General features: G+C 43.3%; 6 protein-coding genes, 2 long non-coding RNA genes and 1 other non-coding gene across 20 annotated transcripts in view; 5 read left to right on the top strand and 4 right to left on the bottom strand.

The window, feature by feature from the left end:
• Positions 1-44,295, top strand: part of WWC3 (WWC family member 3) — a 112,362-nt gene extending 68,067 nt beyond the window's left edge. Inside the window, exons 6-23 of the mRNA XM_078065073.1 lie at positions 161-290; positions 3,416-3,562; positions 7,291-7,364; positions 16,956-17,198; positions 19,917-20,006; positions 21,176-21,741; positions 26,995-27,115; positions 27,894-27,968; positions 28,421-28,507; positions 29,535-29,727; positions 30,870-31,037; positions 31,387-31,538; positions 32,387-32,552; positions 36,566-36,730; positions 39,199-39,291; positions 40,896-41,123; positions 41,573-41,700; positions 43,095-44,295. Of these exons, the coding sequence (XP_077921199.1) occupies positions 161-290; positions 3,416-3,562; positions 7,291-7,364; positions 16,956-17,198; positions 19,917-20,006; positions 21,176-21,741; positions 26,995-27,115; positions 27,894-27,968; positions 28,421-28,507; positions 29,535-29,727; positions 30,870-31,037; positions 31,387-31,538; positions 32,387-32,552; positions 36,566-36,730; positions 39,199-39,291; positions 40,896-41,123; positions 41,573-41,700; positions 43,095-43,161 (2,893 nt within the window). The 3' untranslated portion in view covers positions 43,162-44,295. The remainder of the gene's footprint in view (positions 1-160; positions 291-3,415; positions 3,563-7,290; positions 7,365-16,955; positions 17,199-19,916; positions 20,007-21,175; positions 21,742-26,994; positions 27,116-27,893; positions 27,969-28,420; positions 28,508-29,534; positions 29,728-30,869; positions 31,038-31,386; positions 31,539-32,386; positions 32,553-36,565; positions 36,731-39,198; positions 39,292-40,895; positions 41,124-41,572; positions 41,701-43,094) is intronic.
• Positions 44,296-55,442: 11,147 nt separating this feature from the next.
• Positions 55,443-62,517, bottom strand: LOC118520710 (uncharacterized). Its single transcript, XR_013444639.1, has 4 exons — positions 62,239-62,517; positions 61,659-61,764; positions 58,414-58,577; positions 55,443-56,711 (listed from the first exon to the last, which is right to left on the bottom strand). It is a non-coding gene; the product is annotated as an uncharacterized LOC118520710 (long non-coding RNA).
• A 77-nt stretch (positions 62,518-62,594) lies between these two features.
• On the top strand, positions 62,595-126,129 carry CLCN4 (chloride voltage-gated channel 4). Of its 3 annotated transcripts, none has more exons than XM_036068845.2 (13): positions 62,595-62,727; positions 63,901-64,173; positions 88,398-88,552; positions 90,930-91,029; positions 95,677-95,864; positions 98,567-98,689; positions 105,700-105,906; positions 106,026-106,106; positions 107,289-107,834; positions 109,420-109,606; positions 111,300-111,698; positions 118,796-119,012; positions 125,958-126,129. In XM_036068845.2, the coding sequence occupies exons 3-13, from the start codon at positions 88,409-88,411 to the stop codon at positions 126,046-126,048; spliced, it is 2,283 nt and encodes a 760-aa protein (XP_035924738.1). In that variant the 5' UTR covers positions 62,595-62,727; positions 63,901-64,173; positions 88,398-88,408; the 3' UTR covers positions 126,049-126,129. The 3 variants fall into 3 exon arrangements, with proteins under 3 accessions (XP_035924738.1, XP_035924737.1, XP_035924736.2); XM_036068844.2 differs by having other exon boundaries at positions 88,384-88,552; XM_036068843.2 differs by lacking the exons at positions 62,595-62,727; positions 63,901-64,173 and adding an exon at positions 88,057-88,306.
• Positions 126,130-202,087: 75,958 nt separating this feature from the next.
• LOC118550632 (U6 spliceosomal RNA) lies at positions 202,088-202,191 on the bottom strand. Its single transcript, XR_004924672.1, has one exon. It is a non-coding gene; the product is annotated as a U6 spliceosomal RNA (small nuclear RNA).
• A 94,648-nt stretch (positions 202,192-296,839) lies between these two features.
• Positions 296,840-884,618, bottom strand: MID1 (midline 1). 5 transcript variants are annotated; one of them, XM_078064878.1, is made up of 14 exons: positions 884,234-884,618; positions 868,642-868,865; positions 863,084-863,202; positions 852,952-853,066; positions 695,087-695,148; positions 400,339-401,054; positions 363,500-363,595; positions 339,700-339,807; positions 330,896-331,044; positions 322,978-323,105; positions 317,834-317,977; positions 309,404-309,565; positions 305,946-306,153; positions 296,840-300,894 (listed from the first exon to the last, which is right to left on the bottom strand). In XM_078064878.1, the coding sequence occupies exons 6-14, from the start codon at positions 400,996-400,998 to the stop codon at positions 300,546-300,548; spliced, it is 2,004 nt and encodes a 667-aa protein (XP_077921004.1). In that variant the 5' UTR covers positions 400,999-401,054; positions 695,087-695,148; positions 852,952-853,066; positions 863,084-863,202; positions 868,642-868,865; positions 884,234-884,618; the 3' UTR covers positions 296,840-300,545. The 5 variants fall into 5 exon arrangements, with proteins under 5 accessions (XP_077921004.1, XP_077921005.1, XP_077921008.1 ...); XM_078064879.1 differs by lacking the exon at positions 868,642-868,865; XM_078064882.1 differs by lacking the exons at positions 695,087-695,148; positions 852,952-853,066; positions 863,084-863,202; positions 868,642-868,865; positions 884,234-884,618 and adding an exon at positions 636,943-637,043.
• Positions 560,927-572,331, top strand: LOC144380618 (uncharacterized). Its single transcript, XR_013444838.1, has 3 exons — positions 560,927-561,821; positions 563,855-563,931; positions 570,163-572,331. It is a non-coding gene; the product is annotated as an uncharacterized LOC144380618 (long non-coding RNA).
• A 21-nt stretch (positions 884,619-884,639) lies between the features above and the next one.
• Positions 884,640-894,787, top strand: HCCS (holocytochrome c synthase). 3 transcript variants are annotated; one of them, XM_078064885.1, is made up of 7 exons: positions 884,640-884,784; positions 885,343-885,486; positions 887,779-887,930; positions 890,426-890,574; positions 891,384-891,503; positions 893,888-893,974; positions 894,270-894,606. In XM_078064885.1, the coding sequence occupies exons 2-7, from the start codon at positions 885,375-885,377 to the stop codon at positions 894,346-894,348; spliced, it is 699 nt and encodes a 232-aa protein (XP_077921011.1). In that variant the 5' UTR covers positions 884,640-884,784; positions 885,343-885,374; the 3' UTR covers positions 894,349-894,606. The 3 variants fall into 3 exon arrangements, with proteins under 3 accessions (XP_077921011.1, XP_077921009.1, XP_077921010.1); XM_078064883.1 differs by having other exon boundaries at positions 884,641-884,784; positions 894,515-894,787; XM_078064884.1 differs by having other exon boundaries at positions 884,675-884,812; positions 894,515-894,787.
• Positions 894,788-903,856: 9,069 nt separating this feature from the next.
• ARHGAP6 (Rho GTPase activating protein 6) lies at positions 903,857-1,146,666 on the bottom strand. 4 transcript variants are annotated; one of them, XM_078065257.1, is made up of 13 exons: positions 1,146,067-1,146,666; positions 978,485-978,644; positions 960,764-960,835; positions 953,358-953,614; positions 951,043-951,238; positions 946,123-946,178; positions 943,404-943,554; positions 942,207-942,355; positions 935,409-935,588; positions 922,285-922,382; positions 910,917-911,185; positions 907,653-907,733; positions 903,857-905,870 (listed from the first exon to the last, which is right to left on the bottom strand). In XM_078065257.1, the coding sequence occupies exons 1-13, from the start codon at positions 1,146,109-1,146,111 to the stop codon at positions 905,173-905,175; spliced, it is 2,412 nt and encodes an 803-aa protein (XP_077921383.1). In that variant the 5' UTR covers positions 1,146,112-1,146,666; the 3' UTR covers positions 903,857-905,172. The 4 variants fall into 4 exon arrangements, with proteins under 4 accessions (XP_077921383.1, XP_077921382.1, XP_035949998.1 ...); XM_078065256.1 differs by lacking the exon at positions 1,146,067-1,146,666 and adding an exon at positions 1,039,298-1,039,466; XM_036094105.2 differs by lacking the exon at positions 1,146,067-1,146,666 and adding an exon at positions 988,086-988,319.
• AMELX (amelogenin X-linked) lies at positions 1,021,282-1,025,383 on the top strand. The gene is made up of 4 exons (XM_036113084.2): positions 1,021,282-1,021,335; positions 1,023,200-1,023,247; positions 1,024,628-1,024,672; positions 1,024,943-1,025,383. The coding sequence occupies exons 1-4, from the start codon at positions 1,021,282-1,021,284 to the stop codon at positions 1,025,381-1,025,383; spliced, it is 588 nt and encodes a 195-aa protein (XP_035968977.1).
• Positions 1,146,667-1,153,433: the final 6,767 nt, after the last annotated feature.

The following is a 1,153,433-nucleotide window of genomic DNA, read 5'->3' as shown; positions in this document are numbered from 1 at the left end:
CACAAGCCAGGAAGGTTTTGTGGGATCTTTATTTTTCTTTGCCGAAGCAATGTGTTTAACTGTTTCCCACCTTTCTGTAAAGCTTCTGAGTTTTTCATTGTTGTTCAGTGTATTGTTAGGCTCTCGCATGGAATGACTCTGATTTTTCTTTTTTAACCAGGATTGATCGTAAGATGTCAAGTGCTCACACCAACTACAAACTGGATGAGGCCCAGGCGATAATGAGTGAGCTCCGGACCATCAAGAAAGCCATTTGCACAGGCGAGAAGGAGAGGCGGGACCTGATGCAGGTAGGAGCCTGGTACTCTTCACATCCCGTGTCCGTTCGTCTGCCTGCCTGCGTGTCCATCTGTCAGTTAACATTTTAGGAAAATATGTGTTTACAGTATATATTATATATTTGTTATGTATACAGTTCATATATATTTTAAAACATATGTCCATGCCATATGTGTATATATGTTCTTTATGTGTGTGTATATTTCTGCATATGTGTATTAAAATATTTGAAAGTATGGGTGTTAGTTTCCTAGGGCTGCCATGACAAAGTACCACAAGTGGGTAGAGAACAACTGAAATCGATTCTCTCAGAGTCTGGAGGCCAGGAGTTCAGAGTCAAGGTGCTGGCAGGGCCACGCTGTCTCTGATGGTGCAGAGACGCTAGGGGTGCACCCTTCCTCGCCTCTTCCAGCTTCTGGGAGCTGCTGCCGATCCTTGGCATTCTTTGGCTCGTAGATGCCCCGCTCTAATCTCTGCCATGTCATCGTATGGTGTTCTCCCTGGGTCTCTGTGTCTACATTTTCTCTTATAAGGATGCCAACCACTGGATTCGAACCCACTCTAATTCAGTATGACCTCACCTTAACTTGATTCCATCTGCAAGGACTCTCTTTCCAAAGAAGCTCACATTCACCGATTCTTAGGACTTGAACATATCATCGGGGAGGACACAGTGTAAGCCGTAACGATGGGTGATACAGATTGTTCAGTAATCACAACAACTTACAAAGTCTGTGATGAGAAGTCTTGCTACCACCCCATTCTGTCCTGCCCTGTAACTACTTTTATTAGCTCCTTGTAGACCCTGCCAGCATTTTCGCAGACACAGGAGAGGGTGGTGAGCACATATTCAGCTGTCCCCACAGAAAGCTAGGGCTGTGCCTGCCCCTCTTCTGCCCCGGCTTCCTCATGGGACAGTAACACCCCGTCCCCTTTTCTGGATCTGTGCACAACGAGCTGCTTCATTCCTTGATAAGGCTGCAAAGTATTCTGCATGGATAGATTTTAGTTACATGGCTGGGATCGTTGGAGCTTTATACTGCTTTATTTTTTTGTCCCTTGAACTTCTGTAGATTTTCTTGTACTTAGAAAAAGCTTGAGTTTTTGCAGATGGATGCGCACTGGTCTTTCTGCTTGGTCCTGGGGTGCATTCAGATGTTTCTGTTACGGCTTTCATTTTTTGCTCAACACACTGAGTGCGTGGCAGGCATGTGTCTAGATTCTGCAGAATGTAAGGATAGAAGCACGTCTGAAGCAGAGCTCGGACTTGTGGGCCAGATGAGACAGGTGCACACATAACTGCCTTGCACGGCAGCGCTCCCGAAGGTCAAGGATTCAGGAGACTTGTGGAGTGTCCCCACAGTGGTCATTCAATTGCCCCTTACTGGGCCCTACCCCAGGCCTGCTAGATTAGGCTCTGGAGGCGTGACCCACCAACCTGTATTTTCAGATGCCCTCCCAGGTCATGAGAGGTACATGGTGGCAGGAACAGCTCCCGCCATTTCCTGGGGCCTCTGAGTGCAGCGTTGGACGAGGTGCGGTGTGGACGTGCCGCATCTAATCGAAGCCCCAACCCCAGGGGTGAACCAGGTGGTATTCCATCATGGGGGCTTGGAGGCCTTGCCCCAGGACGTTGAGCTGATTTCTCTGCCCCGGCCTTTCCCAATGTGCCAAGCTGGGGCAAGCCACCCACTTGCCTCAAGTGGGTTCCCCACCACAGAGGTGGAGATAGAATTTCTGTAAGAAACTTCAGACCCCAGCATCCTCTCTGAGAAGCTCCAGGGAGAGGCCTGGGCAACGTCCTCTCTAGCAAAATCAAAGAAGTTGTTCTGTCTTTTATGACCTTAACAATATTGGCCCGTTCCAGCATGCCTTCGTCTGGATCCAGAGCCGCTACCCGGGTCACATGGCACCTGCGTGTTCGGGTGTCTGCAGAAATGTCTGCTGGAGAGAAATACATTCAAAAGTCTTCTAAAAAACTGGAGAAAAATCTCATTTCTTTTTGACTTCCACCTAAAGGAGTTACGTACACCAGAAGACATAGTTGCTCTAGTTTTTGGCAAACTAACATCCGTATGAGATGACTCTTGACCATGTAGAATTAGGACTGAAAAATCAGGTTATAAAAATATGTAAACCTCATCTGGGAGTGGTTTTCCTTCTGTGTGGTTTATAAAAATCTCAAGGCAACATTCATCTCTGTCAGACTCATTTATTGATACAACGTTTTGGATGGCAGTGCTCCTCCCCCCATTTTATTGAGGTACAATTGACAGATAAAATTTTATAAATTTAAGGTGTACAACCTGGTGACTTGATATACACATGTAAGGTGGAATGATTACCACGATAAAGTTAGTTAACACGTCCATCACCTCACATGGGTACCTTGTTTTTTGTGTGTGTGATGAAAACTTTTAAGATCTACTTTCTTAGCAGCTTTCAGAAACGCAACACAATATTGCTAAGCATGGTGCTGTGCGTTCCGGCCCTGCAGCGTACTCATCTTCTAACCCGAGGTCTGTGCCCTTTGACCCCTCAGCCCCTGGCGACCACCATACCACTCTGTTTCTCTGAGTTTGGCTTTTTTGGAGGGAATGCTTGTTTTTTTCTTTTTTCTTTTTTTTTAAGATTTTATTTATTCATTTGAGATAGAGAGAGAGAGAGAGAGAAAGCATGAGCAGGGAGAGAGGCAGAGGGAGAGGGAGAAGCAGGCTCCTCGCTGATCCAGGAGCCCGATGCGGGGCTCGATCCCAGGACCCTGGGATCATGACCTGAGCCGAAGGCAGACGGTTAACTATCTGAGCCACCCAGGAGCCCCTGCTTGTTTTTTTCTTTAGAAAACAGAAAGATTCAAAAAAAACAGTAAAAATGGTACCACAGTTGTTCTCTACTGTTATCTATTATTCTCATGCTGCCAGGAGGACTCCGTCACTGTCTGATTTAGATGCCTACGCATTGGATTAAAGGTGCGGGTGGTGAGGGTCATGTCTTTTACATCTCACGGGAATGGGGGGCAGGGCGGGCCAGCTCTCTGGTGCTGACGCGGCCGCCCTGGAGCCGATGACATGACTGCTTCTAAAGGGAAGAGAACATTACCACCTCTGCCCAAGTAACTCGTTTCCTTCTATTGCAGAGCCTGGCCAAGCTGACCGATGGCTTCAAGAACAGCTTTTCTCTTAGCGACCCTCCGCAAGAGTTCCCTCACAATCCAGGTGTGCTTGGCGATTCTTTACCTCAACAGTTCTGCGATGCTGGGTCTCAGACTGACATCATTGGAGAGGTATGCCAAGAAGGGGGGGCGGGGGGGGGGAAGAGCCGAGTGTGCCCAGAGAGAAAAGAGCTGCTTTCGTGTTGCCATCACTCATTTGTTTGACTTTGCCACTTTCTCTTCAGAAATGTTTTGGCTTTTGTGCCATTAAGTTTGAAGGAAAAATCCAGCTGTGAAGGTTCCATGGCATGGAAGGCAATTGAATTGCTTAGTACCTCCATCCTTGTAATTTGGATTCTTTAAAACAGCAGAATCCTTCTGAGAGTTGAGTTTAGATGTGTTCTTTTTTTTTTTTTTTTTTAAGATTTATTTATTTTAGAGAGAGAGGAAAGAGAGTGTGGGGAGGGGAGGAGCAGAGGGACATGGAGAACCTTAAGCAGACTCCACACTGAGCGTGGAGCCTGACCTGGGGCTCGATCCCACGGCCCTGAGATCATGACCTGAGCCAAAATCAAGAGTTGGACGCTTAAAGGACTGAGCTACCCAGGCGCCCGACATATGACATTTTAGAGCAGGGATCAGCTAACTTTTTCTGTAAAGGTCCAGATAGTAAATACTTCAGGCCTTTGCAGGCCATGCAGTCTCTGCTATAACTACCTAACTGTGTTGTTATAGTGCAAAAGCCGCCATAGGCAATATGTGAACAAATGGACAGGACTGTGTTCCAATAAAACTTTATTTATAAAAACAGTATCGGATTTGGCCTGTGGGGGTCATAGTTTACTGATCTTTGGCTTAGACCAGTGATTTTCAGAGGCTTTGTGTCTGTGTCACCCTTAGGTTATACTTTGATGCTATTTCTTATTCTAAAAGAATGTCAGGAAATTGAATTGAATCAAAATTAATTTTGCTCGGAACTTGGAAGAATTTCATAATGCCCCTTTTGATAATTACTGAAGCCTTGAGTTAGCTACAAAAACAAAGTTGGCAATCATCATCTGAAGTAGGGTAGTGAATGCTTAAAGACACTCCTGTTATGTTATTGAGTGAAGTTTATTACAAAAGGAAAACAAATGAAAAAAAGATGGCTTCTTTTTCTTAGGGCTTATTAAGTAAAGAGGAGACATCAATGGAATGTGCAATGTCCTCCCCAAAATTAAGTAAAGAAAAAGGAAAAAACAGGAGAAAAAAACCATTGACAAAAAACTCTGGGTTTTAAATAATTAGCTAATATTTTGAAATTTGGATAAATAGTATCTCTTTGAGTATAATATGGTAAATAATGACTCTTTTGGTCTTGGACGTTCTGAAACAGTCCTATTTTCAGTTGTCAGTCTCAAAAGTACATTTAGACATTTTTGTTTTGTTTTTTACACTTAGACATTTTTGACCAGGCGATTTTGGTTTAAAGAATATGGTCCCCATCTATATAACACACAGAGAAGAATCTGTAAGTCAGAAATGTCTGCCATTTTTGCCGAAAGATTTTTGGCGTGCAGGAAGGAAAGAAGTGTAAGACTCATTGAATTCCATGAATATTTTATTGCTGTTACCATAGGTTAGAATTAGAATTAAGAGATTCAGCTAGTTTGAGAGAAACAGGTAAGATCAAAGGTTCTCTAATGATCTAGGTAAGACTTTCTAAAGATGTCAGGTGCGGAGTGGTTGGTTATGCTGTTGCAGTAACTTGAGCCATAAATTGTCATGTTTGTGAGGTTACTGGGGCCTGCCTTGGGTTGACAGCTTCATGGCTGTTATCTTGTTAGTTGTTTCCATATCCGTTTGATAGGTGAGGGGTTCGAGGTGCCAAGTCACCTGACGTCATGTAGCCAGGGAGAGGCAGGTCTGCCTCAACATCTCTGATGCCTAAACCCCTGTGCTTTCTACTACATCACGCAGTTGTTAAAAAAAAAAAAGCATATTGAAGGGCTGAACTGGATTAGTTGGCTATTGCTGCGTAACAAATTACTCCCAAACCTAGCATCTTAAAACAGCACACTTTTATTATCTCAGACTTCTCCTGTAGCTCAGGAGTCTGGCAGGGCCCTCTGCTTCAGGGGCTCTCCTGAAACTGCAAGCAAGGTGTCACCCAGGGCTGCAGTCTCGTCTGAGGACTCGACTGGGGAAGGGGCCACTCTCAAGCTCACGTGACTGTTGGCAGGATTCACTTCCTCATAGGTTTTTGGACTGAGGGCTCTGTCTCATTACCATACAGACCTCTCCGGCACAGTAGCTTGCTTCATCAAAGTGTGCAGACTGAGAGAGTCTGCTAGCAAGATGGAAGTCACCGTCTTTTGTAACGTAATCACAGAAATGGCTTCCCATCATCTTTGTTGTATTCTGCTGGTTACGGTCAAATCATAGCTCTAGAGCACTCTCAAGGGGATTTCACCTGGGCTGAATCCCAAGAGGTGGAGACCATTGGGGACCATCTTTGACATCTGCACACCTGACTTAGTTATCACTTACGTGCTATAGGACTACATAAGAACTGTGCAACAGGAAGCTGTTGAATCCATTGGGCCATAGATTTCTCCTTTTTTGATTAAGATGTCCATATTGTTCTCAAAGAAGAGTGCAAAAACAGAGCTTAGAGATCTGTAGACAGCATCGAGAAGAGGTGTTAGGAAATGACCTTTATTTGTCTTGATGAGGGGTCAGCTGCAGGAGTCTCTAACAAACAAGACGATGAGGTGACAAATAGCTCATTCCCAGTGTAGTCAGTTTCTGGAGATGTGATGCTGTAGCCTTAATATATTTATATTGAGGAAACCATGGAGAGGGGCTTTGGATGAGGCTATTAAAATGCACACAGTGGTGACACGCCTCATCAGAGAATGCTCGCCCTGTCCCTCATTCAAAGCAATAAAGATATAAAGAAATTCCTATTGACATATATCAAAACTGGTATCAATAAATTCAGCTCTAATCATTCAAATAGAATATTTTCAAATGTTTGTTGACATGAGGTTATTTAAAAAAAAAAGAAGACTTAGTGGCTATAACGTAGGGTCTAGTTACGGTCAGATCTACAGAGACAATTGATTTAATGAACTAGTGTCGTATATTTCCAGGAATGAAGGAAGAAGTAACCAGGGTGAGCTACAGTTACCTCCCATACAGGTCTTTTTTGGTTTTGTTTTAGGAATTTGTTTAGTTCAGCATAATTGGTATGAAAACATTTAAGTACAGCTAGTGATCACGTCAGAGCGCCCCACATTTCAATTCTAACTCCTAGGGTGATGGGCCACCTTCAGGCTTTTCCACACCTTGCTTTCCTTCCTTTCGACCTTTAGTTCTTTAACGTGCTATGTAACATTCGAAGGAGGCCTGTAGCCCATCCCTCACAGAGCTAGTCCATCTTCTTCAGATCTTGCGACTTCTTAAGAGAACATCATTCTTCTGCATTCATTGAAGAACGAGAGAACGTACTGTACAAAATGGGATGAATATTTTTACCTTTGTGTCAGCGTTTACTAAATAATTCCCTATGTTTTTAAAATTTAATTTGTTGTTGTTGTTGTTATTAGAAATTACACAACAGATGAATACACTTCCACTGTTAAACAAATCCACCAGTGCTTGGGAGGCAGTCTTCCCAGCCCCACCTGCAGCTTCCCACCAGTCAGAGGTGGCAGCCGAGCACTGTTTGGTGTATTTCCTTCCAGACCCTTGAGAAATGGAAATTTAAAGACAAATCAAAATATTCTTCATTGTCGCTGAAAGTTGAAATGAATTTTCTATTTTGAAAATATGTCTTTAATATGTTTCCCCCTTTTTTTTCCTTCTGTTCCGGAAAGTTTGTCTTTGATGATAAAACAAGACTTGTAGACCGAGTCAGGCTTAATTGGCAGTATGAGGAAGCCAGAAAGAGGTAAGAAGCTCCTTTCTCAAGTCTTGCCTTCCGCTTCCTTCCTTTCTCCCATGGAAAGAGGTTTTGTGGCGCTCCATTGTGGGACTGTCCACTTTTCATCAGAAAGTGGTATCCGCTAGAATACAAAATCCACGATCTTCCTTTCTGGGTAAGCCTCTTAATGCCCATGATAGAATTTCATGTGCATTTAACACATGAACGTCTCACTGTTGTGACCAGTTCTAAAGCCATGAGCTAATAAAGACAGAGACTTTCCCGGCTTCCTTCTCCTCTCAGATAGCTCAGGACTCCCGCCTTCCCTACCTCCCGACCAGCAGCAGCCCCTCAGACCTGCTTCAACACAATTTCCTTATCGTTTACATATGTCGTTTCTAACTCCAGAGCTTAATGGAAACAGTCACATATCTTGGTTTAAAAGATAGTTTAACAAGGACTAGGTCAACAGGTCTTAGCAGGACCTCATCCGCCGGATTTCGGTGGACAGACTCGCAGCACAGCCTTTTCTGTGGACCTTTGCCGTAAATCATCTGCCCTCGGAAAATCAAGACTTGACCCTGTCTGTACCTGTTCAGGATTTGTCTTTCTGTCGCCCTCTCCCAGCCCTAAGCATCGGACAAGGGCAGAATTGAGAGGCAGTGCAGTATTTTTAGCAGGTCACGTCCCTCCCCATGTTCGCAGGACCCTGGTTTCAGTATTCTGACCCTGCCCTAGCTTTCGTGTCCCCTTCCTAGAGACTCTCTCTCTTTTGTGTCTTCTGAAGAGAGCCTTAAAACCAAATTATTTCCAGATAATGTGCTTCAGAAAGCTATGAACCATATCTTTTTAAAAAAGTTTCTTTAGTCACATATGAACTATTTTCTTGGAGGGTGGGGGAGAAGGAGTGGAATGCCAGGTGGGGTAAGGGGGTCCTTCCTGGAAGCAAAATAGCTGGGTCTGCTCCATATACTGTATCATTCCTGATGTCTGGAAATCCATTTTGTCGCCTTTTTAGAAAATGTAAAAATAGCAACAAAAGCGGATCATATGACTCCCTGCTAGAGGGCCGACATGAGCTGACATGGGCTTTCTGTTTGCTCAGAGCTCGTATGCCCGCTTCTTCCTGGCTTCTCACCACGTATCTGTGGTGGGCTTTACGCTTCCACACCGACCGCTGCCAAGTGCATTCAGCCGTGCTGCTTGTCTCCGCGGTCATATTCTCCATCTGTCGTGCATTCCTTCTCCTGAGTTCGCTGCTGTTTGTCAGGGGCCGTTGTCCCCTTTGAATATTCCTCTGCTCATTCTTGCATGTTTCTACTGGACCACGCAGTGTGGGTGCTGGAATTTGCTGAGCTGTAGTAAAATGCAGAAAATAGATGGTTGCTGCACTTAGGGACATAATTGTTACATGTTTTGCTGCAACATTTACTAAACATAGCAAGTGATTTCTTTGTTTTCTAGAGATAGTATTGGTACACAGTGAGTAACCTTTTAAATGTTGAGATGAGACATTTGGGCGAAAAGGCAAGTATTTAAGAAAATTTTTCAGGGGAGGACACTGCATTTCATCGGCATCTTTTCAATGACAGTACTATTTCAGGATTGCCAGGACCTTGTCAGGAGACACACTGCAGCTACGTGGGGCGGGGTGGGGGGAGCCCTGCCCCCAGTGCTTCAGCCTTTGTGGGCCAGAAACGCCGTTCTGGGCTGCATCAGCCACATTTAAGTATCAGGGACACGTTGTGGAGATGTCCTGGATCGGCTTGCACAAGCACGGCCTGTCCTTTTCCCACTAGCACAGTGGTTCCCAACAGGCGGAGTTGGGGAGTGGGGACTTTACCCCCAGGGAACTTCTGGCCATGTCCAGAGGCAGGTTTGGTTGTCACAACTCTGGGGGACCTGCTACGGCCGCTGCTCAACATCCTATGGCGCATAGGCCGGCCCAACACAGAGAGTGACTCCCCGACATGTCACCAGTGCCGAGGCCAAGAGCCCTTGCTCTGGCTGGAGGACTGTGGTGTCTTAGCGGGGCCATCCCCGCGGGATTTCCTGCCGGCCGGTCTGCACGGGTGACCCCAATAGTGTCATCTGCACCCCACCTCAGCTTCTGCAGGGGGCAGAAGCTGCTGGGAGAATGGGACATTGTACTTCTTTCTACGCAATACCTGCCCTGTTCTGGACATTTCAAAAAAACCGTGTGGGTTATGCGATGCGATCACATACGGTCTTTAACCTATTTGGGCTATAAACTCCTCCCCAACTAACAGAAATATGTCGGTTTATCAGTGGCTCTGCCTGAGAGTGAGGACCTCTCCCTATCCCCACCCGGGCGGTACCTACTGGGGTTGTGTGTGTGGGGGGTGTGCGCGTGCGTGTGTGCGTGAAGTCACGCGCACACACATATAGCACGTGCGTGTTTACAGACGTGCGTGCACACTTGTATTTTCCTCTGTGTTTTTATTACAAAAATAATACACGAATGCATTGTTTTTGTCACAGGCACAATCAGCAGAGACCACCCGCTTGCCCCTTCTCTAATCCCACTTCCTACCATTCATGGTTTGGCGTGACACCTGCCAGGCTTTTATCTAAACATTTAAATAAAGTAAGCCCAGTTTAGTTAAGCGTAGTATGTGATGCATAGCTTAGGATGCGTAAGCATCCCTCTGTGGAGAAACATCTGAGATGGTTGCAGTTTTTCCTTTTCACAAACAGTGCACATCTTTTCCTAGGCCTCAGCCTTGCAGAAATGACTATTTCCTTGGACTGGTACTTAGCAATGAACTGTACAGATCTTAACGCACGTACACTGAAAGGTTTTATAGGGGCGTCTGGGTGGCTCAGTCGGTTGAGCATCTGACTCTTGATCTTAGCTCAGGTCTTTATCTCAGGGTCCTGAGTTTGAGCCCCGCGTGAAGCCTACTTTAAAAAAAAAAAAGAAAGAGTTTTGATAGATGCCCCCACATGGCCTTCCAGAATGACTTAGCCACCTTGTGCTGCCACCAGCGCCGATGGAGAGCCCTGATTTTCACATCTGCGGAGCATCATTAAACATCTTCATTTTTTTGTCACTTTTACTAGAGTAACGGGCGAAGACCTTCTCTCAGTGGTCATGTGCTTCTCCCTGGTGTGAAGGGTGCATTTCCTGGTGCCGTTCAACATAATTTTGTGTGACTTTTGGTTCTTGGAGTTGCTGTGTCTGAATTTTTTTTTTTCCAGACAAGTGATCCTTTCAGAAAATGTGAGCTGCTGTCGTTCCCCGTTCACATGGCTCTCAACCCTTGCAGGAGGCCACTTTTGCTCCCTAGGGAACAGTTCTGGTCCTCATGACTAGGGCAGAGCCCAGGGCTGCTGCTGACCAGCCCACAATGCACAGCGTGGCCCCACAGCAAGGACTTCGGTGGCCCAGTGTCAGTAGTGCCTCAGCTGAGAAACCTTACTCTTGGCCTTCTTATTTTGCTCCTAAATCCCTACTGTGTTTGGACAAGGACCCACAGGAGCCGGTTTTCCACTAACTCAGGGCATCAGCCCACTCCCCGTGTCTTCCCTTGCCCTGTTCCAGACAGGTTGACCCCTCAGTGTTCCTCAGACACGCCGGGTCTCAAACCTGCCAGGCACACTCCTGACTTAGTCCCTGGAGTCAGCAGAATAATGGCCCCCTCAAGATGTTCACGTCCTACTCCCCAGAACCTGGTGGCTGTGTCGCCTTCCGAGGCAGAAGAAACTTTGCTCATGGGATTAAGTTAAGGACCTTGAGATGGGGCAATGATTCTGGATGATCCAAGGGGGCTCAGTGTCATCACTAGGGTCCTTAGAAAGGGACAGTCTGGGAAGGGGATGTGAGGAGGGAAGCAGAGATCAGAGTGGTGTGGGCCACGAGCCGAGGCCTGTGGGCAGCCCCTAGAAATGACAGTGCAATGGATTCTTCCCTAGAGCCTCCAGAAGGATCACAGCCCTGCCCACCCAGTTTTGACTTTTTACTTCTGGAACTATAAGATAATAATGTGTGCTGTTTTAAGCCACTGAGTCTGTTGTTACAGCAACAAGAGGAAACTCATACAGTGCCCATGGCCTTTGCCGTTTCCTCTGCCAGCAATGGGATGCTTTGCCTCAAATTGTCAGATGGCTTCTGCTCTCCTCTCGGTCACCTTGTCAGAGACGCTTCCCTGATCATCCAGAATAAAGTAGCATGCCCCATTCCCACCCCCATCGCCCCGATCCTCCCAGCAAATGTAACCACCTAACCCATTCTCTATATAATGTGTTTGCTTTTTCATCATTTGTTTTTCCCTCCGAGAACGTAAACCCCACAAGGGCAGGGATTTAGGTCTGTTTAGGTCATTGCTGTAATTCCAGTAGCTAAATACCCACTGAATATTGAATGAGTAAACGAGGGCCCCATTTGGTCACACTTGCTGTTTGGCCCTTGCTTCTGCCAGTGGGCAAGCAGAAGGAGTCCTTGGGGCCCAGGTCCTGGCTCTCCTCCTGGCTCCCTTCCCCAAGGCCCGCTGTGGGCCTTGGGATATTGCCCCTTGACCTGAGGACAGAAAAGCATCAAGCTATGCATGTCTTTAGGGTTCTAACAGAGGCAGGGCATGGTCTCTTCATTTCAAGAACTGTGTTCGCAGGATACATAATCATACCAAGCTCAGCTTACAGTTCTTGGGCCTTCACGGACATTTGAAAAGGCTCATGATCTTGAATCTTTCTATAATGAATTCTCTTGGGTGCTGGAGAAAATGGCTGCTGTTTTGGAGCTGCGCCCTGAAGGATGCTGGGATTCCGGCTGCCCGTGCAGCCCGTTGAGAAGGGCTTTCTCAACCAAGAGGGGAGCAGGGATCAGGGTGGAAAGTTGTGCGATCGCAAGTTTCTGAGGAGGTGGGGGGTCCATCTGCGGCAGCTGGACCAGCCTATAGTTGCAGAATGAAGGGGAGTGGGGGGGCGGGTGGGATGGAGGATGCCGTGAGCAGGGAGGCAGGTCTGCGTCATGGGGGACCACCAGTACCTTGAAAAAGAGTTGAAAATGCTGGGCATTCTAGGACTTTTGAGTCGGGAATGGTCAGTGTGAGCCACCCAAATGGTGAGAGATTCAGGAGGGCAGTTGGAGGTGGTACCGACGTCATGGAGTGGCTGAGCTCACCTTGGGAGAGAACATGCACTGAGAAAGGGAAAGAATTCAGGACTGAGTCGTAAAAAAGTCCCATGGCTATTGGCCTGGTGAGAGTGAGGCTGGCCGGAGGAGGGAAGTAAAAAGTCCAAGAGAGTCTGGCTAGGAGTGAGCAGAAAAGAGAAAAGGAAGTAAAACCTCAGAAGACACTCCCCTCCAGGGACCCACAGCAGAGGAGGAGATACTGGAGAAGTCACACCAGTGGGCCCACAGACCTCTGCTTCCCAGCACTGCCCCCCCCCCCCCCCCCCCCCCCCGTGTCCCCGTGTCCCCGGGCCAGGTTGTTATCATGCTGATTTGCTTTTTTTCCATTTAAAGAACTCTTACTCTGATCTCTCTCTTTTTTTTCTTTTTTTCTGCTAAAATATCTTTCTCTTACAAAATAATGATGATAGTTGATGTTAGTAGGTTTTTTCAAACTCTCTACTTGGAAAAATAAAAAGTTGGCAGCCCTACAGCAGCCCCTCCCCCTTCCTTAAGTGGCACGGGCCATGGGGAGTGTGACATAGATGGCACTCACTGGGGCTAAAGGAGGAGCATGGCCCCGAAGAGGGAGTTCTCAGAGGCGCCCTTCGTGGCAGAGGATCATTTAGAAGGTGGACCTTGAGTCTTGATAATGAGTTTCTGTTCTCATTGGACTTTAAGCTGCTTTAAAATGTCTGTGAAGTGGGGCCCCTGGGTGGCTCAGCTGGTTAAGCGTCTGCCTTCGGCTCAGGTCATGACCCCAGGCTCCTGGGATCGAGCCCCGCAATGGGCTCCCTGCTCTGCGGGAAACCTGCTTCTCCCTCTCCCACTCCCCCTGCTTGTGTTCCCTCTCTCGCTGGGTCTCTCTCTGTCAAATAAATAAATAAAATCTTTTAAAAAAATTAAAAAATAAAGTAAAAAAATAAAAATGACCTTGGGGAAGTTTCTTTTTTGCCAACTTTAATCATGACCTTACTTTGCTTTCATGTATTTAATTTCACTGAAACTATATTTCAGGGGGAAAAAAAGCGCCTTTCTGGAGATTGTTTTTCTCATATTGCTCAGAATTGGAATGATGGTACTCGCAGCAGTGGGGTCCCAGCCTCCGGGTCAGCCGCATGGCGTGGCTGTGGGGGAGGGGGCACTGTAACTCTACATCTGAGTTTAGCCTTAGGCACAAAGTCTGTCTTCTCCGCTGAACCTAACACACGAAGCATCCTCCTTGCAGACGGCTTGTTTCTAGGCCAGCAGCGCAGTAAACAAGGCGTACTGCGTCACAGGCAAAGCCGTCTTGTCTGTCCCTTGGTGAATGCACAAGAAATCACTGGAGGAATCCTTCTAGAGATTTTGGCCTCCAGTGCAGACAGACAAGACGTATGTGCCTCACTCTCAACCTGGCTGAGAGCAGGCCCCAAACGTCGGCATCTGGAATGTGGATATAGGGAAAGAAATGGCCCTTGGCACTATATATCCATATTCTTCTGGACTCATAGACAGCTCTAAGACGACCACGCAGTCATTTACATCCTTGTGAAATTCAATTATGTGAAAAAGCACGATTCTTCAGCGTAGAAACGCTGGCCTCGTGTTCAGCTTTTCCAGAGGGGCCGCACGACGTCAGCTTTATCCCGATCTTGTCTGTGCTGCAGGGGCTGTCCCTTGCCGTGTCGCGTGTCTGTGCATATTTGTCCTGTAAGCAGAGTCACAGTACTGTGTGTCACTTGGGCCGCTGTACTCTTACGCCTTCGGTGGACACACCTTTTGAAGTTGGCCCTTTGCCTCTCTTCCCGCCTATAATTCTTTTCTTCCCTCGTTCTGCTTTCTGGTAGTGGATATTACTTGAGATTTGCCTGGGAAGCATAGGATTATCTAGTGTTGGATCTTCTGCCCCCCTCAGCAACTTGAATGCTCGTAGAGTTTCAGCTGACCAGCGCCTGGCCAACTCAGATGGAATCTTGATCACCTCCCATGTACACCTCAGAAAACTCAGAGGGAGTGCTTTTAAAAATGTAGGTGCTGGTAGTATATGAAAGAGAATTAGTGTATGTTACAAAGTAATACCGCTACGGTGAACTTCAGCTGGGTTCAGAGAGGCTTTCCTGCGGGTTGATCAGATAAATGTAATGAAAAATTATGAGGACACGATGCATTTGCTCAATGTTGTTCACCTCTTTCATATTTATTTCTTACTTTTGACTTGTCTTGATCTCCGGTAGAGCGTTCCAGAAATTTCATTGGGTATAATGTCTGATTTGGCACTAACTTATTTATGGGCCGACTTGGAGTGTATTTTCCTTGGGCTTCGGTTATATGACTGCCATAAATTTTCATTACACTAATTAGGCATAGATGGATGCTCAAGCCCCGTTGGAGTCGTAGTCCTGGTCGTACTCTGCCAGGCGTATTTTTCAGTGACATGATTTGGCACCATTTTCCAACACATTTTCAGGAAATTAGTTTTAAGTTGGAAAAGAACTTGCCTAATAAAGCTACTGACATTCAACTATTTTCTTTACCTTCTTGGGGAATTGGACTTGAGCAAAATGTGCACATTTAAACTATAACTTATATACTTTTTTTTTTAAGATTTTATTTATTTATTTGAGAGAGGGAGAGAGAGAGCACAAACAGGGACGAGGGGCAGAGGGAGAGGGAGAAGCAGACTCCCTGCTGAATGGGGAGCCCAACGCGGGGCTCAGTCCCACGATCCCGAGATCATGACCTGAGCCAAAGGCAGACGCTTAACCGACTGAGCCACCCAGGCGTCGCTACACTTTTTTTTTTTTTTTTTTAACTGTTGGTTTTTTTTATTGGTTTGGTACTTGAAGAAGGCGTCTTACCCAGCCCTCCAGCCAGGCTGACTAGTCCCCATGCTCATGTCTAGCTCAAGAGGAGCCTGACCCGGTGCGGGGCTAGCCAACAGTCTCTAACATGTGGGCCAACACCAGCTGATTGGCAGTATCTGCAGGGAACACAGCGTTGAGGATTCTGAGGTCTGGACCTAGTGGGCAGGGTGCCAGCTTTGATTAGTTTGTGTGTCCTGGGCAGGGGACAGGGTGGTGTCAGGAGCGCTCCTGCCGTTCCTGTTTTAGTGAGGATCATCACACTGGAGCCTAATGCAGGCCCCTAAGAGCTCCACGGCCAATTAGGATCCCCCAGACCAGGCCAGGCTGCCTGAAAGCAGAGGGTTTTCAAACTGAAGTGAGCATCAGAAGTACCTGGAGGACTTGTTAAAACCCAGGTCGCCCAACCCCGTCCCCAGCGTGTCGCATTCAACAGCTCTGGGGTGGCACCCGAGGTTCCATTTGTAACAAAGCTCCTGGTAATGCGGAGGCTGCGTGCCGGTCACGGACCCCACTTTGAGAATCGCTGCCTTGGAGGATGCAGGGCAATGTGCCCCTCCGCTTCCCTGTCTTCACAGCTCTCTGTGACCTCAGAGGAGTCTCTGCATTTTGTTTTGGGGGCACGTGTGCCAACATCTGTCCTCCACAGCGCTGGGTTCAGGGCGAGTCTGGCGTCCCTCGTTTTCTGTCTGAAAACAGCCCTCCTAGTTAGCCACACTTGAACTTGAAGGGCTGAAATCGTTCTGCTCCGCCTGTGAAAGGCTGCTCTGCAAATACAAGCCACATCCGTCTCATTTAATCTGCATTAAAGGGCACAAAGCGATGCAGTCTGTGCCAAACACGTGGAAGTGTAGGCACGTGGAAGGTGACAGCAGCGTCCATACTTCTCCCCCCGGAGGGTGGTCGTGCCGATACGTTTGGTGAGGCTGACTGGTTTGCACCCCCCCGCCCCCCCTGTGGCCGCGCTTAGCTCCCGTGTATTTGCTGGCGTGCTTGTTCACAGTTTCACGCGTCCAGCTTTTGCTGAGTGTCTGCTCTCTGCAAGGCATTTTGAATGTCACTTATGCTCCAGGTCCCTGGTGCTGGAGAGAGCAAACAGAGCTGGAAGACGTGGATCGCCAGGCTTTGGGGGGGTTTCTGTTCAGAAGCCCCGTGATGGGTGCAATTCTCTCCTGTCATTTTGTCCGCGTGGTGTTGGCAGTTAGGTACGGCAGAGCAGGCAGGAAGCCAGAAGCTTCTCTCGTGTATCCAGCACTGTGTTTAGCCGCTGCTGATGGGGGATGGGGAGAGAGGAGCTGGTTCCGTCCTGCTCTGGGACAGTGCCGTGGAGGAAAGCACGAATCTGTAACAGCACAGTGCAGGGGGCGTGGAGGATGCCAGCCTTCCTGTCCGTCCTTTGAAGCAAGCATGCCATGCTTACTGCCATCCCAAATCTAGGCCAGGGGAGGTTATGTAGAGGACCTCCACATTCTTTTTATGACCTCTCTTTCCAGGTGCTTTGTTTTTGTCATTTAAGGTTCACTTGGTGCAATAATTTCAGTATTCACTTAGAAGAGTGAGTTTCTAGAATCCGTGCGATGGTGTGGAGAATGGGTGGTGATATTTTGACTTCACGGATTTTTCTGGGCCCGTCTCTTGCAGAGTGTCGACGATTCAGCAGCAGCTGGCCCAGCTTGATAACGAGTCGTGGCCGGGCCTGGCCGAGGCCGACAGGGACCGGCTGCAGCTCCTCAAGGAGAAGGAAGCCCTGCTTCAAGAGCTGCAGCTCATCATTCAGCAGAGAAGGCCGGTGGAAGACGTGGCCCGGCTGGAGGAGGAAAGGAGGCGCCTGGAGGAGGAGATCCAGCGAGCCCGGGCCACGTCGGTGCAGGGCGCCACGGAAAGGTGGGCTGGCTTCCGCGGGTTCAGGAGCAGGCAGGGCTCAGCTCCGGGGGGAGAACCACCTGGAAAAGCTAACTCGGAGAACTTGCACGTGACTCGAGGTTGGTCCTGGTCATGGTTACGCAGGGCATCGGCCGCCTGGTGTGTTTCCTGGCCGAGTGGAGGGAAGGCAGAAGGTGGAGGCAGCGTGTGCCTTCCCTTCTGTGGGAGGTGCCGCTCTGCCCAGGGCTCCCGGGGTTCCTGTGCCCTGTTCAGAAGCAGGACGGGATGGAGAAGGGGAGGGAGTGAGGGAAGCTGGGAGCCCCTTGCTTAGCACCACCCCCCCAGCATCGGGGTGCTTGCCCCTTGTCTGCAGGACGGCAGCCCGCACAGGCGTGGGGCGGCCGGCAGGAGGGTGGGAGGCGGGTGCCGGCACGGAGGGGGAGCCCCGGTGCTGGCACGGTGGGCGATGCGGCAAGCCCTACCCCTTCCTCTCATCGGTGACTTTGACCCCCCCCCGCCCCGGGAGAGGCTCTGTGGGAGCACGAAGCCGGCGGCCTGGCGTGCGTCCGCCCCCAGAGGCGCCCCTCCGCGCTCTGTCCCGCGTCTCCGCTGGCCTCGGGGGCTTGAGGCCAGCCCGGCAGCCCGAATCCCTGTTGCTCGGCCTCCGTTGGCCACGTGCGGTCACGGGCCGCGTCGGAGGCTGGGTCTGCGTTCTCCGTGTCACGGCTGTCAGGAGAGTGTGGCTGTCAGCTGAGCTTTGGAGAGCCCCCCCCGCCGTGTGATAATCTGCTGGACCTTCAAGTCCAGTGTGTTAAGAGGACCGTACAGTGTATCTGTATGAGCCTTCTGTACGGAGAGTTTCATAGGTGAAGGGCATCCGTACCGACGCCCTTAGGCCTGTCATTTAACCACATGGGAGCTTACCCAGCGACGTACCGCTGGGGGGGTCAGTGCTTGGATAGTCATGCTTAATAGCTAGAGGTCTGTGTGGTGACTTCAGTGGCTCGTGTCAGCGCTGGCCGGAAGCAGTGGCATTGGGAGAGCCCAGCTCGGAGGAGTAGCTGGAGTGAACTTTAGTTTGCTCGGGATGATCGCGTGCCCTGTCACGTGACTCAGAATAAACGTGGAGTTGATCCTGAGTCTGGAAAGGGACCACGAACTGAAGTTTTCGTCTGTGCTCTTGTGCTTCTGCTCTTCCCTTGGTATTCTGTTGTATATGTTCTGGGTAGGAGGGCCTGGGAGTTCATTGGGTTGGTTGTCTCTTAGGGGGATGGACTCTGTCCCATGAATGCCCCCTGCTTCTCAGGACCCCACACCCATGCACCCTTGATTGTTTTTGCCCTTGCCTCGTGGAAATCCCAGCACATGTGAGTGCTGGGGTCCCAGGGTACAAATCCATGGAACCCCATGGAGCTGGTATGACCCTCGATGCCCGGGTTCAGGGACTGGGTCAGCCAAGCTCGTCCAGCTGATGGAGTCTCTTGTGGGACCAGCCCAGGAGCTGAGTCCTGGGATGCAGAGCCCTCCACTGGGACTGAATTGGCCCACGTGTGTCTCCTGAATCTGTCGCTAAACGGCCTTGGGCAGGGAGGGCTGTCCCCTGGTGCTGACAAGCACTTTCATGCTGGCCACTTCTGCAAACGGTCTCTGTCTACAACCCGTGCCTCCCGGTGAGGCAGGGGCGCCAAGTGCCCCCCAGGGCTCCTGCAGCCGGGGTGTTCTGGGCCTGGCGGAGGCAGGCCTGTTTCTCTGTGCACCTCCCTTCATCGGATGCATGCTTGAATTAGAAGCATGGGCCCCCGACGTGGGCAGCTTTCCCTGGGAGCAGGCTGAGGGACGTTAGAGAGACCCGGTGTCGAGATGGAACAAAGCGACCGAGGGTGGCGTCTTGGGGCTGAGATGGGCCCGCTGCTTGGCCAGTCTTTGCCTGCCTCGGCCCCAGTGCCCTCATCGCCAGGTAGGAGCTTTGTGCGGGGGTAGTGAGTGTCACTGGGGATTGGCACGGTGTCACGCCTTTCCCCCGTCAGAGGACAGAGTGACTGTTTTAAGGGTGCCTACTTGGTCACATGTTAAATGCCATCGTTTGATTTATAAACAAGGACTGTTTTGTTCTGAGGCAAACACATTCATTCATTCATTCATTCAGGAAGTGTTGAGTGCCTGTACGTGTAGGGCTCCATTCGAGGCAGGGGACTTAGTGCAGTGGACAAAGTTCATTTCAGAAATCCTAAAGTCGAAGAAAGTGGGAAGAAGAGAAAAAATGCCCTCCAACTCTGTGACAGTTGCTGTTTTGTTTTATTTGTGTCTAATCTTAATTCTATGGATTTTAGGATCCATGCATTTTTGCCCGGAGCAGGGCTTAAGCGAGGGATTCTGATTTGTTCTAAGGAATTCCAGCAGACTACCGCGTGCTCTGCATTTGAGGCCATCTTCTAGTCTAGCCTGTCATCCTTCCTGTCTGTTCATGTACCTGCCCACCCACCCTCCCATCCGTTCGCCCACCCACCCATCTGTGGAGCGTCTACGGTGTATCAGGCACTGTTCAGGGGGCTGGGGGGAAAGTGTCAAGCAAGAGAAAAACAGTCTCTGTTATCTTGGTGTTTGTGACCTACATGTGTTTTCTAGAATTGAGTCATTCAAACCTAAATCACTTGGGGAAATTTACAGTTGAATTTCTTGTTGGGAATATAAACTCATTCTCTTTGAAATCCACCAATGGACAATTTTTCTTACCTACAGGATTCTACTTCAAGAAAAAAGAAATTGTCTACTTATGCAGCTGGAAGAAGCTACCCGCCTAACGTCCTATCTCCAGTCCCAGTTAAAAAGGTAGGTAACTGGGTGCCTGGGTGGCTCAGTCGTTAAGCGTCTGCCTTCGGCTCAGGTCATGATCCCAGGGTCCTGGGATCGAGCCCCGCATTGGGCTCCCTGCTCAGCGGGAAGCCTGCTTCTCCCTCTCCCACTCCCCCTGCTTGTGTTCCCCCTCTTTCTGTGTCTCTCTCTGTCAAATAAATAAATAAAATCTTTAAAAAAAAAGGGTAGGTAACTTTATTTTTATTTTTGGGGGGTTGGGGGCAGAGGGAGAGAGAGAATGTGAAGCAGGCTCCACGAGATCATGACCTGAGCCGAAATTAGGAGTCAGGTGCTTAATTGGCTGAACCACCCAGGCACCCCTAAAAAGGCAGGTAACTTTAAAAGAGAAAGCTATACCTAATTATCATGTTACAGTGGCATGTCCATGAGCTTCATCATTCCCTTTAGCTTGTTTTTCTCCTACCAGAATTTAGAACAGGAAGTGGTTGTAAACACAGAGTGGGAAAGCAGCTACATTGTATTTTTAAGAGGAGCATGTGATTCAGGGAATGTGAGGAGAACCAAGCTTGGCTGCAGAATAGCGAGTCTGAAGTCAAATACGTCTAATGATTTTATAATTTACAGCTTCTGAAGTGTATATATCCATCTCCCTGTGCACATGGATAGTTTTATTTTGTTTTTTTAAAAAATGATATGAATATTTTTAAAGTAAGAATTGGATGCTCAGTAATAGCTTCATTTTCAAATACTTAGTATATTGTGAGGCGTAATATTAACGGCTTTCTATGTATTTTCTCAGTTATTCCTCCTAAAAATGCCACGAGGTAGGAATGATTATCTCCCAGCCCCCAGTGAGAAAGTGGGGGGTCCCGAAAGGGCAAATTGCTTGACCCGGTGGGCTCAGCTAGTCTGCGTTTGAGCTGGAACTTGAAGTCAGGCGTGAGTCTCTGATGTTACCTGTCGTTCTCTACTGACATTCAAAAGAAACAAAGGAAGTACTAGCGAAGGTGCCTTATAAATGCTTGTGAGTGGTTAAAGACATGCTCTGGTTAATGGGAGGATGGGGCAGGATTTCGTTCCCTCTGGAACAGACCAGATGCTCAGCTTTGCAGTGGAGAACGGTGGGGCTCAAGCACAGGTCTTCGGGCCGCTTTTCTGAGAGCGTGGGGTCTCTCTCGTTTCAGCCTGTCCGCCAGCACCCTGACTGTGTCTTCGGGGAGCAGCCGCGGGTCCCTGGCCTCCAGCCGGGGCTCGCTCGCCTCCAGCCGCGGGTCCTTGAGCTCCGTCAGCTTCACCGACATCTACGGCCTCCCGCAGTACGAGAAACCCGACACCGAGTGTGGCCAGCTTCTGCGCTTCGATCTCATTCCCTTCGACTCCCTGGGACGAGATGCCGCCTTCTTAGATTCCCCGGTCCCCTCGGGCTTCCACAAGCAGAGGCGCTCCCTGGACACGCCGCAGTCCTTGGCATCCCTGTCCTCCCGCTCCTCCCTGTCCTCTCTGTCTCCCCCGAGCTCGCCCTTGGACACGCCCTTCCTCCCGGCCTCGCGCGACTCCCCCTTGGCCCAACTGGGGGACAGTTTCGAGGTGCCCGGCCTGGGCGCCCTCGACAGACTGCGGGCTCAGGCCTGTGCTTTGGGGGACGAAGACTTGCAGGGCACGGCATCCCTTCAGCCGCACGGGTTCCCCGGGGATGGGGAAGGACCTCGCGAGCGAGGACCCCAAGTGACCGCCGCTCCCACGACTGCAAGTAAGTACTGAGGAGTGCTGTGGGTTTTCTCCGTCCCGGGAAAAGAAGGGCTTCGGGTTCGGGGAAGAAATCGCGTGCAGTTGCACTGAAGCCCGCCGCCTCTTCAATTCCATGGCCAGCTGTAGGTTTCAGACTTGGTAGGGTGAGGAGGAGGGCACGCCTGCTGTCTGTGTGCTTTCCTCGTGGGGCCGTGGGGTCTGGGGCCTGGAGAGGTCACGGAGATGGCCAGGTCGTCTTTCCCAGGCGTTCGGCTTGTTTTCAGGACGTGCTTCATCGTTGAAAAGGACGGTAAGCACCACAGTTTCCCGTAGTCAGAGGCTGCCAAGGGGGTCCTGGGGCCTCCGTGAATTCCCGCAGCCCCAGGGTGCGTGTGGCCGAAGAGCAGCAATGGGCTGGGTCTCCCTGTAGCCCCGGTGCACATCTCTAATTCCTTTGTCCCTGTGACTTCGTCTCTTAGCTTTTGTCCTTACAGTTTTCAAAGGTGTAATTTATCAAACATGGGAATGAAAGTGATCGGTGTAATTTCAAAAGACATGCCAGTAAGCATCCGTCATTTCTACCCAACCGATTTCTCTGGTGGTCCTCAAATCGAGCAAGGCGAACTTCACGCATCTGGTCCGTGTTAATTCAGCTTCTCCTTGGTGCCCGGGCCTTTCCGGTGGTAGCCCATGTAGAAAACGGAACTGGTGTTCTAAAGAATATTCCAGCTGATGGCTTACGCACAAAGCAGGGCCTGGGCTCTGACCCTCCTCATCTTGACCCTATGTGCTTTTCTAAGCCAAGCTCCAGCAACTTTAACTCCCTTAGGTTTCCAAGAGGACCAAGAGCAAGGTCTCATTCCTGAAGTTCCTGAACTTTTATTTACACAGCAGAAAGGTTTTAGACATTCCATTTAGGCAAACACTAGATATTTGTGTAGCTTAGTGGATCTTAAGCAGGGGAGATTTTGAACCCTGGAAGGTCCTTGTCAATGGCTGGAGACGGTGTTGGGTTGTCACAAGTGAAGGCCGTGGGAGGGGGTACTGCTGGCATCTGGTGGGTGGAGGCCGGGGATGCGGCTCGCCATCGTGCGGTGCCCGGCACAGCCCCCGCCTCCGGGAACCATCCGGCCAACATGTCAGCGGTGCCGAGGCTGAGAAACCTGGCCACGCACCGGTGAGCGGTTCAGAGCAGGGGGCAGAAATTAAACGTGAGGACAAAGCCAGGGCGGTGTAGTGGAAACGGCTTCAGACTCGCAGCTTAGAGGCCCAGATCCTGTTTCCTGGCCTGTTGACTGGCTGGCCGTGTGATCTTGAGTGCATCCCCGGACTTGGCCGAGTCTTGGCTTCCCTGCCCGTGAACAAGGCGGTCTTCACTCACCACTGTTCTCTTAGCCTGAGTTTTATGTATATAACCACACTGGTTATTGTAGCTATAATAGAAGAATGGTCTCTGTTAGCACCTACACGCCGGACCAGAGATCTGTGAGGTCGGGAGGCCAGCCCTGTGGCTTTTTGGCATCAGTGATTTTGCTGTCTTCTCTGTGTTTACAAGCACGCCTCTCATATCCCCAGGTATACGGTTTCTGGAGTTCACATATGCAGGTGCCCCTCATTCCCTTTCTTCTTTATAATCACAGGGTCAGTGCTCCATGTTTACTCCTTTAATTCAAAAAAGAAAACACAAAATCGGGACCAAATTGCACATCTGTTGCTTAAGCTGATTGCCCTCAATGCCTCACCTCCCTGCCCGCCTGTCTTTAAAGGCTGAGACACAAGAATATCAGTCTCATTAGGCAGAAAATCCCAAGGCCCAAGAGCCCTTTTGGGCCAGGGGAAAGACAGGATGAGAGGGAGAAGAGCTGACTTAATTTCTGGTCCTGATTTCTTTACTTTTTTCTTCCCACTCTGGCTGACGTTATAATGGTTCAGACTCCTTAGGCTGGGAGGTATTTGGTTATGCTACGTTCAGGTACTGCCGCCTCGTGGTCAATTCTTGTATGACAGTGTCAGTAGACTTGGGTCTTTATAAACTCGAAATAATTAACTCAGTGAATGCGCTGGTCCCGGTGGGTGCTCCCAGAAGGCTGGATTGGGTAACCAGCTTCAGGCGTGGACACACAGTGACTTTTTGCCTCTCTTGATGTTTGTGGGAACACTTGAGCCTAGAGTCATCAGGGATCTTTGTACTCCTTATGTTACTCCACCCCTCGTTTACGATGCCTGCCGTCATGTAGTTCCCCCTGACTTTCTAGTTTCCTTAGGAACAGCACAGTCTAAGTTTGACCTCTGGCAAGTTTTAGAAAGATAAAATTGTAGTAAGCTGAAATTCAAAATTGCCCAAACCTACGAAGGAAGCTCTAGGAATAATTTCTTCCATTGTGTTTTAAATCGATCTGTGGAGGCGGAAGGTGGGACAGGGGAGTGGGAAAATAGACTATAATCTTTAATGTTTTTAATATTTTTACTACATTTTTATCTTTCTGGGATTTTAAAAGCCAAATGTGTCAGCACACCCAGCTGGCTCAGTCCGTGGAGCGTGCGACTCTTGATCTCGGGGTTGTGAGTTTGAGCCCCACGTTGGGTGTAGAGAGTACTTAAAAATAAAATCTTTAAAAAAAGCCAAATGTGTCGTGATTTTTGAAATCTTTTCCTATTTTCATTTCCCATTAGTATTTGCTAATCTAAATCTGGGAAAACCTTGATTTAGTTCATCCGTTTATTGACGTTTTTATGATATTCATACTCTGTTTAAAATTGTTGGCTTAAATTCTGCAGTTTTTTCACTTTGTGCTTTTTTTCTTTATCTCCTTTCTCATGCGGCTCGACAGAAACGTTCACTGTAAGTGACTTGGAATCCTTCACCTTGTTGGTCAGGCAGCAGGCACATCTTTGTATAGTGAATCAGTGTGTTCAGGATGGGAGGGGTGTGGCCAAGAAGGGCATATCGCATAGTTGTACTTTAATGTAGCTCGCTACTTACCATTATTATTATTGTTGTTGTTATTATTTCAGCATTAATACTTATGGCCACTAAAGTTGTACAAGAACTTTTCTAAAAGCTGGAAGTACTTATTCCTCTGTATTTTTTCCCAGACTTCAGTGGCTTTTATTATTTTACTATATGCCAACTGGCAGCTTTGCCCAAAATGTGATTTTCATTATATTTTCTTTTCGTCAAGCAGTGCTGATGTCCTTAGGTCTCAGTGTCTGTCTGTCTGTCTTTAATGATGGAAAGATCAGAGATTTTTAAAATGAATGTTTGGAGGACTGTTTATTCCTTCCCTCCCTGGCATTGCCCACCCCCCCCACCGTGCTCCATCTCGCCGTCTTGAAGCCCCGGGGCAGATGGCAGGGGGTGCAGCGTGGGATCTGCTGTGCGCTTTTTCTTACCCAGGGCAACTGCTGATCATACTCCCTTCCGACACCTGCTGCCAGGTGCGACTTACTCCGTGAATGCAGTAACTAAGCCTGGGATCACTGAGGATTAATTCCTTCATTTCCTTTTTCTCCTCCGAGACTGCCATTGCAGTGAGAGAGAAACGTTGTGAGCGTTGCACTGTCGGGTTCACCGGAAGTGCTTGGGATCATTGCTTGGTGGTATTTCCTTGAAGGAATGCAAGGCTGGGCCTAGGAGCCAGGCTGAGGGTCAGGGCTAGGGATGGAGATAGGGAGCGGCTTCGTTGGTCGGAGATCCATGCAACAAACGGCTTCCTTCTGCGATTCTGAGCTGGGTTGGGTCCTCCCATGTGGCAGGAGTGACAAGAAGTGCTGGACTTCGAGAGCCAGCTTCGGTCCCTGGCCAGGGAGGAGCGTGTAGGTGCCCACGCTTGGCACTGCAGACCTTTGGAAGGACAGCTTTTGTCCGCAGTTGAGATCGTGAGACCAGAGACCACAGCCCCGTCTGTTTGTATGTTGTCTAGCGTGTTTGCATTTAATCGGTGTGTGAATAATGATTTGGTTGAAAAGCGAGCTGGTCATCAGTGGACTGGACATTTCCCTCAACGTAGGGATGCACAGGTGCCTAGAGTTTTGTGGTCGGAGTGTAGATGGCCGAAGAGAAGCACAAAGAGGACGGAGGGACCCGCGCTGTTAACAAAAGGGATCACAATGTCAGAGGAAGGCTCAGTTTGGGGCTCCATGTTTAATTTCTGTCTTCCCCCCGAGTCTGCCTCTCCGGAAGGCGTGGAGACTCCCGCGTGCGCATTCACACCTAGCACGGGAGGACGGTGTGCCTGCTTTTATTGGCTCTGTGAAAAGGAACTTGTGAGGGAAGGAGCAAAGACAGTGGATGAAATGCTAAAAGGAAAAATGTCGACGGCTATTTTCGGCTCTCGATTAAAAGAGCTACAAGGCAAAAATAAGCTGCCTAGTAACGGTAGTTTGCTAACTGCAGGAAAGCAATTTTAGAAACACATCTGGCCCCAGGGCTGCTGGGAGGACACTGCAGGGGGGCTGTTTCCAAAGGCTGAGTCGGGGATCAGCTGTGTCCTCTGACTTGAACGTCACCACGTCTTGTTAGGGTTTATTTGGATAATTAAAAAAAATGTTTTTTTTCTGAAAAATATAGAGTATATGTTTATTGTATAAAATATGGGAAATACCAAGCAGCATAAAGAAGGAAATGAAAAATACCCCTACCTACCACTCACATACGTTTAGGTAACAGATGCTGTCTGCATTTGGGGTAACCTTTCTTTCCCGGTCTTTCAGGGATGATGGTCTTTCCCAAAGTGTGACATGAAGGGGCGTCCCCCCATCATCTTCTGTTCTTTGTGCTCATTAAGGAGGTGAAGAGAGATTTGTGACTGTCCAAAGAGCTTTTATGGGCGCCTGGGTGGCTCAGTCAGTTAAGCATCTGTCTTTGGCTCAGGTCATGATCCCAGGGCCCTGGGATCGAGCCCCATGTGGGGCTCCCTGCTCAGCGGGAAGCCTGCTTCTCCCTCTCCCTCCACCTGCCGCTCCCCCTGCTTGTGCTCACTCTCTGTCCAATAAATAAATAAAATCTTTTAAAAAAATTTTTTTAAAGTAAGGAGCTTTTAAAGAAGTAGCCAGAAGTCTATTTCTTCAATTTTTCAATATTAAAAATAAATTGTGAGTGCAGCATATTGAAACGTACGCATCTATATATGATGTATGTCTATATAATGGCGTGTCTCTGGAGCACTTAGTAACTCTGTATGTGCTGTAACCTAGAGTGTTCATTTCTTGGCATCACGGTCCCCGGCCTCCCATGCTGTCACCTCCTGACCCCAGGTGTGTCTCTTGTTTATAGCAGTGACTCTTCGAGAAGACGGTGCCAAGAGGTTGGAGAGGAGAGCGCGCCGAGTGTCTGCATGCCTGTCGGATTACTCGCTAGCCAGCGATAGCGGGGTATTTGAGCCTCCGACCAAAAGGTTAGAAGCTGATCTTCTCCCTCAGCAGACTTCCCACGGTGTTGCTGTTAAGCACAAAATATATGCGTACTGGGACTTGTGCATATCAAAACTGTGTGTGTCTCCACGGCTAGAATCTCTTCCTGGCTTCTCTCAACTTTGGTAGGCTGGGCCTTAGCAACCCGCCAAGAAAACTCCTCTGGCTTGTGTGTGGCGTCTGGAGGTTGGCCCTCCTTCCGTGGTTCGAGGATGACTTCCTCCTGTCTGGCCCTGGTCACTTGAAGGCCTAAGCCCATGAGAGCTGGAAAAGGAGAGCCAGTGGTTAAGAGAGACCTGCCTTTCTGGAAAGGGCATTCATTAGAACTGAATGTTCTCCCTCCTTCCCCTCTTTCCTAAGCTAGAGGAATCACTTTGTAACGACAAAACACCTTTTGGGATTCTGGACTTTATTTCGGTTTGATAAGTTTGATGTCATTGTTTCCTTTCAAGTGTCTGTCGGACATCTCACTTACTGCAGATGGTTTAAGAGTTAGTTTGGAAGTTTGTCCTGAGCAGCACATGTGGTTTTGAAAGGTATCCCGAGTCATTTTCTCAAAACCAACAGCACTTTGTAGGCAGGTACCCACGGAGGTGTGTCATGGGCCTGCTGTGTCCTGTCAGTCACATGAAGAATTTATTTAAGTCGCAACGTAAGAAAGCTCTTCTCGGTAAGAAGCGCCCCAGCATGAGAGAGCTTCTGCCAACCCGGCAGTCATCGGCTCCCGGGGGACTAACCCCGGTGACTTTCCGGTTTGTTCAGGAGTGAGGATACTGACGAGTCTGCACACGGAGACGCTTGTGGGAATGAAGGGCCCCAGATCCACGTTGGATTTTTGTGAGTACGGGCCACTCCTACCCTGTCGCTCCTAGAGATGATCTGTAGCTCGGCGCCCACCCAGTGACCCACCCTTGCAGGCCGGGAGGGATGCGGGGACCCCCACGGTCTGGGTGGCGCTCCCGGCCTGGACACCCTCTCCCTGCCCGCTTCGGTGGCTCACGTGAGGGGACAGAGGTGGCGGGAAGGAGGGCTGGGGAAGAGCGGCTCCACTGCCGTCCCCCAGCACTGAGGGTCACGGCTGGCAGCTGTCCCCTCATGGAGCTGGGCTCCCGGGGCCGTAAGCAGGGGCACGGGACGCCCCGGGCAGTGGCCGCACAGCCGGCCCGGAGTTGCCTCTGTCCGCGGCCGCACGGAGCACACGCAGCTGCGGGCCGCTGCTGGACATCAGTCACCAGGAGGTTCCCGCTGCGGGGGGTGCGCAGCCTACGAGCTTCTCTTTTATTTCCTAGGCTCGACAGCGCCAGCGAGTGTCTTCTTGTGAACGTGCTCCAGCTAAAGAATTTTGCGGGGCTGGTCATGAAGGAAGACTGCAAGATGTAAGCTGGCTTGGCGGCAGCGGTTTGCCTCGGGGACCCGGGGACCACCCCCGGCCAGCGGTGGCAGCTCCTGGGCCGCCTCCACACGGCGCGGCTCGCTCACCTGTTCTGCTCGGCACTTGCGGGAGGGCAAAGCCCGTTTGGGAACCTGAGGTCCAGAGTTTATTCCTAATAAGATACCAGGCGGTGTCTGAATAGACAGGATCGGAAGTTTTAAGAAGAGTGGGTGATGTGGTGGCGCTCCGCTCTGTGATCCTGCGAAGTGAATGGAGAGGCTTCTGGCTGGGACCAGGGGCCCTTGTCTGAGCGAAGGAGAAGGAAAGTCGCGTTGTTGCCATTGGAGGGCGCGACCTCTGTGAGCTCCGTGCCCAAGAGGGCTGCCCAGCGGGTCCCACTCGCCAGGCGACAGAGCATACCAGTCAGGGGCCATTCAAGCCCAAGGGTGCAGTCCCCTTCCATGAGTCTTTACAAACTTGTCCTCTAAAGAGGACCCTGGCCAAAGGCCTTGGGAACAACCCGGTTGTAAGTGGCTGAGGGCTCACCCTGGGATTTTGCTCACCCTGATGGCGTACTTCGCGGCATTCACCAGTGTTTGAGCTTCTCGTTTGTTCCCTGCTGAGAGTGGACAGGGCAGGAAGCCCAGGCTGGTGTGAATGGTCTTGGAGGCAAGGCAGGCAGAGCTTGAAGAGGGAGCCAAGAGGCCATGGAGAGATCAGTGCAGGTGGCTGCCCAAAAAGCTGGTGAAAGCAGGACCTGTTTGACTCCTTCCAAAGTCATAACTACTGACTTGTAAGCCTTTCTCTTCGTGAGTGTTTTTCCCTCCTGATCTCCAGGGGCACGTAAATGCTTTGGGCTTACTCTTAGTTGAGAAAAGGACCTTTTCCAAAAGACTTTAAGATTCTGCCTGTGGGCATCCGAACAGGGAAACATACACATGTATACGTGTGTGTGGTTCATGCGTTTCTTCGCACAGATCTGTCAGTAAGTGTCACCTCTCTGTTTTTTTCTTCCCTCTTTCTGGTTCCAGACACATCCGCGTCTATTTGCCACCGATCGACTCTGGCACCCCAAACACTTACTGCTCTAAGGCTCTGGAATTCCAGGCCCCCCTGGTATTTAATGAAATTTTCAGAATCCCTGTGCATTCAAGCATGTTGACGTTGAAGTCACTTCAATTATATATATGTTCAGTGAATCAGCAGCTGCAGGAAGAACTGCTGGTATGTCCCTCCTCCTCCCTCCCCCTCTCCCTCCTCCCCCCATTTCCTTTCTGCTCTCCTCCCCCCCTTCCTTTCTTTGTGTTCCCATCAGTCTTTGTCTCTCTCCTGTCCCTTCTCTTCTTGTCTTCCTGCCTTTTTTGTGTGTGTTTCATTCTTTCTTGTCACTCCATCTTTTGTCCTCTCTTTCTTTCTTTTTGTCTTCTTTATCTTTCTGCCTGCCTCTCTCTCTTCTTTGTCTTGATCTCTCCCTCCCCTCATTCCTTCCTGTCTCCCTCCTACCCTCCCTCCCCTCCTGCCTTTTTCCTGTGGTGGGTTGCTTAGAAATTGTCATCATGTGAAGCGATCTTTGTAGCTGGGAGTACAGAAAGGGATTTGTCTTGCCAAGTACACTGTACTTTAAATATATTATCTCAACTAATACTTGCAAGACTTCTGTATTGCCCTATATTGCTTCCAGTTGAGGGAACTAAGTGGGGTTGAGAAATTGGGCAAATAAAAATAGAGGATGGTCAGTTAAATGTGAATTTCAAATAAACTATGGATTCTTTTTTAATGTATGTCCCATGCAATATTTGGGACATACTTAATGCTTTAAAGAAATCCATTCTTTATTTGCAGTTCACATTTACTGGCTGCTCTGTATTTTATCTGGTACTCCTTGAACTAAGACCATGAGCAGCTTGTGTTCAGTGCCCCAACCATGCACTGGCCGGGGCCATGACTTGGAAACCAGGATGGTTTCTTTGTGAGGTTGGAATTTCTCCCCTTGGTCTCACCCCGGCAGTAGAATTAGATGGTGGCGTTCAGCCAGCCCTGTCTTGTTTCAGAAATCCCTGAGCGACTCCACAGCTCATCAGTGGGCAGACCCTGAGCCTGACCTCCCACCCCCACCCCCAGGTTGTCCACTCTCTGCCCCTGTCCCCCTCCTGGCACCTCCCCATGGGGCCAAAGCAGCGGGCCAGGAGCCTCAAGAAGATCCTCTGCTACCACTTTCATTTTACTGCAGTCCTTTGAAGAGCAGTGACACATTCTGCCTTTCAGGTTATGACTGAAGGGCGACCTTGATGTTTTACAAGATTCCCCTTGGCTGTTAAGGTGAAATCATTCAGTTCTGCCTTTTTCCCCCCTAAACACTCGTGCAGGGCATTGCTCAGATCAACCTGGCCGACTACGACGGGTCCAGCGAGGTGCAGCTGCGCTGGTACGCGGTGCACGTGTTCAGCAGCTGCGGGCCGCCCAGGGCGAGGGAGAGCGAGCGGCCGGGGGGTGCCGCCGGGGACCCCGCACAAGCTGCCGCCGCGGGAAAGACGGTACGGGTGCCCGCCTGTCCCGCCGCCGCCGCCCGCTGTCACGGGGCTGCGTCTCTCACGAGCGTCTCCGCACACTTAGTGTGGGAGCGTAGCGGTGCCCGAGGGGCAGGTTCAAGGGGAGGCACGGGAGCGGGAGGCTTCGATGCACATGGCCCTTCGTGACGGTGGCTTTAATGCAGACGAGCTAGTGATGGGGAGCGACACACGGGTGGTTTTAACGTTTGCGCCCTCGGAGCTGCACGAGGTGGCCCGGCCACGTCCTGCTGGCACGCGGCGTGCGCTTCTTGGCCCTGGAGAGCCCGCGGGGGCGGCCAGCCACGGCTCAGGAGCGCCCGTGTCCCCCCCGCAGGACGCGGTGACGGCGCTGCTGGCCCGAACCACAGCCCAGCTGCAGGCCGTGGAGCGCGAGCTGGCCGAGGAGCGGGTGAAGCTGGAGTACACGGAGGACGAGGTCCTGGAGATGGAGCGGAAGGAGGAGCTCGCCGAGGCCGTGTCCGAGAGGTACCCGAGGCGGCCCGTCGGCCAAGCCTGCGCTCGGTAGAGGCCGCCCTGCAGCGGCGGCACAGAGTAGACGGGCGAGCGCCTCGAGGGAACGGGCTGCTGTCTGATCCCTTCTGCAGGCACCATGGCACTGCTCGACTTCCACGTTTTTCCACGAAGAGCGTCCCGTTTCCAAAGCTTCCTGCTGCTTCTGAATAGCTTTGCCTGAATTTACTGCAGGGAGGGAAAGGGCATGGCCGAGGGGTGGAGTATGTATGGCATTCGGGGACTGGCGGGAAGCCGGCCGGGGCTGGGAGCCAGGGCTCGGGATGCTGACCTCTTCAGCAGCTGCAGCTGGCTGGTGGGGACACACAGACCGTCTAACTGAAGGCCCTGTCACGTGGTGTCCCCTAGAAAACAGGCCCTTTGACTTGATGGGAAGAGCGCCTGCGTGCGGTCGTGGGCAGCACGTGGGGCCCGTCGGGTGCGTCCGCGGCCGTGCGTGGCGTGCGGCAGGGCACCCGCTCCCGTGACGCGCACTTTGTTTTTTTCAGTTTTTTAAGGAACAGTGTATTTTATTTTTGTGACACTGTAGTTCTGGCGAGGGGTTTTTACCAAATTCAGTGGAGGGTAGGCAGAACGTTTCATGCACGGGAGGAGGAGGAAAGGGAAGGATCCACAAAATGCAAAACACGACATCCTGGAGAGCTGTTAGCATCGGCTCCACTACACACTAGTGCAGGGCACTGGAGAATTCCTGATAAAGAACAGAAGGCAGGGGGCACTGGGGAAGTTGGGGAAGAGAAGAGGCAGGGAAAGAAGGCCACCTGGACACACGTGTTGTGGGTTTTTGCAATGCCTGCCTGTAGGAGTTGGCAAGCCGACTCCGTGGACAGCGGCTGCAGCAGCTGCGCCCAGACCAGCCCCCCACACCCGGAGCCCTGCTGCGTTGGCGTCGACCCCCTCCATGGACACGCATTTGCTGGCCAGGCCGATCCTTACAGCCCCGAGAAACTTCAGCCTCCACCTCTGAAGGTAAGTGGAAACGGTCAGGGGGCTTCTGGGGCCCCCTGATGTTCTGCCGCCCAACCCCGGGCACGGCCCTGGACGGAGGGCGTGTGCACCCCCCACGTGAAACGGGAGGGGGTGGGTGGACGAGATGGACGAGATGAAGCTGACAGGCTCCAGTGTGAGAGTGGAACGGTGTGGCTTACCTGCACACGCTCCCCGTGGCCGTGACCGTGGCGACTGTGTGGTGGGAAACGGACCGTGCTGTCGGATCGGGGGGCTATAGACAAGGGGGCATTTCACGGAGAGCCGAGGGAAGGAAGGGAAGGGCTGAGTCTGTCAGTGGCTCAGAATGGGCACAGCGGGTAGCACAGACCTGTCTCTGCACTCTCCACTGAGAAGAAAGGGGCGCCTGGGGGGCTCAGATGGTTAAGCGTCTGCCTTCGGCTCAGGTCATGATCCCAGGGTCCTGGGATCGAGCCCCGCATCGGGCTCCTGGCTCAGCAGGGAGCCTGCTTCTCCCTCTCTGTCTGCCTCTCCCCCTGCTCTCATGCTCTCTCTTTCTTTCTGTATCTCTGTGTCTCAAATGAATAAATAAAATTTAAAAAAAAAGAAAAAAGACAGCTACAGCTAGAAAGGGCAGATTGGTACTCCATGTTTCCCGGTGATGGCCCGTTCCCATCTTCAGGGCCCCGTACGGCTCAGGAGGTCTCATGTGTGATCGCTTGGAAGTGTCTCATCTCTTTGCTCCCTTTGCGACATTAGGCGCTACAAAGCGCCCCTTCGCCCCTTCTGTTCACCCAGTCTTAGCTGTGCTCACGGCCACATCTTCAGCGAGGAAGTCTTTCATGTTTGCCGTGACAGTCTGATGAAGCCTGTGAGGTTGGGAGACACTGAATCCATGCTCTATGGAAAGTTTTTTCCCAAACTGTTCAACTCCTCGAAACGTTTTATCACCATGGGCCCCACTGTCACCCCAAAGCACAAGTCCCGAGAGACGTGGCGTCAGCTTCCCAAGCTGCACACGTGCGTGCGACCCCTCTAGAGGAGCTGTTTCTGTGGCCCAGCCTCCCAGTGGTTGCTGGTGGTCAGCGTTTTAAGACCTTTAAAAGCATGGGCTCAAATGGGGGAGGGGGCTGTGGAAGGTGAGTTTGGTGTGTTGTCATCATCCCCACCCCCACCCCCACCCCCACCCTCGATTTTAATTTTGAAATACTTCAAATCTACAGACAGGTTGCTAGAGTAATAGAACAAATACCCACATGCCCTTCACCGGAGCTCCCCAGCTGGTCGTTCTTCACCACGTTTGTGTTCTCTCTTTGCGTGCGCACGTGGGTAGGCGCTAGGCCGTGCAGATGCAACAGTGAAGAAAATAAACGGGAAATCCTGCCCTCCAGGAGGAGGCAGGCAACAGCATCACTCAGGAAAACACAGCAGGCTTGAGAAGAGGGGCTGCTGGAGGACTAGATGGTAGGGAAGGTGGGGTTTGCGTTTTTAGAAAGATTTCCTATTTTAGAAGGGGTTTATATTTAGAAATATAGATTTGCACTTATATTTTAGATCGGGGTCGTAAAGCGGTGCAGCTTCTATGGATAACAGCATGGAGGTTCCTCAAAAATTTAAAAATAAGGGGCGCCTGGGTGGCTCAGTCGTTAAGCGTCTGCCTTCGGCTCAGGTCATGACCCCAGGGTCCTGGGATCGAGCCCCACATCAGGCTCCCGGCTCGGCGGGAAGCCTACTTCTCCCTTTCCCACTCCCCCTGCTTGTGTTCCCTCTCTCTCTGTGTCTCTCTTTGTCAAATAAATAAATAAAATCTTAAAAAAAAAATTTAAAAATAGAACTCCTGTATGATCCAGCAATCCCACTTTTGGATATATCCAAAAGAATGGACATCAGGGTCTCCAAGTATTTGCACACCCATGTTCCTAGCAGCATTACTCAGGATAGCCTAGAGATAGAAGCACCCCGAGAGTCCATCTTCGGATGAATGGATAAGGAAAAGGTGGTCTGTCCATACAGTGGAATATCATTCAGCCTTAAAAAGGAAGGAAATCCTCTTACATTCTACAACATAGGCAAACCTTAAAGACATTGTGCTAAGTGAAATAAGCCAGCCACGGAAGGGCGAATACTGTGTGATTCCACATACAGGAGGTCGCTAGAGTATTCAGATTCACATGGACAGCAAGTACAAAGGTGGTCGGTAGGGGACAGGAGGATGGGGAGTTGTTTAATGGGCTGAGTCAGTTTGGGAAGATGAAAAAGTTCTAGAGCTCTGTTTCCCAACCATGTGAATATATTGAACACTACTGAACTATACACTGAAAAATGGTTAAGGTAAATTTTACGTGTTTTTTACAATGAAAAAGAATGAAAGGTCGTGGAAGCTTCACTGAGAAGGCAGTTTTTGAGCAGAAGCCTTAAGGCAGGAGTCTCAGGAGCCTTGTGCGGGGCTGGGGAAGAGCATTCACATACAGGGAGCTGCGAGTGCAGGCCCGCAGGTGGGGGTGTGGGGGACTGATGAGAGAACAGCAGCGAGACCAGTGTGGGGCAGGGGGCTGTCAGAGCCAATGATAGAGGGAAGGGAAAAGACCGAATCATGTAGGGCCCACTCCAGACTCTCCCTTTTCTCTGAGATGATCGGGAAAGTGGTGGGTGGTTTTGAGCCCAGGGTTGACGTGATCTCACTTAAGTTTTTCCGTGGATTTTTCTTTCCTTCTTTCTTTCTTTTTCTCTCTTTTTTTTTTTTTTTTTTTGAGAGAGTGTGCATGCGAGTGGGTGGGGCGGTGGGGGGAGAGGGTGAGAATAGCCCAAGCAGACTCCACACTGAGTGCAGAGCCCAACGCAGGGCTGGATCTCATGACCCTGAGATCATGACCTGAGCTGAAATCAAGAGTTGGACGCTTAACCAACTGAGCCACCCAGGCGCCCCATGATTTTTCCTTTTCTAAAATAATTTTTTGGCATGAAATTTATAGAAAATGAAGTGAACTTATTTCACAGTGAACAGTTCAGGGGCATTTAGTATGTTTACAATGTGGGCAACCACCACTCTGTCTAGTTCCAAAACATTTCCATCATCCCTAAGTAAAGCCTCGCACCTATGAGACTGTCACTCCCCAAGCCCCTAGCAACCATCGATCTGCTTTCTGCCTAGGAATTTGCCTGTTCTGGGAGCTTCTCTCTGTTTCATGGCTGAGTAGTATTTCCTTGATTGGTATCCCTCCCTTTGTTCATCCATCCATCTACGCATGGACATTCGGACTGTCTTTACCTTTTGGCTACATGAATAATGCTGCTGTGAATGTTTGCGTGCAAGTATTTGTTTGAACACCCGTTTTCAGTTATCTTGAGTGAATGTCTAGGAGTGGAATTGCTGGGTCTAACTTCAGCTTTACCAGGACCTCCCGTGTTGCTGGATTGAGAAGAGACTGAAGGGGGGAAGGAGGTGTGGAATTGGGGAGACCGGCCAGAAGCCTCCTGTGCCAGTTGGGCATGAGATGATGGTGACCCAAAGGGAAGTCTGATGAAAAGTGGTCAAACCATGCGTCCTCATGGGGCACCTGGGTGGCTCAGTTAGTTAAGCATCTGCCTTCGGCTCAGGTCTGGGATCGAGCCCCGCATCAGGCTCCCTGCTCAGCGGGAAGCCTGCTTCTCCCTCTGCTGCTCCCCCTGCTTGTGCTTTCTCTCTCTCTTTCTGTCAAATAAATAAATCTTTAAAAAAAAAAAAAAAACAAGCTTCATCATAAACCTGGAGCCAGTAGGATTTGGTCTCGGACTAGATACAGTGTGTACGAAAGAGAGCAGAGTCCAGGATGGCACGAAGATTTTTTTTTTTTTTTTGGCACGAACAATTGGAGAGTAGAGATGATTCTTGTAGGAGGAGATGCGTGTGTAGTGGGGAGGAATATCAAAAATCGTTTTGGACATCAGCATGAAATGCCAGTTAGAACTCTGAGTGGAAAAGACCAGGGAGGTTCATGTGAAGCTTATTGCTCATGTTCTAGAAAAAGTCATGGTAATAATGAACTACTCTCTAGGTCGATAAAGAAACCAACACAGAAGATGTCTTCCCAGAAGAAGTAGCGAGTCTTCCGAAGGAGAGGCCCAGCCGCAGGGCTCGCGGGTCGCCTTTCGTTCGGAGTAGCACAATTGTGCGTTCGCAGACCTTCTCCCCTGGGGCACGAAGCCAGTACGTTTGCAGAGTAAGTTGAAATTCCTTTGCCTCTTGACTGGAACGTTTTCTTTTTTCTTTTCTTTTTTTTTTTTCCCTTTGTCATGTTTTATTTTTATTGTTCATGCTGAAAGACCTGTATGTTCCCCCAAGTGCCGATAATGCGCAGCCGCACGGGGGGCTGTGCGATCAGTATGGTGGCCCATCTACCCCTCGCCCATGCATAGCTCACTCTGGATTTCTTCAAGATTCTGATACATTTCTCCCCGGATTTTCAGTTTGTATGTGTACCAACTCATGCTCGGGAAGCAGGGCGAATAGGAGTAACAGGTTGGAACAGGGAATATCCTGAATTGGGTGGAGATTGTTAAGTCAGGCCACTGAGTGGTCGGAAGTCCTGAAGTGCAGCTTAGCTGGGTCCCAGGGTGGACGGCAGCCTTGAAGACTCGGGGCACTGAGACAGGGTTCTGACCCCCCAGCCCGTAAATTCTCACCCCGAGGTGATGGCGGGAGACATCGCGTGGTTCTCAGCCTGGGCTGCACTGTGCAGTGAAGTCGTGGAGGCGGGCGCTTCACAGAATGCTGGTGCCCGGGTTCCAGCCCCAAGGTCCACTGCGGCTCAGGGTGGGGCCTGGACAGCAGAGCTTGGGGAAGAGCCCTGATGGTGCTGATGCTGAGAAGCCCGCTGCGGTCCTTGAAGATAGGACGGAGGTTGGAGGTTGGCCAGCAGTGGTGATGTGACCGTGACAGGACGGATTAGGAAAGAGAAGGCAATTGGAGGGGTAAATGGTCACGACACAGTGGCCTGATGGGGCTGTTTGGATCGAGGAGAGCTTTGAGCCTTCCCGCCTCCGAACTGGGCTCGTTGAAGTAAAGCCCCTTCCCTTGACGGGGACTGCCGGGGAGCTGGCTCTGGTTGGGCAAAACCAAAGTTCAGTCATACGAGAGAAACGGGCTCAGACGTGTGCTAGAGACACCGGGAGTATGGCTCAGGGGTCCCCTGGCCCGTGCTCAGGGTCAGGAACTTGCTGGGACCCACAGAACTCGGCAGAGCCGTTAGATTCACTGTTGTGGTTTATTACGGTGAAAGGATGTAGACCAAGGTCAGCAGAGAGAGGAGGCACGTCGGGCAGCACTCAGGAGAGACCTGCCGCAGGCCTCCGGGTCTCTTCCAGCGGGATTGTGCGGATGGTCTGGTCACCTGTCACTGCTGGGAGAGGCCGCACGCATGGAGTATTGCCAACCGGGGGTTTTGTGGGAGGTTGGTCACACAGGCAGAGCTGACTGCCTGCATGCCTGACCTTCGTCTCTAGAGGTCAAGCTGATGGCCTAAGGCCCCCACTATAAGTCACATTGTTAGCAGAGACTGTGTGGCCTGGCTCGAGGTCCCCAGGTAAACAGAGACACTGAGGCAGGACATCCCAGGGGGTTACGGATCACTTCCCAGGAGCTGGGCAAGGACCAAACCTTTCTTGGAGCAAGGTTAATCCTTTATCCCACGGCGGGAGTGGGGGGTCCCAAGCTGCCCCGGGGCCATTTGCAAGACCCGCTGCACGTCTCCCCACAGAGGCCAGGTGTCCCGTCGTGGCTGCCCTGGGTCCCACGGCATCCGGCCCGGGCACCCCGCCCCATGAGGCTGCAGCCCCGTGGGGGCTCGTGCTTAACCAGACACCTACCCGGAGGCGCTAGACCCAGGGCTGCCCTCAGGTCCCTTCCCCGCTGTGGGCTGTTGCCGACCCACCACCGAGTGGGCTCGGGTCCGCTGGGTGAGAAGGGCGGTGCGCGGCAGGAGGAAGTCCTCTGCGTCCCCAGGGGAAGGTGTCCGGCTCCGGTGCGGGTTCTGGGCCCTGCGTGAGAGCATGCATGTCCGGGGGACGCCGGGAGAGGCTTCTTCCTTCTTGTCTGTCGGTCACGCTGGAGTGAGGGCGCGTATACGCCGCCGGGCCACGGCCTTTCCGGAGTATTTGGGGTTAGTTGGCGTGGAAAAGAAGGCCACGAAGGCAAGGACTTTGCCTTTCCCACAGATACGCATTGATCCGGAAGCAAGAACCCGCCGCCGAAGGTCTTGGCTCCCGTAAAGAAGGTGTCACTTATTTGTCTTTTTAGCCGCAGACCTTTTCCCGCGACTGGCAGCGTGGCTGTGAGTGCCGCCGGCTCGTCCCCCTACCAGGAGCGGGGTCTCTTTTTGGAAAGTCATTGCTCCCCAGCTCTTGGCAAAGCCAGGAACAGAGCGAACGAGGAGGACGTGTAACGTGAAGGGCGGTGGGGCGTCGGTTCGCTTATTTGGTCCGTTCTGGGTTGTCTTTCGTTTTACTTGGTGCTTGGCGTAGGGGACATTGCGTCCTCACTGAGACCAGAAGGCTTGGGAGACGTGCCAGCTGTCGTCCGTGCGTTCGGGTCCCCGTGAGGAGAAGTGAAGTCACGCAGTTCAGCCACACAGAGAGAATGAAGATTGCACTTCTGAGAAAGTGTTTCTGAACATCATTCTTTTTGGCACAGCTTTATCGTAGTGACAGCGACAGTTCGACGCTGCCCCGGAAGTCCCCGTTTGTCCGAAACACCCTGGAAAGACGGACCCTTCGCTATAAGCAGGTGCGTGCCACGTAAACTAATACGGAGCCTGGACTTAACCCTGGGAGCTATTTTTACAGAACTTAGAAGGTAGTATTTTAGGTAACATTAATTTAAAGGTAATATGTTTGCTTTTTAAAAAGGTATTTATTTCCTTATTGAGGTATAATTCTTAGAAGCCTATATATAATGTCAAAATGTTACCACTCTTAATTTCCTAGGATAACATCATGATCTGAGATAATTCATGATCTTTACCTTTTTAAATATAATAAATTAACAAAGAGCCAACCAACCTATACAGAAGACTCTCTTTTGACGAGGGAGTATGTATAGTTGAGAAATTGGTGCTTTTCAGCATAGAGCAGTCTTCTGCAAAGGCCTGTCCTGCTGCTTGCATTTACTTTACCCACCGAGCGTTTCCTCCACGCGGCGTCAGTTCAGAGAGTTTTGCTGCTTTCTGTTTGTAAGCGAGTAGTTCCTCGTCTTTTTCAGGCTAAGATTCTTTTAAAGAGATAGTAGTAGATCCAACTGTCTGTGTGGTGCCTGTGTTTAGAGCGCTGTGGACACCACGGACTGGGTCACTGTTGTGGGGACTGCCCTGCGCGCCCCCCCCCCCACCTTGTGACGGCAAACGTGTCTCCAGACACTGCCCAGCGCCCCCTGGAGGGCCAGGTCATCCCTAGTTGAGAGCCGCCGAGCTCTGCTATGAATTGAGCAGTGCTTTTAAGTGAACTTGTACTTCTTAAATCATACCATATCTTTGCATTCCAGTTCCGTACGTGGGCAGAATAGTGTCATGTGCGTGTAAAAAGCCTACAGTTATCCAGCCCACTGAGCAACGCTGGTGTGTGTTACAGTAACTGCCTTTCCTGAGGTCGTTTCCCTTTGGATGGGAAATAACTGTTCTCAGCGCCACACACAAAAGTCTTCTCTCATCTTAGTTTTCTTACACATGGCAGGTTTGCTTACTTGAGGCTTATATGGGGAGGAAAGGTTTTGACAGCTTGTGTGTGTGAATGTATAATCTTAAACAAAAAGCACTCAGATGGTTTACGACATGCTTTTCCCCCTTTATACCATGGATCATTTAAGATTTTCCAATATATTTTTTCTACTTTTTACAGTGGCTGTATTTTATGCTGACCTTATAATTCACTTAATCCGTTTTCTCTTGTTATATATTTAGGTTTTCTCTGTCCTGAACTTGAATTGCATCACTTTTGCATGTCATGAGTTGTGCCTTTCAAAGGCAAGTCAAAATGAAATTTCAGAACCAAAGAAAATGCGTGGCTTGATGTGTATTGTCAAGTAGAACTTCAGAAAGATTGTACCCATTCTTTATTTATTTACTTGTAAGATTATACCCGTTTTTGACCCCACCAGCTCCATATGGGACGGTCTCTTTCTCCACACTTTTGCAAACGCATGGGTCACCATTAAAGCAGACCATTAGCGTCACTAACTTGATATTGAACTGGAGACTTAATCTCGCCCAAATCTGTCTGACACCGGCCCCACGTAGAGAGACACCCGTCCCCACTCGTTGTGGGAGGACCTCGCAGACGGCCGCGGCGCCCCGGTGCCGGCCCCGCGTGTGTGCTCACAGCTGCCGTCTCCCGCAGCCCTGCAGGTCCTCCCTGGCCGAGCTCATGGCCCGCACCTCCCTGGACCTGGAGCTGGATCTCCAGGCCTCCCGAACGCGGCAGAGGCAGCTGAACGAGGAGATCTGCACCCTGCGTGAACTGAGGCAGCGCTTAGAAGACGCGCAGCTCCGGGGCCAGACGGACCTCCCCCACTGGGTGCTGCGGGACGAGCGATTCCGGAGCCTGCTGAAGGAGGCAGAGAGGCAGGTGAGAGGCCGGGGCCCTGCCTGGAGAGACCTGCCACGGGGTCCCTCTGGCGTCCTGGGCCCGCCTGGGCATGATGATGGAGCTGTACTGTAAACACTCCGAGTGCTCGTCTGGAGGAGCTGGGTTTCTCCCTCCGTGGGCCGGGCAGCTGGTATTCCCAGTGGCACCAACAGCTGCCTCAGGTGGGGGGCTGCTGGAAGGAAGGCTCCCCAGACCCTCCTTCTGGCATGGCCACCCTCCGCTTTGTAGTGGAATGTTCTGGGTCCGGTGTCTGCCAGGCATGACCCCAGGGACCCCAGTGGCTCCTGTGAAGATTCCCTGTAGCAGGCGTGTGTGTGGATGGGGCAGGCCTTTCTCCCCTCGGGAGCCCAGGGCTGGGAGTCGCTTTGTTCCTTCTTCCTTAAAACTAGAAGTAAAAATGTCTCGTTCATCCAATGGTGCCGTTCCAGACAAGACAGACCAAACTTGACTTCCATCAAGAACAGGCAGCTGAGAAGATGCTGAAGAAGGCCTCCAAAGGGGTCTGCCAGCTGCGTGGGCAGAAGCGCAGAGAGCCCATCCAGGTGCAGACCTTCAGGTAGGGAAGGCCGCAGGCCCCACTTGCTTGCTTTCCTTTTACTGTCACACCTTTGCCGTCATAAAAAGTAAGTATTTTTAAAAAACCCACGGGCAGTTCAGAATAAAACCAGAATCCCCACTGCTATTAGCATTTTGACTTTTTCTTCTTTTGATCCTTTTTGTCTAGACACCGGTTTTGTTCATGCTGCTTGTCATAATGCGGGTTCGAGTTTGCATTTTGCTTTTTTTTTTAAATAAAAATATCCTGTGTTTCCACATAATCTGTTGTCTTTTTTGGCTGTAATGTTTCATCTAAGATATAATTTGCCTAACTACTCTATTTTATAACCTTCTTTCCAAATACTTGCTATTGTGAACAACCCAGTGGTTGACATACATATATATTCACACGGATCGCCTTTGCCTTTTTACCTAACTTTTGATTGAAGCATAACAGACGTACAGGAAAGCGTGCATTTTGTATGTATGAAGCAGTTCGGTGAGACGTCCCAACTCCGCACGGCAAGAATCGAACACTCTCGGCGCCCCCCCCTTGATTTCCCACACCAGAATAACCACAGTTTTGAATTTGAATGGCGTACGTTAGTTTTCCCTGTTTTTGTTTTTCGTATGAGAATTAACAGCGACATCTATATTCTTTTGTGTCTGACTTTTTAAAAAATCAAGGCAAAATTCACATAGCATACAAGTCACCGTTTTAAAGTGAGTGACTCCGTGGCATTTAGTGTAGTCACAGTGAGGTGGAACCGCCCCCCTATCCAGTTCCAGAACATTCCTTCACCCCAGAAGGAAACCCCGTCCCCATGAAGCAGCCACTCCCCGTTTCCCCCTCCCCACAGCCCCTGCCCCCCCACCCCCACCCCTCTAGGCCGCTTTCGCTCTCTCTGGCTTTGCCAATTCTGGGTGCTCCATGTAAGTGGAGTCCTGCACTATGTGATCTTTTGTGCTTGGCTGCTTTGACTTAGGATAATGTGTTAGAACCTCAGTCCTTTTTATGGCTGAATAATATGTGTCTTTTAGCCTTAATTTTTTTATACCCTGAATTTTCACATCCCCGTCATAAAGGGACCTACAACACTGTAACTGTCTTCCTTCAGTCATGATTTAGAACTCCTTCATTTGTATAGCTTTTCATATTCATTCGTTTGTTAATAAAGCAAATATTTGTAGAGCACCTTCTACACAGCAGGCCCTCTTCTAGGTGCTGCAGACAGCCCTTACCCTTGCGGGCCTTCCTGACGTCTGGCAACATTTAGAGAATCCGCATACAGATAGATGTGTTGTTAGGAATTGAAGTTCACATTTTTGTATGAGTAAGAGAAGCTGTCATTGATATGAGAGCTTTCGTTGCATTTATATCCACTTCTAACCTGTAATCCTTTCCAATCCCAGGGAGAAGATAGCATTTTTTACAAGACCAAGGATTAACGTACCTCCTCTGCCTGCCGACGATGTTTGACACTGCTTTGTACACATGAAGTATTTATCTGCCTGGTTTATTTTCATGAAGTTCTTAGACTAGCTAAATTTGTCCTTAAAATATTTGTGCAAAGCTATTAATATACACACTTTGTAAAAAACACACACATATATCTATACATATATATTTTATAATAGTGACGGCAACAGGGCTTGGTTTTTCCTTGTTGTGAAATTGACATCTCTGAAGACAGGTTATTTTATAAAAGATCAACTATCGTGTTAAGAGTGTACAGTTTTTACGCTGTTTTATTTGACTTAAAGGCTGGAAGACAGAAACAAAGTGAGTTCAGGCAAATTCACTGTATTGTAATTTATTTATAGTACTTTTTTTTCCTTGAAGGAAAATACTGACTTTAAGATGTATTTTAAGACTAAACTTTTGTGCTTCAGTATTTGTCATGCTGTAGAATGGAACTTTGGGGCCAGTTTTGTTTCTGACACCCAAACGCAAACACTCTGCTGAATTCGTCACTTGTATCAGTTTCCAGTACGCGTACCTACCGTGCGCCTTGTACACTCCGCACCCCGCGTTCGCTTCCCACCCCGGCCGCGCGTGCGTTGCCGAGCTGTGTCCCGCGCGGACCGCGCCCCGCCAGCCTGTCCTGTTGTCATGTGCGTCTCTGTGTGCTCCCTGGGAGTGTGAGGCGGGCCCCCGGCCTGCAGCCGCCTGTCCGGCGGGGCGGCCACACTGCCTGCCCTCCCAGACCACAGGCAGCCCCCGCTTTGAGTCCGCCCCATCCGATCATGACCAACGAGGCAGCGTGGAGCTCCTGCACTGTGACTCTGTCATGAAGGGAAGCGACGAGAACTAGGAGCGCGTGTTTCCAGACGATCCTTGAGTCCACGGAGGGGCGTAGCGCTCATAACGTAGACGTGATGGCCTTTGAAGGCGCTCGTTTGTGGAAGGAAGGAAGCAAGCACGTGTGGGTAACGGCAATTACCAGCGAGTCACTGACACGAGAGTATTTGATTTAAATCAAACTCCGACCCCCCCATACTGGAGTCTACCCAGTATTTCCTAAGAAATCTTAGAAGTAGTTCTTGAGGGGAAAAAAAATTTTATGTAATAAAATGTAATAAAAATATACCAATATTCTTTTAAAATGTCAAATGATCTAAATATTTTGCCGAACGCCTATTTATTATATATGAAATGCGCTCTCCCTTCCGAGGCCTCAGGCCAGTAAACGAGGTGGGTCACACGAACCGTACAAGAAGACAGAACTCTCTTCTAGATCTTTCTGCCCCTCCCTGGGAAATGCCCACCTTGAATCAGAGTCTCTCTCTCTGTCCTCATTAGTCTGTAACCGCCCCCTTGTATAACCTGCCTGCCTTTTTACATTGTTAAAACGGAATTTTGTAGAAGCATTTCATTGACACGAGGCCTATCACAGACAGGGGGTTTGTCCCTGGCGCCGGGACTGAAGACGCCGTGCTCTCACAGCACACAGCCCCAGCTTTCTCTTTCTGCCTCTAGTCGCGCTGCTTTTTGTTGGCTAATTTCTCTGGGTACGTAACCCCCAACGGAGGTAGAGATGCGCCAGGCCCCAGAGCTTGCCAGAACCGGCCCCCCAGCCGAGCGCATTGCCGAGCAGGTGAGGACAATGGCAGGCCTTCTCTGTGCCCCCAGCTGATGATACTTTTAACTCCAAAAAAGAACTGCCACCAGACTCGGGCGTGTGGAGGGCAAATCATGCCCCTCTCAGGCGCCCTGCTCCCTGGCTACGGAAAGGTCCCCGGGAACCGTTGGGCCGGAAGTGCTCCTTAGCACCTGCCACGTGGAGCACTCTCTGCGTGGGATGGGGACTCGAGGCAACTTTTCTGCCAACCCCTATTAGCAACGGGGGGGGCACCCACCGCGCCAATACAGAAGGCCCTCCACCCAGGGGTTTCAATTAACTTCACTGCCCAGTAGATCTAGGCTTCTGTTTGGGGTGCTTACCCCCCACACCCCAGAGTTTGGTTGTGTGTGTGTGTGAGTTGTTTTGTTTTTTTTTTTTTTTTAAACTCTTTGCCCCGCCAGAAACAAACAGTCCCTACTCCAGTGGCAGTCCGAGGAGTGCTTGGATTTGCCACCAGATTGACTTCTAATTGACTTCTCCTGCCTCCCTGCAAGGGTCTGCCTTTGCACCCAAATGGGACCAGAGTGAGCAGGAGAGAAAAGCCAGACAGATGGGGGAGGTAGAGGGTGATGGGCTCTGTGCTGCTCCCCGGCCGGGCTGATGGGCCCGTGGACAGCGACACAGCCGAGCCGGCGGCGGGCAGAAGTCCCATGCTTGGCTTCTCTCTCCTGACCTGGTTTTGCAGCTTCTTTCTAGTGAAGACTGCCGCCCCCCAGCGAATAGCCCACACGTCAGAAAGGTGAAGTCCTGTTGTCGGAAGGGCTGCTTCCATCTTCTGTTTGAATTTGCCCATAACCGTGCTTTGGGATAAGAAAGCTGCCCTGTTTGACCAGCACTTCCGGCCCAGAGACAATCCCAAGTCCACCACCAGGATTCTTTAGAAGCAGTGCAATGAGTCAAAGGGAATTTGGTCTTCACGTCATCCGATCACTAAATTGTCACTGCTGAAATAAGTAACCTTCTGTCGTGGGAATAAGTTATAATCAGTATTCATCTCTGTTTTTGTCACCCTTCCCTAATTGTGTCATTTGTATTGTTTGAAAGTATTCCTTCTATAAAATTAAACTAACCTGCCTTAAGAACAGAATGGAAATGCGTGATTTTTTTTTTTTTTTAAGAAAAATGTAATTACATGGACTTAAATATATAAGAATATACCAATTTTTTCGGGGCTCCTGGGTGGCTCAGTCGGTTAACCGTCTGACTCTTGGTTTTAGCTCGGGTCATGGTCTCGGGGTCACGAGATCGAGCCCCGTGTTGGGCTTTGTGCTCAGTGTGGAGTCTGGGATTCTCTCTCTCCCTCTCTCTCCACCCGTCCATCCCCTGTGCACGTGATCTCTCTCTAAATAAATCTTTTTTAGAAGTATTTTTTTTTCAACATAAAAACAAAGATATAAAAGTAGAATAGTAAAATGAACACACATGTAGCCCTCCCCCTCTCAACATGGATCAGTCATGGCCGACTGTTTCGTCTACACCTCGACCTGTCTCCCTTCCTGTGTTTCAAAGCAAATCCCACACACCTTCTCAGTTCAGCTGTAAATACTTGCAGTATGTATTGCTAAAAGAGAAAAGCATACACGGCATCCTCACATTTTAACATTTAATAACTTCTAATGTCATTAAATATCCAGGGTTCACTTTTCCAACTGTCTCGTGTCATTTTTTCACTGAACAGAATCCAAATATATATTTATTGGGGTTTTTTATGCCTATGGGGTTTTTTTTGGTAACAGTTCTCTTGAGATAGAATTCACATACCATATAGTTCACCTGTTTAAAGCGTGTAATGTGTCAGTTTCGGGGATATTCGTAATTATGCAGGTGTCACTACAATCAATTGTAGAACTTCCTCATCACCCCAGAAAGAAACCGCGGACCCATTAACAGTCACCCCCAATTCTCCCTCCCAGCCCCTGGCGACCACTAACCTGTTTCCTGGCTCTGTGGATTTGTCTATCCTGGATACTGCATATAGACGGAATCCTGCAACATGTAGCCTTTTGTGCCTGGCTTCCTTCTTCCAGCGTTGGGTTTTCCAGGTTCATCCCCATTGTCGCAGGTGTCAAGACTTCATTCCTTGTTATTGCTGAAGAATATTCCATTATGTGGACAGAGCACATTTTGTGTATGCATTCATCAGTCGATGGACATTTGGGTGGTTTCCACTCTGGGTAATACGAATGATGCTGCCACCATCATTCATGTTCCAGTTTTTGTGTGGGTGTATGTTTTCATTTCTCTTCGGCCTAAAGCTAAAGGTGGAATTGTTGGGTCAGACGGTAACTCTGTGGTGAGCCTTTTGAAGAGCTGCCAGGCTGTTCGCCCAAGCAGCTGCACCATTTTCCATCCCCACCGGCAATGCACGAGGGTTCTGATTTCTCCACATCCTGGCCGACACATGTCGTTTCGATCGTGGCCATCCTTGTAGGCGTGAAGTGGTACCTCACTATAGTTGTGTCTGTCTTTAATCTACAGGATCTAGAGTAACAGCAGGGTAATTTGTTGAAGAAACAAGACTGCATGTCCTCAGAGCCTCCCATGTTCTGGGTTTTGCTGATTGGCTCCCTGTGGTGGAGCTTAACATGTTCCTGTGAATTCTATTTTCAACGAATAAATACTGGGGGGAAAGCTGTTGTTGAATCTAGAAGCTTGATCAGATTCCAGTTCATTTCCTTCCCTTTTTGGGGGGAGGGGGAGGGAACGGGTCGCGAGAATTCCTATGTTCATCCATCAGTGACTTACAAAATCTTTTTTTTTAATGTTTGAAACTTGGCAATCGATGCCTAGATCCATTAACTCACTAAGGTTGCACAGTGATGATACTCTAATTCTATTAATTTTTTAAAACTTACTTTGAAATACCTTTATAAAGAGAAACCCATCTATTTGGTGACCTAGTGGTACAGTTTGGGTAAACCAAGATAGATGCTTAATTTGTTTCTTTATTGACCAGTTTTGAAAATAATTATTGGGGCATCTGGGTGGCGCAGATGGTTAAGCATCTGCCTTCGGCTCAGGTCATGATTGCAGGGTCCTGGGATCGAGCCCCGCATCAGGCTCCTTTCTCGGCGGCAGCCTGCTTATCCCTCTGCCGCTCCCCCTGCTTGTGCTCTCTGGCTCTTCTCTCTCTCTCTCTCAAATAAATAAATAAAATCTTTAAAAAAAATACTTAAAGAAAAATAAAATATTTTCCTAGCACTGTACAGTGGTGACCAATTTGGTTTTGGTTTTTGAAAAAAAAATTTTTTTAGGATCATTATCATGAACACACAATTTAAATATGTTTGGTGTGCTTTAATCCATTGGCGTTGTCCTTATTGATGCTTAAATTCTCCCGTCTTTGGCTGGGGGGAGCCTTTCCTGGTTGGCTCCTGGGTCCTTTTTTGTGTGCCCCCGGGAGTCTGAGCTGGCTCGCTTGCTAGCCCGCATGACCACACGTTTCTGACCTGGAAATGGGCATTTCTCCGGGGAGTCTTCATACTCGTTGCTACCGGGCTGGTCATTGTTTTTAGGCCTTTTAAATAGATAATATTTTCTTTGTTTCTTTTCTTTTTTTTCCGGATAAAGGGATGACAATGTCACATAATTACTCATTCGCTTTATCCCATATCTCACACACACACACACCGGTTTCAGAATAACAGAACCAACGCGGCGGCCAATAATCTAATTACTGGAAACTGTCATTTTTCTCTCAGTTCTTTTAGTTTTTAAGATGTATCTCACTAGGAATATGTACTCAAATGTACGGTGTTTTAAAGTAAGTTGGAATCTTTCCATTCTGTGTGGCTATCACTTGGGTACACATGTGTTTCACTTTATCTTGGATTTTCAATTTTATTTTATAATTATGTAAAATACTGACATGGTTCCAAAGACAAATATACAAAACAAAGTATATTGTTTTTATTCTTGCCCTTCCCTCCCATTTTTCCTTCTCCTTACAGGTGACTATTTGGGGAATACACCTGTGAGTGTATGTACGCAAACACGCCCACATCTGTGTTTGTATTCGCTGCCCCCTCGGAGAGACAGTAGCACACCCGACACGCATCCGGCCTGGCTTTTTGCACTTAAAGACCTATCTCAGAGGACCACCAACATCTGTATTGGCTGTTGTAACAATTTACCACAAACTTGGTGGCTTAAAACAACAGAAATTCCCTCTCTCACAGTTCTAGAGTCCAGAAGTCTGCGATCAAGGAGTCAGCAGGGCTGTGCTTCCTTTGAAGGCTCTGGGGGTGGGGGTGGGGGTCCTCCCTGCCTCCTCCCGCGTCTGGGGGCTGCCTGCCATCCGTAGGGCCATGCCACCAGTGTGCCCCCATCTTCATCACCTTCTCTGTGCCTCTCTGCCTGCTCCTCCCTCCTCTCTCTTCTAAGAACACGCGTCATCGGATTTCGGGCCCACCGGCTGATCCTAGATGATCTCAACTCGCGATCTTTAATTACCTTTGCAAAGACTCAGATTTTCCAAATAAGGTCACGTTCACAGGTTAAAGAGGGACCTCTCTTTTAGAGGGTCACCATTCAACCCACTACCATCTGCCTCCTGGCTCCCCCAAATTCCCATCCATTCCACATGCCAGATACATTCACCAGATCCCCACACCCCCCAGAGCGGCTCCTACAGGCCTCTCCATTCCCGTTTACCTTTGCACGCTGCGCAAATTATCCAATCAACCACCTGTGTTTCTGGTCTTCTGGTATTAAAAATATAATTCAGGGGCGCCTGGGTGGCTCAGTTGGTTAAGCAACTGCCTTCGGCTCAGGTCATGATTCTGGAGTCCCAGGATCGAGTCCCACATCGGGCTCCCTGCTCAGCGGGGAGTCTGCTTCTCCCTCTGACCCTCCCCCTCTCATGCTCTCTGTCTCCCATTCTCTCTCTCAGATAAATAAATAAAAAATCTTAAAAAAAAAAATAATTCAGCAATGAAAAGCCTTCTGCAGACATTTTTTCTTGTTTTTGCCAGGGTTTCTGTGGGATAGATCCCTAGAAGTGGGAGCTCTGGGTCAAAGCATAAAGGCATATGGGGTTTTGCTGGGTATCCCCACATTTCTCTCGTAGGGGCTGTGCCATATTGTGTTCTCACCAGCGCTGTATGCACGGTTCCCACAAGGTCACCAGCGAAACGTCACATTGTGAGTGTTTGCCACTCCGGAGATGAGAAATGATACCTCCGCAGGGTCTAAACGTGCGCGAGGCTGCTTTCATCATAGAAGCTTTTTGATATGTTCTATTATCTGTGAGGGCTGTCCCTCTTCCCTTTTTTTCAGCATTTTCTCGGCTATTCTTGCTTATTTGTTCTTCCAAATGAACTTTATAATCAACTCGTCTAGCCCCAGGAGTGGAGGGAAATGATGGAATCATTACCAGAATACTTTACAAAGTAGGGAGAGCTATGACATCTTTATGATGTTGAATCCTCTCATCTGAGAATGTATTATATATATTTCCATTTGTTCAAGACAAATTTTGTGTCTTTCAGGAATGTTTTACGGTTCTACTCATTTCTATTTTAGGCATTTTTTGAGAGGTTTTGGCCTATTTTATTAAAGACCGAAAATAAAGATAAGATAAACACTATGCATACAAGACTATATACCTTTTTTACAGACTTCAGTGAAAAAGCTAGTGTTTCCCATTAAATAAAATGTTGGCTTCAGGAAGGGAGTTTCACACACACATTTATGATGCTAAGGACGAACCTGTCAATTTCTATTTTCTTGAGTGTTTTCAACATGAACGGGTATTGGGCTTTTCAAATCCCTCTTCTCCATCTACTAAAATGATCATATAATTTTCCTTAGCTCTAAAAATATGATTGATTGTATTAATGGATTTCCTAATAGAGACCTTTTGTAAAATAAACTCCATTTGGTCATGATATATACACATTCCTGTGCTTTGGAGTTGGTCTGCTAGTATTGTATTTATAATTTTTGCTTTGCTACACTAATTTTTTTTTTTTTTTAGTGCAGTCTTTGCCGGGTTGAGGGTCAGTGTGGTCCTCTATGTGGGGGGCGCCTGGGTGGCTCAGTCGTTAAGCGTCTGCCTTCGGCTCAGGTCATGATCCCAGGTCCTGGGATCGAGCCCCACATCGGGCTCCCTGCTCGGTGGGAAGCCTGCTTCTCCCTCTCCCTCTCCCCCTGCTTGTGTTCCCTCTCTCACTGTGTCTCTCTCTGTCAAATAAATAAATAAAGTCTTTAAAAAAAAATAAAGTAAATGTGGAAGTTTTTCTTCTTTTTCTTGGCTCTGAGAGGGGAGTTCGGAAGCACTCTGCTGAGGGGCCTTTTGGGTGTGCTCCGTGCTTTTTATCATAGGCACGGTCTTGAAATCACTTACTCTTATTTCTTCGATGGAAATTGAGCTTTTTAGACCTGTCCCTTGAGGTCAATTTCGGTAGAGTTGTATTTTTCTTAAAAATGACCCATTTCATCTGTTTTCCCGTTTGTCAAGAGTGCACAGGAATGTTTTGAGGGGCGCTGTCTTCCTTTCGAGAGGGTTCTTTTCCCCTGGCATTTCCTACTTTCTGTATGTGTTTTCACCCTTCTTTTTCCTTGATTAGGTTATTGGATTATTTTTGGACCTTTTTTTTTTTTTTTTTTTTGTAGAGAACCAGCTTGGGTTCTGGCTAGCTCAGTCAGTGGAATGTGCAACTCTTGATCTCCAGGGTTATGTGTTTGAGCCCCACGTTGGATGTAGAGCTGACTTATAAATAAATAAATAAATAAAACCAGGTTTTTAGTTCACTTGTTCTATTGTTTTTCTGTCTTATGAAATACTGCTTTTGTTTTTATGAATCCCTCGTTTTCTTGTGTCTTACTTAGTTGCCTTATTTGGGTAGTTTGAGTTGGGTGTGTTTATTTGAAGTTTTATAATGCTAAACCAATTTAGTGCTATACATTTTCTCTGTCAACTGATCTGTTGAGTTTTTTTCATTATTATTATTACTAAGAAGTTCTATAATTTCACTTTGTATTTCCGCTTTGACCCAAAAGGTGTTATTAACACGTCTTCTAAATTTTTTCCAGATACAAGGGTCTTGATGGATTTTTATTTATGTCTACTTTCATTGTGAAATAGTCAGAAAATCCTGTTTGTGTTATTTTTATTCTTTGGAATTTATTGAGGTTTTCTTTATGGCCTATAATAGGTTTTTTTAAAGATTTATTTAGAGAGAGAGAGTGTGTGTGAGCATGAGCAGGGGCGGTGGTGGTGGGGGAGGCAGAAGGAGAGGAAGAGAGAGGAACTCCAGCAGACTCCCTGCTGAGCACGGAGCCCAATATGGGACTGGATCTCCTGACCCTGAGATCACAACCTGAGCTGAAAGCAAGAGTCAGATGCTTAACCGACCGAGCCACCCAGGCGCCCCTCCATAGTCAGGCTTTGTGAATGTTTCCATGAAAAGCAGCACATTCTGCATAATTAGGGTTTGGAAATGGATTGATTTATACGTACATACATAGGATATTAATTTTGTAAGGCTGCCATAATACATCGCCACAAAGAAGAAGTCCAAGATCAAGGTGCCTGCAGGGTTGTGTTCTTCTGAGGTCTCTCTCCTCGGCTTACAGACGGCCGTCCTCTTGCCGCCTCTTCCCACGGCCGCCCCTGGTGCCTGCAGCCCTGCTATCTCTTCCTCTTCTCATAAGGGCGCCAGTCATTGGGTTAGGGCTCAACCTAATGAGCTCATTTTACTGTACATCACCTCTTTAAAGACCCCATCTCCAAATACGCTCACATTCTAAGGTACGAGGGGTGGGCTTCAGCATATGAATTTGGGGGGACACAGTTTGGCCCCTAACACTGTGTTTCCCCATCACCCGGGACTTGTCCCGTTAGAGCGCTGCCTACTGTCGACGGGAAAGGCTCATTTCCCGGCTATCTCCCCAGAGACTGTGAACTCTGAGGGCAGAGGCACTGGGTCAGTCCAAGCATTGCTTCCGGGGCGGCGGGCAGCCTGGGTGTTCAGTCGGTATGGACCGGGCGCATCAGTGAGTCAAGCCTCTGTTAGGTAGCTGTCGCTGCTGTAACAAATGTCCATAAACTTAGTGGCTAAAGCAACACAGATTTATTCTGTCACAGTTCTGGATGGAGGTCAGAAGTCTGAAGGCTGCGTTCCTTCTAGAGGCTCTAGGGGAGAATCTGTTTCCTTGCTTTTCCCAGCTTCTCGAGGCCACATGTGTTTGTTGGCTCCTGGCCCCTCCCTCCACCTTCCAGGCCAGCGGCTCCGCGTCTCTGACTTCTGCTTCTGTTGGCTTATCTCTTTCTCTGACTCCGTCCCTCCGGCCTCCCTCTTATAAGGACCCTTGTGATGACATTGGGCCCCTCCCCCCATCAGCCAGGATCATCTCCCACCTCAGCAGCCTTAACCTAATCACAGCTGCCAAGTCCCTTTTGCCATGTGAGGTGACATATGGAATCAGGGTGTGAACATCTTTGGGAGGGTCATTACTCACCTGACCACGGAAACGCTTTGTTCTAATGTGCGTGCTCTTGTCATGCATCGCAATTTTTGCTTTGAAGCAAGGGACCAGGCACTCTCCTCTCACTTTGGAACAAGATTTGCAGGCCCCTAGTGAAGTCCGAAGGCAGAGGCTGCACATCTTGTGGCATTTGGGAGCCTCTTGCCCGGGACCTGTGGCTGGAGGCACAGGGCCTTCTGGAATCCGTGATTTTCCATCCTTCCCACAAACAGACGCTCTGGCCAGATTGCTTTTCCTACCCTGCAATTACAGGCCGAACCCCCTGGGTAATAAACATAAATTGTCTTATTGCAATGGAATTAGTTTAAAAGAAATGCTTTACAGCACTAATAGAACTATCTGTGATGATGAAATTGTTCTATATCTGCACTAAAATGGTGTCGCCGTTAGCGCGTGGGGCTATCGGGCACTTGACATGCGGCTAAGGTGACTGAGGAACTGACTTCTAAATTTTTTTAAGGATTTATTTATTTATTTTTAAGATTTTATGCATTTATTTGACAGAGAGAGAGAGGGAGAGAGAGAGCGAGTGAGCACAAGCAGGGGGAGCAGCAGAGGCAGAGGGAGAAGCAGGCTTCCCGCTGAGCAGGGAGCCCGATGCGGGGCTCGATCCCAGGACCCCGGGATCATGACCTGAGCCGAAGGCAGACGCTTAACGACTGAGCCAGCCAGGCGCCCCTAAATTTTATGACTTTAATTTAAATGGAAACAACACCTTGTGGCTTAGTGGCTTCCATATTGAAGCACTACAATTTTATAAAATTCATATATCCAATCTAAAGCACTGGGACAAGTGACAGCTTTTCTCGAAGACCAGGTCCTGGTGGGAAAGCTGTCCCTTGCCCAGGCGCAGTGAAACAGCTTCCTTGTGTCGCCTGCGTAGGAAGGGTGCAGATTCTCTCACTCCGCAGGTGCACCCTCCGTAGCTGGAAGCCAGCCGTGGTGGGAGAACTTTGGCCACTGTAATCTGCAGACGCTGCAGATCGGGGCTCCCCCCCATCCGCACCCTTCCAGAGCTGCCTTCTTGAACCTTGGCCAGCACGCCGCTGTACGGGTGCCAACTTGAGGGGCCGGTCCTATTGAATTGTCTGAGCACGATCTGAGGTTCCTGGCACCCAAGGAGAAAAAAAGCGCACAGTGCTAGCTACACAGTCTTTACTGTCCGAGAGGAAAGCAGCCTCGTGAGTTCTCAGGGGAAGCAAGGATTCTCTGAGCCCTCAGTGCTACACGGGGTCTCCTCTCAGGCTTCCCACAGTGACAACTTCCCTGACAACAGCTCTGTTGCAAAAGCGCAGAGGGCTTTTAAAGCTGTGGTTTGTCACATCATTCAAGGTTACCCCTTTCGATGGATGTCGGGTAACATGGCCCACATTTGCAGCTTTCGGGTGCCCGCCGGGGTCTACGACCACAGCTCAGAATGCCCGGGAGGGGCTGGATTGCGTGTACTTGAGTCTACACCAGTCACTTTTCTCTCTCCTCTTTTTTTTTTTTTTTTAAGATTTTATTTATTTATTTGTGTGTGAGAGAGAGAGGCAGGCAGAGGGAGAAGCAGGCTCCCCACTGGGCGGGGAGCCCCATGCGGGGCTCGGTCCCAGGACCCCAGGATCACGACCTGAGCCGAAGGCAGAAGCTTCACCGACTGAGCCCCCCAGGCGCCCCTACAATGGTGAACTCTAAAAAGTGGCTGGGAAACGGAACCTTTTTGGCATCAAATCATGCTTGATAAGGAATTTCGAGCCAGGTTTCCCCAGCTCTGCACCTTCTCCGCGGGGCCGCCCTGCGCGCCCTGGGCGGTCGAGCCGCACCTCCAGCCTCTCGCCACTAGGTGGCAGTAGCGCTGCTGTCCCAGAGCGGGGGCGGCCAAAACGGGCCAGCGGCAGATCCGGAGGGAAAATGTCAAGGATTCAAAGGGATACCAAGTAGCAATCTGTGAAGAAGATAGAAGCTCAGGAGCAGAATAAGAAAGGAATTTCTATGGAAGAGAAATTGAGACTGACCAGCGGACGATTAAACATTACCACCAGTTTTGGGCTGGCATCTTCTTTCCTGAAGATTTTTATAAGCAGAATAATCTAGGATGACTAAGAATTGTTCCCTCGGGGTTTTGCAGTTAAGATGTGAGAATCTTCGAGTAATGAAATCTGCATTAAAAAGCAGCCAAAATTGTTTATTCCATGAGCATCGTGTCTACTATAGCGCTTTCGAGAAAACAAGCAATAACTGTTTCTTGTTACAAAAGTAATACACAGTAATCGTAGAAAAATTAGGACATGTAAGTAAGCTAAAAGGAAGAAAAATGTGAAACACCCCTAATCCCGCTAGCCAGTGAAATTCCAGTGTTGGTTGAGACTTTAGTGGATTTGCTACCTAATTGTTTCCTACGTTCATGTATAAAGGTATTCATGTAGATAAAAATATAGTACATTGTAGAGGCAGAAAACTTTTCCCTCTGGGTTCTTTGGCTGGTCTAATAATGAAATCGGCAGAAGACAGATTAACAGGAGAAAAACAAATCTAATTGTGTACGTATGGGAGCCCATAGAGATAGGAGACTCCAAGAAGTGAGCCAAGCTAGCAGCTTTTACACCTTTTAGACAGAGAAACCATGAATCTGTGAAGAGTTGACAGAAGTTGGGGCTCGGGGTAGCGAAGTAGCGAAGTAGCCGGTTTGCTTACACAGCCTTCTCGGCCTTGACGTCCCCATCGCTGGCAAGAAGGCCGTCTCCCTTCCTCCCGGGACAGGACGGGGACCTTCACGGGGGACACTTATGTCCTGCTTCCAGGGCACAAAGGAGGTCAGAGAGTCCTTGCGCCCGCTGCTTCTCATGTAACTAAGTTCCAAACCGTCAATAGGCCCAAGTGGCCCGTTTGGGGGCAGCCTGCCGTGCAGCCCAGCGTGAGCAAGGATGCAGGTCCCTGAGTCTGCTTGACACGAACCGCAAACCCGCGCGGAGCCGGTGTCCGTCCCGTGCCGGCACGGGGAGCACGCTGGCTCTCGTCTCTCCCCCAAGAAGCCCGGGGGCACCGTCCTGCTCATCTCCCGTGTGCACCGACCCGTCCTTAACCCTGCGGGAGGGACGAACTGGCCCCCCCCTTGCATCTGCATCACCCCTTCTGGCCTCGGAGTGCCCCTGCCCCACGCCGAGATGCGCCCCGGCTCCTTCCAGCGTCTCACGCACGCTGGGCTAACTGGGCCCCCTTTCTAGGCAGTGAGCTTGACAGATACGGTGTGCGCAGTGTCACAGGGACCTTAAAATACAGGAGAGGTGGGAGAGAGAATATTCCGGCAGATGAAACGTCCTTAGCTGTTAGAATCGTAGAGGGCTGGCCATGGAAGGTATCCCAGAGATTCCCGGGGCTGAAAGTCTCATCTCACAAACTAGGAGACTGGATGCAGGGAGAGGCCGAGAAGCTTCTAAAAGACAAAATGACCTCAAAAAACAGTTCTGAAAGGATCCTTACATGTAGCATGCAAATACAAATCTTTCGTAAAAACTTTGGTCATCTGACCATGTAACCTCAACTTAGTGCATGTGCCAGAAACACAGTTTGGATCTATTTTTTTTGAGTTTTGTATCTGAGACACGGCTAAACTTTTTAAAACAAAAGCTGGAAGAGCTCTGTGTGTCAGATTATCTGTACGTCTGTGTATGTACATTATAGACGTGTGATATTTTTCTACCTCTGGATGGTATTGCCAAAACTAATTTGTAAAGAACTCTATTTTCATTGGCTTAAAGAAATTTGTTTATATAAATCAAGTATACTCTCAGAAATGTAGAAAGTAACCCAAATATTTTTTCAAGTTCACACGATCTGCGATAATCTTTGATAAATAAAAATTAATTCAAATTCGTTGGTTTAATAGAAGCAAGCACGTCTCCAAAATTTGTCAACAAAAAAATAACTAAGAAAACAGTTAACTATTTGATGTCTAATCCAAGCATCATTGTTAAAAAGAAGTAATTTAGGGGGGGCCTGGCTGGCTCAGGGGGTAGAGGGTGCAACTCTACCTCGGGGTTATGAGTTTGAGCCCCATATTGGGTGTAGAGATCACTTAAAAATAAAATCTTGGGGCACCTGGGCGGCTCAGTTGGTTAAGCGTCTGTCTTTGGCTCAGGTCATGATCCCAGGGTCCTGGGATCGAGTCCTACATCGGGCTCTCTGCTCTGCGGGGAGTCTGCTTCTCCCTCTCCTTCAGCTCCTGCTCTCTGTCTCCATCTCTGTCTGTCTCTCTCTCAGATAAACAAATAAAATTAAAAAATAAATAAATAAAAATAAAATCTTAAAAAAAGAAACAATTTAAACAAGTGTAAATAAGGGCAAAGTTTATGCTACGTTAAATGAAATGATGGCTATTCAGTGAACATCTAACTCATTTCCAAATAAGATGAACATTAAATGTGAAACATAAGTTTATCTACTTTTGTTTTTTTAATTTTTACAGAGAGAAACTAATATGTGGGTCTATTGATAACCATGTTTTATGCCACATGGAAAAAAATTATTATAAGAAAGAATATACTTCCAATAATTTTGAAATGTATTTATCAGTTTGCTAATCTACCACAGGATGCTGATATATGATAGACAGGTCACGGTGGCCTGCTTCCCAGTTTTCCCTGGAAAGCAAAAATTACAAATAGTTTAAAAAGTTGGGAGAAGGGCTGCCGCAGCAAAAATGAACCGACAAGAGAGTAAGTCAGAGCACTTGGAACAAGAAGCGTAAGCTAACTGCGCACAAGCCCTGCTCGGTTCCGGGGAGCGGGGAGCGCAGGCGCCCCAGGGCAGGGTGAGAGGCAATGGGGCTCCCAGGCGAGCTTCTTCCTGCTGCGGGAGGATTTACTGGAACTTCCTGTTTCTCAGACTGGGCTCCCAGACCCTTGGGGAGTGAGCATTAGCATTTATTTAAATCGAAAATACACGTATGATCTACATCTATCTAGATAAGTGGATACTACGTCTCTTCAATTTCATCTATCATTTATAGATGGATTTATTATCTGCATATAGATAAAAGGATAATTTCATCAAGTGCAAAAGAGAGTGCATGCGTGGCATATACTCAAAATAGGAAATACGTGTCAGTTGGTGAAACTTTTATTTCAGTTACTTACATGGTTTTATCGGTGTAAGTAGGTGCTGGGCCGTAATATACACTCTCTTTCTTGCTGTGGAATGATCCAACGTGTTTGAAAGCCACCGCTCTTCTACCACAGGAAATAGAGCAATGGAAGGGCCTGTGTGGCCAGCTGAAAAGGCCAGTGCAAGAAACACCACCCTTGGGAAAAAAAGAAAAAAAGAAAAAGAAAAGGAGAAAAAGAACAAAAGGGGGGGGAAAGAAGAAAAAAATTATTTAAAAGCACTTCCCCCGTTTCCTGTAACTGCTTGCAAGGCTGGGAATTCTGATGGCGGCTTCCCAGCAATTTACAGCTGTGCCATCAGTTTGGACCTTGCTGTTCCATCTTTCGAATTTTTATTCTGTCTGCTCAGCTTAGAGCAAGCGCCTTCAGCAATAATGTGGGGATCCTGTTGCCCTGCCTGTCGTATCATCGGCAGTCTCACAGAGCAATGTCAGCATGAGCCTGGAGACACGAGTGAATCTCATGCTGTAATTTACAAAAAGCATACAGTTTAAGTGTATTACACAGAAGGGATGTATATTCACTGACCGTGGTGCAGAGGCGACTGTGCCGTCCTCCCTGAGTACATCTGTGATTACTCCTTAGCGCCAGCCTTGGGCCATTTCCTTCCTAGATAAGCTTTGGAAGTTTTTGAAATCGAGAAAATAACATTTGAACTAATAAAGTGGAAGTTGTCAGAAAAAAAGAGGGTTTTGTTTGCTTGCTTTTAGTTTTTTCTGTTTGTTTGTTTTGGTTTTGGTTTTACAAAACTACTAGAGATAATAAGGATGAAAGAAAGGGACTGCATATGAAAAGGAGGAGGCGTGTTTTGGGTAAAAGATGGTATGAGGGGTGGAGATGCATTTTTGGTAAGGGGGGAAAAAAGAAAGTAATTTCATCCTAAAGGAAAATCATTGTTCCAGAATAAGAAAGAAAAAAGGACAAAACCCAAATGGATACAGAAAGTTGTAGAAGGCTTGCGGAAAAGGGATCTTGAGAAAAGAATCTTATGTGTGGCTAAGCAGACTGAGATTAAAATGGATTTATTTAAATTAAAAAGAAAAAAGGAAGAATTTTAATATCAAAAGCGCAGTGGTGCACAATTAGAATTTGGTTTTCTCTCTGTTAAAAGGAAAAAGTGTTCTTAAATTATTGGTCTGCTCTTAATAAGAAATTGCAAACAAAGGTTTTTCTTTACCTTTCATGTAATCTGCCTAGAAAACAAAGATTCTGTGTTTTGTCTTCATCAGGTTACTTAAGCAAATTGTCTTCTTTATGTAAAAAGCTAAGTTTTTTTTCCAACTAACTTTTTAATGGTATGTTAAATTTCATGGGAAGCATTTTCAAATAAGAAGCCATGCTAAACTTTCTTTAGGAAATATTTATATGGAAGTTATTAATATAAACGTTCCAGAAAGTATATGAAGTTCATGGGGATCTGATGTACTGACACAGTGTTATCAGTCATAATTCCAGCTATTGTCTTAAAATATGGTATATCAGAGAAATAACCAAATTTTCTTGTCAGTTGCATTATAATGACTTCTCATCTGCTCTTTAACCATTGCCAATTTTTAAGCCTTTTACCATTTACAGATAGTTACTGTTTTATTCTGATGCTTTTGCAAAAATGTTCCTGCAAAAATGCTTTATCTTTGAGGAGATTCACGAAAAAGACCCCCCCCACACAAAGTACTCTGTAGAATACAGGTTTCTGATGACTTTAAGATCATAACACGGAACTGGGTAAGTATTTCTAAAACTTTCATGGAAAAGTGATGAATTCATCCAACTAACAAAAGATCGAGATCAACAAGAATTAATTACAGGAGACCAAATGGATTAATGAAGATGATTAGAATTTTTATGACTTCATTTAAAATATTGCTGGTTCTTTAATGTTTTGTTTGCAGATTTAAAAGGATCTGAAAGAACATGATCAATCACTATTCCTGCTGCACTTATATAACTAATCAGGCCAAGCTTATTAAAAGTCAACTTAATTTGCAAAACAAATTAGTCTTGCCATGGTTGTCTTTGATGGAAATGGAAATGATTATGGAGAGAAATTTATGTTTCAGTGATACACCCCTGTGGATATTAGATTCTAGTGCTGTTGATCATCTCTGAGGTTTATTTTCTACTTGTAAACTGGACTGGATCCCAAGTTCTAGCTTCCTCCAATATTTGGCTAAAACTCTCCCGACTAGCATTTCCAATTTTCTCCCACTGTTTTCACTTGTAATCACTATGAAATTAAACCTGCCTTCCCCCACCCCCCACCCCGAAGCCATGCAAGCTGAAACTGGACAACTTGATATAAACTTCAAAGAAATCCCAGCAGCCCATGTGCAGACAATCTTTGTACCTGCTGCTGTGCGGCCACTCGGAAAGATCACCGGGGACATTCACACTGCAAACAGGAAAATCTGATTGCTTGACTGCCCTGCTTGCACTCTATCTAAAGATACTTAGAATCCGACTTTTAGAAATCTTCTCAACTGACTGCTCTCCAAACTCAGAAAACGGAATTTCTAATTTGCTTGAACCATTAATCTTTGTTTTTCTTTTGTTTCCATAGAAATGCCTCTCATTAAATTACCTGATTGCTCACATCACATAGATGCCGAAGCCCATGCGTAACACCACTTCCTGAAATACAACATTCTCAAGTTCATCCTGCCTCGGGTCATCGTGAGGATACGTGTTTGCTAATACATCATGTTATGCCTATGTAAATAACTTAAAATTTTTTTTTGGTAGATTGACTTAGTAAAGTAAAATCTGAATCTGATTACAACCCATTGGATTTATTTGGTTGGTTAAACCTTGGCTCCTGGGTATCTCTGCTCTGGGGAAGTTTTCAATGCTTGGCTATTGTTTTCCCTACAATCATCATATTGACCTTTCTAGCGCATTGTATACTCTCGAAGCTTTTAAATGCCTGTTGGCAGCCAATCACATGCAAAATACATAAATACAAATAATGTCCATCAAGAGCAGGCAACTGGATGAAATCAACAATAACCACATGAATGATGAAGATGGTGACTACACGGCCCTCTGGCCTGATGACTCAACTAATGGAAACGGTAAATGTGTGATCTTCCAGCCTGACTAGTCACCAACCGTGGTAGTGGAGAGTAACGCCCATAATGGCTGGTCATACTCTGAGGCTGCTGAGCTCTGACCCAAAGGGGGGGGAAATTGTTAAAATTTAGAAACAAAGGGAGACCAACCTTGAAGTGTCCCCGAGCAGACAGAAGCAGTTTGGTCACGCTGGCCAAGCTTAATGTGGCTTATCCTGCAAGGCTACCTGGACCTGGTCGTTTCTTGCTTGTGTCTCTGGAAATGATAAGCAAAACTTGAACTGCTTCCCGAAGTTGATATGACTGGTAACCACTGAAAATTCTAATATTGTAACTAATCACTGTGAAGAATAAACAGTCACAGCTTTGTCACTGGATAAGCTGCTGTAAACCACGCACCCCTGAGCCTCATTCCATGTTTTGGTTTGAATGCTCCCCGGTCTGCAAACTTTCTGGGGCCCGCACAGTAATTTTTTACTGACTGCTACTTCGGTGATTCCTTTGGTTTTCTTTTGGCTATTTTGAACCTTTGACAGAAGTTATGTCATTCTGTTCAAAATGACATGGCCGTTTTAGGCCTTTCCTGAACCGCCTGTTTGCTGTAATGTTCTTTACACTTGAGCAATGCCCTCCGAAAGAGAAGGCGAAACCAACCTCTTGGCAAAACAAAAAAAAAAAACCAAAAAAAAACCAAAAAAAAACCGCCCCCCAACGAGGAAGGTGCCTTTACTCGAATCATTTCTGCCCAGCCGGAACACCACCGAGAAGTCCCTCCAGCCCGCAGGAGGCCATCTTACAGACCCCCGCCCTCCCCACCGCCCGGGGGGTCCGGCCTCTCTGTCGCAGCAGCCGGTGCAGCCGGGCCTCTCGGGGCAGGGCTTGGGTGTCGCGGCCGCTGGGTTCCCCTCTGGCCGGGAAGGCACCGAGCGTAGGAGGCGAACGAGATCGGCGTGGCGGGCCTCCGGAGCCCGGAGCGACCCAGCTGGCTGGGCCGGACTGAGTGGCTGGGCCCAGCACGTGACCGCCCAGCCCGGCTCCGCGGGGGGTGGGGGTGGGGCCGCCCTGGGCGCCGGAGCATGAAATCGACATCTGCCTGGGGCAGGAAAGTGAGCCTGTCAGACTCCGTCTCCGTGAGACCCTCCACCCACGGGAGCGGGGGATTGCGCTAGCGTTTTATTTATTTATTTATTTTTGTATCTCCGGAACCAGAAAGCAAAAGGTAAGTTACTTATCACCTAGAAAAACAAGCTTCAGAGGAGTGACTAGAAAACCACAGGACCGGCCCCATTGTTGGGTTTTAAAATCCGGTGCAGAAAATAATAGGTCGTTGTGAGGGGCGAGGGCCCATATATATGTCCCAAATTAAGAGGCTGACCTTCTGAACGGAGATTTGGTTAGTCTGGAGGGAATGGTGGCAAAAGGGCCCGGGTTAAATATAGAAGGACACCAAAGCGGCTGGAGTAAATAGCAAGTAGGTAACTCTTGCCTGCTTGTAAAACCATCTATTTCACATCTCTTTCGGGGGTAGGAGGTGAGGCAATGTTAAAATTGTGACTTAAACTTTATGGAAAGTAAACTAGTATCTGAAACGGGAATACAAGTAAGACCAGTTTCTGCCTTTGTCCTTCCGCATTTCAAAACCGTTTATATGGTTTGGCAGAAGAAAACTTAATGGGTTCACTGCTTAAGTTTGAAATACGCCATTTCAGGTTTACATGATCACTGTTGGAATTTTCTAAGGCTTTCTAGGCAAGGCTGTTTCAGTTGTGAATGAGAAATGTTGACATCGTGCATATTTTCTGTAATAGTAACAGGACTCACTTCTGCAGAATGTGATAAAAATTAAAAAGCGTGAAATAATGAGTTATTGTGAATTAACTCTTTCATGTCTGAGAGATCAGATTCCTTGCCAGAAGGTTTAAGAAAACACACAAGTACAACCATGCTCATGCAATAGTGCTTTAAGTCAGCAAATATTCCAGTAAGTAGTATGAATATGTGGTATCCCTTTTTTTTCCCTGTGGCAAATGCAAGTTAATATTAGAATGTAGCTATTGAGAGTAAATAAAAGCATTAGTCATTAGTGCAGTTAGCATAATATTCCATAATGAATATGCTTCAAATTAAAGTATTTGATATATTTGATAAATGATTTGAAACACTGACCCTCTGTGCTAAGTATTTCCATGCACTTTATATTTTAACTGTCATTTTGATGTACACAAAATATATTTCTCCGTTGCCTTTGATAAAGACTTTTAAAAAATAAAACACTAAATTGTTCCCTTTCATTACTAATCCCTTTATTGCTAACTCTTTTGAAATCCTATTACATGCTTGGAGCCTGTAATCATTTGGATTTCTCCTTCTGTGTGCTGCTCGTTTCCCACAGTCGGTGAAAGGCCGGGAAAGCTGCGCACGTTCAGGCAGGCGGCCCAGAAGCGAGGCCGGAGCGGGGCTTCCCGGCCACTTGCTCCTCACCGCCGGGGACTTCCAGGGTCTTCCTCGCCCCCCGCCCCCTCCCCGCCTCGCCCCGAGGGCGTCACGTGGCGGCGTGGGGCCCGCCTCCGGTGACGTCACCGCGCTCGCAGCCGTCGCGCCGAAGAAAGGATGCTCTAGGATGCTGTGCAGGTGGGCGGCGGGGATGCGCCATGCGGCACTGCAGGTAAGGGACGCGCGGCGCCCACTCTGCCGGCGCAGCCCGGGTCTGCAGGCCCGCGGCCCGTCGACGCCCCAGAAAGCGAAAGTGGGGGTCTTTGGCCGCTGCGGCTGCTGCGTGCACCAGGCGGGGCTGCCGGGGTGCGGGGGTGTTGCAGGCCCACGCGTGACTTGGAGCTTGGCATGCCCCCCGGGAGAGCGCGCAGGGGCCAGACGGGAAGACCGGGGCCTCTTGCTCGGGAGAGAAAAAAATCTGGAATGGAGAGAGAAAGGGGCTTGTCAAAGATAGCCGTCACCTGCTTTCTGGCTGTCATTGTGCTTCTTAAATAATGACACGTTTACTGATTCTCCTTCCAGGGGTTTGTCCTCAGTATTTAGCCTGATTTCTCGTAAAGCAAAAGCTGCTTTGCTCTGAATGGGATGGAAACTTACTGGTTAGCAATTTAAAGAGCTAAATGTGCAATATAAATCGTTTTGCATTATTTTGCAAGGTTCCAGCGTTTAAAGGGGATATGTCAGAAAGGCATTTTTCCCCCCTCCAGGTGTTTTAAGTAGATTGGAAAATAACAGTATTCAATAAAATAAAATGCAACCTCCGAAGATTAACTGCGAGTGTAAGAGCGAATCAGCTACATCTCTGAAGAACAAAATGGTTTTTAGAAGGGGGTGGGGTGGGGATGAACACCCAAACCGAAGAATTCCCAGTGTTTTTTTAATTTCCGTTTTGAATAATTAGCCTGCTGGAAGAAGGGGCTTGATGACTCAGCGGCAGATGGAGGGGGGTCAGGTGACTTTTCAGTTCTGGCCGGTGGGGGGGCGTTTAATGGACTCTGTTAAGCGTTCTGACCTGTTTACATTCCTTTCTCTGGTTCAAATAGGGCCTGAGGCGGGGACATGGGTGGGCACCCTTAGGAGGAGAATCTGTAAAACATGACCCCTCTGGAAGTTGGGTGGCAGTAAATTGTACTGGAACTCACACCATGAATAATTTGATTCCCCAGCAGCTGTTGGAGGACAGTGTTAAAAAGCAGTGCTATTTTAGTTGGTACTATAAAGGTTTTTTATTCTTTTCCCCTTGGCGGTGGGCTTACTGTCAGGCAGCCCAGATAGCTTTGGCTCTAAGAAGGGGATTATAGACTTCCTCTCTCTGTTTTATTTTCTAACCAAATTTCAGTTGATTTGCTCTGATTATTTATTTCAGAGTAAGGAGAAGCTATAAAAACAATGGGGAATTCTCTTCCAACTTAGAACTTTATAAGATTGCCATTCAGAAGACATCAAGGATCAAAGAGGATGTGAGCCCTGTTTAAAGAAAAACGGGGATGGAGATGGGGTGAAGTCAGCAAAGAAAAATGGGGATGGGGTGAAGTCAGTGAGACTTACCTTTGATTTTGCTAAAATCAAAATAATGTTTCTGTGAAATTCATGCTATGTCAGAAAATGAGCTGGCAAGATATTGGGACGTGGTCTTGCATATACTTCAGCCTAGAGATCCAAATGTCAAAATCCTATCTTTGTCCATATCCACGCCTATATATTTATATATCCATCCATTCATGTTTCTATCTCTACAGCTGTGTCTTTGCTTCTGTAGTCTTTTTAAAAAATTGTGCTTATAGGGGCACCTGGGTGGCTCAGTCGTTAAGCGTCTGCCTTCGGCTCAGGTCATGGTCCCAGGGTCCTGGGATGGAGCCCCAAGTCGGCCTCCCTGCTCAGCGGGAAGCCTGCTTCTCCCTCTCCCACTCCCTCTGCTGTGTTCCCTCTCTCGCTGTGTCTCTCTCTGTCAAATAAATAAATAAAATCTTAAAAAAAAAATTGTGCTTATATAAGAAAATGCCAAGCTATTTTCCAAGGTGGGCGTACCATTTTGCATTTCTGCCAGCAATGTATGAGAATTTCAGTTGCTCAAGGATCCTTGCCAGCACCTTGGTTTTGTTTTGTTTTTAATTTTAGCCATGCTCGTAGGTATGTAGGGGTTATCTCTTCGTGTTTATTTTTTTTTTAAGTGAATGAGTCTTATCGTATGTAAATTATTCCCTGCCAGCCCCTTGGTTATTGTCAGTTTTTAAAAAAATTTTAACCATTCTGGTAGGTAGTTATGGTATCTCATTGTGGTTTTTTTCTTCTTTTTAAATTTTTTAGTAATTTACTTATTTATTGTGTTTCGAGTCTGTTTCTCCCTGCTAGAATATGAGGTCCAGGAAGCCTGGGATTTGTGTATGTATTGTTCATTCCTCCATCTCCAGCACTGGGCGTGGTACTGGGAGTATTTAGTTACCGTTTAAGAAATCGGTCAATGTTTTGCAGTTGCACACGTCCTGAAGGCCTGGGAGAGCCACCTTGCTCACCCCAGAGGGGGTTAAACCATCGGCGGGGCCTCTGCGGTTCCCGCTGGTGGAGGAGTCAGGGATGAACTGGATTTGGCAGCACGTTTCGGGCTGAAATCATTCTCAAGGAGCTAGCTAGCAATTTTCATTACCTAGCTGGTAACTGAGCTTCATTTTTCATTAACCATTTTCAAGTTCCTGGATCCAACCATGCTTGAAGCTTCAATTAAAAAATTTTTTATTTCTCCCACCCCCTACCCCCCTGCCTTTGGCAACCACCAGTCTGTTCTCTGTGAGCTTTTTTCCCCCTTCGATTCCACATATAAGAGGGATCCTACAGTATTTGACTTTCTCTGTCTGCCTGCCTTACTTCCCCTTAGCATAATGCCCTCGAGGTCCATCCATGTTGCAAATAGCAAGCTTTCATTCATTCTTTTTTTTTTTTTTTTAAAGATTTTATTTATTTATTTGACAGAGACACAGCGAGAGAGGGAACACAAGCACAAGGGGGAGTGGGGAAGGGAGAAGCAGACTTCCCGCAAAGCGGGGGAGCCCGATGCGGGGTCGATCCCAGGACCCTGGGATCATGACCTGAGCCAAAGGCAGACGCTTAATGACTGAGCCGCTCAGGCACCCCCATTTTTTCTTATGGCCGAATAATATTCCACTGTAAATATATACCACAGTTTCTTTATCCATTCATCCATCGACAGACACTTAGGTGGTTCCCGTGCCTTGGCTATTGTAAATAATGCTACAATGAACATAGCGGTGTGAATGTCTTTTTGAGTTAGTGTTTTTGTTTCCTTCTGTAAATACCCAGAAGTGGAATTCCTGGGTCGTATGGTAGTTCTATTTTTAGTTTTTTTGAGGAGCCTCCGTACTGTCTTCCACAGTGGGGGCACTAATTTTCATTCCTACCGACAGTGCACGAGGGGTCCCTTTTCTCTACATCCTTGCCAACGCTTGTTATTTCTGGTCCTTTTGTTAATAGCCATTCTAATAGGTGTGCGGTGTTACTTAGTTGTGGCTTTGATTTGCATTTCCCTGATGATTAGTGATGTTGATCATCTTTTCATGTGCCCGTTGGCCATCTGCCTGTCTTCTTGGAACAATGTCTATTTAGATCTTCTGCCCATTTTTTGATCAGATTTTTTTTTTTCTGTTGAATTGTATCCTTTATATTTTGGATATTAGCTTCTTATCAGATAGATGCTTTGCAAATGTTTTCTCCCATTCAGTAGGTTGCCTTTTCATTCTGTAGATGAATTCTTTTGCTGTGTGGAGCTTTTTAATATGATGTAGTCCCACTTACTTATCTTTGCTTTTGTTTCTTTGACTTTTGGTGTCAGATTCCAAAAATCATCGCCAAGACCTATGTCAAGGAGCTTATCGCCTAGGTTTTCTTCTAGGAGTTTTATGGTGTCAGGTCTAATGTTCAAGTCTTTAATCTATTTCGAATTAATTTTTGTATCTGGTGTAATTTTGTATATGGCATTTCTTACAAAGTTTGGACACCCTGATGTGTTGTTGTAGTAATTCAGCAATTTGTTTATTGCAATTTCCTTCATTTGGTTCAGGTTGGCCACAGGGATTAAGATCCTTGGGTCCCTTCCTTCCTTCTCCCTCATCCAGCCCTAGACAGAGCAGAACGGGTGATAGAGTTGGATGTAGAGACCTGGATTCTACTCTGGCTTCCGGACTGTGTAACCTTGGGCACGTTACTTTGTGCCTTTGGGCCTTAATTATCTCTTCCTCAAAGTAACCAAGAAATTTAGATCAGGGTTTCTCCGCCTCAGCACTGTTGACCTTTGGGGCTGAATAAATCTGTTGGGGGGGGCGTCCTGCGCACTGTGGGAGGCTGGGCAGCATCCCTGGGCTCCACTCACTAGGTGCCAGTAGCGCCCCTCCCCCAGCCGGGACAACCAGAATGTCTCTAGATGCTGCCACCTCTCCCCCTGGGGTAGGGAGCATTGCCCCTGGTCGAGAACCACTGATCTGGATGATCTCTAAAAGTTCTTCTAGCTTCAGTATTCTAGAAGTCATTTTCCTATGATTTGTTTGATGCTAAGCCCTTGATCAGAGATCCGATTCCCTTTCATCGCGTCTGTATATCGGAAAATACAACGCGAAAGCTTTTTTACGCTGTGGGGTTCCAGAAGTAGCTTCGGTCCGAAAGGGGAGGCCTGTTTGTGCGCCGGTTGTGACTGGGAAGCTAGCTGGGCAGACAGGAGAGTGCCAGGGAGAGGGGCCGCCCGGCCCGGTGCCCTCTGTAGCCGCACGAGGGGGCGGGCAGCGTGGCTGCTGGTCCTGCTTGCTGGTCCTGCTGCTTCCTTGGCTTTCGAGGGGGGATCGGAGGGATGTCAGAGGGTCTGCAAGCTGGAAGACCCCCAAGAGACAGGAAGCAGTGATGGCAGTGGCATTGCAAGGTGTGGGCCGTGTGCGGCGCGGGTGGCCGTGGGAGGCTTAGAATGGCCGGGAGACCCCCGTCCCCCGGGCTGGGACCACTCTGTGCCCGTCCCCCCTCCCCCCCTTCCCTTGCCGTCAGCCTTCGCTCTCACTCTTCCAGGCCCCATAAAAATCGGTCTCGGCGGGCGGTTTGGCCCGCTGTGCGGGAGGCCGGGCGGCGGGTCCCCGCTCAGCCTGTCCCGGAGCCAGCCCCCCGCTCCCGTGTGGCTCAGGGGGCTTGGAACCCTTGCTGGGCCTTCTGGCCCCGTCTCTGCAGCAAGTCCAATTCGTGAAAGAAGATTGAAAAAGGAGGGTATTCACCATGAAAGAGACTTAAGAGACTGAGAAAGTGTCCCAGTCCCCTCTGTTGCTGCGACAGAGACCAGAGACTAGGGGGCTCATCCCCAGCAGCCCATGACTTCTCACAGCATTGGAGGCTGGCACCGTTGGCTTCCGGTGAGGTCCCTCTTCTGGGTCGCAGACGGCCACCTTCTCCTCACCTCCTCACGTGGCAGGAAGAGACTGAATAGCTAGTTCTCTGGGGTCTCTTTTATAGGGCACTCGTCCCATCCCGAGGGCTCCACCTTCAGGACCTGATCACCTCCCAGAGGCCCCGTCTCCAAATACCATCCCATTAGGGGGTCGGTTTCAACAGACGAATTTTGGGAGGACACATTCAGTCCATGACAATAACGAGATGTAACTTGGAGCCCCTGATTGGGCCCTGGCCTGAACAAACATCTGTAATAGGCACTTGGGGACGCCTGGGGTTATTTTTATGTGACCAGCTGTTAGATGATATAAGGAAACTACTGGAAGTTTCATTAGATGTGATAATCTTGTGGGGTGGTAGGCATCCAGCTAAGCCATTCCGGGATTCCTGACACAGAGTCAGTGAGATAATGCATGTGTTGCCTGCTGCCATGTTTTGGGGGAATTTCTTATACAGCAATAGATAACTAACACGTGAGTATGTACAAGAGTCTTATTTATTTATTTATTTATTTTTGGTGATGCACACTGAAGTATTTGGGGATGAAGTGTCATGACGGCGACAAGTTACTGAAACTTTTTAAAAACATTTTTGGAGATCTCTTTAATGTATGGCTGGATACAAGACAGATGAATTCTCATCCCTGCTTCTACATTCAATCTGTAGCCTCAGGAAAATTCTACTGTACACTCAGAAGAGAATGAGAATGAGAAAAGGGCAAATAACAATTTAAGATTATTATAAAAATATTAAAAAAATTTTTTTTAAAGATTTTATTTATTTATTTGAGAGAGAGAGGGGGGTGAGGGACAGAGGGAGAAGCAGGCTCCCGCTGAGCAGGGAGCCCGTACGGGACTCGATCCCAGGACTCCAGGATCATGACCTGAGCCGAAGACACTATGCTTAACCAACTGAACCACCCAGGTGCCCCTATAAAAATATTTTTGACAGCATGGATCCCCTAAAGGGTCTTGGGGACCCCAAGGTATCCCTAGATCACACTATGAAAACCACTGCTCTAGATAAGTAATTTATTTGTAAATGGTTCAGTTAAACGGGGAGAGCAAAAGGTGAGGCAAATATGGCCAAATGGGAACACTTACTGAATTTGAATTTGATTGGTGTTATTCATTGGACTCTTCTGGATAATGTTTTCTGTATTTGAAAATGTTCGTAATAGAAAGTTTTTTTTAACAAGATAGAAAAGGGGGCGGCGCCTGGGTGGCTCAGTCGGTTAAGCATCCAACTCTTAGTTTCGACTCAGGTTATGATCTCAGAGTCGTGAGATCGAGCTCTGCATTGGGCTCCGCGCTCAGTGTGGAGTCTGCTTGAGATTCTCTCTCTCCCTCTGCCCCTCCCACCACTTGCACACTCTCTCTCAAAAATAAATAAATAAAATTAATAAAATCTTTTAAAAAAAGAAAAGAAATGTGGACTCTGGGACATGTGGGGATTCTGACTGAGTAGGTCTGGGGGTGAGGCCCAGCGGGAGCATTTTTAACCTGAGCTCCGGGTTAAAAGCATTTTTAATGCTTTTAACCGAGACCCGAGACCCGAGACCCCACCTGAGGCCTGCTGGTGCGGAGGTTCCCCGCACACCACCTCTCCTCCACCCCTCCACCCTCCCGAGCCAGATCGAGTGGTGTTAGTTCGCGGCGAGGCTTATCCGTTTTCCCCCCACCCGTGGGGGCAGGTGTTGGGGGAGAGTCTGCCCCCCCCACTCTCCCTCAGCAGGTGCTGCCGTGCAGGGTGCGGGGAGACCTTGTTATCAAACGGCTGCTTAACCGCTCTTTCAGTGGATGGCGGAGATAAACTTTCCTTTCTAAGGGCAGGAGTGGGTTTCCTTCACAGATCGTGAGAAGTATTTTTGAATGACTTGTTTTCCGTGTTACATACAGCTAGTGAGAGTTTCCGGCAGGATCAAAGTTATGGAAAGAAATCGAAGCTTTCTTCGCATTCCCAGTCCCCGGGGCCTCCTCCCAAAGGTAGCTGCTGCTAACTTGCGTGGGATATGGTTTCTGAAAATGTGCAAATACACCCATCTCTAGAATGTATATAGTGCTTTGTTGGTTTGCTTTATTGGGAGGTAATTTGCGTGGAGCAAAATGCATGGATTTTTAATTCAGGTGGTTTTGACAGAATATTTCCAGCACCCCCAGAGGGCCCCATCTCACCCTCCTTTAGCCAAACCCTCTGGCAGAGGCAGCCACTAGTCTGATTTGTGTCAGCACGGTTTACTTTTGCCTGTTCTTGAATTTCATACACGTAGGAATCCTATGATATGTCTGCTTTCATATCTGGCTGCAAAGATGTTTCCATAAGACATGAGCCTCAGTATTCATTCATGCATTCACTCCCTCATTTACTTCCTTGTTCAGCGAATATTTGTTGGATCCCTGCCATGTGTCTAGGCCCGGATTTTTCTAGGCCCTGAGTGTTCAGGGGAACAGCCAGTGCAAAGGGCCCGAGGCAAGGCGTTTGAAGAACAGCAAGGAGGTCGGCATGTCCAGAGAAGAGCAGCCCAGAGATCACATGGTGGGAAAGGTGCCCTGAGGGGTGGCCGGGGCCGACCATGCAGGGACATGGCAGGAGGGGCACCCATCCTGGATTATTCTCAGTGTGCCGGAGAGCTGCTGGATGCTTTCGGCTGTGCGAGTGGCACGCGGGGACTTGCATTTGAAAGGGTGACTCTGGCTGTCGTAAGAAGAGTCAGAGGTGCGCAAGAGAGAAAGCGGGGTGGCCGGTGAGGAGGCTGGGATGGTGGCCGGGTGAACAGTGACCTGGGTGACCACATGAGCTGGCCCAGGCCTCTGACTTCGCAGCACTCTGTTGCCTGTCCTTCCCTCCGGACAGACTCACACTGCAGCTCGCTCGCCGAGGCTCTTGCTTGCTGTCGGGCAGGTCTTGGTGCCGTTCTTGAGAGCAGAGAGCCTGGTCGTCAGTTGCATTGGAAGTTTGAGACCCGAGCCTTCACTGTCAGAGGGGACTGTGAGCCCTCCCGAAGTCCCACGGAGGCCCTCGACCTTCTGAGGATGGTGTCGGGCCCGCTCGGAGGCCGCGGGCCGCGTGGGGTTTGGCCGGAGGGAGAAGCGCACGCACCTGCCGCGTTCTGTTCAGCCGCTTGGGAAGTGCGCCCCTCGCCCGGCGGCCCGGCACCTGCCGGCTCCCCTCTCGGGCCGGGGCTGCCCCCCTGTGCTCGCCCGGCAGGTCGAAGCTGGCTCCCTGTGGGCCGGCTCTGTTGCCCTGCCTCTTGGTTCTTCGTTTCCCTTCCGGCTCACTGTGAAACAGTTTTCCTCCCTCCCTTGTACCCCTGGTTGGGAGGGCTTGTGGTGAGTAGACAGGAGCGCCGACCGCAAAGATGACAGACGAGCTATTTTTCCTCTTTGCTTAGTCATGCCTTCCACCAGCACCCCTTTTGCCCAGAACCTTCGAATGGACCACGTGTCAGCCCTCACCTTGGTAACCCAGTTAAGCCACCCGGTGGCCTTGTTCTGAGAGCTCCAGGAGGAACACCCCAAAGCCGCGTTCGAGGACCGCCTGCATTTAGCCTTTACAGAGATCTCGAGTGTCTGTTTAAATTTTATTTATACCCCACCTAAGCAGAAAATGGGTTGTTGTGGAGGAAAGGGTCAATGGAAGTTCCGTCTGAAGAGGTCCCCGGAGCGGGAGGGACCCAGAGTGCTCTTTCCCACCAGCACTGTCTTCAGCAGCTGAATCGTGGCCCTCCGAATTCATACGCTGGGGTCCCACTGGGACCTCCGAGGGCAACCTTCTTTGGAAGTAGGGTCTGTATAGAGGTAATCAAGTTGAAATGAGGTCATTAAGGTCGCTGTCCTCCAGCATGGCCGCGGTCCTGGTAAGAAGAGGAAGGCACGGAGACAAGGCCGCGGGAAGGGACGTGGGGAGAAGACCGCCCTCTGCAAGCCCAGGACAGGCTGGGACAGGTTCTCCCTCGGCGCCCTCGGAAGGAAGCGACCCTGCCGTCCCTTTGGTCTCTGACTTCTGGCCCCAGAGCTGTGGCACAGGACATGTCTGGGGCCCTTTGTTCGGGCAGCCCGAGGGGACTGGCATGGCAGCATTTTCAGAGGTCAGAGGGCAGCCCTGCGCGTTTGCCTTCACGTTAGGTCCGCGTGAGCTCCGCACAGTCGAGGCGAGGAGCGGCCAGCAGCGCCCTGTCAATGGAGGCAGGTAGCTCTCAGGCCAGGAGAGGACCAAGGCCTGCTAGGCTGTTGGGGAGGAAGGGCCCTTGGGGCCTGGGCTCGAATCTGGCTCCCCACTCACCTTCCGTGCGACCTGAACCTGTGACCGAACCTCTCCTCTGCCTCAGTTTGCTTATCTGTGGCGTGGACCTGAGGGTGACAGTATTTAATGCAGAGAATGTCAAGAGCCCGAGCGACTGAGTATATGTGAAGTGCTAAAAATGGTGCCTGGCACACGGAGTCCTATAAAAAGTTGTTCTTGGGGCGCCTGGGTGGCTCAGTCGTTAAGTGTCTGCCTTCGGCTCAGGTCATGGTCCAAGGTCCTGGGATCGAGCCCCGCATCGAGATCCCTGCTCAGTGGGAAGCCTGCTTCTCCCTCTCCCACTCCCCCTGCTTGTGTTCCCTCCCTCGCTGTGTCTCTCTCTGTCAAATAAATAAAATCTTAAAAAAAAAAAAAGTTGTTCTTATTGTGAGGAGGAGTCTCTGGGGAGACTCTCATTCCTTGGCCCTTGACACCAGGAACACAGAGACTCAGGCCTCCCTCCCTGCCTCTGCGGTGGGGATGTGAGAACACTGAGTCTATTGTGTCACTTGAGGCCACATGCAGTTGGCCTCATCCCCTTTCCAACACGCAGGCTGTGTTCCCAATCGTGACAAATAGCTGTGTGGCCCTGGGGCCGTCGGAGGCATGCCATGGAGGGAGGGTCACGTCCCACACCAGCTCCCCAGTCCTGTGGAAGCCAAGCTGTAACCGAAGGAGTGCGATGTGCTGGGAGCTTGGAGGCGGGCCAAGGAGGAAGGAGGAAGATTGGAGGGAAGGAGGAGGCGGGGAGGAGGAGGAGGAGGCCCTCCCCTGTCTCTTTTGGCTCCAGGCAAAGGTTAATTTTCAGTCTTTCTGCCTATCCTTCGACTCTGAGCTTCCCTGTCTTTGGGACTCTCATTGGACCTGTGGCCCTGGGCCCCTCGCCACATGGCCACCAGGGGGCTCCTCTCTCAGTGCCTCTGGGGAGCCCAGTCTGGAGCATCGGCTGGAAGGAGTGAATGAATCATGGCCCCTCATCTAAAGGTGTCTGCATTTTAAAAAGCGAGAGTCCGTGATCTCAAATGAATTTGAAATTGGTGTGGTTTCCAGCAAGGTGGAGAGGTGAGATGAGAAGGTTTGACTGGTGTGGGAGCCAGCCTCCAAAGTGGGCCCCAGTGACCCCGTCTCCTGGTGCTCAGGCCCGCATGCGGTCTCCTCCCACACTGGTCACTCGGGGCTGACCTGTGCGGCCAGCAGGGGACCGTGCAAGTGACGCCGGAGGCCTTCCACGGCTGGGTCACAGGACACTCTACTGCCTCCTCCGTGTTCCCTCGGATCAGCTGCTTTGGAGGAAGCCAGCTGCCGGTCCTAAGACACGCTAGCAGTCTTGCCGAGATGCAGGAGGGAGCGGACCTGAGGCTTCCCAGCAGCAGCGAGCACCGACTTGCTAGCCCTGTCTGGGAGCCATCTTGTAAGTGGGTCCTCTTGACCCCATCAGGCCTTTTCAGATAGCTGCAGCCGTGGCTCACAGCTTGACCACACCCCCTGAGAGAGATCTCAAGCCGGAAGGATCCAACCAGGGGCGCTGGGGGGGCTCGGCCGGTGAAGCGTCTGCCTTCGGCTCAGGTCAATGATCCCGGGGTCCTGGGATCGAGCCCTGCATCGGGCTCCCTGCTCAGCGGGGAGTCTGCTTCTCCCTCTCCCTCTGCCTCTCTCCCCTGCTCGTGTTCTCTCTCTCTCTCTCAAGTAAATGAATAAAATCTTAAAAAAAAAAAAAAGAAGAAGGACCCAGTCAAGCTGCTTCTGAATTTCTGACCCACAGAAACTGGAAAAATCATACGTGTTTATTGTTTGAAGCTGCTAAGCTCTGGGGTAATTTGTTTCACAGCATTGGATAGCGAATACAATGGTAAGAACCCAAACTTTTGTGGGAGGGGGGCCTAGCGCTGGCCGCTCCTTGGGCCAGCTCCCCAGGCTGTGGCTGCCTCCCTCTTGCCCCTTCTGAAGCTCCACTCTTCTCTCATTGCTCCATATTTGTTCATTTGTTCATGCTGTGGTCTCTCTCCCTCTCTCCCTCCCTTCTTCCCCTCATCCCACCCTCTATCCGGTGAGCTTCATGCAAGGTTTGGGTATATTCATTGTAAGTTGGGGGGTATTGATGATGAGTTTGAGGGTGTTGATTTTTTTCATTTTCCACAATGTATATGCCCGTATTCATCTGCATCGCCTGGAGACTTGGTGCAATAACCCCCAAATGCCAGTGGGGATTGGATGTCTGGCTGTCACCGCGAGCACCCAGCATTTGCCAGTGTAGGATGTGGCCATCTCTCCTTTACCTCTCGCGCGGGGGAAACGTGTCCTGACCTGTCATGCAGCGTGGAGCCCATATCCTCTGCCCACTGCACGGCGGGTCGCCCAACCCCAGGGCCTTTGCTTTGTCAGAGAGTTCAGACTTTTCACGTGAATTATTTCGGTGGGAGGTCATTTTTGTAAGAGCTGATGTGATAGATATTTCAAGAGAGAAGAAGGTATGTCACAGACACATCAAGGAAGTGTCGCAGCGGGCCAACTACGAGTCTGCCTTCGGTAACGTGAGGCAGTGCGACTTAATTCTCGTTGCCCTTCACTAAAGTTTGTCCTGAAATACATGTGCAGAAAAGTGTGTAAAGCCGAAACGCACAGCTTGCTGAGTTGTCACCCAGTGAACACACCTGGGTACCCAGGGCCCAGATGAACTGGAACATGACCGGTCCCCAGAAGCCACCTGCAGGTCCCCTTCTTCGTCACTTCCCAGCCCAAGGGCATCTGCTACTACAGATTCGTTGTGCTCGCTGGAACTTTGTATGAGTGGACTCGTGTACCCCTTCATGTCTGGCTTCCGTGCGACGTTAGGGTTGCAGGCCTCGTCCTTGTTCAGTGCGGGTAGCGGTGCACTGTTCGGCCTCACGGTTGGATGGAGCTGCCGAGTTTTCTCTGTACAGGGTGTCTTGTTTCTTTTGCTGCTTTTAGGATACCCTCCTTTTCACTGGTCTTAACAATTTGATTATGATATGCCTTGGTGTGGTCTGGTTTGCTTATTTATTTACTTCTGCTGGTTGGGGTTTGTTGAGCTTCTTGTGTCTGGGATTGTAGTCTGATAGTTGAAATCTTTGTGTAGAACTGGAATGGCTACAGGGCGCCTGGGTGGCTCAGTCGTTAAGCGTCTGCCTTCAGCTCAGGTCATGATCCCAGGGTCCTGGGACCGAGCCCCGCGTCGGGCTCCCTGCTCTGCGGGAAGCCTGCTTCTCCCTCTCCCTCTCCCCCTGCTTGTGTTCCCTGTCTCGCTGTGTCTCTGTCAAATAAATAAAAATCTTTATTAAAAAAAAAAAAAAGAACTGGAATGGCTCTAGCAAATGTTCTGGCCAGCTAATCAAAATTTATTCCAGAGAAACGTCTTGAGAGAGTTTAAAGGGAGTTTTCAACCCACGTCCCTCTCACCTCCTCCACTTGGATAAGAATGGCGAGGAAGGGTTTGCCTAAAGGAACTGTCGGCTCGCGGTGCTTTTAGCCACCACGCTGGGTTCAAAGTCCGCTCCCGGGGCCCCAGGGATTCGGTGTCAAATGCCTGGGGTTGGGCATCAGCCAGGCCACAGGGCAGCTGCACTGGGGGAGGAGATCTGTCTGCGTATTTGTCAGCTCAACTTTTTCCACGGCTGAAAAATAATAAAGGAAAATCAAGACGAATTGAGCAGTTAGGATAAAAACCTACAAACCTAGTAGGGAAAGCTCGTCATGCTCTTCAGACTTGCATTGTTATAAATCATAAAACTGTGGGATGGCGCGTGTGAAAGGTGACATATAGTCAAAGAAACGTTTTAAAGCCACTCGCATTTTACACGTGTAGTGACTTCAGCTTGGTTTATATATTCTTTTCGTCCTAAGTATATGCACAGATAAAATCTCTCTTGTATGTATTATTGAGCATGTCTATGCAGTGATGTTAAAAGCATTTAACAGGGGGCGCCTGGGTGGCTCAGTCGGTTAAGTGTCTTGTCTTCAGCTCGGGTCATGATCCTGGGGTCCTGGGATGGAGCCCCACGTCGGGCTCCTTGCTTGGTGGGGAGTCTGCTTCCCCCTCTCCCTCTGCCTGCCGCTCCCCCCTGCTTGTGCTCTCTCTCTCTCTCTGTCAAATAAATAAATAAAATCTTTTTTAAAAAAAAAGCATTTAGCTGACTGTTCTATAGAATCTATATTTATAGATGGATTATAGTATTAGTAATGCTTTTTGTAGAATAGAGATAGTATGTGGTGGTTGGCTAAGCTTTTTTAGGTTTAGTGGATTACTATAGAGTGGGCCTCAGCAAACGCTTGTCAGATGTCCAGATAATAAATAAGGGTGAGTAACAGGCCTCTGACCTCAAGGAACTCACAGTCCGATATGGGAGGAAGCAAGCTTGTAAGTAATTCTTCCAACAAAATGCTATTGATAAATAAGATTGACACTAAAAATATTAGTGATTAAGACACAGTGGGAAGGATGCAGGGCACGCAGGAGAGTGGGGAATAGGAGGGGACAAAGGGTGAAGGGGCTGGTGGTTCTCCAAGTGCAACCTGTGGGCCGGCAGCATCAGTCAGCCTCCCTGGGAGCTTGGTAGAAATGCAGATCCCTGGGCCCCACCACAGACCTGCTGAAGCTGGGGGGGGGGGGGGGCCCTGGCCAGCCGCGCTGGTCATGCGGACGCACGCTGGAATTTGTGCATCTCCAGTCGAGGCAGTGATCAGGCACCAGTGTTCTGTGGAGGAGCGTAGGACAGGCCGTTCTGATGCTCAGCTCGCCCCAGAATTGCTAGAGGCCGCAGCACAGCCCGGACCCCCCGTGTTGATGGACTCTTCATCCGCTGCAATCCACTGAGTGTATCCGGGAGTTTTCCTGAATTCTTACATGGATGGGAAGTTTGACTTTGCCCATCGGTATAATTTATCCATTTTTTCTTTTATGGATCATACTTTTGGTGTCATTTCTGAGAACTCCTCGCTTAGCCCCAGGTCGTGAAGGTTTTGCCCGTTTGTACAGAGCCATAAAAACCTCACTCATGGGTTTCAGAGGCAAAGGCGTTGCTGGTTGACACAGAAAATGCCACGCTGCCTTCATGTGGATTCTCTCAGAATTGGCCCCGGAGACAAGGATCCCAGTGCAGGGAGCTTTGTGGGAGGTGCAGGGTCTCCTGGGAGGGGCATGGGGAAGCGTGACCTGGGAAAGAAGGCAGCCAGTAGAGGCTGGGCTGGTAATACAGCTCACCCAATAGGCGACTGGAAGCTAACGCTACGCTTTGGAAACTCTAGGAAACAGAGCTTGCTGTGTCCCGGGTCCCCAGGATCATCTCTGGGTTCAACTAGGAGTACTCACAGGACAGCATAGAGTTGTCTTCCTGGCTATGATTTATTATAGCAAGGCATATAGGGCAGAATCAGCAAAGGGAATAGGCAAGCTCGTTAGAGTCTCAGTACCCATGAGTTTATTGGAGGTTGGTCCTATAGGCACCCGCTGTGTGGCTCATTATCAAAATTCCAGTCTCTTAGAAAGAAAGCAGGAGTTCAGCATCAATAACATTATTTGGACAACCAGTGCAGGCACAGTGAGCCATTCTCATCAGTTCTGGGACTGGTGGGGACCCTCTTGAAATGCAAGTTCCCACATGCTAGCCGAGGGCCAACCTTGCCAGCAGGCCTTTCTAAGGAGAGCAGCCTCAGGCCCGCAGTGGTAAATCTTTTCTGCCTTATCAAACACATGCCTTGAAATGACTCCATTCAGGGAGTAAGGGAGTGGGGGTATTTATACACCAGTTCCTGAGAGCCATCAGTTAATACCTGCTCCTAATAACGCTTTCAGGCATAGAGATCCAGTTAGGAATAAGCTGGAGCTTACTGGAAGGTTTTGAGGAATGTGGGTGGGGCACTGGCCGCTTCAAATACAGTAGTTATTCTAGAAATTGGGTGAGGACAGCAAAGCCACATGTACAGGGCAGTTCCTGTGCATGTGGTCATGTGCTGGTTTTATAACTGTGGGCGAAGAGACCAAAGTCGGGTGTGGCAGGAACTCCGTGCAGGCCATTGCTGGGCCTGGAGGCACAGGGAGAACCACAGATGGATACGGCCTCTCTGTGTCTTCCCGCTGGCTGGATGGGAAAGAGTGTGTGTGTGTGTGTGTGTGTGTGTGTGTGTGTGTGTGTGTGTATTGTGGGGACAGAAAATCCCGGTACATTTGTTATGTTTTTTATTTATTTATTTATTTATTATTATTTTTTTAAAGATTTTATTTATTTGACAGAGAGAGACACAGCGAGAGAGGGAACACAAGCAGGGGGAGTGGGAGAGGGAGAAGCAGGCTTCCCGCCGAGCAGGGAGCCCGATGCGGGGCTCGATCCCAGGACCCTCGGGTCACGACCTGAGCCTAAGGCAGACGCTTAACGACTAAGCCACCCAGGCGCCCCGTTTTATTTTTATTTTTAAATTATTTTAAGAAAATACTTATTTTAGAGAGAGGGAGAGAGTGTGCACGTGCAGGCGTGGAAGTGGTGGAAGAGGCACTGGGCGAGAATTGCAAGCAGACTCCGTGCTGAGGCAGAGCCCAGCACCAATGCTGGGGCCGGATGGGGGGCTCGATCCCATGACCCAGGAGATCAGGACCCTGAGATCATGACCTAAGCCGGCATCACGAGTCGGACGCTGTACGGACTGAGCCCCCCGGGCGCCCCCATTTGTTGTATTTTAAACTTCCTCTTTTAATCTTTGAATTCAGAGCAGCAGAAATGGCAGAGAAACAAATGTGTGCTACAGCCTCAAATTTCATGGCAAAAACCGTTTTCTTGCTCTGTCCACGTGAGCGGAGTAGGAGAACCAGGCTGTGTTGTGTGATCTGAAGCTAGCGTGCACCTGTATCGGATTACATGCCGGAAGTGTGCCGTGGTGCTGTGCGCACAGCGATCCTGGCTCAGAAAGAAGGCAGCCGGCTGGACGGGGTCTTCATTCGGCTTGAGGTCCTGGTTCCCTCCGCCTGTCAGCGAAGCGAGTGCGGGTAAGGAGCCGGCCTGGCCGCCCTCGGAGGGGAGACGAGACCAGGAAGGGGTGACGTTAGCTGGTCGTGCCGGTGATCACGGGATCGCAGGCCTGGCACCGAGGTGACTCATCCAGTGCAGGCACATTTTGGGAAGCACTCGAGCCAGAGCGTGGGGAGAAGAGAAGCCACTGAAGGTGACAGAGGAGTGGCCGTGGGTCAGAGAGGAGTGGCCCTCCAGTCGCTCAGGGCAGGGAGCCAGAGCCGTGGGCTCTGGACGTACGAGGTTTCCAGAACCTGAGGCAAGATTTCTGGCTACAGGAGGCCAAGGGAAGGACAGCAGGTGAGGCAGGGCAGGGTGGGGGACGGGTCCTGCCCTCTCTTGGAGTGGAGGTGGGACTTCCACGTTGAAGAGAGATGGCGGAAGGAGGAGGCCGTCCCCGCACGTGTGTCCTGGACCCACAGGACCTTCCCGGGGACTCCAGGGCACCTGGGCAGAAGGACGGCTAGCAAAGCAGCCTCCCTGACGGGGGGCCCCCAGCCTGGTGGCCGTTACCGTAGCGGCCAGTGCAAAGGGCTGCAAGACAAGGGACTTCGTAGAGGCTGCATGTGATGACTTCTGGAACTTCTGGCAAAGCTGTAGGAAGTGAAGCTTTTCTGAGGTTTTTTTGTTTGTTTGTTTTTCTTTTAGGTGCCGTCTGACCAGGATCTGGCTCTGAACTCCATATTCTTAGATCCTTTCTTCCTTGGGTCCTAAGCTTTTTGTGTGGTATCTTGTGACACTTTGTTAGAGCTGTGGTATGATCATATCTTTATTCACGAGCCAAGGGCATCTGGAGTCTTGAAGCATTAGGATAGCTAATTAGTTGGAGAAACTTCTGATTGTAGGATATAGAAACCTCAAAGTGTGTGTGTGTGTGTGTGTGTGTGCGCGCGCGCGCACGCGTGCATGTGTGTGTGCTTATGTTAGTGTCAGAAACTACCTTTTCAATTTTCCCAAAGCTTCCAGGTTGAAATGTTGCTAGTGAGGTCCTTTAGTTGCATTTTTGGGGTCTAGTCTGTTCATCAGTTGATGGCATTTGGGTTGTTTTCACATTTTGGCTAGTGGGAATAATGCTGCTCTGATCATTTGTGTGTAAGTCTTTGTGCGGACATGTTTTCAGTTCCCTTGGGTCTAAGCCTGCGCGTGGAATTGCTGGGTCACGTGGAAACTCTGTGTTTAACCTTCTGAGGTGCTGCCAGACTGAAATCCCTTTTCTTAGCTGAGCTTTTTATGGAAGTAAATATCTATCTATAAAAATGCAAAAATCACGAGTGTACACCTCCATGAATTTTTGCCAAGGGAACTTCCCTCTGTAACCAGCACCCAGGTCAAGGAACAGAATGCGACCGGCCCCCAGAAGCCCTTTGTGGCCCCTTCCAGGCCGTACCCCACCCCTAAAGGTAACCACTATCCAGACCCTCACACCACAGATTAATGTTGCCTGTTTATGAACTTTATATAAATGGAATCTTTTATTTCCAGCTTTTGTCTTACATTTTTAGCTCGTGCACCATACAAAAAAAAACTGACAGTTTTTCTGCCAGTATTCCTCTCCCAAATCAGACCATGTTGTCTTACTTGCCAGCTTCTCTATTAGCTAATTCTCAGATGACTTGGGCAGATGGAACAGAAAATCCGAACTCAGATGAAAAGACGCAGAGCCTCTCCAGTCCGGTGAGGGCCGGTGGCCACGGGGGTGAGGGCCAGGAGATGGGCCGCCAGGGCGGGCACGGTAGAGACTGCTTCTGTCCTGGCCCCCTTTCCCCTGCCCGTCCCCTTGTGGTAACTTAGCTGCCATTCAGGCCTTAGCTCGTGTTTCCAGGGAGGGGCCGGGTGGGCAGTATTTTCCGCCCTGTGAGCCTCCCAGCCCGTGTCGCAGTCACTCCCCTGGGCCGTGGGAGCGCCAAGCAGCCCTAGGCCCGGCGTGACCGAAGGCGTGTGGCTGTGTGCCCCTGACTCTTGATTTACCAAAACAGGCAGTGGGTCACATTATTGGGCATCGGCTCCTTCCCAGACCCCTGTCCGAGGTGCCAGAGCTACCAGCAGGCCTGTGCCCCTTACCTAGCCGCAGAAGCATCGTGCTCCACTGGGAGAAGGACAAAGACAAGTAGGCCACCTGAGTGCCCATCAGCTGACGAGTGGACGGAGAAAATGGGACGTGTACACACACTGGCCTCTGAAGCGGAAGTCCTGCCGTAGGCAGCAACATGGATGGATCTGGAGGACGTTACGCTGAGTGAAAGAAGCCGGTCACAGAAAGACATACTGCATCATTTCATTTATATGAGGCATCTCAAGGGGCTGAACTCATAGAAGCAGAAGGTAGCAGTGGTTCCCGGGGGTGGGCGGGGGGGAGCAGAAACGGGGAGTCGTGGTTTGGTGTGTATAAAGTCTCAGTGATGGAAGACGAAAAATGTCTAGAGATCTGCCGTACGACCTTCTGCACGGGGTACCTCGGCCGTACCCTGGAAATTTGTTACGAGGGTGGATCTTGTGTTGTTATTTTGTTTACCAACCATTTAAAAACACGAGAGAAAAAGAGAATGCTTTTGATCGCCAAGGAGGAAGCCCCCAGCTCTCTCTGGGGAAATTAATGCACGTGGCACAGAGAGTGTGGAACAGAAGAGAATTCTGGAGGGTGAATAGGAGCTTTCCCGTCAGGGGACAGGAGAGCTGTTCTAGGTAGAGGACACAGCACACTCAGACGAATGGGTTTCTGCCTGACATGCTGATGATCCTTACTAGTCTAGCATGGGGTGCTCTGTATTCAGTGCGGCCTTGATCAGACTTAGAACCTGTCCTTCTTTACCTTGATCTGGGTGATTTCCTGCTTCCGTTCATCTTCTAGAAACCGTTTTTTTATTGCCAATATCCGACTATGCGAAGTCCAGATTTCCTTTAAATGGCACAGATCCCTGTTTTGAGGGTGAGCCAACCCATCCAGAGTTGTTTTCAGTATCAAAGTCATAAATCACATCACTGATACTCTCACAGCTAACGCATGCTGTGTTCATTGGGTGCTGGGTGAAGTGAGTTTTACTGGACAGGGTCTGTTGTTATCATCTGCTGGTGAACACTTGGACCCCAGCCCCTTGGAGCCATTATACTGCAAGACCAAACCGATAGATACTTTCTTGCCTGAAAGGATTGGATAAAAGATCTAGGTGCGCCGTGTGTCTTCCAGAGTCCCTTTGTGGGTAAGTATGGTTGGGTAGGAGAGATGCTATTTTGTCAGGCCAGATGCCTCCAGCATGAAATTTGATTCCATCCCATTTCTGTTGGCAGTTTTATCCTCCATCGTTGTTCCTGTCCTCCTCCCAGAAGTCTGTCCACGATGCCACAGCTCACTTATCTGTCTTCGTTACTCCTCTCCCTCCGGAGCCCAAGTAACAGTGTTTAACACTGTTACATGACAACCTTCAAAAAACCCAATGGCTTGAAACAATAACCAGTTATTTTTCTCACAGTCTGTGGGTGGGCTGGGTGATTTGATTGGGCCAAATTCGGCTGATCTTGGCTGGGCTCACTCAGGAATCTGTGCTTGGCTGGGCCTAGGGGACCTGGGATGGCCTTAGCTGAGCTGACCCAGCTTGATTCCATGTGGTCTCTCATCTTCCAGCGTTCTAGCCTAGGCTTCTCATGGCAGAGGCAGAGGTCCAAAAACAAAAACCACCACCACCACCAAACAAACCAGCAGAGGCTGCATCACCTCTTGGGATCTGGACTCGCACATGCACGCTAGTCACTTCTGCTGTGTGTCACAGGCCAGTCCAGATTCAGTGGGTGGAGAAATAGACCCCGCCTCTTAATGAGGAGGACCCGGGAAGTCCCACTGAAAATGTGGTAGATCCAGGGAGGGGTAGAGAATATGGCCGTTTTTGCAATCAGTCCACTGCATGGATCAGGGATCAGCAAATGTTTTCTGTAAATGGTCAAAATAGTAAACATTTCAGTCTTTGTGGGCCATATAGTCTTTGTTATAACTCCTCAACTCTGCTCTTGTAATGTGAAAAGCAGCCATAGACAATATATAAATGCCTGGGCGTGGCTGTGTTCCACTAAAACTTTATTTACAAAACTAGGCCACAGGCCAGATTTGGCCCACAAGCTGCAGTTTGCTGAGCCCTGACCTGGACAATCCAGACCAAGTAGGGATCTCAGATCCAGGTTCTAGGATGTTGTCCTTCCTGAAACCAAGGCCTTGAGGCCAGAAGCATGGGTGTCCTCTGTCAGCAGAAGTGCTCTTACTGGAGTGAAGAAATAAAAACAGACTGAGAGGAGCAAGGGCTCCTTGCGAAGGTACAAATGACTGTTTGTATCCATTTGGGGTTGTTCCTTGTACCATAACGAACTTATATAGGTTAAGTCTATTTCTCAGCAAGTCCTTGGAGTTCACTCTTTGTCACTCCCATGTTTGACTGGATTCTCATTCCTTATCCATCCAGATCTCCCAAATGGATTCTGGATAGAATTCTTTCCATTTTTCTTTTTCTTTTTTTAAAGATTTTATTTATTTATTTGACAGAGAGAGACACAGCGAGAGAGGGAACACAAGCAGGGGGAGTGGGAGAGGAAGAAGCAGGCTTCCCGCCGAGCAGGGAGCCCGATGCGGGGCTCGATCCCAGGACCCTGGGACCGTGACCTGAGCCAAAGGCAGATGCTTAACGACTGAGCCACCCAGGCGCCCCTCTTTCCATTTTTCTAACCCGGATGCCCTCTTCTTACACTTCTCCCGGACCCTCCTGTCTTTCTTAATCCCAGCGTCAGAAGTGACCTCAGCACCTCCTTTTGGGCTCCCAGGGAAGCCCCTGATTAGATCTACAAATTAGATCTTGTTTATTTTCCTTTACCAATTATGTGTCTAATTGTCACGACCATGACATGCTCCATCAAAATTTAAAGATGTTAACTGTTCTCGAGAGTGACTTTTTGATTCAACCATTATTTCCTGCAGTTGTTGCTTGACTAGAGATTTGGTTAAATTTCAGGTAACATATTTCAGGTAACATGAACTCCCTTTTCATAGAATGTCCAAGTCTATGCTGTTCTTCTATCTGCCGGCCTGGTTTTTCTCACGAGGGCTGCCCATTGTGGGTCAACAGTCAGCTCCCTTATTTTTCCCATCAGAGATTTTCTGTACCACATATAGTACAAAGCTATTACCTTGTTTTTGTAGAAATGAGAACGAAATCTTTGCTTTCTAATTTTACTCCTTCCCCTTTATTATTGGTTGCTACTGACTTATGCAACATGATTCTTCCCTGGGTACTCATCAACAGGTATAGTTTTCAGCTTGGCATGGCTCAAACCTCAAACTTTTAAAGTTTTAAAGCAGCCGAGTTGCACAGACGGTCAATAAATCACTCGCTATCGCCACTTTATTGCTTGTAAGGTGATTACCCCGCTTTGCCCATAGCGACTTTTCAATTTGATTAAAATGCAGTTTCATCAGGTCGTGGTTGAGTCCTCCAGATATAAAAATACATAAAGCAATGAGAGAAGCCTATGCTCAAATATTTTTATAACTGCCCTTCACCTCTTTAACCATCTACTCCAGCACTTTTGTGGTCCTCGTCCTATAATTCAAATTTCCATGCTCTTTGCCAAAGTAATTTTTATTTAGTGCTTATTCCAACCTCTTGTCTTTGTGAGAGTGTATTATTTTTTTTTCTGCTAACTGGTGGGGAGCATTGGTCCTGCTGCAAAGCATTTTCTTCGTCTCAAGTTAGCTCCTGTGTGATCTGTAAATCAGGCTCTGATGGTGGTATAACATGGAAGGTGTCTTGGTTTATTTGCGGTTGTTTTCCAGACCCAGGGAGCCAGGAGAGTGGGAGTGGAATTGTTATCTTAGGCAGGAAAAGGAGAAACTCTCAGCTTGGCTACTGTCCTGGCAGCAGGAGCCCTTTTGACTGTACAGAGGCTGGAAGTGTGACACCGGGGTGGGGGGGGGCCCTCTTCTCTGTCAGAGACTTCTCGTTGTGTCCTCACACGTTGGAAGGGGTGAGGGAGCTCTCTGGGGTCTCTTTTATAAGGGCACTAATCCCATTCCTGAGGGCTTTTTGACTTAGTCACCTCCCAAAGGCCCCACCTCCTAACATCATCACACAGGGGGATGGGATTTCTGGGGCACACGCACGTTCAGACCATAGCATGGGTCATGTGGCAGGCTGTCCTCTTGCCTTGTCCATCTCCAGGGGCCCCCCCTCCCCGCCTCCACCCTGCACCCCCTACACAGGGCCTCTGCCCTCTGCGGATTGCCTTGGCTTCCACCAGCGGGTTAATGCCTGGCCAGCATTGCACTCTGCTCTAGCTGTAGGGTTTGAATATCCTCAGTGGTGACACGTAGGCCGCCTGCCTGAGTGGTGCACTTTATGTCACAAGAGAACCAGTTATTGGTTCGGTTGCAGTGATTGGATTTGGAGTGGCAGGCCTCGACCCTGTTTGCCCCTCTGGCCCTCTCGTTTTGACGCCTTGCTTTTGCAGAACTTGAGGTTTTTCAGAAATGCGTGTGGTCGATCTTCTTACTTTGCGGTTCTGTATTTGTGCATTTGTCTCCTCACTAAAATGTACTCGTAACCCCACGTTGATACGTGCGGTACTCTCCCGGTTATTCACAGACATGTGCGTGTGCGGAGTGGCAAAAGGTCCGAGTCACCCGAAAGGCACCCTCCTGGCTCCGCCATCTTACTTCGGCTCTCCGACTATAAGCAAGTGTCCTTTGTACAGATTGTTTAGTGCCATGTTTTTCACATTTTTGTGCTTTTTTTTTTTTTAATTGGTAATTTGCTGTTTGTCGTGGGCCCGAAATGCAGGGCTGGAGTGCCCCTGGTGTTCGCACGCGCAAGAAGGCTGCAGTGCGCCTTGTAGAGAGAAGCCGTTGGGCAGATAAGCTTCACTGGGGTAGGAGTTGCAGCGCTGCAGCCGTGACTTCAGTGCGAGTGAATCAGCGGTATATATTCAAGAAGAGGTCTTCAAACAGAACCACAAAAAAGCAGGGTCGTACATTGCCTGGCTTACAAAAACGCGACCAGAGGCTTGTAGGAACCCAGCCCTGCGTATCACTTAGGGACATTGCTTCGGTAGTCACTAATTCGGTGTTCACGGGGACTTTATAGAATGGGATGGCTGCACATAACAAAACTTGACTGTGCTCCAGACCGAAGGTTGGTGTCTCCCCAAAATTCACGTGTTGGAACCTAACCCTCGACGGGATGGTGTTAGGAGGTGCGGCCCTTGGGCCGTGATCAGGCCGTGAGAGCTGAGCCCTCATCAGCGGGGTCATGTCCTTACAAAAGAGACCCCGGAGAGCTCCACCGTTGTTTCCGGCATGTGACGGCACCGTGAAGAGATGGCTGCCCATGAACCGGGATGGGGCTCTTCACCGGACACCGACCCTGCGGCGCCTTGATCTTGGACCTCCAGTCTCCAGGACTGTGAGAAATGCACTTGCGTTGTTTCTAAGCCGCCCGGTCTGCGGTGCTCTGTCAGAGCAGCCTGAGAGGACTAAGGCGGACTGGACCTACATTCCGTTACAGCAGAGCTGCCTGTGCGGGAGCAATTCCTTCTGCCTGGAAGGTAGCATGAGAAAATACTACGTGGGGCTTGTTCTGCCGTGTCTCTGCAGATGTCCTGAGTGACGGTTTTCATCCCAGGCTTTCTCTCCCAGGTGTAACTAGCATGGTCAATGCAGGAGCGATGAGCGGCTCTGGAAACCTGATGGATTTCCTCGATGAGCCATTCCCTGATGTGGGGACGTATGAGGACTTCCACACCATCGACTGGCTGCGGGAAAAGTCCCGGGACACCGACAGACACAGAAAGGTAGGTGGCAATCATAAAGACATGTCGAAGGGGCTCCCTTCAGGTGGCTGGGCCGTGCTTTCGTGGGGCAGTTGCTGAGGTAGGGTTAGGTCACATGTCACATACTGGGCAAGATTCTGAAGGGGAGAAGGGCTAGCGAGAGAGGCAGAGATGTGGACAGGTAATTACGAGATTACCCGCGTTGGGTGGGAGGCTGCATCATGGAGAGGTATGGTGTGGAGGGCGATGAGGGGACTCCAGAACCGGACAAATCAGGTACATCCTGCCCTTGATGCTTTTAGGCTGGGTGACTTTTGGGGCGCCATTTCTAGACCCTGGTTTCCCCTCTATAAGGGTGGAGGCCATTATATCTAAAGATTGAGTGAGTTGAGTTGCCTGTATATGGAAGCACATACCACAGTGCCTGGCAGCTAGTTGGCGATCAATCTCTATTTTAGTGGCCACCATAAAGTTCGGTATAAGTGCTGCGGGATCATTCAGAGGGATGGTTAGGGAAGGGTTTTTTAGAGACGGTGACGTTTCAGTTGGGCCTTGAAGGTTGACTAGGAGTTTGCTAGGCAGAGAAAGGGGAAAAGATTCTAAAATCAGGAGGGGCCCTTTTTTAAGTCACAGAGGCATGAGAGAACACCGCACAGGAGGTGGTTCGGGAGCTCTGCGGCCTGGGGGAGGGCTCACAGGATGGGAGGACATGGGCAGGGCGCCACACCGGGAATGACCAAGTAGGCCACGAAGATGAGTTTGGGTTTCATCTTCATGGTCACAGAATACAAGAAAAATGCATTGCAGAGGGAGAAACAGGAAGCTTGAAAATCAGTTCAGGAGAAAAGAGGAAGAAGGTCTGACGAAAGGCAGCGAAGTGCAGATGGAGAGAGGCTCAGGGTCAGGAGTTATTCAGAGGAGCCCCTGACAGGATTTGGGGTGGGGTATTGGGGATAGGCAGGGAGTGGAGTCCAGGATGAGGCCCTGGCCGCGGTTAGAAGGGGGGATGCCCTTGTTGGCAAGAAGGAAGGAAAGGGGAGCAACAGATTTGAGGGGGAGGCCGGTGAGTTCTGTCTCAGCCACTTTGGCTTCGAGCTGTTTACCCAGCCTGCAGCTGGGGGTGGTTGGCAGGCGGCGAGAACTCTGTAGTTCAAGGGTGCGGTCAGGGCTGCGGTGCAGAAGGAGGAGGCCCCAGCATGTGAGTGGGCGCCGAAGCTTTAGAAGTGGCCGAGGTGGCCTGGGTGTGCACGGAGAGGGAGAAGTAAGGAGGGGGTCGGAACTCCGGGCCCTGCCGAGATTTAGCAGGTGCAGTGGGAGGTCGGCGGGGCGCCTGTGACAGACAGCTAGGAGAGGCAGGGAGAGGTGAAGGAGGGCAACCGGCAAAGTGGTCTCGAGCGAGAGGAGGAGAGAGTGGTGAGGCCAGGGTGGCCAGCCAGGTCACTCTCCGTGGAGAGGTAAAGTAGGAGGCAGCCCCACAGCCTGGGGACTGTCGGCGGCCTCAGGGAGAGCACCTTTCGAGCAGGACGGGGAGTGACGTCCGGGGTGCCGCTGGGTCCCATCATTTCCCGCAAGTTGGCGGGAGTGGGGTAGGGAGTCCGGAAGATGAGCCAGCCTCCTGGCTCCGGTGTGGAGGACAGTGGCAGAGGGGGCCTCCTCCGGCCCGGAGCGGAGGTTGCTGGACTCTGACCCACGGGCACAGTCCAGCCTGGCACCTGCTCTGGTAAGGAAAGTTTCCGTGGAACACAGCCACGCCCATTCACATGCACATTCCCCATGGCTCATTCTGTGCGCCCGTAGCAGAGCTGAGTAGTCGTGACAGAGGCCGGCTGACCCGCAGAGTCGAAAATCTTTCCAGAAAATGCTCTAAGGAGCTCAGGGAGGAATGGCGTCGGAACAGTGTGTTCAGACACGTTCATCCGCCTGCTGAAGGTGATCCGGGCTAGCCCATTCAGAGTTCTTGCTGCTAGCCTTTGACCTTAAAACAAAAGAAGGAAATGAACTCTGTGTTGAAGAGCTTCTTTCGTGAGCAGACCGTAAGGTGAGGGTTAAAGTGGTAATTCTCATTTAAGATGGTGACGACGAATGGCTGTCTCCCTTCAGAATGGCTTCTGAATCCTCAAAGTTCAAATCACACTTAGGAAGTTTTTTTTAATTAAGTGAATTTTGGGAGGATTCTAAGTCTCTGGTGGCTACAATGGCATCTCTGCAACTGCGTGAACCCGAAAGCCCGTTTTGTCACTGCGCCAGGTAACGGGTAAGGTGATGGAAGTGGCAATTTAGTCACTTAATTACATTCGTTTTCTCACTCACCCCATTTCCCGGAAGAAACCGTTTCAGGGAAGGAAGCGTGAATTGGAAAATGTATCCTGAATCAACTACTGTGTCTTTCTGTTTCTAGATAACCAGCAAAAGCAAGGAGTCCATATGGGAGTTCATCAAGAGTTTGCTGGATGCCTGGTCAGGCTGGGTGGTGATGCTGCTCATCGGCCTGCTGGCGGGTACGTGGAGGGCGCACGCGGTACCCCCCCCCCCCCCCCGGGGACGGGGCTGGAGGTGCCGCCGAGCCTCAGAGCACCAACTCTTCCTGTTCAGGCTGGTGTTCTGAAAATGGACTGGTTCTCTTTTACCCCCGTGCAAGGGATTTATTACTTGAAATGCCTCAGAGCAAACTACACGACCATACACTTAACATAAAACGTATCATCAATAAGGCAAGACCCCAAGGCATGGGCCCAAATGCGGTCATTGGAAAAAAGCTGTAATTAGAGGACCATGTCTGCACAGCACACAGGTTTATGGCCATACTGGATTTTATCGAAAGCACATAGTTTGCATTCTGTAGTACCGGGTTATGTAGAAGGCAAGCAAGTATGGGAACACTTTGATCTCTAATAATAAAGCGCCATATGAGAGTGGTCTTTACCAATACTGGCGGGCCCTGGAGTGAATCGTACACATCCTAGGATACTCAGAATAATCCGAGACACCTGCAGGGCCTGAGGTAGGCCCAGGGCAAATATGTCCAGCCTGTGCGTTGTTCTGACCCTCAGGGACTCTGCATCCTCCAATTTTTATAATCCCAGCACCATGCTTGCAAGCAGTCGATGTTTTCCAGAGTGAATGGAGGCGTATCTGGAGGGGAAACCTGCCCTTCTAATATCAAATGTACCAGCTCTCCATGGAAATTCTGTCCTGAGACGTTAATTTCCTTTTAGGAGGCTCTGAAGGTTAATGTCCAAGATTAAAAAAGTCGGAGCACACTAACAGCGATTCCCTTAATAAAAATCACCTACCTGTAATAACATAATAGTTACGGTTATAGGATTGATCAGCGAATGACTGTCATAAAGGCAGAATATAGTAAAAGCTGTGAGAAAGACAGAATACTAACGGGGCATAGATACAAATTGTGTGATTACAGAGGGTTTGGATTTCTGGGCATTCCTTCCTTTATCCCGTACACAGTTGTGGGAGGGGCTTGGTTGCCAGGGAGGGCAGCCGGCGCTGAAGAGCCAAGAGGAGTGCTGAAGCGGGGATCCTTTTCCTCTTCTCACGGTGGCTGTTCTCGCATGTCCCCAATTTTAGCCTTCTGTCCCCAGGGGCAGCCCGGGTATAGACCAGCAGCAGTGTTGGCAGGGAATTCGATTTCATGCCTATACGGTGTTTCACCACGAATTTGACGGCTTCCATGAACACCTTTGTAAGTGGGCAGGGGAGGAATTTGCTGTGAATTTTGATGTCTTTATTTAGAATAGATTTAAGAAACTGTATACCGTATCATTATTCTTGGCTTCTAGGCAGGAGAAATAAAGAGAGGGAATGCGGAAATCCGGAATAGATGTTCTAGCGTCTCGCCAGAGCACACAGCACAGCATGGATTTATTGACTAACGTAAGAGCCCGACTGGGCTCTCTTGAACAAATCTGATATTGACCAGTTGGTTTCCTTGTCAACCCAATTTCTGCCAGTTCTTTCAGGAAGAATCACCCGGGGAATGAAAGCAAAAAATCTGGCTGCCTGGGCTTCAAGTCAGTAGTGTCCCTGGAGATGGTGCCCTAGCATTGGGTAAAGCCCCCTTCCTTTCTCCCAGCCCCCTCCACCTGTGATCCTAATGCGCAGCCAGGGTTGAGCACCCCCGCTGAAGGGTGCTCTGTGGCCCCTGCCCCCCAGACGAATACAGGAGGAAGGTGAGAAGGGATGACGCTGGCAGTGAAGGTGGCTAAAGTGTGCTGGCTAAAGTCAGCAAATTGTGTCCCCTTCACTTTTCTCTTCCCCAGTTGTTCTCACAGTGCGGGAGGACTCAGGGGGTCCCCCTGCCTGGCCAGTCCTCTCTCCTCAGCGACACCCTGGACATTATATTTTGACTCCCATGATGGAGAGGCCCAAGCGCGGCTCCTCTGAGGGGCGCTTATCGAGAGTCCCCACTGGGTGTCGCTGTTGTTCCACCGACTGAAGCCGAACCGCGCAGCGCTGTCAGGCAAGTCAGCCCAGAAGACCGGGGGAGGGATGAGCTGATTGCAAACGAAATCTGGGATGATCATTGGGTCTCGGCCTTGGATATCTACAGGACCCCTCCCTTGCCTTCTTTAGGTCTTTGTTTTTTTTTTTTAAAGATTTTATTTATTTATTTGAGAGAGAGAGAATGAGAGAGAGCATGAGGTGGGGGAGGGTCAGAGGGAGAAGCAGACTCCCCGCCGAGCAGTGAGCCTGATGCGGGACTCGATCCCAGGACTCCAGGATCATGACCTGAGCCGAAGGCAGTTGCCCAACCAACTGAGCCACCCAGGCGCCCCTTCTTTAAGTCTTTGTTCAAATGTCTTACAACGCTTGAGGTATTCCCTGACCACCTTTTCTAAAAGTCACCTCTCCCTCTCACAGCCTCATCCCCCTCGCCCCAGTGTGTGTGTGTGTGTGTGTGTGTGTGTGTGTGTAAAAGCTTTATTAAGATATATTAAACATTCCATACAGTTCACCTTGTCAAAGCGTACAGTGCAGCGGTTTCTAGCATATTCAGAGTTGAAAACCATCACCGCACTCCATTTTAGAACATTCTTGTCAGCCCCCAGAGGACCTCCATACCCCTTTAGCTATCAAGCCCTGCTGTCCCCAGCCGCCTCCCAGCCCCAGGAAGCTGCTCATCTAACTCTGTGTCTCTGCATATTTGCCTATTCTGGACATTTCGCATAAGTGGAATCCTACAGTATATAGTCTTGTGGTTAGCTTTCTTCACTCGGTGTCCTGTTTCTGGGGTTCGTCGTGGAGCGGGCATCAGCACTCCGTTCTTTTTTGTTGCCAAATACTATTCCATTGTGTGGCTGGACCACATTCGATTTCTTTGTTCAGCAATATGGGCCTATGGGCTGTTTCCACTTTTTGGCTACTGTGAATAGTGCTGCCGTGAGCATTCGTGTGCAAGTCTTCGCATAGGCGTATGTTTTCACGTCTCTTGGGTGCACACCTCGGAGTGGAATTGCTGGGTCAGATGGCAGCTCTGTGGTTACCTGTTTGAGGGACTGCCAAGCTGTTTTCCAAAGGGGCTGCACCCTTGTCACGTGCTGTAATTTGCTCCCTAGCGCTTAACTGTCTTCTCACAGAGCTCTGATTTACTTACGTTGTTCAGTGTCCTGTGCCCCCCCGGCCTCCCCCCCCGCCGATGTGCAGGTCCACGAAGGCTGGGAGCTGAGTCTGCTTTGTTCCCTGCCATATCCCTGGGGCGTGGAACAGGGACTAGCACATAGGAACTTGGTGCTTAGTAACTACCCCTTGAATAAATGGATGGACCTGGGTTTTCTGATTTTCATTCATTTATGGATTTATGGATATAAAGTTCCTGCCACGTACCCAACACAGATACAACAGTGGACAAGGCAGGTGGCCCTTGCCCACTTAGAGTGGACACAGAGTCTGGACATCTGGCCTGACCCCTACTTCGCGTACAAACCACACAACAGAATCTCCAACCCCCCCGCACTTATGGACTAGACACTGTACACACACACACACACTCATGTGATTAGGATATGAGAGGTATGATGATGGGGGAATACCTGGGAGGTACACCTAGGCCAGACTTAGGAAATCAGGAAAGGCTTCTCGGAGGAGGTGATGTAAATATTGAATCTGGAAGATAAATAGGAGGTTGGCAGGTCTGGGAAGGACAGTGCTGATTGAGGTGGTGTAGAAAGGAGAGCCTGGTGCACTCCAGGAACGTGGTGTGGGTAGGATGGGGGCAGTTAGTGATGGAAAGAGGTGAGGTGGGAAAGGTATGAGGGGCCAGCTCTTCGAGTCTGCCACCTGCTAAGGATTGAGGCGTTCTCCCAAGAACAGTGGGCAGCTTTTGATGTAACAGGAGAGCAGGGAAGGGTAAGCCCTGGTGCAGGTGAGCAGATGCAGATGGAGAATTGATGTTGTTAGAAGGATCCAGTACAAGTTTGAAACATTTAGTAGCCTGAAAGTATTCCCTGCCTCCCTAAAAGACTCTGGAATGGGTTATTCTAGAAAGAGATCCAAGGTAGCCTTCTGTGGGCCACTGCACACACTTATTTATCTCACTTCTATCCGCCTTTAGTTACCTACTTATATAGATCCACAATCCCTTATCCATGATTTAAAAAATCCAGAAAGTTCTGATAAGTGGGATTTTCCAAATTTGGTGGCAAAACCTTACTTGAATGATGAGGCTGTTACAGTCCTTATGCTTCCTTTTTGTCTGAATTGTCAGGTTTGCCTGAGAAATATTAATGTATGTGATCCCAGCATCAGGCCCCAGGAGCCACTGAGGGGGTTACCTCATTTATAGGGCCTATGTACCCTGTTTCTAGAATTTGGAAGGGGTCAACTTTAAAAGCTGCTTGGCCCCAGTGGCTTATGATGACTTAAGCCCTGCATGTCTGTCGCTCCTGCTGGATTTAAGCCACCCAGGCACCACCTGTCCTTGGTCTCTGTTTCTCATGGGGCTGGGCACGGCCTTGCCCACAGCAGAAGTGGCCCTTCCGCTGCATGGTCGTAACACCCCCCCCCCCCCCCCCCGCCGCCTCCGGCTCGGCCTGCCTGGCTGCTGGGCTCCCGCGTCGGCCCCCTGGCCCTGTGTTCTCCTGCCTCATCACAGGATGGTTCCTCTGAGTGGTTCTTGCTGCTTCTTCCAGGCACCTTGGCTGGGGTCATCGATCTTGCCGTCGACTGGATGACCGACTTGAAGGAGGGGGTCTGCCTGTCTGCCTTCTGGTACAGCCACGAGCAGTGCTGCTGGACTTCCAACGAGACCACTTTTGAGGACAGGGACAAGTGTCCCCTATGGCAGAAATGGTCGGAGCTGCTGGTGAATCAGTCGGAGGTGGGTTTCTGGGGTCCTGGCTGGGGACGCCCGCCATTCCACGGGTGCTTTGCAACACCACTGGGCCTTCTGTGCCTGTCTGGGCTTCCTTCCAGGGTCTGTTCTGTCCTTCCAGTGTCTGTTCTGATAACTGTCCTTGGCTCAGTCCCAGCACGACTTGGCTTCTTCCAGCTCTGATGTGCCAGCTAGAGCAGGAAAAGCTTTCCCTGCTGATTCACGTGCATGATATATGTATATATTCGTAAAAGTCTTGTTGTTTCTCTTACCAAGAGTGGTTTGCGGACTGTGCTGAAGAAGCAGCGTTGCTTTTTATACCTTCTGATAAGTTATCTTTTCTTTTGTAAAAAACAATACGAGCTTTATGACATATGATTCACATTCTGTATGGTTCTCCCATTTAGTGTACAGAGCACTAGCTCGTAGAAGATTCACAGAGTTGTGCTACCATCACCACAGTACAATTTTAGAACACCGTCATCATCCCAAAAGAAACCTTGTACCCATTAGCGGCCACTCCCCACTCCTCCCAACCCACCAGCCCTAAGCAACCTCTGATCTCTCTGTCTCCAAGTGGAATCCTACACGATGTGGACTTTGGTGTCCCACTTCTTTCACTCAGCATCCTGTTTTTTAGGTTCATTCATGTTGTAGCATAAATTGGCGTTCCCTTCCTTTTCGTGGCTGAATCCTGTTTCATTGTATGGCTAGACCGTATTTATCCACTCCATAGTTGAGGAACACGGCCTGCTTTCGCTCTTGCGCTGTTAGGAATGATTTTGTTTTGAACGTTTGTACACAGGTTTTTGTGTGGGCATATTTTTCATCTCTCTTGGGTCTAGACTTAGTCGGGGAATTGGTGGGTCCTATGGCAACTCTGTGTTAAGCCTTTTGAGGAATATTTTCCAGAGTGATCTCGCCATTTTCCAACCCCACCAACTGCATGTGAGGGTTTCTGTTGGTCCACCTCCTCGTCAGCACTTGTGATAGTCTGGATTCGATTCTAGCCATCCTAGCAGGTGTGACGTGCCATCTCAGTGTGGTTTAAGTACTCGTCTTCCAGTGCATTTTAGGAGTGCATTGTGGAAGATGTTTCTGGGCCTTCTGTGATAGGAGTGTTCCGGTGAACTACAGCCTGGCGCTTGCCTTCACGGCGCTTAGAGCTTCACATCTGTCCAAAAGTCTTCATTCGGGAAGAAGGTTAACTTGTAACTGAATTCAGTGGCGATTACGGTGACTCTGGGTCATGGACAGATCAGAAACCCAGGTGGGGCGGGGGAGCTAGGTTGGCGAGATTCACATGAGGGGTAATGCGAGGATGTATTTCTGGAAGATGGATGTGCTTTATCCCTTTTCTCCCCCACCCTGCAACCACACACTCTTTTTTTTTTTTGCCCGATACCACAGCTGAAGGATATGTGGAGTGCACTTGGCCATTTTGCTAAACCTCTTCCTCAGTGGAATTGAAAATTAATGCCTTCCAATCTCAGAAGTAGACAGGGATCTTGAAATCTCACACATTCTCAGTGCTCTCCATTACTTCCCCAAAAAGTCTCTATTTGGGTTGATGGGAGTGGGCAGGCAGAATTGGCTGGACACCATATTTTATTTCTTGTCTCTTACCTGCACTATGTTTTTTTGGGGGGGAAATATGGCCGTCCATCTTTTCAACCGTTTCTAAGATTTATACTTTGATTCAAAGAATCACTGTTAGCAAGAATGAGAAGTTATTTTTAATCTCAAAAAAGTATGGTTTTAAGTGGGTGAAAAGTATTCCTCAGTCCGATTTCTCTTGCATAGGGTTGAATATACGTGATTGTAAAGGCCTCCAGGTCTCCTGGAACGTGGTTTTGCATTTAATAGACGCACATGTGGCCCTATCCATAGCCTGACTTGTAGGTGACCTCGCTTTCCTTCGCCCCTCACTTGACTAATCCAGATGGTGGCAAGAAGCTGAGGCCGAGAGAAATGTCTCCACCCAGCAGACCAGGTCCTCAGCATCAAAGACCCCAGACTGCCTGTTTGGTTTAGAGAGCATTTTTCATTCATCAGATAATTTGGAATTATTATTCAGAGCATTATTCTGAAGGAGATGATCGTGTTTTTCCCTCTAAAAGTGCCCGGCGAGCTCGCTGAAACACATTTTGCTCCCCCCCCCCCGGGGGTGTCTGACTCAGCAGCCCCGGGGCAGAGAGTCTGCATCTCGCCCGCGTGCCCCGGGATGCTGATGCTGCGGGTCCGGGACCCCAGCGGGTTACAGTGCTGCCGCTTGCGCCGGCGTGGAGGTGGCCTTCCTGAAGGCCGAGGGAGGCCGGTGCACCGCAGCCGAGACACGACGAACCTTCCAGGGGCTCCGCGGCAGAATTTTCGGCGTCACGCCTTTCATGACCTCTAGCGCGAGTGACGACGCCAGCCGGGTGCCGTCCGCCGCATCCATGCAGGCGGAGATCTCCCCCGGTGCAGGGCACGTGGAAACAGCTCCCGGAGGGACGCCCGGGGCTGGGCTGGTGTGTACCTGCCGTCGCAATAGCAACGGCTCAGAAAACCAGCACTGGCCTCTCTGCGGCCACAGGGCCGGTCGCGAAGCTGCGCAAGCCCCCCGAAGCTCCCGCTGCCCGGGGGGAGGGGCGGGGGGCCGGGGGGGGGGCGGAGCTCGGCTCTGCCAAGGCTCACGTGTTCTTTCTTGTTTTGTGTGTGTTGTCCAGGGTGCCAGTGCTTACATTCTGAATTACCTCATGTACATCCTGTGGGCATTGCTGTTTGCCTTTCTGGCCGTCTCCCTGGTGCGCGTGTTTGCACCATATGCCTGTGGCTCGGGTATACCAGAGGTGAGTGGGGGCCGAATTTCTCTTGTGCCAATAATAAGAAAAGCAAATACTTACGTAGCACTTAGGTGCCAAGCACAGTCCCGAGCATTTGGTATCTGTTAACTCACTGAGTCCTTCCAGTGAGCCTGTGAGGCAGGTTCTGCTATATTTCATGTGATAGTTGAGGAAACTGAAGCACAGAGAGGTTAAGCAACTTGCCTGAGGTCACACAGCTGGTTAGCTACAAGTTGAACCCGGCTGTCTGGCTTCAGGATTTATGCTCTGTATTCAGGATTTACGCTCTTTTGCTTCTCAGATGATTAAATTCTTGTCTTTGCAAACCAGGCATAACTCTTAAAGCCTGTGGAATCTGAGTTCATTAACCACATACATAAATGTGGCACTTGAGAAACTTGTCAGTGCATCTATGACGTCATGTGAAAAAAGGCAGTAACGGAGGTTTGTTGCTCGGAACGTTGACTGATGAGTCAACTCTCTTATGAGTCAACTCCCTTGCCACATTTTGCTCCTCTGGTGACAGGGTAATAGCAATCTCTAAAATACGTAATTCCACATTCAGGGCATGCACCGAGAATGCACCCCTGTGAGTTAGAGTTCTTATATCGTCTAGCACTCTCATGTAACCCGAGTGTGAGGGAGGTGACCTCACTGATCGAGAAGAATGCCTGAGATTAAACTTCAAATCTAGGAGGCTACAATAATGATAATTGAGCAAGTTCCTCCAAAAGGCCAGACAGTGAACATTTTAGCCAGAAAGAAGTTTAAAAGTTCTCATATTGGGGTGTCTGGGTGGCTCAGTCGATTAAGTGACTGATTCTTGTTTTCAGCTCAGGTCATGATCTCAGGGTCATGAGATGGAGCCCTGCATGGGGCTCCTCACTTAGCTCGGCATCTGCTTGGGAATCTCTCTCCCTCTCCCTCTGCCCCTTACCCCTGCGCTCTCTCTCTCTCTCTAAAACAAATAAATAAATATGTTTTTTAAAAAGTTCTTGTATTGTCACGATAATCAAGCTGGTTCTTGTATTGTCACGATAATCAAGCTTCAGCAGTGCCCCTAGAGGTCGAGATGGTGAGTTTAAAGATGCGACCCGTGGTGGCAACAGACCCACTTTGGTCCCTGCTCCCCGGCACCCACACTCTTTGGTGGTACTTGCCGACACAGCCGCTGTTCCGGGCAGTTCTTGGACAGGGCTGGAGTAATTGAAAGATTGTCAAAAGCAAAGCCCAACGTTGTCCTGTTCAGGAAAGAGAGAAAAATAGAGTATGTCATGCTGACTTTTTGTTGGTTTGCATTGACATACTGCGGCAGGAACCGGAAGAGCAAGCCGCAGCACCATGCTGTTGCCTTCCTAGAGTCCGTTCTGCTCCCGTGCGGCACGGGCGTTCCTGCAGGTCCCGGGCTGTGCAGCATCGCACGGGCAAGCCCTCCGCCCTGGCGAGGCAAACGGCAGCAGGAGCCCAACACTCAGAAACTTCATCAGCGATGCATGTGAAAAGATAGAAACCTAGAAAAACAGTAGCCCAGGGGCGCCTGGGTGGCTCAGTTGGTTGGGCATTTGCCTTCGGCTCGGGTCATGGTCCCAGGGTCCTGGGATCGAGCCCCGCATCGGGCTCCCTGCTCAGCGGGGAAGCCTGCTTCTCCCTCTCCCTCTGCCTGCCGCTTCCCCTGCTTGTGCTCCATCACTCTGATAAGTAAATAAAATCTTAAAAAAAACCAACCCAGTAGCCCAGTTTACACGTGTGAAACAGTTAAGAAACACAGACTCGCCAGTGCACGTGTGACCTGGTAGACGTTGGAGGCCCACGCTGTGTGCGTTTTGTGCCTTCCTGCGCAGCTCCGTTCTGGTGGTGGCATTTTCTGCGTAGTTCCGTGTTTCTCCCAGATGAAATTGGGCATAAACAGACGCGAAATTTGCATTATGCTCTAGTTCTTCCCCAATGCCTGAATCACACTGGAACGAATTTGTGTTTTCAAAATCAGCGTTACGGCAGAATGGACTGTGTCGTATTTGGTATCTAAGACCCAAGGCCCCCTGGACGCTAAAGAGCACAGACTGGTGTTGGCCTCTCCGTTTGGTGACCCCACTGCCTGACAGTAGGCTTTTTTGGACCCAAGCTGCCTTTCCAAAATGAGCAGGTGGCCGATGGGGAATTGGAAAATTTAAAGCAGCAATAAAAGGGGTGATGGCAATCCCATCGTCCCCTTCCAAGAACCAGAGACACATGGCTCAGCTTGTGATCTTGTAGACAGACAGGGGGCTTGGACGTGAGCTCTGTCTGGGAGGGGCTGCCTGGACTTGGTCTTCGTCCAAAGCGGGCATCTATTTGTGACAGCTGAACTCGAAAAGAGTTACATCCGAAGTCGAGCATGATGTTCCCTATGTGGTGGACGTGCAAGCCACACACTGGTGTGCATGAAACTCAGGAGAGCTGTAGCAAGTGAAAAAAGTGGCAAAAGAATATATAAAGTATGATTCTATTTATACAAAGTCCACAAACAGCCACAGTGAAACCACACACTGTTTAGTGACACACATGTATGCTCAGTGTATAAAGGTAGGCAAGGAAATGATTGGGCTCGGGGAGCAGGAAGGTTCCACCGAGGAAGCAAACACAGGGCTTTCATAGGTACCCACTCTTCTCTGAAATGTGCTGGTGGGTACGTGGGTGCTTGTTTTATTAATACACTTTTAACCATATATCACATGTAACAGATTCATTTCTCAATTTGTGAAAGAGTTCACAATCTTTTTTTTTAAAGTTTTATTTATTAGAGAGAGAGTGTGCACGAGCGGGTGGGGGTAGGGGAGAGAGAGCACAGAGGCAGAGGGAGAGGCAGACTCCCCACTGAGCAGGGAGCCCCACACGGGACTCGATCCCAGGACCCCGGGATCACTACCTGAGCCCAAGGCAGACGCTTGACTGAGCCACGCAGGCGCCCCCACAGTAATCTTTTTAAGTGCCAGGAACCCAATGGAGGTTTTATAATTAAGTTTTGGTTAGTATGATTCAGTAGCAGAATTCTCACTATTACTATGGGACAGCTTCAAATTCCTAACCTTAGGGTCCAGCTCTTGGAGGAAAGGGACAGAGTAAAAAGGAAATGTAGATAAATGTTTCATGCATAAAAAGAACCTCCTAGTCAAAACCTGGCTAGCTGTGTAAACCGACTTCACTCGAATTGAGATGCAGGCCCATTCTCCCTCATTTTAGCAAAGGTACTCACTGAGCTATTCAGAAGATAAACCCTTCGTCCGTGGCTTGAAGTGTCAGAGCGCACTTGGGCGGTGGTGCCCTTCGGCACATTTACAAACTGCGCATTCTCCCTAGCGTTTGCTTCTGAAACATTTTGATTGCCTGGAATGGACGTTCCTTTGGAAACATTTTTATTTTATTTATTTATTTATTTTATTTATTTTTAAAAGATTTTATTTATTTGACAGCGAGAGACACAGTGAGAGAGGGAACACAAGCAGGGGGAGTGGGAGAGGGAGAAGCAGGCTTCCCGCTGAGCAAGGAGCCCGATGCGGGGGTCGATCCCAGGACCCTGGGATCATGACCTGAGCCGAAGGCAGACACCTAACGACTGAGCCACCCAGGAGCCCCTGGAAACATTTTTAAAAATGCAGATTTAGAGGACATTTATTTTTGTGTAATAAATGCTCTTGTTTAAGCTCTATAAAGCACATTGGAAAGTGTTCTTGGCTATGGGGAGTTAGAGAGAAGAAGGCAAAGGTGTCCCTCTTTCTGTCGCTGTTTGCTTTGTTGGTAGAACCCCTGTTGACTCTATAAGAAATCACGTCCTCTAAGAACTTGCTTTGAATTGATGTTTCAGTTCATTACAAAAAGTGAGCACTCTCACAAATATTTATTTACCAGAAAGGTTTTACCTTTAACACCAGCAAGTTGCAAAACCACCCCAATACATCCCGTGAAAGCACTGCTTGATTCAGTCTCTATTAATTCATACTAAGTAAGTGATTAGGTTTTGGCATTTCCCGGGAATGAATTTGCTTTCTTTAGTCCCTAATTTGATCATGACAATTTTATAAAATCATTATAGAGAATTACAAAATACCTATTACATTGTTCATTTCACCACATGTCGTGGCTGGCAGAGGCTCAGGTAATTTAGATGCTTGTAATCTTCTAAATGCTATTACACTCTTAAACTGTACCCTAGGGTCCAAATCCACATTAACTAACTGACAAAAAATTATAGATAATTTTATTCGAGGCAACACAAAAGGGCAGGATTGTGGCAGGCATAATAAAACATCCCTTAAATAAAGAGATCTGCGATCCCCCGAGCACGGGCTCAAATAAGCCAACTACCACTAGTTAAAGACCACTTTCACCACTGGTAGTCTGTCTGCCATTAGTGAGAGGCTAGTTCAGGAAACACTGTCCGACTGTCTAGCTGGAAGACCTCACTCGTGCTTTAAAGGAAGGAGCTCATTGAGTTCTTGGGAAATGCGTGCCTGCACGCTCACTCACGTGGTCTTTCTCCGTGAATTAAGAAACAGATCTCTATCAATAATGCCTGAGGTGACGTTGCTCCATTCATACGCCTTTAAAATTTTGAGGATTAGCTCACTTCACGACCCGCCCCAAATCGCCAAAGGTGACATGATGCCGGAGAGTGTTTTGGGACCGTCCCCTGAGTAAGGAGAAATTAGGAATACCCGTACTACTCTTTTCAGGAATGGAGCAGTGATTCTCCACCTGGGCTGCATTTTCGAATTACCCGGGGAGGCTGTATCCCCAGGTATATCCCATGGCTGTATGCCGTGCCTGGGATACGTCTCAGACCAACTCCATCACATCTCCAGGGGGACAGCCAGTCCTCACTGGTATCTAATTCCCCAGGTGATTCCAGTGAGCGTCAAGGCCTTGAGAAGGGCTTGAGGACTGTAATAGCTCTTTTTTTTTTTCTAAATTTTTTATTGTTATGTTAATCACCATACATTACATCATTAGTTTTTGATGTAGTGTTCCATGATTCATTGTTTGTGCATAACACCCAGTGCTCCATGCAGAACGTGCCCTCCTTAATACCCATCACCAGGCTAACCCATCCTCCCACCCCCCCTCCCCTCTAGAACCCTCAGTTTGTTTTTCAGAGTCCATCATCTCATGATTTGTCTCCCCGTCCGATTTCTCCCCCTTCATTCTTCCCCTCCTGCTATCTTCTTCTTTTTTTTTTTTTCTTAACATATATTGCGTTATTGGTTTCAGAGGTACAGATCTGTGATTCAACAGTCTTGCACAATTCACAGTGCTCATCATAGCACATACCCTCCCCAGTGTCTTATCACCCAGCCACCCCATCCCTCCCACCCCACCCCGCACTCCAGCAACCCTCAGTTTGTTTCCTGAGATTAGGAATTCCTCATATTAGTGAGGTCATATGTATCATATGACCTGTAATAGCTTTTTGAGACATTGATTTCTCGGCAGAGCAGTGTCCACTAGGAGGCACTTTGAAGATATGCAAATATCCTGACACTGACAAGAGATAACCTTGTCCCATTGTGTGTTATGCAGCGGGAAAACCGAAATTGACCACAGATTTCATTGGCTGACTCACTCATCATAGGCTTGTAAATTGCCAGCTCGCACAGTGAACATTCACTCCATTTCAGCCAGTTGTTGGGAGAGGTTGAAGGTAAAAAATTACCCATTGGTGATACTTCTGTATCCAAAGATAGGGGTTTTAGGTAAAGAGGACTCCAGTATATGAAATTCATCACTGAGATTGGCACCCAGTTGAATTCTAAAAGCGTAAGGCGGACTGCACCATTAGGAAGAAAGCCATTATTTGCCTTTTTTTGGCCTTTACAAAATGTGGCAGATCTGAAAATGGAGCAAGACGACTTTACCTGTAGTCAAAGTCCTTCTCAATACCAGAGGGCAGGATTCGACGGGAGGGAAGGAGTTGTCCTGGCGTCAATCATCTTTACATCCCCTGGAGATGTGTTATTAGAATGTTGAACCTCCTCTTTCTCCAACATCGTGTTAAGAATATTTTCACGCCTACAGAAAAGTTGAAATAATTGCGCAGTAAACTCCCATACCCCTGGCCTGCAGCAGGGGTTAGCAGACTTTTCCAGTAAAGGGCAGGGAGTCACTATTTTAGGCTTTGTGAGCCGAGAGGCAAAATCTAGCAACTATTCTCAGTAAAAGACTAGCAGTCTTGTTTATAAACTACACTTAAAAAATGTTCAAAGCACCCTTAGTTCGTGGGTCATACAAAAGCAGGCAGTGGGCTGGATTTGGCCCGCGGGCCATAGTTTGCCGACCCCGACCTACAGCTGAGCTGACCTTTTGTTCTGTTTGCTTTGTCACAGAGCTAGCCAGCTTTCTGTCTCTTTATCTTGAACTTCCCTCGATAATCAAAAATTAACAGTTAAAATCAACAGATACATGTTTCTCTTCAACACAACAGAGGGTAACATGAGCAGGATCAAATGCCATAAAGAAAATGAGACCCTGATAATTACTTCTTCAGTCCTCATTATGATCTCTTATTACTTCAGAAATTCTTTTTTTTTTGAAGTTCTTTTTTTTTTCTTTTAAAGATTTCTTTCTTTATTTGTGTGTGTGTGTGAGAGAGAGAGTGCGGGGGGGTGGTGGTGGGAAGGGCAGAGGGAGAGAGAGTCTTAAGCAGACTCTGCACTGAGCGTGGAGCCTGATGCAAGGCTCGATCCCGTGAACCTGAGATCAGGACCTGAGCTGAAACCAAGAGTCGGATGCTTAACCGACTGCACCACCCAGGCACCCCTACTTTAGAAATTCTTAAGTTGTGCTACGCATCGAATGGTTTCAAGTTAACATTAATATAAAATTATACGTTATAAATTCTGTTAATATGAAATTAGAGTCAAATCCAAAACTAAAGTAGCTTCTCCTTGGTATGATAAGTGAGTCTAGTGCTGGGGAATTAGTTACTTCCCTCGCTGCGGCTTCACAGCGGCTCACTCACCCTCGTTCTCCATCCTGTGTTTCAGATAAAGACCATTTTGAGCGGCTTTATCATCAGGGGCTACTTGGGGAAGTGGACCCTGCTGATCAAGACCGTCACCCTGGTGCTGGTGGTGTCCTCCGGCCTGAGCCTGGGGAAAGAAGGGCCGCTGGTGCACGTGGCTTGCTGCTGCGGCAACTTCTTCAGCAGCCTGTTCTCCAAGTACAGCAAGAACGAGGGCAAGAGGCGCGAGGTGAGCAGACTCCGCTCTGGTCTGCAGCGATGGCCTCTTCTGGAAGCCGTCCCCGCTCACCTGCATCGCAGGTTTGCATGGCAGGGCTGGGGGCTTACACATAGCTCTTTGCCTCGCAGGTGCTCTCCGCCGCCGCCGCTGCCGGAGTCTCCGTGGCCTTTGGGGCTCCGATCGGGGGTGTGCTCTTCAGTCTTGAGGAGGTGAGGAGGGGTGGCGGGTGGGGGGACGGATTCGTGGTTCCGGGGGCTGAGGAACATGTCGATGGCTAGCACAGCGGGAGACCTCCATCTCCAGCCCTTTGAGGACTGCATTCGAAGGAGTATTGACAAGATTCCTACAGCTCATTAAGAAGCCACAGTTTTTGCTGTTAAATATGTTTTCAAGTATTATTTTAAAAATTGCCAATTTTTTTTTTTTTAATTTTGCAGTCTCTCTTTCTCCTAACTTAATGAGGCATTTCTGTTTTTGGCAACCCGAATGGATCTATTCCAGGGGTCAGCAAATGTTCTCTGCAAAGGGCCAGAGAGTAAATATTCTAGGCTCTGTGGGTCTTCCGGTCTTGGTTGGAACTACTCAGCTTTGTCATTATAGTGGGAAAGCCGCCACACACAACACTCACATGAGTGGGCATGGCCCCATTCCAATAAAACTTTCCTTGTGGATGCTGGAGTGTGCATCTTATATAATTTTCACATGTCACAAAATATTGCTTTTCTTTTTTTTTTAAAGATTTTATGTATTCGACAGAGAGAGACAGAGCGAGAGAGGGAACACAAGCAGGGGGAGTGGGAGAGGGAGAAGCAGGCTTCCCGCTGAGCAGGGAGCCCGATGCGGGACTCGATCCCAGGACCCTGGGATCATGACCTGAGCCAAAGGCAGATGCCCAATCGACTGAGCCATCCAGGCATCCCAAAATATTGCTTTTCTTTTGAATATGTTGAATATTACAAAATATTTCTTTTTGACCCCCAGCATTTAAAAACGTAAAAATCCATTCTTAACTCATGGGCCATACAAATACATTTGCTGGGCCAGGGTTTTCCAACCCTTGACCTATTCCGTTGTCTGTAGAATCAGATCCAGAGGTTTATTTGATTTTAAGAGGGTCTTTGTGACATAAACAGAATTAGGATGAAGTATTTTCATTTCTCTTAAAAAATAGCTCAGACACATCTTGACTAGTATCTGTTCCACTTTTAGACACTGAGTCCTTTAAATACTTCGTTGGTGCCTCTTAGTGATAATGAACCCTAGCCTGAGGAAGTCAGTACTGCCCATCTTTGGTCCGTGTGACTGTCCCACTGGGTGGCTGCCGATCAGGGGCTGGGGGCTCAGGGCAGCCCTTTCTTCGGCCAGTCTCATTTTCTCCTTGTTCGTCCCAGGTCAGTTACTACTTTCCCTTGAAGACCTTGTGGAGGTCCTTTTTCGCGGCCCTGGTGGCAGCCTTCACGCTGCGATCCATCAATCCCTTTGGGAACAGCCGTCTCGTTCTCTTTTACGTGGAATACCACACGCCCTGGTACATGGCCGAGCTCTTCCCGTTCATCCTGCTTGGGGTCTTCGGAGGCTTGTGGGGAACCCTCTTCATCCGCTGCAACATCGCGTGGTGCAGGAGGCGCAAAACCACCAAGCTGGGCAAGTACCCGGTGCTGGAGGTCATCGTGGTGACCGCCATCACCGCCATCAGCGCCTACCCCAACCCCTACACGCGCCAGAGCACGAGCGAGCTCATTTCCGAGTTGTTCAATGACTGCGGCGCCCTCGAGTCCTCCCAGCTCTGTGACTACATCAATGACCCCAACATGACCCGGCCTGTGGATGACATCCCGGACCGGCCGGCCGGCGTCGGGGTTTACACGGCCATGTGGCAGCTGGCCCTGGCGCTGATCTTCAAAATCGTCATTACCATCTTTACGTTTGGCATGAAGGTCAGTGAAGGGGAAGGAGGGGGTGGGGCAGGGGGACAGTTCATCTCCTCCTGGCCAGGATAAAATGGTGACGGGGGTGGGGGGCAGTTCATCTCCTCCTCCGCGCCAGGGTAAAATGGTGACCGGGGTTGGGGGGGGAACAACTGACCCTTACTGACCGTTTTCAAGTGCCAGGCACTTGACATTCTTTTTAATCACCAAGAAGCAATGCTTTTGATAAGCAACACGCCTGAGAACTAGATTGTAATCACTTTACAAGTGAAGAAGCGAAGGCTCAGAATATGTCATCCACACAGAGCTGTGTGTAGCTTGAGGAATTTTCATAAAACGCACGCTTGTGTAATGAGCACCCAGGAGCCGAAGCAGAACAATTCAAACCCTGCAGAACCCCTGTAGTGTTCCCCTACTGTTGCTTTTTGTGCGGGACTTTTATGATTTGTTTCATTTTAAAAAGGCTAAGAAGCTGTGTACTTGAGTGTGTAATGGTCAAACACAAACCTGAATTTTTGCCTTAGGAGCAGGGGTGGGTGGACTTTATTAAACAGCCAACTGTCTCCGATCTGCCGTCTCCGAGCAAAGGGATTATTTGTGTGTCTGAGGAAGATGCTAGCAGCCTCTTCTGGTGCCTGCTGGGAGAAGTTTACTTTGCAGTTACAGGGAGTTAAATGACTAGGAATCGGGGGTGGGGGGGGCACTCAGGAAGTTTCTTCTTCAGGAACATCCCAAAGTCTAGAAATCATCCTCGAGGATCCAAACTTACCTGGAATTTGGTTCTAAATCCACTTCCATCCTCAGCTCGATGACCATCTTGGGCAACTCCCAGGCAGGATTGGGGATCACTTGCAGTGTCCATGAACATGGAGAGTCAGGCACGTTCTCTAGCCCACGTCCGATCACTAGATAAACGAAAGTTCATTTCCACACCACAAAATGTGATACACACTGCCACCAAGATCTTCTAGTTTACATAGTCTAGTTCTTTGCTGCCTTTCACCGGGCGTGAAAATATTCAGAATACTTCTTGGAAAGTAGTTCGTTAGGAAGAGGGAACGGCCCCTGTCTCTCTGGCAGGTGTCGGGCCACTGTATCCTCACTGGGACAGTGAGCCCGTGAGAAGCTTCCGAAGGTGCTGGGCAGCGGCACCGAGCTGCTTGGTTTGACTTGTGAACAGTCGCACGCCTTTCTTTTCCATTCTCATGCTGCGGCTTGACATTTAATTTTAAAAGCTAATGTGAATGATGCGCAAGGGGAGAAAGTGGTGAGTACACTTCAAATGTTATTTGCAGTGGGGCTTCTCATTCTTTAATCCCCAGCAGGAGAACCAGGCCCGCTCTTGAAGGAGAGGAAACGAAAGTGTAAAACTGCATTCTGTCCAAGTCACAGTAGCTAGGACTGACTAAACGGGTGAAGCCACTTGTCCCGCTTTATCCCCGCGGACCTCTGTTTGGAAGCGTTGCGCCTCCTCTGAAGACAAGCACAGGGCAAGCGTGTTGCCGGGGGGACGACTGCTCACCAGGAGCGGGGAAGCGGGCAAGCGGGCATACAGACCTTCCCTAATACTTCTCTTCCCTGTGTGCCCCCGCAGATCCCCTCAGGCCTCTTCATCCCCAGCATGGCCGTGGGAGCCATGGCGGGCAGGATGGTGGGGATCGGCGTGGAGCAGCTCGCTTACCATCACCATGACTGGATCGTCTTCAGGAACTGGTGCAGGCCCGGAGCAGACTGTGTCACCCCCGGACTTTATGCCATGGTGGGAGCTGCGGCCTGCCTAGGTACAGGCACGGGTGGGCCGGGCTGGGGCGGGCCGGGCCGCAAGGAAAGCTGAGCTAGGCCAAGCGTCGTCACCAGGCCGCGCTGGCTTCGGGCACCGGTGAGAAGGAGGACATGGGCTCGAGTGCTGGCATTCTCAGGATAGGCCAGGTTGTGTTGCTGTCGCAGGTAAGGCGCTAAATCTCAGTGGCTTAACACACCAGGGCTTAGAGCTTGCTCATCATATGCGGTCGGCTCTCATTATTCACGGAGCCCATATTTGGGGATTTGCCTACGTGCTAAAATGTGTTGGTGACCCCTAAGTCAATACTCGTGGGGCGTTGGCTGTCATCCTCGGACATGCACAAGAGCAGTGGAAAATGTGAGGTGTCTAGTGCGTATGTTCCCAGCTCCGGGTGAATGAGGTGTGAAGGCCCACTCTTGTTTCGGCACGGGTACTCTACACAAGTATCCTTTTCGTGGTCTAGTTAGTGTCATGTTTTTTTGGCATTTTGTGAATGATTTTGTTGTTTTAAATGGCCCCCAACCATAGTGCTAAAGTCTGTCTGGGGATCCTAAGCACAAGAAGGCTGGGATGTGTCTTACGGAGAAAATAAGTGTGTTGGAGAAGTCTTCTCAGGCAGGAGTTACAGTGCTGTTGGCTGTGAGTTCCACGTTAATGAATCATCTACATGTATTAAATAAGGTGTCTTTAAACAGAAATACACATGAAATAAGGTTCTGTATTGATTGGGTGACCAACATGTTGTGAGCAGAAGCTCGCAGGAACCTAACCTTGTGTTTCCCCCAGGGCAGTGATTCAGTATTTGCTCATTCAGTGTTTGTGGCAACTTTGTAGATCACAAGTACCATGAATAATGAGAATTGGCTCTGTGCGTGTGTGCGTGTGTGCGTGTGTGTGTGTGTGTGTGTGTGTGTGTAATGTAAGTTAGTAGAGAGCTTTTCTCCAGTCAGTCATTCAGGGCCCCGGGTGATGATGGAGTCTCCACCATCTTGCCGCTGGGCCATCCAGAACAGCGGTTTCAACGGGGGGCAGTTGTGCCTCTCAGGAACACTGGACAATGGAGGAGACATTTGTGGTTGTCACACCTGTGGGGGTGGTGCTACGGCATCTAGTGGGTGGTGGCCAGGGGTGCTGCTAAACATCCTGTAGTGCACAGAACAGCCTCCACGTCGAAGAATGATCCAGCCCCGATTGTTCCTAGTGCCGAGATCGAGAAACTCCAGTTAAGCTCATTGGAAGACTAGTACGAGTTGGTATGGATTCTTCTTCTAAATAACAAGGGACACAAAGTTGGGTCCCTCTCCTGTCCATAACCACTAAGCACCTCTGTAGTTTCCCAGCTTACGGGGTTCTGGAACAGAGCCACAATGCTGTGTGGGAAACCTGCATAGCCCACGTAGGATCCACTCACCAAAAGGCCAGGCCTGTGGTCTTGGGTGAAGAGACAACCCAGTTGTCTTCTCACTGAAGAAGAGCCCCCCAGTCAGATGTGACTTACGGCCCCTGGGGTAAGGCTGCATTCAGCAGAGCCCGGCCAGCGTTCCAGAGGTCTGCCATGGGCAACATGTAGGACCGTCTGTTCCGAACAGGTGTCTGGAGAATTTAGAGCCAGCTTGTCCATTTCCACAGTTCAGGCCCATTTGAGGGTCTGGAGTTGAGTTTCAGAATTGTATTCCTGTCTTCGGTTGCAGGTGGAGTTACCCGGATGACGGTGTCATTGGTGGTCATCATGTTTGAATTAACGGGTGGTCTGGAGTACATCGTGCCCCTGATGGCGGCAGCCGTGACCAGCAAGTGGGTGGCCGATGCCTTTGGGAAAGAAGGCATCTACGAGGCTCATATCCACTTAAACGGGTACCCGTTTCTGGACGTGAAGGATGAGTTCACCCACCGCACGCTGGCCACCGACGTCATGCGGCCACGGCGGGGCGAGCCGCCTCTGTCCGTGCTCACCCAGGACAGCATGACCGTGGAGGACGTCGAGACGCTCATCAAGGAGACCGACTACAACGGCTTTCCTGTGGTGGTCTCCAGGGACTCCGAGCGCCTCATTGGGTTTGCCCAGAGGAGGGAACTGATTCTCGCAATAAGTGAGTAGAGAGGGGGACGTTCATGCTGTCCTAAGAGGCCAGTGGCCGCCTTTGTCCCCACTGAATTCCCAAAGAAGTTAGAGAGACTGCCAAGGTCCGAGGGCTTTAAGCTGGTGCTCTCACGCTTTCTCGCGCATATTCCTAGCCCCTGGGGATCTGGTTAAAATGCGGATTCTGGCTCAGTAGGTTTGGGGGGGTGCGGGGGAGACCGCATTTCTCCCAAGCTCCCGGTTAATGCTGCTGCTGCTGCCGGTCCCCAGGCGCCGCTGTGAGGAACGATGTCTAGGGAGAGACCCGCTTGGCTGGAAAGTGACTGCGGCGTTTGCATGCGGCCTCTGGGGCCCGCCCCCGCTAGGTGGCCCGCCGCCGCTGCTGCCTTTTTAGGGAATTGTCAGGTGAAGCTGGGAAGGATGGAGGCGGGAGAGCCCGGACTGGCCCCGGCGAGCTGCTCTCAGGGATAGACTTTCAGGCAGGCTTCCCGACGTCGAGGGTGAGTTCTTCATCCCAGCCGCCTCCCTGGGCACCGCACAAGCCCTTCACTTGCTTGGCGGCGTTATGTCCCACTCAGTACTCAGAGGCCCACGGGTCCATTCTGTGTGACACTTTTCCCCCCGGTGTGCCAGCTGGAAGCGGCGGGACCGAGGGGCAGGCTGTTGAGTCAGGAGAGGAGCGGGCGGGTGATGCCCGGGTGCGGTGTGCCCAGGACAGTGGCTCAGAGAAGCAAGGCTGCCAGCTCCGCAGCCTAGGGATGCCTGCACTGCAAGGGAGGTGGGAGGTAGGAGTCCCAAGATAAAGGCCTGGGTGTGAGCCACGTGGAGACCTAGGAAGAAGGACAGCGAGCCTCGGAGACCCCCTCGGGGTGGAGTCCCCCCGGTGCTCATGAGGCGGCAGGGACCAGCAGAGCCCCCCGCCCTGGGGTGCCGTCCCGCTCAGCCCGCCTGCTGCCGCGATCGCCCCATCCCGGCATCTCACGGCCGGCTGGGGCCCACGACATGGCTCGTGTGGACGCTTGATGACTTTACCACGTATGTCGCCTTCCAGGGTGTTTAAGAAGTTTGCTGGGGTGGGACTAGCCCGGGTAGGATTGCCGCACGCCCTACTGGGAACACACCTTCACCAGACGACCCTTTGCTTATCCCTGCCCTTGGTTCACTATTTCTGAGGCGCCCTCTCAATTTCCAAAATCTCTTTGGGATGTTAAATAGCTTTTCAAATATCTTTAAAGTATCTTCATCAAAGGCTTTATAAAAATAAGTTCGGATAATAAAAAAAAAAGTTGGGGTAAGCCGTATCCTCTAATTTTAGTTTGTTGCTCAAACGTATTTACCTCCCCCAAAGCAACAACTGGGTTTGTATTTTTTTTTTTTTTTTAAAGATTTTATTTATTTATTTGAGAGAGAGAATGAGATAGAGAGAGAGAGCATGAGAGGGGGGAGGGTCAGAGGGCAAAGCAGGCTCCCCGCTGAGCAGGGAGCCCGATGCGGGACTCGATCCCGGGACTCCAGGATCACGACCTGAGCCGAAGGCAGTGGCTTAACCAACTGAGCCACCCAGGCGCCCACTGGGTTTGTATTTTAGACCCGATAGCACGTTTGTGCGTATGTGTTCAGTGATGCTTGTCTTTATTATAGGTCCTGTCGCTTACCAGATAAGTGCCTTTGGGCATAAATATTGCCTTATAAATAATGAGGTTTGTTTTAAGTTGTGTGAGCAGGGTTGGATTTGTTTTAAAATAATGTAATCAGCAGCCTTGAAAAATGTATGCAGTCCCTAAAGTCTTCTAAGCAAAAGCTGAAATTTAAAAACTAAAGTAACATCACTGGATCCGTTACCTATTGTGCAGCTCCGGGCACACCTGCTAAGAGACAGCTTAACTAATTTTGCTGAAACCCATTACTGTAATCAAGTGGGAAGCAGTAATTGTCATCAGCCGGTTTGTGAAGAAATTTAAGCTTGCCGACGGAGCGCGCTCTTAGAAGCTGTGTCTGGGATGTCTGAAGAGGCCACGTGCCGTGTAAATAACACCTATATGCTTTCCATCAGGCTGATGGAAGTATAGAAGCTGCTGTTTACGCGGTTTGTGGAAAGACAAGGAGTGTTTCACTCTAAGCAGTCAGAAAAGCGGTTTCCCTGATCTATGGAAATAGCAGAGTCCCGGTACCCTGGTGGAGAAATTTGTGACCTGTATTTGCAGAATTATGGGGCCTTTCATGAATATAGAAATATGACTTTAGCATTTATCTGGTGACTGTCTCATGCCAGTTTCATTTTCAGGGGAATTAGGAGCAAAGATTATAGATAGGTAGAACCAAGATAATTTGAATAAGAATGGTAAATGAGGCAAATAGGGGGTTTTCTTACACATCATGTTAAAATTGTAGCAACTGGGGCACCTGGGTGGCTCAGTCGGTTAAGTGTCTGCCTTCCGGCTCAGGTCATGATCTTGGGGTCCTGGGATTGAGTCCTGCGTCGGGCTCCCTGCTCAGCGGGGAATCTGCTTCTCCCTCTGCCCCTTCCTCCTCCTTGTGCTCTCTCTCTCTCAAATAAATAAATAAAATCTAAAATAAAAAAAAATTGTAGCAACTGCTCACGTGAAGCTGAAAATGTTTTGTTATTTTCCAACCACCTCTGGAATACCAGACCGTAGCCGATGTCCTTGTTAGGGAGCGGTTACCCCACCTAGGACGTGCGGCACGCTTCCCCATCACATTCTGACACATGGGGCCACGTGTGACCCATGTGCAAATTCCCGGTAAATGGGACTTTGCCTCTCGGTGCTGTTTGCAAATATGAGGCTCTTTCTGTGCTCAGCAGGGCTCAGACTCTTCTAGTCTTGAATTCTGCAATTAGGTGAGGAGCGGTTCAGAGAGGACTCAGCGGGAAGCCGCAAAGATGATTAAAGGGATGGAAAGTTAGAGTCACAGGCAGGAGTTAAGGGAACCCTCATTTTTTTCGTCTGGTGGATGATTTAATGATGGTTCTCCAGCATGTGGAAGATGCTTACTTGCAGAAAGGGATCTGCGTCCAGAACTGAACAAAGTGTCAGATCTGTTGGAAGGGCTATTTAGGGATAAAGCGGTTTCTTCCTGGGAGGGCTGTTCATGATTGGAATAGGCCACGGAGAATAGTGGTGTCGTCTGCTGCTTTCTGCTGGGGCTTGAAACACACGCACAGAGGGACTTTTCTGTGCTGCAGTAAACTGTAACTTACCATAAAATCATCTAGTTGTTCTTCTAAATAGTTTTTATTTTATTTTTATCACGTCTTCTTTGTACTGACCACCACTACAGTTACTTTCAGTTTTCCACTTTAACATTTTTAGTTAATGACATCTGTTACATGGAAGCATTTTTGATGAACAGGATGATAGAGTATTCTCTCTCTAAAAATGTGATGACTCCAAAGTAGAGCTTCTCATCCTTAACACTCTTGACATTTGGGGCCAGATCATTCTTTCCCGTGGGGGCTGTCCTGTGCACCGTAGGATGTGGTCTCTGACCACTAGGTGCTACTAAGCAGCACCATGTCCCAGGTATGACAACCAGATATGGCTCCAGAAGTTTCCAAATGTCCCCTGAGGGTCAGGGCAACATTGCTCCCGGTTGAGAACCGTTGCTCTAAAAGCCATGGGAATAGCTTCCTGAATATGTGATTATTTCCGGCCTTAAAATTTCTTGGTCTGTCATAGTTTGTGAAATTTACTTTACCAGCACTCTTAATTCCCCTCTCTGTGCTTGGCGTTGCCATCGTATTTCCACCAGAAAGCGGAAGGTACCTTAGCGGGTACTCACAAAATGTACCTCATTTTTCAGGAGCTGGGGCCACTGATGCTAGTTCTGGTACAATAGATAACAAACCTCCTGTATTTAAGAACAGCTTAACTGACCTTTAAAACAATTAAAAATGAAGTTTATTACATTCTTATTTGTTTGCTTGTTTTATTTTTTTAATTTTTTTATTATTATGTTAGTCACCATACAGTACGTCATTAGTTTCTGATGTAGTGTTCCATGATTCATTGTTTGCGTATAACACCCAGTGCTCCATGCAGAACGTGCCCTCTTTAATGTCCATCACCGGGCTAACCCATCCTCCTGTCTCCTTGTTTTGAAGATTTTATTTATTCATTTGAGAGAGACACAGAGAGAGAGCACAAGCAGAGGGAGGGGCAGAGGGCGAGGGAGAAGCAGAGTCCCTGCTGAGCGCTGAGCTCTGAGCTCCACGTGCGGCTCGACCCCAGGACCCTGAGATCATGACCTGAGCTGAAGGCAGACGCTTAGCTGACTGAGCCACCCAGGCGCCCCCGTTTTTTTTTTGTTTTTTTGTTTTTTTTTAAAGATTTTATTTATTTATTTATTTGAGAGAGAGAGAATGAGAGAGCAAGCACATGAGAGGGGGGAGGGTCAGAGGGAGAAGCAGACTCCCTGCCGAGCAGGGAGCCCGATGCGGGACTCGATCCAGGGACTCCAGGATCATGACCTGAGCCGAAGGCAGTCGCCCAACCAACTGAGCCACCCAGGCGCCCCCGTTTTTTAAAAGCAATACATATTCATAGAATATTGGGGAAATCAGAAGCAAAAGGGAAAATTAAAAAAGGCACCCACTTTCCCAACAGCATAGAAGGCCATGGTTAATATTTGGTGCATTTCCTTCTTATCTTTTGGGTCTTCTACTTATGTAAACACTGGGCGTTTTGGGGGGGTTTCTTTTCCAACACAGGCTTCCCTGAGTCCCTCGGGTCTGGGAGTCTACACTCTTGTAGCGCTGGATCATCCCCAGGGTGGGGAGTCGGCTTAAGCTTTCCTACAGGAACTATTTCTTGTGCACCCGCCGTGTGCTGGCACTGTTCTAGTCGCTGGGAGGACGGGGTGGGGGGGTCGGGGCAGGAGCCAGGCTCTGCTCTCTGTGAGCATACATGCTGTAGTTTGTCGCAGGCATTGTGGTGACCGATGGAGATTCCCTGTCCAAACCGGGAGTAGATGTTTGACCCTAGCAGAGAGAGGCAAAAAGCTTTCTTGCTGGTTCTTCCATTAGTCAGCTTTTGGCCTGTATGTAGCACCCCCGCTCCCACCGTTGGGAGCGTTCAGATAAGTCTTGATAGTAGAGTTCCAAAGAGGCCTGGCAGAGCCCTTCCAGAGAGAGCTGCAGTTGCCACTCTTGGAGTAGCAAGGAACATGGCCCACATCTCTGGCTCTGAGCCGAGCTGGGGCCTTCGATTCTTTGCGGCAGTGAACAGCTCGTGGGCTTCCCTTCGCGGTGTCTCCTATGTGAAATAGGTTCTGTTCCACACGGCAGGCAGAACCAAGTCCGCTGACGTTTAGTAGAACTACTCATTCCTTCCCCTGTTGCTTGATGCATGCAGATGGCCAATAGCTGTTGGGTGCGTACTCCATACTAGGCGTTGTCCAGGCCCTGGAAGCGTACTGGGGAGCAGGGAATCGCTGAACTAGCTGCTGGTAGATTCAGGGCTTCTCACCCAATCAGGAGACTCAGAGGAACTAGACGGTGGTTATTTATTTCGGCAAGTGGATCGACAGTTTACTCAGTTGTATTTGGTTTTAGGAGGGGTTCAGCAAATCATGTGTTCAGTTCTTGATTGAGGTTTGTGGCTTGATCCAGTCCTGATGAAGACTGATCCTTGATCCAGTCGACCTCATTGTTGAAATAGATGGGTTCCTGTCACATGGGGCTGTTAGAGAATTCTCGGTCTGCGAGAAGGAGCAGCGCCTAAGTACGTGTTGATGGTTGCCTCCTCGCCTCGGTGCTCTGGGCCGGAACTATCTTGATTTAGGAGAGAAGTGTGCGGTGTGCATCACATAGCATCCACACTTGAAAACATGTTGTGCCTCAGCGTCATCTGGTATTTGTGGTTGAATCCTATCCCATTTGATGTAACTACATTTAACCTGACCCACATAATGTGCCGGCATTTGCCCAGCGGGCCCACTGTTCCTCTTTTAAACAGAGACCCTTTTTCAAACTCAGCCTGACCCCGAATGCTGCCAGTTTTCCATTAGAGTACTCTATTGCAATAAACGGCCTTAGAGCAGGCAGTTAGATTTTTATTTTTCAAAGAACAATATCGGTGAATAGTAGTCTTTGAGAAGGCAAGAAATGTATTATAGAAACCAGGATCCATTTTAAGGCAAGCCTCACTGTACATTTTTCCTAACCTTTTCCCATGAACCAAAAGAAAGATTAAAATTCCAACAGAAGGAAAATCGCCTTGGAGAAATATCTTGAGACCGATGGATTTATTTCATGTGTGACTTAAAATAGCCTGGGTTTCTAGTACTGCATAAAGCTGTATTTCTAATGAGTTCCTGTTACCCTACTTTTCTTCGGCTTCTTTTGCATGTCCTTGCCTACAGATAGAAAGAGGCTAATTGTTACCATAACAGTTTTACTATCTTTCTTTGAGGAATCCACAAAATGGTCCATTTTTAAGAGAGGAGATCCAAGAGGTGGGGGGAATGTGGCTTTTCTGGAGTTATTTCTTTGGTCCCAAGGGTCATATTTGGGATTAAGCTGCATTTCTGGGCTGTGAGCCTGCGATGGTCCTATTGGTTTTTGTTCCTTTCAGGATTCATAATGCCATTTGGGCCAGTTAAAGGTTAGTTTGTTAAAAAAAAAAAAAAGAAAAGAAAAGAAAAGGAAAAACAACTTACTGAGGTCGTTGGGCAGCTAAGTGAGGTTTCTTGTCCTGTCCTACTTGAGCCCATGATGAGGTGAGCGAGTGTTAGGAAAGCAAGAGTAGAGGGCCCTGGGCCTTCTGGGTGCCCCAGAGCCCAGGAGGAGGCAGTAAATTCTCTCAAAGAAGTCACCCTGCTCAGACCCACTTGTCAAGACTTTGGCAATGAACGATTGGGTCACAGCAGGGGGACCCTCGCACGGCATTAGCTTAAGAGAGATGCCAATTTCACAGATGTTTGGCTGAAGCCCTTCATTAAGAACGTGGCATTTGCCCTCTGAACCCCTTCTCTGTGGGATTCTAGGATGCGGATAGAGGGAAAACGTATATTCCTGTGGGTGTGGGCTGGAGGGAGTTGCTAAGCAAGGGCCTCTGTGTGGCTTACCGTTCTGCTCACCCATTCTAGAGAACGCCAGACAGAGGCAGGAGGGCATCGTGAGCAATTCCATCATGTACTTCACGGAGGAGCCCCCTGAGCTGCCGGCCAACAGCCCGCACCCCCTGAAGCTGCGGCGCGTCCTCAACCTCAGCCCGTTCACGGTCACGGACCACACCCCCATGGAGACGGTGGTGGACATCTTCCGGAAGCTGGGGCTCCGGCAGTGCTTGGTGACACGGAGTGGGTGAGTGCTCTGGCCGGACTCCGCGGAGAACAAGATGAATGGGTCACGGTCTCTGTCCCCGGGGGCCTCGCGGGAAGGCGGGAGAAACCTCCCGGTGGGGCTGCTGGCGGCCCGAGGCTGAGGGTTGAGTCAAAAAGGGGAGGAGCCAAAGGAGAAGGATTTGGGCTGCTTTTCTGCGGCCCCCGCCCCCGCCCCGGGTGGCACTTGGCTCGGGGAGAAGGGACAGCCTGTCGTGCTCTCACGGGATCTGGGCAAGCCCCCCCGTCCCGGCGCCACGCAGACGCGGGCAGCGAAGGGCACAGGCTGGTGAGAAGACGAGGGCGCGCTCCCCGGGCGCACCTGACAGAACACGGAGGACAGCCTGGGCACGGTGAATGGTTAAGAGCTGTGTAAATGCTGCGATAAATAATCACTGTACCTTGAAGAAGTGCCGACGTTTTTTGTAGAAGTGGGTGCCGTGAGGGCTGCAGCTTGCGAGCTGCGTCCGGTGGAACCCGGGGCGCCCTGGGCTGGGGGCGCCAGTGTCCCGAGCCGTCAGAAATCACACGGAACTTTTGACTCCCCCAAAACCTCACTACTGGTAGCCTGCTGTGGACCAAAGCCCTACCGATACCACGAACGGTGGATGAACACACATTTTGTCTGAAAGTGTATTGTATACTGTGTTCGTACAGTAAGGAAGCCAGAGGAAATGTGATTAAGAAAATCGTAAGGACGAGACAATACATTTATGGTACTGTCCTGTATGTTTTGAAAACTCTGCATGTAAGTGGACCCATGCAGTTCAAACCCGTGTTGTTCAAGGGTCAACTGTATTCCTGTGCCCCTGGGTTCAGCTGGGGGCAGTTTTCTGCATTCACCTGGAATTTCTCATGGATGACATGACCCATAAGCAAATGGGAAGTTCACATTCTGCTCAGATTGTTCCCTAATACAGCGATCTGTTCAGAACAACCGCACGTTTTCAGAACAACCGTTCCCGAAGAGCTGGGAGATCTGGTGGCCCCCATGGCTTAGTCGCTGCCGAGGCAATATTACTTTTGCTTTGTGTTACCACAAGCCAGGAAACTAGCATTGCGAAGATGGAGGGTTCGTGATGGCCTGAGAGGTGCCGTGCCCCAGGGGCCCTTCTTTGGGCTCAGAGGTGCACCCCGAATCCCACGGCTTCGGAGGCTTGGGTAGAGGAGGAGACTGGCTCAGTCAGGGTAGCCTGGAAGCTAGGGTCGTCCGCCCAGCGTATTCCTCTGCAGGCTGAGGGGAGGAGGTGGGCTGGGCTGTGGAGACCCTAACTGTGTCGAGGCCTTAACTCTCCAACGTCGTTTACACTGCGGAGCCCATGCTCCAGTTTAACCAAGCAGTTCTCAACCCCGGGTGATTTTGCCCCCCCAAGATTTTGGATGTCCCAGCTGGAGAGAGGGGATGCTCCTGGCACTTAGTGGGTAGAGACCGGGGATGCTATTCGAGAGCCTGCAGTGCATGGGACGGCCCGCATTGCAACGAAGACTCACTGGCCCAGAAGGTCACTCGCTCTGGATCTCAGTGACCGTGGACTAGGTGCCCGTGAACAGCCAAGTGAGCCCTCCTTACTCACTCGCTTCCTTCCTACTGTCCTGGCTGTGCAAGGGGCCGAATGTGCGCACTGACCCAGAGAACCCCTGGCCCACACGACAGGTGTCCTCAGCTCTGACTGCAGCTGGGGGAGTGTGTTGCACATGGGAGGGACAATCGGTAAGCAACAAATACATGTTTGGGGCTAGAGATCACTTCTGCTGGTGATTTTTAAAGGCACTCAGTGGGCTGCCGAATTCCCCCAGGGGATTAAAGCTGTAGGTTAAACCCAGAGTGCTGGGGCCACTGCAGTTACCGATCCCTCGGGTCTGGGAGGGGCCTGCGCATCCGTATTTCTAGCAAGCTCCCGGGTGCTGCTGCCGGTCGGGGACTCCACTTTGCCAAACGCTCTAGCCCATTTACATACCTGAATTTCCAGCGCCCGGCATAAATACCACTGTGATCACCCGCGGCGTCTCAAGTGCATAGCAGTTTCTCTTTTCCTTTAAAATAATAATCCAATGTCAGTTATCATTGGAATTTCCAGTTCTGGCAGGAAATTCTGCCCTTAACGCCCGCTCACACCTCACGCAGCCCCATGAGGTTTTCCTGTGAAGATCAGGGTGCCGAAATTGGCTCCGAATGTTCTGCGAGAAAACAAAATCGCACTCTCTCTCTCGCTCTACATATTTTAAACAAACACAGATGCTGATACGTAACTGCTGGCAAGGGGATCCTTGTTTGCGGGCCTTTCATCTCCTCGGGCTTTCAGCCAGGGCAGGCATGTCTTGAGCCAGCTTGCGTTTTTGATGTATTCCGTCACCATGTGCCTTCCCTGCTCGTGGTGAGAGCCCCAGCTCGTCCTGTGGACCTGCATTGTCTGCAGGATTTCTCGGGGCCTGGGCTCCAGAGGTCATCGTGAAACCACGCCGGGAGCCACAGAAGGCTCTGTCCGCTGAAGGCCCCGAGTCTGCGGAGCCTCCGGGGGCTAAGCCTGCATTTGGGGGCGATCTTCCCCACAGAGATTCTCGGCCGGCAAAGCGGGGGGGGGTTGAGTTAGCTTTCCCCAGGCCTGCTAGGTGGGCCCCCAGGACTTAGACAGGGTGGCCTTCTCAGAAGAGCCCGGCTATTCTAATTGGATATGTTTGTGGTCATAGATTGGCCGTTTATCATTCCCTCGATTCACTTGAACTGCCACCCAAAGGGGCCGGAAGTTCAGACACTTGATTTAATAGGACACATCTCGCCACTAAGGATCTCTGCTGGATTTGATGTTGCCTCCTTCCGGCTGGATGTTCAGCTTTTCTCTTTTGCAATAATTGTTCTAAGCCAAGAGCACTCTGAATTCGTATTTCCCCAGAAGCGTTGCGAGCAGCTTGACTTTCCCGTGTTATAGTTACAGAGCTTTAAGATAGGAGGTCGTCCAATAAATAAATAAAATCTAAAAAAAAAAAAAAAAGATAGGAGGTCGTCCAGACTGCTCCAGGGTAAAGAAAGGCAACAGACTTTACAGATATGGGAGGGGTGTGTGTATGTGTGTGTGTGTGTGTGTGTGTGTGCGCGTGTGTATGTGTGTGCGCGTGTGAGATAGAGTCCTCATGGCTTTGCAAACACTAATAAGCCCTACTTTTTCAAAGTAACATTCGCTTCATCACCCTCTTTCTGGGTGTCTCTGGCTGAGACCTGGCGAAGGCTCAAAAGGTGTCTAAAAAATAATAAAGCCAAGGAGCTCGTCATCTACTAGGGAACACGGACATAATCCGATTTGGATGGTGTTACCCAGGTGTTCTAGAGGGCAAGGTCCCGAGCCAGGCTTTCAAGGAGAAAATGGCAAAGGACAAAAGAGTGGTGTCAGTTGAGAGTCTGTCTGCTAGTTGGTGATCGCCAGCAGCAGAGCCCCCCCCCCCCCGCCCACCGCAGAGGACCGTCCCTTAGCTGCCCCTGCTCCATGGACCCCGCTGCTCACGTTGCCTCCCATTTCTCCTCCGACCCCAGCTCTCTTAGCGGCGTATTACAGGCACACGTTGCTCGCCTTTTTACTGTCCTTTTTTTTGTTTTAAATGCAGCAGAACAACTGTGTGGACTGAATTGCGTCCCCCCAAATTCATATGTTGAAGCCCCACACTCCACCGTGACTGGGTTTGGAGATGGGGTCTTTAAGGAGGTAATTAGAGTTAAATGAGGTCCTCAGGCTGGGGCCCTGATCTGATCAGACTGGTGTCCTAAGGACAGGAAGAGGCAACGGGCAACAGGGATGTGTGGGCCCAGGGAGAAGGCCACGTGAGGATTGCGAGCCAAGGAGAGCGGCCTCTGGAGAAACCAAACCTGCCAGCACCTTGGTCTGGGCCTTCTAGTCCCTGGGACAGTGAGAACGGTTATTTCTGTGGTCAAGCCACCCAGTCCGTGGTGCTTCGTTATGGCTGCTGCGCTAAGTCAGGACCCCGACTCCACTTGGCCGGTGTAGTGGAGCAGCGTCTTGTTTTACAGGACCTCTTCAACCTTACTGCATTTTGATAAATTTTAGAAATGTATTTAAAGTAATATATGAACACGGTTGAAGCCAAGTAGCTCTAAACGGATGGAACAGAAAGCAGTTCCTGGTTTTACCCTTTTGCACCAGCACCCCTCTCCTTTCAGGGGGCCACTTTTCTCCCACAAGGGTTTGTTTTCTTTAATTAATAGACTATTTTTTAGAGCAGTTTGGGGTTTATAGAAGAATTGAGCATAAAGTACAAGGTTCCCGTATACCCTCTCTTGTCCCCTCCATTTCCCTTATTAACATCTTGCATTTGTTTTATCTGTTGCCTTTGATGAATTGATATTGATACACTAACTCAGGTCCCTAGTTAACATTAGGGTTCGCCCTTGGTGTGGTACGTTCCGTGGGTTTTGATAAATGGAGAATGACCTGCATCCACCATTCTGGTATCGCACAGGTAGTTTCTCTGCCCTAAAAATCCTCCGTGCTCTACCTCTTCATCCCTCCTCCCCTCCCTCCGACCCAGACAACCACTGATCTCTTTACTGTCTCCATACTTTTGCCTTTTCCAGAATGTCCTAGAGTTGGATGTGGCCTTTTCAGACTGGCTTCTTTCACTTAGTGATACACATTTAAAGTTCCTCCATGGCTTTTCATGGCTTGACAGCACGTTTCTTTTTAGCGCTGAATAATATTCCATTGTCTGGAGGGACCACAGTTTAGGTATCTGTTCACCTACTGAAGGACATTCAAACCTTGGCAGCTATGAATCAAGCGTACGTCTTCTATGAGTTAGCGAAATTATTTTATATCACCACTAAACTGTAACTATACAAGATTAACAATGACCCAATATATCATTCAATATCCAATTCATATCAAATTTCAATCCAGAATTCTTTGAGGGTTCACACATTGCATTTGGTTGTTTTGCCCCTTTAGTTTTTCATCTAGAACAGTTTCCTGCCTTTTTTTTTTGTTTGTTATTTATGCACAGATTTTTTTTTTTTTTTAAGAATCCAGATCAGTAGTCTCACATTCTGAATCTGATTGCTTCCCCGTGGTTTGGTTTGGTTGAAGTGGTTTCTGGCGACATGCTTACATAGATGATGTCACAATGTCAGCTCTCCCAGCTTTGTTGGTGATAAGCTCTGCCACTTAGATAAGGGGGTGGTGGCCAGAGCCCTCCATTGTAAAGGGACATTTTTCTCTCTGTACGTAATCTGTGGAGGGATCCTTTGAGGCCAGGTGAATTTTTTGTTTTCCAGCAACCGTTTACCCAGTGGTTTTGGAATCCATGGATAATTATTGACTACACTAATTATTATATTGGGGGTTACAGAATGTCGATTTGCTAATTCTGTCTCGCTTTTGTACATTTCCCCCTGATTTTTGGATCATCACGATAGAGTCGTGAGGCTTTCAGCGCTTTGACATCCATGCTTTTCAAGTCCCCTTTTGCGATTTTCCTCTCTCCTGCAGATGTTCCCATGAGATAGAGGGGAACAGGTAGTGCCCGCTGTCTCCCCCAGGGTCATAGATGGGCAAACTAAAACCAGAAAGCAATCACTTTTTCAGGGTTGCTTAAGGTCCAGTGTGGTCAGGGACAAAGAAGTCAGAATTCTAGCCTGACAGTTTCACTACCCAGCATCCATTTCACCAGAAGTAACTGAGTCGAACACTGCTCCGAATACTTGCATTCCCTCTTCATATTCCCTTTTGTTTCACAGGAGATGACTTTGACTACTTTGGCTTTAATTAAATAAATCACAGTGTTTTACGATTGTGTTTTCTGATGTGGGGGCATATCATTATTTTACACAGATACAGAGTAGAAATCTCTCGTGTTAATAGCTACACAGTATACCAGTGTTAGCCTGACACTGGTTAGTTCTCATTCTTTTTTTTCTTGGGTGTGCTGGCGACAGGACGAGCAGCATCTTGCAGACTCGTTTGGCCAGTGGAACTTTCTTTCTCCAAAGAAGCTGTGCACATCCCCTTCTTTCAAACCTTTTACTTTACTGAGAGGACATGATTTGTACCAGCAGGTGGTCATTTAAGTAGTTAATAAAATCGAGATTGAGGCAAGGGCTGCTGGGAACAGTTGTGCCAGTGTGTTCGACACACTCCAGGGCCCTCTTTACATTGTCGTGTCCATGCACGGCGCTCCTTGGGGTTGTGCAGTGTGTAGTCTAAGGGGCCTTACATAAGGAACCTTGGGAAGAGGCCTTGTTTTTGCAAGTTGAAAGCAGTGGACTTTTGGAAGAGGAGGTCATTCATGTGTATGGCCAGAGATACGAATGTCAAACTTTACCCGTCCAGTATGATAGATTTAAAATAGGACCAGTTGTTATCTTCTACTTAAAATACCTTATACTTGCAATTTCTGTGATGTGGTCCAGTTTCGACAATGGCTTTCACAAGCCCTTTCTCAATTGATTATAGTCTTGAAATTTAGGAGAGCGTATTAGTCATCGTAGGTTTATTGCTGTAATTAACAAGCTTGCCATCTTAGTGGCCCTAACACAAGAGCGATTCATTTCCCCCCCACATCACATCCAGTGTGGGTTTCAGCAGGCGTGGGCTCTGCACCACATGGTCATCCAAGGACCCAGGTCTTTGAATCTGGTGGCTGCTAAGTCCGTCCTCTGTGACCTCAAAGTCCTTCACTGGCTCCTCTGCCTCTGCTTGCCACCTGAGAGACAGCGTCAGGAAATGTGCAGGTGACCCGGGAGGGGCATCTCCCCTCTCCACCTACATGCCGTTGGCCAGAGCTCACTCATTTGTCCCCACCCGACTGCAAGGAAAGCTGGGAGATGTCTCACTGTGCATCCAGGTGGAAAAAGCCCTGGGGTTAGGGCAGGCATGAGTCAATATTGCAGAGCTGACCCCTGTTCTCTATTTTGTTTCTTCTCCAGGAGACTTCTTGGCATCATCACGAAAAAGGATGTTTTGAGACATATGGCCCAGATGGCAAACCAGGACCCTGAATCCATCATGTTTAATTAGAAACAAGGTGGCATTTATTTTGAGAAAAACACAACTGTGTCATTTTGAAAGAAATAAACAAATGATATGTTGTTATTCTAATGAACGATTGTACGCTGGGGGCAGTGGAAACAAAAGCTTTGTTTGGAAAGGAAGAAGGATGAAACCTTTTTTAAAAAAAGACATCAATGAGTAGGCCTTTTATAGCTTTAACCCCTTGTGAGTTTCCAGCTGTGTTTCTTAATGAGTTTATTAACTGCCATGGGGGCATGGGGGTGGGTGTAAACGATGTGGTTTGTCCAAGGACACGGAACTGAGTCCAGAAACGTTTGCCCCTTGTGTTTAAGGCTGATGTTTGTGAAGCTTTGAGTCCAAAAAGGCAAAGGAGTATTGGCCCGTTAGCATCTTTTATTTATCGGTTCCTGAAGTTTTGCTGCTATTTTACTGAATCGGACTAAAGATATTCGCACTTACTTTGTTGGAAAAGACAAGAGAAATTAAATTGGAACATAGTGAAAGCTGAAAGTTTTTTGCCAGCTGGTTCACTCATGACCATCCAATTTCTTGCTCCTGTTCTCAGCCTAGCGTTTTGCTTCTCCATCAGTTTCCGAACCAACATCCAGGGTCTCCTGCAGTGATGAGTATGAAGAAATCATTTCTCTGTGCAAGACCAGCATCTTGGGACTGCATAATGAACTCTTGGCATGTTTAGTGCTGCCCGTATTTCCTCCCACACAAAGGGATTCCTCCTGATTTTGAGGGTATACACACCTGCTCGTTGTGTTGCAGAGACGTGTTGCATGTGCTTCACCTGTTTATTGCTGTTGCCCGTGCATTCCTAAATATTGAGCAGTCCAGCACTTTCCATGGGCCGTATCCTATATGCTGCCAGCTTGTCGTAAGTGTGCTTTAATTTCCAAATAGCGTACGTGAGGGTCAAAACAGGCCACCCGGTGTTACTACTTACTTTCCCTTTCAGATCTTATTAAATATGGCTGCAGAGAGGGTGAGGCATACGAAGTCTCAGTGGGAACTCCTCCAAATGGATTGCAAGAGAAATACTAAATTGATTCTAAATCTGTTCCATTATCTTCTCCGTAGGATGTGAAACGTCCGGCTTTAATGTCTAAGCATGCACTTTCATGCTCGTACGCAGAGCACAGAAGGGCAGAGTTAAATCATAGCCAGTTTGAGCACTGGGCATCTTTGTATTGAACTTACGGTGCATTTATCTCTTTAGTCAGGACTTCGGCCTTTTCTGGGAGAAGGCACGTCGCTGTGGTTTAGGTCCACGGTGTGATCTGTGTGAGTATGATTGCTCCCACTTTGCCCCTCACGTCGGTCTTGGCTCTTCCCAGCCCACTGAGAGGCCCTCACCCTTTGCAGCCTTGTTACCGGATGTTGACGTAGCAGGTGTGCGTTTGGTGGCAAATAATGGAAAAATCCAACAGACGGTGGAGAGTTGAATGAGAAACCCGGGGGTCAGGCACTCTCGGCTCTCTCTGTATTCTCATCAAGGATTCATGCCCTTTGGTACTGTTTTCTGCCATCCTTTGTCCTCTGGCTCATTGCCTCTGAGCCACAGGGTGGTTACTGAGCTGCCAGGTAGGACGTCTGCTTCTCAGACAGGAAGAGGGAGGAAGAGGCCTGTAACAAGGCTCGTATCAGGAAAGCGAAACTTGCCCGGAGATGCTCAGCTTGCATCTGTTGGCTAGAATTCTGTCACATGACTCCCCCTAGCTGCATGTGAATGTGGGAAGGAAGGTTTTTAGCTAGACACATTATTCTCTGAATGAGATTTAGATTCTCTTAATAAGGAAGGGGGGTTGGTCCTGGGGAGGGAATGCTGTCCACTGGATTGGGTGCCATCATCGTGTCCCTGTCGTCGTCCTTCCTGTCCTCCTTACCCTCTTTCTTGCTAAACCCTCTAGACACTCTCTTCTCAGCTTATAGTTTCCCACCCCTTCAGTCAGATTTGACCTAGAACTGCCAGTCAGAAGCCATCATTTCTTAGCCCTAATAAAAACCTAGAAACTTCTAGTTGGTATAAGAAAATGTACTGACATGTTCTCTGGGTTAAAAAAGTTAAGTCAGACCATGCTGGCAAACTCTGGAAGATTTGTTTCTGTGATTGGTTGGCCTCCTCCAAACTAATATCAAAGAGCCACTTCATTGTGGAAATACCAGTCAGTAGTAGAGAATTCAGTCTTCGTGTCTCGTTCCCGGCATGTAAGTATCGAGTAACAGATCCTAATATTAGTGTTGTTACTGGGGTTTCCATGGAACACATGCAAGTGAAGCTGGATTCTTCTGGACTTTAAATCCTAAAAGGTCTTAAAGACTGCTTCATGTAGTTCCCTCTTAACTTCCACGTGGCCTCCCAAAAGACTATTAGTCATAGCCTGGATTTATATAATCCGGGACGCCCTTTAACTGAAATAAGGAGCTTCAGAAGGGAACACAAAACAAGTGCACAGATAGCCAAAGGTCAGTGAAACCACAGAATTTCCTCCTCCTCCAGCCGAGGCCATGGAGGGATGAAGGGACAGTTTACTCCGGGCCAAGGTCGCCGAGGGGTGTTGTGTTGTGTCCTTCTCCCCAGTGCTTAGTGTAGAGAAGTCCACAGATTCATGGGAAACCATTGAGTGCTACTTGACTCAGATAACCTTGTTTTCCTTCATAAGTCAAACCTCTCATTTGTTGTGGGGTTCGGGCTCTTGGCGACAGAAGGCCGGGGTCAGACAGGTAGGTGAAGGTCAAGGATGGGGGAGTTGATTGCCTTTCTCCTCTAGAGCCCTAACTCCCCTTTGTGGTCCACTTGCCCACTGGCCTGGGGTCGCAGACCAACTCGATGGGGGACAGGCTCCTGAGCTCCTTGTCACTCTCTCTTGTGAAAGTTCGCGGGTAGGGATTCTGAAGGTATTTGCTGTGTCCACATGTAGAACTTCATCCACTTTACCTGGTGATCTGATGAGCAAGAGGAGTAGAAGTGAGATGTGGAAGTAAAATAAACATTTCTCAGAATAATGTGTTTTTATCTTTTTCCAGAACCAAAGCCTTTAGACTTTTGTAGAACTTTCTGGATTCTTTCTGAATCAGTGTTTTATGTAAATAAACATAAATGAAGAATGGAAAAGGAGTTCTCTGACGAGGCACATCAACCTATTTCTTGTTCTCCCTCTCTGCTACGAAGGAAATGTGTTGTAGAAGGACAGACACCAAATAAAGAGTATCCCGAAAGGGACATTCAAATTTCTTGCGTTTTTCAGCGCATCCCCTGGGACTGCAGATGTGCGCATGGCATTAATGGAAAGGTAAATGTGTTAGAGGCAAATCACTATTCAGTGTTTGCTGTTACTCACCACCAGGCAATCTCAAAGACCTCTATTTAGTACTTCCCAAAAACCTTACGAAGGAGAAGACATCTCAGTAGATCTATTTTTGGCCCTAAGAAGTCACAGAAACTGAAAAATTTGTTTTGCTTAGGTGAGAACTGGTTACTTTACATTATCAACATGTGCAAATCTGCTCAGTACTCATTATCAGATGCCGAGCTGGAAACGATGAGAAACGCAAGGAGGAGCACTATCGAGTTACATAATTGTAATAGTATGCCTTCATTTTAATTTCACGTGGGCAGGGTTTTATCACCCTCCGCTCCGAGCCTTTGAAATGATTTACATGGGGGAGGGGGGAGCATGTGTATGTAACTTGGGAACATTAACCAGACTCCATTTTCACCGGTGCAGTAATAACTATTTATTTGCCGTCCTAGGTGTGCTGGGAATGAGCCTACATGAGACTTTTATGAGATCTATTCGCATTTGGTGTTGGAACAACCACATAGCAATGTGGTTTTTTTTTTTAATTGTAACCTTCTGTGTAAACATTGGCACCTTATTAAAAATTAAATGTTTGAACTTTACTTTTAAAAATAAAACAAGCACAGTCCTCAAGAAGCATGTTGTAAATGGAAGAGATACTGATTTCGCAGCATGTTTCTGCCCAGCAGAACCTCTGGAAACCTGATTCCGGTGACGGCTCAAGTATCCGGGGAAGTTAAAGACTGATTCTTAAGATTTTCACGCAAGATGGTAATGTCAGTTTGGTCAGCTTTAAAATCCCTTGATCTTAGCCTGGTGGGTGATGGCCAAATAACAGTTCAGACTGGGGCTATAAAAAGTCTAAGGATGGGGCAGGACCACTGTCCCCGGGCCATCTGTGTTTCTGCCCCGTGCACAGAGGCTGGGCAGGACAGCTTGGACCATGGTCTAACATTCATTCTGTCCCCGCTTCAAACTTTTTAATCTATGACTTCGGGAATCACAAGAGCTTAAATCATGTCCTTCCCTACCAGTTGCTTTTTTTAATTGTCAACTTCACAAAAATATGAAGGAAAAAACACAGAGAATGCCCACATCTCTTTGATGATCTAGAAGAAGCAGTGAGAGGAATCCCTTCTAATTGGGGGAGGGAGCCAGCCTGGGGACAGCTTAGGGAAGATGGTCCTCAGCACAGGGGCCGGCAAATACAAATGCCCTGAGGTGGAAACAGGCCTAACTTCCTGGGGTCCCACCAGGGGTGAGTGGCTGCGGGATGGATGGTGCTTGCGGAGAGAGTGGGGGGTATTTGAAGTTGGTTTTGTTTTTCCTTCGGTGGGAGGCTAATACAAGCAGATGCTTCCAAGTTTCACAGGGCCAGGTACAGACAAGGAATTTAGAGGAAGGACGTGCTTTGACTTGCATTGTACATGAACCATTCTGGCTGTTGTATAGCGGGACTGGAAGTCAGGACTCTGGCTAGGAGGCTATTTCAAATACACAAGTTATGATGGAGGCTTGTCCCAGAGAAGCTCTTGAATTCTGGACATATTTCCGGGTAGAGCCAACAGATTTGCCGGTGGAGTGGATATAAAATGGTACGACTAAGTTGCCGTTCACTGACGTGGGCGAGACTAGGCGAAATGCTGCATTGGAGAGCTCTGTTGGACACTGAAGTCCAGAGTTCCGGGGGAATCGTTGAGGTTGGAGATCTCGGTCAAGCCATTGGCGCATATCAGTGGTATTAAAGCCCTGCCTGGAAACTTCCATGGCCTAATGATACCCTAAGAGCAAACAACCAACATTCTGACAGAATTTCAATAGTGAGTTTTCAGGGAGTCATGCTGACTTAGTGATAGGACTGCACTTGAATTCCAGCTCCACTGCCTTTTGGCTGTGTGACATTGTCAAAGGGACTGAACCTCTCTGAGCCTAGATTATCCCATCTTTGTCAAGTGAGCTGTCGCTCCTGACCAGCAGCGTGGCTGTGAGAATCAACAAGAGACACTGTACATAAGGCACTTGGCATGGACCATTTCACATTATGAAGCCCTCCAGGTGGCTTTAGTTGGAAATTAATTTTATGTTCTTTTCAGTTGAATTGTAAGACCCCTAAAATGAGTAACAGATCGGGCTAACCAATTGGCCTTCTTTCCAGCTCTATCTGCAGTCATTTCCAAAAACTCGAAACAAAACAAACAAAAACTCAGATCTCTTAAGGAATGTCAAAAAAAAAAAAAAAAAAAAGCCTCATTGACTCCAAAGTAATGGTACATTATTAGAAAAGAAATCACTTGGTAAGAAATTCCATTTCTCTGTAGCTTTGTATCGGCTCGGAGAGCAGGAAAGCATAAATATGCATGGATACTGAACTATTGATTAGCTTAAAATTTGGAGCAAGAGTTCACGAAACACGAGACTGTGTGTAACTTGCTTCTTTTCAGACAACATAAAACCCAATACCACTGCACCTCCAGACAGAAAAATCTCTCCAGCGTAGTGTTAATGTAGAAATAAGTCTCATTAGTAAAAGTCGTGAAAGACCAGCCTTCTGTGGGCCTTGGCTATTTCCCCTCAACACGATGTAGTTAAAAACCAGAGGGGGAGAATGAACAAACAGAATTTGTCCGAAAGGTGACAACCCATCAGTTTTAATTCTGGGAGCTTAGCTAGAGCTAACCAGAATGGCTTCGCAAATAAACGTCTGGGTCAGGCAGGCTTCTTCCTGGGCTTTCATGAATTGAGACGGGACCAGAAACTTCCATGGCCTCCTGGGGCAACGTGCTCTGGCCGAGCGCGGAGGAGCCCGGCACGCCTGTTACAGCTCGTCCCCAGTTCATTGGTAGTTAATTGGCTAGAAAGAAGCTACCATATGTGAAAGCAGATAGGGAGCATCTATTCTTGGCAGTTCCTCAACATTGCATTTCATTAAAGAAATGGTCTTTTCTTTCCGAATGAGCAATAAGCAAAGAGCACCTTGTGGGGATTTCCAAACCCCTTTAGTCAGGGTTTGGCTCACAGAGCGAAGGGAGCAATTTCGATGTGATTCCAGCATTTGTTATGGAACACATATTCCAAAGATTAAACAGCCGCCCTCAATCCAAACAGATTCTGTCAGAGAAATTGGAAGCACATACATAAACTCCCGTCCCACAGGCTGCCTGTGACAGGTCGAGTCCAGAGGATGCTTGCTGGTAGAACATTCCTTCCTTCTGCGGGGCTCCGTGTTCATTTCACACTCACTCGGGGCTCCCCACCTGTTTCCAGCCAATACTAACCCAAGCGGAAATTGGAGCTAGCTGCCTTTCGATGGACTAGTTTCCTTTTCTGACATTTCTCAAACTTCAGTCCGTCCCCAGAAAGATGAGCATTTCCGGCAATGGCTGTGGGTGATGGACCTTCTCCGGGGAGTTGCCAGGCGTCCAGCTGCTCCGTGGGGCAGGAGTCTCAATTGTGCGGAGAGCACTGGGGAGAACGAGTAGGTCCGCCTGCAGTGGGGACGCGCTTGCTAAAGTGCTCCCGGAATCCCGTGCTTGCGCACGATGCTGCTAGGTGCCCGAGGACGAGAGTGGATTCTGTGGCCAACTAACTGGGAACTTCTTTCTCCTGGGACCGGGGTTCCAAAGACCGGTCCTTGGGGAGCACTGCTATGGGGGTGGGAGCGTGAGGGTCCAGGAAGTGTCCTTCTTAGTTTCTTTGCAGAACTGAACGACCTGGGAGACGTGAGTCACCTTTAATGGGCGTCCCGCACATCATCTGTGCAGCTGGGACCTTCCACTTGGTAACCAGAACGGTATTTAGGGACGGGCCTCTTCGGCGTCACCAGAGCTGGTTAGAAATGCAGCATGCCATGATTCACTGTTTGCGTATAACACCCAGGGCTCCATGCAGTACGTGCCCTCAGGATCTCAGGGTCATGGGATCGAGCCCCGAGTGGGTCTCCACGCTGAGTGTGGAGCCTGCTTGAGATTCTCTCTCTCCATCTCCCTCTGCCCCTCCCCCTGCTCGCACACCCTCCCTCCCCCACCTCAAATAAATAAAATCTTTTTAAAAAATGTTTAACAACTTAAATAGTTTCATGTTGTTTCCTATCTTAGTCAAATACTTTGTGATTAATAGGTGAAGATAAACCTTAGCCCTGTTTCTTAACCAAATGATCATAAATTCTGTATTTATTACATCAGAAAAAAAAAATGCAGCATTCCAAGCCCCGCTCAGGTCTGCTGAGCCAGAATCTGCATTTTCCCCGGGGGGGCGGGGTTTGTGTGCAGAGTGAGGTTTGAGCACTTACCTTAGGTGCCAGGGCCGCGAGACCGCCTGAGTTGACTTCCAGCTCTAAGATCCAGAGTTCTCTGTTCTCTAAGGGGAACTTCCAGGGGACGAGGGAGCAGTGGCTGCGGTGATTGCGTCCCCGAAGGAGCGTGTCCAGAGAAACGAGGTGGAGAGCAGCTTGGCATGAGGTCTCTTAAGTGCGACTACTCAGCCCCCAAAGCGTCCCGCTCACCACCGCACTGCCGCGTGATGCTCTGTGTCTCCGGTGGCTGCCGAGGGGGTGCGTGTGCAGGGCTGGGGCGGGGCGGCAGTCCCCTCCCACTCGAATGGTGCAGGAGGGAGCCCTGGGATTTGCAAAGCGCGGACAAAGGGACCCTGCTTCGGGGTAGTTTTGGTGAGCTTTTCATAAAGCTGGGTGCAGATGTCTACAGTTAGGCAAAGACAGGGTGGACACGCTTGGGTGTCTCTGGGTGCCCGGGAAGGAGTGTCCCCCGCCCCAAAGCAGAAAGCAGCAACGCAAGGGAGGGGGGAGCGTTGGCTTCTTTCTTTCGGAGAACCTCACCGCGCGCCCGGGAACACTGCGGTCATCCTCCTCGGGCATACACCTGGCGCCAACTGGGTAATTTTGAAGTGAGAGCCTGCGCTTCCCCCTGCGGTGCGTCGTGCCCGGCCGGGCCCTCAGCCCACCGTCGGCCCCACACGCACGAGCCCGAGGAGAAAAGGCCTCTTTGCCACGTTCCGTTCAAAAGACTCCCCGTTGCTTTCATGAATCAACTTTGAGCACTTTTGTGTCTTCCTTGACACTTTAGAGCAACGGTTCTCAAGCTACAGCACAGCGGGCCGAGTCCAGCCCGCCACGTGGTTCTGTAAATAAAGTTTTATTGGCACACAGCCACGCCTCTTCCTTTCCCAACCGTCTGTGGCTGCTTTGAAGCGGTGTGCCGGCCCCCGGCTTAGAGTCAGTCAGTCAGCAGCCCACTGGACAGCGACCACGAGCAATTCAGCTTTCTTACGCTGGGTGGAAAATACGAAGAGATGCTTTCAAAACAAAAGCAAGGAGAGAGGTGTGTGTTGGTGGAATAAGATGAGCATGTTCAAATGCTTCTCCATCCTCCAAGTTTCTCCAACAGCTTAACTTGTGCCAGGAACAATCTGTCCTGATGAGACTCTAACAGCGGTATCGGTGACCTCTGTTAAAATTTAAATCTGTTTTCTGCCGGGGAAAGTACTTTGACTCACACTTTTTTGTTTATGAAGGCATTTTAATATTTATGCTTTTTCTTCTCGATGGTCCCGCGAGGTAAAAACTATCCTACCCATTGTTCAGAGGGCAAAGCTGAGGCCCAGAGAGGGTAAAGCACAGGAGAGATGCCCGTGGAGCTTTTACAGCACACCGATGCCCCGGGGTCATGCCCCGAGATTCTGATTCAGTGCATCCTGGGTGGGGTCTGGCATCACCTTTAGAAAAGGTTGCCCGCTGATCCCCAAGTGTGGTCAAGATAGAGAACCCCTGGGCTCCAGGGACTTGCTCAAGTTCATACAGCTAGTTGGTGGTCCGACTAGAGCTCATACTCTCCTTGGCTCTTCTTGCGACTTTAAGCCCAGGAACCTTTTCCGACAACGTGACAGGTCACCTTAGCTCAGATTAGTCTCTGAGTCAGACTGGTCTAACCAACCAGTCCCTTGCTCAGCAACGTCAGAGTCAGCCAGCAGCTTGTTAGAGATGCGAATAAATCCTCTGTCCCACCCTGAGCTAGCGACTCAGAAAGCTGGGGGACAGAGCCCCGCCGCCTGTGTTTTAACAAGCCCTCCAGCTGATCCAGGTGCAGCTCAAGTTTGAGGACCACTGGTCTAAGGTAATGGGAAAGTGTTGATGGAGAGAAGATGCTAAAACCAGAACACACACACGCACTCACACACAGGCATGCACATGCACACGTACCCGCGCACGCCTGGCCCAGGCACCACCTCCGGGAAATGAGGCCTGGGTGTAGAGAGCCAGAGCGCGCACGAGAAGGAATGGAAAAAGTCAGGCTGCATGCGCGTGAGTGGCAGAACGAGACACCAGGGCAGCCCGAAGGGAAACCTCTGCGCACCCTCCGCTGACCTACTTTTCCCGGGGGCGCCCCTGGGAGCGCTAGCAAGATCTCATGCGGCCCTTGGCTGTGCCAGCAAGTCCGAGGGGCTTTTTTGGTTTCGTTTTTATTTTTTGAGGTTTGGGTTTTTCTGAATCAAGCACTGTGTAGAGATGAACATTCTTGTGAGATTAAACGAACCCCCTTCTGCTTGGAGCTAAAGGCACGTTCTCTGCTTCGATTTCAGCCAGGTGCTCCTCTTTCACTGCACTTGTATTCAAGTGTGCGGCCCTCCCCTTCGTGGGGAGGGTGGGCCCCGAATCTGCAAGGCTTGGCGCCCGCAGCTGGGACTTCAAAGGCCCCAGAAGTCATACTGTAACGTGAGCTCCCAATTGTCCCCAGAGAGGCATCTCAGTCAAGGGGAAGGGACACCTCCGTGTGGCACGAGGTGGGGGGCAGGAGGGCGGCGGAGGGAAGAATCCAGCCTGGTCTTCAGTCCCCCTTGGAGCTCCCCATCTGAAGGCTTGCCGTGCCCGATGCGAAAACCGCCCCGAGACATACGTAATTCCAGGCCGTGCACTGGCCGCCCAGAGCGAGGGGACAGACGGGGCTGCCCCGGGAGAGAATGTTTGTTTCAACCGATCGTTCACAGCACCAGCTGCCAACGGGAGAGGAAAAGCAGAGAGGGGACTCCCGCAGACTGACATGGGAAAGTATAAACAATGCTTACAGGCTCCGAGCAGGGCTGTTGGGTGAAATCACAGCATCTGATTTGGGTTTTGGTTTTGCAATTACTCGACCTAGAGGATGTAACTGCCAGGCATGTGTTGTTTCCAAGATGGATGGGACTGTGTGAGCTCATGATGGCTTCACGTCTGCACTTTGACATTCAGGTTGGACTCTGAGCATTGAAAAGAGCAGCCCTCGCTTTCCATAGTAGCTTACTTGTCAATTCCAGAGCACAGTCCCTGGAAGCAGATGGGGTCACTTGCGATTCTGTTTCGTTTCTTTGGCCCAGAGCTAACATAGAGTATTGCTTTGTAAAGTGGGACCTCTGAAGGTGAAAAACCAGGATTTGCTTTCTTGGTCAAATCTGTGAGCTTCTCAAACTCCCGAAGCCATGTTTCCGTTATCGTTCTTCAGCGTCAGTCCTAGTAGCTTGTGTATTGATGATAATCAGCACATATTTTTGAAGAATGGATAAGGGCCGAAAACCTGCTCTTTCGTTGTGACCTTTTGGCGTAAATCAAGAAAATAATCCTGGCAGTTTCCTGGAGACACAGAGCGTTTCCCCAAAAGAGACCCATCTACCATTGTGTAAAATGTCACATAAAACACTCCGTGTCAAAACAAAATGATAATCGGCTTGGTGTTTCATGGCCTGGGAAGGGCTGCACAGTTGAGAGATCCTGAACTTCCAAAGGCTGAATATGAAAGCCGAGTCTGCAGACTCTACGTGTCCTGGTGTATCTTTGATCAAACTGAACCAGAAAGAAGTGTGGCAGGCTCTAAATGCCGCAGAGACTAATGGCTTGGCAAATCCATGCCCATGACTTTACTGAACATGTCACATCAAAGGGAGAAATGCCCCACTGACTGGAAAGTTCTTGTGCTGTTCAATGTTGAGAGAGAATAGAAATGAGATTAAATTTCAGTATTTCTGGATTTGGTTAATAGATTCTCTCTCTTTTAGATAGAAGAAGTTTAAGCGATTCTGTTTACTTTGTAGAAAAATATCCAAAAGGTGCATCTAATAACCGCATCTGAAGGGGAACAAGAATATAACTACGTAGAAAGAGCATCGTAATCTTCAGAGAAGTGGTTCTCAGCTGTGACATCCCAGACGGATGAAGCTGACCGGCGCAAACACCCCCACAGGGGGACTCGGGTTTGTGGGCAAATCCCAGGGCACTGTTTGCAACTTGACTCCTTTCTTGGGGATTCGAGGACGCTGAGGCAAAATGCTGGGGAAGGACACTGGAGGAATAAACATACTACTTCATATTTTTTTTTTTTTTACTACTTCATATTTTATAGAAAGAAGAAATGGTCTGCATAGTCGAGTACTTTGTGTTGACAAACTGTTCAGACCCCGCCTGGCAGCTGCTGATGCAGAACTTTATTGGTGGCTGTCTGCTCTTGCACCCTGGAATGGCCAGAAAGGCTCATGGGGCCCCACTTTGTACCCAGAAGAATCCATTCTTACTTAAGCTCACCAGGAAGACAAAAGACAGTGTCTGAAGGGGCCAGACTGAGAACTATGTCTTTTCAAAGGATCCCATTACCGCCAGCCACCATTTTTATAGAGGGGAAGCCAGGTAGAGATGAGCAAACAAAGAGCTTTAACCTCGGCATAGGATGGACATGATTTTGAGTCCAGGCTCTTCTACTTCCTGGGCAACCTTAGGCTAATCACTTAAGCTCTCTAAGTTTCGGTTCTCATTGATAAAAGACGTTAAGTCATCTACCCGTCCAAACTCGGTGAGCACAGTACCTGACACAACATGCGTACTCAGAACTGTGATTGTGCAGAGACACGCGATGCTCAACAACTCTGTGCTCTCCTTCCCCACCCCCACCCCCCGCCCCGGGGCATACAGCTAGACTACATTTCCCAGCATCCCTTGCAGTTGGCTGTGGCCATGTACTGGTCCTGGCCAACAGAATGTGAGCAGAAGCGAGGCCCATCGAAAACTTCCCATGTGCAATCTGCCGCAGTCTTCTGCTCTCCTGGGGTGGGAGGGAGATGACCCGGGTGACCTTGGAAGCCTCTGAATGACTTCGGAGGAGGACCTCCTGGCTCCCTGTTATCTGCCCACTACTGTCACGGGAGTAAGAAACAAAGCTCTGTGGTATTGAGTCATTTTCCATGTTGGGGTCAATCTGATAAGGTAGATCGTCTACCTAGACTAGGCATTTATTGTCATTATGAATTCCTAAGCGGTGGTGTGATGAACTTGTACCAGCTCACGAGACCGATGGTGAAATCTGCAGGAGTTTTGTGAGCCGGTCGCTGTGACATTCCTAGCTTGAAATCGGTCATGGTGGGAATTTTTATGCCACAGAAATTGGCAGAGACTATAAACCAGGCTCCCCCCCCACCCGCCACCGCCCCCATTGGAGAACATTTACCAGCACACCGCTGACTGGGAATGTATCTTTTTCCTCTTGGTCTTATCCCAAAGCCTTATAACCTAGTGCATTGTATATTTGTATGCAATATAACCATTTCTGTGGCTCAGAAAGTGTTTGTGGCTATGAATCAAGGCCAGGCTTGAATAAATGAAAAGAGGACACGTTACGAAAGGATGAAAGCTAACACCTAGGGTTAGATAGAGCATACAGTGAAGGCTGAAGAACACTCATCTCTGCCTTTCTCAAGTAGGGACATTGGGCCTAGGGGTACATCATTGTGTCTTGGGCCGCCTTAGAAGTTTCAGGTCTTCAGCTTGTTTACCCTTTGCCTTGTCCGGCTGTCATCGGTCCACCTGGCAAGTGGCTGTCTTCCGAAGCACAGTGATTCTGCCCTCACTTCCAAGCACCCCGCCATGACAGGCAGCGGGAGAAAGTGTCTTACTCTCTTCGAGCTCCTGTGGCTGGTATGTACGGGGCTGTCTCAGTCTGGATTCCCCCCGACAGCAGACCCCAAGACCAAGATTCAAGTGCAAGCCGTTTATTTGCAAGGTGATGTCAGGGAACAGTGTAAGGGAACGGCGGGGAAGGGGGACAGAGAGGGGAAGGCAGCCGACAAAGGGGGTTATCCAGCAAGTTGCTGCTGTGGACAGCTGGAGACGTGGGGGACACTAGAGAGTATGCACCCCAGAGCTGTCACCCCACAGGGGACAAGGGGGCTGGGGTGTATAGTAACTCCCTTCAGTCATTGGTAGGTGTGACCCCCTATGTCTAGGAGGTCCCTAACCAGCCCAGACAGCCAGACTGTCTGTTCTTTCACTACCTGGCCCCCGCACTCTCTTTACTCCCTTGGTACTTTTGGTGAAGACTTCCATGATTTATTGGAGATGAGCTGACTCCTCTATTCTGACCTCTCTCAGTCTGGACTTCACATGTATTATCTTGGCTGCCCTTGACTGCGATCCCAGTCGTATGTGCACCTTGACCTTTGTAGGCATTAGATCCCTTGAGCGCATTCATGTGTATGAAGAATGACTTCAATTGCAATCTTAAAAATGACAGAACCAGAGAGTTCTTCTCTCATAATCCAACATGATTATGATCTTGGAGCCGATCTATGCCTCGTGAGAAGCCCCACACTGTGGAGGACACAAACGTTGCCTCCCAAAGACATGAACTATGTATTTCTGGATGCCTTTTTGGGGATCCAACATAATTGTGATGTCTGGCAGTCTATTTTCAGTTAGTTTGGGGAATCAACTTCGTGGATTAACTGTAACCAAATCAAGGTCGGGGCTGGCGGCTCTCCGAGGTCTGCTCTCACTCTGCGGCTGGCGGCTTCTCAGAGCAGAGACCTTGACCTCACACGCAGGTGGGTGAGCGGCTGCCAGGAGCCAAGTCCACCCACTCTTGATGGCAGCAGCTGATTGTGGTCTAGTTATTTCTGGATTAACTGCCGCTTTTGCTTACCCACCCTGTCTGTGGTTAATCCTTCATCCAGATAATTGAAAATTCTCTGCCTGAGCACTCTCTGTTTTGGTCCAGAACCCGAAGCTTTTGCAGCTCTGCACTTCCGGTGTGCCTTCAACGCACCGGGGACTTTTATGTTCCCAGCAAATTGCTTGGCTTATTCGAGAACCTGCTTCATTCTGGTTAATAATAGCAAATACTTCCTGAACACTTTACTCTGCCAGGCAAACTCCAGGCTGAGCACTTTTCAAGTTCATTATGCTTCGGAACACTCGCTCTGAGCTGAGCACACCACATACAGATGATTGTGCAGGGGAGGCCGGGAGGGCTGGGGAGGCCTGGGGGCTCGAGGGGCTCACTCCGCCAGTGCACCGCAGAGGTCTCCTCCGAAACCAGGCCCCCCGATTCTTGAGCCCACGCTTCTCTCCAGTAACGACAGGCACTCGCTGTTTGGAAGCGGCCCAAATTTGTTCCCAGAAATAGAGATGAAGTCAGCATTTCCCTTTAACGGGTAATGGAAGAGGCGGGGGTTGGGAGCCCTTCTTCACCAAAACAGCCCCTCTATGAACTTTCGTACTTTCTCCTGGATGGAAACACTCATCTGTGTAGGGAGGGTCTCTGGGTGCGTGATGGGCGCTGGATTCACCTCCCACTTCACAAAGAACTGCAGATGATAGTTCTCTCAGTTTTTAGTAATCAGAATGCATTAGAAAGGGTTCCTGCTACATGAAAAAATGCTCTATATCACTAACCATCAGGGAAATACAAATCAAAAACCACAATGAGATACCACCTTACACCAGTCAGAATGGCAAAAATTAACAAAACAGGCAACAACAAATGTTGGTGAGGATGTGGAGAAAGGGGAACCCTCTTACAGTGTTGATGGGAATGCAAGCTGGTGCAGCCACTCTGGAAAACAGTATGGCGGTTCCTCAAGACGTTAAGACTAGAGCTACCCTACAACCCAGCAATTGCACTAGCAGGTATTTACCCCAAAGATACAGATGTAGTGAAAAGAAGGGGCACATGCACCTCAATGTTCATAGCAGCAATGTCCACAATAGCCAAACTGTGGAAGGAGCTGAGATGCCCTTCAACAGATGAATGGATAAAGAAGATGAGGTTCATATATACAATGGAATATTACTCAGCCACCAGAAACGATGAATACCCACAATTTGCATTGACATGGATGGAATTGGAGGGGATTATGTTAAGTGAAGTAAGTCAAGCAGAGAAAGAAAATTATCATATGGTTTCACTCATATGTGGAATATAAGCAATAGCACAGAGGACCATAGGGGAAGGGAGGGAAACCTGAAGGAGGGGAAATCAGAAGGGGAGACGAACCATGAGAGACTATGGACCCCGAGAAACAATCTGAGGGTCTCAGAGGGGAGGAGGAAGTGGGAAGGAGGTAACAAGGTGATGGGTATTGAGGAGGGCACGTGTTGTGATGAGCACTGGGTGTTATACTTAACTAATGAATCACTGAACACTACATCAAAAACTATGTACTATATAGTGGTTAACTGAACACAATAAAAAAAAAGAAAGAAAGAGAAAGAAAGAAAGAAAGAAAGAAAGAAAAGAAAGAAAGAAAGGGTTCCTGCTTGTGTCCAATGGCGGTTCGGGGAGAATGTCTAAGCAACAAAAAAGAGAGGCACGGGTTATTTCTGCATTTCAACTTCCGCGATTCAGTTGCCATCCCCACGTTCCCACTAACCGAGGTTCAGTGTGTATGGTGGCGGGGAGCATTTACTGGCTCAGGCATTCCTTCCTTTTAGATCAGGAGGTTCCTTCCCTTTCGAGTTTAAAAAGTGTGATGCTAACACAGTGGGTCCCAAGCAGGGATGACTCTGCTCCTCAGGGGACATTTGGCAATATTTGGAGACATTTCAAGTCCCACCCGGGGGAGGGTGCTACTGGCTTCCGGTGGATCGTGTTCGATTCCCGACGTTGCAAACTGGGAGGCTTAACACAACACACATTTGTTCTCTCAGTTCTGGAGGCCAGAAGTCTGAAAGGTGTCGGCAGGGAGGCTCTGGGGGACAGTCCGTTCCATGCCTCTTTGTGGCCACCAGCAATCTTTGGCACTCGCTGGCTTGTGGGACATCACTCCAATCTCCGCTTCACATGGCCTCCCCCCGATGTCCCTGTGCTTCACGTCTCCCTCTCCTTCTCTTATAAGGACACCTGTCATTGGATTTAAGGCCTACCCTAAGTCCGGGGTGATCTCCTCTCGAGATCCTTAACTTAATTCCATCTGCAAAGATGCTATTTCCAAATAAGGTCCCATTTACAGGTACTGGGAGTCAGGACTTGGACATAGTTTTTGAGGGGGACATAGTTCAAACCACTGCATGAGTAGATGCCAGGGATGCCAAGAGACATCCTACGATGCACAGGACAGCCCCCACCCCTAAGAGGCTGAGAGACTCTGTTCCGCCAGGAGTGTGAAAATCGACTGTGGCGGGGTATTTCAAGTCCTCCGGCCAACTGTCCCGCACACAGCCTGCTGTGGGAGTGAGAACCCCCCTTTCCACTGAGTGGGGGCCGTTCGTGCCCAGTAGGTGGCATGCAAATACCCACTCTGACCAAGGCTGGTGTGTGAGTGACGCAAAAGATCAGAAGTCAGTGTGACGCTCAGAAGTGTGTGTACTTGGTACGTGAAGATGCAGTTTGTGTCTCTCTTTTAAAGACGTGGTAAGAACTTCCGATTTCCCAACATAGGCTCTTGAGGCGTCCCCCCTGTGCAGCCCCCTCTTCACCTTCATGGTTCGGCTCCTGGACAAAGTGTCTATGAGAATGGACACAGGGGTCTCAAGCTTAATTTGTTTTTGTTTTGTTTTGTTTTCTGATTGTTTTATTTTATTTATTTATTTAAATTCAATTAACATACAATGTTTAAGTGTATAATACATATTACATTATATATTATATATAATAATATAACTACAACCAACATCAAAGAAATATAAACAATGATTCAGGGTCTTTTCTGGTTCCGTACAAATTTTAGGATTATTTGTTCCAGCTCTGTGAAAAAAGTTGATGGTCATTTGATAGGGATTGCATTGAATGCATAGATTGCTCTAGGTAGCATAGATATTTTAACAATATTTGTTCTTCCAATCCATGAGCATGGAACGTTTTTCCATTTCTTTGTGTCTTCCTCAATTTCTTTCATGAGTGTTCTATAGTTGTCTGAGTACAGATCCTTTGCCTCTTTGGTTAGGTTTATTCCTAGGTTTCTTAGGGTTTTTGGTGCAATTATAAATGGGATCGACTCCTTAATTTCTCTTTCTTCTGTCACACTGTTAGTGTATAGAAATGCAACTGCTTTCTGTGCATTGATTTTATATTCTGCCACATTACTGAATTCCTGTATGAGTTCTGGCAATTTTGGGGTGGAGTCTTTTGGATTTTCCACATAGAGTATTATGTCATTTGCAAAGAGTGAGAGTTTGACTTCTTCTTTGCCAATTCAGATGCCTTTTTTTTTTAAATTAAAGATTTTATTTATTTATTTGACAGAGAGATGAGAGAGAGCACAAGTAGGCAGAGAGGCAGGCAGAGGGAGAGGAAGAAGCAGGCTCCCCACTGAGCAGGGAGCCCGACGTGGGGCTCGATCCCAGGACCCTGGCATCATGACCTGAGCTGAAGGCAGCCACTTAACCAACTGAGCCACCCAGGCGCCCTGATTCAGATGCCTTTTATTTCTTTCTGTTGCCTGATTGCTGAGGCTAGGACTTCTACTACTATGTTGAACAACAGTGGTGAGAGTGGACATCCCTGCTGGTTCCTGACCTTAGAGGAAAAGCTCTGTTTTTCCCTATTGAGAATGATATTTGCTGCGGGCTTTTTGTATATGGCTTTCATGGTATTGTGGTATGTTCCCTCTACCCCTACACTGTGAAGAGTTTTAATCAAGAAACGATAGTGTACTTTGTCAAATGCTTTTTCTGCATCTATTGAGAGGATCATATGGTTCTTGTTCTTTCTTTTCTTTATGTAGTGTATCAAGTTCACTGATTTGCAGACGTCGAGCCACCCTTGCAGCCCAGGAATAAATCCCACGTGATCGTGGTGAATAATCCTTTTAATGTACTGTTGGATCCTATTGGCTAGTATCTTGGTGAGAATTTTTGCATCCATGTTCACCAGGGATATTGGTCTGTAGTTCTCCTTTTTGGTGGGGTCTTTGGTTCTGGGATCAAGGTAATTCTGGCCTCATAGAAAGAGTTTGGAAGTTTTCCTTCCATTTCCGTTTTTTGAAACAGCTTCAGAAGAATAGGTATTAATTCTTCTTTAAATGTTTGGTAGAATTTCCTGGGAAGCCATCTGGACCTGGACTCTTTTTTGTTGGGAGATTTTTGATTACTGCTTCAATCTCCTTGCTGGTTATAGGTCTGTTCAAATTTTCTATTTCTTCCTGTTTCAGTTTTGGTAGTTTATACGTCTCTAGGAATGCATCCATTTCTTCCAGATTGCCTAATTTGTTGGCATATGATTGCTTATAATATGTTCTTATAATTGTATTTCTTCGGTGTTGGTTGTGATCTTTCCTCTTTCATTCATGATTTTATTTATTTAGGTCCTTTCTCTTTTTTTTTTTTGATAAATCTGGCCAGGGGTTTATCAATCTTATTAATTCAAAGAACCAGTTTCTAGTTTCATTGATGTGTTCTACTGTTCTTTTGGTTTCTATTTCTTTGATTTCTGCTCTAATCTTTATTAATTCTCTTCTCCTGTTGGGTTTAGGCTTTATTTGCTGTTCTTTTTCCAGCTCCTTTAGGTGTAAGGTTAGGTTGTGTATTTGAATGCTTTCTTGTTTCTTTTTTTTTTTAAGATTTTATTTATTTATTTGACAGAGAGACATGGCGAGAGAGGGAACACAAGCAGGGGGAGTGGGAGAGGGAGAAGCAGGCTTCCCGCTGAGCAGGGAGCCCGATGCGGGGCTCGATCCCAGGACTCTGGGATCATGACCTGAGCAGAAGGCAGACGCTTAACGACTGAACCACCCAGGTGCCCCACTTTCTTGTTTCTTGAGAAGGACTTGTATTGCTATACTTCCCTCTTAGGACCGCCTTTGCTGAATCCCAAAGGTTTTGAACAGTTGTGTTTTCATTTTCATTTGTTTTCATTAATTTTTAAAATTCTTCTTTAATTTCCTGGTTGACCCATTCATTCTTTAGTAGGATGCTCTTTAGCCTCCATGTATTTGAGTTCTTTCCAAATTTCCTCTTGTGATTGAGTTCTAGTTTCAAAGCATTGCGGTCCGAAAATATGCAGGGAATGATCCCAATCTTTTGGTACCAGTTGAGACCTGATTTGTGACACAGTATGTGATCTACTCTGGAGGATATTCCATGTGCACTCGAGAAGAAAGTGTATGTATACTGTATGTATATAAACATACAGCATTGTTTATCTCTCTTTTTCTCTGTTCCTTTCTGGTCTATGTTACTTTTGGGCTCTCTCTTTATTTAAAGTCTCCCTTTTAGTATTTCTTGTGGGGCTGGATTAGTGATCACAAATTCTTTTAGTTTCTGTTTGTCCTGGAAGCTTTTTCTCTCTCCTTCTATTTTGAATGGCATGCTAGCTTGATAAAGTATTCTTGGCTGCATATTTTTCTCATTTAGCATCCTGAATATATCATGCTAGTCCTTTCTGGCCTGCCAGGTCTCTATGGATAGGTCTGCTGCCAGTCTAATGTTTCTACCTTTGTAGGTTACAGACCTCTTGTCCCAAGATGCTTTCAGGATTTTCTCTTTGTCTCTGAGATTTGCAACTTTCACTATTATATGTTGGGGTGTTGACCTATTTTTATTGATTTTGAGGGGGGTTCTGTGTGCCTCCTGGACTTGAATGTCTGCTTCCTTCCCCAGGTTAGGGAAGTTTTCCGCTATAACTTGCTTCAATATACCTTCTGCCCAACCCGTCTCTTTGTCCTCTTCTTCTGTGATCCCAATTATTCTAATATTGTTTTGCTTAATGGTATCACTTATCTCTTGAATTCTCCCTTCGGGATCCAGTAGTTGTTTATCTCTCTTTTTCTCAGCTTCTTTATTCTCCATCATTTGGTCTTCTATATCACTAGTTCCTCTTCTGCCTCATTTATCCTAGCAGTTAAAGCTTCCATTTTTTTTATTGCATCTCATTAATAGCCTTTTTGATTTTGACTTGATTAGATTTTAGTTCTTTTATTTCTCCAGAAAGGGATTCTCTAGTGTCTTCTATGCTTTTTTGAAGCCCAGCTAGTATCTTTATAATCGTTTTTCTGAACTCTAGTTCCAACATCTTACTTATATTCATACTGATTAAGTCCCTGGCAGTCGGTACTGCCTCTTGTTCTCTTTTTTTGAGTTTTTCCATCTTGTCATTCTGTCCAGAGAAGAATAGATGAATGAGAGAACAAAATACTAAAATGGCAATAACGGCCCCAGAGAAATATACACCAAACAAATCAGAAGAGACCTGAAACTGAAAAAAAAAAAAAGAATATAATCAGACAGGTGAACAGAACAGAGCGATACACTGGATCCTGTGTTTATTTTGGTCTGTTTGTTAGAAAACTAGATCCCAAAACTGTAAAGAAAGAAAAACTTTATATGTACAAAAATAAAATTAAATACAATGAAGAGATAGAGTGTAACTGTAAAAATGAAAATTAAAAGACAAATAAAAGAAAAAAAAAAGAAGGAATATAAACAGACAGGTGACAGAACAGAGCAATATACTAAATCTTGAGTGTATTTTGGTCAGTTTATTAGAAGAAACCACATCTCAAAATTGTAAAGAAAGAAAAACATGTATATACAAAAATAAAATTAAGTACATTGAAAGGATAGAATGTAACTGCAAAGATGAAAATTAAAAAAGACTTTAACAACAACAACAAAAGAATATGATCACACAAATGAAGAGAACAGAGCCATACACTGGATTCTGGGTGTATTTTGATCTGTTTGTTAGAAGAAACTGCATCCCAAAATTGTAAAGAAAGAAAAACCTATATATATACAAAAATAAAATTAAATACAATGAAAGGATTGAATGTAACTGTAAAAATGACAATTAAAAAAGATTTAAAAAAAGAGTTGATAAAATAAGAAATTGGTTGAAAAAGGAAAGAGAAAAAAATTACAGTTGAAAGACTGAAGAATCGTGGGGAAAAAACTCCCATGAATTCTGTATACTATTTCCCCTAGCGCTGGAGTTCTGCCGTTCTTGTTGATCAGTAAACTTGGTCTTGGCTGGATGTTCTTGCTGATCTCCTGGGGGAGGGGCCTGTTGCACTGATTATCCGGTGTCTTTGCCCGGGCAGAATTGCACTGCCTTTGCCAGGGGGCCAGGCTAAGTAAGTAGCTCCAGATTGTTCTATGTGGCTTTTGTTCCCTGAAGACGCAGCTTTAGAGGATGAGAATGAACATGGCGGCCTCCCAGTCTCCAGCCCTGGAGCCAAGAGCTCGGGGCCCCATTCCTCAGTGCGTCCTCAGAAAAAAGCAATCAACCACTCCTGTTTCCCTGGTCTCCGTCCACGTTCTGTGCTCATCTGGCCTGTGACTCAGCATTTGTATATCAGGCAGGGGACCCCATTTCGAGTCTCCAAACCCTGCAGACTCCTATGGTGCACACTCATGCCACTCCTCCGGGGGAGGAAGTGGGGTCTCACTGGTTCTCCCGCTCTTTGGGCCCCTGCTCTGACAGTGATCACACGACCGTGCCGTGGTTTGGGGTTTATGGCCACCCCGAGAAGCCACTCCTGGGCTCGCTGATTACAGCCGGCTTCCCCACTCCAATACCTGGGAGCTCTGCCACACTCAGACACCTCCAGTCTTTCTGTGACCCCAAGGATCCTGGGACCACACTGTCTCATCTAAGATTCCACCCCCACTTTGCCACCTGAGCGCCTTTCAGGCAGGGACGTCCCTCACTGGAACCGACTTCTAAAAGTTCCGATTTTGTGCTCTGCTGCTCTATCACTTTCCGGTGCCAGCTGATGGAGGCTCCCTCCCCCCCACAGTTTATCTTCCCATATATCACTTTGGATTCACTTCTCTGTATCTCCTACCTTCCAGAAATTGGTCGCTTTTCTATTTGTAGGGTTACAGCTCTTCTTTTCTTAGATCTCCTGTTGTGTTCACAGGGGTTCATGATTTGATATGATTTGATATGAATGATTTGATAGCCATCTAGCTGAATTCCTGGGACCAGACAAAACTAAGGTCTCCTACTCCTCCACCATCTTGGACTATTCCCCCTCAAACTTAATTTGTAAAGGGCTAGATAGTAAATATTTTAGGCTTTGTAAGCCAGGAGGCAGAATTAAGGCTATTACATGGGTTTTGGGATAATGAGAGACACGTCCCACTGTGCCATGCCCCATTTGCCCTGGGGGGCTGGGCTTTCATGGTGGGCATCTCTGTGCCCAGTTGTCATCTGCTGGAGATGCCTTCTCCCCTTACAGCTGGGTCCTGGCACTGGGTGGAACAAGGGTGGGGCAGAGTTGGTGGGGGACAGACATGCTGCCTTGGTCAGTTTCACTCCCTGCCTCAGTGACCCCCAGGTCCCAGCACACTCCCCTGTCCTCCTTTTACTTTTTTTAAAGAATATTTTATTTATGTATTTGAGAGAGAGAGAGAGTGAGTGAGCATGAGTGGGGGGCGCAGAGGAAGAGGGAGAAGCAGACCCCCCGCTGAGCAAAGAGCCTGATGCGGGGCTCAATCTCAGGACCCTGGGATCATGACCTGAGCCAAAGGCAGACGCTTAACAGACTGAGCCACCCAGGCGCCCTTCCCCTCTCCTCTTGAAGAGTGAAGCCATCTCAACCTGGGCAGCTGGAGGGTTCTGGGCTGCTCGCTGCCCTTGGGAGGCCAGTAGCAGAGGCCCCAGTGGGTAGGTGGTGACTGGCTCCAGAGGCAGGTCTGGGCACAGAGGGGGCTATGGGGGTGGAGGCTGAGCCTCCGGCTGGTCTCCTGGCTCACAGCGCCAGTTTGTTGCAGCGATGTCTGCATAAGCACAGGTGGGATTTGGCCCTTGGGCCACGATTTGCCGATCCCTGGTCTGACCTTATGGCAGATACTCAATTAGTACTTTTCCGCTGGACAAAGTGCATACCTCATTTGCAAAATCATGATGTTGAAAGCAGTAAGAACCATCTGACACTGCTGTGCTAAGCTAGTCCACAGGTTTTTATAGATAATACATGGAGGCTCAGGAAAGTGGGTGCTGTAAAGCCTCTCTTTGCAAATGAGTGTGTGGGCCAAGGAGGAACGCAGAATCAGGGAGGTAAAAGGAACATTTTTGCCTTTTGCGTTTTGAAGTTCAGCTTCTTCACCCCTCTACATCTGCAACCATCTCACTGGAGTCCACAATCCTGCAAAAACGTGAGCACTAGGTGTTGGATTCTATTTATTCCTGCGATAGATAGTTCAGTTTTGGCAAACTAACGTTTTAGGAATGGTGACCAATGGATTTATCTTGTCTTTTACTATATAATCCTCAAAGGCAAAGATTAGAAGCAGTAGGCTTGGAAAGAATAAAAGAGCAGAAAATTCCAACATTCGAAGTTTCAAATGTCATTATGAACTGTGTGCTGCCCACGCCAACCGTCTGGCATTTGCAATATGGACGCGTTGGTTAAGACAAAATGCCTTCCTAGTCAAAGCCCCAGAAAATTGTCTGTTATCGCAGTAGCAACCGCTGTCTGTCAGCAAGTATTCTTTCCTTGCTTAGAAACTTTATTAAAATGCCTTCTCAAAAATCAGCTGTCACCTCCCATTTTATTCAGCTAACCTCATACTGTGTCCTCTTTCCGAGCACACTTACCAGTCTTGTCTAAGCCGAGTTTGATCAGGGTTGTGGGATGTCAACTCTTCCCCGTCCCCTTTCCAATCCTTCCAGATGCACTTTGAGCATAATCGCAAAGCCTGGGGCCCTTCCCCGAGTCCCTCTGTGCACAAATTGGGAACTAAGTACATTTCGGACCCACTGCTCTACCATGGAAGTGATCAACAGCCACCAGAAGTGGAGAGGTTTTTAATGGGAAAACAGGAAATCGAAGATAACCAATTAGAGAGTAGAGGCTAGAGCAGAGGGCAGAACCCAAGCCGTTCTCAGCCCCTGCCCAAGCCGTGTTCCTGCCCCAGCCAGTAGTCTTTAGTAATCTGACTGGTGCTGACAAAGGAACTATCTTGGAGGGCGGCTTGACGCTCAGAGGTGTGGCTGACGATGCTAGAATGGCTTCCTTTCATCCCCTCATCCAGATTCTTGCTGATGCCCAGCTGGAGTCTGGACTGGGGGAAAGAGGCTCCCAGCAAGGGTTCTGCTACCTCCTAGGGCCCCCTTTACCTTCCGTAGCACCTGACATTCTGCTGCTGCGATTTCCTCTGGGCTTGTGGGACGTGTTTACAATGTTGGGGAGAGCAGCAACGAACAACGTTTCCTCCAACGTTTCCTCCAAAGGGGCTCCAGCCTTGGCCTTCTCATGTACAGCCTGCTTCTGAGACCTCATTCAGGCTTTTGGTTTTGACCAGTTCCACTCCATCTCTGGCCTTGACCTATCTCTGGAACTGCAGACCGGTTCTCTAACCTTCTGTTTGGATGCAGCTGGAGATCCCTCAGGTATTTCAAACTCAACATGTTGTTTATAAGAGCCGCACTATAAATTCAAAACACCGAAAGGTTGCAGGATTTGGCATTTGGCTGTCTGTGGGAGGAGATGGATGGGGAGGAGTCACTGGTGATGCTTCGTCGTCTTGGGGCTGACCGGGAGGGTGGAGGGGTGTGGGGAGCATGGAGGCGCGGTGATGTGATGGGGGTGATGAATGACTGAGAAGAGGAAAATAGGGTTGTAAGGGTTGCAAATCACAGAGACTCAACTCAAACTAGCTTAAACACACACACACCAAAGAAAGAAAGAAAAAGAAACTTTGTAACTTTATTGGTTGAAGGAATTGGGAAGTCCAAGGGAATAGTTTCAGGGATAGCTGGATCCAGGTGTTCAAAGAGTGTTATCTGTCATGGTCTGGGTTCCTCCATAAAAGAACCTGAGACAAAGGCTTATGTGCCAGTAGTTCTTTTAGGACCAGCATTGGAAAGGGAGTGCAGGAGAACTAAGTGAAAGATGCATGAATGGGTTGCCTGGCGATGTGGGAGTCTTCAAAAGACAAAAAAGAGAAGCTTTGATTCATTGGCTCTGCGCCCCATTCATCAAACGTGGCCCATGCGTGTCGACTCCTCCCACATTTATGGGTTGCCCGTGTGACTGCTGAACAGGTTCCATAGATGTGCCACGAGGCAGAAGCCCCCAGGTAGAAATGAACTTGTTGCAGCCTCAGAGAAGTCCCGGGGTGGTAAGTTTGCCCCTGTGTGAGGCTGGTCAAAGCCCGCATGGAATCAATGTTGATAACAGTGGATGGAGTAAGGGCAGAGGCCAAGAGGATTTGAAGTGGCCCATAAATGTGTCCCACCCACCATCAGCATGTCTCTATCTTTCTGTCCCTTGTCCCATCTCTTGACTATGCTTGCATCTTCCTGATCCTCAGACAGGCTCACCCACATGGTGACAAGATGCCCTCAAGAAGCAACATGCTCATGTGGTCTGTAGAGTTCATGACCACAGAGAAAGAGAGAGACCCTCACCACCTTATTACCAATGTTCAAAACTGATTCCGATTGTCCCTCCTTGGGGCATGTGCTCATCCCTGTGACCCAGAAAGCAAAGGGTCTCAACTCCTTGCCCGGCTAGAGTTACATGGAGTTGGGAGTGGGGTTACTTCCTCGTGGAAAAGTGGCTGGCTATGGCAGACACGGAGATGTGGTGCCCAGATCCTCCTTCAAGTTCCGAGAAAAAGCTTGCCGCTGACCTGTGAGGAGTGTGTTTGGCCGACTGCCTCAGCTTGAGAGCCAAGGTCATGCTCTTCATAGGGCAGTCCCTGGCTAAGGACTGCACAAGGCCATGTTCCCAGGATTCTAGCCATTTCTTCCCAATGCAGGACTCCTGTAGGGGTAATTCTTGCTCTTGCAATTCTGCCTGTTGGGCTCAGGGAGAAATCATCAGGTCCGCATCCAACTCTGGCAGCTTCTTCTGCCTGATCCTTCTTCCTCCCTTTTTTCCCTCAGGTGTTTCTCCCCAACACACCTTTTGCATTCCTAACTCCATCTTGGGGTCTGCTTCCTGGAGAACTCACCTGACCCACGGGCACCTGGAAAAGTGACCGCTGTTCACTCAGGACATAAGAGACCTTGAAGAGGAAGGGAGGGAGGAGGAAGGAGAGGAGCCCAAGCTTTGAGTGGGTACAACAAAGGGCTTCCAATCGCCACCTCACCCGTGCTTCTCCTCAGAACCACCCCAGAGTTGGCCCATGTACCACACTGAAACCAGCCCTAGAAATAAAAGGCAGGCCTGGATTTGGAATTTATGCTTTTATCTTTTGATGTCTTATTAACGGCACTCTCATGCATCAGGGGCTCGACACTGGTGTAGTCAGGGGCTACAGCAGGCCATCGACCCCGGGCAGCACCCCATGTATGACCACATGAATTCCGAAGACCACCTTCCATAGGAGTGGCCTTCTGCCAACAGGCCCATTAAGGAAGGGTCTGGAGCCGCTCTGTCTGGGGGTTGGCTTGAGCAAGCCTAGCCTGGAAATCCAAGGTCCGAGGAAACCTGTCATTAACCTGGACTCAGTGTCATCATTGCTCTGAGCTACTCTGTCTAATGTGTCTCCAAACACCTGGTTTGTGCATCACTGGCCTTGGCTTTACAAACTGAGAGTGAATTTTATGGGAAGGTGGTACATAAAATTATGGGTCTATAAATGGCCATCGGAAGCCAGCCAAGTAAAAGGCATAAATTCCAAGTCATATGGTATTAAGAAACTGAGCTGAAATTGCTGTTATTTTCGCTGGCAGGCAAACAAAAATGAACAAAATCCTTATTTTTCTGAGTGAACAAGAATCAGAATGCATTCCCATAGACTTCTCATGCCCTGCATTCAAGGGAATGAAATAGAAGGTCTGGTTCACCAACCTCACTTCTAACTGCAGAGATTTGATATGAATACAAATAATAATGGCATTCTGTGGTATTTCGTTCTGGAAATCCAGCATACAGCATCCTAAAACTTCTCCCATTGTCCCAAGGAGCAGATGGAAGGCAAACGATGTTACAGTCATCTTTGTAGCTGGATAAATTTCACCAGCAAAGGATGACCTGATTGCTACTTTGTACTTTAAAGAACTGGGCTCTTTTTGTGTCCTTTCCTGTTAAATTATAAATTACAACAAAGGAGAATGACTTTATTTAAAAGTTGTACCGAGTCCCTGTGGCCATGAGAGAATGTGGGTGCATCCAGGGCAGGAGGCTTTACTAATGCAGTTAGAGGTGAGGGAGGTGAGATGAGGTGGTCAGCTGACAGTTAAGGCAATGCAGGGGGTCACCATGTTCCAGGTTTTCGAGAATAGAAAGCCTATTTTATCAATGTCACCAGAGATGCTGGGCTCTTGGGAATTGACTCAAGGTAACAAATCTGCTAAGAGACTGAGGGATAACATAGAACACAAATGTAAGCACTAACTTTGTATAGGGCTGGAGTATTTGTGCCTGCCACTCTGAAGCCTTCTGTCCTGGTGTCCAGACATCTGGGGAGTTGGCTTAGAAACGAGAAGACTGAGTAGATAACAAGGAATTAAAATTGAGGCTGGTCGGGGCGCCTGGGTGGCTCAGTCAGTTAAGCGTCTGACTTCAGCTCGGGTCCTGATCCCAGGGTCCTGGGATAGAGCCCTGTGTGGGGCTCCCTGCTCAGTGGGGAGTCTGCTTGTCCCGCTACCTCTGCCCCTCCCCCTACTCATTTTCTCTCTCTCTCCCTCTCTCAAATAAATAGATAAAATCTTTAAAAAACATTGAGGCTGGTGGATGATCCCAAGGGCTACTCCGTCCAGGTCCCGGTGACTCTGAAGAACCACCCAGCTCTCTCAATAGTATTTATCTCTAAGGAATGAGAGTATTTGTATTTGTCAGAATCAGTGCCCGCTCTCTCCCGGGTAAACACCACCATATTTGGCTTTTATTATACACATTTTTCTAGTCTATAGGTAGACTGGTATCATGCCCCCTTAAAAAAGTAGGCTTTCTTTAGAAAGAATACAACACGATGGAATCACTTACAATCATTTACTGATCTGCCTCTCTAAGTTGATGCTGGAACTTACCAAGACCAGGGACAAGGCATTCTTTTTGATAGTCCTAATTATCTTATCGGTTCTTGAAAGTTTTTAGATGGACATTTCAAAACACCAAGAGGCAGGCAAACACAAGAAGTTTCTTTTCCTATAGTTTCTTTTTTCCATGACCGTATCAAGTAATAATTACAGCAAATCTTGAATAACGCAGGTTTGAACTGTGTGGGTACCCTTACACGTGGATTTTTTGCAATACAGTACATAAATGCATTTTGCTTCCTTATGATTTTTTTTAAAAGATTTTATTTATTTGGGGCGCCTGGGTGGCTCAGTTGGTTGGGCGACTGCCTTCAGCTCAGGTCATGATCCTGGAGTCCCTGGATCGAGTCCCGCATCGGGCTCCCTGCTCGGCAGGGAGTCTGCTTCTCCCTCTGACCCTCCCCCCTCTCATGTGCTCTCTCTCTCATTCTCTCTCTCTCAAATAAATAAATAAAATCTTAAAAAAAAAAAGATTTTATTTATTTATTTGAGAGAGAGAGCACAAGCGGAGTTGGGGCAGAGGGAGAGGAAGAAGGAGAAGCAGGCTTCCCACTGAGCAGGGAGCCCGATGTGGGGCTTGATCCCAGGACCCCGAGATGTAGGCAGACGCTTAACCAACTGAGCCACCCAGGTGCCCCTCCTTATGATTTTCTTAATAAAATTTTCTTCTCTTTCTTTCGTTGTTTCTTCTTTCTTTCTTTCTTATTGTAAGAATACGGCATATAACACATATAATACACAGAACATGTGCTAGCTGACTGTTTATGTTAATGGGTAAGGCTTGTGGTCAGTAGTAGGCTATCAGTAGTTAAGTTTTTAGGGAGTCAAAAATTATATGTGATTCTTCAACTGTGCGGGGTGCAGTGCCCCAACCCTTGAGTTGCTCAGGGGTCAACTGTAATGTTAGCCACTTCGGGATTTTTAGCAATCTGTTGGTGAGATTTTCTCTGTCTTTCAAATGTTGGAACTGGGGATGCCCATTTCAAGATGGAGGGCTGGGCAAATGGGGGCAAGCCAGCAGTCAAGCTTGGCCAGCATGACCCAGTGATTTGCTTTCATCGGGGGCAGAAATGATGAGAATTGGTGTTTTCTGCTTATGATTTACTCTTCTCATTGGAAACACCAAAGGGCAGTCTTTCTCTCCTTTTTCTCTCATAACATCATTAAGAGAGCAAGTCACCGTTTTGGGAGAAGAAGCTTTATCTCAGGAATTTTAGACTTGTATCTGCAATTCTCTTCCCTTTCGGCAGCACGTCTATATTATATTTGGGGTTGAAACAAGAGTCTCGCAGCACCTTTCCTCATTGAGAAAAGTGTCAGTTTGGGAATCCTTTCTTTCCCAGGCAAAGGAAAAATGGACCCAGTGCCAGGGACCAAAAGTGCCCGTGCCTGTTAATCTCTAGATTAACCAATGATTTTCCAGAGCAGCAAGCTGTTCCCGGAGTTCTGGATGCCTCCCAGACTCTTCAGTCGCCCATTTACCCACATGCTCCTGACTTCCTGAGTGCATCCTTGATATGTGAATGTTGCCTTGTGTAACTTGCTGATAGCGATCTTATTTCCCTTAAATGGCAAAGATGGTTGGTCATCAAATTTACATTGCGCTCCCCTATATTTCCCAGCTTCCTTTGGAGTGAAATGGCAGCCATCTGACAAATTCTAGTGAATGAACTGTGTGTGGAAACAGCATGTATCACTTATGGGCCAGGGAAATGAAAAGCTGGTGTGCCTTTCCACCCTCTCTTTCCCAAGCATGGCAAGCCGGGGATTCACATATTATAATGGCAGCATCGCCAGATGGAGGAAGCTGGGACCCCTGAGTCACCAGATGGAGGTGAGCTCTGGCCAGCTTGCATCGGTCTCCGTGTAAGTGAGAAGTGAGCCTGTGTTGTGCCAAGCTTTTGAGAGTTTTATTACTGCAGCTTAGCCCACTCTGGGCTGACTAAACCTTATTTCCACGTTCTTGCAAAAAGACACACCATCTTCTCTGTGAGCTGATTACAATTATATTAATAGTATGGAGATCTCAGCCTCCAATATCTGAAATATCAGAATAAGCTAGATGGAGAAACCTTCTGGTTAGACTCCTTTAGGACTCAAGCTAAACAAATAAACAAAAACAAACGAGCACATGCAAACCCAAGTTTTCTGTTCAAATGGTCTTCTCTTCCAAACTACCCAGGACCCAGGAAGTCATGAAGTTTAACAATATAGAGCAGCAGAATTCTGCCATCTACACGATGGGTCAGAGTTGGGCTGAAAGTAATGTTGAGGTGTGTCATGGTGGGGGATGGGAGCGGGGATAGAGGGCACTAGGGAAGACTGTGCATTTGCCAAAGTTTTTTTTTATTCCTGTCCCTTATCTTCTGACATTTGTTCTTTGGGTACTGGGCTAGATTTGATGATCTGATAGGCAGACAGTGCAGGGGCTTGGGACGCTAGTAATGCACACCCCCCAACACACACACTCACACCCCATTCTTGGGGCGAGATTAGATATCTTGAGAAAAATAACAAACTAATAATCAAAGGAAAAATCAGAAACTTGTTGGACTTCCTTACGTTCATTTTTTTCAGTTCTGTATTGTTTTTATTTAGGTTGACATCTGGAAAGGGGGTTGGATGTGGATGGAGTTTCTGTTACATCTTTCTAAGCTTTGGGCCTCTACAGCTATTCATAGGACCCTGCCCAGATATTTCTTCACAATTATATCTCATAGCTAATTCTTCTCAAATGGCTGCTAACAGGCATTTAATACAAATTAAACTTTTTTTTTTTTTTCAAGAACAGAGGTCATTTATGTTTTGGATAGTTAGGGATGGGTTACTTAGAGTTTGTGGCAAAGTCTGATTAGATGGTCACCAAATGGCTTTCCATTTCTTTCTAGGGCATGTAGCTTCCTCACATTTCTCAGAATTCTTCATAGTTAGATGGGGTATGTGTTGTACTCTATCTTTGCGCCTGGCCCATCAACAGTTCCCATACTTTCTCTTTCCCTAAGGGATGACCTAATGCAGAGCATCCAGCGGAGGACTTCAAGCCCCCATGGATGTTGAGTCATTATATAGAAGGGACCTGTGTCCTTGAATGTTTGTGTGGAGCAGAGCCTACCTGATGGGCTGCATTGAACTGTGGTACGTCCGAGAAAAAAACCTTTCAAGTGTGAGGCCACTGAGATCTGAGAGTTGTTTACTGCAGTAATTAACTACCCTGTCTAATACAAACCACTTAGCTCCTCACCATTTATTTTTCCCTAAGAAATGTGCATTTATGAAGCTATTTAGATGCCCTAAATACCTCCACTAAAGTTCAAGGGTTTGAGGATCACCACAAAGTGCTTGCACTTTTGTGTGGAATTTCCAGATGCATTCTTCCAAAATTAGTGTTATTTCCCCTTTTCTGACAACATGGTGGCAAATTTTTACTTTTTTTATGTAACCTGTCGCACAGTATTGAAATTTATTGTTATAGGTGTAACTCGACAATCTTAGGTAAAAGGGGGGGGTTATTCCATATTAGGAAATGGGGGAGGTCATCTTCCAAGATGGCCACCATCAATTCCTCTCCTCCCTGTACATGCATGCTGCTCCACTAGTCAAAGGGTGGAATCTATTTTCCCCTTCCTTGGTATCTGGACTGTGGCCTGTGATTTGCTTTGCCCAACAGATTGTCAAGGATATGACGTTCTGGGACTTCTGAGCCCAGGCCTTGAGAAGAATGGCTGCTTTAATGTCTTCCCTCTTGGAAGCCAACTGCCATTTGAGAGGTCTGACTATCCTGAGACTACCGTGCTATGAGAAAGCCCCAGGTGACCATGTGGAGAGCCCACTTGGGCACCAGAGGTGAGTGAAGGCTTCTTGGCCCTTCCAGCCAGCTCAGATGCCAACTGAATACAACCAAATGGCTCAGAAGAACTACCAGCTAAGCCCAGTGAACTCACAGAATCATGAGGAAAAAAAACCACATCGTTTCTGGTTTAAGCCACTAAGTTTTGGAGTGGCTGGTTACACAGCAACAGATAACTGAAACAGGAGAGAGTTTCGGTGTGGTTTTGACAGTTAAGGAGAGAATTGTAGTCTCCCATGGGACTGCTCATTGTGTTTTGAGTCACGAAGGTGGAAACTTGGCTTTCAAAGAGGTCTGAGAAAGGTTCTTTATGCTCAGGGGCATGTTGTGGCCACTTTCCCATGCTTATACTTGAGCCTTGGCAAATATTTCCCTAACAGAAGTTTTTTCAAGTGAAAGTAATTATTCACTCACTTCTCTGTTCCCTGTCTTGGGCCACGAGCTCCTTCCGGGGTGTGGTCATATGTCTTGGGCATAGAGCAGGGCCTCCGTAAAGTTGCAGGCTTTAAAGGTTTATTGACTGAGTCAATGCTGGGTGAGAGGATAAGGAAGCAATGAGGAGGAGCCCTAGCTTTACCCCAATGTCTCACCCAGAGGTCAAAAGAAGTGGCTAAATGAAGAAAGATTCGGTGGTGCATGTGGACAGATGCAGTAAATCGATAAATATACCACTGCGTGTTGCGAAAGGGAATTCACTTGCCACTCAATAGAAAGAGAAAGAAGTTCCTTATCGTGAGGCCAGAAACCACTATCCGAGGATAAAGATCAATCAAGTTGCGTTTCAAGCACTTACTGCTCTTAGTGCCCTTTTCTTGAGTAATGATTTAGCATTCATTACACACAGTGTGATGACCTCCGGGCACAAACCACAGTGGGGTTGGCCCTGAACTTGGAAAAGCAAATGTGAAATGGGGCACAACCTAGACAGAAATAAACCTGGTGGAGAGAAAATACACGAGGGCTACTGCTTACCTGTTTTGCCCTACACTCTGGGCACACTTAGCTTTATTCTGATAGCCAAGTGAAGCTTGTTCAGTTCATCTATTAGTTTATAACAGAGCCAGAGGGGTTCCTTAATCTGGGACTTTGTGAAGATAATAAAAAGATTGGCTGAGAAGAGATGAACCATGCTATGGAAAGAGAACTATATCCATTTTAATATTGTTAAATAAATACTTAACCACAAACTCCAAAGAATACACTGTAGGGTTGTGTTATAATGTCCAGGTACTGCTTTTTAGGGAGCTGATCAGAACTTCTGGTTAATTTGACCAAAGGAGCCAGGTTGGTATATTCGAAATTTACTGATCATTCTTCCTCCCTCCCTCCCATCCTTCCCTTATTCCTTTCTTCCACCCATCCATCTATTCACCCACCCATCTATCCACCCACCTTCCCATCCATCCTCCCATCCGTTCACCCACCCTCCCATCTGTGAAGCTTCTACGGTGTATCAGGCACTGTTCAGGGTGCTGGGGAGACATTTTTAAGCAAGACAAAAACAGTCTCTGTTATCTTGATGTTTGTGACCTACATGTGTTTTTTAGAATTGAGTCATTCAAACCAATTTACAGTTGAATTTCTTGCTGGGAAAATAAACTAACTCTCTTTGAAATCCACCAATGGACTGTTTTCTTACCTACAGGATTCTGCTTCAGGAAAAAAGAAATTGTCTACTTACGCAGCTTGAAGAAGCTACCTGCCTAACATCCTACCTCAGTCCCAGTTTTAAAGGTAGGTAACTTTAAAAGAGAAAACTATACCTAATTATCATGTTATAATGGCGTGTCCATGAACTTCATCATTCCCTTAGCTTGTTTTTCCTCCTACTAAAACTTAGAGCCAGACGTGGTTGTAAACACAGTGTAAAGCGACTACATTGTATTTTTAAGAGGAGCTGCTAATGTATGATTCATGGAATGTGAGAAGAATCAAGCTTGGCTGCAGAATAACGAGTCTGAAGTCAAATTCATCCAATGATTTTGTGATTTAATTCACAGCTTCCGAAGTGTATATATCCATCTCCATATGCACATGGATATTTTTATTTTTTTTTAAATGATAGGAATATTTTTAAAGATTTGGATACTCACCCCTGCAAAGCCGTCCACGACCCCCCAGGCCTTTTAGCCCTTGGAGACTAGCCAGCATGTCATGCAAGTGCATTTTCATTGCTATTGACTAGTTTCTAGAAATGTATGGTGGTGTCTATTTTGTCGTTGAATCCCCGTCCTCTGGTGCAGCGAGGGGAGGCATGATCATCAGATGCAAGGAAATAATTGAATAATGCCCTTCGTGATTTTTCCTATCTTGTGATGACTTCTTTTAATCACAATTTTATCTCCTGATCTTGACATTTCAGCTCTGGTTTCTCTGGATCTGAGGGATCTTTGAAGTTCATTTTAACCCGATTTCCCCTGAGGAAATATATCTCAGTACAAGGCGACTCAGTTATCCCATGTGACTTGCCCCAAGCCCCATAGCCCTCCGGAGACAGTCCTAGTCCACCGATAACACGCACAGGGAATTTTAATGCACAGTTAATTGGAAGGTTTTTACCAACCTTTGCCCTTTTACTTGCCCAGATAGCACGGTGTGTACCATAGAAAATAAAATTTTAAAAGCTTGCAAAACTAAAAAATAGGTTGTGACTTGTCATATGTTCTTGTGTTGGAGTCTTCATTATTGTACAAGATCAAAAATTAATGAATGAATGCACTTATTTAGTTGTTCATTCTTCTGCCTTAGAAAAGAGTTGAGGCAGCCTGAAAGAAATGGGAGCTCTCGGGACGCCTGGGTGGCTCATTCGGTTAAGCGTCTGCCTTCGGGTCAGGTCATGATCCCAGAGTCCTGGGATCGAGCCCCGCATCGGGCTCCCTGCTCAGCGGGGAGCTTGCTTCTCCCTCTGCCTGCCGCTCCCCCTGCTTGTGCTCTCTCTGAGCATACATAAATAAATAAAAATGGGAGTTTTCTCTGAAACCTGACAATGACCAGTGTGAAGAACAAGGACTTAGCGATAAAGTAGACAATCATTCACCACGAGTTTCATTCAAGTTGCTTGTTCTTGAGGTTGAAAGTAGACCTCCATATTCAGAAATGTGGTGTGTTCATATTTTTCTGGATCTACCTGTTGCATGCAGTGAGGCGCACCTGTACGTGGTAATAAGGGAAATGATCCTCGTCAGTCGACCTTGCTCAAAAACATGGTCAACGGAAACTACAAGAAAGGAAAAACTTGCTTCCTTTCTGGGTGGGAGAATAATGAGTCATCATATTCCTGTGATAAATAGGATTATCAATTCATAAACTCTGAGTAATAAGTTTTCACTTGCTAGGAACTAATGACCCATTATTTTGCTAATGGGAAATAGTACCTTCTAGTTCCTGGGACATACAGCTGCCAGATTACACGTGTTGGCATCTGCTGGTCTCTGACCACATCTCTTGAATGTGTTCTGCTTATTCCAACGCCACCTCTAAAATGGAAGAAATACTGGCACTTTCTCTACCAACAGCCGAGGAGGCTGGTGTCTTCTTCAAGGCAGGTACGAGCTTGGAATGCATGATCTGTTTGGCACAATTCATTCACGATAAGTCACAGTTGGCCTGGTACAGATGGCTTGACCTTCTCAAAATGCAAAAGGTCATCACAGCCTGGCTCTCCTGAAGCTGAGCTGGGCACAGCCATTCACTGCTGGAAAGGTCCTTCTCTCTGTTCTCTCTGGAGGAAGTGGACTGTGTCCCAGGTCACTATTTGTTTGAGGCCTCAGGTTCAGAGATGAAATATTTCATGAGGTTGAGCCCCTGGTCTCTCATCCAAGGAGTTTATTTTGGCCCTTAGAGTACGTGAAAGTCTGTCTTATGAACTGATTGCCTCTTTTTTTTGGCCTATATTTGCCATAAGAAATGAATCATCAAACATAGACAAACCTGACATCATAAAATTCATACTTTTATTTTTTTTATTTTTTAAAGATTTTTATTTATTTATTTGAGAGACAGAGAGCACGAGCAGGGAGAGGGGCAGAGGGAGAGTGACAAGAAGACTCCCCACTGAGTGGGGAACCCGACACAGAGCTCAATCCCAGGACCCGAGATCATGACCTGAGCCGAAGGCAGACGCTTCACCGACTGAGCCACCCAGGCGCCCCATATTCATACACTTTTAAAAAAGAAAGAAAGAAAGAAAAAGAAATCTTTGTCCATAGATTCTTAGCTAATATTTGTTAAAAGTAGTTTTCTTTCTGTGTAACCTACAGGCTCATTCTTTCACAGCTAGTCACTGTTTGGGGGTTGATGAATGTTTTCAGCTCATGAACCATGTGCAATTTTTTCTCCACGTCCTGCTTTCTGTATTTTACAACCCCATCCGGATATTGGACATGCTGGCTCCGGGTCTCATCTCCAGGCTGGAAATTCCATTAGCACCCTGGTGTGGGAGTTGGTGTGCTAGCTCTGTCTCTTAGACAAATGTACGCCCGTGGAGTCTTTGTCTAGAAGGCTGGGCAGGAGCTTAACGGGTAGAATCTGGAGAGGGGATGGACCGGGGTGAACCGGCAGGAGACCAGAGTTCCAACTCCAGTAATTGCTAACTTTATGACTTTGGATGAGTCACTTAAAACAATCTGGCCCCTACCTTTTCCCCCATAAAGGGAAAAGGTTGGCTGTGTCTTCCAACGGCCCATCAGTTCTACGATTCTGGTTTTTAGACTTGCACCTATCTGGGGTCACCCAGAGTGGAGGGTCTACTTGTCTGGAAATTTGCAGCAGAAATTCACGGTTCCTGCCCCGGGACAGCACTACTCTTCAATTTGGAAGATGTGCGATATTATCATGTTTCCCAAATACCAGTCTTTTCCCTACAAACTTCCGATTTGTGCCACAGCCCTGTCCTACCTATATTTTTATTTACGAGGTGTTTTTTCTTTGAGTTGACCCGCTGTCTAAGACTTAAATTTATTTATGGAAACATTGTGTCATTTCACTAAAGGGATACACAGGTTGGTAGTGGTCATAGTGGAAACAACTACAATGACCAGGAAGCATTATCCAGGGCTAGCGCCTTTCTAGCTATGGAGGGAGGACTCTGGTGCCTTCCGCTTCTCTGCCTCCCACAGACTGGGAGCAAAGTTGGCGTCCAGCTCACTGCTGAGCATGCACCCCAATTTGGGAGAACTAAACACAGGGTGACCTTGGGGTCCCACTTGGCTCACCACGAGGTCGGCTCAGTGCAGATTCTATTTAACTTCTGCTCACCATTGAGCACAACCCTGACTAATGGGCAATAGAAACATTCTGGTTCTCTAGAAAGACTGTTGGCTCAGGGTCCTAGAGGGGTTCAGATCCTGCCACCAAAGGGGGAAAAGTCCCGTGCGTCTGCTATTTCCGTGGTGATGCGTTCTTATGTCTCTGATGAGCATTTCCCTTGTCCCAGAGTCAGGTCTCCCCCCCACAACTGAGAGCACCCCAGAGAGGAGCCCCCACCTCGCCTTCTCTAATGCACGGTGTGACCCCGGGTTGGGTTTGTGCAGGGGCCCCATCCACACCCACGACTGGCACCTCCCTCGGACATTCAAATCCAGTGCCTTCACCTTCAAGGAGTCAGGCGGTACGAGTCCTACGTGATGTTGCTGTGGCAGGAGCCTAAACCGCCAACTACCGCTGGGATGAGCTCTATCAACTCAGAGTTTTGAACATGAATTCTTGCTGCCAAAGAACCCACATCCCACGTGAAACTTCTTTTTTTTTTTCCCCAGATGAAACATTAAAAGAAGACAGTGGCTGCCCCGTCGTCTTTCAAGGGCATTTATGAAGCCGCCCTCTATGGTTGCTCATCACAAAATGTTATGTGAAGCAAGCAGAGACACAGGCCATGTTCTCCAGGGGTTCTGATGGAAAACAGACTTGCTTGGCGCTTACACCATAGATTGTTCTAGATGCTGTCTCCAAAATGTTTCCTTCTGGTCCACGACTTTTGGTGGTAATGACATTCACACATAGAAAGGACCCAGCCCCTCTTCTTCAACCAAGCCCCAAACTTCTGTGGTCTTAGCCCCAGAAAGAAGATCTCTAGAGGAGGTGGCTGGTGGACCAGGCACCCCTGAATCTTCACCCTGGGTTGCTTCTTTCCCCTGGGGTTCTCTCACCCGATTTCCACGCTCACCACCATTCCGCTGTCCTTGGAAAATATGCTGGTGCCCTGGGGACATCTGCCCTCCATCTTGGTTCCGTCTGACAGAAGTGAGAAAGGCTTTATGTACTCTGAACATATTTAAGAGAAAAAAGGAAACAAAATAAAGGAAAAAACCAGAATGGTAACTCGGAAAAGACTTGACTAAATCCCAAGAGAGCTAAAATGACGTGGATGCAAAAACACATGTGTGATGACTCCTGTCTGAGAAAGCTTCTTTCCAAGGCCCAGAGTCTGCAATCATTCTCTGTTGGCCTTGCCTGAAACCCCTGCTCCCTAGTGGATTCCTCCACGGCAGCGCTGCTGACATTCGGGGCTGGATAATTCTTGGCCGCCCCGTGCACTCTAGGATGTTGAGCAGCCTCCCCCGCCTCTGGGGTAATTAGTGTCCGAACTGAATTAAATTGCAGGATACCCAGTTGATGTGGAGAATGGAGAATTGGGTGTTGCTAGAGAAACGACATATGATGTCGTCGGGCCATTGATGGGATTCCTAGGACATCCAAAACGAGAGATCTCCTGCTTCTGGTGAGAGTCTATTTATGGTTATGTATCAAAAGGTATAGCGAACCTCGAACAAAGTGTGTCAAGCCTGATGGAACGCTTAGACAATAATAGGATATTGATGGAGCATCATTATGATGTCATCGAATGTAATTGTGCTCACACAGATGGCAACATTAATTCTCCTGATCTTTCGGATGAATTTGCTATTGCAACAACTGATTAAAATTGCTGGCTTCCCTGGTGGTGTGGATTATGTATCTCTATCACAGAGAATTTCCTGGCAAAATAATACAGTGTTTTTCTTAAAATATTTTAAATGGTTAGACAAACTGGGAGGACGAACCTCCTTTGACAGTGGCAGTTGTTAGTTAAAGAAATAAGGGACATGGTTGGGATGGAGGGCGGGGAGAAAGTGTCCTTCCCTTGGGTGAGGGTGCTGTCTCCGGAAGAGCCTCTCCAGGCCCAGTGGGCTGAGGTCTTTGGGTCACCTGCACCACACCCCAACGAGTGACACGTTCCTAACACGAGACTCTGTCAAGGTGGCCGGGAACCTGGTTTTGCCCCCTGTTGGCTGGGGATCTTGACTGTGACAGTACGGCCGCTCTTATTCCCGGTTTCTGGGGGCTGAGTTTCCTATGGCCTGCTATAACAAATCACCACAAACTTAGTGGCATGAAGCAACACAAATTCATTAACTTACAGTTCTGGAGGCCACAGGCCTGAAAATGGGTCTAAAATCAAGCTGTTGGCAGGGCTGGAAGCTTCTGGAAGCTCTGGAGGAGAAGCCCTTCCTTGCCTTTTCTGCTTTCTTGGCTCATTGGCTCCTTTCCAGCCGGCAAAGACATCACTCCAAAATCTGCTCCCATCGTCACTCCCTTTCTCTGACTCTCCTCCTTTCCTGTTGTAAGGACCCTTGTGATGACCTTGGGCCCATTTGGATAATCCTGGATAATCCCCCATCTCAAGACCCTTAACTATATCACATCTGCAAAGTCCCCTTTGCCATCTAAGGTAACACCTTCTCAGCTTTCAGGGATTAGGAGGTGGACATCTTTGGGGGCCATTACTCTGCCTGCCACGCTGCGGACTGCATGGAACAATCCATGATGGAGTTCATTAGCCCAGGACCTCAGGAATGTGAAAGAAGGAAGTGTGGCGCATCGCCAAATGCAGCTATGAAAACTACTCCACGAGGACCTGTTGTCCATCTCCGGGTCTTATTCATCAATGATCTTAACCAGGCAGCTGCCAGAATGGCCTCCATTTTGATCTGGTTTGGATTTGTCTCTCTCTGTCCTCCCACTTCTGCTGAACTTCTCTTCCGAGAGCTCAAGAAGGGGCGTGTGTTTAGAAATAGGCCGGGATGTGTGATTATTCTGCTTCCTTGCGTTCTATAGCGCTCAGAACCCAGAGGTGCTTAACAAGTAGGCATCGTTACAGGTGGTGGTTCTGTTTATAGTGCTTTGGCAGAAGTATTGGTTGGTTGTCTGTAAACCAAAATTGTAGATGTCCAAGGTGAATGCCAAATCCCCGGGGCTCGGTGGCTGATGACGGCTGCCACGGTCATTGCCCTGCGACCAATGCTAGAGAGTGGCCAGAAGAGAAGGGACCAAGTTCTGTTGTTACTCCCGGGGGTTAGAAAAAGCATGTGTGGTAGAGTAACAAGCACACAAGAGAATGGGCTACAGGGAAGAAATATTTAGACCTATGTGCTCAACCAGGGTTGCATATTGGAATCACCTGGGAAGATTTGTTTATTTATTTAATTTTTGGCTTACGTGGGAAGATTTAAACAGTGGCCTTGCTAAGCCTGCGCTGCTGGAGTTTCGAAGCTAACTGGTCTGGGCATCCGAGTTTTCAAAGCTCTCCAGGTGATGCCAATGTTCAGCGAGAGCCGAGAACCACTGAGAGGAATTTGAGCTAGGCGGTGCAGAGAGCCCCAGGTGAGGTACCTTCATACTCACAGAAGCCATCTACACGAGGGCCTGTGCCTTCGAATCTCGGCGGTCTTGTTAAAATCCAGGCACTGATTCAGCAGTTCTGGGCTGGGGCCTGAGATTTTTGCATGTCTAGCAAGCTTCTAGATGATGCTAATGTTGCTGGTCCAAGGACCAGACTTTAAGGAGTGAGGATCTCCCAACCCATTTTACAGAGGAGACAGTGGGGGCCCGGGAGCATGGGTGAGTTACCAAAGGTTTGTGGTGGAGTTGGAACCAGGATGGAATCGCCTTCGTCCCCGTCCAGTGACCATCCCATGCCACATGTCTGTCTCAATTGAGAAAAAGATTCACCAGTGCTAGCCATCAGTGAAAATAGGGCATCGACTGATTATGTAAACATTATCAAGATTTAGCAACATGAAAAGAGGAAAATCATGATAGTGTGGATCAACCATAGTAATTGTTTATGAGCAAAATGGGTATAAGTTATTTATTTGCTTAAGGGACCAAACTCTATGTGTATTCAAGTTTTTTATATATATGATTTTATACATATATACATAGATACTTTTTTCCTTTATGAAACACTATTTTATCTATTTTTAAAAAATTTTTAATTTATTCATTTTAGAGAGAGAGAGCACATGGGGGAGGGGCAGAGGGAGAGGGAGAGAATCTCAAGCAGACTCTGAGCTGAGCACAGAGCCTGACGTGGGGCTCGATCTCACGACCCTGAGATCACGACCTGAACCGAAACCAAGAGTCAGACGCTCAACCGACTGTGCCACCCAGACGCCCCTAGAACTGTTAATTCTCGAAGCTGGGCCAGTGAAAAGTGAGGCAAAAATCAATGTTGCCTCCTTGACCCTTTTGCAAATGGCCTCGTGGAAGGAGGCAGGCTGCGCTAAGAGCTTTACATCCTGGGCGAGAACTGGCCCCTCCACCCATTGCCCTTCGCCCTTGGACAAGCCACTCAGACCTTTACTAACCCCACGGGTTAGAAGGGGGCGATAAGATTATTTTCTAAGGTTGTTGTAAACGATAATTCAGAGAAGAATGGAAAATTCTTCCCCAAAGGGGCTGCTGCTGTTGTTTGACTAAGGTGGGCTCTGATCAGGACCGCCCCTTAAACAGCGAAAAGACCCAGTCAAGAGCCAAAAGGACTCCATCAGGGAATAAGTGAAGTAAAAGGAGGACCGTGGCTTGATTTTGTCATCATACGTGCCCCTGAGAGGACCGAGTGGCCTGGCGTGAGATGTACTTGCTCGGCCAGGCCAGTGTCCAAGCTGGCGGGGCCGGTGTCGCGGGGGCTGGCGCGGGTCCCCGGCGGACGGACGCTCTGCCTCTGCAGCGGGCCCGGTCCAAGCTCCGCTGGGAATAGCATTTCTGCCGTCAGCCCGTGTGCTTGGGACAATACGACTCTATGAAAAGCAAAATGAGGGGCGCCTGGGTGGCTCAGTCGTTAAGCGTCTGCCTTCGGCTCAGGTCATGATCCCAGGGTTCTGGGATCGAGTCCCGCATCGGGCTCCCTGCTCCGCGGGAAGCCTGCTTCTCCCTCTCCCACTCCCCCTGCTTGTGTTCCTGCTCTCGCTATCTCTCTGTCAAATAAATAAATAAATAAAAATCTTTAAAAAAAAAAAAGAAAAGAAAAGCAAAATGAAAACTCACGTTGCGTGAGAAATCACCGCTCAGAGATGGTGTTTATTCTGCAGAAATGACTCGAGAAAGAGTGATGAAGAGAACGGATCGAATGTGAATAGAACCCTGAAGCCTGTCGTGCCAGGGGCCGCTCTCCTCCATTTCAGTGGCATTTGGGAGGCTGTGCTGCTCCATCTTTTATCTTCCGGTTTGTATTGACCTGAAGTCCGCCCCACAGCTGAAAATAGCGATGGCAATAAAATGTGGGTTAGCCTGAAGATCATAACACTGAAAGCGGCTCACGACCAAAACGTTTTCTGGGGCACTTTTTGTATTTTTCTTGCATGTCTTGGGTTCGTCTTCTGAAAAGGTGCAGTTTGGATATTGTCCAGAGGTGTGAGAAGCGCCCAAGGATCGTGAGTGAGGAAATGGATCATGACATTGATTGTGAACCCTGTCGTAGGCATGGCAACAAGGCGAGCTGTGTGGATGATCCTGAGCCACTTGCTTAAGAGCCACCTGGTGAGCTTGTTACAAATGTACATTCCAGGGCCCTGTCTTTCACCCTTACAACTCAGTGGGACTGGGGTTGGGTCTGGGAAATTGTATTTTGAGAGTTCCCCTGTTGGTTATTTTCTTTCTTTCTTTTTTTTTTTTAAGATTTTTATTTATTTATTTGAGAGAGAGTGAGAGCAAGAAAGATCACAGAGAGGGAGAAGCAGACTCGCCCCCGAGCAGGGATCCCGATGTGGGACTCGATCCCAGGACCCCAAGATCATGACCTGAGCCGAAGGCAGATGCTTAACTGAGCCACCCAGGCGCCCCTCCCCTGTTGGTTCTATAGCTTAACTAGATTAACCACGTACAAGACCACATAAGGACGCAGGATCCCCTAAGACTAAGTCCAGGATCTTTGGTGAAATATTATTGATTGGTAATCAAACTAGATCAAGAGGGGCAGTGAAATTTTGGAAAAAAGCTAGTGGTTCTACAGAAAGGAAAACAGCTAGTGATTCCTGACTACTTATTAAGGGTCAGCCACTGTGCTGAGAGCTTTATAGAGTTTAATCCTGGGCATTTATTTACTTGTTTATTTATTTTTATTTATTTTTAATTTTTTTTAAAGATTTTATTTATTTGAGAGAGAGAATGAGAAAGAGAGAGCACGAGAGGGGGGAGGGTCAGAGGGAGAAGCAGACTCCCTGCTGAGCAGGGAGCCCCATGTGGGACTCAATCCCGGGACTCCAGGATCATGACCTGAGCCGAAGGCAGTCGCTTAACCAACTGAGCCACCCAGGCGCCCTTGTTTATTTATTTTTAGCAAATGAGGAAACCAACACTCAAAAAGCTAAGGCAACTTGGCCCAAGTCCTATAGTTACAAGTGTTGGAAGTAATGGTTCGATCACATATCTGTGTCACTCCACAGTTCAAAAGGGAGGGGGGAGAGAGAAAGCGGTGCCCCAACCCCCCAAAGACATGCAGTTTTTCTTTGGAAGGAGGTAGATGAATTTATATACAACTACTGCAAGGAACTGACAAAAGGACATAAGATGATTTTTAGTGGCTGTTAAAATTCTCATTATGTTTGGGAGGAGGAATCTTGTTAACTGATCCAGAGAAACTTACTCTCAGGGAAAAACTATAATCAGATCCTAAATATTTGTGTGACTCATTTTGTTTGGTTGACACCGAAGGCCAGTGTATTTTCTTGGAATAGCCTTAAATGTAATAAATTGATGTTTTGAATATAATATTAGCTGCATAATTTTATTCTGCTTTGTTAGCTTATGCTAACCCAATAAAATCTGACAATGGAACAAAAGACCCTCCTTAGGGTGATATTTTAATTGTCATAAAAATGTCATATAGATTAAGGGGCCAGCTGAGCCTTTATAGTTTCTCAGGGACTAGAGAAATCATTAAAAAAAATGCATATGCTATTTCCAAGATAAAATACTGGCCATGATTCCAGCCATAATGTTCTTTTTATGTGAATTTTGCCAAATACAAAGCCATGAATTATATTAATTCCCAGAAATCATCTTCCAAAAAGCTTACATGAAATATTAGAGATTTTTTTTCCCTCCTCCTCTTTCCTCTTTCCTCTTTCCTCTCTGCCTGCCTGCCCCCCCCACCACCGCTTTTTATTATGGGGAATTTTGAATTAATACAAAAGCACACATAATTGTAGAAAAAATCCCGATACCAAAATATTTATTTCCATAGCAATTTCTGCCCCTCCGCTGCTGCTACATTTTGAGTCAGACTTTGATTTCTGGCAAGCTTTTCCCTCAGCAGTTGAGACATACATGATGAATGTGTCAGCTATGGTTGCCTCCTTCCTTGGAGTGTCTAGGAGCCCCTCCTTGGCCAGGAGGAAATACACAGAGAATAGAAGACTGGGGTACATGAGAGTCTAGAGTCATTGGCAAACTATAGCTTGCAGGTCCAACCCGGCTGCTACCTGCTTTGGTAAAGAGAGATTTCCCGGAACCCAGCCACCCCCGTTCGCTGACTGTCACCTAGGCTGCCGCCCCGAGACACAGGCAGAGGTGGATGGTCGTGACAGACACCGTATGGCCCGCAAAGTGGAAAATACTTAGGGAAAAATGGTCTATCCCCTTCTTCAGAGGAACTGTTGTTCAGACAAGGGTATTAAATTATATCAGCATCTTTATTGGTCGGGGTCTAGTCAGAAAAATTGAGCGCCCGCCAGAATGAGAATTGAATACTAGAAACGGGGACCCAGGCTGAAAGAACATTTACCATCTGGAATTCGCTGGTCATCGCGGCCAAGGGAAAGAGCTATCCATGGCTCTTCAAGCTTCTGCCTGCAAGGGACACACATCACATCTGCTCGCATTTTATTGGCCAAGGCGAATCACATGGCTGAGCCTTCAGAGGAGGCATGAAGTGCAATTCTACTATTGCTCGGAATATTTAAGCCCAGCACTCCCGAAATCCACCGTCTGCATGGGATGAGTGCTCAAAACCCAGATGAATCAGTGCCGTAAGCAGACATACACACACACACACACATAAAATATTGACTCTTTTCTCCCTAAAGGGATGACAACATTTCTTTTTTTTTTAAAGATTTTATTTATTTATTTGACAGAGAGATCGAGAGAGAGCACAAGTAGGCAGAGAGGCAGGCAGAGGGAGAGGGAGAAGCAGGCTCTCCGCTGAGCAGGGAGCCCGATGCGGGGCTCGATCCCAGGACCCCGGGATCATGACCTGAGCAGAAGGCAGACACTTAACCGACTGAGCCACCCAAGCGCCCGGGATGACAACATTTCTAATATTTTAATTGAGTTGCAATCTTGCATTGTATTCAATACACTGAAGACTTTGCTGAGGAGTTCCTCTCTTAAGACTTCAAATGCCTTTCCTCTTTGTCAATGTTGCATATATAAATCACTGCGTTTGCGAAAAGAACGAAAACACACGTCTGTACCTGATTAGAATTCTTTTTGTTTTACCCAGACTATTAAAAGAGACTTAAAAAAACATGAGTTGTGGAAAGAAACAAAACAATGGCACTTGCATATAGTTGGAGCTTGGAGTAAAAATTCTACGTGTTTTAATTTGCAGGTCCTGCACCAATTACGCTAAGAGGCAGAAGAACTTTCTCTCTGCCAGCAGCTAACTCCTTTCAATTCCCATGAACATTTACTAGAGTCTGTGGCAGCTGAAGTGGCGACAACACATTTTCGGCATCAGTCTATCCTTCCTGTGAAAAGCTGTGCTCTTCTGAACATGGTTTGTTCACTTCCCTCCTTTTGGCAACCAATGGTGAAGAGAGGGAAGGTCTGGAAAGATGTAACTATAGATGAGGGGTCATCAAATTAGGGTCCTCAGGCCAAATCTAGCTTACTGCCTTGTTTTGTAAATAAAGTTTTATTAGAACATACCCTATGGCCCAGCAATTGCACTACTGGGTATTTACCCAAAGACACAGATGTAGTGAAAAGAAGGGCCATATGCACCCCAATGTTCATAGCAGCAATGTCCGCAATAGCCAAACTGTGGAAAGAGCCGAGATGCCCTTCAACAGATGGATAAAGAAGATGTGGTCCATATGTACAATGGAATATTACTCAGCCATCAGAAAGGATGAATACCCAACTTTTACATCAACATGGATGGGACTGGAGGAGATTATGCTAAGTGAAATAAGTCAAGCAGAGAAAGTCAATTATCATATGGTTTCACTTATTTGTGGAACATAAGGAATAACATGGAGGACATTAGGAGAAGGAAGGGAGAAATGGGGAGGGAGAATTGGAGGGAGAGATGAACCATGAGAGACTATGGACTCTGAGACACAAACAGTGTTTTAGAGGGGAGGGGGGAGGGGGGATTGGTTAGCCCGGTGATGGGTATTAAGGAGGGCACGTACTGCATGGAACACTGGGTGTTATACGAAAACAATGGATCGTGGATCACCACATCAAAAACTAATGATGTATTGTATGGCGACTAACATAACATAATAAAATTAAAAAAAAATAAAAAAAATAAAATAGATTATACCTTGAAAAAAAAAAAAAGAACATAGCCGTGTTCCGTGTTCACCATGTACATGGTGTTTATGGTTGTTCTTTGGCGGCACAGTTGAGTAGTTGTGACAGACGACTGGCCCCCAAAGCTGAGAATATTTACTGTCTGGTCCTATGCAGACCAAGTTTACTGACCCTGCTTTTACAGTCTTTCTCATCTTCAGAAAAAGGTCTCTACATAAATTATGTGCCCACGTATGAAGTCACGTAAAACCTCTCAACCAGTTACAGAGCATGATGCTATCACACATTAACCCTATATGGATCTTAGTCATCATTACTTTTGGTAAACTGAATATTTTTCTTCTTGATCTTCCTGTTTTCCACATGACACCTTTTCTTCAGCCCACAGAAAACTCAAAAATGTTCTTGGTTGAGCATTATTCTCTCCATCTTGAAAGGTGTTTCCCTATTGCTTGCATTTTGCTCCCATTTCCTTGATAAATCCTTCTCTGTCCCCTTGTCCCCTCTCTCTTCCACATCATCCTGTAAACATTGGCGTTCCCCACTGCCCTGCTTTGACTTTCTCCTCACTTCACCTACCTCACTAAGTGTCAGCCAGTCATTCCTGTGCTGTCGACTGCAAACATCTCAAAAACTCTGCTTCACACCCGGACCTTTCTTCCGAGGTCTAGACCCTCAATTCCAGAATTGTTTCTCCTGGACATCTCCACTTATGGGGGCCTCAAACCATGCATGTTCATAATTGGACTCATTGCTTTCTCCTCTAAGCCTGGGCTCCCTTCTGTCTGTCCTGTTCATGTATGCCCTTCTCCTGTAGCTAGAAACTCAGGAGTCCACACTGATGTCTCCTCTACCAATTGGCCACCAAGACCCACTGATTCTATCTTCTAAATACCCCCAAATATGTGGCCTCCTGTTCATGTCTGGTGTCACTTCAAACTCTCATCATGTCTTGTCTGAACTGCCTCTAAGTGGCTTCCTGGTGACGTCCATCCTGACTCCACATCACTTGGTACCCTGCACTGACACCGAGCCACCTTCCTCAAGCCAAATTTGATATACCAATATACTTGAAATTCTTCAGTGTGTCCTCATCACCTTTAGGGTTCTGTCCAGACATCTTGGCAAGGAGTTTAGGTGCCGTCATGACATGGCTTTTGCTTAGCTCTCCAGCCCGATCTCTCAACCTCTGGGCTCCTGGCTCAAGCCAGCGCATACCTTTGCCCGTGGTGTCACCTCCGACCTCAGTGCTTTGTCTATCTTGATGCCATTTCCTTCTTTTATTCATCCTTTAACTTTGAGCTCAGGAATCTCCTCCTCCTCTTATCTATACAAGATGATAGATGTTAAGTAAACCTATTGTGATAATCATTTCACAAAATATATAAATCAAACCATCATGCCGAACTCCTTGTACAGTGATGTACGTCAATTATTTCTCAATAAAACTGGAGAAAATATAAATTTCTGTTAGACTTAGACATAGTACTGGTGGTGGGGCGCCTGGGTGCCTCAGTCAGTTAAGCGTCTGCCTTTGACTTAGGTCATGATCTCAGGGTCCTGGGATCGAGCCCCACATTGGGCTCCTTGCTCAACGGGAAGTCTGCTCCTCCCTCTCCCTCTGCCTCTCACCCCTGCTCGTTCTCTCTCTCTCTCTCACAAATAAATAAATAAATAAATAAAATCTTAAAAAAAAAAGAAATAATACTGGTCGCTAGTTTTCATATCTGTATACCAACCCGGGCTATCAATATGTACATCTATATAATATACACACATACGGCATTATATATAATGTTTTATATATATGTGTGTGTGTGAAATATGTGTGTGTGTGTGTGATATATATGTATATATCACACGGCCCAAGGAGGTGGCCAGGGAATGTACACCTTTGAGAATTTTTTAAGTTAAAATTTGACTCTAACACTTAAGGTTTCTTTAACATTGAGGACACAAAAATAGTTCAAAAATATTAAACATTTCCCACCGATGATCTGCTTAATTGCTCGTGTGGAAAGATTTCAATTCCGTAGACTCCCCGCCGATTCCGCTTTCCTCCCACTAACCTGCTTTGGTCTCCAACATCTGCTCCCGGTGACTGACCTCCCATCGTGTGGCTCGTGGCCTTTGCCTCCCCACCTGGCCCCGACTCTGCGTTCATCATATGGCTTTTAGTCAAACAGTTGCTTATGCCCTGGCGCTCCCAGACACGCACGTGCGCACCTACATCTCAGCCCCACGGCCTTCTGTGTGGAAACTGTGCATGTGGCAGGCAGATCTTCTTTTCATCGGCATCAGGTTCAATGCATTTGTTGCATAAAGGTCACTGGAAGATGCCCCGATCAAAGACTGGTTTCCTGGTCGCTGATATCAGCCCCTCTGTTTCCCAGGTTCAATTTGAATCACGTTCAGCCAAGTTGAAATTCTCTTTAACAGTTGGGGCCAGGAGGAATCAGGATGAAGAAACAGACAATTCTTCAGTTCCCTTTTCTTAAGCAGTAGAATAAATGCCTTCACTAAAATCTGTTGGCTGGTGAGGTGGCTGAAGTAACAATTTGTATTGTATTTGCAATGATAATCATACTCGTAAGAACTGATAATGTTTATTCTGGACATACTGGGACAGGACTTTGACATGGATTATCTCATTAGTTCATCTTTGTATGCCAGTAAAATGGCCAAAACAGCCATTTGAGGGAGAAGAAAGGGAAAACTGGCTGTATCTCTCTCTCTCTCTGACCTTTAAAAATATTTTTCAATTTTATAACTTTTTATTTTGAAATAGTTTAAAACTTACAAGAAGTTGGAAAAGTAGCAGAGAGTTCTTGTATATCCTTCACTCAGCTTCCCCAAAGAGAGTATCTTCCATAAAGATACTGATTCATTGTCACGACATTGTGTGTGTGTGTTTCTATGAAATCTAATCGCATGCGTAGATTCGAGAAGCCATCGAAGTCAGGGAAGGGAACTGTTCCATCACCACAAAGAAACTCCTTCTTGTTACGCCCTAACTACTGCTGACCTGTTCTTCCTCACCATGATTTTGTCACTTCGAGGTGGTTTTATATGCAAGGAATCACACAGCATGGAATCCTTTGAGATCGGCTTTTTCACTCAGCATACGCTTGAGATCCATCCGAGTCGGGTGTACCAGTATTACTTTCTGCATCCTTTATTTAAAAGAGACTTTTTTTGCAGAGTCCTAGCTGGAGCGTTCAGATTTCTGTCAACAGCTGCTCAGTTCGTCGGCAGGTAACCGGCAGGGTCCCCTTTAGGCAAGGTCAGCCGTCGGGCAAACGGGGGGTCTGGGCGGTTTGTCTTTGCCTCTCACCCAAAGTATGTGATCTTCCTTCAGCACCCCATCTTTTCTTTCCCTCCTTTCCAGCTGCCTCTTGCTTGGTCTTAGCCCCTGAGATGAGCGTCTGTGATAAGGACTTAGATGCAGGTTATTTATTTGAGAGGGGATTGCAAGAAGCAGGAGGGAGGAAGGGAGGGTGGGGAAACCAATACAGAGCACGTGAATGAGGGGGTTGTAGCTGTGGCCACCTAGGGCTCAGTCCTACCGGGGACTCCTACAGAATGGTAGAGAACGTGCCCCAGAATTGCCATTCTGAGACGGGGGAGGTGCGGGCATTTATCCCCCCATCTCTCCTTAGCTGAGGGTTGTTCCAAGCACACGAACCCCCTACATTTCTGGATGGTACCTGCTCAGGCGGATTAGTGAGCTTGGGCTCTGCAGAGACAGCCCCCTCCCAAGCCCAATGGAGAGACACAGCTCAGTGTTGGGGCAAGAGAGCAGCGGTGAGCTGGGGAGCCGGTCGCCACCCAGGCACAAAGTCAGATGGGGGCGAGACTGAGATGTCTCCAGAGCATCCTTGATGGCAAGAACTCTCACGCTGATTTCCACATTCTCTGAGGACCAGCTCAGGACTCTGCAAGAGGCTATCTTCTTGCAGGTATGGTTAACAGACTATTCTGCTATCTCGAGTTGTTCGAGCAGCTAACTTCGATTTTTTAAATTTTTATTTGACAGAGAGAGAGAGAGCACAAGCAGGGGGAGTGGCAGGCAGAGGGAGAGGGAGAAGCAGGCTCTCCACCGAGCAGGGAGCCGGACGTGGGGCTCGATCCCAGGACCCCGGGATCACGACCTGAGCCGAAGGCAACTGCTTAACCACCTGAGCCACCCAGGCATCCCTCGAGCAGTTAACTTTGAAAGCCTCTAATTATTTGGAGGGATTTTATCTATGTAATTAAATTAATTAAAACCTAAATCTCTATTTCACCCTGAGTAGCTTCAAATTAATTTAAATAATAATTTTTTTCACCCCAGTGCCTTATCCAAGTTCCCAAACTGCTGTTTTTCTAAACAGTCCTTTGCCAGGGTGCTGGGGGGCACAGCTGGTTAAATATCCGACTCTTCATTTCTGCTCAGGTCATGATCTCAAGGTCGTGAGATCGAGCCCCACATTGGGCTCCGCACTCAGTTGGGAGTCTGCTTGAGGATTCCCTCTCTCCTTTTCCCTCTGCCCTTCCCCCAACCCAAAATAAATAAATAAACTTAAAGAGTCCTCTGGTTTTTTGCACCCACTGCCGTGCACTAGTACTGTGGTTTATGTGTTTATCTGCCTCCTCCGTTAACTTCCTTGCTGTCAAACCTTGGAGTGTTAATCTCTTTGAATCCTGGGCTACTAGCACAGGGTCCCACACAGGGCTGGGGTCAATAAATGTTTGCAGCTGAGGTTGGGGATGGAGGCGGGAGGTACACTACAGAAGGAGGTTTCCTGCTTGGGCCTTCAGGGGGCATAAGAGGGGGATCTTGATTTTGGTCCCGGCAAGGCAGTTCCAGGTGAGGTAGAGGGAGAAGAGCAGGGCTGTGGAGGTCAGGGTTAAATCTCAGGTAAGTGACTTTATGGAAGTTGCATCGACAATTTACACCAACATTCTTCTCCCCAAAAGACTAACTGGCTCATAGGGGTTGGGTGAGGCCGGAATGCCGTAGGAGGGAAAGACAGGTCTGTTGTAGCCGGCGGTTATTGCTTCCTCCTGGCTTCATTTATGGCCTCGTTGGTAGGCACCTCCCAGACCTCCATCCACCTCTCCGGTTGTTACCCTTTTCCTGTTTCACCTTACGAACAATGTTATTAAAAACAAACTAGCCCAAAACTTAGAACCTTCAAACAACGATTTGTTATTTGTGACAACATGGTGGGTCCAGAACTGGGGCAGGGCTCAGTTGGACCGTTCTCCTCTTGCGTGTGTATCAGCGAGGGTCATTCATTTGGCTGCATCACAGGGCAGCTGGGCGGGGCCAGAATGTCCCAGAAAGCTTTGCCTCTACGTGTGGGGACCTCGGTGCTTCTCCACTAGGTCAGTTGGTCTCCCTCTCTTCCAGTCTCTCTGGAATAGTTTGGTCTTCTTTGCAACATGGTGTAAGAGTTGGGGCTTTTTCCAGCCAGGGTGGTCAGACTTCTAACACGGTGGCTGATTGCCAGGAGGAAGGAAACTGACGCTGTCGGTATTATTAAGACCTGGGCTCAGAAGTCCCAGAACGTGTCTTCCACTACAGTCTTATTGGCCAAAGTGAACCACATCCAGCCGGGACTCAAGCGGAGGGAAACGGAGTCATCTCTTGCAGCATGCACATCTCGGGGTGACAGAGCTGCTGGGGCCCTCTCTGGGGACTTGTTATCACACTCATCCACGTAGGCGAGTGGCAGGAGTGGGCTTGACTCAAGGGAAGGCAACGCGAGGCTGTCCGGGAAACTACCATGTGGCCTGGCTTGATAGAGCCACCAGCCATTTTCTGGAGGATTGGGAGTCAAAAGCAGGGAGGGATGGGGAGAGAGAGAGAGAAAGAGAGATAACGAGCACACCGCAGAGCTCAGCTAAAGGGGAGAGGATCTGTGAGAAAGAGTAGGGACCACGAGAGACCACAAGTGAGCTGGAGGCAAGGAGACGCAGAGAGAAGGGGAGATACTGAGGCACAGATCGAGACTGAGAGAGGCAGACAGCGTTCCAGTCCTCAGTGCTGACCGGAAGCTTTCAGTTCCAGGGTTACTCGCAATTAGTCCATGTGCGTTAGAAGATACCCCTTTTTACCTGAGATAAGCAGGTGCATCTCTTGTCTTCATTTCCAACAAAATGATTCAAGAAATGAGTTTGAATCCCAGATCTGCCACCTATTGGTTCTGCGTCCTTGGGCAAGTTACTTCTGTGGTTCATTTTTCTCATCTGCAAATGAGAATAATAATTATGCCTATGTCACATGGCTGTTTTGAGTATGACAGCATTTATATTGTGAGTGTTAATACATTTGCAAGCTCTTGGAGCAATGCCTAGCATGTAACAAGCACGGTGTACATATATATATATATTTTTGAATAAGATAATGTCTGGGAGTCATGGGTTGAGAGTCTCTTTGGAAAACAAGTAAGGTATTTCATTGGGAAAAACACATTATTTTCTTCCGTAATCAAGGTAGATCCGTCCTACCAGGCTGTTATTATTTGCCACTGAACTGAACACATATATTCTGAAAAATCTGGAGCCAAGTTGTCTACGAGGTTAAACAAAACTGTGGGTATAGTAAATCACATAAGCTGAGGCATCTTGATCCTTATCAGGAATTTAGAGCTTCTTTGAGCTTGCTCTGCACTCTTTTCTCCATCCTTTATCTCCCTGCTCACTTCTCCCCTTCTCAAGATAACCCAATTTATAGAATTGCCTCAATATGTGCCGGTTGACATGACATTCAGAGTGGAGAAGAATGCCAGAGAGACCCAGTTGTAACCTGTTGATTTATGGTCGGTCCGCTTCACTGTCGCTCTCTGAGTTAACATCAAAAGAACGGATGAAGAATGCAATCACGCTGGGCAAACAAATATACTGTTGCAAATGACTTTGCAAAAAAAAAAATTTTTTTTTTCTTCTGGCCATGTATAAAATGAGCTAAAAGTGGCCCTTGGTGCAATCTTTCAAATACCTTCGGGCCTTGCACCATATGTTTCCTACGTTTCCTTTTATCACATGTGATTGTATGTTATAACACACAGCCATTCCAAAGGGGAACCAGATGGCTGCGTGTTTCCCGGTTCGGGAGTCCCCGACGAAAAGGCAGAAGGAATCTGGGGCTATATTTGGTTCTGATGAAACTGACAGGCCGTTGGAGGTGATAATCAGTGGTGTTTAAGGAAGGCTCGCATTTACGATAAGAAGCGTAGCGCTCAATCACGTCTGAATGTGTGTTTAATGGGCATATCTTTGAAAAACGGGTTTAATGTATTCCTTTACATCTGCTCAGTTTGAATATGTCAAGACAGGCAATATTTTAAACTAGTTTTTCTTTTTGAAATACACACGTTTCAGAAAAAGCAAATAATTTCTTAGAAAGACAGTTCAAAAGGTGACCAATTTTCAACTCTTGTTGAGGCGGCTAGAGAATCATTTGCTCAATAAAAAAGAGTGGGCTAAACCGGAGAGAAGGAAGTTGGGAGGGAGGCGATGTGATGGTTTTCTCCATGCAGTTGAGGGGTTCTTGCGCACACCCGGCTTCACGGAAAACATTTTGCCCTTAGGAGTGCGATGGGGCAATCACAATGCTGTGCAGTTGGTCATGCAAATTGCATAATATTTCACTGTCTTATTTGCACTGCAACAGTCTAAAAATGATGAACATTTCAAGATGAAGCACAAAAAGAAACAAACTCTGAATACGTTGGTGGACGGGGCTGGTGATTATGCCGTCGCCAGGTTATTTCTGCATGTTGGCTCTAGGCCCACCTGCCCATCACAGCACTGGTTCATGCGGCACTTTGTGCCGTGGCCTTTTAAAAAGTGGTGATGTTGGTAAGTACTCTGGGGGTGAAATACAGATGTGCAAAAAAAGTGCACAACTTTAAAAAAAAATGGCGCGGAAGGAGAAGAGGTAGGATACGAACACCAGATTCTGACAACGGTGGCTTATCACGATCTCTGGACTGAAAGCCCTATTCTCTTCTTGGCACCCCCAAACTCCAGCACTTGCTGGAATGTCCTCCACACCCCTTTTGTGTCTTGTTCTCTCCCTCTCCCTTTGGGGATCTCCAGCCTCTGATGCTCCAAACTCAGCCACCCAACCCCATCCAGAAAGCTCCGGCTCCAGTCCTCATAGGCACTTTCAACTCAAAATGGCCCAAACTGGACTGGGCATCTCCCACCTTCTCTCCCCACCTGCCCCTCCCCCTTGAATTCCTTTCTTTGCTGATGGCCTTGTGACTTGTTCCAGGCTGCAAGAATCGTTCGTCTAAAATAGAAATCCGATCATGGTGTACCCTCAGTCGAATCCTTCAGGAGAGTTCCATGATATTTCAGATGAAGCTCAAACATCATAGCAGGGCCTAGACGCCCCCCTGCCCTGTCCTTTCTTCCATGCTTGTCTTTCCTTTCTTGTCCCACGGGGATCTGTATCTGACTTTGCAGTTCCTCAAACAGCTTGCACACTCATTAATGTTCACATCTCCCCTTTCCTCATTTGTTAAGAACTACCCATGTCCTGGCATTTCTTTTCTTTTTTTTTTTTTTTTTAAGATTTTATTTATTTGACAGAGAGAGACACAGCGAGAGAGGGAACACAAGCAGGGGGAGTAGGAGAGGGAGAAGCAGGCCTCCTGCTGAGCAGGGACCGTGATGCGGGGCTTGATCCCAGGACCCTGGGATCATGACCCGAGTCGAAGGCAGACGCTTAACGACTGAGCCACCCAGGCGCCCCTGTCCTGGCATTTCTTAGCTACTGCCTTCCTGTGAGTTCTCGTTCCAGGCTGCGAGTTCTTAGGTCCAGTTGGCAGCACGGTAGGAGCCCACAATGAAGGAAAGCCATCCCCAAAAAGGACTGACACATGGGGGATGCTCCCGCTTCACTCTCGCCGGGCCAGAGGGGAAGCGGTAGGGAAAGTGGGCAGGGCGGGCAGGTGGCGCTAGCATTGGGGTGGAGGCTCCGAGGTCCCATGGGCAGATGGGTGGACAGACAAAGGGCCGTCCTGGAGGAAGGACCAAAGAGCAGAGAGTAGGCAATCACTAATCTACTTTCTGTCTCTATGATTCTAAACATTTCTTTTTTTTAAAAAAAAACATTTTATTCATTTATTTGTCAGAGAGAGAGAGAGGGAACACAAGCAGGGAGAGAGGCAGAAGGAGAAGCAGGCTCCCCGCTGAGCAGGGAGCCTGATGTGGGACTCGATCCCGGTAACCTGGGATCATGACCTGAGCTGAAGGCAGATGCTTAACCGACTGAGCCACCCAGGCGCCCCTCTGAACATTTCTAAAAATGAAGTCACACCCTCTGTGGCCTTCTGTGTCTGGCCTCTTTCACTTAGCATCATGTTTGCAAGGTTCATCCATGTCATAGCATATGTCAGCACTTTATTCCTTTTTGGCTGAATGATATTCCATTGTATGGATAGATCACATTTAGTATATGCATTCATCACTTGATAGACGTTGGGGTCATCCCCCCCTTTTGGGTTTTATGAGTAAAGCTGCCATGAGCCCCATTTTACAGGCAAAGAAACTGAGGCTCAGAGGGGTTAATTAAAACACGATAACTTAAATCTATTGCTTTTTGAACCAGAGAGACATAGATTTAAAACTTCGCTTCATCCCTTACTAGTTATGTGACTTTGGCCAAATGATTCCTTCCCTTTAGCTTCCATAGGCAATACAAAGCTAGAGATACATCATCTGACTGTCAGTGTCGGTATGAGGACTCTTGATGATTCATGTGAAAGACAGCTTTGTACGAATTAAGGACTTCCATGAAGAGTACTGATGGGCCCCTTCACACCTGGCCCATCCTAGGGGCCCAGTCGCTAATGCTGAATGAAGAATTACATAGCACAGGATTTGAATGCTGATTTGGCCACTTATCCACGATGTGAATTGGAGCCGGTCATTCGTCCGCACAGTTGGGGACAGTAGCTGTCACCGTGGTAATAAATGAGGTCAAGGGCAAGATTCGGCAGAGGTCCTAACACATAGGAGGGTCTCGGCCAGTGTTCGTTCTCTTTCCCTTGGTGTCCACTCGGCATTCCTTCCTTTAGTGCAACGCGGCACACAACTTAGCCCTTGGAGTAAGTTTTCAGCTCTGCACTTATGCTTACCCAGAATTTTTCCCTTTTGACTTCCATGATATTAATATTCTATATTATTAGGAAAAGAAGAGCATTAAAAATGTAATTTCGGAGCCGCTTAGTTGGATAAACACACAATGTGTTCATGAAACATCTTGCTTGTCACCCGAACCTTTACTTTCTAATTTTTGCTAAAGCAAACTTCTCTAGAATCAATGCTCTAAAAATTAAAGGCACCAAGCCGGCCAGCTTTTGCAGGAAGGTCGAAGTGTAAACCGATGCTCTGGTGGTCTCGAGGTTTCTACTTAGCTCACAACAGAGGCCACGTCTGAAGGCAAAGTCTCCACTGTGGGTTCCATTCGTTTTGCAAGGAATGAAGTGTAGGTCAGGGGTCGGGGCAGGGTGAAGGAAAATGTCTTTGAAAGAACTCATCGGATGTCACTCAGGGATTATTCATTTACTGAAAAGTCTACCTTTGGCCTGGGGATTTACGGAAGGTAGAATTCGCTAGATATTTCCTTTGAACTCCGCATCCAGGCATCCAGAGGAATGCGGGCTCACCCCTGTGCGGCGACCCCTGTGCGGCGGTTTTCCCACACCTGATACCAGTGACACGGGTCTGCTCTGGCTCTTCCGGAAAGCCCAGGGGTTCAAGGTGAGGAGAGAAAAAGATGCGCTTCACAGCACGTTGGTTTTCAGTTGCTCTTACCCGATCATCAGAGTCCTTTACCGGTAAGGAGCCGAAAGCCACGAAGACCATTTGGGATCCCGTGAGAAATGAGATGCGTGGTGAGGGAGGGAGGTGAGAGGGTGTCGGGGCAGATTCCTCCGCAGCAACGTCACATATTAGGAAATTTACAGCCGCGTGTGTTCCCAGCTTCCCCAAATCTCATACTCATCTACGCATCTTTGCTGCTTGCCTGTGAGCGGTTTCCAGGTGTATATCTTTTTTTTTTAATGATTTTATTTATTTATTTGACAGAGAGAGAGACAGCAAGAGAGGAAACACAGGCAGGGGGAGCGCGAGAGGGAGAAGTAGGTTCCCGGCGGAGCAGGGAGCCCAACGCGGGACTCGATCCCACGACTCTGGGATCATGACCTGAGCTGAAGGCAGACGCTTAACGACTGAGCCACCCAGGCGCCCCTCGAGGTGTATATCTTGATGCTAGTTGAAAGTCTGGATTGGTTTGCACTTATCCACTTATGCACTTCCAGAAATGTTTGCAAATTTAGAGAGACACAGAGTAGACCGGTGGTTTCCTAGGGACGCGGAGGGGGAGAGGCTGTTTAACAGGGACAGAGTTTCAGTTTTGCAAGACGAAAAGAGCTCTCGGGGCGGAGGGTGGTAAGCGCTTGGCGACAGTGTGAACGTACTTAATGCCACTGACCTGTGCACGTAAAAATGATGAAGATGGTGAATCTTGTGTTATGTGTACTTTATAGCAATTAAAAATAAAAATTACACTGCCAATCTTAAAGCTGTTGAAGTTCAAAAGCACCAAGTTTGAAATGAAGTATGTCTATTTGATAGTGTTTATTACTGCTTCTGCCACCTACCTTGTGTCCTATATATCTTTATGAGATATTTAATTTTTTTAAAGATTTTGTTTTTTAGAGCAGTTTTAGGCTCCCAGCAAAATTGAGAGGCAGATACAGAGATTTCTCATACACCCGCTGCCTGCACTCCTGCACAGCTTCCCCCACTATCAACACCCCCCACCAGAGGGGACGAATGTTACAGCTGATGGACCTATTGCAACATCATCGTCACCCAGAGTCCGCAGTTTACCTTAGGGTTCACTCTCGGGGTGGTACATTCCAGGGGTTTTGACACATGTATAATGACATGTATCCATGATTATAGTATCATAGAGAGTATTTTTACTGCCCTAAAAATCCTCTGTGCTCCACCTCTTCATCCCTCCCTTCTCTTAACCCCTGGTAACTACTAATCTTTTCACTGTCTCCATAGTTTTGCCTTTTCCAGAATGTCCTAGAATTGGAATTATATAGTATGTTGCCTTTCAGATCGGCTTCTTTCACTTAATAATAGGCATTTAAGTTTCCCCCATGTCTTTTCCTGGCTCGACGGCTCATTTTTTTTTTTTTTTAAGTGCTAAATAATAATTCCATTGTCTGGATGGGCCGCAGTTTATTTATCCGTTCACCTACTGAAGGGCATCTTGGTTGCTTCCAAGTTTGGGCTGTGATGAATAAAGTTGCTATAAACAACCATGCACAGGTTTTTGTGAGGACATAAGTTTTCGACTCCTTTGGATAAATGCCAAGGAGCACAATTGCTGGGCCGTATGTTTAGTTTTAGACCAAACTGTCTTCCAAAGTGGCTGCACCATTTTGCATCCCTGCTGGCCCTGAATGAGAGTTCCTGTTGCCCCGTATTCTCGCCAGCATTTGGTGTCGCCTGTGCTCTGGATTCTGACCATTCCAATAGTAAGTCCTGGTTTCTCACTGTCGTTTTACTTTGCATTTCCCCCATGACATACAATGTACAGCATCTTTTCATATGCTTATTTGCCATCTGTACATCTTCTTTGATGAGGTGTCTGTGAAGGTCTTTGGCCCATTTGTAAAGCAGGTTATTTATTTTCTTATTGTTGAGTTTTAAGTGTTTTGTTTTGTTTTTGTATATTTTAGATAGCAGTCCTTTATCAGAGGTGCCTTTTGCAGATATTTTCTCCCAATCTGTGTTTTGTCATCTCATTCTCTAGACATTGTCTTGTGCAGAGCAGAAATTTTTAGTTTTAATGAAGTCCAGCCTATGAATTATTCCTTTTACGGATCGCGTTTTTGGTGTTGTACCTAAGAAGTCATTGCCGTACTCCGAGTCATCTAGACTTTTTTCCTATGTTATCTTCTAGGAGTTTTATAGTTTTTATATTTGACGTTTGGGTCTATGATCCATTTTGAGTTCATGTTTGTGAGTGATATAAAGTTTGTGTCTAGATGTATTTATGTATTTTGCACGTGGATGTCCAGTCGTTCCAAAACCTTTTGTTGCAAAGACTGTCTTTGCTCCATTGTGTTGCCTCTGTTCCTTTATCAAAGGCCCATTGACTATATATTGTGTGGGTCTACTTCTGGGCCCTCTATTTTGTTCCATTGATCTGGTTATTTATTCTTTTGTAAATACCATGCTATCTTGAGGGCTGTCACTGTATAGTAAGTCTTGAAGTCAGGTTGGGTCAGTTCTCCAACCCTGTTCTTCTCCTTCAATATTGTGTTGGTGATTCTGGGTCTTTTGCTTCTCCATTTAAACTTCAGAATTAGTTTCTCAGTATCCACAAAGTAACTTGCTGGACGTTGCATCATTTTCTTTTCTTTTTTTATTGTTTTTTTTTCTTAAAGATTTTATTTATTTATTTATTTTGATAGAGAGAGACACAGCGAGAGAGGGAACACAAGCAGGGGGAGTGAGAGAGGGAGAAGCAGGCTTCCCGCGGAGCAGGGAGCCCGATGCGGGGCTCGATCCCAGGACCCTGGGACCATGACCTGAGCCGAAGGCAGCTGCTTAACCATCTGAGCCACCCAGGCGCCCCTGTTCCATCATTTTAAAACACAAAAAGATACATAATACTGTATGTACTTTCTTTCCCAAAGATATTATTATACTTGCATGGAAAACGAATGTAAGATTTTTGTACCAATACAAGGCTGGTAAATTTTTCTTGAATATTCATACAAGACATCTGTAGTTAATGAAACTAGCCATACATTTTTAATGGGTTCCGTGGACAGTTAATTCATCTAATCAGCTGCAAATACGTTTAGCAGACTATGCTATGCCATTGTTACTCCTAAAGGTACAGCTAGCCACCTTCAAGCCCTTTGTGATTCAACAAACCATTTAAAAAAGATCTAAGGCAAGTGGTTCTCAAAGTGTGGTCCCTGGCTACATACAGCATCAGCACCATCTGGAAACTTGTTAGAAATATAAATTCTTGAGGTTATCCCAGACTTTCTGAATCAGAAACTCTGGGGATAGAGCCCAGAAGTCTGTGTTTTAACAAGCCCTCCAAGTGTCTTTGATGCATACTAAAGTTTGAGAACCAGTTACGTAAGGAAAACATACGAAGGCCTATAGTGATCTGAGTTTGTTTTTTTTTTTTCTTTTTGTGCCTTACAGTAAAATTAAAGAACACCTGGACCAACCTTGCAGAATGGGAACATGGTAGAAGGGAAATACCCCAAATAACTAAAGAACGTCAATCTTTGAAATGGTGCATCAAAACAGAACGTTAAAATGACAACATAATGTAGGAAAAACCTTACAACTCTGATCCTTGAGTAATTCAGAAGAATCCTTCATTCAAAATGCACAGAAGGTGTAGACTACAACTTAGATGTTTCTACTGAAGAAGAACGTGGGGTTTAAGTCTATAAAGAGTTAAATATTATGGTGGGTTAACGAAAAAGACATTTTAAGAATGCTAAGGCAGCTTCGAGGGGTGATGCATGCTACCCTTCGGGAGGAGAGTTGTGAATAGTTGAGCTCTTCAGTGGGGGCCCAACCCAAGATCCTAGTTCAAAATTCTAAGTGGTCAATGTCTTAATAATAATTGTGAAGGATTAAGGAGCACCGACCACACTGTCAGCTTTGCCCCAACAGAAGCTGAGAGGGATGATAGATGCTAGAGGGCATTTCCAAGTAAGGTTAGAACATGGTATGCCATTAGAATGAAACCCAGGAGTCCAGAAATTCCAGCACTGCTGATGGACACCATGTCATTAGGCTTTTATATTCTTTCTAGTACTTTTTTTTTTAAGATTTTATTTTATTTTGACAGAGAGAGACACAACAAGAGGGGGAACACAAGTGGGCGGAGTGGGAGAGGGAGAAACAGGGCTCCTGCGGAGCAGGGAGCCTGATGCGGGGCTCGATCCCAGGACCCTGGGATCATGACCTGAGCCGAAGGCAGATGCTTAATGACTGAGCCACCCAGGCACCCCTCTTTCTAGTACTTTTGAAATAAAGGTAGAACAACACAAAATCCCCTTTCCAGCTCTTCCTGGTCCCAGGGTTGAGTGAACCTCATTGCCTCTTGGTTCCCCAATATTTCTCACATTTATGTCTGTCCTTGCACCTTAATAAATGGCTTGTTGAATTTTGTTCACAATCTGAATCCCTCGTGAGGGGCTTAAGTCCTTCAGGACTATGGCATCCTAGTCTCCTCAGCATTTAACACACAGAAGGGGCTCAATAAACGTTATTGAAAGAAAGGAGTGAATGCATAAAAGTTAAAGATTAAGATTAGGAATGAGGATTTCAGGAAAACCCTTGGAGGTAGTGAGGTTTCATGATTTATAGCAAATCTTAAAAATTTAAAGATTGTGTGGTAGAAATCTTTTGGGGAGTTTGATAATTGTCTTCAAGAATGCAAATGTCGGGGGGGCGCCTGGGTGGCTCAGTCATTAAGCATCTGCCTTCAGCTCAGGTCCTGGTCCCAGGGTCCTGGGATCGAGCCCCGCGTTGGGCTCCCTGCCCTGAGGGAAGCCTGCTTCTCCCTCTCCCACTCCCCGTGCTTGTGTTCCCTCTCTCGCTGTGTCTCTCTCTGTTAAATAAATAATCTTTAAAAAAAAAAAGAATGCAAATGTCGGGGCGCCTGGGTGGCTCAGTCGGTTAAGCATCTGAATCGTGATTTCAGCTCAGGTCATGATCTCAGGATCCTAGGATCGAGTCCCTCGTCGGGCTCTGTGCTCAGCGTAGAGTCTGCTTGAGATTCTCCCTCTCCCTCTGCCTCTCCTGCTCGTTCTCGATCTCTCTCTGTAAAATAAATAAATAAATCTTTAAAAAAAAGAATGCAAATGTCCTCTGGTGCTTGAGCACCAGGTGATGTATGGAATTGTTGAATCACTATATTGTACACCTGAATCTAATATAATACTGTATGTTAACTAACTGGAGTTAAAATAAAAGCTTAAAAAAAAAAAGAATGCAAACATCCTTGTGATCACTGCTGTTTTTCCAGCATCTGGTTTAACAGGCACTTAATATATATTTGTTAGAAGATTGGATACATGGATGACCCTCTGGGAAGCCTTGATTATGACATGTGACCATGTTCACTCTGGCTGAAATTGATTGCATCAGGATTGCATGCATGACCCAGTGGGCTGATGAGATTCTCTCCTGGGAACTTAAATTGGTACTGAAAGACACTTGAACTCTGAGTGTTTTTGGAATGGTAGCATTTAAGTTGGGGGTCTGTAAGGTTAGCCATATCCTGCCACTTGGATGAAGAAGCAGAAAAAGTAATCAATGGATATGCATGTATGTACGTGGGCACTCGTGCGTACTTGTGCGTGTATGCACCCAGCTACCCCCCGCCACTTCAGCCTTTTTTGGGGGGGAGGGCCTCCTTTCTGGTTCTTATTTACATTCCCTTCTTGAGACCCAATTTCATTCCTCCCCTTGGTTCTAGGAGGTACCCCTGATTATTATTATAAATCCCCCTTCTGCCTAAACCAGCTCAAGCTGATTTTTACCACATGCAACTAAAAATTATTAACAAATACACTCTGTCACAATTCATTTTTGTTCTCTTATATTTCAACATTTGCAAGATTTAAAAATCACCCTTGTAAATATTTGTGTTAATTTGGATTAATTTCCATTTCCCTGGACTTCAGCTATTTAGAAATGCCCGCTTGGCCCCCTTCCATCATTCACAAAGCAATGCAAAGCAAAAGGAACCACGGGGCACCAACTGAGGTGCACTCTCAGGCTCTGTGTATCAAGTCTGCCTTTGAAACACTTGGGAGTCTTCCTGGGAAGCCCTTTCCCAGCAAGGGAAGAAAAACTAACAAATTTCAGAAGTAAACTTGAAATGTTACTCATTGCTATGGAAAAGGGCAACTTTGAAGTAACCAGAGAGATGAAACCAAACGAGTTCTCTTTAGTGGCAGGGTAAGTAGTAGTCAGAGTGGAGATCTGGGGCCAGATGGCTTGTCTGTATGTCACAGGCCCCCAGCTGGAAAGCACACATTGTAAAACCGCGTCCGGGGTCTTGGCTTTGCACCCTCCGCCCCTAGCAGAGGCTCTCATCTGAGAAGATGCTCCATATGTGTGTGTCGAACGAAAAAGGACTGAGAGATGAAATAAAGGATAGTGATTAAGTGATTAAGTCTGGAGATCAGAATCAGAGGGAAACCGTCTGTCTCCAACACCTCCTGCCTGTGTGACCTCGGATGTGTTACTTGACTTGTTCTTGCCTTGGCTTCCGGAACTATAAACCAGGGATGAGAACGGAGCCTTTTTAGAGTGTTGAGTATTATGTGAGTCGATACATGCCCAACCTTAACTCAGTGTCTGCGAAGAAGGAGGCATGCAATAAACGTTTGCTTTCGAATCATTATGTTAGAGGGTAGCTTTTCATAATCACATTTTCCCTCCTTTAAAATTTTATGAAAATACTAGAAGGAGGAGTATTAGGGACATTTAATTGAACCTTTATAATAGAGATATTAAAGAAATATATCCCTGCGTAAGTTACATTAAAAGGTCTTGTTCCCAAGTGAGTGAAAATTTAGGGGGAAATATCAATGACTTGCCCCACAAAATTTCAGATCCTTAAAAAAAAAATCTAAATTTAAAAAGCTTACAGGATGGCCACGTCAGAGGAAAGTTTGGGTGCAGAACCTATGTCCTCTAGCTCACAGCCAGAAGGCTCCATAGGGCTCTTGGGCTCAAGGGGATCGGCCCAGGTCCAGCTGATCACAGCAGGACATACTGTGCTGGGGTCACACAGACCGGGACCCTTGCCCTGGGCCTCACTCCTGCCGTGCATGGTGCTAATCCAAGGATTACTTCCTACTCCGTGAGTCCCCTAATAATCTGCAAGGAAATAGCTCTTTTCATGATCCTTTCTCCTCCATATTGATCGACTCCGTTTGGATTACTTTCAGCCCTTTTTGCTGGAGATATTTACATATTTGTGGCTCTTGGGAAGCTGTTCCTGGCTTGGCACAAATGTTACGGATGGCCCTTTACTCCACACGTCACTTTTCCAAGGACTGGACCAGGAACTTTCATTCTGTTGGAATGAGCACAGAGTTATGGTCGGAGCTGAGGCTGACTGATCAAATAATTTTTTTTAAAGATTTTATTCATTTATTTGAGAGAGAGAGAGACAGTGAGAGGGAGAGAGAGAGAGAACACAAGCAGGGTGAGGGGCAGAGGGAGAAGCAGACTGCCCGCTGAGCAGGGAGCCCAACACAGGGCTCGATCCCGGGGCTCCACGATCATGACCTGAGCCGAAGGCAGACGCTTAACCGACTGAGCCACCCAGGCGCCCCCGATCAAATGATTTTAATGATGGTTACTGTCTAATGTGGACAGGCTAGCTCATGGGGACACTGATAAACATAAGATTGCTGGATTCCATTCCCCAAACTTGGGCCTTCCCGATGCCACTGAGGAATTTTTGGGTAACAGTGAGGTTGGGGTGAGAGCGTAGACGAATCAAGGACAATCCTTCCCATCTCCTGCACCAAGAAATCAGATGCGCAGACCTGCTAACGCCATGTTCCCGAGCAAGGGAGTGGCATTGCGACTACCTCATATTGGTTGACTGCGGATGGTAGAGGTAGTAAATCGGCATGTACCATCCATCCTGTTCTCCTTCTAGGTTGGAAAAGCAGGAACTACAAATCCCAGTCTACCCTGCAGCCAGGGTCCAGGCGTGCTGTAGCTCAAGCGAATCTGACGCACCCCCGAGAGATTTAGAGGGCAGGACCAAAGTGGGGCTGACTTCTGCTCTTTATGTTGGCAAAGCCAGTCGCAGACACGCAAAGTGTTTTCTGTTTCTGCATTACCGAAGATCCCAGCGTGTAGGCTGACAGGCAGGGCCCAGGGCATCCTTCTTTCTTTTCTCTTCTTTCTGATGCAGACCTAGCATGCGTGGTGTAGCCGCTGAAGCCGAAAGTTCCAGCACCGGCTCCCTGATCTCTACCTCCCTGATTCACAAAGCAGCTGCGGTGCTCATGCTGAGCTAGTTCTGCAGTGGCTTCCAGAGCCGATGATTCCCAGCCCGAAGCCCGCTCTCACAGCAGAAGGACCCTGCTCGTGCCCCTGCAGACAATATAGACAGAAGTTCCCAGCACAGGATAGTTTCCCAAGCAGCTGCTCGATGAATGAACATCAGTAAGTGAACATTAATTAATTCAGCGTATGTTTCTGGGACTCCTAACGCTGCGAGGTTGCTTAGCAGGTTCTGCGATCTATTTTATCATGTATTTGCTGTGTTGACTCTGGCCTCAGTTTCTTCATTTATAAAATGGTAACACTCATTTCACCCAGCTCGTAACGATTTGCCTGAGGAATAAATGAAATGATGCATGTAAAACACCAGTCCGGTGCCTGGCTCGGAGGAAGACGTCAATAAAGTTACTCACGGGAAAGGTATTTATTTTGTGCTAGGTGCTAGATCACAAAGATAAACACAACAGACTTGGCCTCGGGCCCAATGGAGCTTGCAGTGGAAAAGGGAAGGCAGATATTTAAGCGAGATGAAGAACACACAGTAATTACCACAATGGAGGATCAGGAGATCATGCAGCAGGGACACCAATGCTAGTCTAGAGGAGGGAGGGTCTGGGGGACAGAGAGGTGGGCTTGGAGACAGTTTGCCGAAAACCAGTTGGCCAAGAGCCAACTTGCTGACTGCTAATTTCCCTATGGCCCAATCACCGAGTGCCTAACAGCTGATTCATCAAAGTTTATAAGTTTACTAAACACTTATCTTCAGAATATTCTTCTTGGGTCTAGTCAATTAAAGTATTTCCCCTAGACACATTGACTGGTCAAAAGTTCTGGGTTTTAGGGTGGTTTTGACTCCATGAATATATTTCCCTTAATGTTCATATTGGTGGAAACCTATGTTAATAAAGTTATTTATTGAATATATTAATAATTATGAAGATTTTATATTACACATAGAGTGAATCTATTCTAAAACACAGTAATTCAGTATTTTTATTTTTTATAGTTAAGAAGCCTATGATCCTAAGAATAAAATATTTATTTCCTTGAATATGTTCAAGAAGACTATCCCTTAAAGGAAGGTTTTGGCCAATGAGGAATTTTGGCAAATTCAACCAATTGGTCATTTGGCAAATCAATCATTTTGCAAATTGATCCTTCCATTAATTGGCTTTGAACAAATTGCTCATCTGGTATATTGGGCATTTGGCTAGTTGGCAATCACTTCTTTCAAACTCTATTGATGAGTGCTTCTGTGCCTCTGTCCATTAGTTCATGCACAGAATGTAGGTGTGTTGCCTTCTTGCCCCCAGCCTTGAATCTGCACGATATTATACAAAACGGATGATTGAAAGCGGAACTTGGCCAACAATAGTGAAAGTGCAGCAAAGAAATGAAAAGTGATAACATCAGAAGTGAAATTCAAGTCACAGAAATGGAATTTCACAAGGAAAAGGTGACCGTGGCAATATTGATTCTGTCCCTGTTTGAGGGACTGTAGATGGACAGCCAGGGACACTTGCTGAAGGGGCACAGATCAATGGAAACGAGGAGCGCCGTGGTGACAGAAAGGAGGATGTCCCAGAGGAAGTGATGCTGGCAAAGGACTTAACACTGAAGGAACCCTCAGACATAGTTCCTGACATTGAAAGTACAAAGGATAAAGTGGGAGAAGCAGATCCAAATTTAGAAAGGAGTGTGACGATTTTCCAAGGCATGGAAAAGATGTTCCGTTGTAGGTTATATAATAAAGTGTTTACAAACAAATACAACACTTTGATTCTTAAGGTCTCTGATGTTTTAAATTACAGCGTACTAAATAAATATGAGTTTGGCTATGTTTTATTTCCCTATACATTCATAACTGACAGAAAGAGAGTCTTTAATCTTTTAACATAAGTGTAATTCACAGCCCAATCGTATTTTCCCCATGCATGACTAAGATCGCTTTGCAAAGCTTCGGCTGGAGTGGCCATTCCCACCATCCATGCAAAGGAGACTGCCTGCACTTAAACTTGGGCAGAGGGAAGTAAAACCTAGGGCTGTGGCTTGTCTTGCATTCCCTTTGAAGTTCCCACTTCAAGAAATATACAAAATTCAAATATTTTGCATTATAAAGTCTGACTTCTGGGAAATTGCAGAGCAGTGAAATGTACACCATTCCTCTCCTCTTTCTGGCAGCTAATTCAAATGGAACAGGTGGTGGGGAACAGAGTATTGTACTTGTGGAAGATGAGAGAGAATTTTGATGGCATCTGGAAGAATGTTATCTGATGCTAATGCTGATTTTCTCCTGAGCTTCATGATTGCCCGTTGGTGGAGCGGAGCAGTGCTCTTAACACTGTCAAGAACAATTTTCTCCTTGAGTGATCTTTTCCAAAAGTGTTCTTGCTGATGAGTTATTTTTCATTATTATTAGAATTTAAGTACCACACTTAACTCAGACTTCTACATTCTGAGATGTAACCTTTAGCTGTCTTTGTAAAAAGATAAACAAAAGTGAAACTCTGATATACCTGGTTAAATGAAAGGAAACCGAGAATGAGAAATATTTATGCAAAGAGAGTCATTTGAATATTTTTGTCCATGCTGCATAAACCACTGAGCTGGTTCTATGATAAAATGCACTAAAACTTTCTGTATTAATTTGATGACTCTATCTCTACTAACTACATGGAATTATTTTTTTACCCTGTGAAAGTATGTTGATTAGCTATAAAATTGAATTAGTAGTTTTCAGGGATTTTTCTTTCCGAACATTCCCTGGCCTAGGGTACTCTCCTATCAGTAGTGAGGTTCCCAGACTCAATGTGGCTTTCACTCAAGGGGGATAGCAAAATCTCTAAAGGGGGCCACGGTTTGAACCCCCATCCAGGTGAATCTGACATGGCGACCCTCCCAAAGAACCGCACCCCCACACACACACACACACGTTACAGTTGAAAATCACTGGTTTGGAAAATGTGTGGGCTGACAAAAGTCCAGCATCCTTAAAATGTGAAGACGTGGATCCATGTTGCAGCTTACCTCTACTTAACCTCCAACACACGTTTAACCTTGAACTCTTGACTTTCTTATATGAAGTGCCTCTGCCCTGGGTTTTCTACGGAATCGAAGAAAACGAAGTATGTGGATATGCTTGTTGCTGGTAACGGGAGATGTGTTTTGTGTGAGACCTATCCTTCCACCCAAATATCTACCCGTCTGTAACCTTCCACTAGGATTTCTAAGTTTCGGGTTAAGTCAGGTGAAATACAAATTCTTTAGTAGGTTCCATGAATACTCAAAGTAGATTTATTTTTAATATTATTTATAATGCCTTGAACAAATGGAACAGATAAAAGGTCAATTTTCGTGTCGGAGAAGGAAGTAACAAGTCCAAAAGATAAGGTTTATGTCGCAGGGAAAATCTCCTTAGTGGGCCAACTTCATTAACGAAGAGTCTATTTGGCTTTCCCTACGCACCCAGATGGTTCAGCTGAATTAAGCACTTGAAGACTTGGCTCTTACAAACACAATAAATAATACTATTCATTGGTTGTGGGGACGAATTCAAGAATGACCGAGCCTCAGCCTCTCCTATGCCTGGTCCTGAGGTTGACGTCTGACATGATATCTGTATGACTGGATGATGCTGATCAGGAGGCAATTCTCCATGACCGTATCTGCGTTTCTGCGTGGTCCAGGTCTTCTGAGCAAAGGCTTAGAAAGCTGGATATAGCGTCTCTCTGAAGTCAGAGAAGTTTAGGGACTGATCTCAGAGCCACCTGCTTACATTCAGGGTGTGGTGAAGCTAGAGCTCTCTCCCCACGCCCGGATGGATGAGATTTGCTTAACGAGTCGTCTCTCTTTTTTTGGAGGGAAGGCTGGGCAGAGGTGCCAGCAGGCTATCTAAGTTTCAGGGGTCCTAGTTTGGGGGTTCCATTTAGAGGGTGCAACCTGCTGCTTGTGCAGGTAACATCTGACCTTCATTCCATCGCCGGGGGGGGGGGGAGATTGGGGCTGCGGGGCTGGTGCTAAGATGCTGCTCTGGCTGTTTTTGCCTTGAGTAATAGTCTGTTCTCTAATCCAGAAAGCCTCGGGCTTCCTGTCAGATCAAGTGGGCTCAGGCCTCACACTCTTCAGAGTTTCTGATTAACCTTACGTACTGGGTGGAGCTGTTACGGGTATTAAATGAGATCATATAAGCATGGAGGGGCTAAAAAAGTCATTTCTTTTACCTTCCCTGCTACATACAGTCTGAATGTTTGTGTCCCCCCCACCCCATTCATATGTTGAAATCCTCCCCCCTCCCCGTGAGGATATTAGGAGGGGGAGGTGCTTAGGTGATGCGGCTGAGGCTCTCATGATGGGACTCCTGTTCTTCTACAAGAGACCCCAGAGAGCTCCCCTGCCCCTGCCAGAGTGCGAGGACACCGAGAAGGGGCGTCTGCAGCCCAGCAGAGGTGCCACTGACCTTGACCGGCGGGACCGGCACCCTGATGTTGGGCTTGCAGCCCCCCCGGCCCGTGAGGGATGCTCTCTGCTGTGGATGAGCCCGGCAGCGGGTGGTACTTGGCCGGAGTGCCCGGGGACCACGCGATCCCCAGGGAGAAACTAACAGTAGCTGCCGCCGATTGGGCCTAAGTCCGGGGCAGGAACACGGTGAGGCCCCCAAACCACGACCCAGCTTTTTTCCTAGATGAGGACACTAAGGTTCAGAGAGTTGAACCAGCGCATTCAGTCACCGGAACTGTCAGTCGAAAACCAGGAATTCATTTCAGGCCCTGGGAAGGCAGACCCCGGCCAGTCGCCACCCAGGGCTCCGAGGATCCCCAGTTTGCCTGCATTTTGATAGCATAGGGCCCGACAAATGCCAAGATTGCAAAAGAACGGGACTAACTGTTACATGCCACCTTATTTAGTCATTTATTTTCTTTTGTTCGCATGGGCATTTCCTTACCTCCAATCTAATCTATGAAGTTAATGGGGGTGTAAATCCCTTCGAATCACCATCTGCAGCCTTCCCTACTGCATGATGCCATTAACATGGTAATGGCTAATTCCAACTGGAGTCTGTTAAAAATTCCCCAGGGCCCTCGCAAAGCGACCAAAGCTCCTGACCGACTATGTGCCCTTGGAAAATCAACTTGCTCTGACAAAGTGGTATAATAAGGCCCCTGTATTTGAGGGTTAGGAAAACATGGTTTAAATGGCCCAGGTCAAAGCTGGGAGGGAGAGAGAGAGATAGAGTAGAAAAGAAAAAGAAAGAGAAAGAGAGAACACGAAACAGAAAGGAAGAGAGAGAGGGAGAGTGCCCAGGAAGGGAAAGGAAAGAAAGAAAAAGAAAGATAGAAAGGCAGACAGGGGCCCCTGGGTGGCTCAGTCGTTAAGCGTCTGCCTTCGGCTCTGGTCGTGATCCCAGGGTGCTGGGATCGAGCCCCACATCGGGCTCCCTGCCCCGAGGGAAGCCTGCTTCTCCCTCTCCCACTCCCCCTGCTTGTGCTCCCTCTCTCGCTGTGTCTCTCTCTGTCAAATAAATAAATAAAATCTTTAACAAAGAAAGAAAGAAAGAAGGAAAGGCAGACAGGCAGGAAGGCAGGAAGGATGCAGGGAGGGAGTGACAAGAGAGTAAATGAGCAGAGCCAGGGAAATTTTATATTGATTGAGGATTTGAGGAAGTGGACCGGGGGACAGCAAATTAGGAAATGCATAATGCATAGAGAATGTGCTTTCTGGAGCAGTCCTAGATCAAAGATCCCACACAAGGGCCTGGAATCCATAAGTTTACTTTTAGTGCCAGAAAATGTTTCAGAGAAGCTGCAGAAAAGCCTTCAAAGTTTTCTTTTAGGATCACATTTACCCCCAAAGAAATCGGCAAGGTGTTATCCATAACACCGGACAGGATTTCTTCTAGACTCCTAATTTGCCGGAAGATTCTTCTTTGGTCAAATAACACCCAGTATGAAGAGAAAATGGGTGCTAGGGAAAGAAAAGTGGGCAGAAGTTCTTGAAAAATAGCCCGAGCAGAGGAAAACACTGAGTGACTGGGAGTTACAGGGACCTGATGGCTTTTAATATTTGAGGTTCAAAAAGAAAACTGTCGTGAGAAAGAAAGTAGTTGGTTTTTGCTTGTTTGTTTCGCATTCCCACATTGCCTTGGGGACCCAGAGCACTAGGAGGTGCTGATCCCTATTGTCCCTGTGTTTCTCATACATTGTGAGGAGATCTGCTCTGTTAAACAGCTCATCTGAATTGCAAACAAGAGGTTTTGCAGATGCCAATCGACCAGGTCATATTTACATGGAGTCTTGGGTTCAAAATAACTTTATTTGCATATAGTATGGTAAAAATAATGACGGAGGGTAGTGCTGTGGTCGTGTTGGCTAGGTATCTCCCCAGGACATTACCCCAGCTTTCAAACTGTCAAGGTATGAATGGGCAAGAGACTTCCTCCGGTTGTCCAGAAGGCGAGGCGTGGCACTTCCTGTTTCTTAGTGAGAGGTCCTGAGTCTTAGCACCTTTTGGCAGTGTATGAGTTTCTTAATGCTGCTGTAACAAATACCATTGTCTTAGTGGCTCAATACAACACAGATTTATTATCTTCCAGTTCTGGAGGTCAGAAGTCTAGAAATAGGTCCACAGGGCTGCATTCCTTCTGGAGGCCGTATGGGAGATTTTATTTCTTCACCTTTCCCGGCTTCTAGAGGTGGCTCACATTCCTTGGCTCATGGCCCCTTCCTCCATCTTCCTTCCTCTCTGAACTCTGATTCTATCCTCATACCTCCCCCCCCCCCACTCCTCCCACTGAGCAAGGACCCTCGTGATTATAATCCAGGATAAATCTCCCCATGTTAAGTGTCAAGACCCTTAACTTCTTCATCACATTTACAAAATCCCTTTTGCCATGTAGGGTAAGATAGAGGTTCAAAAGATTAGGGTGTGGATTATCTTTAGGGTCATTATTCAGCCTACCATATGCAATCCTGACACAGGAGCAGCATATTAAAATGTAAGGTATTTGAACATATTTGCCAATTAAAACTATATCTATATATGTATTAATGGTCCATATACTTGATGCAAAAACATGTATCTTCTTTAGCACTTAGCACTTACTATAGCTGTTTTAACATCATGTGGGCCTTGGTTCTCCAGCTGAAAGAAATATGTAGTCCAGAAAGCAGAGTTGTTATATACTATATTTTCCTAATTTCTTGACCTGCAATTTATTAACTAAGAAATCCCTGTTCAGGTACCTGGGAGGAAAAATGGTGGCAACATCCTTGGTTCTCCCTACTGACCTGCAGATATCTAAGTATCGACATGCAGATATTCAAATATTGACATGCAGAACTTGATTCTAGATATTACAGTCATCTAGATAGTGACATATAGAACTTTCCATAATAGCAATAAAAATTAAGTGGTCACCCATTTTGCTTGGAATTGGATTGGGTATTTTCCACACATATCTCATTTATTACTTTCCAGAACTTTCTGAAGGCTGTATAACTACATTCATTTTGCATATGGGGCAAGTAAGGATCAGAAAGAGTAAGTAACTTGTTCAAGATGAAAAAACTAGTTAGTTGCACTGTTGAGAGAGGTGGTAAACGTGAGGAACTCCTCATTCCCAACACACACACACACACACACACACACATGCGCGTGCGCATGTGCACGCTCACGCAAACACAACACAGATTATGGAGTTCTTTCATTTGGCTGACACATTTGTAGATATTTGGGTGATTCAAATTTCCCTCATATTTTTTAGAGGCATGTGCAAGATCAGATTGGAATGAGAGCTAACCAGTGGAATTTTGAAAATATGATGCATCTGAACATGAGATACTTGAAACCTAGTTCGCTTTCGTCACTCTCCCCTTTATTTCATTTTTATTTCATTTCATTTTCAAGTTGGCTCAGTTCTTATAGCTGAAATGGCTTAATGGTCATTCCTGGTGTGTACATTTGTTACTAAATTTATTTTCTCAGTTATTCTTCACAGATGGTGGTGACCTCTCCTCATTGCCTTTCCCTTTTTAACCTACTGAGAAAAGCGTTCTCTCAGAACATCACACCACTGGCCCATATTAAGCATATTGATTTGAAAGAAATAGCTGGAAGGTCACAGCAGTTGGGTGACAGTGAACAGTGGTGAGTGGGGGCTTTGCTGGTTAGCATCAGGGCTGGGTTTGTAGTCTTAGGTCGTATTCAACTCAAATCCCAGGGGTCGTCAATAACAATGATGAGGATAAAATGGCCTCAAAGCATCGGGAGGACAAAGGGGTAGGGCCTGTTGGATGAGTGGGTTCAAAGCCCCAGGAAAATGAACTGATAATCCCTAGGGGACTGCTCCCATGGAGGGCAATTCTGAGAGAATTTGCCAGGCTTCTGTTCAGATAGGCTGCCATTCAGATAGGCTGCTGGGGGAGGAGGGAAAGAGGCTTGAGATGGAGGGAGGAGAGGTGGAGTAGGGGTGCTGGCTTAAAGGAAAATGCTCTTAGGTATTGGATCAGCATTCCACGTTCATCATAAATGGACCTGTGTGTCTGTTCATGAATGTCCTCCTGCTTGCCTGGTCCTTAGAGAGCACTGTTGTTTGACCTTCGGCATATTTGGACATTAGCTCTAATTTCATTTAAAATACAACCAAATGTAGGCTAAGAGGGTCTACACATCATCTCCTGTTAACTTCCAGAGACCAGCTCTTAGTCCAAGTCACCATGAGAACTGAGGCCATGTGATCTCCAAGTCCTACTTACCGTCTCTGAAGATTAGGCCAAAGTCTTGTAATGAATCTTCAAATACTAATTTATATTCTTGTTCATCTTGTACAAAAACACACACACAAAATATCCTCCTAGGTCCTTCCCTGACATTGTAGAGAAAGGAGCACTGTACTTGGAGTCGAATTATGTGGGTCCAACACACGACATTCTACTTCCTGGTCACGGAACATCCCTGAACCTCAGTATCTTCATCATTAAAATGGTGTAAATAATATCTATCAGGAAGCACTGTTATAAAAATCAAATGCAATTGGTGTGAAGGCTCTTAATAAAGTAGTGAAATACAGATATAAATTTTTATTATTACTTCAGGAAGGAACTAGGCAGTTTTGGGGACCTACAACATTAAAAGTAATTAGTGTGGGGAGAGTCCCTAAGATGGTAAAGGGACAGGTACATGGGGAACAATAAGAAACCATAGAATTGTTTTAGATCCATAAAAAGCCTCAGAGGTATCCCACAAGTTGCGGATAAGAAGACTGAGGCATTAAATTTTATCAGGTCCAACACACCATGGGTGACAACACTGATTCTAGAAGCCATGTCCTCTGATTCCCAGTAGAATGCTTGCTCTGTGATAAGACAGAGTTTCAAAGGATTAACAAAAAGTGCCTTAAACTATCCTTTTAATATACCTACAGATGGTCATCTGTACCACATTGCTTTTTTAATTGATACGGTGCACGTCTCATACCTCCTCATCATTCACAACCTCACAACCCCTTAGACTGTGAGTTCCTTAAGAAGCGTGTCTACTGTAATATGGTGTATACCTTGGCTTCAATGCAGTTCCATGATTATAGCTGGAATTCAAATAAAATTTGCTCAATGAACTAATCTATTGGTTCCCATTTCTTAGGAATGCCTTCTGAGCATATAACCCTTTAGCTCTTGTCTTTTTTCAAAGCTTTACCTTAAAGTGAATGGTTATTTATTAAAGGGTTCGCTTATATGACCATCTGTAGATATATTAAGAAGATACCCGTTCTTTTGTCATCTCCAGGGACTCTCTCCACACTACTTTTTTTTTTTAATATGGACCGCTTCACAAATTTGCATGTTATCCTTGCGCAGGGGCCATGCTAATCTCTGTATCATTCCAATTTTAGTATATGTGCTGCCAAAGTGAGCACCACACTAATTGCTTTTAAGATTTTTTTTTTTAATTTATTTGAGAGAGAGAGAATGAGATAGAGAGAGCGTGAGATGGGGGAGGGTCAGAGGGAGAAGCAGACTCCCCGCTGAGCGGGGAGCCCAATGCGGGACTCGATCCTGGGACTCCAGGATCATGACCTGAGCTGCAGGCAGTCGCTTAACCAACTGAGCCACCCAGGCACCCCACACTAACTACTTTTAATGTTATAGGTCCCCCCATTTAATGAGGCCTTGGAGGACCAGCAGGGCTTTCACCGTGAGAGCTGGCAGGTGAGAGGGGCCCATCACATGCAGATGGAAGAGTTGCCTGGCTGGGGAGAGCAAGCAGAGCAGCTGGGTTTTTACTGGGGCATTCTGGGAAGTAAGGAAAATAAACACAGTAATTCAAAGCGTATTCCATCAAGTAGTCTGGATGGGTGAACCACATTTAAGATACTTTCTATCATCACTATTTGTATTTGCTATTACACATTTAAAGTCTTTTAGAAAATGTATATTATGACTGTGATAGACTGCCACAAATAGATCGGTAGCCACAAATTTTGAGTGCCTGACATTTTTGTCCATCTTCCTTTTTCTGGTTCCTTTGAGAATCTTCTCTTCTCTTCTATCTGGTCCCTCACAGGGGAGGAAGCATAAGCCAAGTTTGACCAATCATGGTACATTACACTAGACATGGTGATTGGTTTCAAGGTGAGCATGGGGACCATACCAGACCAATCAGAGTCATTTTCAAACAGAGATCTTCAGAAAGAGCAACGCTTGCCCTTGAGCTTGCTAGAACAGAAGGACGTAAATCTTGACCAGCACTTAGAGGGTGACAGAAATTCTCTCTTGAGCGAACTGTAGTTAGGCTCCCCTGAGCCCTCTTCTCGACTAGGCCTCAACCTTGGCCTTCCATGTCCATCCTGTCCTTGCTGGGCCTGCACAGCCCAGGTTTAGCAAGAATCCTGCTAAGTCGGTTTATGGAGAATCCCTGCCCCCACCTGGTATCTGATCAAGTTCCTTATCCCCCATGTTGATGTTTAAGTCCTTGGCCTGCCTTTAGCAAGAATCCCTCTACCCTTGATGTCTTCTCTGAGTAGTTTTCCATCCACTGCCCCCCTCACCCTGCTCTTTGGCTATAAATCCCCACTGTCCTTGTATTTGGAATTGAGCCCAATCTCTCTCCCCGATTATGATAGTGTTGACCCCATTGCATTCTGACACTTTTACAAGTGTCAGAATAATTCTTTAACAGGGGCTAACAGAACTCATCAGAGCTGAGAGATGGGGAGGCAAAGCACTGACCACTTTTGAGACCAAGTGCCTAAAGCCAGAAGCATCCATGGACCTTCCAGTTATGTGAGCCAGTTATCTCCTTTTTACTTAACTATGATGTGTGTTGAGGTTCTCTCACTTGCCACGGAAAAGGCTCCAATAAATGCTGCAAGTCCTTATTGCTTTGAGGAAACTTGACATAGACTAACTGGGTACAGTGGTATTAAAGTTAAAAATCCAAGACAGCCCAGATTTTCCCCTGCCTCCTCTCCCAATGGCAATGGGAATGAGAGTAGGTGTTTCTTGTGGATATTTTATTCTTTCCAAAATTAACATTTGTAAAACATCTGTTGTAAGGCAAACACCATACTAGTTTTTTTTTTTTTTAAAGATTTTATTTATTTATTTGACAGAGAGAGACATAGTGAGAGCAGGAACACAAGCAGGGGGAGTGGGAGAGGGAGAAGCAGGCTTCCCGCTGAGCAGGGAGCCCGATGTGGGGCCATACTAGTTTTATATAAGCTATTTTATTTAATTCTGTCTCTCAAAGAAGTCCTTGTTATACCTAATACTCAGATAAGGCAACTGAGGTCCAATGTGTTTTAACAAACCTTGGAATGTCTACCACCAAATCACATGTTCTTTCTCCCACACCTCTCGAGATGCACTTTGATAAGGACATTTTTCCTTGACAAAGAACGTTGTTTCTTTTTGGTTCTACTTTATAAAAATTGTGGTGAAAATGTACCAACCATTTTACATTGTTTTTTGGTTAGTTTCTTTACGCTCAAGCAAATGTGCCAGAAAAGAATGAAACAATCTTAAATTTACCATACTTAGTTTCTGTCCTTTCTTTATCTACAATATAGTATTTACCTAATAGTGTGAAGGGAAGCCTCAATGGACATAGACACCAAACACTCCCTGGAAAACTCTATGAGGTCACTAGGGTTTTACTGCTTCAGTGTAGTGGTGTAGAAAAAGCCCTGGGTATAGACATTTGGGCAGCCCAAGGACAGCACTTTACAGCTGTCCCATGAAAGCACTTTGAACTTTCTTTTTTTTTTTTAAGATTTTATTTATTTGAGAGAGAGAGTGAGCAAGAGAGAGAGAGAAGGAGCAGCGGGAGGGGCAGAGGGAGATGGAGAATCAGACTCCACACTGGGCAGGGAGCCCAACATGGGGCTCGATCTTGGGACTCTGGGATCATGACCTGAACGAAAGCAGATGCGTAACGGACTGAGCCACCCAGGTGTCCCACTTTGACTAACTTTCAAACTGGACAAACAAGGTTTCTGTTTCAGAGTTTTGGGTTTTTTGTTTGTTATTGTTTTGTTTTTAACCAAAAGTCTTTTTGATTCAGCTGGAAAGAAGACAACAACCATTGTGACACCTTCATGAAACTCCTGGAATCCTCAAGCAGTAAATTGCACAACAGGATAACAAAATTATGTTCCCAATCTTAAACCAGAAAGAAGTTACTTTTAATCTAGCTGGGTTTCTAAAAAAAAAAAAAAAAAATGAATAATTCATTCTCCTTTGAGCCAACATGTCTTTAAAAATAGGTCTTTCATATTTTTCCTCTAGGAGAAAAAAAATTCGTATGTATTACCTCACAAGAAAGCTATATTCTTCTTGTTTTCATAAGTAATAGCTACATAAAAAGCATAATCTACCATTGTTGTTAGCATTGCCAGATAGTCTGACTTGAGACTGTGAGTGAAACATTCTTCAGATGACAGCATAGCTTGTTAAACCTCGGAGGAGGTCTTCTAGTTTATTCTGGAAGGGCTGAACGCAGCATTTAGCATGGTGCTTTACATGTATGACCCACTCAATAAATGAACAAGGGAGACTCCAGTAAATTGTGGATTCAGATAGAGAAAAAGCAACAGAGAGATATATCAGAAAGGCTCACATGATGATTGCAATCCCAAGGTATAATTTCAAGCACACAGTATCACAAGATCTGGCAACATTAACTCATCTGTGGCATTGAGTGGGTTGTTATTTACAACTGTTTCTGGTTTCTTGAAAAACAAAGCAAAACAAATCAAATCAAAACAATCCTCACCCATAGCAAGCTTTTGCAATCATAAATATTTTCCAATAATGTGGTGTTAAAAGTTGCGAATTAGAAATGTAATATTCAAAATGGTTTACATTTCTCTCTTTCCTTCCCTTTCCCCTCTATCCCATTCCATCCTTTGCAAAATCAAAAAGTATAAAAGTACATTTCAAGCATGTTTCAGTGTGCATCGATTCTGGGGATAAACCAAGGGTCCATTAATCACTCCAATATGCAGTTCTAACATGAAACAAGAACCAAATCCCCCTCCCTTTTGTTTTTTTTTTTTAAAAGAACTACTTAAATTTTTAGAGCAGTTTTAGGTTCACAGCCAAATTGGGTGGAAAGTACAGAGAGTTCCCATATCTCCCTGCTTCCACACCCCCCCACACAGAGTGGGACATTTGTTATAACTCATGAATCTACACTGACACATCATTATCACCCAGAGTCCATAGTTTACATTAGGGTTCAAGCTTGGTGTTGTACATGCTATGATTTTGACAAATATATAATGACATGTATCCAACTTTATAATAACATACAGACTAGTTTCACTGCCCTAAAGATCTCCTGTGCTCCAACTATTATCCCTCCCTCCCTCACTAGCCCCCAGAAACCGCTGATCTTTTTACTGTCTTCCTAGTTTTGTGGAATGTCTTATAGTTAGAGCAAATTCCCTTTAAAACTAAATCAGAGTTGTCAATAATAAATACAATTGTTTTACGAGTACATTTAAAACCAAAATTCATTTCTACTTCTCTGCTTGCTAAAAGTTACAATCATATTGGAGGGGTTAGCCACGTTTTTGGGGAGAGGTATTAAGTCTTAAACCCTCATTTTTGCTTCCAAAATTGAGACCAAATTGGTTTAGAAATGAATGCCTAGATTAGGCATGTAAGATTTTTTAATAAGGGAAAAATCAATTAATGTTATTAAATAAGAGGTTGAAGGAGAAGTATTACATGATCATGTCAACAGATGCATAAAAAGCCTTTTTAATAAAATTCAGTATTCATAGTAAAAAATCTTGGTAAACAAGGATTAGAACAAAATTTCCTTAATGTTTTGTAAAGAATATTTATAGAGATTATAGCAAATTTCACACATGATGATATGTTAAATGTATTCCTTTTAAAATCACATGTAAGAAAGTTTCTTGCTGGGGCGCCTGGGTGTCTCAGCCGGTTAAGCGTCTGCCTTTGGCTCAGGTCATGATCCCAGCGTCCTGGGATCGAGCTCCACATCAGGCTCTGTGCTCGGTGGGGAGCCTGCTTCTCCCTCTCCCACTGCCTGCCTGTCTGCCTACTTGTGCTCTCTCTCTCCCTCTGTCAAATAAATGAATAAAATCTTTAAAAAAAAAAAAAAGAAAGTTTCTTGCTGTCAGTAGTTCTATTCATCATGTATTAGAGATACTAGCCAGCAAAATTATCATAGGAATTGAAAGGGAAGAAAAAAGAACTCTTATTATTCACATATAATATTGTTATCTATGTAGAAAACTCCAGATCGTTATGGATAAATGTTTGGAATTGCTGAATACAAAATAAACACACAGAGGCATCTGGCTGGCTCACTTGATGGAGCATGCGACTCTCGATCTTGGGGTTGTGAGTTTGAGACCCCCGTTGAGTTGTACAGATCACTTAAAAAAAATTAAAAGAAATAAACACACAAAATCAACTGTCTCATTTCACTAGTCACAAACAGAAAAGGGAAGAAAAGAAAATATTACAACAGCATCAAAAATTTAAAGTATTCAGGAATAATTTCCACCGAGTTTTCTGGAAATAATTACAAAGATTTGTTGAATGTCATTGAAGATTACTAAAATGGAGAGTCATACCATAATCATAGAAATGAACACATGTATCAGTTATCTCTTGCTGCACAACCAATTACCCCACACTTCGTGGTGCCAAATGACAAAGGTTTGTATCTCATGGTTCCTGTAGGTCAGGTCTGCAGGCGCAGCTTAGCTGGGTGGTTCTGGCTTGAAGGCTTCGTGAGGTTGCAGTCAAGAAGTCAGCTGGGGATGCAGTGATCTGAGAGCTTGACTGGGGCTGGAAGACCCTCTTCCAAGCTCTTTCACATGGCTATTGGCTGAAGGCCTCATTTCCTCACCACATGGGTCTTTCCACATGGCAACCCGGCAGCTGGCCTCCCCCAGAGTGAGAGATCGAAAAGAGGGAGTCTCTGAAGTCATGCACTGTCACTTCTGCTTTTTTCTATTTATTGGAAACAAGTCACTAAGTCAAGCCCACACTCAAGAGGAGAATTCATTTCTATCTTTTGAAGGGAATGCCAAAGAGTTTTTGGCCACATATTTTAAACCACAATGTTCCATATTATAGAGATATCAGTTGTCTACCATTTGACCAATAGATTTAATGGATCCTTTTGCCTTGTTTTTGTATATATTTTTTCTTAACAATTAGGTTTATAAGAATTTTTTAATTAAAGTATAGTTGACACACAATGTTACACTATATAAGAATCATAAAAATTTTAATATTTAGCAAAACTAAATAACATTTATACAAATATAGGTGATTAAAAACTATAAGCAAGAAATGATACAAAATTCAGCATAAGATTTACCTCTAGAGCAGTGGTTCTCAACCAGGGGCAATTTCGGCTCCTAGGGGGCATTTGGCAATATCTGGAGACATTTTTGGTTTTCACGTCTGGGGAGGTGTTATTGGCATTCTAGTGGGTAGAAGCCAAGGACGTTAATGAACATTCTACAATGCACAGGACAGGCTATTAGAGGAAAGAATTATCTGGTTCTAAATATCAGTGTAGTGCTAAGATTGAGAAACCTTAGGAAAGGGAGTGGGTTTGGGATGGGACACGTAGGGGACAAAGTCATGGTAATGTTCATTTCCTGGAATTCTTTCCGTAATGCAAACACAGGAATATATCTTATAATGATTTAAGAGACATACACAGCATTAATGTTCTTTGAGTTTTCTCAGTAATTAATACACACAAGAAAAAAGAAAAATCGTTGAATCAACAGACCTTTGGACTTGTTGGACCCGGATGGCTGGGACTGAACTTCCTGTTTTGAACCATCTGATAAATGGCGACACCATATAATGCTACATGTTTTCTTTTTCCTAAGATAAAAGCCTGCCCAGAGCATCTCCCTAGACTCTTGGCATTTCATCGAGAAGGACAACAGCTCCTCAACATTAATTATATTGTGAAGATGACCTTAAATGCAGACTGCATTGACGAACCCTGACAAATCCCTTAACTTGGTGATTTGTAAGTCACTGTCCTTTCAGATCCCCGTGGCCATAAGTCATTGCTCCACCTCCTCATAGGGAGGGTCAAAAAAGTCAATCCGGCCGTGAGGCAGAGACCTTTTAGCACTGGAAACATCCAGTGGGCAGAGGCCTCCGAGATGTCACAGTGAAGGCACCCCATTAGCTGACTTGGGTGCCCTCCCAGAGCTCACTGGCAGAATGAGTCAGCGTCAACCAGGGGCCACTGGGCAGGTGAAAGCTATTCACCAGGAGCCCAAAGCCCAGACCAATCAGATTCTCAAGGGGGCGGGCCTAGGACATCTCTAGCCTCGTTCTGAACTCCCACATAAGTTCGTGGTTACCCTCGGCTTTAAATGAATGAAAATCAAGTCTTCCGTGATTAAAAACAAATGCTAAATTTGGGGCCACGGTTGCAGAGAGCTGAAGCCTGCTATGTGTATCTTAGACCAGAATGAACTGGAGGAGACAGAATAAGAGATGGAATTTAAGGAAACATGTGATGTTTTTTACTTTTAGATTATGCTCTGATTTTCCCTTTAACATGTAGTTGAATTTCACACATGATAACAATATTTTTCCTTGCAGCAGATGGGCCTTTTATGAAAGGGGGTTTGCACCTTATTTTGTCTTTCCTATGTCTAAAAATTATACATAAAAACCCCAAATATGAGCAATTCACCTAAACTCTGCCAACCCTTTGTGTTTTTAAATAGCCAACCAGGAGTCAGTGGGACTACCCGAATCTTAAAAGTGTGTAATGACCCCCATTATGGAAATTTGAAATGCTGTCCAATCTGAGAGGGCCCTCTTTTTTTTTTTTTTTAATGGCCCAACGCTAGCTTTGGGCACAGAAGCATGACATGTTGTGAGTCCAAAGGTTGAGCCAAAACCACCTCAACAAAAGATGGACTTCGCTCAGCATGTCTCCCACTTTAAACCTCTGCCATTCCCAGCAGCTGTGGCCTGCATCGTAACATGATCCTTCTCCAGGATTTCAGCAGAGTTTTGGAAAGCCAAATATATAGAAGGTTTATAAATATTTTATAAATATATAAAAGATTAAAAAGAGGGAAGGATTTCTTTCGGAGGCAGCCATAAAGCTTGGGAAAATTCTCGGGTTGTAGAATGATGGAGATTCAAGAGGTCTCCACCCTGGATCTGAAGGACAGGAATGTGACGAAAGGGAACACTGGTGTGGGGAGGACTCTGTCTCACCGGTTATCTCCCTGTGTGCTCCCGGACCTTTCTCGGCCTCTCCCTCCATCCGGTCTCCTAGTTTGTGAGATGAGACTTTCAGCCCCGGGAATCTCTGGGATACCTTCCATGGCCAGCCCTCTACGATTCTAACAGCTAAGGACGTTTCATCTGCCGGAATATTCTCTCTCCCACCTCCCCTGTATTTTAAGGTCCCTGTGACACTGCGCACACCGTATCTGTCAAGCTCACTGCCTAGAAAGGGGGCCCAGTTAGCCCAGCGTGCGTGAGATGCTGGAAGGAGCCGGGGCGCATCTCGGCGTGGGGCAGGGGCACTCCGAGGCCAGAAGGGGTGATGCAGATGCAAGGGGGGGCCAGTTCGTCCCTCCCGCAGGGTTAAGGACGGGTCGGTGCACACGGGAGATGAGCAGGACGGTGCCCCCGGGCTTCTTGGGGGAGAGACGAGAGCCAGCGTGCTCCCCGTGCCGGCACGGGACGGACACCGGCTCCGCGCGGGTTTGCGGTTCGTGTCAAGCAGACTCAGGGACCTGCATCCTTGCTCACGCTGGGCTGCACGGCAGGCTGCCCCCAAACGGGCCACTTGGGCCTATTGACTGTTTGGAACTTAGTTACATGAGAAGCAGCGGGCGCAAGGACTCTCTGACCTCCTTTGTGCCCTGGAAGCAGGACATAAGTGTCCCCCGTGAAGGTCCCCGTCCTGTCCCGGGAGGAAGGGAGACGGCCTTCTTGCCAGCGATGGGGACGTCAAGGCCGAGAAGGCTGTGTAAGCAAACCGGCTACTTCTTCGCTACTTCGCTACCCCGAGCCCCAACTTCTGTCAACTCTTCACAGATTCATGGTTTCTCTGTCTAAAAGGTGTAAAAGCTGCTAGCTTGGCTCACTTCTTGGAGTCTCCTATCTCTATGGGCTCCCATACGTACACAATTAGATTTGTTTTTCTCCTGTTAATCTGTCTTCTGCCGATTTCATTATTAGACCAGCCAAAGAACCCAGAAGGGAAGAAAGGAAAACTTTCCTGCCTCTACACTCAGTTGTATTAGTTATCTGCTGCCACACAACAATATCGCCACGGGCTCAGTAGCCTGAAACCGCGCACACTTACTACCTCGTGGCTCAGCTTAGCTGGGGCCCCTGCGAGCTGCTGTAGGGTTGGCCAGGGTGGCCGTCTTAGCTGAGGCTCAGGGTCCCCTTCCCAGCTCCTGCATTGGGTTCCTGGCAGGTGTCAGACCGAGGCTGCATTTTCTCCCGGGCAGTTGGACACCAAGCCAGGTGACCCTTTCCTCCAGCAGCTCTCCACAGGGCAGCTGGCCTCCTCAAAGCCAGGAAGAAGAAAGAAGACTCCAGCAAGCTGGGCGCTCCAGTTACATAGTCACGTACGTGTACTCAGGTTCCTCCTGTCGCCCCGGTCACAGGTCCCGCCCACACTGAAGCACAGGGGATTACATAGAGTGTGAACACCAGGAGGCGGGGATCGTGGGGGTCACCCTAGAGGGGTGACCAGCCACCCCTAGGTTGCTCTAATGAATTAATTAGTTCACTTGACTGGGCATTAACCATAGCTTGACCCTGTGCCGGGCATCGGCGCACGCACAAAACAAAACGACAACAACAAAGCCATGGTCTCTACCCACATGAGTGGGGGTGCTGGCTTCCTCCCCCAGCTCAGTCCCGCTCTCCTGTGCATGGCTCTTCATCCTGGCCCAGGGAGCTAGGCCTAAGCCTGGGTTCGGGGCTCCCTTCCGCCTGGGGCTTCTGGGCTGTCTGGGGGTGCCCTGGCCTCAGAGTGTGGTCGCCCGGTGACCTCCCAAGCTTGCAGTCCCTCCTGTTTGCCACTGTGGCTGGGCAGCTTCTGCTCAGTGCTGACTTCCATCCCGGCAGCCAGAGAGCCCTCCCCAACATCTGTCCAGCTGCTTTCTCATCACTCCCCTAGAACCTCTGCTGGGGTGGTGGTCAGGGTGGGGGCCTGGGGCACCGCATTGGCTTTTGAGACTTCTCTAGACTCAGTCCACCCTCGTGAGTCACCCCTGTCTTGGGTTAGGATCCCCACAGGTGGAGCCAGAGATGAGGATTCATTTGGGGGTGATTTTGCGGAAAAGCTCACCATAGGGCAGAGGGGCCGTGGGCCTGGGCTAGGGGGGCCAGTGAGGGAGTCGTATTCCGACAGGCTTCCTGGAGGGAAGCTCTGAGCCAGCTCCGGAGCCTTTATACCTCAGAGGAGTTACAATCAGGGGAAGGGACCCAGGGCGTTCTCTTCCTCTACCTGTGAGTCACTGGGGAAGTGCTGCCCCAAGGTGATGTGGATTCTCCTGCACTCCCCTCTTTCCTTTCTCCAGGCTGAGCAGCTTCCAGTGGTCTTAGAGCTGCTTTTCGACAAAGAGAGGTGCGCTGCTTGTGAGTAAAAAGACTTGGAGAGCTGGTGCATACAGAGCTTGCGGCAGAAGTCCCAGGAGATGCGGGCAGAGAGCTGATAGCATCACCCTGATAAAATCTCGAATTTCAGGATTTCAGTGGGCCTTCTGTTTTCTGCCTGAACTCTGACCGATGCCTGCCTAAAAATCAATTGCCCAATTTTGCTTGTCACTCCAAAAATGTCTTTAAATTTCCCCTATGTATGAGTTCTAGCTTATTCTTTAGACCAACCTCAGCCCCGTTGACATTTGGGGCCAGATAATTCTTCACGGTTGGGAGCTGTTCTGTGCATTTGTCATATTGCGATTTATAAGAAATGAATATATTTGGTCATTCAGGTGACCAAAATGTATTTCTTGTGTATTTGGTCTTCATCCATGGTTCCTGCTCCCAAAACCCTTGGCATTTCCTGAGCCGTAAGAGCGAAGGGACCATCTTTTGTTAGATTTGCTCTCTTGTCCTCAGTTCCCCAAATCCCTCCAGAGCCACAGAGGTGTAATGAGTGTCTTGCTATCCATAACAGGCCCCTTTCCACCACGACTGTGTTTATGTTAGTGAGCTGACTTCTGGAAAGCACCTAAGGATAAGGGTTTCTTGTCAGGGGAGCCGACCAACGTGATTAGAGGACCTTTCAGTCCCACCGCCTGACTTCCGGGGCGGGGAGAGGGGCTGCAGGTTCACCACTGGCCAATGATTTCAACAGTCCACCTGTGTGATGAAACCTCCATAAAAACCCAAAAGGAGGGGGTTCAGAGAGCTTCCAGATTGGGGAACCAGAACACTTTTATGTGCCACTGTGCCTGGCCCCAAGCTCCACAAGGAAAGAAGCTCCTCTGCTCAAGACCTCACCCTATGTAACTCTTAATATGGCTATTGATTCGTGTCCTTTAAAATCCTTTGTAATAAATCGGTAATCTAGCGAGTAAATGGGTTTCCTGAGTTCTGTGAGCCATTCTAGCAAATAAATGGAACCCAAGGAAGGGGGCATGGAAACCTCTGATTTATAGCCAGTTGGTCAGAAGTATGGGTAACCACCTGGGTTTGTGAGTGGCATCTGAAATGGAGGGCCATCTTGTGGGACTGGACCCCTTGTTTGTGGATCTGATGCTGTCTCCAGGTAGGGAGTGTCAGAACTGGGTTGAATTCTCAGACACTGAGAATTGCTTGTTGGTGTGGGGAAGCCTACACACACACAGGAATTGGAATCGGGCCCAGGAACCCCAAAGAACATTTAAAATGTTTAGCAGCCTCCCTGGCCTCTTTGCCCACTAGATTCCAGGAGCACCCCCTGTCTGGTGTGACAGCCCACAATGTCTCCAGACATTGCCAAATGTCCCCTGGGGACAAGCTGCCCCTGGTCGGGGACCACTGCTTTGCCCTGGAAGCCTAGCCGAACCTGGGCTCCGTGTTTCTTGCATGGCTCAATAAGCGATCGGGGCCGGGGGGGGGGAGGCAGGACTGCAGGTTTCCCCACCTCCACTATTGAACTGGAAACTTCCTGGGGGTACACCTTGTCTGTCTCAACCAGTGCCCATAACTGCTTTCAAAAAAGGTAAAAAAAAAAAAATAATAATGATAAAGGAAAGTGCTCCCATTAAGAACAATTTTAATCAGAATCATCTGTTCAGTCATGTTATACAACTAGATACCTTTGATGTCTGCTGGTGAGCAGCCACTTCTTTTTTTTTAAAGATTGTATTTATTTATTTGAGAGAGAGAGGGAGGGAGCACGAGTGGGAGGAGTGGGAGAGGGAGAAGCAGACTCCCTACTGAGCAGGGAGCCCGATGCGGGGCTCGATCCCAGGACCCTGAGATCACAACCCGAGCCGAAGGCAGATGCTTAACCGACTGAGCCACCCAGGCACCCCAAGAAACAGCTTCTGAAACAGAAACACAAGGCTCAACACCCCTCAAGTCTCCACCAGTTACTAAAAGCAAGGACAGTCCACCACCCGTCTCAAGGGACGGCAAATGGTGGACACCTGGAAGCGGGACACCCAGCTACCTCTATGCTGACAACTGGAAACAGCAGCTATTGAAAGATAACGCAGAGTGGGGCCTTCTTAACTCCAGTCTATAATCATGAGGATTTTTACTGTGGTCGCTGCCTCCTCCCACCACGTACACGTCCTGCAGAGAGAGGAAGGAGACGCGGCAACTTGGGAGACATTTCACCCTCCCTGGCGACACATCAGATTGGCCACTCCGACAAGACCAAAGGTGAGACCCACGCTTTTATTTGGCCAAGTAGTGTAGAATGTGAATTTTTATGTGTATTATAATCTTCCAAATCTTATATATTCTTTTGACAGTAGAGATGTGTTGTAAATCAGCATCTAAACTCTGCGGCTTTATAAATCACAGAATTACTTAATGAATTTCCGTAATAATTTCCACTTCCAAAAACAGTGCTTCCTGGGGCGCCTGGGTGGCTCAGTCGGTTAAGCGTCTGCCTTCGGCTCAGGTCATGATCCCAGGGTCCTGGGATCGAGCCCCACATCGGGCTCCCTGCTCCGCGGGAAGCCTGCTTCTCCCTCTCCCACTCCGGCTGCTTGTGTTCCTGCTCTCGCTGTGTCTCTGTCAAATAAATAAATAAAATCTTTAAAAAAAACAAAAACAAAAATAAAAAAACAGTGCTTCCTGCGACTAGAAGTGGATGAAATGATTATTTCTTTCTTTTTTTCTTCCTCTCTCCTTCCCTCCCTTCCTTCTCCTCTTCCCTGTTTGACATTCTTATCTTCTTATTTGACAAGACTGATTTTGTTTCTCTGAACTGGATGTTTACATTTTTGCCCACAGAATGCCAAGATCACAGATAGATTTCAGCAAACTAAGACAAAATGCCAACTTACCTGTTTGATGAAGGTAGGGTGGTGGGAGGGGAAGCCGCGATCAGTCAAACACCTGCGTGTAGTTTCAGCCCAAACTAATCCACCTCCCAAATGCATCCGGGAAGCGATTGGTTCTCATAGCTATAAGCGTTAGCAAGAATGGTCCTGGAGATTCCTTTAGGTAACTCTTCTAGTGTCTTCTTGTAATGCATCCAAGGATTTCAAAATGACTATAAAAAACACGAAGGCATAAAAGACATGAAACAATTTTGGAGCCCAGTGTAACCCACTCAAAAACAGGACTAGCCAAAGCCCATGCAGAGAGGGCTGTGTTTGCCTTGGGTGGGGAGAGGGCATAGACCCGGGAGCTGGGGTGGGGGGGCCGGGCAGGGCTCTGCCTCCGGGTGCTCACAGCCCTTGCTCTTCTGTGTCCAGCTCCCCGAGGGCGCACAGATCTGGGTTTTCTCTCCCTGTGTTTCACGTGTTTTGCTTCCTGATTTTACACCCTTTCGGTAGTCACTTGTGAAGAAGGTGGTTGGTCAGGGGACTCCATTTACATATTTTCAAATCATACCCAGTAAGGGCCTCCTCTGTCTCTATCCAGGGTAAAGCGGTTGCTGAATTTTTCACTTTTCAAACATGCTGCCGTGGATTACAAACAGCTTATATCACCTCAGTTTCTTTTGCTAGCAAATAATCTTTTTAAAAAAATAAATGATGTTAAAAAATGTTTTTAGAATTTCTGACTAAGAGCAGTTTCCAAAGTGTTTCACTTGGCATTGAATTATATGGTGGTGCATCTTTTTTTCGTTCCTGCAGAAACTCTGAAAATTTTTACTTGTAAAATTATTGGAAAGACTTTGTTGAGGGTCTGATATAAGGCAGGCATTGCATCAGCAGTGGGGTTCCAAGAGAGGAGTACAACACTGTCCCTGTCTTCTAGTGCTTTCTTATCCATTAGGGGAGTCAGAAATATAAATGCCCTTTAGCACTATAGGGAGCTCGAGCTCGAGTGCAGGGACTAGGGCTTTAGAGCTCAAGCAACGTCTCTTAAATATCATGAGAATGTCCTTACAAATCAGGCTTGAGTGGACAAAAAATTGTCAAACATAAAGATACCACCAAAATAACAGTCTAAAGTTTGGAGAATGGGCCCCAAGGAAGCACAAAGGACACACAAAAAACAGTAGGAAGAAGGGAAGATGTTGAAAACTCAGACATTTACTTCCTTGAGGCAGAGAGTCGGACCTAATGGCTGTTCTCTCGGAAAGTTCCATTGGCATATCCACCATCACATCCCTAGTCTGAATTATGATCCTGACCATGTTTGCTCCTCCAAAGAAAGGCCAATTTTTCATTCAGAATAAATTAGCCTCGAGTGTGAATTGATTAGCCCACTACGGTCTATAATGCAGTCACCGGATTCACAGAGCCTCAGTCAAGTAATGTGCTGGTGCAAATAAATAAGGATTTGTTTCCACACCCCCTATCAGCCCGACTCGGCGGGGATCCCAACACTGAATTAATTATCCCACTCCTAAAACGAAGTGTCCATGTGTCCTCCGTGCTGCCTTGGTCGTATCTCCACTGCCTTTCATTGCTCGATGAAATTACTACCGTATTCGCGGCCAGTGGGTGGAAAGTCGCAATGTTTGCAATTCTTATTTCCAGAACATTGTCATCCCCCCAACTTTGATAAAGCCCAACATGCGTATTCTTTTTTAGCACATTCTCTCGGATTCGCTTGAAAACCAGGCAGAGCAGTGTAGTTAAAGACTCAAATCCCCAACGTTGCAAGCAAATAGAAACCATTTCCTTAATAGAAGAAGTTCAAGAAAAGTGAATCCCTTTTCTTCATTTTTTTTTTTTTCTTGGAGGCTGCACCTTTATAAATGGCTTGGCCAGATGCCCTTTAAATTAATAGCATACCGAGAGAAGTCTCCTCTGTGGAAGAAGATTTCATCACCATCAAATGTGACTTAGAGTTCCCATTTTTTTCTGAAGTATGCATAATTGAATTTCCAAAGAGTTGGTTTTGGAGGTGCAGGGTGGGGTGAGATGGGGGGTGCCCTTAGCGTGGACTGGGGCCCGGGGCTGCTGAGAAGGGGCCCTCCTCACGCTCAGCCTGCGGGGGGGGGGGGGGGGTTGGAGCTGCTGCCCCGTCACACTTGCTGAGGCCTCCAGTCAATTCTGGATGGACGGTTCTTACTTCATGTTTAAGCTGCTTTAGTCTCATTTCTAGGCGTCCAATTGTACTTGTCTCTTCCAGGCAATCTTTGAGGTAAACACCTGGTGTTTTATTTGAAGGGCTAGAACCTGAGCCCTCTTAGTCTCTGCGTTTGGGCTTTGCAGCTGGGAAGCATGTTTGCTCACGTTGCGTTTTTACCATCCAGGAAATCCTCCGGGGAATTCAGGGGACATGTGGTACCTTTGAAGTACCACAAGCAATTTTCTCTTTCCTACTTTCCTCCGTGTTTTGTTACATTATTTTAATTGATGTATTTTGTCTGATGTATTATATTAGGAGCGCTTGAAGGATGATGTGTTTAGCATACAATGTCTCTTATGATTCCATTTCTTTGCAGAAGCACAACGTCTCAGTTTTGACTCTGCTTGCCACCCTTGGCGCTGGGTTACAAGACACAAAACAACGCGCTGCGTGTCGTGCAGGAAAAATCACTCAGACATCCCATCTTTCACGTTCCTGCCCCAGAGCTGGAAATTCATCACTCAAATTTGTTTCAAGTTTAAAAACTCTAATATTTATGGCCCATATTTCCTCCCTTTATGAGTCCTGCATGTCTAGTTAAGCCTTTGATGATAGAAATTTCTATATACATTAGTATACAAATGTAGCATGTGGGTAGAAACAGAACTCTTACTGTTTAATGAGGGAAAGGCACCCCAGCTCTGATCAAATGGACCTGATTAGCATGTAATTTAAGTCCAAGAAAGGTAAAGACAAATACCAATCTGGCTAACCTGCGTTTTTACATTGGTTTAAATTCCATTTAATTGTAATTCCTTGAAGAAATGTCCAGAAATAACTGTAGGATTCTCTCTGCCTTGTGACTTGCTCCAGAGAAGAAAGGTGAGAAAGGCCCCGTTTGCCACTAACATTTAAGTCCCGCCAATTCACAAAGTCCCTGGAAGGAATCTTGAGAATACAAACACACATTTGTTTAAAGTCATCAGATTTTGATCTGAAAGAACAGCAAATACTATTGTAGAAATAATGCGTACAAGTGTAAATAAAACTGTCTGTTCTGGCCATTTGGCATTTCTTTTGGAATTTCTGAGAGCTGCTTTTTTTTTTTTTTTTTGCACAAGTGATACATTGCCTACCCACCCTTTTCCCACTTCCCTTTTCCTTTAATATTTAAATTATGTTTAAATGAACCTAGAAACATGCATCCTCCATAAAAGCTTCAAATAATGGATTTATGATGGTCTTCTCTCTGCTTAAGTGATCAGGGAATCTCTGACCTTTGAAAAGGTGGAATAGTTTTTGCTGTGTTAAGTGAAGTGCAAGCAAGAGGCCCAATCAGCCAATTTATGTTTGATTTTATCTCAAGCATGTCAGAGTTATTCATCCAACACAGATTAGGGTGAAAGAGAGGCAGAGAATTGTTGAAACTGGAACAAATAAGAGTTGTTTTCAGGCTGAAAGGTACACAAAGTCCATAAAGAATTCTTATGTATATTTTCTCATAATGAATGGGATTCACAATTTGTGCAATAGGTTGACATGAAGTGTAGTTTGGACCACACAGCATAGAAGGTTCTGGAATTCATGAGATGTGACTGCAAGTGGGTAGTTTTATGTTTACCTGGCTGAAAAATGGCCAATTCCCAGCTTGTGTTCTAACAATAGGTGTATCTGACTCCATCTTTTAGGGTTTTAAATCTACACATTTCAGGGAAATACTAGTCCTATGAGAAAATATAAAAGTTTTGATTTACCAACGTTTGATTTACCATAGAAATCCTCTGCTGTATCATTTGCTGTAAAACCTAAGTCCTCTTAGGACCCAATGAGTCATCTGGCACCTTCTTTAGAATTTGCTAGAATGAAGTATTGGATTGGGGACCCTTCTCTGCAGCTCAGAATTAATCATCTCTTGAGCCCCACTGATCTTCTCAGCTCCCCAGCCCACTGTAGCCCCAGCCTGCCCTTCTGTTGTCAAGAAGCAGAACCATTTTGGGGTGCCTGGGTGGCTCGGTCGGTTAAGCGTCCGACCCTTGATTTCGGCTCAGGTCATGATCTCAGGGTTGTGAGGTGGAGTCCCATGTCCCGGGCTCAACATCTGTAAGCATCAATTGCCAAAGCTATTGGTTGCAGGTTGAGTGTGTCTGGGAGGTCCCACGAGAGCAAAATAAGGAACCTACCAGTCAGAGTCACTGGTGGGGAGAAAGGAAGCTAGTGTGGTAGTATGATTCATGCTGACCCGAACTGTGTTTTGGTGGGAAGCTCATTTTCTTCTTTTGCCCTCTGCTAGTGCATTAGCCCTGACACCCTGCCCAGTATGTTACGGCAGAGGGTCAAAATTCCTGTATTTGCAAGCATGCTGATGACTTTTTATCAATAAGTTTGTCTTTGGCCAAAACTGTTCTAAGGGTAAAGTGTTTTTGTTCTGTTAAAGAGATACAAGTCTATTCCTGATTTTGCCAAAGGCAGTTCAATTTTTCAATGACTTTAAAACACAGTTCTTAAATAACTGAAAAAAGGTTAAGTTTTTAACAAAGAACTTTCAGCCTGTTCCTACAACCAGCTTATCAGTCAAAATAGGGCTGAATTCGCCTATGTCCTCTTTCCAGGGGAATTTGGAGTCTAGAAAAGCCCATTTCTGCAGGGGTGCGATGGAGAAAATACAGGGAATAATTGGTTCCATTCATTTTTAAATTCCTTATAAAACCATGAGGAATTAATTCATATTCAAAGAGAACTGAACAAAGCCTCAGAGAAAGCCATTGTGTTTTCACAGAGTTTAGAGGGGGGAAGGGGGAGAGGTAACTCTTTAGCAGTGATGAGTAGAGTTTTTCATAGCAAGTTCATTCATGAGAATTTCATGTATCACCCAGCAATCCCCAAGCCTGGAGAAAGATCACCATCTCAGGATTCACGTATTTTAGCTTATGAACACAACCCACACAAAATTGTATATACATGTGATGTTCAAGTACATTTACCTCTGTGAGTCTCAATCCTGGTTGTGTATCAGAATCACTTCCAGGAATGACTGAGTTGGATAGGATCCGCTGGGCTGCAGTAACAAACGGTCCCCAAATCTTATGGCTTATTACAGCAAAGGCTTCGTTCTTGCTCACAATATGTATTCATGGGGGCTCACCCATGGCCCTGCCCCCTCTTGTGTTCACTGTGACACCAAGGTGACAGAGCAACCTCTAGTTGGATCACTATTGGTTGTCATGACAGAGAGAAAAGAGAGAGCCTGCTCAAGTTCATGGGCCAGGGCGAGTCATGGGGGGGCGAGTCACAATAGCCAGTCTGTGAAGTACACTTCTCCCCAGGGAGCCACAGCAAATCTTTGTGAATCTCTCAAAGAGACATTTCAGGGATACAAATGCCTTTTGACTTCAGATCTGTTTTAGGACGGGACCTGGGGAACTGCATTTTTAAAAGTTCTCTAGCAAGTATGATGAGTAAGCGAGGTTAGGAGACACTGACTTGCACGAGGAAAATCTGTTAGGCCCGTGCAGGGAAGAGCGCACGTTCGTGCATGTGTTAGCTAAGCAATCAGATTGACGCATGTTTTATTCCTCTACAGTCATATCTTTAAATAATTAGGAGAATTAAGGGGGGTTAGAAGTTTCTTGCGGGGGGCAGAGGGAGAGGGAGAGAACCTTAAGCAGGCTCCACACCAAATGTAGAACCCGACGTGGGGCTCAATCTCCCAACCCTGAGATCATGACCTGAGTCGAAATCAAGAGTCAGATGCTTAACCGACTGAGTCATCCAGGCGCTTCTAGAAGTTTTTTGTTTTTTTTTAAGTTTCAAAAATCCTTTTCTGATAAGACAGACAATTTAAATATGGAAGTATAAAATAGTCTCAAAGTTGATGTTTGCTTAACAGAACATTGTGATTTATTTGAAGATAAGAGCGCCCTCTGGTTATAAAGCACAGAACACCCACAAGTAATGGATGAGAAAGGCATAAAATAATTGATCAGTAAAAAATTTAATCCAATGAGGTTCTGCCTGAGAGGCATGGCCTCACCCTCTGAGTGTTTGGGCTTGGTCCTAACATTACAGTGGTGTTCGCACCATCCGTGTAGGTGAAATAAAATCACGTGTTTGTAGATCCTGGAGTGTTGAGTATTGTGGGCTAACAGTACATAGAGTAATTCCATTTGGATACTCACTGCAAGCATATGACCACGTGAGCCACACCAGTACAATGGAAAGAACACTGGATTCAAATTAAAAATGTACTTTCTCAGCTCTTAAATACATGTAACACTTCATTGTGCTGTCTCTTCCGGCAGTCTTCTCTTTTACTCTGTATGTTAGATATTTAGGTACACTGTACAGGGCATCCTGGTGGACTCCCCAGTATCCAGTTACTCTGCTGGGTAGGAGCTATGCAGTTTGCAACACTGATTCTACTCCAAGCTTCAATACGAGGCTCTGATTAGACCAAACCAATCCCAACCCCCTGGCCTCAGCCAGTAGTTTAGGTAACTCGTGCCTAAGCCAATCCGATCATGGCAATTCCTGACCACAGAGATTGATTCTGGAATTGCCCCAGACTGAAGCTGAAGAGTTTTGCTGATGTTCCAGAAAGATGCTGTTTCGAGTTCCGGTGTAAATGAGCTGTCAGCGTGTCCGGGAGTGTGTTTGCCCACCTACTCTGGGCTTGGCTATCAGAGACGATCGGAACCTTCTCTCAAAACTTCGTCAGCCTTGGAAACACTGGCCTCCTACTTGTAGTTCCAAAGCAAGCAGAAAGGTGCTCTGTTAGCTTTCTCCTGCTAATTGCGCATACATGGAGACTTGCCAGGGTATGCTGAGGTTTGAGGAGGAGTGAGGAGCAGGACTATAGTCCTTGAATCACATGCACCAGCCTATTTTTGGACCCATGATTTTCTTGGGAGAGGAGGAGGGTGGGAAAGAAGATTGGAAAGGCCCTCAGACAATATTAACTCTGGCCCCTTAGTCTAATAAAGTCCCAGTCAATGCCTAGAGAGATGAAATGTCTCACCCCAAGTGACTATAGAGCTAAGTAATTTTAGAGCTTCTGCTCATATTGATTCCTTAGCGACTCCCATTAGGGGATGCCATATACTGAGAGCACTCCAGCCCAGGGCCCCATTGTCCCTTCTCTGAACTATCACAGTGGCCTCCTGACTGCTGTCTCTATGTCTACCATAGCACTCCAATACATTTTCGTACAGGAGTTGGAGGGAGCCTGGTACATCAACAGGAATCACATTCCCTTGAATGTTTTTACCTGATGTCAGCATCCTGACCACTATGGTCAACCTAGGTAGCCTGTCCTGGCCCAATTCATTGATCAACATTTCCTTTTTCCTCTGGGACCAGTTAGGTCCCACGAGCTCAAACACCCAGACAGGCAATGTTATCCTCTTCTGTGTACTATTTCTAATTTTTTTCTGTTATCCCATTTTTGATGAGGTCATTCATTCTCAATCACTTAGTTCTCCAAGTCCCAAGTTATTGATATGGTTAAAAACAGCCTTATATTTTTCTAAGATTACCATACGGAGATATCTTAGCCTGATGAATCTTATTTTTATGGTTAAGATAATTGGTGCCCAGATAGCTCTTGGAGAGTAAACAAAATGTGGTTTTATCCAAGCTCCTGTTGCTCTGGGAACATTCATGCTCCATGTAGTGTAGACCAACAGTTTTCTACCTAGGATGATTTCATGCCCCAGGAATATTTGGAGTCTGGAGGCATTTTGTGTCATCACGACTGTTGGGGAGGTGTTAGTGGCATCTAGTAGACAGAGGCCAAGGATGCTGCCCCACATCTTCCAGTGTACGGCACAGCCCCCCACAACAAAGTCTTGTCCAGCTCAGGACATCGGTAGTGCTGAAGTGGGTAAACGCTGCCATCAATCATGTGATTGTTATGCGTGTGGGCTCTAGTAAACACAGAAGCCATTACCCCCCCGCCATGTTATCCGTGCCAATAAATGGACTCTTCTATATCAATCAACTTACTTGATAGGAAATACAAGTCTGTGCTAGTAGGAAGGGAGAAGGCATTTTATAATTTGTAGAAGACAAAAAAAAAAAATCACTAAATTATGGACCTGACAGGTCCCCTTCCTCTATGGAAATTAAGGTAGTCCATTTCTCCAAGAAGCTGCTTCTGGAGGGATAGGGAGAGAACAAGACTAACAGCCTTGGGCTCATGATTTCTACCTTCTCTGGAGACGAAAATGGCCACATGCACGTGTGGCCTCCAAATCAATGACAAAAATCTTCACCTTAAACATACCACAGCTGAAAAATCAGGGCCTTATGTAAGAGAACGTGTCTGTGATCTTTTTAAAGCCCATATAAGATTTCCATATGCAACAACTACAGTCTCCATTTGAGGTCTTCCTGAAACTCAGTGACTCATAGCTTCTCTCTGGATTTTTCTGTAGGTGTTTTATGGGTTAGAAGAAAAGAAAACTGTGGCTCAACACAGGCAAGCAGAAATAACATGAAAGATTGGTGGGCTGGAAGGACAAAGCAGCGGGAAGAAGGAAGCAGGGATGTCTAGCTGGATCGAGCCTCGGACGGAAGTGTAAGATTTGTTAAAAGTCTTCCTGACCCGGCCCTGGGGGGCAGTGAGCAGCAGGAGAGGAGGACATAGCGGCCCAGGGAGGCATCCGGCATCTTACAAGATGCCTAGTGTTGCAAGAAACAGAAGGGCGTCTGCTGCCCAGGCAACCGCAGGCCTGCCCTCTCGGGGAAGCAGCCCTTTCAGGAGTTTCTGGAAGGCCTGGAGGAGTGGGAGGAGCCTGGAGGGGCAGGATTGGAGCTCTTGCTTCCGCTTCCGGCTTGACTTGCGTGGAAGGACGTCCGTTAGGAGAGCTGACCGTTTGGTGCAGCAGATCAGCGAGCCAAAACTTTCAGAAATACTCAGCGTTTTGGACTTTTTTTGTTGGTGTTTTGCCATTCATATGTCTTCCTTTGTGAGATGACAGTTTTTGAGTTAAACATTGGAAGTCTTCATTTCCAAGCAATTTAAAAGTTACCTTCATTGGGAAGGCCTTTGGACTTTGCATCTTTATCCCTAGCAGAGTTCTTTGGCACATAATAGGGTGCCTATTAAGTGTTGAACAAAAGAAAGCCCACTGTTATCTGTGAATGTCTCATCGGGAATTAATTCAACCCCTTCGATCACATCTCATAACCAGACTGGGGAGCAGTGCAACAGAGGGGTTTGGCAGAGGAATTCTTTTAGTGAAGCAAGGACATAAAACACACCAGATGGGGGCAGGTCCTTAAGATGAAGAGACAGAACAGAGTTGCCTGCCGCACCTTCTAGAATCTAGCGGTTGTCACAGATTTTAAACAATAATTGCAAAGACAAGCTTGGTATTCATGACTTAGCATTCTCATTTTGTCCATTAGCCTCCAGAGAACCAAGACATGTTGGAATTTCTAAGTGTGTTGAAGTGCAAATTTAAACCAAACTTAAAATAAGGCTGGGGCGCGTGAACAGACCTGGAAGCTTTTGTTTCTCTCATAGCAAATACGGTAACTCTTGTCATGTGATAAAATATTTTGTGTCTTCAGACACCCCCTCACACCATGTATCAGTGTGCAAATTGGAGCAACCTTTCAAGAGGACAATCTGGCACAGGTATTAGGAGCTTTAAAAGTGCTCTTATCATTTGAACAAGTGATTGCTCATCTAGGAATTCAGGCAAAAGAAGCGAAGATGTACGCATGTAAAGGTGTATCATCAAAGAGTGTCATGGAAGCATTGGAAATTGGGAAGAGACCAATCCAGAGGCCTGGGAAATTGGCTAAATTAGCTAAATAAGTGATGGACCTCCATTAATGCAATGCTAGCTAGTCATACAAATGAGTGCCCTTTCAAGACCATGTAATGATGTGGGCTACTTTTCATGATCCTTTTAGTGATGACGTAGCTTATAAAATGGGGTACTTAATCCATTTCAAGTTTTGTGTAAAAATTGGGGGGAACAACGTATGCATAGATAAAGAGATCATTGGTGCCTCCCTCTCGGTGACAGGAGAGGGTTTCATTTTTATTTTTTGTACTCTTGTATATCCCACAGTTTTGTTTTGTTTGTTTGTTTGTTTGTTTGTTTTGTGCATTAACCTGAGTTGATTAGGCCGTTAGAAAAAAATTCTTTCAAAACTCAACTTTACCTCTTTGCTTTGGGTTATAAGAATCACAAATTAGAGCAGTCGCCTGCCCATTCTCGAGGCCATGGGATAAGGTATAGAATTCCATGGGAGCATCATTTACTGCCCCAACAACTCAATGACATTATAAAATTACTGCCTAATGTTCGTACAGAGAGCTATTGTTGTTTGTGCGATTTGGGGAAAAAAATAAAATAGAACAACAAAGAGGAAAATGCCACAGAAAGCTATGCCAAAACCTAGGCTTTAAAAAGCCCTTTTCTTCAAACTCAGGCAAACAAGGTGATTTTTTTTTATTATGTTATGTTAATCACCATACATTACATCATTGGTTTTTGATGTAGTGTTCCATAATTCATTGTTTGCGTATAACACCCAGTGCTCCATGCAGAACATGCCCTCTTTAATACCCATCACCAGGCTAACCCATCCCCCCACCCCCTCCCCTCTAGAACCCTCAGTTTGTTTTTCAGAGTCCATCGTCTCTCATGGTTCATCTCCCCCACAAGGTGATTTTTATATGCAAACCACTGCCCTTTTGCTCTTGAAGATAGTTCTTTCTTTTTCTTCTTTTTCCAATTTTTATTTCATACTTTCAACTATAAAAACTCAGAATTCTGACCCCAATCATCTCGAAAGTATGCAAAGCAAATCAAAAGATTTACAAGCATTTCTCTTTAGTGCATTTGAAGAAATTTGGAACAGAAACTAAAGGTGTGGCTTCCAAAGGAAAGCCTCGTGGTGTTGCAGCTATTAACACTATATTTATGTGATTGTTGTCTCATCTTCTCCAAGAACCAAACAGCAAAGTGTTTATTGTGTCTTCTCTCTGAATAATATGCAAACTCTTTTCTCTTCCTTTTTTTGGTGGTGTGATTATGGGCAAACTCTACAACTGGTGACAATTTCCCCCCACCTCTGACCATTACCGGCATCTGAATGCATCCTCATGAGAGCTATTGGAGTCCAGTCAGGTTCCTTCAGAAGCCAACTCTGAGCCACGGGTTTGAGCACAAGTAATTTATTTGGGAAGTGGTCTCAGGACACTGGTGGGGGAGAGGAGAAGTGAGACAGAGGATCACTAATATAGGGTTTTGATATCACACAGATGATCACTGTGGGCAACTGTGGCTTAATTCTGCTGGGCACTCCAAAAATCTGGATAAAACACGTACCTCAGAGTTATCCTGCCTGAAGGACGAGGGAGCTGAGGTATTGATACACCAACTCCCATTGGTCATTGGTTGAAACAGCTCTCAGGGGATGGAAATTCCCCAGCTCCCCCCAGTTGCTCCTGCTGCCCCAACAGCAAAGCTCTCTCTGGCAGCCAGAGAATGTTCCCAGGCAAAAGGCAGTGCAGGTGCCGGCAATGGGGAGTTGACTGGTATACACTGAAGTGGTCTGAGTGAGGGGATGTGGGTGGGGTGCCAACAATGTCCACGACAGATTTGTTCACCAAATTAGTATTTGGATACAAAATGTATTTTTTCCTGCTGCTCTGTAAAGCTAGGAAGCATACCTAGAAAACTTGGGGGCTATTTAAAGGAGGTAAGATGGTATGATCATGCTTGAGAGTAACTTGTTCTCGGAAACTTTGAGGAGAGGCATATCCTAGGACCAATCAATTGTCTCCTAGTTTAGAGAAAGTGCCTCACGTGTGTGCCCAGAGAAAGTACAAAATTTCTCTTGCAGCATTTCTGGTAAAGGGGAAAAATGGAAAAAACCAATTGTCCTTCAACAGAAAAAGCTGAATGCAAAAAGGAAGCTATTGAATGGTGGACCCAGAATATCACATTTATAATGTTTAAAACATGACAAACAGGATTATATATAGTTTATGAATTCCTATACATGCTATAAAGACGTCAAGCATGCATGGGAATGATATACACCAAATTCTGAAAGCCAGTTAGCTCTTGGGAGGGAGGGAAACAGGTGGGATGAGGAAGAGGGACACGGGAGGCTTGAACCACATCCAAAATTATGCTTTTTAAAGAACAATTATCTGAAGCAAATATGGCAAAAGATTAAGATTTGACAAAGACTTCTGTAGGTGCGTGGATGTTGTTTAGAATATCCCCTCTACTTTTCCGTATGCCGGAAACATTTCATACTAAGAAAAAAGTGAAAACAAAAGATTACGTTTGGGGCATCTGGGTGGCTCAGTCATTAAACGTCTGCCTTCGGCTCAGGTCATGATCCCAGGGTCCTGGAATCAAACCCCGCAGTGGGATCCCTGCTCCGCGGGGAGCCTGCTTCTCCCTCTCCCACTCCCCCTGCTTGTGTTCCCTCTCTCGCTGTCTCTCTCTGTCAAATAAATAAATAAAATCTTAAAAAAAAAAAAGATTACTTTTTTTGTGCCATGCGTAGTTTTGCCATTCTTTGGAAACAGGATTGTGCGATCGAGTGATGGAATTGGGATTTTTTTCCCCCACAGTGGATTTCAGTTTGAATGCTGCACTTTGCAGCTTTTATTTCGAATTTTCTAGTTCTACTTCCCAATTCCAAGGTCGTGTGAGCTGTGTGATTGTACTCACTTAAGAAATCTATTATTTCCTTTCCCTTCCCAAGGTTTTGGCCCCAGAAAGGGAACTCCTCCAGTGAGTTGCCTGGAAGTACTATGTGGTACTATGTGGCTAAGTCCAAGCTGTGGGTCTGAGGCACCAAACAAAACAGCCATATCTTAGGACGGATCCCTTGCCCGGCTCTGAGCAAGAGAAAGAAAGAGAATTGCTGCTTTGAAAGACCTGGATTCTGGACTTCTGTACGTCTGAGTGTGCATTACATTCCTGTCAAAACCCAGCCATCTGTAACATTCCAAATTTCTGCGTGAAAAGCAATAAAATGAAGAGCCGGTGGGTTCATTATTAGTTACCTGGCGAGGCCGGGAGGCAGATCATACGGAGGGACGATGAATCAGTCTAAGCTTGCCCAGTCTTCGTCGGACAACCTGGCTTCCAGATTTCTCCACACTCCGTCTCTGCTGGCGGTGAGAACAGCCTTAGGCAAAAGGGAGAAGAAAACAAAGTTTGTGTTCAGCACTCCCTCTTCAGTACTTCCGTGTGAGGCCAAACATAAGCTGGCAAACCCTTTTAAAAATAGAGAATACATTCACACGGTTTAGAATGCAAAAAGTCCAAAAGGGTTTACGATGTTAAGTCACCTTCTTACCTTCCTTCTCCAGGCACCCGGTCCCCCAGCCTGGAGGCAGCCAACACTGGCAGAATGTTTTATGCACCATTCCAACCATATTTTAGGGCTATCCAAACAAACATGTGAATACATATTTAAAAAAAAACAGCCCAAAATGCATAGTTCTGTACCTCACGCTTTCCACGGAACACGTAGCTTGGCTATTGCATCATACCAGTATATTAAAATGTTCTCATTTGTAAAAATAATGCAACAATAGTCTATCGTATGGGGGTACCATAATTTATAGAAACAGTTCCCTCTTCATAGTCATACAAGTTCTTTAAAATATTTGGCTATTACAAGTCATACTGCAATGAGTAATCTCCACATACACTAGTAGTTGTAGAATAAGTTCCTGAAAGTAGAATTCTTGGGCCAAAAGCTATATGTATCCATAATTTATTTTTTATTTTATGTTTTTTTGAGATTTTATTTATTCATTTGACATAGAGAGACCGAGCAAAAGTAGGGGGGAGGGGCAGAGGGAAAGGGAGAAGCAGACTCCCCACTGAACAGGGAGCCCGATGCGGGATCCAATCCCAGGACCACGGGATCCAATCCCAGGCACCCCGGGATCATGACCTGAGCCAGAGGCAGACGCTTAACCGACTGAGCCACCCAGGCGCCCCATATGTATTCATAATTATGACTGAAATGGCAACATTGCTCTCCCTAAAAGTGGTACCAGCTCACACCCCCACCAGCAAAGTGAGGGAGTGCTTATTTCTTCAAATGCATTTAATTGACCTTTCTCTTCCTGCCTTTACACCTGTTAAAAGTCATTTTTGACATGGGACATTTGCTTTTTAGGTACTAGAAACTTGAAAAAGTACTATTGGTATAACGCATCCAGAGTTGGGGGAAATTACAACATGCTTTGTACTGCAATACTGAGGAGCCAGGAAAGGGAAGGAAAATTATAAAGACAGGAGGGTGACAAGAATAATGAAACAACAGGAGTGAAGACCAGGGAAGCAGGCTGGGTGCAGACAGAAGCTTCGGCGGCGCCTGGGGCTCGAACCCGCATTACTGCGGGCTGTGCTGACTCCGTGATCGCTTTCCACTCATAAATTTCTACGAAGCCTGTTGAAGGTGTGGCAAGTTCATCATGTGTTTTAATATGTCATAGGGCAGGTCTCCCTGTATTAGTCTGTTTGTTTACCCAAGACATTTTCTGGCTGTTTTCTCTTATTTCATTTTTTATATCAACTTTTGTTCTTCTATTAGAAAATATTGGCATTTTTATCGAGGTAGTTTTATATTTCGGGCTGATTACGGGGCGACTTGACATCTTTAGTTCGACAATGATTCGACATTTATTGTGCACCTACTGGGTGTCTGCAGTCTTTTGGGCATAGGGATAGAACAGTGAACAAAATGGAACAAAAAATAGTGCCCCAGAAGACATTACTTTTTAGGGGGGGAAGAGGGAGAGGGAGAAGTAGGGGCTATATACCGCATCTTCTTTATCCATTCATCTGTTGATGGGTATCTCGGCTCTTTCCACAGTTTGGGTATTGTGGTCGTCGTGAAACAGCCACTTTAAATCCAATTTAGTAATTGTCAGATACAAATAGCCCACATAAGAAACGCGAGGGGACCAGGAAAATCATTTGCACTTCATGCAAATAACCATGTGTGACCAGGAGCAAACTATGACATACGAGTTGGGGGAAGGGTGAGGACAATGCGAAGGGAGATGAGTCAGTTCATCAGATAGGAGTCAGGGGCTCTAGCGACCCTTCTGACTACAGATGCAAGTGCCTCAAATCGATCTTTTCATCAACACGTATTGATTATTGGAGGGGCTCTGCGTCATCGTTGTGGCTACCCAGCAGCTCTTGCAAAGCCTTTCTCTGCTCGGGGGAAACACACAGGTTATGAGTTCTCAGTTTCTGACCAATTGTCCCGGTTTGCCTGGGGCCCAGGAGTTTCCAGGGATGTGGGAAAACCAGGAAAATCCAGGACAAGCAGGGTTTAGTCGGTCGCCCTGGGTTTTAGCTCTCAGATGTTGAATCGGAGCTAAAACCCGCAGGCTCTTTGGGGGCTAGGATGGAGCATGCAACCGAGACTCTGCCATTTAGCATCTAAAAAGCCACCCAAGACCCAGAGTCAGAGCTGAGCTAGGAAGGAAACAGGCTTGCAGTGAGCTTCTATTGTGCTGGCAGGGAGACGGGCTGCCTTTCGGGGAGGGGGCAGCGGCTCTAAGTTGGAGTTCCTGACGCAGAAGAGCCGGGGGCTAGAAGCGCTATCATTTACAATCGAGCTGACGTCCTTGGCAATGGGGGCGGGGGGGGGGAGGGGGGCAACAGTACAGCGGCAGGGGCGTCTCCCCCCGAATCCGGCTAATGTGCAGCATGGTTTTGGCATTTTTCCTGGAAGCTACGCCTTGGGTTTGTTTCTCCAGCCTTTCCACGATTCCGGAGCTACTGAGTATCTTTCAATAAACCTTTTCCTGCTTAAACTCACCAGAGAATGGATTCCAGCGTTTGCCAGACAGAATCCTGACCAATAAAATAAAACTTGAGTACTTCATATATGGGATGATGGATACAGCTCCTTTTAAGTGTATACTTTGTTCACGAAAAAGTTTTTTTTTTTAGCTATTTGGAGGGAGAGGCGAGACAAACTGCCTAAGGGAGATTCTGCTATAATTTCAGATTCCGAATATATATATTTATCACATTTCTGGCACCGTAGTACTGATTACTCATGCTCCCTTTGTTCTCTTTTTGTTTTTTTTTTCATACCCTCATGCTCCAGTGGGTTTGCTAAGCAAATAGGTGTATGCTGTTACGACACGGGGTGAAAAAATGTGGTGAATATGTGTCAGGTATGTTTATTTCCATTGCTCTATTTTTTTCCCTACTTTTTATGTATTCAGCTCTTTTGCACAATATCATTCGAAAAGTTTTTTTGGAGGGGGCTGCATTTTCCTAAATTGCAAACCAAATCTTGCATTTTTAAAAAACAAGCTTTTTATTTTGGAATAGTTTTCAATTTATGGAAAAGTTGCAAAGATAGTAGAGAGAGTTCCCGCCTACCCTTCACCCAGCTTCCCTTAATGTTAACATCTTAGGTAATCATGGCATTGCTCTTCATTTTCCGTGACACCTAAATCACAAAGAAATGTCGGACCTTAAATATCACATACTATCAGCACCTTGTGAGCAACCCCTCATAGATAAGCAGAGGACATTTGAATTTTCACAATGTCTTTTTATTTTTATTTTTTTAAAGATTTACTTATTTATGTGACAGAGAGAGACACAGGGAGAGAGGGAACACAAGCAGGGGGAGTGGGAGAGGGAGAAGCAGGCTTCCCGTGGAGCAGGGAGCCCGATTCGGGGCTCGATCCCAGGACCCTGGGACCATGACCTGAGCCGAAGGTATACACCCAACGACTGAGCCACCCAGGCGCCCCTCACAATGTCTTTTTAAGTTCTTTCCACTCTATCTTGCTATATATTTTGACGTGGAAGCCTCTGCTGCCAGACAACTTTGCTCCGTGTAGATCTCATTCTGGACTTGCCGTTTCTTGTTAGCACCAATGTCCTTGAATGGTGTGTGCAGATCACAGCTAGAACTTGAGGAGCCACCCAGGGATACAGTTTGTTGGAGGTGGCCCATTAGGAAGTAAGCTCAGCATTTCAACATCTAGTTTACGCAGATTGGGGAAAAGAGAAGAACTGGCGACAAAGGGGAGATGTTCAATCCACCTGCACATCACTGTTGTGCACATGAGAGGCTCTTGTTCGGATGCGGATTCAGATTCAGCAGACCTTGGGTGGGGGGGGCGGATTCTGCATTTCTAACGAGCTCCCAGTGATGCTCAGGCTGTTGTCCACAGACCACACTTGGAGTGGCAAGGCCGTGAAGACTGTTGCATTGGTCGTGATGCAACTTTGTAGATGGCCTTAAAGGAGCCATCCTTGTCATGGATGGTGCTAACCTCAAGACCAGAATCAAATGGATTCAGAGTGACGTTGTTTTTCCTGTAACATGGATTTGCATCACGGGCTTATATAATTCTCTTCACATATGGATGGCCTCTGAAAACAGTGAAATATTATTTTAAAAAGTAATAGATTTGGATGACCAATTATGAGCATTTAAGCTCAAACGCTAAGTTCCTGAAGAAGAAGTAAAGGAAGATTTATGGAGACTCAAGACCATGGGACTTGAGAGATGTTGGAAATTTTTATGGGTTTGTTGAAAATCAGAGTTGAAAATATCCTCCACAGTCACACGCCACATTAAGGATAAAACATGGGACAGAATGCATTATTTTGTATTAGGACCCAATCTGACATTTCATAGAAGACTTTTGTGCAGTTTGATAATACTCGGCGACCATTTATTTAAGGAATCCAAGACTCTGTGACAGTAGAGCAGATAGGGAAAAAGGGTATTTGTGGAGATATTTATAAATCAAATCAGTTCTCAAGTGTGATCAAAAGAATTGATCTTCCTGTTATTTTCGGATTTCCAAGCTAGATTGAAAGTTCAAGTAAGAACAGCTCGTGAGATTTGAAATAGAAACTGCTACTAACGATAAAAAATGTGATTTAAGCTTAGGAATAAAAGAACAATTATATGCCAGAGCTACTATAAATACTTTTGTCTTTATGTGCAATTTATTCTAAAGAACCAAATTTTAAAAACCGTACACAGCATTTCTATTTTCTGTAAGCTATTACCTACCAAATCATGGAACGTGGAATCTATGTTGAAAAACAAGTCAAATGCCACAAAACACGCTGAAGGTTACAATTCATCAAAATTCATACCTGCAGAGTCTCCCTCCTACCTGGGAGAAGGAGAGCGTTTTCTATCAACTCCTTGACTGGAAAGTTCAGAGAGTTGAGAGGTGAATGTGTGTCTGCGGGTAACTTGAGTGCCATAATAATCGCACTGGACGATCCTATGGGAGTCTGTGTGGATTTATGTTACCCAGAGGATCGGAGGCTTCTGGCCATGGGATGCGAGTGAGGGAGACACCCTGAGGGATTCCCCGTTCTGCTGAGGTGGCCCCCGAGCAGTGTGCATGGGACGTATAAGACAAGAGCTGTGAATGTTCCACTCAACATTAAAAGCCCACAGTGGGTTTCTCTCTCCAATTAGGACATACCCCAGATTCTAATCTATTAGATTATTAAACTGACGACTAATAATACTAACAACAGAATTCAGCACAGTATCATATGTACCATATCTAGTGTTGTATATGTTAGTTTCCTATTGCTGTGTAACAAACTTAGAGGCTTCACGAGGCCACGGTCGAGGCACCAGCTGGGTTGTATTCTCATCAGAGGCTGGACTGGCCAAGATTCTGCTTCCCAGCTCCGCCAGGTTGTTAGAAGAATTTGTGGTTGTAGGACTGAGGTCCTGGCATCTTCCTGGCTGTTGGCCAGAAGATGCTCTAAGGTCCTAGAGGCCACCAGCATTTCCCTGCCATGTGGTCTTCCCTTGGGTAGTTCAACAGGTCTGTGTGCCAACAGGAAAGTCTGCTAAGAGGGAGTCTGCTATAATGTAACCACAGGAGTGACATCCTGTCACCTTTGTTATATAACAGCCTAAACATAGAAGTGACATCCCATCCCCTCTGTCATATTGGAAACAAATCCCAGCTTCCATTTATGCTCAAAAGGAGGGAATTATACAAGAATTACACAAGGAATTATACAAGGAGTCCGTGAGAAATGAGACAAGATGTGGGACACTGCATTACTGTTTTTGTTTGAGTGCTCTGCTTCATTCGACATGGTGCCTTTGTTTACCTTTGAGGGCCTGGCTCATAGCAGGTGTGTAATGAACTGAGGGACAGCAATCCTTCTGGAATGGACTTCCTTTTTCTCCCCTCTCAGAGGTGAAGCTAGAGGCAAACAGGAAAGGTGTTAAAGGGAAGATACTTCCCATGCTGCCTCCCAAATGAAACCCTGAAACATGACAATATCTATAAAGTTATAAGAAAACTTCAAAATCATACGAAAAATGCTAACTCTGCTGCATCTATCATCTCAGTGATCAGGGGAATCATTTTGTTGGTGTCCGAAGAGTTTCTAAAAAGTTATTATTAAAGGTGACACATAGGGGCGCCTCAGTGGTTCAATCAGTTAAGCGACTGCCTTCGGCTCAGGTCATGACCCTGGAGTCTCGGGATCGAGCCCTGAATCGGGATCCCTGCTCAGCGGGGAACCTACTTCTCCCTCTGCCCCTCTCCCCTCTCATGCTCTCTGTCTCTCATTCTCTCTCTCTCAAATAAATAAATAAAATCTTAAAAAACAAATAAAGGTGACACATAGTATTTCTTTTCTTTTACCAGTCTCAATCAAGAACTCACTTGGTGAATAGGGCGGTATTCACTTGGTATGTTTGTGCCATCTTTCAAAATCTGTTCGTCACTGTGGCTTTTAGATGCCACCATGGGAAGTGGCATGGGAAGTGGCGCAACCCAGCGTACAGTTGTCGAGGTTGTGCACTGTAGGACCCCAGGGGTGCCATTTACATAGGCCACGATGTCTGTTTCAACCAGTCCCTCTGAGGGAGGACGGTCCATCACTCACTTCTCCCCAGTGTCAGTATTATTCTTAGTAAGAATATTCTGCAGAACAATGGACCATTTCCCATACAAATCCAATTGAGCTTCAAGGCCCCTCAGGTATATTATCGTGATTTTACAGACGAGGAAGCCAAGGCTGAGAGGGTTTACGTAAGTTGCCTGGTACCTAACAGTGTTCAGACACAGCCAGGGCTGGAACTCAAGACTGGGAATTTTAACAAAACATCCCACTTTTCCCAAAAAGTCTCACTTTCCTCCTTATAGATCTGTTTTTGTTTGTTTGTTTGTTCTCATCTGTCCTGCTCATAGCTCTTCTCCAGATCAATTCGGAATATGCACACAGCCCGCACAGGTGTTAGAATCTCTCACCCTGTTAGACATTCTTCAACTCACCCTAATCTACAAAAAAGCGTTTGGAAAACTGCACCGCCTTCTTGGATGGAGGGCTTCTGCTTCGTTCTACCTGTCCATTACATGGCAACACATTCACTTTTGAGTGTCTGGCCCATGGAAGGGAGGTGGACAATGGTCTTTCTGGAATGGGCTTCCTTTTGCTCTCCTTTCAAAAGGACATTGAGCTTAGAATTTGCCAGTTGCTTGGCATCTTGAGTAGAATCCATACATTTTCAGTCCAACAAACGTTCATTGGGCCCAGTGTCCCAGTCACTGAACTAAAGAAATGAAGGCTCTCTCAGTCCTGTCATCAGTGGGGTTGAGTCGCCTCCTCAACCTCCTGGTCACAACAGTGTTGTGTTTCCCCAATCCTGTAATGATTCCGTGACTGCCCCATGATTGATTCTATTCATAGTGGCAGACTTCACTGTATCTTCAGGGAAGATATTTTCTTTTTGGTTCTTGCCAGTTGAGTGTGGTTAGACAGTCAATGATGGAAATTTAAGAGAGTTTTCTTTTTAAAAAACACAGTAGGAGAGAAAAATATTTGGTCAGCTTTTCAAAGTGGAAATAACCATGGGGGAAAATGCTGTAGCAGGTATTTCCCTTGATTTTTTTTTTTTCAAGTTCATGCTGCATATGTTCTTTAGAAGTAGAAGCAGAAGGGAAATGTGGATGGAAATTCTTTGTCTAGGGTTTCTCACATGAATATGAAAGAGTGACAAAAACTATCCATAGGCTGCCTGCTACCCTTTTAAACTATCTGCTGTTCTCATTTGATTACCACCGTCAGCCTAGTAGAATGTCGTTGCATTTAATAGCTGGCAAGGTCTACACTGGGTTTATTTACTCACTGTCCCAATGTGGTCTGCTGGATTTTTGTTCAGCAAATATTCACTCCCCTTGCCAGCCTGCCCCCCACCCCCATCACCTGCATGGGAGCTTGGCTAGGTGACCAGCCTGGGCCAGTGGAATGAGGGCAGAGGAGATGATATCTCGGTTCTGAGGCTAGGCCTTAGGAAGATTAGCCCCATGGGAGCTTCTGACTTCTGCCATGGGAATGATAAGCCCAGGTAGCTGCCACTCCTCCGGCCCGAGCCCCCGAGTACGATGTATGGCTCACACCTGGACTCAGCCTGCCATCTGAAGCAGAGCCCCTCAGCCAGGCTCCAGAAGCAGTGAGCGAGCCGCGAGGGAGAGGGAATGGTTCTTGTCGCAGGCCCCTGACATTTGGGGCCGGCATATTTCATAGCTAATGCAATACAGCCGCTGGTAGCAGGGCCACAAAAATCACAGGATGACTGCATTCATCTACTCCAGCCCTTCGCACACTTGAGCCCATGTCAGAGCCACCCGGACGGCTTGTGGATCAGATTCCCGGGCCCACCCTCCCCGAGCGCCCAAGTGGGTCGATCTGGGTTGGAGCACAAGAGTCTGCGTGTGCGTCAAGCTTCTTGGTGATGCTGGTGCTGCCAGTCCAAGGATCCACTTTGGGAACCGCTGATGTAAGCCACTGATTACTAATAGGATGAACCATGTTTGGCAGGTTGTGCCGCACAGATAGAAAAAGTTGAGTTCTTCGGATGGAGCCATTTGATGATGTGCCCTAAGCTGGGAACAGGATCCTTTACCTAGAGAATAGCTGCAGTGAAGAGAACACAGGCAGTCTTGGCGGTGGGCTGGGGCAGGGGGGCGGGGGGCTTGTCTTAATAATGGATTTTGATCCCCGAAGGAATGGAATACAAGGCTCTGAAGATAATAACCTGTGAGGAGTAGCCCAGATAGACCGAGGCCCTGAGAGGCCAGATTTGGCGGGGGAGAGGTTCATCAACGAGCATTTTAGTCTTGTTAATAAACATTTATGTGTCTTCTATCCTGGTCTGGAGACATGGAAGATAGGATTGGAACACTTGAGTTTACTGGAACACTTGAAAAAATGTACAATAAAGACCATGAATGTAGGCATCTTTACATCAGGATGAAAAACGAACAACTTAAGGAATCATCTGGAAGTTTTCAAACATCTGCAGACTTGGCCTCATGTTGATTTTGCCTGAATACAATAAGTGTGTAATTTGGAAATGGGAAGAGACAAGTCTAAAACATTAACTGTTGGATCGTCTTGCACATTCTGCTCTCAGTGTAGATGAGGTCCCAGTGGCCTGATGCTGACGTATTTATTGATACAATGAGAGGCAGGAAGCTGATCACAGCTTGGCCAGGCACAATTCCCAGGAAAAAGAGTAATGAAATCAGATCACTTATTTGTAAAATGCATCCAGCTTTGAATTACATGGATTCCCCTGAGAGCCCATATTTGTTATATAACGGAGGATAGTTTATAGAAGTCCCTTGATGGGTGATGGGTAGACAGTCAATTTGATTCTGAATTGATATTATCCTTACTCATATTTACCAATAATCTTTTTTGAAGACTGACATTGCTGACCCAATGCCAATCCTCACCCCCCGAACTCTAGTACCCTGCCTCTCAAACTTTGCCGCATGTTGGAATCAGACTGGGGAATTTTGTACATCCGGAAGTCCAGGCCATATCCCAGACCAAGTTCATCAGAATCTGGGGACAGAACTCAGGCATTAGCATTCTTTATAACCCTCCAGGGGATTGCAAAGCACAGCCTTGTTGGGGGACCCGTGCTCACCTTGCTATTCAAAGCGGTGCTTGGCGGAACAGTAATGCCAACTCCTGGGAGTTCATTAAATATGCGGAGTCTCAAGCTCCACCCCAGACATACTGAATCAGAATCTACTTTTTAGCAAGACCCCCTCCCACCCACTCAGATGAGTTGCTTGCACAGTGAAAGGTGGATAAAAGTCGCACAGCCCAGCAGCAGGTTTCCATCCACTGCTGGCCCCAGCTGTGCGGACCCTTTCCTGACTTCCAAGCAAAGTAGATCTTGCTCCTGCCTCCACACCTGGCAGGGAGCGGGGCGCTGACCCTCACCTGTCTTGACAAGTGCAGAATGTTTCTCTCCCTTTGTTCCTGAGCAAAGATTGGCATTTTTCAAAGGGAGGGGAAAGCAAGAGGGAAGGAAGAAGGAGAAGCAGAGAATAAGAGGCATGGTCACCAACACGTATTTCTTATTTTATCTGGAAACCTCCCACATCAAGCCTTGGTTGTCTCAAATGAAAGGAAAACTCCAGTTCCGTTCACCAACGACCAGGAGAAAAGTAGCTTAGGGTATGCCCCATATCGAGGTCTGAAGGATGGGAGTTGCATTTCCTTTACCCCTGGGGTCAGGAAGATTTTTCTATGAAAAGCCAGATAGTGAATATTTTTGGCTTTAGGGCTATGTTTTCTATCGCAGCTATTCAATTCGGCCACTATAGTGTGAAAGAAGCCATAGGCAGTATGTAAATGGATGGGCATGAATGTGTTCCAATAAAATTTATTTTCAAAAATAGGCAGCTCTTCCAAAAGAATTAGGAACAGGTACTCAGCCGAATCCTGTATGCAAATGCTCAAGGCAACACAATTCACAACAGCCAAAAAGTGGAAACAACCCAAATGCCCATCAATGGATGAACGAATAAACAGTTTGTGGTCTATCCATAAAATGAAATATTATTCAGCCATAAAAATGAATGAAGTGCTGATGCGTGCTACACTGTGGATGGACCTCAAAATCGTGATGCTAGATTTCCAGTAGAAATCCCTTTCATCCTTCCTTTTCAGTGGATGTTGTTCTTTGAAGGAAACCGTGGTCTATAGAATCACGCACAAATAAAATACTTGCTTTTGCTTTAAGACACTAAGTTTTGGAGTAACTTGTTATGTAACATAGATGAACTGATAGAGCTTCCATGAAATTCTATATTCCTAGCAAGGACTAGAAGACTGAAGGGTTTTGTGAGATGTTTCCAAGGACTAGGGGAAAAAATGGCTTACATCACTTTCTTTCACATTCTACTGGCCAGAACTTCGTCCTGTGGCCCCATTTAACTACAAGGGAGTCTGGGAAATGTAGTAGTCCTGTAGTCCCAGGAAGAGGATACAGCACATTATCCGCCATAGCTATTCATAGCTTTTTCTCTCATTTTCCTTCTGGTGGAGGCAACACGATCTCGGCTCTCTTCCTGTAAGTGGCATAGGGCTGTAGCACCGAGGACTTGCAACCTCATTTCTTGACTGATGCATCTTGTTATGTTATGCATCAGGTTAGTATCAAAAACGCTCCCCGCCCCGCAAAATCAGACCTGACATTTTGGCAATCCTGGCAATTCAGACCTGGCGTTTCCCAATGTTGGTATCAGGAAATACAAAGAAACAGAGTTGTGTAGAATTCCTCTGCCCTCAAAACCAAAGCTGCTGTCTTAATAGGTATTATACTTACCTTAATAGGTATTATACCTTAATAGGTATACCTTACCTTAATAGGTATTATACTTATAGGTATTATACTTATTAAGTATATTAAGTATATTATTAAGTATATTAATAGGTATTATACTATTAAGTTTCCCCATTAACTTTGTGCCCACCTTCCTGACAACCTTAAGATAGTATATATTAGTTCTTGTGGTGAGAGAAAATTTTATTTTATTTGCAAAAATAACATACATACAGATATATTTACAGGAACTATTTTTTTTTTTTTAATTTTTAATCCAGACAAAACAATGAATAGGAAACACTACTGAAAAGCCCAAGTTGACATACAGAAGAGAAACAGTTTAGAGGAGGCCAGTTTAAGATTCAAAACGCAGGCTGGCTTGCTGTGGTTTGAAGTTCCAAAGTGGAAAACTGAGGGCTCTCATGCTTTCACATGTCACTATTTCTCTATGATTATTAAAATTTATTTTTGCATTGAAATAATAACAGAAAAAGTAAATCCTTCTCCTGATGCACGATCCCTGCCCATCTTGTTCCCAGGGCACAGTCGCTGGTGTAAGGTTGAGGAGAGAAGGGGAGGAACACAAAGTCTACGGACACACAGAAAATGGCTAATATTAGCGTCTTTTCCACACGGTCTCCTTCAAAGAACAACATCCATTGAAAAGGAAGGATGAAAGGGATTTCTACTGGAAGCCAACTTTATTTTATTTTGTTTGTTTATAACAGAGAGGTGTTGTTTAAAAGAGGAGATGTAAAAGGGAAAATGTGGTAAAATTATAGAAAGACTAAGCGGAAAAGGAATGTTCTGAGCCAATTTCCTCAATTCAATTCACTCAATTCAATTGGCTCGATTCCATTCAAGAAAATCAACAAACATTCACCCAGCATCTATAGTGTATCAACCTTGGGGATGCAATGACAAGTAAACCCAGTCTGCCAGCAAGTATCTCAGTCCTCGTGTGAAGAAACTTAACCTGGAGATCCAAGATGACTTCTGTAAGTCCTATGACTCATCGGTGGGGAGAACAGGACTGACAGCCCTGCCTCAGGCCTCCTGATTCAGCAATGGGCCGCACAGGCTATCGCTTCCCTACACCAAATCAGAGGTGACACCAGACAACTCACCCAACTAGTCGCATGCTTCATCTATGCAACGCTCAAAAGAAACCAGCCAAATGAGGTGCTAAATATGAGTGGTGAGATTTTATAAGTAGGGAGAAGGGAAGAAGGACAAAGGGAATAACAATGCCTTAGAAAATTTTGGTGATTTAGACATTGGAGTCAGTCATATCTGATAATGACTGTATTTCCAGGTTTGGAGGAATCGTGGGTCTCTGCAATAGGTATAGTAATAATGACTGTAGCCATAATATGAGTAGATAATGCTTTTTCAGTGCTTACTATGTACCATTGACTGTTTTAAGGGGCATATTTAAAATAACTTGTTTAAGTCTAAAAACAAAACTATGAGATAAATATTATAATTATCTCTATGTAAGGGCTCTTGCCACACTTTCTTAATGCTGTGTGACAAACCTCCCCAAAACTCAGTGGCTTATAACAACCACCACCTGTTACTGCACTTGAGCGTATGAATCAGCTGGCGCTTCTGCTGGTCTTGGCTGGGCTTGCTCATTCATCTACAGTCACCTGCAGGTCACCCGGGGAAGCAGATCTAGGATGGCCTCAGCTGCGTTGACTCCACTACATGCTACCCCTCCTCCATATGTCTCTCAGATCCCTTCAGCAGGCTAGCCCAGGCATTTTCCCACGGTAGAGGCAGGGGTGCATGAACAATCAATAGGACAAGAAGAAATGCCCAAGCAATTTTGAAGCCTGCTTGCATCCTACTTGCTGGAAGTCAGGGGAAGCATTGGGATCATCATCACCAACATCTACCACAGAGGTTAAGTAACTTGTTCTTTTGATTAGGATGTGTGCTCACCTGTGGGTAATAGAGGTCCAAAACAACAGTGGGTGGTTACCATTCCATGTAGTCGTCCAAAGATAGGCAGTCCAGGCTTGTACGTTTGGTGTGCTCAAGAAGGCCTCCAGGTTTCTTTTACCTAGTTTCTCTGCCTTCCTCTCAAGAGTGTCCTCTCTGCAGGGTCTGACACTGGTCATCACTTCAACCTTGTTCCAAAGTAAAGATGGCTATCAGGGAGGGAAGAAAAGTATGCCTTCCCTCCCCCTTACAGATATGAGTAGAAATCTCAGGATTTCTACTTTTGGTAATCTGAGCTAGGTGATATGGACCAATCCTCCTACAACTAAAAAGTTAAAACCTAAGAAGAATCCAAGGGCCAGTAAGATATTGAGAAACTCTTGGTCTGACACTCTAGAGCGGCTGCTGACTCAGAAGAGATGAGCACAGCCCTTAGAGCTGTCTTTGTCCTAGGGGATGCTTAGTTGTCCTTCTGGTGACCCTGAGGGACTAGGAGAACAAAGATCTAAATCCTGTTTAGGCTGGGCAGCAAAGGATTGTGCCCTAGAAGTAATGGTAAACTGGAGGTGACCTAACCCTTGCCTCATCTGAAACCCAGCTTTGCAAAACTATGATTTTCCCTCAGAAAAATCTCCCATCTAAACCTTCGATCAAGGCGATGCTAAATTGCAAGCACTAGCGCCAGGCACCTAACAGAGATAAACATAACTAAGAAAATCTCACCTTAGTCTTCAAATTATTCCTACAAATAATACTTCTGATATAATATCCAACACATGATCAAAGTTAACTAGACAGCAAGGAGACAAGACCATACAGGCAAGAACTAACAAAAACAATAGACAATAGAAACAGACTTGTAGACTATAATGACTGGAATTATCAGATACAGACTGTAAAACAGCAAAAATTATTATCATTATACAGCACAGAAGGGGCGCCTGGGTGGCTCAGTTAGTTAAGCATCTGCCTTCGGCTCAGGTCGTGATCCCAGGGTCCTGGGATTGAGCCCCACATCAGGCTCCAGGGAGCCTGCTTCTCCCCCTCCCTCTGCCTGCCCTTCCCCCTGCTTATGCTCTCTCTCTTTCTCTCTGTCAAATAAATAAATGAAATCTTAAAACAAAAACGACAACAAAGAATATGAAAACAAAATCTAAGAAATTGACAGGGAGCTGGGAGATATAAAAATTGATGTAACAATTTTGTAAAAGAGCCAAATAGAAATTCTAGATTTGAAAAATACAACAACAGAAAATAACAAGAGTAAAGACAGATTGAGAATAAACCCAAAGAAACAGTTCAAACGAAGCACAAGCCAAAGGCTGAAACTCAGAAGAGACAGAAGATAGTGATAAAGCTTAATATATGTTTAATTGGAGTCTCATTAACAGAGGAGAGAGAGGGAGGGAGTGAAATTGGGAAAGAAGTAATTTTGAAGTGATGAAGGCTGAGAAACTATAGAAATGATAGAAGACATCAATACACAGAGGCCCCCTTCATCCCAAACAGAATTTTTAAAAACCCACATGTAACACATTTTATTAAACTTTAGAAAACAGAATTAATCCATCCTACCCCTTTTGTTCTCATTGTCCAGATCTTGGTCATGTAGCTACAACTACCTGCAGGAGAAGGTGGAAAATGTGGGTTTTACTCTGTTGTTTATTCAGATTTTTATGCTCTGACAAACACTGCGAGTTTATTACCGTGAGAGAGAAGAGACACATCAACACTGACATTGACGTCTTTCCGAGGTCACACAGCTAGTAAGTGGCAGATGGGATATTTGCCTCAGCGGGGTCTGCCTCCATAGCCTGTGCTCTCAGCTGTTTGCTGTACAAGCGTGAGACTGCCGTCCAAACGCTTGAGTTTGCAGCCATTTAGCACAAGTCAACAGAGTGTATTAATTAAGCAAAAGGACTATTAAAGACAGGTGGGAAACAGGATAACCAGACCAAGATCGTGCCAGTAAAAAACTAGCACTTCTCAAACATTTCAGTGTTGTTTATATTCATTAAGAATATGCTGCCCAGGGGCGCCTGGGTAGCTCAGTGGGTTAAGCGTCTGCCTTCGGCTCAGGTCATGATCCCAGGGTCCTGGGATCGAGTCCCGCATCGGGCTCCCCGCTCGGCGGGAAGCCTGCTTCTCCCTCTCCCGCTCCCCCTGCTTGTGTTCCCTCTCTCGCTCTCTCTCTGTCAAATAAATAAATAAAAATCTTAAAAAAAAAAAAATGTTTCTGAGCACAAAAGACAAGGTGTCAGTCTCTTCACGAGTTGAGTCTTTGCATCTCAAAATCAGAATCCCAAGATCGCAAGTAGTAGAAGAGATGAAAAGTTGTTCTTGTCTTTCAGCATCCGAAGTCAATTTCTTTCAAATGTGACCTTAGATATATACCAAATAGAGTCGTGTATTTTTTTTTTTGTAAAGTAGCTCTAAGCCAGGCGCTTAGCAAACTAGGACCCACCGGCCAAATTCCTCCTGCCTTCCGTTTCTGTTAATAAAGTTTTATTGGTACACAACCACATCCATTCACATATGTATTACCCATGGCCACTTTTGCACTACGGTGGCAGAACTGAGTAGTCGTGACAGAAACCACATGATTTGCAAAGCCGAAAATATTTACTATCTGGCCCCATTCATAAGCAGTTGGCCGAGCCCTATTCTAAGCCAATGACAACTTCATGATTCCAGGCAAAGATAAATTCATCTTCATATTCAGCCTCATTATAGAGGAACATCTGGGGTCTTTATCTCCTCTTGGCCTTCTTTATTTTCAGGTGGGAGATTTAAGCATTTTTTTTATTATTGAGGTAGAGTTGACATATGTTATATTAGTTTCAGGTGTGTGGGGGGGATTTTTGACTGTGTGAAACCTCCTCATGTTTAATGAGCCCCAAGAATTGAACTTGACAATTTTGGATATGGTGTTTAATAAACCAGCATTTCATAAATTCTTTTTTTTTTTTCTAAAGATTTTATTCATTTTTTGACAGAGAGAGACACAGTGAGAGAGGGAACACAAGCAGGGGGAGTGGGAGAGGGAGAAGCAGGCTTCCCACGGAGCAAGGAGCCCGACGCGGGGCTCGATCCCAGGACCCTGGGATCATGACCTGAGCCGAAGGCAGACGCATAACGACTGAGCCACCCAGGCGCCCCCAGCATTTCATGAATTCTTAATTTCTTTTTTCTTTTTACTGAACTAAATAATTTTCCAAATTTAATTTGGTCAAGTAGCTTGATAAGTGTAGGCAAAATAAAACTGTCTTAGGAGAACGCGTTGCCCCAAAAGGCCTGTTTGGTGCAGGTTTCTCCAAAGAAAGGGCGTTTTCTCTACGATGGATGACTGAAAACCAAAGACATGTTTTTCTAAGGTCAGACCATAAGGAATCATAAAATCAATATTTCTAACATTTATGGATTTGCTCTCATTAGTTTTTGGCAATACACGACTTCTTGATTTTTGAAAGAGGTACAAAATGGTGCAGAAAGCTTCTGGAACATGAATAAAATATATATTTTTTTATAATTTTAGTGTAAACAAATTCCAAACATATGGATTACATTTCCTTTTAAAAATAAAGGGTTTTAGCATTTAATGGGAAAAGCGATTTGCAAAGTATGCTTTGGATTTTGCCAAAACCGAATCACTCAAAATGTACAATTAACTCTAAACGAAACCAAACTCAGTAACTGTCTTTGCTTTAGATGACTAAAAAACACATCTCCCATTGTTGTTCATGCCTTTCAGTTCCCAAGTCGAGAAAGGGAAGTCAGAATATGCTGTGAAATGTACTGCTCTTCGTAAAGTCATGCATCAAAATGTAGTTGAACGGGAGAGGGTTTCCCAGGGGAGAATGTGTGACCTTCTCATGTGTAAATCTAGTCTGACTAGTTACGATGTTTAAGAGGAATTACAGAGAGGAACTGACGTGCTTCCTGGTAAGGGATCAAGTTGTTAATTTCCACCGGCTATGAAATGCTTATTTGTGTCCTGAGAGCTAAATAATCTGACAAAAGTCTTCTACATTTTAATGACCTTTTATATTGGTAATGAGAGCAGTAGAGTGGTAATAAACATGCCGTTAAAAAATACATAAGGTTTTTTAAGGTTTTTCTCTTAGATCATATTCATTTGCAGAAACAAACATTGCTGTTTTAAAATCAAGTGGGACCGACTGACTAATTGCTGGGGTGAGACACCGAGGACTACTTTCTTTCCTACTTGCAGTTTCCAGTTCTCCATGGCAGGGATCGAACTGACTCTGGGGCGGGCACCCACCCAAACCGGGAGCCCAGGGCTTTTGAGAACTCATGTATCTACCAGTCTCTACTCTGGAAATAATACATGTGCCTCTTCTGAGGAAACATCAATTCAATTATGAATTATGAATTAGGGGTGGTTTGGAATACACAAGTGATCCTCATGAGAATTTAAATTTTAAATGGAACTTAGGCTAGGAGAAGCTCTACAAGCCATTTGCGAAGAGTGGATGAGGGTAATAAATTGAGGAGTGCATTATAATGATGCAAATACATTCTCAGTTCCGGACAGAAGGGGGAAAGCGAAGGGGCACTATTTAAATATTGAAATCTAGGAGCATAATTAGAACAGATGCAAAACCACCGTATACACAGAAGAATAAACAAGGAGGAAAAGGGAGGGAGGGAGCCCTCGGCTTGTTGCCCTCCCAGCCCGCACCACATGCTGAATGAAGCAGCCATTGGACGGTCTCGCCAAGTCTTTCGTTTTCCAAAGCGCGATCCGGTGAGGAGAGGGATTTCATATTTTCATATCCATTTCTCCAGCTCTCTGATGCCACACAAAGGGTGCGAGAGCAAAAGAAAACGTGTAAAACTGGCATTTCACAGGTCAACTCCTGTCATGTTCCAATAACATATTCTTATTACATTATAAAATAATATTACTATTATTTTATTGTCTCATTAATTCCATGCGACTCACAGTTGTCCACGCTACACATCCACTTCGAAACTGCTCGTCTCTTACAAACATCAGTAAGCCCATTAAATTTAAGTCTGCTATTTTCAAGTTCTACCCGAACCGATCTCAACGCCGAAGCTCTGCTGTTGACGGAGCAGCAAGTGGCAAAAGCAGCAATCATCACCACTGTTCCTTGTGAATCAAATGCTTTTGCAGTTCAGGAGATTGGTCCCAGCAGTCAGATCATGACTTCTTGAGTTGCCCATTATGTGGTTAAAATTTACATAAATATTAGGTACACTCAGTCCCTTCCCTGTGGCTTTTCCAGAAGGACCGCATTCCTGTATATTTATTAGCCACTTTCAAAGCTTCTTGTTGTCATAACTCACAGAGAAGAGAAGGTCGGAAATATAAAGAAGTCTTAGATTTGTATGAATCAGGGCTGTGCTCATATCATCTTATGAAGATTTAATAAGTAAACACATAGCTGAACTCTAGAAGGCAGTTGGGGCAAGGTTAGCCTTCTCCGTCTCTCTTTCTGGAAAATATCCTTAGGTCACTTCCCTTTCTCTGGTCATTACACACCTCTTCCCCATCTGCCTTGATTTTTAGGGGATACTTTCCCTCCTGATATGGTATCACACATGACTCCTTGTCACCTTCCATCAGAGCCCTTGGCCTGTCTTATTTTAAACTTCCCTCTTGTTCCCCCCAGTCGCCCCCCCTCCCCGCACTGTCCCATTTTCCTGATCAGGACTCACTACTTTTCTCTGGCTGGTTTACTCTTCCATTTCTGGTCCTTGTGGAGGCATCAACACGAGGTTCACGAAATTGTTTCCATTTCCTCCTGGGTCCATGGGAAGACTCTTGCATGGGGCGGGCCATGAGATGATGCACACAGGATAGATCGGGGGCAATGGTGACGTTTGCCTCTTCTGGGCCTCCTGAAAGTCCTGCAGAATCTTTCACTTCCCTTCCGTCCTCCCTTCACGGATGGGTCGGTTAGAGAGAATTGGGCAGGATGGTTCCAGGCTCTGGAGATCTCTGGAGTTGTAGCGTTGGTGGAAGCCCAAAAGAGAAGGAGCCTCGTTGAAAGAGAGCTGCCCGGGACAGCTGTGTGATGGGGGACATCTGCTCTGCACTTTGTGTCAGCACAGAAGCTTCGATGGTGTTAAGCCACTGATATTTTGGGCTGTCTGTTACGGCAATTTGCCTGTGTTGACTCTTGCAGCGATGCCTTATGTGACCTTCAAGATTCAGCTCGACCATCTTCTTCTCTATGAGATCTTTCCTCTGTGGGCTTCTAGAGCACCTTGGTTTGCTCTAAGGGTACACAGCTTATTCAGTTGTATGAGTTGAAATGCATCTTTTACCTCCAGCCCGTCTTACTTAAAGACAGTAACGTCGTATTCTAGTGCTTCCTGCGGTGCCTGGCACAGGGCAGAAAGACACTCAGCAAATCTTGGGAGATGTAGCCCTTCCTCGAGAAGAAGCCATCACAATGGGGAGGGGGGTACTTCAGGCACTGTAGCCCTTGGGGATGGAGAGGACTTGGTGAAAACGGAAGATGTGGGGGCAATGAGCCGCATGCCCTTCAACACCATCACCTACCCTGTTTATTACACATGGAATGCTTTGTCATCATTCACTCCATAGGGAGTGTAAATGAAGGCAGGTTTACATAATGTAGTGATAGGGCTTATATAACCATTTGTTCTCTATGTATCTGTCTTTGTCTGAGCGCTGTTCTAGGCACCAGGGGAAAGGAGGTGAATATGACAGATCAGGTCCTTGCCTTCAGGAGTCTATTTTTTGAACCGTTAGCATTATGATATCTCTTTTGAAAAGCACCTTTCCTTTGCATGAATCATGGGGATGTTGAACAGTGTATGAAGCATAGGGTATTCCTTCTGGGCAAACATAGAGACCAGGTAAACAGTAGGAGCCCCTGGAATTCTAGACGCTATAAATAGGGTATCCATATAATTGCTCATAACCTATCTTCCACTGTTCATTTGCAAGGATTTTATTATCTGATTACAGAGGTCACACATGACTTATAATTTAATTTCTCCACCTGCACTTTTTCCTTCTTTTAAATTTTCGAGAGCTCCTTGAGGTTGAAGACTAAGTCTTTAATTCAGTTCAACAAGCAGTTATTGAACACAATGATCTATTTAATTCCTTTGGCGGGGGGAAAGATTGCAGACCCCTCTAAATTCCCATTCTATACTCCTTACAAATAATCCCTGTCAAGAACTGGGCTTTCCTGGGGCGCCTGGGTGGCTCAGTCAGTTGAGCATCTATCTGCCTTTGGCTCAGGTCATGATCCTGGAGTTCCGGAATCAAGTCCCGCATCGGGCTTCCTGCTCAGCGGGGAGTCTGCCTCTCCATCTGACCCTCCCCCCTCTCGTGCTTCCTCTCTCTCACACTTTCTCTCTCAAGTAAATGAATAAAATCTTAAAAGAAAAAAAAAAGAACTGGGCTTTCTTTGAAGCATTTATTGCTCAAGTCTTTTTTGCCACATAAGATTTTACTTGTCTCGGATTTCTTTTTCCCATCTTTTCTTCCATACTTCCTTCCCCAACATTTTAATCCCTATTTTTGAAAAATTATATCATTCAATTAGTAAATTAAACCAAATGTTGGATGTCCAAGGGAAATTCCCTCTATAAAGGAATTGTACAGAGAATTCAATCATTTGATTGCATTTACTATCTATTGTAGAGCAGAACTTTTTAAAAACCAGATTTGATTAAAATAGTAACATGTTTACATTCAGTTCCAATTCATTTCATCTTTTTAATGTAGAGCCTTCCAGAATGAGGTTTCTGAGGCCTACCCCACAACTGCTGCCCAACTTGGTGGGAAGGGACATTCAACAATGTGTCAGAGTAACTCAGGAGAGCGGTCGAGAGCGCTGCAAGGGGGGCAGTTTGCACCCATCTAAGGAGGAGGAGTTGGAAAATCAGAGGGAGGGGAGAGAGAAGTGGGAAGAAGCCACCAGAGCAAGAAGGAATTCAGAGATGCACACGTGATACTCCCCGAGAACACAGAAAATAGAGTTGCCAGATTTGGCCAAGAAACAGTGAAAAGTCTCCAAAAAAATGACAATAACAAAACATAGGATACCCGGTTAAACTTGAATTCCAAATAATTCAATTGCGTGGGACGTACTTCTACTAAAAACCTGTTCGTTGTTTATCTGAAATTCAGATTTAAGTGGGACTCTGTTTTATCTGGTGACTCTAACTAAAAAGCCACTCGGCGTAAAAGTGAAGATGTGTTTTTAAAATCATTTGTGTGCACCCACGATTGGCTTTCTGTCTAGAAATAGCCGTCCAAAGGCTCATTATCCCGGATGTTGTGAGCTAGAACAGCCGGTTAGGTATGACTCACATGTGGTCCTATCCTTTGCTCCTGGGCTAAGGAGTGTGTCAAATAAAGAATCAAGAAGCGTCATGAAAAGAAATGATTGGTTTCCCAGAAGGGACTGGCCTTGTTGGTGGCACCGCCCAAAAGCAAGTTCTTTATAACCCAAAGGAAGACTTCCCAGTGGCGGCGTGAAGAGCCCTGTCCCCAGCCCAGGCTGAAGAGGCTGGGGCAGGCAGAGGGTATAGGGTGAGCTGAGAACAAGTCCCCGTGGGTCAGACCTCAGAGACAGGAAGTGGCCCTTGGGAGATGCCTGGGGGAGGATGGGGCACCAGATGGGCACCCTAAGGCAAATTTTTAAAACCTAGGCTCTATTAATATTTTGGACTAGATCACTGTTGTGGGGGCCGTCCTGTTGAGCAGCATCCCTGGCCTCTGTCCACTAGATGCCAGTAGCATCCCTCCCCCTCCAGTTTTGACAACCAAAAATATCTCCAGCAATTGCCAAATGTCCCCTGGTAGGCAACATTGCTCCAGGTTAAAAATCCCTGTCCTATGGAAAGAGAAGCCAAGGAACCAAGAGCAACAACAGAACATACCTAAAAAACAAATGGGGCAGGCAAGGATCTGTAGCAAGGGGAGCAGAGTCCCATAATTATAGCAAAGTCTCACCATTGGGTTATTTACTCAGGAAGCCTGCCCCTCCCTACCTGCCGCCCTCCCTCACCACTTGCAGAGCCCGGAGAAATGGCAGCCCATAGGATCTCCGAGGGCATAGGGGGAAGCTTTAAGAGAAGACAGTCATTACTCTCAGAAATTGACCACCACAGCCTCTACCTGATCTTCCTGCTTCCACTCCTTCCTTCTATAGTATCTTCTCCAATCGCCAGGGAAGTCTTTGAAAAAGCAGAAATCAGGCCTCATGACACCCTACATAAGACCCTCCAGTGGCTTCCTGCTACACTCAGATTAAACCCCAACTCTTCCCCATGACTTGCCAGGGCCTGCGTGATCTGGCCCCTGCCTACTTCCCCACCTTCACACTGCCCAGATTGCTCCTTGATCACTACCCCCAACCACATTGGCCTGATTGCTGGTCCTACCCCAGGGCCTTGGGTCATGCTGTCACCCCTGCCTCAGATGCTTACTCTCCACAAGGTCTCTGTTTGAATATTACCTCCTTGAATTTTACCTTCCTAAAATTACCTCCCTAACCACCATGTTTAACTGGCTAGTTAGCAATCTCTTGCAAAAGCTCTGCCTTTGCCCCTTACCATGCTTATTGTTTTTTCATAGCTTTCATCCATGTTTATATTTCATTTATATTATCCAATTATTCATTATATTCATTTATACTATTCAATATTTTTGTGCTTACTTTTTTATGGACAATATGTTTACAGGGTTATTTACTTGCCTCTGTCTGCATCTTCAGGGCCTAGAAGAGATCCAGGCACATAGTAGCAACTCAGTAAACATTTGTTGAACAAAAGAGTGACGGGAGCTTGGGAGAGCTAATTACAGAAATGTTGTAATTAGTCGTGTATGTTTAACCTAAGCAGTCATAAATGTGGTTAGCATTTCTCGGTCATCCTCTGTAATCTCTTTGTATTTTGAATACCACTGGAAAACATCAGATCAATATCATTTACAGTTTAGGAGGAAGGACCATATGTCCCCAGATGCCCGGGAGTGTCCCAATTTGTGCCTATTGTTCCAACGGAATTATTAATAGCACCGTCACTCCCAAGAACACCCTGGTTTGCACAATAAATTGAATTCATACAGGGTATGGATGTGTCTTTTAACAAGTATGGGCAATGAGTAATAGAGGCTGAAGATAAAAAGGGATGAAAGGGCTGGAACTTTCAGGCATGACCTCATGGAAGATTTGGAACTAGAATGGAGTCTGGATGGATAGCTAGGAAGAAGGAAGAGCTTTTTTGGATGGAGAAAGTCACACGTGCAAAGGGACAAAGATGAGACTTGGTGAGACCCGGCAAACTGTGATGGAAGGTTTAGGCAAGAGAACGATCAGGGGTAAAATTCGAAGGTAAATAAGGGGCAGAAGGGAATGGCCTAGATTCCAAGGCTCAGACTTAGGGCCGCATCCTGTAGGCCGTAACTGTCTATTTAAGGGCACCGGCATGCTCCTATCACTTAAACGCAGAGTTAGATGGCCAGGTTGGAATGTTTGACACTCATTGAAAAAACAATTCCTTAAACACAAATGACTTGCTCAAATCAGTCCCAGATAAGACAGGAGAGAAGATGATATGGGCTTTAGGGGAGCCTAGGGGAGGCAGAGGAGGCTTGTTAACGGCAGCTGTTTCAACAATTAGAATTAAATTCAGCACAATGATTCAATTTAGGTTAACAAAATCGGGTCTTACATTTCACCTTCTTAATAGCTTCCACTCCTCCAGCGAGCCAGGAGAGCTTGGTTTGGGGATAAGTCACTGCCACTCTTGTTTAGTCAACATTAAAACAACAAACCAGAAGAAGAATGTCCGCTCTCGCACTCTTGAGAAAATAATCAAGTCACTCAGGACTTAATCCCCAACCACTGTAGAAAAAGGTGGGCATGGCTGACTCATCACTGAAGTGAGTGATTTTTATTGTTGGGCCAAGTCTTATTTCCAAAATAGGCCAACAACGTTTTGAAGTCTCATTAAAGCAAACAAATAAACAAGCGAAATCCCTCTTTCAGTCAACTTCACCTCTCTAGAAGTTTTGCTTTTATAAAAAGGATATTTTATCATTCGGATGCATTTTATTCCACGGATACTTTTTCTAGAGCAGATGGATCTCCCCTCTCTTCTTCGTTGGCCAGACACGAAAGAACACTGCTAACACAATGATCCAGCACAGCCACGGATTGTGGCCTGGAGTCTCTAGTCACAGGTGTTTTTACGGAGACATGGTTTTGGGTTTAAAAGCATCTTTGTTCTCCGATTAACCCTCTGGGTTCCTTTAGAGAAACCTGCTTTATGAAAAGGAGAAAAAACAAAGGCAGAGGCACATAAAGGTCTGATACCATCTCTTACCACCGCAAAGAGGCTAGAGTACGAGGAGTGGAATAAGTTAACCTAATTGTCACCAAAGGGTTTGAACTTTGGCTAAGAGTCCTTTGTCTACTTTTTCAGGAAAAGTCGGGGAAACCAAAGTCCTCTGGTTCTTGCATTTCCATTGCTGTTTGAGATGTTCCATTGCAAAAAAATCATTCTGTCAGATAAATGGTAGAGTGGCCTTTAGATGGCCAAGCCCCATGTGCTGAGCTGATGGCCACAGTAGAGCTGAGGAATCAGTGACAAATGTCTATACACAATAAAATCAAAGATAGTGGGCATGCTTTTTGCAGTGGATTCAATTTAGAACTTTCTGTTGTTTCATTGTTGGTGATGGGCATGGTGGTGGTGTTTCTGGAGATGGGACGAAATTTAGAGCTCTGTTTGGATAGATGTCTTCAACTTGCTCACGGATAGACTAAGAAGATTAGAAACGGAGGTGGAATGAAAATCTACACATACAAAGAGCAACAAAAATGAAACGAATCATCTTTAAGAAGTTAACTAATCTCTTTTCAGGGTTGGTTTCTTTTTTTTTTTTTTTAAAGATTTATTTATTTATTTATTTGAGAGAGCGAGAATGAGAGAGAGAGAGAGAGTACATGAGAGGGGGGAGGGTTAGAGGGAGAAGCAGTCTCCTCGCCGAGCAGGGAGCCCGATGCGGGACTCGATCCAGGGACTCCAGGATCATGACCTGAGCCGAAGGCAGTCGCTTAACCAACTGAGCCACCCAGGCGCCCTCAGGGTTGGTTTCTATTTTATTTCCATTAAAAAGAAAAATCCCCACATTATTGGAAAATAATTAGTTGTTTCCCTCAAAATAAAAGATAGTCCAAAGAGAGCATTTCTACATAATATGGTGGAATTGACATTCTGGAATTTCCAAGGCTAGGGCATAAGAAGCCTTGCCAGGTTCTCTTGGAATGCTTGCTAGTGGGGAAGACTGCCACCATGCTGTGAGGAAGCCCAAGCTAGCATGTGGAGAAGCCACATGGAGAGAGAAGGGTGACCAACCAGCTGCCATAATCCCAGCCGTCCCAGGCACCATACGTGTGAGTGCCAAGCCTTCAGATGACGCCAGGCCCAACCTCCATCTGATAGCCATCACTGAGATGAGACTCCGAGCAAGAACCATCAGCTGAACCCAGTCTACCCACAGAACCATAAAGATAGTAATACATGTTTTTTAAAGCCACTAAGTGTGGGGTGGTTTGTTGTGGGGTAATAGATCATTGCAACCGTCCCTGAAAGTAATGTCAACTTGCAAATTTGGTGACGACCAGAGGATAAAAGGATACAGAGGTGGCTGAGAGCCAGGACTTTGCCTCCAGGCTGCCTGGGATTGACTCCATGGGTTCAAATCCTGGCCCCACCACTTTGGATACTTACTTGCCCTCTCAAAGGCTTAGCTTCTTATTTGTGAAATGTGGAGGATGACAATAGTCTGTTTGAATGGTGCTTGTGAGACACAAATAAATTCCTACAATGTACATAGCACACTGCTTGTCAAAGGGTGCCCACTAAACAAATTTCATCTTATTAATAATGAAAACTGCCCATAGAAACTAAAAGGCTTTGCAGGAGAAAAAAATTCATTTGCTTATTTAAATAAATGAATTCTGTATTTGGATAATTTGTTCTAGTGTTTCTAGTGGGCTCACGCGCTCTTTGGAAAAGAATCATCTCTAAGATGGTAAACTTGGAAAAGGAGCTGGCACATTTAAAGATCGTTTTTGGGAAATGATGTTGGTGAAAAACTTAATGTTTCTTCTAAAAACCCACCAGCAGAGAAGCAAACACAGAAATGAGTCTGAAGGCGTCTGTGGCAAAGTTAACTCCACCGGGCCCTGGGTAATGTATACTGTACATTCCAGGAATGGTGCTGCCTTGGAAATTTATTATGTGTAACATTTAATAAAGGGAAGAGTTTAACAAAACACCCTGGAGATCTGTGTTCTAATTGAGTATCTGCTTTGATGTGTGACTTAGAGTAAGTCACTGGAGCTCTGTCTCTTATTTCCAACTACTATAAAACAGGATTATGAACACATTCAGAGCATCCTCAGACAGTGAAAAATAAAGGGGAGGCAAAGGACCTGAAAATGCGGATGCTTCAAAGAGAATGGCCAGAGGTGTGTAGGATAATATCATTAGCATCAGAACAATGAGGAGTCCCTGCGAGTTTCAGCAGGGGCTAGACTGGGGCAAGGAGCATGAAAATGTCCTAAAGACATGGACACCTTCCAGCCTGCTACTTACGGATGCCAGAACGAGACTAGAAAGTCCCACCTTCTTACCTGTGGAATAAAGTAGTATATATGATCTATATCTATCTATCTATCTATCTATCTATCTATCTATCTATATCTATCTATCTATCATCTATCTATATCTATCTATCTATCTATCTATCTATCTATCTATCTATCTATCTGGCATGTTATGGTATATACTATATGATCCATATACAACATATATAGTATACACCATACAGCCCATATACCATATCCAAGTATATGGACATGGGGGGTATCACTTAGAAAACTCCAATTGAAATCATACCCACCTGGTTCTGATCAAACACAAGCCTTTAAAATCAGGGGAGCCCATGGTCAAAAAAATTCATCCTACAAAATGTTAAGTGACTGGAGAATATTCCAATGGCCAGGAGGGGCATGTCTGTTGGATCTAATAACAACAGGGTGTTAACTGCAGAGAGTACTAGCCACATTTTACTGAGAAGGACCCCTTTCATTTTGGGAGAATTGCCACTCTGAAGAAATTGTTGACAAATACATGGCTTTTCTCTAGTATTTGTATTGGAATGTCTATCTCTTAAGTCTTGGTTAGGCCTAAATCACCTTCATCGGCATCATGATTCATCCTAAATTTGGCACATTCTTTTGTAGGCTCTCAAAGTCCCACGTCTCCCCAAATCATATGTGAATTTAGAGATTAACTGATGGGGAGCTGGAGAAAACAAAAGGCACTTCCATTTAAAGATCTTACAGAGACAGACCCCTGATGTATGTTACACTGAGCTCGTTGGAAAAAAACAAGACCCATTCAAATCTCCACACAGCAATCAAGGAGTTTTGTTTCCTAAATGGCCAAGTTGGAGTGGAAACTAGGGAGAGGGTACTCATAAGAGGAGACAGGCAGAGGGCTTTATCCTTGGGCCACCATTTTGGTTAGGCCACCAAGACACCCAAGGGTTTTGTAAAAGAAATACATTATTAAGTATGACAAGAAATCCCCTTGCTCTATGGGTAGAGGTGAGGGGGCTGTTCTAGCAGATGATTGATCCCATATTTGACCATCTTTTTTCTTTTATTAGTCTTCTGGGTTTATTACCTTCCCTTTTGTCAGCTCCTTTTAAAAACATGTTTGGGATTGCAGAACCTTACCATGCAATATGTGTGAGGCTCTTTATGGATTTCATGACATTACTACTTCCGATGTTCGACAGACTTGTAGGTCACATACCTGAGTCGGTAAACCGTTTCCATAAAGGGCCAGATTATAAATATTTCCGGCTTTGTGGGCTATATAGTCTCTCTCAACTCTGCACTGTAGCATGAAACCAGCCACTGACAAAACATAAAAGGATGAGCGAGGCTATGTGCCAATAAAACTTTACTTACAAAAGTAGGCAGTGGGGTGGATCTTGGGCCCATTGGCTGGTGTTTGTAGACCTTCGGTCTAGACTCTTGCTGTTCAAAATGTGCTCCGTGGACCAGTGATCCCGGCATCACCCGGGAGCTTCTTAGCAATGCAGAATTCTGGTCCTAGACCTCCTGAATCAGAATCTGCATTTTCACGAGGCCCAGGGGATGCACGGGCGTATGAAGGTGCAGCCCTGAGCTGAATGGCGTAGGGTTTCCTCAGGGAACAATTCTATGTCCTCCTCTCACTGGCCCTAAATCTATCTTCCTCACCCTGTCCCACCAGATCATATCTCAGGCAGAACCCCTAGTTTTGGGGGGTTTGTTTTGTTCTGTTTTGTTTTGTTTCTTCTGGGCAGCAGAACAGTCTCATTCTTAGCTATTAAGAAGTCTGGTCCAATCGAAACTGATATTTCAAGAGCAAACATTTCAAAGGCTCTCAGCTTTCCCATTGCTCCACATGCCCAGCTTGGAAACCTTAGTGAACCCTATTTTCAGCCTTTCCCGCCTCTGCTGCCTGCAGCGTCTGCCTCCTCCAGGGTCCAGCTGGAGGAGGGAGGGAAATGGGGGAGCAGAGCCTTCTCCTGGTCCCGTGACCTCACGGTCTGCTGTGGGAGCCTCATCGGGCAGTCGTGCAAAAGCTGGCTCTTTCTCCGGTGTGGTGCTTTTGTGGGATGTGGGCCACCTGCCCACCACCCCGGGACCTCAGGCTCCTCCCAGCCTCCCCACTCCAACCTTCCTCTCTCTCGCTTACCTCACAGCCGCTCTGCGGTGGGGCCTTCTCACCCTGGCAGGCGTGTCCGTTGGCGGTTGGCCCCGGGGGGCCACCTTCAGCATCACCCGCTCAGCCCCGGGAAAACTTAACCCCTTTCCCCGCCGGGCTCTGGAGGTGTGGGCTGTGCCAACCACCGCAGCTTCTGACTTGTCTTCTCACCTTTGAACTCGCCCAGGCAAGAGTCGGGCACCAGTCTCTGTGGCCCAGATGCTGGGACAGGGGCAGGATCAGAGTCCCCGAGGCTGGCTTCTACTCTCGCAGCAGGCGGAGACCGCACGCTGACCGCCCTCCCAGAGGGGACCAGAGCGAACTCGTGACCCTCTCTCTTCTTTCTACGGGCTGCTCCCTTCTCTCAGTGCCCGGCTTCCCCCGCGTGCAGGCAGGTGGCAGGCAATGAGCAAGGGTCCCAGAGTCCGCTTGGAACCGCTTAGCAAATCCTCCCTGGATAGTCTAGCTCATTTATTGTCTTCAGCTTCGGGCCCCGGCCAGAAACTGCCCCCAAACAGCCTGTTCAAGAGAGTTCGTTCCAGTCCCTTTATCCCGAGGAGGACAGTGACACTTAGTGAAGTTAAGTGGCTGGCACGGGGGCCCTGGCTAGTAAAGGGCGAGCTGAAGATCTACACCCCTGACTCCCAGGCTGGCCTTCTCCCTTCCCAGAACTGCTCTCTGAGACACTCTTCCAAGCCTTCACTTTATATCCAAGCAGATGGACCCTCTTGATGAACGCTCTTAATTTCCAGCTAAGAAACGTAGCCATTACAGCATCTTTCCCTATTTTGTGGAGTGGAAGATTCAGCAATCAGATAAATAAGGGGAAATTTTTAAGATTCACTCACTGAAGAGAAGTCGGCCTGTTATATATTTTCTTTGTCGAGAAACCAGGAGCGAACTGACAGGGAAAATGTTTGCCCTGTGAAAAAAGTGGCTCGCCAAACAGAATATATTAAATGATTCCAATTTTGTTTTAAAAATATATGCGCATGCATATAAAAGTGCCTGGGACAATACGTCACATGCTGTCATTCTTGCTGGGCTCTAGGACTTTGGTCATCAGCCTTCTTTGTCTACCTTTTTTATGCTCTTCTAGAGTGTTGGATGTTTGTTCCAACGCTCATGTTACTTTTATTATAAGGAATAGGCACACATTTATCTTGACAAAATATAGAAAGGAAGGCTGTTTGTTTGTTTTTAGCTTTTGTTACTATCAATTTTCCATTCCCTGTAATTTTAGCATCAACACACAGGACAGCAATAACAGCCTTTAGAATTTTGGCAAGTTCTCTTACCTGGGATCCGTAATCTGTGTCATGTGAAAAAGACAACCATGAATTTGATGAAATGTGATTTCCCGGGAAACGTATGATTTCAGGAAAAAGGATTTACAGAAGAAGAAGAAGAAGAAGAAGAAGAAGAAGAAGAAGAAGAAGAAGAAGAAGAAGAAGAAGAAGAAGAAGAAGAAGAGAAGAAGAAGAAGAAGAAGAAGAAGAAGAAGAAGAAGAAGAAGAAGAAGAAGAAGAAGAAAGAAAGAAAGAAAAAAAGAAAGAAAATTAGCTCATTGAGAAAAAAAGTGTTTGTGTCGGTTCTGTGTCCGGCAGGGCCTTAGGATTGGCATCTTCTATGTATATAATGAAGTCGCCAGGAGCCTGATCTGCCTTCACCTTTGATCTGCAGAGGTCAGGGTTTCAACTGGGATGTTTGTTGATTCTCCTGCAGCATTCATTTATTTCTTGGTTTCCTGATGGCCCGTTTGAAAATCAACGAACTCAGTCCCAAACCCACAAACTCGGTTCAGATTGGATGACAGTCCAACCCGCTCATCGTAAACTTGAGATGGGTGAGGCCTCGTAATATTGGGGGGCAAGGACATCCATCTCATTACCAAGTCTGAGTGCCCTTCGGCATCCGTCCTTGCCCCTCCCCGCATACCCTTCACTTTATCTTCACCCCAGCCGGAGGACGTCCACCCACGCCCTTCCAGGTCCTCCACAGAACTGCCACAGATAGCCCTACTTTCAAGCTCCCATCCCAAGTAGGAAGGAATTCTTCCCTTTTTTATGGCTCCTCACACTTGTGGCTATTTATTTGCGTGTCTTACCTCCCCTGGGACGTTTTGGGACTACGCATTATTAATCATTGGGGTCCCCAAATAGCTTAGTGCAGCGTCTGGCACCAAATGCACACCAAATGCCTTTCCTTTAAGATCTAGTTATTATTTTTCTGCAAGGTATGCAAGCACGCAGTTTAAGGGGTTAAATGGTTCCACGGGCTTGATTTGAAAAAGCGGCACTCCGCTACCCCCTCTCCTCACTTCTTATTTCCTGCTCCCCAAAGGCAACGACCTTAACTCTTTGGAAATTGATCCTCATGCCTCTAGGTTGTGTGCGTATATTGCTACTTCTTCATTTTTTGATTTCTGCGTTACCCATCAGCTTCCATTTTGGAGGCTGAGGATTGAGCTCTCCGCGACTCGCCACCCACTTGCCTCTGCCACCCACACGCACGCCTCCTAGCCTCCAATCCTGGAAGTACAGTCATGCTATAACTTCGGTCCGACCAAGATTCAGTTTGCATGATTGTGACGAGGTAATGCCCGCCCACCCAACTGCTCTCTCTGGGGGTAGAAATAAGCTTTTTATTTTATTTTATTTTATTTTATTTTATTTTATTTTATTTTAAGCTTTTTATTTTATTGGCTTGGTTTTCTCTGGACGTATCAGATGCATTCGCAGGCACCACCTTGGCTTTAAATCTCTCCTCTTACTGCTTCTGAACACTTCCAGGAAGTCTATCCAGTTCATCTTCTTAGGAAAATCTCTCCCAGAGCTTCTGCCTGCCTTGTCTCTCCACCACCCCGGGGTCTCCTTTCCCCAGAATCTTCAGGCTCCCCTGTACGCCTGGCTCCCAATGCCCTGTTTCCTCTGCCTCCTTTCTGATTTCTTCCTTTCTGTGGTGGAGCGCATCCCTTGGTTGGTTCCTGAGAATGGATGCACGGGAAGTAATTTTTTTGAGATACTGTGCGGCAGAAAATGTCTTTACCTTTGACTGATAGTGTTACCTTGCTCTGGGATTCTATGCCGGGGGTCATTTTCCCTCAGAAATTTGAAGGCATTGCTTTAGTCGCTCTCCGCTTCTGGTGGCGCCGCCAAGAAGTTTAATGCTGTTCTGATTCCTGATCATCTGTGTGAACATTGTTCCTTTTTCTTTCCTTTCTCTAGAACTCTGACCATCTTCTCTTGGTGCTCGGTGGCCTTATATTTCATGATGAGGTATCTTGGGGTGACTCAACTGTCAAACATTATGCTGGACACACTGTGGGGGAGCCTTACAAGTCGGACGATCAAACCTCTTGTTCCCAGGAAATTTTTTTGGAATTGTTTCTTTGATAATTTTCAACTCCGCATTTGTATTGTCCTCTACTTTTGCAACCCCTAGTTTTTGAATTTTGTCTCTCCGTTGTTGTGTCCCCTTCCCCTCCCTTTTATCATGTCTTTCTTCTCCCATATTCCTTAACTTCGTCTTTTAAGGCAATTTTGTGGCAGATCTGCTCAATTTCCCTTCCAGTACTTCAAGTCTTTCATTTCAGCTGTTCTATTGTAATCTCGAAAGGCCGTTATTCTTAGTCTCTGAGTGGTGCTTTTTCAAAACATCTGTCCTTGTTTCGCGCATGTGATACCGTCTGGTTTTTTTCCCAAGGATATTAACATCCTTGAATTTGCCTACCCCCTTGCATAGCCTCTTTTGCTCCACATCGCTTTTTCTTCCTCTTTTTTTTTAAAAAGATTTTATTTATTTATTTGACAGAGATAGAGAGAGAACACAAGCAAGGGGAGCAGCAGAGGGAGAGGGAGAAGCAGGCTTCCCGCTGAGCAGGGAGCCCGACGCAGGTATCGATCCCAGGACCCTGGGATCATGACCTGAGCCGAAGGCAGCCGCTTAACCGACTGAGCCACCCAGGCGCCCCAGCTTTTTCTTCCTCTTATGTTGCACGCTGCTTCCCTCAAAATCTATCAGTCCTTGACTGTGTGGGTGTGAGAGGGACACCCGGACAGCAGAAAGCTCTGAGCACACGGGTGGAGTGGTTTGCTACGGGCTTCCTTCTAGAGGGATTAGAACCTTCTGATGTCAGTATCTGTAGACGTCTTCCTCTCAGATGGAAGAGATTGCCCTGAGGGGACTCCCACAGCCCTGCCTAGTAGGAGCATGCACAGCTACCAGAATCGGGAGTCGAGTGTGGGAAACAGGGAGAAGGTTAGCGTCGGTGCCTCAGGATTTAGAATATATATGTTTATTAAAATCGTTCTTTCCAACGTGGACTCCTTGCCCTAACCTAGAGTTTCTCAGCCTTGGCTCTATTAACATTTGGGGCGGGACAGTTCTTTGTTGTGGATGTTTAACAGCATCCTTGGTCTCTACCCACCGGATGCCAGTAGCATCAATCCCACCCCCTCAGTGTGATAAACAAAAACGTCTCCCCGAATTGCCAAATGTCCCCTGTGGGGCAGTCACCTCAACCTGAGAAGCACTGCCTTAACTCTACCTGGTGTTTCCCAGGCTAGAAGTTCTCTCTCTTTCCTAAGCATAAGCATATGCTTTCGTTCTGGGTTTAGTGGACATCAAATCCTTAGTTGTCCGGAGGATCCCAAAGTTTAACTGTTTCTTAAATAAACATGCCACTAACCCTTCTATCATTAGCTCCACGTTTGCACTTTTTTTTTTTTTTTTTTGCTGCAGTATCTGAGCCAATCAATTCCTGAGCCTTTGGGGGGTTCTCTAATACCGTTTTTTTCCCTTGGCTTTCTCCATTGCTGATTTAGGTTCCCACTTTCCTGGGCCTGCTAAATCAATTAGCATATCCATCTGCTCACCAGCTGCTGAAATTTTGTTCCTATTATCTCCTCTCTTTTTCTTTGTTGTCCTGGGTTTCTGCCTTTTGTTTTTAAATGTATTTACAGCCATGGGAGGTAAGGACGGGATTTCAGGAAGGGGAAGAGATACACATGTGTATTCTAATTCACTGTCTTTAATGAGAAGCCGAGTCAACCACTTTCAAGTTGTAGAAATGTTATCTACAGTAGAATGGGGGGGGGCACGAGGATTGTAGGAAGGAGTGGAGGCTAATAAGAACATTCAAACTGCCGTATTTAAGTGCTACCCGCCATGTTGGTACTTTGCATCATACTTAGGTACTACCTCGAGGCATTTAAAGGCAGCCTATTTAAGTACTCACAAGACCAACTGCACGTGTCATGTTTCCACCGAATTATGCTGTTAGCACAAAAAGCACTGAAAAGGGAGGTGGGCGTGGGGAAGAAGCCTATTACTCGGCTCCCACTTTGGCTCCATGATAGGATTCTTTAATAGATGAGTCACTCTTTCCTTTAGGATGTGGCTTACAGTGTTGTGGTATTAATCTCCTCGTGTTCCACGGTTGGGTCATGAGGGTCTGCCCTTCTCTTTCTTGTCTGAGAAAAGCCAGAGAAAAGGAGAATTGGGTCTCAGGGAAGCATGGGAATATGGTGGATGTAATACCGCGATTCCAGCGGCCTGGGCTTCAGACCTTTGCCTCCTCTCTGTGTCCCACCCCCACTCCTGTCTATCGCAAGAAGGAGGGGGGTGTGGGAGGGTGGTTTCTTCACAGGCCCCTCCCTTCCACACAGGTTCTGTCCTCTCATTGGTCTATTTTCTCCTCCGGCCCAGTCAGAGGAGTGCAAGGTGGAAGGGTGAGTCCATTTATTTGTGGCTCGACTGCTTTATCTAATTCAGGGAGATGAATTCAGCAAATTATTGCAGTCTTCTGACTAGGTTATGCTGACTGGTACAAAGTTATCACTAATGTGGAATATGCTTTACAACAATATGTACTCTTTACCTGAATCCTAAATATGATTAGTTTGACTTCTTAACCTTTCTTTTTCCAAAAATAAAATAAAATAAAATAATATTTTGTAGGAAAAGTCCTGATATGGATTTTCCTCTTCCTCTGAGATTAGGTAAACCCAAACAGAACTTTAAGTAAACTCCTATTAATCTTTTCATAAAACATTTCTCACACGTTTATAAGTAATACAGATATCATGGAGGTTTTTAGTGCTATCACAAACATTCTCCTCTCTTTCCTGGCATGCCATAGGATGTCACTCCTTTAATTGCTCTAAGGTAGGTGTGGTCAGATGACTTGCATCGGTGAAGAAAATGAGAGGATATGCTTTAAGAGTCCGTATGTGATTTAACATTTACCCTTTGCTTATCTTATTTATCACAGAAGAATGTCCAGATGGGGTGTCCTTCAGCCTGGTTTCCTGAGTGACTTCAATGGGCCTAAACCCACGCAAACTTATGTTGGACAGGTAATATAGAAAGAGAATGATATTTTCGTTGGGTGAAACACTGAGATGTGGGGGCTGTTTGTTACTGCAGTATCATCTAGTTTCTACTGACTGCTACAGACTTGGTACTTGATGGAGTTTGTATAATTCAGAAACATTAATAATATTTTCCAGGGAAATACACATGTGTAAGACAGAAGCAAAACTACTTTGCTTGGAGATGGGTTGGGAGTCTGGAGACCTAGCTTCGCTATTCCTTCCCTCCCTGTGTACTTCTGAAATACCATCTCACAATCTTATCCAAACACAGTTTGAAAATCAAAGACTTCCAAACAAATACCAAGAAGTTCTCATGATAAGAGTTTTATGTGTTCTTTTCATTCAAAAGCAATGTGAAAAATCTATGCCATAACCACTCAATAATAAGCTAAAACTAATTATAATCAGGCAAATGAAATAAAAACTAAAACAACCGGGGTCTTTTCCCAGCGAATATGTCCTAATCACATACACATGCTTTCAGTATGAAGCCAAGGTTCTGTGTTTGCCTTTCCATACACAGCAGAACTTTGAGACCAGGACTGAATATCCGTATGGGAACCGGGAGACGCCATGTTCGGTTGTCCTGCCCCAGGGTCTGCTCTCATCTTCTTCTCCTCACCTGATTCCTCATTTCCATGTGAGTTCTGCTGTCAGCTTAGTGATTACATTTTAGTCACAGCTAAAGGTCTCAATGCTTTCAAGCATCCTTAAATGTTACGGTGTCTTAGTTCTTTGAGAATCTGATTTAAACCATGGACTCCAGAAAAAAAAAAAATCAAATACACACTTAATATGTATATCAGATTGCTGGAGTTTGAATAAATCTTGATCGGGTCGTTCTCTAAATCTACCCAGAATGAATTTGGCCTCTTGAAGATGTGTGTATTTCTGTATTTGGTCAAGATGTATGTGAAAGGACACTATATTTAATAGTTTCACATATTGGCTAATATTTCAAGAGCATCTCAAATGGTAGAACTCATTAATTCCATATCTTTATTGGGGTGAAATATATATGACATAAAATTTATCATTTTTAGTGCATACTGCAATGGCATTGAATATATTCACATTGTTGTGCGACCGTCACTACCATCCGTCTCCAGAACTTTTTTCATCTTTCCAAACTGAAACTGTACTCATTAAATACTAATTTCTCATTCTCCCCTCTCCCAGCCTCTGACAATCACCATTCTACTTTCTGTCTCTATGAAAGTGACTACTCCAGGTGCCTCATTACAAGTGGAATCATATAGTACTTGTCTTTTTGTGACTGGCTTATTTCACTCAGCATTATGTCGTTAAGGTTCATCCATGTTGTAGCAGGTGTGAGAATTTCCTTCCTTTTTAAGGGTGAATCATATTCCATTGAGTGTATAGACCACATTTTCTTTATCCATATATCCATCGATGGGCACTTTAGTTGCCTCTACCTTTTAGCTATTATGAATAATGCTGCTCTAAACATAGGTGTACAAATACATATTCAAGTCCCTGCTTTCAATTCTTTTGAGTATACACCCAGAAGTGGACTTGCTGGAACAGATGGTCCTTCTATTTTTACTTTTTGGAGGAACTGCCATGTTGCTATCCACAGCAGCTGCACCATTTTACATTCCTACCAGCAATGCAGGAGGGTGCCAATTTCTCTATGTGTTGCCAACACTTGTTATTTTCTGTTTTTTTTTTTTTTTTTTTTTTCCATAATGGCCATCCTAATGGATGGGAAATGATATCTCATTGTGGTTTTGATTGGCATTTCCCCAATGATTAGTGATGTTGAGCATCTTTTCATATGCTTGTTGGCCATTTTTATATTTTTGGAGAAATGTCTACTCTAGTCCTTTGCTCATTTTTAATTGGGTTTTTTGATTGTCGACTTGTAGGACTTCTTCATAAATTCTAGATATTAACCCTTTATCAGAGAGATGATTTGCAAATATTTTCTCCAATCCCATGGGTTGCTTTTTCACTCTGTTGATGGTGGACTTCGATGCACAAAAGTTTTGAATTTTGATGTACGCCCATTTGTCTGTTTTTTCTTTTTTTTTTTTCAGTGTCATATCCAAAAAATCATTGCCAAATCTAGTGCTGTGAAGCTTTCCTTTCATGGTTTCTTCTAAGAGTTTTATAGTTTTAGCTCTTATGTTTATAAGTCTTTGACCCATTTTGAGTTAATTTTTGTATATGATATAAGGGCTTAACTTTATTCTTTTGCATGTGGATATCCAATTTTCCCAACACCATTGATTGAAAAGACTGTCTTTCCTCCCATTGAATAGTCTTGGCACTCTTTTAAAAAAAATCATTGGACTGTCTATGCAAGGGTTTATTTCTGGGCTCTTTTCTATTCCATTTGTCTGTTTGTCTGCCTTTACCCTAGTACCACACTGTTTTGATTTCTGTAGCTTACATAATATATTTTGAAGTCAAGGAGTATGATGTTTCCAAACCTGTTCCTCTTTTTCAAGACTGTTTTGGCTATTTAGGGACCCTTGAGAGTCTATATTAATTTTAGGATAGATTTTTCTATTTCTTCAAAAAAAATCAGGGGAATTTCTATAGGGATTGCACTGAATCTGTAGATCGCTGAGTGTAGCCATCTTAACAATGTTAAATCTTTCAATCCACGAACACAGGATGTCTCTCCAATTATTTGTGTCCTCCTTAATTTCTTTGTGCATTGTTTTGTAGTTTTCAGTGTAAAAATCTTTCAGTTCCTTAAGTCTATTCCTAAGTATTTTATTCCTTTTGATGCTATCGTAAGTGGAATTATTTTTCTAATTTCCTTTTCAAGTTGTTCATTGTTAGTGTATAAAAACACAACTGATTTTTGCATGTTGATTTTGTACTGGACAACTTTGTTGAATTCATTTATTAGTTCTACCAATTTTTCAAGGAATGTTTAGGATTTTCTATATACAAGATCATGTCATCTGCGAACAGAGATACTGTCGTTCTTATCCAGTTTGGATGTCTTTTATCTCTTTTTCTTACCTGATCTCTCTGGCTAGGACTTCTAGTACTATATTGAATAGAAGTGGTAAAAATGGGCTCCCCCCCGCCTTGTTTCTGATCTTAGAGGAAAAGTTTTCAGTCTTTCACCATTGAGTATGGTGTTCACTGTGAGTGTTTCACATATGGCCTTTATTATGTTGAAATTATTTTCTTTTATTCCTAGTTTTTTTAATGTTTTTCTCATAAAAGTGTGTTGAATTTTGTCAAATGCTTTTTCTGCATCAATAGAGATGATCCTGTGGGGTTTTTTTTTTTTTTTCATTATTTCAATGTGGTGTATTACATTGATTCCATATCTTTTAAAACATAGGGTTAAAAATATTTTCAAATAAAATCCAGGCTAAAGGAAGCACTGATGTGTCATCTCATTGCTACCTGTGCACACAAACGAGACCTCGCCACTCTTCTTTCCAAGAATTCTTCTTGACTTCCTAAGCTTCTACCTTTTGCTCCTTCCTTTCCTTATGGTTTCCTCCTGAAAATGAATTTTTTAAGTAAAGAAATATTAACGTCTCGAGGAAGAGGCAAACCTACAGTCCTATGATCATAGATGGTTACAACTGAAAATGACTTCAGAGCTTATTTTGTCTACCTGTCGCAAGGACACAGAGCTCGCTTTGTTTAAAAACTGTGCTATTGAAGTACAGTGTATTTCGACGGGCCAGGTGTCACATCTCATTATGTGTTTCAAGCTTGATACACACACACGAACAGAGAGAAAAGGGATTACATACAGGACTAGCCACGGGTAGATTCAAAAGTATTTAACTTCAACTGGAATATGTCTTCTTTCCAGTTTTACTTCTGTGAAAGCTATTCGATTGCTTTTATACATCAGTACGCTCATCAAAAAAAGATGGTTTACCTGAAAAATTCACTTATACCATCTCATTGAGTCCTGAAAACAACCCAGTGAGGTAGATATTATAATTCCCAAAAGACACATACAGGTCAAAAGAGAGATTACAAAATAGCAGTCAAAAAGACATATGGAGAATTCTAGAGAGAAGGGATATGATGACAGTGTGGGAAAGGAGTTAACAGTTTGACTTGTTACACTGTACCAAAAATGAGGATGAAACACTTAGATGAAGACAAAAGTTTTAGAAGGGATTTATTAGTATTACCATTATATTGGAAATAACCATATGAAGTCGTGACCAAAAATAGAAAAATTGTTCTAGCTCTATCACTAAAGTGACCTGGAAGCCAACTACTAGCACACATGTAGAAGTCCTTACTATATGCCCCGAATGCCCGGATTTGGGCTTCTAATTCGATTTTCCATTAAAAGAGCATTTTGTGTGGATAAAGAATATGTGGTATATATATACAATGGAATATTATGCAGCCATCAAAAGGAATGAGATCTTGCCATTTGCAACGACGTGGATGGAACTGGAGGGTGTTATGCTGAGCGAAATAAGTCAATCAGAGAAAGATATGTATCATATGACCTCACTGATATGAGGAATTCTTAATCTCGGGAAACAAACTGAGGGTTGCTGGAATGGGGGGTGGGGTGTGAGGGATGGGATGGCTGGGTGGTAGACATTGGGGAGGGTATGTGCTATGGTGAGCACTGTGAATTGTGCAAGACTCTTGAATCACAGATCTGTACCTCTGAAACAAATAATGCAATATATGTTAAGAAAAAAAAAAAGAAGAAGATAGCAGGAGGGGAAAATGAAGGGGGGGAAATCGGAGGGGGAGACGAACCATGAGAGACGATGGACTCTGAAAAACAAACTGAGGGTTCTGGGCAACGGGGGAGGATGGGTTAGCCTGGTGATGGGTATTAAGGAGGGCATGTTCTGCATGGATCACTGGGTGTTATGCACAATGAATCATGGAACACTACATCAAAAACTAATGATGTAATGTATGGGGATTAACATAACAATAAAAAAATTTTTTAAAAAAGAGCATTTTGTGAGTATTGGATATCATATTCTCCCTCAGGGGAAAACAGGGGGTGTATAAAATATTTGTTTTTCCCAGACAGTTGTGTCTTTGGAAGGCTGAGTCCATGATGTATACTAAAAAGGAGAACAATGAATATAAAGTGTCCAAAAGGAAGTCGTAATAAAAAATAAAGATGACAAGGATGGGAAATATTCCATGAATTTTATTACAGAGGGGAGTATTGACTTAAAAAGGTGTCTGTAGAGAAGTTGCTGATATGCTGGGGGTTACCACCACTCTCAAGAAAATTGAAATCACCAGATTTTAGTTATGGTGGCAGAGCCGGGGTGATGTTGACAGAATGAAGGGATGGGCTACATGGAGACTCTTAAAAATGTAAGGATTTTGCCTGTGTGTCGTCAGCGCTGTTTGGAGGGTGGGGGCTGATGTTCTCACCATCCATCAGACATCCTACTTCAGGAAAGGTCGAGAACTGGACCTTGTAGCAAGCACTCCGTCAAGGTGTGCACATCCAGTACCCGGTCTGAGCTGCAAGCTGGCCTCTCTCCCTAAACCAACGGTTCCCACCATTCTTTGGGGGAATATCCATACACCCTCCTCAAAGCAACAGGAATGTACTCTGGCAAGGCACTCCACCAGAAGCAGGGGAATGAGAATTTCCTGGGGACACATGTGCCAGGGAAAAGCCCCCCAAGTGATGCGGACCCTCCCCCTCCTACTTGGGAGGAGCTGACCCCCTCTGTGGAGAATCACGCTTCCCACCAACGTAATTGCAAGGGCTTCAACTTCTGCAGCAGTAAAGGTAATAGTCCATGAAACAGCCCAGAGTATCTGGTTTCCAAAAGGAACTTCACGTACGAGTTTAAAGAATTTAAAATAAGGACATTATGATTTAAGTGATTAAAGTATACTAATTAAATCATCTTACAGGCAAAACTCCAAAGTCCTTAGTTTCTTGGTGTAGATAAAACAATTCCATGAAATTTCGTTAAACTACTGAAAGACAGAGCTGTTGGCAACGAAAGTAGTGGGCTTGAAGAGAGCTAGTTTGCGTTGTATTAATCGGGGAATTAAACAAAATGCGTGAAATGCCAGTGGTTCATAATGGATCTTTCTTTTTCCCGTAGTGCGCCTAGGCCAGCCGGGAGGGAGGAACGTGGCGTGTTGTGTCCCTCGCTGGTGATTTCCGTGTGTCGGGCAGGGAGCTGGGCTGTAGCCTGGCCCAGGGAAAGAGGGCTATCATCCTGGGCACCGGCTCGCACCCCACACCATGCCAGGGGTTCTTTTCAGTGACGAGATTAGAAATTACACTCCCTGATCTGGTTTGGGAATTGAGATTCCAAAAGGTGAGGAAATAGAACATTTCTCAGGCAATGTGGACACTTCCATAAAGCTCTCCCGTGCGCGCTCCTCTCGTGGAACTAATTGCTACTTTTTTGTTACCTCCACTAGCATTTTATGGGCACTGTTACCCCACTACTGCTTTTATTGTTGTCCTGACAGGATTATTGCTCCCCTGGGAGCTTGTGAGGCCCTCACTCCATCGCCCTCAGAGCCCTCTGGGCACCCCGGCCCAGGCTTCCCGAGCTGAGGGGCCTTGGCTGGCAAGAGGCTGAGCCGAGCATGCGAAGAGGGCTGAAGGAGATCGGATCAGCAGGCTCTACGCACCAGGCTTGCCGTCAGTTCCCAAACCCTTCCTGTTCCCTAACCTCGCATCCCACGGTTTTCTGGGGGTGTTTCTAGAGCCGTCGCATTGAGTCGCTCGGCTGTACTATAAACTTCCAAATACATTCCTCTTCTCTTTAAGATCTCCAGAGTTGAGTTTCTTTTTTTTTTTTTTAAGATTTTATTTATTTATTTGTCAGAGAGAGAGAGCGAAAGAGCACGTACAAGCAGGGGGAGTGGGAGAGGCAGAGGGAAAAGCAGACTCCCCGCTGAGCGGGGACCCCAATGCGGGGCTCGATCCCAGGACTCCAGGATCATGACCCGAGCCGAAGGCAGACGCTTAACCAACTGAGCCACCCAGGCGTCCCCAGAGTTGAGTTTCTGTGCTTGAAACCAAACACAGGGCCAGAGACATTCTCCCACAGTTATCTGGCCTTCTCTCCCTTCGTGCCTTTGCCCCCAATCACCCTGCTTCCTCTGTCATGTGGGGTGATGGGAGTCACATACTCTAAGAGCCATGGGAACTCCCGGAGCCATGGGGCTCCCAGGCAATTGACTCTGGTTACCCAGCTCCTGACTCCCCATCCTCAGTTAGCGGTGACGGAGTCATTGCCATGGATACTGTGACCATGTAAATCCTTACTTATTTCTCTTCTTAGGTACCGATGCCTTAGTTTACCGTGATGCCGGGAAAGCACCTGACCTCCCCTGGCCTCTGCAGAGGATTTGAACTTCTATTGCTTGGCTCTGGGGAGGGTGTAAGGAAGCAAGACTTTGCTCTGGATGGCACGATCTCAGGAAGCAGGGCTAATTCTGGGCTTGGGTATTGCAATAAATCTCAACTAGGAGGAGGGAAGACGAGAACCAGGCCAAGGCTGTACTTGATAAAGAAGCAGCAGTCACTCATAGTAGCCAGGGGAGGGGGAGGCTTTCTATTTTGTGGCTTGGACAATGTCCGTGTTTTGTCTATGACCCAACATGTTTACGGAGGAGTCTTGTTGTTGTCTTCATTCATCCTGGTCACAGGATGGCCTTGTCTGATGTTGATGTTCTATGAAACCGTGCCTGTTCGAGAGGAGAACACCCAGGCCTAGCTCGGAGTGCCTGCTAGCTCCTGATGTCAGGGGCTCCTTCTCTTTTTCTCAACAGTAATTCAAGCTGAAATTGTCTCGTCGGTCAGGCTACAGCTATCAATTATATGGAAAATTTTCTCCATCATGGTTTCGGTTTCTCAAGCCTTTATAATTATAGCAGACTTCAATTTCCTGTCTTCATGGAGTGAAAATCCTACTCATGGAGACCCTGTTATTGGAGGAGTCTCGACCCACAGGATACAGATCGAATTCTTTTACTCTTCGTGATAACTGCTAACCAGCACGCTGCCCTCTTCCTGGGCAGCGAGCTCTTGAATATTCCGTTCAAGCTAATGTCGTGACTTTTGTCTCTTGCAGTGATTTCAACGGCCTTGATGAGATCGGATCCTGAGCATTTTTAAGGCAGTACTGTGCCGGGCCGTTCAGAGCTCTCGTTGCCTGCAGCTCAAGGTCAGGGTTGTGGCTCTAGCCACCTCTGTGGGCAGCCACTTGCCAGACCCAGCACTTTCTGGCTCCAGCTGAAGGTTCCACGGGCATGGTCCCTCTGATAGGCACGCCTATTTGCCCCTTCCTTGGGGTAAGTCTGCAATCCTAATGCCAACAAATCTGGGGCTGGCCGGCACAGGTGGGATCCTTCTTCCAAACGCATCGGGAGCCGCCCCCCCGCCCCCCCCCGTGCACGTGAACATCCCCCCCCGCCCCCCCCCCCCCCCCCCCCCGCCCAGGGGCTCCTCTCTCCACTCCCGTGACAGTGACCAGGGGCGGGACTGCAGGCCTAGGAGTTAAGGAAGTATTCTACCACACAGGATGGCATGTTCCACTCCCCCCTTGCAGGGAGTCGTGAGAGATTTTTCCAGGGAGTTCTCTCCCTCGGTTTTGGGAAGGAATCTGGTCCAGGAGCTCGGCCGCTTCCTGAAGCGGGGGCAGCATCTTGCCTTTACACCTGCATCTCTCATTAAGACCTCCTCGGCCTCCTCCGGGGCTTGTCCATTCTGCTGACAGGGGCGCTCTCAGTGGGACCCCAAGGGGACTAGGTGGCTACCCGCAGTTTTTGATATGTTGGGTTAAATAAAATATGCTATTGAAATTAAGTTTACTTGTTCCCTTTAAGTGTTTCTTTTACATTTTTAAAATTATTTGTTTCTTTATTATCGTAGTTGACATGCCGTGTTATATTAGTTTCAGGTGGACAACATACTGATTCAACAATTCTGTACTTGACTCAGTGCTCAGCACCGTGTAGTCAGCATCTGTCACCATACAACATTATTACAGTATAAATTTAACACTACCTATGTGGATCCCATTATATTTCTATCGGGCAGGGCTCTTCTAGACCAGGTGTTGGCAAACCGTGGCCCACTGGCCAAATCCAGCTCACCACCTGTTTGCATAAATAAAATTTTATTGGAATACAGCCATGCCATTTGTTTTCATTTGTACAGCAGCTGAGTTGAGTAGTGGAGACCCAGAGATCGTCGGCCTGTGAAGCCCCAAATATTTGCCATTTGGTCCTTCACAGACACTGTCTACCCCTGTGCTAAGACTAGTGGGTAAAATGTACTTTCTACATTTGTGGAATGTATTGAGTCTTTAATTCGATATTAAATATATATTATTGTCTTTTATCTCCCAGAAAATGGATGCATTTCGGCTAATGGCATATTAAGGTGAGCAGTTAGATAACCAGAACACGTTAGCGGGTGGTGGAGAATTTGCTCCATTTAGTATCCCCTTGGAGAGTTTGTGCCCTCTTCCCCACTGATTGTCCCCACCACGCAGTGACACTGATGCACACTCCCGAACTGGGGACGGGACCTGGGGAAAATCCAGATTCCCGCTGTCGCACAGGTCTGAGTGACGGGCGGGGCTCCAGATCAAGATGAGAGTCCACCGCGTACCAGCATGATGATTCCACGGAAATGCCAGTCCCGGCCTCCGGGCATAGGCTCCAGGGACGCACTGAACGACAGCGAGCAGAAAGCAGTGTCCTTGCAGAACGGAGAGCAGAACCTCCGCATTACCCCAGATTCCTATCGAGCAACATGTGGTCTCTTTTCTGGAACTCCTGCCGCAGAGCCAATCGTCGCAAAGGATTACGCTCTTCATTTCCCTCCTGACCCTTCCTCTTTCTTGTTCTTGTCAATTTTCCTCGGGAAGTGTTACCGTTTTGGTGGGGTGTGTGTGTCACGAAAGCACGTTTTGCATCGCGCTGAAAATTACGGCCACAAAGCCTCCTTAAATTACACTCTAATAGTATTTTCTTGGAAGTCATTATGAATTTTGCTTCTTCGTAACCTTTGCCACTGGGGATCACATAGCACAGCTCAACGTTTCCGTTGCTGCGTTTTATAACGGTGGTAATGTAAGAATTTACTGGGGACTTTATATACCGAGACAAAAGCACGCCACTTTATGAAGCTATTAAACACCATGGACTTTCCCACATGAGAGATCAAGCTTATTGTATTTCCCAAGGCTTCCAGCAGTTTCCCCACAGCACCGCTCCACTGTGGGAGACGGTGTGGTGCACCCAGCCTCTCCCTAGCACGGGCTTGTTAGCGTCTCGCCTGCAACCCAGCAAGATCACCAAGGCATAGCCGTCAGAGACCACTCGCCGCTCCGTCACCACGCTTGTTACTACAGGGCACCTGGCCTCTTTGCAGGAAAGGTTATTATATTTCTTTTTGACAATGGAAGCTTTTCAAGGGCCAACAATGCAATTTTTTTTTATAGCAGAGATTAAAGTTAAAAACGTGACAAGCAGAGAGCAGCGTGCTTTTTTTGCAGATATCCAGGCATTTTCCGCCAAAGAAGGCAGTAAGCTGCATGATAAAAATTCGAACCTGAAGCTCCCAGTGTTCTCCAATTAGATACTTATCTTTGCTTTTATGGGTGAGGCTTCGTTTAAGACAAAATTTCTAATGGGGAAAATACGGTTTCACTACCCAAATGCATTTGCTAGGGGAATGGTAGACCGCTGCGACATAGGAGACATTATTTACATTTTAAAAAATGCTCAAATAATATACCTTTATGTGCATAAGACTTGAAATTCAGGACGATTTCCATTTAGGAGCAGCGGTGGTACTCATTAAGGCTCTCTTTGGGGTAATTGAGTCATTAAAACCAATTGTGTTTTATGGAGATGTCCAAAACATTTCTTCGATTTGAAGGTTCGCGTTTAAAAAAAAAAAAAAAAAAAAAATATATATATATATATATATATATATATATATATATTAAGAGTTCTCTGAATCTGGAGGTATTTACTGTGTGGTTTTAGTCACTGATATAACTCTGAAACTATGTGAAGCTGCCTATGAGATATAAATCATTCCACTGCCAAACGTCCTCGTTTCTTCTTTGATTAGAAGAAGTTAGGTTTCTTTCTACCGGTGGGCTGGTCGCGGGCTGTGTCGCTGTGCTGACAGCAGGCCATCCACGGGGACACTGTAGCGCGTGGTGGCAGCTAAGGAAATAGCCCAAGGGGGCATTGTTTGTGCACGCTTAAATCGCAATGGGGCAGGGATTTCTGACTTGCTGGACGGCCAGTTCGCCAACCCCATGAAGAGTTTGCTTCTAATTCGCTGCTTTATGTTTCCAGCCACAGTCCCCCGAGCCCTGGAGCCCTGGAGCCCTGGCACAGCGAGCCCGTGGGAAACGCAGTCACAGGACCGTTTTGATTTCGTAACCCTCCTCCGCGTGTGAGGCTTCCCTGGGACTCGGTGCTCACAGCTGGGGCCTGCGGGCCCCTCTCCGAGGCCGGGGGAAGTGAGCGAGCCCCCCGCCCCGCCCGTGTCCATCAGGTGCCGTCCCAGGGCCCTTGACTTCTCTTTGCTGTCGGGAGGCTGGCGGGGAAATCACGGTGCTGTCGGAAGGACAGACGTGGTGAACGCAAGTAGGAGAACTTCTCAGGTCCCTCTCTTGAAAAAATAAGCTTAGAGAGAGCGAGATGTCGGAGGCCCTGACCCGGTCCTCCAGCGCTGTTGGGCGGCACATATTTTCAGCATCTGTCATAAAACCTCACATTGTTATGAGGGACTCTAAGTTTAACGGTGTGTAAATTTTTTTTTAACTCTCTTGTTGCTTCTTAGCTGCTGCCTGCAAATGTGGAAAGCACCCCCCCGCTTTTCTTTTGTATTTAGTTTTAGAGGCACAAAGAGAAAAATACAAAGCACCAAATGCCCCGCGTTAAATTCCCAGAGAATTTTGTGCTCAGAAAAACGTCCACATGCTAGTGCTCCTTGGCCTGTGGAAATTTCCAGACCCCAGGTGCCCAAGGCCCCGATATTAATTTTCTTTCGGCTCCTCAGACCTCCCTACCTGCACCTACCTATAGTTGTTGAAGACCCCCTACCCCAGCTGCTGGCTCTCGCCTCCCCCCGGAAAATTCTCCTGGTGTCTGGTCCCCCGCCACCATGGGTGGAGGAACTCAGTCTTCCCTTGCTCGGCCAATCATTCACACGCTGGGGAATGTGGGGAATGCAACTCAAGGAGAAATGAGAAGAAAATAATTTTTAATTTCAAAGAGAATCCGAGATATCTCTACCCTGTGAATATATGAATACTGTACAATTTATGAGGTGCTGGAAAATATACTACATTACATGGTCCGATTTCATGCAATCCATGGAGCTCCAAATGCCCTTTAGAGTGTTTGAAGCCAACATTTACAAATACAGTTCTAAATAGAGGATAACTAAATGGGTGTTATTATTCTGTTCTGAGCCTGCTAACGAATTCTCAAGAATGTAGCATGAATTGGTTGTCAAGGTAATGTCTGGGAAGGTGGCAGAAACTGTCACTAAGCCAAGTGGAAAAATTAAACCCTCTCCTCGTCATATTCCAGGAATTCTCAAGCAAAAGGAAATTCCTAGACACCTCTCGGAGCCCTTTTGTATTCTCCTCTCTTTCATCCCTCAATCCTCTTTTCCATTTCCCTACAGATGACCAAACGAAATAGAATGCTCCCCAAGAAAACTCATTTTAAGAAGTTGAGTTCAGGGTCAGTCTATTTTTTATTTTATTTTATTTTTCATCTACGGGTCTTTCTTTTAGTTTATACCCTCTGGGCTGATTCAAATTAGAAGAGTATTTTGGACTCTCTATGGAGGACACATGGTAGAATAACCTAAATTGGAAATGCATGTTTCATGATAACAGACATTTCCACTCTTGCTGGGCATTTCCAATTGCTGGAAAGCACCTCTGTGACATGAGCTAATCCACAGACCCTCTGGAGACTCGGCAGAGAAACTGAGGCCATGAAAGTGATTACAGGGCCATTAAGCACAAATGGTGGAAAAGAAATTACATTTGAATTTTTTTTCATGTTCTGCTTTCATATAAATTACATAAGACAATGGAAAGAAAAGACCATCTGGGTTTGGGTTTCATAAAATGGGACTCACATCTGCTTTGGTATGTCATATAAATATTCCCTCATTAGAGAGTTCAGTCTATGAAACACTTTTGGTCAAAAAAGCATTAAGAAAAAAAGGGGAGAGATTGCTTTTCATGGATACTGATTATTTTTAAATCCTCAGTTCTAAATATTAACTGGCGAACACCTCAGAGGATTGGACGTAACTTTATTTTTAGAAATTAAAATATCTTACGCTCTGTCTGCTTTGGCCAAGTAATGCACATTGCTTTTTCCATTTGTTAAACAGGAGACCTGATGCTTCTTCGTCAAAAAATGAGGGGTCTTTTGTGCTCAGTTCAGCTTTTAAAAAGGGCTGAGCATGGAAACGTGTATGTTTATAGGTACATCCTTTGGCCTCATCAACATGAACGAGATGAATGCTTCTTACCGTATTAAACACAGCAAAAGTGATGGGATGTCCCTTCTGTGATTAGCTTACGTAAGATAGTGACTTCTGTCTTGCTGTCAGATTCTCTCTATGGCCTTCTGAGCTTGCACACTTTGATGAAGCAAGCTGCCGTGTGGGACAGGCCCATATGGCAAAGAACTGAGGGCCACCTCCAGCCAAAAGCAACTGAGGCACGGAGATCCTCAGTCCGACCACCCTCTAGGAACTGAATCCTATCCGCATGTGGACCTGGAAGCAGATCCTTCTCCAGTCAAGCCTTGAGATGACACCCCAGCCTTGGCCGTCCACTCAGTTGTAGACTTGTGACCCCCTGTGGAGCAGAAAACCCAGCTAAGCCGTGTGTGGACTCCTGACTCAAGGAAACTGTGTAAGATTAAATGTGTATTGTTTTACGTCGCCAAATTTGTGGTCACTAGTAATGCAACAATAGACAGCCAATCTAATTGGGCATACAGGTACCAAAGGAGGGCAGTGTTTAAGGTGGATCCGGAATTTGTTTTCATCAAGCATGCACAGACCCGGGGGCGCCTGGGTGGCTCAGTCGGTTAGGCGTCTGCCTTCGGCTCAGGTCATGATCCCAGGGTCCTGGGATCGAGCCCCGCATCGGGCTCCCTGCTCCTCGAGAAGCCTGCTTCTCCCTCTCCCACTCGCCCTGCTTGTGTTCCCTCTCTTGCTATGCCTCTCTTTGTCAAATAAATAAAATCTTAAAAAAAAAAAAAGACACACAGACCCGGGAATGAGGGTCATGAAGGAAGAAGTTCTTACTCACGGATCTCTAGAAACAGGAGTCACAACATACCACAGAGGGCCACGTGGGGAAGGACCAGAGTCAGGAGGCAGAGGGGCAATGGAAGAGCATGGGAAAAGCCTTTATAGTGCTCTGCACAGCGAAGAAAGGGACAAAGCAGGATAGATAGACTCGGGATTGGCGAGTTTGAGTAATTTCAGGGCCCTTCAGGATGTAGGGACTGCCCCTCGTTGCCTGGTAGCCGGCCCTGGGCTGATAATAGGGCAAGGCAACTGCCTTAATCTGTTCAAGCTGCTCTGACAGAACACCACAGATTGGGTGGTTTATAAACAACAGACATGTACTTCCCGAAGTTCTGCAGGCTGCAAGTCTGAGGTCAGGGTCTGGGCAACGCCCTCTGCTGGGCCGCAGACTCTTGCTGTGTCCTCTCCTGGAGGCAGGGGCGAGGGAGCTCCCTGCGGCTTCTGATCCCATCACTGGGCTCTGCCCTCGGGACCGAATCACTTCCCAAAGACCCCACCTCCGAATACCATCATACTGGGGGCTGGGATTTCAACATATGAATTTTGGAGGGGTACAAACATTCTGACCGTGACATGGGTGGTGGCTCAACCTGGGAGAGCTTGATCAAGGAGGTAGTTGGCAGGTGTGGGCTGTGGCTGATGGCTCTGCTGTCTCCAGGACTGAACTAGCTCTGGAGGGGCGGTCTCTCCAGGATCGGCAAGGCTCCAAATGTCAAAGCATCATAAGATACAGAAAACACGCAACATAAGTAATACACGTAGGTGACGTCTGGGCAGCTAGGACAACAGCTGCCCCCAGTAACACACTACGGGCACGAACTTGTCTGTTGTCTCGGCAGCGCTACGAGGTGGGCGAACATCACTTGCCCCCCATCTGTGTCAGGGAAGAAGGCTCAAGCACGGAGAGAGGAAATAACCTGCTGGAAATCACATCGCGAGTCCAAACAGTGCTCTGAGACTAGAGAGGGTAGAACCTGCTATTGGCCGAGCCCATTTAAACCTTCCGCAATGAGAAATGTGATTGCTTTCTAGTCTCTGTAGGGTCTGAGTGGTACTCAGGGAAATGTGTTTCAGGGTCTGGAGATTTTAGGCGCCACGCTAAACAGGAACCTTCTCTATGCAGACTGCTGATCTGTACCGAGCAGCCACACAAGGAGACTTCAGAATCAACTAAGCTTGTTGGCCCAATACTGGCAGGAAGAACGGGTCATGGCCACCCATCGGCCGCCCCGCCTTCCCTCCCCAGCCTCATCCCGGGGCGGCCACGATATGTTCTTACCTCGGCAGCGTCTGGCCCCGTCCTGACCAGGAATGAGAGCGTCTCCTCAGTCTCAAGTGTGCCAGTAGCGGGATCTGGGATGGGTTTTGCTGTCCTTGAACCAGGTCCTGCGCGCTAGGGCCGGGCCGGTAGCTGTCCCAGCTGCATTAGCGTGCCTGGTTTCCCCGCTGAGAACTGCATTTTCCTGACCAAGTAGAGTTCCTGGGACATGGTTTATCTGCGAAAAACTGGAAAATTCTCCTTTTCAGGGATAAAGCAACCCAAGTGTAGGGTGGGGGCTGGACCGGATGGATTGTAAGGGCTCTTCCCGCCTTGAAAAGCGCTGACTCTACGTTTGCTTGCCTTCCTTTGTAGTTTCCCTTATTATTTGGTCTCTCCTGTTAGATCATGAACTTTCTGTGATCTGTGCCTTTATCTATGTATCTTACACATAAATATTTTTAATTTAAAAAATGTAAGATGCGGGCGCCTGGGTGGCTCAGTTGGTTAAGCGACTGCCTTCGGCTCAGGTCATGATCCTGGAGTCCCGGGATCGAGTCCCGCATCGGGCTCCCTGCTCGGCAGGGAGTCTGCTTCTCCCTCTGACCCTCCTCCCTCTCATGCTCTCTGTCTCTCATTCTCTCTCTCAAATAAATAAATAAAATCTTTAAAAAAAAAAAATTAAAAAAAATAAAAAAATAAAAAAAATAAAAAATGTAAGATGCTTATAGTCTCGATAGTTCTTATGTTGGAGATGAAAATGGATTTAGGAAAAAATGACATTCCAAAAAAAGGTCAGGAATAAGAATAGCCTTTTATTCTTTTTTTTATTATTAAAGATTTTATTTATTTGCGAGAGAGAGAAAGAGCAGGAGGGAGAGGGAGAGAGAATCTGAAGCAGACTCTGTGCTGAGTGCAGAGCCTGACACGGGGCTTGATCCTATGACCCTGAGATCATGACCTAGGCCGAAATCAAGAGTCGGATGCTTAACCGACTGAGCCACCCAGACACCCCAGAAATAGCCTTTTATTCTTAGAAAAATGTTCCCCTTTTATGTTGTTCCTTTATAGTTATTCTATATGATTAAGTCAATGAGCACAGAAACCCAACGACCCGCACTGGGTCTCAGGTTGATGGAGGTTTTGTTTCAGTTAAAAATAAACCACCTTACACAAAAAAGGCAAAGGTGTCCTTTAATATTGCTAATTACTTCTAGCACATTCTGGAGATGCTAGCCAATATTAGAGTAATGTTGGCCAGTTCTATTTTTAATATAATGACTGAAAATTTTCATGCGGCTGGGCAGAATGGAATGACCCCAGATATTATTTTTTAACACAGAGCCGGGGTTGGCAAACTACAGCCTTTAGGCCAAATCCTGCCCTCCGCTCGCATTTGTAAATAAAAAAGTTTTGTCGCAGCACCATGGTGCCCATGTGTTCACATTTGTCTATGGCTACTTCCACACCCCAACGGCGGCACTGAGCGTTTGCGACAGGGACCGTGCACGAGCAAAGCCAAGAGTATTTCTTTGTCCCTAAAGAAAGTGTCTGCTGACACCACACCTTAACTTGAGGGGCAGTTAATAAAGTATAAGCTTCTATTTTATTTTATTTTATTTTATTTTACTCTTTTATGGTCCTCATTTCCTTTTGAGCATGAGCAATAGGCAGTTTTTCAGTCCATTTATGTGATACCTCCCTCCAAAGAATGTTAAGTCTGTTTGCTTATAGATTTGCACATCTGGTGCAAGGCTTGTAAGCTCTTTTTCCAGATTCAGAGAGGTTAATTGGGCTTCATAAAGCTGCACACACAGATGATAGTGGGAGGCCAGAAGAGAGCTCGGGCTTACGATCCCGAAGTCAGGCCCCTTGTCATGCGCATCTTGTGTTTGAGGTTGTGGCTCCTGCTTTGCACCGAAACCAATGGAAAAGGAAAATCCCGAGTCAACCAACCGGTTCTCTGAGTCCCGGTTAACCTGAGTAATACCAGTCCCAAAACGTGCATCGATGCCAACAATCACACTTGCAGACAAATGCATCTTTCAGGAGGCAGGACGGTTGTCATCTAGTCCGCAGTGTCTTTTCTAAGCGACTCAGTTAGAATGGCGCTTCCACTTTGTACCCCCAGCGTATCTCCCCTAAACCCAGGGGCCAGCTTCAGTCAAGGTCCTCCTTTGTCTACACCTTTCCCCAGGCCCAGTGGGCCAAGAGGATGTGGAGCCCCCTTCTGGACCACAACCCTTGTACCCGAGACCTAGAAATTCCCTGCTCAAGTGCCCAAGCCTGCTTCCAAGCCTACATGGATTGTTCCTGATGTTCCTCACATATCCAAGAGCACAGGGCAGACCGTGCTGCCGTGCACACCCCCAGGCCTGAGAGTTGGGCCAAGTGGGCGGCTGTTTGCCTAATGTTCCAGTGGCCCTTGGATATGCAAGCTAGGGTTTCTACTCTCATATGCCCGAGGCCCTTCGTGGTTTGCAGTGGAGCTGGGGAAGGGAAGAGGCACTGTGCTCTGGCCTCTATTTAAACTCTTGCCCAGGCTCTGCAAACTCCTCATGGTACCTAAAACTCATTGTTGGTTTGCAAACTTGGTTTTTAAGGCAACTATTCTTGGTTTTGTAAACTAACTGGTTTACAAACTGTCTCTCCCTGCTCAACTGTAAAGTGTGGGAATGCAAAAGCCACCTCTTCTATGTTTCCACGTCTCTGGTATCCACACAGTGGTCGGGACACTTTGGGCGGTCAGCAGATATTTGAGGACTGAAACAACACCATCCATGTCACTAAATTGACAACGGAATGGAAAGTCAGTGTTTCTAATACTGTTGCTGCATAACAAACCATCCCAAACTCAGTGTCATGAAACAACCGTTTCATTATGTTCACAGCTCTGGGGGCCAGGAATTTAGATAGGGCAGACGGGATGGCTTGTGCCTTCTCTACCATGTCTAGGGCCTCAGCTGGAGAAACAAAGACCCGGGGCAACTTAACAGCTGGAGCTGGAATCACCAGGCCGCTCGCTCTCTCACGTGTCTGGCAGGTGATCCTGGCTGGGGCCAGACTGCGATACGTGGCCTCTCTCCACGGCTGCTTGGGCTTCCTCATGGCATGGTGGCTGGGTTCCAAGCGTGAACATTGGCAAAATAAGCAGCCTTGGAGGTCATTGCTGTCACGAGCTCAATGAAATTCAAGAGGAAGGAAAGGAAACTAGACTCCTACAGTTTGAAGGGAGGAGAGCCTAAGACACATTCTAAGAAGAGCATGTGTGGCCAAATTTAGAAAAATAGAATCTGCTACAGTTAGGTAGATATTCTTCTAGAAAAATTAATACCTCTACCCAGACCTATGGAGAGGGACGGCAAACTTGTCCAAGAAAACAAAACAAATAAAACGAAGAAGATCTACTTTTCACTGCTGCCCCCCGCCCCCACAGTGTTCAGAGAGGTCATGAGGAACCTATTGTGGTGTCAAGTGTGGACTGTGTCTATGAGGTGAGAGTGCTCCATTTAGAATAACGATTCGTGGCTTGCGATGGGCCTCTTTCCCATTGAGTGGTTGATCGTTCCATTGCATTTGCTTCATCCCAGTGGTATAGAGTTACTTTTATATGAAGTCCTAAAATAGCTTTTCAAAAATAAGACAGGAAGTTTCATGCTCTAATGAACTAATATAGTAAAATGTCAATATCATTAGCTGGAAAAATAGCAGACAAATGTTTGAGTTAAACTCAGCTATGAAAGTTCTTTTCTTTGGAAAAGGCCTTGTATTGAATGATGCTTAATTTGACATTATCAGGAATTTATAGTCATCACCATTAATACAGCAAAAATGTATGACAAATAAGGAAACGCAGTGTAAAGATTCATGGAATTTGGTGTTCCGGTGGTTTAATTTAAGTTTGGGGCATGTGAACAAAATACAGTGATTATATGAAGTCTCCAGAAGTTTAAAAGTGTATATAAATTTAAAGTAACAAAGTGAATTCAAAGAGGAGAAGCTGAAATGCTAGAGGCCACGCTGACACACCATTATAAAAATCCAAACGGGGTAGTCTCCCACAGTTTCTCGAATTTTTCAATTTAATTTGCTCTTTTAGATTCTGAAAGCGGCTCTCAAAAAACTGGAGACCCATGCTTCCAGGGCTGGGTCAGAAGTGATTTTGAGTGGTGTTGTCCAGAATCTCCCATAAAGCATTTCTTTCTACGCCTCCTGTTTCTCCCAGCTGAGCCCTCTTAGAGGTTAAGGAAGTCCCTGCTCCCATTTTGTTGGGGCCTCAGAAGGGGGCAAAATTTTAGCTCCAGAACATCCAGCCTCTTCCCAAATGCCCTTCTCCAAATGCAACCTCTGGGTCTTATTGGACAAGCACTGACCTGCTGGATCGCCAGGATAAGGAAGCAGACCGAACTGACCTTGGAGATTAAACTCACACAGAGCTAATCCGAGAGTACCTTCCAGTTGTGTAGCCCGGTGGTTTTCAAATCCGCTCTGCAGAACATCTGTACCTCCCACTTGCAGGAAGTAATAATAATAAATAAAATAAATAAATAAAATAATAATAGTAATAAACAAAAGAGGTCATGGGCAAAGTAATGGTGCCTTTGGTTCCAACGTAGAAGGGTCTCAGGATTTGAACATTCTTCTTATTAAGTTGCTGAAAATTATTTGCTTAATTATGAAAACTTTAGAGACTAATAGATCCCAAATTAATGACACATGTTGACTGTGACTTGGTTCTGCCTGGAGTCTCACTATTTTGCTTGTTTTACGAGGCAATTCAGGGAAAGGGAAAAGGGAGAAGCATCGAGAAGGCCATGTCAAATCTCAAGTTTCCACTGAAAAAGATCTCGTTTAGCAGAACGAGAAATATGTGCTCTGTCGCGTGCTCGCACCTGACCGCAGAGAACACTAGAAAATGCACCCTTGGGCTCAGTGGCCATTTCCTAGGGACAACTCGGTACTAAGGAGAGGGTGGAAGAATGTTTGGTTGGCAGAGATACTTTCTGCCACACTGCTTCCACTCTTTGTCAAACATCCACTTTGATTGTCTCTGTAACCCTATATCACTCCCTGAAGTCACGTGCGAATTTATATGTTTGCTGGTTTATCATCCGTGCTAAATAGGTACATGCCACAGGCGCTAAGACTTTGCCTGCCTTGCGCAGAGCCTAGCACAGTGCCTGGGAAATAGGAGATGTTCCCCCAGATGTTTGTCGAGTGAATACATGAAAAATCCGTTGTAGGCAGGCCCCCTCTGAAATGCTAAGTGCAGATCGAGGGACACAAATGCAGAAGTAGCAGACGCATCGGCTAGAGGAGTTGGAATTACTTTTCCACCAAGACCACTCACAACAGGGGAGAGGTAACTGCGCACCAGGATTCTGGAGTGCTAGCCTATTGGGAAGCAGTGGTGAGTCAGGTAAAACCCGACAGATATTTGGTCAAGTTTGTAATTACTGCATAGAAAAAAAAAAAAATAGAGTGTTGAGTCCCTAAATTCCCGGATCAGGGTGGGTAAAGATTTTTCTGTAAGAGGCCAGCTAATAAATATTTTGCGACTTGTGAGCCGTACGGTCTCTGTTGAAACTACTCAACTCTGTCGTTGTGGAATTCGAGCAGTCAGAGACAGCATGCGAGCCAATGGGGACACCTGGGTTCCAATGACACTTTCTTTACCGGCACTGAAATGTGAATTTCATATAAATTTCACTCGCCACCATATTTTTATTCTTTTGATTTTTTACAACCCTATAAAAATAAAACAAAACCAAAAAGAAAAACACAAAAAAACCCCATTCTGAGCTCACGGGCCAGAGAAAAACAGGCAGCAGGCCAAATTTGGCCCACAAGCAGTAGTGTGCTGACCCCTAATCTAGATGGTCGGACAGCTCAGCCTTGTACATATCAGGATTTTTTTTTTCCCAGCTCTCATGGCTACTTTATAAATAACGTTTCATAAAATATTTTCGTGTAACCCCTGGACTTGAGTCTCTAGGGGTGTTTTGGGTTGGAGGGAGGGAATAAGAAGAGAGTCTCCCAGGCCTAAATGGTTAACATTTACATTGCAACATAAATAGTTCTTTGCTCCAGATTGCCTGTGCTATCCATGTAGAATGATTAATGTCAAGAAGATAAAATGATGCAGTCTCTTGAATTTGATTCCAGCTGTTCCCGTCTTTGATATGATTTGTGAATGACATTTGTATTTTTCACTGGTGATTAGTTAATGCTGGGAAGGACGGCCAGATGATAGCTGTCTAGAATTCTAAAGCCAAAGATTTACTTGGCTGGAAAACTGTTCAGTGGAATATCGTTACAACATTTAACGCAAATTCATTTAGCATTTGTCATTAGAAGGTGCTTAACATCAGGGAATGCTAAGCAATCTATAGCCTGAAGAATTTCTTAGACCTTTTGATTATACCATGATTACAAAACAATGGTAACCCAAAAAGGCTTCTAGCCACATGAAGCATTAGTCTTGTTTAGATCGAAAATGAACTCTTAAAGAAATGACTCCATTTTTTCCTGAGAGCCCTTTGTCGGCTTATTCACGGCTAGAGGACACCCCAGGTCTACCTCTTAGTTTAGAAGCCACGGGTCAAAAGTTACTGGGGTCAGCCCACGATGACAGTAGTGACCATTTCTGGAGCCACTAACAATGCGCCAGGCACTAAACTTTTTTACACTCATTTTGTATTCACAGCAGGGCTTTTAAGCATTATGCTAGGCTGTCAGAATATTCTTCCACCCACCGAATCATCGGAAGGGCAGGCAGTTTGGCCTCTTGTTCTCTCTGCAGCCATGTGGCCCCTTAGGTTGTGACTCTCTGTGGATGAGGATGGGATGAGTTTAATCCCAAATTCCTCAACCTCAACCCTGGTGACCTCTGGGGCTGGACCATACTCTGCTGTAGGGGCGCCCTGTGCCCCCTAGGATAGTTAGCAGCATCCCTGGTCCCTTCCCACTAGGTGCCTGTAGCACGCCCCCCCCCCCCCCAGGTTGGGACAAGAACTTTTTTTTTGTCCTGCAGGACAAAATCACCGCAAGTTGAGAACCACTGGTTGAACTCAATCTCCCAGGGCAGCATCGTGCATACAAAGTTGTCCTTGGGGCTTAGCCTGTATCTTCACTTCCTGCACGAGGCCATCTTGTCATGAGTTTCTTTTTAGTCCAGGAATTAAAATGGGAACTGCGTCTGCTTTATCATGAATCCTGCTTCACGGAAAATAGAGTTCATTACAATGTTGGCAGCGGCGGCTGGACTGATTCTTTACTCTGGATCCAAATTAGTATAAAGGAGGTATCCATGTTTTTGATAGATGAAAAGGAGCAGATAATAAAGGAGTCTCTCTCTCTCTCTCTCTCTCTCTCTCTGTGTGTCTCTGTCTCTGTCTCCCTCCCTCTGCCCATCTCTTTGGGATCAACATCTCGGTAACCTTGAGGTCAATAAACCAGCGTTTCCTCTGCATGTGGGATCATGGGCATATTTTTTGTTTTTCTCTGTGCTATTCTTTAAAGTGAAACTTTCTGCAATAACCATATACCGTTTTTTTAAATCAGATACAAATTCCTTTAAAAAAAAAATGGAGTCGCTAACCCACGCTTAGATTTCTAGCTGGTGTTAACAATTTCTTTAGACAACCCGAGCCTCAGCTTTCTGATCAGACACGAGTGAAACTTCTCAGAGAGAACTCGATTGGTGGACACAGGAAAATAGTATGTGTTACTTAATTGCGCACATACAATTAGAGCAACGTCCTGAAAATTGGAAATGCCAGGGACCTGGAAAAATAAACATTCCGTTGCCAGTTTTGAGTTATGTAATATTTTCATTACAGAACAATGGGGGACAGGAACAGCAGTTGCTTTGAATTACATGCTATTTGGGATCAGCAACAGTGGATTAACAAGGTTTTACTACGTTTCAGATGTTTGTCGATGATTGATTGTCGGCTTTCATATCTACATATGCTTACCAGGCTTTCAGGGCACAGGGTCTTCAAGACAGAGGTTATGTTTTTTATTGATTCTGCACAAGGCCAGACCACACCGGAGAGCCCTATAATACACTGGCGGGGTATTTTGACTATTGATAACAGCGCGCCGACTATTTAGCTCAGGATCCCAAGGCCAAGGTGGAAACAGCCCCGGAACAATGCCTGCAAAGGCGTTTTATGACTAAAAAGCCCCAAGCAAGCATATAGCTTTCCCAATCAGCAAAGGCACTTGGCTCCAGCCTGTCATTAAAATGTGGGCACGAGCCCAGCCCCAGGCCCGGGAAAGCAGGCCCCCTCCATGAGCAGGCTTCCCTGAGCAGTGCAGAAAGCCCTGGCTGTGGGCCTCCTGGAAGCCAGGAAGTTTCCTTGAGTGGCCTGGATGCCTAGAGAAGTTGGGAGAAGTGATGGCTTTCAGGCCGGGGCCTGCAGAAGCAGAATTCCCAATTTCTTAGCCAAAGAACATAATCCTGAAGTGGAAAAACAAATGAAACTCATACACACTGAACCCAACGGCTCCCTTTGCTCATTGGCAAGGAAATGGTTGGGAGAAGGTTGCGGACCAACACCGAGAGGGGGCCACACTCCTTCCTTCTTCCTGCGGCGGGAGCCAGAGGGAGCTGGGCTCAGAGCTAGCGGGGTCAGAAGGGTCGATCCGTCGGTGGGTCCCACTGATTGGCAGCGCCCTCTGTGGGCCCCTCTACGCCATCAGGACACATTTCCTTTGGTTCTTAATTTTTGTTTGGCTTCTGGTTCTTTGACCGATGGAAGCAATCGGATTTCTTAACCAGAATTAAATTGTTAAGTCCCTTATTGCACAAGGGAGGAAACGTTCTCAAGTAATTTTCATTCAGATGAAATGGGGATAAACTGGTCTTGAAATAGAAGGAAAGAATTAAAATAGTAACTCTATTCCCAGGTATGTTTTCCTCCCGTAGGAAACAGTGGTTTAAAGTTTATGGAGCAGGTTAATGAGTTGGAGAACCTTGCCTTTTGGCCCCTGTCCTAAAATAAGACTTAAACACACTTCAAAAATATACAACACTTCTCATTAATGGTGAATAAAGAATTAGGGTTTGAGTCAGAATGCCTTCTGTAAAGGCAGAATGATTCATATAGTAACATGTAGTAGAAATGAATTTTTTTCAGAAATGAAATATTTCATTGATTAAATGATTCCTGGAACACCGTGGGCAATTATTTTCCTTTGCTTTTTCCCTCGTGCTCTTTGATATTTTTCACAATTTTCTTCCATCGATATACAGGACCGGACTGGAGAAAATGGACTAAATCTGAGAGTTGAAAAATTGATGTGGTATCAAGAGGGCCTTTCAAGAAGCGGAGTGCTGTCAAAAGTCTAGAAAAGGAAAATTAAAAGGGCTTTTTTTTTTTTTTTTTGGTTTTTGCTTGGAGGGCATGGGATGGATTGGAGGACTTTTAAGCCTGTTCTTTTATTCTAATTCTGTTTATCTTTCGTGGCTCCAGAGCGGAAGCTTTGTCCTCCTGTCTAATATTAAGTTACTGGGAATGTGTGTAACTCGAAAAGCTGGGCATCTGTTGACTAGTGACAGTAAGTTGCTTATTTTCTCTTGCTGTCACTTTTCATTCAATCAGATCTCTTGGATCACCTAAACCCACACATCACTTCCTTTTGTTCTGCATGAGATGCTGGAGGCCGGAAGCACTACGAACTTCCGGGCTATATGGCGGCAAATGAGAGCAGGTTAAGCCAAGAATCAGTAGTGTGATTCTTTTGATCTTGAAACAAATTTGATTTGAGTACGTCCTATATAAATCTATCATGGACACCCTCCCTCCCTCCCTTCTTTTGTTTCCTTTCCTTCAATTTTCCTTCCTCCCTCCTTCAATCTTTCCTTCCCTCCCCTAAATCTCTCTCTTCCTTACTTCCTTTTGGTAGTAAACATCCACTGAAGACATGCACCAAACTAGCAACTGCATTAGGCACCAGAGATAGGAAAAGATAATAAACACAATCCCAACCTTCAGGGAGTTTACAGCCTAAGAGAAGAAAAAGATCCCTCAGGGGAAAGCAGGCAGAAATTTGTGGATTCTTCTGAACTGCATAGGGAAGGAAGAAAGGAAGGAAAGAGAAAATATGGTAGCTCTACTTTGGGGCTAGCATATTCTTTCAAAAAACAGCCCCCCATGTTCTCTGTAGAATATGTTTCCAGCTGGTAGCAAAAACAAAACAAAATAGAAAACCAAAAAGCTATTCTCTCAAGTTAGCCTTGGGAAGAGAAGCTTAATGTAATGACAGCACAGTGATGGTGTGGCCGCGACTGGGGGCAGGGTCTTCCCTGGAGGTCTGACGTGGAAGGTGAGGGTGCCAGGATTTCCTGGGCTGTTCAGAAATAATCCATATTTGCAGTGCAGAGAAATATTGTGAGAACTTAAATAAATTCCTTTCAGGTATCTTTTAAAACTCACATTGTAACTTCATTCCCTTTTTTTTTTTTCAAATAATAATCTGTATAATATTATCAGCAAGTATACAAAAATTCCTTCTATCTGAATTCCACAGATATCTCAAATCAGATCTCCTGGGTATTTGCTTATTGGCAGCTTCCAGATCCAGGGAGAAGCTGGAAGTGTTTCTTCTTCCCACATCCCTGCCTCGCTCTCTCCCGACTTTACTGATAGCACCCTGGGCACACAGGGGACGTTGACCTGTGAGCGGAATGATGGCTGCATTATCAACAGTCACCCTGCAAGTGACACAGTGGCCCGGGAGCAGAGAGGAAGGGATAGAAAATTGTAGGAAGGTGACATGAGAAGATCCTGTGGACAGAAAGAATGGTACTATGAAAGAACATATATAACATTATAACGTTATAATGATGTAACATTGATGTTACGATTGAAGCGCTCATCTAAGCCGGTGGTTCTAGAACAGGAGTGACTGCGACCCCCAGGGGACATTTGGCAGTGTCCAGATATATATTTGGTTATCACAACTGGGAGGAGTGAAGACCAGGGATGTGACTGAACATCCCACAATGCACAGGACAGCCTCCCAACAAGGAATTGTCTCGCCCCAATTGTCCATAGCACCGAGGTGGAGAACTCCTGCTTTCGAGAAAGGACAGCTAGAGAAAAGACTGAGCGACGATGAAATCAGGGCATCAGAAGACTCTGTCCACAGAACAAGTGAGGGGAGGAAGAAGGGTTTATGGGAAATATATTCATCAGATACCGGCTTTCCTGTCCTTTGTCTCCGTGAAGGTAGAAGATTGTGCTTGGCCATCTCATTAGACCCCAAATACATAGGCAAACAAAGTTCGTAATATCCTGCCTAAACTGAAAAGGAGAACTTGACACCCAGACCGTAATTAGCAAGAATGAACAACTTCCTCGCTTTTCCCCAATTCCCCAGGGCATTCGAGCACATTTGAAGGAAGCCACGCTGCTTCCTTCCAGAACTGTGAAGGTGTCATGACGTCAGTCTCCCCGCAGCGGAATTGCTCTGCAACACGAAGCCTGGCCATTCCGCACCGGGGATGTCTTTGACGCTGGGTCTGACGGCATGATGGACAATCGTTCACACTTGTGTCTCGGATGCTGTCGCGAGCTGTGTGGATTTTCGTCCGGTCAGAGCTGTCCCCTGAGGACTTCCTGGTCTCAAGGGCAAAAAGCCTCAGGAAGAATGAGCTGCGTTTGCAGGTCGTCCGGCCTAGTGTGTGCAGTAGCCCTCCGAAGTCATTCAGACAGAAGCCCGAGGTGGTGTTCTGTGATGGTCCAGAAGCGTCTCTTGGGCCTGACTCCCCGCCGGGAGAGGGAGGCCTGTGGGGCCCCGCTGAGCTGCCCTCCGTGCCCGGGATGTTTCCCACGTGGCCATCTGTGAGGACAAGTGTACCCCATCCCTTGCTCAACAAATGTTAGCACTATTGGGACAGTTCTGCCCAGAAAAGGTGGACTGACTTGGAGACGTTAAAAATACCTGTACCTCAGGGCCTAGAAATGGAGCCCCGGGGGTGGGGGGTGGGGGTGGGGGTGGGGGTGGGGAGCAGGCAGCCTTATGGTTCTGGCACCAGGCCCCGCGGCGTCGCTTAATGAGAACGGCCTGTCTGGCTTGCGCTCTGCAGGCTGGTGGGCCCCCGTGAACTCCGGGGTTCAGGGTTCATGCCCCTGGCACTGCCGCTTCCAGTCAATCATGTGAAGGTTTCAGACGTCCCCCCCACCCCCCAACAGCAACAGTCTCCATTTCAGGATGTCCCGAGCGCCAGGCCTGGAATGCGGGGAGGGAACGAGAGGCAACCCATACCAGATGCTGCCATGTGGACACCGTCCCCGCCTCTTTCTGTGCGCACCAACTCCCGGGGGCCGAAGGTCAGAGGCCTTGATGGGGCTCATTGTTCCGTGCTTCGGGCGGGACGTTTCTTCTTGTCTGTGTCTGGCTGCTTCTGAAGCTGACCTGGCCAAGATGGACTCACCCGAGGCTTGACACGGGGATCTAAACCGAGACTATTCGTCTCTGTCATCATCTACGGTAACTTATTTATTGGGTGCTGACAACAGACTCCAAAAAGCAGTAGGCCCAACCACGAGTCTGCATAGCCAACGCCATCTTGGATGGGCCTGCTCCACACTTCCCAGCTCCAGGCCTCGTTTTCCTCAACCGACCCTGTCTTTGCTCTTGCTCTCATTCTTTGGTTGGGGTGGGAGGGGGTGGGGGGAAGAAAATGGGAATAGGAGAGAAAGACAGTAAGAATGCTTTGCATATTAAGTGAATTGACTCCCAGGAAATGTTCCCTGTTTGGAAGTCTACTTTGTCTGCTGTTAATATAGCTACTCCAGCCTTTTCATTAGTGTTCCCTGTTATCTCATTTGCCATGCTGTTACTGTTAACCCATCTCTGTCTTTATTATGGAAAGTGAGTTTCTTATAGAGTGAATATAGTGTAGGAAAGATGAGCCTGGAGTTGTTCTTGAGTGTCCATCTTTGGGAAATGTGGGCGTGACCAGTTCATTTTAAAGGGGCTGCAAGGCAGCAGACCTGGGAACATGGGAGCAGAACCTGAAGTAATGAAACCAGAGAAATCAGCCCATACAAAGAAGCAGGCAGAAGCACCCAGTTGGTGACATGAGACCAAGGTGAACAAGCAGGTGACACAGGCATTGGGTGAAACTCCATGCGGAGGGCTGCCGCCTGCGTGGGAAATTCAGCATGTGTGCTGGAGATCAAGTCAGAGGGAGTACAAGGACAGAGAGCCCAGCTACTGGGAAGTAATGAGAAAGGAGGCTGGGACTCTGCGATACTGTGAAGAATAGAGAGTGTGCTTTCTGGGAAGTTGGGGGGAAGTACTGAGGAGGTGGGGCACCAACGTCAAAGGGGACCTGCTCCAAGACCAAGGTTGACGGTGATACCTTGGAGCCCATTTTATTTGCACCCGGATTGTCTTAGAGTGTGGAATGAGCTGAGCTGGCAAGTGAGAAATACGTGAGTACCACCCCAGACTTACAACACAGGGACGGGAGGTGGGCAGGAGGCGACAGAAGACACGGATGGGTGATTTACTTGCCCAAATCTAAGGTTTTATTTTTGCTGATGACCTGCGGTCACTATAAAGAGAGGATAGAATTTGCTAGAAGGTAGATTTTCTAGCTTTTATTTTGATATTATTTTTTATTCTGTAATGTTTGTGGTTTCTGCAAATACAAAGGACTCTTTTTTTTAAGGTAAGTCTTTTAAAAAGAGAATAGTGTGTCTGTTGGCCATTTGTATGTCTTCCTTGCAGAAATGTCTGTTCATGTCTTCTGCCCATTTCTTAACTGGATTTTTAGTTTTTTGGGGTGTTGAGTTTGATAAGTTCTTTATAGATTTTGGATACCAGCCCTTATGCTCAACAGCACTCGGCATCAGGGAAATATAAATCAAAACCACAATGAGATACCACCTCACATGGGTCAGAATGGCTAAAATTAACAACTCAGGAAACAACAGATGTTGGCGAGGATGTGGAGAAAGGGGAACCCTCTTACACTGTTGGTGGGAATGCAAACTGGTGCAGCCACCCTGGAAAACAGTATGGAGGGTCCTCAAAAAGTTAGAAATAGAACTACCCTATGACCCAGCAATTGCACTACTAGGTATTTATCCAAAGGATACAACAATAGTGAGTCGAAGGGGCACCTGCACCCAAATGTTATAGCAGCAATGTCCACAATAGCCAAACTACGGAAAGAGCCCAGATGTCCATCAACAGAAGAATGGATAAAGAAGATGTGGGATGTGTATATTTATATAATGGAATATTACTCAGCTATCAAAAAGATAGCTGTAGAGATTTAGATTGGGGAGGCTTCTGCACAAAATGGTGCAGGAAGAGGTGGCGTGGATGGCGTCACATAGGGAGGGATTAAAAAAGAAGTGGTCAACATCTCAAAAGCTGCCGTATGTCAAGATGAGGCCGATCAAGCGTGTATGGACATTTGTGTTGACGCTGACACTGTTTCCGACGTCAGTGACCGAGGTTCGGTAGAGCGAAGACACTGAATGCCTCGTGGAGGGTGGGGAGGTGTACTGGGAGGTGAGGAAGCAGAAACGGAGCATCTTTTTCTTGAATCTTTAAATGTTTTTTTTTATTATGTTCAGTTAGCCAACATATAGTACATCATTAGTTTTTGATGTAGTGTTCGACGATTCATTAGCGCTCATCACCACACGTGCCCTCCTTAATACCCAACACCTGGCTACCCCATCTCCCCACTCCCCTCCTCTCTGTAACTCTCAGCTTGCTTCCCGGAGTCCAGAGTCTCTCACGGTTTATCTCCCTCTCTGATTTCTTAGAAACGGAACATCTGAACCGCCCTTTGAGAGGCTTGACAGAAAATAGGAGGCGAGAGAGGGCAGAAGCTGGAGGGAAAATAAGACTGGGGAAGTTATAAGCTTTATTAACTGAAATACTTGACTGAAATTGAACAGCTTTTAATGACCATAATCAAAAATTAAGCTTTGAGAATAAATAGACCGTGCAAAAGCACCAATGTTCCATTAAATCATTTTTTTCTTTGTCTCTCCTTAATTAGTAATTGGTTTTCGGCCATGACACATTTGCTTGTTAATTGCTATACTTCCTATTTAATCATGCTTTTATAATTCTCCCAGGAGAACATGGCTGAAAGAGATCCAAAGGGAGACCTGAATTCCTCTCCATAAATCGCCCATGTTAAGATAGGACAGCTACAAGAAAGGTTTTCCATAAGGCCTCAACCCCATTTTTATTTTGTTCTTGAATGTGCATCCCACAGCGAGAATGATACTCAAGGGAGAAGGACTTTGCAAGTTGCACGTCTCCCTTTTTACGCTCCTATTATCATCACAAGCAACTATCTTCTTCAACATATTTTACTTGTGTATTTTTAAAAATAATAATTTAAAAAAGAGGAGGATGTGGGCCACTCTCCGGAGCGTCTGTCATGCCCTTCAAGCTGACTTTGAAAGGTGATTAATTACAGCGGTGTCTGTTCAGTTTCAAAAGTTCAAATTAAATGTACTTCAAAACTCTTATTAAAGGGAGTCTATTTTCCACACCTGTCACTTGTGAGAAGAGCTGATTCAAGTCAAAATTACGAAAGAGGGAATGCTAATCATTAGCACTGACACGCCCTACTCTGTTGAATGAAAGAATCTTCTAATAACCTTTGAGTGGCCCTGTCTTAAGCACTCGGTGCCTAATTCTCCACGAGTTCTGTGCTTTCAGAATTGATGTAATTCAAAGGTGGAAAGGACTTGAGAGCTAAGAGGCCCAGAGCCATGAGGGGCCGCCGAGTCCTCAGGGAGAGGAGATAGCGAATGCCCCATGGTGAGTCCAGTACTTTGTTAGAGCACGAGTTGGCAAATGACGCCAAGGGCCAAAAGCAGCTCCGTGCCGTTTTTGTAGATAAAGTTTTATTGGAACCCAGCCTCACCCATTCATTTACATATCCTCTATGGCTGCTTTCACTCCATAGCCGCGGACTCCGGTAGTTGCCATGGAGACAGTATGTCCTGCAAAACCCCCAAATAATTCGCTCTCTGACTTTTATAGAAAAGGTGCCGAGCCCCGCGTCTCTGGCAGCCAATCCTGGCTACGCTTGAGAATCACCTCAAACGACAGTATAGGGTGCTGCGCCACACTCTAGACCTTCTCATCCCCCATTTTTCAGAAGGGGATCCAGGAATCAGCATTTGGAAACAAGGCGATTTTAATGCTCTGCCAGGTTAAGAATCACTGCATTACATCATGCTGCCTCTTAAAGCACATTACCTTGAAAACATACTTCAGGTTGTAAGTGCATTTTCATATGGGCTGGGGGACTGGGTAAAGCCCTCCCGAGCTTCGCTCCACAAACCTTTACCGGCATCAGAGTCCCCGGGAGGGCCTGTTAGAGCTCACTGCTGGCCCCCCGCCCGGAGATGCGGACGAGGCGGCCTGCGGGGTAGGGCTGCAGAACAGGCGTTTCTAAGCAGCTCGCAGGTGTGCCGACGCTCAGACCCATGACCACTCTGTGGCGCACTGACTTCCATCGAAAGGGCGTGTACCTCTAAAGAGAGAAAGTCAAGTCCTGGGAGCCACGGGATGGGGTCGGGGATAGACTTACGGGCTGACGGCTGGGCGTGTTGCAGCCCACACTCCGAAGAGCCTCACTCCTCTGCTCCAATCCCCCTTGTCCTCACCTCCTCCACCCGCTCTAGACGACTCGAAATCAAGCCATCCTTGTTCAGGATCGCCACTCCTGTATGGGTTTCCTTTATTGTGCTTTTTAAATTTCCTAGGGACTCTTTTGGGGCTTAGTAACTGTACTTTGGAATGGAGAGAAGCGGGATGGTGGGTTGGAGTTTCAGGAATAAAAGGAAATGTTCTAGGTTGCAAAGTAGTTAAAAAACCCAGCAGACGTTATATAAATATGTGTGGAAACAATGAGTGCGAAAACACACAATGATGAAAAGGCAAAAGAGGCAGGCGAGACAGAGGGCCTTGGAATCACAAAAATGATTTTATTTTGAACCAGAAAGCAACAGCAATGGCGAGAACAGTCCGGGCCGAGGGCATGGCCGCGTGACGCAAGTACCAGGGGTTGCATTTGTTCGGGTGCAAGGAGCGGCCTACAGAGAGTCAGCTTGGCATTTCCCAGCTAAGCCAATCACACCCACATCTTCGTGACACCGATCCCCGCATTCCCATTTACACAGGCTTGGACTGCTTTTTCAGATAAGATTCCAGGTTTTGTAAATATTGTTTTTAAAGTGAAGGTAGCCACAGCAGTGAAGTGTCCCCCTTCTTTTTTGCCATATCAGGCATTGAATCAATTACAGGAACAGTAAAACATATTTGTGAGAGTTTTGCTTTAAAGAACCCCAAAGAGCAAGTTTCTCCCCTGCGGCACCAGTGATATTTTGCTCAGATCATTCTTGGGTGTGTGGGGGGGGCTGGGGGGGCTGTGCTGCGCACTGGAGGATGTTGAGCAACACCCCTGGTCTCTACCCACTAGACACCAATAGCACCCGCTCCCAAGTTGGGACAACGCAAAATGACTCCAGACATTGCCAAATCGCCCCTTTGTTGAGAAGCACAATTTCAAAAACATCCTCTTGCCCCCATCATCGTGGTCTTTGTCTCCTTTTTAACATTTTGTACGGGTAGACCAGATCATCGACTTCCCAACACCAAAAGCACAGGTATGCGAGCATACATGCGTATGTCTCTTCAGGCACCGCAGATGTGCCTGGAGCCGAAACTTGGAATCCCCCGTTCACTGGACAGCGCTGGTTCAGTTCCTTGGCAAGTTTAGGGTCAATTATCTCAGTACCGTGATAAACTGCGCATTCGTCATCAGGCCATTTCCTCTTCTCCAGCAGAAATCATCATCAACATTTGCAGTTTTTGAAGTCTTTTTTTTTTTTTTTCAAGCTGGGAAGAACATCTTCACCCACGCCCATTCTCCTCTTAATCCATTTGGATTCCTACTTGAATTATATGGCCAGCCGCTTTTGACATTGGATCCAGGTTTTTTCATTTGTATCCACCAGGAAGAGAGGTACCATGTTTCTGAGTTCTGTTACGAGGGCTGGCTATAGAATTCTTGAGGCCCAGCGCAAAACGAAGATGCAGGCCCCCTATTCAACAATTACTAAGAATTTCAAGATGGTGACAGCACCTCTTCACACACGCACGACGTCAGACCTGGCAGCCTTGGTTGGCACCGCATCAATCTGGCTGTATTAATGTAACCGGCCCTGCTATCTCTTTCTCCCCTGTGTCGCAATGCTTCCTGTGAAGTAGGGACCTCGAGAACAAATACTGTGACCCCAGTCCACTTAAAGAATTGTACTGCAGCAAATGTTTATAGCATATATTTTTTAGACTTTCAAAAAAAAAAACCCCACACGGAAATCTTTTCTACATCATTACAGTAATGAAAGTAAACACTGTGGCCTTTCACCATATACATATTTTCCTGTAAATAGGACAACATGGAAATAGTAACTGCTACTATCCACAAGGTTTTTAAGTTAGCAAAGAGTGAGACTTCCACAACTAAATTATAACATAATCCCTCTCGTCCTTATAAAAATAGCCAAAACATAAACTAAATGGCTTGCAGTGAAAATTTGAGTAGTAGCTTCTTTATATTGAAAAACATTATATTCGTGGAAATATTGTCCTCGTAAATGCTTTACATGAATGTCATAAGGCAAACTGTAGCGTTTACTGGTACCTGGCGACCATGATTTTAAAAACTCAGAAGCTGAGTTTTAGACCCTTTTATTCAAAACCTGTTAGTGTACAAAGTGCATTAAAATATCCGTTATCCAGCTACCAAAAACAGTATGTAAAAATTACAACCCTTTCAGTTTGTTCAGGGAAGGCAAATACACATTGTTTTTATACTGTAAAAAAAACAAACAAACATTAAGTTTCCAGAGACTGATTAATTTTTTTCCATTGAGGTGTCCATCTTTTAGATGTGAAATTGTCCTAAGTAGCTATCAAAATATTCATCTGGGTATAAATAATATAGTAAATATATAAACTCTATCTGTTCAGAAAAAGGAGAGCGTCTGCCAGTGAAGAGGACAGAAGCATGTATGATGCAACCCATGGAGTCCAGGCTGGTGCTCATACAGCACGATGCTGAAACAGCGGGTCTATGGACGGATCTCAGGGAGACAATGGGTTGATTTGGTTAAAAACCAATTGCTAAAAACAATGCCTAAATCCATCAGTCCGTTCAGTCAAAACGGCCAACCCAGTAGCTCAGATAAATATTTTAGCAAACGAAATGACTTACAGATGTCACGCCGTCAAGATAGAACCAATGCTGGATTCCCGGTCCAAATCCAAGGACTGCTTAAGAAAGCCTTACTTCATGGACCATTCCATCTTACCAGATCAGCAGGCCCAGAATCCCACCCGACATTCTATTAGCAGGGTCTATTAGCGGGTTCCAGCACGGGAATAGTGAGTTTGATTTTTTTGGGTTTTTTTGTTTTGTTTTGTTCTTTTTTTGTTTTTGTTTTTGTTTTTTTGTTTTTTGTTTTACAACTCTATAGTGAACTATACTAGAATACAGAGGGACCGCTACATCTTTCGAGATGTGTTTAGTAAGAGTCTGTTTATAACTTTCGAGGCACGTATACTAGTAAAGAGTATGCAGTGTCCCTTGTCATTACCAACTCACAAATATTAAGTGTTTTTGGGTGAGTCATATTTGGACGTGGTAGAGACAGTCAGGGCCATGTGTTGATGTCCTGGAGAGCAAAGTCAATCCAAAGTGGTACTGCCATTTGTAACACAAAATGTTTACTTCCTCAGCCCCAGCAACAAAAGAAAAATGATTTGGGGGAGAGGGAGACAGGACAGCTATCAAATGTAGCAAAGCAATGTCACAGGCCTGAAGAAACTATTAAAAGGAAGAAGGAAATAGATTTAGGTCATGAAACAGAACCCTACTTCCGATCAAAGACAAACCAGCCTCTGACGTTCTGAATAATCAGTAGGATTCAAAGTGACTATTTTCAATGGCAAGCTCATTCTTAACGTCAATTCTTAAAGTCAATTCTTTCCGCTCTCCCTCTTGCTCTCCATTCTAGTTGATCCAAGACGGTTTTGACATCACACTGAAAACACTTCAAAATAAAGCAGACTAAGAAAGCCCGGTTGCTGCCCTACTAGGTTCAAAACTATTTTTTATTTTTAAGGTAACTGCATATTCTGCTATGCACTGTCGAGGCGACAGGACCCAAGATGGGGTCAGTATGAGATACGACGATGTGAGAAGCTGAATAGCGTACAAAACTACAGAAGATTTTTTTTTCTCAAGCCCACAGAGCGTGATGACACAAAGGTTGTTGTAAAGAGCTGGTAAACTTCTGGGCCTCTTAATGTGCAAAACCAGATAATGTCTAAGAGTTGTAATTCCGGTTATGTTTCTTTCATAAATAATCTATAAAATTTCCTGCAAACACAGGACAAATTTGAAGAAATTATTAAAGCGTGTACTTAATACAAAAGACAGTAAAAGGGGAGAATCGCCTATGTTGAGTCCTATCCTAGCCGATGTTTCTGGACACTTTTTGGCGACATTTAATCACACTCTGGAAGCCTGTGCTTTCTCCGTCCCTGAAATGGTGGCCACGACCCTTTTATGCCCCCAGAAAGCAGCTCCATGTGGCCAGGTGCTCATGGCACCTGCTCTGTGCAGTCCAGATGGTCTGGGATGGGAAGGCCAGTTATAATGGTCAAGCACTTGTTCCACACTGTGAAGGTGGGGCACACAGGCTGCGAGAAGGTGATGTCGAAGGTGTAGAGGTGGATGGAGTTCAAAGCATCGTAGAAGGCGATGGAACCATTGTCATAGTCCAGCAGGATGCCGACGCGCCGGAGGTGGGGGGCTGGCTCGATGGGGGTTTCCTTGCTGTTGTGTCTCACCACCCAGTTATTGTGGCAGCGGCACAGTGCCCAGGAAGCAGAGTTCTTCCCAATCCACTCATGCTTCGGGGCCGATTTGTAAGCAAGGCCGATGGCATACCTGCACAAACAAAACAGGGACGACAAAAACCATGAGGCGGGTTGCACACGGACGCTACCTCCTTTCTCTGGTTTTCAGGGGTCACAAAAACGTGGTTTTCTGCTGTCCCTGCTCATTCTTCAGTGAGAGCTTGGCAAAGACCCTGACACTGGGGTTCCTCATCGCCTTCCTCCCAAACATACAGTGGGCGGACACGGGCCGTTGTATTTGCTCATATTCCCGTTTTTAGTTCAGACGTTACAAGAGAATTTGAACTTTGGGTCTCGCTGCCTTTTGTTTTGTTTTGTTTTGTTTTTTACCCTCATCAAGACCCACACAATGAATTCTCTAGACCAGCGCTGTCCCACAGAAGTATCTGCAATGAATGAAATGTTTTGCCTCCGTTCAATATGGTAGCCACGAGCCACATGTGGCTACTGGGCGTTTGGACTATGGCTGCCAAGAGTGCGGAACCAGACCTTAAATTTAGTTAATTTTAATTAAGTCAGATGATTTAAATTAACTGCATGTGGCCCAGGGCTACCACATTGGACAGCACAACCCTCTACTCGACTGACGCCATGTCTGTCACTTTCCATGACTTCGAGTACACCTCGCAGCAGGTAAGCGTGGAGAATGGTTTTCATTTCCGGGGTAAGTTCCTTGTCCTCTCCTAGCCGGGTTCCTGATCTACAGCACGGGGACAATGACAGTCTCCATCTCGGAGGGTGATTCTGAGGAGTAAAGGAAAGAATACGTGTAAAATCTGGGGCACAAGGCGTGGCAAGGAATCTCGGGTAACTGCTGTTTTATTAAAGTTGCCCAATGCCACATTACTAATAAGTACCAGAATTAGATCTTGAACCTAGGGTGACTCAAAAGGCCGCAAACTTAACACTCTTTAATCCCTTCCCTCACCAGAAAGTATGTGATTCATCATTGCCAAGAGCCCTTCTGATTATATTTCTTACTACATTTTTAAAAATTCTGAATGTCTTTGAGAGATGGATATCCTGGTTATTCTAAATGTACTCTCAACTGCTCAAAAGAGTTAAGAATTCTTTCTATGATGATCCCAGGGTCCTGGGATCAAGCCCCGCATCGGGCTCCCCGCTCAGCGGGAAGCCGCTTCTCCCTCTCCCACCCCCCTGCTTGTGTTCCCTCTCTCGCTGTGTCTCTCTCTGTCAAATAAATAAATAAAATCTTTAAAAAAAAAAAAAGAATTCTTTCTACGGTGTTCGAAGCTCCTTAATGTCTTTTTACCCTGCTAAGGTATGCCTCTATAACATTTGCAGTATTTCAGTGATTAAGATAAGCAAAACCCATCATTCTTAATAAAGAGTCAATGATTCAGAGCTCAACCTTTAATATGTTATAGCAGAAACCAGTCTAAGTGGATATTGACATATGGTACCTTACCCAGTGCAGAGAGAAAAAAACCCCATTGGTCTTTGAGAAAACGACATTCTTTTAAAAAAAAAAAAATCCCATGTTGGATTTAAAATACAATCACTTTAAGAGTGGTGTGTTAAAAAAAAAAAAAAGGACTAGAACATGCTATCACTGAATTTAAAAAGAGGATGGAATTATCGATCCTCAGCTAAGCCTAGTGTACCAGCCCGTCTGCCATCAACTTGGCCTGTCTCCTCCTCCTGGCCAATCCTGCTCTGCATCACGGGGAGAATCCTGGGGTTGCATTTCCCACATTCCTTTCCCAGCGGGAGTCTGGGTCAGGTCCTGACACTGTGACGGCTCTGCGCAAGATCCAGAAGTTCTAAGAGGTGGGGAAACACTCTTTTCCAGCCGGCAGCCAGAGAGACACTTTGGAAAGGTTTTTGTTTTGAGTACTGGCCGCGGCGATGTTCTCTATGCCCCACAGACACACTATTTCCATTTTTCAGGTACCGTGGAACCTGCATTTGCATCACAAAATAGCCAGGTCTGCATTGTTTCCTTCTTGTTGCTACGCACCATTTTGATTTTGTATCAAAGGACTCTGGCGTTTATTTCCCATTTGAACCTTAACTGAACCCACTATGAAGTAGCTGTGGCAGGTAGGACTGACTTCATTTAGCAAATGGGAAAACACAGGGAAGGTTACAATTAGGAGCAGAATCCAGAATCTCGCCCCCTCCCCCTTGACTTCTGGCCCAGTCTTCTTTGCGTGAACCCACGTTTAGTTAACACCATTTCATAAAACACCAAGTGCACATTAACAGCATTAGAGAGTAAGAAAATAACTCCGTGCATAGTCCATTAAGCAAAGGAAAATACCATTATGTTATCATTAATCTGTAAAACTATGTACGTATTTCCATTGAGCTTGAAAGGTGCGGGCAGAAGGTAATGTTCCATTAAGTTACGCAGTGAGACTTGGAGAATTCAGAAAGTATAAAAATTATGTTTCTCAGAGCTATGCTAATATGCCCCATTGCAGGGATCATAACATACATGTTAATTGAAAGTCAGGACGATATTTCACGAGAAAATGGATGTGTCATTAGCTGGTGCAAATCAAGGCGCCACAAGCATTTGATCATATGGGTCACCCCTTCCCCTCTAACACCTCCCAGGAAACGTTAGACTAGTTTCTACGTGAGACGTCTTCCGAAACTGACACAATCCGGTGTGTAAAGATCCAAAGTGTGGCGATTAATTTTAGAATTGTTCCCCCCTCCTGAGTTGGTTTTGACATCTGGAGGGTGTTTTCAAGGTAATACCGATCTGTGTTTATATTAACTGAAGGGGTCTGGTGGAATTTCCCGCACCATTCATCAATGGGAATGAGATCATAATGATCGGGTATCATTTATCATAAATAATTATTAATGGGGCTGTAATTATTTAGACACTGGATTCTATCCCAGATTAATACTGCACGTTAATTAACTAGAAATGTTTGCTCCTCTGCACCTGCAAAAATTCATCGTATTTTCCTTCGGCCTTTTATCTTGCTCCAGTGCCGCTAAAATCTGTAAATGCCAATCTGGCCCAGAGCTGAGCGGGGCGGAAGGATTTGTCCTCCATCCTCTGGCAGGATGTTGGAACAGGAAAATGTTCTGGGCCAAGAGAATTGCGAGGATCACAACAGAAGAAAACCTCCTTGCTTGGCCATTATAGGTACCATTCTGGGGAGAAAGGAGACACCCAAGCTTATGATTTCACTTTTTAGATCTCAGCGGACTTGTACCAACACTGTAAGGGACTTAAGACACAAAGTGTTTTAGCATCCTTATTTCAAACATAACACTCTATGATACTCCTCGTTTCAGGTTATGCAGTTGGGAAGTGTTTGTTTCTAAGCAAGGATTAAGCTATCGCTCGCCAAGTATACCACTGTACGCCCGAAAGAGTAATTATAATGTTTCAAAAACAGAGCATGGTGCTTCAGAGCAGAGATCAGCCAACCGTAACCCATGGGCCGAATCTGGCCCTCTGCTGATTAAAGTTGTATTTGTGCAAGGCCACGCCCAGTCCCAGACACACGGTCTGTGGCTGTTTTCCCACTACAACCGGAGAGTTGAGTAGTCGGGATAAAAATCACCTGGCCTGCCGAGCCAGCAACACTGGCTCTCTAGCCCTTTCCAGAAAGATCTGTGAAGCCTTGCGTCAGAGCTTGTGCCCTGACTGCAGCCTTCCTCATCCTGCCACCTCCCAGCTTTGCCACCTCGTGCTAATGGGCGTGAGCCTCAGTCATCTCATCTGTAAAGGGGGATCCTAGCACCTACCTCTGCGGGGCTGTTAAGATGAATGAACGAGTTACCAACTGTAGGATGGTTAGACAAGTGCCTGGCACATGGTTGTGCTAGATGAGGGCTGGTTAAATAAAAATAAAAGAGCAAAAGCGAACAGGTGTTTGTGAGCCAGCCAGCCGGAGAAGGGGTGCAGTTTGTGGCTGTGGAACGGACAAGGTCAGCTTTGTGAGGTTAACTAGGCAAGGTTAGCTCATTCCAACGCAGACACCGCGTTGGAATGTTCTGGGCCTGACCGACACCCTTGGGTTTAGAGGGCTCTCTGGGCTAACAGACAGTTTGAAAGGATTCCCAGCCTATGATCCCTGCCTCAGCCCCTCAGCTCTTGACTGTTTCCAGTCGTTGGCCCAGTCTGGAGTCACAAAACATACAAGGCAACAGAAATTCGTTCTCTTCAAATGATGAAGAGTAATGTTCTAGAGTAGGAGTCGGCAAACGTTTTTGGTAAAGGGCTGGAGAGTTACTATTTTCGGCTTTGTGGACCATAGGGTTCTATTTTTAACTGCTCAGCTCTGCCGTGTGGCTCAAAGCCCAGCCATAGACAGACAATGTGGAAAAGAATGGGCATGGCCGTGTTCCTACAACACTTTATTTACAAAAAGAGGCACAGGGCCAGGTCTGGCCCGCTGGTTGTCGTCAGCTGACTCGTGTTTTAAGGCACGAAAGAGCAGTGTTAGCATCCTAGCTCTGTTAGGGACCAGGACTCTATCAACTCAGCTGCAATTCTTGCTGTAAATAAAAAAGAAACAAAAATGGATGGACTTAAAACAAGCTGTTTTTCTTATTGGCTGAATGGAAGATTAGATGACTGTTTTGCAAACATTCACTCCCTCCTCTCATCTCCGGGGGAGAGATATACTTCCCTAGACCACCGGCTTTGGCTTTGGCTTTGGCCAATGAGAAGTTCGTAGACAGTGATGTAAGCAGAGGCTTGAAATGTGCCTGCCTAGCTGTGGCTCGTGCTCTCGGGCTCCTCGAGAAAGACCTGACCCGCGGAGCCCTCACGTCCAAAGAGGCTGAAGAGACACAAAGAACAGACCTAGATGCAACCTACAGCTGAAAGCAAAGCCCGGCCGAGATTAGCCTTGACAGTGAACCCACACATGGGGGTGGTGAGCGAGCAATCATAAATGATTATGGTTTGAAGCCACTGAGTCTCGGGATGCTTGTTATGCAGCCTTACCATCGCAACAACAGACTAAAAAAGCTTTTCTGCATAGTCTCCTTTAAGACGGGCCGTGGAATGGACTAATGCTCTGACCAAGTACAGAAGGAGATGTGCCTTTTTATGACCGGACGACAACAGATATCATTGCCTACCATGTGCTCCCACTTATGACCACTTCCCAGTAATGCCGACCGCTATCAATGAACACATTTCCAGCTACGCCATAGCTCCCTTGGCTGGTGAAGCGTTCGGGCGTGTGGCTCTTTTTGGAGGATGACTCATCACGTTCTACTGTCAAGTTATCGTGGGACACCTTCAGCTTTCGATGTGCAGACTTGGGGTCCAGTTTAAATGGCTGGCCTGGGAACAAGTTTACAAAACAAAGAGAGGAAGAAGAAGAGGACCGTTTATTTCAACATGACCAATAATGTATTTGCAGGATCAGATTTTAAAAGCACAGTAAAATAGTGAATACGAACATGCCCCTGCCTTCGTGAACTCCCAGCCTGTCAGTTCTGAGACAGGGATCCAGAGCTGCTGCGACTAATGATTCAACAGTAGCATGGGCGGGGATCAGCCACGATTTGTGGTAGAAGCTATTTTCGGGGGTCCCAGCTGGCCACATGCAGCTCTGGTACATACTAGCTAAACAGCATTCCCAAGGGAAGGAGAAAATGAAGACTTCGTTTTCAACCATTCCCATATTCGATCCAGCTTAAAATGTGGCTCGTGCTCAGTAGACTTCAGACCAGAAGCCGAAGAAATCAAGACTGCAGATTTTGACCTAAAGGCTTTACATTATTCTGAAACTGTTGCAAATTAAAATGATTCTCATGAGCTCAGAATGACTATAAAAATGTGCATTTTTCAGCCCACAACAAGATCAGGGGAAAAAGTGTGATCATAACACCTGAGTTTTCTACTCCTGAGTTTGTAAATATATATATATTTCTACTCCTGAGTTTATATATATATAAAATAAGGCCCTCTCTATTTCATTATTCACATTTGCGTTTTGAAGGTCCAACCATCAGAAAATCTTGGCAGAGTCACCCCAAACATCTTGCCATAGCTGTTACTTCCTTGAGAATGTAACGCTGGTCTGGAGGACTGCCTGTCATTCGACACCACATGGGTGTTAAGAGGCAGGAAGTGAGTTACGAGAGCATGCAAATACCATGATGTCCCAAGCCCCCGGCCACGGCCACGGCCACGGCCGCAGCTGGTAGGTCCGCCCTCAGGCAGCCAGTGGACAGAGCTCGGTATGCTGGCCGGGGCAATGCACGCCGCTGGCTGAGACAGCGGCACGGAGAGCACGCGGCAATGAGTGTGAGGTCACGTCCGGGGAGGCCGGAGGATTTTAGAACAGGGGCCGGCACACCTTTCTCCGAAGAGGCCAGATAGATATTTTCAGCTCTGCTGGGGCAGCGTGGAAGCGGCCTGAGACGAGAGGGAAATGGATGGGTGTGGCTGTGTGCCAACAAAACTTTATTTATAAAAAGCGGCAGCCAGATTTGGCTGGTGGGCTGGATCGTCTGCTGACCCGTTTCAGATTTCTGTCCACATCACAGGAGAGCTTAAAGGGGGAGCTGAGAAAAAGCTTCAAGTGTGGATCAGGGCACGGACATTCTCAGAGGCTCTAAGTGCTACTGGATTATGTGCAGAGTTTAAATTTCAGCTTGTATTGTGAAACACAAATGTCCTCAGGAATGATCACGCCAGCAGCTATTAGGGATAAAGTATGAACTAAGGCAAGAAGAGCATGAAGGTAAGTTTTGCTTACAATATTTCAATTTTTAAAGGTGGAAGAGAGAATGCGTGTGAAGACAGGTGGGACATTAATGGGCAGACGGGGGGGGGGGCGGGTGTTCATAAATGCAGCCATCACTGAAGAGGAGGGCCGTGCACTGCTTGTCTTTCTTCCAGTGAGGAGCATCAGAATGGTATAGCAGTCAGAAAGACTGGCCTCATAATGAGGTGTGAGGTACCCCATCTCGCCTCAACTCACACCCTCACCTACACACGCGTGGAGTGCGATCATGTCAGCTTAGGTCAGACCCAACCCCAACCCCTGCATCCTCAGCGAGCACATTCCACCTGTCTCAGATGTGTTTCTCAAACGCACCATCACCTACTCTGTCCAAGTTCAAGGTTTTGCTTCAGTGAGGACAAATTAGTTCAAGGACCAAATTAATCATTTACTTTACTAAAGAATTCAATTCAATTTAATATTGTGCATGGAGGAGTTTGGCAAACTACAGCCTGCAGGCCAAATCCAGCACAGGGCCTGTGTTTGTCAATAAAGTTTTATTGAAACGTGGCCATGCCCATTCATTTATGTGTCATCTATGGCAGATTTTGCACTGCAATGGCAGAGGTGAAGAAGAGTGGATGGTGACCAAGACCATCTGACATGCGTAGTCTCAAATATTCACTCTTTGACACACAGCAGAAAAGTTTGCCAACTCCTCGTTTATAACTGTTCAATGATTGCATGTCTAGAAATAGAAGATGACGTTATCTGGCTACACGAAATGAATGCGTTAGCTGCAGGAAAACTGATGAAGTACAAATCAGATGTCTCAAAGACATATTCTACAGAATTAACCTCAGTGTATACATTTACTTATTTTTTTCCTACTTAATCTCGAAAAAGATTTCCTTCTTTACCAGCAGAAACACTGAGAGGAGAAATTAGCTTAATGGCTAAGCGTATGTGTCTTAAACATGTATGTCTGGAGCAAAATAAAGTTATGTGAGCACTGAAATCGAGGATTTGGGTTAAGTGTGGGTTCTTCTGGAAAAGCAGTTACCTGTTCCCATTGACTAGAGGCAACTGCCTAACATGGTGCCATACTAACACACTCCCAGTTGCTTTCTCTTGGGAGGTCCTATGCAAAGAAATTCCATGTTATAGAACATATTTCTAGATCAAAAATAGTAAAGAAAAAGAGAGGATAAAAGAAAACATATGTGGGCAGAGACAGCGAGGGAGACGACAGTGTTACAAGACACACGTATGGGCCAGATCTTTCTCTGTTGTGTCCTGTGTAGTGTGGGATGTTTCCCATCATCCCTGGCCTCTAACCATCAGATACCAGTAGCATCCACCCCACTTATAACAACCAAAAATGTCTCCAGACATTGCTCAGTGTCCCTGGGGGCGGTGGCAGTAGGGAGGGCAGAACTGCTTCTGACTGAGAACCACAGACCTAGACAGATATCTGGAGTAAAGCAAAGAATTCCCAAAGAAAGAGTTATTAATTTGCTCTTCTGCTATGGAAAACAATTTGCCATTTGCAGAGCCCCAACGACCTATCGGGCTTCATGTATATATATATATCTGTTCTAATTCTCACCAGAATCCCTCCAGGATTATTTATTTGAAAAGCGAGCGGTCTGAAGTGCAGAGAAGTCGATGGACTCACGGCCCTTAAGGGGTGAACCCAGAGGTGTCTGATGCCAACTCCACCCCGCCGCCCTGGCTCTTCACTTGCTTCTTGGGGCTGCTGGTGATGCCCGAGGCAGAGAAGGAAGAGAAAGGGGGACAGAGGCGGCCGGAAGGAGAGCAGAAGGGAGGCGGCAGCTCTGCTGAGCTCACGGCACTTACTGTTTGTCTTCAACTTCCCAGGCTCGCTGCTGCGGCTGCCTGCCTGGTTGATGGCCTTGACGATGAAGATGTACTTGGTGCCACTCTGCAGACCATGGACCGTGTAGTGGTTCTGCTTGATGTTGGGCACGATCATCCAGCTGTCGGCAGAGTTACACAGACCTGCAAAGCCAAGCAGACATGGTGCGGTGCTTTGTCACTCTGCACTTCTGAGGGAGCCCACTGATAAGCTCGGGGGCGCAGTCTCCTGCCTACAGTAGGTGATCGACCCGTATCTATTATCAGATAGTCCTACTGTGTGCTCCACGTGGAGAAACCCATCAAAATGATTATATCGCAGCCTCTGTCCTGCCTGGCATGCTGCGCGCGGTGCCCGTGCATGATGCATCGTGAGGCGCCGTGGCGAGGAGAAGGAAGCAGCGAGTCACCACGGGCTCCACTCTCGGCCTCCCCCACCACCCCATGCTCATGACCGTGATCGTTAAATTGGAATCTCATCCATTCTGAGCCTCACAGCCGGTGAGAAGTTGCCTCCACGAATGTAGATGTAGTAGATTGCTTTTGTGCCTCTAATTCTGCCCCCTGCCCCAGACCCAGGCCTAAGCGGCTTTGCAGAGATGGGAGGTATTCCCTCGTGACACGGCTTTGGATTTGGCCACGCGGTTTGCTCGGGCCGAGGGGATGAGGCTGAAGTGGCGGGGCGCAGGCTGCAAGAGCAGGCATTCCAAGGCCTCGAGAATTTCTGTCGACACCTTGGGCCTCTGCCATTGCCGAGGGGAGAACATTCCCCAGACAAGTCTTGTCGTCTCAGCAGGATGAACGATACAGGGAACACCTCTACCGCCCCGCCCCTGCAGGAGTGAGGCCAGCAGAGACTGGCCCAACTTCTGAGCGGGGAGCTAAGAAAGCGACCATCAGGGTTGTTGGCGTTCCAGCATTAGCATGGCCGCAGTTAACCACCTCAGGAGGCATGTCCCTAGGAGAAGCCCGGAGCAGTGGCACCCACGGGCAGCCCAGGGCCCAGTGTAGCTCTCAGAAAAGCATGAACGGGGATTCGGACCAGCTGCATTCCCTCGCATGGCTGGTTTCAGAGGAGAGCGGGGCCGCTGCTCGGGCTGCGTTCTGCAGGATGTGGGCTGGGGGGCAGGCTGAGGATTTACGATGCTTGGAAGAACATGCAGGGAAAAGGAAGCCCGTTTTGTTTTGCAGCTCGCTGATGCTGAAAACATCTCTTTGGTATTGGGCCCAGCTCTCCTCTCTCCACCCATCAATCTCCACTCTAAGAGAACCTTTTCCCAGCCCCCTGGTGACTGGCTGTCATGAAGTTTCCTGACTCTGGTGAATTTCCTTCACCAGTTCTTGGTAGAGGGCTGAGCCCCCCCACTTCCTGAGGGGCTCCAACCCCCCCCACCCTTTCCCTTTCAATGGATTTGCAAGTCAAAGAGTTAGTTCTTTTGATCTTGAGGCAACTTATACCTTACTGTAATCCCAAGAAGCAGTCCCTTAATCTTTCTTTGGTCTCACCTCTTTGAGAATCTAATAAAACATTTCTATAGAAGGAAAGTCACATGTGCAGATCCACACCAAGCCACAAATATTTGCATGGCATTCCAAGATATTCACAGCCCCGTGACATCTGTCTTTGAATCCTACTAAATACTTTCTCCAAATTTTGAGTTAGACATTGTTCATGCTAGTCTCACAGTTGAGAAGAACCTTAGAAGTATTCTGTCAAGTGCGAAACTTCACCTCATACGATCGGTACCTTGGAAGCACAGTCTTTTTAGACACCCTCCACTGAGTCATAGACATATATAAACTCACACACGTATAATAAACTCACAAGGTCAGATCTGACCCCGTGAGTTCTCTATTACCTCTTTTCATCTCCACCTGCAAACATTTCACCAGCAGCACCGCCAGATTTGATAAAACCAGCATAAAGCAAGGGAATGACGGGAGGCTCACGGAAGCGGCTGAATGTGTGTGTGCGCTCAACTGAGGCACCATTCACCCCCACTCCCACCCCACCCCCAATTTTCCCCCAACTCTTAGCCCTCTGTTCTCCCACTGATTCTCACTCGTGTAAGACCCAGGAAAACACCCACCAGTGGTTCAGTAACACGGGACTCTCCTTACTACATTTCCCTTTTGCTACTTTTTCACCTTACCTTTTCCTTGAATATAGCTGTAATACGCTCAATGCTTCTGGATAGTGCCATGGCCAAATCACAGATTTAGATCCGACCAAAGAAGGGTCATTTTGAACTCTGAGCTCTGGGCCCCAAGAAGCCTGCGACTCACTTTAGATATTTAATCGTGATCTTACAACAGTAATAAAACAAAAACAATGAGCTCTTCTATTGCCTAGGATAATCCTAGGCAATCCTAGACCTTTGTCAACAGCAGTCAAGCACGAACGAAAACAGTAACGGCATTCAGTAGAATCGAATGAGAATCCTATCAATGTCACTGCATTTACACTGTTCCTGTTTAATTGCATATGTTACAGGAAAATGATTATTGTGGTCAAAGAAAGCAAATGTAAAAATGTTTCAATAAACTTTACATCACTGTACAACCGAAAAGCTGGGCTTCATGTGGTGGGGGGATGCTTTCAGCGACATCATCAAACAGATGTCTGAAATCGCTATGAACAGCAACTTGGCCTATAATCCAAAGCCTTAACCCAACAAAGAAGATTTAATGTTTCAGAACCCTTTTCCAAACAGAAAAGGGACCCCGAGCATCCTGATTATTTTGAAGAGGTCGCTAATTTTTTTCCCTCGAATATTAAAAGAACAAAAATGTTTATGGAGTAGTAAAATTTGATTGGATAGCTTTACACTGGGACAATCTGCTCTCGCGAACGCTCACGATTTCTGTGGTGGCTTACCTTTCTGTTATTATTATTGTCAGGATAGTAATTGAGAAGTTGATTAAAAATGCCAAGAAAGCAGCATCGACCATTTTCTTCTGGGGGCTGGAGTAAGGGGGTGCCTCTGAGCACACCATTACTAAGTTGCTAGTGTTGGTGTTGGGCCAACACCACATAACGTCTTGCGTATGGTGCCAAGTGCCAGACCTGTCTGCCTCGATACCCCACTGTGTCGGGGCTGTTGACCAGGTTTTATGCATCTCTTTATGAAACACCCATGTAACCATCCTGCACGGAAACTTCACTTTTCTCCAAACTCGTTTTCAATCATCTTTGAGAGTATTCCGACATCCACCTTCTCTAATTCAGCTTCGAGTATTAAAACAACAATGGAACTTGGGAGATAATTAGTTCATAATGAAACTTAATTGAGTTTTTCAATTTTATATACCTTGTTCTCGTTCACAATGGGTCAGAAGCATCTCCCTACATAATGCTGCTCATTACAAGATCCTAATTACATTTGGGATTTCAGAGCCTTGTATAGCAACTGTCATCTTGCAGTAAAACATTATGTATAAAACATTACGCAACACGGACACCCCTCAGAGAGGCGGCACGCGGCTTCAAACATCCTTTGTTTCTTCTACCAGATCGGACAGAAGTGAACATTCTTTTCCTTCTTCTCTGTAAAAATAGTATCTGTTTAGTAACGCTCATGAATGTTTTCAAAACGACTAAAATTAATTAAATACAGATAACTACTTCGCCATGGAGACCTGGAGAAACGCATCTTTGGACTTTTGCTAATAATAAAAATAGGCTGCTGGGAAAAGGCCCCATTTAGGATTTTAAATGGTGCACTGGAAGTGGTTTTGGAAAAAACATGAGAAACGTTGTCAAATTAAATACATATCTACTTATTAATAAGCAATTCGTTAACATCTGTAGGCTTAAGTCTGTTAATAAAAATGCATAATAAAAAATTAATAGTGTCATTAATTTTGCATTTGAATATATGAATTTGATTAGGGAGAGCCTTTTTATAAGATTAAAAGCTTCACAGATATTATCTAATTCTCCTTCACTGAAGTCAGTTGTGGGCAATTAACTAGAATTTATTATGACAAGTGAAGGAACCATGACCTACAGGCAGTCCAAGATTCCTAGTGGCGCGAGGAGCTATGGCCAGTTTTGGGGCATTTGGTCTTCTAATTTTCGGTACAGTTTTACTATTAGCTCTTGTCATTCAATGTAACAACATCCAAAAAGGATATTCCTCCAAATGGTAGGACAGATGGACAAACAACATTCAGGGAAGGCCTTGCACATGAAGATGGTGTAAAATGCCATCATGTAGGTAATCCTGGCTAATTTCACGACTGATCTTTATCCTATGACCCAAAACATCAGCTTTTAAAAAAATGCAATGACAGGTGAGTGTAGCCGTATTTTTGTAGGAATCATAACTCTGAATACCTCTGTGCTCACGCTGTGGGAAGCACAGGGCTCAGACCTATACTTTTATCATCTCAACCAGGGGAAGTTAAAACATTACCTCTTCTTACAGATGAGGAAACAGATTCAGAGGTTGTTAAATGATTTGTCCCAAATTATGGAGCTAGTGAGGTCCACAGTTGGGATTCAAATCCAGGTCTCTCTCGGCCATTAGAAATATATATAATAGTTAAGAAGAACTATTGCTTTTTTATCTACATTTATTCTTTCATTGTTACGATTTGATCCGGTAGGCCTCAGGACTTCACTCTACTGGTTTAATGGACGTTCAAGAGACAAAGAGCTCTGAGTACTAACAAGCTGATTAGAGTACCCCAGTCGGATGGGCACCTGCAGTTTCCCTGACTTCCATCGGTCCTGGGAGGAATAGCCTTTCTGACATCTGTCCATCAAATAAGCAAGGTCTGTCATCTTCATGAAGTCGATCCCCTTTATTTTCTTGTGTCAACTGCTTTCGGGGAACAAAACACCGTCTCTGGAATCACCGAGCACAGAGCTCTGAATTCAGTGGTGTCGCTGCTGGTGGATGTCTGTAGGCATGGCCTTTTCGCATCTATTCCACTTAGATGTCTTGTTTTGGTATTATTTTTCATGCCAACCGCATGGAAGCCAAGTCAGTCCCAGAGAAACCCTAAGTTTCGAGCAATAGATCTCTTCTTTTCATTCGGGGGATGGAGGGAAGCACTGGGATCGAGTCAGGGTTCTAGAGTGTATCGCCTTCTGGCTCCACGTCCTCGCTCCTCGCGTTTCCATACCCTTTGCCATGGAACCTCGCAGGCCCTCTGACTCTGGGCTCACCTGTGGGACTTGCTCTGGCCTCTGGCACATCAGCTAACGTGACAAAGACAGGGGCTTGCGAAGCACGTGTGCAAGTGGGCCTGTCCTTAGAGCCACGCGCTGCGCTCCCCAGGAGAACGTGCCCGCGTGGGACCGCAGGGGGGAGCCGTGTGGCAGCTGGCCTCCCCAGTCCGCAGCCTGACCGCGACGGAGCCTCACCAAGGTCAGCCTGATTCCAGACACACGGCAATACATGTTTATTGTTATATGCTCCTTAACTTCTGTGGTTGTTGGCCTATCAGCCAAAGCCAACTGATACAGGGCCTGCCAGGCCAGGCCAAAGCTCTACGTACTGTCCAAATGCCCACAAAAATTCGCTTCAAGGCACTTCAGGAAAGACATAACCATCTATGGTGGACACGCCCTGGGGTTGCCCCCATGATTCTCACTCCATACTACTCACGACTTTGCATAATTCGCCCTCCTTGAGTGTAGGCAAGACCTGTGACCTGCTTCTAACCAACAGAGTATGGCAAAGGACAAAAGTCCTATCATCGTTATCACTCCTTGGTGGTACATCATATGGCAAAGGTGAAGGGAGTTTGTAAATGTACTTAAGGTCCCTGACCAGTTGTTTCTGAGTTAATCAAAAGAGAGATTGTTCTGGGTGAAAAAAGCAAGGTAAAGAACTGTGTTTGGCCTGCTACCTTTTGTGTCCCTAAAAAATGTATTCCTAGGTGTGTGTGAGTGTATGTGCACCCTTGGGTATTAACAGACTACCACAGGAGAGATGCGTGTGAAACGGAGTTGGTGCAGTGGGTAACTTTGGAAACAGGGTGGCTGCCATACTGAAAAACAACCAAGTGTCACTGTAGACATTTTATACATTATTACAGTGTTCGTGCATTACTTCCTAAAAAGAAAGATTTTAGGGAAGTTAGTATTTTTTCATGATTTGTAGAGGGGCACGTAGAACTAGGGATGAGGAGCAATATCAGAAGAATCCAAAATCCTGAAAGGAGAGCAAAATGATGCCAAAGCATTGATATACCAGTGCTGCTTAGACTTGCCCCCAAAAGCACTTCAAATAGCTGAAGATGGTAAGGGTGTTTCCCGGGGATATGGGCCAGAGGAGGAGAAGTCTTTCTGGAATTATCTTCTTGCCTTCTTTGGTGCTAGTGCCATTGGTAGGTCCCGGCCATCTCTGCCTTCTCGAATTACTACGAACCTCCAAGTTCATGTCTCTGCTTTTAGTTTTGCCCTGTTCCACTCCATCCTCCACGGCACTGCCTGAGGGGGCTTCTAACCGTATATCTGATCGCACTGCTGCTCTGTGTGACACCCAAGCCCATAGGGAAAAATCCCACACCGTGTAGCCCGAGTGGCCCTCGGTGGTCTAGGTCTTTACTGTGGGTTAGGATTAAGAGACTGATGATTAAGAACATGTGCTTTCTGGAACCAGACCTATATGGGTTTGAGTCCTGGTTCTATTTCTCTGTCTTCATTTCCCACCGTCTCCCCTTCCCCACTCAGTTCTCCAGCCAGGCTTGAATAGACGATGTCTCAGAAAATGCCTTGCCATTCTCTGTCTCCACAGGTTTGCCCCCGATGATGTGGCTGCCTGGCATCCCCTTAACTTGCTGATATGTACCCACTCTCTTTCAAAACTTAGTTAAACCATCATTTCCCCCCAAGACATTTTTGTTACACCCACCACGTCCGCCCTCTTACTCCGGCAGCTGGCCATTTCGTGATTTTTTTCCCCCTTACACATTCCTGGAAAATGGGAAGATTTTAATAACAGCTTCCAAGGCAGGCCAATTAGAGAGTGGAAGGTCAGAGGGTCGAGGAGGGAAGCCTGGAAAACGAGGATCTAAGGAAGCTGGGGGGTCCAGTTGTTGGTATGAGCCAGCGATACTTTAGTTACTCGGGGGTGGAGGTCTTCACATATCACTCTTTTAATTAATCCTAAATCTAATTTCTTTTTTAAGCATCACGCGCTTCAGAATTACTTGTGCTAGGAAAGAACAGTGTGGTTAAAGGAGAAGAGGTGTATATAATAAAAGCACATTCAGTCGATATGGGTTTATTCAAAACATTTCTTTGTTGAAAAGTGACTGCTATTCTATTCTATTCTACTTTGACGTGTTCTATTTTAATTTGCTAAAGAAGTTTCAAACTTGCTCCCCTGGAAAGCCACTTCTTCTGGTTCTTTCCCATTTACTCAACTCAGTTTGAATAACTGTGGGGGTAGGGAGGAGAGATTCCTTTGTTATCACCTCTCTGGCCAGCAACTGGGGCTGAGATCATCAAATTGTCTCTGATACCAAGTATCTCATGGGCTCGGGTCCCAGTTAGAGAAGGACCTCTCTGTGTTTCAAGTCAGGTCTGAAATTCTTCCCAGGTGGGGGCCAATGACTAACATTTCAAATGACGGGCCTGCTCTCCTCCAAACAGGACGCGGTATTTGGCATTGCTTGGCTATCCATTTTATTAAATTCTTTTTTTACATTGTGAAATAACACTCAGAAAAGTAGTTTTAATATTAAATGTATGATATAATGACTAAACCATGTACCTCCCACCCAGAAAGTAGTTAACCCCATGAGCCCCCCATGTGTTGCTTCCCAATGGTGCCACTCCCTTCCCATCCCGGAAGTAACCATCATCTTCGCTTTTATTTGTAGTTTTTACACCTATGTATGCATCTCTAAACAAAACAGTTTCTTTTTTTAAGATTTATTTATTTGAGAGAGAGAGAGAGTGTACATGTGCATGTGCGAGTGCGGGGGGAGGGGCAGAAGAAGAAAGAATCTCAAGCAGACTCTCCGCTGAGCGTGGAGCTCGATGCAGGGCTCGATCATGACCTGAGCCAAAATCAAGAGTCGGACACTTAACCGACTGAGCCACCCAGGTGCCCCACAAAATAGTTTTCTTTTTAATCTTTAAATTATGACTGTATAAACAGATTCATACTGCATGTATTCTTTTGTTTCCTGCTTCTTTCCCTTAACCATATGTTTGTAAGACTCACCCGTGTGATCTGCTAGAGATCACTAATGTTCACCACTCTTTGGCCCGCTATTTTTGCTAGTATAGTTCAAGTGAATGCTATCATCTTCTTGGTTAGGAAATGCAGCCAATACATACTGTGTACTCCTTCCTTCCTCGTCTTCCCTTGACGCTTCAATTTAGAAATGTGATCTAACTGAAAACAGTCACCAAACAGAGAAATCGATACGGGGTGCAATACTCACTAACAACGTTGGCTTGTCCGGTGAATATGGTGTACTGGAGCTCATAGGAAACCACGCTGAACTCATCATCAGAGGTCCAATGAACGGTGATGGTGTCATAGGAAGCGGTGCAGAGCTCTTCTCTAATCGTGGGAGGGTTGGGAGCTGTGGGGATCAAGAATGCTCATCAGCGAAGAGCCAGGCACCTCCGGGACACAGTTCAGAGGAGATGTGTGACGGTCATAGCAGGCCTTTCTACACAGGTCCATCAGGACCACTATCCATCCCAGAGGTGGTGACCCCAATCCAAAGAATGAACGTTTGGTTGGCTGGTTGCCGCTGTGATTTTTAACAGGTAGCGTGACTTAGCCAGCCAGTAGGGACTTATCTCTATTTCACATGAAAGTACGTTTAGGAGGTTAAGCAAATAATACTCTTATCCATGAAAAAAAAATATTAAACAAAAAACAAACAAGATGAACTTCTGTGATTTCATCCACACTGGGGAGATGGCAAACTTTTCCACTAAAGGGCTGGGTGGTAAATATTTTAGGCTCTGCGGGCCATATGGTCTCTGTTGTACCTACTCAACTCCACTGCTGAACTATGAAGGCAGCCATGGGCAATTCATACTCATATGGACGTGGGCAGCTTCCAGTAAAACTTTATTTACAAAACCGGTGAGGGCTAGATTTGGCCTACGAGCCAAAGTTTGCCAACCTCGGAGCTTTGTGAGGTCACTTATTTTTATATTTATATACCCAACTGGAAAAATACCAATGTTTGTTATCCTATAACAAACCAGCCAAATAATTGTTTGAAAATTTTCTTTCATTAAATGTTTTGATGACTTATTTAAAAAAAAAAAAACCTGGGGCGCCTGGGTGGCTCAGTCCATGATCCTGGGGTTCTGGGATCAAGCCCCGCATCAGGCTCCCTGCTCAGTGGGGAGTCTTGCTTCTCCCTCTCCTACTCCCCCTGCTTGTGTTCCCTCTCTCACTGTCTCTCTCTGTCAAATAAATAAATAAAATCTTAAAAAAAACCCCACCTTATTAGTGTAGCCCTATTTTCTTCTCATTTTTCAATTTATAGGTGATATTTCAAATTAAGAAGAACATGATTAACAATCAATTATATCTAAGAAGTACATTTTCCTTCCCCAAAGAAAACAGGGTTCCTTGGCATTTGGTTAACTTTATCACTGGAGAAGGTTGCTGTTTTATATCTTGAACACAGTCTGGAGCAGAGAAGTCTAAATCCTACCAAAATAATGATTGAAGTTGACTCAAAATCTACTGGCTTGATTTCCGTAACTGGTTTTATGAGAAGAGTTTGTGAGCCAGAAAAACACTAGGCAGTGAGTGCTCTGCACTGGCAGCAGTATTTCAGAGCAGGGGTTGGCAAACTATGGCTATGGGCCAAATCTGGCCCACTGCCTGTTTTTGTAAATAAAGTTTTATTGGAACGCAGCCAGGCTCATTCATTTATGTATTGTCTGTGGCTGCTTTTGTGCACTAGCAGAGTTGAGTAGTTGGGACCATATGTCCTGCAAAGCCTAAAGTATTTACCATCTGGCCCTTTATAGTCAAAGTTTGCCAACCCCTGGTTTAGAGAATCGATCTGGGCCTTTATTGCCACTCTTCTGTATACGAGAACCTAACTTCAAAAGGAGAAACATATCTGCATTCTATAGATTTGTAGCAACCTCTGTTCACACTATTGCAGAGTTCTTTCCTGCTCTTAACTTTGATTAGGACTGAGGAGTCCTAAACAAACCCAAAGACGGAGATGAGTTCTTAAAAATGGTAAACGGAAAACTCGAATTGTTTTAGGCTTCTTCCTTTTGTCCGCTGAAGAGATGTCCAGGACAAATACCGTACACAGCAAGTAACTTTTATGTTTGTTGTATAAAGTCAATTAGACCAGCTTTGTTTCTTGCTTAGTGAATTCCACGAGCATTACTGCACACCTATACATGTGGGCAGGCACCGCATTAAGTCACGTATTAGGACAGAAGGGCTCTATAGAGCCCCTAAAGCATTCTTTTTGGACTATGTATTTATACATCTGTCTCCTGAAGTATCCACATGCAAGATTTAGTGTCATGTGCTGTGACTTGGATGTGCATGAATCAGCGACACGAAGCCAGAGAAGCATTCCGCGGGGAGGCCCAGCTGCACCATAAAATGTCCTTATGATTGTCTGTGTGGTCCCTGTTGGTGTGCGATCACCCGGGAGGGAGCGGTGGAGAAATGCTTATTCTCCCATAATCTAAGCAGTCCACTGAATTACTTTTCCATCAACCACTGTAGAAAGATTTCGTCCTTTCTGCATTGCAATACGGGATTAAATAGAAAGCACACTTACGTTCAAAATAAGCCAGTAGCTGTGAGACACATGGCAGTAGCTGTGATTGGGGAGGAAATGTCACCTCTCTGGGTTATTAACTTGACATACCACTTAGAGGCTTGTCACGGGGAGAAAAAAAAAAATCTTGTTTTCACAGCCACGCAGGCTAACCCTGTTTTGATTATAAGCCCAATGGGTTTGTCGTGAAAAGTCAATACCCAATTTACCGTAAACGAGAATAGCAGCACGCTGCCAATTTCAATATTCGTGGGATTGGTAGCAGAACTGTTATTTTCTTGCCTCTGTCATAAACAGGACACGAGAAATGGTGGGCTAATACTCCACAAACACTTCATTTCCTGCTTACAAATGTCTGATAAACTATTTGGACTTGGCAATATCAGCCAAGCATCATATGTTATGGCCAGGATCGATGTTATGTCTAGAAATGGGCCAGATTTGTATTTGAGGTTTGACGTTCAGAAGGCAGAATGGCAGGTACCCCATGTGGTCTCAAGCTTGGCATAAACAGCCATCGGGATGATATATGGCGTACACGGTCCTAGTCAGTGTGAACTACTTTCACACTTTCCCCTCTAATCGCTGCCTTGGCATTCGCATGCAGACATAGCCCATGAATGTATGCCCACCTGAACACCATTAGACGATTCTTGGGAAATGGGGAGGAGACACTCAGGTCAACAAGACACTGATTTTGTGCAGAAAGGTCATGTGCCTGGCCCAACAGTCTTTCAGTCCTCTTTGTCCTTGGGCATGACCTTGTGACGTGGATCTGGCCCATGAGACACAAGTGGGAATTTGCCAGATGGGTCTTCTGAGCAAGCTTTTTGTTTTCCTAATAAAGACAGATTTTTGTCCCCGTTTCCCCTGCGTCCCTCTCTTTTTACCTGGAACTTGAGCATGATGGCATGGAGGCGGGGCAGCTGTGCTGTGATCATGTGGCAAAAAGGCAACACAGCAAAGGTGGCAGAGTAGAAAAAGAGCAACAGCCTGGGGTCTGAGGTCCTCACTGAGCTGCTGCCCAGGCCTGGAGCTCATACCTCCGTGCTCGGGTTTGTGTGATACAAACACCCCTTGCTGGGTTTAGTCACTGCTAACTGGATTTTCTGTTGTTGCAATCATACTCAATCCCAAATGATGTAAGAGAAAAAAAAAAGAGGGATTTTTTTCATAGGATGCCATCATGAAAAACAGCTCAGCCAGAGAAAGTCTAGACCTGCACTGTCTAATACAGTAGCCACAGGCTTTTTATATTTCAATTAAGTTTAATTAAAGTCAAATAAAAGTAAAGACTCACTATGTACATTTCAAGTTTTTGATAGCCCCATGTGGTCAGCAGCTACCATAATGGACAGTGTAGATACAGAATGTTTTTATCACTGTGGAAGGTTCTAGGGGGTAGTGTTAGTTTAGACAGACTCCGGAGTTAAAAGCTTAAAAAAGGAGGGCAGTAAATTAATAAATATTTGAAACCAAGTTTGGTTCCTTACTGCAAGTGCATTTTGGAGTCAACTTCTTTCTTCCTTAATAGGAGTGGTATGGTTTGAAAGAATGACGTAAGATAAGAAGTTTGTGGGATGACTGCTTCCCTTGCAAATGCAAAAAGGCTAAAAACAGCACCTCGGCTTCTTGCAAAGAAAAAACCTATCTGGGTATCATGCCCCTTGGATATAAAACTCCTCGCTTCTGATCCACAGACTGTAAAAACAAACATCTCACAATGTTCCCTTTCTCCTGCTCCATCTTTCCCAGCCACGTACACACGGAACTGGAGTGGGGAAGCTGATGCCACGCTAAGTTAGGGATGCGGTCTCTCGAAGGCTGCACGTCCTCGGTTCGGTGCACTTTTGGCACCTTCCTAAAGTCATAGGCACTGGTGGCTTTGCTAACACAAATAGAGGTCATCCAAACAGTCCACATTCTACCAGCGAATGATTTCAATTCTCATTCTCGAGGTTGACAGCAAAGAAAATTTTGAATGGTTAGGAATAGGAGTAGCCCGAGCTTTTCTTTTATTGCGGTTCCTTTTGTTTTGTTAAGCTTGACCAAAAAAAAAAAAAAAAGCAAAAGCCTATCAGAAACATGGCACCAGGAATTCACATGTGATTTTTGGGACATTTGCCATGGTGACCTTTTGCCAAGATGAAATGACGTCTTTTACCAGAAAGAGCAAGAGGTCTTTGGAGTCCGTATGCACCCAAGCCAAATCCTAATTCGGCCACTCGCTAGCTACCCGACCTCCAGCAAGATGGGTGACCTCCGTCATCTGCAAAATGAGGATTATAACACGCTTCCTCAGTCTGATGGTGTGAAGATTATACAAGGTCTCGGATACAAGGAGCTGAAGCAGAGTAGACACCCAATCAAGAGTTAGCTGCCAATTTTTTCTCTGCCAGGACACTGTGAGAGTCAGATGCCTTGCCGAGATGAAGTGGAAAATAGCCACGCTACTTTATGTATCTCTTTGATGGCCAGCAGAGCTGGTATTTGTGGCACCCATACTCTGAGAGGGAGGGAAAATGGTCGGAAGTATGTTTTTAATTATCGAGAGTCTCCCTTTTCCTCTGTCCCCAGTTTGGTCTGGGACCTCTGTCCCCAATTTGGTCGTTTTGGGTGGGAAAAAAAAAGTGTGCCAGAAATCATTTATGGGAATACTAGACTCCGTTCCTAAACCAGGAGCCCACACCTCTGGTTTTTCGGGAATCGATGTGGTGGCAAAGTATGTGTATCACTGAATGTCCACAATATTAAAGCGCGCGCACGCACACACACACGCACACACACACAAGACATACCTGTAAGGTAATCCAGACATTCTAGCAATTTCTTCTCTCGGGAAAAATCTAAGGCAAAGGTGTCAAATGTGTCATTGAGGTTGATTTCAGGAATTAGGACCTGGGATGATGCAGTTGCCATGGAGACTCTGTAATTTAAACAAAACAACTTTTTAGAAATGTCAAAATGCCTTTCACCGTTGCCGCCTAGGAATGAAAAAAAATAAAAGGAAAAGAAGTATCATTTTAAAATAGTGCTGTTCTTCCACGGGAGCCTCAAAAAGAACCTGGGAATGGCACAACACAGCAACACAATGCAAATGAATGCAAGCTTAAAGATGAGGCAAAGGAATTGGGGAAACAGTAGAATGGCTGCTCCCCCCTTCCTTTTTACTATCGGAAAAAAATTCCCCACGGAGGTGAAAGAATATTCGTATTTCATGTTGCCGTGTATTTAACAGCCTGGCCCCTTCACATCTAACCCCAGAGAGAAGCACATAGCTCCAGGCATTTCTTCACACATCTGTCTGGGAAACTGTTTGTTCCTTTCAGACTCGACCCTGCTCCACTTCAAAGAGGAGTCTCCAAAATTTCAAACTGCATAAAAGGCAAAGTGAAGATTAAAAAAGAATGTTTCCAGATATTGGATTAGTTTAATCAATTACTAGCCTCTTTCTAAAATAAACATTAAAAAAAGGAGTTTTTGTCTGGCTCGTTTCGTTCTCCTTATATTGTTTTTTTTTTTTTTTTGTACCATATTCCCAGCAGATGCCATGGAAAATATTCATGAGCTTTCTCACAAATTCCTCCAGTGGATGCACCATTTTCCCTCTTCATTTACAGTTGCAAGTTAAGAGTTCTCATTTATAAACTATAAAGCAACGTATTGGTAAATATGACTCTCCTGCTATGAGACCATCTCCTGCTATGTGTGTGTTAAGCTCTCAAGTTGATTTGCAAACTTCAGTTCCTAATAGCAGAATGTTTTGACTAATTAAAAAATGCAAGCGATCCTCTTAAAAACGATACAATTGTGGCATGACATAAACCATGTCTGAGCATATCAGACTATGCTAGACCCGTAATCTTGTTGATCTGGGTATTTCACAAAGTTTGGTAAACACCACCAAGGACCGACTATGTGTAGGGTACTGTGTAGGGTGCTGGGAATTTGTCAGCAAAGCAACACTCTGAAATGGTTCAGCTCTAAATCTAGCTATTTTCTTTTTTAAAGATTTTATTTATTTATTTATTTATTTATTTATTTATTTATTTGAGAGAAACAGCATGAGAGGGAAGAGGGTCAGAGGGAGAAGCAGGCTCCCCGCTGAGCCGGGAGCCCGATGTGGGACTCGATCCCAGGACTCCGGGATCATGACCTGAGCCGAAGGCAGTCGCTTAACCAACTGAGCCACCCAGGTGCCCAAATCTAGCTATTTTCTAATTAAGAGTACTGATGCTCATTTATACAAAGTCACAAAGCTAGCTGGCAGCTAGGTCTATATTCTTCCATTTAAACTAGAAAAATTTCAACCTGGTTACCTAAGGAGATGTATCTCCTCTTGTGTCTCTTAACGGCTCTTAAAACTTTGTATTTTATAAAGATATGTATTTTGGCTATAAAAATTACACTTGTGGGTCTATCCATACGATGCAATATTATTCATCCATAAAAAGGAGTGAAGTACTAATACACACAACAATGTGGATGAACCTTGAGAGTGTTAACGCTAAGTGAAAGACACCCGACACAAAAGGCCATGTATTGTATGATCCATTTGTATGAAATGTCCAGAATAGGCGAATTCATAGAGACAGAGAGCAGATTAGTGGTTGCCAGGGGCTTGGGGGGGGGCGGGCAATGGACGATGACTACGTAATGGGTATGGAGTTTATCGGGGGGGTAATAAAAAGATTTTGGAACTCGATAGAGGTAGTAATTGCACAACATTGTGAATGTACTAAATGCCACTGGATTGCATACATTAAAATGGTTAATTTTATGTTCTCTGAATTTTACCTCAATATAAGTTACACCTGTGAGGTGCTCAAAATCCTTAGAAATGAAGTTTCTATAATTGTACTTCTGGAACATTTTCAGCTCTGTATAGGGAGGGAAGTAGACGGGATAATTAACAATGTAATAACTGGGATGATACTGGGATCTGTTGATGAAAAGTTTGAAGAGGCATAAACTCTGGAAAGAAAAGTTTCAAGGGTTTGAATGAGGGTGGAGAATCTAAATTCACCACCTAACTCTTTCACCAAGAAACAGTGACCAGCAGAGTTTGGGGATTTTGTTGGCTAAAGAGCGCACCCAAGGGGAATGGGCTAATCATTGTGATGAAGACCTGCTAATTTAGACTGGCAGATACAGGGATGGTTGCTAGGCAGTTTTCACAGATAGTCAAACTGTACTTAAAAAATGCTTTCCTTATGACCCATGATCACAAAAACTCCTCAAAACTCAGAGCGATCTCAGGATTACTCAACAAATATATACGAAGCTCTTAAAGAGCCTGAAAAATTTGCGTCAACGCAGAAAAGTTAAAAGAAATGCTATAGTGCCACATGAACTCCTCAAATAAAAATTTCAAAGTGAAACCCCAATTAGAATGTTTCATGACGTCCAGCGGGGAAAACTGCACTGAGCTTTGAAGAACCGACCATCTTTCTTTTGCATTTCTCTGTCGTTCTTGTGTGGCACCGATCTTGGACTAAGAGGATCCTGAGTGCTCTGAACAGATAATCTCGCTTTAGCACTTTCCCGGTCCAGGGGCAGAAGCTTCTGCTCAGGCTCACCCAAAATAGATTTCACTCCCACGTTTCTCCTGGTTCTGTGGTCCACAGTTAACTGAAACGTGCTTCGGGCAAGTGACAGTGTTAAAAAAAAAGCCTGCCATCTTGCTGGTGGGAACTTTGTGGAGTGGGAACGGAAAGGCTGAAAGTCCCTAAGCCTGGGAGGCAAAGACTGACAGCAAGAATCCGTGCAGATTATTGCAGCTTTTAACACCTACACAGTTTTTTGATGGAAGGAAAGATATTTATCTTTGGCTACAATTTCAAATTCGTAATTGGAGTGACAGGCAAGGGGAGATCTGCCAAATTCAACATTTTAGGCCATGTTTTTATTCCCCAAATCCTTGTTGCCCATCTTCTGGCCTTTCAGATGAGTTGCCAAAATCCACCAGGGCCATCAGTCTTATGCCACTTTCGCAATTCTGTGCTTTCATAGTTGTGTGTGTGTACATATACGTGCGTGTGTGCACATGCTTGTGAGTGTGTGTTAAGCTCTTATCATATTGTGGCAAATAAGGACATTGTGTCCTATCTTGATGCTTAAGGGGGTGGCCTGCACATTACTTCCTGTTTCTATTTTGACTTCGATGCTCCTAATCTCCATGACAGTTTGCTAGGGCCACATGGGGCCAGTTTTCCAGAAGGTGGACGTGTCTGGAGCTACACGGCTCACAGGCTTTCTGTCAGTCAGTGCCAGGGGAAGATGCTCTACCCTTCCTGCCTAATATCGGCCCCCGTGCCCGACCCCTGACAACGGCACTTACATGGGTTTCTCTTGCGCGAGTGGGAAAATCACCGTGGTAAAACCCAGTGAGGTCTCACAGCAACAAAACGTGGTTTGCTTTGGTCTGCTCAGGATTTCCCAAATGCATTTGGCTCTGGAACTTTGTTGTTGTTTTAACACCAATTAACACCCTACCAGAACACACTTCAAAACCCACTCATCAGACGTGCTTGAATTCTTAAAATCAAGTGACATCTTTCCATTGTTGACAACTGGAGCTCTTGGCTTTATATTCTGGCTAAGTCTGATGGATCCTTGAACTGCCTATGGGGCTGAAGGACAGAGGAGTCGGACACCCTCCTAGGAGCTCTGAAAGATGAGTACTGTTCAGAGGGAAGTTTCTTTTTACCATCCTCTTGATAATTTGCTGCTACAAGTGATTTTAATTTCAGATTTCTCATAAGCAACTTTCTTATGCTTCGATGAGTTTTGCTTACTTAGTGTCATTTTATAAAGATGCTCATACAATCATACAGAAGACCTATATATTAGTGTGGCTTGAGAATATAGTATGTTATACTATGTGTGTCAATTTAGTAAATGGGAGAGAAGGGAATTAGCATTTGTTGCACGATCACCTTGGGACAGGAACCGGACGAATAGTTTTATTATACTATTTGATTTTGTCCCTATAACAACCAGATTAGGTAGGAATAATCAACCTGTTTTATAGTTTGTTCACTCATTCATTCATGTCAGGCAGTTTGCTATGTGCTGGGGCCATAATGGTGAAAACAAGGCGGCCGCCGGGGGTTCTGCCTGCTAGGAGCATATGAGCAAAATTAGACTCACAAGTGTTAAAGGAGCAGCCCCAGTGCCATCCATAATTCCCGCTAAGCAATTAGCGCAGAGCCAGACCCTGGATTCCAAAGCATATGCATCTCCTACAGTGTAAAGCTTGAGGGTCTCTCTCCTTCGGGTGTTGTTGTGTTGTTTTTTTTTTTTTTTATATTTCTGAATCGAAAACCTTTTTGCAGTTTGATTCAGCCTGTAGATGAACATATCTACCTTAAGTGATTTAAAGATGCAGAAAAATCTCATTCAAGTCTCACTTTAGGAAGGCTTGCAGGATTGAAAGTTTGTTCTGGGCTTTCCCCCGCTTGAACAGAACAAGAGAGATGGTTTAGAAGTGTACAGGTGCCAAAGCCCAAGGCAGACACAATAGGAGGCAGAGGATCATGAAGTCACGTCCTAGAGAAGAATGTTTACTAAGGAAAGGATTGAAGAGTAGAGACAGGCAGAGACCAGCCCCGGAACAGACATACAAGGCGGGACCGGACTGACATACTAAACCATGAGAACTTAAATCCAACAGACATTATGGAGGATCTATGATGCTAAAGGCCTGTTCTTACGAGTCATCAGCAATATTACTACAACTACTGATAGAGGCAGCTATTATGAGCCCAATTTTCTTTTTATCTTTTTTTTAAAAAAAGATTTTATTTATCTGATAGAGAGAGAGAGGAAGGGAACGCATGAGCGGGGGGAGGGGCAGAGGGAGAAGCAGACTCCCCGCTGAGCAGAGCTTCCATGCGGGCTCGATCCCAGGACCCTAGATCATGACATGAGCCAAGTCAGACGCTTAATGGACTATGCCACCCAGGTGCCCCTATGAGCCCAATACTCTATGCAGAAAATAGCTCACAGATAAACCCAAAGGATCATAGTTAAAAAGTGGCAGTGCTGGGATCCCTGCCCAAGTTTCCCAGGTCCTGGTCCAAGCCCCCTGCCCTTTTACAACATTCCGGTCCCGGAAAGAGAGAAAGGCTCAGGAACTGACCAAGAGGACTGCCAATAGAGACGGGAAGAGAGGGGCTGCGTCTTCAAACTTGATGGAACTTTAGCCTTCTCATAAGCAGGAGGCTGACTTTCTTACGCGTGGATTTAGTGAACAGTTTTGCTTATTTAAAATGATTTTATAAAAGTGCACATACAGTTGCACCAAGAACTATATATTAGTGAGGCTTGAGAATATAGTACACAGTGGACCCTTGAACAATGTGGGGATTAGGGGCGCTGACCCCCACCCAGTGGAAAATCCGTGTATAACTTTTGACTCCCCCAAACTTAACTACTAAGAGCCTACTGGGGACCAGAAGCCTCACTGATAACATAAAGTGTCGATTAACACATCTTTTGTATGTTGTATGTATTATACTCTGCATTCTTACAATAAGGTAAGCGAGAGAGAAGAAAATATTATTAGAAATATTAAGAAATATTATTATAGAAAATATTATGGAGAAAATACATTTACAGTACTGCACTGTATTTATTTTTTTAAAAAACCGTGTATAAGTGGACCTGAGCAGTTCAAACCCATGCTGTTCAAGGGTCAACTGTATTATACAGTTCACTATCTGTAGAAAGAAAAATCAAAGTCATGTTTCTGCTCTTGAAGAGTTGGGCTTGTTACAGGTAGAGGTGAATGGGACCGGTTATGACCTGCTGGATCTGTGGGAGATCACATGTGGGACATTCATGTGCTTATGTTATACTTCAAAGGTAGGTCTTCTTTCAGAATGTTCTATCCCAACTGTTATGGGGCCACATTCTCTCCCCTCGATAGGTGTGAGTTTGTTCATATTACACTTGATCAAATTTTTAGGGAGTGCTGAGAAATGCAGCTCATAGTAGCCATTTCATCTGGACATCTCATGATTTGTACCTGGAGAAAAGTACTCTTGGATCCCAGTTGGAAACCATGATGTAAGTGTAAACAGGGTCTAGTAGAGTGTCCTAGGTACGCCGGAGTATTAGCACCGTTTGCAGTTTTTAACCTTAGGAGGAACATAAAGCAACCGGATACAGTCCAGATGAGAGCTACGAAGACAAACACTGGGAACCTAGGAGTCGTGAGCAAAGAAACTGGCTTCTCTTAAGAGTAGGGAGGCGATCATTTTAAGGATATAAACAGGATGATAAGCAGCTGTTAGCCACGTGCTTTGGAAGAGATTAAGTATCGTAACCAGCTGCAGAAGAATTTTTTCTCAAATATAAGAAATGACACCATGAAGCTGGTTCGATACAAGAGCAGGGCTGTAAAACCACTGTATGTTACTCGGACTGAAAGAACGGTGAAAACAGAAATATCAACGCCTACCTCTAAGGGCTATTTTGAGAATTAGCACAGTGCCCGACACAAGCACGCACTCAATTAATGTTCGTTTTTTTTCTCTTTCCTTGAAGAAATGCAAGTCAGACGACGGTGAGTATTTTTTTCCCCTGGGCCAGGGGTTGGCAAAATACAGCCAGAGGGCCAAATACCTGTTTGGGGAAGTGTTGGTAGAAACCCAGGCACGCCCGTTTGTTTCTGTATTGTCTACGAAAGGCTGCTATGGAGTTAACCACGGCAGAGCTGAGTAGTTGCGAAGGAGACCTTAGAACCTGCAGAGCTGAAATATTTCATCTCTGGTCCTTTATCAAAGCTTGCAGACTTCTGCTCTAGGATAAAGACCAGCATGAATGAGCTGTCCGGGGTTGTCCGGTGATAGGATTCTATTATTGCTTTGCATATGGGGCAGGGGGCCTCCAAAAATGAGAATGAATGAAAAGTCCAGGGCACTGGCAGGGGTTGGAGGTATCATTTAGGTGGAGTGGGGTGCTTTTCTTTGGCTCTGCTAACAACTGCTGAAGGTGTTTGCAGCAGCGAAGGCGAGTAAGTTTATGCCAATCCAGACGGACGCGGAGCGAAGGAGCACTGACTCCCATCAGTTTCACCACTGAACTGACCATTCGAATAACGTTCTCTTTATGTGCCCTGCCCCAGAATAAAGGACCCTTTAAAAGAAAGAGGTATGAGATTGACAGTTGGGTCCTTTCTCTCCCACATGAGTCAGCTTTGACCTTTCTATCGAGGCGAACCTTCTCAACCAAATAAAAATAGGTCTAACAGAGCACAACACCTGGGCGTTTTTTTTTTCTTTTCTTTTTAATAGATGAGCCCTGAGATGGAAGAAAAGATTCCCTTTTATGTTTTTGCCTTCATTTTGACTCTTTGTTACCAAGTGTACGATAAGATCAGGTCTGAGAGTTACAATAACTGTCGTTTTTGTGCCACCGTAAGCGTTCTCCCCCGCCTCTCCACCCCCCCCCCAAAGCAAGGCTGATTTTATTCTTTCCAACCGGTGGACTCTTGTTTCAAAGGCCTTGAACTCCAGGGCGCTACTGAAAAGGCTTTGACATGTCAAAGGGAAGCATCTTTAGCTGGAACAAAGCAACTCAAAGCCTCTATTCTCCCGGTACTCAGCCTCGAAAATGAAAACAAAAGCCAGGCGAGGGCAAGGCCTGCGATCACTCCCCAGACACAGGAGCCCAGCAGCTGAGAACTTCCCAGCAGCCCCCGCAACTCACCTCTCGGTGATATTCTTAGCTGTCTGTAGGAACCGCGCATGATCATTCTCCTTCAGAGAGTGTTCCGCCTGGGAGATGAGGGACGCCGACCGCTCGATGCACTGCTTGCAGTTTGCAATCTGCTGAGCCAGTTTGCGAAGCCTCATCACCTTGAAAAGAGGCATGGAGATGGTTAGGTGGGTGGGCTTGCTTAGGGAACATGCATCAGGCTGGACCCTTCCAACGTGTGCATCGTGCTGCACGGAAGTTGTCCTTCAGTGAAAGTCCAAAGAGTGGGCGGAGAAATGTGGAAATCCCAGTTAGGGGACGCCTGGCTTGGATACTCTTGATCTCCTTGGAGAAGCGTCGCTAATTTGTTTTATGAGAAAATACTTTATTGTGAATTGCTTCCTTGTTGATGGGGAAAAAAGGTGTTGCCTAATGGCAAGCTACAAGGGTCACCAGACCTCTTCCCTCACTATTCCGCTCAATTACTGTAAGACGGCAGCGAACGCTGGGACTTTCTCTGTCTCAGGGCTTCAGCTGGGCCATCAAGAAAATAAGACATCCCTGTAGGTGCAAATGTGTGGCTTAAGTAAGAACCATTTTCCCAAAAGGTCTTTGCAATCCACGTCATAGAATTGTGATGTGAAAACATGAGGTATTACTATTTCCCACACGATCTAAAACTCATGTGTTAAATGAACAGAAAGCCAGCGTTTTTTCCATTGATTAATATTTTTCCTGTTGAGCAGATGAGAGAAAGCCAAAGAAAGCACAGCTGGGCCCTTTCCCCTCACTGGGAACGTCATTTCCAGGTACTTTGTGCTTCCTTGATAACTAAGAACTATTTTGATAAGCATTTCCCAGTCGGGATAAAAATGCATGTTTGGCTCCAACCTCCATTCCAATTCCTGATTCTGTCTTGCTTGAAAACGACCCTCAGACGTAATTGACTGTAACCTCGGGGGTAGGCCAAGATAAGTGCACGGTAACCCACTTGACCATTCGCTAGAGTGTTTGAAATGTGCTGTGAGATGAAGCCCTCTGGCCAGAAGCCAAGTCAAAATTAGACTGCTAATTGGAATTGCTGGGCGCCCAGTGCCCCATCCACACAGCCCGGGACAGGTCTTGGCCGGCCTCAGGATCATTCCGGAATGGAAAACAGCCCTGGGTGAAAGGGTAGGGAGGAGGCCAGTTAATCTGTCTTACAGACAAGGCTGGCTCCGGCCCCCTCCAGAATTCCTGCTAACTCCAAGAAATTCCTTCTTTCTCCAAGTCATCATTAGCATCCCCATGCAACTTTAATCGAAGAAAAGGAAGGAAGGAGATGTCAGAACTCGAGGCCTCTAAGGAACATCTGATTCTAGCTATGTTGTACTGAAGCAAACAAAGGAAATTCATGCTGCACTGAGAGGCAAGACTTCGGGCAAGGGAGAGAGTTAAGGGAGAATGAAGTGCCAAGACCTTGGAGCAAACGGCGTAGGAGATTAAGCCCGGTAAAAGACGTAACTCATTATAATTACGGTGACCATCCACGGCAGATGAACCGTGTTCATTAGTTGAATGAAATAACACTTCTTTTACACCAAATTGAATTTAGCGTCTAACACAGTTACATCCAGAGGTAAAGCTGAGAAAGGCTTAGAGTCCAATTCATCCATCAGAGGAAGGAAAATAACTTGGAGTCCCCAACAATCCAAGTGAACGAAATATTTAAGCACACGACGGAATTAAAGATGTTTAATACAATTCCAACAAAAGAAACATAAGGTCAAAATACTCCTTTAGAACAACTCTGTGTCAGTCACTTAGCCTTTTCGTCTATCAGTGATCCATCCCACAGACTACAAATGCAACAATGCTTGAACTCTATTTTCTTCTTTCTTTTCTTCTATCATGATACTGGAAATTAAAAGTGGCATTAAGCGGAAAAGATAAAAAACAAAACCAAACAACAACCCTAACTCATGCATTAAGTTGAAGGAAGCCAAAATGAGAGCCTCCTTTGAAAACATAGGAATGCTTCACCGAAAACAATTGTTGGCATAATTTTAATTTTAGTTCAAGTGTACAATTCCATCTGACATGCCGGATCGGAGCTTTTCAAAATGGTGTGCACAAGAATCAGCAGGAATCTTTTGAAAAGAGAAACTGTAAATGTTTGGGCCCCCTCTCCAATATCCTCCCTAAAAAGCTGTTACTGACAGAGCAGTACGAATCTGCATTCCAACAGGCAATGAGCCGCAGGTGATGGGTCAGTAGTATGGTCAGAACTAGCACTTACAAACAAAATAGAAGGGAAGAGGAGAGGAGAAAAGAAAGTAGCAGAGTGCATTCCTGATACAGAAGGCACATTCGGTTTTGCAAAAACCTGCCGTGTGTCTGCACACGCGCACGCTGGGCTTCATGTCCTCCCTATTTTTTTACTGTGGGCTTCAGTTAAAAAAAAGAGAGAGAGAAAGAAAAGAAGAACACTACTCTGAATCAGGTGTTCACAAACTCTGGTCTGTATACCTTATCCAGCACACACCGATCTGTGTACATAAAGTTTTATTGGCACACCGCCACGTTCATTCATTTATCAATCATCTCTGGCTCACACTACAACACTGGGCAGAGGTGAACTGTTCCAACAGAAACTGTATGGCAAAGCCTACAATATTTATTATCTGGCCCTTTACCGAAAAAGTTTGCCAACTTAAGTGATGCGGATCAAACGGCCCTGATGTGAACCACACTTCGGGAAACACTGTCCCACTTGCTACAACACTTCAGAATCAGACACCGAGCATTTAGCAAAATACTAATTTCGTCCTCAGAAAACTCTTTTTTATATACTATTTTAAAAATCTGACAAGACGAATAAAATCTGATTTTTGAAAACACTGGATACTGACACGTAAGAAGATTCTTTATACGTTAAGTGTTACTGCCACAGGGGACATTTTTCCAAGTGGGCCCTGTTCTTCTTTGCCTTTGGGAAGTGTTGCTTGCACGTTGTAATTTCAGGAATTTGCTCTATGCTCATCATGGAAATAGCCTGCCGGTTGAATCTGCTTTCGGTGAGGACACAGGCCTATACATACCAATTTATCTGCTGCTTATTATACCTTACACATGCTCTAAAATGCAGCCCTTCGTTTTTCTTTAAATGCATTTTAAATGCTTTTAATGTATGTGCTTTTATATGTATTGTAGGATCCCCACCCCAAAACTGTTCCGTCCTAACAACTGATCCTCGGCTATCACAGGTCTCTGCATTGCCAATGAGGCCTGACTTGGCGTTTCTGTAAGGCTCTAGAAAAGCCCGACCACATAGTCCAGTTACTGATCTTAAATTTTGGAGATCTGGAGTACATTTAAAAGCCGTGAAGAGAAGGGACCCTTTTTCTCTGTGGCTGCAGCGTTCTACCACCCATCCGTGTCTGAACATAAAACACCTAATTTCCTCAGTCTGGAGTTTGCTGCCAGCTTTTGCTGTGTTGACATGAAATTTATCTCCTCCTACTGAAGAGATAAGACACTTCTTTCCCAGGGAGTCTCGTGGCTTGAGACTCTCCAGTCCCTCTGAGGAGAAAGGCCGCTGAGCTATTTATTTCCTAGGCTGCACAATGGTCTGAGAGCAAGCATTACCAGTACGTACCAGTGGGTCCCAACCCTGCCTACCTGGCAAGCCCTCAGCTGGAGGATTTGCGGTGAGTCTGTTTCCACCAGGTCTAACGGCCTCGGGATCCACACCAGAGACCCATGGTGGCCGAAGTCACGTCACCACCGTGATCCCCGCGGTCCTGCCGGTTCTTCCTCCAGCTCCCCACTTCCAAGTGCCGGTGAGAGAGCCCCCCTGCCCCTTCTCTGGACTCAGCGTCCTCAAGACCGCCCAGACACCACCCTGGGCACCCTCATGGGGCACCAAGTCCATACTTGGCCCTCCCTGCCCAGCACCTCGGTTTCCCAGCGCGTTGGTACTCACGCTCTTCTCTTCCTCAAAATGTATCTCTGACACCACGTGCCCTGGCCAGGGACTCAGTCACCGTGAATTCCGAGCTTTGGGATTCCACTAGTCTTTGGTGATGTTGCCAAAGCAGTAACTCGAGAGAAAGCCAAACTGGGCCTCATCTTTCCCAAGCAATGTTTGCTTTCTAAGACTGCCTTCTGAGATAATGTCCCCGAGCCAAGTGTGTACTTTTTAAAAAGTGATAAACTTCAAACACACAGACGATTTTTAAAGTAATATGATCCACTTCCCCATGCCCAGTCCCAGCTTTACCAAATCTCAATATCTCCATCATATTAGTGTAAAAGATTTCTGAAAAGGAAGTAAAATATTATTGATAGCATGGAAGCCCTGTGTGTCCCTCCCTAATTTCATTCAAGTCCTTCTCCAGAGGAAAACACCTTTTTGAATTCAGGCTGGATCACTCCCAAGTATGTATGCGTGCCTAAACATTGTATGGGATTTTTCTGTAGTTTATCGAATTTTATATAACAAGTCTCACTCCACGCAAAACATTGTAAAGCTTGTTTATATGTTTGCGGTTTGTCCATATGAATACATGTCACCCGAGTTCATAAATTTTAACTTTTGAAGGCTGTTCCAGTACATAAATATACAATTGTCTTATAAACAGCTTTATTGAGATATAATTAACATACAACAAACCGTATATACTTAAAGTGCAAATTTGGTAAGTTTGCAAATATGTGTAAACCCATAAGATAATGGACACATAGATCTTGCCTCCATTTTCCTCCTGCCCTTGGTAATTCATCCCGTCCCCCACCCCACTCCCTGTCACTCATCCCTAAGCAACCACTGATTTGTCTTCTGTCACCGCAGATTATTAGAAAGTGTTATTTCGGGGCGCCTGGGTGGCTCAGATGGTTGAGCGTCTGCCTTCAGCTCAGGTCATGATCCCAGGGTTCCGGGATCGAGTCCCGCATCAGGTTCCCTGCTAGGTGGCGGGAAGCCTGCTTCTCCCTCTGCCTCTCTCTCTCTGACTCTCATGAATAAATAAATAAAACATTAAAAAAAAAAGAAAGTGTTATTTCTAAACTTCCATATGAATGTGTTCATGCAGGATATACTATTTTCTGTCTGGCTCCTTTCACTCACCCTAATTTATTGAGATTCATCCGTGTTGTTGCATGTATCGTTCTTTTTTGTTGCTGAATATAGTATTTCATTGTATGGCTGTGCCACAAATTGTTTATTCATTCATCTGCTGATAGACATTTGGGTCATTTCCAGTTTGGGGCTATTACCCTTGCCATTCCCATGAAAATTCATCTATGTGTCCTATAGGGACACATGCTTTCAATTCTCTGGCAAACACCTAGCATGGTGTATGTATAACTACTTAAGGAACTGTGAGTTTTCCAAAATGCAGTTTTATTCTTATAAACAGCGTATGAGAGTTCTAGTTCCTCCACGTTCTCAACAACGCTTGGTATGGTCCATCTTTTTCATTTTAACTGTTCTACTAGGTAAGTAGGGTATCTCCTTGAGGTTCTAATTTCCCTTACTGACTTTTCTTAACAACTAATGATTTTGAACATCTTCTCATGTGCTCATTTGCCATCCACATGCCTTCCTTGGTAAAGTACCTATTCAAATCTTTTATCCATCTGGTAAAGGTATTGTTTGTTTCCTTGCTAAGGAGTTTTGAGAATTTGTTATATACCTGCGTACGAATATTTTTCTATTCAGATAAATAATTTATACATATTTGTCTCCAACCTGTGGCTTGTCTTTACATTCTCTTAACAGTGCCTTTTAGAGAGAAGTTTTTACTTTTGATGTAATACAATTATCTGTTTAATTTGTAAATATTTCTTTGATGTTTTTAACATTGTATATGAACAATCTTTGCCCAACTCAAGGTTCACCAAGATTTCCTCTCACATTTTCTTCTAGAAGTTTTATCATTTTGTCTTTCACATTAGGAATATCCGTTTAGATTTAATTTTTGTATATGGCATGAAATATGGCTCGAATTTCATATTATGTGCAGAATAGCGTCTCCTATGTGGAGGCTAAAACTCAGTTTCCAAATCCCCCCTGAGGCTGAGCAGTCTTTGTAGTTTCAATGTCTACATTTTACCTCCCAAACTGCTAATCTGTTATTTTCACATTTCTTTCTTTCTGATCTTATACCCTTTTTGTGGCTTCACAAGTTTTTGCTCTTTTAAAATAGAAGTTATCCCTTCATTTATCGCTTTAAACATCTTTTCTATATTTTCCCATAAAATGAATTTCACCTGGGGTGAGATAATGTCTTTGTTGATTTTGCGGGCTATATTTTCAGAAATGCAAGATTTCTTTATATGCTTCAGCACTGCGGTTTGAGTTTCAGGTTTAAAGGGAAGAAGTCATTCATAATCATTTTCTCTTTGTTTAGCCCCCTCCCATCCCCTCCACCTACTGGTATTACCACCAGTTTTCCTCACCTCCCTCACACTTGGGGGTCCTCATTCAGGGATCCTCTGCATTTCTGAGGCTTCTCTTTTGAGCAGGTATCAGAAATAGTGCAAATCCAGGCTCCAGCCCAACAACAGACTTGTTCCAGACTCCCAGGCCCGAAATCACTAAAAACTATGACCCGGGATAGAGGTTGGCAATAATCTTTTTTGGTGCCTTTTAATGAACTGAGAAGCCTTATGCGGCCCATGGTATTGACCAACAAGCCTGATTTTAGTCCCTCATACCATCTGGAGCACTTCTAGCCCCATTATCCCAGGGCTTCAAGAACTCTTTATCCATTGGAGTGGAAGGTGTCGCTGCTTTGGTCTCTTCCAGACCAAGTCCCACTCCCGTGTTTTAGCTGCAACTGTAGCTTTGCAGGTTTGTCCCATTTCTGGCCCACGGAGACCTTTATCTTGTTTTGGGTCTAGCTGGGTGTCTTTGCTTTCCTATTTCACCATGTTCTCTTGTCACTGACATGTATTTGGGGTGGACTGGGTGCACCAAAGCACGAACCCCATGCATGACGACGGCCGGAACTGCAACACCCCTTCACTACTTTGATCGAGCTCATGAGAGAAACCCTCATGCTGGGAAGTTAAGCAAGGGAAAGGCATGCTGGCCAGGCTGAATAACCACGCCCCTCCAAGATGCTCCCATCCTACTCCCAGGAGTTTTTAAACGATGGCGCTTTACATGATAAAAGGGATGTTGCAGATGTGATTAAGGCAAGGATCTTGAGAGAGGGGGGTCTTATCCTGGATGATCTGGGTGACCCCAGTGTAATTAGAAGGGTCCTTAGAAGAGAGAACCAGAGAGAACTGTGCCAGAGAAAGAGATCTGCGGAGGGAAGCAAAGGTCGGAGTGATGTGATAAAGAAACCAGGAGCCAAGGAGTGCAGGTGGCCTCTAAAAGCCAGAAAAGGCAACAAATGGATTCCGCCCTAGAGCCTCCGGAAAGAAACAGCACTGCCGAAACCTTGACTTTCAGCCCAGTGAGACTGATTTTGGACTCCTGACCTCCGGAAGGTCAGAAACGAAATCTGTGTTGTTTTAAGCCACCCAGTCTGTGGTAATTTGTTACAGCAGCGATAAGAAACTAATATGAGTATCGAGAGCTGATCCCTGTACCATGTAAAGGCAACAAATTCCCTCCCACACGCATATTAATGAATTGCAGCTGTATTTCAGGCAATCATGTATCTGAGGACCTGCGAGATGTCAGGTATTAAGAGATGTACACATGTGGTGCATGACAATGGAAGAAGAAAAATGTCCTGTGAGGATTCCAGGCTGACATTCAGTGCTCTTCGAAGTTGTACAATTTGTACGTGGGGAAAAGTCGCTTCTCAATACATTTGAGTTCTTGGCCAGGGAATGACTTCATATTAATTTGTTAATTCACTATAACAGCTTCGAGCTATTTGATTTGATTTGACTTTAACTTTTCTGATCACCATCACAATTTACATGCATAAATATTTTTCAACTTACATAGGCAAAGTAATCTAAAACATTATACAGTATTGAAAGTACCTTTTAAATGTGGTAGAAAACAGAGAAGCGCACATATATTAGCTATTGGAACCTCTGTGTACCACTTAATAGTTGCTAATTTAATTATACATATTTCATTAAAGCATGGTTATGAGCATATGTAATAATAGAACCTCATGAATTTATTGGATCTTGAATGAACGTTTCTATTTTTTAAATATTTACAAAATTACCTTTTGAGGGTGGCAGAGAAATGAGCAAAATAAAATGGATCCCAAGTATTTCAATAAAAACCATAGGAATTTTAAAGATACAAATATTAGAAAAGAATTACTATTAATATATCCACAAAGGGATCTATGATACAGTGAAACTATAGCAGTTTTGCCACCATGAAATTATACCTGTCTGAATTCGCTCAAGGGCACGGGAAAATACTTTGCAATTTCTATATAAAGTCTGATTCATTGACACATTTATTTAATACTGTGTTAATTGCTGGATATAGCGATAAATATGAAATGAACTCCTCCTCTGTGGAACCCACCTTCTCATAGAGAAGAAAGATGAAAACAATGGCTATAATAGACCAGAGCTCCATGCTGCCCCCTGGAGTTCAGTAATGGAGGAGAGGTAATGTAATCCTTTTATTACAGATGTGCATAGGAAATGGTGATAATACAAAGAAATGGGTGGAGAAAAAAATGGCCAACCAGGGGCCTTTGAGCTCCGTCTTAAAGACTTAAGAGGAAATTACAGAAAATATAGAAAAGGGGGGTATTCGATATTTCCTAAGCTATTGAAGTGCATGGGAGTATGATGTTTTCTCCAGGTAGAAAATATGAAATCTACCCTAGAAATCATACCTTCCCTTCTTTGATCTTGGTTCCAATAATCTGTCGTCTCTGCTGAATGATCTCAATGAGAAGATCACACTCCTCCATCAATTTGGCTTCTTGACGTGATGCATTGACCTACAGGATAGATAGAATAGTAAGGGTTTACTTGGCCTTTGTTTTCAGTTACATGCTCTTTAATGTAGACTACTATGTTTCTGGTAATCACTAAAAAGGATACTTTAAATGTTAACTCTTCTTCCAATTATACAGAGATGGAAAATATAGGACTTACATGTCCACTCCCTATCTTGCATCCTTGGAGAACACTGTTATCCAAAGGTAGCAGTCTTTTCTACTAAGCCATACTCGGCCTCAGAATCTTCCTTAACCCAACATATATGTAGCTATTACCAGTTAGTGGGAAATCGACGCCTGAAATATATTTGAGATTCCTGCTTTTATATCTTGAAAGAAAGTGTAATTTTGGCCTATTAAACAAAAAAGTAAGTTAAAAATAAAACAATATTATTCCTTTATGGAGAATAGATTACTATCGATACCCATTGAACAAATTTTCCAAAAGCAAGGTAGCAAGATTATATCACATTTACTTAACTTTTCTTTTAAATACAGACATCGACTTTGTCTTTCATCGCTATGAAAACATCAAAAAAGAAAAAGGATGGTTGACTGTTTTATTAATCTTAGGACATAATTTATAATTTTACTTCTGGTATACTTCCCGAGGTTCTACAGTGAACACATGCCATTCTCCAGGAAAGGTAGATCATTATAGGATGGCTTGTATTTGAAGTTTTTGTTTTTGTTTTAATTTTTATTGTTATGTTAATCCCCATACATTACATCATTAGTTTTAGATGTATTTGAAGTTTTTAAGACTCATGATATGCAAGGGAGGGTGACAATTAGCTCATTCTCGGCAACTGGGCTTGGGAAATACTCTGCACATGCTATTTCCTCCACCTCATGACAATTCTGAAATGCTTATTCGCAAACAGAGACCCAGAAATCACAGCTGTGGGAAATGGAGAGAGCATGCAGGAGTTTTATGATTTTAACACAGCACAGAAGTTGCAGTGTTACAGAGAATGACAATAGCATCATTGATTACTCTAGCATATCTCAGGGAGGAGACATGGCTCAGTCATTAAGCCCTTTTGATTTGGGATACTTTATTTAACTGGAGTAATTCCATTCTCTCTGAATGAGACAGATTGGAAGTAGGGTCAGAAGTTCAGGATAAAAATCCAGCGATGGCTTTTCAGAGAAATCATGTCCTGTTTCCAGAGGCCAAGATTCCTTGAGTTTTATTCCTGATCATTATAAGACACAGCAGAGAGACTACTCAAGACATCTTCTCATTGAGAAGATAATGGTCACTGGCCATCTGCAGCAAACCCCAAGATCAGGTCCTATGTCAGATTAGCACACAGACATGTTGGCTAAATGTTTAATGAACAAAAGAAAAAATTATAAGATGCATTTTGATGGACAAGTACAGAATGTGGAACTCAGGCTAATATTTCAAGGAAGTTCATCACTGGGCTCAATTTCTCTTACCATTACTTTTATGTTGTCATTTCTAGTTCTCCCTTGAGGATTCCCAAATAAACTTAGCTATCCATGAAAATATTTACTCAAAAAGCCACTACTCTCAAGAAATTTGTCTTTCCCTTTGACCTCAAACTGAATTTAATAACAGACTACAACCGAGCTGTGAAAAGGATGGAATCATATGGAAACCAGGGCACATTAGGATGGAGAAAGTGAAATTTCTGGAAAGCGGCACCTTACATTTGAAAAGTAGCTTCCAGAATGAGCCCTAAGAGTGAAACCGTACTTGAGTATACAATCAAGGTAAATCTAATGGGATGCAAGCTCCATAAGGGCAGGGAGCTTTGGCTGTTGTATCTCTCCCAAGTCTTTTCATTTTCTGGGTGATGCCCTTTGGGTTGTTTTTTTTTTAAGTTTTATTTATTTAAGTAATCTCTACACCCCACGTGGGGCTCGATCTCACGACCCTGAGATCGAGAGTCACACGCTCTTACGACTGAGCCAGCCAGGCGCCCCTTGATGATGCCTTTCGAAGCACGAAAGTTTTTAATTTTGACAGAGTCCAATTTACCTATTTTTCTATTGTCATTTGTGCTTTTGATGTCATAGCTAAGCAACCTCATCCAAGGTCGTGGAGATTTACACCTCCGCGTTCCTCTAGAAGTTTTATCTCTTACCTTTAGGTCCGTGAGCCATTTTGAGTTAAGTTTTGTGTACAGTGCAAAGTAGGGTCCAACTGTGTCTTTTTATTAATGGACAGCCCGTTGTCTAAGCACCACTGATGGAAGAGACCATTGGAAGACAACTGAAGTGTCTTAGCACTTTTGTCGAAAATCGATTGACCGTATCATGAAGTCCTCGGGTTTTGATGTGGTTGCTAACATATTCTGTGCTGAATGCTACTCTGGCTTTGAGTAAACCTGACCCAACCCCACCAGTAGCTCTAGAGTAGGTGCCATGAAATGTGGTGTGGAGTACTAGCTCTACACACTTGCGGGAGGATGATGTTGGGAAAATCAAGGAAAATGTCCATTTCTAAGTTCTCCTATTTTGTAAAATGAGGTGAATAATATCTGCTGTCTCAGCCATGTGGGATTGTTGTGGTAGATACGTGGAATACTATATGAGGAAATAAGTAACACCGTGAAGTCATAGACAAATCTGAGATGGTATTGTCTGTATTAAGAAGTAGCTTTGTTAATAGACTACGATTGAGTTTGGGATCCATTTCACTCTGAAGATCATTGGGACTTGGGTTACTCTATGGTAGGAAAACTGTCCCAGTTGCCATCATAACATGGGGTTCCACTTAATCCCAATTCTGGCCATTTGATATTTATGATGGATAGATTTGTTTTACAAAAAAAGTAGACCAAAATCTACTTTGTTGAGCCAATATGTTTTGAGAAAGCTGATACCACAACCACCATGGCCCCAAAATATAAATTCCCAGAAATTTGGAAACATGATCTGTTCATTTTTGGCCAAGTATTTTCCTCAGATCTTTTAAAAAACACAGAATTGACTTTCCTTTGAAACCAGGAAAGTTGAATCTCTTTTTATACTTTGATGAAGTTTCCAAATTTTTGTAACTCTAGCATTCTTATATTCCAAAAGGTACAATAAAATAAGTTGAATGCTATCCTATATTTCTAAAATTCTTCCACTACAAAGAAGTTTTCCACAGTTTTGCTGTTTTATAAGTCACTTAAAAGGAGTTAATGATTTGATTGGACTTCACTTCTTCTATGGGCTATTAATCCAAATATGGCAGGGTTTATTGGTTGCTAGCAGTGTGTTCAGGTGTTTCTAGTTCCCAGGTTTGGTTTGGAAGCTGGCAGCTCCTAGTTACGATTTTAGCTTTCAATTTCAGATTCACATCTTTTGATTCAGAATCACTAAGGCTAATGGAAGTGCTTTGAGTAGAGCCAATCCAAGGATGAAAGAAATAGCCCCCAAACCTCCTTTCATAGACCGCTACTTCCACCTTCTTCGTCCCTACCCTAAAGACAAGAGTGGGTTGGGGATAATTAGGAATGATGGCCCGGTGGTAGGTGACTACTGGATCCCACCTCTGTACCACACTGGGAAATAGGGCACGTATCCTTCAGCGCCCTTGACATTGCAGGACAAAATAGAGCTTAAAATTAGGCCTCTTCCCATTCCAGGCTTCTCACTGCTAGCTTTTTTTCTCATCTCAATTATACTCACGTGCAAATGTCACCTCGGCTCCTCATATGAGAAGAAACTCAGTTACTTTGACTTCATCTCTGTTCTTGCCTCACCCATGTGCTCAGCACACAACCTCTCTCCGTCTGGAGTTACAACTTCCTTTCTCATCCTGAAACGCATCATCCCCCGCCCCCCAACCAAATCATTGTTTCTAGTCCTTAGCACTAACTTTATCTCTTTGCAAAATACTCTAAAGTAATTCTTCTCAAGTTAGTCCCAATCCCAATTCTGGCAGAATTTCTTTCTTCTTTCAGATGTAATTATCCTACTTTTTAGGCCCTGATGCCTTCTCTGAGGCTGCAAGCGACACAGCCAATGTCATGCAAGCTCAAGTCTACTCTTAGAAAACACTTGGGCCTTCACTGTGAAAGACCTACATACAACTATTGATTCGTTCATCAATCTATTCATTTATTCATTCGAATAATAGCAACTGGGTTCCCAGGGCATCTCAGACAGCATTCCAAGTGCTGGGCATGAAGGACGTCCAAGATAGACAAAGTTCCCATTATCACAGAGTTTACATCTGAGCACAGGGGAACAGGCTGAACAAGTCAAGAAATAAATAAAAATTCTGGATCACGACAAATGCCTAGAGGAAATGAAACAGGGTAATGCGATTGAACATGGCTGAGAGTAGGGTCCATTTTATGGGTCAGACAAGAATTCTCTGACAAGTCTCTGAAGGGGTGAAAAGGAACCAGCCAAAAGACATAAAAAAGGTATTTGCTGGCACTCCCAGCTCTGCTTTTAACAGAGACCCCCCACACAAATTCTACAGTGTAGCTTCATTATTTACAGATTCTGTATTTGTGATTTGCCTACTCACTCCAACTCAAAAATTAATTTGTAACCCCAAATCAATACTTGTGGCCTCTTTGTGTTCGTTTCAGACATGCTCAGAGCACGAAAAACACATGAGTCACCCTACTAGCACCCAGCTGAGGTTGAACAAGGACACGCTTAGCCTTCCTGCTTCAGCTCTTCTATAATCCAAGGATGGAGACAACAGGGACAGCACAGTGTGGTGCAAGAAGCTCTGGTTCTGGGGCCAGCTGGATAGGTTTTGAGTCCCAATTCTGGCACCTGTGCGTGGGTCAGCCTCAGGCAAGTCACTTAACACTCTGGAACCTCCTTTTCTCTTTCATAAAACAAAGACAACAGAATCTACCAGGATGACTTGCTTGCGAGATTTAAGATTATGTAATCTAGGTGAGGGGTCGTATGTGTGTGCGTATGTGTGGCTATTTCCCCAAAGAGCAATGGTTCAGTATTGGCCAATTCAGTGTTCCTGGCAACTTTATAGACCTTAACTACCCCAAATGACGAGAATCGATTGATTTACCTACTATCTAGTGTGTCCATAATGGTCCCAAGTATTTAGGGAGCAGGAAAGGTAGAATGAGAAGGGAAATTACATAAGACACAGAAGAACAGCCTGGTTTGTAGAGTTGGTACCCCGCTCTCTCCTATTCCTACATAGTTTCGCTTCTTCCCATTGACAGACTATGACTACCTCATCCCTTACAGCCTAATGAAAGAAAATGAAGACAGTCAAAAAATGAAGTGAGCGTAGAAGGCCAATACTCCTGTCCTGTCCTCCTAGCCCTGAGATCTCATTCAGCACTCATGTCAGATACCAACAGTCAGCAGCCGACCTGTGGGAGTCGCCCCTGGGCGCACGGTTTATCTGCCTTTGCTAGAATGCAGTTACACGTACTCATTCCTCGGCATTGTTAATGATAACATAAACGGGTTAGCTATTTTCTCCAGAGCACTTAGTTAGCAATGTCCAGTAAAAAGTCCCCCCTGTTAAGCTTTATGGTATAATAGTGTTGTGGTATTTCACAGAAGGGGTGGGGTGAGGCGGACAATTTCTTATTTTGTTCTTGTCATATACGTATAAACATTAAAAGGATTTAATTACATACACACTAAAAACTGGACTACGTGTCTGCAAAATGTTCTTTAGCAGTCTGTAAACAGTTTCTAAGTATTTCTAAAAACTTGCTCTTTTAATTTGACTTGTATTCAACTGCAAAATGAGATGTTCAGTGCAGAGTATAAACATCATTAGATTTCAGACACATGTGGCCTTAACATCTTTAGAAATATTTTATGAAACTCTTAGAAGGTGACATCAATGGGGACAAAGTATCTGGCCACTTCTCATGGGTGACATTGGACTAAGACACATTTTAGAAATCCTCATTTTTCTCATTTTGAAATGCTTTGTTGAAATGGGCTAGCCATCTCTAGATTTTGAGAATAGAACCTTTTAATTCCTCTCCTGAGAAGGACATGCTGACTTGATAGATCACCTTCTATTCATACACAGATGCAAACAGCTGAGTAAGTTTCAGAGAGGATAAGGCTGGTGTGTCGGAAAAAGGAAATTTTATTTCAGGGTGTGGAGGAAGAAGGGGTGCTGGCGTTACACAATCCCGGAGGCCACCATTCATGTTGAATTCCACGAGAACGGTGCCCCCTGCCCCCCAGCCCGCGCAGCCCAGGAGCCTGCCCCTACCACACGGGCCCACCATTAGTGCACTCTTGAAATTATTCTATCAAACTGCGACCCCTCGGGTCAAAGATTCTAAACCTTGCTATCCTTAAAATCACTACCGATGAGATTGGGGGTTTAGAAGACAAATGTCTACTTTACAAATTTGCCTAGAATTGGTCCTCATGGCAAAAGCAAAGCTGTACCGTGATTCAAATTAAGGTGACCTTGAGAAAAGTTAAAACTCTTTTTTATTTTATGTTATGTTGATGTTGTTATTGGTTAAACTCAACAGCATTTTTCTCTGTTGCTAAGAATATGTAATTTTGAGTCCGCATCCAAATTTAAAGGGGTTAGTGTTATTATTATGTCTTAGTAGCACCATTATTTCATACTGTTATATGCTCTAACATCTATAACAATCCCATCTCGCTCTAAAAGAAAAACACTGGAGGAGTTCATTCCAATCTGCCCGGGGCTGGAGCAACGGAAACACAATGGAGCTGCAGATAAGCTGATAATTTGGCCAGGAAGATGAGGGTACAGGGAAAGCCTGTATGCAGGTGGGCTCCGTGCCCTGCTGTGGACTGCTGACCAGGTGCGAAGAGAAGTATGAGGATCTGAGGGTGCTCTGGGTTTTATTGCCAAAGGCAGCTGTGATGAACGTTCCAGACCCTGGGGCAGAAGTTAGAGCTGCCAGAAGGAACAATGAAAGCAACTCTAACACTTGAGTTTGTATATAAAACTGAGCCAAAGAGAATTGAGTAAGAGCAGACTGTATTACTGTAATTCATCGAATATGTTTATATGTAATCTTCACCCTAAAACTCTCTCACACCGAAGTCAAATATTTGTGGACCTAGCTCAAGTAGACGAGAGAGGGAAGAGTGGCCAAGTTCCCAGGGTCCCTGTCTTTGAGGGAGAAACCGGAGTACAGGACAATATTTTTTAATATTTTATATGTTCAGGGGCGCCTGGGTGGCTCAGTCGTTAAGCATCTGCCTTCGGCTCAGGTCACGGTCCCAGGGTCCTGGGATCGAGCCCCGCATCGGGCTCCCTGCTCCGCGGGAAGCCTGCTTCTCTCCCTCTCCCCCTGCTTGTGTTCCCTCTTTCACAGTGTCTCTCTCTGTCAAATAAATAAAATCTTTAAAAACAAATTTTCCTCCGTTCATTTAAAGTTGAACACTTTTGACGGAAACCTTTGAAAGCCAAAGAGACAGGCTTTTCAGAAAAATAAAAAATGGAATCCCTTCATAAAGTGCTTTTGGTGAGAGTAGTGACGGTATGGATAGAAGCTACACAGAATCCGGCCTTTACCGCAGAGTGACGTGGGGGAAAATGCTTTGGCCCAGAGGAGGTCAATTCTGCATGCTGATGAACTCTCCATACGGGATTCTGCCATATTTTTGCTATGGGATCAAAAAATAGCTCCCAGGAACCTCATGATAAGTCCTCTTTTCTTGAGGTTTCTAAGATTATGAAGCTTGAATGTTGGATAAGGAAGTGCGATGCCATTAAAAATGGCAGCCTGCTGTGGTAAGCTGGCAATAAAAGTCTTCTTACAAATGAAACACAACTGTGACGATACAATAAAACTGTCCAGCGAGAGCACCACTGCTAATGCCCAAAACTCTGAGGCTTCACACAAAGGAATTTCCCCCCAAGGGGAGCACACACAACATGCCCATCCAAGACATTGTTGATGTTACTGTTAATTTTTCAGTAAAGCGAAATCGTCAGACAAGGTGAAATGATTTGGAGTGAACAACGGCTAAAGGAGGCAGTAGTTCAGAACTCGAGGTCCTGAAGAAGTCTTCCTGGGGCTGAATGCCAGGTCCTCCTTGCCTCCTAGTCGTATGTTCTTGGGCATTTGCTGAAACTCTCCATTTCTCAAGTTCCTCTTACCTGGTAGACCAGGTGCTCTCCCAGGGAGCATTGGCAATGTGTGGAGACATTCTCCATTGTCACAAGCGGGGCAGGGGCCAATGCCTTGTATCTAGTGGGTGGAAGCCAGAGATGCAACCCAACAAACATCTAGCAATGCTCAGAACAGCCCCCGACACAACAGAGAATGATCCAGCCCCCAATGTCACTAGTGCTGAGGCAGAGAAACCCTGGGGTAGCTTGTGGTGAGAGCTAAATGAATTAGTACACGAGAAACCACTGAAAAATGTTTGGCACATAGTAATTACTCAATAAATGATAACTATTACTATTGTTAAGAAACTCTGTTTAGGGGCGCCTGGATGGCTCAGTCGTTAAGCGTCTGCCTTCGGCTCAGGTCATGACCCAGGGTCCTGGGATCGAGCCCCGCATCGGGCTCCCTGCTCTGCGGGAAGCCTGTTTCTCCCTCTCCCACTCACCCCTGCTTGTGCTCCCTCTCTCGCTGTGTCTCTCTCTGTCAAATAAATAAAATCTTTAAAAAAAAAAAGAAAAAGAAAGAAAGAAACTGTATCTGGAATGTCCACATAGAATCAAAGCTACAAGTTCTAGGACTGGTCAGCCTGAGCTGATTACCTGCAGGACTTAATAGCATGAATCGAAATTTTTTTCCATCTACATCTTTCACCAAAACAATGGCTTTGGAAGCTATAACATGAGAGCTAACTCCAGAATTTTTGGAGTTATTTTCAGATCCCAAATGCATTCTCTAAAGGCTCCTTCCTGATGCAATGGGGTGGGGGAGAATCTTCCAAGATGTAAAGCAGGAGTTGGGAGACTTGCTGTAAAGGGCTAGACCAGTAAATAATATGGCTTTGAGGACCACACAGTCTCTGTTGTAGCTACTCAACACCGCCGTTGTAGTAGGAGAAGGGTCTCTGACAAAACAGAATTAAATGGGTGTGGCTGTGTTCTAATAAAACTTTATTTAGGAAAACAGGTGATGAGTCAGATTTGGCCCAAGGGTCATAGTTTGCCAACCTCTATAGAGCACAGAGGAAAAGATCACGGACGTTGTAATCAGAGAGCTGCGCATATGAAAAAGGTCTAATCTGTGTAAGAATGTCTCCTTGTTTGCATACTTTCAATGAAAATATCTGTAAACTCTCTGGCGCATAGTAGGTGCTTGATAAATATCAGTTTTCTCCTGTCAGGGCATGAATAGTTGCGATTACTGAGGATTCACAGGATTTCAATTTGAAAATGAAAATAGACTTGCAGGATGGTTTTTACTCTCCCCGACGTTCTGCAGGCTTCTGTCACAGTTAGAATAACGTTGCTCTTCCCGTGCTGTCTTCATCAGAGCCCACTCGACTGCCTTCAACCTCACATCCTTGGCATTAACGCTACAGCCTTCTCTTTCTGTGTTAAATGGTAACTCTGTTCGAAGCAGTTCCAAAAAGAAGCAGCAGAATGGAAGGTGTTGCTCATAATTCATTCAAAAACAATAAACTCCTCCCTTCCTTTCTCTTATTAATTACACACTTTATAAAACAAATGCTCCACACCCTTCCGTTTGGGTTGGGCAGGCAGAATGAAAAAAAAAAAATCTATTAACCTGTCATGGACGATTGTGTCTATCAAGTCTTTTTCATAAAGTTTCGGAGAAGTGCTACTTTCTATTAAGTAACTTTCAACGAATGTATTTGGCAAAAATCACACTGTGGTCAGAAGCTAAAAAATAATTTACAGAAGGGGACGGTTAATTGAGTGCTGGGGAGGACAGAGGTGATCCATCTCAGGGAAGGGAAGTCATTTCTAATGGAAAGAGGAAGCTTCTATCCCACGACCTTACATGACTCATCTTATGTGTCATTTCTCATTAAGTAGCGTTCTTTTCAGTTGTTGTGCCATGATTCCTGAATAGCGGTGTACTGGAAAAATACCAGGTTGAACTCCTATTCAGGCTTGAGGGACTCAAGGATAGATGCTATCTGCTCCCCCGCAAAGTTACAGAGAAGGAGGATCGGGTCCCTGCTCTTCAGTGTGCCTTACAGTGAGTGAAATATACTCCCTTGTATCATCTTCCAAGCGCAACTGGAAAATGTTAAGCTTTGGTCTGTCTTCCTGATGCATCCACAAGTAACATCCACAAGTAACAACACCTTGCCTGGTCGTCGTCACTCTAGAATGCCAGCAGAAGCTGGTAGACTGATTTTTAAATATCTAGATGCCCTGTGTTTAATATTCACATTTATTCAAAGAACATGAAAGAGAGGAGAGTTTAGGGAAACTGAACATGTGAGCTGGGGGCACGAGGGGAAAAGGGATGTGCACTATCATTCATTCCATTTTAGAGGAGGCCTGCAGTTCTCTCTCCAGGAAGCAGGGCAGGAGACTGGGCTGGGAGTACAAGTCATTGCCAGGAAACACCAGTAGGAGGTGGGGAGGTGAGACAGGGAAAGGTATGAAGGCAGGACAGTGTGCTTCGCCTCGACCACGGTGGGCAGCTGGAGATTAATCCCGGTGGGTGACGGGAAACTGCGCAGAACAGTCCAGCTGATGGGAAGGAAGTGCGGGATGTACCTAAGATCTCCCATCAGTGGCCCGGTGAAGGCTGTTGGGGGTGGCTGCGTAGTCATTCTCCTCTGAAACTAACAGGGGGGTACCCTGGATGGGGGAGACCCCAGGCGGAGTCTGAGCGGCTTCCAGACGGAAGGAAGCTCTCGGGCCAGGGGACATAGGACTGGTGAGTGCTCTAAGGGCGTGGCACTGACCATTTCAGACAGAAGCACCTACGTTAGAGGGGACTACAATCAGGACCATTCTTAAGAAGAGCTCCAGAGGACATCAGGGGGCACCCGTGTCACACTCGTCCGGCTTATTCTGTAGCTCCAATGACTTCTGACTAATCGCAGGGCTGAACAGTTTGCATCTGACCTTGGTCGTTTTTTACTTCGGGCCACAATCTACCCACAAAGGTTCATTTACAACTGACCATAACTGGGTCTACATTTGAGCAACAGCAGGCGAACGTGCCTGGGGGAAAACACATGAAAGCCAGTGAGTCGGACTAAAAATACATATATTTCTTTTATCTGGAGACCCCTAGATTTTCCAGCGTTCCAACTCATTGGGAAATTATTATTGTCCTTCTGAAACAATGGCTTTCCAGTTTTAAGCCCCAATAGGTACAGTTTTCTAGAGTCAAATCGAATCTTAAAATACTTAAGTCAGGGATGATGCGAAGAAGTTCCTCTCTCTCTCTCTCTCCATTATCTGAAAGGTCAAATATATTTCTGTATACAAACCTGACAGATGTTGCCTTCTCACCTCCTCAGTGGGAAACAGAATGCTCTGTTTACATTTGTCAGGATCAGGGGGTGGTGGGGAGGCGGCATCCTGCCAGGTAATGGAAACACTGCTCACTTTAATTTTATTACCAAGAACAAAGCCTTCTTATTGTTTACTAGAACCCTTAAAGGCGGGCCTCATGGGCATAGTTCTAATTTTTTCGAGACCACAAACAAGAGGAATTCTTTAAGGCCATTTCATGAACAACAGAAGGAAAAAATACTTTATTCTGCAAAAATTAAAGCAATCCTTTGTTTAAGTAGCCGGAGCCTGACTCAGGTCAGCCTTGCATGTGTTCTCTTTACGCGGGCCTCTGCTACCAGCATTAGCCAGGCGTGCATCCCGTCGTGAAGCTGAGCTCGAGGCTCTGTCACAGATACGAAAGAAACCACCTTCCTTTGGGATATCATCTCTTCGGCACCATTATTTCCAGATACCTGCTAAAGGAAGAGACACTGTGCACCAGAACTAAGCAGGCCAGCACTCCCCTTGCAATCTCCATGTACAGAACGACGGACCGCACGAGTCTCGATGCGGTGCTATTTTTTTTTTAAAGATTTTTATTTATTTATTTATTTGAGAGAGAGAATGAGAGAGAGAGAGAGAGCATGAGATGGGGGAGGGTCAGAGGGAGAAGCAGACTCCCCGCTGAGCGGGGAGCCCGATGCGGGACTCGATCCCGGGACTCCAGGATCATGACCTGAGCCGAAGGCAGTCGCTTAACCAACGGAGCCACCCAGGCGCCCCTCGATGCAGAGCTTATTATGATCCTGCCAGCGAACCAAACTGTCCATGCAGTCCCCGCTTCTGCGGCACGTGTTCCTTCCCTCTCTGCCTCAAGCGTAGGCGGCTAGAGCTACTGCTTTCCAGAGATCTCTGCGACGGCCTTAGCCGCTGAGGAATGTAGTGAGAGGGAATGAGGACACGCCTGTCTCTCCGGGGGTGAGGAGGGTATCAGCGGTGTGCGGTGGTAACACGGAGGCAATCTGTGCACTCGCTGGATGCCCGCAGTGTGCCAAGCACCGCACTAGGACCCGGTACAAAGTCTGCCTTCCAAAGGCAGTGACTACATCAGAGAACAGCTAGCAAACATGACGACGGCACACACAGTTCTCGAGCTGTGTGGTCCAACACGGCAGCTACTAGCCCCCTGTGGTTTGGGGGTACTTGAAATGTGACTAGTCTGAACTGAGGTGTGCCGTGAATAAGAAACACGTATATGAATCATTTTTGTGTTGATTACATGCTGAAATGATAATGTTTTGAATCTATCAGGTCAAGTAAAATGTACTAGTAAAATTAATTTTACGTCTTTGTCTCTACTTTAAAAAAAAATGTGGTTACTTGGAGATCTCAAACTATATACATGGCTCCCATTATATTTCAATCAGATGGTGTGATTCCAGAGGGTTTCAGAAATGGGGCAATTGGTGTGTGTTTGAGTAGCTGAGGAAGGTTTGCTTCGGAATATGGAAGTGAGACTGGTCTTTGAAGATCAGAGTGAACAAGAAAGGAGCTGGGAAACCCAGGGATGAGGAAGATGAGAAAGGCACCAGAGCACAGGAAAAACAGAGCATGTCCGTAGGGAGGTAAGGATGTATATTTCAATGATATGTAGGGTGCAGTGGGCATGTATCTTGAATTGGTTATCTGGGAGTGGACAGAGAAACACCAAAGCCGGGTATAACTCACTGTCCCTCGTGAAAATTGAGGTCAACTGTGGAGAGCTGGCTATGGCCCATCTCACAAAGAGCTTACCTAAGGCAAAAAGGTGAATTTGGAGACGCAACTTTGGGGAGGGGATCTTTTCTTGACCTTCTTCTAATTGACTCCCTTTGTATCCTTGACCTCACCGGTCTGCACCATCTCTCTTTGAAGCTATCCATGCTTGGGGTGCCGGGATGGCTCAGTCGGTGAAGAGTCTGACTCTTGGATTTCCGCTCAGGTCATGATCTCAGAGTGGTGAGATCGAGCCCCGCGTCGGGCTCCGTGCTGGGCATGAAGCCTGCTTAAGATTCTCTCTCTCCCCTCTCCTCTGCCTGCCGCTCCCCCCACCTCCACCCTGCGCCCTCTCTCTCTTTCTTAAAAAAAAAAAAAAAAAAAAAAAAAGAATGAAGCTATCCCCGCTTACTTGCTCTCCCCTACGGTTTTCTTCTGCAATGGTGGTGGTGGTGGCGGTGCTGGGGAAAGTGACGAGGCTGGTAGGAGGGAGGCGGGAGGCAAACTGCAGAGCACTATCAGTGTACAAACTGGGCTTTGCCAAAAGGACAGTGAAAAGTGAATTTAACCTGGTCTGGAAGAGAAAAGGAAAGACCAGAGAATTCAGATGTCTGTCAGTTGCCGATTTTGAGGTATGGCGGGGTGTGTGTGTGTGTGTGTGTGTGTTTGGAGAGCAAGAGAGTCTGATATTGGGGGAAAAAAAGAGAGAGCGAGTCTGATATTGAAAATGTCACCCCATAAACCATCTTCAGACCTAAGCTGACTAGCCATCCTCCATGTGTGAAAGTGTTAAAAAATGTTTCCCCCAACTTGATTCAAAGTGGCTATCTGGTTATTTTTGTCTTTTACAAACCAGAACGGATAGAAAGGCTATCCCAGAAAATCAAAAGGAAAGAGACAGATTTACAACAGGGGAATGGGGAAGACCCACCGTGACCTCCTTTAAGGGCTCAGCAATGACGCAATGGACAGTTCTTTAATCCTTGACTTCCCTCTGCCAACCCCATCCTCTTAGCCCTCTTCCGGTGACAGAGCCCTCGTGCTGGGAAGAGCTCCCAGTGTGCATCACCCATCCTGCTACGGCCTCCGGGAATTATGGCTGCTGAGATCTGCCATCATACGAACCCTGTCCTGCGTATGGTCTTCTCAAGAAGGGTCCTTTCTCTGCCCTTCAGGATGAGAATTTATCTGACGCGCTGATCTATGCAAATGCACTCACTAGTGACAGAGGGAGGGCAGAAGGAGGCAGCTGGTCTCTCTGGGAGGGTCCTGTTTCCTCATCAAGAGCCATGTGCTATGTGCTAACAGCAGGAGACACTAGGAAAAGAAAGATACTGCCTTGCTTCCTGAGGAGTCTAACCGACTAGGAGAGGCAATTAGACGTGCACTTAAAGACCATGAGGATATTCGCCCAAGGACTGTATCTATATCAACAAACCACTATGTAGTTTTCCTTAAGCTTTTAGAGTCAAGTTATGAATCTCATTATTCTATTCATATATCTAAGAAATTTTCTAAAACCAAGAATAATCACTTTCAGGGGGGTCCTGAATCAATGTTTAACTCAACTTGAGCAGACATAACTCCATTAATCAATGCCACATATAAATTTGTTGATTAAATTCCTGTACACATTTTTTTTTTTAATTGAGGTAAATTTACCTACAGAAAAATGCATAAATCTTAAGGGACAAGTCAATGGATTTTGATAACCAACATGACCAACAGCTTAATCAAGATATAAAAATATCTCCATCACCCAGAAAGTACCCCCAGAGCCCCTCTTCCAGTCTGTTCTCACCCCCATGGGTAACCACTGTTCTGATTTTTATCGCCAAATTCCTGTAACATTTTAAACTGCATTTATAAATGTAACATATTCAACTTACTTTATAAGCACTTTAAATGCCTAACAGGGTAAAATTAAAACCCTAACAAGGTAAACCTTCTCACATCCTTAAGTAGCTCTTAGAAATCTAATAAACGAAACTTACAAATGTAGTGAAACTCAAGTTCTCCTGAACATTCCAACACTGGTTTGAAACAAACTATTTTACACTTTTTAACTTAAAAATCACAGGTCTAAAATAAATTACATGTTTCAGATTGGAATCTCAAAGCTAACCTGTCAAATTTCTGTAATATGCCATTTTCCCTTAAATGCTACAAACCCTTAAAATACAAACATATGTTTTAGTTCCAAATTGTAATACAAAATATTGATTCTATCGATATGGTTTAGGGCTTCACGTTTACACATACTTCTCAAACTTCCTGGGGAGGAGGAAAAAAAGAACTTTCTTTATAACGGGAGCAAACCGATCATCTCAAAGAAGTTGAGGTTACCAGGTCAGGGATTCATGGTTAAAGATTTGAGAATACTCTCACAAGACCTGGAGGCCCATTGGCACCATGGAAGTATACTCACCAGGGCCCTTGTTATGGTGAGTTGGACAGGGTTTCCAATTCCCCAGCAGATGGGATCGTTTCTCGCCATGAGAACTCCCCTAGGAATCTAAGCTTTTAATCATCTCTTTCAACTCCATCACCTGGTTTGGGTAGCTGAAGTTCAGTAACCACTCCGGTTGCTTTATTATTTGATTTGATTCAATCCCCTACCACCACCCCCCCTTTTGTTTACTGGCTGAATCTTGTTATGTCTGCCTACACGTCACATTTCCACGGTCATCTCAATGACATCTGCCTCAAAACGCTATTGTGATGGTAGGAACTTGCTAAGTGGTCGTTTTTGTTTTTGTGTACATCTGCGTAAGTCCTGCCACTTTTGCCTTCCCCACACCACAGGGAACATGTTGCTGAGGACCTGTGAGACTCGATTCAGTAATCACCTTCTAACACCTGCAAGGACAACAAGGCGCCATCTTCCCAACCGAAGTAAACAGATGGAAGGCTTTCTTGGACTCATCATGGCCCCAAACTGAGCTTGCCTGGTCAGATAATTAGGCTACTAGGATAATTTTCATCACCTCATATATATAAACCTGATGTTCTATCTAGTGAAAATACTTTTAAAAGCATAGTAAAAGCTCTATCATAAATTCCCAGGTTGGGAATTTACCTCACTTGGTTGTAAAAATCTTTATTTGTGTTGCTCCTCACTGAAAGCTTTTTACATTCAGTGGTGGCCTCAGGCTTTTTAAAGAGCTGAATTTAAAATTTCATATTTCTGTTTCAAACAAAAATAATCTGCTACAATTGTGCTCTTGTTAACGAACACTTTATATGCATGACTCAATTATTTTGCTAGAGTATTTCAAAATTAGAACAGAGCTCTTCAGTTTTCCCTATAACATTTAGCAATTAAAAATAGAAGTGAATCAAATGAAGGTAAAAGATGATGTGTCCCATTTCTCTCACACTCTGTAATTATCTTATGTACAGAGATAATTTCAGCTTGATTACCATAAAAAGCAATTTTATATTCATTTGTTGAAAAAATAATTTAAACTAGATATTAAGACCCAGAAACAAAAGACGCTAGTTCAGTAACAAAATGATGGATTGATGGTTGGAATCAGGCTCATCTCTGAATGGCATGAACAGGCACAATCATGAGACTCAATCTTCTACCTGACAGTCACCTTCTCATCTGGGATGGTTCCTCTCACACCTCTGACTCTCTGAGCTGGATCCATCCAACTTACCGCTATCCCGTGTGATAACTACAATGGCCATTTGTTTAGATCTGTCATTACCCATTCTTATTATTCTTTATATCATGCCAGAAGCATCCCTACTGCTCTAGTCAAGCGTCTAAATATTTCAAGGCAAGGAGGTTGTGTGTAGAATAGTGTAAGGGAGACGTGATGAAGAATCCCTCTATTACAGGGAGAAACCACATTTATCTTTTTTTTTTTTTAATTTATTTATTTGACAGAGAGAGACACAGCGAGAGAGGGAACACAAGCAGGGGGAGTGGGAGAGGGAGAAGCAGGCTTCCCGCGGAGCAGGGAGCCCGATGTGGGGCTCAATCCCAGGGCCCTGGGATCATGACCTGCGCCGAAGGCAGACGCTTAACGACTGAGCCACCCAGGCGCCCCAGGGAGAAACCACATTTAGATACATGCCTTCTCTCTTTTTCCCACTGCTCATCCACTGGGCCCCAATTAAGGCCAATTATTTCACATTTAAGTATTAGCCTTGGAACTCTGCATTGCTAAGTTCAAATATGTCCAAGGAATTATCTTCAGAGGCACGGACATGTGCTCACACTCCAATCCAAGCCACCTGGGAGGATTCTGAATATGACACAATGGTTCATTCCATCCAAACTGGAAAGAATAGCAGATGAGAAGAGGTTTGGGTCACGGTTTTAAAAGACTTTCAAAGCTGAAACTTGGGAATGTTATTCCTAGAGTAATACCAAACTGACCAAGCCTTATAGTCATTCATTCCTAAGATTCATCTCTTATTCCAAAACAAGAGAAGACTGGAACACTTTCTACTGATCTCTTCTCACTCACTATTCCTCATGAATATACCTAAGAAGGTAACAGGATCCAATGCCTCTGAATCATTTTTTTTAAGGCAAGAGCATTGCATCTAGGGGAAGACATTCAAGTATGTGTTACATACTCCTTTATTTTTTTATTTTTTTTATTTATTATTATTTTTTTAAAGATTTTATTTATTTATTTGACAGAGAGAGACACAGCGAGAGAGGGAACACAAGCAGGGGGAGTGGGAGAGGGAGAAGCAGGCCTCCCGCGAGCAGGGAGCCCGATGCGGGGCTCGATCCCAGGACCCTGGGACCATGACCTGAGCTGAAGGCAGATGCTTAACGGCTGAGCCACCCAGGTGCCCCTCCTTTATTTTTTTAAAGATTTTTTTTTTATTTATCCATTTGAGAGAGAGAGCACAAGCTGGGGGGAAGGGCAGAGGGAGAGGGAGAGGCAGGCTCTCCGCTGAGCAAGGAGCCCGATGTGGGGCTCGATCCCAGGACCCTGGAATCGTGACCTGAGCCAAAGACAGACGTTTAACCAACTGAGCCACCCAGGCGCCCCTACATTCTACTTTAATAAACAATTACATTTAATCTCCTCAGAGAAAGGTTAAGTTTGTTTCATGAGCTGTCAATTCTAGCAAACTTGGTGGAGTAAACTGGATACACAGCCATTATACACATGCAGTGGCCAATCCTCTCTGGAGAGAATGGAGTTCTGTGCAGCCCAAGAGTTCTTGTCTGTCCTGGGAATCCTGATTTGAACTTGGGAGAGCAGCCTTTACCACCGTGGTTCATAATCCAGTTTTTGAATGCCACCATATTTGTACTATTTCATTATCATCATTCCAGAGCCGTCTACATGGAGACCCCATGGATGACTGTGGGTTGCCTGATGTGTTTTAATGAGGCCAGAATCCGACTCTCATTATACCTTGAGAGCATTCTCTCAAGGGCTCAGATGGGGTGGGAATCTAACCCTTATCTGCAGGTGACAACAGATTATGACTTGGCACATTTGAGTTGGCCCCCAGCATGACATAGGTTATCCAATATCAGACACCTGTCCACAAGACACAAAGAGCACACTTAGTGTTCAGACGCTGGTCTTTATCCAATGACTGTAGACAAAGCAATTGTCAAGGTTTTCCATACAGAAGGAGAGAATGCTTTCACGTAAAACGGCATAATAAAATAATTTAAACTTAAAACTTCATCTTTCTTTTTAACCCAGTGGTTTCCCCCCCTTATTTCAAAGCTTACAACTGAATGCTCTTAGGATGTGGTGAATGATGGAAAAAGTCTTTTACGGACCCTATCTGTCTTCCCAAATCAATTTTTTTTTTAACCGTTTCTTACAAGCTACTGTAACACATCACCCTCCTCCCTTTCAATTTATGGAGCCCCAATATCTGGGCAAAAATTGAATTAAATGGCACTTAGTTCACCCCCAAGAAGTTTGTCACTTCACGTGTCATCTAGCAGTGGAAGAACTCAGAGAAGCCAGCAAGACAGCAAAGTTTCCATTAAAATCAAAGAAAAAGATAATTTAAAAACTTAGTGCAAAAAACAATGGCAAAAGGAATTTGTTTGTTTGTTTGTTTGTTTGTTTTAAGTAATTACAGGGCACCCTGGGTGGCTCAGTCGGTTAACCGTCTGCCTTCAGCTCAGGTCGTGATCCGGGGGTCCTGGGATTGAGCCCCACTGCGGGCTCCCTGCTCAGCAGGGAGTCTGCTTCTCCCTCTCCCTCTGCCCCTCCCCCACCACTCATGCTTGTTCTCTCTCTCGAATAAATAAATAAAATCTTTAAAATAAAATAAAAAGTAATTACAAACAAGGCAAGATAAGCCAAAGGGGCTAATGCCAGGACTTAGGCGGGATGCTGGCTTGGAAAATACCCTTCTAGGATGAGCTTGGGCAAGGACGGTGAGGTCAGATGAGACTTTATTTTCTCCATGCTGCTCTGGCAATTAATTAGTCACCATTCCCCAGTTTTTCTTTACCATCTCTCTGTGTATTTAGTCACTGGTCACCTGTAATTTCCCAAATGAACATCTCGTTTGTGTCCAGGTGTTGTAGGCCCCGTGAAAGAACTTGATTCTCAGAACACGTCGAGAATTTGATATGTATCAGTATTTCCTTAGCTAATAAACTAGGCCCTCTGATTTTTAAAATAAAACAGGGAGGAGGATGAGGTGATGAAGAGAAACAGTCCATATTTGACCCGGAACTGGTAAGTTCTGTGGCTGACCCAAATTTTGATCACTTCTCAGAGGCTTGTCCCACATCCCATAGATAACTAACGCTAAACTCATTCCAGGGGATTCTCTACTGTCCAATGCTCCTGAAGAAAACAAAACCCAGTGGCCCAAAACCCACCCGTTTTTAGAATCCCAGCCACCACATTCCACACACATTTCTTGGGAGTCTACCTGAAACTGCTCTTTCAATGCCTCTCCCTCCTGAGTCCTGAGCTGCCTTGGCCTTCATTCCGTCCGTTCACTAGTTTTAAAAAAGATTTGGTACTCACTATCAAAAAGCCATTTCATTTGCTTACCCTCACTGTGAAAACAAGTTACGAAAACAATGGGGATGGGGGGAGACCTTCCAACTCTTTTCATTCTCAAGAAAAGCAGAAGTGAATCCCAGGAAGGAGGTGTGGACTTATAAGGATGTGGCATTTCCTCAGGATTTGGTGGGAATTCATTGATTTGATTTACAACAATTGAGAGTCGCCTCTGTGCTTGGAGTTTCTCGCTCCAGCTGGTGTGGGGATTATTTTCCCTCGGAATGCTCAGCCCCAAATACAAGGACACCTTCAGGAAGAGGAAAAGGAAGAAATACAGTCTCGGAACCTCGGATGTGAACCAGGAAATTCTTGTCCACTGCACTGATTTAAAAGTGCCGAACAAATTCCACTAGCTTTTTGGAGTTTACTAGTGTGCTGGGAGGTTCTCCCCTGCATGCGCGCTCAGTGCCTTTTGCACTAAGATATCCATATTAGTTTTCCATTAGCCCAAAATACCCTTTACTGAAGAGAATTAGGGATGCCGGTTGTAACGGGGAAAGGTACCCAGGTCTTTGTGCTCCTCGAACCCTCACTAAACCTTCAGGACCAAGTAAAGTTCAGAGAGTGATGTGCTTATTAAAGCCCACCCCATTCTCATCTCCCAAAAGCCGGTTCCTACTGATCCCCCTCACACACTTGGTTTCCACAAAACGAATTACTTGCTTTGTGTACATACACTCTTTATTCTTCTATCCCCATGCCCTGGTTTGCCCTGTAAATAGTGCCTGTCCTGTCTCTCCATATGCCCAAGTGCCACCTGCTTCTCGGAAATTCCAAGTACTGTGTCCACACCTCTCTTACAGCCACTAGTTTTCTATTTTGCATTGCAGTTATTCTTTGGTCTTGGGCAGGACGGTAAGCTCCCTGTGGGCCGGTCCCTTGGCGTCCAGTACAGTGCGACGCACACACAGCGGATGCCCCCTACACGTGAGCGGAGTGAACAAGCTAGGGTCGCACTTGAATAAACCGAAGTGACTGGCCAGAGGCTAAAATTTACACCCTCGCCCAGAAATATCTGTGCAGTGAACACAACTCCTGGATCAACAGGGATTAGAACAGGAAGAGCAGAAAGTCATGTTAAACTCAATTATCCAAAACCGGGAAATAAGGCAAAAAGAAGACTGTGAGTCCTTTCGGGGTCGTACTAGATCGTACTAGGTTGTACTAGATTGTACTAGATCGTACTGGTGCATAGCCCACCAAGGCTGGCAGCCTAAGGAAGGGTCGTGTAACTCTCCAGGCTGGCAGGTCACAGAGTTGGGCTTTACTCCTGATCCAGCCTTAGTCTCTGGAAAGTTAAACAATAACTTGGAGAAAACGGATGATATACAACTCATTTTGCCCAGACATTATGACTTTCCTGCCCTTTGGGTCACGAAGCAGTTTTGCATCTAACTTAGCTCCCGTATCCTAGCGCCCTTCTCCCCGCACGGCTCCCCCCGCGCCCCCCACGTGGGGGTATGGGCTTCTGCTCTGTTCCTTTGGGCCAGCTTACCGCCTGGCTGCCTCCTTCAACAATGCCTTAAGTAAGCCTTCAACAGACTCACTGGATTATTGTATGAGAACCGGATGCTCCATTTTTTGAAAAATTACGCTCTGAGACTATTAATAATTATGAATAAGGGACACATAATAAAAACAGTAAAAAGGTCCCTCAGTATCATTTTCCTACTCGTAATTAATTTTAATATTAATCTAGAATATATTTCCCAAATACCAAATTTATTCACCCACAAGGATTCGTTTCCATTCCTAAGGCTTTATACAGGAACACAGTGAAAGGAATGCATACTCTTTACTCCTTGTAAATAACTTCCAATGGCACGTACAATCAATGCAGTAATAGCTTTATTTAAAAAGCCTCTATCACATCTAAGTATCTAGTCTTTTGGAATAAAAATAAAATCTGCTGGTAAATTTCTATCTATCATTTGAAGTTACTGAACGTTACAGAAAGTCATTTTCCATGTTAAAACGAATAGCATTTTGTAAATTCAAGCCATACTAATATTGTATTAGGAGCAAGACAGTTGTTCTGAAATCACTACAGGCCATAATAGAAACCAGACACTAAATGCTTTAAGAAGTAACTAGCTGAAATTGAATGAAATAATCACCCAATCCATAAAGCCTTTGTAAGATTTCCCCATAAAACACAGGTAATTTTTTTTTTTTTACTGAAGAGAAATTATTCTTTCTTATTGTCATAAACATCAAATGCCATCACATCATAAAAATAAAATATAGCACATGGATCATTCCATTTTGTTCATCCATTTATTCCTGTAACACATATTCACTGTGCCCTACGATAATGAAAACATTATGCTTGTTCACTGTTATTTACCATGTTGTTTAATCAACAAGGTTCAAAATGGTCCCTGGAGAGACCCTTGCCAAAAGCAAATCCATTCTTTTTTTTTTTTTTAAGATTTTATTTATTTATTTATTTATTGGAGAGAGAGGGGGAGAGAGAGAGAGCGAGAGAGAACGCACGAGTTGGGGAGGAGCAGAGGGAGAGGGAGAAGCTGAGCACAGAGCCCGATGCAAGGCTGGATCTCACAACCCTGAGATCATGACCTGAGCCGAGATCAAGAGTCGGATGCTCAACCCAATGTGCCACCCAAGCACCCCAAAAGTGAGTCCATCCTAAGCACAGGGTTAGAAAGATCTGGGTTCTGCGATTTGTCCTTGGTGTCACTGCCACGTGCATACTCTTGACTTAATCCCGACAAGTGATCCGTTTCATGGAAACGTATCTGACAACTAAGATGCATTTAATGTGCATCTGCAGTGGATTGAATTGTGGCTCCCCCAGAAAGATTATGTCCAAGTCCTAACCCCCGGTATCTGCAAATATGACCTGGTTTGGAAACAGGGTCTTTGCATATGTAATCGAGTTGAAGTGAATTCACCCCGGGGTTAGGATGGCCCCAATCCAATGACTGGTGTCCCTGTGAGAAGGGGATTCGGACGCCAACACAGAGACACACAGGGAGAAGGCCATGGGACCACAGAGGCAGAGGTGAGAGGGCTGCAGCTACAAACCAAGAACTCCAAGAATTGCCTGGAACTACTAGAAGGTGGGAAGAGGCATGAACTTGTCCTCCCTAGAGCCTTCAGAGGGAGCAAGGCTTGATTTCGAACTTCCGGCCTCCAGAACTATGAGAGAATACATTGCTATCATCTTATGCCATCCAAGTCCGGGGTGATTTGTTACAGCAGCCCCAGGGAAACTGATACAACACCTTTTCTACATGGCTTTTTTGGATGCTCTTTGTAAAGGCGATTAAATCTACAATACTAGGAATGCTAAGTAAAGGAGAGCTGTCATGGCGGCGGCGGTGGGGGGACAAAGCAGTGCATGGGGAGAGTCTCTGAGATTCTAGTTCCTTCCAATGCTGTCCATCTTTTATATTCGGCTTCGGCAAAAGAGCTAATTTTGAAAAGATTCCCATCTTAAAAATGTAAAGGCGGGGAGGGTATAAAACCACGGGCTAGCAGTTTTCACGTGCAACACAGTGACACTCACCTCCACGTGCTGACAGGTTTGGATGAGTTTAGCCAAAAGGGTCTCCAGTTCCGTGTTCCTCTTGATAAGGCTGGTGAGGTTACTCTCCAAGTTTTGCTGTTCAGAAAGAGAAGAAAAATATTATTCTGCATCCTGAAAATGTTATGCTGTATCCTGAAGTATTACATACTTTTAATAACAAAATTACTCATACTCAGGAAAATCGGATCTCTTTTTCAGAAACCTCAATGAAATCTACGCAGCTTTAAGCATTTAGAGATTTATTTTTTTTAAGATTTTATTTATTTATTTGAGAGAGACAGAGCAAGCACAAGCAGGCAGAGGGGCAGACGAAGACGGAGCAGACTCCCCGCTGAGCAAGGAGCCCGATTCGGGGCTCGATCCCAGGACCTTGGAATCATGACCTAAGCCAAAGGCAGACACTTAACTGACTGAGCCACCCAGGCGCCCCGCATTTATAGATTTAAGCTCGACTTTGAGGAGCTGCATTTAAAAGAGCCTTTAAAAAGGGTTCAAATTTCACTCTTTTTGTTCCTGCTCTTGTACAAACCTGGGCACATTTACCTGAATAATTAGCTATAGGTGGTGAGCTAGGTGAACTAGAAAGGAGGTAATTGGATTTCTAGTTCTTTACCTGAATCAGAAATGGCAATAATATAAGGAGTATATTCCCACAGCAAATCAACTATTATTGGATTTTTAGGATTTACCATTTTACGGGCAGGCTGAGGTCAGTCCATCAGAGGAAGGTTTGCATTATCTGGCTATCACTGACATTATGACTATTGCTAGGCATTTTAAGATATAAGAAGTCCCATCATACACATTTACTCACTCATAGTACATTTTATTGTACATGCTTCTATTCTTTGTCTACCAACCTATCAATGCCAGATTAAATTTCCTTGAATGCCACATTTTTCATGTAACTATCCGGCTTACAAATCTAGAATTATTCCCTATTCCTTTAGAACATCAAATTTAAAGTCCCCTGCAATGACTATTAAATCTAATTTTCAACCACAATAACCCACTTCTCGTTCTATATGCTATTCATTGATGCCATTCATTTATTTAGCTATTCACACAAGTATTTATTGAGCTTCTACTACATGCCAGACTCTGAGAGATACTGGGGAAACACAAATAAAAACTCCTACTCCTTGTCCACGAGGAGATGCAACTGGGGGAAAGATGCTGTGAACGAGTCAAGGGGCAGAGGTTGGGGCTACCCGGAGAAGGTTTCCCGGAGGACACATTCTTTCCACTGAGGCTGGAAGGATGGGTATGGAGTTTTTGGTGAACAGCAATGGGAACTTCTTGGGAAGATGGGATGGAGGTAGAGGTGGCCACAGGCAGGGAATAGAACAACGTCATGGAGCAAGATCAGGGCAAAGGATTAGGGCAGACATTTTTAACAGTTTAAACGGTTAGACAATTCCACAAATACAGTGAAAAGACGGAATGGAAGGAAATTTCATGGAAAAGAAAATAGATCGAGGATTTGTAATGCCATCTGCAAAAAAGAATTTGAAAAGAGTATGGGGGGGGCGCCTGGGTGGCTCAGTTGGTTGGGCGACTGCCTTCGGCTTGGGTCATGATCCCAGAGTCCTGGGATCGAGTCCCACGTTGGGCTCCCTGCTCAGCACGGAGTCTGCTTCTCCTCTGACCCTCTCTCCTCTCATGCTCTCTCTCACTCTCTGTCTCTCAAATAAATAAAATCTTAAAAAAAAAAAAAAGAATACGGCAGGCATTTTGAAAATCAATAATTTCATCAAGGTGATAATAGTTCACTATGCCATGAAATTAATTTCTGAAAGCATTTACTCTTTCTGCTTTCCAAAATGTTAAATTTAGAAAAGTATATTCAGGAAAAGAGTCACTTTTATTTAAAGCTTAAAATGCATACGTCAGAAACAGAAATCTCTCTGGTCATTCTTAAACAAGTTCTGCTTATTAATCTGGTCTTTATCCTATTGCCCAATTTTTTCATTTCAATGACCACATTTTTCATTTCCAGTGGATTCTTTATCACATCTCCCTCTTCTTGACTTACTTTCTCTTCTTCTTCCCAGGATGCAATTCCTTCCTTCATAATTTCAAGAGGACTAAACATACTTATTTATTCTTAAGCTTACTTGAAAAAAGGCAATTCCCTATTTTCCTGTGTTTGTGCAATGTTTCCCAAGAGTCTGATTTTATCTCGTATCTTACAATTTTTGTCCGACAGCTCATCTGATGTGAACTTTGCTCCCTGGGCTGGGATCTGGGGATTGGCACAGCACAGCCAAGCGAGCTGCCCACTCGGATGTTAGGGCGTGAGGTCGTTTCCCCAGAGAGAGCGCTCCCGCAGGACACCCGTGTGTTAGAGAGGCACAGATCCGGGTTTGACTCAGTGCCTCCCTGAGGCATTCTGTCCCTGAGAATTCTGTCTGGCTCCAATTCCAGAGAAGGTGGGAGGTACCCTTTGAGTCCACTGTGTCCACTGGGAGTCCTGGCCTCCAGGTGTATGGGACAGTCTGAGCCTCCTGCCCCACGTGCGACACCCTCCACCATGTTCCCCCTCGGGGTCCCCACCACCCTGGCTCATCTCCACTTCTCCTGAGTAGCCCAGCTTCAGCCTTCCCCCACCATTCTGCATCTCCTTTCATTTCCGGTCCTTGGAGACTTTCCACTTATGTTTAAACTTGTTATTATTCTTCAAAATCCATTTGAAAATATTTTATCTGTAGTTCTCATGTGTTCAGAATTAAGAGGGAGGTTTGGCACTTTTTTCATCGGGACTGGAAGACCAACAAGAACGCTTCGATTTTGGCTTTGAAACACTCAAAGCGTCTCAAATACAAATATTTTAAGGGAGAAAAATGACTATTTCCCACTTAAAGGATGGGATACCTTAACAGAAAGTCATAGAAGGAGCCAGAGTGATTAAGGTTCAAGTTAATGCTCTCATGGTTGCATCAAAGAAAACCTTGCTTTCAAAGCCCTTAACAACAACAACAACAACAACAACGCAGACAACAGCCAAAAGTTTTTCTGTTTGGATGAAATGAATCACAACCACTAATCACTTCATGGTCAGAGACTAGAGAATAATTTTGAGGCATTCCATTATTCAGTGTCCTTGATCTAGATGTGACTACTTTATGGTATATTTGTCAACTTCTTTTGGTATGTTAATCTTAGGGAATCTTTCTCCTTGTCTTTTTGGCTGACCCTTCTGAGCAGGAAATTTCTAGGGAAATACATCATCTAACTGTTTACACTTCAGTGATCATAGGTATGATTTTTCTAAAGCTAGTCAGCAAAAGAGAGCCAAACAAATAGAATCTAACACATTTAGATTTTACAAACATCTGCTTGCTTCCCCTCCTTTTATTAAGTATACATCATGTATAAAAATCTGTTTTTAATCAACTAATATGTAGACTAAAGCCTGTGGTTTAAACACATTGACCTATCTAGATCCTTTGGGGTTATTCAAATTTAAATAGTACAAGTGTTACTGAAGTCCACAAAGAATTACCGAGTCACTTACAAGCATAATAAAGGGAAATGAAGCTGGGAGAGAGACTTGTTTCCAAGAAGTACCAAAGGGACTGACAACACTTCTGAAGAGAGCCCGGGTAATGGGGAGGTAACAAAATCCAGTCTTCAGTGAACCATGCATCCATAAGCTTCCACTACAGGGACTTCTGTGGAGCTTTCGAGAATTTAACTGGATCGCTCACATCCTGTGTGGCGGTCAGCAGGTCCTATAACCTCCTAATTTTGACTGTGCTTTGTGCAAAAGAGAGATAATATTTTTTGGCATAAGAGTCTTAGGACTAAGGGTATAGAAGTATCTACTTCCCTACGGATATCTAAGGAATTCTACAGAGTACCAAAAAAATAGTTTTCGTTTCCTGTTCTCACCTCGAAAACGTTAATACATTTACATCTCCTTACGGAGCCGAGCTTTGTAGAGATCCAAGGAGTCAGGCCTGAGTGACCACACATGCAGAGAGTGAGGAGACTGGGGCTACCATCCCAGCTCAATTCTCCTGGCCAGACGCCACCTGGGCTCAGTTTCCCCATCCATGGGGTGGGGGTATGGACAGATCTCCCTATCTGCGCTATTGTTAAGCTCAGGGGAGGAAATGGACACATACACCAGGAACTATACAAATGTTTGTTGAAATCATGAATTATGGGAGAAAACATTCAGTTTGGTGTCAGTACCAGGCACTAGAGGGGCCCAACCCCGGGCCTCAGGCAGTCCCCACTCTCGGGCTTGCTGGTGCCTTTTGGCTGCCAAGCACCTGTTCTTTTAGGCACCAGGGTTTTATTGGGCCCCAGGCAGGGCAGGATGGGGGGCTGGGGGGAACGAGGGGAGGCTGATGCCTCTAGGAGCAGCCTTCAGTCAGCGACTACTGGCAGTAGGTGGATGAAAGCCCAGCTTCCCTCACCTCCCGGGTGGGACCCCCCTGAGTCATGACCCAAAAAATCTTTCAGAGAGCACCACTGAGAGGAGCCAGGTGCCTGTGGTGACAAGCAGCTGGCGTCCACACCCTCTTTCTGCTTCCTCCCCTCCTTGGTCCCGCCTCCCCTCCACTCTCCCTTCCGGCTGCTTCCTGGGTCACCTTCCAACATGGATTCTGAGCCAGGGTCGTTTTCTGGGAGAACTCGACTAAAACCTTATTAGGAAAATAATCCTAAGCCATTATTGGTGCGTATTCCTTCTTACGAGGAGTAGCCAAATTAACAAAAGATTTTAGTGTTTTTGAAAGACATCCGCAAATACAAGAGATTGTTTTCTCTTCCTCCACCTCCTGTCTTTCTTTTTTTTCGTTAAGATTTTATTTATTTATTTGAGAGAGAGAGAGAGCTGGAGGAGGAGCAGCAGAGGAGGAGGGAGAGGGACAAGCAGAATCTGCACTGAGCGTAGAGCCTGATGCGGGGCTCGATCTCAAGACCCTGAGATCATGACTGGAGCCGAAACTAAGAGTCGGCCGCTTAACCGACTGAGCCACCCGGGCGCCCCCCTCCCCTCTTTCTAGCTTTTTCTAGAGGTCACATATCCTCCAAATTCCAGGCTCTAACTCAGCAGTCACTGGAAATACAATGTCAGCCGCATATGCGAATCACATTTTAAATTTTCTAATAGTCTTGTTTAAAAAAAAAAAAAGTAAAAAGAACCAGTTAAAATTAATTTCAAGAATATATTTTACTTAATTCAATATCCAAAATATTATTTCAACCTGTGATCAATATTTAAAAACTGATGAGCTGGGCGCGTGGCTGGCTCAGTCGGTGGAGCGTGCGACCCTTGATCTTGGGGCTCTGAGTTCAAACCCCACGTTGGGTGTAGAGATTACTCAAGATGTTTAAAAAAAGCCTGATGAACTATTTTACATTCTTTTTCTTTCTTTCTTTTTACTAGGTCTTTGGAATCTGGTAGGTGTTTTACACATGTAACACATCTCAATTCACACCAGTCACATTTCAAACACTCAGCGGCTACACACGCGGCTAGTGGCTCCATTAGTGAACAGCACAGCATCACAGTCTAGAACAGGGGTCAGCAAACTTTTTCTGTAAAAGGCCAGGTAGTAAACATTTTAGTTTTTATTGGCCATAAGCTCTCTGTTGCAACCGCTCAATTCCGTTGCTGTTTTAGCGAGAAAGCAGCCACAGATTCTACATAAACGGATGGGCAGGGCTCTCTTCCAATTAAACATGATTTACAAAAACAGGTGGTGACTGAGCTTTGGCCCGTAGGCCAAGCTCCTTCCTGGGCCTGGGCACATGCTCTTCCCTCTGGAATGCACCTGCATAGCAGGAAATAATTCTACTACTAAGGAGAGGGGATAGCGAAACCATAGCATGTATTGAGTGCCCGCTGTATACCCATCACAGCTTAGTCCCTTCCTATTGTAAGTGCTCAAATATTTATTGCGGGAACAAGCAGCAGGGAAAACTGAATATCCACTGGACAACTCTTCTGAAATCTAATGTAGTAAATCAACTAACTAGTTAGTTCATTTAACAGCTACTGCAGATTGTTAAAACATTGCCTTCCCCCCCCCCCCCTTGAGGGCCTTTCTCGTTGGTAGCATTGAGTCTGAGCCCAAGAAGAGGGGCTTGACAATTGAAAAGCATTCTGAAAGGATGCTGTGTAACTCCCTAAGACCACAGGGTTTCTGGAAAGGCAAATACTACACTATTGAACAAATTTTAATAAAGATGAGTTTATATAGATAGTCTAGCAATTATCACGGACACATCTATTCCAAATTCCATCTAAAAGCAAAGTCAAGTCGCTCCTAGCCTTAACTCATGACCTCTTCCCCAGGTGTGTTTTCCGTAGCACTGCTACTCTTCGAAGGGGAAGGATGTGCTAAGGATGTGTCTTTGTTGAGACGGATGAGGTTTTGTAAGCACACAACCGGCTGATGGAATTCAATGTGTGCCTCCTACCACCACCACCACTACCACCAAAGTAGAGGAATACAAATAATTCAAGATGGTCCTTCTAAAAGTAAAGATACAAGGATGGTCCTTCTAAAAGGCAGATCTGGCTTCTTAATATTAAGCAATCGATAGGATACAAGTCAAACTTGGGAAAGGCCAAGCTGTAAACCACGTGTTGCTTAAAGAATGAGGCTGGCCCACACACTTTTCTGCAGCGAGGATGATTAATTTTTCCCGTAATTTTTGTTTTTCATGCATACACTGCTAATGCATTTTCACGGAGCCATACTCCACCTCCTTCACGTTGGGTAGTGTTCAGCGAGGCTCATTTGAACTGATAATTTAACAATTTAACAATCCCTGGCGGGACAGCAGATTTCACACCAACCTCAACAGGAGCCTGCAGGCAGGGATAGGGACACCAGCTGGAAATAGTAAATCCAACTTAACAGATGAGCTTTGTGCTTCTACACACACTGATACCTAATCAAATGGCAAGGTAAGCAGACAAAAATACTGCTAATTTTAGCCTTTGGAGACCTGTACGTAAGAGTCAGGTTGCAGGGACTTAATGCTTGTCATTGAGCACTACTATTAAAATGTATGCCTGAAACAGGAGATTTCAGTAATTCCTTTTGGGTTTATCCAGTCCTTAAAGAATGTTTGCTCTTATTCCGAAGTCAATGCTTTAGAATGTCTTTAAAGTATAATATTAAGTCTGGATACCTTTCAAGGCAAACACAGATCTCGCTTGTTTCAGTCCATAATATTCAGAGCGACATTCAGGACCTGTGTTTGTAGCTCTGACACCCAACACCACGACTCCAGCACGATCAGGATATGAACACATCGAGGGCCACAATCCATATATTTTCTTCTAAGAAACTTTAATCACAATCCTTAATATGAAAACACACACCAGTATTAACACATGCCACCTGCATAAAAGCATAAATTCTTTATGTGTAACTAAACACTTAAGATGTTTTAATTACCTTGCAGGAGTTTAAGGCTATCTTCAGGTTCAACTCACGACAGACCGCGAGTACGTGTGATTTATGCTGGGTTTAGTTTTTAATGCCTTTTTTCATTGGTTATGATAGTTAACATTTCCAAATGCCCTGGGCAAGACAGGCCGCCCAGGGAACTTCAGAAACATAATAAAACCCAATCTGCATACAAATTTAAGTCTAGTGTTCCATGGGCTACAATTTAAGCCATTTTGATACGTGATACTGTATTTACCTTGTCAGGTTTTATTTGATATTTTTATATTAACTCTGCAGAATCTGCTCTACATATTTATAAAGTCCATCATCAGGAGTTCAGGGCTTATTCTTCTAATCTGGTAGTCAATAATACACAGAGAACAATTTTTAAATACCATTTATGGTCTAGAATGGCTTTCAAATTTTGATGGAGATAAATTTCTATCTTTAAGAGTTATATTCACCTAGTTATAATTTTAGCAGATCCGACGACAACTACTTAGTTATAGGTCCTAGAGATGTGAGTGGCCTTTCTTGTTCGCTCCTTGTCCCCTGGCCCAACTTCTGCCGATAATAAGAGAGGTGAGCAGCTGACCCATAACCACATTTGTCAGTTTTGAGAATCAATACTGAGGTGAAGGAAGCTGGATGACGAGGAACCTCTGAAAAATCTCAAATTTAGAAATAATTATCTCCACTGCGAAACTGATGCCTGCAGAGAAATGTTTCAGAGAAAATGACTGTAGCTTTGATCAATGGAGCATTACAGGAAGCATTTCCTAAGACCATGGCCTAGGTAAAAGGGCCACGAAGGTCCCATTTGGCAGCTCTCTTGTTGCCCTTCCCTGCTCATGTGCCCCTTTTCAGGGTCTTGAATCAATCTCAATACAGCACATCCATGGGGTTGACTCAAGAGAGGTAACCAACTGTCGGTCAAGAATTAGATGGTGGAAAGATTATGGGACTATTGGAAAACAGACTAACAGTAGTTTATTATTTTTGCTCAAAAACAAACAAAAAAAGCTTTCAAGTTGGGGAAAATATTAATCTCCTAGACCGGGGGTCGGCCCAGCTCGGCCCACAGATCAAATCCTGCCCACCACCTGTGTTTGTATGGCTTACCAGCTAAGAATGCTTTTTTCATTTTTAAATGATTTTTAAAAATGAAAAGATAAAATTTTGTGACACGTGAAAAGTATATGAAATTCAAATTTCAGTGCCCATAAAGTTTTACGGGGGCACGGGTACTTCTCATTTGTTCACGGGTTATCTGTTGCTGCTTATGGGCTACAGTGACAGCGTTGATTACTGGCCCTTTACAGAAAATGGGTCTCTTTAGAAACAATAAAAATGTCTTTAAAAAAAATAATCTAAACACTTTTTATCAGTTAATACAGAGTGTTTGCTCTGTTGGTCCAAATCATTTTAAAATTGCAATAATTCAAAAAAAATAAAGAAATAGGGCGCCTGGGTGGCTCAGTTGGTTAAGCGACTGCCTTCGGCTCAGGTCATGATCCTGGAGTCCCGGGATCGAGTCCCGCATCGGGCTCCCTGCTCAGCGGGGAGTCTGCTTCTCCCTCTGACCCTCCTCCCTCTCATGCTCTCTGTCTCTCATTCTCTCTCAAATAAATAAATAAATCTTTAAAAAAAATAAAGAAAGAAAGAAATAAAGTTGCAATGATTCAATTCACGTAACATTTTCAATCCCTACCATGAGAGCATAGGAGTATGCCTAAAATTTCAGTCATTCAGGTACTCAAAATTCTAAAGGCGAAGGCTCTTTTTGTCTCTTTTTGTTGGTTACCAAAATAATTTGTAACTCATAAAAGAAAAAAATAGCTTGAAATCATGGGTGAAATGCAAATGTCTGAATAAATTCCACTGTCGACTTTTGTTCAGAGAAGCGGAAGATTCAGGCCGGGTAAGAGTCAGAAAGGATCTTAACTGGAATCAAGGTTGTAACAGCAAGAGCATGGTCAAGAGTAGGTAAGGACAGCAGCCCAGCACAAGGATCCGTCAGCTCTTTCCAATCTGGGAGTAAGTATAAAGCGTTGGGTTGTAGGTACACACCGAATGTGGGATTACTCATCACTTGCTTTTTCCATCAATTCGACTTTCCTCAGTCTTTTTTCTTAATCATAAAACACACCTCAAAGGGGGCCTTAGAGCACAGGATAATTAATGTCTATAAAATCCCCTGATACTGATGGATGTCATACACCTTGTTTGTACATGGTGCTTCAAGCTTTACTTCCTCCATCACTCAGAGATTGAATGATTTTGATCTTATCCCCTTTCCTCCATTTTAAGTAGATGAGGACATTGCTAGATACTCATTAACGAACATGTTCTGGCTTTTCTACTTAAATAGGGTTTTAACTGATACCATCAAACATTTTTACCAGACCTGAATGTCTCATGGTGAATGTTTGGCCGTCAATAATGGAAACGCATTTTTGTTTGTAAGATACTGTGGGAAGACCAAATCTTTTTCTAAGCTAGTACTTTATATTCTGCAGATACTTTATTTTGGTTGAAGTGAATATATTGAATATATTTCAAGCAAAAATAGTTGGGTCTTTGATCTAATAATTCTACGTCAATGACTTTGCTTTGATTCTACCGTGACACGTATGTCCTCAAATTGTTAGGTTTTAGAGGACCATGCCTTTTCTGGACCAGCTGCTGAAAATGATTATTAAAATTCAATACATGGTCAGCTTTGCTCTTGAATTTGAATGGCATTCCCAGAAAGGATTCATATTGTTCACAAAATTCATATCCCCATCTGGGAGGTGCAAAGAAGTATTAAAGCCAAGGGAGGTTACCCTCTTTGACTCAAAAAAAAAAAAAAAAAAAAAGATTAAAATTCCACTCCATCTAAAGGGGTCTGGTCTGTTAAGAATTTACAAAATCAATGTTATGTAAGAGAACTCCCCATTTGGGACAGCCTAGAGAATCAAAGAAGAATATGAAAGCATGCCATTGTTTCTTGGCCCTGAGTAACCTTCAAAGACAGAACCTTCCTTGTGTTTTAGACGTCTTGAATTCATCGCATCCTTCATCCCCTGACTCTCCCACCTTTACCCAGCCACTTCTCCCTCATTTAGTAGGACTGATGCTGTCTTTGTCCAATCAAGGTGATTTTGACTGAGTCGAAATTAAAGAAACATAGAAGTTATGGAAGGAAGGAAGCAAGATGATGACCAATCAGTGGGTAAGTGGTTCCCACCTTGGCCTACACACCGCAGTCGCCTGGGGAGCTGTACGAATACCACGCTCAGTCTACACCCCCTTCCAACCAGAGAGTCTGAATTACTTAGACTGGGGTAAGGTCCAGGGATTGGAACCTTTAAAACTCCTCAGGAGATTCTAATGCATAGCCAAAAGCAAGAACTATTGCTCAAAATTGAGAAATCAGCTTGCTAATAAGTCTTTGGATCTGTAATACAGTGAACAAAAATTAACAATTTATGCCCTTTGCTAGTTTTACACTTTAAGATTTATTCAGAATAAAAAGAATATCTTTTGGAATGCAGAATATGCATACAGTGGGTGCTGGAATAAAATTATATATAGATGTCGCTGGAAGTGTGGATTTATAAGAATTTATCATAGAGGGGCGCCTGGGTGGCTCAGTTGGTTAAGCGACTGCCTTCGGCTCAGGTCATGATCCTGGAGTCCTGGGATCGAGTCCCACATCGGGCTCCCTGCTCAGCAGGGGGTCTGCTTCTCCCTCTGCCCTCTTCCCTCTCGTGCTCTCTGTCTCTCATTCTCTCTCTCTCAAATAAATAAATAAAATCTTTAAAAAAAAAAAAAGAATTTATCATAGAAAATCCCAGGAACTTTACTGAACAGTGCTTTGCAGGGACCACTGATTATTACTGTTCAGAAATTCAGAGGGCTTTTTTGACCAGAAAATACAGGGAAATGCTTTGTTGAATCATTCGAGTATTCCTAATGTCTAAAAAGAACTTCTGGTGACCTCAATTTATACTTTGCAACATATTAGCATCCTACAAACTGGGTTTGTTGATTTTAACAGTAATTATTTCACCAGAAATATCACAGAAGTAGGCTACAGATGTTTATAATTCAACAGGATTTTTTATGCAGTAAATCAAAGTCGTAGGGGAAAAAAATTTAAGAACTCTGATGACAAAAGAATAGATTCACTGCCCTACCCAGATTCTTTGAGAGGTCAACTCAGGCAACACGATGCCCCGAGGACTAGAAACGCCTCTGCAGTCTGAAAGGTAAGATGCAAATATTTACAGTGATGGAAACCACAGCGATAACATTTTACCCCTTCCATCACTGCCCACAATATTCTGTGTCTTCGATTGAGGGCCACCTGTCTGCTGGCAAAACCTAGTAGTAATCATTCTAGAGTTAACCATTCCATTTGCAGTGCTACACCAAAAATTGTTAAGCCGTCCTCCCAGAGTTGGTTTGTGTAGACATGACTGATGACCATTTAAGGGTCGGTGTATTTCGGAAATGAACGAACTCTTATTTCCCTGGAATATATTCTGGTTCACATACACAACGTTTGGCTCAAGAGGATGTCAAAGAATAAATGTCGCTTTAAAAAAATGTTTAGGGGCACCTGGGTGGCTCAGTCGTTAAGCGTCTGCCTTCGGCTCAGGTCATGATCCCAGGGTCCTGGGATCGAGCCCCGCATCGGGCTCCTTGCTGGGCAGGAAGCCTGCTTCTCCCTCTCCCACTCCCCCTGCTTGTGTTCCTGCTCTTGCTGTGTCTCTCTCTGTCAAATAAATAAATAAAATCTTAAAAAAAAAAATGTTTAAAGTCATCATCTGCTTTTAACCCAGGGAGAGAAAACTGTCCAATATTCAGAGAAGTGGAAGGAGACTTGCCAGTTACAACGATTATGAAGGGCAAAGTCTCATCTCGCCCGGGGCCTTAGAGTCTAGCTCTCCAAATGCAGCGCGCCCCAGCAGCAGCGGCCTCCCCCAGGGAGCTGGTGGGACCGGCAGACTCTTGGGCCCTGCCCCAGACGGGCTAAATCAGAAACTAAAGGCGGCCCAGAACTTGTGATTTAATAAGCCCTCCAGAGGATTCTGGTGAGTGCTCAAGTTTGAGAACCACCTACCTGAATGTTGTAACACCCTTCAACATGTGGGGGTTTAAAATGTGTAAAGAGAAGAGAAGCTAAGTGGAGGTAAGTAACACCTAAACTGTTCTCATCTTCCCTTTCTCGTGGACACCTTTTGATCCCCTTGCTCAGTCTTTGTCATCAGGCCTTAGGCCTGGGCCTTTCCATGGTTCCTTCTGTCTCCACTGGCGAAAAGGAGGCATAATGGATGGAAGAGGGTGTTAGCCATGGCACAGGGGGCAGCGAGGCAGGGCTGGAGAATCTGGGAGGTGGGGGGCAATGACCCAACAGCATGGCAGACGGAAGGTTTGGGAATGAATGTGTACCTCAGTCAACTGTGCTTTTTACCCCGTCACCATTAGCAATTCTGAATTGCTTTTTCTAATAAAAACATAGATAGAACTCAGATGTTCAGAATGTTCCAGGAAAAAAAAAAAAAATCAGTCTTGGTGAAGTTGCCCCAGTGTATTCTCAATTACTTATAAATGCTATTTTGAAAAATGTTTAAGTGGTGTTGAAAGGGGGAGAGGGCAGTCAGCCAGCAGAGGACCCAAACTCATCTGTTTATGATGAAAAATTAATGCCACCCCCCACCCCAACTGGTTGAATTCAGTGCACCTCTTTAAGATTTGGCCTGACACAAAATGTAGAAAGCTGAAAGCAAACGTTAAACTTTGCATTCAGAACTTTTCAGTGTGACTTTTGTCATTTGATTTTCAAATGTCTGTGACCTTGGTTGACCACTGTGATATGACACTCCAGGGAAGTAGAATGTTAACATATGACATCAGAGACAGCTTGGTAGTTCAATGGTGACAGTCAATGATAGAGTGGCCTTCCACTAACCACTGTTTTTCTCCAGTGCGTTAGTTTTATTTGAATGAAGTGTCACTTACACAGCTAATGAATACATTTTCAAATCAAACACATTTACTATAATTAAAGGCAGACTTTGGCACTGCGTAATTTTGACTGCAAGTGAGCCTTTCACCACAACGTGTTGTTTCCATCTCCAAACAATTACGACAGAACAGTGACTTCATATATACATATTGCCTCGGTAAATGTGGACTCTTTGACAGTTTCGACTCTCTCCTCTGTCCTGATGATATTCAAAGTCTGATCTCAGATCTTAACTCACATCTAAACTTTGGTCTCTCATTCCCACCTCCACACCAACATTAAGCTTTGACGACCCCTTGTTATTTTAAACTCACCTTTCTTAACTGCATCATCTGCCCCTTTGAAATTTCTTCCCACTTTCTAGTCTTTACAAAGGAGAATTACCATTCTCTAGGTCGAGAACCACAACATCATCTTAGACTCTGACCTCTCCTTCGTGCATTCTATCAAGCACTCTCTACAGTTGCTTGGTTGTTTATTAAAAGACCCCTCGGCTTCAGGCTTCAGCTTTTCCTTTTCTTCCCAAGGTCACCACTCTAACCATCTTCTTCCCTGAATCGTTGGTTTTCATTCCTCTAATTCTTGCCCAGCCAAGCTGGTCCATGCGTGGTCACCAAAGTAATCTTCCCGGTAAGTTGGTATTACAATAGTGTCCCATTCTCAAAAGTCCAAAAGCTGTCTAGTCTTAAAGGATCAAATTCAAGCTCCTGAATTGGCATGCAAAGTCCTCAAAACTATAGCAGGTTTAGAATTTCCCCAGTAGAAGCCTGCTGTAACGGCCGCTGCCCTGCGAAATGAGGACTACACTCCAGTTAAACCATTTTCCCTATTGGCCAATAACCGCCATGCCAGTTGCAGTGGGTTGTGCCAACTGAGCCATTGGTTGTGCCTTTCCACCTACCCAGCACTTTCTTCGTCCCCCCACAGCATCTCAAAATCTAGCAGAGTGCTGTATGAGCAGATAGAGGCACCAATAAATGCTTGCTTGATAAAAGAATACATGAATAATATTAATGCAGCTAACGATTTCCCGTCTGTAACAGAAATCACATAAAGCCAAATCTGAATTCTATTTCAAAATTGGATAAGATTAAATCATACGTTTCTGAAGACATCAATACATATTTGAGACATCAAGCCAGAGTTCACTCTATTATAAAAACACTTTGATTAAATTAGTTTCAGAAATTGCTCTCCGGCCAAGAAGCTATCTACTACGCAATGGATCAGGCAATAAATCTTAGACTCTATGTGCTGACAGGTTTAAGATGATTTATTGAATTGTAAGACAAGGAATTGTGAAGCACTACTAAGAAAATACACAGTCTCTTCCAATGCAACATTTTACTTACCAAAAGCAATTTAGGAGGATACCATACTATTAAAATAATCGCGAATGCTGCCCATACATCATTAATTCTATGTATTAAAAATAATCCAAGAATGAAATCATTAGATCAGGCTGCTGGCTCTAGATCAGACGGATGACTTAATAATGATCCAATTCCCCGAAATAAAGCTCATCTCTGCCTAGTTATAATCAGAGAATTTACACTACCTGTGACAGTCAATACTGCTTCACCCGTACGTTAGCCCTGTGATTTTTACTCTTTTATCTGGTTTTTCTTTGCAATGTGATTCTATTTTACATCATAACGAAAGAAACCGAGCCACATATTTAACTTTCTCTTCATGATTCAACTTCATTATAATGGTTGCCTGAATTTTACCATTTAACCAGTTTCCTGAAAACTAACACTATTTGCAGCTATAAGGTTCCCCAATAACCAATCAAAAAGTTTTAAATTAAAAAAAAAAAAATGTACCTAAGGGGACCTTCATGTTGGTTTAACGAAAAATGGCATCTTTGGTGCTCAGGATACAAAGGCAACCTAACGTGCCCAGGGAGAGGTTGGGAGGTTTACGCCGCAGCATATACATAGAACAGCTTGGAGGCGTACCAATCAGAAAGGCACATTTTGTTTTGTCAAGATGGACTGATACTGCTAGAGAATTTGATACTCTTGCTCTCGGTCTCTAGCTCCCGAAGAGTATCCTAGCCCTCAACAAAATCCTAGGTCTAGGAAAGAGATCTCCTTAAGAGCCCACCCTAGGATAGCATGCCAAAGAGATTTGATTCTGGCTACAGCCAGTCCTTAGGGTCAGAGGGAGGCTGAAAGGTAGTGGGTAGGTGGGTTCCTGGCTCCTTGTGGAACCTGGATTTGTTTGGGTGAATCTTAATAACCATTTATTTCCTGAAACTTTACAGAGGAAATCTGGACCAACAGTTACTCTCTATTGCGCTCCTGTTGTATGGATAACGAGGTGATGGGGCCTCTCTGTTTACCACCATCGTACAAGTGATTCATTAGATGGGAATGGAAGCTCAGCTAGAAGCAGATCCCTGCATGCTTCCTGTAGGACTTTGAAGAGTAGACCTCTTTAGAGGGCCTTTGCAAGGTTCCAAGATCTGGGAAATTCCCAGTCTTCAGAGCATTAAGTAGTTATGAAATGAGTCCAAAGACTTCTGCCTGTTAATTTAGTCTGTTCCCTGGGCTGTTGGTATTCCACATGAACAGCTCTAGCTGTGGTCTGTAGAGTGCTCTGTGGTTCACAGAAAGAGATTCAGAGCAAAACTAGCCCAATTAGAGCCTGATGCATTGTTTCAAAGTATGAGAGTCAGTGTGTCCTTGATCACTGGAGACCCAATATCTCCTCCTTGGAGAAGATTCCAAGGATGAGACATGGAGTCCCGTCCAAGTTGACTCTATGGCATGAGTAACGAGGATCCCACCCAAATAGTCAACTTGGTGAACAGTAAGTCTACCAGGGCCTATGCTCTCTAGTAACACACAGAGACTCCCTCTTCTTACAGTTCGAAAACTTCAGATACAAAAGATGTGAACTCCCTCAAAGGAAAGCATCATTAGGCAGGACCCCTGTCTCTTTTTTCCCATTGGATTCAAAATACCTGACACCATGTTTGCTGCATAGTAGATTCTCAACAAATATTTGCTAAAGAAATGGGCAGATGAGTGGGTGCATAGATAGATGGATGGGAGGGTGGGTGAATGAGGGCTCCTACAGAGTTTGGGAAAATAATGTGACACTTCAGTCCCAAATCCTGAGAAGGAATTTAGGTGGTAGAGAAAGTTCTCAGATTATACTGCTCTCACGGCTGTGCTGGGCTGCCTGAGAGTTGGAAGTATTTCCAGTTCTCTTAAATGAGCACTTCCGATTCTATTGACAGCTTTCTGGAAGGATCCAAACACTTGGTATTCTGACATTCTATGGTCGACACCAAAGGCAGTAGGCCTATTTATCTCCTTCTGTGTCAAAAACCTTAATTCTCTCCTGTACATGTGCTGAAAAGAAAGGCCTTATTCCTGAGGCTACATTTTCTCCTCTGCCTGTAAAGTTGCTGTCGCAAATTAGCAGATGAAGCTAGCGGATGCTTGTTTTTAGATTACACACAAACAGAAAACACTGAGTTCAGGTGCTAGTAATAAATTTTCCCTGCAGTAATTCACAGCTGGTTATTACAACTTCTCACTCTCTGAAACACTAACTTTAAAACTGGAATCTGAAGAAAACAGTCTTCAAAGTACTCTGAAGCAGACTATGTGCCTTTCATCCCTTTTGATAACCAATGACATATATCGAGACTGAAAAACAGGAGGAAGTTGTCAATTGACAAGCTTTTTCTTTCCTTGAGTCCTAAAGTACAACGAGGGTTTAAAGATCTGGCCACTAGGGGCGCCCAGGTGGCTCAGTCGGTTGAGTGGCCCACTCTTGGTTTCAGCTCCAGTCATGATCTCGCGGTCCTGGGATGGAGCAGTGAGGGCTCTGCACTCAGCCACTCAGCGGGCAGTCTGCTTGAGGATTCTCTCTCTCTCTCTCTCTCCCCCTCTCCCTCTGCCCCTCCCCTCGCTCACACGTGCACGCTCTCTCTTTCTAAAATAAATAAATCTTAAAAAAAAAAAGAGGCCAATAAAGTAGTTTTATATTATTTGCATTCTGCAGTATAGCAAAGTGTCTCCTGAACACACAAGCCTGGAATTGTGGTTTGGGGTCCATCTCAAGAAGTACCCAGAAATGGGCGCCTGGGTGGCTCAGTCGGTTAAGCATCTGCTTTCAGCTCAGGTCTTGATCCCAGGGTCCTGGGATCGAGCCCCACATCAGGCTCCCTGCCTGCTTCTCCCTCTCCCTCTGCTGCTTCCCCTGCTTGTGCTCTCTCTCTCTCTGTCAAATAAATGAATAAAATCGTAAAAAAAAAAAAAAAAAAGAAGTACCCAGAAGTGTAAAAGGAAATTGCAAAAATGAGTTTAAAGCACAAAAATCCCAAGTGTGAATTTTTGAGCACAGGTGGAGTGAATAAAGAGTCAGATAGAAGAATGCGGGACATTGGGGGGGAGGGGGTAGCTTTAAGGGAGAAACACCTTACTCCAAAGACTTTTGGGACTCTCCATAGCCAGGTATTTCCACTACATTTTCCAGGCCTAATCAGACTCCCCAGGACTGTGGTTCATTTGTTTCCAGGCAGACACTTTACCATTTGACTTAAGAGTCAAATCTATAAGGGGAGTTTTATCACCACTAATGCAACCCAGTATGGACCATGTTCTCATGGCACAGAATGAAATTTGGCAAAATCAATGGCCATTTAAAATGGTTAACAAACTTCTGGATCATATCAATTAAATCCTTCATAGAATTTTCACCTAAATTAAACATTACAAATGTACAGCTGGGAGGCATGTTAAAAAAAAAAAAAAACCCTCCACTGTATACATTACAAGCATTAATGTGTTTTGCAGATTTTTTTTAGAGGCTGGGATGAATCCAAATTGACCATGTGTATGCTGTCTTTGGCAATCATATGGTTTTTCAAAACAATTATAAAAATAAAAGAAACATTTGCTCCTTCCTACTAGTGTATACAATGTCTCCATTGGGTACTTTGTGCTGTCCCAATAAATGCTCAATACCTTACAAAAAGGTTGTAGCTCATTATTTACCCATGTCTGGCAGCTGTTAAGAAATGAGTCATGATGAGGGTTGGGGTGGGGAATTTAAGACTTAATTAATGTGGTGATTAACATCACAAATAGTGTCTGAACAAAAAGCTGAAGAAGAAAAGGAATGAACTTGAACCTTTGCTGCTCCAAATACTTTCTTTCCTGCAACTATTATATGAGTTTATCATGAAAAGTAAAATTTTAAAAATAATCATAGACTAGATATAGCATCCAGGTTTACTGGATAGCAACCTTTTTAAAAATATATATATATATATATTTATTTATTTGAAGGGGGCGGGGAGAGAGACTTAAGCAGACTGGGGCTCCATCTCAGGACCCTGAGATCAGACCTGAGCCGAAACCAAGAGTTGGACGCTTAACCGACTGCCACCCAGGCGCCCCTGGATAGTAACCTCCTTAATGACAAAGGTATCTTTGTGCTAATCTTAACCTCCTCCCATCTGAACACTGAGTAGGATCAATAAATGTTTGAATTGCACTGGAATATATGTGGACGTGGGTGGTGGGGGTAACTGAAGTACCCCATTCCATTCTACTTCGGATTCAAAACATTTCAAAGATACTCCAACCACTTCACATTGGAAGGCACAATCATAATTATATTTAAGTTTACTTTTCTTTCGATTTAAAAAAAACCCAAAGAATTTAGTGCAATTCAGCTACAGTTCATTAAGTGGAAGTCTTAGTTCAACTACCACGTACCAAACATAGAATAATCTTCCCCATATGACACACTTGTTGGTACATAAATGTTCACAATAATATCCACACAACAAAGTCTAAGTACTTTTCTTCCACTTTGAAGCGTGTTAAGTATTTGTCTGTTTCAAAAGATCAAATATCGACCACAAGATAAATCTCAATACCCCTGACAATATTCGATTCTGGAAAACCAACGTTCACAGCCACACAAACATGGCGTTGGGAATGTACTCAGGTTCTCATATCCTCTGTGGTCCTATCATTCTCCATAAGTCACTCTGAGTTCATCTGATTCCTATGCACTTGGTCATTCTCCTACCCAATTTTAGTATCCAACTCACTCTAAACAAAACCAACTCTGGGCCACTGATGTGACTTAGGTCTCATAAACAGTTAACAGGACTGCATCCAACTGAAGAGTACAAATATATCTCTAGTATACCACAGGTTTCTCCCAAATTTTTATCATGGGTTAATTCTGATTTAGCTCGCTACCAATGATAGGGACATCTTGTTTAGCCTGATGAAGCTTTGAATTCAAATTTGTAAGGAAAGGCCAACGGATGAATTCAGACCAAGTGAAAAATGATGCGGCCCTACGTAGTAAAAAGGCACCGTAATTCTAAACCCTAATTTGTGCATTTACCTAATTTCAAAGGTAAGTTTTAGATCATTGCATATGTACACCCTGACTTACTTCAGGATTTTAACAAGGAAAAAATATCTGGATATAAGTGTGTTTGTGAAGCCCAAGGCAGAAAACATTATGGAAAGCTTCAGCCCTTCTTTCTGTAAAAATGTGGAAGCTTGAGGCCAGATCAGTTAGACTTTCAACACACTGTAGGCGATTGTGATACCAGTTGACAAGCTCTGAAGGTAACTTTGGGAGCCTGTCTTTTGTTGCACATGATTGAAAGAAGAATAAAATATCGTTCTTCACCCTTTGCTCAGTCTACAATTAGAGAAAGGTTCCTATTTTCCCTCAGTGTGTCTCGTAATCCCTTTGCCAAAAGGAGGAAAGTCACACCGATATTCAGATCACAAAATTAAAAGACAGGGAAACGTTCCTGGAAAACATCTTCAAAATGGGATGCGTGGGGCGCCTGGGTGGCTCAGTCGTTAAGCGTCTGCCTTCAGCTCAGGTCGTGATCCCGGGGTCCTGGGATAGGGCCCCGCATCAGGCTCCCCGCTCTGCTGGAGGCCTGCTTCTCTCTCCCTCTGCCCCTTCCCCTGCTTCTGTTCCCTCTCTCGCTGTGTCTCTCTCTGTCAAATAAATAAATAAAATCTTTAAAAAAAAAAAAAAGGATGTGTGCCTATGGTGACAAGATGACCATTTCTGAATGAAGGAGGGGGTGAGAGGAGAAAGAAACACATCCGAAATAATGCAACTTTCGCGTTCCCAAACAAGGCTGGGGTGGTTGTCTTTTGCTGCTTTTAAAAACTTCTGTTTGTCACTCCGCAGAGTCATGATGCTCCTATTTATATTTTCTTAATTTTTTTCTTCTTTAGTTCTGTTTGGCAGCCTTGGCTGCCGGAGTAAACTGTATTTGAAAAAGCTTACACTTTAGATTTCCAGAACTTAAAAAAAAAAAACACTGAATATTGCCAGTGGAGTTTAAATGGAACTCCCAAACAATAGCATGTCCTACATGGACTTCCCATGGGAGTTGAAGACTTTACAAGAGAAATGGCCGAGTCCCATGAGGCCGCTTCCTCCATCCTGCCCGTTATGGGCACGCCTGAAATGTTCTAGGCTTTATGCTCTCTGCTCTCCGCTCGTTGTCTTTGACTGCATGGAATTTATTACTTAGGAAATATTTTTAAAGTATTTTTAAATAATAGTTATTCTTTAAGCAGTAACAGCAAAAACAAACAAATAAACCAATATTTAGAAACAGTAAAATGAAGAACAATTGCTTCACTTTGGGGGAAGAAAAACAAGTTGTGAAAGGTTTTTGTTTCAGGAAAATTATTTTCAGTTCAGCAATTCAGAAATCATCATTCAAGGGTTCAGTGGCATTTAATGACCACACTCTGTCTTCTTTATAGCTGGGTTGTTGTTTTTTTTCCAATGATAGTGGGAAACAAACAAACCTATTTTTTACAACATTTTCTATGCCTATTGTCCATCCTACAAAGATCAACCTCAAGTGCAGAGCTTATCTGGATACGGATCAGCTCAGCCTTCAGCAGCTGTCTTATCACCTAACAATTCCTTGTCAGAAGAAATGCATGGGATTAACTCCTATCACTCATCTTCTAGAACACTCTTTTGGAACACTTTATTTCATAAAATCGCTTAGGGCTATATAACTCTCAACAGCACGGGGAAAAATGATTCTCCCTGAGCCTCGAGAATCAAAGATGAAGGCAGCAGTGAAGTTTTACGAGGGTGGAGTAAGCCAAGTGGAGAAAGCAAACATCGATACAGCCAGCCTCCCGTCTTTGGGGGCATCCCAGGGAGAGGGCACCATAAAGAGGGGGGGTCATAGAGATGGATAAGGGACACTTCCTGTGGGAAACAAATTTCATTGTGTTTCACCATCTCTGGTGTTTATCCATTCAGCGAAATCAATGACAGAAAGCCATTTAATCGTTGTAAATAAGACACTGATTTTTTTTTTTTAAAGACAGGGAGCACTTTGATCAAACGTATTCTTTAGACACAAAATGCAAGAGATAGAATAATCTTCTCTGAAAAATATAGACAAGTAGGTAACTAACAAATATAGGTAAATCAATCTCCAAGAAAAAAGGCCAGATTCAATGGCTTTTTAACCTTCCAAGGAACTGATTTTTACGAGTGCATTCTGGAAGAAGCGCTACACAAACAACAAAACAGACCAGCACCGTCCTTGGAGCCAAACACACAACCCTCCCCAGTAACTGCGATGGCTTCGTGTCCTCCACCTTGTTGGCCTTACTCCACCGTCCCTCCCGAGGCCTCCTAGGCAGGCATCTCCAGCTATTCGACTGAATACTCAAATTTGCTCAGAGTTATTCAAAAGAAATCATTTTCTGACTTTCCAGTTGAAAATATCTCTTGGATAGAAATCGTGTTGACTGGTAAAACAGAGACACTGATTATTATCATCATCTTAAATTTGATAAGTATCTTCAAAGCGAAGACCTCCAATAAGACCACAGATAACGAAAATCTCTGTGCGGTAGGCTGAGTATCTACACCAGGAGACTTGTCTTAACTTACACAAGGGTATTTATTTAAGTTCTACAGAAATGGGGTATGTCACAGACCCTGCCACAAACAGGAAGATTGCATCAAATGGAAGGACATTTACTGAAAGCTGGTCTATTTGTGGTCTAGCATATGGGGTTTCCACTAACCAGCTGTGAGTCCTAAGCCAGGGGTTGGCAAACCACAGCCCGGGGGCCCAATGGGCCAGCCCCGTGTTTTTACAGCTTCGCTGGCACGCAGCCACGCCCACTTGTGTCAGCATTGTCTGCGGCTGCTTTCACACTAAGGCAAGTTGAGCGGTTCCAGAAGAAACCAGACGACCCACAAAGCTGACAATATTTAGTAGCTGGCTCTTATGGTGTTTGCTGACTCCTGCCTTTATGAATTAATCTGGACCTCAGTTTCCCCACTCGTAATTGAGAGGCTGAGCAAGCCTGAAATTTTTCAAGCAAGGTTGCTCATTAGAATCACTTGGGGAGTTTTGGGAAAATCCCAGGGCCTGAGTTGTACCCCAGAGGATCTCCTTTCCCTGGGCTGGGCACCCCACTCACGGTGATCTATGTGCAGCCGGGGCAAGAACCACTGGACTAGACAATGACGAAGGCCCTCCCAGCCCAGGGCTTCTGTGATGTGAACCTCTCGTGGAATACATCGGATCCGCCTGCAGGACAGGCGCTCGGAAATGATGCTGGCATTGAAGACTCACGTTTGATTCCAAGACTCACATGCCCAGCCTCCGATTTGAGAAGCTGAGAATCGACAGTTTTGCAGATAAAGAGGCAGAGCTTTCCTCTGGAAGATAGATTTAAAATAGACTAACAGATTTACTGAGTAACTTCTGAACTATGGAAATAATGCACCTTGAATGTATCACAATCGAAACTATTATACATCAAATGTAAGCCATTTGGGGGATGATCTCAGCTGCCGGCCTATTCTCTGCAGACTTGCCACTTGGTCGAAAGCCCCAGGCTGTCTCTGACACAAACAGCTCCACCTGGAAGGTCGTCCTGAACGCGAGCCTCAATGACTCGGAAACCTACGGGATGGCAGATAATATCAAGTGCACCTCAATCAGGTTTGAGGAGGGGATTAAAGAATATTTAAGAAGCTTTCAGAGGTTTAAATATTGCTGAGACAGCCCAAAGGACGGCATGTGCGGGCCCAGACTGCTCAAGTCGGGCTGGGGGCCCGGGGTGGGGGAAACCTGCCACGCGGAGAGCCTTGGGGTGCTGCCAGCCTGCCACTCGGGGCGGCCACAGATGGTGGAAGCGGGATTCTGCAAGGGCTGAGTTTTCCACATCTCCAAAGAGATTTGGTTTGGGAGGTCACACAGACAAGTCAATGCCTCTGAGAGCAAAGCTGAGTATTTCCCTTTGTGTCACTGGCAAAGACACTTTGGGTCAATCCAGGGTGTCCCAGCCCCGGCATTTGGGGCCGGATGATTCTCTGCCGTGGGGGGCTGTCCTGTGCATTTAGGACGCTTAGCAGCATCCCTGACCTTGATCCCCCAGATGCCAGCACGGGCCCCCTTACCCCTCAGGTTGCCAGAGTAAGGCAGTTGTGGACTGCTAAGTAAGTTTACCCCCTAAGCAATTTGTGATTTCTCAGTATCCTGCCTCAAAGTGGAATTAAAGAGAACCATTCTGAGGCAGCAGGAAACAAAATCTACACACATAAAGTTTACATGCAAAAGCTATAGATGTATATAGTACTAGTTAGTTTATCCTACCCCTTGTGAATGACCAATGTTTCATCACCTCTGCCTGAGCTAAAGTTTAAAAAGAAAAAAAAAGAAATCAAGCGGTCTCTTCATAAGACTTTCTCGAGAGAAATCATTGGAGAGCAATTTATAGATTCGGAAATGAATGCAGGGACCTGAAAGGTAGTGTTTCGCTTGCTTATGTATTCAAAATTCAAAAGAATGGCTGGGGGGCTATGTATGGTTTTCTTTTTTTATCTGATGGGCAAATTCTACCGACACAGCGGAGACTATAATCTGATTAATTATTATGGGCTGTTGCATTTGTTTCAAGTATTTACTACTGATAAAATACCTTGTAGCTTTCAAAAACGCTCTAGTCATTGAAAAATGAGTAATCTGATACAAAAGGGCTGTTAAGATACAGTCACCGGGCTTGAGAAATGGACAAAAGGCTTGTGCCCTAAGAATGTTTATAAAATCATACCAAATGCTATGACATTAGGAAGGGGTGGTAAAGACAATAAGGAAAGTCTGAGATAAGGGAATTTCATGAAAAGCTGAGCTCGAGAAAACCTCAGGGAGCCTAGAGTTGGGTCCTTTAAGAATACTGTGGAGTCAGTAGAGGAAGGATTGAGGAAGGAGGTCATTCACTTGTATTTGTAGAAACTCTACATCGCCTGGCTTCTTAGAAGAACCTGTATTGTCTTGATTATGACAGAAAGAGGCTTAAAAGTTGGAGTAAAGGAGGAGAAGACAGAAGTCTTCAGGGAATAACAATAGGGATGTTATCCTTCGTCCTTCGATATCCTTCGTCCACGGCTTCTCAAGGGCCAAGCGTTACAGGGTTTCATCCGCAATTATTACCTCCTGTTTTACCAAGGAGCAAAGGAGGCTCGGAGAAGTTAGTTCTGCTTTTTTCCCCTAACCTAAATGCACACGGCTCTAAAACGGCAAGGCCAGGCTGCAAGTTGCTATCAGATTCCAATCCCGCCTCAGACTTGCTGACTCAGAATCTGCATTTTAACAAGACCCCGAGTGCTTCCCGTGTACATTTATGTTTGAGACATTCTGGTCTAAGAAATGAATTGAAGCAAGCCTACAATTCTGACGGATAAGCAATCGTGGAAAGAGGAATGCATAATAGACCAAAAAGCTTTGTTATTGACTAACACGGAGTGATCATTTTTATTTGTATCTGTGCTTTGCCAAGAATAACTAATATGAGTAAGAACTCAGTGAGGTCTCTTAAGAGAGTTGAAATGTCAAACTCAGAGACTGCGACTCTAAATTTACATTTTTTTAAAAGATTTTATTTATTTATTCATGAGAGACCAGAGAGAGAGAGGCAGAGGCAGAGGCAGAGGGAGAAGCAGGCTCCCCGCTGAGCAGGGAACCCGATGTGGGGCTCGATCCCAGGACCCTGGGATCATGACCTGAGCCGAAGGCAGACGCTTAACCGACTGAGCCACCCAGGCGTCCCTAAATTTACATTTTTACTAGGGCAAATAAATAACCACATTTCAAGTGATGAAATGAATTTAGGGATCATCAGAGATTCGTTCATTCCTTCATTTAACACTTACATATGGAGTAGCTGAGGAGTTTTGAATAATTCAGCATTACTGTAAATACATAAAAATTATTCCACGTGGATTTTCATATTCCCACTTTGTATTTTCCTTCTTTATTTCTATCAGAATGGAAAATAGATGATCTTCAATCATAGTCACCACGTACAAGGAAATTTCTTTGCTCAGTCCAGGGAGTCCTTGCATCACTAGGTAAGGTGAAAGTGCTTCGTCTCTCCATCACCCAAGCTTTCTCCTTGTCACTAATTTTTTTGAAGTGTAGCACGTTTGAGCCATAGTTCTTTCAGTCTTAATCAAAGGCAGTGATTAATTAGGGGCAAGATAGGCTCCCTGGGTCTAAGCCTCCAAACTTTGATTTCTCTAACCATAGTTATGCTATTTAATTTCCCGTGGCCTCACGTTCCACATGGTTCCTAGGTACCAAGCTTCTCCCACCCACTAGACGCTGGGCTAGACACTTGGCCCTACATTATCTCATTTAATCCTCCAAGATCCCTAATGAGCAGGTATCATCATTCCCACATTTTTGCAGGGGATACACGGTTGTTCCAAGGATCAAATAATACTTGAGAGTGCTTTGCAAACTATCAATCTGGAGATTTACCAATGCTAGTCATTACTCTTGGTAATAGCTGGTTCTGGATGTTGAATCAACAAATACCCTCGAACCACATCTCAAAACAACTTAAAGCAGCATCTTGAACGATAACTCCCTCTCCCTCTACTACCACCCAGCCTTGGCCTACAAGACTTTTTTCTAGAGGCATGGGGGCAGCAGGATGGCCTTGCCTGGTATGTTTCTAGATGAATTTATAGAATACAAGAGAGACTATAGCTACTTCACTTAACAAGCTGAGCACGATAGACGGGTGAAACCCTTGTTACCCTTGTTTGCTAGGACCCTCTAAGAGCTTGACTCAGCAATCCGGGGGCAAGAAAAGCATCTCCCTCCAAGCTCCTCGGGTGGGGTTTGTACAGGTTCCTGAGGTCTCCTAGATCTTCCAGAAGCAACAGGCCGTGCTAAGCATGAGTCTGAAAGCCTGTCCATTTTGCTTCTCTTGGCCTTAAATCTGACGATGCCAACCAAGAGCAACTGAGCTCTGGAAAGCCATGTCAAGGGTCAAAGGAGAGAGAAAGAAACCTCTCTACCAGGCCAGGATATTCAGCCTAACGCCTAAGTTCATTAAAAAAAAAAAAATACATATATATATCCCTAACTATCAGATAAAGCCAGTCTACCAGCTGGCTCGGCAACACTTAGTCCTACCCCCAGTTGCTTCTCACAACGTCTTCCTAGAGATGGGTCCCTTCAGAGTGGAAATGACATCAACTGCTTCCGAGCCTGGATATTTACCTGACCTATGAGCCCTGTTCAGGAAGGACACGGAGACCTCTGAGGAAAAGCACGTGAGAAGAGCTAACAGTCCAGCCCGTGAATAGTAGACCTTTAATAAGAAAGGGTCTGGCCCAGATTTTATTGTGGCTCGGAGCCCTCAGCTTTTGCCCTGACCTGCCGCTCCACAGGAACGCACAGTGCGAATGTTACTGTCTGTCCTCTGCACATTGTTTTTCACAGAAATGTGTTTTCACTTCAGCTTTTGGAATTAGGCAATTTCCAGATAGCAACACCTAAGTCAGCAATTTCTGACGACCAGTCATATTTAAAAACTATCTCATGGATTGAGTTTCATAGAATTCTTTTCATAATCCTTTTCTATACTCTGATCGCATGTTATAATTACATCTGGACTTATCTTGGTTATTCATTTCTGCATTCCCAGAGTTTACCCAGTGCTAATCTCATTAGCTACAAACAAACAGTCATTGGGTGAATCAACAAGGGTTCCTTTTTTTTTTTTTAAAGTAGGATTTGATAAAGCAGATGGGAGGAAAAGATCATTCATAAAGGCACAAATGGGGTAGAAGCTTTTCCCGATTCCCGTGTTGTTTTAGTAATAATAACCTAGTCTATGCCAATGCAAATAAAAGCCCTTATTTTCCTGATTTTTTTCCCCCCCGCTAGGCAGTAAGGAAGATATAAGGGAGGAGGCGGATGACAACACTGCTGTTCTATGCACTCTGTCCCAGGGGCGCAGAACATGGAGAACAAAACAGCCCAGGGCCACTACAGTGTGGGGGCTTGAAGGCCCTCAAACCTTCCCCTTCTGCAAGTCCCTGCACTTCAGAGCCTTCCTCCTCTCCTAGCCCTAACCAATACCAGAACCTCTTCATCCCATTCTAAGGGTGACAGCGGCTGACAGAGCCCAAGGCCAGCTCGCTCTATCCTTCCTTCCCCCACCGAAGGCAGGCCACAACAAAAACGGAAGCTGGCTGACTGAGCGTGTGATTGGCCCAGGCTGCCTGCCTGTCATGTCATCTATATGCGTCTCATCTGTCTCTACGTGGCTAAATGTGACAGTCATGGCAGACACCTCAGCCAGCTTCTCCTCCCTAGGAAATAGTCACAGGGCCTCCGTCAACACCTCTGGTGTTGATTCCATCAGGTAAAACCAGGAACGTGAAAGACTAGCTCATCCCCCACAGACTGGACTTCAAAATGGTGCCTGTTCTTAAAGCCCTTTCGTTCAGTCTACCACTCGCTGCTTCTTAAAAGTCCACTTTACTACCTAGCTTGGTTTCGAAAGAAGGACAAATCAAAGTTTCCACCCAATTATAATTCCCCTGAAGGTTGTTCAGTTTCCCATGTCAGCCAGAAACACAAATCGACCTTATAACCACTGAGTAATTTATGATACTGTCAGGAAATCCACGATTGGATTACACCAAAGAAGCCTTTACTGTAACAGTAAATGCCCAGATATAATAATACCTCATGCTCACGGAACGCTTCCTATGTGCCAATCACCACGGTAGGTACTTTACAAGCATTTTCTTTTTTGATGAGAAATGCAAAATGTGTTTCCTCTGTCAGCTGAAAAGCTACCCTCACGGGTATGCAAGAACCTTAAGTATCATGCCTCAAAGTCCAAAGCATCAAGTGAGTAAGTTTTCAATGGATTTTGTAAATGCAATTTTATCAGATTTTTCCAGAACACTTACATCACCTACTGAGAATGAATAAAATCTTTAGCCACATTCACTTTCTCAGGCCACTCACGTCCTCTTTATTACTCATCCAGAATCGAAAAAGTTACCACTCTTTCTAAGAAGGACTTAATTCATGATTTGTCAATGACATAGAAGGAAGGAGAATTTTGAATATCACAGCCTTAAAAAAACGGATCGTTTAGTTAATGTAATTTCTGCACATCCTACTAGCTTTAACTTTGTAACGGTCAAGGTGAATTGCATTCTTTCAAAAGTTTTCAACCAGAATTCAAATACCATGCACAAACAGATAAACTCCTCACTTACGCTCACTCAGCCTATATATTTAAATAAAATTAAATTGTTATCTGTATATTAAAACATTCAGGGAAAAAATTCCCCTAAGAGGGAAATTAATGAGCCCATTGAAGCTGCAATTAACAGTTCATTTGTTTCCACGTGAGCATCCGCTTCTCTGGGATGTCCCCGAGGGCACCGACCCGGGTCCATCGCCGTGAACCCGCCTCTTGGCATGAGGTCTGGCCCTTCAAGACAACCCAGTCCACACTGGCGCAGCGGTAGAAAATAACAGTATAGGGATGTCTTTTCTTTTTTAGATTTTATTTATTTATGTGTCAGAGAGACAGAGAGAGAGACAGAGAGAGGGATCACAAGCAAGGGGAGTGGGAGAGGGAGAAGCAGGCTTCCCACGGAGCAGGGAGCCCGACGCGGGGCTCAATCCCAGGACCCCGGGATCACGACCTGAGCCGAAGGCAGCCAAGCCACTTAACCGACGGAGCCACCCAGGCGTCCCAGCATGGGGAGATCTTAAAGCAGCTCTTTTGGTGGCCCTGGAGGCATCAGCCTACCTCCATGATGGTGGCTTACAGCCAGGCCAGGTGTGTGTTCCAGATCACTGGAAAAGCATTGCATTTCGTCTCAGTGCCTCAGAAGGAGCCTCAGGGATGCCTAGAGCACTGCGAGGCAAGGCCTTTCATGCTGGCACTGGTGGCCGCGGCCGGAGGGAGCGGAAGAGACACAGGCCAGACCAGGCACCCAGGGCCTCTCTGGGTGCTTGGGGACAACGCCTGTCACCGCGCTCAGCCCTAATCTCCTCATCAGCAGAAGGGGGATAAAGCAAGGGGAGCTCCCAGGTTGCTTCTGGCTCTGAAACATCACTTGGGTGCAGAGTAGGCCCTCGGAGGCTTGAACGGCATCCTTCTTCGAGTGAATCAAAGAGCCGGAAGAGATTAGCACACGTCACCAGTGTGTCGCGCTGCACCAGGAAAGCAGGAGAAGAATCGCACTGATGCCTGATCCAAGAGCCAACTGGCAATGGCGTCCTCCTGTTTCTTCTTCGTCTTCTCGGGCAAGATGCTCTATCTCCCACCGTTGCACGTTTCTGTTGACAGTGTGGTGGGTTTTGAGCTACGATACTACTTCGCCTTGTCAGTTAAAAAAGAGACCATAAATTGTAAAGTAATGTGCATGTCTTTCCCCCCCTCTCTTTCTCCTGTGGACACTGATACGTTCATTTGACCTTACCTTGAGAAAATATACATTCCATCAGCCTCCCTCTCAAAAACAAAGTCACTTCAGTGTGAATCCCGTAGAGAAGAGTAAAAATGTCCCAAACTCTTAGCTTGGCATTCAAAGGCTTTCAAAATCTCCCCCAACATGATTCTTCCAACATTCTCTCTCTTGGCCCCTCAGTCAGCACCCCAGGCTCTAGCCAGCATTGTCTAGAATCCCTAAACCGTCCCTGATTCCTGCCAACAGGTCTCTGCTGGCCTCACTCCCGAGGAAGGCCTCTCTCTACTTTGATGCATAATCCACCGATCTGTCATGGCGGCTTAAAACCCACCACCCCGAAGCAAGGTTTCTTGTCTACTCAAGACCAGTCATCTCTTTCTCCTTCAAATCCCGAAACACCCCTCTCTAACCCATCAATTCTGGACACGTCCATCAACAAGTGTTTATTCACTGTTGTGCCTCTGCCCTTTGCCAGGGGCCTTAGAAACAAAACTACAAAACATATTAACGCAACAACATGGACCCTTATCTCACAAATAATACAAGCTGTATTACAAAATAATTGGAAGGCGGTCTCCCTCCAAAGTCTACACCCTACCCATCACACCACACCATTCTAGCCCCTAGTTTCCAAGAGACATTGTTCTGTTCTAACATATATTGCAGGCTTCCTCCGCGCCAGGCACAACACTGAGGGTTTATGTGAAATATTTTATTTTGTTCTCCTAAGTGTCTATGCATGTAAGTACATTATTAGCTCTGTTTTTTGAACATTAAGCAACGTGCCCAAGAATTACACGTGTTTACATAGCCACATGACTGTATACTTGTCTGTGCATTTTCCAGAACTCTCCAAGCTTATTGAAAATGATTCCAATAATAATAAAGCATCACGGAAAAATACCTTCCTCTCTGCAGGTGAAGGAAGGGAGAGGAGATTCTTCAGGGAGAAGGATGTGGCCTTGAGCTTACTGTTAAAAACTTATCCCTGGAGATGTTTTCTTTTACTCCATGTATCATAAATCCTTTCAGTACCAGACCAGGAAAATTAAAATATAGGTTTAACATAACTTACAAATATTTGGAAACCATATTTTTATCACAAGGGAACTTTAAACATATATTGCACACTCAAAGAAACACGAGCAGAACTGCATTTTGAAGGGGCCAGTTAGAACTGGTGAGATCCCATATAACCACAACATTTTATAAGACATGTCTGACTCACCCACATATCCCACTGGTATCATGTGGCGAAACGTCATAAGGTATATCTATATTTTAGATTAAAATCTAGCCTGGAATTATTGTGAACTAGTTTGAATCAATATATAGGGTTGCACAAGGGATGTCACATGAGATAACAAAAAAAAAGAATGACTAATACCAGGGAATTTATGGACATCTAGCAAATTCGATACTGTTTTCTAATAATAGGCTTGGAATGGTGGTGCAATGGTCCTTTTCTGGGAAGCTGGTCTCCATTGCTCAGGTTTGGGGTTGGTGTCCCTGCTTTGGGCATGCTGGGCCTCCCTCTGCCACCGCAGAGAAAACGTTTACCTGATTGGAATTCCCTACTAGACTATAAGCTCCACGAAGGAAGGAGACTATGCCTATTCATTTATTAAGCATATATGAGCTTACTTTTTGGTGGCCTGTTAAAAAACCTATATGCCAGCTATTGTTGATTGGAGGATAAATGAAACGATGGGTACGATGGGTCTACCAAGTGTCCATCGCATAGTAGCATGAAAACACATGTGAATACCACTCGGTGAGATCTAGTTTATCAAAATTCACACCACCTAAGCCAACAAAATGCCAGACCGACCAAAATAATGGTTCGGGTCTAGTTGGATAAAATATCATGTAATATCTGGCCCTGCTCTTATTTAGAAATTCCATTATAGACTGCTTCGTCTCCTAATAGAAGAATGAAGACCTGCAATATTATCATGAATTTAAGTTTTCATGTAGGGTCATTGTTGATCATCAGTGAAGCAGCTGACAAGAATTTATTGAGAATTAATGATCTGCAAGCCCCCGTGGTCAGTCTTAGGTGAGTGATGGGGCAGTGTGAGCCAAGGGTTCTACCTAACGCAAGGTGATTAAATCCTTGATGGAGAGATACTATGTGTTCAGTTGACCAGACAATTAGGTATACACTGAAGTCAGTAACTGTTATGGGTTGGATTGTGCCCTACCCTCCAATTCACATGTCGAAGTCCTAACCTCCAGTACTTCAGAATGTGACCTCACTTAGGAATAGGGTCACTGCAGATATACTTAGTTATGATGAGGTCATACCGGAGTACAGTGGGCCCTTGCTCCAATATGACTAGTGTACTTATAAAAAGGGGAAATGTGAACACAAAGATAAGCACGCGGGGAGAATGCCATGTGAAGAGACAGAGAGAAGACAGGCCATCGACAACCCAAGGAGAGACGCCTGGAACACATCCTTCCCTCACAGCCCTCAGGAGGAAGCAACTCTGCTCACACTTTGGTTTCAGGCTTCTAGCCTCCAGGACCGTGAGATAATAAATTTCTGTCATTTAGTTTGTGGTCCCTTGTTACGGCAGCCCTAGGAAATTAATACAGTGATAAACACTAAATTCTTCTCAGGGATCAGGGTTTCTTGACCTGGGCACTATGGACACTTGGGGCCAGATAAGTCCACGTGGTGGGAGTCCATCCTGCACATCATAAGATGTACAAGCATCCCCGGCCTCTATCCACACCGCGGATACGCCATGCAACACACACACACACACACCCCTTTTCACTGGAACCTGCACTACACCTGCTACTGTTTTCAAAGAAGAAACAAGTTCTAGAAATTCTAAGGAAAGAAGAAAAAAAGTCTAGCTAAGTACTCACTTACAACTTTCCCAATTGCAAATAAAGCACAGGACTTTCAAAATTATGGAAACTTACAATCTATAAATGAAACCCAAGAGTGAAATCCCTCGTCTTTACCTCTAGATGAGAAAGACTATGCAGGAAGGCGGAGCTTTAATTGGAGCCTTTATCAAATGATGACAGAAGTCCAATGGGATGACCCATTGAAATGGGCATCATACAAATAAACTCCTAGAGCCAGCCTTTAGAGTCACAAATGCAAAACAATGGTTTGGACCTTTAGCATCAGCTAACTTGAAGTGGGACTGTGCCAAAGTTGAAGGGCAAGGAAAGGTCAACTCTTCTCAGTTTGTATATTTTTATAGGTTTAACCTGAGAAAAGAAACAAGAGACCCAACATTGCATGTTGGAACAGAAAAAAATGGAATTATTGCATTGTAACTCCTTGAAAACTCTGCAATACATTATATTAAATTCTCTTACATGTTATGTGGTTCACAAATCAAACTTTTAATCCAGGCTTGAGGACTGAGAGGCTTCTCAAAATTCAATTAAAATGATACAAGCAGGTCCACATTATGACATGCTCCATTTAGAGACATGCATTTGGCAGGAAGACTTTTCTCTTTTTATCTTAAAATCGAGTTCAGGAAATGTTGGTTTAATTTTCTCTTTGCTTCAATATTTTATGAGTGCTTCCCAATGCATAGTCTCTGAAAGCACTAGATTACTGACACAGTGCTATTTCAGATGACAGGGAAGATTTTATTTGCATGAATTCTACATGTTGGAATTTTTATGCTTTTTTTTTCTTTTGTGCCTGGAAAGAGAGTTGTAATGTACAAAAGTATATTCCAACTCTTTACACAAGCACATGTATATATACTGAGACCTAATATGAGTAAAAGTGGCCCCCAAAGTTTAAGATCAGTGCGAGAAATAACTGTTCTTCATAATCATTGCAGAATTCCCATCTTCAAATAATGGAGTATTCTTAAGGAATATTTTTTTAAAGATTGTATTTTTATTTATTTGTCAGAGAGAGAGACAGAGAGCACAAGCAGGGGAAGCGGCAGGCAGAGGGAGAAGCAGGCTCCCCGCCGAGCAGGGAACCGTATGTGGGACTCGATCCTAGGACCCCGGGATCATGACCTGAGCCGAAGGCGGACGCTTAACTGACTGAGCCACCCAGGCGCCCCAAATAATAGACTTTTACTAACACAAGAACAAACACATTTTCCAAAAGGAGACACTTGCATCCTTACATATCCAAATAAGTACAGTGCATCTATCATCTTCTCAAGGAAAGCACCCTCAAATTTCTCCACGCTTTCTATTTCCACATCATCACAGATCTATTTCTGTACGAGATGCTAAAGCTTCAGAAAAAGACACTTACAGAGCACATTCACTTGTTCAGACCAAAGTAATAATTAACAGAAAATACCCTTCCTTGGTTTTGGTCCTTTCAGTATGCTATTAACTTTCCTCAAAAATTAATGTCCATGTTGTACTTGGGTTTTAAACCCAAAAAAGCACATATGTTCATAAATATATGATACCTGAAATATCACAGACACCCCAAATGTCAATATATTCTTATCACCTTTTTATTCTAATGCAAGTGGTGTGTTTTAGGACAAACATGCCATGCTAGCAGGTTACCTGTCTAAATGCTCATAAGCATATTTTGTTGAGTGGCTGTAGAAGCGCTTTGGTGCACTGGGTGCTGTTTATATGCTTCTATTTCTGTAATTAGAAGATCAAATATACTGCACCGTTAATTGTCAGGCCCTTCGGTGACAGTATCGACGACTGCTAACCCACGGGCTTGATGAGACAAGTGTGCAGGTCTATAATTGAAGAGCTTCATTTTCATCACAAAAAGAGCTTAGAGCATGATAGTATCTCCTCATAAATTTGGAGATGTTCTGTAAATAATTAATAACTCCTCTCTGATAGTACACAAATAATGAGCAGAACTTGACTACCAAGTTTAAATATCAAGTCTGGAGGCTGCTGAATACTGAACATCTATCATTGTGGTGCTTCAACAATTGACTGTTAAAAGCCAGTGTTAGTTAATCCAGTCAAAGGAACATTTTTTTTTTTGATAAAGACTCCCGTCCGCCATGTTCACATTTTGGAAAGCAAAAACACCCATGTCCAGTCATCTTAAACGTTCTGTCCCCAGCCGAAAAGGGGAGGAAATGATCACCTTGGCTTCTGAAATCGATTGCCATGTCAATTTCCGAAGAATATCGGAGGCACAATGCACACACGCGTTGCCTTTGCTATCATTATCTCTAGAGGTGTGTTTTTGGCTAGTGCCATGCACTATACTAGAAAACCAGTTGGCGTCTGTCTCCCCTTGTCCCCAGCACCTAAGTCCTCGGGCTTAACTTCTTCTCCGCATTTACGGACGGATCTGCACCAGCAGTCCTTGGACACTTAAAAGTGAGGCATGCTGCCCAGGTTCCCCAAGTGACATTCAGAAGCAGGATTCACTTCAGCTCACCAGTTACCCTCAGCATCTCAAGAAACAGCCTGACCAAATCACAGGTGTGGTCCATTAATCCCAGCGTCACAAAATAAACTATGAGGTCCCGGTAAACACAACTACCCATTAGCGCGCTAAGGAAAAGTGACAGGAACCATTTGTGAGAGGTGACGATGTGCCCTGAGTGATAACACTCTCGATCATGTGATTCATTTTTTGTTTGCTCAACAACACAGTGTGTGTTTTTCCTGAGAGGAAGGACTTCAATATATATTTACTCAAAGCTCTTAATTTATACTTCCTTTCCTTTTAATTGGCGTCTTGTGATCTAAAATTAACCGGTGAGCATAGTCTCTCACTATTAGAGCAAACTCTCGGCTGAGTTTGCCATAATTAGACCCACCATCGCCTGAAGTTCGACAGACATCTGGAGACCTGACTTATTTCTTCCCTGGTGCATTCTATCCATATTTAGAGAGTGATTTTTAATTTGACGTATAGTCATATTAATTATCATCCCCCGAGCTGGAGCTAGGTTAATAATTTCACGTTAAAAGTGAAGTTCAAACAGCCTCGCCTGTAACCTTACCGAAGAAAAAGCCTACACGAAAAGGAATTTCTTGGCGAAACCCGAGATGGTCAGAGCACTCTAGCTCCCCAATAAGCCGGATATCATTCACACAAGAAATACAAGGTCACATGTCCTCTAAAATCCCACATTTGCTATAGGCATTCCTCCCTCTATCCTTTTGTTTGTGCAAGTAACTGGATACAGGTACAATTTGGGTGAAATTAGCTTTCGTTAATGAGTGAAGAAAATAAATGCCCCCAAAATGCCCAAAGCCAGATTTTTATCTGCCATTCCTTCTTTCCTTCACACCCCCCCCGCCCCCCTCTCTCTCTCCCTCCCTCCCTCTCTCTCTCTCTTCCTCTCTCTCTCCCCTGCAAGGACTGAAAATGATACAGATCTTTCAAATTCGCCCTCACCTTGACAACGCGAAAATTACAAGCAGCAGTCAACTTTTACAAGATACCCTGATTGTGCAACATTTACAGGCTGCCAAAAAGCATGCTAAAACTAATCAGATAACAAAGGTGAAGAGAAAACCTTCACCTGCCATGCAGCTAGCAGTGAATACACTTTTTATTTCCATGACATTTGCCGGCAGAAAGGGGTTGGCTTAAGGCGGATCGGACTAACCTTCAATTTGTCATAGCGCTCACTCAAAGCTGCCACCTGATGATCTCGGTGCCGCCCAACCAGTTTACACAAGGCACAGATTAACTGGTCATCGGTCACACAGTACATATTCACCTTCTCATCCTCGTGCTCCAGGCACATCAGCCCCCGGATGTGCGAGTCCGGAATTGGCTCAATCAGACGATGGCCTGTAAAGGGCTTCTTGTTTGGGTGAGTGGCTTTCAGGCACTCATCACAGTAGGACACTTCACAAGTGACACAGGTCTTCACAGCATCCTGGGCAGGATCCTGGTCACAGAACTGGCAGAGAACTTTCTCGGCGGAGGTCATGGTGTTGGCGTCGAATGCCCGCTCCCGGCGGGTCTCGCTAGGGGAATTGGGCCCGCTCACGGATGCCTTCTGGAACCTGTCGATGATGTTCTGCAGGGTGACGTTGCGCTTGAGTCCGTCTAGACCTCGCTGGCTGAGCGTGATGACATGTCGGCAGGTGGGGCACTGGAAGGCGGTGATGGACTCCACGGACTCGTTGGTGGCGCAGTGTGACACCAGGATGCGGTGGGCGCAGTTGAAGCAGAGGCTGTGTGCACAGGGTAGCAGGAGAGGGTCCTCAAAGAGCTCTAGACAAATAGGGCAGGTCAGCTCCGACTCCAGCGTTTCCATCTTCAGGCAAAGCTCTCCTGGGTCATCAGCAAAATCCAAGGAAGCTGATCAGCTATCTGGAAACAGAACGTAAGATCTGATTAGGCGCGAGGGGGTCAGCCATGGGGAGCTGTCAGCTTTGAATGCATCTCAGAATAATTCCAAACGCAGGTCATGGAAGGGTAAATGCGTGTGCATTCCAAATAATTCTCTTTCTATTCACTGGGGGAATAAGGAGGGGAGAAACACCCGAAGCCAGCATACCAACTAACATTTTCTCAAAGTTCCCAGTCACCAAAAGCAGAAAAAAAAAAAAAATTTTTTTTTTTTCCCCCGCAATTTTGTTTGTTAAAAGGTCTTACTCCAGACTGGCAAGTTATTGAAACTGTAATCTCCATAATTTGTATCTAATGACAATAATCTTACTGTGTCACGGCCAAGTTTTACCTTGTGTGGAAAATTAAAATGTAGAAATGTTAATTAACAAACTAGAGTCTTTCCTAACTTTGAATTGATGAACTTACACGTGAACGTTTATGCGTCTGCAGGACTTTTTACGACACCACCGCAAGCTTCAGAGAAGTAGAAAGGCGCTTCTTGTGGAAATGGGCATGAAATGTGCATGAGATCAAACGCATGACTTCAGCGGAAATGATAACGCTTAAATACGGGATGTCAGCTTCCAAAATATATTCCTGCGGAAAAACACTGACTTTCACAGAGATGATTGTGATTGAGGCCATGTTTTTTGGCATGTGTTCGTTACTCTCTTGAATAATTCTATTGTTTAATTCGGCAGTGGGATGTGGGTGGGCAGAGGGAAGCAGAGAAAAATATCTGCGGGTCTTTTCAGTGGCTGCGGTGAGCTTGGGTACCAACGACTAGTAACGATTTAGTTAATTAGGACAAGGATTTTCGTGGCTTCAATATTCATTTGGTAAGTTATTAGCAGGGCTAACGACTGCAGCGCAGGCAGCAGTACTCTGAGGAGGCTTGCGAGGGCAGCTGAGGGATCCTGCGAAGCCCGCCTGGCCGAAAGAGTCCCATCAAGGGCTTGTCCCTGTGGCCACCGACAGGCCGGGCCGGCAGGAGATCCAGCCTCACACCCAGAGCCCCGTTGGCCCTGGGCTCGGTCTCCGTGAGCTTTGTCGCTCCCCGCCAGGCTGCCTTTGGGTGGCCCAGCTGCACGCTCCCCGCACCCTGAAGACGGGGTGTTGCTTTTGTGAACTCCTGCCTGCCTTCCCTTCAGAAAAGGCAGGGGAAAAGAATCCCGCACAGACCCCAGTTCATTACCGGGGAAGAGGCCTCATGCTCATTAGCAGGCCTGGGAACCAAGCCTCTTTGAACCATCTCCCTTTCAAGACCGTTAGCAGAGGTTTGCAGAACAGCGCCGGGCATATTAGATGCAGTCCAGTGCGGCCTGTGGGAGAACAGTGCAGCTCACCCAGGGGACGCCAGGTTCCAATCACCCTCGGGGGGCCGGGGGGGGGGGGAGTTGGGGGGTTCTCGGCCCGCTTGATGGGAAGGCTTCACATCCACTGCTACCGTTTAGCGATTCGGACAATCGGCCTTTTTGTATTCGCACCTCCCTTTATTTACAAAACTCGCGATTTCTAGAATGCGCTGCCCCTTTCTGAAATAGCATCCCTCAGAAATACCATGTGGGGCTTTGATTAAGCTAATGCTCATATTGCCATCAACTAAACAGGAACTGATCATTAAAAGCGTCAAGTGCGTGCTGAGTTTGTTAAAAATTAAAGAGCTGCTGGCTTCATAGAAGCCTGGTATCTTAAAAAGATCTTCAGCCATTCGCGAATATTAAGTACACGAGGAAGAATGAGCGGGCAGCTGAGATTTGAAATATGAAAGCTTGCTCATGTCTGCACAACCCGCAGTGGCAACTTGCAGACACCTGCCGTCCCCGCTCGGTCCTAGCCACCCCTTCTGACAGATGGCTTGGACGAAATGGAAAAGGTTTACCTATTAATCGTTATTTTGGTTAACCGTGGAAAAACAGAATTATCTCTAAATCGGGTTTCTTCTCTCTTCCCATCTGAAGAAAGTAAATTAAAGGGAAACCGTCGCCCTTTTGGTCCACTTTGTTCTCAGGTGCGACAAGAACGCCTACCGATAGATCTCCACACAGGGATGAGCCCCAATTACGTCTGGAGAGCTGCGAGGACTGTATTTTTCTGCAGGTGCCAGGATTCCAACCCAGCGCGGCGCAATCACAATTTCTAGAGGTGATTCTGCTGCCGACCCCGGTGGAAACGCTGACATCTGAGCTGAGACGTTAAGCGAGCTGGCTCGTGCAGCCGGAACCTGGCACCCTCACCACCCGGCTCTGTGGTCGTGGGCCAGCCAACATCACGCCTTACCTGGATTATCACAATACCTTTCCGAATGGCTTCCTGCCTTCTGCTCACTCTGGCCCCCACCCGCAATCTTTTACTCCCGAAGCCAGAGATCCTGTTAAGACATGACCGAGCCTGCCTCTTCTCTGCTCTCCCCTCCAGGGGCTTCCCATCTCCCTCAGGGAGCAACTCAGCAAAATCAAACCGGCCCCAGAAAACACACTCAGACAGTGACTTCACTTCCTCCCACGCGAGCCCTCGTTCGGCTCTGGGCACACGGCCTCCTCGTGATGCGTCCAACATGCCAAGCATGTCCCATCTCCCCTCCCCAAGGTCTTTGGAATCCACGGGACTCCCTGCTGCAGTGCGACCTCTTTGTGAACCCACGGAAAACCAATTCCCCTGCTACCCCCACGACCACCTACCCACCCATCACGGCGATCCTCTCCCCAGCTCACCCTCCCCCCCACCGCCTCACTTTGTCCTTCCCCATAACTTTTGTCACCCAACATATTCTACTAGTTTGGTCACTGAGCCATCATCACTCCCCGCTGCCCCACAGGTAGAAGGTGAGCTCCATGTGAGCAGAGACTTGGCTTGGCTCTTTGAGGGATATCCTGCCAGCCCCTGGAACAGCGCCTTGCACACAGTGGGACTCAAACGTGGGTTGAATGAGTTGGGAAACATACAGCTGTTGGGGTTAAAAACCTCCAAGAATACAACACCGCTGTCTCAAAGGATCTCTCAACATATTGGAACAGAGGTCAGCAAACTTTTTCTATAGGGGGCCAGGGAGTAACTATTTTTGGCACTGCGGGCCAGACGGTCTCCGACACAGCTGTCAGATGCAGTGTTGTGGCACGCCAAAGCCGTCATACACAATACACAAATGAGTGAGTGCGGCTGGCCAATAAAGTCGGATTTACAAGGGCGCCTGGGTGGCTCAGTCGTTAAGCGTCTGCCTTCGGCTCAGGTCATGGTCCCAGGGTCCTGGAATCGAGCCCCGCATTGGGCTCCCTGCTCAGCGGGAAGCCTGCTTCTCCCTCTCCCACTCCCCCTGCTTGTGTTCCCTCTCTCGCTGTGTCTCTCTCTGTCAAATAAATAAATAAAATTTAAAAAAAAAATCGGATTTACAAGAACAGGTAGCAAGCTCCATTTAGCCCGAGGATCTTATTTTGCTGACCCACGGAGTAGAAGATAGAGACACGTACAACCAGACAACAGAGAAGTGAGAATCCCTCCCAAAGAGACAGGACTAAAATGCTGTGCGGGCAACAAGGGAACGGCAGTGGAGTGAGACGTGGACAAGCGGGTACAAGTTTCGAACGCTAACGGGAAATGATAGGCAATGGGATTTCACCCTGACATCAATGGAAATAATGTTGAGTCGAGTGCTTAGGGGCACTTCATGTTAAGAATGATTTAATAGCAGCTGCTCAGAACGGGATCTTTTGCTTTTATTGCCATAGCGCTTGGCACGGTGTTTTGTGCAAGCATCTACGCTGTAGATGTTGGTTTAATGGTATTAAGTGATGACTAAACATCTGGATGCGCAGTGAGGTTCAGCCAATTTTCGGAATCTTGTGCCCATATGTTGCCAAAAGGGAAGGGGCTCTGGGTTCGATATCTATAGTGGATCCGATTTTTTTTCTCCTTTGAGGCAGATCTTGCTGTGGTGTAGGTAATATTCTGGTGACATTACGCGACAATATGTTACTGGTAAGCATGCACGCTATTCCCCCACCCGAGAAAATTAGCATGGTTTATTTTTTAGCTTTTTGGGAAATGAAAATACCATTCATTCTTTCACCAAATATTGAAGCCTCTCTAGGTTCTTGGTGCTGGTAAAAGTAACGGTAACACTTGGCCCCTGCCTCAGTGATCTTATGGGGAGAGAAAACAGCGTAACAAAAGGCACGTGCCAAAGACCGGGGGAGAAGAAAATGGGAAACTTCCCGAAGGAGGCAATATGTGAGAAGGATTTTTGAAGATGAACAGGGGTTCACCAAACAGGTGTGTGGGGGGGGGGATTTGCGAAAAATGTTATCTTTTCCTTTTCTTAACTCCCATAATTTAATGTCTAGGCCTCAAAAAGAGAGAGAGATTCTTAGCCTTCGTTACAATAGAAGGAAATCACACGTGCATATCATTGTCAGGAAATTCTATAGCTCAACATTTTTCTGAATGGGCTGATTGGTCCTCATTCAGAGGAGGATGTGGGTAATCATGGGAACCCCTTGCAACAAACTGGGAATGGCGACAATTTACAGCTCACACCTCTGCTTGTCCACGGTTTGTAGTCTAAAACAGGGCATGGAATAGAGGGAAAGGAGAGAGCCGGATGGGTGGCCAGACGGTCAAGGATGACACACAGTTCGGCTACTTATTAGCTGCGTGGCCCTGGGACAGTGTCCACAGATGTTCCCTCCAGTTTCTTCAGCACTCACTCCAAACAATCCCTAAGCAGGACCGTCCTTAGCCATGGGCTGCACTTGAGCCCCGCTTCCTGGGACGCACTGGATGCAAGACACCTTTTCCAGAAACTTTCTTACAAATTCAAGACTTCTGAGGAAAACCGATAATGTCAAGGTTTCCACACCCCTGTCTTCCTCCTGTCCCACCCTCTCTCATTCTGTGTGTCACTGAAACTGTGCTCTTCTGGTTTTCCTCTAAGCACTGCTGACTTCTCCTTCCACCGAAGCAGAGCCTGGGTGTTTTCTAAGGGTCTGGCCCTCCGTCCAAAGGTCATCAAAGAGGGTCAAAAGGTACAGACTTCCAGTTGTAAAAGAAAGAAGCCCCGGGGGTGTAATGTACAGCACGGTGGCTGTAGGTAATAAACACGGTATGTACAAATAGGGAGTCAGGTTGCACACCTGAAACTAATGTAATGTTATATGTCAATTACACCTCAAAAAAAAAAGCCATCCAGGTTGTTCATTCGTTTCTCGTACAGCGTCTATGAGAATGACTCCTAGGCTTGTCTCTCGCAGGGCCTCTCTTTCCAGAATCCCAGCTCAGCACGGATAGTGCTCTGCTTCATTTACTGTAAATGCCTCAATTTGGAGTGTGCGTCTCATGGGTTTCATCAGCTTCCCTCCCAAACCTGTATGCCCTACAAGCCTCTGGTGTCTCCTCATGGTGCTTCCGTTCTCCTGATCACTGCAAGTCCGAAACTCGCCTCGTGAGGTTGCTACCGCTGGCCTGAAAATGGGGGAGATGAGGGCACGATCCACGTGCACTGGACGGAATCACAGGGGCCCTCACATGTGGAAATGAGAGGCAGAAGAGTAGGGCCAGGTGATGAGATGCAGAAAAGACTCGATGACCGTCACTGGCTTTGAAGATGGAAGGGCCACAAGTCAGGGAATGTGAGCTGTTTCTAGAAGCTGCAAAAGGCAAACAAACAGTCTCCCCCAGAGCCTCCTGAAGGAACACAGCCCTGCAGACACTCTGCCCTCCAGTGTGGTTTAAGCCATCACGGCGCTGGTAATTTGTTCCGGCATCAATAGGAAGCCACACACTCTCCTTCCCCCAAATCCAAATCATCAGCCAAGACATGTGAGGGTCAATCCCTCGTTCTTTGATTGGTTTCCTTCTCTCTGCTCTCACTGCCTCTGGGTTGATCCAGATCTTCTTTCCTGCATTCCTAGACTATTACACCCCACTCCCCCACACACAAACACCTCCTAATTTGATTCCTTACCTCCAATCTTTTTGTCCCTCAGTTTCATCTTTGCCACATGCTTCTGGCACCTCGTCATTTTCCTGTCACTTCTCTTAGAGGCCCACACATTGAGCAGCTAGCTCCCTGCTGGCCAGAGGATGAGTCCCGATGGATGCCTTAGCTCCTGTTTCAACACCTTGCCCCAGTGTCTCCCGAACTGCTTCTTCAACCTGATTCCCACGCACTCACCTCCCATCCCAGGAACCCGGGGGATGGGACCATTTGCTGCTCTTAGCAGCTGCCTTTGCCTTTCTTCCCAGCACAGATCCTTTTCCCCTTTGTGAGATTCTTTTTTTTTTTTTTTTTTTTGAGTGTGTTTCATGTTTATTTTCTTGTTTTTGTTTTCTGGTTTTTTTAAGCTGACGGCAGAACCTCCTAGAGGCCCAGAGAACCCTGGCCATTGTTGTATTTGGAGATTTCATATTAAACAAAGAAGAATTGTTTTAGAACATGGCTATAAATAGTGCAACATGTCTTAAATGTTTACAATTAAGGTAAGGCTTTTAGCTGAAAACCACAAAGCGGTGTAACTACCATATTTACAAAATAACCGAAACATTCATTTAAAAATAGTATTTCCTGGTACACAAGAGAGTGATCAGTAATGGGATTCCGGTTTAAAGTTACATGATTCATCCCATTCTTTCAGTAGAGCTGGATCAGCTCCGGGACTGATATAGGCACGCACGCGCGAGCGCAGACACAAACACAAATCTCATACGGAGTTAACACTCATCGTCTAAATTTGAGGCTGATCGTAAATGGGTGGCCTGAGCCAAATGACCACCTACTCCTCGAAATCCCCCATGATAAATCTGGATGTCAGAGGCTCGTGCCTTTTGGGGTTAAGAAAAATTAAGAGAGAGACGGACAGCGGGAGGTGAGGGCTGCAAGGATGATCGGACCCTTGGCACCCAGGTGATGGCTAAGGTGATCTGGCTGAACCAGCTGCCTGGGCAGATGGCCCCTCGCCCCCTCTGGGCTCCAAGTATCATCATCCGGAGGTAGCACACATCCCAGGAGGAGGACTTTCCTGGAGGGAGAAGGGCTTTCTTTTGTCCAAGGTGCGGGCTCTTGGGGGAAACGGACTCAAGGAGACAGTCCCCAGTAGAAGAGGACGGACACCAGGACTTAGTGGAGATACAAGGTTTGGAACTGAGAAGGGAGATGGGGAACTCAGGCTGGATGTCCTTATGGATTACTGTTCTCAGCCAGCGAGATGCAAGTGAGGAGGAAGCTTCCTGGCTGTTGGAGTCATCTTTTCTGCCCTCTCCTCTGAAGTAAGAGCAAAACCATCGTCTGGGCAAGTCCATGCAAAGAAAACATTCAACCCCCTGCCTGTGCTGTCACTACCCTTGCCATCATCCTGCTCGCTAGCTCATGTTAGAATTTCACCACTTTATTCCTTGTAGTCTCCCTGGACGTCTGCAGTGACACAGAGAAGAGAACCTGCACCGTGAAGGAACACCGAGGAGCCCTTGTGAAGAAGACACGCATTGCGAGGTTTAACCTGTGGCCAACGTCAGTGAGCAGGTCCAGATCAAAATCCCCAGAGGATGGAAGTTTCACCCATATATGCAAGTGACCAAGAATTAGGAGTCTCCAGACCAAGTGCAGTCTCTGAGTTCAATCACCCACTAGAAGGAGCTACCTGATTGTCAGCATGTCATCCAGGAGTTTCTTAATTCCAAATTTCTCTTAACGGTGTTTTGACATTTTAATCATAAGGTAAACCCATCTCTCAGCGCTTCCCTGCAGCTCACTCTATGTCATGTCTGCAAACTCCATGAACAGTGATCACTTTTCTGATTTGGAGTGTATGACAAAGAGCACACATTCCAGCCACCAGTAATTTTACTTTCAGTCCCTCACTTTCGACGGCTCTGAAAGCCATCACTATGAGGGAAATTCGTGAGTCACTAGACCAAGGAATAAACTTGGATACCAACACTGGGTGGCCGGCGGTCAACTGTTCCTACCAGGTGGCTCACAGCCACTGCCCGGATGATCCCTGAGGCACTTCCTCCCGTTTTTTTCTACATATCCTCTGGGGTATGGAAACTAAGCTTGATGTTAAATTTACCAAAACAGAACCGAAACGACAAACACACCACCCAAACTGTACAAATGTTACACCAGATCACATAAAAACGATTTGGGGGGTTGGCAGAGAGAAAGCCCTCAAAAGTGTTGTAACTAACAAACAGCATCCCAAATTCTATGAGCAAATTTTCTTTAGAGAGTCCTACATTTCAGAACTACGACCAAGTCAATTTCCTATCCCCTCTCTTCACGTGGGTAACGAAGATTTAGCTGGCTTATTGCCATTTGGATTTTTGCTCTGAGATTATCCCTGTTATAGAACCACAGGTGGATTTTTTTTTTTTTTTTTTGAGGATCATGGAATGATGTTTTTATCTTAGATCAGAAGAAACACGGACTTTCAGAGGACTCAAAACTTTGGAACTGTGAACCTCTGGAAATTAACCTCAGCTTGTGAGGCAGAAACAATAGAAACTGGGTGCTATACTCAAGAGGAATTCACCACAAATAGAGTATTTTAAATAACATAATACGAGCACTCAACGTCTGCATGTTTGGTCATGGTTTAGTATTTAGCTTTGAGTTATAAAAACCACAGAATAAACACCCTACCCAAACGCGGCTTTACCGATTAGCACCCTGGCTGATTTGAGACACAGGCGAGTCAGTAAATGCACAGTAAAACAGGGCCATAGACGCGATGCAGAGGGGAGAGGGAGGTCCAACTGAATTTAATGGCATTCTGAAAGACTGGAAATTGATACCACAACAGAGGCTACTTCCTACTCCAAATTACGGCAGAGCGCAGTCAAAATGCAAAGTGGCCCTTAAAGCAACAATACAAATAACACACTAGCAGGAACAGGTGGGGGAAAAAAAAGTGATCTGTAACACTCTATAGGTAATGCCTCTGAGAGAGCGCTGTGGTTAACCTCCGACTGTCAGCACACTCAAATCCGTTCCCTTAATCAGTGATGGATGACTAAGAATTTCTGCCAACCAAATTTTAAGGGACCAGAGGGACTGACTGGGAAAAAAACAAAACAAAACCGTGACAAGCAGGTAAGCACTGAGGCACTAGTCTCAAGTTTTAAAGTAACGAATTAATACAATAGATGTTTTTAATAACTTGTCACTTGGTCTTTATTCTGAGGAGTGCTGGAAGTTAAAATGTTTCACCCAATACCAAAAGTGAGAAACAGGGAAGACTTTTAATTTCACCAAACCGCCCCCCCCCCCCGCCCCGGCCTGGTGGAATTCATGCAAATTGAATTAAACTGTTCCGCAAAACCTCTGCTATCCTTCCACATCTGTCCATAACGTGCTCGGTTTTTTAGTAATTGGATCTCTAGGATAATCACATACTCTCTTGACCACGCAACCTGATTAATAATGAATGAACATTCCTGAAAAGAATCACTTGGAAGCACAGCAGATGTCTTTGGGGATATGAAGGCTTTAATGATAAAAATTAAGGAGAAATGGGAGCTAGGTCACACTGTCTGGTTATTTTAATTGAAACCTAGTCTTCCAAATTTACTTAACAGAATGCTTAAATACACCTTCTGGAGTTCACTTATACAAGCAGACAAGAAAAAAAAGACACCAATGACAATGCAAAAAAGCAGTCCTGATTTCTCCAGGACCAACTGCCCCCATCCCGCTGCCCTCACAGTACAGAAACCCCCGCGACAGTCTCACCAATGCAATTTGTCCTACTGTTAAGACTGATAAATAGGTTAAAAACAAGAAATAGCACATTTGTCCTTACTAGTTCTCTTAGCATCTCTCCAGATTCTTACAAAGAGATCACCTCGAATACCCACCAATGGGCTGCACCCTAGTTCTTGTTGAAGAAACATCGCCGTAGGCAGAGGATGGGGACCCACGAAATGACAGACAGGCCACCGAGACCAGATGGCGGGTGGCAGGCCGTGGCGGAGCAGTCCTGTGTGTCTGGGAGAGCGTCAACAGTGAAACACAACAGGAAAATCGACGCGACAATTCCAGGAAGGCCAGCTCCACCTCATCCCACCCCGCCAGGGTTGCCGAGTTGAAGAATCAAAACTCCCTCTTGCTTTCCAACTGCCTTTTCCACACAGCTCGGCAGGGCTTCCCTGTGCTCTCGCCCACTCAACGTTCAACTCAAGCCAAATGAAAAGGCAGCTCAGGGCAGATTAATACCCACCGCCTGGTCCCCCCCAAAAAATGATGACTTGGCACGGAGATCTGTACCCTCCTTGCTCACGGGGACCAGCAGCGGGTCAGTGTCCCGCAGCTGAGTGCTGGGTGCCAATTTCCCATGCTGCCAACAGGAGCGTCCTGTCCAGCTCCCGGGGTCAGCAACGGGCGCTCGCCTCCCTTGCCCCCCGAAGCACATGATCACATTATGTGCTGGACGCCGGGTTGTTGTTGCTGTTGTTGTTGTTTTTTAAATAATATACTGATTATTTTGTGTCTATCTTCTGAATTAAAATATAATACCTGGAAGGAGTTTTTTAAAACATTACATCAAGAAGAACTATCTCTCGTACAGACACAATAAAGTGCTTATTTTTTCCTTCCCAAAATAGAGATCTAAATTGCAATTTATCATCCTGATAAACAAATGAAAATACATGTGTATGAAACACATACATATGCCTATACACACAGAAGCAATACATATATACACATACCTATATGCATATATTATGCATGCATATAACATATCATATAGACATACGTTTATATATATGTATAATGCCTACACATACATGTAAGAGCAAATCTGTGATGGGTGTCCCAGATTTCAGTTTCCAGAATGGCAAAGAAAAGAGTGAATTGAGAATGGAAAGTAATCTTTTAAAAACTGACTGTCTAAAGGAAGAAGAGGCAGTAGTCTTCCCAAAAGCAAAAAAAAAAAAAAAAAAAAAAAGTCCTACCCTGCAGTTCTTTCAAGGATGTTGCTTATCACCACGCAAGACAAGAAACTGCAACTGAAGTAAATCATCAGGAAAGTGTAAAAAAACCAAACCAAGCCAAAACAAAAAAACAGGCTGACTGCAAACCTGCACGATTCATGTGCAAACCCAGACATCTGGCCTCCACCAAAGGTGTGTAAGAACTTCTTGCTAAAGGGCGAGCAGGAGGCAAGGACCGTCTCCTCCTTGTTGCCTGGCTGGAACGTCGAGACGCCTACTTTCATGCCATTGCAACACCTCACGGTAAACCAAAGCACGCTTCACATGTTTGGACATAAAAATGCAAACATATACTTTCTTGGCTTATGTCTGTACAAATCATAATTTCATTTGTCTGTTAACAATAAACAAAGGGATTACTCAATTTCACATACGGATGACTTCCCAAAGAAGTCCTCGCTATCCACAGAAAAGACACGCGTACATCAAACAGAATTCGAAAGAACTTTTTCATCATGAGATTTGAAAGCATTGCTTTGTTAAAACAACATTAAAATTGTCAAAATTTCTACGGGACATGGCTAACTTGTCTGTAAATATTTTCAGCCTGAACGTCTAGAGTTGAAACACCAGGAAACAAACACGTACTCCACCCCTCAAAAACAAAAGAGAAGGATAAACAACAACAACCTTTATAATCTTCTACAGAGCCTAATCTGACAACCTCTACAGGAGATTTCCCACCATCAGAGGGTCTCAGACATTTCATGTCTATTACAGTTGATACGAAGAAAGAAAACATCCAGTGTTAAAGGCAAATGGAACCTATTTTACATTCAATTGAAAATGACTGATGTTTCCCCAGTCTATGCTGTACCGAGTGTCAGGCAAGAATTTGGTGCTGAAGGCAGGGATAGCAGACGCGAGAGAGAAGGAAGAGAGCGAGTACTTGTCACACCTAGTCTCCTGACAGAAGTCTAAATCGCCTCTCCTGGAGACCGGACCGCCACTGTGATGCTGGTGGAAATGGAAGCCACCGCTGATTCCAGTGAAACCTCCCGCAGATAAAAAGCACTTCAACACCGCCTTCCCTGAATGCTCTTCCGAGTGGTTTCAGTTCGACAGGCATTTCTATACCCATTTGTAGAACTGCTCTATGTCTATATAAAACCCTATATATGTGGTTTCACTTATTTGTGGAACATAAGGAATAGCATGGAGGACATTAGGAGAAGGAAAGGAAAAATGAAGGGGGGGGGGAATCGGAGGGGGAGACGAAACATGAGAGACTATGGACTCCGAGAAACAAACTGAGGGTTTTAGAGGGGAGGGGGGCGGGGGGGATGGGTTAGCCCGGTGATGGGTATTAAAGAGGGCACATTCTGCATGGAGCACTGGGTGTTATACGCAAACAATGAATCATGGAACACTACATCAAAAACTAATGATGTACTGTATGGTTACTAGCATAACATAATAAAATTAAATTAAAATTCTATATATGTCCACAATGAAATTGACTTTTGTAGTCCTGTATAAATAGGTATGTGTATATATGTACACACCCACATGCATCCATATACAAAAGCACCTTTGCAAAATTACTTGGGACACTTGATGGAATTCACTCTTCACAAACCCCTCAGTTACAACATCCCTCCTGCATTAGAGAAATGTTCCTTCCCCTGCACAAAAATGGAAACCTGTACATAATTTAGACATTAACCCCCCCAAAATGCCTGCTCATATCTGAAAAGGGTTACCCAGAAAATAGCAAAATGACGTAAGAGGTCTAGTCTCTGGAGGACAGACTGGTTGAGCTGGATTGTTACAAGGAGATTCCACCTGGAAAAACGCTTGCCAACTGGGAAAACTTTTTCTTACTTCATTCATACAATACCCCTCTAGGAGGCCGAGAAAGTGCACACTCTCTCCTTCCCACTCATTATCCATCAGGAGAAAAATGCATCAATAAATAGTTGCTGATGGTGGCCAGTATGGCAGTCCACCATTGTTCTCTGAACACCGAAAAGCTGACGTTCAATGGCACGCACAACTACTCAGGTCCCATGACTCACTGAAGTAATGACAATGTCACATAGTAACTGATTCCTATTGTATGGACAGATCGGGAAATTCTCTCAAATACGATAGCCCCTTTCCTCAAAGGAAATTGCTTTCTCTCTCAACTTCACAGTCAGCCACACACAAAAACCTCATGTTCACAATGCCCTGAAGCTACTTTGCGATCTTAAAAAAATAAAGAAAAGTAACCTTTATTCACAACTCCTGGTTAACTATTATGAAGAACAAGCTTTAAACGTTTCCCGTGATCACTGAAGCCCTACAGTCAGGGGATGAAGTCTTTTTTTTTTTTTAAGGCAACAGAAAAAGGAGTGACTCTTTTGTTCTGAATTGTTATTGTAAAAGCACCACATGAGAGAAGGGGAACGATGGGAACATGGCAATGAAAAGGACAACAGTGCTGACAAACGAAAACAGGATATTAAGAACAGCATCGGAACTGTGAGTCCTCGCAGAACAAAAGCAGGAGGCTTCTTGGGAGAAATTTGAGCAAAAATACTTTGAAAAGATGTAAATGCTAATGGATGAATGAGCTCTCCAGGCAGCAAGAAATCTTAAAAGTCTGGGGCAGTAAAATTAGGTTATCATTAAAACACACACACATGCGCGCGCGCATGCAAAGTATCATAAAATTAAAACTGCTTTCAAATCACATTAAATCACTCACTCTTCAACCCATGATCCACTTCTTGACATTACTAGATGTTTTTGACCCATCTAAAATAAGATACTGTTTTTTATTAAATAACTGAGCTAACTTGGTGGACGTTCATAAGGAAACAGAATCTTTTACAGAAAGAAAAAACATCTCTCTCCATTCGGAGCATAGTCTCACACTTTAAATACAACCTTAAAAAAAAAAAAAAAAAGAGCTTTCAAGAACCCCCAGGGAAGCTACCAAATGGGTTCTTTGCTGTGGAATAATCATCACGACTAAGTAGCTCACATGAAACAGATCGGTTTGGTCAAGGCATGCTCTTATCACCTTCTACTTTTCTTCTAATGCAAATTCTGCTAAAGCTACTAGTAGGGCAACACATCTTGTGAGATCATCAGAGTTCGTATGGTTTATTGGACTTACCACATAATGAGAGGTATAATGATCATTACTGCAGCCTCTAAGCTAAAGGGTTCAGAAAAGCAAATAATATATCCTGTCTTGCAATGCCTCCAAAATGGCCGTCTCTTTCCTCTTCTCTGTTCTACTGCTACTCCACTACTTTCGTCTTTCCCCACCCTCTCCTTCTATTGTAAGAGGAAGGGAAAACTCATAGGCTTTCCTCTTTTAGACAGTGCATTTCATCTGGCTTTCTCTGTGACACGCTGGCAGAAAAGATGGGGTTAAGCCCTGAGCTCAGTTGGCCCAACTACCCTTGGTCTAGTTTTGGGGTGAGACCATCAGCGTGGTGTCGTGCAAAGAAACGCGTACCTTGAAACCAGATAAACCTGAGTTCAAACCCCGGCTCTGCCATTTCCTAACAAAGGCGGATAGAAGCCAGCTACTCGACATATCTTCTACTCACAGATCCTCTTCCTATCTTCTACAGTTTCCTTATCTGTAAAACTCGACAATGAGAGCAATCTCAAGGGTCTTTTGAGGATTGAGGCAGAGTTTTAAAAGTGCTAGCAAAACTGTAGCTCCCACACCCTTCTTCCTCTCTTGTCCTGAATCACCTCTTCCCACTCTTCTTTGAGTACATTAATGATCTGTATTTTTTGTTGGAAACTTGTTCAACCCACTTGTGGAAACAGGGAGGATAGCAATCCATGTATTTGTTCAATAACGTGCATGGAATGTCTTCCGTGCACTAATATGACTAATAAACCAGCATTTCTATTATTGTCAATTATTTTTAAATAACTGTCTTCATATAGGCAATCTCCTGTATTTCCCAGCTATCAACAGGCCACGCTTCATTACCATTGGGTCTCCCACCATGACCTAGAGTCCTTGGTTCTCTGCTCCTCACCAAAGAGCTCCCTGTCCCAGACAAATCCTTTGTCAGAATTTTTGATTTTGCAGGAAATCAGAGACCCTGGCATGGGTGGTACAAGTGAGACTATTAAGAACAGTGCAGGGTTTCGGATTTTTCCTACTTGTGAGCTAATCAGTTAGCCTACCAGTTTCATGGATTTTGGCAGAAGACATGAGACCCGTGAGTCAGAGACAAAGGATGTTGTTAGTCAGGGCACAGCAGGCCTGGTGTGTTTCGTGTTCACGTCAGTTCTCCTTGTCCCCCAAGTGCACACTGCATTCACAGGGGGGTTGTATCACAGCTGAGAAACCCAAGCTTAGGAAACCCGAATCTTTTACTATGGACTGCAAGCAAACCTGCCTGACATTTGCCCTATAGAGAGATGTTATAATGGACAGCAAACAAACCTGCTTTCTACCCTGGAGGGAGATAGTCTATCTCGATCTTCCAAGCTGTTTGCTATTCAAATAAGTATCTTTGAAGAGATGGTCTGGAAGAAAAGCCATCAGCACCTCAGCTCACAAGAGGTACAGAAACATGAGAGGTCTCTGGAGAATTATTTCCCAACAGACACAGCTCCTGTCCCCTCTTGGAGATCTGACACAAGAAATCAGATCACCACTGGGCTTTCCAGTAAGTTAGGGTAGAGGCAGTTAACTTGACATTGAATGACCCTTGAGCCATCCGTGGAAGACCCGAGGTAAAAGCCCACAAGAAAATGCTCCCCGCTCCTCATCCCCACCATCCTCTAATATCAGGTAATGCACCAGGAAAACTAGCAGAGTAGGCAGGCCCCACCCATAGATTTTGCCCAAGTAAACAGAGCCCTTAATAACTTCCTTATTAGTCCCAAATCAGCCTGTATCTGGTCTTCATTCTTAACCAAAACTTATTTTAAGAGTCTGGAAGAATAAGCTAGTTTTGTTAATTCTGTGATATTAGAAATCTTATATGTATATTAAGTTGACTTTAACTCAGCTTTTTTTTTTTTTAATTTTAGAACTACTTTTGGAGTAAAACCAGAGAGAAAGTCATTTCTCTGAATATTCATTCATTCAACAGGTCTTTTTGAGGTCTTGCTGTGTGCCAGGCACTGCTGTGGGCACTGGGAATGCACTGGTGAATATGTAAGCCCTGGGAGGGCTTACATTTCCACGAGGGAAACATAAAATAAACCAGGAAATGGGTGAGAAAACACTATCATTTCAAAGAACCATACATAAAATGAAAGAAACAAAAAGAAGGCCATGATAGAAGATAGAGGGGTGGGTGAGGTCTACTTTAGCTACAAAGACATTTCTACTCATACCTGCGCAGGCTTTCTTGCTATTTTGGCTTGTTCCCCAGCCCATAACCAAGCAAACAACACCGTAATTTCAGTATAAAACTTTCCGGCCAGGGCGCCTGGGTGGCTCAGTTGGTTTAGCAACTGCCTTCGGCTCAGGTCATGATCCTGGAGTCCCAGGATCGAGTCCCGCATCGGGCTCCCTGCTCGGCAGGGAGTCTGCTTCTCCCTCTGACTCTCATGCTCTCTGTCTCTCATTCTCTATCAAATAAATAAATAAAATCTTTAAAAAAAAAAAAAAAAAAACCTTATAAAAAAAAAAAAACTTTCCGGCCATTTGGGCACCGAGTTTTGATTTAATCCTCAAACTGTTAAATGTTCAGTGACATATTTCCTTAAGGGATGATTTCTTTTTCAAGGATGTTAAAATCCAACATTTACCATTCCTTACGTGAAAAGACAAAGTGATAAATTATTGGAAAACAGCGACCTCTTTATTTATCTTAGCAATAAAATTTGCGAGAAAAACCACGATCACATGGTGGACCGAAAAAACAGGAACTATGGTAGTTAGAATTCCCTGCATGTCTGAGTGTTTGATGGCAGGATGTTAACCCAAAGTTGAAAGTAACCATGGACATGCAGTTAAGGGTACAGGGAAGGGTGTGAAGGAAATTAATAGACATTTCAAGAGTCATTGGTTTTGCTTTTGCCCCTCGAAGAGAAATTTCAGGAAGGAAGGGAAAGAGGTGGGACAACAGCTCGGGGGTTAACGGACACGTACAGCTAGGGCTTCATGCCTGGAGGATCAAAGAGGAGGGGAAACTAGGAGAGCCCGTTGCCTGAGAGCTGTACTGGGGTCTCACTGACAATGACAATAACAAAAGGTATCTCAAAAGAAAGAAATTCACTGGCTAGGTAAAATGGCAACCATGATTTTTAGAGCCCATCTCTTCAAGGGGCCAGAAGGGAGACAAGCACAGCAGGAACCAGCAGGAATCATGAGAGAGTAACGAGTGGCCACGGTAGCTCAGCAGAGGCCAAGGGACAGGCTGGGAAGTGTTGGTGGCGGGTGCCAGCCACCGCACAGTGGAACCAATAAGCAGGTCTAGGAGGGCATGGAGCAGCAGAGAAAGTGGGGGTTATGACACAAGTAATTCTCGGAGAGTGAGTTAACCCTGGCCCAAAGACTATTGGCCTAAAAACCAAGACTGAAAATGTTTCATTGGAGGCTTGCTAATTCTGCATAAATAAATAAATAAATAAATAAATAAATAAACAAACAAACTTGTAATCATCTGAAAACAAATCCCACAAAGGCTATGAGGCTTCTAGTGTCTTTTTAAAAATACTCTCACGGCAGGCTAACCTCTGAGGGATTTCTCTTGCATTTTCCAAATATTTCCTGTTGTAACTGAGAGAAATTATAAATGTAATTTATAAAACTGGAAATCAAGACATTCCCTTGGAATTAATATCAAAAGGTACGCTCTCTGGGACCTGACGCTAAGATTTTGTTGTTGTCGTTTGGCTCCGTTTCTTATTTATTTGGTGTTTGGGATTACTTGAGTGGTAAAGGAAAAAAAGTTTTATTTTCAGCCAGTAAGTGTGCACTTCATCTTGTACATTTTATCCTCTCACTGAGTCAAATTATATAAAAAGCTGGCTTTTTGAATACAAGCAAAGGTGGAATTGAAAAGACTCAGTACTTGAGATACAATCTAGGGCTTAAAAATTCACCTATGAAAAAATACCTAGCTTTAAGAACAGTGAGCTTTCAAGGTGGCTAAGCTACCTCAAAGTGGAGATGTATTTATTTTAATAATGCATATGGATGTGAATTGGAAGAAGCATCACAATTATGGGAGAAAGCATTGCATTTTTTGAAAAAAAAAAAAAACACTTCTTAATGTCTGCTCTCTCATCTTTATGGTTAAGACTGCTGGGTCATCCCTTGTTACAGAGCTCCTTTAGCTGGTCCTTATTAAAATCAACTGACACTTGATCCAGGGCACTGTTCCAAACAGTTCTGCCAGTTGTCTGAGTCTATTCTTTCTCTTACAAACTCCTCCAAGTGACTCTCTCTTGTAAACGGATGCAAATATTCCGTTCCCCAACTCCATTCACTCTCTCCCTCAGAGTGGGAAATGCCCTTCTCCTGGGGCGCCGGGCAAAGGGGGCAGGATGATGGCAGGGTGACTTCCCAGAAGGGAGCTTTGTTGTGCCTGAGCCACTGCAAGGCAACCTCCCCGCACATCAACTGCCAAAATATCACGGTCCAAACAGGGGCGTCCTGATCCCCCGGCCCGCCCCCGCCTATCAGCATCCAGAAAGCAATTCTTTGCATGGGTGCTTCTTCATCATGATCCTGACTGGCAGCTCCGAGGATTAAACGCAGGTCCTTTATGCACATTAGCCCCCTGGAGTGTTGAACTCCAAAACCTCTATTTTCTGCCCAGTCTACCCTGTATCTCACAAAACCCCAGCTAGCCACTGTGGTACACAGCCTTTCTTCCATTCTGGGTTATCAAAAGAGAACAAAACAAAACACCAGACCCTACGACAATATGATGGACATGGTAATGACAGAGAGTTTGCAGGGTGGTGGGCAGACTCCAGGTTCTTTCATCCCTGAGACTGGGAACCCATTTACTTCTTTATCATTAAAACTTCACATTCTCATCAGCAGAGTTTTGCTTACAATGGCACACGTGATCAACTGGCTGAATGAAAACTGTGTGCTGTGTGTGTGTGTGTGTGTGTGTGTGTGTGTGTGTGTGTATCTCCATTAAAAAATGGCCCACAAAACCACTGAATGAAAATCAACACCAGTGCCTTTTTAATCAAGCAAAATTTCCTGCTTAGCGACTGCATTAAAAAAAAAAAAAGACCATCTGGCCTCTCTGCTACTTGAGGGTTTTGCTCCTCACTTCCTGGTTATCTTTAGCAACACATTATAGTTTCACTTATAAATTATTTTTTTACCACGATCCATTTCCTTCTGTGAACTACTTTAAGAAGCAGAGTAGAAAGCATTGTTCTATTTCTAGGAAAATACTTCTCAGTTCTAAATGGCAGGTTTGAAAGGGGAAAAGAGTCCTTGAAAGAGGAAGATGGAAGTCAAATCACAGTGAGAGCATTAACTACTCGTATTTCTTTAAACATAAACACGTCTGCCACCAAGCTCTCTCTCCTTCTCTCTCTTCATATCCTCGTTGAGAGAGAGAGAAGGAAAGTAATAATTTAAACTCAAAAACAGAGAGCCACTTCTATCCTGCTCATCCAAGGTGTTTTTGTGCTAAGCACCCTCCAAAAAAATAAGACAGAAAGTGGAATTCATTCCTGCATAGGAACGAAAACTATAATAAAAGTACAATCAAACGTCAATTAATTGAAATTCTCTGAAAATGGGAGAGTTCTGGTTAATTTAATTTTCTGGTTAACTGAACCTCAAATAGAAAACCTTTTTTTTTTTTTTTTTTTAATCCTTGTTGAGAACGTTCCTAAAATGCTTGAGCCCCTTTTACTTGCATAACTACAAACCACATAGTGGATTGAATGTAAAGGTTCTTAGGTAATTCCAAATCTTATTGCTTCTTGAGATCATCATTATAAAGATCTTCTTTCTTTTGATCATAAAAAGAGATTTCAGAGATTGAGTTGAAAGTGTACATGTATCCATGACTGTGAATTTTTAGATGAATCCGTGATTTTGCTGTCTTTCTTGCATTTCACAATCTCTTGGGAAAGGGTAGCATAGAAAACTGGGTAACAGAGGTCTGATTCTTTTGGCAAAATTCAGGTAAGTTGAAGTTTTGGTATGGTTGCGTGCTAAAAGAAACTGACTTTAAAAATCCCTTTTATACCTGTTCGGTAAGTGTCAATAGTGAATAATTTTAATACAGTGCTTCCCATCAATTTTACAGACACAAATTAAAGACCATGTAAATTCCTTTGATGTATCTATTTAAACTCACTAAGAAAGCGCCAGGATTTAGGTTTCATGGTAGAACATGATGGCAGCTCAAAATTGGCTCCAAATGTCCTCCTTCCACAATGGGGCCACAAATTGGCCCTCGCTCGGGCTCCATGTTCCAAGTTCCCACAGAACTTTATACTGTGCCACCTTGAGCTACCAAACAATAAAACCATATTGAATCAAAGTATTGCCCAACAGTAAGAGCCCTCTAGCCTTACACATCAGGCTTCCTGCCCTTTGGTGAAGACTATTGTAGAAGGAATTCCTGCACTGGGTAGGAGATTGGAAAAATGTCAGCTAAGATCATTTCCCATTCTAAATACCACGCCATGTACGTGCAAAGATAAGACCAGGCTTTTTGCTCCCTAAGTAGAATCTTTCTAAGTAGAATGTCTCTGTCTCTGTCTCTCTCTCTCTCACACACACACCTCTTCTTTTTTTTTGGCGGGGGGGCGGTGAGGGGCATTACAATGCGCTCATCCTCAAAGCAGCCTAGGCAAAATCTAAAGCCTATTGAAATCGTATTATTTGCCAGGAACTCTGTTAGGTACTGGGCACACGGTAGGATTTTCCCAAAGAGTTCCATAAAGGACTGAATGAAAGTGAAGGGATCAGCCAGAGCTCACTTACAGACCTATAAAAGATCTCCTTATAGGCAGACTAATGATACCAAATGGGCAGTGTTGGTGTTTCCGGACAATGACTATTGAAAATGATGCAGTTGTCACACAGTAAAAATAGAGGACTTTATTGTAAGGCATACATATACCCACTTATGTATTAACTTTATCAACTAATATTTCTTGGGCACAAATGCGGTGAGCATATATGGAGGATACATGTATTGAGTATATATTTTAGATCTCAGAATCTACAACTCAGTCTAGACCTTGCCCATGATCAGTGGGTTTTTCTTCTTGCTCATTTCATCCATCTATCTGTACTGTCTGCTCTTTTCTCAGCATCTTCAACAGGTCTTGCCCCAAAGAAAGATATCTATGCATAGACACTTTATTTTTCCTAGGGACCCCTCGGGGAACACAACAGACCTAAAACCTTGGAGAGTTCCGCAGACACGTTCTAAAGTGGGACACTCAAAAGCAGCGTTAAGGGACCCGAGGGTGATTTGCCTCCAACATCTGTCACCGCAGTGACTTCCAGGTGGGTGAATAGGACATCCTTGGTCAAAGGTCTGGACAAGTAGCCCCATCCCATTTAGAAGCGCCCCAAACACCCTTCTGGCTCATTTGTAGCAGCAGCATCAGGAAGTAGTGAAGACTGTTACCTGCTAGTTCTGTGAAGCTGCCCTCCCCTTAAACACTGAAATAGCTTCCTCAGAAAAGGGCAAACAGGTCTCCTGTGCATGACTCAGTTAACTCATGCCCTGAGCACTGAGCGCCAGTGCGCTATCCTGATTCTTCACTGCACAAAACAAAGCATACCTATCAAAGGAATTGCTGACTTAATGGAAATAATGCTTACTTGTGGGGGGGGGGGGGAGTCGGGGGCCTTGGAGGCAAGACTGAAGTGTGCGTGACTACAGCGTGCATTAATACACCTAACACCCAAATGTCTGACACGTAATGCAACTTACAGAAGGCTTCCTTTGAGTTCCCTTTTTTTTTTGACCGTTCCTTCACATATCCGTAGCTGACATTTTATTTTTAAGCGCCGACAATTTGTCGGGCACTTTATATAAATTCTCTCTAATCCCTCCTCAAACCCGAAAAAGTGGGTCTCGTGTTGTCCATTGTGCGGCTGAGGAACTGAGGCTCAGAGCTGGAGCCTCCGGGCCTGGGCCACGCAGCCAGCACGCAGCAGAGTCCAGTTGAGAAGGTGGCTCTTTCTGACTCCTAAAGATCGCTTTCCTCAGCAACATGTTGCTGCTACATCACAAGGAAGTGGACATTTCTGATGACTGTAAAGAAAATTTGGACACTGTAGATTCTGACAAGTGCCTCGACTACTTCTAAACTTTCATTAAAAAACAAACAAATAGGGGCACCAGGGTGGCTCCGTCAGTTAAGCGTCTGACTTCGGCTCAGGTCATGGTGTTGGGGTCGTGGGATCGAGCCCTGCATCTGACTCTGCTCTGGGTGTGGAGCCTGCTTAAGGTTCTCTCTCTCCCTCTTCCTCTGTCCCTCCCGCTGCTCATGCTCCCTTTCTCTCTCTCTCTCTCAAATAAATAAATAAAATCTTTAAAAACAAACAAATAAAAAAACCAAACTAACGAACTTAAGCATTGGCCATGCGCCTTACCAGGAGCCATTCAGGAATTTCCCAAGCTAAGCGTTCCCCAGTCTCCCTTAGAAGGACTGACATCTGGATCATATTGGCAAGTGGGTGCTTTAAACATGAGAGAAAATGAGGAGAAAAACCTAAGACTGGATTGTTTTCACGAGTTCACTCACCAGTATCTCCCCAAGTACTCTGTTGTTTCTTCTTCTTCTTCTTTTTTTAATATAACAAGCTTGTCAGCCATCCTTTTTACTCAGTGAACAATGGCTTGTGACCTCCCAGGTAGCAAGTTCACAGGAGAAACGTATCAGTTATAATTAATGTTTACTAGGATAAATGTAAATATTTAAAAACACACAACAGTTCCAGGCACATGTGATTTCCATTTTATTTTATGAAACACTAAAAATCCACTTGTCCACCCCATTAATTATAAGCTGCTCTCAGCCCTGACCTGTATATAATTCCCTCTGACGTAAATTGGAACAAGGTGCTCAGAATGGAAGCAGCCTACACCCCAACTGGGCTACAAAATGTCAAGTTCCCAAACCTCTCAAAAGTGTAACCTGACATTTTTCTAAGATTAGAGGCAGTTTGTGAATTTCAAAAGAGGGCTTAAAGACTCACCACAGTTAAACCTACAGTAACTCCTGAAATATCCAAAGTAAACAGGACTAAGGGGGCTCTGGGGACACCAAAACCTTGCTAGAAGAGAAGAAACACTCTTTAGTAGGTGGTATTTCTTTGCAGAAAGTAATGTATATGTGCTCGAGGAGAATTAAGAATGCAACAGTAAACTTTCAGGCCTGAAGCCCCCCAGAGATCTAAAGGAATCATGAATGGACCATGCAAAATGTTTCTCCTTTCGCTACACATGAATGATTGAATTTACACTGCCTATTAATCTAAAATGTTGAAGGCCAAAAAAAAAAAAAAAAGACAGAGAGAGAGAGAGAGAGGGAGAGAGATGATTGGTTAAGTTTTCTAATAGTATTTTTCTTGCCACAATTATAGTATGTGTTCATTTACACCATTCCCCCAAAGCAAAATGCCTGGAGAAGAATCTGACCACTAAGAAGCAGCATTCGGTAGACTGATCTTTCTAGTCATTTTTCTATCATCTTAGCCACAAAAATGGGATCATACTTCACATTTTGTTCTGCAAGTTGTTATTTTAAATATAATATATTGGGTGATTTTTCATGTTCAAAGACTCCCATGCAAGTACTAACCAGACTCTTGTGATTTCGCAGGATTAATCTTAAGTACCTTTTAGTACAACCAAAATATTCCTGCCAGTTACCAAATCAAACAGAGCATGCGAGCTGAAGATTCAATAAATATTAAAATGTGAGCAATTTCTTTTTTCCCATCAGAGCGTGCATTGTCAATGAGGGCAATATTGCTCCCAACGGTGAGAAAATTAGTTCTTGGTGGCAAAAAAAAAATCTTACTCTTTGTTATGTACAAAGCACAAATATACATAAATACACCATACGGTGGGTGTAGTAAAATTTCACGTGGTGGGGAGGGGGGCAACTAGGAAACAGTGTTTGAAAAGTCCCCTTGAAGGATCAATGATGAAAACAGTCTGTGAAACACAGGGCTACAGCACTGGACTTGTACACAGTAGCCTTTACATCACTGCGATTCAAAGGATGAATTTTTCCGTTTTCAATGTCTCATCCTTGAATGAATTCCAGCCCGTTTCGGAGTTGGGAGAAACTGAGGTTCCAAGAAGCAGATCTACAGCGATTTTTTTTTTTTTTTTTGGTGATGCACCTGTGGCTGGCATCTGTTCTGCCGCATTCTTACTGGAGACTCACTGGGGGCTGGCTCAGGAGGCACATGTTGGGTGAGAAGATGCTCTGAAGACAGAGGAAGAGACCATCTCTGCAAGGCTCTTGCTCTGTGCTGCCCCCTGGTGCCATCTGGACGCCTCTTCCCGATGACCTGAAGTTGCTCCAAACTGACGGGCCATCTGCCCTCCAGTGTTTCTTGGCACCAACATGCAGGAGGGGGTCACATAGAGAAAAGAAGGCCCGAAGTCACAGATTTCCTTGCAGGAAGAAGCAAGGGTCAGGAGGAAGGAAAAGCCATGGCGCTGCTCCTTTGCCCTTTAACTCTGGGGGAGAGTGGACCAGCTGCCCACCACCCAGCTGCTGCCGTCCTAGGCAACACGACCCACAAAGGAGCAAGGAGCGCTGGAAATCTCCATCACTGTCTGTCGTAGGCAGAATTTCGAAAAGGGTAGCCCGAAGAGATCTGCCCTAATCCGCAGGACCTATGGATGTGAGTGGTCACACCCCCGATCGCGTTGTATGCAGCGTGGTTGACTTCGGGGCGGAGAGATGATCCAGATGGGCCTGACCTGAGCACATGGGCCCTTAAAAGAGAAAGCTTTTTCTACCTGATGGCGGTAGAGGAATTTAGAAACGTCATGTGTGTGCAAAAGACTCAGTGTGCTGTTGTACTTTGAGGATGGAGATGGCCACGTGAGAAGGAATGCAGGTGGCCCCCAGGAAGACAGAGTGGACTCAGCTGACAGCTATCAAGGAAATGGGGAGTTCGGTCCCCACACCGCAGGAAAACGAATCTGCCAGCAACAGGTGTGAGCTTGCCAGCAGATTCTTCCCCAGGGCCTCCAGATCGGAGCCGAGCCTGCCCGACACCTTGACCTCAGTTTCGCGAGACCCTGAGCAGAAAAGACTACGAGCCACCCAGACTTGGGACCTACAGAACCACGAGCTAATGAACAGATACGGTTTTAACTTGTAAGTTTGTGGTGATTTGTTACACAGCAATAGTCACGAATACACCGTCTTCCTTTCTCTCCTTGACAATCCTATCAATTACACCAGTGCAGAACATGCTGGCAATGTGGGTCTCCTAGGTCACAGACCCTGCGTCTGTGACAATCAGTTCAAATAAAGCTTCCAATCTTGGGCCTCTCACTCACCCTCTCGACCCTTTGAGAATCTACAATCAATCCTGCCAGTCAAGCCTTAGCTCTTGACCCCTGCTCTGATCAATGGTCCCTCAGGAGGACTTTCATCACCTTCCACTTAATAATCAAGTTCTCAGTGCCTTTGGCCACCTGGTTTACTTGGTGCTTCGCAGCTTCTCCAGCTCAGGCATCCAGCTGATGCTTCTCACTCGGACTGTCTTCTACCTGCTCAGAACTCCGGAGGTTGCATCAGCCTCTCACGGTCCCCAGGGCCTTAATTTTGCTATAATGAGCTGATCAAAGGATCACGGAAGGAAATAAACGGAAGTCCGAAAACTCTTCCACGCCTTAATTTCCCTAACTCTTCTGTAGGGAAAATAGAAGCAGTGACTGCGAAGTCATATGCTAAGGTGCAAAGCGAAGGAAGATGAGGCATCAGATGGGGCTGAACTTGAAGCTTTCCCAGTATTTTGTCATCTCCGGTACGTGCTACATATTTTACATCTCTCTAGGCCTCCTTTTCCTCATTTAGAAAAGAGTAGTAGTGATATTTCCCTCACAGAGCAGCAAGTAGGAATAAAACTGGTAAAAAGCCCAGGATCACAGAAACTGCAAACACTTTAAATGTCACCATGAGAACTCAGGTTAACAGTTTGCATAAAATGCTTTCAACTTTTCAGGAGGGAGCTTTGTAAATTACCTCTTTATCTCTTATCACAAGAAAAAAGCCACAGTTAACCTTCCCAAAGGCAGACTTTAGCCTGGACAAATTGAGTATCGTGTGACTCAGAGACAATCATTTCACATGGATGCCGTCCGTATTCATTACTCTGGCCAAGAAGAAGGAAAGAGTTTTAGGATTAGGAAGAAGGTTCGGCAGTTGCCATACCTGTAAGGATATTTCTATTGGTTTTTCTGTAAAGTGGACTAAAGCATAAGTCCCCTGAGGACAGGGCCCACGTGTAATTCACCAGGGATAGCCACAGGGTCTGCTGTGGCCTCAGTGGGCACCTGACTTAGCCATGCACCCCAAAATCAGTTCCAGACTGAGGTTTATGCTGAAAACTGTGGGGAGCTCGACATTTGATTTTTTTCCCCTGAATTCTCTTATTTATGATCCGAGTGAATATAGGTTCCATTTTTCTTCAAACGAATAGATCTAAATACTTCCGTTACAGATCTGAAGGGGATGTTTGGGGGTCGGGGGCAGTGGGTCAGACATCTGCCAAATCTCCATGTTCTTCAACTTCTGGCTTCTGCTCAAATCAGAAAATAAGTCCCAAAAGTGTGGTATAAAATGGCCAATGTATTGCCAACTGTTTTCCTCCTTTTGCATTTCCAGCTCATTACCTGGGAAATATTTCCAATGTCCTAGTGGTTGCATCCTGTGCGAGTCATCTAACACCAACCGCTCCCTCCTGGATAGGAATGTTGGGGACATTTACTTCCAGATCTAAGAGACACCCTTGCCGAACAGCTTTTCTTTCTGTAAATTAGTTGTCATGAAAGTAACAATGGATGCACTCATCAGTCAAATTAAAGATCATCTCTCTGGAAGTGTGTCAAATGCAGATAAAGTATAAAGCAGCATTGTTGATAGTTTTTTAAAAATGTGAACTTAATGAATAACTTTGCTGTTAAAAATACAGCAGCCAGGGGCAATGAAGAATTCCCAGGGCTTTAAATCTACAGCCTTGGCAGACTTCTTAATGGCCTATGTTCAGGATATCCCTAGATTCCCTGACTTAAAAATAAAAATCTCAAAACCACAAAAGGTAGCATTATTATACTCTAAATACTCTTAAGAAAAGATCCTATTAGCTGATTTTTCAGAATTTGCTAAAAAATGGACTGGTGCAATTTAGTCTCTCAATAGCTTGGCCTTTAAACATAATGCAGCATTATTTATCGCTTTACATTGTACATTGGGGTAAGGAATTTAACATGCTTTACAACAAACTACAGATGGGCCAAGTACCTTTCTAAACCATTAGCCTAGCACCGGGATCAACAAACTATAGCCCTCCACCTGTTTTGTGTAGCCCATAAGCTATAAATGGTTTTTACATTTTTAAGTGGTTGGAGGGGAAAAAAAAATCAAAAGAATAATATTTTGTGATATGTGAAAATTATATGAAATTCAAATGTCAGTGTCCAGTCATTTCTACCTATTGCTTATGGCTGAGTTGAGTCATTTTGACAGAAACTGGGTAGCCTGGAAAGCCTAAAATACTATCTGGTCTTTATGAACAAGTTTGCTGACCCCTGGCCTAGCCATATGTGGTATGAGAAGGGTACAAACAGCTTAAACTTCACCCCAAGTGCCGGGGTGTCCACAGATCTTGGAAGTCTCATGACCTAGCTCTGCACACTGCCCCGTTACACTTACACACACATACACACACTTTTCCCCAATTATTGGGTTGAAGAAAGAGGGAAGTAACCAATAGCAGAGCCCACCTCCATTCTCTCTGGTTGTGGGAATATTCTGCTGGTTCCCTTTAGAGAGATGGAACAGGGGTATTTTAATCTGGGATAAAATCTACATAATAATTAGCAAGTGGTTCCTGACCTTTTAACCATGAAGGACCTCTTTTTTTTTTTTTTAAGGCTGGGTGCTGTGCTTATCATTTTTAAAATCAGTTTTACTTAAATATAATTTACATATCAAAAACCCAACCAGTTAAAGTGTACAACTCAGTGGTTTTTAGTGTATTCACAGAGTTGTGCCACCATCACCACTATTTAATTCCAGAACATTTTCATCACCGCCAACCCCCCCAAAGAAACCTTGTACCCATTAGCAGTCACTCCCCATTCTCCCTTCCTCCTGACTCCTGGCAAACGCTAATCTACTTTGTTTCTGTGAAATGTGTTTATTCTGGACCTTTCATATAAATAGATCACACAATATGTGGCCCTTTATGACTGTCTTCTCTCACTTAGCACAATGGTTTTTAAAAACCTCTTCACTTTTAACTTCACAAATTTCCAGGTTTAGAAGTATCTGATGAGGGGCGCCTGGGTGGCTCAGTTGGTTAAGCGTCTGCCTTCGGCTCAGGTCATGATCCTGGAGTCCTGGGATCGAGCCCCACGTCGGGCTTCTGGCTCAGCTGGGAGTCTGCTTCTCCCTCTGCCCCTCTCCTCTCCCTGCTTATGCTCCCTCTCTCTCCCACATAAATATTAAATCTTTTTTTTTAAAGTATCTGATGAAAATAGTCATTTCAAAGTAATGACTACAATTTCCTTTGAGTTTTTCAAAATGATAAAAAATAGCCCACAGGGCGCCTGGGTGGCTCAGTTGGTTAAGCGACTGCCTTCGGCTCAGGTCATGATCCCAGGGTCCTGGGATCGAGCCCCGCATTGGGCTCCCAGCTCAGCGGGGAGCCTGCTTCTCCCTCTGACCATCTCCCCTCTCATGCGGTTTCTCTCTCTCTCAAATAAATAAATAAATAAAATCTTTAAAAAAAAAATAGCCCATGAACCATTCTTACCATTCACAGGGATGCCGGGGAGTCTCGGCAATGCCACTCGGGGCATCACTCTGCCACCAGATGCTCATTCTGTCATTTACACAACAAATATTTATAAAGCGCCTGGTACCTGCCCAGTACTGTGCTAGACAGGCGGCGAGACAGGCCTGACTTCCAGATCTAGTTCTTCATGACCTTACTTTTCCCTAGATACTGGCTGGATCTGTCAACCCCTGAACATCTTATTGCCAACACATTGTATGTATTTTCCAGCACTTTTGTCTTTTCTGTAAAAATGATGTAATTTCTTAAGATGTTCAAAATAATTTCAGTTGCCTTCAACTCTGCAGATAGCTGAAGAAAGCTCCTGATTCTTCATTCCCTTCTTTTCCTACTTACGCGCCCTCAATTTTCTTGTCTTCCATCGTAGGACTCCTTTCTTTGATTATCACATCGAGTCCTATAGCACGCACCAAGAAACTACGCATATCCGTGGAGCATCAGACGAGCAAAAGAACGAACTTCAAACCTTGGCCATGAATGATTTTCTTTCTCAGTTCCTAGATGCCCGCCATCCTGTTATTGCTCGCTCACTAGCAAAGGCTCAGAATTTCCATTCCAGAAGTCTGTATAATCCAAGCAGCGAGAGTTAAAAATAGTGGCTTTCAGGTCACTGGGTATCAGAGGCCGATGGTATCTCTTTCCACCAATCAGGCAAGTCTCTCCCACGGACAGATCATTTAACTGTTGGACATTTGTACTTACTAACACTGCTTGATCCTAAAGGATAGAGTCCAAATCAAACACATCTGGGCATATTTAACCTGGAAAAATGCCCCCAGAAGGCCCTGTTAGCTTTGTCTTTGAAGTGCTGTCAGAGAACAGAGTAACTGCACGTGTTCTGTGCTGTGTAGAGGGGGCCAAACACGGGGAAAAGCAATAGGGAGACAGAGATTTCACGTGAGGACAAACCGGACCTGCGAAAGATGTCCCCAGATTGGGAGGGGATTCTCCTGGGAGAATGCTACTGAGCTAGCGTTCCAGGTGTGCTAGTGACATTACACAAATTTAAACGGGACGAGGTACGAAGAAATGAACCAAAGACCTTTAACTCCCAGGGATGAAAGTCTGTGCCAAGGGTGGTGGGTAAGGAGTCCAGCTGGAGGGGAGGTTTAGTTGAAAACCACCATGATGGCTCAACCCCAAAGACTGGGGTGCTTTGGAAAGTGACGAGGATGATGCCTCAGTGGCAATGGAAACATCATTGTTAAAGCCCTGATGCAGCAATTTAGCAAACAGAAAGGAAAGCATTAGTTAACATTTACAGGTAAATGTTAGAGACTTTTAACCTGTCCAGATATTTAATATTATATCCTTTTGTTAAAAAAAAAAAAAAAAAAAGATGTTTGGGCAAAAGGCCAAAAGTAGCCTTTTGGAACGAAAAAGAGAAACTACATAGTCATACCTATCATTTGAATGGTAAATACTTACTCTTTATATATAGATTCTTTCTTAAAATAGATACAGATTCTTAACATGATCAGTAGACAAGAGCTCCAGGAGAAAATTTGAAATTTAAAAACACAAGGCAGTATGTGTTTTTTACAAGAAAATCATGACCCATAGGGAGGACTCTACCTTGACATTAATTATGAAGAACACAATAATTTATTAAAATCTCAAAGCACTCTGTTGCTTTAGGCTGGAACTAATGAGAAATAGTCTTCACTTCTTGAAATGACATTGCATTTCTTGAAATTACACTGATTCAAAGTAAAAAAACTTTTTAGAAGGGGAAAAAACATGAATTGTCTCTGCTATAAACACTTTTTTAAGACTGACAAATTTTTTCTTATATGGAATACTGCTTTCTTATCATATTACAACTTCAGGGGCTCCAATGAGATTTAGTAGCAGCTAGACTATTTGAAAATCCCTAAAGCTTCAATTATGATGTTCTATTATGTGGAGATGACATTTTATCCCAAATAACCAATATGTTACATTTAAGAAATTTCGCTTTCCGTTAATTCAGTAATCTACACGTTTACCAGATTGGTAAGTAAGTTTTGTGCTAGGCATTGAGGAAAATTCAGACCCTCCACTGTACAGGTTTCAAGGACTTATTCAAAGAATTGCTTTTTAAAGAATTAGAATTTAAAGAACTGCCAAAAACTTGAAGTCTTTCTTTCTTTACTGGCATTTTATGGATTTCAGGGAACATTCAGCGGCTGTTAAAACCTGAGCAAATCAATCCCAATTTTTAAGAAGATACTGTAACCCTAAAAAGTCACCTCATAAGTTCCTTGCATAGGAAGGAATAAGGGAGGGCAAAGATGAGCACAACTAGGGACCAAGGTGACACTATTCAATTTGTCCCCTACATTGTACCTTTAAAACAGAGCTTTGTCAGGAAGTACTGGTAATCAGAGGGATGTTATTTTGAGGTCTAGCACCCCTTTGCTATATAACTCCAAAAATAAATGAACCTCTTACTCTGCTCATAAGGACTGTGCAAATAACACAAAAGTGTGTGATGTTCCTAGAAGACAGATCTTATTTTTTTTAAAGATTTTATTTATTTACTTGAGAGAGAGAGAGAGAAAGCATGAGCAGGGCGGAGGGGCAGAGGGAGAGGGAGAAGCAGACTCCCCGACGAGCAGGGAGCCCGACATGGGGCTCCATCTCAGGACACCGAGATCATGACCTGAGCCGAAGGCAGACACTTCACCGACTGAGCCACCCAGGTGCCCCAAGAAGACAGATCTTAAATAAAGTTATAATGCTCTAACTTCGGAAAGACTTTCTGGAAGAATACTAAATTAAGATAACCAGTATCATCTCCTACATGAAGGGCGATTTTAGCCTATGAAGAAATGTGTATTCGCATGTTAGAAGCAAAAACTCCTCTTATATAATCCTATAAACAAGGGAAGATCATTCTCTTGGCTCACAGAGATACAATATTTCTTCCTCCAAAGCCTTTTCTCAACATAATCTACAAATCCTTTTGGGCGCTTTTTAAACAGACTCAAGCATTTTCAAGTATTTTTGAGTACTATTTGTCATAATGAAACGAATACATTCACAAATGTTATTCTATTATTTGGGGAGTTGATCTGTATCTCAGTCTATTTTTTTTTTTTCTTGGCAAACTGTCTTATTAAAACTCATACACTCCCAAGAGCCTTTGCGGTATTTAAGCGTCACTTGAGTTTAGTGTGCTGGGATCACAGGCGCATAGAAAAGAACAAAAACACTTCAGGCCACACCTTCATCTAGAAATAGCTATACCTCCAGGCAGTTTATAAATCTCTACTCCTGAGAAAGAAAGCCTTCATTCTACACTGGCTCAGCATTCCCGGGGGATTTGTAGTACAATACCACTCAATGGCATAACTTACAGGCAAGGCCATAATGGCTGTGAATTAATGGTAACTATTGTCCAAATTTTTGAGCTCACTGTAACAATTTACATTCTGTTGCTAATAACACGAGGAAAGGGTGACAAATAAAAGTGGAATTTAAATTGTATAACTGATACAGTAATATGTCATTTTCACATGAGGTTATAGTTTATGCTTTTCTCTGGTAACCTGTAATTGGGATGTAAATATAAAATACATATTTTAACTCTTAAAGCAGTAAGATACTACTTACAGTATTTCAAACAATAATTATTTTCACCCTATTTTAATTCTAAAATAGAAAAATACATTTACATATTAAAATAAATGTAAAATATATTATTTTTACCCTGTAAATATAATTTAAGGTAAAAAAAATGTATTTTAGATAATAAAGTAATGATTCTTACCATATAATTTAAATTTTAAAAACCAACTGTATTTTCTCTTGCCTGTTTTGGAGTTCTTTAAATGTCTTAAAACCTCTACCATTAGAGAATTCAGTGAAACAAGTTAAATCAGAGGAATGTCCAGGATTGTGACAATTTCTCTATGAAACTCTCTATGCACATATAGATTTACCTCATTTTATAAAGATATTTTATTATTTATTCAATTTTATATCTGTTGAAATAATCATGATACCTAACATTAGGTGATAAACTATCAATACAAAGTAAACTAAAACCACGCTTGCGTGGTTTTGTTTTTAATTATGTGTCCTCAATTCATATAAGCTCTGTAACAGGCTGACATCTTTCTCCACTAACCACTAATTTGCAGCCATAAGGTGCAGAAGTGAATTTAAAGACATCGGTACTTATCAGAAGTGACCAGTCAGGCAGGCACCCAAACCTGCCTCATGGGAAGGGGATGCTCATCGAGTGCCTGCAACCCAGTGAGCTGACCTGAAGGCTGACATTCTCCTTCTCATCTACCTGGACCAGTAATTCTCAAACCGGGGGGTGGATTTTGCCCCCAGTGGACATTTGGCATGTCTGGAGACATTTTTGGTTGTCAGATCTTGGGCGGGTGCAGGGGTTGCTACTGAAGTCTAGTGGGTGGAGACCAGGGATGCTGCTCAACATCCTACTGAGGCACGGAAGACCCCCACAAAGAACTATCTCACCCCAGATGTCAATAGTGCCAAGGCTGAGGAACCCTGACCTGGAAGAATCTAGATTGGGTATCGGGGAATATTCAGGATGCAAGTCCACAGAGCCTGGGAAGGTGTGTTGTGTTTATACACCACCTGTGTGTATATTGACAACGGAGCTGGATCACGCCTCTGTTTAACTCTTGCAAATGCAAAGGCAAGGGACTATGTTTGGGGGAAGAGAAAGAACGTTTAAATAGTCGGCAATTCTTCACCCGGGATTAAATGTATCTATTCCCCAAAGTAAATATGCATGAAGTGTGGGTCTGTGGTGTCTCGAGGAAGTACCAATTCTGGGTTTCTCAGAGTATAAATCGAAGGCCAATCTAACGTTGAAAGATCTATTTTACACAACACTGCTCCTTTATTGCTTCTCAGTATTTTAGCCAGGGCTCAACTGAAGGGCCAGCAATCACGGGGAAATTTGACAATTCAGCCGTGCACCAAGATAGGCCCATGTGGGTGTGAGAATTTTACCGGGGAGGTACTGAATACAGCCTCATTGGATTAGGAATTATTTCTTCACCTTTTAAAAACCAATACGAATGAGATACCACTGCATACCCGCCAGAATGGCCAAAATAAAAACAGGGACACCACGGATGCTGGGGAGGATGCAGAGAGACTGGACCACTGACGCATCGCCGGTGGGAACGTACGGTGGTTCGGCCACCCTGGGAAGCTGTTTGGTGGTGCAGTACAAAATTTAACATGCACTTAGCCCATGACCCAGCAACCACACTTTCCATCACAAAGAAATGGAAATTTATGGTCACACAACATCCTGTACACTGATGTTCACAGCAGATTTATCTGTAATAGCCCCAAACGGGAAACAGCCCAAAAGTCCTTCAACAGGTGCACGGTTAAACTGTGGTGCATCCATACCATGGAATACTACTCAGTAATGAAAAAGATCAAACTGGCAAGACATGCAACAACTTGGGCGAACCTCCAGACAATTATGCTGAGTAAAAAATGCCAATCTCAAAAGGTCACATACTGTATGATTACATTTATATAACAGTCTTGAAGTGACGAAATTATAGAGATGGAGAACAGATTACTGGTTGCCACGAGTTAAGGATAGGGGGACAGGGGTGGGTGAAGGGTACATGGGACCTCCTTATACATTGTTTTGCAACTTCCTAAGAATCTATAATTATTTCAAAATAGAAAATTTTTTTAAAAACCACATTTCTAGGGGTGCCTGGGTGGCTCAGTTGGTTAAGCATCTGCCTTCGGCTCAGGTCACGATCTCAAGGTCCTGGGATCGAGCCCCACGTCAGGGTCCCTGCTTGGCGGGGAGTCTGCTTCTCCCTTTCCCTCTGCCCCTCCCCCTCCCCCTGCTCATGCTCACTCACTCTCTCTCTTTCTCATATAAATAAACCTTTAAAAACACACACACACATTTCTACACTAACAGAGCCCTGGGAAACAAGAGCATCCAAATGGCCACATTCACAGTTTAGGGTTGGTCATGGTTAGTTCTTAGCTCTCGGTATGCCAACCCTATGGACCTCCAAAATACATCCTTTACCAATTCTATCTTTTGTATTTACTGCTCTGCTTAGTCATTTTGTTTTTGCTTGAAAGACATAAACACATAAACACGAGTATAATTGTAATTTCAGTTCCGAGTAGAGTTTTAAACAGAAGGTGTGTAATACTGTAAAATCACGGAACCACTGTAAAGAATAAAACAGATGAAGAAGGAATGCTTTCTTGGATTATGTTATATGACAAAGACTCCTTCCTTAATCAAGCTTTAGTCGGGTTCCCTCAGTCCTCCTCTTGACTAGGTCTCGACCTTGCCTCTATCCTTGCTGGGCCCCCACAGCCCAATGTTAGTGAGAATCCTGTTAGGTCAACTCAGCGAGAATCCCCCACTCTTGATATCTGGTCACCCTGGCCTGCCTTCAGGAAGAATCCTGTTAAGTTGGTGTAATAAGAATCCCCCTACCCTGATGTCTCCTCTTAATAGGTTTCCATCATGCTATAAATTTCTAGCTGTGGGGGTTGAGTCAGATGTCTCTCCCCTGTTGCTATCATGATAGTCCTGAATAAAGTCTTCCTTATGGTTTCAACAAGGGTCAGAATTTTTCCTTCGCCACATGAAATCTAGTGGTAAATGATCATGTCCATCAATGAGATTTGGTATTGTTTTAGCATATAAGGAGAACTTGTCCTATAAAGGTATACTTTTTAGCAACAAATTACAGTTTTCTCACACTTTACAGGGATTATTACACCCATGTAGGACATCACTCCACTGTGCGTGTGTGTGTGTGTGTGTGTATGCATGCCTCTGTATGGGTGGGTGTGTATTCATTCAGAAGCTAACAAGTGGAAATGCCCATAAAACCCAGACTTCCCTGAAATCTTGTTTCCAGAAAAAGAAAAGGTAACCTAACATTTCTTATATGCTTGATATATAACCAGTACTCCAAGCGCTTTATATTTCATTTTTCATATGTAGTTCTTCATTTACTCATTCCATAAACCCTATTAGTTGGTGACAGTATTTTCATGCACAGGTTTAGAAAGCTTAAGGAAATCAACCCAAGGTCAAAGAGCTAGCAAGTGGCATATCGGGGTCCTCACCCAAGGGTCTCCGAGATTGTGCTTCCAAATCTACTGCCTGGAGTGATTCTCTTAACTAAATAGTAGTTTTATCACTGTCAAAATAATGTGAAACATCATTGTACGAGACCTGGTGATTTCGTGTTTGTTTTTTTTTTTTAAAGAAAGATGCCTTGGTTCAAATGAAATCTTAATCAGAAGCCCAACGTTTTGGAAGAGCAGAAAAACAGAAGAAAACACCTGAGCTTTTCTTGTTGGAACGGCAGGGAACCAGAGGACGGCTCTCACTCCCTCCTCTCTTTCCTCTTGCTGTGTCCGGGCAAAACCGCTCTCCTCCCAGCCCAAGCATCTCTGCGGAAGTCTTAGGGTTCTGAGGAGCGAAGGTGCAAAGACATGTCACGGGACTCCTACCAGCTCAGGAGACTGTGCATGGAGCCCTTGCACCTCGCACGTCTATGAGCAGAGGCACCAGCACCAGTGGCCTTTGTTCAGTCTACCTTTTCTGTCTAGGGAACCATACTGTGTCTCCCCAGAGAGCAATGGATAGCTGTACTCACTGTCCATTTTAAGAGATTCAGGTTCGCTCCGCTCAGGATCCACACCCGCAGGGCAAATCTACCTACCACCTACACAGCATCCAGCAGGGGCTGCTCTGGGCTACCCTGCGGGGCTTGGGGCTGGCAAGGAGACCTAGCGTGAACCTGAAGCTCATGCCGCTTGCTGGGCAGTGAGTGATAAGGACCTTTGTCTCTGACCCAGGGGTCTCATGTCTTCTGCCAACAGCCAAGAAAACAGTGGCAGGCTAACCCGTTAGCCAGCCAGTAGGGCAAAGCCTCAGACCCTGCACAAGCCTTGACAACCACCACTCTCTAACTTACTTAACACACACAGAGTATGTACTCTGTATGAGGTGTTATTCTAAGTGAGAGACAAATACTAACTCACTTAATCTTCATAATAACCCTGTAAGAGAGGTAATGTGACTATTATTTCCATTTTACTGGGGAGGTAACCGCAATCATCATGATTAAGTAGCTGGATCATTCCCATAAAATGGTAAGTACTTGCTGTGCATATTTATAAGCACTGAATGGTTTTCCTTATGAGAAGAAAGACTATACACTGACACTTCAGACCCATGCAACTCTTCCCTTCTGGTTGGAGCCCAGTCTTCATGAAGGCGGATACAGAACCACCCCAAGGGGCAGAAATATTAAAAACCACTCTTATAATTGATGTGCCCTGACATCTGCTATTTCAGAGGAAAAGTGGAGACTACTGCCTTAAAGACTTTTCCAGGGTCTTGAGTATTTAAAGTGGAACCTCTTACTTCCTTGGAAAATGGTCATAATTCCAACAAACTGAGTACTAACAACATGAGCGTCCTCCCAGAATTAGACCTTCAGTAGCAAGCTTTCAACACTTCGGAGGTTATTTGTGTCTTATTTTTTTTTAAAGATTTTATTTATTTATTTGACAGAGAGAGACACAGCGAGAGAGGGAAGAGAAGCAGGGGGAGGAAAGGGAGAGGGAGAAGCAGGCCTCCCGCTGAGCAGGGAGCCTGACCTGGGGCTCAGGACCCTGGGATCATAACCTGAGCCGAAGGCAGACGCTTAACGACTGAGCCACCCAGGCGCCCTATTTGTGTTTTATAAAGCTCAGGCATTTGACATTGCTGGCCAGAGAGCAGAAGACAGAGTGATAAACAGGCCCAGAAATCTGGACTCTGGCATGAGTGTCTGCTGGGAGCCAGCTCCACCTTCATTCATATAAAATCTTTAGAAATTAGCTACTTTATGACAGGAGTCCCCTTCGGATGATTTCCAACATACTTGGGGACAGTCAACAAGATGTATCCCTCCGGTGAATGGTTATTATAAAGACAGATGGACTAAAAAATGAGTATCAAGAACAATCCAAAATGAAGGATGCGAACAGACGCTGCACACGAAATGCTAATGGCTGTCAAATACATGCAAAGACGCCCAACATCATTCAGAAGAGAAATGGAAAGCTACACAGCGATCCCTCTCCTCATGTATCAAGTAGGCAAAGATGTAGAAGTTGGACAATGCACTCTCTTGGCGAAGCTCTAGAGAAGCACTCGCACACACTGGGGAGGCAATTTTACTTATTTACCAAAATCAGAAACCGCATAGGCACCCTTTGACCCAGCAATCCCACTTCTGAGGAATCATAATACAGGCACACCTGCCCCTCACAAACTGATGAATGTTCGAGGCTTTTCTATGCACAGCGTTTTAATGGCAAAAGATTGGCTATAACCCACGTGATCAGTAGGGAAAGGGTCAAATAAATTATGGTACGTTGTCAAGATGGAAGGCTACGCAGTTGTTCAAGAAAAGGAGGGCAGCTCTGCGCACCGTTATGGAAAGATCTCCAGGGTAAAGCAGGGGATAAAAGGGTGCAAGTAGCGTATGGGAAAGGCCTCGATTTATGTAAGAGGAGGGAAAAATACTCGTGTCTGCCTACGAGAATCAGAAAAAATGCTGGGAGTCTACCATCAATCCCAAGAAATGGGTATCGCGCTCAGAGACATTGTGCTTCCCATCTTCGGGCAGCTTAGGAATGACAATGTTTATATACCCATTAGGGACTTCAGGAATCCTCCAACGAAGTTTTTCTTCAAGATGCCAGGATTTAAAGTAACATAAGGATAAGACAGACACTCTGATATTCTGAGTTGATGGTTTCAAACAACGTCTGAAGCCCGCCCCCCACCCCCACCCGGGAATCACAGGTAGGACTTGGGCCTAGGCCAGTGACTTTCAGACTGTTTCTTTGAATGATCCACAGCTAATCAGCAGTTTACCTGGCTAAAATTCGGTAGGTTTGGTAGTGCTTTGAAGGGGACGCTCCCTTCTTGGGTTTTCTGCATTCAGACAGGATTTGCAGGGGAGCTAACAACAAAGGGATTTAATTAGAAAACAAGAGCTTACTGTCAGTGGCTTTTTGAAGAGGAACCATGAATACATATTCTTGTGGGCTTTTGCCTGATTACATTTGTTAATAAGGAATGCCAAAACATGTGCACCAAAAACCGTTCAAGGTCTTTTGGTAGCAAATTATACTTGTAAATTTGATGTAAGTTGATCACTGGAAGAACTCACACTCTTTGAAGATTTGAATTCATAAATGTATGAAAGAATTAAGTGGTTCTTTCCCCTAGTGATATAAAGTATTAAATGGCAGGGAAAAAAATGTGTTTGAAATCAACGGAGGAAATAATTCATTTTGAAAATTATCCCATAAAAATGTTAAATAGGAAAAATATGCCAGGCCAGTTTCTACTGGATAAAGAAAGTAGAAATATGCAATGGGCAAACTTAATGATGATGGGCTGGGCAATGTCCCATCAAGCGCTTTGTCTTCTGTAATGTTTTTGTTATTCCACTATGGCAGTCTTAGGCACAGTAATCTATTCCATCCCCAAAGGACAAAGAAAGGGAGACTAATTCTGATCAGCAGAAAACTGGCTGGCCTTTGGAGCCTTCAAGAGGGCAGTGGCTCTTGATCAAGGAGAAATGAATGTCTTTGAAGACTGCATCTTAGATTGTTTTGTTAATACATAAAATTCTCTCTTTATCATGCAGAAGACTCATTTCAAAAGGAAACTGCAAGTCAATGAGGATTAGTTTGGCTTCTTGGAGGTCAGAACTAAATCTACAAAACGAATAAAAAGCTGCTGAAATAAACAAGAATGTGAAATTGCTCATCCGCGGGGATGATGTAACTAATACTGACATAATTTCCAAGCAGAAAAGCAAAACTAGGTCAAAGCATGTTGGCCTAACATAATAAGCATTTTTGCTCCCAGAATTTTACCATGTAGGCTGTGTCTGCAGGCATTAATGTCTTCTGTTATCAATGTTCGGGGCTGTCACAAACAATTCATGTCTTATCACTCTTTGTTAGTTAAACCAAAACAATGTAGTTTACATGTGAACTATTCCATTCTGACAGCTGAAATGTTAGAAAGGGGAAATGTTAAAAATATTCAGGAAGTGTCTCCTCCAGGCTGAGAAGCACTGATCACTAAATATTCATTATTTAATAGTCTCCTATCACGGTTCTTCTACACTCAGAAATGTCTCTCACTCAGTTATCATGACTTTTATTCCTTCTTTCACTCAGAGCCACATAGAAAGGGCAGCAGCATCCGTATCTCTTTAGAAATCCTCTTTAAACCTTGACCAATGAAAAAAACCTCCACTGAGTCCCTCAGTGAGTAACCAATTTTTCTATTCTGCTTTCCCCAGATGCTGAGTAGAAGGACTCATCCTTGCTTCACCCTTCTATTTGCTCCATTTCATTTTCCTGCACTATTTCCACAAAGCAACCCTGATCAATTCGCAGAAAAAAGGACTCCCCTCACTCCTACAACTTTCTTCTGTGTAAACATAATCCTCTAAAGGTTTTACTCTCTGACATGTTCCCACTTATCTAAAATCAGAGCAGAGAATATGTAGACAAAAGTAGCACAAAATCCAAAGATAAGGCTATGTGACCATTTGAATTTTTCAGACGGTATTTGCTCCTAAAGGGGTACAGTCCTTCCTGATTCTTGACTCGCCAGAAACCATCGACCCACTGGAACTGTCTTGGCATTTATTAGCACATTAAATTAGACGGTAAAAAAAAAAAGAAAAATTAGACCGTGATCCCCAAACACCCAAATTATATCTTATCAGAAGGCATGTGGTGTATGTAGTCAAAAGGCAGTAAGATGGGGAGTCGAGAAGACTCAGGTTCTAGAAGTAAACTTGCTCATACCTTTGCTCCCTGATGGAGGGTAAAGCATCCCTCCGAGTGAAAATTTCAACCCACACTTGCTACGCTTTTAACCAGTACTCTTTGTGTCTCCTAAATAAATAGATTTCTAGTATTGGGGGATGCTTTCCATTTCTGTTTCTTTATCTGGCCATTCATCTAGGTATTGGCAACTGAGCAGGGCATTCAACAAACAGTGCTTGTCCACAAACAGCTCCTTTCCTCTGAATTTTTGGGGAAGGCCACTTCAAAATACATACAACTAAAGCCACATTCGGCCACTTGACATATGACAGACAACACAGTCTACTGCGTGGGCCCTTTGAAAATGTATTCGTCCCGTTGTCTCCATAAACCAGTAAATGTCTCAGAAATTTCTATTTCATCATTTTAACCATAACTCTCAGTCTGTCACACCCAGAAGCAGTGAAAATCCTTTGTCCAGCATATGTCTTGAATTTTGTAGAGAAAATGTGGCTCCCATATGCGCAGAATAGAGCAGAAGACTTCGGTCTTCTCTCAGAAACATTCTCCCAGTTGCTGAGAGACCTTGGGCATGCCCCTCACCTGGCAAAATAAACCAACTGCACATGGGCCAAAGGCCTAACACGCCACGTTGGGCTCAATGAGAGCAAGAAGGAGATTCCATTGTTGCTTTTAGGCTTTGAGCTATGGGAGGACAGATCCCATTTCGTAAGCAGTTCTGCAGCCCCATCACGGAGGGGATAAGCTACGCTGCCTGCCATGTTCCCGGCTCTGTCTACACCCAGAACACAACTGCACGGGCTACATGGTCAAGTAACAGCGAACTCCTCTGGTTTTTCTCTAATGTCAATCCATTCAGTCCTTGCTATTCCCCAACCTTTCTAACAACCCTTTCTTCCTCTTGAAAATGCTTCCTGGATCCCTGCTCGGCGGGATGCCTGCTTCTCCCTCTCCCTCTCCCCCTGCTTGTGTTCCCTCTCTCGCTGTGTCTCTCTCTGTCAAGTAAGTAAATAAAATCTTTTAAAAAAATTTTAAAAATTTAAAAAAAAGAAAATGCTTCCTGGAAAATGCTCTTTCCTGCTAAAATTCATCTAGCGTGCGCCCATAAAATATGTAATGATTCTTCTTGTGTGCCAGGCACTGTGCCTGGGCCCGGGGATTTAAAGGTAATTAAGATGTAACTCTTGCTCTTGAATAACTCAGTCCCAAGATAGGCAGACAAATGATTAACTGGAAATATACGTACCATTTCCAATACGTGTGTGGATAAGAGGAAGCGCCAGCTTTTTTCTTTCCATTTATTCTAATCCAATAGACAGCGCTCAGCTTATGAAGAGCATCCTTACAAACAACCCAAACCCACAAGTACCATCACTCCCCTCAATTGGCCCCTTGTGCTTTCCTGGCTGTCACTCACAAAGACCTCGGTGAGTCCCCAAGTTGAGGCAGGATGCCAAGAAAAGAACAAGTGAAGAGGTCGGACCCACGGGTGGACATACCAGCAAGTCCCATCTGCCAAAGGCATGACCCTGCCCACAAATGTCCCGGAAAGGGCAAACCCGATTTTTGCAGATCCAGGCTCTACCGCCTGCTTTTTCTCCAAGGTAGGGTTCATCCTGAGGTTTGAAGGGCTAAGCGTCATGAGCTTCAGCTCATACATACTGCTTCTCCCCCAACACCTGCCAGAGACCATTGTCTAGAGGAAGTAGGAGTGTGGTTTGGAGGTGGGGCAGGGCAGGAGGGAAAACTGGGCAATTACAGAAACTCAACTCACTGTATATTTGGATAGGGAGTCCCAGTGAGACCCAGAAGGTATCAGAAGGATGGAGAAAGAAAGGTGCGAACTAGTGTAAACTTTTCCTACTTCAGATATTGCCAAGACTGGCCTATTACCCAAAGTATGGTAACTCTTTCTCCTTCTGTGGTTCCATCCTGTGTAACATGGAGGCATGTCCTCAAAACTCAGAACTGAATCTGACATTAATCAGATTGGTTATTTTTTAAGATAGTGAGTTCTGGAAATGGAATCATTTCTCATTGGAAAACCTCCTGGGTTTCAAACAACAAACTCTTAGAGCATAAAGCCTTCCTGGATTGGGGACTGCTTTGGAGTTAATTTTCTCTATTGATAAAAATTGGTTAGGGACCCCTGGGTGGCTCGGTCAGTTAAGCGTCTGCCTTCGTCTCAGGTCATGATCCCAGGGGCCTGGGCTCGAGCCCCACATTGGGCTCCCTGCTCAGCGGGGAGTCTGCTTCTCCCTCTCCCTCTGCCTTTCCCTCTGCTTGTGCTCTCTCTCTCTCTGTCAAATAAATAAATAAAATCTTTTAAAAAAAAGAAATAAATTAAAAAAATAAAAATTGGTTATATTACTACTTAATAATTATGATAAATGTATTTTAACTAGGAACTCATAACTTTCTACAAATGGATATGTAGCTAAAAATTCACTAAACTTCACAAATACAAATCATTTGTCAAGTCTCCTAAGGTCAAGAAAGCTTTGGCTACCAATTTATCACGTAGATTCTTATCCATACAAATGTAGTTATTAATAAGCAGGCATTCTGCCCATGAATAACTTACATTGTGCTTCAGGCACAATAAACTATATATCAGATCAAAAGTCTTTTGAGGGCAGGGATCATATTAAAATCATGTCTGTAGCCCAAAAAGGCATATAATAACCATTTAAAAAACCTTAAATGAACGGACTACTGGATATATTCCTTCTGTAAGTACTCAGCAAATGTCCTTGAATAATGTAAGGAATGAAGGACAGCCTCTGTATTATACTCATCATAAACAGTTGACTGTATATAAAACCTTCAAATCCATTTGCATTACAAATGATCAGTACATCTCTTTTTGTTTGTTTGTTTGCCTTTTTAAGCCAAAACTTCTTTTATAGCACAAAGCAGGTAAGTTCTTAGTTTTGTTTGTTTGCTTTGCTTTGTTTTATTCTAGGAAAGTCCTCTCTCAACATTTTTTTTTCAGTGTCTCAATTTTCTGACCTTTCTGGAGGCCATTAACCATCCTAATCTGTGTGGTATTTTCCTCCAGGAGGGGAAAAAAGGTCTTGTGGATCCAGAAGGGTCCCTAATATTTTGTCCTTTCATTTAAAGAAATTTCTAGAACATACCAGCTTATAAAACTAGGTAAGCAACCTTCTAGAACAAAACCCCCGAGATGAGTTTCATGTGAAATAAAAGGAGTTGATAATGAGCCAGAAAGAATCATGTTGATAAAACTGTCCCATTTCTAAATGGGAGATTAGATTCCTGTTTGACCTGGCTTTGTAGCCCTTTCTTTAATCACAGCGTATCTGATATTCTCTTCCTTGAATGAACTCATTTTCATCGTGGCTTTGGTCACAAGATTAAAGAATCGCTAACTAATTGTTCCAAGTAAGCAGAACAATTCTCCCGGCCTCCGATCCGGCTCCCAGCAGCGGCGTCCGCTGCCCAGCCTTCCATCATAGACACTTCAAGCCTGACCTCTGCAGGTGGCTAGCTGAAATGCACACCGCCCAATCAGATTCGGGTCTTTCTTTTTAAAATCCCACCAAGTTCTGAAAATGCAAACATTCACACTAAGTATAACAGGGAGATTGATCATGTGTTGGCTTTCCCTTTCGTTTCATAAGTTGCTTTTTGGAAGTAGCCACCGTTTGACTGAAAAACATTTAAATTTCATCTGCAAAATACACTGGTCGTGGCTAACCATGGATTCTCTTTGCCTTATCGAAAAAAATCCAAATGATTCGGATGAACTGGGATCCTCAGATCACGCGGGTTAAAAATGTCCTTATCGGCCCCACCTTTTTCTAATCAAATTACTCTTTGTCCAGTGACCAAATCCCTCCCCTACTTCACGAAACACTGCAGTCCAGGTTGCCATAGCTACCTTGGATGTCTATTTACCACACAAGGGATCAAAGCCAGGAGACATCCACATACACACTTAGCCTTAAAACTTGCTGGAATGTCTGCGGATAACATGCACCTACCAGTTAAAGGATTTGCCCACAGCCTAAGGGGTCCCCAGCCAAGCAAACTAAGAACGCATGTCATAACGAATGGCAAGGAAAAGCCAACTTGAATATTTCAAAATGACCAATAAGAATCTTGAATCTGACAGCAAGTCTTGTGATTCTAACATTCCCTGCAAAGGAGAGATAGCAGGGAAGACACGAACATCTGAAGACGCTGGACCTCCACACCGACCTCCAAACCATGTGCAAAAACTTGAAACAGCTGTTGAAAGGGAACATTTCTCAGATACCTATTTTAAATTCCGGCTGGGTACAGTATCTTCCTATCTCAATGTTGGGACAAATGAGAACAGAAATGCCTTTTCAACTTTTATAGGCTTGACTTTCAAATGGAGGAAACCGTAAAACATACTTGGGATACTAACGTGTTGGTTACAGAATCGTAAGAAAAAGGGATGCTGTGGAGAGTCCTGTTTTAAGCCCTATCACTTCGAATTCCAAGCCTCGGGCGCACAGGTAGCCTGCCTTTCGGAGTGGGTAGGAATCCTCCTCAGAATTGCACCTAAGCTGCTGCCTATCTTTATACTTGGCCCGTTCTCTGCCTTCACCTCACCATTTGCTCAATGAGGATCAAACTGCCACCTCGTTCTCTCCTGGGGATGTGACAGAAAATAAACAGCTCATGTTCCTAAAGGACTTTCTAATCCTCAAAGGAAAGATTAATACAAAGACATTCATTATTAAACCAGATGTCCTTGGGCATTTTAATTCCAATCCGAAGAATGCAAAACAGGCCAGTCACAGCTTCCTTGTAATAGCACCATGCTAGCCTTGCAGGAATTGAGCAGCTGCTTAAAGCTCTGGCTAACTACCTCCTTTTCCCCCTTCACACTCTAAGGCACAAGGCGATGATCTGTCTTAGTCTATCGCAGATAAGAGTGTGCGCCTTCTTCCCTTGGAGTGTTTTGGGAAGTCATCAGGATATTAAAAACGCAAAATAGGTCTGGTAGGCAGTTTTGTCTGGAGAAGCTGCTCTTTTTTCTTTCTAGCTTGAGACGGAATTATTTGTTCTTCTGCACAGGGACAATGAGCGGTGCGCTATTTGGGGAGGATATGTGCAGTTGTGAGAATGCCACAGGCAAACCTGTTGTTTTTGGCTGGGCCTCCCCAACAGGTGGCCATGCCTTTCCTTTCGCCTGGGAACAGAGCAAATTCCTTCTCAAGGAAGTTTCAGGAAAGTTTCCCATTTATGATCAGAGTGCGGAGAAAGATTGGCACACGCTTTGAAATTACTGCCTGATAAAGGCAAATCAGGTTTACACTTTTCTTTTGTCCTCACTCAGCGTGACCTTAGGAACCCTCAAATAATATTAACCTTCTATGCGTTTTTTCTTTTTTTTCCTGCCACCCTGGCAGAGAGCAAAACCCCTCTGAATCTCCTCTCCAGGCAGGCAGCTTTCTCATTCTGCTGGCGGCTCCTGGCTACCTGATACACCTAGTACGTGGCAGGGGTCTCTTGGCTGCCACACCATTGTTCCGCATTGTGCAGCCCTGGGGACGGATCACTCCTCGGCGAGGAGATTGGATTTCTTTGCCGAGCTGATGACACACGGACCTGTTTGATAGTTAACGCTGCGAATCCGGCCGGGGCTGCCGGGCTGGGGTGGCAGATCGGCTGGTGGGTGCGATTCACCCAGCCTGGACGCAGCACTTTGCCCCAAGAGAAACTCAAAAAAAGTTAGGCTTAATCCACACCAGTAACTCCACCACCTCATCCCCTCCACAGCTGCTGTGGAACAAGGTGTGAGATGCCTGAAACGCTGGACTGCCCCCTATTCTTTGGATGAGCAATGACTCTCCCCCTCTCCCCCCCTTCCGCCTACCCACAGCCCCCCACACACTCGGAACAGGCCAAAAAATTACGAGACACACAGAGTCAGAGGGTTAAAAAGTCGTTCATTCACTGAATGACAAAGGAGTTATTACATGGGTACCCTTAAAACTTCAATACCGGGCTGAATTCCAATTCACTCGAATGCCACGACACGCCAGGCATGGGGGAAATCATGCCAAGACGGACAGCATGCCTCTGGCATCAGGCTCCGGGAGTGCCACCATCCCACAGGGATTGTGTGGGAACAGGGATTCTGAAAACTGAGCTCAGACACCACCAAGGAGAGGACAGGTGGCCCCGCACAGGATCAAATGACTTCTTTGTTCCAGCTAAGGACCTTTGTCAAAATTGTTTTGCGCTCCTCTTTTTCCTTTTAGATCCTTTCCATTTGGGCTTCTTGCTCCTTCTCCCCCACCCATCCGACTGCTCGGCATAAAAAGAATGGGGTCGCTTGTGGGTTTGCAGAACTGAAAAAACTCAGCCTCGGCCCCAATGTCCAGCAAGGCAAGGGCAATTCATTGAAAACACACACCGCACTTGCTTGTCTAAATGGGCTTTTCCGCACTCACAGCAACTTGCCAACCACGCTTGCTTAGGGAGCAATCAGCAGAGGGTCCCGGCGCCCGTCTGTTGGGGGGGCAGGGGGAGCTCTGCACCACCTCCCGAGGCGGCAGGAAACGGACAGAAAGTTCTAAACCCCTCACCCTGGCCCCAAAAGGGAAAGTTTGCTTCCTATGCAAATCACCTCCCTCAAAGAGCTCGGGGTGGTGGGTGCTGAACCCATTTAGAAAAAAAAAGTGAAGAGCTTTTTTGGTGGTAGCACAGATGCTAACTTTTCCCACCCAGATTCATTGAGAGCTGGCAAAAGCAATTAACACTCCTCTGGTAATTCTCTGCCCTTGCCAGCCTCCCAGCATGTTTTTCCAATCTTGTCTTCCCTTTCTATGAGTAGTGATCTTGATATTTATATATTGACATAAGAGTCTTCCATAAGTTTGAATAAGTTGTATATTGCACCCTTTTTTTGGCTTCATACACCCACTTTTTTCTTTTCCTTTCTTACTAGTAAAGCTATAAACCTCTCTGCCTGGGCTGATAAGGAATTTTATCATTCTGCCCCGAAGCCACGGAAGAAGCTGCCCGCTTAGAATTCCTTTCAAAGACTCATTTTAAGTCATCCCGAGCCTTTCTCAGCTCAGTGCTTCAGGGTTGTCTTCTCACGTCCAGAAGCAACACAGTTTCAAAACCGCTAGAACAGAAAAATAAATCTGCATTTTTCTGGAAGGACTGTCTGTGCTCACTTCAGGCTGGTTCCGCCTTCTCAGCCATAAACACAGTTAAGTGCTCAGGATGAGAAGCCAAAATGAGATCAGACGCCCCGTGTAATTCTTTTTCAGGATATTCAGTTATCTTTAGTCTAATCCAAAGCATAGGATAGAGGCTAAAAGCCTGAGATGAATCCTGCACAATACATTCCAGCGACTGCAAACTGGAATTGATTTACATATTCTACAACCCGCTTTTAAGCCCTTTACAATGACTGGCTGACATCACCAATCACAATTAGAGGCAAAGTGGGGAAGGGGGTAGAGGGGTGGGGGGGGCCCTCAGAAAATCGGCTTCTTCGGTTCCCTTAGGAAAATGCAGCCCCGTCTTTACGCCAAACGGACGGAGGTGCACGGCATCTGCCAAGCCGGCAAGCTCTCCGCAGTGCCATCGCAGGGGTCCCAGGCTGCACCCTCCCTCTCCACACGCCTGTGCAGCCCCTGGTGCTTACCTGCCTCATGTTTAGAATTCCATGACCCATCCGGCAGGGAGCGAGCTGCCTCGAAGCCCACGCCGCGCTCTTCAGAGGGGAAGCACCAAACCCAACAAGAAGCCCGCGAGACAAAAGCAACTCAGTGAGATCCACAGGCAGCAAAGAGCACGTTTTCTTCCTTTTCCTTTGATCTGTTGCTACACGCACTCTGCCCAAGACAATGTCAAGTTTCTCCAGCTTTTCTTCCCAGCCTATGAAAAGTCGGGCTCCGGGAAGCGAGGACCGCCTGGCTCTTATTTCAAATCGGGTCTCAGAGACGTCGTAGGTGGCTGCCTCGGGCCCCGGAGGAGCCCCGCCAATCAGGAAGAAGGGGTGGGTCCTGGGAGCCCGAAAGCCTGCCTCCGCCAGGATTAGAGAGCTTGCAGGATTTAAATGGCTGGAAGCAGCTGGAAACACTGCTCCCAAAGTAAGGGATGAGTTCTAGTCTTATCTCGCTGCTCGGGTCTGCTCAGAGCCTAACTGACTAGCGTCGGGCCTTAAGGCCTTTGTCTTTTAGGAGCGCCCTAAAAGCACGAAAGCATTTGGAAGGGGCACGACTATTTCAGCCAGGAAAGGGCAACATTCAGGACCCGACCATCTTTTTGAAAAGGGTATCTAGCCCCGAAGTCCTACTTCGGCAAAGCCGCTGGGGAGGAAACCAAATTGTTATGCAGAACACCTTGGGAGGAGGGTGGCACCCACCTCATTTCCATATAGATGAACTGTATATCCAGGCTAAAAACAAAACAAAACAAAACAAAACAAATCTAAATGGGAACTTGCACACAAATCTATTGAAACACAACAGATGACCAAGAATCTTTATCCGTTGAGGGCCCAAGGCATAATTTCAGATAATACTGTTATTAGAAAAAGAAACACGGATGTTTCGTCAAGAAGACCATTTCTAAGGTAAGCCTATCTACCTTTCACCACGGCTCACCTTACCAACAGAGCGGATCCGGTGAACTTATGAGCAGGGACTAGCTGGCCATCATCTCAGTAGGATGGGAGGAAAGCTAGCTGGCTTCTTATAAACTTAAACCCAAACTTAAAAAGAATTCCCAAAGTGGGTTTTCTTGACTCCACATAAACAGCGACTTTATTTGACTCTTAGCCAGTGTGATTTCAATGCAAATCTACCTTTGGATTTCAAAAAAAAGGGCAAGGCGAGCAAAGACGACTTTGTGTAGCACCTGTGCTATATTTTGTTTCCCAAAGAAGTGGCCAAAATTTTGTGAGGCTAATTCAGTGAATATTTTTAAATTCTTGTATGAGAGGCAAAAATAACAAGTTAGCAGATAATGAATGGGCAGTTTCAAGAGTGTCATCTACATGGGCGTAGTAGTTACGAACTCTGTCCCGTTCTCTGAAAACTCAGCAGCCCAATATCTGGACCCGGAGGTCCACAACCCCCCACCAACCCCCCACCTTAGTAGGCGAAGGGCCCACCTGGTGACTCAAGCTGACTTGTACTTATTTCGGAGCCCTTCATTATGACCTAGACCAACCTCAGCACTATTGCCCTTTGGGGTCGGATCATTCTCCGCGGAGGGTGCTGTGTTGTACGTTGTGGGATGTTGAGCAGCACCCCGGGCTCGGCCCACTAGATGCCCGTGGCTTTCTCACAGCCATGACAATCAATAATAGCCAATTACCAAATGTCCTCTGGGGGGGGGGTAAAATCACGCCAGACTGAGAACCATGGATGTACCAGCTCTGAAATATTGGTTCTCAAGCTACAGTGTGCAAGAAAACTTCTGGGGAGACTGTTAAGAATGCAAATCCCAAAACCCCTGCTCTTGTTCCAAGAGAATCTGATTTGTTGGTTTGAGGAGGAGCCTGGGAATCCGCATTTTTGCCCCCCCAAAGGACTCTGATTCACTTTGAGATATACTGCACCTGTTCCTGCCCTAGGTATGCCCTCAGCCCCAGGACACAGGGAGCTACCCAGAGCTGCTGCCATTCAGTATCACTTGAGTTAAATCCCAAGGTGCATCTCATTTCTCACCTTCAACAGAAGCTTCTCACAACTGCGCTTGCCTTCTGCGGTCATCATCTCAAAGGTAAACGTGAGCTGGGATTTCCTCTCGCCATCACTGTGCCCTTTCCAAGTTTCAGCCATCCTTCTTCTCCTTTAGCCCACTCCCCTACCATCCTACAAGGTCACATGTCACATGTTCTTCTGTGCGTTCCCCAACACCCAAGACAAATTGATCCCTTCCCTCTAAGCTCATAAAGCAGTTCATAGACACCTGGTGGTGTGCTGGTAAATGTTTAACAACCAGCTCTCAGAAAAAAAAAAAAAAAAAGCCAAGATTTGTAGTAGCCTTTGCCAGTTTCCATGCTGTAAATACTCCCTCCTTTCCCACCCTGTGTTCAAGGCACTGAACACAGAGTTGGAAAGAGTGGTGCCGAATCAGGAGATGGTAAGCACCAGCTTGAGCCAACCATGATACACCTCTCCTGTCACTTCCATGGGATACTGTCATCCTCCGCTCTCGAGTCTCTCTCTCTCCTATTAGACCATGACACTCTCAAGGGCAAGAATGGTGTCCCATTCATCCTTGCAACCCCAGCAAGGTACCTGCTGCGGAGTAGGTGGTCAACCAACGTGTGTGGGGAGCAAACGCAAGGCAACTGGCCGCTTCCCCGACACATGGACACCCATCTGACTGCTGCCACTGCCACAGTGAGGAAGGGAAAAGACTCTCATAGAAACTTAAGCTCTGACAGTTACCGTTTTACCATAATGTCACATCTATTCTGTACTTACGAAAACAATAAGCACAATGCTATCTTCCATCCTAACGCTCCCACAGCTGAGCGCCATCAACAGACCAGAGTGAAACACTAGAGGCCAGCCTTCTAAAACAGAACCTCAACTTCATGGACATATTTGTGAGACACCATAGTTTTTATGTTTTTATATGAAGGCATCCCACACTTTTGCATCCACATACTTGCACATTCTATCAGCTATAGGTTCCAAAGATCTCCAGGAGGAGTATATACAATAACCCCTGGGAAGTCTATGGAAGGGCATTTCCTCTGGTAAGAGAGACAGTAATTGGTGATGGTCATCTCTACCACCTTCTCGTTATGCACTAAGCCGGGAATGCTAATGGTAGTGTCATTAACAAATACCACTTGCGAGCACCTACTGTGAGCCAAGCCTATTGCCACGTTCTTCACAAACGTGCGCCATTTACTCTGCACCAAAATACCAAAAAGTAGACATCACCATTGTTGGGCTATGAGGAACAGACGAGATCAGTGAGGCAAGGTAAATAACCCAAGATCTTCTTGTTATAAATTGCTATACCAGGAATCAAGTGTTTGGGATCAGAATCCTCTGCTTTCTGTTGTAAAATGTGCTGTCTCCAGAAGTGTCCAGGACACGCCTAAAGAAAGAGGATGGTGTAAAAAATGAAGTCTTTTTCATTTATAAATAAACAAATATAATTTTTAACACTTCTAATGAAACAAATGGCCCCTTGGGGGTTGTCCACTAAGTGAGCATTAGATCCACTTATGGGGAACAGTGTAAGCAAGTAAAGTGAAACAAGTAAAGACACTTGCTTCCCCAAAGGAGAAGATGTCCTCTTCCGCAGCGTGTGATTAACAGTGTGTGCAAGGCGCCTGGGTGGCTCAGTCGGTTAGGCGTCTGCCTTCGGCTCAGGTCAGGATCGCAGGGTCCTGGGATTGAGTCCCGCATCAGGCTCCCTGCTTGGCGAGGAGTCTGCTTCTCCCTCTGCCTCTGCCTCCCCCGCCCCGCTCATGCTATCTCTCTCTCTCTCTCTCTCTCTCTCACTTGCTCTTAAATAAATAAATAAAATCTTTAAAAAAAAACAACCGTGTGTGCAAATGGCAGCTGAAGGCATGTTGTAGTGTAAGGTAGCTAGGCAACAGTCCTGTGTGGTTATGTGCAGGTTTGGTTATAAACAGACCTGCACAGTGTCACATAGGTGCCTGGGCAGGTGGCCCTGGGCAGGTGGCCCTGGGCAGGCCCTCCTGGATATGGCTGGGCATGAGCATGGCACCTCACAGGAGAGCTAGCAAGACCTGCACCGCCTCATTCTGTGTTCTATTAGGGTCAAAGCATATGGGATTAGCATTTGTGTAAGTAAATCGTGGTTGACTATCAGTAACTTTGTATAGTTTATTGAAATATGTGTCAGGACACATCATTGAAAGTCAGTGAAAACCAAGCTGAAATTGCCTAGTCAGCCGCCTGGGAAGTGTGCTTGGCGCAAGTGCAGTCTTTGGGGTCTATGAAAGGAGTGTATTTCCTCTCCTGCAGAGGTTCCAGAAACCCGGTGGCTTTATACTTCTGGCGGCAGAGGAAAATCTGAGGAATACTGTATTTGAGGTAATGAGTGAAGGTAGTTTAAGTCGACAACGACAGAAGGACCTGCTTAGAAAAAGAAAAAAAAGAAAATCCCACCTATAATTCTTACAGGAGGTCATAAAAAAGCAACAAGTTTCTACTCATTGGGCGTAGGTGCTCATTAAGCCAGTTTCTTTGAGTTGGTTGATGGAGGTATGTGGCATACCAGAAGCACGGGTCATAGATGCAATTTGGAATCCATTTTTGGTGTCGATGTGGCCGGTAAACTCGCTGATGGACTTCAAGTAAACCAACTGACATCTTTAAGCCCAAATTTTTCAGGGGACAGTTGGGCAAATTATGGACTGAATGTTTGTGTTCCCCAAAAATGCAAATGTTGAAATCCTAACCCCTAATGTGATGGTATTAGGAGGTGGGGTGCTATCTTTGGATGGCGATTAGGTCATGAAGGTGGAGCCTCGTGAATGAGACTAGGTCCTTGTAAAAGAGATCCCACTGAGCTATCTCGGCCCTTCGCCTCAGGAGGACACAGCAAGAAGACAGCTGTCTGAAGCAGGAAGTGGGCTCTTACTTTCCACCCAAAGTGCCTGCACCTTGATCTGGGACTTCCATGCTCCAGAATGTGAGAAATAAATGTCTGTTGTTTATGAGTCCCCTAGTCTGTGGTGCTTTGTGGCAGCAACCTGATGGACCAAGACAGATGAAATCATGAGTGGGAAAGTTTTTTTGTAACTATTGCTTGTATGAGTGTTTTGGATGACAGACTCTGGAAAGAAGGAAAGAAATCTGTGAATACAAAAATAGAAAAAATAGACACACCGTGAGAAATGGTTTTGGAGAACGTACCCTAAGGGCAGACTTGCAGACAGGACAGAGCTGACTAACTGGTCACCAGTCAGGGTTTTCAATACATTGAACTTGGTATTTCCTCACTTGAAAATTAAGGAATTAAAACAAATCATGCTATTTAAAATTTTAATCATAGCTTAACTATTTAATAATTCTCTGCTTTTAGAGGTGAAATATTTTGACATTTCCTAATTTTTGCTGACAGATTAAATATGGCTGATCCTTCATTATCTTTCTCTTAGTAATCTGGTAAAGTTTTATGCATGAACTCGGACATGGTTTTTATATACTCCTCCCGCTGTCAAATACTCTCTACACTCCCAATTAAACCTTCTGCTTCATGTCAACCCAATAATATCCTACTTCCCCCAAAGTAATTCTTCAATTTCCAAGTCATCTTTTTTTGCTACAATTTTGTGCTTAAATTTGCAAAAAGAATGTTATTATAATAGTGTATTTTTTACTTGTCTCATTAACCCCTTTCCTAGATTCTGAGGTCAGTGAGGCCTGTATCAGTCAGGGCTCTTCAGAGAAATAGAACCAGTAGGATATATAACATATATCTTGAGATTTATTTCAAGGACTTGGCTTATGTGATTGTGAGGACTGGTAAGTCTGACATCCGTAGGGCAGGCTGGCAGGAGCTCACCCTATAGTTCTGAGGCAAAATTTCTTCTTCCTCAGGGAAACCTCAGTTTTGCTCTTAAGGCCTTCAACTGATTGGATGAGGCCCACCCACATTCTCAAAGATAGCCTACTTAAAGTCAGCTGATTATAGCTATTAACCACATCTACAAATGCCTTCACAGCAACCCCTAGATTAGAGTTTGAGTGAACAACTGGGTACTATAGCCTAGCCAATGGACTTGTAGTATATAAAAGCACACAATATATGGTCAATTAGTCCATAAATGTTTACTGAATTGTTGCAACTAATAATAATGATAATTTCAAAACCGCCATCAGCAAAAGGCACTCTTCTCTATAAATGATGACATTTTGCTAGTAGATTTATTATGTGCTTCTCAACTGCAACACTGGAAGTTAGGAGCTATAGGATTTTGAGAAAAAATGATTTCTAACTGACGATTCTATACCAAATCATACTATTCATCAAATGTCAGGATAGAATGCAATTTTTTTTTTCATAGAAAGACTCAGAATTTTTGCATCACTTCTACTCTTTCTTTGGAATCTACTCAGAGATGTGTTTTAGCAAAAGGAGGGAATTAAACCAAGAAAGATAAGCCAAAAGACTCAGAATTTTTGCATCCCTTCTACTCTTTCTTTGGAATCTACTCAGAGATGTGTTTTAGCAAAAGGAGGGAATTAAACCAAGAAAGATAAGCCAACAGGACTCAGACAACAGAGAAGCCAACATAAAGAGAAGCAAAGATGATGGATGTGGCAGTTCTAGAAAGGTCCCCGTCTAAGCTGTAGCAGGAAGATGGACGACTCCTGGACAGAGGTCTCCAGGGGGAGAAATGATACTGATAGATCACATTTGAGGATGAACAGGTGCACATGAATATAAGCAAAAGGCGACACTATTATTAATTCCAGGAAAAGCAAAAGAATGCACATAAAAAGAAGCCCAGTCCTAAGACACTCCTTAAATCGGCAGCAATCTCTGATATAGATCTTGCGGCAGAGACGACTGGGAGCCAATCTGGTATCCATCTTGCCCTTGTTTCTTTCCAACTGAACTTCAGTGTATTTGGTGGCAGAAACGTGCCCAGCTGAAGAACATCTCCCAGTCAACCTGGCAAGTGTGGGTGGTGATATGACACTGCATGGCCTATGGAAATTTAATAGAAGCTGCTGTGGAGGGCTCCTGGGAAAGCTCTGAAAAGAGACACACAGTTTGCCCTTCAGCCAACCCAATTTCCCCACCAGGAGTATGGATGCAGTATCTGAGGGACTGGGGCCACTGTGTCACCATGAGAGGAACGGAACACGTGGTAAAGCTGGCAAACAGTTAAGACAGAAGGACCCTGGATTCCTGGGGACATCTTAGAGTCTCCGAATGAGCCCTGAACTTCATGTTCTGTGAGAAAAATAAATTGCTACTTTGTGTGAGCCAGTGTTTTGGAGTTTGTGTTCATAGATGAACAGTTCCTAACTGACACAATTTTATTGGGAGGATGTGGGGTGGGATGAGGAGGGTGGTGCAAGAGAGGTCATTTCTTCCTGATCCTATGCAGGACGTGAAAGATAAGGTCTAAAATTCATAAGCCAAGAAAGAGCAATAAAAGCATATTATGGGAACTATGAAAGTACATATCAGAGGAAATATTTACAAGTCGAAAATGATTGCTCCTAGAATGGAGGGGGACAGCTGTTTTTATTACAAGTCTTTAGTATATTTGTACTTTGAAGATATATTACTTTGATAAAAATTAAAAATAAACAAAAAAGATACACGCTGGTGATTAAATCAATTTCTTGTCCTTAAACTCACTTCCTGTATTAGCAGGATGTTATGATTATCTGGCTCATAGTTAACCAAAGAGTCAGGGTAGAGCATTCGAGAAGTTACATGCCTGATGGCCCATGTTGAACCCCAAGGGCAATGTCACCATGTCACGCACATATGATCTGATTGGCATTTCCTCTTTCCCCCACCACAGATTTAATTTGTTCAGAGTTTATGACTGCATTTGCCATGAGTAGTGGCAAATACACTTATTAGACAGCCCTGATCCAAACTGTTTCGGACTAACATTCTTTTAGACCTCCAGGAATCAAAATCCTACAACCCGGATGTCTTAATAATTCATTAGACTAATTTAAAAAAAACATTTTCTTTTTATTCCTAATTGGCATCATTCTTGATTTAAATTCATTTTTTAAAATTGGGTTTAAGTACGGCTAGGAATTATAGTATTACCACTTTACTTCTTATCTTTATTCTTTCCTCTCTCTTATTTTTCTTATATAAGAAAAGGTTAGTCTCTCAAACCTTTAATATTTTCATGCTCAAAGCTGATTTTTAAATTAGCCTTAGAGATTAAAAAGACATTTACTTTTGTGAACCAGATCTCAGTTTTTATATGTTAGAAACAAGCAAATCAGGCTGGTTCATTGATAATCACATGGACAGAAGGTGAATAGAAATTTTAATCAAAAGAAGCTTTGAACGGGATTTGCGCTCCTTGCTTGTAAAAAGACAATGCTTTATCCTTTAGATTGACACTTCTCAGATGCAGAGAAAGACTGCTGAAATGGCTGTATTTTTTTTCCCCTGATTGGCACGACTCAATAAGTGGTTCCCAGCAGAGGAAAAACTCACGATGAGCCAGAATCATGGCTTACATGCCTCTTTCCTTTGCTAGACACAGATTGGGCTGTTTTTTTGTTTTTAGGGGTTTTTTTACCCTCATTTCATAGCCAAGAAAAGAATAGTTGCCCTTATTTCCTTATAACTAGATGGCTTATCATGAGTTTTTCCTCTGCTGGGAACCACTTAGGAAAATCCACACATACTGAGATAGGCTTTCCTATACTATTCCCCTGATACAAGATGCAAGATAAACACACTGAGGCGTGGCAAGGGAAAAAACACAAACGTTGAGTTGCAGCAGTGCCTTGCCTTTCTCCATATTTACTAAAGAGCTCTTTGAAATGTCTGAGGAACTGCATTCAAATGAAGCCTCATTTTATTTCTCCTTCGATTTAATAATTTCCAAAAGGAAGGGCTTACATGGCTTGTCTATTTTGTAAATGGTGCCACCATTTAAAATAATTTTAATGTGAGTGATTTAAATAACATCATACAACGAACAGGATAACCGTACCCTTACGTGTAGCTTTATCTGCGTCGTATCCAAAAGCCCTACTGATATTTCCCCTAAACTATCTCTGTGTGGGGAAAAGATAATTTCGTTATGGTCATCTTTAGAAACCAACCCATCGGCTGTACTTTTCTCCAACTGGGCAAATTAATCTCACGCAATTAAAGGAATTCAAAACCAGCTGATATATTCTGCTCTAAGAGGTCTAACTTAGTTAAACCTTAAAATAAGAAGTGGACCCCTGCACTAGAGAGGTGTGCTATTTATTGAGTATTTGTGCTGCGTGGAACGAGAGGAGATGAGAGGAATCGCGGATCTCTCGAGGACCCGTTATGCATCAGGCCCTCTTGAAGACGGAGCGAGTTTCTGGTGTGTATATGAGAAACTGGAACCCAGCTCTCTGACTCCAAAACTCGTGCTCTTTCCGGCACACGGTGCTGCCACCCTGGTCCCAGATGCAGCTCTCTCCTTTGGAAAGAGGCATCAAAACCCAGCACGCCCGTGCGTGACCACGCGCCGCAAGGCTCCCTCACCCTCTGTGCCGCATACAGGGGTGTTTGGGATTCACCACTTGCTTTGATTTGGTTCTGAAATCGCCATCCTCAGTTCACCTCCCAAAGTATCTCACACTGCACCTTCAAGGTAAATCAGGAGTTCACCATTATCTTTGAAAACCCACTGAAGCACTCTAGTGATTTTTATTTACCTTCAATGGCTCTCCAGATCTGGGTTGTGTTCATTCAATCATTTCTAGACAGGAGCAAAAAACCCACGTGTATGCCTATTGATGGGGTATTCCTCGTGGGAAAAGATGTCACTGTTGCAGGACAGGATGTGAATTTTAGGGCTCTTTCTCTAGCACTGTAAATGAGGTTGTCCTTCTTCATTCAGAATTTCTCCAAGGCTTTCCCATTGGAATATGTTTCTGTGATTCATTTCCACAGTTAGGAAAGCATGCAGCCCGTGGAGGGCTTGTTCAAAACTGACGGGGGGAGGGGGGGCTGGGTGGCTCAGATGGTTAAGCGTCTGCCTTCGGCTCAGGTCATGATCCCAGGGTCCTGGGATCGAGCCCCACATCGGGCTCCCTGCTCAGCAGGGGGCCTGCTTCTCCCCCTCCCTCTGCTTCTCCTCCTGCACATATTCGCTCTCTCTCTGTGTCTCGAATGAATAAATAAAAAAATCTTAAAAAAAACACACTGACTGAGGCATCGGCGATTTAGCCGTTGATTTCATCAGCAACATACAGATATCTGTAGATCCCTATGAGTTGATCTTCATCACTCCCGGGGCATCCAAAGATCTCAAGTGTAAAGACAAGGACTTCTACAAGGAAAAGAGGCTGAGGACCCTCATGCCTTCACCTTGCGCTAACAGAGATGCAACGGCATACTCTCCTTATGCCCGAACGGTCAGTCATCCCTTCAACAAGTTTTTACTGAGCGCTTACTACGTGCCCGGCATTGTTTTAGATGCTGGACTGGCAGGCAGACACGTCCAAACAGACTGGGGGCTGCCCTCGTCAGCATACCTTCTAGTGGAGGGACAGAGACACACAAAGCCACAAATAAGTGCCAAGCGGGTCTGATGGTGATAGAGGTTCTGGCCAGGGGGTAGGGAGTACTGGGGTAGGGAAGTTGGCATTTTATAGGGTGACATCTCAGCAGAGTTCTAAGGAAGTGAGGAAGCAAGACTTGGGCTCTGGTGATGGAGTTATCCAGGCCGAGGGAACAGTAACTGTAGACACTCTAGGGCCGGGGCACACTCGATGCAAGGAGCCTGTGACGGCTGGAGCAGAGTGAGCAAGGGGGACAGAGGTAGGAGTTGGGCCTCAGGAACGTGTGCGTGCATGTGTGTGTTGGGGGGGCAGCTTTTGCAGGTCACGTAGGGTCTAGTAGATCACCGGAAGAGTTTTGGGTTTTCTTCAGAGGAGGGCAGGGGAGACTCTGAGGCCTTGGCACCAAGGAGGGACAACAGCCAATCGACTTTCGAGAGTTCGGTGTGACTGCTGGGCCCTACTGGGCAGAAGGGAGGTCGCTGAGGATGCTTTTCTGGTCAGCCAAGTCAACCAGGTCGGAGATGGTGGTGGGCTGGGGCAGGCATGCCAGTGGACACAGGGAGGCTTAGGTAGGCGCTGGATGTATTGGGACGGCCGAGCTGATGGGATTTGCTGACAGAGTGGAGGTGTTAAAGAGAGGACACTAGGATGACTTCCAAGTTCCTTCTGGAACACAGCTGAAAAAATGGAGTCACCGTTGACTGACATGGGGACAACTGCAGGGGAAGCTGTTTGGAGGAGAGGCCCTTTGAAAAGAAGGTCCAGGGATATGTGAACCAAGCCAAAAAGTTTACACTACACATGGAAAAAAACACTGCCCGTAAATACTTGATTTATTATTCCCAATCAAGGCAGTGCAGCAATGTGGCTAAGAGCGCCGATTCCAGAAACAGCCTCAGTCCAAATAGCAACTTTGTCACTTAATAACTGTTTGAATATGGCCCATCTGCTTATTCTCCCTCAACCTTAGTGTGATTTGAATAGAGCGATTTGGGGCGCCTGGGTGGCTCAGATGGTTAAGCGTCTGCCTTCCGCTCAGGTCATGATCCCAGGGTCCTGGGATGGAGTCCCGCGTCGGGCTCCTTGCTCCTTGGGAGCCTGCTTCTCCCTCTGCCTCTCTCTCTCTCTCTTTCTCTCTGTCTCTCATGAATAAATAAATAAAATCTTAAAAAAAAATGAATAAAGCGATTTGTTTAAAAATAATATTATTTAACATTTACAGAGTGCCTACTAAATGCCAGACAGTTGTGAGCACGTTAAATTCTCCTTTACCCCCAGGAGAACGGGTACTAATAGTATCCCCATTTGCCAGGAGTGAAAAGTGAGGCACAGAGAGGCAAAGTCACTTGCTGAGGTCATAAAGCTAGGAGGCTGCAGATCCTGGTTTACACATTCAGGCTGACTGGCCCCTGAAAACATGCTCTTAACCACAGAACCATGAGAACACAGCACAGAGTAAACCCCTGATCTCGGGGTTGTGAGTTCGAGCCCCACATTGGGCGTGGAGCCTACTTAAAATAAGAAAAACAAAACAAAAAAACACCCAAGGCATAGGAGTCCTTAAGAGTCAGAAAACCCACCGTAAGTATGCAAATGGGAGAGCATGGGCTGTGTACCCAAAACAGTGCTGGAGAAAATGAGGTGCAGAGCGAAACTGAGTCACGTGATGAATACAAGTAGAGTTTGACAAACGTGTGAGTGACCACTGGGCATTTTCTTGTTTTAGTTGTTACCTCATCATAACACAAGCTACAATTTTTGGGTGTTTACTCTGTGCTGTGTATCTCAGACAAGTCACTTACTCTCTGAGCTTCAGTGTCCCTACTCGCACAATGAAAGCATCAGCTGACTTGTCTGCCCTTTGAAATGACCGTGAGAAACCAACAGGTTTGCACCGCATCTGTGCATTTCCCTGCAACCTTTGCTGAGAAAATCAGAACAAGGCATTCATCCTTCGACACCCAGGGGCGCCTGGCTGGCTCAGTCGGAGGAGCACGCGACTCCTGATCTCGGGGTTGTGAGTTCGAGCCCCACATTGGGCGTGGAGCCTACTTAAAATAAGAAAAACAAAACAAAAAAACACCCAAGGCATAGGAGTCCTTAAGAGTCAGAAAACCCACCGTAAGTATGCAAATGTTGGTTTCTCACGGTCATTAGTGACATTTAAGACTGTAACTGATTTACGTGTGTTCCAGATACGGAACAGGAACCAAATGCTCAGATACACTGGCAAGTAGCTCCAGGGTAGGTAGTGAGATTCCGTTGCTCTCACTTTGCCCTCCACGTCAATCATGGAAGTCTCGGCTCGGCCCCAAAGAGCTTGCCCATGGGACTGTCCCAAGCTTCTGCGCCTTATTTCTTCTAATGACAGTCACATCCTCTGGCCTAATGAGTTTCTAAAACTAGTTTTCATTTTATTTAGGGCAAGTTTCCAGATGTGTTTTAAAATTAATCAGCACGAGTCATAAAAGATAACACGACCCCTGAAGCTTCTGGCAAATACATTCCATAACCAAACATGCGATTGTAACAGCCCTGTATCTAGAAAAGTTTAAATGGACTATGCCACACCTATTTCCTCTTGCTGTGTATCTCAGACAAGTCACTTACTCTCTGAGCTTCAGTGTCCCTACTCGCACAATGAAAGCATCAGCTGACTTGTCTGCCCTTTGAAATCATCTGGAAGAGATGTAAAAGACACCAGTGAGAGGGTCCCACTCCCAGAGACTCTGATTTAATTGATCTGGGCTGGGCCTGGGTGGGGAGATTTTTTTAAAAGCTCCCCTAGGGAACTAGAAGGAGCAGCCCAAGGTGGGGAACCTTAGGTTGGTCTAGATCAGTGGTTCTCAAAGGCTAGCATGTGTCACAATCCCCGGGAGGGCTTGTTAAAACACAAGTGCCCCACCCCAGAGTCTCTGATTCAGCAGGTCTGGAGGGCCGCCTGGAAATTTGCATTTCTGACAAGTTCCCAGGTGGGGCTGAGCCCCTGGTTTGGGAACCTCCTCTCTGTATCAGGGGTCCGCAAACTCCGGCCCTCAGGCCAAATCCTGCCCATCACCTGTTCTTGTATGGTCAGCGGAGAACGGTTCTTAATGTTTTCGAATGGTTGAAAAAATAATTTTATTTCAAGTCATGAGAAAAGTATATGAAATTCAAATTCCAGGGTCCATAAATAAAGTTTTCTTGGAAGGCAGTCACACCTATTCATTAAACCGAGCCGGGGCCTGGTGTGACTGCTTGCTTGCCGAAGAAGCCAGGCCTGCCTGACAGCGGCTCATACCCGAGCTTGAGGTGTTTGCCTCCCGAAGCAGATCAGAATATGCCCCCCCCCCCAAAATATGCCACTTGGGCATCGGGTTTATTTTGAGCTAAAGGTGACTGAGGACTGGGGCGCCTGGCTGCCTCGGGCAGCCGAGCAAGCAGCTCTTGATCTCGGGGTTGTGAGTTTGAGCCCCACGTTGGCTGTAGAGATGACTTGAAAATAAAATCTTAAAAAAAAATAAGGCAGCTGAGAACCAAGAGATGCAGGAAGAGTTCTCTACTCTCTTATCTGCCTAAAATCAGGGCATAAATTTCCCTTTGGGGAAGGTGCTCCCCGCTACAGGGGAGAGAAGAGTGATTCTTCTCATCAAAGACGGGGTGTCAACACCAAGATGAGTTTGCATAAACAGACCATATTAATATAGCCCTTCCCTGCCCATAGTTCCTTCGTAGATCTCGTCATTTCCCCACATTTTATCGTTCCTTGAAGCCCAAACCCTCTTTTCTTTGTGAAAAGGGCATATAAGCCTTCGAGTCTCACTGCTTCTTTGAGCCTTGCCCCTTTTCTCTGAACTCTTGTGCACATACATATTAAAAACTTGTGGACCTTTTATCCTGTTAATCTGACTTTTGTTAGTTTAATTCACAGGCCCCGCTGACTGACGAAACCCAAGAGAGTAGAGGAAAAGTTTTCTCTTCCTGACACTCCTGACCCCAGAGATGGGAGAAGTAGAGATGGGCAGTCTCGTCAGTTCTAAAGTCCTCCTTTACCTTATCTCAATTTGTCAACAGATACCATCAGAAGCCCAGCTCCTGGTAACTGCCTGCAGCCTACCATAGAACATGACCTCACGAAAGGCCACTCCATCAGAGAGAGCCTCTTGGACAGGATGGTTTGGGTCACCTCACAATAGAAACACCATGGGCTTTTACACGGCCCCGTATCCTTTCTGGTAGCAAACACGCATGAAATGACCGCCAAAGATCCCTCTGCAGCAAAAACCTCAGGACATAGCCACTGTGTAGGCTAACTGAAGGATCTTGCTGAGCAAATGGCAGGCATGCCGTGGGCAGGATGAAGAGGAGGGCTGCGCTTCATTCTTAAGTATCTGAAACCCCAAAAGTTACTTCATGGTATTTTCTTTGGAATAGTTATTTCATCGTATTTTAATGAAAGCCTGATACACAAGAATTCTTTGGTGATAAAGAAGGCACGAGAACACATTCTGCTGGAAATAAGCACGTAAGTTGTACAACTTTCTTAAAAGCCCCTTCTCCTCCTGAATCAGGCCCCTAATTAAATTTAAACCCCAGTAATATCATCCACGGTTAACTAACAGGGTTTTATTTCTCTCTGTTTCTTCGAAAAGATGTGTATCCTTTCAGGTAACTATTCCCTTGACAAAAAGGTTGCCATGGATACATTTTTTTTTTTTTTAATTGAATGCTGGTATTTTAAAGCCTGTGCAATTTAGTGAGGTATACCTGGCCTGAGGGTTATACTAATTTAAGTGCCTGTCTTTAATGCTAACAATTTTATCTTAATACAGTTGCTCTGTGCGTTTGGCATGTGGTGTTCAGGAGCGGTTGGAAATGGCGTGGGAGTTCCTTAAGGAACAGCCAGGAAGACAAATATCGCCCGGCCCACCTAACTGCAGTTGAATCAGTGGATGCTTCATTCGCCTGGAATTTGTCTGTTCTCGGCATGTTTAATAATGAGTCATGCGATGCGTCTGCAAGGCTCCCAGGGCCCAGGGCCACGTGACGATTTTCTGGGCCTAAGTCCCTCGTCTTTGTTCAGACAGGCTGCTAATGCATCCCACAAAGCTGACCTAATGCTACTTCAGTGGGTCTATTTTTCTTCTATGGCTCAGCTTGCGCGTGATATTTAGGAAGTCGATTGTCAGGCATGCAAATCGAGAGAAAAGTATGCCATATTAAATCATGATGGTTTAATAAGGTATTACTCATGGGCAAATGACTTCTGGTTCTCGCCTGAGGAGGGGCAAGTTGAAAAGCGGAACCTGCTTTTCAGAAGGAATGTAGCATTTTCATTGGCATTCCACCTTCTTCAAAGCATTTGGTGAAATACACTCCAGAATACATATTCCGTCTGCCATTATACAGCTACCTGAAAATACAAGCCACCCTGTATCTTTCTTTAGCCATGAGTTTATTAGGTAAGGATCACCACCTTTATGATTACACTTAGGTGAAATATCATTCCAAACGTCATTCCAAAAACATTCCACATGCTTCTAATGATTGTTCCACTCTATGAGGACAATGGCACCGAACATTTAGGAATGTTTCATGGTATCTCAAGAATTTCTTTTCAGAGCAAAAGAAATCTTCAGATGTTCATCCTGGACGACAGCTAGAAATTAACAAAATACATATCCATTTTCCTTCAAGTTCAATTGATTTTTTTCCTGTAATCTATAGAAAATGAAGCACATTTAAGAAGACATATATTTAAATTATACCTTTTTCAACCAGACATGGAATTTTGCAAAAAAAAAAAAAAAAAATTTTTAAGCCTGGAATTAAACCATTGCCACGTTGAAATACATTGATGACTTTGCCGCGAAACTCTTAATTTGGTATTTTTCCATGGCTTTAAAACTTTACATCTTTATGTAGTAACTTATTCTCATGGAAGTACACTAATTAGGATGACATATGTAACAATAACATAAAACCAGTTGTTTTCTATGGGTTGATCGTAGTCTGCCACAATCAGGCCTTTGCTCAAAAAGACTGAAAACAATTTCACGTGAAGAAACTAGTTTCATTCTTCAATCAACAATTTCAATCAGTGCTTAGTTGTCTAAGATTAAATGCAAAATGTATTACAGGCACCGAAATCGTTTTTAATCCTTCTTGCTTAACTACAGATACTCCTTCATTTAATTTTTGGTTTGTTTTGTTAGATAAAGATAAAGACTTAAATAAAGGAGAAAGACGATTTAAAAAAAACAAAACAGAGAGAACAGCATGGAAGCAACTATAAAATGCTGGTAAAATGTGGAAGAATAGAAACCATGTGGAAGTAAGTATTGTGGAATAAAGGTTTTCCAAAAAACCTTCAGGAATCTTCTTTGAAAATACAGTAACAGAGAAAAAACCCGAAAAATTAGCAAACATCAGTAGGAAAGTCTTGGCCAACTCTCTTTTACTTAAAATAAATCGAACAAGATTAAGAGTTTAAAAATAGAGAGGAGGGCACAACAGTAATGGGTAATTTTGTCTTCTTTCAGTGCCTCCTCTTTGCTATGATTAATCATTTACTCCAACTGCAGACCACCGGGGAACTGCATTGAGCTCGGACAATTCAAAGCAATGGAAGCCAAATCAGTCCTTACAGGTTCCCCCATTGGGGTTTGGACCCAGAGTGAAAGCAAGATAATGGTCTCAGAGCAGCCTCTGGTGGCTGAATGTCAAAAGCTCAAGAAGTCAGAGGCCACCTTACTGGTGTTCTTAAGATTTTATGCAAATGAAAGTTACAATTTAAACAACTTCAAGCCAGTAGCCCAGAACTGACTTGGTGGGAACTGAAATGAATTCATTAGTCCCAAAGACTATCTCAGATAATGTGGAGTTTTGATGCTGACAAATTGGGCGATTCAGACAACAGGTACAGTTTTCCTTACGCTTGGACGCGAAACAGTGTTAAATACAAAATCATCTCCAACTTTCCCGAGTCTCTCCAATAAATGATGGGCCGGTGGTGACTGACACCTGAAATTAATTTTAATTTTTAAGCAATGGATATATTTAAGCAATCTAAATATTTTCAGTTCTTAAAAAGCTCTGTGTCAGAGTGTGGGGTGTGTGTGTGTGTGTGTGCTCGTGTGCACGTGCGCACGCGCGAATGCGTGCACGGAGCTCTGTCCATTAGAAGCATTTGGGTGCGTGTTCTTGTCACAGCTTTCCCAGCTGGAAAACATCTGTTTAGGACAGAGGCCCATAAATTCCACCTGGTAGGCTCTACATTGAGCCATCTCATCTGGGATGTTTCTAAGGGCCCCTTTTGAAAAGTTGGAATCTCATAATGTCACCTGTGTCAAGCGTCATGTCCAAAAGAGCACTGCCATCTGCAGCATCGTGTTTCTGAACACATCACGTTTACACAGCAGGTTAGAATCTTTTGTTCAAAAAGAGATATTCTAGGGGTGCTGGGCTGGCTCGGTGGGTAGAGCATTTGACTCTTGATCTCGGGGTCGTGAGTTCAAGCCCCACGTTGGACGTAGAGCTGACTTTAAAAAATGTGCAAGGAATTAATAGTAACATACCAACGTTAACTTCTTAGGCCCCCCAAATTTACTGTGGTAATGTAAGACATTAACATTAGGGAAAGCAGAGTGGAGGGTATGTGGGAATGCTCTGTACTAACTATCTTTGCAACTTTTTTGTAAATCTAAAAATGTTCTGAAATCAAAATTTTATCGTTTTTAAAAAGTATGAAGAATAATGAGTAGATACACTGAGGGAAGAGGGAAAGGATGGATAAAGTTCTCTTGCAGAAAGAAGGATTACTAACACGCGATCATTTATTGTTGTTTGTTACGCACCAGGCACTTAACTATGTACCTTACCAACATTAACTCATTACAATGGTGCCCCTTAAAGTGCATTGGTAAAGGAATACCATTGCTTACTCTGAGTAACAAAAGAACCAACTCTTGAGGGAAAAAAATGTGGTGCTTAAATTTCAATAGGAGAACCTTCCTTTATTCTTCCTCTCGGCTCAATGTTTTCACCTTCCCTCGAGTCTTAGGCCCACCCCAAACCTGATCTTTATTCCTTCCCTCCATGACGTTTCTTTGTCATTACTCCTATGTTTGAGTATCCAAACGGTTGTACGTTCATTTATTCCAATACTCAAATATTTGAATTTAGAAGTCGATAAATTCCAATACTCAACTATTTAAATTTTGAGATCTCTAGTACATCCTAGTATTTTCCATAGGAGAAAGCAAGGGGTGGTCGTGGGGCTGGGGGCAGCGCAAGAGCCCGAGTTCGCGCCAATCTCGGTCTGGCCAGGAGGTCCCGTTGTGAATTCTCCGGACTTGATGAGTGCCTTTTCAGTATTTGTCAAGTAACCTAATTAGTAGCTCAGCTATTCTTAGCTCCAGAACAGGGTCCAAAGTTCCCATGACAGTCACAAAGCACAATTTGCAAGTGTGACACAAAAACGCTACTCCCTTCCAAACTCAGGAAGTGTAAGGCGCACAGATGACGAGTCGCAATAGTAGGTCTCCAAAGCCCAGTTTCCTTTTAAGCCTCTCTTGCTGTCCTAATTCCAAGGAGACTCGCTGTCTGCATCACTCATTTAATTATTGATCCTGTTCTATCTTGCATTCGCTTCTCTGTTCTTATTACCCTTATTGAAGCCAGACCTCTCTTTTCAACTTCTTCCCAAATGTGGGTACAACTGCATGACACCCTGCTCTCATGCTTTGGGATCGCAGCAAGTGTGAAGGTGAGACAGTACCATGTGACCAAAAGCCCCAGGGAACCGGAGTCGGGACAGCTGCCTCTCGCAGCCACCAGCAAGCTTCGTGCCCTGAGGCAATCTGGTTAAGCTCTCAGGGTCTCAAAATGCTCAGGGAGGCAGTGTGAGGGGATGGGCTTCACCCAGGTAAACTTCTAGAGTTTACTGAGCACCATACTGGACGCCTCTTAGGCACCAACCACATCAGGTCCTCACGTTGCTACCTCTTCCTCCCACTGCCGCCACGGTGACCGTTTCTGCATGGGTTTCAACCAGTTTCCCTTGGGTGCGACTGACCGCGTCTTGCCTCGGCGCGTACCAAGGAACTCTCGATTCCTGCTTTGGGGCTTTTCTGACAGGGCATGGGACTCCTATATCTCAGCTCTCCTGGAGGCACAGCCCAGAAGCTCAGGGGTTGACTCTCACGGGCTCACCCAAGACTGATGGGGTACAGGAGGCTTTTGTCCCAAAGGTAAGTTCTGAGATGCATTTGGCAAGCTCCTCTGAGCACTCCCTGCGATGAACCTTCGTTGCCCGTGGGAAAAGCCAACTTGACTTTGGCCTTTGGGCCGGCTTTCCCACTGTCCCTGTCCCTCACTGCTGCTCCCTGAGATGCCTTCCCATACAGACTTCCTGCAAGGAGGCTGTCTTCAGGATCCACTCTGAGGGGATCCAGACTAAGAGAAGCACCTACTCTACATCAGATGTTGACATCCTTTCCCGCTCTAAATTTTGATGGTTCTGCAATTGCTTGCCGGCAGAGTTCAGTTCTGCCCAGTGGTCCTTGTAATAAGAACAGGCTGGGAAGAGGCTGAGTAGCCAGGATAGCTGAGAATTACTTCCAGCTTTTTGCCTGACTTCAAGAGGCCACTGGGCATGCGGTCCTGGTACAGCCCCAGGGCGTATTTGGCTGTCACATGGCGACCTGATAGACGTGAAAGAGAACTATAACAGAGAGTCATTTAAACAGAAATAGGCTAATGAGAAAGACCCAGAAACTGCTCTTCTTTCTTTCCACTCCTTGATGTTAAGGAAACCGTTTAGGGGAGGACATTTTCATCTGAATTTCTGTTCAAAACAGGAGACGTTTTAAAAGGTCAGGAGAAAAATTTCTGAAAAACACATTTTTGCATGTTGCCAAAAATGAGAGAAGTGTGTCATCTCTCCCTTTTGAACAGAACCAAGGGACATTAACAATCGTTGGGGGTGGGTATTCTTTGTCAATTAAGTTTGGGAAATATGCTAAGCAGTCTCTTTTTTATAAAGGGTCAATTTTCTCTGAGCCTTCAAAATATTAACATAGATTGTGATTCTGTGAGAGGGAGACTCCAAAAACAGCATTTCCTGAATTTATTTTTCCACAGAGTCGTTTTCCACAGGTCTTTTGCAGAACAAGAACGTGTGGAATAGGCTGAGAGGAATGAAAAGAAGGCTACCTTTTTTCGTACAGTTTGAACAATGTCTTAACTGGAGGAGGTAATAGGTAACTACTCGAGGCTGCTTCTCACATTGTGATCCCGGCAGATTACTGCTGCATAAGGTCTACAGATGACCGGACCTTCGCCTGGTGATTTCGGGTTGGCATGACATTGCCCCATCTCACCCCCACCCTTACTCCTTATTTTTTTTTTAAAGTAATCTCTACACCCAGCATGGGGCTCAAACCTACAACCCCAAGATCAAGAGTCGCCTGCTCTACCGACTGAACCAGCCAGGCGCCCCAGGATCCTTTGCTCTTTAGCAGGGGAAACGACCTCAGCCCGGTCTGTGTTTAAACGACAGGGGAGGCAGGGCGCCCGGGAGGCTCAGTCAGTTAAGTGTCGGACTCTTGATTTTGGCTCAGGTCATGATTTCAGGGTTGTGAGATCGAGCCCCAAGTCGGGCTCTATGCTGGGCGTGGAGCCTGCTTAAGAGTTTCTCTCTCTGCCCCTCCCCCCTTCCTCTCTAAATACACACACACACACACACACACACACACACACACACACGAGGCAGAGCCAGAAGCAAAGGTCTAGGTCTTCCAGTTCTGACCCGGGATTTTTCCCACCACCTCATTTATATTTTGCTGTTTTTATTAGTTTGCATAGCTGACCATTCTAGAAAAGAAGAATCACTTGGTGTTTTTACTTGCTATTTTGGCCTTTTCCCAGTACTACTCCCACGAAATGAAATAAGGTTGGGAAGGGTCAAAATCATTTCCAGACAACTGTTGAGAGTGCTGTGTGTCTTTTAATTCTAACGTAAAGTGGAGAATTAGACTCTAGAAGGGTTGGTGTAAAAAAGTGCTAAAAACTTTTGTAAAACCCCCAAACCTGAAAGGCAACAAATGGTAACTTGTAAATGGAAGACTAAAAGGCATATACTCACGGTCCCCAAAACAAAGAGATAGGCTATAATTTGGGGTAGTTATGAGCTTAAGGATGCATCCGATTCCATGTGTCCAAAGCATGCAGTGAGCCCGCTCCGAACACTTCCATCCCTTTGTGTGGGTAACCATGGAAAACACAGTCATTGCCATTCCAGTGCGAGCCCGGGTGAAATCATCGAGCATCCGGATGGTCTGATATGGCCATAAAAGAAAGGCGGAACTACCACAAATCACTCAGCCCATTTTTCATTCCTCATTTTAGGGATTTCCTCCAGTTGTCAAAATTGAATTTTTCCTTTCATCTTGTACCCATCACTGTGTGCCTATCATCTTTATGAAAAAGTATTGAACGAAATTCCTCACTAATCTCCAGCCACGGGCTCTAACGCCCTAGTCCTGGTTTTTTGTTTTGTTTTTTTTTAACTTCACCTCCGGCAGAAGATTATGAGATTTCACTGCCATAAACTCAGTTTTTAGAGATTTCATACATGTACACATGAACGGCAACAATAAGAAAGATTTCTCCGAGGCTTTCCCTCTGTCTGTGTATTTTAGCATATGTTTTTGTAGTTATGCTATTGTAACAGTACCTCGGGGACCTTGTAACTCTGGGTAAGCCTCTGCTTTGGTTTCTTCACCTACCTGTAGGTTATAGTAAGATTTAAATGCAATCAATCATTAAACCCTGTACAAATGTGAAGTCTGCTATTCTTGTACATAGGACCCCGTGCCAGACACTGGAGAGTCAAAGCTCTAGAAGATGCTCTTTTCCCTTGAAAAGTGAGTTCATAATTTATCGGGTGAAAACCCAAACCCAAAGAAGCAAGCACAGCGTTATCGTCATATTGTGATCGATGGACTCTTGACTATTACACAACAATATGAAGAGATCTAGACCAAACCAGCCATCAGAAGATTCACTTTTAAGTCCTACCTCTACCCTTATTTCGCTGTTTGAGGCTCGGTTTATCTATATGTAAAGTGAGGGTTGAATTAAATAATTTCCAAAGTCCTTTGATTCAAACTCTTGCTCTAGTGTTTCTCGTTTTATGGCTCATTTCTAATACTTATTAAGAGGTGAGACTGTTGGCGGGTCTGGGTGGCTCAGTCGTTAAGCGTCTGCCTTCGGCTCAGGTCATGGTCCCAGGGTCCTGGGATCAAGCCCCGCATCGGGCTCCCTGCTCCGCGGGAAGCCTGCTTCTCCCTCTCCCACTCCCCCTGCTTGTGTTCTCTCTCTCACTGTGTCTCCCTCTGTCAAATAAATAAATAAAATCTTTAAAAAAAAAAAAAAAGAGGTGAGACTGTTTCTGACAGACACTGTTGGTTGACTGCTCTGGTAGCCATTGCCCCTTCATCTTTGCTAACAGCACCCTCCTCCAAGCTTTATCAGGGCAGGGAGCTGTGCTCTCCTCAACCCCAAGGGGTGAATTGGGATTGTCAAAGCCAATCAGGGTCATTCCATGACCTTTGTCAGGGATTGGCTTAGGCATGGGCATGCAAATCGCTTTTGACCAACGAGATAGTAAGGGAAGGTTGCTAGAAGGGTTCTTTTTGCTAGAAGGTTCTTTTTTTTTTTTTTTTTTTTTAAAGATTTTATTTATTTATTTGAGAGAGAGAGAGCCCAAGAGGGGGTAGGGTCAGAGGGAGAAGCAGACTCCCTGCTGAGCAGGGAGCCCGACGTGGGACTCGATTCCAGGACCCTGGGATCATGACCTGAGCCGAAGGCAGACGCTTAACCAACTGAGCCACCCAGGCACCCTGCTAGAAGGGTTCTTAAAGAAAAGGTTTTAATACCTGATTAGAAGGAAAAAAAGGGGGGGATATGTGAATAAGAACTCCACTTCCTGCCTTTGGGTATGAGGGTAGGGAGTGAGGAGGTGATGCCTGGAGCTCGGGCAACCATCTGCCAGCCACTTGCTAATGTGAGTGGACTCGGTCAGGAGGGCAGAGTGAGGACCTGAAGACACACCAGGATTCCTGATGACGCTGTTAGGCCAAGGAATTAATCAAGGCTGGAACTAACTGTGTTTTAATTTGTGTGTGTGAAATTAAAAAAAAAGGGGGGGGGAATCTGTGTTGTTCAAGCCACCAAAAGTAGCCAGTTAAAACATGCAATCCACAAATTTGAATTATGGTACTTTGAAATGTTTACCAACTAATCCACAAGCCAAATTTAATATTGTGACACAGCGAATTCATTTCAGACCAAGAGGATCAGATGAGTGATTCAGGGAGACAAAAGCCCCTTAACAGATCTGACCTTCAATGTTCTCATCTGCAAAATAGAATCCAAAGTATATCTGTCTACCTCATTGAGATGGTAAGTGCCTAGTAAGCACACATTAATTATTGCTGACTGTTTTATTAGATATGAGAAGGCTGGGAGGGCAGACACAATGCCATAGGGCCACCAAATCCTGTTACATTTTTTCTTCCTGCTCACACAGGAAGACCATTATTTCCCAGTTTCCCACGTGAATAGGTTTCAGTCACGTGACTGAGTTCTGGGCTGTGGGAAAAGTGATGCAATCCCCTGGTGGCCTGGCTCTAATAGCCCACGTGATTTTCCTGCCGGCTCTCAGTGTCATATTACTGTTACATAGCTAGGCTCAGGACCAGGTCTTCATATTGGCCACTAGATGGACACTGAGTAGTTTTATTTTATTCAAATACTTAATATGTTTACTTAAATTTACAATGATCACCTTTCACTCACGTTTCCTGCTTTCCATTTAAAAATGAAGGGGAAGGGGCGCCTGGGTGGCTCAGTCGTTAAGCGTCTGCCTTCTTCTCAGGTCATGATCCCAGGGTCCTGGGATCGAGCCCCACATCGGGCTCCTTGCTCCACAGGGAGCCTGCTTCTCCCTCCCCCACTTCCCCTGCTTGTGTTCCCTCTCTCGCTGTGTCTCTCTCTGTCAAATAAATAAATAAATAAAAATGAAGGGGAAATTAATAATCAAGAAAGCTAGCTCAAAATCTATATTAAAATAAATAAATATTAAAATATCTGCTTTAAAATATCAGATAAAGTTTGCAAAATCCGTGGACAAACTCTCCCCAGGGAAGCAAAGCAGCTACTCCTTGGAGGACAAATCTGCCCCTTTAAGTAGGTATTATTTTCACCCAAACATCTACTAGAGAGAATGCCTGTAAAGAAAGTGATATCCTTAGGTGCATCCATTTTTTTTTTCTTTTCTCAAGTACAGCCTACACATCTTATCTTCTCCTGCAACTTTTTAAAAAAAGATTTTTTATTTATTTATTTATTTTAGAGAGAGATTGAGAGAGAGCATGAGCAGGGAGGGAAGCTGAGGGGGAAGGAGAGAGAATCTGAAGCAGACTCCGTGCTGAGCGTGGAGCCTGACAAGGGGCTCCATCCCACAACCGCGAGATCATGACCTCAGCCGAGCTGAAATCAGGAGTTGGACACAAACAACTGAGCCACCCAGGTGCCCCTGGGCTGGTTTAAAGGAAGATGTGGGGTTAGGGGGAAATGCCAAAGGAGAAACGCCCCTCTCCTGGTTGGATCACATGACGAGATGCGAGTAGGTAAAAAGCGTGTACCTGCTAATGTCAACATAGTTTTTGCTCTATGAGTCCTATCATGTTTACAGCAACGTCTTTTTGTAAGCAGGCACAACAACAATTACAATTTTTATTCATCTAAGTAAAAAAAAGTCACGGAAATAATTTCTATATAAGTTACCTAAAAGATAAAGAAGTCTCCGGTGTTTTCCAAAGAACCCTAGCTGGCATGGTAATTTTTTTAATGTGAACCATGCACTGTACAATACTATTGACTTAATATAGGAAATTATTTTAAAATAAAAATGAATTTTGAATTTTGATTTTGTATTTCACTTGAAACAGGGCTTAAATATGAATTTATTGATTTTGATACATCTTGACTTTGAAAATATTAATTTTTGAGCACTTAATCCTAATGGGTCCACCTCACTGGAAGATTTAAAAGAAATAGTCCCCTTCGGTAATAGTCTACACTTTATAACTTAAAAAAAATACATACTAAAAGGAACTGATATGTCGTAGAGAAGAATACAGAAAGCGCATTCATGTTTCAGATAAGATTATGGAAACAAAAGACTTCAAAGAAGGTTCACTGGCAACTATACACCTATCACCTGGGGGTAAAGGTCATACTTCTGTTAATAGGGAGACCTTAGTGGCAATTTTTCAAATGCACTGTACAAGTTATTTGGCTAAGTCACTTATCTCTAGCTTGATTTTGCCTCAAGAGTTTCATATCTAAGTGGGTGTTCTTGAACACATCCAGGGATAGGAAACTCATTCCCTTCCTTGTAATCCCTTCTACAGTTGGACAGCTCTGTAAGTTAAAAGATATATGGTCAGGGTAAGTAAATCTAGCTTATAACAAAAGGTCCGCAGATCTCCATGGCTTGACACATTAAGAATTTATTTCAGGTTCATATCACAATCTAACACGGAGCTGCTGTCCATTGGCTCTTCTCATGCACCCAGGCTCCTTCCACCTACCACCTTCTAGGTCCTCAGAGCTCTCCCCTGGATCCTCTGCATCTGGACAGCAGCCAAAGGCGCAGAGAGTAGATGAAAGATCTTGAAGGACGCTTTAACGGTCAGGACTAGAAGTAACGTACATCGACCCCACCCACGTTTTGTTGGCCTGACACAGGCACATGGCTGCACCTCGTTTACAAGGGGCCAGCACAAATAGTATGCCAGGGTCCCAAGGATGGAGATGAGCCCGCAGGTATCGTAGAGCACTTAGCAGTGTCTGTTATGCAAAGCTGTCCTTCCATTTAGCTAAAGTGTTTCTTGAAATAGCTTCTACCTAAAGGAACCAGCTCACCTCTGGATCATATTGACTGACTCAAGTTTAATTTTGCTTTCACACAACAGCCCTACAGATATTCCAAGACAGCCATTATGCCTCTTGGTTCATTTGCTTCTGGGCTATTCATCCAACTAATTAACTTGTTCTCATATGATCCGTTTTTATGTCCCCCAGTGATCTTTGTTTTTCTTAGCTCCAACTGCTCTATAGTTTGAAGGAAAACTAAATGAGATACTGCAATAGTGAGCCCACCTTGAAATATTGTAAATTTATTACTGCAAATTAACATTACATTAGGTTCTGCTAACTCAGGATAAACTCACTCCCTCTAACTGGTTTTACCCAGGGCTGCTAAACTACGTTTCTTTCTTTTTGCACTTAGTTTACTGATGGAAGGCTTGATATTCTATTCATTTCATGCTGTTAGATTTGAATACTGTGACTAGATTAATTGGAACAACTTGGCTCCTGTCTGTCCCACCTCTGGCCTCTCAAACATCTATAACCATCCCTAAAAGCAAGTGGGCATTGAAGAGTTGGCCATAAACAGAGCCAGATGCTCAGACCAACACCCAATTCATCAGGAGATGCTGTCGATCTCACCTTCAAAACACACCCGGAGGGGCTCCTGGCTGGCTCACTTGGAAGAGCATGTGAGTCTTGATCTCAGGGTCATGAGTTCGAGCCCCAGGTTGGGTGCAGAGATTACTTAAAATAAATGAATAAAATAAACTTAAAAAAAACACACCCCCAGAATTTGACGATTTCTCATCATGTCCTACTGCTCTGCTCCAAGCCACCACCATCTTTTCATTACATTCCTGCTGCGGCCTCCTAACTGGTGTGCCGACTTCCACTCTGCATCACCCTGCACCCCCTCCCCAGCCTAGTGAAGAGCTGTGATTCTTTTGAACTCCTCTGCTCAAAACTCTTCAGCAACTCCCATCTCACACCAAGTAAAAGCCAAAGTCCATGAAAGACCTCAACTTCTCCCAGTCTCCCCTGATTCATGCTGCTCCAGCCGCTCTAAGCCCGTGTAGGTCTATGACAGATACCACATGCTTCCATCTCAGGGCCTTTGCACTTGCTGTTCTCTCTGCCTGGGGTTGTCCCCCTCAAGGGTAAAAGCATGATTTGCACCCTCGCCTCCTTCAGGTCTCTGCTCAACTATTCTCTTTTCCGAAAGGGCTTCTTGGACACTTTCTATGACGGACAACCTCCTCGCTCCTCTCTCTTTCTGGAGCTCCCTAACTCCTGTGCCCTGCTCCATTTGTCTTCGTAGCACCTCTCACTATCTGACATCTTGGATACTTACTGCTTTATTGTGTGTCTCCTTACATTAAAATAGAAGCCAAATGAGGACAGGGACTTGTTGAATTGACTCTGTAGCCTCAGCATCCAGAATAGAGCTAGACATGGTGTTGGTGCTCAATAAAGATCTGCAGAGGGAGGCACGAGTGCTTCATGGCCCTCCACTGCCTGCTTCAGCCCTGGCCCACCAGTCCCCCTGGCTTCATACACTCTTTCCACAGAGACATCATCCCCTGAGTCCCGTTGGCCCATGAGTTTGTATGTCAGAGTATTCGCTGTTCTCCTAGCCTTACATAATACCCTTCAAATGTGTACGTTAGTAAAATATAAGCTTCATTAAGGCACTAACTAGTTTACACTCTAAGTTAACTTAGGCAAGATCAGTTCAGTAATTCCCATGTCTTGTCTTTTATTCCTGCCATCTGACTTAGAAATCAACTCCCATGCAAAAAGCAAAGTCCTCTCTAAAACAGTATTGTTGGCACTGGGCATTGTTAATGCAAAAATCATCATCGCACATTTCTCAGAAAATATTTGCTCTCAACAATTGGAGATAAGGTTTGTGCCTGCATTAAACTTTCTTATACATCATTGATCAAAAAGGTAGAAATAGGGGTGCCTGGATGGCTTAGTCGGTGGGGCATGTGACTCTTGATCTTGAGGGTGTGAGTTCAAGCCCCATGTTGGGCGTAGAGACTCCTTAAAAATATAATCTTTAAAAAAATCTTTAAAAAGGGTAGAAATAAAAACCTACCTTTCTTCCTTCCTTTCTTTCTTCCTTTCTTCCTCCCTCCCTCTCTCTCTCTTTCTTACTTACTTAAAAAGAAAGCATTGTGTTTCTAATCAAAAATCCAAAACTTGAAATATGTAACAGGAAATTGTCAGGAAATTCCCCCAAATTTGAAAACATAACAAAATTTAATTATTTGGTTGATGGAGGTAAAAAAAAAAAAAAAAAAAGATGATAAGCTTTATGACCTTTTGCCAAAATATTTTGTCATTGTTGAAAAAGAAAATATTTCCCAGCCATACTTTTTAAGGTTTTGCTTCATAGGAATGCAAAAGAAAATTTCCAAAAAAATTATGTTGTGTAACTTGTTCCTGCCAAGCATTCCACTTGAATAACAGAAAATTCTAGCAATATTTTAATAGAACAGTTCTTTAGCTTCAATTAACTCCTTACTGAAGTGTTAAAAGGATCTATGCATTATTTCTATGGTCAGACAATGAATATTTATGGAGAGTATGTTTTATACACAAGGTTTGAGAAGAGAAAAAGTATCCTCAGCAGAGAAGTCAGAGGCTCAACAAACCGAGCCACCCAGGTGCCCCAAAACCTTGATTTTAGAGTCCAGTTGGCTTGGATCAAAACTTGTTCCATGTTATGGAACAATCTGAGCCTGAATTTCGTCCTCCACAAAATAATAATAATAATAATAACACATCTATCACAAATTGTTGGGAAGATTGAAATAATATTTGCCAAACCATTTTTTCACATATGCCCGATGTATAATAAGTAATCAATTTAGACCCTGGACTATCTTTCTTTTTTAATTAATTTATTTATTTTGAGAGAGAGAGCGCGCGTGTGCGAGTGCTGGCCGGGGCGGGGGGCAGTGGGAGGGGCAGGGGGGAGAGAGAATCTTAAGCAGAGTCTGTGCTGAGCGCAGAGCCAACACTGGGCTCCATCTCATGACCCTGAGATCGAGACCCGAGCTGAAACCAAGAGTCAGATACTTAACCGACTGCACCACCCAGGTGCCCCGACCCTGGCCTACCTTAAGGTAAGGGCCATGAAATAGCATGCTTTGCATGGTATCCATCTGTGGAAATCCATGTGTAGAAAGAATTCTTCACTTCTCTGTGCAGACTTTCTCTTGCAAATGGAAGAGCTATCCACCTATCGGATGTTGACAGCCAGCTCCCTCCCCGGATATTTGCCCCATTGGGCCTAGATTCCCACACTCTTATTCTTCTGCTTTATCCTCTGTCTGAGATAGAGCTGGGCCTGAGAAGTTAGGTGAATCTCTAGGAGCTCTCATATCCAGATGACAGAGTATATACAGTAGAAGTAGATGGTAATATTTTTTAAGGCAAGTCATGAGGAAATGATGTCTCTTCCTGGTAGAAGAATATTGACAAGGTTACCACAGGGACTTGTGGAGTGTGTGTGCTGCCTCTGGGGCTGGTAAACAGTGAAGCCGGTTCCCCAGAGTAGACACCAGAGAGGCCAATGTGCTACTCATATTCCCTTAAGCCTTTCCATTTCTCTGCCCGGTAGCCTGACGTACAACTGCCAGCCTCTATGTCTTTTCGCCAGGCAACTTTCTCTGGCATTGGAGCCACCTTTTGCTTGCTCTGGCAGGCAAGGGGTGCGGGAGAATTAAAGGGTCCCACTTCTGACCTGGGGCAGTCCTCCTCCGGAGACTGACGAGAGTCAGTACATAAATTCCCCGACTCCCTCTTCACTTGACGTCACAGTATGTTTTACGCTGGCTCCTAGAGTTCCCCCAATAGGATTAAGCTCCAGTTGCGCATAGTGAGAACCTACTCAAAAACACATTCTTTATTGTTTTCCTTGCCTCCCCTGTCTTTCCCCTCCAAATAAATGACTTGCACTTGATATTTTGTTTCAAGATCTATAGGGCGCCTGGGTGGCTCAGTCATTAAACATCTGCCTTTGGCTCAGGTCATGATCCCAGGGTCCTGGGATCGAGCCCCGCATCGGGCTCCCTGCTCAGCGGGGAGTCTGCTTCTCCCTCTCCCACTCCCCCCTGCTTGTGTTCCCCCTCTCGCTGTGTCTCTCTCTGTCAAATAAATAAATAAAATCATTTAAAAAAAAAAAAAAAGATCTATATCCAGGAGAACCCAAACAAAGACAATAACCCACCTATCAGATGCCTTGAAGGATAGGAACTGGATCTATGAAGGTGATGGCAACAATTCAGGGGGAAAAGAGCATGACAATGTGAAAAGGAAGAGAACCAGCCACTTGGAGGGTAAAGAGGATGATAGTTGCCAGAGGGCCCCATCTGCCCTCCATCCAAGAGTCTGGGTGATTTTCCTGATAGCAGAGTAACTGAACCAAGAATGAATATAAGGGGAATTTGGGGTTATAACTCGATTCATCTATAACACGGGCATCAGTCACTTTGCCCAATGTCCACAGAACAGTGAACTTGGGGAATTTAATTTCTTTTCATGTCGAGCTATTTAAGCATTACTTTGCAGACTTTTATGGGAGAGTGATACTCTGATATGGTTCTTTGTCTAATAGCAAAGTACAACTTAAAAAGATAACCAGTGTGTTCAAATAACCATGTTCAAATATTTATGAAACACTGACTTTAATCGTAGACTAAAGCACAGAGTTGAAATTGGTTAGTTCTATTGCCAAATGCCTTCAGACTTCATTGACTTTTTTGGAATTAGTACAAAAGCAGAGATTAGATCCAAAACTTGTACAAGGATTCTGTGTGGTCCAGAAAATTATGAGTCTTTACTTGTACACATGAATTAAATATTGAACACGTCTACTCGTCAGCTTTTGGGGACAGTGAGCAATCAAGGTGTCTGAACTGATTGGGGAGAGGCCTCCGCATAAATCTATGACCTATTCTCCTAACGAAGAGTGGAAAAGTTCTTAATAGTTCTGAAGAGTTCTAAGGAAATAAAGTGATTTCAGCATCTGGGAGGCAATGTTGCCCATCTGAAGAGGGCTCCCTTTGCTTGCAGCCAGAACTGCGGGCCTTGCTTTGTCAAAGATTCTGAGATTCTTCCAGCATGAAAGGGAGGATAGGGAATCAAGTCCCTCTACTTATTAGGAAACATATTAGAACTGCTTCAGAATTAGCCTTGGCTCGGCTTAATGAAATTTCCCCATTGTTCGGCAGCGGCCCGCCAAATCCACGACATTCAAATGGCAGCTCTTAGGCTGTAAAAAGCCTCAAAATGTAGAGAACTTACAAAATGAAGAGTATGATTTCTCTTTCCCCAGCTTCACAGAAAGAATCAGACCTGCTCAGCCTCTTGAGGAGGCTAAATATTAGAGGCACCCCTACTCTCCCAATGGCATTAATGTGTAAAATGCTCGTGATACAGAGCCAGAAGTTGCCGTGCTGAAACTCACCGGTCGGTTTATGCTCGAGAAATCATTTTAGAGGATGGCAGAGTCACCAAGAGACATCAATTAGAGCTACTCCTCTCTGGAGTTGCTGAAGTTTCTCCAGTGGGATTTTACGTGGAGGGCCTTGTCCCTTGAGACTTCTCCCCAGTTCTGGTTAAATGAATTCGCCTTCCCCGGCCTGAGATAAGAGGATTATAATTGCTTCTCCACCCCCGCCCCATCCCTTCCACTCTGCACCCACACACAATCTTCGTGTTTCCAAAATGCCTTAAAATATCACTGTAACATCCAACATCCAACTTTCTTTCTGCCATGAACGTGTGCATAAAATCTGACACTCAAATCTCACCTTTTATTACCCACTGTTCATTCATCTCCCTTTAGCCTTGAACAAGAGTGCGGCCAAACTTCCAGCACGCAGAGCACAAATCAATGTAGCAATGTAGCAAACAAAGCATCTCCCGATTCAAATTATACCAATGTCAAATGCTGATGTGTGTAAATAATTAATTGTGTTTTCACTGGTGAGTCCAGTTTGATCTTTCATTGCTTGGCGATCCCTGGGGTCTGTGGCTCCCCGAGAAGCAGGGACATTTAGGATTTTTTATTACCAGCTCATAACTAATTTATAGATTACTATGGAGTCAGGTGCATGGACCCAGCGTCTCATCTATCACTCTAAGTAGCTCCAGTGTTAGGGGATGGCTACTTCCCAGAAACCAACGAAGGGGAACACAGCTGAGGACAAGGGACAAAGCACATGTCACAGAAGGCATAGCTCTCAGAAGAAGCACAAATGTCTCCAGGTAAAGAATTTCCTACTCACTGAGCCAACAAATGATAAAGTTCTCTAATTATGTCCTAAAGGTAAAACCCACTGCATCTTGCACAGCAAAAATATATCCAACTGTTATCACTAATCATTAAAATTCTTTATCTAGCTTTCCTCTCCGATTTGCCTTCCTCAGTGAAAATTTTACCAGAACAACTGCGTTAGATTCAAACTTGCAGAAAGTACAATTGCTAAGGAAAAAAAAAAAAAGAAGAAGAAGAAGAAGAAGAGGAAGGGGGGCTTTCTTAGGAAAATCTTATGCTTTGATCACATACGTGCTGTGTCTCTTGGACAACAGCATTGAGAGTGGAGTTCATTTCCTTATGATTTTCTGAAGTGGGTTGTATTATATGCACATGTCGATATGTGATCGAAGTGAAAAGTGCAAACACTCACAGGGCCATTTATGACATACCTTCAAGGAAATCAACAATGACTTAGAGATGTACATTACATTCCTGAGTTTTACATGGTTTCCTGGATGGTGTTAATAGTTTGCTGTGAAGGTACTCAAGAATTCCATTTCCATTACAGCCAAGTATGTATTCCCACCCTCTGACCCCTCGGTCGTGTCCACAACTTCTACACAAAGCTCGTTCTCACAGAGCAAAGGAAAGATGGGCTGCGTAAATAAAACCCAAACCCCGTGGAATCTGAAACAAGTACCAGTGGGATAAAGAAATCTCTGAACATATTCATACGGAGTGTTTCTTTATGGTACTTTTCTCTGTCTCGGGGACAGCACCGAAGCCGGGCCACATTCTGAAACCGTTGCTATGGCAAAGCGTCTTGTTTTATTGACCATGGAGCACATTGTTGTGTTTAAGTCATGTAAATGATCGGGATACAAAGGAAAGGCCCCACAGCAGCCCCCCCACTCAATCACGACAGCACTGGGGTCTTTTCCCCTTGACACATGCCATTTACGCAGCATGGGAAGGCATTTCTCTCAGAAAGCCTCCCTCCCTGGCTGCTGCAGACTGGTCTTTGGAGACATTTGTGAGATCTCCACATCTTTCAGAATTGATTCTGCAGGGGAAAAAGAATACACAATGATGAAGCCCTTGCTTTGGTTGTAAGGCTGGGATATTTCTATAGACATTTTGCATTTTTCTACGTAGGAACACGTTTTTGCCTGACCAGGCTGCTGGTCTTGTCTAATATTCCAACTTTCCATCAGATGCTGTCACTTAGAAGGCATGGTAGGAGAGTTTGTCTTTTGTTTCCCACTTATATCTCAAATATGTGGTTTTAATTAAGTATTTTACTACAGTATCAATTTGCACTGATTAGATGTCATTACAGAAACAAAATATGCAGAATACATTTTAATAACGCCTGCCACCTCTGAGGAAACAATGAGGCTTTAATTTAATGATCTAAGTGTTGTTGAAAAGCAATGCGGAGTTAAAAAATAGTAATATATTGGGAATTGGAGCTTATTAGTATTTTCAGAAACAAACGTAAGCTAAAATGCACTATTATCTGGGTTTCAACACTTGTAATTAAAAAAAACCTCAACACTTAAGGCACCATTTGTTTACGTGCGGAATCAAATGACACCCTTTAATAATAAAAGCTTGATCCAATGGAAACAGTTTCAATTGTGACACTTGAGATTTGAAAAGCTGTGATAATTTGTAGCCCAATTTCTGTGAGAAATTTCACCACTATGAAAATCGATTTTTGATAGTCCTGCATAAATGCCAATTTCTAGGTTTTGACCCTGTCTGCACTGAGGAAGGAAAGATGTTATCACTGGGGGAAGCTGCATGAAGGGAACAGAGGGACCCTGTACTCGCTTTGCAGCCTGTTGTGTTTCTTTTCTTTTTTTTTTTTGAAGATTTTATTTATTTATTTGACAGAGAGAGGCACAGTGAGAGAGGGAACACAAGCAGGGGGAGTGGGAGAGGGAGAAGCAGGCTTCCCGCCGAGCCGGGAGCCTGATGTGGGGCTCGATCCCAGGACCCTGGGACCATGACCTGAGCCGAAGGCAGACGCTTAACGACTGAGCCACCCAGGCACCCCCAGCCTGTTGTGTTTCTTAAACTATTTCAACATACAAAAAATGAGAGCAAAAAAAAAAAATCTATTTTTGATGCAGAATGAAAATGTATTTCTCCAACGGGGTACTTGTCGAGGAATGTGTTGTCTCAGCGAAGCCTCGGTAATTACAGTGACAGAGCCATATGGGACAGTCTTCCCAGCACTTGTGTCGGAGCCTGGAGTCAAAGGGGTTTTGGACAATGAGTTAACTTTCTCCCCGAAAATTCTACTTGCCCCACATTTTCAATTCATTCAGAAAAGCATTCCGTAAATGATTATAAAGGAGAGATCTATTTCCTTTTACTGCTTCAGATGCTCGTCCAGTAGTTATTAAAACAGTATTTACGGGGGTGCCTGGCTGGCTCAATGGGAAGAGTATGTGACTCTTGATCTTGGGGTCGCAAGTTCGAGGCCCACATTGGATGTAGAGATTACTTAAAAATAAATAAATAGATACACTTTAAAACAGTATTTACAATTCCCACAGACCTGGTTGCATCATTGGATCTTACTTCCTTTAACTTTCTCGTTCTCTTTTTAAAAACTTGGTTAAAATCATAATTTTGCATTCCTCCCCTTCATGCGTGAAGTTCGGAGATTAACACAAGGACTATAAACATATCACAAACCAAGATTATACCTAGTGTAAGTGTCTAAATGTAATCTAAATGTCTGTTCATATTTCATACAGGGTGGGGTGGGGGGAAGTGGGTAATTATTCAATGTCAGGATCAAGAGGACCATAGGAATCACCTAAATATTAACATTAAACATACATAATATTTGATATTTATAATACATACTGCTGGCTATGTAATAATATCTTTGCATCTCCATGGCTCTCTTTAAAGGACGATGATAGCACACATCTAATTTGATCCTGATATAATTTCGGGAGCTTGCTAGAGGTTATTGCCATTATTCTCACTGAGAAAATGGATGGCTAACTTCCAAAGAGGTCAAGCCTTTGGCTTACGTTCGTTAGGCATGCTCATGGTGAGGGTGAGGATTAAAAACCAGATTTCACATCCTTGCTCATGGTACTTCATTCTGAGTCGCATTCTCTACAGCCACAATTGTACTTAAATTGGCTTGGCTGAAATCTCCAATAGTGCCATTTGGAGAAAATGTTTAATTAAAATGATACCAGGAGTTAGCTATCTCTTTTTAAACCCTAACAAATAAAAGCATTTGGTGAATGACCTAGAACACTGGCTTCTGCATATTAACCCGTTTTCTTTTCTTCAGTAATAGCTTCATTGACATATAATTCTCCTATCAGATGATTCACTTATTTCATATGTACAAGCCAGCGTTTTATTTGTATATTCACAGAGTTATCACCACAATCTAGTTTTAGAAGAGGCTCATCTCCCATTAAAAGAAAACCTTGTATCCATTAACAGTCATTCCCTACTCCTCCTACCCTCTCCTCCCAGCCCCTGACAACCACTCATCTATCTTCTGTCTCTAATGGATTTACCTAATCTGGACATTTCTTTTTTTTTTTTTTAAAGATTTTATTTATTTATTTGACAGAGAGAGAGATACAGCGAGAGAGGGAACACAAGCAGGGGAAGTGGGAGAGGGAGAAGCAGGTTTCCCACAGAGCAGGGAGCCCGATGTGGGGCTTGATCCCAGGACCCTGGGACCATGCATGACCTGAGCCGAAGGCAGACGCTTAACGACTGAGCCACCCAGGCGCCCCATATCAGTATCTCATTCCTTTGTATTGCTGAATAAGATTCCATTATACGGATATACTACATTTCATTTACCCATTCATCAGTTGATGGACATTTGGGTTGTTTCCACTTTTTGGCTACTATGCATGATGCTGTTATGAGCACTCATGTACAAGTTTTTATATGGACATATATTTTCATTTCTCTTGGGTATATACCTAGAAGTGGAATTGCTGGGTCATATAGTAACTTTATGTTTAACTTTTTGAAGAATTGCCGGACTGTTTTCGAAGTGGCTGCACCTTTTCACATGCCACCAAAAATTCCTTTTCTTAAGCCAAACTGACGAAGTCACTCTGATGACTCCTGTCATTTGCTGTAATTAGTAAACTCCACAGTCCCTTCTCTTACACACTTCTGGGTCTGGCCAGTAGTAAGGTAGGAGAGTGTATATGCTTCACCATGATTTCAGAAAAGTGATCAGGAATTAAAATGGAAAACAAGGGGGGGTGGTAGAACATGGGACTCTTGATCTCAGGGTTGTGAGTTCAAGCCCCACGTTGGGTGTGGAGCCTACTTAAAAAAGGCGGAGGGTGCGCCTGGGTGGCTCAGTTGATTGAGCGTCGGACTCTTGGTTTTGGCTCAGGTCGCGATCTCAGCGTTGTGAGATAGAGCCCCACAACTCAGGCTCCGCACTCAGCGCAGAGTCTGCCTGGGATTCTCTCTCTTCCTCTCCCTCTGCCCCTTCCCCTGCTCATGCACACTCTCTCTAAAATAAATAAATAAAATCTTTTAAAAAAGGAAAATAAGGAAATTAAGGATGTATTTATCAATTCTACATCTAGAGTGTGAACTACCTTTTGGCGAGGAAATTTAAAATTTTAGGTTGTGACAAATGCACACACACATAAAATTCAATCGGCCAAAAATAAAAAACCAAATCAACCAACCAATCAAACAGAAACCCCCAAAGTAGGTATTTGCTCTACCATAAGTAACCCCTGAAGAAGTAGGGGATATGTGAACTGGTTTTTATAGCTTTATAGTTTTCAACAGTAAGAGATAGTCTTGACTATAAAGACATCCATGCAAAAGCCCTCACACCTGCTTCTTGCCCACAGACATACAGCTATTTAAAAAAATCTCCAAAGATGTATGAATAAACCTTTTATAATCTCAAGGATTCTTAAATTTCTAGACAGGGATTAATACAGACCCTGGCTTTCAAGGCAAGCTGGGACACCTTCTGGAATTTGAAACATGGGCTTGGCCCCTGGCAAATCAAGTAATAGTCAACGTGAGTTAGATTAGTTCTTTTATGCACAAAACTAGCAACACTCTGACTAGCTCTTTCTGTGTGGCCAGAAAGGTACATGTTTCCGGGGCTGGCACCGCTAGGCAGCTGGGCCTGAGGCGGGCACTTCTTCTTCACCTTGGTTCTTAGAGTATCCATCAGTTGGTGCTTTTGACTAGTTCTTATCTGTGACCTATGTGGCCTGATTTCAGCTAAGCCAGTACAAAGCTAGAAGGGAAAACTGTGCCGGATGCTTCTCTCATTCCATCGTCTCCCCCGTGTCGCTCCCAACCGCAAAAACCGGACAAAGTTTTGGCTGGGGAACAATCTCGAGTAGGGAGGTGTTGAGTGAACATGGAAGAGATGAAAAGGAAGAAGGAATGAGTAAAGAGAAAACAAGAGAGTGAAACAGAGAAAGAGTCTGTCACAAGACAAAGGTCAAAAGTGGGGAAGGGTGGCAGAGAACAAGAAGAGAAGAGAGGGGGCGCCTGGGTGGCTCAGTCTGTTAAGCGTCTGCCTTCAGCTCAGGTCATGATCCCGGGGTCCTGGGATCGAGCCCCGCATCGGGCTCCCTGCTCAGTGGGAAGCCTGCTTCTCCCTCTCCCACTCCCCCTGCTTGTGTTCCCTCTCTCGCTGTCTTTTTCTCTGTCAAATTAATAAAATCTTAAAAAAAAAAAAAAAAGAAGAAGAGAAGAGAGATGCATCCAAGAGAGACGCTGAAGGTGTTAGCAAATGATGCTCTCCTGGGTTCACCCCAGTTCCCACTGAGGGCCTCATGTCCTTGGTTTGTGCAATAATTCACCGGTAATGCCCACATTGAGTTTGCAGACGACTTCAAACCTCGGCAGAAGTTACCAGTGGCTTATAGATTCACCAATTGACACTGAAGCACAAAGTAACCTTGACAAACTGCAATAGAATATTCCCAAGCAAATAGAAGAAATCCCTATCTGGTTACAGAATAGCGCACAAATAGAAAATCAAATTCTTTTTTCAAATAGGAAGGGAATAAAGAAAGCCAGTCAGCTAACTAAGAGCAAGCACTGATTCTCAAAGTGAGTTGAATACGGAGGCACACGAAAGTGTTAGATACAGCTCCTGAGGATATCGGGCCATTCAAGCTATTTCAAAGGTTCTCTGCCTAGTCCCGAGCTCCGAGATTAAAGAGGGATGTGGGGAGCTTGGGAAGAGTTCACAGAAAAGCCACAAGGAAGATCAAAGGGTTGAAGAAAGGGACCTGAGAGGAGAGTCAGGGAGCTGGAAAAATTCAACCTGAAGAAGAGAAGATTCGGGAGATCATTTCATTATGGTCCTCAGCTACACGAGAAGCTTTTCATAGGTGAGCGGACTGCCTGTTCTCCGTTTCCACTATGGATGGACAGAGAGGCAAGAGGCTTAAATGCGCAACATGGGGGATCTCAGTTAAATATAAGGGATTTCCTGACACAAGAGATGGTAAGCAATGAAATGGGCTCCTGACCCGTGGATGGGAATAAGGAATATCCTTCTCTAGTGTCTTAGAAAATTGGTAAGATTCTCCTATGTTTGGGATGGCTTACAGACCTTGCTACCTGGAGTTAGGGGAAGGATGGGAAGGAAGAGTGGGTATATTCTAACATTCCACAACACACTCTGGTACTTTGGTTTTTACCTCCGACTCAAGTATTCATCACTTGCCTGGCCAGATCTCTCACATGTCTAGTCACATTTCAAGACACAAAATGTCTTGCCTGGCAGACCACTTTGAGACATAGTAATTTCATCAGTGAAAAAGGACACTGGAAAATACCTTTTGAAGGGTGGGAATTTCTTGAAGAAAGAAAGTCAGCTAAACCAGACTCACAGGGGTGGGGGTGGGGTAACACACCTCCAGTGCATGCTGGGATTAGGGCTAATTAAGATGTTGACTGAATCTATGCTAATCATGTCCCACCAGACTCTGCTGGATTAGTATGTAAATTGGTAAACTCTGTTCTGAAATTGCCCTACCAGCTGAGGTCTAATTACTGACTAGACATAACAAATAATAATGGGATTTGTATTTTAGGATGTTTAATTATGGAAATACAGGTCTGGAAAAAATACCAGTTGTATCGCACAGAAAGCAAATTCATAATGTTTTGCCAAAGATTTATGAAATTTTACACCTTTAAGAGGAGCACCATGAACTGGGCTGGGTGGGGGGTGTCCCTTCAGAGATCTAGCATTGGGGAAGAGAGACCAGAATCACAAGGATTAATTCCCTGCTTGAGTAATTTCCCCAAAGCTTCTCAAAGACTAATTGTTTCATTGCTGATACACAGCATCTTGTGAGCTTTTAGTTCTATCACCAAAAGCACTGGAACTCATCCACGAAGAATAAGCCAGATGCTATGGATTTAGCGCAAATGGAATTCAAAGCAACAGGCCAACAATCTTTGTAGGAAATTATGCCCCTAAAATGGTTTTTCTTCACCAAAATTATTCTCTGACATTGAAATCATTAAATTTATATATCAGAAAATGGTTAGTCCAATTCTGCAGCAACAGAGCGTATTTCATGGTTTTAGAGAAAAGCAGCTTGAGCTCTAGAATTCACCGAATGGGTATCTTGGGACAGAAACTTCTTTGCAACCATTTATTGCATTGTTCTGTGACCCTTTCTAAAAAGTAACGAACATAGAAGAGTTACAGAGTTCCGGACAGAGTTGTAATAGCTGCCTGTATTTGCCCACCATATTGGTATATCTCACATAAATTTAAAGGCATATGGGTGATCGTTAAATCTTTATTAGGTTTTACATCATAAAATAAATTATTCATGTTATTCTAATATATACTGATATCTTTACAGCCCTTCTGCCCACATTTAGCTAAAGAAATCTCATTTGCATATCATTTTTATTTTAATTTAGGACAGTTTTGTTATGAAAATATAAGGCTTAAGTGCCTATTATGTCCCAATTACGTGCCAATTTCCCACACTTTTCCGGGGCCTATACGGTGCATTACAAATGAGAGAAACTCCACATAATTAACAAAGATGGAGGATTTCCTTGGACGTATGAGAAGTTTTTGAATGTTTGCTCTTGCTGTTATGTGGCAAGAGGATAGGTGTCATCAAATACAATTCAGTAAGTAAACTTGTGTTTGCAGTAGCTTCAAGCTTCTCTGTATTTGAAGTTACACATGTATATGAAAATTAGATTTGTTGATCACCTTACTTTGAATTAGAGAAAATAAGGCGTGAACTTCTCCTTGCCACGCAGAACCATAAGGAAGAGTAGTTCGCCATTACCATGACCCGAGGGTGTCTGAACTTTGCAATAGAAATTCACTGAATTAGATAATTTTTAACTGAGAGCTCAGGCTATATGTCTTTGCAGATCTTATCGGTATATTGATAACTGTATTTATTTAGGTTTCAACTATGGACTTTAGCTTCTTTTTCATTAGTCTTAAAAATATAAGACACGCAGGGCACCTGGGTGGCTCAGTTGGTTAAGCGTCTGCCTTTGGCTCAGGTCATGATCCCGGAGTCCTGGGATCGAGCCCCACGTCAGGTTACCTACTCAGCTGGGAGTCTGCTTCTCCCTCTGCCTCCCCCCTTTCTGCCACCGCCCCCGCCCCCGCCCCCGGCTTGCTTTTGCACGCTCGCGCTCTCAAATAAAATCTTAAAAAAAAATTCTTATATATAATATATATATATATATATATATATATATATGACATGCTAGATGCTAGATGTTTCTCCTCCCTGACAGTGGAGGAGAAAATCTGAACAAATGTTCCCTTTCCGTATGATACTGAGCTCTCACCTTTAAGCCTTCCTATTAAGCTCGCATGATGACATCCTCCTGTAGGCAATATATCATGGAAAACATTATTTTAAATGCTATTTCCCAATGCCCAAAGGCACCTGTCAGCAATTATATATTATTTACTATTAAAACTAATCATGACCTACTCTAAGCATTGAACCCAGGGTCAGAAACTCTGGGATGATAATTCTAGCTCTGTCCCTTTCTTGTCATGAGTTTTGGGAGAAGTCGATGTGGGGTTAGAATGTGGGGAAGGTTCACTGAAAGTGTTTTGCCAACACATAGGCAAAAGCAGAGCGTACGCCCGAACAGATGTCATCCTGCATGTAAATCTCCCAGCTATTGGCTAGCAAGCTAGTGGGCAAACCTCACATTTTCTGGAATTCTCACTTTGAGGCAAATTACACAATTGCACAGAGTTATCTTTCAACAAATGGGCTTTGAAATCCCCTCTCATTAAAGCAAGCTGCAGATTATCTTGATAAATAGGAATATTGGTTCCAAAATGTGCCTACCTTCGGTCATGGGGATACAAGCAAACTCTCCTAATTTGCTGCTCAAATGGGAAAATATCATCTCCAGTGGCTCTGAGCATCCATCCTAGCTAAGTGGGTTGAGTGGCATGCGAGCAAGTCTTCCAGGCTAAAGGGCAGAAGCCTCCAGGAGTTCAAGTCTGGCTGGGCCATTCTCTGAGATTCTCCTCTTGTAAAGAGGAGTCTTCCTAACAAGAACTGCAAGGGACCCATGAAATCAAATGTATGCCCAACACACAGTGGATACCAAGTAATTGTTTGTTAAAATAAATGTCCGGTAGAAAAGGTTAAGAGGATCTGAATTGTTCTGTTACATAAATTAAGAAGCAAATTTAAGGGGCAAGTTTTCAGATCTTCCGAGTTATCTAGCTATAAAAGAACAAAAAAGGGACGCCTGGGTGGCTCAGTTGGTTAGAGCGGCTGCCTTCGGCTCAGGTCATGATCCTGGGGTCCCTGGATTGAGTCCCGCATCGGGCTCCCTGCTCGGCAGGGAGTCTGCTTCTCCCTCTGGCCCTCCCCCCTCTCATGTGCTCTCTCTCTCTCTCATTCTCTTGGTCTCAAATAAATAAATAAAATCTTAAAAAAAAAAGAACAAAAAAACCACCACATTCCTATCAATAATATCTTTTGGTATTTGTCACCTAATGATTACTATATATATATATCATATATCTATAGATACAAAGTATAGAGAACCCACATGCACATGTTCTATAATTTCACATTATAACTTCTACAAAGGCTATAGAACAGTTTAAAGAAGATAAAAAGAGAACGTAAAAAAGAAGTGTACATATATCTTTCTCGGTAAGGATGATTTTTCTTTGTTTTTAATTAATTTATTTGACAGAGAGAGAGAGAGAGAGAGAGAACACAGGCAGGGGGGGCAACAGGCAGAAGGAGAAGCAGACTCCCCAAGGAACAGGAAGCCGGACGTGGGATTCAACCCAGGACCATGACCTGAGCCGAAAGTAGACTCTTTTTTTTTTTTTTTTTTAATTTTATTTATTTGACAGAGAGAGACACAGTGAGAGAGGGAACACAAGCAGGGGGAGTGGGAGAGGGAGCCCGATGCGGGGCTCGATCCCAGGACTCTGGGATCATGACCTGAGCCGAAGGCAGATGCTTAACAACTGAGCCACCCAGGCAACCCCGAAGGTAGACTCTTAACCGAATGAGCCACCCAGGCGCCCCTGATTTTTCTTTTAAAGACCACCTACAGCTGAGCGATAGTGCAATCCTCAGACACGCACACAGACCAGCTCCACCCAGCAGCCCAGGCAACAATAATGATCCCGAAGAGCAACCAGATCAAAATACCAGAACCTTAAAAAGTGTAAACATCATTTTAGGATTCCTGAGGCACTTTACAATTTTATTTCAAGGTGGTTCTGCCTGGTACACTGAACCCACATCCTTGAAACACACACGTAGCAGAGTGAGAAGTGAGAGCGGGGCCTGAAATTCCACTCCATCAATCATTACGTTGTAACCTCAGGCAGGTTCCTTAACTTAACCTCCCTCCCGCTTCGATTCCTCCATCTGTAAGACAGGGAGTTTTCTAGCACTGGCATAGGATTAAATGGGAGAGTGTATGGAAAGTACACAGCACACTGAGTCCTTTAATGAACGCTTGTAATGCCCCTGCATCTGGTCATCTGGGCCTTCTCACTGCCTTGCTCTTTCCCACTCCTTTTAGAAAAGGACTGTATCCTCACGTCGGATTTATCCAGAGAGCCTTGGAACCATTTCACTTCTGATCGTCTCTTTTTTATGGCTGCGATATGGGTTTCTCCGTGTGGATATAAATTCTTAGAGAGCAGGGGAATATGATTTTTTTTTTTCATTTCACCCTTATGCCTAGTCCAGTGCTCCAAACAAATGTTTTATCATGAATGACATGCTGCTGATGGCCAGAGTCTATAGGAATTTGCCTCAAAAAACTTCACAGCCCATCTTGAAATTTAAACCATGGACCCTGGAGCCAGCCTACTAGGCTTCAAATCCTTTCGTTCCCCTCGCAAATTGCTCAAATAACCTCTCTTTGCCTCATTTCTTCATCTGAACAATGGGATGATAAGGCTACCAGTATCTACCTAAGAGGGTTGGTGTGAAGATGAAATGTAATGTGCTTGGAATAAGATAAAGCAGTCCATAAATATGATTCATTTGTTGTTACTATCGTTACTATCAGTCTGCACAGATGGGTATTGAACTACACGAGCAAAGACGTGCTTCTGGCCACCACTGAATCTGCAGCTCCTAGCGCAGCGGGCACACTTCCCAGAGTCACCTACCCTCTCTCCCTCCCCTCCCGTCATCCATCCAAGTCATCCACACCACGGCCTCTTTCCTGTCAATGCACCCTTTCTAATACCTCTCAAACGCTGCCCTTGTCCCCTCCTCTCAGACTCCACCACAAGGCATGTTCTCAATTCCTCTCTCCTACATTCCAGTGGGTGTCCTAATTGGGCCTCCGTTTCTATAGGGTTCTTCCTGTAAGCTTTCTAACATGAAAACCTGGTTATTTCTCCTCTCCATTTGAAATCCTTCTGTGGCTCCCCATTACCTATAAGAGCATGGAGTAAGTAAATACCACGTAGTTCTAGAAAAATATTTTAAAAGGTGTGGGAGTCAGAATAATGGCCTCCCAAAGGTGTCCATGTTCCAATTCTCCAAACTTGTGAAGATGTGACGATACGTGGCAAATGGGACTTTGCAGATGTGATTAAGGATGTGGGGATGGGAAGATTTCCTTGGATTAGTTTGGTGGGTCCAATGTAATCCCAAGGGTCCTCATAAGTGAAAGAAGGAGGCATGGGTTGATGGAAGCAGACCTCTGAGTGATGTGGAGGCCATGAGCCAAGGAATGCCGGGTGGCCTCTAGAAGCTGGAAAAGCGAGGAACGGACTCTCCCCTGGAGCCTCCAGAAGGAATGCAGCTCTGCTGACCCCTTGGTTTTAAACCCATTTCAGGCTTCAGACCTCCAGGGCCATAAGAAAACAGATTTCTGTTGTTTTAAGGCACTGCATGTGTGGTAATTTGTTACACCAGTGAGAGAAAACCAGTATACAGGCAATTGGATAGCTAGTGCCCACTACAGAAATGGGTTGGGGTCAACTGATGGCCGTGCTATGAATGGGCCAGACTAAGGCATCGATACATTTAGAAGTCTCTTTTATTAATGACATGCCATCGCTTCCTTTCTCTCAACTAATAGCTTTAGAAGGAGGGCAGGAGATGCCTTCCCCAGGCTTCTACAACCCCAGCCTTTCCCCCCCCCCCCCCCGATGGAGGCAGGAAGTGAGGCAAGTGGGGCTGGAAACCCACATCGGTACACAAACAGAGGAGGAGACACAGGTGTCGCAGCTTGCCCGCGGACTGGTGCCCCGGCTGGGAGGATAATCAGGCCAGGCGTGGCCCCAAACCAGACCAAGTTTACTTCTCAGTTCCCCTAAGCAAACAAAATCAAATATGCTGCATTCTATATTCCAACCTAATATGTTGTTTCTACCTTGATGTTTCAAAAGCACTTTTTACACATAAAGGCATTCAGCACCTGCCCAATCCCTACTTACCTATATCGGCTGTCAGCTCATAAAGGAACTCAGGGAACAGATTGCAACTGTCAAGGGAGATTCTTTGGAAGCATTAAGATAAGCTGTAGGGAATTATCAATTGATACAGGATCTGGGAAGAAAGACGGGGGTGTTAAGAGAGCAATACAGGCGTGGCTGAAAAAGTGTTTTCGTGGCGCAGGGGACAGATGTGCGTTGGCTACCCGAGCAGTTGCAGGACTTGATTTCATTCTTTAATTTCCTGGGCTTCGGTGTCCTCATCTTTTTTTTTTTTAAATATTTTTTTTAAGATTTTATTTATTTATCAGAGAGAGAGAGAGAGAGAGAGACAGAGGCAGGCAGAGGGAGGAGCAAGGCTCCTTGCTGAGCAAGGAGCCCGATGTGGGACTCAATCCCAGGACCCTGGGATCATGACCTTAGCCAAAGGCAGACGCTTAACCGACTGAGCCACCCAGGCATCCCTCGGTGTCCTCATCTTTAAAATGGGCATAATGACACCTATTTTGCAGCACGGTTGAGAAGATTAAATAATAACATGCTTGTGATGAGGCTAAGGCAGTGTCTGCTACACGGTGGATTCAAGAAACAGTCCTTTCTTCCCCATGATGCCCTTTTCCCATTGATATCTTTATAAATCACGTACATTATTGTGACATATCATTTAACAAAACACGTTTAACCAAAACCATCTAACAGAAAAAAACTAATCTATCGAAAGCAAAACACGAGAAGGAACGGTAATTTATAAGCTGTAAAGATGAAGCTTGCGAAAACGTCTTGCTCCGTATTTTCCCCAACTTGTACAAAGGCCGAATTAATTCATGAGAAATCTTACTTTTGAATTATTTAAATGCCCAGCAATGAGACTAACACACAGCAGGTCCTGTGCAATGTGAGAGGATTATTGATGAACCCAACTCCCAGGTTTTAAGTAGCCAGTAATATATTTTAATGTATCAATAATTCAGGAGAATGAGCATTTTCTGTCGTTGCTGAAACCACACTTGGCAACGGAACCGTGTGACCCTGCAGACAATTGTTAGAACAGCAAAAGTCTTTTTCCCGTCTGGCCTTGGCCACCTCTGCAAGGAGCCACATAGAAGTAGAGTTGTCACCTCTAAGAGCAAACGTGAGCCACCCTAGTGACACCGAGGCACTCAATAAATATAGGCCAGATGAGGGAAAATCTCATAAGGCAGTAGTGGAAAACAACAGCAAAAGTATTTTAAAAGCTCAACCTGGAAAGAAAATCAATTCCAATAAATTCGATGCTCTCAGGCTCAAATATTAGGAAGGTAAATAGTCTTCGAAACTGGAATGAGCATGCAGTAGAGAATGGTAAATAACATTGATCAAAAACCTGAAAACCTCCCAGGTGTCCTTGGAGTTCACAGATAAATTGATTAACCGTTATTTCACACTCAGGACCCCCCAATTAACAGCCTGCCTTCTGTAAGCAATTGCAAAAGACAGAGATAAAACTGTTTGGTTGAATTAGCATTTTCAGCTGAAGAAGAAACTAGAAAGGGAATGGCCCTTCCCTGTTTTGTAAAGCATCCGTCAGGCAAATAATTAGCTCATTTTAAAGAAAGAGCCTGTATTTTTTCAGGTGCTCATATTAATATGCATGCAGAGAAGTTACTTAAATAGTTACACACCTTTTTAAAAAGTTGATGGTTATGAATGAAATACAATTTTTTGAATATTCTAGTAATCGGGTCATCCGCAGACTGCAGAATTAAGTAGAAAAAGCTCTCTGGGCCTAATTTAGATGGAAGTTAAAATTGCAGACCTGGGTAATTAGTTGGTGTTGAATCATTTTACTTGATCATTGTTTTCATGATGCACAGATTCAACTGGAATGATAGGAAGTGTAGTATTCGGAATATGTAAAATTTAGAAACTAAATATCTACCATCAGAACTTTGCGCAGAGCATGGCTTTTAGTTTTATTTTAATGAGGAGGAACAACAATGCAGACAGCCAGCTACATTACGCAGCATCCAAACTTTCTCCAGGAAAAACAACAGCACCACTTACCACTCACTCCTGGGGGGGTGGGAGGGGCCGGCAGGGCTTGCAGGAACTTGGTTCTCAGCTCTGAGGACAGGCTTCTGGACTTGTCCCTCACGGAGACAACAGCTGTCTGTCGCTTATATCTTCTTCACACATACTCCAGCTCAGAAGGACTGTGGTAGTTAGTTTGAGGGATAATTTGCCTCAAACTGAACTGATGTATTTCTAAACTATTCAGGCTTAAGTTTCCCATGGTATAATAAAAGGATATATATACATATAAAATATGTGTATTAATATGTAGATATAAAACAAAAGTGTGTGTATATATACATACATATATTTTACGTATGTATATATACATATTTATATCTGTGTGGGATTTTATATATACATATATAAAACATATTTTATATATACATATATAAAATTTTTATATATACATATATAAAAAATATATATATTATATATATAAATATATGTATAAAACATATTTTATATATGTATAAATATATAATACAAAATATTTATATATGTATAAATATATATATAATACATATATTTTATATATACATATATATAAAATCCCACACAGATAGCAAAATCAACTCTAAAAATAACAAAATGGAACCTTAGGGGGTAACATATGCCAAATAAGGTTTGGTGAGCTGCGTCCTTGAAACTGCTGAAGGAGATATGGTACCTAAACTTTCTGATTCTGAGCAGCTTCCTCATTTCTTCTTTCTAATTAGAACACTGGTTGAGTAACAAATTGAGAATATATACTCTACATGACTAACTCAAAATTCCATTTTCCTCATTTTAGTAGGACCCCTCTCCCCTTATGTCACATTGTCTGGAACTTAACTTTGGGGACTACTTAATTAGCAGTGGCTTGGGTCTGCACAGCGCTAGTTACAAAACAGGTGAAACATGCATTCTCATAGGAAACAGACAATTTGGAATTTTCCAGAAAGGCCTGATTTTCTCCCCACTCCCCCATGCAGTCGTACCTCCAAATTAATCAGATTTAGATATAAACCCTTTAAAAATATAATTATCCTATACATAGGTGCATTCCCATACGGAGTACAGTTTCTGCGCGTGCATATGCTTGGTTGAAGTCAGTTGCTCAAAAGTGATGTTAATCAAGTTTGGGAAAAGTAAAATTATGCTATGGCTACCAGCCCTTTGTGCAGGGGAAACAGCGCCTTTCTCATACGCGAGGCAGAGACAATGCAGGATGTCCCCAGAATCGCCAACCACTTTCCCTTCCTTCCAACACGGGCACTTTAATAAAGCAATAATAGTAGCATCTCAGAACAGTAGGAAAAAAAAAACAAAAACCACGAGCCTTACCAGTTTCTCCTAAGGTAGCCGAAGGAAAACAGCCCCCCAGCTGCTCTAGGCCAGGGACCTGGGTTTCTTAGAGTCACTTCAGTGAGGGGACCAAGAAAGCTGAAGTCTGCCTTCCCTCTGTTTGGTTTCTCCCCGAGCAACCTTTCCTGGGATTTTTCTCACAAAGCACTCTCCTATTCTCTAATCCCCTCACAAGGAAAACCGGCACACACACCAAATGATTTCTGCAGAAGCGCTTCTCCTGGGGAGCAGGAGGCGAGGGGGGGCAGGAGGGTGTTTGCTGGCATTAATCCCTGCGAGGCGAATCCTCAGAGAGGCATCTGGCCCTCTGCGCTCCTCGCTCCTCGGGTGACAGGACACACGGTACCAAACCCCAAACCCGGGAGTAGCACGGCTCCCTGGCAAGGCGTGGAGAGGAGCATTCTGAGCTCTCCGTACCCCCCCAGACGCCAGGCGGTATCTCCCAGGGATGGGAAAGGTGGCTCAGCCTCAAACTTCCTCTGAGTTCCCTAGCTCTCTTTATACTCCCTCCCAGAACAGAATGATTTCAAACAAGTTGTGACAATTTAGAGCAGCTGTTTGTTCTTAATTTGCCCCCGAAACGGAAGATAAACTGAAACGTGACGAAAAGGCAGATTCTGAAATATGAAAGCGTGGATCTGCATGCTCTATCAAAGATCCCGAGGATGACAGTCTACCAAAATTCGTTTTTTCAGGATCATGTCTTAAAAACAGTAAGGAAAAGTCAATTGCTAAGTCGTGAGGCAGGACCGTTTTTCAGATTCACAGTTTACCTTCTCTTCCCAGAGCACAGGGTTTGCCCTTGTATTTCACGGCGACAGTCACACCTTATAAATCCAAATCTCCTTCCCACCGAAGACAAATACCTTATATATATTTCAGATAGGCTATCATCAAGCTGGAATGCCCCCCTCTCCCCTCAAGAGTTAAAAAAGAAGACTTACCTTTTCTTTCTATTACATCATTTAAACCCCGGGAACGAATCAATCAAAGAGGAGACAAGCAGATAGCACAGTTCTACATTCTGCAATGAGGGCTGTTCGCCTTGGGGTCATTATTTCTAAGGAGACGCGGCTGTGCTTGTGTCTCCGTTCGGCAGCATGCCATTTGGGCCTTTGGAACAAAACGAGTCGGCTTCACGCCACCAGCTCTACCACACACTAACACTTGAGAATGCCCAAACTCGGGCAGGCCGCCTCTTTCCGTAGTGACCCTGCACAGAATCAGAGGTGACGGTTTGATGGATGAGTTTCCCAACAGACAATGCGCACCCCCTACCCCAGGCCTCCATCCGGCCTTTCCTCTCTCGAAAGAAAAGTGCCTCTGCTTGGTGACAATGCCATCTCCATAGCAAACACGAACCTGGGGTGCACGGCAAATGCGCTAACTTCTCTGTCCTTCTTAACTTCCGTTTACCCGCTCTGCTTTGCTGGGGTAGTGGACGCAGGACAAGGTGCGAATCCACTGGGCAGAGAAGCCAGGCAAAACCAAACAGAAGTGCAGAACTCCAGATTCTGAGTTTATCACCTGACAGCAAAATAGTAACCGACAAATGGGACACTTGCCTTGTTTTATTTGTATCGCTATTAAACACTCGCACAATGATACTAATATCTTTCTGTTACATGCAATTTAAGAGATTTTGCATTAAAATTGGATGTAAGCAACCACAAAGACTTTAAGTGTCTGTATAAAGACTTTCAGACTTAACTGGAACTTGTTTAATATCACATTTTGCTTGACTATAAAAGATTTTACTTCTCCGCATTATCAACTAATATATAGCTCTTGAATTAACCTTGGCCGTTTGGCTCTATTCTAGGTCTTAGTTATTCTCTGTACTAGTATGCGTCACCTGTCTTAACATTTAAAATAATACTTGGCAAATCCATTCGCACTTTGAATACAAACTTACTTGCAGATAAAAGCTCTCATGTCTTTATGATTCACATCATTGCCTTTGTCCTTTTCACCCATTTAAATTTTTTAGATGTTTAGCACAAGGAGAGTTAAAAACTCAGAAGAGGGGCACCTGAGTGGCTCAGTCGGTTGGGCGTCTGCCTTCAGCTCAGGTCATGATCCCAGGGTCCTGGGATCCAGCCCTGTATTGGGCTCCCTGCTGAGCTGGGAGCCTGCTTCTCCCTCTCCAGCTCCCCCTGCTTCTGTTCACTCTCTCTCTGTCAAATAAATAAATAAAATCTTAAAAAAAAAAAAAAACCAGAAGATATCTATATCTACATCCACAGCTACATCTTTTTTTTTTATGATTTTATTTTAACTAATCTCTATACCCAACGTAGGGTGCGAACTTAGAACCCCCAGATCAAGAGTCACACGCTCCACCGACTGAGCCAGCCAGGCGCCCACCCCTCCATCTACATTCCACATGTAACATCCATATCTATCTATCTATCTATCATATCCATCCATCCATCCATCCATCCATATCTGTTTATCTATCTCTCATTTATATCTATATCTGTATCACCTATATCCATATCTATCTATCTAGTGATGAATGATCAGTAAATTTATCTACATAAAAATTAAAAAAAAAACTTTCGCATGGCAAAAAACAGCATAAGCCAAGTCAAAAGAAATGATGAACTGGGACAGAGGGCCAATCTCCTTCATGTTTAACAAGTGCCTAAACTTTGAAAAGAGAAAAACCTACCACCCAAAAGAAAAATGGGCAGTGGTTATGAAACACAGGAGATGTATAATTGGTCCTGAAATGTATGGAAAGATGTTCTTTTTCACTGGCAGTAAAATAAAAATGCAAAATATAAGCTATACCAAGATATCATTTCTTGCCTGATGGAGTAGCCTAAATCCAAAGATTGGCTCCATACACCACTGGTGAGGCTCTGGGGAAACAGGTACTCTCATAGGTTGCTGGCAGGAGCACACAATACTGACACAAATATGGAGGGAATTTGGCAATAAGTAGTAAATTGACAGATGCAGGTACCCTTCCATCCAGCAATACCACTTCTAGGTATCTATCCCACAGAATCACCAATATAAGCACAAACTGTCACACATTCAAGCAAAATCATGGAAACTACACACATGCCCAGCAGTAGACTGAGTAATCTGCAGCAGATCTATGTAGTAAAGTACTACGCAAGGGCAGAAAGGGACGTCCGGCCTCTAAGCACTCGTCTGGATGAGTGCGCAGGTCATCGAAACAGAGTGTGGAAAGGGGAATGGGCTGAGAGCAGTGAGGAAAGTGCAGCAGGAGGACTAGAAGTCTCTATATGCGTGTGCCTCTATTTGCAAAAGGAAGTCTGGAAGACTAAACGAGAATCTAATAAAAATAGGGTTTTTTTTTAGGGAGAGGGAGTGAATGGAGTGGAAAGGGAAGAAGTGGACATGAGACTCTACTGTGTTTACTCATTCTTTCATGTCAGGGGTCAGCAAACCAAGGCCTGATGACCAAGAGGATCCTCTGCTTGTTTTTGTCAATAAAGTTTTATGAAGACACAGCCACGCCCATTCATTGCACACTGTCCAGGGCTGCTTTTGAGCTACGGTGGCACAGTTGAGTTGTTGTACTGAGGAGCGAACCGCATGGCCTACAGAGCCAAAAAATGTTTACTCTCTGGCCCTTTACAGAAAAAAGTTGCTGACCCCTACTCTGTGTGATGAGTTTTAGCATAATGCAAGAGGTAGTCTTTAGAAGATGGGGTATAGATGTCCCTGGTTTCTACTTTAAAGATGGTAAGTTGAGATCAGAGTACTTGTGTTCAAGTCCTAGTTGTCTCTGTCTGATTATTTAACTTCCCTGGACTTGCTTTCATCGTCTACAGAGTAACGACTCCTTGGCTTTCTTATGAAGATTAAATAAAACAAGGAAAACAAATATGGAAGCACCTTGTAAACTCTAAACTACAATCCCAACCTAAGATATTATTATTATTATTTATTTTTTAAAGATTTTGTTTATTTGACAGAGAGAGACACAGCGAGAGACGGAACACAAGCAGGGAGAGTGGGAGGGGGAGAAGCAGGCCTCCCGCGGAGCGGGGAGCCCGATGCGGGGCTCGATCCCAGGACCCCGGGATCATGACCTGAGCTGAAGGCAGACACTTAACGACTGAGCCACCCAGGCACCCCAGATATTATTATTATTATTAATATTGGAAGGTGACAGGTAATGCACACACATACGTAATTAGTAAGAACATTTAATATTAGAATAGCTGCGACACTAAAAATTTGCAGAACTTAACATTAAACCATTGCCTTTAAACTTTTCTCCACTTAACATTTTCAGGCTATAATTATATCAGCTCTGGTCACATGGTAACTCTCAGCTCTCGTTTGTTCTCTACAACCAGTCAAGCCATTGTGGCTGGTCATCTGACAATACTGACTCAGAGGTAAAACCCTACTCAAGGACTTCACACTGCAGTAGAATTATTTGGTCTTCAGAAAGCTCTAGGAATTTCTATACTTGAAGATATCTTTCAGTTCTTGCAACTGAAATTCATCTAATAAAGGTCATCTTACTATGAAGTGTGGTATATTAAGTGACTAAGTGGGTCTGGGATCCATCTGGGGATTATATGTACAAATACATAATCAGACTCGAGTAAGAGACTCTCACCCTCAAAATTCATGTTTGCATAACCACTTTTTCTTCTTAATTTAAATATTTGAATGTATTAGCTTTAACTTAAAAGCCAGAACTTCTTTTTGATAGAAATATCAGTGGTTTTTCCTATACTCAATGAACTTTCCTTTTCAGTTCTCAAATTTCTAGTGATTGATTTTGCCAAAGTATTTTAAATTTAACTATTTCTAAACCATACATATCTGTGAGCCTCTAAACTACATCAAGGTGAATTGCTCCAAACTTGCATCAGAATCTCTGACGGGCGCCTGGGTGGCTCAGTCGGTTAAGCCTCCGCCTTCGGCTCAGGTCATGATCCCAGGGTCCTGGGATCGAGTCCCGCATCGGGCTCCCTGCTCAGTGGGGAGTCTGCCTCTCCCTGTACCCCTCCCCCCTGCTCTCTCTCTCTCTCTCAGATAAATAAATAAAATCTTAAAAAAAATAAATCTTAAAAAGAAATCCTTTAAAATATGCAGATCATTTGACCTGCATTTCTACTTTTGGGAAATAATATTTATATTAAGGAAATAATGCTATGCATACCATGCTGTACACACACACACACACACACACACACACACACACACTATGCTTATATTAGGAAAGCAACAACAACAACATCAAAACACTAGTAACAACAGAAAGGTCTAAAAGTTAGGGCATCGGCTACCAAAGTCGCAGTATGGTCATCCAAGAAATATTGCTATTCCTGGTATCCACTGCTGTGCAACCAACCACCTGGAAATTTACTGACTTAAAGCAAGCCACATGCATTTTTCTCACAAATCTGTGATTTTGGAAGGGCTCGGTGGGGACAGCCGCTTCTGTTCTTTTTGGCATCGGCTGCCACGGCTTGGATGCTGGAGTCATCTGAAGACTCACCACATGGTTGGCAGTTGACGCTGGCTGTCGCCTGAGACCTTGGCTGGGGCTGTTGGCTGGAACTCCTACACACAACCTCTCTTATGTGGGATGGGCTTCCTCAAAATGTGGTAGCTGGCTTCCCAGGGGGAGTGTCCCAAGGGAGGGCTAGGCAGAAGCCATGTCACCTTTTATGATCTCTCTTGGAAGTCATATGGCCTCACTTCTGGTGGATTGAGGCAGTCATAGAACTTCACCCAGGTTCAGGGTAAGGGGACAGAGATTCTACGTCTTGGTGGGGCACGACAAGGTTCGGGGGGTGGGGGAGAATAAAAAGGTCGCCGTCACTATTTTGGAAAGTACAATCTTTCTTAATTATGCAGCCATTGGAAGGATATAGCAAATCCAAATTTACTGACATGAAAGGACATTCCAATGACAGTGAATGCTGAGTTGACAGGATAGCAAATATGATGCCATCCAGTAGAAATAACACCGGCACGTAATAGACACTCAATAAATATTTGTTGAATAAATTTTTGTACAGAAATGAAAAATGTTTTATGTTTGCGTCTATATTGAAAATAGCCTAAGAGAAACTACCAAAATGTGAACATTGGTTATATTTCTGTGATGGGATTGTATTTCAACTTTTTTGAGATGGTGGGTTTATAATATTCTTATAATGAATGCTCATAGAAAATTAAAAGTATTTCAAAATGAACCTCAGAGGACAATAATTTGAGTTGTCACACAGGTTGACCTAATTCTTTTTTTTCAGATAATTGAAAGCTAATTAGAATGCTCCTTGGCAAAGCACGTTTTCCTTTTTCTGCTTGTTAGAATAATTTATTGTTTAGCTATCTATAAGCATTTAATTGATATAAAGTATTTAAGGTATTTAAGGGATATAAAAATAAAAATTTATTTTCTGTTTATGATAACAAAAGAGCACCAGCAACATAAAACATATTTTTAAAAAATAAAATATCTCATTAAAATAGATGTAATTTGTCTCCACATTAGTCCTGGGTGAACATAATAATAAGTTCACATTTTACTTTTTATTTTTAAAAGATTTTATTTATTTTGGGGTGCCTGGGGGGCTCAGTCGGTTGGGCGTGTGCCTTCGGCTCAAGTCATGATCCCAGGGTCCTGGGATCGAACCCCACATTGGGCTCCCTGCTCAGCGGGGAGCCTGCCTCTCCCTCTGCCCGCACCCCCTCTCCCCCCTCCCGACTCATGCTCTCTCTCTCTTTCTCTCAAATAATTTAAATAACAATTTATTTTAATAGATTCACATTTTTTACTCACTGAAATTGTGGGAGATAGTTCAATGGGGGCCAGGATATCAGAAAAGAAAAATTGCAGTGTGCATGTAATGTGTTATGTTACACTATCACTACCTTTTCCCCAAACATTCATATTTTTTAAAGTATGTGAACATACAATTTGTTTTTGGAAGGAAAATTGCCAACCTCTCGTATAACAAATACTTTGAAAGCACTGTTTAAGCAAGATGTCAGGAATGATAGATACATGGGCAAATTTGAATGTAGAACTTCCGCTTGTAGTAAGAGAGCAATAGTCAGGGTGTCAAGCTTTGGTCAAAGCTGGAGGAAACAAACGATCCTGATATAATGAGACTTATTGGTGTGACACTAGAAGGAGAATATGGTTTTAACCAAACTCATAAACTGGTTTAACGGTAATCAGCTTTAGTAAGATTTGTCATGCTTGTATTCAACTGTAGTCATTTCCTTTGACTTGACCCCAACTGAAATCTCGAATACTTTCTGCTAGAGCCCTTACTTCAACCCTTGAAATGTCACCCCTCTAAAAGAATACATGGATGAACTCAGCCCTGATTCTCTAGAAACAAGAAGAGTTCCACTGTCAACTCTTAATGACAAAATCATTAACAACCTGAGTAAACACAGTTCTTCTTTCTGGAAGCTAGGGTCTCCTGTGCTCCTCTTGGGAATGGAATCATTGTTCACTTGCATCATGTGCACATGCACGCGCGCGCATACGCACATACACATACACTTTATTCATCTGGAGTCAATCATTCAATTGTAAATTTAATCTCTCTCGAGCAGGTACTCTATGATGGGACATGCGCTGTAGGAATGTTGAACAGCAAGGTCCAGCCTTCCTGGAAGGCCAGAACATTCTCTGCAAAAGAGTAAGTGCACTTCATCTTTCTAAAAAGCTTTTTCTTTTTTTTTCCAGTTTGTGAGTTAGTTGCTTTAAGTAATAAATGTTCACTGTAGAAAATTTGGATAGTATGTTAACTAACTAGAATTTAAATAAAAACTTGAAACATAAAAAAAGAAAATTTGGATATTAAAAAATACAACTAAGAAATCACCTGTAATTCAAAAGCAAAGTGCTACCCACTGTTAACAGTTTGATACCCATATTGATAGATAGGTAGATAGGTAAGTAGGTAGGCAGACAGATAGATGGATAGAAAGATAGAGATAACATTCAACTACTTGAGTTTACACTGGATATTTATATATTTTTATATATTTATATTTTTTTACATCATGTCTTTTTAGAAGTGTGATTATTTTTAATCTTTAACAATTTCATTGAGATATAACTTACATATCATAAAATGTATCCATTTTATTTATTTATTTATTTTTAAAGATTTATTTATTTATTTGACAGAGAGAGACACAGCGAGAGAGGGAACACAAGCAGGGGGGAGTGGGAGAGGGAGAAGCAGGCTTCCCGCCGAGCAGGGAGCCCGAGGCAGGGCTCGATCCCAGGACCCTGGGACCGTGACCCGAGCCGAAGGCAGATGCTTAACAACTGAGCCACCCAGGCGCCCCAAAATGTATCCATTTTAAATGACTTTGAGTAAATTTACCAAGTTCTGCAACCACTACCAAAAGTCAGTTTGAGAACATTTCCATCAGCCAAACAAGACTCCTGTGACTGTTCGCAGTTTATTCCTGTTCTTATCCTCAGGCCCGGGCAACTCCTTCCTGTTTCTATAGATTTGTCTTTTCTGGACCCTTGATATCAGTGGAATCATATACACATGGTCTTTTGTGTGTGGCTTCTTTTACTAAATGAACTGTTTTTGAGCATCATCCATGTAGTAACACGGATCGTCACTCCATTGGTTTTTATTGCTGAACAGCACGCGTAGCTGTTTATCAAACCTAGCATAAAAACACTCAGGTTTAACCATCTCTTTGGGGTCTCTTGTGTCATGGAAAATTCATATTAAATATATGCGATTCTCTTGTTAATCCTTTGTTACAGAGGCCCCAGCCACTAATGAACATAGAAAGGTAGAAGAAAAACATCTCTTTCCTCTCTTCCAAGCGTATTTATATTTGGTTGATACTTATCAGGTGACTATGATGTGCCAATCCACTGCCCCAGATGATGAGTTCCCTTTCACGTATGGGAAATGCAGCAGTGCCCCTGCTTTCCAGGGGTTATAGTCTATTTGGGAAGAAAAAACACTCAACTTGAGGGAATAGTAGTGAGCGAGAACTATGGACTAGGAGTAGCATTACAGCATGGAGTAGCAAAATCTAACTTCTTCTACGTTTTTGTGAGAACCCACTTGGAACTCCAGAGTCGGTGAAAAGCTTATTATTATTTTTTAAAGATTTTACTTATTTACTTATTTGAGAGAGAGATGGAGAGAGCACAAGGGGAGGAGCAGAAGGAGAGGGACAAGCAGACTTCATGCTAAGTGTGGAGCCCCACGTAGGGCTCCATCCCGTGACCCTGAGATCATGACCTGAGCTGACCTGAGCTGACTCCAAGAGCCGGATGCCCAACCTACTGAGCCACCCAGGCGCCCTGGTAAAAAGGTTATTTCAAGCTGAAGACATTTGAGATTCAGCAGATGCGGAAGGAAGTCTTCTCGGAGCTTTCCATATCTGACTAAAAGCAGAAACTTCTGGGCGGTGAGGACTGCCATAAATTCCCTCTTCAGAATGGCTTCTACTCCTAGGAGAGAGACCAAGAGTAAACCTACCAGAAATCCCCTCTCTGGGGGAGTTTCCTGGTCACAGAGAAGACGGAAGGACTACTGGTACCCGCACAAGCAAGCATGATTATAAACGTTTTTTTTCTCTCTCATTTGTTCTCCTAAAAGCCCATTTGGCTTTCCTAAAGAAACCCTCCCATAGAAGTCTTTTCTCCCCACTCCGTTTCCCCTAAGTGAGGTATGTAAACCCCAAATTCTAACCACCCCCGTGAGTTACTCATCCCCAAGCCCTGCCCTGTGTCTGTGCATCACACAAGTCAACAAACTCTGCCTGTTCTCTTGCTAATCTGCCTTTTGTCAGTTTAAATGTGCAGGCTCCCAATTCCTAAACCGAAGAGGGTAGAGGAAAGGCTTTTCCTTCCCAAACAGTTTTTTTTTTTTCCCCAGAAGAATCAACTTCTGTGAAGAATAAATAGGAATGAACCAGATGGTAGGGTGGGAGGGATGGTGGAGAGCGCTCCAGGCAGAGAGTCCTGTACAAAGACCAAGAAATAAGAGAGAACCACACTTGGGGTGACGGAGTTGAAAGCTCACCGAGCCTGGAAGGTGAGTTGTATCAGAGAAATGGGCAGGCTGTGCTGTCCGACGAGAAAGCCACCAGCTCCGTGTGACTACTGATCACTGGAAATGTAGCCAGTCTGACTGAGATGTGCTGAACGTACGTGGAAAAATACACACCAGTGTTCAAAAACTGAGTATGCAAAAAGAATGTAAAATATCTCATTAATACTTTTAAAAATATCGATTAGATGTTGAAATGATAATAACTTGGATTTAGGGTTAAAGAAAACATATCCTTGTAATCCATTTTATTTATTCACTTTTAAATTAATTAATAACTTTTAAATTTTGCTACCTGAAAATTCTTAATTACGTATGTGTCTGGCGTTGTATTTCTATTGGCCAGGGCTGCCCTAGACCAGGGAGGGCCTGGCAAGCTAGGGTAGGATTTGTTGGTAGGACAGTGACGTATCCAAAAATCACACCGACTATGAGCGGCGGCCTAGCAACAATTTCACCCAAGTACATCCCGGCTAATAGTTCCGTTGCCTGGAACAAACAGAAGGCTGAGCTCTGACCCTCATCAACCCAAGCGGGTTTTTTTTGAAAATGGTTTTTTGAGAAGTCATTAACTAGAACAATTCTCACCTACCTTTACTTTCTTATTTGTTTACTACACCTCCGTCCATTTCAAGAAACTGAGGGTGCAGGGACACCCCAGGGGTTCCCAATACCATTTATCCTATTTGTAAAAGAATTGGGAGGTTGGAGACTCCATCTCCTTCAGAAATCTACCAGGTGGTTTTGCTTTTCAGTTACAAAAATCTGCTACTTCCTCCAAGAAATAGAAACAATGGATTAACTGGCTACTCTCAGCGGGAGAAAATGCTGACTTTGTTCTACAAGGGACACCACTGCGGGCTCTTAATGGCTCTTCACTGATCCTTCCAAGGATCAACAATCAAAGGACTGGATCCCAGACTGCCTCAGGGGACATTCCCTAAACTCAAATTACGAGTCCAAACAAAACCAAAGGAAACACTGGGAGAAACCAAAAGAAGCTCGGAGCAGGGCAATAGGGGAATGAGAACGGTCTCTCTATAGCGGGAGCTTTCCAAAATACTGAGACGAGCGAGATGATTTATACAGGACTGCCTGTGTCCACTCATCACTGATGACTTTTTTTTCCCCATAAAAAATCCACTTTGAGTCTAATAAAAAAAGAAAAGCTCAAATATCTTTACTGATGATTCAGTGTGTTTGCTGAAAAACACAGAAGACTCTTATGGATTGATTGAAGGTTTCGGTCTCTTTCTAAATATCTGGCACAGTGACTGCGGGTGTCCTGTGGTGGTGGTTTGTTTTTGGAGCCGTGGTTGCGAGGCAGGGGGTGGATGCCCACTGACCTGTGGTGCGTGGTGATGGAAAGCAGGTTTTCTCCATCACGGCACTATTGACCTTTGCGGCTGGATCATGCTCTGTTGCGGGGGCGGTCTTGTGCGTTCTAAAATGTGCAGCACCATCCTTGGGCTCTACTCATCAGATGCCACTAGCAGCACCCACATCCCAGTCGTAATAACCAACAAATGTCTCCAGACTTTGCTACATGTCCCCTGGAAGGCAGAATTGCCTTCCTCCTCCTCCTCTGGAGAAGCACTGATGTAATCCCTTAAAAATACAGCATTTATAGAAACAGAGACTTCAAAGTATTGATGTGGGCTTTCCCGGTGGTTTCTTACTCCTAAGTGCTATGATGCATACGTTTGATATGTATCTTTCTAAAATCTTTCTAACGAGTTGGACAGTGATGGAGAGAACACATTTTCCGCTGAGCCATGACCCTCTCAGGCAGGCTGAGGTCCCAGCCTGTTTGGAAGGCCATTTACGGGGGAAGCTCCGGTCACGCGTTGACATTCTGATGTGGTGAGTCCAGCCCCCATCCTCTGCCACCATCCAAAACAAACAGAGAAATGAAAGAGTCTCATAACACTGATTTGTGTTCACCCTCGAATGAAATAAAATGTAAACAATGGTCCATCTTTAGTTTTTCAAAAACAGATCTCACTTAAATGCACAGCTTATGTCTTGACAAGCGCACAATTCTGGGCAGAGCATACGAATTTAATAGTAAAGCTCACTGACTGTATCGCAGTGTGTGTGCTATTTTGAATGTTGAACTGAATGTAATTCAGAAAGGGTATTGGGGTGCCATTCAAAGGCGAGGGGGTCGACATCCTCAGTGTCCCCACTTTCCACTTCTAAGGTCGTATACCCATTAAAGGGGACCCAAAGGTGCTACCCCCAAATACGCCACTTTGGCATAAAGATTATTTTGAGCTGAAGGCAATTGAGAAAGAGCAGACACAGAAAAAGCTCTCTGCCCTCCTCTCTCTGCCTAAAGGCAGGGCATACATTTCCCTGTAGGAAGGGGCTCCCCCCTCCACTTTCCCATATCAGAAGGAGGAGACAACTGTTATCACTGGAGACAGCACTGACTGAAATCTGCATAAACAAGTTTTACTGAAATAAGCCTCATCCTCCATTAGTTTCCCCCATATATCTGCCTTCTCACAATTACTGCCCCTAGAAGCCTGAAAGCCCTCTCCGTTGTCTCGTCACTTCTCCACAAATTTATAGCCTTTTTTTAAAAACAAGATTTTATTTATTTATTTTAGAGAGAGAGAGAGTGCACACATGGGGGGGCAGGGCAGAGGGAGAGGGAGAAGGAGAGAAGCAGACTCCCCACTGAGTGGGAAGCCCTAGAAGGAACTGATCCCAGGACCCTGAGATCATGACCTGAGCCAAAATCAAGAGTCAGACACTTAACCAACTGAGCCACCCAGGCGCCCCAATTTATAGCCTTTTGCTAAAATAGTGTATTAAGCCTCCAGGTCTGATAGCCTCTTTGGGGTTTTCACTTCATTTCTGTGAGGCCCCCCCATATGCCTATTAAATATTTTCTTTTTTCTTCTTTTTTCTTTTTTAAGATTTTATTTATTTGACAGAGACACAGCGAGAGAGGGAACACAAGCAGGGGGAGTGGGAGAGGGAGAAGCAGGCTTCCCGTGGAGCGGGGAGCCCGATGCGGGGCTCGATCCCAGGACCCTGGGATCATGACCTGAGCTGAAGGCAGATGCTTAACGACTGAACCACCCAGGCGCCCCTCCCATGTGCATATTAAATAAACCTTTTTCTTCTGTTAATCTGTCTTTTGTCCGTTTATTTTGCAGGGTCCCAGTCACTGAACCTAAGAGGGTAGAGTGACTGACTCCACGTTGGCACCAGGAAGAGGCCTCCCACGTGGACGTGAAACGGACCAAACGGACAGGTCACGCTGCTATTGTGCAAATATGCAGGACTGCGATCTCCTGTCTAGAAACAACTTCACCAACGCTTTCATTCCACCCGCCGGCCTCACCCGTTTTAACCATCACTAAATAACGAAATCCCTGGGCAACCCTCCCCCTAGCCCGCTACAAAGGGCTGCCCTTTTGACACGCGGCTCCGCAGCTCCGTTGCAAACTGAAGGCTGAAGCTTGGAGCTTTGCCCCCGTGACTTAAACTTGGAGACTCACACTGGACCTGTCGTTTGTTTTCTGTAGCCCTGTTTTGATAGGTGTGGCTGGTCTCTCCCCAGAGCAGTTGCCTTGTCCCTTCCCCCCGAAGTGCCACACTCGGTGTGTGTGAGGCAAAAGAAATTTCTGGACATCACAGAGTCTGTAAGTCCAGTGACCACAAATAAACCCTTTGACTATGTTAAAGAACTGCCAGGATCCTTCCACCTCACATCAGGCGGTTTCTAGAGAGAAACTTGCATGCAGATAAGGTAAAGTGGCTAGCTCGGTACTTTAATCAAGTTTTACTGTGATGCAGTTGAAAGGTAAATTTATCCTAGGATGTAGCGAAAAGTGTTATAATGTTCCTTATGCTTAACATATTTTATATCTCATGGACTGTGGAAAATATGAGTATAGGAAATGGGGTGAAAAGAAATTTTTAACAAGTTCTTTACATTTAGGAAAGTGGGATTTTAAATAACAGATTAAGGGAGGCAGCTTTGAGCTCTCTTAAGGAAAGAACTGGATTTGCCTTGGATGGATAGAATTAAAAGAGAATCAATATTTTTGATGAAACGATTAGAGAAAAAAAAAAACAACAACCCAGGTCACTGTTCCTCTGTGATAATGTGAAGTCTACATGTGCAACGGTAATGTTCTTTTCCACCACCAGTGGGAAAAATGAATTTGTAGACTTTAGCATTATTTTTTTAATGCCATCTACAAACAAATTGCTTTGAAATGATGAAGACAAAAAATCACTTCTTTAGACAACGGAAGAGTGGCTTGCAAGCCTGAACACAAACCTTTGAGAATGCAGGGCTGGAAACTCCTTTTTTTTTTTTTTAAACGTAAAATTCAGAACAGGCAGACCATTAAGCTGGGAAAAGAAATTAATATAACCTCGCAGGCAAGAAGAAAAGCAAATACTCTAAAGCAGCCGCTGTTGATGCAAGCAAAGGTTAGAGCAACAAGGCTACTTTCTAACAAAGTGTGAATCCCATTAGTGCCGAAGTGTTATCCCTCCTTAGTCCTTCCATCTCAGCCAGAACACAGTTAGGATTTTACTTCCATCTGCATCTCAAGGCTGGTAAATAGGACCCATGGAGACGTGCAAAAATGGTGAAGCCATTCAAAAGGCATCTTCGCCTTCGCGTAAGACGTTGACATACACACAATAGGCAGTGGCCCAAGTCTGCCCAAACACTCCTTTAGCATGCTTAGGTGGACAAAATAGGGAGCTGGCCTCCCCCAGTTTCCCAGCTTCCCCTGCAGCCCCATTGTCTCTTCCCGAGTACACAATGATGCCATTTCACGATTGGTACATTAGAAATGGAGCACTTGGAAAAGTTTTTGTGGGGAGTTCAGAATTTAAACTGTTCCATTTAAAGAAGAAGAAGGGGAAAGTGGAGGAGATGCGGCAGCAGCTATAAAAGGAAAACATCTGGAAGTTATCAGTGACTTACTTATTCGTGTGCCCAATACCCAAGTGATGGACTAACTTTAACACCGTAGTCCAATGGAGGCTGATTGTTCATTACAGCAGCTCATCTGCAAGGGTCTGTAATCCAAATCCTCGCATTTGTTTTTTCTGTACCAAGATCTGTCCAGTATGTCTCGTAGGCCGGATTGTGTCATTGAGCAGAAGCGAATCAGATCACAAAATGAAGTTACCTATTCCCATAAAGAAAAATCCAGTGTAGGGGCGCCTGGGTGGCTCAGTCGTTGAGCGTCTGCCTTCGGCTCCGGTCGTGGTCCCGGGGTCCTGGGATCGAGCCCCGCATTGGGCTCCCTGCTCCGTGGGAAGCCTGCTTTTCCCTCTCCCACTCCCCCTGCTTGTGTTCCTGCTCTCACTGTCTCTCTCCCTGTCAAATAAATAAAATCTTTAAAAAAAAAAAAAAGAAGAAAAGAAAAATCAAGTGTAGGAAAAGTTCACACGCTTGCAAAGATTTTCAACATGGTTGCAATCAAGTCATTTTCCAATTGTATAAGCACATAACATTGACCACATGAAATATTCTGCCAGAAGTACATAGTTGCTGTGATTTCTTTCTAAAGGTGTAAAGCTAAGTGTTCAAATTTGCAATTATTGAACTTGGGTTTCGGCACGGAATGTGTGCAGTGAATGTGTAGGATAATTATACCACTATGTGCTTAACACAAAGAGCATTTCTACCTCAGGGAAAAACTTTCTGATTCCCAACTGCACAAAGCTGTACCAACTTGTCAAGAATGAGGAAATAAAAAAAATCCACTGGAAATAATATTTGGTTGTTCACATTAGCACTGAAGACGACTGTGGTTTAGAAATTTCCCCTTTTTTTAATTACAGCAAGTAAACTATTTTGCCAACTCTCTTTGGGCAGCTCAATTTTCATCCTAGCTGACTGCCTGAAAATGAAGCTGTCAAGAATCCTAAGTTGAAATTGTTTTTCTTTTTCTTTCTTTTTTTTTTTAAAGATTTTATTTATTTATTTGACAGAGAGAGACACAGCGAGAGAGGGAACACAAGCAGGGGGAGTGGGAGAGGGAGAAGTAGGCCCCCCGCCGAGTGGGGAGCCTGATGCCGGGCTCGATCCCAGGACCCCGGGACCATGACCCAAGCCGAAGGCAAACGCTTAACGACGGAGCCACCCAGGCGCCCAGTTGAAATTGTTTTTCTGAAAAGAATGTTTATTATGGTATGTCTCCAAAAATTGTGGAGAATCTGTTCAGAAAGATACATCTTCTTCAAACCGTGTTCAATGCATAGTTTTATTATTTAAAGTGAAGAAGAGCCATATGAAAAGTTCTTTGAAATGATTTAAATCATATGTGCACTGAGAATTATTTTCGTTATCTTGCTTCTTTGTCTTTACGTATACATTGTTTTCAGAATCCATGACTAAGCTGAATAAATACCATTGTGTTTTTTTGAAGGCAAACTCAAGTTTGCACCAATACAAATTCTTTCCCAACATTCATTTAACCACTAGGAAAGTTTGTCGATAGTTATCAAAAATTCTATTGGGCAGTTTATTCATCTAGTGGTTTTTTGTTTTTGTTTTTTTTTTTCAGTAAATTCTACCCCCAACATGGGGCTCAAACTCATGACCCCAACATCAAGAGTCATATATATGCTCTACCAACTGAGCCAGCCAGGCACCCCTAATGGACAGTTTACTCTTTTCTGCAATTAATGAATGTTAGGGACTGAATGTTTTTGCCTCCCCCAAATTCATTTCATATATTGAAGCCCTAATCCCTAAAATGACTATATTTGGAGATAGGGCCTTTATGAAAGTCATTAAGTTTGAATGAGGTCATAGGGCAGGGGGCTGACCCAAAAGGGTTAGTGTCCTTATAAGAAGAGACAACGGAAAGCTCTCTCTCCCTCTCTTTCCCTCTCCCTCTCTCTCTCCATATGCAAGCACTGAGGAAAAGCCTTGTAAGGCCACATTGAGAAGGTAGAAGTCTGCAAGTGAGGACGAAAGCCTTCACCAGAAACCAAATTGGCTTGCACCTCAACCTCGATCTTGGATTTCCTAGCTTCCAGAACTGTGAGAAAGTAAATTTCTGTTGTTTAAGTCACGCAGTCTGTGGTATTTTGTTATGGCAGCCCAAGCTGACTAATACGATGAACATCACAAAACTTAGTAGTACAAATATATTTTTGTTGGAAACTTAGCACTACAGCAGGATTCCTGGAGCAAGCACAAAGTATACTGGGATTCAGGAAGAAAAAGTAACCAAAAAGCACATCATCAGCACCTTTAGCCTTTAAGTATTATCACTATTTCTTGCTGAAATGGTACAGTTTGCAATATGCACACAATTAAATGTGATATTTAGCTACCACTACATGGGCTCACTAAGCAACAGCAAAATGTAAGGATGTAGTCATAAGTTCATTATATCTAGAGTCCGTTTTTTTAGCCATCAGATGCAATGTTTAATACGTCTTTTTTGCAACACAAAATAAAGAGGATGGACAATTCACAAAATAAAATAAGATGTGGCCTAAGAATTTTAGAGGTGCTTTGAATCCTCTCTTCCAATACAGTTTTCTCATTTTTAAAAATAAGACCAAAATGTGGAAACAACCTAAATGTCCATCAACTTGTGAATAGATAAATAAAATGTGGTCTAGCTATGCAATGGAATATTATTCAGTAATAAAGAGGAACAGACTACTGATATATACAAATGATCAATGTCGAAAACATTATTTTAAGTGAAAGAAGCCAGCTACAAAGGACCATATATTGTATGATTCCATTGATAGGAAATGTCCACACAAGGCAAATCCACGGAAACAGAAAGTAGATTAGCGGTTGCCAGGGGCTGAGGGCGGGAACAGGGAGTAACTGCTGGTGGGGAAATGGGATCTTTTTTTTAAGGTGTGTGTGGTTTTGTTTTGTTTTTTTTTAGAGAGGGAGAGGGGCAGAGGAAGAGGGAGAGAGAATCTTAAGCAGGCTTCACTCCTAGCATGGAGCCCGACACGGGGCTCTATCTCATGATCCTGAGATCATGACCTGAGCCGAAATCAAGAGTTGGACTCTCAACCGACTGAGCCACGCAGGCGCCCCAAATGGGATCTTTATGGGTGATGGAAATGTTCTAAAATTGGATTGTGATGAGGCTTGCGTAACTCTGTAAATTTCCTAAACTTACTGAACTGTACACCTGAAATGAGTCAATTTTATGGTATGTAAATTATATCTCAATAAAGCTGTTTTGTAAAAAATGAAGACAAAGGGGCTTTGAAATGCTGAGAAACACACCCATGGTGCCCCATTTAGCCTCGATGAAAACCCAAGCCAAACTCTGGTTAGGTTTGGTAGCATCATGAGGTCAAAACCTCAGAAGGCTCAGATCTTCATTCAGATTTGTCAAAACTTGAGACAGATTTGGACCTGGTCTACTAACATGTGTTTTTTATCTTTCCACTTTTCAACTGGAAACTGAGTGAAGGGGAAAAAATACAGTAGGTGGTTTCTCTAAATTTGCCTTTGAGTTTTCACTGAGGAACTCTGGCCTATATAAGATCAATTTTTTTTTTTTTCTAAATTACGGTAAACATTTTCTTTTACATATGGCAAATTGGGATGAAAGTGTTCCGTTAGGGGCGCCTGGGTGGCTCAGTCGTTAAGCGTCTGCCTTCGGCTCAGGTCACGATCCCAGAGTCCTGGGATCGAGTCCCACATCGGGCTCCCTGCTCCGCGGGAAGCCTGCTTCTCCCTCTGCCGCTCCCTGCCACTCTGCCTGCTTGTGATCCCCCTCTCTCTCTCTCTGTGTCAAATAAATAAATAAAATCTTTAAAAAAAAAAATAAAAAAAAAAAAAAAAAAAAAAAGAAAGTGTTCCGTTAGATTACTGATAGAGATAGATGACCATTTTTTTATGTTTTTTTATTGTTATGTTAATCCCCATACATTACATCATTAGTTTTAGATGTAGTGTTCCATGATTCATTGTTTGTGCATAACACCCAGTGCTCCATGCAGAACGTGCCCTCCTCAATACCCATCACCAGGCTAACCCATCCTCCCACCCCGCTCCCCTCTAGAACCCTCAGTTTGTTTTTCAGAGTCCAGAGATAGATGACCATTTTTACAAATAACGTACTGTACATTCTTTTAAGGTTCCAAGCCTCTGAATAGTTTGTGGAGTGCCTAGGGTTTTCAAATAACCATTAACCCTAGCATGAAAACCAATGCCACTTGCGTTTCTTTCTCTTGAAATGACACCAAATTGCTCATGGTGTGCTCCGACCTCCTTCCAGAATGTACGCACACGCACGCGTGCACACGCACACATGCGCATATGCACATACTGCACCCCACACTGACTTTTACCTTTAAACCTTGGCTCACCCTTCTGCCTTGAAAAATTTAACCACCTCCTCCCCACCTCACGTTCCTCCTTCTTTCTGGGGGAACCCTGCCCTTTCAGACTCAGGTATGATATTGTCTTCTCTGGAACTCCTGCTCCGCTTTCCCACCAACAACTTCACTTTTCTTCCTCTTGGCACATCGAGCACCCCACCTCTGGGAACATCTCTCTCTAGCTGTACTACTCATATTAGACTCTGATTAGATGCGGGGCTGTCTCTGCCTCTAGATTGGGAGGCATATATGTTCACATATATTCATATATGTATCCTTAGGGCCCAGGGCAGAATTTAACACACAGGGTAGGAAGGAAGAGAAGAGAAAAAAAAAAAAAAAAAAGGAAAGGGAATGGTAAGGAAAGGAAGGGAAGGGAAGGAAGGGGGGTGGAGGGGAAGGGAGGAAGGAAGGACAGATTGTTAAGAATGTGTAAATAGTTAATGGTGATTGCTATCTTCGGAATTCCCTCCATTAGAGCACTTAATTTGTGTTTGCACAGTTTAGCTCACTAAGCAGAAGATAAGAGAATATCGGGACGCTGCGACCTTTCTAGCTCAACCTTTTCTCCTACCATGGCCCTGATGAGCCTCAAACCACTGTTGCCTTTCACCTTGAGACCATTTCTCCTGTCACTGAAGGGAAGGGACTAATGACTCTGAGGGAGAGGGCCATCAGAGGGAATCTATGTCCCCAAGGATTCTGCCTGTCTGCTTACCCTGAAAATGCTTCAGAATCTTCCCAGCTTCTGCAACAAAAGAACTCTGAAGTTTGGGGCAGGGAGAGAGATGTCTGGGTACTAGAGGCTATGGGGGTGGCAGGGAAAGTGAACTTTGGATTCTGTAGGCACATCTTGATTTTAGCCCAATTCCCCTTGCTCCTAAGGGACAACCTGGTCAGTGGGGTGGAGAGTCCTGACCAGCATCGTAGTGGTAATGGTAATGGTAATGGTAACAGAGAATGCCTGCTAGAGATTATGTGAAGGTTTCACATATCTGACCTCATTGGATCACCCAGAATAAATACAATTTTTGGCACAATTTGTTCTCATTTTAAAGATGAAGACATAGATTCCTGTAGGAGCTGCAACCTGCCCAAGGTAATAGATAGACAGATATAACAGTAATAGATAGATAGTAATAGCAAGTGATACACAGAACCCTCTTTCCCCACACACCTGCTCCCTTTCCCACTTTCCTTCAGATCTTCTCCATTGTCTCCTTTCTGTGAGGCCTTCCCCGACCTCCTTACATAAAATTGCAGCCTCCTCCAAACTCCTTCCTTTTAAAAATTTTTCTTCATTGCACTTACCACCGTATTTATTTATTTATTTATTTAATTTGAGAGAGAGAGAGCATGAGCGGGGAGGAGGGGCAGAGGGAGAGGGAGAAGCAGGTTCTCTGCCAGGCAAGGACCCCGGGATCATGACCTGAGCCAAAGGCAGATGCTTCACCGACTGAGCCAGCCACGGGTCCCGCACTGACCACTACAGAGCACATACATTTATTTTTATATCGTCTACCCATCAACATTCCCCTCCTCGAGATATAAATTCCAGGAGGACAGTCATTTTCTTTCTCTTTCTCTGTTGAGGGCTCTATCCCTGGCCCGCAGACGGGTGCCTGGCAGACAGAAAATTCTCATCAATATCTGTTGAATAAATAAAGGATTCCACAAGGACTCTGCTGCCTGCGTCTGTGACTTCTCAACTATATTTTCAAAAGATATTACACCATTTCATATTCCACTTGTTAATTATATTCTACTTTCTGGCTTCTCACCAGTTTCAATTGTTAAATTTAAGTGTCCTACAAAGTTCACTAAAGCCAATAGTGCCTTTGGAATATTAAATTTGCAGAAAATAGCATAAAAATAATTGTTAAAGCTTGATAGCATGTTAAATGTTATATATGCATGTATACTATCAAATCCGGAGTTTCCCTTTTCTGAGAGTTAGAAATGTGATATACTTAATGTAACTAAAACAAATACTCCTCTATATATGTGATTATATATTAGGAACTATTGACACTGAAAAGCGATGTGCTTGTTTAGCTATAATTACCTCTCTTTTATTTTTATTTTTTTAAAATATTTTATTTATTTGACAAAGAAAGAGAGAGAGCACAAGCAGGGGGAGCAGCAGGTAGAGGGAGAGGGAGAAGCGGACTCCTCGCTGAGCAGAGAACCCGATGCGGAACTCGATCCCAGGATCCTGGGATCATGACCTGAGCCGAAGGCAGACGCTTAACGACTGAGCCACCCAGGCCCCTATATCTCTATTTTAGGCACAATGATTAGGCACCCTCCGTGGCTGGACTGAATATAAGTAAAGAGCCCTCTGAAGAGTAGAAATAGTTGCTTCACAACTTTTGCCAAATGTGTCAGCTTTGAAAGTGTGTTTCCTTAGGATGATTCCCATTAAGAATGTCACGAGACCAAGAAAATTTGCCATCATAAAGCCTCTGAGATGTCCTGTATAAAGATACCTGTGTAACTTTGTTCCAGTGTTTCCTTAACTTACGTGACCACGGGCCCGCTGCGGGTAGACATCTGGAATAACTCACTTTGAGAAAGCTGGCTAAAAGCAATTACTTAAAATTCCTTTATTACATCCTACACCAAGTAACCCCAACCATCCTCACATTTGAGGGAAGAAGGGAGAGAGGGGAGGTAAGAGGGAGAAGAAAAGGGGAGGTAAGAGGGAGAAGAAAAGAAGAGAATAGCTTAAAATAAGATAAGCTTTGCTCATAATGATTTCTTCTTTCCCTTTGGTGCGTTCAAAGTAGTTCCTTTTTTGGGGCCCCTGGCGGGCTCAGGCAGGGCAGTGTGTGACTCTTGACCTCAGGGTTGTGAGTTGGAGCCCCACAGTGGGTGTAGAGGTTACTTAAACATAAAATCTTTTAAAAAAAGTTCCTTTTTCTTTTAAAATCAATACATAAAGACTAAATGCCAGTTTTATTTCATCTCTAAGGTCTGAAGAACGGCAACGAGATTTATCCTACTATAAATCACTAAAACAAATCTATTGCCAAAACATCTTTTTTTTTTTTTTTTTAAGATTTTATTTATTTATTTGTCAGAGAGAGAGGAGAGAAAGAACACGGCAGGCAAAGGGAGAAGCAGACTCACCCCCAAGCAGGGAGCCCAATGTGGGACTCGATCCCAGGACCCTGGGATCATGACCTGAGCCGAAGGCAGACGCTTAACGACTGAGCCACCCAGGTGCCCCTTAAATATGTTTTGAAGAGCTGTTATATCATTTTTGTTGATAGAGTAGTTTCACCAAAAGCATATGGTGCTAGTTTCACAGGAAAAGAAGACGTAAATGGACTTCTTTAAAACCAGGGCCTAGGGCGTCTGGGTGGCTCAGTCATTAGGCGTCTGCCTTCGGCTCAGGTCATGGTCCCGGGGTCCTGGGATCGGGCCCTGCATCGGGCTCCCTGCTCAGTAGGGAGCCCGCTTCTCCCTCTCCCACTCCCCCTGCTTGTGTTCCCTCTCTCACTGTCTCTCTCTCTGTGTAAAATAAATAAAATCTTAAAAACAAAAACAAAAACAGGGCCTAGTGAAATATTTAGCCCATCCCCTCCCTATCTCCGCCCAGTGCCTTGTCCGGTAGGCACAGTAACCTTCCCATCAGCCACCTCGCTTTTTGAAGTGGTCACAAAGTCTCTCCTGTTGATGCTGTAGTTCTTCTACTTAACTGTGACATTTACAAAGTACATTTAGGTCTATGCTTCACTTATTACGTCATTAGCAGGTCAAAATTTTTCTTATGAAATTTTTTCTAAAGAAAAACACCGTTCAGTGAGAATCCAGGGACTACCGCATTGCTACCCGGTGTGCTGGCTGCCAGCAAAGCATCCAAGGAAATGGCCAAAATGGTCTCCTACCACTGCCATCACCAGGAGCCCAGCCTCCCTAGCCTTTATGAGCCTCCAGACCCTTCCAATTGTTGTGATTTGGTTTTGTGAAGCCCGCAAAACTCCATCAAGCTGATGTAGCATGTGAATATCAAAGTTACAACAGAATCCAAATGTCACTGTACCAACAAATATTGCTAAAAAAAAGGAGACGAGTTGAGAAATAATAAACTCAAAGAATGAGAGAAAGAAAGAAAGAAAGAAAAAGAAAGATTATAATCACCTAGCCTCCTTTCCTTTATGATTTTTTGTTTTGATTCTCAAAACATTGTTAAATTTAATTTGCTTAATCTTGTTAAGCATTAGATGGATGTTAGATAAGCTTTAACAGGAAATTTGAGGCTTTATTAAATCCTTTTGTTACTATGAAGTCAATGTAATTTTCATAACACTCTGGGGTGACTTTTTTGCATCTTAAAAATTGAGGCGGCTATGAAAACTGTATCGAGGCAAGTAAACTTGATTTCTCCCAGGCAGTATGGCAGTAGGTTTGCTCGGAGAAATCCATACTACCCTTGCTAGGAACACTGGGTCAGGTCTGACCACAAAAGAAAACAGATGATGATAGTATGTGATTATAAGAAACTTAGAATCCAGTAGATAAAACAGGGTGGGCACAAAGTTACAGATGAATGGGTATTTCTCCTTTCTGGTAAACCTAATATTTGCAACTTTGATTTTCAAGGAATGGCACAATATGGGACCAACGATTTTATAACCTTCTGAATGTGTTGGCCAGAGTACATTATATTTTAGATAAAAGCTCGGGAAAGCGGGATATTGCCACCTAGCTCAATAAACATTGTCAATACCACATAAAAGAAGCTTTGTAGAGCTGAAAGGGACTACCTTCACACCCTTTGATTTTATGGAAGACAGTGAAGTTTCAGGAGTTTTGTAAAGAAGCCAGTGTGTTGTGACGGAGACAGCCTGGCCTTTGAGGTCTTATAATTCCCAAGTTGTTGTGTGTGATTTGGGGCCGGTCCCTTGACATCTCTGAAGCCCAGTTTTCTCTTCTGTGACATGGGAACAAAAAGCCCTATTCCACAGATATTGTCGAGAAGATGAAATGAGATGGTGTGCCTCCTTAACTCTACCCGGCACATGAGAAAAGCCCAGGAAACGTTGGTTCCTTTATTCTTAGTACCAACCAACATTAATATTTATGGAGGGCATAATGCCACTGCACTGGGCATTCTCCGTTCTTCATCTCATTTTATTTTACAATAGCTCCATGTAGGTGGTATGCTTAGTCTCCCCCATTTGCAGACGAGGAGACTGAGACCTAGAAAGGTAGAGTAACTTGCTCAAGAACACATTCCTACTGAGCAGTGGAGCTAAGATTTTCCTCCAAATCCTGGTGTATCCACTCACTAGCCAAGTACGGCCCCGCCAGCTGATTTGCTACTTGGGAGGGGGCTGAGTCCATTATTCATCGGACAAATACTACTAAGTACTCATTATGTTTCAGGCACATTATGGGCTGCTGAAGATGCAATGATGAGTGAAACGGACATGGCCCCAGCCCTCCCAGAGCTCACAACCCAACCCAGGGGTTCCCAGCTTTGGTGCTGCTGGCATTTGAAGCTGGACAATTCTTTGCTATGGAGGGCCATCCCGTGCCCTGTAGGATGTTAAGTAGCATCCCTGGCTTCGACCAGCTAGCTGCCAGTAGCACGTCACACCACCCCCCTCAAGTTGTGTGACAACTCAAAATGACTCTGGACGTTGCCAAATGTCTTCTGGGGGGGAAATTGCCCTGAATAAGAACACTGCTCTTGTGAATACGATATTAAGGGTCTTATGCTTAAGGACTTAGGGAACTCTTACTCAGCCTGAGGCTTTCTAAGATACCCAGTTTCTCTTTAAAAAGCAAAAAGCCCCAGTCATCTGCCATAATGCCTGACATGTAACTACCACCTCAGAAAAGGTTCCACATTTTTCTGTGGAAAGCTTTCTTGGTGGAACCATCTCTGCTTCGGAAAAGGAAGGCAATCAAATTGTCTCTATAGAAACACGTTATAGAAAAAGGTTTATAGTCAACTTACCTGAAACAGGGTGTACCATAAATTACTATGCTTTCAAAAATATTAAAGGGATATGAAGACTTAGCGACTAATACCATCGAGGGAGCTAATTACAGCTCTATAACTGGGTGGGGGTGGGGAGTGGGGAGGAAAGCATTGACTTTGGGGAGCCTAGAATCGAGGTTTGATGGGTTCAGCATCTCCAGGTTTATCACAGTATTTCCAGGTCGCTGGTGGGATTAGTCCTGGTAGGTTAACTGTTGCGATCCAGAAATTACACAACAGTCCCACACGGATGATCCTGGGATTTCTGGACTTCTGGGATGCTCCTCTCTACACTGAGACTCAGGGACCCAGGCTTTGACAACCTTACGGCTCTGCTTTCTTGTAGGTATTTGGAATTTTCACCTTCAGCAGTGAAAGGGGGAAGAGAGAGTGCGCAGAGTGCAATGGGGGGTTTTATAGACCATGACCAGAATCCTGATATTCCGCCGATAAGAACTCAGTTACATGACAACTGCTACCTACAAGGGACACTAGAAAATGAAGTCCAGCGACGTGTCCAGGAGGGAAAGGAGGACTGTTTGAACATAGAGCCATACTTTGCCAATCTGGTCAAAATCATTTGCATTGCCTAAGAGCCATACATTGTCTAATTTTCTGGTTTATAAAATCAGGATATCATATACTTTATAAAGATTCTGTGAAGACTAATGAGAGATTTGTAGGTTACATTCTTCCCAAAGACTTTGTGCTATGTACGTATCTGATATCCAGAGAATAATACACTCTGCTAATTTATAGCCCCATTATGAATAGACACATTCTTAATCCCTGGCAGACATTCTGATGTGGTCAAACCGTTATCATCTGTTAAGAAAAGGCAAATGTGCTATGCAGTACAAGTTCATGTCCCCCAGCGATGGTGTGATATTTTCTTTTGCTCTCAATGTGTGAATTATTAAAAATAAGCTAGCTACAATGTCATCATTTTTGATTAGATCAAAAATGAAGGCAGAGACAGGACTGCTTCCAATCTGTGAAGTTATTTAGCATTTAATATTCCCTTTGGGAAATCAATATGGTTTGGGGGAGATTATTTATATACCACTAGTCAAGTGTGGTTTAAATAAATGCACTGTGTTGCTAGAGTTATGTGAATGAATCTTTCAATGTCAAGACCTTACTATTGAATAAAGAGATATAATCATAAATCAGCTAACTGGAAAATGGTTAGTAGAAATTATCTGGTCATTTTACTGATGTGGATGAATACCTTAGGTTCTGTTTTCTAGTATTTATTCAAATCATAAATATGAATGTCTGGGCATTGTATGTCAAGATATTAACATTTAGTAGTCATTTAAAATGTATCTTCTATGAAATTAAATTTACTTTAGGGGTGAAATGTGGGCTGGTGGTTCAGACATGTATAAATAATTCATGTGTTTTAAAACCAGTTAGGTAAAAAAAGAAGTAATTAAATCATGACAAAGTAATCCCGACACTTAAGTCGTCAGGGTGCATTCTTCATAATTCAGGAAACAAATCGGTTCCTTCCAAGCTTGACGGAGGTTTGGAGCAGAGGAGGATGGTTAGCAGGTCAGAAAGAAAAAGGGAAATAAACAGAAGTCTAGGGTCTCTGAGCTAAACCACAGATTCATTTGTTTCTCCTTACGTCACTCGACTCCTATCAGAGAGAAAATCAAAGTTCCTGGGAGAAATGAGAAGAAAGTGCATCTAAAGAGACTGACTCTCCAAAGCCATCCTGAGGGTATTTGGGGAGTAAGAACCTGCAAGGCTCACTGTGAACAGAGGGCCACCACCGGCTTTACTTTTCTGCACTTAGCTGTTTCTCAGACAACAGGTATGCCCTGTTTTCAGTAAACAGAACACCGGACTAGGAGGAGAAATTCATGGGTCATTATTAAATTTACAAAGGGATTCCCCGCCTTACCCCAATGTTCCCTATAAAATGTATTTAACTAGTGACTTTTCCCTGGAGCCAGTGGAAACCCTTTCCGGTTGAATAAAAATTATTTTCACATATGTAGGCTGAACACGACGAAACCGTCAACATCCGACCATTTTGACAGGCAAATGGCAAGTTTTTAAGGTTAACCTTAAGGTTCAGTTTTCCAGGAACGTATCCTTGGTACAAAATAAGATAGGTCCTGCTGACAAACCAGCAATAAATCCGATGGGGAAACAATGGAGGAAAAGAATTCATAGCCTATTTCGAGGTCACTCAAAATCTCCACGATTCTGACTCCCAACACTCTTCAATGTGGGTACTCAGAGAAAATGTTTAACCTGAAAACTGACATTGCCCAGGGGCGCCTGGGTAGCTCAGTCGTTAAGCATCTGCCTTCGGCTCAGGTCAGGGTCCCAGGGTCCTGGCTTCGAGCCCCGTATCGGGCTCCCTGCTCGGCGGGAAGCCTGCTTCTCCCTCTCCCACTCCCCCTGCTTGTGTTCCCTCTCTCGCTGTGTCTCTCTCTGTCAAATAAATAAATAAAATCTTAAAAAAAAAACCAAACCTGACATTGCCCAGTAATTGAGTGATTAAGATCAGTCAGTGGCTTCACAAAAGAAAAAGAAGTTGTTGGCTGATGCTGTCTTTCATGTGCCACTGTGCGAAGTATCATGTGTGCGAAGAGCCGCAGGGTTGGTATCGTGGAGTTCTGGGTCTTTAATATCTGGGAGAGACCGAACAGCAGGCTGCAGGCAGGTTAGGCGAGTTTTGCCCTTTCTGGCTCATTTGTCTAAGAAAGAATTTGGTGACTTGACAAGTTTCTCAAAGTGGAGGAAAATTACTTGAGTGAAGGCCGCCAGAGGAAGTTAGCAACTTCTGACCACCATCATAGTTGTCACCCACGGAAATTTAAACTCGAGTCTGAATTTATACAAGTGGATTCACTTACATGGTACAGAATTCACATACTCTTTATTCCCGATCACTGGGTCCTTTCTTCGGAATCCTGTACATTTTTGGATGGCATGACATTTTGGAAGCTATGATAGGTTGTAAGAGCCAGGTAAAACCTTCTTATTTTGTTCCAACTTAGGATACTCATCTTTAACTGCAATGACGATTTTGATTCAAAAGACAAACTTCAGGAAAGGAAGTGAAAAAGTCAGAAAGTCTGGAGAAAGTTGGAGGAGGGAGTGTGTGGGGGATGTGGGGAGTGAGGAAGACAACGGATTCTTCCTTTTTTTTTTTTTTTCAAGTGATTATTCACTTTTAAATGAGACAGCTCAATTTAACTGCCCTGAATTTATGGGTCTAACCACTGGGGAAGATTATGTGTCTGGAGTCCTCTGGGGAAAGAAGCTACCTGGCGGTCCAATGTTCATGGTCAATTGTTATTACAGGTGTGGGAACTCGTTGCTGGCAAGGAGAGAATTCCTAGGGCAGGAAATTCAGGTGGGGTTCACTGATGAGGTGGTTGGGAGGCAGCCAAAGCTGTATGCCAGTGAAGGGTTTAGGTAGCTCCTGGAGCTAGTGCTCTCTGCTCTGTACTTTAGAAGAATGCGGCAACCTACTATTTGTCTTTATAGAAATGTAGGACCAATTTTATGTATCCACAGAATTTATTTTGCCCAGAAGTTGCACTAAACTAAGAAGCAGCCAACTTTTTACTCTTTCTAGAGTGATAAGATTATATTATATTGTATTAGTTAATTAATAAGTTACAAAATTACATAATCATGTAATTAGTAAGTTATATAAATTAATGAGTACATTAGTTATTGGGCAACAATTATATCTTTGCAACCCAAACCTGTGTATAGTGAAACAATCTATCTAAAAATGCCTGGGTCCCTTAGAATAACTCTTGAGAAAAGGCTCTTACTATATAAACCAGGTAGCGATCAGGATAAGTGGATGAGGTGGATACCTCATGATTGAATTATTATTATTATTTTTAAAGTAAGCTGTATGCCCAATGTGGGTCTTGAACTCATGACCCCAAGATCAAGGGTTGCATGCTTTACTGACTGAGCCAGCCAGACTTCCCTGAATTATTTTTTTTAACTTTTTTTTTTTTTAAAGATTTTATTTATTTATTTGACGGAGAGAGACACAGTGAGAGAGGGAACACAAGCAGGGGGAGTGGGAGAGGGAGAAGCAGGCTCCCCGCGGAGCAGGGAGACTGATGTGGGACTCGATCCCAGGACCCTGGGATCATGACCTGAGCCGAAGGCAGTCGCTTAACCGACTGAGCCACCCAGGCGCCCGACTTTTTTTTTTTTTAAGTAAACCCTATGCCCAACACGGGGCTCGAACTCATGATCCTGAGATCGAGAGTGGCATGTTCTACCAACTGAGCCAGCCAGGCACCCAATGACTGAATTATTTTTAAAATACTTTTTCTTTTTAAAAAATTACTCAAGTAGTTCATGGTCATTGTTGAAGTATTAGAAAATCCAGGGAAGTAAATCCAAACAACTTATGAGCTAGCCTGCCTTCCAAAGTCAGCCACTGGTCGCAATTTATTGTACAAGTTTTTCCTATGTTAACATAATATATATTTTAAGTGGGATTATTCTATATATATCACATTATAATCTGCCCTTTTAATATTTTAACTGCTATATAATATTCCATTGTACAAATGTACCATACATTATTTCAATCAATCCACTTTTGTTGGTCCTTTAGATTGTTTACCACGTTTTGGCTCAAATGTAGATTGTTATCGAAATCATTTGATACTCATGTTAGCAGATTTGCCCAATTACTTCCTGAGGGTAAATTCCTAGAAGTAGGATTGATTGTGAACAGGAAATAATTTTCTGTGGAGGTTTTAATGCAGATGATGAAGTACTTCCCTTAAAACTTGTATTTATTTGCAATCCCACCAACCATATGAGAGTTATTAATTTGTTTTAAGAGTTTCCAGCCAGGCCGTTCCCTACTTTGGAGGAGACGGGAGGGTATATTTCCCAACTGCCTTCCTTCCTTCCTCCCTCTGACAAACACTGATCCGTAACCTACCACATTCAGGCATTGGACACAAAGTCTCTGACCACATTAGCCAGCATGTGTGGGAGAGTAATGATTCTGTATGTTCTCTTCTTTTGGCCTCTTATGTAATCCACGTAAGTATCATGGAAAATGCTAACATATTGACTTCCAATCTCCCTTTCCCAGATGCTTTTCACATCTGGAAGGAACACAAATTCTTGTGTCAGACCATGCTCGTTGACTTCGTTCTGGAAATATTGTCACCATAACTCTGAGAGATGGAAACCAGCCATGTCCCATCTCCAGGCTGACTGTCGACTTCATTAAGTAGCTCTTCCTGGCGGCCCTCCTCAGTGATGCTGCTATAGTGCCTCCTCTACACCTCCCCACCCCTTAACCCCAGGTCCGAAGCAGTGCAGAGACAAGAGCGCGTGGGGTGGTGCCCTGCCTCCCTTCCATCAGACTCTCTATTCTATTAACAAGCGATTTTCATGATGCTCTTCGAAGCCAGGATGAACAACAGTCTTCTTGTCAAGGAAAGCGACAGTCAATTAATGAGGGTTTTCTCAATTGTTTTAAGTAAAAAGCCCCCAGATAGCTTTTAAATTAGTGAGAGCCACTTCAGACCTCACCTTCGCCCCAGAATGGTCTCACAAGTTTCAGATCATTAAGGGACCTCCTTCAAGCCCCTGTAATGTTGGGGCTTTTCCTGTGACTGTGAAAGTCAAACAAACCAGTCCCATGATTATAAACTAATAAAACACATTTAGGTGTACATAATGTGAAACATGATTAAAATACTCCCAGCCACGTTGATCCATATACAATTTTAGGAGTTTAGGAATTCTGGCCATGGGGTCGCCTGGGTGGCTCAGTTGGTTAAGCGACTGCCTTCGGCTCAGGTCATGATCCTGGAGTCCCGGGATCGAGTCCCGCATCAGGCTCCCTGCTCAGCGGGGAGTCTGCTTCTCCCTCTGACCCTCCCCATGTGCTCTCTCTCTCAAATAAATAAATAAAATCTTAAAAAAAAAAAAAAAAAAGGAATTCTGGCCATGCCTCCACGTCTCGTTCAAGTTGTCTGAAGTAAAATTACACGGTACAGTTGATGCTCAACAAGACAGGTTTGAACGGCAAGCGTTCTTTTATACATGGACTTTTCCTGATAAATACTGTACAGTAGTGTAAATGTATTCTCCTTATGTTTTTTTAAAATGTTTTATTTATTTGAGATGGAGTGACAGCGAGAGAGAGAGCACGAGTGGGGGCTTTAATGGACTTCAAATTCAGTTTATTGGATTCAGAGTTGACATTTGAATAATTATTTCAAGCGTTATCAGCCATGACAAGATGGATCCTAAAAGATCCAACTCTAGCCTAGGTTATGGGTAGAAGTCTTCATTTCTGTGTTGGAAACTTCTAGACAGGGCAGTGCCTCAGTAACATTTGAGTTCCTCTTAAGGATACTAGTTGAGGAAAGAAACTATGAAGAGGATCAATGAGAAATGTATCTTTTCTCTTCAAGGAACCACTGGATACATCTTTGGGTTCTAGAAAAAGTCATGAAAGCTTTGACTGCTTTCCTTTGTAAGCTCATTCTCATTATCGGAGGAAGGATAAGAAAGATTCCTACTGAAGTGAGCTCCTTCAGACCAGCCACGTTCTTCCACAAAACCTTGAAAGAACAAGAGACTGTTTTGTGATGAGACTGTAGCTTAGTGGTTCTCCAAGTGTGGTCCTTGGATCAGCAGCATCAGCATCACCCGGCAACTTGCTAGAAATGCAAATTCTGAGGCCCCACCCCATACCTAACTGAATCAGAAATTCTGACCATGGGCTTATTGGGCTTTACCAAGTCTTCCAGGTGATGCTGATAATATGCCCAAGTTCAAAACCATTGCTGGGGAGGTGGGTGGGGGGATGGGCAAAATGGGTGAAGGGGAATGAGAGATACAGGCTTCCAGTTGGAGTGGAATGAAGAAGTCATGGAGCTGGAAGGTGACAACACAGGGAACGTAGTCAATGATACTGTAATAGTGTTGTATGGTGACAGATGGTAGCGACCCTTGTGAGCATAGCGTGACGTGTAGAGTTGTTCACCTGAAACTAACGTAACATTGTATGTCAACTACACTAAAACCAAACAAAACAAACCACTGCTTTAGCTAGAAAATAAGCGGAGAGAGAGAGAGACAGAGAGAGAATTTCTTAAAGAAGTTTTAGGTTTGTGTAATTCAAGAACAAATCGAGAGATTCCCTTAACGCAACCACTTACATTAAAAATATAAAATCTGGGTTGGGATTTCCACTTAGAATCTCATTTCCAGTGCGGCCCATGATTCTCATGGTGATACAAACTTAAAGCCCACTAGTTGAGATGGTTCAAAGGTCTTGAGAGCCGAAGTGTTTAGTAAGGGGGGGGTACCCTTACTAACCATTTAGTTCAGGCCAGGGGGCCGCAGGGTACCCTCTCCTGATGGTCCCTGGGCAGGCTCAGTCTTGTCATGTTAACTCTTCCTATCTCCCCTGCATTCATCTCAATTGCAAGCTTTGGAAAAAAGTCACCCTTCACGTTGGCGCTTTTATGCCTTGTGACAATGGGCTCCAGAATGCCGAGGAAAGAAAACACCCCGTTTGCTGTGACTATTATAACAGGGCCCTGGTTTAATCATTTCTTCTTCCCAGGGGCACCGCTGGACTCAGAGCACTTGGAATCCTGCGCGTTGGCAGTGATCGGTCTCACACACTCCACAGCAAGATGCTTTCTCTTTGCATTTTGAAAGGACTACTCTTAAAAGAAAATGAAAATATCATTAAAGGGCGAGGGAGAAGCTCCTTCTGTGCCCGAGCTTGGGCACGCAAACAAGCGGCAACATTCATCCACAGGCCGGCAGCCCAGGCCCAGGGATGAGGCATGCCTTTCTGGAGTGCAGCCTAAAGCGAGCCGGGGTCAAGTTGAATGGGAGAGGGCCCGGAAGACGCTCACCTCCAAGGGAGCCCGAAGTCACGTGGCTGTCGAGCTGGAAATCTATACAACTCACAGGGCCTTCGTATCCAAGTCAGGAATTCTTCTTCGAAAGGAAGAACCACATGTTCATCTTTGACAGTTGCTGATCTTGTGTGGAACCAGAGCACCCACTTGAAAAATCTGTGAGCGATCGATTTTTGTTAATCAGATCTGGAACACTCTAACATGGTTTTGTTTCCATCGTATTCGTGCTATTGCTTATTTAACTGTAGCTCATGCTTCCAGATAGCCATGGATAAAAGTCAGTCACAGGCCAATAGCCTCGTTTATACCGCTCCAAACATACTGAAAAGGGAATGGAAATGAGGCCATGTCTGGTAGGGCTTGAAAAGATTTTACATCCAAGGAGCCTGCCAAGATGTTAACATAAGGGAACAATATCATCAGACAAAGGGGAAAAAAAAATAATTACCAAAGCAATTAGTGATAATACAGAGAATGCCAAGCTTTGTTTAAATCAAACAAAATTCTATCATTAAAATATGACAATTTCAAAACAGTGTTTATTATTCTAATTTTGTTCTGATCAAGACATAATATTCTCTTTCGGGTGCTGTACCTATCGCAAGTTTTAAAAGAATAATCTCATCGGAGTGCATTAGAAAGTTGGCCTTTTCTCCAAAACGAAGTTAGGCGTGACGAGGGGTGCTTGAGTTAAACCGGATGTTTTTCCTCCACACGTGTGCGCGTGAGTAGGTAAATTCCTGTGGTCAGAACTGTAGGACAGCTTTCTGTAGGGTGAATTCAGGAGTCATTGGTCCAATACCACGTCCACAGGGCTGGGCAGTAACAGCTGTAACAGGTTTACATGTCTCTAACTCAGACAAATTCATATAAAGTATAATTTTGCAAGTTTCTGGCTTATCAGATCTAAAGAGAGAGCGTTCTTCGTTAATGTTCCAGCAGCATCGTCAATCAACAAATATTTTCCATGGTCATTCTGTGCCCCAAACACAGGATCAAATTTCCCTTCACCCAAAGTTCAACTCCACAACGTAAGGCTCGTGGGGACCACAAACTTCCTTAACACACGGTGCTGGCAAGAACAACAGTTGTTTTCTTGGGCAAAGGAGATTAAATCTAAAAACATATCTTTCTGAAAATTAAGGCCAAGTCAACAGTTTTGCACTCAAAACAGAACACTTTCTTTTAGAATACAGGCTGGCTACTTGGAGGATTGTGCACAGAAATATTTCCAAATTGCCACCCACATAGTTCCTTGGCCATCTCCTTTTAAGTCTGAGTAAACGTGTGGTTAGAAGAAACCTTTTGATGTTATCCTAGGCCAAGTATAATTTTAAAAATAAGCAAATTGCTGCATAAAAAATCACATCATAGATGATGCTTCTCGTGCAGAGTTGGGAGACAGGGGGTGTACATTTCTCAAAAGCTCCTTGTAGTTCTAATGTTTTCTTTTGCCATGTAAAAGGATCTGCCCCCTTGGCTTAACCCACTGAAGTATATGTTCTTATTACAAATAGAAAGCAAATTATATTTTTTAAAAAGAAAGCAAATTATATACATGCATGTGAATTTGAATTCTCCATCCCTTTAAGTGTGGATGATATGATCTGGATAGTTAGCAAAGCTGACCCCTTATTTATTATTAACCAGTTGGAGATGATAAGTCTTTAAATAGGACACAAATGACAATTCCAATAGGGGAACACAAAAATCTAAGACAAACAGGAATTAAGGATTAAGTCGATTGTTCTCCCCCTACCAAAGTGGCCCTGAAAGCAGCAAAAATACCTTGGTGTTCTTGGAGCTGCAGGGTTAATGAATATTAGCCCTCAAGAGGAAAACTGAAATTTTAATATCATGCTAGTTTTAATCAATTATTTCTTTATTTATTTAAGTAGAAAAGGAACTTCTGAGATGACTGGAGATCTAGCTCAGGAAGGAGACAGGAACAAAGGGAGGCTAGGCGGTCAGAAACCCAGCCCAAATCCTGTCTTCGAATTAATTTTCCCAAGGAGAAACCCCTCAGCGACCTCTGACACCGAGAGCCCGTTAGAACTGCAGAAGCTGCTGCCTCTGGAAAGTATCACTGTCTTTTTCTTGCTGGTTTCCCCCACTCCCTTATCAGAGAGATTGTGTGTCCAGGTTGAGGATCTAAAGAACCTCTTTGAGGGGTTTGCTGAAGTTATGGGGGACCTCAGGAACGGAAGGAGGTGTAATGGTGCCCTCTGCTGGGGCAACTCAGTAATGCTGCCCAGTAAGGTTCCTGGTGGGGCCGAAGTAGAATTTCATTTTATTTTTTTATTTTTGGCTCAAGGATGTTTCTGGAACAAAAAGTCCTGAGAAGTACTCTGCAAAAAAGTAGTTGCAAAACCCCAAACCACATGAAATTAGCTTGATTCTGAGTTGACAGTGGAATTCGAAACCAGCTGTATTTCATCCTAAAATGTTAGCGCCATAAACCCTTCATCAAACCTGGAGACAATTATTTTCTCACTATCTGGACAAGACCACATTTCTAGCGGCTGAATTTTTCCAGGGCGGACTTTGCTCTCCCGTTTTCCTTTCGTAGAACTCCCCTCTCTCAGACTTGCATAAACAAGCCTCACTCAAGAATGAAGGATGCCACCCTCCGTTACTGCGCTATTAAAATCATAAAAGGAATTTGTCACAGAAAGCACACATCACATTGGCATCCTCAGGCTTCTTAGAAATCGTAAGGCCAAAAATTAGTTGGAAAAAATCATTTGAGAAAGTTCAGGAAGATGGTATTTCATTAAAGGTGTAGTTTCTTTACCTCATTTAGCAGTTCTGGATCCACGGTTGAACTATTTAAACTACCTACAACTTAAGCCAGCTAAAAATAACCAAGGGGCAGTAAAAGGAGACTGTCAACATGCACTCCGTGCTGACAGAGCTTTTGGTAAAAAGCTGGATCATCTTCAACGGCGTCTACTAACCTATGAGATATTAAGGAAACATCTATTTAAATAAAAGTAATGAGTAAAAGAGACAAAATATAATTGCCTCAAGGAGTCAAAAAACTTGGCTCCTGGCTAGTGTGTGTGTGTGTTTATTTATTTATTTTTCTTTTATTATGTGTTTTTTTTTTTTTTTTAAGATTTTATTTATTTGACAGAGACACAGTGAAAGAGGAAACACAAGCAGGGGGAGTGGGAGAGGGAGAAGCAGGCTTCCCGTGGAGCAGGAAGCCCGATGCGGGGCTCGATCCCAGGACCCTGGGATCATGACCTGAGCCGAAGGCAGACGCTTAACGACTGAGCCACCCAGGCATCCCTGCGGTTTTTTTTCTTAAGTCTCATTTAAGTAATCTGTATACCCAATGTGGGGCTCGAACTCACAACCCTGAGATCAAGAGTCATATGCCTTCCCAACCGAGCCAGACAGGCGCCCCCTGGCTGGTGTGGGTTTTTTTGTGTGTGTTTTGTTGCTTGTTTTTAAACCCAAGTCTAGATTAGACAACAGAAACCATGGCTTTGGTTGGTTAAGTGCACAATGGATGGATTCATTCGTTTACTGACACACGGGTGAGGCAGGCCTCATGGGTGTACAAGCATGTAGTCTCACGAGAACCCAGGCTCAGAAGGGCCCCGAGCCCGGCTTCATGCCCTGCTGTTGCCATCCTGAAATTCTTAGTAACTTCTAAACAAAGGGCCCCACGTTTTCATCTTGCACCAGGCTCTGTAAATTATGTAGCCCGGCCCGTACATATGTTTATTTGGTGGGTGGTTCTGAGCACTGTCAAGAGTAAGATGCTGGCCTTCCTAGGAAACACAGAGCTGTCTGAGGTACGATGCTGATGCTGAAGGAGCTCATAGTCTAAGAAAGGCGATGAGACATGTACGAGGACAATGAGAACACGCAGCCGAATAGAATAATGCGATAAAAGCGGCCTGGGTGCTCTGTAGTTCAGAGGATGGATGGGAAGATCATTTCCAGCTGGGAAAACCTGAAATGCCTCATGAATGGGGTGTCATCTGAGCTGGGACTTTCAAATAGATTCCTCAGGACTTATTTCTCTGCAGGAAAATACAAAAACAAAGAAAATAAATAGAGGAGCTTTTCCTTTTTGCCATCTGGTCCACTTTGTGGTTTGGCTGTTTCTCCTAGTCACCTTAGCTGACTTTGGAGTTTTAATCATAGGATTCCTAAGCCCTTTTACTCATAAAGGGTGGTCTTCTGTAAAAAAAAAAAAAAAAAATCAGGGGACAGGCTCAATCTGTGTGCCACTCAGCAAGCTTGGAGATGTCAGAGGAAACCAGTGGGGGGCTTACTTTGCTAAGGGGGTTGCTCCCTTAGGCTTGGTGAGTTCATGGTGGTGAGCTCAGAAGCTGTGGTACTGAGTAAACGGTTCAGGGAGGCCGCCCTCCCCCCAGCCCCCCAAGGTGGGTCAATCCTATCATCTCACTATACAATAAGCAGCGCTCTTTTTCCTCCGAGGGGCATGTCGCCATGACACTGAGGGTGCCAAACCCCTATCTAGACATCCAACTATGGCCACTTCGGGGCCCTGAAGAAGCTCGACGAATAAAAGCAGGCTCCAAGGCTATAAGTCGTTGTACCCAGAGGTCCAGATTGTGTCTCTCTTGACCTCCACAAGTGCCTTCCCAGCAAGCTCACTGCTTAAGAGAGATTTGGTTTTGAGGAAAGCAAAGAGAATACGATAGTATTCTCTAAGACCTGATGTAAAAATTATAAGTGTATAAATGTATTCTCTACGATCTGGTGTAAAAATTATAAATGTAAATAATTATAAATGCAGGGACAAAGCTGCATGTAGCTATTTTTTTTTAAATTGTTTTTAAGTTATATTGACCATGTTAAATATTCAATATTAAAAGAAGAGTTATTTTAAAAAACCTTCCTACATTAATGGACATCACCACACGCCACGCTTAGGGTCAATATCCTCAGAAAAAGAACATATTGCACCAAAGATGTAATACAGCCAAACTCAAAGATTTTTTTCTTTCCTGCACTGTCTCATAGTTACTCCCTTTTTTTTAAAGTAATCTCAACACCCAACGTGGGGCTCGAGCTCATGACCCTGAGATTAAGAGTCACACACTCTACTGACTGAGCCAGCCCGGCCCCACCTCACAGTGACTCTTAATATGTTCTATATTTCTAGGACTTCACCTCCTTAATTCTTTTTAAGATTTAGTTATTTATTTGAGAGACAGAGAGAGAATGAGCAGAAGAGGCAGAGGGAGAGAGAATCTCAAGCAGACTCCACGCTGAGCACGGAGCCCAACGCAGAGCTCGATCTCACGACCTAAGCTGAAACCAAGAGTCGGAAGCTCAACCGACTGCCCCACCCAGGAGCCCTGTGCCTCTTTAATTCTTAATGGAACGAGGTAGAAGTTTAAAATAAAAAAAAGCCACTATGTGTTTTTAAGTCTCTGATTGTAGATAAAGCTATGTAAGCAAGATATACGATAAATTACATGTTTTGAATTTTTTTTTTTTTAGCCTGGTCTTATCTAAGCCTGATTTCTCACTACATATTTAAACCGGAACCAGCAAGGAGATACTCTCTGGGTATCAGTTAAGCAACACTTGCCATTTCTTACAAGTCGATAATACAAATCTCATATTATTTTGAGAAGCTATGAATCTAATTCCCAGCGAGGGGAAACCAGTAAATATTTACATCAAATTATTTACTTGAACTTTGTGACAAAATTAAAACCGGCAAGGAGGCATTTCTAACACTATGGGTTTTGCGACTCAGGTTAACATCGAAGTCTGTAATATAAAGTTTAGTTGAGTGTTCTTTCTCTAAGAACAGAGGAATAAAGATGCATTTGACCATAAACTTCAACAGCCAAGCCTGGTTGGTTGAAACCACCGTCTGGCAGAATTTATGAGAGAAAAATAAAATTGTATAAGTGGCAGTTGGCTTTAGAAAGGGCTGGCATAACAGAACCCAATCCAAGAACAGCAGAGTTGACCTCTGCCTTCATTTCCCATCTTAAGAACTGTGCCGGCATCACATGTTTCCAACTTGTGCCTTCTGGTCCTTATAACCACCGCTCTACTTCGGCATTCTGGCAACTCGCTGACCCACATTTGTGGTGGCCAAACTGTGGTCCGCGTGGGCCAAGGAGCCAGGAACTGCTGACTTAAGCCTTCCTGAAGCTTGTGGCTCCACAGGAACCAGTAGGCAGGGGCTGGATTCCTCTTTTGTGCCTGTAGCACATGACAAAGTAGGACTGGGAAGGGATACAATTAGCGAATGTGCCACGACCACTTTCTTGATCCCAGTGGAATGCTCAGAAGAGCCGGAGCAAAGAACTGAGTCTGCAATCAAATCTCCATTTATGTAATGTCTCTGTTATGTGGCAGAACGAAGATTCATGCTGTTTCTATTTCATCATTAGTATTTTTAAACTCTGCCTTTTGAGTTATGAAGGACTGGCTCATCAGAGCCATGTGGAGATCCACATTCAGCGAAAATCTGTCTTAATTCTGCTGAAGCAGAGGGGATTTTGCAACTCCTTTGAAGATGCGAGGGCATCGCCATTGTGTTTAAAGCAGGGGTTCTCAAAGTGTGGTCCCTGGACCAGCAGTAGCATGGGTGTGGGGGGGTGGAGATTGATAGAAATGCCGATTCTCAGGCTCCATCTCAGTCCTTCTGAGTCAGAACTCCGAGGCGGGGTCCCAGCAATCTGTGTTTTACCATGCCTTCCACGTGATTCTGTTGCGTGCTCAACGTGAGAAGCACCGAGTTAAGGAATCATCGTGGAGGGGACGTCCCTGAGTAACTGGGGTACCCCTCCCCTGGGAAATGGGCTGCTTGCTCACGTGTTAGCATGGACGCTTCAACTTTGTGTTTGGTCCGGGAAATCAGACCACTCTAGTTTGCTTTCTAGTTTAGTCTAGTCTAGTTGCTAGTTTCTCGTTTTGTGTAGTTTGTAATAGGAAATAAGCCACCGTCTCCCTCAAATTCTAGTATTCGACTTGTTCACGTTTGAATTCTCAAAGTTTCTCCTAAAACCCCAAAGCAAGAAATATAATTCGTATTACTGAACAGTGACTCCTTGGACCATTCTCTGTATATTGTAATTAGTTTCTGTGTGAGTGAAATGTTTATTGTCTCCTCGAAATAAATTTTTCAGAATTTAGGGGCTCAAAGAATTTTAGAGGTGCACTGGATCTTTAAAAGCCATCTATCTATCTATCTATCTATCTATCTATCTATCTATCTATCTATCTATCTATATTTTAACCTAGGGAAAAACTCAGGCCACAGAATGATGACCATGAGAGGTAGGCAGAGAAATCATGGGTTAAATGGGAGTAGACGGCCGGCTGCTAAGCTATGGATTCCTCTACTGAAATCTGAAATCAAGGACCGCATCTTATCCATCTCTCCCCCTGACTTCCACATCACGGTTCTTGGAACAGTGTTGGCACAGTTCAATAAATGCTTCTTGCAAAATGATATGAAATAAAACGTGTGTTCCTTTTTCCCCTGCTCCTACAGAAGGGAAAATGGCATTTGCTTCCAGTCGACCAGAAGGGATGAGTGAAGATGAAAAATTACTTTAGTTTCTATTAAATAATAGGCTACTTCTTTTAAGCTACCAACCTAGTAGCCTCTGATGATATAAAGTAGATTCTATTAACAAGAGGCCCAGGACAACGGACGGGAATTATCAGGCCTGTGATCTGTTGGAAAGGCTGTAGGGAGATGTTTGTGCAGGACATGCTCATTATCATGTCTGGCCCGAGTCAGTTTTATTTAGCACCATAAAAACAGACTTAGCTTATGATATTTTAAGCATCTCAAACAAAGTAAGATTTATGCTATTGGGTGCAATTTTGGACCTTCCCCTGTACCAGGTTTTCCACAGGTCTGGAGAGGCAAGAAACTGTTTCTTTATGCATTGCGAGCGCAACGTAGGAAACCCCCTCCTTCTCCCTTCTAATATCACCAGGAATGAATAGGCGGCGTGTTTCCCATAATTCAGCAATAACTGGGCTATTATTCTTTAATGCTTCAGTTTATTAATGTAACCACTGTGTCATTCCTACCATGCCCATGTAATTAAATTACCCGACAGACATTTGATACGAAGCTCTCGATCCCCACAAAAGCCCAGAATTTCTATGCCCCTTTGTGAGTCCCTAATGAATGAGTGGCACAGACACTTCTGTCATCCGTGTTCACTCACTGTCCTCGCTGACTGCTCTCCTGTGTCATAGGGGCTTGCTGCTGCACACACACTGGGAACCCTTCAAAAGCAGAGGGTCACGTTTCCAACAACAACAAGCACTGGGCATGCTATCACCTTCCTCTCTCTTTGTCTGGCTGAACCAGAGGCTGACCAAATTAAATTCCAAAACCATGTCTGCCTGGGCGGATCAACAGTACATTCTTAAACCTTAGCTACTGAATGCTAATCCTTCCTGAAGTCATGAGTAGAAAGGGAAAATAAACTGGAAAAAAAAATTAAAGCAATCATTGTGTCCATCCAAACATAGGTCATCCTGTGACTTTCTGAAAAGGAAAAAATGGTAATTTTCATTTAAAACCCAAGTGTTTAACTTCTAAAGTTTGCAAGTGGAGCTCCTATTAGTGAGGCTCATAATGAAGCCTTATCCAGATGCTATCCCAACCCAGCTTGTGAAAAGGTACTGATTATTAATAAAACAATGGACTTTTTTCTAAATCACTCAACTGTTCATTTCAAGCTACTAATTTCAAGATACAACTTGCTCTAAATATTGTAGAACTTGGACATGAACTCTTTAAAGTAATCAAAATAGATTGTACAGTGGGAATTCTTTTATTTCTAGAAATGACACTTTAGAGACTCAAGGTATTTCCAAAGGTTTTCAAAAATCTTATATTTTACATTTAACATAATGTAATACAATTAGCCTAGTGTATATTTGTTATGAGGGTAGAGTGCAGATTTGAATGCAAACCTTGACACCTGATTTTTAAATATTTAAATTACATGCTTTACACATGGCAGGAATATGAGGAAATGTAAGTGTACAGGAATACAAACTGAGATCTAATCTTAAAAACAATTACTTTGCTTTTACAAGAAAAAAGCATCAAATCAAAGCATATGATGCTCAGATCTACGACACTGAAAATGTTTCCAACCAACCAACCAACCAACCTTTTAAGATCAGATACTTGAGAGAAGAAATCATATCTTATTGGAATCTAGATAATTTCAATCTGGTTAAAATCTAAATAATAATTATTCTATTACTATGATTGCCCTTTAACATTGAAACTTATGTTATCTATATAAGATTAACATAATTTTGATTTATGTGATGTCTCAAGTGCACACGTACACAGAAAAAACACTGGATTTAAATCCTGAAAATATTTGAGGTGAAAAAATATTTGGCGTTATTAGTAACGATTCTGTTAGTGTCAAAAGAAGGCAATAAAGGCACAAGAAAGTATCTAAAACAGAGGGAACAAATAGAAAACAAATAGCTAGATAGTAGACCTAATCTGAACAATGCCAATAATTGTATTAAATATAAAGGGACCAAGCACTCCAATTAAAAGGCAGAGTGTCAAGAAGGGTTAAAAAATAAAGAATTAATTATATGCTATATAAAAGAGATGGACTTTATGTTAAGTATAAAAACACAAGTAGGCTAAATGTAAAAAGATGGAAAAGATACATCATGCAAATACTCAACATAAAAAAGTTGGCAGGGTCGTATTAAAGTCAGGTACGACAGCCAATGAATGTTGCCAGAGACAAATGAACACTTCATAATGACAAAAGGGCAAGTCATCAGGATGACATATCAGTAATAAATGTGTATGTACTTAATAGCAGAGCTTTAAGTAAATGAAGAAAAACTGCCAGGACTAAAGAAGAAAAAGACTAATTCATGCTTATAGTTGCAGATTTGTATACCTCCTTTTAAGTGACAGATAAAACAACAAGAGAAAAAAACTCAGGTCTTTTAAAAAGCCTCAAATATTTGAAAAGTAAATGACACGCTGCTACATAATCCACAAGTAAAAGAAGCAGTCGCAAGAAAAATTAGAAAACCATTTGAATTGAAAGAAAAAGAAAGCTCAATATATCAAAATTTGTGAGATGCAGCAAAAACACTGCTTAGAGGAAAATTTGTAGAGTTCAATGTTTATAAAAAAGAAAAGTTTAGAATCAATGATCTAAGTATACACCCCAGGTAGCTAGAACAAAAAAAGAGCAAATTAAACCCGAAGGTAATAGAAGGAAGGAAAAATAAAGATAAAAGCACTAAACAATGAAATAGAAAGCAAATAAATAATAGGTATTTAACAAAGCCAAAAGTGGATTCTTTGAACTTAATAAATTTGACAAACTCTTGGCAGCACTGATCAAAGAAAAAGAGAGAAAATATGATTCACCTATATCAGGATATAACATATTCTGCAGGCATCAGAGAAATAAGGTACTACTATAAATAGTTTTATGCCAATGATTTCGACAAGTTAGTTGGAAGGCACAAATTTGTAGAAAAACACGTTATCAAAATGGACACGAGGTGGGGCGCCTGGGTGGCTCAGACGGTTAAGCGTCTGCCTTCGGCTCAGGTCATGATCTCAGGGTCCTGGGATCGAGCCCCGCATCGGGCTCCCTGCTCAGCAGGGAGTCTGCTTCTCCCTCTTTCTCTGCTGTTCCCTCTGCTTGTGCTCTCTCACTGTCAAAAATAAAAATAAAAAATCTTAAAAAAAAAAAATGGACACGAGGTAAAATGGAAAATCTTATTAATCTTAGACCTATTAAAGAAATTGAATTGAAATGAAACTTCTTCCCCAAAAGAAAACACCAGACCCAGAGGGTTTTACAATACATTGAAAGAAGAAAAAATACTGCCAATTCTATGCAACTCTTTCAGAGAACAGAGGAGGGGGAAATGTTTTCCCAACTCATGGTATGAATCTGGCATAAATCTGATAACAAACTTTGATGAAGCAGATACAGCCTAAGAAAAGGAAATCACAAATCAGTATCCCTCACAAAGACAGACATGAAAGTCTTTAACTAAATGTTAGCAAATCAAGTCCAGCAACATGTAAGAAGCATAATATATCATGACCAGGAATGTAAGGTTAGTTTAACATTCAAAATTCATCAACCAATATAATTTGCCTCATGAAGAGTGAAAAGGAGTCAAGCCATACAATCACTTCATTAAAGGCAGAAAAGGTATTTTATAAAATTCAACATCCATTCAATGGCATAATACTCTCTGTAAATTAGGAATTGAAAGCAGTTTTATCAACCTAACGAAGAGCATCTATGGAAAACTACATCATACTTTATTGTGAGATACTGAACACTTTCCCCCAAGATCAGGAACAAGGCAAGGGTGTCTGCCCTAACCAGTGATATTCAACATTGTACTGGATACTACAGCACGTGCAATAAAATGAAAAAGGTAGGGGTGGCTGGGTGGCTCAGTCGGTTAAGTGGCTGCCTTCGGCTAAGGTCATGATCCCAGGTTCCTGGGATCGAGCCCCACGTCCGGCTCCCTGCTCAGCGGAGAGTCTGTTTTTCCCTCTCCCTCTGCCTGCCTCTCTGCCTACTTGTGCTCTCTCTCTATCTCTCTGTCAAATAAATAAATAAAATCTTTAAAAAAAAATGAAAAAGGTAAATAAAGGCTATAAAGATTTTAAAAGGAAGTAAACCTCTCCTTTTTCAGAAATTTCATTACAGTTTATGTGGAAAATGCTCAGGAATCTACAACTGCCCAGACTAATAAAGACATTTAACAGTGTTACATAGTGCAAGATTAATATAAAAATCAATTGTATTTTTATATAATTACAGCAGGATAAAATACTGGAGAAGTGATTTAACTAAAGACGTGCAAACCTAGATTGAGAACTATATTGCTGAGAAAAATTTTAAAAGGTAGAAATAAACGGAGAGATATGCCATGATTATGGCTTGGAAGATTCAATATTGTTAAGATGTCAGTTCTCATCAAATTGATCTATAGCCTCAATACGCTTCTGATTAAAAGCCTCATAGGCTGTTCAGTAGAAAGAGACAAGTTGATTCCAATATTTATATAGAAATGCAGAGGAAAGAGAGCAGCCAATCCTTAGAAGAATAATGAAGTTGGTGAACCCACCCTATTTTATTTAAAAATTAACTATAAAGCTACAGTAGTTAATAGTTTGTCACTGTTTCGTCAGTCACGACACAGCAAACTCAGGGGTCTACCGCTAATTAAGACCACTTCTGTTTGGTATTTCTTCCCCTCTATTTGTCACTAAAAGTCTATCAGACATAGCAGGGATTTTGAAACACATGTTACTATGTGCTAAGGTAGCGGCCTCCCCCTACAACATACATTCTCTGTCTTTCTTGTTCTTGCTGTTTGTACTGCATGCCTTCTTTTCCTGACACTAAAAGAAAATCTACTATCTGTTCTCTATGAACAAGGTTAGGGAATTTTTGTTGCATTTTAGGTATAGGTGCGTATCGAGCTGAAGTTCTGTTTAAACTTCCTATTCTTCAAACTTCAAAACATTCTGCCTTTAAGGATAAGGAATTCCTGCACATAAGTCTCCACACTATGATTCTGGAGGCAGGTATATCGTCAGTCAGCGTCTATTACCTTCTAATATCTTCCTAACTTCCACCACGGAGTAAATATTGTAAATTAATTAAAATCAGTTGTTAAGGGTTAGCTGTGATACCTTTCATCTAAAATTGCTGTGTGTACTCTAATTACTATTCTCACACTGAGTGTGAAATCAGAGGGTCTTTTGAGGGGTCGGGGGAGGGCTTATTTTTAAAGCAACACCTCACAATGACTCTACTGTTGAGTTTTTCTTTGGAAAGAGCAGAGACACATTTTGCACATGATGGTCACAAGCCATTTTTTTTTTTTTTTAATTGAAGACTCCAATTCCAAACCCCTCCCCCAAAGGCAACCAAAGACGGCTGTTCACACGTGTTTGGGTTTGATGAGGGTGGTGGCGTGTGGTTCTCAAGGCCACCAGGCTGTCTTCAGCCCCTGGACATGTGGCAGAAAGCAGAAGAGACACAGTGACATGTGGACTGAGTCCATTCATGACCAGAAATGCCAAACTTCCGAATTCTGAGCTTTGCTTTTGCCATGGCTGCCTTCTTTCCCCTGTTATCAAAGGATTCTTTGAGCTAGGGCTCATTTCCTTTTACACTTACTTGTGAGAGCTACTTAAGATTTCTTTTTTTATGAAAGCGCTTAAACTTAATTTAAGCTTAAACCAAGAAGTGGCATAGTATCTTTAAATAAAATCAGAAACCCCAAATTCCTCATTCTTTCATCCCTAACCATGGTCCGTGATATCATCCTAAACAGTCTTCCTCTATCACCAGGTATTTATGTACAACCACAGGCTTTAGAGGATTTGTATGTATATGTGACCCCTCTGGTATAGATTCACAGTCAGATACAGTTTAAATATATAAATGATATTTTGAAGGAAGGACATGTATGGAGTTACTGTATTGACACTGTGTATATATGTATGCATATATATACTCTCAGACAAATATATATGCACATTCTTATTTCGAAATAGTCTTTGCATTTCCCCTCCAGATTTGGGAAATAAAGAGTCTTAGAATATTGCTTTGCATTCTCAACAAAGAACTTGGAAAGAGCTTATGAAAACCTTATTTTGATCCCTTCAAAAATACGCTTAGGAACAAACATAAGCTCCAAGGATAAGAGTGGTTTGACAGATTTTCTCCGAATTCTTGCAAAACCGGTTTCTGCAGAACGAAGCAAACACAGCAAACACACAGCCCGGGGCCCTTGCGAAGGAGGCCCGATCAGCGCTCACAGGCTACAAAAGCCTGCACTTTGTTTCAGGAAATCCGCCCTCGGGATGCATCGTGCAGCCCACTTCAGCAGGTGTGCTGGGCAGATTTGGGCCAACCGCGTCTGAACGTGTCGCTGTGGCCAGTGGCAAGGCCGGAAGGACAAACACCGCAGGCTCAGAGAGGCCGCCTCCCTGGCGCAGTGACAGGCGGGAACGAGGGGAAGAGAAGGCGGGAGTGGGGCAGAGTGGGGGCAAGGGACAGAGGAAGAAGAGGGGCAGGATGGGAAAGAAGAAGGGAGGAGAAGAGCAGTCATGGAGGGGAGGGGAAGGGAGGGGTGGGGGGGAGTGACTGCTGCAGGGACAAATGGAGAAAAGGCTGCTAGGACGGGAGGGGGAGGGACGCACCAGGGCAGAAATAGAAGGGGACTGCCTGGCGAGAGACAGAAATCACCCCGGGGGAGGGATGGAGAGAAAGGGCACCCTTAAAGGAGAGGGAGATGGAAAGATAAAGGGGAGAAGAGGTGCACATTGGCAGAGAGGAAGGGAGGGATAGAAGAGGAGCGGGAGGGGGGCGCCTGGGTGGCTCAGTCGTTAAACGTCTGCCTTCGGTGTGGGGCATGATCCCGGGATCCTGGGATCGGGCTCCCTGCTTGCAGGGAGGCCTGCTTCTCCCTCTCCCTCTCCCCCTGCTTGTGTTCTCTCTCTAGCTGTGTCTCTCTCTCTCCAATAAATAAATAAAATCTTAAAAAAATAAATTAAGTAATTAATAAAAAAAAGAAGAAGAGGAGCGGGAGGGAGGCTGTGTGCAGGGATGGACAGTGCTGGCTGCCAAGCCAGAGAAACCCCCCGGGAGCAGTCGGACACCCCTATGGTCTCGTGAAATGCCCATCTCAGAGGGAGCTTGGGGGTGCCTCTTGTCTCCAATCCCCAGGCAGTCCTGATCTCACACAGACACAGATGTCGGGGCGCTGGCCTCAATGTTTTGATGACTTACAAGAGGCATTATCGTCTCTGTCCCTGGTTAGGGCTCAGAAAAAGAGGAGCGAACGCATGACAGGAGAACCAAGGGGAAGCCAGGGAGGGCTGGAGTCTGGAAGCAGAAGTTGCAGCCCTAAAGTAGAACCGCCCACAGCAGTTCTCACTGCCTTTCACAAGCTCAACGTCATCTCCATGGGTAACAGAGGGAGGCCCTGCCCAGGAAGGAGCAAGACCCAGGCGGAAAAGCAAATGAGAATGGCCATGGTATCAGGGCTCTCTGTCTGGAACCTTCTTTCTGCAGGAAGTCTGTGGGTACATCAGCCAGAATTAGCAGGCTTAGCAAATACACATACAGATGTCTAGTTCAATATGAATTTCAGATAAACCATGAATAATGTTTTACTAGAAGTAATACTTTCTTTTAGGGTGAGTATATCCCATGCAGAAAGAGGGAGAGAGAGACAGAACACTCTGGAAAGGGGGGGTAAAGTGGGAAGGGGCAGGAGAGACACAGAGTGGCAGAGACAAAGAGACAGATGCAGTGTTTGGGGTGTACTGATATTACTGATATTTGTTTGTCTGAGACACAAACTGAACTGGGCATCCTGTATTTGATCTGGCAACCCTCGTTTCAGGTCTGGTTTCCCCCCCCCCCAAGTTATTTTCTCAACTTCTTTCCACTAGCTAATTCCACTGTCTCATCCACCCTTTTTATCTCTATTGGTTCATCACAGATATTAGGATATACCCTCACAGCATAGCGATTTTCTTTTCTTTTTTTTTTTTTTAAAGATTTTTTTATTTATTTTACAGAGAGAGAGACAGCGAGAGCAGGAACACAAGCAGGGGGAGTGGGAGAGGGAGAAGCAGGCCTCCCGCTGAGCAGGGAGCCCGATGCGGGACTCGATCCCAGGACCCCAGGATCATGACCTGAGCCGAAGGCAGACGCTTAACGACTGAGCCACCCAGGCGCCCCGTGCATAGCGATTTTCTGCTGAATGCAAAAAATTTCCTAAACTTTTGTCCCGCGTGCCAGTTTTTTTTTTCCTGGCCTTGTTTTGCTTTATTGCAATGCTTTGTTCAGACACAAAGTAGTATATTCGCCTCTTAAGACGAGATCAGGCGCGTTCAGGGTAGACTGTTTACCTCTTCAAATAGCAGAAAGCCTGGGATGTGTTGGGGAGGGTGTCAGTTGGTTGGTTCTATTGTGGAGTGAAGATCAAGGGAACAGAAATCAGATTGAGGAGGGGCAGTTGAGGAGATGGAATTTCACAGTTACACATCCTGTTCCTGTGTGTGGGTAGCACGGATCCCCTGTCCAGAAGCTCTATTACCGCCTTCCTGTAGGAGTGGTGGGTGGGATGTGAGAATAAATGACCTCTGACATCCTATCTCACTCTGACTTTTCTGGCATTGATTTAAAAAACCAGGCCCATGTGTATTCTGAAGAGCCTTCTCTCCAATTCCAATGAGAAACTCTCTCACGGAGGCTCGTTGGTTTTGTGAGCTATGTCCTGCTTGCCTTCCGAAGGAATTAGCATAGGAAACGAAACGGGAAGGAAAAAAAAAACACTGATTGAGCTAAGATTTTCGACTTCCCATCAAATATTCTCAGAGTACATCAGGGCACTGTATGAACTTCGGAAGGATTCAAGCAGGTCTTGGTTAAGTGCCAGTGGGTTGAGTGGAATGTGGAGTTACAAGCAGGGGGATAACAGTTGTGGCGATGTATCTGGAAGAGCGAGAATGTAAAATGAACATTAGAAACAATAACTGGAGCAAAGAGTACTCCTGCCAGGGAGAAACAGCAAACCTAACCAAACCAAATGGGGCAATATTTAACGCGGAGCTCAGTGCCTGCCACCGCGACCCCCACCCCACCCCACCCCACCCTAAAATGCACACTCTCTTTTCCTGAGCATGTAGCCACAGCGTTTTAGAACTCAAGAAAGAATTAGCCGGAGGCTGGACCTTAGAGGATAGGCTGCATCTGTTTTGAATACTTTCATGCCCCACGTGTGGGCAGTGACCTCCTGTCAGAGAGGGCCGCGAACTGCAACCCAAGAAGATGTATTGATCTAGAAAATGTTCTACAAATGCTTGCATACTTGAAAATGAATCTTCTGTGCCTTTGGCACAGAAGTTAAAGATATTCTAGAACCATACCACCGTCACTCCCCCCCCCCCTTATTTTTAGAACTGGAATGCCATATGGTATGTGAAGGAAAGATAAATGGAGAGAATCCAGTATGTGGACAGATATTAACTTATATTCGCGTGGTACTTCAGACTTTACACAGGACTTGGGGATGGGGACGTGTTCACGTGGGATCCCCCCAACATTCTATGCGGTAGGACTCACGGATGGCATTGTAGAGATAAGGCCCAGCCAGTGACCAGCGTCAGAGCTTCTCACTTTCAAGTTCATGCTTTGTCACTCCACCAGAGGTGACTTGCACAATGCCATGGGATCGATACAAAGGCAACTGACCTTGAGGACCTTTATTTGTGCCCGTATAACTTACAGTGGTTCACAGAAAGGTGAAAGAAGTGTAGAACGGTGGTTAATTACTGAGTCCTGAAATCAAATCCCACCATTGACCAGCTGCACGTCCACGCAGAAGTTTCTGCCCTTTCTCAGTCTTAGTTTTTCTGACAGTAGGATGCCTCTAATAATATTTCCTTCACCGAAAAGTGAAGGATTTCACGGTGAAAAACCTCACAATGGTTTCGATTCTTATCGTTGGGAGGATTAAATTCATACGTGTGAAGCTCTTATCATCGAAAATGCCTCTACATCTGCTCATTGTTAGCGTCATTGTAACTCTTTCCTTCCGTGGTGACTTGCACATCAGTCTAAGATGTGGCTTGTGGACTTTGGTGGGCTTGCTCGAAGAGAATCAGGCATTTTGAAAGAAGAGACTAAGAATTTCACTGAAAAGTAACTTATCTTAAAGTCTGGTGAAAGCAATCCATAGAAATATTCCTAACCATTTTTCAGAAGGGGGCAAAATTATCAGAAATCAATCATGTGGAACCAAGCACAGCAGCATAGTAGCTTGGCTTGGAGGAAATACGCCCCAAAGGGAAAATGTTCACTGTGATCTTGCAAGGGAGTGTCTGTGCTTTGTCAACATTATTTTAGCTTAAATGCTTCCAAATTTCTAAAGCCCAGAAGATAACCTTGGACTTTTAAAGCTAGGATTTTGCTGCTAGGATATTAGAAGATGAAGCGCTTCATGACACTGTTATTTAATTTGGAGAGAAAAGATAGACTTTGGAAATAAATTAAGACTACCAGTTTCAACACAAAGAGGGTCAAAGTATGGAGGAATTCTGGAAATGTTTTGAAATGGTGAGAGACCTACATGCTAGGGATCTGTGTGCAGACAGGATGTGCAGATCAAGACAATAGCCTTGGGCTCTTGGCTGAATCCTAAATTAATGGAAGTGATAACAAGGTCGGGCAAAGACATGCTTTCTTATTTTTTTCCAATACATTCTTTTCTTCTTAGGTGAAAAAAAGGTTTCAGTCTTTGAAAATAATCTTTGTTCCTTTTATAGCTACTAAGAATCCAGAGAAAGGTAGTTCTTCCAAGCCTGTCCACTGGGGGAAGGAGACAATTGTTCATAATTTGCTGAGCTTACAGCAGAAACACCATGGGTGGCTCAGTTGGTTAAGGGACGCCTTCGGCTCAGGTCAAGATCCCAGGGTCCTGGGATCGAGCCCCACATCGGGCTCCCTACTCAGCGGGGAGCCTGCTTCTCCCTTTCCCTCTGCTGCTCCCCCTGCTTGTGCTCTCTCTCTCTCTGTCAAATAGATAAATTTAAAAGAATTTTTAAAAAAAGAAGAAAGGGGGTTTATGAGGAAAAATAAAAATACTGAGTGACATTTAATTTAGATGCTTTGTCTTTCTTTTTCTTTTTTTTTTTTTTTTAAGATTTTATTTACTTATTCATGAGAGACAGAGAGAGAGGCAGAGGGAGAGGGAGAAGCAGACTCCCCGCTGAGCAGGGAGCCCGATGCGGGGCTCCATCCCAGGACCCTGGAATCATGACCTGAGCCGAAGGCAGACGCTTAACCATCTGAGCCACCCAGGCATCCGATGCTTTGACTTTCAAAAAAAATAGTTTATGAATAAGTGGTACTCAAGGTGACAATGAAGTGGAACGTCTGGAGGAATAAGTGGCTAAAAGTAGGTTTTAGAGGGGAGAGGGGTGGGGGATGGGTTAGCTCGGTGAAGGGTATTTTTTTTTTTTAAGATTTTATTTATTCATTTGGCAGAGAGAGAGACACAGCAAGAGAGGGAACAAAAGCAGGGGGAGTGGGAGAGGGAGAAGCAGGCTTCCCGCCGAGCAGGGAGCCCGATGTAGGGCTCCATCCCTGGACCCTGGGATCATGACCCAAGCGAAGGCAGACGCTTAATGACTGAGCCACCCAGGCGCCCCCTGGTGAAGGGTATTAAGGAGGGCATGTACTGCATGGAGCACTGGGTGTTAGACGAAAACAGTGAATCATGGATCACTACATCAAAAACTAATGATGTAATTGTATGGTGACTAACATAACATAATAAAATTAAATTAAATTAAAAAAAAAAACAAAGAACCAAAAAAAAAGACTCTTAACTATAGAAAACAAACTGATGGTTACCAGAGGGGAGGTGGGTGGGGGGATGGGCAAAATAGGTAAAGGGGATTAAGAGTACACATATCATAATAAGCAATGAACAATGTACAGAATTGATGAATCACTATATTGTACACCTGAAACCAATATAACACTGTGTTAATTATACTAGAATTTAAAAATAATAAATTTTAAAAAACTAAAAAAACAAAAACAAAAAAAACCACATAATGAACTTACAACATTGTCCGGTATTTTCTAAGTCCTGACTAAACTTTGGCTATTTTGTGGCTGTGGTTTACAGACTCATTACCTTCAGCTGCTCACACATGCTCCCACATTTGTTTCATTAACATCTTAGTTACTGATAACTCCATGTTGTTCAAACTGAAATGTTGGACTCCTTTAGCTACCAGAGGAGAGCTGGGTGGGGGTATGGGTTCAGTAGGTGGTGGGGATTAAGGAGCACCCTTGTTGTGATGAGCACCGGGTGATGTATGGATGTGTTGAATCACTATATTGTACACCTGAAACTAATATTACACTGTATGTTAACTAACTGGAATTTAAATAAAAACTTTTTTCTAATGTAAAAAAAAAATAAAACTAGCTTCATTCAAGGGAATAAAAAAAGCACGTTATGTTTCTATAAAGCTCTTGATGACAAAAACCAGTGGGAATAAGCAAACCTAGGAAACATTTTGAAATAAGTTGAATTTGATATTGAGGCTTCCATCTTCCAACTTTGTTCTGTTTTCCCCTTTTTGGTTCATGTTGCTACTATAGACCCTCCCTCACTACCATCTTTCTCTACGGCCCAGTGCCTTCCTTGTCTCCCTCCATTAACTCCTGATCTCAGGTGAGAGACTGAAACCCTGGCATTTAAAGTTATAAAAGTTATAGGGGCGCCTGGGTGGCTCAGTAGGGTTAAGCGTCTGCCTTCGGCTCAGGTCATGATCCCAGGGTCCTGGGATCCAGCCCCGCATCGGGCTCGTTGCTCAGCGGGGAGCCTGCTTCTCCCTCTCCCTCTGCCCCTCCCCCTGCTCATGCTCTCTCTGTCTCTCGAATAAATAAAAATCTAAAAAAAAAAATAAAGTTATAAAAGTTATAAAGTTACAAAAACTAAAAAAAGAAAGTTATAAAACTGATCTGAGATTACCATATTCTACCTCCCCTTTTCCAGAATTGCATTTTAATAGGGATCAAAGATTAATGCTAAAGTAATCATTTTACATGACATTCCAGATTGTGGCCAGAAAGTAGGAAGATGTATAAAGGGAGTTTGAGGAGGTAAGGACCAACAAGAAGGATCTTCATAAAAACACGCTACATTAAAAAAAAAAAAAATCCCTCTCTATGTATTTAAACCATAGACCTGCTGAGGCACGAGGTGCTTACTGCAGAAGGTAGAGTTTAGCCCTTCTAACAACGAACCAGATGAAATCTACTTCTCTTAAACAGCAAAGAAGGGGAATTTTCTACAATACCTTACTATGACTTTTCTTTGTTAGTACCTTAAAAACACTTCAAATGGTGAAAGACAAATTGCTTGTGGTTTAAACATCCAGAGGGCGAGACACTTTATCCCTGACTTTTTGATTTCTTCAAATAATTACAAATTATTCTCAGTAGAAAAATTAGACTCGTTTTCTTCACAAGTCTATGAGATTTGCATGTCCCCATCCTCACATAAGTGGCCCTGTGGCATTTCAGATCTCCAGTCATTGGAACAATTGGTTGATTTTGGCAGTCTCTATGACTAATGCGTTAACTCCAACCTATCAAATGAACTAAAACCGAGTGTGTTTGAATATCTGGTCTACAGAAAAGCCTACTGGGGGCATTCAAACAAATGAGGTAAACTTGACTTTTCTGGTCCTCTCAGGTGACGTGCAGGGGAAAGGTCACATGGCAGTTTAGTAGAGCCAAGCCCCAAACGTCCATTCCAAAAGCCTCGCTTTAAACAATATAACTGTCTTTGCATTTCACTAAATTCTGTTACTAGGAATTAAAAGCTTATTAGAAGCAAGTCTTCCCTGCAAACTGACATATTCGATTACAGTCATCTGTTCTAGAGAACAGACTGCGTCTAGACAGAAGAATACCACTGTGGCTTAGAAGGAACAGGATGCGTCACAGTGGCTGCCTCTGGGGCCGGGTGACCGTTTTCACGATCTGTGCTGGGAACACCGTCTGATAAACGATTTCGCAGCTTCCCAAACGTGTGTAGGTACGGATGACCCGCATGACTACAGCTGAAAACAAACACCCAAATGAGACTGAATTACGGAGAGGTGGCGGTGATGGAAGAAGCACACAGAAGCCAAAGACAAATACAAAACAGCAGCACTAAAAATGCAAAATAAAAGCAAACAAATAAAACCAGATTAATATAAATTAAAGCCAAGATTCCAAGCTTTGTGAGCAAAAGAATTCTAGTCTTTGTTCCATGTTCCAGGATCCTGTGTTAGGGGCGGGGGGTGTGTGGGGGGGTGGGACTGGGGGGTTATTTATTCATATGTACGAGGAATAAGAACAAGCAGTTGGCTTGCTTATAAGAAATTAAGCATCTGTCTTGGGAAGCTTCCTCTCCAACAGAGCCATACTGAGTGCACACCATATGAAAAGGAAGAGGCTAGCGGAACTGGCTGTTACTGCTGGAAACTTGTAAGAAAGCAGTCTTCGTGTTTTGAAATGTTTAGCCTTAAATGCATGTCTAGCACTTCAGCGAGTTACAACGCAGTAGACATGTTTGATCTTATAAAGAATCTCAGTTTAAATCAATTTCCCTAAAGATGAGTTTATGCACGCTATAAATCACCCGGGCGCTGCAAAACCACTGCCAACACGTGAGAAACGGATTCTGCTCCCCCACCCCCAGCCCATGAAATCGGTCATCATTTTGAGAGCCTGAAAATGCAATCATTGTCAATTTTCTGGTTTCCATGGTTTAGAAAGCCGAGAAGGCAGGGGTTCATTTCTTACTAAATTTGCCCCCTAGGTTGGAGAAGGAAGACACGAACGAAAGGAGAGGACATGACGTATGGTGGTTGCTAGGAAACATGCAACTGAACACAGGCCGCCACTTACTAATGGCCAGAGGGGGTGTGAGCTGTGATAACATCAGCCACCGTAGCTCTGCCTCTCAGCCCAGCAGGGGCCATTGCTGTGGGGAAAATGAAAAGGAAGGCAGCCTTGTTAGGGAAAATGTAAGAAGATCTGGAAAGGGAAATGAAAGCCTGGGGCCCTTCTCCTACTGAGACGGTACTGCGGGCGCCCTGTGGGAAAAGGTATGCTTTGTGTTATTTTCTACTAGTAATGATGGTGGATGGGATTAGGACTGAGCCACACTCTGCTACTTGCTCACCTGGTAGCCCATAGCTCTTCTTTGAAAGAAGACCTGGGTCCTATGAGTTCATTTATAAGGACTCAATGAGGCGACCCACATTCCTGACTTGATCAGCCCCATCAAAAGCAGACAGGGACTTTGGCCCTGAGCTAACCAGCTAACTAGCTCTAAATAGGCATCAAGGAGACATATTTTGTAACTTACATGATCAGCACAGCCCACAGGTCCAGAGTGGAGCCTCTGGGGTCTAGCTATCCTGTGTCCAAATTCTGATCCTTCTGCCTGGTGACCTTGGGCGAGTTATATAAACCCCCTTAAAGCCTCGGAGTCCTCTTTGTGTTGAATAGGGGCATAAAGGATAACCCCGACGCATGCTTGTTTCCAGCCCAGCACCACTTCCCCCTTTTCTCCTGGTAACAGACCCCCCACCCTTGTTATTTTGGGAGAATCCCCAGCCAACACAGGCTCTAGTGGGGGTTACAAAGAATACCAACACCCCCCAAACCCACCTCCACCTCGGCTACAGTAATTGGTCCAACTATTCGGGCAATGACTCAAATACCGGCTGACCAAAATCCTGCCATTGGGATTTTGTTTTTAATTTTATTTTATTATGTTATGTTAGTCACCATTCATTACATCATTAGTTTTTGATGTAGTGTTCCATGATTCATTGTTTGCGTGTAACACCCAGTGCTCCATGCAATACGTGCCCTCCTTAATACCCATCACAGGGCTAACCCATCCCCCCACCCCCCTCCCCTCTAAAACCCTCAGTTTGTTTCTCAGAGTCCGTAGTCTCTCATGGTTCGTCTCCCCCTTTGATTTGCCCCCCCTTCATTTTTCCCTTCCTACTATCTTCTTCTTTTTTTTTTTTTAACATATAATGTATTATTTGTTTCAGAGGTACCGGTCTGTGATTCATCAGTCTTACACAATTCACAGCGCTCACCATGGCACATACCCTCCCCAGTGTCCATCACCCAGCCACCCCAGCCCTCCCACCCCCACCACTCCAGCAACCCTCAGTTTGTTTCCTGAGATTAAGAATTCCTCATATCAGTGAGGTCATATGATACTTGTCTTTCTCTGATTGACTTATTTCACTTAGCATAATACCCTCTAGTTTGATGGCTGCATAATATTCCATTGTCTATATACACCACATCTTCTTTATCCATTCATCTGTTGACGGACATCTTGGCTCTTTCCATAGTTTGGCTATTGTGGACATTGCTGTTATAAACATTGGGGTGCACGTACCCTTATTTACCCCAGAGATACAAATGTACTGCCATTGGGATTTTAAGCACTAGAACAGGGTATGGGTTCACATATGTTCAGGGCAAGACCCTTTCTTTCCAGTGGTGAAGCTGGCGGGGCTACTGGCGATCACATTTCTATCATGTGGATAAAGCTGGTCTACTGAGGAAGAGAATGCCATTGACCAGCAAAGACATGCAGAGAGGAGACAAAGAAATTCCCCAGATCCTTTGAATGTCTGGCTCTGGCTCCCGAGTTCCCTGAGATGACCCTGGTTCCCACCTTCCAAAACTCTAGGTGACAGTTAGATGAGAAAATGCATGTAAAGCCTTTAGCACCATGCCTGACACAGAGTAGTTCATAAATATTTATATTATTCTCTTGAGTGGGGAAGAACCATTCCTCCTCTCTCACGCTTGGGTGAAGAAGTTCATTGGAACAGCTGCTTTTCACCCCACTTGTTAAGTGAGCCCCATGGAAGGTGGCCCGTCCTGAATGGAGACAAAGGGACACGACATGACCGCAGAGCGAGGATCTGCCGTCGCGGCACCGCTGACGGAGGTCACCCCCACCGTACCCCCCGAATCACGGCCCAAGTTGCTGCCACCGTGCAGATGTTCTAGTCTGCGTATGCACTTACTCTCAGAGGCAAAGAATCCCTGGTTTTCACTAAGTTAAATGCAAGCAACAGAATAAAAAGGGCTGGACAGGAGCACTAGAAAGACTAGGTCCTGGCCCTGATTCTGCCTCTTGAAGGTTTAAGGAGAAGCATCACTTTGGCAAAGGGTGGAAATTGAGTTACCCTATGTATTTACAGCGCTATTGAAAAGATCTTCCCTTTTGACAAGTATAAACTCTAGAGAGCTTGAGAATGTAGGGGAGAATCATTACTATTTTCCTAGAGGGCAAGAGAAGAATTGGTGTTGTGATGAAGGCCACTTCCATACATTTTTTAAAAAGTAATCTCTACGCCCAATGTGGGGCTCGAACTCACAACCCTGAGATCAAGAGTCGCATGCTCTGCCAACTGAGCCAGCCAGGCGCCCCCGTAGAGATTACTTTAAAAAAAAAGGGCGGGGGGGAGAGTTGAAGCAAAGATTTAGTCCATCAATTAATGTACTGAGCATCTTCTGTGTGTTTACACTGAGGTCAGAGCAAGAAAGCAAAACCGTTGTTCTGGTGTTCACAGTCTGTCACTGATATAGACCCAGAGACAAGGGCCAAGAGAGCAGTGAAAGCCCAGAGGAAGAAGCAATGATTTATGTCTGGGAGGAGGCCACAGAAGGAGACACAAGAGAGATAATATTTGTTCTGAGCTTTTACGCTCACCAGGCAGAGAAGAGCTGGGGGGTGTTCCTGAGCAGAGAGAACGGTCATGGAGTCAGGGTGGCGGGACGGCGCACGTGTGCTTGGGAAGAGCTAAAGACACAATGAGGATGGTGGCTAGAACACAAGATATATTGGTGTAGCAGCCTTAATCTCTTCTGACAGGATCTAGATGTAGCTGAGGGTCATCATGTCCCTAGAAATGTCAGTATGAGTGACCTGACGCCCATGGCCATGCCCACCACCAACTTTTAGGATCGTACATATCCAAAGCAAGATTTCTGGAACTGGCCAGCAGGTTACCACTTCCGAGGCTGTTCAGCCTCCTGGACCCAGCACATTTGACCATTGCTGCTTTGATTTTTGCATAAAATTCTGCCCATTTTGTTTCCATTCCAACAAAATCACTCACACGCCTCAACTCACATTCCTGAGTTTAGGACTATTTTCTGAAGGTTTTGGTTGGTCAAACTCCACAGCCTTCTACCATCTTCCTAGCCACACACTCTCTCTACCATTACAGAGTTCTTTGGGAATCCAAATGATTCTTCCTGTATGAGGCAGAGCAATTATCTTCCTCCACTTAGGGGCAAAACCGATTCTTCCACTGGTCTCATGCCCAGGGGTTTAGAAACTGATTCTTGTTGCTCAAATAGGTATTTTGGATTTCACTATCCACCATATGTAGCCTATAAGAAATACTTCTCTAAGAAGTCTGATGCCCGCCACAAAGGTAATAATAAATTTTCTGTTATTCTACAGACAAGTCATCAATTAGGAAAAGAAACTAACGTGAACTGTTCAGGAGGTGGGGGGGAGTGATGGAAAGAAGGGAGAAAGAGCTTGGGTCGCACTGTCAGTGCTACTGATAACCCAGCCAGGCAGATGGAGGGGAGCCATGGAAGGCTCTGGATCTTGCACATTAGGTGCTCAATCTGGGTGTGAGTGGGGTCAGCCTGTGGAAGGGGTGAAGGGTGGATGTGATAGGGGAGAGACTAGAGGAAGGACGTGAGTATTCTGAGCTGAGGCCATCATACCAGGTGAGGATGGAGGCGATGAGGATTAACATGCTTGTGAGAGGTAATAAAGTGGCAGCTGGGATATGCGTCCTGGGAGTCAGAGGATTCAGAAACATTCACAGCATGTCAACAGAGAGCAAGTCTTCGAATTTCACAACCCTGTGACCTCATGTCACTGATGTGGAAGTTTTCCTAATTAAGGCAAGGGATGTGGGCAATAAGAAAATAAAATGACAGTTGACGGGTTTTGAAATCCATGTTGAACATTATTTCACATGCCCTAATTTCTTCAGAAGCCTATCTGGCTTGACTATTTGAGAGAGTCACTAAAATTTTCTTTAATGATCTCAATGCATCTTTTAAAAAAACTTTTTAAAGTTAATTTGTTTTAGTAATCTGTATGCCCAACATGGGGCTCAAACTCACGACCCTGAGATCAAGAGTTGCATATTCTTCCGACTGCGCCAGCTGGGCGCCTCTCAGTGAATCTTTGTTTTGGCCTATAATTTATTGCAGATATATCTTACCATTTACCTAATCAATGATCATTTGTGTGTGTTTTAAAATTTTTTCCTCTAGGCCTTAAACTCATTTCTTCATGGAAGGCTCTCTATCTATTAACTTCCTGGTTGTGTGTATCTAGAAGCTACCCATTCAGTGTTTCTTTTGGGCCCCAAAGTTGTGAGAGTTATTTGGCCAGAAGACACGTTTATGCATTTAAGATCTGCACATACCTTCTAAACATTCTTTACATACGACCTATGCTCCTTCAAAACCAAAAACTGTAAACATTAGGCCTGATCTTGCAGAGGAAAGAGGGGGCATTTTTTTAAGTGGTATCAATTCTTTAAGCTTCTGGGATCCATGTAGTGAGCTGGAGACAACAATAGTTCATGCGATTCTAGTGGCCCAAATCATTGGGAACGTACACAATCTTGATGCCCCTGGGACTAATACATTTCTGGTGACAACTGGCTCCAGCTTCTTCCACCGGGTTGGCCTCTCCCCTGCTTGTAGCCCACAGGGCCTCCCTCCAAGCAGTCCTATTGTTCCCTGGCCCCCACGCGTCTAGAAGGCTGTCACTGTGCTAAGACACAGAGCCCACAGCAGCAGAGGCAGCAAGGCTGGGGCCTCACTGTCCCAGGTCCAGGTTCAATTTATAGCACTCCCCCCGCCCCCCGGGACAGAGAACAATTACATGTGAAAACGCACCTTTGATTTATTAGGTGCACTTTGCAAAGTCTGGAATGAAACAACAAGCAAGTCGAGATGGCGCAAGTCGATATTGCTAGCGTTGGAGATTTATAGGCTATCCCGGAAAACTCAAAAGGAGGTCGGGGTTCTAAATAAATGCATATTTATAAGGTATTGATGCCTTTACGTTGAGACAACTCTTCTCTTAATTTATATGAATTGACTATAATGTTGGGTAGTTATCACCTGAGTAATTTATTGCCATGAATTAACCCATCCCCCAAAGCTAGTGGGAACTATAATCACTATAATAAAGTGGATGAATGGAAAACAAAGTAGGGTTCGGGGAGATGTAAAACCAGTTTCGAGGTTATCAGTACACGTGTTGGTGGTCATGTAACATATGTGTGATGTTGCCCCAAAGAAGAATGGCCTCGTCCACAGCGTGCAGTAGATGGTGGGTTGTAAGTTAAGTAGGGTCTGAGCCCTGGTACTTTCAGCCTCATGAATTAAATGTGCCAGAGAAACGTGTGACACAACATATCAGTACCACGTGGGCGGGGTTGGGAGGAACACTCAGGTGCTGCCATGAGGCAAGAGAGTCTTTTCTGCTGCTATTGCAAGGGTCCTTTCTTTCTACAGCTCCTCTGTGGTCAGCTCTGGGGTTGTGCATATTTTGCATTTCTGCAGAGCAGATTATTTCTGGAAGGTTCTAAGGCTATCCTTGTGCACAGCCACACTGTATAATGTGGAGTGTTTTGTATCTCTTCACTGCCAAAAATGCCTCTGCTAATAGCCCACAATTTCCCCATCTCTCTTTCAACTTTCTCTGAATTTCCATCACAGGGGTCCCTCCTCAATGTCTGACCAGACCGGAAAGAGCTTTGTCTCTATAGGACACTGATAAATTGCAGACGTTAGGTGGAACAGGAAGGCACAGAGGGTCCAAGCAGAGACGTCGTCGCTAGAAAGGAACGGCCTGCAGAGGAGACCACGACTTCGCTTACTCAAAGTACAGTCCACGGACCAGCAGCGTTGGCATCTGGGAGCTTGGAAGAAATGCAGAATCTCAGGTCCCCCCACCCCAGACCTGCTGAGTCAGAGTCTGCATTTTAACAGGATTATTTGAGTGCATATTACAGTTTGCACCAACCCTGAAGAAAGAAGAGCAGTGTTGTTAGGAGCACGGATGGCCAAACCAAGATGACTGAAAAGATGATTGACGAGAAGCTGGCCGTTTTGCCAAGGACTCTTCTGGAGCAGTGTTTTACTCCTTGATTCCCAAAGCAGGTTGGGCATCTGACTCACTACTTACAAATATATATTTCTATATATTTCTAGATCAGACCCCAGAGATTCTGATTCCACTGATCTGAGGAGGGGGCCCAAGAATCTCCATGTTTAGCATGCTTCTTCTGCAGCTGTCCTGACGAGCTCCCACCTACCACTGGTTTTGTGCTGCCATCATAACTTCATGGCCATCAATGTCAGGATCTGGTCGTGGAGTATCCCAGTATACATTCTCAAATCCATGGCCATCTTCAGACTTACTGCCCACGAAGACTTGAAATTATAGACTTACATTACGTTTGGCATTTCCTCAAAAGCGCCAACAAAAGGAGTATAGCGCAGGGACTAAGACTGTCAATTCCCCAGCCAAACTGCCTACTTCAAATCCTACCAGCCTCTTGCAAACTGTAAGACCTGGGGCCAGTTACCCGGAGTCTCTGTGCCTCAGGTTGGCCCATAGGAGGCAGGATAATCCTAATACCTATGTCAAATAGCTGCCAGGGGATTAAATGAGAAAATCCCAGGCCATGCATCTAGTAGATCGCATTGTCAATCCTCTCCGCAGATAGTCCCTTCACCTAGAAACCTGCAAGAGAGCACATGGAGGTCAACTGCCCAGACCCCATCCTCCTCGGCCTCTTGGCTACCCAATTTCTTTATTCTCTACAGGGAAACTGGCACCCAAGTGGGGACACTGTTCTTGCTAACCTCACCTTTCAGAGTCGAGAGTCGACTATGGTTTTCTCCACTTTCTTTTCAAAAGGAAATTCTGCAAGGACTTCACTCTAACAGGCCCAATCAAAACTCATCTGAACTTCCAATGGTCCTGACCTTCCCTGCTCCGCAAGTCCCTTCTCGTCTGGTGGTCTCTGACCTAGACCCAGCTGGGATGGATCTTCCTCCCCTGTAAGTCTTGTCCCCTTCTGCAGGTGACTGCTGGATCTGGCCCCCGTTGCCCCTCTTTGCTCAAATGGCTTTTGCAGTATTAAGCGGTATTAAGGGAAATGGGAATGGGACATGTAGTGGGGAGGGGAGGGTGGAAATAGAAATCTTAAAAGACAGAACAAATGAGTGCTGAGCCCCCTAGCTTTTACACATAACATCCACGGGAGTCTCGAGACTGCAGGATGGTGGCGGTAGTCGGCTAACTGGGAGGGTGAGTGGTAGGCTCTGTGCTGGTTTGGCTGAAAAGGCTGTCTTCCCCAGTAAGCAAATTATTGATTATAAACTGTTATGATTCCTTTGGAGCCATTGTGGCCAACTGTATTATTCCATCTGCCTTAAATGTCTGCTGTGTTCCCATGCCAAAACCCTTATGAAATTTCCACTGGAAAAAAAAAATGAGTAGCAAATTCGGGTCTCAGTGCTCATATATAATTTCAGATTTCATTAATGGTTATTAAATATATGCCCCGAGGAAGGATAAAGTTCCTCGTATGAATGGAAAGAGAATTGAATTTATAAATAAGGTGATTCTGTTTTCAAGGACTATTCATTAGACATATCCAGGACACAGTTAAAAAAAAAAAACACTTTTAAATGAAAGGCATTTAAAATCTCACAGGATAAAAATGCACTGTTGGGAAAATATAGCCTTGCTCAAAAAAATTCTAAAAACCCCTAAGTCTGAGACATTTTTCCTGACCTGGAATTTGAAAATGAATTTTGGGGAAAAATTTTTAAAAGTTGTAAAAAGGGGTGCCTGGGTGGCTTAGCTGGTTAAGCGTCCGACTCTTGATCTTAGCTCAGGTCTTGATCTCAGGGTCATGAGTTCAAACCCCACATTGGGCTCCATGCTGGGAGTGGAGCCCACTTAAAAGAAAAAGTTATAAAAATACTTTCATATTGTGGTCAAAAGATAGCCACATTTAGAAAATATGGATGTATGTATTGGCAGGTAGAAAACTGGTTGCCAAAAAGAATGTGGAAAATTTTTTTCTTAATCTCTTTTTTTAGAAAAGACTAAAAGAGGCTATTTATGTAACTTTGACTAAGCAAAGCCCTTTGATGTTTTAGGCTACAAAGCCACATAACCTGGACAATATATTCTTAGTAGGAGTTGTCAAAGTCCAAATAAGAAATTCAGATCTTTTTCAGACCTGTTGCAAATCTCCTACAAAGCTGTACAAATGGTATAGTTTTAGCTTAATGAGAGTAAGTAGATGGAGCATGTTTTAAAGAGAGTGAGGTTGCCAAAAGAAGCGAGCAGTTTCTTCCTTTTTTTTTTTTTTTAAATATTATGAGGGCAAGCGAAATATCTGCCTGAGTGCTGAATTCCTAAGGAGAGATATTGTTGAACTCAAGACATTTTTGTATCAAGTGAGCATTCTGACATCTATTTACACTGACTTGTCTTATAAGAAGAGACGAGATAATTTTGTTGTCATCTGCTGGCCTATCTCTGTGACGTGAGCCACCGTTAGAGGTGACATGTACAGAATGTTTTCAGGGGAGTGAGTTCCAATTTCAGCTTTTCTCACTAAGAAATGAACTCGGTGATATTTTTTAGCAAAAAAAAAAAAAAAAAAGACGTGTACATAAATAACCTTCGGACAAGTAAACTGTTAAAGCAATGAAGACAGGTTTTCTATTTGAATTTTATCTCGGACGACCCCCCAAAATGTAATTTTACCTCTTAAAACAAATAATTCTCAAACAGAGAGGGGCTGAGAAGACTAAAACCTCTCTCCTGCTCTATCTTGTATTCATTTCCTGAGCGAGGTGCGTTGTGTGATGGAACAGAAGTGATTAGCCTGACCTGCGGGAGCAGAAGGCCAGTGTGTACTGACCCTGTAATCTCCACGATCAGTCTCAGATCTAGGGAACATCTCCCTTGGAAAGTTCACATCACTGCAAATGAAAAGTCTCATTATTCAAAAACAGTAATTATTCAGTGGCAGAACACATCGAACGCCATTTTTCTTTTTATTGTTTTCTAGGTATCCTGATTCAAAGAAGTCAGCCCCAGACATATGAAAATGTTGAGTGGAACATTATCCTAAAAATATTTTTTCTTGTAAGTTTCATTCTGGGATATGTGATTTTTTTTTTTTAACCAGGCTGTTTGTCATATCAAAAGTATAAGGCCAGAGAACTTGCAGGAAAAGTTTGAAAAAGCCACCTTAAAGTGACATTTATATAAGGGGAAAAGCATGAAAACACTGGTGTGAATCCTGTTCAGCTGGTTAGAAGGTGGACGGTGGTCGAAGTTTGTACCTTGATGATTTAAGCAGAGATGCTTTAGAGAAGTACGCAAAAAGCAATGTGAATCCAAATGCGTCCTCCGTTAGGCTACGAGGCAGCAAAAGGGATTCATGGAGCAGACCGTAGAAAACAAAAATCTGCTGCCCTCCCTGAAACAGTAATGAAAAGTAGACAAAATGAAGAACTCTGAGTCATTTCCACTGTCCAGAGTACAGATTTTTTTGCAAGAGTTGTTAATGGGAGGTAGAGCCAACCTGGCAAGGAGCGTGGAAAGATGAATTTTTAAAACCAACAAAGTAAACATCAAACGATGCTTTCACGGAGCAAGGGGAGTTACCTGTCATTTCACAGCCAGCAGGAGAAAAAGAACAGATTTATCCATTTCTCAGCAAAGACATTTGGTAAAAGGCAGACTCTAGCCTGGCCGAACCAGAGTCTCACCAACCCCCAAGCCGGAGGGCCTTATCGACAGCATAAGAGCCCAGGTGGCAGCTGTGGAATTTCAGATGAACTAAGAAATATAAGAGCAAGCCAGCCGCGTTCAGCGGGAAAGAATGTCAGCAATTTACCAGGGGACGCCTAGGAGCACCTTGTGAGTGCATCTCGTTAGGGTTTTCAGAGAAACGGAGTTCCAGAAATTTCAGGATGGCAGAGACGGTCCACTGAAGGAGAGAAATCCAAGGAGAAAACTGGGCTGTGACATGGCTTGTTTGATTCTCGGTTGTGAAATGCTTTCCCATGCTTGCATCCCACACACCAAGACTTACCACCAGGAAACGGAAAAAGAAGGTGTACTTTGTGAACAATATTGAATGAATAGAATTTTACACTCTATGACGTGAGTCTGTCACTAATTTTCTTGGTGACATGACACCACCTTAGGAAATGAACAAGGTATCAAGGCAATGACCTCGTTTCGCTATTTATGCATACATGAGAGAAGCAAAAGTAAAAGCATATAGCCAACAACCATTCACCACAGAGAAGGTTCCTGTAGTCCATGTAAATTAAGCTCCTTTGGAAGGAAAAGAAAGCCCATGCCATTGATTTATGCAAGTGTTTTCAAACAAGTTTCTCCGATTATCTGATGGTCGAGGGTGATGTAATCATTTACAAGCCAGCAGTGAAATTAAAAAAATCAGGACATTGCATGTTTGGAGCAGAGTAGAGAAATTTCATAAGGAGCTGTTAATTCTGGGAGGAACATTTTGAAGAATATTAAGATTGATCGCATCTAATTAAAATGCTAAATCATATAGTGAACAAAGAAAGACAAGTACAAACATGTAGGGTCTGTGGACTCGTACGGAGCGCCTTCGGGAGTCCCCAGTCCAAGTCCCTCCCTTCACAAACAAGGAGCCTGAGATCCCGGACATTCCTACCATGTGAAGTCACACACGCACAAGCTTGGGTCAAGGCTGTGTGTCTGGTCATTTATGCATATATCAGAAGGGGGAGATAGACACACACTCGAACACACAGAGAAAGAAAGGATGTGAAAACAATGCAGCTCCCAGTGGGGGCAACACACGGTCCTCCATGGAGAAAACACACGTTGCACCGAAGAGGAATTCATCACATGTGAAGTCTTGCCTTCCTGTTGCGAGCTGAAAGCTTGGGTGGCAGATATGGGCTTTACGATGGAGGAAAAATAATGAGGGGGCCCAATTCGATTGTAAAGCGTACCAGCAACTTCCCAGGGGACTGGACCTAAATCACAGCGTCAGGTTATCTCTGCATTGTCCTCAGAAACTGGAGGTCTCTCACCCTATTTAAAAACCACTTCCTCCCTGAAGCTACTACCCCTAACCCCACCCCCAGCCCATCCGCCCCAGTGAAAAATCACCTCTTTGCCACGCATACCTGGAGCATTCGGTTTCACTCCTGAGCCCCCCTCCCCCGTTGCCTCCTGCGTGCACCCAGACATCCTAGCACGGTGGTCCTCAAATTTGAGCATGCGTTGGTCTGCATCGCCTGGAAGGCTTAAGACAGGTTGCTGGGTTCTACCTCCAGAGTAAGCCTGGTTAGGGCCCAAGAACGTGCATTTCTGCACGCAGACCACACTGGGATCCAGTACACTGCACTAGCACAGTTGAAGTTGATTGAAATAGGATTACTGAACCGATGGATGAAAATGATGCTCTTTTATCAGACCACATAAAATAGGGTGTGTGTGCATCCAGCACCTGCAGATGAAAGCAGCGACAAAGCCTGAGATCTCTAGCACTGCCATCAGGAAAATATTGACAAGCATCCATTACAAAAATTTTCCAAAGAGGGGTTTCAATGGTCTCCGTATGCAAGATCAATGGGATGGAATGTTAAATAAAATAAAATAAAATAAAAAGCTGTCTCAGTTGAATAAAAGCTAAATGTAATTATTGTAATTGTTGAGGCTCATGCGTGCAGTTCCAAGAAGGGTGGGGAATTTTTATAAGTCAGTTTTGGGGGTTAAGTTAACTCTTTCTGAAACCACCTCATTAGAAAAGAACGTTTTAATTATGGCAACTTTACATCTGAACGCTTCCTCTTTGAAGAAAAGTATTACATAGTTCTTGTTCTTATTATTGGATTTTACTTTTCCGCAGAAAATGAAACTCCATCAAAATGAGGAAATAAATGTTCTGCTCAAGCCTGCTCTCCAAAGCAATGTAGTTATTTGGAAAGCAGTTTTCCTGTTTCGACTAACTCAATGTGTACAAAAAAGAAAAAATAATAATTTTGATATGGATTTGAAGGCAACTCGACACTTTATTTATAACTCTTGGTAATGGTTTTAAACCATATAAATGTGTATCAACTGCTCTCATAATTCATTCTTTATTTTGCATTAAAGGCCAGTTTATCTATTAAGACAAGATTCAAATCTTCTTTGTTCTAAATTCATTTATTTATTCTCTTTATTAACCTTCATCTGAATCTGTAGACCATTGACAAAAAGTTTGGTCAGGTCTCCAAATGGCTCCATGTTCTCTCGAAACGGATCTTTAAAAGTAGTTTTTACTATGTCACTCTCCTCCAAATGTAATTGAATTAGAGTTAACATTTTGTTTCTCAAGCTTGAAGAAAAGCTGCAAAAATTTAAAGAATGCAAAGGACAAATTCTATCTACATAACAAGCAGATGAAGTGAACTCTTTACAATCTGTACACGGCTGATTAATTTTGCACTGGCAGGCAAATTATTACAGATGTTCCCCACACGTAACCTTTCCCGGTTTGCATCTTTTATCCAGTAAAACACTACGATAGAAAATACTCCATTTTCAAGGGGGCCTTGCTCACAGGTATCTACATTATTCTAATTGTGCACTGATGAAGGTGGCTGAAATCATGCCTTTTCTCTAGTAATTTGAGCTTGGAGGTAGGTGAGCAGACGTTCCCCTAGGGCCAGCCTCCGAAACATTTCTGTTTTGCACCACAGTTCAACGCTGGAAGGAGGTCGAGGGGGGAGGCTGGACTCTTGGCTTGGAGCGAGGGGCTCTAATGATTTTCAGAAGTTTCTCCTGCAGTATGAAGGGGTTGGAAACCCAGACACACTAAATCTGGTTTCTGAGGTGATGTCCGATAAGGAAAGCTTCTGGGCATCTCTGTCCCCTTCGAGGACTCACTGGCCTCTCACCATTCTGGGAAGTGCTCTTCCAAACCAATCTACTTTCTGAGTCGAATGCTTTGCATCGGGTCCACCAGCAGCCACACCCTGGCAGACCAACGCTCAGTGCACGACCGTGACGGGGGTCCTGGCTAGTCAAGGGCAGGGGAAGGCTTTCTCGGGGGCAGATAAAAGCATAATGTACTGTCTCTTAGAAACCTACGATCTCACCGGTTCCACTGGAAATGCCGCTCAGCCTGCTCTTCGTTTTTCTGCAGGCTTACCTCATGAGGGCCTCCCTCCCTAAAGATAGGAGGTAATATCACCTCCATTCTTCATTCCAAAACTGTAAAATGACTCTTACGTTCTTCACTGTGCCTCAGACAGCAAAGAACATGAAGTAACAACTTACATTTCCTTTTTCTACTGGCCCCATAACATCTCCTACACTGCGTGTGCTTTTGTGGCCGTATTATTTGGGGGGATGCTAATATGAAGTTTTCTTTGTCTTGTCAAAAAATAAAACAAAAAGGAAACCTGCACTCATCTTGAAAAAAAAAACTGCGTTGCCCAAAGCTTCCGTTAATCACTGGGAAAAGTCCATAATCGTCTCGCCTGCTCTGCCAGCAGGAGCAGAATCTACAGAATAGTCACACCAGTCAATACCTCCTGCCTTGAAACTAATTGTCTAAGCTTCACTATCGCTTTTCTTTTCTATTAATGACTGTATAAGCACCTGAGAACAGCAGGACATTATCACACAGCTGTAATCAACCGCTATCTCTTACTTAGAGCAACTGACAGTAAGGAAATTGTTCCTTTTACCAAAATGCAGTGTAGCACTTCTTTTTTTTTTTAATGATGCATTTGTTTATTTTTTAGACAGAGAGAGAGAGTGAGCGAGCACAGGGGGAGGGGAGGAGGCGGAGGGAGAGGGAGAGAATCCCCAGCAGACTGCGCGGACCCTACAGCTAGAGGTGGGGCTCGATCCCACAACCCGAGACCACAACCCGAGACCACAACTGGAGAAAATCAAGAGTCTGACGCTCAACTGACTGAGCCACCCAGGTGCCCCCAAAATGTAGACTAGTAGACTAGTACTTTTAAGTGAATTGTTACAAGAGTCTAATTATGTGAAACCTCGTTCAGTTCCTTTATTGCTAACACACACACACACACACACACACACCTGTGCACTTCTGAATCTTCTCTAGGTGAAGAAGATGCTGCTTTCTTTAACTGGCAAAGACTTCCTTATTTAATCAAGATAATGTACTCCACCAGGCACCAACAGCACCTTGTTCTCTCATCAAGGACACCAAAGGGCTGGCTACTCTTGGGGCAGAGTTTAGAATAAAACAGAACTCAGGTGGTTGAAAAGGGTCCAAGGAACTCTGTGAGGTTGTGTGTCTGGGATCCTCCATGTGGACCTCAGATGTTGCTCTCATGAACTCTTAGTAGAGAACAATAGTTGGCCGCCTCCTTGGTTATAGGGTAATTACAATGGAAAATAAGCATTAACTCTGGACCTGCCTTTCAGATAATTCAAACTTCTAGCATGTAGAATAAAGTCCTCTTAATTTTAATCAGTCTATGAGGGGAAGATTGGCTCCTTGGCTCCAGCCCTTTGCCATGGTACACTGTGGGCAGGGTGTGCTTCTCTGCCTCTTGACTTGGCTACATGACTTGTTTTGGCCCATGGAGTGAGGCAGGAGTGACAGTGTGCCGGTCTCAAGCCCAGGATTCAAGGGGCCTTGTGTGTTTCCACTTGCTCCCTGGAACTCTGCTTCTGCCATGAGAATGAGAAGCCTGGGCTTGCCTGCTGGTCCCTGAGAAGGATGAGAGGCACTTGCAGCAGAGCCCTCCCCAAGCCAAGACCAGATAAGCCAACACCCAGCTGATCAGCGGACTTGGGAGACATAATAAATCATAATCGTTCTGAGCCACTACGTATGGGGGTGTTTCGTTATGTGGCATTACCTAACTGATGCATCATTAAATCACTATCAGGCAGGTTTGGTTTATAGGACTGAATGGTAGGGGTCCAGCTGATTAACTTATTTTTTAATGTGATATAACAAAATAATGTTACTCAATATCATTTTAAGAGAATCCTAATAGAAACAGATTGGCTTTTGCGTCAGATGGCTCTAAATTCATATAGAGGGGAAGTTCCCTAGTCTTCCAGAGCCTCAACTTATGCATCTGTAAAACCAGAATTACCACAGTTACCTTGAAGAGTATGAATTAATGGATAAAGTATGTCATTTACCCAGCATAGGGCAGAACAATAAATGTTAGCATTATTTTTATTTAATACAATGTGCAAGAGAAAGTCTATTTATACTTGAGTCATTATTTGTATTCCATGATTTTTTTTCTTCTTCTTTTAATTCTTTGCTCATTTTCCTCTGGTTTCACTTATATAACTCCTATCTTTTCCTTGCCTTAGGTCTTTTGAAAAATCCAACTATAAAGTCTGCCATTCTTTTTGCCCAGTGCCCAGAGGGGATGATTTACCAAAAGTGGTAAGTCCCACTGAGCTATTTATATTGCTCTGGACACAAGTTTCATGTTTAGGACAAATTTTCAAACATAAAGTTCTTTTGAAAGAAAATCAAGCACAGCAGATCATTAAATGTCTTTCTTTAAAAGTGAGTGTTCTTTGCTCTCCCCTGTCTTCTATAGACTTCTTCGATTAAGTATTGGATGTAACTGGGATGTTTTCTAATTAGACCCATGACCCAGTGTGTATACAGCAATGTCAAAAACACAATGCTTGCCTTCCTTTCTGTTGCAGCTACAGAAGTGATCATCGTTTGGAAGGGACTGTCAAATGATTTTGCCAGGTTGATCAACCTTTCTCTGAAAAGGGCCAGATAGTACGCATTTTCGTATTTTCAGCCGTGGGGGCCATATGGTCTCTGTTGTGACCAGTGCACTCTGCAATGGTAGCATGAAAGCAACCATATACAATATGTAAACAGATAGGTGCAGCTGTGTTCTAATGAAACTTTGTGTACGAAAACAGGTGGGCCATAGTTTGCAGACAGCTCCTCTAAACAATAAACTCTAAGACCAGAGTCATGGTGATATTAATGCAAAATTAGCCACACTGAAGCTCAAATACGTTCTTTAATCTAAAATCCACACCGTATGTAAGTATCTTTTGCTTTTAAATATTAGAACATTTTCTAAGGTTCTATGTAGGACAATCATAAGGTTGGGGTTTATTCATTTAGTCGTTTATTGTTTATTTACTCTATCCTCATGGCCCAAAGTTTCCCAACATATGCGGGACAGAATTTCTTAGGACAAATCCTGCCAGCAGGCTGATTTAATTCAATTTCTATCTAATTATTCTGTTTAGGACATTTATTCTGTTATTTCCACATATATCAACATTGGGTCTGTGTAGCACAAATGTAGTACTATTTTCCAACTATTTGCATGTTGCTCAATCCTATTTTGATGGTGACCATATTGGACAATACATTTTTGGTTTGTTTTCCCAATAAGGGTCAACAGAAATATCAAAGGAAATACATATTTTCCCCAAGGACTTTCGTGTGGAATCTCTCCTTGGCTTCTGAAAGCTCCTCATTACCTGGTACCCTTACCGCCATTTCTATTGCGCCCCTCCTCATATTGACAGGACCTCACCCAAATCCCAAAATCACTGTAGCTCACCCTTGGGAAGACTGGCTAATGAACACACTCAGCCCAGGAGAAATGTGTTAGAGGAGCCACACACGTCCACGGAGTTCGCACGAACCCAGCCGCCCTGACCCGCTAAGGCGGCATTCGTGCGCAAGCCAAGCTCGGTGTGCAGAAGCTGGTGAAGGGTTCCTGGAGACCTCCACTGTAACTTCGAGCCTGCTGCAGAGTGGACTAGCTCAAGGTGAAGTTCTTCTAGCTTTCCATCTTTAAAAACGTTCCATTTACCAAGTTGGGTTTCCGCAATCTCACTGTGTGACATTTATTTTATCGGGCGATTTAATCTGTCCTTAATTTCCAAGTGTGGTATTCTGAGATAAAGCTAGACTGCGCAATATATCCCTCTCGTGAGGCAAGATGCATGTTCCTCTTGTCCTCAAGAAGAAATGATTTATCATGGAGCATGTGACAGATCAAGCCCCAGGCTTCCCTTTCATCTCTCAGCCTGTCTGTATTCCCAAGTTTTTAAGACTCTGTATTTTCTTTCGCTGCCCAGATTTTGATTGTTTTTGGTTTCAAACACTTATAACCAAAAATGTTGCCAATGGGGGCTTAAAAAAAATTCTAGTTCGTCATTGTTCATGTAAAGAAAGATAGAGTCAGGAAATTCATGTGAAACCGGAGTCCTGGTTAGGACAATGAGGATGTGTAGAAACAGCAGTGTTTTTAAAAGCTCACTTCCTGATGCCATATGAAAATAAACGGATGTTTTTAATAGCACAATTTATGTAACAATTGTTAATACAAAGCTAAAAGCTGACACAGAGCTCTTTTATCTAGGAAGGGTACTGTCTAATGTCATGGAGGCTGAAAGATAAAGACAAAAACAATTCAAAAACCAAAGAACAGGTTCAATTCCTCAAAGCAGAGCATCCTGCCTTAGGGTCCAAGTAGGGCACATATACTCAAATGCCCAAGGGGAGACGGGCGGGGTGGGGGGCAGACCCGAAGGCACTGAGGGGTTGTAAGACAAAGAACAACACGATCATGCCACAGATGTTTCTATCGTTCTGCGTCTGTTTTCGGTGGACACTTGGTTGCCCCGAGCTAGTGGTTCTCAAAGTGTGTGCAGCGAGGTAGAGGGGTGATTTTGCTCACCAGAGGACATTTGATGACATCTAGAGACATTTTTGGTTGTCACAACTTGGGGGCGGGGCATGCTCCTGGCATCTAGTGGAGAGAGGATGTGTAGAAGGCTGCTGCCCATCCCCAGTACAAGGGGCAGCCCCACAGAATTATCTGGTCCTCAATACCAGCAGTGCTGAGGCTGAGAAACCCTGTCTGGCCTGGGAGGGGGTTTGGGAGGGGTGTCTGTGGTGAACTGTAGAGCACCAGCTCTCTCTAGGGGCAGCAGTTCGGAGGTTCCGGCTGATGTGAACATGTGGGAACCTTCCATGTAGGAACAGAACCGAACAAAGGATTGAGACTTACCCAGGATATGATGGAATGGCTTCAAGTTATCTTTAGAGCCAGATGAGAAGAATTAAAATATCTTTAGAGTTTTTGCCAGAAAGACAGCACAAAGAAAGCCAACTTCTTTCAACCCAAATCAGATTAAAGAATTGAGTAAAGAAATGGATTTAGAGTCACATGTTCACATGGTGATTCTAAAAAACGGATATCCTTTGAGGCTCAGAGCATACACCCTGGATGATAGCAGCCTCCATGTTCCACATCCTGGGTCAAATCTCTACCCCATAAGCCACCATGTTAGCATTCCCCATCAACCCAATGGAAACTCAATTGAGTTAATAAGTGAATTTTATAGGGTTAGTTCTTTTCTTTTAAATTTAGAAAAACAGTAAATGTAGTGACGATCTGGGCATGCAGTTGAAAACACTTTCAATGTTTAAGAGTATTTTGGCCTATTAGCAAATGGACATATTCACCTAGTCAGTAAATATTTGTCAAATGATTAAATGTATTAGCCTTTGATTCCAATTTTAAATGAGAGACTGATTTTAGACTTGCGATTATAAATTGAAAAGTATAACAGAATTTAAGTGGTAAACAACATTGACTCTTCAGGTGAACTTCATTCTCTAAATAAGTATGGATATTCTAAATATTTAATAAACTTAATATTGAAAAGTTTTAGTGGCAATAAGTTGAAATATTTGTTTAAATAGTAATAAACTTAAATATACACATTTGTGAATGCACGTATTAGATTTATAAAAGTTGTTTAAGTTTTTAAAAAGGTTTTGCCTGTTAGGGTTGTAAGTTTGCCAGTTAGACAGATACTTGAATGGTTAAACCGAAAACAGAATATATTAACTTTATAAATGTAGATTAAAATATATAAAGAATTTTAGCTAATTAAGTTTAGAAATGAGAGCAATTGTTTGAGTTTAGATTGCTCGACTTAAATTGATTCAACACTAATCAAAACCCTCTGTGAAACTATTTGTTCTTATTATATACAAAAAAAGTTCCTAGAATTATAAGCCGAAAAATAAGATTTGTAAGTTGAACTTAAAAGCTTGAGGAATATTTTGATTTTTGTAACTTCAATAAGTTAATATAACTTTAAAGCCTACATAACTGTAAATAGCCCTTTCTACACAGAAAGAAAGAAAGAAAAAAAAAGAAAGAAAAGAAAAGAAAATGCCAGCCTTAAACATTTAAAGAATCAGTAATAACCAAACTTGCCTTTTAGCAATCAAGAAATGATGTTCCCACTGATCAGAGGGGATGTGTTAGAAAGGCACATCACTTTCCAGGTTTCAAAGCTGCAGGATGTCTGGAGCCAACTCTGTGTGCCCCAGTTGCCTCCAGGAAACCAAAAAGGATTTTGTGGCCCCGGGCAGATAAGACAATGGTGCTGCCTATAGTCCCTCCCGGGACTGTTAAATAGAATATAAGAATGTTAGTTCTGGAAAGACCCTTAGAGATCATGGGCCTCACTTCCCCCCAGGGGTGAAATGGCCAGGACGAGTCCTCTGGAGCAGGGCCAAACTTCCGTCCAGGGCACCAACCTTAGAGGACGTTCCCAACAGGGTTACTCATACTTTCTCCCAACTCTGTTAATTTGTTAGAGTTCATTCTGCAAGATTTGCCAATTTTTAGATAGCAATGGCTACAAACCTCAATGAGTTCCTTTTCTGTGTCAGCAGATGAGTAACGGGGTGCCATGAAACATAGTATACGGAGACAAATAATTTCTGAGAGCTGCCAGACAGTGATACGTGTGTGGGGGTGGGGCTGGGAGGGTTGCATGCGTTTTCGTGCAGGAGAGGGAAGTGAAGGCTGCCATCTACTTTTCCCTCTGATTTTCTATCATTTTCAAAAAGTTGAAGATGATACCAAGCCTGTGCTCTCTAATATCGTGACATGCCTTTGTAAAAGAGGCATATTATTTTATTTTCCCTTTTATCCTGCTCTGATTGCAGAAAATGTATCCAAATGACCTATGATGATACTTTATAATAGCTAGAATTGGTATTTAGGCTGACCTTATGACAGGCTAATAAGCTGAAAATAAAAGCAAAATCCTCTTTATCCTACTTCCTTTGAAAAAAACAGAAAACAAAACCAGGAGGCTCTCCTTAGCACCAAACCAAATAGCGCCATCTGCTGGCTGTTTGCTAATAGGTGTTACCTAATCAGGGCCACCAAACAAAGGTAATTGATAGGAGAAAAGGGAGAAGCAGGCTCCCTCCTCACTCTTGCCTCCGTGCCCTGGGACTCCCTGTCACACGCCCTCTGAAACACAAAGATGACAAGGCTTCCTTCTAAGATAAAACATTTGCATTTCCCCGGGGACCCACTTTTCTCCCTTTCTTTTAAAGAAGCCCACAAGAACTGAAAATACCTTGGATTCAGCTTGGCCGTCAACAAATCCATTTCTTAGCAAACAAAGATTACCTTTAACTCCCTCATTTTCTTTTTCTACTCCTGTTCTTTTCAATAAAGAGATTAGCTACAAGCTTGCCAACCAATCCACGCAAATACATGGAGACTTTGAATCTTTAGCCCAAGCTCCACCAGGACAGACAGAAGGAAGCAAAGATAATTGAGTTACAAGTACTCTAGCATGAAGCCTGCTGTTTGTTTCTACTCACTGGCTTCAAGTTTCAATTCATTATAGCATCAGGGCAAACCGATTTTTGTGTAAACTCTTAGCTGAGATGATACAGCTGGGCTTTTGACTGTCTTGCCATTTCCATAGATGAGTTGGCATGAGAAATATTTATATTTTAATCAAATACAAATACACACGAAACTGTCTTCTGAGGAGTTTCTTTTCCCGTGTAACAAAGTGAGATGAGGGAAAACACTGAACTGACTAATCAGATTCACCACTCCAAAGACGCTCAAATGTCATCACTATGGTAACACGGCAGACAGGGTCTACCCTGGTCTCTTCCCTCGGATTGGAAATTGTGCACATTGCCCTTGCTAATGAATTAACATGGCAGACACACTGAAAACAGTGAGTTTTGGCTATGAGGAAGGGTCTTAAGACTGTTTCCCTTCGTGAAACGCTCTATCCTATTTTTAGTTGTCTTTCTCCAAATTTAATTAGCCTCTGAGGACCTGCTTTGCACAGAGGATTTGCTCACTTGCTGGCTCACTCTGTGCTTTCCAGGGGATTCCATGTTGTTGAGCTCTTTGTTCTGGGGAAAGACAGTGAACACTTCTACTTTGGCCGCGACTGGGCAAATCGCAGGTGATATAATGCAAAAGGTGAGTCTAGTGTATACACCAGGGGATTAATTTCAACCTATTAAGAAGGTAGGCAAAAGATTCTCTTTTCATTAGAAGATCACTTATTGAAAATCTGCATAAGTCTCTGACTGAACTCTTCCAAGGCCAGTGTTTACATAGGCAAGCGATTCGTTTCAGAACTCAGGAGAAATGTTCCCTTCAATCAATGATGTGCCTGCTATTGGTGTTCTTTACGAGAGAAGATTAATTTGAACAGTTAGTCCAAATCCTTCATCTTACCATAATTAACCATTTCTTTTGATCTATTCTTAAACTTGTCAAAAATGGCTCAAAACTATCTTCCTCAAGATTTTTACACCTTATAAACTGAAATTAGGATCTCACCTAGCTTTCACACAAGGAGGCCAATTTGCCAAAAGCTAATTTTCCCAGAAGCCAAATACACCAACTATACTTACTGCAGGTTTAATTACTTTAATAGTTTTAAGTGGAATGTTGGATTTTAGTGACCGATACCTATTTTTGGACAGTTAAATAAACTACGGGTAGGATAAGAATTCTAAAAATGCCAAAAATCTCGCAAAAGAGAAGTAAATGTAAGCTTCCCATATGGAAAACTATTTTTAATTAAAAAATTGGCATTTTCTATGTAATAGGACTGTTTCAGCTACTTCTGATTCAGTCTGGATGCTTTTAAATGACACTTCCTGTTTTTTTTTTCTCATTTAAATCTTCTATCTAATTTTGTAATGGACTATCAGTCTTTTCCTACTATCGCTAGCAATTCACAACATTTAAAAATTTAATAGAAATTAAATTAAACTAAATTCAACTTTAAATAAGTACAAGTAAAATTTTAAATACAAATTAAAAAACAGACCAGATAAGTTGACATTTAAAATTAAGAATTAAGTTAAAATTTAATTCAAAGTACTGAAATTTAAATCCAAAAGCAAACATTCATAAATTGCCAAGGCAATTCCATCTTATGGTTTGATTATATCTAGAGCAATATATCTATATCCATATATCTATATATTTTAAATAGTTGAGACTTACTGAAAGACTTGAGAGGTAAGATCATATAAAGGAGTAGAAAAAGAGTATGGTAGTCCAGAAGGGACATATGAAGAGTTCACTGAATGGTAGCTAAATTTTGAAATACATTAACTCTAAGTATATAATTGGACATGAAGGATTACAAAAATAAATTGGTTAAAACAACTAAAATTTCTGAAAGATGACTGCAAAACCAAAGTACATTAAAAAGTAACTTAAACTGAAAAGCAGTCAATTCTGATATTTTGACTAAATAATGAAATAATCCATTTCTAAATATATTTAATATGCTTTATCAATTATTAATTTGATTGTATAGAAAAGGTGCATGTAACCCATAATCAGATACTAAGGTGGAAGAGTTCTGTTAAAGCTATTTACTGAGATTAAGAATTCCTCATATCAGTGAGATCATATGATACATGCTACATCAAAAACTAATGATGTAATGTATGGTGATTAACATAACATAATAAAATTTTAAAAAAAGCAAAAAAAAAGAATGTAGCTTGACAATATATCTCAGGGGCAAAAATAAATAAATAAATAAATAAATAAATAAATAAATAAATAAATACATCTTTTAAAAAAGGGAAAAAAAAGCTATTTAAAGCTCTCCTTGGAATGCTCTAATGCCATTTTTTAAATAAATCAGAAAATTTATGCATTAGCTTTTGGTAAGTTGACTGAGAGCCATCATGTGTGTGCGTGTGCGCATATGTGTGTGTGTGTACGTGTGTGTGTGTGTGTTTTAAACCTAGCTATTTTATACCTCTCCTCTCTTAATCATTGCGTTGTGACCAGTGGAGAGAAAAGTAGGTCTAATGATTTGTTCACTTTAGATGCTATGATTCTATTGACGCAGCCTCAGAATATGTGATTTGGTCCCTGAGTCATGCTGTGCCTCATATTCGAGCTTTTAGTCAACTGATACTGCCAAGTATTTTTTTGCCAGAACTGATGTAAATCAAAATCTCCCTGATTCTGCTGTTGTGCAGTTGACCTTTTTTGAACTTAAGTGCTAGATTTTTCTTTCCTGGTTACGTTTTGTCTTGTTTAACAGACTATGTTGTATTGTTTGTTGTGTAATAGTTAAATCTGCTCAGCTTTATTGGAAACCTCTTGTCATATCAAGGATATAGCTTCTCGAAAACAATGGATCGTGGATCACCACATCAAAAACTAATGATGTATTGTATGGTGACTAACATAACATAATAAAATTAAAAAAAAAAAAGGATATAGCTTCTCCCCCCCCCCCCCATAATTCTTTGCTCCATTCTGGCACAAGGTAGGCTACGTAACAAATCCCTCACTGAGGAATGGTATATATTTGCTGAAATATACTTGTCCTGTCCCCAGTGCAAATACCTCCAATATCTTCCAAGATTCTGTTCACCCAACCCTTTAAAATTAATATTTTCATTTCTTCTGTCCTCACTTACTTGAAGTCGAATTACTAAAATGCAACAAACTGCACTTACAAATGACATTTTAGTAAAAACTTAATTAATCAACAGATCATGCCAAATTAATTAAAACTGAGATGAAAACAATCTGATAAAATCATTAATCTTCCTGAAAGTGTTTAATTAAAACATAAAGTATATCTTCATTAACATGACTTCATTAACTAACAATATCTTTGTTACAGTGATATCTATATAATCAACTCTAAGTTTTAGGCATCTATCTAAAACAACAGAAAGAGGGACGCCTGGGTGGCTCAGTTGGTTGAGCGTCTGTCTTCGGCTCAGGTCATGATCCCAGGGTCCTGGGATCGAGTCCAGCATCAGGCTCCCTGCTCAGCGGGTGGCCTGCTTCCCCTCTCCCTCTGCCTGCATGCAGCTCCCCCTGCTTGTGCTCTCTCTGTCAAATAAATAAAATCTTTTAAAAAAATAAAATAACAGAAAGAAAGTTAAAATTACTTATATTGTGGTGGGGATTTGGATGTATTTCAATAGTGCATACATCCAACATTCTGAGAACTCACCATAACTCAAAAGATAATAATAATCAAACAATAAAGAGAAGAGAGCCTCCACTTCAGAACCTCAACAATAAAGAGGATAAACACTCTCTTTTGAATAAGAGAAGAAATGGAAAGTTTTAAGTGACCTTCCCCATACCAAACTCAGAATTCTAAAGGACACCAAGACATTATGGATTTATTGGTGATTTCTTCTGAGTCTCTCATGTCAGCAATCTTTTTTGGAGATAATTATGGCCTCAATTCTAAAACCTGATAAACCTTACAAAACATTTTATTATTTATTTATTTTTTAAGATTTTATTTATTTATTTAATTGACAGAGAGAGACATTGAGAGAGGGAACACAAGCAGGGGTGAGTGGGAGAGGGAGAAACAGGCTTCCCCCTGAGCAGGCCGCTCGATCCCAGGACCCTGAGATCATGACCTGAGCCGAAGGCAGCTGCTTAACCAACTGAGCCACCCAGGTGCCCCACAAAACATTTTAGTAATAAATAGAATCTAGTGATTTTTTTTTTTTTTAATCCCAAATCTGGGATGATTTATTTCAGAAATATTAAGATCGTTCAATAAATAGAAATCTATTAATGCAGCATTCTATACTCTAATAAGAAAGATCATATGAACATTTCAAGATATAACAAAAGATAGTTGATAAAAATGAATGCATACTTTCTTAAAGGATTAAATAAGAATAGAAATAGCGCCCCTTAATGTGTCATTGTAGACCCATCTTACACTGAAATCCAATAGGAACATTCTAGCATGTTGCTGTTCAGTAGAACTTTCCACGAGGACACAAATGTTCTCAATTTGTGCTGTCCCATTTAGTAGCCCCTAGCCACAAGTGGCTACTGAGCACTTGACATGTGGCTGTTGTGACTGCAGAACTGAATTTTTTTTTTTTTTTAAAGATTTTATTTATTTATTTGACAGAGAGACACACAGCGAGAGAGGGAACACAAGCAGGGGGAAGGTCAGAGGGAGAAGCAGGCTTCCTGCTGAGCAGGGAGCCCGATGCGGGGCTTGATCCCAGGACCCTGGGACCAAGACCTGAGCCGAAGGCAGACGCTTAACGACTGAGCCACCCAGGCGCCCCATGCAGAACTGAATTTTAAATTTTATTTAATTTTTATTCATTTAAATTAAAAAAGCCACATGTGGCTAATGGCCATTATAAAGCACAGTACAGCCCTAGAGGGCGTTTCTTTCTTCCTTCCTTCCTTCCTTCTCTTTCTTTCTTTTTCTTTTTCTTTCTTTCTTTTTCTTTCTTTCTTTTCTTTCTTTCTCTTTCTTTCTTTCCTTCCTTCCTTCCTTCATTTTTTATTTATTTAGTTGAGAGAGAGAGAGAGAGCACGAGAGTAGGGTGAGGGGCAGAGGGAGAAGTAGACTCCCCACTGAGCAGGGAGCCTGATACCAGGACTCCAGGATCATGACCTGAGCCAAAGGCAGACGCTCAACCGACTGAGCCACCCAGGCGCCCCAAAAGGAGTTACCTTTAAAAAATAGTCTTAATTAGGATTGCGTAAAGGGAAGAGAAAAAAAGTAACTTTACAAGAGTCAACTGGCATGAATGCCCAAAAGCAATATTGACATTTTGAAACCAGTGAAAAAGTAATGCCATTCACAGTTGGAACCAGAAAAAATAAAAACCATCTCTAGCTATTAGATTACATGAAAATAATACAATAGGGCTTATCTAGGAAATGACAGCCAATCGAAGAATATCAGACACATACCTTGGGAGGCTTTTCTTCCAGCTTCTCAAACTAATACTTATCTTGCATGCCACAGAAGGAAGAAGCTAACATGAAGCTATGCAAACCCCATGCTAGATGTTTTTGCTCTCAGCGCATTGTAGCAGAATGACTGGATTAATGAGTCACTTTCCACCCCATTTTTACAAGTAAGGAAACTGAGGCACGAGGAGGTTAAGTAAAACTGCCCAAGACACAGAGCTAATAAATGGCCACCTTGGGTCCTCGCTCTGCAAAGCCAGTACCCACAGCATTAAAGCATCTGTCTGTTTATTCCCTGTTGCATCCATTTTCCCTCCACACCTGTCCTCTTTATTTCAGGTATCTGCACATCTGATTTAAAACCCCTCATCTGAGATCACAGAGGGCCTGAAGGTATAAAGCCACAAGAAACTCCTGACAATTGTTGCAAATATTAGTTGAAGAGTTTAGAGTTGACGCAAGATATAAGCAGGCCTGGCTCACACACAGGCCCATGGTCGATGTTTAAGTTGGTTGTTTGGAACACGGAGCACACATTCCATGGGACACAAATAATATTAAAGACACAGAACTCCAGGAGTGATGATTAAGGTACATGCTGGAATCTACACATCTACATGAGCGTTGGTCCTTAGGAAGAGCCATCTTGGAAGCTCACACGTAAATTCTCATTGAGTTAACCTTGTTCAAGAATATACAATGGAATATTACTCAGCCATCAGAAAGGATGAATACCCAACTTTTACATCAACATGGATGGGACTGGAGGAGATTATGCTAAGTGAAATAAGTCAAGCAGATAAAGTCAATTATCATATGGTTTCACTTATTTGTGGAACATAAGGAATAGCATGGAGGACATTAGGAGAAGGAAGGGAAAAATGAAGAGGGGGAAATCAGAGGGGGAGATGAACCATGAGAGACTATGGACTCTGAGAAACAAACTAAGGGTTCTAGAGGGGAGGGGGGTGGGGGGATGGGTTAGCCCGGTGATGGGTGTTAAGGAGGGCATGTATTGCATGGAGCACTGGGTGTTATACGAAAACAATGGATCGTGGATCACTACATCAAAAACTAATGATGCATTGTATGGTGACTAACACAACATAATAAAATTAAATTAAATTAAAAAAAAAAGAATTTTAGAATTGCTCTTCTAAAAGTTCCTCCAGAGTCAGTTTACAAGTAACAATAAATTAGCCTCGTAGCTCTTCTGTGAGAAAATCACAAAAGCAATTATTGTGAAAAACAGAAAAATAAAATTTATTAGGGCTACTTTTTTTAAAAGATTTTATTTATTTATTTGAGAGAGACAGAGAGAGCATGAGCAGGGGAGGGGCGTGGGCAGAGGGAGAAGCAGACTCCACACTGAGCAGGGAGCCTGATGCAAGGCTCGATCCCAGGACCCTGAGATCATGACCTGAGCCAAAGGCAGGTGCTTAACTGACTGACCGCCCAGGTGCTCCTAGGGTTACTTTTAAACATGACTTTAACTTGAATTCTGGTACCAGGAAAAGCAGCTTTGATTACCAGCCAGCATGGGGGTGGTCAAAGGCTTTCATCAAATTCTGAAGGGGCCTCTAAGCACTTTCACAGGCTTTAGAAATTGGCATCTTTGGCTTTTTGTTACATCTAAGTCCACTTCAGATCTCAACAACATTTATTTTCTTTGCTAAAGTGGTATAATTCTAATTCTTCCGTTTTGTGTGGATGATCTCAAAACTATCTCTTAGCTCTAAAATGCTTTGTATCTTAGCAAGAAGCAAATTGCAATTTTTTTTTTTTTTTTTGAGGTCCTGAATGGCATTGAGCACTGGGCCAGGGGTTGGGGAGGGGGCAAGGAGAATGAGAGAGAGAGAAAGAGGACACCAATGGAGGTCACCAAGGTCACCAGGCAGGAGCTGGGAGTGAGAGAGGATAGAGAATGGGGATTATAGAGCATGTGAATAAGAAGAGATTATCTATAATTAACTGAGCTGCAAGAAGGGCTAGTTGCGTGGGAAGGGAAGAGCAACGCAGATTGGAAAGAAAGGGAGAAGGTCAAGAAACCTTACATTAGGCATTTCTCCACATTGAACACCAACGAGCTTTAGCTGCTCCCTAACAGAAGGAAAGGAAGGGAGGGGAGGCTAGGAGGCGAGGAGTATCCACCCATTTTTATATACTGGTCAAGAAAAATGTTCATTAATTGAGTCATGAATGAATTATTTGTTTTGAGATATCACATTGAGAAGCCTCATATGGAAGCATAGCATTGGGTGTTATAAAACAGAATAATGCAGGCATTAATGAAGCCCCTGCATCAGACGGAGACACTATACGTTTCTTTCGACCTGTCAAGGGATTGTATTGCATGGGACCCTTCAAGCTAGCCTTGGCCTCCCTGAAGACTGGCAATTCCTTGGATTCCATGTGTGGGTAATGGGACCCAAGAATGCCAGCCTGGATATTCAGGTTAATTCAAAACCAGGTGACCCTAGAGAAAAAGGTATTTCTTCTGCTAATTTAATCAGTGATTGCTTCAAAGGTTCTTAAACCTCAGGTTCCTACACAAACAGCTCCTGACAGATAGGTAATGGAGGAAGCTTGTTCTCCTCTGAATAGTCATGAGCTAGAGGGGCCAGATGGAGAGAAGAGATTGAATTCTTAAAGTAAATATCCAGATTATATAAAGGCATCAAGGCTTGCCCTCTATTCCTTCTCCATCAGCATGAAGGATTCCCAAGAGCCTTAACTCATTAGACAAAGCAAAACACCATTTTTTTCAAGGCAGACTCCTAATAATAAATTGCACTCATATAGCAGTTTGTGCCCTTTTTCAAGATGCTTTCTACTTTCCTGTTTGGTCTTGATAACATTGTGAAGTAGGGGCAGGCAAGTTTTCAAAATGAGGACACAGAAGTTCTAGAAGGTGAAGTGATTAACTCAAGTCACTCCAAACAAGTTAGTTATAGAATCCAGACAGAGCTTAGGAAGTTTGATGTCTATTCCAGTATTTATGACAGCCAGAATATCCAGTTTCAGTATTCTCATCTGAATTAAAATTCTATTTAACTTTATTTGAATTAAGTTCTTGCAACAGTGATGAAAAAAGAGCATCCATTTCAACTCCATGCAATTACTGAGAACCTAGAATAGTACTCTAGATGCTATTTTTGTGCTTAGGTTACAATAAATGAGACACAGTTCCTAGCTTTAAGCATATTGTCCACCCTGAGAGATAAGGAAACAGGAAACAAAACAACAACACAACAACAAACAATTAAATGAGTTAGGTTTTCCCAGGTGGAGAAGGTGGCAACGGGCATACCAGTTTATTCACTTATTTTCAATTGTTTATTCAATAAATATATATTAAGCAGCTACTACGTGCCGTGCACTGTGCTACCATGTGCTGGAGACACATAGATAAAAAGGTACATGATTCCTTCTCTCCAGAATCTCTAGGAAATAAATACATAAATGTAATAGCTGAATGCCAGGCAATGAGGTTCCTTCTAGGGCAAAGAGATGCACATATAAGAAACAGTGGGATCACAAAGAAAGCTGAAAGTCAACCTGAGGAGCGAGAGAAGTTTCCACTGAGCATGCAGATGAGAAGAGATTGTCTGTAATTAACTGAGCTGCAAGGAGGACTCGTTGGGTGGGGAGGGAAGAGCAAGGAAGACTAGAAAAGGAGGAAGAGGGAGAATTTGGAATCTGATTAGAAAAGTTACATAACACCCTGTCTTGCCCTTATGAAACTTATCACATAGCCAGAATGACAGCCATATGACCAGAGAGCTACGATAAACTGTAAGGGCCTCTGTGTTTATGAACATGGAGCGCTGTGCTAGCACATCCTCTAGCAACTCCTGCATGAGCATGAGAGGAAGCATCGCAGAGCTGAGGGCTGAACTGGCCCTGGGAGCACGGACATAAGTCTCTCAAGTAGAGAAGGGAGAAAGCCATTCCAGGTAGATGGGAACATACAAACAAAGTCACAAAAACATGAACGAGCATGACAACTGGGATTGAGGAATAGGGAGATCTGGAGTTTAGAAACGGGATCTGAAATTTCCTGGAACAGAAGAACAGGTTAGGAGTCAGGAAAGCAAATTTGGATGGTGTTTAATAAGTCCAGGGTAGAAAGGTAGAGGTTCTAAATAGAGGCAGTAATGATTAGGGTGGAAAGATTGTATATTTATGAAGAGGTTCAGATGTAGAACATATGGGACCTAAGAAAGTTTCAATGTAAGGGATGAGAGAGAGGAACAGAAGATGGCCTGGAAGTTTCCAGCTTCACTGGCTGAGTGCTTGACAAGTGTTCACTGAGATAAGAGACACAAAGAGGAGTGGTTTGGGGGTGTGGTAGGCAGAATAATGTCCCCAAGGATGTCCATGTCCTCATCTCTAGAAACTAAAAATATTACCGTAAGGCAGACGGGTTTTTGTAGATGGGATTAAGTTTAGGATCTTGAGGTAGGGAGATCATTCTGGATTCTGGAGATTATTCACGTGGACCCAACATAATCACAAAGGTCTTGTAAGAGATAGGAGGGTCAGAGGCAGAGAAGGAGATGTGACAATAGAAGCATAGGTGACAGAGAGAGATTTGAAGATGCTTCACGGTTGGCTTTGAAGATGGAGGAAGGGGTCATGAGCTAGGAATCTGGGTGACGACGGGAACCTGGAAAAGGCAAGGAAACAGATTCTTCTCTAGAGTCACCAGAAGAAAGGCAGTAATGCTGAACCATTTTGGATGTCTTGCATTGTTTTAAGCCACTAAGTTTGTGGTAATTTTATATGTTATAAGCTTATGTTATGGGGTCAATAGAAAACTAAAAGGGGGACAAAGAGGGAAATAACGAATTCAATTTTATGTGTGTAGAATTTGAGTCCCTGTGGGGCACCCACTTGGAATTCAGACCAGAGCTGGGGTAAATACGTTGAATTGGGAGTCTGAAGTACAGTACACAGGTGATGGCCATGCCAAGGGGATAAGAGGGGTTATCACTAGGAGCAAGAACCAGAAAGTGGCTAGTGTTACACCCTAGAAAACACCCACTTTGGAGGCTTTCACAAAGGAAAAGGGACCAGCAAAAGAAATGAGAAGGAGGTGGGAGGAAAACTTGGAGAGGGCTGTGTCATAAAAGTCCGGTGAGATGACTAGAAAGGGAATTGTTAGTCAAGTTAAAGTCTTTTTTGATGCCAAGTGGGAAGAGCTCAGAGAAGAGGGCATTGGACATGACATTATGGTAGGTCTTTGGTGGTATCAGCAAAAGTAACTCCAGTAAATCTGTGGAATGGAAGCCAGATCCAGTGAAAGAGTGAATGGGAGGTGGGGAAGTCAAGACCAAGATAGTCCATGATTTCTAGAAGCTTCTCTTGAAAGTTGGGTGAGCAACAGGGAGAGAATTGGGTTGGTGAGGGAGAAGTGTTTGAGTACTTGTTTGTTTGCTAATTTTTGAAGTTGTGGGTTATCTGAACATGTTGTAGGCTGAGGGGTAATGATATTAAAGTAAGAGACAAGGGAATGTGGATAAAGGCTGGATTCTCTGGAAGCCTCAATTTTAAAAGTAACAATTTTAAGGGAGCCCATCTTTGTTTATGGGTTTAGTGTGAACACATAACATGAGACTAGCTACCAATAACATTTCAAGTGTCCATTAGCTGAGAAAATTAGATGTTTTCCCAATCCTGTGGTTTTCATGACTTATCTCATTAATTTATATCCATCACCAGGGCTCTGATGGTGGGTGTGGAAGGGTGGAGAACTGAAAGTAAGGACTGTATTTGTATAAGTTGCAGGGAGCATCAGGAAGAATTAAAAAACTTAATCCAGGCACTTGGTCCTAAATAGAGAGAGAAATCTTTTAATCTGTTTTGGGAGTTAGACTAAAATAATTGTTGAAACATTAATTTCAGCCAGGAGCATATTTTTAAATACAGTTTGGGAGGAGAGAAGCAATGAATCCAACCAGACTCAGAGAAACATGGATGAAGGAGGTGACAATGAATTCCTGAGTTCCACTGGGCTGAGTGTTTACATTTTAAGCTGAGGATTGATTATTGAAATGGCCTAGATAAGTCAGCAAAAGATAGAAGAAAAATGTTCTTTTGCTTGAGTTAATCAAAACAACTTTTTAATATCAAAACTCCTTTAGTTTGTGAACATAAAAATTTTCAGTCACATAGGAAATAACACATTTTCCACTTTTTGAAAATTGTAAGAAGTAAGGGTTATATCTGAAAACAAAACTTCCTTGCATGGCATCATGAAAATTTGCTCCAAACACCTAGGACAGTGATACCCTTAGTGTATACCCTGTGATGTGCAGGTACATTGAAAATAGTATTCTTAAGATGGCCACACTGCTGTTTGTAGGTTTAAAGGTGATAGACGTGTTATGGATATTGAACAAGAAAGAAAACCATCAAGTTCCTTTTAGTGACCTGAGGAGATTTCCCAGAGCCTTCCTAGTGCATTATATAACATTAATTTGTTGTTGCTAAAATCCTCAAATATTCCATAACTCCTGTTATATTCAAAGGTAACTTTATCATTTGCTTTTGTGGGTTTAAAACACTACCTACTAATTAGCTCCATCACTAGACCTCCATGTCAAAATGGTATTTAGGATGATCTTTTGGATAACTAGTAATACATTCCAGTAAGTTGGATCAGTGTTCTCATTGTTCTTTGAGATGTGATTTTTATATTTATAAAAACAACAATACATTCTTCTAAGTATCAAAAGATTAAGTTGTATAAAGCTCTCAAGGTGTTTCAAGATCTCTGGACCAATCCTAAATCTGCAAGCTATATAGTACTTTTCCTCGGTCTTTGTATTACTAGAACATTATCTGCCATTTTTTTCTTATTCCCTATGTTGTACTTTTCATCTCTGTAACTTATTTATTTTACAACTGAAAGTCTGTACCTCTTAATACCCTTGATCTAATTTGCCCATCCCCCACCTACCTCCTCTCTGGCAACCACCACTTTGTTCTCTGTATTGAAAAGTCTGTTTGGGGGGCTCCTGGGGGGCTCAGTTGGTTAAGTATCTGACTCTTGATTTTGGCTCAGGTAATGAGATTGAGCCCTGCATTGGGCTCTGCACTGGGCAGGGAGCCTGCTTAAGATTCTCTCCCTCTCCCTCTGCCCCTCCCCTCCCTCATGCATGTGCACACACTCTCTCTCTCTCTCTCAAAAAAAAAAAAAAAAAATTCTGTTTGGCTTTTTCTAAGAAAAGGCCATGATCAGGGGTAAGCAAATTATGAAAGGAAAAAATTTCACAGGTAAATGCAAGCACATAATAAAATAAAAATAGTAGATTAATGACTTATAAAACCAGTAAGGAGGTTAAGGCACAAAAGCAGTAAAATAAATTCTATCTATAAAAATCAGTCAACGGATTCACAAAATAAGAGGATATAAAGTATGACTTCATTTACATAAAATCTGGGAAGAGGGGAGTACAAATTTAGTGCTTTTAGAATGGGTTCGAACCTAAATGATCATCAATGTAATATAGACTGCTATATGCATAAGATGTTATATATGAGCCTAATGGTAACCACAAATCAAAAACTTGTTACAGATACACAAAAAATAAAGGGAAAGGAATCCAAGCATATCACTAAAGAAAGCCATTAAAAAAAGAAAGAGAGAGAAAGCCATCAAACCACAAAGGAAGAGAGCAAGAGAAGAAGAAAGGAATAGAGAAAAACCACAAGAATAACCATAAAACAAGTAACAAAATGGCAATAAGTACATACCTATTAAGAATTATTTTGAAAGTAAATGGACTAAATGCTCTAATAAAAGAACACAGGGTGATGAACAAGTAAAAAAGCAAGACTCCGCCCCCCCCCAAAGCAAGACCCATCTATATGCTGCCTACAAGAGACTCACTTCAGACCTAAAGACACACGCAGACTGAAAGTGAAGGGATGGAGAAACATTTCCCATGCAAATGGAAGTGAAAAGGAAGCTGGGGTAGCAATACTTAAATCAGACAAAATACACTTTAAAACAAAGACTGTAACAAGAGACAAAGAAGGACACTACATAATGATAAAGGGAACAATCCAACAAGAGGATATAATAACTGTAAATATTTATGTACCCAATATGGGGGCACCTACATACATAAAGCAACTATTAATCAACATAAAGGAAGTAATCGACAGTAATACAATAATAGTAGGGGACTTTAACACCCCACTTACATGAAAGGATAGATCATCCAGACAGAAAATCAACAAGGAAACAAATGGCTTTGAATGACACACTGGACCAGATGGGCCTAACAGATATATTCAGAACATTCCATCCAGAAACAGCAGAATATACATTCTTTTCAAGTGCACATGGAACATTCTCCAGAGGAGATCACATATTAGGCCACAAAACAAGTATTGATAAATTTAAAAAGACTGAAATCATATCATGCATCTTTTCTGACCACAGCATTATGAAACTAGAAATCAAGCATAAGAAAAAATCTGGAAAGAACCTAGATACATGGAGGCTAAATAACTAAACTAAACTAAATAATTATTGCTACTAAACAATAAATGAATCAACCAAGAAATCAAAGAGGAAATTTAAAAAATACATGGAGACAAATGAAAATGAAAACACAATGGTCCCAAATCTTTGGGATGCAGCGAAAGCTGTCCTAAGAGAGAAGATTATAGAAATGCAAGCCTACCTTAAGAAACAAGAAAAATCTCAAATAAACAACCTGACCTTACACTTAAAGGAGCTAGAAAGAGAACAAAGCCCAAAACCAGGAGAAGGAAGGAAATAATAAAGATTAGAGGAGAAATAAATGAAATAGAGACTAAAGAAACAATAGAACAGATTACTGAAACCAGGAGCTGGTTCTTTGAAAAGATCAACAACATTGATAAACCTCTAGTCAGACTCATCAGAGAGAGAGAGAGAGGACTCAAATGAATAAAATCAGAAATGAAAAAGAAATAATAACCAACACCACAAAAATACAAAGAATTATAAGAAAATGTTATGAAATATTATATGCCACCAAACAGGAGAACCTAGAAGAAATGGAAAAATTCCTAGAAATATATAACCTTCCAAAACTGAATCAGGAAGAAATAGAAAATTTGAATAGATTACTAGCAATGAAATTGAATCAGTAATCAAAAAACTTCCAACAGATGAAAGTCTTGAACCAGATGGCTTCACAGGTGAATTCTACCAAACATTTAAAGAAGAGTTAATACAATTCTTCTCAAACTATTCCAAAAAATAGAAGAGGAAGGAAAGCTTCCAAATTCATTCTATGAGTCCAGCATTACCCTAATACCAAAGCCAGATAAAGACACTACAAAAAAAGAGAAACACAGGCCAAAACCTCTGATGAACATAGATGCAAAAATCCTCAACAAAATATTAACAAATTGAATTCAACAATACATTAAAAAATCATTCACTGTGATCAAGTGGCATTTATTCCAGGAATGCAAGGGTCGTTAAGTATTTGCAAATCAATCAATGTGATACATCACATTAATAAGAGGAAAGATAAAAACCACGTGATCATCTCAATAGATGCAGAAAAGCATTTGATGAAGTACAACATCCATTCATGATGAAAACCCTCAACAAAGTAGGTTTAGAGGGAACATACCTCAATAAAATAAAGACCATATATGAAAAACCCACAGTTAATGCCATACTCAATGGTGGAAAACTGAGAGCTCTTCCTCTAAGATCAGGAACAAGACAAGGATGTCCAGTCTCACCACTTTTATTCAACATAATACTGGAAGTCTTAGCCACAGCAATCAGAGAACAAAAAGAAATAAAAGGCATCCAAATTGATAAGGAAGAAGTAAAACTTTCACTATTTGCAGATGACATGATACTCTAATAGAAAACCCTAAAGACTCCACCAAAAACTACTAAAACTGACAAATGAATTCAATAAAGTTGCAGGATACAAAACTAATATACAGGAATCTATTGCATTTCTATACACTAATAATGAAGTAGCAAAAAGAGAAATTAAGAAAACAATACCATTTACAATTGCACCAAAAAGAATAAAATACCTAGGAATAAATTTAACCAAGGAGGTGAAAGACCTGTATTCTGAAAACTATAAAAAAATTGATGAAAGAAATTGCTGATGACACAAACAAATGGAAAACTATTCCATGCTCAAGGACTGGAAGAACCAATATTGTTAAAATGGCCATACAACCCCCCAAAACCTACATATTTAATGCAATCCCTATCAAAATACCAACAACATTTTTTTCACAGAGCAAGAACAAATAGTCCTAACATCTGTATAGAACCACAAAAGACCCTGAATATCCAAAGCAATCTTGAGAAAGAAGAATGAAGCTGGAGGTATCACAATCCCAGATTTCAAGATATACTACAAAGCTGTAGTAACCAAAACAGTATGCTACTGGCACAAAAACCACACATCATTGGCACATAGGTCAATGAACAGAATAGAGAGCCCAGAGATAAACCCATGCTTATATGGTCAATTAATCTATGGCAAAGGAGGCAAGCATATATAATGGGGAAAAGATGGTCTTTCTAACAAATGGTTTTGGGAAAACTGGACAGCTACATGCAAAAGAATGAAACTGGACCACTTTCTTACACTATACACAAAAATAAACTCAAAATGGATTAAAGACCTAACTGGGAGACCTGAAACCATAAAACTCCTAGAAGAAAACATAGGCAGTAAGTTCTTTGACAATGGCTATAGAAACATTTTTCTAGATATGTCTCCTGAGGAAAGGGAAACAAAAAATTAAACTCTTGGGACCACACCAAAATAAAAAGCTTTTGCACAGCAAAGGAAACCATCAACAGAACAAAAGACAACCTGAATGGGAGAAGATATTTACAAATGATATATCTGATAAAGGGTTAATATCCAAAATATATAAAGAACTTATACAACTCAACACCAAAAACCCCCAAATAATCCAATTTAAAAAATGGGCAGAGGACCTGAATAGACATTTTTCCAAAGAAGACATCCAGATGGCCAACAGACACATGAAAAGATGCTCAACATCACTAATCATCAGGGAAATGCAAATCAAAACCACCATATTACCTTACATCTGTCAGAATGGCTAAAAACAAAAAGATAAGAAATAACAAGTGCTGGTGAGGATGTGGAGAAAAAGGAACCCTTGTGCACTGCTGGTGGGAATGCAAACTGGTGCGGCCACTGTGGAAAACAGTATGGAGGTTCCTCAAAAAATCAGTAGAATTACCATATGATCCAGTAATTTCACTACTGGGTATTTACCCAAAGGAAAAAAAACACACTAATTCAAAAAGATATATGCAACCCTATGTATATTGCAGCATTATCTACAATAGCCAAGATATGGAAACAACCATTGATAGAGGAATGGATAAAGGTGTGATATATATATCTCACCTGTTTTGTTTTTTTAGGTTCCATATATAAGTGAAATTGTAGGGGTGCCTGGGTGGCTCAGTTGTTTAAGTGTCCAACTCTTGATTTGCGCTCAGGTCATGATCTCGGGATCATAAGATCAAGCCCTGCGTTGGGCTCCGTGCTCAGTGGGGAGTCTGCTTGAGATTCTCTATCTCCCTCTGTCCCACCCCTCACCCCCGCTCTCTCCCTCTCCCTCTCTCAAAATAAGTAAGTCTTAAAAAAATAAGTGAAATCACATGGTATGTGTCTTTCTCTGATTGACTTATTTCACTTAGCGTAATACCCTCTAGGTCCATCCATGTTGTTGTAAACGGCAAGAGTGCCATTTTAAACGTCCAATCTCACGTGCAAATAATCTTCGTATGAGTCGCTCACCCAACAGGATGTTTTTCTGATGTGTGTAGTAATGACCTATAAAGTACACCTCTGAAACAAGAGTCCACTAATATCCTAAAGGAAAACCACACAGATGAGTGAAACTTAAATCCGATCTTAGGGATAACAAAAAGGGTTTGTAGCTGCTCCTCAGCACATGGTGATTCAGGTGCCTCTGGTGTTTCCTATTTTGGTGAATGCCATTGCTGCCCTTCCAGTTGCTCAGGATCGAAACCTCAAAGTCATCATTACCTCTCTCCTCTTCCTCACACCGCACATCCACTTAGCTGCCCAATCCTGCTGATTCTATGACCTCAACATGTTTGGCATCTGACTCCTCCTGTCTGCCGCCCTTACTTCCTCCTGCCTGGATTCGGTCATGGCCTTGGAATTGGTCTCCCCAGCTTTGGCAGCCTCCTTTCCCCATTACTCTTCTCCACTGCCACCACATTACCCTTCCTAAGATTTGGCTTATATAATCTCCCTGCTCAAAAGCTGTGAGGAATCTCTATTATAAGCAGCGTGAAATACAGGATCCTCGAGCCGATATTCAAGCTACCATAGTACAGTCCATGGACCAATGCGGCCCATGAACCCCTTGGTGTGGTTCACCATGGAGCTACCTAGAAAAATACAGAGTCTTCATCTAGAAATCTCCCTAGACAGCTTTTCTTTTTTTTCTCATATTTGTTCTGATTATCTTCATTGAAATGTAGTTCTACATCCATCAAGTCTACTAATATGGTTTCGGTTTTGTAAATTTAAAAAATATTTTAATATCCTTCTTCTAGTAATTCATTTTTACTGTTGAAAATATATGTATCGGGATACCACACTTTGTAAATTCATACAGTGATCATTTGTGAAGCACTGTTCTACAATAGCCCTCCACCAAGTGCGGTCCCCAGACAGGCAGCATCCACATCACCTAGGAGCTTGTTAGAGAAGCAGAATTTCAGGTCCCACCCCAGACCTACTGACTCAGAATCTCTGTGAGTGGGTCTTGGCAATCTGTGTTTTAACAAGCCTTCTAGGTTCTAGCTAACGTTTGAGATACACTGATTAATAATCTTTCCACTGCTCCTTCAACCCCCTGTAGTCCATGGTGGCTACTAAGCATTTGAAATGTGGCTGGTATGACTGAGAAAAATGTTAACTTTATTGAGTTTCATTCAAATCTAAATAGTCACACACTGAAAACGAAAATGATATTATATGTCAATTAGATCTCAATTTAAAAGTAACTACTAATAAAGAACCATTAGCTGAGAGAAAAATATCTAAACATCCACATGTGGCTAGTGGCTTCCATATTAGACAGCACTGGTCTGTTCCCTATACTATACCCTTAAGCAGACAGCCACAGTGTCATCTCTATGCTGTATTTTAAGCTTTCCAGTCCACCTAGGAATATTCGTTTTCCAACCCCAGCACTCTCATAATAATCTATGAAAATTCACCCATTTTTCAATGTGTTCACCTCTTCCAAGAAGACCTCCAGGATCTTCCTTATTTAAGTTAACTTTCCTCCTTGTTTTCCTTCTACAGTGTTTCTTCTCATTCTCTTATAGAACTTATTAGTCTCTGCTTTGTGCCCAAATTACTTAGGGATGAGTTCGCTCTCCCCCAGATGGACAGCCGTTGGTTTAATCATCTATTATCCCATGATAGCACCTATCTGATACTTTGCAAGTGGGAGGCATTTATCAACCATGTAATTGAATTAAACCTACACGAAACCAGAAAGAAAAGTCTTCAACACCAACAATGCATCCTAGTGTTCTTAGAATTCAAGACAGATCAAAATGTTAACATACACAATTTAGTTTAGAATAGGAAAAAATGTTAAAGCCATGGTGAAACATTTGTCACAGGATCAAAATACATTGTTATAAAAATAAACACAGTGCCTGCCTCATCATTTCTTTAGCAGCAGGAAAGCATTTTCCTTTGGCAATCCTCTACCTCCATCAGAATTGTTTCTTAACTAAATTTGAAATTAAAAACAGACTTGTAGCTTTTTTTTTTTGGAAATAGCACTCCTATTGGAGAAACATTTTTTCTGGTGATATAAAAGCAGTTTTCCCATCAATTTCATGAAAGATATTAGACTTCTGAATGGACTAATATTTTGCTACAGATAAGAAAAATAATGTCTATTTTTTACAGAAAAGGTGAGAAGAAAACACAGTTCATTCTGCTTTATTTCAGAGTTCTAACTAGACCCTGTTTTTACAAAGCTATAAAATTAAAATACATGAAATTAACCACACCAAACCAAACATTAAGGTGGTTAATAATTAAGTATATTCTGCCATCAATGTAATAAACCTCATTAGACTTTTATAGGGATTACATACTCACACTGACTCACAAATACAGCACTCCAAAGAACTTAACACTTCACAATGCCTTCACACAAAAGTGAATGGGAAACGTATGTTGCTTCCCAACAATGGGCAATGGCAGCATTCATATTAGATTTGAAAACCTGAATGTCAAATACAATTGACAGTTTTCTGTGTGCCTTTCATTATGGGAACTCACCAACTAACATTAATGCCAACTCCCCTTACAAGTTGTATTTCCAAAAATTTTAGGTTGTCTGATTGTGCCATAGTGGAAAAGCACACTCTGCAACAAGCTCTAAGTGTCCGCACATGACACATTTGATGTTCTTTTCCATCTGTTCTGAGCAGCTTGGAAAGATGCCGTTTTCTAGGCAATACTTTCTAATTTATTGTGGGCACTTAATTTAGATGAAGAATGGGCTGGTGGTCCAAGAGAAGATAATGTATTTATCTCCATAATGCACCATTTATTAGAACCTAATGGCAAAAATATTTTTAAGACATATGGATAACTGAATAAAAAAGATGACACACATATATAATTCTAGTTACGTAAAAAATAAAGTAAACAGATGTGAAAACATAAAAAGAACTTGAATACCACAGTGTTAAAACTGGTTTCCTTTGAGTGAGTAATGGTGGTGGGAGTAATGAGGAATATATTTTTCAGAAATCTACTTTCTGTATTTTTGCTAGTTTGACTTTCTGATAATAAGAATGTTTCCATGTACTACTTGGGAAACCAAAAGGAAGAATTATTTTAAGAAAATAAAAAAACATTCTGTTTAAAGAAAAGCAAAAGAAATATCCTGACAAAGGATTTTTTCCTAAAAAGCAGTACAAACAAAAGCAAGTTTTCAATGCATTTTTTTAGATTTTATTTATTTATTTGACAGAGAGAGCACAAGCGGGGGGAGCGGCAGGCAGAGGGAAAGGAGAAGCAGGCTCCCCGCTGAGTAGGGAGCCCGATGTGGGACTCAATCCCAGGACCCTGGGATCATGACCTGAGCCAAAGGCAGCCGCATAACCAACTGAGCCACCCAGGCGCCTCACAAAAGCAAGTTTTTTAAAGAAAAAGTTTTTTGGAAAACATAATAAAAAATTAAACAGGGCTCCCTAATGACCTCTGATTAGCTCTCATTAATGATAATGAATATTTATATAATACTTTATAGTTTAGAAATGATACTTTACATTCATTATCACATTTATTAATATAGCAGTGAGATTTCACCATCATCATTTTACAGATGAGGAAACTGAAACTCAGGCTTGTTAAAGCATTTGGCTGATCGCAGTGGCAGGGCCAGAATTTGATCCAAATTTTGATTGCAAAGCCCAGGTGTCAACCACTACATTCCCTCAACTCAATCAGATGCAGCTCAGAGAAACTGATGAACTGAATCTGACTAGAGAAGATAAACAACACAATCTAGACAATTAAGGATTTTGTAAAGTTTAATGGGTTTATTTGAAGCAATTATGTATGAAATCGTCACATTTTATACCGCCCTTCACACACTTTCTTTTCTTTTTTTTTTTTTTTTTAAAGATTTTATTTATTTATTTGACAGAGAGAGACACAGCGAGAGAGGGAACACAAGCGGGGGGAGTGGGAGAGGGAGAAGCAGGCTCCCTGCTGAGCAGGGAGCCCGATGTGGGGCTCGATCCCAGGACCCTGGGATCATGACCTGAGCCGAAGGCAGACGCTTAACGACTGAGCCACCCAGGCGCCCCCTTCACACACTTTCTAATGATCCTTTTTTTTAATGAGAAGAAGCAGCAGTGGGAGAGAACGGCTTATCTCCTTGAACCCCAATCCCATGCTCACAGTTGTATCACATTTAAGGTCCACTCATTGTTCATTCACTTGTTCCACAAATACGTATTGATCTCTCAATATGTTGCTTATTGTGTGCATAGGAAAAGGATGAGGCATCTTCCCTGCTTTCAGGGAACCCCAAATCCATGGAAAAATAGGTATAAAATCATAACCCCATGTGGAAGAAAGAAGAGCAATACCAGAGTATGTGCTAAGCCAAAGTGGTCCTCAACCAGGGGTGACAGTGTCACCTTAGGGGGATGTTCAACAGTATCTGGAGACATGTTGGTCCTCACACCTCGGGGTGAGGGTAGCGTGTAGTCAGTGGGTAGAGGCCTGAGATGTTGCTAAACATCCTATAATGCACAGGACAGCCTCCACAGCAAAGATTATCTGGTCCAAAATGCTAATAGTGCCAAGGTTTAGAAATCCTTCGCTAAGGCATATCATTCTCTTCAGATTTTAAATAAGGAAATTTATACTGGCTAAAGTACAGGAATTTACAAGTGCATGATAATGAGTAGATTAACAATGTAAGTAATCTCCTCTTGAGGGAATGCTCTAATCTTAGTTTTCGCTGTCTGGGGGTTAAAACAAAAATACAACTTTTCTAGAAGTGGGTTAATAATACATAATTTGGAAGGGTGGGGGATTCTTCATTCTTGTGGGAATGAATTCCCATTCTTCTGCCCCACCCTTGGCCAGGCTCCCATCATTTCTCCCTCCCCAGACTGCTGTACACCAAGATTAGGTTTTCTCCTGTTCAGCATACTTAATAAACTCCCACTGTGCTGGGGATAACATTCAATCTTGCTTCAAAACCTACAAGGTGCCCATGACCTAGACCCTGCCACCTCATGCCCTTACCTGTTCACTCTACTTTAGCCACAATGATCCCTAAGTTCTTTTCCCAACTCAGAGGCTTCACACATTCTGTTTCCTCTAACTGGAAATCTCCTCCCCCTGCCACGAAATCCTTACATTCCATATCATGACCTAAATATCATGCCCTAGAAAAGGCCACCCACAGCTTCCCATTTCCTTTCAGCCCCTGCTTCCTTATCTGTTCTCCATCCTGCCATGCCTTGCTCTGTCCCCCTGACCCCTGTGTGTCTGTATGACTTAAGCACCCTTGCTAGCTGGCTCTGGGTTGGTTTCAGCCAATGGGAAGCATCAGAAAGAGATCTGAGGGCTGGAGGAAATGGACATCCAGGCATTTCCACCCCCTTTCCTATCTGGGTTCCACTCTGGAAGAAAGTTCCTCCCACGAGCACCAGAGCTCCAGCTCTCTTTAAGCCCTGGTGCCACATTCCGTTCCCTTGTCCCTCCAGTTGATGCTAGTTTTGGGTTAGGCTGGCATCTCTCCTGTCTTCCCTTAACTCTGCCCCCACCTCTGGAAGTAGCCTCTTCATTAACAAATTTTCATTTGAACCTCTAAAGTGAATTTTGTTTCTGGCCAGCACTTTGGCAATCACACTCTTCAATCTAAATCAGTATAGATTCTTCGTATTATTCTTCATATAGGTTCTTCCACAGCCTCCAATCATGTTTACTCTGAGCTCTTATCGCATTTTAGAAATGTGTGTATGTGCGTTTGTATTTTGGTTCTTTGTGTAATATCTGTTGCCTGACCCGGCACAGTTCTGTTCTCCAGGGATCGTGGCTGTTTGGTTAGTGACAGTTGAATGGACGGATTAAAGGGCAGACAATGTCACTGTTGAGAATAGACACCTACATTTTTCATGAAATAAATCATTTAGAAACTATATTAATATAAGGAATTTATGGATAAATAAAATGACACATGCGAAGGAAACTGCTCGAAGCTTTATGTGCATGGACACATACACTCAAACTGACATTTATTCAGACCTTGCCAGTACCACATTCTTCATCACACACTGGGAGCAGAGGCATGAAAAGGAAACAGCGTCTTTTCTCAAAGGCTCACAGAGCAGTGGGGAAGATAGAAATATAAAGATAATGGGGCATACGAGCCAGGGGCACAAGGGGGTCAAGAAAGAGATCGCTATCAAAGTGGGAAGATTGACAAGGGAGGCATCTGGAAATTTAAAAAAATACAACAAAAGCATGCTTCAGTTTTGTTCAAAAAAACAATGGCAACCACGACCACAAATTCTTTGTTGTTTCTCAAATTCAGAGAGGAAAGGAGGAAGGCAACATTCATGCCAAATGTGTTGCTTTGGGATCAGGTCTCAGTCCGGAGAAGAGTCCAGTTGGTATTGGCAGGTAAAGAAGCAATAACATGAAAAGGGTTTTCCTCTAAGACTCCAGACATGTGAGTCCTGATTGTCATGGGAGCCCAAGGAGTGCGATCATGGAAGCCTCCAGCTAGAGTTCCCGGGAAAGCTGCCTTTGCTGAGTTCAGGAAGGTTTAAGTCATTTACCCGCTGTCAAGTTTGATACACATATGTGTGCCACTGGGTGGTATGAATGAGCCTCTGTGATTACAATATGACATTTATAATCCTCAAGGTAACAGTTATGTTCACCAACATTCTTTCTGTCTGGAAATATTAAGAAATACTCTAACATCTTTTTTCATTGAAATAATATTTTTTTAACCTTCCTGTGTAGAGGAAAACAGTTATTTCAACAAATGCTTTTATCATCTTCATAATTTTGTCAATGAATTGCCCCAGTCCAGAGAGGTCACAATGAGTCACAAATCATTCTGATTGGAACCACATCAGCGCCGAGGGCCTGTCCCCAGTCAGACACACGAGCATGGGGTGGAAAACTTTTGCTCTAAAGGCCAGCTAGTAAATATTTTAGGCTTTGTGAGCCATATGGTCTCGCTTGCAACAAGTCAACATTGCCATCATAATGTGAAAGCAGCCATAGACAATATGTAAATGAACAGGCATAGTCATGTTTCCGTCAAACTTTGATTACAAAAATAGATGGCCAGCCAGATCTGGCTTGTGGGCTATAGTATGCCAGCCCTGCCCCAGACTATAAAGAAGGGAAGGAAGAAAATGAACTGGGAACAAGGGAGACAGCTCTAAAACAAGTGAGAAAAGGGGCGCCTGGGTGGCTCAGATGGTTGAGCGTCTGCCTTCGGCTCAGGTCATGATCCCAGGGTCCTGGGATTGAGTCCCACATCGGGCTCCTGGCTCAGCAAGGAGCCTGCTTCTCCCTCTCCCTCTGCCTCTCTCCCTGCTCATGCTCTCTCTCTCTCTCTATCTCTGTGTCTCAGATGAATAAATAAAATCTTAAAAAAAATAATAAAACAAGTGAGAAAAAAATCAAATCATTGATGGCAACCCTGCACTGGTAGCAAAAGGAGAATATTCTAGTTGTACGATGTACTACAGTAGTGACGATAAATCAATAAACTGTGACTAACTGAGTACATATTCTTCCTTGTGATAAAATAAAAGTCACTGGTAGAATTTCCGAGCAACTATGACTACGATGTTAAGAAAAATCCTATTTTGGGGGCACCTGGGTGGCTCAGTCAATTAAGCGTCCGACTCTTCATCTTGGCTCAGGTCATGATCTCAGGGTCGTGAGATCGAGCTCCCCCCCCCCCGGGGGGCATGGAGCCAGCTTTATATTCTCTCCCTCCTGCTCCCTCTACCCACCCCCCCACCCTGCTTGCACACGTGCACTCTCTCTCAAAAAACTTATATTGTGAAAAATATAAATAAATATATAGCTCAGAAATAGGAGCTGTGACATAGATGAGCTTTGAAAACATTATGCTAAGTGAAAGAAGCCAGACACAAAAGGCCACATATTTTATGATTCCACTTGTATAAAATGTCCTGAAGAGGCAAATCCATAGAGACAGAAAAGCAGATTAGTGGTTGTGGGGGGGGGGTGCTGGGGAGTAAATGGGGAACGACTGCTGACGGGCACAGGGTTTCTTTTGGGGGTCATGAAAATGTTCTGAATTAGACAGTGGTGATGGAGGCACAACTCTGTAAATGTACCCAAACCCACCGAACTGTACACTTTCAAAGGGTGAATTTTATGGCACATGAATTAGATCTCAATTTAAAAAAGGGAGTAGGACATTCTCATACAATGTTTCCGTCTTTCTGGAAGGTAACTTGAGGCAATATATATTAATGTATTCAAAGTCCTACAAATGTGGGAAGCAAAGGAGAAATAGGCGCTAAGAAGGTGGGAGGGATGGGGTGACTGGGTGATGGACACTGGGGAGGGTATGTGTTCTGGTAAGCGCTGTGAATTGTGCAAGACTGTTGAATCTCAGATCTGTACCTCTGAAACAAATAATGCAATATATGTTAAGAAAGAAAAAAAGAAGAAGAAGAATGTAGCAGGAGGGGAAGAATGAAGGGGGGGAAATCGGAGGGGGAGAAGAACCATGAGAGACGATGGACTCTGAAAAACAAACTGAGGGTTCTAGAGGGGAAGGGGGTGGGAGGATGGGTTAGCCTGGTGATGGGTATTGAGGAGGGCACGTTCTGCATGGAGCACTGGGTGTTATGCACAAACAATGAATCATGGAACACTATATCTAAAACTAATGATGTAATGTATGGGGAGTAACATAACAATAAAAAAATTAAAACTGCAAAAAAAAAAAAAAAAAGAAGATGTGGAAACTGAAGAGCAGCAGGAAGTAAGGAAGCAAGGAAGTAGATAAATCAATGATTTCAGCAACTGGGATGGTTCCATACACATCGACTCGAACACAAAAGGGGCTCTATCACGTCCTGAGAGCAATTCAAAAGGTAATACTTTACCTTCCCATACCCCTGGAAGATGCCCACAGAGAGCTGATCTGTTTATATGAGTTACCAGATTTGTCTGGACATAAAATGATTATCGCTGGGCGCTGGGCGAGGAGCGGTTCTGCAGGTGAGGCAATCTAAATCCCATTTTACAGATGAGCAACTGATTGTCAAAGGCTCTTGCCCCCATCCCGGGTCTCACGGATCTCAGGCTGACGGTGCCCACGCCACACTCACACCGCGCGCACTGGCTCATCGCCCCCCAGCCGTGCTCCCTCTCCCTGAAAGGGGGTGCATGCGACGCCCCGCAAACATGCTCCTGCTGCGGCCACCTGGTTTCAGCAGCAGCCTCCCAACTGATCTCCCTGTGCCTCCTGCTCCCAGCTGCCAGAGGGATCTATTTAAAACTTCCATCACTCATACATCCATGCCCTGATCCCCCCGAAAAAGTCAAGCCCCTCACCCGGATTTAGAGGGGCCCAGAGGCCCTGGTCCACCAGCTAGCACATGCACTGCTGCTTGCTCCTGGCCCTTCTTTCACGGACCTGGGGGCCCGCCTTCACATGCAGCCTAGCTGCTCCCTCCGCCTGGAGTGCCCTTCACATGGCTGACTCCGCACTCAGGTCGCCTCCCACGGAGACTGGCCTTGTCTCTGGTCCTGGAATAGCAACAGTTCACTCTGCGTTAACTCTCTGCAAAGCCCTTCCCATCTGATATTTTCCCCTCCTCCCTCTCTCTTCTCTCCTTCATCCTTCCTTCCTCCTTTCTGCTTTCTTCCCTCTCTTTTGTCTTCTCTCCCTTCCCCCCATCCTCTAGAACATAAGCCCTAGGAGAACATGAACTCCTGTGCTGTTCACTGAAGGGTCACCTGCCCCCAGCCCGTTTCAGGCACTCAAATATTTCCTGAAAGAATTAATGAATGCAGACGAAACTTGGCGAAGGTCCCATGTGTAGCTAAACGATTAAAGATCTTAACCCCGCAGCACCCGGTCCTGGCTCTGCAGAGGGTTAACCAATAAATGGGACTTCTAATGACCACAGACTTCAGAAGGTCCTAACCAACACTGACCATTTACTTCTGCCCCCACCCCCAAGTTTCCATGTCTGAGACAAGTTTCTGCCTGGAGAGAGTTTTTATTACCTACTCATAAAGCCCTGAATCATGTGGTTTACAGGGCAAGTGCTAATGCAGTCATAATTATATTGGTGCGAACACATTGTCATAGAAATGTAGCAAACATAGACACAGGCATTTAAGAGAAACCAGCTAGCTGCTCTCAACACAAGGTCAACCGTCACAGAGAAACCAGTTGGTAGGCGCACAGCTAAGGAACTTGAACCGAGTGACTGAAGGTGACACACCCTGGAACTCACAGCATAAAATGACAATTTGCACCAGCACCTCAGGGTAACCACCTCACTCCCCAGAGAGCAACGCATCGGGGGGCAAATCTATAATTAAGACGCGGATACCACCTTCCCCAAGACGGTGACTGCTATTCATTTCTGTTTAATTAACCCAAGCACAAAAGAAGCGTAAACTGCAGTCTGTGGGTGATTTCCTTTCTCTCCTCTTTTGGAAGCAGATCAAGGAACAAGAAGGGACATGACTTCATTATAAACTCAGCACTTACCTAGGCTTTTTCTCCTTTTTAATCTTTGAAATAACAGTTGATCCATTAAGAGACTTGAAGGTGAAAAATGTCAAACCTTTGACCTTTCCTTAGTTCACACACACGTACTGAGCCAATGAAAACATACTCACCCACCTACTCCATCTCCCCACAATTAGTGCTTCCCATGGACTCGGTGATGAGTCTAGAGCCAAGTTCCTCAGCCTGGGCACTACTGACATTTTGGAGTGGATAGATCTCTGTGGTAGGGGCTGTCGGGCTGTGCTGGGCACTGCAGGATGCTGAGGGGTGGGTGCTCCTGGCGTGTGGTAGGTGGAGGCCAGGGGGGCAAAACCACTCCAGGTTGAAAACCACCATTCAAGACAGTATACATAAAAAAAAAAAAAATGAGAAGAAGAATGATCAGCGAATACTCTCTAATTATTTTCCCCTTTCAACATAGACCAACACATTTTATTTCCTGTACACTATACACTTACGAATCCAGAACACACACGGATTGCCCCGGTATCATTTGTTGCTGCGTTTGAGTAAGACGAGCAGCACCACAGAGTAACCAACACGCCACGCAGAGAGCAAGGCATTTTGCTCGGCATCTTCCCGAAACGCTGTAAACATCTTCCCAGGGCTGCTCTTGTAGGACGACTCCCGGAAACCCAGTGCAGAATTTTATGCCTTCCTCAAGTACTGTATGCCAAGATTACACTTAAATGCCTCTGAAACTCAGCAATATCTGTAGTTGGTGGAAGGATCTTAAAACCGGTTTCAAACCAGCCATTTAAAGATCATAATATTTGGACGAAGAGCTCTTTAAGGAGAAAGAAGAGAGCTGGTTTTAGTTTGAAACCAATGAAAAGACAAGTCGTTTATCTCTGCCTTTTGCTAAAATAACTAACCTCTCTTAACGACGATGTATTTAGATTAACAACAGAAAGAGCAGGACTAGTCCTGGTATCGGCCTTACAAGATTTTACAATTCTGAAAAGGCCATTAATCAGTAAACAATCTATAAAGACAACCTAAAGAAAATTTGTTCCAACCGACTCATTCCCTTGTCTTGGTTATAATCCAAGAGTAAATCCTCCAAGTCTAAATCGCGCTACCCATAAAACCCCTTATCTGCCTTGACTCGGTAAAGGCCATCAACCAAATCCCCACATACTGTTTTTCCCATGGAGGAATGAGGCTGCGAGTTCGTTCACCAAGAAGCAGTAAGTGGGAAGGAAGACTAAGCAAGAAATGAAACATAAATCTTCATCAGCCTTCTCATGTAAAGCCGACACGGATTTAGAAAAAGCTTTTCTTCAGGATTTTCATAAACTTTCTCATTTGCCCAGGAATAATGTCTTCTAATTGAAAAAGTGCATTTGCAAGGCTGGTGACAATCACACATGGATTATTTCACATTGCACAGGAAGCTGCCCGATGTAACACTTCTACCCCATACTCACAGTATTGTGTGATTTCGTTTGCTTTCATGATTTTCTTATATGATATTTTATGGGTTTTGACTTAGCACCAGATGCACATTTGGCACGAATGGTATAATTTCTTTAAAAGGCTGTTTACAGATAGATGAAAAGTTGATTAGTATTATTTTTAATCTTTTTTTTTTTTTTTTCCCCTGATGGGTTAGTGACTTGCTTTGTGCAAGCCCACATTTTTGTTTGGCTGAAGAGAAAAATATTTGACATAGCCCGTGTCAATCTAACTTGTGGTTTTGCTTTAAGCCCTCTATGAGTAGCTTGCATCTTATGATCTATTTAATACCTTGCCTTTCTTATTAACAAAACCCAAACTAGGCCATGTTCAGGGTGATCAGCTAGAAAGAATGTGGCTCATCAGAGAGGGTGGGCGTGTACCCAGCATTCTTCTCTAAGAACAGTGGCTCACCACAAATGCGGAGGGTGAGGTGTTTGGGAAGTCTGGGCCCTTTGTCTAACTTTTGATTAGGGGCCTTCTGAGCTCTAATTAATGGCCATTTAAACACCCTTCCTTTCTATAGGTGTCCCACCAACTAATTCAACAGCTGCTTGGGGGCCAGACTGGCATTTTGGACTCAGTTTCGGAGGAGTCTACATGCTTCCAAATTATTTTCCCATAATTTCTAAAATAACTGATCGTGAATAATGAGCATCTTGTAGTTGTAAGCCAAGGAAATGGATGATTTGAATACTACTTGAATAAAGAGTGCTGTTGTTTTCCCTTTCATCCCCCTGTCCAGGGAAGACACATCTATCAATACGCCCTCTTTGCAAAACTCTGGTTGCTTATTTTAAGGGGATCTAACATAAATGAATCCATTCGAACACAGTGAATGTTTTGTGGGCCAGGCATTCCCTGTATTGCGTCTTCTATTTTCAGATGTAAAATACTATTTAAAAGGTAACTATTGAAGAAGTAGGAGGACAACTGGAACCATGTCGAGAATGAGGCCCTAAGAAATCAGGCCCGCTCAGCAGAACATTCCCGTTCGGCTTGCTTAACCTCTCACGGTGCAATTCAGGGGAGTTTCACAATCCATTTGTGGTCTTCAGCACCAACATCGGTTCCCTTAAGGAAGAACCAAATGGACCATCAGCACCAGAATGGAAACCCTGCAATGAGTGTTACTATCTGCATTATTTTATTCAGTCCTCCGCTCATCTTACGAGGTAGGTGCCATTTCTCCCATTTTCCTCAGAGGCTAAGTAATTTCCCAGAGTCATGAGGCGAGCAAGGGGCTGAGGCGAGCCTGGAAGCCGGCTCTGTCCAAGCACCGTCGCCTGGAAGAGTAAGTCGGCACCCTGAGGTGGAGAACTGTTGGCTCCCCTTGTGAGAACATGGTGAACGGAACCACTGATACCCCGCTGCCCGATCGGACGAGGCTTGATAGGACACTCAAGCTTTAAGTACCAGTCGACATTAGTACTCATTACTAAGTATTATTCCCATATGTTACTCCCTCTCTGAGACCAACAACTATGCAGAGATCCACGGTTGACGCATTGCTACTCCTTAAAAATCTCACCAGTGCAGTCTGCTCCCTCCTGTTTTCTTCTTCAGCCTTTGCCAATCAGCTATTCCTTTATTCTGCCAGCTCTTTAAATGGACGGAGAGCAGGCATGGAGTGGGGGGCTGGCCTTGGAAGGCCCCTTCGAGGACAGTGTCAGAGCTGCCAACTGGAACAGAGCTACTGAGCCATCGTTACGGATGCCTAGACTGCACGGAGCGTGGCAGAGTGTTACATCTGCAACGGACTTTGCTGATGGGGCCTTGTAAGCTACGGCCGTGACCTGTAGAATTCCTTACATTCTCCTTTTAGAGCAATTACTCTCTGCAGCTCCCCTCTTGGTAACATGTCCCGCGGGATCCCCCTCTCTGCTCCGTTCCTCACTAGGTTCGCATCCTTGCTTTGTCACCTTGCATTAAAACATGTCCTGACCGGTGTGTCTTGTCCACAGGACTTGGAGCCCCTCAAAAGCAGATACGCTGCTCATTATTTTGGATTGCCTAAGGGTTTAGAAACCATGCCTGGCACGCCTTGATGCTCCCCTCCCCTATTTTGGTTTATAGCTTCTGAAAGTTCTCATCTGAATTCTTTACATTTCATTGATTCAAGTTTCTACCCAGCTTTACAGCGTAATTTACCACTTTGATTCCTCACTCCACATTGGCTTCTATTATTGATTTATTGTCCCTTAGGTTTCTAGTGCAAGCCAGGAAAGTGAAGAAGAAACATTGCAGACTTGGGAGTCACTAGCTAGGTATGCGTGCTGAGCTTATCAGGGTCCTCATTTGTGTTTCTAAGGAGAGAGTTGAGTGCGTGAGAAGGGAGAAAAGGGCAGAAAAGGAAGGAAAAGAAGAAAAGAAAGAAATGCAAGAAAGTTCAGTCTTGTATGGTAGTTGCAGAAATTTTAGAGACTGTGTTTTGTAAGCACCTGGCATTTAATGGTCATTTATTCGATGGCAGCCATGCATTTTTGTGTTTCTGAGTCTGACTGTGAATACTCTGGGGCCAAATAGAAGATACACAGCATATTGGAATAAGGGAAGATGTGTCTTTGATTTTTTTTTTTTTTTGGTCACCACGATGGTATTTGTGGATGGATTTTCTTATTGTTTTTGTTCAATCTCATTGGAGTTTTTATTTATAAAGTGAATTCATATTACATTTAGTTCTTAGTGGTGTTAGGTTCAACCTTCAAAATGTATAATACTAGCAAACAGCACTGAGTTGAGGTCATCAGATCAACCCTTTCATCCGCCAGGCCATTATTACTAATATTACTGTGATGTGGCCACTTTACCTTGGTTTTTGCTCTTTAATACAAATTTTATTCATCCTTCTTCTTCCCCGCTCCCTCAAGCAAATGTTAGTGAGGATTAATGGGTAAGGAGACCTAACATCTTCTAAACACATAATGGGCCCTCAAAAAATTGTTTTAAAGCTAATTGTATTGAGTTTGGGCAAAATGATCAATTATTGACCAGCACACAGAGTACAACAACAGACAACAAATGCCGTAGAGCTCATAGAAACCTTGTTTCTAATTGTGCAGGTAGGCCATGGCATGAAGGTAGCAGAAAAAAATTTTATGACAATATAAGGCCAGAACTGAATCCCTTGGGTTATTGTATAAAAGTATCATGATTGGAAACCACCATTACCAAAAAGCATTCGCTACTGAGTTAATTGATACGTTGTTCCAGTGAGATGTTACAAAAATCATGACAATTTGCATACTTCCAGAACTTCCAGGAAGTTTAGGGTGGGGTTGAGATACTAAACACTGATTAGAGTCTCATTTATAGCTGGGAGGGGGGTAAAAAGATAGTAACATGCAGTGAACACTTATACCCATCACACGGAGACCAGCAGGCACTTTTCCTACATCCTCACAACTGTTAGGCAAAGCCAGTATTTTTATCCCCATATTTCCCAAAGGAGAAATTGAGACCTGAGGAAGTCAAGAAACCCTACTGAAGTCCAGACTTACTGAAAGTGGCTGATCTAGGATTTAAACTCCTTTTTGGCTCTAGAGGTCTTTTTGATTAACCAGGCACAAGAGGTACCTAATTGTGCTGTCCTTCAAACCACCGTAAGTGCTGTGGTAGGCACCTCTAAGATGGTCCCCCCCAGTGCTCCCCACTTCCTAGTATTCATGAATTGGTATTTACCTCCCCTGAAGTAACTTGCTTCTAACAGAACACGGCAATGTTGAGGGGATGCCACTTCCACGATGGGTCAAAAAAAGACGGTGATCTCCATCTTGTTAGCAGATTCTCTCTCTAGCTGGCTTTGATGAAGCAAGCTGGCATGTTAGAGAGGTCCACATGGCAAGGAACTGAGGGAGGCCTCTGACTAACAGCCAGGAAGGAAATAAAGTCCTCAAGCCAACAGCTCTCAGCGAACTGAATCCTGCCACCAATCACAAGACTGAGCTTGGAAGCATATTCTTCCCCGGCTGAGCCTCCAGATGAGATACCAGCCTCAGTGGACACCTTGATCATAGCCTGTAAGGCCCTGAGCAGAGGACCCAGCTAAGTAGTGCCTGGATTCCTGACCCATGAAACCTGTGAGATAATAAATGTATATTGTTTTAAGCCTCTAAGTTCTGGGGTAATTTGTTAGGCAGCAATAGATCAGTAATGCAAGGGCCTCACAGAATGGCCTAATAACACCAATTGACTTGTCACATGTGGCCACCAGTTTGAGACCCATGGAAGACAATGACGCTAGTTTTCAAAGTGACAGATACCTCAACTCCTCCACTACATCGTAGCCAGAAAATAGGCTAAAAACAATACAGTAAATGCATTGTCACCTGGGCCTAATACCTTTACTTAACTTCTGTGTCAAAAACAGGAAGGAGGGGCCCCTGGGTGGCTCAGTCAGTTAAGCATCTGCCTTCGGCTCAGGTCCTGATCTCGGTGTCTTGGGATTGAGCCCTGCATTGGGCTCTCTGCTCAGTAGGCAGCCTGCTTCTCCCTCTCACTCTGCCTCCCCCCCACTTGTGCTCTCTCTCTCACACGCTCTCTTAAATAAATAAAATCTTTAAAAAACAAACAAAAAACCCAGAAAGGATGTAACCATTAGGCCCAGAAACAGCCAACAAATACATAGATGTAATAAATTCATATACATGAACAAAGAATGAGTACATACTGAGTGATAGGAGTTTTAGAAATCACTTGATTTAGCCAGGCTGGAGTTAGAGAGAATTCCAACCTAAATTGAGATTTAAAACTAGAGAAAGGCTGAGTCATCCCCTCAGGAATTATTTTGGTATCCTGGTTGGTTAGGCTAGCTCTGTGTGGCTTAGCTTCATCATCAGGGAATAGTCCTTTGGATTAGAAAGTCTCCATCTTTTACAGAGTTTTTATTTAAAACAGATAGTCAACACTCAAATTCAAAAAATGTCTGGCCCAATTACATCTAGTAATATGAGAAATTATGTTATTTCCCCTGGCTTTAAAAATTAGTCAAAGCTGGGGCACCTGGGTGGCTCAGTCGTTAAGCATCTGCCTTCGGCTCGGGTCATGGTCCCAGGGTCCTGGGATCAAGCCCCGCATCGGGCTCCCTGCTCAGTGGGAAGCCTGCTTCTCCCTCTCCCACTCCCCCGACTTGTGTTCCCTCTCTCGCTGTGTCTCTGTCAAATAAATAAATAAATCTTTAAAAAAAATTAGTCAAAGTTCATTTGGAATTTTAAAAATTCCTCCTATTTGTTCAATATTGTTTTTCTCTTCGTTTACAGATTGGCCTTTATGTTCCCTATCAGTTCCTGTGTATGAATATCAGAAGTGACAATATATGCCTGATGATTTCCATCCTAATAGGAAACCACAGCTCCAAACTTTATTAGCAAAATGCAGAAATTTGTATCTTTCTGTTCTGAGGGCAACACTTATTCATTATACTAAGCTATGCACCATCAGCACTATTTCTCAGTACTTAGGACACGGCCTTTGGGGCTTAGTCCTGAGTTTGAATTCTAGCTGAATTCACTTCCTAATCAGGCAGCTTTAACATCCCTGACCCTCAGTTTTATAAACTGTAAAGGGGGATAGATACAAAGTCCTTGAGATAAAGGTTTCCATATAAATTAAGTGACATAATGTAAGTGAAATGTTTATATTGCACTTGGCACACAATAAGTAGCTGTTACTACATTTGAAAGATTTTGTCTTTGGTTTTCTGCAATTTGAATATGATATGGCTAGATGTACACTTTTTGGTATTTATCCTGCTTGGGGTTTTATGAGCTTCCTGGATTTATGGTTTGGTTTCTGTCATTAATTTTGGAAAATTCTCGGCCATTATTACTTCAATTATTTTTTTTCTGCTCCTTTCTCTCTTTCTTCTCTTCTGGTATTCCCAGTTGTAATTATCTGACAGTCCTTGGATGTTCTGTTGCTTTTTTGTTTTCATTCTTTTTTTTCCCTTTGCATTTCAGTTTGAGAAGTTGCATTGGCATATCTTTTAGCTCACTGATTCTTTCTTTGGCCACGAATAGCCTCCTAATGAGCCCATCAAAGGCATTCTTCATTTCTGTTACTGTATTTTTGATTTCCAGCATTTCCTCTTGATTTTTTTTCTTAGAGTTTCCATTTCTCTGCTCATGTTACCCATCTGGTCTCACACGCTGTCCATTTTTTCAATTAGGGCTATTAGCATATTAATTATAGTTATCTTAAATTCCTAGTCTGATAGTTCCAAATTCTCTACCATATCTGAGTGTGGTTATGAGGCAGGGAATTGTTTTCTTCTCTTTTCTTTTCTTTTCTTTTTTTAAAAGATTTTATTTATTTGACACAGAGAGAGACACAGCGAGAGAGGGAACACAAGCAGCGGGAGCAGGAGAGGGAGAAGCAGGCTCCTAGCTGAGCAGGAAGCCCGATGCGGGGCTCGATCCCAGGACCCTGGGATCATGACCTGAGCCGAAGGCAGATGCTTAACAAGTGAGCCACCCAGGTGCCCCGGGAATTCTTTTCCTATTTAGAACTGAAAGAAAAATATTTTATTAGAATACTCACTTTTAGGAAATCAATTCTGGGAACTTCTTAAGAAAGACAGTGACAAAAAAAAAAAAAGACAGTGACAAATGATATATTAGTTTTCTATTGCTGCATAACAATTAAAACAAATTTGGTGAATTAAAAAAACACTTTATTAGCTCACAGTTCTGTAGGTTTGAAATCTGGGCAGGCTCTATTAGGTTCTATGCTTGGGGTCTTACAAGGCTGAAATTAAAGTATTTTCTAGCCAGGGCTCTTTTCTGTAGGCTCTGGGAAAGAATTTACTTCCAAGATCCCTCAGATTGCTGGCCAATTTTAGTTCCTTGTGGTTATAGAACTAAGGTCCCTGTTTCCTTGCTGGTCGTCAGTGGAGGGTTGCTCAGCTCCCACAGGCTGCTCTTCCATCCTTGCGCATGGCTCCTTCCATCTTCAAAGCCAGAAATGATGCATCACAAATGATTTCTTGTGCTTCAAGTCTCTCTGTCTTGCCCCTCTGTCACCAGCCCAAAAATGTCCTTTGCTTTTAAGGACTCATGGGGACCAGATCATGCCCACCCAGATAATCTCCCTATCTTAAGGTCAACTGTGCCATATAATGTAACATAGTCATGGGAGTGCTATCTCATAACATTCACAGCTTCCAGCGCTTAGGGAAGGACATATATATAATCCTGCCTACCACAAATGGGTATCTAGAGGACTTTCAGGATGGGAGGAAGTCAGGAGAATTCAGCACACTAGAAAGTTTTCTAAAAATGAGGCCAATTCAGTCTGCAAAAAAGAAAGGGTAATAGTTTTTTATATTTTTCACTAGCTGCATATAGAAGAAATGGTACACATATATTCACTCCACGAAAAAGATTAGGTACCTATTATGTGCCAGAGTGTGCATCAGATGTCGGAAAGGTAAAGATGAATAAGACCCACTCCTGCTCTCACAGAGCTCACAACTTGGTGTCCAGAGAGTAGAAGCTGACATGAAAACCTCTAACACGGTCTTGTCTGATGGACTTCTTTAGGATGATCCTTTGTTACTTCTCTATGATGAGATTATATATGATAACCATCAAATCTTCTTCCTGTGATGTCCATCTCTGTAAGACCTTCTATGATGCCCCTTTTTATGATGCCCTTCTTTGTGATGAAACTGTTTATGATGCAATCAGTCTATGATGCCTCTCTCTGTACTGTCCCTCCCTGTAGTGCCCCTTCCTACGGTGTTCCTCTTCATTATGCCTGTCTCTATGAAGCCATCAGCTAACACGCCTGTTTTTCAGAACTCCACTCTGAGAAGCCACTCTCTCTCTCTCTCTTTTTTTAAAGATTTTATTTATTTGAGAGAGAGCACTAGAGAGAGAGAGCGAGCAAGCATGAATGGGGAGCAGAGGCAGAGGGAGAAGCAGGCTCCCAGGGAGCCTGATGTGGGGCTCGATCCTGGGACTCCATCCAGGACCCTGGGATCATGACCTGAGACGAAGGCAGACGCTTAACCGACTGAGCCACCCAGGTGCCCCAGAAGCCACTCTCTTTTAAAAATTATTTTTTATTGTGGTAAAATATTCATAACATCAAATTTACCCTTTAAACCATTTTTAAGTGTATCATTTAGTGGCCTTAAGTACATTCACATCATCGTATAACCATCACCACTATCTATTTCTGGAAGTTTTTCATCCTCCCAAATTGAAATTCTGTACCCATTAAGCAGTATTCCCCATTTTATTTTATTTATACATTTTATTTATATTTCATTTTATTCTAAAAATTTATTATGCTTCTCTTTGCTTCCTCTGCCCCCCAGCTTTATTGAGGTACAGTTGACAAATAAAACTGTATATAAAGATTACACATGATGATTTTTTATATGTATACATTGTGAAATGATTACCATGCTCAAGTTAACTGACACACTCATCACCTCATATAGTGACCTTTTGTGTGTGTGTGGTAAGAATATTTAAGATTTACTCTCTTAGCAAATTTTAAGTATACAATACAGTATTATTAACTATAGTCACCATACTGTAATTTAGATCCTCAGAACTTACTATCTTATAACCAAAAGTATTACTCTTTGACCAACATCTCTCCATTTCCCCCACCCTCAGGCCCTGGCAACCATCATTCTACTCTCTGTTTCTATTGAGTTCGACTGTTAGATTCCACATACAAGTGGTACTATGAAGTATTTTTCTTTCTCTATCTGGCTTATTTCACTTAGAATAATATCCTCCAGGTTCAACCATCTTGTGAATTGTAGGATTTCCTTCTTTTTTATGGTTGAAAAATATTCCATTCTATCTATCTATCTATCAATCTATCATCTCTGTAGATCTATATCTATATAGATATAGTCACATTTTCTTTATTCACACATCAAGAGGCACTTAGGCTGCTTCCATACCTTGGCTATTGTGAATAACACGGCAATGAACAAAGGAGTGCAGATATCTCTTTGAGATACTGTTTTCATTTCCTTTGGATATATATCCAGAAGTGGAATTACTGGATCGTATGGTAGTTGTATTTTTAATGTTTTGAGAAAAAATTATCATATTATTTTCCATAATGGCTGTACCAATTTACATTCCCACCAACACTGAACAAAGATTCCCTTTTTTCCCACACCCTCGCCAACATTCGTTATCTCTTATCTTTTTGATAACAGCCATTCTAATAGGTGTGAGGCGATAATTCACTGTGGCTTTGATTTGCATTCCCCTGATAATTAGTGAGGCTGAGCACCTTTCATATACCCATTGGCCATTTGTATGTCTTCTTCGGAAAAATGTCTATTTAGGTCTTTTGACCAGTTTTTAATCGTATTATTTATTATTTTGCCATTTAGTTGTATGAGTTCCTTCTGTATTTTAGAAATTAACCTCTTATCAGATATATGGTTTGCAAACATTTTCTCCCAATCCCTAGGTTTCCTTTTCATTTTGTCGATTGTTTCCTTTCCTGTTCAGAAGCTTTTCGTTTGATATTGTCCTACTTGTTGACTTTTGCTTTTGTTTCCTCTCCTTTTGGTGTGATATCCAAAAAAGTCATTACCAAGACTAATGTCCAGGAACTTTTTTCCTATGTTTTCTTCTAGGAGTTTTACGGTTTTAGAGCTTACATTTAGGTCTTTAATCCATTTGGAGTTAATTTTCGTGAGTGGTATAAGATAGGGGTCCAGTTTCATTCTTTTGCATGTGGATATTCAGTTTTCCCAACACCATTTATTAAAGAGACTGTCCTTTCCTGATTGTGTGTTCTTGGTGTCCTTGTCAAAGATTAGTTGACTGGATATACATGGGTTTATTTCTGGACTCTCTTGCTTGTTCTGCTGGTCTGTGTCTCTTTTTATGCTGGTACCATACGGTTTTGGTGACTATAGTTTTGAAATATAGTTTGTAATCAGGAAGTAAGATGCCTTCAGCTTTGTTTTCTTTCTCAAGTTCCGTTGATCTTTTCTGTTGTTTTTCTAGTTTCTATCTCATTTATTTCTGCTCGGATCTTTGTTATTTCCTTCCTTCTCCTAACTTTGGACTTAGTTTGTTTTTTCCATTTCTAGTTCCTTGAGGTGTCAAGTTAGGTTTTTAATTTTAAATCTTTCTTTTGTCTTAATGTCAGCATTTATTGCTGTAAACTTCCCCTTACAAATGTTTTTGCTGCATCTCATAAGTTTTGATATATTATGTTTTTATTTCATTTTTTTTGATGTCCCTTTTGATTTCTCCTTTGACCCACTGGTTGTTCAGAAGGATGTTGTTTAATTTCTACATTATTTGTGAAATTTCCAGCTTTCCTCCTGTTATTGAATTTTAGTTTCATGCCATTGTGATCAGACAAGATACTTGATGTGATCTCAATCTTTTAAAATTTGTTAAGAATTGTTTTGTCACTTAGCATATGGTTTATCCTGGAGAATGTCTGTGTGCACTTGAAAAAGAATGTGTATTCCATTGTCATTACATGGAATGTTCTATATATCTCTTTTAGGCGCATTTGGCCTACAGTGTAGTTCTAAAGTATGCCCATTTTCCCTCAGTGATTGTCTGTGATCACTAAGATCCCTTAGTGATGACCTATCCATTGTTGAAAGTGGAGTATTGGGGTGCCTGGGTGGCTCAGTCAGTTGAGCATCTGACTCTTGGTTTCCACTCAGGTCATGATCTCGGGGTCGTGAGATCAAGCCCTTGTTGGGCTCCATGCTCGGTGGGCAGTCTGCTTGGGATTCTCTCTCTCTCCCTCTCTCTCTGCCTCTCCCCTGACTAGTGCGTGTGCTCTCTCTCTCTCTCAAAATAAATAAATAAAATCTTTAAAAAAAGAAAGCCTCCTACTTTTATTGCATTGCTGTCTATTTCTGCCTTCAGATGTGTTACTATTTACTCAATATATTTAGGCGCTCCGATGTCATGCACATATATTTACAATTGTTATACCTTCTTGATAAATTGACATCTTTATTATCATATAATGACCTTCTTTGTCTCTTGTTTCAGTTTTTTACTTAAAGTCTATTTTGTCTAAGTATAGCTGCCCCTGCTCTCTTTTAGTTTCCATTTGCATGGAATATGTTTTTCTATCCCTTCACTTTGAGCCTATGTGTGTCTTTAAGCTAAAGTGAGTCTCAGGCCTTTTCTATGGATGCACCCATATCACGCATCTTGTTCCCTCTTGGGTGGGAGATCCTTAAGATTGTATGCCTTTTCTTGATCCTGCAAATCCAGGTTGGATGCTGAGAGCTTCCCATTTGTTTTCCCTAGGGCAGTGCCCTAAAATGCTCAAGTTTGTGAGCCTGCTCCCAGTCCCACAGAGCTTAGCAGGCTTTCTGCGCTTGCTTGCCAGCTGTCTGCAAAGGCTTGCACTTGCCACTTGTGGGAGCAAGTGCTGGGGACTGGCCGGGGCTGGGGAAGGAGGGCGTGGGTGAGGTGTGCGGATTGTGGTGGTTGTCCGTGGGCCAGGTGGTAGAGGAGTCTGCAGTCAACATGTCCCCAGTGGCTTGTGGGCAGGCTTCCTGATGGAGTCTGTGATTTGGTTACGAGGAAGAACTGTGTAACAGTTAGTGTTTAACAAGTTCCGAGCCCAGGCTGCTGTGCTTTCAGTTTCTCCCAACCCCTCAGCCTTGCAGATCACCTGAATAATATTAGTGAGTAAAAAGAAGTGGGCCTCTTGGCCAAGCATCCTCTCAGACAGCTGGGGAAGCTGGGTGGTCACTCACATACTCTCACTTCCCCCATGGCTGAGCTGGTCTGTCCTGGCACTGAGCTGTGTTGCCTTGGGGGAGACTAGAGAAATTGAGAAAGAAACTTGTCCAAATGAACATCGCTGGTAAGTGGAGAGGCTCAAATTCAAACCCAGGAAGTGTGCCTCAGAATCTCTCCTCTCAAGCATTGAGTTGAAAAGTCAACAAATGTTTTTTGAAGATTGACCCTATGCCAGGTGCAAGACAAAGATATAGTTCTTGTGCTTATTAAGGAGTCAAGTCCAGAGAGGGAGAGAGGCTTCCACTGATAGTGATTCTGACCCACAGACTGCATGTATGCGAGTGGTGAAAAATAAGGTTGGGAAGGTAGGCAGGGCTAGATCGTGAAGAAGAGCTTGGCCGTGGGTATTGGAATTTGGAACTATGGGGGATCGGAGTAGGATTGATCTATGATGAAGTCCCCAGTGAGGAGTGGTGAAGTGAAGAAAAAGTAGACAATTTAATTTCTTAATACGGTTAGATGTATTTAATATAAAAACTGCATTTTATTCTAAGATTATATCCTGTCTGTATTTTTTGATGGCAAAATATCCATTTTTTGATATTTTTAAGGGTTTTTGTCGTGATGCCATTAGTGGCATAATTTAAAGTCATACTAGTCCCCTGACATTAAAAAAAATACATTGGTCCCAGGGTGCCTGGGTGGCTCAGTCGGCTAAGCATTTGCCTTCGGCTCAGGTCACAATCCCAGGGTCCTGGGATCAAGCCCCCCGTCGGTCTCCCTGCTCAGCGAGGAGCCTGCTTCGCCCTCTCCCTCTGCTGCTCCCCCTTCCTGCTTACGCTCTCTCACTCTCACTCTCTCTCAAATAAATAAATAAAAATCTTAAAAAAATATTGGTCCCTAAAATTTGAAGATTTGGGAAGCAGTGCATTAGAAATGTCAGAACAAAGCAATAGAAAAGATCACAGAGGTCAAATACAGTAAGGGCAAAAGTACTAGGTGAATTAGGCCAAGAGGAGATCACCGGTGACATTATTTGGGGGCAGTTTTGACAGAGTGATGGGGTGGGAGGCAGGCTACTATGGGGATAGAGAATTCTCATTTCTCTCTAGGCAGCAAAACTTGAGTGGCCACATGGAAAAAATATATATTGGCTCATTACATACATGTAGTTGCATTCTGCTGGTTATTGGGTTGCCATCTCCTTAAGACACATGGGGAAGAGGGGAGATATAAAAGGACTAGTAATTTAAGCCATAGCTCTGAAGCAAAAAAGACTGACAAACTCCAAAATACCCATTTGACTCCATCAAAAAAAAAAAAAAAAAATCAATCATTCATCAGCTTTTTTGCGCCCCCCCTCCCCGGCCCCGGAGAAAGACCCCAGACACAAAACAGCAACCAGTGGCTGCCTGTCATGCCAATGTTCTCTGAGACTAGAAGAGAGAGAAAAAGCAGCATCTTACACACCTCCTCTCGGAGCATCTATGAGAGACCAAAGTACTGATCAGGGATGCACGTGTCCGTCAGCACGGGAATCATCCTAGCCCTGCTCTGTCTGGCCCTGAGCGGGGAGGGCATCGGAGACCGGATTTTATGTCCTTTCCAGACTGTGTGAGGCACAGAACACAGGCCTCCCAGCCACCAGCCTGGGTCTGCCCTAGGAGAAGCTGTGTGGGAAGCACGCCCAGGTCCCTGCTGAACCAATGCAGAGAGTTAATCACAAGCCAGCGCACTTTGAATTGAACGTTTGCCTATGATGAACTGGCAAGCTGGTCTCCTGCACGTTTCCCTTCAGACTGTACGATTTCACCGAGAAGGTTGTCTTTATAACCTGAAGGCTTGAAAACATTTTAAAACCTGAATTGGCCTACTCCTGGAGACTAGTGCTGAGCCTACTGGGATAACATCAATCTGCAGGTTTCCCCCAGCACAGAAGACGTATTTCATCCTATAATTGAAAACTAGATTTGATTTATATTCCATTGTGTCAGAGCCTATACTCGGCTTCCTCAGTGGAGAGGTCTGGGCAATAGGGAGATGATCTAATTTTGAAAAAAGATACTCCACAGACACTGGTGTAGGATGCCGCAAAAACGGAATCAGAGTGATGTTTGACAAAGGATTCCTATGCCTCTTTGTAGATCCTGAGGTTAAATTGCGAGATGTGAGGCATGGCGGGTCCAGACACAAAACAGAGCACTCAGTGGCCTTCTGTACCGGAAGTAGCGTTTGCTGAGTCCCACTACATGCTAGACACTGACGTACGGGCTCAGTGAATCCTCTCGACACCCTGGAGACTGGGTATGATGATCTTTCTTTCAAAGAACAGTAAAGAAAGTCCAGAAAGATGGGTCACGTAGGTGGCAAATGACCGAATGGTGATTTGAACTTGAACCCAAGTCTGCCTCGCTCTGAGACCACATTCTTTCCTGTGCACCAAAAGAAACCCTGCTTCTTTTGAAACAGATGCCTGTTGTCCTATGCGCTGAGTTTATAAAGTGTAATGTTTCTGCAGGAGGGGCAGAGTAGGCATGCCAAATAACCCAAGGTTACATGCGAGTGACTCAGGCAGTGACACTTAGGACATTTTCCTACGGAGCTTATGTTGTGAACTATTAGCGTTATTGTCCTCATTTTTTCTCAGGGAATGTCTGGAAACCACATGTCTCTGGTCAGGACTACCTAAGGAAACTCAAGTGACAATGGGAAGCCGTCACAGACTAGCAAATCCTGGGCAATGATCCCTCTAGCACAGAGGTGGACAAACTTTTTCTGGAAAGGGTCGGAGAGTCAGTGTTTTAGGCTGCATGAGTCAGACACTCTCTGTCCCAACTACTCAAGTGTGCTATTGTAGCCCAAATACTGCCACAGACAATACACAAATGAATGAGTGTGGCCGTGTGCCAATAAAACTATTTATGGAGACAATTTTGAATTTCATATAGTTTTCACTTGTCACAATATATTCTTTTTTTAAAATCTTTTTTGAATTAAAAAATGTACAATCCATCCTTAGCTCATGGGCTGTACAAAAGCAGGTGACGATGTGGATTTGGCCCACAGGCCACACTTTGCCAGTCCCTGCTGGAGAAGATCATTCTTTTATTTCTTCATGTACGTTTGATGGCTTACTTTCACAAGTTCACAAAAGTAGAAGAGAAAATCTGTCAATGAATAATTAGTAAAAACTACTGAGTATAACTTGACATTTTAAATCTAACAACACCAGTTTTTCGTTACTAGGGGGTGACTCACACAAAACAATCCTATATTACTTTTATTGTGATTATTGTAGATTCACAGGCAGTTGTAAGAAACAGCACAAAGAACTCCCTTGTGCCCTTTGCCTAATATTCTCCTATGGTAACAATTTGTAAAACTATAGTATAATATCACAACCAGAATATTGACATTGATATAGTCTACTGATTTTATTCAGATTTCCCCAGTTTTGTGTGTACTGGTGTGTGTGTGTGCGTGTGTGTGTGTGGTGTGTATGTGTGTGTACGTATTTAGGTCTATACGAGCTTATTACATATACAGATTTGTCTATCTACCACCAGGATCAAGATACAAAATAATTCCATTGCCACAAGGATTCTTTGTGTTACTCTTAGAACTACATTCACCTCCCTCTCTTTCCCCCACCCCTAACCCCTGGCAACCACTAACCTGCTTTTCATTTCTAAAATTTTGTTATTTTAAGAATGTCATGTAAATGGAATCCTACAGTAGACTGGCTTTTTTTGACTCTGAATTCCCCAGATTCCTTCAGGTGGTTGAATGTATCAATAGTTCATTCCTTTTATTGCTGTGTGGTATTCCATGGTGTAGATGTACCATAGCTTCTTTAACCTTCTACCTGTTGAAGGAAATTTGGGTTCTTTCCAGGTTCAGGCTAACATGAATAGAGCTTCTATGAAGGTTCACGTACAGTTTTTTATGTGGCCATTTCATTTCTCTGGGATAAGTGTCCAAGAGTGCAATTTTTGGGCTATGGGGATTTCCCATTTGCTACTTAAAACAAATTCCTATTGCACCTATTTCAAAATAAGCTTTTTAACGTTATCACGGAAACACCTGATAACAAATGATGCTATGGAAAAGGTCCTTTAAAAATTCCCTGCCATCTTGCATTCTTATCTGAGAGACCCAGGAAGTCCAGACTAGAGCACTTAACTGACCCCAAAGGGTCACGAGTCACAAAACAGGCAGCGTGGGCTGAGTCAGGACAAGAAATCGAATCACTTCTTCCGTCTTGCCAAGTATTGCTCTCACCCTAACATGCCACGCCAGTAAAATTACAGATGGAAACAACCAAAGACAGGGTGTTTCTCATACTGGAAGAAGGGACATGATTTACTTGTCTCTTAGGGACGTTGTGAGCTCACATCCAACCATCTGTCCTTGCCACAGCCTCCCTCAATAAAGGTCTCGTGTGGCTTCTTCACTCAAAACTTGAAACTGTCTCACAGCACGGGCAAGTGATTGGGGACAGCAGAGTGGGAACACGCAAACAACATTTCATCATGCTTCCGAGTGTGTATGGGCGCGGGACACTCGAAAGCTCTGTGACCACAGCAAACAAACCCTTCTCATCAGGCCCCTGGGGGTTATATAGCTGCGTGGTTGCCAAGTTGACTATACTGACTAGAGAGGGTTGAACTAGTTTGGGGATTACAATTCCGCAAATCTAAAGCCTTACCAGTCAACTTCAGAGGCTCTGAATGGTGCAGGGAAGAACGTCTTTCATTACTACATTAGAGTGGGCAACTGGCTTTGTCACCCCACTGGCCGTGACCAGAAGTGCAGATTTCCCACCACCTTTCACTCTCTCAGAATCTAGGAGGCATTGCAACGTGGGTCTCTGGATCTGAAACCGGTGCTACTCAAAACAGGGTCTTTGGACCGGCAGCAGCTGCAGCACTGATAAACCCGAGAGAAATGCAGAGTCTCAGGTCCCCCCCTCCCCGCACCAAGACCAGTAGACTCAGAATGTGTGCAGCGGGGGCCCAGCCATCTGTCTTTTTACCGGCTCTCACCCGGAGACTCAAGCTCACTCAAGCTTCAGCACTGTCCAGCCATCTCAGAACTCTTTCCAGTAGACAATGGGAATGTAAGTCCTGGCTTGCAAATGAATTAAAAGAAAAACGAGCCAACAAACCAGTTTCAGTCCTTTTCTGTCCATTATACAGTCTTTATGAGGTCAACACTGATGTATGTATGAGCCAGAGTTGTTATTTCTGACATTCAGCAGATCATAGCTTTCTTCACACATGCTGGACTTAAGTTATGTTTCTAATGAAAATGTTAAGTTTGTGCTTCTACTTAGCACCTATTTAAAATTCTTTATCAAACTGTAATTTCCTTGAGGGCAGGAAATGTGTGTCTCCGTAGCCTAATAAATAGGTGCCTAATAAATGGTTGTTGAACAAATGAATGGCTTGTGTTTTATATTAGAATTGCTTAGTCCTGCACTACACAGTGCACTCTAAGGTTGTGGAAGATGCTGGATTCTTGAACATATTCTGGCTCTCCTTAAGCACCCAGCAGATTTCCCTGAACACCACAGGTTTACAAACATTGCCGAATGGACAACGACCAACTAAATTGCATCTTTGGTGCCCCTGCATAGACTCTGAACCATTTTACTATCAACATTATTTCCATGTGCATGTGGGAAAAGCTAATTTCAGAACGGTCCCTCATGGAACAATAAAGGAGAAAGGAGGCAATGGATATCCAGCCAGATGAGCAGGCGGTCCCCAGCGTCTGCTTCTACCACAGATTTTCTAGTTAAGAACCCAAATTACACAGTCTCCCCAGATGATCCAAATTCTGGCTTTAAGGTAGGGATGTCTCAAGCCCTCTGAAGTTGATCTTTTAGGTTTCCCTGCCTTGTCGGTTATTCTGTAAAACAAAGTATCCAACACTTCCACAGAAAGGTATTATGACAAATAAGCACTCTTGAAATATCAGATATGGGGAAGGCAGAAAACACATCTATGCTCAGGGATCTAAGATAACTTAGCAAGGATCTAAGGTAAGATAACTGTGTTCTTTAATTTTCATACAGTAAAGGACAGAAACTTCTAAGTGTTTTCCTCAGTGGGTTATAAAATGCTACAGAGGGATACAAGTTTTGTAATCTACCTTTGAGTAAAACAAGCAAATAAATCCTTCATTTATGCCTCGGAGTCTAAGAGGAGGAAAAAGTAAAATTAAGTGTTTATGATAAGAAGACCTTAGCAATGAAGTACTTTGGAAAACTTCTACGGTTATTAATTATCTTAGGATAACTTCAACATGGTTTTCAAAAGAGTGTTTCCTTGGGAGGGACAGGAAGGGGAAAGAGCTACAGATACTCATTTCTTTCATTCAACATTGCTGCCATTTTTGCATATTTCTAGAACTAGGATTTGGTTGTTGATTAGGGTTTTTGCCCTCTTGAAATGTGTCTACAAGACATGTGTATTTCTAAAAGGACTAACATGTTTCTGATTGAAGAGGGAATAGAAAACCAGTCTGGGTAAAACATCATCTTCCAAACAAATTTTAACTTTGTGTTTAATTTGTTCAAGCATTTCACAGAGAATTTGTCTCCAGGCAAAATTCTTAAAAGCTAGTTTTGAGCCAACATACGTTGCAATGCTTGCCTGCAATCACTTGAATATTTTAGTAACATTAGTCCAAATTTATTTGAGCAATGTTTCATATTAAAAACTTCAGGCTGATCTGGTCTCAGAAAGATCCTTTAAAGGTGTAAAGATCCAGTTCACAATGGACAGGGTGACAGAAATGAATGTCCACCTTCAACTGTGGCAAGTCACCGTCTCAACATATTACCAATCCTTTTCATTAACTATATTAACAAAAAGATCCTAAGTCCTGCTTAAGTCCACAGACCTCTGAAGGAAGTCCAAGTGATTCTTTTAAGATTTTATTTTTAAGTAATCTCTGCACTCAATGTGGGGCTCAAACTTACAACCCCGAGATCAAGAGTCACATGCATGCTCTACCAACTGAGCCAGCCAGGCACCCCATGAGTGATTTGGAGTAAAAGCAGTATTAACCAACAAATTAAAAAACTTTTTAGTGGGTACCCTTTCACCCAGAGGCAGTGTGTTTTGCATGGTTCATCCTGCAGAGTGACAGTTCTGTAGCTCACATGTTTATCAAATATCAGGCCATCACTCTCAAGGAACTTAGAAGGAATGATATACTAGCTAGCATTTATTGAGCACTTACTGTGTGCAGAATACTGCATTTAAATCTTCTGATTTACTCTTAGCAAATGACCCTGGGATGCAGGTGGTAAGAGAAACCAATGTCAGGGAGTTAAGTGTTAAGAGTGGGAGGTCCAGCTAGCAAGTGGCTCGGCAGAGATTCTAATCCAGGCCTGCATGGCTCAAAAGTTTGCTCTCCTAACCTCTATTACATTCTGCACGTCTTTAGAGGGTATCGAACAGCTAGTGATGGTGGCTGTGGGAAACTGAGGGCTGGGAAAACAAAGTGAGTGCTTCTTTTCCACATCTTTCCTTAGCTGCGGTGGGAAGCAACACATACATATTAATTTTATTTTGGTTAATTTATGGAGGGATAATTTGCATCGTGTGTGTGTGTGTGTGTGTGTGTGTGTGTGTGCGTGTGTGGAGAGACAGAGAGAGAGAGAGAGAGAGAGAGAATACTTAGAAATATCGGAAAAGTTTGAAGACCAGTCATCTAGTCTTTTCAACTAATTAAATAAAATTAATTTGGACTGTACTTTATCTCCCTTACTCACACCCCCTACTTGTGACTTACAGAATGTCTTAAATGCCACATTGTAGTGATTACATGTACTCCATGCAATGACTTCAAATTTTCTCCATCCCATTCTTTTTCTCTCCCCAATCATGAGGCAGTGGCCACTTTCCCCCTACCCCTACTTCCTTCCCTGTGGCACATACTCATTTCTTCCCTTCCATTTTCATAAATTCAGTATTTGGAACCCAGAGAGAGCAAGAAACACAGAGATGTTGAGTGGAAAGAATCATTACAACCTAACATTTCCATGTTTGTTCTGTCTGGTCTCTCAGAGTTCCCAATTAGTCCTTGTCTTAATTCTTTGGCCCATTTCAGGAGCTCTCACAATCCTCAAATGATCATCTTCCAATATTCTGCCCTAGGGAATTCCATGGAAGCCTCCTCCCTCCACGCAATCCTAGGATCTGAGTAAGAGCCGTATTTTATGGAATACTACGAGAGTACTCTTCCAGATGGCCTATTCTGTAACATTCTACAAGTTATAGGACCCAGTGTGTATAGATATGTCCTCCCAAGCTTTTCTAATCAGTGGGCTAAGGAGAGCCATTTTACTATCCATTATAGCTTATGCCAATCTTTTCTCAAATCTGGAATCATAATTGATGGATTTTGTTTTTCCCATAGGTAGAGCCTTGGTTTCATGGCTCTCATTTTCTTGAGCAGTCGACTCCACTGGCTTCAAACCCTGACTCGCCATCGAAGTAAGGTAAAATTCCCAACAGGAGGCCCTGGAATACAGCCAGGCCGTTGGAAGGAAAGTGACGGTCCTTACTGAACCGAAGCTTTTCTGTCTGTCTGGATGTGCACACAGCCCGCAGGGCAAACAGATTGCCCAGCAGTGACCAGGGTAAGGTAAATACTCAGGGAAGGAACAGCAAACCCTTGCAGGGCAAATCCACAAAGCTCTGGTTACTGGGAAAAATCAGCAGGCCGACTGTCCCATATTCAGTAAATGGAAACGTGAGGTTTCCCTTGACCTGATGCGCTAACGCGGACCTACGATTCCCACAAACCCCGAAGACAACAAATTCCACCGCAGGCCCAGGTACTTTCGTCACAATGTCATCCTTGCAAAAGGTCAGGAAGGTAGAGAATGTGATCTGTATAATTTGTTGTGTACCTAAAGGGCCAATTACGTATTAAACAATTGTAGAGAGTGATTGTTTCAGGGAAACACTGAAAGAAACTTTAAGAACAGTTGATTCCAGTGATTTACGTCATAAAGAAACAGACCATCTTAAGTAACACATGGGCAATAAAAGCAAGCAGATGTTTGCATTCTAGCCCGGGTGCTAATGGAGGTGCAATGGCAGGGTATCAAAGTAAAGCATGCCATCTTCGGAACTGCCCACTGGAGTTTTAAATGCAGCTGCATCACTTTGAGTCAACAACCGGGAAGCTTTTCCCAACCACTCTGAGTATCGTTCCCTGCTGCAGGTAAGAATTAATAATTCACTGTTAACACGCCACGTCAAACTCGTTTCCTGAACCGGGCCTTGAAATGTGTGATTGACTGTAAGTTCTGAACTTGCCATAAAAACAATTCCTCGGGTTGCTGAATTGCAAACATAAGTTATTATGAGTGAAATCACAGTAAAAATAAACGAGCAAGTCCAAAGCCACAGGAGACTGGATTGGGAATTTCACGTGCAGGTTCTAAGCCTGGCAGGTACAGAGTCAAGCACTGGGTACTCGGGTGAAACCTGGCAGTGGCCGTGGATTCAGATACAACAGCCTCTCCCTCCCACTCCCCTTCCGAAATTCAAAGCGTTTAATAACTATTAAGCCAGGTACTGCTGGCTCAGTAAATGATCCTGGGAGTACGGAAGGCATCTGGAGGGTTAACTCTTCAGGCCAGCAAGCTATCATTCACTGCCCCAGAATAAACTGTTTGTTAGATCAGGAATAGGTAACCTCCTCTGGAGCACCTCATGGCTGGGAACCCCGGGGCTCCTGCTACACCACTCTTACCGAGTAGGGACATTTACAAAGTAAACTGCATTCACACTACTATCGCAGCACAGGACTAATTACGAAGGTGAGACCAGCCGTGCCATCTTCGGGGGTCAGTTTCACCGGGAAGACCCCACCCCCCAGGGCATGACCATGCGGCCACTCGTTGGGACCTAGCGCTTGGCTGGCTGTCTTCTCATGTGGGCTAAAGGTACCCCCTTCGCCTTGTTCTTGCCTGCCTCTTGCCCACCTTCTGCTTGCCCACCTTCGTTTCTGTGCTGTCTAGCCCTCATCAAGACACCTAGAGAACAGCATCTTCTCCGCCATCCACCCACTCAAGCACAGTGACCATTTCTGTCTTATTCCACACTTCCTGAGTTTTTCACATGACCTCCTCATTTCCTACTCTCTTCCGTGTTTCCTTTTGGCGCATCTGCTTACATGGTGCAAGCATTTCCCCTGCTGTTTCGTTCTCACCCTTTCTTTTGTTCTCTTTTTCTTTTTCGGTCTCGGGCACTTTCTAGCAATTTGTGTCTTGCCCCTTCTTTTCTTGATGCCTTAGTCCTCCACCTGGTTGTCTGCTGGGCTTTTGTCTATACAGGGACAATGGGCTTGGCAGGGGAGGGGAGAGGAGATTTTTGTTGCGTTGGGACCTCCCTTCCTCATCTCCTGCTTCTCTTTTCTTTCCTTTTCTCTTTTTCCTGTTCTTCCCACCCTCCCTACCCCCTACCCTCCTCCCCACCCCCCACCTCTTTGGACTTCCACTTATCTTCTAAATAATTAACTTGGTCTTAAAAAATTGGGACATTTTCTTTTTTATATCTTTCATCTGACTTTGAAAAAAATCAGTAAACAATGGCTACAGCTTACCCTCCTTAATATAGAGAAACTTTCAAATGGACACAGACATGTACATATATGCAATACATAGATACATACAGTGTTGCTTTATCATTGACAGTGACTCTAGGACATAAAACGAGAACTGGATGTACTCACACTCATAAGTGGAAATAATTTGCTGCAACTCTATAAGCCCTGAAAAGTTCTTGGACGCAGCAATAAAAATTAAGTTTATGATAAAAATAAAGATATTTCGGCAGATAACAAAATACATGCTTAATTGGAATCACTAGTATTATATATTGAAATCTAAAGTTAACTTTGAAATTCCTGATCAACAGCAATAAATTATATACAACACACACACATACACACACACACACACACACACACACACACACACACACACACCACTGCTATTTTCTCCACAGAAGGCAGGTCATTTATAAATAAACTTTTATATAATCTAAAACTCATATATTGACTTATGCTACCAAAATACAGCCTGGAGTAAGCAGAGAAACAAATAAATCAAATGGACAAGTATATATAAAATAGGCTGTTTCAGAGATAACACAGGACAGATTTTATTAACTAATTTATGACCTACAATCTGTTGGCAGAGGCCTTCCTCCTCCCCATTTTCAGTCTTTCCAAGCAGGATAAACAGCCCAGAAGGCCTGATGGTGTGCAAAACTCACATCTTTATTTTTGCAAGAACTTTATTTGGGGGCCTGAAAACAGAAGTTCTCACCATTTTTCATTCATTGTAACGTTAAGATGTGTTTTCTCTTTGCTGTGACCTTCATTCGGGATCATTCTACCAGGTTCTTTGGTTATCTTTGAACGACTGGCAAATTATTTATTGGCAGGTAACTACACTCACGGGCGAAGCAAACTCTTTCTCTGCTTCGACCCTGTCTGGCTCTGGCCTCCTGATACCGTGTTGTGAATTCTAAACCCTCCAGAGGCTGAGCGACTACTCTTGCACATGCTAATGCAAGTTTCTCTGGAATGCTCCCGCCTTGAACTCAGCACAACGAAAGCCAAGCATGTCTTTATGAATCGAAATGGCAGCCCCTCTGGAGATACAATTCAGATTTAGAATTGCCTTTTTAAACTGCCTTTATATCTTGGAATGCATTTGCACCAAAGTGGGTCACATAGAAAAAGAAAGATGAAGGCAGGGGAAGAAGCAGCTCTTAAAAACGTGTCTAAGACTTCTATTTCAGATAACAGCCTCCTCTCCACTTCCTTCCCCATGCCTCCCACATGCCCAGCTCCCAGTCTGGGTGTATATGGGCAAATCTCAAGTACCCAGATGGAGGACCAAGCTGGTTATCTGAAAGTTCGTACAAACGTATTCATCGTCTGCCACCCAAACATGACACAAATGAGATGGCAAAATGGAAAGCCTCTCACTCTCTCCCACACGTTTTCCTTTATGAAAATGAGTATTTCTTGCATGGAAAAATAACTGAATGGTCTTGGTGGGAAACTTCATCTTCTTGAAAATTCACTGAGAGAGGAATGTGGCTCTGAAGTAAAGAGACTTAAGAGTGTGTATCAAGAACAAAGGGAAAGAAATGGAACAAGGCAAGGGGAGGAGGATTTTGGTAGTGAGCTGGAGCCTACAATTCCAGAACACCTGCAGGGAGGGAAGCTAATACCTGGATTCCACAGGGCTTAACCCTCTCCTCCCCTTCACCTGCCCCTTACAAGATTTTCCTAACCCGATGGCCGCAGCTTCACTGCCTAATGGCTCCCTTTAACGAGAGCATGTTTGGGAGCCAGAAAGGAATTCGCTGAGGTCACTCGAGGGCAGTAGAATTACACATGTCATATAAAAGGCTCTCGCTAAGTTGATGCTAGAAAAACAGAATGGTAAAACCTTCACCCAAACACTACAGCGAGTGTGAAGTTAATCGAGTGTGCTCATCTGTTAGTGCAAACTCTCGGGTTACATTTTCCTAAATCCTATAGTCCTCTTACAAGTGATAAGGGATCTCGGCTGAGAAAAGTAATGTAGCTTGTTCCTATATGGGATCCCTTAATCCAGGCTGAGGGAGAGGAGGAGAGGGGGTTGGGATGAAATCAGAAGGCATTCCCCAGACAACTGAAGTGAATAGCTGTCCTGTACATTATCAACCAGGAGAAAACTTCACTTAGGGAAACTTACTGAGTGTTGAGATCTCAGCTGTCCAGATTCTCACACACCACCCTACTCCCTCACCCCTCAGGAAGTTAGTGAAAACAGCCATTCCTCCTCTAGGCTTCACTGCTGGTGAATTTTTGGAGTAATAATAGTAACTCATGTATGTAAGACCTTTGACCATATATGAAGTTCTTTTGATTGTCTCAGCAACCCTGTGAGGCGGGTGTTTATGGCCTTTTTTCAAGATGGGAGAACTGAGGCTCCGAGAAACTTTGCATCACACAGCCACTAAATGGGTGAGCCAGGACTTAAACCCACAGCAATACTTTCAGCCCCAAAGCTCGTGCGTTTTCCACTCCAGCAGGCTACAAACGACTCCCCTCCCTACTCCTAAACCAGATCAACTTTACTGTTCCCTAAGTCATTAATGATCCCACTATCCCTCTAGTTAGGTGAACAAACTTCCTGGGAGTCTGCCTTGACACCTCCTGGTCCCTCCTCATCACCCATGTCCCCTTCATTGCCACTCCTGTCTCTTTCATCTCGGAAACAGAACTAAAATCCACCCATTTCTCTTCATTTCTACTGCCATGATATCAGTAAGAGTAGACATCACCTCTCCCCAGACCCCTCTCCTAGGCTCCTGTTTGGTTCACCCACATTCACTCCGACACCCCAGTGATCTCTTTTCTATGTTGCTGCCCACGTGGCCTTTCCAAAAGACAAATGTCATCCCTTGTTGAAAACTCCCTAATACAGTCTGGCCGTTTCCTACCCCTCCAAGCACACTGACTCACGTCCTTTCCTACTAGCTCTCAGTATAAGCATCCCTCTCCTGGAGAAGCTTTCTCTGACTTCCTTCCTGATTAGCTAAAGCCCCCCAGTACAATCTCATGGCAACATACAGCTACACTTCACAGCTTCTGTTCCAGGCGCACCTTTACCCTTGTTTGTGGGACATCGCATCCATGTTTGCCTCTCTGCTAGACCGTTGTCTCACTGGGCGCAGGGTCTACTTTAGTCTGAGCACGTGGATGACGCCTGTCCAGAGCAGGAGTTTGCTAACTATTGTGGAATGGATGTGGAGCTTCTCCTTCTTGTTTTTCTCTTTTCCTGTCCTCTCTCCATTCCTGTATCCTCACCCCTATCCCACCGCTTGTCCCATTTTCATGGGATCTTATTCCCTTACTTGGTTTTAATTGGAAAGAAATCCATGCCAGACAGTAAATATGGTGCCTACAGGTGTTGCTCTCTCTAGAGCCATTAGTTTCTACTAGAACACTCTCGATGCCTTAAAAGATAATGAAATCATTCTCTAATGCTGAGATTTTAGGCATCCCTGTGGGATGGGGCATTACACTGTATTTCATGAGTTCTCAGGGGGAAATTCTCTCCAATTTAGCATAGCTGGTATTGGGATATATCCTACACTTGTTGCTGCCTAGGCTGCAGTCATGATATAATTGTCTTGCCTGCCCATGAACTTTCTCGGTCATAGAAGCTCATACTGTTTTCACTTCTGTTGAGTTCTAGGCATTTTTTGAAATAAGACGTACTCATTAGGAGAGGAGAAGTCACATGCCCGGCAAAGCCTATCAAAGAAATGGACAGGAGGAACAGTTTCCCCCAGGCCAGCGGAAGATCCTCTCAGGGCTCAGGCGGGACTGGAGGGAAGTTGTCTGGACAGATACCCAGGAGATCTATGGAATCCACCAAGCATGCTGGTTCTTAATGCATTTGTGGACATGTTGTTAGAAAGGTTAAGGAATTAGCTCACTGAGAAGCGTAGTAACTTGGTGGATATTCCTGGGGGTGTGAATGGACAAGTCCATTCCCAGGTAGGACCATCTGAGGAAGGAATACAGTTCTGGTGTAGTTCTGAGAGCAGGGAGGACTACGCAATTCAGTCCACAGCAGTGGCTTGATCAAAATGTAGATCCCTATCGTGATGAGAACTAGGTGATGTATGGAAGTGTTGAATTATTATATTGTACACCTGAAACTAATATAACACTGTATGCTAACTAACTGGAATTAAAATAAAAATTAAAAAAGTATAGATCCCCTATGTCTGACTTACTTTCATTGAACTTGAGATAAGATACAACACCTAGGAATAAAATCTTCCAATTAGACTATAAACCAATGTTTTCTTAGCATTTAAATATTTTATGCTACATTTATTGGAAGAGTCCTTTTAGGCTTATTTAGACCAGTTTTTTTTTAAAATCATATGTTCCTCCTGTACATGCATAAATGGGAAATATAGGCAAGATAAACTTTCTAAGATTCCAACTTCTCTAAATCACTTTTGAGTTGGAATTGTCCTGTGTGTGCTTTTCTGCACCATGTCTACCATGCTTTGTGCCAAAATACAACATTTCTTTTGAGAGAACTTCTCTACTATCTTTGAGTCTCTACCAAAAAGCAGAGGGATGTGGTGGGGGAGGGAGTGGGAGAAAGAGAGTGAGGTCTGGGGGTAACTTTGGGGGCATAACACCTTTAGAGAGGTCCATCCTCAATACCCCTGGAGAAATGTTGTTATGAACTGAAGCCAGGGAAATGTTCTAACTTGTTGTTAATAAAATGAGAGGCTTTTATCAATGGATTCACTAGGCCAGTCTCCCACCATTGCTGTTGGAAAAGCTTTCAAGCTGTCAAATTAGTAAGTACGAAGTGAGTATTTCTGTTTTGTTTGTAACGACGTGTTACTTTTGGGAAAACACCTTAAAAGGAGGAAGCTTGTTTGAGATAATATAGATGGCTATGGAAGGCGAAAGGCTTGAAAACAAGGGTCTCAAACATAAAAACCTACAGGGGACAAGCAGGAACACAAACAAAGAGAACCTGGAACAAGACATTAGAACGCATATCATGCTTCACTGAAAAACAAATTTTAAATCGCCGAGCGGGAAAAATTATCTACAGGCCACCAGTGCCTGTGTACTTCTACTTCTTCAATCCTTTAATTGTTTACGTGAAGACATCCATTTCGGATCCAACTAATACTTATCAACTGGCCTCATGCCCAGCATTGCGTGAGGTGCTTTCACAGACACGGCCGTTCTCCACACTCATAACTGTCCAATGACTTGCATATTTGTGTCTCCATTGACAGATGAGGAAAACCGAATCCCAGAGAAGTTTAAGATGACTTGGCCAAACCCACCATCCACTGCTTTGTTTCTTAACTTTAAGCCAAGTATATCAGTCCGAGTAAACTTGTTATCCATTCTCTCGAGTTTATATACCGTTTTGTTCCCCGAGGCAACGCATGATGAGTGCGTCAGCACAGTCTAAATAACGGCACAATTAGATACTCAGGGGGGAAAATAATTTTGGTTTAAAGAACCAAAGGCCTCCGTTGCAGAGCAATACCTATAAATAATGCAGCATTTCCTGGCTTAAGCTTTTTAACCAAAATTCCAGTTCTGTCACGTGTTAAAACTCGAACTGTCAAATTGAGGAGGTTCTGCTTAATTTCATTTCTGTCTCAAGTTTAGACAAGTGCAGGGCAACTCACAGGAGAGTGAACACATGACGACGCACAGTAAGAGCCATTCTTTATGCAGATCCTGCTATTAAGTACCACGCATATTTGAAAATGCTACATTCCACAAAGCACTGCTATCCATTTTTATTTTCCTTTTAAATAAAAAATAAAATTAACTGAACCCTTGGCAATAATATATGAAGTAACTTAATTTCTCTGAAAGGTTCACTCACAGAAGATTCCCTTCCATGTGATGGCAAGCAATTAATTAAAATATGGAAATGTACTTTTACATTTAACTAGAAACCCTACTCTTGTCTATCACCTCGCCAGCTAAGCTTTCTTCAAATATAAATATATTTTAAATTGGTTTTGCCAATGCCCTAGATACTTGGAGAATCCTACTGACACAAACCAGTTATTAATTCATGCTCCCTAGTCCTAAGCCTTATATATACAACCTTAGAAGTAACAGCAGCTGCTTTCGTCTGCTTCATGAGAATCGTCACTGGAACTTGAACCTTAATAATCTCCAGTAGCTAAAAACCATTATCAAGGCTCTTGAGTTACTCAGTATTCTGAAAATATCTCTTCTTCGTATGGTGCCCCAGGAATCCCCGATACCCCCAAGAAAGTGTGGTCTTAAGAATTTCATTAACAAAATATAAAGAGGCATCATCCAGCTCTCCGTCATTTACAGATGCTCTGCAGGGAGCAAAGTGGCATCTTTCTTCTGTAAGTACAACTAAGCTCGTTGGCATCTACTCGACATGTTCTGACGTGGAAATCATCTGGCCACGGAAAGCATGAACATCATGACCTGTGCGTTACCTGGTTTATGACCACCAGTTGGGAAGCTCTGACTTAAAGTACCTCAGGATGATCAGAGAAAAAATAAGTGGTCAAGTAAGTTTGTAACAATTCATATTTCATATGCTGCACACTCAAGAAGCAATGAGATTTCTCTTGGCAGAAATGCTATTGGTGGCATGAAGATTTGGTTTGAATTCATCTGTCTCTTATATACCCGCTTTTCCTCCAGAGTACTTAGCATAGGACTTCAAAAGGCACTCAATAAATATTTGCTGAATGAATGTAACAGGAATTAATAACGCAAAATGTTTTTGAAAAGGTAATTGATGTCAAATGGTAGGCAGAGAAAGCCAGAGAAAGTTCACCAGGGACAGGAATGCTGTGTACAAATCTGGTACAGTGTCCAAGGAAGGAATTTACATTTAATAAATAACTTTTGAAACCAGGTTCTTTTATGTCCTTGCCTCTGGACTAGGCCACAGTGGCAGCAGCAGAATCCCAGCCAAACCAACCCTGATAGCAGTTTGCGAAAGGGAAGTGTAAACCAGCATGAAACGTTAGAAAGGACCCCATGAGGAAACACTTTGTTATCAGTTGTGTAGGAAATCTTTACGAATAGAACAACACACACACACACACACACACACACACACACACACACACACCTGCAGGAACACCTCTTTAACTTCTTTATGGAATAGAGAGGGCAAGCTGGATAACATATCGAGGGCCTTGACATACCCTCCACAGCATGAAGGGCAATAAATTTGGGATATTTTCCTTCACATTTAGCCCCAAGGCCTAGCTTAACAGAGTATAGTGGAATTTTGACTTGCTCGATCTATATTCTGGGCCTGGACTGTCAGACAGTTTCCTAACTGTCGCACATCATGACAGATACAGAAAGGGATCCTATCTGCACTATGCACTGGGGCAGACTGAGGAAGCTGCGTGGCCCAGAGATAACCTTCAAGGGGAGACACCCGGCCCGGGCGCGGCTCGATGGCCAAGATGACAAGAGAGACCAACATCTGGGCAGCTCTGTGACCTGACCCATTCGTTGTCTACCAGTGCTCTGTGGCTCAGCCACTGGGAAACTTTGTCTGAAAGAATATTCGTTAGGCTGATTGGCCTAAAAACCAAAGCCACCAGGCCCATCTGCAGCCAACCATACTTCATATGCTACACTTGTTCGGAGACTCACAACACATACTAGCTAATGAGCATGGTAAGGCTCTGAGAAGACCTGTTTCCCCTTGTCTTTTTCTCCCCCCAGTAGTTTTCAATCTCCTTTAACCAAGATACCTCCTAACGTCTTCCAGATCTAAAGAGGCTGCCGAACCGTTGTACCGTCCACGCAACAGGCCAGTGGGGGCTCAGAGGGGCCGATGCGACAACACGGCATCCCGCTCACTCACTGCCTTTCACTGCAGGATCGCTTCGGACGCTGAAATAACTGTCGTCTTCAAGAAGGAATCCTCCTGAAACTCTATTAGCGCCAAGGTGTTAAAATAATCACTCTCATTGCCCCCAGATGAGCTGCCGAGGAGCCAAGGATCAGTAGATTGTGGAGTCAGCCAGCCCACCCCCCCTCCCCAGTCATCTGCAGTAATTCGTGCGCCAGTGGCAAGGAGAACTCTAGACATGAGATTCAAAATCCCGCCGTTTACCCGAGGCCCTCCCCACCCCAGGAGACTTATCTATTTTTCTGCTTATATATTCCCTTGGCTGTTGATGTAATTAGTATATAATAACTGTGTACATATTAACTCACAGGAAAAACAGCGGACATGCTGGCTGATTTGGCCTGGGGCCATCTCATCGGCGGGGTGAGACAACCTGGTATAAACATCTGTTATTAACCATATATCTTCCAATAGTGTTTTGCGTCTCCTGGGTTACTGATTCCCGTTGAAAGCAACGCAATATCAAGACTCCTGTTTTTCTGAGCAGCACCGAGATATCTGGCTCTAAAATGTCTGCATGAGTCTTCTCAGTTCTGCTGCTTTTGCTATTGAGAACTTTATTTACTAAAACGTCTACGGTATCACACGTGCCCCTTCGAGGTTTCGCTCTCCTCGAGGTGAGCGGGTTTCATTGAAACTACGTTACTGGGAATAGTTATGCTTTTTCAAGTCAAGGGCCCTAAACAAAACTGGCCATAGTTTTTGTTTTTATGAGTAGGTAGCCGCCAATCCCTGCATTAAATCAGTAGCCCCAGCAGAGGACGGACGATCGCTTGCGATTTTTAAACCAGTGGTCACCCTCTCAACTCTGTTTGGGCTGATGGCTTTTCTGGAGGTCAATTTCCGAATCCGAGGAATCGGAAACCGGGTCCTCGTGCTACAGTAGCACAGTCCTGTTCCCCAAGCTCTTAGGATTAAGTCGCTGGGCAGGACAGGAAATGACACTATTTCTTTGATAGATGAGCAGTCAGATCATTCCAAGACAATTATCCCAGCTAACTCAATTAAGAAAACCCCCTTCGGCATGAAAAAATTAAAAAAGCCTTCCAAATAAAAAACAATTCCTGATTCCAGATCACTTTTGACAGCTCTACTCTAAGAAAATCGACTCTCTTTTCTAAAGTTTTACCTGTGCCCCAGAACTCAGTTGGAATAGTTTTCTTTCTCGGTTGCCTCTTATAATTGGCTGTTCCCAAGCCTAACTACAATTGCCCTGAAAAGTCTGGTAAAGACTTTCACATTTCCACGTTTAATTACATTCAGATTGAGATTTCTGTATACATACAGAGTATAGCCAAATTCTCACTCAATCAACCGCAATGCCTTTGACATCAAGCTCGTATTCATCGTTCTCGCCTTATATGTAAATAGACATACGCTACTTGTCAAAATGCACAAGTGATCTTTACATTGTCTAGAACAAAGAGCCCAGCCCGGCTTCTTTCTTTCCTCAGTGGCTCAGAAGGTGTCCTTTATTACATGTGCAGGATGCAAGGATTTTGCTGCTGTATGACTGAAAAACGATACCTTCAGACTGCCTTTTTAGTGACAAATTGCACTTCTGCGGAATATCACACCGCCTGTGGTTTTAAGAACCCACTTAGATTTACTATTACTTCCTTGGGGACTCAGCCTCCTCACAAAGCACCCCAAGGCTCATTTCCACTGTTTCAGAGTGCAACAAAGATGAGAAAGTTTGCTCATCACGATGGTCTACAAACTCGTGGCTAGGAAAAACACTCTCTGGAATGTCTAAGGCGCTAAAATCATTGCCTCTGTGAATTCCTGGTGTATAAAACAGGCAGGAAAAGTTGTCTGGAGGTATTTGCGAAGCATTGTGTTTGTTCGGGAAGGAGCTGTGGGGTTGGAGGCTGAGCTACGCCTCTCCCTTTGCTTCCTGGGTGAGAGCTGCGGGGACGTGCCACTTAGCTGAAGCAAGCAGAGAGAGATCGGTAAGACTCACCGGCTTCCCCATTTTTCCCAGGACGGGGTTTTTGTTCCTCAGCTGTGATCTGGAAGAGACAAACCTGTAGGTCCTCCAAGCAGGCTGCCTCGGATCAGCTGAATGGCTGGGGCGTTCAGGAAGCTTGCTCTGTCCAGCTCCGAATCACTCCCCTTCCCAGGCTGTGTGCTTACACGCCTCCCAGTCAGCGCAAAAATCTGCCAAACTCAGGTCAGCCTAACAGGTTTCCTTATATAGGTAAACACGAATTGCATTCCTGGTGAAAGAAGTTAACTAGGAATCCCGGTAACCTGGTTAACTCTATCCATGCCAGAATGGCTCAGAGTCCGTCAGCCTACGCAGGGTTTGGTTGCAGCACAAAGGGATTTGTGCAATTTAATTAAAATCATCTTTGTCCCGGCAGTCTGTGAAATTGGCCCTTCTAGGAGAACTGTGAGTCAACAGCTAGTATTTTATATTAGGAGCTGTGACCAACCTCCTATTATCCGAAGGCACCATAGGGAGCAAAAACCCAAGTACAGGACGTTATCCTTTGCCTCCACGTTTTTAAAACCAGGATTACTGGTCTTGAAATGATTTTCAAAGAAGAGAACAGACGATGTGATAGGAAGAGAATGTGAATAAGATTCCATCAAATAAGGCTCAAATGCCTTATGTGGGCACAGTAACTAATAGTTATTCAACTTTTCCAGGCCCTTAGTAGGTAACGCAATATGATTGTTTTGAGTTTACTCCCTTTACAAGGCAGTAATCGCTACTGTATTTTTTGATGGGCGAAATGACACATAATGACATCTATTTATTCTCTGTAATAACCCTCCTGAGCCCACATATTGAAGTGTTATTTGATGGTTTCAGAAAGGAAATCTGAGACATGTGAATTTGCATAATTACACGGAAAATTTTTTTTAAACAGCTTCCTGGACTTCAGAAGATAAGAAGCTACATCTTTGAAAGAACTCCTGCAAGGCCTAACTCTGGGCTCAAAACATAGTTTTTATTTATTTTATTTTATTTTTTTATTTTTAAAAAATATTTTATTTATTTATTTGACACAGAGAGAGAGAGAGAGAGCACAAGCAGGGTAAGTGGCAGGCAGAGGGAGAGGGAGAAGCAGGCTTCCCGCCGAGCAGGGAGCCCGATGCGGGGCTCGATCCCAGGACCCTGGGATCACGACCTGAGCCGAAGGCAGCTGCTTAACTGACTGAGCCACCCAGGCGTCCTGAAACACAGTTTTTAAATGTAAGTCTGTAACATATCAATTGTCTAATAATCGGCTCTTCCCCCCCTCCTACATTTATCTACCACCAAGTAAAGTAATAATTCTTTTCAAGTCTAACCAATTCCACTGCAATCTTCCTGTGACTCGTTAGAGACCCATGACTTCCCATTACTGGGTGTTGGATGTGAAGACTGCCCGCTAAATAAAACCTATCTTCAGATGAATCATTTGTTCCTATTTCATCCACTGGGTGACTGCTCCTGCGATAGTGTCAATCTTAGTAAAAATAGCTCAGTGCTGTGTTTTAGGCCCCTGCTCGGCAAAGGGGAGAGAATGTTTACATACCTAAGCCAGCACGAGCAGCAAACCAATTGTCAAGAGTTTCTGCGGGCGGGGGGGGGCGCTCCTAGCACTACCTGATTCCAATCCACGTTCGCTCAAATAAAACTCTTGAAAATTGTGAGGACAAAAAAAAAAAAGAAGAAGAAGAGCTTCTGCTAAGAGCAGTAAAGTGCAAAAATCACACTGTCAGGACCGGTGACTGATCTTTGAATAGCATTTTACACCAGGCAAAGCTGTTTGCCTACAGATCCTCTTCATATCTCTACAGGAACACTAGGAAGCATGGGCGTTATTATTTCCTTTTTATGATAACAAAACTAACTCGCAGAGATACAGTGATTGCTCTAGTCTCATGATCAGCTTGTGGCAGATCCCAAATCCCAGACCTTCTAGAATTTAACAACGGTAGAATTTCCAAAAATAGAATCGACTTGAAGGGACAGAAGAACATTAAAATGGCAGCTTTCCATTTCAAATATAATTTTTAATAATCGTATGTCCAGAGAGTTTAAATGCAATATACAAACTGATTAAAATACTCTTTCTATAGTCATAACTTACTGCTAAAATGACTCCAGAAAGATCATAAAATGAGATAGGAAGTATATTTTTATTGAATACGAATTTGGGTTATAAAATATTATGAAGGTGTAACTGCAAATATTGCACACATTTTTCTGTTCGCAGTACACACATTTCTATGGCATCAAGTTAAGGCTCATCTCGACTCCCCCACTGGCAGGAATATTAGTGTTTTCTACTTATTGGGTTTTCATTAATCTTAAATAAAACTCTGTGTACCATGCTAGGTAAATGGCTTTCACTACTAGAGTCCATTTACGATCCTGCACCCTTTATGTTCTCATAATTCCCGCTGAAGCAAGTTCTGTTTACGCAGGAACTTTAGACTTTATTAACATGTTGATGCAAGACAAAGAATGCATTTTTTTTTTTTCCCAGGGCAGGCTAAACCTTTAAGTGCCTTAAGCTGGCCTCCAAATTTGTTCTTACAATTCTAAGCAAACAATCATTTAGGTTTTAAACACAAAATATCTTAGGCTATAATTATTGAATTGGAAGGTCAAAATGAAATTTGGATCTCAAAGTAGCATATTTCAAAGAAGGAATATAACCCTCTGCTAAATCCGTTTTGGACGCCTCAAGAAATGGTTTGGGAAAGGCTGGGTCACTGAAGCAGCATGAATTCAACCTAATCATAGAAGCCCCCAATGAGAGAGTGCGTACAGCTGAATAATTACAGTGGGCCAAAAAAATAGCACTTATGGGAAACTAAATAGAATACAAGACCTACTTGATGGGGAGAAAATACCGTAGTGGTTTAAGGAAAACATCAGGGGACAGATTTTAGAAATTCCCAATGACATACGACTAATGAGTAGTTGAGCTATAACTCAAAGCTCGGTCCATCAGACTCTAGAACGCTTGCTATTTCTACCGCACCCTGGGTGTACACCACACTACCCAAGGAAGTGCAGATGCCTTTGAGTTAGAAGGTGCTTCCATGCTGGTTCCACGTCTTGATCGTGTGACCTTGGGTAATGTTTTGAAGCCTCACCTCCAAAGAGAAAACAATGGCCACACATCTCACGGATTACTGAAAATACCTAACGGGTGTTTTTTTCAATCATCCCCAGTGAATTTATTGATGCTTCTCATGGTCCAGGCATTCTTCTAGGTCCTAGGAATACAGCCGGGAGCAAGTGAGGCATGTCTCCCCTATCACGCAGCTAACGATCTTCAAGGAAAGGCTGTGCACATCTATATTACAGAATGTGAAACTCTAACATTTCCCTGGACTTCTCATGACACAAGAATGTTGAACTAGAGTTCCACATCAATATAGAAATATTAATAGACAAATGCCCAAGCTAACACTCTCACTGTAGTCAGTCCAGATTGCTCTCACTGCCCAGAGGATGGCCTTACCATGATTAGACTTGGTGGGCCTGGGCTGAACCAAATAAAGTATCAGGGAAAGGTAAAACTTGATGCATCCGTCATATCATGAAATGTCCTTCGAACAATCGAGAAAGACCGGCGTGTTCAATTGCAAAACATCTTGAAGATGCTCGGGAAGCTGGATGTACAAGGAGTTAGTTTTATCATTAATTCTGTATATGAAGAAGTGATGGAAAAGCATAATAACTATAGCCCATTATCTAGCTACTAATCTATTTTTAGTTCCTTTCCAATTCGATAAGCATTTAATTGATACGTACTATGGATAAGGGTCTGTGAAGGATACAAATGGGAAAGGATACACGGAAAAAGCATGGTCCCTAGCTATAGTGGGAGCTTTCTAGAAAAATGTTATGGTGCTGTATCAGGCAGGATGGGTGAGGTTGTGCTCTGGTAACAAGGAACCCCCAGGTCTCAGTGGCCTCTAACAGCAAAGGTGTTTTTCTCACTCATGCCACATGTTTACACAGATTAACAGGGAAGGCTCTCCTATTCATAGCCACTCAGGAGCCCAGGCTGATGAAGGTTCCTTTCAACACATACTTCCACGGCTGCTGAGACAGGAAACAGGGACCTGGTGAATCACGCACTGCCTTTCAAAACTTCACTTCATAAGGGACACTTAAACTTCCCCTCACCTTTCATTGGCCACAGCAACTCCACTGGCCCTGCTTAACTTCAGAGCAAGAGATAGAACTAGAATACATGGCGAAGGAAGACATGGCAGATACGGCAAACCATGTGGCTAGAGGAAAGCACCAAGGAGGCAGGCATACTGAATACCCCGGATGGCATAAGGACTGGCATTTTAAGTTTGGAAGTTACTGACCAGCTCCAATTTCCATTAGAGTGGTTGCTTAAAGGCGGACTCAGAGATTAATTGGTGGCTCTGGCTGAACCTTGAGGGAAACAGTGACATTTACAAAGGATGTCCTGAGGCAGGCTCTTCTTAATATTTCTATCAGTTACTTGAGTGATGAAATAAAAGACAAGTTGATTTAATTTGCAGATGGTGCCAAATTGGATAGCTAACACCTCAGAGGATTGTATTATAATTCAAAATGACCTTGAAGAGTAGGGGCTGGAAATGACGTTAAAAAGGAAGCTTATGTCCAACAGGGACAAACAGAGGATTGGAATGAACGGTCTACAAAATACATGGTAGAAAAACTACAGTGAGCAAATACAAGCCTGTAAATCGAATATATACTGACAGCTTAGCACTTTTACTCGTAAAGCCCTTGGTATGGTGGTATTAGCCACCGTAAGCACCGGAAAATAGGAATTCTCAGAGCACTACTTCACTGGAGAGCCTCATTGTAAGAAATAAGAAATCAGAGCAAATTCAGAGGCAAAAGCAGAAATTTCCAAAAGACTAAGTACTCTAGGCCAGGAGTCAGCAAACTTTTTCTGCAAAGGGCCAGATAGTAAATATTTTCAACTTTGCCATCCATAATTCTCCTTCCTACAACTACTCAACTCTGCTGTTGCGGTCCAAAACAGCCACAGATAATATGTAAATGAATGGGCATGGCTGGGTGCCAATAAAACTCTACTGACAAAACCGGGCAGCCAACCTTAGGCTATACTGTGCAGACCTCTGCTCTTTCTACATTATAAGAAGTGTCCCAGAATGGCAAGGTACTCATATTGAATGGCAAGGTACTCATAATGATTGCAAGGTACTCATATTGATTGCAAGAGGGACCCTATTTTGGCCATTTTCCTATTGTTCAAGTTCCCTTAACAGTGCTTTCCACACAGGTGCTAGTGAATAAATTGGTGAATGAAATGAAATGAAATTAGCTAGAAATGTTACTACACCAGCCTCCTCATTAAATATTCAAAAAGAATTAGAATATGTAATTCTTGAGGATGTCATGGAAATAAAATCCAAAATATAATTTCCCATCTCAATTTGCCAAATATTTATCAATTATATTGCCTTTCAGCTACAAAAACATCAAGGATGAAAAAATATAAGAAAACCTAGAAGGATTATAATAATGAAATTAAAGGAAACAAAAATTTGCAACAAGGTATATGCACATAGCATTTTAATTTTTTTTCCCCCCAAGTTCTTCATAACCAGCTGAGGTCAATGAAGCAAATGTTGTCCTTATGAGCCAAAGGCGAAAATGGAGACAAGGAGGATTAAGTCAATTGTCTAATGTCAGCAAGCTAGTGGCAATGGAGAAGGAAATAGGATCGAAGTTCCCTGGGTTTACAGTTCTAAATTGTGATAAACACCAAGTGCACGGAGGCTGGGAGAATAAAGAGCCGACATCAACTGCAATGGAGGTCCTGTGGTATGTCTTTTCAGGTGCGTCGGGGAAAGCCCAGCACTCCAAAAACCGTATGTCCCTTCCTCCCCCATGCACACCCGTACCCGCTCCCTCTCCAAGGCAATCCGGGTTTACAGTCAGCCCCATAGCCTCTCCCTCCTTTGATAAAGCCCTGAAAGCTCAAGCCTGGTTATGGATGAGTCTTTGTGCAAATGCCCCTGAATCTTGAATCCGACTACTTGTGACCATTGCCTCTGACCCTTCCAGTCCAAGCCAGTGTCATCTTGTGGCTAGATCAGTTTCTCAGCCTCAGCATAACTGGGCTGGATCATTCTTTGCGATGAGGCAGTCCTGAGCTTTGCAGGATGTTCAGCAGCATCTCCAGCTTCTTCGCACTAGATGCCGGGAGCTTCTCCCCTCCCCTTACCCTCCCAGTCACAACAACAAAAAGTATCTTCAGACATTGCCAAATCTTCTGGGGGGGGGCACAAAATTATCCCTTTTGGAGAACCTCTGAACTAGATGATTGTAATTGCTTCTTAATTGTTCTCCCTACTTCTGCTCTTGCTTGTCTGCAGTCTATTCTTCACAGAGCAGCCAAAGCCGTCTTTTTAAGATACACATCAGATCGTGCCACTTCTCTGCTTAAAACCTCTAGCGGTATCCTCCTATAATTAGAATACAATCTAGTTATCATACCACGGCCCACAGAGTTCTCCACAGTCTGACCTCTGTCAGCCTCTCCAGATTAATCCAATAGTACCATGTCCTCACTGGCCTTCTTTCTCCTTCCCCAACATACCCATCTTGTTCAGAACTCAAGACCTCTGTATATGTTAATCCCACCACCTGGAACGTTCCTCCTGGTGTGGATGCAGAATGGTGGCCTCCCAAAGATGTCCACATCTGAATTCCTGGAACTTGTGAGTACTTTATGTTAAATGGCAATGGGGAATTAATGCTGCAGATGGAATTAAGGTTGCTAGTAGGCTGACTTTAAGATAAAAAGATTATCCTGGATTATCTAGGTGGGCCCAATGTAATCACAAGGTCCATATAATGCGGAAGAGGGAGGCAGAAGGATCAGTGTCTGAGCAGTGCCATGTGAAAGACTGGACTAGCTATTGGTGGCTTTGCAAATGGAGGAAGGAGACCATGATCTAAGGGAATGTGGGCAGCCTCTAGAAGCTGGGAACAGATTCTCCCCTAGAGCCTCCAGAAGGAATGCAACCCTGTTGACACCTTGACGTTAGCCCGGTGAGACTTGCGTTGGACTTCTGACCTCAAGAACTGTAAGATAATAAATTTGAGCTGTTTTAAGCCACTCAGCTTTCGATAATTTGTTACAGCAGCACCAGGAAACCAATATTCCTGGCATCTTCACTGCTAGCTAGCTCCTAAACCCTCAGAATGTATGTAAACGTCTTCTTCTCCAGTAGGGGGCCACCCACAATAACCAGGACTGCCAGTCACCACCCATCCCACCTCCAGTGGTTCTCTATCAATCTACCCGTTTTATTTCCTTCATAGCTCTGGTCACTATCTGCAATTACCATAGTTCATTCATTGCAAAGCCAGAAAAAAAAAAAAAGAAAAGAAAAGAAAAGGCCCACCTTGACAAAAAGTAGCCAACAATGACACACTTGAAAAAAGAAATGGTGGTGGTCATTTTATATGTCTCGGAACAGGAATGTTGGAGAAAGAACCAGGTTTGGATTAAGTAAAGAACGTTTATGTTGGATGAAAAGACATTCTTGACGGTAGTTGGAGTAATTGCACAATGAAACAGGCTGCCAAGAAGGGCCATGGAGGCCTAGATTGTGGCAACACTCACGAAAGAGATTAGATAACTTGAGTCAAGAGAATAAGTGGAGCTCAGCCTAGAGCATTTACTTGATGACCTGCTTGTTCTTCCTCCAGCTTTAAAATGTGTGTAGCACAAAGCAATGAATCACAGGACAACATCTGCATGTAATTGCATTTCTGTTCCAATAATAAATGTTTCAACTGCTTTGCTATTTACAAAAGCTGTTATCATAAAGAGCCAAGTGGGGGAAATTTGAAACACAAATGCTTATCTTAAGAAACCTTTCCTTTGCAATTCAGTGTCCAAGTACGGCTGCCATAGTATATGAATTGTCCTGAGGAATTTGTTTTTAAAATTCTATTTTAAGTTGATTTTTAGGTGTTTGATTCCCTGTAGAAGCCCCTTCTGTCACCCATGGTTTTCTTAGTATTTTTTGAACCCGAAGAGGAGCAAAGGTTGAAATTGTTCAGATTTTCCTCACCGACCTATCATCTGATTTTTGGACCCATTGTCAAAGAGGGAGAAAAGGGGTCTTGCACCTTCATTTTAATCAAGAATGTTTATTCTCAAAACAGAAGACTAGAATTACGGATTTCCCCCACCCATCCTACCCCCAGAAACCACCCCCACCCGGGAATTTTTGGCCTTTAAATTGCTTGCAAAAATGCCGGGGCATTTAAAAATTATTAACAACCAGTGTAGAAAAGAATAGGAAATCAAAGAAACTCTTAGGTCCTCGGGTCCCAGTGGCAGACCATTTTTCTGTATGCCTTGGCAGAGGAGAAGCTGACTTCCCCTCAAAACCACTGGTGACACCAGCAAAGACTAGCAATCATTTTGGCCTTTTAAACTTATCTTTGGGGGGATGCATGTTCTGCAAAACAAAGCGGGCTGAATTTTTCAACAATTTACTTAACTTTGCATTTTTCAATTTTGTCTGTTGGTAGTTTAAAATTCACTGCTTCCAGTAAAGTCAAGGGGCACCTGGGTGGCTCAGTGGGTTAAGCATCTGACTCTTGATTTCGGCCCAGGTCAGGATCTCAGGGTCCTGGGATCGAGCCCCACGTTGGACTCTGCGCCCTCAGGGGAGTCTGCTTGAGATTCTCTCCCTCTGCCTCTGTCCCTGCACACGCGTGCTCACTCTCAAAAGAAAATAAATAAATTTTAAAAAAAGAAAAAGAAAACTCCATCAAGCTACAGAAAAAATAAAACCGCAGCTCTTAAAAGACTGCCTCTTTCCATTTGGCTCGGCAGGTGTTTCAAGACCATGTCGTTCAGAGTTTCCCTTTTAATGAGATGGCAAATAACCACGCGGGAGGGCAAATCCTCAAAGAGCAATGAAAACAAGCAATTTTACAGCAATAACTCTAAACCACCTTCCCCATTTCCCAAGGTCTGTATTTCTTCACTCCTAGCTGCTTAGTTCTCACTTCATTAGCACTGTTTAAAACACCACAGTTGAATAACAAAACTAAATGAAAATTTGGAACATTCTTTTAGGAAGATGAAAATACATCACAGTTTTCCAAAGTAATTTTTAATTAACTCTTTAAAACCCAGAGCAATAACCGTGGTTGGACTATCACAAGGTTAGCATCTAGGCTGCCTAGGATTTTTCTTCTTCCCCACCCGGGGCCCCTGACCCAGAGTATAGATGAGGACAGAGAGAGACATAGAGATAGTCATTCGTTTATTTACCAAGTAATATTGGGTAAATGTTATGTGTCAGACACACATTCATATATTAGGGTAGATAACAGCAACTTAATTAAAGGTTGGAAGAATTTCAAAAGTTATGTTTTAGGGAAACATACAAATATCCCTGTTACGATGTCATGAGAAGGACACTGCACTTCACCTCTGTGGTATTTTTCCCCAAACCCATGAAAGGGACTTGAAGTTCACTACCAGTTTGCCAGCATGGTTGGATGAGTGCTCTCTTCTGGGCTGCAGACTTCTTGTCAAACCGTCACATGGTGGAAGGGGCCAGGGAGCTCTCTGGGATCTCTTTTATAAGGGCACTAATCCCAACCATGAGGGCTCTGCCCTCCCAACCTAGTCACCTCCCAAAGACCTCACATCCTAATATCATCACAATGGGGGTTAAGATTTCAACGTATGAAGTTTGGGGGGAGGGGACACAAACATTCAGATTGTCGCAGCTAAATTGAGTGACATTCTACAAAATACCTGACCAGTACTCCTCAAAACTGTGGAAGTCTTGAAAAGGAAAGGAAAGATGGAGAAACTCACAGCCCAGGGGAGCCCAAGGAGACATGACTAAATACACTAAGTGCTTTGGATGAGATCCTAGAAGCGAAAGAAGACATTTGTGAAGAAACTGGAGAAATCCAAATAAAGTCTGGAGTTTGGTTAGCAGTAAGGTACGATGTTGGTTTCTTAGTTTTGACAGAAGTACCATGGTAATGTAAGACATTAACATCAGGGAAAACCAGATGAAGTGTATATAGGATGTATCTGTACTTCCTTTGAAACTTTTTTGTTGATCTAAAATTATTCAAAAATAAAAGAGTAAAAATATTTAAAAATGCTTTTAATAGCCCCCCCAGAACAAGAAGAACACATTAGTTTTATACTGTAGCCAGAGAAGGAAAAACAAGATGAAGAAAAGACCCATCTAAGAAGTACAGAAACAGAGGCAGGAACATGCAAAGAGGAACAGACAGATATGGAAGTAAGAGTCCGTATCCTTCTGGTGGTCTCCAGGAGGGTGTTCAAGCTCCACTGCCTTGTTGTGTGGCTCCCTGCTAAGTTAAGTTACAGGGATCAGAAAAAAGATCAGCCTTTAAAAGAACTGAGAGACTTGACATAGATTGGAAACATATTGGAGTAATGAGAAACTTCTCTGCCTTTTTCTATTTTCAAATGTTAGGTATTTTTTTTCTATGTGATTCTGAAGGCAGATGTGTCAATGAATAGCTTTGGTTTAGCAGGTTTTTCAGGAACCTTGGGCAGACTGATCAGCAAGCTTTTGACACTGAAAGCTATCATGTGTTATAGAGCTTTTCTCTGAGAATCCCATACTCTCTAGTGTCCCAATGCCAAAAGGATATATTTAGGATTGATCTTGACTTCATCCTAATGGGTACTTCTATTTAGAAATTAATCTAGCTTTTTGCCTGGGAATACATATAAAGGGAAGCCCAAAAAAGTTTTAAAAAATCCCTATGGTTAGGTTAGGTATTCACAATTGCACTTTGAAGTCTTTGGGGGTTCTTTTCTTAAAAGGAGACCCAGTATTTCACAGAAGTTTCCCTGATCATTTAACCTCACAGTTAATCTGCAATTAATGCATGCTAAGAATTTCTGCAGACCAGTGTGCACTCACTTACATTTTCCATGGTGTTTTTCCAAAAAGGACTTGAAACAGTATTAACTGTAAGTCAAGATAGTCTTGACAAGGTTAAGTGTGAGATATTAACAGTCAATCAAAAGTATTTGATTAGTGTGTGCCCTGAATCAGTCCAAACATGTATTTCGTGGATGGGATAATCACACCCAGGTCTCCAAATCTTTTACTGATATTGATCAGAGAATCCACATGCCATATTAGATGGAAGAAATCTCCATGTAGAAACTGATCAAGATTTTGGTAATGGTTGGTGTGTTGGAAGTGGGAGAGTAGGGACACAGATCTGCAAAGACATCTCAGGGGACCGCATATTTCATCTTGAATTAGTTTTATATCATACATGTGAAGTTCTTGTGAGCTTGGATTTAATCTTTAATGCAGCAAATTACATAAACTCTTTAACAAGAGCCAAAGTTCTAAAGTGCCCTCTTATATTTGTTTTCCTTTTCCACTGAAACAGCATACCAAATCTGAATCTGATTAAGTCTGCTGAACTTGTTATCAGTGCTAGGAACTATGTATGCTGTGCAAAAAATTAACTTCACCTAGAAACATACGTTTAGGTGGTTTTACTCCTAAAAAATACTGATTACAAAGACAACAAATCCTAGAAGAGGCCAAACTTAATTTTTCCCAAAAAAGAACTGTGTTGTACATGCCTGGAAACAAGACTGAGATTTTGAGGTGTGAAAACACACAATGACTTTACAGTAAGTTATGCTGTCAATGAGGGATACCCTTGTCAGTGTCTGCCAAGCACAGTGCCCGGCACTGTGCATGTAACTAGCTTTATTCCTATGTATCTATATATCTACTTATGTATCTAGCCGTCTTTGTATCTATCTCAAAGTTTCTCAACCTCAGAACTATTGACATTTTGGATCAGAGAGTTCTTTGGTGTGCACGCGCGCGCGCGCGCGCGTGTGTGTGTATGAGGGGAGGGGGCTCTCCTGTGCATTGTGGGATGTTGGGCACCACCCCGGGCCTGCACCGGGTAGATACCAGTAGCACTCCCTCTCCCAGCTGTGACAACCAAATATGTGTCCAGATATTGCCAAATGTTCCCTGGTCTGTGTGTGTGTCCCAGAATTTCCCCCAGGTAAGAACCACTGATTACCTCTATCTCTACCTCTAACGTCTAATTCCTAATCTCTAATCTCTAAACATCTACATGCGTATAGAAGAAATAAATGAATGAACAGATTTTACTGTAAAACCTCCAGGCTTCAACCTGGCATGATCAGTTGAGAAAGTGTGCAAGAGCAGTGGGATTTACTGCATATGACAATATGCATAGTATGTATTTATTATAATCATAAACTATCACACTATGTAATAAATGCAAGAGCATTTTTGGGGTCCCCTGTGCTTCCCTCCCCTATGCCTTCTACCTGTTACTTGTATATACCAGGTAGCAACAAACTGTTTCTGTGCACGCTGTTTTCAGATACTGCTTAGAACGCGTAACTCAATTATCTTTGCTGAATCAAGTTAGTAAACTTAGAGCAAATCATAATAATCCAAAAACAAAGCTTATTTGATATGGAAAAAGTAGGCTTTTTGAGGGGGAAATGGGATTTTCTAATTTAAAAAGTGTTTCTTTAAGTATCAAGAGATGAGCCCCAGCTAATTCTGACCATAGAAATTGGGAAAAAAAGGACCAGAGACTTGATCTTTGAAAGCAAAGAGAGTTGTGTCCTACTTCCCATCTGGGAGATGAGGAAAAGGCAGCTTTGTGGGGTGCACTGTCCCATTAACCCAGTGGCTTGCACACAGTTGGTACTCAATCATTACCATCTACAATAAATCAGGGTATATATTTAAGAATACTTAACTGTTATCACTCCATATTAAACTTAGTCATAAACAAGACCACAATTAGAACAACTTGGGCCACTTTTTTGAAACAAAATCCCTAATTCTGCTTTCTCATTACATATCAGGCTCCTCTGCACCACAGCTGAGTAGAACACAGATATTCAACTAGGAAGTAGACAGATGACCTTCGGCATGCCATTAAAACTCTTTGAGGCACTTGGATTCCATCATCTGTAAAAAGGGAGGGATATGAATTTCTATCTCTTAGGTTTTCTCTGAGGATAAAATGAGATCAATAAGAGCAAGTGTCCTAACATAAATGTTTAATCATTTGCTTGATGTCCCGGAGACTAGCTTCCATGGTCAACAGTTATGAATGCAGTAGCAAAATTAATTTCCCCTGAGCTTGAATCAGAATATATATGTGAAAACCTCCTGAAAAGGGTCAAACATGATACAAATGTAGGTAAAGCGATGGCAGAGTATGCCCTACTCTCTTTAAAGTCACCCTTTCTCTCTTTATACAGGAGCAGGATGCACTGGAAAATTATCTGATTCTCTTTGAACCCTGATCATTGTTTAAGGGCCATCTAATCCCAGGAGGTGGACAGAGTGAAGACCCGCTTCAGCCTCAAGTCAGGACTGAAGCTTTGTCCAGAGCTACCCTGGCTCACCTGGCTTACTGACCCTTGTCTAACTCCCCAAACACGGTAGACTTGACTATTCCATCCTGACCTCATTAACTCGACCCCTCATTCACTCCCTCCCTCATTCATTCACTCATTCTTTTCTGATGAACTATATTTATTTATTTATTTTTTAAAGATTTTATTTATTTATTTGAGACAGAGACAGAGAGTACGCACACAAGCCAGTGGCGGGTTGGGGGTGGGGGGACAGAGGGAAAGGGAGACACAGACTCCCCACTGAGCAGGGAGCCTGTTGCAGGACTCACTCCATCCCAGAACCCCGAGACCATAACCTAAGCCGAAAGCAGACGCTTAACCGTCTGAGCCACCCAGGTGCCCTTCTGATGAACTATATTTAAATTATAGTAAAACAATGACACTGAGTGAATGTGTGAATCAGATATATATATATCCGGTTCTATATATATCTGATTACATATATCTGATATATATATGTATATAGATATGTATGTATGTATATAGATATATATATGTGTGTGTGTGTGTATATATATATAATATATATATATATCTGATTCACACACACACATTAAATACAGATGTAATGGGACATAAGAAGAATCCAACTAAGATGTTCCTGGAATTTAATGAAAAAAAGATTACAAGAAAGAGGTTTATGCAAGTCTTTGGTGAAGGACATCTAATCTGGTCTTTGAGGCATGGACAGAATTTGGGCATTTGGAAAGAGTGGCTATATAAGTGTTTTTTTTTTTTTAATTTTTTTATTGTTATGTTAATCCCCATACATTACATCATTAGTTTTAGATATAGTGTTCCATGATTCATTGTTTGTGCATAACACCCAGTGCTCCATGCAGAACGTGCCCTCCTCAATACCCATCACCAGGCTAACCCATCCTCCCACCCCCCTCCCCTCTAGAACCCTCAGTTTGTTTTTCAGAGTCCATCGTCTCTCATGGTTCTTCTAGGTGTTTGTTTTATAAAAATTTGTTAAGCTGAACATATATGCTTAACTTCAAAACATTTTGGCAGACGCTCTAATCATTGTGTTTCTAAAGTTTGCACTCCATTCTCTGCTCTTCTGACCATTCCAAAATATGGTATCTGAAATCTGTATTTTAATTAGGCTAACAAAATTATTTTGTCAAACCACTGCTAACAATAATTGGGGTGTACTGATGAAATGGAAAACTAGGATTGGGATTCATCCATCTAAGTCATCTAAAACCCTGAAACTGAGATAATTTTCCCAAAGAAATAGAATCTATAGCTCTCTTTGCGTTCTTTGACTCAATATTTCCTCTTGTAACATATGGATAATATTATTTGTCTCCCTGAGGTGTGTGGCTATTATGGGAGTTACTAGGGCAATTTGTTCAAGTACTTTAATGAGTCCAGTGTATTTGAGATCAGTTCAGAAGATCTTTCTTCCATGGGCAGGCTGACCAAGGGTTCAGAGACTAGTTCATCCATCACAGTATAAAGGGCCTTAGCAGACTCTACCCAATGGGTGGAGGGTGAACTACTCACCCACAGTCGCTTAGGGGAAATTGACAACTAGATTGGTGAGTGGCTTAGAGGTCCAGGGATGGCTGTGGGAAGGACAAAGTAGGAGCAGTAGGGTGAGATATAGAAGAGAGAAAGTCCAGGTACCAAGTGAGAAAATGATTCACTCGCTGGTGACCTTAGAGGGCAAGAGATTAGGAATCAGAGGATCTAGGGGTTAAGCTTACATATGGGGATTTGTATATTCTAGTTACGTTTCAAAATCAACTTATAATAAGTGACACAGACAAAACAGAACTGTTAAAATAAGAATAAATGAACAAGAACAAAATAATGAACCAAGGGCAGCAGTTGGATTAGAAACAAGTCAGCAGAGTTATTACAACTGAACTCCAAGAGCCCCAGTAGCTAAGGCAGAAAAGAAACAAGATAAATTATATAGTTCACATGATATAAAGAAAGAGACAAACATTTTATATTTTACTAGCATCAAGACATAGATATGTTATTCAATGGATCTTGTGGTAGGCAAAATAATGGTTCCCCCAAAGATGTTCATGTCCTAAACCCCAGACCTGTGAATGTCACCTTACATAACAAAAGTGACCTTGCAGACATTAATTATCAAGTTACGAGTCTTGAGATGGAGAGATTCTCCTAAATTATCCTGGTGGGCCCAATGTAATCACAAAGGTCCTTATATGGAAAAGAAATTAAGTAGGAGGGGCATGGTCAGATGGAGATGTGACAATGGAAGCAGAGGACTCAGCGATGCCATTGCTAGAAGGGAGCCATGAGTCAAAGAATGCAGGTGGCCTCTAAAAGCTGAAAAAGGCAAGGAAACAGATTCTCCCCTAGAACCTCCAAAAGCACCACCCTCGCTGAAACCTTGATTTTAGCCGAGTGAGATCTATTTTTGGACTTCTGACCTCCAAAGCTGCAAGATAATAAGTTTATGTTTTTTCAAGCCACTAACTCTATGGTAATTTGTTACAACCACAATAGAAAAGAAGTGCAGATTTTTAAATAACGGACCAAGAGGAAAATCACTGAAATGTAACTTTTAAGTCATTTCTGTTGCAAGCAAAAACAATATTGCTGAGTTATATAACTTTCTGGTGAGGCTGACTAGATATAAGAATAAAGATTACAGAATTTGGAGTGATTTCTAAGCCAGATACTCCAGAATCCATCTGAGATGTTGGTGAACAATTGGGATTCCTAAGTCCTTCTCTAGTTCTGGTAAACAGATTCTGTGGCTAGGACCTGGGAATCTATATTTTTAACAAGCATCTATATTACTTATCATTGCTGTAAACAAATTACCACACACTTAGCAGCTCAAAACAACACTCATTTTATTATTCCACAGCTTCTGTGGGTAGGAAATTGGGGCATGCCTTAGATGGTACCTCTGTTTTAGGGTCTTATAAGGCTGTCGTCAATTTGCCAGCTGGGGATGGGACCTCATCTGAAGGTCCAACTAGGGAAGGATCCACTTCTAAGCTCATGCAGGTTGTTAAGAAAATTCAGTTATTTAAGGGCTGTTTGAAGTCCTAGGTTCCTTGCTGTGTTGGTTGGAGGATGCCCTTAGAACCTTTTCAGATGGGCCTTTCCAACATGGTAGCTTACCTTATCAAAGCCGGCAAGAAAGAAAGTCCACTAGCAGGACAGGGGTTACAATCTTAGTAATATAATCATGGACATGACATCCTATTACCTTCACCATATTGTTTTGGTTAAAAGCAAGTCCCAGGTTCCACGCTCATTCAAGGGAGACGATTATGCAATGAGAATGCCAGAAAAAAGAAAGTCAACTGGGGGGGGGGGGTGTCTTAGAATCTGTCCACCATGGCATCCTAGATGATTCTTGCATACAACCAAGTTGGGCAGCACTAACCTAAGAGAGCAAATGATTAGAAGGAATGAACCACTTCAGCTGGGCTTTTGACAGGAAATGGATATGAAAATTTCAAGGCCGTGGGCTCTGGTGATTTCTCAGCTGTGTCCTTTCCATAACAAATGCTATGGGTTAGCATAGTGTCTGGACCTTAAAAACAGTCCTTATCATTACTCCCAGGCCCCTCTCTGCTGTCAGCTTGGTTACTCACTGTTCCTGAGCTGACCTCAACATCTCAGGGTAGCAGCCTAAGTTGGAGGGAGAGGGGTGAAGGAACAAAGGGGGATAAACTGACATGGTAAGAACGGGTCCCTGAAATTCATGAGTTTTGATTATTTTTACTTTCTTCTCAAAAAAACCGTAAATTTTGCCCTGTCACAATACAAAGAGAATCCATTTCATAATTTACACAGCTGATCTCAAATACTATCCTATTTCAAGCTCCATCACATTTTCCTCAGATATTGAAATGATATCCTGGCAGAAACATTGGCATGTGCTTGCCAAGCCCTCCTGGGCACAAAACTAAACAACATTTCTCAGCCCCTTGCAGTTAAGTGAGGCCAGGGAATAGAGTTGGCCTATGGCAAGTAGCCTGCTCCTAACACCTTCTGCATGGCCCTGGAAATTCTCCCTTCAGTCACCTCTTGGCCAGATGCTGAGAACATAGCTAAGGTCCCCAAGGCTCTAGTGATGAGAGAGCTGCTAGACTGGGAGAACCTGGGTCCCGGGACTCCTCCCTTCCCACTGTCATTGGCCAGCTGCACTGGAGTCAAATGTCAGTGAGAAATAAACAGTTGTTGTGGGAAGTCACTGTTTATTACAACAGCCGGCATTAGTTACTCTGACTAGAACAGCTGTATTATTTTCTTTGTGGGACAGATGTCACATGCTGGTGCTGGGTATGGAGGGACATGTAATAGGTCATGGGGATGGTAACGGGGACATAATCCCTTTGTGTTCTTCCCTTCTCAACTATCCATCAGCACGGATCATTCTAGACACCAGTTCTCTATCTGTGGAAATTGAGGTCTTTTCTTAGTGAGTCTGTATGAACTTCCCATTCTGCCCAAACACTGATTTTAAAGGGACTGATTGCCTGGAACTGCCACACTCCCACCCACGTGACATGAAATCATCACACTGCTAAGAGCCCCTGCTGCCAACCTGTGCCCCCATTCTCGGTCGTGGGGGGCCTTGTAGCACATTTGACAGCATCCCTCATCTCTACCCACTAGATGGCAAAAGACTCTCCTCCAGTTGTGACAACCACACATGTCTCCATTCATGGCCACATGCCTGTGGGGGGCTCAGCTGCCCTGCTTGAGAATCACTGGTGTAGAAGAATGAGGGGCACTTTTGTGACGCCTTCAGCAGGTAGCTGTAAACTTCTATCTGGGTGGGACTCAGGACATTAACCCTCCCTTCGATCTTAGTTGGCTCCAGGCCTCTTCTTTACAAGGTATTCTGAAATTAACCAATGACCTAGTCCAATCTATCCATCTGGTTGATTTTTCATTTTTATTTTTAATTTTTAAAATTGAGATATCATTGACATGTAACATTATATAAGTTTAAGGTGTACAATGTGTTGATTTGATACATTTATGTATTACAATATGATTACCACCGTAGCATCAGCTAACACCTCTATCATGTCACATACTTATCATTTCTTTTTTGTGGTGAGAACTAAGATCTAGTCTCTTAGCAGCTTTGAAGTTTATAATATAGTATTGCTGACTATAATCACCACGCAGTGCATTAGATTTCCAGGACTTATTTATGTACTAGTTGCAAGTTTGTACCCTTAAAGAGCATCTCCCCATCCCCCCACCCCAGCCTCTGGAAACCACCATTCTCCTCTTTGTTTTCATGAGTTCAGCTTTTTAAGATTCCACATATAAGTGAGATCATACAATATTTGTCTTTCTCTGTCTGGCTTATCTCACTTAGCATAATGCCCTCTAGGTCCATCCATGTTGTTGAAAAAGGCAGGATATCCTCCTTTCATGGCTGAATAATATTCCATTGTATATATACACCATATCTTTTTTCCTTTATCTGTTGACAGACACTTAGGTTGTTTCCTTATTGTGGCTATTGTGAATAATGCTGCAATAAACATAGGGGTGCACATATCTCCTCAATATCCTGTTTTCATTTCTTTTGGATATACACCCGGAAGTGGAATTGCTGGATCATAAGGTAGATCTATTTTTAATTTTTTTGAGGAATCTATATACTGTTTCCCATAGTGGCTGTTCCAATTTATATTCCTATGCATCCAGTTTAAACTCTGGCCATATGGAAAGGACTTTTTTTTTTTTCCCCTCATCAGAATAACTAAAGTTTAAAGTTTAATCTTCACCTAACTCTCTTGGGAATCTGGCAGAGGTACTTCAAAAAGAATGTGCTGTTATATAAGCTATGTTTTAAAATTATAGGCTCTTTTAATTTTATTTAAGGCTTTAGGGGCACCTGGGTGGCTCAGTCAGTTAAGCGTCTGCCTTTGGCTCAGGTCGTGGTCCCTGGGTCCTGGGATGGAGCCCCGCATCGGGCTCCCTGCTCCACGAGGAGCCTGCTTCTCTCTGCCTCTGCCTCTGCCTCTCTCTGTCTCTCTGTCTCTCATGAATAAATCTTTTTTTAAAAAGATTTTATTTATTTATTTGAGAGAGAGAGAGCACGAGCAGGGACAGGGAAGCAGAAGCAGACTCCCTGCTGAGCAGAAAGCCCAAAGCGGGCTGGATCCCAGGACCCTGAGATCATGACCTGAGCTGAAGGCAGTCACTTAACCGGCTGAGCCACCCAGATGCCCCTAAAATTATAGGCTATTTTTAAATCCCTTAGATTGAAACAGATATCAAACGTGATGCATTTCACCATCCTGACACTGACAGCTACTAAAAAAAAAAAAAACCCAAACTGATGAGTGTACGTGTTTACATGCATCTTCTTTCTTAACAGAATCCCCCAAGTAAACAATCTCTTTTGCCTACATTTAAATGAGATTTTAAGAATGTTTCATTAAGATCGCCATACGATTTGTAGCAACATTTACATTTTGTTTACAGTGTTGTAGAAATCAATTGTTTTTTTCTCAGGGAAACTAAAGCTTCCCCAAACACATTATTGCTTAAGGGAAACAGCTAGAAACGTTAAAGGTTAGTATTCAGCCTAAAGGTAAACTGAAGAACCTCTCTTATCCTCAGAAGCAAATGGAGTTAATTTCTGAATTTGCTACCAAAAATATATTTTCACTGATGCTCCCTGTGAGTTAAAACAAGCCTACAAAGTAAAAGCATTATGCAGTGAGTGGGCAGGTATGGTTTAAACAAAGCAATACAAACGATGGCTCTACACAAAAAGAAAAGTTCTCCAAGTCACTCTCAAATATCTCCTTACTGTGACTCAAGTTTCTTTAAGTTTGTGTGTCCAGATTTGCAAATGTTACCATCAAAAAAGTCCTCTCAAAACCAGAACATAACGTTCTAGGCTTATTCTCTCTTGGTAATTCTCTAATAAATGTATATGGAACCGAGATATGTTATTTCAAGCTACAAGGTCCTCGGAGCGCCTGGGTGGCTCAGTTGGTTAAGGGTCTCCCTTTGGCTCAGGTCATGATCCCGGAGTCCCTGGATGGAGTCCCAGGATGGAGCCCCGCGTCAGGCTCCCTGCTCAGCAGGGAGTCTGCTTCTCCCCCTCCCTCTGCTCCTCCCCCTGCTTGTGCTCTAGCTATGCTCTCTCTCTCTATCTCTCTCTGTCTCGCTTGTTCACTCTCTCAAATAAATAAAATCTTAAAAAAATAAAAAGCTACAAGGTCCTCAACACAGCATGAGAAATCTGGGTTGTCTTCCTTCTGCCTCTTAAATCTTCTCTCTTAACAGTGATACAGTAATCCAGTTTTAGCTTTCATTTTACTCAGCGCTCGATCAGGCAGTACAGAATTCAGTTTGCTCCTTTGCTTCCCACGTACTCAGGCTGAAAAAGTGTTACTGTCAAAGCAAATAATGTGATTTGAAGACTTATAAAGAATTACAAGGATAGGAAAGAAAACAAAGTCCTGCTCTGCCAATATGTTATCTCTCAGTTTTCATTATTAAAAGGGCAGCACAACGTGATTTGCTTTCGATACAAAGTAGAACTTAGAAAAATCTTTTGTAAATAAGGAACTTTCTCAGCTGCTCCACGGATGACTTTCACGGCTACAGGAATAGCAGGGGACACTGCCCAGAGGAGGAACTGGTCAAGAGTTAATGCAAAAGCTTCCTTCTGGTCACCCCAACTCGTCCCTGTTGAGTCTCACAGCTGAAACCACACAGAAAGCCAGCGTATACGCTGCCCTCTCCACACCGAATTCTTAGCTTATATTGCCGGCACAGATCATCTCCCTCAAGATATTTGAACCAGAAGAAATATTTTGCTTTAAATCAAGTGGCCCAGATCTCAGCTTAAAATCAGTGATATGCAGAGAGTGGGCAGCACTTCCCTACATCTGCCTCCCAGCTGCCAGAAAAGTAAATACATAGAGCAAATTTTCTATCAGAGAGGCGAGTAACTTGGATCTCTTAGGAGACAAAAGGCAGCTGAGAGAAAAGCTGCTGAAATCGAGCAGGAAAGTCCCCCTTCTTGCCATGCCCTAGACATCCTCACCCCCTTCCCAAGTCTTTAAAAGTCACCCTACAATGCAGAACTCCGAGCTCAGACTTCTCATGTTCTTGTTGTAGCTTCTGACCTTTCAGCTGACCCACTGATAACCCAGCATAAGAGAGATTAACTAACCATATGCTGAAAGGTTCGACCATCCCTTAGGGGGTATTGAACTACATGGAGAACTCTACGTCCTGGCAGGGGAAACACAGTCTAACCCAATTTTCTTACCACTACATGCATTTCATGGGCCTGGGAAAAATGGATCTTCTTACTTGTTTTACCAAACTCCATCAAAACATGACTAGGTGTCGTCCAAACAACTAATCAGACCCTGGATTTTATTGTGGCTCGAGGGGGAAGCAGAAAGATCACTGACATTTTCTTGGCTCTAAAGCTACATTAGGGGACCTCACAACCCAAACATTCCTCAAGGGACACCAAATGTCACTATACTTGATGTGGAAAGGGGTATTAAATCAAGAACCCAGATATTCTCATTCTTGTTTTGGAAAACTGATTGACATATATGAGGGCAGCCATCCACATAGACATCGTGCTCTGCTTGTTCTTAGTACCTCTTAGAGTTTCGTCCAAGATACTTGGCTAATTCTCAAAGTCTCCCTTCTTTTTTTTTTTTTAAAGATTTTATTTATTCATTTGAGACACAGAGATACACAGAGAGAGAGAGAAAGCATAAGCAGGGAGAAGCAGGCTCCTCGCTAAGCCAGGAACCCGATGTGGGACTCGATCCCAGGACCCTGGGATCATGACCTGAGCCGAAGGCAGACGCTTAACCATCTGAGCCACCCAGGCGCCCCTCAAAGTCTCCCTTCTAAGGCCAGAAAATTTGTATTCAAGAATTCTATGCATTATCATCAGCAGAGAGCTACTGCTCAATCTAAAGGCATTGACTGCTGGGTAATCTCCCTTCCGTAACTGGAGATCTCTGTCTTCCGACACAGACCTCCAACACCAGGATGGCAAAGAGCCATAGTCTCTTTCTCAAAGCCTCTTGGTCAAGGTACCAAAATTTCCAGTAATCTCTCCCAACCATAAGTGGTGCTCTCAGTTTCAGTCACTTCCCTGCTTTTCATCCCCACTGCCCCTACTTTGGTTCAGGCCACCATCTTGTCTTCCTTGCATTATTGAAACAACCTGGCTTGTTTTGTTTTGGTAAAAGTTACTGAGATATAATTTACATATCACAAAATTCACCCCTTTTATGTGTGCATTTCAACAATTTTTGGTAAGTTCATGGAGTTGTACAACCAGCACTATAATCCAGTTTTAGTACATTTCCATCACCCCAAAGAGATCCCTCTCTACTATTTAGAGGTAATCCTTGTTCACACCTCCAGCCCTTGACAACCACTAATCTTTCTGTCTCTATAGATTTACCTTTTCTGGATATTTCATATAAATGGAACCAGACAATATGTAACCTTTTGTGATTGGCTCCTTTCACTCTGCATAATGTGCTTGAGGCTCCTCCACGCAGTAGCACAAATCAGCATGGCATTCTTTTTCATGGCTGAATAATAGTCCATTGTATGGATAGACCATTTTGTTTATCAATTTACCCACTGATAGACATTTATTGTTTATCACTTTACCCACAGATGGACATTAGAGCTGTTTTCACTTCTGAGTTATTATGAATGATGTTGCTGTGAACATTCATACACAAATCTGCAAGTGGAGATAAGTTTCATTTCTAGGATTGGAATTCCTGGGTTGTATAGCAAATTGTTGCACAGCAGTCTCTTAACTGTTCTACTTATCTCACATCTTGATCCACTGTAATACCTTCTCTCTACTGCAGCTAGAATCTTATGAAAGTGCAAACCTAGAAATGGTTTTGCCAGGTTAAAACACTCCACAGAAGCTTCCCATTGTTTTTAGATTAAAACCAAAGTCTTGCTACATTGTTTATGGAGCCCTGCATGATGTGTTCTCACTTCTGCAGCCTCTAATCCTATTTCTTCCCTTCACCTGGACCCTTCCCCTTCTCTATAGCAGCCAGACTAAATTTTAGCTTTCTTTTTTTTTTTTTTTTGAAGATTTTATTTATTTATTTGACAGAGAGAGACACGGTGAGAGAAGGAACACAAGCAGGGAGAGTGAAAGAGGGAGAAGCAGACTCTCCTGCTGAGCAGGGAGCCCGATACGGGGCTCGAACCCAGGACCGTGGGGTCATGACCTGAGCCGAAGGCAGACGCTTAATGACTGAGCCACCCAGGTGCCCCAAATTTTAGCTTTCTGAACAGACTGTGAACTCTCAAGCCCTTAGCTTGTGTTTTTCCTCCATCTAGAACTCTCCTTACTTCTAGGGTGATGGTTAAGAGGGCAGCTCTGGAGTTGGATACCTGAATTCACCAATGAAAGGTGTGTGACACTGGGTAAGCCATGTCCCTGTGCATCAAATTTCCCATGTTTAAATTGGGGAATAATGGATCCTGAGTCACAGGGGCCTTGGAGGGATTAACTGTGCTACAATGTGTGAAGCCCTTACAACAGTCCTCACTGAAAGTCAGCAATGGCCAATGAATTCAGATTTTGGCTTAGGTCTGACTCCCTTTTAGAAGGCTTCACGGACCCCTTTGTATAGGCTTGCTCCTTTAAGTGTTTCCATAATAGTCTGTTCTTGTTGTGTCATAGTATCATTGCCACCATCTCGTCATTGACTTTTCTGTCTTCCCCTGGCAGTCCCTGAGTTTTGTAAGGCAAACTCAACCACTTCTATCTCTTCGACCGCATGCATCTCACAGAGCGTGGCTCACAGTAAGTGCTCATTACAATAGTCGTTGAATTGAAAAACCGCTCTATGTTCTTTATGTTCCATCCATTCTTCTCTTGCTTTGTCCAGATGTCTCTCCCAGAGAGACCTCCATGGACTGATTCGTCCAGACTACTGACCAGCTGCAATTTGGATGGGGTTGGCCAAGAGGAGGCTCTCAGAAGAGACAGATGGGTGGGTAGAAGATGAGGTCATGGTAATTACCCTGCCCACTTCCTCCCTGCTGTGGTTCTGCCAGTGGTTGCATTCTGCTATGGGAACAGCTCCTGTCAGGACATCCCACTGTCAAAGCTCTAGTTCTCTCTGGTACTAGAAAGAACATTCCTTTTCCTTGCCCCTTGAGACCTAAGAGTGGTAGCAGCAGCTTCCCACTATTGCTGATCCTCTGGTGCCTACTATCTCCCCATCAGTCCTTTAATCCTGTCCGATCCTCTGTAAAAAGTTCACTGATGACTATGTAAACTCACTTCAGTGTGTCATCTGCTTCCAACTGGGACCCTAACTGGTACAATGACTGAGCATAGCCATTATTGCACAATTCACATTCCTTCTGGGTGGCTCAGGTGGCAGAGGGGTGGCAGGGGATTCTTTGCTGTGTTTTGCTGGAGAGGTGGTAGTGGGGAGGAATATGATTTCACTATTGAAATAGCTCGCGATGTTTACAGTTCTTATTTTTATATGTATACATGTCACTTGCCATATGCTAGGATATTGCCAATGGTTTCCACATGGATTGTTTTTAAAGCATTTTACTAGTGGATCTTGCTTCCCAGGGCACTGTGTAGTGAAGACTGGGTAGCAGCATTAACTTGATTAATGGAAAATCATAGTCCACCCAGAGTGCTAAGACTCTTCAAGTATCACGGTTCTTTCCAGTTCCAGCTAATGGTACACTTCCCAGGCTATTCTTTCTAGTTCTATTTGAGAAACAACACTGGATATGTGATCCCATAAGTTTCATTAGAGGAATGGGTTGTAGACAGCCAAGTATCAGACTCAGGAAAGATCTATAGGTCCAAAGGCTACCTCCCAGACACCTGTGTCTCTTGTATTGATCTGTCAACATTTCTTGAGCACATACTCCTTACAGAGCATGATCTTATTTGCTCAATTCCCACGAAATAGAAGGCTTGGACTGAACATTCAGATAATTTATGATACAACTATTGCTTTGTGTCAGATCGGTGTCTTTTTACATATGAACTTAAGAGTTATAAATAATCACCCACAAAAACTTGGCCTTATTAGCTAATTTGCACGACTTAAAATGATTCTCTAATATGATAAAAGCTCAGATTTCAAGAACTCTAACTAAACTATTTTGTTGAAGCCATCAAAATTTGTCATGGGCTGAATGTGAGAGGCTACACAGAGGAATTAATGAATTTTTAAAAGCGTGTATTTGAAAAAGAGAGCCGTATTAGTTTCCTGCTGCTGTTGTCACAAATCACCACAAGTTTAGTGGCTTAAAACAAAACCAACTTATTATTTTATAGTTCTGGAGGTCAGAAGTCCAAAATGAGTCTCCTTGGACTAAAACCGAGGTGTCAGCCGGGCTGTGTTCGTTCTGGAGGCTCTGGGGGGATTCTGTTTCCTTCCTAGAAGCTGCCTGCGTTCCTTGGCTCATGGCCCTTTTTCCATCTTCGAAGCCAGCAAGGGCCAGCCGAGTCTTTCTCATGTCCCATGGCTGTGACACTGCTTCCATCCTTACAGCTCTGCCCATCCTGCCTCCCTCTTTCACTTATAGGACCCTTCTGGTTACACTGAACCTACCTGGATTATCCAAGATCATCTCCCCATCTCAAGATCCTTAACTAAGTCACATCTGCAAAATCCCTTTTGCCATGTAAGGTAACATCTTCATAGGCTCCAGAGATTAGAATGTGCACATCTTTGGAGGCCATTATTCTGCCTGCCACAACATCTATTAAATACTTATTTAAAACTTTGTAAATCTTTGTCTTTGGTGTTGTAAATAATGTAAAATGGTGGAAACAAAAACTATTCTATGAGCGTTTTTAGTTTTTCCCTAAGACTATTAGAAAAAAAAAAAAACCCTAGGTACATTCTGTTGCCTTGAGGTCTACATATTAAATGAGAATAAAAATAACCACTTTAAAGGGTTTAAATTGTTGAATTTTAAATTATGAATACCGGTAAAATTACTGATGTAGAGAAAGTGCTCAAAATCGTCTCCTATTCATTGCAGACGATTTTTATACATATCATTTTCCCTGAGTTAGGAAACAAATATTTCAGTAGTAATAATTATAACCGTTTAGGTTTCAGATGTCATTTTGTGATTTGGAAAAGCTCCATGAAATAATTTCATAGTTTGTATCCTCTCATCTTCAAAATTAATACAGAGGAAACACATTTTTTGAGACTACATATAATTTTTACTTAAGTAGTTCTGGGTTTGGCATTCTACAAGATAGGAACTAGAAAAATTTTTTGGTTTCTGTGGTAGAAGCTAGGAATTCTTCCCCACATTTGCAAGCCAGCCATCATATGTGACTATCCATTTCAGCAACTGAGAAGGTAACTAGGAAGATATGAAGATGGCCAGGTTGTACTTCTTAGCACTGTAAAGGTATCATAACTATGCCACCGTATTGAGGACAGTGAAGTGAACGGTTACCCAACAAAATTATATTAATATTATGATTATATCAATCAGAAGCTTAACGGATTGTCAGGTCAAGGGACAAGGGTGGTGTAAACAGACAGGGCATCTGCTTTTGTGGTGCTTACATTCTAATGGAGGATAAGAGGGAAATAATACACCAATAGATAAATGAGCCAATATGCAAACAATGTAGTTCCAAGAAGGGTAAATGCTATGGTGATAGTGATATGCTGGGCTCTGTTTGTGTCAGAAGGGAGGCTACTCTAAGGAAAGATGTCCCTGGAGAGGGGACATTTGAGCTGTCATTTGATGATAAACAGTTCATGCTGTAGGTTCTTAAGAGCCCAAATGACTATGGCCCGTCTCTTCAGCTCCAAAGTGGGGTATGTGTACTACTGAGGGTGGGCAAGATAACCAATTGGAGTACAGGAAGAAAGGATTAGAACCTATATTTGCACTCATTTTTAATCTAGAAAATAAGAAAGAAATTATTTTGCCAATACTTAAATATTTTACCCTGGCACCCTGCACTCGGTCCCTATGACAGATAGTCACCTGGAGTATTTCAACGCACTGCATTTTATAACAACCTAATTAAGTGAATGTCAAGATTACAATATCTAATTTTAACTAGAATAAACCTCAAATAATGGACCAGTGGCTTCAAAATTTGTCTGTAAGGAAACAATGGGTTGAGGTAATACTATTATTACCATCTCAAGTTTCTTAACTTGAGATTGAGAAAATGTCAGAAGCAACTCTTTTCCTCTGCCAAGTAGGCCATCATCAGCCACTTTATGACTCTATTCATAGCCGAAGAGAACTCAGCCACAAATATTTAATATTATCAAGAAATCCATATAAAACATGAATTGACAACCACTTCCATTATAGATAAACCTTACCTAGCCTTTCCATAGGAAGAAGCCATATGTGTCTTCCCATAGGGTAAAGACACCACAGTGAACAACACATTTTTAAAAATAATTTATTTATTTGACAGAGAGAGAAAGAGAGCACAAGCAGGGGGAGCATCAGGCAGAGGGAGAAGCAGGCTCCCCACTGAACAGGGAGCCCAATGCCAGGCTCGATCCCAGGACCCTGAGATGGTGACCTGAGCCAAAGGCAGACACTTAACCGACTGAGCCACCCAGGCGCCTCGTGAACAACACATTTACTTACTTCATTTTTATTCCATTAGGTATGTTTTATAATATACAAAATGTATAGTTCCTGATTCATATATATGTATGTATATATAATTTGTAAATTGATATACATATATTTAGGATTCATGTGCATTTATTTTTACTTCTAGGCTTGCATAATCAAACATGCTTTGTGATCACTGTTCTAAACTATTTGATAGTTTATGGCCCTTGTCAGCAACTGTCAGCAACCATGTACGGGACAACCCAGCTCTGAACTCTGAAACAGATTTTCAAGATGGTGTGAAGTTTTGAGTATAATTAAGGTGCCAAGAATCACATAATCCAGCAGAATCTGGGTGGAGTGGCAATTCTCTAGTGCTTTGGAAGGAACATTCCAGTTCCAGCTAGAAGCTGCAGGGAATCTGAGCTGATACCTGAGGCAGCACTACAATTTCTGTGCCTTCGGTTCATACAGGATATTGGCCACGTTCCTCTGCAAATCCATTCCTCAAAAATAGCGTTCCATGAGGCTATGCAGGGTCTGATCAGTGACAAGTTTTAGGTGAGTGAGTGTGTGTATGCGCACTAATGTGACACCAAATAAGGTTTCCTTCGGTCCCTTGTGATTTCATCAAACACTCTGAGATGCTTTGATGCATGTCTTATCTTAACATTGGATAAAGTATTCCATAAAAGAGACTGTTACTTTCTTTAGTCAATGGCAAGAAAATCCAAAATATAACTATGGGCACATTTCGACTTCAAAGAGTTAAGTGTGCTTTTGTTAAGGTCTACCTTAGATGGTCAGGTTGCTTTTTATTTATTTAGTTTTTTAATCAACTACTTAACATACAGCGTATTATTAGTTTCAGAGATAGAGTTTAGTGCACTCGGCATCAGGGAAATACAAATCCAAACCACAAAGAGTTAAATGTAGTTTTAGGTGAATGTGTGGCATTGATGAAATAATTTGCAATTTGGTTTGTCCTTACGCATAGGAATTAAACGCATCAAGTCTTCAGATGCTCGAACATCATCAATTGCCTGTGGTAAAAAGCAACTGGCAATCTGTAAGGATTTCTTGGTGATTAGATTGTGGATGCTTCAACATACACAGCAGAACGCATTCCCAGGAGAAAGAGGACAGTAGAAATTCAAAGGTGCTCCAGGCTGTCCACATCCCATATCCCACATTTATCAAAGTAATAACTGTCTTGTCAACAGATTTTTCTCTCACTCCCTTCGTCCCCCTCTCCAGCTAGGCACACACACCCACTTCTTGGAACACAGACTAACTCATCTCAGAAATGGGAGCAGGGTAGAGTTACCTAAGGCTCGGCCAGTGATCAGTATTTTAAGAGATTTGGTGCACTTCACTCTTATTTTTATCTATATCCGTGCCTTCTCATGCTTTGAAGTATAATATTACATCAAGAACATTAATAAAAGCATCTTGTATATGTAAATAGATGTGTGCGCGCGCACACACCCATTGGAAGAAAGTGAGGGAATGGGCTTTCACAGAAAACTCTTTCCCATACTGTTGAAAAGAAGATAGGGTCAAAGCCTCTTGAATTTCTAAACAAATACTACTTGAGGGCCCATGTCAGGCACATGAAACTTAGGAAAGAGGCTACAGATCCACGAGAACTCTGCATTTGGACTTGATTATTTGTTCCTTGGAAAATCTCTTCTATCCCTTTCTCATTTTTACCAAATCCATCCTGAAGGTAGATTCTGGATTTAAGGTTCAGGGAATCTGTGAGTTCCAAATCTATTTTAATTAAAACATTTTCAGTTCTAAGCAATTTGGGGGTCAGTGACAAGCTACCCCCTGTCTGAGGGGGGTGGTCAGTTTAGAGTGGGACCCCACACATCTGGTTAGCTTCGAGAAAGAATGGGGTGGGGATAGAGCCTCCTAATCGCTTTGGCCGACACTGTCTCCTTCCCAGAGACTGACTTAGTCACTTCAGTCTTTGAATATTGAGATCCTATGGATTTCCTCTGCAGAGGACAATGTCCCAGGGGGCTTTGAAAGCCTGATGGCCTAAACCAAAAGCACAGAAACCCAAGCACCCCCCTCTCTGTCGTCACAATAAACATGTACCACAATAGGATGGTTTAATTCATTTTCCATGTGGAAGATTTTATTAAGTTTAAAGTAGGCTGGGTACATAGTTCTTTCCTGCAGCTGTAGTTTATGACGAGGGTAACCCAAAACACATGACCACATGATAAAACAATGTAATGTAGTGCTTCAAGAATTCCGAGTGGACAGAAGGTTGGAAAAGCGATCCTTTGTGTAAATAAGAGCTAGCCTCACATAATGGTCGATGCTTGTAGATTTTAAAATCCAAAGAAACATTCCCCGGGATGTCATTCTCGGCATAATAAACATGATTCCAAAGGCTTTACACAAATATTGTCACGTGAAGAGCCTGGATGTCAATCATCCTCCAGCACTATCTATTTGGAAAAAATATAAATCTGGAAATCTCTGGAGAGGCTTTTTTCTTTTTTATGAAAGTAAATGCAAAAAAGATTCCAGCATTTCTCTTCTTCTTGACCTTGCTGTCAGTTCACCAACCAACTTCCTTCCTTCTGATATTGGCCCAAGCAGAAGAAACTTCTGAGATACTTTTGCAAGTTCCTCATTTCCCTGCAGCCGATTGGCTCTTCTCCTGGCCAGTCTAGATACCTGTTCCTCTGCCACCACCAGTGATCTGCCCCAGCAGTTAGGAAATTTTGCAGAATGTTCTTTCTTGCTCATAAGTATAATCCTCTCATAATGCATGAAATATTAAGAGATGGAAGTGGCATTTGAGGAAATATTTTGGATGATATTCAGGATTGAACTAAGCCTGAAATGGTGTGATTTACTGGAAAGAGGACAGGCTTTTTAGTTAGAAGGCTTGGTTCGTGGTACTCACCCTGCCATTCACCAGCTGGAGGAACTCGGGAGAGTCATTTGGCCTCTCTGAGTCTTACGATCTTCCTAATCTTAAAAGGGACCAAGAATATGTCTTACCTACTCACAGGATGTTTGTAAGAATTGGATTTTTTGTAAAGTGCTACACTTGTGTTACTCATTGGTATACAATGATTGGTTACTGTGCTGAAGAAAGTTAGAACAAAGAGTTACTTCTTAGAGATTATTCGGTAAAACCAGTTCATTTTCCAAATGAGTGACCTGAAGCACACAGGAGAAACTCCAAGTTGATTATGGCTGCACAGTGATGTGTTTTCAAGATACATACGAATGCTACAAATGGTTGGGTTGGTCTGTGTACTTACTCGCTAGAATAGTTTCCATGCTATCTATATGGAACTGCTTGACAGAATATGACAAGAGTATTTCTTCTCCAACCACTCCTTTCAAACATTCTCTGTTCCAGCTCCCTTTCTCTTTCCTCAAAGATATCTCAGGCAGATTTTTTTTAGTTGCCAGCTTATTCTTGTATTTGAAAACGCCCAGGTCAGTGCACTTTGAGACTTCGATCTCCTATTCACTTTATCATGAACTCTTCCTCTGGGCCCCCAGTGCTGGGCCTTGGCCTGAGGGGTTGTGAATAAGCAAGAACTTTTTCCAACTTCTTTCATACTGCCCTCTTCTGGATTTTTTCTTCCTGTGCTGTGTCAGAGCCCAGGCAGATGTAATAGGGGTGGTGGTACCCGGGGCAGACATCTCTGGTAGAAGCTGTTCCTTTGTAGTCTTCTGTGCTGCCTACTACTGCTCCTTCCCAAAGGCACTGAGTATGCATGAGCGCAAATGCTCCCTTTGACCTGAGGCTCATGGACATATTTTTTCAGAGGCTCCTTGGATGGATCTTCCCACCATACAGTTCTTATATATAAAAGATGTACTTCAGTTTGAACCCACTTCAAATCCTGCCTTTGGTGGTGCGTCACACAGCCTCTTGTTGCCAGGAGCCCCTGGCCCAACAGGCAGCCATCAAGGGCACGGTGATGACTCAAGCCCAAGTATCATTCTTTGTGTCTGTTTGACTCATGGGAAACTCAAATACCTTGGCTTCACCCAGAATGAATGCTCTTTGGTCTCTGTCTTGCTATCTCTCTCCAGTGACTATCCTGCCCCTTGGTTCCAGAGAAGAAATTCGCAAATCTGTTACATAGGCAAACAGCCAATGATTGAATGAGAGCCACCCTCCATCTCTAATAATGATTCACTAGAACCTTCCCTATCATTTGACTTAAAATTTAGAGATGTTCTCTGATGATTCTCTAATGCATTCACAGACTTTTACCTCTATAAGATGAGGGAGGTGCTGAGGAAATTGAAGCTATGTTGAGCCTCTCAACTCTCATTAAGTTCAATGGAATTTGTGAATAGAATGTGGAAACATTTAGCGCCTGTTATATTCATCCTGGTATCTTTACTCAAATCTGCTGTTAAGCCCCCCTAGTGAATTTTTCATTTCAGTTATTGTACTTTTCAACTCCGCAATTTCTATCTGGCTCTTTTTTGTACAATTTCCAGTTCTTCATTAATATTCTCTATTTGGTGAGACATCATTATTATACTTTCCTTTAGTTCTTTGAACATATTTAAAATAACTGATTTAAAGTCATTGTCTAGTAAGGCCAAAATCTGTCTTCCTCAGGGACAATTTCTGTTGATTGATTCCCCCCCTCCCCCACTGGATGGTCCATACTCTATTATTTCTTTGCCATATCTCATAGTTTTTTGTGAAAACTAGACATTTAAAATAATATAATACAGCAACCCTGGAATTAATATTCTCCCCTTTCCCTTGTTTGTTGTTACTGCTATTTTTTGTAGTTGTTACTTTTTTCTGTGTGTTTCTTGAATTAACTGTGTGAAGTCTGTATTCTTTGTCATTCATGGTGACCAGTGTCTCTGCTCAGTTAGTAGTCAACTAATGACTAGAAATTTCCTTCAATGCATGGAATCAATAAGTCTCACAGTTTTGCTGAGGGGTGCTGTGTACATGTTTGGTTGCAATTTCAACACTCAGCAAAGTAATTTACAACTTGGCCCTAGCTTTCATTTCCCATCTGTACAGAACCTCAAGGTCACACAAAGGTGAGAACTTCGTGCCTTCTCAGGTCTTTTCTGAGCAGGTATACAGCCCTGGGCATGCACACAACCTTACATATGCATGTAGCTGTCCAGACTGCCATTAATATGTCAGAGTCTTTTAAATCTCCCTGAGGACATCTCATTCTCCAGCTTTTTCTTTAAACCTTTTTTTGGTTAGCCTACTATTTGCTCCAGCTGTTATCTACTGCTTGAGGTGGCTGAGATGTTCAACAAATGCTATTGTAGATAATGCTGCCTTAAACATCAGGGTGCACGTATCACTTTAAATTAATATCTTTGTGTTCTTTGAGTAAATACTTACTAGCACAATTGCTGGATCAAAGATAGTGTTATTTTTAACTTTTTGAGGAACCTCCATAATGCTCTCCACAGTGGCTGCATCAGTTTGCATTCCCACCAACTGTGCAAGAGGGTTCCCCTTTCTCTACATCCTTGCCAACACCTGTTGTTTCTTGTGTTGTTGATTTTAGCCATTCTGACCCATGTGAGCTGGTATCTCATTGTAGTTTTGATTTGTATTTCCCTGATGATCAGTGATGTTGAGCATCTTTATATGTGTCTGATGGCCAGCTGGATATCTTCTTTGGAAAAATGTCTATTCGTGTCTTCTGCCCATTTTTTAAATTGGATTATTCATTTTTGGGGTGTTAAGTTTGATAAGTTCTTTATATATTTTGGATACTAACCCTTGATCAGATATGTCATCTGCAAATATCTTCTCCCATTTTGTAGACTGCCTTTTAGTTTTGTTGATTATTTCCTTTGCTGTGCAGACGTTTTCTATCTTGATGAAGTCCCAATAATTTATTTTTGGTTTTGTTTCCCTTGCTTTAGCAGACATATCTAGAAAGAAGTTGTTATGGCCAATGTCAAAGAGGTTACTGCCTATGTTCTCCTCTAGGATTTTTATGGTTTCCGGTCTCACATTTAGGTCTTTAATCCATTTTGAATTTATTTTTGTGCTTGGTTTAAGAAAGTGGTCCAGTTTCATTCTTTTGCATATTGTTGTCCCGTTTTCCCAGCACCATTTGTTGAAAAGACATTCTTTTTTTCCCACTGGATATTCTTTCCTGCTTTGTTGAAGATTAATTTACCATATAGTTGTGGGTTCATTTCTTGGTTTAGTATTCTGCTCTATTGATCTATGTTTCTCTTTTTTGTGTGTGCCAGTACCATACTGTTTTGATCACAACAGCTTTGTAGTATAACTTGAAGTCTAGAATTGTGATGCCTCTAGCTTTGTTTTTCTTTTTTCAAGGTTGCTTTGGCTATTCGGGGTCTTTTGTGGTTCCATACAAATTTTAGGATTGTTTGTTCTAGCTCTGTGAAAAATGTTGTTGGGATTTTGATAGGGATTGCATTAAATGTGTAGATTGCTTTGGGTAGTATAGACATTTTAAGAATATTTGTTCTTGGGGGGTCTGGGTGGCTCAGTCGGTTAAGCGTCTGCCTTCGGCTCAGTTCATGATCCCAGGGTCCTGGGACTGAGCCCTGCATTGGGCTCCCGGCTCAGTGGGGAGCCTGCTTCTCCCTCTCCTTCTGCTGCTCCCCCTGCTTGTGCTCACTCACTCTCTCTGTCAAATAAATAAATAAAATCTTTAAAAAAAGAATATTTGTTCTTTCAATCCATGAGCATGGAATATCTTTCCATTTGTTTGTGTCATCTTCAATTTCTTTAATCAGTGTTTTATAGTTTTCAGAGTACAGGTTTTTCACCTCTTTGGTTAGGTTTATTCCTAGGTATCTTATTGTTTTGGTGCAATTATAAATGGGATTGATTCCTTAATTTCTCTTTCTGCTGCTTCATTATTGGTGTATAGAAATGCAACAGACTTCTGCACATTGATTTTGTATCCTGTGACTTTACTGAATTTCCTTATCAGTTCTAGCAGTTTTTGATGGAGTCTTTTGGGTTTTCTATGTAGAGTATCATGTCATCTGCAGACAGTGAAAGTTGTATTTCTTCCTTGCTGATCTGGATGTCTTTTATTTCTTTTTGTTGTCTGATTGCTGTGGCTAGGACTTCCAGTACTATGTTAAATAACAGTGGTGAGAGTAGACATCCCTGTCTTCTTCCTGACTAGAGAGGAAAAGCTCTCAGTTTTTCCCCATTTAGGATGATATTAGCTGTGGGTTTTTCATATATGACCTTTATTATGTTGAGGTATGTTCCCTTTAAACCTACTTTGTTGAAAGTTTTTATCATCAATGAATGTTTTACTTAGTCAAATGCTTTTTCTGCATCTATTGACATGATCATATGGTTGTTATCCTTTCTTTTATTAATATGGTGATCACATTGATTTGCAAATATTGAACCATCCTTGCAACTCAGGAATAAATCCCACTTGATCTTGGTGAATGATTTTTTCTAATGTATTGTTGGATTCAGTTTGCTAGTAGTATTTTATTGAAAATTTTTGCATCCATGTTCATCAGGGATATTAGCCTCTAGTTCTCTTTTTTAGTGGAGTCTTTATCTGGTTTTGGTATCAGGGTAATGCTGGTCTCATAGAACGAATTTGGAAGTTTTCCTTCCTTTTCTATTTTTTGGAATAGTTTGAGAAGAATAGGTACTAACTCTTCTTTAATTGTTTGGTAGAATTTGCCTGTGAAGCCATCTGACCCTGGACTTTTGTTTGTTGGGAGTTTTTTGATTACTGATCCAATTCCTTTGCTGGTTATTAGTCTGTTCAAGTTTTCTATTTCTTCCTGTTTCAGTTTTGGTAGTTTATACGTTTCTAGGAATTTATCCATTTCTTCCAGGTTGTCCAATTGGTTGGCATATAGTTTTTCATAATATTCTCTTATAATTGTTTATATTTCTGTGGTTTTGTCTGTTATTTCTCCTCTCCTCTCTCATTCATGATTTTATTTATTTGGGTCCTTTCTATTTTCTTTTTGATAATTCTGGCTAGAAGTTTATCAATTTTATTAAATTTTTCAAAGAACCAGTTCCTGGTTTCATTGATCTGGTCTATTGTGTTTTTTTTTAGTTTCTATATCATTTATTTCTGTTGTATTTATTATTTCCTTCCTTTTGCTGGCTTTAGGCTTTGTTTGTTGTTCTTTTTCTAGCTCCTTTAGGTGTAAGGTTAGGTTGTTTCTTTGAGATTTTTCTTGCTTCTTGAGGTAGGCCTGTATTGCTATATACTTTCCTATTAAAACCACTTTTGCTGCATCCCAAAGGTTTTGGACTGTTGTGTTTTCACTTTTATTTGTTTCCATGTATTTTTTTAAATTTCTTCTTTGATTTACTGGTTGACCCATTCCTTGTTTAGTAGCATGCTGTTCATGTATTTGTGGTCTTTCCAAATTTTTTCCTGTGCTTGACTTCTAGTTTCATAGTGTTGTGGTCAGAAAAGGTGCACGGTATGATTTCAATCTTTTTGTATTTGTTGAGGCCTGTTTTGTGACTTAGTATGTGATGTATTCTGGAGAATGTTCCATGTGCACTTGAAAAGAATGCATGTTCTGCTGTTTCTGGATAGAATGTTCTGAATATATTTGTTAAGTCCATCTGTTTCAGTGTATCATTCAAAGCCATTGCTTCCTTGTTGATTTTCTGTTTAGATAATCTGTCCATTGATGTAAGTGGAGGTTGTGTTATTATTAATTAGTTCCTTTAGGTTTGTCATTAATTGTTTTATATATTTGGGTGCTCCCATGTTTAGTGTATAAATATTTACAATTGTTATATCTTCTTGTTGGATAATCCCCTTTTATGATTATAGGATGCCTTTCTTTGTCTCTTTTTGTAGTCTTTGTTTTAAAGTCTAGCTTGTCTGATATAAGTATCACTACTCTAGCTTTCTTTTGACATCTGTTTGTGTAATAAATGTTTCTCCACCCTCTCATTTTCAGTCTGCAGGTGTCTTTAGGTCTCCATTGAGTCTCTTGTAGGCAACATATAGTTGGATCTTGTTTTTTAATCCATTCAGACACCCTATGTCTTTTGATTGGAGCATTTAGTCTGTTTACATTCAAAGTAATTATTGATAGATATGCATTTATTGCCATTTAATTACTTGTTTTATTGTTGTTTCTGGAGGTTTTCTCTGACCCTTTCTTGTCTTTGTCATTTTTGGTCTCTCCTTTGCACTCGAAGAGTCCTCTTTAATATTTTTTGCAGGGCTGGTTTAGTGGTCATGAGCTATTTTATGGTTTTTGTTTGTCTGCAAAACTCTTTATCTCTCCTTCTATTCTGAATGATAGCCTTGCTGGATAGAGTATTCTTGGCTGCTGATTTTTTCCCATCCAGCACTTTGAATATATCATGACACTCCCTTCTGGTTTGCCAAATTTCTGTTGAGAAATCTTCAGCTAGCTTATGGGTTTTCCCTTGTAAGTTAAGGACTTTTTTTTTTGTCTTGCTGCTTTTAAGTTTTTTTCTTTATTGCTATATTTTGCAAATTTAATTACAATATATCTTGGTATTGGCCTGCTTTTGTTGATTTTGATGGGAGTTCTCTGTGCCTCTTGGATCTAGATGTCTGTTTCCTTCCTCAGATTAGGGAAGTTTTCTGCTATTATTTCTTGAAATACATTTTCTGACCTCTTTTCTCTCTCTTCTTATTCTGGGACTCCTACAAAATGAATGTTACTACATTTGATGGAGTCACTGAGTTCCCTAAGTCTATTCTCCTGTTATGTAATTTTTTGTCTCTTTTGTTCAGCCTCAATATTTTCCATTATTTTGTCTTCTAGGTCACTATATCATGCTTCTGCTTCTTCCTACCTGCTGTTCATTGCATCAAGCCTGTTTCCAATCTCGTTTATTGCATTCTTCATCTCTGATTCTTTTTTAACTCATTTATCTCTGTGCTAAGGGTCTCACTGATGTCTTCTATTTTTCTCTCAAGACCCCCCATCCTTGTAATTGTTGCTTTCTCCATTAGGCATGTTACTTGTATCTGTTTCACTTAGATCTCTGGCCATGGCCTCATCTTGTTCTTTCATTCGGGATAAATTCCTCCATCTTGGCATTTTGTCTAAGTGTCTGCCTTCTTCTCTGTGTTAGAAAAGCCAGTTATGACTCCTGCTTTGAAAGTAATGGCCTTATGTAGAAGAGATCACATAGTGCCCTGTCCTAGAACATCAGGGAGTGTCTCTGGTGTGTGCTGTGTGCACTCTGCTGTTGTGTTTTAGCTGCCTATCCTTCAGGCCAGTCATCTGCAGAGGCTCTCCTTGTCTGTTGTGGGCAGTGTTTGGTCCCTGGCCTGAATGTGGCAAATTTTAACTAGGTGTGTTCTGGTCTGTTTGTGAAATGAGACCTGACACCAACTCCACCAGAACTGAGGCCCTGCAAGACTCTCTGGTTTGGAGATATGGTGTGGGCAGGGGTTTGTGCTGGTCTTCTGGGGGGAGGGGCTGGCCACGCTGGGACTGAGGCAAGCTTGACTGAGAAGGGCAGTCCTGCCAGAGCAGGGGTTATGGCTTGGTGTAAGCAAGTTAGGCAGCCAGTGTCAGTGCTGTGCTGCTTCCCACAGGTGACTCTGTGTTTATGCTGAAGGGCGGGGGAGGGAAATGTTGCCAGCCAGCTCCTTTGTTTCCAGGGAGGCATCTCTGGGAATGCTGCCTCTCAGGGAGGTGCTCTAAGAAGAGCAAATAATCTCCCCCTCCCTCCCCCCGTGTGCCCCAGGCACTCTTCAGATCACTGTTTCCACACTCTCTGTTCCCGGGTTTTCTGTCTGCCTTCTCTCCAGGAACAGTGCAGTGCCCTCCAGGCTCTATCCCAGCCAAGCCTGCTGACCTTTAAAACTCCAGGCTTTAAGCCCTGCTGGTTGCAAGAACTCATGAAATTCAGCCCCTCATTTTCCAAGCCAATAGCTTTGGGGAAATGTCCTCCTTGTGCATTCCCCTGTGTGCTCCTCTCTCTCTCTTGCCCTTCTCTGCCACGATGGCTCCCTCCCCTCTGCAGCACCCAAGATCTCTTTCTCCCCTAAACCACATCTCTGCATTTCCTACCTTCTTTGATATGGCCCCTTCTCTTCCTTTAGTTGTGGAGTTTGTTCTGTCAGTCTTCAGGTTAATTTCTGGGGTATTTAGGATGATTTGATAGTTATCCAGTTGTGTTTGTAGAACAAGATGAGCCTAGGGTCCTCCTACTCTGCCACCATTCTCTCCTCTCTCTTTCTGCTCCAAGACCAAATTTATCTTAAGTCCTGGAGGATGACTCCAAGGTGGAGAGATCACATGTGCTGTCAGTCCATCAGATCCCAACTCACTATTCCTCCTGGCTGCCTTTGCTTTCATTCTGGTGGTAGAGATTTCTGTTCATGCATATCTGGGTCTCCTTCCCCTTAGAACTATGGGAGGATATACCTTAACAAACCTTCTTGACATTGGACAAAGTCATGGAACTAGTAATGGCCAATAGGCTGTTGGCAGAAGTAATTTGTGTCATTTCCCAGATGGGGAATTTCATTGCCATTGTGAGACCCTGCAGCACTCTCTTTCCATTGCTGTCATGACTGGTGATGTTCCACATGTTGGTATCTCTATTAGCCTGGGTTCCAGAGGTAGAATGACATAGAGAAGCACCTCTTACAGACATCTGCTATTTATCAGGTGTGATAAAAAAATAAACCTCATTGTGTTAGATGACTAGGATTTTGGGGTTGTTTGTTAATGCAGCATAATCTGTGCTATCCCAACTAGCATCTTACTTCACTTCATGATTTTAAGCTTGACCCACCTATAGTCCTCTGGCTTGGCCATCTGCACCACTTTAACCACATATGTCACATTCATCAGAATCCTCATGCTTATTTGAGACAATAAAGGGAGGCAAGGGGCTCATAATTCTTTTCTTTTCCTCTGAGCCTCCCACTAACATATGAAGCTATGACACAAACCATGACAAACCATAGTCTGTTCTATATTTAACTCACATTCTCTCTCTCTTTCTCTCTGAGAGACAGATTTGACATGGAACTCAACTATCAAAAAATTAACTGATGAGAATATACACAATACTCAGAATTCCAATGTCTCTTTATAACTTCAGCAAACCACCATCATCTTATGTTTCCTTTTGCTGTTCTGTAAAGCAAGGACAAGAATGATATTTCCCAAGGTGGTTATGAGAATGAGTGTGTGTGGGTGTGTGGGGGAGTGTTAGGGGAAATGTGGTGTATTTTGCATAAAGTGAGCTATAATTGAAAAAGGCACTCCATTCCAAGGGAGCAGTCAGGAGAACTATAGATCTCCAGAGCATGCTGGAATCTGTTTTCTATTTTCCCACGTTTATTACATGCTAAACTCTTTGGGTCCCATTCCCCATTGAGATATTTGGCCCCAGCAAAACATGGGATTGCTACACTTATTTACTGATTTAAGAATAGTAGCCAATCCAATAATAAGATCATTCTTATATCAGCCTGAGGGGTAATACAAATTGTGTTTCTGCAAATTCTAAATGTTTTAGTTTTTAACTTTTCCTTATTTGTTTATAAACTAACTGGTCACTTTTCATTAAAACATTCATATATTTACACAATGTTAAGACAATAATTCAGTCTTATAAAAGGATATGCAGGGAAAATCACATTTCATTTTCATCCCCCCTCCCCTGCATCCAGGTTGCAGTCCTCCCCAGAAGAAACTCTTACTATTATGTATTCCACGCATACACAAATATAATATATGATATATACAATTACAAAATCTGCTCCTGCCCCATATTTAGCCACATAACTGGGAGCAGAGGGCACACTGCTCTTAACATTCTCTAGGCCATTGTTTCTCTTCAGTCCTCACAGACTTACCCATTTTTTTTTTTTTTAAAGATTTTATTTATTTGAGAGAGAGAATGAGAGAGAGAGAGCATGAGAGGGGGGAGGGTCAGAGGGAGAAGCAGACTCCCTGCCGAGCAGGGAGCCCGATGCGGGACTCGATCCTGGGACTCCAGGATCATGACCTGAGCTGAAGGCAGTCGCTTAACCAACTGAGCCACCCAGGCGCCCCCATTTTTTTTTTCTAATAGCTAAATATCTCATCATACTTTAGGACTTGACTTAATGGTGCACTTGGCCAAACTGGAGGGGTGGAGGAGGGTCTAGTTCAAAATCCTAAGATGCAGTAGAATATCCATTCTGATAGGCAGGCTATGCTGCATTAACAGACAATCCCCAGATGATGAACATTTATGTTGTTTTTAGTCTAAGGCTATTGCAATCTCATGAAGAACTTGTTTTACCTTTGCATACATGTACAAGGATATCTAAAGGATACAGTCCTAGCAATAAAGTTGCAGACATAAAGGTATGTACATTTCTTTTCTTTTCTTTTCTTTTTATTTTTTTAAAGATTTTATTTATTTATTTGAGAGAGAGAGAATGAGAGACAGAGAGCATGAGAGGGAAGAGGGTCAGAGGGAGAAGCAGACCCCCCGCTGAGCAGGGAGCCCGATGCGGGACTCGATCCCAGGACTCCAGGATCATGACCTGAGCCGAAGGCAGTCGCTTAACCAACTGAGCCACCCAGGTGCCCCATTTCTTTTATTTTTAATAAACTTTATTTATATACAATCAAAAGTGTTAAATTTATATACAGATTTAAAGTGTGAAGTTTGTGTACCTCTGTTACCACCAACACAATTAAACAGAACCTTTCTGTTTTAATAAGCTTTATTATTATTGAGGAAAGGTGAGGCCAAGATCAGGAGGAAAGTGTGGCTTATTACACTCACAGTTCCCAAGAGAGGGAATACATGTCGTACCACAGGGGAGCCACAAGGGGAGTCACCAAGGGTGAGGTAGCAAAGTCAGTGAGCAGGAGAGGAACTGTGTGTCCAAGCCTTTATTGTGTTTTCTGCAGGAAGCACAGGGGAGGAGGAATGACCTTTATTGGTTATTACAGAGGAGGGTGTAGACTCTGGATTGGTTGGTTTGTATTTGAGATGACTCAAATCAGGCTGTCAGGAACAAGGTATGTCTGGCATCTGCATACAGGGCAGATGTTAAAGCATCAAGTTTACTGAATCTAGGAATATGGCTAATACAATTTCCATTACTGAAACAGTTCCCTCACAACTCTTTGCAGAAAATCCCACCCCAACCTCTGGTTCCAGGCAACCACTTATCTGTTTCTTATCACCATAGTTGGTTTTGCCGGTTCTAGAATTTCATATAAATGGGATCACACAATGTGCATACCTTTGTGCCTGACTTCTGTTGCTCAGGATAATGTTTCTGAAATTCATTCACGTTGTTTTGTGTATCGATGGTTCTTTATTTTTTTTTTTTACTGTTGAGCAGTATTCCATTGTATGGATATATTACAATTTGTTTATTCATTCATCTTTGATAGACATTTGAGGTATTTCTAGTTTGGGGTTATTATGAATGTTGCTTCTTTGAATATTCTTTCAAATGTCTTTCATGGGCACAGATATACATTTCTCTTGGGAAAATGACCAGGGGTGGAGTTTTTAGGTATATGTTCAACTTTATAAGAGGCTGCCAAATGGTTTTGCAAAGTGGTTGTGCCATTTTCTACTCATGGCAGTGTATGAGAGTTCCAGTTGCTTCACATCCTTGCCAATACTTTATATGGTCAGATGGCATGTACTTTTTGATAAATATTGTTCTCCAAATGTGTAGCAGACCCTGCAAGTTGCTTGAACCAACAACTGGTCCCACCTTCTTTCTCTCTTACTTCCCATCAGTAGGCTGAGACTTTCCCAGTTTCCCTTGTAGTTATATGTGTTCAATGTATCACAGTTCCAGCCAGTAGGGTGTAAATGAAAGTCTGCTGGGACCTATCTAGGTAAGCTTTCATTTACTTAATGAGGGGACAGATGTGCCAGCACTGATCCCACCCTCCTTCCTCCCTCCTTACTACTTGATTGCAGACATGGTTCCTGGTGCTAATGGTAGGCATCTTGCCACCCCACAACCCAGAGCCCCCAAACTAGCAGCCACCTACCTCCAAACATCAAATTATGTGAGAAAAGTAAACATGGACTTACTTAAGCCATTGTGCTCCATGTATTCTCTTATTTGCAAAGTATCAGACTAACATGTCTCACACTCTTTATCATTCATTTAAGTGATACCAAAGAGGATTGCCAGTTGACATGTCTAATCTGAGAATCCTTGTTTCCCTACATTTCTCCTAACACATGGCATGGTTTTAAAATCCTTAATATTTTGTTGTTTTAATATATATTTACTTAAACATGGCTGAAGTGGGAACTTCATTTGCTTACAAGCTATTCATTGTTTTTTCTGTGACTTGCCCATATATGTCTTCTGGATATTCATTTGTAAAAACTCTATATGTTTTTTTTTTAATTTTATTATGTTATGTTAGTCACCATACAATACATCATTGGTTTTTGATGTGGTGTTCCACGATCCATTGTTTTCGTATAACACCCCGTGCTCCATGCAGTACGTGCCCTCCTTAATACCCATCACCAGGCTAACCAATCCCCCCTCCCCCTCCCCTCTAAAACCCTGTTTGTCTCTCAGAGTCCATAGTCTCTCATGGTTCATCTCTCCCTCTGATTTCCCTCCCTTCATTTTTCCCTTCCTTCTAATGTCCTCCATGCTATTCCTTATGTTCCGCAAATAAGTGAAACCATATGATAATTGACTTTCTTTGCTTGACTTATTTCACTTAGCATAATCTCCTCCAGTCCCATCCATGTTGATGTAAAAGTTGGGTATTCATCCTTTCTGATGGCTGAGTAATATTCCATTGTATATATGGACCACATCTTCTTTATCCATTCATCTGTTGAAGGGCATCTCGGCTCTTTCCACAGTTTGGCTATTGTGGACATTGCTGCTATGAACATTGGGGTGCATATGGCCCTTCTTTTCACTACATCTGTGTCTTTGGGGTAAATACCCAGGAGTGCAATTGCTGGGTCATAGGGTAGCTCTATTTTTAAATTTTTGAGGAACCTCCACACTGTTTTCCAAAGTGGCTGTACCAACTTGCATTCCCACCAACAGTGTAAGAGGGTTCCCCTTTCTCCACAACCTCTCCAACATTCGTTGTTTCTTGCCTTGTCCATTTTTACCATTCTAACTGGTGTAAGGTGGTATCTCAATGTGGTTTTGATTTGAATTTCCCTGATGGCTAATGATGATGAACATTTTTTCATGTGTCTGTTAGCCATTTGTATGTCTTCTTCAGAGAAGTGTCTTTTCATATCTTCTGCCCACTTTTTGACTTGATTATTTGTTTTTTGGGTGTTGAGTTGGAAAAGTTCTTTATAGATTTTGGATATCAGCCCATTATCTGTAGTGTCATTCGCAAATATCTTCTCCCATTCTGTGGGTTGCCTCTTTGTTTTGTTGACTGTTTCCTCTGCTGTGCAGAAGCTTTTTATCTTGATGAAGTCCCAAAAGTTCATTTTTGCTTTTGTTTCACTAGCTTTTGGAGATGTATCTTGAATGAAGTTGCTGTGGCTGATGTCAAAGAGGTTACTGCCTATGTTCTCCTCTAGGATTTCGATGGATTCCTGTCTCACATTGAGGTCTTTCATCCACTTTGAGTTTATCTTTGTGAATGGTGTTAGAGAATGGTTGAGTTTCATTCTTCTGCATGTGGCTGTCTAGTTTTCCCAGCACCATTTATTGAAGAGACTGTCTTTTTTCCATTGCATGTTTTTTCCTGCTTTGTCAAAGATTATTTGACCATAGAGTTGAGGGTCCATTATCTGGGTTCTCCATTCTGTTCCATTGGTCTATATGTCTGAAAAACTCTTTATATCTTAATAAAATCAGCTCTTTACCTGCTGTATTTGTCATGTGTTTCTCAACTTTGTGTATGGTAGGTTTTTTTGCAGGTCAGAAATTTTTAGTTTTTATATAATGTATTTTGAAGTAAAGATGTCCTATATTCAAATGCTATTTTGCAGGGCACCTGGGTGGCTCAGTTGGGTAAGCGGCTGCCTTTGGCTCAGGTCGTGATCCCAGGGTCCTGGGTTGAGCCCCACATCAAGGAGTCTGCTTCTCTTTTTCCCTCTGCCCCTCTCCCCTGCTCATGCTCTCCCACACGCGCACTCTCTCAAATAAATAAATAAATAAATAAATAAATAAATAAATAAAATCTTTTTAAAAAATGCTATTTTGCTCCTTACTAGTTCTATGATCCAGGGGCTACTCCACACTCAATTATCTATCTTTAATATATTTTGTCTATGTCTACGTTGTGCTGGGATTTAAATCCAGGTCTACCTGACTCTAAAATCCATGATCTTTTTACTATGTATCAAAGTACTTTAAATCCTACATATTATAGGCTGTCTCAGGCCATTGGCATGCACACTATTTAGGTCATCATTCTAAGGGAAGTCACACCCGAAGTCACAGAGAATTCCTTAATTATGAGTACCTCCAATCTTTGTGAAAATGCAGCCCTATGCCTTCATCTATAGGTTATGAACAGATATGTGGGTTATCCTTCTAAGAGAAATTATACCTAAAGCCCTGAAACAAAAACTGGCTTTCTTTGGTTTAGGAAAAGGTTGTACTCATACCTCCAATCTTTTCTAAAAATGTGGCTCCTCTATGATTTCATATGTAGGATATGTACAGATATCTTGTAGGTCCAAGTTCGTCTCCCAAGATCAAATCGTATCTCTTTTTTGATGATCTCTACTAAAATAATTTGTTTTAGTTCATGAAATCTTCCAATGCCATTATCAATTGAGCCCCAAAATGTTATCAACAATTTAAATTATTATTAACATAAAAAATTTAAGAACCATGGACAATCAGCTTAGTGTGGGCTTGTCTTTCCCTCTACGGCTCTATAAGGGTGGGTATTTCATTTTTTTTAAACCTACATGAAATTAGAATTTTACAGTTCATGCCAAACAAAATCAGCCTTTTCCTCAATCCCATTTCCATTTCAGACTGTGATTTTGCTTTGGCTTACATTTTAATAAAGTTGGCATTTTTTACCTCTTCTGCATCTGGAAATTCCCAACTGGCTTTGTCACACTGTGAACTGAAAATAGTAATTCAGTTGGACTGAATTTGCTTTGAGGAATAAGCCACCACTTTTTACTTTTTTCTCTCTTATGATTTATTGATTTGCAAGATGTGCCTTGAAATATATACATACATATGTATATATCTATCAATACATATATGTGTGTGTGTATACACATGCACCCACATAAACTAAAGTTAAAAAAGAAAAAGAGTTTCATGCATGTTTCAGTTTATTGTTAATCTTATTTCTTCATTTAGGCAGCTCCAAGGAGTTAGAAGCTGAATAAAAGCAAATTCAAGAGAGAAGACAAACAATAATATATATGTAGATTGTTGAAAATGCAATTGTTCCCATCTCTTTATTGCTTTTGGAAATAGGCAGTATTTTTTAATGTGTTCAGTATTTAATTTTATGAATAATGTATTCTGTTAATCAATAACTACAGGTAAATCCACTAGATATCCTATACCATTGTAACTCTTAAATGTTTGAAATAATGTGACAGTAATCAAAGATGTCAGGGTCCTGCTTTTTCACCACCTTGGAAAGCAAACAGGAATGTAATTTGCCAGCTAAGAATGGCCACCCTGCTGATAGAACTTTCTTCTTTTGTTTGAGGATAACAGCAGGGTAGGGTGACCAACTGTCCCATTTACCCAGAACTGGGGAGGTTCCCAAGACATGGGACTTTCAGTGCCCAGAAAAGTCCTGGGAAATTATGATGAGTTGGTTAGCCTAGAGCAGGGAAACCTGTCATGGGTGTTGCAAATTGCACCCATCTGGGTTTGATATTGGAACACATGACCATCCTTCCTGTGCCCAGAACTGAGATCATCCCTGGAAATGCTCGCGGTATCTAAATGGAAGAAAAAATTCTGAAACCACAATAAAACCTTAAATGTTTTAAAAGTTTAATATCTCCAGAGTAATCAGGATATTGATATAAACACAGTATATTCTAAAGCAAATTCAATTAAAGAAAACCAACCCTCCCTAAGATATATGTCAAGTCCAAGATGCACATGAACTTAGTGATTTGCTATGAGGGGAAGGAGGACATTTACAGTATGGGTGAAAGTGCGATATTATGTCCAGAAAGGAATTTAGAAAGTAGCTTCTTTTATCATTATGAGCATTGAATTCTCCAAGATAATGGAATGCCCACTTTATGTGAAAAGTCACCAGTGGCTGATATTCGGGTAGCAACTTTCAAAAAAGCTATACCTGAATCTGCCACCATTGTCCACATTCAGCTATGCCCAGAATTAGGGAGCATGGCTAAACGCATCTGGTGCGAAGCAAAGACCTCTGAAAAGGAGATACAGTTGACCATCGAACAACACGAGGGTTAGGGGTACCGAACCCCTAGTGCGGTCAAAAATCTGTATATAACTTTTGATTCCCCAAAACATTAACTACTAATAGACTACTGTTGACCAGAAGCCTTACCAATAACAAACAGTCGATTAACACACACTTTGTATGTTCTATGTATTACATATTGTATTCTTATAGTAAAGTAAGCTAGAGAAAAGAAAAAGTTATTAAGAAAATCATAAGGGAAATACATTTACAATACTGTTCTTTATTTCTTGAAAAAAAAATCCGTGTATAAGTGGATCCACGCAGTTCAAACCTGTGTTGTTCAATGGTCAGCTGTACTTACACTCTTGGATTACATGTTAAAAACTTTAAAAACAACTAGACACCTCTCTTATCTCTCCTTCACAATTGGCCATTTCATAGGAAGTGTTTGTTGAGAACCTTCCCATCTACTTTTGGCACTGCTGAACAGTGTGCACAGATGGGGATGAGAGGGAAACTGGCTGAACTTTTCCCATTCTATTCTATAAGAAGAATCAGGGTGCAACCCAGATGCCAGCCTGCCGTGCTTTCCCTCTTGATTCTCATGGAATCAGTTGGTATCCGCATCCCAGCTGCTGTAGAGATCCTCCAAGGATGCCTAGGGGTTGGTGGCACTTGGAGTTCTACTTCTTTCTGACTCCAATTCCTGCTTCTGATGAATTAGTTTGTTGTTCGGACCACTTCACCCTTCTGAGCTTATCCTTTTCGGTGGCCGTGGGGTTGCACCACTCAGATCTCTCTTCAAGCGAATTGCCAGCTAGGAATATGGTTAGCAGGGGGTGGCCAGCTGCTGTATTTACAGATCTGCCATGGCGTTTATGCCATGCTATGCTGCCTCAAGGTTACTCCCAGACAAGGACTGAGCACGGAAGGGGACTTGATCCGGGCCCCTGTCTGATGCTCTAATGGGCAAACTTTGCTCAGAGGCTCCCCATCAGCCAGGCCACAATGGTCCCAGAGCTGCACCACAGTCTAGGAGGCGTCTGTCCCAATCTTCCTTCCTTCTTTCCCCTCACAGGCATTAGAGCTGAATAATGGATTAAGGGCTCTTCCTGCCTACTCCTGCTCTCTCTCCCCCTTATCTGTCATTAGTGTTTTCTCCATCTGTGTATCTACTTCTCAGAGGTCCTGAATTGACATGGTTCTTATGGCCTTATGCTTGATGTCACTCAAGGTACCAATGACACAGGTTCCGTGTGTAGCAGTTTTTTGTTGGAGATTGAAGGCATAGGACGGCATTTACCTTGTAGTGTACAAATGATGTAAAACTGAATCTTTAGCATCCTTCTTAAAATCTTCTGTTCACACTCCCATCTCAGAATTTCCTATAAACTCTTTTTCCATAGGCTCTAACCTTTTGCCACATCTCTCACATTCCCAGTCTTGCCTCATTTCTTTGATCTCTACTCTGCATCCAGTATTTCCTACGCCCCCTCAATCTTTGTTAACAACTCCCTTTACATACCATGTCATTGGGATATCACCTGCTACAGCTTAAGTGGTTTATCATCTCTCTTCCTGAGGGAACTGTCGGGCCAGGGCAAAAATAACATTTTTTTTCAAACCCCCCACTATGCAAATATTCTCATGTTTATGCATAAAAAAGAGCTCTCTCTATAACTCTACTCAACCAGAAAGAGTCTTTCTTTACCCCTATGAAGTCATGAGGAAAAAAGGGGAGGGAAAAAAGAGTTAAATTAGGTCAAACCAATGGTACTGTGGTAAAGATTTTATACATTTGGGATTTGCTATATAACATTCTTATTTGCCATAAAACCACCTGCAAGCATCTACTGATAGTCACCAATTCTAATGATGCAAAACGTGGAAGACATTAGCTAGCTGTTTACCAAGCCCACCTTCCTCTTTTGTTGGGTAGTTCTGTATGACTACACGACTGAATTGTGGCCAGTGAAATGTGGGCAGGAGTGATGTGTACACCACACACCACTAGGCCTGGCTCATAAAATTCCCACTTTATGGATCCTTCATGTAATCCTACATGATGGAAGAATCCTGGGTCTGTGAAGTGAGGCATGGAGAAGAGCATTGTATGTATCAAGAATTTTGCCAATTTCTTAATGGGTGGCTAGTTTTCTCATGATTAAGTTTTAAGAGTTGTTTATACATTCTGGATACAAGTCCTTTATCAGATATATGATTTGCAAATATTTTATCGTAGTCTGTGCTTGTCTTTTGATTCCTTAACTGTGACTTTCAAAGAACAAATTTATTTTTAATTTGATGAAGTCTGTTTTATCCCCCAAAACCAAAAAATCCAGCCTAGCAATGGGCAGAGGACATGAACAAACATTTCTCCAAAGAAGACATACAAATGGCCAACAGACACATGAAAAGATGTTCAACATCACTCGGTATCAGGGAAATACAAATCAAAACCACGATGAGATACCACCTCACATGGGTCAGAATGGCTAAAATTAACCACTCAGGAAACAACAGATGTTGGCGAGGATGCAGAAAAAGGCGAACCCTCTTACACTCTTGGTGGGAATGCAAACTGGTGCAGCCACTGTGGAAAACAGTATGTAGGTTCCTCAAAAAGTTAAAAATAGAGCTACCCTATGACCCAGCAATTGCACTACTAGGAATTTATCCAAAGGATATAAACATAGTGATTTGAAGGGGCACACACACCCCAAAGTTTATAGCAGCAATGTCCACAATAGCCAAACACAGAAAGAGCCCCCACTGGCAGATGAATGGATAAAGAAGAATGGAATATTACTCAGCCATCAAAAAGAATGAAATCTTGTCATTTGCAACGATGTGGATGGAACTAGAGGGTATTACGCTAAGTGAAATAAGTCAGGCAGAGAAAGACAAATACCATATGATTTCACTCATATGTGGAATTTAAAAAACAAAACAGATGAACATAGGTGAAGGGAAGGAAAAATAAAGTAAGATGAAAACTGAGAGGGAGGCAAACCGTAAGAGACGCTGAACTCTAGGGAACAAACTGAGGGCTGCTGGAGGGGAGGGGGGGTGAAAGGATAGGGTAACTGGCTGATGGGCATTAAGGAGGGCACATGATGTAATGAGCACTGGGTGTTATACGCAACTGATGAATCACTAAATTCTACCCCTGAAACTAATAAAAAAAGAGTATGTATTATCAATGTGTTCTTTTATAGATCATATTTTGGTGTTGTATCTAAGCAGTCTGCCTAATTCAAGATGAAAAGTTTCTCTTTTGTTTTCTTACAGAAGTTTTATAGTTTTAGGCTTTACATTTTTTTTTAAAGATTTTATTTATTTATTTGACAGAGAGAGACACAGCGAGAGAGGGAACACAAGCAGGGGGAGTGGGAGAGGAAGAAGCAGGCTTCCCACTGAGCAGGGAGCCCGATGCGGGGCTCGATCCCAGGACCCTGGGATCATGACCTGAGCCGAAGGCAGACGCTTAACCGACTGAGCCACCCAGGCGCCCCATAGGCTTTACATTTTGATCACAGATAATGTATATTGTATATGTGGTGTGAGATAGAGATCAAAGTTTCATTTTTCTTTTTCTTTTTTGAATGTGTATGGACATCCAATTGTTCCATCACCATTTTTTGAGAAGACTATGATTTCTCTGTTTTTTGCACCTATGTCAAAATTCAATTGTCCATATATATGTGGGCCTATTGCTGGATTCCCTATTCTATTCCACTGATATATTTGTCTATCTTTTTTTAAAAGATTTATTTATTTATCTGAAAGAGAGAGAGAGAGCAAGCAGGGGGAGGGGCAAAGGGAGAGGGAGAGAGAGAATCCTCAAGCAGACTCCCCACTGAGTGTGGAGCCCAACATGGGCCTCGATCCCAGGATCCTGAGATCATGACCTGAGCCGAAATCAAGAGTCGGGTGCTTAACCTACTGAGCCACCCAGGTGCCCCATTTGTCTATCTTTATGTTCAATATCCCACTGGCTTGACTATAGCAGCTTAATAATAATTTTTGAAATAAGGTAGTGTTAGCCTACCTTTGTTCTACTTTTTAAATGTTGTTTTGATTATTCTAGGTTCTTTGCATTTCCATATGAAGTTTAGAATCAGTTTGTCATCTATAAAAAGTCTTGCTGAGATTTTGATTAGGATTGCATTGAATCTATTAGCCAACTTGGGGGGAAATGACATCTTAACAATATTGACTGAGTCTTCTGACACTTGAATAGTGCATATCTGTTTATTTATGTGGGTAATTATTTAACTTCTCTCAGGAATGTTTTATAGTTTTAACTGCATGTTTCTTTTGGACATTTTGTCCAATTTATCCCAGATTTTCTACATGGGCTATGATGTCATCTGTGAATATAGACAGTTTTGCTTTTTTCTTTCCAATCTTTATTTCTTTTTCCTTAACTAACTTCTCTGGCTAGAATCTCCAGTACAATGTTAAATAGAGGTGATGAAATAGACATCCTGATCTTGCTTCTGATTTTAGACAGAAGGCTTTCAGTCTTTCACCAGAAGTATGATGTTAGCTGTGGGTTCTTCATAGATGCCCTTTATCAGGTTGAGGAAGTTCTCTCCTATTCCTATTTGCTGAGAGGTTTTGTCAGGAATGGATGTTGGATTTTGACAAATGCTTTTTCTGTGTATATCATCACATAGCTTTTTCTTTCTTTCTCTAGTTTGCTAATATAGTGAATTACATTGGTTGATATTCATATTTTATGCCAACCTGCATTCCTGGGACTAACCCCACATGATCATGATGTGTTATCCTTTTTAATATATTGTTGAATTTGATTTGCTAAATTTTATTTAGAATTCATTTGAGAAGCACTGGTCTAGCACCCATTAAATATTGAAAAAGATGTTAGTGACCCCCTCCCCCAAATGTACATACCTCTTCTATAATTGTTGTTTTTCTGGAGTGTGATGAACAAAACTACACAAAATATGCCCAGTAGTGCATTTAAGCACCTGGGCAAATTTAATTAACCTGTTAAGAGTTGTCATAGGAATTTAGTTTAAATTACATTTAAACTTAAGTTGAGCTTCTATTTCTTAGCTACATGAAAATAATGAGCACATGTCCCTTCTTGTTTGTAACAAAGGGTTTCTGGAGCTGAGGGTTTACCTGCAATCTCAAATTTCTTTCTGGCTTTCTATTTTCAGTTTCTACACAAGCAGCAGAAAACACCACTTTTCAAAACCATGGCTAATGGGGTGCCTTTACATCCACACAGGACAGCAGGGTCAGGCTTCTGGTAGCGAGAATGGGGGAACCCATCCAAATGCATTATGTTCTGTTAAACCTCACACTTGAGATCCATTCACCCTTGAGCGCACAATATGTCCAGTCCACATGCTATGTAAATAAGGCTGTTATGCAAATGGACACAATTCCAATGACTGTAATCTTCTATCCCATTCTTACATGTCAAGCAAAACCGGGGCCAATCTGATGCAAGAGCAGACAACTGGTCTCCAGATTGAGTCCTTTGTGTCATCACCTTCCAACACTTCCTGGGTTAGTGTCATGGGCTGCTTAACACAGCCATTCAAATTGCCCAAGCCAAAAGGAAAACCAGTCCTTTCTGTTATCAACCACAGACGCTTTATGGAACAGCTAGACAGATTCCTGGGCAGCAGCTGAGTATTAAGAAGCCTGGGAGAAGGGAGACAGCAAAAGAATCAGCAAATGTTTGTGGGTATAGGAGGAGCTGTCTGTTGTACCATAATTCTTAATGTAATACAATCCAAAAATCTTTGTATAGAAAACAATGTTTAAGCTTAGCACATTCATGTCTAAGAACCTTGAATGTTTACAGTTACATCTGATAGTCAGCTGAAGCATTCAGGGTGTGGTAGAATTTAATCTCAGTGGTCTCAAGTACGTGTAAGGCAGGCTTGGGTGGTATTCCAGTTTGTCTTCTGACCATCTTCTGAATGGTCCCATTTGGGGCTCCAAAGAGACTACAGGGCGCCTGGGTGGCTCAGTCATTAAGCGTCTGTCTTCGGCTCGGGTCAAGATCCCAGGGTCCTGGGATCGAGCCCCGCATCGGGCTCCCTGCTTGGCGGGGAGTCTGCTTCTCCCTCTCCCACTCCCCCTGCTTGTGTTCCCTCTCTCGCTGTGTCTCTCCCTGTCAAATAAATAAATAAAATCTTAAGTAAATAAAATATTTTTTTTAAAAAGAGAGAGACTACAATTTAATCTAATAATTTATGATCAACTTTAGGCATGGTTGAAGGGAAATACATTGCTAAAATGAATCATGGCCCTCCTGTTTGCCTAATTTTCTTTTCCCTTCTCTCGGTCTCTATTTGCTATTAGTATATTCTAGGCAAAGATAGGATGGTAAATCACTAGAAGTTTTGCTGAGTGGGACATATTGCTAAGGAAGCCCTGACCTATTTTTCGTGAGCAAACATTTCTAAATTTATGCTGGTTTTGGCATTAAGTGAAAGTGAACCATTTTTTCCTCCATTTCTTATGACCAACATAATTTGAATGCATATTCTTTCATTCAACTTTTTTTTGAATGCCATCTGGGTGCCCAATGCAAAGTTTCTGTTTTTAAAATAGTAAAGCCTTTGTTTGCAAAGATAATCTCTTGTATTTATTTTTTAGACACCAGCATACCTAAGACGGTGTAAGGCATATTATAAAACTTCCATAAATACTTATAAGGAACTCAAAAAATTGTATATTTAGAGCAACACTTTTTGTTGTTTAGACATTTGGTCCAATGGTTTCCTTAACTCCTTATTTTCCATGATTTTTATCATAGGCAAATCCTTCTTTCACTCTAGCAAGAAGTAGGTTTTCTTTTAAGTAAACAAATTAATACATAAATAAATATAAATTTTTTTAAAGATTTTTATTTATTTATTTGAAAGGGAGAGAGAGAGAGTGCAAGAGCAGGGAGAGGGAGAAGCAGACTCTCCACTGAGCAGGGAGCCCTGACACCGGGCTCAATTCCCGAACTCTGGGATCATGACCTGAGCCGAAGGCAGATGCTTTAACCAACAGAGCCAACCAGGTGCCCCAATAAATATAAATTTTTAATAAATTTATATATTTGATATTTGTATATTGCTGTATTTATTCATGTATTGATGTATTTATTTCCTCCGAAAACATATTTGGCCATAATCACGAAAGAAGATCATTGCCAGAGACCACACTCTGTGTGTTGAACATTTCTTTGGCAAGACTTTCTGAGCTATGCTCTCCCCAGAAGGAGGAAGCACAGACTGGCAGAAATGCTGAGCTGACACTTGTAATGATGATCTCTCTTGCACTTGAAAGGCAGGTTGAACTGCGAAAACACGTATCTTCAACCAGAACAGCGGAGGCTACAAGAAGCAGTAGAGAATGGGCTGCAGCCCAACTTCAGCTAACGAGGTTTGAAGGGAGGATTTCAAAAGTAATCTGGACAACTTGCCCTGTCCCTCAGTCCAGTGTTTAAACACCCCTGGTGTGTAAGATGTGAATGTCTGAAACATCAAAAGGCTCACATTTAAATTTCATTGCCAAGAAAGCACCCTGAAGGCTCATGCAAATATCATGTTTAGGCATCTGCATTATCTGCGCCTCTGCTTCTCGCCATGCCATAGTTAATGAAGAGCGAACAGAAGTAATATTTCTGCCTGTATTCACCTAAACACTGCCCCTCCCTTTGCATTATTTATTATCATTCAAAGTGACGTGATGCCACCAGTCTTATGGCTCCATATAGCCTGACCAGCCCCCTGGGAAATAGCGCTCGGGCTAAAGTCTGCCCAAACTAGGCTAGTCTTAATAATCTACCATTGGCAAGTCATTCATTGTAGATATCAACCAAGACGAACAAATCAGCAGAGACTGAAGCAGAAATAGGCACGCTTGGTGGAAACTCAAAGTGGAAAGGAAAGAGGAAAAGCATCTGCTGGAATTGTTGGAGGGAAACACCAAATACGCAAGAATGACATGCACCAGGTAGAACAATTCAAGTTGAACAGGAAGAAGAATGTCAGAGACTCCCAGAGGAAGCAGAGCTGGAGTCACCAGTCAGGAGGAAAGAGAAAAGAATGCTTAGAGTCTTGAGAGAAAACATGACTCAGTGATGACCTTGGACTCAAATCCCTTAGCGTGTCCACATCTCAACATCCTCCTCTGTACTCCCTCCCGGGGAGCCATACTGCAACATTCCGATGTTTAAGTGTCTAGGAATTGAAGTATATGCCCGTATATTTTTAACGACATCGGTGCTCTATCCAAACTCTAAATTTAACATAGCATCCTTAAAGTCGCACCCCTTGTGTTTCATTTCACTCATTTCTTCATGGAAAAAAAATTCATTTGGAACCCAACTAGCAAGCATAAAATAAAATGAATGTGGTGAAAGTTGACAGTCGACCTCTAGGTATGTGTCGATAGGTGGTGAAAGGGATTGTCTGATTTGTTAACACCTCATTTTGGGATCAGGCCCTCCATAAATACTCTTCTCACACCTCAGAAAGAACAAGAGCAGAATATATTTAAACTGGGCTCACTAGATGAGTCCAAAGCCTGGTCAAGAGACCCGAAGCCTTGAAACCGTAAGTTCTCAGTATATGAGTAAAGTGACACTTCCATTTATTCCAACCCTGCAGTCTGTTATTTAAAGAAACCGCATTCTTATCTCTTCTTGGTTTTACTTGTTTGTTTTGTTTTGTTTTATTTCAATTTACTGAATTTCCTTAACATCTGGCAAATGTCTGTACGGTAGAGGGGAGAGGGAAGGCGACGGAACAGGAAGAAGGAAATAAAGTTGCGATGGGTAGGAGGGAGTTCCAGAAATATTTTCCATGCAAGTTTCCATACCAAGGCAATGGTAATGAGAGTTTGCTACATGCCAGGCATTGGGTGAGGCATACAAGGCACCAGGCTAGATGGACATCAAAGAGAGAGCAAAGAAACACAACAGCTTGGCAGACACACTGACTTAAAAACCCATTTGCACAGGCTTGAGAGAGCCTGTTGTCTCCTGGGGAGGCTTTGGCATGGCCAGAAGAAAACATCAAAGACACTCCAGACTTCAAATCCCTTCCAAGGGTGTGATCAGCAGGACAGGAAATGGGCAAGTCATCCTGGAAGGAATTTGGAAGCGAAGGGGCTTATTCAAGGACACCCCTGGTCCTGCACAGGAGCGCTCACCATGTGTATGGTCAACACACGTGATATGGTGAACAGCTTGGCACCCAGTCAGTAGCAAGCCTTGCCCTAGCCCCCCACCAAGAAGCTGCAGGGAATAAGGCAACAGAAGAAAAGATAATTCAATAAGAGTGTTTTGTCATCTCCATGGTCGACTTCATATTTTGAAAGGATCCCATGATACAAGAAAGCCTGCATTCTAAAACAAGAGAAGCGTAAATAAATATTCAAAGATAGAAGCCCACAGGGATGGGAGAAGAGCAAACTTAACCAAGAGAAAACGAACAAGTGGGATTTGCCTGAAATCATATCTAGTATGCTAGACTAAAACTCCTGGTAACCCAGCAGGGTTGCTTCATGCTTATAGTATCTCAGTAGGACTGAGGAACCAAAAATTGCCAACAAACACAAGGAAAGGCCTTTAATTCCATGTTGCTGGGAAATAATGACAGACTATGAAATCTGCCCATGTATAGAGTCCAAATGAGACTGAAATTTCACATGTAGCCTGTCACTGCAGTCGGAGGGTAAAAATGAACTTGGCCAAGCTTTTTTTTCAAAACACAGAGTTCCTACAAAAGCAAGGGGTAGGAGCTTCCTTGAAGAGGTGGGAATGTTCATTCAGGCAAACGTATGGGATACACGCATATATACAGATTATATGTATTGCTGCATACATACATACATATTTATATATTTTAAAATAGATTAAAATATAAATATACATTTTAAAAATATCTTTTAAGTTGAACAAAGCTGAGATTTTAGAGTAAGGCCTCAGAAAATGGGGAATTTTTAGATGAGCCCCCAAGCCCAGTCATCTTTCCTTCGGTATGCCTAGTAAGCAACAACCCATGGGTGCAGTCTGGCGGCCTTGTAGCATAATGGTCACGCTTGGAATTTCTGGAGTGAAAGCTTCAGGCTGTACATACCAGCTTCACTACTAATTATCAGTGTGACTTAGAAAAGTTCCTAATCCAGAAAACATGGGCATAATATCAGTACTTACCTTACATGGCTATCGTGGGGATTAAGCAAGATGATAGATGTAAAGCATTAGACTGGACTCTAGCACATGTTAGGGACTCAATAAACATTCACTATTAATATCACAACTCTGTTATAAGCTGTGCATCCCATATCCCTTGGTAGTGTCCACGGCAACCAACAGAGCAAAGAGTAACCAGTAGTATTTAACGTGTGCCTCTTGCTCAACTTAGAAATTAGAGTTCCGTAACTTGTTTGATTCCCTAAACCCCGCAATATAAACAGACATATAAAACAGAAAATTTCTTTTCTTTGTTCTTTGTGGTCATTTCCATCAGCTACTAAACAAATGCTTTTTTTTTTTCCAGTGTACCTAATTTTCTGTTTAATTTCATCTTCTTAGGACAGAGTAAATGCCTATTCCTTGTCATCAGTATTAAATCCCATAAATAATTCTAGATGTCAGGACCATATTAGTACCTTAAAACAATGTTCCTCGAGATTTCTCCAAGGAGCAGATTGTCCAGTGTGAATAGGTACTCCTATTAAAAAAAAAAAGAATTCTGTATTAATTTGAAAAATGTGGATTAAACAATGGTAACCAGGCATGCAGGATTTATCAGAGCTTTAAATATGCTAATATGTGCTAGGATCTCCAGGAGATGAATATAAAATCCCATGTTTCCCCAAATCGCTTGTCCACACAGCTCATTTTTCATGGAATTACCTCTTTCACAGTACTATGATCCTCAGATAGAACTAACACTTTGGGATACCCTATCTTAGAGGGATGACTTGAAATCTTAGGATTTTATCCTGGAAAGTGGGGTCACGATCTCATGAGAACACAATCACTTTTGTACACAAATGGTCTGCATATAAAGCAATGGTGGCTATAAAATGTCAGTGCCCTGAGCCCTAGGGTTGATCCTGATGATTTTGCTGGTTGGGAAGGTATCTCCTCTTTCTAATACTGCTCCCTATATAGGCTCCTCCCACCTTTATAAGCTCAGAAAAGCCAAATTCTTCAAAAGATGAATATAGTACTATTTTCAGTCAATACCAACACTTGTTTTAGAAATGTGTTATGCTAAACATGTCATCAGTGAATACAATGAAAGATAACAAAATCTACATTTGTATCATATTTTCCATGGTCATTTATTTTTTTTACTTTTTAAAAATTTTTAAATTTTATTTTATTATGTTATGTTAGTCACCATACAGTACACCATTAGTTTTTGACATAGTGTTCCATGATTCATTGTTTGCGTATAACACCCAGTGCTCCATGCAGTACGTGCCCTCCTTAATACCCATCACCGGGCTAACCCATCCCCCCACCCTCCTCCCCTCTAAAACCCTCAGTTTGTTTCTCAGAGTCCATAATCTCTCATGGTTTGTTTCCCCCTCCGATTTCCCCCCCTTTATTTTTCCCTTCCTTCTCCTAATGTCCTCCATGCTATTCCTTATGTTCCACAAATAAGTGAAACCATATGATAATTGAGTTTCTCTGCTTGACTCATTTCACTTAGCATAATCTCCTCCAGTCCCATCCATGTTGATGTAACAGTTGGGTATTCATCCTTTCTGATGGCTGGAATATTACTCAGCCATCAGAAAGGATGAATACCCAACTTTCCATAGTTATTTAAACCTACCTTCCAATTTTGTCTCTTGATCAGCATTTCCCAAGCTTTAGTATCATAATAATCACCCATGGAATTTGGGATAAATAGTGATTCTTGGGTTCTACCAGCCCATGTGTTTTGAAATGCTTCCCTGGTAAGGCTTAATGATCAAGCATCTTTGGAAAATTCAAACTTAGCTGTACATTACAAACCTTATTTTTTTTTAAAAAAAATCCCAGAATCCTAACAAAACCTACTGAATCAGAATCTCCAAAGGTGGGCTGGGTATCCCTATTTTTTTTAAAACATCTAAAACGTTTGGAGAGCCAGTTCTCTGCGGAGAACCAAGTTCTTGTACCTTAAATTATTTCACTAGGTTGAAATAAGGAAAACACTAACATTCTCTCCATTCTTTGATTCATCTCTGACCTGGTGTTTTGTTTAATGTTCTTCTTAAACATTATACCTTTGAAATATAAGCTTTTAGAACATAATGGTGGCTAAATAGAGGAGGATGAACTAAAGGGGAACTTCAAATAATTTTGCTCTAGGAGAGTAAGAATATATATATAAAAACCATTTAACTAATCCTTTTAGGAGTGAGATATCAATTCTATTTTCCTTGTACCCTCTGGGTTTTTCTTGATTTTTTGAAATCCTTTCTCTATTCCTGGAATCCCTGTAAAGATATTTCTATATATTTATTCTCAAGTAGCATGAAAACATTTTGGAATTCTTTGCTAACTTAGTTTTATGATATTTTATAATTTTAGCAGATTTGGAAGTTATATAGATGCAAACATAATGCGATAGGCAAAATATACAGCCACTCATCTGGGGGATGAATAAAAAGAGAAAAAACCCTTTCAGTATTATCAGTTTCCATAATGTCTTATTAGTTCCCTAGAAATTTAATTTTGAAGCTGTGTCATACTTCCAAGATTTGATTTGAAGTAAAAGAGTCAATTTCAGTAAAATACCAAAAAGACGTTTTCACGTTTTCAATTTCATTAGACTGCATATCGGTATAAAACATACATGGATCCATGTCTCAATCTACTACTCTGTAACACTGGAGTTGAAATATTAAGCAAACAGTATTTCAGGTAAGAAACTTACCAGCAATTTGCTTTTACCTTGTGAAAAAAATAAAATAGTAGTTTCATACCCAAACACTGGTAAACAGACTATGGAATAATTTGAGTTTTAGGGCTATGAATATTCTGATTTTTATATTCATGCATTCCTTCAGGCATAAATGAAGTAGGCCACAGGGCAGTTGGAGGGTGACCACAGCCTGACAAACCTTACGGTTCAGCAGATGTGGTTGTAAGATATGGCTTCACTGAAAAATATTCACCACTAAGGAATTTTAGGACTCCACTCTGAGGTTTGATTTAAAAACTTGGAATTGCCAATAGAAAAGAAGTGGGTGGTACCATCATATGGGTCTTGGGACACAGAAATATTTAGTTGCCTCAAGTAAGCAATAATATGAATCAACAGTATTTCAAATTGCAATCTTCTACAAATGTGCAAGTCATGAGCTGAGAAAGTTTTTCTGCGCACGCAATGTCTTTATTCAGTTTCTTTTTGTTGACTTCCAGATACCCGGGGGCTTTTCTTGGTGTATATATTAGAAACCCTCATGTGGGTCATTCCCTTTGAAAGATCGGCTCAATATTTGAGTAAATTATTTGAACAGCATATTCTTTGATTTGGAAATAACATGAATTCTCAACTAAATGTATAATTATTGAAATGTTCCAAGATTTTAAAGGAAATATCACATTCACAGTCATTTCCTGGGCTGTGGAGCTGAACACCATCATTTAAAATATACATTGAGAAATTCCATTTAAAATCATGAAATGCACAGGAATCAAGTAAGTACCTAGATGTGTGGGAGAATAGGGACCAAGGAGCTTCAGAAACAACCTAATGTCAACCTCATGCTTCAAAGTCTTGGGTTAATAAAAATTGAGTAAGACCAGCAGTACTACTTTGATCTAGATCAAAACTTCCCACTCTAATTCCTTGGCTGTAAGAGGAAAGTGAATTTCCAGATTTCTCGTTGTAAAGAAAAAAAATCTGAAAGATGCTGACATAATTCTTCAATGGTTCTAAAACTTGTGGTTAAATTTATGAAACTCCTTGAGTTACAATCTAACAGTTACATAAAGCAGGAGTGGTGGTGGTGGTGGTGGGGGGGGGGGGGCTGGTGAAATTAACATGTCCAAAAGTTACAAAGGAAACCTCTAAGATAAGGCAGAATTGCACTATCTTTTCCTTAATGGGTTCTGGTTCCCCACCTGGGGGATAATTCCTTCTGCGAGAAATACTTAGTTCACAAAACTCTTGATTTGTTCCAGTTTCTCACTTACCTTCCCACTGAATATTCAGAGTATCACTTACTTTTATTAGTCTGAACTCTTTGGTTGCCCAATCATGACAATATTCATTTTAAAATATTCTTGTTTACTTGCTGTGCCCTTGAAAATGACCATATAGAACACCACCACACTCACTCATACAGATGAATGAAGACCAAGCAAAAGAAAAGTCGTGTTCCCATTGCCTAAGAAGTTGGCAGTGTTCCTCACTGGACTGTAAGCTCTGTGAGGGGAGGGATATTAAGTGCTTGTTCTTCAGGGTGTCATCTCCACTAGCACGGTGGTTTGCACATAATACAACTCCATAAATATTTCAGTTTGGTTCATTACATCTGGGGTTATCAGCGCCTGTGCATTGGGTTTCCTCTACTTATTATCAATTACACTTCACAGTGACTTTTCTAGTTAGGCAGTATTACCCTCATTTCATCAAGTCCAAGGTCACATAGCAGGAAAGCAAAACAACTGAGATTAGAACCCAAGCTTTCTTATTCCAAGTTTATTACTCCCACCCACATCAGATACCTGAAACAGTATTCAGCAGACAGAAGCAGTTTCAAAATCTTTTCTCATTCCAGCAAATAAAGGATAGTATTTGATTCTTCTCATTTCTACCTGAATATCTGATATAGGAATCCTTCCTTAAGAGTGTTGAGATCACTATTTCTTTCAATTTTGAAGAAGCAGAAAAGTCTTCAGTTAATTAACTAGAGAAAAAGCTTCCCGATTCCCATTTCAATATTTTCCTAATCATATTTCTGTTTGGAACACAGGCACTGAATTTGGAACCTGAAGCCCATTTCCTGTCTAAAATGGTTTTCATTCATTGAATGTGAACACTTGTTTTTTATTGCAAAGTTGTTTACAAAGCCGAGCTGCTGCAATTCATTTCTTTTAATGAACAAAAGAGTGATGGAATATTTAGCTGGAAGGAATTCACAGAGAGTTGCGTGCAACTGGCAAAGAGTTTTAAGGAAAAGTTTTCAGTTCTAATGGAGGTTCCTCAGTCCAAATTGGAGGAACATTCAGGTAAAATTCTCCTAATGAAAGAACTGAATAAATGAGAAAAGGAAGTTTGATAACATCTTCAAACTAAACAGAGTTGGTTCTCATCCAAAAGAATCATGCATTCGGGAAATATTAATAAACATCGAATCCTTGCTACACGCCAGGCATCAGGATCCAAAGTTCACCAGGACTTTGTGATTTGTACCCATAAAAGATAACCAACAATTTTATGTTTTTGCGAAAGGTGCCAAAAGACTACTGCTCCTAAAATACAATTCATCATTTGAAAGTGAATAATTCAGTGGTTTTTGGTATATTTATAGAGTTGTGCAATCATCATCACTATCTAATTCCAGAACATTTTTATCACCCCAGTAAGAAACTCTGTACCCAGTAGCAGTCACTCGCCATTCCCTCCTCCACCCAGCCCTTGAAATCTCTATGGATTTGCCTATTCTGGACATTTCATATAAACGGGATCATGCAATATGTGGTCTTTTGTGATTAACTCCTTTCACTTAGCATAATGTTTTTGAGGTTCATCTACATTGTAGCATGATTCACTTCATTCCTCTTTAGCTGAATCATATTCCATTGTATGGATAAACCATAGTTTGTCCATCTATTCCTTAGTTGATGGACTTTTGAGTTGTTTGCACCTTTTGGCTATTATGGGATAATTTTGCATTGAACATTCATGTACATGTTTTCTCAAAAACATGTTCCTTTGATATGGTCAACTTAGAAGCAAAGAAAAATAAGACTCAGAAAGGTGCCTACCACTGTGCCAAAGACAGCACACGTATCAGTGGTTTGTTCCCTTTATTCCTGAATAGTATTTTACTAGATGAAGACACCACTGTTTATTCATTTACCAGTTGTAGGATGTTTGGGTTGTTTCTAGTTTTGGGTAATTATGAATAAAGCCACTATAAATGTTCACATACAGATTTTAGAGTGAATATAAATTTTAATTTCTCTTGGGTAAATATCTGGGAGTAGGACTGCTGCATCATATAATTCTGTTTAACTTTACAAGAAATTGCTACACTCTTTTCAAGGAGACCTGACCATTTTGCATTTCCACCAGCAATGTATCAGTTCCCATTGCTCTAAATCCTTGCTAACACTTGATATTGCTAGATATTATTTGTTTCTTTAGTTTTTAACCATTCTGACACATGTACATTGATATCTCACTGTGATCCCTTTAAGTTTTGATGTTCAAAATTATCCTAGGTGGGTTTTTTTACATTGTTTTTTACCTGGAAAGTAACCTGATACTGTTTTCTTTTTCTTTTTTTTATAGATTTTATTTATTTATTTGAGAGAGAGAGAGCACGGGCAAGTGGGGGGGCAGGGAGGGGCAGAGGGAGAGGGAGAAGCAGACTCCCCGCTGAACAGGGAGCCTGACGTGGGGCTCGATCCCAGGACCCTGGGATCAGGACCTGAGCCGAAGGCAGATGCTTAACCGACTGAGCCACCCAGGCGCCCCCATTATTGTTGTTTTCTAGCATTTTAAAAAACTTGCACAGAAGTAGAGAGAATGGTATAATAAATCTGCATAAACTGTTCACCCAGCTTCAATGATGATCAACATTTTTGCCAATTTGTTTCATCTAGTACCACCACCATTTTCTGGTTTGTTTTTTCTGGAGTCCTTTTAAGCAAAGCTCATACTTCATCTCATTTCACTATTAAGTATTTCAATATGAATCTCTTGAATAACTTTAAAAATAAAACAAAATGTAATCACAAGTAACAACATTAACGATAATTCCTTAATGTCCTCTAATATTCAGCCTATGCTCAAATATCCCCAATTGCCTCAAACGTGTCTTTTTAAAAGTTGCTTTGTTTAAATTTAATTTGCTTATGATGTGAGGTGGAAGCTAAAAAATTTGAGGTCCTACCTCCAAATGATTGAGTTTCCACTCAATTTTCAGAAATAGTTTAAGCTTAGTTCAGATTTTACCCGTTATAGCTTAGCTATTTCAAATTATGTTTTTATTACACAACAGCAAGTGGAGATTATAAGGCAGATATTAAGAATACAGAATTGGCATATCATTTAACCCACAGATCAAAACACTTAAAAGATGACTGCCACTATTAAACAGTGTAGACGACTGATTCTGTTGGCAGTGAATACATGGGTTCGCACTTTATAAAGTTCTTTATAAAGAACCCCTTCCCATGCCCCCACCTCTTTATTTGTCCACTAACAGAAGGACATGCTTCTCTTAACTGGCACTGTTGCAAACAAGGGCTATTCATAGTAGGCCCTCAAAACTATTGAGAATTAATAAGATGTCCCATCAAGAAGTGTGTGTGTGTGTGTGCGCGCGCGCGCGTGCGCGCGCGCGCGTTACGTGTGTGTGTTTTGCATTGGGGGCTTAAGCCAAATGAAATTTTGGTTTTGTTTTGGAATAAAACCCATATAAGGAATTTTTTGCCATGCCAGTTTAACTTCTACTTTATTTAGAAACAGATAAGACTTTATTTTGAATTAGTTCCATTTTAGTTCACAGTTGAGTCATACAAACATCTAGAGATTAATAAGTAGATTTAAAGATAAGCAACTTGGTGTGTTCTGTTCTAGTTTTTTTTAATTAATATCTCAGTGTAAATTCTTGGTTGTTACAAGACTTTTCTTCAATCCGAACCATCGTGCTGTGTTATATGGTTCCCTACAGCCCCTGAGCTCTTTTTCAACATTTGCACAAATGTATTTGCTTGCTCTATTACCATTTAGTCCAGATAACAAGGCTCAAGTAAATGTAGCCTGCACAATAAGAATATAATCACTGTTTAAAATCAAACTTCAGAGTGGGTCAACATGGCATAATCTCCTGCCTAAGTGATCTGTAATTCGCCTCTCCAGATAGTCATCTTGGCCCTGGAGTAGTTTAAAAGGTAGTAGCTGCCAAAAATTGTTAACCATTAAACAAAGGTTTACTTTTCTTTTGTGTGACAGGAACAAAGGTGCACTTTTAAATCTATGTCTAAAAAATGTGTAGGTTTTGAAGAGTTCAATCTGCTCTACAACTCTTGCTTTTAGTATCCTGAACAGACCTTTTAAAAGTGCTTGGGGGTTTTGGTTTGTTTTTTTGTTTTTTATTTTGCCTTGATTAGGTGATCTCAGCCAAGGTATGTGTTTTATTTCTGGGGGTGTAAGTTGACACAAACAAAACTTGGAAAACAGTCCTAAGAGGAGGGCATATTACACTGAAATGTATTCCATCAATCGCCAGAATATTTAAGAACACTGAGTCATCATCATGGGTAATGCCCCCTTCATGAGGGCAAAAAGGAGTTTTCATCATGAAAAATATTCATCTCTCTTACTGAACCATGGTGCAATGTAGCAGTCCACATATTCGCCTTTCATGGTAGCTAAAAAGTAAACATTAGCATTTTTGCTCACTTTTCAATTTCATAAAGTTAGCCCACTGCATTACTTCCAGCTTCAAAGAATTCTATAGTTTCATTTTCAAGGCAACTCTAGAAGACATGGCATTTTAAGCACGAGGAGACTCGAGACTCCTACACGTGCAGCCTCTCATGGATTCAATTAGTCACCATTAGAACTGAAGATCTAAGTTTCTATGTAGTTGACTGTGCTTAAGGCAGGTTTTTCCCAGGGCATTGTGTCTTTTCACAATTATATTCGGTTTCTGCCAAGTTCTCCTTTTGGAACTTAGAAGGACAATGCCAGGTTTTTCATTAGTGTAATGAGCCCATTCGCCAGAGCCAATGGGATATCTTGTTACTTTTCAAATTCCTTAGAGTAAAAATGTTGGCAAAGTCATTGCTTTCTTCTACCTATTAGAAATGTTTTTCTTTACTTCCAGATAAAAGACACAAAGATAGTTGAAGTGATGTTTTATAACTATGGTTTTTCAACCTCCCTGGCACTGTGAACATTTGGGGTCAGATAATTCTTTGTAGAGGGGGCTGTCCTATGCATTGTGGGATGCTTACCAGCATCCCTGGCCTCCATCCACTAGATACTAGTAGCTACCCCACCCCAGTCGTGACAACCACGAATGTCTCCAGACATTGCTAAATGTCCTCTAGGGGACAAAATCACCCCCCATTGAGAACCATGGTTTTATAACCAGTGAGACAAATATTCATTTTCTGTCTTTTAAATTATTTAGGGGCACCTGGGTGGCTCAGTTGGTTGAGTGTCCAACTCTTGATTTCGGCTCAGGTCATGATCTCGGGTCCTAGGATCGGGCCCCATGTCAGGCTTCACACTAAGTGGGGAGTCTGCTTGAGAATTCTCTCCCTCTCCCTCTGCCCCTCCCTATGCTCATGCTTTCTCTCTCTCTCTCTTTCTTTCTCGCTCTCTCTCAAATAAATAAAATCTTTTAAAAATTAAAAATAAATTATTTATTTATCAATACATTCTACAGTCAGCTACTATGGAAGGAGTGGTGCTGGACACAAGGTGGTACTACACAAGATCCTTGCATGACGCTTGTCCTCACAGAGTTTATGGATTAGCCTAGGAAGCCCACAGTCTAACCTTATTCCTGATATCTCCATAGCAAGAGTCCTGAACCACGGTCAGTATAGGCTAGGTCCCATTCTATGAACTCACATCTTGCCTTGGCTCATAACCCTCAAATCCCCAAACCAGAGCATGTGTGTGACCTCAATCGTCACTCCAAAGGATGATCCTGCTCTCTTTTGAGCTATTTCATGGTACTGCGTTGGTGCCATTCATTACCTACTTCCTGGTTTATAGATGCTATCTATATACAGCTCATAATTTTCTTATTCCTAGTGACTGGCACCACCCTAAGATAGATGCCTGGCTGACTGCCTGGATGGATGGTTGGGTCAGTTACCGTGGAGTAGCTTGACATCCAAACTAGAGCTTGGAGACAATTTTTTTTTTTCTTTTTGTAGTATGAGAATGACATGACCAAAACAATTACTTATAAATATCATCCATGTGACATTGTGCTGGAAAAATTGGAGAAGGGAAAACCTGAAGCCATAGAGATAGTAATGAAATTATTTTATATTCTTTATATAGATCAATAAAGTACATTAGTAGAATAATGGCAATGTAAATGAGGAACGAATGAACAAAAAGGAGAACCATTTCAAGGAAAAAATAAATAAAAGTTTAGAAGAGGAAGTGATCACTACAAAGGAAATGAAAGTCAAAGGATTCTGAAGTTCAGAGTGTGGGGATCTGAAAGTATGGTTTCTCCATTAAATACAAATAGAAGTTTTGAGATGAGTCAAAGATGTTAGGACATACTGAGACCATCATTCTTCATGTAACTCTCCTCTTTTGAAAGCAATATTCTTATGAATTTTTTTACTCTTACATTAAGTTCAGCAGTAATCTAAAAGCAACCAAATTAGGGAGTCAGATGATTGACTTTGTGAACAATATCACATGGGAAACAATGATGAGAAAAGCAACACAATACAGATTAAAGAGGACTTATAGGATCCCTTTACCATTGTGAGAACAGACTGTGGCGGGGCTAGGGTAGAAGCAGGGACATCATTTAGGAATCTGTTATATTAAACCCCAGTGTCAGGGGTGGGAACTATGAGAAGTGGTCAGATTAGGGATATACTGCAAAGACTGAGCCAACAGAATTTGTAGATGAATTCATTATAAAAAATGACTCAAAAAAGACCCCAAGATTTATGGTGTGATTTACTGAGTTAAGGAACTTAGGGAAGTAGCTAATCTGAGAGGATATCAAAAATTCATTTGCTAACATGGTAACACTGAACTCTTTAGAATATCTAAGCATAGATATCAAATAGTCATTCAGAAATACGAATCTAAAGTTAGGGGCTTGACTGGAAATAAAAACTTGGGAGTAGTATTGCACAGGTTTCTTAATTGGAGACAATAGAATCCCCTCTAGCCAGTTTAAATAGAAATGGGATGCTATAATATATGCACTCTTATGTTTATTACAGTATTACTTACAATAGCCAAGAGATGGAAGCAACCTAAGTGTCCATTGATTGACGAATGGATAAAGAAGGTGTAGTGTATATATACAATGGAATATTACTCAGCTATAAAAAAGGATGAGATCTTGCGATTTGTGACAACATGGATGGGCCTAGAGGGTATTGTGATAAGTGAAATAAGTCAGACCGAGAAAGACAAATACCATGATTTCACTCATATTTGGAATCTCAAAAACAAAAAACAAAAAACAAATAAGAATAAGCAAAGAAACAAAAAGCAGAATCAGACCTATAAATAGAACAAAGTGATGGTTGCAAAAGGAGAGAGGGGTAGAGGGATGGGCAAAATGGGTGAAGGGAACTGGGAGATACAGGCTTTCAGTTACAGACTGAATAAGCCACAGGAATAAAAGGTACAGCATAGGGAATATAGTCAATGATATTGTAATAGCATTGTATGATGATAGATGGTAGCAACACTTGCAGTAAGCATAGTATAATATATAGAGATGTTGAATCACTATGTTGTACATCTGAAACTAATGTAACATTGTGTGTCAACTCTACTCAAAAAATAAGAAAAATAAAAACCATAACAACTAAAATAAAAAGTAACACCTTCAGCTCTAACTGGAAAGGCAACATAAGAAGAGTAAAAGTTGGCTCTGATGTAGACATTCCATATTAAAAACATAGAACTATAATAATCCTTAATCAGTAAATGTGGGGAAAAAAGCAGTTGTAGTGTTCCTAATTTTATTCTGTATTATGCATTTAGGCTAAGTCAAAGTACAAAAATGTGCTGAATAAGGGGGCACCTGACTGGCTCAGTCAGTAGAGTGTGCAACTCTTGATCTCAAGGTTGTTAAGTTCAAGCCCCATGTTGGGTATAGAGATTACTTAAAAAAATAAAATCTAAAAAAATGTGCTAAATGAAATATTTTTAATTTATGTAGAATTGTATAGGCTGATCAAATAAAGAAAATTCAATAAAATGAAAAGAAAAAAAAAAAAGAAATGGAGTATTACATGGTTCCAAGAATAGATAGAACAAGACCTGGATGTTACATAGCCAAACATGATGCAGCCAGGGCAAACATCCAACCACACCATGGGAAAGTTCTAATAGAAACACCATTGTTGGTACTACCCACTGTGACATTAGGGACTGGACATTGGAAATCTATCTGACTTCCTTCAGACAAAGCAGATATACCTTAGTCATGAAAGGTGACCCTATCTCTCCTAGTCATGTGCACCCAGATTTTGCACCAGTGCCTATGAGTTGAAGAAATTCAGCCACATGTCTCCACTCCAGCTATAAGAAAAACATGCCATTTTAGCTTTACAACTTCTTGAGTGTTAGAAGGAAAGCTAGAGGAGTTTGGAATGAGTGTTGAATAAGTAAACTTGCTATATTTGCTTCAGGGAGCCAGTGGTGTATAGATGGTATTTACAATTATGGTACTGGGTGAGGCCACTTGGGGAGAGAAGAGGGACAGTGGCTGGGCTGAGTCCTTGAGCACCCCAATACTTAGATATCCAGGGAGGAAGCTGAGAACAATCAGGTAGTGAGGAGAAGAAAAACCAGAAAAGTATCGTGTCCTAGAAGCTCGAGGAGTAAGTGGTCGACTGTACTGAATGGTGCTTTGAGATAGATTAAGAACAGAACTGACCACTGGATTTGAAAACATGTAGACCATTCATGACTTTGACAAAAGGTATTTCAGTGGAGTGATTAGAATGGGTGAATAAGAGATCTGGAGAGGGTGAAATGGAGATGATGTGTATAAAGGGGTAAAGATATGGTGATGGGAGTTGGTGGGGGAATGGGACCAAGGGAAGGTCCTCTTTCAAATGGTAGATATTTAAAAATCAAAGAGAAAAAACGCATAACATAGCCACATATTTAAACAATCCAGCCAAGTTGTATATTTTGAATTTTCTTTCATAAAAGCTGGTTTATTGCCTGATCTGTGCAAATACCGTGTTTTTAAACATTTTTTTCTAACCTGCTGGAATGCCCCTGTGGCAGGATGTCAAGGGCTTTCTGTTTATCATCTCACTGTGCTCTGCGTCTTGACACACTCATCCTTTCACAACTGGAGAATAAACTCTCTGATCTTGTTCACACTTTCCCTGAAGCACTCCTCATTTCAGCTTTCTCTACCTTTAACAAACATGTTCATCAGAAAATATTACCCTTGTGTTATCCAGAAGAGGAAGGCACTTAACTTTAGAAGGGGCTAGAATGTGAAGGTCAAATCATATAGTGTGTAGCCATTTGAGACTGTCTTCTTTTACTCAGTATAATTCTTTTGAGATTCACTTGTATTGTATCAATAGTTTCTTCCTTCTTATTGCTGAGTAATATTCTATTTTATGGATGTACCACCACTTCTTTATCCTTTCACCAATTGGTGAACATGGGAGTTGTTTCCAAAATTAAGAATAAAACTTCAATGTGGTATATATACAATGGAATATTACTCAGCCATAAAAAAGAATGAAATCTTGTCATTTGCAATGACATGGAGGGAGCTAGAGAGTATTATGCTGAGCAAAATAAGTCAGAAAAAGATGAATACCATATGATTTCACTCATATGTGGAATTTAAGAAACAAAACAGATAAACATAGGGGGAAAAGAAAAAGAGAGACAACCCAGAAAATAGACTCTTAACTATAGAGAACAAACTGAGGGTTACTGGAGGGGAGGTGGGCAGGGGGACGAGATAAATGGGTGATGGGTATTAAGGAGGATACTTGTGGTGAGCACTGGGTGTTGTATGTAAGTGATGAATCACTGAATTCTACACCTGAAACAAATATTACACTGTACATTAACCAACTGGAATTTAAATAAAATCTTGAAGAAAAAAAAAGGACAAAACTGCTAAATATATTCACATTCATTTTTTGGTGTGGACAAATAAAGAGAAATGTCTTCAATGTTTTCATTTCTCTTGGGTAAGTATGGAGTGTAACTGCTGAATCATAATATAAGTGTATGGTTAACTTTAATCTATACCAGAGGTAGTAACCATTTTATAGTCCAACCAGGAATTCATCTCGCATCCTAAAAGCTTGCTAAACTCACTTATTAGTTCTAATATGTTTTTTGTAAAATATTTGGGATTTTCTACATAGTCAATCACGTTGCTGAAGAAAAAGACATGTTTTATTTGCTCCTTTCCAATCTGTGCTTAAAAAAAAAAAAAAACTGCCATATTTCACTGGCTAGAATCTCCCAGTATGATGTTGACTGGAAGTGGTGAAAATAAAAACCCTTGCCTTATTCTTGATCTTGGAAAGAAAATATTCGATCTTGAATAGGAAAGTAGGAGGTTGGCTATAGATGTTTTCACTGATGCCCTTTATCAGAATGAAGACAGTTTGCCTGATGAATACGTGTTGAACTTCGTCAAATGATTTTTCTGCATCTATCGAGATGATCATGATGAATTTCACTGATGTTTTAATGTTGAACCAACCTTGCATTACTAGGATAAGTCCTACTTGGTCATAATATAATTTAATTCCTACATTTTATTTGCTAATATTTTGTTAAGAATTTTTGTGTTTATGCTCCTGAGGGATATTGGTCTGTAATTTTCTCTCCTTTAAATGTCTTTGGTCTTGGTATCAGGGTAATGCTGGCCTCAAAATCTGAGCAGGAATGTGCTTCATGTTCCTCTATTTTCAGGAAAAGTTTATATAAAATTGTGTTATTTCTTCCTTTGTTGTTTGGTAAAATTTGCCAGTGAAGTTATCAGAGCCCAGGGTTTTCTTTGTTGGAAGATGTTTAACTACAAATTTAATTTCATTATTTGGTGTAGGATTATTCAGGTTATTTGTTTTTTCTTGAGTGAGCTTGAGTGGTAGGTATTATAACATTTGAACAATTTTTTCCATTGCATCTAAGTTACCATTTCTATTAGCAAAAAATTGTTCAAAGTAGTTCCTTATTTCCTTTTTAATGTCCTTAGGATCTTTAGTGATGTTTCCTTTTTCATCACTGATACTGTTTAATTTGTGAGTTCTCTCTTTTTTCTTTAGCAGTTCAGCTAAAAATTTTTTTTATCAACTTTATTGATTTTTTTCAAAGAAATAGATTTGGCTTTTATTGATTTTCTCTTTTCTCTGTTTTTAATTCCATTGATTTCTGGCCTTATTTTTATTGCTTAATCTTTTATTTATTGATTTCAGTTAAATTTGCTTTTTTGTAATTTACTTAGGTAGAAGTTTAGGAAATTGGTTTGAGACCTTTGTTTTGAAACATTTAATGCTATACATTTTCCTCTTAGTGTTGCTTTAGCTGCATTCCACACAATTTATATGTTGTCTATTTAACTCATTAAAATATGTTCCCCTTGTGACTTTCTCTTTGTCTAATGGGTTATTTAGAAGTGTGTTATTTCATTTCTAAAAATTTGAGCGATTTTCCAAATAACTTCTTATTGATTTCTAGTCTAATTACTTTTTAGTCAGACACATAATTTTAATATTTTCAATTATTTTAAATCTGTCCAGGTTTGTTTTATGGCTCAGAATATGGTCTATTCATATTCTATGTTTATCATACTTAGTTTCACTACAGAAATATTCATATGCTTCACTACAGAAATATTCATATGATTGATTTCCTGGGGTTTCCCCAGCCTCCACTATAGGTGTTATATAATACACAGTATATGCACCATGTAATCTTCCTAAAACCTGAAAAACTGTGAATTCTAAAACACATCTGGTTTCAGGGATTTGGTATAATTGTGGACTGATTTCTTGGTTATATTATACATGTGATCCAGAATATGTTTATATTGTTTTTAGATTATCATTGACATAAAAACACATAAATTAAGAAATTCATAGGAAAACTTTAAGACTCTAAAGAATATTTCCCTAGACCATGGAGGCCATGGTTCCCAGCCAAAAAACTTAGCAATGATGAATTTATGATATAATAGTGTTGAGTTTTCTTTGGCTCTAGCTGCTTTTCTTAGAAGAGACCTCCTTTGAAATGCTGAACTATCTGACAGGCAAATTTGGGTGGCACTTTTTGTTTTGGATTTTCTTGGAGATGATCAGAATTGTCAAAGGCAATTTTACTGTTTTTCTGTGATGAGTACTAAAAATTTCAAGGATAGCCCTGAGGAGATAGAGAAGATAAACAGTTCATGACAAATATCAATCTCATTCTAGATCAGAACTATCTTGCTTATTGAAATCCTATAATTATCTATTGAAACCAAGAAATTGCTTATCAAAACCAAGGAAGTTGGCAGTTTTAGAATAAATTCTTACCAACAGTATTCCCAAATCTGTAGTAATGAACCAGAGGAAAAGAGTACATTTAAGTGTCCTTACAATTGCAAACCTCAGCCCAGATTTAAATAATGCCAGTCTTTATTAAAAAATATTATCAAATGGAAATGATAAATCAATGGGGCTTCAATTTTGTAGGATTAGGGGAAAAGCCTCAAGATCAGCAAGTAGGAGTTAAATTAGTAAATTCAATAGATAATGTGTAGGTCAGCCAAACCCACAAGCAGGAGGCAGACAATGCAGGAACAGAAAGCAGCAAAGCTCTGACACAGTTGGCATTCTTTTAACCACAAGAATCTGAGGAATCAAGAGAATTGTGGGAAACTGACTAGAGATCCTGAAGGTTGATGCCACAACTTCTCTGCACATTTTCCACTCCTGGTCACCCAGGAACAAAGACTCCCACCTTATTTCAATGACATTATAAAACGAAATTCATATGATAATGAGGAAAACAGTAATCGGGGGTGGACCAGAAGATCATCTGGTTAGTTCTATCTTGACAGAGTCTTGATCACAAGGTTAGGTTTGATGTCATTAAGGGAAAGAATATTAAAAATTACTTTTAACTGGGTGCTACTGATGTATTGCTTCTTCCCATGGAATCTGGGTGGACTCCATGTTAAATAATAAAAGTGATGTGGTTATGAACTCAAGTGGAATGACATTATCTACTCTTAGATCCCTGCTTAGAAGAAAAAGTTTAGGAAGCTAAGATTCAGGACTAGAACCAGATGGATGCCCCATTTCCTGGTGCTCTGTGCAAGGCAGAGGATGGGTGTCAGTGACTCTTATTGCTGAAATAGCCCTATCTCTTTATGCTTGGGCTGGGAAGATGGGTGGCACACAGAAAGTCAGAGTCTACACAGCATTATTGACTGGGCACTCATATTTCACTTATATTTTGCCTAGATTAAAAAAAAAAAAAAAACTAGATCAGGACTTAATCAAAAACAAGTTACTAGAGAGTTCTTGAGCAAGATGGCAGAGGAGTAGGAGACCTAAGTTTCGTCTGGTCCCAGGAATTCAGCTAGATAGGGATCAAGCCATTCTGAACACCTACGAACTCAACAGGAGATCGAAGAAAAGAATAACAGCAACTCTCTGAACAGAAAAGTGACCACTTTCTGGAAGGTAGGATATGGGGAGAAGTGAATCCAAGGTGATATATGGGAAGATAGACCACGGGGGGAGGGAGCCTCCATCAGCCACTACCGGCAAGTGATAGAGGAGCAGAGCACAAAATTGGAACTTTTAGAAGTCAGCTCCGCTGAGGGATGTCACTCCAGTGGCTAAGTGGGGGGTGGAACCTGCACTGGGACAATGTGGTCTCAGGAACCTCAGGGTCACAGAAAGACTGGGGGTGCCTGAGTGCGGCAGAGCTCCCAGGGATCGGAGTGGGGAAGCCAGCTGCAGAGACGGAGCCGAGGAGCAGGCTCTCAGCTCGGGGTTGCCATAAACTGTGATCCACGGCACAGTCGGGCCTCTGCTCCTCCAGCAGGGACCCAACAAGTGTGATTGGGTCCAGGGAGACTCCCCTTCCTCCCCCAGGAGGAGTGGCGTGGGAGCACACCACAGGGATCTGCTGGGTTTGGAGACTTCACACGGAGTCATGTGCCAGGGATAGAAACGCACGGTCACAGGCCAAGTGAGCACAGAGTATGGCTGGAGACCAGGGAGACGGGAGTGATTGACTGCTTTTCTCTGAGGGCACACTGAGGAGCGGGGCCCCAAGTTCTCGGCTCCTCCAGGGCGGAGATTGGGAGGCCGCCATTTTCACTCTCGTCCTCCAAAGCTGTACGGAAAGCTTGCAGGGAACAAAAGCTCCCGAGAGCAAACCTGAGCAGATTACTTAGCCCGGACCGGCAAGGGCGGGGCAATTCCACCTCCGGCAAAGACATTTGGGAACCACAGCAACAGGCACCCCCGCCCAGAAGATCAGCAAGAACAGCCAGCCAAGACCAAGTTTACCGATCAATGAGAACAGCAGAACTCCAGCGCTAGGGGAACACTGCACATAAAATTCATGGCTTTTTTCCCATGATTCTTTAGTCTTTCAAAGTTAATTTTTTTAATTTTCCTTTTTTCTTTCTTTTTTTTTTGAATTTTTCTTTTTCCCTTTTTCAACCAACATCTTATCAATCCCTTTTTTAAAATTTTTTTTTTATTTTTCATTTTTAGAGTCATATTCTATCCCTTCATAGTAGTTAACCTTATTTTTGGTATATATATAAATTGTTCTCTCTTTAAAATTTTGGGATATGGTTTCTTCTAACAGACCAAACTATACCCTAAATCTCTAGTGTATGGCTTTGTTCTAGTCTCCTGCCTGATCACATTCTCTACCCCCCTGCCTTTTTTAATTCCTCTTCTTTCTTTTTTCAACCAACTTCTTATCAATTCCTTTTATAAAATCTTTTATAATTTTCCTCTTTACAGTCATATTCCATCCCTTCATCGTATTTACCCTTATTTTTGTACATATATAAGTTTTTCTTTCTTTAAAATTTTGGGAGGCACTTTCTTCTAAAAAACCAAAATGTGCCCAAAATCTAGTGTGTGGCACTGATCTATGCACCAGCCTGATCATATCTGATCATATTCTTTTTTTTTTTAATCTTTTTCTTTTTTTTCCTTTCCATTTCTTTTCCCCCAGGTTCAGGTCTCTTCTGATTTGTTTAGTGTATATTTTTCTGAGGTCGTTGTTACCCTGTTAGCATTTTGTTCTCTCATTCATCTATTCTCCCCTGGACAAAATGACAAGATGGAAAAAATCACCTCAACAAAAAGAACAAGAGGCAGTACCGACTGCCAGGGACCTAATCAGTACGGACATTAGTAAGACGTCGGAACTAGAGTTCAGAATGACGATTATAAAGATACTAGCTGGGCTTGAAAAAAGCATGGAAGATATTAGAGAAACCCTTTCTGGAGAAATCAAAGAACTAAAATCTAACCAAGTCGAAATCAAAAAGGCTATTAATGAGGTGCAATCAAAAATGGAGGCTCTAACTGCTAGGATAAATGAGGCAGAAGAGAGAATTAGTGATATAGAAGACAAAATGATGGAGAATAAAGAAGCTGAGAAAAAGAGAGATAAACAATGACTGGATCACGAGGGCAGAATTCGAGAGATAAGTGATACCATAAGACAAAACAATATTAGAATAATTGGGATCCCAGAAGAAGAAGAAAGAGAGAGAGGGGCAGAAGGTATATTGGAGCAAATTATAGCAGAGAACTTCCCTAATTTGGGGAAGGAAACAGGCATCAAAATCCAGGAAGCACAGAGAACCCCTCTCAAAATCAATACAAATAGGTCAACATCCCGACATCTAATAGTAAAACTTACAAGTCTCAGAGACAAAGAGAAAATCCTGAAAGCAGCTCGGGAGAAGAGATCTGTAACCTACAATGGTAGAAACATTAGAGTGGCAACAGACCTATCCACAGAGACCTGGCAGGCCAGAAAGGACTGGCATGATATATTCAGAGCACTAAATGAGAAAAATATGCAGCCAAGAATACTATATCCAGCTAGGCTGTCATTGAAAATTGAAGGAGAGACAAAAAGCTTCCAGGACAAACAAAAACTAAAGGAATTTGCAAACACGAAACCAGCCCTACAAGAAATCTTGAAAGGGGTCCTCTAAGCAAAGAGAGAGCCTAAAAGCGACATAGACCAGAAAGGAACACAGACAATATACAGTAACAGTCAGCTTACAGGCAATACAATGGCACGAAATTCCTATCTTTCAATAGTTACCCTGAATGTAAATGGGCTAAATGCTCCAATCAAAAGACACAGGCTATCAGATTGGATTAAAAAACAAGACCCATCGATATGCTGTCTGCAAGAGACTCATTTTAGACCCAAAGACACCCCAGATTGAAAGTGAGGGGGTGGAAAACCATTTACCATGCTAATGGACACCAAAAGAGAGCTGGGGTGGCAATCCTTATATCAGACAAATTATATTTTAAACCAAAGACTGTAATAAGAGATGAGGAAGGACACAATATCCTACTTAAAGGTCTATCCAACAAGAAGATTTAACAATTGTAAATATCTATGCCCTTAACATTGGAGCATGCAATTAGATAAGGCAATTAATAACAAAAGCAAAGAAACACATCGACAACAATACAATAATAGTAGGGGACTTTAACACCCCCCTCACTGAAATGGACAGATCATCTAAGCAAAAGATCAACAAGGAAATAAAGACTTTAAATGACACACTGGACCAAATGGATTTCACAGATATATTCAGAACATTCCATCCCAAAGCAACAGAATACACATTGTTCTCTAGTGCTCATGGAACATTCTCCAGAATAGATCACATCCTAGGTCACAAATCAGGTCTCAACTGGTACCAAAAGACTGGGATCATTCCCTGCATATATTCAGACCACAATGCTTTGAAACTAGAACTCAGTCACAAGAGGAAAGTCAGAAAGAATTCAAATACATGGAGGCTAAAGAGCATCCTACTAAAGAATGCATGGGTCAACCAGGAAATTAAAGAAGAATTAAAAAAAACGCATGGAAACAAATGAAAATGAAAACACAACTGTTCAAAATCTTTGGGATGCAGCAAAGACAGTCCTAAGAGGAAAGTATATAGCAATACAAGCCTTTCTCAAGAAACAAGCAAGGTCTCAAATACACAACCTAACCCTACACCTAAAGGAGCTGGAGAAAGAACAGCAAATAAAGCCTAAACCCAGCAGGAGAAGAGAAATAATAAAGATCAGAGCAGAAATCAATGAAATAGAAACCAAAAGAACAGTAGAACAGATCAACCAAACTAGGAGCTAGTTCTTTGAAAGAATTAATAAGATTGATAAACTCCTGGCCAGACTTATCAAAAAGAAAAGAGAAATGACCCAAATAAATAAAATCATGAATGAAAGAGGAGAGATCACAACCAATTCCAAAGAAATACAAACAATTATAAGAACATATTATGAGCAACTATATGCCAACAAATTAGATAATCTGGAAGAAATGGATGCATTCCTAGAGATGTATAAACTACCAAAACTGAACCAAGAAGAAATAGAAAACCTGAACAGAACTATAACCACTAAGGAAATTGAAGCAGTCATCAAAAATCTCCCAACAAACAAGAGCCCAGGGCCAGATGGCTTCCCAGGGGAATTCTACCAAACATTTCAAGAAGAATTAATACCTATTCTTCTGAAACTGTTCCAAAAAATAGAAATAGAAGGAAAACTTCCAAACTCGTTTTATGAGGCCACCATTACCTTGATCCCCAAACCAGACAAAGACTCCATCAAAAAGGAGAATTATAGACCAATATCCCTGATGAACATGGATGCAAAAATTCTCACCAAAATACTAGCCAATAGGATCCAACAGTACATTAAAAGGATTATTCACCACGACCAAGTGGGATTTATCCCTGGGCTGCAAGGTTGGTTCAACATCGCAAATCAATCAATGTGATGCAATACATTAATAAAAGAAAGAACAAGAACCATATGATCCTCTCAATAGATGCAGAAAAAGCATTTGACAAAGTACAGCATCCTTTCTTGATCAAAACTCTTCAGAGTATAGGGATAGAGGGTACATACCTCAATATCATAAAAGCCATCTATGAAAAACCTACAGCGAATATCATTCTCAATGGGGAAAAACTGAGAGCTTTCCCCTTAAGGTCAGGAACACGGCAGGGATGTCCACTATCACCACTGCTATTCAACACAGTATTAGAAGTCCTAGCCACAGCAATCAGACAACAAAAAGAAATAAAAGGCATCCGAATCGGCAAAGAAGTAGTCAAACTCTCACTCTTTGCAGATGATATGATACTTTATGTGGAAAACCCAAAAGACTCCACCCGAAAACTGCTAGAACTCATACAGGAATTCAGTAAAGTGGCAGGATATAAAATCAATGCACAGAAATCAGTTGCATTTCTATACACCAACAATAAGACAGAAGAAAGAGAAATTAAGGAGTCAATCCCATTTACAAGTGCAAAACCATAAGATACCTAGGAATAAATCTAACCAAAGAGGCAAGGAATCTGTACTCAGAAAACTATAAAATACTCATGAAAGAAATTGAGGAAGACACAAAGAAATGGAAAAACGTTCCATGCTCATGGATTGGAAGAACAAATATTGTGAAGATGTCAATGCTACCTAGAGCAATCTGCACATTCAATGCAATCCCTATCAAAATACCATCAACTTTTTTCAAAGAAATGGAACAAATAATCCTAAAATTTGTATGGAACCAGAAAAGACCCTGAATAGCCAGAGGAATGTTGAAAAAGAAAAGCAAAGCTGGTGGCATCCCAATTCCAGACTTCAAGCTCTATTACAAAGCTGTAATCATCAAGACAGCATGGTACTGGCACAAAAACAGACACACAGATCAATGGAACAGAATAGAGAGCCCAGAAATGGACCCTCAACTCTATGGTCAACTAATCTTTGACAAAGCAGGAAAGAATGTCCAATGGAAAAAAAGACAGTCTCTTCAACAAATGGTGTTGGGAAAATTGGACAGCCACATGCAGAAGAATGAAACTGGACCATTTCCTTACACCACACACAAAAATAGACTCTAAATGGTTGAAAGACCTCAATGTGAGACAGGAGTCCATCAAAATCCTAAAGGAGGACACAGGCAGCAACCTCTTTGACCTCAGCCACAGCAACTTCTTCCTAGAAACATCGCCAAAGGCAAGGGAAGCAAGGGCAAAAATGAACTATTGGGACTTCATCAAGATAAAAAGCTTTTGCACAGCAAAAAAAAACAGTCAACAAAACCAAAAGACAACCAACAGAATGGGAGAAGATATTTGCAAATGACATATCAGATAAAGGGCTAGTATCCAAAATCTATAAAGAACTCATCAAACTCAACACCCAAAGAACAAATGATCCAATCAAGAAATGGGCAGAAGACATGAACAGACATTTTTCCAAAGAAGACATCCAAATGGCCAACAGACACAAGAAAAAATGCTCAACATTGCTCGGCATCAGGGAAATCCAAATCAAAACCTCAGTGAGATATCACCTCACACCAGTCAGAATGGCTAAAATTAACAAGTCAGGAAATGACAGATGTTGGTGGGGATGCGGAGAAAGGGGAACCCTCCTACACTACTGGTGGGAATGCAAGCTGGTGCAGCCACTCTGGAAAACAGTATGGAGGTTCCTCAAAAAGTTGAAAATAGAGCTACCATACGACCCAGCAATTGCACTACTGGGTATTTACCCCAAAGATACAAATGTAGTGATCCGAAGGGGTACGTGCACCCTGATGTTTATAGCAGCAATGTCTACAATAGCCAAACTATGGAAAGAGCCAAGATGTCCATCAACAGATGAATGGATAAAGAAGATGTGGTATATACATACAATGGAATATTATGCAACCATCAAAAGGAATGAAATCCTGCCATTTGCAAAGATGTGGATGGAACTGGAGGGTAGTAGGCTGAGCGAAATAAGTCAATCAGAGAAAGACATGTATCATATGATCTCACTGATATGAGGAATTCTTAATCTCAGGGTTCCTGGAGTGGTGGGGGGTGGGAGGGATGGGGTGGCTGGGTGATAGACATTGGGGAGGGTATGTGCTATGGTGAGTGCTGTGAATTGTGTAAGACTGTTGAATCACAGACCTGTACCTCTGAAACAAATAATACATTATATGTTAAAAAAAAAAAAGAAGATAGTAGGAAGGGAAAAATGAAGGGGGGGGAATCGGAGGGGGAGACGAACCATGAGAGACTATGGACTCTGAGAAACAAACTGAGGGTTCTAGAGGGGAGCGAAGTGGGGGGATGTGTTAGCCTGGTGATGGGTATTAAAGAGGGCATGTACTGAATGGAGCACTGGGTGTTATACACAAACAATGAATCATGGAACATTACATCAAAAACTAATGATGTAATGTATGGTGATTAACATAACATAATAAAATAAAAAAAAACAAGTTACTAAACTTAACCTTTAGTAGGGATGCAACTTAGAAAATCCTGTTCCGATTCCACTTCCATTTCAAATTTAGGAAACACGCACACTCGTTTGTCTCAGTCTCCTCCATATAGGAATTAAACTACTGGGGCAGAATGGAGGTTTGCTTAAGTAAAAAGTAGGAATGCATAAAATGCTTTGAAGAGAGAAGAAGGCCAAGTCAGTGCTGCAGGCAGTCATGACCAGAATTCTTAAGCCCTGTGAGAAATCAAGCTGTGCACAATTCTGTTCTAGCACTGGCTATTCTTATGTGCAGGAAGTGACCACTTCAAGTGAAGGCAAAGTTCAGCTTTCCAAGCTGAGCTATACACCTGAATGCTTTGGGAACTTGTCTTCATTTTATTTTCCTTCAAAACCTTACAGCCTGCTGACCAGGTAAAATAATAGAACATATGGTCTTTATTTAATTCCTTCGTGCTTACCGCCAAGACAAGAGGAGGTTGAAGATCTCTTGGCTGTCTCCAATGCTTTCCTTTAATCTTACTTTATTTACTAAGAGCTAATAAAAAATCCAAAGTGCTTAACTCTCAAGTGTTGTTTTTCTTCTGGGCATTGGTATTTGATTTGTTCCTTGGCCTGAATCCCCCGCTCTTTTTACTGCTGAATGTGCCATTGTGAACCTTCTTTTTAATGCCGTGTTCATTTTCCTTTCTTTGATATATTTTCAGCTTCCAAAAGTTTGTCTTTTTCCACTCTTATTCAAACTAATTTAAATTATTTTAAAATAGAATCACATTGGATTTATAAAGTAAAATAATTAAATTATAAAATAATATTTATATGAAAAATTTTGGAGAAGAGGAGAAAATCACTTATCTTGCTGCTCAACTGCAATAGCTCTTTATTATTCTCTTTTAATATAAGCATTGTATTTTGCATGCTGACAGAGTGCATAGAATTCTGCCCAAATGTCTTTCATTCCATATTATCCTATCACTGGGGTTCCATGTCTGCTAATTCTGCAGATCAGATAGATGTTAGATATTAGATATATAATATATAGATACAGATATATAGATATTAGATATTCCAGTTGACATTGCCTCAATTGATGTAGCCACCCTGCTATCAGTAGGATATTTAGATTGATAGTATCTGTTTCTAAGGCTGTGCTCACAAGGACAGGAACTTTGTAAAGCAATCAAACCTGCAACAAATTAACATGTAAGGGCTAATAACGTGTGAGGCTTTGGATATGAAAATGACAAGTTATAAAAACTTTGTGACACATAATTCAACAAGAACAGCTCTCTTTGGTTATTTTCAGGACACACAAATGTAGACTGGGGAAATGAGCACAGATATGACTGGAGCATCAGCATTCTTAAAAAAATACTAATGTAATTATCCATCACCAAAGAGTCAATTTCCTGCCATATCTTTTCTGAAATTTATTCCTGAAAATGTGCTTCTTGATATATTCAACTCCCAGGTGAAACTAATTATATCTATATCAAAACCTTTAATATTTGTACAAGATAAGTATTTCCTTATCAATTACATAGTGAGTGGCCTTTTTAATATATTCCCACATTCTAATATTCACACATTCTGGTATTTTATTTGGAGCTTTAAAAAAATCGAATTGCTTTTGTAAGCAGTTTGTATTTCTCTACAGACAATAAAAACTGAGAATAAGAACTTAATAAATCTAAATGCATCATTACTATCAAGCCTGATCACCTTGTTTTTGATAACCAGGAAATTGTAAAATAGATAAAAACATGCTCTTAGCCCTTTGTAAATTACTCACTGCACTACCTCTTTTTCAATATTGTGCTTCTTAGTCTGGATATCAATTTTCTTTCTCTTAGAAATTCTTTTAATTTGTTAGTAAAATACTTAAAATATATAGAAATCCTTGAGATTCTTGATATAGTCAATTCCTAGTCAAACACATTTTACCAATATCAAAACCCTTTAACAGTGTTACTAATTACTTCTTCCTTACTCATTCTATTTTAATATCTTTTTTCTCTTTTAATACATTTTTCTTAAATTCTATTTTATAATATATTAATATGCCTGTTTTGTTTTGCTTTTGTAAATTGGTGTTCCTTTTTTTTAAAAAAAAATCCCTTTATTTTAAAATATTTTATTTTATGTGTTTCTCTTGTGAGCAGCATATAGGTATATTTTATTTCTTATCCAGTCTCACAATGTTCATATTGAATAAGTATATCAATCTTTTTGCATTTATTTTTATGGACAACTTAAATTGATATTATCTTCTCTTTGTTTTCTTCTCTCTTTTTTTCTTTTTTCTTTGCTACTCTTTTTGTTTTCCTTTTCTGACTTTTGTGGGATTGAAGACTTTTTTTTTAATCTGTTCTTTTTTGAAAAAGATGTGGTTTGCATTTATATTATTTCATGGGCTACTCATACATTTGAACATACAAGGCAATTCTCCATTTTTTTAAACAACTTTAAGGTTATTTGATAGTCCCACTCTTTCCCAAAACACATCAAGAATTTTAATGCCTTAAATACCCATAGAAACTTCCACCCCCTCTCTTTTTATTATTGTTTATACTTTTATCTCTTTCCAAAAATAAACTTATTGCTTGTCAGTTATGTCTATTTATACATTTTATTTGTTTCTTGTACCCCACATTTTCTTCTGGGTTTACATTTCTTCATGTAGAAGCCCCCCACTCCTTGTTACTTTAGTGAGGGTCTTTGGTAGAGGGCAAATTCACTTAGTCTTTGTGTAACCGAAAATGTCTTTATTTTGCTTTTGCTTTTGAATGATAGTTAACTGGGTATAAAGCCCTAGGTTGACATTTACCATCAGCACTTTGAGGCTATTAATTCATTGTCTTCTGGCATCTATTTCCAATTATGAAGAGATGTGCTGGGTGTCTCACCTACAATAGTCTGTTCTCTGACTTCTCTCTGGCAGCTCTTAAGACCTTTTGTAGTTCTGTTCATGTTCTTCATGTAGTTTCATTACAATGTGCATAGGTATGGATTTACTTCCATTTATTCTCCTTAATACTTGGGGCATTCTTTTAAATTTAGGACTTATATATTTCTCCAATGTAGAGATTTTTCAACTCTTATAACAGTTGTTTCCTCCATTCTCAGCTCCCCACTTTTCTGACTCCACCCCAAAAGGGTTGTGGGGGCATTGTGGTACCTTGTTACAGCCTGGTAAAGGTGGAAATCTAAGCTTTCACCCTGCCTTTGGTGGTGAGGGTGGGGGTGAAGCCACAGTCTTTTCTGTGATGTTTGGCTATAGTAGAGTAGTTAGTGTCTAAAAGTTCCTTATGTTGCCAGTTTGCCCTCTTCCTGGTCCTTTGGCTAGGGAAAGAAGGCTTTTCTTAGGCTTTTTTGTCTGTGCCTCTTGGCATTTCCAGGTGTCCAGGCTGATGCAAAAAGAAAACCTCAGGTTCCGAGGTCCCTATTCAGACTGCCTTCTTTCCTCCACTTTTCAAAGTATTGCTATGTTTGTTTTATGTGTAATGTTCTGGGTTTTTAGTTCTACTTACCTGGAGAAACAGGGAAAGGGGTGTCTACAGTATCTCCCTGGAAACAAAACCTGTGTGCTTTAAAGTCTTTTTTTGTTTAAGATTTTATTTATTTATTTGAGAGAGACAGAGATACTGAGAGAGAGCACGAGCAGGGAGGAGAGGGAGAAGCAGGCTTCCTGCTGAGCAGGGAACCCAATGCTGGGCTCGATCCCAGGACCCTGGGACATGACCTGAACTGAAGGCAGATGCTTAACCAACTGAGCCCCCTTTTTAAAGTCTTTGTCAGCCTTCTCTAGAAATTAATTTTAGGTGTGAAGAACTTAAAATATTGATTTAATTATTATTTTGGCCATGTTCCTTACATTGGATTTCTTAACTTGTTTATACATTTTGATTTGCAAGCTCATTTGGAGAAGGAGATTTTGTTTTATGTGTGTCTCTCTCTCTCCCTCTCTTTCTCTCTCTCTCTCTCAATGATCACCTTTCTCTTTGTAGTATCTTTTGTTGTTTCTTTCTCCAGACCCTAGACTACAACTCTAGAACCAGGTTTAAAATGTAATTCAGGGCCTATGCCCTTTGCAGTGAGATAGAGTTACCAGAGACCTGGGCCCCAAGCTATCTGGTAATTTGGTTAAGCTCCTAGTTAGCCAGCTATCCCTGAGTCCTTCCACTGGCTTGGCCCACAGGTAACTGTGAGTTATGGCCCTAGGCAGTGAGTGACAGAAAGGTTTTAAGCCTCCTTTCATTAGTCAGGGGAGAGGAAATCCCTTATCAGACCTAGCTGTAAGCAACAAGCCTATCCTAGTGCATCTCAAGTGGAGATGGAGAACCAGAAAGTACTTTAAGTCTCCCTTACTTTGCAGAAGTTCAACTGTCTGCTATCAGACCCAGATTCCAAGAGGTCTCTTGCTTCACCATTTCGCTTTTCTGTTATATTTCAGGACCATGGAAATGTTATTCTCGTTATGTGTGTTTTTTAAAAAATCTTTTTGGTATCTCATTGCCATGTGCTGGGAACAGAAACTGTGCACCAAAGCATGAATTTACTAGACTATCTAGATGGAAAATATAAACCTTTCTTAAACATGTTTTGGAAACACTCGGGGGAAATAGTTTATATAAGATAACAAGCTCCAAAATCCAAAATTAGCTCTGATTAAGTCAGTTTCATAATAGAACCAGTTCTTTCTAAGTGACATCATCTATTTATTAGCCATTTTGATATATAATTATGTAGTTCTCTTACATCCTCCTTTATCTCAACCCATCATCCAAAGATAACTTTCTGATAAATTGTTCTTCAGTATTGTTGGGTAAATATAAGCCAAATGTTTACAATGATTAAGCTAACTTTCTCGTAAACTTCTTTTTTCTAGTGCTAATAATTGTCTTATTTCCTTTGCTTAGTTGTCCTTTTACCTATAGTTAATTCTTCCAATACCATATATTATGGCAATACAGATTTCCATGCAATCAAATCTCTCAGTTCATTTATCAGTTGTTTTTTTCTCCTTTATGAAATTCCTGTCTAGAACCCTCCATCTTTGTGTTCCATTAGGACCAGTTACTTTCTTGGACTTCTGACAGTTGTCTTCTTTGAAATTTCTCTTTACCATCAACTTTCTCCTCTTTCTTGTGTTGTATCTCCTGCATCTGAGACTTCACTTTTTCTTGGTTTCCTGCAGTATGACCCATGCTCCAGGAACTTCCTAAGAGAAGATGCACTAGGGATACCTTTTTAAAAATCTTTGTTTTGCTTTCATTTTAAATGAATAGTTTGACTAGTATAACATTCTTGGTTGGAAATTATCCTCTCCCAGAATTTTTGGAAGTTATTTCTCCATTTCCTTCTAGCTACTGAAGTTTCTAAGTCCAAAATAGTTTTCATTCCTGATCTTTCATTTAGGACCTGATTTTTCTCCCTGGAATATTTTAAGATCTTTTTTTTTTTTTTATCATTTGTGTTCTTCAATTTCACAATGATGTACTGTGATGGGGGTCTTTTGTATTTGAATTATACTCTTGGTGGGTCTTTTCGATCTGGAGATTCATGTACTTGAGTTCTAGAATTTTTTCTTGAATTATGCAGCAGAGACAGCTAAATTCCCATTGGAATTTTGTTGTTCCTCTTTGCTATGGTCTAAATGTTAGTGTTTCTTCAGTTTTCATATGTTGAAATCCTAACCTCCGAGGTGATATTAGGAGGTGGCACATTTGGGAGGCGATTAGGTCATGAGAGAAGAATCTGCATGAATAGGATTAGTGTCTTTATTAAATAGGCTCCAGAGTGCTTGTTAGCGCCTTCCACCATGTGAGGACATAGCAAGAAGTTGGTAGTCTGCAACGTGGAAGAGGGCCTTCACCAGAACCTGACCATGCTGGTACTCAGATCTTGGACTTCTAGTCTTCAGAACTGTGAGCAATACATTTCTGCTGCTTAGAAATCACCTAGTCGGGGCGCCTGGGTGGTTCAGTTGGTTAAGCGACTGCCTTCGGCTCAGGTCATGATCCCAGGGTCCTGGGATCGAGTCCTGCATCGGGCTCCCTGCTCAGCAGGGAGTCTGCTTCTCCCTCTCCCTCTGCCTGCTGTTCCCCCTGCTTGTGCTTGCTCTCTCTGTGTCAAATAAATAAAATCTTAAAAAAAAAATAAAGAAATCACCTAGTCCATGGTATTTTTGTTACAGCATACCGAATGGACTAAGAGAGAAAATGGAATTTTGTTTTTCCCCTTCCAAAGGGAAGCAGAGCTGAAATGGCCGATTGGGATGGTCCACACTCCCAGAGTTTTATAGCTCAAGTGATGTGTTAGTAATTCCTTTGGCCAAGATGTGAGGAACAAAAGAGAGATTGTAAGTGGGGTATGGTTTGGGGTCCTATCTAATTGGTCTTTCTACAGAGTAGAAGGATCCCAGCAAAAGATAACCTGGATTACTAGGGTATCTCACTTTGGGGTTTTCCTGAAAACAGAGCCTGATCTAATGATGTGAGTGGAGTTAATTTGGGAGGTGATATTCGAAGCAGGAGTGAAGGAACGAGGAGAGTGGAGCAGGGAAAGGAGAAAAAGCCAAAAAAGAATGAGTTACTGAGTTGGTAAACAGTGTAGGCAACTGGGGCACAAGCCCAATTAAGACCATCTGGAGAACTAGTAGAACAGATCTCAGAAATGTCACATCAAGTGAAATGGAAGTAAAGCCAAAAAAAAAAAAAAGGAAATAAAACAATTTATCTATTGACTCTCACTGCCCTTTTATAATAAGGGTCACTTCTGCGAGCATTAACATCTCTCTTACACTTCAGGGCAGTGGCTGTTCAAGGCCTAAAGGGTCTCTCTCTGCTTTGGAGAGAGCCCCTAGAAGCCAAACAAGGAGATGCTGAGACAGATGTGGCATGCTGGTAGAATGCGTGGAATGTTTATCCCAGCTTCAGGGAGATCAGTTAGACTAAGAGTGAAAGATACCATGAGGATCTGATATACAGGGCTGGTAGAAGGAGATGACAGAAGTGACCAAACAGAAGAGAGAAGCACCTGCCTAACTCAAGGGCATCAAGGTCAGAGAGTTCAAGCAGAGATCCTCCAAGAAGTCCTCAAAAAGGCCCACATGACAAAAAAACAAAACAAAACAAAAAAACAGCTTTAAACATCTGCCAGGCATAGAGAAAGCAAAGCCAGCACTCCCTTCCCATTCCTTTTGCTATTCCTCCTCATGCCCAGACCCTTGAGCCATCTGGCCAACACGCTAGGGAACTAGGGAAGGGGAGAAATCCAAGGCTGTGCCCCCTTTCTCCACAGGAGGCTTCAAGCCTCGGCAAGTGATGAAGTGCTGAGCCTTTAAATCAAAGTTTAGAGTTTTCATTAATATCCTGGATTGGATACTGATTTGCAAACCAAGACTGTTTGTAACTCTCTATAACCGTAAGAGCTACATGTTACCTAATAATGAGCAGAACAGTTTTTATCTTGGGGCAGGAGACATTCAACTTTCCAAATAAAGTGTGGGAGATAAAGTTGCATTTTGATGGCAGCATTGGTTGTTCTTATTTGATCTACATGTGTCAGGCCATTTTAATGAAATAAACTTCATCTTTGCTTTTTTCCCCCTAGGTGGCCATATTTTCCAAAATGCAAAAGGTGGTGAAGGATACGGCAGAGAGGACGTTTGGCGTGAGGCTATGAGAAAGAACCCAAAGTCCTAACCGCTGCTCCTAAGGCTTGGTGTGGTCCCGAGCCTGCTTATGCCTCTCAGTCATGTAATACCCTCCTCCTCAAATTCTATGCTCCAGCCGCACTGAGATTCTGTCACTGCCTGCAGGGGACTATAACGGAGCTCCTCCCCAGTCCTTCATATCGCTCTTCTGTCTCCTCTCCCCCCACCTCCCACCTTTTCTTTGACACCACCTAATTACTTATTACTCACTAGATCTCAGCTTAAATGTTGCCTCCTCCAGGAAGACCCCCACCCTGCCCAAGCATCCAAGTTTACATCACGTGTCCTTCAGGTGCTAACATATCTCCTGATGCTCCATCCTTCCTAGCACCTATCGCTACCACATTTCCTTGTTTACTTTGCAGTGCACTCTGTGCCCTCACTCACTACCACAATCTCTGTAAGAGGCAGTCAGCCTGGTTCACATCTGCAGCCCCAGAAGCTAGCATAGGGTTAGGCATATACAGGGAACGCCTGTCAAATGAAATAATTTGTATGTATATATTCATAAAAAGATCTGACAAATACACACAAATTAAGCCATAAATTTCTTAAAAATCAGCTTTGCAGAAAAGAATAAAATGATATGACATTGGAACCATCCTGGAAAATTCAGGATTTATGGTGGCTCTATATTCCTTATGACAGCGTTTCTCGAAGTGTGGTCCCTGGACCAGAAGCATCCCTGGGAAGCTTGTCAGAAATGCAAATTCTCAGCACCTCCCCATAGTCAGAAACTCTGAGGGGGGAGTCCAACATCTGTATTTAACAAGCCCTCCAGGACACGCTTGAGTTTGAGAACCACTGCCCTAATATTTGCAATGCCCCTCCCTGCAAAGTGCTGAAGTCATATTTGGAAGGAGGAGATGATGTCTATTAAACATCCCTGAAAACCAAGACCCATATGATCTCCTTCTTCTTGATGCCATTGAAGTTAACCATCCAGACTAAAGACCGTCCAACACAATCCATTACCAGAGGATTCAGCTGGAAAGGATTACAGGCGAGCAGCATTGTCAACATCTATGAACGGGGTCCAGGTGCATGCATCTGGTACTCCTGGCTAGGAAATCACTGGATTACTTGCTTCATTTAGTTCTACATTTTAACAGTCTGACATTTTAAACTGCATGGCTGGGTTTTTAATCAGATGGGCCCATCTCTGTACCTATCTTGGCATGACAACTTACTTTGTGGGAGAGTTGAATTAGCAAGGGTGTTAAGCCTCAGGTTTGGCCAAAGGGAGAGGAAGTGATACTTGAAATGTCTGGCCAATCCATATGTGACCTCAAGATGGGAGATCAAAGCCTCCAGGTGGACAAGAACAGTGAAGAGCCATACAGAAACCATCCAGAACCTTCAGGGAGTATTTGATGATCCCTTCACCCAAGTAAGTTATATATTCTTAAAACTTTATCAAGTTCAGGGAGATGAAAGTCTTGTATCTTAGACAGATCCTATTTTATTCCTGAGGGTCACCAATAGGACCAAAGGGACAAAACATGACACAGGAAGGAAAATGTCTTTGGAGTATGCGTGTATGTATGTACAAATAAAAAAACCAAAACACAAACAAGAAACAAAACAAGAAGATGCAAGGAACATAACATAATAGAATTAAATTTAAAAAAAAGAGCCAAGGAAAGGAAGGAAAAAGAGTGAAAATTTTCAGTTCAGGTTAACAAAGAACAAATAATAAATAAACAAATAATATACCAGACACTATGCTGGGGAGGAAAAAAAGAGAGAAGGGTAAAAATACACTATCCTAATGCCAAAGGCTATCTACTTACCCTCTAGAGTGGCTCTGTCCAATAAGGAAGCTGGTAGCTACATGAGGCTATTTAAATTAAAAGCAATTAAAACTAAATAAAATTAAAAATTTAGTGCCTCAGTCATACAAGCCACATTTCAGCTGTCTGCGGCCACATGTGGCTACCATATTGAACAACACAGATTAGGACACTCCCATCATCCTTGAAAGTTTTCTTGGACAGTGCTGCTCTACAAATCACCCTAAGATCAAACTTGTACTTTTTTCCATCCTTCCATGAATATCTAAATTCATAGAATATGGAAAACCAAAAGGTAAATGGCCAAGGACACAAGTAATTTTGCTTTTTTGACGAATTAGAATTCTCCCTGAAATTCAGCACAAACATGGCCTGATTTGTTTGTCCACACATCTCTCAAGCATATACTCAACCTGATTCAACAGAACAAATGTTAACCTGAATGCCTTCTCTGGGCAAGACACTTACCTGGGCACCACTTGAAGAGTAAAGATGCATAGAATGTAGTCCCTGTTCTCCAAGGGTCATATTTGACAGAAAATGTAAGACCAGGACATAACCATGAGATAAGAAAAATAGGTATGTTGGGAGAGGTACAAACTAAGGTGTGGGTTCCCCAGCGTTGCTGTGCATATAATAGCCTTGTTAAAAATACAGATGCTGTGTATTTATAGGTCTGATTCTGCTTTTTGTTTGTTTGCTTATTCGTTTTGTTTTTTAGATTCCACATACGAGTGAAATCATATGGTATGTGTCTTTCTCAGTCTGACTTATTTCATTTAGCATAACATCCTCTAAGTCCACACTGATGGTTGCCAGAGGGAAGGGGGGGATGAGGGATGGGAAAAATGGGTGAAGGGGAGTGGAAGATACAGGCTTCCAGTATGGAATAAATAAGTCAGGGAAATAAAAGGTACATAGGGAATATCGTCAAAGATACTGTAATAGCATTGAATGGTGTCAGATGGTAGCTGCATTTGTGGTAAGCACAGCATAATGAACAGACATGTTGAATCACTATGTTGTGCACCTGAAACTAATGCAACATTGTGTATCAACTATACTTAAATTTTAAAAATTGAAAAAAAAATACAGATGCTCCAGCCCCATCTGAAGAGAGGAATATTCTTTGGCTCTGGGAGAGGCTTCTAGCCACAGACATGTACCTCCTTCATGGAGGCAGACACCTGCAAGATGGCTTTTGGGTACAAAGAGATAGGACAGTATAGGAGAATGAGCATTCTCTTATAGGTCAAGAGAAGGAGGACTTATAAACTAGCTTTGGTGCAGATATTTGTGTGTTGTTGATCAAACCACTTCAGCAATTTAACTAGTGACTATTGTCAAAACGTCTCCATCATGATTTGTCTTTGAATCTCCAAAAGCCAAAGGAATAGTTTAAAATCTTGAGTCGGAAAATGAACTCAGGAGTTACTGAGACCTGAATGGAATTAATAGGGAAACAAAAAAAAAAAAAAAAAGAAAGAAAAAAAAATAGGGAAACAAAGTCTTGAAGCCACGAGAATTATTCAAAGTCCTTAAACCAAGCTAGAAGACAATATAACCAATCCTTTGGTGACAGACGAATCATCTATTATATTTATCAAGCTATTAATTAATATAAGGGGATCAGCAATCCTCAAGGGAAGAGCATACTTTTAATAGATAGAACATCTCTATATAGGAAACCATTATATATGGTTAATATAGGAAAGCATTCTTGGGGATTGAAATATGTAAAGCTGAGAGTAGCTGGCCAATATCATGTCCCAAGGTGCTGCACTTAATCAGATGGCAAAAATGCTGAGACTCTTAGCTAGTCAGTAACTTTCTGAGCCCACATTGTCAATGGATATCTCTTGGCTCATCCCTTGGCAATAATGGCTTTAACATCAATGGCTGACTGACTTGGGACAGGGAGATGGACACTCCTCCTGTGTTTGAGCAAAACCAGAGAAATCAGCAGTAAGTTTATAGTTGATTTTGATAACATCATAGCCTAAAAAGCACATCAGTAGTAAAACTTTAACTTTTCCATTCCCATCCTAGGTTTCTTTTTGTCCATCTATTGTGGGATATTGCAAACTCATCCCTTCCTTCCTTTCTTCCCTACTTCCTCCTTCCTTCCCATCTTTCTTTCTTTTCTATTTATTTTTTAAATATTGGAGATGAAAGGGATTGCTTTTTTCTTAACAGGCCAAGGCAGGTAAAGAACAAGAATGGTGATTCACTCAAGGCTGTCTTAATTTCCTTTGTTTGAACCTATCCCATCACCACCACCAAAATGCCTTCTTTAATGACAAACAATTTCCTGCTATACCAGATTCCAAGACTTTAATACTTGTGAAAGGCCATGCAAATGTTAGATTTGTAAGTCATATGCAATTGTTCCAAGGAATTTTTATTGAGTTTCATTGGACATGCAGGTTAAAATGCAATTTCTGGCTTTTATTAGACTCTAAAAGTCTATGTTTCAACTAACTCAACAAAGGAAAATTTGGGTGCAATACATAGCAAATGGGAGGCAAGACCATCATGTAAGACTGTACTGGTTAGACACTGCTCAGCTCCAGGGAGAGCCATTCACAAAGTCTTCAAAGTGAATAGTGTCCCTGGGAGTTGTACCTGCCCAACTGTTCATGACATCCTTAGCTGAAAGCTTTCTATAGAATTATCATAGGTTATTTGTTCACTCAATTAAGTACTTATTGGGTACTTGTCATATATAGGTTCTGTATTAGACCCTGGTGAGCAAGACTGATTAAATCTCTGTCTTCATGGAGCCAATACTATATTAGGAGAGTCAATGTGGCACCTGGGTGGCTCAGTCGTTAAGTGTCTGCCTTTGGCTCAGGTCATGATCCCAGGGTACTGGGATCGAGCCCTGCATCGGGCTCCCTGCTCCATGGGAAGCCTGCTTCTCCCTCTCTCACTCCCCCTGCTTGTGTTCCCTCTCTTGCTGTGTCTCTCTCTGTCAAAAAAATAAACAAAATCTTTAAAAAAAAAAAAAAGGAGAGTCAAATAATTAAGCAAGCACTCATAACGGAAACATGGTAAGTACTATGATAAAAGAAATAAAGGATGCCATGGAGCAGAGAGGAGGGAGTTCCTTTGGGAAGGGGTTGGGGGAGATTCCTAGAGGAATTGGTTATTTTGCAATATTAGCAATGAACAGGAATTAGGCCAAGTGAGTGGATATGATTGGGATGGGGTAGAGGTTGGGGGTGCTGAGGAGAGAACATTCCAGGAAGAACATTATGCATGCGAAGGACTGAATAAGGTGTGGTACACTGAGTCATCAGCTACTTGCTGATGCCAGTTTTGTTGGAACCAAGTGCACTTGTCCAAGTGACCATGGATCCTGCTCAGGAAAGATGTCATCTCTATGCAGTCACCTGGACAGTTGTGCTTTGCCTCTGTCTGGTGACCCTTGTCTCTGATCTTACGCTTTGTTTGAAAGTAATCAGGGTACTTTACTCCCTCCTCGACTGTGAGAGCCCACTGAGAACAGAGACAATCTTAGCTCCCAATGTCCTGTTATTCTGTCTCTGCATGTGGTAGGTGTCCAATGAATATGGAGAGAAAAGAATTAAACCATCATCTAACTTAAAGTAAATCAATGTGAGATAGGGACTTGGGGATTTTATTTTTCCTTTTTCCAAGCTTTCAATTAAGTTAAGCCAACAAAGACATTTAACCCAGGCAGACACTGAGCCTGGTTTTTCTGATTTCAGTTGTGCTATTAGTGAACACATAAAGAGTAGATTCCTGATATTGTAATATGACAGAGAAGAACATTTAAACAAATAATGATATTTGCAGCAAAAGACTCATGATCTCACGTTTTGACTCCAATCTTATAAACACTTGGAAGTAGCTTTATAGGTGTCTTGGGCTAATTCTGAGAGAGCATATAGTTCTTGTGCAGTCATTGGAAAGAAAACACAGTATCCTGTTCCAATAAAAGTTTCAGACACGGCAGTAAATCAGGCTCCCCTTTCAGAATGCAACATTAGGCCATCAGTTTGGGCATAACATTTGGTAATATCATTGAGACACTGAAAGCAATCGTCATAACCCACATGTATCCAATGTTCCAAGGGCAGCTTTCTGTTGAGGCCAGAACATGATAATGGCATGTGGGTTTTTTGTTTTTTGTTTTTTAACCTGGTATGGAAAAGACCTGAAACCCACTAACAAGATTAGCCTTTGTCTTGACACTAGGGGAGTAGCTTTTCTGAAAGCTCATAAAATATTTTCCTATCTCCACTGATAAGCTTGCAATGACGGGGATGGGGGAAAGTTCTCAATTTATTTTATTCAGCTTAAACATTTTTTAATATGTTAGACTGCAAATATATGCATTGACCTAACTCAACTGCACCATTCCTTTCTCTGATTAGTGACAATTGTGGCCAGGTACAGTGAGGATGAGTGACCTAAAAAAGTGGGCTTTTATAATTTGGCTTATATTTTCAGCTTGCATTTAAATTAGGAGATTTTACTTCCAATTTTCTCCTGGTTTTAGACTACTTTAATTTCTCACAAGATCTGGTTCCAGAATAGCTATGCCAAATTTGGTCATCCATAACGACAGTGGTATAAGTTAGAGAAGTACTGGCCTCCAGATTTCTTTGGAGAACACATTCAGTTTTAATCCTGCCAATACCCCATATTTCTTGGGGGAAATACGCTAGAATCTTTGATTTCATCTATAGGGATACTCAATAAAAATGAATAAAGTTACCCATTACCCTCTCGTTTACTGGTATATTCTCATTATTTTAAATTCTGATGATCTTGGATTACATTGGGCTATTTCAACACTTAATTTTTCATGGTTTCTTGAGACTTTCAACAAAGCAAATACACTTTTCAGGTGCAAATAACTGAATGTTACAGCACAGATATAAATATCTTTACAATTGAGCATCTTTCCATATTTGCTTTGCATGAAGTTGTCCAATGAATATTTTTTTGAAAAGAATGAATATCTCCATAAATATTTCTCCATATCAATCAGCCAAAATATGTTAAGGCCAGACTGTGACTTGGACAACTTTCAAACACATACTTCCAATTTCATAAGGTACTTCAAACCACCCAGCATTTTCAGTCCACTGTTGCGCTGGTCCCTAGGTCTATGTTCTCTCACATGGGCCAGCCCAGCTTCCAGGAATAGTCAGTAAAGTGACCGTGCCAGTCATCTCAGTGGGTGGCCCCGTTCCTCAGGCCACACGAATGTTTGCCATGCTCTTCAGGACCCTCAGTAGCTCCACTCTTTCCTATAGCTGAGCCCTCAGGCTTCCTACAAAAAACCTTCTCCATAACTGAAGATTCGATCCTACACTACCTTCTAGAACCAACCTTTATCTTTGTTGGGAGGCTTTAAGGAATTCTGGTTTAATATCTAGAACATCCTTTTATACTTTCTTGGCTGCCATTTTGCCTCCGATCTTTTCCCCAGTTCTTGTAACTGGATTTCTTCTTTGCTCCCAGGATGGTCACCTCACCTGAGGCCTCCTGGCTCACCTCTTGGGCCCAATATGTATCTCAGTCATTGGAATGAGCTCAGCCTCCTCAGGAAAGTACTGTCTTCATCCCTTCTGGGTACATTCCAGTGGTGGAGGGCTGTATTCTCTTGCTCTCCATCAGTTCAGGGAAGAACATTCCTGAAATCTCCCGCCTGCCTGCTGCCGAGATTGCTGAACATCCCCATTGGCTCCTGAATTTCCTGCTAATGTGCTTCTCCCATTTGTCAGATGCCCCACTGGATCTCCTAAGTCCTGCTTTCTATAGCCACAACGGCTGGGTACTGTGATCTACCTGCGTGCTAGTTCACATCCTCTGAGAAACAAATGCTGACACAGGATAAGGTGTGCACGGATTTCATTAGAGGACATACCTGTGTGAAAGGAGCTAGGATGGGAAATGGAGAAGGCGGAGACACCATTCAGATCATGATGTACAGTGACTTACAGTGAAGGAGAGAAGGGGAGAAGGTGGAAGCTCCTAGTCTGCCCTTCAGTCTCAGGAAGGTTCGGGAAAGCTGTCGTGAGAGCCTATCAACCACAGTCACCCATTAAAGGAGCACTATGTGTCTCAGGAAGGGGCCTGCCTTAGTATCTCCTCATCATTTAGTCAGTGGAAGGGAGCAGCCTGTGGAGGGGAGCTTCAGTGTAAACCCCACGATTGATTCCAGACTGTAGCAGCTGGGCCCCTTGGTCTGTTTGTGCCCCCCGTCGTCACAGGTCTTCCAGCTGCATGCTCATGGCCTTCACAACCTGTCAGGCTGCACTTTCTTCCAGCCCCTGTAGCTGGGCCTGTAGCCCAGGAGCTGGCCCCACCCTGCCCGCATGCTGTTTTACTTCCCTGTCCCAGCGTCTCCCAGCCTGCTCCATCTGGCCGGGGTCAACAGCCAGCCAGGCCATGCCTTATCACCACTAGTACTTTCATGTCTGAATTCCTTCCTGGCATTTCTCAGGGAACTTACGTGTGTCTCTTAAATCCAAATCCAAGAAAAAATTTCTGAACACATTAAGGAAATGAGAAAAGGTGTTATAATTCTCCTCCAAGAATTAAAATTGAACAATCAATATAGAGACATAACTGGTTTGATGAAAGCCACTGACACAAAGTCAAAAGTAAGAGGAGGAAACTCTGATGCATGCATGGAGTCAAAGAACAAAGTCAGCATTTCCAGAAGTGGGACAGGAGCACAGAAAGGGGGTCGTGAGCTCACCAGTCAGCCTTGCCCACAGCTGTTACCATGTTATACATGTGTGTTCATTGTAAATAAAATAAATAGTATATACAAATCATATGATTGGTGTTCAAGAAATGACAAATTTTTGAAGCAAAATAAGTCCTTCAATTGGCAACTTCCATGCGTGACTCTGGGTAGTAGTGTTGTTAATCTTATAAGGAGATCTGAATGTAAGGTTATTCTGATACTAACCAATAACATTCGTCAGCGTTTTCCAGGGTTTGAACATTTGTTATAGGCCATAACTTTTTAAATAATGCTAATCTGAGAATTCCTCATTTCCTAAACAATTTATAATATCTGTAATAGCTAATAAAATGCTTGAAAAATGCTGAAGTATTTTAACAATAATGCATAATAGAGAATAACATATGGGATTCCCCAGAATTCTAATTTCTCATTCCAAGTCCTGAAGATTGGCAACACTGAGAGATAAAGCTTGGGAATTCTCCAGGATTGAGGAGAGAAACGCCGATGACTAACTTGAGCTTGCTGTCTTCTCCTTATCCGCTCAGAATTCAACCACCCTAGCCAAGCAGAACTTTAACCTCACTGCTCTGTGAACCTAATTTAACTGCTTGCTCCTTCACAATAAGGAAAATAATCATATCATACAGGCTTCGGTTGTGAATCTTCCCATTTTAGAAAAAGATAATACAGTTTTCTTTTAAATTATTTGTCTTCTGAAGGGTTTGGCAAGCACATGGCTAAAATGGAAAGACATACTACAATGTACAAAAAAGGAAATCATGTCATTTTACTGATGCTATTGCTGCAGAAGTTTTCATACACTTGACCTTTGATGAATGTGTCATCTCTCCAAGGAGCTATCCCTGATTTTACTCCATGTCTTGGTTTGCTTGGACAGCCATAACAAAATACCATAGATTGGGGGGCTTCAACAACAGACATGTATTTCTCATAGTTCAGGAGGCTGGGAAGTCCAACATCAAGGTGCCAGCCAGTTTGGTTCTTGAGGAAGGTTCTCTTGCTGGCTGGCATCTTGCTGTGTCCTCACATGGCAGAGAGAGACAGAGAGAGCGAGTCTCTGGTGTCTCTTGTAAAAACACTTTTTCCATCATGAGCCCCCCACCCTCATGACCTCATCCAACCCTAATTATCTCCCATCTCAAATACCAACACACTGGGGGTTAGGGCTTGAACATAAACATTTGGGGGTGAGGGATACAAACATTTAGTCTACAACACCCAGTATGCTTTCCTGAGATTAGCACCAGCTCATAAAAAAGGAAGCCAGTCCGGGGGTGGGGGCAGTTCTCAGTCTTTCGCCTGGTGTTCTTTATTTCCCTGTGGGTACAGTCCCTTAGTGTCCTCATGGGGCCGCTCTCTGGAATTTGGGCAGGGACTGAAGGGGGCAGTGCACTCCCACGTGTTGAGGGCAGGCCATGTGCAGGGGCTCTACAAACATCAACAACTTTCTTCCTTCCAACATCCCTGGTGGGAGCCCTCCTCTGTTTTATAGAAGAGAGACATTTGTGGTTCATACAGTTTCAATAATTCATATGCCCATGTCACACAAATGGTAAGGAACAGACCTGGTTTTTCAAAGATACAATTGAATACACCACAAAATTCACCCAGTTCAGTGTATTTTGGTATGTTCACAAGGTTGTGCAATCATCATTATTATAAAATTCTGGAACATTTCATCACCCCTTCCCCCAAAAAGCCCCATACCCGATAGCAGTCACTCCTCATTCCCCTCTACCCCAAGCCCCTGGAAATTGCTGCTCTGCTTTCTGTCTCTATGGACTTGCCTATTTTGGACATTTCATATAAATGGAATCATACAATAAGTGGTCTTTTGTGCCCAGCGTCTTTCCCTTAGGGTAATATTTTCAAGGTTCATCCATGTCGTGGCATGAATCACTATTTCATTCTTCCTTATGGCTGAATAATATTCCATTGTATGGATCGACCACATTTTATTTATCCATTCATCAACTGATGGACATTTGGGTGGCTTCCACTTTTTGACTCTTATGAATAGTGCTGCTAATAATATTCATGAACAAGTTTTGATGTTGGTATAAAGCTTTCACTTTCATTGGGCATATACCCCAGAGTTGAACTCCTGGGTCTTATGGAAATGCTATCTTTAACTTTTTGAAGAACCGCCAATAGATCTAGTTTTGAATTGCCGAGTTTTGGTCCGTCTAGTTTCTTCCTACCACATCAAGCAATTATCACAATTTCTCTCAAACTTTGCTACACATTCTAAGTACCTGGGGACCTCTAAAAATATACTGGAGTCCAGGTGTCCTCCTGTAATAGATCCTGACTTAATTGGTCTAGGGTGGGGGCTCGGAGATTGGTGTTTATTTAAAACAGAGTGGATTCTACTTGGAAGCCAAGGTTGAGAGTGATCACATTATGCTTTACGTGTTCTAGGTCTGTGGACCTTTCAGCTGAGGGTCAGTCTCCCTACTGTTAATAAAGATAAATAATGGGCTAAACCAGTCTGGGGAAGTGTTGCCTCTCTCTTGACCACATCACGCTTTAAGAGAGTAAAGATGCACAGGTCCCTGAGAGACGATCAGACGTGCCTCGGAAGCGTGGTGAGACCATGGCAGGCCCGCAGGCCCCTTGGGGCCCAGTGTACATCCGTGGATGTCAGAGCACATCCACTTTCTTGAGGTCTAGGATGACGCTGTTGCCTGTTAACCTCACAATAGCGCTCTGACGTAGTGATGGCCATGATGCCCATTTTATAGATGAAAACCCTGAAGCTTGAAGGGGCAGAGCACCTCATCCAAGGCTCTCAAGTGGTGGAGCTGGGATTTGAACGGAGGGCATCTGGCCCTGGAGTCCTTGCTCTTAACTGCTTTGTGATATTGACTCTATTCTAATAAACAATTTTAACAATGATAAGAAATATCTCTTCGCCGTAATCACGGCAAAAATACCACCAAACACAGTACTCTATATGACCCAAACCTCAACACTGGTGAGAAACGAACCAAAGAGTTTGAAATTTGGCCAAAGGCACTAAGAAAATAAATACTGATATCAGAAAATTTCAGACATTCTAGATTCCAAACTTGTGTACCTGACCCTAGGGCACATGATGTTTTTTCTCCGTACCCGTGATGGACATATTTAATGTTTCTTTTCTGCTCTGAGGATGGGATTCTGATAATGCACCATACATGATAATATCACCCTGAGTCTGGGGGGAGTTTTGAAGGTTGAAAAGCTTGCTAAAAAAGTGCACCAGCACAGTGCAGCCTGGGCTGCTGCCTCCTTCTACCAACTGAACCCTATCAGTTTCAAAACTGTCTCTCGCAGTAGCCTCTGGTTTTATTTAATTTACTGCACTTGGAATTTGATAAGTTCCTGGCTAGCTTTTGCATTCTTTCGCATCCTCGTAATTCACATATTATCTTTCAGCTTTCAGTTCTTTGAATCTTCTAGTTACTCCTGGAGAAAAGCTGCTTTAGTGTTTTATCCAGTTAATGCCTCAAAAACGTAGTCAGAGTCAAACACAGGGATATATTCTTACTCAGAAATGTCACTGTGGTCCAGACACTCCTCAATGTCTGACATTTTGGGAGGTCCAATTTGGCTCATGGGCCCCATCAGGGATCTGCAGATGAAAGCATGTCCCAACCCTACAGGAGCTCATTATTTTTGTGGGAAGGACAGACAACAGCAAGTTACAAAATAATATAAGCATTCAAGCAGAGGTATATATGTGGTGCTGTCCATGCCCATGATTGAGGCAGCTTGCACAGACTTGAGGAAGCCCAGGAAGTTTTTTTAACTGGAGGTTGGGGGACATGATAAGTAAAGAAGAGGGACAATCATATTCTAGGAGACAGGAGGGCATCCCCAAAGCATCAGCTATGAGAGTACATGTGACCTGATCACAGATTTGGGGGCATGGTGAAGAGATAAAAAAAAAAAGGTTGATGGCTGATCTTCACATAGTCTCAATACATGCCCTGTGTAGTTCTTCCTGCTTACTGACTCCTAGTAAGCCTCTCAGTGCTTGGGAGGTAGGTATTACTGTTTATCCATTTTACAGATGAGGAATCTAAGGCAGAGAGAGGTCACAGTGTCCAATAAGTGATGAAGCTAGGATTCATATCCAGGTAACCTGGCGCCAGAGTCCACGGTTTAATTCTAGCAGGCTGGTGTGCAGAGAATGTATCAGATCCTGAATGACTGCCAGTTCATCCCATTCATTCGTTCATTCAACACATATTCACAGAATGCTACTATATGCCACGCTTGATGGTAGGCTTGAAGACAAAAGAGAGAAGGACCTTGAATTCTACCCTTAGGGCAATAGTGTGAGCCTGGCAGCAGGCGGGCTGCCATTTCATTAAGACGTAAGGAAATAATAAGACACTCCCTTCCGGAGGCTGGAGTCCAACAGGAGGAAACGCTATAAAAACAGGAAACACTCCAGCAAATAATTCAGGCAGAATCATGTAAAGAAAATTTAGGCTCAGCCTTGGACCTCATAAAGGTAAATCTCATAACATACAAGAAGGCAAAGATTGGTAAAGAACACACCGTTGCACACAAAAGAGGAGGAACACAGTCCAGAAAGGGTTGATGCCAATGTAACGGGATGACAATTTGATATAAAGGGTTAAATGGAGCCAAGGGCAAGGCAGGCTCGCTGGGCCGGTAAGTGGCACCAGAGGCACCATGAATATTCCCTGCGTCTCCTTCCAACTCCATCATGGCTTCTCCTGGAACATTCGAAGATGTTGCAGCACACAGAAGCGCCTGGGGGCCAGCCTTAAAAATCTCTCTGGCTGACCAAGAGAAGCAGTGACCTAAAGGAATATAGTTCTGAATTCTTCCAGGAACACACCCAATTAGAATACTCTGGTCTCGAGTGATAATGACTTCAGCAGACTGGGCATAAAACACAAGATCTCATCAACTCCCAACCAACTGACTTGCCCCACAGTGAACCCCCCTTACCTCCCCTGCCCTCTCCAGAACTTGCCACTGAAGGAGAAGGGAAACTGTGGAGCTTAGAAAGTTGTCCTCTAAAACTCCTTCTCTTAACATATATTGCATTATTTGTTTCAGAGGTACAGATCTGTGATTCAACAGTCTTGTACAATTCACAGTGCTCATGCAATATATGTTAAGAAAAAAAAAAAGAAGAAGATAGCAGGAGGGGAAAAATGAAAGGCGGGAAATCGGAGGGGGAGACGAACCATGAGAGATGATGGACTCTGAAAAACAAACTGAGGGTCCTAGAGGGGAGGGGGTGGGAGGATGGGTTAGCCTGGTGATGGGTACTGAGGAGGGCACGTTCTGCATGGAGCACTGGGTGTTATGCACAAACAATGAATCATGGAACACTACATCAAAAACTAATGATGTAATGTATGGTGATTAACATAATGATAAAAAATTTCAAAAAAAAATAAAACTCCTTCTCGAACCAAAGCAGGGACAACACTTTGGGACACTCTTTCCAAAGCAGATTTTGCTGTTTGACCAAAGGTAGAAGTTTTTCTCCAGGATGTTAAGGCACCTCGTGCCGGTGTAATCGAGTTTCCCTGGGAAGAAGGCGCTGCCCCCTGGGTGGTCACTGCTGCCGACAAATTGAACGCAGATGTTTGGCAGGTCGATTCCCCACGCATCCCGCTCTTTGTGTTTTTCCTCTTAGAGAGATCGGAGTAGGTTCAGTTCGTCCCAAATGCTGGGCCTGTGTACTCATCAACGTGTCCGTGTGGTTTGCTCCTCTACAAACCTCTGAAATTAGCTGACCATCCAGTGAATCCATCAGTCACCTCCCATACTGTTTACCCGTTCTCCCGGCCACTTTCCCAGCCAATGGACACCCCAGTTATATCCCTTCTTATTTGAGGAAGGATCATGGGAAAGCTCACAAACTTGTGAAATGCAGAGTTTTAAAGCTGTGTTATTTACTATTTTGAGAAACAAATGTCGATGATCTTAACCTTCCAAAGGAAGGGGAAAAGAAACGGCCATGGTTGTTTTCCTAACATGGTACTATTGGGTGAGGGTGATGGATATTGATTTGCTGGTGCATTCCCATATTAAGAGTAATTTTTGAGAAATTATGAGTGAAGAAAGGAATAAGTTAAACTTTTACAACTTACCTTTATAAATATCCTACTGTTTCTTCTATTTAAATAAAAGCGTATTTATTTCAATCCCCGCCAGCTACTCCGTCCCTTATTTCCTGTCATTTATAACACAATTCCTCTAAAGAACTGTCTGTACTCCAAGCCCAGTTTCTCTTTTCCTATGTATTTACTTCAATTTCTTCATCTCACTATAAAATCCAAAGCCCAGTTTCTCTTTTCCTATGTATTTACTTCAATTTCTTCATCTCACTATAAAATCCATTCACACAGAAGCCTCTCAAACACAAAACAAATAAATCATCTCTGCTTCTAGGCTGAATCTCATTTTCTTTCCAATCCTCCACTCTCGTTTCAGGACTATGTTCTTTCTTTCTTTCTTTTTTTTTTTTTTTAAGACTTATTTATGTATTTGAGAGAGAGAGAGAGAGAGAAAGCGTACGTGAGCATGAGTCAGGGGAGGGGCAGAGGGAGAGGGAGAATCCTCAAGCTGACTTCCCAGTGAGCAGGGAGCCCGACCTGGGGCTCGATCCCAGGACCCTGAGATCATGACCTGAGCTGAAATCAAGAGTCGGCCGCTTAACCAACAGAGCCACCCAGGCGCCCCAGGACTACGTTCTAATTAGGCTTATGCATCAGTTCAAGACTGGCTTCTTGTACTAGCTCATGGCTATGCTCTTTCACGGTGGGTCCTTAGGTCAATAAAATTAGAGTGAAAACACTGTCTACAACTTCATTCTGCAGCACAAATATTAATCTATTGTCAGCTATTATTTGCAGGCAGCAGTATTTTCTAGGATCAACAAGCCTGTCCCTATCTGGTACAATGCCAAAAAAAGCATCATGATACACAATTAAAATACTGTGTTTCTGCTCCCTTTAGTCAGGGCCAGTAAATAGAGTGTGTGTCCACGTGTGTGCTGTGTACCCTTTAAGTACACAAATGTCACTTAGTCATCTTGCACTTCTATAATTGTGCTCACTGGATGTGTTTCTTCCCTAAGTGATAATAGTAGGCTAGGGTGATGGATTGGTTTGCAAGTGCATCCACTCTCCAGTGGTAAACCCTGCCAGCCACTTTTGTGTAATTACGGGGTGGAGAGAGGAATAAGTCAAAGTTTTAAAATCACTTTTAAAACATGCAGTTTTTTCTCCCATCACCCAATTCTTCTCCAGATACTGCTCCATTTCTTGACTTCCTTTTATAACAAGAGTCCTTCAGAGTTTTGTCTCTATTTCCTGTTTCTAATTTCCCGGCCTCCCAATCTCAGGAATTTCCTCTGATCAAGCTTTTCCAGGCACCATACAGCAAGGCTGCCCCACTGAAGTTTCACTAGCTACTTCCACATTACTAAATCCAGCCTCGAATCTTGGCCATCATGCCTGGCTCCTTGGCACCATTTTACAGAGCTCATCGCTCTGGCCTCCTTGAAACACTTCTGATGCCTGGGGGCCAGGATACCACATTCTTTTGGTTTTCCTTCTGCCCCTCTGGCTGCTTCTTCTCAGCCTCCTTTGTTGGCCTCTTCTCTGTTTTGTTTTGTTTTTTTTTTAATTGGGATGAAATTCACATAAAATGAACCCTTTAAAAATGAACAACTCAATGACCTTTAGTCCTGTCACCATGTTGGGCATCCACCTCCTCTATCTAGTTCCAAAACCTTTCCATCACGCAAAAGGGAAACCCACAGCCCCAGGGCAGTCACTCTCATTCCCCCGCCCCCTAGGCCCTGCTAACGATTAATCTGCTTTCTGATTTAACTATTCTGGTCATTTGGTATAAACAGAGTCATACAGTAGGTGGCCTTTTGGTTTTGCCTTCTATGACTTAGCATAACGTTCTGAAGCATGTCAGTGCTAAATTTCTTTTTATGGCTTACTAATACTCCATTGTATGGATAGATCACAACTTGTTTCATCTGCTGATGGACATTTGGGTTGTTTACACCTTTTGGCTATTGTGTACCTGATCATTTTGTGATCAGTGTGCCCTGGGACTCAGTCCTCCGGCCTCTTCTCTCTTTTTTTCCTTTCCACCTCACTCTTTAGTGGGTCCCTTCCAGTCATGTGACCTGATGTACTGGGTGGATGCAGTACATCTCCAACTCAGACTTCTCTCCCTAACTCTGTACTCTTATCCCCGAACTGCCTGCTCAATATCTGTTGGTGGGTGTCTAATAGGCATGTCAAACAAATGTCACCTGTCCAATGTGGAGCTTTTAATATTCCCCAACCTTCTCAGTTAATGACCACTCCATCCATCTCTATGCTTTGGCCAAAGAGCTTAGGGACATCCTCGACTCCTCCCATATTCATATTTGCCTCATCAGCAAATCCAATCACCTGCTCTCATCACCTCCACTTTGACCACGTATGTCCAAATTACCTGGTTTGGTCTTTCCTAGGTTATTACAGTGGTCCCCTGGCTGCTCTCTCAACTTCTGACAAAACTGGGTTATAATACACACACACACACACACTCACATAATTGTATGTATAAACATCAACTCTTCAGGACTCTCCCTTTTTGAATGTTTTCACAAACTGCTAGCCTGCATCTGATTATAATAAATTTCTTGGGCAAAAGCATAATGATCTTCCAGGAGAAGTTTAAGTTTATCCATTATTATCTGGTGAGAACATTCTTAACTGAAATAAGTATGGAAGAAATGACTGATTTATTCATTTTTAGATGTTCTTGTGTTCTGGCTTTATTTTCTTTGTTGCTAACTCTTAAGGAGAAAAACATCAACATAAATTAAGTTTCTTAGGTCCACTCCAAGGGAAAGAAACAAGTTCTTCTTTGTGCAATCTCAAGGGTAATCTCCCTCTACCCATTTTAATATATGGACTAGCTCCCGATTCCCTGCCCCGCTTCAATTCCACATATGTGAATTAATCTCATGTTGCCTAACAATTTAAAAGGGCAGTAAATTAACTCTATTGAACCCCATTCACAAGTAGAGGACAGCATAGCAGCACCGAAAACTTAAAGCAGGGTTCAATTAGCATCAAACTATTTTTACTCGTCAAATGTATAATAACACCAGTGTTATTTTCAAGAAAACAAAATTTGTGATATAATATCACTGTCAACGTATCTTGCTATAAAGCTGTCACTTTCAATTGGGGGCAATTTTGCCCCCCCAGGGGACAACTGGCAATGTGTGGAAACATTTTTGGTTGTCACAGTGGGGAAGGGCATGCTACAGGCATCTAGCGTGTGGAGGCTGGGGATGCTACTCACCGTCCTACAGTGCTCACAGCAAAGAATTACCTGGCCCCAAATGTCAAGAGTGCCAAGTGTGAGACACTCTGATTTAGAGTTAAAATGTTTATTATTCCATGGGACCATAGGGCTATAAACCCAATTTTAAAAGATTTAAATTTTAAGAGATTTTTGGTTTTCAGACTTTGGTGCCTTTCATTGAAGGCACAGCTTTTATATTTTCATGTCTGTGTTAATTAGCATATGTCACCTGTAGAGTCACCCATGTGGCACTAAACCAACTTCTGGAAATACTCTGGGAAAAACTCAGTAGCAACTAATTCCCCGAAACACTGATCTGGCACCAAACTGATACTCCAGAGATGAATACAAAAGCATGAAGCAAAGTGCATTGCACAGAGTAGGTGTTAACATTATCCAGTGATTTCCTGACTCCAATTCAGAATGTGTTTGCAATTCAAGTTTTTGGATAGTTTGTTAGTGTCTACATTTATCAACCTGCTGTAGTATTCAAATCCTTTTGGACCCCATAGGGTCCCACAATTTCTATAGAGGAAGGTGGTGTGAGATGACTTCGATTTTATTCCAAAACGTTCAAATCAATCTCTTTCTATTACAAGTGTAGGCATAGGTATAGGTTTAGATACAGGGATAACCCTGTAACCATGGGGGACATGTTAAATCGGAAACCCCACATGTACTGTATTCTCTGCCTAAAACGTCATTAGCTTCCAGAACATAAATACTTGAAGGACTAATGAATATCTAGTGCAACCACTCCTCCTTTATTACAAATGAGGAAAAAGAAGCTCCCGGAGGTTATAAGACTTTTCCAAGGCCACAGAGCTGGTTAGTGGCCAATCCGGAACAAAAGCTCTGCTCTTCTGTTAGAGTACTCTGGGATCTTCCCAATAGACTAATCTTTCTTTGCTTGACTTATTTGGAATCAAACTTTCCAAAATTGCTGCGTAAAGTTGCATTGTCTAATTTATTACAAACTTGATATAAGTCCCTGAGCAAGTTATTTATTCCCATTCTTTTATCTAAAATTAAAATCCCTCCACTAAGCATACAGCACAATTCTTCTTTCAAGTGAGCTGAAAATTACTGTAATACAGACTTAATAAATGTAACATATAATGCTTAATATATATTAACTGTTGAGTTAATGATTTTTTCTGCCATAGCAGCTTTTGAAAAGTTATATCACTTTGAGGACAATTCTTTTTTTCCCCTCAGAACATCAATTTTTTCACCCCAAAACACACTAAATAAATAAACTATAAGAAGTGATATGTCAACATTATTAATTTAGGCAATGACACACTTACCAATTTACTTGACACAACAATTTTTGTCAGAGAATACGATAATATGGAACAGATTTCATGTGTACCATGTTCGAATAAACCTAAAGAATTCTGCTTGGTCCTGACACCAACCAAGAGGGATGGTCAGACCAATGGCTATTGGCCACAAGAGCCATTTTCACATTTGAAGCACAATCATATTTCACCTTAACGCTTCCCCAAAAGTATATTTCTGCACTACAGCTTTATCTGTATGTCTATTATGAGTATACTGCAGCCATGAGCCTCGGAAGGTTGAAAAATTAGTAAGGAAATTGGGTCAGAAAAAAAAATAACAACAAACCTCCCTAACATTATATTTTAGGTAAAAAGTCTACTTATGTATTTGTCTCTTTAGTATCTATTTCACCTAATTAATGAAAATGTTTTTATTTAATGATTTTTCAGAAACGAGTTAAAGCAAAGAACAGGGTTGAAAGTGATTTGGGATTTCTTTCGTAAAGCCGAGTAGTCAAACACCCTCCATACCTCTAATTCTACAAGTCACCTTTCCCTGTTTCCCAGTAGAACTAATTCTTAGAACAGTTGATTCCAGATTTTCTCTTTGCCTATCTTCTCTATATATCTTTTCCTGCCAGATAAATACTGAAGTGTTGTAACAGACACTTCAAAAATGCCTGGAGTCAGGCATGTGACTTTAATAGGGGGCTCCGGCTGGAGCTTTTTGCAATGAAAACCAAATAATTCTGTGTTCAAATGGAAATGGAAATATTTCATCCTGAATTATCTTTACAAGATGATTCCAGCTTTTACAGATGAAAATAACAGTTGAGATTTTTATCTGTGAATTTCTCAGGAGCTCCATTTTCAGACTATGTGGTCTATTTTAAACACACCATATGGATTATGTACTCTAAGAACTACTCTGGACTGAAAAAAAAAAAAACTGTGCAAACACAAACCACCCAGTTCTAAAGTCCCAGCTGGCACTTCTGTTACCCATAAGTGCTCTTTTCTGTTTATGTTTCTTACACCCACATGTATATATGTTTGCAGTTGGAATCCTTCACCCTTGTCTCTTAAAAATTCCTTGAGCAACAAGCAGCTGAGAATGGGACTTTGCTCCATTTCTGCAGGTCAGCATTCAGCCCAGCAGTGTGGATATGGCCAACACTGCAGGCAGATGGCTGCCAGGAGAATGCATGGTCCAGAATCTTCTCCCCTCCCTTCCCTTCAAACTTGCTCGTCTGCTGTTCCATACCCTTGAGGCTCAACTTTCTGCTTTTGCAGATGCCACCCAATCTGATGAACCAGCATTTCCCAAAGCCATATGCCTTACAGGCTGTTAACAAGAGTCCCATGAAAAGAAGAGTCCCGTGGCGGAGATGTGGGGAGTCAAAACCTCTCAAAACCTTTTATTTCCAGAGCCTTCCATATTAATGTTCATTGTAAATATCGTAGATGTGTCAGTGGAGTACAGATTGTTTTTGTACCGTGTTTAAATATGGAACTCTTCCTTTTCCCCTCAGTGTCCACAGAACTCATTTTGGGAACTATTACTAATGTAAACAGCTTAAAGGAACTTCTTAAAGTCTAATACTATATTCCAAAGCACAAGTCTCAAGTAGGACAGGCAGGCCTCCCACACGGCTGCTGGGGAGGCTATTTTTAAATAAGTGGAGCTATTGGTACATGTCAGGACCCACCACACAAGTGGTTGCCTATTTGAGCCCTGATAATGTACTCCCCTGTGACACAGTCACATTGTCACACATCTAGGAGTGACAGCAATGATTTCAGGGATGATGAGACATGAGAGGCAATGCAGGAAGTAGATAGAGAGTTTTAACGGTGTTATTTAGGGTTTATGAATTACCAATAGTGGCAATCTGGCAATCCCTTTGGTTTTTTTGTCCCCCGCTACATGATGATTACCTTGAGAGCGGGACCAGGTTGTCCCCAGCTGTTGCCCCGGGCACTACTAATACAAGGTCGGGCACATTTGTGCACTCAGTGAATATTTGCAGAGTGACTTGGTGATACAATGATGACTAAATTCAGATATTCTGCTCACTTTTCATATTTCTCCTTCCCTTTCTGCAATTCCAATCCCCATTTTTATAGATGATCATGGGAATCCATAGATACGGGAATCATAGAGGACATCCAGTCAGGTGTTTGTCCCGTCTAAAGCTAGCTACATTAGGTGAATGATCAGCTCTCTTGATTTTAAAACTCTAGTAAAACTGGCTTCAAGGCATCCTTACTACTTTGTTCCAGACTGCATGACACTCATGGCTAAAGAAATCATCTGCAATCACATATTCTATCTTGTGCAACCATCTAAAAGGTATTGGAGGGATGGTGGCCATTTCCCTGGCAGTGTCAAGTTCAGCCCTACTTTGCCCTAAACACTTTGGCAAAACCATGAAAGAACAAGATTTTTCTTGCTGTATAAATAGATGAAGGACATTCTCTAGAATCTTATTTCCATTCTCATCTTAAAAAAATATACACACACACAAATATAGCTATATGCATGTGTGTGTATTTATATACGTGTGTGTGTGTGTGTGTGTGTATGTACTAATATTTGCCTAATTATCCAGGTTCAAGACTTTAGCCATTTTCATGTCCTTCTCCTATGAACTTTGTTCATTTAATCGGCCACTGAATTTGATCCATGCTGTTCCTGAAATGACACATGCATTGGATCCTCTCCAAATTTCTACCATTAGTTTCTGCCTTCCTTCTCTTTCATTTAGACTGTATGGTAGGCTCCAAACTAGTAGAGAGATATTTCCAAACTCCCCATCCACTATTGCATTTGTGTGGCCCATCATAACTGATAAATGTCTTCCAATATATTTTTTAATGCTTGTAACAATTTGTGGACCAGGCACTGTGACTTCTGTGTGAAGATAAGGTCACGGTGAATGGTAAACAACTGGCTCAGTGTCCCACAGCCAGTAATTTATTTGTCAACAAGTCATGCTTCCCCTCACCTCACTTTTCCCCCATGGACCTTAGATATTTTTTAAAACACAATTTAAAAAAATAAATTTTTAAAAGACTGCTAAATGGGAACTTATTAAATGGGGAAAAACAAATTTGTCTTTATATATCATTAATAAAGTTATTAACCATGAAAACCTTAAGACAAGTATTTACTGATCAAAATTAAATACATTCTACTTAAAACTAGTTCATTTACACTATCAAAAAATGATGAGATACTTTTTTGTTAATTCCTAAGGGCAGGTGAAAGAGATGTATTGCCACAAAAGGGTTCTGATATTCCCTAATTGTTGGGATTTGTGGATCTTGCCAAGTAGAACTATTTGCTCGGTGCATACAGTATATGTCTATGCTTCTCTCCCAGCACAGATGACTCTTTCCAGTATCCCCAACCTGCCCACCCTGCCCAGACTCCAAGCCCCAGTTCATATGCCACTCCCACCCCAAGCCTTCTCTGCTACCGTGGTTGTTGTTTGTAACTCTCTTAGCGTATTCATCAGATTCTAGCCTACAACATGGTTATCTAGGTACGTGTCCTCCGCCCTTAGAGAATCATTCATTCATTCATTCATTCACTGACTCAACAAATAACCTTGCAGCGTAGCTACCACACCAAGCACTATTCTGGGCTTTGAAAACAGAGAGAGTAATAAGAAATAAATTCTGCCCCCAGAGTGCAGTCTTGTGCGAGCACCTGCCATCTCTGCTATGTCACATATACCGGGGGAATAGTGCTGCTGTGGCTGTCCAGCATGTCTGAGTGCACTCTAGTTTACAGAGTACTGTTTACTCTTCCACCTCTCTGGTGGAGCCTGAGACTGTAAACCCATCATAGAGAAATCTTGCATTTCAGCCTCGCATTTAGCCTCTAAGAGCTGACTGCACTTCAAACAGAATGGTGCTTCTATTGAGAAAGAGGTGTCCCTTACATGAGCCGAGCATTCCATTAACCAATGAAAGTGTTGTTGAGACATGTAATTTCTCCCTGAATTCTTCTCTTAATTACGTAGCTCAGAGTAGTAATAGTAGTGGAGAAATCTGTCACAGCCAGAGTTCTTTCCCACTAATGAACTAATTAGAAACTTCTTTATATTTATATTTATATACAAGAGTGAGTTCACTTTGCAAAGTGTATTGAGTTCAGTAGTGATGAGAAGGGTCCATGGCATCCTTGAACAATTAGGAAACCATTGTTTCAGTGCTTTGGTGCTAATTATAATTGCCAGTTCATCACTTATATGATAAACTCTTCTGAGGGCTTCATTCCACAACCAGTATAAACCAACACACTAAGGAAAACAAAGAGAAATTAAGGAAACAAAGGGAAAACAAATTCTAGAACTTTCAGTAGATCCCGGAAATTACAGACTCCATTATTACTTTATGTCTTGGCCAATTCTTTCAAAGCAGGATTTGAGATGGATCTCATGTACGTACATAAATTCCAAATAAAAATAAGAAATTGAGGCCATGGAAGGAAGTAGAAAGAAAATGTGCACTCATATCTGATAGAACTAAACAAGTATACTTCTGAGTTTCCTGTTGGCCAAGGCAAAAAGGGAAGAATGACCAGTAACTAAGTTTTTCATAGCAGAATGGACCACATATATGTGTCTTCTCCTTGGCTGAACTCCTCAGTTGGAGATTGGATGGTAGCATATTCATCTTTGCCTCCCAGTTTGTTAAATTGGGTCTGCTTTTCCAAGTGGAGGTCTGGGCTCCATTAAATTTTACTAAGTTTCTTCTATAATTGAAGATAGTACTACGTTAATAGCTTATAACTGGGATGCCTGCCTTCCCTCCTGACCCCTTGTAACCCATTCTTCAGAGAACAGTTAGAGTGACCCCTCCGAACGTATCAAGGCCTGTCTCTCACGTGCTCACCATTGTCCCAAGGCTTTCAGCCACATTTAAGCATAGTCTGGACTGCTGTACTCTGACACTCACGGCCCTACCAGGTCTACGCCCTGCCTCAGCTCCCACCCTCCTTCCCCTCCTCCAATTCTGCTTGAAGCACAGTGGTCATCCCTCTATTTCTGGAACACACCCCGCTCATTTCCTCCTCTGGGTCTTAGCTCTTGCTGTTCCCTCTGCCTGGAAAGCTCTTTCCCTTGATTTTCACATACTTGCCTCTTCCTTCATTCACATTTCATGCCAGTGTTAAATTCTCAGGAAGCACTTCCCTGACCATCACAGAACCAGTCTTCACATCACTTTTTAACACATCACTAGGTCTTACTTTCTTCACCACACCTACCATCTGAAGACATCTCGGTGCTTGCCTTTCTTTGCTTGTTTGTCTGTGTCATCACACGAGCATGGAAATCCACAAAAGAAGCCTGTATATCTTGCTTCCCTCTCCATATTCAAAGCTCAGGGCCACACATGGCACACGGTGTGATGAATGAATCAATACATGAAAGCTAGTATACTATAAACTGACTTTATTATAAAAATGTATAAAATGAAAGAGAAATATAAATATATCATAGGTAATTCCCTTCTCAAACTATATAGTTAAAGTCCAAATCAGTGTATTTATCTAATGCAGAGGTCAGCAAACTTTTCTGTAAGGAGCAGAAAGTAAATATTTTAGGTTTTATGGGACCTACAGTCTCTGTCTCAACTAGTCAACTCTGTCCTTATAGCACGAAAGCCACCATACATAGCACATAAACAAATGGGTGTGGTCGTGCTCCCTTAAAACTTAGTTTACAGAAATAGGCAGCTGTTAACATCATACTCAATGGTGAAAAACTGAGAGCATTTGCTCCAAGGTCAGGAACAAGATAAAGATGTCCACTCTTGCCACTTTTATTCAACATAATACTGAAGGTCCTAGCCACAGCAATCAGACAACAAAAAGAAAAAAGAGGCATCTCTATTGGTAAAGAAGTTAAACTCTCACTATTTGCAGATGATGTGATACTATATAGAGAAAATCTAAAGATGTCACCAAAAAGCTACTAGAAGTAATAACTGAATGCAGTAAAGTGGCAGGATACAAAATTAATACCTAGAAATTGGTAGCATTTCTGCACATTAATAACAGAGCAGCAGGAAGAGAAATTAAGAAAACAATACCATTTACAATTGCATCAAAGAGAATAAAATACCTAGGAATAAACTTAACCAAAGAGGTGAAAGAACTGTACTCCCAAAGTATAAAACACTGATGAGAGAAATTGAAGATGACATACAAAAAATGGAAAGGTATTCCATGCTCATGGATTGGAAGAATTAATATTGTTAAAATGTTCATATTACCCAAAGCAATCTACAGATTAAATGCAAACTCTATCAAAATACCAACAGTATTTTTCACAAAAGTAGAAAAAATAATACTAAAATTTGTATGGAACCACAGAAGACCCCCAATAGCCAAAGCAACCTTGAGAAAGAAGAACAAAACTGGAGGTATCACAATTCCAGATTGAAGATATACTGTAAGGCTGTAGAAATCAAAACAGTATGGTACTGGTACAAAAAGAGACACATAGATCAATGGAACAGGATAGAGAGCCCAGAAATAAAGTCATGTTTATATGGTCAATTAATCTATGACAAAGGAGGAAAGAATATACAATGGGGAAAAGATAGTCTCTTCAACAAACGGTGCTGGGAAAACTGGACAGCCACTCGCAAAAGAAGGAAACCGGACCACTTTCTAACACCACACACATAAAGAATCTCAAAATGGATTAAAGACTTAAATGTGAGACTTGAAACCATAAAATTTCTAGAAGAGAGCACAGGCAGTAATTTCCCTGAAATCAGCTGTAGCAACATTTTTCTAGATGTGTCTTCTAAGGCAAGAAAAACAAGCAAAAATAAACTATTGGGACTACATCAAAATAAAAAAAAAAAGACTTTTGCACAGTAAAGGAAACCATCAACAAAACAAAAGAGAACTTACTGAATGGGAGAAGATATTTGCAAATGATATATCCAATAAGGGGTTAATATCTCAAATCTATAAAGAACTTATATAACTCAACACCAAAAAAACAAACGATCTGATTAAAAAATGGGCAGAGAAACTGAACAGACATTTTTCCAAAGAAGACATACAGATGGCCAACAGACACATGAAAAGATGTTCATCACTAATCATCAGGGAAATGCAAATCAAAACCACAATGAGATATCACCTTACACCTGTCAGAATGGTTAAAATCAAAATGACAAGAAATAGGAAGTGTTGGTGAGGATGTGAAGAAAAAGGAACCCTTGTACACTGTTCGTGGGAATGTAAATTGGTGCAGCCACTGTGGAAAACAGTATGGAGGTTCCTCAAAAAATTAAAAACAGAAATACCATATGATCCAATATTTCCACTATTGGGTATTTACCCAAAGAAAACAAAAACACTAACTCAGAAAGATATATGCACCCCTATGTTTATTGCAGCATTATTTACAATGGCCAAGATATGAAAGCAGCCCAACTGTCCATTGATAGACAAATGCATAAGGAAAATGTAGTATATACACATAATGGAATATTATGCAGCCACGAAAAGGATGAGGTTGTGCATTGAGACACCATGGATGGACCTAGAGGGTATCATGCCAAGTGAAATAAGTCACACTAAAAATGACAAATACCATATAATTCTACTCATAAGTGGAATCTAAAAAAACCCGAATGAATAAAAAAAAAAAAACAAAAAAAATGAGTAACGATCAAAAAGTAGAATCAGACCTATAGATACAGAGAACAAACTGGTGGTTGTCAGAGGGGAAGGAGGTGAGGGGGATGGGGAAAATGGGCAAAGGGGAAAGGGAGCTACAGACTTCCAGTTATGGAATAAATAAGCCATGGGAATAAAAGGCACAGCATGAGGAATATAGTCACTGATACTGTAATAGTGATATAATGGGACAGATGGTAGCCACACTTGTGGTGAACATAGCATGATGTATAAACTTGTCAAATCACTAAGTTGTACACCTGAAACTCATGTAACATGGTGTGTCCACTATACTCAAATAAAAAAAAATTAGGTGGCTGTTGGATTTGGCCCACAGGCTGTAGTTTGCCAACTGCAGATATAACATGTAAATCACAATTAGTATCAGGAAAATTATAGTTGCTGTTAAGAGTGAAAACAAACAAAAATTCAATGTTAAAAAATCCACTAACACTACAGTGAAAATGTTTATGTCTAGGAAAAAATGAAACCAAAAGATAAGTAAATTCATGGTAAGAGTAAGAGAAGAAAGATCAAATTATAGCAATGCCAATGGCCACATTATGGTTTAGGCCACACTCATCCCAGGCTTCACTCCATGGTTGTGAAGAGATGATTCTCTCTCTAGAACATGCCAGTGAGATCACGCTTGGAAAAATGTAGACAGGGTCCAGGCACTTCATTAAGGAGAAAATGGGAAGAAATGTCCAAACCATTGGAAAGCTTTCATAGTCACTGACATGTGTCCTGAGGCACACAGCCAGAAAGAAGGCTTGGAAAGCTAATGGTTGGAGAATGATTAGAAAGACCCCATGAAAGGTAACAAGGTAGAATAAATGAAGACTGCCAAGGCCATGCAAAGTATTCATGTAGGAATACTACGAGTACTGTAGAAAGAAGAGGTATATGCTATTCATCCATCAGGAGATTTGAAAACATGAAACAGAATAAAACTTGGAAAATACATATTTAAGCCATATTTTTTCCTACCAGAGTTTAGAATAAAAATATTAATGTCCATACTTTTAAAATCTCTTCCAGTGATTCCAAAAATTGTTTCCCAAAATTTAGGTATTTATATTTATTTAATACTTGACAGTTCTCAAGGTACATTTGGACACTCCATTCTAATTTGATCATTGAAACAGGCCAGAAAAATTCTATTCCCATTTTGTAGATGAAGGGACAGAAGTTCAGAGAAGGTAGTAACTAGCTAGTAAGTGGTGGTAAAAAGCCCATGCTTTGGAGATCTGAATTCAAATTATTCAAATTATGATTTGGCTATTTACTAGTTTAAGAAAGAATGTTCTCTGAACATCTACATCTTCATGGACTTATAGAATGTTCCACTTGGAGAATTTCTGGCTATACATTAGATTTACCTGGGGTGATTTTTTAACAAATCTAGCGATGCCTGTGCCCCATCCCAGACCAATTAAGTAAAAATTTCTGGGAGTGGGATTCAGACATCAGTGATTTTTAAGTGTTCCAAGGTAATACCAAAATTGAGGATCACTGATCTAGTACAGAGGTCAGCAAATTCTCTGTAAAGAGCTGAATAGTAAATATTTGAGGTTTTGCTGGCCATATGGTCTCTGTCACAACTACTTAACCCTGCCGTTGCATGGTGAAAGCAGCTATAGACTATATGTAAACAAATGGGCATGGATGTGTTCCAATAAAACTTTATTTACAAAAACTTTATTTATAAAACCAAACCAAAACAAAAACAGGTGACAGGCCAGATTTGGTTTAAGGGCCATGGTTTGCCAACCCCTGATCTAGTAGAACCTTTGTGTGGAAGAGAGGCCTGGGGATGTTAAATATTTTGCCCAAGGCCTCATATTTCATCAATAACACACTCAAGGCTGGGGTTCTGCCCATTGGCCTCCTATGATCCCACTACCAGCTCTCAAACCATGACCTTGGGAATGCTATGCTTCACTTTCCACAAGCTTAAAACATCACTCTCAGAATAGTGTATCAATGATTTAGTGGGAAGAGGACTGTCTTTGGATATAGAGAGCTGTGGTTTTGAGTCCCAGCTCTTCTACTTACTAACAGGGAACCCTCCATCAATTCTCTCAAAACTTGAGTCTGAGTGCTTGAGTTACAACCCAGGGATGAGTTCCTCCACAGAGAATTTCTATGTGAATTAAAGGAGTACTAAATGACCTGGCACCATGCTTGGTACATAGTAAGTGCTCAATAAATAATGATTCCACAACCTATGGACATTTACTGGTTTGTTTTTTCATTTACTGTTTTAAGATTCATTTTTTTACATGTCACGTGGAAAAAAATTTGAAAGAATATTAGAATATTAGGAAAAGATAAATGTTTCACCAAAATTTACTCTCACCATCACAGAGAAGAGCAGGGACATATTGAAAAGGGGGTGGGAAGAAAGGTAAAGGAGGTACGTAAAGAAGCTCCCCAAAAAGATTCTGATAGCCATGGTCCTGTCCAACCACACCACCAACTGAGAATCACTAGCCTAAATTTTGAATAATTTCTCACAGTTCCAGAAGTTGAGTCAAGATGAAGAGAGTGTGATTATATTTTTTAATTTGGAAATACAAGAAACGGGGTGTGGGTTTGTTCACACCATCTTCCTAAACTTGGTTGCTTGAATATGAACCTAAAACACATAATTCATTATTTTCCCTTGAATATAAGAGATAGTATTAGCCCAATTATGAATTCAGGACTTAGCTGGCATGATAAGATTGATTTCTACTGACACTATTAGTGAATTTACCAACTTTCCAAAGATTCTGGGGTGATCATCAATGGACCATCGGTGGACTATTTTTCCACTGAGGTGTAAAGGGGTCCTAGGTCATATATTTTAAAATACTGGGATGAACTATTAGCAGAAATTGTTAACTATCCAACATGGTTTCCTTAGTTCCTTGCTAAGGGAGCACCATATCATTCAAACATCCCTTACACTCAGGCCGTTATGTGTCTCATGAGAGGGAGGCTGAATCTATTTTTACTTCCACCCACAGACCTGATTGATCAGGGGTAATACATTAGTCCTCTCAGTGACTGGATAGAGAATGGGGAAATGCCCTTATTATAGCCAATGAGAGATGGAGGAAATCAGGTAAATGCTTCTGGGAAAGGTTTCCTAATTCTTCTGGAAGAGCAACAGGAGAAACTGTCTGTTTTCTTTAGAAAGCACTGTGTCTTGTAGTGATGCCTGGAACCCTGGCTGCCATCTTACCTGAAGTTCAACCAATCATTGAGATGACCCAGGCCAGTAGTGTTGAGAACCTGGGTCCTTGCTGACATCATGAAGTCACAGAATCAAACACCCTGAACATGCTCCATCTATGGATGTTTCCTGATGTGAGCTAATACTTCTCTTTGTGGTTTAAGTCGGCCCAATTGAGAAGGCCCTGATTCTGAATGCATGCCATTAAAACCTCTTATCTAATGCTACTTCCTGGATGCATTTATCTCCCATCTCTCCCAAGATCGGTTTTCAAATGACTCCTTCAAAATACAAAAAAAAAAAAAAAAAAAAAGCATAGGGTAACTGTACTGTTACATTTGGTAACCTGATGCCCCAAAAGGAAAGCAAACAGTCTTACATTTTGAAGATTTTAGAAGAAAAATGTCCTTTATTAACAGATTTCTGCAGGCAAACCTCACAGCTGGATGGCAATATACCCAGAGATGATATCCATTAATCCTTGGGGAAAGCAATGCCTTTGGAGCTCAGACCACTTGAATGCACACATATTTGCCAATCTCACACACAATTCAGGAAATTTTGTCTTTAATCCATCATTTCTAATTACAATCAAATGTTCACCAGAGCAACCTAACAAATGACAGAAACTTGAAAACATGGCTTCCAAATAATCACGGATTATAAATTATTTTCTCCCATCTCAGTGTTTGAACTTCCTGTACTTATTCATCCCACAAATATTTATTGAGCTCCTGATATGTGCTAGGTATAGGGAATATAGAAATAAAAAGGGCAAAATCAATCCCTTCAGGAGATCAGAGGCTATCAACAGTGTCCGACAACTTTCTGCAATGATGAAAATGTTCTATATCTGTACTGTCCAATACAGTAGCCACTAGCCACTAGTTGTCTGTGGCTAATGAGTACTTGAAATGTGGCTATTGCAACCTGGGGATAGAATTCTTAATTTAATTTTAATTAATTTAAATTTAATAGCCTCATGTACCTAGTGGCTACCATATTGTATGGTACAAGTCTAGAAGGTAAAGCAGCCAAGAAAATAAAAAGTGATGACATTGTGATCAGTAGCACAAAAAGAGATGCACATAGTCCTACAAAGGTAGGTCTCCAAGAGAAGAGCACTCAAGTAATTCAGCCTGGGGTTAGAAAGCAGGAGAAGAAGATACATCCAAGGAAAGCTGACCCTTGAACGGAGTCCTACAGGACAAAGAGAGGTTAATGACAGCCCACTTTCTGTTTCTCTGACATTAAAAATTTTATTAGGATAATCTACTTTGTCATGAAATTAACATTCCATTTTAGCAATCTAACCATCCCCCATTCACTAGTTCACATCATACATTTATTTTCTTGACATAATCACTGTCCATATAGAGCTTTCCTGAATCACTCCACATTTGATCCAGAGGGATTTATACTCAACATTTTTATGTTAAATAGGTGATACAAAAACACCCACATGCCAGTTTGAACTGGATATCTGCTAACTTACTGCTGAGTGAAAACTACCAAAATAATTTTATGTGACCCCACTCTATGTGTGTTCTGCTCTTCCAGCTTTTCTAAAGATTGATTTTCAATTTACTATTCAAAATACATATTTGGCAAAATTATATTTCCAGTTATATAAACAGTAAGTGTGTGGAGATTCATTTTACTTCCTGTCCCCTATAGTTCACTGAGATAGTTGTTTCTGACCCTTCAGCTTTTTCTGAAGCCATGAGGCCCACTTGCCTCTTGGGTTAGCACAGAGTGCCAATCTCTGTGAATTGATTTTAGGTCCTATCATGTCCTCTGTGTTCCCTAAAAACAAGCTTCTGTCTCTCTCGAAGGGGAGGAGTTGGGAATATCTGAGTTTCTGAGTATAGTGGGCTTTAGAAGGTCAATGGGGACAGATGGGGGAAGCGAAGAGGACAGATGGGGATAGAGATATTGCTGTTTGAGGAGCAGAAACACTGGGAGGTCCTGACAATGAGGAAATGGGGAGTTAATAAGTGCTGGAACCCAGGTGATAGCCACAGGAACGGAACAGCCTGAGGCAGAGATGAGACAACTAGAAGTAGAACTATCAGGTTGGAAACACATGGAATGCTGGAGGACAGAGAGGGCCAAGGCTTTCAAGTAGGCGACTGGACAAATAGTGTAGTCACTGGCATAAAAAAAATGTGGAGGCAGAGGTGGCTTCTTTAAGGGGTGGGGTGGGGCTCTGTTGGATGTTAGGAGCAGTGGGCTGCGGGACATGCGAAGGTGAAGGCCAGTGATACAGAATTTAGAGACATCACATCACTGAGAGAAGGAAGAGAGATGGAAAGGAGAGGGAAGTGAGAGAGAGGGAGCAGCCACATACCTAAACTGATGCTCTTGGAGGCTTCTGGGCCTTTGAAGAGGTATATGGGGCCCAGATGAAGGTATTAAATGAGATGACTGGAGTAGAGGGAAGCCTGGGGTAGAGGTGGATGAGGAACCACAGGTCTGTGATTCCCACTGAACTCTGGAGAATATGTCCCAAGAGTGCATTACTCCATGAAAGGAAGCAGGATACAATGATTAAGACCACAGCCCCTGCCGCCATTAATGCTGTTTGGAATCTGGACTCTGCCACTTCCTGGTAGTGTGACCTTGGACAAATCATATTGTTTTTCTGTGCCACGGTTTCCTTTTCTCTAAAATAGCAATAGCAAGAGTGCCTTGTGTGCATTACTGCGATGACTGAGTCAATATATGGACGACATGGAAGACGTAGAAGAAGGCAGGTGATTATTTGGAGCTGGGCAGCTTTCAGTGACAGTGGTGGCAGGGACAGGCATGAGAGGTGAAGTGAAGATGGAGGCCCATGAAGTGCTGGAGGTTGAGAAACTAGCAGACAAGTGGGTGGGAATGTCCTCAACACAAAGAAAGAATGAACTTAAGAAAGAGTGGAAGGAAGATTGTAAGCCTTCCAAGTGGAAGACTGGTGGCATTCAAAATTTTAATATCAGTATATGTTACTGATTAAATACGCCAGCCTCTACGGTCGGCACTTTACATACCTTTACCTTATCTTCTGCTCACAGTAATCCTGCAAAGTCAATGTTTTCCTTCTCTTTAGAAAAAAGAAGTCGGCACTCAAGTGCTTTATGTATGATGCCAAAGCTGCCACACACAGGATATGAAAAAAGGGGCCTTTGGAACCTGGGCTTGTCTAGCTACCACTATGATGGGGGAAAATGGGAGTGGAGGCAATAGACTGGACCTCCACAGTGGAGTAACTGTTGAGCTAAGATGATGATGGCAAGGGGAAGGCAAGGAGGAGAGAGGAAGAGGCAATTCTGAAAGACAAAAATAGTCAACATCAGTGTCCCTATTCACAAAATTAAAAGAGAACCAACTGGTTTACATGACTCTTTTATGTTATTGCAGTTACTCACTGAACCAAGAAAGCATTTTGCTCTTCACTTTTCCCGGAGAATAGCATAATCATTCAGGTTGGGTTGAGTGTCTGACAATGTTTTATGTAGCCTTCTTATTTCCCAGGCTGAAAACCTATTCCCCATGTAATAGTTCCATATTCCTTTTGGAATGTGTAGCATGATATCCCTCCCTTCCTTCTAGCAACCTGTCTTCTATGATATATACCATTTCATCCCTTTAGCAATTGGGAAATGCATTTCTGGAAGCCAGTCTCTTGGCAATTGATGCATCATTTTTCCATTAAAGAGAGTGCTCATGCATTCACAAAGAATTGAAGGTTTAAAGTGTTTGGTAATGATCTCTGGTTGCTTGTCAAGCAGAATCTCTATCTGAACATGAAAATACAACATTAATATGATTTGCAACCCTTTCACTGGGTTCCTCATTTCCTCCAGCAACACAGAGTGATTTTTCCCCATGCTTAAAATCCATTACAGGTGCTTACTGCATTTGGTCTCCTTTGGAGGTACATCTTCTAAGTCTGACACAGGAAGAAGTTAAAAATGTCCTAAATGAGTAATTCCCCCTACCCTGCAATCTTTTAACTCTGATTTATTCCTAAGCTGAAAGTATTCATCACTAGTTGAGCTAAAATAAACTAACTCTCATGACATATAATTAAATTACTGGCAGAAATAAAATTTAAAATTCCTCCACAGTACTTCACATAAACATCAGCAGAATAATTGAGTTGAGGTAAAATATTTTGTTGAAAGGCCAAAAAAAAAAAAGTCACCTGAAAGAATTTGTTTCTCTAATCTCTGACAATGTTTAATTTTCTTTTCATGATAATTACAGAAAAAAATTTCACTTGTGTGTAAAATCCTCTCTTCTTTCAACTCTTCTTTGCCTCCCTTCCTTTTCCATATCTTTACCATAAACTGGAAATAAAAACATTAGGAAAGTGTTTAAACTTTTAGCTAAATGACAGCCTCTCAAGATCTGGCTAAAAGAAATTATGCATTTACACAGTATTCACAACTTCCAAATTAAAATTCTAGAAAGAGGGAGTGTTATATTTCCATTCTGTCTATCTGATTTTCCCTTTAGTTGGCCCCAAAACAGACTCAATTATCCCAAAGACTTTGTAACCAGGGCACTTTAATTTGGGAGAAAAGTGATTTCTGAGCCCCCAGTTAAATAGCCTTGAGGAACACCCCCCTCCCCCGCGCGCACACACACACACACACACACACACACACACACACACACCACTCAATCACTCTGAAGTTTTTCCCATTCGAGAACTTGTAAGAATGACTTCAACTCTGCTTTGCTTGGGAGTTTGTCCTGTCTTTCTGTCACTTGAAATTCCAAAATGACACAGTCATATTGGAAGCCAGAACTGCAATGTCCACACCACATGGAAAATTTTTAAGCCAACTCTTTCAGGATTCACCACAAGATGAACAACAAGTCAACACAACCATGGTTCACAGGGCAATACATTTTTCCTCTAAGATTTTACGGTCTCATTTTCATATTTACTTCTAAGTTTAAAAAATTCTCTTAACCACCTCCTCCCTTTTTTTGTCGAACAGCAATTTTTAAATTATCTGGTGGTTTAATAAACTTCCCTTATTTTTCTCACACTCCCTTCAATTGTGCCAGTATTTTTCAGGCCACTCTCCTTTCTAGATGTAGATTTTAAAAAAGAAAGATTCAACTTGGATTAGAAAAATTGGGGAATCGACCCAATTCTGCCATTTTTTTTTTTTTTTTTTAGCCACATGGACTGTGGCTGGTCCTGTAGTCCCTCTGAGCCTAGGGATCTTATCCATAAAAGAATGTCACAAGTATCTACAGCACAAGTACAGGATTCAAAGAAATGGTAGTTTGTGAAGAAGCTTTGTGTCAAGATGCTGGACATAGGTATTTTTTATTCAGATGCATCTCTGTTATGGTAAATATTTGGCAAAAGAATGTGCTGGCCTTCTCCTTTTAGGAAGAAAAGGCACTGTCTCATGTATCAGCACTCAGTACTATAAAGTGAAATGTTTTCCCACTGTGATCGCCACAAAATTCTCCTGGCCATCCAGAATTATTCTAGTCCCAGTCCCCCAAAAATTACTCCACTCCTATCATTGTGGGGCCCACCGTCTACTGATAACATATCCCTAAAACTTAAACTCCCTTCCTGACTTTTCCAAAGGAAGATAGGTTGCTCCTTGTCGCACCTCCCATGACTCAGGGATGGGTAGAATGACTGGAAGGCAATGGAACATTCCTTACTCTCTTCCGCAGTGTCTAGGTTCCTGCCCCACTATCAACATACAATAATATTCCTAGTTTTTAAGTCTTTTACCATATACTTGCACATCTCTTCTTTGCCATTCACCTTTGTTACATACTAGGATCCTTTACCAGGTCCTTTAAGACACAGGGCATTTACCACAGTCTTCCCTTTCAGCAGCCATCATTGTTTAAGGCTCTAACAACCCTACTGAAGCCCTTTCTGATACCACTCCTCATAGACCTTGTCCTTCATAGCACCAAGTACTCAGTTCTTCAGCACTAACCCTCTAAGGAAGCATCATAATACACTTGACCATTTACTGCTACCAAGATCTCAAACTCCTTCCCTATCAGGACATCCATTTCCTTGATTCCTCCCTGTTTTCCCAATGGATCATCAGCTGTGGTCAGATGGACAGTGGCCTCCCAAATGGCAAAAGGAATTGCAGATGTGATTAAATTAAGGATCTTGAGATGGAAGAAGGATCCTGGATTATCCCAGTGGGCCCAATGCAATCATGAAGGTTCTTAGACTAAGAGGGAAGTGGGAGGACCACAGTCAGACAGAGATTAGAGTGATAGAACCATGAGCCAATGAACGTGAGTAGCCACTGGAAGCTGGAAGAGGAAAGAAACAGATTATTTCTTGGAGCATCCAGAGGAACTAGCCCTGCTGACACCATGACTTCAGCCCAGTGAAACTCGTTCTGGACTTCTGACCTCCAGAACTGTAAGATAATAAATTAGTTTTTATTTAATTCACTAAGTTTGTGGTAATTTGCTACAGCAGTGATAGGAAACTAATATACCACCCATGAGCTGAATGGCCTTTTGACCTAGTTCTGAGAGTACCAATAGTCAGTATTTTCAGTTTTGCCCATTTCTTCACCCTAGAATTCCTCTCATTAGGGACCTTCCTGGATTCCTGCCTTGCCAACCTTGACTGACTTCTGTCCCAATAATGGACCTTCTCATTCCTGCTCGTCAGTTTCTGAGTGATGTTGGAGCAGATCCCAAACTAGTTAGGAACATTTATAAATCTCTGGATTTTAGATTTTTTTTCCTTTAAGATTTCTCACCAGTGGCTTAGTAGCAGATGTTACCAATATTTCTACTCTGTCTGGGATTCCAAATCTACCTCCACCCACCTTACTCTTGGATGAGGCTACCTCTTCTGAGAAGATTGGGATCATCTACTGCCTTTCAACTTGTCTTTCATCTTCAGCTACCTCACTTATTCCCTCTTGATTCAAAATCAGTGCCCTTTCTCCTTCTCAAATCCACACCTTCTCCATGTACCCTGGATCCCATGCCCTCTGCATATTCCTCTACCTCAGTCTGTCTATTAGTTTCTGTCATTGAAGCACATAAAGAGGGGTCATAAGCTCCACGCCTGCATGCAGGTAAGCACCATCTAAGCCACCCAGGACAAATCATTCTCTAGTTTTTTCCTTTAGATCTTTAGATCTCCAAAGCCAGAAATCCCTATTTTCTCTTATTTCCTCTTACAGTGTTTCCCTGCCTTCAACATCAAGAAGTTCTCAAGTGAGAGAGAATATTCAATTGTTCTGTCTTTTAGAGACACACAGGAAACATAATAGGTAAAATGACATTAACAGGAATTCTCTGAGATCATGCAGATTCCAAATATTCTATACCAGTGTCTTCATAAATATAAAATATTCTTTGTTTCATTTTGGGAAATAAAGTCACTCTTCCCACGAGTCCTAAAGAACTGTGTCCTTTATGTCATAGGCACTCACTAAATGTTTATTGAATTAAATGGTCTAAGCAGCTCACTGAAATGAAAGTTTTTCATGAGCTGATCATCACAGGCCATAGAACTCTTACGCCAAATAGCTGTATCTGCCTTCAGGTAATAATCTCTCCATCTCTGTCTCCATAAGTTGGTTACAAAATATTACTTTCATCAGTGTATAACCTTTATCATATGGCTTCCCATTATTGAAAACAGAATTATGTGCCTTCTACTGCTGACACTAAGATATTCTTGTTACAGGCTTCAAAAACCTCACATAATAGTCCCAACAATTTCTGCCGGCAATTGAGGTCCATGGATGAAGAGAAAGAAGCATAAAAGGGAAAAGTTACTAAAAAACAACAACTGACTTGGTGTAGATGGTAAAGATGTCAAAATTTTTTTGGGAAAAAAAAAATCTTGCCTATTTAAAAATGTTTAACATTATTCTAGCCAAATAAATACAGAACTAAGCTCTTGCAGAAATATAATCCTTGTGGAAAAGATAGATTTTTTTCATATAACTATTTACTTTTTGCTTAAATTAATTGCATGTGTATATAAAGTACACAGATCTATATTTTAAAAACATTAAATATATTAACCTCAGAAATTGTATTTTCAATCTATGAATTTACATGTATGTGAAACAGACAAACCATTTCAATGATATTGCCAGATTACATTTAAAGTCCTAATTTATGAAAATATCTTAAATTATAAAGAAGTTAAAATAAGACAAGCAATATGGAGTAATAACAAGAAAGTACATGTATGAGTCCGGATGATCTAGATTTGAATCTTCGTTGCTCACTCTACAATTTTTAACAAGTTCAATTCCCTTAATACCAAAAAATTTGGTATAACAAATTCAGACAATATGAATGATAGGCCTCATTCACTAGGGTTAATATCCAAATGTTTGATATCAAGAAGACTTCTAAATGTATCTCACCACGGTTATAAATCAAAGAGAAAAGATGATTGTTCAGGAGATGTACAATGTCTGGAAAATAAGGAACTCCTAGTGGAACTCCAACATAACAGGAAAATGGATTGAAATGGATAGGTCAATAGTGCTACAGATATAAAATACAGATTTTCAGTATGTTTGCCTTACAATAATTTGGGCTAAAAATGAAGCTGAGTTCCTAAAGTGAAATGTGAGTACATTTTAATATCTTACTCTGTCATTATCATATGGTATTTGAAGGAAAAAAAGTATACATAATTTGGAAATAAAGAAATAAAATTTTTTAAAACTTGGGAAAATAATAATGCCATCTCCCAGGGCTATTGTGGGGCTTAAATAAGTCACAGCCTCTCCAAAAACATAGGTTTCCCTTCTTCCTTCTGTTCAAGGACTGTCTCTAATTCTTTATTCCCCAAGAGCACCTAACACAATGCTTTGAACAAAGTAGACATTCAGTAAATGTTTGCTAAGTAAATCAATGTCTTGGAAATCATTTAACGATGTACATTATCTGTTTTCCTCCACACTGAGAAACACCACCCCCCGCCCCCCACCCCGCCCAAATCAATCAAGTTAATCATTTCCCTTCACGTGAAAACTGCATCTCAATTTCTTTTGGAGAACCTTACATTTTGAGTTTCTAAGAGTTTCTCGTAAATTATTTGTCTTATATGGTTGGCAACCACATGGCTAAAAAGAAAACAGATGCCAAAATTTAAGAAAGAGTAAAGCATATCATTTTAGTCATGCTATTGCTGCAGAAGATTTCATACACTTGACCTTTGATGAATGTGTCATCTCTCCAAAGAGCTATTCCTGATTCTACTCCAGCATGGCGTTTCTGAGACCAGAACCAGTTTGTGGAAAAAGAGTCCAATCAGGGAAGGGTGACCAGGCGGTTCTCAGGCCTTTTCCTTGGTGCTCCTTATTCCCCTGTGGGCACTAGTCCCTTAGTGTCCTCATGGGGCCCCTCTCCGGAATTTGGGCAGGGACTGAAGGGGGCAGTGCACTCCCATGTGTCGAGGGCAGGCCATGTGCAGGGGCTCCACAAACTTTCTTCCTTCCAACATCCCTGGTGGGAGCCCTCCTCTGTTTTATAGAAGAGAGACATTTGTGGTTCATGCAGTTTCAATAATTCATATGCCCATGTCACACAAACGGTAAGGATTAGACCTGTTTTTTCAAAGACAGGACTTAACACACCATAACATCCACCCTTTAAAAGTACAATTCAGTGGTTTTCACAGATTTACAATGCTGTGCAACCATCGCCACTATCTAATTTGAGAACATTTTTATTCCCCTAAAAAGAAACCCCATACCCATTAGTAGGCACGTCTAACCCTCCCTCCAGCCCTAGGCAACCACTAATGTACTTTTTGTCTCTATGGATTAGCCTATCCTGTACTTTTCATATAAATGGAATCATATAATATATGGCCCTTTGTGGCTGGCTTCTTTCACTTAGCATAATGTTTTCAAGTCTCATTCATGTTGTAGTATGTATCAGTATCTGTTCCTTTTTGCTAGCTGAATAATATTCTATTATAAGAAAAATATACTTCTTGTGGTGACTCTGGTGGGGTGGGATGCGAAGGAAAAATATACTTTTAAAGCATTACACTGTTTGACAAAACATGTTTGTGGTCATAAAGTTCAAATATATTGTAGCACGATATGCAAATGGAAACACCAGTTTACCACTATCAGATTGGCCCAGATCTAAAAGTCTTACAATACTCTGTGCTAGCGAGGTTGCACAAAAGTACCACTCAAGTGCTTCTGCGGCAAGGAGGGTAAGCTGGTTCGTTCTTTATTGAAGGCAATTTGGTGATATCTATTGAAATTACAAATTCCCTTTCTGGAAATTCATTGTATAAACACATCAGCACAGCTTTTGCAAAGCAAAGGAAACAGTCAACAAAACCAAAAGACAACTGACAGAATGGGAGAAGATATTTGCAAATGACATATCAGATAAAGGGCTAGTATCCAAAATCTATAAAGAACTCATCAAACTCAACACCAAAAGAACAAAGAATCCAATCAAGAAATGGGCAGAAGACATGAACAGACATTTTTCCAAAGAAGACATCCAAACGGCCAACAGACACATGAAAAAGTGTTCAATATCGCTCGGCATCAGGGAAATCCAAATCAAAACCTCAATGAGATACCACCTCACACCAGTCAGAATGGCTAAAATTAACAAGTCAGGAAATGACAGATGTTGGTGGGGATGCGGAGAAAGGGGAACCCTCCTACACTGTTGGTGGGAATGCAAGCTGGTGCAGCCACTCTGGAAAACAGTATGGAGGTTCCTCAAAAAGTTGAAAATAGAGCTACCATACGACCCAGCAATTGCACTACTGGGTATTTACCCCAAAGATACAAATGTAGTGATCCGAAGGGGTACGTGCACCCTGATGTTTATAGCAGCAATGTCTACAATAGCCAAACTATGGAAAGAGCCAAGATGTCCATCAACAGATGAATGGATAAAGAAGATGTGGTATATACATACAATGGAATATTATGCAACCATCAAAAGGAATGAAATCCTGCCATTTGCAAAGATGTGGATGGAACTGGAGGGTAGTAGGCTGAGCGAAATAAGTCAATCAGAGAAAGACATGTATCATATGATCTCACTGATATGAGGAATTCTTAATCTCAGGGTTCCTGGAGTGGTGGGGGGTGGGAGGGATGGGGTGGCTGGGTGATAGACATTGGGGAGGGTATGTGCTATGGTGAGTGCTGTGAATTGTGTAAGACTGTTGAATCACAGACCTGTACCTCTGAAACAAATAATACATTATATGTTAAAAAAAAAAAAGAAGAAGATAGTAGGAAGGGAAAAATGAAGGGGGGGGAATCGGAGGGGGAGACGAACCATGAGAGACTATGGACTCTGAGAAACAAACTGAGGGTTCTAGAGGGGAGGGAAGTGGGGGGATGTGTTAGCCTGGTGATGGGTATTAAAGAGGGCATGTACTGAATGGAGCACTGGGTGTTATACACAAACAATGAATCATGGAACATTACATCAAAAACTACTAGCGAACTGGCTAAATAAATGATGGCTGACTACCCGAAAGCAGTGAAAAAGAATGAGGAAGTTCTATACATACCAATATGGGAAGTTCTCAAAGATACGGTCATACTTGAAAGGGTAAGATGAAAAATGCTACATAGAGAAGGCTATATTTTGTAAAAGAAGGGAGGAAAGAAGAATGTATATATTTATACTTTATTTATATGCATAAAGAAACTCTGGAAGGATAACAAGAAATTAGTAATAGTGCTTACCTGTTTGGTGGAAGAGGTGAGGACATTATGATGGGGAATGAGTTGGGAAAGACTTTTGCTGCACATATAGATGCCTAGGCTGTGGTAGGCAAAATTTTACAGTGTCCCTTCAAGCTTCCTGTGTCCTGGTTACCCACTCAAGCACTAATCTACCCTACTGTTGTGAAAGGGCTTTGCAGATGGAATGAAGGTTGTGAATCAGCGCTTCTTAAAGTAGGGAGAGTTTCCTGGATGTCCGAGTGGGCCAGTGGTATCACCTGAGCCCTGACAACCTGAAGGAGCTGAGCGGCAGATTTTCCCCACAGCCTCCTGAGGAGAGCCCAGGTGATGGACACCTGGATTTTGGCCTTGTGAGCCCCTGAGCAGAGGAACCAGCCACGCCAACTTAAGACTCCTGACCAACAGAGCTGTGAGAGTCTGTGTTGTTTGAAGCTGCTATGTTTGTGGTAATATGTTATAGCAGCAATAGAAAACTAATTCGTATATGGATGCATTGTTAGTCTTTTTAATCTAAATGAAAATTTAAGGTTAATGGAAATCCAAACAGACCTTGCTAAGATCATTGCAAATAAGGTTAATTTTCCGGGAGCATAACTATCTAGTCAAAAGTTCACAGTAGTTTTCTTTGTTTTGTGTGCCTACACTTAAATAATTTTAGTCTGAAAATTGCAATTTTGATAAAGATCCCCTGGGAAGCGAGTCTGTCTTGTAAAAGCTGAATGACTGGCTTGTTTTCCCAAGGCTCTCTGTGTCCTAAATTTAGAGTCTTCTCTAAAGATATAAACACAGTTTATTTAATTCTTAGAAAGTTAGTTAAAACTGATAAAATTAAATTGATAGACGCGAAAGAGACAGACACTTGGCTTAAAGAAGAATGTTTGCCTTGTCTAATTGAAACGTCTAAAGGTTAAGCCTGTACTTTGTCTAACCTTTAACTACACGATTCTTCCCTTTGTTACTGGGTATGTTCCAGAGCTCTGCAAAAGGAGTTTATTGTTCTTCCATGGAAAAAAATGGTCAAATAAGTGATCTTTAATACAGAAGTAAGATGAAAGTTCTAAGGATACCATTTCTCTTTATTATCATGTAGCTGCTTATACCTAAAAAATTGTATGAAAACAAAAACCTTCCAAAATTAACTATCTTCTGTGAGAAAAAGCAAAAATGTATTTCCTTTCTAATTTGTTAGAAAAGTTCAATTAATCTCACCGTTGAAAACTACCTCCCAATTAACCTCGCTGTTAGGTAAAATCTACTTCTTTTCAAAACCATCTTTCCTCTTCCAAGACCTGTGTCCACTCCTTGCTACCTACTGCTGGTCAATATCTATCTCAGTGGTTCTCAACTGGGGGTGACTTTGTCCCATGGGGCAACACCTGGAGATAGTCTGGGTTGTCAAACCAGGGAAGTGCTCCTCGCATTTAGTGGGTAGATGCCAGGGGTGTTGCTGAACATCCTATGGTGCACAAGACAGCCCCACAACAGAGAATTATCTGGCACCCAAATGTCAATAGTGCCAATGTTGAGAAACCCTGGTCTAGATGGATCTAAAGGGATGGGTCAGTAATAAGTAAAAATATGTGAAGTTCTCCAATTAGGAGAAGAAGTGAAAGCCATGTTAGTATAGTATTATTATGAAAGGGAGAAGGACAGAAGGAAAGGAAGGAATGAAGTTCCTTCTTTCAAAGTTTCCCAATAATTGAATTGAGTATCATTTTAAGATTTAAATTTATTAAAAGAAAGTAAAATTTAAAGTTCAGTTTCTCAATCACATGAGTCACATTTCAAGGGATCAGAAGCCACACATGACAAGTGATTACCGGGTTGGGAATATGAAATCAGACAATATTCCTGGGACACAGATTACATTTAATACATGGGAAGGAAGGGAGGGAGGAAGGGATTGGCAAATGCCTACATTAAGCAAACGGAAAGAGGAGGCAAAACCAAGTGATCAAAGAAATGAGATGACAAGGAAAACAGAGCATCACAAAGATAGAAAGACAGTTCTAAGGAAGACTTAGTCAGCAAGGTTGACGCTATGGAGCAGATGAACTGAGTTATCACTAAGGAAAGGCCATGACTTTCATAGTAGTATATCATGGGTGATCTTCAAGATGTAAGCTTTAAGTAAACAGATGAGCTTTAAGGAAGATTTCAAGGCTTGAGGGAACAGATTTTTGTTTTTATTTATGTTTATTTTATTTGTTTGCTTTCCTACCTTTCTGTTTGTTTGTTTATGACAAGAAAAATGGAGAATGTGGTTATGGTGATAAAATGACCACCAGGCAGTCTCAAAAATTTCATCGTGCAAAAAATTCTCCTCTGAAATAATCAGAATTTCAAATAATAATTTTAGAAAAATTTCACAATTTCAAGCAACCACATTTAAAGAAGCATTTATCATGTATGACATTTAAAGTAAGGCATGAGCCATCTCATAAAAAAAGAAATGGGGAGCCTGGGTGGTGCAGTCGGTTAAGCACCCGACTCTTGGTTTCGGCTCAGGTCGTGATCTCAGGGTGGTGAGATCAAGCCTTGTGTTGGGCTCCATGCTCAGCGCACAGAGTCTGCTTAAGACTCTCTTCCTCTTCCTCTCCTTCTGCCCCCCCCACCCCCCTCAAATAAATAAATCTGAAAAAAATAATTTAGTACGAATGAAGACACCCTTCTCTCACTGTTCCTCTTATATCCAGTTGTAAAATCCAATTCATGAAATATACAAAAAAACAAAAGGCAATCCAGTCTAAACAATTAGTCAGATGAGGTGAGGGAAATGTGGAAAGGAGAGACTTTTAGTTAAATTCTCTGGCATGAAGAGAATCAGTTGGTAAACTTTTTTTTTTTCACTTTTCAGATGCTTTCTCTGAATGGTATAAAGAGCTTAAGTCTGATTTTCCTATTTGAAACCAAAATGGATTTGACATCACAACTATTTCCTTGACTAAACCATAAAAAAATAATTTATTCAACTGCTTGTCTCCTCCATCCTAGACTGTTGGTTGCCCATACTGGACCGTGAACTGTCATGCCCAGCCTGAGAAGCCATTCCTTCACACGGAACCTGGGCCATTCCTGCGGCCCCACACAGCTCTGGGGAGGCATGCTCTGTGACTCCTTGGAATAATCTGAGAGCTTGATGGTCAGTACAGAGCAGCAGACACGAGCTGCTCACACAGTAACTTCTCCTTTTTGGAAAGTACAACTACCGGAAACAGTAACAGATTTCACATTTCTGGGAGGCAGCCTTCTCATCCCCTCTCTAAAATGGGAACACTTTGCCCAGACCCTTGATATAATTTGGATCTAGCATTCTCTTGGCTTTTGGTTAGAGAATCTAGCTGAGTAAGATCTAACAAATCCCATAATGCATTCACTGTCTTTATAAAGTCTCTGACATGCCAACTTGGGGGCTAGAATGGAAGCCCAATTCCATATGCATTTGAGCCTCTGTAGGTTGCTTACCTCTGCCCTGTGTTACACTGTCTCATCCTAAATAGGCCTACATGAAGGGGTGTGGACAGATCAGCATATTCGTTGTAACTACTGGAAAATAAAGACATCATCCTTCTGATGTGAGGCCTATAGTATCTTCCATGTAAAGGGAGAACATTCTATTATTCTTGGTGATAAAAGTAGATAGCACATAGAAGATAGTCGCATAAACAAGTCTACTTCCAATTCATTAGTAGCCGAATGCTCCCGCCATGCTATGCTCTCCCATTGGTTTTGCAAGTCAACAACCCTCAGTATGTCTATCCACTACCCTCCTGCCCGCTCTTCAAGACTTTGATTTGACACATACTTCTGTTTCTCTAATCCCTCCCTATCCACCACCTTGTCCAACATTTCTGAAGGACGCTGCAGGATGTTGGCATTTAGCTGGTGAAAAGTCGCCAGGCCTAACTGTATCAATGCCCCCACTGAAGGCTCATACAATGAAATTATAGTTTAGCGTGAAAAACACCACCACTCTCTTAAATGCTGCAATAACACTCATTACATCAATACAGAGCAAACGAAAGGAGCTCAGACTTAATCCGTTTTAATCTCCGTTATTTCCTAATATAAAAGACTGTGGGCCTTTTCACATTCTTTTGGAAGGATTAGTGAAGGCAAACATGAATAACAAATTGACATTTCTGAGTTCTGAAAGAGCCAAAAGCAATACAAAAGGAAGGCAGACAGATCAAATTTCCGAACAATTATTTTTCTAAGCAGAGTTTAAAAGTTAACATTAGGAACAAATGTTAAACAGCTCTGCACAGTTATTTTTCTTTACCTGGAACACATTTTGCCAAACAGTTAAGCTGACAAGTTAGAAAGACACATCTTGATGTTACAGAGACAAAGGAACTCTGTCTATGGGACAGGCATAATAAGATAATTTTTTTAAAGAAGAAGAATTTCTTCCATAACAATTTTTATATTCCTCTAGTCATTTCATTGTTGGAGATATTCTAAAACTAATAGCATCAATTATTTTTTAGTGAGGAGTACGTTGATTCCCATCAAATCATTGAATATTGGTGTTAAAAGAGATTTTGAAATGATCTACTTTGGCCTCTTCATTTTATGAATGAGGAAACCAAGATCTAGAAAGGGTCTCCAAGCCGTCCACTACCACAAAATCAGAGATCCGTGACAATTCAGGACTAGGACCTTGGTTTTCTGATGACTCATCCAATGATCTTCTCATTTATCATTGTCCCTCTCCTCTAGCAGATTATGTTTTATTACTGTACAGTATTAACTTGCTCCTCCATTATAACCCCACTGCTGTTTGCTTCGATTTTTTGAATCAAAATAGCAAGAACAAACTAATTCTTGGGGCTCTGCTTGTCTTAATGCCCCACAAAGTCACTGAGAAATGCTGTAAGGATTGGATCTACCCAAACCCTTTAATAGCAATTTGTATCTAATGATATTGTAAAATGAAAAGATCCCTAAGAGATTAGTTTTGTGGTGGGATTCTGGATTCTAACACACTCCACCTTCACCCTTAATCCTAGATGTGGGGTTCAGTCTAAACCAGGATTTTTCAACCTCTGCACTATTGACTCTTGGGCTGGATGATTCTTGGTCGTCAAGTGCCATCCTGCGCACCATGAGATGCTTGGCAGCATCCCTGGCTTCTACCCACTAGATGCCAGCAGCACTCCAACCCTGAGCTGTGATAACCACAAATGTCTTCAGACATTTCAGATGTCCCTGCGGGGTAAAATCAGCCCAGACTGAGAACCACTGGTCCTGGACACAAAATAGGAACAAAAGCAGAGATGAAAAGTGGGATAAAAAGGAACTCCCTGGCACTTTTGACTATGAACCTTCCTTGGCTCTAAAGCCATTGAAATGATTTGGTGAAAAAAAGGAAAGTTATTTTAATGAGCCATATGCCTTTCCTCACTCCCACCACACTTTTGCCTTCAAGTGTGTTTTTGTTGCCATGAAAACAGAGCCTGCCTGTTCGTAATTATAATATTATTCTGTAGCAAATTTTGGAAAGGACCAATTGGTGCACTTCCAACCTCAAATTCTCTCTCTCCTCTTCTCCCTTCCTTAGCCAGGAGTTTGGAGAAAGGGAAGGAATGAGAGAAGAATGCCTCGTGTGCTCAGCTCTGACCTCGTTCTGATGCCCGCATTCAGCACCGACCTCTCAGGTTTCTAGGACCTGCCAACCAAACCTTCAAACACCAACTTGGCTCTGCCCCAACGTCATGACGCCACAACAACGTTCTCATTTGCTCAGCATTTTCACCCGAGACCACAAACTTTGGTGAGAGACAGTCAGGACTCAGCAAGTGTGATGTGGTGAAGGGAGGAAGGAAAGAAGTAGATAGCCATTCTTAATCAAAATGAATTATGATCTTTTACTCACAGGTTGGGTTACTTCTCTGGGTATGTCAATGATAGCCATGCTGTAGAAATTTAATAGAAATGTTTAATAGATGTGGTTCTTTTTAAAAAAAGATTTTTATTTATTTATTTGAGAGAGAGAGAGAGAAAGAGCATATGAGCAGGGGGAGGGGCAGAGGAAGAGGGACAAGCAGACTCCCCACTGAGCAGGCTCTATCCCAGGACCCCAAGATCATGACCTGAGTCAAAGACAGACACTTAACTGACCAAGCTACCCAGGCGCCCCTTAATAGATGTGGTTCTTAAACACTTTCTTCTCTGGCTTTTTATAGAATGAGATATAAATAATAAAATGCTCAAATCTGAAGTGTAAGGCTCTATGAATTTTTACACATGTATACATTTTGCAACTGCCTCCCAGATGAAGATATAGAATATTTCTATTACCCTAGAAGGCTTCCCTGCCTCCCACCCAGTTAATACCTATCCCTCACCTTCCAATACAAGCGCTATTCTGATTTCTGTCAATGAAGATTAGCCTTGTCCATTTTTTTTAGCCTATAAATTAAATTGCACAATAGGTACTCTTCGTGCCTTTTTATCATGTAATATTTTTCTAAAGTTCATGCATATAGTTTTGTGTGTCAGTGGTTTGTTCTTTTTTGTTGCTATATAGTATTCCATCATGTAAATATACCACAGACCCTATAAATGGATATTTGTGGGGTTAAAAAAATATTTGGGGACCATTATGAATAACACTGCAAAGAAAATGCGTGTAAGTCATTGTCTGGATAGATGCACTTGTTTCCCTTGGCTGTATAACTAGCAATGAAATTCTAATATCAACAAGCAGAAAGCATCAATCATCAAAGTGAAGTTTTTCTATCAGTAGAAAGGCTTAAAGGACACGATGAGTGTCACCCATTTATCTTGCATAATGGAAAAATAGGTGAACCTTTTTAAATTAACAAATCAGGAAAAATATACTAATGCAGCTACCAATGTTACCGGACCTGGACCGGATCGCCCGACGGAAGAACCAAGCGGCACTCGGAGATCTTGGAGGATAGGAGGTTTATTTAACGCCGGCGGGCTCAGAGGAGAATGATCTCCAAAGGTCTGAGCCCCGAGCACAAAAGGGGTACACTTCTACTTCCGCATACTTGGCACTTCTGGCGAGCGCAGGAAGCGGGGCAGGGTGAAGAACCCAGAAAAGCCCCAGGGAAGGGACTGGGACTCCCTTGCTGGCTCGGTCAGCCATCTTAGGACACAGATTTTTCCTCCAAGAGTGTGAGCACAGAATTTGTCCTGAAAGTGGGAAACTTTGCGAGTGAAGGGGGCACTATTAGTATTTGCACTGGGACCATTTAACCTGGACTTTCCTGGGAAAACGGACTCATCTGGTCACTCATGTTAATTCTGACTGAGAAGATGGGTGCCCAGGCCAGATATCTAATGCCAACTTCAGAATTTACTTCCTTTTTGACCTTGGCTAACTTGTTTAAACCTCCATCCTTTAGTCAGGACATTGGTCAGAAACTTCTCCCCCAAAATGTTATAAATACTCCGTAAGTGGCAAATCATAAATCATAAACATCAAATGCAATGGAGCTGTTGTCGAGGAAGGATTGAGGGCTGGAATGCAGACATCCAGGGTTGAGACATGCTTTCAAGAGCTTGGCTATTCCTGCCTCTCAAGTGCCACTCAATTAATTTATGATGTTCTCTCTTCCCTTTCAGTTTCTCTTCACTTCTGAATACATTCTGACTTAAAAATAAGTTTAGGCTAGCCACATATGCTCTATGTTATTTCGCTGAAAAGAAGTGAACTGCAAATTACATCAACTGTTGCGACACATTTGGCAAATATCTTTCTTCTTCATGCTTCAGTCACTGGACTTACTGTGTGATGAGAATCCCAGAAGCCCAGTGTGACAGTGCCTGAAATCTTCACTAAACTGAATACCGTGAAATTGTTTCATCAAGCTGACTCTCAACGTTGGGCGGAAGGGGGTTGGAGTTTCCCCATGGAAGCTGATGTGCTCGGGCTTACCTGAGAGAACATGACACTTTACTTCCACCAGGTTTAAAAGTTTGAAAACAACACAAGACAACAAAGTAGCACTGCCTTTTGAATATGAGCAGCTGCCAGTTTTCACAGGCATTTGAAACTACATGTGTCAAAAAAACAGGTAGAAAATTGGAAACAAAAATAGTTTTCCTTGAAAGGAAAAACAATATATGCTGGCTTCATTTAGAAAGCACTCAGATTCACTGGACTGAAATGATTAGTTGCATAGAAAGAGTAAAGTTAAGTGGAATAATGATGATCTGATATTAAGGACACTGTGTTCTCTGCTGCACAGAGCGGCCATTCCAATTGAATTCACTGGGAGTCACAGCCTGTTACAAAATTATAGGTTAGAACAAGGACTAGAAATACAGCATGATAGCAGAAAACTACAATAATATTTACAATGTGAATTCCTTGTGGACAAATCCCTTCTTTTATAAAATCACCATTATCTTAATGCTAAGTTCACCTTTTCTAAGAAAGTAAAACACATGTTTGGCTGAGTCCATACCTTCTAGCTGATATCTAAAAATTAACCAGTGTGGTCGTAGTTTTGCATTTAAAAAAAAATCTATATCTACGCTAACATACAACCCAGTAATCATACTTCTAGGCATCTATCCCAGAGAAATGAAAATTCATGTCCACAAAGAGATCTGTATGCAACTATTCACAGCAGCTTTGTTTATAATAGTCAAAAGTGTAAACAACCCAACATCATCAACTGGTGAATAAACTAGAAACTAGGAAAGCTATACCATGGAATACCACTTAGCAAGAGAAAAAACCAAACTCCTGTTACGTGCAACGATTTGGATAGCTCTCAGATAATTATTCTAAGTGGAAGGAAAGCTAATCTCAAAAGGCCACATACTGTATGATTCCATTTATATAAAATTATCAAAAGAGTGAAATTACAGAGATGGAGAACGGATTAGTGATTGCCAAAGGTTAGAGATGGGGACGGGGAGTGGGTGTGACTGAGTGGGTAGCACAAAGGAGCCTTGTGGTAATGGAACAGTTTTGTATCTCAATTGTGGTGGTGGTTACACAAATTTCTGTACGTAATAGAATGGAACAGAACTATACACATGCACTGTACCAATGTCAATTTCATGACTTTGACACTGTAGTGTATTTACATAAGACATAACCACTGGAGGAAACTGGACACGCAGCATATGGGATATCTATAGTATTTATAGCTGCCTGCAAATCTAATTATTTCAACGTAAAAACATTTTTAAAAAGCGACAGCCACATCTCTATCTGAACATACACATATGAGTCTTGCCGCCTACCTTCTGAGGGATGTTACCTCCCAGAAGAAATCCTTCCTAAGGTGATTTTTCATAAGCAAAAAATCAGAATCATCATTAATAGCAAAGGGAAAAATTCTGATGTATTTCTGACAATCAAATTTAACCTACTGATGCTAAAGCACCCCAAGTCATATTAAAATGAACCCAATCATGTCAATATTTAACACGGGTTGTTATCACATGACAGAACAAGGAAATGTCTTTTAATTCCTCACTAACACGGTTGTCTACCCGTCCATTTCCGCTCTTGCCTAGCACTTATGTATTGTGCATGGAAGGCTGGAACTGTAACGCATGCATTTTACACTCACTGTTCAAGTAACTGCCCATTTAATTAAAAAATAAAAAGAATAACAAAGACAAAACTACCGATGAGAACTATATAAAAGTAATCATCATTACTCCAAACTAGAAACTCAGGCATTTTCTTGGAGGAAGAGACAGCAAAAGTCACCAGCTGTCACGTGCCTGCTCTTCTCCCATGGTACGCAGCTACCTGGGAGGCAGGGCCAACCTAGCCCGGCCTTCCCAAATGTCAAGAAATGTTCATAAATGTAAGAGAAATATTACACCAGACTCCCCTGAAAAGTCCAATTCCTGTCATGGAAATGGCATAAATTGAAAAGAAGAGAGGCTGAAATGGCACGTATCTAAATCTTTAAGGTAACTTGCAACTGGATGTTAAGCTTGTTCCTCATACGTTTTTTTACATATTCAATGTTCGTATTTCACTTATAAAATCCATTTTTAAAAGCTATACATGCACACACACATGTGTAAGTGTGTGTGTGTGTGTACACATAGGTGTGCATACACACCCATAAATGGTAAGGCTTACCATGGCTCCTTGATCTGAGATGACATTGTAACAGACACTTCTGCTCCTTCCAGATCCCCTGAGGTCCTTCTCATTCTCTATGGGCCACCTCCCCTAGTTGGGGTATATTTGGGCCTCCAGGGACTTCCTGGCACTGCCCTTGGGCTATGGGAGCAACTCCAGCTGCACCACATCCTGACATACTTGGGAGGTGACCTTAGCTCATGACTAACAAGAGGGGAGCATGAGAAGGAAGCTCCCTGACACCAGAGGGGGTGGCGGCCTCTGAGGTATAACTTGCTTTGCAGAGCTCCTCTGTGGGGTCTCAGGGGGAGGGTGGGATTTTACTTGCCTTGCATCCCTGCGTGGCTTTCGTTGGGCCTTGCTGCCTGCTCTACTTCCTTAACCTGCTCCCCCTGGAAGCATTTTCTTCCTCACTCACAGATAAATCCGCATTTCAGCGTTTCTGGGGACCAAAGTGAAAACAAACTTTTTTCCCCCCACATTAAAAATGTTCTGAAGTCAAGGAGTATCTTACAATTGATATGAACATCTAATGCAGCTTTTATTCCTGAAAAATGTATTATTAAATAGATGTTGCACCTTATAATTCATGACGTAGCTTATGATTCTAAGACTATAAGCTATCTAAAGGAATGTGGGTCTCATTTACTCTCCAGTGTGCATCCAATGTCCCAAACATTGCCTCATACATATTTTACTCAGGACATTTTTGTCAAATTAATGGATTGAAAAAAATATAGTTTTATAATTTGTCTTGTATTATAATTCAAATTATGAATTTCCTGGAGGGTAGGGCATGAATCATGTCTGTATTTCCATTTTCCATAATACTTAACGCAAAGTCTTGTCCAAATTCAGCACCAACAAATGTTTACTATAATTGGAACACAGATGCAAACAATTTTGCAAAGGAAAAAATAACTGTAAACCAGGAAAAGCAGAGCAGAGAGAAAAAAAGGAAAGGGAAAGAAGAGGTTGGGGACAAGAGGGACAAGAGGACACTAGAGAGGGGTGAGGTCACCAATGAGAGATGTGAAGTAGGAGATGCAGGTCAACTTTTAAGTGACAACAAAAAAGGGATTATAAAAACTATAGTCGCTGGAACAAGATGTGAACAGGAAATATCTGATTTACACTGAATTTGAGCAGGAAGGGTACATGCATTTTTCAAGACAGCAAATTAAAATCTGGAATATAGCTCCCACAGGGTGCACAATTCTCCATCTAGCAACTAGAGACAGGAGGTAAGAAGCCACTATAACACAACGGTTTGCACAGCTCACCGCAACACCAAGGACTTCAGACACAACCACAACATGGGAAGACTCCAAAAGCCAAGCTAGAAACATCGGTCGTCCGTATTCTTCGGGCCAACCAGTGAGCACTCAAACGCCCTTCCATCTGTCCTCCACTAAGACCACTTATCGGAACTGAGTCATCCTTCTCTAGTATTCTTTAAAGACAGCCAAGCAGACACAGGGGTGCTATTTGCAGTTTGGTGAGGACCTGATCAAAGGTAAGGAGACTTTTGAAGCTGTCCTGTATTAAGAGGTGTCTAGATAAGACAATAGAGTAGAGGAACAAAAATACACCATTTCAGTGGGAGCAAAAGTATCGTTATCTGTGTTTGTGTTACAGCACATATGTGTCCATGTGTGCTGTGATGTGTCTAATCACAGTCAGCAAGTACTGCTGTGGAATTTGCTGGGTTAAGAGAGTCGGTGTCATTGGAAGGGAATGAAGTCAACGTAAAGGATATGATGCTTCCTTTGATACACAGACTTCGACTCATCGCGACGAGTCTCCCCTTTAACCTGGAACGCTCAAACTCTCCATGGAAGGGGTAGAAAGCAGGGAAATGGTGAAGGGGACAGGCAGCACGGGGCAGGAGAACACAGCAACCTGAGACAAAAATTCAAAATCTGTTGAGGACGGGAATGGGAGAAGTGGAAGCGTGCTCAAGGCCTCAGCTGCACCTCTGGCCACTTCCTGCCCATTCAGGAGGGAGAAAAGCATGGAAGATCCTCGAAGCATCAGTCTGTCCTACTCAGGGGCTCTCTCCATCCATCCCCACCTGGACCATCTCTTATCTTTTAGGGCCATCATTTTCACCCAGGCTCTGTCTGGAGCATAGGTGGTCCAGCCCAGCTCACTGTACACACAGGTCTCTATATCCTCATCTAAGAAGAGCCAGCCATTCGTATGGCAAATGTGGCTAGAGTAATGAGGAAATGTTAAGGGAGCTGAGCAGAGAAGTCGAGTCACCTAAGAAGCAATGCCTTATAATTGGAACCTCTAAATTAGTGGTTCTCAACCAGGGGCAATTTTGCCCTGCCCCCAACCCCGGCAACATTGGGCAATGTCTGGAGACACTTTTGGTTGTCACAACTGGGGGCAGGAATGCTGTTGGTTTCTTTCTTCTTTTTTTTTTTTTTTAGATTTTATTTATTTACTTGAGAGAGAAAGAGCATGAGAGGGGAGAGGGTCAGAGGGAGAAGCAGACTCCCCACTGAGCAGGAAGCCCGAGAGGGACTCAATCCCGGGACTCCGGGATCATGACCTGAGCCAAAGGCAGTCGCTTAACCAACTGAGCCACCCAGGCGCCCTTGTTGGTTTCTAGTGAATAGAAGCCAGGGATGTTCCTAAACATCCTATAATGCATAGGTCAGCCTCCCATAGCCAAGAACTATGTGACCCCAAATGTCAATAGCACAGTGGTTGAGAAACCCCGGCCTAAAAGAAGCCACTCCTAAAGGTCAGCTTGGTGATGCAGAAGCAGCCAGATGATGTGGCCAAGGAAGACAGAGTTGGATAGAGCCAGGCATGGGGCATCTCTGGACTTCAGAAAAACTTCTAACTAAAGGTGATGAACAAATAGGAACTCATTGAAACCTTAAGGTCTTCATAGTCAGAATCCATAGCTTGCCTCCTCCCAGCTTCATGAGCTCAGGCAATTACTAAATGTTTCTCCATCTCAATTTCTTCATCTACAAGGTCAGGGCCCTAATATCTGCTCTATAGGAATTTGTAAGGGTTAGAGAAGATATTAAACATGAAGCACTTCTCAACAGGCACTCAACAAAGAGCACTTCCTTTTCCTTTTTTCTTGCTCTGGGTGATTTCTGGAATGAACTTCATAGAGGTAGAGGGAGGAAGGAGATAGTCTGATCTTCTCCCCACAGCCCAACATTTTCAGGGTTCCTCGATCCTCCTTCCCTTCTTTTCTTTTTTCTTTCTTTTCTACCTCCTTTTGAGAATTGAGATTTCCCATCCATCAGCTATCACAGACTCAGGCAGGGGCTTGAGCTACCACTATTTTTTCACCTTGTGACTCAAGAAGATATAGCAGAGGGAAATCACCAGGAACCTATGCACAAAAGAAACTCAGGAGCCTCTTGGAAAATTGCTCATCCCAAGAGAACAAAGGGTCAATGGCAAAAGTGTGTTTCAAAGATAACAGGTGAGCTTTGAAAGAAAGGGGTCATTCTGGGCACAGCATACATCCTGTATCAGAACTGTTTCCGTGTTCAGTCATTGCAGATTCACCCTGAGTCTCCGGGCAAGGAGACTCCAATAAAGATCTACTAAAAACCAGAACTGTTTCTGTAAAATTTCGGAGGGCTACTGAAAGCACAAAGGATCAGAGGTTCTGTGACTGCGGGGGAGGAGCAGGGATTGGCAGAAGCACTGATGGCAGTGGGTGGCTACTTCATTCTGATGGTCATGGCGGTGACATGGCGGCCCCATCCACACTCCTGACACACGGCATTGGTTGCAACCCCAGCAGCAACGCCCTCAAGAGAGATCAGCGGTGCAAAGAGTTCCTGTGCGATCTTTGATGACAATCACATTCCTCCCCACAGAGACCCAGAGCAGGGGAGGGGAGAGATGGCATGCGCTCCCACATGGCGAGAGTCCGGGGGCACGTCCCCTGGAAGGCCCAGCGCTCTGGAGAGACGACTCAAGCAGCAGAGGCAGAACAGCCAGACACCCGCTTGGTAGCTTTGGGTTGTCATTGGCATCTTTTTCCTTTTTTTCAGAGATATAAATATAGTTTGATCATTTTCTGATGATAAAAGTAACACTTCCTTTAGAAAGGTTGGAAACTTCAACAACAAAAAAGAAAAAGACAATTGTCAATCATGCCACTGTTCAGAGCTGACTAATGCTAGAGTTGCGGTGCATTTCCCTTGGTCTTTTCTTTGCTATGGATATTTTTACGTTGTTGGGAATATGCTGGATGTCCACTTCCATGCCTGTCTTTTTCCTAGCTCACACTGAGGTGGTCCAAGAAGTTGATGTTACAGGAAGACTTGCCGTGGCCGCTGCCCACCCAGCTCCATGAGGGGTGGACAGAGTAGAGTTACTATTCTTATAACGTAGCTCACCCCTAATTGATACTTAGAGGCCACTGTATCCTACTTCCCCACCTCAGTTAAGAAAACATATTAAGTTCAAGTCTTTCCCCTTAGGATGAGGGAAAGTGAAGCCAAGATAGCTTGCCTTGCCTTGGAGCGCATCAGGAGACAAAGGAGGACCCAGGATCCTTCCCTCACCCAGACGATCACCACGCATAGTCTCCCCTGGAGACGGCCTGGAATACATACAGTGTAAATAAAGACCTAAGGAGGAAATCAAAGCCTAGCTCTCTATGATATATTAGAGGAATGCAAAATATTAGACCTAAGGCATTTGCATTGGATCTCTCACATTCCATTATTGGTATTTGAAGGTCCTTTTCTTGTTCTTTATGTCTTTTTTTTTTTTTTTTGGACAGGATGTTAATCCTAAATCAAGATTGTAAAACTAAACCATTTAAAATATATGCATGCTTAGCAAAAGGATCCCAGGGTTTAAGAATCATTTTTTAAAATTAGATTTTTCAATTTGATTCAATAAACATGTATTGAATATCAGCCCTGGAGTCTCCAACTCCATTCATTTGTAGGTACTAAAGGCCCCCAAGAGGCAAGCCCACTCTAGACCAACCCCAGTTAATCCAGCCTCCAACCATTAATACATATACTTTCATTGAGTGCTTCCTATTTGCTGGGGGCACTAGGCAAAGAGTTGTTTGAGCTCTATATGTAATATGACCATAATCAACACACATTTCCTTCTTTACTATAAACAAGAAATGTTTCACTTTCCTCCTTTTTTTTTATTAACATATAATGTATTATTTGTTTCAAGACGAATCCTCTTAACTCTCCTGTATGTATATATGTATAAATGTATAATTCTCCTATACACACATACATTTTATAAATACATGATGGTAAATGGCACCTGAAGTATGGCTTCAATGTTGGGATGTGATAAGAAATACAGGGGACTATGATGACCCCGAGTGCTCATTGTCCACCTAAGGAAGACAGTCACTACTGATCCTAGCTGATTGACACTTGTGGGTTTGTGGGGCCAATGTCAAGTTTTTCAAGAAAACACGAAAATCTGATTTTCTAATTTAAATCTTCCTTTTCTAAAAATTCAGATTTTGAAAATCTCGCTAGCACTCTCCAAATCTTGTGAAATCTCTGGCCCACTCAGTGAGATTCAGGGGCAAATCTCACATGATCTCAGTCCAAGCCTCAGAAGAACTCACTCAAATCTCCTGGGATCTCAGGCCATTCTGTGAGAAGCAGCATCTAACTTCATGTGACCTCAGTCCAAATCTCAGGAGGGCTCATCCAAATCTCAGGTGATTTCGGGCCCGGTCAGCAAGATCCAGGGGGCAAATCTCATGTGATCCAAATCCAATTTTCAGGAGAACTCATCCAAATCCACTGAGTTCTCAGGTCCAGACAGCAAGAACTAGGGTCAAAACCCATGTGCTTTTAGTCTGAATCTCAGAAGAAGAAACCACATCTCGTGAAATCTCGGGCCCCCTCTGCAAGATCCAGGGGCAAATCTCTCATGATTTTAGTCTACATCTCGGGAGAACTCATCCATATCTCTTGAGACCTTGGGCCCAGTCAGCGAGATCGAGGGGCAAATCTAGTTGGATCGCAGTCCAAATATTGTGACACCTGATCCAAATCTCTTGAGATCTCAAGCCCTGTCTGGGAGATCCAGATCACATGTCTCAGGATATCTGTCCAAATCTCGGTAGAACTATCCAAATCTCCTGAGATTTTAGGACTAGTAGGCCATATCCAGGGGCACATCTCGGCTACAAATCATACACATGCCTGCCAATGTAAGACTAGGTAAATTACAACACACCCATGCAATAGAATTCTGTCATTATTTTAAAATTGAAGAAGCTTTATATAGAGTGATTTCACTGATAGAGTGCCAAGTTAAAAAAAACGAGTAAAAAACACTATATAAATAAGTTGCCATATATATATATGCCATACCTATATAATTGCCTATGCCTCAAGATGGCCAAGGGCCACCAACTCTCCCTCAGACTTGGATGACAGAAAGAAAAAAATCTGTCTGACTTTGGATTCAAGGCTTCTGGCCACTCTGCCATGGCCTTGAGGCAGTTATTAGGAGCGCCACACTTATCCCCTACCATTATCTTCCAGTCCCTGTTTCCAGATGGGCATTCCGATTTGGGAGTGTGGCTGTGCCCTAAATAGCTAACAGAAGCTGTGATCACCAGACTTTACCATTTCTCTTTCCCTGGGTGGGATTCTACCTCTGGCCTTCCCTACCCACTCCTTTCCTTGCCACTAAATATTGCCTGGGATATGGGCAGTCCACCCAGAATGAGCCCTTCCTTTGCCATGCTTCCATGGGCATCAAGGAACGGGCTACTGTCTCCTTCTTCTGAACCAAGTCCTTTTATGGCCATATAGAGCACCAAGCCCAGGTGGCAAGAGTAGTCCATGCAGCACAAAAACCTCATTACTTAAAGGGTCAAATAAATCTTACAAATGCTGCATACACTTACACATTCATAAGCATGTTAGTATAATAATGACTCTGAAGACTGCCATGCAGAAAGACGGTTGCCCTTTTTTATCCCACAGTTGTCCAGAATTATTCGACTAATGAATCTCCCCTCTTTGCTATATGCTTGTGGACATCATGCAAAACTAGTGTTTTCCAAGTCTAACACACTTGGGAAAATCTATCCCAACCCAAGTCTAGCTTCCATTCTTCCCTCCAGATTGCCCCTTATAAAAGAGACTCCAATAAACTTCCTTAACAAAAAGCCCTAATGGTTATGACAAACCAAAAAAAAAAAAGAGACTAAATAAAAGAAGGAGAGAAACCCAGTAAGGAAGGAAAACTCAAAATTAAATGTCTAATTCTATGATTTGGTGGTTATGGTTGTCTCGGACAGAGAAAACGAACCTGATCGTGGAACAAGTAATAAATCAGAAACTAGAAGGCAAGCAGGTGGGAGAACAGGCAGGAAATGTTGAAGGTCACAGCTTGGGTTATAAATCAGAAACTAAGAGAACACAAACGCCTGAGAGGAGGTCAAGGTCAATGGTTCCACTCTAGGCAACCCATCACAAACCATTAAAAAGCCACTGGAGTGAGATTGTTGCAGACTCTTCCCCAACAAAAGCTTCAAAGACTACTTCAGGTTTGATGTGAATCCACAGAGGCCAATACAGTTACGCATGTTGTATATCTAAGGGGAACCATTAAGAAGGCAGATGCTATAGGTTTATATATTTATTGCCATAATGTTCTGGCAGACTTCTAGCAAAATTTTTATATCACAATGATCTAGAAATAGATTATATTCCTAATTCATGTGAAGGTGCCATATGAGCTAGCAGCAGCCCTTCCCAAAAGGTCTACTCAGTCCACAGAAGGCCATAGGCATATGGCAGAATGGTAGCTGTTAGAATCAGGTGACCTGCACTCTACACTTGGCCCCACTGGACAGTTCTCTTTACCCCTCTAGGTCTGAATGCCCTCACTGGCTAAGTAAAATTTGGTTCTAGAGGATCTTTCAGTTATTTGAATATACTACATGCACTCTCACCTCTGATTTTTCACACATCCTTTGCTTCTACTTGGAATGAATGCCTGTCCTTCACTCATCACCAGGCTGACCCTCCAAATCCTTCAGGTCTCAGCATAAATGATAAATATTCTGGAAGGCCTTCACTTCTACCATGGTTAGGTCCCCTACTGAAAGCTTCCATAGGCCATCTATCAACCACCATCATTATTCACAACAGATTTTACCATAATCATTTCAGTGTTTGTCTTTCCCAGTAGACTTTAAACTCCACTAGGACAAGAAACATCTCTCTTGTTCAGGGCTGTCTCCTCACTGCCCAGCACACAGAAGGAACTCAATAAATATTTGTTAGATGAAGACACGAATGAGCTCAAAATTTATATGGAAACCAACAAGTTTCATTTTTAAAGATTTTTTTCCAGAACTAGTATGTCTGTTCATTTATCAAAGCAAGCCAAATTCACTTGTCTCATGCTTAAGAAAGTCAATTCTTAAATCCTGATTTCTTATCTCTACCTATTTTTCTAAGAATAAAGCACTATATATGTACAAATATATTCCCGTAAAATTGTATATGTTTTGAGTGTATGAAAATTAGTTTCTATTTTAATTGTACTCAGCAACTCATATGGAATAGAGTCATCTTATAAAGAAACACCCCCTATCCCAGTTTACCTGTTTAGTTCATTCAGATTAATTAGGACTATTTGTACTTGAAAGGACTGGGATCTTGACATTAAAGGGGGAGGGGTATTGAGGAAAGCTCTCCTACTATTGATATAAAAATATTTCAATAATTTTTTTTCAGCAAATAAGCAAGATCGAGAACACCATAAGTGTTATTTGCATGAGGCCCCTCTATGGCCTCATCCCTGTTTCCCAGAGGGACTCTGTGCTTGGTGCTTCCCATGGATGGGGAAGCCAGAAATGATCCCGTCGAACTAGCAGGGAGTAGAAAGACGAGATCTCCTGGATTTTAGTGGGAGCAAGGGCAGTGTTCAAGGGAGATGGCATATATCCTTGCAGGAGGGAGAATTCACTACTAGGGATCAAGAATCCCAGCACGTGCATACGTTGAGAAGCACAGACTCTGAAGCTGGACTGCCTGGATTTAAATCCTAGCTCTGCTACAACTCCCTGGGGAAACATAACTTAACCTCATGGTGCCTACTCCCCTCGTCTGTAAAATGGGAATTGTTTTGGTAACTACATATTAGGGTAACTGCATACAGGTAAAATGATTCAATGGATTCAAGCACTTGGAAAAATGCCCACCATACCATGTACTCAATATAGGTTAGATATGACTTTTATTATCTTTGCTCTCCATTTATGGGCAGGGACCAGGAAGGAGTCAAGAAGCAGATATGGGAAATGCCAGGAGACAAAGATCATTAGCCTCCCTGGTCAAATGTCTCCAGGCTTTCCTTTTTAGGTGCCTTCTGGAGAACAGAATAGAAAGTGCCTCATGGTCAGAGGCATCCACAGCCCCAAACCTGTATAGTTGTCCTCCAGTTCTTTAACTCGTCAGGGAAAATCCTCATTGGAAAACACAGAGGCCCGAGCTGGTTGTTCAAAAAGTAAGTTTATCCATCAATAAGTAACTTGTTAGCCTATTGTTCTTACTTTATAGTCTTGTACCATTTCCTGCCATTAAGTATCCGAAACTGATTTTTGCCTAAAATTGTAAAAAGCTTTGCACTTCTGCATTTTTTTAAAGTTTTTATTTAAATTCCAGTTAGTTGGGGTGCCCAGGTGGCTCAGTCAGTTAAGCGCCCCACTCTGGATTTCGGCTCAGGTCATGGTCTCAGGTTCGTGAGACTGAGCCCCGTGTCAGGCTCTGCACTGGGCATGGGGCCTGCTTAAGATTCTCTCTCTCCTTCTCCCTTGGCCCCTCCCCCCACTCTCTCTCCTTCAGGAAAAAAAATAAATTCCAGTTAGTTAACATACTGTGTAATGTTAATTTCAAGTGTACAATATAGTGATTCAACACTTCCAGACAATACCCAGTGCTCATCACAAGTATACTCCTTAATCCCCACCATCTATTTAACCCATCCCCCACCCACCTTCCCCTCTGGTAACCATCAGTTTTTCTCTAGAGTTAAGAGTCTGTTTGTTGGCTTACCTCTCTCTCTCTCTCTTCTTTTCCCCTTTACCCATTTGTTTTGTTTCTTAAATTCCACATATGAGTGAGATCATATGGTATTTGTCTTCCTCTGACTTATTTTTTTTATTATTATGTAACATATAATGTATTATTTGTTTCAGAGGTACAGATCTGTGATTCAACAGTCTTACACAATTCACAGCACTCACCATAGCACATACCCTCCCCAATGTCCATCACCCAGCCATCCCAGCCCTCCTACCCCCCCACCACTCCAGCAACCCTCAGTTTGTTTCCTGAGATTAAGAATTCCTCATATCAGTGAGGTCATATGATACATGTCTTTCTCTGATTGACTTATTTCGCTCAGCATAATACCTTCCAGTTCCATCCACGTCGTTGCAAATGGCAAGATTTCATTCTTTCTAACGGCTGAGTAATATTCCATTGTATATATATTCCATGTCTTCTTTATCCATTCATCAGTTGATGGACACTTGGGCTGTTCCCATAGTTTAGCTACTGTAGATGATGCTGCCTTAAACATCAGGGTGCATGTATCCCTTTGAATTAGTATTTTTGTATTCTTTGGGTAAATACCTAGTACTGCAATTGCTGCATCATAGTGTAATTCTATTTTTTAGCTTTTTGAGGAACCTCCATACTATTCTCCACAGTGGCTGTACCAGTTTGCACTCCCACCAACAGTGCAAGAGGGTTCCCCTTTCTCCACATCCTCACCAACACCTGTTGTTTCTTGTACTATTGATTTTAGCCATTCTGACAGGTGTGAGGTGATAGCTCATTGTGGTTTTTGATGAGGGAAACAAAGGCAAGAGAAATGCAGCTTAAACTAAATCTCCTTACAGCTTGTAGCCCACTGATAGATACCCAAAACAGGCAGGGCGTGACCTTCTTCAAGGAACTCATGGCTGCCTTAGTGCCTTAATGTTTATGTTTTATTAAAGACTAAAAGTAACCTTATCTTAACAGCAGCTAGCCCCTCAAGGTCCTGAAAGCATTGCTTCCAAATTCCTCAGAGACTTATGCTCTCCCTAACTCCCACTAATTAAAAAGTATATACTCAGTCACTCCTCACAATCCCCATGCCGCTCTTTCTGCCCACGGGTCCTGTCCCCATGCTATAATAAAATCACCTTTTTGCACCAAGAACATCTCAAGAATTCTTTCTTGGCCATTTGCTCACGAACCCAAAAACTGTCAAATTTCATCAGTTTTGATTTGTATTTCCCTGATGATCAGTGATGTTGAACATCTCTACATGTGTCTGATGGCCAGCTGGATGTCTTCTTTGGAAAAATGTCTATTTGTGTCTTCTGCCCATTTTTTAATTGGATTATTAATTTTTGGGGTGTTGAGTTTGATAAGTTCTTTATATATTTTGGATACTAACCCTTTATCAGATACATCATCTGCAAATATCTTCTCCCATTCTGTAGAATGCCTTTTAGTTTTGTTGATTATGTCATTCACTATGCAGAAGCTTTTTATTTTGATGAAGTCCCAATAGTTTATTTTTGCTTATGTTTCCCTTGCCTCAGGAGCCATATCTAGAAAGAAGTTGTTATAGCGATGTCAAAGAGCACACTGCCTGTGTTCTCCTCTAGGATTTTTACGGTTTCAGGTCTCACATTTAGGTCTTTAATCTGTTTTGAATTTATTTTTATGTTTGGTATAAGAAAGTGGTCCAGTTTTCCCAACACCATTTGTCAAAGAGACATTCTTTTTTCCCATTGGATATTCTTTCCTGCTTTGTTGAAGATTAATTGACCATATAATTATGGGTTTATTTCTGGGTTCTCTATTCTGTTCCATTGATGTATGTGTCTGTTTTTGTGCCACTACCATACTGTCTTGATCAGTACAGCTTTGTAATATAACTTGAAGTCTGGAATTGTGATGCCTCCAGCTTTGCTTTTCTTTTTCAAGGTTGCTTTGGTGATTTGGGGTCTTTGGTGGTTCCATAAAAATTTTAGGATCATTTGTTCTAGCTCTGTGAAAAATGCTGTTGGTTTCGATAGGGATTGCATTAAATGCGTAGATTGCTTTGGGTAGTATAGACATTTTAAGAATATTTGTTCTTCCAATCCATGAGCATGGAATGTCTTTCCATTTCTTTGTGTCATCTTCAATTTCTTTCATCAGTGTTTTATAGTTTTCAGAGTGCAGGTCTTTCACCTCTTTCGTTAGGTTTATTCCTAGGTATCTCTATACACCAATAATGAAGCAGTAGAAAGAGAAATTAAGGAACCAATCCTATTTACAATTGCATACACTTTTGCATTTAGAGACTACTGATTCATCAATAAGTTGTCAGGAGTGAGATCGATCAATCGATTGATCTATCTATCTATCTGCCTCTCTCCGGAGGTTATTTAGAAGAGGAAGACATCATTAACTTCATTTATACCTGTTGGTTTATTATAATCTGGTTGTTCCTTTCACAAAGCATCTGTGACATTGTTGGAACTTGTCATTAAGTCCCTTGGCAGCAGGATCTACCTCTAATCTTTGCCGGGCACTGGCTTCTTACTGCCCTGTATTCTCACCCATCTCCACATGCTGTAACTGAAAAACTGTGGCTGGGCTTGCTTATGTAATTAGAGTTGTGCCTCTTTGCCAGGTGGTTTCTCCCTCCTCTACTAATTAGTCCAGTTCTCCCTTGAAGGCATGTAGGAACTATCAGTTAAGTCAAATGAAAACAATAGGATGGGTGATGTCAGTTTCTGAAACTGTTGATTACTTTCCATGCTATATCATATGGTCATGAGGATTACTCCGCACTTATGGGTAAACTGTTCAGCTACTCATTAGCTCAATCCAGACACATCAAGGCTTGTCCTGGTTAACTAACCTTTTAGGCCATGTGACATGGGAAAAACAAGTCCTTCTCCAAGAGGTGTTAACCTGAAAATCATACTAAGACCTTACTTTCCTGGTGGCTCTTACAGTCATTTTTCTCACAACACAACAATTCCAAGACAAGGATTGGAACAAAAAACAACAAAAATAATGGTATCTTGAGTACCTCTTAAGAAGCTAGAGTCAGGGGCGCCTGGGTGGCTCAGTCGTTAAGCGTCTGCCTTCGGCTCGGGTCATGATCCCAGGGTCCCGGGATCGAGCCCCGCATCAGGCTCCCTGCTCTGCGGGAAGCCTGCTTCTCCCTCTCCCACTCCCCCTGCTTGTGTTCCCTCTCTGGCTGTCTTTCTCTCTGTCAAATAAATAAAACCTTTAAAAAAAAAGAAGAAGCTAGAGTCATATTTTGCAAATATATTATTGGTCCATTTTTCAAGCATCCTAATAGGGCAATGACAGAATTAGCAAGTTCCTGGAAGTAGCATAGGTTTTTCCAACTCTTCCAACATAGCAAGTCCACAAGTTACCCTAGCACAGGGAAGAGCAGCTTCAGATATTGGCTATGGGGCATTTGTTATATACTCTCATCTTCTCCAAGGGTTCTCAAAAATTGTGGTCCAAGGACCAGCGACATTAGTATCACCGGGAAACTTGTTACAGAGGCAAATTCCTGGGATCACCCCAGACACAATGAACAGAAACTCTGCAAGTGGTAGGCAGCAATCTAGGTCTTAACAAACTATAAGTCGGCTAACTGAATTTAAATAAAAAATACTGAATTATTGTGCTGTACACCTGAAACTAATATATTATTATGTGTCAACTGTATCTCAATAAAAAAATACTTTAAGATGAAAAGAAAACAAACTCTCTGGGTGATTCTGGTGCATCTCCCTCAGATGGAGCTCTACTGTCAATCATATGGCCAAGCAGATATGGGCAAAGCCAGTTTGTACAGATTTTGGTGGAATCCTTAAAGCTCATCCTGTTACTATGAGTCTTACTTAGATCACAGAAAACAGTGTTAGGATCATTGTTAGTTCTATGAAGAAAAGGAAGAAGGAAAAAATGCGCCAATTTCCTGGTAAATTTCCCCAATGGTTTTAACAATCTCTACCATATGCAAAGCATAATGTTCTCAAAGATTAAATACCACTCTTGGGACTTAAAGAAAAGAGGAATAGAAGACCATACTTGGGAAAAGAAATTTCTCTCTTTCCTGCTATGGAAGAAATATAACACTCATTAGGTCATTCCAAAATCTATTACATTGGTTTCTAAGACAAAGAAAACTTTTAAGACAGAGTGGCCAAGATGAATCAGAATACCTTTCTGTAGTGATTTTTCCAGTGCTGACACACAACTTCTATCAAGAAATTTTTCCTAAAGAGATTAACCTAATTACTAAAGTTCTCTTTACTCCAGTCACAAAGGAAGGGGAGAGGAGTTCAGGTGAAATTGCCTTGACATCAGAGCCCCAGACGAGTGCACATTCCTCACATTTGTAGCATTCTTGAGGCCATCAGACCACCCCTAATGACAAAGAAAAGAAAACTGACTGAAGGCACAAACTGCAATTATTAAAGATACTTCCAAGTGGGTATCTCAGGAAAACACATTTCTTTATAGCCACTAAGTGACAGTAAGGATAAGGGAAGGCATGCCAGCTAATGGAAGAGCATGAACTGAGCAAAATCCTTCCTAAACTTATCAGTAGGAGAAGACATTGAGGGGATGGAGATGCCTGGGCACTGAGGTCATCTGAGCTAAGTCGGCCACCCGACCACTTCCTGGTCCTGTCTAAATCCAATTGCTTATTTGGATTAGCTCTGCCACTTTAAGATAGATGCTTTAAGGAAATCCAAATAATTTCATGTGCTAAGTGAAATTATATGACTAGGACTAGCTGGGCAAGTCAATGTGGAGGCATAGCCACTTTGTTTAATAGCATTGACCTTAGTCAAATTATTAAATCCCTTATTGCTCATGAGTCTAGTGGGAATATTATCACCAACTCATTACCAGACGACTCCTGAGAGAAATGGATGACAAGAGTTGGGTATTGCTGTACTGTATTCTATAATTTTCTTTTTTTTAAATTTTATTTTCTTATGTTATGTTAGTCACCATACAATACGTCGTTAGTTTTTGATGTAGTGATCCATGATATAATTTTCTATGTATTTTTATTTTTATTTTTATCTTCAAGAACAAATCAGAAATAGTCCATATTCTAAGCTCCTATCACGAAAATCGAATGAGGAAATCACTGAGCCAGTAGACAAGCATCATATTTTGCCTAACATTGAACATTAAAAGGAGACCAATCAAATGTTTCTATTAACAGAAGAGTTTTTCTTCATTCAGTGTGTGTCTGTGTGTGTGTGTGTGTGTGTGTGTGTGAAAGAATACTTTAAGCCAACTACAAAACTACAATGCTGGATTGTCAACAGTGCCTATGAGTCTGAGAAGTTTTGAGATAAGCGAGAGTGACATAAACACCATTAGCATTGATTCTTTTTGAATAAATACTCTGTAGCTATCTAGTAAGCTAAGTCTTCAAATGAGGAAGTCGCTAAGCCAGTAGGGTAGATGCCATGTTCTTGGCCATCAAGGTGGCCCTATGTTCACTGTCTGCCAACTAATGGCATTTTTTGGAGCTACCTCTGAACCTCTCCCTAAACAGCACCGGTCCTTCAGGCTTAGCCAGCTGGGGTTGCTGTGCCATGGCCCAAGGGCAGGCCAATTAAGATTCATTATGTCACATCAAGGGAAGAATTCCAAACACTGGGCCCTCCACCAAGAATGCAGCATCCTCACCCTCCCACTTCAAGCCCTGAGATGTTTTCAGTAAAAATAACCTTAGCTAATCATAACTGCTAGGGAGGATAGAGATAATCTCAGTGAGGTCACAAGGAGCTAAAAAAGTCTTTAGAGATCAAAGAGGTATACTAAAAAGGGGTCAGAAAATTCAGGATGTAATGACTCATCTTATATCCTTCTGTTCTTTCTGAGCCTCAGATGGAGCTGGGATGCTGTGCTGGGATGGGGGTGGGGGGTGGTCAAGCCTTACATTGAATCAATTCCTAGTTCCATGCTGAAAAGAAACCTCATTTTACTGTCTCAAATAAATTAGCAGTATGCACCTAAATAACGTTCAAAACAGAGAAAGTCATCATTGTGACAGACTTGTAAAAGGCAGTTGCAGGAAATTGCACAAAATAAGCAGAATAAATATTATTGGAGTGAACTGGATGCTTTATGCAACAACCACCTGACACTCCAACTTCCTTTCAAATTTCACTTTTCCTCCCCTCTCTTTTTTTGCCAGATGAATGTACTTCCAGCTGGACTTAGGAGAAGCAATGGTGTCAAACAATGACTTGTTAAGAAATACACACCTGTCATAAATGCAAGACTCTCTCAGGGGATATATTGAATTGCGTTCCCTGCTTCCTATGAAAAGGTGCAATGAAAAAATGAATTAACTATCAACTACCAGATGTTTCTAGCATCTCTATTAGTTTGGGAAAGATGAAACAATTGCTGCATTGTACAGATGTATACCTCACATCAACATAAGCATTTAGGATGTGGGAAGAAGGCTCAACTAAATGTGTCTTGAGAATAATTGATCTTTTCTTTTTGGCAATGCTTCATAGTAACAGGAAGAAATCTTGTCTTCTCCTTGGATTGACATATTTTACACCAACACAAAGAATAAATGGACGTTTTTCTAAGGGTATGGTCATATGGACATGCATTTTTAGTCTCACTTTGCTTGACTGCATCAATTATAATTGTCTTGAACTTCCAGGCGATTCTCATGCATGTACATTTCATTATTTGAAAGCTTTCTAGTTACAGAAAATTCTAAGTACTATAAATCCCATTCTCCAAATAACAAAAATGGATTCCAGTGAGGAGAGATGATGTGGTCAATGGTGTGGGAACTACAGAGCTGTCTGCACTTAAAAAATATTAAGGAAGAATATATACAAAATATTTGGGTTACTTTTGACTTCACAATATAATGCCAATGTTCAAGTATATGGAGCAGTCATCAATATGTGTCATTCAAGAAAAGGGACAGGAGTATACTGTCTGCCGCTGGCTCCATATTCTTGTGTCTCCCAAGTGACTGTGCTTTGAATTTAGCCTCTGTCATCTCAGTTCCAGAGGAGAACCATGGAATGGAAAGCAGAGGGGGGACACCATTTTGTGCCAAGTGCGACAGGGCTCACAAACAGGCTTTACCCAGATTTGGCTCATATGCCAAACCTGATGGATTTTCCCTAGTGGCTGCCTAGGCCCTTTCTGAAGGATTCTGAGATGGTATCTGGGTTTAGGCAGAGAGAAGGTAGGAGTCTATTAAAAATATCTGCCAGTACTCCAGAAAGAGAGGGTGTCAGTTCATGTGCAGAAATTTTCCAGCTTGGGGCTTGGTAGCACTTAAGAGAGTGGGCTTTGCGATTTCAAGCTATATTACAAAGCAGTGATCACCAAGACAGCATGGTACTGGCACAAAAACAGACATATAGATCAATGGAACAGAATAGAGAACCCAGATATGGACCCTCAACTCTATGGTCAAATAATCTTCAACAAAGCAGGAAAAAATGTGCAATGGAAATAAGACAGTCTCTTCAATAAATGGTGCTCAGAAAATTGGACAGCTATATACAGAAGGATGAAACTCGACCATTCTCTAATACCATACACAAAGATAAACTCAAAATGGATGAAAGACACCTCAATGTGAGACAGGAATCCATCAAAATCCCAGAGGAGAACATAGGCAGTAACCTCTTTGACATCGGCCACAGCAACTTCTTTCAAGATACATCTCCAAAGGCAAGTGAAACAAAAGCAAAAATGAACTTTTGGGACTTCAAGATAAAAAGCTTCTGCACAGCAGAGGAAACAGTCAACAAAACAAAGAAGCAACCCACAGAATGGGAGAAGATATTTGCAAATGACACTACAGACAAAGGGCTGATATCCAAGATCTATAAAGAACTTCTCAAACTCAACACCCCAAAAACAAATAATTGAGTCAAAAAATGGGCAGAAGACATGAACAGACACTTCTCAAAAGAAGACATACAAATGGCTAACAGACACATGAAAAAATGTTCATCATCATTAGCCATCAGGGAAATTCAAATCAAAACCACATTGAGATACCACCTCACACCAGTCAGAATGGTAAAAATTGACAAGGCAAGAAACAACGAATGTTGGAGAGGTTGTGGAGAAAGCGGAACCCTCTTACTTATACTGTTGGTGGGAATGCAAGTTGGTACAGTCACTTTGGAAAACAGTGTGGAGGTTCCTCAAAAATTTAAAAATAGAGCTACCCTACGACCCAGCAATTGCACTACTGGGTATTTACCCCAAAGACACAGATGTAGTGAAAAGAAGGGCCATATGCACCCCAATGTTCATAGCAGCAATGTCCGCAACAGCCAAATTGTGGAAATAGCCGAGATGCCCTTCAACAGATGAATGGATAAAGAAGATGTGGTCCATATATACAATGGAATATTACTCAGCCATCAGAAAGGATGAATACCCAACTTTTACATCAACATGGATGGGACTGGAGGAGATTATGCTAAGTGAAATAAGTCAAGCAGAGAAATTTCACTTATTTGTGGAACATAAGGAATAGCATGGAGGACATTAGGAGAAGGAAGGGAAAAATGAAGAGGGGGAGACAAACCATGAGAGACTATGGACTCCAAGAAACAAACTGAGGGTTTTAGAGGGGAGGGGGGCGGGGGAATGGGTTAGCCCAGTGATGGGTATTAAGGAGGGCACATATTGGATGGAGCACTGGGTGTTATATGAAAACAATGAATCATGGAACACTATGTCAAAAACTAATGATGTACGGTGACTAACATAACATAATAAAATAAAATTAAAAAAAAAAAAAAGAGAGAGAGAGAGTGGGCTTTGTGATCAACCAGACCTCAGTTGAAAACCACAAGCTCAGACACACTGGGAAATTTACTTAACTGCCCTAAGATTGTTTCTTCTTCTCTTGAGTAGGGCTAATAGTGGAAACTACCCAAAAGGGCTATTGTAAAGATTAAATGAGATAATGTGTGTGAAGAGTTTTGCCCATTTCATGTCACAGAATAAGAGCTACAAGAATGACAACTGTGGTCGTGGCAGTAATAGTAGCCCTCACAATAGTAATGGCAGCAGCAGCAGTTTAAGGACGTAGACCTGAAATCTATCTAGAGGCCAAAACTAATGCTAACGAGAGAGAGGGAGAGTGTGTGCGTGAGTGAGAGAGGTGTTCTGACTAGCCAAGTAAACTGGCACCAAAAACCATCACTGGAGATCATGGCCCAAAGGTAATCATCCTTCGATGGAAGTGACCCCCTGAGCCTCAGAGGTCTACCCTTCTCTCTTCAGTGCTCCCAGTAATGTGGCATGTGCCCCATTTTTGGACTAAAATGGTGCCAGTACTCCTGAGGTAAAGGGCATGGCCTAAATGAGTGAAATGAGTACCAGCTAAGAAAGAAATAAGGCAGTGACAGGTGGTCAGGGGCTATTGAAAATCTTTAAGAGGGAGAAAACAGAAACAAAGGGAAAGCTACCATCCCTTGAGCTGATCCCTCATACCCTTGGTACCGGCTCCTAGGATGCCATTTTTTGAGCAGCACCCAAATGTGACTTATCAGGTGACTTGAAGAGTTGAGAGCATGTGTGGATGAGTAAAAAAGAAGGAACTGGTTGAGCAGTTGAATGCTAAAACATGGGTGGGGAGGATGTTCCCTCTGGATACTGAAGCCACTAATTGTAGCGGAGCGGGTTTGAGGGGATCAAAGATTGTGGGTGTTTGACAAAGGCTGTAGGCTCCAGTAGAAGTATGGTTCAATTAGAGAAATAAGGGTTACCTTCCAGACCAAGAGTGAAAAAAGAACAAATTCAGAGGGAGGAGTTTAAAATAATTTTAAAGAGCACTCTCGGTGGAATAATAAAGGAATAGCAGCTTACAGATCATAGATGTTTATTCCTGGAATAAACTTTTGAGATCATTTAATCTAATCCCATTATTTATAGATAAAGAAATACATGTCTTATGGATAACAGGCCTGTGGAAATAATATATTAAAACTGGAGTTATTGTACTAGAAAGAGGGAGAGAGTCCAGAAATGGACATGCAGACTTTGGAGTTGTCTAGGTTCATGCAGTAATTGAAATCATATATGATGATACACTTCGCCCTAGCAGAGGGAAGAAATGCATTTCAGCTTCCAAGCAAAGCATGTACAGAGTGACACACCCATAGTGAAATGGCCAAATGGACACCACCCAAACACAGATAACTATATGGTCCAAACCATGTGAATATAAATAGAGAAAGTTGGACATTTCTATTTCACGTGTTTTGGCATATCAACTGAACTCTATTTTTTACTCTTGGGATGAATCTTTCTGCTTTTCAAAGATGGCTAAGGAAATAAAGGCAGATTCAAAATGTACACAGTGTGATACTGTTCGGCTAAAAACTGTAAATATATAAATGAAAAAGAATATAAGAAAGGTTTAAAAGGTTTGTTGGTAAGCACTGAAAACACTTAGATCTGAGGTGAAACAAATACCTACATTACAGATTTGCAAAAACAACTGATCATTCTTGAAAGCAAATATCTATGGGTTAAAATAGCTTCACTATTAAGTAATGTGGCTCTACAATCTCAGATAATTCCAACAAAAATTATGAAATGTGTATACAAAGAGAAGGGAGAAATAAAAACAAGCTAATGACCTCATCTTATGTGGGAGTCAAATAATTGTATTTCCTCTATGAAACTGACAATTAGAGATATATAGGCTGTATTTTTTAATTTAATGCTAACTATCATAATGAAAATATGTTCGGTGTTTCTAGAGGAAAACAGCCCAGGAATTAACTACTAATAGTTATGAACACTGACTATGTACCAAGCACATTCAAGATATTCATTTCTATAGCCCTCTTAAGAACACCGTGAAATGGGTACTACTTTTTACCCATTTTACAAATTTTATAAATGAGGACATTTAGGTACAAAGAATTTAAGAGCGGGGGCACCTGGGTGGCTCAGTTGGTTAAGCGGCCTACTCTTGATTTCGGCTGAGGTCATGATCTCAGGGTCCTGGGATTGAGCCCTGCACTGGGATCCGTGCTCAACAGGAAGTCTGCTTGAGGATTCTTTCTCTCCCTCTGCCCCTCCTCTCTCTCTCTCAAATAAATAAATAAATCTTTTTAAAAAAGAATTTAAGAATTATTGATTCTTGAAATGTTGAAATGGATCCAAGCTCAGGCAAGCATGTACCTGAGCTAATGGTCTTAACCAATATTCTACACATGCACCAAAAGATGGAAACCAACAGGGACAACAGAAAAACACGCTTCAAAAAGCATAAACCATGATGTTAGATCAAACATAAAAGTATAAAAATAAACATAAATTTGTTAGACTCATTTAAAAAATTTAAGTAATAGAACTATATGTTGTTTATAAGAGAATATATAGAATAAGACATAGAAATATTAAAAATATAAAAATATAAATAAAATATTAAAAATAAAAGGATAGCAAATATGTATCAATTAGAAGAAAAAATTGAAAACATAAGGAGGGCACGTGTTGGGATGAGCAATGAATGGGTGTTATATGCAACTAATGAATCGTTGAGCACTACAACAAAAACTTATGATATACTATATGCTGGCTAACTGAACATAATAAAAAAAATAAACTAAATTAAATTAAATTTAAAAAGAAAACATTAAATTCAGAATATAACAAAAACAACAATATTACACTGAGCAAAAGTATAATCCACAATAAAATATAATAGTCCAGATCAGTGCTAATAGAAATTTCCATGACAATGGAAATGTTCTATACTTGTGCTGTCCAATATGGTAGACTCTAGCCAAGTGTGCCTATTGAGCCCTTGAAATACAGCTAGACTAGCAAATTGACTGAATTATTTTTAATTAATTAATATTTAAATTAAAAAAAGCCGCATGTGGTGAGTGACTACGATATTGAACAGCACATGTCTAGGTCTCGGCATATATGTAGTAGATGTTACTAAAATTAAAAGGAGAGCTTAAAAGGTATATGTTTTAATGTTAGATTATAAAACAATCTTGAGGGGCATCTAGGTGGCTCAGTCAGTTAAGCATCCCACTCTTGGTTTTGGCTCGGGTTGTGATCTCGAGGTTGTGGGATCGAGCCCCACATTAGGTTCTGTGCTCAGTGGGGAGTCTGTTTGAGGTTCTCTCTCTCCCTCCCCCCATGTGTGCACAGGCTTTCTCTCTCTCTAAAATAAATCATCTTGAAATATTAAATAGACCAAAAACAAATGAGAATATAGATAATCTGAATAATTTAATTGTTAAAATTACCTAATAGTTACATATAGAACTTTGCCCTCTACAAACAATGTGTATCCATATTCATGAATGTTTACAAATATCAGCCACAAAAAAACCCCTATTTTTAGATTTCCCCAAAGTGGAAATTTTCCTGGCTACAATGCAACAAACTAGAAATTCATAACAAAATTTTAGTTTAATACACACAAAATTCAACAAGTTGGAAACTTTAAAGCATTAATCTAAATTTGTATCAAATGTATACTGGAAATAAGCTCTACAATTAAAGCTAATTACAATATATCATGATATATAGGCCGGGTCAAAATTATACCCAAAGGTAATTTCACAGATTTTGTTGATATTAATAAAAGAAGACAATGGAAATGTAATTAAATAAACAAGAAGGGAGGTAGATGGGGGTGATGGGGATTAAGGAGCGCACTTGTGATGAGCACTGGGTATTGTATGCAAGTGATGAATCACTATATTGGACACCTGAAACTAATATTACACTGTATGTTAACTAACTGAAATTTAAATAAAAACTTAAAAAAAGGAAGTAAACAAGATTATAAGAAAAGTCAGGGAAAGGAAATAGAAGAAAGTAACTATAAGACCAAATACTCGAGTAACTGAAAAATAAAAAAGATACAGGGAAAACTCTCAGGCAAGTTCTGGTTAAAAAAAAATTAAGTATCAAACACAAAAATGTGAAAATGAAAAAGGGATATATATAACAGTATATAACAGTCACAGAGATATTTTTAAATATTAAAATAGTATTATAATTACATGCCAACACATTTAAAAGTCATAATAAATGGATTATTTCTAGCAAACTATAAATTACCAAATTGACAAAAGAAGAAATAGAAAAGTTCTGGTTATAAGAAAAACTTTTAAAATTTCTTCTACGGTTTCAAGAATTATCTCCCCGAGGTTCCACCATCTCTACAGAGTTCTACAAATGGGTTCTATCAAATCTTCCAGAGATGGAATACTGCTGTTCTAAAAACATTTCAGACCATAAGAAATATGTAAACATAAGGCTGATTAAAAACCTGACAAGAATAGATTATAGAGAAAATTATAGCCTAAAATATTCATAAGCCCATAGGCAAAAATCAACATTAAAAAAAGCAAATCAAAAGAGTACTAAACAACTGCTGTATATTATTCGAATGACACACCTTGAAGACATGGGATTTATCTAAGATTCACTACTAGGAATTTTATTATTTTGATTAAACATTTGAATATGTCCAAGGAGAAAAACATTATTTCAAATAAACCGTAAGGGGGTATTTTATTAAATTCAACACTCGTTTCCAATTTTTAAAAATCCTAGAATCCAGAAATATAGGACTATTTCTGTAACATAATTAACATCTCTGTTAGGAAAACAGTCTCATACTTAACTGCAAGTACAAATGCATTCTCATGGAAATCAAGAGCAATTCAGGATGTCCAAAAGCACCACACTTTCTAAAACTGTCATAGAAGCTGTAGCCCATGTACTAAGACATGAAAGAAATGAATACTTATAGCTATTCCCATTGAGAGGAAAAATTTTTACTTTGTGACTTATTTTATCCACCTAGAAAACACAGTTGAAATCTCTATTTTAGCTTCAAATCATGTTTCAATGTGCTCACTGAAGAAACAATTTAAAAGGAGATTGAAACTCAAAAACTATAATCTCATATACTATATGATATCATTTATGTAAATTCTAGAAAAGGCAAAATTTTAATGACAGATCTGTTGTCTGGGGCCAGGGGTGGGGAGAGGGCATTCATTCTGAAAGGGCACTGAGAAACTTTTTGATTAGTGTGGTGACAACTGATTATATACAATACCACACAGTGCATTATACTGCATATTAAACATGGGTGAATTTTATCACATGTAAATAATACCATTTAAAAATGCATTTGTTAAAAAGAAAGAAAACCACATAAGCAGCCTGTAGTCTCACTACTCAGACACAGCCACTATTAATATACTGGTGTGTTTCTCAGTGTTTATCATAGACATTTTTTCTTCATTTATAAACATAATTGGGGTCATACAGCCTTTTTGTAGCCTGTTTTTATGACAATATAAGCATTTTCTATATTACATGGTCTTCGAAATCACTATTTTCATTGGCTGCCTAATATTCAACCAAGTGACAGGAATTATTTAATGGTTAAAACTATTTAATCATGTATCTATTGTTAGTCACACTGGTTGTCATCCGTTATTTTCTTATGCAAACATTACTGAGAAGAAATTTTTCTACAAGAAGTTCTTTTTTCCTTTAAAATTTAGAAATATTTTAAAGGATTTATTCCCGGAAGTATAATACTGAGCCGAACAGTATAAGCATTTCTAAGGCTCTTGCCAAACTCTAGATTCTTGCCAAAAGAGCCATCCAAATTCATACGGCCTCCAGCAATGCCTAATGCCTTTCTCACCTCTCCAGATTCAGATACTATCATTTTTAAAATCTTCAAGACTTCCTAATGACCTCTCCCCATAGCCTTTCAGCCAAAATTAATTCCTCTCATTTCGTGTGTCAAGCTTTTCAAAACTTCTTTTTCTTTTTGTTTCTGCCTTCATTCCCCCTTTCTCTTCCTTCTTCCCTTGTCACACCTGCCCTGTTCCCTCTCTCCCCACTCGACTGGTTTCTACTGTAACTGATGTTTTTCTTCTTTATCGAGGGGCATGCTCGTTATAATATAAATCCGGGAAAGAAGGTTTCACCTAGTCCAAAACAGAATAGAGCAGGGGAACAACAGCTCTTCCCTGCAACTTAGTACACAAAATAGAAGAATCAAATGCATTTCAGAGACGGAGAGTCAGAGGCCAGAAACTGCAAGACCATCTTAGGAATAGGGGATAGAGAGTCTGGGAAAGCAGAGAGTCAAGGAGTTGGGCCTGAAGGCTGTCATTTCCTTTCTTAAATCCTTTCTTAAAAAAGAAAAAAAGGCAAATACCTGGGGGTAGAAGAGTCACCGGGCCCTGGTGAGAAACAGACACACAATAATCAGCTAAAGGAATAAATAAATTCATAAACTGCCCTTTCCAATTTGGATCCCAGGGTCATTTATTTCTTTGGCTCTCCTGGAAGCCTTGAATTTGTTCACTATGTCCACTTCTGGCAACCTCTACCTGTAGCAGTCCTTTACTTTCCCCACACTTGGGTTTGTACTGAAGGCTGCTAAACAATTACATAGGTGCTGTTGGTTACCATTACAAACCTATATGCAATCAGGGTCATTCTGCTTGGGATTCATTGTATAAACTAGCAGGAGAAATGCCAAGTAAATGTAGGATGAAGGGGCATGGGATGTGATATTGGTGGTGATTTCTTATATCAACAAATGGGGGTAAGGGTCCCCCTCCTCTTTGGATTTAGGGGGCAGAGGGAGAGTATAGAGATGATTCCAGGTAAGATGGGACAAAATGGCAATAGCACATTAAAGGAACGGAGAGCGGCACCTGGGTGGCTCAGTTGGTTGGGTGTCCGACTCTTGGTTTCGGCTCAGGTCCTGATCTCAGGGTTGTGGGATCGAGCCCTCCATTGGGTTCTACGCTCAGCACAGAGTCTGCTAGGGACTCTCTCTCTCCGTCTCCCTCCCCCTGCTCTCTCTCTCTCTCTCAAATAAACAAAATCTTTAAAATAATAATAATAATAATAAAAGAATGGAGAATGTTTTCCTCCTCCTGGCATTCTCCAAGATGGAGAAATATGTGCCAGTAGGAGAGTCTGGGAAACTGAGTATTCAAGAATCACAGATGGGGAGTCAATGTACTCAAGAGCTAAAAATCTAAAAAGAGGAAGTAAGCTGACTGTGGTCTTTTGAGGCTATTGCCAATGTTGAGAGTCACTAGAAGGACTGTGATTAAAACTCCCTGGTTAGAAAAAAGAGAGTTAGTAGTGTCTAACTCTCTTTTTTCTAAGTGCAAGCTTCCCCTCATGGGAATTGGTTTAAGATGCAACAGGGTGATCACCTACTAGATCCAAGATGGGTCCATGATTCAATGGAGTTAATCCTTCCACATGGCCTACCACAAAAAAGAGAGTCAAGCCAATCAGATTCCCGTCCCCTGAAATTTAAATTAGCAAATGCAAAAGGAAATGTTGGATTTTCCTTCCTGTTCTTTAGAATGATCAAAAGCCTCAGCTAAAAGGCAGTGAGGTAGAAGAAGGGCCATAAGCAGGATCCCCAGCGTTGTGTAGTACAGAACCTGGGTAGCCATTCTTGGCAACCTTGGCAATGAACACAGAAGCTGGGGTTAGGAAGATACACAAGTCATAAATCAGCTGAAGCTATGAGGTAAGGAACAGATAGATGAGGTGGGGGAAAAGAATGAACCAGCCGCAGTGGCTACCGGGGAGCAATCCACCCTGAATGCAGATAAAAGGGGGTACAGTATCTACAGATAATCTAAAAAGAATAATAAAACTGACTAACAGCTGGTCTTGTTTTCATTATTACCATGCACCTGCGATTCTAAACAATGTCAGTGATAAAATACTACTAACTCCCCTGCCCGATTTTGGTACACCACTGGTCAATGAGTAGTGAAAGGAATAGAAATCCAGAGTAAGGGTGAGACTTCATAAGGAGAGGACCATGTCGGGTGTGCTTGAGGTAAATTAAAGAGGCTCAGTTCCTTGCAATCAAAAAGCTAAGTTAACACCAATCACCAATCTCAGGACACCCACCCCATGTGCTTCACGCTTGCTCTATTGTATTTATTTTAGGTACATTATACCTTCTAAAACCTTGAATATGATGTTTGCAAGATGAATTAGTAGCTGACATTCCAATGTATGCTGTGTGGAATATTCCAGTGAAAAGAAAATATTTTATAAGATAATACAGCCTTCATGTTAAGGTGAGATAAAATAAAGCCATGGATTTCTAACGACTAAAAGACTCAAGTCTGTTTGAGCATCTCTTCTGGTTTTCTTTCTACCTCACTGATGAGCCTTCTCCAGTTTTCTGTCTCCTTTATTGGTTTCTTTCTGCCCCTTGAGATGACACCTCCCCAGCTCCCTACTCAGATCACGGCTCCTTTGTCCCTGTACACTCTCCCGTGTTTACTCTATCCAAGTCCATGACTCCAGCTATCACTTAAGTACTAATGATTCCAAATTTTAGCTGCAACACTGACCACTCTAAAGATCTCCCAACTATGTTTCTCTTTCAAATACTTAAAATTCACCATTTCTAAAACCAAATTCATTTCAGGACTTGCCGCTTCCACTATACTTCCCATCTCAATGAATTTCATTACCATCCACCTAGTAACTTAAATTAGAAAACTTGAGTTATCTTTATTTTCCCTCATTATCCATCACTTTCAATGTCATAAAGCTCTACCGATTCTCCCCCTAAAGATTTCACAGTCCCACCCCCCCCATTCTATTCTTCACTGTAACTATCATGTGAGGGCCTCATTACCTTCCACGTGAACTATGCTGTCAACTTCCAAACTGGTTTTCCCATCATGAACAATTCTTCACTTCTGCCTCCTCCCACTGCCACCAGAATTCTCGCTTGAAAATACATCAAAAATATCTTTGTCAGTTTTCCAATTAAAATCTTCTAGAGGTTCCCTATTTTCTATGAGGGCAAGTCTAGATTAATCAGAATTATACCCTAATTCCCCCAAAGTCTGATACCAACTTCCTTTAATTTCATCTTATATTTCTCCCTACTCCAGCCTTACCACCAATAATCCAATTGAAACCACCCTTGTCATATACCAAACTTAGTCTACTTCTTTTAACTCCTTTTCTTTGAACATCCTTTTCCTTCCACCTAGTCTGGACCATAAATACCTACATATTTCTATTGGTCAAGATCCTTGGGTCCACACCATAACGACTCTAGCAAAAAAAGACATTTATTATAGGATATTAGTCACTCACGCCATCTTCTGAGTGGTATGGGGAAACTTATAGAATCTTCAGGAAAACCAGGGGCCACTTGTTTACTCTGAAGCCAAAAACAATACCCAACTGTTCTACTCTCTTCCAACTGACACTCACATCACAGCTTTCCCCTTTCCTGCACAGCTCACACCAAAACTTTACTTCTGGCTCCAGAGGACAAATCCCACATACTTACTATTTCTGTTGCTCACTTCTATATCAACATTTCCTATAGGCACCTCTGACTGCTGAAATCTAGGTCATGGGCAAGTGTCTAGCTCCAAATGAGGCTGGGGAGAGTTTTTTTGCCTTCTATTTTGGGAAGCAAAGAGTTTCCCAATTATTAGAAGGGTGTGTAAATGGATCTAGGCAGCAACCATCCACTACATCCTTCCTCTTTGCTGGCCAAATTAATATTCTCCTTCCAAGACTCATCACCACATTCCCTCAGGCACTGGGCTCCCAATTTCACAGAGCATACCTGTGCCATGGCATGCTATATTGGAATTGTATGTTTGTGTTCCCCTCACTCCTAAACTCCATAAAACCCTTGAGTGTCATGGGTGCTCTTGATCCTTTTTTGCGTTATTCTCTTCTCCCTATTTAACACGTAGCCAATGTCTGGCATATGGTAAGCACTTAATAAAAGAGTAAAAACTGGAGAAGTCCTAATTCAAATGTTCTTTATCTGAAAATATTTTAGCGATACATGTTTAGCTGAATTCTCTTTTACTCAATACCCCCAATTCCAGGGAATATTTACTCAATACCCCCAATTCCAGGGAATATCTTAAACTCTGATGCAATAAAATAGCATTGTAATGCACAATGTGTCTAACCAATATTTAAAAACTTTTAAATAGTTTGTGGTTTTCTAATATGCCCAAGGGAAATTGGAACTCTAGCATGAGTCTTCCCAAGTTTAGCAAAGCACAAGCAATTTGAATTCAGAATCCCATGATATTATTAACAGAGATGTGACTTTGAAATGGAAACACAGTAGTGGGGGAGAGTCCAGAAAGGGGACCTCAACTGTAAAAGTCATTTAAAATGAGTTCTGTTTGTTTTGTTAATAACCATGGGATTTGTATCGATGTTACTTTGCCTTCACTTTGACATCATAAAGTGGTCTCCATGGACCTGCTGACAGCTTCATGAGCTGATTGTGACAACAGTCTATGTCCAATGAGAAGGAATAGGCAAGTAGGGAGTACGTATTTTTATAAGTGAACATAAAGAGAATAGAAAACAAGCAAGTTTCCTTTCTTTCTTTGAAATATATATGTTTAAATTTTTGAAAAAAAAAAATTGGTCACTTGGAGCCAATTCAAGGTATTTAACATTGATCTTTGATAATCACTTAGTCAAAACTAATTGTTATGAATCAGTTAGTTCCGTGAGACAATTCACATACGGCCCAAATCGTAGTCTCCCACCCCTGTCCCCCAAGTTGTGCAATTCCATGGCCGGGCAGTCTTGCAGAGCAGACGGTGTATGCAGGCAAAGGGAATGAGGTAGGGGAGGCTTCGTGGCAACAAATACGAAATATATTAGAAAACACTCAGAAAAGATACATCCTAGGGCCGCTCTGATCACTGAGAACAAAGGTAGAAAAACAAAGTCAATTTTAATATTTAAATCCATTCTTCTCTCCACATTTTTAAAGATGAAAACATAAAATGAGAAGCTTGATGCTGAGCCTGAATCATCCATTTCCTCTCATATAACAAACCTCTTATAATTTCATAGGAAAATCCTGTGAACTCCTTTGTGCTAAATGAGCTCACTGTAGTAGCTGTACTTGTGGTCAGCATAGCACAACATACAGAGTGGTCAAATCCCTACATTGAAGAGCTGAAACTAATGTAACATCGTGTGTCAACTACACTTCAGTAAAAAAAAAAAAAAAAAGAAAGAAAGAAAAAAAAGAGTGAAGCTTAACATTTTATAAATTCTTAATATAATAAAAATGTGCTGGTTAAATTTTTTTTAAAAGAGCAGAAAGAATCCAGTTTAAATTCCTACAGTAGCATGTTTATTATCATAGTAGTATACAGGGCTACTTTAAACATATTGAGAGCACTAGAGTACAATATAGATCATTTACTTTCCAATTACGACAGCCCGGGTTTAATTTCATGGTAGACTTGGCAAGCAAGGAAGGATGGACTAGCATTCACCTGTGGTCTCCATACAGTTCTTGGCTTAATTTCACCAGTGTACAGGGCGAGCTATGAGGGGCCATTAATTAAAGTCCAAAAGACCAGCTGGGAGATGAATGTTTATTCAATGAAACTACTATTTTCTCAGGCTGTTTCTACAGTGTATGAATAAGCATTTTCACCATCAGATGAAGAAAAGAGAACATTTCAGAAATGTCCGTACTTCCAAATATTGGGCTGAAATTCAAACACTGCTCCTAATAAATTTTGACAGTGTTTATACGTGTTTTTAATCTAATCGTTTATATATTCTTTTTTCTTCTAAAATGATTAATCTGTTAGTGCATGTGGCTTTGGCAAATAGCAGAATTGTGTTTTTACAGCTATGGTCACGCCAGTCTCTACATAGTTAGGACTTCTCTTTCTTCCTACAGCACTTCAGTATTAGATTTCTCTCCCTCACCCTTTCATCCATCACCTGTCCTTTGCTTTATTTTCCTTCCTATTTCTCTTTGTTTCCCTTCCCCTCTTCTACCTTTCACCATTATGGACTGTAGTAATATAGAGCTAGGATATGTTTTTATTTATGAAAGATCTTAAAATGGAAATGATAATATTAACTTCACTGGGTTCTTGTGAGGATATGTGTAAAATGCTTGGAACCATGCTGGGTACGGAGAAAAGTTGTATACATATAAGGTAGCAAAAATTACCTTAATTTTTGGTAGATATTGCATAGAATTTTTTAATCCTTGCTCTTAATTTAAAAGCAGCTGGGTGTTAAGTAGGTGATGAGGATGAAGGAGCGCACTTGTCATGACGAGCACCGGGTGATGGACGGAAGTGTGGAATCACGAAACTAATATAACGCTGTATGGTAACTAACTGGGATTTAAATAAAAATTTAAAAAAAATAAAATAAAAGCGGATGAGTGAAATGTCTAGCATTTCTCTGATAAAAGCAATCTGAATAATCTTCTCTTTAATTGTTCTTCAGTTTTCTCTCCTGCTCTTTTTTTTTTTAAGATTTTATTTCTTTATTTGACAGAGAGAGTGAGAGCAAGAGAGGGAACACAAGCAGGGGGAGTGGGAGAGGGAGAAGCAGGCTTCCCGCCCAGCAGGGAGCCCGATGCGGGGCTCGATCCCAGGACCCTGGGACCATGACCTGAGCCAAAGGCAGACACTTAACGACTGAGCCACCCAGGCACCCTTCTCTCCTGCTCTTAATGAATTCCTAGAGTGCCCAACTTTTTAGAGCAGTGGCTCTTCGTCTATTGGGGATGGCAACAAAAGCTCTGGCCTTCACTCCAGAAAAGTGCCCGGATACACAACCTTTTGCACACATTCCAGGGCTCTCATCAACAGCTCTAGTTCATCTATTGGCCACTTAGTTGTCCATAAACTACCTCAGAACCTCTGCTCCAGAGGAAAGGTTTCCCCATCCTGCCTGCTACCAGACTACACAAATGAAAAACAAAACACGTGCTTATGACAGGACCAAAGCAGGACAGAGAGAGAGAGGGAGGGAAAAGGGGTGTGTGTGTGGGGGGGGGTTCTTGGAAAATACGTGATTACTGATATTTCCATAATAACTAAATAAAATAATTACCTTGGGGAAAATGTAAAACATCGTGGGACATTTTTGCACTTATTTTAGGGTTTGGCATTATTTTATTTTGCATTATATTGGAGGAATTCAACTTCTCAGGTGTCAGGAATGTGACCCATCCACGCCCTGCCTCAGGACTGAAACCAATGTGGTCAAGTGGGGAAAGCAGAGATTTTGGACGTCTGTGTTCTGATTCTCTTCTTTCACTTCCTTGCTTTGGATAAGATATTACATTTCTCAGAAGCCTTGCTTCCTTGGTTCTAAGAAGGTAATATTACCTACCTCTCAGGCTCGTTGGGGAGAATACAAGATTGACGTGTTAAGGTTCATAGCGCTTATAGGCTTCCTTCTCGTTTTTTCTTTTTTAACATGAGAAGTTTGCTGAATGAATAGATGATGGTGAAGCTGGCTTTCCTCATTATTTGAAGAGCAACTTCAGAGACTGTCACAGGATGATTTCTGTGGCTTACTGATCCTGTATGAATGGCAGGTTCATTTTTTTTACTGTAAAATTTGACTTGAGAAACATTGTGGGATAGTACTATTCTGAGAATGGGACATTCTTAAAGAACAGAGGGAAACTGTCTACGTGCCAATTTTCTTGGAGGTATAGAGAAGGTATAGAGACAAAAACTGAGAAGGGGGACAAGAATGAAATGGTACAAATGAGTGCTCATATACCTATATTCCTTTACGTATTTTATAATAGAGAACAGAACAATTAGCATGAATCCTCTGATACTTTTACATTTTTATTTTAAAGACAAATTCTCAGGGTACCTGGATGGCTCAGCCAGTTAAGCAGCTAACTCTCGATTTAGGCTCAGGTCATGATCTCAGGGTCCTGAGATGGAGCCCTGCGTCAGGCTCCATGCTCAGTGTGGAGTCTGCTTGAGATTCTCTCTTCCCCTCTGCCTCTGTCCCTCCCTCTGCTTGCATGCTCTCTCTCTCAAAATAAATAAATAAAATCCTCAAAAAAAGGACAAATTCTCATCCTTTTACCCTTGTTCATGTTTGTTTTCTACTTGCTTCATAATCTAGGAGCTGAAGAAATAAAACATCACATCTGGCAATGGTTTTTCATGGCAACATTCTGTTTGTGGTATAAACTTCTTCATATTATTTGATTAATTAAGAATTCCACACAAATTCCATCTGCTTATGCTGTGTGGAGTAATTAATGTATTGTAAACAGGCAATTTTTGTCTTTTTATTCCACTGAGAGGAAAAATTAATATTTCCTTAATTCTTTCCCATCCACAGCTTATGCCAAAAGTACACTTATTGTTTTATGTACTCTTAAATATTTCTACAAAATTCACTGATCAAATATCCACTCAGAAAACCTAAATACTGAGATGGATAACTCTGAGAACAATAGCCCAAATTCCTTTTGAATGTCCATTTTACCAGGCATTGGACAAATACATAACGTTAGAGGCAGCTACTTGGGTAGCACATGATGGTCCTTTGGAGGACAGAGGCACACTGCAGAGGTTGAACAATGTAAATAGGCTAGCATCTTGGAAAATCTTTCCCCCCAATCAGTGTATAAGGTTTTTTTCTTCCTTTCCAAGCCCTTCCTAACCTTGATAGTTACTGTAATTCTCTTTTCCTATTTTCCCATCTTTCCTTTGACAAAACCAAAGAAGACACTTGCTTTTTAAAATTTCCCTGTCTCAAGTATGCTAAAAGAGACACATAAGCTTTGCCCTTTCTTTTGTTTTCCTTCTTCTGGGACAGTAGCTGTTACATGATTTTTGTTTGAGACACTGAATTTACAAACACATGAAATTGACATGAAATGCCAACTATTTCCACTCGTAAACATTTACTAAACATCTACTATATGCATCAACATTAGGCACTGGAAACATGAAAATGGGTTAGATATAATTGGTGCCCTTCACATGTGAACTGTCTATTGGGAGCAACAGATGCTAAATTAAGTTATTATAAAATTAATACCATCTCTAATCAGACATGTGCCCAGGAGTTTGCTGGCACAGAGGATGACATGATGAATTCTACCTAAAAGGAAGGGGTATCAGAGATATAAGGAAGAACGTGGAAATGAATCTTAAAAGGTAAAGGGTTCCAGCAATGGCAGACTAAATCACTGGAACCACCCATCCCCCTATGAACAGCTGGACATGACATAAAAACAGCTGATTTAAGGCATTAAACAGCTTACAAAGGAGTAAACAATTTTAGGGTCAAGGAACTGGAAACAGAACTGCATAGAGGTAAGCCTGCCATTGGGGTGTTCCTTCTCTCTTAGGGACATCTGTCAAGTCCAAAAGAAGGGACTGAAAGGCTGAGAAAGTGAGCAGAACTTCTGACAGTTTCCTAAGGCTAAGGGAACAAAATCAGGAGTCCAGGATCAGCAAGATGAGTGCGAGCGTGCTCACCACGTCAGGCTGTGGCAGGCACGGGGCCCCGAGGAGGGAGCTGTAGTAGAGTCCGGGTAAGTTAGAGAAACACCAGCATCACGGCGACTGCAATCCACATGCCAGATACATGGTTACATGCAATAAATAATTATTGAATGACTGATGAAATGATCAGATCTGTGAATCAAGGAGGTGATGGCCCTTCTTTTTGCCAGCTGCTCCATCAGAGAGCAGACAGAGGCTGGACGGCCATGTGGCAGAGGCAAGGGGGAACCCAAGTGCCAAGAGAATGTGAATCCACAGAGTTGGGGTTCTGAAATAGGAAGATTTAGACAAGAAAAGAAAGAGGGCGGAAGGTACACGCAGCTGTGACCCCCATCTCTGGCCAACTTTGTCCCACTTGGCAAACTGAAATAGGGAGAGAGGGAGAAAGCGTGAGTAGGGGAGAGGGTCAGGGAGTGAGGAGGTGGGAACAGAACTCGGTTAAGAAACAGGAAAAAAACCCCACTCTATTAGATAGCAATCATAGTTTCCTACAGTTGTACAGAAAAGATATTCCTTAAATCCACTATGATATTAACTAATTATGTTAACAGCAATTTCACTGTGTACCACATTGGAACTAGTTTGATTTTAACTGTGGTTTGTGGAAATCTCGGGTCTCTCTTGATTCCAAATCCCCCCTGTACGTCCCCAGTATCTAAGGGTTTGAATCTCCAAATTGAACTGTTTCCTTATCTTGTGAAAAATTTTGTTCCCAAGTTCTAAAAACTTAGGGTTTCATGCTGACTGTTCACAAGAAGTGGGAGTTGTTCAAATCTGTGCACGCTTTCTTGAAAAATTAGAGTTGTGAGTGAACAAAGGCCAAGTTTCCATTTTGTAACTGAATGATAAATGAGGCAAGCTTAGCACAGCTTTTACACAAAATACAAAATCAAGATGTGTCTTTCTCTCGTCATGCTTAAAAGGACAAGCTGACTGCCTTAAAAAGTGTACTTATTCACACAGCAAGCCTGGCTCTATTGAACTGTGTTCTGTGGAAGCCATGTGTTTATAAATATCCTTATCCTCAGTTTCTTCCTCTTCTGTCAAGTGGATATTCTGTATGGTATGCATTAATGCAAAATTGTTTAAAGGGTGAAAAATCAAAAGTCAGGAAATGCCTGGTTAAGGATTTGGGAAGCAATGAGAACTTGGCCAAATTACATACCCTGGGCAAATTCTGACACAGTTTTTACCACATGAACAGGACTGCATTGAAGGTATAAATTTACAAGGGAGAGAGGGATAGAAAAATTACATTCAGGCCACAACACCCACATAATTGGGCTGTAGAACCTTTGGAATTTCCTGACAAGTGTTCTAAAATTTGGACTTTGCACATAGATTTTGTGGTAACAGAACTTGCATTTAGTTTCCATGGGCTTATTAAAGGAAGAAAGCATTCTAGGGAAATTTTCAACTTAGTAGTCCCTACTCCAGAGTTCTTAATTCATGGGTATTTATGGGACTGCAATGGAACAACAATAACAACAACAACAACAAAACAGAACAAAAGGTTAATGTCTTTATGGGCTTTTATTCTTTACATTTGTGTTGAGAATTTTTCCTGAGAAATGATGACCATTCTGTTGAAAGCAATTTTTAAAAATTTATCATTCAGAAAAATGAAAGCACAGATATTTGTGCTTTAAAATTTGTTTTTCAGCAAGAAATAAATGGGTAAAAGTGATTGTAAAAGTCTGAACTGGGAAACTATCATTCTCTCTTTTTTTTTCCCTGACCAAAGCCTTAATGACTAAAGAATCAAGTTTTCATAAAAATAAATCTTTAGCACCTCCTCTTGTTCCATACATGCAAATAATAACCATATGTGGTAATACGGGTTTCTAGATAAAGTCAGATCAATTCTCTCGTATCTGCTGAGAATTGGAAATCAGTGGCTATCTAACACGATTTCCCTACCAATTCCCTGAAGAGGTTGAGAATTTTCAAGAAAATTTGTTATTAAATTCTGAATCTGAAAAGTCACATTTTTCATGGATATACCTGCCCCTGACATCAGAAGTTCCTTTCAACTGCGTAGATTGAAATGGATAAAAAAAGAGTATATGAATTACCATGCTTTTTAAGTTTGAATTTCAGAAAGAGGGTAGAAATGGATCAATTTTCCACTTACCTCTTGGAGTGGATGAGAAAATTCCATCTACAGAATTGAAAAGCTCCTACTGAGTTAAAGTTAGAATTTTATTATTACATTTATTAAACATTGACTATAAATGCTTATTATTGACAATTGTGTTCTCTTGAATAATAATTACAACAGCTAATGCTTGTTGATTTCTTACTTTGTGCTAGTCATTGTGCTAAGCCCTTTGCCTACTTATCTCATTTAAGTGATCCTTTGTACAGGGATGGAAATAGCTGCTTAACAAGGTTTAGGAACTTGCATGGCAAGTGCTTGTAATGGCAAATGGTGCACACTGCTGGTGCACGCCAAATTCTGGTGCACAGCTAGTGAATACTATTCGATAGAAAATACAGAAATCAGCACAATACATCTCTTTCTTGATCCAGCTAAACTGTAGCTTCTGGAGAGTGGCAAGTGTGAGAAACATGAATTTAGATTCCCACTATTCCAAATGAGAAGTTGATTATTGAAGAAATAAACACTGAAATGTTTGATCTTTCACCAGACGGAGGGTGTTAATATATCACAAGTATTTTAATATTTTTAAAGATTCTATTTATTCATTTATTTTAGAGAGCACATGCACGTGCATGAGCAGGGAAGGAACAGAGGGGGAGGGAGAGGAAAGAGGAAAGAATTCCAAGCAGACTCCATGCTGAGCAGAGTGCCTGACACGAGGCTCGATCCCACGACTCTGGGATCATGACCTGAGTCGAAACCAAGAGTCAGATGCTCAACTGACTGAGCCATCCAGGTGCCCCTATCACATATATTTTAATTACTCTCAGGAACAGAAGGGTAAACAGAAACAATCCTCTCACTCTATGATGTGCTAAAAATTGACAAGTAGCTGCTCTTGTTTACTTGGTCAGGTTAGCTTCCTGAAGGTCATTTTTCAAGGGAAATGTAGGTGACGGGGAAAAAGAAAAGTCTTTTCTTTTGTGGCATTTGTTCACACATGGAATAAGCTAATTGAATTTTACCATTTATAATCTTGTTCATTTATAAATAGCCCATAAGGGGGAGGGATTTGAAAATGCAATTAAGTGAAAATGTCATTTCAAGAACCAATCTTAGCTATCTTTAAACTATTCTATTGAATATTCAATTCTTTGCTTTAGATGCATTTTCACTTTTGTCCAATGTGTACATTCGCATATTTTAAAAAGTCAAATACTTCCCCAAGGTTTTAGCAAGGTCCATAGTAATAGCTGATTACAGAAGTTACCTGCTTCCTCGACTCCCAATTTTTCCCTTCCCACAGCCACTGTGATAGACATATATTGCTACTCTTAAATTTTTCAGTCCTGGTCATTAGCTATTACTGCTACCAAGGAAGATGATGATTTTTGTTATTGCTCCATCTCACTGGCACCCCTACTCCCACATACAATTCCCATCTCCAACCCTCCAATGTATTAACAGAGTTTAGGACATGCTACCCCAAAATATGGCACCTTGCCATACTGAATATTTCCAGCTGAAGGAATCTGAGAAAAGGCACATGCAGGGAGAGCTCTCTGATCTTTCCCAGAAGCTGGTCAGAGAAACATGTGACAGGTGTCCTTCCCATACCTGGAGGAAAGGAGCAGCTTTATCTCTGAAGACAAAGAGACATGGAGAGGAATCTGAACAAAGAGGACTTGCTACAATTTTTCTCAGATAACACACTTAGCATATACCCCTTTAAGTCCTATCACATTTTTTCCACGACTTTGCCAAACCTAGCATGTAAACACTCAGGTTCAGCCATTTCTTTGGGTTTTCGTTTCCTTATAAAGGTCCTGTATCACATAAAACTTACATTAAATAAATTTGTAAGCTGTTCTGTTCATCTGTCTTTGTCAATCTAATTTTCAGACTCAGCCAGGGATCCAAAAAGGATCAAGGAACTTTTCCCTCCTCCACGGTACTTATCATGTAATTTTGCTTAGGATGTAATTTGGGTTTTACATTATTATGACTCTGTAAATCCTATTTATAACTGAGTCATGTTATATAGTATGACTATTTTCTCATGAAAAATTTGTTTTTTCTTAAAGTTACCAATGGTCTTGTGTTTGATTGCTTAGTTTTGTGTATACTTACTACCAATATACATTCTAATTATTTTCAAGTTGTGTACATCTTTCAGAACACTGGGACAATTTTACATCTTTGGATAAATCCCTCCAGTGTCCTGAGCTGCTCCCATCTGGACTGACTGCTATCTGCACCTGCATTAGCGATCTACTGATACAAATTTACTGGCTTAAAACAATACATATTTATTATCTCACTGTTTCCCTGGGCCAGAGGTCTAAGCTTGGCATAACTTGTTCTCTATTCAGGTTCTCACTGGGCTGAAATCAAGGTGATGGCCAGGGCTGTGTTCTCATCTGAGGCACAGAATCTTCTTCCAAACTCCTGTGGCTCTTCAGTTCCCTGTGGTTATAGAACTGAGGCCAGCCACCATTCCCTGCCAGGTGATGCTCTCCACAAAATGGTTGTCTGTTTCTTTAAGGCCAACAGGATAGAAACTCTGCTGCTTCAAATCTCTCTGACTTCTTTATAATCTCTAGTCCCTCTTTTAAAGGACTCACCCAATTAGGTCAGATCCACCCAGGATAATCTCCTTTTTTGATTAACTTAAATTCAACTGGTTAGGGGGCTTAATTACATCTCCAAAATTTCTTTGCCTTCATCATCAACATAACATAATCATGGGACTGATATCCCATCCTGTTCACAGGTCCTGCCCAGACTCAGGGGAGGGGATTGTTCAGGATATGTTTATCAGGGGGTGGGAATCTTGGGAACCATCTTAGAATAATTCTGCCTACTACTATACCTAATAACTAGAAGTCATCCAGAAATCTCCCTTCATCACCATCATGGGAATCCCCTTAGCCTTTCTCTTAGGCTGGAGTCCCTGTTTCCTGAACCCTATGTCTCTTCTTTCTTGACTAACTCCATACTTTTGTAGAAGCACATTTCAGCTTCCTGAAAAGGGCTGCATGGGAAGTAAGTTTTGTTTCTCAGGAACTGAATATGGGATTCTATGTTTGAAGTTGTTTATCCTCAGAATTTTGAGTGTGCTATTTCTCCATTGCTTTCTAGCTTCCACTATTGCTATTGATAAGTCTGATGTCCTCCAACACTTGATACTTTGGATGAACTTGGGTTTTTTTTTTTTTCTCCCTGAGAGCTTGCGGAATCTATTTTCTGTCCCCAGCTTACTGAAATCTCTTGATAATGTGCTTTGGTGTTGGTCTACTTTATCCACTGTTCTGGACACTTAGTAATCCCTTTCAATCAGGACACTCATGTTCTTCAAAATTCTGGGAAATCTGTTTTTGAATGATTTTATTGATGATTTCCTTACCTTTGTTATCTCTATCCTCTATTCAAAGAATTTCAATTATCCTAGAACATTCTAGATGGGTCTCTATTTTTTTTAATCTTGTATTTCTTATTTTCCTCTCTGGTTTCTATTCTACTTTCTAGGGGCTTCCCTTCAATATACCTTCCAGTAGTTTGTGCTATCATATTTTTAATTTCTAAGGTTTTGTGTTCACTGACTATTTCTTTTTTACAGTATCCACTTCTTGTTTCATAGATTCATATCTTCTCTGAAGATATTAATAATAGTTACTATAGATTTTTTTTCTTTCCATTGTATTGATATTTTAACTTATTTTTTAAAATAAATGTCTGGCAGTCCTTAGCCATCTGGTCATATTTAAGAGTGGGGCACTAAAAAAAGATGACTGGGAGCTCTTGGGGAAGATGCTTGTCAACAGTGTTTTTCTCTCTAGGGTAATATTTGGAAGACCTCAGATTTGAATATTTTGTACTCATTTCCCTTGGACGTTAGGTTTCCAGAAAAGAAGCTTCTTACCTCTTGCCTAGAAGGTACATGTCTGGCTGCCAAAATTCTTGAGTCGTATGAAGGAAGAAGGCTAAAGATCTCAAGTCCCATATATAAGGTTTATCTTAATCTCTATATTTTCTACTTGGTCTCTCCGTCTTAGCTGTGCCTGGTATTGTGTTCAAAGATCATCTGCTTATCCTCTTTACAGAATAAGCCTCGAGTCTCCTGCCAGAATGGGGGAAGGATGTTTGCTCAGCTGCCTAAATTTGGAGTGGAGATATGAGGTACTAAATTCTTAAACAGATTTTCAACCAATTCTCCACCTGCCAAATCCTACTCCTTTGGAGGATTCTGCAATGTACATTAGGTTATTTCTCCCATTTCCCAACTTCCAGTTTAGGATTCAGCTTTCTCACGTCTGCTAAGTCGTTTAAGTCCCAACTATCTGCCTACCAACTTCCAAAATGTTGTCACTGTTGTCTCCTATCTCATTCTTTGTCCTTGTCAATTTATATCTTCCTTAAACATCCCTTCACTCTCATTTAGTGGGATTCTGAGAGGAAGAGGAGTTAAGGTACCCACGTGTTCAATCTGCCATTCTTAACTATCTATATGCAAGACAATCACAATCAAAGCCCCAGTGAGTTTTGGGAGGTAATCTCACCAAATGATTTGAGAGCCTGTTTGGAGGAATACACCTGTGAAAAAGCCAAGAAACTTCTGGGAAAAAGATAAAGATGAGACATTTCTCTACAAGATATTAAAATATAAATATATAATTATTAAAATGGTGGTTATAGACAGATTAATGGAACAAAACAGCAAAACCAAATACATAAAAATATTTGGTATGTGAAAACATAGTATCTCAAATTGGTAAGAAAAGGATTAACCAGCAAATTAGCCAGTTGATAAATGATATTATAATGAATAACAATTTTCATCTGCATATATATAAAACCTTCATCAGAATAAATTCTGAAAGTCCCTTCCCTATCCCAAGATCACACAAGGATCCCAGGGGCTAACAAGGATTCCAAGGATGTCTTTTGGTATGTGGTTGTATCTCTGCCACCTCTCTTCGCTCTGGCTCTTATGGCCCATCTGAAGACAGTTGGCTTTTCTGACACTGTCTCCCCTCGGCCCACACCCCACTTGGTATTATGACAGCCTTTACCACTACTCCCAAGATCTCTGAGCTTAGCATTTGGTCCACAGGCCCCCACACTGCCAGCCCTGTCAGAGGTCCTGCCCCTTCTTGAAGGCCCAGTTGGGAGTGGAACACCATCTCCACTGCTCTCGGAACGCCCAGATCTTATCCATGGGGCTTAGGAATTTTACTTTTAAGGGCTGGACTGCTGCCTTACTTCTTGAATTCCTTGGGCCCTGATTTTGTTCTCCCTGACTTTTGAAAATGAGGACCTCTAATCTGTCTCCTGAATTAAAAAAAAAAAAAAAAAAAAAAGGATACACAAGAAATCATCCCAAAACTTTGCACCTTAGGCAATGGCAACATTTATTTTGCTCAAAACTCTGCAATTTGGGGCTGCTCACAGGATGAGGACTGGGATTTGGAATTATCTGGAAGCTAGCACACTAACATTCTGGCTGCCAATAGGGAATCTCAGCTAATGTTATCATTCAGGAATGAACACATGGTCTCCTCATGTGTCTGAGGCTTCCTCACAACCTAGCGAGTGTCCCCAAAGAAAGAGCCAGATACAGCTGTAACAGTATTTATGACCTGGCCTCAGAAGTCATGCAGTGTCACTTCTATTTGGTGAGCCAGTCTCAAAGTTCTACTCAAGTTCAAAGGAGAAGAAATAGATTCCACCTCTTGGTAGGAGTGTGGCATGGTTTTGGAGGAACATGTGGGACTGGATATACTGCTGAGGCAATTTTCAGAAAATATAATCTGCCACACCTAGTTTCCTACATTAAAAAGAAGAGGAAGAAAGAATTTTTTTTTTAATTTGTGTGTGTTAAAAGCCCACAGGCAAGAAAAGATACAGTTAATTTTTCAGTTAGGCTACCTTGTCCATCTGGTTTCATGGTTGAGATACAAGTGCTAACAGAATCCCTTGCTACGTTAATTAACTCCGCTTTGCCTCAAGGTCATGAAATGGGTCCTTAACTCAAGCAAATCACCTTGAAAATAAATGATACTGCTAACAAGGGCAACCAAACCGAACAAAGCCAACAACAAAAAAGAATGGCTCAATGTAAATCCATTTCCTCTAGCACATTATCTACTAAAGATACATGGGGACTTCTTTGCCCAAATGAGGGCAGCCCATAAACACTTATGACAGGAGTAAAAAATTATTTTCTGTTTTCTTTTCAAATAAATCATTTGTATATTACTGCTCTATTGAACTCGTTTACAGAAGACCAGATCACATTTTTGTTTTTGTTTTAACTAAGAAGAACAAGTCATGTTATTGCTAAAATGCAACGTTACTGTCTTGGCAGCTACATTTGGCTAAATCTTTGTGGAGGCTCTCTTGTTTGGTTTTCTATCATGACTACACTATTAAAAAATGTATCCATGAACAGTTGGCGATTGCCTATCACAGTGTTGTTGGTTTTTTTTCCTTTAGAAATTGAGCAATCTCCTTAGGATTTTTAACATTTGGAACAACTGCATTTCCTTTATATTGTATTATAAACATTTGATAATCCAAACCAAATTCCAGGTTAGTCTTAGTAAATGACATGCCAAAAAGTTGCCTGAGAGTGGCTTCTGTAATTCATAGGTGATATACTTGTACCTGGAGTTAGAAGAGGGAGAAAGTCTGATTTGCTTATATCCTTTGTATTCTAAATAAGTAATCAAGCTTTATCCCATGTATTGAGGGTCTTTCTTAATAAACCAGTCAGAAAATAATTTGCTAATGACCTCAAATCTATTGTGAACTGGAGACATGGCTTATTTAATTCCCAAATCTGACTTTGACCAGAAGAATTTCCTGGGAAATACAGATTCCTAGGGTCACCCTTAAGAATTTGAGTAAGTCTGGGGTGACACCCCAGAATCTGCATTTTAAATAATGCCCCTATTAGAGACTGCTACAAATGGCCCCACTAAGCTAGATGAAGTTTTATTTTTAGTTTTCACAATGTAATAGAGAACTCTTACTCTATTCTAGCCATAGTTCCAAATGCTTTACAAATATTAACTCATTTAATCCTCATAACAAACTAACAACATAGGGACTCTTGTTCTCAACTTACAGATGAGGAAACTAAACCACAGAGAGGTCAAGTAACTTGTCCAAGGGTCCACAGCTGAACCCAGGCAGTCTGGCTCCAGAGTCTGTGCTTATATCCACTATGCTTTGCTGATTTTTAAGAGACTTAATCACACACACATAAAAATCAAGTATTTAGGGGCGCCTGGGTGACTCAGTCATTAAACGTCTGTCTTTGGCTCAGGTCATGATCCCAGGGTCCTGGGATCAAGCCCCGCATCGGGCTCCCTGCTCAGCAGGAAGCCTGCTTCTCCCTCTCCCACTCCCCCTGCTTGTGTTTCCTCTCTCACTGTCTCTCTCTCTGTGTCAAATAAATAAATAAAATCTTTTTTAAAAAAAATCAAGTATTTAAAGGGGCCTGGGTGGCTCAGTTGGTTAAGTGCCCAACTCTTGATTTCAGCTCAGGTCATGATCTCAGGGTCGTGAGATCAAGCCCCGCAACGGGCTCCACACCCAGCTTGGGATTCTCTTTCTCCCTTTCCCTCTGCCCCTCCTCTCTCTCTCTCTCTCTCTCTCTCAAAAAAATAAATAAATAAAAATAAAGTATTTAAGGTCATGGAACTATGGGATTAAAGACCAACAGATTGGAAGTTGTCAGCTTTCCTCTTTCTCAGCCCTTTGTAACTGAGCTTATCATTGCAGGCTGAAGGCCATCGAGTTTGAGACAATATGGCCATGGAATACCACATGCTACCACCAGGAGGAGACAGTGCTACCCAATTGTTGGCCATCATAATTCCCATAATTCCCATTGTAGCATTCATCCTTATCCTCTGGGTTCTCCACTGGGATGGCCTGGAGCTCTCCTGTGATCCCCCCCCCCCATTCCAACTGTTGCCAACTTTGTACCCTGAGTGATAGGTACTCTTTCCCATAGACCCACAGCTACTGCCTGGGGTCCTCTTCTGAGGGACTCATCATCTATGACCACAAAGTCTGTCCTTCCAGTGACTAACACTGACTCAGCAGCCAGATCACATTACCTTGGACATATCCACCATTCAGAACCAAACCCACATCTTTCCTGGACGTGGTATCCTCAAACTCACACTAGCTCATGCCTCAGAGTGTTCAAATCCAGAAATAAGATACACAGCTCCCCAGCATGCTTTATGGGGTATTCCACAACCCAATATCTGGAAATAAGTTGACATCTCATATAACTATACTTATAGCTTGTTATCATACATAGAACAACCCATTCCTTCTCTGAAAATGACGACAAGCCAAAAATGAGACTTTAAAATTTTTAACTTACATATAAATAATTTATGATGGCTTTGAATGAGACATTTTCAACTTTGCCTTAAAAAGATGGAATCTGTCAAGTCCCATAATCTGGTTGTAGAAGTTTAACTCCATGAATTGACTTGATATAAAATATTTATAAATATTAGAGATGTGTTATGGAAGATGAGCTCATTATGGTCCTTTTTTAGCCCATCAAGAGGTACATTAGGAAACTAGGACTTGTTCTTGGCTGCTAATGCATAATGAATAAGTATAAGGTTAAATGTTTCATTCCTAAGCATTTGGGTCATACATAATAAATTTGACAATGTGTTCCCTTGATTTTATTTCTTGCTTGTATTTATGTACTATAGGAGACAGCAAAAAGAAAATATGTCAACTATCCATTCTTAAAAAGCAAAATTTGAAGAGCAAAATGACTTGCCACGGTAGCACGGTATGGTAGAAATATTACTGGCAATGCAGTCAGACCAAACAGGACTCAAATTCAACTCTGCAACTTCCAGGTTATTTAGCTTTTCAAAGCTAAGTAAAGGTTCATGGCCATATTAGCATACTAGAAATAGTTCCCAGTAGAGAAGCTACTACAATGAAATAGGACTCATTGAATAAAATTAACTGGTTTCTTAAATATGTGCTTTGAACCTTAGAAAAGAATGGAAGCAGGTACATATCAACCCCCACCATATGCCTTTTCCAAATGTCTGAATTATATCATTTTATTAAGTTGTTTCAGGGATTTGATAAGTTGAATTGGGCGGTTTTAGTATTTGAGGTTGGAATAGCTAAGCAAAAGGGAGAGTGATTGTATTGTAGCTGTTAAGTGAAAGGATCATAGAAAATTGGTTAACTCCTCTCTCTCATTTCCCGGCATACCCCATCAAGAGGTCAGTCAGGGGATGACAAGCTGCCTTGAGCGTGAATTGCCAGTTGAACCAATTAACTCCACAGAAGCGTCCCACCTAACTGAGAGAGCCTCAAATGAGGGTCACAGAGAAGCACCACGACTACTAAATTGATTACATTGAGGAGGTCACCAAGGGAAAAATGCAGGGGAATACTTATCCTGCAGGCAGAAATCAACAACAAAATAAGGAACTCATGATGAGTAGATGGAGGAATCAAATTTTTGCTGTGATTTTGAGTTTTAAGTTCTCTTGTAAGCTCCTGGCTTTTCAATAATTTAAATCTACTTAAATAACAGAACTTCCATCAAAGGTCACCAATAAAATTTCGTCACCAAGCTCAACTACTTTGTTTCAATCTTTCAGTTCTACTGGCTTTGCGCCTGCTGGAAAACATCTTCCTTCCCAATGTGTTCCCTTGATTCCAGGACAGGTTTTTTCCTGGTGTTTCTACTTCTCTCTGGCCATTTCTTATCTGTTTTATTCCTTTTTTCCCCCTTCCCAGGCTTCTTTTAAAAAAATTTATTTATTTATTTTAGAGAGAGAGCTCACGGGGAGGTGCAGGGTAGAGGGGCAGAAGGAGAGGGAAAGAGTCCCAAGCAGACTCCACACTGAGCGTGGGGCCTGAGGCAGGGCTCGATCCCACAACCCTGAGATCACCACCTGAGCGGAAACCAAGAGTTGGGCGCTTAACCGACTGCGCCACCAAGGCACCCCTCCCTTCCCAGGCTTCTGAATGAAGATATACTTCACAGCTTAGTTTTTGGCCCTCTTTCAATATTTAATCTCTTTTGGTTGGTCCATTCACTTCTTTGGCTCCTACTTCTCTATTTCAATCCTTGATTGACTTCTTAAGCATGGTTCAAAATTTCTAAACTGCTTGTACGCATCTCTAACGGATGATCCACTGGGCCCTGAAACTTTGCATCATGCTTCCCTTTTTATATTCCTCACCCCCATCACCCGAAATTCCCCAACACAGCTCCTCTTTGCTGCTCAGACTCACAAACTTGAGGCCACCTAGGCATCTCCTTCTCATTTGCCCTTGCACTTTAACAGGTGCTAATTACTACATGTTTCCACCCACCCCCCAATTCACCCAGGTCTATGCCACTCCTCTCCTTGCACACTGACACTGTGTGTTTCACACCCCCACCCCCTGTTATCTCCTGCCTAGAGTTAACATATCTCAAGAGAAATACAAGCCAAGTATTCTAGTTGTTCAAGGGAGATTATTAAATCTTAAATGGATTAATCATGTATCTTCCAAATAACATAGGGCAAAAAAACACTGAGTGATTATCAATTCATGGAAAATAACCCAAAAGCTACTGAAAGACTAAAATGAATGTTGTATCTTTAAATAGAAGCTAACCGCTGTAGAAAGAATTGCTATTTATAAGGAGTGGGGCTCTTTAAAATAGACAAGCAAGGGTACAAATCCATAGTTTCTTCCCTCCCCTAACCAGTCAATGTATGGTACTGATATTATGGCAACTTAAGAATATATATCAGATTTTCCCAAGTGCTTTTTATAGACTATCTGAATCAGAATCATCTGGAGTATCTCTTAAAATGCTGTTTCCCAGGCCCCATACTGTACCCTTCTTTTGCAGTGAATGTAGAACATGGTTTTTAAACAAGTTCTCCCCATGATTCTTATGCACATTAAAGCTGGGGAGCCACTAAAATATAAGCAAAGAAAAAAGGCTATAAAAATTATATAAAAATATTATAAATCACATTTACTTTCTTTATATTTGTTTCTATTTTTCAAATTTTATAGTTTTATAAGAAAAGTAATAAGTGTGATTTTAAAACAAAATCTGTGACTATCTCTGAATTTCACCTACATATATTAGGCAATAACTCACAGATAAATTCTTTGAAAATGTTAAAAAGATTCTGTAAGAGATTTGAAACAGAACTTTTCCATATACTCTCAAAACTACAATTAAACTCAAAAATGACTTAAATAATCTAATGGGATTTTTTTTTATTCAAAAAGTTTTCAAAATTCCAGATGTGTAGGAAAAAGATAATAAAATTATAATACCATTGTTGTTTTTTTTTTAAAAAAAAACTCAAGTTCTCTTGTTAATAGTTAAGGATACTGATTTATTTAAAACATAACATGTTTCTGCTTCATAACAACATCTGTATTATTTTACATTTTTATTGGCAACTTTCACTGTACCCTGGTGATTTCTAAAAATCCTCATACTTCCCTGCTGGTCAAAGTTTCCAAAAAATAATAAACAAATGATTATTAACTATGATCTTTTTATTCCATGACTATATATATTCTGTAAGAAACACTTGAAAAAGCTGAACTATTAACTTTGGGGAAAATCGGGCCCATATACCAGATTGCAACTGCAGAGATGTTTTGTGAAGTGGACAGATCATCAAGAATAGATAGTAAAATGCCCACCACAAGTGTATTATTCCCGAGAGAGAGAGTCAGCATCTGGACTTCCATCAGCATTAAACACACTCCTAACTTTTTCACCTCACAAAAGTAACGTCCCTTGCTCATAGAGAAGCTGCTATCATGGCAAGTGTTGCCTCTTGCTGAAGTTTCCAGCCAAGTTGTTCTCAACTGGGAATGACTTGGACCCCCAGTGGACATTTGGCAACATCTAGAAATTTTTTTGGTCTTCAGGTCTGAGGAACACTACTGGTGTCTAGTGGGTAGAAGCCAGGGATATTGCTAAACATCCACAAAGCACAGGACACTGAAGTCATAGCAGGTTGCCCTGAATGGTGCAGAGACAATGCTATGAACTCACCAAACTCCAGTTCTTGCCCACCTGGCCTCGCTATTACAGGTTTCCCAGCCTTCCCTGCAATGCCGCCAGGCATATGACTGAATTCTGGCCCACAGGATGTCGGTGCACGTGATGTCTGCCACTACTAGGCCAGGTCCCTGAATCCCCACCCCCACCCCGCGCAGGTCTCCACGCATTCTTTCTTCCTTCTTCTACCATCCGGTTGCAGATGATCCCATCAAATCCTGAGGCCTCAGGCAAGGGTAGAGCCAGAAAACTTATGGAATCGGGGCCCCTGAATATCTGAATGTAGTAGAGCCTTTCCCCACACAATGTCAACTATGCTTGAGTTACGGCATGGAGGTTTGCAGGTCACTTGTCACTGCAGTGTTGCTTACCTTAATACACTGACTGCCGCTATATTTGCATGCAGCTCTAAGAGCTAGGTTTGTGAGAAAATTCCTTGATATTTGAGGAACCCTATCTCAGAGAGGCCCTATACATAACTATATCCTAGAAAATTCAGGAAAGAAAAAGAAAGACTTCTATGCTATTATAGGCATAGCTTAGTTGAGATAATTTAATCAAAGGCATAACCACTTACAAACCAAGAACCAACTAGCATCCTGCCTTTAGCTATGGAAGATATAAATGGATCATGTAATTGTATTCACCCATACATATTATACACATCATTGATTGTGTGTTAATGTACTTAAATCTTGTTTCAAAAACAAAATATCCTGTCGGCATGCTCTGAGTAAACAGACTCTTAGAAAAAACGATGAACAATGTCTAGGAAGAAAGAAGGAAAACCTGAGGTAAAGTGACTAAGATCTTCACTCTAAAGTGGAAACTTGGAAAAGATATAAGGCTGCTTGGGTAAATAGAGAAATTATAGAAAGCAGAAATTTAAGAAGTGGGTATTTTAAAAGCCAAGATAAACAAAACATGATGAATATTAACTCACTGTTGCCCTTTCTAGATGCCTATATTCCATATTTGGAAGAGAAAATAACCAAGTGAAATGGGATGACTTGCTTTTCTCTTTTAAGTGACTGTTCTATTCTACGTTGAGGGATTTGGTTACGCTTCAGTCCTCTGGAGGGGACTCTATTTTTTAAAAAGACTTAGATTGTTATCTTTGAAACCATCTTCACAAAGGGCTCAAATTTAAAGTAGTAAGAAAATTTGGTTTCAAACCTAGAAACGCATCTGATTTCATTTTATTTTAAATTTTATCCTCAAGGAGCACATTACGTATTTTAAGTCACTGTGGAAGGAGGCTTCCAAAAATCTTCCAGTTCACAGGAGTATTCACTAGACTGCAACATTTTCATCCAGTTACTAATGTCTGAATGCCTGTAACATTCAAACTGCTGGTTCACTGTGTGTGTGTGTGTGTGTGTCTGTGTGTGTGTGTGTGTCTTTGCATGCACACATGCGTGCTGCAGGTCATTTTGTCGCATCAGAGGTGGTTTTGTGTTTCTTCAGATTTGGAATCCCACACTACCTCAGGGGGAAAAATGCATTAGATAAGCTAATACACAATGAATGGATATTTAAGCAGCTACACATAGTCAAACTCAAGTTTATGCTTCCGGTGGTAGAGGTCTGTGCACTATCAACACAACATTTTGCTAAATTATCTCTCTCTTGATGTCTATAAAAATGCAAAGGAAGTATGATGCATTTATAATTATATTTGCAGCCTTTTTGAGTATCTCTGACAGGAAAGGGTTCCTAGTTTAACCAGTTGTCAAGAGGAACCAAATCTGAAGCCTATAACTTTACACATCTGTCGGTTGGAAAAAATCATCCATAGACTGACTTCCAGCTTGACACATTTCAAGCCTTGTTTCTCCTCTCCTACCTACATACTTCTGTGCCAGGTACCATGGGGCACACTCATACTCCAACACAGTCTGTGGTTCTATGCCCCAAGTCACGACGGAGTCAGCAGCGTGGACAGGAGCCTTGCTAGAAGCCATTCCTACGCTAGCACAATGAACTAGTGCCAATATACACAGAAGAGAATGATAATAAATCAATATTTCCACCAATAATTATGGGGGTGTCAACATGCATGTCTCTGCTGGGAATCTGGAATCCGTATCTTTCATCCATGGGTAAAGATAGCGAAACTTAGCTCTTTGTATCCCCAACTCAACTTTCCCTTAGCTAGATCCCTTAAAAGCCCACAGCCTCTCAAACACCTCTCACCACAAAGGGAAGTGTAATGGAGGGAATTTTGAAATGGGAAGAGACAGGAGTCTTAGCCCACTGTGGTTAAATTATCTCATTTTTGCAAATTTTCCAAAACAAAACCACATGAACATTTGAAAACACCGCAGGGGCTACTCCCACCGTTCCAGAAGGGACTCATTCAGTGGTGGGTCCTCAGGCTTAAGTTTTATCAGCTTCAGGATGTTTCTACTTCTACATATAGGATTTCTTTTTCTCTTTGTAAAAACATCATACTATGGAAACTTGGAAAGTTTGAGCAACTATCAACTCGGGGCCTTCTTCTTTCCTCTGTACCCCTACCCACCTTCCCACCCCCACCCCACTTACCTCAGACTACTACCATTTCGGCTATCATTATTTCTGTATATACATATATGTTTAAAGTTTATATTTCCTGTGTGAGATTTTATGCCAAATTTATCAGTGGCCATAATTAAATGCATATTTTTTATTTCTGCAAAGAAAATTACATTTACTTCTACCATTTTCAGAACAGGGCCCAAGTCTGTTCAATGCTACAATGCATTTTTAACATTTAAAATGAAGACAAGGGGTGCCTGGGTGGCTCAGTCGTTAAGCGTCTGCCTTCGGCTCAGGTCATGATCCCCAGGGTCCTGGGATCGAGCCCCGCATCGGGCTCCCTGCTCAGCGGGAAGCCTGCTTCTCCCTCTCCCACTCCCCCTGCTTGTGTTCCCTCTCTCGCTGTGTCTCTCTCTGTCAAATAAATAAATGAAATCTTTAAAAAAAATAAAAGAAAATGAAGACAAGATTTCCTTTGACCTTAAACTTACACAGTGTTATATGTCAATTATATCTCAATAAAGGTGGGGAAAAAAAGATTTCATTTGAACTGACAATGACCTTTCCTTCACAATAGAGGCATGAATGAACTTCTGCTCCACGAACTCCCACACATTCCATTTTTCTTATTGCTTGTAATAGTCATTAATCCATCATCATATATACATACATACAAATACACACAGAGAGAGACACATGTAATTTTTCTTCCTATATCACATTCTTCAAGCCTAAACTAAACCAGATTTTTCAGTCATCGGGAAAAAACCTGTAAATAAGGCACTGGAGGAAGAAATAAGAAAAACACATGAAAAGTCGTCTAACGTGTTAACAGGTAAGGGAAACAATGCCACACCCCTTCCACACATGTAGATTTTCATATCACATTTTACACCATAGTTATATGTAATTCCATATTAACATGTCATGAAGCATGCCTAAAATAAAAGTCTTTGGAACTGTCCTTCCTAGCATTTTAGTCAAGGTCAAGAGAAGGAATTTAAGTTGGTACCCTTAGTTCAAGGAGAAATTTATAAGATTTTACTACTCTCACTAGTTAAAATGAAGCCTGTGGGGATACACCAGTTTGGGGAATTTTCCTTGAGAGACATAAGTGTTCTTGCACGAGACAAACAGCATATTAGTATGTGAGAGAGTGTTGGTACATGCCTTGGCTCGAGGACTGCTCTCAGATTACAGAGCTGTGATAAATTCCTTATAATTTGAAAGTCCGTCCTGGGCTGGAATCCAAGGATTCGGAGGTAAATGAGACGAGCAAGAGTCCTTACCCTCACAGAGCTTGTGATATACTGAAGTAGATGACTACACCAGGAGTCACAATCAAGTGTGACACTTGTCACAACAGAGGAATTACAGAGGCTTCAGGAGGGCAGAGGAAGGGAGCTGAAACCAGGGATGGCCTGGGGAAGTATGTTTAAGCTGAGACTCACGGCATTCTTCTTGGTGCAATTTTACTTATGAAAAGTATGGCCTTATGCAAAGCGGAGGAGAGGTTGGGGGAGACGGTATGGGGGCAGGGAGAACATGTACAAGACCATTGACAGTGATATGGGCAAGAGGAGATGACATCCCGACCCAGGACCATGGCAAGGAAAACAGGCAAGAGTGGACAGGCTCAAGAGCTATTTCAGACCTGGTATCCACGGAGTTTGGTAATGAATTAGCATGAGTGGTAAGAAAACAGGGGGACCTGGATATGTGTCTGTGAATGAAGGTGATGATTTTTGTTTTGTGAGGTTAGACAAGGAGTTGAGCTATCTGGCTTCAAGATTTCTATTTCAGTTGATTCTCCAGAGACAGACAGACAAACCTCACAAATTAGAGCTTGGCCCTGCAATTCATGAAACTTTTAAGAATGTGTACACATGGTGTAATTACTGCTATAATCTGATGGCGCTGCTTTGTGCCTTAAAGCTGAGAAGCAAGCATACCTTTGTGTGTTCAGAATGTTAATTGAATTACCTTCGACTTTAGTTTATGTTCCTTAAGTACAAATTCTTAAGTCAGGCAAAAGGGATCACAGTTATGTAGTACCATACTTAACTACCCTTTTTATAAGCAAGGATTTTTATGCCAAAAATAAACAGAGGCATACAGACATAAACCCGTAAATGACGTGCGCTAGTACTTTACGGGACCATGTATTTGCACAAGGACCAAGAGAGCTTTCCTAAAAGGGACTAGGTCCTGGGAATTCTCTCTAAAAGTGATTTATTTCTGTCAACATTCTTCTTCAATTTAAACACATGCATTCACATATATTTAAATTTCTCCAGACATTTGACTTTAAAGCTTTACTTCTGATGTCCTGAGTAAATACCTTTAGCAAAGAAGCAGTAAAATAAGTTAAGGCAGCTCTTCTCCTTGAATCTATCCTTGTACAAGCCTTCCTCTAAACACGAAAAGATTATTTGATAATATTTCTTTAGAGATATTTCCTGTAAAGTATTTCTATATTTATATGTATAATATATGTCACATGTGCATATTACCACAAACTATTCAAATGTTTCTGATTGCTTTGAATTTTTTTCTTACAAAAGGGTTCTTTTCGACTTTCTGACAATGTAGATCTCAAACTTTATAAATGTACATATGAAATCACTCTCAACATTTATTAAACATTTATTATCTACTCTGCATAGGTGGATGTACTAGTGAATGTCAGTGCATATTATCACAATAAGCCAACTGTCTCAAAAAATCAAACAACTTTAACCAATAAGCAATAATGCTAAAAAACTTCACAGTTGCAAATAGAAACAGACTCATACAACCATTTTCTACCTTTGTAGTTTATTAAGGGGACAACTGAGAACAAAAACAAGCTTTTGGTCCCTGGTTATCATAACAGGAATTGCCCACCCTCCAGCCCTGACAAGCCATTCACCACTGAATCCTGACGATCATCTTCAATATGAGGATATTGCCCACGACCAGTGGTACGTGGTAAATTATTTCACATCCCAGCTTATTGCTGAGTGTCGAGAAAGCCTTCCCATTACTTATATTTTCTGTAAAATAATCTTCAGTTGCCAGTAGGAGGTACCTTTGCATTAAATGATGAAACTGCACTTTGGGATATGTATCCTATTAGCGTGTATCATATTAGTATATTATCCCTAATACAAAAAGATCATCTGCGAGTTTAATGCAAAGCTTTACTTTCTCCTCACTTGTAACTTACAGAAAGACATGCTGAACAAGTTAGTTATGTCAATACATGTCTGTTAAGCCCACGAGCTGAATTCCAAAAGGATTGGGAAAAATTTTTAAGTGCTTGCCTTACACAGCTGCTGTGTTAACACTGCCGACCCAGTTACAAACATCCATGACAGCTCTGTCTTGGTAACGTTCTATATGATTTACATGACATGGTACCTTAAAAAGGAGCCAAAATACGTGTTTTGATGTTCCAGAAGTGATTCTGGCAGAGTGAGTAGGAGTCTCGAGCTCATCAGAGAGTGATCCCTCTTTAAGTGTGGATTGGGAGGTATTCTCAGCATAAGAAAGAGGAGCACAAACGTCATCCAGAACAGAGTGAATTTCTGTGGTGGTCTTCGAACCTTGGGGAACCAAGGAATCTTGCTGGTATGAAGACTTGATACATCCAAAGAGAAATGGCCCTAAGGTGTTGCGGACTTGACCTTGTGACCTCCAGCCAGCCAGCCCGCCACACACCAAAGAGCTGCACCCAGTAACACCGCGTCTTGGCTCTCCCTTTGCTACACAGCAAAACATCATGGGCAGACCCTTTTATCCGGTTTCAGGGTTTGTTCCTCACTTCCTGCTCCCTCCCTGCCTTTACTCAGCTCCAGACTTTTCGGCTCTCATTCCTGTCTCCTGTTGCCAGTCCCACACCTGCACTCTGGACAGATTTGGACACTTGAATATTTGGCACTTGGTCTTAGATACGGTTTGAACTCACTCTCTGGCACCCATGCCTTAGGCTACCCCTCCAGCCAAACTCTGGTCTCTAGTTCTCTGCTTGGCCGGTTCATCCACTAGACTCAATCCTGCACAACCAGAGCAAAGCACAGTGTGGACCACACCCTGAAGGTACTGAATCAGTCAATCAAGATAGGCTTAGTGATGCTGATGTAACGAGCAGCCTCAAATTCTCTGTGTTCTAAGGCAAACGTTCATTTTTTGGCTTATTCTGCATGCTCGTCATGGGCCTGCCATGCGTCTGCTCCGAATCACCCTCACTCAGAAGCCGTTCCACTTGAACATCCCTAGCTCTGGTGGCTGGGTGAAGAAAGCGTGTTACACTGCAAAGCAGCTCTTTAAGACTTGCCCAGAAGGGATACGTTTCAGGAACATTTTGTTGCCCAATGTCAAGGAGGCACAGAGGTACAATCCCACGCAAAGGCAGGAGGACCGAAGATATTGCTAAATAATATTAACTATAAAACATGGCTACCAAGTTTTTAAGCCACAATTTTCTGATCTATTTGTTTGTGGAACTGGAATACTGACTAGTTGGCCCTATCTGCGAACTCTTACTAATCCCTAGAGAAGGCTTTAGCTTCAGGTTTAATTAACACATGAAAGGGACTGACTGAGAAGACGTAGGTCCTTGATAAAGGAACTTTTTATGCTATAACTACTGTCATTTGTACTAACATATTTTATTTTTTTAAGATTTATTTATTTTAGAGAGGGCCGGGGGAGGGGCAGAGGGAGAGGGAGAGAGAGCAGACTCCCCACTGAGCGCAGAGCACGACTCGGGGCTTGATCTCATAACCCTGAGATAATGACGTGAGCCAAAATCAAGAGTCGGACACTTAACTGACTGAGCCACCCAGGAGCCCTGGTAGTAACATATTATTAATAACAGCTAGTGTTTCATTTATCAGGCATTTACTATGTGCCTTAGAAGTATGCTTCTAGGGGTACCTGGGTGGCTCAGTCGGTTGGGCGTCTGCCTTCGGCTCGGGTCGTGATCCCGGGGTCCTGGGATCGAGCCCCGCATTGGGCTCCCTGCTCAGCAGGGAGCCTGCTTCTCCCTCTCCGTCTGCCTCTGTCCCCGACTCGTTCTCTTTCTCTCAAATAAATAAATAAAAATCTTTAAAAAAAAGAAGTATGCTTCTAAACTCTTTACATATATTTGTTTAGTCCTCTAGTAACCCTGTGATGCAAGAACTCTTTTTATTCCCTTTTTATGGACAAGAAAACTGAGTCACAGTGATGTCAACTGCTGTCATGGTTTACTGGATGCTAATTTAACCTTTAAATTACCAACATGAAAGTATAACTTAGTTTGGGTCTTCTACTAACTCCAGGGTTTCCACACTGGGTTACTGTGAACCTTCTGGCTTGTTATGTCTAAGGCAATCTCTGTCTCTAGGTTTTAGTCCGGAGAGCATTTCTGGCACAGTGCAGGAAGGGACGGAGTGCAGGGATGTACAGGACTTCACTTCTGGCTAGAGTGTAGAAAAGTCAAGAGGGCATCATTCTCACCTAACCACCCAAAGAAGCCTGATTAGTTACAAAATCAAAGTTTTATAAAATCCATCTCAGGAGGGGGAGTGCAAAGCAACCTAAATGAACAAATTTCCAGAGAACAATGAGCCCTTCATAGGGGAGAAGAGAGCCGTAACTGTTCTCATTCAGAGCAGAATGATGGGAGGAGAAGAAATCCGGATCAAAAGGCTAAGGAGAAATTCGTCAGGACTGCAGTGAAAGTTCAATGGCCGCATGTGGTCTGGCAGGACAGAGGAGGATGCCAAGGAGCTTGGCCGCCGAGCACGTCGGCACTGACCCATCACATCATTCCCACAGGTCGTCACCAAGTGTTCAGGGCTATCGTGCCAAACGCTGGGGCAGGGCGGCAAAAGGATTTTCCCCTGAGATGAACAGGGCCTTTCCCAGGGGCAAGGCAGCCCTTCTTCACAAGCAGGACTGAGGAAAAGGCATCAGGGGTACTCTGGGTTCTGAGGCCCAAGGCAGGGGGCTTGCCAGGTAAGTTGAAAGAAATCCATCTGGGACAGCTCCCACAGTTGACAATTTAAAAAAGAAAAATCTCAATACAAACAAGCAAAAGAGTTGCCTGAACAGACCCTCTGCAAAAGAAGATGATATGAAAGGCAAATAAGTATGTGAAATAGTGTCCTGTGTCATTATTACCAAGGCAATGCAAATTAAACCAAAACTGAAGAGACTGACATCAAATATTGGTGAGGATCTGGCGCAACCTGAGCTCTCAGACATTTCTAGTTGGAGTGTAAAACAGTACAGCCAGTCTGAAGTACTGTTTGGCAGTTTCAAACAGTTCAACACACGGCTGTCCTAAGAACCAGCAATGCCACCCCTATGTAATTAGCTAAGAGGAATGAAAACACGTGTCCACAAAGAGTTGTTTACAAATGATCAAAGAAGTCTTACTGAGAAGTTCAAAACTGGAGACTGCCTATATGTTCATCAACATGGAAGTGGCTAAACTTAGTACGTTCACACAACAAATTACTACTCAGCACTAGACAGTATGATCAACAACACGGACGATTCTTAAAAATATTATGCTGAATGATGGGGCGCCTGGGTGGCTCAGTCGTTAAGCATCTGCCTTCGGCTCAGGTCATAATCCCGGGGTCCTGGGATCGAGCCCCGCGTCGGGCTCCCCGCTCGGCGGGAAGCCTGCTTCTCCCTTTCCCATTCCCCCTGCTTGTGTTCCCTCTCTCGCTGTGTCTCTCTCTGTGTCAAATAAATAAATAAAATCTTTTAAAAAAAATATTATGCTGAATGAAAGAAGCCAAGCGTAAGAGGAGATATGCATGAATCCTTTTATATGAAGTTCTAAAGCAGGCAAAATCATGTATGGTGGAAAAATCAAAACAGCATTTCTGAATTAATCAGAAAGGGGCACAAGGGAGCTTTCTGGGATGATGGAAATGGTCTATATTTTGTTTTGGATGGTTAATACATACAGTTGTCAAAACTTAATTGGAATGAAGATTTGTGCAATTTATTGTAGCTTAATTATACCTCACTTTTAAAATGTACAAGGTCAAATGTCATTTCTGAATATTGAGAGTGAGTCAGCTCCAAAGTGAGTCCATGATACAGGAGTTAAAAGCCAGGTCCTGTAGGCCACCCAAGGTCAACATAAAACAATCACAGCACTTCTCTTATTCATAGCATTTAACAGTCGGGTGCAGACACGACAGGGCTTGCTATAAAAAAAGGCACAACCCCACACCTAATGAGTTATCGTATCCTTTCATCTGTCTCTAGCCAGCGTTATCTCCATGCTGATTCACCCAAAACCTGCCAATGTGTCACTGCCCTAATCTGTGTGTCAGCCTATAATTGTTCAGGGTCAGCCCTTAAAGCACCGGGGATTCCCAATCTAACCACATAGAGCTTATCAACTGCATGGCTTGCTAGAGCTCTACCATTAACTGCTTGATGATCTTGTTATTACCATTTCTGATCTTAACTTCTCTATGCAAGTCCGTGCAAACATTTTGCTGGGAGGCTCCTTTGAAATGCTCAGAAATGACTTGGGGCATAGTGATGGCAAGTGGTATTATGCAGTGGGGTGACTCCAGAGGCAAACATGCCTAAAACAGTCTTAATACTGCCTAAAATAGCACTTCTCATGCTTGAATGTGCATAGGAATCACCAAGGAATATTGTTAAAATGCAGATTCTGATTTCAGTAGGTCTGGGGTAGAGCCCAGGGTTCTGCATTTCTAACAAGCTTCTAGGCTACAGGGTGTTGCTGGTCCATGGTCCACACTTTGAGTTGTAAGAAGCAGGTATTCTTTTCTCTATGGTTATGTTCTCTGTTTCTAGAAGGTACCTCTCTCCTTGTGTGCATCCTCAGTCCAGGCTTCAACATTCGACTGCTTTAGGGTCAAAACATACAAGCTAGCCTCCCAGCAATGGACAAAGGATAGCTTTCAAAATTAAAAATAAACATTCTGGAAAGGCATTCTAATTTTCATGTATTAGCTTAAAATCAATGTATTAAATCAAAATCATGCATCTTCTCTGGTGTATTCCTATCACCAATCTGTAGGACTCCCATTGACCAGCAGCTCCCACAGAGCAAACAGCAGACCTTCCAGAATCATCTGGGACCAGAGCAGTGGACCACAGGCAACGTCTCATCAACACTTCAGCTCACACTGGTTAGCCGGAACTCTCTGCCTGACAGCCAGGGAGGGAAGAATGAAGGTCAGTAAGTCCTTCCCTGAAACGGGCCAGAGCCTGCTTCCATAATCAGGTGGGGACTCTTGTCCCAATGACTGTTGGGTACAATGTTGCTCCTCAGGCAGATACAAAGGAAACAGATTTTGCCCCAAAGCGACCTTTGGGCAATAGGATTATAAGAGATAGTAAAATCATGACAGTATCTTTGACATCCCATGGGGACATATTCTGAGTCTTAAGTCTTTTTTTTTTTTAAAGTATTTAAATTAAAGGGTGCCTGGGTGGCTCAGTCAGTTTAGTGTCTGAGTCTTGATTTTGGCTCAGGTCATGATCTCAGGGTCCTGGGATCGAGCCCCACATCGAGCTCCCTGCTCGGCAGGGAGCCTGCTTCTCCTCTCTTTCTGTCCCTCCCTCTGCTCGTACTCTCTCTCTCAAATGAATAAATAAAATCTTTTAAAAAATAAAGTATTTAAGTTAAAATATTATCTCTATGCAAGAGTTCCAGACCTTCTTTAGAAAGATACACTGGAATCAGTGAATCTCAGTAATTCAGAATATTCATAATTTCTCCAACCATTTTATTTAAGCATTTAACTTATCATTCAAAATGAAACTTTATATGTAAAACAAGAAATACCAATACTGAATGTGGTATGATATTCAAGAGTTAGAGCAAGTGATCTGGTTTATTGCTAATTGGATTAGTGGCATTAATGCTTGGGCACACAAATACTTTGTCAAAGAAACACACACAACTAAAACAGACACATACATACAACATGGTGGCAAAAGCAGCCTGTAGTTTTGTGAGTTTAAGATGAGCCAGTCACAGTGAAATGAAGGTTAGGAGTACTAGGTTTTGCATAGGCAGCTGAAAAATGTGAAAATAAAGTCTAAATGGAAGCAGTCAGCTATGTGTTCCATTTAAGGTCCAGGGATCCACCTCTATACAGAATCTGGGTATTTATTAGGGAACAGGGACACTGAGCAGTTCAGCCGAGAGTCCTGGGACTCAGCAGGACAGCTACATAAGCATGAACCAACAGTCAACTATTTATTTTATTTTCACTTCTTGCCTTTCCTGCTAGAAGTCTTCCTTTGCCATCCTGGGACACTTTATGACAGCTGTTCAAGTTTGTGGGAGTTCGTCTTCCTAAAAAACAATTCAGTACTGCTCAACTTGGCAATATGAGCATTCACCTAGGACTGGCCCAATATTTTGGTAGCAATTATAAAATGTATACTCTCAGGCAAGCCTAATTTTCTGAACATGGGTTTAGCTGAAGAATCAGTACTTCCCTCCACACTTGAAGTGAGGAGCAATAAAATTTATTTTATTTTTTATTTTTTTTAAAGATTTTATTTATTTATTTGACAGAGAGAGAGAGAGACAACGAGAGAGGGACTACAAGCAGGGGGAGTGGGAGAGGGAGAAGCAGGTTTCCTGCAGAGCAGGGAGCCCGATGTGGGGCTCGATCCCAGGACCCTGGGATCATGACCTGAGCCGAAGGCAGACGTTTAACCGACTGAGCCACCCAGGCGCCCCTTATTTTATTTTTTTAAAGATTTTATTCATTTATTTGAGAGAGAGAGAGAGCATGAGTGGGGGCAGAGGGGGAGGGGCAGGGGGAAAGGGAGAAGCAGACTCCCCGCTGAGCAAGGAGCCCGATGTGGGGCTCAATGACCTGAGCTGAAGGCAGCCGCTCAACCGACTGAGCCATCCAGGTGCCCCTGAGGAGCGATAAAATTTAAAGGTGATCAGGTATCTGAGGATAATCACAGCTAAACTGAACTATGACAGAAAAGCCCTGGGTTCATTTGCGATAGAGTATAACCACCACCACTACCACCATCACCCTCATCAGTACACCATCCCCCCCCCACCACCCCCCCCCACCGCTGTCACCACCATTACCACCATCATCACCATGACTGCCACCATCCTATACCATTGGTGTAGTACAGACAATTGTAGAAGCTTTATTGAAAATAATTTTGGCAGTAACTATTAAATCTTAAAAATTCATATCCCATTTGAATCATCAATTTCTCTCAAAGGTATCTGTCTTGCAGAAATACTTATGCAAAAAATGCATGGAAAAAGCTTAATATTACAAAAAAATGTCAATTCTTGCCAATAAATTCCAATCAAAGTCCCAACCGGATTAATTTTGGGCAAAGAGACGAACTGACTCTAAAATTTAAGTAGAAACATTGTTTGAAACAAGGAAAAATTATGAACACCCTAAGGGACTTCATTTGTTTAACAAATATTTATTAAATGCCTATTATGTGCCAGGTATTATTTTAGCCAAAGGGATAAGCAGATAAAACCTTACCTTGCTCCTACTATAGAACACTGGGTTACATATAATAAGAATAAAATATACCTAATCAACTGATGTGGAAGAATCTACAACACATACTGTGAAGTTTAAAAAAAAAAAAAAATCATGGAACAATATAGGCTGTATAACACTGTCTTCTAAAATTCATCCTGACCGGAGCATGTAAATATATAAATGCATAGAAAATAATCTAGGGAGATATCTGACTAAAAGGCAATGGATGATTACTTCTGGAAAGGAAAACAGGATTGAATAAATCTTGGACAATTTTGGCTTCATGTAGTATCTGGATTTTTACAAGAAGAATGTGTTTATCACATCATGCCTAAAATGTATCAGGTTACCTGAAAAATACTGATGAAGCATTCCTTGTCACAATCTGGTCTAGAATATACTGTATTTAATAGAATGCTTCCAAAGACCTCATCTTTGTTGGTCATTTCCCATGACTTCAAATTCTGTAGGCTGTTGGTAGACGATGTTTACTTTTGTTAAAAGAAAAGGCAGGAAGGCAGGTGGGTAAGAGAGAGAACAAACCAGGAGGGTGTTTACCATCAGTCAAACTTGGGTTTTAGTCCCTATTCTGGTACCTGATAAACAGGTATGTTCTCAGAATATATACTTTTAATAGCAAGCAACAGGATGTCTAGCAAAAAGTGGCCTAAACAACAGAGACTTGTTAACTCACACAACCAGAAATCCAGAAGCAGAACAGTACCAGGCAGGACAGCCCTTACAGCTCTCCCTTGGCCTTTTCCTCATAGTTGCAAGATGGCTGCTGCAGCTCCAACAAAGCATCATGTCCTTTCAAGACAGCAGTCCAATGTAAGAAGGAATGAGGTCTTTTATTTGTACAGATCTCTACTTTATCAGGGAGGATAGGTTTTCACAGCATTCCCCCACAAATTTCCCCTTCCATTCAATTGGTCAGAACCAGGTCACATGACCACCGTCAAATCAATTACTGGAAAAGAGGTAGAATAATCATGTTCAATTTAAGCTCAATCATATTTCATATCTTGAGACTGAGCCCTCCTTCCCTGAGCACATAACTGTACCTGATACCCACAGTAATTCTGAGTTCCTCTCTTAACAAAAGATTAAAAAGAAATCACCACTGGGCAGCCAATGAATGGCTACAATAAGTAATTAAAGATTCAGTTTGTTTATCTGTAAATTGGGCAAAGTGATCTATTCTCATAATTGTTTGAAACACTAAATGAGATAGTGTATGGGGGTGCCTGGGTGGCTCAGTCGGTTAAGCATCTGCCTTCGGCACAGGTCCTGATCCCGGGGTTCTGGGATTGAGTCCCACATCGGGCTCCCTGCTCAGCGGGGAGTCTGCTTCTTTCTCTCTCTCTCTCTCTCTCTCTCTCTCAAATAAAAAATCTTAAAAAAATAAATGAGATAGCATATGGCAAGCACACTTGGCTTACACTAGCTGTTCGATAAATGTCAGTTTTTTCCTCAACGTCCTCCATCAATAATCACAGCATTATTTCCATAAGGAGATTTTTAAAAACTAGACACCAAGCAAACTAGAAGGCAAAGCATCTAGATATAGTTTTCCATTCCTTGCATTTAGGTATTTCGATATACATAATACATTTACATCCGGCAACCAAAAGTATCACTGTCTGTCTGAGGATTGTTACCTAAGATGCCAAATTTGTTTCTGAAAACAGTCCTGTACTAAGGAACAAGTGACAGAAGTCATTAGAGGAGATATAATCTCAGGGAAAGACTTTTTCAATATTAATTTCAAGTTTATCTCTTGAAGAAAAAAGGGATACAGATAGGTACTAATTGGAGGCTATAACCTCCCATGGTGGAAGGACAGAGGAAGCACCTCCTTTATAAGGGCACTAGTCCCAGACTACCATTCCCCTCTTTACAACTAAGGATGAATACATTTACCTCCTCGTGGAAAAACATGTCCCTGCAAATTCCAAAAGTAACACCAAATTCCAAAAGTAATACCAAAAGTCCCTTGCATATGGTGGCAATCAATTTAAAATTATTCCACCACAAACTATTTGATGACAGATTTGGTATATGGACTTCAGCCACGGCAGGAGAAGGAAGAGTAAAGAGGGCTCAGAGTTGGGCTTCTCTACACCCGGGTAGACAGATTTCCCTGGAGCAGTGGTTCTCACACTTGCGTGTGCATCCGAATCACCTGAAGGGCTGGTTAAATCAGGTTGCTGGGTCCTGCCCCCAGTAGGTCTCGGGTGGACTCTAAGAATCACCAGTTCTAACAAGCTCCCAGGTGACGCCCACAATGCTGTTCAGGACCGCTGTCGGGGAACCACCGCTCCGGAGCGATGCAGGAGCACTGAGTGAGCATGAGTGATGGCCTCGGTCACTCCCTGAATCCCCACCTGTGAACTCAGGCTCAACCCCAGTCAAATGACATTGCAGAGCAGAGCTGTGAAATGTATAACATTTTTGAATCGTTTCAAATTATTTCCAGGTTGCAGAACTTGAGACTGGAAGACTTCATTTGGGGAGAGACCCCTTCGAGGAAACTTGAAAGGAGAAGAGGAAGGCCACCTACCAAAACAAGCCAGCGTCCCCCTATCTCACCTGCCAACTTCCCAACAAAGGGAGAACAAAATAACACATTCGAAATGCTTTTAAGGGTTTGCAAGCATTTCAAGTAAATGATCCTGCCTTTCTTTTATGCCCAATAAAACTATTTAAACAGAGACCGCAAGAATTTAGGGCTCTTTTGCATCTTCGCCAAAGGACAATTCCACTTGATTGGGCTCCATTACAAAATCCAAGAGTGTGGCCCAGACGAACCGGCTACATGAGCCTGCTGTCAACTACTTTGCCAATAATGCTCCGAAGAGTCGGATTAGAAAAAACTGTTTCTGTCATTTGATGCAACAGATTTTTCAAAACAATATTTTAATTTGCATACCAAGCCAAATTCCCTCTCGGAGGAGGGATAGAGCGCATTCCATTGTGTAAGACAATCCTCATTCCCGCGCGGTGATGTCAGTGCTCAGTGAGCAATGCTCTTGCTGCGATTCTTTTTCTTGCCATTAAGGTTCCTATTATAAAATTTTAACCACTTCAGAATCAAGCAAGATGTTGCAAATCTTTCTGTTAGCGTTTTTGCAAAACCGAAAGAGACACAGCTGTCACCAACTGCCTCAAGCACAATTATTTAATGACTTTTCCCTCATGGTATGAATAGGGTTTCTGAAATCTATCTTCACCTCCCAGGACTTTCTTCTCTTAGGAATACTGATTTGGGTAGTTGATTTTTGCCAGCTTTTAACATTCGGGGAGCAGTCTGATTGTTTGCTAAAATGATAGGAGGCACTTCAGGCTCGAAGACTAAATCCTAGTAGGAATTTTGAGGTTAATGGGAAACACACTGGGCATTTTGCTAGTTAGGGGAATACTGGGGCACAGGCCAGATTAAGGACAAAATTACTCTAACACATAAATGACACAAAATGGAGAGAAGGAGTATAACACAGCAGGGAGGTTCTGGCAAGAGCCTCTTCTTATGATTACTTGGAAAAAACACCACATAAAAGAATTGCAATATGCTATCTATCTATCCATCTATCTACCTTTTTCATCTATCTGCACACATACCCCAAAATTTTAAGCTTAAAGGAAAAAAACTGGATTTCCATTTGAACTCTAACAATGTGCTACTTTTTTTAATTGTGAAAAGCTTGAAAAAATATAGAACAGTGAAGGAAAAACAATACCAACCAGACTAAATTAATGATTGATTACATTTAGTCATTTTAACTGAGCTAATTTTAAAATAATAAAAAAAGGGGGGGCGCCTGGCTGGCTCAGTTGGTGGAGCATGTGACTCTTGATCTTGGGGTCGTGAGTTCGAGCCCCACATTGAGCACAGAGATTAATTAAATAAGTAAATCTTTTTTAAAAAATGAAAAAAAAAAGGAGCAATATAGAAAATACTGAAATCCCTTTGATTTTTTTCCCCTTTCCCATTTGCCTGTAACTATTTAATTTGTTGGGAACCCTTCCAGTATATGGTTTTATACTTTTATTTTATATACATATATCCCAAATGTGGATTCAAAAATGCTGAACATGGTCTTGCATGTTTTCTGATACGTGAATAAAATGCTATCAAATCAGCACTTATGATACCACAACTCATTTTTTTTTCATTCAGTGTTATACTTTTGAACCTATCTATTCTGATACCTATAGATCTAGATCATTTTTAATGTGGCATCACATTCCATTCTATAAATACACTACAATTTATCTTTTAGCTAGCCGATGAACATTCAGGGGTTTTCCATTTTTCACAATTACAAACAATGCCACAAAGATTAGAGTCTTGTCCCTGTTTCCAGAGGCTATGGTGGAAGAGGTTTTCCTGGGACTACATGAAGGCAGAGCTGCTGGGTCATAATGTCCGCACATTTTCAGGAATGCTAGATATCACTGAAATGTTCTCCCAAGAGGTAATAGCATTAGTATTCCAATCAGCAGCCCTGACAGTTGGTTTTCCCTCATTCTTGTCAAAACTCCAGCTGTGTCATTCTTAAATTATTTCTCTCATCCAAGGGTCCCTGATAAACAGCAAAAATGAGTTTTCTGCCTACACCAGGAATGGGACTGCAGTGGACATCTCTTATCTCTGCCCACTGGCATCTAGAAATATCTAGAAGCTGAGCCTCCCTTTTCTATAGAGAACTGCCCTCCAACCCAGTGGGTTGTTAGTCACGCAGTCACAAAGAAGTGTCTTCCTAACTCTAGTGACCCATCCAGAGGTAGAGATCAGAATATGGACAATCAGAATTGCTCTTCGGGTGTTAATATAGGCAATGGGAGAGAAAATCTCTCCCATCTTTCAGGAACTTGAGGAGTAAGGAACAAACTGCCTTTGTCTACCTGAGGATGAAACCGCAGAGAGGAAGGAGGAATCAAGATCAGACAGAAATTCCACTCCTAGGTATGTTCCAGAAGAACTGAAAGCAGGGACTCGAAAAGAGATTTATACAGCAATGTTTGTTGCAGCAGTATTCACCAACAGCCAAAAGATGGAAACATTCCAAATGTCCATCAACAGATGAATGGATAAACAAGATGTGGTCTATCCCTATGATGGAATATTATTAAGCCGTAAGTAGAAATAAAGTACTGACACCTGCTATGACATGGAAGAACCTTGAAAATGTGATGCTAATTGCAATAAGCCAGAAACCAAAGGACAAATATTGTATGATCTCACTTACATGAAATATCTAGAATAGGCAAGTTGATAAAGACAGAAAGTAGATTAGAGGTTTCCAGGGGGTGCGGGGAGAGGGGAATGGGGAGTTACTGCTTAATGATTGGTTACAGAGATTCTGTTTAGGGTGATGGAGATTTGGAAACAAATAGTGGCGACGGCTGCACAATACTGTTAACATAGTGAATGCCACTGAATTATACATTTAAAATGGTTAAAATGGCATATTTTGTTATACATATTTTATCACAATAAAAAATATTAAAAACCCCAAGACCATTAAAAATGAAAAAAGATTAGATAGGCAAAAAGAAAGACACACACATATATATCTCCTAATGACATCATTTGAGTTCCTGGATCCTACCATGCCTGAAGTCGGAACTAATTCTTTTCTCTTAGTTACATAAATCAATATATTCTATTTTTTTCTTTATCTAGTTTGAATTGGCTTTCTATCGCTAGGAAATGAAATAATCCTAAATCAGGCATAACAGCATATAATCAGGAAGGAAAACAATGTGATCTTAATATCCACTTAGGTTCTAAATATTTTATTCAAACCTCTGCTGTTTATGGGCAGTCAGTCAAATCTTACTCCAATTGAGTATATGTGTGTGTTATTAGGAGCTGGTAATAGCTTAAATAAACATGATAATCATAATCCCCTAATTTCATTTTGGTGCTTGATACAAGGTCTATCCCAACTAAACTTTCCAGATACATTTCTCCTCTAGTTAATGTGTTAAAGAGAACTGATGGACATGCTGAAGAGGACAGAAAAGAAAGAGTCCACAACAATGAGAAGATGGATATTACAAGTGATTCTTCTACTCTACTACCAAATTGAAAAAGAAATGATCCAAAATCCTAAGGCAAAAGTAACTGTCGCATTTTAAACATTTATACAGATCTAGAGAGCAGGTGTTCCCTTTCAGAGAGTCACCCTCCCTTCTCAGAGGAACTAGGAGTCCCCTCCTTTTTTTTTTAAAGATTTTTTATTTATTTGAGAGAGAGAGCATGAGAGGGAGGAGGGTCAGAGGGAGAAGCAGACTCCCTACTGAGCAGGGAGCCCGATGCGGGACTTGATCCCGGGACTCCAGGATCATGACCTGAGCCGAAGGCAGTCGCTTAACCAACTGAGCCACCCAGGCGCCCTCCCCTCCTTTTTTATAAAGGGAACTGAAGATTTCTGCCTTGATTTCACCTGGTCTTTAGTAATAGAACAGGCAAAGCCTATGTGACTAAAGAGAAGGTTGGGAGAGGAACGGAACTTCTTCTCTTTGATTTTTCTCTTCATTTCGTTTGATGTTTTGATCTTTGCATAAATTTAGCAATAGACAATATAAATACAGCTAGATGAAAATCATTGAAGGTGCACAAAATGAAATAGGTAATTTTAGTCCTTGATAAATTCATGCGAACAATTAATTATACTTTGAATCCAACAGTTTCTCTTTTCTCAGGAATTACATCTATGGCAAACCTGGCTAATTTGCCTGTAATCTTGATCAAAATATGATTTAAAATGAAGCACAAAAAAATTTTTAAAATTTAAAAAGTAAAATAATAAAAATTTAAAAATTACAAAATTTAGAAAAATAAAATTAATTTAATTTTAAAAATAAATAATAAAATAAAAAATAATAAAATAAAATGAAATGAATCCACTTGCCAAGAGACAGGCTATAGGATTAAAAGTATGACTTATTGTAGAATTTCCTTAAGGACTAAAATATGAGTGATGGGCAACAAAATTGTGAAAGGTCCCCAAATCAGTAATGAGAGTGATAAAAATCCTAGAAGTGCAAAAGTCTTCAGGACAGGCAAGAAAGCTGGCAGGGATTTGCTTGTGTGGAGCAGGTGAAGGAAAGGCACGCCCAGCAGGAAACTGGCAGACACTGGTTATAGCGACAGGCAAAATCTGAACATCAGTAATAGGTTAAATTCTTTTATAAATGTTTCCCCGTGGCCAAGTGCTAAAAATGCAAATTCATAAGGAAATTAGGCAAAAGACAAGAGAAATGAGTTATTTGTTCAACATGAAAGGAAAAACACAAAGATAGGAAAGGAATACTACAACAGTATGAAAGTTGAAACGCCATTTTTCTCCTATGTTTCTTTCCTTTTTCTCTTTTTTTTTCCTTTTCTTTTCTTTTCTCTTTCTTTCTTTCTCTCTCTCTTTCTCTCTCTCTTTTTTTTTTTTGGCTCTAAAATGGCTCCATAAGGATTGGGAGGAGGGGAGTGGCAAAGGAACCAGGGAATCTCTTCTGGAAAAACAAACGAGGTTTCCAAAATTCATTTATGCTTCTCTTCATCCAGTTTAGTCTGCTTCTCTCCTTTCTAAATGCTTACGTGGGTGCTTTCTCTGCCTGGTATTCATAAGCAAGACATTTTTGAAATATATAGCTTCATACCAGTAATGGGGTGGGGTAGAACAGCACACAAAGGAGCTTGCGTTTCAAATACTAGCACAAAGAACTGCTTCTTGAAATATGTAACATTTCCAACTCCAGGAAGGCACAATTGGCTGCATGTGTCGTGGTATATAGACCTTCCAAAAGGACACAACACGAATGGACTACAGTGTATAGTCTAGATCTCATTATAACACAATCAAAAATATGAGCTGATATTTCCACCTCTGACACTGTGTGAGTTTTTCAGTCTGCTTCATATTCATGGGGGTTCAGTTGAACGAATTAATACCATAGTTAGAGGGAAAAATTATTTGGCAGAAAGGAGGGATAAGGAGGGGATAGGAGGAGTAATTGGCATGGAAAGTCATTTGATATTACCAGTTAAGCTCCAGAATTGGGGTTTTGAGGATAATTCCAAACAAAATCCCAGACATTGGTTTGGAAACTGTTTCTCTACTAATCTATGTTCTACTTTTGTGGCGTTCCAATGAATGATATCCCAAAATTATAAATGTTTTCTTCAAACCGAATTTCCTATGAATTGGCAACAATTAGTTTAATTGGATTGAAGGAAATATGATTAATTTTGAGAAGGATATGTTTGCTCTGAATCTTCTCGAGGAAAATCCATTCTGTTTTGGTAAAAGTATGAACCATAGTTATAAATAATTCCTCATACAGTGCAGTTCTATGATAAATTTGAGGACTCACTTAAATACTGACATATTCTCTGTAATATTAGGCTACAAGAATTCAATGTATTACAGGGAGTATTCTTTTTTTTTTAGCTTTTATTTTAATTTGTTAGTCAACATACAGCGTTATATTAGTTTCAGGTGTAAAATATAGTGATTCAATGCTTCCATCCATCACCTGGTGCTCATCACGACAAGGGCGCTCCTTCATCCCCATTACCTAGTTCCCCCATCCCCCCACTCACCTCCGAACCGGTGACCATCGCTTTGTTCTCTGTAGTTCAGAGTCTGTTGTTTGGTTCTCTCTCTCTCTCTCTCTCCCCTTTGCTTATCTTGTTTCTTAAATGCTTCTTAAATATGACTGAAATCCTATGGCATTTGTCTCTCTCTGCCTGACTTCTTTCACTTAGCATAATACCCTCTAACCCACATCTTGACTTCCTTCGCACAGTTTCTCATCTCCTCCTCATTTCTGCAGGTGTTCATTGCATCCATTCATTGGCTCACTCTTTAGAAATGCAGAGCTATAAAATTTTTACTTCAATATATTACTAACTATCATTTATTAAATAGGCATTCCAGTTCCTTTATATATTATGTAATTTAACCCTTGGGACAGTGTTTTCATCTCCGTTTCAGAGCTGAGAAAGCCGAGTTCCTGAAGTGTTGGCTAACCTGACCAAGGCTGCATTCAAACCCAGACCTAATACTGCAGCCTGTGCAGTTTTCACTACGTTATGTTGTCTCTGACCAAAAGAAGTTGTCAGAACCATCATAAGGGGAACTATATTAAAATACCAACTAAATGTTCACTGAGGATAAATAGAACAAACTATATCAGACAAAATACCTTTTCCAAAATATTAGCCACAAGAGCTTTAAAAAATGTTCTAGAACTACATCCCCTTAATCCTAAATCATTACTATTACTCAGTTATTTACATTTAAATTTTTGGAGATTGAATGCTTATTGTCTTAGATCCTAATTAAGGGCTTGTAAGCATCTTCATAAATATAGCAGTTAAAACTTTTAATAAAAACTCAAAGCATCTACAAACTTTGGTTTCTCAATAAAATATTTATATTGGGTTTAAAGACTATTTTCTACCAGAAATTGGCCACATTCTCCTCATCATCCTTGTGCCTGTTTTCCTCTGTACTACTGAGAAGCCTTGGCAATTTATCACAGGACAAAATACAGAGAAAGAGGAGGAGGAGGAGTAACCTTCAACTTGAGCATAAATCATACTCCCGCCACCACTGTCCAGGAGCCCGAATGAGATCCAAGGGGAGTGGCAGGGACCATTTTAGTTGAGCTACCTAAAGTGGCTACATTGGATCACCAACTCATAGGTCCCGAATTAGCTACTGACCCCTCCTTCTGGTATTTCACAGAGGTCAAAAGTGAAAGTGAGATGTCCCTGAACCAGGCACAGGAAAAGAGGAGAGGACTTAAGAATCCAACAAAACCGATTTTTACTGAACGGGGAGATACAAAAATATGTATAAATAACATTTTCTTATGTGACTGAAACAGTAATTATCATTGGAATACAATGTGGTGTCTTTTTGCCAAAGAGTAACACATATTTGAAATAAGTCTCTCCAATGCTATTGTGAGTTACATAAATCTAAGAATGAAGGTCCATCATGCATATTTCCCCCTGATAGAGCCCCAGAGATCATTTGTAGCAACACATAGAGCTTACCGTAGACAAAATAAAATGGAATGAAGTTTTTTTATGTAGGTCTGAATTCATCCCTCCATATTTGTGTGTGTGTGCAATTTATTTTACTAGATCTCAGAATACAAAACAAGGTAATACATAATCATTGTAGGAAATCATATAATACTAAGCTCTATAAATAAAAATAATATCCTAACTCTTCCCAAATCCCACAATTTTGTTAGCAGTTTCTACATATCCTTCTACAACTTTCTTTGACTCATTGTAATATGTGCCTATTTCCTTTTAACTTCTTTTCAAAATAGTACTATATTACTCCACAATTTGCTTTTATCATTTATCAATAAATCACTGATGTTCTTCTGATTAATACATGAAAACACCCATTCTGTTTTCCTAGTCGCATAATGCTAACTAAAACAACCAGTAGAAATAAATGACCAAGCCCTAGATTTTGGCCTCCAATTCCAATCCCCACTGAAAGGTATAGAGTTTCTTGGGAAAATGGCCAATTCCAGATCTCGTTCGGCAGCAGAGAAGACACAAGACGAGCCTGAGACGTCATGCAGTGCCAGAAAGCAGGGAAGAGCTCAAAGATAAGGCCATTTCAAAAGGGCACTGGAAGCAGCTCAAAGAGGTCCCTGCTAGTCAAACGTGTGACAATGTGAGCAGCAAACAGAGTGACGGCCGCCAAGCTGGTAAGTAAGAGCTCTCCAGACTTGGTGTGGGGGAAGTGAAGTAATGCGGGCCACCTTCTGCAGCCAGCAAGAACGAGTCAATGTTGAAACTGAGTTTCCATGACTCCAAAGCAGTGCTTCTACTCTACATCCTGCCTCTTGATCAAAGCAGTGCCGAACTGAAAAGTGCAGAAAGGAGGAGAATAAAGAGACAGCTAGGAAGAGGCACGTAAGGAAACCTGAATTTAATTTTCACTGGAAAGGATTTTCTAGTAAGTGGCCCCATCCAACAATACAAAAGCAGAACCACAGACACCGAAGCAGAGGTTGGATAAGATGGCATTCAGAAAGTCCAACACTCATGTTCAGATGAGCCAAGTGCTCCTCCCTCGTGGTGGCGCTTGCCTTTCATGTCCCTGTAATGGTGGCGAATCCCCACCTCGGGCCATGGTATGTTCTCCACCCCCGTATCTCTGATACGCAGATTCTCCGAAGACCAGACTATTCCTTCAGTTCCCCCTCATGCCCTGTGGCTCCGGGACTTCAGTGCTTCCTGCCTCACAGCGTCCCCCAGCAGGCCCCGGGAACTCTTCCCAGAGCTCTGCCCCCCACCCCAGGGACGCTGAGCCCTGCCCCCCACTGTTGCAGAGTAGAGCCCACCTCCCACTACCCAGTCACCCTGGGAGGGGTTTTGACCATTGTCTCCCCCACCGCCAAACTCTCCTGGGACCTAGAGAGAGGAAATAGTAGTTTATCCTTCATCACCAGCCCTGCGCTCCCCCTCCTGGGACGGTACGACTCTGGCCGACAATGAAGAATTATGTGGATAGCTTAGAGTTATAGCTTCTCTTTGGCAAAACCAAAAGGTCTGCTTTGGTCATTTTTCTTCCCCACAACTGAAGAGCAATCATTCTCAAAGGAGAATCAAGCACCCATCTCTAAGCAACAAAATAAACCACAGAAACTTCAACACTGGTGTCTTTTTCTCCCAAGGCTTAACTATCCTAGGCGTTTCCTCTGACTCACTGTTCCCAGTCCCCTCTTGGCTCCTGCCACTAGCAATATGCACACTTGCCCCTTAATGCTGAGGTACACTGGCTCATGCAATGGGCATTGAGATATGTTGTCCAGGTCCCCCTTCCAGGAAGGGCTGGTTGCCCTAGCTGATGGGAGGGCTGCAGGTAGAGAGCCAGCCTTCCGCTGGAGGCAAGTGAGCGGCAGAGGGCTGTCAAAGTCAAGGTCACATCCTTCTAAGGGTGGCCTACACCCAGTGATAGCTGATCAAAGTAAAGGTATAAAATCCGTGCTATTTGGCCCCACATGGGATCATTATATGCCAGAGCTATCCATGGAGATGGCCAAGGCTGACTTGGCCTGCATTACAGCCCAACTTCTCCCTCTACCCAATCTGGTTTCCTTCTTCTCCCCTTCCAGGTGTTGATCCCTTTTAGACAAGTGCACACCGAACTCTTTCTCATGGTATGCTTCCAGGAGAAACCAACTTGCAACACCCTGCTACAAGATCCCTGTTAGAACAACCACGGACCAATATTCCCAACACAAACTCCACATATGGTCTCCTGAATCCATGCAACTCCGGAGGGAGGGCCGTTTCCTTCCAGATAAAGCCCCCTCCCTCTGATCATAGGCCACTCAGGCCTCATCAGATGAGTCAGGCACCAGCCCTCTGGGCTCCTTAGATGCAAGGAACAAACCCTACGGGGCTCAGCTTGGTCCCATAGATGCTCCCCTCAGTAGGCCAGGGGCTAGGAGTAGGAGGCGCCTGCCCTCATTCTGGAGGGTAAGGAGTGGTGGGACTTTCGATGCCACTTCCTCTAAGAAGCCCCCCCCCCGACACACACACACACACACACACACACACACACACACACACACACTCCTCTTAACTCTTACCTTCCATGTCAGTGACTCTTCCCTTCAGGTTTTCCACGGTCAACTGAGAATTACTGTCCTGGTGGTATCTTGGAATGTGGTGGCCATTGTCTTCATTCCTCAGCCAAAACTGACCCTAGAAGAGCCCCATTTTAACAACATGTTACATTATGGAAATGCTTGAACATGACAAGAATATCTTTTGGAAGAACTCTAGCAGTGGTCTTCTCTGAGGAGGGAAATGGATGAGCAGGGGAGAAGGAAAGCACTGAGACATGCTTTGCACTGTTTTTTGTGCTTTGGGGTTTTTGTGCCACGTACATGTATGTTATACCTATTAGACTGAACCTTACAGAATTACCAAAATTTGACCATTTAAAAAATTTTTTTTCAAGATTTTATTTTTAAGTAATCTCGACACCCAACGTGGGGCTCAAACTTAGAACCCTCGAGATCAAGCGTCACATGCTCTGCCAACTGGGCCAGCCAGGCACCCCAATATTTGACCATTTCTGATCTACAATTTTCTTATTACGTTGTCTACCCGCAGCATAGTCAATTAAAGGAAACCAGAGGTGGACTACTTGATGTTTCTCCCACCATCAGATTATAATGACTATAAGTGGCCTAAACTGTCCCTTATCTCTTCCTCTCAAACCCTGACCCTGCTATCTAATTTTCCTAGTAACATCTCTTATACTTTAAGTTTGTTTCTGGAAGCAGAATAGAAACAGAATGCAACCTAAGGAAGACAATCAGTAACAGTCCCACTCTGTCGCCACCCTATGTCTAATACTCTCCCCAAGGCCCCAGATAAATTACTCTCTTTCAAGACTCTGCCAAGACACCATCTTCTCGCTCTAGTCTTTTCTGAATTTCTTCTTGCTGCCTACAGCCCACTGAAGAGAGACTGACGATTCTGCTGCTCAGATGCCTATCAAAGGCTCTATCACAGTATTGGCCTTATGCGTACACACACCTGGTTCCTTCATTAGACAATTTTTTTTTAAGAAAAAAAGTTCTTGTGTTCATACCCCAAATTAGAACAGCCCCACGATCGGACCAGTAGGTTCTGATAAAAGAGGATCAATAAGCCATTGCTAAATGAATGAATGGCCTCATTGTAAAAGCTGGCATTATTCACACCACAAATGAATTCAACAACTACCTCGTGCTGTACACTCCTTATTCAGGTTTGAGGGCAATATTCTGCGTAAATGTACAGTGGGATACAACTGTGAATCATTAGCTTCTGCGGACTTCTACTCAATGGTCCGTATATGATAGATGTCTTGGATCCCCAGTCCTAGCACACAGAAACGCACTCTTTCTGAAAACATACCTTGACAAAGAAGGGTAGCCAGTAAGACCCTGGCTCCTACAGACGATAATTCTGTTATGCTTCATAGCCTCCAAATTTCTATCTTGCTTCTAAGTGATGAAGAATTTCGAGTCTCCAAGGAGGACAAATAACAGGAGAAAACTTTGTCAGGAAACGACAGGCCCTCAGGGCTGGAGTTTAGAAAACCCTTACGCAGGTGAGGCTGCTTTCAAGCAGTTTTGACTATATAAATTCCTCTTTGTCAGAGTTACCACGTATTAGTCTAAGACACTTATTATATTTTCTTATTATAAGCATGCACTGTGTTCTGCATCTGGAGCGCTTGCCAAATTGTAGATTTATTCCTATTTCTATACATCTGTGAAAAGAATGTGTGTTCTGTTTCATCAGGGAGTTACTTGAAGTCACAGGTTGCTAATTCCAAATGAATAGAAACAGTGATTAATCTGGGAGATACGAGCTCGCCACTATTCATGTAACAGATGTCCATTATGATGAGCTACACATTTGTTCCATGTTTATACTAGAATACAAAACAGGAGAGCCCAACCATTTTGTGAAAGAAAGAAAGAAAGGGAGAAAAGAAAAGCAAAGAGAAAAGAAAAGAAAGGAAAGGAAAAGAAAAGAAGAGAGAAGAAAAGAAAAGAAAAAAGGATGAAAAGAGGATGATGGGGGAAGGGGGAATTAGAAAATACTTTGAAAATGTTTATTCAGGTGCCAGGTTAGATGCGCAGAAACGTGCGGTATGTCTGCAGGGTGGCAGGTAAGGAGCGGAGTGGAGGGAGAGAGGGAGGGGAGAGAGGGAGAACCCGGGGGTAAATGTTCCTGGCTTCATTTCAGGGTGTGGATATTAACTCAGTTCATCTCACTTGGCTGACAGAAGCACTAATGCCAAAACCAGCAATTTCATCAGCATCAGCTACACAGAAGATGGGATTTCCGAGGGAGGCAAAAGAAGAGGGAGAATGATGTATGTAATTTTATTCAAATAATTAAAAACAAAGTTGGCAGTCTATCTTCCTGTCAAGAAGAATAAATATCAGACTATGGAGTTGGAAGGGGGAGTGCAAGAGGCTCCCTGCTGTTCCATATTAACTCCGGTCCAATACAAACTTTATAGTTGACTCTTTACAAAAACATCCATTTAAAATGATCCTCCTATGTTGTTTTGTTTTGTTTTGTTTTTTTTGGTTACTCTGTGAGTAGAGCTAACACAGCAAGAGGACACAAGCCAGGAGTAAGTGTGGAGGAGGCTGCCTGCCGGAGCCACACTAGAGCCCCTCGCTTCATAGCCACAAATACAGGGTTTGTATAACTCCGCCACTTCTCCAAAATAAGATGAGTGAAAGAGAGGTTTCCAGAACTTTCCTTTCTCTCATTATTTACCTCCTGTCCTCATATGCCCAAAACAAAAGCAGGGCCCAGCCTACCGTAGGATCCAAATACATACATACATACATACATACACACACATATATACGCACATACTTTTTTAATGAATTAAATGAACAGGGGCTGGACTTAATGAATGACACAAGCACAGGGATGGATAATATTTATCAATGGAGTCATTATCTTCTGTATTTGCAGACTCACTGAATTATAGCAGATGCAATATCATAACCAAAAGCTAAAGAATCCTCTCTGAATGTCTTAACCTGGCTATTACATGTCCTAAACTATACCTTTCCAGAGTTTCTTTTTCAATTGCAACTGTTTAGAGGAGAGGACAAGCTCCATTTTGTTACTAACGAAGAGAGAAGATTAGCATAGCCAAATGACAAAAAAAATAATAGTTCAAACAGACTCACTGATGACGGTTTTCCTTCTAAAGCATTTTAATCACTATTCTTCTACATTTCCAGTAATGTATCAAATCACTCTTCAATCGCTTCTAAAATGTTGAATTTAGGATGCAAAAGGCTCCACAGTTATATCTAAACCTTTCTTTCTAGTATTTGAAGATGAGGACAGAAGTGAGCACCTCCTGTATTTGCAACACTCCCAAGTCCAATTAGAGAACGGAGCCGTTCCTCAGAAAAGCCCATGTGGGGACTGGACTTGTGGGAACTGCACAAGCATGGGAACAGCAGACTTGTCTACCTTGAGCAATGCAGGGAGCAAGACACCACAAAGGTAGCCAAAATGATTAAGGAGGAATTCAGCTAATTAAAAATGACATGTTGCTATGCCAAGTTAGAAGTGTTGGTAAGTGGGTACTTTCAGACAGCTAAAAGGTTCTTTCAGGCATCCCAAATTGCTCTGCCAAAGCCTTAATATTTTAGTCTAATCCCACTGAGCGAGCCAAGTTGATGATGACAGAGAAAAAAAAGGCTTTCCTTTTTGAAGGAAGTAGGAATTAGGATAATACAGGGGTCAGCAAAGTTTTGCTGTAAAAAGCCAAACAGCAGGGGTGCCTGGGTGGCTCAGTCGTTAAGCGCCTGCCTTCGGCTCAGGTCATGGTCCCAGGGTCCTGGGATCGAGCCCCGCATCGGGCTCCCTGCTCCGCGGGGAAGCCTGCTTCTCCCTCTCCCACTCCCCCTGCTTGTGTTCCCTCTCTCACTGTGTCTCTGTCAAATAAATAAATAAAATCTTTAAAAAAAAAAAAAAAGTCAAACAGCAAATGTTCTTGGCCTTGTGTGCTGCACGGTCTCTCTTGCAAATGTTCAACGCTGCCACTGTGCCGAAAGCGGCCATCGGCAGTATGTAAACCAATGAGTGCAGCTGTATTCCCGTCAAACTGTATTTATGAAAGCAGGTGACAGGCTGGATTTGACTCACAGCCCACAGTCTGCCGACCCCTGAAATAATATGTAGATGGCTCTCCAACAGACTGAAACCTAAGGAAAGATGCAGATCTCAAGGTCAAATTGAAAATTATAGTGCTTCTTAATTCTATTTTAAAATGTGCTTAGCAGTACCTCTGATTCCTGTGTGGATCTTATGGTGTTTGCCTACCAATAGCATTTTCCTTAAATGCATTGAGATGCACATCTTTTATCCAACTATTGGCACAAGCTTAGATTCAGTCAACAAAATCAAGTCATTCTAAACATTCCAGTAATAAAAGACTTAATGTATTAATTAGGGCTTACGTCAATGTCAGAATACACTGGGACAGTGGGGTCAAGAAAGTCACTAGTGAAGGCCTGGGAAGCAGACACTGAATATATCTCAGCTTGGCATAGCAAGCTTATCCCAAGCTCTACCGAAATCTCCAATTTGTGAGAACGTCTGAGAAACCTTGCATCAACTGCAAAGCCACGGTGAGCCTCCTACCTACCCAACATCCAGCTGCAAGCACCCCTGAGCATACCAGCTTCTACTTCTCTTTCACCTGAAAAACAGCGGATGTTACCACCGCAGCAACCCTAACGCAGGACAGTATGGGGACAGGAACCATAAGAGACGCAGTGCCCCACTTCTCTTCAGGAATTCAGAAGACATCTCCGAAGGGGTGGTACTGATGCCTCCTTGACAACGGATAGTCCAGCACATTCCACCACCCCTTTCTCAGTGCAGCATCCCAACACTCTCCTTTCACCCATTTTTAACTTCCAAATAAGTAAACAACATAATGCTTCCATCCTACTTGAATCAACTATCCCCCATACATCTCAAACTCCCTCGGGCTTTCCCCCAAAGTGGAGCTACAGAGTCCGATTTGTTATTTCATCCATGAATGGTTGATGGTCATTGTCTTCTAGTTCAGTCACAATGGCTCGTTACTCTTCTGCAGTGTTAAGAGTTGAGTTATAGGTTGAACTCGCTCCTTATACTACATAATAGGCAGAGGGAAGAAGACCAAACTTTATTACATGTACAGACACATCTATATCACAACAGGAAGAAAATATGCTTATTGCCATCCTCATTTCTACAACTGGCCGCACGATTACTGCTAGTTTTTAGACCTTTCACTTTCTACTGTTAGTGGGGATCACGGACATCCAGCACACTCAGGTGGGATCATCATCCATCTTGAACACCGAGCTGGGATCTGCCACCCTCTGGTCATCATCAGGTGACCCCTTTGTGCAGTAGTCCAGCCCGGGTCTTTCCAACTCCCAAGCACCTCAGCAGAGCCCAAGGCCTCACCTGCTCTAGTCACCCCCCTCTTGGCAGCTGCCTGGCTCAAGGGAGGCAAACAGATTAGAGGTGAGAGTGCCGAGGAGGGGAGCGGCATCTGCCCATACTGCCAAATTCCCATATCCACACACTCCCCCCACCTTCCATCCCCACATTTTAACCTTTCAGTCTGGCCCCTGGTCCTCCTGATGGGTACAAAATTCAACTTTGCCTTCAGTTAATGTAATCTCTCGTTCTCTCTCTTGCCCTCCCTCTGAAATCCAATAGATTTTAGACTGTCTTCACTCAAATTACACCTACGAGGCATGTATTAACTCTCTTGGATCAAAGCTGGGTAGCTGCATTGATTACAGACTGGGGTTCATGGATTTAGACTCTGCATGAACACATTTTGCTTCGTACCAAGGAAAAGCCCGTTTCAGAACTTCAAAGTCTAACCCCCATAGCCAGCTAGTTCTCAAATGTGTGCTGGTGGTCAAGGGCAAGGATAACGTATGTGATGGTTCAGTGCAAGCCCTACCCCCCATTCCTAAGAAACCAACAGATTAGACTCCTCCTTTAATGATAGATGTTTTAATGGCAAGGGGTGAGATTTTTCTTTTTTAAAAAAGGGAAAACTGGTCAAAATGTTAGTATCATCTGAATAAGCTTTGCCAGTAAAAGCCCCCCAAATATCCAGGTTAGAATGCCAGTTTCCAAATCCTCTTTCCTGCCACATGTACATGTACACGTACACGTACACACACACACACACACCCACACACACACAGAAAGAGAGAGAGAGAATTTTATAAAACAGGTCAAATGGATTTAAACTAGTATAAGGGAGTAGGTTTCAGTGTCAGAAGGACATGGGCTCCAGTTTCGTTCTGCTCCTACTGTGATTCCTTTATCATATTATTTAACATCTCTAAGCATCCTCATTGGTAAAATGAGGATAAGTATAATTTTGTTAAGAAAACTATTTCCAAACTTTAAATGAGGTGAAATGGACTGTGACATGACCTTTCAAAATCTTCCTGGGTCACTAACCTGCCTAAGACTTACTTCGTTACCTAGGGAATGCACTTGTGTTTGACTTTCTTTCTTTTTTTTACTCATTTAGAGTTCAGATGCTCTGAAGTTACATGCTAATTCATAGACTTCTGTCCAATAGAAAAGATAACCCCAAAGGTCGTGGTTTTATTGCCCTGTAGGACAGTAATCAGTTTTGAATCTATCCTAGAAGTCTTATTGCAATGCTTTTTTTCCCTCAAAATGCCTATAAATACCAAGTTCCTCATAATGTTCTTGGAATCAGCTTAATCCATTTATGGTTCTGATCATCAATGAGTTGAATAAATTCTTGACAGGTGTTCATTCTGTATTTGTACGAGCTTGTTTTTAGTTCTTTAAAAATTATACTTTTGAGAGTACCTATCTTATGAAATTGCTATGAGAATTAAATAAAATAAAGCAAATAAAGTAATTAATAAGGCCCTGACACATATTAAGCAGTTAATGAATGTTAGCTATTATTATTAGCTATAATTAAATGCAGCATGATCCACAGGAAATAAAAAATGTAATATATCCAAACTTCACTCAGAGACACCCATGTAGACAAGTCAAAAGAAATAAAATTAAGAAACTATTCACGCTGAGCTCTAGCTTGATTTCCCTGGAGATTTTTGAATCCTCCAGAATGCAGCCCAATGAACTAAGCTTTTGAATTAGTAGCCATTTTCGTGGATGATGCCAAATCTTATAATCACTGGGATCTATAACTGTACACAGAATAAGTATTCTATCTCATAAAAATATATAATTTTTCCACCACACATGGCCAGTAACAGAAAATAAAACGAAAATTGGGTTTAGAGTAAAAAATAATATTTTTACCCTCCATCCTGCTTTGATATACCCAATTGTTATCCCTCATTTTATTTCCTTCCATTTTAGTGAAGGAAGGGTTATTCCCTGTTTTTTCCCCAAAGTCTGTAATAGCTATGTCTTTCATCTTGTCCTTTGTCTGATTCCAATAACTGCCAAAAATAGTGGTGTTTTCCCATGGAAAACTTGTCCCTTAAAAGAAACTAAAGGATAATAAAGGGACAAGTATGACCAATTTCTCCAGCTTCACTATGATTTTGGTTGCTATTTATGTTCAAATAATTTTCTCAGATTATAAATCTTGAAAAAGAGAACTCAATCAATTTTAGCTTTTGTTGTTTGGATTGGGCGGGGAGGGCAGGTAAATGTTGGAACAACACTTTAGAAGTAATTCACAACCTTTCCATACTGATGTCTAAAGAAGAATGAGAAACCATCTATAGAAAGAAACACACATACTAGGGCATAATATTTCTACACACAAGTACAAGGGAACCAGATGGAACTGGAGGTTACTCTGCATTATACACAAAACCACAGAGAGGCTGGGTCATCAAATACTTTTTAAATACCTTCAAACACTGAAATACAATGCAGGAACCTACTGCACTCAGTTAAAAAAAAAAAAAGCAAACAAATACATATAGGGACTTAAATCAAGGTTAAACATTCAGCTGTTGTTCAGTTCCAGTGACCCAAGAAGAGCAAGCTGAATTTAAAATAAAGTGAAGAAGGCAAAGAACACATGTAGTAATGAAGCGTTTTCTATATTTACAGAGCTTACTTAGGTGTCTACACAAGTTCAGAGGTGAACACAAGCTCAGCCATATTCAGCCACATACACATACATTTGCATGTACGTATGTACACACGTATTTTATATACATTCACATGATTGTATGCACATTTGCCAGCCTTTAAAATGAGAGAATACCACCAAGCAAGTAGAGAAATCAGAGTTGAGGTAGCCCTCATTCAAGATTATTCTAGTCCGTTGCCACTCAAAATGTGGTCCCTGGATCAGCAGCATCAGCATCACCTGGGAGCTTGTTCAAAATGCAGAATCTCAGGCTTCACCCCAGATCTGCTGAATCAGAACCTAGCTTTTAACCAGACTAACTGCCGGCGATTTGTATGCCCAAATTAAAGTCTGAGAAACACTGCCCTAGAACCGTGATAACCATCTTCAAAGCTATCAGTCGCCCGTGTCTATCCAGTAATTGAAATGTGATTAGTGAGACTGAGAAACAGCATTTTTCATTTTAGTTAAAATTAAAATTTGGGAAATTAGACCTGATTCAGTGATTGGACTACTTTTAAGTTAAACACGTTTGGAACAACTCGGGCATATGTGAATCTAAATACAGATCAAGTAGTTCTGATGAAAACTCAGCATCTGAACTGAAAAGTACTGTGAAGAATAAACTGCACACAGATTTCAAAGACTTAGGATGAAAAACTGTACATAAAGTGTGTGATTAATCATTTTTATAATGATTATAGGTTAAAAAGATAAAATTTCAGATACGCTGTGTTAAATTTAATATATTCTTAAAATTCATGTGCTGCTTTTACTTTTTAAAATGTGACTACTAGAAAATACAGCTCACATATTATTTCTACTGGATAGGGCTGCTTTAGATCCATGGTTCTCCAACTATCAAATTACTGGTGCCTGGCTCCCAATGCCAGAGATTCTGATGAAATTGGTCTGGGGTGGGCCTGGGCATTAGGGTTTTTAAACTCTCCCTGGTGATTCTATTCATCTGCCAAGGTAGAGAACCACTGCCCCAGGTTAACACAGATTCATCGATCCCAACTGATAAATAATGACCTCAGAAGGACCTAATATCTTTTGGGCGCTCCATCATCCCTCAACAAAAATGTGGAGTTGGAAAGGTAGTGCCCATTTCTTACCTAAAGAGTGAAAAAGCATCCCCACTGATGTCATCTGGGCTGAACGCTGGGTGACAATTTTCTACCTCGACTTCAGGCAGAATCAAACATACCCAGATGAAACTCAGTGTTTCCAGAAACCCACCACCGGTTCTTCCAGTAATTCATTCCCATATCTGATGTAGGGGATCTCCTACTTGTGTGTGTTTAGAACAATCTCCCGGGTAGTTTGTTTACAAGCAGGTTGCTGGGCCCTAGCAATTCGTGGTAGCTCTGTGGTAGGGGGACCAACCATCCTGGTTTGCCTGGGACTGTCCTGGTTTTGGTCTTAGCCAGAAAATCCCACATCCTGGGAACTGCTCAGTTCTGGGCAAACTGGGACGGTTGGTCATCCTACCCCAGGGAAGCGGACGTTTAACAAGCAGTCCGGGTGATACTCATGCATTCCAGGTGAGCACAGTTTGAGAGCCACTCCGAGAAACACAGACGCTCGAATACTTCGTAAAGTTCTTTCTGGATTAATCAACTGCCCTGAGAAGATAGCCACTGAAGTTACACAAATAATCAGCTCAGCAAATAACTGATTGGGGAAATTGCTCTAATTTAATTAAACATATTAATTGTTTTAAACTATTTGGGAGGAACAAGTACCAAAGAAATCACCCAGACAGCCTTGAAGCGGATTCTTTTGTTGTCAGGAATTCAGCAGAGAGGGGCGGGGAGGCAAAGTAAATGCGTGGCATGAAGTCATGTCAGTCTTGAGTTTGAATCATTGTTTCTGTCATTTGCTAGCTGTGCAACGTTAGGGAAGTTCCTTAACCTCTCTGTGCCTCAGTGTTTTCATCTGTAATGATGAAATGAGTAATTTATACTGACACTGAAGGTTAGTCATGAGAATAGGAAATAATGCATTGCATCAGACAAATCCCAGTTGAGGAACATTCTGCAACATACCTGACCAGTACTCCTCAAAAAAACTGTCAAGGTCATCAAAAATAAGGAAAGTCTGAGTAACTGTCACAGCCAAGAGGAGATATGACCATCAACTGTACTGTGGCATCCTGGAAGAGATCCTGGAACAGAAAAAGGACATTAGGGTAAAAACTAACGAAATTCAAGTAAAGAATGGATGTTAGTTAATATTAATGGATCAAAACTGGTTTATAGCTTACGACAAATGTACCATACTCAGGTAAGATGTTCATAATAGGACAAACTGAGTGTGGGGTGTATGGGAACTCTGTACATCTCTGCAACTTTCCTGTAAAAATAAAACTATTCTAAAACTTAAAGTTTATTACCAAAAAATGCCTAGCAGAGTAGCACCCAGGCCAGAAGTACACGTTAATAATAGCTGTTACTATTATTGTGACCTGTATATGTAAATCATATGAGGAATGATCCCAACAAGAAGACCGTCATCTTGATTCAACATTTTTGGGAGAAACTAGGAGCTGTTCTTGGAGACTGGGGTTGAGGGAAGAGAGGAGAAGAGAAGAACAAAGGGGAGATGGAGAGGCCATGGACACTGTAGATTTTGTCTCTAGCAGAGCCACGCCTGTAACTTCTGACATGGGACCCAGTTGGTTTTCTTCAGAGTCTGTCATTATTTTCTTCATTCAATTGTTCTCTGTTCTGAGCCCGACCTCCTCTCTCGTTCTGCCTGCGGGCACTCACGAACATGCGCGCACACACGTGCCCCGCCAGAATGTCAGCTTGAAGGCAGAGGCCTTATCAGATTCGTCACTTCTGTATCTACCCAGCACAGCACTTGACATGGGGTAGAAACTATCTGTATTTGCTGAATGAAGGACATGATACCACTGACCATCAAAGGGTGGAGGGAAAATGCTCTGTTTGGACTAGAACCAGAATCCTTTTCATATATGTTTTCTCCTCCTAGCCTTCTTATAGCTCCCCTACCACTCAAAACATAAAAGTGCCCAAGCAAAGAAACACCAACACCACTCCATTGCCCAAATAACCTCGCATGGGGGGAGAGGGAGGCGGGGCCCCCACATTTGGGTCCAGATCGGCTGCCCCATGTAGTAGTTTACATTTGCAACGATAGGTGATAGAACTTAAACAGAAATACCGTAGTAACCGCTGTCCTATATCGTACCTCATGTTTTCTATTTAATTTAAGCCTCACACAGATTTGGTTAGGTAAGCAAGGCAGATGTTCTTAGCTCCACTGGAGAAACATAAACATTTCTGAAAAGGAAGGAAGGAAGGGAGGAAAGGAGAAAGAATGGGGAGAAGGGAGAGGGAAAGAGAAGATAGACCTGTAAGGTGGCCACAGCATTCATACAATTAATGGGTCACTGTATTAGTCTCCCGGGGCCCCCATAACAAACTCCCGCAGATGGGCTGGCTTAAGCAACGGACATGTATTTTCCCAGTTCCGAAGCCTGGGAGTCTGAGCTCCAGGTGCCATGGGGGTGCTGCCTTGCTGGGTCCTCATCTGGTGGACAGAGGGAACTGTGGTGTCTCTTTGTCTTACAAGGACACCAGCCCTGCCAGACTGACACCCCACTCTTAGGGCCTCATTGGATTTAATTACCTCCTTAAAGGCCCATCTCCAAATACAGTCACATCTCAGGTTAAGGCTTCAACTCATGAACTTGGTTGGGGGGCGGGGCACAAGTGAGTCCATACAAAGATGTTCTCTGACCAGGGGCAAGAGGGTTAACAGGACGAGCAGGGAGGGACAATTAGTTGGACCGGGGGTCAGCAAACTAGGGCCTGCAGGCCTACTCGGAAGGCCACCTTTATTTTGTGAATAAACCTGTACTGGTGCACGGCCACACCCACCATGGACAAACTGCCCAGGCTTCTGCTAGGAGGCACAGTTGAGCAGCTGCCACAGAGTCTGGCTCACAAAGCCCCAGTTACTCTGCAGCCCTTCACAGAAGTGCGCCCACTCCCGGCTTAGGCCAATACAGGATTGCTTGTTTAATCCGGAAGACAACTCCCTAGGTTGCATTCTTGCCACTTCGAAGATAAGGCAGTGGGGGCTCTACAAGGAGAAGTGACTGCCACATTCATAGCCAGCAAGCCTGGAGAAGATCTCGAACATTCGGAAAGGTGCCCTTTCCAGGCCACCCCACCACAGGACCTAGGGCTTTTCTCCTAGACCTTGGAATCGCCTGTGGCCTGGGTAAATGGTCCCGCCAGCTCCATGGCTTTCCCTCTCAGCCTCACAGACTGTTGTGACTCAGGCCCGAATGTCCCACTGTCTTCATTCATACCTTACTAGTTTTTGCTTAGATCTATTTTAGGTGGTCGGTTTCTTGAAATTTTATTTTCTTTCAGTTTGTTTTGTGCCAGGGCATGTGTTTTGTATGATTAGCATTCACATAGAAAGCAGATCACTTGCATTAAGGGAGCCTTGCAAATAATTATGTAGACCTTAACGGGTTTCCAGGGACAATTTCGGGACTGTTAGTCCTAAATGCAATTGCTGGTCCTTTTCATTATTAGACAGTATGTTCCCTTTTCAGCATCCGACATTGAACTCAGGGTGCTTTCCTTATTGTATCTATTACAACTCGGGTTCCTGTTTATTGAGGCATTTGTCAATAGGAAACAGTTCTTAGATCCATCTTTGAATTAGTGGAGACATTCCTCAAATGTGAATCCAGAGCCTTTTCATTAGGCCTACAGTAGAATTTAAGGAAGCAAAACGGCAACTGGGATTACTTTTACTATTGGCTAAAGGATCTCTTACTAGGACTTGGCTTCTTGATCTTCCTGTGCATACAAATGATCTGCATGGGGGCGCCCGGGTGGCTCAGATGGTTAAGCATCTGCCTTCGGCTCAGGTCATGATCCCAGGGTCCTGGGATCGAGTCCCACATCGGGCTCCCTGCTCCTTGGGAGCCTGCTTCTCCCTCTGCCTCTCTCTCTCTGTCTCTCATGAATAAATAAATAAAACCTTTAAAAAAAAAAAATGATCTGCATGCAGAGTGTTGCTGCTTTCGTGTATCCACATCATTTCCTCTGAGCAGCGGCCTCGTTCCCACTTCACGTGGTCCTAGGTGGGCTGCCAGGTACAACGTTCCAGGCCCCTGCAAATCATATCGCCCCATTCTACCCTGAGACACAGCAGCTGATGCCAGGGAAACTATGTGACCCGATAGGAGCCAAGTCCCCAGAATGTTAAAGAAGTTGGGAGAGAGGCCATCAAACAAAGGGATGCTGCGCTGAGGGAGGGAGGCAGAGCCCCCCAGATCCAGCCCTTCTTGAGGTCTTGCCCACCCCTGGACTTCCTGGGCATGTGAACAAATGCATTCCTTTGTCTGCTTAACTAATCCAAGTCAGACTTCTCACTCAAAATCCAAAAGGTCCTCACTAATATAACATACTTCCAGATTTTCCGAGTGTCCTCAGAAATATGCATCAGCAACTCCCAGAGGGCACAGGGCACTGGGCATTGGGATCCACGGGTCCCCCTCCTAGCTGCAATCTTAGAAGTCCTAAGCCATCCCTCTGCCAGGTCAGAGGGCCTTAGAAATGGACACGGGATGTAACATCATTTCTCGGATATGCGTATGCCTTCTGTGATGCGCACCGTACGTGCTGGACTTGCTGTCCTGAGTTCTACATCTCCCTGTCCTTTGGCCTGTCTTGGGGTAGAAGCAAGACAAAAACCTTATGCTGGGACACTGATGGTATCGAGCTGGGGAAAAGACCACATAGGCTTAACAGCTGGGCCCACAATACTGATAATGCTTGAGAGAGTGAGCTAGCCACTCTGGCAACCAGTCTGGTGCCAGGGTTGGACCCCAAACCTACCAGTGGGCCCAAGCACGGCCGACATAATGAGGAGGAGAAATACAGCCCCATGCCCCCCTCCAAGTGGCTGCAAAATTACCCCTTTGGCGAAGATCCATTGTTTTTCCTTCTTTGTTTTCCAAAAGATACCTCTCTGAACCTGTCTAAACTCTGCATCACTAGATTCTTCAACTGTCACCTGAAGTGTTAGCTATGACTCAGAGTTTCCTGCGAGAAACTCTATAACCTCCCCCTCTCCAGAGGAAAGGACCTGACTGAGGCCTGCCCACACCAGCCAAAACTCTGTGCCAAGTGGCTGGGAGACGCCTTAACGCCGTGTGAACTGCGCGCTTACGTGTGTTTGCAGGTACTGATAAATAAGCACACTTCTTTGCTGTCTCAGTTCTTCGCAGTTTAACTTGGCTTTCTCTGTTTCAGACTGATGGGAACTGAAGTCAGTTCTTAAGACCCACAGGGAAGGAAAGCTCTTTGTGTTAAAGGCGGTCCGCCAAGGTGCTAATTCCATCTTCAGTAGGTTTTTCCCAGGACTGTGCTCCTCATCCAGGAATTTCTCTGAGCTTGGTGGTTCCCGCGTCCAAATTCCAGCTTTGAATAAATAAACCAGCCAAAGTGCTCGGGTGCCTCAGGGAACAGCAGGGCGGTTTCTGAACCTCCATCGCCCCCCAGTGGCAAATCTTTTTTTGTCAGGGATATTCTTACTCAAAAGGCTTACGAATTCTTCCCTCCGAAGTTGTTTTTCTTTTAAAAAAAAAATTTTTTTTTTTTTAATTCTCACACTGAAGATCAAGAAAAGTTTGTGTGGGGTGTGTTAGTAATGTCAAACTAATAGTTGCTGGGTCACGGGGTCACAGATTCATGCAATTGACAAGAAATATGCAATTGGATAGATCTCACCAAGTGGGGAGCCCCTTTAAAAAATTCCTACTTATCATAGCTGCAAAGTCCAGTATGAAAGTGATTACCTCAAATAAGTTTTTTTTTATTTAGAGGATCCAGACCTGGGTTTCCATTTTTTCTGGTCCAATTAAACCGCTACTAATAACTATGACTTTTGGGGACTTGTGCTATCCCTTTGTAAACTTTCCCACCATAAAATGTTTTGTAACATTGCCCAAGGAGGTGAGAAAATATTCAAACCAATAAAAGTGAAGGTTTATAAATCACATATGTATGACTTTGCAAAAGCCAACATCGAACCCACACAAAGTACACAGAAATATCATTGTCAGGTTGGCAAAACTTTCAGCAGATTATGCATGAAGTGGCAGAACGAAATGAATAAAAGTTTTAGCGATTTCAAACTTCAAGCAGATGAAACCCCAAAATAGGTGACAGAGGTGCCCTGAGTCATCAAACATAGATAGTTTAACGACACTAAACAGTCTCAATGGTCAGTAGGGAGTGATGTACAAGATTTAATTCATCACCCACTCATCCACCCACCTACTATCCCATCCAATCCTCATCCATTCATCCAGCCACCCATCAGCCCATCCTCCCACCTACCCACTTAAGACAGGTTGAGAAAGGCATCCTATGGAAAACAAAGGAGAACAAGTGGGTCTTCAGTGCAGGGATGATTTTGCAGCCACTTAGTAGTGTGCTGTGGGCTCTGTTTCTCTTTCCTGATGACCTGCATCTACCCATCTCTACATTAGGCAGGTGCCAGACACTGTGTGAGGTGCCAAGGAGAAAAGATGAATAAGATGCAGTACCTGCTTTCATGGTTCCAGAAGCAAAAGAGAGTTTTCAGACTTTTCAATCTGGTCTCTACTCTGAGGCTCCATTCTCAGAGAAGGTGGAAATAAGCAGTACCAAATCACTAAGTCCTGAAAAGACTCTCAGTGGGTGGCATCCAGATGGCCTAGAGACCTAGTTGGGCTTGGTTGCATACAGTAGAGATGAGAACTCATCCAGCTACAGCCATTGAATATTTTCTCTGAAAAACAAAAGGTGGGTTCTTTGGGATTCCAAAAATACAAACTATTTTGTGGGAGAGAACATATGAAACAGCCAAGGAACACTTTCATAGCATAATAAGCTCACAAATTTGCATTAAATACAGTCAGTGCTTTTTATGGCTGGTATAAATTATTTCACCTCATTTTCTAGAAAAGGAAGAACTAGAATTGAGGAAAGCAAGTCCAGACTAAAGAAGCTTACCTTCAGCTCAGAAAAGGGAAGGTTCTTGCTCCCTACCCACAATGGAGTTCATATTCCAACATAGTTTTCAGACCACAGTGAATTCTTTTGGTTTACCACCTGCTATGCTTCGCCCCCATGCCCCTTTTAGCTTAGAGACCAGGCTCAGAGTCCTGTAAATAATACTAACCCGGTGCTAACCTCCTACACACCAAGCATTCCTGCCACTCCTAAATCCTGAGCGGAAGTGCATGTCCTTCAGCTTCCTTTACTCAGATCTTATTTCCTTTCTGGACAGAACATTCTCCTCCTCTGGCCACCCCTCTCCTCTACCCCCACTTTGAAGGATAAACTTCATCAAATCTCTTTCAAATCCCAGTGGTCTGGGGGCCTCATTATTAGTGCCAAAGCACATCTTCTTGTGCGTGTCGAGCATAATATCTTGCACATAGTAGGTCCTCAATAATTTGTTAAAAGCAAGGGAGGGACACCTGAGTGGCTCAGTCGGTTAATCGTCTGCCTTCAGCTCAGGTCATGATTCTAGGGGCTTGGGATCAAGTCCCACATTGGGCTCCTTGCTCAGCAGGGAGCCTGCTTCTCCCTCTGCCTGCCTCTCTCCCTGCTTGTGCGCTCTCTCTCTCTCTCTCTCTGACAAATAAATAAATAAAATCTTTAAAAAAAATAAAAGCAAGGAAAAGGTGGATGGTGGGGAGAGAAGGATGGGAGGAAGAAGGAAGGATGGAAGGGAGAGAGTAAGGGAAAACAGAGAATAATATAGAAAGGAAAGGTAGAGAAAAGAATTATTTTATAAGGACCCGACGTTCCCACTGATAAACACCACCCAACAACGAAACACTCCCTTGTCCTCCTTAGGAAATGACCTAAGCATACTGCTGAGGTTTCTTTTCAGGGACATAACTTTCATCAAACAAATTAATCTATTGGAGTTCCTGGTTCAAAGTGATGGTTCTCAGTGTTTTCTCATACTCTGGGGGCCAGACTGAGCTGTTCACTGTTACAATAAAATAATAGCCACACGCAAACATGCACACATTAATTTTCAGGAATCTTTAAATGAACAGCAAGAGTGTTCTTAATTTTAACCCTTTCTCCAGCACACATGGAGGTGGAGTTCTCACATATGTTGTCATGTGCTCATAGAGAACGAAGCAGATGAACACACAACAACAACCAAAAAGTCAAGTGAAGTTCCCAGAAATGGAATTTCTTGTAAATATTTAACCACCAGTATAAGACACAATCAGTTGTTTCTATTTCATCTGAGGCAGAAAATCTGTATTGCATCATGTTCACAAGGAGTACCAGTGCATTCCCATTTTAGCAGCCATTCCTCAGTGTGAGGAATTCCAACACCACAGCAGGCTCACCTGGGGATAAATGGGTCTGCACAGAGGAGCTCTTGCAGGTGGGCCTCAAACCACATCAGTGCACATACTCCTCTCTCACCTTGGGCGGCTCAGTGCTTAGCACGGCAATACTGCAAAAAGCAATGAATTAAAGAATAAGACCACTTTGAGCAATTATAAAGGAATTTTAAAAAATACACCGAGTAGGGGCGCCTGGGTGGCTCGTTGTTAAGCGTCTGCCTTCAGCTCAGGTCATGATCCCAGGGTCCTGGGATCGAGCCCCGCATCGGGCTCCCTGCTCCACGGGAAGCCTGCTTCTCCCTCTCCCACTCCCCCTGCTTGTGCTCCTGCTCTCGCTATCTCTCTCTGTCAAATAAATAAATAAAGTCTTTTAAAAAAATAAAAAGTAATAATAAACTGAGTATATTATTATTATTAAAATTGTTATGTAAATAAAGGTAGGGGCAAATTATATCATTATTCTAAATAGTGGACTAATCATACTCATCTCTACTAGTCGCTAAATATGTTACAAAGCTGAATTCGTTTAGGGTAACTGAAAACTTTAGATAAATGCTCTTGCTTCCACATGAGAGAAGAGAGAGAAGCAGTTTTCTCTCACTATGAGGTAGTTTAAAGTAGAGCTTCTTGAACTATCTGCAATGGAGGACTAGGGGTTTTTTTAATTTCTAATCACAGACCAATATTTTTGTAAAACAACAAAAACAAAAAATTACTAATGAAATAAAAAGCAAACACACAAAACGCAAGCTGAAGTTCAGATTCACTAAATATAAAATCACTTAAACTGCTGCAAAAGTTTCCAAATGCTTGCTCTTGATCTCTGTATATTTTTGTATGAACAACACATAGGGTACTCTAAAACCTTGCCATCTAAAGTATGGTCCTTGGACCAGCAGCATCGGCATCACCTGGGCACTTGTGAGGACATGGACTCTCATCCTCCACCTAGACTCACTGAATCAGAATCTACATTTTAACATGATCCTGGAGGGATCTGTGTGCACATTCAAGTATGAGAAGCATCGGTCCAAACCATAAAATCAAAAGCAACTGTACAGGCACGTAGACATACACATATAACTTTAAGACCGGAGTGTTTTATGATCAACTCACCACATTTTATATAATAGGTACTTAATAAATTCACCCTTAAGCAAAGTTTAAGCCATTGTCAGCTAGGCCTGGCCTCCCTATCCCCTGGAGCTCAAGATCTGATTCACTTGAATCTCCAGATCCATGGAAGATCAAGTTTCCCTAAGTTATATGATACTTCCCAAGGACTCATGTTCCCATGGTCACCCCTGCCTGTGGATTCCTCTTTCTGCCTGTGCTGGCTCAGTTCACGTTAACTTAGATAGCAAACAACCCCTTTATCATCTTCTATGGAAGTCCATTCACCAAAGCATTTGTTGATTTTGCTACAACTCATAATAAAACAGAGACATATGGAGACTTTGTGAACATGATTAAGAAAACTATATCTAAGCCAATCTAAAAGTTAACACAACGAAACATTCCCACAAAATTTTGAAATGCCCACCACCACTTCCATTATTTAATATTTTGCTGGTAGTGCCTAGCCCATGTAATTAGCAGCGCAAAGAAATTTTAGGCATTAGAATGGGAAATGAGGAAGCAAAGTTATTATTAGTTGAGATGATATGAAAGAATCCCCGGAAAACCCAATATAAACAAAAAATAAGACCAAAGACAATAAGAAAATTCAAAACATTGTAGAACATAAGGTGAACGTAGCCAAGCCAATAGCTTTCATAAATATGCCAACACTAAGTTTGAAGACATAAGGAAAGAAAGGATTTCCCTTCCATTGCAACAACAAAGTTTAAATACCAAGAAATAAGCTCATCAAAAAATATTTAAGATTTGAAGAAACACTTAAAAATGGTATTGAGGGACACAAAAGAAGAACTGAACATTTGGGAGGGTCCTCCATATTCTTGTATAGGATGACTCATTTTTCTAAAGAGTTCTCATCTTCTTAAATTAATATACAAATTTAACATAATCCCAATGAAATTACCATCCAGGTTTTAAAAAAACTTGACCAGCCAACTACAAATTTGATTCAGAAATATAAATACACGAAAGTATCAAGAAAAATTCTGAAAAAGAAGTGTAATGAGAGGTTAGTGATTTGCAAGATGGTCCCAATATGTCAATGAATGTGGTATTGGTGTGTTCTTAGATATGACAATGGCTCAGAGCAAAAAATCCAAAAATAGGTCCAAGAATACATGGGGATTTAATGTCTTAATAACGAAGAGACATCTCAAATCTAAGTATAGGGGTGTCTGGGGGGGATAGTTTATTGGATAAATCATCCTGGGACAATTGAGTAATTGTTTGAAAAATATAGAAGGGGATTGGAGCTGCAACTTATTCCTTACACCAGGATAAATTTCAAATATATTAATGTTTTAAAATAAAAAGTGAAAACTTTTAAAAACTTGAAAAAATATGAAAGAATTTATTTAGAACTTGAAAAGAAAATACTTCTGACTATGCTATTAATACCCAGAAACCGTAAAAGAAAAGGCTGCAAATTAAGTTGCACAAAAATTACTCAAAGCAAAACTCACCATAAGAAAAAACCCAAGAAAAATGATGAAAAGAAAACACATCTAACTTATTGTTATGGACTGAACTCTGTCCTACTCAAAATTCACACGTTGAAGCCTTAACCCCAAATATCATTTTAGGGCTAATAATCTTTAGGGAGGTGATTAAAGTTAAAAGAAATCATACGGAATTAGACAAATACTACATGATTTCACTTACATGTGAAATCTGAAAAACAAAACAAACAAATGAAACTCATAGATACAGACAACAGACTGGTGATTATCGGGGGGGAAGCGGGTTGGGGGTGGGCAAAACGGGTGAAGGAAGCCACCTGTATGATGATGGATGGTAACTAGACTTATTGGGGTAATCACTCTGTAGTGTATGCAAATATCGAACTCAGCAGAAGTTGACATTGCAGTCCTGAGTCTGAAATCTGTAGGACAGGCTGTCAGGGAAACATTTCCTGAGTGCCTACCATATGCTGGACATGAGGCCAGTCTCAGAGTCCATGGAACGGATGGGGCATGGTCCCCACCAACAGCCTCATCAATACCCTAGGGAGCAAGACAGACATACATTCAGACAATTTCATTTATTGTGGCTAATTTATAAAGTTACTGTGGGAATATAAAGAAAATGTATTTAGCCATGGCCTTTACTCTGGAGGAGATGACCTCTGAATGGACTTTTTTTTGACAGAGAGAGACACAGCAAGAGAGGGAACACAAGCAGGGGGAGTGGGAGAGGGAGAAGCAGGCTTCCCGCTGAGCAGGGAGCCCGATGCGGGGCTCGATCCCAGGACCCTGGGATCATGACCTGAGCTGAAGGCAGACGCTTAAAGACTGAGCCACCCAGGCGCCCCTACCGTTTTATTTTTAAATGTACAATTCAGTGGCATTAAGCGCATTTACAGAGTTGGGCAACCATCACCCTGAATTGACCACTAAAGGCTAAGTACGGGTTATTCCAACGTAGCAGACATTGTCACATGCTATAGAAGTCACATTCTCTCCCCACCTCCATTTTTTTTTTTTTTTTTTACACAAATGGTATCATACTTCACACAGTGTTTTCACTCTTGTTCTTCTTTACCTAAAATATCTTGGAGGTTTTCCATATAGTTACATAAAACATTCCTTTTGCTTTTTACTTAACAGTTGTATACTATTCCACTGTCTGGATTAATATAATTTATGTAAGTGGTCTTTCACTGATTACATAAATTTGGATAGTTTCTAATAGTTTCCTATTACAAACAATACTACAATGAGTAATAATACACTTACATCATTTCTCACATCTTTAAGCGTATCTATGGAGTATGAAAGAAAATGGAATTGTGGGGGACCAGAGGAATTGTGGGAAAGAACAGAGAACTGTGGGAAACAAGGGGAATTGTGGGAGAGAACACGGAATTGTAGGAGACAAGAGAAATTTTGGGAGAGAATAGGGAATTATGGGGGACAGGAGGAATTTTGGGAGAGAACAGGGAATTGTGGGGAACTGGACAAATTTTGGGAGAGAACAGAATTGTGGGGGAACAGAGGAACTGTGGGAGAGATTGGAGAATGGTGGGGAACAAGAGGAATTGTGGAAGAGAAGAGAGAATTGTGGGAAACAAGGATAGCTGTGGAAGAGGAGAGAATTGTGGGACAGAATGGGGGAATTATGGGAGAGAATAGAGAATTGTGGGCAACAAGAGGAATTGTGGGAAAGAACAGAACTGTGGGAGATAACAGGGAATTGTGGGGGGAAAGGAGAATTGTGGGAAACAAGGAAAATTGTGGGAGAGAACAGAGACTTGTGGGAAACCAGGGAAATTGTGGGAAAGAATAGAGAATGGTGGGAAACATAGGGAATTGTGGGAGAGAACAGAGACCTGTGGGTGAGCAGAGGAATTGTGGGAGAGAACAGAAAACTATGGGAACAAGGGGAAATACTGAAAGAAAATAGAATTGTGGGGGACCAGAGGAATTGTGGGAAACAAGTGGAATTATGGGGAAACACAGAGAATTGTGGGAGAAAACAGGGAATTATGGGAGGAAAAAGGGAATTGTGTGAGGCAAGGGGAATTATGGGAAAGAATAGACAAAAGAATAGAGAATTGTGGGTGTGACAGGGAATTGTGGGAAAGAACAGAAAATTGCAGGAGAGAACAGAGAATTGTGGCAAACAACAGAGATTTGTGGAAAGTAAGGGGAATTGTGGAAGAGAACAGAATTGTTGGGGACCAGAGGGCTTGTAGGAGAGAATACAGAATGGTAGGAAACAAGGGGAATTGTGGGAGAAAACAGGGAATTGTGGGAAACAATAGGAACTGTGGGAAAGCATGGAGGATTGTGGGAGACAAAGAGAACTGTGGAAAAGAACAGCAAATTGCGGGAAACAAGGGGAACTGTAAAAGAAAACAGAACTGTGGAGGACCAAAGGGATTGTCAGAGAGAAAAAACAGTGGTATGGGAGCAGAGGAATCATGGGAGAGAACAAAATCGGTGGACCACAAGAAATGTGGGAGGGAATAGAGAATGTTGAGAATCAAGGGGACTTGTGGGAGAGAACAGTTAATTGTGGGAGACAAGAGGAATTGTGGGAGAAAAGAGAATTATGGGAGAAAACAAGGAACTGTGGGAAACAATAGGAATTGTGGGACAGCATGGAGACTTGTGGGAGACAAAGGGAATTGTGGGAGAGAACAGAATTGTGGGAGAGCAGAGGAACTGTGGGAGAAAACAGAGACTTATGGGAAACAAGGGGAATTGTGGGAGAGAGCAGAGAACTGTGCGGGAGCAGAGGAATTGTGGGAAAGAACAGGGAATCGTGGGAAACAATGGGAACTGTGGGAAAGCATGGATAATTGTGAAAAACAACAGGAATTGTGGAGAGAAGAGCTAATTGTGGGAGAGAACAAGGAATTGTGCAGGAACAGGAATTGTGGGAGAAAACAGAGAATGGTGGGAAACAAGGGGAATTATGGGAATGAACAGGGAATTGTGGGAAACAATGTGAATTGTGGGAAAGCATGGAGAATTGTGGGAGGCAAAGGGAACTATGGGAGCTATCTGGCAATTGTGGGTAACAAGGGGACTTGTGGGAAAGAACAGGGAATTATGGGGGTTAAGAGGAATTGTGGGAGAGAAGAGAATTATGGGAGAGAACAAGGTGGGAAACAATAGGAATTGTGGGAGACAAAGAGAATTGTGGGAGAGAACAGGGAATTGTGGGTAACAAGGGAGAATGGTGATATAGGACAAGGAATTATGGGAAATAACAGGAATTCTGGGAAATCACGGAGAATTGTGGGAGACAAAGGGGATTGTGGGCGAGAACAGAGAATTATGGGAAATGGGACTTGTGGGAGAGAACAGGGAATTGCGGGTAACAAGGGAGAATGGTGGGAGAGGACAAGGAATTGTGAGAAATAACAGGAATTATGGGAAAACATGGAGAACTGTGGGAGTCAAAGGGGACTATGGGAGAGAATAGGGAAGTGGGGGGGAGCAGAAGTATCATGGGAGAGAACAGAATTGTGGGGGAGCAGAGAAATTGTGGTAGAGAACAGAATTGTGGGAGAGAACAGGGAATTGTAGGAAACAAGGGGAACTGTGGGAAAGCATGGATAATTGTGGGAGACAATGTGGAAAAGAACAGAGACTTGGAAACAAGGGGAATTGTGAAAGACTACACAACTGTGGGGGACCAGAGGGACTGTCAGAACAGACAATGGTATGAGAGCAGAGGAATTGTGGAAGAGAACAAAATTGGGGGACCACAGGAAATGTGGGAGGGAATAGAGAATGTTGGGAAACACGGGGACTTGTGGGAGAGAACAGGGAATTGTGGGGGACAAGAGGAATTATGGGAGAAAAGAGAATTATGGGAGAGAAGAGGGAACTGTGGGAAACAATAGGAATTGTGGGAAAGCATGGAGACTTGTGGGAGACAAAGGGAATTGTGGGAGAGAACGGAATTGTGGGAGAGCAGAGGAATTGTGGGAGAAAACAGACACTTGTGGGAAACAAGGGGAATTGTGGGAGAGAACAAAGAACTGTGGGGGAGAAGAGGAATTGTGGGAGAGAACAGGGAATTATGGGTAGCAAGTGAGAATGGTGGGAGAGGACAAGGAATTGTGGGAAATAACAGGAATCCTGGGAAAGCATGGAGAATTGTGGGAGACAAAGGGAACTGTGGGAGAGAAGGGCTAATTGGAGAGTACAGAGAACTGTGGAAAACAAGGGGACTTTTGGGAGAGAATAGAGAAGTGCAGGGGAGCTAAGGGATTATGGGAGAAAACAATTGTGGGGGAGCAGAGGAATTTTTAGGAAAGAACAGAATTGTGGGAGAGAACAGGGAATTGTGGAGCAGAAGAATTTTAGGAGAGAACAGGATTGTTGGAGAGAACAGAGAATTCTGGGAAACAACAGGAACTGTGGGACAGCATGGAGAATTGTGGGAGACAAAGGGAATTGTGGGAGAGAGCAGAGAATTCTGGGGGAGCAGAGGAATTGTGGGAGAGAACAGAATTATGGGGGAACCAGTGAAATTGTGGGAGAGAAGAGGAATTGTGGGAAAGCATGGAGAATTATGGGAGACATAAGGGAACTGTGGGAAGAGAACAGAGAATTGTGGGGAGCATGGAGACTTATGGGAGACAAAGGGAATTGTGGGAGAAAGCAGAGAATTCTGGGGGAAGAGAGGAATTGTGGGAGAGAACAGAATTATGGGGGACCAGTGGAATTGTGGGAGAGAACAGAGAATTGTGGGAAATCATGGACACTTATGAGAGACAAAGGGAATTGTGGGAGAGAGCAGAGAATTCTGGGGAGCAGCGAAATTGTGGGAGAGAACAGAATTATGGGGGACCAGTGGAATTGTGGGAGAGAACAGGAATTGTAGGAAAGCACGGAGAATTGTGGGAGACAAAAGGAACTGTAGGAGATAAGAGGGAATTGTGGGAAACAAGATGACTTGTGGGAGAGAACAAGGAATTGTGGGGGACCAGAGGAATTGTGGGAGAGGACAGAGAATTGTGAGAAAGCATGGAGACTTATGGGAGACAAAGGGAATTGTGGGAGATAGCACAGAATTGTGGGAAACAAGGGAGCTTGTGAGAGAGAACAAGGAATTGTGGGAGAGCAGAGGAACTGTGGGAGAGAACAGAATTGTGGGGCACCAGAGGGGTTGTGGGAGAATATAGAGAATTGTGGGAAACAAGCAGAATTGTGGGAAAGAACAGAGTAGTGTCGGGGAGCAGAGGAATTGTGGGAGAGAACAGAATGGTGGGGGACCACAGGGAGTGTGGGAGAGAATAGAGAATGGTGGGAAACAAGGGAAATTGTCAGAGAGAACAGGGAATTGTGGGAAACGAGAAATTGTGGAAGAGAACAAAGAATTGTGGGAAACAATAAATTGTGGGAAGGAAAAGAATTGTGGAGAGACTAGGAAATTGTGGGAAAAGGGAAGAATTGTGGGAGACAAGGGGAATTGTGGGAGAGAACAGAGAATTGTAAGAAGAAAAAAGACAACTGTGAGATAAAACAAGAAATGTGGGAGAAAAGAGTATTATGGGAGAAAAGAGAATTGTGAGAGATAATGGTATACTCGATAAGAGAATGAAGAATTGTTAGAAATAAAGGGAATTGTGAGAGAAACAATTGTGGGAGATAAGGGGAAAAATTGTGCGAAAGAAGAGACAATTGAGGGAGTGAATAGAGAATTGTGCTTGAGAGGGATTTGTGGGAGATGTGGAATTGTGGATGACAGAAAATGATGGGAGAGAATAAAGAATTGTTGGAGAGAACAGAGAATTATACTTGAGAGAGGGAATTGTAGGAAAGAACAGGGAATATGGGGCAAAAGGGAATTGTTGAAGTGACAAGGAATTGTGGGAGTCACAGAGAAGTGAGAAAGAGAAGGGAGAATTGTGGCAAGTAGAGAATTGTGGGGAAAACAGAATTGTCGGAGAAAAGAGGAATTCTGAGGAACAAAGAGAATTGTTGGAAAAAATAGGGAATTATAGTAGACAAGTGGAATTCTGGGAAAGAATGGGGAATTCTGGAAAACAACAGGGAATTGTGGGTGTGATAGAAAATTTTGGGAGACACATGGAATTATTAGAGGGAGCAGAGAATTGTGGGTGAGATGGAGAATTGTGGGAGAGAATATCATTGTGGAGAAAAAACAAAAATGCGGAAGACAAGGGGAATTTTGGGAAATAACAGAATAGTTGGAGCAATGTGGAATTGTAGGAGAGAGCAGGAAATCATGAGAAAAATAGAGAATTGTGCTTGAGACAGGAAACTGTGGGAAATCAGTTGCATTTCCATACACTAATAATGAACTATCAGTAAGAGAAAGTAAGAAAATAATCCCATTTATAACTGCATCAAAAAGAATAAAATACCTAGCAATAAATTCAACCAAAATGTTGAAAGACCTGTATATTGAAAACTGTAAGATGTTAATGAAAGACATAGAAGAAGACACAAATAAATGGAAAGACATTCCATACTCGTGGATTGGAAGAATCCATATTGTTGAAAGGTCCATACTACCCAAAGCTCCTTGTCATCAGTCAAAGCTCCTTGACATCAGTCTTGGAGATAATTTTTTTGGATTTCACACCATAAGCAAAGGCAACAAAAGCAAAAATAAACAAGTAAACAAGCAAACATCAACCTATATGGCTTCTGCACAGCAAAGGAAAGCATCAACAAAATACAAAGGCAACATACCAAGTGGGCAAAAATACTTGCAAATCATATATCTGATAAGGCATTAACAGCCAAAATATATAAAGAGCTCATACGACTCAATAGCAAAAAAAAAAAGTCCAATGAGAAACTGGGCAGAGGAACTGAATAGACATTTTCTCAAAGAAGATATACAGATGGCAAACAGGTACACAAAAAGGTGCTGAACAGGGCCGCCTGGGCGGCTCGGTCAGTTGAGCATCCAACTCTTGGTTTCAACTCAGGTCATGATCTCAGGGTCCTAGGATCCAGCCCTGTATCAGGCTCTGCGCTCAGCAGGAAGTCTGCTCAAGGACACTTTCCCTCTCCCCCTGCCCCTCCCCTCCGCTCATGTGCACTTGCACACACACACTCTCTCTCTCTCTCTCATCAATCAATAAATCTTTTTTAAAAAGGTGCTGAACATCACTAATCACCAGGGAAATGCAAATCAACCCAACTGAGATTTCACTTCACATCTGTTAGAATGATTACTCTCAAAAAGACAAGAAATAACAAGTTGGATATGGAGAAAAGGGAACCCTTGTGAACTGTTGGTTTGAATGTAAATTGATGTAGCCACTATGGAAAAACTATGGAGGTTCCTCAAAAAATTAAAAATAGAAGTTCTATTTTATGATCCAGCAATTCCACTGGATACTTATCCAAAGGAAATGACTAACTCAGAAAGATACATGCACCCCTATGTTCACTGCAGCATTATTTAAAATAGCTAAAACATAGAAGTAAACTAAGTGTCCACTGATGGACAAATGGATAAAAAAATGTGATACACACACACAATTTAATATTATTCAGCCATATAAAAGAAGGCAATCCTGCCATTTGTGACATGGATAGACCTTGAGGCCATTTTGCTAAGTGAAATAAGTCAGAGAAAGACAAACACTGTATGATCTCACTTATAGGTGGAATCTAAAAACAAACAAACAAACAAAAAAACAACAATTAAAAAACCAAACTCACAGATAGAACATATTGGTGGTTGCCAGAGGCTGGAGGTGGGGATGGGGTGAAATGGATGGAAGTGGTCAAAAGGTACAAACTTCCAGTTGTAAAATAAATTAAGTCCAGGGGATATAATGTACAGCATGGTGACAACTGTTAACAATACTGTCTTACACATTTGAAGTTGTTAAGACAGCAGATCTTAAAAGTTCTCATCAGAAGAAAAAAAACTGTATAACTGTGCAGCGATGGATGTTAACTAGACTTATTGGGGGTGATCGTTTCACAATATTTACATATATCTCATCATTATGTTGTACACTTAAAGCTAATCTAAAATTATATGCCAATCATATCTCAATTTAAAAAATATTTTTAAAACCCTACCACAAAAATTGTGCGAAAGACAGGGAGTTATGGAAGAAACAGACAATCATGGGAAACAACAGAGAACTGTGTGAGACAGGGAATTGTGGGAGATCATAAAAAATTGTGGGAGACATGGGGAATTCTGGGAAAGGACAGAGAATTGTTGGAAAGGGAATTGTGGGACAAACTGGGGAATTGTAAAGGGAGGAATATTATGAGAGAGCAAAGAATTGTGAAAGAGAGTGGAGAATTGGGGAGAGATGGGGAATTATAAAAGAAACAGGGAATTATGGGGGGGAAAAGGAGAATCATGCAGAAGACATGGAATTGTGGGAGCTCTAAGAAGTACAAAAGCAGCACTTTGTAAACATAAGCAACTGTAGGTTTGGAAAGGAGACTTATTTTACAAGAACCAGTCATAAATTCAGTTTGTAATTACAAAAGCCCTTCAATTTTTCTTCTCTGCTAAACCCTTGTGGCTGACAGCAGGAGTTCATATCACATTACCACAGATTGGCAAACCCACATGCACTGCCTTGTACAGGCAGACGTACACACATACACAATACACACATATACTCTCACACACACACTTGTACACGTACACATGCACACACAAATACAACATACATACAAATATATATGCACACATATCTTGGAAATTTCAAACATGATAACAGAAATAAACTAATAAAATGTTTGGGAAATTTTTTAAATCTTATAAAAAATAAAACAAGATGAAAAAGTGATAGAATAATACATAAGAAAATTAGAGAATCAGTCTAGGAATCCAACATATGAGGAATAGAGGTTCCTTAAAAGAGACAAGGAAGAAAGAGGGAGTGGAGCAAGTTATCAAGAAAATTAATAATACAAGAAAATATCCCCAATGTGAAGGTTATGGGTTTCCAGAATGACTGGTCCCATCAGGTACCAAGCCAATGAAAGCAAAGAGGTCTATATCAGCACACATCTTTTCAGGCCACTAAAAGAAAGAGAAGTTAAAAATATTGTTGAGCGAAAAAAAGAAATGACACTTGACTTTTCAACATCAACAATGGAAACTAAAAGACAATGAAGCAACTGCTTAATAATTCTGAGAGAAATGTTTCTAAACCTAGGATTATATATCCAAACTACCAATCACATGGGAGGGTATACCACAGATAGTTTCTGGTTTTCAAGACCTCAAAAACGGATGTGCTCCCAAAACAATGCAAAGAAGAATACAGGGTATCCAAGAACCAGAGATCCAACACAGGATAGGAAAAGGTTGAAAGGAAGTGCCAAGAAGATGACTAGCAGAAATCACTTCCAAACATTTTAGAATTGGGCAGTGGCAGAGGTGAGGTGCTTATCTGTGAGAGAGGGCTCAAGGGAAAAAAGGGAAACATATACATTAGTTGACATATTTAAATGCATTGGGAGGAGATTTACAATGCAGACAGGAAGCTTAGGGATAACCTAAAAATCTAGACAAAGGGGGAAAAGGCAAGTATTAAATTCTATTGAAAAAGTTGTACGAGAAAAAAAATCATGTTTGGTCATAACAAACAGTCACAATAATCTAAATACTAAACTGTGATGTATCCAAAACCATGTAACTATTGGCACAGGGGAGGGACACATGTGTTTGTGTTAGCACGTTGTTTGGCACATGGAAGGAAAAGTAGAAGAAAGAGGTAAAGAGCAGTTAGTCTTTGCCTGGGGAGAGTGGGAATTGAGGTTGAAAGTGTCCCCCCCAGTCTCCCTACCCACCTATAGCTCTCCTTTAATGCCCTGTTTGGTAGCTCCTTCTTTATAAAGCATCCTTGTTACTTCTTTCCTTCCTATCCACTTTCGGCACGTGACCCTTGAAACACTCACTTCTTCCCTTTTGTCTCCAATGGTCTGCAAATACATGTACTGAGATGTAACAATATGGTTATCTGTTTGCTTGCCTGTCTCTCCAATTACCAGAGGTTTTGGGCCTTCTTGTGCCATACACCCCTGTGGATTGTGGTGAAGTCTGTAAGTATCTTCTCAGAATAATATTTTTACGAACATAAAACAAAATACAAGAAATCACTAAAGAAATCAATTATATTAAAAAGAAGTTATCCACATATTTTAGAAAAACAGATTTTGATCATTAAAGGTCAGGTTCCCCAGGAAATATACACTGATATAACATAGATTTTAAAATGCTGTCTTGATCCAGTTTGGTCAGTTCCCTTTTTTGAGCAGCTAGGTCCACATTCGCCAACCACCTCCCTTGCTGGGCTCTCATTCTCTGAGCCACTATCCGCGGTACACCTGCTCCAGAGCCTGCCTCACCTGTTCCTTCCCCCTGACCCCCCTGGCTCACGAAGGACTCCAGCGCTTCTGCATGTGGCACCCCACCGTGTGATTATAACCCCCCTCTTGGGATCTGTGAGTATAATAAACTGTTCATTCAATGGTAGCTGTTTCCTGATCTGATCAACTTCACCAAATCTAAATAATAATCAACAATTAAACTTATTAAAATGGCTGAGACTCCAAGCAGTGTGCATTGGAGTGCTCTCATGAACAGCAATGAGAGAGCGACGGGAGGTCTGGGCAAAGGGAGAAGTTGAACTGTGATGCAGTCACAGTGGAAGCCTCAGCCACTGACACTGGGATGGCCCTTCTGAGGTGACCTCCTGGAGGTGAGAGCCTGGGGTTTATGTACCCTTGCAGAGGCCACTTGGAGGCAGCAGCCTGCCCCCAGGGAGGGGATGTGATTTTGCCTGAGGCAGTTCTCTTTGGCAGAGGGCAATTCCTGGAGAGAGACTCAGCCCAGGGTGTCAGCAGCTAACAGCCCCCAGCACCCTGGAGATGGCCGGCCGGGCCCTGAAGGGCCACCTGGGCATGCTTCACAGTCCATCACAGTGATACAGAAAGGCATATGCTTCTTAGTAACACTTTTAAGTAACAGGATAAAATTATCTTAATTTCAAAGTAGTGATGAATAGTATTTTAAGACAGAAACAACCATCATTTGTGACAATTTCTGTGGTTTCTATTAGTGCCACATACTGCTGACACTACTAGGATTTGTTGCCTGCATTCCTGGTGGAAAAAATACTAAATTTCTGTTAGAGGTAAGTGAAAATACAGACCTTCAAGTCCACACACCCAGCTAAGAAGGCCTTGGGAGCCGGAACCTTGATTTGTTCATTTTGGGATCTCCAGAGTCGGCCGCAGTTCTGGACACCCGCTGATGTTTTTGAGTCATTACTATAATTAAAACTGATGAGATACAATTTAAGAGATAGGAACTTTAAAACTAACACCTGTAAAGCAACCCTTCTGCGTTTTAAAGGAGCTATAGTACAGAGCCTCGTTCTATGGAAGTCTCTGGCTCAGCCTAAACTCTCCCTGCCCGCGCTGGCTTGGAGGGGCGGGGCCGGGGGAACCGGCGCTCGCACTTATAGGTCGAGGCGGGAGGGGGCGGGCCCGCTTCTTCGTGCTCGACGGAAGCCCTACCTCTTCAGCCCGCGCCCCGCCTCCTGCGCTCCCGGAAGTCCCGCCTTCGGAAAAGGAAGTAGCGGTGCGCTAGGGCGCCCGCGGTGACCGCGACGATAGCGGTGACCGAAGGAGGAGAAGGCGGCCGCGGGTTGGCGGTTAGAGGCGGGGCCGGCTCCTCGGAGCGGCTTGGGACAGGAGTCAGGTGCGGAGTAGCAGGCTGGCTGAGGCCGGTGGGTTTTGGGGTCCCGGGACTGGAGCAGGTGGGCCGCGGAGGGGCCGTATGAAGACGACTTTGGCCGCGTTCCCCTCTCGGAGGTCCTTTCCTTCCCTCCTTCCTTCCTCGAATCCCTTTTCTGCGCTGTACCCTGCCCTGATTCCCAATCCTTTTCTAAGCCCGGGTGTGAGGGTTTAGTCTGGACTCCCCTCTGGGTCACCACGTTTAGGGCTCCCTGTTACCCAGACCTACACTCCCTCTCCGTGACGTAGTTTCTCAGGGACCCCCTTCACCTCACCCCCAAAATCCGCACATCTTAGAAACGTGCCCCTAAAGGGTGGCGTGCTGTACATTTCACACTAGTATTTCCCAAAGGGGTTAATACATTAAAGCTATCCCTCGAAGTGGATACCCTGCCCTGTAGATTTACATCAGAATGACAAGGAGGAAGAACAAGGGTTGGGCAGATTAAGAAGACCAAGGGAGTGGTCGGAGTCCAGGCATAGGCATTAATCTGTCTTTTTGCTTTGGCACGTTTGAGTTTAGAATTGTTTGCATTCAGCAAGGCGGTTCCAACCATGGGTTTGTCTGCATCTACCCCTGCTGTTGCTGTTCAGACCTCAGATGCTTCAGATCATCAGACAGCATCCCCGCCTTCAGGATGTCCCATTCATGAAGGGAAAATGAAAGGTAATTGACCCTTTGTCTAGAAAATAAAAACAAAAGAGAGTTCTCAGAAGGATTTTGAGGAAGAGGCAGCATAACACGCTAGTGGGGCAAAGTGAGTTCTGTCCTTATGGTGCTACTTACAAGGTATGTGACTGTAGACAAGTTACTTTTCTAAGTCGCAACCTGTCATCTGAAAGATGAGGATATAATATTTCACAGGGCTATTGTGACAATTAAGATAGTGCATGAGAGTGGAGTGATGGCTCCATACATTAGCCCTTACCCCTCAAAGTTTGCAGTTAGCGTTTCTCAACCTGGGTGGCCACCCCCATTCCTCCTCCGGGGGGGTAACATTTGGCAATGTCTGGAAACATTTTTGTTGGTCAAAACTGAGAGGAGGTGTTGCATCCAGTGAGTAGAAGCCAGGAGTTCTGGTAAACATCCTGCAGTGCACAGTACACCTGTGCAACAAAAAATCTCCTGGCCCCAAATGTCAAGAGTGCTAAGGTTGAGAAACCTTGGTCTAGACCGGTCTTTATCTGTCAAGGCAACTTTACATCTGTTGCATTATTCATCTTTGTAAAAGTAAGTCATCGCTTATGGCCTTGCTGTTCTTTCCTTGGGTGCAGAGGTGAGAATGGATGGTCTACATTTGCTTTAGATTGTTTATATAAAAGTATGACCTGAAAAACACTTCCTTGCATTGTACTCTTTGATTCCCTTGGTCATTCAGCAAGAATTTACTCACTGCCCAGTCTGTGCCAAGCACTGGTGGGTTTTGTTTTTTCACTGAGAGAAGAGCAACGTATAGAACAAAAATCCTTTGCCTGATGGAGTATACATTCTCATCCTCGTAGTCCTGTGTGGTAGGTTTTCTCCCTATTTTTTATTCAGGAAACTTAAAAGCCATACAGCTAATAAGTGGCAAAGCCAGCAAAAACTCTGTGACCTTGGACAAGGACAGACCCAGTGCTCTTCCAGGGTTTCTCTGTATGGGAAGAATGGAGACAGTTGGACAGAGCTGATGTGTTCCTACTCTGAGTGTCCCCAGGTAGATCATAGAGCCCTGAATATGGTTTGATTTCATTTACTGTGTATCCAGAAGAGTCGTCAGTCAGATTTGTTTGCATAAGTAAAGAATGTGGATATTTGTAGGCAACTAAAGGGGCTCCTGGTTATATGGGAAATATAACAGTATTTTCTGACACCCAGCTGGGATCAGTGACCCAGGAGAGATTGGCACTCTGAATGGGAGCGGAAAGGTGGTAGAGCAAGTCTCCCTTCACCCCTCAAGTGGACAGTAAAGGGTCCTAGGGAATGAGAGTCTGCAAGGAGAAACGGGGGAAAGGAAGTGAAAGGAAACTTGTCTTTGGTGTGTCGGGCATCCAGCATATTCTTGGTGTTACTGCTGCTCCCTAACACAAGGGTCCCTTACTTGGGCAGCTGTCTTCCTGGGCCATGGCTCTCCCCGTGCCTGCCCCCTCTCTGCAGTGTAAGACCAGCTTCTCAATCTCCACACTTGCTTCCAGTAGCACCCTGGACTCTTGGACATCAGCTGCCCCTTCTGCTGCTGCTCTTGTAGGTTCAGACCTTCCCTCTTAAGTGGCATCTGGATCCTATGTGGACTATGGAACATTTTTTTTAATATGTGCCTTTTCTTGCTAAATGCTTGCTATCAACTGATGGGGAATAGAACCCCATCAAGGGGTAGTTTTCTGTGCCTTGTTTCTGTCCTGGAGCAAAGCACAAGCAGAGGGGCATTCAGACTTTTCTCCAGGAGCCTTTTTGAAGGCTCCTCTGCTCATTTCCATCTTCTGTCTCCAGTACCTGAGAGAAGGCGTCAGTAAGCCTGGCATCCTGTGTCCTGATCAGGGCTGGGCCTTGTCTGGAATCTGAATTGAAAGTCAGGGAGACCCGGTAAAACATGGCTGGGCCTCTGCTTAGGTTCCTCTGCGACAGCTCGCTGCTGGGAACCCACGCAGGTACCTACTAGCCCATCTCTAAAACCATGGAATGCACAATACATTCTTTTGCAGATGTTGAGATTTTGTTTATTTTTGCTGGGGGCATGACACAGTAAGGGAATGGGTACCCATTTCTCTTTCAAGGGGAAAGTAAATTTGTAGAACCTTCTCCTGGTGTATAGGATATTACAATGTTAGCTAGCCTAGCCCTTGGCAGCTTGGAACCATAGAAACCTGGCTTTGCCTTTGATGGTGATCACTGGTCAGAAATACAGCTCTTTTGGGCCGGGATTGAGAGAGCCAGATGTCCTGCCTTTGTGGTGACACTTTTTTACTTGATTTATTTCAGGCTGTCCCGTGAGCACAGAGCCATCTAACCCAACTTGTGAGAACAAAATGAACTCTGTGCCCGCCCACCAAGATCGTGCGTATGAGTACGTGGAATGTCCTGTTACGGGCGCTGTGGCTGAGAATAAGGAGAACCTAGATCCTTCTAATCTGGTAATTCACACCCGGCCCCTCTTCCTGGAACATTTTCTGCCGAGATGCTTTCATGAACTCCCAAGACAGACTGCTGACTGCTAGGATTAATTCTCCTTTCCTTTTAAAATAAAAAAGTCTGATATTCCATAGACATTGAAAATCCTGAATACATCGCTAATTGTAGTTTCAGAGAGTGCCTGATAAAGGGAACACTGATCTTGAAGTGCCAGAGTAGGCTGACTGGAAAGAAGCCACACCAAAGGAATATTTCCTTTAGAGATAGTGGAAGGCGGGAAATCCCATTAGGAGTGCAGCTGGAATTGGTAAAGGTATTTCTGGTCTTGGGAAACCTCATAGGCATGATGCCTGATTAGGGCTCTGTTTTCCAGCACAGCCGGGTACCAGCCTGTGTGAGTCGCTGGTGTGGCACAGCATCATGTGGCGGCCACCAGTGGGATGCCACTGAGAAAGCAAGGACAAGACAAGCATGGCCTCACCACATTTTGTGATAGTGTAGGAAATGGAGGTTTCCTGTTTGAAATCACATTTTAATGCAGAGACGGACAGACTCAGATCTGTACTCTGGAAGGCCAGAATAGGCTTCTTAGAAGGCCAGGGTTATCAGAAGTATTTAGAAACACTGGCTAACATTTGAAGGACTTAGAAATATTTAGTCTGGAAGCGAAGGGGTGTGTGTGGGCTGTGTGTGTGTGTGTGTATATGTGTATGTTATATAACATAACATTTATAACAGTACCATGAACTGGGTGGTTTGTAAACAGCAGACGTTTCTTTCTCAAAGTTCCAGAGGCTGAGAAGTCCTATTGGAAGGTGCTGGCAGATTCAGTAAATTTGAGGGACACAAACATTCAGCCTCAACACTCAGTAATGACCCTGCCAAGCTATAAGGAGACTGGTGTGTTGAGGAAGAAGGTGGACAAGATCAGGGCAGCACCGTTGACGTTTGAGGCCGGACAGTTCCTTGCAGTAGGGCACTGTCCTGTGCTTTGTAGGGTATTAGCAGCATCCCTGGTCTTCACCTGCCAAATGCCAGGAGCACCCTCTTCTCAGTCACAACAACCTAACGTGTCTCCAGATATTTCTAAAAGTGCCCCCATAAGACTACTGGTCTAGATAATCTTTAATAGCCTAGTGGGTCAGAACATGGGCCTTTTGGAACCCCACAGACCTAGACTCTTACCCATGGGATTGTTACCTGTAGCAAGAATATTAATAACAGCCAGCATTTCTTCTGGTGACATCTGTAGCCCTTGTGCTAAGCACCATACACCCTCCAGTAACCCTCGTCCGCATCTTTAGAGCTGAAGCCACCGAGAACGGGCGAGCACGCAGTTTGCCCCACATCACTCAGCTAGGAAGCAGCAGGTCCCAAACTGAATCCCAGCTCCCTCTGACATGTGTCCTTCAGCCCCCTGTGGTGACGGTGCAGGTAAAATGCTCGGTGTGGTGCCTGGCATACCCGGTTCTCCCGCTGCCGTCATTCTGGCCGGGGGGGCCATATCGTGACTTAGTGATAAATGTGCATCTGCTAGAAGATCCTTCATACTTGCAACACAGAAGAAGTTCTAGGCCAGGGGTTCTCAACCAGGTGTGATTTTGCCCCTGGGAGGGCACTGGTTGTCACAACTTGGGAGGAGGGGTACTGTTGGGTAGAGACCAGGGAGGTTGCTAAAAATCCTACAGTGCTCAGAACAGACCCCCATCACCGAAAGTCGCCCAGCCCCAAATGGCAGCAGTGCCTGGGGTGAGGACGCTGGTCCAGGGAAGGCGTTTGCACAACACTGTTGCTGCCCCTTGTGTGTGCGAGCAAGGAGTCTTGTGGTGTCGCTACTCTATAATGTATTCAGTCCGGAGACTGAAAGCATCGGCAAGATCCTAAAAGTAAAGAATATTTTTTTTAAAGATTTTATTTATTTGACAGAGAGAGACACAGCAAGAGAGGGAACACAAGCAGGGGGAGTGGGAGAGGGAGAAGCAGGCTTCCCGCCGAGCGGGGAGCCCGATGCGGGGCTCGATCCCAGGACCCTGGGACCATGACCCGAGCCAAAGGCAGATGCCTAATGACTGAGCCACCCAGGTGCCCCAAGAATATTTTAAAAGAAAGTGGTGGTGTACCTATATTTTATGAGATTTTTCCTCAGAAGAGTGAACAGTCATTTTTGAAAAGCTTGTCATAGAAAGGTTTTTAGAAACGTCTACAGTCGTGATATTAGTTTTTACTTCTTAATCCTTGGGGAGAAAGAGACAGAGAATGTTAACCGCAGTGTGTATTTACCATTTGTGAGAACTTCAACAAGAAGGAAAAACTTTGGAACTCTGACTCTTCAAAACAGCCAAATTATCTGGGAGAGCTGAACTTCTGCCGTCACTGGCATAATAGGGAACCTCTACCTTGTGTGTGATGCATTGCTTTCCAGAAAGTCATTATTATTGTTTGTTTCTACTTTATGTCCTGTTTCCAACATTTAAAAAAATCCGCTTAATTTACTTAGATGCCACCACCTAATCAGATGCCAGCCCCCGATCAGCCGTTTGCACTGTCTACTGTGAGAGAGGAGTCATCCATTCCGAGAGCAGATTCGGAGAAAAAGTGGGTTTATCCTTCCGAGCAGATGTTTTGGAATGCAATGTTACGGAAAGGGTGAGTGAGCATATTACTGAGAGTATAAATTTGCTCATCAAATTCATTTAAGAATTAAATGTTAAAGAGGTTTTCATCCCCATACAGTAAGTTTTTGTAAGCTAATCAGTATATAACATTCAACTGATTTTTCAGACTTAAAAGAATTTAAATGCAAGGCCAGTGTATTAGTCGGGATTCTCCAGAGAAACGGAACTAACAGGATGTGTTTTTATACATAGAAAGAGATTTATTATAAGGAATTGACTCACGTGATTATGGAAGCTGAGAAGTCCCATGGTCTGCAGGCTGGAGACCCAGGAAGAACTGATGTTTTCACTCCAGTCCAAAGGCAGGAAAAAACCAGTGTCCCAGTTCAAAGGCAATCAGGCAGGAAGACTTCCCTCTTATTTGCAGGAGGCTCATTCCTCTTGTTTTATTTAGACCTTCAGCTGATAAGATGAGGCCCACCCACGTTAGGGAGAGCACTCTGTTTTACCCATTTAAATGTTATTCTCATCCAAAACACTCTCACAGACACACCCAGAATAGCGTTTGCCCAAATATCTGCCCCCCCCATGGCCTAGTCAAGTTGACACATAAGGTTAATGCATCATCGCCATTAGTAGTTTTTAAAAATACTATTATGTAAAATACTTAAACAAAGTTGGGGAGTCATTAATCAGTGGTACTGACTGAAAAAGTGTCACCTTATGGTCCTTTGATATGTGTGTAAGTGGTTCTTGGTCACTAGGTGAAATGGATATGTGGATTGATTGCACAGAATCCTCAGTAAGGTTTATCGTGTTTTAGCGGACGTTCTTTCCTAGGTGGAAGTGGAAGGATGATGATATTAGTCAGAGAGACATGTATAATATCATCAGGATTCACAATCAGAACAACGAGCAAGCCTGGAAGGAGATTTTGAAGTGGGAAGCCCTTCATGCTGCGTAAGTATGTCTGAGATCATTAACAGCCATCCTTCCAGCATCTTTCTTATTATCCCTGCTTTCTAGAGTTTGAACCTTTTATTCCAACAGCGTGTTATCTAATACAACATTTTTGGTGGCGGGCCTGCGTCAGTGACTAGTGTGTGATAGACCGCTCCCACGCAGCTGTGTGAAGTGGCAGGCATTTTGTTAGGCTTATGGAGTCGGTGGGTCCCAAGTGCGGAGAGGACGGAGCAGGGATGGCTCGTCTCTGCTCCCAGCGAACAGAGCCTCGGCCAGGTTCTGAGCAGGGATGGCTTGACAGCCGTGGGCTGGAACTCTCTGAAGGCTGGACCGTTGACTCGTCTGGTGATTGATGCCGCCTGTCAGCCAGGACACCTCCCCGCAGCCTCGCATTGTGGCTGCTGTGATGGCTGGGTTCCCAGAGCTAGAATTCCAGAAAGCTCCAGGGAAGTTGCATCTCCCTTGCTGACCTGGCCTCAGCCGTCCCACAAGTCTGCCCAGGTTCAAGGGGAGGGGCCGTAGACGCCACCTCTCAGTGGGAGGAATGCCGCTTTCCATTGAAGGCACAGCATGTGGGATGGGAGATGGTACAATGCTCTCTGCCCCAAAGCTGATGAGAAAAGCGGTTCTGTTCCCTTAGCATTGAATCCCCATTAGGACTAAACACTGAGGGTTGTCTTAGCACGTGGGCCTTTTTCTCGGAGAGAATAGGTGACTGCAGTCGAGTGTGTTGGCAGTGATGGACCATCAGTCAGTTCGAGCAGTGGTCCTCATACTTGAGCTGCGTCGGCATTGCCTACGGGTTTACTAAAACAGAGTGCTGGGCCCCCACCCCCAGGGTTTCTGAATCAGTAGATCTGGGGTGAGGCCCAGACTTGGCATTTCCAGAACAACACAGATGCTACTGGTTTGAGGAGTCCACTTTGAGAAGGGTAGGGGTGGGGAATGTCAGCACAAAAAGCCAGATTGTATCATCACGGGCAGATTACATTTGAAATTCATGATAGGATCGCCTGGGGTGGCTCAGTCGGTTAAGCGTCTGCCTTCGGCTCAGGTCATGATCCTGGAGTCCCAGGATCAAGCCCCACATCGGGCTCCCTGCTCAGCAGGGAGTCTGCTTCTCCCTCTCCCTCTGCTCCTCTCCCTGCAGGGAGTCTACTCCTCCCCCTGCTTCTATGCTCCCTCGCTCTCAAATAAATAAAGTCTTAAAAAAAAATAAAAATAAATTCATGATAAAATTAACTTCTTGGCTAAAGTCCACTGAATGATTTTGTTAAGATGTTCTTTTTTTTTTTTAGTATTTGGACTCTGAGGTTCATTAGTAGCACTCCCTGGGTGTCCTGGGCGGGCACCAGGCCTGGGAGGGGTCCGTGTGAGGAGGGAATGGCGCAGCAACCAGGATTCCCTTCTCGGTAACCCGAGGCCAGCAGGACTCAGCTCTGTCCCCCTCCCAGCTCGCTAGTGAAGTGAGCCGCAAGTGTCTGAACGTGTGCTGGAGCGAAAGCCACCTGCTAACTACGTGTAGTGGGACGTTGGAGCAGAGAGAAGACACACAAGGAGATTCCACTTTGTTGGTTTCAGCCCCCCTTCTAGTCATTTTCCAGGGTCCCTCAAAATTAGCTCGGCCTTTTAAAGACACCTGCTACAGCCTCCAGGGGAAAGCTTGCCTGGGTTGAGTATACTTCTTCGCCAGTGACCCTCTTGAGAAGAGCTGCTAGTGAATAGTCGATAAAGCAGGAAGTAAGGCCGAGGGGCCTCACGTGGGGCTCGGTCACACGGGGGCTTGTTCTCTCCCTCCCACATCGTTAGGCTCAGCAAGGCTGAAGCCCCTCCTAACAGCGACAGCAGCTAACAAAATAGGGGGCCTCCCGTATTTACTTACCTAAGGAACTGGTCCAGCACTAATTTCATTTGTTCTTAGGGATTCTTCCAGCATTTTTCTTCAAAAAGGCTTGTTCATTGGTTTCAAATGAAAGAAGAGTGGAGGATTTTCTTTTATTTGTTTAAAAAAAAAAAACCCTGCCGCAGGGTGTGAAAGTCGAGTGGAATGCCCAATAGTTAACATTTCTTTTTTTTTTCCCCCTGAGAATATACCTGTATCCCCCCCAGCAAGTGGAGCGTCCCCTTCCTGACTCCTGGCAAGACTGCGGTATTCGGAATGTAGTGGAGGTGGTGCAGCGTCCTTGAGCCAGAAATACAGAGCAATATTTTTACCAAATAGGGATATTTCTTTGAATTGTTTTGAAAGTTCTCTCACTTCATAAACGTGAAATTATGTAAAATGCATACAGAAAAATGTGTGTTGTTGAGAAACTGCAACATCACGTTTCTCAACGGAAGGAAAATATTTTAATAGGCTTTTCTTATTTGGAAATTTCTAGGGAGTGTCCTTGTGGTCCATCATTGATCCGGTTCGGAGGTAAAGCGAAAGAGTATTCACCAAGGGCAAGAATTCGTTCCTGGATGGGGTGAGTGGCAGTGCAGAAATGTATGTTCCTCAGGTCAGCGTCCACTTTCCCTTGGCACCCAAGCCAAGCACTCAGTGCCATCTTCCAAAATGTTATCAGTATTCAGCTGGAGATTTCTCCCTCTCCCTCAAGTTGGCCTGTTGGTGGGCAGACGTTTTCGGGTTTCGTGTGTTGTTCGCTGTCTGATTATCGTAGCCCTGAGTTGAGTTGTCTTCTGTGTTTTCGGAACTGTCCTCTTCCTCCTCCCGTGGTCTCTCTGCATCTGGGCACTTAGCGTCCCCCTCTTTTCTTCCAGCCTAGACCGACTCTTAGGTCGCCCTTGGAGCTCTGCAGCATCTCAGCCGACCTCCCTGGCCTGGTCTCTTTCCTGTTGACCATGTTGCCTTGCGGGCAAATGAGCCGTCGTCTGACCTGGGCTCATCACGGCTCTGCGGCACCGTCTTCAGCACAGTAGACGGGTTCTTCGAGCCTCGCCTCCCGGTTAGATCTTCGACCCCGAGAGCAGGCGTTTTCATGCTCGCAAACATGTTTTCGTTTCAGGTACGAGTTGCCTTTCGACAGGCACGACTGGATCATCAACCGTTGTGGGACGGAAGTCAGGTACGTCATCGACTACTACGACGGCGGGGAGGTCAACCAGGACTACCAGTTCACCATCCTGGACGTCCGGCCCGCCTTGGATTCGCTCTCGGCGGTGTGGGACAGAATGAAGGTCGCGTGGTGGCGCTGGACTTCCTAACTGCTGCTTTGTTAGAGATGGGAAAATAGAAACTATTTTTTTTCCAAGCAATACATTAAACTATTTTCCCCAAACTGAATTGCTCTCATGATGTAATGGGAATGGCAAGTGGGTGAGGACGCCTTTCACGTCCCGTAGTAAGGGTGCCCTGTGCCGCGTTCTTTGGTTTTTACCTTGCGCAGTCTATAACAGGTAGTTGGAGGTTTCCTTCCCATTTGGCCTAAGTGGGAAGCGCTCCCTTGGTTTTTCCTTCAGCTGCAGTATTGCCTATGTATTTAATCTAGAAAAGTGAACAGCGTCTGAAAAAGAATGTTTCTTGTCGTGTGAAGAGAGCTGCTTTTCTCCTTACTGTTTCTCAGGAATACTTGAGACGTAGACCTGAAAGCCCGTGTTCTGCTGAGGAGCTTTTAGCTGGCCAGATGCTTGAACTAATACTATTTATAAGTGGTTCTGCTTTTGAAAAAGTTCCCAGCGTCTCACTGTTCCTACAAGAGCAGCGCGCCCTTAAGGAAACGCAGAGCCCCCCGCTGGCAATGCACTCAGCAAAATGAAGGCGCATCTTGGCTCCAGATTCTCACTTGTGAGAATTTCTCAGGCTGGACCTTGTTCTAGAATAGTTTCAACTCCCCCATGGTTTGATGATGCACGCGCATTGGAATCTATGTTTTCACTTTTTAAAAGATTCTTATTTTAATTCCCACTATCCTGCTACGTACCTCTGCTCCCAGCAAGCACGTCTCATTGCCTGTGGCATTTGACAGTTTATGCCACCCCTGAGTCCCGCTTCTCCTCCTGCCTGAAGCCCTCCCTCCAGCTGGCCTCACCAGAACCTTGACGGCTTGGCGCAAATCGCAGCACCAGGATGGTCCCTCTCGGAAACACGATTCTATGTTGTTGAGTGTTGTTAGGATTCACAAGAAGAGTATTTTTCCCAGATACAGAATGTTTCATCAACTCACTGTCTCGGTGCAGATTTTTTTTTTTTTCAGGGAGCTCAAAGTTTGCCATTGAAATCCTTTCTACCAGTGATTCATAAACTGGTTGTTCTACCTACAGCAGCATGTTACAAATGATTGTTGGGGGTTTTCTTAAAATGTTGATAATATTCTTTTGATTTCCCTGGAGTCTGGCGTTAAGTTCGTCGAAGGAACTGGCAGTCTGGAGTGATTCATTTGATAATCGATTTCTTTGTTGTGTTGGTTTTGTGTGGTGTTTTCAAAATCCAACAACTTGAAAATCTTCTACGTGTCAAAATATTTGTATATTTTAAAATAAAATAAAGCTGATAGTTCCCAGGTTTGGATTTTAAGAGTCACTTCCCATGTCGCAATTATTTCTGCAGACAGAACCTTTCCAGAAGTGATGCTGTAGTCTCCCTGCTAGCAGCCGTTTTCCCCTCTGTTACTCACGTTTTAAGCTACTGAGAAAAAGAATTACTGTTGGCATATTTTTTTTGGTCCTCAGTGCTACTGAGTAAGTGTAGGATAAGGCATCATTATGGGAAACAAAGTGGTGTAACTGGAAACTGAAAATTGAGCCCTAGGCAGGGGTTCCCCCTCCCCCCCGAAAAGCTGTACTAGTTCTTGAGAAAAACCACCCCTGTAGTAAACCGTCAAGCAGAGCTGAGGACAAGGTCAACGTCATTCCACCTTCCACCACTCCTGGAAAAGACAACAGCCTACTGGGTTTCAGAGCTCTTTTGGGGCTAGATCGTACTTGCTCATTCATGTCCAGGGGTCAGTACTCCCCTCCTCTGAGAGGAGGCTTCATTTAGAACTTGAAATTCATTGTGGCTGTTCTCTGGGGTTTTAGGCTAAGTCTTCTCTCTACAGTGTTAGCCCTATTCAGAATCAGAACAGACTCCTGTCCTAAGGCCAAGTATTAGGGAACAAGGTGGGGTTGGAACTGGGCTCGTAGATGAAACTGGAGCATTCCTAGCAGTTCCCTGTGTCTAGGGAGCTGTGCCCTCTGCATCGTCCCGGGAATAGGAAATGCAAAAAGGGCAGCCCTGACCAGCGAGGTACTCAGTCTTTTGAGGGACAGTCTGTAAATGAAATGGTAAGTCCAAGAATCCTAATTTAAAAACAGCCTGTGGTAATCTAGGGGGTGCAAGTTCACTTAAGTATTTTTTAATATATATTGGATGTATAGTTACCAATTTAGTTCATTCTCTACCAGAGTTACTCCTTCCTAGCTAAAGTGAAGAGATGCACACTTCATGCCTCCCCTCTACAGTGACTATGGGACTTGTACTGTGGACCATTTGTGTCTTCACAGGCTTAAGGCCACGTGCGGTGACGAACGCACGTCCTCCAAAAGGTACACGTGCCCCCATGTTCACTGCATTATTTGCAATAGCCAAGACATGGAAACAACCTAAGTGTCCACCAACAGATGAATGAATACAGAAAATATAGTATAGATATACAGTAGACTATCACTCAGCCGTAAAAAAGAAGGAAATCTTGCCATTTGTGACAACATGGATGGACCCTGAGGGCTTTATGCTAAGTGAAATAAGAGAAAGACAAATAGCGTATGATCTCACTTATATGTGGAATCTGAAAAAAAAAAACAAAAAACCGAGCTCATAGGTACAAAGAATAGATTAGTCGTTGCCAAACATGGCGGGGGTGGGGGGTGAAATTTGTGAAGGGGGTCAAGAGGTACAAGTCTCAGTTATAAAATAAGTCATAAGGATGTCACGTGATGAATATTTGAAAGTTGCTAAAAGAGTGGATCTAAAAAGCTCTCATCAAGGGTGCCTGGGTGGCTCAGTCGGTTAAGCGACTGCCTTCGGCTCAGGTCATGATCCTGGAGTCCCGGGATTGAGTCCCGCATTGAGCTCCCTGCTCAGCAGGGCGTCTGCTTCTCCCTCTGACCCTCCCCCCTCTCATGCTCTATCTCATTCTCTCTCTCAAATAAATAAATAAAATCTTTAAAAGATAAGTTCTCATCAAAAGAAAAAAAATTCTGTATGTGTTGATCATTTCCCAATATATGCAAATATCAAATTACATTATACACCTGAAACTAATGTAGGTCAATTATGCCTCAATTAAAAAAAGAACGCGAGTTAGAGTCCAGCTCGGGCCTTCACTTGCTGTGTGATCTCTGGGTCCCGACTTTGTCAGCCTTAAAAAGAATAATAAAACTGTTTTCCTCTGGGGCGCCTGGGTGGCTCAGATGGTTAAGCGTCTGCCTTCGGCTCAGGTCATGATCTCAGAGTCCTGGGATCGAGCCCCGCATCGGGTTCCCTGCTAAGTGCAGAGCCTGCTTCTCCCTCTCCCTCTCCCTCTGCCACTCCCTCTGCTTGTGCTCTTAAATAAATAAAATATTAAAAACAAAACAAAACTGTTTTCGTCTGTTGAGGCTGCTATTACAAAACGCCACTGGCTGCGCAACTTACAAACAGAAATGCCCGGGTCACAGCTCTGGAGACGGGAGGTCCAAGGTCAAGGCGGCGAGGCTTCGGTGCCGGGTGAGGAGGTTCACTGGGGGGCCCTCTCCTCCGGGGTCCTCCTCCCACGAAGGGGCGAGAGAGCACGCTGCAGTCTCCTTCATACAGATGCTAATCTCATCCCGAGGCTCCACCCTCATGACCTAAGCACCTCCCAAAGGCCCCGCCTCCTAGAACCATCAATATATGGATTTGGGGTGGGGGGCACAGTCCAGACCATAGCGCCCACCTGTGAGAGTTGTTTCCAGGTACTGCAAGATGACACCTGAGAGCACTTAGAACAGAGCCCGCAGGGGGACATGCTCCCTGACTGTCAGCCATCAGCTCATCATCACCAACAAGGAAAGGATGGTTCAAGGGGGTGGCTGGGCGTAAAAGAAGTATTAAGGCTACATAGTGGGCCGCCCTCCGCCCCCCCTCTCCCAAGGAGCAGCTGCCTGCCGGTGGACTAGCAGGGGCTCCTCCTGATCTGGGTTAATTGGAAGGATTAGCAGGCACTGGGGTGCTTGCTCTAAGCAAGCTCATAGTATTTAAAATCTCTATAGGGACAAGGCAGCTAGCAGTCTTTGACCTGCTGAAAACTAGAAACATGGCAGGGTGACATTTGGTTTACTTCATAAACAAGTCCCGCTAGAGAAAAATAAAGGTTATGATTAGGCTCCTGTGCTTCCTAATCTAAAATGTAGCTCACGGTGTCCTCAGGATCACAAAGGTACCAGATTTAAAACAGGTTATATTTCCCGCATGTAAAAGGGTACCAAAAATTATTTCCAAAGCCACGTATTCCTAACTTCAGGCAAAACTTTGAAAATTACATAATTTCTTAAACATACAGCATATTAAAGCAATGCGTATTAGTTATTCCTAATATACAGAAATAATATACTTATTGCTGCAGCAGAGGTCCCGTAATAAAATGCCATGCCATTTGTATAAGCGGTAAATCCTTCATGCTCGTGTGCGCCCTTGTTCTGAAGAGAAGCTGACAGCACTTTGTGCCAAGTATTCACCCTGGTGTCACACTCACGTAGCGAGTGGTCCAAGGTTTTTGTGGGATCGTAGCAGCTGCTGGAGCAGACGTTCAAAGTTTCTAAGACAAGTTTCTATGTCTACTTGGGGGATGAGGCATGGGCACATGGGAGCTAGCTTGGGTTTATAATTAGCTTTTACTTAATGCTTTCACATGCACAATGTCCCGTGTGATGGGGCCACGGAAACGACAACCCCTGAGTGCTATAACGTAGCAACTGCGTGGAGAGAGAAGACTTCACAATCGGAGTGAGTGGACTCCTGAAGGACAGTAAAGGTTACTGGTTTGGAGCTCTGCTCAGAATCATCATTTAAACACTTTGCTTTTTCTTTCTACATTTTTGATACGTTCATGTGGCTAGTTCCCGTGGCTCTCCAGTGGTTTGATATGGAATATTATCAGGATGCTTTTGGCTACAAGTAGCAGAGTCCTTGCTGGGACTCCTCACCACAAGTGCAAGGTTGGGTGTTTGCCTGGTCGATTCCAGCTCTCTCATGCTGTTCCCTTCATGCTTAATTTCAGCTTTATCCTGAAAGGGTGGATTCCTTTCATCATCCTCAGATGGCTCCTAGTTGCTGCGTGAGCTTTACAATGCTTGTTTATGGCCGGTAGGTATGATGTGGGGCAGGAGGGGGGTGTCTCCCACAACCATGGAAAATAAGGTTACTCCTCTTCAAGCTCACTGGGCCAATTCAGCATTAGGTCTGTGTCCTGGCACCTCCTACCCTTGTACGTTCCCAGGAGAGTGTCTCGTGCTTAGCCTAACTCAGACGAATCATTTAGAGTAAACTGCGGTGCCCACAGGAGGATTATTTCACTACGAATTTTTAAATCCCTTTCGCTCAGTTGTCACCCCGGAGGCAGGAGCTCCTCCCCCGAGGAAGTTCCCGCTGAGCCCCTCCCCTTCATGAAGGAGACCCAGGGCTCCGAGAACCACAGAGCTTTGCTCATGCCTCTCTGAATTATCCAGATGGCAGGCTGGCGCACCTAGACGGCTTGCCACCAAATCCTGGTTCTGCCACCCTATAGTTGTGTGACCTTGGGCAACTCATTTTTGGTCACTCCGAGTCACCTCTGCCCTCCGGCAAGAGAGGATGGTTGTGGTTCCTATTGCTTGTGGGGGTTAAATGAGTGGCGGAGTAAAACACTTGGGTTCGAGCAGATGTTGTTAATAAATATTAGTTACTAGTACCAGCATCTTGCAGCAGAGGGTCCCAATTTGTTTCTTCTAAAGTGATCTCACGTGGGACACCGATTCGCTGCTATTTGTTGACTATTAATTCAGCGCTGCTCCAGGTTGTTTCTCCCTTAATCCTCAGAACAATCCCGAGGGCGCCCGATCTCGTCTGATCTCGGAAGCTGAGCAGGGTCCGGCCTGGTTAATACTTGGCTGGGAGAACAATCCCGAGGGCGAGGTGTTGTTATGCCCTGACTACCCCGAGCAAATGGAGAGTCAGAGAAGTGAAATGGGCTGGGCCGAGGTCACCCAGCTCATGAATGACAAAGCCAGGACTCAAACCTCGTCCTCTTTGAACCCGGAAGCCCACACTTTAAAAAAGGTCATTGTTCTTTTCAGTCATTAAGTGAGCACCAACCAGGAAGCATGCACATAAACGTTTACTTGCCACGTTTACTATTAAGTTTTTTGTCTTAAGAATGGAAAGGTACCACATCCAAGCCACCTGCCCTCTCTGTCCCAGATATCACAGAGCTGGGCGACGCGTCTTTGTGGGGCCTGGCTGGTTAGGAGACAGGGTCTCTGTGCTTGCCATCAGCTTCTCCCCAGACTGTGTCCCCGTTTCCTCAAAAGCCTTTTTATTTGGCAAACATACCTCTATCTCTGCATTTGCTGGGAGGTCAACGGACTTATATTTTTTCTCCATTGCATGGGAAACTGCCTGATCATATTCATATGCATACGTTTGGCCAACATTTATCAAACGCCAACCGTATGCTGGGTCTCTGCCCAGTCCCGAGCACACAGTCCCTGCCATCGAGGACAGAGTGGGAATGACCTCGAGATAAGACGTACAGCAACGCTTGTTAAAAACGGCCACGTTCGCCAAGTGCCTGAAAAATGATATGATTCAGCATGTTTATGGGAGAGGAAGATTCAGGCTAACTTTACAAGGAAAACAGCCTTCAGATGACTAGGAAAAGCAGGGAGGAGCACTCGAGGCCCCTTGGAACATAAGTGCGAAAGCGCATCTTGCGTGCGGGAAGGGGGTGTTTCCCGGATGAGGCCAGAGTAGGGGGTACGGTTTTGGGGAGAGATGATGGGCGGAAGGTCGATTGAGGCTGGATTGTGGAGCGCTTCGATGTTACCACGAGGAGTGGGGACTTCGTCTTGTGGGCCAGAGGGGGAGGAGGGCATCAGTGGTTTGGCCGCAGGGGCGTGCCTGTGATGAGGTGTGTATTATAGGCTATCTAAGAGGCCGTGGTGTGGAGGAGCGGGGAGGAAGGCGACAGAAAGGGACCCAAGAACCGGAGGCTAAGAGGGTGAGGGCAGACACACGGGAGACACATGCAAGAGAGGCAGCAAGGCTGGGACCCCAGGGAGGCTGGGGTAAGATGCCCTGGAGGAGGACATGGCTGGAGGCTGCAGGGGACGTGGCTCCGCATGGAAGTCGAGGCGTGCAGTCGGTCCTTCAGGTCTGGTGACGCTCCGTGCGACACTCAGTGAAGACCTCAAGCCATTGGGGACCGGGTGGGCTCTCAGGCTGGAGATTTGGGTTGTCAGACTTAGCCAATGGGCACTCGGTTCAATTTGAACGTCAGATACACAGTGAATGACTTTTTAAATACTTCTTATGGTAAGTATGTCCCGTGCCATATCTGGGGCAAGAAATGTTTTTAAACTATAATTACATCTCAGATACGGCACGGGACATACTCCTACTAAAATACGGTCATTCATTTATCGGACTGTTGAACTGGGTGTCCTCTATCTGATCTGGTGACCCTACCTGAGACGTGCCAAGGTAGAGGGCTCTGCAGCCCCGACCCACCTTCCCCTGGCCTGCCAGGCCATGCTATGAGCTGGACGTGGGTTTTTTTAATTACTAAACCTGGGATGTCACAGGCAAACTGGGATGAGTGGGTCACTCTAGGCTGAACAGATGTAGCCTGAATTGAGTTTTGAGAATCTTCTGACCCTTCTGCCACCTCCGGGGCGCCTTCCGTTGGGGCTGGGGATGCGAGCACCTGGGTGCACCGGGGATCTCAGCAGGCCAGGGGTGGACACCCCAGCCACCCCTCTGGGCAGCCTCCCATCTGCACCGCGCCGTCTGTTGCCTCGGCCGTGCGGAAGATTCTCAGCCCTTACTGGAATTTTCCTTTGCTTTGCATTTTTTTTGTCTTGAACATTTGCTGCTGATTTAGTCCCGTTTTAACATTCTGTCTGGTCGAGCTGTGGTCCTGTCTCCAACTCCTCTTCTTCCAGTCCCTGCCTTTCCTTCCTCTCTGTCCTGTGGAGTCCGACCCCCCCCCCCCCACCGCGGGCTGCTTATCAGCCGACGGCGCCCGCGGGCCTGCACTTGGCCCCCGCGTCTCCCGACACTGAGTCCCAACGCTGTTCCTCTGCCCAGCAAAGAAGCAAGCTGGGCTAATTTACAAGTTTTCTTCATTTGCACCAACTCCGTTGGTACAAAAGATTTTTTTTTTCTATAAAAAAACCGCAGCAAACATGTTAACAGCTACTCAGATGAAGACAAATGCACGCTCGGCCGTCTCTGCCGTCGCCGTCCCCGTCGCGGCCCCGTTGCCCGAGGCGCTCGCGCAGTGACCGAGTGTGCGGGCTGCAGAGGCGTCGGCGGCAGGCGGGCTTTCTTCTTGCTCCTAGGAGCTCTAGACCTGTCAACAGACGGACAGACCTTCGTGTCACAGACATCAACCTCAGAGCCATTTGGTCTGGAAGTTTTAAAAAATAGAAGTGTTAGGGCAGGAGCCGGGTGGGAAGAGGGTCCCATACACGTGGCGGTTCAGTCCAGAATGGAGGCAAAGAACTGGGCAGCTCGTGGTCGGACTCAAAGCCTGGAAGACACACGGTGAGCAGGAATAGGAAGGGGGGGGGTGACACAGAAGAGCACCTCGCGATCCACAATCAAGTAGTGTTTGCTCAGAGTCTCGTTTACGACTTTCGGCTGCGTGTGGGCCTCCAGGAAGAACCGGAGACCGGGGGGCAAATCCTTCCCGAGTCCCAGCGGGCGGCGGGGTGCTGGACCCAGTGGCAGGGCCTGAAGACAGCCCGATCGTTTGCCCAGTAAGAAACGTTAGACACCACGTCTAGACGTCATTATTTTGGCCCTGAGACAAAGGAAGCATCTAAGGCCTTTATAAAGGACAGATGTCACGTACAGGGACCGTGCTGGGCACCACCCGTCCAGTGGGTTTCCAGCCTGCGGCAAAAACACTTCCTCACTGACAACTGAGTTTCAGTTGAGTGACAATCAGCCTTCACTTGCAACAAATAATTAGTATGACTTTCTAAGTGTGTCGGTGGCCCCAAACCATCTGACAGCTTTTACTGGCTCTTTAGCTGTATATGTATAGTATCGCTGCTGTTTATGACACTTGGACTTGTGGAGAGCGAAGTGGGTGTCTGGAACGGAGGGGCGAGTTTATGCATTAGATTTAATGCCCGGAAACAAAGCATTTGTTTAACTTTTTATTCATCATGGCACAAGATAGAACTTTAAGAAACACCACGGAAAATGTCATTGCCGACATGAAAATTAAGAGTAGCATGTTTCATAAAAAATTCTTCTTCTATAATACACATTCCCTTACGAAGTGAAAAAAAAAAAAAACTCGTAAAATACTGAAGCGAATCGCCACCTGCTGGTCAAAAATGGTTTTGCGGTTGAAAAACTTGAAACTACCGAAGTATGTAGTAGGAGCATTTTACGATACACACAAAATTACCGAAGAAAACATGTCCTCGGCCTTTGGCACGATGTAAATACAAAGCTGGAGTTTTTGTCCAAACGTGACTTACTTTACAAAGCTTTGCTTATAATTTGGTTAATACTGATTATGGGGCAAAAGGAAAAACTTTTGTTCTGTAATTTGAATACTCTGTTTGGATGCTTAAACGCTTTATAGTTGGATTCCAGTTTGTAGTTTTTGAAAAATACATAAAAATTATACATTATAAATATATATTATATATGGTCTATATAAAATTGAATTTGATCTAAAATGGGAAGGACAACTTCTTAATTATTCTTTCTTTGTCAGGCACGGCCTTTCTCTTGTTCGATTAACTGAATCCTTTCTAAACAGATTCTAAAAATATATTCCATAATGTATCAAATTTAATATCTTCCTTAAAACATATTCAATATGAAAAAGCATTCAGTGACTACGTTTTCTTTTGCATCTCATGACTATATAAAAATATGGCTTGGCATACTCTGTTTTGTTTTGTTAGTGTTTTTCCTAGGCATTGAAGGAAGGGCTGTCCCCAGCTAAAAAGCTATGGCAAAAGCACAGAAACCTGCTTGTGCATATTCTAGAACATTCTATAGAATCTCATTACTCAGTATAAGTGAAGTGATTTTTAAAAATTGTTCCTTCTGTTTCTGTGAATATATCATATACGATTATCATACATAATCTGTTACAGAATATACAACAGTTAAAACTGAAGTCACATAAATACAGTTAAGCTATATCAAAGCAAGGGTTTTATCTTATACAAAGCCAACGTGAGTAGTTTTTCGGTTGGATATCCCCATCCGTTTTTGTTTTCGTTTTCTCCTAAGGCTGGCTATGCAATAGAAGTTTATTATAAATGGCAAGGGTACTAGTGCTCTCTATCTTTAAGTGAACTGGGTTTCTCTCGTGTTATTTTTTTTAAAGTGTTAAAGAAGAAAAACCAGTAAGTGTCCAATTGTCCAACACCAACTTTTTCCCCTACGGAGTGAAAGAAGGCTGTCTGGGCCGTGGGGGTGTGCGCTTGGGTGGGCTCATACCAGCGTTTCCGGGAGGGCATCAGGGTTGTCGGTCGATAAGAGCTCCCAGATCTGCCACCGCTCTCTCTGCCAATCCAGCCAGTTGGGGTCACCCAAAGTCTTACTGTTCTGATCGCTGGCGGAAGTGGAGTAGGCGCTGCTCAGTTTTTGCTCAGCGGCTTGCTGCTCTCGCTCGGCTGTTTGGCTTCCCTCTTCCAACGCTGTTCTGGAACCTTCTTCTGGCCTCTGAGGCCTCCACAAGAGCGGCTCCGCTGGCTGGTGGGATGACGCTACAGCTTGCTTCCCGGGACCAGGATACGGAGGCGGAGGCCTCTTGTCACGCTTCTCACTCTCTCGAGGTCTCTGGTGCAAAGGCTTGGCTCTGCTCTGCAGCCAGACCACATCGAGCTCACTCTCAGTGAGGTCTTCGGCGCTGCTCAGAGTCCAATACTGCCCTGACTTCGGTGTGGCCTGCTCACACCTCCTGCCGCCGCCCTGGATGTGGGGCGTGCTGCCGACGCGCGACACGGGAGGGCAGGCCCTGCACTCCACGATGGTGGCCGTGGTCTGAGTCCTCCGAATGACCTGCGGGCCACCTTCCAGTTCTGTGGGGCTCCCCTGCCATCGGGGCCAATTTGGGGACAGGTTCCCTTGAGAAAGGGAGCATGGCCCCGGTCGGAGGGAGCTGCTCTCAAAAATGTCTCCATAGGAACCTGGAAGCCGGAGAGAAGGGCGAGAAATGGAATTAGTTTGTAGAATCCCTCTGGGGATGTGTCCTGCTATTTCCTTCCCACGGCCACCTTCAAAAATTGAGAAAGCACAGGACACTCCTCCCGCTGCCTAAAGTAAAACATGTCCTAGGAAAGGAAATGACAAATCACGCTTTGGTTATTGGCACAATTCACGGAGCAGCTCCAGATCCGGATGTCAAACTAGATTCAATAGTCCTTGTCACTAATTTGTTTCAGGAAAGGCCCCTTCCACATGGCTTCTGAACCTGGAAGGTAAAGGAAGTGTTCTCTTCTCGTTCGGTGCGATTTGCAGTCCTGAGGAGACACCAACGGTAATGCTTTGATGTTTCCACCATGTCAGTAAAAGGTGTTGGAATAAACGAACTGAACCTAAAATGCCCCATCTCGGGCCAGAAGTTAATGAAGACAGCAGCTGCTGTGTAGACCCCACCGCCACCAGTGTGGGAAAGACTGGCCCAGTCCTCCCACTTATTAAAAAGCAGGCAGGGAAAGAGAAGAAGACCATTTTGCGCAAGAGATATGAGCATTTGAACAAGGACTGAGCAGAGTTGAAATAGCAGAAGGAAATGGAGCAGAACATCTTGGAATAGTTTATCCTTGGGGGAAATGGAATATGGGAGGGGGCGCCTCGGTGGCTCGGTCAGTTTAAGCTGCCGACTCTTGATCTCGGCTCAGGTCAGGATCCCAGGGTCGTGAGATCGAGCCCCGCATCAGGTTCCGAGCTTGGCGTGGAGTCTGCTTGGGATTCTCTCTCTCTCTCCCTCTGCCCCTCCCTCTGCTTGCTCTCTCTCTCTAAATATAAATAAATAAAATCTTTAAAAAAATAAAAATACAAAATAAAAAAATAAAAAACACCAGCTTGGGAAAGTTCAGCTAATTAATAGAAAAACCGGAAAATAATGGTGAGAAAGAAATGCAAATGGAAATAATAAATACAATTTTGTTTTTTTTTTTAAAGATTTTATTTATTTATTTGAGAGAGAGAGAATGTGCGCATGAGCAGGGGGAGGGGTAGAGGGAGAGGGAGAAGCAGGCTCCCCGCCGAGCAGGGAGCCCGGTGCGGGGCTCGATCCCAGGACCCTGGGATCACAGCCTCAGCCGAAGGCAGATGCGTAACGACTGAGCCACCCGATTGCTCCCAATTTAGCTTTCAATTTAGCAAAAATGCAAACCCAATGATGTGCAGCGCCGGCACCGCATGCTGAGGTGGGCGGGGAAGGGGCTGTACCTCTGGATGCTTGGAAAGGTGCATTATTTGGACCCACTGCCCTATTCTGGATGTGTAACTTGCTTTCCAAAATTTTGTGAATCTATTAATCGTTGAAAATACAAAACAAAAAGTACGTGAAAGAGGTTCCTGACAGCATAACTTATTACAACAATGACAAAAAAAAAAATGGGTTGTAAACTATGAGTATGCACTCTGGAATACGACGTGGCCCTTAACAATAAAAATGGCAAATAAGTGGGAAATGGAAGTTAAACAAATGATATTAAGTTGCATGGACAGAATGACTGTAGCTATGTTTAAAAACTCTTGCAAAGGAAGTGAAATGAAATATAGTGAAAGACTGATGTATTTTGGCAGAAAGGCTAAGTATAGCTTGATCTGGTTTCCCCCCTATTTTCAGCACTTTCCAAATAATGCTTGGCAAGTACGTAATATGACAGTAAGGCAAAAATTAAAGAATATTAAGTTAAAAAGTAAATGCAATAAACGGTCTTGAAAAGATAATATGTCACCTGTCATTCCTGGGTCTTTGGAACCACTTTTTAATGTTGAATGCCAAGTTCCCCAGATATTGAAAGGCTCCTCTGACATATCTAGGAAAAAGTGTATAGAGAAAGGTATGTCACTCACAATGAAAAGTGAAGAGCAAAAATCAAGAAACAAATATTTTGGTAACAGCGCCACATTCAAGATTGTGGCGGATACAAGACAGAATATGACGCATGCCTGCCTTTCAGGGGCTTATCCCATTTGGGATTTACAAAAAGGCTTCCTCTATAATGGTTGTGGTACCCAGAATCAGGCCCCCCAAAGATGTCTGTGCCACGATCCTCGGAACCTGTAAAGAGGTTATGCGCCAAAGGGACTTTACACGTGTGATGAAATGATTGAGTCTTCAGATGAGAAGATGATCCTGGATTATCTGGGCGGCCCTGATGCAATCACAAGGGTCCTTATAAGGGGGAAGGCGGAAGAGAAGATGCTACATTGCTGGCTTTCAAGGTGGAGGAAGGGCCATGAGCCAAAGAACACAGGCGGCCTCTAGAAGCTAGAAAAGGCAAGGAAAGAGATTGTTCTTTAGAGCCTCCTGAGGGAATGCAGCCCTGCGGACCCATTTTGGATTTCTGAAGTCCCGAACTGTAAGATGATAAATGCATGTGTTGTTTTGTCTTTTTAAAAATTTTATTTATTTATTTGAGAGAGAGAGAGCCTGGGATGTGATCATAATGAGTATTTCTCGAAGCAAAAGTCTACCGGGCGCTTCCCGGTGGCAGCCGTTCAAATGCACTCTCTCCTTTAATTCCCAGGAGATGCCCTGAGTCCACTTTAGAGGTGAGGCCAGCGGCGGAAGGAGCAGCTAAGAACTGCACGTGGTTATGGAGCGAGGACTGTCGAGCGCTTCCTACGTGCCAAGTTGCGGGTTGAGGACTTTACATGGATTAGCTGGTTAAGCTCTATGAATGAATACGGCTGTCTTTCTTAGTTTTCATACGAGGAAAAAGGGGACTCCAAAAAACTCAATCTTTCCCACGAGGTCCTGCAGCTTGAAAGTGGCAGCATGGTTACTGACTCCAAATCAAGCGCTCTTGTCATGGGATACTAACATGACTTGTTTCTTTTCTTTTCTTTTTTTCTTTAAGATTTTATTTATTTATTGGACAGAGAGAGAAAGAGCACAAGCAGGGGGAGCGGCGGGCAGAGGGAGAGGGAGAAGCAGGCTCCCTGCTGAGCAGGATCCCCTGAATGTGGGATTCGATCCCAGGACCCTGAGATCATGACCTGAGCCAAAGGCAGATGCTTAACTGACTGAGCCACCCAGGCGCCCCTAACACGACTTGTTTCTAGTTCCCTCGGGGTGAGGTTATTTCCAGGGAGAAAGTTACGCTTAGGAAGGATTGCTCAGCCCCTGCACCAGTGATATTTGGGGCCAGATCTTTCTCTGTGTGGGGCCGTCCTGTGTGCTGTGGGATGCTGAGTAGCAGCCCTGGGCTTTACTGTCTACACAGCAATAGCATCCCGTCCTGGGCTGCGACAGCCCCAAACGCCTCCAGACATTGTCAGATGTCTCCCTGGATACAAAATCGAGGACCACAGTGTTAGAGTTGGCCGGGATATCGAATGGACAGAAAGAACAAATACGTGCTTTAGTCCACCTGCTAATTAGAGCTAACGTGTATCTTAGCCTACCTGCTAAGAAACTATGAAGCAAACACACTGATCCTGGGAAGAAAGAATCAAGCTTTCTTAGTGGTAAGTTGTCTAGTAATCTCTCTTTGAATTTGTATTTAGAGACCCAAATATGCCATGCCTTTCATAATAGCAAAAGTCTCTTCAGACTGCCTTTTTTGTTGCTGTTATTGCAGAGAATATTGCATACAGAAAATCTGTCACTAATTTAAAAGAGCAGAAACTAGAGATCACCTATATGCATCAGAAAGGGAGAAAGGGAATAGTCAGAAATCTATGATACATCGATTTAATGGGAATATATAGTGGCCATGAAGAATGTTAGCAAAATGGAAAATGTTAATGATACGATTTTAAGTAAAATAAGCTGAATTCAAAAGCAGCTATGCTTTGAAAACAAATATATCAAATTAGGGATGCACCTGGACAAGGACTAGAAAAAATAAAGTTTCACATTTTATTTTTTTTAAAGATTCTATTTATTTATCTGAGAGACAGACAGAGATGGCAAGAAGCGAGCATGAGCAGGGAGGAGAGAGAGAAGCAGGCTCCCGCTGAGCAGGGAGGCCGACGCAGGGCTCCATCCCAGGACCCTGGGATCACGACCTGAGCTGAAGGCAGACGCTTAACTGACTGAGCCACCCAGGCGCCCCAAGTTCCACATTTTAAAAATAAATTTTACGCTTGAGGGGAACATGGGTTACTGTTTTCATTACAATTTTTAAAAATTATTTTTTGACATATTTGTAAAATAAAAATAAATATGCTATGATTTAGAACACCCCCCCCCCGAAAAAAAAACCATCAAAAACCAGAGCCCTTTCAGGGTGTCTGTTCGGGTTAAGTGATACATGTAGGATAAGAGAGCAAGAATTTGTACTGTGTCTTCCACTTATTACTCAGAGCGTCCTGCTGAGTCCTGGCACTGAGGAATTACCCTGTGGAGGGAAAGAGCAGAACCAAACATTCAGTGGTCAAATAAATTTGGGAAAAACTGCAAACCACACTCTCCTTTCCATTGTGCGAATTAATGGTGCCCATTAGCACTTTAAAGAGTTTGAGAAATTACACAATAGAGAAACTATTAGCTTGGTTAACCCAGCATTCCCCAAATGTATTTGACCATGGAACCCTTATTTTGCTAAAAAAAATAAAAATAAAAATCTTAATCTCCCATGGAGACCTCTTTGGAACATGATGTCTCCTTATATAGTGGGTTCGGCTTGTCCTCTTTATAGAAGTAGCAGCAATAATTGGGTGACATGTTAGACTAGCAAAGATGCACCCAAACTCACTGGCCAGGACATATCAAATTCCTCAGATGCTCAGGGGAAGGATCAGCTGGGAATATCAGTGGCTCTCTGGGCATGACACTGCTTCCCAGATGCCCCGGTCAGCAGGGAGCCTCCGAGACCATGACTGGGCTCGCCCACCACACCTTCCTCTTCCTAGAGCAGGAACTCAGTAAATGTCACAGAATGACAGAAACATGAAACAAGGAAGAGGCGAAGAGACGGTCCAAGGGCCCGCACCATGCCACCTGCAATGAGAGTCACTGATGTGGCCCGCGCCAGCCAGGTTCCAGTTACCTTTGCCAAGCCTTGGTCCAGGAGAACTCTCCCTTGATTTCGACGATGGCAAGTGGCTCACCAGCACATACTGCTCCGGCCCTTTGTAAAGCTTCTCCGAGCCCCCCGGGGCCGCGTCCTCTTGCATAGCCAGCAAGGAGCGCTCAGACAGCACTGGGGAGTTGTTGTCATAAGGGGAGAGGTCTCCGCTGGAGGCCTTGTTGGAGTCGGTGGACGAGTGCCTTCCTCCCACAGAAAAGGAAACTTCCGATCGCAACATGTCAGGGCTTCTGGTGCAAGAAGACAATGGCAAGTGCGTGAGTGTGTTAACACTTAGTGACCAGATTCAAACAATACGACCGTTACACAAAAGACAGGCGGAGAATGCATGGGCACAGGGGCTGAAACAAAAAGACCTTCGGAGCCATGTCCCCAGACTTGTACAGCAATAACGGGAAAGCGTTTCCACGACATGGCCGGCAGAGGGCAGTGAAACCCCACAGTTGTTACGGAAACTGTCAAGGCGGAGGGAGGAGGGAAAGGATGAAACAGACATGGATCCCTGTATTCTCCGCTGGGCATCGCTGAAATGCCTGTCGCGTTAATCCCGTCTCCACTGGGAAAGTCAAGTCTGAGGCTCCCTATCTGTTAAGTAAGGCAAAACTGGTAGATAACCCTTTTACGTTCCTCAATATCCTGAATTTAAAATAAGTCACATAAAACTACGACTGAAACTTTACAAGAAGTTCATTATGGCTTTATGGGTAAGGTCTCTTCCCCCTGCCCAAATACTTCATGTGAGTAAATCCATCTTGCCTGTGATGACGACTCTGGATGATGATGGTGATGATGCTTCTGGTGGGAATGACAGTCTCACGTACAGAGGCCAACGAGACAAATATATGACCATCACTAGCGTTCACTGTATTTTAATACTCCTGAAATGACCCTACAAGGCACTAGTGCTTTCACAGAGTCATATAAAACGGGCTAATTAGCATATGCAGTACGTTTTCTATGTACATGAGTTGTCACGGCAACAGAAATAACAGTGAAAATGCGAGAGGAACAGGAAAATGAGAACATCAGCAACATGAAACGAGTGTTGGAAGTCTTACCTGGGAACATCTGCATTTTCTACCTTCCTCAAAACAGTGGCCCTGACATCTTAAAGGGAAATGATCACAGAGTGATTAAAAGTTCCAGAACCTATTTCTGTCTCTCCCCCACAACCCTGCTTCATTTCTCTATTACTAGTCTTTGCTTTCTTCTGCTTTAATTCTTCAAAACAAATCCTTTGGGATCTTAAAGAAGGTAAACACATGCCTGAGCAATCTTTTCCTAACTAGCTGGTTGTGTGCACGCAGCACGGAGGACGGGGGACGCGCACTCACAGGGGACCTAGCTTAGTCTCGGGTTTCCAGCGCGGGTTAGCGTCCAGGAGAAAAGCATTTCAGCATCTGTGACATGCCTCGCCTGTTACTGACGCAGCCAGGGGCTCGAGCACTTTTTGCTGAGGCAATTTCTTACCCACGTGGAATAAATAAGTCCTTTCCTTGTCTCCTCTTTAAACCGATGACAGACAATCTTATGGGAAAGAGCCAGAGAACCACCATGAGGATGATTTTCCAGAGACGTTAGGCCTCCATTGAATGAAGGAAAACTCCAAAGAACTTATTATTTCTGCTGGAAAGGGGCGGGGGGGGGAGGGAGGAAACTAACCTCCATATCTAATTCAAGGGGGGAAGTCCCCCTAATTCTAGCGGAGGGAAACACAAAGCAAAACACATGGACACTTGTCTGTCATGACTTTGACTCCAGTTGAGGAAGCTTTACTACGAAAATAAGAAAAACTGAATGTGTTGAACAGGTTGCTCAGCTTAGAATCAGGGTTCGGGGCAGGGCTAGAAATTCTATGACTGGGCCCATTTCCGTTGTTCTCCCCGTTTAGTTAACGGGTTTCCCCAGTCATTAATGAAAATGTCTTCTGTCTACCCAGCAAGAACAAGTCATGGTGTTATATCCATAACAGCGGGGCCAGAAAGCCTTCCTTTATGGGATGTTTTAAAGAGAGCCAAGTCAATTCATTAGCCAAAACAAAATAGCCATCAGGGCTACGAATGCTTTTTTGCTCCCTCCCATTGGGAGGAGAATGTCGGAAAGGTATTTTCACTCACGGAGACCCCAATTATTCTGTCTCGTGTCTTGTTCATCTGTCTTGAAGAACATAGAGAATACGTTCAGCAAAACGTGACAAGTTGCAGATTCAGCCGACAGGTGCGTAAAGAAAGGTACCCTGCGGGAGAACTGCATCGCGTCTCAGCCCTGGGAACATCTATCTGGGTTTCTGCCGAGCAAGTCGGTGACTCCCCCCCTCCAGTGGAAGCGTGCATCGCGTCACAAATAACATAGGTCTCTGTGCTAAGGCTGCGAAAGGCTCCCGGGCGCGGGGCTCCGCTCGGGGGCTCGGGGCTCGGGGCTCGGGATGCAGGAAGCCCGTGGGCGCCGCTTGCGCTCCCGCCCCAACCTCATCCTACCTTCTCGCTCGCTCTTCCCCCCGCTTTCCTTTCCCTCGCCTCGCCTCTCAAATTACTCACTACGACATTGTTCCACTTACATATTTCTGTCAGCTGCTTCAATACCCTCTTTCAGGACTGGTGTACAGACAGGGAAAGCGCACGCACAGGAATTACTGGGGGCACTGAAAAGTCTTCATGAGAACATTTAGTGTGCTTAACCCAAACAGAATCAAACAAAGAACAATCACAACGGTCACAAAAATCACCGAAGCTGCCACACGATCTTCCTTCCATTCTCATGGCTGTGATTGGCTCTGGTGGAGAAGAGGCGACAAAGGAGGAGGTGGAGGGCCACTGTCCCTCTCCTCCGTTCTTTGGGGAACATGGCCGGGGGAACTTGCTGGAAATGCAAATTCTCCAGCTCCATTCTGGGCCTACTGACGGGACTGGCTATAACATGTGGGGCCCCCAGGGGAAAAACTATTAAGAATTTCAAGGTGGTCACAGCAGATCATCAAGCCAAACGTGGGCTCCTTCTCTGTGGAGGTCCTGCGCAGCCGCACGGGTCACAGACCACGAGGCTGGCTTTGCCCGTTGAAAGGGCATCTGGGAGCAGGGCTAGCAAACTGTGTTTTAAAAAGCCCTCCAGGTAAGTGTGCTTCGCGGGCAAGTTTGAGAACCCCCACGCCGAAGCTACCTTCCCTCCCTCATCCATAGACAGGACAGCAGGCTGAGGCTCCCAGGGAGCCAAACTGGGAAGGAAACACGGACAGTGGCCCAAACCTCAGCACTGGCTGACAGAGGGGGTAAGCGTGGTGGTCCTGACCTTGAGGTGGCCGGGGCCACAGCTGAATAGAAGGTGTGCCCATCCTAGCCAGCTCCAGGCAGCCGGACCCAGATAACTGACTGTAGTTTGGTTGTGGGTCAGAACGCATTAAGGGGACAGGGAGCAGGAGAGGTCGACCTGCCTTTCTCTGATTTCCTGGTTCATTCTCCTAAGTCAAGCCTCCGGAGTGACGACATCTGGGGCACCAACCAGGGGAGAACCTGGAGGAGGTGGCTAAAGCTAATCCCTGAAGGGAGAGGCAGAGGCCTGTCTCCCAGTCGACACAGGCCACGAACCTCCTCAGGGTGGCTGGGCTCACAGCCAGGGACACGGGCAGCCGGGGCTGTCCAAGGAGACATGCTGCCTTCCTTTCCCAGCCACCCAGCACAGCTTAGTGACCGAAGAGGCTATGGTTTGCGACCCCATGGCAAGCCGCTTGTGAAGTGCACGCGTGTGAAACGAGCCCTTGGCCTGCGACAAGGGTAAGGGCTGGTGCTCACCCGGGGCTCAGGCAGTCTGGCGGACGGTGTGCTAAGTACTGCCAGCAAGTCTCCTCGCTCCTGATCACCGTCTTGAGCTGAGCGGAAGACACGAGGACATCACGTGTCTTTCTAGCAGCCGGGGCAGTGGGGCTCGAGACCCTTCTCAAATGTCTTTGATAAATAGTACGCAGTCTGACTGCTATGTGCTATACTTGGAGTCGATGGCCCTCGTAAATGCCTGAGCTATTTCCCAGCTGTCATTTCATCTTCCCAGCCGAGGTCGCTAAGGCGGCGGCCACATCTGCCTAAGAACCCACGTCCGGAAACGGAGCTTTCCACACGAGAGCCCGCCGGTTGGTCAACGAAACCAAACTATTTTATTCACTTCTCAGGACTCTCACTGACAACGTAGGCAGTTCCGAGGTTAAAAAAAAAAAAAAAGAAAGGGTGGCATTCCATGGCTTTATCATTGAATGTACTGGAAACCAAACGAGAACCCCTACTTTGGGTATCACTGCAAGAGGAGACGAGCGGCCACCACCGCCTCCACTAGCATTCGCCTCGAGGACGACTCGACTCTACGAGGACCATTTTCAGTTCAGTGCTGCAAGTCAACGTAATAAAAGATCTGTATTTCTTTATAGAAAATATTGAACCGGGGACTCACTAGATGACGAGTAGTCTGCAAGCAGGTAGTGGGCTCTCTCTGTCTTGGGATTTAGTGGATGGAGGCTGGGAATGGCGAGTGGCTAGCTAACCAGTTGGCATGGGCTTGCCTCCACGAATGGGGGGCTTTTCTCCACGAGACCTCACAACCCCAGGACCATGCACGGCAGGCGCGGCCAGTCTCAGCTAACCAACCAAGCATGAGATGGACATGGAGAGAGCACATCACTTTCTCACCCTTCGGTGGTCCCTCCAGGTCAGGGGGTTAAGATGCCGCTGGCAGGGTACTGTGGGCGGGCCTGCCCTGCAGCTGGAGGCACAGAACTTGTTCTGCGGATAAATGGAAAACTCTGGTTCAATCCACGGATGTGGCAGCCCAGCCCCTTGCCGAGCTACCCCAGTGAGAAACATCCTTGGAGACGGCAAGCTTGTGTTGGCTTCATCCTTGGCTTAATCGTTCAGCTGAGAGACCTCAGTCTGTTGGAACCCAAAGCACATAACCACCTCCGACGCGATTCAGTGCCCGGGGAGGGGAGTCCAGCGCCGCAACAACTCTGGATTTAGGGAGGACTTTCACAGGAACCACGCTCGGTTCTGCAAAGCAGCCCTTACGCAGACAAAGGCACCCCCCTCCAAAGAGAAGCTGACGATGGAGCCAAACTCCCCACCAGGAGGTGAGGCTGGCACCCTGGACATTAAGACTTACCCAGGGCTTAGGTGAAATCTCTCCCCTCCCTTTTAGCCCTTATGGATTCCCTCCTAATAGCCGTGGCACGTGAAGGCATTTAGGACAGGGGGAGAGAAAACGATGCTGGCTTTATTCTCTCTCCTTTTTTTTTTTTACAGTATGCCTGATAAAACATCTTCGAGTTAATATATTCCAAGTTTGTAAAGAAGGTGTGAATCAGAAAGGCGCTGGAAGAAAGAGGTGATGTGATAAATTCTCCCTCCATTTTGAATTGGCTTTTCATAGAAGGCGCATTCAGACTTCTTGGAATTTTTCATTAGGGAATTCCCTATTCCCCATACATTTTCCCTAAAATTGTCTGGCTGAAAACGCTTTCTCGAACAGCGTGGGGGGGGAGGCGGGGGGCGGGTGTTAATGCTTCATTAATTTCCAAGATGCTGGAACAGAATGACAGCTGAGGCCAGAGTTACTGCCAGTCAGTAGGATTCATTACTGTTATACTACACCGATAAAGTCCGATTTCTTATCTCTGAATATTTCCTGAGAACTTTTTTGACTTTACAAATCCTAGTGAAAGGAAAACTGAAATTATAGTCCATCTTGTAATGCTCCATGGTTTTGTGGAAGAAGACATTTTCAGTGACAGTCTCTGAAAGATTAAAATAAATTACCTACCTGATATTTATTGGATAATTTAAATGTAATGCCTTGAAATTATGAGAAAGCCTAACGCTCCTCCATCATGAAGAAGGTGGATTTTTTTTATTCACTGGGAGGAGAATCCAGTTCAATAAAACAATTACTTTTCAGTTCTGAAATGCTATCCTTTGAGATGACTATGAGGCTCCTTCCATGGTTTTGATTGGCTGGTCACCAGTTTTGCTACGTTGGGGGGCAATTTCAGTAAAAACTTTGTGAAGGCCAGGAACAGAATTAAATACAATGAAATTTAAAAACGTACACCTATAGATTTGGTTCATCCGTACTGGCTTTCTCCCCAAGTGCAGTTAAATTTATTTTGATTGTATTTCCAGAATACAGGAAGGAAAATGCTCTACTTAGCCTTGTCTAGCACATGGGTATACCATATGGGTAGACAAGGCTTTATGTAATTTTTAATGGTTAGGTTTTTTTCCCCCAGAACATTAAAGCAGTTGAAAAACACCGAAAAATTGAAAGGCTGGCACATTAGAATTTACAACATTATATTAGGTTTAAATGCTTCATTTGTGTCCACACAGAATTGTATTATTTAGTTCAGGCTAACTTAATTAAAACTTACTTAGGGTTGTTACTTGGTCAGGAGAAATTGTCAAACACAGCAGTTCTCTTGGTTGAACAATAGGATAAGCAAAGCAGTACATTTTCCAAGCATCACTGATGGCTTTGTCTCCATGGAGGGCAGCCTATACATTTTGCCTTTGGCTTCAGGCTCCAGTATGGCTTGGCATGGTACTAGTCTTCTAAATTTTTTTAAATATTTTGTTCAGCATAGATTTTTGGTGTCAACTTTGAGTTTTAAAAATATGACACGTTGATGTTGGTCATTTTGATGCCTGAGTGTTCGGCACACCCTTCACTTCGGCACCTACGTGAGCGCCCCACTCTCCTCGCCCGACCCCCAGCCCTGCTATGGGCGGGACCTTGCGTCTGTTGCAAATACCCGTGCTCAACATGCCTTGTCCTTTTGGATTCGCCTTGCACTCTCATCCCCTATCTCCTTACATCCCTAAATCAAAGGAGGGGGAACTATTTTGAGTGTTTGTGAAGAAAAGAGCATATAACTCTAATAAATATTCCAGACAAGCAATGAAAAAACTGGAAGTCTTGCATTGTTAGTAATATAAATCTCTTCTAATCTCCCTTTGGTATTCCGTTTTGGTTGAAGCCAAAAATGTCAGTGGACAAGCACAAGAAAAAATAACGAATCCTCCTTTCACCGCCCCAAGTCTGTTGTCGCACAAGAGAAAAACTCAAATGAAAACAAAACCTTAAATTCCCAAATATCACGAAATGTTTGCTCTTTCCAAATGGAAATTATCATAAATATGTTCTTGTTCTTGGTTCTACACCCTTTCGAAAACTCACGTTTCCACTCCCAATTCAATCTTGTGCCGTTGCCACGTGCGACACGGGAACCGAACGCTTTATCTCGGTATGTAAACTGATGGCAAAGAACAGAAGCTTCAGGAACAAAACCCAAAGGGTCGGAGGAGAATCACAAGGAAAACCAACCGTGCATCACTGCACTCAGGCCTGCGTTTTAGGAGCTCCTGCTGCTTCCCGCTCGGCGGGCGTCCCCCTAGTCCTTACTTCTCTTAGTCCTACTCTCCACCTTGTAGCTGAGTCTTCACTCACTCAAGACTTCAAAACAAGAAATCTGTCCATGCCCACTGTGTCACGGCTCGCCCAGGCCTCTGCCTCACTTCCTGCAAATGTGCGATCGCCTCCCATCCTCCCCGGTTCTCCCCGGGCAGGTCGCCTTCCCACGTCTTTGTCTTTCTGCCTGTGTCTCTCTGTTCTAGAACTGATGCCACCCTCCTGCTGCCAAGGGGATCAGGCCTGTACAGGCGGGCTTTCCCTTTAGACACCGCCACGGTTTAAGGTGGACGGTTCTCTCTTGTGTCATATTGCCTTCACAGGTTACTCTCTCGTGGTAGATAGAAAGGTAGAAAGTAGCGACGCCAAAGTCTTTGGTAAGTGGTTGTAAATGAACAAAATGGCGCAGTTCAAAGTAACATGATCGTAATCACTAACATTCGTTAAGCATTTATTAGAAACCAGATACTATTCTCACAGCACAACAATTCTGTAAAGTTGGTGCTGCTTTTTAATCTCTGGTTTGCAGGTGAGGGAATGGAGACAGAGAGGGATGAATCTATTTACCCAAGACCACAGCTCGAATAGCAGTGGAAAAGGAATGCCAACTCAGGTCATCTGGCTCTGGATCCGAACGTCAAACCCAGTGAGTTACGCTACGCAGGAGGGCGCTATTGATGGGCAACCGACACAGCGATGTAGTTGGCACCATCTGGCAGTTATAATTTGTCATCACTATAATCTGTCACAACCATAATCTCTCATCACGGTAATGCAGCGCCACTGCTTCTTAATTTCAGTGCCACCCCTCAGCCTGCCGTTTAAGGGCTTCTGCCCTCTGTGCTGGCCAACCCCTTCATCGTGCCCACAGCCAGCGGACACAGTTATTATTCTGTCCAGGCCCTGCGTCAAGCTTCCCAAATGTCTAGACCTGTTGACCCCTCTCCAGTCTTCAAAGTTCACTGCAGATCCTTGCTCTTCTCAGAAGCCATCCCCGAGACTACAGGTCACACCTCTTTCTCTTCTCCAAATTCCAAGTGGATTTATGGTCTGGGGTGTTGGTTTCCTCCCTTTGTCAATACAAAGACCGCTTTTTAATGTCAAGAATCACCCACCTCAAATATAGTAGTTGGTGACGGCAAATCCGTAGTATCTAATGTGCTGGATCTAAGCCAGAGGTTCTTGCTGGGCCTGCTCCATAGACTCACAGGGGGAGATTTAAGAAATCCTAATGTCCAGACTGTACCCTAAGACAACTGAACACGATCTCTAGGGGTGGCACGTAGGCATAGTAATTCTTCGAGCTCCCCAGGGGATTCAAGTCTGAGAACCAATGGCCCAGCACCAACCATTCTGCCCTCCGCGACACACTTAATAACATGCTTCGTATTATTTTTATCCTCGAAGGCCTCCTTCAACAGGTCTGCCAACTCTGGGAGGCGAGCACATGCCTCGATATTTTAAACTTTCGCTACTCAAAGTGTGGATCACGGACCAGCAGTATCACGGCAATGCCTGGGAACTTGCTAGAAAGGCGTATTTTCAGACTCTCTTCCTCAGATGTACCGACTAGATCTCCTGGTGATCCGTACACACAGTAAGCTTTGAGAAGCATGGGCGTAAAGTATGAAGACACTATCTACAGCTCAAGGGGTAGGACTCTCAAGCCTCAGAAGACAACTCAAATTAAAGAACTATTTCTTTATGTATTTTTACTTCATGGCATCATTATCAACCCTTCTGGGCTGCTCCTTGGCCTGTACCTAGAGGAAAACAAACACTCCCTTCTTCTCCTCACTAAGAGTGTCTTCTCCAAATGTTTTCTGTTCAATGAAGCTAGTCTCTGACATCCACAGAGCACCTGGGAGCTCACCTCCCTTCCCTTGAGGCCCTGACACTCACCTACGGCCTTGTTCTAGGGTCAGCTTGCCTTGACTGTACAATTCTTAGTCTTACAGGGATAGGGAACAGGAGAGGCTAGACAATTGTACAGCTTGGGATGAGCTTAATATGGAAGCTTCTTCCTTTTCCTAAGAGTAGTGAAAGAAAGGTTCCCTTCTTGGCATTTATATGCAAAGAGCATACCTGAAAACCACATAAAAAGAACTTCTATTGACTATTCTTCAAAGCACAATATTTCTATATTTCAACATGCCATATAAAAGCTGAAATTTGGCAAGTCAACATCAGTGTTTTGTTTTTTTTTAGGTGTGTGTTTTCCAGCTTTTCCACAGAGTACCCATGAAATGTCATAAATGCAGCTTAACGAGGGATTCACAAACAGAAAGGCCGCCGTGTCTGTTTTCTTGCACGGGGAGGGAAAGAAGTGAGTTCATTAAAATTCTGGTGATACAAGATCTGCTGTGAAGAAAAGCCATTTGTGTTAGTTTAAATTAGAACTTATACCTTGATGACAGTTAGAAATCTAGGGAAAATTTAAGGGAGCCCAATTATCTGAAATGAAAAGCGAGACCATGAAATGCCAGCCCATTTAGACAATTTGAATATATTCTTATTCACTCGTGGTTCTTGGGGCTCGAATCCAGGCGAAACACCTCACTTGAACCAGAATCTGGCCTGATAATAACTGGCACAAAGATGAATTTTTAAAAAGTGCATTTGAAAAGATGAGCCACTTAAAAATTCTTCCCTGCTCTGCAGGAAATGGACTGAAGCTGGATCTTGCGCTGCTATTCATGCAAAGATGCAGGAAAGAAGGAGGCGTGAGCCATGTGGAATTCGTTTCCCTACATTTCTCTAAATAATATAAGCTTTTATATCTGAAATAGTTTCAAATGAAAATTAATCTCTCAAATTCAACATCAATATAAAGGAACAATTTAACACGTGTCAATATTTCCAAGACACCGTGGAGTAAGACAGACCACTATTTTACATACAGCTAAGAAAGACAAAAAATGCTGTGATTTATATTAGACCATGCCATTGATTATACGATGACTCTCCATTTCAGAGATGATAAAACACGGGGCAAAATGTGTCTTAGAGCTGTTGACATTCAGTAAATTAAAAGCACAACGTAAAGGATGCTTTCATGAAAGGATGACAACAACTCTTCCCGCCACAAATTTAAGGTTTGGCGTCATGGTGGCAACATGGCTCCTGGTTAATGACGCCATAATACCCTCTTCACTGGCTTTGCCAAGTGCTCAGCACCCCCACACATGCTGCCTCTGTACCAAATGTTTGAGATTAAGCCTAAAATCTGGCTCAAGCAATATCCAATGGTCTTCCTTTGGGGGCAAAAATGGCGGCAAAGCAGGGCCTACAGCATGGCTTGTGCTTTACTCACTGCAAACATGGCTACATGTGGAGCCCAGCATGCATTTTTACCAAAAGGATATTAATTATAAAGAGCGGAGAGTCAGGAGAGCACACACCTCTAATTTTAAATGGGCACCTAGGCCTCGGGAGAGGCTTGTCTTGTGGTTTGGTAATGTGTCAATTGCGCTGGCAAGTTACACAAGTAAGATGCATCCAGGTGCAGCCTAAGGGACCCGTAAGTACAGCTATCAGGATTCTAGAAGTAGAATCACTGATGTGCATCAGAGTCCTTTGAGCTTCTCGCCAGGGATTTATTAGTTCTTTTCTTTTTTTTTTCCAGTAAACACAGTCAAACGGACCTCGAGGGGCTAAAAAAGCCAAAAATGAAACAGCAACACCCCATAAAGCACTTTCTAATTTAATATGTGGATTAGGAAAATTGAAGCATTTTCCGGGTAGGTGGGCTGACAAGATCTGCCAGAAAGTTGCCACATCTCCACTGCCAGTTACCCTGTGTGGAATTATGTAAACTTCTCTAATTCTTTAGAAATGAAAAGAGGAATCCCCATGGCAGCTTTAGAAGACGAGCAACTGGTGTACTCACGAGGACTGGGAGGCCTTTCTTCTGAGTAAATAGTCCACCACATCGGGATCGGTCTCCAACAGGCTGATCAGTACTTCGTTCTGGAGATCGGGCGGAACCTGGAGGGGCCAAATGTCGAGGCATAAATCAAACCATTCCAGAAAGAGGAAAACTATGATCATTGGCAACTCTACAATAACATAAAACAGAGCCTTAAAAGTCAGAACAGAGTGATTTGCCCATTAAAACCAAACCTACACCAACCCATACAGCCGGTTTAATTCTTAGGACAAAGTGGATGATGACCAAAACGTCATATTCAACCCAAATTGTCACCCCTCTTATGAGTGCAGAGGGAGCCTAATCACTTGATACTTCTATTGCTCAGATAAGATTTTCTTGGCTTTGAATAAGCAAAATATCATGGTTAGGATGGGCGGTGTTCATAATTTATTGTCCAAATGGGGACACTTTCTAGAGTTCCTATTTATAATTATGTGAAGACAACAGGCATAAATTATACCTGTCTTGGGCAAGTCTGGAATATATGATCAGTTTATTAAGAGGACAGGCCCTTGGGGCGCCTGGGTGGTTCAGTCGGTTAAGCATCCGACTCTTGATTTTGGCCTCAGGTCATGATCTCAGGGTCGTGAGATGGAGCCCCATGTTGGGCTCCATGCTGGGGGTGGAGCTTGCTTAAGATTCTCTCTCCCCCTCTCCTTCTGCACCCCAACCACCCCCCTCTCTCCCTGTCTCTTAAAAAAAAAAAAAAGAGGACAGGCCCTTGAGCCAGACTGTGTTTGAGTCCTAGTTCCATTTATTAGTTGTGGGACCTTCGGCAAGGCACGTGACCTTTCTAGGTCTCAGTTTCCTCATCTGTAAAGTGGAGAGAATGATAGGCCTCACCACAAAGGGTTGCTGTGGTGATCGAATGACTTACTATACACTGAGAACTTAGAACAGTACCTGGCAGATAGTAAACACTCAAAAACATGCTGACTACTATACTGGCCCAAGTCATTTTATCATTTTCTGCTTGCACTCACCCCTTCCTTGCATCCTGGTCCATCAACAATGAAAAAAGTTTCTTGCTTCAGAATTTGACAAGGCATTCATTCGAGTTCTGTAGCTGAGGGTCACGTTTCCCTAGGCTAACCCACAGCACATTAGAAGATGGCCTTATAATCCTAAGCCACAATATTGTGTGAAAACGTTCTATGAGAAGACTGAACTCAGCTCCAACGGGCTTTTCACTCTACGGATGCTGGTGGCTCGAGTAAGGAAATTCAAATTATTGAGCGGAAACAACATTTCCATCTGATTCTCTCACAGGAGGGCTCAGAGACCAGGCTCTTAAACCTGCAGGGCCAAGTCTTCGGAGAATAAGTGGCGGGTGGAAGAATTTGCCTCCTGCCTCTTGCAGAACTCAATTCTTCTTGAGCTCTGAGAAGCTGGAAACAATTTTATTAATAAAAACAGGGATGAGAAAGCAACAACAAAACGCTTTCCTTCCCTCATAAATCTGTTCCTCCTACTTCATCCTGAATCTTCATTAATGACATTGCCAAACCCTACTCACACAAACTCAAAATCTGGGTTGCATTCAAGCTTCTCTGTGTCCTCTCCCCTCCCTGTTCAGAACCAGGAAACCTACTTGACTTCATCTCTGTGAGGCCTGTTCCTTCTTTCCTCTATCTTCCATTTCTACTGCACTGATCCAAGTTCGAGCCCTTGTTACCCCTTTGTAGTGGGCATCTGTTGGCCATTACCAGCTTCCATTTCCCTCTTGTTGTAACAGTTCTGCCCCAAAGTTCCCTCGGAAGAATCAACTGCTCCCCAACCCTTAGCTCAAGGGTGATGTGTAAGCTGGTCGAGGGCCACCATCATTCCCCTCCCCGAACACCGGGGCTGCCTGCACAACGGGCGTGTGACTCCATTCGAGGTAATGAAAAGCTGGGAGAATTTCCCCGAGGCATCTGAGAGAGACAATACAGGGCCAGAAGCCACATGGGGCCTGAGGATGGTGCTGATGATCAAAGAAACCACAGAAGGAAATGGAAAGAAAGGATCTCTCAATATCATGAGTCCTAGGTAAACCTATGCCTGAAGCCGTATTTGCCTGTGGACCTCCAATTCCTTAAACTACTTCGAGATTTTAGTTGAAAAGAAAGATACATCCTTCATGGGCCTTTGATGCAACTGCTTGCTAACTTAGACACTAGCTATTTCCTTCACCACCGGTATCTAATTTCTTCTCTGTGTGGTTGTCCGAGTGCTCTGATCAAGACGCTTGCTCAAGAAACCTTTTTATCAGCACCACGCTCTAACCAACTGAGCTAACCGGCCCGCTTCAAGAAACCTTTTTATCCCTACAGTGGAAGCCCTCCACTCGCTTCCTCACGTTTGCCATTTTGTCCCCTCACACACGGCCACCCTCACACGCTCTCTACTTCAGCAACCACTGCGCTTCTCACTCTGGCCTTTTCCCACCTCCTTCCTTTCATTCGTTACATAAATATTTGGTGACTGCTTACTGAGTGCCAGGCACCGGATGCTGGGATTCAGCTACAAACCAAATAGACAAGAATCCTTGTCTCCTTTAAACTGACAATCAATATGGGAAGACCGGCATTAACAAATAAACAAAGCAAACACAGCGTGGATCACACGAAGACGAACAAAGCAGAAAAGGGGCAATGGGCTGTGCGGGGAGGGGGCGGGGCGGGGAAGTGCCATCTAAGTAGGATGGCAGGTCACAGAGAAACTGCCATCTGAACAGAGAACTGAAGTTGACGAAGGAATTGGAGAAAATCATTCCAAGCAGAAGGAAGAAAAAATCAGCAAGATCGTGAGTCAGGAGCAGAGAGGAGGCCAGCGAGGCTGGAAGGAATAAGGAAGAAGGCGAGCAGTAGGAAGTGGGTCAGGTAGCCAAGGCCAGATGTTGTGGAGTCTTACGGGTCATGATAAGGGCATCTGCTCTCTCTCTAGGTGGCTGGGGAGCCACTGGGGGTTTTGAGCAGAGGACTACCGTGAATTGTCATTGCTGGCTGCTGCATTTACAGCAGACTGCAGGGAGGCAAGGGGGTGACGCAGGGAGTGCACAGGGGGGCCACTGCTATATCCAGAAGAGAGACGGCGGAGGGCTGAACCAGGATGGTGAGCCGATGAGAAATCTGTGGACCCTGGAGACAGCGAGGAGAGAGATGATAGCATTAGCTAATTTGCTGGCTGCGGAGAGAAAGAGGGAAGGAGAAGGAGAAGAAGAGAGACGCCTTCAATGTTTGGAGCCGAGAGGCAGGCACCCGGAAGCACGGGGCTGCCCCTGACACTGACTGGTGTAGAGAAGCTGCAGGAGGAGGAGGCTGGGGGTCACGGCTAGAAGGGTGGCTTCGCTAGGGTAAGGGGGGCAAAGGGGGAGGCCTGTGGGACATCCAAATGAAAGATCTAGTCGGCAACTGGGAATAAGGCTCTGGCGTTCAGGAGAGAGGCTTGGGCTGGACAGAGAAATGCGGGAGACGCATATAGATGGCATTTAAAGCTCTCATACCCAATGGCCTGGGAATGAGAACGGAAGGAGAAGAGAAGGGGCAGGGCTTTTAGGTCAAGGCTGAGGGGTTCGATTCTCTTACTTTATTGAATAAATTAAACAAATAAAGACTGATAATTTTCACTGCAACTTTTTCAAGCAACACGACCCAACAAATACACACTATTATATCAATTTGTCAAAAAAAAAAAGTAATGTCTGAAGGGTAAAAATGAGGAGAGAACTCGTTTTTTGAAAAATGAACAGAAAGCAAAAAATAATATAAGCCAAAAACGTATATCCTGAACACTTTTTAAAAGAAAATTCCGTGAGCAAATGAGGAAAAATATTTGTTTTTCATCCAGTTAGTTTAATTTAAAATTTTCTATGCTTAGACACGTAATAAAAAATTTTGCTCCAAGCACCAATCCATTCCCACTGAAGAATAAACAACCCTCATGTATACCCTTCGGAGTGCTGCAAGCATCACAATATTAATTCTGTTGAGAGTATACAGTATGTCTAATGATAAATTATTAACTTGGGTACACTATTAAAATAGGTTACAGGAAGTATCATTATTTAAAACATAACTTTCCATAACGTTCTGTTAAATTATTCCATAATTCAGAGTTTTTACTCTTTCAACTCGGCTTGGTTCCCAACCAATTGTAATCATTGAGGTTTATTTTACATAGCGTACATGACTTTTACTTGGTAACAAATGCAAATAGAAAGGGTCAGTGCTATAAATCTATCTATAGTGTCTTTTTAAAAGACCCATGATACCATTTTGGCTCGGAGACACTCTTTACAAATAAGTAAAAAGCTAGTTTCAAAATGTGGATCCCTGTATTGCAGGAAGGGTAGGTAATATTTTCCTATTAGCTAAGACTGACTCTAGTGTACATAATCCATTATTTTAATAAGTTTATTTATATCCCATCTTGTTACAAAATGACTTAAAGCAGCTTTAAAAATTCATGATAAAACCACGTTTGTTTGTTGTTAAAGGAATGGTACAGAAAATTGAGGCCAGTGGGAAAATTAGGGTAGAGAATTTGAAATTATGCCTAGAACTGACTTGTAATATTTGTGTAACAGCCTCCACTGCTGTTTTCCCAATAATCTCTCCAATATTTGTCCCTATTTGCATGTTTCATTTCCTATTACTTAATAAAAATTTCAAACTACTGGCTCAGTTCAATTGTGAGCATTCATTTTCTGTGAAGTTAGATACTTAACAGAGAAACACAAGTCAAGGGGAAACAGGAGCTTACGGTAAGTCAGAAATATCCAGACAGATCATTCCTATATATGCTCCTTTGCAGGAAATCAGGACGCTGTCAAAAGAATTTCTGAGTAAGAGTCGATAGCCCCCAAGGTCCAGTTTTTATCAGCTTTGCTGCTTATAATTAAGTCATGTAAACTTGGATACATCAACCATCTTCTTTAGGATTCTGCTCCTGCATCTGAAAATCCAGGCATATCCTATCTGTCCCATTTACCTTTATGGAAGCGTGATGAGGATCAAAAGGACCAACAGATTTGAAAGTACCTTACCGATTGCGAAGAGGTTCAGAATAATAGATTTTGTTAGAAATAGACAAAATAATAAATTAAACACTTAAAAGAACCAAATAAAAGCCGATAACATGGAGATGGCCAATCTTTGTTCTGTGACTTTTTTCTTGACTCACAGACATCCATCTCTGCCTCTTATCCTGTGTGCCCGCAGAGAAGCACCACTCTCTTCTCCTTTGCTTAACACTTTGGGTGGGTGACTAAGTTGTGGGATTTCCTCTTGATATGTCTCTGCCCCTGACCTCTGCCTGAATTTCTAGATTTGAAGTTTGTGATCTGTTGGGCCCTCAGCTGCAACGGTCTGGAAGCCAACTCCATGTAGCTTCTCCCTGCTGGTTCCTTCTCTTCCGCCAGACCTCAAGTCTTCGGTTGGTCACATCGGTAGAAGGTAAATTGCCCAAAGGCAAGGACGATCTGACTTGTCTGCCCAGAAGTGATCCAGGCTCCTAACGTTGTAGCTCGCTGTCAGCTAGCCTCTTTCGCAGCGAGGGCTGGCTCACGTGTGCCAATCCTGGCTGGGGTACCCCACGCGGGGCTCTGGAAACATCTCTTTTCATCACTGGATGTGATGATGGCCGCAAGAGATGCTGGAAATAACTGCAGGGTCTTGTAGCTGAAGATGGCAGAGCAGAGACAGCGAAAGTGCCGGTGAGCCACTAAGCCCCGCCCCTTAGGCTGCTTCTGTGACGTCACTGGCAGTTGAGTTTTCTTCTCCTAGCAGTCAAATGCTTTCTCAATTATGCCTCTTCTTCTTCCTCTTTGCTCCCTCCTCTTTTCTCTCCTGAAGCTCCTACCTGCACATCCATGACCCTTCACCCGCTTACTCTCGCAGGTCAATACCGTACTCTTCCAGAACACAAGCTAGGTGGCGTTTCCTACCCAATGGATGCTCAAAAAATGTTGTCAGAATGGCGACAAATAATAATAAAAAAGAACCCAGAATTACTGGTCTTCATGGTGCATGTACACTGGTTCTGTTACCTTTGCATAGATGCTTCTCTCTGCTTTAAATTAGTACCAGTGTCATGCTCTAGCAAAATCTCCTTGCTATTAATTTTTAGAGTTGGAAAATAAATTTCCTTTCCCAGGTGAGGATCATCAGAAATGTTCTCACATGTTCATAAACTACTGTTCCCGTTAATATAAAAATGAAAAATGAGGGGCGCCTGGGTGGCTCGGTGGGTTAAGCTCCTCTTGGTTTCGGCTCCGGTCATGATCTCAGGGTCGTGAGATCAAGCCCCGCATGGGGCTCCGAGCTCAGTGCGGAGTCGGCTTGAGATTCTTTCCCCGACCTCTCCCTCCATTTCCCTCCCCCTCTGCTCCCTCACCCCAACTTGTGTGTGCATTCTCTCTCTCTCAAATAAATAAATAAAATCTTTTTTTAAAAAATGAAAAATGAGGGGAGCCTGGCTGGCTCAGTCAGTAGAGCATGCGACTCTTGATCTCAGGGTCATGAGTTTGAGCCCCATATTGGGCATAGAGATTACGTTAAAAAAAAAAAAAAAAGGAAAAATGAAAAGTATGACTCCATAACCAAACACATTTTATCTTTTTTCTTCTGGGATTCTGTATATAGCAAAATGGAAACTAAGGAGGACTGTGAAAAATAGACTACTTTAAAAAAAATCAACCAATTCTGCACATCGGAGTGAAGAAACAAAACCCAGCCCCAACGGCTTTTTCACTTACAATTTATTGTTTCACATCAAAATCTCTATTGGGTTTTAGTCAACTATTTAGTAAGTTTAGATATTTTCCAAGGGTACCATTTATGGTTGTGTTTATCTGGAGACTCAACTCCTTAGATTTTCATGTGTTCCTTCAAAGCAGAATGCTATTTCAAAAATCAAAAGAACTTTGGACTCTCCTGCTTCAGAGAAAAAATGTAAACACTGCACATACGAAGGAATAAAACTGTCACAATGAAAATCCACCCTATCAAATTAAAAATGAAACCTTGAATGGTTGCCTAGGCTATAACACTTAAGGATGTAGTTTCTTCTATAAACCACAGAGAGGGGAAAATGGCTCAAGTTTTCTCCATTTACTAAGTCACTATAACAAACCTGAATTACTCCGAGTGTTCCATACCAGTCCATCCCTTTGCACTGGACCAAGAAGGATGCTTCGGCATTGCAAACTCTACCACTTTCCAGCAAAAGCAAGTATCACTGGAAGTCATGATGACATTTTTGTAAATTAACACACACACTGAAAGAAATGACTAAGCACTCGGGCTGTTTATGGGAGCAAAAGCTCAAACATGGGCAGGCCCAGCCTAGAACCTTTTGTGGGACTGTTGCAGAGGATGGCCTCATGTCACGGGAAGGGGCTCTGGGTGGATCTGGAGGGTCAGGATGCATGAAGTTCAACACATTTTTCTCAAGGGCCTGACACATGCCAGGCAGTGTGTTTGGCAACTGGGGCACGTGAGTGAACAGACAGAGCCAAGGAGCCCAGGACTCGCGGAGCTGTGGTTGGGGGAAGACGCGAGGAAGGAAGATGAAGAAAATCGAGCAGTCCTTGCTTCTGCCCCTCTCCGCCTGTGTCACCAGCGGTACACGTGTTCCGTCGTTGCGGGCAGGGACAAGGTGAGCAGGCTCCAGCAGGAACACCCACCGGCTCTCGCTGCCACCTGCTAGCCTGAACATCAAGCGGGTCGGTGCTACGATTAGTCCAGAGGGATGAATGCTGTTAAGCGTCTCCTTAGCTCCCCATTTCCAAACCGGCTAACATAGTCTCTCTCTCCCCCGCGAACGGACTCCATATTGGAGACACCACATTAAGGCACCTTGTCTTTCGGGCAGGGAGGCGTCATGCTGTAGAAATAATTCACTTAGTTGCTGCATCACTTGGGCGAACTATCTTGGCTTACTCCTCACGAAATGGTGGTGAAATTTAGATTAGCTGATGATGTACATAATGACCAGCCCAACCCCTGGCACATAAACAGTGGTTCTTTAGAAAACAGTGCTTGTATAAAAAAAAGGAAATGGACATCATATATAATTATTTGGCTATGTTGGTACGGGCTCTTCCTTGTTTGATGACCTGGATCATGACTTGACTGCTTTTGATTTGGCATGCAAAAGCCATTTTAAGAAACTGCAATTTGCATCAGGGAGTGAAGGGAACACGAAGCAAAGCTTGGAATCCTCACGTCGGCCACTGACCCTTGCTCCCAGTGGTTCTCAGTTGAAAATTCCCATGTGCGCGGTGCTGGTCCCCAGCTCAGGCTGACGAACTGGCGGGCTGGGAGCGCGCCGGCGTTCCCACGTCTCCACTGCACCCCGGACTGTTCATCAGCCTGGAAGGGTGGTGCCTTCTCTTCTTTCCCTCTCTCCAAAAAAGGAGCCCTGGTAGGAATCATTTAGTATCAGCCCTCAGAATGAGCTGACAAGTTTTCTCCACTCTGCTCTGAAGCTCTTATTAATTCCAGGAGCAACGATGAGCTTTCCTGGATGGGACTGCCAGATCAGTGATGGAAGCAACAGCTTTCGGAACAATGTGCACGCTAACGATTTCGTGGGGGAATGCCTTCTACCTTACAATGATACCAGTGAGCGTTTCTAGATAGGCACGAGCCTTCTCTTTTATTTGCAGCGTTCCCAGAGCATACCATTTTATGTTACCCAGTTTTTCAACTGTTGATAGCAGAGATACTGTTAAAGGTGAGGGAGTCGAAGGGGTATGGGCACTGAACCAAACACAAACAAACAACAGAAATGCATTTCAACAAATCATTACTGGGCACCCGTTTGCTTTTCGGGACGTCAGTGAACTGTAAGCCAAATGAAAATCCCTGTCTTCAGAAAGTTTGCATTCTATTAGGTTTCAATAAGCATCATAGGTAAGTATATTACACAGTGAGTTCAAAGGTGAGAGGTGCTATGGAAAAAAGAAGAGCCAGGTAAGGGAGGAGGAGTGTGGATGTGTGGGTGCAGCTCACACTGTTCTGCAGAGTGGGTCCGGTGGGCTTCTCCACACAGGGGACACCTTTGAAAGTGCTGGGATAGGGCGGCATCTTATCCATTTCATATAGTAACAGGATCGATCTTTTCTTTTCTGTGTGCCCAGTATATGTCGGTTCTTGTCCCAAGTATCTTAAAATGTCATTTCTAATTCTCAAAATGATCCTATAAAGGAGGTAACCTCATATCATTTTTGTACAACAGGAAACCGAAAGGCTCAGTGAAGTTGAGCACGGGCCCAGGATCACGTAGCAAATGCATGGCCGAGTAAGGATGTGAATTCTGGTAGCTCATTCCAAAGCTCCTGGTCTTTCCTGCACCTTAGGGGTTTCCCAAGATGTGGTTTCCCAGGGTGTGGTTCAGAAAGGACCAGAATGCCCAGGAGGCATTCATTAGCAAGTGCGGATTCCCAGGCCCCATCCCAGCACTACTCCAACTGATTTTCTGGAGCGCGGCCCGGGAATCAGAATGTTTGGCAACTGTCCTCGCCACTCTGGGGCACGCTCCAGTTTGAGAGCGACTGGCACAATCTGCTGCCTCGGTTTTTGAGAGAGGGATCACGATGGCTGTTACCAGGACCTCTCTCCAGCTCGAGAATTTCCCACCCAGTGGCTGAAAAGCAAACAACCGGTGTGAAAGCCTGTCCTAGCCAGCCTCTCGAAGCCTGCGCCAGCCTCTGAATGTAGGTCCCTCTCCTGCATGGTGGGACAAAGCCAGGTTCTTTTCGGCCCTCTCTCACTAACACAGATGCCTCTCCCCCATGGGAGAGGCGGTCTCAACATCAGGACATGAAGGACATTATTAACCCTCAGAACAAACGTTGGGTGGTCGCCAGGCCTCTGTGGGTTTGTATGACCCTTCCATCCGTTCTGCCACCTTTCCCAACAAGTCTTCCTTTCTAATGCCAATGGGGAGCAAGGCCTCCCTTTCTGAGCTCATCAACCCCTCCAAAAGCCTGAAACAGCACGATGGCTAACAATCTTTTACCATCGGGCTTCGGCCGCCCTTGTTTGGAATTATTGTGCTCATTCTGAAAGCTTCTTTAAGAAACAAAACGAAACAGCGACATACATGACCGAATTTTTGTCCACCCACGCAGACCAGCTTTGCCAACCAGCCAGCAGCTTAGGATAATCAACGAGGTTCTGAAATGCCAAATATGCCAAGAGGACCTGCCAGTGACGAGGTTCATTTTCTTTATAGAAATAAAAGAAGTCAAGTCAGGGCCAGGGCACAGGAGCGTGTAGATTTTAGAAGTAGGAGGGATCTTGGTTTTTATTCATTCTAACCTCGTCCTCTGATAACTAAAGAAGTAGACATCTCAGAAGGTGAGGTCACAAAGCTGATGTGGAGCAAAGAAAGGACTAGAGCAAAGCTTTCTGAATCCAGAGCCAGTTTGCTTTTTACTGACCTCGGCTGGGGATCTTCGTCTCACCTCTCCTCCCTTTTTATTCCTCAACACATAATTCCCATCGTCTGTCTAAGGAAATCAAGAATGCTTATATTAATTTTAACTTACTCTGGAAAGGTATCCTTAATTCCTCCACGTCTAAACCTGTTCATATGTATAACGAGTAAAGATTAACAATACGGAAATCATATGTTCCAGAACTACCACCAAGTCATTCATTAATTCAACCAATGTTTCTTGTGTTTCTGCCACGTGCCAGGCACAGGAGGAATGCAGTAAAGAAAGTAGATGGAAACGGACACAAGTTCATCCTGTCGTGGAGTCTGCGCTCCAGTGGGGAAACACACAACAAACAGGAGAACTTAGTAAAACCTTGTATTCGTAGTGATGAGTGCCACGGAGAAAAGGCAGCGAGAGGGAACAGGAAGTGACGGTGTGTGCACGTGGGGGTGGGGGGGCGCTGTATTTTAGACAAGGTGGCCAGGAAATGTCTCACTGAGAAGTAAAGACCACAACCGGTGAGCACAAATATGAACTTCTACTCCAGAGACCCTGGACATCAATGTCTCCCGAGAAGAGCAAGCGAAGAGCATGTCTGGAAAATGCTGGGAAGGTGGAACCGAAGGACTGACATTCTTCTGCTGTTTTCTGTAGTCCGGGCGGCAGGAAATGGTGGCCAGGAAGGGCTGTGTTAGTATCCGAGTGGAAAAGAAATGCCTGATGGTTTGTGGTTTCATCTAAAGAACTTTGCTTAGAATACAGAATTTCGAGAACAGAATTAAGATTTGTGAGAGGTATTATTTTGTTAAAAAAAAAAAAAATCCAGAGAGCATGAAGTCATACCAAGACTGCTTGGCAAGATGACATGTGACTTAAAACTTGAAGAAAATGTTGAAAAGTTCAGTTACTTGATTCATCCTAATATGTAATTAATTATGAGGGTTTTGGCTGAAGTGTGAAACTTATACACAGGCAATGACTAATTCCACATTTTTTGAGAGCTCCTTGTTTGCAAACAGGGATAGCACTTCAGAGACTCAAGGAGGAGCAAGACACCGTTCTACCCCAGTGAACTGTTCACTGTGTGTAAATCCATTTTCTCTTCTTCCTGGGCATCCAGCAGGAATCCGTTTCCCAGCTTCCCTGGTAGTTAAGCATGGCTTGTGCAATGCAATTTGAGCAGACGTGATGGATGGTCCTTCTAGGTTTGGCCCATAAAATCCTGGGGGATTGCAGATCTCAAGACGCAAGGAGCTCAAGTCTCTAAATCGTTAGCTGCAAAGCTGTCTGACAAACATCTGATTACACTTTACATCAACAAGATATTTATGCCTGGTGTGCCGAAGTACTGAGATTTGGGCCAGCTCATGCTGCTCAACTAACAAGATTATTAATTAACATTTACATAGACTTTTACAGCCTGCAGAACGCTTGCACACAGCACATGATTCTGGGAACCACCCTGGGAAATAGGGCGTACTTTTAACCTTCCCTTTTCACGGAAGCCGAAATCGATGCTTGTTGAGTGCTGAATTACTTGGGCACGATCACACAGAGGGCAAAGAGTCTAAAGCAATGGCAGAGGGCAAAGGGCAGACGCAGAGGGCAAAGAGTCTAAAGCAATGGCTCTCAAATTTAGAAAAATATCGTCGGTGAGAGACAAGCGTGGAAAGAAATCTGATGCAAGGCATCTGATAAATGTAGACAAAATACTAAGGAGATGCGGAAGAGGGAACTAACACGCTTGGGGGAAGAACCACACAAGGCTCTAGTGGAACAGGGTGAGATTTATGGTGAGCGTTTGCAAATTGACAGGAGAAATGGGAGAGGAAACATGGAGAAAGTTCCTGTAAATTCTGACATGCAATATGAGCGGCGAACAGAAATAGAAGAGACTTGGCATCTGTTCTAATGTTTCAAGGGAAGTTGGAGCAAGCAGTGCAGTTTTTTGAAAGAAAACAGGAACTGGCAATTCAATACAAATAAAAAAAAAAATATTTATTGAGTGCCTGCCGGATGGAGGGCCTTCCAAAAGCGTACAGAGGATATAGGGAGAAGATAACAAGGGCACAGCCCGTGTTTCAGATGCATTTATAAACTACTAAGGGAAATAGTCATAAATGACCGTAACACAATGTTGAGTAAGATAAACATCAATAAGAACAGTGATGGGGTTCGAGGGACAGAGAAGTGACATGAGAAGGACATGGGAGAGAGAGGTGAAGCTTCAGCTTCATGGAAGAGGTAAGACGTCAAGATTGACCTTGGAGGAGGTGCCATTGATGGGGATGGTTATGAATTGCATGAATTCAGGAGGGCCACATATAACTCCCCAAAGAAGGGTGCTATCAATATTTTGAGCAAGGACCTCACTATCTGAATAATGAAATGACTCCAAAATGTGACCGTGGCTTAGGGGACAACAAAATGCAATTTACAACTGGGATATGTTTGTTTAAACATGGGATCACAAACTTCCAGTGACATCAGAGCTCTGGACATTTCTAGTTCTATTGAAACTGCCCGGCTTGCAATGAATTCGGGCAATGACGGGCGCCGCGGGCCAGAGATGGTGTGTGTGAGCTTCCGTATGCAGCCCGAGAGCAACACGAGGCAGCTTACTGAGGTGTCCTGCCTAAGAAGAGCCACTTACCATGAACAGGGCTTCATAATTTTCAATCATTTTCTGCACCACAGCAATGATGGCCGTGCTTTCCTCAGCCCGGGCTGAGCTCTGGACAGAGAATTCTTTGTCTGACGATTTCTGCTTGTGCAGCAGATTGGGTCCAAATATGGTGGCCAAGTTTAGAGAGGTCATTTTGTTCCCAGTGACCTGTAAGAGCAGACAACACAAGGATTGGGGTTATTTCTGCTTTTCAAACTGCTGGGTGGATCAATAATCAAAGGGACCTTTTTCCTTTTTTTTTTTTTTTTTTCCCTGCAAGGACAATAGCACCTCTGGCAGAATCTGTGAGGAGCACTGTCATTTTCCTTTTGCTTCATATCTTGGATTGACTCTCATAGCTTAGCGGTCATTTCGATAGTATATTAAGTACAATTTTACATCTGTAAGTTATTCATTGTGAAACTGGTACTATATAAAATGTCTACCCTGTCTGCTTTTAAAAAATACTGATGTCCATCCATCCATCCATTCATCCATCCAACCAACCACTCGTCCATCCATCCAAGCCAGCCAGCCAGCCCTCCATCTACCCCTAAATCTATCAATCCATCATCCCTATATTAAATCACCCATTCAGGGCCTACCACAGGCTACACCATTTTCGTGGATTTGAATTATTTAAAATTTTTCCAACAATGACCACAGTACAGTCCTTATTTTAAAGAGTTCACTTTCTAGGGGGTAAATAAACATACCAATTATAAGGAGTGAGTACAAAATATGAAGCTATCAACTCTGGAGGACCCAGGGACACTTCAAAGATGTGGCAACATTTGCACAAAACCATGAAGGAAGAACAGTGTTTGTTAGGCTGAAAAGCAGAGGAGCTGAGGCAAGGGATGATTTGACAGTGGGAAGAACACCCTATGCAAAAACAAAAACACGTAAAATACACCCAGGCACCGTGTGGCAGAGGGTTCTGCAGGAAAGGCAGGCAAGGGCCATTGCCATGTGTCCCCTGCGGGCAAAACTGCCCCTGGTTGAGAACCACTGGGCTAGGCAAAATTTTCTTTCTCTTGTCGGTATTAGTTGAAACTCTAGGAACACAGGGATACGTATGGAGACTGTGGCTGCTTAGTGGGGCTCCTTGGTCTGGGAAGATGTGCACAGCCTTTGAGAGGCACCTGGGTGCCCAGCACAGAATTCAAGAGTCCTGATTCACAGCCACGAGAAAGACGCCTGGTCCCACCCTTGTCCTGGGGAGCCCTGAGCTGGTGGCCACCCGGTCCCAGCATGGCACACGGTGGGTGCTATTTTTAGAACGTGAGCCTGTTTTCAGGCCTCCTGCCAAGTGAAATGCTTTCACATGGTAAACACTGGGCATTTTCACGGAAGGACTCTTTATATGTATGACTGTTCGATTATTTTTTTCCTTCGTTTTACTTCATTGACATAAAACTTGACATTTTTTTATTTGATTTTTCCTTTCTCTTCCTGGAAATTTACGGCTGAGGATAAGATCAACTATGTGTCATTTTCAAATGCATCCCTTTGGAACTCAGGCATTTGGAGTGCTTCCCCTTACCCCCTGAAAGTCATATCAGGGTTTTCCCATTTTTATTTTAACATTAACAAATAGGAGATTTTGTTTTCTTTTAAAAGAATGTTTAGCACAAGGACAGCCCAGAACTCTGTATCCGTTCCCTCCTTCGCCTGTTGCTATTCTGGGAGCGCAATGCAATCCGTCCGTAAAATGGCACATAGATTCCAGCTGCAGACCATCCTGCTGGGCTTCGTTAGCGCTTTTGTGTTATGTTGTGATTTGTTCTTGTTTTACTGCGTTTGAGACTGGAAAGGAGACTTGCTCGCGGCAGCCTCCACCCTTGCAGCCTGTGCTTCAGCACCTAAGTCCACACGTGTCTAAGTAACAACACGTGCCCTTGGGGGCAGCTCATGAGTTCATTATTAGCCAGGCAATTAAAGGAACGATTTTTATCTTCACTAAATAAGCATCCTAGATCCTCTCTATACCTAATAGGAATCGCTCACATTTATCACCAGTCTAGCATGTACAGTCAGTCACCGGACTAGGAACTTTCCACAGGCTGTTTCAGTTCTTTCACACTATAAGCTCATGAAGCAGCTGGGCTCTTGTCCTTTTTTTTTTTTTTTTACAAAACAGGGAAGTGATGCCCAGAGCCCGGAGCCAGGAGCGGGGTGGAGCCGAGAAGCCAGCCTGCATCTTCCTCATGACCCTACCCCTCCCACGGGTCACAGCACGGGGCAATGGGAAAGCTAAACTTTAAAGCAGGGCCGGGATTGGGGTGAGGACAGCGAGACACTGGTCCTGCTCCAGTTCCAAAGCCAACCCCCCACTTCCTGGAGGTATGCACCTCCTCAGAGATCCGTGATCCCGGCTTTATACTGGTGGCTCGTAATGTCTTTTTTTTTTTTTTATTATGTTATGTTAGTCACCATACAATACGTCATTAGTTTTTGATGTAGTGATCCATGATTCATTGTTTTCATATAATACCCAGTGCTCCATTTCTTCTGCCTCGTAGACTCTTTGAAGAACTGAAGGCCGGCTACGGACTCTCTCACCAAGAAAGTGCACATCCACACCACATTTTCCATGCAATACCCGAGCGTTCTTGGACAACCTGAAAAACCACGGCTCAAGAGGTTTCAATTATGCTCCTGCAATATTCTTTCTAGAAGAAAGGAAATTGTTCTTCCCTTTGGGAATTTCTCTTTTTCCCAAGGAGCAAAGCAAATAAAATGGAATAAAACAAAGCAAACACAGATAGCGAAACACCATACTTCAATAAAATATTATTTTTTTTCCCCCAGAAAAGCACTGATTGACCAGCCAACAAATTTTCTCATGCCCTTCTTTTCAAATTCGTTACAATCCTATTAGTTAATGATGCAGTAAACTGTAAGGGCCAATTACAAAGGAAATACTATGCTCATTTCATAGAGGAGGAAGCTCAGACCTCCCCCCTCCGCCAACTCTGTTCTCTTCCCTCTTCCTCTATTTTATAGAAACAAGGTCATGCAGCAAGGTGCCGGCGGAGCGTGTGCAAGCCTCCAAGCTCCCTGATGCTCTGGCTCCATTTCTTCACGTTCCAAACCTTAACAACCACCCAGCAGAGACAGGACACATCTAACCCCGACCAACAAACAGGCGAGAGGAAAAGCTGAAAGCTGCCCTGTGTCTGGAGCACATCTGACAGTAGGATTTTGGCCCAGCCTGTATCTTCTACGTGCTCGTGCCAAACCACCACCGACAAAACATTCGGCAAACGCCCTCTAGCTCCTCTCCCTCCACTCTGAACTTCGACCAGAGGGGCTTTCAGCTAACCCCCATCCCCGCACAGAGCTTAGGTGTTCCGTTCACTCAAGCCCTACGCATCTGCTCGTGTGCGCTTTAAATTCAGTCCTCTCCGTGAAGCCACTCCTAACTTTTCTGGCCCGTGTTCACCGCCTTTTCCCCGAAGCTCTGGGGTGACTCTGCACTGCCTCCCTGAAGTCTACACTTGCCTCGTGTCCTCACCTCCTCCACCTCCTAGAGGCCGCAGCACCCCAGGAACAGTAATTAGACCACTTCTGAACAACACTCAGATAGGAGCTCAGGATGTCCGTGATTCAAATACCAAGGCCACTGCTCCATGGAGACTCTGACAATGTGAACTGCTCCTCTGCACATTGCTATTCATTCAGAAGCTTCCCAACTCTCTCCCTCCCTGCCTCTAACCAGTCTACAGCGTGGGCGACACTGCCTCAGTGGAATCCTTCCAAACATTCAGGGCTTAAAAGAATGCAGCACCTACCCCCTTACAAAGGCATTCAGCACTCTATGAACACAGCCTATTTCCCCCCGTACCTCCTCGGGGCCTTCCCACTCCATAGCCTTCACTCCAACCTCAGACGGCGGCGTGGGCGACCGTCCGCCCGTGCCATCTAACCATTTCACGGAAGCAACCCTCTCCCCTCTCCCCCCTGCTGCTTTGACGTTTGGTCACTAGTCCTTCCTCTTGACTCAAGGTTTAGGTCGGGAGTGTCTAGAAACCCTCGCAAACTCTTGCTTCCCTGTACAACTTTGCTGTCCCCAGGATATTTTCATATTCCTTAGCGTAAACTAGTCTTCTCAACCACCGTGCAGTGCCGGGTGAAGAAACTGTATCCCCCAAGTTCAGACAAGGAAGCTCAGGTTTAGGGCGCCTGGGTGGCTCAGTTGGTTAAGCGACTGCCTTCGGCTCAGGTCATGATCCTGGAGTCCCGGGATCGAGTCCCACATCGGGCTCCCTGCTCAGCAGGGAGTCTGCTTCTCCCTCTGACCCTCCTCCCTCTCGTGCTCTCTCTCATTCTCTCTCTCGCAAATAAAAAAAAAAAAAAATTAAAAAAAAAAAAAAAAGGAAGCTCAGGTTTAGGAAGGTGAACAGATTTCTCCAAGAACATATGGTCGATTAGTTATAAAGCTACCGAGTGCTCTCAACCAGGGGTGACTCTGCCCCGCCTCCCACCCCTCACAGGGTACTCGGTGATGTCCAGAGATGCTTTTGGTTGTCACAACCGGGGCGCGGTGGGGAGCTGCTACCGACATGGTGTTTAGTAAAGGCCCGGGATGCTGCTAAAGCATCCCAGAATGCACAGGGCAACCCCTACAATTACCTGGTCCCAAATATCAATGATATGGAGGCTGGAAAACCCTCAACTAGACTCCCCCATGGGGGTTTTTTCCTAATTCCTAGTTTAGATTTCTGCTCTTAGGAAGCTAGACCGGTTTGGATTTGAGCCACAGCTGCGACTTTACTGGTCACGGGATGGCCCTGACCACGGAGCCCCTCCCTCAACGTATTCTCCTGCCATCTTCTGGGATACTGTCCTGCTCACTCCGCAAATCTACAGTGCCCATGGGGTCCATCGCGCCTCCCCCAGAGTTGTGAAATGCACAAATGCACAGCCTGCGCACGTGGAGCTCCCCGTGGGACACTGGGTGAGTTACTTAAGCCCTCCAGGCCTCAGTTTCCACCTCTGAAACATGGGCGCAGCGGCAGCTGCGTTGTGCAGTGAGGACTGACTGTAATGTGTGAAGCCTCTGGCATGCAGCCAGCACGAGGTCGGAGCGAGACAGATGGCAGCAAGCGTGTCAGCAGCCCAAGCGGCATTTGCACCCATCCAGGAATATTTTCTTCGTCTCGGCGTAGGTGATGGAGTCTCGTTCAGCATTTGGACTGAAAGAGTGTCTGAAAACGATTCTAAAAAAGCAAGAGTGGCTTCAGTTGGACTTCCTGCTTTGCTCGATGCCTTCTCAGTCCCCTAAGAGCCGACCGCCTGCTCACATCTTACTTCAGGAGCATCTGAGAAGCAGTGGCGTGCCGATGATTCTGCGGCTCGTGCTGCTTCTGCAGCTGGTAAAGGAGGACACCCAGACGGGGACTACAACTACTTAACAATTATGAGAATTACAGCATAGCCCTGGGACAGCTGCGTCTGCTAAAATAAGGTGTCAGGGCCGTATGATGAAGCCTGAAGCCAGCGAGGTTTCACTAATTATAAGTACGATAGAGACACATGGCTAATTCAGGAAAGTTCCATTCTCACACCAATAGCGAGGATGACGATGAGAAATGCAGAACTGCCTTTCTGGATTAAAGTGAAGAAAAAAAAATACATGACCAGGATTTTTAGGAAAGAAATTTGATAAATACAGAACTGAATCCACCATAGGGCTGAGCTCTGCTTAACAAGGATTTAAAAGAAAAGTTTCTGTGGTGAAATAAGTTTGGAATGCCTTTGGCCTCTTTGTGTTTGATTTATAATGAGCGTTAGCACAGGAAAGGGTCTGAGATCACCTGGGGAATCCAAGGTCAAGGAGAATTCATCTGCATTCTGACTGCATCGTTATCAAAAAGGGAAACAGAGCTCTTGTTAAGGTGAAGATTAAATAGGTTGCTTGTTAATTGGTCACCTAAAATTGAGGCCAGCATCTCCTTTGTCCAAGGGTGAAACCAAAAACTACCTTGAAGCATATGGGTGTGACCAAAGAGAAATGGAGCCCAGGACCTCAGATGGCCAGGGGGTGGAGTCACCCTAGGGCCCGAGTGGGGACCAGGTTCAACGAGAACATCCCAGGAGGGCCCATGGGACTGTGCAGAATCTGTCCAGTAGCCGACACCCTGTGGCATCCAGATGCATGGCGATAGCAGATCAGACCTTCTAGTTCCTTCTGGCTCCTTCTCCACCTGGTTTGGAAGCGGGACTGACTCTCCATGGCTTTAAGCCAGTCGATTTTGGGGGAGGGGTTTAAGGAGAGAAAGGACCTCTCAAAAGGAGGAGACTAGACTTCTAGCTATAGGGCAGATGGGAGCTTGAGGGACAAACAGGAAGCATAACGAGGTGACATCACATTTGGGCTCCAAGTTAAGGAAGCAAATCAAATTAATGACAAGGACAGCAATCTCCCCCCACCCCCATTACTCCATTTTTTCATGATTGTAAACCCCTGCGGAGCTCATTGCTCGTCTTCTTCACACAAATGGAAATTCAAGGTCTTGCGTAAAGCATCATCAGGGAAAATGACAGCCTTGTTTAGAAGCATTCTGGAAACACAGGACGTTAATGGCCTATGTGCTCTTAGGAACTGTCCCTCCCGAGAAAGGCCTGCACTAGTTCTCTTTTGACATCAATAGCTGGGTCAGGAAAGGGCAGGTGTCATTTCCTCCAGGTGAAACAGCTCATCAAATTGATGGCCCACTCTTCTACAACCGGGAAAAAGGAGGAGTCACAGCATCTAGGGCCGCGGGGGGCGCATCATACCTCTTGCCCATCCTTGCTGACGTTGTCATTGGCATGCCTGGCCACCATGGAGAGGAACTGCAGGAGGCGGTGGAGGGTGTCGCAGTTACAGGGAGGTAGAAGGTAGATGAGGAGCTGCAAGGTGCCCAGTTGTTCCTCTGGTTCCAGCACTAAGCAAGGCAAAAGGAGGCATTCTGAGTTAAGTTAAAGGGGCAACTCCCACCATTCAGGTTCTGAGAAGAGGCTCCTCTCCACCCGTTTCAGAAAGGGATTAGCCAGGCCAGTCACATTCCACTCCAACCATTCTCCCATTGGCTTAGCAACTGAGCGCAAGGTTCTGTGACGGACGTAAAGATAAAGTCGCCCTGGGGAAATGAAACATCTAGAGCGAACATTATCATCCCGGGGAGAAAGGTAGCTTAATTTCCCTTACTTGCTTCTCCCTCCCTTCCCTGGCATTACTCATCATTTACTTTGTGGATTGCAGTCTTTCATCTTCTGTAAATATTTACTAACAATGACTGGGAGTTGGTGAACATTCTAAAAGTTGAGTTTATAGCAGATTTGAGGCCCTTTTCTGTTGAGCAATCCACAAGGAATTGACTTTTTGTTGGCAATAACCAAAGACACGGCACAATGACAGTGTCTTCACTCTCTTCCGTGATCCTGTTTTAACTGTGGCACTGGAGGAAGGAAAATATGGAGGCTGTCACAGCTCTGGCCTGTTTCTCCTCCCCTCGTCCTCCTTTTCTCCTCCATGCCATCTGGGTCTATAGCCCTGGAGCAGCCATATTGAAAGCCCTGCCACTGGGCTATGTCATCCTGCTTTCCCTGGAATGTTGCCTGCCCCCTTTTCTCACTCTGGGTTCCTGTGGCTCCCTCCTTCCGCGTAACCAGAAACGCAAACTCATTTTGAGGCACAGACTCAATGTGAACTCTTGCTGTTCCTCCAAAGCATCAGTTTATAGCACTTTCTACTGCGCTGGGGTCATCTGAAAGCATCCCAAATTCTTCTTTATTTTATGGCAACTTTCTCCTTGCTAATTCTCCCCAGGGTAAATCTCAGAAAATTCCCCAAATACCCCACTCATTAGAGACCAATAAATAAGAACAACAACAAAAAACGTTATTGGGAAACACATGCACAAGGTTCGTCGAGGGAGTCGGACATCCCAGGAAATCCCAGGACGCGTTCCTGCAAATGGCCGTGTTACGCACAGAGAGTATTGATGAAGGCTGTGTACAGCTCCCTGGTGAGAAGGGGGTCCGGCATGTCCCTGAGGAACTCCTTCAGCAAGGCAGCAACATCGTGAACGCTGTGCTCTTCCTCCAGAGAGACATCGACCCCACGGTCAAACTCCTCACGTAACTGGAAAAATAATGGTTCAAGTGGCAGTCTTATGACACCATACCTCAACGTTCAGGGCCCAGCAAACCAAGTGTGGGGACATGCAGTATCTGGTCTTAAGCTTATACAGACACCGGAAAGGAGAAGAAAACAACATTTTGCCGTGATCTACAGAGTCTATGCAATCCAGCCATGAATATATATATTATGCATTATTAAATAAATGTATCTGTAGGTTTACTGTTAATGATGCAAGCAGAAGGGCTGGAGAATGACATCCAGAAGATTGGGAGGAAGAGCTGAGGGGTTAGGTCAAGGGTAAATGTGGGAGGGAGGAATTCATCTATCATCCAGCAGTTTTGCATGTCAGTGATCCTACCAGGTTGGAATTTTGACATTTTACAGAAATACTCAACAAGAAAGCAAGGTTTTTTGCTGCACATGATGAAATTAAGAACCCTGATAAGCCATTTGTGACTAAGGCTCGAAAGATGACAATTACTAAATAAAAGCTGTCTTAGATTTGTCAAAGTAGCCTTATTAACAATTCCCAAAAGGATTCCCTGACTTAATCGTTATCCTGGGTTTGTCAGCATTTATGACAACACGAAAACACGATAGCAAGACGAAGGGAGTCATAACTCTACACTCGACTTCCACGACCGACAGCTCAACTTCTTTGTATTGTTTTCTAGTGTAGAAATAATTCCGTGAGTTCCTGAATCTCCTCTATGCGATAAGCTTCTGTAAGAGTTTTATCAGTTCAATTACTCATTCACCCATTCATTCAACTTCCTGCGTACCGGGCCTTGGCACAGGGTCTCAAAGTACACTAGGGAACAAAGAGGCAACGTCCCTATCCTCCCCCAGCTCTCAGGCTGGTGAGCAACTGGTAATCCCATAGACGATTAATTAGCTGTTAATATTGTGACAACTGTTCTGAATAAAAAGTGTAGGGTGCTAAGAAGTGATGTTCAAGATAAAATGGTAAGTTAGGGCATATTTCACACTAGGAATCGAAGTCTCAATAACCACAAATCACATTTTGATTGGAAAATCCTTAAATAAATCTCTATGCCAAGGTTTTCCCTTTGGTGGATCCAGATATAACTGAGGGATAATTTCGGCCACTAGCCACCTCTCCACCTGATGAGAATGCCCATCACTGTCCCGAACTGCTCACTGATTCCAGGCAACTGTCATCAATGTATAGTAGGCAGCCAGAACGGAAGTCTCCCACTTGGCACCACTCCTTCCTCTGATCATTCAAACACGCCACGTTTCTCTCCTGAGCACACACATGAGCAGAAAGAACGGACCGTGGAAAGAGGCTTAATCTCAATTGTGGGATCTTGAGTTTAACATTGATCTTGAACTGAACCGGGAGTAAACTGTGTGATCTTGAATTAAGTTTCTTAATTTCTCTTAATTTCTCCAAGCCTCAAAAGAAGTGGGTGAAGGGGCTCCTCTCACAGCTGGTGGGTGGAATCAATAAGGAAATGTTTTGAAAATATTCTGCTGCTCTGCTCAGGCGGGAGGGCCCCAAAATGTTATCATGCTATCTTCCTTCTTGCTAGCCCTGTGGCCAAATGTTAAATGTTCCGTAGTCTCTTAGGTGACTATTGAAAATAAAGGCAATCCACCAAATAAACAGAAAAAGGACTCCTTTGGGAAGCCCCTTTTATCTTGACAAAAAAGAAGTATCAGGAGGCATTTATTTCAGTTAGTTTCAATTCTATGAACAAATATTTCTTCAGCTTCATCAACTAAAAATTATTTTCATTTGGCTTCATTTTTGAGTTGCTGAGTTTCTTACTTCTTTCTGTTGGGACCAACAGAGGAAACATCACTTTTTTTTTTATTAACATATAATGTATTGTTTGTTTCAGGGGTACAGGTCTGTGATTCATCAGTCTTGAAACATCATGTTTTAATTTTCTTTTAGCCAACAAACGAATTCTTTTTTTAAAGGGAGGTTTGCCTTTTGTGAAGCCCTCATGAACACAAATACCTGCCCGCTCACAGGAACCTATTCCCGAAGGTCTAGCATCTAACTTCTGTTGTGAGAATGTTGCACAGTGCTGAAGGAAACCAAGGGGCAAGGTCCCCACGAATAATGAGTTGGGGGGCTCAGCAGTTCCACGGAAACGTAGTAAGAATGATTTCTTTTTGAGAAAGTAAAACTGTAAACATAGCACCTCATATGAAGGGAACGTTAACGGCATCATTCATATTGCATTTTAGTAAAAATAAGTGTTAAACAATTGTCTTCTATTTATTATCCCTTCCTGATTAGGTGCTCTCTGAATCTCCTGCTTTTAAAGTTTCAATAAGAGGTTTATAAATTAGTTTTGTTTGGCTGCACATGCCAAACATTTTGATTCCAAGGGTTTGATCCTAACTCCATCACAACCTTTCTGAGCTTCTCAGTTGTTGCCTTTGACCTCTTGGGAGTCAATTACACTGTAATTGGTGGGAGGATACAGAAGAGCTACTCCAAAATGAATTTGCAGCAGCTGCAACTTTGCCGGAGGTAATTCAATTGAAAGTGAAGTGAAATGTACAATATAGTCTTCACTTTTAACTTACTTGTCTCACTCTCTTTTTTGAGCTTCCAACTCGGAATATCCCTACCGTCTGGAGGCCTGCAAAGAAGCAAACAAAATCAACAGTCTTGTTTCATGGCTCGAAACTGGAGGAAATCACCAAGGACATAGAATGCCAGCAACATGCAGAACAGTAACAGCACAACAGCGTGCACAAATGCTTGCTTAGTTATCCCGCATTAGACTCTGCAGGTGCCTTAAGCTTAGCCCTGTAAGCACCAGGGGCACATCACATTAAACGTTTCTGAGGAAAAACTTTTCATGTGATATTATGTATTCCGCATCTTCTCCATATGAAAAAAGTAACATTTTCTTCATCATTCAGAATAATTACTTAAACATGCATTTTTTAAAAAAATTTTATTTGACAGAGAGAGACACAGCGAGAGAGGGAACACAAGCAGGGGGAGTGGGAGAGGGAGAAGCAGGCTTCCCGCGGAGCAGGGAGCCCGATGTGGGGCTCGATCCCAGGACCCTGGGACCATGACCTGAGCTGAAGGCAGACGCTTAACAACTGAGCCACCCAGGCACCCTTAAACATGTATTTTATATGAATTCTTAGCTCTTTATCGATGTTAAAAATAGATATTTATTCTTTCACTGATTATAATTAAAACAAGTACTTATTAAAGAAAATCTATAAAATGCAGAAAAATGTAAAAGATAATATACTTTTAAAAATACCTGATGTAGAAATAACCACTCTTAATATTTTGTTTTATTTCTATCCAGTCTTTTCTCCATGTATGTATGTGTGTATTTTTCTTTTTACATAGTTGAGCCAGAGTTTTCTTTGATTCAGGTTTGATTTTTTTGGGGGGGAGGGACAAGAATACTTCCTAAGAAGTATTACGTACTTCCTTCCTTCAGGGGGCACAGAATGTCTGAATGACTCTCCTTTTCCTATGCAAGACATTAATCATCGCCACTGATGATCATCATCTACATTTATTTTTTTATCGGTGGCTCATTTTCTCTTCATTTGGGATAATCGGTTATGAGGGTGATGCTGGTTTGGAGCCACCAAGGGACATTTTGTAGCCACGTGAAGAGAGCTGGCCTGAGAGTAAAGCCAGCAAACAGACTCATGCTCTCCGAGCATCATTTGAATCCTGGATCCAGCTGTGCCTGAATTTAGATATAATACTGAGACTTGCAGTATGTAAATAGGATTTTTTTGGGGGGGTGCTTTGCTTAATCTAATTTTATCTGGGTTCCTCTCTCGTGCCACTGAAAGAGTTTGGACTAGTACAACATATAATCACATTGGAAAGAATTACAATCTTCATAACATTATTTCTTTTCATCCAGAACCAACGTAAACATCTTAATTTGTTTAAATCATGTTTTAGATCTCTTGGTAGAACTTTGCAGTTTTCTTTATAGAAGTTTCCTGCTTCTTCTTACAGATATTCTGGGTATATTTTTGTTATTAATAGGAATGAATTATTTTATTGTTAGAGTATATAACTGATTATTGCTCTTATATAGGAAATAGGTATCTTTCTGTATATTTATTTTATGGCCTTGCCAACTTATGTATTAAGTATAATCCCTTTTTGGTTGGTTTTCCAGGGCTTTTTAGTTAGAAAAGATAGCATCTATAATTACAAACTCATTTATAAATATAATTATAAATCCATAAATCTCATTTATCAGTTCTCTATCTTATAAATGGTATCCTGAACTTCCAGAATAATTTGACAGAATCATGGTGAGAGGCTAATTATTGCTGATTTGCATAATCACATGTTGGTGCTTGCCCTTGGGTAGGATTTTGTTCTGCACCTATTTTCTGAAAACTTCTGTACCTTCCTTGTTGCTGCTCTCAGTTTGTCTTCCTCACAAGTGAGGCCAACCCCTAGCCTAATCTATTGCTTCTACCTCTCTGGGAGCTTGTGAACAGGATAATCGGGCTATTTAGAATCATTCCAGAATTATACTTTTTCACCTGCAAAAGGAGCATAATGAGTATCCGCCTGAATAGTTATGCAATGATTCAATTAATTAAGGCATATAGAGTTCTTCGAATCATATCTGGCATCTATTATAGAGAGAAACAGACCCTGATTGAACTGAATGAGTCTCCTTTGCACAACAGAGAAAACTGTAATATAATAGCAATTTTAATTTTGGCTACATTTATTTTCTTAGTTTCTGATGGCTTCTGAAGAGTTGAATTTTCTACATAAGTGAAATATCATAAGGGCATTTCCTACACAGGCGGGACTATTCATTCACCTGAATCCCTCCAGACTCTTCAGAAATGCCCATTTCAATGACATTATCTCCCCAATTAGAGTACTTTCTCGCTCGGCAAAAATGACTGTAATTGAAAAAATAACGAGTTAGTGATCAAGTGCTATAGTTCCTATGTATCTCAATTGGTTAGAACCTGTTTTAAGTTTTTAAAATATGTATTTGTTTGCTTGTTTGTTTCTAGGCAGAGCAACTGACAGCCTTCAGAAGGCCAATGCCATTCTCACATAAGAGAGAGAGATGGTGATTTTTCTCAAAGAGCAGATACAGTCCAGGCATTTAGTAACCTTGACTTAAGACAGTCACTGATAGAACCAGGCGTCCACCCAAAAAGGCACTGACCTGGCAAAGGAACGTGACTTTGCTCTGGCCTGTCCCAGAAATCGACGCGATCACCTTTCTCTCCTTTTCATCAGAAACTGGAATGGAAACATGACCCCAGAGCACTTGGATCTCAGGCTTAGGGAATTCAAGGAAAGAGGGCAGCAGAATAAGCAGGACGCCCCACCCTACAATCAGCCCAAATCCCAGAAATGCAACAGGGCTTGAGTCTCCACTATGTTGTCTGGTTTTGGTGGTGGTGGTGGTGTTTTTTTAAATTTGTGCTTCTGGGAAGTTGAGGATGCTTAAGGAATTTTGAGCTAATAGTACAGAAAGCATCTGGGTGAAGTGTAAGTGGGGAAGGGTGCTATATACACACAGAGTCAAGATAACTGCTCAAGACCAATTGTGGAGGGAATGAAAAGATCTTCGACAAATGTTTATAAGGCTAAAGTGACTCAAACTCTTTCCTACCCATTTGCCAAACGGGCAAATAAAGTCTTATGAAAGAATTGTTTTTGAGGCTTGCTCCTTTTTCATTGGTTTCAAGTGACCAAGATTAATGTCCGTTTGCATTTGAATATGTCTTGTATTTTTCTGGAGCTAAACACCATGGAAACCAGGAGCAGAATCAGGTCCTTGAAAAGATAATCTTCTTTCTTTTAGGCCCTACACTGCATGTTAACCATTCCAAGAAAGAAAGAACCGTCCAGTTTTTTAGTAAGCTTCAAGGAAATACTATTTTACAAATTATAATTCATGAAAATTCATTTTCAGAAAGAAAATAGAAAGACATACCAAGTTTTCTTTCACATAAGCAGTTACTCAGCCTGGCACTGGATTTTTGCAGGATTGGAGTAGAATTTTCTCACTTAGGACTCTTTAAACTGCTTACAGTTCACTCTCTACATTCTTTATAGGGAAAAACTATAATTATAAAAGTATGAGTCTCTTTTTCTACCTCACAGTGAAATTTAGGCTGAATTTACATATTCGCAGTACTGAACACTTTCATTGCTAAGCTATTTTAAAAAATAATTCCGTGCAAGTAATATTTATTGAACACCTACATTGTATTAATCATGATACTAAGTGTTGGGAATTCGAAATGACTAAGGCATTTTCCTTGACGCCCAGTGTGCTTTCCCAGGAGAAGAGACAGATAGATACACACATACACACAGGTACATATAAAAATTTTGTATAGAGGGGTGCCTGGGTGCCGCAGTCAGTTGAGCATCCGACTCTTGGTTTTGGCTCAGGTTGTGATCTCAGGGTCGTGAGATCGAGCCCCGTGTCAGGCTCCAGGCTCAGTGGGGAGTCTGCTTGGGTTTCTCTCCCTCTCCCTCTCCCCCTCCCCCCAGTCGTGCTCTCTCTCTCTCTCAAATAAATAAATCTTTAAAAAATTTTGTATAGACAAATAAACCTTCAATACATATTAACTTTGTTAAGTCATCCATATGTTATCTGGTGATTAAGATATTTAGATAGCTCCTTAATCATTTTTTACAGTCCCCCTTACACTGAAAAAATTAGATGAGAATATTAACAGTAGTTATGTCTCCATGATAGCCTCAGAATTTGCTTTGCTTTTCTGTTTCTTGCTTTATCACAATGAGTGTATTATTTTATAGTAAAAAAGCAATTAACTTTTCTCATGTCCATAAGATGCATGCTAACAGTACAGGAAACACATTCAGGTTATGGAAATGGCAGTTTGATGAGCCAAAAGTCTACATTTCAGAAAAACTTTTAAAGAAGTATATTTTTAGGTCAGCATATTAATTGGAATAGAGTTGCTCAAGGGTCATTATGAAGAAGTTTGAAGTGGACACCTTTCCATAAAAATGCAAACAGCAATATAGAAAAGCTGTTGTCAAAAGCCATGTATTTTCTATTCACTTAAGGAATGTTTGCAAATCTTTTTTTTTTTTTTTTTTTTTAGAAGCTGGACTCTTATTTTTTAAAGGAAGCCTTGCTAGTAATGTCGATGCCTAAAAAAGATGAAAGTGGCTGGGCTCTGTTTGAAGGGAGGCTTGGGGACAGACCCAGCCCAACAGATCTTGGCCTCCGGCTCACATCTGAGGACCCTTGGGTGTTGGGCAGCCTGAACACCATCGAGTTGATTTTTGTCCCCCGCAATCTTGTTTAGCCCAGTACTCTCTAAAGCACACACTCAGATTTATAAGCTTTCTTCGCAAAGGAAATTTAAGCCCAGAGTCTGAGCAAATGAACAAAGCATTGAACTTGGGCACTTAAATCCATGAAGCTTGAATAAATGAGAGTCTCTCATACTTGATCACTGCCAGACAAGTCTGCTTACCATGTTTTTCTAGATGCTGACAGCAGCTGTCCACCAGCCTGGGGACCTGTCTGTAAATGGGATTCAGACTGAGTTTCTTATCTCTGGCTTTTTCTTTTTTACTCTGAGCCTCAGCAGGCAAGGAGAGTTGTAATGCTTCTAGCAGTCGAGACTGATTGTCATCAAGATCTGTGATAGAATCCACTGACATCGCGCCCTGCAAATCATACACAGACGTGAACAAAGAGCGTGGATGGAGAAAACAAGAGCAAGTTCCCTCACACGCTAGCCAATAACGCTTTTGCCCAGGACTGTGTGTCACCCTTGAAATAACGCCACTTCATTCAATCACGCTCTTCGTACATTAAAAGGAAAACGGCCAACGCCTCTTGAAAAAGTGAGGAAACTACCACAACAAGCTAAGGGAATGGCAGTTACAATTTCCACAAACAACATTCGCCAGTGTTAGACGAGAGAGGGCGGACATCGAGTTGTAATATTTTGACCCAACCACTTCATTTGTTGAAACAAGAAAAAAATCACATACATGCTCGATGAATGAGGTAAAGTCAGAGAAGCCTTGCAAATAAAAACCAAGCATCTCAACTATGACTCTAGGAAGCAGATTTTTAACATTGGATTCCATGGAACAGTCTTAGTTGGGTTTCCCCCAGAACTGGCACAAAGAACTTTATCAGGGACATGGTCCCGGGAGACAGCTGTAGGGGGTGGGGGAACGAGAAAAGGGAGGGAGGGCAGCGGATGAAGAGCATCACCCAGCCTATGACAAGCCCGTGGGCAGCTGGTGCCCAAGCACCCTGGGGACCTCTGGGAGACAGTGTGGGTCAAGCACCTCAGAGCTAACTGTGCTGGGGAGCAAGTGTGCTGGGCTATTTATACCACAAGCCTCAAGAGTCATTGATTAAGGGCAACTTCTGGTAGGGGCCGGGAGGTGACGTTCAATGTCTCGGCACTTGCAGCCTATCACCTGCGTGGGTGGGTGCCTCTGGCCATCAGAGAAAGCCCTTGGCAGGGGTGAGGTGCTGGCAGGTGGAAGGAGGGCTCTGGCATGCTGGGACTGGGAAAGGCCGAGTGGAAGGGAGCAGGGCACCGGCCGTGTCTACACGGCCAAGCCCCCCCCACCACCCGCCCCCGATGAAGCGGAGAGGAAGGGGCTCGCTGCTGGTATCCTAGCAAGGCCTGGCCAGAGGAGAGGGCATCTGGGAGGCCCGCTGCCTGGGCTCCAGATTCCCAGAGAGCTCACATGTGGAGTTTGGGTGTTACAGCCTTAGGACACGCAGTCTGAGAGATGATGATAAGACTGCAAGAACAGTTCCATCACATACATTTAAATATCCTGGAAAGTCATCATTTCTCCACTTTTAAACACAGCCAAAGCCTTGAAAAACAGCGGCGGCTCAGGTGCCCCTTTATCTTGGAGAGGTCTCGAATGTGGATTTTAAGTGGGAAGTGTTTGGGGTTTTTTTGGGGGGGGGGTTTCAGTAGGGCAGTAGTGAGTGGCTGGAGGTGGCAAAGATTTGGGGGTCTCCAGGCAAGAGGAAAAGGAGAGAAGATCTCCCAGTGACTTAGGAAATTTTTAGAGATGCTTATCAACTGACTCAGCCGATCACCAACCAGTTTGCCTGAGAACTCAGCTTTCCTGGATTGAAACAGGGAATCTGAGATAAGAAATAACACAGTGCCTAGAACATAGCACTCACTCAATACATGGTACTGTGTTCTTAGAGTATTAATTTGAAAGAGGACATATGTGCCCTTTCTCTCTCTCTCTCTATATATATATATATGATATATGATATATCAGATATATGATATATGATATACAATATATATGTAGGTTTCTTGTGAAAAAAAAAGCTCCATTGATTAAAAAAAAAAAAAAAACTCGTCACTTACGAGGACTGGCAGCCAGGTGGCTGGGGGGCCAGGCGTGGTTCTTGGACTAGAGATGAAGACAGTAACAAAACCACCCGGCCCCGCCCTCCAGCCTCACAGTCTCGAGGGCAAGTCTGGTGGTAGGACAGAAGATGAAGCTAGAGCACGGTCAACAGTGATGTTGTAGAATGTTCAGGACATCACGGGGCACACACGTGGGGAACCAAGGGGGGCACCCAGCAGCTCTGAGAGCGGCCGGAAAAAGGCTTTGAGGCTGTGTCACGTGCCCCACGGCCCGGGGCACGCTGTCCCCGAATGGGGTCACTGACAGGTCCCTGGACTCCATTTCCAGTTTTCCCAAGAGCAGAGGTTCAGAGAATAACCCTGTAATGCTTCGGTTGTTTTAGCGGTGGTGTCAGAGAAAGTACTGGCCAACTCACCCTCCTCCTGGCCCGAGGAGCTGGTTCTGGGGTGTTCGGGGACGTTGACTCATTTGGCGTTTCCGAGGTGGAGCTGAGAGATGAGTTACTGCTTGAGAGTTCTTTGTTTTGTCTTTTACTTCCAAACGGGAGGAGGGAAGCCACAAAATCAGACGCATCCTTCTGCTCGTCCCTCTGCGAGTCCTGCTTGAGTTTATAGGCCCGGTCATTTGCAATGACTTGGGATAAGGGCATTCCAAATGCCTGGGGGATGAATTCTGCAATCAAAAAAACAAACACTCACTTTCAGACATGACTGGGCCGGTGAAGGCTCTCACTCACGCTTCAGACCCAAGGGCAGACGTAGTCAAATGACCGTTTCCTGAAGAATTGATTCTTCAATCAAAATACAGGGATGACTTCTGTATGTATCAGAGTGGCCAAAGTTTCTATTTCTATCAAGTAGGCCGGTATGTACAAAGAACGTGGGTTTTTAGAAATCTAGGCCTCTCGTTTTTTCCCCCACATATCTCAAGTATGTTTTAAAGGAAATAACTTTATGGATAAATGTGACATTTTTGATAGACTGTACACAATGCTTCATCCTCACAAGGACACAATTTTATGAACTGTTAGTCTTTGAGGTATGTGTCTCAAGAGCCCCCAGAACTTACAAGGCGTGAGAAGGCTGCGTGCATCCGTTTATTCCACAGGGACTCACTGAACAGCTACCACGATGGGAGTACAAAGCTTACAAGAGGTGTAGTGCTCGCTCTTGAAGGGTCCAGAGTAAGGGGCGGGTGGGGGAGTGGGAGTCAGATAGGTAAATAATTACACAGGTGGCTGTCGGGTGTTACAATGGAGAGATGCCTGGAGCAAAGACCTAAGTTCAGTTAAGTGGATCCACTTTGGGGTTCCCAGTAAAAGAGCCAGTACGTGAGTGAGGACCCGAGAGGCAGGGGAGCAGCTCATGGGGAGTCTGCTCCCCCCCCCCCGCCCCTGTTCCTTGTCCCCCACAGGCTGCCTCCAGTTGCTGGGCTGGGGATGTTGCTCTCACGATCTATACTCAAGCCATTCTGCCGGCCCATGTAGAAGTAGACTCTCACCACTAAATAACCAGTGAAGGGCCCAAAATACAATGTGTTAAATCCCTTAGTAAGGATAATTTGGGGCAAGGAGCACAGTGCAGAAATCTACCTCTTTATTTGGAGATGGACACACAGTTGCTTTCTGAATCACTGATCCATATGTATGCACCTACATTGTAAGCACACTGATACTTAGGGCCAGGCATCTTTTGGGCACTATTTTAGATTTATGCTGAAAAGCATTCATAATTAGATTAAATGCATTATTTCTTTTAGACTCAAAATTACATCTCCTAGCAGCAGAATATGGGAGTCTAGCCTCTCCCTTGTTTTTATAACCCCTATGAATAAAACCAGAATGATCAAGGGAAAACAATTTCTTTGTTTGGGTTGTTTGTTCTTTGAAAGAAAAGGCTAACTTTAAATCAGGTGGAAAGAGGCTTTAAAAGGCTTTCTTCCTTGATCCATGGCAACATTTTAACATCACTGGGCTGATGGCCAAGTCTACATTAAAAGCAGAAATGGCACTTAAGAAGGCTGCACCTTTGGTTCCATCAAAACATGCAGTCTGTTTTGAAGTGAAAAATCAAAACGTCAGCATTTTGGGATTTTCGGAGGATGCTTACCATTCTCGATCGACAAACTAGGTGGCATACGATAGTAATACAAACAAAACTTTCGGCATGTTTTTGAGTGATCAATGTAGCCAGCGTAGCAAGACCCAAGACTCACTATTGACAGAAGGCCATCTTCACTACTAGCACAGTTAGAATACCAGACCACGAGCTGTGCACCCTGGGGTGTATGGTGTAAATCAGCACTGTCTTGTCTATGGGAATAATCAAAGAGTCTTGCTTCAGAAAACCCGCGGCAAGTCTAGAGATCTGCAGATGCCAAGGCTGACAGCTATGCGGAATACACAAAAACCGTGGGGGGGGGGGGAATAACAACAGCAGAAAGGACAGCAATAAATGTATTGAGCGGCATGTGTCTGCTCACTTAGGCACGCTCTCTGCAGGGATTTCGTAGGAGATGGGGACTACTGACTCCTCTCTTAGCCAGTTTTGCCACGTAAGGAAAACCAATCGGACTCATTTAGAGTTTCTAATATCCCTAGAAAAAAGAAGAAAACTGGTTCTCTTTGGTATCTGTCATTTTCAGTGTCCCAAAGTCTGCCACTTCCCTTGCAAATTGGAATAACGGAACACAAATTAAACAGATGGGATACATGAAGTCATTCTTCCCAGTTTTTCTTTCTCTTTGATTCTCACTCAAGAGATGACCTGCTAACAGATTTTTATTTTTCCCTAATAGTCTTTCTTTCCTGGTGGAGTTTATTTATTCTTTCAGTGATAGAGTTTTGATGTGGTCTCTTGTTTCTTGTTGCTTTCTCTTGAGAACCTTTACAGGCTTCAGAAAGGAGGCCTCTCTATGCCCTAAACTTGTGTTGCAGTGTCTAGACTCTGGAAAATTCTAGGCAGGATTCCTTGAATATGACTGCTTCTCAAAATGTGGCTATTGTGAAATGGAGAACTCATCACAAGTCTATTTAGCAAAACCCTCCTCATGTGTAAATAAAATGTTGGGCACACATGCTTATCTGTGGACTCAAAGCTCTTCTCTCGGGGAAAAAACCCTGGAGACTCTGTGTTGATAGGGTGAATACAGTTGATAATAGGTTTTTAAAACCAGATGGACATTTCCCAAGACTCAGTGTTCTGGGGCCAGGCACAGGGTGTATCATGTTCTAATCTACAGTATGTGTTCACCAAGGAGACTGCTTCCCCTGCTGCGCTCATTAGTAGCAACTGTGTGCTCTCCCAGCCCATGAACTGTGGGGCCAGGAGGTGGCATGCCATCCTCTGGCTCCCTACCGCCACTTCCAGATCTGCACCTTCCCACTGTGTGGCAGAAACCCGCTATCACAAGGTTTCTCTTGTCTCCTGCCCATTGCTCTCTTCTCTTGGCACTGACTGACCTGTGGTCAGACCCCCAAGCTACCGTCACACTTGGAGGCTTGGATGTCTACCTAAAGGCCCATCTAATTCTCCATCCTCCCATCTCCTTGACCGTCTCCTCTCCTCTTTTTTCCTGCATGTCACCTTTTCCACTCACTCCCTTGGTCCCATCCTGGAGCCTTGTCCTCCCCAAAAGGGATTCCACCTCGAGAATCAGGCTTCCTCCCTCCACTCTTGTCTTATTCTCCCTCCCAAGTTCATGTTCCACACTGCAGTGTGGTGATCTGTTGAAACACACCATTAAGATGCGCCCTCCTTAATGCACCTTGATGGTGTCTCAATGTTCTCAGCATGCAGACCAAACACCATGCGGAGCGCACACAGCCCTGTGTGAGGTGGCCCCTTCTTATTCTCTCCTGGGATCACGCTCCCCCGGGTTCTCTCCTTTCCAGTAACAGCACTCAAAGACAGCATTCGATACATTCTCCTTGAGAATGTCTACATAGTGATAGCTGATACTTGATTTTTTTACTGCTATTTATTATGATGCAAAATAAAGTTGTATCAACTATTCCTATCGAGTGCTACATCATACCTGGCGTGTAGGAACATACTCGGACACTGAGGAACAATAAGACATGGCATGATACTATTTCAGCCTAAAGAACGGTGCCAGACCCGAATTATCCCCAGATTTCATGTCAATAAATATACGGCATAGTCTGAAATACCCTGTGAAGCGGGGACCTATCTCCCAGACGTATGCCACAGTAAAACCTATGCCCCCTGCGCTCTGACCAGGAACCACATGAACTGGAACAAAGTAGCTATTTTAAAATCTTTTCCCCACAAGTGATTTCTTTTTGACCCACGAAAGAAATTTGCTGAAGTTCTGAAAGTTTAAAAACTGTTTTTTTGGTTGCCAAGTAATTTAACTAAGAGAAATTAAGGACCTGGAACTCTTCTGGATGAAAATATGTTTTCCCACCCAGCCTCCATCTTGAATTCGTTTCCATATGGAATTCAAGAGTCGTATGGGCACTGGCTGAAGTGGCAGGAGGGACACAGGAGTGTCACATGATCTGCCGTGTTTGATGTCAAGGCAATTAAATAAAATACATGACATGATTCACTCTGATTGAATCAATTAATCCAGCAGCATATCAAACACTTAATGAATCACTCTTTATTGGGAGAGCAATTGGGTTCTAAAAAGCTGCTCCTATTTATTTTTAGATGACCTAACCCAAGAGGTCACTGAGAGCTTCCTGTTTTCCTTCTTTTACTTTTGGACTCCAATGATTATCATTTTCCACATGTGCAGCTGTTAGGAACCCCAATGTTAATATTCAAGTGGAAGAAAATAATGTGAACCATTACGACTCGGCAAGACCCGCATGCTGGCCCCTCCTGCCCTGCTTGCCAGGGCGGCCACGTAATGGATGTGTGCACATAGACAGGACTTTCTGTTCAGAAGATGTGCCAGGTAATTAAGCTTCACTTAAGCCCAGGACATCTTCTTTTTAAATATCAGAGCTCCTTTAAAAGAGGAATTAAAAAACCCCTCTTTTGCCACGAAGCCTGATATTTTTCTCTAATTTAGTTGGATGGGCCATGTGTCTTTTCTCTGGACCACCAGAACCTGCCTTCCTTTTTCCCAGCCAGCAATGTGTACAGCCTTATAGAACACTGCCAAGTTCTCCCTGAGCTTATGTCAGATGTAAATACGATATGGTCCGAAAAGTGTATAATAGCCCAGGACACATTGGTCAATGACATCCCCTGGCCCTTCCTTTTCTGCTCATTCACATCCTTGCTTCCTGTTGTTCTGTAACCTGAGCAAGCACACATGCATCTCTCTCTGCTGAGGGAACTCAATCATCTCCTGCAAAAATGGTCATTCTGTTTCATCTAGCCTGAACGGGCAATTCTGAAGAATCGTTGAAAGTCTCCATTATAAGGATTCAGTCCTCAGATCAGTATCATCATCCTAGAGTAAACCAACTTTAAAGATACACATTACTAATGCCAGTCTGAGTGTCCCCTTTAATACTCTCTATAAACACTAAGAATTTCTCTAATCTAGTGAGGTAAAGGTGATGGATGGCAGGAATAGAATGAGTAAGACTCTAGTTTAAAAAAGCTACCCTGGTTACTAACATTCACTTAAAAAGAAGGGTAAGAACATACGGACCGATTAAATAGAATACAATTTATCAGACAGTGATAGGTAGCTGGACAAGAGTTATACCCCTGAAACAAATAATACATTATTTGTTAATAAAAATTTTTTTTAAAAATTAAAAAAAAAAAAAAAGACTTAATGCCCCTTGCCTTGATTATTCCAGCAGCGGATTCGGCTGTGATAGGATGTGCCCTGCTGGTGAGAGCACTGGCTAATATGGACCGAGTTCTCATCTCAGAAGCTGCACATCATGGCATCACACTTTCGGGGTTGGGGGGTCTGGGCACTGGGAATTTTAAAGGTTCTACAACTTACTCTACTGCGCAGTGAGAGGCAGGGATCATTCCCATTCTCAACTCCTTTCTCCAGTCTGAGGTAAACATTCGAAATGTCTGGAGATATTCTGGCTGGGGGCAGTGCTACTGGGCCAGAGATGCCACTAAACATGTCACACGATGAACAGGACAGCCTCCGTAACAAAGAATTATCCAGTCTGAGGGCGCCTGGGCGGCTCAGTCGGTTAAGCGGCCGACTCTTGATTTCGGCTCAGGTCATGATCTCGGGATCCTGGGATGGAGCCCCACGTGGGGCTCCGTGCTCGATGGGGAGTCTGCTTGAGGATTTTCTCTCCCTCTCCCTCTGCCCCCTTCCCACTCATTCTCTCTGTCTGTGTCTCTCTAATGAATACATAAATCTTTTTTTTTTTTTAAAGAATTATCCAGGGGCACCTGGGTGGCTCAGTTGTTAAGCGTCTGCCTTTGGCTCGGGTCATGGTCCCAGGGTCCTGGGATCGAGCCCCGTATTGGGCTCCCTGCTCATCGGGGAGCCTGCTTCTCCCTCCCCCATTCCCCCTGCTTGTGTTCTGTCCCTCTCTGTCAAATAAATAAATAAAATCTTAAAAAAATAAAATAAAAAAGAATTATCCAGTCTAAAATGTCAACAGACCCAGGTTGAGAAATCATGCTCTAAGGGAAGTAAAACGTTGGCTCCCCACTCTTTAGAATTCTTTATCTCAAGGGCGCCTGGGTGGATCAGTCATTGAGTGTCTGCTTTTGGCTCAGGTCATGATCCCAGGGTCCTGGGATCGAGCCCCGCATCGGGTTCCCTGCTCGGCGGGAAGCCTGCTTCTCCCTCTCCCACTCCCCCTGCTTGTGTCCCCGCTGTCGCTGTGTATCTCTCTGTCAAATAAATAAATAAAATATTTTAAAAAATAGAATTATCTCCTTTTAGTCCAAAGAACCAAATGTCATGACACTTTAGTCAAGTTCATGACATGGGTGTAGAGTCTGGGATCAATGGTGTGGACTAGGTCTTGTCCACTACTGACCACAGTGCATTTATTTTTATACCTTTGGTTTTATTGCCTTCCATTATTTTTCAAGCAGAAACTCAATCATTATAGAAAAGAACTCCAAGGTGAGACATATGGCTCTCCTCACTCAACACTCATTCATTATGTCACATAAAATGGAAATACATTCATACAACCACACCATTCAGCAGTCATTTCATATGGGACCATACAAACAAGCCACAGAGAGTTGTACTGCGCTAATGGGGCCCAGGTGCCCATTTGCAGGCTCAATGAATATTAGTTAAAAATGACCACAAATACCTCTGAAAGAGTGGCTAATGTGTCAGTTCCCTAAATAGACATAGAAGAGGACACAAAACAGTATGGAGAGAGTCAACAATTCCCAAAACATATAGGGCAAAAAATAAGCATGCTGTGATCTGACATAAAAATGCTGAGAATGGCCCATCTCCAGTAGCCCATGAGGAAGAGACTGTTTCTTTCCAGTAGTCATGGCAGGCGAATCCAAACTTTTTCTCATTCAACTAGCCCTGCCTAACGATCTGGACTTGCCAGACAGCTGGTTAGCGTTAGAGATGCTGTCCATGGCTACTCAACCCAGGTTCTTCTTATGCGTTGCTGATTGGCCAGCATCATAATTGGAACCATAAACTTGGCCAAAGTCACACTTTGCTCAAAACAGTTGAATTCATCAATTCAGTACAGGGCCACTCAAACACAAAAGGGTAGACCAAAACAGGCTTTAATGACATTCCATCGTAGAAATCCAGTTTGCATAATAGAGATGAACCGCATAAATCTATGCAATTCAAAAACCCCACCAAATTCAACCATTATGCTCCATGGAAGATGCATCCGCTCTAGTTCATTCTGTCCCTTACCTCTGTCTTTGTTTTTCTCCTTTCCTAGTGAATCCAGTTTCTTTCGCAAAGATTTCTTTCTCTTCTGTCCATCTGCAAATATTAAAAGAACGAAAAGTTGTAAACACAAGCATACACGTGATATCTTATACCATCAATAGCTACATTTGAGCAAAAGCATGACTTCTCACTCACTTCACTCATAATTTGGCATTTTAGGCAGAACAAAGGCTCTGAAAATACACGGAAATCCCTGACCTGGACAGTACATGCAACGAGAACCTTGATGTATGCTCTTAAATTTTGTTTCAATCATGAAAAGTACAGGAAACTTACCTCCTTCAGAATTAATTTAGCGTTGACACTTAGATATGTTTGCTGTTGCTATTACATGAGTCTCTTCCTATTTTTCATGTTTATGCAAACCAATGTCATATTGAATCAAATCTCCACGAGAGGAGAGTCAACAGTACATATGGTTTTGACGTTTATAAGCTGGTAGAGTGTAACTGGATAAGGAAATGAATTTGGGGGTCTAGAGAAGTCAGATCTAATTATTGCTGCACCATTTACTAACTGTGTGACTTGGGACAAGTCTCAGTGTCTGCATCTATAAAATGGGAATCTCATGGGGTTGTTGGGAGATTCAATGAGATGGTGCACACCAAGTGCCTCATGGGGCCCCTGACACATGTGCATAAATTCAGATCTACTTTCTCAGGAGGTATCATAGTATTGCACAGTGTGGCTGTACCATAATTTCATTAACCATTCCTCCACCAATGGGCATTTGGGTCATTTCTAAGTTTTCACTATCATAAATAAGGCATATACCCTTTTGGCATCTTGTGTTTGCAACAAACGTACTTAGCATGTCTGGCTAACTCTCCAAATAATAAAGATTCCACTCATATCAGTAGGTAGCTGCAATCAAATTCCTGGGATGTCATCAGAAAACGTTGCCAGTCATCATGGCAAGAATGCATTTCACAATTACGCAACCATCAACTTAACGTGTGGGAGGCGCGAATCGGGAATCCGCACGGTGATCAAGTAGGGCAAATGCAGCCCGTGCCACAAGGAAACTTAGGTTTAAAAGGAGGATTAAGAATTGTTTGTTTTTTACAGGATACACTCAAAAGTGTAGTCCAGAAAGAGACTCAGCCCAATAAAATTTAAAAGCCAGACTCTGATATCAGGAAAAGACAGCATGCACATTCTTAACCAGAAATGAGCATTCTCCTGGGATCCGTCCGGGGCTGCAGATGTTCCCAACTCCTTCTCTCTGGATTTTTGGAGGCAAAAGACATCACAGTATAATCAACAGATGCATTCAATCCCCCCCTCTTCGAAAAAGCAAAGAAATATTGCAAGAATGATTCTCCTCCCACAAAATGGACATAGTGCATGAGTCTGCATTCTTGCAGTTGTGAGCTATGCGTAGGGGGACATTAAGTAAATCACTTGTAATGCGGTGAAGAGCCAGCCATCTCTGTCATTAGGGGTATGTTCTTATCTCCAGCGTCTAGAAGATGAGTAATTATATGGCCTACCATAACTTACTATAAAATGTACAACAATAAGCATACTAACAACACAAGACTCAAATCCATTCTCCAAACAGACAGGCCTTTTACTTTGTAACACTTTGTTCGTCACTTCACACCACCAAATGTATTTGACTGTAACAAGGGTATATTTCTTTAACAACATTCTATCATTCCTTCATTTTAACTGTTGACCCAGAAGAATAACTAAACTATATAGTAAAGCTTAAGAGACTTAAGTTTTAAGTTTTCATAACCAGTGGGCAGATCCTAAAATTCAAGCAAGTTGCCAAAGAACCAGACACAGATAGGATAGGGGACATTTTATTTAAAGACAGAAGGATTTTTTTTAAACTTCTTTTTAAGTGGAAGATGTAGCATATATAAAGATGTGTATAACTACAAATGTACAGTTTAAAGAAATAATAGGAGGCCAACTCCCACATCACCAACAGCCAAGTTCAGAGGCAGACTACTGCTCGTGCCCAAGCCCCCTGTGTGTCTTCCTCCCTCTCCCCCCAGGTAATCACTGGTCTGAGTTTTGCAATAATCAACCATCTGCTTTTCTTTGTAGTTTTACTGTCTACATTTGTAAAGAATACAGTTTGTTTTTCCCACAGATGGAATCACACTGTAGGTATTCTCACCTGCCTCATTTACGCCATTCATCAACACTTCGGAAATTCATCTTGTTGAGGCAGGTAGCTGTAGGTCACTCGTTCTGATGACTATAATTTGCTTTCTGGTACGAATATACCATGGTTCATTGGAAATTTGAGTTGTTTCTAGCTTGAGACTAGCAGGACCAATGTTCTTGAAAAATGTTGCTCATGTCTTGCTATGTACATGTCCAAGACCCTCTCTCAGATAATGGTTCTTGGAATGTGGCTCTGGGACCACCGACATTGGTACAGCCTGGGAACTCATTAGAGCTGCAAATTCTACGGTCCCTCCCCAAAACTACTGACTCAGGAACTCTGGGGTGGGGCCCAGCAACGTGTGCTTTCACCAACCCTCCAGGGGACTCTGGTTCCCACCGAAATCTAAGAACCACTGTTCTAGGGTAGATATGTACAAGCTGTGTTGTCAGGCCGGCATGTACGGAACCTCAGGCTCTACTAGGTAACATCGAACAGTTTCCAAGTAGTTTCACTCATTTGTATTCCCACCAATGAGAGTTTACATAGTCCCACAAGGATAATATGTACTTCAAACTCCAAGATTCGAGACAATATCTTTGTGATCTTTGTGAATAGTGACCTACAATTTAAAAAATGCTTAGCTATTTACAACAAATACAAACATTGTCTTTTTCACTTAATGAGACAGTCCTCACACTCACCCCAGGCCAGCATGGATACCTAACCCCGGTCCACTGCACACCTGGCAAGTCCTGGAGTTTGCACCTCCATCCTAGCCTCAGAGGAAGGTTCTAGCTTGTTTCCAATCTTCAGAAAATTCCTGCTGAGAGAAGTTTGAAGGAATGCCTTTTGACACCACCTCCCTTACTTTTCCCAACCACAGCTGCCTCACTATTGACTTGGACCAGAAACAAAGACTCTCAGAGAACGCAAACTGAAGGAATTCATAGGCAGTGAGGGGAGCTCAGTTAAAAAGCGAGGGGCAAATGCTATAAAAGAGACACTTGGTGGCGGAATGGGAAGTGGCCCTTTAGAGACTGCATCCAACCTCTAGACTTGGGTCTTGCGACACTGGGGGCTGGATAACTCTTTGCTGTGAGGAACTGTCCTGTGCACGGTACGGTATCTAGCAGCATCCCTCAATTTCCTAGATGCCAGAGAGCCCACCCAGTCCCTGTTGTGACAACCAATAATGTCTCTGGACATCACCAAATGTCCCACGGGGACAAAATCACTCTGGTTGAGAAGCCCTGGTCTGTGCATAACTCCACCTAGAGGACAGCTATGGGCTCAAACCATGTGACGCCCAACTCCCGAAGAGTCACATTTTCCCACTTCTCACAATGCTCGATCCATACCCAATCTCAGTTTCTATTTTAGGTAGAACAATATAAAAATGTTTACAAATTGTTGAGCTTTTATGTATCCAGTTGAATAACAATTTCTTTCAATTTAGGAAGCAATGTGAGTCTGCCCTTGGCTATCTTTCTACCAGATTCCTGTCTACAGGTAGGGGAATAGAGCAGGTTCTTTGAATAAACAGCCTTCTACTTCTCTGCATGAAGCATTTTGTCCTCATTTAGATCAGGTGTGGAGCAGCATTTGATGGTGAATAGTTGTCTGAATGGAGGTATGAACGTGTCTTTAGCATGCAGGGAAGACTCAGGGGACACTAGTTCTATTTTTTTTTTTTTTTTTTTTAGAGGACTAAACATGGTGGATGGAGACACTTCCTGGCCAGCCCTCCACTGGCCAAGGAAATTATAGGAAGACTGTTTTCTCAGCAAATGGAGCTGTTCAGCAATGGAATGAGCTGCCTCACAAAAATAAATAAATAAATTAATTAATTAATTAATTAAAAAAAAGTACCGCTCACTGTGGCTTCCATCTCAGCTGCTCTTTCTGTCTTACATCCCTCACTCTGGGGGAAGCCACGCCATGAGCAGCCCTATGCAAAGGGTTATGTGGTGAGGAACTGGAGTCTCCAGCCAGCAGCCACGTGAGTGGGCCAGCACACCCATTCTCCCGCCCCAGTCAAGCCTTCAGATGACTGCAGCCCCGGCTGAGCTTGATGGCGAACCTCACAGACTGGAACCCAAACCAGAACAACCAGGCTGTGATATTCCCAGAAACTGTGTAAAATCAGAAATGTTTGTTATGTTTAAAAAAGAGAGAAGAGAAAAGAAAAGAAAAGGAAAGGAAAAAAATAAGATGCCCAGCCAAATGCATGGGGTATCCTAGATGGGATGTTGGGTCAGAAAAAGGATATTTAGTGGGGAAACTGGTAAAATCTGAACAAAGTCTATAGTTTGGCTGATAGCAATGTATCCATGTCCCTTCCTTCGTGGTGGTAAGTGTACTAAGGTTACATAAGATGCTATTATTAGAGGAGACTGGCTTAGGGGCGTAAGGGAACTGTGTAATTTAAATCTAAAATTATTCTAAAATAAAGTTGTTGTTGTTGTTGTCGTTTTAAAAAGCCCTTTCGCCCAGGTCCTGGATGTATTCAAGCAAAGGCTGAAACCTCGTTTGTCAAGCACGTGAGAAGGTGGAGGCTGTCACGATTCACTGAAGTACTTTGAAACACACAGACTTGGGAGCCCAACTTTATGGCAAGAAGGTGACTCACAAGTCAGAGTTTCTGACCTGGCTGAAACTACTAAAATAATCTTCCTAGTCACATCTCCCTGATCTGAAAGAAAACATGTGCCTGGGCCAATATAAAGCATCCGTTATGTCTGTCATTCTGGTGTAGCATGTTTTCTGGAAAGGGAGTGGACAGATGAGAGGCTCGACCAGATTTGTTTTTAGGGCCCTGGTGATGTTTTCATAGGTGGCTGATTAAACTGTCTCATGATACCTCCTATTTCTTAAGTTCCCTAAAATCCCTTTTCTGTGTAAGTTATCCAGACTCGGTGCTTGTTGTTTGCCTCCGAGAACACTGATAAGTACAGAAATCTGTTTACTTTTCAAGTTCCCACGCATGTCCTGATAAACCAAAATACACTTTTTAAATTATATGTACGAATGTGGATAAGGCGAGCTATTCAATCTGTGGATGTCTTACAAAAATGTTTACTAAAGCTGTATTTTATCCCTCACTAAAACTCAAACTCATCCTTTAGTCTCATCCATTCGCCCTTTTGAGGGCTCTCAAGCCACAGACTCCTAAAACTAAGGCAAGAAAAAGACTAAACCAGATACTTTCTTTCCAATTTGGGACAGGAAGGTTTGTCAAAGAAGTTACGATATTATTAGTGGCCCCAGCACCTGAGGGCCATTCCTTGTGCCCATCCCCCACGTCTAGTGTTTTCCAATGATTCATCTCAGGGGTGCAAGTTCATGTGGCGAGTGTAAGTCAACACTGAAAACATGGAGGGACTGATGACAGATGGGCAACCAAAACCGCAGGCAAAGTCCCGTCCCAGGAAAAGGTGGCTGGGTGTTGGAGCCAGTTATTACCACCGTCGCCATCCTCAGTGGAATGGACTTGAAATTGCCCCTACTGCTTTGAGTTGCCTTTTCAAAGTCCCTCTGGAGAAACGGAAGGGAGGGCAGCCCTGACAAAAAGGGGGACGTAGTTAGCAGGAAAGCGATCACCTCTGCTTCTTGGCAGGAAATGTGGCAGCAAGCCCAGGATAGGGGACCCGATGGGACCAGTGTGCTGCTCCGGTCTGAGAGCTGAACTGGGATTCGCTGCAGAGGTTTAGGAGAGGAGCTGAAATGGCACTCTGGCCTCGGTGCGCAAACAAATATTCTCTGTTCCCGGATATTGCGCCACAGAACATGACAAATCTCCTTGGTGTGGGAATATTATTTATGCTATACTAGTTATCTGTTTAAATGGCATCTTCCCCCCAGAAAGTAGGCTCGTCCCCCATACATTGATCCATCCCTGCTCCATCCATCCCTCCATCCAACACTGATACAGCCCATGTTGTAGGTGAGACAGAGCCAGGCGCTATGAACCCAGGTGAATGGACACTATCTCTGCCTTTGAGAATCTCAGAGTTTAGTGCCAAAGACAGATACACAGAAACCTCACTAAAGCGAAATGAAGAAATGCTGCAGTGGAGGCATCTAGCAAGGGGGAGGTCAGAAGCAAGAAGGCTGTCTCCAACTCTGCTTAGGAAGGCTAACGTTTGCGTTCAGTCTTAAAGGACGAGGTGAGCCTTCTCAGGGGCCTTTGAATTTTGGTAGGGGTTTCCCCCACTAAATCACATGGTAACTATTTAGTCTAGGAGATCCTTTCTTATCCTAAGTCTCTTAATGTCTTATTCCTGGTAATCCAACCCTTTATCAAGCAAGCATTCTATTGGGGAAAAAAGATGAGAAGATTGCTAATTCATAACAGTTTCTTTAGTGGGAACTAGGGCTTAAGAAAGTGACAAATAAGAATTCTGGAAGAAAACAGTCTACATGGAAAGAGTGGCAAACAATGTATTTAAGCCCAAACTTGTCCCACTGTTTGGTCAAATTTGGATCTCACTATCTATTTTTTTCCATGTTATTTTTAAGAAATCTTCCATGCTATAGACTGTTGGTTATTTAATCAAGTTCATAGGTCAAAGTTCCCACTTATATATCACCTTATCCTTAGCAGTTCTTCCATAAACCTTGATTGCAATAGGAGGCAAGTAGAAACAGGGCGACTGAGTCATTTTTCTTGGTGTGAACCCCAGTGAATTAAGCATTGTTTCTTTAGCCTGCTAGTGCCTTGTGGGTTAGATTTTTCAAAATCTGTTTCCAAAGTGTCTAGGTTTCTCAGGGAAGAAAATATTTATGGCATTCTTAAGCAATACAGATGCCTCTCTTTAGAGCCTAGGCTCCTCAAAGTACTTGTGAAATGTACTAATGCTTGCAGTTTACATGTTGAAGTGGTGGTGAAATTAGCAAAGCTGCGGTCAGAAAATAAGAACATTCTGTGAGTCTCTCTCACTGTTGTAAAGGGAGTCAGCTCTTGGAGGTCACCATGCTTCCAGTTAAATTAAATGCTAAGAAACCTTTTCCGTTTTATGTAAATTATTTTGGCCAAGTAATTAGTTCTGAAATTTTTCCTTAAGAGGAAGAAAAAACCTTGTAGATTCTTGAGCCCCAAAGCAAGTGTTTTTCTATTACAGAAAATCATTGAGATATTTGATTTGTTGATCATGTCTTGTGAATTCTATCAAAACGTAAGGTAGGGAAGCCAATCACATGGCTTGGATGCCATGGGTTTGAAAAGCTCAATGATGGTTCTTCCTTAACCAGGCGTTCTTTATAATCACTCCTTGCTGTAATAACCAGTCATGATCAAATTATGCCCTAGAAGGATCTTTTACTTGCTGTCATTTTTTCCATATTCAAATGGTGTCAGTAAAGAAAAAAAAAAAAAAGCTATAAGCTCATGTTCCAAAGGGGCAGCCCTGCTGTTATTGTTCCCTAAGCTAGGAGCTAGTCTGTCTTTCCATGCATCCGAACTTGCATTTCTTACCGTACATTCCTTAAATCAAAAACAATGTTTCTAACTTAGCCTAGGTAGGCATTATATTTGCAGAGACAGAAGTTTCCAAAGATCAGAGCAAGAAAAATGGCTTTTGGCCAAGCTTTCCCTTAAGCCATATTTCTTTCCTGGAACATAAGGGAAAGAAAGCAGGTAGGAGAGCAAAAAGACAGAGATCACTTATCCCAAAGAAATGCCCTGGATTGTTAAGGAAATTAAACTCCAAATTAAAGAAGTTTCGTCATTACTTGTTTTAAAGCCAAAGCTTGTAGTTCAAGTTGAAATGGTAGTCAGACGAGGGTATCTGCACATGGTCTGATTTTTGATCTGTGTAAGGGGCCAATGTTACTTACTTTCTTTTGACAGATACTGTTTTATAGTGAACAAGTAAGGAGGGAATCAAATATCTTTAAATCATAAACTGTAAGCTTTGGGAACGCTTCCAAATTTCTGCCAGCCGCCCCCATGAAAACAGCTCTCACAGCCTCAGGAACTGGCCAAGTGACGTAATGAGATGAAAACTATTAGGGTCTTCATCCTTTCCTTTTCCATCCTTGCTTCTGCTTATTCTTTGAGACATAGGAAACAATTCTTTATGACATGGAAACGCTGTATAAATAAGTGTGCTCTGATGGAATTCTAAATCCATTCCCTTCAATTTCTCATGTCTTTCCTGAGCCACAGATCTATGCCAAGTCCGTGCTAGACACTAACGCAAATAAGTGTGATAGAAGAATGGTTTTCCCCCACTGCTTCTTTGCAATGATGGATGACATTGCCATTATGTAGGCCAATAGTTTCTAATCTATATCCATCTTTATCCTACTATGTACCCCCCCCCCAATTGTTTTCTCTCCCTGTTTTGTTAGGTGCTCATCCTCCCGGTGGTCATGCATCCTGGGATAAGTACTCACCCCAGGCTCAGGAAAGGAATCTGAGGTCAAGCCAATTCCCGGTGATTTCTTTCTGCTTGCCACTGTGGATTTGGGCACTGGCAGACTGCCGTTCTGGGGATGGAGAAGGGAGGGAAGTCTACTGGGAAGTGGCGGGGAAAATACTCCTCTGTTATTAAAAAGATACCTGATAAAGAGTCCCTGCTTCTCTGCTTCTTCATGCTGCCATAGAGGCCGTGATGTCGGTGGCTGCTGCAGTCATTTTGTGACAATGAGGGAAGCCAGCCAAAGAACAAAGTGACCCACTGATTACGGCCAAGAAGAAATTCCTGAGTCCTGAAACTAGCCTATCTGTGGGCTCCTTGTAAAGTAACATAATCAATCTCTTTATTATTTAAGCCACTTTGGCTTTGGTTTCCATAATTTGCAGCCAAAGCATCTTAACAGTGGATAATCCGAAACTCTGTTATGGAATGTGTTTTTCACATGTCTTGTCATGTAATGCCAGGCATCTCTACAAAAGACATCCCTGGGAAGTCTGAATCTGTGTATGTCGGGTGGGATCTATGATAAGGAGGGTAAGAGGAGGGAGGTCAGATTACAGTGAATCAGATTACAATGAATTATATTATACAATGAATTATATTTAAGTGTTTATAACATGAATATAATATAAATATAAAATAACACTTAAGGGCGCCTGGGTGGCTCAGTCGGTTAAGCATCTGCCTTTGGCTCAGGTCAGAACCTCAGGGTCCAGGGATTGAGCCCAGCGTCGGGCTCCCTGCTCAGCGGGGAGCCTGCTTCTCCCTCTCCCTCTGCCCCTCTCCCCTGCTCATGCTCTCTCTCTCTCTCTCTTTCTCTCAAATAAATAAAATCTTTAAAAAAAATAGATATAAACACAAATATAATATAATCACTTAAAACATCTGAGAGTTATAAAGGTCTGATCATTAAAAAACACTCTTATTGCAAAATAAAGATAGTGAAGACATTGAAATGAACAGAATGGTGTGCTTGATCAATTGCATAGATAATAACTATAAATTTCTCTATCAAATTAATATTAATCTCTTAAATCAAAGGCCAACAAGCTGTTTCTGTAAAGGTCTAGATTGTAAATATTTTCAGCTTTGTGGGCCATATCGTCTCTGCCAAAACTATTCCACTCTTCTGCGGTAGCACTAAAACAACCTTAGACAATATAGCAACAAACGAGTGTGGCTGTGTTTTAATACAACATTATTTATAAAAATAGGCAGCGGACTGGATTTGGCCTTTGGGCTGTAGTGTGTCCACTCCTATCTTAAGTGAAGACCCCTTAAACGACTTTTTCAGAGTTTTGCATGTGTAACAATTTTACAAATACCCACTAATAGAATTTGCAAATCATCTTGAGGACTCCATTTCAAATGATCTAGAAAGCCTGATTGGTTTAAAAGCACTTGGTATTTAATTTCAGTTAATACTTCCTTGCCTTTGTTTCCCCATAGGGAAACAAAGAAAAAAAAAAAACAAAAATGGGAGCTCCTATTCATATTTCAGCGATGAGACATTCTTTGTAATTATCAAGTTTACTTTTTGGCCATGATCCCAACAGAGAGAATAGTGTAGTCTTCCAATCTTTGAAAGGTGCCAGAATATTTCAGAAACTGCAGTGACAAAAGTTTTGTTCAAGATGCCAAGGCCTTGTGCAATAGGAGTTGCCGTTCCAACAAAGATATATAAATATGTGTACATGTGACCAGTAGGGACAAGACCTTGGATAGAAAACTATGGGCTGAGAACATAAAGGAAGCCATTTATGACTACAAAGGCACAGAACCTATGGCTTAAAGAACCATCTGCGATCATGCGGGGCTGCCCGCTCAGCAGCAGAACAGAATCATACAGCAGCCTACATGGGAGAACTTGACATGGTCAAAGCCCAGGGGTGGGGGGGTGGAGGAGAGCATCCAAGAAGAAAATTACAGAGGAGCCTGCAGAGAAACGGCTCTGTCATTCTCAGCTTTTGCTGGGCTAGGTAGACGAGACAGCTCGTATCTGTAAGTGTCACCACTGGTAACGTGGATAAATGCCATCCACTGTTCATCTTTTAATATAATTGATGGATCTGTGTTTTCTCTATTGACTGAGTAGGACATCCTGGAAGACGTGGACTACCTTTGACATGATATTGTAACCTTCTTTAAAGGCTTCTACATCTTGAGAAGCTAAAGTTCCACATATCTACCTCCTCCGGGCTGTACACCTAGCTTGGTATTGAGAGAGATAGAGAGAGAGAGCAGTGAAGCAGCACAAGGAAGCCTCCCAGCCGGCAGTCCACAGTTGGGCTCTAGATAGAGAAGGGACTAGACGCTTAGGCCAAGGGTCAACCTCGGTTCCTTTCTGTGGCCCTAGAGAAACAATGCCCCATCCACCTTCCCAGGGCCCTAAGAGCCACAGCAAGTTTCCACATTGACATTTTTGTTCTTTTCTTCCTGATTGCCTCTTCTCTATTCCATCCGCCTTCCAAGACTGCGTTATTCAAACTGTGGGTCATAAACCCTTAGTGAATCATGAAAGTTTAGTGGATCATGACAAGTGCGTTTTAGAAAAGGATAAAGAATCAGAAGAGGACAGGAGAGAACATTAGAGACAATATCAAAGTGTATCTCTGATAAAGATAAGCACCATTTCGTTCGTGCATTTCCTGGACCGAGGTGTAAAATGTATTCCTCACTGTAGATTGTGGACAAAGAGTTTGAAACCCAATGCTCTAAGACAGATCAACATAAATCTGTGGTGCATTCTCAGAACAGGCTGCAAATAAAATGGATTTCTTCTTTTCTATGCAATAGTGTCGTAAATGGCTTTGATAGAGATATTAGTTGGCAAGAGGTGCCTAGGGAGTTTTGTTTCATTTCGTTTGTTTGTTTGTTTCCAACAAAGGAGTAGATTCTGTGGTTGAAGATCACTCTAATGGTTCCAGGTGTGGTGGGCAGAATAGGGGAGAAGCCCTGAATTGAGGGAAGCAGGTAGGGGCCCATGGCTGGCTGTAGTTCAGGTGAGACGTAAGGACGAGCTGAGGGCAGATACGAGACAAAGTGATCTGGTGATGATGACAATGATGATGGTGATGGGGACAGGAAACTTTCATTGAGAGTGTGTATAGTTTCGGGAGATGTTTGAAGCTCACCATGGTTCTTACTTCTTTTAAACCTCACACCAACCCTATAAGACCATCAATCAAAGTCGGAAACTGGGCATGGGGTGAAGTAATAGGGAAACACTCAGGTCTCAAAATCATTCCTGGGGATCCTGGGGAAAAGAAGAGAAAGGCGTGGACGATGCCTTTTAGAGAGTTAGGGAAGAGGAGAGGAAGGAGCTCTGTTTTAAAGGTGATGTGCATGTGTGCGTGCGTGCATTCATTCACTTCTCGAAGATTTGCTGAGGCGCAGTGGAATCAGGCAGAGAAGTGGGTGGTTTACCTGGCATTCCAGATTCAAAGAGAAATAAGACACAGCCTGACCCTGGGGAAATCACAGTCCTCTGGGAGGCCACAGAAAAGGTGAATGTGGACACATAAAAGATAGACCTAGCTCGGCAGCTCACCCTATGGAGATATGTGTTGAGGGCCTCGAAGCCCAGTGGTCTAACATTATTCTTTGATCAACACCCTAACTGGTGGTGTTGACTTCTTCTCCGCATTTCCACCCACGGGGGAGTTTGCAGATTTTACCCTGGGTCTCAATTTCATTTTTACTTACACAGAAGGCTTTGACAAATAGTTCTAGCACATCACCTCTCCACCTGGACACCACCAGCAAGAACAACGTAGAAAGCGGATAGTCAGATCTCCCATCCAGGGTTGGTATGTAAACACCCAAGCTCCGTTTCCTTGCCCATCAGGTTGCCCTTATTTTTTTAAAATCAACACTTAAATCACAAACCACATTGAAATCGCAAAGACAGCTTGAGTGTTACCCTACCAAAAATACCATTTTCTTGATTTCACTGAGTGGCTTAGTTGGGTTTTACACTGGTGACAATGATGAGGGACCATTTTATTTATTTATTTGTTTGTTTGTTTGTTTAAGATTTTATTTATTTATTTATTTGACAGAGAGAGAGACAGCAAGAGAGAGAACAGAAGCAGAGGGAGTGGGAGAGTGAGAAGCAGACTCTCCACTGAGCAGGGAGCCCAATGTGGGGCTCGATCCCAGGACCCTGGGATCATGACCTGAGCCGAAGGCAGACACTTAACCCACTGAGCCACCCAGGTGCCCCGGTGAGGGACCATTGTATAAGGAAGGCATATAATAGCAATTTTGAGGCATCGGGGTACTCTTTTATTAGACTACTGTCTACCTTTTCTGAGACCATCAGCAATTCCTCAGCCCATGACACCATTTTCAAAATACATAAACTAAGCCTTTCTCAAATATGGTATCAGAAATTAGTTGAATGATGGGGGGGGAAGAGCACTAAAGAAAACATGCATATGCATTTCTGTCTTCTGGAACAACCATTCGACTTTAAATACTTAGTTTACAATATAACGAGGTGAAGCCATAATGCCCGCAGTAACTTGCTTTCCTGACTGTGGCAGAAATCAGTCATTTCCTTTTGTCTTACCTTAGACAGCAAAGTTTTCCTGTGAGGGCCCAGAGAGTAAGCACTTGAGCCTGTGAGACACAGGGGCTGTCACTACTCAAGTCTGCCTTTGCGGCCCCAAAGAACCAGAAACAACATGCACATGAAAGAGCATAGCAGCGTTCCAGTAAGACTTTCATTACAGAAACAGATGGGGAGGCGGGTGTGACCAGCAGGCCAGTTGCTAACCCCTGCCTTAGGCCATTTGTATTAAAATGCTACCAAATTCATGTTACCCGAGCCTAATCCACTATCTGATAGATAACTAGTACTCTGTTGATGTGTTGTGAATAAATGAAAAGTTCACACAGGCCTGAGGTGTTGTTGAATTTCTTGACCCCGCTCCCCGCATTTGTTTTCCTGGTTCTGCTGTTCAGGATTGGGCCATTTACAGACTAGAAAGTCTGATTCCAAAGCCTATGCCGAGAGCAGCCTTTGACCAGGAGGAAACACTCCATGGTTGTCTCCATGGGGCAAGCTCAGGCTCACAGGGAAAAGTCACAGAGAGGATCCCTCCCACCGAAAGGCCTCCTGATCTCTACCACCAAAGATTTCTCTAGGTTCTGTACAGCATCTTCAAAAGTCCCTTTTTGAAACAGCTTAAGTTTAGAAGGGATAGCAAATTAAGCTCATCAGTCATTTTATAAGGTTTATGTAAATATTGTCAGTTTTTAGTTTGTGTTGTCTTCTGGCTGAATGGATCTCGGGGAGGGAGGAGCCACAAGATTCGAGAAGCCTAGGGTCCCGAATAATTGCACGCAGTGCGGTCCCCTCTCCCGGCCCCCGCGGCCACCCTGCATGGGATACATGCCTCAGTAAGAAACTTTTGTCGTGTTAAGGTGCTGAGGGGTTAGCCTACCTCAGCTAACACAAGTGTGTATCTGTGAGATACATTCTTAAAAGTAATATTGCTGAGCCATTTAAAAGTTAGATGTTGCCCAATTGCCTTGTGAGTTACTGCAACAGCGAAACTCCTACCAACAGTATGAGAGTGTCTGTTTTCCCATCAAGTATATTACCCCACTTTTGGAGCCATTCCAATCTAAGAGGAAAAAAAAACTTCCTTGGTGTTTAGCTTGCATTTCTTTTAACACACAGGAGGGTGAGCACCTTTTCAAATATTTGTCAGGCATTTGTATTTCTTTTTCTGTGTGCTGCCTGTAATTTGCCTATATTTTAATTATTTTTCTTTTCCAGATTAATTTGTAATAAAGCTTTATATAGTAGTTAGCTTTTAGTTGGTCAGATGTGCTGTAAATTCCTATTTATTTATTTGTTTGCCACACAGATGATTCTATCTTTTGTTCTTTAATGTAGTGAAACGTGTCATTCGCTTTCTTTATGTTTTCTGGGTAATGCCTTCCGCAATGTAAAAACATATAAATATCCAGCTATGGTTTGTTTTGGTGCACTTAACAGTTTCATTAAAAACATCCTCAAATATTTCTTCCACATCAACTTATTTTGATGTAAGGACTAAGGTCAGAGTCCAACCTTTTCTCTTCAATGGTTGTCTCATTGTCACTAAGACTTAATAATAATCCATCATTTTCCCCTTGACCAAAAAAAAAAAAAAAAAGAGCAATATTTATCAGGTCATAAGTTCCTGTATTTATTTTTGTTCATTTCTGAACTCTGTTGTCTTCTATTGATCTGCCCATTGTGAAGCAGTACAATACTCTTTTAATTGCTTTCGTTGTATGACATTTTACTGAATGGATAGGGATACTCTCCACTTGACCTCTTTCTCAAATTTCCCCTGCCTACTCTTACATAGTTATTTGTCTAGATGATGTTTAGAACAATTTAGTGATAATACAAAAACAAATTGTTTTGGTGTGGTTTTTGGAATCACATTCAGTTTATAGCTCAGTAATGACATAATTGACATCTTTATATTACTGATTCTTCTTATTCGAGAAAACTACAGATTTCTGTATTTATTCCTAACTTCTCTTCTTATCCAACTGAGATCCCACGGTCTGGGATTATCATCACTCCCGTGGACACTGTATTAATTAGTTTCCTACCACTTCTGTAACAAACGACCACAAACTTAGTGGCTTAAACGACTCAAATTTATCATCTGACATTTCTGGAGGTCAGAAGTCTGAAACAGGTCTCGCTGGGCTAAAACCAAGGCGCCAGCAGGATTGTATCCTTTCCAGGGAGAATCCGTTTCCTCGCTCTCACTGTTCCTCCATAGTCCTGGCTCTCTCAGACTCAGCCGTAGCCTGGGAAAGTTTCTCTGCTTTTCAATAACCATGTGCTTGGCTCCGGCCATCCCAGATAAACCAGGATCATCTTGCTATCTCAAGGACCTTGACTGATCACATCTGCAAAGATTTGCGAGCCTGTGAGGAAACGGTCGCAGGACGTGGCCGTCTTCGGGAGTGCATTATTCTGCCTACCACTGATGTCCTCTCAACAGTCTTGTCCCTCTCTACCGTCACTGAACTTGCCTAGAAAATCCTAATTCTGGGGAGAGGAGATTGGATTCACTAGGGCTGGGAAATTTAAAGCGCGACGTGGTATGTTTCGCTTTAGCCATGTTTAGCTGCCAGGATGTTTATTTTGCAATTTAAATTCCCAGCTACTAGCCTCAAATGGACCTTTCGGGCCGCATTGCAATCCTGCAACACTGCTGGTCCATCGGCTCCCCTCTCGTCCGCTGCTCTCCTCTTTCCTCCAGCCTCCAGGACCTCCTCGCCATCCTCACTCCTAGCAGATGACATTGCTTCCTAGCTCGCTGACAGCGGAGAGGCCGTCTGGAGCAAAATCCCACGTGCTTGCCCACTGTCTTCTAATCTGTCTGCATCTGCGCCCGTATCACCCATGTCCACCTATCGTTATAGGTCGGGAGGTCAGAGTCTGCTGGTGCTCTGGACCCCACCCCTGCAGTCACTCTTGGAAGTCACCTCAGTCACTTCCCCACCATCCACTCCTCGATTCTTCCCTTTCTATGGGGAACCCCAGCAGCCCATGAATATGTCAGGCCATCATTTATCTGAGCCCTGGAAGCACCAGTCTCTCGGAGGAAGAGGGGTCTCCAAACAGATACCCATAAACAAATGCCTACAATCCTTCTAGAGCGACAAAGAACAGAAGTGTGAGCTTGAGTATGTTTTCATTTTCATCATACCCACTGTCTCATTAGGCTTGCTATCATTTCTTTAGGTTCTAGGCCGTGGCCACTGTATTGCTTTTTCCTGAATAAATTATCCACACAGTGAATCTGACCCTGTTTAGAACCTCCACTTAGGGGTTCACATGCAACCAAATGGCCACCCTCGGACCAAAGCTGCCATCATGGCACTCGGCGCTGGCCCTGTATTTGAAGGACCTCGGTTGATGTCTATAATCATCTGCCCCAAACAAGAGCTTCAGAACTCTTGGGTGATTGATGTCTGTTTCTCTCCACCCAGCCACACGATTCCTTCTCTCCTCCGTGAATAAGAAATCATTTGTAAATCATTAGTTCCTATTTTGATAGAAAATATCAAAATAACTCCTATAGCTCAAACGTCTTTGAACATCTTGATAGAGCAAATATTTCCCTGAATATGCTAGGAACCACACCGTCTCAGTAACAACTAATGGAGACAGAGCTTCCAGCAGATCATTTTTATAAAACTGTTTGGTAAAGGTTATTTATTTAGTGGACTCCTTAAAAAGCAGGAACAAAGAGAAACATCAAATTAACTGGATTAAAAAACAAAGCTACAAAGAATGTTTGCTCCCTCGTATCTTATCTGATGTGCATCCAGTCTGGGTTTCATAGAACTTTTTAGAGTCATCATTCCCTTCACTACAAATTGGGTTTCCCGACAACATTTCTGTTCTGTTCAGAAACTGAAAGAACAACAAATCACCTTTGTGCTACACACTTTCACAAAGTATAAAGTACCCTTACAGAAGACGGTAAACATTCAAAAACACAATTTCATAGATTACAAGATTTCAAATACATGCGTCTTATCTTTACCAGAGTCAGGACCTGTATTTGTGAAAACTTCAGACCCTCAGGCCTAAATGGCTCCGGGGTCACGGTGGTGAACCTCAGCATAGACATGCCAGGTGAAAGATGATAAAAAAAAGAGTTAACATGAGTATCATCCCTGATTCTGGGTTAGCAGAAGGTCAAGTGACACGTTTTAATAGATTGCAAAAGCATTCTTTTCAACGGATTATTTTGAAATCCTGTTGAAATAGACACGGTTTTAGTTCGAGCTTGAAGTTGACCTTTCCGAAAGTTCTTTTTAATTGATTGTTCTGAAGTTATGTAGACTAGTGAGATACACACGGCTTTCCCTTTCAATAACTCAAGCTGACCTTCCCTTTGAATAAACATATTGGTTGACACGTCAACTGTCCCCCTTGAACATGTCTTTCGAAGTGGACATTAACGCCAGCCAACAACCAAGAAGCTGTCGCTTCCTTCCTGTGTTAGTGTCAGGTGTGAGATGAGTCTGCAGCTTGTGGCTTTGGCAAAGCAGACGTTTGAGTCACAGCGTTCGCTGGCGGAACGGCGCACACGGCCTTACCTTTGGGAATGGTGATGGGACAGCTCAGGTCACAGTCCTGCTGTAACTGATAAAAAGCCACTTCCTGCAGCCGGGCTCGCTCCAGCTCTGAGAGACTCTGGATGGGGACGGATCTCAGCCGCACGCTGCGGCCAGACATGCTGTTCCAGGTGAAATCACCCTGCAGAACAAGGAGAACACATCAGGAGTTACAGAGCCCATCTGTGTCTCACAAAGCTCAGCCTTCCTCTTAGTCAGTCACAGAGTCAAGCAAACCTCCTCTTTGGGCTCCAAAATTGTCTATCCATCGCTCAAATCAAATCTACTCTCAGCTAACCGTGAATTTTCTCAGTCCGTTGCAAACATCCAAATCTCTAGTATCTGCCGGATCACTTGATCCCATATAATGATTCACACAGAGGCCAAAGAAAGCTATGGGAAAGACATTTTGAGGGTCCTACTGCCTCTCTTCTCTGGGAACGCATGGGAACTTTTTGGCTATGTATCTCGGTCACGGGAATAATCGCTGCTAGCTGCCGTCATGCACACTGGATCCAGGAGGGCAAACGTATGGCCAGCCTACCGGGTGCCGGCCACAGTGCCGAGTCGCACCAACAACCTCATGAGGCCGTTACCATTTCTGACCCTACCTTATACAGTTCACCCTTGAATGACACGGGTTTGAACTACACAAGTCTGCTCACTTGTACTTGGATATTTTTGGATAAATACTGTACAGTACTGTAAATGTATTTGCTCTTCCTTATGTATTTCTTTTTTAAAAAAAGATTTTATTTATTTCAGAGACAGAGACAGAATGCAAGCATGCGCGGATGGGCGGAGGGGCAGAGGGAGAAGCAGACTCCCCACTGAGCAGGGAGCCCAACTCGGGGCTCAATCCCAGGTCCCTGGGATCATGACCTGAGCTGAAGGCAGACGCTTAACCGACTGAGCCACCCAGGCGCCCCCCTTACGATTTTCTTAATCACATCTTCTTTTCTCTAGCTTACTTTATTGTAAGAATACAGTCTATAATACATACAATATACAGTAAATTTATGTTATTGGTAAGACTTCCAGTCAAGTAGCCTGTTAGTAGTTAAGTTTTGGGGGAGTCAAAAATTAAACACAGATTTTTGACTGCATGGGGGTGTTGATGCCCCAGCTCCCACAATGTTCAAGGGTAACTGCATAGTATTTAATAATACAGTATACTATATAATAATACAATCTAGTATATTTACGATATATAACATATTATTATTAGATATAATACATACTTATGATACATGATTATAATCTATGTGTATGATACATTATAGTAATATTATAGTAACATTCAGTATATGTAAATATATTATAATACAATGCAGATGAAATTGAGGCTTGCAGAAGTTAAGTAATTTTCCCCAAATCGTAGAACTTAACAAGATTTGGAACCAACCAGAACTCAAGCTAAAAACATGTGCCCTCAAACTCTATGCTAAATTGTGTAACCGCTAAGTTTCTATTTACAGCATTCTGAGCTATTTTGATCATGAGAGGTACAGAGATACGATCAATAAGAACTATGTATAATTGCAGAGACATCTGATGTTCAAATCCTCCACATCAAAGAATCAAAGGCAAGACTCCCCCAATCCTGAGTATGTTCATGTGCACACGTACATCCAGAGAGTGAAGAGCTCTATCCTCCCTGCAGACGGCGAGAATGTGATGCCCCGAGAAATAAGACCTCAGGATCTTCTGAAGCCCAATGTTCCCTAACTGAGGAGGACTTCCTGTGACCCACAGATGTCGGCCACCGCCCAAGAGCTTTGAAACATCAAAAAAAGTGCCTTGACCATCAAAAAAAGTTCCAGGAGGAAGGAGCAGTGCTGGCCCCCATGGGCAGTACCCGGGAGCTGCTGTGCATCTGAGGAACCCTTAAGGAACCCCCTAAGACTTCGCCATCCTCACAGCTCACCTCACAAAAGAGAGACAAGAAAGACTGGCCCCAGCAGCTCTTAAAGCACCTGCGTTCCCTCGTGGTAGCAAATTCCTGCCAAAATGTTCATTCCAAGAGTAAATGGCACCCTGTTAATTCTTGGATATTTTTCCCCTTTGATGTGGGGTTGCGTGTATTTATTCATCCATTTAACGGATGGAGATGTTATGCTCTAGCAGGGGCAGACAATCACCAGGGTAAGTAAGGGGTATAGTGTGTTAAATATGGTAATGGCTAGGGATGGACCAAAAAGCAGGGAAGGGGTCAGCAGTGTGAGGACAGGACACGATTTATGTTTCGGAGACAGTGGCCAGGAAAGGCCTCACAGGGAAGGCCACATCTGGAAAGGAGTTAAAGGAAGTGAGGGCTTTTTGTTTGTCTTCACATGTATGAGTCTGTATCCAGTGGATCATGGTGAGAACTAGCAGGAGCCCAGGCGGAGTTGGGGAGCATGATGTGGGGGACAATCTGGGCAGGGGAGTGAGTGAGCAAATCTAGGCAAAGTGGGTGACTGCTGTCACATCTGGTGAATTGAAAAGAATTCTTCCAGGCCCAGTATATTTTGCATTTTTTTCTTTCTTTTTTCTGTTTTTGGTATAACCGGAGGAAGCCCAAGTTTAGACAGGAGTTGGGGACTCATGCCTTGGGTGTACCTCTCACTCACACCCTTTAGGCTTAGGGTACCACAAGGTACAGTATCAGTGAATTGCATTTTTTCCTCCCAAACGAAAGTTCCAGATGAGTCGGTGACTTTTAAATATGAAGTTTAGGTATCTAGGAAAGCCCACTGCTATTTGAAGTGTCAAAATGGAATTACATGCCTATTCATTAAAAAAGCATTTAAGAATGAGACCTCCAATTGGCTCAATTATCTATAGCAGGGGTTGACTATCTTTTTCTGTAAAAGGCCAGACAGTAAATATTTCAGGCTTTGTAGGCCATGTGGTCTCTGTCAAAACTACTCAAATCTGTCTTTGTGGCAGAAAGCAGCCATAGACAACTCATAAATGAATGAGTGTGGCTGTGTTCCAGTAAAACTTCATTTATAAGAACAGGTGGAAGGCTGGGTTTGTCCAGGGGCTGCGGCTGGCCAACCTCTGGACCATAGCTTATGACTGAAATAAACCAATCCCTATAAGATACATTTTATTTTTATTTGCTATGTCCTCCTGGTTAATTATTTTTTAAAAAATTTAATGAGCACCTATTACATGCTGAGAACACTACTAGGCTTGGGATTATCAAAGTGACAGTACAGTCCTTGTCCTTAAGGAGTTAAACTTTAATAAGGAAAAAGCACATACAATCCATCAAACATAGAGATTGTGATACTGGAAGTCAGTACCAGATGCAACGGGGTGTCTAGGAGAAAAGGTTCGGACATCTGTCTGGGGGATCAAGGAAAGCTTTCTCGAGAAGGTGGTGTTTCAGTGGAGACTGGAAGGTTGAATAAGAGGAGTGAAGGTTTGCCCAGTAGAAATGCAACATTGGAAAAAACAGTGGGTGCCAAGGCAAATTAATTTGAGAAAACGAGCTCATTTGGGGAAATTACAGGGTTGGAGGGAGGGAAATAGCGGGAGGTGAAGCCACGCAGAAGTCAAGGCCAGATCCTGGAGGGCTTTTTCTGCGGGCATTGCAAAGTAGATTGGACTTTACTCAGTAGGTGATGGCTAGACATTAAGGAACCTTGAGTGCGAGTGGAGCCTGGTCAGATCTACATATGGGAAAGATGACTGGAAACAAATTTTGAAAGAAATTTAAGGGAGGGAGCACATCAAGCATGTAGAGATCAGCAAAGATGCCGAGTTAGGTTTGCTGCTGAGTCAAATTTGAATAAGTGGAGAGTAACACTCTCTAAGTCTCTAAGAGAGACACCTAGAACCACATACTACTCTTCTGTGATTTTTTTCAACCATTTAAAACCATTCTTAGCTTGGTGGTACAAAAAACAGCCAGCAAGCTGGATTTGGCCCACTGACTAGAGTTTGCCGATCCCTGATACAAAGAGATTAAGATCTTTTTTTTTTTTTTAAAGATTTTACTTATTTATTTGACAGAGAGAGACACAGCAAGAGAGGGAACAAAAGCAGGGGGAGGGGGAGAGGGAGAAGCAGGCTTCCTGCCGAGCAGGGAGCCCGATGTGGGGCTCGATCCCAGAGCCCTGGGATCATGACCTGAGCCGGAGGCAGACACCTAACAACTGAGCCACCCAGGCGCCCCGATCTATTTGTTTTTTAATGGCATCTTTTCTGTTTTCACATGGTCTTCTCTCAGTACATGTCTGTGTCCTAACTCCTCTGCTTATTTTTTTTTAAGATTTTATTTATTTATTTGAGACAGAGAGAGAGAGAGAGAACGCGCACGCACATGCACGAGCAGGGGTGGTGGGGGGAGGGAGAAGCAGGCTCCCCGCTGAGCAGGGGAGCTTGATTCCAGGACTCCAGGATCATGACCTGAGTGGAAGGCAGACGCTCAACCAACTGAGCCACCCAGGCGCCCCGATAAGGCTCTTTTAATATCCTGCACATATTTATTTAGCATCTACTACCATGTACCAGAGACCCTGTCCCAGGACCCTGCATCATGAGCTATATACATGGGCTAGATTCAGGAGGGCAAGAAACTCACCTGGTTTACTCACCTTGATGTTCCCAGTATTCAAGACAGTACCTGGCACTTAACTGTCAACTGAATAAATACCTGTCAATCTATGGACTAAATGAATCAGGTACATCACAAGTTTAATAAGAAATTGGAAACGAACCACCCATGTAATGTTTTATCTATGTGGGAGATGTCTTGTGGATTTGAATAAACTGCTAAGAAACAGTCTTTTGGGTTCCATGCTGGGCGTGGAGCCTGCTTAAGATTTGCCCTCTCCCTCTCTCTCTCTCTTTTATTTAAATTCAATTAATTAACATATGATGTACTCTCTCTCTCTTAAAAAAAAAAGAGAAACAGTCTTTTGAAACAGAGCCTGTGGATGAGCCAAAAAATGCCAGTATATGAAGGCAGAATATAAACATAGTATCAGACCCGCAGAATAATGAATCCATAACACCCACGCTCACCCATCAGACCTCTCAGGAGCAGGAAGACATGAACACAAAGGTCGATATTGCCCCGTGATCCTCATGACAAGCAGCCAGAAGAGTGCCAAAGCCCACCAACCCAGCCTAGAATGTGCGTCTGGCTTTTCCTCAACCCTCAAATTGCGTTCCAGGCCAGCATGTTTCTTTGGTGACTGTTCATCTCATAAATGGATGACTCATTTTAAGGCTCTCTGGCTCTAGACTTTCGAGTGGTTGCCATAGGATTTTTCTTTCAAGGTTGAGAGTGGATGATTTCAAATTTGTTTCAATATCATAAATGTAAGTGAAGTTGAAACTACCAAATGTTTCTGGATAAACTAAAGGCCCTGACAATTGTAAAAATATCCTTTAAATCTGGGGTACTATTGGACAGCATTAACAAAGGGTAACAATATGATACAAAAAAGATAATAGCACAGTGGTTTTTGAGGGTGATTTTCGCCCCCTCAGGGGACTGCTGGCAATGTCTGGAAACATTTTTGGCTGTCGGAAGTCTGGGGAGGGCTTTGCTCCTGGCAGCTAGTGGGTAAAGGTCAGGGATCTGTTCAACATCCTACAACACACAAGACAGCCCCCCACAATAAGGAAATGTCTGGCCCAAAAGGTTCATAGTCCAGAGCCTGAGAAACCCTGGCATAGCATATGTTAGGTCTGCTGGTAGGCCCAGATTACATAGAATCTCCTTAAAATGATGGTGTCAGGAGCTATTAACAATCATTGATGAGTTTGGTGTAACATTAAATGCATGCACTATGTATTCTTAAGTATATGGTGCATTATTCTGTATATTATACATGTATTACTCTGTGTATTATGTAAATAAACAGAATTATGGAAGTTATTTAAAACTAGCATTAAGAAGCACAAACAGCACAAACCAATTTAAGAGGAACAAACAAACCAAAGAAAGGTCTCGATGCAATAGAATCTTGATCAACTGGAGAACAGTTCACCAAAAGCATTAACTAAAGAGTCTTCCTTCCCACCAGAAGTATACGTCTCCACATTTCAAAAAAAAAAGAAGCAAAAGACAAACTGCAAAACCAACAATCTAATATCTGTGATTTATTCAGAAAGGTCATTCTTTTGAGCTAAATTGCATCTTTACAAACAGACTTGATTTTCCCATGAAATAAAATCGATTGAAATAATTTTGGTTTTGGTCTATACCACATTGTTTTCTTATGTCCTTGAGACTAGTCTCTAATTGTGGCATTTCTTTAACCTCATCCAACTGTAAACTTCCCAAGGCCAAGGGAGCCAACAAGGAGTGATGCAGGGCTGCTCAAAATATGGCCCGCAGACCCAGGGCAGTGGAATTACCTGGACAGATGATTCTTGTTAAACATGCAGGTTTCTGGGCTCTAAGGCAGGTTTAGGGAATTAGGGTCACAAGGAACGGGGCTCGAGCGCCTTCATCATAAGCCAGCATCCCCAGATGATTTAGTTTTGCACAATGAAGGTTGAGACCCACTGGTACGGTGGTGAAGACTTGGGTTCGGATGGAAATGAGCTCTTTGGCAAGATGCGGAACATCCCTGAGCCTCAGTGCCCTCAACAATAAGATGGAGCAAAGAACAAGACCACTCGTGGGTTTGCAGTGATCATATGAAACAATGCAAGGCAATTTCTTGGAGAGGGCTTATTAGCTCCCAGCAAGCCCTGAATACGTGGTAATTAAAGTTATAATATTAATCATCCTTACTCTACATTTGCATCCCCCTTTTAAACCTGGCAGGTTTAGGGACACCAAAAACTCTTAAGAAATGTGCATTGAATTCATGAATAAATGCGTCCACTGTGTGTTAGATGCCTTTTCTAGGTGTTTACAAGCTAGCCAGCAGGAATGTGGCTCCACATGGGTGAGGAGCAGAAGAAAAGACCAGATCAGTAAGTTAAGGCCCGAAAAATGGCACGCCATTTAGGTAAACCATACCAGGGGCTAAATTTCTTTTTAACCGTTTTCTATGTTTGCACAACCAAGGTTCCCAGATAATCACAATGTGTTGCTGAAGCATGGCATAAGTTTAAACACCAGGCTCGCAACCAACATTTCTGAAAAGGGCTGCCTAGTTCTTTATAACTCCAAAGTGAGCACATCACCAATGACAAGGAACTCCCTTCTTCACGAGCTTCTGCCAAAGCCAACCATATCTGTGTAGCTGTCACACCCCTGTTTGGACTCTTAAAAGAAGTTATTCCTTGAGGGACTCAACAGAAGAACATTCGCTAATTTTTCTTCTCTTGATTTGTCATCCACTCCCTCTCAAAAGATCTTTAAGAAAATTTAACACCTCGGGGCGCCTGGGTGGCTCAGTCGTTAAGCGTCTGCCTTCGGCTCAGGTCATGATCCCGGGGTCCTGGGATCGAGCCCCGCATCGGGCTCCCTGCTCAGCAGGAAGCCTGCTTCTCCCTCTCCCACTCCCCCTGCTTGTGTTCCCTCTCTTGCTGTCTCTCTCTCTGTCAAATAAATAAATAAAATCTTAAAAAAAAAAAAAGAAAATTTAACACCTCTGCTACATCGGACATAATTTTTATGCTTTATTAATCTATTCTAGTCTGTTTTTTTTTAAAGAAGGAATTTTAGAAAAATCTGAACAGTTGGTAGGTACAGCAGTCCATTTTTACCAGCTAGGCTGCTGGGGCTTAAATTCCACTTCTGCCACCTTCCCACCTTGTGGCTTTTAGGAAGCTATTTTCCCTCCTATGCTTTGTTTTCCTAATCCATGACATAGGGATGATGACCAGCCAGGGGTTGGCAAGCAAGTGCCTGGGAACCAAATCCTGCCTACTGATTGCTTTTGTAAATAAAGGTTTATCGGAGCACAGCCACACTCATTCACTTAGGTATTGTCTACTGCTGCTTTCACTGGCCTGCAAAGCTGAAAATATTTACTATCTGGCCCTTCACAGAGAAAGTCTGCTGACCCCTGGACCAGACTAAAAGTAAAGGCACATCTATGATTAGGATTTGTCTTTAGGATCAACATTTTCCTCCTCTCCTAAGATTTTCTCTGGGCAACATCCCAAAGAGCCTGCAAAGAAATCACACAACATAGTAAGCACTGGGGATATTGGAAAGTATGTAAAAGTCGGGGTGATATAAAAGTGGTTATCTGCACATGGTCTGTTCATCTAAATTATTGATAAACCAAAGAAGTAGAAATGAACATTGTCGAGCCAGTACTGTGCTAACACCATCCAAAAAACCAAAATGTCACTCACATCTCGTTTCCGGTGGAAAGAACCTTTCTGATGGTTAGTATAGAGGGGATACAGCGACATATTGGGAGTCCCCAAAGGCAAAAACATCAGAACAAAAGGCCAATTTCATTTCTGTATATCCTCAGTTGGATCGTGGACTAGTCTACCCACCACCAATTTAATTCTGAGTTTTAAGTTTCACTTGAATCTTGGATGGAGAGGATGTAATGCAGCCTGCACCGATCCCAGAGTGTGAAAAATGGAAATGTTTGCAAGAATTAGAAATTCTCAGTGACACGGCCAGCAGCTGATGGTTTTGCTTATCTCTCTATAATTTAATTTAGTTCACTGACATTAGAAATGGCAGACCTCCGGGCATGGACTGGACCTTGAAGACACCACTAGCACTCATGGACAGCTCACTCTCTGCCAGTGAGTGCTCTAAGCCCTTCATTTGTGGTAGCTCGTTTCTGTCTTACAGCAACTCTCAGGACTGTGTTACTATCATTATTCCCATACTTCAGATGAGGAAACGTAGGCACGAGTCTTAAGTAACTTGTCAAGATCACACGCCTAGTAAGTGGCAGAGTTGGGATCCGAAGCCGGGCTGTGGGCTCCAGGATTCAGGCCCCAAACCACTTTATGCATTTCATCACTTCTCATGATAAATTGATCCAAACCCCTACGTTTACAAAGGAAGAAAGCAAGGTCCAAAGAAGTTAGCTGGCTCCTACAAGAGCAGAGTGGGATCTGGGACATAAGGGTCCCATTCTGCCTCTTTCCCCCACGGGGTCTTTTCATTATGAGACACAGCCTCATAGCAGGGTAAGCCAGACAGTGTTTAAAAATCCAGGAGCTTACGTTTTTCCTCTTTTGTAAAAGACAGCACATTAGATTTTTTTCTAATTAGCTTTATCTAATATCCAAGTTGTTCTCCAAAGCCCTTATTTATCTTATCCACAGCAACTAAAATGTCGCACCGAGTTCAAGAAGTCCGGAGGAGAAGATAAGCCACTTTATTCTTTCCGAACTCAAAACGGCCTGTGCCGAAGCTTTTGCAGAAAGCAGCCCAGTTAATGCTGTTCCCTGTCATCACGGCATGCTCCTCTCTGCTCCGCTTTGCTCATTTCAAGCTGCTCTAACATTATCAACCCATCTAAAAATAACATTCTCATAAATCTCCCCGGCACAGACAGTACTTGGGCTGTCGCACATCTCAGACACGGATCAATCCACTTTTCTTCCCAAATCACAAGACAGATGTGTAAGAATCACAGCATTTTAGCACAATATCATCTTCTTGAAAAGAAGTATAAGCATAGATATTTATATTGCTTACCCATGAATTACATTCGGCCGGGTCTTTGCTGTCCTAATTTAACCGAGCTAAGCTTGGAGTAGGACCTTGAGTCTGTTTTGGTTTGTTTTTTTAAATTATTCTTTTGGTGAAACATGCAGGCTGCAATGGCAGATTACCACGGGTGTCTGAGAAATGGCCCAGCTCGCGGAGCTGTGTCTCCTACGGTACCTTTTGTCGCCAGAGACCTCTGCTACTGTGAATCTTGGGACCAAAAAGAAAAAAAAAAAAAAAAAAGCAATCTTGTCATTGGACCATTGAGAAGTTCCTGTCCCTTCAGAACGAGGCAGGCTGTGTCACTGAGTGAGCGTGCAAGTGAGTCAGTCAGTGTGCGTGTGTGTGTGTGTGTGTGTGTGAGAGAGAGAGAGAGAGAGAGAGAGAGAATGGGGGAGGGAGGGATGAAAAGAATGCAGAGAAATTGAAACTGGATTTCCTGATTTTCATTTTAATAAGTATTTTGAAGAGATATTCTGGAGTGAGGAAAAGATTCCTCTTAAAAAAAAAAAAAATCCCCTTTTCCACAGGGATCTACAAATGGTAATTGGATTGTAACTGTGCAAACTGTCCTTATTAGGAATCAACCAAAGAATGTTGGAAGCCTTGGGTAAAACCCCGGAGAGCATGATAAAGCACATAGGACGCTTTCTTTGTGTAGGGCCAATTCTCAACTCTTAGATTATATTTTAAAACCACAGGCGTCTTCATTTTCCTAACACTAGGAAAAAAACTTTGAAAAAGGAAAAGATTTCATTCTCTTTTATACTGAAGCATAACACATGCTCTGAATTTTATGCTCTTTGTGGAACAATAGTCCTTGAGAAAGTTGTTCATTTCCTGAACAGAGGGTGTGGAGAGCAAGAGTGGATGTAATCACGTGGCTATGTTTAAGAGGGTGCAGGTGGGAGTTGGGGGTGGCGGGGAGAAATCCATAAAGAGCAGAAAGAAAAGGAAAGATTTTAAAAACATGCCCCGATCGCACACTAACTACCTTGATCTCCATGTATGCCACATGGCACTGAGGCAAAAAAACAATTCAAAAAGACATTTTTGTTTTCCAGTCGATACAAAGTTATAGTTCTCTTGTGGTCTCAAGTGAATTCCAAATCTCACTGTGATTATAACTGACAAACTGAGAAATGATTTCATGGAACATCTTACTCAAAACTTAGAGATTTGGGTATGCTTTTTTACTAGGATTCTGTGAGGCTAATCATCACTTGATATAAGCCACACACAGCTTCTGTTGCTGCTGGTATTTATTCAGCAAGAGAAAGGCATTTAGAAACAATAAAATACATCAGATGGTTTTCTTTACTAGAACAATTACACTCAAAGAGAAATTCTGAGTCAAAATTTACCTGTCACTACATAAACCTTCACCTCCGTCCACTACCCCAAAAACTCAGATGTTGAAAATAGTCATCATTCCAGCGGAGAGTGACTCATGTAATCTGGACACTTGCTAATGGAATTTAGACCCTCATTTAATGTATTTCATATAATATTTCACATGAAATTGATAAATATGCAATTCATTTGTCATTGCCAGGCAAGTGATCTTTTAGGTTATGAATACATGAAAACAACATGTAGTTCTCATTGTGAGCTTTCTAAGTGCTCACAATGCTTTTTCGAAGCATTTTATGGGTGTTGATTCATTAACTGCTAAAAGAATTATAACGAGTGGGTTATATTACATCCCATGTTACAGATGAGGAAACAGAAGTTCAGGGAGGTTAAGTAACTTGCCCAAAGATTCGAAGCTTGTAAGTACTGCAGCTGTGATCCCAACCACTATGAGGCTTACAAATTAACTGGATGGCAAAGCCACAGTCCACAGCCCACACTAGTCAGGGCCATGTCATAAGCGTCTAATGAGAAATAGACACAGCAACTTAACAAGAATGATTACCTAAGACTGGAGCGGCCTGTTAAATCAATTATTTAATGGTCAGGTCAACAAATGTTTCATAAGAAAGTGACTATTTCTTTAAGTGAACAATCTCAAATAATCTCAAGAGACAACGTCTTGGGAAATTCCTAGTCTAAGAGTGGAATCAAGTAAGTCTGGTCTGGAGAGGAAATTCAGAAATAATGGAGAAGTTGTGTATCTCTGGCATTCTTTGGAAAAATGCAGTCAAGCCAGAAAAACGAAGGGTGAAGATAAAGAATCTTCTTTTAATTAAATATCAGCCCCTCTTTAAGTAGAACCCATAAGATGCCAAAAAGTCACCCAAACGGCCTTAGAAATAAATATCGGGAAGCAATGAAAAGGTCCAATCCACGGAAGAGCTTGCTAACCAGAAATGCCTAGAATACAACAGCGATCCTTTATCCATTTGACTCTTCATTAGGCAAGGGTGCCATGCGACAGCCTCCAGCTTCAGAATCCATGCCCTTAAGTATTCACTCCACCTTCTTCTTTGGCCCTTCTTCTGCATTATTTCTGTGTAAGCCATCAGGGACATTTTGCACATTCAGGGCAAAAACATTATAGAACCAGTCTGTGGTTCAAACTCTTGGGGTGAGTACGTTCCCAATGACAACACTCTTTTGCTTAAAACCCTCTGATGTCTCCTCTATAGCTCCGGGACAAAGCCCGCCTTCCTTAACATGGCATCGTCCACTGCCATATGTGTTGATTTAAATGGAGTAAAATCAAGTAGTCACTGCACAACAACAAATAATAACAAAAATGATAATAACAGAAATGTATTGAGCATGTATTAAGTACTAAGCAGTGTACATGGGTCATGTGTTTACTCCCTTCCAGAACTCTATGATACAGAGGAGGGGATGGAGACACAGAAACAGAGGAAAAGGCTGATGGGCTGCTCACAGGCTCTTTCACTCTTTCCTAGCCTCCTCGGCAGGTAGTAGCAGTCATACGACTAAGCTCTAGCCAACGACTGTGGGAGAAAGCGATAAGCTTCACTTCTGGCCCATGAAAGCCTGGAGACAATAGTTCTCAGAGCTACATGTGGCAGTCCCAGGCAGAAACCACACTTCTCAATATTCATGTCCTAGCATCCCCTGCCCTTCAGTCCCTGCTGGCCCTGTGGTTTGCTTGAAGCAATCGAATGTGGCAGAAATGATGCTGAGGTTATTCTGGACCGAAGACTTAAGAGGGCCTGGCAAATTCTGCTTTTGCATCCTTGGGACCCTCCTTACCACCATGTCCTAAGTCTGGCTACTATGTTGGAGAGACCATGTGGAGAGAGACTGTAAAGCTCAGCTGTCCCAACGTCTCAGCGAAATCCAGCCTCCAGCCAACCTCCCGTTTGAGTAAAGCCTCCTAAGCGACCACTGTCAAGCCCAGCTCTGACCACAGAACCACGAGCAAATAAAATGGTCGTTGTTTTAAGCACCAAGGTTTGGGGCAGTATGTGATGCAGCCACAGATAACCAAATCAGCATCTTCCTGTGGTGAAAAGAGCAGAGCCGGGTCCTTGAACCCGTGTTTGAAGCATAGCCATCCCAGCAGTTGTGGACACCGGGACAACGTGAGGGAGGAATACACTTGCACGGTGGGAATTGGGGATGTATGTGATGTAGCAGCTAACCTTACCTTCCTTAACCTAAACCATCTCACTCTGGAGTCCTAGACCCTGGAACCTCTCCCGTACGTCTGCCCACTGAACCGCCTGACAGCTCATTCCTTGACTTTCTACATTTTCACGTGGAAAGAAAGTAGCTGGTCAACTGGATGATAAAATAAAAACTAATCTTTATAAATCATTTTGCAGATTATGTAGAAAGTCTTTTATGAGCAAGTAGATAAATGTATGTCTAATGGCATCCTTCAGTTTTTAAATAATATACAGTCAATATTTAGAAACAGGTGATGCTTTTATCTTTCAGAATTACAACTCCATCTGAGAAAATGGCATAATGAAATTTCATTTAGATTACATTCATTACTGATAAATTGGTCCAATTAACCTCTTTTGACCAATACCATAGAATTGGCACTTAAGGTCTTAATGTTTTCTGATTATACATTAAAAATGCAAATCGTGAAGGACATTTTAGTCCTGCTGCTACCTTAAAGCACACAATGAAAATGTGGTATCTTTTAGTTTAATTATCTATCAGACCCTACCTTTGGATTGATCAGAACTTGCGGAGGTGGGGTGTCAAGTACAAGCACAGAAGGAAGACTCTGCATTCTCTTGCTCCTGTCATTTGCTTCTTTAACCGTAGCTCTCTCTGTCCTCTCCTGCTCCCAGCACTTGACCTTGGTCTAATCTCTAGCATCCTCCTGCTACTACTGTGACCCATTTGCAGGGAGAGTGAATTTTAGATCCTTCAGATCTAAAAACCTACCATCAAAGCAAAGTATTAGGTAACTGGAAAGTTACTGAAGGCCACAGATCCGAAACAGTCAAAACCATAATAAAGAACATCTAACAGTTAGCGCTCATTGCCTCCATGGAACTTGCTATATGGTCAAGGAGGCAGATACTAGGATTCACCCCGTTTTGCAGAGGAGAAAACGGAGACAAAGGGAACTTAAATAACTCGCACGACTAGGGAGTAAGGAGTGCAAACCTAGGTGGTCTGTTTCCAAATGCAACGGGTTTAACCCTTAGGCTACATCCCAGGGAGCCAGTGACCTTTATTTTTTTTCATTGAATTCCTTATGGACTGAGTGTCCAAAGGGAAAAAAAAAAAAAAAAGAAGAAGAAGAAAAGCTGTTGAGGCAACTGCCTCCAGAAGCAAGGGGAGGGACTGGGGTTTATTTTCAGGAAAGAGGAGCAGGCATTTTAGAAAACTTCCGGAGTGTCGGATCCTTTGCCAGTAGGAATACGCACCCTACATATTGGGGCAGAGGTGTAACACGAGGAAAGGGGTGTTTGAGGAAAGGTGAATGAGGCAGAGTGGTGCAGAACAGATAGGAAGGGGCTAGTGAGAGCGAGCAAACCTGGAGGTCTACAGTGTGAGCGGTAAATGGAGGCCCCACGCACGACATCGACTGACAAAACGAGGCTTCCGGCAGCCATAACACAGGCCCCCCCTAGGGAGGCTTTCTTTGGGAGAGTCCCTCAATTTTTCCAAGAAATGTGGATCCCCAGGGAGGCAGGTCCAGTATTGTACTTGGAGAAATGCCTTCGGGGGGAAAGTGAGAAATCCGCGTGTCATTTTATGTGTCGGGGAGGGTAGGCCTAGAAAAGAGCATTCTCTTCCGGTGCTCACAGACACGCACGGACATGATGTCACCGGCTTTCGTACGCCGCAGCGAGTGGCCCTTCTTCTGCAGGCTGCTCCTTCTACCCACGTTGCGAGGAAAGCTGAGTTCTAAGAATGAATGCTGCAGGTTTCACTCAAAAAAGGCACTCAGCTGAGAGGACACTCGTTTTGGGGAAGATGTCACAGGGAGGCCCCGCAGAGCAGGTCATTTATTCAGACCTGGGCGGATCCACTGCTCACTAAACCAGGAATGCATTTGGGAATAAGATTATCTACAAGATACAGGGATGCTGAAGTAATGTTATCCCAAACTGGAGAACTCAATCCCCCATCAGATATTTCTAAATCAGCAGGAAATAAAGCAAGCCTTAAGGAGAGATGACTATCCTATTTAGGAGAGGGAAAACTCTACACTGGAAACTCATCGGCAAAACAAAATAGGCAACAACAGCAAATACCAAAGTGAATTCCGTTCTGGTTTCTCATTTCAACGCTACATTTGACAACGTTTTGTTCCATCAGTTGCACCTAACACTCCGCAAAGTCTCCTCTCACTGAGGGTTTTCTCTAACAGGAAAGGAAAACAACTTCGTACAGATTACGTTAGGCTTAATAAACTCATTACCTGAATGAATGAATTTCGAGTATCACCAAATGTATGAACATCGGTCACCTCGGACCTGGGCCCAAAATGTGAGCTGTGACTGATCAGCCTCTCAGTTTCAGTTTAAGATAACTCATCTTCTTAAACTCGCTCAATAAGTAGTTCAAAATCAGCACGAATTGCTGTAATTCCTCAACCTGAATGGGAAAAAGCAACTTATACATTTCAGCCAAAGGCTGGTGGTTAACTCATCTAACTAAACCTTGAGTTGTTGAGCAAATGTGCAAGCAAGCTATTTTAAATAAAAATATATGCATCTGCATTGCTAGACTGCAAAAAGAGTCCAGCTTTAATGATATTCTTGGAATATTTGCTTCAAAAGCAAAATTAGTTCCGGTGCAAGTGGCAATAAATGTTAGAACAAACTCTGTAAGGACCAACAGTTCTCTAACCTGGTTGCACATTAGAATTACTTGGTGCATACCTCAATTAAAAGAAAAAAGAAAAAGAAAAAGAAAAAGAAAAGAATTACTTGGTGTGGTTTTCAAAAAATACCCATGCCCACGCACCCCTCCAGACCAGCGAGGTCCAACAGACCTTTCTATGATGAATGGAAAATTTTTGTTTGTCCTGTCTAATATGGTGGCCACTGGCGACCCGCGGCTGATGAGCACTTGAGATGTGGCTAGTGGAATGGAATCATTTAATTTTTAGTTTTCTTAAGTCTTCATTGATTTAAATGTGAATAGCCACAGTGGCTAGACTCTTTAGTGTTGGGGCTCGGGCTTTGGTAGGTTTACAAAGCTCTCTGGGGGATTCTAGTGAGCAGTCCAAGATGAGAACCACTGCAATGGCCTGGGATTAAGGAAACCAGCATGGTGGCAAATTCCTTGCTCTTCTTCCTTTTTCTCCAAATTCCACGAAGCATTTGCCACGGACCTCTGCGCTCTCCCTCCTGCTTCCACACCTCCCCTCTCGAACCCTCCATACTTCCCTGTGATAGGTGCTCTATCTCTATATTCCTTCATCCACTGACCCTGACAGATTTCTCTGACACCAGGGGCAGATTCTTACCCTTTTCCCTTCTCTTTCACTGGCAGCAGAAATAAAAACCTAATAATACTACCGATTGGGAATTAAATCCCCCAACTTGTGCACCCATAATTTAAAACTGTTTTTCCTTTGTTCAAGTTTGATCCAGATGCCACTTTCTACGATTTCCACCACGGATGCCACAGGGAATATGTCTAATGGTCGTGCGGTTTGGGGGCAGTGTGATAAGCAGGTCTCATGTGCTCATTTGCAGCTGTGTCCTTCCAACGGGACACAGTGTTACAGCACCGCGGCCGCACGGAGGGCTCTGCGGTCTGACTGCCTTAAAGTCCAGCTCGGCCCACAACTAGCCACGTGGGTATCTAACCATTCTCAACCTCAGTTACCTGCTCCGGGAAGTGGAGATAAAGAAGTGTCCTGTGGGGAAGGCGGAGCAATGCATGTCATTTGCATGATGAATGAGACACGGGCAACACACCCACTGTCCTACAGCCAGATTTGGAATCCCGCCCCCACCCTCCCCGCAACACACACACACAATTTTGTGGTGAGTAAAACAAATAGCAGGGCAAACTCTTCCGGAGGAAGTCGTGGAATTCCTAAAAGCATCCTCTAAGCACACGATTAATTAACGTGGCAATATGAAGACCATTTAGAAAGTGGTTAATGAGGAAAAAAAGAATATGCTAATGTGATTTTTAAAAAATATTCAACTTATTTATTTTAACGAGTCTTCATTTTTATTGACTCATTACCAGTTAATATTTTTTTTTAAGATTTTATTTATTTATTTGACAGAGAGAGACACTGTGAAAGAGGGAACACAAGCAGGGGGAGAGGGAGAGAAGCAGGCTTCCCGCCGAGCAGGGAGCCCGATGCGGGGCTCGATCCCAGGACCCTGGGATCATGACCTGAGCGGAAGGCAGACGCTTAATGACTGAGCCACCCAGGTGCCCCTCATTACCAGTTAATATTAATGGAACAAGGAAGGGTGTGCTAATACACATCACCTTATTCATAAAAATGGTAAGACTCAGAATTCCAGAGTTCAGTGATAGCAACAGGAAGAGCATACTGTACAATTTTCAGGCACATAACACTTCGTCGACCTTTCTGTAAATCTAAACGGCCGTAGCCTGACATGTCCCAATGTTGTTTTCACTCACAAGCAGTACTGATTAATGTTCACATTTTCTACACTGACTTTTGCTGCCTTCTTCCTTATTAAATATCCATCTATGGGTAGAACAACTTTTTAATGTAAAAAAATACAAAATTACAGCCCATTAGCACCATGAGAGTTTGGAGTCAACACAACTATTAATGGTAAGCCTTGCTCATCGGTGACTCGCAGCACAAATAAGCTAAGCTGGGAGCTATGCTCCATCCCCAGGAGATTTAGATATGTGAGGAATAACTAACATTTCTTGTGGATGTACATACCTACACATCATTATTCCTAGCCCTAATTATGTACTCCCTGCTTTAATTGTTAAATAACTTTATGAGGTAAGGTCTATTGATATGTACCCATCTCACAGATGAAGAAATCAAGGGCCAGGGAGTTAAATAACTCGCCCAAGGCAATAGAATGCAAGTGACAGAGCGAGGATTCAAAATCATAGGCCTTAACCCCAGGGTTTGGGGTCTTAACCATCACCCTATGCTACTTCCCTGTGAGTACCATACCTTTCTCTCAAGCAGTGGCAAGGTATGACTCATCAGAATGAAATCCTCTCTCATTTCATTTTCCTACAAAGTAAAATTCCGAAGTCTGTAAATTATCTATTATGAGTAATATTACTTCTAACACATTGAGTGAGGCATGACTTGACCTTGAGATGCCAACTGTTGGTCTACGGCAGGGATGGACAAAGTCCAGCCCCAGCCATATCTAGCCTCCCGCCTGTTTTTATAAACTAGAGCCCAGGCAGGCCCACTTATTTCCATCTTGTGTGGGGCTGTGTCCTGACACAAGGGCAGAGCTGAGAGGTTGCACTAGAGATGTATGACTCCCAATGCCTATAACATCTATGGTCTGGCCCTTTACAGAAAAAATTTGCTGACCTCGTTCTTAACCCACTGAAAAATCACTGGGCAAGTAGTACGGGAAATGATGGAGTTTCCTAGGGCGTTTCACTGTTTCAAACAGCAAGGGAACTGCCCCTTTTTACAACGATCATTACAACATAAACATATGTATGTATGAGCAGATGGGTCGATAGAGATCGCTCAACAGCTTATTTTTCCTACATGTTTCTTTTAAGGATCCAAATGACCTAGATGCTTAAGATGTGTAGGGAATCACTTGTGATGCCTCACGGAGAGAAGCAAGAGGAGGACTGGGAATGTTTAAATGTCACTTATTTTTCCAGAGAACTCTAACTTCCTATGATACCTCCCTTCTATCTAATCATCATACTCACCACCACCCCTGCCCCCCCCCCCGCCCCACATTTCAGCTATTTTCTTGACTCTGATTTAAACATCAATTCTCTGCATTTGGGCCTTTTCTCTCTCGCTGGACTGTACATTCTGGAAGGATAGACACAGCACTTAGAAGAAATAGCACTTGAGCTTTGTGCTTTTGCATATCTGTTGGTTGGAAGAAAGCTCTTGGGAAAGAACACTTCTGCGTCTATATAGAAAACTATTTGTGTCTATTAGCATGGAAACAAGACCAGCGGGTAATATTTATATTTAGGACGTTTGTTCTAAAGTAGCTAAAATCACTTCCAGTAAAAATGAAAAAAAATCTTGCTTCCTGGCCTTTACTATCAAGTGTCAAACCATGTAAGAGGGACATGTGAACAGAGAGAAACTAATTTGCAGAATGACACAAAATGCCAGGTATGACATAAAAACAAACCATCTGAACTTACTGGAACAGATCTTGAGTTTTTAGTTGCCATGTTTCAGACTTTTTTTTCTGGAAATATTTTCTTCTAAATATACTACTTTTAAAATGATAAAAAGTGTTTCACAGACCTGGCTAAATGTTTTTTGCATAAGGAAAATAATGCTTCCTTTGAGCAATGAAACATATAGGAACTGAAGTTTTTCAAAAATAAATATAGTAATATATGATGGGGGCTTGGAGAGTTGTAATTAATGGGTGCATTTTTAATAGACTTTATTTTTTAGGGCAGTTTCAGTTTCACAGCAAACCTGAGTAGAAGGTACAGGTATTTCCCGAATATTCCTTGCCCCACACATGCACAGCCTACCCCACTATCAACATCCTCCCCCGAGGGGACATTTGTACAACTGATGAACCTACACTGACACGTCATCATCACCCAGAGTCCACAGTTTACATTAGGGTTCACTCTTGGTGTTGCATGTTCTATCAGTCTGGAGAAATGTATAATGCCATGTATTTATAATCATAGTATCATACGGAGTATTTTCACTGCCCTAAAAATCCTCTGCGCTCTACCTACTCATCCCGCTCTCCCTTCTAACCCCTGGCAACTACTGATCTTTTTATGGTCTCCATAGTTTTGCCTTTTCCAGAACGTCAGATAGTTGGAATCATATAGTATGCAGCCTTTTCAGATTGGCCTCTTTCCCTTAGTAATGTGCATTGAAGGTTCTCCCATGTTTTTTCATGGCTTGATAGCTCATTTCTTTTTAGCACCAAATAATATTCCACTGTCTGGATGTGCCACAGTTTATTTATCCATTCACCTTCTGAAGGACATCCTGGTTGCTTCCAGGTTTTGGCCATGATGAATAAACATCCACGTGCAGGTTTTTGTGTGCACATAAGTTTTCAGTTCCTTTGGGTAAATACCAAGGAGTGTAATTGCTGGATAGTATGATAAGAGTATATTTAGTTTTGTAGAAATTGCCAAACTGTCTTCCAAAGTGGCTGCGCCATTTTGTATGCTCACCAGCCATGTACCAGAGATCCTGTTGCTCCATCTCCTCATCAGCACTTGATGTCATCAGTGTTCCAGGTTTGGGTCATTATAGTAGGTGTGTAGTGGTATCTCATTGTTGTTTTAACTTGCATTTCCATGATCACATATGACTTTTCATGTGCTTATTTGGCATCTGTATATCTTCTTTGGTGAGGTCTGTTAAAGTATTTGGCCCATATTTTATCTTGTTGTTGGTTTTCTTATTGAGAGTTTTAAGAGTTCTTTGTATATTTTGGACAATAGTTCTTTATCAGATATGTATTTTGTGAGTATTTTCTCCCTGTCTGTGACTTGTCTTCTTATTCTTTTGACATTGTCTTTCAGTGAGCAGAAGATTTTAGTTTTAGTAAAGTCCAGCTTATCAATTATTTATTTCATGGACTGTGCCTTTGGTTTTGTTATCTAGAAAGTTATCACCATACCCAAGGTCATCTGGGTTTTCTCCTGTGTTACATTCCAGGAGTTTTATAGTTTTGCATTTTACATTTAGGTCTGTGATCCATTTTAAGTTAATTTTTGTGAAGGGTACAAGGTTTACGTCATGATTTTTTTTTTTTTTTGGGGGGGGTATATGGATATCCAGTTGTTCCAGCACCACTTGTTGGAAAGACTATCTTTGCTCCATTGTATTGCCTTTGTTCCTTTGCCAAAGATCAGTGACTATATTTACGTGGGTCTATTTCTGGGCTTTCTATTCTGTTCCATTGATCTATTTGTCTATTCTCTTGCCAATACCACATTGTCTTGATGCCTGCCATTTTATACTAAGTCTTGAAGTCAGGCAGTGTCAGTTCTCCAACTATATTTTTCTCCTTCAATATTGTGCTGGCTATTCTGGGTCTTTTGCCCCCTCATATAAACTTTAGAATCACTTTGCCAATATCCATAAAATAGCTTGCAGGGATTTTGATTGGAATTGCCTTGAATCTATAGATCAAGTTGAGAAGAACTGACATCTTGACAATTATTGAATCTTCCTATCCATGAACATGGGATATCTCTCCATTAATTTAGCTCTTTGTTTTTATTCATCAGAGTTTTGTGGTTTTCCTCATATAGATGTTGTACATATTTTGTTAAATTTTTGCCTAAGTATTTCATTTTCAGGGGTGCCAATGTAAATGGTATCGTGGTTTTAATTTCAAATTCTACTTGTTCATTGCTGGTACATAGGAAAGCGATTGGCTTTTGTATATTAACTTTGTATGCCACAACCTTGCTATAATTACTTATCAGCTCCAGAAGGTTTTTTTGCTGATTGTTTCATATTTTTTACATAGCTAATCACATTATCTGTGAACCTTGTGGAGATCCAGGAGGTAAAACCCACAAAATTGTAAGGGTCTCCTGATGACTGGGTCTCCCTGGAGTTTTTAACTCTCAGAGTTGTCCACACTGAGCCTCCAGCAATTCATCAATTACAGTTCAGGTTTCCCCTACCCTGGCACTGGCTCCTTTGGAGATTGCTGCTCCAATTAAGTTTGATTCTCTATATTCACCTGTCGGTCTCTCTAATTTTTAGAGGCAGCAGTTTGCCCTATGACCTCACTTCTCCTATGGATCTAAGAAGAGTTGTTGATTTTTCAGTTTGTTCAAACTTGTACTTGTTCAGACTTGTACTTGAAGTGGTGGCTTCTAAGCTTCTATGTCCCAGACCAAATACCCAAAGTTCTGATGCAATTTTTTTTTAGATAAAATTTACATACCATAAAATTTACCATTTAAAGTATATGATTCAATGGGTTTTTTTAGTATATTCACAGATTTATGCAAACATTACCATTATTTAATTCCAGAATACTCTCATCACCCCAAAAAGAAACCCTAAACCAATTAGTAGTCACTCTCCATTCTCTTCTCAACCCAGGCCCTGACCACTGTTAATCTATTCTATGTCTCTATGGACTTGCCTATTTTTTACTTTTAATATAAGTGGAATTATGCAATACATTGCCTTTTGTTTCCAGTTTCTTTCTCTTAGCATGTTTTCAGGGTTCATCCATGTTGTAGCATGTAATAGTACTTCATTCCCTTTTATGGTTGAATAATATTCATTGTATGGATATACCAAATTTTGTTTTATCATTTATTAGTCGATGGACATTTGGGTTGCTTCCACATTTTGGCCATTATGAATAAAGCAGCTGTGAATATTCATGTACAAATTTTCATGCAAACATATGTTTTCCATTCTCTTGGGTATATGCCTAGGAGTGGAATTGCTGGGTCATGCGATAACTCAAAAAGCCCAACAAAAAGAACAACAAAAACTTAAACAACATGGGTTGAAACACCAAGATCTAAAAATATTTTTTAGTGTAAAACTCATTTTCCACCTCATTCCTTTCATAAGAGATAAAATATCAACAACCTCAAGCAAACCCATACAGTGTTTCCATTCCATACAGACTGGCCATCAGAGCTTTTACCAAGCAGTGAGAAGAAACACAATCCTTCAGTTTCTTTTCTTTTCACAAGCTGATGATCATGAGTAGCTTGAAAAATTTAAACATTGTGGTAGCATTCATTGTTTAAACTTTTATTTAAAGCATTCATTTTTTTTTTTTTTTTAGAAATTAACCAGGTGATGGCTATACCAAAAAAAGCAAATAAAGCCTTTAATCCCTTTATGTTCATATTTTAATTTCAAAGACTAACTGTTAATATCTACTCTGGTCATTTTACATAAAACAAAGTACAGTTCAGAGCCTAGTTCATTTCAAGGAAATATTCTTGTCTACATCAGGAGAGAAACTAAAAATAAAATGTTGCACTGATTAGTTCAATAGCCTTGTCTTAATTGCTCTTATGTTCTTTGATTTTATTGCTCCTGGTGGGGGGGTAGGCAGAAGAACTTAATGCCTCTTGCAAGATAGTCATTCTGTGCCATAAGAGTTGATAGGAGGCAAATAAATGAGGAAGATAATCACTTGAGTGTCTTTCTGGCGCTACGGAACACTACACCTCACCCTCCAGGGTTGAGAAATAGAGAAGCCACTGGGACAGATAAAGTGGATGGCAGAATAATGGACCCCCCCAAGATGTTCATACTCTAATTTCTGGAACCTGGAAATATGCTGCCTCACATGGCAAAAGGGACTTTGCTGATGTAATTAAGTTAATGACTCTGAATGGAGAGAGTCTCCAGGATTATCCAGGTGGGCCCAATGTGAACACATGGGTCCTTAAAATAGGAGGCCCTTTTCTAGTAGAGTTCAGAGTGAGAGGGAGATGACTATAGTGAAGTGATCAGAGAGATGCAACATTTCTGGCTTTGAAGATGGAGATAGGGTGCCATGAGCCAAGGAATATAAGTGGCTTCCAAAAGCAAGAAAAGGCAAAGAAATAGATTCTCCCCTAGAGCTTCCAGAAGAAATGCAGCCCTGTTGCCACAGTGATTTTACTCCAGCGAGACCTGTGTCAGATTTCTAACCTAGAGCTGTAAGATAATAGGTATGTAGTGTTCTAAGCCACTAAGTTTATGGTACTTTGTAATACCAGTGATAGAAAATGAATACACGGGCACCTGGGTGGCTCAGTTGGTTAAGCAACTGCCTTCAGCTCCTGTCGTGAGCCTGGGTTATGATCGAGTCCCGCATAGGGCTCCCTGCTAAGCAGGGAGTCTGCTTCTCCCTCTGACCCTCCCCCCTTTCATGCTCTCTCTCTCATTCTCTCTCTCTCAAATAAATAAATAAAATCTTTAAAAAAAAATTTTAAAAAGACAATGAATACAGAAGGAATCAGGAAATTTCTATGTCTACAAGGGACTCATAAATCATGTCAAGCAAAATTTCCTAAATTGCTCCATGATCAAGTTAGTTTGAGAGAGTTGTTCATGTTAGTCCCATCTTAAATAGTCACGTTAAACAATAACTAAAGAAAAATTGTCCTGCAGAGGGAGAATTGTGACTCAGAGTATCTTCTAAATACATTTGCTATAATCTCACCTCCTTTTCTTCTTCTTTTTTTTTTCTTTTCAGAACATCTCCTCACATCCCTCAGAGTTCTCAGAACATAGGTGGGAACTGCTGAACTAATCCCACCTGCGCAATTGAGAATCTGAGACCAAAAGGGAAGAAGTGACATGCCAAGGTGGCACTTTGGCAACACAAAGACACAACCCTGGCCTCATGCTCCTCATCCAGAACCCTGTCTAGGATGCCGCTCTGTCCCACTGACAACAACACACCGTTTTCTGGCACTTGAGTGTAGACCTCTGGTGGGAGGAAAGGATATCAGGTGAGAATCAACCCAACGAAGCTCATAGCAGGTCAAATTCTCTACTCAGAAATAACAAAAACAACATGGTCGCTTTAGCACTTGAACATATCTTATCATTTAAAATAAAAGCATTCAACAAACTATTGAAAATTTACTAATTTCATATTAATGAGAAGAATGCAATAAAATATTTACCCACAGTGATTTAGCATGTTCCTAAAAATGCCTAATTCTGCTGCCAAAGTCCATTTCCCACAAATTCTGGTTTCCATAAATGCTAATTTGAGAAGGAACGGAGGTACAACCAAATGCCGTTGTTTTCCTTTGTAGCACTTAAATAATGCTTTCTCCACATTTCCCACTGCCTGTTCCAAGGGCTGTGAACCCACTGTCCTTTGATGCTTTTCAAATACACATTATCCATATCCTTTTCCAGAAAGCGAATACTTTTTTTTTCCACCACCTCAGCTTTTAGATAATAATAATAAAAATAAAAATAAAGGTTTCGACTAATAAAGCTAACAACATTGAATGCTTATTTTATGCCAAACACTGTACTACATACATCACACGAGGAATCTCATTTAATCTTTATTAAAAAACGATTAAGGAAAGTATCACTATTAACATGTGTATGGTACATACGAGCCAACTGAGGTACAGAGAATTTAGGTACTTTGCCCAGGGTCATGCAGCAAAAAGTGGTGGAACCAGAATCTGAACGTAATCTGATTTAGAGCCAGTCTTCTGTAAGCGGCAGCCCAGCGGTCCTCAACTGGGGGTGATTCTACCTCCCGGGGGACATTGGCAATGCCCAGAGGCATCTTCTGGCCTCACAAACAAGAGGTGGAACATGACTGGTATCTAGTGGGAGGAGGCCGAGGGGGCCGCTAAACGTCCTACAGTGCACACGACAGACCCCCATGGCAGAGAAGGATCTCACACTAACTGTCAAGAGTTCCAAGTTAGAAAACACTACCTTAGCCTAATACCTCCCAAAGGCCAGGCATTTTGAATGGGCCATTTGTGGGTAAGATATGTGATTTTCATTTCCAGGTTAGAAACCTCTATCTCCACCTGGGACATGAGGTTCTCTCACCCTGGGGTGGAGGGCACGTAGAGCCATGGCGTCCATTTGGTGCATTTTCTCGTGGCAACAATTTACTCGATCGTTTCAGCCAGCAGTTGCACACTATGCCCTGACATCCTGGGACATTAGGTCATTTTATTTTCTGTCTTTCATTGGACACACGAGAGAGGCCCTAGCCCACTAGGGAGTGTCTGAAAGGGGCCAGAAAGAAGATTCTGGTTTTCATTAGCTTTGCCTTGTAGTCCAGAAGACACAACAGCAGCATCTGCGTCACAGAGAATGGCAACAGCAAAGGGATACGGCCACAGTGGGCTGCTTGGGGTGCAGACCAAGCTTAAAAGTCAAAATATTTTCAGAGGACAGTTCTGCGTATTGACTCAAAATGTGATTGTTCATATCATTCGACCCAGCAATTCTCTTTCTAAGAATGCATTTTACAGAAATATTTACAAAATGTGCAAGATACAGTCACAGATGTTCATGTCAGCACCATCTCTGAGAGCAAAGAAAAATAAAAGCAATAGAAATGCACGTGTACGTTCACCAAAAGATGTGTGCTAGAACGTTCACAATAGCATTATTTGCAACAGCCAAAATCTGTCAACCACCCAAATGTCCACCAAAAGAGAATGGATACATTGTGGTATATCCACACAATGGGATACTACATAGCAATGAGAACGAATAAACAAACGTCAACCACCTACACTAATATGAATGCATCCCACAGACATCACTTTGAGCAAAAGAAGTCCGACACACAAGAGAATATACTGTGTGAAACCATTAATACAAAGTATAAAATTAGGCAAAACCAATCCGTGCTAGGAAAAGCAGATAGGAAGTTACTCTTGGGGAGAAGTGACTGGAAGGGAGTCAAGGGGGCCTCTTGGGTGCTGGTCATGTTGCTTCCTCATCTGCCATAGTTGCGTTCGCTTTGTGGAAACTCATTAAATTGTAACCTTGTGCATCTTTCTACATGTGCATTGTATATATTTATTTATTTATATTTATGTTTATATTTATATATATACATAAAACAATATATATTATATATATAACTATATATATTATTACAATATTACATGTATATAAACATCAACAACCTAAATGTCCATCAGAGGGTGACCGGCTATTTATACTACGAAATGGGATGTCTACTCAATAGAGTTCTGTGCCGTCATTAAGAAAAATGAAGTAGCTCACTCTGTATAAATCTGGAAAGATGTCCACTATATATAAAGTTAAACAAGAAAGTTGCAAAACAGCACGCCTGGGTGGCTCAGTCGGGTGGACACCTGCCTTCGGCACAGGTCATGATCCCAGAGTCTCAGGATGGAGTCCTGTGTCGGGTTCCCTGCTCAGCGGGGTGTCTGCTTCTCCCTCTGACCTTTCCCCCTCTAGTGCTTTCTCTCTCTCACACTCTCTCTCTCAAATAAATAAATAAAATCTTAAAAAAAATAAAGTTGCAGAACAGCATGATAATGTGTCTACTATAATTTCTACAGGAAATACATGTTAGTGTGTAAGCACAGAAAGTCCAGAAATCATACCCTCAAATGGTTAACAGTAGCCGTCACTTGAGGATGGGATTCTTAGGGACTTTGCCATTCTGCCTAATGCATATCTGTTATTATTGAACGTATTTACAAATATGTATTATGTTTGTACTCCGAAAAAAGGATCTATAGAAAGTTAAGATGAACAAAATACGCCTTAAGTTTGAGATGAGATCGTTATTATTTCATCATTCAGCACGAGGGCTTCTGATGGATGAGGGAAACGAGAATGAAATAAACCAAGTTCCTTGCCTGCGGGGTTGCTAATTGAACCCAGGGGCGGAGGTCGGGTTGGTTTGTTGCTGGCAATCTTAACAATTGATTCAAATTAGCACTTGTTTGCTGGGTTGTTCCACATTCAAATCTAGTTATGGTGTGGCCTCCGCAAACAGGATTCTTGGCCACACAAAGAATGTGTCTACAAAACGGCAAAACAACTGGATTTGTTTGATTAAATGAACAAAACCATACATTCGGAGGAAGGAAAAATCAAAACAGCTGCACCCAAAGTAACCCACTCAGATGGGTGGGGCATGACATGTACCCATTCATTGAATCAACATTTTGGCAGCCTCATGCGGACTCTGAAAGATCCAGTTTGAAATGAAATACTCAGGAATAAACCAAGAGACCATAAGAAACACTTTTTTTTTTGGCCCATCATCAGCAAACGTTTGCTGAGTGCTCACTGTGGGTCTGCCATCATGATAAAACAGTGGGTCTGATTCTACTACTTTATAATCAATTGCCAATGTCACTGTGTCGAGTGTTCTTAATTCCACCCGTGGCGCAGAATGGAAGTTCCCTTAAAAGAAAAAAAGCCCCACTGATTTGGGCAAAGTTGATAAAACTGCAACTTTTCAAATACAGTAAAGGTCTAAGAGACATATATGACAGGTGGATAGATCGTGTCCCATGCATCTCAACCCTGGCTGCACATTATATTCAACTGAAACAGAATATCCGGAGATGTCCTGGCTGTCGATGGTATTTTTGAAAGCTCCCCAGGTGATTCAAAAACACAGTAAGAGCTGGGGCCATGGCTCCGACCAACTGAATCAGAAGCCAGGTTGAATGGGACCCAGACATGAGTATTATTTAAAAGCTACACGAGTGGTTCTAAGTATAGTCTGCATTGAGACCAATTTCCTCTAAATTAAGATTATTAAGGAAGTCAGAGGTGGCCTTTCAAGAGGCATTTTGTAAAGAGACCTCATTATTATTCGGTCTCAGATTGTGCAGGGCTGCTAGAGAAATGATCACCAGGTGAAATTGTACCAGTTTATGGTTTCAGATGTTTCAGCTTATACATACTGAAGCGTATTTCCAGTCTGAAGTGCTTGCTATGGTTAAACGCTGTTCGGTGTGCTTGATTTAGATCATTTCATTTGGTCCCCCCAACAATTCTATAAAGAACAAAGTGGGAACGGGTCTTCCCAGATGAATTACCACACAGATAGGTTTTTCCAGAAGTTTTGCTCTCACCCAATTTTATAGCTGATCTGTTAGACCCAGGCTCCTTCAGAGGCTCTATCTATTCTAATTTTTTTAAAGATTTTTTTATTTATTCATTTGAGACACAGAGATAGAGAGAGAGAGAGAGAGCATGAGCAGGGGGAGAGGGAGAAGCAGGCTCCCCGCTGAGCAAGGAGCCCGATGTGGGGCTCGATCCCAGGACCCCGGGATCATGACCTAGGCCAAAGGCAGACGCTTAATGACTGAGCCACCCAGGCGCCCTGGCTCTATCTATTCTATCTCCTAACAGACAGAGTGGGAGGTTAAGGAAAAAATCTTATAAATATGCACACTTAAAATCTTGAAAACATCTTCAGAACATCTTTTGAAATAAATTTAAGTCAGCATGACTTTAAGGCACTCGATAATATCTCTGATAGAAACAAAAGCTAAAAGGAACATTCTGTAATTGTATTTATAAAGAAGCCGCTGTGTAACGGCAACCTACTTATAAACACGATTCGAGTTTACTAACTAGTCTGATAGCGCTGCCATACACAGGATATCGAGTCCTAGATGGTCAAGGTTCCACAGACTAAGGCAGACTGTCCTTAAAATTGAGAGCAGGAAACATGCCAGTTATTACCTCAATGACTGGAAGCTTCCCACCCTGAGCAGGGTGCAGCTTGAGAATGGGAATGGACCATAGGCACGATTTCCTTTAGCCCATTCATTTATAAATGAGTTAGCAGAGGATGAGGGCTTCCTCCACTCGTGCATTTCTGAACAGAAAAGAGGTCATGCTTATAAACTGATTTTTTTCTGAAATTTACATATTTCTAAAGCCCACACACTTCCTCTCTCTCCTCCATTCCTTAGACTAAGTTAGATTAGTAAGATATGACTAAACTGTGATTGCCCACTTGTTTTCGTTAGCCACAGTATAAATCAAATCTCATGCTTCTTTTTGCTTGCTCAAGGGGTCAATTTTAATGCCGAGTTAAACAAAACTCCTTGGGAACCATTAATACACCTCTATGGTTCTAACATAGAACGTGCCAAATTTAAATTTATATGCTTTTTGAATTATTGGCACCCTGCATGGTGCCAATCCTTTATAATGAAGGTAAAAGACTGCTGGCATATTCTGCTTTACTTTATTGTTTTAAATAACAATTTCAATCTTCTTTAAATAATCCGAAAAATGGGTGATTTTTCCCACTGGATATTTTTCGAACAAGAATGTCATCCAAATAACTAGGGTGCTTCTTTCCCCTATTCATCTCTTCACCATTTTCTAAAAGGAATCACAGAACTTTAGAACTTGGGGTTCAATGTCTGGACCTTCAAGGACCCTGAAACAGTGGTCTTTTTCACAACAGCGCGCTGGGTCCAGGTAGCGACCCCTCTTCCCCTGCCTCCATGCCCAGCTCAATTCTCTGGTAACTGTAGATCAGTGGTACTCTACTGGGAGCAATTTTGTCCCCTTTCCCCCTTAGGGGACATGTGGCCATGTCCAGAGACACTACTGGCTGTCACAACTGCAGGAGGGGGTGCTCCTGGCACGTAGTGGGCGGAGACCGGGGATGCTGTTCAACATCCCACAGTGCATGGGACGGCGCCCCACAATGATTACCTAGCCTGAAATGCCAAGAGCGCCAATGTCACCAAACCCTCCAGGACAGGTTCTCAGAGACCCATTTTCCAACCACATGTTATATGATTCCACTGATACAAAATGTCTGGAATAGGCCAATCCATAGAGCTAGAAAGTAGATTGGTGGTGGTCTCGGGCTTGGGGAAAGGGAAACACGAAATGACTGCTAATGAGGACGGGATTTCTTTTCAGGTGATGAAAATGTTCTGAAATTAAATTGCGGCGAAGGTTGCAAACTTTGTAAAAGTACAAAAAAAAATATACTAAATCTCACTCAACTATACATTCTAAATGGGAACTTCAAGGTATGTAAATTCTACATCAATAAAGTTATGAAAATTCTTTTGGTAGATCTTTCATTCAGTAATTTCTGTTCTTACTATGCAAGAACTAATATTGGAGAGCATTTTTAAGTAGCTCTAGTTTTGACTGGAGAATATTCTCTGGCAACACTTTTTTAAATGCAACCCTATATCTTATAGGAAAGATTTTCTTTTTTTCCCAAATAGCTTAATTTCCAATTGTTCCCTTAATGTTATTATTTGATCTGGGGCCCTGAGATACAGTTCATTCATCTGTGAGCAAATAGGTCAGGAGTGGCTGGGACAGGGCAGAAACCCAGGGGTCTGGCCTCTGTTCTGGTTCTCCTTACAATGTGAAGATGGCCAAGTCATTGGACCACTTTGTGCCCCAACTTCCTCATTCCTGACACAAGTCTAAGCTTCCTGATGAACTTTTTTGTTAGAAACCCAAGAAGGCAAGGATGGGGAGAGCAGATGCTCACTGCTTCACCACTGCGTGTTGTATGCGACTCACTCCTTGCCCTGGCATTTGGGCCCTCTCTCTTCCGGGCCCTCTGTATTGCTCTTTTTCCATCTAAAACCTCCGCTCCCACCCACCTGGTCTCCTTTGGCACATCCAAACATACTCTGCATTTTTCCATTTCGGATCTTTCCAGTGACAAAGCCCTATGATGGAACTGCCTCTATGTCTATCCAAATTCTTTGCATCCCCAAAGCCCAGACATTGTTCCACCTTTCCGCAGAGCCTCTGATTCATGATGATCGACAGCAGTTATTGTAGGTAAGAAATTCTACATTTAATTGCTGAGAGCATGGAAGCACGACAAGATGTCACCTCTTGGACCTCATGTCATACTACACCCTCGACCTCATACCATACCAGCATCACCAGCTTCCGGCCAGTTCTCCCACGTACCAAGTGCACCTCCAGATTGACGCCTTCATGCTGGCCCTTACCTACCCTAGGGATGCCCAGGTGATGCTTCATCTCCTCCACGGGTTTGTTGACAAATAACTGCCCTATTGAAACCTGCCACTCAGCACTTCAAATCCCCCTGAGCCAGCTCGACTTTTTCCTTTTCCTTAGCCCTTCCCACCTTCTAACGTACCATTATTTATTATATCTATTGTTCATCGTTGCTCTCCGCAGCCTTGTGAGCAGGGATCTCTGTCTTTTAGCCCCTGATGGAGTAGATGAATTTAGAACACGGCTAGCATGGGGAACACAATCAACAATTTTTTAAATGTACAATGCCAGAATACTGCTTGGCACTTAATAAATGATAGCTTCACCATCACAGTCATTATCATCAACAAGCGCATCATCATGTGGCAACTCTTGTACTATTATTCCTCACTGTTGCACTGTGTTTGGCATTTCATGTTCCTTTATTTTAATTTTTTTTTTAAGCAGGCTCCACGCCCAGCACGGAGCCCAATGCGGTGCCCAAACTCACGACCCTGAGATCAAGACCTGAGCTGAGATCAAGAGTCAGATGCTTAACTGACTGAGCTGCTCAGGCGCCCCTCTTTATTTTGTATAATGTACAAAGACTGAATTTTCTGAGGGTAGGGACCGACATGTATATATTTTTGATAGGTCTTTTTTTAGATCGAGATATAATTCACACACCATAAAATTCACCACTTTATTTTTTTTTTTTTTTTTAAAGATTTTATTTATTTATTCATTAGAGACAGAGAGAGAGAGAGAGGCAGAGGGAGAAGCAGGCTCCCAAGGAGCAGGGAACCCGACGCGGGACTCGATCCCAGGACCCTGAGATCATGACCTGAGGTGAAGGCAGACGCTTAACCATCTGAGCCACCCAGGCGCCCAAAAAATTCACCACTTTAAAGTGTACAACGGAGTGGCTTTTGGTACAGTCACAAGGTTATGCAACTACCACCACTAATTCCAGAACACTTCTATCACTCCCTGCCCCCAAACCCAAAACCGTTAGCAGTCACTCCCCATTCCCCTCTCCCCCAGCCCCTGGTGATCATGAATCTGCTTTCTGTCTCTACAGATTTGCCTAGTCTGGGCATTTCCTAAAAATGGAATCCTATAATATACGGTCCTCTGTGTTTGGCTTCTTTCAGTCAGCATGTTTTCAAGATTTATCCACGTTGTGCGTGTATCAGCGCTTCATTCCTCTGTATGACTGAACACTATTTCATCATATGGATATCATGCCATATATTTATATGTGTCCTATGCCTTGGATATTACAGATACTCGATAAATATTTTATACTAATGATTTAAAAATTCTGGAGACGCATGAAATGCTATTGAGAAAAAACTTAGCACATGACTATGATTCTCCTAAGAGCATGATGATGATAAAGATGATGCACTAGGTAAGACCCAAAAATGGAGATTTTCTTCTTATTATTGTAAAGCTATGTTAGCATTATACTGGGGGAAATGTTGCCTACAATTAGAACAACCTGGCACTCCACAGATTTCTGTGACGGACTATTACATCTGTCTAATTTCATTTCAAGTAAAAATTCCCTATAATAAAATGTATGTGCGTAGAATTAAATTAATTGCTGGTCTTCTTCCTGATTCATTTCATTCCTCAGGATTATATCAGCTTCAAATCTAGTTAGTACTCCCAGCAGACATACCACTCATGATGTGATTCTGTAACAGAGGTTTGGGAATAACTCTCAACCACTATCACCGGATCTTACATAAGTTAGAGATGTGAAGAAGAGGCTACTAGCTGGAAAGCTGCTCAGGGCTCTGTGCACGTTAGAAGGGCCATTAGCTAAAACAATAACTGGAATGGATACCAGGAGTGACAACACATCGCTGATAACTTAGGTCTCACTGCATATTTCTTGTCCACTGTAGAATGAGCAGATCATAGGAAAACTGTATTCTGACATTTTATATTTGTATCCCTGTGGGCAGTTCCTTAAGAGATGAAGATGAAAAGTATGCCACCAAACTGTAACAATATAAGAATGTTCTGTCCAAGAACAATAGAAGAAACTCTGCAGAACAAATATGTGAGAACGACCATTTCCAACCTTTTAGGTGGTAAACTATTTCCTTTGTTTCTTTCAATTTGCTCCCTCTGCCCCTTGAGCAATGACTAAAATTGTCACTCTTAATACTGGAAATCATGATTACAAAGAGTCAAATGTGTATTGAAGGACATTGCTCGCTTTTCCTCACTGGTGTCTTCCCACTTTCCAGGCAGTAAGGTAAGTATACAAAAGAGTCAAGAACATTGGCGAAGGTCAGGCGTAGTGGGTCAGTGGCCCCACCACAGTTCTGACCTAGGCTGTCCTGCCAAAGACAAGTTCTTGCCACCATTGCACGTTGCTTTTGTTCAGAAAATACCAGTCTGTGCATGTGTATGCTGAACCCCAGTAGGTAAGTGCAACTTACTTTGGTGTACTTTGCCCAATAAGCAGAAGTAGAAATGCTTGTTTTTACATTACTGTGGTATCTCTGTTAACACAGATGTAACATTTTCACTCCCAACAGTAACCAGTTAATTATAACCCAAACAACACACTATCCATCTGCATATAATTTCCCTTATTGAAAGTTGCTCCACCAGATATTTAGCAAATGCTTACAGATCTTTCAAATTACAAGCTCTATGAACTTTTTCTGTGAATGCTTATATTATTAGGATATTTTCTACTACTGATCTAAAAGGGATCCTATCGCTTTAAAACTATCTTTTTTTTTTTTGTCTTTGATTTTCTGTTCAGCTTTTTCCCCCTCTGAGAATGAATATTATATAAACCCAGGGCCTATGGGAAAGATAGCGCTGTCACTTACTCATCACTCTTCCTGAACATGATTGAGAAATTATGCCCCAAACTTCTTGTATCTCCCCTGCATTTGTTCCATTCATGGATTATTTAGAATAAATAAAATAAAATCTTGGCTTCCCAGAGGCTTTCAGAAATGAGTCTCTTAGATAATGACTGTTAATATTTTGGTGACTCTCTCCTCAAATGGAGAAAAAGGGAGAGAGGGAGGGAGGGAGAAGAAGGAAGAGGAGGAGGAAGAATCATTTTAGAGAAAGAGAACTTTAAGCATCTATTTTTTTTCACCTGACTATGTGTCACAAACATTTTTCTATGTCAACCAATACAGATTAACACCGTCGCTTTGAATATTACATGTGCCATAGTTGATTTGAACCAGCCCCCTACTGGTAGACATTTTGTTTTCAGTGTTAGTTCATAGTGGAAACAGCAGGCGCTGACTATAATTAACTCTTCCCCCGATGACTCAGTGTGTGTGTACCAGTTAATGCACAATCATGAAGAAGCAGAAAGTATAGGACTTCAGGCTGAAAGACAGAAGTGGTCCTATTACAATTAATATGCCCTTTCGCAATCCAGCCAAAGGACAACTGGAATACTCTAGACGGCCCGCCGTCACCATAGCCCCTGGTGCCTTTTGGTGTCACTACTCTCCCTCTTCTCTCTCCTCACCCCTTTCTCATCCACAAACACAGACAGAGACACAGAGTGTGTTAGCTTCCTGAAGGTGAGAAGGATGATTTTTCCAGTAGCCATGCCCAGCATTCTTTCCTCCAACTCAGAGTGGAGAATTCTTCCAGAGGCTGTAAGTAGTTTGAGAATTGGACCCCTGTCCTCTTCACATTTATACTCCAAGGCTGACGACTGTGTTAGGCATATACTGAGTGCTCCCTAATGGCTGCTGAAGTCACATCACAATTTCGGCCTTTGAGGGATATGTTCAGAGCTTGTGACCAAGGGCCCGCTCCCTTTCCTGCATAGCTGTTTTATTTCCTACTGCTTCATTAATTAGTTTCATCTTTTCTTTTCAGGACACTGGTGGCTTGCTAATAAGCCTGTCACATCTCTGATCACCACTTTGAATTACCACTACAATGCATTTCCCTCTTCTTACTTGTGCCTTTTTTCTTTCTGTTTCCTTACTTCTGTTACTGCTTTTCTTATGCTCCCTGTCCCAAGTCTACTCACTTATTAAATGCTGTTAGCCAGTAGACGACCCCTCCTTTTTTTCATAGCTTCAAACAACAAGCCATAAAACATGGTTAATTCCAGGGTATTCTGGAATAGGTACTGATGGTTTGCAATCAGTGAAATATGTGAATGTGAGTGAGAGAGGGTTTTTTGTTGTTATTCTTTTCAAATTACTCCTTGGGCTGAAGTGATTCTAGAAGCCTAAGAAAATAATAATAATAATAATAATTAATAATAATAATAAAGCTTTATTGGGCGCCTGGGTGGCTCAGTCATTAAACGTCTGCCTTCGGCTCGGGTGATAATCCCAGGGCCTGGGGTGGGGCCCCACATCGGGCTCCCTGCTCTGAGGGAAGCCTGCTTCTCCCTCTCCCACTCCCCCTGCTTGTGTTCCCTCTCTGGCTGTGTCTCTCTCTGTCAAATGAATAGATAAAAAAAAATCTTTAAAAAAAATAATAAAGCTTTGTTATCTTAAGCAAACAAGCTCAGTCACAAATAAGAAAAGATCAAGTGGATCTACCATAGTATATTTGCTTATAGTAAATTATAGTTTGAACTAACAGATCAGAGCCAAATATAATAAGGATGTTAGGATAATGGATTGGAAACCTTTTACAGTATCTCCCTTTGAAGGTTCTTATTAGAAGCCATTTGCCTGAAAATCCATAGGAAGGGTTGACAGTGATGCTGAGTCATCCATCTTAGCTGTCTAAAAGGCCCATCAAAATCACTGAATCAAGATATCAAGATTTCTTTGTCTATGGAGAATCCACATAGATCAAGGACTTTTTTATGTATTTTCACAATGTCACGGATAACTCCTCTACATTTTCTTCAATTAACCAACCATTCATCTAGCACCTAGCTTGTAAAAGAGATTTTTCTAGATAACAAAGAGTTCCCAAGAAAGTATAAGACACAATATCTGACTTCCACGGGTTGCAAAGGGAAGTCACTGTGTTTACTGGAATCACTTAGTGGTGGTGTACCTGAGTTCTGAAGAGGGTACAACTCCACTCCAGCAAAAAACAAAACAAAACAAAAACAGCAGCCTAGAGAATAATATTTTCTTATAAATAAATGTCCACAGAAGAAACATTTAAAAACTGACTTTGGCTCCAGTTACTTAAGAATACTCACTCTTGAAATTATTCCAGATTATTGGACAATCTTGAACCTGCTTTACAAGAAGGTTTGAGAGTTGAGCTCCCCAGATGATAGGAAAGGCTTCTGGAACTCCTAACACCTGATTTATCTGAAGATCCCCTACGTGCCTCAATCACTGCTCAAAACCAGGAAGTTAAGCGAAGGGGGAAAACCCCCAAAACAAAACAAAACCTCCTCCCAGCAGTCAAAAAGCAAGGCCACAAGACTGAAACATTTGAGCTTTTCGCACAAGTGAGCCTCCTGAGCCAACACCATTTAGGGCATCTCTCTACTTGCAGTCCACACATAATTCTAACAAGCTTGGCCGTCAGATTTTCCCAGCACACTGTAAATTAGAAGCAGCAAATTAGGAGGGGAGAAGCTGTTAGCATCAGCAACATGGACACAGCAAAATGTGATGAGCTGCGAGTCAAGGAAAAGAATAACCATAAAATCTGTTGTTGTTGTTGAGTGCCTACTATTTGAAGCCAGGCATTGCGGAAGGTGAAGACATTTAAGACATGCTTCCTCTCAGAGCTCCAGACTGCTTCGACTCTTGACTACCATGGCCTCCCTTCATTAAACGTATCCAATTAGGGCCACGTGAGGAGATATAATGGCGGTGGGTCAGATTCCTGCTGCCCGGGATTAACCCGTGGTTTCCCTCAACTCTGACCACCAGCAGGAACCATCTGGGTTTTGACTTGTGCCAAAACAGTAGAAGGCTTCCCAGCCTGAGGTCCTTCCACACGAGTTGCATGTTTTGCAGCCCTGCTCGATCCTACAGGCCTCAGGAAGGACTTTAGAGCAGATGTTTCTGGGCCAGAAGGTGTCCCAAGTGTGATTTTTTTTATAACCCTTTCTTGGACGCTCTTTCTTCTCACTAAGCAAGAATGGGAACCTGTAATCCACAAGGGTGTTTATTCACTCATCATTTTGGAGAAAAGCTTTTAGAAACGATAATCAATTTATGCATGTATTTGTCTGCTATAGTAATAAGAATGGTCTCAGGTTCTTAGGTATTCAACATATGTATTTGGAATGAATGCCTAAGTGAATGAAGACACCTTCTCGGGTCATCTTGTCACAGTTGTTCCAGGGATAATGCCAGAGAGAAAAATATTTTATGCTTATGATCCATTTTTTTAAATAGCGATTCTTTTAAAAAAGAGAAGACAATATCTGACATCAAAGAGCAAGAAAAACAAGAACACAAATACTTTGGAAAGTTACAGCCTCTACAGAACAAAATAAGCAGTCGATCTAGTAAATTCTGTTTTCTTTTATAAACTCAATGTATTCATAAATGAAATAATTGCCTATAGAAAAAGATTTTCAATTGAAATTTTGTTTTTTCCCCCAAACATTAACTTTTTTTTAAAGATTTTATTTATTTATTCATAAGAGACAGAGAGAGAGAGAGAGAGAGAGTGGCAGAGGGAGAAGCAGGCTCCCCGCTGAGCAGGGAGCCCGATGCAGGACTCAGTCCCAGGACCCTGGGATCATGACCTGAGCTGAAGGCAGACGCTTAACCATCTGAGCCACCCAGGCGCCCCCCCAAACATTAACTTTTTTTTTTTTTAAAGATTTTATTTATTTATTTGACAGAGAGAGAGACAGTGAGAGAGGGAACACAAGCAGGGGGAATGGGAGAGGGAGAAGCAGACTTCCCCCTGAACAGGGAGCCCAATGCGGGGCTCGATCCCAGGACCCTGGGATCATGACCTGAGCCGAAGGCAGACGCTTAACGACGGAGCCACCCAGGCGCCCCAAACATTAACTTTTAAACTGCATATGTGGGACCTAAATTAGTGGAAGAAATTTCAGCAGAGAGATCCATATTTTAATACCCTATGACTCAGAATATGCAGTGGGAGAAAATAAACAGAAAGAACCACATCGTTTCTATTGTATTTGCCATCAAAGCCTCAACAACTGTCCATGGTGAATTGGCAATAACTCACTAGCCAGTGGACCAGAGAAATTAATGCCACAATAAGGGATCTTTCTGTTGATCCTTGTGGACAAATACATGAGTCTCTCATTCTTGAAACAGGACACAAAATAATGAGATAAATTTTGTAACAGTATAAGACCACTAATAGTTCACCAATGACTTCATTAGTAGAGATGAACCACAACTTTGCAGGAAAAATATGTCCTGAATCTTTTCAGACACGATTATACGTAATTAAATAAAATAGAAAAAGAGATTGAGGGGGGTGGGAGGGATGGGGTGGCTGGGTGATGGACATTGGGGAGGGTATGTGCTATGGTGAGCGCTGTGAATTGTATAAGATTGATGAATCACAGACCTGTACCCCTGAAACAAATAATACATTATATGTTAAATAAATAAATAAATAAATAAAACAAAAAAGAAAAAGATTGAAAAAGAATATGATGTGATCTACATTGCCCTTCCTCTCCCTCCTCCTTTCCTGCACCACTCTGCTGCACACTCCCCACCTCCTCCTCCTCTAAGTAAGCTGATGCCAATTCTCTTAAAATCCATTTCACAACTTCCTTCAAAGGGAAGGAATCCTTCTTGCCTCTGATCTACAACTCACCAATAAACATATTCATAAATAAATGCAAACCCTGGACACAACTGGCTTTTAGAACAATATTCTATAATAACTTTCACTCATACCTTTTGCCTGTTCTAATCTTCCACTTTCCTCCCTGCGATTTCTCTCTCTCTCTCTCTCTCTCTCTGACTGAAAGATCTACCTTTCTTCACCATGGTTATTTGTTCCCTACTAATTCATCTGCAAAGATCAACTTATAATCTTATTTATTAGCATTCTTTAAACATTTACTGCGTGCCAAGTGATGGGGTTGGGAGAAGGATAACTTTTCATTTCCCCTAGAGATGCCTCTCATCTAGTTTTCACACTAATCCTTTTAGGTAGATTCTACAATTATCCCCATTTTACTGATGAGGAAACTGAGGCTCAGATAGGCTAAGGATCTTGTCAATGGTCCCTTGGGGTCAAGACCCATGTAAGTCTAAGCTCCAGTTCTTAATAGTACTACATTGCCTTTCATGGGTATTTTGTCCTTGAATTTAATTCAGCCAATGCGGAGCGTGTATATAAAAATATATGTACCTGTACAAACTCTAAAAATATTACTTAAGTAGGGGCGCCTGGGTGGCTCAGTCGGTTAAGCATCTGCCTTCAGCTCAGGTCATGGTCCCAGGCTCCTGGGATGGAGCCCCACGTCGGGCTCTCTGCTCAGCGGGGAGCCTGCTTCTCCCTCTCCCTCTGCCCTCCTCCCTGCTTGTGCTCTCTCTCTCTCTCAAATAAATAAATGAAATCTTTTTAAAATTAAAAAAAAAATATTACTTAAGTAGTAAAAGAGATCTGGCTATACCACCAATAGTGTGTGAGGATATATATTCAGTATTCCCTTTACTGATCTAATATTGATAGTTCAGCAGCTACCTCTCATCAGCAGTTACAGATTTGCTTTTTAACTGATCAGATGCTAGAACAACAGAAAAAATCTATGTGCTCTACTAAGGTAGAAGAGGAAAAGACATACAAATTGAATAGCTAGATCAGAGGTCCTCTTAGCGAGAGAAGAACTTTGGTTGCTGTCCTTTAGGCAAAGGACAGGCTGCTGAGAACATGGGCACAATGCACCTAACAGGGAAGTCAAGAGGCTCTGAGAAAGAGAGAGAGAAATTTGGATTTGTTCATAAGAGAAAGTGGGATTGGGCTGGAAGAATGTGGGCAAAGGAGGACCAACATACTGAGAGAGGCTGAGTTGTTCTGTGGGATGGGGGAGCCAGGGCAATGTCCCCCACACAGTGTTCAAGTGTGCGGTCTGGTGTGTGACATCCTTTCTTGCCTTGTCCTTCAGATCATCAGCACAAGTTTTGCTACTGTGACCATCTTGAGTTCGTGGTTGCTTGGAGGGCAGATGGGTGGTAGGATGGGGCCAAGGAGAAGAAACTTTGTCCCCTCTTTCCGTGGACACCAGAATGGTGATAAAGGAACGGCCACAGGGAACAGAGAAAATACTTTCGGTGAAAGTAGAAAACAGAGCAGTGGTGATCCCAAACTTATAATCCCTCAGAGAAATACCGGGGAGAGCCTTGGGGGTTTACCAGAATGGGGGTTTGAATCGACTTATCCTGATCTGAAAGAGCTGGGGAGCCCTAGGGGACATGTTGATTACACTACAGAAATTCAACAATCTAGCTTTTTTGGGTAAAGAACAATGTTATGTTTGCTAGAACCAGGGAACAGACCATGACACAGCCACTTCTTAAAAGTAACTTCGAACGTATCGGCATGTGCAGTCAACTGATTTGCTGACTTAAAAACAGTCTGATGACATTTTTTTGCCTGTTAAACCTATTATTGCCCATAATGAAAGACTCTATATGCACTAATCACAACCTGCAGCCTTCTGTTTGATCACAGTTTTTAAAACTTCATGATACAGGGGTTTTTAGTTATACTCAACACATTTTCCTTCAGACATCTGATTGGTTGCTCTAGGTGCCGTGAATGATATAAATTGAGCTCTTAGTTGGAAGAAATCTAAAGGATCAAGCATCCCTGAGTTTCAGACAGAAACTTCCTCTGAATACGCATACTCGAAGGTATGTGGATTTTATTCATTTGGTATCCTTTCTATTGTGCTTATTTCTTTTTCTGCATTTCATGTACAAAAGATGCAAATGTATTCCGCATTTCTAATACTTTATGCTGTCATACATATTCGGTTACTTCTTCAGTTGGACCATAATTAAATTAGACTCTGATTACTTAGATGAATTATTTTACTTCCTAATGCAGCAAAGTGTTTGTCTGTATTTTTTAAAATTTTACTTCCAGAATCCCAAAGCACTTTTCAGGGCCAAATCTCACAGCAAAATATTTATTTTAATTACTTATCAATTAAGATAAAAGCGATTTTTTTTCCACAGGCTGTCACCTACTACTTTAAAAGCCAGTTTGTTTAATTACATCAAATAGAGCCATTAACTAAATGTGGTGTTTTCTCATTAATTCAAACTTCAACAGATTTAGGAGGTAGAAAACATCGGTGCACTTTTTATAGCCAGCATTATTACACACGGTACTCACTTTCTCTGCAAAATTTAAGATCCTTCTGACAGCTTTCATAGTCAACAATTCATACCACAAAGCAATGTGCATATTTTAGGATGGCCTGTTTTGCTTCGTGTCCCAAGGGTCATAAAGTGTATAATTACGGTGCCGGGCCAAACAAAAAGGAAGATGTCATTGACTAAATATGGAAAATTTCAAGGAGCAGTCATTCACAATTCACGGAATAATCACAAAGTATTAGCACTGTCCTCTCCCTTCCATTCAACCGCACCTGTTCCTCCACATCTGGAGCTCAGAGATGTCTGCTGGAAGTCCTACCAGTCGAAACACCTGGAACTTCCCTCCACTCCTTCCTTACTCTATTTTGGTAGATTATTTTCATATCTTTTCTCAGATGATTCGTCTTTGTTTTTAACAGTAGCAATGCTCAGGTGGACTGTACAAAAAAAAAACCACAACAATTTTTGTGCCCTCCTGGTTCTAAAAGTATCAAATACTGTGCACCCTGAAGACCTGCGCAGCTTTTAGAGCCAACTCCGTTCTTGTGATCATTAATTATAAGCTACATCTAGCTTCTAGGACTCCCCAGGCTGCACAGGTATAGGAAAATAGCACACCAAATCACGTAATGATAGATTCACATCGCTACACTTTGTTCTGCTCTCAGCCAAAATGAGAAGCAACCTTATCACCATAGGGATTCCAAAAGCAATGAAATGAGCTCAGAACTGGAAATCACATGTGAATGAAGTAACCTCACAAAAGTGGTCCCATCCTTTTTACTGGCAACGGACTAATATGGATTGGTGGATTTTATGGAGCATTAATTATGTCCATATTTGCAAAAAGATTTTTTTTTAAAAGTGTCAACTTCTATTTCAGGGCCATCAAGACATGGGGACCTGGATTTTGTTTGCCTGCCTCTTGGGAGCAGCCTTTGCTATGCCCGTGAGTAAAACACCCCTGCAAATGTCAATATCCAATTTCACAAGCTCGGAAATAAAAATCTGCCCCACAGTTGATAAACTTTAGGGTTTAAGGCAGTACAAGATCAGATGTCCTCAAATGTCTCTGTGTTTAAGAAACACTTGGAAGAGCTTGTTATATGAAAAAAAAATATCCTCAGATGCCTCCACCCCAGACTCGGATTCAGAACAGCCGGAGCGGGGCTAGTGCCCAGGACTCTGCATTGTAACAAGGAGATTCTGCGGAAACAATTAGCTCGTAAATATCATCGCCCATCTCTAGATGGAGGAAACTTTTGGGAGGGACCCTCGAAAGGCCTCCAGAGAAAGTGCTCAACCAGCCTTAGGCAAATACTACAAAAATGCCAGTTTTCTCGAAAACCTAATTTCTCACGAGTGTCCAACTCTCTTCCTGCCCTACAAACTCTACTGCCTGTTATCCTTCAGAGGGTAAGGTTTCTATGTTAGGAATTTCCTTCTTGAACCATCTCCTGTTGTCAGAGGCCGCATCCCTTTGGGTGCACCTGCTAAGCACATGGGTGCTTCCGTGTGGTTGTCCAGAATCCTATCTATGCCCAATGCGTGTGGATATTTTCTACATTTAAATGTACCAAGGACCAGGAAGTCTGACCCACTCTCTTTAGACACAGGTCACATAAGGTCAGAGAGCTTAGATCCCACGCAGGCAAAGCAGGACGTAGCCGCTTTTCGGGGGCATAGAGAGCAGTTGATAGAACCAGAAGCCAGCCAAGCTTGTATATCTGCCTCCTCTCTTCCTCTCTCGCCCACAAGACCAAGATTCTGTGCTCTGCCTTCCTGAAATCCTGCATTGTGGCAACTTCTAGTCCCCCGAGGGGCCTCTGCATTACAAATGGAGCCCTTTATCCAGTCCTCAACTGAATAACCCTACTCCCTGAGGGCTTATGTCAAGAAGGTTTACGAAAGGCAGTTACCTGACTAAAAGAATTCATATTCAGATGAGAGCAAATAAACCCTCTTATAAAATACGAGCATTTAAAAATAATAGAGCCTTAATTAGCTTGATGTCTGAGGGAGAGTCTGCACAGTCCTCTCTCCTCTCCCTCTCCCCCACTCCAGGGCCACCGGCATTGCATAATGCAGGCATCAGTCACTTTAAATTTTTCTCTGCCATAAAAACTTTGACAGAATCATAGAAGAATCAGTCTAAATTTCATAAATCAAGTCCTTCACTTTCCATGGGACTTAGAGCGTTTCCACTTTACTGCACCCGTCTCCGCACACTCATCAAGAAAATTCACAGGTAGTTGTTGCTTCTGTTGTCGATGTGCTTTGCATGCCAATTGTGAGGACTCTCTTCCATTACTGAAGCACCTACCCACCTCCTGATCTATAAGGGAAGGTTTGTGAGACAGTTCTCTTCTTTTGGTATTTCATAATTGTGTAAGAGAAACCCATCTCCCCTTCCAACATGGAGTGCGTTGCGTTAAGACGTAAAATGGCGGACGGGAGAGAGTAGGATTAGTTGACGACATGGATGGGGGGGCGGGTGTCCAAAGATCACTGGAGGATAAATGTGTGCTGGGTTTTGCTTCCCGGTCTTGGGAAAGTCATTTAGTTGCTCTGGACCCCTTTAAAATGAGAGGGCTCCTCTCCTACACAGAGTACATGTTCAAACGAAAAGTAGACCTCAAATATATTCTGCACCATATAGATTTTTTTAAAGTAGCTTCAGTCTCTCTTAATGTGAACAATTGCATATTGACTTAATCTCTTCCTCTCTCTCCCTCTCTCTCCCTCTCTCTCCCTCTCCCCCCCTCCCTCTTCTCTCCCTCTTTCATTTTCTTCTCCTTTCCCCTCTATAAAAGCTACCACCTCATCCTGGGCACCCTGGTTATATCAACTTCAGCTATGAGGTAATTTTTCTCTTTACTAATTTTGACCATTGTTTGAGTTAACAATGCCCTGGGCTCTGTAAAGCATAGTGTGTTGATTCTTTATTCAAGATGTTCCTCAGTCCTGCTTTTTCAGTTCCCATTACCGGCTTCCTGGTTTAAGCCCTGATGGGTTCCCTCAAGGCTGCACTGCCCCAGCACACTCCTACTTGGCCTCTCTGACTCAGTTTCTCCTCCTTATATGGCTATAAAGCTATCCATCATGAACTACCATTCAGGGTGGGGCTGCATGGTAGGGCAGAAAGTGAACTCTGGCTGAACAGCTTTGTTCTATTCCAGCCCGTGAAAGGTGAGGGAGTCGGGTAAGACATTATTTAAGATCCTTTCCAGCTAGAAACTCCTGATTCTAAGATGCTCACACTCTATGTGTCTCCTTTGTTCGTCTTTAATGAAAGATCAGTGATCACTGACCAAGGGGTTTGTGAGACATTCTGCAGAGCAATGGAAAGCATGAGATTTCTGGAAATCAGGTTTGAGGCTCTCCTCAACCCCATACTAATCACGCGACCTTGAGCAAATCATTTTCTCTAAAACTTTAGTTTCCTCATCTGGAGAAGGGAAATAATTATAATACCCACACTTCCAAAATATGGCTTGAGGAGCAAAATAGTTAAGCAATATAAAAGACGTTTTGTCAAGTACAATTTGAGCAAGGTTAGTAATTGTTTGTTGTATTCATATCAAATGCTGTACTACAACATGAAGGTGTCCCCAGAACTGAGGTTAACCAAGTATATACTGTTTAGGGAGGAATGAAACTCTTCCTTCTTTCAAAGGTTCAGATGACAATCTGTGAATCTGTTTACTCACACAAGCTGAGGAAAAGTGTGAATAACAATTTGAGGCAAGATTTTCTGTGAAACCTTAAAAGGCTGACATATTTGACCAGAAAACCTGTGTTTCTAGGCTGAGGGACAGATTTTCTGCCTTCTTTATTTTTCCATTGTGACGTCAACTCAAAAATGATATGACTAATGTTATATCACATTAATTTGTTTTGTTTTGCTCTTGCAAAGAGCAGGTGCTGTGGAATTCAACAGAATTACTACTTTTGTGAACTTGATCAAGCTCATGGACCTTTTTAACTCCCCATGAGCTAGTCTGTAAAAGTGAGGGCGAGGATACTTGCCTCACAGTACGTGAGAACACATGAAAAATGTGTGTCATGGATGTAATGTAGCGCCTAACACTCAGGAAGCACCTGACAAATGTTTTACTTTATGCTTCCTTCCATAGAACTCACACTTTCAGGCTATCAATATTGACAGGACTGCACCAATGAGTCTGCATTTCCTGCAACGAAATTAAAGCAAATGTATTCCAATGTTTCTGTTTCTTAAGGTGCTTACCCCCCTGAAGTGGTACCAGAACATGATAAGGCATCCGGTATGTAGATATTTTTTTCTTTAGTCCCTTAAAATGTTAAGCATGCATTTCAATTCCCTTTTAAATGAAATAACATATCTATGCCACATACAGACACTAATGGAAAATCTAGTCTGTAAAAGGTCATATCTGTGTACACAGTTAGAAATTCTTGCACAGGAAAAAAAATGAATAAATAGTCATAGTAACGATGACCAAGAAAACATGACTACTTCTCCAGCTGGAAGTCAATGGAGCCAATGGTAAACCTGACTCTTTGTTTCTCACCAGTACCCTTCCTATGGTTACGAGCCCATGGGTGGATGGCTGCACCACCAAATCATTCCCGTGCTGTCCCAGCAGAATCCCCCGAATCACGCCCTGCAGCCTCATCACCACATCCCCATGGTGCCAGCTCAGCAGCCCGTGCTCCCCCAGCAACCAATGATGCCAGTTCCTGGCCAACACTCCATGACTCCAACCCAACACCACCAGCCAAACCTCCCTCTGCCTGCCCAGCAGCCCTTCCAGCCCCAGCCCGTCCAGCCCCAGCCTCACCAGCCCATCCAGCCCCAGCCACCTGTGCACCCCATCCAGCCCCTGCCGCCACAGCCACCTCTGCCTCCGATGTTCCCCATACAGCCCCTGCCCCCCATGCTTCCTGACCTGCCTCTGGAAGCTTGGCCAGCAACAGACAAGACCAAGCGGGAGGAAGTGGTGAGTATCCCTTGAAGCCACTCTGCCAGCTGGGAAAATGGTAAAGCAAAATGGCCCCCAGAGTTCTAAGTTCTCAAACAATCCAGGGTCTAGAGTTTCAGTAGCTACACAGGTCAATGACTCTATTAGTCCAAGCATGTGTTGTAACTTTTTATTATAAATAAGTTTACCTGTGAAGCTTAGTAATTAAGACCATAGTTTTTATGGTGGGTTTAACTTCTACGATTATTTTGAATTTCTCCCAGAATATGTATTACTGAAACCCATTAATTTTAAGGAGAGCAGTATAAGGGAATATCAGTTCTCCTTATATTTCAAGGGTTTGACTAGCAAGAATAGGCTAGAATTGCACTGAAGATAAAAGGGTAATTTTTTGGGGGGGGGGGATGCAAATATTTGAACAGGCTACAAAAAGTAGGTGGGAAATCTCTTTGAAGACCTCTTTAATCTCTTTAAAGGAAGATTACCTGTCTAGGGTGGATTTTAATCTAAGTTGGAGGAAGCTAGACAGTTTATTAGATTCCTTTTCAGCGCTTGGTTCTACAGATTAAATTTCAGCAAGAAGTTTTCACACAACTAAGCACAAAATTAATTGCATTACAGAAAGTTCTTCCAAATGAGTGGGAAGTAGCCAATAAAATAAATGACTCATATCCATAAACCCTTATTCTGTGTATATGAGATTATGTAATTCTACTGCATATGTAATGCCAAGTTATGAATGCTATTGATGATTTTCTACTGAGAAGCAGTGAGAGGTGAGGTGGAAATGACCTGGCTGGGGGGCTAGGATACCCACATTCCAGTTCTGGCTTTGCCTCCAAAGAGAAAACGGTACTGTACAAGTTACTTGTTGATTCTTCTAGTCTAAGGTACTGTTTCCTCTGTCTAGAACATGCATTTATTCATCACTTCATTAATGATTAAGGCCATGAACTTTATAATGTGCTCACATCTTGCCAGAGCTATTTCTGGAAAGGTGACTTTGGGCAGGTAGCAGTTTGAACTCTTTAAAACTCCTGTGTAAAATCAGAGCATCAATATTGGTAGCTTCTTAGAGTTGTTTTACAGAAAATAAAATCAAGTGATGAGCTCAGAGCCTGGCATGCAGGAAGTCCTCAGGAAAGGGCAGCTATTGTTATTTTATTATTACGTAAAAGTTGGAAGTGTCCTGAAGGCAGGGACGTCCATTCTGGATACTTCCTCTCCAATGACAAGGAGACAACCAAGAAACTTGGAAAATTACAGAGTTCATCTTACACGGTGGTACATCATTCTGGCAAAATGGAAGCCACACGCGTGATTGTAAATGATCCTCACTAGGAATATCTGTGAATTATTTTAATTCTTCCTTTTGTTACTATTTTTAAGGATTAAGACATCAGGAAATGAGAAGAGAACTGAAGTAAATACTTCAGGTGCTTTTCAGAATGACACAAGAACACGATGCGTTTTGCCTGCCATCCCTTCACTTAGTAAATTCTGTAACTAAAAATCAGTACCATTAGCAAACAATAAAATGTTTTAAAAATCATTCACGTCTTTGTGTTGCTTTAAGCTTAAAATTTCGTGTCACTTCAGAGAAGGTATTATTAATGGCTTTTCTTGGATAAGGTAGGAACTGCTCATTCACACCTACAAAACTGACCATTCTGCAGGCAAATGAGGACTAATTCTTCCTTTTAGAGAAAATGTATACGATCTCAAAACATTTTAAAAAACCAGAAGGTTATAAAGTAGTTATAATAGTAGATAAAGTGAAAAATTATGAACATGTACAGTCACTGAACCTAAATGAAATGAAGGGAAGTTTATGTGAAGAATTCTTTAAATTGGAAAAAAAAAAGCTCTTGAGAAATGTTTATATTACAAAACAAATTAAGACTTGGAACACAGGCTTTATAGCTCGCACCACATTAGTAACCAAAATCCAATCTTTTGATCTCATTCTACTGAAAAGGATTTTTAAACGAAATTATGTGATATGTATAATAATGTACTGAATTTTACATTATTGGGGTAATCAATTTTCCTAAGAAAACTTTTATTAAATGGAGCTTCAAATAGAGAATCACAGTGATTTTGTACACAAGTCATTCCTTTCACTTAATAATTTTTAAGATGATAAACTGTACTGTATAGTCTTCAAAATGTTCACAGATGCATAAAATGGACTCAATACAAGTTTTCTTTCCCACTCATATTTATATTCGAATCCTTTTTTCCTCCTACACCCACACAGAATTGTAAACAATCTTTTTAGGGTTTACATTACACAGCACCCACAGTAACTTTATTCCAGTACCTTTATGATCAAGGCTCCTTAATCATTTTCTGGAATGAATAAACATAACTTTACTGGGAGGGTCTTGATATTTAAACAAATAACTTGATTTAAAAGGACTTAGATCCCATAAACAAGTAAGAAAGCTTTTAATCAATTCGCATGAACCAATTCTAATCAATTTAGTAAATATTTATTTATCACCCTTTAAGGTAAGGCACTATTCCATGCCCTGATTCAAACAGTAAGTTCCCATCCTTAAGAAATCTAGAACCTACCAAAGGGATAAAATAAGCTCACAAATACTGATAAGAGAAGGCCTAGCAGCATTAACACTATGACAGAAGTATAGTCAAACTGCCCTGGGAAATATGGCAGACTTGCTTAGTTAGCTGCGCAATAGCTTTCCTCACCGCTCGTTCCTTGTTGGCAGAGCTGGAATTGCTCCCAGTATCTGGCCTTCCACAAACTCAGGACAGATGAGCCCCTCCCCTGTCCCAGGGAATGAATGTTCCCTCCTCCATGCCAATTATGGCATCAATTACCATAACACACCATATCCATACCAAATACGGCATCTATGCCCTTTGCTAAGTGACTGCTTGAGGGATGGGTTGGGATGGAACCTGAACAACGAATGAGGCCATAAGGAATGTTCACTAGGAGAGGAGGAGCTTCTGGGGGGAAAGATTATTTTCCAATTAAAAAAATACACACACATCTGGAAAACAGTATGGAGGTTCCTCAAGAAATTAAAAATAGAGCTACCCTATGACCCAGCAATTGCACTACTGGGCATTTACCCCAAAGATACAGATGTAGTGAAAAGAAGGGGCACCTGCACCCCAATGTTTATAGCAGCAATATCCACAATAGCCAAACTGTGGAAGGAGCCCAGATGTCCATCGACAGATGAATGGATAAAGAAGATGTGGTTTATATACACAGCGGAATACTACTCAGCCATCAGAAAATATGAACACTTACCATTTACATCAACATGGATGGAACTGGAGGGTATTATGCTGAGTGAAATAAGTCAGTCAGAAAAAGACAATTATCATATGGTTTCAGTCATATGTGGAATATAAGAAACAGAGCAGAGGATCATAGGGGAAAGGAGGGAAAACTGAATGGGAACTCATCAGAGAGGGAGACAAATCATCAGAGACTCTTAACTACAGGAAACTAAGGATTGCTGGAGGGGAGGTGGGTGGGTGGGGGGATGGGGTAATTGGGTGACAGGTATTAAGGAGGGCACGTGATGTGTTGAGCATTGGGTGTTACATGCAATTGATGAATTACTGAACTCTACATCTGAAACTAATGATGTACTATATGTTGGCTAATTGACTTTAATTAAAGAAAAGAAAAATACACACACATACACACACACACACACACATACACACACACACTCATGCTAGGAAAGAGTGCTGTTCTGTCTTTGGATCTACCTATTTGAGGATATGAAGCCTGGACCTGTGTCTACCATATTATGACCAGGAAGGACAAATGGAAAGATGTAAAGCCCCTAAGTCTTTGGTGGCATCATTGTGTCCCTGAATTAAGCAACCCTGGAACCATCTACCCCGAGATGGATAAAACACTCTATTTCCATACTCGTGTTTTTCAGTTGTGGGTCATGAATGATTAGTGGGTCATGACATCAATATCAGGAGCCCCAGCATTTCTATCATGCTGGCAAACCATCTCTTCCAATAGTGTAAAGCTTATTTGGCAAGAACTAAGAATTATTTTGTCAATGAATTCCCCCTCACACACAAAAAAAGCCAGTGAATAGATAGAGATATTATATCCTGGTGTATTCTCCAAAATATATGACTCCCCACACACTGCCTTTCACAGTTCATGAAAATACTGCCATTATATTTATTTCTACTGAGAAACACTTTAAGGGTGTAAGGGATGATGTTACTTGGAGACTACGTGTGATATTGGAAAAAAAACAAACTTTGGAGTCAGACCGGAGTTGCTTTCAATTTTTCTGATATAAGAGGATTCTCTATTTGGAAAAGTCATTGACACAATAATTCTCCTTTTATCATAATTCAAATTATACACACACACACATATTCAAATCACATTTTGAATTACAGGGGAAAAGTCAGGTTTTGGACTCTAAAAACTATTCACTGTGGAATGAGAGGTACTGTATAAGTTGATTTTATGAGAAACAGAAACTTGTGTATTCAATGGTCAAACCTGTGTTTTAATATAATCATTTTCATGGTAGGCTACAATGGACATTTTTCTATCGCACTAAACAATGTATATTAACCACAACATAGCATCTCCTTGATGATCCAGAATAAGACTTACGAACACCCATCAGTGAGGTGTGTTGCCTTGGCATTTCAGAGATCACGAGGCTCTTATGCCTGTTTTAAGTTGTCCTCTTGTTGTAACTGTTCCTTCCCGCTTTTGGCCATCACTTCTTTTTGTTAATGTGTATTTACATCTTGTAACATGTAGCTTATTTTGTACACATATTCTCCCTAACAAAATTAAGTACATTGGCCTTGGGATTGTTACTTCAGAAGTTCCACAGTGGTTTTGAGACTATTTTATTTCCTGACTCCCCAACTGTGGCAGATGGCCACAACTGACAAAATTCTGACATGTAGATGTATGCGGCTGTCACCACATAGTATAACATGGCTGATGTAAATTGAATAAACAGAGCATTTCTAATTCATTAAAACTTAGGCATAGTCTGCTGCCCAACACTGCATTTGAGTAAAATATGGAAGAAAATCATTAGATACTAATGACCAAGGCTTAAAGCACAGGCTGAAATAAATAGTAGTACTGACCATAAATGCACTAATAAACCCAAACATATACCCAAAGAGTTCTTAAATCAGATTAAAAAAAGCAAAAGTAGATTATTTACGAAGCTGTACTATGTCTTTGAAATTCAGCTAAAGAGACAGATGAAGTTGAGGAAACCTGGTCAAGGAAACTCCTTTCTCACCATAACCACTCCCATGCCACTAATAAATTTGAAATCTGCTCTGCCCTCGTTCACTCTCTGTTGGTGAGGACTTCAATATGCATCATTTTGGGGAGGGGTGCAAATACACATCTAGGAATTACCCTAAGAGAGCCATCAAAATGCACAAAAAGATACATGCAAAGATGTTGGTCACAACATTATTTATACCATGAGAGATTTAAACTTTCTTACATCTAGCTGAAGGAGTAATGTGATAAAAAGTATGCTTTAGAAGAAAATTTATTAGTGGAGAAAATGTGATAAACTAAAACTTAAGACCCAAACCATCTATCATATGTGAATATTACACATGACCTTAACACGTAACTAATTTAGACACACACACATAAATGTGCATTGGCAAAAACTTGGAAGGAGATGCAGCTGTTTGTACAAAGATCCAATTTTTCCCACAATAAACATAAGTTGCTTCTGTAATCTAGAATCAAATTAAATTATTTATTTAAAAGTTTGTTCTCTCTTTCTTCTGCTTCAATCCAGACACAGCTCCTTCCTTCAGTTCCCTTTGAGGTGAGTTTTGAATCTTGGTGGGTCCCCTTCAGGTAAATTCCAAGTAGAAACGACTTCACATGTACTTGATTTTTCAGAGAAACATTTTGACCAAAGAAGGGCTAAAGGAAAGGAACTACTGGCTTTAGCAAGAACAAAAATGAACAATAAGCTCAAACAACAGGGGGCGCCTGGGTGGCTCAGTTGGTTAAGCGACTGCCTTCGGCTCAGGTCATGATCCTGGAGTCCCTGGATCGAGTCCCGCATCGGGCTCCCTGCTCGGCAGGGAGCCTGCTTCTCCCTCTGACCCTCCCCTCTCTCATGTGCTCTCTCTCATTCTCTCTCAAATAAATAAATAAAATCTTTAAAAAAAAAAAAAAAAAAAAGCTCAAACAACAGAAAAGAGATGAGCATGATAGGAAGAATTAGGAACAGCACAAATAAAATAAAATAGAGAAATGACATCAAAGCAGTTCCCGCTGAAATCCTGCCAAAGGTTAATGGGTTCAAAGAACAGGCAGGTGAGAGGTCAAACACAACATTGAAGACCTAAACCCTTAAAGAGCTGGGTGCTTGCAGTGACTTTTCATATTAAGTGAGTTCTCCTTTGATTCAAATAATGCCTGAACTATTCTTAGAACTCATCAATTATCTAATTTCACTTTTGGGCTTCAACTGGTTATAATGTGCTTTTTTCTCTCCTATGTTTAATGACATCAGGTCTGAATCATCTAAAGAGCTCAACCTCAATCAATAATGACTCCAATTAACCAGAAAATGCTCACAGCTCACACATTAGAAAGGGCAAAGGAAAATGCAACCTAACAAACTTAGTTTTCAGGCTGGATTTCCAGAACCACCTACCTTGATAGCATGCAACCACCTATCTTGATGGCATGCACTGAAGACAGAGGTTCAAAGATTACCCGGAAGTAATCTTCACTTTGACAAGAGACAGTGAATAGTTGCAGCATTTTCCAAAGCAAAATTCAGATATGTAGGATGATAATATGATAGAATACTTGAAATCAGAGACATCTACTAACTGGTAATTACACTCTATACTTGCACTGTTCAGCATGTATCCCCACGTGGCTATTCGAATTTGAAAGAAGTAAAATTAAATAAAATGGAAACTTCAGTTCCTCAGTCACACGAGACACGTTTTAAGTGCTAAAAGGCCACGTGGGACTAGTGGCTACCATATTGCACAGAGCGAACACAGAACCTTTCCATCACCGCCAAGAGTTTTATTACATAGTACTGCTCTATACACTACTTCCTGAGGTAGAAGAGCAAGTCCTGTTAATTCAAAGATTTTAAACAAAAGATGAAACAAAACAGACTTGCTTGGTTAAAACTGAACATCTCAACTATCCATAACAAGTCATTTCCCAAGCATTCCAGGAGTCCTGATCTTGTATGGAAATTTTCTAAGAACTGTGAAAGTGCCCTTTTCTTCCTCAGGTCAAATCACACACACACACCAAAATGGTTTTCCCTCCAGTTTTCTTTTAAAACAGATGAATTCGGAGTTCAACTACATTATTTTTTCTCCTCATCAGAAAAACTATTTTAGTTCCAAAGGAATAGCCATTCATTTTCAGACCTCTACCAGCCACATCCACGCTGGAGGTAGAAGGCTGGGGCTGCCCTTGACCTAGGGCTTCACTGGGAACAGACCAAAGTTTAAGCTGATGGAAAGATAAAAGTAAGAAAAAAACACAAACTTTTGTCCATCCCTAAGGGTGGATGACTGCCTGGAAACATCAGAAAATATTTACATTCTTTTCTCTTTTGTGGTTCAAAGCAACAGTGCAACATAGGACGAATGGGGGCACACACACGCACGCACACAAACACATGCGTACACACACACACGCACGCACACAAACACATGCGTACACACACACACGCACGTGCGTGCACACTGCCCTCTGAGTTTTCCTGTAGTAAAAGGACACATGTGGAGACACAGACTATTTGAGAAACTTGCAATGTTAAAGAAAGCTTCTTTCCATTCTAATCATTTAGAGACTGCATGGCTATTGTATCAATCATCATCATGGCACACTACACCTCTTGCAAGATAAAATTCTATCAAGAAAAAAAGGCCAAGTTGCTTATCTTATTTATATGCAATGTCAAGTTGACTACCTCCTCTCCCCACTCCACATAAAATGAAAACACTGCCTTTTCCCATAAATCTGAGCATTGCCTCTTATTAGTAAACAACTGCTGAAAATACCAAGCTTGAGTTTAAGGCCAAGACTTTAAAAAGAATATAAAATAGCCAACAACTGTATTAATTAGGAAAAAACCCGAAAGAGATCCGACTGTGAACAGCTTAATATGGGAATCACAAGAGAAAAATAATTTCAACCAATTTCCCACATTTCCAGAACATAGTGATCTCTAGTCATGTTCCATATTGCTTTAATAAAACAGTCATCAGCCTATGTTTGTTGTGAAATTCTTGTTAATTGGACTTTTTACTTATTGTTTGGTGATTTGGCTTATAATTCCTTTTGCCCTCACTGGTCTAGAGCCTTATCAACAGGGATCATTGGCTGACATTTAGTTATCCAAAAATACTTCCCTGCTGGGAAGAATTCATCTTGGCCTCATCTGAAACACCTGACTCTTCTAGAAGATAAATAATACTTGAGGAATAAAATCGGGCTGGGAGTGGTGGGGAGGAGTGAAGAGGTTGAGGAGAGAAGAGAGGAATGATCATTTGGGTCCCAAAACATTCGCCTTGATAAACTGCACCTGAATAATCTACCAAAAAAACCCAAGATCAATAAAGTCCCCTTACGAATAACATTGCCCCACGGTCAACAAAAAATAGCCCAGGGTCCAGCATTTACTTTCTTTTTATAAACAATTAAAAAAATGTTAAACAATGTTAACTCTCTTCCTCAAATCAACCAAATCTTGTCTTCCTCTCCCCCAAATTTTCCATGCTTCGAATCTGTGGAAGGGGGGGCCTCTGGGGTCCGTTAAGTATACACACAGGTTAATGCATGCTCCATAACCAGACCGTCTGGCTTCACGATCACGACCTTTGCCGATCTCCTGTGCAAACTGGGACAAGTTTTTTAGTCTCCATGTGCCTCAGTTTCCTCATCTATAAAATGTACTATCCATCTCTGTGTCCTTTCATGTCAACGAGCCCCAAGCTCAATAAATGCTGGCTAGCGTTCTTACATTCAGAAAGGAAGCTTTCTCCAGGCTCTCTAGGCACCCCCAAAGGGAACACTACACAGCTGGAGTCGGGAATGCTGTAAAATTTGGACCTAACATGGAAGTTTTCTATGCCAAAGGCTCCAAACACATCTGTCATTTACCAATGTGCCTTCTCTGACATACAACCACCGGAACGCCTTCCTTACTGATTGCTACCCTACGGGATCACTGCCTTCTATCTGACATCCCCAGAGGCTGCTTTTGTCACCCTGAGGGTAATAGGAGACTAAATCCACCAGGAGGGTATCCTGGGCTGCACAGGGCTCATTAAAGGCTAGAGCGTCAGACCTCCTCCCTCTGAATGTCTTCTTCTGACCTTCTTTGTAAGGCCTGGCTGCCATGTATAGTGGTTTCCCACTCCAACCCTTCCCTTGTTGTTCTGGCTTTGGTCACAGTTCAGCTAATTCCACTTTAGGGATTCTTTACCAAACTCTTTTTTCTAGAGCAGTGGTTCTCAACCAGGGCAGCTGTGCCCCCTAGAGGACATTTGGCAACATCCGGAGTCACAATGAAGGGGCGGGAAAGAGGGTTGAGGTGCTACTATTGGTATATATAGTGGGCGGAGACCAGAGATGCTGCTAATCAGCCCACGATGCACAGGACAGGCCCCACAACAACGAATGATCCAGCCTTGAACGTTGACACCGCTGCAGTTGGGAACACTGCTCTAGAAAACGAGGCCAATATTGAATCATGCTGTGTGTTCAGAACTTAACATACAGAAACAGTGAACAAATGTAGAAGTCTGTGTGCATTTTTAAAACGTAACTGAGAAAGCAAAACCAGGAGTTCAAGTCTTAACATTGGTAAAGCTGATGTAGGACTTCATACAGGAGGTTTTTCACTTCCTGCACCAATTGTATCAGCAAAATCGAAACAGCTTGGAGAGTGACCAGGACCTTGAAGAAAATTTGCAAGAGAAAGAGACAGCTGCACCAGGATTAAAGGAGCTGGTGTCTGTAAGTCACAACCATTCTGCAGAAATTAGAATGGTTATTGGTTTCTTCAGAAATTACTTAGGGACGCCTGGGTGGCTCAGGTTAAGCAGCTGCCTTTGGCTCAGGTCATGATCTCAGGATCCTGGGATCGAGCCCCGTGTCAGGCTCCCCGCTCACAGGGGAATCTGCTTCTCCCTCTTCCCCTCCCCCCTCGTTCTCTCTCTCTCTCCCTCCCCCCACTGTCAAATAAATAAATAAAATCTTTAAAATAAAACTTACTTAAAAGTGAGTGTGTTCATTGTTTCTTGGGAGGTTACTTACAAGTTGTTATCTCAGTAATAAAGAGGAGAAAAATAACCAGACCATTAGCCATTGGTATAACGACGGAATTAGAACTCATTTAGTTTGTCTGGGAAGAGTCCTGTTTTGGGATTTGCTTGAACTTGGCAGAATAACGAGAAATAAGTGGGCAGGGATTTAAGATGCCATAATGCTCGCGATTTTCAGAACCATCACTCTGCACAAGTATTCTTTGATAAATATGATACAGTTTTTGTTACAAAATTATTACCAAAAAACCTCTGATAGCCATGGAGGATATAAACAGTGTGCTATACGTACACGAGACCCACTTTGCTGAAGTGAAGACTTCGGGCAACCTACAATATTTGACGGACTCAGGACACGAGACATCCTATCTGTCCAAATACCAAACTCAAGACACTCAGTTCTATGTGACATGGACTCCTCCATATGCCACACAGCAGGAGAACGGCCATAAATGAGCATCAGGTCAATGCCTGCTCATTTAGGGACCTTCTTTTACTGGTCCACATGGACTGGAGTGCTCAGGCCTCGAGCTTTCCCAGGATATGTTGGGCATGCTTCTATTTCAAGCAACTACTTGTTTCTACTTTGGTCTCCCCACTGGCCCGCAACTTCCTTGAGGAGATTTAGAAAAATATGTAGAAACTGGTCAGTGTGCTTAATATCTGCTCAAGGAACCCTCAGTAGCATTAAAAAGCCACCATACTGTAATATAAAACTAATGATAGTAGTAACATCGAACATTTACTGGGCTCTTATTATATTCTTGGACTTGTTCTAAGCACATGACATATATTCGCTCACTTAATTCTCACAACCTTTAGAGGAAACGTTTGTCTCTATCCCCAATTTACAGATGAGGAGTCATCTAAACCTTAAACTTTAAAAAGAAATGCACTCCTTAACACACACACACACACACACACACACACACACACACAAAACACACACACTGTCCCATTTTTGATGAGTGCGATTTGAAAAGCAAACTAATCTGTCATCTGCCTCTAGGATGCTAACTAAAACCACCTCTATCTATTTCTACACAGTACATATGAATCCAGCTCGAAAGGAGTCATTAAACTTGTCTCCTTTGTCACTTAATTTCTCCTGTCCATTTGACCTCCTGAGGACGCACTGGGGAGCTAAAGAGGCCCCAGTCCAGTAACTTCTGTGCCACTGTGGTCGACCCCCACAGAAGGGGAAGAAATCTCTGTCAATACGGGCAAGTCTCAGCACACCAGGGTAGCACTGCCCCGGAAACAGGAGACGTCCATCCATCCCAGCGGCAGGTGCGCACCTGAACACCAACGGCCCTCACTCCTTCCTTGGTTCCCAAGGTTGGAGCCAACCAAGTCCAGTCCTCGCAGGAACCGCAAGGTGCTTTCTCCCTGATTCGTTCAGAGAAAGCTACAGCGGGAACTGACGATACCTTGTTCGAAAAGGCTGGCCCCGGCCTTCCATTACCTTCCTTCCCCAGTAGCCCACGAAACGCACAGTCGGCGCCTGCAGGGAGCCCGTTGCAAGTGACATTCGGAAGCCGGCCCAAAGTGGCCACTACAGGAGGGCTGCTGCCCTATCTCTCGCAGGACACTGGCTCAGAACCGATGGGCTGGCATACTCTCTCCGCCTGGCCCTTGATGTCCAGATTAAAATATATGGAAAGCTTCCACGGATGTTAGCCATGGAGGTGGCCGTGGGAACAGGCGGCTGCCGCAGGGCCACCGCTGGAGGAAGAGATGCTGGCGATGCGCACAGCTGTGGGCAAGAACAAACGCAGGCTCGGAGCCGTGCCAAAGCCCCATCTGCACCCTGGATGTGGAACTTGGGCTCAACCTGGTTTCCACAAGTGATTTGTTTCTTAATCTCAAGCTAGGCACAACAGAGCAACGTCCAAATCTTTTTCTTTTTAAAGACAGTGGTGAGGCGCGCCTGGGTGGCTCAGTCGGTTAGGCGAGTGCCTTCGGCTCAGGTCATGATCCCGGGGTCCTGGGATCGAGCCCCGAATCGGGCTCCCGCTCAGCGGGGAGTCTGCTTCTCCCTCTGCCCCTCTCCCCGCTCGTGCACACTCTCTCTCTCTCAAATAAATACATAAAACCCTTTAAAAATAAAAATAAAAAAATAAAGACAGTGGTGGATTTTGAAAGCACTTACTGAACACTGCTTAAATGTGCAGTTGCTATCAGTGGGATTTACAAAGACAGTTGGAAAACAGGGAGATTTAGTGCCCTGGTGGCTCATTTTCCCACAAAGAGAACACAAAGGTTCCCGAGGAACAGTGATAGGTACCCAGGAACCTGCAATCACTGCAAACTGAGCTGATTTATTTTCTAGTTGCTATTACTGGAAATAATCAGAACCACAATATTCTTGGCCCTCCTTCAAAATGGAATCATTCGACACATTGTAAATGACGGTGATCTAGAGCAGTAATTTTTCTCCAAAAGCAACCTGGTTTTTAACAAATTAAATAACTAATATAAGTTTACATTACTTTAGACATAGAGTGGCATGTGCACATAGTCTAAGGTAATACATCGGCAATCTGTGGCAAGGTGTTGTTTTTTTTTTTAAACACACCAAATAAAGCAACGTTTAATGTCTGTTCCTTTAGGAAGGATTCAAAGAAACTTCTACTTGGAGCTATCCGAAACCAGCAAGTACCTAAGCTCTGTAAACACTTTGGTAATATTCTAAGTTAATAATAAGAAAAGATGGATTTTGAGGTTCTTTCTCTGAAATCATGAAAAACTGGAAGCATTAAAAAAAAAAAAAAGACTTGTACCGGAGGCTGCAGGGGGCAGAACCAAGGTTTTCTGATTTTCTGAAAACATCATCTGTCTTTGCTGCACGGAGTGGCCACAAGGGAAGAGGCTGACCACATTTTGTGGTTTCACATCAGTACGCATATTGCTTGCCAATGTCATCGAACCCTGCTCCTTTATCATAGTGAGGGGAAGGACAACATTCGCCCTTGTCCCAAATGTCCGTCACTATACGGTATCCAATAAACCAGACCCAGACAGAGGCTACAAAGCAATGCTGTTTAGTCTCATTTCTGTCACAGACTAGCCAGCTGACCCTGCCACACACAACCTGATCCACGCTCACCCTCAGTTTCCTTCCCTGTCACAGAAAAACACCGCACTAGGAGGCCACCAAGACCTATGCAATGACAGCATACGTCAGTACGCATCGATTTAAAAGTACTGAAAAAATAGCCCAAAGGAAAGGTGCAGAAGAAATGACGGGTCCTTACTGAGATTTGCTCTAAGCTTGCAATAAAAACATGAGTGTCTTGGCAATGATACGTAACATTCCAGTCACCCTGGCTCAAAGGCCCTGAACCTTCTCCTAAAGCAACAGGCAGAGGCATTGAAAGTGTCATTTGAACCATCTGAACTTTGAACTTGAAAGAGACTCAAGTGCTGGAGCAAGCTGAGTGAATCCCTCCAAAGCTCTCTCTCTCACTCTTGCTTGTGTCCACCTGCCCCCACCACTGCTCCAGGATCATGAGCCCCATGAAGTCTTTCACGTCTGCCTCGCCTGAAGCAGGAGGTACAAGGCACAGAGCCTGAAATGCACGCACCGCGTCTTCTTACCTCTCCAGGGTCCTTACACCTTAGCAGCAGGAGCAGCTCCAAGCAGAACTGACCCCCCATCCTCTCTGAACAGAGCCCCCGGCCAGGGTGGGAACGGAGAAGGAGGCTGGAGACAGGGAGCCTGCTGAAAGAGCCAGAGGAGTCAGGCAGGCAGGCTCCCTGGCTGGAATGCGCAGCTAGAGGCCCCGGGAGGGAGAAGGCCTGGGGTCACTGTGATCCTCTGACTCAGACACCCTGGGGAGCTGTCAGCTCCGAAAGGCCTCCTTCAGCACACAAGGCGGAGAGGCACCAAGCACTTACAGGGGGAAGAATCTGAAAGTTAGGAAGTGGAGGTAAATGGTTACATAGAGCGATGTCAGTTTACAGTAAGTGGTAGAGATACAACAGGCATGTTGGAGGCAACAACTCATTTAAATGAAGTGCAAATTCACAAACGTGATAGGGGACTTGTATCCAGATACCTAAAGGACTCTTACAATTCAATAATAAAAAGACAGCCTGATTTAAAAGTGGGCAAAGGCTCTGAATGGACATTTCTCGGATGATCATCTACAAATGGCCAATAAGCATATGAAAAGATTCCTGAGGAGGTGCCCGGGTGGCTCAGTCGTTGGGCATCCAACTCTTGATTTTGGCTGGGGTCGTGATCTCAGGGTCGTGAGATCCGGCCCGGTGTCCAGCTCCACACTGGGCATGGAGCCTGCTGGGGATTCTCTCTCCCTCTCCCACTGCCCCTCTCCCTGCTCTCTCTCTCTCTAAAAAAAGGAAAATTCTTGACATCATCAGCCACCAGGGAAACCAGGGAAATGCAAATCAAAACCACAACAAGATAGCTATTCACACTCACTAGGATAGGTAAAAGAAATGTTGGCAAGGACGTAGAGAAATTAGAACTCTTCTACCTTGCTGGTGAGAATGTAAAATGCTTTGGAAAACAGTTTGGCGGTTTCTCAAAATATTTTAACCACAGGTTACCATATGCTCCAGCAATTCCACGGCTACCTAGATCCCCAAGAGAAATGAAGATAGATGTTCACACAAAACTTGGACACAAACGTGTTCACAGCAGCATTATTCATGATAGCCAAAGGCGGAAGTAACCCAAATGTCCATCAATTGATGAATGACTAAACAAAATGTGGCGAATCCACACAATGGAATACTATTCAGCCATAAAAAGGAATGAAGTCCCGGTACATGTTACAACATGGATGACCCTTGAAAACAGTATGCTAAAGGAAAGAAAGCAGTCACAAAAGGCCACATATTGTATGATTCCATGAACAGGCAAATCCATAGAGTGGCAAAAGATGAGTGGTTGCCAAGAGTTGTGGGGGGTGAGAAGATCACCTGTGGTAATTACTAAGGGGTGCAGGGTTTCTTTCTGGGGTGATGAAACTGTTCTAAAATTGATTGTGGTGATGGTCGTACAACTCTATGACTATACTATTAAGTTATACACTTCAAGTGACTGAATTAAATGGCATGTGGATTATATCTCAACAAAACCGTTACATTAAAAATGAAACACTAGCTCTCATTCCCCAGTTACACTGGGCTCTTCTGAGGCCACCATTACTCCTACCGATTCACCAGTGTGGCTTGGCAGGGGTCATGGGGAGAGAGGGCTTCCAGCAAGCAGGGAGTGACAAATGCTGGCCCCCGGCACATCGGGACCCTTCTCCTCAACTTCATTTCTAGGCCAGTGATGACAAGAATCCTGCTCCAGCTTTGTGGTTTAGCCTCGCTCCTCCCTGACACCTTCACTCCCGGGTGGTGACTCCCTTTCCAGCACGCCCGTGGTCCCCATTTGTGAGAGTCCTTTTGAACTTACAGCACAGAGCGAACACAGGCAGGGTCTTTTGGGACCATTCATTTGCAGCCTCGCTTACCCTCCAGTGGCTTGTCCCATGTGGCTGCCCTCCCCAAATAGATTCCATGTGACTTACACACAGTGGGCCTCACAGCTCGGTGACTTCCTCATAGCTGAAATTCAGTAGTTAGTTGTTATCCTTCACCTTTTTTGAAGGGAAAGGATCCTTTTTTTTTTTTTTTTAGCCTTTTAAAAATACGGGTATTGCCTCTGGGCGCTATCGTGCATTTTCACTATTACAAGTAAAAATGAAATTAGCAGGTGATGCCAACGAAGGAAGCGATTCAATCAAGAGAATACCACAGTGGTCACTGAGTTAAAAAAAAAATCTTTCTTGTTTTATGAAGGAATAGTCTTTCCCACTGGAGGGTAAGCGAGGCTGCAAATGAATGTTCCCAAAAGACCCCGCCTGTGTTCGCTCTGTGCTGGAATGTTCATACAGGCTTTTTTCTCAAACACACTTGGGTGCTGTGGGTAGTAGATGTCAAATAATAAAACCCAGAGGCACACGCTATGTTACTTTTTAAGGGAAAAAAGTGGGGGGAAATCAAAGGGTTTAACAATTTTATTCACTGGCTTACATTCAGCGACTCTGACAATTTGGCCACTGCTCAGGTTTGTGAATTTCTATGGAAAATGAACTGTGTTTGGCAAGCCTGACGAAATATGAGGCTGATAAACAAATGTTTCATGCTTTCTCAAGACCTTATGCCACTAACTGTGTGGGATTGGAAAAACTGTTCAAATGTCAATTTAAATGTCAATTGGAACACTGTAAATACATGATTTTCTATACCCATATGAATTAATATAATTCTGTTGACTTCAGACCATAACTTGAACGAAAGTGTCTTTGAGTTTTACTTCGGAAATGTTTCATAGGGAACGTGAACTTCAGATTTGACAAGTTGAGTCAGTAGAGTTCTGTTTCAGAGTCAGAAACGTTCATGCGATACTTTATTTTACACTATGGAGAATCGACTTAAAAGTCCATTGACATGAAGGTTGTTAGGAAGCAAGCCTTGAGCTCAAAAAAGGCTTAGGCCAAAAGAAATAAAACATTATTGAAACAGCCCAAATCATTATATAAAAGAACACTGTGGCGAATTCCGCTGCAAAGTTCATGACTCGTGAATATTATCTCCAAACCAGTCATCTCTGGGTTTTATAGAGTCGGCTATCTAACTGCCTTCTTGACCCTTCCAGCTGGTATCTCAGGGTCATCTCAAACTTCACTTATCCAATGCTGAACTCTTGACTTTCCCTTCTGGCAAATGTCTTTGTACCTAAGCCTCCCACATCTTAAGAGGTGTTTATAAAGCATTTATCTCAGTGCCTGGCATGCACACCCGCTCAATAAATGTTGCTGCTGCTGCTATTGATGATGATTGGTGACGGTGATTTTTATGCACCCAATTCGTTGAGCCAGAAACCAAACAGCTTTTCTTTATTCTTGCCTTCACCTCATGTCCCACATTTAATCCATTCCCAGGTTCTGTCAACTCTGCCCCCCAAACAAATCAGGAATCTGAGCCCTCCTCTCCAAATCTGCTCTCATCAGCCCCCTCCAGCCTCCATCCTATTTCTCCTGAACAAATTTAACGGCCTCCTAAGCAACCTAACCGTGTCCGCTCTTGCCCTTGCCCAGTGAATTGTCCAAGGGGGAAACCAGAATGATCCGAGACACACATCTCCCTTACTAAGACGTACATAGTGCTTATCATGTACTCAATATGCTAAACTACCTTATGTTACTTCCACTCTGCAGGTGAGGAATTGAGCAGAGAGAGGTTGGAACATGTCCAGAGTCACTCTGCCTCTAAGAGGCAAAGCTAGAATTCACACTCAAGCAGCCTGGCTCCGAGCTGAGCGCCACTACACAAAGTACCATGCCATACCCAAGCTTTATCGAATAACAAACAAGCAAGCAAGCAAAGACTGTCACTTCGCTTCCACTGCACCTAGAGTAAAATCCAGCTGCATCGGAATTCCCTGTGCCAAAGGGTCTGGGCCAACTTCCTCCTTCCCCTCTCTCCCTTTCTCTTTCCTCCCGTTCTCCTGACACTCTTGGACAAGGCAAGCTTGGTCCAATGTAGGGATTTTTGCCCATGCTGTTCCCTGCTCTTCCCAGGGCTGGCTCCTCCTTCTTTATTCTGTAATCCCACTCCCTCAGAAAAGCCTTCCCCGGCCTTCCCAGTCTGAAGTCCATGTTTCCTGGTTTCTTGATGTCAACACCCTGCTGGTTTTCTTCTCAGCATTTATCTGACCTTGTATTTGCTTTCATATGCTTGCCCACTTGTCTATTCACTGTCTCTCTCACTGACCTGGAAGTTGCACAATGATAAATATTGTTTACCACTGTATTTCTAGCATCTGGCATCATGCCTGCACATAGTAGATGCTGAGAAAATCTGATAAACGACTGGCTGCAGGCAAGAATGCTTTGGTGATATGAAACACCCACCTAGACCTTAGGTTCTCCAAGTGTGAGTGCAGGATCGGAATCAGATTCACCTGAGGATGCTTTTTTTTTTTAATCAAAAGTAGAGTCCCACGGATTCTGTGTCAATTTAAATACCTTTGAGGCCCATCACCTAGTTTTCTAAAGAATTTTTATAATTTTGATGTTGACATGATTTGGCAATGAGTAACTCCTAGAATTCTTGTTTGGTTGTGATTTTTAAGTAATCAGTGTAATAATTTCAGGAACACTCACTAAGAGAGAAAAATGTATATTATAAATTGCTTTCACGTGAGATAAGATTGTTTCAAAATACTCACTGACGATGAAATTGATACATATTGTGCTTTTAGATGTATAGGGAAGTATCTGCATAACTGCCTTGGGAGCCAATAATTTCCTTTGCAGCTTGCAGACATTTGTGTGGGCTCCTGGAAAGCTTGTGGTTCTTGGGCCCTGTAATCAGATAATGATGTGTAATGGATGACATGGACCAGTTGGAGTCCAGTCCTGAACTGACCACAGTCGGCCTTCTGGGGCTCAGGAATCTGCATTTTTAAGAAACTTTCCAGGAAATTGTTATGCAAATAAAATTTGAGAGCTATTACTTCTATCTAGACTATATGTATTGTTTTAGAAAAACATACCACAGAGATCCAGTGTCCACTCTCTAAATGTGTGGTTTAATTCTGAGAAATCCAAGATAACGTTTCACCTAAAGGAAAAACATACACTATTAATTGATATTAAGCTCACTAAGGGCCCATAAATGCAGATTATCAGTAGCCGTTTTTGGTAAAATAAGTCATCTCTGGTAAATATCTTTCAGAGCCTGCGTATACACCTGGAAAGAAAGAAACAGAATTTCTCACCTTAATCTAAAACTAATGATGTAATGTATGGGGATTAACATAACAATAAAAAAAATTAAAAAAAAAAAAAAAAAAGAATTTCTCACCTTGGAGGGGAAGGATGAACCATTTGGCCAGATAAATAGAATAGTAAGGTAAGTGCTTTAGCCTGTAACTTGACTATGTTTTAGGCTATAAGTGGATAGTGTTAAGAAAATTAAAATTGAAGGCAGGAAGAGCTTCCTGGCTTGCTCAAATGACGAAAGTGGCTGTTTTTTCCTGAATTCCCTGAGTTCTTCAACTTCCTCCCAACCTGCTCCTCTCTGGTCTTCCCCAGCTAAGTCAATGGCAAGTTCATCCTTCCAGTGACTCAGGCCAAAACCTTGACTCCTTGTTCCCTCTGACTCCATATCATACTCCACAGCCAATCCATTAGTAAGGCCTGTTGGCTCTATCTTCAAAGCGTGCCCGAATCTGACCTCTTCTCCTCATTTCCACTGTTCCCTCCTCGTCCAGGCTAACATCATCTCTCACCTCAATTAATAATAAAATTGCTGGGGTGCCTGGCTGGCTCAGTCAGAAGCACGTCTGACTCTTGATCTCAGGGCTGTGAGTTCGAGCCCCACGTTAGGTGTAGAGATTTCTTACGTAAATAAAACTGTAAAAATAATAAAATTGCTAAATGATTCAGTATAGAGATTGGTTTTACAAAACCGTCTCTAAAATAGTCACTTCTCCTCAGTGAAGACAATTTCTTGAAACAAGCTCTGGATTGTCAATGAGTCACTTCCAGTTGTATCTTTTTCTTAAAAAGGTATTCATGCAGATGACCCAGAAAAAAAAAATACAGGTGCAGAAGAACTTCCCCAAATCCCACAGTGAGAACTTGAATTGCTATGGAGAATGTGTTTATTCCTTAGCAGCTCACAGGATTCTTAATGAGGCCTGAATTACACTTTCTTCCTCATAACACAATAGTACCAATCCGTGATGTACATTTATTGTTCACATGGACAGTGTATAGAGTGGCCATTCCCACGTAGTTTGGGGCTGAGTGAGCTGATTTTGGGGATACCGCCCCCTCCTGCCCATGACTGATTCTGGAGCCCAGACCTAAAGCCATCAGCCTTCCTTACAGCCAGAGGCACTTGAGGGAAAGGTGGCTGGGGGCTTCTGCAAAATGTTTGTTTGAATGTAAGCAAGAGATGCAGGAAAAGCAAACATTTTCTTCCTGTATGCCTGCGTTTCTCAACCTCAGCACTACTGACATTCTGGATTGGGCCACTCTCTGTTGTGGGGGACTGTCCTGTGTGCTGCAGGATGTTTAGTAGTGACTCAGGTCTCTCCCCACTAGATGCCAGTAGCAGCGCTTCAGTTGTGACAAACCAAAATGTCTCCAGACATCGCCGGGTGTCCCTTGGTGGTGGGGGGCGGGGTGGGGATGACCCCAGGTTGGGAACCACTGGCCTAAACGTTGTCAGTTTTATCTCAACTGCCGCAGGTTCTCTCAATACCGGCTTAGAGATGCTTCGAGGAACAGAAAGTGAAGAAAATGGCAGGAAAAAGATCCAGAGTGGCTGGATGAAACCCACCATACTTGTGATTATCTGTAATTCCCAATTATTTAAGCTGATTTAAGTGGATTTTGCTGTTATTATCAGCCAGGGGCATCAAAGTGATCTGGGGTCCACCATCACAGTTCATACATAGCACACAGCTTTATCCTGGGGCATCCTAGAGCTTGGACAAATAACCTAGGTCCCACCTTGGGGCAAGATCCTATGGGTTCAGTTTTATGTGTAGGACAAAAATAAAATGGCTCATTTTCCCATTTGTTAATTGCGGCTTATCCACACTCATTATGGAACTGTAGAATTTTAGAGCATAAAGGGATTTTAGGGAAGGAGAATTAAGCGAAAACCAATGCCTATGTTTATCTTCAAAGGAAGGCTTCCAAAAGAGGATTAAGCCACGTGACTCCAAATATCAGGAAAAGAGCCATTATCCACTTCAAAACACTTCCTGAGCATGACAAGTCACCATACATCTTGCGTAAAAAGCAAAGGGAGACATTTTCTTATGGCCACATACACTTAAATATTCCCTTCTCCCTAAATAGGAATTCTACGTGGTTTTAATGACTAAATCAATGATCTATTTAGAGTGGACTTCCTGTCATTTCCGTGGGCAGAGTTGTCATTTAATTGTACCATCCAGCAGTAATTTTTTTAATGTGAAAACTGATGAACGAATAGAACTGACATAATTGATGGACTCTTAAATTCAAGGTGCAGTGGGGAGAAGAAGATAAAATCATAATCCCTTCCTTTTATTATTTTTATTGTTTTATGTATGTTAATTTATAATATTACCTTTGCCTATTATAAAAGCAATGCAAGCTCCTAACCAAAAACATCAGAACCACAGAAATAAGCAAAATGAATAATATTACAATAATCTATAATCCAAGAATCACTGATTATGTCTTCGTGACTATTCTCCCAAATATTTTTCTAGCATATTGAGATTTTCTTCCCAAATGGTATCATACTATTTTGAAATCTACTATAATGTATTTTAAAACTCCCTTTTATCACATCTTTATGTTGTTTCGAATTCATCCCCACTGTAAACAGTGCTTCATATGAATGGCTGGCTGAACATAAGGTAGATAATGCTCAAAACCAAAGACGGGAGGGGCAGACACAAGCACAAAAGAAATCGGAAAAGTAGACCGGATGCTTAGGATACCACCGGCTTAGAAATTCTGTTACCATTCACTTGCAGATCCAATCACAGATAGCAGCCTCGAGGAGCGCAAAGGCGGGGGAGGAGCAAGCCAGGCTCTCAGAGAAGGAGCTGCCCCAGCGACGGACACGACAGGGCGCGCACCAGATGAACAGCATGGAGAAATGTTCAACAAATGCAGATTTTTCTCACTTTGTAAGTCACAGAGCCATTGCCTAGAAAAAGAGCAGGCTTTACCCAAACAGATCCCTAGTACAAAGAAATAATTTGCTCCCCTGAAGAAATCCTGTGGTGGCAATTCCAAATGGCTGTATTTACATATATAGCCACACATCTGCCTGTCTATCGATATCTATGTTTGTATCCGTGTGTGTATTTACACCTGTTCCTCTGTCTGTACCTACATCCGTACCTGTGACTGTACTTCCATATCCATCCAGCCATCTACAGGTCAGTGGTTCTCAAACTCGAACATGCACCAGAATCCCCTGGACGGCTTGTTCAAACACAGACTCGCCCACCCTCATCCCCAGAGTTTCTGATTCAGCACATCTCTGACCCGGCACACGATCTGCCTTTTTTTTTTTTTTTTTTTTAAAGATTTTACTTATTTATTTGACACAGAGAGAAAGAGAGAGAGAGAGCGCCAGAGAGACAAGTGGGGGAAACAGCAGAGGGAGAGGGAGAAGCAGACCCCCTGCTGAGCAAGGAGCCCGGTGCGGGGCTCAATCCCAGGACCCTGGGATCACGACCTGAGCTGAAGGCAGACGCTTAACCGACTGAGCCACCCAGGCGCCCCTGCATTTCTTTTTATTATTATTGTATTTTTATTTTTTTATTATTATGTTCAGTTAGCCACTGTAGAGTACATCATTAGTTTTTGATGTAGTGTTCCCTGATTCATTAGTTGCATTTAACACCCAGCGCTCATCACAGCACATGCCCTCCTTAATCCCCATCACGTTCTGCGTTTCTAATAAGCTCCCAGGCGCTGCACATGCTGCTGGTGTGGAGACTACACTTCCAGAAGCGTCGCCTACACTTTCGCCTCCATCTTCACCTCTATCTCATTACCGATCTATGTTTTACGGAACATACGGCTACTCTCACATACTTTAATTTCCATTATCATCAGTTGTCAATATAAACTGTAGCATCACACATGAGAGAAAACAGATATTACGGTGCTTTCCAATTCTTGCCACTTAATTGAGTAACAAAAATTGTCAGATGTAAAAATGATTGCCATGTATCTTCTTCCTCCCAGGAGAATGGTTCGATTGTGGTCCATTTCTTGCTTTGACTTGCTTTTCACTGCCTTTGGCTTTTAACTTGATGTATTTACGTTTTAACAATTCAGGTTTCTTTTCCAAATAGTGAGATGAAACAGGGACGACTCAAAGGCAGCTTCATTTTGAAATTGGCCAAGCTCTTGTAAACAAGCTCTTGACAAAGCAATTTATAATTCTCTAAACAACGGCGAGAAAATATCACACAGAAAAGCAGATGTTATTCTCGGAACTTCTTTTTCTCAGGTCTACGGTCATTGTCTACAGCACCAAACCAACCACATTGCTTCAGGTCCATTTTGGCTTTGCTGGATGTCAGCCTTGCTAGCTATATTCGAGGTGTGGTTCGAAGAACAAAGCTTCTCAGGGACAGCTCTGTGGCCTGCTTCCTTGTGTTCGTTTGACAGCGCTTGATTTAAGGGTTATGTTGGCTCATGTTTGCAGCCGCAACGGGAACACAGGTCCCCGGATGCCAACCTTAACCTAAATAAAAGCTGGGCCTGCATCTCCTCAGGGTCAAGTTAAAAGAATATGGGCTGTGCAGTCTCAGACCTCAGCGGGTACCAATTAGTGGGAGACAAGACATGTACACAAGGAAATGTAATTGGTAATTTCAGTGGGTAAACAGTTGCAAGACTGAGGAGAAAAAAAAGTCACTCTGTGCTGGCGCAGTCGGGAAAAACTTCATATTCCATTTGTTCAAATCCTTGGGAAACAAAAGGTTACTTCTCCAGGAAGTGACATGCAGACAGACAGTGAAAAGGGAGGTACATGTTTACAGACAAGGCCAAAGCTAAGACTTTCTGGAGCGAGGAGGTAATGTGCAACGAGAGGGAATGATCCCAAGAACGATGGATTTCACTACTGAAATGATTATTAATGATGGCCACCTGCGACCTGTCACAGATGTCTTTTACGTCGGGAGGACACAGGAGATGGAAGAATAGGGACAAAACTTGTGCCCTAAAAGAGAAAAGGAAGATGTGTGCTTTGGCCAGTTCAGAGAAAATATCTCTTTCTCCCTTAGTATATCGATGGATGGATGGATGGATGGATGGATGGATAGATAGATAGATAGATAGTTTGATTGACTGACTGATGGATGTGTATGCACACAGCCTCAGATTTTGTGAAATAATTCCAATTTATATCATTCCATTAAATATTCCAAATGCCCCAAATTGCAAATATTTCAGGAAATAGCCACTGAATAAATGATATAGTCAGAAAACATTGAAATAAAGTTGTCATTTTAAAAGGTCACCAAATGAAGAACTCCTAGGCTGTAGTAATAAAAAAAAAAAAAAAAATCTGCATTTTAGCATCTACAGCTGTAGATATGTGTAAGTGGTGTGGGGCTTTTGTTTTTTTTTTTTTTTTTTTTTTTTGGTGCTAAAGATATGTCTGATAAAAGGTAATTTGTCACAGATTGTGCTATGGAGAGAATTTATTGGAATTTATTGGAAGCATGGCAGTAGGAGAAATGGTGACTGTTTCTAAGAGTATTTAGATGCAGCAATTGGCCTGTAGTTTCAATTTGTTTAAAAATATGTTCGATTAGGCACAAATTGAGTTGCAAAATGGTATTTTGAAGTAAAAGTCAGTATAAAAGACAGGAAAAGCAAACACTTTCCAAAATTAATATATTTTCTAAAGAAATGTAATACTTTATAAATAAAAATAGCGAGATAAATGCTACTCACAAGTAACTTTGCAATGAAATGAATGAATGAAAAAAGAATGCATTTTAAAAATCTGTTGGTTCTCAAATCTTTTTTTTTTTTTTAAAGATTTTATTTATTTATTTGATAGAGAATGAGAGACAGAGAGCATGAGAGGGAGGAGGGTCAGAGGGAGAAGCAGACTCCCTGCCAAGCAGGGAGCCCGATGCGGGACTCGATCCCAGGACTCCAGGATCATGACCTGAGCCGAAGGCAGTTGCTTAACCAACTGAGCCACCCAGGCGCCCTGTTGGTTCTCAAATCTTAGCTCCCAGAACTTCAACAGATCTCTCCCTCCATCTCTCTCCCTCCCTCCCTCTCTCTGTCTCTCTCCCTCATTCTCTGTCTCTATCCATCCCTCTCTGTTTCTCTCTCTCCCTCTGTCTCCCTCCCTCCCTCTCTCTGTCTCTCTCCCTCATTCTCTCTGTCTCTATCCATCCCTCTCTGTTTCTCTCTCTCCCTCTGTCTCTCTCCATCCCTCTCTCTGTCTCTCTGTCTCTTTCTCTCACACACACACACATACACACACACACTCATTTTCAAATTAAATGTAATCCTATTAAAAACAAACTTGTGCCCCAATAAAACACAAAGCAGTTATTCAAAACCATCTTGCATCAGAAATTCAAAAACATTTGTCACAGGAATGGAGTAAAACTTTTGACTCCCATCATTAATATAAACTGACCATAAATATCAAAGCTGCTCGTATCTTACTGAGAAATCATTATGAAGGAACCGCAGTTAAAATGATAGCTCTGGAAAATGAGATAAGGGACCTATTAAGGGATTATCTTGTCTTTGTACTGTGATGGGACATACATGAGTAGGACAGCTGGCACGCCCACCGAGACACTGATGCCAACTGCAGAGTCGCAAAGTGTCTCAGGTCTGAGGGACATCTCAAGAGATTACTGGAGAATAAAGAAAGACATTTTCACGAATCATCGAGGGTAGTACAGAGTTCCGCAACGTTGGTATTCTTGACATTCGGGGCCAGAATATTCTTTGTTGGAGGGGACTGTCCTGGGCACTGATGGATGTTTAGCAGCATCCTCGGTCTTCACCCACTAGATGCCAGTAGCAAACCATTCCCTCCCAACTGCGACAACAAAAATGTCTCTAGACATTGGCAAAGGTGTCCTGGGGGTCAAAATTCCCCCCACTGAAAAGCACTGGGAGCACATGTTTACATAAGCTTATTTGATCAACTAATGTCATAAATATTATAAAACTCTCCACAATCTTATATTCATGCAGAACTCGTTCTGTGAATTTTGCCAACGTGTTGTATACAAATTTTCATATTTAATCACAACAGATTGACAAATCTGGAGTGACTGTTTCTTACGTATAAACATTTGAAGAAATGCACTGAAATACTTCTGATGATTTTATGAAAATACCCAAGGATTCTCATCCCGAATTTGTGATTTGGGGCTTAAACCAAAATATTATCACTGTTTTACATAAAGCTCTCTTCAAAATGGAAGCACAGACTGTGTTAGCATTGGAAACTGTATAGAAACTGTGTTGCTTATTGTTATACTTTAGATGAAGGAAAACAGTCTGTTTCCCCTGTTTAAAGAGAATCTCAGAGTAATACTGCTGAGGATGATATACCCTGAAATACTAAAGATTTTGTCATTAGTTATCAGATGTATCTTAAATAAATATTGATAGTTAGTATCAATTACTCAGCAATCAGCTGGAGGGAAAACCTCCCTGGTGAAATTATTACAGAAATCCTCAATTACAATAACCATTTAAGTGAGATTTTTGCCCTTAAACTTTGTCTTAGTAGAACTTGCTAGTAAAATGAAAAAAGAGAAAGTATATTTAAAGCCAAAGGCTATTGACTCTACTTAGTTTTTTAACCCGAGAAATTAATATTCCAAATAAAGAAAATATGCACATTTTTTTGGCTAAGTTTATTTAAAAATATGTGATTACATTGTTTAATGATAACAAATCTGGAGATCAAAATGCTTATCAATAACTACTAAAATTATAATACATTCAGTGGCAATGCAGAGGAATTACTCAAATTTGACAAGAAATATTGGAATTTTTTTTTTAAGTAGGCTCCACACCAGTGTGGAGCCCAACACGGGGCTTGAAATCACAACACTGAGATCAGGACCTGAGCTGAGATCAAGGGTCGGACACTCAACGGACTGAGCCACCCAGGCGCTCCTATTGGAAGTTTTTAAGAATAATTTTTTATTGAGGTATAATTGACATATAACATTATATTAGTTTCAAGTGTACGATGTAATGTAATGATTTGATATTTGTATACACTGCATATGATCACCATAATAAGTCTAGTTAACGTCCATCACCATGTGAAGCTTCCCACCCCCCAACAACCACCATTCTGTTCTCTGTATCTTTGTGTTTTGTTTTTTGAGCAAGTGGTGACAACACACCTACGTCAATAATAAAGGGAAAAATATGAAAGCTATACTTTTTTTCTAAATTGTTCATTTCTTCCTCATTTCTTTTTATAATTTTCTCATGAAGATGATTCATTTATCACTAAATATAATATTATCATATCACCAAAAAACATTTCATATAATTAAATGCACAAGTCAGAAAAAAATCTTCGTTAGTCTACATATAAATTATTCTTCCAGAAAATACTGTCACTATGTTACTCACATTCCCGCACAAATAAACATCTCAAACCTAAATTCTGACTTCTGTAATTATTTGACACTTATTGTTGAAATCATAATGATCTAAAAGATACCTCAATTTGAAAGAGGAAAACATCCTAGATCAAAGTTCTTTTTGTTGTGATGAGCACTGGGTCTTATACGCAACTAATGAATCACCGAACACCACATCAAAAACTAATGATGTACTATACGCCAGCTAACTGAACGTAATAAAAAAAAAGAAAAGAATTTTAAATTGAGAAGATAAAAAGAAAAGCTATATTGCTCTTGCTAGATTAGTGGTTCTCAGCTGGGGTGCCCTAGCACCTCACAGGACAGATGGAAAGATCTGGAGACATTTATGGATGTCACAATGCAGGGGAGGGCACCACTGGCATCTAGTGGATAGAGACCAGGGATGCTGCTAAACACCCTACAATGCATAGGACAGCCCTTCATAAGTGGGGAGCACTGTGTAATGTATACAATTGTTGAATCACTGTGCTGTACACCTGAAATGAATATAACCTTGTATGTCAACTACATTTCAGTAAAAAAAAATGATCGGTCCCAAATGTCAATCAATAATCGTGTGAGGCTGGGAAACCCTGGTTTAATCTGCGCAACAAAGCAAGAAGCACCTAATTCAAGATACTGTGATGAGAGTCCCTTTTTGGGGAGCATGTGATATTTACCAAAGAGATTTTTCTCCTTCCATGGCAGGTGGAATTTTAACTATCCCCTCTTGCTATTATTGTTGGCATCTTATGGAGCAGGAAAGAAAATGGAAGATTGAGGGGACAGTCGAAGCAGCCCCAAGTGGGCAGTCCTTGCAGTGTCATTCTCTAACTGAATCTATCTTCTATGAGCCACAAGTATGTACTTGGATACTGAGTCAAAGCAATGCCTTCCCTGTAAAACGCAACTCACTTGACGTGCTAAAAAAAAAAAAAACACATCATAAAAATCAATACAAGCCAAAGCATAAGCAACGAGTTTTAATAACTGTCTTTTTTTCCCCCTGATGTCAGCCGTAAGTGATATTCTGTACTGCTTGGGAATTGCTATTAAAGTCAAACTTTTAACAGCCCTAAGTAAACATCTTAATTTTCCACGAAACTGAAATGATGGCAGAGTAATATGATTGCTTACAGCTGCAAATGCCTCATCGTGAACTAAACACTTGTTCAACTTCGACTACAATTTGTCTTCAGTGGGTCAGAGTATCTTGTCCAAATAAAACCATTTTTTAATTCAACAAAGAAATGCCATGGTAGACCCTTTGATTAAATCACAGGATAGACCTGACACAAATAATTTGTTGATTACACAATAAATACACAATAAGTAAAGAAAAAAAAAACATGTTCCTAAATATAAATTACTTTATAATTTTACATTAGGGACTAGCACTGTGTAAATTACTCGTATTATATCCCACCCAAAGGAAAGAAAAATAGAAAACTTCATGCTAGGAGGGGAAAAAAATGTTTCCTGTGTGTTTACTTTTCTTGAGTGCCTATGGTATTCTTTAGATTACAGGTCATCAACATCTCAGGAGACAGGTCTCAAGTTTCTGAATAGGTAAGGAGTGAGAAACTGAGGTAAGCAAAGGGCATCTGGCATTCACTCCTTCTAAGAAAGAAAGAAAATCTTGCTCACACATTCCATTCAAAGACTTGAAAGGAAAAACAAAAGTTCCTCTTGAATTTCAAATAGTCCAGGACAAAATATATCACTATGTTGTATCACCATAGAACATGACTGTAATCCACTTCTTTTGTTTTAAGGCCAAACTGAGTTCAGCCCTTTAAAGACTGGGAGAGGGGCATCTGGGTGGCTCAGTCGGCTAAGCTTCCAACTCTTGATTTCGGCTCAGGTCATGGTCTCAGGGTCCTGAGATCGAGCCCCGTGTCGGGCTCTGAGCTCAGCATGGAGTCTGCTTGGGATTCTCTCCCTCTCCTTCTGCCCCTCCCTCACAAGCTCTTTCTCTCTAAATAAATAAATCTTTTTTTAAAAGTTTGGGAGAGAATTGATGTTACTGGATGTTTTACATAGTACCAAATAGTTTGAAAATGGTAAACACCTCTGGGAAGGTCACAGTAAGTGAGTATCATAATCCAGAGGGCCACTATTGGGGAGTATAGAGGCATTTGGATACCAAAAGAAAAGCAAGAAACATCACTGCACCAAAACATAGATATTATAAGTTCATTTAGTGACTACCTACCAATCCCTCTAGGTGCCAGGAAAGCAGGTGCTGGGATAAAAAGATATGAGTCATTGAATCTGACCCTGACTTCACAATGGTACCTAAGAATTTTGAGTCAAACACAACCTGCTTTTGAGTGTAATCTTGGGCTAGAGAGGGAAATCGGCTGTGTTTATCAAAACAAAAAGACTGGATCTTCATTTGCAATGGGCTCTGTGACTGCAGAAGTTACCTCAAATCTTTGGTTAATCTATTCTGTTAGAAAAGCACCTTACAGGGATGGCCAAAAGCATCAACCCAACCATTGCTGATTTAGTCAGCCCCTGGCCTGCTTCTCTGGACATGCATTAAGGTGACACCTATTCAAACATCATTCAGTGACAGTTTATACTGAATCCCTTCCATCAAAAGAAAATCACTTTTGTTTTGTGAATGCTGTTGTTTTGGTATTAGCTTAGTGATAATGTTCTCATTTTACTGAAGGAAGAATAAAAGACTGTCCAAAATCGTTTCCAAACCTTGTACCTTTATCTGCAAACATCAGAGCCTCATTATTCCGTGTGGCAGTATAGCTATTTTATAGGAACACATCCCAGTGACTTCATGGACCAGCATAAGACTGGATAGGGTGACTGGATGGGGTGGAAAGCAGTAGAAAATCTTTTTAGTACAACTTAGCTCCAAATCCAGTTATTTTGGTGCCCTGAAGTCGCCAAAAGTCACCCGAGGCTTTGGTGTACAAAAATTCTCATTTTAATTTTCAACACATTCAGTCCAAAGAACATTAACCCACAGCTAGGTTGTTCCTCAGACCAAGTAACTGAATATTCTAATCAAATTCTCCCAAGGCTAAAAATGGCCAATTCTGTGAAAGACAATCAATTTGATAGTCATAGAGGCATTATGGTAACTCATTAAAATAGCCAAGGGTTAAAAACGGGCTTTTCCTCTAAATGGAAAAAGATGCTCTAGCATCTTTGTAATTCAACTAATCCCACTACACCTACACAAGAACAGGTTCCGGACTGCAATAATGGACTTCCTGAAGGCTGATAACACGGGGCAAGGCTGACACGGGGGTTAGGAGAGCATTACAGGAAGTTCCTGGAGCTGATGTCAGGGGAATGATTCATTAGTTTTCTCCATGATGGTCAGGATTTTATGGATCAACATTGGAGTAGTCATTTTTCAATATTTCACAAGTCTGCCTTGAGTATTCAATAATCTAACATTCTTATCATCATCAGCTGTTTGTTTAGCTAGGAAGAATGACAAATTGGAAAACTGAAGCCATTTTCCCCCTCACCTACCTGAAATTAAGTATGGACATTGACAGGTGTTTTAATGAATTGATTAGTTTAGTAATTAAATAGTCCAACTAGCTAACCCTTATTTCTGTTATCTATCCCAGCTCCTTCCAAGACCAGGTGTCTGAGGGTTGTGTCTGTGTTAAAGTACATTCCCAAGCGGACTCTGGCCATCAGTTTACAACCACCACCACCACCCCAATGACAACAACAAAAGCTAACAATTCTTTAGCACTTCCTATGGGCCAGCCACTGCTGTAAACGCAATTCTAAGCCCCCAGGGCACTCCACCATGCTGCCTCAGAATCCTAGGGGAACCCAACAAATTTGTCAAGGGTAATGAGATACGCACGTGTCTTAGAATTCCAGAAGGCATAGCGACTACCCTCTTGGCATCTCTACAAAGAACGGTATTATGTTGAAAAACAAATAAATGTGGTCCTTTAGGCATTTCACAAATATTAATTGAGGGTCTCCTGTGTGCCAGGCACTGAGCTCTACGCTCCAGATATGTTCACTCACTTGATCATGACGACACCACCACTGTTTCCATTTTACAGGCAGAAGGATGCACAAACTTGCCCATAGACCCAGAGCTAGGAAGTGGCAGAGTCAAAGTGAAGAGAATAGATTTGGTTAATCATGTGAGTCATGTGGCAAATGGTGTCACCATTCATCTTGGCACTCACGCTAGAAACTTCAGGATCTCTCCCCTATCGCCTCCACGAAACTGGCCAATTCTCCTGAGGGGCTTCTCAGACCTCTCCCTTATTCCCCTCCATTCCCACATCCTTGCCTTGGCCCAGGCCCACAGAGGCTTTTTGGTTTTGTTTTGTTTCTTATGGAGGTGAAATTCATGTAATATAAAACCAGTCATTTGTAAGTGTATTGTTCAATGGCATTCAGGATACTCACAGTGTTGTACAACCACCCCCTCTGTCTAGCTCTAAAACACTTTTATCATCCCTAAAGGAAAGCCAGGAGCCACTAAGTAGTGTCTCCCCAATCTCCCTCCCTCCAACCCCTGTAAATCACTCATGTATCTTTTTGTCTCTATGGATCTGCCTATTCTGGATGGTTCCTATAAATGGAATCATACATTATGTGACCTAACGTCTTAGGGATTCACCCCTGCTGTAGCATCAATCAGTGCTTCTTTCCTTTCTACGGCCAAACAATAATCCATGGTAAAGACAGACGGCATTTTGTTTACCCATTCATCTGTGGATGGATACCTGGGTTGTTTCCACTTTCTGGCTATGGTGGCTAGAGCTGCAATGAACACTCGCATACAAGTATTTTTTTTTTTTTTGAACACCTGTTTTCAATTCTTTTGAAACATATACCTAGGAGTAGAATTGCTTCTTTGGAGTGTGCACCTAGGAGCTGGACTGCTGGGTCGTGTGGTGATTCTATGTTTAATGTTTGATGAACCCCTCATATGCTTCTGCTTGGACTCATGTGACAGGATGGTCTCCCCACCTGAAGCCTCTCCTCCTCGAATCCCTGCTGTTCACTGCCAGCAGAAGTCTCCTGATGCCACTCCACTGCCTAGACACTTTCAACAGCTCCCCATACTGTAAAAGGACAACCGGCAACTCCTCAGGGCTTAGCACAACCCACATGGGCTGATCCCACCATGCTGGCCTCAACCTACCCCTCAGTGTAGTCCCCATTTTCCTTAGACTTCCCTATCCTCCCTTCCTCACCTCCCCTCTGCCACTACCAGAGTCTCCAATCCTAGCGCTTACACTCCCTTTCAGGAACGTGTCCCTAGTAGACCAGCAAGCTGAATTTCCCTCCCGCATATCAACACGCTCGCTGCCTCTACTGGAGATCCGCTCGAGTGCCATTTCTTCCAGGCCAACTCTGATGATGCTCCCTTCCTTCCCCAGCTGAAGACAATCTTTGCTTTATCTGCTCCCCGCTAGACATTTTATAGACATTTTATCCGGGCCACTGTCAGAACATTTGCCCCCAAAGGCCTTTCATCCAAAAAAACTTGTGTAACAAGTCTCATCTCCCACATAGCATGTAAATTCTATGAGAACCAAAATCATATTTTTGTCTGCATCGCCCATCATAATGCTTTGACCACGGCTGGCATTTAAAAAACATTTGAGGAAGAACCAAATGAAGGAATGAAGTTGAATGAGGGAATGAATAGACACGGCATATCAGAAGGATGCCTCTCCTCTCCTTTCTCAATCAGCTTCATTAGGCCCTCCTAGGACTCTAGCAGAACACGTACTAATGGCTTGATCATAGAGATTGGTGTCAAGAGGTAAATCCTAAAAGGGAATCATACTTGACTGGCTGTGTGACTGTGGGCAACTTCCTTAGCCTTTCTGTGCCTAGGCTTCCTCATTTGCAAAATGCAAATAAGCTAGGTTTGCTTGGAGAATTAAAATGCACTAATATTTATGAAGCTCTTAGAATGGTTTCTAGCACATGGTCAGCATTTTAGAAGAGATTGTTAAATAAAATAAGTAAAAGAAAGGAGCCAACTGCTTATGCTCTTAATGACAAAACTGTGATGAAGACAGGCAGGCAGAGTGAATACAAGGCTCTTTGAGCTGCAAAGTAAAGCTATTTAATCAGGCCCACTAACCAAACTATCCATGCGAATTCAAATGCTACGTATCTGCAATTGATTTACCACGTGTTATTCTTCTACTTTATTGGTTTGAAGGTCTGAGGCCATCACAGAGAAGCACTTTTGTCTAATCCTGCTATGCCACCTCACCCAAGGTTGTCATGGGTAAGATAGCTGATAACTATTTGTTGATTGGACTTCCCTGTGCAAATGGAACTGATTACAGAGAAATCAGAGACATATCTGGCTACGGTTTACTTTAAGACTAACTGTGAAGCTATGTATAACAACAAACAAAATTGAGCATATTGCTAAACCAATGAGAACAAAGTACCCAAGTATATTTCCAAATGATGTGTTTACCTCTCATTCCAGTCTATTCATTTCAGTCCCTTTAACAGATTTTAAAGGTTTAGCGAATGTGTTCTCAGAAGAACCATTGTTCGTACTCGGTGGCCCTTTCTGCTACCACTCTTTTCATTAACAAGCTCCTTTTAGATCTGTCCCCTAGAAATATGCCTTGTCTGAATAAACTCAAATTATCCAGTTGTTTCGTGTACTTCCCATTACAGGGCCTCCCCATGACATCTGGTTTATTCCTGTATTTGAATGCTGACGAATCGTAGAGATATATGCATACATTCACCTTCATTTGCAAATTTTAATGATGCAAACAAACACAAAGCAAACTAAAATGTTCTAAAGGGTGCATGCATTCCCTTGTCCACAGTGCAGAAACCCCACCCACTGGTATATGTGTGGTTTTGGCTTGCTGGTGATATCAGAGGGTCCTCTATCTGATATCTAGTGGACTGTATACCTAAAGGAGACTCTCTTCCAACAGTAATACCCAGAGTTTGACCGAATTTCAACAATTTTGAGAAAATACATTTTTTAAATTAAACTTTTTATTTTGAGATAATTGTAGATTCCTATTCAGCTGTAAGAAATAATACAGAGAGGGGCACCTGGGTGGCTCAGTCATTAAGCCTCTGCCCAGGGTCCTGGGTTCGAGCCCCGCATCGGTCTCCCTGCTCAGTGGGGAGTCTGCTTCTCCCTCTCCCTCTGCCCCTGCTTGTGTTCCCTCTGTCGCTGTCTCTCTCTCTCTCTCTGTCAAATAAATAAAATCTTAAAAAAAAAAAAGAACTAATACAGAGAGCTCTCCCATACCTGTCACCCAGCCTCCCCCAGAGAGACCATCTTGTGTAACCGTAGTACAATGACACAGCCAGGAAACGGACACTGATACCATCCAATCACTTTACTTGGATTTCACAACCTTGCATGCATTCGTGTGTGTGAATGTGTGTGTGTGTAATTCTATGCAATTCTATCACATGTGTAAATTTATGGGACTATCACAACAGTCAAGACACAGAACATTCCATTGTCACAAGGATCCCTCATGCTGCCCCTTTATAGCTACTCTCACCTCCCTCTCAACCTAACACCTTCTTAAATCTGGCAACCACTAATCTGTTTTCCATTTCTATAATTTTGTCATTTCAAGAATGTTATATAAATGGAATCATACGGCATGCAGCTTTTTTTGACCAGCTTTATTCACTCAGCATAATGTCCTTGAGATCCATCCAAGTTGTTGTGTGTATCAATAGTTCATTCCTTTTTATGATCAAATTGTATTCTGTGGTATGACCACACCATGGCTTGTTTCGCCAGAAATGCATTTTTGATTCAATGCAATTTTATTACCTGCACCCATGCTATACAATGTAATATGACTTTGTGGGGAATTACATAAACCACCTTGTTTTTTATTACAATACCCCCACAGTGAAGTGAAAATGCAGTCAATTTTCTGCATATTTTAAATTAAAGCTTGCACAGGTGTTTCAGTCAGCTAAATATCTTAGCTGGGACTATTTTAGCTCTGAATTATCCAAATGATTATCTCAAAAAAATATTTCATTTAATTTAGCTTGCAGAGAATGCCTCTGTGTGAAGTAAATGGTGGTAAATTAAAGTAACTAATGATCGTAATTATTGGGATTTAGTCTCCTGGCCATTTTCTCCTTTGGAATTTACAGGGAGCTTATGAAAGTTCAAACACCGTATTTTTGGCAAAGGATCCTCATGCTTTGTCTGCATTTTACTGCTTCCTTTGCACCTGGGAGCAGCTATTTTAGGACTGTCTAGACAATCACTCCAGCTTTAAAGGTCTTTTCCTTTCTTTTCAGATAATCTAAGCATGGAAGGTAATAAATAGATGATGTTGGCATTCTCTCATCCAAGATACTATTCAAATAGAGTCGGGAACAAAAATGCCTTGGCTCTGGCTCACAAAATCGAGAGGCCTTAATATTTGGTTCCAGACTTCTACCAACTGATCCAACTTTAAACCAACAAGAATCTCCCTCCATCCATACCTCTTCACTTATGGTATCAGGATCATACTTTTTGGTTGGACTATACGAAATGGTTAACATTTGATAATTTTGGACCTATAAAAAAGGCAGTTTCAAGTGACCCAATCCAATAGATTTGGGAAGGAATCTGGGGGGTGGTCTGGCTCTATTTCCCTTCTCTAGTTTCCAGGCAATACTCACAAAGACTGTAGAGATGACCCAGAAAGCACAGCTTCTGCAGGTCACTCTTGCCACTGCAGGGGAATAATGGAACCAAGTACAATCACTGGGCATTCTCCACATGTTTGTTCTAGGCAGTTCCTCTGAGCCCGTAAGTAAGATCCCAGGGAGACGTGTACAGAGTAAGTCTACTTTTCTTAAGTCTTTTCTTTCAATAGGTGACAGACATCTTTCAAGCTTTCCACGAGACTCCTAGAGCCCACTGTTCTTAGGCTCCTTGATGGGTCCTGAGAATGCTTCCTGATCTCCGACCCTCTGGGTAATCTTCTTACTGGTACTTTCTACTGATAATCACAGGATTTCTATTTGGAGGGGAAAAATACACCAGGATGGAATATATTTGATATAGATATATATAGATATATATATATATATATGAATGACACCTAACAAAAACTGGTTAATTTTATTTGCTTCCTTATGCTTTACTGTTAGTGTGTTTACTTTTCAATAAAATAAGATACACATATTATTTTTCTGCTAACACTATGCCATTTCTACCATCACTTTTAAGTACTTTCTCCACCCTTACTCTGTTTATCCCATTTTCTCCACTGTTGATATGTGTAACCCAAATTAGCTTGGGTGTCTGAGATCAAAAGCATTTCTCCTGAATACCAACTGGAGCATCAGAAACAAGAGCAGCTCAAGAAGGTTGGACCAAGGGTCCAGGAACTTCACTTCATTGCCACTTGCGATGGAGAACCCTGCCTGTGCCAGACACTGGGCTAAATGAAGTGGGGGGGGATACAAAGTGGATGAACATTCTGTGTCTACTTAAGCAGATTACAAATCTGTAGAGGAATGAAATGATAACACCAAATGGAGCAAACACAGCATAGAACCGAGTCAGAAAACGTGAATTTCAAATCTAGGGGCCACAGCTTAGTAGCAGTGTGATTAGGGCAAGTTGCTTGACCTCCCCTAATTCCTCCCTTGACAATCAATTAATAATAATAATCCTGATCTTATTCTTGCTTGCACTTGATATTTAATGTTACTTAATGAGAATTTTATATCATGTGTAAAGTACAACTGAAAACACTCTAAATATGCAAGCCATTACTTGAGTATTCACTGTGTGCATATACTACCCCATTTCATCCTCAGTAATCTCAATCTTAGAATGAATTATGACTTTCCTCCTTTACAATGGGCAAATTAGGCCAAAAGAAGTTGCTTAACCTCACCACTGCCACAAGACTCTTTCCTAAAGGACAGTGACGAAGCCCCAAGCTGAAGGCAAAGTTCTTGAGATTCATCAGCAAGTTTCTACTTTCTAACTGTCCATGTCTTCTCACTGTACAATTTTTCACTTCCCAGTTACTCTTTAATACAATTCAGTCTGTATTCTGCTTCCACTATTCAGATAAAACTGGTTTGCTCAAGATTGCCTACGATACCATGTTGTAAAGTTCGGGGGTGGGGGATTGTTCTGCCTTCATTCCACCCGATTCCACAGCAGCATTAGACTGAGCTGACCACTCACCCAGTCATCTTGCATCTGTTTCCTCTCCTAGCTTTTGCTAAAAACATCACTTTCCTCACTTCTGCCTTCACTAGCCACTTGGGTTTGCTTCTTTGCTGCTGTGCTTCCTTTTTTCAAGCTCCAAATGATGGCGCACCTCATGGCTCTGTTCTAGGTTAGTATCTCTTCAGTCAAACCTTCGCAAGATGTGCTCAGGATCTAGGAACCTCCTGAGTCAGACTCACCAGAAATAAGCTCCATCAGGAAAGGAAACCTTTGACATTAATTGCTGAATTCCCAGAACCTGAAAGAGTCCCAGGCATACCTTGGTGCTCAAGAAGTATTTGTTGAAGAAATGAATTGCCTCTTAATCTCAGGAAACAAACTGAGGGTTGCTGGAGTGGTGGGGGGTGGGAGGGATGAGGTGGCTGGGTGATGGACATTGGGGAGGGTATGTACTATGGTGAGTGCTGTGAATTGTGTAAGACTGATGAATCACAGACCTGTACCCCTGAAACAAATAATACATTATATGTTAATAAAAAAATTGAAAAAAAGAAATGAATTGCCTGAAGTGCTTGTGAAAATCTGGGGTGCATTCCTGGACTTCTAAATTGGAATCACAGTCGATCTGACATCTGGGAACCAAAATCTCTGGTCTTCTGTCACATGACCTTTCATCCATGCTCTTTCTTTGACCCAGTACCCTTCCCCCATCCTCATCCTCCAGTGTGGGGGGAAGTCTTTCCTGAACCCCAAACCACCAAGAGTAAGTCAGATCTCTCTATTGTGCCCCCTCACAGAATCCTCTCCTTTGTGGAATTTATTGTCACTTTAATTTTACACACACGTGTGCGACTATTTAACGAAGTCTTTTCTCCTGCCAGCCTGCCTCAGATCATGTAGGTTTCTCTTTACCGTCGTATTCCCATTTCTTCGTCTAAGCCTTACTCATAGCAAGCCCTCAAGAAATGTCAGTGACTAAATTAATATGTATGATATGGATTAATATTAATATTAATACATCAAAAGTATATTAACAGTACATATATAAAATATATTTAAATGTTATATTAATGATATAATAAATAATTGTTAAATGAAAGCATAAATTTCTCTCTCCAGCTCCAAGCTCTCCTCTGAATTCTAAAGGCATATATCCATTTAGGGGCTTCAGGTCCCCACATGGATATTTAGTGGGTTTCTCTCCTTAAAACTGTCCAGAGACCAAACTTAATTCCCCCCACACCACAATCTTGTTTCTCTCTCAATATCTTCTTCATGTGGGTAAATAGCATCACTGACCCGGTTGCTCAAGCAAGAACTTGGGAGTTGCATTTGGTTCCTTCTTTTCCTCCATCAGTCTCCTATCCCATAGCCAATTAAACACCTAGTCCTGTTTTTTTCTACCTCTAAAATACATTGCAAATCCATCCCTTCTCCATCTCCACAGCTGCTACCCAAGCCCAATCCCCCCTCAATAGTCAACTGGATGGTTGCCGTGGCCCAATGACCACCCTGCATCCATTCTCACTCTCTAATAATCCATGTTCTACACAGAACTCAAAACATCAATCAAATCATCCCTAAATAAAGATGCATCCCGATTCAATGGCTTCCAGCTGCAATGGAATAAAGTACATACCCTTTAGCTAGGCCCTGCCTATCTGTCCACAGCACCTTATGTTCCCTTCTCTTACCAGACCCTGCTTCACACATGCTGTTCCTTCTGCCTGGAATGACTGCCCCGTGTGCCCTCACCCCCTGCCCATTTCACAGAGCTGGCTTCTTCTCTTTTCGGTCCTCAGATTAAATGCCACCTTCTCAGAGCAACATTCTCTAGCACTCTATCTAAAATTAGAGTCCATCTTCTGATATCTGTTATCACAGAAATCTATTTTCTACACAGCATTTACCACAACTTGGAATTACTGATGTATCATTGTTCACTGTCTTGTTTCTGCATTGAAAAGCTCCACGTCAGTCTTGTTTGCCATTTAATCCCCAACACCTCAAAGCCCAGAACATAGTTCTCGCAATAAATGGTTGTTGCATGAATGAACAAAGAAGAGAAAAACAAAGAAGAGTCAAAATAGAATGACTTCAACAGATTAGTGGTTGCCAGGACCTGGGGGTGCAGGGAGGGGTTGACTATAAAGAAGCAGCATGAAGGAATTTGCGGGGGGTTGGGGGAGTGTGACAGAACTCTTCTACATCCTGATTGCGGTGGTGGTTATGCAACATCATGTATTTATCAAAACTCATAGAACTATACCCCCCAAAAGATGAATTTTACTGTATATAAACTGAAAAACAAATGAATAAAATTATGGCATTTCCAAAACCCAAGTCAACTCAGAGCAAATTGAAGAATTCAAGCTTCACAGGCTCGGGGCTCTTTTGGGAAGGGGGGGTCAATTAATTCCCCGTGTTCGTGGTCAAGTACTGACTCAAACCATACTTCCTCATTTCTCATTTATCAGTTTAAAGAAAGGAAACCGGAAACAAACTCAAGATGTGGAGGATAAACAATACAAAAAAAGAAAGTGGTTAAAATAATATTTAAAATAATCATGTGATAAAATGTCAGCATTTGGGACACTTGGCTCTGTTTGTATTGGCTCACCCCAGGGGCGCAGTGGCTGTGGGCTGATTTCATAATGGTGCCTCCCACATACACACCCACGGCTGACCTCTGCTTTGTGCAGTAGATAATGACTAAATTTCACATATTACCCTCGTAAAATCTACCCCTTCCCTGGAGGGTTGTTACACACAGAGAATTATAGTTTCACAGCTGAACAATGTTTCTTTCTCAAAATATTATCATGATCAACTTTCATTAGAACAAAGTTATATGGGCTGATAAATTGCTGTCTTTTGCCAAATTATTACTCATCATGGTATAGTCACCCAACATATGCCACTGAGAAACTCCATTCTATCGGGAGAGAGCAGGATTCACAGATAGTAATAGATTCTTTAGACATGAGTTGCATTCTCTAAAGTAAGCACATGGCATACGAATTTCATCTTGTGACCTTTCCCCCCAGCCCGCACTATTGACTTTTATCCATTAGAACATGTTGATGGATATACCATTTCAAAATGAAATATTTGGATATCTGACTCTGATTTGGGGAAAGGGAAATGGTGAGCTAATTTCCTCTTTTACTGAGCTGAATCACTTGAGCTTGCTCTGTTGCTAAGCACGCATGAGTCAATGCCATAGCAACCTCCCGATTTGCTCTTAAACACACAACAGCAGAACTATGCTAATAGTTATGGTTTTTTTTTCAATCCTTAGATTTTATTTGTTCTCTTAGCAATTTTAGTTTGATAGTATATTTTACAGTACAGGGTTATTTAGTTATCCTTTGGGAGTCTTATCACTGCTGACCGCCATATATATCATCAAGACCAGCACAACAGAAGTGTTTACTTCTTGGAAAATTCACCCGTGGTTGCCCTTTATTCTTCTTAATCCTTTGCTCACAATTAAAAGTTTGCACTTTGGATAGTACAGACTGGATCCTCTTTAGGATTTTCTTTATGAGGATCCTAAATTTAAGTGTGACTGAAATACATTCTTTGAAATTCATGAAATAGAGGAATGCACAGACTTCTCATATACCTACTTAAGTAAATTCAATGAATGTGTAATTATCACTTGGTATGTACTAGGAAGTGTGCCAGGCCCTAGAAAGAAATAACAAAGTCTTCACTATCAAGGGCTTCAGAAAACATCTAAGAGGCAGAGATAAGGGGATATTCTAGTTTCTTGGGAGCTCTCACTGTAGAAAGTAAGGTACGGGTACTCTTGAATTCTGCCACTTTCAGGTTTAGATTTTTCACCTACAAAATATGCTATAACATCTAACTTTAGGCTAGTGTAGGACAATCACAGAACGTGCCATCTCAATCACTGCTGTCTGTAAAGGGTCACTGGCTGATGGACTGAAAGAATAACTGACTCATTCTTGAAACACCCAGAATAGGTTTCCAATTCCATACTTTAAAATTACTTGGCCACCTGGGCTGATACTCTAATTAGTTCAGGAATTATGTGTGTTATTGTATAGATAGGCAATACATTTTGCTGAAATTTTAGTTATCTATCCACCCTTCCACAATCATATGTTAATGTATCCAAAGTGAGGAAAAAATGTGGTTCCCGTCATTTTTCATCTAAGCATCTACTTCTAACTTGAAGAATTTGTATCAGGTACCATAGGAAACATCAACTCTCTCACTGACCAGATGCATTTTTAAATGTCTCAGTGAACTGGCATCTTTTCGTTTCTGATCAGGTGGAGAGTTGTATTTTCTTAACAGTACACATGTTCTTTCCCTGAAGCCCACTGTAGCTGCTGCAACATCCCATAGGTCTATCTTGATTATAATTGTAGAGCAACAAGACCCTTGTCGTTCTTAATGAATCATATTTTTAAGTTATTTGCATATTATGAAGAAGTAAGATTGGCATTTTTAGAAGTATTAGCTTGTGACTTCAATAGATAGCCCCAAGGTTAACATTCCTTTGAAAAGCTACTATGGAGGGGCACCTGGGTGGCTCAGTCGTTGAGCATCTGCCTTCGGCTCAGGTCAGGATCCCGGGGTCCTGGGATCGAGCCCCGCACTGGGCTCCCTGCTCGGCAGGAAGCCTGCTTCTCCCTCTCCCACTCCCCCTGCTTGTGTTCTCTCTCTCGCTGTGTTTCTCTCTCTGTCAAATACATAAATAAAACCTTTAAAAAAGAAAAGCTACTATGGAAACATATTTCACATCAGTAAACCGCAAAGAGTGGTCCCAGGGCCAGATGCTTCAGTCTCAGATGAGAACTTATTAGAAATGCAAGTGCTTGCACCCCACCCCAGACCTACAGAATCAGACACTTTAGGGTGGGGTCCAGCAGTCTGTGTTTTCACACACCCTCCAGGGAATTTCAAGGCATGCTCAAGTTTGAGAACCGATATTTTATATAATACATGTTTCTTATTTAGGATCAAACATATATACACTGAAGTTGAGAAATAGCTCTTTTCTTCTTTTTGATGCTGTGAGGTTTTGGGGTTTTGTTTGTTTATCTGTTTTTGTCTGTTTGCTTGTTTTGTGTTACTTTTGGTATTCTGACAAAAGTGAGATTTCTGCCTATCCTAGTGTGGTTATGACACAAGATCACCTAGTTCCTGATGAACTAAAAAGTCATTGTAAACATTTTAGCTTCAAAGAATTACCTATTTAAAATATAAGCTATTAGCAGCAATAATAAGAGGATGACTAATTTAAATCACCTAGCAGCTTGGGTCTGAAGAAAGATCAATGGCTTAGAGTCAGAGAGACTTTAGTCCAGCACTGTACAGGTTAAGTGGGGGTTTCTCTGCCTCAGTGCTATTGGCATGTGGGGCCGGATAATTCTCTGTCAGAGGGAGGCTGCAGGATGTTTTAGCAGCATCCCAGGTCTCTATCCACTAGGCGCTAGGAGCACCGCCCCCTCCCCCTCAAGCTGTGGCAATAAAAAAATGTCCCATTTTTACTGGTCCACCGGGAATTCTCAACCTTGGCTGCAGAGTGGAATCCATTAAAAATGCTGATGCCCATGGTCCATCCCAGCCTGGTGGTATCAGATCTCTGGGTAGGCTCAGGAATCCATAGGTACTTTTTCAAAGCTCGCCAAGTGTTGCTGAGGTGCAGCCAAGACCTACAAACATTGTATTGACATCACTGTGCCTTAATTTCCTTACCTGGGAGATGGGTGCAATGTTCTCTATTCTAACTATCACACAGAATGTCCCAAGGATCGAATGAGAGAACATTTGTAAAAGCACGTGTCCCACAAAGCACTAACTATGCTAAGGGCAGCAGAGAAAAATACTGCATTTGAAAAAGTTGCCATGCAAATGAAAACTGTATCCAGGCCTCTATAATGAGCTAGGATGATTTATATTTACTGTCTCTTGGACGCACACCTCATTTACAATAGGCAAGAGATGTGGGGAATTTGCAAAGTCTTTCTTGGGAGTAAACTGGTAGTGTTATTTAGTTCTAGATGGACAGAAAAAAAAAATCTTAAAAGAAAAAAGGGCGCCTGGGTGGCTCAGTCGTTAAGCGTCTGCCTTCGGCTCAGGTCATGATCCCAGGGTCCTGGGATCGAGCCCCGCATCGGGCTCCCTGCTCAGCGGGAAGCCTGCTTCTCCCTCTCCCACTCCCCCTGCCTGTGTTTCCTCTTTCGCTGTGTCTCTCTCTGTCAAAAAAAAAAAAAAAACAACTTAATAGATGGACAGAAAACCGTATCAGATCAGATCAAACTGTCATACTGTGCACCAACAATAATGTGCACATCTAAAATCAAATCCCTAATCTTTCTACCCTTTTGGCTATCAAGAACTCATTTTAATAAGTAGGAGAGGATTCAAATTCATCTGAAGATAAATTACCTCTTTAAAAATTGTTAGAATGTAGAAAAATCATATACATTAGAAGTCTGGTATAGGCTTCAACTGTGTCCATATGTATTATTTCTTTAAAAAAACAAAAAGATCATGGGGCGCCTGGGTGGCTCAGTGGGTTAAGCGTCCGACTCTTGATTTCAGCTCAGGTCATGATCTCAGGGTCATGGGACCGAGTCCCGAGTCAGGCTCCATGCTCAGTGCTGCTTGAGATTCTTCCTCGCTCTCCCTCTGCCCCTCCCCCTGCTCACGCTCTCTCTCTCTCTCTCTAAACAAATAAATAAAACCTTAAAATAAATAATAAAAATAAAAGATCAAAATATCTGAAGCAAACAACACCAAATGTTAATGGTTATTAAATCTGAACAACAGATACATAGGTTTTTATTTTTCATACTTTTCTATATGTTTGAAATATTTGATTAAAACTAAAAGAGTATGTTAAAATCAGTTTGAACAAAGCACCAGAGAATACGCTGAAGGAAAAATAAAGAAGACATGGTTTGGTTGGTGTCAGGTGACCATAGGGATGGAGAGGCCAGCTGGAGGCAAAGGGGCTCCACCTCACAGTGCCTGGCTCTGTTTACATTGCCAGCATATGTAGGTAGCGGACAACAGGCCTTTGATGTTCAAGATCAATGTTGAACTTGCCCTGCATGTAAGGAGTTTATTTTTGTCACATATTCTATCAGCTTTTAAACTAAGCAACCTATTATGAAATATCTGCTTCTCCCCTCCTGTACTCCTCTCTATCTCTAGAAACCAATATGGCGGCAATTGTGACATTTAACACAAAAGGTAGTAAGGACAGCCCTTTAGGTGCACCTTTTTTTTTTTTTTTTTTTTTTTTTTTTTTTTTTTTATTTATTTATTCATGAGAGTCAGAGAGAGAGAGAGAGAGAGGCAGAGGCAGAGGGAGAAGCAGGCTCCCCGCCTAGCAGGGAGCCCGATGCGGGACTCGATCCCGGGACCCCGGGATCATGACCTGAGCCGAAGGCAGACGCTTAACCATCTGAGCCACCCAGGCGCCCTAGGTGCACCTTTTAAAAGAATGAATTTTGGGGGTGCCTGGGTGGCTCAGTCAGTTAAATGTCTGACTCTTGATCTCAGCTCAGGTCTTGATCTCAGGGTCATGAATTCAAGCCCCACACTAGGATCCATGCTGGGCGTGGAGCATACTTTAAAAATTAATTAATTAATTAATTACAAGAACCAATTTGCTGGAAGCACTACACTCACGTGTGGGCTGTGATAAGTAAGCAGAACAGTTTTTCTCCTGGAGTAGGAGTGGGCAAACTACAACCCAAGGGCCAAATCCAGTCTGTTGTCTGTTTCTGTAAATACAGTAGTAATTTAACACGGCCTGCCCTGTTCCTTTACATATTATCTCTGGATGCTTTCAGCTACAACATCAGAGTTGAGTAGCTACAACAAAACCCGGCCAAAAGCCTAAAATATTTACCATCTGGCCCTTTACAAAACATCTTCTGAACTCCTGTCCTAGAGTACTAACATATAAAATTTTCCCATAGAAACTTAATAATAAGTGATTAGACAAAATGAAAAATTTTAATGACTTTTTGTACTGTTGTCATGTGATAATAGACGTTTCTTCTTTATTTTTCTTTTAATACTAATAAACCAATTATAAAGATTCAAATATTAATGACCACTTTTTCTCTTTAAAAAAAAAAAAAAAAAACTGGTGTGGCCTACAAAGGAGACCTAACAGAGGATGTGTGTTGATGATCAATAATTTAACATGTTGTTAAAAGTTACCATTTGACAATCTCTCAAACTGGCCCTTTCCTAGAGTAAAACTATTTTAACTGTACAGCTATTTGGAGTTGAATAACTGCATTACATGTAAAAATAATTATGGAAATTTACTGACCAAGAATTCTTCCCTTTTTAAAGAAATATAGAAGTCATAGTTGTATGCTAGAGGGAAATATAAAGGTGATCTCCTTTCCAGTCCTTTAAAAATAATTACCTTTATAAAGAGTAAAGATGACCTTTATGTTTCAACATAAGTAACAGCCTATTTTTACTTCCTTTCACATGCCTGGCCTTTCCAGTGTTTGGGGAAATTTTAAGAAAAGGAGCTTCTGTAGCTACATAAAGTTGTATCATTTCCAGCAGCCTCATAAATTGAAAATGAGACCCTACTGATATCCCTTCCTTTGTTTCTCCTCAGAATGATCAGAAAATACAAAAACAGTAAGAAATAAAACAGTGCAGAGCTATGGTTGCCAAGGCAACCATAATCATATTTCCTTTGAACTTCGGTGGAGCATCCACTGTAGTTCAATCCAAGTTCATGTTTCTTTAGAAAGCTTATATAAATTCAAAGTCCTTATTACCTAAGCAGTATCATTCTAATCAAGCAAGTGATGACAAGAGTATAGAACAGGAACTGAAATGCCCATGGCATTCCTGTCATGGGGAAAAGATGGGGAAACGACACTTGCTACTTGCTAGCACACCCAATGGCCAAGAGAACATTTGCTTCCACTCCACTCCATTCAACAAGCATTTGTGGTACTAGCCAGCTACTGCCATGGATGGAAATGTGAGTCCCACTCCTAGATAATGTAATAAGCACAGATTAAAATGAGCTGCAATCCCCTCGTAGATCCCCATGGCCCTAGAGAACTATGAGAAAGTACAGAATGGCTGGCAGGCACCCTCCACAGATCAGCATTCGTGGACCTTTTTCTTAAAGGAAAATATTCATTTGTCTTCATAGTGAAGAGAAGAAAAGTTTCCATACAATTTTGAGGAAGCTATTACTACTCATTTGTATCTCATTTGATGCTGCCTTCAGGACTGAAGAGGATGTTGTTTACTCCAGGAGATCGTCAAGATCTTGGAGGTTCGGTAGCCGGAGGTTGCCTCAATGAGCCCTAAACAATCTTGGCTCGTATTTTCCAACTTAGGCACTCATCAGTTTGAAGGTCTGTAAAGATGGTTGGTGTTGAAAATCTGAATGCGCTTTCCCATATAAACAATGATATGCATAGTGATTTGGGTTCTCAGGCCAGCTGATGTGGTCTCATTTAACCCACAACACACTTGAAGTGCAGAGTGGGAAATATAAATGGGAACACTATTCTCATTCATCTCAGGGCCTGGTAAAGAGAGGTGTTCTCCATCGTGGTATAGGAGAAAGAGCACTGGGTCGGGGTCAGAGGTCCCCTTCTGTGCCTCTAGACCAGAGACCATTTCCTGTGAGTCCTGTGGAATCTCCTGGGTCCATATCAGTAGCCTGGCCCACTGTAGGATCTCAATCCAGAACTTGCTGGATAAATGAAATAATGAGCACAGTATGATTCTGGGCTAGTCACTTCACCATCTTTGAGATTTAGTCTCCTTCCCTGTAAATATAAATTAGATGCTTGAGAAGAGTAGACCAGGCACTATGCTTGTCTTGCTCTCCATTCATCTCCCCCTCAGATTGGTGGGCAACCCATTTTATTCCTGTTTTTCGTACTATAGGGATAACAATGGTTGCCACAAAGGGTGGATGGAAAGATGTATCATGAGGATGGAGACAGAGACCACTGGTGGGGATTGGAGTGTCATGGTTTTGGAAAGGAATTTTCTGAAAATATAGACACCTACTAGCATTTTTCACTGAACCAATAATGTGATAACAAACACTTCCCAAATTCACCCTCTCTCTGAAGCCCTTTTTCAGTAACCCCCACCTCATCTTTCTGGTGTCTCCTTTCCCTGATATTTTACCTTATTTCTTTATTTTTTGTTTCTAGGACAGTGGTCCCTTCTCACTTACTTTATTTTCTGCTCTTTATTGGCTATCCCCTGACATGGCAGAATGGGAGTACCACCCAGGGCAGGGATGTGCATCTGTTTCATTCAGAGCTGTATCTCCAAAACCCAAAACAGTGTCTGCTCATAGTAGGCATTCAACACATATTTACTGAATAAATGAATCACTGAATGAGAGAAAGGAGTATACTCTTCTTTAGATCTAAAGAGAGGAACTAGACGTTTCCAAGTATAAATTTTCCAAAAAAGAAAAGGAAGCATTAATTGAAGACAAATTTTGGAATCTTATTAAATCTAGGAGGAGAAGGACAACCATTTTTGTCAGAAAAATCTAAGGTAAGGAGACCCAACATCCCAGACTATCACCCAGCAAATTCAGTAACCAGAGTGGTTGCTTAAACACAGATGCTCTTGGTTATCTGTAAGCATGTATAAAGAAGGAATGGTGTTGGACTTTAGGCTATCCTAAGGTCTGGGAGCTAGCAGGATACAAAGGAGACAGAAGATCTTCAGAATCGGTAGGTGTGCATTCGAATTCTTGCTCTGCCTCTTAATGCCTATTGACTTTGAGCAGCTAGAGAACCTTCCATGTCTCCGTTTTCTCCTTCCTAAAAGTGGAAGATGGCCCCTTGCCTTGCAAAGCTGTTGTGAGGGTGAAATGAAAAGATGTAAGTAAACCCAGGAGACAGAGAACTTTCAACAGGCCATGACTTTCTCACCGTTGCTTCCTGTCACCCTCCCAGCTTCGCCCCCACTAGCAGCAGACTTGCCCGAGTCACCGAACCCCTTGGTCTCCACTGCCCTCTCCGACAAGATGAACAATTGGGTTAGAATGATTCCAAATAGATCTGCCACTCTGAAAATCCTGTGCACTCACTTTTACCTCCCCAAATACGTAATTATGGGGCGGGATGAAATAAAGAGATATTGTAGAGATAATCTAGACTTATCTACAGAGGATTATTAAGTATTGTGAGTTGTGTGTATTGTAATTCTATACTCATAACCCCAAAGTGTAGTTTTTCCATAACAAGTCTTTTGGAAGAAGAGTTATAGTCCATGTCTCAGCAGTTCAAACTCCAGAGAGTTTTTCAATGTTTGGGAGGGGCTGAAGAGGCCCAATATTTTAAAGATGAATGTAATTTGGTCCTGAAATCTTCCTTTTGCATTTATGACTGTATCCCAAAAGAGAATCCTAGAAAAGAGAAGTGTGGTTCAGAAATATCAAGAGACCTCCTAAGAATCCAGCAAGGTTTCATATGCATTTCAGTTGATTTATGCTTTAAAATTGTTATTCATTTACAAGTTCCCACATTTGTACTGCCCAGACAGGATGAATGTGACAACCTGTGAATAATGGAAAAAAGAAGAAAATCAAGTTACCAAACAAATTATTTTCCCTTTGGGCCATGTGCACCCCATAAGATACCTTGGATACAGCACTTACATCACAGAAAAATTTACTTAGGATTAGCAGAAAATAATTTACTGGTTGCCATCTAGTCTTTAAAAGTCTTTTTAAAAAAATTAACCTATTCAAAGAGTTCTCAGAGGAGAAAAATCTTTTAATTCTAATACCTTTGCCCAAAGAAAAAATGGTCAGAAATATTTCCAAATACACTAGTGAAAAAGAGCTCCCTTGAGTACAACCACGATTTTTAATGCCTTAAAGCATGTCTTGGTCTGAACAACATACCTTCAGGTCATATTCAAATTACACACCTTTGGGTCATAGTCCAATCCTACACACACATACACACACACTCTGCACCACCCATTTCTCCCATTTCCTCCTGTAACCAGAAAATGGAATGTTTTAGCGCAACCACGCACACCCTTCCATTTGCATAAAACTAATGGCTTTAACTCACTAAAGAAGCACAAGAACATCATCAGGGCTGAAATTAGTCAAAATGAATAAAAGTTGTTAAGACAAAAATAAACCTTAAATTATAATATAACTTGGCCTGGATCAACAGCCACCATGTTAAAATAAATATCAATATCACATAATTAAATACAGGTGATCTAGAAACACCCAACTTACAAATATCCTGTACGTGGGAACAGCCAACCCAAGTGAGTCGGACCAGGACTAGGGCAGGCTCTCCCCAGGTCTGAAGGCGGGAGAAGGATTCCTTGGTCTCTTCCTGCTGGACACCGGTGCTGGTAGTGATTAGAGTAGAAGGGAGAAATGGGCAGCCATGGTTCTCATGCCACCACAGTATTCCCTTCCCACCATGCTCACCGAGGAATCCATTTCCCATAAATGTTACAAAGAGTGCCTTGGTTCCCAGGCGGGTCCATCAGAAGTCCGCTGGGCCCACAGGGCAGCTGGAACTGTGCTATTAATACTAGGCTGACTTCCCACTTGGAAGCCAACTCTAGCCCTGACAGTGTTCATCAGTTCTGTTATGGTTAAATGGATTTGTGGGCGGTCCTGGGAGCCTGCCAGTTAGAACATCCTTTCTGTGGGAAAATTCCTGCCGAGGCCCAAACAACTCACTGACAAACACGGTTGTAGACCACACGTTGGGAGACCCTTAGGCATTGACAAATCAATCCTCACCTTTCCCTTCTGGAAGTGCTTGGGTGATCCTTATAGTAAACCGTCGCACGGATAAACCTACGGCGGGCACAACACTCGGCAGCTGGCCATGGTGACTAATAGGTATATTTTGCTGTCATCATTAATACAGTAACAGGTCTACCTCCTCCCTGACACACATACACATGTACACACTCATTAGGACACTTTAGACCCATCGCACGCGTGCACGCGCTCCACTGTGCAATGTTGCATGCGAACATGTTTTCATCTACACAGAAGTGTCTTTGTCTTTTCTTGGGGAAAAATTGAACCACGATCCAGGCTTGAACTGTGTACTTTAGCTGTTGTTTCCTTGCTCTGGGGATTGATTTGTACTTGTTCATCTACATTCTCGACTGGCCCCTCCCCAGGCCAAAAAGACAACTGTAGGACAACCAGCCAAAGGATGGAGATGCTCAGCCATGGGACAGAAAGTGAAAGAGTTGTAATCAAGATTAGACCTGGGGCCTGAGTAACATCATGTTCAAATCAACCGAGAGACTCTCTATTGCATAATAGGTCCTCTTGGATTAGTGAAACTTACACGTGCAAAGGATACTGTTCTCATCAATGGCAAAGAGAGTTTAGTAAAAGTTGATGAATTATAAATCTGAATCATTTCTACACACATACACAGAGCTAACAACGCAGCAGAGGAGATGTTGGATGATTTCATTAGCAGACTGTACTCTGCTAGGAGATGAAAAATATTCACTGCCTCGGAGCCTCAAAAATGCACACTGTTAACACGTCCAAGGGACACAATGGTGGTGCTGAAGCAGGTACATTCAATATACCTTCAGTTTTTGCAGCCGAAGAAGACAGAGCTGTGTTATTTACTTAAAGATAGCACAGGAACCACAGGAGACCACAGCGGTCCATGGAAGAGCAGAGGGTTTCCCAAATCCGATGTCTTCCTAAGGTCAGTTGATCAGTCTTTGATCAAAGGGCAAGGGCAGAGACAAGTACCAAGTTCAGTGTAGCGACCCGTCCTCCAGGGAGGGGATCAGAAGAGATTTCAGCACACCTGAATGATCTCCGCTACACAGTCATTAATGATACTTCAGCTTTGCTCTTACATCTTTCTTACTTGATCATCCCCAAGGATAAAATATTCTCGAATCCATGGGGAATCTGAAATGAAGTAAGAGCAGATTTGGGCTTATTCTTAAAATAAATGCCTGAGAATGATCTTTTAGTTGGTATATAATATATGCAAATATAAATAAATATTTGTATACTATGTATATATACCATGTTCACCTAGACTGATATATATATATATATATATATATATATATATATATATATATATACACTGTGCATATGTGTATAGGTACATGCTGCTTTTGCACACAATATGGATGCTAACTGACCTTTAAAAATGCCTTCAAAGTGGACTATTGAGTTCAAGCATACTCAGGACCATATCCATCTGTGGGCAGCTAATCAGAAAGTACTACCTCACGAACAGGTTTCCAACCTGAAAGTGAGATGCAAGTGCGCACACCTGCATGAGCCGTTGAAAGTATTATCCTTTACACTACCGCGGAAGTGTCAACACGAATCCACCCTCGGGAGTGGCCACAGCTCCTTGGACTGCTCAGTCTGATCAACACACAGAGGTAAGCCCCAGAAAGAAAGTGTTCCCTAATAGGCATTTGGAAAGAAGGCAAAAAATAATTTCCCCATCCACATTAGGTAAACCTGTATGGTGCTGCGGAAACAGAAAAAGGTATTAATTCCACATAGTGCTCTCTCCCAGGCAAAAGCATTTTAAAATAAAAACAGCCTTTTAAAAAGTTCTAATTTCAATTCACCCTGAGAACTAAACTTCTTCCTTTCAGGGAATTTACCAGTTTTGACCAGTGTTCAGAAGTCTTTAGCGCTGATACATCGGCTGGGGTGCACCTGCCTGACCAGAAGCAATCTGTCTTGCTCAACCGTAATGCTATACTATACTCAAAACAAAACAAAACAAAATTAAACACCAGAAAAAAAAAAAAAAAAAGAAGGATGGCGGATATGTTAATCTGGGCTAAATTGTCCCAAAGGCCACACCTATTTCTTGGTAGTTGATCAAACCCAGTTTAGGATAAGGAGTTTGAATACGTGGCAAGCAGCCCGAATGAATTTGTGCCAGGTCCCACCTTGTTTCAATTCCTTCTTCCCTAATTGCTCCACTTCCTCTCAGACTTTCTGGTCACTCTCCTTGACCCCATCATTGGAGAGGGTGTGTCCATAAAGTGGGTGCAGTCATACTCTAGACAAGTCACTGCCTGGGGTTTCTAATGAGCCAATAATATTCTGTGACTGCATCAGGCCAACTTTTCATGCAGAGATGCTCAGAATACCTGAAAAGATAGAGAAGCTAACTTTTTATTGTTGCCAAGCTAACAAGACAGGTTGGATTTTTGGTGACTGATGGCTAATAAACGGTTATATGTATGGAAGAATTTGGTCTTTCATAAAACCTGATAGGGATATGGTGGAACAGTAGTTAACGTTTACCACCTTGCACTTCTTTAATGGTTTCCATTATCTACCAAAGACAGCCTAATAGTTGTGAATGTCCAAACTAGTCGGGGTCCAGGGTCAGTGTGCAACATCTATCCTACAAGCTCATTGTCATGATTAAATGAAATATATACACATATTTTTTCACCACCACCACCACCACCATCATGATCATCATCATCCTTTAATGGGAAATAAGGACTACTCATACATACTCACTACACCACAGAATTTTAGTTAGGAAGGGAATGTGATCTACGATAGAGTAAACTCAAAGGTAAACATAGTAATCGACAGTTCTTTTATATAGAAGGATGTCCCAATAGTTCCTCAGCCTCAATATATTTTTCCTCAACAGACCATCTATCTCCACTTTTCTCCCATTACCAAGGAGCCCGAAGGTTTACATAAATGACCAGTTTCAGTGAAGTACTGGACAAATCTTTCTGGAACCTTTGTGGACCAGACAGTAAAATGTAGCAGAAATGGTTGTACATTCCTGTGAACTTAAGAACTAATTAACCCGGGCACCAGGGTGGCTCAGCCGGTTAAGTGTCTGACTCTTAATTTCTGCTCAGGTCATGATCTCAGGGTCGTGAGATCGAGCCCCAAGTCAGGCTTAAGATGATTCTCTCTCCTTCTCCCCCTGTCCCTCCCTACCCACCCCTCCCCCGCTCTCTCGCGCTCTCTGTCTAAAAAAAAAAAAAAAAATAGGAAAGAACTAATTAACAAAGAGGGCAAAACTACAATGGCAGACACTTGGCCCCAGCTTGCTCAACAACTTCATCAAAAACTGACATAAAAGTCTAGATCATGCTTATCAAATTTGCAGATGGCACTAAGCTAGGAAAAATAGGTCATAAGAGAGAATTAGGGTTTTAAAATATAGTTTAAGTTTACATATAATAATTTAATTAGCTCCAAATGTTTAGAATGAGACTAAAACAAAAAGATTCAAAAAATTAGAGAGAAGTTTGCATTTAAATTGTAACAAAATTAATCAGAGATAGAGAAGTGACTTGAGGAATAGGTAGAGCTCTTTGTCCACTAAGCTCAAAGGAAATCTGACCACAGTGCTAAACCAGGTAAAGGAAACTTAGGCTGCATGAGAAGAACTTGAGAATCCAACTCAAGAAAAGTGATAATGCCCTAGGTTCCACCCAGACCACGATACTCCTGGAGCAGCAAACTGTTTCAGAGGCCACGCCTTTGAAAGACACTGATGCATCCAGCAAGCCCTGAATAGGGTAGTGTGGATAGGAGGGGAAGTTTCTGGAAAGTCATTTAACAAAACTTTGAAGTCCACAAAAGGAATTAAGGCTGTTTAGGCTGCCTGGGGTTGGGATAACAGAAATGTGGGATAACAGAAATGCTGACTGGCCAGCAGGTAAATTCAGTAGTAGATCTGGCCTATCTTTTTTTTTTTAATTTAATTTTATTATGTTATGTTAATCACCATACATTACATCATTAGTTTTTGATGCAGTGTTCCATGATTCATTGTTTGTGCATAACACCCAGTGCTCCATTCAATACGTGCCCTCTTTAATACCCATCACCGGGCTAACCCATCCCCCCACCCCCCTCCCCTCTAGAACCCTCAGTTTGTTTCTCAGAGTCCATAGTCTCTCATGGTTCATCTCCCCCTCCGATTCCCCCCCCCTTCATTTTTCCCTTCCTACTGTCTTCTTTTTTTTTTTTCTAACTCATTTTATGAGGCCAGCATTACCTTGATCCCAAAACCAGACAAAGACCCCATCAAAAAGGAGACTTACAGACCAATATCCCTGATGAACATGGATGCAAAAATTCTCACCAAAATACTAGCCAACAGGATCCAACAGTACATTAAAAGGATTATTCACCACGACCAAGTGGGATTTATTCCTGGGCTGCAAGGTTGGTTCAACATCTGCAAATCAATCAATGTGATACAATACATTAATAGAAGAAATAACAAGAACCATATGATCCCCTCAATAGATGTAGATCTGGCCTCTCTTTCAAGAGAGAAGATTTCAAATGACTGAATGGGAATTCCGGGGAGTAGGCCCAGCCTTTCCCAAGGAGATCCTTCCTAAAGAAAACATTTACCCAACCATAAGTGACTTAGGGGTAAGGGGACTCTTAATACTCAGAGGCTCGTGCAGATAACCATTGGCTCATCCAACCTCAACGTGGAGCAAAAGATTCCTGCTTTGGGGGAAAGGCCAAACATATGACCTTTGAGGTCCCACCACTGTGATTCAATTCTCCTACATTACTTCTGACGACAGATAGGAAGAAGAGGCAGGGGTTCATTAAGGGAGAAGGAGATGCTTAGAAAGGGGAGACACGAAGTTTACTGATGGCTCTGGGTGGCTAAGGAGTGTAGCAGGTGGCAGAGTCTCCTTGATAAATAGATCCATGCTAATTAAATAATAAAGGCCCGAACCAAACTTTAGAAGTTCACTTAAGGCTGATCCTATTCTGAAGACAATGTAGTGGGAGACAGTTTTGCCAGCACCCTATACGCTATCCACACCCTCTGAAGAATGGGATGATGCCTCACGCTTTTTCACGTCGGCCCCAACAGCTTAGCTACGGGGCATGCAGCAGGTGCTCCCCAGCCCCTTGCTGCTCGGTTAACCTTCGACTCTTTCTCCAGGGGATTCAGGTTAAAGAATGAAGAATGATTCACCCACAGTGGAAAGTCTAGTTAGGCCAAGTGGATATTTGCTTGACTGCTTTCACTAGGGTAAACGATCCTAACCTAATTGGAAGTATTTGGACGTCAGAGTGATAAAAACATGGTTTGGGCTATTTTGTGGCAAAATATCATAGTAGTGTGTCAACATGGGTTTTTTTCTTAAGTCTTTCAATCGCTGGTCATTTTTTTAACTTGTCTTTTCAAAAATATTATACTTTTCTGATATCTGATGGGACATTAATGAATTTTGTTAGACTGCACTTCAATACTATAATGATTCGATATCATTATTTGATATAATGTTGTAAGATACATAGCATATGTTGTATTTTAATATAATATAGGTACCTTTTAATAACTAACAAAACTCTCTAGAAGATTTATATCCATCTAATCACTATACAGTTAAATTACAACAAAGCAACTTGAGAATCTATCACGTCATTAAATAACACAAGACATCCACATTGCCTTGACCCAGAAACGAGGAAAACGATGCTACAGAGTTAAAGTCAGGTGAGAACATTATTGTAGGGCATACTGGCTGAAGGGAGCACATTTTCAAATATCTGCTTTACCTCTTTATTGCTCTTGGTTATGCACTTAGTCCTAACTGAGTCCGTGGCTCCGGTTAATTCATTTTCACCTTTTATTGCTGGGGAATTTCATCACAGCTCTATGACCTGCCAGTAGGTGACTCTTCGGGTCAACTGAGAATACCATGGCCTTCGCTCCTGCGGCCTCTGAGCATTTCATTGTGGATTTTAATTACCGTGGTGCTGTGCTTATGAACCACCCCCAAACTGCGTTGAACTGGGAAGTCATTTTCTTCTAGTTGCCTTTTAAATTAATATCAAAATGACAGACACATACACAATGCATCATTCTTTACAGACACCGGTTCATCACTGGACTTAATCACTTCCAGAGCAATGCAGATGGATGAAATCCAGGGGGCTCTGATTCACAGGATTCCTGGCTTTTCTCCCATTCAGTTGGTGGGAAATTCTTTCTCTTTTTAAGTTAGATGAGGGGTGGAGTTAGAGAAATCTGTATCCTACACTCTCATGATTGGGCTCATGCCTTTACTGGGCTCCAAATCTGGTATGTTTTTTGCTCAGTTGATCAGACTCCTAATCCTACCCATTGCATTCAAATAGCAGCACTATTTTTTTTTCTCCTTCCTTCCCCCAGTGTTGCAGCACTTTTCAAATATGGGGCCTCTCCAGCTGGCTGCACAGATCTGCCTGAGTGACACACAGCATCTCTCTTCTGTGCCAATAAGTCACTTACAGCCCAGGGATCATCTCGGGTATCCTCTAAGTCATGACCAGCGGTGTGCTAGGGACAGAGTGACTTTCTCAATAAATCTCTACTGTGTAGGCAGAGGAGCTAGGATTACCAACCAGGTCTGCTTTTGCTCAAACTTGTGTCTTAACTATCACTTCTAAAAAAATGAGATATAATTCACATACCATAAAATTCACCATCTTAAAAGTCTGCAGTCCAGCGGGTTTTAATATGTTCAGAGAGTTGTGCAACCATCACCACAATCAATTTTAAAGCATTTTCACCATTCCAAAAAGAGACCCATACCCAATAGCAGTTGTTCCCCACTCTGCTCTTCCCCAGTCCCTGCAACCATGAATTTGCTTTCTGTTTCTATGTGTTTGCCTATTCTGGGTACTTCATATAAATGCAATCGTACAGTATGGGCCTCTTGCATCTGCATTCTTTACTTAGCATAATGTTGTCAAGGCTCATCCATGTTGTAGCACTTACCGTTCCTTTTTCTAACTGAATAATATTCTATTGTATGCATATATTGCATTTGCTTATCTATTCATTGGTTGATGGACATTTTGATTGTTTCCACTTTTTGGCTACTACAAATAATGTTGCCATAAACATTCCTGTGTATGTTTCTGTGTGGATATAGGTTTTCATTTCTCTTAGGAAGACATCTAGGAATGGAATTTCTAGGTCGTATGACTCTATTCTTAACTAGAGCTTAATTGTTTTCCTCAGGTGGCCGCAAGTGATCTCAATTGTGTAAATTCTCCTACACCTTGACTCCATCACCTTTTTATAATAGAAAACCCAGTTTGGGACATTTCATTCTATTATTCTATTTTATCACCATAAAGGCCATCCATTCATGTCTATGAACAGTTCAATGCAAAGACCTACAGAAAGTCAAAATTAAATTTGAGGCATTTATCTTCTTAAAAAGAAATACATCTTATTTAGAAGAACTCTATAGATAATAGAATGGGTACATTCTCCGTTGATTAATAATACTTTCTTATAGTAGCATCTGCCATAGCATTTCCTTAGGAGAGCAAACACTTGCGGTACTCTGTATGATCCATCATTTCTTCCTTCTGTGAGTGTCAAGTCCTTCGACGGGTAATGGCATCAGTCTACAGAGAAATCTTGTAGGGTCACATCCATCTTCCATGAGACAATTGACCCAACCTGAATTAGTGATGTCAGAAAAACCTGACTTCTTATATGCAACTTTTTTTTTTTTTTACATTTGGGAACACTTAATTACTCAGAATAACAAAAGAATAAACTTCATTCGGTAGTAAGAGGAACTTATTTATAATCAACAAATTAATTCTGTAAATGGCCCCCAAGGAAGATTAAATGTAATCAGGCTTGCCCATAAGTCCTGTCAATATAACCTCCAAATCATATTTAAACCTATAATAAAAGACTAGTCCATTCAGTACCAAACTTCCTACCACCAGATTCCAGTGTATTCAAAATTCCTAATCATCTTAGCACAAGCATTATTAAACACTATAATTTTACACTGTATTGCTTCACACTTAGAAAAATATCCCCTCCCTTGTCTTCTGAGAAGATGCTTCTCCAGGGATCTTGTAGATTTCAGATTTGTTTTCTTTCTCCTTCCTCGCAGCATCAGTGAGACCATTCTGTAAAATCTGTGATCAATCAGTCACATAGATAAAATTTGCCTTTGGATCTTATGCAAACACTATCCACAAACACAAAATGTTTTCCCCACCTTTTCAGTTGACTAAGAGAACTTGATCTAGATACAGACATATAATAACAAAAGCACTATTGCCCTCTGCTACTTCACTTTGAAGGCCCTCTTAAAACAAGAAGAAAAAGATAAAAACCATACAAAAGAAAGCTGAGTTACAGGATTTTTCCAGCAGTATCATTCTTACTGGTTTTGCTTGCTTGAGATGGCTACCGAGTTCCACAAATTGCTAATGAGGCCCCCACCCTTGAGAGCCACGCGCCATGCCGTATCCCCAAACGGAGCCGCAGTATGTGAAGGGAAGTAAAACTTCGAGGGTCAGCACCAGGATGGTGTTGACAAAGAAACCCACGTGCACGGTGCAGTGCAGACTGTTTTCCAAATGACCTCAATCTTTAGAAAGCCCACAAACATACAACTGGGTTGGCTTCCTCCTACCACTTGAAACAATCCCAGTTCACCTCACCCCCCACCCTGCCGCCTCCCCGCTCACGTGCTAGGCAAATACTTGCCATTTCAACATTTCTTACATTACTACCCATGGCCAAGTGTGTAAGTCTGAAGTGGTCTGCTCTGCCTGCTGTTTTTCCATGTGAGTGTAGCATCATCTATAGGCGGACGATCCCCTCCAGTGAGGAAGGAACTGCTAACCATTTGTATCTTGGTAAGAGGGAAGCCATGAAGCAATAGCTGTTTAAGAGTTGGGGTGCCATCTCCCAGATTTGAATGAATTTCCTTTGTAATATCAGTGACAAATTGTCAACTAAACTCAGCTGGTAATTAAGATAAGCCCACCGAACTTGCTCTTAGGCAACCTGAGCTGGAATTTCTCTTCTACCAATAACGAGCCATGTGACCTTGGGAAAGCTACTTGGTGAGCAGCCTCTGTTAGTTGCCTATCCAGCAGTCATTTCCCCTTCCCTCCTCCTTCCAAATAGAGGTCTGACCTTTGTTAGCCTTTCAACCTTCCCCCGTGTGACGAGGGGTACATGACCCATCCCTGGTTCCAATGAGAGAACCTCATTATTTTTAGTCGGTGTGGTTATGCCCTTACATCTGCCAGGACTGTTATCAGGAGGGAAACGGACATCAGATTAAGTTCAGTTGCATAACAATCACAAAAAGAGCAAGAAATGAAAATAACAGTGGCTTTAAATAAGATGCAAGTACAATTCCCTGGTGGAGAAAGAAGCCGGGTGGCAGGCACCCTGGAGCACCACAATGCCACCAGGGAGGAGGCTCCCAACAGCTTACTTGTCTGTCAGTTTGCTGTGCTACCTCGGGCCCAACATGGCTGCTCGAGCTCCGGAAAACATATCTGTCCTCCAGCCAACAGGAAGCCCTCGTCGGTCACATGGCCACAATTAGCAGTGCGAGGGAGGCAGTGCGAGGCAGGCCGGGAGAGGGGCAGCAACCAACAGTGACTGCCACAGCAGGCAACCCAATTCCAGCCAATGACATATGAGGATTCGAGGGAAGTCCCCTGCTAAGGAGGAGAAAGGAAGACGTGGCCTGTACTTCTCTCTCTGGTCCCAATCTGATAGCACGTGACGTTTGGAATTCATGTGGCCATCTTATTACCAACCAGCCATCTTGAAAGCCAACAAATAGAGCAGGACAGAGCCTGCACAGAGAAAGACCTGCCATCCTAATATTTTGTACATGGATCTTACACCACTCTGGATTTCTTATGATGTCAGACTGCAGTTTCATTGCTCTTTAATTCTGTTGGAGGGGGGAGTATTCTATTACTTGTAGCTGAATGCTTCCTTATCCATTCCACCCATCCAGCAGGACTTCCAAAGTCAAAGACAGTTATTTCGGGCGCCTGGGTGGCTCAGTCGTTAAGCGTCTGCCTTCGGCTCAGGTCATGATCCCAGGGTCCTGGGATCGAGTCCCACATTGGGTTCCCTGTTCAGCGGGAGGCCTGCTTCTCCCTCTCCCACTCCCCCTGCGTGTGTTCCTGCGCTCGCTGTCTCTCTCTCTGTCAAATAAATAAATAAAATCTTTAAAAAAAAAAAAGAGAGACAGTTATTTCTCCTCTTGGTCTGTATTTTCACAAGCTAAGAATTCGAGAGACATAAAAGACCAAACAGTTCTTATTTTAATCACTATTATCAAAATATACCTTGGTTACTATTGGTTTTATTTAAAAAGGAATGCAAAAAAAAAAAACATACTGTACATTCATTTACTCAGGTATTCAAATATTTCCTGAAAAGCATAACAGTTTTAAAATCCTGGCTACACCATTTCTGGCACTGTGATCTAGTGCAAGTAATTTAATCTGCGAGAGCCATAGTTTCCTTATATGAAAAGAAAGGAAAAATACCATCACTTTTTAGGAGTGTGTGAAGTTCAGAACTATATGTAAATGACATAATGTCAGATATATACTAGGTGCTCAGTAACTGGAAACTATCATGCCATAGGCAGCCACTGACGACGCAAAGATGAAATTAGATCTGGTTCAAAGTTGCATTCCTTCCTTTCTTTCTTTCCTTCATTCATTTATACATATATGCACCCATAAATACATATTCCACCTACTTCCAGAAGGCACTGAAAGAAGGCAAAAGGAAACATCATAGCAATGTTTTAAGTTCTAGAATAAAGTGTATATACCAAGGAATTACGAGTAGTCAGAGAAAAAGCAGAAACCAGGAGGCAAAAGATGACACAAATGAGCAGAAGCCATGAGGGAAAGAGAAGGAAAGTCAAGAGAAGGTATCTGAGACTAGAGAGAAGGAATGGGTAAAGAAGAGAGGCAGGATTGAGGGAGGAAGGTATGACGTGGGTCAGGGGCGGGGAGGAGAGAGACTAAAACAGAGAGTGAGACAAATTGAGTCTCCAGCCTGGTAAATGTCTAGCATTGCTGAAGACCCATATTTTGCACAGCGATGAGTTCCTTCTGAGTCTTGCCTGGAGTAGGGCGCCAGTTCTCCCAAGGACTAAGATGTTTTTCTCCTCTTCACATTCCTTCCCTTGTAACTTCATAATGAATTCCTCCTATCTGAAACAATCAAGCATGTCTCTGTTCCTTGCAACACAAAAGATCCTAAAACCAAGTAAATGGTAGCTGAAGCCATGGACTTGGAAACAGGGTGAAAGGAATGTGTAGACAGTGATAAGGGAAGAGGGCTAAGATGGAAATGTTGTTTAAAGAGCAGAAGAAGGAAAAGATGCCTGCAGAAGAGGTCAAGGGGTAGTACTCGGAGACATCCAGAGAAATAAAGGAGTTGTGGGAAATGGAGGAAAAGAGGTTGCCAGGAAGAAACAGAGTTGGATTCAAAGGCCACCAAATTTAAATGCAATTAAGGGCTCATCTTCCTGAATTTGGTAATGAGATCTTCTATAACCTTGAATAAAAGAGATTCAAGAGTGAAAGTCAGGGGCAGAGGGCTGAGGAGTGAATAGAGATGAGTATGTAAAGTAGCTTTGAGTGTAAATTATCCTTATGTGAGGTTTAGCTGAAAAAGATAGAAGAGACGGCTTTCAGGAGGGGTTTGCTCAAGGAGGAGTTTTGACATGAGGAGATAATTGAGGGTGTAGAGAAGCTGAAGCTGGCATAGAGTAAGATGATACTATTCGCAGTGGACCCTGAGGGAGCACAATTGCATGGGATTTGGAGAGGAGGACAGATGACTTTACCTCACAGATAGAAGAAGAGGGGTCTGTGTTGCTTATTTGACTTTCATATGTGACAGATCTTTTACCACAGGACAAATTGACCCAGTACTTTCATATGGAACTAGCTATAAGAAAGGAATAGTTCAAGTTTTTTGTTTTTTTTTTTTTAAGGATTTCATGTTTACTTTTATTTTTTAAAAAGATTTTATTTACTTATTTGGGAGAGAGAGCATGCGCGTGCAAGAGAGAGCATGAGCAGGGGGGAGGGGCAGAAGGAGAGGGAGAAGCAGACTCCCCACTGAGCAGGGAGCCCAATGCAGGACCCAACCTCAGGACCCTGGGATCATGACCTGAGCTGAAGTCAGACGCTTAACCAACTGAGCCACCTAGGCACCCGGAATATTTCAAGTTTTAAATTCGTTTGCTTTAAGCTCACGAAGTAGTATGTGGAAACAATATGGCTGTCTATAATTTGCCAATTATTGTTACTTGCTCTGGATATAAGCCCATCTCGCAAGAGCACTGATGGGGTTGGGTTTTTGGAAGTGACAAATTCTGTAGTTGTGGCTGGCCAATGAATCACCCAGGAAGTTTGAGAGACCAGGATGTTGTTACCTCCAGATCTTGGGGCTTCCAGGCTTCCGCCCTATCAGGCAGGCACATCTGCTTCTCCAAATGAAGGAAACAAAACCAGAATAGAAGAGACAGTTGGCAAAGCCACAAGGTCAATCCTTGCCCTCTCCTTCCTGGTTTCCTGCACTGAGCTAGGATGATCTATGTGAGCTGCTTTGGAGCAATCTTGCACTCTGAGAAAAGAACTGAAATAGGAACTACTAATACTGCTTTCCTTTTTCAGCATCTCTGAAATGCCATCGGATTTGTTTACTTGTCCCACAAATTTTAAATGATTTCCTACTATGTGCTAGAATCTGTTGTAGGCACTGGAGAGGAGTGGTGGTCATACAATAATTTTCCTATGTAGTATACATGGCCATGGGTCTTGCATAAGGTCTAATTATTAATAAGGATTCTTACTGTTTATCTAAACGGATGCATCTGTAAATCTCACTAAGCATACTGCATTACTGTTTATAAAAGATGAGGTTGCTGTTTATTTTTTAGCATGGAAGATGCACATGCTGTACTTGGCATTTATGAGGTACGGCTCAGGGTGGACAAACCCTTAAGATAAATACTCCATTCTACAACCCACAAAAGAGGATGAACTCCAAAGCTTATATGTGTTCCAAGTTTCATCATGGCCCACTTGGCCTGGGGTTCCATATGGGTCAGAAGATCCACGTGACATATTAGAGAGGGGAAGTAAATTTTGTTATCATCTCAAATGGCATTCTTATCCCTCCTCCAATACTAACTTCCTAACATGCCTTGATGATCACTTTTGGATTCATTTGCCATGAGTTTATCTAAAATTGTTTTAGAATTTCTGCATTTAAAAATGTTAGACTATATCACTTTCTTAAAATACAGGTTTAAAAATGGAACAAACATGTTTTCCATTTACGACTCCCACAAGCTTAACTCTTATTCTATAATCATGTTTCTTAATGTTGCTTAAAGGGTATTATCTAGTCCTGTGAAGTTCTATTGTATTATGTCCACCTCTGTATCCTCACAGCCTATAAAATACCTGACAAAGAAGGAGAGGGCTTAATAAATATTGGGGATGAAATAAAATAATTTAATAAACAAGTACTTGTCACCCCATTTTAATCTGTAGGCTTTAAACTTCCCATCTTCCCACCCTCATTTTTTACAGACTAGAGAATCCTAATATTTCCATGGATTCTCACCAAATAAGGCTTAGGTGCTGTAATTGAGTTGACCATATGTCCCAGTTTCCTTAAGGCAGTTTTAGTTTATGCCTAATATTCCAGTTTCATTATTACTAGTGACCCTTTCCCTTTCAAAGGTATCCCGGTCTGAATGAACCTGTGTCCACCATTCCCTTGGGCTCCCTTGAGCCCCTCTATAATATTCTATACGTGGACTTCAGGGGCCCCCAGTGAATGCTTTCTTGTACATTGCAGTAGTTTCTGTTTGTTTTGTTCCTCAGTCCCCTTCCTGATGATAAAGTGTTTCCGTGGGCCTTTAGACTATTGGGTGTTGGGTAGGAGATGTCTAAGACGAATCTAGGCCAGCACTTTTCAAATTTTAACATGCGTATGTATCACCTAGGGCTGCTGTGAAAATTCCAATTGTGTTCAGCAGGTCTGGAATGGAAACACAGATTTTGCATTTTTAACTGGCTCCCGGGTGCTACTGGTACTGCTGGGCTGAGGGCCATACTTTGAGAGTCAAGAGTCCGCAAGTGTTCCTAATTAGCCACAAACTTACAGACCAGCCATCAGGAGACAGTACCACTTAGTACTTATGAGTGTGTGCTTTGGACGCCATAGCACTGAGGTCAAATCCTGCCTGTATGACTTCAAGATCTAATAAAGTATTTGATCTCTCCAAGGCGCAATTTTCTTACATATGAGATAGAAAGAATAATATCTGTCTCAGGGGAGTAATGTGAGGATGAAATGAGATAATAACTATAAAACAATACTGTCCCTCACCCACTGTGAGTGTTCAAAAATGGTGGTAGTTGAAACTGTCATCATCATGGTCATTAAACTGCAGCACCCATTCTTCTCCCTTCTACTCTGTGCAGCATTTCCCTGCCACTTCTCCCATTTTATTCAAAGCTTAACATCAGAGGGTACTTGTTCAGGGAAACATCAGAGGGTAATGAGCCATATTTTGAACAGTGACTTAAAAAAGGACACTTGGGCATGCCAGATTATCCCGTGCTCAGTACATGCAAGACTAGCAATCAGGGTTTGGACAGAGCCACAGGAAAGGCAGGAAGACACATTTGGTTGAAAGCTGGTGATTAACTCTAGTTCACAGACGTTCAGTTGTCACTTGGGCGAATTGAGTTTTCAGGGCTGTGGCTGCCTCCCCGAGTTTGCACGGGTCTGTAATGGCAGCCAGGAACAGGTACTGTTCGACTGCACATACTCGTCCAAAACCCAGTATCACCAGCAGAAGAAACAGAGTGACTATTAGAAAAATAGGCAGGTTGAACAAACAAACTCTTCAAACTGGGTCTCATTTCAAGCTTTGTCTCCTCTTTTTCCTAACTTGGTATCAGGAGGCAAAATTCCAAGTACTTCAGTTTCACTTTCTTTCCTTTAGGCTTTCAAAAGCCACATAACCCGAACCTTTGTTTTAACTATCATAAACTGACAGGATTGAAATAGCATTTTGTAAACAAAACCTGCTATTTAAATCTCTGGGGTCACAATCATTGTTGTGGTCATCAAAATTATTATCCTCTTCCTCATCTTTAAGGTCCTCTCCAGCTATAAACATTTCTCTTTCCTCTGATGTCAGTCCTAATGCAGGACCAGTGTTCTCTCTCTGATGCAGAGTCAACAATGGAAGGGGAAAAATGAGATCAGAACTTAGATAATTTTCTCACTGGAAAATTATGGTCATTGCAAAACGAGACGTTGAGTTTGGAGTCCCAACATGCTGTATTTTCACCTCCTGCAATTCAAAGCTCACTGTAGATTATAATTTTCCATCAATTCACTTATTAACTTATCAGTTTCACATCTGACTTGACCACAGTACCTATAGCATGAAGAACATAAGAAGATGGCTCTCACAGTAAGAGCTCACAGAACTACCAGAACATGTTTCCTGAGGCCCTATCTACAAGCTAACCTGGCTCCTTTCTGCAACAACTATCCCGGCACCTGGATGGCAGGTCATTTTCAAAGTACATCTGAGTACATTCAAAGTACAATAGAAAATGTGTTCATAACAGAAGATTAGCCCAACTATCAGGCTGCAAAAGAGGGCCTGCTTATTGAGAAAATAACTAGAACTAATTCATTTTTTTTCCACTTGGCACTGACAGATCTCATTTGGTACATAAATCTCAACAATTCCTTAAGATGATCTCCACGAAGACAGGGAGAGAAATCTCCAACACATTTCCATTACCTGATTGGAGAGACGGCGCCAGCGGGTAGCCAGGACACAGGCCGCATCAGCGTGCACACGGCCACCGAGTGCTTCTCGCACCACAGTGGTGCTGTAGGCACACAGCTGCTTCTCCTTGAAGCCAGAGTGGACAAACTATGACCCACAGACCAAATCCAGCCCATTGCCTGTTAGTGTAAATAAAGTTTTATTGGAACCAACCATGCATATTCATTGATGTATTGTTTATGTCTGTTTTTGTGCTAAGACGGCAGAGTTGTAACATAGACCATACGGCCAGCGAAACCTAAATATTTACAATCTGGCCCTAACTAAAATACTATGTACTTCACACACACACACACACACACACACACAAAACCAAAAACAACAAAAAAACCCAAGCTCTCCCTGACAAATAATTGATTTAGTTTGAAGAATTCATATATCTCTTTAATAATTTAAAATAATTATAAGCCTTGGGGCGCCTGGGTGGCTTAGTTGGTTAAGCGGCTGCCTTCGGCTCAGGTCATGATCCCAGGGTCCTGGGATCGAGCCCCGCATCGGGCTCCCTGCTCGGCGGGGAGCCTGCTTCTCCCTCTCCCTCTGCCTGCCACTCTGCCTACTTGTTCTCTCTCTCTATCTCTCTGTCAAATAAATAAATAAAATCTTTAAAAAAAATAATTATAAGCCTTCATAAAGATATTAAAAACCTAGTGTGAAGAAGCTTTTACTAAAAATTTGTATACCAATATCTCTTTGGTATAGTTAGTCACTAACAAATGAACAAAATATTATTGGTGAGAAAAATAATGCCTTTCCCTTTATTTTTATTATTTTTTTAAGATTTTGTTTATTTATTTGACAGAGAGAGAGACAGAGAGAGAGGGAACACAAGCAGGGGGAGTGGGAGAGGAGGAAGCAGGCTTCCTCCCGAGCAGGGAGCCCGATGCGGGGCTCGATCCCAGGACCCTGGGCTCACGACCTGAGCCGAAGGCAGACGCTTAACGACTGAGCCACCCAGGCGCCCCAATGCCTTTCTCTTTAATAGTAATTATTATAATAATATCTTTATTAAAGATAATAAAGTTTTACATATCAGAATTCAAGTGGGAAAAGGCAGGTAATACCATAGATATATTACATATATATGAATAACATATTCAGTATCTTTGATTTCTACAAATATACAGTGAAGAAAAACTAGTATTTGAGGTTATGCTCATATCCTAAGTATCTGCATAATAACTGGGAATAGACAAGTTCATCCAAAAGACTCCTCTGTTAGTTATATCAGAAATGTCCCTATAAAAGTATAGTATCATCTTAATTTAGATTTAATGTACCTCAATGCAAATGTGTAATTATTTGAGGACCTAGAGCCAATAAGGGGAAATTATATTTAAATTAAGAAGAGGGTTATCCTTGTATCCTGCTTTAGTTAATTATAAGGCATGAATACTTATATCCCATAAAAACAAAAGGAGAGACAAAACCATCTGACATGAATAATTTGCAACTCAGGTCCAGGCTACATTTTGTTTGTTTGTTTGTTTTTTAGAACTAGCCAATATATTTTTTTCATTAATTTTCATGTTTTTACCTAAGTTCCAGTTAGTTAACATCCAGTGTAATATTAGTTTCAGGTGTAGAATTTAGTGATTCATCACTTACATACAACACCCAGTTTTCCTAACAACAAGTACGTTCCTTAACCCCCATCACCCATGTAACCCATCCCCCCCACCTCCCCTCTGGTAACCATAAGTTTGTTCTCTATAGTTAAGAGTCTGTTTTATGGTTTGCCTCTCTCTTTGCCCCCCCATGTTCATTTGTTTTATTTCTTAAATTCCACATATGAGTGAAATCATATGGTGTTTGTCCTTCTCTGACTGACTTATATCGCTCAGCATGATACTCTCTAGCTCCATCCATGTTGTTGTAAATGGCAAGATTTCGTTCTTTTTTATGGCTGAGTAATATCCCATTGTATATATATTCCACATTTTCTTTATCCATTCATCTGTCAATGGACATTTGGGCTACTTTTGAAATATAGTCCTTTATCTCTCCTTTCAAAGACCCTCAAGTATTTGCTATGGTTTTATTTTCACAGCATCTAGATGTGTCATTATAATCAGAGAGAAAATTCAACAAAATTATTTTTCTCAGTAAATGAAGTACATAATTAATATCTATATTTATTATCAGTTTTTTTATTACTTGATGTCAATATGTGAAATTAGACATTTTTCATATTGCAAATACTATCTGATCAGTGAATCAGTGATTAACTAAGTGGGTAGTGATAAAGAATGATTTTATTTTTAAAAATCTCCATGCTTTAACTTTAGAGTACCGGTGCCTCATAAATAATAATTAAGAAATTATTAATAACTTAAGTGGAATAATGGTTTACAATTCTGATTATGCTGAAAGGCTAAGGAAAGACTTTGGAAATTCAAAAGCCAAGATAATTGATGTTGCTTTATTCCTTCCTTCCCTATCAGGTACAAAGAAATTACTCAAGAAATGCTTACTATATGGAGATACTAAAATAAAAATTATTTTAAAACATTATTCATATAAATTCCTAAACATGAAACTAATATAATAATGCCAAATTTTTACATGAATGCTTTCTAATTTTTTCACTTCTATATACTTTAAATTCAATTAATTAACATATATTGTATTATTAACTTCATCAACACTTCTATATATTTCTTATAATTATAATACTAAATATCTGGGGTGCCTGGATGGCTCAGTTGGTTAAGTGTCTGCCTTCAGCTCAGGTCATGATCTCAGGGTCCTAGGGTCAAGCCCTGAGTCAGGCTTCCCACTCAGCTGAGAGCCTGCTTCTCCCTCTCCCTCTGCCCGCCCCCTGTTGCTCGCTCTCATTCTCTCTCTCTCATATAAATAAATAAATAAAATCTTTTAAAAAAAGAAAAGAATACTAAATCTCTGCCCATCAGTATCAGCTTTTTAAAGAGCTTGTGGTAGGCAATCCTCAATCCCAGGACACACAGACGTTAGATGTTAGTAGGTAAGAAACCAACCCAACAAATTTCTGCTTGGTAAGTAAAATAAGAAGTAAAATGTAAAACAAGAGATTTTTGTCTTCTCTACTTTGGGAGAAAAAAAATCACTAGTCCTCTCAAGTTTATAATAAACACACACACACACACACACACACACACACACACAAAGCAAGACAGCAAGCAAGCGAGAAAGAAGGAAAAGAAAATGATAACAATGTTTACCCAGATTTCCAAAGCACAAGGGCTAAAATCTGACCTCAAACTTCCTAACTTTTGAAAATTAAATTATTGCATCTGTGGATTTGGAAAATAGCAAGTGTGCATTTCGAGCATATAAATAGCAAAGGAATTGTGCCTTCACTTTGAAAAGTTATTTAAACACACACCAAAAAAGTGACATCCTGAAGGGCACACTTCGAGGATGAAATTTAAGCAAACGGCACAGATTCAACTTAACCGGCTTTTCTCAATTGGGCCGCACTGGCCTGGGACGACCCAACAGTGGTGAACACGCCTCAGGAACATGGGCACCAGTGGCGAATTGGATTTGCAATTTCTTTCTTTGGGAGTGGGGCTCTGAATGAGGACGAATAAAACCTGGTCTTTGCACCCAAACCTCTCCTTCCTCTAGGAAACCTACTTGTGCGGATTGGCATTCTATAGAAACAGAAGCACCCGCCCTTCTGATTAATATCCCAGTGTAGAAGCCATTTCTTGCTATTGATTGAGACTGAGCAATTACCTGCCTTGCAGGAGACAGAAAAGAAAATAACAGACCCAAGACCCATAACCCATGGATATGATCCAAAGATAGAAACACAAGCCCAAGGAGCTATCTCTACAGCTTGGCCTGCTGAGGCCAAGAAGTGGGGTCGCACAAGGGGCCCTTCCTCCTTCACAGAATCACCACAGTCTAGGTGTCTATGGTACCAGGCAGGGAGTGACCCAAGATGGAGCAGTTTTAAAATTCAAAACTGGCTCCAGGAGGACCGTCGTTTAGTTGACCAGGCACCTGGGAGCCACTATTTAGACCTTAAGGAGGCCAGTCTCTAGGTAGAGATTCAGTCTCTCTGGCCTTCCGGGCATTCCAAAGGGGCTTGGTGGCTCCAAAAGAACACCTATAAAATATTTCCAGCATTACAAAAATTTCTATCGGACGATGCTGTATATCTAGACGCTATATAAAAGGAAAGTGTCAGCTTTTTAAACTTCCCTTTTCAAAACTCCCAACTGTGCCGTTTGCTTAAAGTGATCTCTTCTCTCAATTCCCCAGAAGTGGGCAACCTAATCCCATCTTTGGAGCTACGGTTTCCATGGATAATCATATGTTTGCTTAGTCAAATTGCAAAACCAAACAAATTTGAAAAAGCATATCTTCCCTGGAATGTGTTCATTTCTACTTACTCATGGCTATGTGTAGGAATTTAAACTAAAATCTGTTTTTCACATTAACAGACAAAGGGGGCTTTGTCTGACTATCTCAATTGCCTTCCCACACAGGAACCTTAGTGATACCAAGCTGTTACAATGGTTGACTCATCCTCTAAATATCAGCTCCCCCATTATGTCATATCTCTGATTAAAGATCACCTTGTGAGAAAGCTTCCCTTACCCTCTGAGCAGCTCCAGCCTGCTGTCCTCTTATCTATCTTATTAGACCTGGCATGCTAGAAACTTATCCATTGTCACTCCCCATTCCACAATGTCATCTCTAGAGAAAGAAGTCTTTTATTTTACTTACTGACGTATCCACTGTGCCTAGAATAGTCTTTCGGTTTTGTTCACCTTGTGTATGCTCATACTTTTAGAATGAATTTGTCAATGGAACCTTCTGAAAATGAAAATTTTGTGCATGTGCCCTTCTCTGGAGAGGAAAGGCATAATTTAGATCTTATTCCATCTGGATTCCGTCTGCGGCCTAATAAGACTAGGAACGTCAGTTGTACATGTATGTGTAAAGCCATTCCGTTATCAGTAACATTGTTATTGGCAACGTCCATAAATGAAAGTTCTGCGACTGATAAAATGCTCACTGTACTAGAATCATATAAAATAAACAAGCACAAACTGAGAAAGCAATGACATGGGGAATGTTTATATTTTAAAGGCTTGTTGTTGTAAATGTAGGAAGATGTACAACCAAAAAGAATTTAATCCACACTTAAATCATTTAGTCACTCCAAATTCTATTCTGACCCTTCTTATTGGACAAACGTGTATATTTACGTATGTGTAATCAATGACTACGTACATTTTGTCCATCAAGGTTTTCCTAAGAGATCTGAGCAGGAGTTCCAGAAGGTCAAGTTTGGATGCGGCACTTGGGGCTTTCCAAGGCAGACCTGTACAAGCCTAGGTTGTGATTAACGGCACGGATGCCTTCACCCTGCTCCAGCTGCTTCCCCTCCTTCCCTGTTTGCTAAGATATGAGCCGCACAGCCAGGGCTGAAGGAGCCACAAAAGTGAAACCATGTGTATGCATGGAGATAAGAATTCTCTGGATGAGAGTGAGGGTTAGGAGGGGAAGTTGAAGAAGGACAGAGAGATTGGGTCAATGCTGTGTAAAACTGGAGACCAAGTGGGCTCAAAGGAAAGCAAGTGATAAGAAAATGAAATTAGAAGAGAACAGGAAGATAAAACAAGTTCAAAACAGCCATAAATAGTTAAATGAGTAAGAAACACAAGCAAAATGGTAAGGGGGGGGGAGGGAACAAGAATTGTAATAATGAAGGAAAAAAGAAACATGTAGCAAAGGCAAAAGAGAATGTAAAAATGGGATAAACAGGGATATATCATGAAAAAAGAAAACCAAACAAGAATATAAGCAGAGAAGGGAGAAAATAAAGAGACGGTCATGTGCACACACTCACAAACATGGTGGAGTGGAGTCGGGGGAGAGCCATGCCCAAAACTCATCGATTAACTGCCATGGTGTGGTGAACGCAGTAACTGCCCCCCAAAGAGGCCCACACACTAACCCCTGGAGCCTGTGACCAAGTTACCCTACACAATGAAGGGGACTTTAAAGATGTGATTCAGCATATGGACCTGGAGAGGGCGAGAGAGTATCTGGGATTATCCGGGGCGGGGGGGGGGGGGGGGGGGCATCTCATCCCTTGGGTCTTTAGAGCCAGAATCTTCCCCAGCCCAGGGTCCGTCAGAGGGAGAGTGAGATGTAACACTGTTACTTTGCTGACTTTGAGCCCCAAATTCCTGTTATCTTCTCCTACTTCTTGCCTTGCCTTCAACCTTGGTCCCTGCCTCACCTGAAGCTCCAACGTCCAGCACTAAAATCATGTTAAGACCATCTTCATTTAAGAGTGAAAAGAAGGAAACAAATATTACAAATACCTGAAATCTCAGAAACAAAAACAAAAACAAAACCAGTTGATCAGAGAAGTGAAAGTATGTTGAAGTATGCCTTTTGTTGTTAAGGATCCTGAAGGTGAGCTTAAAAAGGACTCAAAGCCCTCGCTTCTCATTTTGGCCCTGTCACTTACTAGATGGTGTGATCCTGGTAAATCCTTCAATCTCTTTCTTCTATAAACTGATGCTAATAATGCTTTCTTGCCCTCCCCACCTCACAGGGCAGGAATAGTTAATATGACTGTTATATAACAGAGCCTATAAACTCTACAGCCCTGGACAAATGTAAAAGCTTGCTACTAATCATTGGGTCTAGATCATTCACTGTCCTATTGTCTTAAATTATAATATTCAGAGCCACTATACCTTTACTGGAGATCACTAAGCATTGCTAATATTCCTGCCTTCCAAACTCGACACAAATGAGTTGTTGATCTCCAGTGAATTACTTAAGGATTGAGGGGAAAATGGGCCCTCGATTAAAAAAAAAAAAGAAAAAAAAAAAGTCAGTGATTCTTTTTAGTCAAACAAGAAAATATCCATCTATCTTTCTAATACATCTGGGATTCCATAAATTATCTTTCATAAGACATGTCCCATCCGAATACAAGTGACCTAAAGCCATGTCTCCTGTCCTGGTGCTCATGATAAATTTCATTTTTCATGTTGGAGAGCCTTTGAACATACAAGACACGAAAACCCTCGTGGAGAAGTCCTATGTCACTAACACGATACCTCCCACCCAATGTGCTGTTGCAGACAAGAGCTCTTAACAATAGTCCGGGTTTTTCTTGACTCTTTACTTGGGCTCCCTGGCATTGTCTCTTAGTGGCTGTTGCGTTTGGCATAGGAAAAGATAAAGTATCCCAGAATCCAGAGGCTACTGGAAACCTTCAAAGATGACAAGGAGGAATCCACAAACAAATTACCTTCTGGAAGAGCATACAATTCTCTGAATTCTCACCAGAAATACAAATACATGCACGAGATGTACCAAATCAAATCCTTTAACAACAAATGGCAATATGTATTCCTTGAGGTCCTTGAAAACAATATGACAGAAATGCCTCCACTTATTTGTCTGTCATTTAGGGGCCTGAACTCTCCAGAATATAATCTTAAATCTGGAAGCAAACCCGAGGCTTTCCAATGAACTTTCCTGTTAGGATCGGTAAGTTCTGAGACACACACCCGCCCCCCCCCCCCCGCCCCTCCGGCCAGAGTTGATGAGTTTCATATTGTGTTTACAACTAAGGTTATTTAATGAGCATGGTTATCTGCTTTCCTGTGACAGCCTTAAATTTGGCCCTCAGAGCCAAGAGGTTGGAGGACAGTGATGGATAAAGGGAAAGGAGAAACCAGTTAGAGTAGCTGGAGTGTCCAGGGCCACTGGGACTAGGCAAACATTCCGACACGTCTCGAGCCTCCCTGAAGGCCTCCCCGTTTCAGCAGAGTTCCTTTGCAAGTAACGGCCACGGTGGAGAATCAGGTGCACGGAGACAAGAGACAGGACCTCCAGAGGCCACCTGTCGTGCCTCCTTGCTCTTGATGCTCAGCCGGAGCATGCTCTATCCCACAGTCTGCCGCTCAGTGATGAGCGGCTCCCGGCCCACTCATCCTCAGGACGTGGACCTCTTGAGGGCTCCAAGTGTGTGTCCTTAGTCATGGCTCTACCCAGCTTTGGGTACAGGGTGAATGGGCAATTAATACTTAAGTGGATACTCCTCGGTTTTAGGTTTTTACGCTAATAATTTTGAGGAAAATCAAAGTTGATACTTAGAGGGTAAAACTTCAATTATCTGGAAACCTCCCATGAGATACTTCCCAGCCATTCCTGGCGGTGCCTGACCGATGGAGGATCGTTCTGGATTCAGTTCATCAGCGGCGCTGCTATCCCTAAATCCTCAACCTGCAACAAGGTTGGGCCTTCCGCCCTCCCCACTTAACAAAGTCATAGAAACCTTACACAGAGGTGAGACACGTGGCTTCGTGAATTATTTGTTTAAATTATTATTGAATTTCTACATCTACGTTAGCCTGTGGGATCACTGATTTATATTTCTGACTACTTAACAACAGGACAAAATATTTACAGTAAACATTGTGCCACCAAAATCATGAAACCATAACTAAGCTGCATCAGTACGATTCCCTCACGTTAGGAAATTACTGATGCTGGAAATGCATGCTAGGATGCGAATTGCTAAACTTGGCTATTTTTAGAAATACTGTTTCGGGCGCCTGGGTGGCTCAGATGGTTAAGCGTCTGCCTTCGGCTCAGGTCATGATCCCAGGGTCCTGGGATCGAGTCCCGCATCGGGCTCCCTGCTCCTTGGGAGCCTGCTTCTCCCTCTGCCTCTCTCTCTCTCTGTCTCTCATGAATAAATAAATAAAATCTAAAAAAAAAAAAAAAAAAAAGAAATACTGTTTCTGAGCATCCCAGCTACTGAATCTGGATCCCAGCAGAAGGGGATCAGGGAATTTGTCTATCACCCCAGATGATTTTAATGCGGTCATCCTTGTGTAGAATACTTTAGAAGAATACTCATTTTTTTTTTTTCTAGCCACAATACAGATGGTGAAAAAAGAAACAGACAAGTTAGAAAACTTTTTTTTAGGTTTTACAAAAAGTTTAACCTTCTGAAGTCAAAGGAGTCAATCAATAAAATGGCTCTAAATTAAGGGGTGTTGTTTTTCTTCAGATTTTAAAAATCTTTTATTTTTCAGGTTCCAGCAGGATTTAGGAGTGAGGCAGAGAACGGTATGGCGTTACAGCACAAACTACCTAAACACACGCGTTCTGACAGTTTTATTCTTTACAATTCACCCTCGCCTATAATGTATACCCTGCAACACTCACATACAATACCAAGTGATAGCAATTTTTGAAGAGAGGCCTGGATCAAAATGATTATCCCACTGGTTCTCCAAAAGACAATTTATGATTCAAAAAAATGCACATACAGAGAGCAAGACTTATTTGAGGACTGTCAGTAAAGCAGAGACTCAATGTAATTTGCAATTCAGAACTCTGTGGCTCTCACCCTCTTCAGAAGTGGTTTTATTAAATTCAAGTAAGTTTAATTTGAGATAATCAAATCTCAAACCAAACCAGCATATATGTTGACTTTTTTTTTTTTTTTTTTAACCTGGGCTGAGTCTCCAAGACTTCTCTCCTTAGGCAGAGAGAAAAAGAAAAGAAAAAAAAAAGAGCCCCCTTAGATTTTCAGCCGGGCACGGTTCCTGAATTTGCAATTGCACTGATTTCCCCATGAGTCACACTTGTTCCTGTATATGCCAGACTTTCCCCTTTTGGATGCCTCAAGAGAAACTTCTATTTGACAATGGAACGCTGGAAAGTGATGAGGAAACCATACAGTTGTGTCCAGCTCAATAAGACACAGAATGGCCTGGTATTTTAAAGCATAGCTTCTGCCAGTTGAGTGCGCAAGAAGGACCTAGGGGGCTTGTTAAAACACATGTTCCTGGACCCCCACCCCCAGAGCTTCCAGTTCACTAGGTCTGGGATGGGGGCCATGAGTCTGCATGTCTAACAAGCTTCCAAGTGATGCGGATCCCGCTGGTCCACGGACCACCTTTTGAGTAGTACCGGTTTAGAGCAAGTTTTCTCTGCCTCACCACTACTGACATTTAAAGCCAGACAATTCTTGGTTGTGGGGGCTGTTGGCGTGCACTGTAGGATGTTGAGCAGCATCCCCGGTCTACGCTCACTTGATTCCAGTAGCACCCCCCAGGTGTGAGAAGCAAAAATGTCTCCAGACATTGCTAACTATCCTCGGGGTGCCAAGTTGTCCCCCTTGGGAACCTCGGGCTTGGAGGCTATGTTCTGAATAGAAGAGATCTGAGTGGGAGTCTACCCATGTGATTCAGGGTAGCAGGGGCCAAATCGTTAAATCAAAAGGATGATTTTGCCTCTCTCATAGAGCTGTTGCAAGGACCAACTAAATGAGGATGTATTTGATCATGTAGCGTGGGGCTGGCCCAGAAGCAGGCCTGAAGAAGGGGTAGTGAGGGCTTTGTTTGTATGTTCCAACCCGCTCCAAACGCTGTTGATCACAGAAGGGTAAGTTTCTGTCTACTGAGTTTGAGAAATTAGAGTGTTTGGAGGCAGCAACAAGAAAAGAAGCCCAAGATCTATTTCTATGGTCACGAGGCTCAAAACCTGGTTCCGTGACTAATATGCTGAACATATTGTTGTGATTCTGAAATAATCTTGATTGGAGACATAGCTATGCTTCTCGAGTTGTCTCTAGAGCAAACCGCTCAGCCAGCTTGTCAAGTCCCCTGCACCCCATTACCTCAGGAGATAAAAATCAGTTGTCGTCCAAAGAACAAAAGCAACCAAAGGAGTTGAGATATGAATTTCACAAGAGACTGGCTGACAGGGTAAAGCGACATTTACATATCTCATGTCCTATCAACGCTCCCCCAGAAGGAGCACTGTCCTTAGTTTTTCTTTTTCGCCACCAGGAGGAGTACCACACTTTCGCACCACTCACCAGGATTTGTCAGATGTGCGGGACAGAGGCTGGTGGGCCAGAGTTGAATAAATTCAGTTACTTCCTAACAGAATAAAAATACCTCCTGGCACGAATTCAGCAGAGAGGGCTGTACGAACCACTTCTGTATATAAGGTTCTTTGAAGCTTTTCTATTCCAAACACCGCAGCAATAGCTATTTTTGTTCGCAGAGGGCAAGAGTTGACAAAGTTAACTGTCTCTTGGTGCTCTTTCTTCTCTACATTTAGGATGAAGCATTAGGAATAAGACACGTAAAAATTAATGCTACTTAAGAGAAAGTTCTGCAACTCGGAGATGAGAAAGTGCAGGACCAGTGACCGGTAAGTTATTATGTGGAAGAGGGTAGAAAGAAGTGAGTTGAAAGAACGTAGAGAGAAATGGCCATCCTTCAGCATCCCTGAACCAAGTATTAAAAGGCGATACCATTCACATCCCTACCCACTTGTTTGCATTTTCATCTATTCCATCAGCAGGCAGTGAACACGCTTATCACTGTCTTGATAATTCTGTGTGTGCAATTCTTAAGATCTTTCTTTTTATAGTATGTTTGAATGTAACTGGTATGGCTGTTCAATTAATAATGAAGTCCTCCAAGCTATGATAACAGACTTTCAAGTAGATTAAGCAAAATGATTTTCAGATCGTTGCTATGTCCATAGGATAATTTGAAATGGCTTGGGATGTCTCTGCCTGCTAAAGATAAAATAGTAAGGTTGGTGATGCTGCCGATGGTGGTGATGATGACGGTGGTGATGGTGGTGGTGGTGATGATGATGATTGTGGTGGTGATGATGATGGTGATGATGATGGTGGTGATGGTGATGATGGTGGTGATGGTGGTGGTGGTGATGGTGGTGGTGATGGTGGTGGTGGTGATGATGATGGTGGTGATGGTGGTGGTGGTGCTTGCAGTAGTGATGGCGGGCATGATGAAGAAGATGATAACGGTGATGAAGGTGATAGAGATTTTAGCTAAATTTTGTGAAAGCCTGCCCCCATAGGACAAATACTGGGCTAAACAATTTACATTAATAGCTAATTGAAGTGTCTCCCCAACCCTAGAAGGGAAGTATGGGGCTTTCTTCATTTACCTGTTTTATTTTTTTTAAAGACTTTATTATTTGAGAGAGAGCAAGAGAACAAGAGAGAGAGAGAGCATGAGCTGGGGGAGAGGCAGAGGCAGAGGGGGAAGCAGACTCCCCACTGAGCAGGGAGCCCGATGTAGGGCTTGATCCCAGGACCCTGAGATCATGACCTGAGCCGAAGGCAGATGCTTAACCGACTGAGCCACCCAGGTGCCCTTCATTTACTTGTTTTAAAGTCAGGGCATCCACATCATTCTGGAAAACCTTTCAGTGCCCCCGAACACAAAGATTAATAAACAAATAGATATAAAGGTTATTATTAACTAAATGCTAAATTAATGATTATTACATTGAGAATGCCTTTGTGTTCAGATAAAACTCCATAGAGCTGTATGTATAAAGGCTGGCTCTTCATCTGATGAGTTTTTGGCCCATTTTCATTTATGTCCATATAAAGGCAAAAATACACATACTATATGGAGCCTGCCATATACACAGAATTTTTTCTTACTGCAATCCACTCTTTATAATTTTCCCTACAGTTGTGACATCTTTACAAGGAGAATGTGTTATATGTACAACCAAAATCAATACAGCTATGCCATCTTAGAACAAACAGAGGATGTAGTTTCCAAGGCTATTCTCAGAATAATCACTTGCATTTATGAGTCTGAAACATGGGTGTGCATATTTATTGAACTGTTTCCTAAGTCACTAAAAGGTCACCAAGTTTTTGCCCAAAACAAGTCAAAGTACAGATGAAACCAACAACAATAAAATATAATTGAAAATGTACCTGTAAGAAAATTAAAAAATAATAAGTCCAAAGAAGCTTACATGTATGTCAAATTTCACTGGGATTCATCTATTAGAAACATACCTAAATGGGGAGATGGGTGTGGCACCTGCAGTCCTATTATTAGCAACAATAACTGTTATTTTGTGTCTGAATATGTAAACTTTACATTATTTATTAGATCCCCTATTTCCTCTTGGCTACAATCATCCTGGGTCTTGTACCAAAGCCACTCTATGTGAAGGACATCAGTCAGATTGGCATTAACCAGAACATTCCAAAATCAATAAGGCGTGTATTTTTAAGAGCCTCTTTTTTTTCTTTGCTGGCTATCTTTAGGTCAGCAGAGAAAAGAGTTCTAAAGAACCAGAACTGGGAGTTCCACAAATAAACAGCCTGCTTCACGGTTCCTTGTGGAGAAAAATCTGGAAACTCTCAACGGGATTTTATTGCTGATCTAAAGTTACTTGACGAAACTCAGGATCCCAAATGAGGGAAATCCTTTGGATAGTGAAGGTTTGCCTACTGTCTTCTCAGAGTGAATTCTAAAATTAAGACTTATTCTAAGATCAAGTCAAGAAGACTGCTTACGGGCCTTGCTGGAAATGTTACCTTGCTCTTCTTTCACCTTCCCTACGAAACAACCCAGACGGAGTACACAAGACACTAAAAATAACATTTATGTGAGTTTTATTATGAATCGCTGGCCTGTGGTCCCTGCCATCTGTGGCTGTCCTATTCTGATCCCAAATTTCTGACCCATATCCTGAATCCACAACCTCAGATACAAATTATTAGCCAGTGTGATGACTGAGAGAGTAGTTCTGCTCATACATCTCCACTTCTTAAAAGAGTATCAAAATAGCTACTTCCTCTCATTGCAGAGGAAAATCCACTTTCCATTTTGTGCATAAAACTCAGTTGGTGATGGCTTATGAACACATCGACTAAGGAGTGATGAAACTTCAGGAAATATGAGGACTGGAGAAGGGAGAAAATATCAAACTATAAAAGGAAATAGAATTTGGGCCTGGAATAGAGAACAGTGTGCTTCCCCTGGCCTCTGAGCATAAACCAGAAAATGCACAAAGACCGCTCACATATTTTTCCCGATTCAAACACAACTGAAATTTGGAAAGAGAATAAATTAAGAAGGGAGGGTATTTTAATGCTCAAAAAAGTACAAAGAACAAAAATTATAGGATGGTCAATGAGATGCACAATAACCGCATGAGAGAATTAAGGATTTCAATTGGAGATGTGGTCATGGGTCCAAGATCCACCTGCTATTAGTACTTACGTAAAACAACCCGATGTGCACCCCGATAGCCAAGACTTTGTCTCTACAACACTCCCCACTAAAAGGAACCAGGGATCCTTGGAGAGTAATCAAATTCATGTCTTGGGGCAGAAGAATCAGGATAGACCTGGTACACTTTGTCGCCACCAGGAAGCACGAATGCTCTCAAAGATGGTGCGACACGGACAAATGAGCCAGCTTGAAGGATTTCTCATTGATGAAGATACGCCAAGTTAAACATCAAAAAAGGGCAAAAAAAGAATTCTGCAAAAAGCCATGAGAACACGCTGATACTCCAAAACAGCAAATAACATGATCTATGCAAGAAAGGTGTACCTTATTTCCCTTAGGAATATTCCCTGGAAATGCTGCCCATGCCTGTCCAATTCAAGATCTGCTGAATTCCCTTGGGTCAAAGTGAGCCGGAAAATGCTGCACAATGTGTTTCAGACAAGGTAAGGAGTACAGAAAAGTGGCTCTCAACCCTGGCTACACGTGAAAATCACTTGGGGAGATATATATATATTTTTTAATATCAGTGCCTGCACACCACTCCAGATCAATGAAATCAGAATCTCTGGAGGTGGAACTCGGGCCTGGGATATTCAAAAAGTTTCCCAGACCAGGGGCGCCTGGGTGGCTCAGTTGGTTAAGGGACTGCCTTCGTCTCAGGTCATGATCCTGGGGTCCTGGGATCGAGCCCCGCATTGGGCTCCCTGCTCAGCGGGGAGTCTGCTTCTCCCTCTGACCCTCACCCCTCTCATTCTCTCTCTCTCTGTCATTCTCTCTCTCTCAAAAATAAATAAAATTTTAAAAAAATATTAAAAAAAAAAACAAAAAGTTTCCCAGACCATTCTAGAGAGAATTGAGAACCACTGGTCTAGACTCGAGGGTGCCCTGCCATCCTGGGGCCTTTCCTGCTTTTAGCACTGAAAATTCTAGGTCTCAGAAAACCCCTCAGTCCTGGGCAAACAAAAATGTTTGGTGGCCCTCTCCAATCAGGTGATACAAAGTCGTCACAGAAATTTTCAATGGCAATCAGATAAGCAAATCCTGTAAAAGTATGGATATGGGTACTAAGAGTAGTACTATCAATTCTGTTACTAGTGCTGATCCTAGTACTCATACAACATACTGACATTAGTATGAATAGTAATGTTAATACTAATATTAATGCAGGTACTAACACCAGTGCTGGTGCCAGTATTAATGCTACGACTAGTACTAATACTAGAACTAATATTAGCATTATCAGTAGCAATAGAGCAAATGCTAATACTGACGCTGGTACTCGTACTGGCACTAATACTAGTGCTGTTACTAGCACTAATGTTCGAGTCAGTATTAACTTTACCTTTAATACTAATACTAATGTTATTGTTAATTGGTACCAGTACTAATACTAACAGGCATGAGTACTAATACTAATAAAATATACAGAGCTAATAAATTAATAAAAGTTTCATATTAATACTATTGAGCTGGTTATGATAACTTCTGGAGTCACGTGTTAGGATAAACAAGTGTTATTTGTTCTTTGAGGTCTTTGAATTGTTTGGGAGAATCTGACCTATTAAATTTATAATTTTAATTAACATACTTGGGACTTAGTGATTTACATTTGTAACTGCTATTCAAATACTTGAAGAAATCTGATGTATTTAACCTGAAAATTTAGGGGCGCCTGGCTGGCTCAGTTGGTGGAGCATGTGACCCTTGATCTTGGGGTTGAGGGTTTGAGCCCCACATTGGGTATAGAGATTACATAAAAATAAAATCTTAAGGAAAAAAACCGGGAAATTTAGACCTCTAAGGAATATTTAGATGCTCAGTGAAGTTTTAAGGGTTAGATTTGAAAAAAAAAAAATCTAATTGGCTGGTATTTAAAGGATCAACAGAAAAGTGTGTGTGTCTGTGTGTTTAACATTAATGCAAACGTGTTAAGATTTACAAATAAAATGAGATTTGTAAGTTGAGTCTGAAAGTTTATTAAAGGTGCTTTTAAAAGTGTAACTTGATATGGATATATTGAGAATTATACAAATCAGGGTCAACGTTAATAGTCTTGTCCCTGTGTAACACAAACAGAAGCTCAGGCTCTAAAAACCACAAGTGGAGTGATGTTTCTGGAACAGGTATGCTACTGTGGTCTCAGAGGAGATAAGAAAACAAAGACAATTCCTGGAAAATTAGAAAAGGGAAAAGGACAGAGCAGGCACAATGAATCCATTCTTACGTTTGAACGAAAAGGCCAAAAGGGGCCCCCACATTCATTGTACCTTGGGAGCCTCCACTGCAAAATCCCTGAGATGAACCAAGAGGCCTTTGTGCAGTGATTCAGAGACCAGAGTTGAGAGCGTGTGACATAAGTTTTAGCAACGAGGCAGTATCTGATTTATTTTGATAGAACTAGCTGAAGAAACAAGATGAAAGCTGCTGGTGGGGCTTAGCAGAAATACTTTTGAACAAGCCAAGGATAAAGACTGTTAAGATATCATTTAGAAGTGCAAAGGCCGCGACAGACAACAGGGGTTAGGGAGATGCCTAAGGCTACCCGCTTATAAAGGCAGGTGAGCTGGTCCTGCGGGAAGGGGAGAGGTGAATCTAGACGTGACGAGATGCCTGAGGCCTGGGATGGTTGGCCTGGCCGGGAGCCACCAGCCATAATAGGAACCTGGGAGCCCTGCAGACATGAGATGTCACATTTAAGTGCTCAGGTGGGGCAAATGGGGACATAAGAGCATACATTTTAAATAACGAATGCACAAACAAAACACACCGGTCTTGAGTTAAAAATAACAGGCAGGTGAAGATCAAAACAGCCAAGGGAGAAAACTCTCCCGGCATCTTGAAACATACCAAAGAATTCGCAAAATGTGGGCATGTCATCTAAGGATGAAAAAAAGGAGTATGAGGGAACACAGAGGAAAGAAAGAAAAGTAAGCTACAGAGAGCAGAAAGGAGAAAGAAAATCTATGCAGGTGATGATGGAAAAGATACCATGGGAATTGGGGCTCATGAATTGCTGGCTGAAGTAGGAATACCCATTTGAAACCAATAAGGGGGGCGCCCCAGGGGCTCAGTCGGTGAAGTGTCTGCCTTCGGCTCAGGTCATGATCCCGGGGTCCTGGGATCAAGCCTCCTGTTCGGGGCTCTCTGCTCAGCCGGGAGCCTGCTTCTCCCTCTGCCTGCCACTCCCCTTGCTTGTGCTCTCTCTCTCTGCCAAATAAATAAATAAAACCTTAAAAAAAATAAAACCAGTAAAGGTTTTTCAGGTGCAATGGGGTGCACAGTTGAAGCGAAGGCAGCAGTCAAAGGAAGGTCATGGATTTAAGCGGACTAGGTTGAGCCAGCAGTTTCCTTACAAGTCTGAGCAAAGGAAAAACCCTTCCAACAGACCATCTGGTCAAAAAAGAATAATAATACGTCGGCAAAAGAGTCGGGCTGGCACTTTGCAGAGAGGAAGAAAGCCGGGCCCAGGCGAATGTGGGAAAGTGCTGGATGAAGGAGAAATGCAGTGAAGCTGTATCCCCTACCCGCCCCGCCCCCGCACTCTAGAATCACCTGGGCAGCCTGAAGACATACCTATGCCCCACCCTCGAGAACGGACTTGCAATCTCTCTCTGGGGGTTGGGGCCTGAAATTTCTACAGCTCCCACGTGATTCCAGTGTGCAGCCAGGGTTGAGACCCACTGTTCTGCGTGTACCGAGCAAAAGCGTGACGTCCCATGTCTCTAGATCATCAGGCCAAAATAGCCACTTGCACCTGAAGCGCTCCAATAATTACGGCCAAAGTCATTTCCTTATTTGAACTTGGCAGATAAATGACTTGATTGTCCACTTGGCTTAAGGAGCTTTAAAATTCAGAGGGAGGAAAGTAAGAAAGTTTACTCAACTAATTATCTTGAATATTTGTAATTGTCTCTAGCTAGAAATCCAACGTACCAGTGCTCTTCATGCTGGTAACAATTCACCCAGACACAACAGGAAAACTAGCAACACTGAGAAAGAGTCTTATTTATATCAGAACATGTCTACAAATTCTCAACTTTGGGGCACTTTGATCTCCTTAGGGGACATTTGGCAATGCCTCAGACATTTTTGATTGTCCTAACTGGGGACCATGCTACTGGCATCCATTGAGCAGGGTCCAGGAAGGCTGATAAACAGCCTACAGTGCACAGGATCGCCCCCAGTGCAACACAGAGAATGATCTGGCTCAAAATCTGGCCCAATGGTGCCAACCTGGAGAAACCCTGCTCTAAACAACACAGTTCACATTTCCACAAATAATGGCTAATATTCGCTGCCTTCCAGTCTCAATGCAAATAAAATAAGTTTCAACATGTACAAATTATATGCCAAATTAAAGAAAAACCAAAAGGCCTCCCACAGAAAATTAAACCACGAATAAAATTATTTTGTGGGCTTATCACAATGAGAGATTAAGGACTGGAGGATAGCACCTTGGCCAACCAGTATACTGAAGTGAAAACTGAATTTCAAATCAAATCTGATTGTTGGAGTTGAGTTTACATTCAGACAAACTGAGAGTCTTTTCAATGAAGACTTCTTAAGAGCATGCTTTATCATCAATATTTAGGAAGTGATGCCTAAAATTAAATATTCATGTTGAATATTACACTTTAAACTCCCCAAATTATGGATTTGTAGAAAAAATAAAGGGTTTTTAAGCAATGCACTTACATTCATTTCTTCCAAACCATTTAGTTAATTTATTCATTTTATGGAAATCACAATGAAAGTGACATATTAAGATGTTTTACAGGATTGCAAAGCATGTAGACAGTGAGAAATGATATGACCCTCAAATAGGAGAACGCAGGTGTGGTTAAAGCTGGAGAAAGTCTTATTTGGCTGAAAGACAAAGAATACTAATCCTTCATCTCCAGCCTCCCATCTGTGATAAGAGTAATGTTAAATGGGAACTAGAAGACAACTTCAGGGGAAGATTTACAAATCATTAAGATTATTTATTATAGGTCCAAACACATTAAAACATGACTGGGAGTTCTAAAACAGGCCAATTTAAATAAGTGATGAAACCCACTTCCAAGTGCTTGCTAGATACTGAGCCAGTTAATGATGGCCTGTGAGCGAGAAGGACCACGCCAGAGGCTGTCTAACTTGGCTGTACATTTTATTCTGATTGATTGGGGGCTTTTATTTAATGATGCCTAGGTTCCTCCCCAGACCAAATAAATCAGAATCTCCAGAGGAGGGATCTGGCCTCTGGTATGATATTGTATAGCACATTTTAAACTTTAATGTGTATACAGATTCCCCGGGATCTTTCTAAAATGCAGATTCTGATCAAGTGGGTCTGGGTGTGTCTGCGATTTTGCATTTCTTGATACCAACGGTGCTGGCCTAAGAGTCACACTTTGAATAGCGAGTGTCACAAGCTTCCTGGATGGGGGAAGAATGAAGGGGGGGAAATCGGAGGGGGAGATGAACCACAAGGGACGATGGACTCTGAAAAACAAACTGAGGGTTCTAGAGGGGAGGGGGGTGGGAGGATGGGTTAGCCCGGTGATGGGTATTAAAGAGGGCACGTTCTGCATGAGCACTGGGTGTTATGCACAAACAATGAATCATGGAACACCACATCAAAAACTAATGATGTAATGTATGGTGATTAACATAACATAAAAAAAAAAAAGCTTCCTGGATGATTCCAACATGCAGCTGGCATTGAGAACCATCAATGGTTGAGCCCCTAGCTTTGCGCTGGGTGCTAGGCAGGCACAGAAATGAAACAGAAAGTGTGAAAAAGCATTCCTCAAATAAGGAGTTACTCGATCCTAAATCAGAGCTTTCATGTCGTGCAACCCACATATCTTTGTCTTAACTTTCAAAACAAAAGAACAGGTCAGGTTTTTCTAAAGGGAACAAATTCCAATGTGGACCCAAACAATGCCAGTTACCCCTTTGGAAGAGGGGTGGATAACTTCACATCACAGAATCATCACACCCATCATCCTCGCAGTTAACATGTAGTGAACATTGATTGTGCCAAGTACTATGTTCGAGGCATGACATGGCTTCTTGAATTCTCACGACAATTCTTGGAGGTAGGGTCTAACATTATTTCCTGACCCAGTTTAGGAAATTGTGTCTTGGAGAGATTCAGTAGCTTATTATTTTTTTTTTTTTACTGGATAAAATTTCATCTTTTTTTTTATTATGTTATGTTAATCATCATACATTACATCATTAGTTTTTGATGTAGTGTTCCATGATTCATCAGTAGCTTATTTTTAAGGTAGCAGCTTAGAGTGGTAGAGCTAGGATTTCAGCTGAGGGCTGCCTGAGTCCAGAGCCTGAATTTGAATCCACGGTATTTTTATTTTATTTGTTTTTATGCTGTGAAAAATATGTTTTTAATATTGATGAACATCAACTCAAAAAAGCTTCTTTGCAACTGTCAGAATATCGTTGTAATTGAGTGATAATTCTAGAAAGTATAGAAAGTATACTTGGTAATAACTGAATTCAAATATGAAGCTTGCACAGACCTTCAGAAACAGCATATAAGTTTTCTCAGGATGTGGGGTAAATGGTTGATTTGGAAGGTGCCAAAATGGTATATGGGTAGATGCTGAATGTGGGTATCCTTTAGAAAGCATTGGAGTTACCTTTTCCATCTAAATGGAAATTTGAGGTACAATGAGTGTGCACACACAGATAAGGGGATGATTATTATTTGTCCTGCACAAATTTCACACATCCTATGAATCTTTGCCTAAAAGTGTGCATTTACATGCCACACCATGGATGAACCTCAACATGATGCTGAGTGAATGAAGCGAGTCACAAAAGGTCACGTACTGTGTGGTTCCATTTATACAAAATGTCCATAAAAGGCAAAAGCTTTGAGAAACAAAGGAGATGAGCGGACGCCAGGGGCTAGGGATGGGAACAGGGAGTAACTGCACATGGGCATAAGCAATCACGTTGGGTGACTGAAATGTTCTAAGATGGATTGTGGGGATGTCTGCACCACTGTGTAAATTCATGAAAAAGCATTGAACTGTGTACTTCAGCCTGATGAATCTTGTGATATGTAACGAATACATCGATAACATTATTTTGTTATTGGCATTATGGCATTAAGAAAAAAATCAAAAAGTAGTTACTTGCAAATGAAGGACTGAAACCAATCTTATACACTCAAACTAGGCCGCCTTCTTAGAAAAATCAAAATAATAAAGGAGAACAAACATCATTTTTTCAAACTACTTACTCAGGATTTAAGAGGGATCTGACCAAGCATCCATCTGTGGTTAATATAGAAACATCCCACTGATCTAGACACCAGACTTCTAAGAAATTTGACTTTCTAAAATCAGAAGCAAAGAAGACATCTGAACAACTCTCAGGATCGCCTACATAATTTATGGGGCCCTGAGCAAAATGAAAATGCAGGACCTCTTGTTCGAAAAGAATTCAGAGTTTCAAGATTGTGACAGCAGAGCCGGAAACCATGCGTAAAGCTCTTCTGAGCCCGGGGCCGTGAGTGACTGCTCAGGGCTAACGCCCATAAAGTCAATCCTGGCACCCAAACTGGCTGTCACAAAAGCTCTGGCCCAAGGTTATGCACTTTATTCGAGAACTTTCTTCTGTCATAGGACTCCTCAAATTCTCATTTGTTTTTCTTCTATATGCACACCGAGACGCCTTGGCTCTCTAAATCCTGGGCCGTGTGGGCAATCGGAGTGAACAAATGAGAAGTGAGTAAAGGTTTTCAGAAGGAAGATGCCTCGCCTCCTTCTGATTGAAACATGGAGAAAGGGACACTAAAAAAGCAGACCCAGGTATATGAATTATTATAACGAGGCAAAGAAAGAGTGACCTTTTCCATTACACCCGCTGTTTACAAAGAGGGCGGCCTATCATGTATTTTAGAGGATAAGTATCAAGAGGAGTAAAGACTGAATGGGGCAGCCGAGTGCTGGAGAAATTAATAGCTGACTCTCTGGAGGAAAGCCCCGATTTGCAGCCTTCGCCAATTTCCATGGTGTAAATGCTCCCACTGTGGCTGATTTCAAGGTATCGAGGTGGGGAATAGACCATGGGGTTGGAAAGAGAGGCACCCAATCGGTTCTCCACCCAGGGCTAGCCAGCCCCAGCCCACGGCCGAGATGGGGAAAACATTCGGTGCCACAGGCAGTCAAAACACAGGATAGGCCCAAGGCTCGGGAGGAGAAATAAAATTCAGTCTTGTTTCCTAATAAAACATTCTGTTCCAAGAGTTAGCAAAGACAGAAGGTAACTGTTGCTATTTGTTAAAATGAGATTTTAATTCCAGTGGCAAAATCATCACAGATAATCAAAAATCGACTACATAACTATTTCCCTTGTCATTTTCCTTCCAAAAATAATTATCTCCGAATGATTTCATAGTTAAAGATTGTATGCTTCAAGAGCAACCAATTGTGAAAGAAACTGAAAACTATGCCAGTGATAGTTTTTTTAAAAAAAATAGTAATATTTGTTTTTAAAAAGGAGGGCTTAGCCAAGTAAAAATATTTCCTCTTTTCTGTTCTAATGGTTTAACCTATGAATCACCCTGTAGGAGTACTATCGTATCAGAGACGTGCAACCTGTACTCTTTAGAGCAAAGGCATGAAGACTTCATTATCCGTTTTAGTTGTTTCCAATAGAAATGAGGGTAGATGGCAGCTTGAAACGTAAGCACTTCAAATCGCCACAGGCTACGTCGAGAATCGCTAACCCACCCCAGAGTTCCCACCTCAGGAGACTCTAAAACCTCTTAAAAGTCAAGCAGTCAACCAAATTCTGGCTCTGGGCATGATGCCACAGGAGACACTTCCTAGATGGTAAGGTAGGAGCCATCTTGCTACCCAGCAGGCTCGCGTTTGCCCACCTCCTCCTCCGCTGTCCTTCTTGTGCCCAGAGGCAACTTGTACCCAGAGAGGGCTGGGGCGATTGCCCCTCTTCCAGTAGCTGCTCCCTCCTCCCACGCGGTAAGGGGTTAAAGTTCCCTTCTTCTGTTACCTGCTACAACTGTAGCCAATCCACTTATTTTTTTTTCCAAAGTATTTATCAGATGCTTATTATGTATAGGCACTGTTCTGGGACTCATAATTCTGTTACTCTTGTTAGGTACCAGTCCAAATTCTGACACAGTACTTGGAAGGCAAGGCAATATGCTGTGCACACAGCAGCCCATTTAAAAGTAAGTTCTGGAACGAATGCCAAGATGAGAAACATGGACTTATGTTAAAGAAACCTATACAACTATGACTCCCCTCATCATATCTGTTTAATGTAAGGTCTATTTAAAAAAAGAAAAAGTCTCAGAGCCTATATGGAGATTATTGGTTTTAATCCAGTGTCTTCCCTGCCTTTATAATGAACTTGCTGTTACGAGCACCTGCAAAGTCCTACTTAATTTGAGATCCTCTTGGCCTGGAATAATAGGTTTGTTAACACTTATTATTTTGGCCTATTAAAACACGTACATACACACACACACACACACACACACACACACACACCCTAGATGATTAGACGTGGGGAAGCTACTAGCAGTAGGAGCTGCTGGTAAATGGGGCCCATCTTTGAGAAGCCACAGCCCAGTAGATGAGCACGGGTTTGTCATTCTTGGGAGTAGCTGATACTACAAGCAACTGCCACGAGATGTTCCTGCATGAAGGAACAATGACAAGAGACTCATTTCTGTGAAAGCTGCCCCAGACCAGAAAAGTTAGTGTCAGGCCACCAAGCTGTAGACATGCCCAAAGTCTTTGGACCTCTCTTCCGTGATCTGACCTTGGTGTCCGAAGACAGATGGACACTGTTGATCTTTCACTATGCTCCTCACCAAGAAGAAAGAACAGTAACTTCCAAGAATACTAGCAGTTTGCAGTTCTTGGAAGTCTGAGAAGGGAGGAGCAAGGATGGAGAACCCACATGATTATCTAGGCCATGGAGGCACACAGAGAATGGAAGCCTGCAAAGGGCAAAGCACCCACGTGTGTGTACAATATATGCATATACGTGCACATACGTACAACATACGACACTAATATATGTAATAGGGAAAAATCCTAACCCAGTGCTTGGTAAGTACTGAGTGCTGTGTAAGTGCTTATAAAATATTGAACCCACGGGAGAATCTTATCGTTCTTCTATGTGCAAGGAGTCGATAAGGATTTTACTCATCTCTATTTAATATGAACGCAAAATTCGGTCCTAATTTCTTAGTCTTCCTTTACCATAAACAAACTTCTTTTCAGAGTTCAAATAAATCACAGAAGAATTTCTTAGTCACTGTTAAAATCAATGTGATTTACAAACGGGAATAAAAGTGCCATTCTCTTTCCTTGAATGCACCAGGTGATCAATAACTTTTTCCTAAAGACAAGAAATGCCTTCATGTTCCTGCTCTGGCACTGCAAACACTGACATTTTTACACGAGGTAATCAAGAACTCAGATGAAAACCATTCGATGCTATTGTTAAATCACTAAAACGCACAATATAAAATGCACTTTAATGATCATATCTCCATATTTGGATAATCATACCTTTCTGTGGCCTAACATGTCTTTCATTTCAACAGTTTGTAGTTTGATGCTCTTCATTCTTGACACCATTTACGGATCCCAAATATCCTAATTTCTCTTGACCACTGACCAGTAGTTGAAGAAAGACAAACATAAAACCAGACTGACTGCAGGTGAAAGCAACATATGGACAATCTATTTTTGAGTCCAAAGGAATTAAAATTTTAGAAGGTTCCTTTTCTCTCCTTAGCCGAGAGTCTCAAGCAGCTTTTATACTTACAAGTCAACAGATTAACATTCTTGATGATTCACTGTTTCAAAATAACTCACATTGTACTTCCAAAGTGACTGCTAGAAATATTGCTGCCATTTATTTCCTCAAGCATATCTGCTAAGTGGTACAGAAATGCAAATGCCCAAGAGAAAGATCAGAGCTTCTACATTTGGACTAAAAGGAGGACACACACAGAGATCTGTTCCTTCTCTAAAATAGAATGTATGAAATGGTAGGCTCAAGTGGTGTTTGTAAGTATGACATTGTGGGAGGGAGACAATCAACATGAATTCCGGGGAAGCAAAGGCTGTTCCTTGAATAGGTGCTCATTACTGCACCTGTCACCCAGAGATGGCTGACATGACTGTATGTACCTCCCCTACTAAACAGAGATTTTTCATCTTCATAGCCTCACTCCTTAGCTCCCAGCACACAGAAGGCAATCGAGAGACACTGGCCGAACCATCCAGACTGAACCAATGGACCGCCACCTTGAGTAGCTCGCCGTTGAATCGGGGAAGTGAGACTAGTATATGTGTGATCATTCATCCTGAAGACAAATAATAATAGCAACACACTTGGGCCGATCAAAATGTCAAAGAGGATGGGGAAAAATGAGACTCCTGATACGCTGCTGGTGAGAATGCAAACTAGTGCAGTCTGGCAGCTCCTCAGATGGGTAAACAGAGTTACTAGAGGACCCAGCAACTCCACCCCTAGGTATGTTTCATTTCAAGAGAAATGAAAACACGTGTCCACACAAAACCTTGCACATGAACGCTCATGGCAGCATTATTCACGACAGCCCAAAAGTGGAAACCACCCAAATGTCCATCGACTGATAAATGGATAAACAAAACGTGGTCTATCCATGCAATGGAAGGTTATTCGGCCCTAAAAAGGAGTGAAGCTCTGACGCATGATACAGCATGGATGACCCTTCAAAACACACTCAGTGGAAAAAGGCAGAAAAGGCAAACCTATAGAGCGTAAGGCAGAAAGTAGATTAGTGGTTGTCAGGGGAGGGGGTGTCGAAGGCAAATGGCAGAGGGGCCACCACTATGGATGCAGCATTTCCTCTTGAGGTGCTGAAAACTGTTCTAAACCATGTGATGGAGGCACGACTCTGCGAATGTACTAAAACCCACTGAATTGTACACTTTTTAAAATGGCGAATTGTATGTTCTGTGAGTTCTATCCCCATGTTTACAAAAAGACGCCCAAGAGGCGTGGGTGCAGAAGTTCAGCAGAGAGGGCAATACTACTGAAGCTGGAAGACCTTCCGAGCCTTCGAGGAGGGGGGGAGGACCGAGTGAGGTCTTCAGGAACGCACTGGATCTGGGTGTGAGGAGAGAAGGCACTCCGGGTGAGAGGAAGAGGAGGACAGAGTGAGGCTGCTCGCTGTTCCAGGCGCGAAAAGAAAGGCTAACGCCCGTTGCGATCATATTGTCCATAAACGTGTGCCCTCCCCTACTAAAAAGCATGTCTGCCTCTGCTTCCAGTGGAAGTCACCAGAAGAACAGATGGCCAAAACGCAGACCATCTAAGCCTCTACTTTCGCTCCTGTGGCTCACTATTTTCACTTTAAAACACTAACTTTTAGATTTCTACCCCAGCAGATCCTATCAAAAGGAGTCCCAGATATCCTATCATTTCAGCCCGAAATAGTTCAGTATCAGACTCTTAAGGTTTAACCTTCACCTAGCTTGACCTTCCACTGTATCATGACACACATCCTAGGACTGTGCAGTCTTTTATTTCTTTCCCAATATCTGAGGGCCTGAATTTCAAAAAGAGGGATGTCTGTCTATGTGTCTAGGGGGATGGATGGCAGTGAAAGCAGCTGGTCATGTGAATAGATTTGGAAACCCCTAGAGCTGTTTGTCTTCATAGGTTTTTGATCGTTTACTCTTAGACATTAGAGGTCATGCCTCCACTTGGAATCAGCTCCATTCAAGAGACTGTATCATGATGTTGCATAGCAGAATGCTATTTAAAAGTAACATTCTTAGCACATTCATCAACATTCCAAAAATACTCTGCTGAGCTCTAATGGCGGGATCTGAGACCAGGCCGGTCATGATGACCACAAACTTTGGGAAGGATTCTCGCTGAAACACAGCTCTGTGGGGCAAAAGAAGGGAGCATAGGATTCTTGGGATCAGGAAGACAGCCAAGGGGAGCTAATCCAGCCCCCCACCCGATAAACAAATTCCCTCTGACAACCCTCATGGGTAGCTATCACCTTGACCTTAACACTCACGGCTTTATGTCCAGCCAGCCTATGAGAGGCCAGTTTTTACCTCGACGGACCGAACAGCCTGGTCAAAACCTTAAATGAAGAGAGACAATATAAACTCTAGAAAATCATGTAACCTCTAGAGCAGGTTCTCAACCCCACACTACTGACATTTAGGGCTGGGTAATTCTTTGGGGTGGGAGCAGTCCTGCACACTGTAGGCATTTAGGAGCATCACTGGTCTCTACCCACTAGACGCCAGTAGCACGCCACCCCCACCCCATTTGTGAAACCCCAAACTGTCTCCAGACCTCACCAAATGTCCCCTGGGGGCAAAGCTGCCCGGGTGAGAACCAATGGTCTAGAGCGTAAATGACTTCAGGGGAGCAGATTTACCAGCGCATAACTATTAGGCATGCATTACTAATACTCAACTGATGATTCTGACACTTGACACTTTTTAGTGGTTTTTCAGGGCATTTCTTTACAAGCTGGCATACTACGCAGTGTTCTCTCAGACCCCAACTGGAAACTGTTTCTGTAAACAAAAAAACAAAAACAAAAACAAAAACAAAACAAAAAAACTGCCCCGGCTGCAAAAAAGGCAAAGCAATGAACATTTAAACCTACACAGGGTGAAATTATTATCATGTTTTTTTGTTCCCTCCGCACACATGAATACCAACACGACGGGTAGTCACTATGAATAAGATGACGATAAACAGGCAACCCCCACTGATAGATGGACAATATTTTAAAAATAAATTTTTCCTTTTCTAAATTAGTCAGCCAGTTCTTAAGACACTCAGTAAACATTTTTATCTCAAAAAACCGTAAGATAAAAGATTACTATTGTGCTAAGCTTAACCTAAAGAAAGCTACTTAACCCACATTTCCACTGAAATTTTTACACAGGTAGTGAAGACCCACAGAAAGCAGTAATGCTACTTGATTACCTAAAACAGTAGAACAACACCGATTAGGACAATTAACTGTGCTTACCCTGAAACCCGAAGCCTCAGGACAAAGGGATCTAACAAGACAAAGACCAGAAAAGGGATATAGAACTGGGGTGATACAGTTCCCAAAGACACTTTTGGACAATTTCAAGGGCTTAAAAGTTGATGGATATTGGTCTTAATATGGTATTTCACTAGCAGCATACCTTTGATGATAAACAAAGCCATTTTTTTTTCTAAATATAAAACAGAAAGTGCAGGAGTCAAACAACATACAGTTTTAAAATGAGTTGCCAACATTTGGAAGAAGGGGAAGGCAGGAGGGGACAGGAGAGGCAGTGGGGCATTAGATGTGGGAGACATTTGCCCTCATTGGTCACCAAGTGGTGCTGCCCACTGGGCATCTGGAGTGTGCGAGTGTGTACGACAGGAAGGGGGGTAGATCGGGGTAGGCCGAACCCAGGCCTTCTTATTAACCTTGGCATTACTGACATTTAGAGCCGGACGATCCTTCGTGGTGGGGGCTCTCCTGTGCATTGCAGGATGTTGGACAACATCCCTGGCCTCTACCCACTAGATGCCATTTACCCCCTTCCCCCAGCCGTGCCAACCAAAAATGTCTCCACATGTTGTCAAATGTCCCTGGGGGAGGGGAGGGCAAAAGTGCCCCCCAGTTGAGGACCACAGGGAAATGGGCATTACATTCTAAGAGCTACAGGAAGGAAGCTGTGATCTAATAGCCATTCGTATGTACAGGATGTTAGGATACTCAAAACTTGACAATAATGTACACCTCATCCCCTGACAGTAAATTCTTTGATAACCCATACTCAGCAAATGTTTGTTGACTTTTGACTAATTTGTTTGACTAATAAAGATACATGATTGGACATATTTCCTATTTTAGAATAAAAATAATTAGGTTTAAAAGTTAGCATATATTCTCATTTCATATATATATACACATACATACACACACACATATAACTGAAAGACATCTGATAACATGGTAACTTTTAAAACTGAGTAGTTACCATTTATTCGGGGGTTACTTTGTTCTGATCACCGTCCAAGCACTTTCTGTACATCATCCTACTTAGTTCTGACTCCAGCCCTGTGAGATAGTTTTGCTGACCCGACTGTGAAATAATACTGAGGCTCCCAGAGAACTTGCTCAAAGTCACCCAGTTAGTAAGTTCCAGACTCAGGATTTGAAGCCATGCCCGACTCCAAATACAGACTCAAAGGATGACATTGCCCAGAAATTTAGGGTCTGATTCCCAAGCTCTTGGCCACATGATTACACCGTACCTAAATGGCTTAAGATTGTCTCATTTTGAAGAAAAATTACAAATATGAACATACGAGAACAGCTCAAATGAGCATATAAATTTTCCATCCATTTTGGTTCCATCTTCTTTGAACATTTTCCAAACATTAAAGACTGTCAGTGAGTCATGCTTTGAGCCCATCCCTAATTTCAGCAAAGCTTTATACAGCAGATTAATTAATAAATAGAAGAGTGTGCTCTCCATTTTGCATGAGGAAATGCATCGTAACAACTCGGGCTTTATCTCCTCTTCTAGGATGGCTTTGCCCATAATCGTGCTTGTATCAAGAGGTCCAGTAAATTGCTGGCTCTCTGTACAGCTCCAAGAGTATTAGCTCTAAGACGCTGCCCTGGCAACACCCAGCATGCTCGCAATGTAACAAACCCTGAGACAGGAAGCAAAAGGAGTCTTGCACCTAAAATGCCAGATCTGAACGTTTCCCACGTGAGCGATGTTTGAAATATCCATTCCATTTTTGCCTGCCACTTCCCTTCTTTCCAGGACCCTATTACATAAAGGCTTAGGTGTTCAGGGGAATAATTGGGCATCAATTGTGGCAGGGTGTGGGAGGATGCCTAGGTTACCTCCAGGATTACACACTCTATTTAGGAGGTGGGCAATTCCTATTTATATAACCCCGATGAAGATACTCCCCAGCGATTTGGGAGGGAGGATTGCCAAAACCAGTAGGGAATTTCACTTGAACACCTTGTACTAAGTGCAAATCTGATTACTGCCTTCGTCTTCTCAGAAAGGAACAGGTATCATGGCAAACAATAGTTTGCGTTGGCTGCTCAGTGTGGGAAAGCCAAGGGGCTGAAATTCAAAGCTGAGTAGCACCCCAGCAGAGAACGGCAGCTGGATCTTAGCATGCAACAGGAAAACATGGCTCCATACCCAGATCACCTACGGAGATGCCAAATCCTGACTATTTCAGTGGGAAATGTGGTCCTGCGGTGCCTAGGGCTGGGGTACAGGCATGGGGGAGAGTGGAAACTCCCACCAATTGATATAAAAACTTCCTCAGCAGGGAACTGAATCAGATCTGTCGTCTTTTGCCTCCTAAGCCAGCCCTCTAAAGCCCTGGTGTCAAACATGGTAGCCACTAGCCGTTGTGGTTATTTAGTGCTTGAAATGTGGCCAGCCGAAATTAAAATGTGTAGGATTTGTAGAAGTACAAAATACACGCCACATTTCAAAGACTTGGAATGAAAACTGATACCTGATCATTTGTCTCCTTACTAATGTTTCTGATTGCATATCAAAATGGTACTATTTCAGATATGTCGGGTAAAACAGATCACTGTTTCTACTTTTTGAACTTACTTAAACGTGGCTATTAGAACGTCTAAAATTATCTATGTGGTTTGGATTACATTTCTATTGGACAGCGCCGGTCTGAAGGCTGAAATGTTACTTTAAGTCATGATTTATGTCGAGCTCAAAGATGCTTTCGCAAGAAAGTGTTGCTTGACTGAGCTTGGCTCTCTATCACAAAACGTTAACTTCAAACATACTTGAAAACTGAAATTTCATTCACTGCTTTCTTGGCAAAATCTGTTGGATAAACAAATCTGCTGTTTTGAGACATGAAAAGGGATGGTTAACAATGTAAGTAAATGTTCTTCCTTTGCAGACATACTTAAACCATGTTAAGGCAGAGATGAAACAGGCTCCAACATCGAAACAGGCTCATAATTAGGTGCTGATGTTGAATATCCTGCAATGCTTCAAAAAGACACAGAGATGGAGAGAGGCCAGGCCTGCACAAGGCAAGAGAGAAGAAAAGGTTGAGTACCGTATTCGCGTTCGGTACATACAGAGACACGAGCACCACTACTCTATGCTTTGCTGGTACTACGGGCTTTTCCGTGTCTCCAATCCGTCACTTACCACCACCACCTGACTGAGTCACGCCTGGGTCAGAGGCAAAAGCCATCCTCCTCACCTCTCTGATGAGCCTCTCCACCCTTTGTATCTCCCATTGCTGATCTGTCTTGTACTCACTCCACCACTGTAAACCGTCCTAACCTTTGGCTCCAGAACCTACCATAATAGCAAGGAGACTTTGGGTTGCAAATAATGTCAGCCGTGCATCAAAGCCTTAAAATCCACATAACCCACCTGAGCAAGATTCCAAAGATGAGTGTTAGGCTCGTTAACTGTCAAGTCTTCCAATCTACTCAAGTCAATCTTCAGTCTCCTTAATTCAACATATAAATTAAAATATAAAAATAATCCTCTTGCTTTGTATTTAATTCACCTAGAAACTATTCCATGTAATTAGAACTCAATGAAAGCAACAGCGCCTGCCAACGGGAACGAAATTTTCTTTTCAGTTCATCAGTGTTATGCCCCTGAAAGCCTCATCTTAAGAAATTTTCTATTTGTAGGTGGTTATGGATTTTTTTTCTCTAATCTAAAGTGCAAAGAAAATGTGGTCAAAGGATACTACTGTGGGGCAACCTCAGGAAGGAAAAATGTCTCCCCCCCCAATTTGTTTTTTTTTTTTTAAAGAGCAGGTTGCAGTTCTTAAGGGCCATACAGTAAATCCTCAGCGACCCTGGATCATCTAGGCATGAGTCATTCTAGATAAGCACACATCCTGGAGAGCCCAAAGTTTATGCACTAACCATCTTATTGTAAGAGTTTTTATTTTTCTAATGGAGACATTTCCTTGTCTTTTTGAAGCACTGAACCACTTAGACTTATAGGCATAATTATAGGTAAAAATACGGATCAAATTCAGAGCTGAATGAGTCCATCACAGTATGACCACATGAAGCGAATGTGTCTCCAGCCATCCTCAGTGACGAGCCATTATGACTGATAATGTCTCTTCAATGTGGCACTTGGCTCAGCTTCCTTCTGGGCCACATGTGAGGGACTGCTGGCTGCCTCTCTTCTGAATGCTAGAGCAGTTCTTGGTTCCACCTCGTCATTGCCCTCTCTCTTGCCCACTGGCAACAGTATGGGCAAATTGCTATCCCACTGTTGTTTTCACCTCTGCCACCAAGTGGCCATGGGTGCCCACCCAACTCCCAGGTGACGAGCTGGCTGCTACCAGGCCAGGTCTACCACTCTATTTCCCTTTGCTGTTCCCTCCATTGTGTACAATGGCTTCTCCACGCTTTCTGGTTCTGAAGATGAGCTTCTCATGTACCTATCACCAATGGGCGGCCATGTCTCTCCTCCTGTAAGACAAATCCGTGAAGGATGACATCACTGGGTAAAAGCATGTGCTCTCTGGATCTCAGCTCTCCTTCTCAGGAGAGTTTGTTTGTTTGTTTTCTTAAATCATTAGTTATTTCTGCAGGCTGACATCCTAAAAACTAAGGGTTTGCTCTAGGATTTTCTATTTTCACAGGAAAAAAACTAATTTTAGAATTTGAATGGCTAAGGTCTGGCATGGAAATTGGAAATCCTTGGTTCCTGGTCTAAAGACTGAATTGCTGTATAATCCATTTTTGCTCAAATAATTAATTTCTGTTTCAGTTTTATTAATGATTATAAGTAAGTCAACAGCAAGGGGATAAAGGGTGTCGTTTCTCCTTGGGGAGATGGAAAACAGCTTACCATGAAGGAGTAGGAAGATGGTCTTTCACATCAGCTAACATGAGTTCAAAACCCAACCCCACCATTTAATATCTCTGTGACCTTGAGAAAGTTACGTAGCCTCTGCAAGCCCCAGTTTTCTCATCCAAAAAATGGGATAAATAAACTCCATTAGAGAGCTGTTCCAAGGGTCAGAAAGTACACATATAAGGCATCGAGTAAAATGATAGGGAGTGGATATTGGAGGGAAACTTCTTTTTCCCATTCCCGACCCTCTGGCAACAGAAGACTAACCTGGGCCTCAGCTGGGAAAAGCAATCCTTGAACAATAGAGAGCATGCAAGAATACATTTTCAAAGATACTGATCTTTCTTCCTTTTTAGAAGCTCATAGTACTGTTTGGCCTAGGGCATCCTGACTGAGCTTGCTGTAAACACACACACACACCACCACCACCACCACCACTACCGCCCCAGTTAAATAGATTATGCTACATTTGCCTACAAACGTCCCCATAAAATGCATCCTAGTTTCCTGTGGTCGGCAGTCATGGCTGCTCCCAGCATGTTGACCCTGATTAATGTGTGGGGTATGTGGGTGGTTTGGGGCATTAAAATATATCCCAGTCTCCAGCAAAAGGCCAGACTGTGCTCACATAAACAGTCCTCTGCTCATTCTGTTTCTGTTTCCCATGACATAAAATAAACTGGCTGTCACATATATATTGTAAGTAAACTGAGAAGTTTCCTAAGTACATATATGGCAAAGTAACACATAAATAGAGAACTGAGGAGTCTTGTTTCATAAGTAAATAGGCCTAGACAATTAACGTACAGTGGAGACACCATTCATGTCAAGCATTGGTTGGCTTTCTTTGCTTATTTTTTTATAACCACTTTATTGAGATATCATTCATATACTAGATAATTTATGCATTTAAGGTGTTCAACTCAACGGCTTCTGGTATATTCACAGTTTTGTAACCATCACCGCAACCAATTTTATTTTATTTTATTTTTTAAAGATTTTATTTATTTATTTGAGAGAGAGAGAGAGCACAAGACGGGGGAGGGTCAGAGGGAGAGATCCTGGGACTGCAGGCTCATGACCTGAGCTGAAGGCAGTTGCTTAACCAACTGAGCCACCCAGGCGCCCCATCACTGCAACCAATTTCAGAACATTTTTTTTTTTTTTAAAGATTTTATTTATTTATTTGAGAGAGAGAGAATGAGAGAGAGTGAGTACATGAGAGGGGGGAGGGTCAGAGGGAGAAGCAGACTCCCTGCCGAGCAGGGAGCCTGATGCGGGACTCGATCCAGGGACTCCAGGATCATGACCTGAGCTGAAGGCAGTCGCTTAACCAACTGAGCCACCCAGGCGCCCCCAATTTTAGAACATTTTAATCACTTCAAAGAGACACTCATACCTAGTAGCAGTCACTCCCCCTCCCCCAACCCCAGCACTAGGGAACCACCAATCTACTTTCTCTCCCTATGGATGTGCCTATTGTGGACATTTCACCTACGTAAAATCACCCAATATGTGACCTTTTGGGGCTGGCTTCTTTCACTTAGCACAATGTTTTCAAGGTTCATCCATGTTGTAAGCGTGTATCAATACTTCATCCTTTTAAATGCTGAATAATATTCCACTGTATGGGTCTATCCCATCTCATTTACCCATTCATCAGTTAATGGACTATTTCTACCTTTGGGCTAGTATGAATCAGGCTGCTATGAATGTTCACGTACAAGTTTGTATGTTGGCACGTATTTCATTTCTCTTAGGTGTATACCTAAAAGTGGAATTGTTGAGTCATATGATAACTGTCTAACTCTTTGAGGAACCTCCAGACTGTGTGCCAAAGTGTCTGCACCATTTTACATCCCCACCAGCAGTGTATGAGGGTTCCAGTTCTCTCATCTTGCCAACACTTGTTATTATCTGACGTGTTGATTATTACTGCCCTAGAGGGTATAAAGTGGTATTTCCTTGTAGTTTTGATTTGCATTTCTCTGACGGCTGCTGATTTTAAGCATTTTTCATCTCCTTATTGATCAACTGTATGTATGTTACATATGCTTACTGGCCGTTTGGAGGTGAATGGGGTGGAGGTAGGAGGTAGGACTTCCAACAGTCGTGGAGGAATCAGATACAGGAATGTTATCCTACAGTTCTCTCTCTCTCTTTTTTTTTTTTTTAAATTTCTGCTAGCACAATGAGTGTCCTGAGGAATTTGTGAGTAACTTTAATCTTGAGACTGGAATTTGTGAGCCAGCCATAAATCACTTAACCAAAACATGATGAAATGCTATTCAACAAAACGTTGGAAGAAGCAGTAAGATTAATAACTAAAAAAAAAACAAATGACTTCAATACCATAACTTAAAAAAAAGCTATGAAAATAGAACGATAAGTCATCTGTCCATTGGTCAAAGGTGTTATCATTGGCTCCTGTGTCAAAGATTAAGACCCAGCCTGGTAACCTGTCAGGCAGTCTACTGAGGTGATGTGTGTATGTGGCTGGGGGTGGGTGGATCTGTTATCCTTGCCCCAACCCTGCAAGATTATTTTTTATTGTTGCTCTTGGCAGTGGTTTGCTTGTTGTTACAGAGAAGGGCAATGGAGTCCTTTCCTGCCCCACAGTTACCTCCTGCTGAGGTGAGCAGCCACTGGGGGCTCCTTAAGCGTAAAACTCCATCCAGGTCCTACAGACCAACCCTGAGCCACGGCTAATTGGCCCGGGGTGGCGACTGATCCAGCAGCCACCCGATCGGCAGAAACCTGTGAGGACGCATAGTGAGACAGCTTTCCCAGCATGCATGCCACTGCCCCAACGGAACCAATGGGCCTTTCTCTGCTGCTGAGAGATGTGGTTACTGGTGTTCAGTGGCTGTCAGAGTAGAAGAAGCCGGGAACAGAGTGAAGCAGATTTTAACATAGGAGTATCCCACAGCAGTCATCCATGAATTCTTCCTACCAGGGTTGACCAAAACCAGGGACTGGCGATCCTACGGGTGTCCTGGTGATAAAGGACCTCCTATCCTCAGTGTTCAAAAGGCTGTAACACAATTTCATCATGTCCTTTTCATGGAAGAGGAAATTGATCATAACATACACACACACACACACACACACACACACACACACACACACACACACAACCCCCAACCCTCACAATGCTTAAAATGTTTCAATGGCTTTCTCTTGCTCCTAGGTTATAACCCAATATCCTTACTCTGTGGCCTACAAGACCCTGCAATTTTTCCTGCCCTCCCCCCCCACTCATTTCTCCAAATGCCTCTTATGCCATTCTCCCTCTACTCACTTTGGACTTCCTTCAATCACTTCCTCGAACCTGCTCTGCCTCCTTGTTCCCCAGGAGGAGTGGAGTGTTTTCTCCTTCTCTTTGCCACCTAATGCCTCTTCAGCCTGGATGTCTTGACCTAAACAGCACTTCTCCAGGTGTGACAGGTACACCAAGTGCCACAGTCAGGTTGGTCTGGTTCCACAGCCCTCAGAGGAGGGGGAGGGAGGTCTCTGGATTGCACCCCATGGTTCGCTGGATATCTATGTCAAGTGTTCACTCAGGAGCACAGGCAGGGACCTGTGAACACACACCCTCTGGCCTTCTCAGAGTCTTGCTGCCTGCCGAGTGCCGGGGCTGGAGAGCTGTTGAGCTGGAGGACCCCGGCCATGCCCTCCCAGGAGCACCGCAAAGGTAGCACGTGGCCTCCACACTCAAGGAGACACAGAGGCCCAGGCAAGGAGAGGAGGAGGGGGCCCTTTGTGTGCACTTTGCTTTCTGTAATGGATACTGCTGCTGGAGTGTGCAGATTGCAGTGAGCTATTTCTTTTAAAGGACACTGTTTTAAATATATAGGCAGTTTCAGAGTGCTACAGAAAAGAGTGTTGCAAAGCAAAGAATCACCTTTTATCATGCCTTTGCTTAAAACTGAAGAATATAACAAAACTGAGATAGCACTCCACACCGACTAGGATCACTATGATCAAAAAGACAGGCAATAACAGGGTTGATGAGGATGTGGAGAAATTGGAACCTTCCTACGCCGCTGGTGGGACTGGGAAATGGCACGGTCACTTTGAGAGCAGCCTGGATGTTCCTCCAATGGTTAAACTTAGAGTTACTGCGGTGACCCATAAATTCCACTTCTAGGCATATACCCAAGAGAAATGAAAATACACAGCCATACGACACTTCTACATGAATGTCCATAGCAGCATTATTCATAACAGCAAAAAAAGTGGAAACAATCCAAATGTCCATCAACTCACGAACGGATAAACAAAATGTGTTTCCATACTACGCAACATCATATGGCAATAAAAAGCAACGAAGTGTTGATACATCCTACAACATGAGTGAATCTTGAACACATTAAGTGAAAGGAGATGGTCACAAAGGACCACATAGCGTATGATTCCATTTATATGAAATGTCCAGGATAAGCAAATCCATGGAGACAGAAAGCAGACGGGTGGCAATCGGGCTGGAGGGTGGCAGAAGTGAATGGAATCTGATGCGAGTGCATATAGGCTTTCCTTCAGGGGAGACACAATATTCTAAAATTAGCTATCGCTAACAGTTGCACAATCCTGTTGATCTACCAAAACCCTCCGAATTGTACACTTTCAGTGTATGAACTGTATTTAAATGCGTGAATTATATAGAGGTGTGAAGGAGACAAAGCTATCCCTTGGGTTTAGAGAGGAAGGTGTCCCTACTGAACCTCATGTGTCCATGCTAGACCATTTAGCATGCGCATCCCACGGGTTAATGCACACATCTCCAGCTATCACAGGACAGTCTTACCAACTGTTATGAAAATGAAAGCCCATACGAATGGAACCACAGGGTCCGAATGACCTTGACCACAAGAGCAAGGGAATGATAAAGAGAAATTAGAAAAAAAATTAAAAAAAAAAGGAGGAGAGAAAAGAAGCTAATATTAGAATGGGGTATTTCCACTGCGCAAGAAAATAAAGGAAAAAGATAAGTGAGAAGTTGTTTCCTGTAGAATCTCTTTGAGCAAAGGGAGTAATTTCAACAGCCCCAGGCAAACTTCAGGGTCACACAGTCACGGCCAAAATGCCGCAAATAAGATGAGGAAGACAAGACTGGAAGATGAGGAAGACAAGACTGCCCAGAGGCAGTGACTTCATTATGTGGAATGCAGGCTTTGGGCCTGTGTTACCGGAAGGTATTCTATGTATATATTGACAATGCTGAAGTTAACTTTATCACAGTATAATTTATATATCATCAAAGTCACCCATTTTAAATGTACGAATCTATGATTTTCAGCCAATGACCAAATTGTGCAACCATAACTAAAACCCAGTCTTAAAATATTTTCACCAAATTATGTAGACAATTCTGATGGTTGCTCAGATCTTTTTTGGCTTTTGATTTGAGAAAGTCCGATTTCTTAGAAGTCTGGTGATTAGTTCAGTGCGATGTTCCTGTATTACCCACAAATGTATGCTTGGTCAGATTACTGGGAATCTTGAATAAGTAGTAAAAATTGGTGCTTTTTCTCATTTGTTACATTTGGTTTTTCTAAGAGGGTGGCCTAGAAGTGAAAAAGAAAGGCTGTAATGCTACTAATGTACTTCAAGTTTGGTTGTATAACATTGCTTTCAATTCATTTGCAAATAAGCAAACACTTTTTGATTCTCTAATCGGGGCATCCTCTTTAAAAACAACTTTATTGAGATGCAATTTACATACCATAAAATTTACCTGTAAATTTCCCGAGCTGTGCAACATCATCGCAATCCAATATCCGAACATTTCCATCACCCTAATAACGTCCCTGGTACCCATTAGCGTTCACTCCCCTCTCCTACCCCCAAGCCCCAGACAACCACTCATCTACCCTCTGTTGCTACAGGTTTGTGGAAATCATTATATTTTCATACACATACACAAAATATAGATAAAAATATCTCTCCTTTAACAAAATCCTACTTCTAGACAAAGAATTTGGTGTCTGTAGTATTTACAATTTTTAAGTAACAAATAAATTAAAGGTTGCAAAGAAACCCCTGAAAACCAGTCCTACAAACATGTTTTCTCCACTGGAAAATAAAAAGCCTGTGACAACCGACCAACAGACAGCACTTTGCCATCATGCAAGATTTCCTCATTAAAGTCAAAAGGGTCCATTTTACCCCCTTCCAGCATCCATCTCCCACAAAAGAAAGCACCAAGTCAAACTGGTTAAAAACGTTTATGGCACACATTCTTTATTTTATTTGCAGAAGAAACCCTAAAGAGGTTTCATCTCCTCCAAATTTGGATCACAGGCTGAATCAAGCAAACAAAACTTTCCCAAATGACTCCCAGTTCCACAGCTTTCTCAGGGCTTTGGTAAAGTTTCGAGACGTTAAACTCTCTTTAAAGATATTCTGAAAAGTTTTGACTAGTCAAAGAGCCACCAGCTTTCTTAGCAACCTGGTAATATGAGCAGTTCACAGTCGATCATAGATCTGTGGTTTTCAGGAACGCTTATTGAGATCTTTTAATTTAATTAACAAAATAACAAAATTCTTATCATGGGGAGTTAGAAGTTGACCCCCCCCCCCGCCATGTAATACATACGCTATAGTCCTCGAGAAAATATTGTTCCCAAATTGCCTTTCTCTATTAATGAATTGACCACTGGTCAACATGACAAATATATGAAATTGAGTCATTTCCACATAATTCTCCAGCCCAGCACAACTGTGCAAGTAGATAAATCATGTTTCGTTTTGGGTTTGTACCACCCAGTTACTGCCGTGAAACACAACACCCTTCTTCAGGCCAATCCACGGCCTTCTGAGAACAGCCTCCACAGGCCACAGGTGGCCAGTTTCAGAGTCTAGTACACTGGCTCTCACAAGGGTGCTGACCTGCTTTCTATTTTCAACTGGAATTTCCTCCCCTGGGGTCATTTGATCCCCACCTTGTGGGGCATTTTCCTGGTTCCCTATTCGGTGCCCCACCTTGCCCCCCACTTTGGAACTGACAAGAATTCCAGGCCCATCCTCCTGTGGAGTCCAATGACAAGATGACTCACAGACGTTATGCTTTGTATCTGGTGGGAACCCGGTTTTGTGAGCCTCCCAAGCTCCTCTTAGGAGACACCAAGGTGACATTTACTCAGGAAGCTGCTGAGATCTAAGACAAGACCTGCAGGAAATGATAGCGGGAGGCCATGTTGTAGGGGCTAACGCTGTAAAGACATCTCCATTCAAAGGTCACAAGAATGTGGAAGAGTGAGCCAAGAGAAACATCACAAAGCATAAGAGGGGGTCACATCCCTTGGCCAAACACAGGCTGCAATGGCAGGACTGAGAGCTCTCTCCCCACACACCTCTTGTGGCTAAGCGCTCAGCGAGCACTGCAGAGTTTAATGAACGGGGCAGTGGTGTTTTAAGGGTCAGCCCTCGGAGGCCCTTTACATTCTTTCCTCTGAGGGAGTTCTGGATACACTAATGTAAAAATCTCCAATGCAAAACAAGAGGGGCCAGCATTTTAAACCAATGAGTAAATGACATTTTTCAGAGTTCAATCCTCAACTTTGAACTGGTAAGAACAGTAATGCTCATGAAAATGATTCTGCCTAGAATATTTACAAGATAAGCCATTAAAAAAAATATTACGTTCAACTTAAAAATTCCAAAGGGTTTTCTGGTGACTTGGAATTAGAAAAGGCAGATAGGTTTCAGACACTATGAGCTGTATGTGGATGCATCGTGCTTTTTATTCAAGAGGAAGCCTGAGAGTAGAAACTAGGTATTATCCTTTTTTGAAATTTTCCTTGAGCGCTGGACACATACCGGCAGATAAATGAATGTTCCATCTTATTTTGCCTTCATCTGAATATTCCCGGAATTCTCTTCCACAAAAAGGATGTGTGTCCCCTTCCTTTTGCCTTTGTTCTTATATTAATAGTAGACCTGTCTATGGTATCTGTGGTAACATGAGGCATAGTTTTAGACCGGAGATCCACAAACTTTGTCAGTAAATGGCCAGATAACACACAGTGTAGGCTTTCCTGCCATCCACTCTATTGCAACCACTCAACTCTGGTGTTAGCGTGAAAGCAGCCATAACCGATACATAAATGATGGGTGTGGCTGTTTTCAATAAAACTGGATTTATGGATGCTAAAATTGGTATTGCATATAATTTTCACATGTCATAAAATCGTCTTCTTTTGATTTTTTCCCCCACTGTTTAAAAACATAATGATTATTCTGAGTTTTGTGGGCTGTAAAAAAGCAGGCAGCGGTCTGGATTTGGTCCATGGGCCATGCTTTGCTGACCCCTGATTTAGACAACTGAGTGGCTGAAATAATAGCAGGTGCTCTGCTAGGTAAAATCAACTACAGAGCAAACTGGGGGAGGAAGAAAAAAACCACCAGGATTTGGCAACTGCTCAATCAATTGATATAATGGAAGAAGACAGGGCAAAGGTTTTAAACCTCAGAGAGGAGATTTTGTGTGTATGCATTACTTCTAATTTAGCTTATCCATTTACATGTCAAAATTGATCAAATTAACCATCTAATTTCCAAAGGTTGGCTCCAGTTTGTTTGAACTGAAGGATTAAATGTATTTTTCTTCCAATTATAAATGACCTCATCTATAATTCTTCTAGGTTTTAAAACAGGAGCTGAATTTATAAATCTTTTTAAAGTGACACCAGTAAATCAAAGCAGATTAAAAAATCTCCCAGGAGGTGATTCTGAATGTTTTCCTTCTGACAGATTGAGGAACCAGAGCTGCTACACACAAGGAAACAGGGGAAGACTATAATAATATTCTGTTTAAAGGTTAATACTATTCATCCTATTTCTAAATATTCCCTTGCTATCTGTTCAGTCTATATCCAATCAATGTGGATTTGTGGGGACTGGTGCCAGTGGGATGGCCCCATCACCTTGCCTTTGTTGTCTAATTAGGTCATAAGGAAAGATACAGACCTACCCTTGGCAGAAAGAGCTCATTGACCAAATGGGAAAAAATGAGATAGATCTGCACCTTCTTCAAAACATCAGCATGTTCAGAAGAATCTGATTACATATCGTGGGAAGGTAAATGATTTGCCACCACTTCTCACCCCTCACTGCACTCACAAACTTGCCACGGCTCCATCATGGAGGCAGAGTTCTTTCCCTATCTTCTGACATTAGGTTTGGACACGTGACTCGCCTGGGCCAATGGCGGGTAGGTAGAGATGAGCGTGTGCCGGAGTCCCACCCATGGCATTAAGAATCCTTAGTCCGTTCTGCTGGTCATACTGTGCCTCCGCACTTCCCCAGGTGGGTGCTGCCCTACCAACCCGCGCCCTAGAACAAACACACGTGGAACAGAACTAATTGAGGCGCCAAGCCCTGCAGGACTAGCAGACTGACCATGGGTCAAACAGCTGAGCTCTGCCCAAGTAAGCCGACCCCAGCTGACCCACAGATCCAGGAGAATAAGTGATGGCTGTTTTAAGGCACTGAATGTCAAAGTAGCTTGTCACACAGCAATAGTGTGGCCATAGCTAACCAACAGGAAGAGACGATTCTACATTTTAGTCAACAGAACTACACAGTCAAGCACCATTTTGGGTGTCTGTATGCATCTGCATGCCAGGGGTTCTAGATTTCATTTCTTTTTAAAGATATACAAAATAAAAAAGTGTACCCTGGTGCAGAAATCCCATGGAGGGCCCTACACTTCTTCACATCCAGGTTCTCCTTAGACTCCCTACAACGGTGATATGAGGAACCACCATGGTAACGATGGCATGACCTGCCTACCTAATTAAAAGCCACAGGTTGGTCTAAGAATGTCTAGATTTTAAAAAATAGTCTCCTTTTCCAATAAAGATCAAGGCAAATCACATAGTAACACTCGGCAGTCACTGAAGCATCCAATAAGAGTGAGCCTATGTTTGCAGAATCACAGAGCATCAGCACTTTTTACACCTTTTTTTTTAAATACTGGGAACCAAATAAATGCAGGAAGTCTTTATAACTGTGTCCCGATGATAAGGTTTCACTCTGCAGCCATCCTGAATAAAAACAGCTATTAAGGGTTGTTGTTTGTTTTTTTTTTTTTTTTGAAACGGCTAATCTTCATAAGGTTCAAACTTTTCCCCAAGAGAGGTCTATGAACCACCACTCCCTCTGAAATGAATGAGTAAAAATGCATGTGTATCATGAAGGCCAGGGTTTACATAACCCTTGTGCTGCACAGAGCACAAGTGGGTCATGGCTATAGCAAGTGCATGCGGGGTGTGTGTTTCTCCTTGCTCAGAAAGACTCGTGGAGGGCAGAGTGCCAGCTCTCATGTACCTTTTCCAGGCTGCTGCAAGTTCACCCATGCGGCTGTCATTCCTGAAATGGATGTTCCATCAGAACAGCCATGCAGAGAGGGAGCACGGGGCCTCCGTGCAGGAGCTAAAAAAGCCTGTGGTGTTTCGATCAAAAGCCCTTTGCGAGAGAAAACACAAGAGTTGCAATGACAAAATTACCACCGTGCTCAGGTAAAAATACCAAACAGGATGTTCTTTATTTGCGGTTGTATATATTACTAACAACAAGAATACAAAAATCCTCTCTGATCTCATTCTCATTTCACTTTCTCCTGTTACGTTTCTGGATGGTTTGGGCATAAATGATGAGTGAAGACAGGCATGTTGCCACTGTGAGACGCCTGGGTGGCTCAGTCGGTTGCTCGTCCGACTCTTGGTTTCGGCTCAGGTCATGATCTCAGGGTCCTGAGATCGAGCCCTGCGTCGGGCTCCTCGATGGGCATGGAGCCTGCTTGGGATTCTCTCTCTCCCTCTTCCTCTGCCCTCCCCCTCCGCCCCCCTAAAAAAAAAGAAGAAGAAAAGAAGAAAAGGAATGTTGCGATTGTGCTGGAAGGACAGATGGGGTCATTTAAGAGGTGTCATTTTATGGAGAACAGGTGAGGGGCTGCCTGGATTAGAGATGGGGGTAAGATGCAGTATGGGTGTCACCACAAAGGGGTAGCATGAAGGAGTTCTTTTGGGGTGGTGGAACAGTTCTGTATCTTGAATGGCGGATATGCCCGTCTGTACACGGAAAACAATTGCATGGTACTATTCTCTCTCTCTCTCTCACTCACTCACATGTACCCAAAGGAATGCACGTCAAAAACTGATGAGATGTGGGGGCGCCTGGGTGGCTCAGTTGGTTAAGCGACTGCCTTCGGCTCAGGTCATGATCCTGGAGTCCCGGGATCAAGTCCCGCATCGGGCTCCCTGCTCGGCAGGGAGTCTGCTTCTCCCTCTGACCCTCTCATGCTCTCTCTGTCTCATTCTCTCTCTCAAATAAATAAATAAAATCTTTAAAAAAAAAAAAAAACTGATGAGATGTGAACAAGGTCTGTAGACAAGTTAATAGAAATGCACTGGTGTCAAAGTCCTGGGTGTGATATTGTACCCTAGGTATGTAGGAAGCTATCATTCACAGAAGCTGGGTAAAGGGTGCCGGGATATCTCGGTCGCATTTTTGCAACTTCCTTTGAGTCTACAGTTATTACAAAATGAGAGTTTTAAAAGTATCATCTTGGGGCGCCGAGGTGGCTCAGTCATTAAGCGTCTACCTTCGGCTCAGGTCATGATCCCAGGGTCCTGGGATCGAGCCCCGCATCGGGCTCCCTGCTCCGCGGGAAGCCTGCTTCTCCCTCTCCCACTCCCCCTGCTTGCGTTCTGTCTCTCGCTCTGTCTCTTTCTGTCAAATAAATAAAATCTTTAAAAAAAAAAAAAGCATCACCTTAAAGCTATGGTCTCAAGCCCATTGCATTTTAGCCATCAGCCACTGTGCAGTGGTTCAAGCACTGAGACTCGACAGTCAAAGAGACAAGGATTTGAGTCCTAGTCCCACTACTTAACTTACTAGCCGTGTGACCTTGAAACGTCTAAACTCGGTCCCTCAGTTTCCTCATCTTTTAAACAGAGATGATATTAGGACCTACCTTACAGGGTTCTCTTAAGGATTAAATAATGTAGAATGTCAAGGGCTCGTGGGAAGCATTCAATAAATACTGGCTGGTATTATTACGTTAAGTCTGCCTAATTATTTCTAAGAGCTCTAAGTCATTAATTAATTTTGCCGGCATTCAAGCACATACCAAGTGTCAGGTCCATGCTACCTGTGGCCAAGGATGTGGAGTCCAGATACGCCCCTGGTCCTAGCCTCTGCCCCTTGGGATTTTTCAGTTCTGTCATGAATATGGTGTTTAAAGAAGCAATTACAAGCAAGGTGGATGTTATGAAAGTGGATACACAGGGGCCTCAGCAGGGAACTAACTTAGGAATGAGAGGCACTTTCTGCAGTCAGGGTTGAAACGGTAGTTTTCTCTCTGCTAAGTTAACTGGAGTTAACAGGGTGGTTAAACCGTAGTCCTCACTTGCAACCACTCCTCACCCACCAGAGAGAAATGAGAATAACTTTTCATGAAAGCACGGATCAACCCATTTTGATGTATAACATTAAGGATTCAAACTCTGTACCCATCGACCAGAAAAAGAGCCACACCAATTCTTCCTTTTTCATTGTTTGGGAAATAAATTACGTTAGACTATTCCAATGGGCATATAGGGGAAAAACTGATTATAGTTTAAATTTATATTAAGAAATTTAGACCAAAGTATTTTTGAATCAAGTACAGAGCTTCTCAATATGAAATTCACTACAATACATATGTAAAATATATCATGGTATAATAAGTGAAGAGAGAGTACTTTAATAGGCTTGTAATATGAATATTTTTAAAGACATGCACATCACATATGGATGCAGCTGGCATAACACATTACTCGTTTAAATGTGGTCATTGAAACAACCCACAGGGGAGAGAAAAGAGACATTCTAAGCAATCTGAAAATCTTCCATATACTTAGGAATTTAGGGTCTTTCACAGTGTAAGTAAACCCCAAAGAAAACTGAACATGCATAGGATGAGTTTTATGTTTGCAAACTCTCCCCTCCTGCTTCTGCCAAAACAAAACAAAAACTTCCGCCCATCTCTCTGCTGGCCTGTGTCCTGTGAGGCTGATCCCCATGGACTGCCTCTCAGTGGATGGGCTGGGCTTGGTACTAGAAAGGGGAGATGAGAGAGCAGGAAGACCAACAGGTCAGGGTACTCCTCGTCCCACCCCATCCCTGCTTCTCCATATTCTGCCCTTGCTGCAATCCTCTCTGGGTACATTTCCGGGGCTCCTTCGGCTGAGGTTGGAAGTCACGGGGTTCTGGTAACCCCGGCCCTTCCCGGTGCCCACAGGGTAACAGCTTCCCGTGCTGCTAAGGCTTCGTGCTGCACCACCCCCTTTGGGGTTCCCTTAAACTTACTGACACATCAGGGATAGTTCGTTCCTGAAGCGAAGTCTGTTCGGGTGCGCCATCTTCCTCCTGAGCTAAGGTGGGGGAATGCCTCATCTTTTGAGATCAGTGTTTTACATTTTGCTTAGACCATCAAAGTGACATCATAATGGGACTATGAAGGTCATGCGCATAAATACTTACAAAAATAATACTATGTGTTACCATTTTCAAAGTCTTCCAGCAAACTCGAGATTCCATTCTCTCGCTAAACTATTATTATCCTGTGGATCTAATGCAAACAGTGCTGGAGGAATCCAGAGCGATGTCGGGGAGCTCTGCCCATGTGGAGTGGCACCCACCTGGCGCAGGGGAGCTCCGCGGCTGCACAGCCGAGGGGCTCCACATGCTGGAGGGAGGCTTTTCGCCTCTTTATTTTACTTGGACTGACTTATACGTTTCTTTACCAGATATTTCAGTCAGCTGCAGAAAGGGGTCATTCAAAAATATTTTTAAAGTTTATTCATCCGAACGTCTTCTGCTGTTTCCATGGCAACTCTTCCCCAAAGCCACAACTCCAAATTCTTCTGAAAACTTCATTTCAGAAATCTAATTTAGCTGACACTCCAAACACTCAAATTGTACTCTGAAAAATTTTTAAGTTAGAAGAGTTCAAAGAATGTGTCAAATAACCAGAGAGAAGGGGAGAAAATCCTGACCAGTTTTCATTTCAAACGGTCATGACATCTCTCAGGGAAAGAGCCTTTAGTAACGATGATCATATTTGAATGAACAAATTAGTCTTATACTTTGTGTAGAACTCATCCAAATTGAGACGTATCCCATATTTGCCTCCAAGTCGTCACCATGAGGTCGGAGAAAGCTGTACCCTAGAATGATTGGTGGGAGACCTTGTTGTTTTGTTTGATCTATCTTTCACGTTTGTAAGTATTCAGAATGTAGTTAAGAATAACACAAATCAGAAAGGTGGGTCTTTTGAAAATAACGTTAGAATCAGAAAATCTGAGAAGCTATGTTAAAGGATATGAAATTAATTGCATTCATTTGTAAACCCTGGTGGATCTTAGTCCAAAATTTTACAAGCACCTAAGACCTTGAAATCCATTTACTCCCATCATTTCGGAGCTTACAATCTAAAACAGGCCATGTAATTTCCATTCCGTCACATGGCCAGGACTTAAGAAAGGGCCCTGCAGTCCTTGTCGATGGCAAGCTAGACAGACCACCGACATACCTGCCAGGCTGGGCTGCCCGGGAGACCTCCAACCTGGATGGGACTGAGAGCAAAAAGCTACGGGGGAGCTGTCTCCCTCCTCCTTCCTTTTGCTCTTCGTTCAGGGCCTCTGCATTTTCCCCGGAGCAGGCCTGTCCATATCACATCCTCGATGAGCGGTTGCAGAATGGAAGCGGACCTTAGCTCCTCACTCACACACAGTCACGGGTCCCATGTCCATGCGTGCAGGCTTTCTGAGAATCGCTCCCATCCTACTTCGGAGATTATGATTCCTAATTTTAGACCCAGGACTAATAGATTTAATAAACTGGTACCCCAGCTCCATCAGAATAGAAGTAGCAAATTTAGACAAGGCTGTTCGACACTAATAAATCAAGAAGTCAGCTAAAGGCTGACACAGGAGAGCAGACAGGAAATGTTTAAAAACTAAGGCCCAAGATTACAAAGGGCCTCTACTCCGGGCTATTTGTTGGGTGCCTACCCCAGGCCGGGCGCCCTCGAAGCAGTGGGGCTACCGTGGGAAAAGAATGACTGGGTCATTGACCTGAACACACTTCCACATTGGTAGGGAGCGACAGACAAACGGTGAATGTGTGACAGAAGACCAAGGAGTGAGGCAAACACGAAGACAGTGGCCCGCGTGATCTAATCACGGGTGACTGAGTGAGGTCAGAAGCACTTCGCAAAGAGCACTCAGGGAAGGTGACGTTTTCTCTCGCAGTTTGGAGGGCACGATAAAAGCCTGCCGCACAAAGAACATCTCAGGCAGAACAGACAGCGAGTACAAAAGCCTCGGGTGGGAAAGAGCTGGTTGCATTCGAGGAACGGAAGGGACACTCAGGTGGCTGGGCAGTGATAAGGTGAGGGAGGGTGTTAGGGAGCAGGGTGGGGCCATGTGGGAGGACTTGGAAGGCCATGGTCATGGACGAAGAGATCGGTCTAAGTGTAATGGAAGCCAACTGGAGAGCTTTAAGCGCCGAAATGTCACAATTGCATTATCTTTTTAAAAGATCTCGCTGGTCCTACGATTGGAATATAGGGTTACCATGTTGTCTTAGTGTGGACAGCTGGGTGCTTGGATTTAGGTGACAGCAGCGGGGATGCAAAGAAGAGGATGGATTTGGAGAGCACTGCGACACAGACCTGGCAGGGCTGCCCCCGAGGCACTCTGGCCTGCGCAGCTCACCGAGCGGCTGGCCACCTACTGAGACGGGAAAGGCTGAAGGTGACACGGGCAAGGGGCAAGTGAGAAATCGGAAAGCCAGCAAGGGCTGCATGGGACGAGACAATAACGTCACAGCCAAGTTGAGACTCAAGCATACTTGGTCCAGGGTTATCACAGGGTGGGGAATGGGAGAAGTAAATCACATGAGTTCATTAGCAGAAAGGACGAGGCAAAGAGTAGTATTTGTTTTCCTACAATTGGCAGCTATGTAATGCAACATGCAAGAGGAGTTGGATTATTTATGCATTCACAGTGGTGCTTAAGAAGGGTCTTCAAGGGTGGGGGATGTAGCTTCCTAAGATGATGGGAGTGCCACAGCAAAGGGACCACATAAAGGAAAAGCTCTCAGAGCAACCAAAAAGACAGCACGTTGTGGGGTAGGGGTGGGGCCGGAAAGGGCATCCACAATTAGTAGAGCTGTGAATTAAGGGGATTCAGTAATCTCCCATTTACTTGTAACGAGCCAAACACTAGCTTTTGTGAGGAGACAGACGACAAGCAGAGAGCTACAAAGGTGAATTCTGGGCCGTGCAGCAGGTCAGTACCAGTCCTGCTCAATTTCCTAAGATGTCTACACCGGCAGCGCTGATGGATGATAACTGATGCGTATCAGCTCGGCCCTGCAACAGCGCCCAGTTCGGGGTGTCTTCAGGATTACCAAAGAATGTCCTATAATCAGCACCACTGAATTATTAAGTGAACTTAATGGCTTCAAAGTCTTTGGAAATCAAATGTTCACAGAGGGCAAATTTGGCAGCTTGCGTATTAAGACCTTAACCGTTTGCGGTAAAGAGAGGCTCGGTCTCAGGGTAGGCAGCCTAGCCCTTCCGGTGGCTTCCTTAAGGAGGGGTCACATACAGCCAGGGAATGGTCAGCGTTTAACGTTGGGGCTGTGGTCAAGAGCACAGACGGTGGGGCAATCACACCGAAGAGGAAGTGAGGTCAGCAACGGAGGAGCTCAGAAGTAGACGGGCCCGAGGGACGGGAATGGCTACACCTTGACAGCTGGACTCCCCCGGGATCAGTGTCAAGTCAGAGTCTAATCCCCCTGCTTTTCTGTCACACCTCAGTGAACAGAACACACATCACCCCACACATAGATTTATCTTAGCCAGAGGCATCGTGAAACTTCCTCCTTGTTTCCCTTTCATAGAAGGGGGATGAAAATAAGTGTGCGCCTCCAGGGAGTTGCTTCGGATGATAGTATTCGTGAGCTGCTCAAAAGTGCCTCTGATAACTTGTTCTAAAACCAAGGCTCAGCACAGTAATTCTACTGTGTAATTCTACTGAAGGAGTCACCATACTTAACTGCATGAAATTAGACCTACGCTACATGATCTTGGCAGACAATCAAGGTTTGTAATATTTTGTTTGTGGTTAATGGAAGAAAGCATACGGGGACTGTTGGGGAAGGTAGATTAATGTAATCTTTAACCCAGGCCAAGCCACCTAACTTTTTGGGATCACCAAGAGCAGGAGGTAACTGTGAAGGCCGCGATCGTGGAAACCGGGTGACCCATTACTCTGCCCCCAGGGTTTGAGCCTCTCTCTGAGCCTCTGTGTCGGCCTGTCTCTGAAGTTCTGTATGTCCCCTGAATAGTATACATAATACTCATAACATTTACCATGTTTCCTCTTTTCAGATCTTCTTGTTACACAGTAATTGTCACCTCTTCCTAAAAACATGCGTGAAAATCACACACCGCAGTGGGTCTCAAGTGGGAGCAATTTTGCCCCCCAGGGGACATCTGGCAATGTCTGGAGATATTTTTGGTCGTCACAGCTGGTGAGAAGGGGCGCTACCGGCATCTAATGTGTAGAGCCCAGGGATGCCGCGCGGGGCGGCCCCACCACAAAAAATTATCCTGCCCCAAATGTGCATGTTGCTGAGGTTAAGAAACCCTGAGAAAGACATAGAGACATGGCACTGAACTCAATAGATACCTTAAAATTTGGGTTTTGTCTATACCTGTCCAATTAAAGGGCTATTTGGCCATGCGATTCGACAATGTGGATGGTCACATTAAGTCACTGAAGGGACAATATTTGATTGTTGGTTTATTATGGTGACAGAACAGGGAGGGGGAAGTACAGCTCGGCTCACCCATCTCAATTGTCTAAATGCGTCAGACGAGCTGTGCGAAATCAGGGCACTTGGAGAGAGCACTCCATTCTGTCACCAGCTACACCCGTGCCACCTTGAGCTCCACTGCTCTAGGCTTGGGTTTCCTCGGCCACGAAACAGAAAACCTGTCTAACCCACTAGCTGGATTTGACACACACTGCGTCCAAACGCTTTGCAGCTTGTATAACGGTAATAAGGAGGGGCTTATCATGACCTGCCGTTTCTCTAAAAGTGTTGCCAGGCAATCACTGATTCACGCACATCATCCCCGACTGTCATACCCCAGCATCTCTGTGGCCCATGCAAACGAAGACCGGCTGGTTCACGGTCCAAAGTATCTCTCAGATCCCCTAACTCCTCTCCACCTCCGGCCCAGCTGCCGTCCTATGGAGGTCATTCTACTCCCCTCTCTCACTGGCCCCACCACCAGGATGCACTCTGGCTCCTGCTCACCCTCAGCTCCATCCTGGGCTCCAAGCAGATGTTCCAAAATGCAAATCTGACCAAGTCACCAAAAGGCGTCAAGGACGACACCCAGCTGGAAGGACGGAGTCACCATAAACCGAACGTGGGAAAACCGTGGGAGGAAAGGTTGGGAGGAGAACATTAGCTGCTACAGAACATTTTTGTTCTGATGATAAAAACAAGAAGACGGTGGTGCTATACTTTGGAAAAGTGTCACGTTATACAAATGGAGGATGCTCTTGTCTCTGTGAGTGTTTGTGTTTCTCTCCCGGTGACCATTATAAAAAGATGAGCAAAGTGTTCGTGGCAATTCTTAACATTTTCACTATTCAGTCGTCCCTTTAGAAAACTGACCTAATAGCTGGCACACAATAGGCACTCAACAAATGTTTGACGAATGAATAAAATGTGAGCCACTGATTTCTTACGGGCAGTCTCGCCTGGGACAAACGAAAAAGCACCGAAGGGAGAACATTAAATACTTGCCCCCTGGATTATATCTCAGGGTAGGCAAGAGCTACTGAGAACACATGAAGGGTATTTCTTTTCCAGGAAGACACAGACTAAAAAAGCCCCCAAGACCCCAGGACAATACACAGTGGGGCAGAACCATGTGGCGCAAAGGAAGTGACTATTCGTGCTAAAAGGCAAAACAAGCTTTTGGAATTACTTAAACCAGTATGGGGGAAGCAGACGAAGAGAGCAGTGTTAGAAGAGATGTTAAGCCATAGAGGGTTATGTTAATATGAAAAGCAATGGGTCACACTTCATAAAGAACATTCTTTTGACTTGGGACTGATACAGAGCTGCTGAATACTGCTGCTTTATCACCCTAAAGTATGCATGAGAAACTTCAGAGGACCCCGGGGGACTTCTTCCAACCTGAAAGCCAACAAATTCCCTCTGGAATCTTCTTTTTTATAGTCCTAAATCAGAAAACATGCATGTGGTGATCTGTGCTAGAATGAAAGGCTAGTTCATCAGCGAATCTTCAGAGCACAGGCAGAGATGTCAGCAGTAGCCTGACTCTGAGTTTGTGCTTTTAGCAGAATGAGACAGCTGAGCGAAAATAGTTTTTAGATTGTTTGGGGATGCATTTGCATAACTGAGGCAATAATCATTCGTAGAATGAATAGATTTTTTTAAAATTAAGGAACCAGTTCTCCCCTTTCCTCCTCCACCTCGTAAATGGCATAGAGACCTCAGATGGCAAATCAAAGGGCATCAGCACACAGTTCAAAATCTGGAAAAGGTGGTGGGGTAAGATGTCGACTGGGCATAATGAGCACAGACTCCAGATCCTTCAGTGCAAAGAAACCTCTGCCAAAAATGGGTTACCCTTAATACCACTTTAAAAGGAAAATCACCGCACGGCTAGTGTCTCCAAAAACGAGCATTAGTAACTTACTAGCGTCTCACTTGTCATTTCAAGGCAAGTAACTGGCAAAACTAGAGAAAGCCATCATAAGGTTCCTAGAATGTTCACCCTGTAGGGACCCTGATGATTTTCTCATTCAGGCCCTCTTTTTTTCCCCCAACCCATCAACTGAAAGGGCAGAGCTTCCAGGTTAGCCCAATGGCCCCCCAGCTGATCCAGGACCCACCCTGGCAACAAGAACCAGGACCTCTGTACCTACCACTCCTGTCCACCTCCACTCCTTTCTTTAAAAATATTTTTTTTAATGTGGAGAGCGCATTTTGGAGGACACGAATTCCAGACGGATAACTGTCAGCCTGATTTTAAATACTGACGATTCTTAACTTTTTGCCTGCTTCTCTCCGATTTTAAAGTAGCATGTATAATCTCAGCAGTGAACATCGTGTCAAGGAGAACTCAGTAAAGTAGCAGATGGCCGGACGACTGCAATGGCCCATCTCAAAACACCACATCTTACAAGTGGAAAATAAATGCCCGAAGAGTGCAGTGAGCTAACGCGGCTGCCCGCCGGCTTCCTGCAGGAGGCATTCAGAACCTTCAGGAGTAGTCCTCGTTCCTCAGAAACATCTTCCTTTTCTCTCTCTCTCTCTCTCTCTCTCTCTCAAAAATAAACTTAAGCTAGAATCTGGATTTGGTCCGTCAGTCATTCACCTTGAAATCTTGACTCCTTCTTTAAAAGAGGAAAAGCCCATGAGCTTTTAGTCTGTTGTGTCCTGCGGAGCCCCGCGCCGAAGCGCACGCGGTGCCTGGCACGCAGTAGGTCCCCAGTAAATATCTGCGGAGTATTTGAGTCAATAGGGAGGAGAGAAGCCACTGGGAGAAGACCCCCTGGCGTCCTCTCGTGTTCATCAGATAATGTGCAACAGTCTGTCCTGCTACAAACTCTGAGGGAAATGCACACCCTCTTTTCCAGAAGCAAACCGGCTGCACCCCAAAGTGCCCTGCAGCATTTTCTCCGGAGAGTCCACTAGCCGGCCACACGCTCAGATCACGGAGCAGCCCTGCCTCCCGTCCAGTTCTATTCTCGTTCCTGCAGCATATCTGACCGAAGGCTGAATGGGCGAACTGGGCCCCAGGAGCCCCATTTCTCCGCCCTGGCCATCGAGGCGGCAGCAGGGTCCAGCCTCTGGCCCCGAACGCAGTGTCCACCCCGCGGGGTAAAGGAACGCGGGCTTCAGGGGTGGGGGCTCCCATTCTAAGGTGCAGCCAAGTTTCTAAGCAGGTGACACTGGGGAGTGACGCCCGCGACACCTTCCACCCCCCTAACCCCCGACCGAGGACCTCTGGGGAGACGCGGATCCCATCAACCCCTCGCTGTCCCCTCCCAGGCCGGCCAAGTGGCGCCCCCTGTCGCCTCTGCGCGCGCCGGGACACTCACCGCGTAGTGCAGCTGCGGTTTGTCGCGGTATACCGGGTCCCCCATGTCGCCACCGAGAAGAAGTGACGGGCCCCCGCGCACAGCCTGGGGTCGAGGCGCCTCTCCGAGGTCCCCCTATTTCACCGCCATCCCGGGCCAGCCCCCGGACGCGAGCCCCGTTCCCTGCGCCTGGAGCGCGCTGCAAAGCCCGCAGGCACCAGCGTCCCGCCGAGAAGCTGACAGGGACCGGGAGGAGGTGGCGGCAGCCGCGCAGAGGAAGGAGAAGGAGGAGGTGGTGGTGGTGGTGCTGGAGGAGGAGGAGGAGGAGAGGAGGGGGAGGAGGAGGAGGAGAGGAGGGGAGCGGCCGAGTCAGATGGGATGGGCGGGCGCTTAATTCCTTCCGCTCTTGGCGGCTCCTGTCAAGGCCGCCGCCGCCTGCCGTTGGGGGCCGCAGCGACCGAGCGCGCCCACGACAGGTGTCAGGGCGGCCGGCGCTCCTACCTCCTGCCACTCCACCCCTGCCAGGCCCGTGGGACCCGGGCTGCCAGGGCTGGGGCTGCTAAAGCCCTCAACACCAGCGAGAGGGCGAGCTTGGGTTTCCAAAAAGAGCGACTTTGGCTAACTTTGAAAGGGGTGTGGGCCTGACGCTGGAAGGCGATTCGGAACCCGCTCCGGCGAGGGCGGAGTTTCGGTGTTTGGAAAGCCCTCCTTTGGGAGAGTCTCAATGGCGGGAACCCTAGGAGAGGGCAGGCCTGAGAGGGGCCAAGTAATGCAGCCTGGGGGGACTGCAGACGGGAGGAAGGCCGGGCTGGCTGCCGGCCTGACCGTGCCACTTTGGGTAAACTGAGTCCCAGAAGGCTTGCAGGACCTGGGCATGTCTGGGGAACCCCGCTGGAAGCCGGAGGCCTGGAGAATCTGCCAAAACGGCAGGACTGGTGTGGGTGCCAGGCTGGATCTGAGTTGGGGGTTGGGGGCAGGGCTCGAAGCACCGCTTTCTGTGCCATAGTTTTTAGGTGCACATCGGAAAAGGACACAGCAAGAATTTGGAAACAGAAGAAACATACACTCTTTGCAAATGCTGCCAGATGAACCAAATAATTTTTAGCACACACCGGAGGTTCACAACACCACTGAAAACTGGCCTCTGTTCTGCAATCCCTCGTGGAAGCATGCACTTTTAAATACCCCAGAGGTCCCTCCCCGCGCCTGGCATCCTGTGATTTGTGTGCAGTTTCCCACGAGCTAAGTCCAGACAAAGGCAGGGTCTGGGGCCAGAGTGGAGACTCCAGACCCAGTGAAATCCATCAATCCAAGCCCAAGAGGGGTAGCTATCCAGTGGAAGGTGGGTTTATGGGTGGCTTGTCTCCATTCTTCAGGGTTCCCACGGTACTGGACGTGGCCAGTGGCCCTTCCCCTGCTCTGTGTAGGTGTACAGGGTGGGAAGAAGGGAAATAAGATGTGTCCCCCATGTTTGAGCCCTTAGAATTTAGTTGGATGAACCACCCAACTAATAATATTTTGAAAACAATGGCATCATAATTGTAAATATGGAAATTGTAAAAAACTGGGAATCTGAAGCCAGGGGCCCAGGTATCCTGAGGAATCTACTTCTAGATAATCCCATGACCATTCATCTTTCTGGAAAACTCTAAGATTGTATCTGCTAAAGCTGATTACACGCTTGCCCTCTGATCCAGGATTTCCACTCCTAGATACGTAGAGAAATGGGTGCTAATGGCTTCCTCATGTACAAGGATATTTATAATCTTTAGGTAGAATCGCCGAAATGGAAACAATCCAGATGTCCATCAACAGCTCCGTGATGAACCAACGGTGGTCTGTCCATACAATGGGATATTACTCAGCAATGAAAGGAACAGAATACTGATGCACACAATGACATGGATTATTCTCACAAAAGTTGAGAGAAAGAAATCATACACAAAATAGGACACAATGTATGATTCTACTTATTTGTTCAGGAATTGAAATTCAAATGTTGAACTGAAATAGGCAATTGTGACCGACCTATGGCCGTAGAAGCCAGAACAGGGATAAATAAACAAGTGAAATAAATATAAACAAATAAATATCTACTACCAAGGTAGGGAGTTGGTATTGACTGGGAAGGGGGTACAAGGGAACCTTTTGGGGTGCTGGAAATGTTCTGTATCTTGATCGGTTCAACAGCTACCCAAGGACACCCATATGTAAAAATTCATTGAGCACTACAGTTCAGATTTCTGTAATTTACACCCTTCACTATGTGTATTTTATACTGCAATAACATAAAAATAAATTTAAAACCAGTCCCTTGCCCTGAACAGGAACTTACGACCAGCGTGCTGCCTGTCTTAAGAGAAAGTCGATGTTGTCCCCCTGCAGCCTGCGCTGCGCGGGTCTCCTTCCCCTCTGCTGCCTGGGGGACCAGAGCATGCCCGCTCACCTTGGAGGCCCTCTGTGCTCCCTCACACCTCCAGGCAGAGCTGGAAAAATGACGCGCTCAAGTCCCCTCGTCCCTTTCACTCTGCTCTGCTGCTGAAAGCAGCCGTTCGAGCTATGTCAGCAAAGACCCGTAGGCTAAGGCAGAGGAGCGGCATAAGCTTCGCCGTACAGCATCTTTCAGAGAATGCAGCCAGGACCAACGTAGGGACCTTCGCTTCACCGTGGTCTGTTTAGAAAGCTGAACTCTCCAGCTTTAGGATTTCGTTCTCTGTCATAGCTGGCATTAAACCTCCAAAGCTAAAAATCCCTTTCCCTACAGAAACTGATTCATTATTAATATGCATAAACAATACAAGGTGGGTCCCTGGATTTAAAAGCCTTAACCGTGGGGTGTCCGGGTGGCTCAGTCGGTTAAGCTTCTGCCTTCGGCTCAGGTCATGATCCCGGGGTTCTGGGATCGAGTCCCGCCCTGAGTCCGAGTCTGGCTCCCTGTTCAGCGGGGGGTCTGCTTCTCCCTCTCCCTCTGCCCCTCCCCCCCACTCGTGCGCGTGTGCACTCTCTCTCTCTCAGATAAATAAGTAACATTTTTAAAAAAACACCTTGGGCGCCTGGATGGCTCAGATGGTTAAGCATCTGCTTTCGGCTCAGGTCATGATCCCAGGGTCCTGGGATCGAGTCCCGCATCAGGCTCCCTGCTCAGCAGGGAGCCTGCTTCTCCCTCTGCCTCTGCCTCTCTCTCTCTCTCTCTCTCTCTCTCTCTCTCTCTCCCTGTCTCTCATGAATAAATAAATAAAATCTTTTTTAAAAAAAAGAAAAAGAAAAAAACACCTTAACCACAGTGCTTTGATCATTGCCTCTGAGTAAGCCACCTCCGTGTTAAATTGGCTCACCTCACTTTCTGTTTGTGTGCTACCTTTGAAAAATGTGTTGTCACGAAACAGCATTATCCTAAGCCAAAAATAATCCATCATTCCTGAACTGTGTGCTTACATTCTAGGAATGACTTCTGCCTGCTAGCATATTTCTTGCTAAATTGTCATTGCTAAGTCAGAGTTAAATTCTTAAGGGCAATAGAGCTGTTTTTCCGTGTTTGAAAGGTCCGGGGGGATAAGAGAAAGCATTTGAGAAAAGAAATGATCGATTCATGCTGCAAGACACTAAATTCACCTCAGAGTGAACCCTACACCTTTCCAATTCTCAGTCCGCTCGTTCAAGACTCAAGAAGGGACCTAGAAGATTGTGCAGAACTCTGAAAGTTCTATTAAATCTTAAACAATTTGAATTCCACCCATTATTTCTATTTGAATATATTTCATATTTTCAACACCACTCTAATCAAGAAGTCTTATTTGCACATCTCTGTTCCTAAGTATCCTTCCCGTATTGTTCATTTATTCACTCGGTCACTCATTCAGTAAATATTTTTAAGTGCATACAATTTGCCGGTATTGTCCTAGGTCATTTAAACTACATGTTAACATGGCAAGTGGTTTTGAAATTCAGGTTTTGTCTGTTGGGTGACCGCAGGAGATGACCCAGAGCACGTGAGACCTCCCCCAGAGAAGGCTGAAGTTCATCCCATTCACTCGTTACGTGAAGAGCCTGCATGGCTAATGTTCTCTTTTGGTTAGTCACTTTTTCAAAAAATAATAAATTGCTCTGATGTTTATCATTTCCCCCAGAGAGGACTCAAAAATAATCTCTAGGAGTTCCTCTACCAGTATCACTTTTAAGAAAAAATGTATCACCCTCAAAGTGGAATTTCCTCATCTTCCTGCCCCCCGAACGTTACAGCATTTTCAGGACTAAAGGCTGTCCTTGCCACCAGAGCACTGAAATTAAAATCCTTGTTTGCATTTACTCTGCCTGCCTATAAGCTGAGTTGACATTTTCCACACTTAGTGCCAGCCCAGGTGTGATTACTTTTTCAGGAAAACTTTACACAAACCCATGGAAGCAGATTCAACTTCAGAGTTTAGGAGGAGCTAAGGGCCCATCTGAGCACTAAAACCTATTTAGGATAGGAGGATAAGGCCCTGCTTGGAGGCCCAGCCCTGCCACAGAGTAGCTCTGAGACCCTCTTGGGTGGGCACCCCTTCCCTAAAACCCAGTGCCTACACTCTTCCATCCTACTGTCTTGTCAATCCACCTGCTAGAGTATTTTTCAAATTTTGTAATAAAAAAATTGATAACATATAATGTGCAGCTTAATGAATTATTGCAAAACACACGTCCATCATCACCATCACTGAGGTCAACAAATAGAATACTACTGGTGTCTCAGAGAGCCTCAAGTCCCTCAGCTACATTGTAACACCCTCCCCCAATCCCACTGGCAGACACTGCCCTGTATTTGATGGACTTGACTTCTTTGTTTCCCTTTTATAGCAGGATTTCTCAACCCCAGCACTGCTGACATTTGGGAACCAATAATTCTCCACTCCCCCACCAGCTTTATTGAGATATAATTAACATAAAACATTATTTAAGTTTAAAGTGTACGATATGGGGGCGCCTGGGTGGCTCAGTTGTTAAGCATCTGCCTTCAGCTCAGGTCATGGTCCCAGGGTCCTGGGATCGAGCCCCGCATCGGGCTCCCTGCTCAGCGGGAAGCCTGCTTCTCCCTCTCCCACTCCCCCTGCTTCTGTTCCCTCTCTCGCTGTGTTTCTCTCTCTCTGTCAAATAAATAAATAAAATCTTTAAAAAAAATAAAGTGTATGATATGATAATCTGATACATGCCTATACTGTGAAATAATGACCACAATAAGGTGAGTTCATACTTCCATCACCTCACATAGTTACCGCATCTTGTGTGTGTGGTGAGAACATTTAAGATCTATTCTCTTAGAAACTTACAAGTATACAATATAGTATTGTTAATTACAGTCACCATACCGTACACTAGATCCCCAGAATTTATTCATCTTATAACTGGAAGTTTGTACCATTTGACCATCATCTCCTCATTTCCCCCATCCCAGGCAACCACCATTCTACTCTCTGTTTCTATGAATGTTTGTCTTTTTTTTAGATTCCACATATAAATGAGATCATCAGTATTTGTCTTTCTCTGACTTATTTCATTTAGCACAATGCCCTCGAGGTCCATCCATGTTGTCGCCAATGGTAGGATTTCCTTTTGCTGTGGCCGAAATATGTGTATGTATACACACACACACACACACACATGCACACACACACACACACACACGAGAGAGGGAGAGGGAGAGACAGAGACAGAGAGAGAAAGACGGAGAGAGAGAGACGGGGGTGGGGGGAGAGGTGGCACATCTTTTTTATCCATTTATCTGCAGATAGATACTTAGGTTGTTTTCATATCTTGGCTGTTGTAAATAATACTACAATGAACATGGGAGGGCAGATACGTCTTTGAGATCCTAACTCCAATCCTTTTGGATATACACCCAGAAGTGGGATTGCTGGATCATACAGTAGTTCTATTTTTAATTTTTAATTTGTTAAGGAACTTCCATACCATTTTCCACAGGGGCTGCACCAATTTACATTCCTACCAACAGTGCGCTAGGGTTCCCTTTTCTCCACATCCTCGCCAACACTTGCTATCACTTGTCTTTTTGATAAAAGCCACCCTGACAGGTGAAGTGATATCTTCTTGTGGTTTTGATTTGCGTTTCCCTGATGATGAGTGATGTTGACCACTTTTTCATGTGTCTGTTGGCCATCTGGATGTCTTCATTGGAAAGATGTCTATTCCGGTCCTTTGCCTGTTTTTAAATTGGATTATTTGGGTTTGTCTTGTTTTTGTTTTGCTATTGAGTTATTTCGCTATTAACTCTTCATCAGATACACGGTTTGCAGATATTTTCTCCCATTTCTTCTGCCTTTTCGTTTTCTTGATTGCTTCTTTTGCTGGGCAGAAGCTTTTCCCTTTGATGTCATCCCACTTATTTATTTTTGCTTTTGTTTCTCGTAGCTTTGGTCTCATCCTGACAATTCCTCACTGTGGAGGCTGTCCTCCAGACTGTAGGCTGCTTAGCAGCATCCCCGGCCTCCACCCACTGGATGCCAGCATTACCTCCCTCCCCCAACTGTGACAACCAAAAATGTCTCCAGACATTGACAAATACCCCCTGGGGTGGGGAGCAAGATCACCCCTGTTTTGAGAACCATTGCTTTTTTAGGAAGTTCAACATCCATAAATAGTAGACCTCAGCGTTGCTGGTTTTCTTACTTTATATAAATGATTCCTAAGAATGTTTTATTACATGTGGCTTCTTTTACTCAACATCATGTTTTTAAGGTTCTTCCATGTCGTATGTAGCCATAGTTTATTCATTCCCATTGCTGTCCAGTATTTCATTGAATGTGTTTACCACTGTTTATCTTTTCAATGGTGATGGACATTTGTGCCCTTTCCAGTTTGGGACTACTGAAAACCATACTGCTTGAACATCCTTACACATACCTCCTTGGGCACAAGCATATGCGTTTTTATAGGGTGCAGACCTAGAAACAGACTCGCTAGGTCATAGGTATGCATGTCTTTAACTTTACTGGACAATGCCCAATAATTTTCTGAACTGATTGTACCAATTCGAATCTTTATTTACACTACAGTATAAATAGACTGAACATAGTTTATATAACGACTGAACATAGTTTAGAGTTGTCTCTCTCCTAGGTTTTCTCATGGGGCTACAAAGATAAAATTCAGGAAATCAAACTCTAGGATCAGGAAGGAGAGATGCGGAAGAAGCTTAAGATCTCCTTTGTCCCAAATCACATGTGTCCTTAAGTGAAGACATTACCAGCCCTGCTAGGGTCATGCCATTGCTGACTCCATCCACACATACAGGTCAAAGCAATGGATACATCAGTTATGCCTTTGAGGGAAGACATTTTATTTTGCAGAAGTTCAGTATACTGGGGGGGACAGTATCTCAGCAACCCAACTGTAAA

This window comes from Halichoerus grypus, chromosome X (genome assembly GCF_964656455.1).
Source record: "Halichoerus grypus chromosome X, mHalGry1.hap1.1, whole genome shotgun sequence".
In the NCBI taxonomy this organism is placed as follows: Eukaryota; Metazoa; Chordata; class Mammalia; order Carnivora; family Phocidae; genus Halichoerus; species Halichoerus grypus.
This window is presented reverse-complemented; position numbering and strand designations above follow the sequence as displayed.

Coding starts and splice junctions, on each gene's coding strand:
- HCCS (XM_078064883.1), top strand. CDS start 885,375: ATGGGTTTGTCTGCATCTACCCCTGCTGTTGCTGTTCAGACCTCAGAT. Junction 890,575..891,383: donor AATGCAATGTTACGGAAAGG/GTGAGTGAGCAT, acceptor GTTCTTTCCTAG/GTGGAAGTGGAAGGATGATG. Junction 891,504..893,887: donor TGGGAAGCCCTTCATGCTGC/GTAAGTATGTCT, acceptor GGAAATTTCTAG/GGAGTGTCCTTGTGGTCCAT.
- MID1 (XM_078064878.1), bottom strand. CDS start 400,998: ATGGAAACGCTGGAGTCGGAGCTGACCTGCCCTATTTGTCTAGAGCTC. Junction 317,978..322,977: donor ATGTCTGGATTACCTTACAG/GTATGTCTTGTG, acceptor TGATCCCCACAG/CTCCCAACCCTCCCACGATT. Junction 300,895..305,945: donor GTCATAAGTGGGAGCACATG/GTAGGCAATGAT, acceptor TTGTTTGTGCAG/GTATGCCATCGGCCTTGCTT.
- AMELX (XM_036113084.2), top strand. CDS start 1,021,282: ATGGGGACCTGGATTTTGTTTGCCTGCCTCTTGGGAGCAGCCTTTGCT. Junction 1,021,336..1,023,199: donor GAGCAGCCTTTGCTATGCCC/GTGAGTAAAACA, acceptor CCTCTATAAAAG/CTACCACCTCATCCTGGGCA. Junction 1,023,248..1,024,627: donor ATATCAACTTCAGCTATGAG/GTAATTTTTCTC, acceptor CTGTTTCTTAAG/GTGCTTACCCCCCTGAAGTG.
- CLCN4 (XM_036068843.2), top strand. CDS start 88,090: ATGAACCGGGATGGGGCTCTTCACCGGACACCGACCCTGCGGCGCCTT. Junction 95,865..98,566: donor TGCTGGTGAATCAGTCGGAG/GTGGGTTTCTGG, acceptor TGTGTTGTCCAG/GGTGCCAGTGCTTACATTCT. Junction 107,835..109,419: donor TCTTTACGTTTGGCATGAAG/GTCAGTGAAGGG, acceptor GTGCCCCCGCAG/ATCCCCTCAGGCCTCTTCAT.
- ARHGAP6 (XM_078065256.1), bottom strand. CDS start 1,039,357: ATGGGGGGTCAGTTCTGCTTGGAGCTGCTCCTGCTGCTAAGGTGTAAG. Junction 946,179..951,042: donor TCAGCATCTAGAAAAACATG/GTAAGCAGACTT, acceptor GCTTCTTTGCAG/GCCTCCAGACGGTAGGGATA. Junction 905,871..907,652: donor CAAAGACCCAGGAATGACAG/GTGACATATTAT, acceptor TCCGGCTTCCAG/GTTCCTATGGAGACATTTTT.